Raw genomic sequence first — 1,153,433 nt, 5'->3', positions numbered from 1 at the left:
ACACCTGGACAAGCAATGGATATAAAACTTCTCAAAATGTCTGCTATCTAGCAATAATTTCTCAAATATACAACATCTACTGTAATATACCATATAAAGCATCTGTAATACAATACCTAAACACCGCTCCACAATGAAGAAATGCAATGATATAGCAAAATAGAACAAAATAACATAACGTGCGCATAAGAGCAATTCATCATCAACATTTTACAATGTATTCCTAAGGGACTTAATCAACCTAATAGACCCACCCTCTCCAACCTGCCCTATCATTAGAGGTCCATCATTACAAAGACCCCAACTGAGTGTTGAAGGAACTATAGGTACAGAGCACTTTTGTACCTCCAGGCTGGGGACATCTGATTTTAGTACATGGTACATGATGTTCTATGGACCCAAATAAAAGGGAGAGATAAGTGTCTCTAAATAGTAGAGTTCAATGACATGAATATAGTCATATTTAAGGGAAATATATCTGACAAGATAGGATGAAAATATCAAAGAAGATAACAGAAAAGGTAAAAGCAGAAGAAAGAGAACGAGGAAAATTAGCGAGGACAGAAACAGAGTAAAAGACAATGATGATGATAATAGTAATAGTAATAAAAGTAAGAATAACCATAGTAATAGTGACCAAGGGGGGAGGGGGGGAAGGGGGGAGGGGGGAAAAACAACAAACACGCCTATGGAAGACCAACGTACATAAGGGAGGGAAGAAAAGGTATGGAGGAATACATGAAGAGAATGCATGTGCGCACTCAGTGGAGTCCAATGTGTAATAAAGAAGAGTAGAATAAAAAGGACCGGTTCGAACTGGGGCATTTGTGATGTATTCCGCACAGGGGATGATCAGGTCACCAGTCCAGAGAGAAAGGGCGCCCATGTCTGTAGAAACATTTCTGTACTATCCTGCAGATCATAAATAAGACGCTCATGTGAGGCAGTCTGATACATTGCAGAGATCCACTCCCCGTGGGAGGGTACACGTGTCGCTCGCCAATATCTGAGGATACATATTGTTGCCGTGGCTAGCGCAGTGTGCAACAAGCGACATTGTGGTCTGGAGAGATTAGGGAGCTCCCTGGTGTCGTGAAGTAAAAGAAGATGAGGGGTAAGGGAAAGTGGCAGGGGTAGTGTTTCCTGTAGAGCAGCCCCCACTGCTCGCCAGAAAGGCTGTATGGCTGGGCAATCATGTAAAATGTGAGGTAAATCGCAGCGCTCATGAGGACACCTCCAGCAGGAAGCATGATGTAGTAACCCCGCAGTACGGAGCTTCAAGGGGGTCCAATACCAATTGTGTAATGTTTTAAAAAGACTGAATTTTGAGCGGGCCTCCCGAGCTCCATGGTCTCTAGCTTCGATTATATCCACCCAATCTTCCAAGTCGTAATCAACCTGTAGACGTGCCTCCTACTTATTCTTGAGAGAAACCAGGAGGGAGAGCGAAAAGAGGTGACGATTGAGCAAGGCTTGCAGGCCTGATACGGTACTCTTCAGTTGTCCCTGCGTTTCCAAGTAATGAAGTATTGGAGGTTGAATAAGTCGCTGAGGAGGATTCCCAAGACGACTCATCAGACAATGCTTGAGCTGCATAAAACGCCATGAATGGTGTATGGAAAGTCCGAATTCCTCCTTAAGTTCCGAGAACGTCTTCCACCTATCCCCCTTAAGAAACTGATCTATCCTCACAAGACCTTTCAGGCTCCAATCCTTCCAAAAAATGGTCTTTCCTCCAATAAGAAAACCTTTATTGCCCCAAATGATTGCCCTGTCATGTATGTAGGGATTTACACTCAGTAAACGGTGTGCCTGCCGCCATGTAGTATGCATGGCCTCAATTATAGGGTTGTGAATACAGTGGGGAGTCTAACCTGTGTTGTATATAACTTGGAGTCATGATTCGGTATCTGAAAGCAGTCGTTCGATTTCCACCCAATGTAGCGGATCTGGAATTCCCAGGAGTAAGTAGACCATTTGCGATCAGTGTAGAGCCAAGGTTTAAAGTTCTACTGAGGGAAGACTTAAACCTCCGTATTCACGTCTGGCAAGTAGGGTGGTTCGGGGCAACCGCGGACGCAAGAATCCCCAAACAAAAGACGGAATATGACGATCAATCTCTCGGAGGAGCGAGAGGGTCATTCGTAGGGGCAGCATACCTAAAACATACAAGAAACGTGGCAAGGTCACCCTTTGCACCGCCTGAACTCTACCCCACATAGAAAGGCCCAAATGGGTCCACTTTGCAAAATCCCGTTTCCTACTGCAAATTAAAGGATCCAAGTTATTCGCCACCATGTTGTCCAAACCTCTGTTGACATCAATGCCCAAATAACGGAGACATGCCTGTTTCCATTTAACTGGAAGTCCCTGGACTGAAGCATAAACCGTTACTGGAGATAATGGTAACGCCTCCCTTTTGTCCCAATTAATTCGGTAGCCGGAAATATGTTCAAACTCCTCCAGAACAGCTCAAAGAGCTGGAAGAGAAGTAGATACGTCAGTGAGAGTGAGGAGAATATCATCAGCATACAAATAAATGGGGGATCGACCACCTGGAACCGGAATGCTTGAAATAAGATTCGAATTGCGTATTAGTGCTGCTAAGGGTTCCATGGCAAACAGAAATAATAACGGGGCCAGAGGACAAACTTGAAGTGTCCCCCTACTGATCGAAAAAACATCAGAAAGGAACCCACAACAGTTTACCTGAGCTGTTGGGGAGTTATAGAGCAAACATACTCGATTGATTAAATTCGGCCCTAGCCCAAAACAGCGCAATACTTCAAAGAGATACCACCACTCTATTCGATCAAATGCTTTTTCAGCATCTATTCGATCAAACGCTTTTTCAGCATCAAGTGAAAGAGCAAGGGCCTCCTCCTGGGAGTCCTGGGCAGTCCAAATAGCGTGAAGTAATGTGCGAAGATGATTTCGAGACGAACGACCCAGAACAAAACCTACTTGGGTATGATGAATTAAAGAAGGGACAACTTTCCTGAGGCGAGACGCCAAAATCCCTGCCAACATCTTAATATCTCCATTAAGAAGAGGTATAGGACGATAGCTGCCGCATAGAAGAGGGTCTTTGCCCGGTTTGGGGAGAACTACTATGGAGGCTTTGTTGGAAATAGAATGTAATGTACCTGTTTGATCAGCCCCTCGAAATGCCTCATATAATGCATCAACTGCATCTGCTCCTGTCCATTTATAAAACTCTGACGTGAATCCGTCTTCACCAGGTGCTTTATGGAAAGAAAGATTGGCCACAGCTTGCTGTATCTCCTCTTTGCTAATGTCACCCTCTAAGAGTGCTCTACACTCATCTGAAAGGCACGGAATGTTTGCTCTATCAAGGAAGGCTTCCAATCGTCTAATATCTTCAGTAGTTTCCGGTGTATATAGGGTTCGATAAAAACAACCAAACTCCTCCGCAATTGCCTGTGGGTGTGTGATAAACGAACCGTCGGGATTGCGTAAAGCTGGGATGGCCAGCACCGCTTCCCTCTGACGGAGTTGAGCAGCCAGTTGACGACCTGCCTTCTCGCCGTGTTTGTAATGACGGCCTTTCAGTCTCTGTAAGGCAAATTCCACTCACTACATATAGAGCGAGTTGAGTTCCATTTTAGCTAGCTCCAACCGTCGTCGAACGGCTGGGGTGGGTGTTCGAGTATATTCTCGGGTGGTCTGAGCGATGTAGGTTTCCAGATCATTCTGTCGAACTCTCTTTTGGGCAATGGAGATGGCCGCATCCCTCATAAGCTGCCCTCTGATGGTCGCCTTTGCTGCCACCCATAATAATTGTGGTGAGGAGACAGGACCCCTATTATTCTGGAGATATGTGGCAAGATGGAACCTAAGTTGTTCTTTTCCCTTCGGGGATCTATGTCTGGAGTTTGAAAGACGCCAAGGCTTATGACCCGGCGAGGCTATCCCCAGTTCCAAAGTTAGCAAAATCGGGGAGTGATCAGACAGTGTGGCCGGAAGGATTTCAGATACATGAACAGAATGCAATAACCTGTGGTTAATTAAAAAGTAGTCTAATCAAGATTGAGTCCCATGTACGGCAGAGACAAAAGTATATTTGCGATCTGTAGGGTGGCAAAAGCGCCAATGATCCAATAGACCATGGTCTAATAGAACATCACAGAAAAGGGCCCAGTCCGCATTATTACCCACATCGAGACCACTAGAGCGATCCAAGATGACATCTTGTACTAAATTCCAGTCCCCACCCAACAAGTATTGGGAGGCCCCAATTTCTGTTAGAGGTCTGTTAAGAGAGAGGAAAAAGAGCGTTTGTAACCGATAGGAGCGTAAATGGAACCAATCCAAATCGTAGAAGATCCCAGAGTAATCTTAGCCAACACATAACGCCCATCCGGATCGCTCCACATTTTAAGAAGTCTAAACTGGAGGGATCGGCGAATAAGTATTGCAACCCCGCATCTCCTCCCCAAACCCTGCGACTCACCATGCACATCTGGTGCTCCACTTTAAAGCACCTTGCCTACCCAATCTCTGCCGAGTTTCTCTGACTCAGATGGAGTAAGGTGAGTTTCCTGTAAAAGAGCGATGTCAGTATTTTTTGATCGAAGATAAGAGAGGACTTTCTGACGCTTGATATGAGTCATACCATGCACGTTCCAGGAGAGAACTGTAAGTGGTTTCACCAATCCCATTATGTAACAGAGTAGGAGCGCAGACTTACAAATAATTGAGGAATTTGCGATCAGTAAGACAATAGATATATACAAGAGCTAAATATAGCAGTACTCTGCAAACTTGTGTTTTGAAATGGGATAATTAAGGTAGGCAAAGCAGGAGATGAAGAGGAAACCCCTTGGTCACGGAAAAAAAGACCCCCTCCCACCTCCACCAAGAAAGAAGGCAATGACAGCAATAGCTTATTTTGGCACTCAATGTTCCTCAGGAATTAGTTTTAAGGGGCAAACAAAACTTGTCCCTGCTCTGATCCTGACTATGGTCAATCACCGCTTGGAGAACGTGATCACGATCCTCCTGAGTTTTAGATGAACAATTGTAGATCCTGTCTCTCTTCTGTGAGACAAGACGCTGTGGTTGACACAATGAAGAGGAGACTGTTGATGGATCCTCTTGGGTGATACTGTCCATGTCAGGATGTGTGGAGGTGGTGTCCATAGGATGAGACGCCAGGCCGCTCAAGAAGACACTGAGGTCTGGTGGTTCTGTGAAATACCTGGATTTACCATTGTAGGTGATCCACATACATGCTGGTTCGAAAAGGCCATATTTAATCTCTAAGTTCCTGAGTTGAGAACGAAGGGCCAAAAAAGGTTTCCGCCTTTCATTTGTTGGTCTAGAGAAATCAGCCGCCACCCTGATTTCATGACCCGCAAGAGAGTATGATCCTTGGGATTTAGCTGCCAGGATGGTCTGACGAGCTTGAGAGGACCAATCCTGTCCGCTCATTGTAACTCTAATGGTGGTGAATACTCCAAACGTGTGAGCTCAGGTAATAGAGTTTTGAGGAAGGATTTAATATCAGAACCCTCCTTATGTTCTGGAATACCAAAAAGGCATATATTATCTCTACGGCTCCTATCCTCCAGGTCAGTGACCTTTGTTCGCAGGGACCTCAGCTCAGCTTCCTGACCAGCTGGAGCCGCCACATGTTCTTCCATGGATGTGAGGCGCTGATCCAAGTTATGCACAGTCTTGCGAAAACCAGCTATATCTGCCCAAATGGAGGAGAAGGCTATAGTCAAATCAGAGATTCTGGCGTCCATTGTCTCCAGACGATGCCCCACCGCAGCAATCTCTTGCAGAATGCGGTCTTTCGCCTCCAGCGGGGGAGAAGTAGCAGGTGAGGATGCAGAACCAGAAGAGGTTCCCTGTGTTGCCATGACTTTAGGTTGCGCCAGGGCCTCAGAAAACAGAAAGTTGCGGGCGTGTTCACCAGAAGACTTCCCGCCTGGCATTGCCACAGAGTATCAAGCATCTAAAAATAAAGTGCCGAACAAGGATGTGCGCACAGCACTTTGTTAGCAACGCAACCGTCAGGAAAACTGGTGAATGCAGTCGACATTGAATAGCAAACAAATAGAGCACCGAGCTGTGTCCTCTTATCCTTATATTCTTCTTTCAATGCTCAATTTAAATAAACTCTAGTAATGTTGGGCCAATATTGATCACCAATCTAAAACCGCATCAGAAAAGCAGGGAGCAGAGGAGGGGCGACTACGTTAAGGAGGCCCGGCGAATCCAATTGATAGTGGCCCAGTCACTGTGACATTATAAGCAGATCAAAGGTTCTTGTCCTATAAGACGCTCTTCGAGGGGGTCTAGCTATTCTCTGAGAAGAGTGGTTCCTCACCCAAGCTCCCAATGCTGGTACTGTCAGTCGTTGAGGGTGCTCCACACATCAGAAGAGACCCTCACTACATATCTGTGAGAGCCAAGTGACCCCAGTATGTATTCGTTGGTGCAAGGTAGGTTTTCACAGTCAAAAAATAACGCTAACTCATAAAGTATAAATATGGAATTAGGTTTGTGCCAGATTTGCGGAAACAAAAATGACGCAAATCCGGTACAAACAGAGTATAAATCTGGGCCTGAGTATCTGAGTGCTTGGATTCACATTCATGCCTGAACTTACAAAAAGTCCTGCTTTGAAATCCTTGATTAAAGGAGCTGCAGCTCTCCTTATCATGACTGCCCTCAGTCATACCTCTTACCATAAAGAGGGTGGGTGCCCCAGAAAGAGACTGATGCACAAGTAAGACAGTGACCATACATGTAGTTGGTGCCAGGCCTGTTGGTGCTATCCACTGCACCCACAGATCCCTATCTAGCCCCCCATTACATTTCTGAATCCTTAACCATTCAGACTCTAAACTCTTCTACATACCTCCCACAGACTATGCCCCAAAATTAATTTTCTCCTAAAATATCACATCCATGTACTTGAAATGTATATTCTCTGAGTGATGTTCATGGTACAAACATACCTAAATCAAGAAGATTGAGGTCCATTTCTATATTTTCACTGGTACTCTTGGGTTCTTGCTAATCTCTGCTCCTCTGTCTTTGATCCTTCCCTTGCCCTTACGTCCTTATGCAACATATTAAATACACCCACAAATGCCCAGTTTGCATATCGTCCCTGTTGGACCTAGCCTTTTTTGCAGGGTCATCCCCAGACTTTTTGCCTCCTTCCTCCTATTTGTCTTGACCTGTTTTTGTTGGCTTTTGTACTCTGAGCACTTTACCACTGCTAACCAGTGCTAAAGTGCATATGCTTTCTGTGTAAATTGTACTGTTAATTGGTTTATCCATGATTGGCATATTTGATTTACTAGTAAGTCCCTAGTAAAGTGAACTACAGGTGCCCAGGGCCTGTTAATCAAATGCTACTAGTGGTTCTGCAGCACTGATTGTGCCAACCACATAAGTAGCACTGTAATCATGTCTCAGACCTGCCACTGCAGTGTCTGTGTGTGCAGTTTTAAACTGTAAATTCGACTTGGCAAGTGTCTCCACTTGCCAGGCCTAACCCCTTCCCTTTTCCTACATATGAGACACCCCTAAGGTAGGCCCTAGGTAGCCCCATGGGCAGAGTGCAGTGTATGGTTAAGGTAGGACATATACTATTGTGTTTTATATGTCCTAACAGTGAAATACTGCCAATTTCGGTTCTCACTGTTGCAAGGCCTATCGCTCTCATAGGTTAATCTGGGGGCTGCCTTTAAACATGATTAAAGTGTAGATTCCCTTTGGGAGCAGATAGACATGTGGAGTTTGGGACTTCTGAACTCACAATTTAAAAATACATCTTTTAGTAAAGTTGGTTTTGAGATTGTGTGTTTGAAAATGCGACTTTTAGAAAGTGGGCATTTTCTTGCTTGAACCATTTTTGTGACTCTGCCTTTTTGTGGATTTCCTGTTTGGGTTAGTTTGACAGTTGGGCTGTTGGCACCTCTCTCCAGACAATGACACAAAGGGGGTTGGGGTGTAGCCTGGATATTCTGATGAGCCATCTGTGCTAGGAGGGAGGGGAGAAGTGGTCACTCGCACCTGAAAGGGCTGTGCCTGCCCTCACACAATGCAGACTCCAACTTTGCACTTTTAATAATCTGTTGTAATGATTTAGGTAGTGAGCAAACAGGAAAAATTAGGGCCCGATGTATGATGCAATTTTGCAGTCATAAATGTGAAAATCGCTGTTTGCAACCACAAAATGGCCTTTTACAATGTACCATCCCTATTTTGGGAGTCGGTATCCAGTTACCAACCTACAAAATAGGGATTGTGACTCACAATTAGGAAGGGGCACCTCAAGGGCGTCCCTTCCTTATTGAGACACGCACGGGATGTATGATTGTTCTGTGACCGTGAATGTGGTCGCAAGACAATCACAGTTAACACCAATTTCAAATTGGTGTTAACTCATTGGCAAACGTGAAGGGGTTCCCACGGGATCCCTTCTCATTTGTGAAATGTAGCGAATTTTTTTTTTAGAGCAGGCAGTAGTCCCAGGACCACTGCCTGCTCAGAAAAAAATGAAACAAAAACTTTTCATTTTTATTTTTGAAATACATCTCATTTTCTTTGAAGGAAAACCGGCTGCATTAAAAAAAAAACAACGAAAAAAAAAAAACTGCTTTATTGAAGAGCAGTCACAGACATGGTGGTCTGTTGGTTTCTGCAGGCCACCATCCCTGTGAGTGTGGCCATTCCCAAATGGGTCGTAAATTGTGACCTGCCTCATGAGTATTCATGAGGCAGGTCCCTTGAGACTCATTTGGGAATCGCAAACAGTTAACACTGTTGTACATTTTGTTTTGTGAATCACAATTTGCGATTCGCAAACAGATCGCAAAATGCGAGTCGCAAAACAAAAGGTCGTACATCAGGCCCTAGATGTTTCTGGAAACAAGGTGTTAAGCATAACTAAAATAGTATGTTATTGAGAGTGGGTTTGCAGAGTAAGGCCCTCATTACAACATTGGGGGTAAATCCCGCTTACCGCCGTGCAGAAGACCGCCAACACACCGCTACAGCTATTATGACCCACAGCTCGGAATCCGCCAAAATCCAGACACCCACACAAGTCCGCCACACCAAAGGTCAGTGATAAACTGATGAAAACAAAACATCCACCGTCACGCCAACAGGAATATGCCCACACTATCACGACCCACGAATCCACACGGCGGTCTTTCAACCGCGGTATTCCATTGGCAGTACACACCTCCGCGCTCAAAATACACATACATTTACAAAACACAACCACATTGGACAATTCGAAATACACAGACCTGATACACATCCACACACCACTCCCACACACCCAATCCAATATAAAACACACACCCACATCACCCACAAACCCTTACGACCAGAATTGCGAAAGAAGGCCAGAGAGAGACACCACCAGAAACAACACTAGCATCCACAGACACACATCATCACTCAGACAACATCCACGTACCTCAGACAACACACACAAGTACATCCCCTCACACATCACAACATACACCACCCCACACATCACCCACATCACATCATGGCACCACAACGACACCCCAGGTTCTCAGAGGAGGAGCTCAGGGTCATGGTGGAGGAAATCATCCAGGTAGAGCCACAGCTATTCGGGTCACAGGTGCAGCACACCTCCATTGCTAGGAAGATGGAGCTATGGCACAGAATCATCGACAGGGTCAACGCAGTCGGACAGCATCCAAGAACACGGGATGACATCAGGAAGAGGTGGAACGACCTACGGGGGGAAGGTGCGTTCCGTGGTCTCAAGACACAAGATTGCAGTACAGAGGACTGGCGGTGGACCCGCACCTCCTCCCCCACTACTAACAACATGGGAGTTGCAAGTCTTGGCAATACTGCATCCTGAGGGCCTCGCAGGAGTAGCAGGAGGACTGGACTCTGGTAAGTCAACTCTTAACTATTATATCTCCCACCCTACCTGCATGCCATCACATACCCCACCCTCACCCCCATCACTCCAACACCTCACATATGTCCCACTATCAGAAAGCACCCATCCCAACACCAAGCCCTGCATGCAACACCGAGCATGGACACCCATCACCAAAGCATGTCCACTACAGATACCCACACAGACCCCAAACCATATATCACACAAGGACCTAGAAATTAATGCAAGCACTGGAGTACAGGGTCACTCACCAAGTGCACACTATGGCACACACAGATGCAATAATCATGCCTTTACACCCCTGCAGGACCCCTACCCAACGTCACCGGACAGGAGGTTCCAGACATGTCCACAGCAGCTCTGTACAACTGGATGAAGATGACCAGCCCGGCCCATCTGGGACCTCGGGACAGTCGGTTCCCCTGACACTGGCACAAGCCATCACAGAGCCTCCCCCCTCAGGAAACACCAGCACAGCACCCACCCAGCAGGCCCATCCCTCTGTCCCCAGGACCCGTCAAGCAGCTATGTGTCCACCACTACAGGGAACCCAGGCAAACCCACCACCCCAAGAAAATCAGGGACCTGGGGGCAGTGGCACACGGTTCAGAGAGGCACAGGAAAACAGGGGAACTGGGAGGACTGATGTGCGACGGGGTGAGGACAGGCCCAGGGAACCCACTCTCCACGAGGCCCTCTCCAACATCATGGGAGCGTACCATCATTCCCAGGAGATGATGGCAACGGTACTGGCCAACTTTCAGGAGACCCAGCGGCTGCAGGAGGAACACTATCTGGGGATCAGGGAGGAACTCAAGTCCATCAACACCACCCTGGTCACCATTGTAGGGGTGCTGCAGCACTTTGTCAACACCAGGAGGGACACTGTGGCCCAACAAGGGGCCCCTGACACTAGCCTGGATGATGAACAGCCCACCACCTCCGCGGGCGCTAGTGGACAGGAGGCACCACCACAGGACCACAACACCAGCACCCCACCCCCTGCAGATGGAGAGCCACCCCGCAAACGGTCCCTGAGATCCAGGAACAAGACAGAGAACATTGCCAAGACCCCCGCCAGGAAATGAGACTCCCCTGAATGTCATCCTTCTGTCCCACTTTGTCACCCTGTCCATCCCTAAACTGCCCTAGCTCCACTTCCTGTGCCCCTTTGGACAATGCACCTGTGAAACAAATAGACCGGACTCTGCCATGGACATTCCTCCACCATCACCCCTGACCATTTTACAACCCCCTCCACTTATTTGCACAAAAATTAACACACATCAATCACAAAACAATCTGGAGTCAGTCTGTGCTTTCACAAATGTATATTTACAATAACTATGGAATAGCAATGTCAATTTTATTGTCAACATACCGATGTAACACAGCTCTAGTCCATGAGGAAATATAGCAGAGGTCACACAGTGGGACCCATATCTGTGAAATGGAAAGGCAAAGTGACAAGTCAGGGTCCATACACTGGGTGAAAGTGACAGACTTATGATAGTTCAAACAATAGTATGAGATGTGTGAGGCAGTGATATCTTCTTACCTGTGTCTCACTGGAAGTATTGCTGGATAACGTTGTTTCTGTTGTTGATATCCTCTTCTTCTGCCTCCTCTTCTTCACTGTCCAGAGGCTCCACATCTGCCACAAGACCTCCAGCTGGACCATCCTCCTGCAGAAAAGGCACCTGGCGTCGCAAAGCCAGGTTGTGCAGCATACAGCAGGCCACGATGATCTGGCACACCTTCTTTGGTGAGTAGTAGAGAGAACCACCTGTCATATGGAGGCACCGGAACCTGGCCTTCAGGATGCCGAAGGTTCCCTCTATAATCCTCCTAGTTCGCTCATGTGCCTCATTGTAGCGTCACTCTGCCCTTGTCCTGGGATTTCTCACAGGGGTCAGTAGCCATGACAGGTTGGGGTACCCAGAGTCACCTGCAAATGTCGAGGGACAAATGTTTGACACACACTATCCCGTTGGGACAACCCCAGACCCAGACAACTATTCACAAGGTATAGGCTCCTTGTCCTCACCTATTATCCACACACGGTGCCTCTGGAGTTGCCCCATCACATAAGGGATGCTGCTACTCCTCAGAATGTAAGCGTCATGTACTGAGCCTGGAAAATTGGCATTCACATGGGAGATGTACTGGTCAGCCAAACACACCATCTGCACATTCATTGAATTGTAGCTCTTCCTGGTTCTGTACACCTGTTTACTCCTGCGGGGGGGGTACCAAGGCCTCATGTGTCCCATCAATGGCACCTATAATGTTGGGGATATGTCTCAGGGCATAGAAGTCACCTTTCACTGTAGGCAAATCCTCCAACTGAGGGAAAACGATGTAGCTGCGCTTGTGTTTCAGCAGGGCAGACAACACTCTGGACAGCACATTGGAGAACATTGGTTGGGACATCCCTGATGCAATGGCCACTCTTGTTTGAAAAGACCCACTTGCCAGGAAATGGAGTACTGACAGGATCTGCACTATATGGGGGATCCCTGTGGGATAGCGTATAGCTGACATCAGGTCTGGCTCCAACTGGGCACACATTTCATGGACTGTTGTACAATCAAGTCTGTAGGTGACTATTGTGTGTCTCTCTTCTATTGTCGACAGGTCCACCAGCAGTCTGTACACCGGAGGATGCCGCAATCTCATCACCTGCCCCAGCAGACGTGCCCTACGGACGAGAACAGCGAGCAGAGAGTCAGCCAACACTGAGGTATCACAAATTGTCATTAGCACACATTTATTAATCAGCAATGTGCCTGTTACTGTGTGTATGCAAGGCCTACATAGGTGTGACACAGTTATTATTCTTGCCATGTGGCCCCCTGAAATGGCGGCTGCCTGACCTGTAAGGTGGGACAAGGGGATATGAGGTAACTGCGCTGGCGTTCTACACTGTCGCGGTAGGCGGTCGTAGACCGTGGCGCAATCCTGCATTGGTTAACATGGGACCCTATGGGTCCCAGGAGCCAATGACGATGTACGCCGGCGGTGACGGTACACACTGCTGCGGACGTGACCGCCATTTTCTCTCTGTTCACTCACTTGATACCTGACCTTCAACAGGAGAGGACCTACACTGCAAGTGCTGCTGTGACCTCAGTCTGGAATCGACGATGGCTCATGTGTCTGGGGAAAGGGCCCCTGCCTTCACTTCGGAGGAGTTGGAGAAGTTAGTGGATGGGGTCCTCCCCCAGTACACGCTACTCTACGGTCCTCCAGACAAACAGGTGAGTACACTGTGAGCATGCTGCATGGGCAATGGCTGTTTGGAGTGGTGTGAATGGAAGATACATGGGGAGGAGCTGAGGCCTGCATGTGCAAACGGTCAGTGTATGTGCGTCAGGGCAAGGATGGAAACGTGGGCCAATGACTATGACAGTCTGGACGGTGAAAGATTTACCTTTTCCCCTGTACTATTCCTCTAGGTCAGCGCCCACCAGAAGAAGGATATTTGGCGTGCCATCGCCAAGGAAGTCCGGACCCTGGGGGTCCACCACAGATGGAGCACACACTGCCGGAAAAGATGGGAGGACATTTGCTGCTGGAGCAAGAAGACGGCGGAGGCCCAGCTGGGGATGGCCTCCCAACGTGGGAGGGGTGCCGGTCGCACCATGACCCCCCTGATGTTCCGGATCCTGGTGGTGGCATATCCGGAGTTGGATGGGCGCTTGAGGGCATCACGGCAGCCACAAGGGGGTGAGTACAGACACATTCATCTGACTCTGCGCGCATTATGAGGTGTCTGAGTGGGGGAGATGGGCAGTTGGTTTCCCTAGGCCAGGGTGAAGTTTGTAGGCAAGGTCCCTTGTGAGGTAGGCTATGTGGCACCCCAACCCCACCAGTGGTAAGAGCCATCCACACCTAGTCAGGCTCCTGTGACTTCCATGTGTGCAGCAATCGGGCATAGGCCTTGTACCCCATGGCCTTGTGAATAATCTAGGAATTGTTATGCATGGCGTAGTGCTGAGTTCTGCAGTGTCTGTAGTGTCCGCCAACGGTAGTGCATTGAACATGTCTTTCTTCTGTCTTCCCTCCCCTTTTTGTGGTCTCCATGTTCTTGTGTGCAATAGCATAATCTGGCGGAGGAGCAGTGGCACCGGAGCAGGAGGTGGGTGCATCCCACTTGGCCCTGGAGGGTGAGACAATGGAGTCTGAAGCCACCAGTGGGACGGAGGGCGAGGGGAGCTCCACGGCGGGGACAGGTGGTGACAGCAGTGACAGCGACTCCTCCTCTGATGGGAGCTCCCTTGCGGTGGCGGGCCCCTCTGTGACCCCCGCATCCACAGGTACAGCTGCCACCCCCCTACCAGCACCGCCCTCCCAGCAGCCCCTCAGCGTATGTCCTGTGCCCACTCACCCAGGAGGGTGGGCATCTCCTTTGCCCCAGGCACATCAGGCCCTGCCCCAGTCAGCCCTGCTGCCCTCAGTGAGGAGGCTATTGACCTCCTGAGATCCCTCACTATTGGGCAGTCTACCATTCTGAATGCCATCCAGGGTGTTAAGAGGCATTTGCAACAAACAAATGCATACCTGGAGGGCATTCATTCTGGCCAGGCAGCCCAACAGAGAGCATTTCAGGCTCTGGCTTCAGCACTGATGGCACCCATTGTACCTGTCTCCAGCCTCCTACCTCCTCCACCCAGAACCAATCCCCTGTACCTCAGCCTATCCCAAGCACACCATCGGACCAGCATGCACACACATCAACACACAAAAGTGGCTCAGGCAAACATAAGCACCACACATCCCACAGGCACTCACACAAGCATCATACTCATGCAGACATACCAACATCCACTGCCTCCACTGTGTGTCCCCTCCTCCACGTCTCCCTCCTCCCTCCCAGTCTCGTCTCCACTCACACCTGCATGCACTACATCTTCAGCCACTACCTCCATTACCAGCACGCCCATCACAACACACCGTTCACGTGCACTCACCACCCCCACTACCATTCACACATCCCCTGTGTCCTCTCCCAGTGTGTCTGTGAGCCCTCCTCCCAAAGTACAACAACAGGCACACACCCACCTAACAGCCATCCACCTCACAACAGCCTCTAGCCCATGCACCTTCACCCAAATTTAGCAGACGTACATCTCCTACAACCACTACCTCTTCCTCCACTTCCAAACCCCCTCCATCTACCCATCCCAGTGTGTCTAAAAAACTTTTCCTGGCTTATATTGACCTCTTCCCTACACCTCCCTCCCCCACCCGTCCCCTAGGGCCAGGCTTTCTAGGTCCCAACCAAGCACCTCAGCCACCACATCACCAGGCACAGTGGTGCCAGCAGCTGCGGGCTATTAGAGTGCGCCAACCATCAGGGCTGCCAGTGTGCCTCAGAGTGAGGGCAAGGACATTCCACCACCTGCAAAACTTAAAAAGTTGCCCACATCCCGGAGGGAGAAGCCGAAAGCACCCGCCACCAAGGGCTCAGGGAAACCGAAAGGGGATAGTGGCAAGACAGCAGCGCCACCATCGAAGGTGGGGAAGGGCCAGAAAGTGAAGGGCAGGTCAGGAGAGGGCATGGTGGCACCGACTGAGGGACCAGTGTCACACCTTCTGTCCACGTCAATGCCAACCTGTACGGTGGAGAAGACCACCACCTGCACCACAATCAGCACCGCCACAGAGCCCGCCACCAGCACCTCTGTCATTGAGCCCGCCACCAGCACTGCAGTCACTGAGCCCGCAACCAGCACCGCCGCAACAGAGCCCGTCGCCAGCACTGCCGCAACAGAGCCCGCCACCAGCACCCTTGTCACTGAGCCCGCCACCAGCACCGCTGTCACTGAGCCCGCCACCAGCATCGCAGTCACTGAGCCCGCCACCAGCACCGCAGTCACTGAGACCGCCGCCAGCACCGCTGCCACAGAGCCCGCCACCAGCACCGCTGCTACAGATCCCGCCGCAAGCACCGCTGCCACAGAGCCCGCTGCAAGCACCGCCGCGACTGACACCCTTGCAAGCACCGCCAGAGACCCCGCGACATCCTGAGACAGTGGCACCACCGCAGACATGGCTGCCATCCTTAGCGGTCAGTCGTCCGAGGCTGGTGGTGAATTCCAGGAGCCTGGGCAGCTTCAATGATGCATCCCTTTCAGTGGAGAGATACAGCCACTACCTCTGTCCTTGGCAGGATGAAGCACTCTGGGCACAAAGCCCCCTCCAGAACCAGTGGAGAAGGACATCCACTACCTCTGTCCTTGGCAGAATGAAGCACTCTGGGCACAAAGCCCCCTCCAGAACCAGTGGAGAAAGACATCCACTACCTCTGTCCTTGGCAGGATGAAGCTCTCTGGGCACCATGCCCCCTCCAGAACCAGTGGTGTAAGACATCCACTACCTCTGTCCTTGGCAGGATGAAGCACTCCGGGCACCATGCCCCCTCCAGAACCAGTGGAGAAAGACATCCACTACCTCTGTCCTTGGCAGGATGAAGCACTCTGGGCACAAAGCCCCCTCCAGAACCAGTGGAGAAAGACATCCACTAGAAAGACTGTGGCTTTGCACTCCCCAGGATAAAGCAATGGGCAACCCACCCACTGGAAAGACTTGAGAGACTATGGCTTTGCACTCCTCAGGATAAAGCAGTGGGCAAACCACCCACTTGAAAGACTTGAGAGACTGTGGCATTGCACTCCCCAGGATAAAGCAGTGGGCAAACGACCCACTGGAAAGACTTGAGAGACTGTGGATTTGCACTCCCCATGATAAAGCAGTGGGCAAACCACCCACTGGAAAGACTTGAGAGACTGTGGCATTGCACTCCCCAGGATAAAGCAGTGGGCAAACGACCCACTGGAAAGACTTGAGAGACTGTGGATTTGCACTCCCCATGATAAAGCAGTGGGCAACCCACCCACTGGAAAGACTTGAGAGACTGTGGCTTTACACTCCCCAGGATACAGCAGTGGGCATGGAGCCCCCTCGTGGAGCAGTGGCGTTGTGCGTTCATCAGGCTGAGGTGCCCCCCTTCCCCCTGAGCTGCCTGTTTATTTTCCATCTGATGCCCCTCCAGTGTTCTCTCCGTTTGGAGTCAGGTAGCGAGTGTGGGCCTCCCCCATGCATTTTGGGCCTAGTGATCCACGGACAATGATTGGTGCACTATCCGGACTTGTGTAGTTGGTGTACATAATTGTATATACTGTATTTAGAGTTTTTACTACTGGATTTTTCTTGATTACAATAGTTCAAATCAATTCCTTTTGTCCTTGCGTTATTGAAGGAGGTTGGGGGTGTATATGTAATGTTGCAGCATGTATTTGTGTGTATGGTGTTGTGGGTGAGGGTTGGGGGGTGTTGCGTGTTGCGTGTGTGTGTCACTCTCTTTTCCCTCCCCCCTCCCCTGTGTTGTAGGTGGAGTACTCACCGCGGTCGTCGCCGCCGTCTCTGGAGCTCCTGATAGAGGAGCAGGAAGACCATCGCTGGCAGGATGTGAAGTTCTGGCTCCATGGCCTCCTGGTTCCTCGTGGGCTGTGGAGAGGTGAGTAATTTCCCCTTTTGTGTACTGTTTCCGCCTTGTTTTTGATCACGTTGGTTCCGCCCTGGAAAAGGTGGCGGATTGGCATCTTGTGATAGGGTGGGCGGTACATTGTCTTCCGCCTGTCTGTTGGCGGTTACCGGTGCGCTGTTTGTTTGTACCGCCGTGGCGGTTGGAGTGTTAAAGTGGCTGTCTATGTTGGCGGTTTCCGCTGTGGTTGTAATCCAATTTTTTTTCCGTCGGCCTGTTGCCGGTATTACCGCTGCTTTAACACTGACCGCCAGGGTTGTAATGAGGCCCTAAGTTTTGAAGGACAGAGTCATGGAGTATACATACTCATAGTGAGGCATGCTTTAAACTGAAGTAACACAGAACACAAGTGATCGCTCATCAAGATAGGAGGAGTGCCAAGTTGGAGATCCAGGAGATGTGCCTGTAATGCCCAAATCACACAACTTTTTATGGTTATGAAATGGTTATCTTTATCAAGTGCAGTCAAAAAAGTAAAAAAGTTTGATGATAAAAGATTGTAGTCTGTAGATTTATGATGTTAGACACGCATGAAAGTGCCTCAGTAGAATGCATTCTGTGAAAGTCGACCTGTAGAGCACACCAAGGGTTATTGATGGGGTGCTAGAGTACCAGAAGATTTACTACAAATCTTTCCAGGGTTTTGAAAACCGAGCAGATGGGTGTGAAACGCCATCACTAGGATAAAGCAGGAGGGGTGGATGCAGCTCCTTTGCAAATATTTACAGTGCCCCACTGAAAACGCATTTTACCATTTGAGTTCTCTTCTTTGTCTAGCAACAAAGCCACATCCTTCTTTTTCAACAAGCCTTAGGGGGTCATTACAACCCTGGCGGACGGTGTTAAAGGTGCGGTAATACCGCAAACACGGCTGCGGACAAAAAAGGGGAATTATGACCGTGGCGGAAACCGCCAACAAAGACAGCCACTTTAACACTATGCCCACCACAGCGGTACAGACAAGCAGCGCGGCGGTCACCGCCAACAGACAGGCGGAAGACAATGTACCGCCCACAGTATCACAACCCGCCAATCCGCCCCCTTTTCCGGGGCGGTTTCACCGTGGATAAAAACACGGTGGAAACAGCTTTTGCAATGGGAAAACGCTCCCCTTAACACACTCCATGAGGAAGGAGGCCACCATGGAGCCGGAATTACAAATCCTACCTGCCCTTGTCTTCCTACTCATCTACGAACACCAGCGCCGGCAGCAGCGAAGACAACGGTGAGTACTGCACCTACGTCATAGGGGGGGGGGAGGTAAAAGTCAGGGGGACACACACGCAATATCCCCACCCCCACCCCCACCCTCGCACATTACAACACACACACCAATGCATTTCCAAACATCACTGTAACAACCTACAACCCCCCGGAAGAATGCAAAGACAAAACAAAATCAGTTCAAACATTGTAATGTATCAAATTACATGTTTCAAATATATACAGATATATTTACACTCATTCAAAAGTATATACATTACGAGAAGTAGCGCAGATATGCACATCTCAATGTCCGTGCACCACTGGGCCAAAAATGCATGGGCGAGGCCCATTCAAGATACCTGTCCACAAACGGAGAGAACACTGCTGGGGCATCAGAGAGAAATACAACAGGCACCTCAGGGAGAAGGGAAGTGGGGGGCACCTCAGCCGGATTACAGCATCACGCCAGATCCACCTCGGGGCTCCATGCCCATTGACGTATCCTGGGGAGTGCAAAGCCACAGTCTCTCAAGTCTCTACAGTGGGTGGTTTGCCCACTGCCATATCCTGGGGAGTGGAAAGCCACAGTCTCTCAAGTCTCTACAGCGGGTGGGTTGCCCACTGCCATATCCTGGGGAGTGCAAAGCCACAGTCTCTCAAGTCTCTACAGTGGGTGGGTTGCCCACTCCCATATCCTGGGTAGTGCAAAGCCACAGTCTCTTAAGTCTCTACAGTGGGTGGGTTGCCCACTGCCATATCCTGGGGAGTGCAAAGCCACAGTTTCTCATGTCGATAACAGCCTCCACTGGTTCTGGAGGTGGACTGGTGCCCAGAGTGCTTCATCCTGTGAAGGACAGAGGTAGTGGATGGATCTCTCCACTGGTTCTGGAGGGGGAACGGTGCCTACACTGGATTAGGCTCCCCGTGACAGTTCCTGTCCCATCACTGTCCCAGCTGTACATGGGATAACAATGCTTGATGTGGCGGTCTTTTCCTTCTGCAGCGGTGCTTGCCCTGTTCAGTGGTGCTTTGCCATGGCGGCCTCTGGGCTGTTCAGCGGTGCTTGCCCTGTTCAGCGGTGCTTTCCCTGTTCAGCGGTGCTTTGCCATGGCGGTCTCTGGGCTGTTCAGCGGTGCTTGCCCTGTTCAGCGGTGCTTTGCCATGGCGGTCTCTGGGCTGTTCAGCGGTGCTTGCCCTGTTCAGCGGTGCTTTGTCATGGCGGTCTCTGGGCTGTTCAGCGGTGCTTGCCCTGTTCTGCGGTGCTTTGCCATGGCGGTCTCTGGGCTGTTCAGCGGTGCTTGCCCTGTTCAGCGGTGCTTGCCCTGTTCAGCGGTGCTTTGTCATGGCGGTCTCTGGGCTGTTCAGCGGTGCTTGCCCTGTTCAGCGGTGCTTTGCCATGGCGGTCTCTGGGCTGTTCAGCAGTGCTTTGCCATGGCGGTCTCTGACCTGTGCATTGGTGTGTGGCAAGATGGTCCCTCATTGCCCAGCGGGGCTGCGGCAGCCGGGGCCCTCCTGATCACTGACTCCGGCGGTGGTCTCCTGACCAGTGACGATACTTGGGCCCTCCTGGGCACTGACTCTGGCGGTGGTCTCTTGACCAGTGACGATACTTGGGCCCTCCAGGGCACTGACTCTGGCCTCCTGACCAGTGACGATACTTGGGCCCACCTGGGCACTGACTCTGGCGGTGGTCTCCTGACCAGTGACGACCGTGCTGGCGGTGGCATCCCGGCCGCCGGGGAGGATGCTGCCCTTCTCCGCCGTGCTGCTCTCACGAGGCTGTGCAGACTTCTTCTGCCACTTCACCGCCTTTGGAGGAGTCACAGCTGACTCTGCAACCCCCCTGGGACCCTTGTGAGTAGTTTTGCCTCCAGGAGTCTTCCCCCGGTCCCGTCGGCCACTTGCCAACTTGAGATGCTTTACAGGGGGTGGACTGGCAGTGCCTTGGCTCCGTGTCACACTGCCTGCCATGGTGGCCGGTGCACTCCACACACCTGTAACACGCACCACTGGTACTGGAGTCTTTTTGGCTGAGGCGCTACTACGGGACTGATGAATTGGAGGGGTGGGGGCAAAGAGGTCAACGTTGCTGAGGGACAGTTTCTGACGAACACTGGGATGTGTAGCTGGAGGGGGTCTGGGAGTGGAGGAAGAGGAGGTGGTTGTAGGAGGTGTCACTTTAGGTGTTTTGGGTGTAGGTACAGGTAGTGGAGGCTGTCGTGAGGTGGATGGATGTTGGGTGTGTGGGTGCCCGCGTTTGTGTACTTTGGGAGGGGGCGTCACAGACACACTGGGAGAGGACACAGGGGACGTGTAATTGGGAGTGGGGGTGGTGAGTGCAGGTGAGCGGGGTGTGGTGCTGGGTGTTCTGGTGTGAGTCCTAGTGCCTGTAGATGTAGTACATGCAGGTGAGAGTGTAGACGACACTGGGAGGGAGGAGGGAGAAGATGAGGAGGGGGACACAGTGGAGGCAGTGGATGTTGCTGTGTCTGTATGTGTCTGATGCTTGTGTGGGTGCCTGTGGGATGTGTGGTGCCTATTTTTGCCTGAGCTACTTTTGTGTGTTGAGGTGTGTGCATGCTTGTCTGTTGGTGTTCTTGGGATAGGCTGGGGTACAGGGGCTTGGGTCTGGGTGGAGGAAGTTGGAGGGGGGAGGCTAGACACAGGGACAATGGCTGCCATCAGTGCTGAGGCCAAAGATTGCAGGGTTTGATGAAGGGCAGCCTGACCAGAATGAATGCCCTCCAGGAATGTATTACTGTGTTGCAACTCCCTTTCTAAACACTGGATGGCATTCAAAATGGTAGACTGCCCAACAGTGAGTGACCTGAGGAGGTCAATGGCCTCCTCACTGAGGGCAGCAGGGGTGACAGGGGCAGGGGCTGAGGTGCCTGGGGTGAAGGTGATGCCCACCCTCCTAGGTGGCGGCTGTACCTGTAGAAGTGTGGGGCACAGATGGTGCCGCCACCACAAGGTAGCTCCCATCGACAGACGAGTCCGTGTCGCTGGTTGGTGATCCGGTGCCCGACGTGAAGCTCCCCTCGCCCACCTTCCCACTAGTGCATTCTGAGTCCGTGGTGTGTCCCTCCATGGCCATGTCGGATGCAGTTCCCTCGTGCTCCGGGGCCACTGTACCTCTGCCTGATGATGCTGATGCACAAAAGAACATGGAGAGCAGAAAAAGGGGGGGGGGGCGACAGAAGAAAGACAGGTTGAGTGCATGGCATACCGCTACCGTTGGTGGACAATACAGACACAGCAGCCGCCTGCACTACGCCGTGCTCCTGGCCTCTACAGATGCCGTTCCTGGGATGTGGCCTACATGGCTATGGTCGACATCTGCACACATGGATGCCACAGGGGCATGTATACATGTACTTGGCACTCTACTGCGGTGGGGTGGAGTGCCACATGGCCTGCATTTCGGAGGGGACTAGCCTATGGAAGTCGCCCTGGCCTAGGGAAACCCACAGCCCTCCTCCCACACCTAGACCCCTCAACAGCGCGCAAAGTCCCCAGAATGATTGTGTACTCACCCCCTTGTGTCTGCTGTGATGCCCTCAAGCTCCCATCCAACTCAGGGTAGGCCACCGCCAGGATCCGGAAAATGAGGGGGTCATGGGGTGACGGGCACCCCTCCCACGTTGGGAGGCCATCCCCAGCTGAGCCTCCGCCGTCTTCTTGCTCCAGCGGCGAATGTCCTCCCATCTCTTACGGCAGTGGGTGCCCCGTCTCTGGTGGACCCCCAGGGTCCGGACGTCCTTGGCGATGGCACGCCAAATGTCCTTCTTCTGGTGGGCGCTGACCTACATGACATGCACAGGGGAAGAAGAGAAGTCATTAGCAAGAGAACCGTCGAAGTGAGTGGCCCCCATCCCTGCCCTTGCCATGTGGCACATGCATTCACAGTCCTTCATGTTCACTGCACTCTGCCCCCTTCCCTCTTACAACCCGCCCTCTCCACCCAGGCATAGCCCATACAACGTGCTCCCTGTGTACTTACCTGTTGGTCTGGAGGACCGTAGAGTAGCGTGTACTGAAGGAGGACCTCGTCCACGAGCTTCCCCAACTCCTGAGCAGTGAAGGCAGGGGCCCTTTCCCCAGACGCAGCAGCCATTGTCTCTTCCAGACCGAGGTCACAGCAGCACTTGCAGTGTAGGTCCTCTCCTGTCGAAGATCAGGTATCAAGTGATTGAACAGATAGAAAATGGCGGTGACGTCCGCGGCGGTGACGTCCGCGGCGGTGCGTATCATCCCAGCCGGCGCACTTCATCATTGGCTCCTGGGACCCATATGGTCCAATGTTAACCAATGCAGCATTGCGCCGTGGTCTACGACGGCCTACCGCGATGGTGTACAACACCAGCGCAGTTACCTCACATCCCACTGTCCCAGTTTAGAGGTCAGGCAGCCGCCATTTCAGGGGCCCACATGGCTTAATTTGCAACTGCGTCACACATACCTGGGGCTACACTCGACACACATACAAGAAGATTTTTATCTTTGGTCTCGTGTTCTGTGTATCTGTGGGTACATACCTGGGATTTTGTTGACTCCGTGGTCGTTGTTGTCCTTCCTAGGCACCGTCAGCTTGGACATTTGAGAAGATGGCGGAATCCTCCGGTGTACCGACCTCTGGTGGACCTGTTGACAATGGAGGAGCAATATTTACTCATCACCTACAGGTTTGACCGTGCCACTATCCAGGAACTATGTACCCAGTTGGAGCCAGACCTGATGTCACCAATCCGCCATCCCACAGGAATCCCCCCTGAAGTGCAGGTGCTGTCAGTGCTCCATTTCCTTGCAAGTGGATCATTTCAGACAACAGTGGCCATGGCATCAGGGATGTCCCAGCCTATGTTTTCCAACGTGTTGTCCAGAGTGTTGTCTGCCCTGCTGAAACACGTAAGGAGCTACATCGTTTTCCCTCAGGTGGAGGATTTGCCTACAGTGAAAGGTGACTTCTATGCCCTTGGACATATCCTTAACATCATAGGTGCTATTGATGGGACCCATGTAGCTCTGGTGCCCCCCCCACAGGAGTGAACAGGTGTACAGGAACCGGAAGAGTTATCATTCTATGACTGTACAGATGGTATGTTTGGCAGACCAGTACATCTCCCAGGTAAATGCTATGTTCCCTGGATCAGTGCATGACGCCTACATCCTGCGCAATAGCAGCATCCCTTATATGATGGGTCAATTCCAGAGGCACGGGGTGTGGCTATTGGGGGACTCTGGTTACCCCAAGCTGTCCTGGCTATTGACTCCAGTGAGGAATCCCAGGATCAGGGCAGAGGAATGCTACAATGAGGCCCATGGACGGACTAGGAGGGTGATCGAACGCACCTTTGGCCTCCTGAAGGCCAGGTTCAGGTGCCTGCATATGACAGGTGGTTCCCTATTCTTCTCACCAAGGAAGGTGTGCCAGATCATCATCGCCGGCTCGATGCTTCACAAACTTGCTGTGCGACGCCAGGTGCCTTTTCTGCAGGAGGATGGTCCTGATGGCGGTGTTGTGGCAGCTGTGGAGCCTGTGGACAGTGATGAGGAGGACGCTGAGGAAGAAGACATAGACAACAGGGAGTCAGTCATATGGCAATATTTCGAGTGACACACAGGTGAGAACAGTTTTCTTTTTGCCATTACATTCACTTTCACACTTCTACCTCTATCCTGTCTGTCAGGTAATAGCAGTATTTGGTCACTGAGTTGTACCTTTCCATTACGGTTTCACAGGTGTGGTTAGCAACGTGTGTCATCTGCTTGCATCCTTCAAGGACTTGTGATGTGTGATATAGGTATGTTGGCTATAAAATTGCAAAGCATTTTGACACTGTCATTGATAATACATATTTACCAATTCACACACTGACTCCAGCTTGTTTTGTGGTTCAAGAGTGTTTATTTCAGTGCTCATAAATGGAGGGGGGTAGTGATAGGGTGATGGGGGACGGTGGAGGAATGTCCATGGCAGAGTCCAGCCCGTTAGTCACACAGGTGCACTGCCCATATGGGCATAGGGAGTGGAGCTGGGGCAGTTCCAATCTGGACAGGGTAACAAAGTGGGACAGTGGGAGGACTATCAGGGTGGTCTCATTTCCTGGCGGGGGTCTTGCCATCTTGCTCTGTCCTGTTCCTGGATCTCAGGGACCGCTTGCGGGGTGGTTGTCCGTCTGCAGGGGGTGGGGTGCTGGTGTGGTGGTCCTGTAGCGGGGCGTCCTGTCCACTAGCGTCGGCGGAGGTGGTGGGCAGTTCATCATCCATGCTAGTGTCTGGTGCCCCTTGGAGTGCCACGGTGTCCCTCATGGTCTTTTGTATGTCCTTCAGCACCCCTACGATGGTGCCCAGGGCGGAGCTGATGGTTCTGAGCTCCTCCCTGAACCCAAAATACAGTTCGTCCTGCAGGCGCTGGGTCTCCTGAAACTTGGCCAGTACCATCGCTATCGTCTCTTGGGAGTGGTGGTATGCTCCCATGATGGAGGAGAGGGCCTCGTGGAGAGTGGGTTCCCTTGGCCTGTCCGCCCCCTGTCGCACAGCAGCCCTCCCAGTTCCCCTGTGTTCCTGTGCCTCCGTCCCCTGGACCGTGTGCCCACTACCACTGCCCCCAGGTCCCTGTTGTTGGGGTGGTGGGTTAACCTGGGTTCCCTGTAGTGGTGGACACACCGCTGATTGACGTGTCCTGGGTACGGAGGTATGGGCCCGCTGGGTGGGTGCTGTGCTGGTGTTACCAGAGGGGGGAAGGTCAGTGTTGGGCTGTGCCTGTGCAAGAGGAACCAACTGTCCCGAAGCCCACGATGGTCCGGGCTGGTCATCAGGATCCAGTAGGGCAGAGCTGCTGTCGTCACTGTGGGCCTCTTCTGTGGGTGGAGTGGAGTTGTCTGGACCCTCCGGTGTGGTGATGTTACGTAGTGGTCCTGCAGGGATATAAGAGCATGATTAGTGCATGTGTGTGAGTAATGATGTGCAATGGGTGGGTGTTTGTGTACCCCAGTGCAAGCATTCCTGTGTGTGGGTTTGTGTGATGATGGTTAGGGGGTTGTTATGGGTATGTGCAGTGAGCATGCTTTGGTGACGGCTGACCATGCTTTGTTTTTCCATGCGGGGCTTGGTGTTGGGATGTGTGGTTTGTGTTATGAGTACATTAGTGAGGAGTTGGAGTGATAGGGGAGGGGGTGAGGGTGGGGGTGTGTGATGGGGGATATAATAGTTGAGATTTGACTTACCAGTGTCCATTCCTCCACCGACTCCTCCGAGGACCTCTGGATGCATGATGGTCAAGACTTGCTCCTCCCATGTTGTTAGTTGTGGGGGAGGAGGTGGGGGTCCGCCGCCAGTCCGCTTTACCGCGATGTTGTGCCTGGATACCACAGAACGCACCTTCCCCCGTAGGTCGTTCCACCTCTTCCTGATGTCGTCCCAATTTCTTGGATGCTGTCCCACTGCGTTGACCCTGTTCACGATTCTTTGCCATAGCTCCATCTTCCTGGCTATGGATGTGTGCTGTACCTGTGAGCCAAATAGCTGTGGCTCTACCCGTAGGATTTCCTCCACCATGACCCTGAGCTCCTCCTCGGAAAACCGTGGGTGTCTTTGGCGTGACATGAGGTGGTGTGGGTGATGTGTGGGGTGGTGTAAGTGTTGATGTGTGTATTGATGTGTAGTGGTGTGTGGTGTTTTGTGCGTGTAATGTTGTATGGGTGATGCTGTTGTGTGCCTCTGTGTGGTGGGGTTCTCAGTTGCTGTGCTCTCTGTCTATCTGGCCTTCGTCTCAGATTTTTGGTCGTAGGGGTTTGTAGGTGATGTGGGTGTGTGTTTTATATTGTGTTGGGTGGTTGGGAGTGGTGTTTGTATGTGTATCAGGTGTGTGTATTTGTAATTGTCCAATGTGGCGGTGTTTTGTAGATGTGTGTGTATTTTGAGTGCGGCGGTGTGTACCGCCAATGGAATACTACGGTTGAAAGACCGCCGCGTGGATTCGTGGGTCGTGATAGCATGGGCGTGTTTCTGTTGGCGTGACGGTGGAGGTTTTGTTTTCGCCAGTTTATCACTGACCTTTGGTGTGACGGTCTTGTGTGGGTGTCTGAATTTCGGAGGATTCCGAGATGTGGGTCATAATAGCTGTGGCAGAATTCCACGGATGCGGCGGTGTTTTGGGGTCTTCTGCATGGCGGTAAGCGGCTTTTACCGCCAATGTTGTAATGACCGCCTTAGTGTTTTTTTTCAAAAACACCACCGTTGGCGGCGATACAATTTGAAACAGGCGAATTTACAAGAGGTACAATTGAGTAGGAATGATGCATATTTGTATTGCGGCTAGTATAAGGTAAGGTCGGACTCCGCTGTTCCCTCTATGACATTCTAAAGGCATATATCTTTTACCCATTCAGCTAGACACGACCATTTCAAAACAATTCAAACAGTTTAAGTAACTACAACTAACACAACCTTGTGTAGCCTGAGTTAGACCTGGGGCCCTCAATCTCACTGCCCTTGTGTAGGAAGGATGCTGTGTACTCGTGCAAAAAGGAGATGAGTCTCGCTCTCTATTCGTGAACCTCGTGGTTGCAAGCACCCACCTCACCTAAAGCCTATGGTTACTCCCAGCTGGTCAAGACTCTCTTATGGGAAGGCCATTCACCTCCACAAAGTATTAGTGATTTCTGTTAGGGCACACTCCTGCACATCCAGGCATGCTCTGGGGGATAGCACGATCCACTCTTGGAGGATGGTCACCTTCCTTCTCCCATTGTTTGAGGTCTTGGACTGACGCAACCCATTAATCCGCGATAGGATGGCATTGCACACCCCTATTTTCCTCCCTGTAGAACTCTCTCCTGTCCCTTTCCATAACTTGGCCCAGAATATGGCATGTTAGCCAAGATGCCCTAGTTGGGGAAAGGGCCGAGCGGACTTCCACACATTGTAATGCATCATTTGGCTAGTAGGAAATCTGCAATCCTTGTAGTGACTTTATGCCAGGAGAGATCTTAAGAATATGCCTATCAGCCGTTATTGCCTTTTGGGCTGACTCCCAGTAGCGTTTCAGTGACAGGTCATCCCAAAGGACATTTTTGAAGCCTTCAGTGCAGTGGTGGCAATAGATGCATCTGGCGTGTGCCCCCAAGAACAGATGGCCAATTTTACGTGACGTCAAATAAGCCCTATGCAGGACATTTAACAGAATGAAGAGGAGTCTTGCCCTTCTGGGGACCTTGCAGGGGTATTTCAATACCCTCTGCCATTCCTTGTTGTGCAATGTGTGTTTGCCTTTTTCGGAGCGGATGCGGACGCATGTATGGATAGCAAGAGCCCAGTGACATGTATCAATGGTTTGTAACTACAATTGCAAACCATTGAAAACACTTCCTGTCATCTCTAAGGGGATGGTAACTGGCTCACAAAGGGAAGCTTTCCCCAGACAATAGCTCTCCCTTTGAGAATTATGTTGGGCAGCCTCGAGTGGATCAGGCAGTGGTGCACAGTAACACTTGCATGTTCCTCCTGACGTATTTGCAAACAGGAAAACGTTATATGTAATGTAGCTACTGTCCCTTTTTCTGTTTTGGGAAAGACAATGCAAGGATAGTCGTCGCTGTCCTTTGCAGCAACCATCGCTGCTTCTGCAGCTATTCGCATTGGGTCACAATTTGCAACCTGGTTAACATTCATTAGGCAATTCATGTTGAACCCCACTACAAATGTGCACTTTACAAAGTGGCATAGTTCTTTGAATATTGTATCGCAAATTGCCTACCGATTCGCATACCATTAGTGAATTGCTCTTAGTACACCAATACAGTAGTTCCTTTGAAGAAGTATGTGGTCTTAAGGAAAAGCAAAGCAAACAGATGAAGATGAAAGAGGGAGTTTCAAGGATGAAACGATAGGTTGGTCTTACTGAGATTTGAACTCGTGGCTTACAGGGTACACCAGTTGCCAGTAGCAAGTGCTAAACTCATTCATGTTTGCACACTTCAATCATTCCACATTACACAGTGTGTTCAACCGATATAGGTATTTCATGATTGAAAACAATTTTCAATTAGCTATCATACCAATGGCCAACTTGTAAAAAAAAAAAAAAAAAAAAAAGTGCTGCTAAATGTTTTTTAGATGGCCACCTAAAACCATACTGTAACTACAAAGGGACACCTTCAGTCAATCTTGACACTTAAGCCAGCAGGACTTTGCATGCTTCGACTTGAAGGACCATACTTACTGTACAGTGACCAAAAAACCTATAAATAGAATACAACCCCCTGTTGCCTAAAACGTCTAGCTGTAGACATCACACACGACACAGTGCCGTTTGCCAGCAATGTGCCCTGTACCTAGGTTGTGTACTTCAGGTGGGTGGCATTTTCACACAGCCAGCATAACCCACATTCCAGGTGGCAAGTTATGCTATTGTATGTAGCATTTGTATAGTACACAGTAGCCACTATTGAAGTGATTACATTCTGACATGTATGTTTGTTTATCAAGGTGTGTGATGCAGGGTATGGGATACGTTTGGTGAGGTACATCAGGTCCTGACGTGGTCTGCTCATGTGGCAGCTCTTTCGATGCTATAGGTATGCATGCAAATGCACACGGAGGATGGTGAGATGAATAGATCATGTTTCATGGGGCATTTACTCTATGTACCTGATCAAATGGTAATAGTGTGGTGGGTGTGCAATTCGCTCATTGTTAGGGTAGTGGTGGCACCAAAGAGAGTTGGTTAGACACTACTCTACAGGGTATTCCTGAAGTGGTGAAAAGCATGTGAAAGAATTCCACAGATACCTCAGTAGAGGGTTTATGGGGTCTCCCCGAAAGCAGCAATGGTTCAGCCCAGTGACTTCTAAAGATACCTAAGAAGAAGGTCTGCGAAATACCACCCAGAAGCAGTGAAGGCACAAGCAAAGGAAATTCACCTTGTGGGTAAAGTCAGTGCAAAAGTGGTGAAAGGAGCAGTACAAAGAAAACCACAGATACCACAGATGAGGGTGTATGAGGTCCACAACTATGTTGAAGTGGCAGCCAATGGAAAAACACAGATTCCTCAGAAGTGGATCTGTGTGGTCAACCCGGGAGTCGTAGAACGTCAAAGACAAATCAGGAAAGATTGTGTGGAGTTAGCCCAGAATCAGTGAAAGTTGCAACCTACAGGTCTACGTGAGATTTCACGGACATTGAATGGGTGTGTGACATCAGTATATGTATCGAGGAAATGTGTCAGGGGCTTGTTTTCTGTCATTCAGCTACAAATTATAGACCCACATTTGAAGATGGTACAACTATTTACCAGTTTTTTGTCTTTTATTTGTTTATTTAAAAATAGCACATTGGGACTTATTATGGTTTCCATTAGACATTATCAACTGGTTGCACAGGTAAAGTACACGTCCAGTGCATTATCTTTTTATAACCCCTTCCTGTGAATAATAACTGACTTCATAACTCTATTTTGATAGAAAACGATGTCTTAGCTGCATCCCATGTTCATTATCCACAAGGCAATAATCACACTCTAAGCATTCATTATAAGTACAAAGTTCTTGCTACAGTCTGTAAATAAGCCTCTGTGTTTTCCAGAAGACGTCCACATGTTGCGCTATTATTCAATCAGATTCTGTCAACCGTTGCATGCTTTCTGCATGACAGTTGCTTCATAAGAATGGCAGCCGAGAGTTGTTGTTAGCGCTAGTACATGTTTTGGTAAATTATGAATTTGACAGCAGTTCCATGCTTCTATGAGGCCCAGAAACCCATTAATATGCAATGAACAGGCTTTCACACATAAAGGGCACCTGCTTAAGTCCCTCCTCTTCCACCCACGTTGCAATCAATTACTGTGCGTCTGAAGTCGCCCCTCGGTTCAACAATGCATTAGGAGGCCTTCCCTGTCAGGAAGGCTAAAGCAAGGTGACCTTAATGTGCTGCACAAACACAAAAATCTGTGTCTCTGAAGAGCACTCTAGTCACAGATAGTGTATGTCAGAAGCTCAAACTGTTTTAAATTAGATAGCATGAATATGTAATGTAACTCATTCCGTGATGTTTGATAATAGAATCTCACGGCTTAGGTAAACTACATTCGTAGGGGCTACAGCGCTATATCCAGCTTCCACAATAAGAGGAATTACATTCATCATACATATGGACACATTTTGACAACTGCGGCAGAAATCATGTCATATAGATAGGTTTGAATCCAGTATACACCTACTGGCATGTTTTATTTTATATAATTTCAAACGTTCACTCCAAAAATATGTCTTTATTGCAGGAGAAAAAAACGAAGGCCCAGGTTTTGAGATAGGATTAAAGATTTACAGAGATTCCAAGTAGTCAGAATTACCATTTCTAACTGATATCTCACATATATTTACTCATTCTATGAGTTAAACCCCATTAAATGGGTAATAACTGTGAGAACATATATTTACCAGACAGGATTCCAAAAATAAGTCTCAGTTTCACAGGGTTTAAAGCACACATTTAATGCCTACTCTGGATAGGTGGTAAATGGGTGTGTGGGAGGCTAGGCAGAGTGGGTGGGTGGGAAGGGTGATGAAGGGAAAGATGCAGAAGGAGGCTTGCATGCTAATTCTGTGAGTTGGCTGGAGGTTGGGCTGGGGCTAAGAAATGGGTCTGGGTTCCAATGCAGCCCTTTCCTAAAGCAATTTTAGTGGCAGGTTTTCGCTGCCAGTAAAATCATTTTTGGTGTTCCGGGTGCAGGAGCACTGTGAGGAGCAGAACTCCAGAGAACTTTTGTTCATGGTAGAGGCGATCCAGGTCTAAGGATGATTCCCTGGAACCAACACCTTTGTTTTATCAGCATTCAGATTCAAAAAAGTTATTGGCCATCAAACATAAGACTAAAGCAATGCATTCATGAAGTTTAAAGGCAATGAGTTACCACCACTTTGGTGCAACAGGAGCTGAATATGAACAGCATATGTTAAAAGCATTAAAGCCAAAAGACACATTTAAATTCACTAAATGGATTGAATAACATTTTGAGACTTCCACACAAAATACAATAATTTTTAATTAATCAATACTCAGGGCCTGATTGCGACCTTGGCGGTGGAGATTACTCTGTTCCAAAAGTGACGGATATACCGTCTGCCGTTTTACAAGTTCCATAGAATATAATGGAACTTGTAATACGGCGGACGACATATCCGTCACATTTGGGACGGAGAAATCCCCTTCGCCAAGGTGGTAATCAGGCCCTCGGTGTTTTTACTTTAAAAAAAAGAAAAGGTACTTTTCTGACACACAACTAAATGCTAAACAAAAAATCACAAATCTATTGCAGTTGTAGAAGAGTTCTAAATGTAAAATCTTTTCCTCTTGCATATCTCAGAGAATTCAGTCTGTAAACTGCATTCCTAGCATGCTTGTCAAAGAGTTCACAATGTAAAACCTGACTCTCAGGCTATTGGCACAGAGGAGTTCAAGACTATCTCAGGGAGGTGTTGTGGGCTAGAAACTCAGAACTGGGCAACACACAAAAAAACAACATAAATCACTTTTCAACTAATGTCTTTTCTTTAAAAAGGAAAAGTACTATAATGTACACAAACCTAAGCACTATACACAATATTACTTATATGTATGAGATTCCAGATGGAAGTATGTATTAGAATCCCCCCTTCAGGGGATTTGCAGATTAAATAGGGTGCAAATATCATATTGTAAAGAAATATCACTGTGGGCAACTAAACCTGTAAATGTAGTCTGCTCCCATTATCTCTGAGGTACCATATGGTAATTTGCGGATCAGCAGAATTTAATCCTAAAATACAGCAATACTTCTATATGGGCCTATTGTAAAACACAAGGCTTTTTCACAATCAAAAGGGTAAGTCTATTGACTTTATCAAATCATACATAATATAAAATGAGTGGGCTACTGCCTTTATTACATTCAACATTCAACAAATCGAGCCAGTTGGCTTCAACGTGAAAATAAATAAACATAAATATGTAGTATTTGCTTAGAGAGTTCCTTCAGAGATTCTGGGAAGAGTCAAAGTATACATTGGCATGAGCCTTAAATCTCCCTCTGGACATATCAAGCATTTTCTAATGCTCAAACCAAAAAGGGATATATGTATTAAACCCCTTCTTACTCATTTGTCAGTGAATTCACATGCAATCCTGTTTCTATAGTGCTTGTCAGATAGTTACTTATGGAAAATCCCTTCCTATATTGTTTATCCTCGAGTTCACAGTGTAGAGCCTATTGTTTTTCATAGACAGTTCACAGTGTAAAACTACTTTCTGTTGCATTTGTCAGAGTTTATAATGTAATATTTGTTTTCTATTGTATTTATCAGAGAACTTGAAATTTAAAACCCCTGCCTATGGTATTTATCATAGAATAAAAATATAAAAACACTTCCTGTTGAATATGTCAGAGTTCACATTGTGAAATGCGTTTCCACTGAAATCGCCAGGCACTTCACAATGCAAAATATCTTGCTTTTGTATTTGTCATATTTGACAAACCTCCTCTTTATTGCATTTGTCAGAGTGCATAATGTAAAACGCCTTTCTACTGTATTTGTCACATTGTTTATAATATAAAACTCCTTTTATGGTGCTTGGCATGGAGTTCATAATGTACAGTCCCTTCCTATGTATTTATTAGAGAGTTTACAATATGAACCCTCTTCCTATTATATTTGAGAGATCTGGTTTGAGACGTCCCATTGCAGACAATATTTTCAGGGGTCTATTGTGTCGATGGTGGGGGTCGGGAGGGGAGTCTTTCTGCTTTGGTGTCTTATAACCTCTGTACCTTGGTCCCTCAGACTGGGGACCATGTATCCCTATTAGCACTAGAATTTCAGTTTGAGCAGTCAGAGGCTGACGCCGGGTGCTGATATGGGCTGGAAAATCAAAACTCTGCAATGCACAAAAATGAATCAATGTCTAGTCAATGCTTAAATAAAGTGAAAAAGTATATTAATGAAAACACTAGATACTCTGCATGAAATTACAAATTACAAATATTTGCCAGACTTCAAGTGGGATTGCAACTTGAAATCCCTTTTATGGGGGCCTCATAGAATAGCACAGTGCAAATCATGTACCCCAAAGAAATATCACAGGTGGCAACTAACTCATTACATCTACTCTGGTCCTTTTCCCTCTGTGGAACCAGGTGATAATTTCCACAAACAGCACTAAACCTTAAAGCCAGCAATTCTCCTAAACGGACCAATTGCAACAAATAAAGATTTCCACAAACAGGAACATTACATGTACAGGTTTTGTGAAGACATTCACAATTAAAATGAGAGGCCTACTGCTTTTGTCCCCACATTAAAAAAACAGAACATTAACATGAACATGACCATGCGCCCATAGAGACCAATCAAATATTTTGGGCAGAACCAAAGAACATTGAAATGAACATAAAGGCTTTTCTGGAGATAACAAGCTTTACTGTTTGCAGACCAAAAACTTAACCTCTGCACTCAACTCCTTCCTTTTGCACGTGTCAACTATTTCACTATGGGATACTCCCTCCTAATATACCTGTAACATAGGAAAGCCCTTTCCTATGGTGTTTGGCAGGGTGTTTAAAATATAACACATTCTAACATATGCATCAGGGAGTTCACGAGGTAAGAAATCTTCCTGTTGATTCTGAAAAATCTGGATTAGGAGGTCCCAGGGCAGTCAGAAGTTACTAGTAAATTGGCATCTCTCGTTTCTGATGTCCTAGGGGCCTACGGGTAACTATGTAGAGCAGTTCACAGCTGACTCAGGAACGTGCTGTGGACTAGAAATGCTGAACACAGAAGCACAACATTAACACTCAATAAATACATGTCCAGACAATGCTTTTAATTTAAAATGGAAATGTTATTTAAATCACAATAATTAAATGCCATAACCAAAGCGACAAATGTTTACAAGGTTTCAGATGGAATTGCAAATTGCAATTCCTCCTTTAGCGGCCTTGCAGAATAACCAGGGTGCAAATCATGTACGCTGAGGAAATAACACATGCTTCAACTAATCCGGTAAATGCAACCTGTTCCCATTATCTGTGAGATTTGGTGTGACAATTTGCCCACTAGCAGGCGCTAATCCTAAAACCTGTCAATGGCTTTATAAGCGCCTATTGGAAAACATTAGGATTTTCACAATCAACATGGTTACGTCTAAAGATCTTATCAGGTAATTCACAATGTGAAATGAGAGGTTTGCTGCCTTTGCAATCACATTTAAAAAGCAATAAAGTAAACATATTGACTTCAGTGTGATCATAAACATGTGGTCCCTGCCTAGACATTCCAGACACGCCCATAGCATATTTTGAAATGAACACTGTTTTTTTACTCTCAATACCAAGCATTTACTGGGTCCAGGCCTTAAAAGGGACCTCTGCACTAAATCCCGTTGTATTAGGATTTGTCAGACAGTTCACAATATAAAACCCATTCCTATGTATATGTCAAATAGTTTAGAACTTGAAGCCTCTTCCTGTGGTGTTTGTGATGGAGATCTCAATGTAAAATCTTTTTCAATTGCATTTGTTAGAGAGTTCACAACATAAAACCTCTTATTATTGCTTTTGTCAGACTTCACAATAGGAAACCTCTTCTCTTTGCATTTGTCATAGGGCTCACAATGTAAAGCATTTGCCTATGATATTTGGCAAAGAGCCTACAATGTAAAACCTCTTTCTATTGTATTTGTCAGAGAGTTCATAATGTTTTGGTTTTGGCAAGCAGTTTAATGGAAAACCTCTTACCATAAGAGGTTTTAAAGTACATGAAACTGCTTTCTACTGTATTGGTTATGGAGTTACTCTATGCCAGGACCCTGTTCAGGGCTAGATGCTTACTTCGGGTCTTCTATTCGCCAAGGTAATGCCAACTGTTTTTGGGAGCCACAATGCCACCACAAGCTGGAATATGGAACAAGTGCCCTTGGGGAACTGCTACCTTCTCAGGATGAAAAAAGGAAAAAGTGTTCAAATCCTTCTTGCTCGTGAAGTCTTCACAAAGTTGGAGAAAACCTGGAGTCAGGAATTCAAGCGAGGAAGTCACAAGAATGAAGAGTCAGGAGCAGCAAGTGGAGGGAGTGAGGAAACAAGCAAAGGAACGCAGCTTTGTTGTGACACAACCTAAAACCTTTAAACCTCCAGAAACCATTAAATAGTGCAATAAACGAAAAATGAAATTACATCAAATACCATATGGCAGGAAACATGATGGATTGGGAAAATAAGGAAGAAACCAAGGAAGGAACAGCCATGATGGAAAGGGAAAATAAAATATAATGAAAACCTTAAGTGGACTAGCTGTGGAGTTGTCTTAAAAGGTAGCTGTAAACCCTCAGGGAGCTTATTGCTGTTTTGGAGACGAAGAGAGAGGAGTAGCAGCCAGGAACCCAGGAGCACAAGAGGAATCAGGCCTAGGTGAGAGACTCTCCTAGCCCATTGCTGCAGGCTTTGAACAGCATCTTCTGAGCCCTGGGAACTGCAGGAACCAGCAAAGTATTATGGTTATCAGGTGCCTAGGTAGAGGAAGCGCTGCTGACATAAGAGCCTCTTCTTAATGTATTTGAGCAGGTAGTTTACATTAGCAAAACACCTGTCTACAGGGCTTAACGTAGTGCAGTAACAATCCAAAGGCCTACTGTGTTTAACATATGTTTCTGACAATTAATAATTCAGGACTATTGTCTTTGTCATAACTTTTCATAATAAACATACCAGACCTATGGTATCTGATATAACATTTCTCATTGAACTGGTCAGACCTACTGCCTTGATCACTGGCCTGTTAGCATAACCAAATCATTCCTAATATATTGTGCATAATGTGTGCAATACGAGCACTCTTTTTCAGAAGCACCAGTGGTGCTGGAACAGTTTTCTGAGTAGAGGTGCTTCCATCAGTGTTGCATCATTCAATTCATGGGTACTGTGAAAAATCCAGGTGCCACACAAAGAACAATTGTAGCAAATGAGCCAAGCCCATTCAAGCATTTGGTATATAGCCAGTGGCTTATTTTGGAGCACACTGTCACAATTATTTTACTAAAGCATAGTGTGTTAGTGCACTGTCATTTACATACAGCATGTTGTAACTGTAATGGGCACTAAGGGCCTGATTTAGATGTTGGCAGTAACGGTCCGGCTGTTGACTTTTCGACTGAAAACCCATCTGATCACCATATTAAGTTGCAGGCAGTCCCATAGATAAAAGCCTGCACTGGAACTGCCATTTCCTCCAAGAAACACCGCCTGTGTCGATGGCGCCAAAGGGGAAAGTGACTGACAGCGGAACCCCAGACACCTTTCCAGCCATGCAGATTTGGATGTGCCTTCCAACCAAGAAAAAAGTGGCAGTGTGAACTCCACTTCTGAGTTTACGAATTGGGGGAAAGGGAGTGAAAACTCCACCCCCGTCTTTGACTGGACATGACTGGACAACATCTGCCATTACTGCTGCCACTGACCCACACAGAAAATACAACCCCTTCTTGCTGGACGCAAAGCTAGGGATGCTGCATTGCCAGGATACATTGGGTGTGCACTGCACAGGAGGTCAGGACCACTGCAGGCATAAACATGCTACAGTGATTTTTTTAAATCACAGTGACATGCAAATGTCGGGGTGACAATTGTGTCACACATGGCTGGGGACACATAGGCACAACACATATATCACACACATGCCCAACTGTCATTGTGGTGCCATCATTCATTGCAAAGTGAATGCTGCCACCACAATGACGGTGCACTCACACTGGACAATGGTGTCCAGGTGTGCCCACTGCAAGGGACCTGTATGGGTAGGTTTGTGCTATCTGTTGTGTATGTGTGTCTGTCTGTGTATTTGTGCATGTGTGGATTGGCTGGTTGATGTGGAGGAAGCTGGAGTGGGAGGTGTGGTTGTGTCTTTATGTGTGTCACTTGCATGTGAGATCAATGTTGTTGTGTATGTTGTGTTGTCGTGTGACACATTCCGGTGAGCGCTGTTGTTGTGTGGCAGACGTTGTCGCAATGTGTGTAGCTGTGCTTGTGTGTGAGTGTGTTTGTAGAGCTGAGTATGTAGTTCGGTCGGTTGTTGTGGTGTGTATTGTGTGGGTGCAGTGTCACTGGTGTGTGTATGTTGTGTCATGAATGTATGTCAATGTGTTTTTTTGGCATGTTTGGGTTGTGTTGGAATGGCAAAGTGTTATTGTGTGTAGGTGGTGTGTTGTGTTGTACAGGGGGACACATACGGCTAAGGTGCAATGTGTGTGTGTCGCTTACTCTCTTCCATAGTCCCTGCCATTGTATGAAGTCCATTGATTCCCGCAGCCATGTCTCTCTGTCAGCAATGCGTCGTCAGTCAATACGCTGGCAGAGCTGTAAGATGTAAATATGAAGGGTGGAACACAGTTGGCTTGAAGGTCTTTTTGGGTCCACAGTCAACGCAGTATGGCAGTGCAATCATCAAGATCCAAATCAGGCCCTAAATTTGGACAGACATGCATTTGTACTGGTAAAACTATACAGCGCACAAACAACAATGTGTGAAAATCAGGTTTCAGTGGATAATTCTCATTTGAACATTATTAACTAAAGCATCTTTAATTATTTTTGATCCTATTAAACTGTTTATTTCCATCTCACTTCATAGTTACAAAAAACCCTTAATTTGTGCTTTCTTAACTGGTGATATATTTTGAAACATCTGTACAGTCCATTTATAGTTATTTATTTGTGGTTGCATAAGAAAAAAGTGATATCCTACAGCCTTTTCTTTAACATTACCTGTACTCGAGCATGATTGTCACAATGTCTTTTAAAAACTTGATAGAAATTGGGTTTCTGGTTGGCACAGGTATGCACCCTGTCCAAGCAGGAACCAAAATCCTAGTTAGGGTAAGTCATAAACACACCCTAAATTAACCTGTGCTCACCCCCGGTAGCTTGGCACAGAGTAGTCAGGCTTAACTTAAGAGGCAATGTGTTAAGTATTTGTGCAACATTTCCAACAGTAAAACAGTGGAAACACCACAAAAAATAATACTACACCTGGTTAGAAAAGCAGAGCTTAATTTAATGAACAAAACAAGACCAAAATGACAAAACGTCAATTAGTACAACTCAAGATATCAATTTTTAAAGAATAAAATTAATTGTAGTGCTTAAACGCATAAAGTGCCAACCAGGGCTGTCTGGTCATGCTAAACCGGGTCAAATCTGAAAAGTCAGGCCAATCGAGATGGAACACTGGTTAGAAACAGAGACCAGCCTTGGCATGCTGAAAACTGTACCTTGGTTCGGAGTTGGGTTGAAATTGAGAACAAGATGTGAGAAGCAAAAGAGGCAATGTTTTGGTGTAGATGTAAGCGATGTGTAGTCTAAGAGCCACGCAAAGTTCGAGATGCATTGCGAATGGAGGCAGTGCGTCGTACAGTCAGCAATACTGTGTTTCCGATCCTTGTAGCAGCAGCGATGTGTTGGAGTTGATGGAGATGCGTGGGTTCTGAGTGGCGCAACAACATCAATGAGTTGATTTTGGACTGGAACAGCACTTTATACCCACTTCCAAGAGTTCAGGACTGAACAGGGCAGGGCAAGACTCACAGATGGGAGAGTCCAGGTGCTGTATGTGATGAGTGGGAAGTCTTTTGATCCCTGAGAGTTTAAAAGAATAGGAGTCAAGCCAGCAAGCCCTTTGAGTCACTCTGGTTCTGCGTTCAAGTGCTGTGGGTCCAGTCCTCCATACCCAGGTAAGGAGGGCAGTAGGCAGCAGGCCAGCACAGCAAGAATGCAGTTCTTCCAGAGCAGCACTCCAGCAGAGTAGCAGTCCTTGTAACAGCACAGCAGTCCTTCTTTCTGGCAGAGTATCCACAGGTCCATAAGTGTACTGAGTTGGTAGGGTCAGAAGTTCAGTCCTTACACCCAGTGGTGCCTTGCCTTTGAAGTGGGAGAGACTTCAAACAAGAGTTTTGAAGTGCACAGAGGCCCTCTGTTTGTGCCCTGGCTCCAGACTCACTACGGGGGACTCACTACGGGGGAAGGGGAGTATGCATCCCTTTGTGTGGGGACAGCACACTGCCTATCCAGGTGTAATCGTGAGCATCAAGATGTTACTGGCCCCCATCAGTCACACCTAAGCTCCCTTTGTGTGTGGCTGTCTAGAGGGAATGCACAAGCCCAGCTGTCATTCCACCCCAGACTTGTATTGGAGACGGGCTATGGGAGGTGTAGACCTCACAGGAGTGAAAAACAAATTTGAGAGTTTTTCACAACCAGGCTGCAATGACAGGCTTGGGGCATGTTTTAAACGGCGACAATTGAGTGGTACAAACAGTGCTGCAGGCTCACTAGTAGCATTTAACTTACAGGCCTTGAGCACATGTAATTCACTTTACTAGGGACCTATAAGTAAATTAAATATGCCAATTAGATATATACCAATCAAACCTTGCTTTAGGGAGAGAACGCTTGTACTTTAGCACAGGTCAGCAATAGTAAAGTGCCCAGAGTACTAAGGCCAGCAAAAAGGAATTTGCAAAAATGTGAGGCATAACTGCAAAACAGTTGGTGGAAGATCATCCTAAGGCTGTCAGGTCCAACAAAACTTCTCTCACTTTGTAGTCAGGGAATGAAAAGTAAAAAACAATCTTCATGTTAATGGAATAAGTCTGCAATTTGGCAAAAGATGTAGGCTGACATTTGACCTTTTATCTTTGAAGGCACAGGAAATCTAATAAGGACAACATTTAAAGGCTTCTTTATGTCCAAGTCTCCTTCTGAACTCCAGCATGGGTTTTTCTGGAGGTGATGCAGCACCCTTGCACCCCTACTTCCAGCGCCTATGAGAAACATACAACCTCTGCCCAATCTGATCCACTAGGGCGGAAGATGAGCATGTGGTCAGAGTGGAGCAGAAGTCCCTTTCTCAGTCGTGCTTTTTAACCATTGTTTTCTGTTGATCACAAGGTGTGGAGACAGATAAGCTGTCACGTCAGACATGAAAGGGGACAAATTGGGATAATAATAGGCACAGCATTGCACTGTAATGATCCCACTGCCAGGGATGCCTCACCTACTGGGAAATAGAAGGAATAGCTGACTGAATGTTATGAGTGCAATGCAGCAGGATAAAACCAGTTGCCTTAATGCAGTTTATTTGCAGGTACATCTTGCATCAGGACTCATAACTTACATGCACAAAAAATTCAATATCCCAGACGATTATACCACAACCTTGCATGCTGCAGACAGCCAAATACAAATCAATGGTCATTCCACTAAAGGAGGGCAGTAACCCACAGAGGGTCTGCATGCCTTGCATGACCCCCTACTACGGCAACACGCTCTGGGTGACAAGAAGGAGAAAAGGGGGTAGTAATGGGTTCATGTATGTATGTATGTATAGGTATATAGGTATTTGTAGAGCGCGTTCCGGCCTTGGCATCGAAGCGCTAAAAGAGGCATCACAGGAAGAACCCACTAAGACGGCATACCAGGATTACTGTGGAAACAATCACGTCTTCACCCGCTTGCTAAATGTCAAAAAATTCTGTTCTTTCCTAGCATCCAAAGGTAGAGAGTTCCAAGACCTGGCTGCAGCTACCGTAAAGGCTCTATCTCCCCATCTGACTCTGCGAGTACGGCAAACCTGAATCCGGTAGGAAGCATTGGATCTGAGAATCCAGCCAGGACAGTACCACCTCAGTCTCTCAGCCAAATATTCTGCTCCGCCCCCATGTAGCGCTTTATAAGTTAGGCAGAGGGTTTTAAAAATAATCCTCTTACCCACCGGGAGCCAGTGTAGCCGTTTAAGACTAAGAGAGGCTGAGGACCAAGGCGGAAGGTTCAAAATCAGCCTAGCAGCGTTGTTCTGGATTAGCTGAAGTTTCCCCAAGGATTACATATTAATATCCAGCAGCAATGAGTTGCAATAGTCCAGTCTGGACATAATCAAGGCTAAAATCACAGTGATTCTTTCCTTCTCTTTCAGGAAAGGTAAAATTGTCCTCAGGATTTTTAATGTCCAATAGCAAAATTTGACTATTGCATTAACTTGTGGCTTAAAGCTCAAAGTGTCATCAAAGATCACTCCCAAATTTTTGGTAGCCACAGTGGGGACTGGTAACTTCCCACATTCATCAGGCCACCAATGCTGGTTCCACATCTCCTTGCTACACCCCTACAGGACAATCTCTGTCTTGTTGGTATTCAACTTGAGCCAGTTCCTGCCCATCCAGATGTTAATGTTGTGCATACAATTACTAAATTGATCGGCCACTTCATCATGATGATGATGACATAAACTTTGAAGATGGGTGCTTGTCCCCTCATCAAGTGAGAGAAGAGATCCCATAGGACTACATCGCTGGTTGCTGAGGCTTCAGACCCTTTTGAATCAGAGGTACTATTGCAGTTTTTGATTCCTGATTCAATTACGATTCTCCTTACTTTGAGCATTAAAGAAAGAGATCCCGCAAGAATGAAGGGAACTAAATAGAACGTCTATGCCATGCTTTATGCCCTGATGTAACCACACAGGTTGCTGGCAAGTCTATGACTGATTCAGTGTAATATGATTTATTGTTATCCAGCCAGACATATCAGTGGCACAGAGAAAGCAACCCTTTATTTGTCCTCTGAACCCCCTGCATACCTTAATTTTCCTTTCTTCTGGCCACTTGATCCCTTAATGTAGCAGGATTCCAAGTGAAGGGCAATATGCATTAACAACATTTTCATATTCTTGGCTAATTTTATATATCGCTATAGCGGGATTTCATACATGGGCAGATGTTTGTTAATGAAGTATTCCTCTCACTCCCAGTTTTTATCACTCGCTATTGCGGGACATCAAACAGATGTAAATATGCTACATAATCCTTGCTCAGCACAATTGTTTCTTCAAACAAACCACTACCCACTTGTTTTCTTTATTCTTTAGCTGGATGCTAAGGTACATGGAGGCTTATTTCAGTGTCGTTGCTTGTGCAGGACTTTATTAACTGTTGCAGTAGTCTTCTAATGGCTTCCTTCCAAGTGAATGACAGGAATTTGCTTTTAGTCATTCCTTAAGCAGAGCCTTAACATCTTCTCTCAGTGGGAGAGGTATTTGTGGCTTTTATCCTGTAGAATAAAGGTTCTACCGCACTGTTGTTTTTCTAAACAATAAAAGGAGTGCTTAAGTAGGTTATTGCTACATTTACCTGTTATAGCCAGACACATGGTTTTCATTTCCGCTTATATCGTTAGGGAAATGTGGTTATTTTTGCTTCCTTTTCCATAACTGTTCTTTTCCTGAAATCTCATATGATTTGTGTCTTTGCTTTTGGATATCCCTCTTTTTAAAGAGGGCCATATACTCATCCTTTGTTCTCGGTTCATCAAGATGGAGGGCAGGAACTCCAGTAAGTTCCTAATTTGGATTCAGGAGATCCGGTTTTAGAAGATGCCTCCTGCATATCTTAGTCTGAACTCCAATATTTAATCTCAGGAACAGTATCATCAGCTTTGGGATCTATGAATGCTCCTCTTGTGAAATGTTCAACTCAGGTCCTTCTCTGGATAAAGGAGACACTGATGATAAAGGTCAAGACCGTATGCTTAAAGGGAAATATGTTCAGGGTCCTCAATTGCAAGAAATAGTTTGGCATTTTACAAGACCTGTTTTAAGAAACAGAGTTTGAAGTAGTAGGTGATTTCTATGCTTAATATGAAACTGCTCAGCATATTCTTTCCCTTTGTATAGCATTTTTAAGAACTTCATACCTAAACATCAGAAAGCCTTGGACAAGTCTGGGTTTCCATGGTTCCTGTACAGGCAATATAAGCTGATTGACGTTAAGAACGAATTTCCACAGGTGCCAAAAGAGAATTCCGTCCTAGCGAGCATATCATCTTTGTCTTCTTAGCCTCAGAGAAGGATCTCTATGTGACACTGAATAAAAAAAGATGAAGTGGCTGATAAGAGTTTCTTTGCTGTATTACGTTCTTCAATAAGGGCAGGGACCTATGCTGCCTATGTTGTGCAAACAGCTTTGAAGAACATTCAGGCCCATATTTATACTTTTTGACGCTAAACTGCGCTAACGCAGTTTAGCGTCAAAAAATTTTGCGCCGTCTAACGCCATTCTGAAGCACCATGCGGGCGCCGTATTTATGGAATGGCGTTAGACGGCGCAATTAGACCGGCGCTGCCTGGTGTGCGTGGAAAAAAAACACATAGACCAGGCAGCGCCGGCGTTGGGAAAAAATGACGTTAGGGCGTCTTAAAATGGCGCAAGTCAGGTTGACGCTAAAAAATCGTCTTAACTCGATTAGCGCCATTTTTTCGACGCCCAGACGCCATTTCATGACTCCTGTCTTAGTAAAGACAGGAGTCATGCCCCCTTGCCCAATGGCCATGCCCAGGGGACTTGTGTCCCCTGGGCATGGTCATTGGGCATAGTGGCATGTAGGGGGGCACAAATAAGGCCCCCCTATGCCACAAAAAAAATCAAAAAATTAAAAAAAATTATACTTACCTGAACTTACCTGTACTTCACTGGGATGGGTCCCTCCATCCTTGGGTGTCCTCCTGGGGTGGGCAGGGGTGGCAGGGGGGGTTCCTGGGGGCAGGGGAGGGCACCTGTGGGCTCATTCTGAGCCCACAGGTCCCTTAACGCCTACCCTGACCCAGGCGTTAAATTCAGGCGCAAATGCGGTTTTTTTTGACCCGCCACCTCCCGGGCGTGATTTTTGCCCGGGAGTATAAATACGACGCATTTGCGTCGCCGTCATTTTTTTAGACGGGAACGCCTTCCTTGCATCTCATTAACGCAAGGAAGGCGTTCACGCTAAAAAATGACGCTATTTGCCAATACTTTGGCGCTAGACGCGTCTAACGCCAAAGTATAAATATGGCGTTAGTTTTGCGCCGAATTTGCGTCGAAAAAAACGACGCTAATTCGGAGCAAACGGAGTATAAATATGCCCCTACGTGTTTATCTGACAACATTCAGAAATGGGAGAATCCTAGATATCACGTTGAGTTGTTGTGGTCAGCTTCTATGGCAGCTGGTGTATCACAACAAGCAAGATGCTATCCCTGGCTAAAATTGTGGAATGTAGAATGTAGCCAGAGATTCTTGAATAACTACTTTTATTTCCTGTGTTTAAAATTGTTTAGTCTGGATATGAATGATTTGATTTGGAAATTAGTAGAACAATACTTTAGCTTTTCCGAGCCTAGTATTTCTCAGCCTCCGTCTTTATCAAAAGAAGGAATGCTGTAGGGGTAAAATGTATTTTTATCCTTCTCATAGCCCAGCCCAAGGCCAGTTGGCTGTGATTTTGGGAAAAACTCAGCAACACAATCACAAAAGCAAAATCAATAACCTTCGAAATAGAAGCTGTCACTTTGTCTTCAGTAGCAGCCCACACTACAAAACCACATCAAAATTTGGACTTGACCCATCCAGGAAGTATGGGTTGTGGAAGTAATAGAAAAATAAGTATTTTATAGAAATCTATGTTATGTAATGTTATGCCGATTTGTAGAACACACCATTACCCGGGAGACTATGTTATGTTATGTTAAGGAAACTTTATAGAGCGCATAGCTACCATAAGGCCTCCCAGCGCTATATAGAAATCTCCAACAACTAGGCAAAAGTGACAGATGTTAATACAGCAAAGTTTTTAGTAGCCGGCGAAATGATAGTTTGTGGCTTGTTTGCGGGAGAGAAAGAGGCAGTGAGTTCCAGAGTTTAGAGCCAAGATAGGATATAGATCTTCCGCCCCATTTAGCTTTTTTTATTGGCAGAACAGCTGCTAATGCTGCTGATGATAATCTCAGATTTCTGATTGACTTATGAAAAGTAGCTAAGGTGTGCAAATGCGGGGGACCCCTAGCATGAAGGGCTCTGTGTATGCAACACAGTGCCTTGAATTTTAGTCATTGCTAGATTGGGAGCTAGTGTAAGGCTAAAAGGGCAGGTTTGGCCGATTGGTGTCTGGGTACATTAAAGAGAAGGCGGGCAGCCGTGTTTAGAACCACCTGTAGTTTCTTCTTAACATAGTCTGGAGAGCCCAAAAAAAGGACGTTTCCATAATCCAGACGAGAGATTAATTAACGTACTATCCTGGCTCAGCTTTACCATATCACTCCTCTGCTACAAGATTTAGTACATCAATCAGCATTCCTAAAAGAGAGATAATATTTGTTGGAGAAGCAAACCAGAAGGAGGGTTTTGCCCAGCTCTAGGAATGAATGCTGGAAACAAATTCATAAAATAAATTGCAATCAGTAATTCCTTTGATTTCTCCAGGTGACTATCTGGTAACTTTAGATCTATCTCAAGAATGCCTATTTCCGTATTCCTATTCATACAGTAAGACAATGTTTTCTAAGATCTGCAGTAGGATTATCATCATTATCAGTTAAGAGTCCTTCCTTTTGGCCTTTTTTTGCTCCAAGTTAGTTCACCAAGCTGTTTTCTCCAGTTGTGACATTTATTTTACAGATAGAAGGAATACATTTTTTTCCTTATCTAGATTACTTGTTAACCCCCTAATAACTCATCTACTAAAACACTAGTCTACAGAATCCAAATATTACAAGGTTCCAATCCTGTCAACTCCAGAAATTTTCTGAGTCTTAGGCGGCCTGTTCTAGAACATTTTCTGAAGGGAGCATCTTTGGGTCTTCTTTCACTTAAAATTATTCATATGGATGCAAGTTGCAGGGAAAGAGGTACTACATTAGGTCAGAAATTCAGGGTCGATGAACTCATACTTAACAGATGCATTCCTCAAACTGGAAATAACTTTCAGCAATCTTTGTAGCGCTTTAGGTTTTTACAAACATTTGAGGAAAAGCAGTTCTGAAAAAATGGCCACCCAATTTGCAAGAGAATACTTCAGTCGGGAATGGGGTAACAAAGTTCCAGCCTTAGCCAAACTAGCTCAAAAGATTTACTCATTGTCAGAAATGTATCAAAGTTCTCTTTGTGTATACTGTATTGCATGGAGTGAGAATCATACAATGCGGAGCAGGGTTTCCATCTTACGTGTAACACTTACCAACTGTCAGAATAGGCTTTTAAGATGACTGTGGATTAGCCCAAACTCACCTGGCTTGACATAGTTTCCTCAAAAGATACAGTCTTTCTTCCCCAGTTCTTCAGGGAGACTTTGTGTCAAGAAACCTCAGGGGTAGATGCCCTTGCTCCTAGGGGTCTTCTACACCTCTTTCCTCTGACTCTCCTGCTTCGAAGGGTGCTGAGGAACATTCAGAATGAAGCAAGTTCAGAAATATTAGTTGCACCACTTTCGTCTCGTCACCCATGGTTTTCTTACCTTGGCAACCTGTCAGCAGCTCCTCCACTTCATCTCTCTTGCACTCTCTATTCCTTGTCCAGTTTCAAACTTTGACCCACAAGCTCTTGCTCTACTTCACCTCACAGATTAAAGGTTGGGAGGCTAGGGCCTCAGTTACAGTATAGTTCCATATAGATGATCCTAGATATTCAGGAATCCAGATGTCCTTCGACATTATCATGCTATGTTGAATATTTTAAATCACTTCAAGGCTCAAGAAATCCCAGATCCTGTGATCTATATCTAATCTTAGATTTTCTTTGTGGTGGATTCCCCAAAGGTCAAGCCTCTTCTACACTAGATGTTCATTAGGAAGTGATTTGAGGATTTAGAAAAGTCTTGCTTTAGTTCACCGACTTCTAAGGAATTTTTGAAATAACAGACGATTTTTCATTCTGTTGGGATCGTCCGTCAGTATATAGACGGTTGCAAAATCAACCTTTTAAGCCTTTATTTACTTTGGATTATATATATTTATGTGAGTGTGTGAATGTGTGTGTGTGTGTGTATATATATATATATATATATATATTATATATTTATGCGTGTGTGTGTGAATGTGTGTGTGTGTGTGTGTGTATATATATATATATATACATATATATATAATATATGAATATACATATATATAAATAATTCACTTAAAAAAACAAATGTTACAGGGAATTTATAGTTAGGCTCATCGAGTTATCTCAGGTAACAATAGGTTACTTAACTATAACTCGCATCCTCGACATGCACACTTTTTTCCTCAACATTTTTACTGCAAATATTACAAAGATATTATCAATAATGTTTTCAAAGATGTCCTGAGTGCCATAATTTGTTGGCCAATTAGCAGTACATGGCGAGGACACAATAGTTACCTTAGGAGACAAGTTATAGTTACTTGAGATAACTCTAAGTATAACAGGTGAATTTCTATGGTTTGGTACATTTAAAATGTGAGCTATAACGTTCCTGTAACCTTTGTTTTTTAAGTGAATTTCTATATTTTTTTAATTCTATTTCCTAGCTATAACGTCCTTGTAACCTTTGTTTTTTTCAGTGAATCTCTATGGTTTTTTCATTGTATAGTAGTTTTCATTGCAATACATTAATCCAACCACTGCCACTCATGGCCTTCGTGAGTGGGAGCGTAAGGTCTGAGTGGGAGAAAGAGATTGAAAAAGAGAAACTGAGAGAGAGAAGAGAGGAACAGAGGGAGAGGGAGAGAGATAGAGAGTTTTTTAGGCTTTGGTGAACAATGTACCTAGAATTAGATATTTCCAGACAAATTGAATAGAAAAATGTATTTGTCAATTCAAAAGATCACTATTCAAGTATGACCCTTAAATGTTTGAAGTTTAGAAGAAACTAAAGAAAAAAAAGTACCACGGGCACACCTGGAGTAGAATCCTAAACTTTCAATGAGAGTCTGTGACCTTAACCTTTAGGCCATAGGTGACTGCTTACTGTCATGCCTATAACAGTCAAACCACGCATCTGATTGGAAAGAAACGTGAATGCTCCATCACTAGGAATGTTTAACGGGCGAAACACTAGTAAATAAACAAACACAATGCCACATGATACTAAGATTTGAACCATCAGCCTACCCGGTGACAGCACAAGGTCTTGACCATTAGGCCAGAAGTGGCTATGTTCTGCTCTGTATCCAAACGTAACTATAACATTTGCACCAAACATATTGCTAGACTTACTCTTTGAAGTCACTGAATGGAGAGACCATTGCAATGACAATCTCTCTCTCTCTCTTCCATCCCACTATGCAATGGGAAAGAGAGAGTGACAGGCCTGTGGGGGAAACCTTAGGGCCCCCCACAGTCCTAGCTGGTTCCCCACATCCTGTGGGAGTCAGCATTGCTCCCACAAGCAGGGAGCTGCCTTCAAGTAGCAGCTCCCTACTTGCTGGAGCAATGTTTTCATCTGTTTCCCAGCACGCACATTTGTGTGCAGGGAAACTGATGAAAATTCCACTTTCTGACAGTGGGGGTTGTTTGAGAGCTCCTGGTGTCAGAAAGCGGACTTTGTTTGCTTTTGCTTGGTGGGAGCTATCAGCTCTCACCAAGCAAAAGCAAACAGGTGTGTCCCGGGTGTGGGCACCCCTGGACATAGCAGAAGCCAACCCTCGGGGTGGGGGTTCCCAGGGCTATCATTGGCTCCTTGAGGGGGACCGTGTGGCACCCCTCAAATGACTATTTCCCCAGGGAGGTGGTCCCTGTGGCTGCGAGGGAGCGCGCCCCCACATCATATTAGGTTAAAGCCCCAGGGAGGAGTTGGTCCCGGGGACTGTGGGGGCACAGGCCCCCACATCCGTTTTGATCAGTGCCCAGGGACGTGGTTGGGGCTGTGGGGACCCAAGTGGCCTCCCCATGCAAAATATAATTGGCTCCAGCAACTGGCCCACCTGCAAGCTGTTTACAAAACAAGCATGGGAGCCCTCGCTTTTGTTTTTTAAAATGTTCGGTAGATCCACGCCAATATTTTTTTTTAAAGTGCTTTCTAAGCCCCAGCACCAGAGCTTAGTGGTCAGGATGTCCCTACCCTGGCCCCTTTCCATATTTTTTTACTTTTTATTCAGGGACTCATCTGAAGCTGAGTCCCAACATGGCTGCCAGGACTTCCTTGTTGAAGTGTTTCCAGCCAATCGGCTCTCCGCACGAGATCGGGAGGGTTTGCAGAGCCTTCTCATCTCTATAAATACAAATATGTTTTTCTTTAATTACTAAAAAAAACTACTGAACGGATTTACAACACATAACAAAAAGGTCTCTTTCTGGACCATGAGCTACCTTCCTGACAAATTTGGTGTAATTCCGTCCAGTGGTTCTGGCGCTATCACTGTTCCAAATCCCTATGGAAAAATGAATGGGGAAAAAGTGTTTTGGGAGCTTCCTTTTTTGTCGGCCCACACTTGACAGATCACCCCAAAACTTTCCAGACAGAGCTCACATGAGCGTCGAATTTCTTTGGAAACTTTTGTGAAGATTTGTCAACCGGTGCCAAAGATATAGGCAAATAAAAAAATGCTTTTTTCTATAAAAACTAGGTTCTAACTATAACAATCTAGTGGGGAATGCCACTAGGATATGTATGTATGTATTGATGAATCTTCACAACATTTTCCCAAAAAAAGTGCCTTCTATGGTTTTGTTCTGCATGGAAAATGTTGGGGTGATTTGTCAAGCGGGCAGGCACAGAGAAAAAGGGGGGGGGAGGGTCAATAAAATAGTGTGTTTCCCATGGTAATTCCCATAGACTCTTTAGCCATGCCTGCTGCAGCCCGAACGGCTGGACAGAATTACATCAAATTTGGCAGAACTGTAGCTTTTGGTCCGCAAATCACGCTTTTAGTTATTTGCTGTGAATCAGTTCAGGAAATCCAAATTTGTATGTCAAGAAGCATGAATACTTTGCGAATAGTCTCATGCTGAGATTTGATTTGTTTTCAAGACTTCAACCAGGAAGTGTTGGCAGACATTTTGGGACTCAGCTTCAGCCAAGTTCCAAAAAAAAAGAAAAAAAGAAAAGTGGGCAGGGTATGGTTACTCTATCTCCCTAGCCTTGGTCCAGGGGTCGTCCTGGGACCCTGCCAAGGCAAACAGCATTGTTTTAAAAAATTCCCAGCAAAATTCACAAATATTCACACATTTTGCTTTCCATGTGTCCCGCCCTTGATTTTACTATTGCTCCCAGGTGGGCCAAGTCCCGGAGGCATTCCAAAAATATAAAGGAGGGGGGCGCATGGATCCCCCTTCTATGGCTGATTAAAGCCCTGGGGTCGACCACCTCCCTGGGGCTGAAGAATCTAATATCTGGGTGCCGTGCTGAACCCCCCAGGACCACCACCTAGCTGGGGCATAAATTGTTTAGTGCTGCAGAGGGCCGCAGGTACACCCTGGGCCCAGGGAACCACCACCTCCCAGGGCTAAAACCAAGCACTCCCGGGACAGCAAAATTACAGTTATGTGGGGGGGTACGTGGACCCCCCCGGAGCCCCAGGGACCACCACCCCCCCCCCTTTGGTCACAATAATCTTAAAAGAGGGGTTCTGCGCAGAACCCCTGGCCCTGGGGAACACCAGCTCCCCGGGGCCATATACATTTTTAAAATGATGGGGGGGGCCTGCGCACCCCCCCTCCGGAGCCATACATGACCCTGGAGACCGCCATCCCCAGGGCCAACTCCTGCTACTTCCCGAGGTGCCATTCCTCGGAAGGTAGCTGTTTGCTTTTGCTTGGCGGGTGCTGACAGTTCCCATTCTGCCAAAACAAATATAAAGTGGGCTCCCAGCAAGCGGAATCATTAAAACTGCTCCCACTTGCTGGGAGTGGAGTTTTCATCTTTTTCCCTGTCCGCTGTCATACTGTCAGGGAAAGAGATGAAAAGATTGCTCCCACATGCAGAGAGCTGCATTTCCAACAGCTCTCTGCCTGCAGGAGCAATGCCTGCTCCAGCAGGAGGCAGGGAGCTGGCTAAGTCCACGGTCCATGAGGTGTCAAAGATTGACTCTTGCTCTAGGCAAAACTGCTGGCTTGAGGATGACAGTATTTATGTTTGTAGGCGACTATGCCAGTCCTACAACAAGTCGCACCTGTCGTCCCAAACCTCCTAGCTCACAAGCAGCACCTCACCAAAAAACCAGACAGTGAAAGGTGATTTGTGGCAGCCTTTACGCATGGACTCAAGAGTGGGACATTTCAGGGAATGTCATGGTTAAACGGAGATTACCCCTTTCTCACATGAACAACATGTCTCATTCAAACGCAGGCAATGAAGGGGATGCAGTAAAGTTTTCAATAGGTTTTATTAACAAAACTGCAATCTACGATAAGTTGCATGGGCTGCAATGATGAGGATAATGAATAATGCAAGAAACAGAATTGTGAACACAAGAGTCATTAACACAAAGACCCCCACCATCTTGCAATAACATGAAATGACATGAGATATGAAATATGTCCTACTACTCCAGCATGATGAACCTAATCTCTAACCTAAAAGAGAGATAGGTGTGTTGAACCTAATCTGCCAATGCCATATCCATGAGAAAAGCACCCAAACCCTCTTTACCTTGGAATGAGGTCGCTAGCTCAGAGTCCATAGGGACACGAAATCTGGGTCTGCGTCAAAGCAACATGCAGCATCAATAGCAGCTATGGCATCTGGTCGGAATCCCTCTAACTATTTGTTTAAGTGAGGTGCATTTTTACAGATCTGCTCGGACCCCTGACGTAGGTCTGTTGCCAAACAATAGATAACAAGACATACTTGGGACAGCAATTTATGTAAACAATTCTCCTGAAGGAGTGAAGAGGAAAAGTACCTAATGTGAATACCTGCAGTTTGTTTATCTTTGTCACTTGATAGTGACGCCTTAGCTTCAGTGGCATTGATAACGTGAAAGTAAAACATTGGCCTAACTAGAAACAATGCAACCATCTTGGAAACATATAATTAAATAATTGCGCTAAAACAGAGCAAGCTAAGTAGGGTAAAAGTCACTAGGTGACAGGTGCACAGGTCTGCAAGCCAAAGGCTGAGCTAACTCCTGTTTCTCATGAAAACAAGATATGATTTACTACAGAGGCTCCCCTCACGGTCCAGCCACTTTCTCTCTCTCTCGCTCTCTCTCTCTCTCTCTCTCTCTCTCTCTCTTCCACCCTATAATGGGATGGAAGAGAGAGAGAGAGAGAGAGAGAGAGAGAGAGACAGCGGGAGAGAGAGAGAGACAGAGAGACAGAGAGAAATTTTTATTACAGTGGTCTCTCCATAAAATGACTTGAAAGCGTCACACTAGCATGATGTTTGGTACAAATGTTATAGTTACATTTAGATGCTCACCAGAAAAAAGCCTCTTCTGGCCTACTGGTAAAGTTCTTGGACTGTCATTCAGAAGGATGTAGGTTCAAAAACTGGTATCTCCTGGCAGTGTCTGTTTATTTACTCGTGTTTCGAATGTTAAACATTGCTAGTGATGGAACATTTATGTCTTTTTCCCATAAATAATCTTTGGTTTAAATGTCACAGAAATGCCGGGATAATGCACAGTAAGGCGTCACCTGTGGCCTAGTGGTTAAGGTCTCAACCAAATTTGGCAGAATGGTAGATCTTTGTCCAGAAAGATCTCTTTTTGTTATTTGGTGGAAATCTTAAGATATTTAAAAGTTTAAAAAATATAGATCTCTAAAGACACGGACCTTCTGTGGATGTGACAGTCCCCGTAATTATATTTGATTGACTTCCAACACTTCAACCAAGAAGCGTTGGGAGCCATTTTGGGGCTCGGACTGTGCCAAGTTCCAAAAATAAGGCTAAAAATTTAAAAATGGGAGGGCAGGTTAGGGAAACCCTGACCCCCTAGGCCTGGCGCTGGGGAGCTCTAGGGGCCATGCCTGGACCAAAAAGCAAAAATTCATAGAGGATCTGTGAATCCATGTGAACTTTTTAAAAAAACACAATCGCTGTCTCCTGCACTTGTTCGTATTTTAGCCCCTGAGTGGGCCAGGTCCCGGGCGGTTTAATTAAACATATAATATGGGTGGAGGTGCATAAGGCCCCCCTACCCAGGGTCAATATGGCCCTGGAGCCCGCCACCTTTCTGGAGCCTTGCCAATATGCAAATAAGAAGTGGGGACCATGCGACCCCCCTCTGAAGGCATTTTAAGGACCCAGGGATCACCACCTCCCTGGGGCTGGGCCCTCTAATAAGAGGGGTCTGTGTGGACCTCCTGCATTATTCCAAAATTGCCCCAGGGACCACCACCTCTCAGGGGCCACAGAACATGGAAAAGGAGGGGGGCCCAGGGATTACCACCGCCCACTGGCCACAGTACATGTAAAAGGAGGAGGAGAGGGCTGCACGGCCCCTTCCCAGTTTTATTCAGCTTGGGACACCCACTCACCAGGGCATGGCCAAATTCTAGTGGGAGGAGGCCACACAGCCTCCCTCCAGGGACCATCACCTCTCCAGGGTTGGCCATACCTAAACAAAGAATGGGTGCTGTGTGACCCCCCCTCTTGGAGCCATTAATGGCTCTGGGGACCACCACCTCCCCCCAGGGCCGGCTCCCTGTGTCCCAAGGTGCCCAGCTCCTCTTGCCGGGAGCTATGACATCTCTCACCAAGCGAAAGCAAACTGTACGTCCGTTCCCAGCTGGCAGGAGCAGGACAACTGATGAACAGATTAAACGATTGCTCTTGCATGCACAGAGCAGTATTTCTTACTGCTTCTTGAATGCAGGAGCTATGGGACCACAGGTGAATTGTGGCCCCCTCTGTGGTCAAGATCTAATCTGCTTATGCATCAGTGCTGGATTGGAGCACAATCTCTTCTGTGGTGACTGTGACCAGCGAGATCTTTCTAGTGCTCTTCTGGTGAGAGCAGAGACCATCCTTCATCCTTTGAATTATTACAAGTATTCAAAGGTGAAAAAATGACGTTGAAGCTCTGGACATTTGGCCAAGTCCCCCATAGGTTAGTGGTATGCATCAGTCTTCCTGCCTTTTTCCAACTTGATGGATAGCTTACCAAAATGCCACCCGAGTGTTCCTGATGCAGAAGAATATGAGCATATCTCCAACAAACAAAGAAGCTATTCTTTCTTAAAATGAAGAGGAGGTAGCCTTGTTTGGTGGAGATTCATCTCCTGTAGTCTTGCCTTCTTCTGTATATGAGGAGTCATGTTTGCACATATTTTAGTAGGAGGACACATGAGGAAAAGCCACATTGCCAAAATTACACCAGACATGGTTACTGGAGGCATTACCTTATGGTTCTTTACACAGTGCTAAAGGAGAATGTGCACTATACATTTATCCAATGAGGTAGCACTTACTAATTAGCCAGTAGAAAGTACTCCAATTGGGTAGACATTTTGCACAAAACTGTGGGCTCTCCTTGGATAAATATGCAAATAAGGATCCATTCTGACACTGGAGCTCATTTGACAGAAATTAAAGCTCAATGGGAATCACTTACAAATGTAAAAATAGCAGTCACCCCAGATGAAGCTCCACTTCTGTAAAGGACACATTTTCCCAACCTATTGAAGTTATTCAAGGTAAAGCAAGGGTGTTTTCTTTGGAATTCCATGTTGATAAATGCCTGATGCCAGCCCCCACTACGTATGGAAAAAGGCCATGAGTGGTGCGTGTCGCACCGCGGCCGCGAGCACGGGCCGCCGTGGCGCAGCACTCTGGAAACGCGGTGGCCCGCGGGCAGGCCGCAGGGGAAGCCGCGGCTCGAATCAGGGGTCGACGCACTCGCCGCGCCCCCTTTCTCAGACCTCCGGTTCCAGGGCAGGCGCGGCAAGGGAAGAGACACTGAGTCGGGTCTCAAACCTTGCCGCGCGTAGCGCGTTCAGCGCGCACAACACATCTCTAACCCACACATGTCTGGGATTCCCCGGGGAACCCTCATTGACATCACTCACCTGTTACACGGCAAAAAGCCGGATGCCTGCACATGCTTAGCTTTTATGCATGCTTTTTCCTTTCCCAGCATGCTGTTCACTTCCTCTCTTCCCTGCATGCTTTGTTTCTCTTTTCCAGACGCATGTTCTCTATTATTAGTCATGACCTTTTCCCCAATCCAAGATGGTGGTATTACTACTTCCTGTTTTTCACTTCCTGTCTAGGGGTATATAAGAGGAATCTAGCTTCTTTCCCATTGCGTTGCAACACTCCTGTGGTGGTAGTCACGCTCCGGCTGGTTTCCTCTTGTGGAGCCAGTTATTCTTGACCTGTTTTCCATCTCCAGTATTCCTAAACTCCAGAATCTTCAGTCCTAACGTCCTTGTGTCCTCCTTCTGTATCAGGGAGTTCCTGTTGGAGGTTTTTTACGCTTTTGGGGTTTTTCCTCTGGGACTCCTTCTGGAGGGCAGGGACTGTAGTGGCTTGCTATTGTCAAACAGCACCATGGCTACCGGAAGGGGTTGCCCCTACCTCGGCCAAAGCAGGACCTGCAGGAACCGTGGTCGTTCCCCACCTCTCATCAACCTCGACGGTAAGCCCAGGGTGAACCGTGACAGTGCAGGGTTTTGTCAAGGCCTGGCCAAAGGCCAGGACCTGCAGCCAACCCCCGCATTGCGACAAGGGTTGGATTAAAATAAGAAAATGTAATATTAATTAAGGTTAAAAAAAAACCTTATACATTCCCTCAAAAAAACAAAGGTAACAGGGATGTTGGAGTCTGGAAATAGAATTTAAAAACTTAGACATTCACTGAAAAAACAAAGGTTAGAGGGATCTTATAGTTAGGTTCAGATTTTACAAGCACAAAACCATGGAAATTCAACAGTTATAGTTACACTTATCTCGAAACACTGTAACTTGTGCTCTAAGGTAACTCTACCTTGTGCCCTCTCCATGCACTGCTACTTCCCCACCTATTACATCAGTAATAACCTCTTCCATGAAACCATTGATAATATCACTACAACATTTGCAATAAAATTATTGATGAGAAAACTGTGCTTGGCAGGGGTGCTTTGGTTTTTAGTGAATTTCTAAGATTTGTTTTATCTACTTTCTAGCTATAACATCCCTGTAACCTTTGCTTTCTTAGTGAATGAATATATATGTATATATACACACACACACATACATATATGTGTATATATATATATATATATATATATATATATATATATATATATATATATATATATATATATATATATATATATATTAGCTCCATACCTATAGGTTTTTTCAGATAGAGTTGTGCTTAAATATGTTCCTGTTTTTGTTTCCTAAAATCTCAGTCTATTTACTTCAGGAAGTATTTCTCTCCCTGTTTTCCATCCTGAGAATGAGACTGAGCCAGGTCAAGATGATAAGGAATGAATTACTTGCCTGTAATCTTCATTCCTCCGATTCCAGGTTTTCCACATCCCACTGCTCTCCCTAAAATCCCTCGAGAATATCTCCTCCGGATACCTGGTTTCAGTCTTTTAACTGTGGATAGGTGTTCTCTGTTAGGGGAAAGGAGGAACTATTAGGAGAAGTGGAAAGATCCAGGAGAGGTAATTGATAGGGAGGGGGAAGCTGTTCAAGTTGAAGAGAGAGTTAGGGGGATGAGGAAATTCTTTCCTCAGAGGTTAAATGCCTCACCTAAGTAAGGGACGAGACAAGGAAAACTTAGGATCAGAATAATTAGGTTTACCTGTAACTAATAAATTACATCACTGTGGTCTGAGTTCTCTCCGAGAAATACAGAAGGTTCAGAGAGTTCATTCCTTTTGGAAGGTAAGGTAATGAGAAAGCGCCCTTTGGAGTGCTCAAGATCCTTTTGTCTGAAGCAGGTGATTCCCAAATGTCATAGAGCTCTTCAGACAATGACAACTGTTCACTCTGGGTTAGCTCTTGCATATTGTGGTGTACTGGCTTTTTGAGCAGAATGAAATTCTTGGCAATCTGATTTGACCAATTAATTGTATCAGCCAAGCGTTTTGCCATGTAGTTAAACTCACGTATCCTTTGTAGGTGTTGAAGCAGATATGCTAATTAGAACTTATTAATGTATGATTATGTCTTTGATTAACAAAAAGGTTCATAGAGAAATTAATTGTAGAGAAAATAATGTGCACGTTTGAAAATGTGCCCAGCGAGAATGTCAGCCACTTCTACGAACTTGTACTAAAATGATTTAAAATATGTGAAATAATGAAAAAATATAATAACAATGTAGTAATGTGCCATATTGAAATGAATAGCCTATGTTTTGCATTATAATTGTAGAGTTAACTTAGCCGAAGTTGTGGCCTAGGTTTGCTAGGCCTCATGCAGAAGCTGAGTTATCAGAGTATGCTGAAGTGAAGTTGAGATGCTAAACTGACCTTGAACCACCCGATGTTAAAGTTTGCTTAGCTATAATTTTCTGTAATATACCAACGGACAGGAGATGGTGGAATCAAACCGAAACAATTATGTGAAGAGTAGACGAGATGTACTTTCCCAGGACTCAAACAGTAGAGACACTGACTGAAGAAGAACATTCAACATTTTCTATACCTGATGAGCCGGATGATGAGGACATCGTACAGTGGACCAATCAGTGAACTTGGAAGGCGAAATACTAGAATTCATAGATTTGCAGAATTGAATGCATTGGGTAGCGTAACATATGGCGATTAATTGACCAATTAGGAATTAGGGGGATGGACTGAAAATCTCTAATAAAAGTCATGATCAATTGATGACCTGAAGATGAAGACTGACTTTGTTGCTGATCCAGTCTGTGGATAGGTAGCTATGACAATGTGGCTGATTAACTTTTGTGCTTTTTCTTCTAGGTACCAACTGTGCTGTTTTTATAGTTTTTCTTCTAGCTAGATGTTTTCCAAATTCACGTTTTCTAAATTGTTTTCACATGAAGTCCCACATGCTGATGCTAATCTGGGTTAGGTAGGGTTTTCTTTGGGTGACGCTGACAGTGACAAATGATTGACGAACTGATTGCTGAACTCTGCTATTAATGATGATATATTCATCTTTGTTGGCTTATGCTGAAGCATTAGAGCGTATGTTTTCTCAAGTTCTGATTATATTAATTTTATTGGTGGTTGCTAATAAACTAATTCTGAGCTGATTGAATAAAGTTTGGAGTAACCTATGGATTAGTATTGTAACTAATAGGGAAATAAAATTGTTAAAACGTTTATTGAGTTGTGGTTATTTATGAAATGTTGATATATTGTCTAAATGATTTATGATTCTCTTAGTGGTTATTGATTGATTACATTGATTATTGATGACACTGGTGGCCACATGGCTGCGATACTCCATGCGATCCAAAAGGTTCATTGGCCTATACGCGCCCCCTTGTAAATGTACTTACTACGGACCAGGTGCGCTAGCAGCTTTTGGTAACAGCTTGATGGTTAGTTTCCTTGGAGAACTAGTTATGTGGTGTTTGGTGGTTGTGGTGGTAGTTTAAGGTAGGATTAGTTGTTTATTTTTATGAGGTTTGAATTTTGTTTTTCTGAAATGGCAATTGTAGCAAAGATGATGTCCTCTTAAACCCAGAAATGACTTTCCCAGATCCTGAATCACGCTAGTAAAGTTGGGTATGTTCTTGGCGTATTTGTGATATTGTGAAAGTGGTAGATTGCACTTGCAAAAGCTTAAGCAAACTGCAGATGAATTGTGATGTATGTGAGAAAATAGGGAGTTTGCATACTCCAGTTGAGGTTTAGTAGGAGTGTGCGTACTCCGCAGTATGAGAGTAGGGAAGTCATCAAACTTCATATGTGTGTGGCGCTTTGTGCTCAAAAGTTGTCCACGTGGTTGTTGGTGATGTACGGACCCTGCGTGGTCTAAGACTCCGGAGAATATTGACAAGTGTAGGAGGCACTTGGTTATATGTTGTAATCTGTCTGGTTTAGTAAGTTGATCAGGCATGGTCAGCAAGTCGGTGTGTGAGTTAAGTGAGTAAGAGAAATTTTTGACTGAGATTTGGCGAGTCCTATGTGCACCAGGATAGACCCATTCATCAGTTGAGAATGAAATTTGCAGGTCGAATTTTGCTTGTGAATGTGGGACACTTAGAAAGAGGAATAGCTGCATGAGCGAAAGGGCCATCAGTGAAAATCTGTAAGGTCTCTGAAGCGATTGTGTACCTTCCTGTAGTAAACCAGCTGATTTGTTTTTAGTTATTGGTTTTTGGTTGGTGCTCGCAATAATTTTGCCTCAGTTCCGTGTGAATCAAAGATTAGGAGGACAAGCTGCAAGACTTTGTCAGCTGCAGTGTGTGAGTGTGAAGTCAGGGTGAGCTGCGCTGGGATAGGTTGGTTAGTGAGAAGAGTTGCGAGTGGATTGGCAGGCGTCTGTAAGAGACAAATGGTTGAGAAAGCAGGTGAAGGGAATCTTGGGAGTAAAAGTCATTTCCTTACTGAATTGAATAAATACTAAAGAGAAAGATGAGGTTTTTCAAAGCGTTTAGGAGTGCCATGAAGGGCGATAGTTACATTAAGGCAACAGTGGGGGAGCTGACCCCACAGGAAAATTCTCCGGCATTTATTGTGATGGAGGAGCAAGGTTTCGCGCCTTGTCTTTGGTTAAAACAGTGGTGCAAATTGACAGAGAAACAGGGAGCTTTAGCGTTTCCAGAGCATGGAACGTTCAATTTGAGAATTTTGGATCAGTTGCGAATGTGATTATATGAGACACAACCACTTCCGAGACCAGCACAGTTTGAGGCTTTAGCAGTTTGGGAACTCGTAGCCATACAGCAGCAAGAGATGAAGTTCCATAGAAGAATAAGGAAGGTAGAGAAGTCTCTAGCAGAAGCAAGATGGGATTGGGAACAGAAGAAGTGGAGAATGACAATGTTACAAGGTGTTAGGTTGTTTCCTGCTATCGCAGAGGAAAATGAGTCAGAAGAGAAAGAGGATACTGACAAGAGTGATAAGACTTCAGGGGGTAAAAAGATGAAAAAGACTTACGTAGAAGAAGAAGATTCAGATGTCGAGGATCTTATTACTCAAATACTGAGGGACTGACCTCCGCCATACGCGGCGCATGAAGAGGGTCCAAGTACTAGTTCTGTTCCGACTGCCCCAGCTCAAGTGACGGGAACAGTGGAATCAGTGCAGACAGATAATGGAGAGATACTAGGGGTAGTGCGGAGTACTTCTAATGCAGTGACTACTTTGGTGGTCCAAGCGCAGATGCACCCACCATTAATACAGAGAATGTATCCAGATGTACCAATTCTTGAGACAACTTCAAACTTAGTGGTGCCTTCGGAGTGTGGTATTGTGTTAAAAATAAGAAAGAAAAAAAGCTTTAATGTATTTAAAATGTATCAGATAATTTGTGTAATTGTATTTTTGTTTTCCTTGCACTTTGTTTACTTTTGTCGTGTAACATGGTATCTTCCAGCTGCCCCTGCTCCAACAAAGGTACTGCCTGGAATGTGGAGAGTTGGCAGTTGGCGAAGGAGCAGAGCAGGGGTGGCTGGAGTTTCTTTTCTTCCTTCAGATCTTGACTAATAAATCCGGAGTGCAGCTTTCCTTCTGTGTTTTTTATATATCATCTACTTCATTTTTGGCGACGAAGGTGAGGACTATCCATTGTGCTAAGCGCTCGTTAGATGAGAGAGAGACTCACAGGGAAACCCCAGCACTCATTAAGTCTGGACATTGTTCAGTTCCATGTGCGTGAAGGAGAATGTGCTACTAACTCGGAGGGCTTAATTCTTCTTGTTTCTCCTGGCCGCTTGCCAAAGCAGCCGGCTTTGAAGGAGGAGTTTTGCTAGAGACCTGTTATTTGTTTTGGCTGCTTGCCAACGCTTGGCTCACAGCGTCAAAGCTGGTGTTGCTAGGCAACCCTTCCTGTTTCTCCTGGCTGCTTGCCAAAGCTTCTCCTGGCTGCTTGCCAAAGCTTCTACGGACTGAACAAGACTTTTATCTACACTAGAGAGGATTTCCCTTCCTAATTAACTTGGCTGCTTGCCAACGCTTAGCTCTCAGGGCCTGCTGCTGTTGCTTTGAAGAACTTATTTATCCTTAGCAGTTCAGTTTCTCATTCCTGCTTATTTCTTCATGTATATTAAAATCGTTTTTGGAGAAAAATAATTTTTCTCTTTGCTCTGCCCTGTTACAGAGGATTTTTGAACATATTTCTAGTAAAATTAAATGTGAAGGTCAAACTTAAGGATCATCTTGGTATTGGAAAAGGTGGAGTTTGAGAAAAAAAAATTGATCCAAATATTGTTATTTGATATGTATTCTTTAAAAGTACATGCAGAACATTACACCGCCTCCATTTTTTTTTTGTCTTTACCAGGTGAACCACCTATACCGTGGAGCAAATGGAAGAAAGTTTTCCTGATGTACATTCGTGTTTGTGGGAGTAATTTGTCTGCAGACCGGAAGACTTCTGTTCTTCAACACTGTCTAGGGGCAGAAGGTCAGGAAATTTTGAAGAATTTACCTGTCAGTTCCTCGGATGGTGGAGAAGGGGACACAAACTTGAATGAGTTTGAGTTAACCATACTCAGATTGGATAGACATTTCCTACCAAAAGTGTCAATTATTTTACAGAGATATTACTTTGGAAAATGTAAACAAGGTGAAACCGAGACAGTAGAAGATTTTGTAACAAATCTGCGTAAATTAGCCGCCCAGTGTAAGTTTGGCGACTCTGTGGAGGAACGTATTAGAGACCAATTTATGTTGGAATGTAGAAGCAACAAGATAAGAAAAGCTTTGTGGTCCATTGGCGATCCAAATTTGGATGAGGTTATAATGGTTGCAAAACAAATTGAGCATTCAGAACTCTGCATGGAAGACTAAAAAAAATCTAAGAGTACTTTAAAGACTGTTCAATTAGTTGAAGCAAAGATAGCAACCAAAAAAACACACTGGAACATCTAAGTCTAAACTGTTATGCTATAGATGTAATTCATCATCACATTTAGCCAATAGCAAAGATTGCCCAGCTTTTAATGTGTTATGCAAAAAATGTGGTAAAAAGGGGCACCTTGCCAGGTGTTGTAAGTCTGGTGAGAAAAAGGTTGTGAAAGTGAGTGAAATTGGGGATGGTTGCAGTGATGATGATGAAGAGAGATCGTTTATCTTACAAGTTGTCAATGATGTAAACTGTATTACCAATGTACGCTGTGAATATCCTATTGATGTTGTTGATGTTAATGGGGTCAAGGTTTCCATGATGATGGATTCAGGTGCAAAATTGACTCTGATTTCGGAGTCTGATTATTTAAAATTCTTTGACAACAAAGTAACTCTTCAACCTCCAGATGTTATGCCTTTTAGTTATGGAGGAAAACCAATCGAGTTGAAAGGATATTTTGAGGCTAAGATCACGTTCAAAGGGAATACCATTGAAGGGAAGATTTATATTCCTGTTGTAGGTGATACCATTTTGGGTTGGCCCCATCAGAAATTACTTAATATTGTATATGAACCCTAATGCAGTTCCACAAGTTCAAGTTCAGAAGGTCTGTACTGGGGGTGAAGATCTTAAGAATGAATTTCCTGATGTTTTTTCCAATAAGATTGGGTGTGTAAAAGGGTACAAGCACCGCATTGTGTTGAATAAAGGAGCTATACCTATAGCATGGAAGGTTAGAAACATTCCTTTTAGTTTAAGAGACAAAGTTAGAGGGGAACTTCAGAGGTTAGAATTGGAACATATTATTGAGAAACTGGAGGCGGCGGAATGAGTGACCCCAATTGTTGTTGCTTCTAAAGCCAACGGAGATATAAGGCTATGCATAGACTTGCAAAATTTGAATAAAGAAGTTGTTGAGGATAGATTTCCCTTACCTAACATAACAGAAATGATAAGTTCTTTGGGCAATGCCCGTTTCTTCACCACATTAGATCTCAGCTCGGCCTATCACCAGGTTCTCCTGTGTGAAGAATCTAAATTGTTAACTTCCTTTATCACTCCTTTTGGTGTTTTCAAATTCAACAAGATGCCGTTTGGATTATTTTTGGCGGCATCTGTCTTTCAAAGACTGATGAATGAGTTAATTGGTGATTTGCCTTTTGTGAAATTCTTTCAGGACGACGTTCTTATTTTTTCAGATACTCTTGAACAACACAAGACATCTGTCAGGAGTGTGCTTAACATTTTCCGAAACAAGGGGATAGCTTTAAAAAAGGAAAAATTTAGATTTTTTAGAACTGAAATCTCCTATCTTGGTCACTTGATATCTGCGGAAGGTGTAAAGCCGAAAGAGGAGCTAGTTCAAACCATAATAAAACTAGCAGCGCCTGAATGCAAGACTGATGTGCAGACTTTCATGGGCATGGTGTAATCTTATGCTAGGTTCATTCCTGATTTGGCTAAGAGAACTTGTGCTATTAGGAATTTACTTAAGAACTGGTCTGATTTTATTTGGGACTCCGAGTGTCAGAGGGAATTTGAAGATTTAAAGATGGGTTTATCTTCGGCGCAATCTCTTAATAGCTTTCAACCAGGTCTACCTTGCTCAATTACTACGGATGCATCTGAGAAGGGGTTAGGCTGTGTCTTGAAACAATTTAATGAAGACAAAGTCAATACTATCGCTTTTGCGTCACGCAGTCTACGTGGGGCGGAGTGTAAATATTCGACTATCGAAAAGGAGGCTTTGGCGATTTTCTGGGCTATAAGGAAATTTAAACAGTTTCTGTGGGGAATCAAGTTTGAGGTATGCACTGTTCACAAACCCTTACGCGAGATCTTTGAGAAGAAGGGGTTGGATAATGTTTCAGGTCGTATTTGTAAGTGGATTGTTGGATTACAGGATTACCATTTTGATGTGAAGTATGTTCCGGGTTGTGAGAATAAAGCTGCGGACTGTTTATCAAGAATGAGGAATGTAGATTGGGATGGAGATGACACTGATGATTCCTGGTGGGTAGATGAGGTGGTTAAGGTATGTGCTGTCACTGACGGGTGTGTTACAGAGGAGGAATGGATACAAGGAATGGATGATGATGTGGACCTTTCCTGTGTCAGAGATTTACTTTCGGCTGGAAGGGCTTTGAGTAAAAAGGAGAATATAAGTGAGAATTATAGTAAAATTTGTCATGAATTGTCCATTCAGAATGGAATAGTATTAAGAGGGGAAAGGTTGATTCCCCCTGTAATTTGCGTGAGCACATCATAGACCTTGCCCATAGTGGTCATAATGGGATTTCTAAAACTAAAGAAAGATTGAGAGGAGTGTATTGGTGGCCAGGTATGGATTTAACTATTGAAAGAAAAGTGTGAGATTGCGTGGAGTGTAATGCTGCAGATAAATCGTTAAAAATTAGAACTCAACCTATGATACTCAAACAAATCCCTAATGAAGTGTGGGACTTAGTATCCATTGATATCTTGGGACCGTTGAACTATAAATCTCATTCAAAATTTGTTGTAGTTCTCATGGATGAATTTTCTGGGTGGCCAGAAATCATGATCTCCTCAGACGTGTCCTCTTTGACTGTTGTAGAATTTCTCACGGACGTATTTAGCACAGAGGCTAATCCTAGGTCCATCTTGACTGATAATGTGGTTCAATTCACATCTAAACTTATGTGTGAGTTTCTGAGGAAAAGAGGGATTCTGCATAAAAAGAGTGCCTTGTATCATCCTGAAACCAATGGGATGGTGGAACGCTTCAACAGGACGTTAAAGGAGACCATCCAGTTGGCAAATCATTTAGGGTGTGATTGGGAATTCATGATTAAGAAGAAGGTTGAGGAATATAGATTCACGCCACACACTAGCACTGGCCAATCCCCTTTTGTCATGTTCAAGAAACGTATACCACATACGATGGTATATCCTCCGTGGGTTAAGGTTTACACTAAGGAACAACTCAATTATGAAGGTCGGAGAGATTCAGCAGTGAGCAAATTTTTGTCTTGTCAGGAGAAAAGAAAACAAGTGTATGACATGAGGAAATCTGTAAAAGAGTTGCATTTTGGAGTGGGTGATTCGGTTAAGGTCAGGTTGCCTGGAAGAAGTAGTGGAGGGCAATCTCACTTTAGTAGAGTTTTTAAGATTATTGAAGTTTACAGAGGTGCTGTTAAGTTGGATGATGGTCGTGTGTGGAATCTCAATAGGATTGTCAAAGTTAAATAATGTATATTTGTATATATATATGTTTATTTTTCTGGAAGAGGAGGGTGGTGTGGTATTGTGTTAAAAATAAGAAAGAAAAAAAGCTTTAATGTATTTAAAATGTATCAGATAATTTGTGTAATTGTACTTTTGTTTTCCTTGCACTTTGTTTACTTTTGTCGTGTAACATGGTGTCTTCCAGCTGCCCCTGCTCCAACAACGGTACTGCCTGGAATGTGGAGAGTTGGCAGTTGGCGAAGGAGCAGAGCAGGAGTGGCTGGAGTTTCTTTTCTTCCTTCAGATCATGACTAATAAATACGGAGTGCAGCTTTCCATCTGTGTTTTTTATATATCATCTACTTCACGGAGCAAGTGGTTCCGAGGCCAATGCAAATTCAGACTGAGCCGACTCCAATGTTGTTGCCTCAGGCACAGCCACAGGGTTTGCCGAAGTTCACACCAATGACAGGGACACAGTCAGATGTGACAACAGTAATGAACCAGAATATGGGAGTGGTACTTCCACAAAATGCGAGTGTCAGAGCGGCACCAGATGCAATATCGCTACTGATTACTGTTGGTCCAGCATACCATTATTTGCACAAAAGAAGCCGATTGCAGGAGAACAGGGTGAAATGTCTGAGCCTCATGAGGAGGGGGGTGAGTGATCATGTGCAGGTGATATCGTCTCTGGGTCAGGCCTTTGATGGATCTAGACTGTTAATGGATCTTAGTCCACTTGTTGCGCTTCCAGATGCGATAAATGGTCCGAGTACAAGTCAGAGCTTCAAGCTTTTAACGCTGCAAACTCCAGTTGCAGTGGTACAGCAGGTGCCATTGTCAAATACGAATAACATCTCTTTACAGGGATTGACAGCACTGCAGTTAAATGAGTGGTTGGATAGTTTGAATACTCCTTGAAATACATCCAAGGGTGAAGAGCAGATAAATCGTGTAAGGCTGGCTACCGAAATAACTGAGCTAGTTGAGGGAACGATGGGTGTGAATAGATTAGAATCCTATACAGAAGTAGAGCTGAGGTACTTATGTCCGAGGGTTACAAGAGAAGTGGGCAAGATACACCAGAAATTGGCAGATCTGGCAGATAAACATAATATAGAAATTGAGAAAATAAGAAACGAAGAAGTTACAGCTTAGATTACGAGGCAAAAGATTTTCAACACATGAGGTCATCAGGGATGAAAGCGCACTTCAGAGAGTTATTGCAGAGTGCTCATATTTGGGGACCATTAGAAAAGTGGGAAGGCAGATGGGCAAAGAAGAAGGATAAACGGAAACGAGATTCACAAGAAGGGTCTGAAAGTGTTTAGAGAGAAAAGGATCCAGTAAAAATGTTACCAATTAGAGAAATTCCAGGGGGCAATTCGTTCATGTACCTTGGCACAGGAGTGATATTCTGTCATTCACAAATGATTATCCAAAACTGAGAGAGAAATCGGTTGTGTGGTACCAGCAGATAGATAGATTTGTGAAGCTTTCTAAATGTCTGTGGGAAGACCTGAATTGTTTGTTGGAGATAGTAGTGCCAGCTGATTTGTGGGTTGAGTGCAGGAAAGCAGTGGATTGGCCGACAAGTGAACCGGAAAGGGATAGAGTTACAGGTGCATCATCACCTGAAGTGATGAAGCATTATTATAAGGTGATTGAGTTCCTGAAGACGAGAATTTCGCCTAAAAATATTGACTTGCAGAGGATTGACAGGACAGTGCAGGAAGTAAAGGAGTTGATGCATACCTACTATGAAAGATTGCTGAAAGCGTTCAAAGAGTACAGTGGTAAAGAATTAATTGAGCCGAAAGACATGTTGCACTTTGTGTTTAGGTTCGTGGAAGGATTGAGACCTGAAATAGGTCAGATGATTAAGAGTCGTTTGATTTGTTGCAAGCAAAACCGATTGATGAGGTGTTGCAGTATGCAAAATACTGTAGTGATGAGTTTGAGTTGAAGCAGAAAAAGTTGAAGGAGAAAGCAATGGTGATGCAAATTAAGGCAGCTCAGACAGGGGTGCAGGGATCTTTATTGCAACAGATGCCGCAGCAGCAGGGAACTGTCACGTTCCAACCTCAGGTGAGAGGTAGGGGTCGTGGAGTCAATATGACTCGTGGTCCAGATTTGAGTACTGTAGTGATTCATAATGATGTGCAAGGGATGAAAAAGATGTTACTGTGTCATCTGTGCGGAAACGTGGGACACTGGAAGCGGGAGTGTCCATTGATGGTGCAGGATGGTGTTGTTCAGCAAGGTGGTGATGTCAATACATTTCAAACTATGAACGTCCCTAGAATGAGAGGACTCAATCCGAATTTTTAGAATAACATGAATAAAGTGCAGAGTTTTCAAACCATGCAGCAGGTGCAAGTGCCGCCTGCACAAGTGACACAGTTGCAACCAATGCAGCAACAGTTTTCTATGGTACCTAGACAGCAAATGCAGATACCTCAAGCCCCGATGGAACAACAACAGATGATACTTACTCTGCAGTTCACAGGTCAGACGCAAGACAGAAGTAATGACAGTGCACCAATTCCCATTACATAATGAGAATTAAATAAACGATGAATGGCTCAGTGTTAGTTCAGATGAAGAGCCATGTATGCTTGCAGCGTCCTTAGAGGTAGATCAGAGAGGACCATTTGTGAAAAGAAAGGTAATGGGTCACAGGGTTTCATGTTTAGTGGACACAGGAGCTACACGCTCTACAGTGAGAAGTGCAGAAGTACCGAACTTACCTCTTTCAGGCAGAACAGTTCAGGTTGTGGGGGTAGCAAACAGGCAGTTGACAAATCCAATCACAGATCCAGTACAAGTTGAGATTGGCAACTTCCAGGGACTGCATAAGTTTGTAGTTTGCGACTCAAGTCCAGTATCTCTACTGGGAAGGGACTTACTATGCAAGACCAAATGTTCCATTAGTTGTTTAACTGCTGGAATAGAGGTCCAGACTAATAGTGCTGATGAGGAAGAACCAGCACCTGAAACTGAGCCTGAAAATGTTAACGAAGAGTACCCATTGATTGAGTTTTTCCCGATGTTTACTGTGAAAGAATTGCATGCAGACTTGCAGGGAACAGTACAAGAGAACGTTTGGGACCTGACAGGTAAGGAAGTGGGCTTGATCAGGGGAGTAGAACCGATTAAGATTACTTTGAAGCCGAATGTAGTGTTTCCGCAGCGTCCACAGTATAACATGACACAAGATGTCCTGATGAAAGTGGTGCAGATAATTGGAGATTTTCTAAAACAGGGAGTTTTGAGAGAAGTGTTGAGCAGTCCATGTAATTCACCGATAATGGGCTTGAAGAAGCCATGTGGGAAAGTGCGCATTGTGCAGGACTTGTGAAAAGTGAATGACGTGGTGGTCAAGTGTTGTCCCATAGTGCCGAACCCAGCAGTGATACTGTTTTAGTTTCCTTGCGATGCTGAGTGGTTCACAGTGGTTGATTAGTCACAAGCTTTCTTTTCTGTGCCTCTCCATGAGGATAGTCAGTTTCTTTTTAGTTTCAAATTCCTAGACAGAGTCTACAGCTGGTGCAGGCTTCCCCAAGGGTATACGGAGTCACCGTCTCTGTTCAATCAGATCTTGAACAAGAACTTGGAGTCATTGGAACTACCGTACCAATCAACTCTATTGCAGTACATTGATGATTTGATGATTGCGTCCAAAACAAGGGACGAGTGTAAGTACGACTCGATTGTCCTGTTGAATCACTTGGGAAAATTTTGACATAAAGTGTCACCCTTGAAATTGCAGTACTGTCAGAAATCAGTGAAATACTTGGGACACCAAATTGAGAAAGGGTCGAGGAGAATTTCCAGAGAGAGGATTGCAATGATATTGCAGAGAAGTCCTCCGACTTCACAAAGAGATGTCAGAATGTTTCTGGGAATGGTAGGTTATTGTCGTCAGTGGATTCCAAATTTTGCTGAGATTGCCAAAACATTGCAGCAGCTGACACATAAGGAGGTTACAGATCCAATTACACTAGATGAGGATCAGATGAAAGCATTTACTGAATTGAGAGAGAGTTTGTGCAGAGCTCCAGCATTGGGAATGCCTGATTACACAAAGTCATTCATATTGTTTTGTCATGGACGTGATGCTTGTTCTTTGTCTATTTTCACACAGGTCCATGGAGGTGCTTCTCGCCCAGTAGCCTATTTTTCAGCTACCTTGGACCCAGTCGCAGCAGCCTTACCAGGTTGTTTACATGTTGTTGCTGTAGTTGGTCAAAGCCTTTCTCAATGTGAAGGAGTAGTGATGAGATACCCTTTGACGGTAATGGTTCCTCATACTGTTGAGATTTTAGTGACAAGGACGAAAATACAGTATTTGACTGGTGCAAGACTGACAAGGTATGAGACGAGCAATCTAGGTGCTCCAAATGTAACATTGAAAAGATATACAGTGCTGAACCCGGCAATATTACTTCCAAGTGATACTGTTGAAATTGAAAAAGAGGAAGACATCGAGCTTGATTGTCTTGAGGTAGCAGAGTTGTGCACAAAACCGAGACCTGACATCAGAGATACACGATTGGAAGAAAATAACCAAATTGTCTTTGTTGATGGCTCATGTCTCAGAGACTGTACAGGGACATTGAGAGTAAGATATGCTATATGCACAATCACAGGTACATTAGAAGCTGCTTGGCTTCAAGGTGAATATTCTGCACAAGTAGCAGAGTTGGTAGCTCTTACTAGAGCTTGTCATGTTTCTGTGAGACAGAGAGTCACAATCTATACTGATAGCCAATATGGATTTAGAATTGTTCATGATTTTGGTCAATTGTTGTCGCAAAGAGGTTTCCTAACCTCTACTGGTACACCAGTAAGAAATGGCGACAATATAAAATAATTGCTGTATGCAATACAGCTACCTGAAGAAATTGCCGTGGTAAAATGCAGTGCACACCAAAAGACATAGCACTACATCTCACTGGGAAGTGGATATGCAGATCAAGTTGCAAGGTTTTGCGCATTGAACTGTATATTGTTCAAAGATAAGTGGGAATTGATGTCACAGGAAGATAATACATGTACGGGTTTTGCATTGAAAGTAATCAATACTCTGGAAGAGCTGAAAACATTGCAAGATAATCTTGACAAGGAATATAAAAGACTCTGGTCCAAATTAAATGTGTTCAGCTTCCTGATGAGATTTGGGTCTCTGAGGAGGGTCAGATGTTCCTGCCCTATGGTTTATTGTCGCAAATGGCCAGGTATTATCATGGCCAAGCACACATTGGAAGGGATGCCATGGTTAGATTGTTAAAAATTGACTGGTTTAATCCTAAATTCAGGCAGGCAGCAGAGGCAGTATGTCATCGCTGTATAATTTGTCAGCAAATAACCGTGGAAAAAGGGACAGTGGTGAACTTGAGCCACATTGGAAGAGCAGGATGTCCATTCAGCAGAATGCAGTTGGATTTCATTGAAATGCCTGCATGTGGAGGTTTGAAGTACTTGTTAGTGATAGTGTGCATGTTTAGTCACTGGATTGAAGCGTACCCTACAAGGAGGAATGACAGTCTCACAGTAGCAAAGCTGTTGCTTAGGGAGTTGATACCACATTTCGGGTTTACGATCTCTTTAGAATCAGATAGGGGAACTCACTTCAATAACGAGGTGATTAAACTCTTATGTGCAGCACTAAACATCAAGCAAAAGTTGCATTGTAGTTACCACCCTGAAGCATCAGGACTAGTGGAACAGATAAATGGTACCTTGGAATCAAGAATTGCAAAGATGTGTGCAGCTACGAATCTGAAATGGCCAGATGCAGCGCCTTTGGTGTTGATGTCGATGAGAAACACACCTGACAAGAAGACAGGGCTGTCGTCCCATGAGATCCTCACAGGCAGAGCAATAAGATTACCAGCAGTTCCAGCCAATGCACTTGTAAACATTACAGATGATATGGTGTTGGACTACTGCAAGGGGCTGGCTGACGTGGTTTGATCTTTCTCTCAGCAGGTGCAGGCCACCACCCTGCCACCCATCCACGATCCAGGGCACAACCTGAGAGCCGGTGACTGGATCGTTGTCAGAAAGTGTGTTCGCAAGATCTGTTTGGAACCACGTTGGAGGGTTCCTTATCAGGTGGTGCTAACAACTACGACAGCTGTGAAGTGTGCAGGACTTCCAAACTGGATACACGCGAGCCATACCAAGAGAGTGGTATGCCCACAAGATCATGAAGATGTGTTGTTGAAAGCACCAACAACAGCAAAACAAGTCACCGCACCTGAACCAGAAAAGGAGCCAATAGAGCCTGAAGTTGAACCAGAGCTCGTGGAAGATGGTTCTATTACCCCTGTAAGAGATGAGAGTGAATAATTACAGGAGGGTACGGAAGAATCAATCTCATCGGACACAGCAGGAGAGCCTAGTTCAGCAGAAGTTCTCCCAGAAGCAGACGGTGCTAAAAAGCAGACAGAGCAAGTGCCAGACCAAGAGGGGGAAAGAATTGAGACAGATCAAAGTCAAGGTGATCTGACTCCTCCTGAGCCCGTTGCAGGTCCATCAAGAGAAAACACCATAGAGAAAGAGAAAGAGAAGAGTCCAATCTTGAGAAGAATATTGACAGAAGGAACAAGAAAAGTGTATAATTGGCATGAATACCGGATAGGGAAGCAAAAGGAACTGGTCATAAACGAGACAATAGGGGAAGAAGTAGATTCCACAAGAAAAGAAGAATTGAGTGAGGGATAACTAAGTGGTGTTCGAAAGTTGAAAAGAAAGAGAATAGCAAGTCGACGCTACGCAGGTCCTGAATGGGCATATGCAACTATCAATGAATGGCAACACAAGTTTATGTCCTTTTGTATTGATAGAGAAGTTCTGAGTCATTATTTTGATGTAACCTGAAGGTGATCAGGAAGCTGAATTGTTAAGCTAATCTAGGGAAACCTTTAAAGAGAGTGTTGAAAATAAACCAAAAGAGACATTGATAACCTGATTTGACATAAAACCGGATGTGACAAGCTACTAATCGATTTTGACAAAGGAAAAAGGGTTCCTGAGTGTGAAACAGAACTGTGAGAGAATATTTTTTTCCTCATTTTTGATTTTACTGCACTTTATCTAAGAGTTACTTCTGCTTTCTGATTCTTTCCAGATCATGGCTGAGCTAAATAATCAAGGTAGAAATGCTAGGCTCTATAAATACATAAGTGTTGGATTGGCACTTATGTGTGGAATTTTGTTTATAGTAATGATTGTGGGAATGTCTGTTCATAATATGAAAAGAGCTGATCATATTTCTGCTCCTGAACCTACTACACTAACTGAAGTGTAAGTTAGATGAGAAATATTTGCATGACTATACTAATGCTCAATGAGAACTTTCTTCTAAAGTCTTCTATCGCTTATTGAGTGAGTATGTTGAGACGATGGATGCAAGGGCTTGTTTGTGTGTACACAAATTCCTTCATCAGTAGAGGAAGGAGTTACATATCATAGTCTTCCACTAACGTATGGAATAAGCTGTAGTTTGCTATTAACAAGGTTCTAAAACCAAGAGTATATACAGTATTTTTACTCTAACTATGACATGGTGTTTTCATTTGTTCCTATTATTAGATATCTGAGTAAAATAGCTAGAGAGAATGATATAGTGCTAGTTAGATGATTCCTTGAGCCTACACTAACATTTGGAACAGCCTTTGCACATCGAATCAACCTCACATGTTTGCTTACACCTTTAGAGAAGAGCTTCATAGGGCATACTGATGGTAGGAGAAAAGCATTAAAAGAAAAATTAGAAAAAGGTTTAGGGAAAAGGACTTACAAGAATGATAATGCTTACACTGCTATTAAAATGCAAGGGAAATTAGCATTAGATGCACTACATGTAGTATATATAGGCCAAAATTACACACTGACACTTTATTTGTGGGAACAAGCGAATGTAGGCATGTGTTTTTGTTTCAGAGTAAGTGGACTTTTATGCTGAATGGTCAGGACCCTGCGATTCTGGGGTTTATTATATTTGCGGATTAAATGCTTATTACTGTCTTCCAAGAGGATGGTATGGGACATGTTATTTGGGGATAGTTTTCCCTAAAATTTATCAGATAGACGATTTGAAGAAATTTCCGAAATTTACTGAATAACATCATTAGCGACAGAGGAGGGAAACCTCTTCTGCAATTGTGGGAGATATCTTTGGTGCAGTGATTCCTTCAGTGGGAGTCATTCTGAATTTGATCAAGATACGAAAGTTGTCTACTATTGTGGATAACATGCGGACAAATTTTACAGGGGCAATACTTCTGATACATACTGAATTAGCCGCAGATACAGCTATGATGCTTCAAAATAGGCTTGCTTTAGACATTATTTTAGCGAAAGACGGCGGAGACTGTAAGATGATTAGTGCTAGGCATTGTTGTTCCTATATTCCAGATAATGATAGGGAGATAAGAGACTTACTCACTAATCTGACTAACTCAAGTCAGGATTTGAAAGAATTGAAGGTACCAGGTGTTTGGAAAAAAAGTTTGAAAAGGATTTGCTTCAGTGGGAAATAGGCTTAGCAAATTTGGAATGGTGTATTATCATTAAAAATCATACAGGGAATATTAATTGTGATTGCTTGCATATTAGGAATATGGGGTTCATGTAAATTATGTCAAAAGATAAAAGGAAAAAGATCTATAAATAATCAGAGGACAGTTGAACAAAATAGAGAAAGAATAAATAGAGAAGTTTTGAGAAGGAGACAAATTACAACAGAAACTGAATTATGAAGTTGATGGTGAAGAATGGTGTGATGACATATTTAGTCATCAGAGGAGGGACTGTTGAAGCAGATGTGCTAGTTAGAAATTATTAATGTATGATTATGTGTTTGATTAACAAAAAAGTTCATAGAGAAATTAATTGTAGAGAAAATAATGTGCACGTTTGAAAATGTGCCCAGCGAGAATGTCAGCCACTTCTACGAACTTGTACTAAAATGATTTAAAATATGTGAAATAATGAAAAAATATAATAACAATGTAGTAATGTGCCATATTGAAATGAATAGCCTATGTTTTGCATTATAATTGTAGAGTTAACTTAGCCGAAGTTGTGGCCTAGGTTTGCTAGGCCTCATGCAGAAGCTGAGTTATCAGAGTATGCTGAAGTGAAGTTGAGATGCTAAACTGACCTTGAACCACCCGATGTTCAAGTTTGCTTAGCTAGAATTTTCTGCAATGTACCGACGGACAGGAGATGATGACGTAGACGAGATGTACTTTCCTAGGACTCAAACAATAGAGACACTGACTGAAGAAGAACATGCAACATTTTTGATACCCGATGAGCCGGATGATGAGGACATTGTATAGTGAACCAATCAGTGAACTGGGAACGGAGAAATACTAGAATTAATAGATTTGTAGAATTTAATGTATTGGGTAGCGTTACATATGGTGATTAATTGACCAATTAGGAATTAGGGGAATGGATTGAAAAACTCTAAAAAAAAGTCAGGAAAAGGGGCTAAAACTTCAGATTCGAGGGGGGAAATGCTGATGTCAAGAGACGCGGTTCAAGATTCTGTCATTGGGCTCATGCTGATGCGTTGCTGATCAATTGATGACCTGAAGACGAAGACTGACTTTGGTGCTGATCCTTTCTGTGGATAAGTAGCTATGACAATGTGACGGATTCAATTTTGTGCCTTTTCTTCTAGGAACCAACTGCACTGTTTTTATAGTTTTTCTTCTAGCTAGATGTTTTCCAAATTCACGTTTTCTAAATTGTTTTCACATGAAGTCCCACATGTCGATGCTAATCTGGGTTAGGTAGGGTTTTCTCTGGGTGACGTTGACAGTGACAAATGATTGACGAACTGATTGCTGAACTCTGCTAATAATGATGATATATTCATCTTTGATGGCTTATGCTGTAGCATTAGAGGATATGTTTTCTCAAGTTCTGATTAGATTATGTTTTTGGTGGCTGCTAATAAACTAATTCTGAGCTGATTGAATAAAGTTTGAAATAACCGATGTATTAGTATTGTAACTAATAGGGAAATAAAATTGTTAAAACGTTTATTGAGTTGTGGTCATTCATGAAATGTTGATATATTGTCTACGTGATTAATGATTCTCGAAGTGGTTATTGATTGATTACATTGATTATTGATGACACTGGTGGCCACATGGCTAGGATACTCCATGCGATCCAAAAGGTTAATCGGCCTATACGCGTCCCCTTGTAAGTTTACTTACTAAGGACCAGGCGCTGTAGCATAGTTTAAACCTGTTCAGTAATCTTGGTCTTTAAAATGGCTGGGTGAATTGAATATCATCATTTTATTCTTGCTGACACTTATTTCCAAACCCTTATCTACACCAAAATCTGGTAACTATTAAGTATGCTTTGAAGTCCCACTGCTGTTTTGAAAGCAGTAAATAATAAGATGAAAAGTGTCTAGTTAGTGTTGGGGCATCATGTGCACAGAGGGATAAATGATCAACTAAACTATTCAAAAAAGGATAAAAAGCGGATTAAAAGTGTAGGTGTCATCACATAGCCCTGAGGTCACACTTGTTATTGAGAATTCATTGATTGCATGAACTTCCATTCTAAATCCCACGGTTGCAAAATTATTAGCACGCAAGCGCATAATCAGAGTGAGAAGCTCATATGAAAGGTATAGAGCATGCAAGTCTTTCCAGAAGGTTGGGCTTGGAATGGTGTCAAAACGGATTTTTAAAATGTCAAAAGTGACAAACAATGAACCTCTGCTCAAAGCAACAATCTTCCAGGTAATCTGAAGGATGCTAAAACCCCGTTCTATTGTTCCAGCTTTCTCCCTAAAGCCTGTCTGAAGGTCTGATACAGTGGGATATTATTCAATCTAACCTTCTTTGCTATATAATATACAACTCACAAAAAACCTTTGTAAGATATCAATTACACTGATATGCTGATATGTGTTGGTGCAGCCAAATTCGCTTTTTATGAATGGCTACAATTTCAGCCCCTTTCCATGTGTATGGAATATATGTACCTTTGGCTATTGTGTTAAAAACTGTAAAAAAAAGTGCTGAGACCGCATTTTGGGTTCATTTCAGAACAAATCTCCTGGGGCCCTGTCTATCCCAGCAGATTTTTCCAGGTTCCAAGAGGGTAATTGCATTTTGAATTTCATCTATTGTAAACTTGACAAGTGTGGGCAGCTCAAATTTATCAACATTTATACCTACCTGATCTATGGAAGTTTGTTCTTGTACTTCCATTGCAGAGTTAGAGGCGTCACTAAAATACTCAACGCACTCGCAAGGAAGAATATGGGTCCCTGGGACCTATCTAGCTATATAAAATGAACTACCTGAACGGATGATTTTCCAAAAGGGATTCAAATATTTATTCGTCAGTGCCTCTAGCAGAACAGACTGCTGGTCCTCTTGCCAAGTTTCCTTTTTATGAATTAAAGATTTGTAATTTCTCCTAGCTTCGATTATTTCTGATCTTCTACCGTATCTTGATTCAGAGAGCAAACTTGTTACAATCTTAGTCGTGCAAGAGATGATACAATGGTATATTTCCCATGACAATTTTCGTCTCCTACTTCAAGAAATCTTTTAATAGTGCATATGTAAAATTTAAACATTACTTCTGGGGGCCATTTTAAATGTATATAGCTCACGTCAGCCACCTTAGTCTGCATGATTTATAATTTGCCCCTCGTAATCATTCTCCTGTTGTTGGTAAGAATTACATGTGACCTGCATAGTTCTGTTGTTTATACCTGTCAATGATTCTGTTATGAGGTTTATAAAAAACTCTCTTAAGAGGGAGGACCTGGGGATCGTGGTCGTTTTTCCCAATGAGTATAAACTCAAATACCGCAATACATGACCACCTGTTGTAGTGGTTTAAGACATAACCTATATGATTCAATCATCTCCCATTAATAAATATAGGTTTCGCTGGATTATTTGGGGTGACCCACTCATTACATGCCCATAGACCAAATTTGATGAAGATTGTTTCTATATGTACTATAGAAGAATAAGTGTTTTTGCTATTTTTGCTATTATCTTGTTCATTTCCCCAATGCTATTATCTTGTTCTCTTCTTCAATCATGTACTAAACAAAGAGGAAGGGGTCACATTTTAGGTTTATATCACAAGCTATAAAGACGGTATCAATGTCAAAATATGGCTAGATAGTAAGCAATTTAACTTTGGAGAGTCTTATATTACTTTCCTCATTTGGTCCCCCTGTAATAGACATTAACAATGTTCACCTCTAATCAATAAATACTGTACATTAGTACTACCATTACCACATACTGTTACAGAGCACTCTATATCATCCCTAATCTATATTGTAAGGCTGTGGGAAGGGCGTCCCTTTCTTTTGGGGGGTGGGGAGTGGTGTGCTATTTTCAGTGCTAGAATTTTCATTGTCCTCTTTGTATAGGGAGTTCAGAGACTATGTTTCCAGAAATATGCAGATATCCTAGGGCTTAATGAATTAGATACAACTTGGGCCATTGGTTTTATTTTGCTACATTCCAGGCCATTAACTTTAAGAATTAACTTTAGTGCAATGACAGAGCCCTTCTTTTATTGCATTAAATTTCTGGACTTTTCCCCTCCTGGCCTGATATTTAAGTGAACTTCTATTACATTCGGCGACCGCTTCAGAGGCTGGTAATATATGGGAGTATGTTTGCAGCAGAATAGAGCTTAAGCGGGAGGTAACTCCTTGGCTCATAATATTCATGGAATATGGTTGACATCTACGTTTAAATTGAATATTTCCCAGGAGGAAAGGTGTGTTGATCTAACGTTAAAAGACATCTCCTCAATCAAGGTCAAGGATGGTTATTTCGAGCACATCATTTTCACCGCACAGGACTGAGAACCTTTTTCGTTGCCTATATCTGCCTTAACTAATGAATGACAGTGTCTTACTGATCGTATTCGATATATGACTTCGGTTGTAACGGAGGAATGGTTCTCATGTACCCCAGGATTTAGTTAGCCAAACCAAACCATGAAAACTGTGGGAATACCGTCATCCGGGGTGTTCACTTTTCTTCTGGAATCACGCATTTATTACTTAGTATCGCTCAGTGTCAAATGCCTTTCTTTCCCCATTGATTGCAATCTTCAGAGCCTCATGATGGGGGTACCCTCTTATGTGAGAAAGTGTTGTCATGCCTCATAGTTGTTTTTGGAGTAAGGCTCTCAGGGGCACATTTATACTCTGTTTGCACCGAATCAACGTCTTTTTTTTTACTCCAATTCAGTGCAAAACTAGCTCCATATTTATACTTTGCTGCTAGAGCCATCTAGCGCCAGATTTATGAAGTTAAAGTCATTTTTTGGAAGTGGAAACCTATCTTGCCGTAATGAGATGCAAGGTAGGCGTTCCCGTGCAAAAAATGACTCTATGGCCTTAACGCCATAATTATACTCCTGTGCAAAAATGGTGCATGGGAGGGGTCAAAAAATGGTGCAAAGCTTGCATTTGCCCCATTTTTTAACACCTGGGTCTGGGCAGACGTTAGGGGACCTGTGGGCCTATTTCCATGGTGGAAGACCATGCAATAAGCCCACAGGTGCCATCCCCAGGCCCCAGGGACACCCCCACCCACACCAGAGGTACAGCGGAGGATGGGGGACCCCATCCCAGGTAAGTACAGGCAAGTACAGGTAAGTACAGGCAAGTACAGGTAAGTACAGGTAAGTATTTCATTTTATTTTTTAAAGTGCCATTGGGGGCCCTGAAATGGGCCCCCCTACATGGCACTGGGTGCATTGGCCATGCCCAGGTGACCCTGGTCCCTTGTGCTGACCATTGAGGTGGTGGGCATGACTACTGTGTTTTCAAAGACAGGAGTCATTTGGTATGGATGGTTTTGCGTCAGAAAATGACTCTAGGAAGGTTAGAGTCATTTTTATTTACTCTAACCTGCCTAGCATCATTTTTGGGTGAAAAAACCCTTCTTCCATACTGCCAGCCCAACCCGACTAAAGTCATTTTTTTGCAGCTAGCCTACCCTTTGAACCGGCTTGCATCATTCCATATATATGGTGCTCGGCTGGTGCACAGAAATGGTGCAAGTCAGTGCTAAACGTTTTGGTGCAAAACAGAGTTGGTGCAGTTCAAGTGAAATTGCAAAGGTGTTCACTGAAGAGAACCAATCACTCTAGACTGGACCCGCAGCTGTCAATCCCTCCATATCAAAATAAACACATCTGAGGGACCACATTCTCTGTACAAGAAGAACATCTTTAAAATTCACTCCCAGATAAACCACGAATAATCCAAGATCTGTCATTTAGGAAGACTCAAGACAAGGGTTTTGTGAAGATGGTCTAACAAGTCAACATATTATGCAGGTTCATGCCCACCCAAAACTGTAGGCACTAGCACATGCCTTGCTATCTCTCACTCTCTGTTGCTCCACTCTATTCATCAGTACAACTAAACATATGCAGAGACACATTTGCAGCAAGACAGCCATTGCCATGCATGTGCAACAACAAAACACTTTCCAAAAAGGCTATATTGGAAACACACTCCTTCTTCCTATCCATACAAGGGTGCCTACTGTCAAAGCCCAGCTCACCTGAGTCCTTGTTCAATTCTGATGGAGGTTGAAGACAATCCGACCCCACCCTGAAACTGCTTGTTCCAGCACACTAGTTTTTTAAAACAGTGCACTAAGAACAGAAGCTCAAGGGAAGGGGGGAAGTGGATAAAATAAAATAAAGAGACAACAGCGTTCTTGCGTTTCCACTGTTGAAGTGCTGCACAAATCTGCGGCCCTCTCTGACTTCGGTAGAAACTGGTGCCTAATGAAACATAAACAAAGAACAGATAAGTACATCCTATTCCTAACTGGGTTCCTGACTATCCCTTTATTTATTAGAAATTTTCTTCTAAAAGTACCTCTTGGATCCTGGTCTCTAGTTTCCAGGTTTGGAATGTGTTACTGCTCTGGGATGTGCTTTCTATTACTCTAAAGCTTCTAAAACATTAAACAAATACCGTTATCAGAATTATCAATATCAAACATTCATCTTAATATAACTAAAGCCTAAATTGCCAATAGCAGACTCACTTTTCCCATATTTCCAGAATCTTTTATAAAACAAATACTGTACTTTTACGTCAAAATACAGCATGTAATTTGTGCAAGTCCTTGATTTACTGTTTGCCTTGCTGTTAATGGTTTCCACGGTTTGATTCTTAAAGTTCCATAAAAAAATGTTTGCTTCACATAGTTCTGCAAAGTATTGTTGTAACAAAGAGTTTGAATCACAATGTTCGTGGAAGGTATCTTGTTTCAAATTGTCTATACACGAATCCAGAAATTGTTGTCAAAGTTCTTTCAGGTAATAAAAGTTTTGCACTTACTTGTTGCTGGCAAGAGATACTGATCAGTCTAACCTTGTCTTCTTTCTCTTTCGCAGGTTGCTTGTAGGAGAGAGGCTGAGGCAAGGAGAAACCGGAAACCGGAAGAAGGAAGAGCCAGCAGCTGCGCCCATTGAAGCCAATGAAAGTATGTAGAGAGCAGGAGTGCCAGCGCCGAGGGATCTGTCCTCAGGTAAACGGGAGGTAGACGAGCACAAGCACTGGGCGAGGCTCAAGGGCTGCCTTTTATAGACAGGGCTGGGTGTGGTCCTCACATGCTGCACATGTTCTTGAAAGGTGTGCAGAGCTGGGTGTGGTTTGAAGAGCTAGGTGTGGTCCTCACATGCTGCACATGTTCTTGAAAGGTGTGCAGAGTTTCAGTTATTATGCAAATGAGTTAAATTAACACATGGCCTAGAGAGGAGTGTTTTAAAGAAGCCTTGGTAAAAGCAAGGCCCAATGTGTAAACAAAACAGCACATTAAACAACATACACAGAAGCCTAGGGGGGGGGGGGGGGAAGGTGAGATAACAAGAAAGGCTTTCAATAGTAAGTTTAAAAGGGAGCTATTACAGAACCCACTAGTGCAGTGAGAGGGGACATGCTCTTTGCTGTGCACAAACCCTAACACCTACAACCCAAAGCACTGATCTTTCACTCATTTTGTTTGACTACACGGAAAGGCTCTACACTACAAACACTATTAGAGTACATCTCTGGTCCTCAAGCACAACATCAAAACCTCTACTCGCATAAATTACACAACTGGAAACCACTGTTCCATCCAAGCACTGCCACAGATTTTCATACTACCTATCTGAAAACGTTCTTCAGCATCTCAGCACAGATATAAATGCAACTACAATACTATACTGTTCTATAGCATTAAAGGTTTACGATTTGCATTAGCCTTATCTTGCACACAATTACATTGTACTACAGATGTGGTGCTTGCTCTGTTTGTTCGTTCACTTATAACCCCCAACGTAATCACTATTAATGGGCTCATACACCAACACATTTTTTTCGAATGTCAGAGTAAAAATGTCATATATGCCATCCATCCTTGTCTCAGGACCTATATAGGCACAGCAACCCAACATATTAGCAAATGGATACAGTATTACAAGCCCTGCATAAACTGTAGTGTCATGGCAACCCCCTTGATCTCAGATGTGCTATCTGAGCCAAAGCTGAAAAATATAATTGAGGTGGCAACATGGAAAAACAATTACAGTCCCTTAAATTCAGATGTATAGAATGATTCAACTGAGGCTTGAAAATTTTAGACCAACTAATCTTTCCGCACACCAGAGGGTGCGTGACCCACTACACTGGGGAAAGCCTGACCATGGAAACTCATCATCGGCAGTCACAGATTGTTGAAGGACTGTATTGATTATTCATCCTGCACACCAGCAAGTACATGAGTTACCTTCTTGGCATACCAAGGAGTTCTCCTGGTAATCTCATATCCTAAACTTTGGACCTGGTGGAAGCATCCCTAACATGTGATTGGACTGCCCTGACTGAACTCCAGTTCCGGTCCCACGTAAAGATCTACTTTGTATGTACCAATGGGCCAGCTACACATCCTGTAATCTTCCCACCTTTTTTCTGAAACAGTGGATGCTTAATTCTGCACTCTACAGATTCACAGACTGTGATGATCTTTTGATAGGCTTTGTGTGTCTGGTTTAATTAAGGTATGGGCCTTATGCACGTTTTATTCTGGTTTCAGAAGGCCATCCATTTACTTAGTCCATTAAACCAGTCCAAGGACAATGTTTTTTATTAGCATCCTGCTTAATAATTCCTGCCCCCTACAATGTGTCACTTTTCAGGTTTTGAAACCTTCATTCTCTGAAAGTCACGTATGGGCACTCTGCTATTATTTTCTATTACATTCTACTTGAAGTATAGCTGTGGTCTAAGCTGGTAGATATGGTGGTACTTCCCCACCAGGACAGTGATCATAACGCCCTTGCCTTGGAGCTGAGAAGAAAAAGAATTGGTAACCAAATTGGGATCTCCTACTTTGGTCAGTGGCCCACTGGAAGATAAGAGCTTCAATTGTGAAGAAATCAAGCAAGCCAATAAATAATCGTGAAGAATAAAGCCCCAGGGCTAGATAAGGTACCCTGCGACCTCTTTATGGATGAGGTGGATATTTGGGCTCCATATTTCATCATATTATTTAATACCACATTGAAAGGGGCCCGATTCCTACCACTTGGGCATGTGCATAGATTGTGCCCATTTTAAAAAAAAGAATAGAGTTTTATCCTCAAACTACAGGCCTATAAGCCTGATTGATAGTGCCCAAAAACCCTTTGCAAGGGTCATCTTTGGCCCGTTGCAAGATTGAATGTCTGCATCAAATATTTTGACTCCCCTGTAGGCAGGATTTAGGGAGCACACTAGTACACTATACCAGGTCTTCCAGCTACAGCCATTGTACTGGAAGTTCGTTAAGTTAGGTTGTGGGTGATTGTATGTGGTATTTGACAATCTAAGGGCAGCCATCAATCTTGTTCCTCAATCTAAGTTATGGCAAGCTTTAGCTGGCATGGGAGTTCCACTTTACTTGTTAAATTTGATAATAAGGCTTTATGACCACAAGTATGCCCAAGTACGTTGTGGCCAGTTGGGGAAACTGACAGATCAGTTCCCGGTCAGCAGAGGAGTTAGGCAGGGGTGTGTCTCGGCCCCCACACTGTTTTTGCTTTTCTTAAACAATTTGGTAGTGTATGTGGACCATGCTGAGTCGGACACACCCTGCTTGGCAAACCTCAGGGTTCCTGCTCCTATCTAAGACTTCTTGGATAGGTTTGACAGCTTTTGTGAGGTGAGGGGCCTAGATATTAATCTAGTAAAAACCAAGTATATGGTGTTCAACCCCTGTCACTCCTCTAGACCTAATCCCATGCTGAGAGGGATCCCCCTCCCCCAGAGCAAGTCCAGACTTTCTGGGCATGGTTCTGAATGAACACTTCCACTGGCAGACCCATATCACCAGGTGTAAACTTGGACTAGAGCAGACTACCGGGGGACTAGTGAAGATATCTAAAGCTGCCCAATTTCACCCCATCTCCCCAGCACATCAGGTCTATAACTGTCAATTACTTGGGTCTGCACTGTACAGGGCAGAACTTTGGGGCCATAAGGAAGCTACGGCCTTAGATGTTTTTGAAAATCATTTCATGAGGCAACTGCCTGGTCTCACGACCAGTACACCATTGCTTCCCCTGCAATTAGATGTGGGATTAAAAAGTATTACGCAGGTAGCTAGGCTACAACCCCTTTTGTTTTGAGGGAGTCTGAGGCAACTTCCTAACTGAGCCTCTACCAGCAGGGGATGGTTGCAATTGTGTCCCTTCTAGGTGCAAGTGACCTTCCATGGATCAAGCATGTGAGAACAACATTAGTAGACATTGGGCTTGATCATTTGTGGCCAGCCCCGTAAGAGGCTAGTGTGACATCTAAAGTGTAGATAAAGAAGGCCTTTTGGTAGCACTAAATAGTATTACTGAAGTGCCAATCTAACAAGGGTCTTTTAACATCAGCCTTCCTAGAGTTAAAATATATTTTTCAGAAAGAGCAGTTCCTGGATGGAACAGAGGCCCCTATTGCCAGGAAGCTCTAGCTGCAACTTAGGTATGGGACCTTACTGCTTGTCTCGTTTACAGCTAGTTGTGGGCAATGGCAAACCCAAGAGATGCTTACTGCCCTTCCTGTGTATCTCGGGCTGAAACAATTGAACATGGTTTGTTCTTCTGTCCTGGTTACTGTGGTATAAGAAATAAGTGGATTGCACCACTCTTCTGGAATTGTGGTATCAGAGACTTCAAGTACATTCGTAGGATTATTAGGTCCAACACTAGAAAATTTGTGGCCTTCCCAGTCTCAAGGTCCTAAAGCTGATGTGGAAGTTCAGGCTAAGAGTGCTCTAAAAGGTGTGCACATACTGCTCACTAGTTAATTTGTTTAAATTTTTTATGTGTTTGTAATAATCCCTGCTATTTTATTGCTTTTATAATCTTATTTTCATTTTATATGAGTGTATATTTTTGATCTTTGATGACGAAAATTCGCCGAATGTAGAGAATATGAATATACTATTTTGAGTCAAGGCATGGGCCTTTCAGGTACCTTAATTTGACATTCAGGAACTCCCCAAGTAAGCCCAAACTGTTCGTTCCTCCATCAATGCCTGTACAGTTCCTTTCAGCATGTCTTTGTTTCTGGCTGATCAGTTCCCCAGCCTTCCCTGTGCTCACATACCCCCAGAGACACTGTTCATCATTTTAAATTAAAGTTTGGGTCTCATCATTGATTTCTTTTTTTGTAAAGCATTTGATTGATTTTCCAAACCATATAATATTCAATGAATAACACTTCCTTTTCCTCCACCCCCTATCTCACCCACGAGGTCGCTGGGAGCCTGAGGATTTATTCATTGCATTTCCATCCTTTCCAAACCTTTTAAAATGTATTTGTGTACCCTCTCCCTTCATAAATAGGTTTTTCCAGTATATACCTCATATCCATTTCACCTTCCCTGTCCCTTATCCCTGGGGTCACTGGGGATCCCCATCCGCATGCTATTTATCTTTTTGCAAGGAGAAACCACAGATTAATCAGTGTTCATTGGTAATTTGTAGCATCTAAATCACTCTAGCTCCCCAGTAAGACTAGTGGGGCATTCATCACTAGCCTCACTCCGGGGACAGCCTCTAATCTACAAGTAATACTCTTCAAGAACACACTCAAGGCTGGGCAGACCCAAATGATATGTAGGAAGGTCCCTGGTTGTCCACACTCTCTTAAACAGGAATCGTCTGACACCCTTCCTATATTTTGTAAGTGAGTTCTAATGTCATAGACTGTATGTAGATTTTTCAGCTGTTTTAACGTGTAACAGGCCTTTATCTCCACCTGTCTGGGAAACTGTAATGCATCTACCCAGTCTTCTTCCTCCATTTCACCAATGTCAGTCTGCCATCTATTTGTCAGTGATACAAGACGTTACTGAGTTCCTCATGAGGCTCTGATATGTAAGAGAAATACATTTTTTGTTTGTAGGGGCCTGTCCAATAACCTATATTTCAGCCGGGGGGCCTCCAAAATGTCCCCCCCGTTGCCTTAATCTGTGCCTTCAGAGCATGACGCACTGTAAATATCTAAATATTTGGAAGGACGACATCTCAAATTCTGTTTGTTAATTTGATAAGGTTGTCATTCCGTTGGCATCCCCTACATCAATCAAAGTTCTAATTCCTATCAGATCCCACGGTCGGACACCCTCAAGTTTAAAGACTTTCTTCAATTGTGTACTCACCCATAATGGGGTCCTCGTGTGAGTCTTCCTTTCCATCCAATTGCCATGTGGAGCTTGTGCCATATCTCTACCGTCACCTTTGTGGTGGAGGATTTCTTTATTCAGTGTTCCCCACAAAGAACATGTAAGTACCCTTTCTCCCCCATAAACTCCCTATCCATTGGAAAAGCTGTCATCAGCGTGTAGGCCCAATCATTAGTTATAGATAGAGGTGCCACTTTGTAATATTGTTGTACATTGAGAAGCGCTATCCCCCCTCATAAGTAGGTCATTGTAGCATGGCACATGCTTTTCTCAGGGTACCCCCCGCCATGGCAGTTTCCATAAAATTGTATCAATTTCTTCAAAAAATGTTTAAGTGTCTGGTAAGGGCTATTTTTAAATATGTAGTAAAAGTGTGGCAGGGTCACTATTTTGAATAATGCCACTTTCCACATTAAGGAGAGGGGTAATCCTCCCCAATGTTTCACATCTATTTCTAGGTTCTGCAAAAAAGGTGTAAGGTTGTCCTCATAGTGTAGGGTGGCAGTTGTAGATGCCTATAGCCCTAGATATTTAAAGTGTGTTTTTTCAATCTGCAGTGGAATTGGGAGGGGAGTACTCGCCACCCTTGAGCCCCTTGGTCCATTGAAAAATCGGAGATTTAACCCAATCAATGTGGAGTCCAGAGTGCTCCCTATATAGCACAAATATTTATCTTACTCTTTCTAAGGTTTTATCAGGGCTGGCCAAGTATAATAGCACATCATCTGCATACAGCGAAATACAATCTTTCCAGGGTGGATCCCATCTCCAAACCCTCGATTTGCACATTCTTTCTCACCCATTCCACATGTGGTTCTATTTTTAGTGCAAATCATAATGGTGATAGGGGGCATCCCTGCCTCGTACCCCTTTCTATTGTGAACATCGTTGAAAGGACCCTGTTCTCTTTCAGTCTCGCTTCAGGTGAAGTGTACAGTAATTGGACCCATTTCAAGAGTTTCAGCCCAAAACCCATTTTTTTCAACACTGCGAACATATAGGGCCAGTCCTCCGAGTCGAATGCCTTATGGGCATTTAAGGAGGCCAATACCAGTGGTATCTGTAACTCAGCTGTAGCTGAATATTATTATGTAGTCTTCTAAGGTTGAAGTGTGTGGATCTGTGTGGCATAAAGCCATTCTGATCTCGGTGTATCATTTCTAATAACCATCTCCTCAGCCTTTTCGCTAGGGCCTTTGTTAGTATTTTGGTACGTACATTCAGCAGTGGGATGGGTCGGTATGAGTTTCATCTATTCAATGGTTTTCCTGGCTTCAGGATGGGAAGCACCATTGTTGTCTGTAAATCCGTAGGTAATTCACCCTTTTATAGGCCTTAACCCCTTCGCTGCCAGGCCTTTTCCCCCTCCTGTGCCAGGCCTTTTTTTGCCTATTTGGGGCAGTTCGCGCTTAGGCCCTCATAACTTTTTGTCCACATAAGCTAACCAAGCCAAATTTGCGTCCTTTTTTTCCAACATCCTAGGGATTCTAGAGGTACCCAGACTTTGTGGGTTCCCTTGAAGGAGGCCAAGAAATTGGCCAAAATACAGTGAAAATTTCGTTTTTTTTAAAAAAAATGGAAAAAGTGGCTGCAAAAGAAGGCTTGTGGATTTCCCCCTGAAAATGGCATCAACAAAGGGTTTGTAGTGCTAAACTCATCAGCTTCCTAGCTTTCAGGAACAGGCAGACTTGAATCAGAAAACCCAATTTTTCAACACAATTTTGGCATTTTACTGGGGCATACCCCATTTTTGCAATTTTTTGTGCTTTCAGCCTCCTTCCAGTCAGTGACAGGAATGGGCATGAAACCAATGCTGGATCCCAGAAACCTAACCATTTCTGAAAAGTAGAGAAAATTCTGAATTCAGCAAGGGGTCATTTGTGTAGATCCTACAAGGGTTTCCTACAGAAAATAACAGCTGAAAGAGAAAAATATTGAAATTGAGGTGAAAAAAACATCAATTTTTCTCTACGTTTTACTCTGTAACTTTTCCCTGCAATGTCAGATTATGGAAAGCAATATACTGTTACGTCTGGTGGACTCCTCTGGTTGCGGGGATATATAGGCCTTGTAGGTTCATCAAGAACCCGAGGAACCCAGAGCCAATAAATGAGCTGCACCCTGCAGTGCGTTTTCTTCTATACCGGGTTTACAGCAATTAATTTGCTGAAATATAAAGAGTAAAAAATTGCTATCAAGAAAACCTTTGCATTTCCAAAAAGGGCACAAGATAAGGTGCTGAGGAGCAGTGGTTATTTGCACATCTCTGAATTCCGGGGTGACAATACAAGCATGTGAATTATAGGGAATTTCTCAAATAGATGTCTTTTTTACACACTCTCCTATATTTGGAAGGAAAAAATGTAGAGAAAGACAAGGGGCAATAGCACTTGTTTTGCTAATCTATGTTCCCCCAAGTCTCCTGATAAAAATGATACCTCACTTGTGTGGGTAGGCCTAGCGCCGGTGACAGGAAAAACCCCAAAGCGCAACGTGGACACATCCTAAATTTTGGAAAAAAACAGAGGTGTTTTTTGCGAAGTGCCTACCTGTAGATTTTGGCCTCTAGCTCAGCCGGCACCTAGGGAAACCTACCAAACCTGTGCATTTCTGAAAACTAGAGACCTAGGGGAATCCAAGGAGGGGTGACTTGCGGGGCTCGGACCAGGTTCTGTTACCCAGAATCCTTTGCAAACCTCAAAATTTGGCTAAAAAAACACATGTTCCTCACATTTCTGTGGCAGAAAGTTCTGGAATCTGAGAGGAGCTACAAATTTCCTTCCACCCAGCGTTCCCCCAAGTCTCCCGATAAAAATGATACCTCACTTGCGTGGGTAGGCCTAGCGCCGGCGACAGGAAACACCCCAAAGCGCAACGTGGACACATCCTAAATTTTGGAAAAAAACAGAGGTGTTTTTTGCGAAGTGCCTACCTGTAGATTTTGGCCTCTAGCTCAGCCGGCACCTAGGGAAACCTACCAAACCTGTGCATTTCTGAAAACTAGAGACCTAGGGGAATCCAAGGAGGGGTGACTTGCGGGGCTCGGACCAGGTTCTGTTACCCAGAATCCTTTGCAAACCTCAAAATTTGGCTAAAAAAACACATGTTCCTCACATTTCTGTGGCAGAAAGTTCTGTAATCTGAGAGGAGCTACAAATTTCCTTCCACCCAGCGTTCCCCCAAGTCTCCCGATAAAAATGATACCTCACTTGCGTGGGTAGGCCTAGCGCCGGCGACAGGAAACTCCCCAAAGCGCAACGTGGACACATCCTACATTTTGGAAAAAAACAGAGGTGTTTTTTGCGAAGTGCCTACCTGTAGATTTTGGCCTCTAGCTCAGCCGGCACCTAGGGAAACCTACCAAACCTGTGCATTTCTGAAAACTAGAGACCTAGGGGAATCCAAGGAGGGGTGACTTGCGGGGCTCGGACCAGGTTCTGTTACCCAGAATCCTTTGCAAACCTCAAAATTTGGCTAAAAAAACACATGTTCCTCACATTTCTGTGGCAGAAAGTTCTGGAATCTGAGAGGAGCTACAAATGTCCTTCCACCCAGCGTTCCCCCAAGTCTCCCGATAAAAATGATACCTCACTTGCGTGGGTAGGCCTAGCGCCGGTGACAGGAAACACCCCAAAGCGCAACGTGGACACATCCTAAATTTTGGAAAAAAACAGAGGTGTTTTTTGCGAAGTGCCTACCTGTAGATTTTGGCCTCTAGCTCAGCCGGCACCTAGGGAAACCTACCAAACCTGTGCATTTCTGAAAACTAGAGACCTAGGGGAATCCAAGGAGGGGTGACTTGCGGGGCTCGGACCAGGTTCTGTTACCCAGAATCCTTTGCAAACCTCAAAATTTGGCTAAAAAAACACATGTTCCTCACATTTCTGTGGCAGAAAGTTCTGTAATCTGAGAGGAGCTACAAATTTCCTTCCACCCAGCGTTCCCCCAAGTCTCCCGATAAAAATGATACCTCACTTGCGTGGGTAGGCCTAGCGCCGGCGACAGGAAACACCCCAAAGCGCAACGTGGACACATCCTACATTTTGGAAAAAAACAGAGGTGTTTTTTGCGAAGTGCCTACCTGTAGATTTTGGCCTCTAGCTCAGCCGGCACCTAGGGAAACCTACCAAACCTGTGCATTTCTGAAAACTAGAGACCTAGGGGAATCCAAGGAGGGGTGACTTGCGGGGCTCGGACCAGGTTCTGTTACCCAGAATCCTTTGCAAACCTCAAAATTTGGCTAAAAAAACACATGTTCCTCACATTTCTGTGGCAGAAAGTTCTGGAATCTGAGAGGAGCTACAAATGTCCTTCCACCCAGCGTTCCCCCAAGTCTCCCGATAAAAATGATACCTCACTTGCGTGGGTAGGCCTAGCGCCGGCGACAGGAAACACCCCAAAGCGCAACGTGGACACATCCTAAATTTTGGAAAAAAACAGAGGTGTTTTTTGCGAAGTGCCTACCTGTAGATTTTGGCCTCTAGCTCAGCCGGCACCTAGGGAAACCTACCAAACCTGTGCATTTCTGAAAACTAGAGACCTAGGGGAATCCAAGGAGGGGTGACTTGCGGGGCTCGGACCAGGTTCTGTTACCCAGAATCCTTTGCAAACCTCAAAATTTGGCTAAAAAAACACATGTTCCTCACATTTCTGTGGCAGAAAGTTCTGGAATCTGAGAGGAGCTACAAATTGCCTTCCACCCAGCGTTCCCCCAAGTCTCCCGATAAAAATGATACCTCACTTGCGTGGGTAGGCCTAGCGCCGGCGACAGGAAACACCCCAAAGCGCAACGTGGACACATCCTAAATTTTGGAAAAAAACAGAGGTGTTTTTTGCGAAGTGCCTACCTGTAGATTTTGGCCTCTAGCTCAGCCGGCACCTAGGGAAACCTACCAAACCTGTGCATTTCTGAAAACTAGACACCTAGGGGAATCCAAGGAGGGGTGACTTGCGGGGCTCGGACCAGGTTCTGTTACCCAGAATCCTTTGCAAACCTCAAAATTTGGCTAAAAAAACACATGTTCCTCACATTTCTGTGGCAGAAAGTTCTGTAATCTGAGAGGAGCTACAAATTTCCTTCCACCCAGCGTTCCCCCAAGTCTCCCGATAAAAATGATACCTCACTTGCGTGGGTAGGCCTAGCGCCGGCGACAGGAAACACCCCAAAGCGCAACGTGGACACATCCTACATTTTGGAAAAAAACAGAGGTGTTTTTTGCGAAGTGCCTACCTGTAGATTTTGGCCTCTAGCTCAGCCGGCACCTAGGGAAACCTACCAAACCTGTGCATTTCTGAAAACTAGAGACCTAGGGGAATCCAAGGAGGGGTGACTTGCGGGGCTCGGACCAGGTTCTGTTACCCAGAATCCTTTGCAAACCTCAAAATTTGGCTAAAAAAACACATGTTCCTCACATTTCTGTGGCAGAAAGTTCTGGAATCTGAGAGGAGCTACAAATGTCCTTCCACCCAGCGTTCCCCCAAGTCTCCCGATAAAAATGATACCTCACTTGCGTGGGTAGGCCTAGCGCCGGCGACAGGAAACACCCCAAAGCGCAACGTGGACACATCCTAAATTTTGGAAAAAAACAGAGGTGTTTTTTGCGAAGTGCCTACCTGTAGATTTTGGCCTCTAGCTCAGCCGGCACCTAGGGAAACCTACCAAACCTGTGCATTTCTGAAAACTAGAGACCTAGGGGAATCCAAGGAGGGGTGACTTGCGGGGCTCGGACCAGGTTCTGTTACCCAGAATCCTTTGCAAACCTCAAAATTTGGCTAAAAAAACACATGTTCCTCACATTTCTGTGGCAGAAAGTTCTGGAATCTGAGAGGAGCTACAAATGTCCTTCCACCCAGCGTTCCCCCAAGTCTCCCGATAAAAATGATACCTCACTTGCGTGGGTAGGCCTAGCGCCGGCGACAGGAAACACCCCAAAGCGCAACGTGGACACATCCTAAATTTTGGAAAAAAACAGAGGTGTTTTTTGCGAAGTGCCTACCTGTAGATTTTGGCCTCTAGCTCAGCCGGCACCTAGGGAAACCTACCAAACCTGTGCATTTCTGAAAACTAGAGACCTAGGGGAATCCAAGGAGGGGTGACTTGCGGGGCTCGGACCAGGTTCTGTTACCCAGAATCCTTTGCAAACCTCAAAATTTGGCTAAAAAAACACATGTTCCTCACATTTCTGTGGCAGAAAGTTCTGGAATCTGAGAGGAGCTACAAATTGCCTTCCACCCAGCGTTCCCCCAAGTCTCCCGATAAAAATGATACCTCACTTGCGTGGGTAGGCCTAGCGCCGGCGACAGGAAACACCCCAAAGAGCAACATGGACACATCCTACATTTTGGAAAAAAACAGAGGTGTTTTTTGCGAAGTGCCTACCTGTAGATTTTGGCCTCTAGCTCAGCCGGCACCTAGGGAAACCTACCAAACCTGTGCATTTCTGAAAACTAGAGACCTAGGGGAATCCAAGGAGGGGTGACTTGCGGGGCTCGGACCAGGTTCTGTTACCCAGAATCCTTTGCAAACCTCAAAATTTGGCTAAAAAAACACATGTTCCTCACATTTCTGTGGCAGAAAGTTCTGGAATCTGAGAGGAGCTACAAATGTCCTTCCACCCAGCGTTCCCCCAAGTCTCCCGATAAAAATGATACCTCACTTGCGTGGGTAGGCCTAGCGCCGGCGACAGGAAACACCCCAAAGCGCAACGTGGACACATCCCAAATTTTGGAAAAAAACAGAGGTGTTTTTTGCGAAGTGCCTACCTGTAGATTTTGGCCTCTAGCTCAGCCGGCACCTAGGGAAACCTACCAAACCTGTGCATTTCTGAAAACTAGAGACCTAGGGGAATCCAAGGAGGGGTGACTTGTGGGGCTCGGACCAGGTTCTGTTACCCAGAATCCTTTGCAAACCTCAAAATTTGGCTAAAAAAACACATGTTCCTCACATTTCTGTGGCAGAAAGTTCTGGAATCTGAGAGGAGCTACAAATTGCCTTCCACCCAGCGTTCCCCCAAGTCTCCCGATAAAAATGATACCTCACTTGCGTGGGTAGGCCTAGCGCCGGCGACAGGAAACACCCCAAAGCGCAACGTGGACACATCCTAAATTTTGGAAAAAAACAGAGGTGTTTTTTGCGAAGTGCCTACCTGTAGATTTTGGCCTCTAGCTCAGCCGGCACCTAGGGAAACCTACCAAACCTGTGCATTTCTGAAAACTAGACACCTAGGGGAATCCAAGGAGGGGTGACTTGCGGGGCTCGGACCAGGTTCTGTTACCCAGAATCCTTTGCAAACCTCAAAATTTGGCTAAAAAAACACATGTTCCTCACATTTCTGTGGCAGAAAGTTCTGGAATCTGAGAGGAGCTACAAATTTCCTTCCACCCAGCGTTCCCCCAAGTCTCCCGATAAAAATGATACCTCACTTGCGTGGGTAGGCCTAGCGCCGGCGACAGGAAACACCCCAAAGCGCAACGTGGACACATCCTAAATTTTGGAAAAAAACAGAGGTGTTTTTTGCGAAGTGCCTACCTGTAGATTTTGGCCTCTAGCTCAGCCGGCACCTAGGGAAACCTACCAAACCTGTGCATTTCTGAAAACTAGAGACCTAGGGGAATCCAAGGAGGGGTGACTTGCGGGGCTCGGACCAGGTTCTGTTACCCAGAATCCTTTGCAAACCTCAAAATTTGGCTAAAAAAACACATGTTCCTCACATTTCTGTGGCAGAAATTTCTGGAATCTGAGAGGAGCTACAAATTGCCTTCCACCCAGCGTTCCCCCAAGTCTCCCGATAAAAATGATACCTCACTTGCGTGGGTAGGCCTAGCGCCGGCGACAGGAAACACCCCAAAGCGCAACGTGGACACATCCTAAATTTTTGAAAAAAACAGAGGTGTTTTTTGCGAAGTGCCTACCTGTAGATTTTGGCCTCTAGCTCAGCCGGCACCTAGGGAAACCTACCAAACCTGTGCATTTCTGAAAACTAGAGACCTAGGGGAATCCAAGGAGGGGTGACTTGCGGGGCTCGGACCAGGTTCTGTTACCCAGAATCCTTTGCAAACCTCAAAATTTGGCTAAAAAAACACATGTTCCTCACATTTCTGTGGCAGAAAGTTCTGTAATCTGAGAGGAGCTACAAATTTCCTTCCACCCAGCGTTCCCCCAAGTCTCCCGATAAAAATGATACCTCACTTGCGTGGGTAGGCCTAGCGCCGGCGACAGGAAACACCCCAAAGCGCAACGTGGACACATCCTACATTTTGGAAAAAAACAGAGGTGTTTTTTGCGAAGTGCCTACCTGTAGATTTTGGCCTCTAGCTCAGCCGGCACCTAGGGAAACCTACCAAACCTGTGCATTTCTGAAAACTAGAGACCTAGGGGAATCCAAGGAGGGGTGACTTGCGGGGCTCGGACCAGGTTCTGTTACCCAGAATCCTTTGCAAACCTCAAAATTTGGCTAAAAAAACACATGTTCCTCACATTTCTGTGGCAGAAAGTTCTGGAATCTGAGAGGAGCTACAAATGTCCTTCCACCCAGCGTTCCCCCAAGTCTCCCGATAAAAATGATACCTCACTTGCGTGGGTAGGCCTAGCGCCGGCGACAGGAAACACCCCAAAGCGCAACGTGGACACATCCTAAATTTTGGAAAAAAACAGAGGTGTTTTTTGCGAAGTGCCTACCTGTAGATTTTGGCCTCTAGCTCAGCCGGCACCTAGGGAAACCTACCAAACCTGTGCATTTCTGAAAACTAGAGACCTAGGGGAATCCAAGGAGGGGTGACTTGCGGGGCTCGGACCAGGTTCTGTTACCCAGAATCCTTTGCAAACCTCAAAATTTGGCTAAAAAAACACATGTTCCTCACATTTCTGTGGCAGAAAGTTCTGGAATCTGAGAGGAGCTACAAATTGCCTTCCACCCAGCGTTCCCCCAAGTCTCCCGATAAAAATGATACCTCACTTGCGTGGGTAGGCCTAGCGCCGGCGACAGGAAACACCCCAAAGCGCAACGTGGACACATCCTAAATTTTGGAAAAAAACAGAGGTGTTTTTTGCGAAGTGCCTACCTGTAGATTTTGGCCTCTAGCTCAGCCGGCACCTAGGGAAACCTACCAAACCTGTGCATTTCTGAAAACTAGAGACCTAGGGGAATCCAAGGAGGGGTGACTTGCGGGGCTCGGACCAGGTTCTGTTACCCAGAATCCTTTGCAAACCTCAAAATTTGGCTAAAAAAACACATGTTCCTCACATTTCTGTGGCAGAAAGTTCTGTAATCTGAGAGGAGCTACAAATTTCCTTCCACCCAGCGTTCCCCCAAGTCTCCCGATAAAAATGATACCTCACTTGCGTGGGTAGGCCTAGCGCCGGCGACAGGAAACACCCCAAAGCGCAACGTGGACACATCCTAAATTTTGGAAAAAAACAGAGGTGTTTTTTGCGAAGTGCCTACCTGTAGATTTTGGCCTCTAGCTCAGCCGGCACCTAGGGAAACCTACCAAACCTGTGCATTTCTGAAAACTAGAGACCTAGGGGAATCCAAGGAGGGGTGACTTGCGGGGCTCGGACCAGGTTCTGTTACCCAGAATCCTTTGCAAACCTCAAAATTTGGCTAAAAAAACACATGTTCCTCACATTTCTGTGGCAGAAAGTTCTGTAATCTGAGAGGAGCTACAAATTTCCTTCCACCCAGCGTTCCCCCAAGTCTCCCGATAAAAATGATACCTCACTTGCGTGGGTAGGCCTAGCGCCGGCGACAGGAAACACCCCAAAGCGCAACGTGGACACATCCTACATTTTGGAAAAAAACAGAGGTGTTTTTTGCGAAGTGCCTACCTGTAGATTTTGGCCTCTAGCTCAGCCGGCACCTAGGGAAACCTACCAAACCTGTGCATTTCTGAAAACTAGAGACCTAGGGGAATCCAAGGAGGGGTGACTTGCGGGGCTCGGACCAGGTTCTGTTACCCAGAATCCTTTGCAAACCTCAAAATTTGGCTAAAAAAACACATGTTCCTCACATTTCTGTGGCAGAAAGTTCTGGAATCTGAGAGGAGCTACAAATGTCCTTCCACCCAGCGTTCCCCCAAGTCTCCCGATAAAAATGATACCTCACTTGCGTGGGTAGGCCTAGCGCCGGCGACAGGAAACACCCCAAAGCGCAACGTGGACACATCCTAAATTTTGGAAAAAAACAGAGGTGTTTTTTGCGAAGTGCCTACCTGTAGATTTTGGCCTCTAGCTCAGCCGGCACCTAGGGAAACCTACCAAACCTGTGCATTTCTGAAAACTAGAGACCTAGGGGAATCCAAGGAGGGGTGACTTGCGGGGCTCGGACCAGGTTCTGTTACCCAGAATCCTTTGCAAACCTCAAAATTTGGCTAAAAAAACACATGTTCCTCACATTTCTGTGGCAGAAAGTTCTGGAATCTGAGAGGAGCTACAAATTGCCTTCCACCCAGCGTTCCCCCAAGTCTCCCGATAAAAATGATACCTCACTTGCGTGGGTAGGCCTAGCGCCGGCGACAGGAAACACCCCAAAGCGCAACGTGGACACATCCTAAATTTTGGAAAAAAACAGAGGTGTTTTTTGCGAAGTGCCTACCTGTAGATTTTGGCCTCTAGCTCAGCCGGCACCTAGGGAAACCTACCAAACCTGTGCATTTCTGAAAACTAGACACCTAGGGGAATCCAAGGAGGGGTGACTTGCGGGGCTCGGACCAGGTTCTGTTACCCAGAATCCTTTGCAAACCTCAAAATTTGGCTAAAAAAACACATGTTCCTCACATTTCTGTGGCAGAAAGTTCTGTAATCTGAGAGGAGCTACAAATTTCCTTCCACCCAGCGTTCCCCCAAGTCTCCCGATAAAAATGATACCTCACTTGCGTGGGTAGGCCTAGCGCCGGCGACAGGAAACACCCCAAAGCGCAACGTGGACACATCCTACATTTTGGAAAAAAACAGAGGTGTTTTTTGCGAAGTGCCTACCTGTAGATTTTGGCCTCTAGCTCAGCCGGCACCTAGGGAAACCTACCAAACCTGTGCATTTCTGAAAACTAGAGACCTAGGGGAATCCAAGGAGGGGTGACTTGCGGGGCTCGGACCAGGTTCTGTTACCCAGAATCCTTTGCAAACCTCAAAATTTGGCTAAAAAAACACATGTTCCTCACATTTCTGTGGCAGAAAGTTCTGGAATCTGAGAGGAGCTACAAATGTCCTTCCACCCAGCGTTCCCCCAAGTCTCCCGATAAAAATGATACCTCACTTGCGTGGGTAGGCCTAGCGCCGGCGACAGGAAACACCCCAAAGCGCAACGTGGACACATCCTAAATTTTGGAAAAAAACAGAGGTGTTTTTTGCGAAGTGCCTACCTGTAGATTTTGGCCTCTAGCTCAGCCGGCACCTAGGGAAACCTACCAAACCTGTGCATTTCTGAAAACTAGAGACCTAGGGGAATCCAAGGAGGGGTGACTTGCGGGGCTCGGACCAGGTTCTGTTACCCAGAATCCTTTGCAAACCTCAAAATTTGGCTAAAAAAACACATGTTCCTCACATTTCTGTGGCAGAAAGTTCTGTAATCTGAGAGGAGCTACAAATTTCCTTCCACCCAGCGTTCCCCCAAGTCTCCCGATAAAAATGATACCTCACTTGCGTGGGTAGGCCTAGCGCCGGCGACAGGAAACACCCCAAAGAGCAACATGGACACATCCTACATTTTGGAAAAAAACAGAGGTGTTTTTTGCGAAGTGCCTACCTGTAGATTTTGGCCTCTAGCTCAGCCGGCACCTAGGGAAACCTACCAAACCTGTGCATTTCTGAAAACTAGAGACCTAGGGGAATCCAAGGAGGGGTGACTTGCGGGGCTCGGACCAGGTTCTGTTACCCAGAATCCTTTGCAAACCTCAAAATTTGGCTAAAAAAACACATGTTCCTCACATTTCTGTGGCAGAAAGTTCTGGAATCTGAGAGGAGCTACAAATGTCCTTCCACCCAGCGTTCCCCCAAGTCTCCCGATAAAAATGATACCTCACTTGCGTGGGTAGGCCTAGCGCCGGCGACAGGAAACACCCCAAAGCGCAACGTGGACACATCCCAAATTTTGGAAAAAAACAGAGGTGTTTTTTGCGAAGTGCCTACCTGTAGATTTTGGCCTCTAGCTCAGCCGGCACCTAGGGAAACCTACCAAACCTGTGCATTTCTGAAAACTAGAGACCTAGGGGAATCCAAGGAGGGGTGACTTGCGGGGCTCGGACCAGGTTCTGTTACCCAGAATCCTTTGCAAACCTCAAAATTTGGCTAAAAAAACACATGTTCCTCACATTTCTGTGGCAGAAAGTTCTGGAATCTGAGAGGAGCTACAAATTGCCTTCCACCCAGCGTTCCCCCAAGTCTCCCGATAAAAATGATACCTCACTTGCGTGGGTAGGCCTAGCGCCGGCGACAGGAAACACCCCAAAGCGCAACGTGGACACATCCTAAATTTTGGAAAAAAACAGAGGTGTTTTTTGCGAAGTGCCTACCTGTAGATTTTGGCCTCTAGCTCAGCCGGCACCTAGGGAAACCTACCAAACCTGTGCATTTCTGAAAACTAGACACCTAGGGGAATCCAAGGAGGGGTGACTTGCGGGGCTCGGACCAGGTTCTGTTACCCAGAATCCTTTGCAAACCTCAAAATTTGGCTAAAAAAACACATGTTCCTCACATTTCTGTGGCAGAAAGTTCTGGAATCTGAGAGGAGCTACAAATTTCCTTCCACCCAGCGTTCCCCCAAGTCTCCCGATAAAAATGATACCTCACTTGCGTGGGTAGGCCTAGCGCCGGCGACAGGAAACACCCCAAAGCGCAACGTGGACACATCCTAAATTTTGGAAAAAAACAGAGGTGTTTTTTGCGAAGTGCCTACCTGTAGATTTTGGCCTCTAGCTCAGCCGGCACCTAGGGAAACCTACCAAACCTGTGCATTTCTGAAAACTAGAGACCTAGGGGAATCCAAGGAGGGGTGACTTGCGGGGCTCGGACCAGGTTCTGTTACCCAGAATCCTTTGCAAACCTCAAAATTTGGCTAAAAAAACACATGTTCCTCACATTTCTGTGGCAGAAAGTTCTGGAATCTGAGAGGAGCTACAAATTGCCTTCCACCCAGCGTTCCCCCAAGTCTCCCGATAAAAATGATACCTCACTTGCGTGGGTAGGCCTAGCGCCGGCGACAGGAAACACCCCAAAGCGCAACGTGGACACATCCTAAATTTTGGAAAAAAACAGAGGTGTTTTTTGCGAAGTGCCTACCTGTAGATTTTGGCCTCTAGCTCAGCCGGCACCTAGGGAAACCTACCAAACCTGTGCATTTCTGAAAACTAGAGACCTAGGGGAATCCAAGGAGGGGTGACTTGCGGGGCTCGGACCAGGTTCTGTTACCCAGAATCCTTTGCAAACCTCAAAATTTGGCTAAAAAAACACATGTTCCTCACATTTCTGTGGCAGAAAGTTCTGGAATCTGAGAGGAGCTACAAATGTCCTTCCACCCAGCGTTCCCCCAAGTCTCCCGATAAAAATGATACCTCACTTGCGTGGGTAGGCCTAGCGCCGGCGACAGGAAACACCCCAAAGCGCAACGTGGACACATCCTAAATTTTGGAAAAAAACAGAGGTGTTTTTTGCGAAGTGCCTACCTGTAGATTTTGGCCTCTAGCTCAGCCGGCACCTAGGGAAACCTACCAAACCTGTGCATTTCTGAAAACTAGACACCTAGGGGAATCCAAGGAGGGGTGACTTGCGGGGCTCGGACCAGGTTCTGTTACCCAGAATCCTTTGCAAACCTCAAAATTTGGCTAAAAAAACACATGTTCCTCACATTTCTGTGGCAGAAAGTTCTGGAATCTGAGAGGAGCTACAAATGTCCTTCCACCCAGCGTTCCCCCAAGTCTCCCGATAAAAATGATACCTCACTTGCGTGGGTAGGCCTAGCGCCGGCGACAGGAAACACCCCAAAGCGCAACGTGGACACATCCTAAATTTTGGAAAAAAACAGAGGTGTTTTTTGCGAAGTGCCTACCTGTAGATTTTGGCCTCTAGCTCAGCCGGCACCTAGGGAAACCTACCAAACCTGTGCATTTCTGAAAACTAGAGACCTAGGGGAATCCAAGGAGGGGTGACTTGCGGGGCTCGGACCAGGTTCTGTTACCCAGAATCCTTTGCAAACCTCAAAATTTGGCTAAAAAAACACATGTTCCTCACATTTCTGTGGCAGAAAGTTCTGGAATCTGAGAGGAGCTACAAATGTCCTTCCACCCAGCGTTCCCCCAAGTCTCCCGATAAAAATGATACCTCACTTGCGTGGGTAGGCCTAGCGCCGGCGACAGGAAACACCCCAAAGCGCAACGTGGACACATCCTAAATTTTGGAAAAAAACAGAGGTGTTTTTTGCGAAGTGCCTACCTGTAGATTTTGGCCTCTAGCTCAGCCGGCACCTAGGGAAACCTACCAAACCTGTGCATTTCTGAAAACTAGAGACCTAGGGGAATCCAAGGAGGGGTGACTTGCGGGGCTCGGACCAGGTTCTGTTACCCAGAATCCTTTGCAAACCTCAAAATTTGGCTAAAAAAACACATGTTCCTCACATTTCTGTGGCAGAAAGTTCTGTAATCTGAGAGGAGCTACAAATTTCCTTCCACCCAGCGTTCCCCCAAGTCTCCCGATAAAAATGATACCTCACTTGCGTGGGTAGGCCTAGCGCCGGCGACAGGAAACACCCCAAAGCGCAACATGGACACATCCTACATTTTGGAAAAAAACAGAGGTGTTTTTTGCGAAGTGCCTACCTGTAGATTTTGGCCTCTAGCTCAGCCGGCACCTAGGGAAACCTACCAAACCTGTGCATTTCTGAAAACTAGAGACCTAGGGGAATCCAAGGAGGGGTGACTTGCGGGGCTCGGACCAGGTTCTGTTACCCAGAATCCTTTGCAAACCTCAAAATTTGGCTAAAAAAACACATGTTCCTCACATTTCTGTGGCAGAAAGTTCTGGAATCTGAGAGGAGCTACAAATGTCCTTCCACCCAGCGTTCCCCCAAGTCTCCCGATAAAAATGATACCTCACTTGCGTGGGTAGGCCTAGCGCCGGCGACAGGAAACACCCCAAAGCGCAACGTGGACACATCCCAAATTTTGGAAAAAAACAGAGGTGTTTTTTGCGAAGTGCCTACCTGTAGATTTTGGCCTCTAGCTCAGCCGGCACCTAGGGAAACCTACCAAACCTGTGCATTTCTGAAAACTAGAGACCTAGGGGAATCCAAGGAGGGGTGACTTGCGGGGCTCGGACCAGGTTCTGTTACCCAGAATCCTTTGCAAACCTCAAAATTTGGCTAAAAAAACACATGTTCCTCACATTTCTGTGGCAGAAAGTTCTGGAATCTGAGAGGAGCTACAAATTGCCTTCCACCCAGCGTTCCCCCAAGTCTCCCGATAAAAATGATACCTCACTTGCGTGGGTAGGCCTAGCGCCGGCGACAGGAAACACCCCAAAGCGCAACGTGGACACATCCTAAATTTTGGAAAAAAACAGAGGTGTTTTTTGCGAAGTGCCTACCTGTAGATTTTGGCCTCTAGCTCAGCCGGCACCTAGGGAAACCTACCAAACCTGTGCATTTCTGAAAACTAGACACCTAGGGGAATCCAAGGAGGGGTGACTTGCGGGGCTCGGACCAGGTTCTGTTACCCAGAATCCTTTGCAAACCTCAAAATTTGGCTAAAAAAACACATGTTCCTCACATTTCTGTGGCAGAAAGTTCTGGAATCTGAGAGGAGCTACAAATTTCCTTCCACCCAGCGTTCCCCCAAGTCTCCCGATAAAAATGATACCTCACTTGCGTGGGTAGGCCTAGCGCCGGCGACAGGAAACACCCCAAAGCGCAACGTGGACACATCCTAAATTTTGGAAAAAAACAGAGGTGTTTTTTGCGAAGTGCCTACCTGTAGATTTTGGCCTCTAGCTCAGCCGGCACCTAGGGAAACCTACCAAACCTGTGCATTTCTGAAAACTAGAGACCTAGGGGAATCCAAGGAGGGGTGACTTGCGGGGCTCGGACCAGGTTCTGTTACCCAGAATCCTTTGCAAACCTCAAAATTTGGCTAAAAAAACACATGTTCCTCACATTTCTGTGGCAGAAAGTTCTGGAATCTGAGAGGAGCTACAAATTGCCTTCCACCCAGCGTTCCCCCAAGTCTCCCGATAAAAATGATACCTCACTTGCGTGGGTAGGCCTAGCGCCGGCGACAGGAAACACCCCAAAGCGCAACGTGGACACATCCTACATTTTGGAAAAAAACAGAGGTGTTTTTTGCGAAGTGCCTACCTGTAGATTTTGGCCTCTAGCTCAGCCGGCACCTAGGGAAACCTACCAAACCTGTGCATTTCTGAAAACTAGAGACCTAGGGGAATCCAAGGAGGGGTGACTTGCGGGGCTCGGACCAGGTTCTGTTACCCAGAATCCTTTGCAAACCTCAAAATTTGGCTAAAAAAACACATGTTCCTCACATTTCTGTGGCAGAAAGTTCTGGAATCTGAGAGGAGCTACAAATGTCCTTCCACCCAGCGTTCCCCCAAGTCTCCCGATAAAAATGATACCTCACTTGCGTGGGTAGGCCTAGCGCCGGCGACAGGAAACACCCCAAAGCGCAACGTGGACACATCCTAAATTTTGGAAAAAAACAGAGGTGTTTTTTGCGAAGTGCCTACCTGTAGATTTTGGCCTCTAGCTCAGCCGGCACCTAGGGAAACCTACCAAACCTGTGCATTTCTGAAAACTAGAGACCTAGGGGAATCCAAGGAGGGGTGACTTGCGGGGCTCGGACCAGGTTCTGTTACCCAGAATCCTTTGCAAACCTCAAAATTTGGCTAAAAAAACACATGTTCCTCACATTTCTGTGGCAGAAAGTTCTGGAATCTGAGAGGAGCTACAAATTGCCTTCCACCCAGCGTTCCCCCAAGTCTCCCGATAAAAATGATACCTCACTTGCGTGGGTAGGCCTAGCGCCGGCGACAGGAAACACCCCAAAGCGCAACGTGGACACATCCTAAATTTTGGAAAAAAACAGAGGTGTTTTTTGCGAAGTGCCTACCTGTAGATTTTGGCCTCTAGCTCAGCCGGCACCTAGGGAAACCTACCAAACCTGTGCATTTCTGAAAACTAGAGACCTAGGGGAATCCAAGGAGGGGTGACTTGCGGGGCTCGGACCAGGTTCTGTTACCCAGAATCCTTTGCAAACCTCAAAATTTGGCTAAAAAAACACATGTTCCTCACATTTCTGTGGCAGAAAGTTCTGTAATCTGAGAGGAGCTACAAATTTCCTTCCACCCAGCGTTCCCCCAAGTCTCCCGATAAAAATGATACCTCACTTGCGTGGGTAGGCCTAGCGCCGGCGACAGGAAACACCCCAAAGCGCAACGTGGACACATCCTAAATTTTGGAAAAAAACAGAGGTGTTTTTTGCGAAGTGCCTACCTGTAGATTTTGGCCTCTAGCTCAGCCGGCACCTAGGGAAACCTACCAAACCTGTGCATTTCTGAAAACTAGAGACCTAGGGGAATCCAAGGAGGGGTGACTTGCGGGGCTCGGACCAGGTTCTGTTACCCAGAATCCTTTGCAAACCTCAAAATTTGGCTAAAAAAACACATGTTCCTCACATTTCTGTGGCAGAAAGTTCTGTAATCTGAGAGGAGCTACAAATTTCCTTCCACCCAGCGTTCCCCCAAGTCTCCCGATAAAAATGATACCTCACTTGCGTGGGTAGGCCTAGCGCCGGCGACAGGAAACACCCCAAAGCGCAACGTGGACACATCCTACATTTTGGAAAAAAACAGAGGTGTTTTTTGCGAAGTGCCTACCTGTAGATTTTGGCCTCTAGCTCAGCCGGCACCTAGGGAAACCTACCAAACCTGTGCATTTCTGAAAACTAGAGACCTAGGGGAATCCAAGGAGGGGTGACTTGCGGGGCTCGGACCAGGTTCTGTTACCCAGAATCCTTTGCAAACCTCAAAATTTGGCTAAAAAAACACATGTTCCTCACATTTCTGTGGCAGAAAGTTCTGGAATCTGAGAGGAGCTACAAATGTCCTTCCACCCAGCGTTCCCCCAAGTCTCCCGATAAAAATGATACCTCACTTGCGTGGGTAGGCCTAGCGCCGGCGACAGGAAACACCCCAAAGCGCAACGTGGACACATCCTAAATTTTGGAAAAAAACAGAGGTGTTTTTTGCGAAGTGCCTACCTGTAGATTTTGGCCTCTAGCTCAGCCGGCACCTAGGGAAACCTACCAAACCTGTGCATTTCTGAAAACTAGAGACCTAGGGGAATCCAAGGAGGGGTGACTTGCGGGGCTCGGACCAGGTTCTGTTACCCAGAATCCTTTGCAAACCTCAAAATTTGGCTAAAAAAACACATGTTCCTCACATTTCTGTGGCAGAAAGTTCTGGAATCTGAGAGGAGCTACAAATTGCCTTCCACCCAGCGTTCCCCCAAGTCTCCCGATAAAAATGATACCTCACTTGCGTGGGTAGGCCTAGCGCCGGCGACAGGAAACACCCCAAAGCGCAACGTGGACACATCCTAAATTTTGGAAAAAAACAGAGGTGTTTTTTGCGAAGTGCCTACCTGTAGATTTTGGCCTCTAGCTCAGCCGGCACCTAGGGAAACCTACCAAACCTGTGCATTTCTGAAAACTAGAGACCTAGGGGAATCCAAGGAGGGGTGACTTGCGGGGCTCGGACCAGGTTCTGTTACCCAGAATCCTTTGCAAACCTCAAAATTTGGCTAAAAAAACACATGTTCCTCACATTTCTGTGGCAGAAAGTTCTGTAATCTGAGAGGAGCTACAAATTTCCTTCCACCCAGCGTTCCCCCAAGTCTCCCGATAAAAATGATACCTCACTTGCGTGGGTAGGCCTAGCGCCGGCGACAGGAAACACCCCAAAGCGCAACGTGGACACATCCTAAATTTTGGAAAAAAACAGAGGTGTTTTTTGCGAAGTGCCTACCTGTAGATTTTGGCCTCTAGCTCAGCCGGCACCTAGGGAAACCTACCAAACCTGTGCATTTCTGAAAACTAGAGACCTAGGGGAATCCAAGGAGGGGTGACTTGCGGGGCTCGGACCAGGTTCTGTTACCCAGAATCCTTTGCAAACCTCAAAATTTGGCTAAAAAAACACATGTTCCTCACATTTCTGTGGCAGAAAGTTCTGTAATCTGAGAGGAGCTACAAATTTCCTTCCACCCAGCGTTCCCCCAAGTCTCCCGATAAAAATGATACCTCACTTGCGTGGGTAGGCCTAGCGCTGGCGACAGGAAACACCCCAAAGCGCAACGTGGACACATCCTAAATTTTGGAAAAAAACAGAGGTGTTTTTTGCGAAGTGCCTACCTGTAGATTTTGGCCTCTAGCTCAGCCGGCACCTAGGGAAACCTACCAAACCTGTGCATTTCTGAAAACTAGAGACCTAGGGGAATCCAAGGAGGGGTGACTTGCGGGGCTCGGACCAGGTTCTGTTACCCAGAATCCTTTGCAAACCTCAAAATTTGGCTAAAAAAACACATGTTCCTCACATTTCTGTGGCAGAAAGTTCTGTAATCTGAGAGGAGCTACAAATTTCCTTCCACCCAGCGTTCCCCCAAGTCTCCCGATAAAAATGATACCTCACTTGCGTGGGTAGGCCTAGCGCCGGCGACAGGAAACACCCCAAAGCGCAACGTGGACACATCCTACATTTTGGAAAAAAACAGAGGTGTTTTTTGCGAAGTGCCTACCTGTAGATTTTGGCCTCTAGCTCAGCCGGCACCTAGGGAAACCTACCAAACCTGTGCATTTCTGAAAACTAGAGACCTAGGGGAATCCAAGGAGGGGTGACTTGCGGGGCTCGGACCAGGTTCTGTTACCCAGAATCCTTTGCAAACCTCAAAATTTGGCTAAAAAAACACATGTTCCTCACATTTCTGTGGCAGAAAGTTCTGGAATCTGAGAGGAGCTACAAATTGCCTTCCACCCAGCGTTCCCCCAAGTCTCCCGATAAAAATGATACCTCACTTGCGTGGGTAGGCCTAGCGCCGGCGACAGGAAACACCCCAAAGCGCAACGTGGACACATCCTAAATTTTGGAAAAAAACAGAGGTGTTTTTTGCGAAGTGCCTACCTGTAGATTTTGGCCTCTAGCTCAGCCGGCACCTAGGGAAACCTACCAAACCTGTGCATTTCTGAAAACTAGAGACCTAGGGGAATCCAAGGAGGGGTGACTTGCGGGGCTCGGACCAGGTTCTGTTACCCAGAATCCTTTGCAAACCTCAAAATTTGGCTAAAAAAACACATGTTCCTCACATTTCTGTGGCAGAAAGTTCTGGAATCTGAGAGGAGCTACAAATGTCCTTCCACCCAGCGTTCCCCCAAGTCTCCTGATAAAAATGATACCTCACTTGCGTGGGTAGGCCTAGCGCCGGCGACAGGAAACACCCCAAAGCGCAACGTGGACACATCCCAAATTTTGGAAAAAAACAGAGGTGTTTTTTGCGAAGTGCCTACCTGTAGATTTTGGCCTCTAGCTCAGCCGGCACCTAGGGAAACCTACCAAACCTGTGCATTTCTGAAAACTAGAGACCTAGGGGAATCCAAGGAGGGGTGACTTGCGGGGCTCGGACCAGGTTCTGTTACCCAGAATCCTTTGCAAACCTCAAAATTTGGCTAAAAAAACACATGTTCCTCACATTTCTGTGGCAGAAAGTTCTGGAATCTGAGAGGAGCTACAAATTGCCTTCCACCCAGCGTTCCCCCAAGTCTCCCGATAAAAATGATACCTCACTTGCGTGGGTAGGCCTAGCGCCGGCGACAGGAAACACCCCAAAGCGCAACGTGGACACATCCTAAATTTTGGAAAAAAACAGAGGTGTTTTTTGCGAAGTGCCTACCTGTAGATTTTGGCCTCTAGCTCAGCCGGCACCTAGGGAAACCTACCAAACCTGTGCATTTCTGAAAACTAGACACCTAGGGGAATCCAAGGAGGGGTGACTTGCGGGGCTCGGACCAGGTTCTGTTACCCAGAATCCTTTGCAAACCTCAAAATTTGGCTAAAAAAACACATGTTCCTCACATTTCTGTGGCAGAAAGTTCTGGAATCTGAGAGGAGCTACAAATTTCCTTCCACCCAGCGTTCCCCCAAGTCTCCCGATAAAAATGATACCTCACTTGCGTGGGTAGGCCTAGCGCCGGCGACAGGAAACACCCCAAAGCGCAACGTGGACACATCCTAAATTTTGGAAAAAAACAGAGGTGTTTTTTGCGAAGTGCCTACCTGTAGATTTTGGCCTCTAGCTCAGCCGGCACCTAGGGAAACCTACCAAACCTGTGCATTTCTGAAAACTAGAGACCTAGGGGAATCCAAGGAGGGGTGACTTGCGGGGCTCGGACCAGGTTCTGTTACCCAGAATCCTTTGCAAACCTCAAAATTTGGCTAAAAAAACACATGTTCCTCACATTTCTGTGGCAGAAAGTTCTGTAATCTGAGAGGAGCTACAAATTTCCTTCCACCCAGCGTTCCCCCAAGTCTCCCGATAAAAATGATACCTCACTTGCGTGGGTAGGCCTAGCGCCGGCGACAGGAAACACCCCAAAGCGCAACATGGACACATCCTACATTTTGGAAAAAAAACAGAGGTGTTTTTTGCGAAGTGCCTACCTGTAGATTTTGGCCTCTAGCTCAGCCGGCACCTAGGGAAACCTACCAAACCTGTGCATTTCTGAAAACTAGAGACCTAGGGGAATCCAAGGAGGGGTGACTTGCGGGGCTCGGACCAGGTTCTGTTACCCAGAATCCTTTGCAAACCTCAAAATTTGGCTAAAAAAACACATGTTCCTCACATTTCTGTGGCAGAAAGTTCTGGAATCTGAGAGGAGCTACAAATTTCCTTCCACCCAGCGTTCCCCCAAGTCTCCCGATAAAAATGATACCTCACTTGCGTGGGTAGGCCTAGCGCCGGCGACAGGAAACACCCCAAAGCGCAACGTGGACACATCCTAAATTTTGGAAAAAAACAGAGGTGTTTTTTGCGAAGTGCCTACCTGTAGATTTTGGCCTCTAGCTCAGCCGGCACCTAGGGAAACCTACCAAACCTGTGCATTTCTGAAAACTAGAGACCTAGGGGAATCCAAGGAGGGGTGACTTGCGGGGCTCGGACCAGGTTCTGTTACCCAGAATCCTTTGCAAACCTCAAAATTTGGCTAAAAAAACACATGTTCCTCACATTTCTGTGGCAGAAAGTTCTGTAATCTGAGAGGAGCTACAAATTTCCTTCCACCCAGCGTTCCCCCAAGTCTCCCGATAAAAATGATACCTCACTTGCGTGGGTAGGCCTAGCGCCGGCGACAGGAAACACCCCAAAGCGCAACGTGGACACATCCTAAATTTTGGAAAAAAACAGAGGTGTTTTTTGCGAAGTGCCTACCTGTAGATTTTGGCCTCTAGCTCAGCCGGCACCTAGGGAAACCTACCAAACCTGTGCATTTCTGAAAACTAGAGACCTAGGGGAATCCAAGGAGGGGTGACTTGCGGGGCTCGGACCAGGTTCTGTTACCCAGAATCCTTTGCAAACCTCAAAATTTGGCTAAAAAAACACATGTTCCTCACATTTCTGTGGCAGAAAGTTCTGGAATCTGAGAGGAGCTACAAATTGCCTTCCACCCAGCGTTCCCCCAAGTCTCCCGATAAAAATGATACCTCACTTGCGTGGGTAGGCCTAGCGCCGGCGACAGGAAACACCCCAAAGCGCAACGTGGACACATCCTAAATTTTGGAAAAAAACAGAGGTGTTTTTTGCGAAGTGCCTACCTGTAGATTTTGGCCTCTAGCTCAGCCGGCACCTAGGGAAACCTACCAAACCTGTGCATTTCTGAAAACTAGAGACCTAGGGGAATCCAAGGAGGGGTGACTTGCGGGGCTCGGACCAGGTTCTGTTACCCAGAATCCTTTGCAAACCTCAAAATTTGGCTAAAAAAACACATGTTCCTCACATTTCTGTGGCAGAAAGTTCTGGAATCTGAGAGGAGCTACAAATTGCCTTCCACCCAGCGTTCCCCCAAGTCTCCCGATAAAAATGATACCTCACTTGCGTGGGTAGGCCTAGCGCCGGCGACAGGAAACACCCCAAAGCGCAACGTGGACACATCCTAAATTTTGGAAAAAAACAGAGGTGTTTTTTGCGAAGTGCCTACCTGTAGATTTTGGCCTCTAGCTCAGCCGGCACCTAGGGAAACCTACCAAACCTGTGCATTTCTGAAAACTAGAGACCTAGGGGAATCCAAGGAGGGGTGACTTGCGGGGCTCGGACCAGGTTCTGTTACCCAGAATCCTTTGCAAACCTCAAAATTTGGCTAAAAAAACACATGTTCCTCACATTTCTGTGGCAGAAAGTTCTGGAATCTGAGAGGAGCTACAAATTGCCTTCCACCCAGCGTTCCCCCAAGTCTCCCGATAAAAATGATACCTCACTTGCGTGGGTAGGCCTAGCGCCGGCGACAGGAAACACCCCAAAGCGCAACGTGAACACATCCTAAATTTTGGAAAAAAACAGAGGTGTTTTTTGCGAAGTGCCTACCTGTAGATTTTGGCCTCTAGCTCAGCCGGCACCTAGGGAAACCTACCAAACCTGTGCATTTCTGAAAACTAGACACCTAGGGGAATCCAAGGAGGGGTGACTTGCGGGGCTCGGACCAGGTTCTGTTACCCAGAATCCTTTGCAAACCTCAAAATTTGGCTAAAAAAACACATGTTCCTCACATTTCTGTGGCAGAAAGTTCTGGAATCTGAGAGGAGCTACAAATTTCCTTCCACCCAGCGTTCCCCCAAGTCTCCCGATAAAAATGATACCTCACTTGCGTGGGTAGGCCTAGCGCCGGCGACAGGAAACACCCCAAAGCGCAACGTGGACACATCCTAAATTTTGGAAAAAAACAGAGGTGTTTTTTGCGAAGTGCCTACCTGTAGATTTTGGCCTCTAGCTCAGCCGGCACCTAGGGAAACCTACCAAACCTGTGCATTTCTGAAAACTAGAGACCTAGGGGAATCCAAGGAGGGGTGACTTGCGGGGCTCGGACCAGGTTCTGTTACCCAGAATCCTTTGCAAACCTCAAAATTTGGCTAAAAAAACACATGTTCCTCACATTTCTGTGGCAGAAAGTTCTGGAATCTGAGAGGAGCTACAAATGTCCTTCCACCCAGCGTTCCCCCAAGTCTCCCGATAAAAATGATACCTCACTTGCGTGGGTAGGCCTAGCGCCGGCGACAGGAAACACCCCAAAGCGCAACGTGGACACATCCTAAATTTTGGAAAAAAACAGAGGTGTTTTTTGCGAAGTGCCTACCTGTAGATTTTGGCCTCTAGCTCAGCCGGCACCTAGGGAAACCTACCAAACCTGTGCATTTCTGAAAACTAGAGACCTAGGGGAATCCAAGGAGGGGTGACTTGCGGGGCTCGGACCAGGTTCTGTTACCCAGAATCCTTTGCAAACCTCAAAATTTGGCTAAAAAAACACATGTTCCTCACATTTCTGTGGCAGAAAGTTCTGTAATCTGAGAGGAGCTACAAATTTCCTTCCACCCAGCGTTCCCCCAAGTCTCCCGATAAAAATGATACCTCACTTGCGTGGGTAGGCCTAGCGCCGGCGACAGGAAACACCCCAAAGCGCAACATGGACACATCCTACATTTTGGAAAAAAACAGAGGTGTTTTTTGCGAAGTGCCTACCTGTAGATTTTGGCCTCTAGCTCAGCCGGCACCTAGGGAAACCTACCAAACCTGTGCATTTCTGAAAACTAGAGACCTAGGGGAATCCAAGGAGGGGTGACTTGCGGGGCTCGGACCAGGTTCTGTTACCCAGAATCCTTTGCAAACCTCAAAATTTGGCTAAAAAAACACATGTTCCTCACATTTCTGTGGCAGAAAGTTCTGGAATCTGAGAGGAGCTACAAATGTCCTTCCACCCAGCGTTCCCCCAAGTCTCCCGATAAAAATGATACCTCACTTGCGTGGGTAGGCCTAGCGCCGGCGACAGGAAACACCCCAAAGCGCAACGTGGACACATCCCAAATTTTGGAAAAAAACAGAGGTGTTTTTTGCGAAGTGCCTACCTGTAGATTTTGGCCTCTAGCTCAGCCGGCACCTAGGGAAACCTACCAAACCTGTGCATTTCTGAAAACTAGAGACCTAGGGGAATCCAAGGAGGGGTGACTTGCGGGGCTCGGACCAGGTTCTGTTACCCAGAATCCTTTGCAAACCTCAAAATTTGGCTAAAAAAACACATGTTCCTCACATTTCTGTGGCAGAAAGTTCTGGAATCTGAGAGGAGCTACAAATGTCCTTCCACCCAGCGTTCCCCCAAGTCTCCCGATAAAAATGATACCTCACTTGCGTGGGTAGGCCTAGCGCCGGCGACAGGAAACACCCCAAAGCGCAACGTGGACACATCCTAAATTTTGGAAAAAAACAGAGGTGTTTTTTGCGAAGTGCCTACCTGTAGATTTTGGCCTCTAGCTCAGCCGGCACCTAGGGAAACCTACCAAACCTGTGCATTTCTGAAAACTAGACACCTAGGGGAATCCAAGGAGGGGTGACTTGCGGGGCTCGGACCAGGTTCTGTTACCCAGAATCCTTTGCAAACCTCAAAATTTGGCTAAAAAAACACATGTTCCTCACATTTCTGTGGCAGAAAGTTCTGGAATCTGAGAGGAGCTACAAATGTCCTTCCACCCAGCGTTCCCCCAAGTCTCCCGATAAAAATGATACCTCACTTGCGTGGGTAGGCCTAGCGCCGGCGACAGGAAACACCCCAAAGCGCAACGTGGACACATCCTAAATTTTTGAAAAAAACAGAGGTGTTTTTTGCGAAGTGCCTACCTGTAGATTTTGGCCTCTAGCTCAGCCGGCACCTAGGGAAACCTACCAAACCTGTGCATTTCTGAAAACTAGAGACCTAGGGGAATCCAAGGAGGGGTGACTTGCGGGGCTCGGACCAGGTTCTGTTACCCAGAATCCTTTGCAAACCTCAAAATTTGGCTAAAAAAACACATGTTCCTCACATTTCTGTGGCAGAAAGTTCTGGAATCTGAGAGGAGCTACAAATTGCCTTCCACCCAGCGTTCCCCCAAGTCTCCCGATAAAAATGATACCTCACTTGCGTGGGTAGGCCTAGCGCCGGCGACAGGAAACACCCCAAAGCGCAACGTGGACACATCCTAAATTTTGGAAAAAAACAGAGGTGTTTTTTGCGAAGTGCCTACCTGTAGATTTTGGCCTCTAGCTCAGCCGGCACCTAGGGAAACCTACCAAACCTGTGCATTTCTGAAAACTAGAGACCTAGGGGAATCCAAGGAGGGGTGACTTGCGGGGCTCGGACCAGGTTCTGTTACCCAGAATCCTTTGCAAACCTCAAAATTTGGCTAAAAAAACACATGTTCCTCACATTTCTGTGGCAGAAAGTTCTGTAATCTGAGAGGAGCTACAAATTTCCTTCCACCCAGCGTTCCCCCAAGTCTCCCGATAAAAATGATACCTCACTTGCGTGGGTAGGCCTAGCGCCGGCGACAGGAAACACCCCAAAGCGCAACGTGGACACATCCTACATTTTGGAAAAAAACAGAGGTGTTTTTTGCGAAGTGCCTACCTGTAGATTTTGGCCTCTAGCTCAGCCGGCACCTAGGGAAACCTACCAAACCTGTGCATTTCTGAAAACTAGAGACCTAGGGGAATCCAAGGAGGGGTGACTTGCGGGGCTCGGACCAGGTTCTGTTACCCAGAATCCTTTGCAAACCTCAAAATTTGGCTAAAAAAACACATGTTCCTCACATTTCTGTGGCAGAAAGTTCTGGAATCTGAGAGGAGCTACAAATGTCCTTCCACCCAGCGTTCCCCCAAGTCTCCCGATAAAAATGATACCTCACTTGCGTGGGTAGGCCTAGCGCCGGCGACAGGAAACACCCCAAAGCGCAACGTGGACACATCCTAAATTTTGGAAAAAAACAGAGGTGTTTTTTGCGAAGTGCCTACCTGTAGATTTTGGCCTCTAGCTCAGCCGGCACCTAGGGAAACCTACCAAACCTGTGCATTTCTGAAAACTAGAGACCTAGGGGAATCCAAGGAGGGGTGACTTGCGGGGCTCGGACCAGGTTCTGTTACCCAGAATCCTTTGCAAACCTCAAAATTTGGCTAAAAAAACACATGTTCCTCACATTTCTGTGGCAGAAAGTTCTGGAATCTGAGAGGAGCTACAAATTGCCTTCCACCCAGCGTTCCCCCAAGTCTCCCGATAAAAATGATACCTCACTTGCGTGGGTAGGCCTAGCGCCGGCGACAGGAAACACCCCAAAGCGCAACGTGGACACATCCTAAATTTTGGAAAAAAACAGAGGTGTTTTTTGCGAAGTGCCTACCTGTAGATTTTGGCCTCCAGCTCAGCCGGCACCTAGGGAAACCTACCAAACCTGTGCATTTCTGAAAACTAGAGACCTAGGGGAATCCAAGGAGGGGTGACTTGCGGGGCTCGGACCAGGTTCTGTTACCCAGAATCCTTTGCAAACCTCAAAATTTGGCTAAAAAAACACATGTTCCTCACATTTCTGTGGCAGAAAGTTCTGTAATCTGAGAGGAGCTACAAATTTCCTTCCACCCAGCGTTCCCCCAAGTCTCCCGATAAAAATGATACCTCACTTGCGTGGGTAGGCCTAGCGCCGGCGACAGGAAACACCCCAAAGCGCAACGTGGACACATCCTAAATTTTGGAAAAAAACAGAGGTGTTTTTTGCGAAGTGCCTACCTGTAGATTTTGGCCTCTAGCTCAGCCGGCACCTAGGGAAACCTACCAAACCTGTGCATTTCTGAAAACTAGAGACCTAGGGGAATCCAAGGAGGGGTGACTTGCGGGGCTCGGACCAGGTTCTGTTACCCAGAATCCTTTGCAAACCTCAAAATTTGGCTAAAAAAACACATGTTCCTCACATTTCTGTGCCAGAAAGTTCTGTAATCTGAGAGGAGCTACAAATTTCCTTCCACCCAGCGTTCCCCCAAGTCTCCCGATAAAAATGATACCTCACTTGCGTGGGTAGGCCTAGCGCCGGCGACAGGAAACACCCCAAAGCGCAACGTGGACACATCCTACATTTTGGAAAAAAACAGAGGTGTTTTTTGCGAAGTGCCTACCTGTAGATTTTGGCCTCTAGCTCAGCCGGCACCTAGGGAAACCTACCAAACCTGTGCATTTCTGAAAACTAGAGACCTAGGGGAATCCAAGGAGGGGTGACTTGCGGGGCTCGGACCAGGTTCTGTTACCCAGAATCCTTTGCAAACCTCAAAATTTGGCTAAAAAAACACATGTTCCTCACATTTCTGTGGCAGAAAGTTCTGGAATCTGAGAGGAGCTACAAATGTCCTTCCACCCAGCGTTCCCCCAAGTCTCCCGATAAAAATGATACCTCACTTGCGTGGGTAGGCCTAGCGCCGGCGACAGGAAACACCCCAAAGCGCAACGTGGACACATCCTAAATTTTGGAAAAAAACAGAGGTGTTTTTTGCGAAGTGCCTACCTGTAGATTTTGGCCTCTAGCTCAGCCGGCACCTAGGGAAACCTACCAAACCTGTGCATTTCTGAAAACTAGAGACCTAGGGGAATCCAAGGAGGGGTGACTTGCGGGGCTCGGACCAGGTTCTGTTACCCAGAATCCTTTGCAAACCTCAAAATTTGGCTAAAAAAACACATGTTCCTCACATTTCTGTGGCAGAAAGTTCTGGAATCTGAGAGGAGCTACAAATTGCCTTCCACCCAGCGTTCCCCCAAGTCTCCCGATAAAAATGATACCTCACTTGCGTGGGTAGGCCTAGCGCCGGCGACAGGAAACACCCCAAAGCGCAACGTGGACACATCCTAAATTTTGGAAAAAAACAGAGGTGTTTTTTGCGAAGTGCCTACCTGTAGATTTTGGCCTCTAGCTCAGCCGGCACCTAGGGAAACCTACCAAACCTGTGCATTTCTGAAAACTAGAGACCTAGGGGAATCCAAGGAGGGGTGACTTGCGGGGCTCGGACCAGGTTCTGTTACCCAGAATCCTTTGCAAACCTCAAAATTTGGCTAAAAAAACACATGTTCCTCACATTTCTGTGGCAGAAAGTTCTGTAATCTGAGAGGAGCTACAAATTTCCTTCCACCCAGCGTTCCCCCAAGTCTCCCGATAAAAATGATACCTCACTTGCGTAGGTAGGCCTAGCGCCGGCGACAGGAAACACCCCAAAGCGCAACTTGGACACATCCTACATTTTGGAAAAAAACAGAGGTGTTTTTTGCGAAGTGCCTACCTGTAGATTTCGGCCTCTAGCTCAGCCGGCACCTAGGGAAACCTACCAAACCTGTGCATTTCTGAAAACTAGAGACCTAGGGGAATCCAAGGAGGGGTGACTTGCGGGGCTCGGACCAGGTTCTGTTACCCAGAATCCTTTGCAAACCTCAAAATTTGGCTAAAAAAACACATGTTCCTCACATTTCTGTGGCAGAAAGTTCTGGAATCTGAGAGGAGCCTCAAATGTCCTTCCACCCAGCGTTCCCCCAAGTCTCCCGATAAAAATGATACCTCACTTGCGTGGGTAGGCCTAGCGCCGGCGACAGGAAACACCCCAAAGCGCAACGTGGACACATCCTAAATTTTGGAAAAAAACAGAGGTGTTTTTTGCGAAGTGCCTACCTGTAGATTTTGGCCTCTAGCTCAGCCGGCACCTAGGGAAACCTACCAAACCTGTGCATTTCTGAAAACTAGAGACCTAGGGGAATCCAAGGAGGGGTGACTTGCGGGGCTCGGACCAGGTTCTGTTACCCAGAATCCTTTGCAAACCTCAAAATTTGGCTAAAAAAACACATGTTCCTCACATTTCTGTGGCAGAAAGTTCTGGAATCTGAGAGGAGCTACAAATTTCCTTCCACCCAGCGTTCCCCCAAGTCTCCCGATAAAAATGATACCTCACTTGCGTGGGTAGGCCTAGCGACGGCGACAGGAAACACCCCAAAGCGCAACGTGGACACATCCTAAATTTTTGAAAAAAACAGAGGTGTTTTTTGCGAAGTGCCTACCTGTAGATTTTGGCCTCTAGCTCAGCCGGCACCTAGGGAAACCTACCAAACCTGTGCATTTCTGAAAACTAGAGACCTAGGGGAATCCAAGGAGGGGTGACTTGCGGGGCTCGGACCAGGTTCTGTTACCCAGAATCCTTTGCAAACCTCAAAATTTGGCTAAAAAAACACATGTTCCTCACATTTCTGTGGCAGAAAGTTCTGGAATCTGAGAGGAGCTACAAATTGCCTTCCACCCAGCGTTCCCCCAAGTCTCCCGATAAAAATGATACCTCACTTGCGTGGGTAGGCCTAGCGCCGGCGACAGGAAACACCCCAAAGCGCAACGTGGACACATCCTAAATTTTGGAAAAAAACAGAGGTGTTTTTTGCGAAGTGCCTACCTGTAGATTTTGGCCTCTAGCTCAGCCGGCACCTAGGGAAACCTACCAAACCTGTGCATTTCTGAAAACTAGAGACCTAGGGGAATCTAAGGAGGGGTGACTTGCGGGGCTCGGACCAGGTTCTGTTACCCAGAATCCTTTGCAAACCTCAAAATTTGGCTAAAAAAACACATGTTCCTCACATTTCTGTGGCAGAAAGTTCTGTAATCTGAGAGGAGCTACAAATTTCCTTCCACCCAGCGTTCCCCCAAGTCTCCCGATAAAAATGATACCTCACTTGCGTGGGTAGGCCTAGCGCCGGCGACAGGAAACACCCCAAAGCGCAACATGGACACATCCTACATTTTGGAAAAAAACAGAGGTGTTTTTTGCGAAGTGCCTACCTGTAGATTTTGGCCTCTAGCTCAGCCGGCACCTAGGGAAACCTACCAAACCTGTGCATTTCTGAAAACTAGAGACCTAGGGGAATCCAAGGAGGGGTGACTTGCGGGGCTCGGACCAGGTTCTGTTACCCAGAATCCTTTGCAAACCTCAAAATTTGGCTAAAAAAACACATGTTCCTCACATTTCTGTGGCAGAAAGTTCTGGAATCTGAGAGGAGCTACAAATGTCCTTCCACCCAGCGTTCCCCCAAGTCTCCCGATAAAAATGATACCTCACTTGCGTGGGTAGGCCTAGCGCCGGCGACAGGAAACACCCCAAAGCGCAACGTGGACACATCCTAAATTTTGGAAAAAAACAGAGGTGTTTTTTGCGAAGTGCCTACCTGTAGATTTTGGCCTCTAGCTCAGCCGGCACCTAGGGAAACCTACCAAACCTGTGCATTTCTGAAAACTAGAGACCTAGGGGAATCCAAGGAGGGGTGACTTGCGGGGCTCGGACCAGGTTCTGTTACCCAGAATCCTTTGCAAACCTCAAAATTTGGCTAAAAAAACACATGTTCCTCACATTTCTGTGGCAGAAAGTTCTGGAATCTGAGAGGAGCTACAAATTGCCTTCCACCCAGCGTTCCCCCAAGTCTCCCGATAAGAATGATACCTCACTTGCGTGGGTAGGCCTAGCGCCGGCGACAGGAAACACCCCAAAGCGCAACGTGGACACATCCTAAATTTTGGAAAAAAACAGAGGTGTTTTTTGCGAAGTGCCTACCTGTAGATTTTGGCCTCTAGCTCAGCCGGCACCTAGGGAAACCTACCAAACCTGTGCATTTCTGAAAACTAGACACCTAGGGGAATCCAAGGAGGGGTGACTTGCGGGGCTCGGACCAGGTTCTGTTACCCAGAATCCTTTGCAAACCTCAAAATTTGGCTAAAAAAACACATGTTCCTCACATTTCTGTGGCAGAAAGTTCTGGAATCTGAGAGGAGCTACAAATTTCCTTCCACCCAGCGTTCCCCCAAGTCTCCCGATAAAAATGATACCTCACTTGCGTGGGTAGGCCTAGCGCCGGCGACAGGAAACACCCCAAAGCGCAACGTGGACACATCCTAAATTTTTGAAAAAAACAGAGGTGTTTTTTGCGAAGTGCCTACCTGTAGATTTTGGCCTCTAGCTCAGCCTGCACCTAGGGAAACCTACCAAACCTGTGCATTTCTGAAAACTAGAGACCTAGGGGAATACAAGGAGGGGTGACTTGCGGGGCTCGGACCAGGTTCTGTTACCCAGAATCCTTTGCAAACCTCAAAATTTGGCTAAAAAAACACATGTTCCTCACATTTCTGTGGCAGAAAGTTCTGGAATCTGAGAGGAGCTACAAATTGCCTTCCACCCAGCGTTCCCCCAAGTCTCCCGATAAAAATGATACCTCACTTGCGTGGGTAGGCCTAGCGCCGGCGACAGGAAACACCCCAAAGCGCAACGTGGACACATCCTAAATTTTGGAAAAAAACAGAGGTGTTTTTTGCGAAGTGCCTACCTGTAGATTTTGGCCTCTAGCTCAGCCGGCACCTAGGGAAACCTACCAAACCTGTGCATTTCTGAAAACTAGAGACCTAGGGGAATCCAAGGAGGGGTGACTTGCGGGGCTCGGACCAGGTTCTGTTACCCAGAATCCTTTGCAAACCTCAAAATTTGGCTAAAAAAACACATGTTCCTCACATTTCTGTGGCAGAAAGTTCTGTAATCTGAGAGGAGCTACAAATTTCCTTCCACCCAGCGTTCCCCCAAGTCTCCCGATAAAAATGATACCTCACTTGCGTGGGTAGGCCTAGCGCCGGCGACAGGAAACACCCCAAAGCGCAACGTGGACACATCCTACATTTTGGAAAAAAACAGAGGTGTTTTTTGCGAAGTGCCTACCTGTAGATTTTGGCCTCTAGCTCAGCCGGCACCTAGGGAAACCTACCAAACCTGTGCATTTCTGAAAACTAGAGACCTAGGGGAATCCAAGGAGGGGTGACTTGCGGGGCTCGGACCAGGTTCTGTTACCCAGAATCCTTTGCAAACCTCAAAATTTGGCTAAAAAAACACATGTTCCTCAAATTTCTGTGGCAGAAAGTTCTGGAATCTGAGAGGAGCTACAAATGTCCTTCCACCCAGCGTTCCCCCAAGTCTCCCGATAAAAATGATACCTCACTTGCGTGGGTAGGCCTAGCGCCGGCGACAGGAAACACCCCAAAGCGCAACGTGGACACATCCTAAATTTTGGAAAAAAACAGAGGTGTTTTTTGCGAAGTGCCTACCTGTAGATTTTGGCCTCTAGCTCAGCCGGCACCTAGGGAAACCTACCAAACCTGTGCATTTCTGAAAACTAGAGACCTAGGGGAATCCAAGGAGGGGTGACTTGCGGGGCTCGGACCAGGTTCTGTTACCCAGAATCCTTTGCAAACCTCAAAATTTGGCTAAAAAAACACATGTTCCTCACATTTCTGTGGCAGAAAGTTCTGGAATCTGAGAGGAGCTACAAATTGCCTTCCACCCAGCGTTCCCCCAAGTCTCCCGATAAAAATGATACCTCACTTGCGTGGGTAGGCCTAGCGCCGGCGACAGGAAACACCCCAAAGCGCAACGTGGACACATCCTAAATTTTGGAAAAAAACAGAGGTGTTTTTTGCGAAGTGCCTACCTGTAGATTTTGGCCTCTAGCTCAGCCGGCACCTAGGGAAACCTACCAAACCTGTGCATTTCTGAAAACTAGAGACCTAGGGGAATCAAAGGAGGGGTGACTTGCGGGGCTCGGACCAGGTTCTGTTACCCAGAATCCTTTGCAAACCTCAAAATTTGGCTAAAAAAACACATGTTCCTCACATTTCTGTGGCAGAAAGTTCTGGAATCTGAGAGGAGCTACAAATGTCCTTCCACCCAGCGTTCCCCCAAGTCTCCCGATAAAAATGATACCTCACTTGCGTGGGTAGGCCTAGCGCCCGCGACAGGAAACACCCCAAAGCGCAACGTGGACACATCCTAAATTTTGGAAAAAAACAGAGGTGTTTTTTGCGAAGTGCCTACCTGTAGATTTTGGCCTCTAGCTCAGCCGGCACCTAGGGAAACCTACCAAACCTGTGCATTTCTGAAAACTAGAGACCTAGGGGAATCCAAGGAGGGGTGACTTGCGGGGCTCGGACCAGGTTCTGTTACCCAGAATCCTTTGCAAACCTCAAAATTTGGCTAAAAAATCACATGTTCCTCACATTTCTGTGGCAGAAAGTTCTGGAATCTGAGAGGAGCTACAAATTGCCTTCCACCCAGCGTTCCCCCAAGTCTCCCGATAAAAATGATACCTCACTTGCGTGGGTAGGCCTAGCGCCGGCGACAGGAAACACCCCAAAGCGCAACGTGGACACATCCTAAATTTTGGAAAAAAACAGAGGTGTTTTTTGCGAAGTGCCTACCTGTAGATTTTGGCCTCTAGCTCAGCCGGCACCTAGGGAAACCTACCAAACCTGTGCATTTCTGAAAACTAGAGACCTAGGGGAATCCAAGGAGGGGTGACTTGCGGGGCTCGGACCAGGTTCTGTTACCCAGAATCCTTTGCAAACCTCAAAATTTGGCTAAAAAAACACATGTTCCTCACATTTCTGTGGCAGAAAGTTCTGGAATCTGAGAGGAGCTACAAATGTCCTTCCACCCAGCGTTCCCCCAAGTCTCCCGATAAAAATGATACCTCACTTGCGTGGGTAGGCCTAGCGCCGGCGACAGGAAACACCCCAAAGCGCAACGTGGACACATCCTAAATTTTGGAAAAAAACAGAGGTGTTTTTTGCGAAGTGCCTACCTGTAGATTTTGGCCTCTAGCTCAGCCGGCACCTAGGGAAACCTACCAAACCTGTGCATTTCTGAAAACTAGAGACCTAGGGGAATCCAAGGAGGGGTGACTTGCGGGGCTCGGACCAGGTTCTGTTACCCAGAATCCTTTGCAAACCTCAAAATTTGGCTAAAAAAACACATGTTCCTCACATTTCTGTGGCAGAAAGTTCTGGAATCTGAGAGGAGCTACAAATTGCCTTCCACCCAGCGTTCCCCCAAGTCTCCCGATAAAAATGATACCTCACTTGCGTGGGTAGGCCTAGCGCCGGCGACAGGAAACACCCCAAAGCGCAACGTGGACACATCCTAAATTTTGGAAAAAAACAGAGGTGTTTTTTGCGAAGTGCCTACCTGTAGATTTTGGCCTCTAGCTCAGCCGGCACCTAGGGAAACCTACCAAACCTGTGCATTTCTGAAAACTAGACACCTAGGGGAATCCAAGGAGGGGTGACTTGCGGGGCTCGGACCAGGTTCTGTTACCCAGAATCCTTTGCAAACCTCAAAATTTGGCTAAAAAAACACATGTTCCTCACATTTCTGTGGCAGAAAGTTCTGGAATCTGAGAGGAGCTACAAATTTCCTTCCACCCAGCGTTCCCCCAAGTCTCCCGATAAAAATGATACCTCACTTGCGTGGGTAGGCCTAGCGACGGCGACAGGAAACACCCCAAAGCGCAACGTGGACACATCCTAAATTTTTGAAAAAAACAGAGGTGTTTTTTGCGAAGTGCCTACCTGTAGATTTTGGCCTCTAGCTCAGCCGGCACCTAGGGAAACCTACCAAACCTGTGCATTTCTGAAAACTAGAGACCTAGGGGAACCCAAGGAGGGGTGACTTGCGGGGCTCGGACCAGGTTCTGTTACCCAGAATCCTTTGCAAACCTCAAAATTTGGCTAAAAAAACACATGTTCCTCACATTTCTGTGGCAGAAAGTTCTGGAATCTGAGAGGAGCTACAAATTGCCTTCCACCCAGCGTTCCCCCAAGTCTCCCGATAAAAATTATACCTCACTTGCGTGGGTAGGCCTAGCGCCGGCGACAGGAAACACCCCAAAGCGCAACGTGGACACATCCTAAATTTTGGAAAAAAACAGAGGTGTTTTTTGCGAAGTGCCTACCTGTAGATTTTGGCCTCTAGCTCAGCCGGCACCTAGGGAAACCTACCAAACCTGTGCATTTCTGAAAACTAGAGACCTAGGGGAATCCAAGGAGGGGTGACTTGCGGGGCTCGGACCAGGTTCTGTTACCCAGAATCCTTTGCAAACCTCAAAATTTGGCTAAAAAAACACATGTTCCTCACATTTCTGTGGCAGAAAGTTCTGTAATCTGAGAGGAGCTACAAATTTCCTTCCACCCAGCGTTCCCCCAAGTCTCCCGATAAAAATGATACCTCACTTGCGTGGGTAGGCCTAGCGCCGGCGACAGGAAACACCCCAAAGCGCAACATGGACACATCCTACATTTTGGAAAAAAACAGAGGTGTTTTTTGCGAAGTGCCTACCTGTAGATTTTGGCCTCTAGCTCAGCCGGCACCTAGGGAAACCTACCAAACCTGTGCATTTCTGAAAACTAGAGACCTAGGGGAATCCAAGGAGGGGTGACTTGCGGGGCTCGGACCAGGTTCTGTTACCCAGAATCCTTTGCAAACCTCAAAATTTGGCTAAAAAAACACATGTTCCTCACATTTCTGTGGCAGAAAGTTCTGGAATCTGAGAGGAGCTACAAATGTCCTTCCACCCAGCGTTCCCCCAAGTCTCCCGATAAAAATGATACCTCACTTGCGTGGGTAGGCCTAGCGCCGGCGACAGGAAACACCCCAAAGCGCAACGTGGACACATCCTAAATTTTGGAAAAAAACAGAGGTGTTTTTTGCGAAGTGCCTACCTGTAGATTTTGGCCTCTAGCTCAGCCGGCACCTAGGGAAACCTACCAAACCTGTGCATTTCTGAAAACTAGAGACCTAGGGGAATCCAAGGAGGGGTGACTTGCGGGGCTCGGACCAGGTTCTGTTACCCAGAATCCTTTGCAAACCTCAAAATTTGGCTAAAAAAACACATGTTCCTCACATTTCTGTGGCAGAAAGTTCTGGAATCTGAGAGGAGCTACAAATTGCCTTCCACCCAGCGTTCCCCCAAGTCTCCCGATAAGAATGATACCTCACTTGCGTGGGTAGGCCTAGCGCCGGCGACAGGAAACACCCCAAAGCGCAACGTGGACACATCCTAAATTTTGGAAAAAAACAGAGGTGTTTTTTGCGAAGTGCCTACCTGTAGATTTTGGCCTCTAGCTCAGCCGGCACCTAGGGAAACCTACCAAACCTGTGCATTTCTGAAAACTAGAGACCTAGGGGAATCCAAGGAAGGGTGACTTGCAGGGCTCGGACCAGGTTCTGTTACCCAGAATCCTTTGCAAACCTCAAAATTTGGCTAAAAAAACACATGTTCCTCACATTTCTGTGGCAGAAAGTTCTGGAATCTGAGAGGAGCTACAAATTGCCTTCCACCCAGCGTTCCCCCAAGTCTCCCGATAAAAATGATACCTCACTTGCGTGGGTAGGCCTAGCGCCGGCGACAGGAAACACCCCAAAGCGCAACGTGGACACATCCTAAATTTTGGAAAAAAACAGAGGTGTTTTTTGCGAAGTGCCTACCTGTAGATTTTGGCCTCTAGCTCAGCCGGCACCTAGGGAAACCTACCAAACCTGTGCATTTCTGAAAACTAGAGACCTAGGGGAATCCAAGGAGGGGTGACTTGCGGGGCTCGGACCAGGTTCTGTTACCCAGAATCCTTTGCAAACCTCAAAATTTGGCTAAAAAAACACATGTTCCTCACATTTCTGTGGCAGAAAGTTCTGGAATCTGAGAGGAGCTACAAATTGCCTTCCACCCAGCGTTCCCCCAAGTCTCCCGATAAAAATGATACCTCACTTGCGTGGGTAGGCCTAGCGCCGGCGACAGGAAACACCCCAAAGCGCAACGTGGACACATCCTAAATTTTGGAAAAAAACAGAGGTGTTTTTTGCGAAGTGCCTACCTGTAGATTTTGGCCTCTAGCTCAGCCGGCACCTAGGGAAACCTACCAAACCTGTGCATTTCTGAAAACTAGAGACCTAGGGGAATCCAAGGAGGGGTGACTTGCGGGGCTCGGACCAGGTTCTGTTACCCAGAATCCTTTGCAAACCTCAAAATTTGGCTAAAAAAACACATGTTCCTCACATTTCTGTGGCAGAAAGTTCTGGAATCTGAGAGGAGCTACAAATTGCCTTCCACCCAGCGTTCCCCCAAGTCTCCCGATAAAAATGATACCTCACTTGCGTGGGTAGGCCTAGCGCCGGCGACAGGAAACACCCCAAAGCGCAACGTGGACACATCCTAAATTTTGGAAAAAAACAGAGGTGTTTTTTGCGAAGTGCCTACCTGTAGATTTTGGCCTCTAGCTCAGCCGGCACCTAGGGAAACCTACCAAACCTGTGCATTTCTGAAAACTAGAGACCTAGGGGAATCCAAGGAGGGGTGACTTGCGGGGCTCGGACCAGGTTCTGTTACCCAGAATCCTTTGCAAACCTCAAAATTTGGCTAAAAAAACACATGTTCCTCACATTTCTGTGGCAGAAAGTTCTGGAATCTGAGAGGAGCTACAAATTGCCTTCCACCCAGCGTTCCCCCAAGTCTCCCGATAAAAATGATACCTCACTTGCGTGGGTAGGCCTAGCGCCGGCGACAGGAAACACCCCAAAGCGCAACGTGGACACATCCTAAATTTTGGAAAAAAACAGAGGTGTTTTTTGCGAAGTGCCTACCTGTAGATTTTGGCCTCTAGCTCAGCCGGCACCTAGGGAAACCTACCAAACCTGTGCATTTCTGAAAACTAGAGACCTAGGGGAATCCAAGGAGGGGTGACTTGTGGGGCTCGGACCAGGTTCTGTTACCCAGAATCCTTTGCAAACCTCAAAATTTGGCTAAAAAAACACATGTTCCTCACATTTCTGTGGCAGAAAGTTCTGTAATCTGAGAGGAGCTACAAATTTCCTTCCACCCAGCGTTCCCCCAAGTCTCCCGATAAAAATGATACCTCACTTGCGTGGGTAGGCCTAGCGCCGGCGACAGGAAACACCCCAAAGCGCAACGTGGACACATCCTACATTTTGGAAAAAAAACAGAGGTGTTTTTTGCGAAGTGCCTACCTGTAGATTTTGGCCTCTAGCTCAGCCGGCACCTAGGGAAACCTACCAAACCTGTGCATTTCTGAAAACTAGAGACCTAGGGGAATCCAAGGAGGGGTGACTTGCGGGGCTCGGACCAGGTTCTGTTACCCAGAATCCTTTGCAAACCTCAAAATTTGGCTAAAAAAACACATGTTCCTCACATTTCTGTGGCAGAAAGTTCTGGAATCTGAGAGGAGCTACAAATGTCCTTCCACCCAGCGTTCCCCCAAGTCTCCCGATAAAAATGATACCTCACTTGCGTGGGTAGGCCTAGCGCCGGCGACAGGAAACACCCCAAAGCGCAACGTGGACACATCCTAAATTTTGGAAAAAAACAGAGGTGTTTTTTGCGAAGTGCCTACCTGTAGATTTTGGCCTCTAGCTCAGCCGGCACCTAGGGAAACCTACCAAACCTGTGCATTTCTGAAAACTAGAGACCTAGGGGAATCTAAGGAGGGGTGACTTGCGGGGCTCGGACCAGGTTCTGTTACCCAGAATCCTTTGCAAACCTCAAAATTTGGCTAAAAAAACACATGTTCCTCACATTTCTGTGGCAGAAAGTTCTGTAATCTGAGAGGAGCTACAAATTTCCTTCCACCCAGCGTTCCCCCAAGTCTCCCGATAAAAATGATACCTCACTTGCGTGGGTAGGCCTAGCGCCGGCGACAGGAAACACCCCAAAGCGCAACATGGACACATCCTACATTTTGGAAAAAAACAGAGGTGTTTTTTGCGAAGTGCCTACCTGTAGATTTTGGCCTCTAGCTCAGCCGGCACCTAGGGAAACCTACCAAACCTGTGCATTTCTGAAAACTAGAGACCTAGGGGAATCCAAGGAGGGGTGACTTGCGGGGCTCGGACCAGGTTCTGTTACCCAGAATCCTTTGCAAACCTCAAAATTTGGCTAAAAAAACACATGTTCCTCACATTTCTGTGGCAGAAAGTTCTGGAATCTGAGAGGAGCTACAAATGTCCTTCCACCCAGCGTTCCCCCAAGTCTCCCGATAAAAATGATACCTCACTTGCGTGGGTAGGCCTAGCGCCGGCGACAGGAAACACCCCAAAGCGCAACGTGGACACATCCTAAATTTTGGAAAAAAACAGAGGTGTTTTTTGCGAAGTGCCTACCTGTAGATTTTGGCCTCTAGCTCAGCCGGCACCTAGGGAAACCTACCAAACCTGTGCATTTCTGAAAACTAGAGACCTAGGGGAATCCAAGGAGGGGTGACTTGCGGGGCTCGGACCAGGTTCTGTTACCCAGAATCCTTTGCAAACCTCAAAATTTGGCTAAAAAAACACATGTTCCTCACATTTCTGTGGCAGAAAGTTCTGGAATCTGAGAGGAGCTACAAATTGCCTTCCACCCAGCGTTCCCCCAAGTCTCCCGATAAGAATGATACCTCACTTGCGTGGGTAGGCCTAGCGCCGGCGACAGGAAACACCCCAAAGCGCAACGTGGACACATCCTAAATTTTGGAAAAAAACAGAGGTGTTTTTTGCGAAGTGCCTACCTGTAGATTTTGGCCTCTAGCTCAGCCGGCACCTAGGGAAACCTACCAAACCTGTGCATTTCTGAAAACTAGACACCTAGGGGAATCCAAGGAGGGGTGACTTGCGGGGCTCGGACCAGGTTCTGTTACCCAGAATCCTTTGCAAACCTCAAAATTTGGCTAAAAAAACACATGTTCCTCACATTTCTGTGGCAGAAAGTTCTGGAATCTGAGAGGAGCTACAAATTTCCTTCCACCCAGCGTTCCCCCAAGTCTCCCGATAAAAATGATACCTCACTTGCGTGGGTAGGCCTAGCGCCGGCGACAGGAAACACCCCAAAGCGCAACGTGGACACATCCTAAATTTTTGAAAAAAACAGAGGTGTTTTTTGCGAAGTGCCTACCTGTAGATTTTGGCCTCTAGCTCAGCCGGCACCTAGGGAAACCTACCAAACCTGTGCATTTCTGAAAACTAGAGACCTAGGGGAATCCAAGGAGGGGTGACTTGCGGGGCTCGGACCAGGTTCTGTTACCCAGAATCCTTTGCAAACCTCAAAATTTGGCTAAAAAAACACATGTTCCTCACATTTCTGTGGCAGAAAGTTCTGGAATCTGAGAGGAGCTACAAATTGCCTTCCACCCAGCGTTCCCCCAAGTCTCCCGATAAAAATGATACCTCACTTGCGTGGGTAGGCCTAGCGCCGGCGACAGGAAACACCCCAAAGCGCAACGTGGACACATCCTAAATTTTGGAAAAAAACAGAGGTGTTTTTTGCGAAGTGCCTACCTGTAGATTTTGGCCTCTAGCTCAGCCGGCACCTAGGGAAACCTACCAAACCTGTGCATTTCTGAAAACTAGAGACCTAGGGGAATCCAAGGAGGGGTGACTTGCGGGGCTCGGACCAGGTTCTGTTACCCAGAATCCTTTGCAAACCTCAAAATTTGGCTAAAAAAACACATGTTCCTCACATTTCTGTGGCAGAAAGTTCTGTAATCTGAGAGGAGCTACAAATTTCCTTCCACCCAGCGTTCCCCCAAGTCTCCCGATAAAAATGATACCTCACTTGCGTGGGTAGGCCTAGCGCCGGCGACAGGAAACACCCCAAAGCGCAACGTGGACACATCCTACATTTTGGAAAAAAACAGAGGTGTTTTTTGCGAAGTGCCTACCTGTAGATTTTGGCCTCTAGCTCAGCCGGCACCTAGGGAAACCTACCAAACCTGTGCATTTCTGAAAACTAGAGACCTAGGGGAATCCAAGGAGGGGTGACTTGCGGGGCTCGGACCAGGTTCTGTTACCCAGAATCCTTTGCAAACCTCAAAATTTGGCTAAAAAAACACATGTTCCTCAAATTTCTGTGGCAGAAAGTTCTGGAATCTGAGAGGAGCTACAAATGTCCTTCCACCCAGCGTTCCCCCAAGTCTCCCGATAAAAATGATACCTCACTTGCGTGGGTAGGCCTAGCGCCGGCGACAGGAAACACCCCAAAGCGCAACGTGGACACATCCTAAATTTTGGAAAAAAACAGAGGTGTTTTTTGCGAAGTGCCTACCTGTAGATTTTGGCCTCTAGCTCAGCCGGCACCTAGGGAAACCTACCAAACCTGTGCATTTCTGAAAACTAGAGACCTAGGGGAATCCAAGGAGGGGTGACTTGCGGGGCTCGGACCAGGTTCTGTTACCCAGAATCCTTTGCAAACCTCAAAATTTGGCTAAAAAAACACATGTTCCTCACATTTCTGTGGCAGAAAGTTCTGGAATCTGAGAGGAGCTACAAATTGCCTTCCACCCAGCGTTCCCCCAAGTCTCCCGATAAAAATGATACCTCACTTGCGTGGGTAGGCCTAGCGCCGGCGACAGGAAACACCCCAAAGCGCAACGTGGACACATCCTAAATTTTGGAAAAAAACAGAGGTGTTTTTTGCGAAGTGCCTACCTGTAGATTTTGGCCTCTAGCTCAGCCGGCACCTAGGGAAACCTACCAAACCTGTGCATTTCTGAAAACTAGAGACCTAGGGGAATCCAAGGAGGGGTGACTTGCGGGGCTCGGACCAGGTTCTGTTACCCAGAATCCTTTGCAAACCTCAAAATTTGGCTAAAAGAACACATGTTCCTCACATTTCTGTGGCAGAAAGTTCTGGAATCTGAGAGGAGCTACAAATGTCCTTCCACCCAGCGTTCCCCCAAGTCTCCCGATAAAAATGATACCTCACTTGCGTGGGTAGGCCTAGCGCCCGCGACAGGAAACACCCCAAAGCGCAACGTGGACACATCCTAAATTTTGGAAAAAAACAGAGGTGTTTTTTGCGAAGTGCCTACCTGTAGATTTTGGCCTCTAGCTCAGCCGGCACCTAGGGAAACCTACCAAACCTGTGCATTTCTGAAAACTAGAGACCTAGGGGAATCCAAGGAGGGGTGACTTGCGGGGCTCGGACCAGGTTCTGTTACCCAGAATCCTTTGCAAACCTCAAAATTTGGCTAAAAAATCACATGTTCCTCACATTTCTGTGGCAGAAAGTTCTGGAATCTGAGAGGAGCTACAAATTGCCTTCCACCCAGCGTTCCCCCAAGTCTCCCGATAAAAATGATACCTCACTTGCGTGGGTAGGCCTAGCGCCGGCGACAGGAAACACCCCAAAGCGCAACGTGGACACATCCTAAATTTTGGAAAAAAACAGAGGTGTTTTTTGCGAAGTGCCTACCTGTAGATTTTGGCCTCTAGCTCAGCCGGCACCTAGGGAAACCTACCAAACCTGTGCATTTCTGAAAACTAGACACCTAGGGGAATCCAAGGAGGGGTGACTTGCGGGGCTCGGACCAGGTTCTGTTACCCAGAATCCTTTGCAAACCTCAAAATTTGGCTAAAAAAACACATGTTCCTCACATTTCTGTGGCAGAAAGTTCTGGAATCTGAGAGGAGCTACAAATTTCCTTCCACCCAGCGTTCCCCCAAGTCTCCCGATAAAAATGATACCTCACTTGCGTGGGTAGGCCTAGCGCCGGCGACAGGAAACACCCCAAAGCGCAACGTGGACACATCCTAAATTTTGGAAAAAAACAGAGGTGTTTTTTGCGAAGTGCCTACCTGTAGATTTTGGCCTCTAGCTCAGCCGGCACCTAGGGAAACCTACCAAACCTGTGCATTTCTGAAAACTAGAGACCTAGGGGAATCCAAGGAGGGGTGACTTGCGGGGCTCGGACCAGGTTCTGTTACCCAGAATCCTTTGCAAACCTCAAAATTTGGCTAAAAAAACACATGTTCCTCACATTTCTGTGGCAGAAAGTTCTGGAATCTGAGAGGAGCTACAAATTGCCTTCCACCCAGCGTTCCCCCAAGTCTCCCGATAAAAATGATACCTCACTTGCGTGGGTAGGCCTAGCGCCGGCGACAGGAAACACCCCAAAGCGCAACGTGGACACATCCTAAATTTTGGAAAAAAACAGAGGTGTTTTTTGCGAAGTGCCTACCTGTAGATTTTGGCCTCTAGCTCAGCCGGCACCTAGGGAAACCTACCAAACCTGTGCATTTCTGAAAACTAGAGACCTAGGGGAATCCAAGGAGGGGTGACTTGCGGGGCTCGGACCAGGTTCTGTTACCCAGAATCCTTTGCAAACCTCAAAATTTGGCTAAAAAAACACATGTTCCTCACATTTCTGTGGCAGAAAGTTCTGTAATCTGAGAGGAGCTACAAATTTCCTTCCACCCAGCGTTCCCCCAAGTCTCCCGATAAAAATGATACCTCACTTGCGTGGGTAGGCCTAGCGCCGGCGACAGGAAACACCCCAAAGCGCAACGTGGACACATCCTACATTTTGGAAAAAAACAGAGGTGTTTTTTGCGAAGTGCCTACCTGTAGATTTTGGCCTCTAGCTCAGCCGGCACCTAGGGAAACCTACCAAACCTGTGCATTTCTGAAAACTAGAGACCTAGGGGAATCCAAGGAGGGGTGACTTGCGGGGCTCGGACCAGGTTCTGTTACCCAGAATCCTTTGCAAACCTCAAAATTTGGCTAAAAAAACACATGTTCCTCAAATTTCTGTGGCAGAAAGTTCTGGAATCTGAGAGGAGCTACAAATGTCCTTCCACCCAGCGTTCCCCCAAGTCTCCCGATAAAAATGATACCTCACTTGCGTGGGTAGGCCTAGCGCCGGCGACAGGAAACACCCCAAAGCGCAACGTGGACACATCCTAAATTTTGGAAAAAAACAGAGGTGTTTTTTGCGAAGTGCCTACCTGTAGATTTTGGCCTCTAGCTCAGCCGGCACCTAGGGAAACCTACCAAACCTGTGCATTTCTGAAAACTAGAGACCTAGGGGAATCCAAGGAGGGGTGACTTGCGGGGCTCGGACCAGGTTCTGTTACCCAGAATCCTTTGCAAACCTCAAAATTTGGCTAAAAAAACACATGTTCCTCACATTTCTGTGGCAGAAAGTTCTGGAATCTGAGAGGAGCTACAAATTGCCTTCCACCCAGCGTTCCCCCAAGTCTCCCGATAAAAATGATACCTCACTTGCGTGGGTAGGCCTAGCGCCGGCGACAGGAAACACCCCAAAGCGCAACGTGGACACATCCTAAATTTTGGAAAAAAACAGAGGTGTTTTTTGCGAAGTGCCTACCTGTAGATTTTGGCCTCTAGCTCAGCCGGCACCTAGGGAAACCTACCAAACCTGTGCATTTCTGAAAACTAGAGACCTAGGGGAATCCAAGGAGGGGTGACTTGCGGGGCTCGGACCAGGTTCTGTTACCCAGAATCCTTTGCAAACCTCAAAATTTGGCTAAAAAAACACATGTTCCTCACATTTCTGTGGCAGAAAGTTCTGGAATCTGAGAGGAGCTACAAATGTCCTTCCACCCAGCGTTCCCCCAAGTCTCCCGATAAAAATGATACCTCACTTGCGTGGGTAGGCCTAGCGCCCGCGACAGGAAACACCCCAAAGCGCAACGTGGACACATCCTAAATTTTGGAAAAAAACAGAGGTGTTTTTTGCGAAGTGCCTACCTGTAGATTTTGGCCTCTAGCTCAGCCGGCACCTAGGGAAACCTACCAAACCTGTGCATTTCTGAAAACTAGAGACCTAGGGGAATCCAAGGAGGGGTGACTTGCGGGGCTCGGACCAGGTTCTGTTACCCAGAATCCTTTGCAAACCTCAAAATTTGGCTAAAAAATCACATGTTCCTCACATTTCTGTGGCAGAAAGTTCTGGAATCTGAGAGGAGCTACAAATTGCCTTCCACCCAGCGTTCCCCCAAGTCTCCCGATAAAAATGATACCTCACTTGCGTGGGTAGGCCTAGCGCCGGCGACAGGAAACACCCCAAAGCGCAACGTGGACACATCCTAAATTTTGGAAAAAAACAGAGGTGTTTTTTGCGAAGTGCCTACCTGTAGATTTTGGCCTCTAGCTCAGCCGGCACCTAGGGAAACCTACCAAACCTGTGCATTTCTGAAAACTAGACACCTAGGGGAATCCAAGGAGGGGTGACTTGCGGGGCTCGGACCAGGTTCTGTTACCCAGAATCCTTTGCAAACCTCAAAATTTGGCTAAAAAAACACATGTTCCTCACATTTCTGTGGCAGAAAGTTCTGGAATCTGAGAGGAGCTACAAATTTCCTTCCACCCAGCGTTCCCCCAAGTCTCCCGATAAAAATGATACCTCACTTGCGTGGGTAGGCCTAGCGCCGGCGACAGGAAACACCCCAAAGCGCAACGTGGACACATCCTAAATTTTGGAAAAAAACAGAGGTGTTTTTTGCGAAGTGCCTACCTGTAGATTTTGGCCTCTAGCTCAGCCGGCACCTAGGGAAACCTACCAAACCTGTGCATTTCTGAAAACTAGAGACCTAGGGGAATCCAAGGAGGGGTGACTTGCGGGGCTCGGACCAGGTTCTGTTACCCAGAATCCTTTGCAAACCTCAAAATTTGGCTAAAAAAACACATGTTCCTCACATTTCTGTGGCAGAAAGTTCTGGAATCTGAGAGGAGCTACAAATGTCCTTCCACCCAGCGTTCCCCCAAGTCTCCCGATAAAAATGATACCTCACTTGCGTGGGTAGGCCTAGCGCCGGCGACAGGAAACACCCCAAAGCGCAACGTGGACACATCCTAAATTTTGGAAAAAAACAGAGGTGTTTTTTGCGAAGTGCCTACCTGTAGATTTTGGCCTCTAGCTCAGCCGGCACCTAGGGAAACCTACCAAACCTGTGCATTTCTGAAAACTAGAGACCTAGGGGAATCCAAGGAGGGGTGACTTGCGGGGCTCGGACCAGGTTCTGTTACCCAGAATCCTTTGCAAACCTCAAAATTTGGCTAAAAAAACACATGTTCCTCACATTTCTGTGGCAGAAAGTTCTGGAATCTGAGAGGAGCTACAAATTGCCTTCCACCCAGCGTTCCCCCAAGTCTCCCGATAAAAATGATACCTCACTTGCGTGGGTAGGCCTAGCGCCGGCGACAGGAAACACCCCAAAGCGCAACGTGGACACATCCTAAATTTTGGAAAAAAACAGAGGTGTTTTTTGCGAAGTGCCTACCTGTAGATTTTGGCCTCTAGCTCAGCCGGCACCTAGGGAAACCTACCAAACCTGTGCATTTCTGAAAACTAGACACCTAGGGGAATCCAAGGAGGGGTGACTTGCGGGGCTCGGACCAGGTTCTGTTACCCAGAATCCTTTGCAAACCTCAAAATTTGGCTAAAAAAACACATGTTCCTCACATTTCTGTGGCAGAAAGTTCTGGAATCTGAGAGGAGCTACAAATTTCCTTCCACCCAGCGTTCCCCCAAGTCTCCCGATAAAAATGATACCTCACTTGCGTGGGTAGGCCTAGCGACGGCGACAGGAAACACCCCAAAGCGCAACGTGGACACATCCTAAATTTTTGAAAAAAACAGAGGTGTTTTTTGCGAAGTGCCTACCTGTAGATTTTGGCCTCTAGCTCAGCCGGCACCTAGGGAAACCTACCAAACCTGTGCATTTCTGAAAACTAGAGACCTAGGGGAATCCAAGGAGGGGTGACTTGCGGGGCTCGGACCAGGTTCTGTTACCCAGAATCCTTTGCAAACCTCAAAATTTGGCTAAAAAAACACATGTTCCTCACATTTCTGTGGCAGAAAGTTCTGGAATCTGAGAGGAGCTACAAATTGCCTTCCACCCAGCGTTCCCCCAAGTCTCCCGATAAAAATGATACCTCACTTGCGTGGGTAGGCCTAGCGCCGGCGACAGGAAACACCCCAAAGCGCAACGTGGACACATCCTAAATTTTGGAAAAAAACAGAGGTGTTTTTTGCGAAGTGCCTACCTGTAGATTTTGGCCTCTAGCTCAGCCGGCACCTAGGGAAACCTACCAAACCTGTGCATTTCTGAAAACTAGAGACCTAGGGGAATCCAAGGAGGGGTGACTTGCGGGGCTCGGACCAGGTTCTGTTACCCAGAATCCTTTGCAAACCTCAAAATTTGGCTAAAAAAACACATGTTCCTCACATTTCTGTGGCAGAAAGTTCTGTAATCTGAGAGGAGCTACAAATTTCCTTCCACCCAGCGTTCCCCCAAGTCTCCCGATAAAAATGATACCTCACTTGCGTGGGTAGGCCTAGCGCCGGCGACAGGAAACACCCCAAAGCGCAACATGGACACATCCTACATTTTGGAAAAAAACAGAGGTGTTTTTTGCGAAGTGCCTACCTGTAGATTTTGGCCTCTAGCTCAGCCGGCACCTAGGGAAACCTACCAAACCTGTGCATTTCTGAAAACTAGAGACCTAGGGGAATCCAAGGAGGGGTGACTTGCGGGGCTCGGACCAGGTTCTGTTACCCAGAATCCTTTGCAAACCTCAAAATTTGGCTAAAAAAACACATGTTCCTCACATTTCTGTGGCAGAAAGTTCTGGAATCTGAGAGGAGCTACAAATGTCCTTCCACCCAGCGTTCCCCCAAGTCTCCCGATAAAAATGATACCTCACTTGCGTGGGTAGGCCTAGCGCCGGCGACAGGAAACACCCCAAAGCGCAACGTGGACACATCCTAAATTTTGGAAAAAAACAGAGGTGTTTTTTGCGAAGTGCCTACCTGTAGATTTTGGCCTCTAGCTCAGCCGGCACCTAGGGAAACCTACCAAACCTGTGCATTTCTGAAAACTAGAGACCTAGGGGAATCCAAGGAGGGGTGACTTGCGGGGCTCGGACCAGGTTCTGTTACCCAGAATCCTTTGCAAACCTCAAAATTTGGCTAAAAAAACACATGTTCCTCACATTTCTGTGGCAGAAAGTTCTGGAATCTGAGAGGAGCTACAAATTGCCTTCCACCCAGCGTTCCCCCAAGTCTCCCGATAAGAATGATACCTCACTTGCGTGGGTAGGCCTAGCGCCGGCGACAGGAAACACCCCAAAGCGCAACGTGGACACATCCTAAATTTTGGAAAAAAACAGAGGTGTTTTTTGCGAAGTGCCTACCTGTAGATTTTGGCCTCTAGCTCAGCCGGCACCTAGGGAAACCTACCAAACCTGTGCATTTCTGAAAACTAGACACCTAGGGGAATCCAAGGAAGGGTGACTTGCTGGGCTCGGACCAGGTTCTGTTACCCAGAATCCTTTGCAAACCTCAAAATTTGGCTAAAAAAACACATGTTCCTCACATTTCTGTGGCAGAAAGTTCTGGAATCTGAGAGGAGCTACAAATTTCCTTCCACCCAGCGTTCCCCCAAGTCTCCCGATAAAAATGATACCTCACTTGCGTGGGTAGGCCTAGCGCCGGCGACAGGAAACACCCCAAAGCGCAACGTGGACACATCCTAACTTTTTGAAAAAAACAGAGGTGTTTTTTGCGAAGTGCCTACCTGTAGATATTGGCCTCTAGCTCAGCCGGCACCTAGGGAAACCTACCAAACCTGTGCATTTCTGAAAACTAGAGACCTAGGGGAATCCAAGGAGGGGTGACTTGCGGGGCTCGGACCAGGTTCTGTTACCCAGAATCCTTTGCAAACCTCAAAATTTGGCTAAAAAAACACATGTTCCTCACATTTCTGTGGCAGAAAGTTCTGGAATCTGAGAGGAGCTACAAATTGCCTTCCACCCAGCGTTCCCCCAAGTCTCCCGATAAAAATGATACCTCACTTGCGTGGGTAGGCCTAGCGCCGGCGACAGGAAACACCCCAAAGCGCAACGTGGACACATCCTAAATTTTGGAAAAAAACAGAGGTGTTTTTTGCGAAGTGCCTACCTGTAGATTTTGGCCTCTAGCTCAGCCGGCACCTAGGGAAACCTACCAAACCTGTGCATTTCTGAAAACTAGAGACCTAGGGGAATCCAAGGAGGGGTGACTTGCGGGGCTCGGACCAGGTTCTGTTACCCAGAATCCTTTGCAAACCTCAAAATTTGGCTAAAAAAACAAATGTTCCTCACATTTCTGTGGCAGAAAGTTCTGGAATCTGAGAGGAGCTACAAATTGCCTTCCACCCAGCGTTCCCCCAAGTCTCCCGATAAAAATGATACCTCACTTGCGTGGGTAGGCCTAGCGCCGGCGACAGGAAACACCCCAAAGCGCAACGTGGACACATCCTAAATTTTGGAAAAAAACAGAGGTGTTTTTTGCGAAGTGCCTACCTGTAGATTTTGGCCTCTAGCTCAGCCGGCACCTAGGGAAACCTACCAAACCTGTGCATTTCTGAAAACTAGAGACCTAGGGGAATCCAAGGAGGGGTGACTTGCGGGGCTCGGACCAGGTTCTGTTACCCAGAATCCTTTGCAAACCTCAAAATTTGGCTAAAAAAACACATGTTCCTCACATTTCTGTGGCAGAAAGTTCTGTAATCTGAGAGGAGCTACAAATTTCCTTCCACCCAGCGTTCCCCCAAGTCTCCCGATAAAAATGATACCTCACTTGCGTGGGTAGGCCTAGCGCCGGCGACAGGAAACACCCCAAAGCGCAACATGGACACATCCTACATTTTGGAAAAAAACAGAGGTGTTTTTTGCGAAGTGCCTACCTGTAGATTTTGGCCTCTAGCTCAGCCGGCACCTAGGGAAACCTACCAAACCTGTGCATTTCTGAAAACTAGAGACCTAGGGGAATCCAAGGAGGGGTGACTTGCGGGGCTCGGACCAGGTTCTGTTACCCAGAATCCTTTGCAAACCTCAAAATTTGGCTAAAAAAACACATGTTCCTCACATTTCTGTGGCAGAAAGTTCTGGAATCTGAGAGGAGCTACAAATGTCCTTCCACCCAGCGTTCCCCCAAGTCTCCCGATAAAAATGATACCTCACTTGCGTGGGTAGGCCTAGCGCCGGCGACAGGAAACACCCCAAAGCGCAACGTGGACACATCCTAAATTTTGGAAAAAAACAGAGGTGTTTTTTGCGAAGTGCCTACCTGTAGATTTTGGCCTCTAGCTCAGCCGGCACCTAGGGAAACCTACCAAAGCTGTGCATTTCTGAAAACTAGAGACCTAGGGGAATCCAAGGAGGGGTGACTTGCGGGGCTCGGACCAGGTTCTGTTACCCAGAATCCTTTGCAAACCTCAAAATTTGGCTAAAAAAACACATGTTCCTCACATTTCTGTGGCAGAAAGTTCTGGAATCTGAGAGGAGCTACAAATTGCCTTCCACCCAGCGTTCCCCCAAGTCTCCCGATAAGAATGATACCTCACTTGCGTGGGTAGGCCTAGCGCCGGCGACAGGAAACACCCCAAAGCGCAACGTGGACACATCCTAAATTTTGGAAAAAAACAGAGGTGTTTTTTGCGAAGTGCCTACCTGTAGATTTTGGCCTCTAGCTCAGCCGGCACCTAGGGAAACCTACCAAACCTGTGCATTTCTGAAAACTAGACACCTAGGGGAATCCAAGGAAGGGTGACTTGCAGGGCTCGGACCAGGTTCTGTTACCCAGAATCCTTTGCAAACCTCAAAATTTGGCTAAAAAAACACATGTTCCTCACATTTCTGTGGCAGAAAGTTCTGGAATCTGAGAGGAGCTACAAATTTCCTTCCACCCAGCGTTCCCCCAAGTCTCCCGATAAAAATGATACCTCACTTGCGTGGGTAGGCCTAGCGCCGGCGACAGGAAACACCCCAAAGCGCAACGTGGACACATCCTAACTTTTTGAAAAAAACAGAGGTGTTTTTTGCGAAGTGCCTACCTGTAGATTTTGGCCTCTAGCTCAGCCGGCACCTAGGGAAACCTACCAAACCTGTGCATTTCTGAAAACTAGAGACCTAGGGGAATCCAAGGAGGGGTGACTTGCGGGGCTCGGACCAGGTTCTGTTACCCAGAATCCTTTGCAAACCTCAAAATTTGGCTAAAAAAACACATGTTCCTCACATTTCTGTGGCAGAAAGTTCTGGAATCTGAGAGGAGCTACAAATTGCCTTCCACCCAGCGTTCCCCCAAGTCTCCCGATAAAAATGATACCTCACTTGCGTGGGTAGGCCTAGCGCCGGCGACAGGAAACACCCCAAAGCGCAACGTGGACACATCCTAAATTTTGGAAAAAAACAGAGGTGTTTTTTGCGAAGTGCCTACCTGTAGATTTTGGCCTCTAGCTCAGCCGGCACCTAGGGAAACCTACCAAACCTGTGCATTTCTGAAAACTAGAGACCTAAGGGAATCCAAGGAGGGGTGACTTGCGGGGCTCGGACCAGGTTCTGTTACCCAGAATCCTTTGCAAACCTCAAAATTTGGCTAAAAAAACACATGTTCCTCACATTTCTGTGGCAGAAAGTTCTGGAATCTGAGAGGAGCTACAAATTGCCTTCCACCCAGCGTTCCCCCAAGTCTCCCGATAAAAATTATACCTCACTTGCGTGGGTAGGCCTAGCGCCGGCGACAGGAAACACCCCAAAGCGCAACGTGGACACATCCTAAATTTTGGAAAAAAACAGAGGTGTTTTTTGCGAAGTGCCTACCTGTAGATTTTGGCCTCTAGCTCAGCCGGCACCTAGGGAAACCTACCAAACCTGTGCATTTCTGAAAACTAGAGACCTAGGGGAATCCAAGGAGGGGTGACTTGCGGGGCTCGGACCAGGTTCTGTTACCCAGAATCCTTTGCAAACCTCAAAATTTGGCTAAAAAAACACATGTTCCTCACATTTCTGTGGCAGAAAGTTCTGGAATCTGAGAGGAGCTACAAATTGCCTTCCACCCAGCGTTCCCCCAAGTCTCCCGATAAAAATGATACCTCACTTGCGTGGGTAGGCCTAGCGCCGGCGACAGGAAACACCCCAAAGCGCAACGTGGACACATCCTAAATTTTGGAAAAAAACAGAGGTGTTTTTTGCGAAGTGCCTACCTGTAGATTTTGGCCTCTAGCTCAGCCGGCACCTAGGGAAACCTACCAAACCTGTGCATTTCTGAAAACTAGAGACCTAGGGGAATCCAAGGAGGGGTGACTTGTGGGGCTCGGACCAGGTTCTGTTACCCAGAATCCTTTGCAAACCTCAAAATTTGGCTAAAAAAACACATGTTCCTCACATTTCTGTGGCAGAAAGTTCTGGAATCTGAGAGGAGCTACAAATTGCCTTCCACCCAGCGTTCCCCCAAGTCTCCCGATAAAAATGATACCTCACTTGCGTGGGTAGGCCTAGCGCCGGCGACAGGAAACACCCCAAAGCGCAACGTGGACACATCCTAAATTTTGGAAAAAAACAGAGGTGTTTTTTGCGAAGTGCCTACCTGTAGATTTTGGCCTCTAGCTCAGCCGGCACCTAGGGAAACCTACCAAACCTGTGCATTTCTGAAAACTAGAGACCTAGGGGAATCCAAGGAGGGGTGACTTGTGGGGCTCGGACCAGGTTCTGTTACCCAGAATCCTTTGCAAACCTCAAAATTTGGCTAAAAAAACACATGTTCCTCACATTTCTGTGGCAGAAAGTTCTGTAATCTGAGAGGAGCTACAAATTTCCTTCCACCCAGCGTTCCCCCAAGTCTCCCGATAAAAATGATACCTCACTTGCGTGGGTAGGCCTAGCGCCGGCGACAGGAAACACCCCAAAGCGCAACGTGGACACATCCTACATTTTGGAAAAAAACAGAGGTGTTTTTTGCGAAGTGCCTACCTGTAGATTTTGGCCTCTAGCTCAGCCGGCACCTAGGGAAACCTACCAAACCTGTGCATTTCTGAAAACTAGAGACCTAGGGGAATCCAAGGAGGGGTGACTTGCGGGGCTCGGACCAGGTTCTGTTACCCAGAATCCTTTGCAAACCTCAAAATTTGGCTAAAAAAACACATGTTCCTCACATTTCTGTGGCAGAAAGTTCTGGAATCTGAGAGGAGCTACAAATGTCCTTCCACCCAGCGTTCCCCCAAGTCTCCCGATAAAAATGATACCTCACTTGCGTGGGTAGGCCTAGCGCCGGCGACAGGAAACACCCCAAAGCGCAACGTGGACACATCCTAAATTTTGGAAAAAAACAGAGGTGTTTTTTGCGAAGTGCCTACCTGTAGATTTTGGCCTCTAGCTCAGCCGGCACCTAGGGAAACCTACCAAACCTGTGCATTTCTGAAAACTAGAGACCTAGGGGAATCCAAGGAGGGGTGACTTGCGGGGCTCGGACCAGGTTCTGTTACCCAGAATCCTTTGCAAACCTCAAAATTTGGCTAAAAAAACACATGTTCCTCACATTTCTGTGGCAGAAAGTTCTGGAATCTGAGAGGAGCTACAAATTGCCTTCCACCCAGCGTTCCCCCAAGTCTCCCGATAAAAATGATACCTCACTTGCGTGGGTAGGCCTAGCGCCGGCGACAGGAAACACCCCAAAGCGCAACGTGGACACATCCTAAATTTTGGAAAAAAACAGAGGTGTTTTTTGCGAAGTGCCTACCTGTAGATTTTGGCCTCTAGCTCAGCCGGCACCTAGGGAAACCTACCAAACCTGTGCATTTCTGAAAACTAGAGACCTAGGGGAATCCAAGGAGGGGTGACTTGCGGGGCTCGGACCAGGTTCTGTTACCCAGAATCCTTTGCAAACCTCAAAATTTGGCTAAAAAAACACATGTTCCTCACATTTCTGTGGCAGAAAGTTCTGGAATCTGAGAGGAGCTACAAATTGCCTTCCACCCAGCGTTCCCCCAAGTCTCCCGATAAAAATGATACCTCACTTGCGTGGGTAGGCCTAGCGCCGGCGACAGGAAACACCCCAAAGCGCAACGTGGACACATCCTAAATTTTGGAAAAAAACAGAGGTGTTTTTTGCGAAGTGCCTACCTGTAGATTTTGGCCTCTAGCTCAGCCGGCACCTAGGGAAACCTACCAAACCTGTGCATTTCTGAAAACTAGAGACCTAGGGGAATCCAAGGAGGGGTGACTTGTGGGGCTCGGACCAGGTTCTGTTACCCAGAATCCTTTGCAAACCTCAAAATTTGGCTAAAAAAACACATGTTCCTCACATTTCTGTGGCAGAAAGTTCTGTAATCTGAGAGGAGCTACAAATTTCCTTCCACCCAGCGTTCCCCCAAGTCTCCCGATAAAAATGATACCTCACTTGCGTGGGTAGGCCTAGCGCCGGCGACAGGAAACACCCCAAAGCGCAACGTGGACACATCCTACATTTTGGAAAAAAACAGAGGTGTTTTTTGCGAAGTGCCTACCTGTAGATTTTGGCCTCTAGCTCAGCCGGCACCTAGGGAAACCTACCAAACCTGTGCATTTCTGAAAACTAGAGACCTAGGGGAATCCAAGGAGGGGTGACTTGCGGGGCTCGGACCAGGTTCTGTTACCCAGAATCCTTTGCAAACCTCAAAATTTGGCTAAAAAAACACATGTTCCTCACATTTCTGTGGCAGAAAGTTCTGGAATCTGAGAGGAGCTACAAATGTCCTTCCACCCAGCGTTCCCCCAAGTCTCCCGATAAAAATGATACCTCACTTGCGTGGGTAGGCCTAGCGCCGGCGACAGGAAACACCCCAAAGCGCAACGTGGACACATCCTAAATTTTGGAAAAAAACAGAGGTGTTTTTTGCGAAGTGCCTACCTGTAGATTTTGGCCTCTAGCTCAGCCGGCACCTAGGGAAACCTACCAAACCTGTGCATTTCTGAAAACTAGAGACCTAGGGGAATCCAAGGAGGGGTGACTTGCGGGGCTCGGACCAGGTTCTGTTACCCAGAATCCTTTGCAAACCTCAAAATTTGGCTAAAAAAACACATGTTCCTCACATTTCTGTGGCAGAAAGTTCTGGAATCTGAGAGGAGCTACAAATTGCCTTCCACCCAGCGTTCCCCCAAGTCTCCCGATAAAAATGATACCTCACTTGCGTGGGTAGGCCTAGCGCCGGCGACAGGAAACACCCCAAAGCGCAACGTGGACACATCCTAAATTTTGGAAAAAAACAGAGGTGTTTTTTGCGAAGTGCCTACCTGTAGATTTTGGCCTCTAGCTCAGCCGGCACCTAGGGAAACCTACCAAACCTGTGCATTTCTGAAAACTAGAGACCTAGGGGAATCCAAGGAGGGGTGACTTGCGGGGCTCGGACCAGGTTCTGTTACCCAGAATCCTTTGCAAACCTCAAAATTTGGCTAAAAAAACACATGTTCCTCACATTTCTGTGGCAGAAAGTTCTGGAATCTGAGAGGAGCTACAAATTTCCTTCCACCCAGCGTTCCCCCAAGTCTCCCGATAAAAATGATACCTCACTTGCGTGGGTAGGCCTAGCGCCGGCGACAGGAAACACCCCAAAGCGCAACGTGGACACATCCTAAATTTTGGAAAAAAACAGAGGTGTTTTTTGCGAAGTGCCTACCTGTAGATTTTGGCCTCTAGCTCAGCCGGCACCTAGGGAAACCTACCAAACCTGTGCATTTCTGAAAACTAGAGACCTAGGGGAATCCAAGGAGGGGTGACTTGCGGGGCTCGGACCAGGTTCTGTTACCCAGAATCCTTTGCAAACCTCAAAATTTGGCTAAAAAAACACATGTTCCTCACATTTCTGTGGCAGAAAGTTCTGTAATCTGAGAGGAGCTACAAATTTCCTTCCACCCAGCGTTCCCCCAAGTCTCCCGATAAAAATGATACCTCACTTGCGTGGGTAGGCCTAGCGCCGGCGACAGGAAACACCCCAAAGCGCAACATGGACACATCCTACATTTTGGAAAAAAACAGAGGTGTTTTTTGCGAAGTGCCTACCTGTAGATTTTGGCCTCTAGCTCAGCCGGCACCTAGGGAAACCTACCAAACCTGTGCATTTCTGAAAACTAGAGACCTAGGGGAATCCAAGGAGGGGTGACTTGCGGGGCTCGGACCAGGTTCTGTTACCCAGAATCCTTTGCAAACCTCAAAATTTGGCTAAAAAAACACATGTTCCTCACATTTCTGTGGCAGAAAGTTCTGGAATCTGAGAGGAGCTACAAATGTCCTTCCACCCAGCGTTCCCCCAAGTCTCCCGATAAAAATGATACCTCACTTGCGTGGGTAGGCCTAGCGCCGGCGACAGGAAACACCCCAAAGCGCAACGTGGACACATCCTAAATTTTGGAAAAAAACAGAGGTGTTTTTTGCGAAGTGCCTACCTGTAGATTTTGGCCTCTAGCTCAGCCGGCACCTAGGGAAACCTACCAAACCTGTGCATTTCTGAAAACTAGAGACCTAGGGGAATCCAAGGAGGGGTGACTTGCGGGGCTCGGACCAGGTTCTGTTACCCAGAATCCTTTGCAAACCTCAAAATTTGGCTAAAAAAACACATGTTCCTCACATTTCTGTGGCAGAAAGTTCTGGAATCTGAGAGGAGCTACAAATTGCCTTCCACCCAGCGTTCCCCCAAGTCTCCCGATAAGAATGATACCTCACTTGCGTGGGTAGGCCTAGCGCCGGCGACAGGAAACACCCCAAAGCGCAACGTGGACACATCCTAAATTTTGGAAAAAAACAGAGGTGTTTTTTGCGAAGTGCCTACCTGTAGATTTTGGCCTCTAGCTCAGCCGGCACCTAGGGAAACCTACCAAACCTGTGCATTTCTGAAAACTAGAGACCTAGGGGAATCCAAGGAGGGGTGACTTGCGGGGCTCGGACCAGGTTCTGTTACCCAGAATCCTTTGCAAACCTCAAAATTTGGCTAAAAAAACACATGTTCCTCACATTTCTGTGGCAGAAAGTTCTGGAATCTGAGAGGAGCTACAAATTGCCTTCCACCCAGCGTTCCCCCAAGTCTCCCGATAAAAATGATACCTCACTTGCGTGGGTAGGCCTAGCGCCGGCGACAGGAAACACCCCAAAGCGCAACGTGGACACATCCTAAATTTTGGAAAAAAACAGAGGTGTTTTTTGCGAAGTGCCTACCTGTAGATTTTGGCCTCTAGCTCAGCCGGCACCTAGGGAAACCTACCAAACCTGTGCATTTCTGAAAACTAGAGACCTAGGGGAATCCAAGGAGGGGTGACTTGCGGGGCTCGGACCAGGTTCTGTTACCCAGAATCCTTTGCAAACCTCAAAATTTGGCTAAAAAATCACATGTTCCTCACATTTCTGTGGCAGAAAGTTCTGGAATCTGAGAGGAGCTACAAATTGCCTTCCACCCAGCGTTCCCCCAAGTCTCCCGATAAAAATGATACCTCACTTGCGTGGGTAGGCCTAGCGCCGGCGACAGGAAACACCCCAAAGCGCAACGTGGACACATCCTAAATTTTGGAAAAAAACAGAGGTGTTTTTTGCGAAGTGCCTACCTGTAGATTTTGGCCTCTAGCTCAGCCGGCACCTAGGGAAACCTACCAAACCTGTGCATTTCTGAAAACTAGACACCTAGGGGAATCCAAGGAGGGGTGACTTGCGGGGCTCGGACCAGGTTCTGTTACCCAGAATCCTTTGCAAACCTCAAAATTTGGCTAAAAAAACACATGTTCCTCACATTTCTGTGGCAGAAAGTTCTGGAATCTGAGAGGAGCTACAAATTTCCTTCCACCCAGCGTTCCCCCAAGTCTCCCGATAAAAATGATACCTCACTTGCGTGGGTAGGCCTAGCGCCGGCGACAGGAAACACCCCAAAGCGCAACGTGGACACATCCTAAATTTTGGAAAAAAACAGAGGTGTTTTTTGCGAAGTGCCTACCTGTAGATTTTGGCCTCTAGCTCAGCCGGCACCTAGGGAAACCTACCAAACCTGTGCATTTCTGAAAACTAGAGACCTAGGGGAATCCAAGGAGGGGTGACTTGCGGGGCTCGGACCAGGTTCTGTTACCCAGAATCCTTTGCAAACCTCAAAATTTGGCTAAAAAAACACATGTTCCTCACATTTCTGTGGCAGAAAGTTCTGGAATCTGAGAGGAGCTACAAATGTCCTTCCACCCAGCGTTCCCCCAAGTCTCCCGATAAAAATGATACCTCACTTGCGTGGGTAGGCCTAGCGCCGGCGACAGGAAACACCCCAAAGCGCAACGTGGACACATCCTAAATTTTGGAAAAAAACAGAGGTGTTTTTTGCGAAGTGCCTACCTGTAGATTTTGGCCTCTAGCTCAGCCGGCACCTAGGGAAACCTACCAAACCTGTGCATTTCTGAAAACTAGAGACCTAGGGGAATCCAAGGAGGGGTGACTTGCGGGGCTCGGACCAGGTTCTGTTACCCAGAATCCTTTGCAAACCTCAAAATTTGGCTAAAAAAACACATGTTCCTCACATTTCTGTGGCAGAAAGTTCTGGAATCTGAGAGGAGCTACAAATTGCCTTCCACCCAGCGTTCCCCCAAGTCTCCCGATAAAAATGATACCTCACTTGCGTGGGTAGGCCTAGCGCCGGCGACAGGAAACACCCCAAAGCGCAACGTGGACACATCCTAAATTTTGGAAAAAAACAGAGGTGTTTTTTGCGAAGTGCCTACCTGTAGATTTTGGCCTCTAGCTCAGCCGGCACCTAGGGAAACCTACCAAACCTGTGCATTTCTGAAAACTAGACACCTAGGGGAATCCAAGGAGGGGTGACTTGCGGGGCTCGGACCAGGTTCTGTTACCCAGAATCCTTTGCAAACCTCAAAATTTGGCTAAAAAAACACATGTTCCTCACATTTCTGTGGCAGAAAGTTCTGGAATCTGAGAGGAGCTACAAATTTCCTTCCACCCAGCGTTCCCCCAAGTCTCCCGATAAAAATGATACCTCACTTGCGTGGGTAGGCCTAGCGACGGCGACAGGAAACACCCCAAAGCGCAACGTGGACACATCCTAAATTTTTGAAAAAAACAGAGGTGTTTTTTGCGAAGTGCCTACCTGTAGATTTTGGCCTCTAGCTCAGCCGGCACCTAGGGAAACCTACCAAACCTGTGCATTTCTGAAAACTAGAGACCTAGGGGAATCCAAGGAGGGGTGACTTGCGGGGCTCGGACCAGGTTCTGTTACCCAGAATCCTTTGCAAACCTCAAAATTTGGCTAAAAAAACACATGTTCCTCACATTTCTGTGGCAGAAAGTTCTGGAATCTGAGAGGAGCTACAAATTGCCTTCCACCCAGCGTTCCCCCAAGTCTCCCGATAAAAATGATACCTCACTTGCGTGGGTAGGCCTAGCGCCGGCGACAGGAAACACCCCAAAGCGCAACGTGGACACATCCTAAATTTTGGAAAAAAACAGAGGTGTTTTTTGCGAAGTGCCTACCTGTAGATTTTGGCCTCTAGCTCAGCCGGCACCTAGGGAAACCTACCAAACCTGTGCATTTCTGAAAACTAGAGACCTAGGGGAATCCAAGGAGGGGTGACTTGCGGGGCTCGGACCAGGTTCTGTTACCCAGAATCCTTTGCAAACCTCAAAATTTGGCTAAAAAAACACATGTTCCTCACATTTCTGTGGCAGAAAGTTCTGTAATCTGAGAGGAGCTACAAATTTCCTTCCACCCAGCGTTCCCCCAAGTCTCCCGATAAAAATGATACCTCACTTGCGTGGGTAGGCCTAGCGCCGGCGACAGGAAACACCCCAAAGCGCAACATGGACACATCCTACATTTTGGAAAAAAACAGAGGTGTTTTTTGCGAAGTGCCTACCTGTAGATTTTGGCCTCTAGCTCAGCCGGCACCTAGGGAAACCTACCAAACCTGTGCATTTCTGAAAACTAGAGACCTAGGGGAATCCAAGGAGGGGTGACTTGCGGGGCTCGGACCAGGTTCTGTTACCCAGAATCCTTTGCAAACCTCAAAATTTGGCTAAAAAAACACATGTTCCTCACATTTCTGTGGCAGAAAGTTCTGGAATCTGAGAGGAGCTACAAATGTCCTTCCACCCAGCGTTCCCCCAAGTCTCCCGATAAAAATGATACCTCACTTGCGTGGGTAGGCCTAGCGCCGGCGACAGGAAACACCCCAAAGCGCAACGTGGACACATCCTAAATTTTGGAAAAAAACAGAGGTGTTTTTTGCGAAGTGCCTACCTGTAGATTTTGGCCTCTAGCTCAGCCGGCACCTAGGGAAACCTACCAAACCTGTGCATTTCTGAAAACTAGAGACCTAGGGGAATCCAAGGAGGGGTGACTTGCGGGGCTCGGACCAGGTTCTGTTACCCAGAATCCTTTGCAAACCTCAAAATTTGGCTAAAAAAACACATGTTCCTCACATTTCTGTGGCAGAAAGTTCTGGAATCTGAGAGGAGCTACAAATTGCCTTCCACCCAGCGTTCCCCCAAGTCTCCCGATAAGAATGATACCTCACTTGCGTGGGTAGGCCTAGCGCCGGCGACAGGAAACACCCCAAAGCGCAACGTGGACACATCCTAAATTTTGGAAAAAAACAGAGGTGTTTTTTGCGAAGTGCCTACCTGTAGATTTTGGCCTCTAGCTCAGCCGGCACCTAGGGAAACCTACCAAACCTGTGCATTTCTGAAAACTAGACACCTAGGGGAATCCAAGGAAGGGTGACTTGCTGGGCTCGGACCAGGTTCTGTTACCCAGAATCCTTTGCAAACCTCAAAATTTGGCTAAAAAAACACATGTTCCTCACATTTCTGTGGCAGAAAGTTCTGGAATCTGAGAGGAGCTACAAATTTCCTTCCACCCAGCGTTCCCCCAAGTCTCCCGATAAAAATGATACCTCACTTGCGTGGGTAGGCCTAGCGCCGGCGACAGGAAACACCCCAAAGCGCAACGTGGACACATCCTAACTTTTTGAAAAAAACAGAGGTGTTTTTTGCGAAGTGCCTACCTGTAGATATTGGCCTCTAGCTCAGCCGGCACCTAGGGAAACCTACCAAACCTGTGCATTTCTGAAAACTAGAGACCTAGGGGAATCCAAGGAGGGGTGACTTGCGGGGCTCGGACCAGGTTCTGTTACCCAGAATCCTTTGCAAACCTCAAAATTTGGCTAAAAAAACACATGTTCCTCACATTTCTGTGGCAGAAAGTTCTGGAATCTGAGAGGAGCTACAAATTGCCTTCCACCCAGCGTTCCCCCAAGTCTCCCGATAAAAATGATACCTCACTTGCGTGGGTAGGCCTAGCGCCGGCGACAGGAAACACCCCAAAGCGCAACGTGGACACATCCTAAATTTTGGAAAAAAACAGAGGTGTTTTTTGCGAAGTGCCTACCTGTAGATTTTGGCCTCTAGCTCAGCCGGCACCTAGGGAAACCTACCAAACCTGTGCATTTCTGAAAACTAGAGACCTAGGGGAATCCAAGGAGGGGTGACTTGCGGGGCTCGGACCAGGTTCTGTTACCCAGAATCCTTTGCAAACCTCAAAATTTGGCTAAAAAAACAAATGTTCCTCACATTTCTGTGGCAGAAAGTTCTGGAATCTGAGAGGAGCTACAAATTGCCTTCCACCCAGCGTTCCCCCAAGTCTCCCGATAAAAATGATACCTCACTTGCGTGGGTAGGCCTAGCGCCGGCGACAGGAAACACCCCAAAGCGCAACGTGGACACATCCTAAATTTTGGAAAAAAACAGAGGTGTTTTTTGCGAAGTGCCTACCTGTAGATTTTGGCCTCTAGCTCAGCCGGCACCTAGGGAAACCTACCAAACCTGTGCATTTCTGAAAACTAGAGACCTAGGGGAATCCAAGGAGGGGTGACTTGCGGGGCTCGGACCAGGTTCTGTTACCCAGAATCCTTTGCAAACCTCAAAATTTGGCTAAAAAAACACATGTTCCTCACATTTCTGTGGCAGAAAGTTCTGTAATCTGAGAGGAGCTACAAATTTCCTTCCACCCAGCGTTCCCCCAAGTCTCCCGATAAAAATGATACCTCACTTGCGTGGGTAGGCCTAGCGCCGGCGACAGGAAACACCCCAAAGCGCAACATGGACACATCCTACATTTTGGAAAAAAACAGAGGTGTTTTTTGCGAAGTGCCTACCTGTAGATTTTGGCCTCTAGCTCAGCCGGCACCTAGGGAAACCTACCAAACCTGTGCATTTCTGAAAACTAGAGACCTAGGGGAATCCAAGGAGGGGTGACTTGCGGGGCTCGGACCAGGTTCTGTTACCCAGAATCCTTTGCAAACCTCAAAATTTGGCTAAAAAAACACATGTTCCTCACATTTCTGTGGCAGAAAGTTCTGGAATCTGAGAGGAGCTACAAATGTCCTTCCACCCAGCGTTCCCCCAAGTCTCCCGATAAAAATGATACCTCACTTGCGTGGGTAGGCCTAGCGCCGGCGACAGGAAACACCCCAAAGCGCAACGTGGACACATCCTAAATTTTGGAAAAAAACAGAGGTGTTTTTTGCGAAGTGCCTACCTGTAGATTTTGGCCTCTAGCTCAGCCGGCACCTAGGGAAACCTACCAAAGCTGTGCATTTCTGAAAACTAGAGACCTAGGGGAATCCAAGGAGGGGTGACTTGCGGGGCTCGGACCAGGTTCTGTTACCCAGAATCCTTTGCAAACCTCAAAATTTGGCTAAAAAAACACATGTTCCTCACATTTCTGTGGCAGAAAGTTCTGGAATCTGAGAGGAGCTACAAATTGCCTTCCACCCAGCGTTCCCCCAAGTCTCCCGATAAGAATGATACCTCACTTGCGTGGGTAGGCCTAGCGCCGGCGACAGGAAACACCCCAAAGCGCAACGTGGACACATCCTAAATTTTGGAAAAAAACAGAGGTGTTTTTTGCGAAGTGCCTACCTGTAGATTTTGGCCTCTAGCTCAGCCGGCACCTAGGGAAACCTACCAAACCTGTGCATTTCTGAAAACTAGACACCTAGGGGAATCCAAGGAAGGGTGACTTGCAGGGCTCGGACCAGGTTCTGTTACCCAGAATCCTTTGCAAACCTCAAAATTTGGCTAAAAAAACACATGTTCCTCACATTTCTGTGGCAGAAAGTTCTGGAATCTGAGAGGAGCTACAAATTTCCTTCCACCCAGCGTTCCCCCAAGTCTCCCGATAAAAATGATACCTCACTTGCGTGGGTAGGCCTAGCGCCGGCGACAGGAAACACCCCAAAGCGCAACGTGGACACATCCTAACTTTTTGAAAAAAACAGAGGTGTTTTTTGCGAAGTGCCTACCTGTAGATTTTGGCCTCTAGCTCAGCCGGCACCTAGGGAAACCTACCAAACCTGTGCATTTCTGAAAACTAGAGACCTAGGGGAATCCAAGGAGGGGTGACTTGCGGGGCTCGGACCAGGTTCTGTTACCCAGAATCCTTTGCAAACCTCAAAATTTGGCTAAAAAAACACATGTTCCTCACATTTCTGTGGCAGAAAGTTCTGGAATCTGAGAGGAGCTACAAATTGCCTTCCACCCAGCGTTCCCCCAAGTCTCCCGATAAAAATGATACCTCACTTGCGTGGGTAGGCCTAGCGCCGGCGACAGGAAACACCCCAAAGCGCAACGTGGACACATCCTAAATTTTGGAAAAAAACAGAGGTGTTTTTTGCGAAGTGCCTACCTGTAGATTTTGGCCTCTAGCTCAGCCGGCACCTAGGGAAACCTACCAAACCTGTGCATTTCTGAAAACTAGAGACCTAAGGGAATCCAAGGAGGGGTGACTTGCGGGGCTCGGACCAGGTTCTGTTACCCAGAATCCTTTGCAAACCTCAAAATTTGGCTAAAAAAACACATGTTCCTCACATTTCTGTGGCAGAAAGTTCTGGAATCTGAGAGGAGCTACAAATTGCCTTCCACCCAGCGTTCCCCCAAGTCTCCCGATAAAAATTATACCTCACTTGCGTGGGTAGGCCTAGCGCCGGCGACAGGAAACACCCCAAAGCGCAACGTGGACACATCCTAAATTTTGGAAAAAAACAGAGGTGTTTTTTGCGAAGTGCCTACCTGTAGATTTTGGCCTCTAGCTCAGCCGGCACCTAGGGAAACCTACCAAACCTGTGCATTTCTGAAAACTAGAGACCTAGGGGAATCCAAGGAGGGGTGACTTGCGGGGCTCGGACCAGGTTCTGTTACCCAGAATCCTTTGCAAACCTCAAAATTTGGCTAAAAAAACACATGTTCCTCACATTTCTGTGGCAGAAAGTTCTGGAATCTGAGAGGAGCTACAAATTGCCTTCCACCCAGCGTTCCCCCAAGTCTCCCGATAAAAATGATACCTCACTTGCGTGGGTAGGCCTAGCGCCGGCGACAGGAAACACCCCAAAGCGCAACGTGGACACATCCTAAATTTTGGAAAAAAACAGAGGTGTTTTTTGCGAAGTGCCTACCTGTAGATTTTGGCCTCTAGCTCAGCCGGCACCTAGGGAAACCTACCAAACCTGTGCATTTCTGAAAACTAGAGACCTAGGGGAATCCAAGGAGGGGTGACTTGCGGGGCTCGGACCAGGTTCTGTTACCCAGAATCCTTTGCAAACCTCAAAATTTGGCTAAAAAAACACATGTTCCTCACATTTCTGTGGCAGAAAGTTCTGGAATCTGAGAGGAGCTACAAATTGCCTTCCACCCAGCGTTCCCCCAAGTCTCCCGATAAAAATGATACCTCACTTGCGTGGGTAGGCCTAGCGCCGGCGACAGGAAACACCCCAAAGCGCAACGTGGACACATCCTAAATTTTGGAAAAAAACAGAGGTGTTTTTTGCGAAGTGCCTACCTGTAGATTTTGGCCTCTAGCTCAGCCGGCACCTAGGGAAACCTACCAAACCTGTGCATTTCTGAAAACTAGAGACCTAGGGGAATCCAAGGAGGGGTGACTTGTGGGGCTCGGACCAGGTTCTGTTACCCAGAATCCTTTGCAAACCTCAAAATTTGGCTAAAAAAACACATGTTCCTCACATTTCTGTGGCAGAAAGTTCTGTAATCTGAGAGGAGCTACAAATTTCCTTCCACCCAGCGTTCCCCCAAGTCTCCCGATAAAAATGATACCTCACTTGCGTGGGTAGGCCTAGCGCCGGCGACAGGAAACACCCCAAAGCGCAACGTGGACACATCCTACATTTTGGAAAAAAACAGAGGTGTTTTTTGCGAAGTGCCTACCTGTAGATTTTGGCCTCTAGCTCAGCCGGCACCTAGGGAAACCTACCAAACCTGTGCATTTCTGAAAACTAGAGACCTAGGGGAATCCAAGGAGGGGTGACTTGCGGGGCTCGGACCAGGTTCTGTTACCCAGAATCCTTTGCAAACCTCAAAATTTGGCTAAAAAAACACATGTTCCTCACATTTCTGTGGCAGAAAGTTCTGGAATCTGAGAGGAGCTACAAATGTCCTTCCACCCAGCGTTCCCCCAAGTCTCCCGATAAAAATGATACCTCACTTGCGTGGGTAGGCCTAGCGCCGGCGACAGGAAACACCCCAAAGCGCAACGTGGACACATCCTAAATTTTGGAAAAAAACAGAGGTGTTTTTTGCGAAGTGCCTACCTGTAGATTTTGGCCTCTAGCTCAGCCGGCACCTAGGGAAACCTACCAAACCTGTGCATTTCTGAAAACTAGAGACCTAGGGGAATCCAAGGAGGGGTGACTTGCGGGGCTCGGACCAGGTTCTGTTACCCAGAATCCTTTGCAAACCTCAAAATTTGGCTAAAAAAACACATGTTCCTCACATTTCTGTGGCAGAAAGTTCTGGAATCTGAGAGGAGCTACAAATTGCCTTCCACCCAGCGTTCCCCCAAGTCTCCCGATAAAAATGATACCTCACTTGCGTGGGTAGGCCTAGCGCCGGCGACAGGAAACACCCCAAAGCGCAACGTGGACACATCCTAAATTTTGGAAAAAAACAGAGGTGTTTTTTGCGAAGTGCCTACCTGTAGATTTTGGCCTCTAGCTCAGCCGGCACCTAGGGAAACCTACCAAACCTGTGCATTTCTGAAAACTAGAGACCTAGGGGAATCCAAGGAGGGGTGACTTGCGGGGCTCGGACCAGGTTCTGTTACCCAGAATCCTTTGCAAACCTCAAAATTTGGCTAAAAAAACACATGTTCCTCACATTTCTGTGGCAGAAAGTTCTGGAATCTGAGAGGAGCTACAAATTGCCTTCCACCCAGCGTTCCCCCAAGTCTCCCGATAAAAATGATACCTCACTTGCGTGGGTAGGCCTAGCGCCGGCGACAGGAAACACCCCAAAGCGCAACGTGGACACATCCTAAATTTTGGAAAAAAACAGAGGTGTTTTTTGCGAAGTGCCTACCTGTAGATTTTGGCCTCTAGCTCAGCCGGCACCTAGGGAAACCTACCAAACCTGTGCATTTCTGAAAACTAGAGACCTAGGGGAATCCAAGGAGGGGTGACTTGTGGGGCTCGGACCAGGTTCTGTTACCCAGAATCCTTTGCAAACCTCAAAATTTGGCTAAAAAAACACATGTTCCTCACATTTCTGTGGCAGAAAGTTCTGTAATCTGAGAGGAGCTACAAATTTCCTTCCACCCAGCGTTCCCCCAAGTCTCCCGATAAAAATGATACCTCACTTGCGTGGGTAGGCCTAGCGCCGGCGACAGGAAACACCCCAAAGCGCAACGTGGACACATCCTACATTTTGGAAAAAAACAGAGGTGTTTTTTGCGAAGTGCCTACCTGTAGATTTTGGCCTCTAGCTCAGCCGGCACCTAGGGAAACCTACCAAACCTGTGCATTTCTGAAAACTAGAGACCTAGGGGAATCCAAGGAGGGGTGACTTGCGGGGCTCGGACCAGGTTCTGTTACCCAGAATCCTTTGCAAACCTCAAAATTTGGCTAAAAAAACACATGTTCCTCACATTTCTGTGGCAGAAAGTTCTGGAATCTGAGAGGAGCTACAAATGTCCTTCCACCCAGCGTTCCCCCAAGTCTCCCGATAAAAATGATACCTCACTTGCGTGGGTAGGCCTAGCGCCGGCGACAGGAAACACCCCAAAGCGCAACGTGGACACATCCTAAATTTTGGAAAAAAACAGAGGTGTTTTTTGCGAAGTGCCTACCTGTAGATTTTGGCCTCTAGCTCAGCCGGCACCTAGGGAAACCTACCAAACCTGTGCATTTCTGAAAACTAGAGACCTAGGGGAATCCAAGGAGGGGTGACTTGCGGGGCTCGGACCAGGTTCTGTTACCCAGAATCCTTTGCAAACCTCAAAATTTGGCTAAAAAAACACATGTTCCTCACATTTCTGTGGCAGAAAGTTCTGGAATCTGAGAGGAGCTACAAATTGCCTTCCACCCAGCGTTCCCCCAAGTCTCCCGATAAAAATGATACCTCACTTGCGTGGGTAGGCCTAGCGCCGGCGACAGGAAACACCCCAAAGCGCAACGTGGACACATCCTAAATTTTGGAAAAAAACAGAGGTGTTTTTTGCGAAGTGCCTACCTGTAGATTTTGGCCTCTAGCTCAGCCGGCACCTAGGGAAACCTACCAAACCTGTGCATTTCTGAAAACTAGAGACCTAGGGGAATCCAAGGAGGGGTGACTTGCGGGGCTCGGACCAGGTTCTGTTACCCAGAATCCTTTGCAAACCTCAAAATTTGGCTAAAAAAACACATGTTCCTCACATTTCTGTGGCAGAAAGTTCTGGAATCTGAGAGGAGCTACAAATTTCCTTCCACCCAGCGTTCCCCCAAGTCTCCCGATAAAAATGATACCTCACTTGCGTGGGTAGGCCTAGCGCCGGCGACAGGAAACACCCCAAAGCGCAACGTGGACACATCCTAAATTTTGGAAAAAAACAGAGGTGTTTTTTGCGAAGTGCCTACCTGTAGATTTTGGCCTCTAGCTCAGCCGGCACCTAGGGAAACCTACCAAACCTGTGCATTTCTGAAAACTAGAGACCTAGGGGAATCCAAGGAGGGGTGACTTGCGGGGCTCGGACCAGGTTCTGTTACCCAGAATCCTTTGCAAACCTCAAAATTTGGCTAAAAAAACACATGTTCCTCACATTTCTGTGGCAGAAAGTTCTGTAATCTGAGAGGAGCTACAAATTTCCTTCCACCCAGCGTTCCCCCAAGTCTCCCGATAAAAATGATACCTCACTTGCGTGGGTAGGCCTAGCGCCGGCGACAGGAAACACCCCAAAGCGCAACATGGACACATCCTACATTTTGGAAAAAAACAGAGGTGTTTTTTGCGAAGTGCCTACCTGTAGATTTTGGCCTCTAGCTCAGCCGGCACCTAGGGAAACCTACCAAACCTGTGCATTTCTGAAAACTAGAGACCTAGGGGAATCCAAGGAGGGGTGACTTGCGGGGCTCGGACCAGGTTCTGTTACCCAGAATCCTTTGCAAACCTCAAAATTTGGCTAAAAAAACACATGTTCCTCACATTTCTGTGGCAGAAAGTTCTGGAATCTGAGAGGAGCTACAAATGTCCTTCCACCCAGCGTTCCCCCAAGTCTCCCGATAAAAATGATACCTCACTTGCGTGGGTAGGCCTAGCGCCGGCGACAGGAAACACCCCAAAGCGCAACGTGGACACATCCTAAATTTTGGAAAAAAACAGAGGTGTTTTTTGCGAAGTGCCTACCTGTAGATTTTGGCCTCTAGCTCAGCCGGCACCTAGGGAAACCTACCAAACCTGTGCATTTCTGAAAACTAGAGACCTAGGGGAATCCAAGGAGGGGTGACTTGCGGGGCTCGGACCAGGTTCTGTTACCCAGAATCCTTTGCAAACCTCAAAATTTGGCTAAAAAAACACATGTTCCTCACATTTCTGTGGCAGAAAGTTCTGGAATCTGAGAGGAGCTACAAATTGCCTTCCACCCAGCGTTCCCCCAAGTCTCCCGATAAGAATGATACCTCACTTGCGTGGGTAGGCCTAGCGCCGGCGACAGGAAACACCCCAAAGCGCAACGTGGACACATCCTAAATTTTGGAAAAAAACAGAGGTGTTTTTTGCGAAGTGCCTACCTGTAGATTTTGGCCTCTAGCTCAGCCGGCACCTAGGGAAACCTACCAAACCTGTGCATTTCTGAAAACTAGAGACCTAGGGGAATCCAAGGAGGGGTGACTTGCGGGGCTCGGACCAGGTTCTGTTACCCAGAATCCTTTGCAAACCTCAAAATTTGGCTAAAAAAACACATGTTCCTCACATTTCTGTGGCAGAAAGTTCTGGAATCTGAGAGGAGCTACAAATTGCCTTCCACCCAGCGTTCCCCCAAGTCTCCCGATAAAAATGATACCTCACTTGCGTGGGTAGGCCTAGCGCCGGCGACAGGAAACACCCCAAAGCGCAACGTGGACACATCCTAAATTTTGGAAAAAAACAGAGGTGTTTTTTGCGAAGTGCCTACCTGTAGATTTTGGCCTCTAGCTCAGCCGGCACCTAGGGAAACCTACCAAACCTGTGCATTTCTGAAAACTAGAGACCTAGGGGAATCCAAGGAGGGGTGACTTGCGGGGCTCGGACCAGGTTCTGTTACCCAGAATCCTTTGCAAACCTCAAAATTTGGCTAAAAAAACACATGTTCCTCACATTTCTGTGGCAGAAAGTTCTGGAATCTGAGAGGAGCTACAAATTGCCTTCCACCCAGCGTTCCCCCAAGTCTCCCGATAAAAATGATACCTCACTTGCGTGGGTAGGCCTAGCGCCGGCGACAGGAAACACCCCAAAGCGCAACGTGGACACATCCTAAATTTTGGAAAAAAACAGAGGTGTTTTTTGCGAAGTGCCTACCTGTAGATTTTGGCCTCTAGCTCAGCCGGCACCTAGGGAAACCTACCAAACCTGTGCATTTCTGAAAACTAGAGACCTAGGGGAATCCAAGGAGGGGTGACTTGCGGGGCTCGGACCAGGTTCTGTTACCCAGAATCCTTTGCAAACCTCAAAATTTGGCTAAAAAAACACATGTTCCTCACATTTCTGTGGCAGAAAGTTCTGGAATCTGAGAGGAGCTACAAATTGCCTTCCACCCAGCGTTCCCCCAAGTCTCCCGATAAAAATGATACCTCACTTGCGTGGGTAGGCCTAGCGCCGGCGACAGGAAACACCCCAAAGCGCAACGTGGACACATCCTAAATTTTGGAAAAAAACAGAGGTGTTTTTTGCGAAGTGCCTACCTGTAGATTTTGGCCTCTAGCTCAGCCGGCACCTAAGGAAACCTACCAAACCTGTGCATTTCTGAAAACTAGAGACCTAGGGGAATCCAAGGAGGGGTGACTTGTGGGGCTCGGACCAGGTTCTGTTACCCAGAATCCTTTGCAAACCTCAAAATTTGGCTAAAAAAACACATGTTCCTCACATTTCTGTGGCAGAAAGTTCTGTAATCTGAGAGGAGCTACAAATTTCCTTCCACCCAGCGTTCCCCCAAGTCTCCCGATAAAAATGATACCTCACTTGCGTGGGTAGGCCTAGCGCCGGCGACAGGAAACACCCCAAAGCGCAACGTGGACACATCCTACATTTTGGAAAAAAACAGAGGTGTTTTTTGCGAAGTGCCTACCTGTAGATTTTGGCCTCTAGCTCAGCCGGCACCTAGGGAAACCTACCAAACCTGTGCATTTCTGAAAACTAGAGACCTAGGGGAATCCAAGGAGGGGTGACTTGCGGGGCTCGGACCAGGTTCTGTTACCCAGAATCCTTTGCAAACCTCAAAATTTGGCTAAAAAAACACATGTTCCTCACATTTCTGTGGCAGAAAGTTCTGGAATCTGAGAGGAGCTACAAATGTCCTTCCACCCAGCGTTCCCCCAAGTCTCCCGATAAAAATGATACCTCACTTGCGTGGGTAGGCCTAGCGCCGGCGACAGGAAACACCCCAAAGCGCAACGTGGACACATCCTAAATTTTGGAAAAAAACAGAGGTGTTTTTTGCGAAGTGCCTACCTGTAGATTTTGGCCTCTAGCTCAGCCGGCACCTAGGGAAACCTACCAAACCTGTGCATTTCTGAAAACTAGAGACCTAGGGGAATCCAAGGAGGGGTGACTTGCGGGGCTCGGACCAGGTTCTGTTACCCAGAATCCTTTGCAAACCTCAAAATTTGGCTAAAAAAACACATGTTCCTCACATTTCTGTGGCAGAAAGTTCTGGAATCTGAGAGGAGCTACAAATTGCCTTCCACCCAGCGTTCCCCCAAGTCTCCCGATAAAAATGATACCTCACTTGCGTGGGTAGGCCTAGCGCCGGCGACAGGAAACACCCCAAAGCGCAACGTGGACACATCCTAAATTTTGGAAAAAAACAGAGGTGTTTTTTGCGAAGTGCCTACCTGTAGATTTTGGCCTCTAGCTCAGCCGGCACCTAGGGAAACCTACCAAACCTGTGCATTTCTGAAAACTAGAGACCTAGGGGAATCCAAGGAGGGGTGACTTGCGGGGCTCGGACCAGGTTCTGTTACCCAGAATCCTTTGCAAACCTCAAAATTTGGCTAAAAAAACACATGTTCCTCACATTTCTGTGGCAGAAAGTTCTGGAATCTGAGAGGAGCTACAAATTGCCTTCCACCCAGCGTTCCCCCAAGTCTCCCGATAAAAATGATACCTCACTTGCGTGGGTAGGCCTAGCGCCGGCGACAGGAAACACCCCAAAGCGCAACGTGGACACATCCTAAATTTTGGAAAAAAACAGAGGTGTTTTTTGCGAAGTGCCTACCTGTAGATTTTGGCCTCTAGCTCAGCCGGCACCTAGGGAAACCTACCAAACCTGTGCATTTCTGAAAACTAGACACCTAGGGGAATCCAAGGAGGGGTGACTTGCGGGGCTCGGACCAGGTTCTGTTACCCAGAATCCTTTGCAAACCTCAAAATTTGGCTAAAAAAACACATGTTCCTCACATTTCTGTGGCAGAAAGTTCTGGAATCTGAGAGGAGCTACAAATTTCCTTCCACCCAGCGTTCCCCCAAGTCTCCCGATAAAAATGATACCTCACTTGCGTGGGTAGGCCTAGCGCCGGCGACAGGAAACACCCCAAAGCGCAACGTGGACACATCCTACATTTTGGAAAAAAACAGAGGTGTTTTTTGCGAAGTGCCTACCTGTAGATTTTGGCCTCTAGCTCAGCCGGCACCTAGGGAAACCTACCAAACCTGTGCATTTCTGAAAACTAGAGACCTAGGGGAATCCAAGGAGGGGTGACTTGCGGGGCTCGGACCAGGTTCTGTTACCCAGAATCCTTTGCAAACCTCAAAATTTGGCTAAAAAAACACATGTTCCTCACATTTCTGTGGCAGAAAGTTCTGGAATCTGAGAGGAGCTACAAATGTCCTTCCACCCAGCGTTCCCCCAAGTCTCCCGATAAAAATGATACCTCACTTGCGTGGGTAGGCCTAGCGCCGGCGACAGGAAACACCCCAAAGCGCAACGTGGACACATCCTAAAGTTTGGAAAAAAACAGAGGTGTTTTTTGCGAAGTGCCTACCTGTAGATTTTGGCCTCTAGCTCAGCCGGCACCTAGGGAAACCTACCAAACCTGTGCATTTCTGAAAACTAGAGACCTAGGGGAATCCAAGGAGGGGTGACTTGCGGGGCTCGGACCAGGTTCTGTTACCCAGAATCCTTTGCAAACCTCAAAATTTGGCTAAAAAAACACATGTTCCTCACATTTCTGTGGCAGAAAGTTCTGGAATCTGAGAGGAGCTACAAATTGCCTTCCACCCAGCGTTCCCCCAAGTCTCCCGATAAAAATGATACCTCACTTGCGTGGGTAGGCCTAGCGCCGGCGACAGGAAACACCCCAAAGCGCAACGTGGACACATCCTAAATTTTGGAAAAAAACAGAGGTGTTTTTTGCGAAGTGCCTACCTGTAGATTTTGGCCTCTAGCTCAGCCGGCACCTAGGGAAACCTACCAAACCTGTGCATTTCTGAAAACTAGACACCTAGGGGAATCCAAGGAGGGGTGACTTGCGGGGCTCGGACCAGGTTCTGTTACCCAGAATCCTTTGCAAACCTCAAAATTTGGCTAAAAAAACACATGTTCCTCACATTTCTGTGGCAGAAAGTTCTGGAATCTGAGAGGAGCTACAAATTTCCTTCCACCCAGCGTTCCCCCAAGTCTCCCGATAAAAATGATACCTCACTTGCGTGGGTAGGCCTAGCGCCGGCGACAGGAAACACCCCAAAGCGCAACGTGGACACATCCTAAATTTTGGAAAAAAACAGAGGTGTTTTTTGCGAAGTGCCTACCTGTAGATTTTGGCCTCTAGCTCAGCCGGCACCTAGGGAAACCTACCAAACCTGTGCATTTCTGAAAACTAGACACCTAGGGGAATCCAAGGAGGGGTGACTTGCGGGGCTCGGACCAGGTTCTGTTACCCAGAATCCTTTGCAAACCTCAAAATTTGGCTAAAAAAACACATGTTCCTCACATTTCTGTGGCAGAAAGTTCTGGAATCTGAGAGGAGCTACAAATTTCCTTCCACCCAGCGTTCCCCCAAGTCTCCCGATAAAAATGATACCTCACTTGCGTGGGTAGGCCTAGCGCCGGCGACAGGAAACACCCCAAAGCGCAACGTGGACACATCCTACATTTTGGAAAAAAACAGAGGTGTTTTTTGCGAAGTGCCTACCTGTAGATTTTGGCCTCTAGCTCAGCCGGCACCTAGGGAAACCTACCAAACCTGTGCATTTCTGAAAACTAGAGACCTAGGGGAATCCAAGGAGGGGTGACTTGCGGGGCTCGGACCAGGTTCTGTTACCCAGAATCCTTTGCAAACCTCAAAATTTGGCTAAAAAAACACATGTTCCTCACATTTCTGTGGCAGAAAGTTCTGGAATCTGAGAGGAGCTACAAATGTCCTTCCACCCAGCGTTCCCCCAAGTCTCCCGATAAAAATGATACCTCACTTGCGTGGGTAGGCCTAGCGCCGGCGACAGGAAACACCCCAAAGCGCAACGTGGACACATCCTAAATTTTGGAAAAAAACAGAGGTGTTTTTTGCGAAGTGCCTACCTGTAGATTTTGGCCTCTAGCTCAGCCGGCACCTAGGGAAACCTACCAAACCTGTGCATTTCTGAAAACTAGAGACCTAGGGGAATCCAAGGAGGGGTGACTTGCGGGGCTCGGACCAGGTTCTGTTACCCAGAATCCTTTGCAAACCTCAAAATTTGGCTAAAAAAACACATGTTCCTCACATTTCTGTGGCAGAAAGTTCTGGAATCTGAGAGGAGCTACAAATTGCCTTCCACCCAGCGTTCCCCCAAGTCTCCCGATAAAAATGATACCTCACTTGCGTGGGTAGGCCTAGCGCCGGCGACAGGAAACACCCCAAAGCGCAACGTGGACACATCCTAAATTTTGGAAAAAAACAGAGGTGTTTTTTGCGAAGTGCATACCTGTAGATTTTGGCCTCTAGCTCAGCCGGCACCTAGGGAAACCTACCAAACCTGTGCATTTCTGAAAACTAGACACCTAGGGGAATCCAAGGAGGGGTGACTTGCAGGGCTCGGACCAGGTTCTGTTACCCAGAATCCTTTGCAAACCTCAAAATTTGGCTAAAAAAAACACATGTTCCTCACATTTCTGTGGCAGAAAGTTCTGGAATCTGAGAGGAGCTACAAATTTCCTTCCACCCAGCGTTCCCCCAAGTCTCCCGATAAAAATGATACCTCACTTGCGTGGGTAGGCCTAGCGCCGGCGACAGGAAACACCCCAAAGCGCAACGTGGACACATCCTAAATTTTGGAAAAAAACAGAGGTGTTTTTTGCGAAGTGCCTACCTGTAGATTTTGGCCTCTAGCTCAGCCGGCACCTAGGGAAACCTACCAAACCTGTGCATTTCTGAAAACTAGAGACCTAGGGGAATCCAAGGAGGGGTGACTTGCGGGGCTCGGACCAGGTTCTGTTACCCAGAATCCTTTGCAAACCTCAAAATTTGGCTAAAAAAACACATGTTCCTCACATTTCTGTGGCAGAAAGTTCTGGAATCTGAGAGGAGCTACGAATTTCCTTCCACCCAGCGTTCCCCCAAGTCTCCCGATAAAAATGATACCTCACTTGCGTGGGTAGGCCTAGCGCCGGCGACAGGAAACACCCCAAAACGCAACGTGGACACATCCTAAATTTTGGAAAAAAACAGAGGTGTTTTTTGCGAAGTGCCTACCTGTAGATTTTGGCCTCTAGCTCAGCCGGCACCTGGGAAACCTACCAAACCTGTGCATTTCTGAAAACTAGAGACCTAGGGGAATCCAAGGAGGGGTGACTTGCGGGGCTCGGACCAGGTTCTGTTACCCAGAATCCTTTGCAAACCTCAAAATTTGGCTAAAAAAACACATGTTCCTCACATTTCTGTGGCAGAAAGTTCTGGAATCTGAGAGGAGCTACAAATTTCCTTCCACCCAGCGTTCCCCCAAGTCTCCCGATAAAAATGATACCTCACTTGCGTGGGTAGGCCTAGCGCCGGCGACAGGAAACACCCCAAAGCGCAACGTGGACACATCCTAAATTTTGGAAAAAAACAGAGGTGTTTTTTGCGAAGTGCCTACCTGTAGATTTTGGCCTCTAGCTCAGCCGGCCCCTAGGGAAACCTACCAAACCTGTGCATTTCTGAAAACTAGAGACCTAGGGGAATCCAAGGAGGGGTGACTTGCGGGGCTCGGACCAGGTTCTGTTACCCAGAATCCTTTGCAAACCTCAAAATGTGGTTAAAAAAACACATGTTCCTCACATTTCTGTGGCAGAAAGTTCTGGAATCTGAGAGGAGCTACAAATTTCCTTCCACCCAGCGTTCCCCCAAGTCTCCCGATAAAAATGATACCTCACTTGCGTGGGTAGGCCTAGCGCCGGCGACAGGAAACACCCCAAAGCGCAACGTGGACACATCCTAAATTTTGGAAAAAAACAGAGGTGTTTTTTGCGAAGTGCCTACCTGTAGATTTTGGCCTCTAGCTCAGCCAGCACCTAGGGAAACCTACCAAACCTGTGCATTTCTGAAAACTAGAGACCTAGGGGAATCCAAGGAGGGGTGACTTGCGGGGCTCGGACCAGGTTCTGTTACCCAGAATCCTTTGCAAACCTCAAAATTTGGCTAAAAAAACACATGTTCCTCACATTTCTGTGGCAGAAAGTTCTGGAATCTGAGAGGAGCTACAAATTTCCTTCCACCCAGCGTTCCCCCAATTCTCCCGATAAAAATGATACCTCACTTGCGTGGGTAGGCCTAGCGCCGGCGACAGGAAACACCCCAAAGCGCAACGTGGACACATCCTAAATTTTGGGAGAAAACAGTGCCTACCTGTGGATTTTGGCCTGTAGCTCACCCGGCGCCTAGGGAAACCTACCAAACCTGTGCATTTCTGAAAACTAGAGACCTAGGGGAATCCAAGGAGGGGTGACTTGCGGGGCTCGGACCAGGTTCTGTTACCCAGAATCCTTTGCAAACCTCAAAATTTGGCTAAAAAAACACATGTTCCTCACATTTCTGTGGCAGAAAGTTCTGGAATCTGATAGGAGCCACAAATTTCCTTCCACCCAGCGTTCCCCCAAGTCTCCCGATAAAAATGATACCTCACTTGTGTGGGTGGGCCAGGTGCCTGCAACAGAATAAGGCCCAAAACCTGAAGGGATAGAAGGGATAGCACAGCAAGTTTATAAGGGCATATTCTTTTATACATCTTTAGACGGACTCTGCTTTGGGGACCCACATAAGTGAGGTGTCATTTTACTTGGGAGACTGAGGGGAAAACTGGGGAGTAGGAATTTTGTGCTGGAGCGGTGATCCTACTAAGAAAAATCAGGAAAATATGCTTTTTTATGCAAACTTTGAGGTTTACAGAGGAGTCTGGGTAAGAAAATGTTGTTGGAGCCACACAAGCCACACCTCCCTAGACTCCTTGGGGTGCCTAGTTTTAAAAAGTTTCTGGGTTTTGTAGGTTTCCCTACATGACGGCCGCACCCAGGACCAAAAACATAGGTGGGCCCTCCCCCCCAAACACAGGTATTTTTGGAATATATCACTTTGATGTGTGCACATACGTCCGTGATGTGCCAAACACTAAAATTGTGAAAAGAAACACACTTAGGTTATGTGAAGAAGACCCCTCACCCACCAACCAAGTTGGTGGCATGCTTCATCATCGGGGTCCCACCCGAGGCACCTAGCGTGTCTCAAGTGTGCTGCGACGCCTGATTACAGCGGAGCAGGTTTTGTCATTTGTACCACACATATTGGTTGGATTTGGCACGAGGGTGAGTGATGGTTCAGTAGATCAAATTTTATTAACAAGAGATTTCACAAAAGTGAAATGCACTGGTAATAACTGAAAGGCCAAAAAACTGAACCAATGACTCACAGCTCGTGAGCTGTAAAGCCACGACAAGGCACCAACCGCTTTACAGTCCATTCACACACCTTTCATACATGACATGCACTAGACCATTCACGCCGCCAGCCACGGGCCCAGCACATTACAAGACTCACATCCACAGACAGCGCCAGTCAAGGGCCCATCACTTTCATATGCCCACATGCCTGATACAGCAATCACACCAGCTGATGAGTGTGTGGACTGGCGTTTGGCCGGCACTGCCAGCCAAGCGCCACACCACCAGCCAAGCGCCACCCCACCCACACCACCAGCCAAGCGCCACCCCACACACACCGCCAGCCCAGCACCACCCCACACACACCGCCAGCCAAGCGCCACCCCACACACACCGCCAGCCAAGCGCCACCCCACACACACCGCCAGCCAAGCGCCACCACACCCACGCCGCCAGCCAAGCGCCACTCTACACATGCCATCCCCTTTTTTTTGTTTTTAAACAACAAAGAAACTACTAATCATAAATTAGTACAAAACTACAAACACAAAAGCTCTAACTGAATACATGACTAATGCCAACCGTGAAACCGAACATATAAAAATATAAAACACCAGTTTACGCTCACGGAATTTCCCAATAATTCTTCTGTGTGTGGTAGCTCCTGAAACAGCCACCCACACACAGCCCAGGCTTTGAAGGACAATCAGGGCAGTACATCCTAGTCTCCTTCCTGATACCTCTTCGAGCACAGACTCTACATCTCTTAGCAGGAAAGTTTTTTTTGGCCGTGGGAGGAATGTGCTCAGCAAAGTGACGATCTTTCAATTTAGCCACATCCTCCACCACTGCTTCTCTAGGAACTCTTGCCTGTTCCAGCACAACAAGGCTAGCTATGATAGACTCCTGAAATTTCACAAATGTCATCCTTGACTCTGGAGAACTATCCTTAAACACAACAAAAGCATTAAAAGTTGCCAAGTGGAACAAGTGAAGCGCTAATTTCTTATACCACACATAAGACTTACGAGCAGCAGTGTAAGGTTCTAACCTCTGATCTACTCTATCAACACCACCCATGTGCTTATTATAGTCTAAGATGCACACAGGTTTGCGCACTTCGGCAACCTGACCCCAAACAGCCACAGGTGAAGTACTCTCATCATGGATGGTGCTTAGCATGTATACATCCCTCTTGTCTACAAATTTCAGAGCTAGCAGCTCATCATTCCGCAAGGCACTGCACTGTCCCTTCTCAAGTTTTTTACAGACAAGCTCTTTTGGATAGCCTTTCCGATTAGAGCGGATTGTGCCACAAGCAACAGTGTCCACTCTGAACAACTCCTTGAACAACCGATCTCCAGTGTAGAAGTTATCTACATATAAATGGTGACCTTTGTTAAACAGTCGTCTACCAAGTTCCCACACAATTTTCTCACTAACTCCAAAAGTGGGAGGACAACCAGGGGGGTCAATATTGGAATCCCTACCAGTGTAGACCCGGAAATTATAAACATATCCTGTACTACTTTCTGACAGCATATACAATTTAATTCCATACCGTGCCCTCTTGCTAGGAATGTACTGCCTAAAAACCAAACGACCCTTGAACAGGACCAAAGACTCATCTACAGATATTTCTTTCCCTGGAACATAGATCTCTGAAAACCGATCTACCAAATGATCAAGGACAGGTCTAATCTTAAAAAGACGGTCAGAATCAGGATGATCTCGTGGCAAGGCTAAAGCATTATCTACAAAATGCAACATCCGAAGAAGAAGCTCATACCGGTTACGACTCATGATGGCAGGAAATATAGCAGTTGCCATCAAGGGACTAGTAGACCAATATGAAGACAGCGACGGCTTCCTTATCAGCCCCATCAAAAAAGTTAAACCCAAGAACTTTTTCAACTCTTCCAGATTTGTGGGAATCCACCGGCTAGCTCTAGAGTGTGGCCTAAGTCTGGCAGCGTTGTCCCTCAAAAACTGCTCTGCATACAAATTAGTCTGCTCAACAATCTCTTCCAAAAATATATCGTCCATAAACAACTCAAAAAAGTTGACGGGCAAAAAGTTTTCCGTATTAACTCGACACCCTGGAAAACCAGTAAACGCAGGCAACTGTGGCTGCTCCATGTTTGGTGCAACCCATGCGTCAGGTCTTCCAATGGGAAGCCTTTCAGCCGCTGGCTCCTGCACCATTGGCACATCACTGTCCTCCTCTAAAACAGGCCCTTCATCAGCACTGAGAGTGGCTTCATCATCAGATGATTCATCTCTGACAGAAAATTCACTTCCAGAATCCTGCACTTCCTCCTCTGCCTCAGATGCAGAGTCAGTCTCATATTCATGGTCAGAAGATGACTCAAAAAGCACACTAACAACCTGCTGAGCGGTCATCCTACGGCTGGCCATGATCCTTCCTACAAAAATTAACTGGACAAATACACCACCAACAACCAGCACTGTGTAAGATAAGTAACAAAGTATAGGTTTATCACTAAGAATTATAAACTCAAAAACTATACTGCTCACTTGCCTGAAAAAGCTTGACTCACCAGCAACTACTCTGCACAGCCACAGCAATCACCAACGATATCCCACTAAAAAGAGAGAAAAAAAAAGCAAATTAGACATAAGACAACACAATAATCATTGTGCATAACTCTAAGGACAATTTCACACACAATCCTGCATTCAGTACACCACCTACAAACATGTCATTCATGCATTGCAACAATACTCACTTGGAGTAAATTTATTTACTTACCTAAAACATGCAACTACGCAAACCGCAGGACAACTACTGCCAAAACTGCAACAAGCCACAGCAAAGTCAGCAAAAGCTTTGAACTAAAACAAAAAGGAGAAAAACTGTTATTATCATAAAAGCAAATACTTCGCCAGTTGACAAACACTCCACCACTAACCATTTTTTCATTTTCCCTTGTGTCTAGTCTTCTCTGCTTGGGGGAAGATGGGCCTAAAAAAAAATAGGCCAATCTACCCCCAAGGGGAGGGGGCAGAAATCGCCCAGATTACATTGCACCCTTTGGGGGGGGGCGACCCTTGCCCAAGGGGCCACACCCCCACACAAAGCACACACACACACACATATAGTATCCCTGGCGCTATGGGGATTCTGCCCCCCTTGGGGACAGAAAGGCCTAAAAAATAGGCATATCTGCCCCCAAGGGGGGCAGAACTGCCCAAAAATACATGTGGGCCCCTGGGGGCGACCCTTGCCCAAGGGGCCGCCCCCCAACACAAAAAATAAAAACCAACAATAAAATCCCTGGTGTCTAGTGGCTTTCTGCCCCCCTTGGGGGCAGATCGGCGTAAAAATAGGGCCAATCTGCCCCCAAGGGGGGCAGAAACGACGATAAATACATTGCGCCCCCGGGGGAGCGACCCTTGCCCAAGGGGCCACCCCCCAACACAAAGCACACATACAAACATATCTTTCTGGCGCTATTGGGATTCTGCCCCCCTTGGGGCCAGAAAGGCCTAAAAAAAATAGGCCTCTCTGCCCCCAAGGGGGGCAGAACTGCCCAAAAATACATGTGGGCCCCTGGGGGCGACCCTTGCCCAAGGGGCCACCCCCCAACACAAAAAATAAAAATCAACAATAAAATCCCTGGTGTCTAGTGGCTTTCTGCCCCCCTTGGGGGCAGATCGGCCTAAAAATAGGGCCAATCTGCCCCCAAGGGGGGCAGAAACAACAATAAATACATTGCGCCCCTGGGGGGAGCGACCCTTGCCCAAGGGGCCACCCCCCAACACAAAGCACACATACATACATACTATTTCTGGCGCTATTGGGATTCTGCCCCCCTTGGGGGCAGAAAGGCCTAAAAAAATAGGCCTCTCTGCCCCCAAGGGGGGGCAGAACTGCCCAAAAATACATGAGGGCCCCTGGGGGCGACCCTTGCCCAAGGGGCCGCCCCCCAACACAAAAAATACAAATCAACAATAAAATCCCTGGTCTCTAGTGGCTTTGTGCCCCCCTTGGGGGCAGATCGGCCTAAAAATAGGGCCAATCTGCCCCCAGGGGGGGCAGAAACGACGTAAAATACATTTGCCCCCAAAGGGGAGCGACCCTTGCCCAAGGGGCCGCCCCCCAACACAAAAAATACAAATCAACAATAAAATCCCTGGTGTCTAGTGGCTTTCTGCCCCCCTTGGGGGCAGATCGGCCTAAAAATAGGGCCAATCTGCCCCCAGGGGGGGCAGAAACGACGTAAAATACATGTGCCCCCAAAGGGGAGCGACCCTTGCCCAAGGGGCCGTCCCCCAACACAAAAAATACAAATCAACAATAAAATCCCTGGTGTCTAGTGGCTTTGTGCCCCCCTTGGGGGCAGATCGGCCTAAAAATAGGGCCAATCTGCCCCCAGGGGGGGCAGAAACGACGTAAAATACATTTGCCCCCAAAGGGGAGCGACCCTTGCCCAAGGGGCCGCCCCCCAACACAAAAAATACAAATCAACAATAAAATCCCTGGTGTCTAGTGGCTTTCTGCCCCCCTTGGGGGCAGATCGGCCTAAAAATAGGGCCAATCTGCCCCCAGGGGGGGCAGAAACGACGTAAAATACATGTGCCCCCAAAGGGGAGCGACCCTTGCCCAAGGGGTCGCTCCCCTACACTAGTATGCATTCAAAAGAGAAATCCCTGGTGTCTAGTGGGCATTCCTGCTGCCGGATCGCATCGCGATCGGGCAGCAGGAATGCTCAAAGAGACATCGAGGGAAAGGAAAACCCTTTCCTTTCCCTCGATGCCTCTCTCAGAGCACCCCCACCCCGCACGAAGGTGAAAAACTCACCTTCTCCCTTAGACGCGCTGGAAGCAAATGGCTTTCAGCGCGTCTTTCCCCCTTTCCATGAAATCAGCGCGCGATCGCGCGCTGACGTCATGGGGGGGGGTAGGGGGGGGCGGGCGTGAAAGGGGAAGGGATTCCCCTTTCAGCCCTGGCCTGGGGGTGTTGGGGGTGTTGGGGGGCGGCCCTCGGGGGAAGCGCTAGCGCTTCCCCCTACTGCCAGTCCCAGGACGTAATGGTTGCGTCCATGGCGCCACACGGGCGCTGCCATGGACGTAACCATTACGTCCCTGGCGGGGAAGGGGTTAATATACATCTTATGTAAAGGAGGTACCACTTTCGCCGACAGGTGACATAGGAATTCAACTGGTAAACCATTTGGGCCAGGAGTCCTTCCCATTTGTAGCTGGGAGAGTGATATTTTAATCTCATTTTCTTTTAAGTCTGCTTCCAATTCCAGCGCCCTCTATTAACCCAATGTTTTACAGGGACAATCTTTCAAAAAAGCCTTTACCTCTATGTCTTCATTCCTGTGGTTTCCCCTATACAACTCCTGTAGGTATGACCTCTGCTATAGGCCTGCTTCCCCTGACTCTATTTCCCTGAGAGTCTACCAGCTCAATTATATGTGATCTTGCCACGTCCCTGGTAGCTTGCCATGCCAGGAGTTTCCCTGCCTTGTCTCCTTCTTCATATATCCTCTGTTGTCTCGCTTGATAAACTATTTTAACCTCATTCATTGCAACAACTTTATATTACGCTCTCAGTTGTTCTAGCTGATTGGCTATCTCATCTGTTTGTGTGTGAGTCAGTCTGTCTTCAAACTGTCTTATCTCCCATTCTAGATGTTTGCATGCTTTTTCTCTCTTTCTTTTGTCTGTTACTTCACCTGCGATTATCTCCCTCTGTATAGTTGCTATAAAAGCCTCTCAGAGGACAATCTCATCTGCAGCATTCGCCCTGTTTTCCTTAAAATATTGTACTGTTTATTTAGTTAGTCTCTTTACCTCTTCTGGTGAGGTTAAGCGCCATGCTGCCATCTGCCGTTCACTCAACCCTCTTGTGTTATGAGTTTCTGTTGTAACTTCCTGTTGTAACTTCCATGGGGGAGTGATCTGAGATTGCACGTGCTCTTAATTGTGTGTCTGTGTGCCTGTGGAGTGTCAGTGTGGATGTAAATATATAGGCCCGCATTTTGACCCTGGCGGTCTTTTGACCGCCAGGTTAAATGTGGCGGTCCCACCGCCAGGAGACAGACACTTTATGAGTGTGGCGGGTTGGCTGCTGTCTACTCATACCGCCATGGCGGTCGGAACTGCTGGGCCGGAGATGATCATCTCTGACCCGGCGGTCAACAGAAGACCGCCAGCGGTATTAGGAGCCGGCTTCACGCCATGGTTTCCGCTGCAGTAGCACTGCCATGAAAACCATGGCGGAAAGGCTAACAGTGACAGAGAATTCCTTCCTTGTCACATGTAGATGACTCCCCCATCCCCCCAGCAAGCACTAGACCCCCTCTCCAGCCACAGCGCCGCCTACCCCCTCCAGACACAGCACCCCACCCCACTCCTGACATACATGAACACAGACATCCACATGAACCACACATACACCCAGTCACCTACACTTACATACACGCATTCACTCGCACACATCCATACATGCCTTCACTTCAACATTCTTACATGCATTCACTCACATGCATCCATACACTAATTCACTTTAACATTCGCACATGCATTCAAGCATGCATACTCACACCCATCGTAACATGCATACTCACACGCAGACAAAAAGGGATTCACAACACTCACACTTGCATACACACACATACACATTTACATGCATACACGCACTCACTTCAACATTCAGACACGCATACAACCACGCATACATACATTCATGCACACATGCAGACACCACACACTCATGCACAGACACACAACACCCCCCACCTTCCCACCCCCTTCCCCTGTCAGACGATCACTGTACCTGGTCCGGGGAGAAGGTCGTCCAGCAGGGAACAGGAAGGGAAGCTTCCACCGCCAGCAGCGCCCCTGGCAGCAGGAGACCGCCAGGCCGTATTATTGCCCATAGTATGGCTGGTGGAGTCCTACTGGTGGGGCGGGCCAGTGGTGGAACCGCCCAAGCACCTCCGCCCGGCAGCACGACTACTGCTGGATTTCCACCCAAAGTGTGGCAGAAATCCGGCAGTACCCGTAAAATGGTGGGCAGAAAACTGCCAGCACTGATGGTCTTCGGGCACCCGCGGCTTTCGCGGTCTTCTGTGAAGACCGCCAAAGACGTAATGAGGGCAATAGTCTCAGCGGAAGTGTATGTTGCGAGCCCCAGAGTTATGAGAATCGGCTTTATCTTGGTCACGCAGGGAGCGCAACATATCCATCATCCCCAAAGTCCATATAAACCCACTATGTCTCTCCTCTTGGGCTCGTTGTACATTTTTCTGTATGTCCTATCCAGGGTGGTATCCATAAGCATGTTAAAATTGCCTCCCATTATCATCAGGGCCTGTGGGATCTCCATTAACATCCAATTTAATACCTGTAGCATTTCAATCTGGAGTCCTGGAGGTATGTGTACATTAACCAAAGGTACCTGTTCTCCCTCACATTGTCCCAGTATCACTATATATTGACCAAGGGGATCCTTCCACATCCTAATTGTTTCAAAATGGAGAGATTTCTTTAACCAAAATATGTACCCCCAGATCCTGTTGTGTATCCAGCTTCCCCCCACACTTTATATTTCCCCCTGCCCAGCGGTGGGGTGTTTGTGCCTCTCATATGAATTTCCTGTAGAAACATTAGGTCCTCCAAATAAAATGAGAGGGCTTTACTTACCAAACCCCACTTGCTTTTGTGACCCAACTCATTCACAATCCATGGTAATACGGATATGCTATTAGGGGTCATATAAAGGTGCCTTAAATCATCTGTCCTAGCTCACCTCTACTCAAATGCTCAGCGCCCTCCCCTGAACTCTGTTTCCCCAAATCATAAGATAACCTTGAAATCATGCCCCAACTCCCCGCTCACCCTACCTTACTGTACCATGGCCTTACACTGGGCGTCCCCCCAACCAATTCAAGGTAAATCATTCACCCACTCTTGTTGAACAATAACAGTAAATCAAATAATTTGCTGATGGCCCAATTTCTGATGCAGCATTGCAGAGTTTATGAGGAATAAAAGTTTCTCCCTCGTGCTAGGGAAATCCCCTTCTAATCCCCAGGTATTACATTGATTATTTCTCCTGAGGTCATTAGTCTTACCACCGCCCCTTGGAGATGATTATGATCCTTCATCCTCCAAATTCCCCCCCCCCCGGAGAACATCTTACCTCGTACCTCCTGAGGTTGCCTGCTGTCTGTGCAAGCCCTCCACCACTTTTACTTTTTTGGTACCTAATTGATCTTGGAATGGTTTCTGAGTCCGTCTCTTGCGGGGCTTATGTCGTCTCTTTGCCTCACACCAGTCATTTGGAGTTGTTCTATTTGTCTTCTCTGTGGGGGTGGGTATCTCCGTTGGTCGAGATATTCCCATACCTCTGTCGGACTTTAGAAGAAGTACATATCTCTTTCTGCGATGATACATAGTCTTGATGGAAAGAACAGGGCATATTGAATGCTTAAGGTCCATAAATGTATTTTCACCAGTAGGAAGGTTGCTCTCTTTCTTTGTACTATCATTGTGTAATCTGGATTTAAACCTACTTTGGCTCACTCTACTTACCAGGGCCCATGTGTTTGGGCTCTTTCTAGTATTGTATCTCTATCCCTGTAGTTGAGGAGTTGAACCACTGTCACTCTGGGCGAGGCACCTGGTTTCGGTTCTTTACCTGGTAATCTATGTGCCCTCTCAACTGTAAACCATTTAGACATTTTCCCTTACTGCACCACATTAGCCAACCAATCCTCCATATATAGGTCCATCAATGGTCCTTCCACTCTCTCAGGGAGACCCACCACTCTAATGTTGTTCTTCCACGGTCATCCTTCCCCATCATACATCTTCTCTCGTAATATTGTTATTTCCTTTTTCAGTTGGGCTAGGTGATCTCCATGAGATAGGATTGTTGGCCTTATGTGTGCTAGTGTTGATTCAGTCTGTGTTACTCTTTCCACCAGTCTCTTTATGGCTTTCCCGTAAGAGTTTCACATCTTGTGCTACTGTTTCATTATTCTGTTTCAGAGTCTTTGATAGCCTCCAATAGTTTTGCTTTGTGTGACTCTGGGCCCTTGTCTGCTGTTATTTGGGGTGGTGAGGCTGTCTCCTCCCGGTACCCGTTTTCGGCTTCTCAGGTTTGGTGGGATGTTTTTGTGTGCACCATAGTGCTATCGTTTACCCCCCCACACTGTTGTTGAATCTCAGTTGGATATAAGTTACGTTATTACCACTGGTATCCCCTTGGCCAGGGGGAAGGGAGCCACAAGCCTTATTGCATGTGCTTTGCATTTGGAGGCCTTAATTACTCCTAAAAGTATTGTGCAAACATGTTCCCAGCAGAGTAATGAAACAGGAGGTGTATTGGCAGTGCTCCAGTAAGCCAATTCAAGTAGGAAGGGTAAAATATGCTTGGAACTATTCTCTCTCCTCTCCCTCTGTGTTGTCTAGAGAAAGGTGGGACATCTTTGCGAGGATTTTCCTGTATAGTGGTACTCTCACTGGGGATTTTATGCATCCACCTTGAAGGGGCAATTACGATTGGGCCAGCATTGGGAGATCTTGGGGAGATAACTAGCCAGGTTATTCAGTATGGAGCCAAAACTCCTAGTGTTGAAGTTCCTTTATTGTGGCATGGTGCATAAGCTCCCAGCCCAGTTGGCATTTAGGAACCCTCCTGCCTTCCCCTGTATCATGCTGGGCAAATTTTCAATTACAGGAGCTTTAGGCTGTTTTTTTTTAATTGACTCCCCGATGTACTATATGATGGCCCACCTCATCTGCTTCCTGTCAGAGTGTGGGGGGTAAAAAGGGAGAAATTGCTCTCAGGAGTGAGGAGCGTAGTTTATAGGGCTTGCATGCCCTTACATCAGGTATCTTGTGTGGTTTTAAAGATGTGTCAGGTGTTTTTCAATGCAGTTCCCTTCGGCCCCACTTTGGCCATTGCTTCCCTCGTGTTTTGATATTTATGCCCAAGTAAATATTAGTCTCCTGAGGCTGCCCAACTGTTTCATTCATCACAGAAGGTCACTTCTGGGCAGTGGGAGAAGGAGGCACGACTCTGTCTGCCTCAGGCACTCTTATCGTAAAGCCGTGAGCCCTCCAATCCTCACAGGCTTGCGTGCCCTTACCTTGCTTTTGTGTGGGCTGCGCTCCCTGGCTTCTTCACAGCAGCTTTCTATGTCGCTGTAGCCTCAGAGAGAGTGCAGGGTCACATGAATCCTCCTGGGGCTAGGACTTGGCATGGAGTTTCTCACCAAGCTACACTCGTTGTGGCACCATTTTAGTTGCTAGGGTCACTGTTGTGATGCGGCTACCGGTCCTTTATCCTCGGCTTGCCCAGGGTCTATGTCCTTCATTGTGGATGGGGGTCTCTCTCTCCCATATGTGGAACTCTTTGAAACTGGCTCGGGGTGTCTAGTGAGGCAGGATTTTCATCCTCAAACAACTCAGCATGCCGAAGTTCGGCTTCTACACTGCCATGCTCCTGAGCAGCTCATTTTCCACCATTGATTTCTTTTGGTTCACTGCACAACTGGCCTTGGTGTTCTGCTGTATCCTTTCCTTTATCAGGCCTCTTCATTTGATCTCATAGCACATGCATAGGTGTGTTCCATCACATTCAACAGTTTGGTGTGGCATTACATTCACAATAATCCCAACACATCTGGCTGCTAAATGTGGAAGACTTATTTATCTCATATGAAACCTGATGTGTTTGGATGAATATCAGGGATATGTGTGGATTTTTCTAATAGTTACCCTGTCACAGTTTTGTGATCTGTTCTATGTCAATTCATTAGCTAGATGGCAATATTGTGTATGTATATATTTTATAATTTATTGGTCATTTGGATCATTCTGACAAGGCTTAGAAAGCACTCCTGAAGCTGAAGTATATTGACACCCTTACAAGACCAAGCTACCCATATGAAAACAGATAAATTATAAATATCTTTGGTGTGGGTATCTACCAGTCGCAAGTGCATCTGTCGCCATTGGCCAATTCTGGGCAGTCCTTTAAAGGACCACCTGGTGCTCGCACCTGAGGGTTTCCTTTTTTTCATTTTTCCACAGAAGCCTCAGTCTTATTATTTTTTCCTGTGAAATGACGATCAGCATGCATGGTGTGTTGATGTCATTGCAGTCAAAGTTAAATGAGGCAATCAGCTCATTCTACTTTCACTGAATTGGTGCTTGGGGGCATACCTCAGCATCCCTAATACCAATTTGCCTGGGAGTACTGTTGGAAAAGGGATAATCTCTCCTTTCCAATGGTATCTGTCACTGGTGAATCCCTACTTGGGGATCACCACAGGATGGCGATCCCCAAGCAAAGATCCACCCACTAGACATCAGTGAGTAGGTTTTGAGGAGGAAGCGCCTCCATGGTAATGGGCTAATGCTCACACCCGCATAAGTCTTTCTCCCCACCCTTAGTGGAAGAAAGGATGTTATTACCTCCTATCTGTCGCTTTAGTGGCAGAATGCCACTAGACACCAGGGAGCTTATTTTTAAAATGGGGTGTAGGTAGCCCTCCTAGGCATTGGGCTTAGCCTGTCCCTAAAATAACCCCAAGAGTCTTTCAGCCCTTCTGTGGGGAAGATAGGAGGTTTTTACCTCAATTCTGCCCCGAGGGGTGGTAAAAAGCTACTACTTCCCAGGAAGTTGTTTTTGAGGTGGTAATGCAGCCTCCCCTGGCAAATGTGTTTGTACTATTCCCTCTCCACGACCAAAAATACTTTCTGCAACCCCCAAGGACAGATATAAGAAAAATACACCCATTCTGCCACAGGGGGTGTCAGAAAGCCCACTAGCCCCCAAGAAGCTATTGTGGAGTGTGGAGGGTCCCAATGGCAATGGGCTAGTCCTCCACAGCCAGAAGTCTTTCAACGCCCCCCCCCACCCTTGGAAGCACATAAAAGGTTATGAGGTTACTACCTCCAATATGCCCCATGAGGGGTGGCAGAAAGGCCACTACACCCCAGGGAGTTGGATTTTTTAATAATGAACCAGGATGGGGGGGGCCTCAGTAGATCTCTAATTTGTTATTGCTGCAGGAAGGTGATCCCCAAGAAGGGATCCACCCACTAGACCCCAATATTACACTTTGGGAGGGACTCCCCCCTGGCAATGGGTTAATCAGTGGGCCACCCAAGGGAGGGCAGAAAGCCCACTAGACCCCACAGAGTTGTTTTTGACGGGGTGCTGACAAGGAGCTAGAGCTCACGTCACCAAAAAATCTTTCTTCCGCACTTCAGGGGGCTTGCAGGAGGTCCTTAGAGGTCTTTACGTCCAATCTGCCCTTTGGGGAGGATAAACTTCATTAGAAAGATGTTTTGGCATAACAAAAAGGGGTGAGGGCAGTCTGCACAGGCATTGAACTGAGTCCTCAACCCCACCCCCTAATTAACAAATCAGACTTTCAGCCCCCTGGAGGGCAAATATGAGGTCTTTATCTCCATTCTGCCTCCTTCAGGGGCAGAAGGCCCACTGGACCCCAGTAAGTTACTTTGAATCACAAAAAGAGGGTGGAGAAGGTACGTCCAAGCATTAGACTGATTTCAGACACCCCATATTAGCAAATCTGTCTTTCTGTCCCTGAGTTCCAGTGTGAAGGATTTACCCCCAATCTGCACATACAGTACAAAAAGCCCACTAGACACCAGGGAAACATAGGCCAAAAAGAATGGGGCATAGGGACCAATCTCCCAGGAATTGTGCTGTGTTCCACACAAGAACCGGTGCATCAGTCTTTCTGTCCCCTGGGGTTAGATTGTGCTTGTTTATCTAAAATCCACCCCTGGGTAGTTGTGGGGCAAAAGCCACTTGGCATTTCAACAAGTGACCAATACAAATAAAAGTATGGGGTGGCCTACCCAGGCATTGAGCCATATCCCCGCTCCTGAAAGGGTAATACTGTCTTTGCATCCCAATGGGGGCATATAAGAGGTTTACCCCTATTTGGAATATATCCCATAATCCACACCTCTGGGGGGTACAAAGCCTGTTAGAGAGCATTGATTTTACAAATGGCCAAAGCAAAGGGGTGCAAGCGTCCCACCCTGGTATTGGGCCATATACCCACTCTAAGTGGTTTAAACCAGACTTTCTGCCTTCACATAGGTGCTGAGAGGAGGTTTTCCCCATGTTGCCACCTGGTGGTGGGGGGGCAGAAAACTTGTTGGATACCAGGAATACTTTTTATAAAATGATGGGATAGCGTTTGGCCCATCCTGACAAAAGTTCCTAACAGTCTTTCTGCTCCCCTGGGGAATTAAGCATTCCCATTCCTATGGCAAGTAACAAGAGAGAGGTAATTTTGATACTGTTACATGTTGTTCTTCCATATGGGCCACCAAAGAGGAGCTACATCCCAATATTATCCTTCTTGCTATGATGAAGGACTGCACTTTTCGGAACTAAATTGGCCGTCCCCTAGGAAAACGTACAAACCCAGACATTTCTCAAAACTAGATACCTGGGGGAGTCCAGGGTGGTGTGCCAGTTGTGGATGCCACAAAATTATCCTACCGACAATGCTCAGCAAACCTGGCTAAATCATGCATTTTCTTTGCATTTTTGTGATGTAAACCTCCGAAATTTACATAGATCCACAAAATTCCTACTACTCAGTATTTCCTCTCTTGGTTCAATGAAAAAGGTACCCCACTGGTGTGGCTTGGCCAGCGCCCATAAAAGGCCCAGAAATTCAGAGTGGAGAAATCGGCAATGGGGCTAGCTATGGTATTTGGGCCTGGGCTTGGTGGCCAGCCAGGGAAACGTTCCTTACACTTTTGTGATGTAAACTTCCAGAATCATCAAGGATCTACAAAATTCCTATGACTAAGCGTTCCTCCACCTGTCCAGATAAAAATGCTACCCCACTTATATGGGTATGCCTAATTCCCAAAACAGGAATGATCAAAATGGGGAAAAGTGGGTGTCCTGCAGCAGAAATGCAAGTAAAATGTGTGATTTTAGGCAAAGTTTGCAGTTTGCAGGGCATTGTGGGTATGAAAGTTTTGTGGGATGCAACCAAGACAAACAACCATGGACTCCTGGCTTTCTAGTTTTCAGAAATGTCTGGGTTTGGTAGGTTTTCCTGGGTGGTCATCAGGCTTAAGCCCAATTATGGTAGCTACCACGGATTCCAAATCAAGTCATTTTTTGATGGGAAATATTGATGTCTCCACAGCGTGTTTGAACCTCTTTCCTGTCGCAGGTGCAGGCTCACCTACACAAGCCAGGTACCTATTTTAACAGGAGACTTGAGGAAGCAGTGGGGGTAATAAATGTGTGGTCCCCCACGGATTCCAGAACTTTCTCTCACAGAAATGTGAAGAAAATGTGTGGTTTGGCCAAAGGGTTTTTGGGTAAGAAAACCTGGTGAGAGCTACAGACGTCACAACACCCTGGAACTCCCCAGGTGTCTAATTCTCAGACATTTGCAGATTTGGTAGGTTTCCCTAGGTTTTGACTGAGCCAGAGGCCAAAATCCACAGCTACTCAAATTGAAAAAAGGGTTATTTTTCAGTGGCAAAAAATTAATTTGTCCATGTTATGTTATGGGCCCTTTTCTGTCTCGTGTGCTAGACCCACCCACACAAGTGAAGTACCATTTTTATTGTATGTGTGTTTTTAGCCAAATTTTTAAATTTACAAGGGCTTCTGGGTAAGACAACCTTGTGAGAACCACACAAGTCACACACAACCTTGGACACCCTCGGGCGTTTAATTTTTAGAAATGTCTAGGACTTGATGAAGCACTTTGCAACAAGCAAATCTCTGGTGGAAACTTAAGTACATGCTGCAATTACGTGGATGGAGCTTTTGTTCTCAGTTGAGACAGCACAACAAACAGTACAGTTCAAGAACATAAAGCACATTTGGTCCCATAAAAAATGCCAGTTTTACATTTGAGAACCATGAAGATTTATTAAAAGATTAGCAAAGTTACACATTCAAATCAACAAATTAGTGATTGTTCAGGAGTAAATACAGGGATGCTTTAGTCAATATAATTCAAAGCAAATCAAAATTATAAATACATAGACAATCTATTATTTTACCATTTATTTAATTGTTGTCAGCCTATCCGGCCTTAACAATAGTACACAATAAGTATCAATCCATCACACGCAATAAAATTACATTAAATAAAACATTGTAATAAAAGAAAGACTGTACTTGAGTTTTTGATTTTACATGGCCCTAGGTGAATCCAATATACCCTGCAATATCATAAAACTTGATAATTAGCCATGATTGGCATAAGACTCTTTAATTATTCTAAAAGCATTATAGATCTAAAATTTAAATATCCTATTCTTGCACTAATCATTTGGGTTCTTGCGATACCTGCCAGCAATATAATAATAACCCAGGACCTAGCCCGGTTTGATCAGCAACCTTCAACGGTTTCCCATATAAATGATAGCTAGGATAGCACAGGTAATTATACTTAGGCCAACTGTGAGTACATTAATGAACGTAGCTTCCATGCTTCCAATATGTAAGTTGAAACCTTCGCCACAATATGTTTCTCATCTGATCGCATACAAAGCACTTCCGCCTCATTACATTTCCTGATTCCGTATGATCTAAAAAGCGGACGTAAGTACAATTTGCGGAGTTTAAGCGTGAAATTACATAATAAAAGGAAGTGGGATAATGTTTCTTGACCACCATGAAGGCAAGGACAGCAGTCTGAACCGCGCTGTGAGACGGCTTGCCATCTGTTAGTCACCGCCGTCACTGGTAATGTACCCATACGAAATTTAAAATAGAGAGCCCTTTTTTCTTCCGGATAAATGCAGTCAATGAAAAATGCTGGTTTAAGCTCTTGATTGAACAAAATGTACCGCTTGAGTAGAGGGCTAAGTATCTCACACATACTCTGGGTCTTTTGGTCCCAGTATGCCTTTTTAATGACAGATAAACTTGGCCTTCTGATTTTCCCTGGATGAAGCCAGAGGTCTTCTTGGCCAATAGCAGCCAGGGTAGTTGAGATGTGTTTAAACCAAGGCAATTTTCGATGATTTTGTAGCTTCATGATGTCCATGAGTGTATCTCTGTATGGTTGAGTTCCTCTTTTGCCCAGATACGGATCCAATATCTTATTGGGGCCAATGCAATGTAATCCTCGACCTTTCTCATTTGTAGATCAGTTCTCAACGCAATCATTGGTACGGCAGTGCCTAAGCAAAGTAATCGGCGTAGAAAATTATTCTCGGTTACTTGTATTAATGGGGTCTTTCTAAATCCCCAGATCTCTGCGCTGTAAAGTGCTGCAGTCCTTGCTTTGGTTTTATAAGCAAGCAGTGCAGAGCTCACAGAATGATTGCCTGTGGCTTTAGCAAATGTAAGTACCGCTCCAGCGTGCTGGGCCAAGGAGATGTTACTTTTGTAGATTTGTGATTTCCATGTCTGTTTTTCATCCAGTCTGCAACCCAGGTAGTCATAGGTAGTCACTCGGGCCAAGGGCTTGTTGTTTACCCTAAAAGTCGAATGCATCGTTTGTTTTGGGTTAAGAATCATAAACTTTGTTTTCCCCTCATTAATTACCATGCTCCTTGAAGTGCAAAATGATTCGAAACCCCTAAGTAGACGATGCATTGCTATCTCTGTTCTTGCCAGTAGTACAGCGTCGTCAGCAAAAAGCAGGATAGGTATACTTTCGTTGGCTAGTTTTGGCACATCCAGATTTAATTTCCTCAGATCTTGGCTTACCATATTTATATAACAGTTAAACAAGGTTGGGGCCAAAACACATCCTTGTTTTACACCACGCTGGATTGGAATTTCTGCTGTATAATCATTTCTCATAGAATATCTAACCCTAGCAGTATTCCCTGTATGCAGTAGAATTAACAGCCTTAGAATTTTTCCCTGTATGCCCATTTCCGACAATAACTGCCATAATGTTTGGCGGTTGACGCTATCAAAAGCTGTTTGGAGATCCACAAAGACCAGATATAATGCACTATCTTTTAGGGTGGCGTATTTCGCGCAGATCATATTTAGCTTAAAAATTTGGTCTATTGTACTTTGGCCTCTCCTAAAACCAGCTTGGTGTGTCGATATTAAATCTCCATCCTCCAGCCATTGATCTAAACGCAGCTGGATCAATTTGGCGAAGATTTTTCCAACGCTGTCAAGCAGTGAGATAGGCCTATAATTGCACACCATGTCCCGAGGTCCTTTTTTGTGAATTGGGACAATTATTGATTTCTTCCAGGAGGTAGGAATTACCTCGTGGTGCCAAATACTGTTGAATATGCGTGTTAGAGCAGGCAGCCATAGCGTTAACTGATTACGATAGACGTCTGAAGGGATACCATCTGGGCCTGCAGCCTTGTACGGCTTTTGAAGGAGAATAACTTGTTTAATCTCTTTCTCGCTGAATTCCGGTATCAGCTCCATTGCGCAAGGGATGGCATGGGTTACTTGCATGGCATTTGTACCGGGGAGTTCGTTTGGGACTAGTTCATTCTGGGTTCCATTTGTCGATCTAACAAACCTTTTTGATAATGCTACATAGGTCGTTTGAAGTGGAACTGCCTTGTTTGATCTTTGATTACTACCTTCCAGTCCTTGGATGAGGCTGGTTGAGTTATTTGTACTCCGGGATGCCGTCTTGACCTCATCCTGATACAAGGCGGTAAAATGCTCTACCCAGAGTTGTGGGTTGATATTCAGTTCTAGGTTTTTTGAGGGGCCTTCGCATCCCCATCTGACTATCTCCCAGAACTTTTTGCAGTTTCCTGCCGATATTGCCTGCAGGAGGGATTTCCAGAGCTTATGTGGAAATGTCTTCCTTTTATATCTTAGTAATTTTTTGTACTGTTGCCTGCATTCATAAAAGTATTGCTCATTATGGTTATTCAAATGCCGATTCTTTAGTGCTAGCGATAAGGTATTTTTTAGTTTCAAACACTCTTCATCGAACCAGCCTTCCATCGTATTAGGGTTAGTTTGGGGATGCTTAATTCTTTCCTTTGTTGTTTGTAATAGCAAGTTGTTAAAATTATCCAGGAGGGGTAAAGCTTCATTAACTGGTAGGTTTAAAAACGTACTAAGTGATAGAAACCAGGTTTGACTAGGTACGCTCAAATAGGGTTCATCTACGTTTGACCTTAGTATGTTTTTCCTATTTGGTCTCATGGTTATAGCTAAGCAATTTCCGTTAAATGGAAACTCAACCTTCCCCAGGCTTGCGTCCGGATGGATTATCTCCATTAGCAATGGGTCGTGGTCACTCTCGATCCTGTCCCTTATTTCCATATCGATAACATAATGCCAGGCTTCGATGTTTATTGCCATATAGTCAATTATACTATGTCTTTTTCCAGTTCGAAAGGTAGATTTAAAAGTTCTATCTGAGTTGGTTCTTCCGTTTACTGTGCGAATTCCGCCTTCTATTAGTACTTCAAAGATTAGTTCCCCTTTTTTAGAATCTTGACAACGTTGGATGAGGGGCGTTGGTATATTCCAAGCGTGATCTTCCTCTACTACTTGTTCATCCCAAAGGATAGAATGGGGTTTAGTGTTAAAATCACCACATATTAGTAGAAGGGTTTTACAAAACTGTGGGGGACGGTTGTTCGCGTAACCTAGTATTGGGTTCCTCCAACCCTTAGATCTTTTATTTAAAATATGTTCTTCGAGGAGCCGCACACCAGGCGTGACTTGGGCCCGGCTGATGGGAGGGAAGTACACGTTTACTATTTCAAGTGACCACTCCTCATGTTTTACTGCAAGCGTCTGGATTTCCTTGCTTAGTATGGCATGGGTTACAGCAGAATTTCCCAATAGCGAAGTTCTGATCCAAATGATCAGACCTCCCGATGGTCTTCCTTTTTTTTGTTTGATAGCAGGTATGTAAAAAGTGGAAAACCCGTCTAGGTCAATGGCGTTGGTAGACCAAGTTTCTTGGAAGCAGCTGATATCTTGCTGTTTAATAAATTCAACCCAATCCTTATCTTCCATTTTGCTTTTTAGGCCTGCAATATTCCAGCTTAAGATTTTTAATGTAGGACTAGTACTATTTTTTATGTTTGAGCTGCCCATTTGTTGCTACAAATTTCTAGATGGTTGGTCTTCATCATTCTGCAACTGTGTGGGATGGCCCCTGCTGTTTCTAGGGGAGTCAATCTATTATAAAGTTACCATAAGATACGTTTGAAACAGACTCAATTTCTCTTGAAGGCAAAATCCCTACTTATCTGGGCTAGGAAAAGACTGGAAAGTTGGGGAGGGGTCAGCAGAAGGTGGCAGCATGGATAGCCTCTAAAAGGCAATGTCTATGAATCAAACAAAGATTTGTCAATCAAATGGCAAAGGTAACCTCCCAAGAGTCTAACCCCATTGGGTGTTAAAAGAAGACATCTAAGTTCAAGTCTACTTTGCATTAGTTAAGAACGCAATTCCATAAAACCTGTTTCACCTACACTTGATTCATATGATGGGAACCAATCAGGTTAAGGTACATATTGATAAGGATGCATCATTATTTCACAAACTAAAATACAATGAAGTCTCTTGCAAAGCATCCATGAAGCATCATAACTGCAACATAAGATGATACTCCTCTCGCAGGACCGTTTCTCTAGCAGCACTCTTTAGCAAATACTTTGAGGACTGTTTAAACTAAACATTCACATGACAAACAATTAAAAGATACATTAGTCAAAGCTGCTGGTTCAGCTCTTCTCTTGTAATGAGAAAAAGGAAAAATAAACACCAAGAAAAAATATGGCAAGTACAAACCAACAAAGTGAGCTCTACAGTACATTAGCTCTGGTTAACATTAACATGCGTCTCACACAGTAAATACATTTGCGTGTTGCAAATTCATGTTTTAAATGTGCAAAGCAATTCAATTATGAAAAATATCCTTCAATCTGGTAGGTTTCCTTGGGTGGCAGCTGAGATAGGGACAAAAATCGGCAGCTATCCGAAATGTAAAGAAAAGTGTGGATTTGTGCCCGGAAAAATATGATGTGTCCAGATTGTATTTTAGGGTGTTTTGTGTCACAGGTACTAGGCTCAGCCACACAAGTGATGTACTGTTTTTATCTGGCCATGTGTGGAAATACAGAATAGTACAACATTTTTTCACAAGTTTCCTTCTTGACCATTTTTTACTCATTATATTTTACCATATGAATTGTTCTATACTCAGTACTCAATAAAAATCATTGGAAGGTACTGCACAGTTGTTGGCTCTGGTTATCTCTGGATCTTAGAGACCCAACAAATCTGAGATATCTCTCATGACCACAAGGTTCATGTTGACGTAACATTATATTGATTTTGTAAAGTGACCATCGTGACAAGAAGTTACAGATGAAAAAGTAGTCACAAATAAGTGTTTTTCCTACTCATTTTCAATTTCTTTTTTATTTCAACAGTTAGTGTATTTGGGAAAATCTTCAGGGATCTACACAAAATCCCTTTTAATGTAAACATATTTTATTGAAGGTTTTGCGAAGTGACCACTACAGGCATAGCAATAATTACATTATCTAATAGGCCTATAATTTGCTGCACATTTACTGTCAATCACAAGAACAATTGCAATAAATTCAACTCACCCCCTGGCTCTCCCTCCCCTCCCCCATTCCCCGTGAGTCCCCCCCCCTATATGTTCCTTCCTATTAGTCTTGCTTCAATCTGGGCTCTGACAGGTATAGCAGAAAAATTGCAAAAGAATGCCTAGCATGGAGGGGGGTGGGAAGGGGCAAATCAGTTCATCTACACAAGTAGGAACTGATCATTCTTGACACTCATCCCATCTCATGATCCCCTCTCCTCAGAGTTCCTAGGGAGTAGGGGTTGGTGACTGGGCCAGTAAGGACCCCTGGGATCACAACCCTTGTTCCTTTGAGCAGTTCACTAGAGTTTCCCAGGCTCTTGCCACTTCCAAGCGGTGCAAGCCCCTCCAGGCATATCTAAGTAACACTTTTACCTCATATCCAGTCCAACTTTTCAGTTCCCTGTGCCAAATCCTTAAACGGAGTCCCCTCTACACCTTCCAGTTTCAGGTGAATTCACTTTTGGCCAGGACCTACGCCAAGTCCTGGAATCAGCTAGTTACCTTTGCCTTGGATGTGTGAGGAAACCATCCCAGTAAGCAATGCCCTGGTGTGCATATAGGGCAATGTGAGGCTGTGGGGTGCCTATTTGTATCCCCCGATATTTGCTTCCCTCTCTTGCCAGGGTTGGTAGGGGTTCCTGGCCAATGCAAATTAGCAAGGGTAACAGAGGGTAACCCTGTTGTGTCCCTCTCCACAGTATAGCTTCCTGAGACTGACTGACCTGTACGTACCCTAGCTGTAGGGGTAGTGTTTTACAGCTGGACCCATGCTATGTAAGTCTCCTCTAGTCCCATATGGGCCATAGCTTCATATAAAAATTCCCATTCTAGAATATCAAAAGCCTTCGCTATGTCCACCTCTAGTACTGTTGCTTCGGCTTTTTATATGATGTGCCATCTAGTACTGCTAGTAGTCGCTGGATATTGAGAGCGGTATTCTGGTCTGCTATAAACTCCGCTTGATAGGGGTGGGGCATGAACAGGAGAAGCCTTGTGGTCAAGATCTTGCTGAGGGTCTTGTAGTCCAAATTTAGCATTGATAGGGGTCTATAAGCCCTGCAGTTATTCGCCGGTTTCTCAGGTTTTAATAATGGCACCACCAACACCGCCCAAGTCTCTTGCAGCCTTATAAAGGTTCAGCAGTTTCGGAGCCATGTCACCCATGTACGCTGCAGAATATTCAACTGGGAGCCCATCAGTACCATGTGCTAATCCATTGATTTGCTCCACGTATTTCCTGTATGGTGATTTCACCCGCCAAAGTCTCCGCCTCCTCTTTTGTAAGATTAATGAGAGGCAACAGTGCCAGGGATGCGCAAACTGCTCCTGCATCATGGTGGATAGTGCTCTTATAGAGCCTAACGTAGTGACTCATGAAATGGCCATTTATTTCTTCCTGTCTGTAAAGTCGGTGCCCCTCATCTGTTTGCATTTCTACTATTAAGGAGCTCCTCATGGCTGGGTTTGCCAGCCAGGCTAACAAGGATCCAGCCTTGTGCCATTCCACATGGGCCCAGGCCATATAACGTTATTAATCAAAACAGTCAAGTCTTTCTACTTCACTCGCTACACTCCCTTTGGCTTTAATAGTCTGTGTTGTAAGTCCGAGTGTCCTGGTCTCCGCTTTTTCTCTGCCCTCAACATCTCCTCAGCTGCTATGACTTCCTTCAGGAGGGTGTGTCGCACCCCCACTGACTCTGTGATACATTGCCCCCTCAATCACTGCCCTGAAGCCGTCCAATTCTACTAGAGAGGTACGAGCCGTACTATCATTCTCTATAAAATAGTGCCTAACATTGTGAGCCTTCTAGCAATTCAGGCTTCAGCTTCCATGTAGGAATAAAATCTTTTGGGCACTCCCATTGCAAGTAAAGTAGTTCTGGGTTATGATCAGTGATTATGCGGGTCAGATATTCCACCCTGTGTCATGTGCATCAGTCCACAAATTGCAGCACTGTCCATATTACTTGTGAATCGCGTAGTGGGGGATGAGAACGGTCGAACTGGGGGTCGGCAACACAATTAAACGCTCCCCACAGGATTGCAATCTGTGCCAGATAAGGGGCTGGGTGATCCATAAGCTCACCATGAAGGCATCCTACTCTGTTAGGCACACAAATGCTAATCAGGGCTATGTCGTGACCCTCCAGTTGGCCCATCACCACCTATCTAGCCTCAGGGTTGATGAGGTCCCCCGTGTGCTGAAAAGGGACCCTAGCTCTGATCCAAATCAGGGTACCTCTTGCATAGGCGGAATTCTGTGTTGTTACGCTTCCTCACTAGATGTGAGGTGCGTTTCCTGCAGCATTGTCACCTGGATGCCCCTCCTAGTCAAATATGAGAAAGCTTTGTACCGCTTTGCCATTGTGTGCATCCCCCTTATATTTCATGTGAGGAACTTGTATTTCCCAGGTATAGTCATCCCGTAATTGTCCACTCCCCAACTCACTCTCCCACTCACTCTGTGCTATTATATTTCTCCTATCTGTATTTTTCTGTGCCCCTTCGCTTCCCATTGTGCTTCCCACCCTCGCCGCTGCCTTCCCTGTGGCCCCATCCCCTCCCAGCGCTGCTTCCCACCTCCTACCTCCCAGCTGTCCAGCAACTCACACCTCCCCACTGCTACTTAATGGCAGCTCCTGTGCGGCTGCGCCACTGGTGCGCCAAAGGTACACCAAAAGCAAGCCTGTCTGTGCCCGTCCGTGCCTGGACTGCACCAGAGACCCTGATCCCGCACCCCTCGCCGCTACGACACCAGCTTCTTCCATGCCCTCAATGCCGGATGAAACACTGCCTGCCACCAAACATCACCTAGTGACACCCAAGTATTCTTCACCTTCCGCAACTGCGCCATTTCCTGCCGCTGCACACCACCTACCACCCTCAAGAAGCACGCCGTGGAGATTTGGGACCTGCTCAACTCTACCATCCCTAATGTTGCATTCCTCACAGAGACCTGGCTAAACCCCACCTGAGCACCAGAACTCACCACCACCATCCCCGACGGCTACAAAATCATCCACAAGGACCATGTCAACTGACCAGAAGTAGGCATCACCATCCTACACAAGAACACCCTCTGCCTCACAACCAGCAACGACAACCACACACCGACATGGAGCACCTCCACTTCAAGATCCGGACCAACCCGAACACAACTCTATGTGACACCCTTGTCTACAGAGCCCCTGGACCTTGCCCCCACTTCAGCTAATCCATAGCCGACCCCATCACACATCACACCCTCACCTCCATAGACTACATCCTCCTTGGCGACTTCAATTTCCACCTGGACAACCTGAGCAGCCCCAACACCTCATCCCTAGAGGAGAACCTTGCCAGCATCGGACTCAAACAATTGGTCACCTCCCCAATGCACTCAGCAGGACACACGCTCAACCCTATCTTCTCTGCCAGCAGCAACATCTCCATCTGCCACACCTCTGAACTCCTCTGGACCAAACAACACTGCGTCCACTTCTCTTTCACTACCACACCTTCAGCCACCTGCACAGAAGCTGGAACAAGGTCACCGAAGATCAACTCGCCACCACCCTCTGCAACACACCACCGACCTACATGGACGCTACCACATCTGCATGCTTCCTCCACCGATAGATCTCCGACTGTGCCAACACTCTAGTACCCCTCAAGAAAACCCCTGGCAAACAGACCACTGAGAAAACCAGCTACTTCTCTCCCGCCCTCCAAGAGTCCAGACGCACTAGCAGAAAATTCGAGAGAAGATGGGGGTGCATCACGACCCCAGCATACCATGCAGCCCTCAAAACTGCCATCACATCACACCACCGCCTCATCAGAGCCACAAAGAAAGCCACCATACAAGAACAAATCAACTCCAATGCACACAACAGCAAAGAACTCTTCACCGTGATCAAAGAAGTCACCAAACCCAGCACTGACACCACAGACATCCCCCATCCCAAGCCCTCTGCAACAGCCTTGCCACCTTCTTCCACCACAAGATCTCTGACATCTATGACAGCTTCACAACACAGGAACCACAAACCCTACCCACAACCAGTGCCCCAAAGGCTCTGGACCACAGCCGACCCTGACCAACTGGACCACCCTCGCCACCACCACCCTATGGATCATGAAGACTGTCCACTCCAGAGCCCCCTCGGATGCCTGTCCCGACCACATCTTCAACCGAGCCAGCAACACCATTGCCCGTGAGCTCTGCCACACCATCAACTTCTCCATCAAGACCGCCACCTCCCTATAAGACTGGAAACACGCAGAGATCATCCCCCAGCTGAAGAAACCCTCAGCAGACCTGACAGACCTCAAGAAATAAAGACCCATCTCTCTGCTCCCCTTCCCAGCTAAAGTCATTGAGAAAGCCATCAATGTCCAACTCTCTGAATTCATCAAGACCAACTACATCCTGGACCCCTCCCAATCCAGCTTCATAAGCAACCACAGACCGCTCTCCTCGCCGCAACAGATGACATCCACAATCTCCTGGGCCAAGGTAAACCGCAGGTCAGGTCTTCCTGGACCTCTCGGCCACCTGCGACACCGTCTCCCATCCCACACTCTGCACAAGACTGCACAAGGCTGGCATCTGCAGCAAAGCCCCGAAATGGATCCTCTCCTTCCTCACCGGCCAAACCCAGAGAGTCAGGCTCCCACCATTCACATCCGAACCTACGGAGATCAGCTGCGGTGTCCCCAAGTCTCCTCCCTGAGCCTCACCCTCTTCAACATCTACATGGCCCCACTAGCAGACATTGTCCGAAACCACAGGCTCAACATCGTCTCCTGCACTGTAGACACTCAACTGATCCTGTCCCTTACCGACAAACCTACAGTCGCAAAGACCAACATCCACAATGAAATGAAGGTAGTCGCTGCCTGGACAAAAGACAGCTGCCTGAAGCTCAACTCCGACAAGACAGAAGTCCTCATTATGGGCACCATACTGTCCACCTGGGATGACTCCTGGTGGCCCTCAGCGCTCGGAATCCCCCCCACACCGACCGACCACGCACGCAACTCCTGCATCATCCTCAACTCCTCGCTCTCTATGTACCACCAAGTCAACGTCGTCTCATCATCCTGCTTCCACATGCTACACGTGCTCCAAAGGATGTTCAAGTGGATCCCCATTGATTCTAGAAGAACAGTCACCCAGGCGCTCGTCAGCAGCAAGCTCGACTATGCAACACACTCTACTCAGGCACCACCCAGAAGCTCCAAAAGAAGATGCAAAGAATCCAGAATGCTGCTGCTAGACTTATCCTGGACATCCCTCACCGCAGCCACATCGTGGGCACCTGAGAGACCTACACTGGCTCCCGATCAACAAAAGAATCACCTTCAACCTCCTCATGCATGCCTACAAGGCCCTCCACAACATCGGACCTTCAGACCTCAACCACCGCCTCAGCTTCCACACACCCGCCAGACAATTCTGGATTTGTAAGACCACAGACGGAGGAAGATCCTTCTCCTACCTCACCAGTAACACCTGGAACTCTCTTCTTCTTCATCTCAGGCAATCTCCCTCTCTGCCTCAATTCAGGAAGACCCTCAAGACCTGGCTCTTCAACTGAACTGGCCATCCAGCGCTTCGACTGAACTGCAGAGCCCCCCACCCAAGAGCACTGAGTCCTCAACAGGTGATCAGCCGCGCTCTATTAGAATCATGATTAATTGATTGATTGACTCTCCCTCCCCTTTCACAACATCTCCACTCTCAATAACAGCAACCCAGCTTGCATTAATGTCTACATCGCAAGTGGCTCAGGACTCAGATTCCCCTTTGCTAACAAACCAACAACATTCATCCCAACTCCCTCTCCCTAGGACAAGCAGGTTAAAATCCCCCATCAAAACATTCATCCTTTTAACTATGCTTGCAGGAGTACCAGCATGCAACATTCTAAAAAGGGTCAAGGCAACCTTACAACTCTCACCTGGTGCCCTCCCACCCAGCTTCCATTTCAGCCTGTGCTCAAACGGCTGCCAGTTACACCCTTCTTAAGTCCCCTACTTTTCTTTTTGTTTAAAGTAAGCATTCCCCGCTGCTCTCCCCCTGAATGATATTCACATTGTCAATGGCTCATACCATTAAATTGTCTCAGTCAAATGAAATCACCTGAGGTCTCTGGGGTCGCCATCTGCATAGCAGTGTCTGAGTATTGGAAAATATTGGAATCGGGGTCAGACTCCGAATGTCACCCCCTATCTTCGTCTAGAAACGCTGAGGGACTCTATTCATGACAGCTCAGCAATGTCACTACTTCCATCACTTTTCAGCGGACCTGCTGGGCCTCTTATTTTGAGTGGCCTGCGGTCTGTGTGTGCATGGCTTAGGCCTTGGTCTGGATCAGTGCTGATTGTGGAGCTTTGACTTGAGCAAGCTGGTTGGTTTAGGTCAATCCAATTCCAGACATTATCCGGGGACTGGAAAAACTGTGTCCCCTCCACTGTCACCAAGCAAAGTTGGGCTGGAAACATCATGCCATATGGTATGCCCAGCTGTCTAACTTTCACCATGGCCTCCTGGAATGCGGCCCACTGCTTTGGAACTTCATGTGAAAAATCTGGGAAGAGCCTGATCATGCTGTTCTCAAGAGTAATGTCACCTTTCTTCCTTGTCTGGCTGAGTATATATTCTTGATCCCTTTAATGAAGCACCACCGGCAGCGGAGGAGCTCCGGAGAGTGGAGGAGACAACAGCACCCTGTGTGCTTGTTCCAAGGCAAAAAATGGGGAGAGTTCATCACCTGCCACCTCCAATCAGATGCACTGCTCAAAGTAGTCTACCACGTTCCTCCCCCTCCACGTGCTCCGGTAGTTTAACTGTGCAGATATTATTTCACCTTGATATGTTTTCTGCAACTTCTGCTCTTCGCTACCGGCCATGTACCTTAATTTCCATGTCGGGTTGTCTGTCTGTTACTTTTGCCAGCGCCGATAGTACATACTTTAAGTCCTTGTCTGTCACAGATACATGTTTCGCCAGGGGGTAATGATCATTGCCCAGTATCCCCATGTCTGTTGATAAGGAGTTGATTTTACTCTCTAGGACCTCCCAGGAGTGATAGGTTGGAGTATGTCCTGTAGGGTGGGGTTTCAAGGAAACTCCACATGTTCTGGTCGACTGTCTTCATCCTTCAGGATTGTGGAGAATCCTTTCATTGTGGCCCTCTCTCATTCCCTGATCTCTCTTATGACCGATTTTCCCCATGGTCTCAGAGGTGGGTATATCATCTCCAATATTTGTGAAGCAGACTGCAGGCCTTGAGCATCTATTTGTGGGATATTGCAGACCTTCCCAGGTGAGGTGGGAAGGGAAAGAGTGGCAGATCCAGAATAAGCCAGCCTAGGCTGCCGCCCTCCAGTAAATCCACTTTGTGCTCGGTCCTGTCAGGTCACAGAGCTCCAGGCATTGAGCACAATTCCGTGGTTGCCACAGTCAGTCACCCATGTAGACCCACTGCTGCATGCAACGAGGGCTTCCCCCCACGTCTCAGTCAATGCAGTGAGTCTCCCATGAGATGTTCTCTTTTAGTCCTTTGAGTCATGTCTTCTTCAATCCACTAGGGCTAACGGTCCACTGGAACAGGGACCACCACCTGTGCCGCACTGCGTTGCACCCTCAAGATACCCTCTGTCCACTGTCCAGGGCATGTGTTCTAATTGGTTCTTAGGGCCAATACCTCCAGACCTCCACTGGAACCAGTTAGGCAGGCAAGTGTCTTGTTAACCCAGGAGATGCCAGGTTCCTTAACATCCCGTTGCATCCCAGGGCAGCACTTCACTCAAACATCCCAGAGGGGACTATAGCAGAGTGCAGCTGGGCTAGGGATTATGCCTTTGGGCTGCCCTCCAACCTCCTGGGAAAGATCCCTCTGCTGTGCTAGCACTCACCGCCACGGCCCCACAGTGTTATTCCAGCCGCCACATGCGGGTGCTCTATCCCTGTATCACTGTGCCTTTCACCACCGCTGAGCGTGGCCCAACTATGCCTCTGAGCACACTTACACTGGCAGCATGGCTGGAGGGGTAGGGCACCAGCCCCCTTCGAGCCCATTGGCCATCAACATCTCATAGGGTCTCCACCTTTTTCTGTCGCTGGCTGGGCCCCAGGAATAATCACTGTTGTCGGCTCTCACAGGTGCGCTCCCTCCCTGCTACAGTCTCAAGGCCAGCTGGGTCCTTCCTGCAGCCGCTCTGAACGTCCTTGTGTACACGGAGCATCTGTGCAATTGTTTCTGAGTGGCTCTGGTTAGTGGTGTTCTTTGGGGCTGTCCTATCTCTATCCAGTCTGAGCAAGCCTAGCAGTTGCAGAGCTGAGCCAGTTCTCCATCTCACGGCCCCCATTTTGAAGCTGACTTGCAGCAGCAGTTCGGTGATGTGTTTACCATGCTGTGGTTTTTGTACACAGTGTTTAGGCTTGCTGTCAGGGTCTGGAGCAGCAGCAGTTAGCACTTAGGCCCTCATTACAACCCTGGTGGACGGTGTTAAAGTGGCGGTAAAACCGCAAACAGGCTGGCGAAAAAAAAAAGGGAATTATGACCGTGGCGGAAACCGCCAACATAGACAGCCACTTTAACACTCCGACCGCCACGGCGGTACAGACAAGCAGCGCGGCGGTCACCGTCAACAGACACAGTATTTCAACACACCAATCCGCCACCTTTTCCGGGGCGGATTCACCGTGGATAAAAACATGGTGGAAACAGCTTTTGCAATGGGAAAACGCTCACCTGAACACACTCCACGAGGAAGGAGGCCACCATGGAGCCCGAACTCCAAATACTCCCTGCGATTGTGTTCCTGCTCCTCTACGAACCCCAGCAACGGGGGCGCCGAAGACAACGGTGAGTACTGCACCTATGACATAGGGGAGAGGGGAGGCAAAAGTCAGGGGGACACACACGCAACACCCCCACCCCCACCCCCACCCCGACCCTCACCCACTACAACACACACACCAATGCATATCCAAACATCACAGTAACAACCCCCAACCCCCCCGGAGGAATGCAAAGACAAAAGGAAATGAGTGCAACCATTGTAATATATCAAAATACAGTAAGCTCATATATACAGAAATATATACACATTAACAATATATACATCACGATTAGTAGTGCAGGTATGCACATTTCAATGTCCATGGGCCACTGGGCCCACAATGCATGAGCGAGGCCCACACTAGATACCTGTCCACAAACGGAGAGAACACTGCAGGGGCATCAGATAGAAATAAAACAGGCACCTCAGGGGGAAGTGAAGGGGGGCACGTCAGCCGGATGACTGCACCACGCCAGATCCACGAGGGGGCTCCATGCCCATAGATGTATCCTGGGGAGTGTAAGCCACAGTCTCTCAAGTCTCTACAGTGGGTGGCTTGCCCACTGTACCATCCTGGGAAGTGCAAAGCCACAGTCTCTCAAGTCTCTACAGTGGGTGGCTTGCCCACTGTACCATCCTGGGGAGTGCAAAGCCACAGTCTCTCAAGTCTCTACAGTGGGTGGCTTGCCCACTGTGTAACGCCGCGCTCTGACGTGGCGTCTCTTTCTGTCCTCGCGGGTGGAACGCGCTACCGATCTTCGGAGCGCCGTTCCCCGCGTTTTTTGACTATGCTTTCTGGGAAGCATATATTTAGCTTCCGGACGCGCTACACTTTCTTGTAGCCTTTTTTCTTCTTTTGTTGTTGGTGGTGGGTTTTTTGTTCGTCCTTTTGCCTGTCTCTATCCATGTTGTGTCCATCTTGTCTTCTTCGTGTTATTGCCCCAGCATGCTCTGTTTTTCTTTTATACTACTTGATTTTTCCTATACTGGTCTATGGGCTTTTCCCAATCCAAGATGGTGTTACTTCCCTTTCCTGTGATGTCACTTCCCTTTTCTCAGTATATAAGTCAGTCATTCTTGTTCCTCCTTGCGTTGCAAACACTTCCTTCTGGTTGTGCTGTTCGCTCCTGTTCTTTGTTCCTGCTTTTTTGCCTTGGGAGATTTTTGCCTGTTCCTTGTTCCTGCTTTTGCCTTGGGATATTTTTGCCTGTTCCTTTTTCCTGCTTTTGCCTTGGGAGATTTTTACCTGTTCCTTTTTTTTCCCTGCCTTTTACCCTGGATGTTTTTTCTTGTTTTCCTTCAGGAGTTCCTGTTAGAGGTTTTTTCCCCAGTGTTGGGGTTTTTTCCCTCTGGGACTCCTTCTGGAGGGTACGGTCTGCTTTGGCGTAGCCTGTCAAGCGGCACCGTGGCTACTAGAAGGGGTCGCCCTTATCTGGGAGTATCCAGGACCGGTAGAAGACTTGGTGTATTCGCCAATCCGAAATACAGAGGTGAGAAGTCCAGCGCAGTACGTGACACACTGAACCATGCTGGGGAGTGCAAAGCCACAGTCTCTCAAATCTCTACAGTGGTTGGTTTGCCCACTGTACCATCCTGGGGAGTGCAAAGCCACTGTCTCTCAAGTCGATGCATGTCTCCACTGGTTCTGGAGGGGGACTGGTGCCCAGAGTGCTTCAGGCTGTGAAGGACTCAGGTAGTGGATGCAGTTCTCCACTGGTTCTGGAGGGGGACTGGTGCCCAGAGTGCTTTATCCTGTGAAGGATTTAGGTAGTGGATGCAGTTCTCCACTGGTTCTGGAGGGGGACTGGTGCCCAGAGTGCATCACGCTCCCCGTGACGGTCCCAGTTCCGTCACTGACCCAGCTGCACATGGGCTAACGATGCTTGAGTTGGCGGTCTTTGCCCTGTTCAGCGGTGCTTGACTTTGCTGTCTCTGACCTGTTCAGCGGTGCTTGCCATGGCGGTCTGTGCCCTGTTCAGCAGTGCTTTGCCATGGCAGTCTGAGCCCTGTTCAGCGGTGCTTTGCCATGGCGGTCTGTGCCCTGTTCAGCTGTGCTTTGCCATGGCGGTCTGTGCCCTGTTCAGCGGTGCTTTGCCATGGCGGTCTTTGCCCTGTTCAGCGGTGCTTGATTTTGCTGTCTCTGACCTGTTTAGCGGTGCTTGCCATGGCGGTCTGTGCCCTGTTCAGCGGTGCTTTGCCATGGCGGTCTTTGCCCTGTTCAGCGGTGCTTGACTTTGCGGTCTCTGACCTGTGCAGCGGTGTGTGGCATGATGGTCCCTCAGTGCCCTGCGGGGCTGTGGCTGCCGGTGCCCTCCTGGGCACTGACTCTGGCGATGGTCTCCGGACCAGTGACGATAGTGCTGCCCTCCTGGGCACTGACTCTGGCGGTGGTCTCCTGACCACTGACGATAGTGCTGCCCTCCTGGGCACTGACTCTGGTAGTGGTCTCCTGACCAGCAGGGAGGATGGCGGCCTTCTCCGCCGTGCTGCTCTTCCCAGACTTTGGAGACTTCTTCTGCCCCTTCACCACCTTGTGAGGAGTCACAGCTGACTCGGCACTCCCCCCAGGACCCTTGTGAGCGGCTTTGCCGGCAGGAGTCTTCACCCTCTCCCGTCGGGCACTGCCCAACTTCTGGTGCTTTACAGGGGGTGGACTGGCAGTGCTTTGGCTCCGTGTCACATTGGCTGCCCTGGTGCCCGGTGCACTCCATATACCTCTAACACGCACCACTGGAACAGGAGTTTTTTTGGCTGAGGTGCTAGTACGAGACCTATGAATTGGAGAGGTGGGGGTGGTGGGAAAGAGGTCAACGTTGCTCAGGAAAAGTTTCTGACGAGCACTGGGATGGGTAGCTGGAGGGGGTCTGGGAGTGGAGGAAGAGGAGGTGGTTGTAGGAGGTGTAAGTTTAGATGATTTGGGTGCATGTGCATGTTCTGGAGGCTGTTATGAGGTGGATGGATGTGGAGTGTGTGGGTGCCCGCGTTTGTGTACTTTGGGAGGGGGCGTCACAGACACACTGGGAGGGGACACAGGGGACGTGTAAATGGTAGTGGGGGTGGTGAGTGCAGGTGAGCGGGGTGTGGTGCTGGGTGTTCTGGTGCGGGTCCTAGTGGCTGTAGATGTAGTGTATGCAGGTGAGAGTGTAGACGACACTGGGAGGGAGGAGGGAGACGATGAGGAGTCAGTGGATGTTGCTGTGTCTGTATGTGGGTGATGCTTGTGTGAATGCCTGTGGGATGTGTGGTGCCTATGTTTGCCTGAGCTGCTCTTGTGTGTTGAGGTGTGTGCATGCTGGTCTGATGGTGTGCTTGGGATAGGCTGGGGTACAGGGGACTGGGTCTGGGTGGAGGAAGTTGGAGGGGGGAGGCTAGACACAGGGACAATGGCTGCCATCAGTGCTGAGGCCAGAGATTGCAAGGTTCGATGAAGGGAAGCCTGACCAGAATGAATGCCCTCCAGGAATGCATTACACCATGGATGGCATTCACAATGGTAGACTGCCCAACAGTGAGTGACCTAAGGAGGTCAATGGCCTCCTCACTGAGGGCAGCAGGGGTGACTGAGGCTGAGGTGCCTGGGGCGAAGGTGATGCCCACCCTCCTGGGTGAGCGGGCATGTAGCGAAGGCTGAGGGGCTGCTGGGAGGGCGGTGCTGGTAGGGGGGGTGGCGGCTGTACCTGTAGAAGTGGGGGGCACAGATGGTGCTGCACCACAAGGGAGCTCCCATCGGAGGACAAGTCCGTGTCGCTGTCTGCTGATCCGGTGACCGACGTGAAGCTCCCCTCGCCCTCCGTCCCACTGGTGTATTCAGAGTCTGTGGTGTGGCCCTCCATGGCCATGTGGGATGCAGCTCCCTCGTGCTCCGGTGCCACTGTACCTCCACCTGATGATGCTGATGCACAAAAGAACAAGGAGAGCACAAAAAGGGGGGGAAACAGAAGAAAGACAGGTTGAGTGCATGGCTGACCGCTACTGTTGGTGGTCAATACAGACACAGCAGCCCCCTGCACTATGCCGCGCTGTTGGGCTCTACAGATGCAGTTCCTGGGATATGGCCTACATGGCTATGAGTGTCCTCTGTCCACATAGATGACACAGGGACATGTATACCTGTACTTGACACTCAACAGAGGTGGGGTGGAGTGGCACATGGCCTGCATTCCGGAGGGGCCTAGCCTACGGAACTCGCCCTGGCCTAGGAAAAGCCACAGCCCTCCTCCCCCACCCAGACCCCTCCACTGCGCGCAAAGTCATCTGAATGTGAGTGTACTCACCCCCTTGTGTCTGCTGTGATGCCCTCAAGTGCCCATTCAACTCAGGGTAGGCCACCGCCAGGATCCTGAACATCAGGGGGGTCATGGTGCGACGGACACCCCTCCCAAGTTGGGAGGCCATCCCCAGCTGAGCCTCCGCCGTCTTCTTGCTCCAGCAGCGAATGTCCTCCCATATTTTACGGCAGTGGGTGCTCCATCTCTGGTGGACCCCCAGGGTCCGGACTTCCTTGGCGATTGCACGCCAAATATTCTTCTTCTGGTGGGCGCTGACCTACATGACATGTACAGGGGAAGAAGAGAAGTCATTACCAACAGCCCCGTCGAAGTGAGTGGCCCACATCCCTGCCCTTGCCATGTGGCGCATGCATTCACACTCCTTCATGCTCGCATAACTCTGCCCCCTTCCTTCTTACATCCAGGCCTCTCCACCCAGGCATAGCCCATACAACTTGCACCCTATGTACTCACCTGTTGGTCTGGAGGACCATAGAGTAGCGTGTACTGGGGGAGGACCCCGTCCACAAACTTCTCCAACTCCTGTGCAGTGAAGGCAGGGGCCCTTTCCCCAGACGCACAAGCCATTGTCTCTTCCAGACCGAGGTCACAGCAGCACTTGCAGTGTAGGTCCTCTCCTGTCGAAGATCACGTATCGAGTGATTGAACAGATAGAAAATGGCGGTCACGTCCGCGGTGGTGACGTCCGCGGCGGTGCGTATCATCACCACCGGCGCACTTCGTCATTGGCTCCTGGTACCCATAGGGTCCAATGTTAACCAATGCAGCATTGCGCCGCGGTCTTCGGCCACCTACTGCGACGGTGTACAACGCCAGCGCAGTTACCTCACATCCAATTGTCCCAGTTTAGAGGTCAGGCAGTCGCCATTTCAGGGGCCCACATGGCTTCATTTACAACTGCGTCACACATACCTAGGCCTGGACTCAACACACTTACAGACAACTTTTTGGTTATGTTTCGTGTACTGTGTAGCTGTGGGTACATACCTCTGAGTTGCTTGACTCTGTGGTCACTGTTGTCCTTCCTAGGCACCGTCAGCTGGGACATGTGAAGAGATGGCAGAATCCTCCGGTGTACCGACCGCTGGTGGACCTGTTGACAATGGAGGAGTGACATTTAATCATCACCTATAGGTTTGACCGTGCCACAATCCAGGAACTTTTTACCCAGTTTGAGCCAGATCTGATATCACCAATCCGCCATCCCACAGGAATCCCCCTTGAACTTCAGGTGCTGTCAGTACTCCATTTCCTAGCAAGTGGGTCATTTCAAACAACAGTGGCCATAGCATCAGGGAGGTCCCAGCCTATGTTTTCCAACGTGTTGTCCAGAGTGTTGTCTGCCCTGCTGAAACATGTGAGGAGCTACATCGTTTTCCCTCAGGTGGAGGATTTGGCTACAGTTAAAGGTGACTTCTATGCCCTTGGACATATCCCCAACATCATAGGTGCCATTGATGGGACACATGTGGCTTTGGTCCCCCCCCCCACAGGAGTGAACAGGTGTATAGAAACCGGAAGAGTTATCATTCCATGAATGTGCAGATGGTATGTTTGGCAGACCAGTACATCTCCCAGGTAAATGCTATGTTCCCTGGCTCAGTGCTTGACGCCTACATCCTGCGTAATAGCAGCATCCCGTATGTGATGGGTCAACTCCAGAGGCACCATGTGTGGCTATTAGGGGACTCTGGTTACCCCAACCTGTCATGGCTATTGACCCCAGTGAGGAATCCCAGGACCAGGGAAAAGGAACGCTACAATGAGGCCCATGGGCGGACTAGGAGGGTGATTGAACGCACCCTCGGCCTCCTGAAGGCCAGGTTCAGGTGCCTGCATATGGCAGGTGGTTCCCTATTATACTCACCAAGAAAGGTGTGCCAGATCATCATCGCCTGCTGTATGCTTCACAATCTTGCTTTGCGACGCCAGGTGCCTTTTCTGCAGGAGGATGGTCCAGATGACGGTGTTGTGAAAGCTGTGGAGCCTGTGGACAGTGATGAGGAGGAAGCAGAGGAAGAAGACATTAATAACAGGGACTCATCCAGCAATATTTCCAGTGACACACAGGTGAGAACACATTTTTTTACTATTACATTTACTTTCACACTTCTACCTCTATCCTGTCTGTCAATTTGAAGCAGTATATGCTAACTGAGTGGTACATTTCAATTACGGTTTCACAGGTGTGGTTACCAACGTGTGTCATCTGCTTGCATCCTTCATGGGCTTGTGATGTGTGACATAGGTATGTTGACATTACATTTTCGAACGGATTTTGTCATTGTCATAGCTAATACACATTTTCTAAATCACAGACTGACTCCAGATTGTTTTGTGTTTCAAGGGTGTTTATTGAAGTGCTAAATATTGGAGGGGGTGCTAAAATGGTGAGGGGTGATGGTGGAGGAATGTCCATGGCAGAGTCCAGTCTATTAGTCTCACAGGTGCATTGCCCATATGGGCATAGGAAGTGGAGCTGGAACAGTTCCAATCTGGACAGGGTGACAAAGTGGGACAGTGGGATGACAATCAGGGTGGTCTCATTTCCTGGCGGGGGTCTTGCCATCTTGCTCTCTCCTGTTCCTGGATCTCAGGGACCGCTTGCGGGTTGGTTCTCCGTCTGCAGGGGGTGGGGTGCTGGTGTGGTGGTCCTGTGGCGGGGCGTCCTGTCCACTAGCGCCGGCGGAGGTGGTGGGCAGTTCATCGTCTAGGCTAGTGTCAGGGGCCCCTTGGAGTGCCACGGTGTCCCTCATGGTCTTCTGTATATCCTTCAGCACCCCTACTATGGTGCCCAGGGCGGAGCTGATGGTACTGAGCTCCTCCCTGAACCCCAAATACAGTTCGTCCTGCATGCGCTGGGTCACCTGAAACTTTGCCAGGACCGTCGCCATCGTCTCCTGGGAGTGGTGGTATGCTCCCATGATGGAGGAGAGGGCCTCGTGAAGAGTGGGTTCCCTTGGCCTGTCCGCCCCCTGTCAAACGACAGCCCTCTCAGTTCCCCTGTGTTCCTGGGCCTCCGTCCCCTGGACCGTGTGCCCACTAACACTGCCCCCAGGTCCCTGTTGTTGTTGGGGTGGGGGGTTATCCTGGGTTCCCTTTAGTGATGGACACACAGCTGATTGACGTGTCCTGGGAACGGAGGTATGGGCCCGCTGGGTGGGTGCTGTGCTGGTGTTACCAGAGGGTGGAAGGTCAGTGTTGGGCTGTGCCTGTGCGAGGGGAACCGACTGTCCCGAGGCCCACGATAGTCCGGGCTGGTCATCTTGATCCAGTTGGCCAGAGCTGCTGTCATCACTGTGGGCCTCTTCTGGGGGTGGGGTAGAGATATCTGGACCCTCCTGTCTGGTGACGTTGGGTAGTGGTCCTGCAGGGGTATAAAAGCATGATTATTGCATGTGTGTGTGTCATGGTGTGCAATGGGTGGGTGAGCGTGTACCCCAGTGCTAGCATTCCTGTGTGGGGGCTTGTGTGATGATGGTTAGGGGGTTTTATGGGTATGTGCAGTGGGCATGCTTTAGTGTTGGGTGTCCATGCTTTGTTGTGTCATGCAGGGCTTGGTTTTGGGATGTGTGGTTTGTGTTATTAGTACATTAGTGAGGAGTTGGAGTGATAGGGGAGGGGGTGAGGGCGGGGGGGTGTGATAGCATGCAGGTAGGGTGGGGGATATGATAGTTAAGATTAGACTCCTTCGAGGCCCTCTGGATGCATGATGGTCAAGACCTGCTCCTCCCATGTTGTTAGTTGTGGGGGAGGAGGTGGGGGTCCGCCGCCAGTCCGCTGAATCGCGATGTTGTGCCTGGAGACCACGGAACGCACCTTCCCCCATAGGTCATTCCACCTCTTCCTGATGTCCTCCCGATTTCTTGGGTGCTGTACCACTGCGTTGACCCTGTCGACGATTCTTCGCCATAGCTCCATCTTCCTAGCTATGGAGGTGTGCTGCACCTGTGATCCAAATAGTTGTGGCTCTACCCGTACGATTTCCTCCAACATAACCTGAGCTCCTCCTCGGAAAACCTGGGGTGTCTTTGGCGTGCCATGGGGTGGTGTAGGTGATGTGTGGGGTGGTGTATGTGGTGATGAGTGTGGCGATGTGTAGTGGTGTGTGGTGTTTTGTGCTTGGATGTTGTGTGGGTGATGGTGTTGTGTGCCTCTGTGTGGTGGGGTTGTCTATTCTGTGCTCTCTCTCTGTCGCCTTCTTTCTGAATCTTTTGTTATAGGGGTTTGTGGGTGATGTGGGTGTGTGTTTTATATTGTGTTGGGTGTGTGGGAGTGGTGTGTGTATGTGTATCAGGTGTGTGTATTTCGAATTGTCCAATGTGGCGGTGTTTTGGAGATGTGTGTGTATTTTGAGCGCGGCGGTGTGTACCGCCAATGGAATACCGCGGTTGAAAGACCACCGCAGGGATTTGTGTGTTGTAATAGCATGGGCGTGTTTCTGTTGGCGTGACGGTGGAGGATTTATTTTCGCCAGTTTAGCACTGACCTTTGGTGTGGCGGACTTGTGTGGGTGTCTGAATTTCGGCGAATTCTGAGAAGTGGGTCATAATAGCTGTGGCGGATTTCCACAGCCGCAGCAGTGGATTGGCGGTCTTCTGCACGGCGGTAAGCAGCTTTTACCGCCAATGTTGTAATGACCCCCTTAGTGTTTTGGGGGCCCAGATAACCGGCCTTCTTATGCAGGATGGCATTGGGTGAGTGTCGCCAGCAGGAGCCTTGCAGAAAGCCACCTACTACATCTGGATTAGGCCACGCCCCCACACAAATGTCCTTTTGCTGAATTCAGAATTTTGTCAACTTTTCAGAAATTTATAGCTCTCCTGGCTCCCCCATGGACTTCACACCTGTTTCCACCACACACTGGAAGTAAGTTGAATGCACAACAATTAGGAAACCTGTAGCAAAATACATTGTTTTTGATTTAGCTCTACGTGTTACTGAAAGCCAGCCCCGAAACTGACATAGGTATAGGTGGATCATGTGGGTTGTGACATCATGTGATCAAGTGTTAGGCACATGCTAGGGTCCAAGCCCCAGTGCAGTGGGCTCCGGGCTGTGTAAAATGGGGGCCCTGCTGGTGTGCACCATGTTTCTGCACCTAAGAGGACAAGTCTGGACATGTCAGACAGTCAGGACCATGTGGCTGCTGGGTGTCTCCTCACAGGTAGGAGTAGTGGAAATATAAGGCCAAACCTCCACACTGGTGACGAATCCAAAAAGGAGGCCGGTCAAATGTTTCAATGGTCATGACACATGGTTAGCGTTATGTGTAATCCCCTCAACGTATCAGAGCAATCAAGGAGAGCAGGTGACTACTATGTGTTGTAGAGGAGTACGCCCTTGTGAAACGTAGAAACACAGGAGACTGCTAGAGCCGTGTGCCAAACCGTGAGCCACAGCTGAAATAGATTGTCGGGGCATTATGAAGAGATACAATCCTCTCACCAAAAAATCTGCCTCCTCAGGTACCCGAACACTACCAATAGATATTATCATACCCTAACACCTTTGCACAGCCGGCTGCCCCTGAAGATGGGGGTTCCGACGTTACCGGATGTCAAGAGGAACTCTGCAATAGGCTTATAAGGCTCAGCCTCAAGGACTTGCTGCAACTGATATCACCTATTAAGGCTGGCAGCAGTGATAGTGAAGCCTTGAGAGGCGAATTAAATGCTGAAATCAACTTAATCGACACTGAAGACGAGGATGAAGCAATGGCACCACCGAATTTGCCGCTCTATGAAGATATGGGTTTTCAGGAGGACCCTGATTCTGAGGCAGTCGTCGTACAGCTGTCGAGTGTAAACTCCAATGCCACTTATGCACCAATGGACCTATGCAACTGCCAAGATTTCAGAGCAGCCGCTGAGTATAGCAAAAATGATGAGGTTAGTAAAAAAACTCTCTAGACACTTAACGTGTATACACTGATATCATACTTTTAACTAATAGTTTGTCTTTCTTTCTGTTTGAGCCATAGAAAGCATCCGCAAAAAGAGATGCTCTAGAGGTGCTGCCACCAATGGTTATCAACGTAAATTTTTATTGCTTATGCCGTTCCAAACAGCCTGAAAGAATTACAAGCCACAACAAAGAGCCACGTAAGAAATGTGTTTGCACCTGTTATAGCACAGAATTTGAAAAGGAAAGCCCGGGCGACCCTTTTGACGTCATATGGCCTGTTAAACGTTTTGCAGCGACTGCTGTGAATACCTGTGCTAAACGGGACTATTATAACCTTTCTTCTGGGCATAAAATTAACGATCCACAACAGGAGGCTCACGAGTGTCTATACGAGTCGTACACAGCAAGAACAATTCGCCTCATATGTAGCAGGTTAGACCCGCACAAGGTATATAAGTTGTTATGGGTAGTGTATGGGTTGTCGAGGAAAAGAAATATGTCCACACTAATATGATTAAGGTCTTGGCAGCAGCGCTCAATGATATCCGATACGCGAGCGAGCCCTGTTCAAAACCCAAACGTATGCAAGGGATGTGTACCTATTTTGACAGAAGATTGATAGAAAGGGTCATAGAAAGACGAATGTGTGATATTTATTAGAAAAATAGAAGAACAGGGTCTTTAGCCCCATGAAGATGGTTTTAAAAAATACAGAGGTCGAGGGAAGCGGACCATAACTGTGTTATTTAACGTAACATACTTACTCACTTTTAGGTCGAGAATCAGAATGTTGCAGTGCAAGATGTCTATGAGTTACACCCAGGATACATATGCATTACCAGAATGGTATATGTGCTGATTAAAGAAAGAATAGCTGAAATACACCCTGTAACTCTACAGTATCTGAACATTTCTGAGCCGGCAGCTATGGTGCTATGTGACATTCCTGAATGTATAACCAGTTGGTGTATCACCAGTGGATGCCTACAACGAATAAATCCTGGAGCGTGTACAAAGGACGTATGCAGGACTTAAGACTTTTGCCAACAACAGCGTTACGCACAGCTTTGGAACTTCTGACCGATGATTATTTCACATATAAGGGTTTCGTATTATCAGGCCTAGAACTGTACGAGCTAATAAATGCTGTCAGTATCCTGATTGTACAAAGTTATAGGAGGGGTAAGAGGGAAGTCATGTCTAGAGCTATCGAGTGTATATCTGTAAAAATTGCATAACTAGTGACGCTGAGGCAGAGTAGCGGCATGGTCCCTAGTAATGTATGTAGCATGTGTCATACTATGTACGCACAGTGAAAAGTCGACATACTGTCCAGCAGTGCCGACCATAAGACCAGTAGCTAGAAACCATAAAGTATGTTGCGTTTATGCTGTGCTAATATCCTTTATTTTGAGTAAAATGGCCTCACACAAAACATTTGTCTTTAATTTCATGGTTTATAACAGCTGATAACATGTCCGGTGGCGGTGGGTTAAGGAAGCTTTATTACGATACAAGTGGTGTCGGTAGCTTTGGGGGTACAGAAGCACTGTTTAGAAGGGCTCTAGTTGAAAATGAGCCAGTAAACAGAGCACAGGTGAAGACGTGGGGAAGAGGCGTGTTCTCACCATAAGCCCACCCGGAATCAGTTTAAGAGAAGACCTACAATTGTTAATGCTCAAGTAGGTTATCAATGGCAGCTGGACATATTCAGTCTTCAAGATTTAGCAAAACATAATAACGGTGCTCGATTGTATATTAGTAGTCATAGATGTCTTGCTCAAGTATGCATATGCAAAAGCCTTATTCACTAAAAGTGAGAACAGTGTGACCACCGCCTTTAAAGCCATCTTCAGGAGAGGACTAACACCTCAAAAACTACAAACAGATGCTGGAAAAGAATCAGTACAATGTTTAACATTTTGTAACGCACACAGGTAAAAGCGGCCGTTATAGAGCGTTTTAACAGAACCTCAAATTCTAAGATGTGGAGATATTTTACGCCTATAACAGTTACCGATACGTGGATGTTCTACAGGCTTTTATAGACGTTTATAACTCCACTTACCACAGAACCATCAAAATGGCATCCGTAAATGTAACAACAGATAATTCATTAAAGGTGTGGAGAACTGTGTACGGGAACCAGATCACTGCAGGTTCAAAGAAGCCTCTGTTAAAAGAATACGACCACCTTTACGAAGTGTTACCAACAGACTTTTAGTGACAAGATATTTATAGTGGAAAGTCTGGAGCTTAAAGAGGATGTATATATTTACAGGCTAAAGGACTATGATGGGGAAAATATTTCAGGTGTCTTTTACAAGGAGGAGCTACAGAAGGTACCTAATGATCCGCACAGGGTGTATGGGGTTGAAAAGATTCTGAAAAGGAAAGGTAGTGGTGCTAACTAACAGGTTTTTGTCAAATGGCGAGGGTGGCCAGGAATTTTTTTACAGTTGGGTGCTGGCCAGCTCTGTGCAGGGTGTGTGAGTATGACAGGGTGTTGTTGTAGACACCAAGATGGAGAGAGCACCATTTTATATTACGCTGTCGTCCAACACCTCAAAGGACATGTTCCCTGACAATCAAATTTCAAATTTTACAGTGAAATTGGCTAAACCTGTAGACCTGAAAGGGGATTGGGAGGTAGCCCTAGCAGAAATCCAATACCCCAGAACATGGAATACTTTTTCAATGCTCGGACAAATTTAATATAAAGTGAGAGCAGGACCCTTTGAGCATACATGCAGGATTTCCTCAAGGCTATTACCCGACCATCGCCTCGGTGGTCGACGCCATCAACAAGTCTATAGCCAACATGGAAACCTATACAAATGTTCATCTAGTGTTAGATAACGTTAGACAGAAGGTGGTTCTTAAAGCTCCAAATCGCGATATCGTGTTTAACTCTTCGGGTAAGGTAAGAAGGGTTTTAGGGACAGTACAGCATATCAGAAGTCAAATAGAACCGGACCATTCATGCCCCGATATTAACGTTAGTTTCAGTACACTCTACGTGTATAGCGACATCGTAGAGTTGCAGAGGATAGGGGGCAGTTATTCGCCATTGCTAAGATGGGTCCAGGTGAAGGTGAAAATAACACAATGGTTAATATACAATACAATAAACCTGATTACATGTCTACTTCTAAAAAACATTTTGACACCATTACGATCATGATCTATGATGATCAGGCTGAGCTGGTGTCCTTTAAATACAGGAAAGGTATTGTTAAGCTTCATTTAAGACCACCACGCGAAAGCAGCTATTAACAATTCATCATGGTGATTATGAAAACATACGGCGACCCCTCTTTGTGTAGGGATTATTACAGAAACCATGCTGGATATGGAGCCTCGCCGCTGTACTTTCAAGGGATACTGGTTATGTATGTGGCCGGTTTGGGGGGTTTCTTCCGTAGTTTGTTTAGAAGAGCTATGCCATTCTTGAGAAGAGGCTCAGAAATTGCAAAACTGCACTTCAAAGCAGCTGCTTCGAACATTGCACAGGATGTGGTGGGTTCTGTGACATCTGCAGTTGTCGAGCGTATGAATGAACAGCCTCAAGAAGGAGTGGGCTGGTGTACAAGTCTTGCACACGCGTTAAAAGGAAGTGTGTTGCTTCCACCTGCCCCCGATAAAAAAAGACACTGATCTTCAAAAAGCACTCACAAACAAAGATCCGTAAGTCGGGAGAGAGCTACACAGAAGAAGAAGAGAAGGGGCACTAACGTAAATATATTTTAAAAGCTGAACACTCTGCAAACGTGGCCTTCGTACATTGCACATAAGGTGAATGCGCTAAATCATAGTTAGACCTGTTTTCTCTAAAACCCATGCAAATTAGCATCGAAAACAGTTTTTTTCATGGAGTTCTCGCCGCTATCCGCTTTAACGCCTTTATACGCTGCTGCATCTCATCTGTAAAATTGTAAAAGCGGACGGTTCCAACATAGCGAACGACACTAAAGTGGCGACGATCGCTTACCCCCTAGCAACCATGTTTAATCAGATGGACATCACCCTTTGGATCGGCTTATCACGCAGAGTGAGAACATCTATGCATATAGGGCATATATTGAAAGTATTCTGAGTTACATCAGTGATGCCCTGGATACCCAGCTTTCAGTGGGACAAAAATACTTATGGCCATTTTGAAGCTACGCCGCTGGATGGTCACAATCATGGTTCTGTAAAAAGAGCAAACTTCGGCTCCAGCAGTAGACAGTTTGACCTCTTAGGATGCATACATTTGGATCTTTTCTACCAAGATAAACTACTCGTCAATGGTATCAATCTTAAGATCAAACTAACTCACAACAAGTTCTGTCTCATAAGTGGATGCGGACCAGTATAAACTTGTTATACTGTCCGCCAGTTTGTTTGTAAAGAGAGTGAAAGTGTCACCAAGCATAAGACTGGCTCATGCAGAGGCCCTACAGCTACCAAATACCAAGTATGCAGTGGAAAGAGTAGCTCTGAAGATATTCAGCATACCAACTGGTACCTGATTAACCCAACAGCAAAATTTATTTCTGGGCCAACTACCAAAACTTACTCTCACTGGGTTTGTGGACAATACCACTCTCAGCACCCTGTATACCTCAAACTCTTTCAATTTCAAACACTACAACATCAACTACGCTGCGCTGGTACAAGAGGGTCTGTGATTCCTGCCAAGCCATACACGTAAAGTTTTAGAACCTCTAATTTTATCAATGAATATCTTGAACTGGTGTTGATAACAGGAAAACATCTGAGGGACTCAGGAATCGTTGTATCAAGAGCTATGGGGCTGTCTACACCCTTTTCACTTTCGATCTGCCGCCTGACATTGAAGATGGGGATGACTATAATCTGATAAAAAATTGAAATCTAAACGCTGAAATAGGTTTTAGTCAGCCCCTGGCTACCAATGTGAACATGGTTGTATTTGCTGTGTTGGACAGTGTCATTCAGGTCAACCATGCTCTACAGATTATGTTTGACAATCTTTAAAATATTGTACAATGGACACTGTACAGATACGTGAGTTCTTAAGTTGACATAAATACGCAAATAAATACTTTTTATATGTTTTCCCAAGCGACGGGCTACCCAAGGAAATGGGTGTAGAAAGACCACGATCGCTAGTCTTTAACACAGATCGGCATTACAAGGGTGGAACACACTGGGTGGGAATATTTTTGGCTTACAAGGCTACACTGTGTGACAGTTCAGCGGCGTTCCCAGAGCATAGTATCTGTAGAAAACCTGTATACAGGTATCTAAAGAAAGTGGCTGTTAGGGACGAGTATAAAAAGATGCGGGTGTAGGATCCTCTAGCCATCACATGTTGGGAGCACTGTATATATTTTATCAGTAAAATGTCTGAGGGTATGACGTTTGGAAATTTTCTAAATCTGTATTCGAACGATCTAGGAAACAATGATAGTATTGTTGTGAAATATGTAAACGAAAACACAAGGTCTACGTTAAGCTCTGTTCAAACAGAATACGCCGTTTGTCAAAAGTGTAAGGCCTTGTAATGCATATGTATGCGTAATGTTAAATGTCTACAATAAAAGAATTTAAGCTCAAAATCAGACAATACATTTTCATTCTGCCGCCAATACACACACTAAAAATAAAAAAAATGTAAAAATGTGACATAAGAGTGATGAAGTGGTTAAAAAGTGTTTATTACACATAATTTTAGTACAAGCAGTAAGCAGCCAAACATACTAAAGAAAATAAATGATGAAAGAAATCAATCAATATATTAACCACTGTAAAACTATGCACACAGACGTAAAACAAATACATAGGATCACAAGTATCACACATTTAACCGCGTTTTTCTGTTTGACTACGTCTTTTTAGGCTCAGAAGGTAGAGCTGTGTGTTCCAAGAGGGTGATAGACGGAGGCATTGACACCCTCGGGTGGGTTTCAAAATAACCGCTGATGGTATGCTTGGCGAACGTAAGCAGGATCTTTCAAACTTTCAGACAGCCGCTAGTGTTCGGCATTACCAACAATCGTAGAAGGAACGTTGAGTTCTGCAGCAGCCTGTAGAAACTGGTCCCAATCTCTAGGCACTTTCTGGAGTGGTAGGGCTTTGGGGTGTGTGAAACCTTTGATGAGGTCATACATATGAGACCCAACAACTGGCTGCCCTTTGTAGTGGAATTCACCCAATTCATTCCACAAGTTTAGATCTTTAGAAGCTGCCATTGTACTTAGTAACATTTGCGCTGCACCTCTGTACCTCTGACTTATATTTTTTTTAAGTTCTTTAACAAAGACGTCTGAGGGTGGTGATGTTGGGACCATCGGCTGTGGGGGCTGTAGATCCTGAGACGTGGGCCCAACTGTTCCAGCTATTGGAGCGGTACCAAGTGCAACTTTTGGGCATAATCCATCAGTTCCCAGTTAGGAGGTTTGTAATTAAAGGTAGCGCTATGCCCAGGACTGCTCCTATATAGCCGCCCAACTGTTTTACAAGTTTCTTTTTAGAAATGAGGGATGTCCTTTTATTACTAAGGACCCGCCTCTTCTTCAGCATGCGGAACTGGCTCTCTGATCAGGGACGTTACCTTTTAGGGTGTTTAGGACGATTTATGAAAGGGCTGCCACTAAATCGTCCGAAGCTGCACACAGAAGGGCTTTTCTTTGTTGGGGGCTAGTGATTACTAGCATTTTAGAAGCGCTAAATTATGGCATACACGTGCAGACATGGTCAACACATTATATTATAAGGTTTAGAAAGTAAATGTTACAAAAGTCTTTTTAACGATTCTTTTTAGAGGCCCGGGGTCTGGTTTTAGGTGTGTAAGCTACGTGGAGATCTGGTGGTAAAATATCAGCACGTAGTCTGTAGTCTTCTAGAGTCTTGGGTTTTAAGTCTACCAGCAGGTACCCGTGAGGTTTAGCGGTAGGATAATTGAACGCTTTAAAGAAAAACTGAGACATTGGCAATAAATCCTGCTTACCGCCGCGGTGACGGGCGCCAACATGCCGCCGCAGTGGCGAATATCTGTTCACCATTTTATGACACACACACACACCAATCTGACAGAATACTGCCACATACACAAATTCGTCAGCCCAAAGGTCAGTGCTAAAGTGGCGGTCCCAACACCCATACCGTTACACCAACAAAACAACACCTACCACATTATGACCCACCACGGCAGACATTCAATGGCGGTAAGCTTTTGGCGATGTACAGCGCCGCACTCAGAATGGACACCCACATACAAAACAACAATACATTGGCCAATACTAAAAACAAACACCTGACATTCATACACACACCACACCCACCCACAGCACTATAAAACACCCACCCACAGTACCAACAACCCTTTACAAACAACAATTACTGCCAGGAGATTGATATGAACAGCACAGAGACAACTAGACACACACACCACAAACATCCCTCACGCACCCCACATCACACACCCCACCACATTACTCAACACACTCTCACCAACACACACCACACAACACCCATGTCCCCACAAAGGCACCCCGTTTCACTGATAAGGAGTTAAGGGTCATGGTGGAGGAAATTGGCTGGGTAGAGCCACAGCTGTCTGGAGCACAGGTACAGCAGATATCCATTGCAAGGAAGATGGAGCTATGGCAGAGAATTGTGGACAGGGTGAGTGCCGAGGGACAGCACCCAAGAACAAGGGATGACATCAGGAAGAGGTGGAACAACCTATGGGGGAAGAGACATTCCCTGGCAGCAAGGTAACAGCTCGCCATACAGAGGACTGACGGTGGACCCCCATCGTCTCCCCCACAGCTCACAGCATGGGAGGAGCAAGTCTTGGAACTACTGCATCCTGAGGGACTCGCTGGAGTAGCCGGAGGACTGGACACTGGTGAGTCAACATTTACCACTTATCACCCCCATACCTGCATGCCATCTAACCTCCTCACTCTCACTCACATCACTCCACTCCATCCCACACAGTGCACCTACACATGTGACTAACCCAATGTCAAGCCCTGCATGCCATACAAATGCATGGACACACCTCCCAGCCATGCATGGACACCCATCACCAAAGCATGCACAGCATTGGGAAACTAAGAATCCCACAATACATCACCATACACTAGCATGAGGTGGCAAGGCAACACCAACGATAGAGGGGAAGCCATGGTGTACAATATGTCACAGACATGAAGCATAATACATCACTTACATCCATACAGGTGCCCCAGCCAATCCCAGCGGAGAGGAGGTTCCACGACAAATCAATCCCACAACAGAAGATGACCCCAGTTCAGACAGTAACTCTGGACTTCTGGATCTGGACCAACAACCTGGCCCATCAGGGAACACTGGACAGTCAGTCACCCAAGCCCACAGTGCACCACAGAGCCTCCCCCATCAGTATCCAACACCATAGCACCCACGCAGCGTACCCACACCTCTGTGCCAAGGACACATCAATCAGCAGTTTGCCCACCTGTACAGGGACCCCAGGCCACACCTCCTACCCAAGACAATCAGGGACCTGGAGTCAGTGGCAGTGGGCACACCGTTCAGGGGGCAGAGGCACAGGCCATCAGGGAAACTGGGAGGACCGCTGTGTGCCAGGGCGGGGACAGGCTCAGGGAACCGACTCTCCATTAGGCAGTCACCAAGATCCTGGGAGCCTACCAACATTTCCATGACATGATGGGCCAGATCCTTGACAACGTGCAGGAGAACAGGTGGCTGCAGGAGGAACAGTATCAGGAGATCAGGGAGGAATTTGAGGCCATTAACACCACCTTGATCTCCATAGCAGGGGTGCTGGCAGACATGGCCAGCATCATGAGGGAGGCAACATCACAGCAGTGGGCCCCTACCACTAGTCAGTCCATTGACCAGCCCTCCAATGCAAAGGAAGTTAATGCCATCATGCTACAGCCACATAGAATACATCAATAGTCAGAGGAATGGTCAGTTGCACTGTCTCACCTGTGTGTCATTGGAAGTATTGACGGATAACTGACGTTCTGTTGTCCTCATCCTCAGCTTCTTCATCCTCACTGTCCTCAGGGTCTACTGCTGCCACAGAGGCATCCCCAGTCTCTTCCTCCTGCAGAAAGGGTACATGCCGTCTGAGGGCCAGGTTGTGCAATATGCAGCATGCCACTACTATCTGGTATACCTTCCTGGGTGAGTAGCACATGGATCCACCTGTCAGATGGAGGTACCTGAACCTGACCTTCAGTAGGCCGAAGGTCCTCTCGACGATCCTTCTGGTTCATCCATGTGCCTCATTAAAACGTTCCTCTGCATTCCTCACAGGGGTCAGCCGCCACGATAGGTTTGGGTAGCCAGAGTCACCTGCAAGTATTGAGGGACAGCATTTAGCCTCACACAATGCTATAGGGATGACACCTGAAGGCATACACTAACATACAGTGGGTGCGGACTGTGGCTCACCTATTAGCCACACCCTGTACCTCTGTAGTTGGGCCATCACATTTGGGATGCTGCTATTCCTCAGAACGAAGGCGTCATGCACCGACCCAGGATACTTAGCATTGACGTGGGAGCCTGCACCTCCTGCCATGAAGGGGAAGAAGCCCTACACCCCTGCCAGGAAGGGTAAGGATCCCATGCCTCATGCCATGAAGGGGAGGAAGCCCTCGACTCCAGCGGAGGCTGTCAGGGTGACACCTCCACTACCGCCAGTGGTCACGGAGCCCCCACCACCAGCTGAGGAAGTGCATCCCTCACCACCAGCAGAGGCGGCCCAGGAGGCACCTCCACCTGCCACCACAGTTCAGCCTTAACCACCAGCAGAGGCTGCCCAGGAGGCACCTTCACCTGCCACCACAGCTCAGCCCTCACTACCAGAAGAGGCTGCCCAGGAGGCACCTCCACCAGCCACCACAGTTCAGCCCTCACCACCAGCAGAGGCTGCACAGGAGTCACCTCCATCTGCCACCACAGTTCAGCCCTCACCACCAGCAGAGGCTGCCCAGGAGGCACCTTCACCTGCCCTCACCTCCAGATGACACAGTGCAGCCATCACCACCAGTGGAGGGCATGTAGGTCACCCTCCAGGGGCTGCTGTGCGAGGGCCCCCTCGAGCAGCAGTGGCCATGTTCCCCACCTGAGAGACTGTGATCTTGGACTCTCCAGCACAGAGTAATGGGCATGGAGCCCCCTCCAGAACCAGTGGAAATGTCACCCAGCTGAGAGACTTTGGCCTAGCACTTCACAGCACAGAGGAATTGGCATGGAGACCCCTCCAGAACCAGTGGGAAAGACACCCACTCCAGAGATTGTGGCCTTGCACTCCCCAGCACAGAGTAATGGGAACTAGTGGGCTTGTTACAGACTTCAGCTGAGGTGCCCCTATCCCCCCATCCCTCTGAGGTGCCTGCCCACTTGCAAACTGATGCCCTTGCAGAGTTCTATCTGGATGAAGACAGGATTCGAGTTGGGCCTTGGACTGTGCCCTGTGGCCACGTGGGCCCTTAGTACATTTGACTGGGCATTGGCCCTTTGTGTACATTTGTACATATCTGTTTCTCATACAATTGGTTTATTTGGTAGCTGTTTATATCAATACATTCTCATTAATGCATTCTTGTTGTCCTTGCATTATTCTGCTGTGTATCGTGTGACATTGTTTTTCGTCTGCAGCTGGTTGTGTGTATGGTGTGTGTGTGTCCGGTGTGGGTCGTGCATGTGTGTGTCACTCTCGTTTTCCTCTCTCCCACCCTTGTGTGATAGGCGACTGTACAGTCGTTGTCTTCGTCGGAGTTGGTGTTCCAGGTGGAGCATGACGTAGATGAGCATCGGGAAGACTTGCAGTTCCGGTTCCTTGGCGGCGCTGTTCTTCCCTGTGTCTCCGATGGTGATTCTTTGCTCTTCTGTGATGCGTTTCCACCAGGCTTTTTATGGCATTGTTACCGCCCTAGAAAACGTGGCAGATTAATGGGTCAAAATATGGGGGGTGGTATTTTATCTTCCTCCTGGCTGTTGACGGCTACCACCGTGGTGAGTGTTGTTTCCACCCTGGCGGTTGGTGTGGTACATTGGCTGTCTATGGGAGTTATCACTGTCATGGTCATAATTTGGTGGTAATTACCGGCAGCCTGTTGGCTGTATGACCGCAACTTTATCACTCACCGCCAGGGTCATAATGAGGGCCTGAGTGTTTTCGGGTACATCTGCTTAGCAATAATAGATATTTGTTATTTTTCCCTGGGGATTTTAAACAAAACAAGGTATGAGGCGTTCAGAGTTATAGACCGACTGCTTTTATCCTTGTAAAATAAGTTCTGCACAATGTAGCATATGCTTAGGTTATGATGGTGTGAATATTGGGTAAAAGCTTTTTCTATCTCTGGATGATCCCCACCCCTGCACATAAGATCGTCTACAATCACCATGTTTATGAGGTGTGTAGGTAACAGTGCATCGTCGTTGAGATTACTAAGTATGCCTTCTATAAATGTGTGGGAACCTTAGGAATAGTTCTGTATAAAGATCTTGCCAGCATGAATAAAGCCATACAATATTGATGGGTTTTGGGATAAAACACTGGGAGCATTTTCTAACAACTTCTTTATAAAATAACTTTTACTGCAATTTGAGGGACCTGCTAGAATGCAGGAGAACGAATGTTGCAAGTGGGTGTCCATAGTCGTGGAGATTCAAGAGTCTAATGTCCTTTTAAAAACCATACAGTAGGGTTTTGTAGTCCTCTGTCAGGACCCTTTTATCCAACACTACACGTAAGGTTTTATGTAAAGGTTGGGTTGTGATTTCCCACCGCTTTGTGGACCGCACTGTGCTAGGCTGATGTACAATTGTTTTATTATTTTCACGATGTCAGACATAGCGTATTTGTTCACCAGATCCTTAAGACTGTCAAAAATATTTTTCACTGTATTGTTGACATTTAAAGTGATACCATTGACTCTCATGCACACTGTATTGTTTGAGGTTTTATACGAATAAGTTTTAGGACCTGATGAGGTGAACTCCACTATGTGATCACCCTTTTGTAGTTTGCTGGTCAAAACACCTAGAAAATCACCTGATGGAGGGTCTTCATCACCTACTCACAATGTCATGATACAGACACCTGTCCTGCAGTTCATCTAGCACTCTTTAAAGCTCTAAACGGGCGTGAGCGGTTGTGAAATATGCTATGAAGATGTTTATATTGTTACACGTCGTGGGGTACTCTTTAGCGTACTTCCAACACAGAGCTGCGCTCTCATCATCGATAAACTCACAGCTGGACACCTCATAAGAAGTGTCAAAAAGGAACTTAAACAGCTCGTCAGGATCTGTTATTATGGTCGTGTTTGACAAGTTTGTACGCTGTGCGTATTTACCCCATAAGGAGTTTAGGCAGAGTTTGGCTAGCTGCCGACGGGCAGGGTTGGCTTCGATGAATTCGGGTCTCAAGGGTATACCCTCATGAGTGTAGTAGTCATCTATGTACTTTTGCTTAGAGGCCTCATTAATACACCACTCTGGAAACCCCAAAGCCTCCTGTTTGTCTCTTAGAAACAGGTTTATATAGTTAGAAAAGAGTTGTGTTGTTGTCCTTTCAAAGTGCCATATTTCCCCTATTTTACCAAGCCGGTATCTTTTCTCTAGGGCCTTTTGTACCTCAATGCTACACCACATACCGGTCAACATCCTTTGCTCTTCACTGTGGCTACACACGTTAGTCTCTTTACTTTCAGTGCATGTACGACATAGTGGGACCATTAGCTTATTGTCAACTCTCTACGGTAGTACAGGGAAATAAAGACGGGGTGGGTAGATTTGGCACTTAATGGGCCCAAAGTATTTGCCAATCAGATTAAATGTCATATGATGGTGGGGTGACCTACAGGGTATAACTTTTGCTTGTTCACAAACGGATACAGACTTGTGAAATCATAATAGTGTATTTTCTCACCATCGCCCACAGCCCTTTACAGCTGTATAGCGTTTGCAGGCCCCCAAATAATGCATTGTTGGACTCCATAGGCTCTGGTAACTGGCGACTCTTAATGAAAGACACAAGCTCACTATTTGATGTTAGCATATCTAACCATTCATGCTCCCAAAGGGTTCTCATGACAAAGCCGCAATGTTTAGTATATTGTGCCCTCATCAGAGTACGACGGTGTAAGTGCTCAAACTTGGTGACCAGCAGCCTGTTAAACTCATGGGGTTTGTAACAACGAAGATAACTGTGGTAAAAACACCAGTTGTACTCAAAGGCCGTTGGCACACCATTAATTATGGCATAACTGTCAAGATAATCCTGCCCCAAGCAGTATTCACCACCATGTAAAGCGTGTTGAATGGCTATGTTTTCCTTGTCCGAGATTTACATGAGCTATTAGATCGAGGGGGTTGATTAACGCTTCTGTTTACCATTATACAGGTCTGGCGGTACTAGGGCGATTCTGTACAGTTTCAAAAACTTATGTTTGTAGATACACATACACATGGAAGCCATTGTGATATTCTGGAAGGGGTCTATGTATTCTACAGTTTTTGTCATCTGGGGCATGTTGAGCTTCAAAACCTTCACCTGTTTGGTCATCTCCACCACTACATCTCTGAAAAGGTTGCAGGCTTTTTGTAAGATCATTACATTGGCCTGACAGTATGCTTTCAACTCGGTTTGAAAATGAAAGTTATTTTCGCAGTTTTCACCGTACCATTGTAGAAAGCTCTCTTTCTCAGCAGGCATCATATACTCGACACCATAGCTGGAGGGCGGAGGCATAGGACCTTCATAATTCTGGTTGGCCCAGATGTTGAAAAAGTGGGGGAAATAACCTTTACAGCCTGGAAAACCAATTACTTTGGGAAATTTACTCAATTTCAAAGGTAGAACATTTAGGGTATTGATAACCTTATTTGAAAAGGGACCACCGTTAACATCATCAGTTTGGAGCCCTGGGTTATGAGTTCTACAGCCATCTTTTCACCAATCATGGTCTGCAACATAAAGAAGGAGTTGTACGCTTTTGAGTTATGAGCCATGATAGTATCCCCGTTGAGTTTTGGCTGCATGAAAGTGATGAGGAAGTCATCCTTTCATGTGTGCCCTTCAAACTCCTAGTTGTCATCAGAAGTTAGATGATGAGCATTAACATAATTAGGCTGGTGTACACCTGTCTCCTGTGTACACTCTATATCAAACACTATGTAGTCTTCAATTTTGGTCTGAGGCCGCCCTTTAACCATGTAATACTTGTGCCCTGTCCCAGCCTGAAAATACACCTTACACTTGGGATATTTCATGCCTTTACATTTATGCTGATAGAGGACGTAACGCCTGCAAGCCCTACAGTGTATTTTGGGGAAGTAGCGAACAAGTCTGTTGTGTCTGCTCAAGCAGTTTTGCAAGCTTCTGCTCAGCGGCCTCAATACATCCATCCCTCTGACACATTTTACAGTGCATTTCACACTGATGAGTTGTCTGTGTGCTGTAGATATGGTCACAGTGGGTGCATACATACTTGGCTCCTAGAAAACCCTTCAGGTTAAAAATACTATAAAAGTGGTTTTCATGATGGAAAACATAAATGGTCTTGTTTTTCCGCGGTTGTGAAGTACTTCCAGGAACCATTCTGGTAAATAACTTTTACCATAATGGCAAAATAGTTCTCAAAAAGCCCTATGTCCCCAAAACCGCCCATTCTGTTGTGTGGTATTTCAAGAGCCCTGTGGGCTTCAGCCACTCTTGATATAATATGATCGGGGTAGTGCGATCCACCAGTAACCCAACTATGCGGGCAGGCAGACATATGCTGGTTGCTCCTGTGTTAAAATTGAGCAACCATTGTTATTTCTTACCAATGATTTTACTATACAAGATACTCTTTCATGGTCTGGAAACACCACCCTCACGGCCCCAGATAATGAGGGCTATAACTTTAAAGGTCCCATCTGCTACTATTTTGACTTACTCTGCAACAGGTTACAGAGATTCTCCAGAAATTCCACAGCGTCAAACACATCCCATGGTGTTCTACGTGTGAACAACGGACTGTCAACACCCTGCCTCTGGAAACACAAATGGAAGTAATCATTAGGACCCACATTGTGTAACAGCCTTTCTATAAGTGTTCGTACAGCTTAGTGGATGGCTAAAACACCATGATCAGAGGAATTTATATGGTCAAGGTTAACAAATCTGAATTCCTCGTAGTGTTCTGTAGCTCTTAAGTGTCCTATAGTACGACTGTACCTTCTATCACTTTCTGAATCCTCAACTTGAGGATTGCTGCTGTCTGGTGGGCTCCCTTGAGTATCATTCTGGGGTAGCGGACTAAGGCACGTTGTTGGTGTGCTTTTAAGCCTCCTTGTAACAGATAGTTTGGCTTTCTTTAATTTCCTTATTAAACACCTACGACGTCTAGTGCTACTAGCCCACTTCTGTTTGTTACAAGCCCACCTGTTTTTAGGTAACCGCCCACATCCTATTTGAACAGCCAGTGATGTATTTACAGGCTGTGTGCTTGTAACTTTGCCTACTACAGCCACGGCTAATCACCCTTCTGGGTGTTGGGGTGCTGCGAGTCTCTGAACTCCACCCATTGAGGTCCTGAAAACCCCAATGTTTGTGATGTTCCCTCCTGACTTAATGTTTTGAGGACTAGCAGTGGTCGTTTTATATGTCAAGGTATCGGATTTTGGGGGTTTTAAGGAGTTGTTGGGGGGTTCCAATGGCTTTTTGCTTTTGAGTGTGCGTAAGAACCGTAGAGCCTTAGTGAGTATGTCTTGGGTTTTGTTTTTATATTTAGACCTTTGGACACCATTATTTAAAAAAGCGGACACTCCTTAGGAGGACCCGTCAGCCTAGTCATACTGGTATATAGTCTATATCTACAGCGGCTGTTTCACAAGATTGGACCACCTCCCTTCTACACCTTGCCAGCCTCAGGATTAATGCTAACCCACCTTCCCCAGTTTTAAGGTCTTGAGGTTCAGTCAGGATTTTAGTTTTCTAACGGCCTGCTGTATTTCTTTGAGAAATGTTTCCAATACCCTATATGGTCCATTGCACCATATTTTGGACCATTACCTCAGTCATTAGATATGTGGTGCATATTACCCCGGCTATCCCTGCGGTAGGATCACTGCTAACCTGAATCAGCCCTTTCTGAATGGGAGGGTCAGGATGGGTAAAAAAAACAGGGCCCCAATCCGAACACCATGGTGCTTCAGAGGCATGATCCTCACTAGATGGGGTTCCAAAACTCTGATTTTGTGAACCGCTACCAGCTGTACTGCTGTCAGGGTATGTTCAGGAGGAGGGGGAAGACCAATGCACGCACGCACTTGATGTAGGGCTGGTGGGGTCGCACGACCCCAGGGGTGTAATTTCCGACATCAGATGTGGGGAAGTTAAATGGTGGTCAAAATAACTCAAGGCCTCTGAGGCGTAGGAAGCACTGGGGTTCGGATGGGGTGATTGAGGTATGGATGATTGCAAACCTTCGGGGGCCACGCCAGAAGGTTGACTGTGTGTTGCTGTGGCTGTTGCTTCAGAACTCTCCACCACATCCGCTAGTGCCCTGAGAAGACCAATACACCCAGAATAAGGGTCCTCTATGGGGTGGTCATTTTCCGAAGGTATGTCCTGAAGACTAGGGAGGGCTAGTTGTACAGGATGTTGGTGCTAGGTGCCACCCGGCACCTTTATATCAGCTTCCTCAAACGTTAAGCATTTAGAACACTGTGGATTATGTGGAATAGCCTAAGGCATAACTGTATTTTTAAAAGACAAGTCCAAAGGCAATGATTGTAGCTCACGGGACTCTTGCTCTTGTAGCTCTTGAGGTTCTTTGGGGACAGCCGATTTATTTTAGGCTTGTTGCACTGGTTAGTGTCCCAACCATTGGTTCTACACGGTACCGTGTGTTGTGTGTCTAAGGATGTAAGCGCTACAATGTCAGTGTGTCCAAACACTTGCACATATGGTGTTCCTGTGGAAGTGTTCACGGTCCTGGGCATAGCCTTCATTAGTGCTGGTGTGGTGTAGTTAAGGGCTGTACCTGGTCTATGACAGATATCTGCAGATCTGCTGCATGGTTTGTCCTAGTGCCCAGCGTTGATCAAGGCTGCTGCTGGAGCCTTTGGGTTTTGAAGGGTCACTGTGCTGTCCTTTAAAGGTGTTACCATCCGCTTAGCCTTATGACTGACTCCTCCAGAGCTCTTTTGTGATGACTCTATGACGTAAAGATAACAAATTGCATATTAGATGTTGCTATAACTGCTATATCCTAGAGGAGAAAGAGGCCTGAGAAACAATAAGGTTAGGATTCATTTGGCTCTACAATTTCTAAAATGCACCTGATGTGTTCTGTTTTGAAGGCCCTTTCTTTATAGGTGGTCCTTCCTTAGGCGATGGGGACTTCCTTTTGCGGACCGTCTTTTTAACATCCCCTACCACATTCTGTATGGCCGGCATGCGACCCATTTGTGCCACCTGGGGGTCTGGAGAAAAGCAGAATAAAATTTCATATTTACAATATAATACACTGACTATGCATGCTCTCTGAGGGTCCCATCTACAGCAGTGGTTCCCAACCTTTTGACTTCTGTGGACCCCCACTTTATCACTACTGGAACCCAGGGACCCCCATTGAATCATTATTAGAATCCAGGGACCCCCTACACTGACTGCTGGGACCTAATCTGTTAATATTATTTAATTTTCTAAGCAGTCACGGACCCCCTGAGGAGGCTTCGCGGACCCTCAGGGGTCCTCGGACCACAGGTTGGGAACCACTGACCTAGAGGGTTTTTATGGGGATTTTCAAGGTTTTCGCAGTGTTTACACAAGGACTCTCTTTATTTACCTGCAAAATCTGTATCCTGAGCAGTATGCTTGGGCCGTCTTGAGCCTCGAGGATTTGTTGTATAGCTCCCACCGCCAACTGTAGTTCTGCATCATAGCCTGTAAAAGCACACAAACATAGGAAAACATTAATGGGGAAAAAAAAAAAACAATCAAGACAACGTTGTTTAAGATGGAGGTTGACAAGGCTCTCTGAACTATAAATCTCTAGATACATATACCTTGTTGCAAGGCGGCCATTTCCTCTGGGGACATTGTTAGCTCTTGGGGATCCTGCATACAGAAGGACTTTTAGCCCCTAATGCTTTTTACCCTACATTCATAATTACCTGACAGCCACTCGTTTTAAATTATATACTAGTCCTGCAAAATATACTTCTGAGACAATAACTCAATATCCTATAAAATCAACCAATCCTAGAGACACAGCGGGTGAGTAAAACACATTGAAAAAATGTAAAGTTCTAATTAGAGATGTCTTTTTACACTATTTGTTCGGAACTACAAGCCTACAGTTTGAATACATGTTCCACATACTTTCAGAGGTATATACTAATACATGCTGTATTTCAAAATAATTGTTTTTTTTACATATACAATTAACAATAAAATTAATTTTAAGCAAGCTCTCTCATGATGCTACCTGTTAAGTATCCTATCAATCCATACATAGGTTGTGAAAGTACAATACAGAACAAAACTATTGTTCACATTTCTCAAACACCCTTGCTGTTCATCAAAAAAGGCATTTGGTGGCACTGATACATAACATAAGATCTGGAAACTCTCAATATGACCTTATTTAAATGGTTCAGAGCATTATTCAGAGCATTATGGACACCCATTACTATATAATTTACTGTCCCTGTAATACCACACAATTACAATAATTATAAACCATATAACGCACAGCACATAACAATTGAAGCGTTAAGCTAACTTTATATGTGTATTTATATATATATATATATATATATATATATATATATATATACACACACACACACACACACACACAGGCTTGGTTACCAGATCCTAGGATCCATTCTAGGTGTTTGCCCTCACTCCCCATGCTCTCAGCGATGTGGGAGCAGTGCTATGGGTCTGTCTTGCTAGGAAGGAAGGTGGGGGGGTTCAGCTGTGGTCCATCCTCGTGCTCCTCCTCACACAAGGAGTTAGTTCATGCTGGTTTCCTCAGGCTCACACGCCTGAGGGACCACCATTTACCAACAAATTCACCGCCGTAGCCCAGATATGTAAAGAGGCCCCATTGTGGGCCCCCCACATTGTATAGTATTTAAGGCCACACTCCAGTGGTACAATTAAAAAAAATCAGTGCGACCGGCGCTACGCCCCTCATGATAGTTAAACACCTCTCCCCCTCTTTATGTATACCTTGTACTATGGGGTAAGAGGGACTCTGGTAGTATAATGGGCGGCACGGACCCTACCGATCGTTGTTAGGGTCATTCGGGGTCTCCATGTTTTAGGTTTGCAATGCATGTACACTGTTTGTTTCAAGCCTTTTTTAATTGTGTGTCCTGCTTATACTTTGACATCTGGTAACCAGCTTTTAACACATTCCTGGGAAGTCCTAGGGGTTTGCATATGTGCTTTAGGTTTTCTCATTTCACAGGCTCTATTTCAGCCCTTATGAGTGGGGACCCTTTATACTTTGGCCTCTGCTAAGCACCATTCCTGGGAAATTTGGAGTAAACATTTGTTTTACGTTTCCATTTCTAAATTGATTGGGTGACTAACATAAGCAACATTTGACCAGACCCCTTTTTGGATTAGCCAGCAGCGTGGAGGTTTGCACTTACATTTCACTGCTCCTCCCTGTGAGGAGGCACCCAGCAGCCACATGGTCCTGACTGTCTGACATGTCCAGACCTGTGCTCTTAGGTGCAGAAACATGGTGCAAACTAGCAGGGCCCCCATTTTACACAGCCCATAGCCCTAGACACTGGGGCTAGGACCCTGGCACGTGCCTAACACATGATCATATGATGTCACAAACCACGTGACCCACCTACATCCATGTCAGTTCCGGGGTGGGCTCTCAGGGACACCAGAAGTCCCGGTAACGGAAGTGACACCATTTCCAAGTGGTGGGGCAACTGTCACTTTCCAGTTTGATGAGGAAAGGTATCCCTTTATTCTACTACAATGTAATTTAAAGAACGTTAGCTGCTGAGTCCAAGTCATGTCAAACATTGTTTACTGTACTGTGCTTAAATGCTTGATGGACTCTGGGATTTTGTTTGGAGCTATTGAAGCAAAATTTATTACATCACATTTGAATATCTGTTTCCATTTGCTAAAGTTCACTACTAAAGCCAGCATTTGCAACATGGTGTTATCACAACAGTGCCTTGATAAAAGCACATCACAGAATGGCTAAACCATTTCCAACACCACCAGCTAAACTCTGGTGGTAATTGCACAGGAAAACGTGTGTAAGTGTGGAAAATAATGTTATCACGTCAGCAATGCAAAATTAGAAAGTAAGGGCCAGATGTAGCAAAAAATTGTGAGTCGCAAATGGGCCAATTCGCTATTTGCGACAGTGCAAAATCGGAAATGGGATGCAAAAACCCCATTTCCGACTTGCAAAAAGCGATGGGAGCCGTTTGCGAGTCGCATCAGTTGCGACCCCATTTTGCGACCCGCAAATAGCAAGTCGCAATTTGCGAGTCGCAAAGCTTATGCAATTGCAACTCGCAAATTGCGACTAGTCGCAAAAAGCCCAGTTTGCATGTCCCATTTACCACTAACTCAGAGCAGGTGGTAACCATAACCAAAGCATAAAAGGAGACCCAGAAAGCATCTGGGTCACTCAAGATGGCGGAGATATACCTGATAGCAGTGAGGAGGAGAGTCCACGCCGCACAGCAGAGGAGGAGGAGGGGCCACAGACAGGAGAAGATACATAGAACAAGGCAGACTCTTTTTCAGCAAACTGAGGATGAGATATACGATAAATACCGCCTTAGCAGCGCAGCCATACTAGAATTAATTGATTTACTGAAACCACCGCTAGAACACCAGACTCTGCGTGGCTGCGCCATCCCTACGCATGTGCAAGTGCTATGTTCACTGCACCTCTTGGCCTCAGGGAGCTATCAGGGGGTAATTGCTGTGGCAGGTGGGGTATCCCAAAGTGCAGTGTCAAGGTTCCTCAGGGCCTTCCTAGATGCCTTAGTCACGCACATGTCTCACTTCATATACCTACCAAGGAATGAGGCAGAAATTAACAGCACCAAGCTGGACTTTTACCGCATTGCCAACTTTCCTCATGTCATAGGGTGTGTAGATGGGACACACATTCAAATATGCCCACCTGCAAATCTGGAACATATTTTCCGCAACAGAAAGTGTACCCACTCACTGAATATTCAGGTTGTTTGTGACGCCCATTACGTCATCACGGACATTGTAGCTAAGTTTCCAGGCAGTACCCATGACTCATACATGTTTAGGCATAGTGGGATACATCAACGCCTGGAACATGGGGAATTTGGAGACGGATACCTCCTAGGTAGAGCTACAGACACCTTGCAGACATACACACAGGTCACTTTGCACAACAATCAGGACTTCCTAACAGTGTACTTTTTGTGCCCAACAGGTGACAGTGCATATGCTCTAAGGCCATGGATTATGACTCCGTTTTTAACACCCAGCAATGAATGTGAGAGGCGATACAACAATGCACATAAGAGGACCAGGAACATCATAGAGCGCACCTTCGGACTCCTGAAAGCAAGATTCAGATGCCTCCACCGCAGTGGAGGTGCCCTCCAGTATACCCCCATTACAGCATTCAAAATTGTGGTCGCATGCGCCATCCTTCACAACATAGCCACCCGACGTGGGCTACCTCTCACCCCTGCAGACCCAGATCCTCAGGATGAAGAGCAAGAACAACCACATCGCCATCATGGGGCTAGGAGTATAGCTAATCAAGGCAGACTGAGATGGGAACACATCGCAAACCAATACTTTGGAAGGTACGTGTCAACTCCAACCATACTCACCTATTGACCAAAAACTCCATTTGTTAAGTGGAAAAAACATAACTATTTTATTAGTGCAGAAATGAAACTATTTACAAGTACTGAATGTCCATGGGCATGAAAATGCAAACCAGGCATGTGGCACATTGACGTCATGTGCCACTTCTAATGGTCCAGGGTGATCTCTAAGACCTTCTGCCCCTCCTGCCAGCCTGGCTGGTCCCTGGTGCTTCCGTGGTGCTCTGCCTCCTACTCCTGAGCACCCTGCTGTCAGTGGCAGAGACACTGCTCACTGTCAAGCCCTCCTCACTGTCCTGGGGTGTTTCCCCTGTGCCCCTAGACATATTCCGTGCCTCCATCAAGTCAATGATGTGGGTGAGACGTCCCAGGCCCCTACCCACATCCCCAGCGAAATGGCCCATTTCCACCTGCAGCCCAACTGTCCTCCTCGACAGGCCTGTGGTGTTCATGGCGAGCCTGCCGATGGATGTGGACATCCTGTCCAGTCTGTGCAGGAGCTGACGGTCCCTGCGCCGCCCACCCTCGGCCTGGGCCAGTAGTCCTCCCGCCAGTTCCCTCATGGCAAGGGCAAGGTCCCCAGTGTTCGTGCAGATCATGTCCATCCTGGAGTTCAGTTGCTGCATGCTGGCCTGGTTATTGCGCACGAAGCGGTGCAGCACACCACTAATCCTCCCTAAAATTCGATTTTGTAGGCACTGACCATGCAGCAGCTGTGCCTCACTGGTGCTGGGAGGTAGTTGGCCAGATGCAGACTGCAGCCCTGATGTCCTGGACCTGCGACGCCTGCGCAGCAGTGGCTGCCCTGTGATTTCCCCTGTCTCATCCCTGCCTGTTGCTGGTGCAGCCTCTTGGGATACTGTTGCAGCAGGTGTGGCTACTGCAGGGATGCTGTTGGCCGTGCAGGTGGGAGTGCTGGCGGGTCCTGAGGTGTCCTCATGGGGCTGGCTGATTGGAGTAGTGGTGGTGTCTTGTTGGAGACCTATGGGACATGGGGAACAGACTGTCAGTGTCTACTATCTGTTGCACACTTCCTAACAAACATTTGCCTATGAACTGCCTACTTGACTACATTTCCCATAATGCATCATTCTGGTGTTTGCTACCCTGAAATGGAGCTATTTTGGTTGTGCATGCCCCTGTGTATATGGTGGGTGGGGGTATGGCATTGATAGGGGTACAGGCATGTCACATGCTACTCACCGGTTGATGTGCTGGGCTCTGAGGTGTCCAGGTCCCCAAATCCAGAAACTGCCTCCTGCTCCAAGGTTTCCTCCACCCTTTCTTCCAGGGGTGTGGGTGGTGGCACAGACGATGGTCCCCCTCCTGTGCCTCTCATCTCCCAGAGCCTTTCAGCCACCCTCTCCTTGGTCCGGGAGCGGAGGTCATACCACCTTTTCTTTATGTCATCTATGCTCCTGTGGCTCACCCCCAGGGAATTTATTTTGTCCTGGATGTCCTGCCACAGCTGTTTCTTGGTGGCTTCAGGAACATTGACGGGCTGATTTTCCAAACAATTTGTCATAGTGCTGACAGCATTCGTCTGTCAGCACCTCCAGCTCCCTCTCAGAGAACTTCAGCTTCCTCTTCCTTGGAGTTCCTTCCATGGCAGCTGCTGTTTGTCCTGTGTGTAGTTCAGCAGTTATAAAAGGGTGTGGTCCTCCCTCCTCCCAGGTGTATTTGTTAACTTCCTGGCTGTGATGTCATCATCATGTGCCAGGAAGTGTTTCCAGAGTGTTCTGGAGTGGTTTCTGGAGTGTTCTGCTGCACCTGTAATCAATTAACAAGCTAATTGCAATTTGCGACATCCACTCGCTAATTGCGAGTTCGTTTTTTGCACACTCGCAAAAAGCGACCTCGCAATCGGCGGACTCAAACACTGCGTTGCGAGTCCGGGTGCGAGTCGCAATTTCGGCACTGTTTTTTTGCCCGCATTCCAATTTACGACTCGCATTTTACTAGTCGCACCAACTCGCAAATTCCGAGTCGCAAATTTTTGGTTTGCTACATCTGGCCCCTAATCCCAGATTAACCGTTTGTTCAACTTTAGGGTGTTTACCTTTTGGTTTAGCTTTGTGCTCTGTCAGGGTCCAACTTGGACAGAAAATCGGACAAAACAAAAGTGGTCCCCATTAAGTCAGGAGTAATTGTCACTTACAGAAAAAAGTATTTGCGAATCAGGCCAATAGAAAATATGTATACTAATGCATACCTTCAGAGAATATGAATAGAATTTGGATTTGTATGTTTTATTTTTCCCACTGACGGATTCATACGTCTAGCGCCTACTGGCAGAATGGCCACCCTCTGCAGCTCTCATAAATCGCTAAATTCTCTCCTGGCAAAGACAGAATTCCCTGAGACCACATGACCATAGTATCACCACCTGAACACGGGGACAGCTGTATTGTATTCAAATGCACGTACACATATTCAATCAAAATGTAATTCCTAGTGAATTACAAAAAACATGCCAGGATACACGGAACGGAGAATATTATAGGTAAATCGGAGAAATAATTCTTAACACTTTGATGTGACACCTCCATAACAACCGTTAACTGAACTGACATTATTGTTTCAACATGTAATGGAAACAATCCAAAAATATGTAAATAAACTGACAAAATAATGGATGTAATTTTATTTGTGTGAACAAGTAAGCAGAAAGCTACCCTTATTAAGTATGCTGCTCCCAGGGGGTTTGACGTGCTCTCAGAAGTCAAATACAATAAAAAAAAAAAAACATTTTACAGATGAAAATAAAGGATCGGGAAAAAGTGAATAAAACCATGAACTATTTTTTGAAGGAAATCATACTTGAAGGGTGTTGTTTTGTTGCAATTAGTTCAGCACAAAACACCTTATACTTTACAGTTTTACTTCTTTGAAGTTCACATCTGAAGAGCAGTGAATATTTAAAAGCGCCTCCTTTATTAATTGATTTATTAAAACGGCATGCGAATATTTTATATTCTTGTTAGTTATACTTCCTTTTTGCCTAATTCCCCTTGACTTGACTTCCATACGCCCCAACTTTCACCCCTGAAACTAAGGAGAAGAAAAGACCCCTTTAGTAATGAATGAATGAATGAATAACCTTTATTGTTTTCAGTTCATTAAAACCATAACAATATCACTAAGTGCAAACAATAAAACATCACTTAAAATTAGGTTAAAACATATCATAAATTACTGAGGTAGATTGTTCAAAAGTTCTTCAACTACAAACTTTGCAAATTCCCAGATGGTGCTAGAGTATTACCATTATTACTTAATAATTAGCGCCGAAAGCAATTAAACTCCTAGAGCAAGGGCCACTGGGGGCGGCAGTGGTGGCTATTTCATCTGTGTATGTAAATGGGTCACGCTAGCCTTAAGGTCGCAAGCCATGAGTATTATCACTTCCTGGTGGCAGAAACTTTGTTTAGGAGATGTTCACACAATATCAAAAATGTAATTAGTTTGCAATTGATCTGGGGGTCGGTTAGGTAAAGCGCTTTCTTTATTGCCATACTACAGCTTCTGAGCCCATGATCATTAGAGGCCTTTTTTAGCAACGCAACTGAAGCATTCTTTAAGATGGGGCATATGCAGACAAGATGAACAATATCTTCTTTGAAGGTGCCACAAAGCCGGCAAAAATTTGAACCTGTATGCTTCCATGTCGGAAGGTCAGCTATTGAAAATAACATATCTAGACAACTGGCTAGCAACTTCATTTTTAAATGTGCTCAGAAAGCCATATAGATTTATGCTGCCGGTTTCAGACTGGTATAAGATTGCAGTACCATTCATGCATGCGAGCAACCAGTTAGAGCTTGCTTATCAATGAAAAGTGAATGCATTTTAGCGACTTTATTTAATGCTTAAAAAAAGGTTGGATGGTTTAATTTCAGGATCCATAAGACCGAGGTATTTGTTGTATTGAATGATGCCAACAAGTATTCCCTGTATGATGATTTGGATCATCTTCTAATGACTGTCAAAGGATGTTAATTAACCTGTGTTCACGATTTGAGCTCATATTGTGCCATGCTTTGATAATAAAGTATCTTCTCTCTAAAGTCTGGTTTGTGAGGCCAAATTCCATTTGAACTTATGGGAGGGGAAGCGTACCTTGGGAGCCCAAATGCCCACATGTGGGCCTTGATTTGTGACCTGTCCAAGAGCTAGGCATCCTTTCCTCGCATTACCACGCTTACATATGCAGTCACTGGAAGAAGTTTGGCTGCGATAACAGCTGTTAATGGCTTAAACAAGGTGCCAACCAGCCTCTTAGCCAAGGCACAAAACACAAATATCAATGCATTTCCTTTCTTAGTGACATACTGTTTGTGCTAGTTGAAAGTTAGTTTCTTATCAACAATCAGCCCAATATACTTATAACTATTGACTTCCTTCAGGGTAGTGCCTCCTAGCTTGATCCTGAAGGTTTGACCTAATTGGTTCTGGATAGACATAGTTTTAGATTTAGTCATGTTAATCTCTAGCTTGTTTAGCTTGAAGTATTCCGCAAGTCCTGAAGATAGCCGCTGCAGGCCCACTCTTGTATGGCAAAGTACAACTATATCATCAGCATCAGCCAGATGCGTCAAAGTCAGAGGACCTAACTGTGGTGGTTGAGAGTCCATCCAATCGAGCTGAAGGGTCTGGTCTGCTACAAACAAGTTGAAAAGATGAGGGGCTAGAAGACACCCCTGCTTTAGGCCAACTGTAGTAGGTATTCTACTTGATAATTTGGTGTCATTGGCCAGTCTGAATTGTATGTAAGTGTGATAGTAAAGTATCTTGTTTGCATGCAATATTTGTGATGGAATGCCCCAATCTCCTAGCTTTTGCCACAATAAATGTAGATCCACTTGGTCAAAGGCTGCTTTGAAGTAGAAAAAGCATAACAGTAACTTGTTTTTGGGCCTCTTGCATCTGTCTGCAATCACTGCTGGTATTCGGTATTTATGGAGGTCCCAAATCCATGCCGGAAACCTGTTGGGTTAACAGGAACTTTATTATTGGTGGCTGACCACTCAACTAGATCTTCCAAAATTAGCGAGACGTAATCCTTCACCTCTATGTTGATGAGAGCTATTAATCTATAATTTGTCAGGTGTGCTCGATTTTCCCCTTTGAAGATAGGACTTATTATTGACCCTTGCCAGCTGATGGGGAGCGAGGTATTTAGTGGAACCTCATTGTGTAAGTGAAAAGACCAAAAACATGGGTCCAGTTTGAATATAGCCTGAGGAATGCCATTTGCCCAAGGCGCACCATCCGTATGACCATTCATTATCACTCTGGCCATCTCCTCCATCATATAGGTTCTTAGCACCGGAACAGCCGAATCCGAGGTGGCACTGGTGCAAATGGAAGTGCTCAATTTTTAATAGGGGTGACATCGTTAGACCAAAACCCCAGTCACTGTTATTATCAGCCGATCATGGATCATAAAAAAAGTTTTTTGTCAGATTTTTTTCTAGTATACTTGAGCCATTTACTCTTGTTAGTTCCTTGCTGATGTCATTTACTGTTATCCAAAATGTCCTAGAGTTCGTTGTTTGGCGTCAAAAAGAAGTTTTGTCCAGAAAGCACTGTATTTTGTTTTGTGATCTTCCCAAATTTGTTTCTTATACTGCTGCCTCAGCGTTTTCACTTTTTTCCAAGCATAAGTTGCAGATGGAAATTTGCTGACGTGGTGGACAGCTTTTCTGAGCTCCTTTCTCAGCATGCAGCATCTAGTTGTAAGAGCAACTGGTATAATGGACAGTTGCTTCATACAGAAGTTTGTTAGATATGGTAGGGATAGAAGGTTTGCTGAGAACGAGGACCAGACAGCAATACTGGCATCCTTGGAAGCTAATGTTGTTTCCAATGAAACTTTAGCAATACCATCCACTCTCAATAATGAATGGTGGGCCCATCGTAGCTGCTTCAAATTGGTTGTGCCCAGGAGTCTGATTCTGAAGGAGCAGGCAAATGCCTCGGAAGATGTAAGCATAACAGTAGATGTTGGTACGAGTGGTCACTGCGAGTGGTATATTTAACCGTATGCTTCATTACGTATTTTAGAAGGAAAAGTGATAGAATAGTGTAATCTATTGATGATCTTGAATTTGCACTGAAGTGAGTGTATCTGGGTGGAATGTCACCTTCGGTTCTACCATTGATCACTCTCTGGTCCAGGTATTCAAGGCAATGACTAATTCTTCACCCTTATGGTCCCTTTGTTTCTTAACATGGTCTGCCTGTGGCACTACTGCCCATATGTCGTTTTCAATTAACAAGAAGTCATTGTCTGCTGGGGTAAAAATTACATTGAAATTAAAATCACTGGTTGTAATTATTTCCCCAGTGGGATTTACAAGTTCTATTTCTATTAGCTTAGAAATTTATTTTTTAAATGCCACAGATTTTTTTAATACATATCGGTGGGTATATTAATCAAAAATACTAATTTTGTAAAATGCTTGTGACACCTGGTAAACTTGATGGTTTGTAAATCAGGATGCAAAGGTAATTGTTCTGAGGCAACATCTAGAGCTGTTGATACACATACCACTAGGCAACCTTAGACAGTGAGGTTTTCTGGCCTCAACATTGTGAAAGGCGTAGCCTGCCATTTGCAAAAGTTCAGCTTGCCGGGTTTCTTGAAGTGCAATTATCTTCCATTTGCGACATCTTGGGAGATTGGTGCCATTTTGAAGTTTCTGTTTTTTATCTGTGCAATGTTCCAGGAGAGGATGTTCTCTTCCTGAGATGGAATTACCTGCAGTGGATGTTGTCAGTCAGTTCCTGGCGGGCTTTAAGTTGATGCCAGCCAGTACAATTGTTCCTTTTACCTGCTAGTTGGGTGTCTCTTGATTTGTTGAGTGTTTCATCCTGTAGGGCTGCATGCACTGCATAACACTGAGTATATTTCTACCGGTTCTGAATTATTTGCTGAGACACTAAGAGGCAGATTTATTGAAAGTGGCACTGCACTTTCCCTGCGCCCCTTAGCACACCCCTACCACCACCATGTGTGCACTCTATTTAAAATACGGTGCACCATGGCACAGGGTAGCGGGCAATCGTTTCATTTTTCATGATGCTATTGATGCACTCTGCAGGAGTAGCGCCAAAATATTGGCGCTACTCCTGCAGAGTACATAGGGGCCCATTCTAAAGAATGGAAGCCCCCTTTTAACGCCTGCTCTTGAGCAGGCATTAAAAGTGCCGTAAGAAATGGGGCAAGGAAACCCCATAGATTTCCTTGCACCATTTTACCGGCTCCCCTAACGGGGGAATGCCCCCTTTGCATACATTATGCTTCGCGCAGGCTTAATGTAGCGCCAAGGGTTACAGTGTGGCGCAATGCATGCATTGTTCAACTCTCTGAATATGGCGCTGGGATTTTGGCCTCGTTTGGCCACATTAACGTCAAAATGAATGATGTTTAAGCGGCGCAAGGTGGCGCTAGGGTCTTATAAATATGCCCCTAAGTGCATTAAGCAAAGGGGAAGGATATCGCAGCTTTATGGGCTTGGAGTACACAATGCTCCAAGCTTCAAACTGGTGGCTTACAGCGAGTAATCAGGCTACAATCTTCTCAGTTCTCCAGGTCGAGATAGTTTGTTGTGATCGGAAATTGTCAGATCGTGGAAGAAATTAAATTGATATTAAATCAGATGACTTTACCTGATTCAATGTGGGTAGTGCTGTCAGCAGCTTCAAAATATTTCCTCTGTTTAGGGTGTCCTTCTTACCTTGTGAGTCGTACTGCAGGGTTAGAATGACTTCTCTGCTTATTTTATCTGTTGGGTATATGGACAGAGCTATGGTAGTCAAAAAGGGTGGGGTGTCAGAGGCAGTATTTTGTGGGTATGTTTCATTGGTCACACCTTCAGTGATGCTCATGGCAATTTTGTTCAGTGCAGTAGCGGCCACTAGGGGGGGAAGTCCAAGAAAACTGTAACTGCCAATTCATCCTCCTTAAGGATTGTAGGAGCTAAGGCAGCCTGTCCTGCAGTTGCTTCACCACACGAGCGACTTGACCTGGTTCCGCTACCAAACCTGATTCTTAGTCGAGGGTCCTCTTTTAGAGTACTAGACTCATGTTGTCCAAGGATGGGGAATTTCTTACCATGTTCTGATGCTTGTTGCATTGCCAATGAATGCGTTTGCGGGTGACTTCAGGAGTCTGCGGCATGCCAAAAAGTTGGGTTCTCCATGGTGGATTTTTTTTTCATTTAGGATGCTGGTGAGAATAGTTGGGATGGAACTTAGCTTATCAACAATTGGGCCACAGCTACAAGCCACCATGTGCCTGTGTTGTGATAAAGTTACTGGTTAGCGGCGTGTGACTTATTATTGCAGGAGATGGATTCACTGACGCTTTTGCGTTGGGACTGGTACCCGGCATTGGCCTACCACAGGCAAAGCCACTCTTTGAGGATTAAGAGGGCTTCAGTATTTGAAGCTGTAAAGTAGATGGGGTCCATTAAAAATGTAAATTTACTTTCTGAATTTAGTTGCCAAATAATAAATGAATCAGAGAAGTCAAAGGGTCAGCCTGGACTGCTGATGCTTTTATAATGTTTGTTGTCATGTTTGTTGGCACACCTTCAGAGTTATTATTCCTTGTGTTTTTTTTTTATGATTCTGTAAACTTTGCGTGGGCTGCTGCCTGATTTTGCCAGATGGCATTTTCCTGGGTGGAGGGTATAGTCAATGTTTAATACGCTAGGCTATTTTGAAATGAGTGTCCTGAAGAAGGTATCCAACCAGGAACCAAAGGTCCCTGGGCCAGGTTATGTCTGCCCACCAGCCTGAGTAACACTAATTTACAGGACGTAGCCAAAATCGTTGGTTAAGCAGAGGAGCTGGGATGACATACCGAAGAAGACGTAATGATTCAATACAGGCGTCCCGATGCAATCAGGTCAGATCACAAATGCGCCGCCTCAACCCTCCTGTGCCCTTACAAAGAAGTAGGTGCACAAGTATAACTTGGTGAGATTAGCACCGTAGAGGGAGGCACAAGCACGCACAGTTGCACACTCACAGTGACTGGTAGGGTTAAGTAACTGCTGATTAAATACTGAAGTAGTTATTGATTGAGTGTGCCCCAGAGACTGTACTGATACCGTCTGGGACAAGCAGGAACAGGCTGGTGTTGAATTGGTCACTTGTGCACCACTTCACCCCTCCTTAGATCTGGCGAGACTTAGGGGCCCAGATCTATCTATCTTGAATGGGAGCTGGCCCATGGAGGAGGGCATGAGCGTGCACAGTCTCACCGTCTCTCTCATGCTGCTGAAGCCATTGATGCCACAGATACCAGATTGCAGGAATATTTATAAAATATATATATGTATATCCGTGCCATGCATAAGAGCTCAAGAGTGGCACAAAGATGCACCAAGGACCTAGCCTGGCTGTCTTCGCACCCCTCTGGCTTGACCTGATGGTGTGAGCCTAATTCGACACCCATGCAACAGCCTCACAACCTCGCTTACCTTGATATCTGTTTGTCCATTGTACAACCCTTTATCTGGTTGCTTGAATTGCGGTTTTGCATAGGGTTATGCGGGGGTGCCACAGATTCATCTGGGGGCCTCTGATACAATGCCTCCAGGTGTTGGAGGGACTGGAGGTGGAGTCTGCCACAACTGGCTGCACTCCTCCCGACTTCCCGGGATCCGGGTTTCACAAGCTTCATGCCCCCCCACCCCGCTTGGGGAGGCACACAGGGAAAGAGGGCAATGGAACTGCAGCAGGTAGGCAGCAGGTAGCAGGCAGGCGGGAGGTAAGAGGTGGGAGAGAGTGCCTGCTGCAGGCAGTTGGCGGGCAGTGGCCGGGCAGGCAGGAAAGAGTGCCTGCGGGTCCAAGGTGTTCCCACTCCTTGCCGGGGCCCTCGCCACAGCCCTCACCGCAGCTCATTGTATCTGTTTCTCGACTGCTGAACAGCACCCCAGTGGCGTACGAGCAGCTCTTGGGAGTGCGTTTGGATGTGCGCATGTCTCATGTCTCGTTCGTAGCATCCTACGGCCTTCACTCAATTAAACTTTGCAGGGTATACATTTAAAAAACATTCTAAAATATTGTCTATAACATTTTGATGGCATATGAAAAACCTAAATGAGCTATCAGAATAATAAAACATGCGAAGAATAGAAAGAATTTACCTAAATGAGTAGAGTTGGCATCTAATGTTACAAAGGCAAGAGAAGGGGAGATGATCCTCAAAGGCCATATAGCTGGGAGGAGAAATAGATGGATTGCTAATTTATATGTAGTTAGGATCCTACCATGAGTGATTTACACAGGAGAAGACTTTGATACGGGATGTCTATTGTAGCATTTGCACTTAGATTGTAACGTATGTCATTCTACCACCAGGCAGGTCTAGATCTAAGGTCTGGTTGGAGAACGGTATTACAGCAATAGGTTCTGTTGTTCTTACAAGGAAACTAAGTTTAATCAGAAGCCTCAGAGTAAATTATATTATCGCCTCCCCTAAAATCTATTTTTTTTTGCTTTACATCACTCTTTGAGAGATTTCTAGTTATTTCATAGATTAGATAGACTTGATAGTGGGATTATTTTTAGATCAATTATTGTCGAGTAAAAGTGGTAATTTGAAGGCTTCATTCGTTTATGAGTTAGTCTGTGGTGACAACTTACATCTGCTTAAGAAACATAGGACAGACTTGGAAGGTAAAATGAAGGCAGAAATTTCTTGGCAAGATGTTTTGAAGGATACTTCACAAATAAATACCAATTTTCAGCATCACCGTACACTGCACAAATATGTGTTTAAACTTATTTGGACCAGTCTTTATGCAAATGCTGAAAATGCCAACCAGGCAAAGGTATTCTCAGTTATCCGCCTATGGAAAGCTCTGAAATACTTGAGTTGTGGGATGAGGTTTTGTTGAGAATTCAGATGATTAAAGTCAAGTTAGTGATCATCTTTAGCTGGTTAACTAATGGCACCTACATCCTACCAGGATTTAAAAAGATAAATGTTAATTCCACGTCAATGGAACTCTATGATGACAGCTAACCTCCTTGACTGGATTTCAGGAATACACAATTTGCCACTTTGGAAACAGTCACCTACAAGTCAATAAATAGAAAACAGATCTTTAATAGTATATGAGTACATTTCCTAGACTTATATGCAGATTGCCGACATACTGAGTAAAATTCTTATTGATTGTTCAAGTTATGCCTCTTTACAATTTGCCTTCTGGAGCTAGGTTTTGTTGGAAATTCAGCAGTAACTGAACTTTTTTTTAACACAGTTAAGTTGATATATTATGCTTATGACTGATGTTGTACCTGCTATTTTTTAACTTGAAAATAGATATAACCGTGGTGTACAAATGCCAGTGGATGTAATGTTAAAATCAATGTGCCTTAATGTGTCAGAAAGCTCTTTGAGTTTGATACATTCTAACTAATTTCTTTTACTACAGTAGGATTTATAATTGCTTATGTAATGTTATGTTGACACTTGCAATGATTATATACAGCTCTTTGATTTATCTAAATAGCAAACAACAATGGACTAGATTGGACTTTAAGCACCAATATGGGACTGTTATCCTCAATATCTCAACATTCTAACCTAAACTGGTGATTGACAAAAACATTGAAACAAAAATCTTTTGTGGCAAAAATATTGTGGTAAGTATATTGATGAAAAGGATATCATGAAAGTAATGGTCCTTATGTAAGCAACATGTTACTTTACTTAATTCACATGTATGTACATTGTACTCTCTCCCAAAGTCATCCCTTTCATCTACCTAAACTCCCTTGCAACCTCATATCTCTTGAACTTCCTCTGCCTGCCCTTCATCTCACTCTACCCACTAATCCCACTTAATACCTCAATACTCCTTACTTCACCTCCCTTGAAACAACTTTCTTATGACCTCTTTTTCTCTACCTATTTTTGTCTGTAGCATTACCTCCTCTATCCCATCTTATTAAACATTTCCTGTATTTCAGCTCAACCTCTCTACAACACCTCTCTAACTTAATTGATTTCTTTACACTTCTTTAAACCTAATTTCTGCTGCTTACCCATCTCTCTACCTCCAAACTCTGTCCACCTCACCCTCTCTCTCTCTCCATTACCATATTGACCTTATCTCATCTTCTCCACTTCACCTCTTTTATTTCTGCACCGCTTTTTTGTACTTTCCACTAAATATTTTCCTCAGCTTTTCTCTCTGCCTCCCTTACTCCTTTAACTGATGTCTTTCTATACTACTTCTCAGTCATCCCCTCTCTCTGTCTCACCACTTTCTCTCTTATCAATCACTACCTCAACCTCTCTCTGTCGCTACATCTTTCTGACTCACCTCTCCTTTTGGGTTACCTCTCTTTTACTTCGCCCATCTGTGATTTTAAATCCTCCACCTCATGAATCATTTTTTTATCTGTAGTTCTTTCTACCTCTCTAGTTTACTTTAAAACCTTATCTATCTTTTAATCTCTCTTTCTCCATCTACTCTTCTTCATTCTAGTACTGTTTTTATGTCCTGGCGAGCTCACTTTTGTCTCCCAACCTCATTTTCTTTGAACCTCAACTGCATCGCCATGTATCCACTCTATACTTCATCTCTCTTTCTATACCATTCTCTATGCCTCTCTGACCTTCTCTTGCCTGCGGCCCATAAGCATTCCTTTTGATCTTCAATGTCAGAGACCATTCTCTAGTCAGAGATCTGTATGCACAGAAAAAGAAGAGAAAGAACAAGGCAAGGAAGAGATTTTAAGGAGAACATTCTCAGAGGAGTTCTTTAATTTTCCACTGTTGCATTAAAATGCCAGTTGTGAAGCGGGATACCAGAAATGAAAGCTACAATTTCAAGTGCTTATGTACATCTGTGTTATTTTAGTATAATGCATTAGTCTATTAAACATCCACCAAGTTACTGTGTCATTCCTATAATTGTAGAACAGATTGATTTGACACTGAATTCCACATAAGAATATTGTTGGTTTAACACTGAATTCCACATAATATATTGTTGTTAGAACAGAAAAAATAATCTATATCTTTTGCAAACAAATGGCTTTATCAATGCTTGTCAAAGCTTTCATTTAGTCTCTTTTGGCTGGTGGACCACAGTCGAGTTTCGCATTCAGATGTTTTTGCATGGCCCTGTTTGTAAAAAAATAACTTATTATTTAATACTGTTCGCAATCTTAAGGTCTAGAATTAGCTGAAGATCAGTTCTAAATTCAGCTGTTCAGGAGAGTGAGACTCAAAATATTTATTTCTCGTGGCCAAAAAAAGCCTTGAGATAGCACTGGCAGGAGAGGAATAGGCTCAAGAGGATTTACCTTTCCAGGTTCCCCAACTTCTGCTGTCAAACAATGGCAGTTGCTGTGGGGTTGCACACAGTGGTGGCATGACATGGCCCCTGCAACAACAGCTTTTGATTGACAGTAAGAGCTACTAAAGGAGGAAAGGAGTAAGGCAGGTAACATTGAGAGGTGGCAGTGTTTTACATCAATTGTGACTCAAGTCACATACGTTCAATAGGGTTTTCTGACCTCTGGGGCTGGAATAGATGTGTATTTTTGTAGCCTGCTCCAAGGTGCTGTTCTGCTTATAAAGTTGAACTATTTTGTATATTTCTTGCAACAACTGTGGAGTGGGTCCTTAATATAGCCTTATAGCTTGACACATTAAAGGCCCACTCCAGAGCCGAAGGTGAGGACCTTTAACAAGGAAGCAGGACCTTAATGCCGATAGACCCCAGTTACGGAGGGCTATTAAGCTTTTACAAGATTCTGCCACTAGAGGGCAGAATGTTCTAATAAATAAATCAAAGGTCTAATGGAGCCCGAGGGGATTTCAATCCCCTCGGCTCCGTGAGGCCTTTGGTCACAGCAACAGCTGTAAATGACAACATTATAAAGTTGGAGCTCTGGGTCTCTACTGGCCATTTGAAGCCTGGAGCACTCCATTGTTTTCAATGGAGCTGCCAGCATTCCAATGTTCTAATCACCTATGTAGCCTGCTATGGCAGTCTCTAAGGCTAGATCAGAACATTGGACTGTTCAAAGTTCTTTTGAAAACAACAAGGTGGCAGCAGGATAAACACTATTATGAGTTACACTGCATCAACATTTTACTGCCCCACATCCTCTGCCTCGCCCTCTAAGGTAGTGTGAAAGTGAGAGACTGTTATTGTAAGATGAAACAAGAGACTGCCCCCTGAATCCTGCTAAGACTCCCACTGTCACAAAGTGACAGCAGGATCAGGGTGAGGGCAGTGTGAAAGTCCCAGGACCTCTTCCTCTTTTCTGGCCTTTAAAATTCCAATAGCAAAGCTGTTTGGCAGAGGAGGGAGTGTGACAGAAGCTGCAGAATCTTTGTCCTCCCTTTTTCTATGGCTTCTGCTGTCAACAAATGTCATTTGTTACTTGGACTGCGGATGCCACCACAGACAATCATAACAGTACTTGGTATTCACTTGCAAATGGTACTGTAGGTGGAGAAAGAAGAAGTCGACTAGCAACGCAGGGCTGTTTTACACCCAATTTGTCTTCAGGAAGGTTATTTTCATTAGGAGATTCCCTACTCATTGGTCAGAATGTTAATCAAAACACATTGGTCTATGCCAGCAAAGAAGGTCACAGAGCCTTGTTGTTGACTCTGCCTACAGTGTGAGTCAATAACACCGGTGAAGGCCTTAATTTGACCATGTAGCCCCTGATGTTCTTTCATAATAATGTTTTTAACATCAGCCTGCACTTATGCCAACTCCACAACATCAACACCTAACATGTCATCAAGGTAAGTAGATTTGATGTTACCAGTATATACCCAGTGTTGAAGCAGATATGCTAATTAAGAAAATTACTAATGGTCTATATGTTATTACTAAAGATAAAATGTGCAGAGAAAATAATCGTAGAAAAATAATGTGCATGTTGGAAAATGTGCCCTCGGGGTATGATCACCATGTGTTCTAAAACGACTGAAATTGTACTCAATAATGAAAATATATGAGAAAAATGTAATAATATGTCATAATGAGATGTATAACCTATGGTTTACATTAATTTATAGTACTACGTTAGCTGGACTCAAGGCCTAGCTCTACTGGGCCGTGCACACTCGAAACATGGAAAAAACGTATGCCTTGCAAAGGACTGGAAACTGCTATATGCAACCTTGACCCGTTCGAAGTTCAAGTTACTTAGCTAGAATTTTCTGCAATGTCCCGGCGAACAGGAGATGATGAAGACAATTTGATACAATTATGTGTAGAGCAAGCTAAAGGTACTTTCCCATGACTTGAACAATGGAGGCACTGACTGAAGAGCCATATGCAACAATTTTGATACCTGATGAGCCGGATGATGAGGGCATCGTATGAAGAACCAATCCGCTTCTTGTGACTTGGGACATAGGAAAATTAGTAGATTTGGTAAAAAAAAGTATAGGTTAAAGTCATATCTGCCGACTGACTGACCAATTAGCAATTAGTGGGATGGGCTGGGAGACTCTAATAAAAAGTCATGATAAAGGGTGAGAAAGAGAGAATTGCGGGAAGAAAATTTATGACGTCAGGAGACGCTGTCCGAGGTGCGGATTTTGGGTTTACAATCTGTGAGCCTGATCCATAACTGACTAATTGATGACCTGAAGAAGAAGACTGTCTTGTTGCTGATCCATTCTGGATAGGTAGCTATGAAAATGTGACTGACTATTTTTATGCCTTTTCTTCTAGGTATCAACTGAGCTGTTTAATAGAGATTCACACTTAGGTAGAATTTTCCAAATTGATGTTTTCTCTAAATTGTTTTTCGCATGAAGACCCCCATGCTAATGCTAATCTGGGTTAGGCAGGCTGTTAGGGGTGACGTTGACAGTGACAAATGACTGACAAACTTAATTGCTGAGTTACATTATTAATGCTTGTATTCATAGCTTATGGTATTGCATTGTCGCATATGTTTGAGAAATAATGTCTTCTATTAATGAATTAATATAAGTTGATTTGACTAAAGTTTGAACTAACAGATGATTTAGAATTGTAAGCAACAGGGAAATAAAAACTGTTAACTTCTTTCCTGCGTAGTGGTTATTCTTGAGTAAGATGGTTTAAAGTTGTTTTTCATAGAATGTTCCTTGATTGTTGGTGTTAGCTATCGATTCAGTAGTCACTGCAGGACTAGGATACTCCATGCGATTCAAAAGGTTTGTTACCGCGTCCCTTTATGTTAATTTATTACACACTAGGACACGTTTTAGGCCAATGAATCTTTTGACCCAGTTGAGAGACACCGTAGGATGAGATAGCTAATCAATATGTCTATCAATGTATCAATAATGTCATCAATATTCACCACAACAATATATTTCACTTTAGTCAAAGTCATTAATCAAGTTGATGACGCAACCATGACCTTTCAGCCATGAATAACCACACCAGTTAATGGAATTTTGTGAGTTTATTCCCTATTAGTTACAATCTAAGATTAAGTGCGTCAATCTCAAAGCCAAGAAACACAACAGCATAGTTACGATGTGGCAACCTTGATACGATTTCAATAAAGCAAAAATCATAAACATTAGAATATAGCACAGCGTGAACATAGGTCAGAATATAGCAGAATATTGATATCACGTGTTCAACAAAGCATTATCTTAGTCGTTTGTCTGGTTACGTCAATTTGATGATCACCTGTCCTAACCACTAATTAGCATTGGCATGTTGGGCTTCATGCAAAACAATTTAGAACACAAATTTGGAAAACATCTAGCTATGGTCCCTTTCAAAAGCAAGCAGTTGGTACCTAGAAAGGAAAAGCGAATAGACAAATTATAATTGCATTGTCATAGTTACCCTCCAAAGATTAGGTCAGCGCACAGGTTCAGTCTTCGTCCTCAGAACATCAGTCAAATCTTCATTAGTCAGGCCTCTAACTATGGGCGGAAAGGAACACTTCCCTCATAAGGAGGAAGGTGGAAAAGGGCAGTCTATGGATGAGGATGGTTTCTAATAAGTCTCAAGTCACCGAACAGAGTGACAGAGTTTCTGGATAAAATCAATAGCATTCCCTACCTAATTCTAATGACCCCTCTGTGACATGGGTTTTTATCCCTTTTTCGTAATACATTCCCCCAAAATTCTATTGGACATCCGGTATACCCCACTATCTTTATCCTATCAAATTTAACATTTGGTAATCCCAATTGTCACCCCACATTAATTCATAAGTTTTTGATTGGTCTTCGTAATTGACGTCTTTGGAGGTGGCACATCTGGCGTTACTTCATTCCTTGGCACGTCCTTTGGGTCAGCAGATTCATTGTCCATCGGTCTAAGTGACCTTGTACATTTCTTTAATCTACATTTGTTTCAATTTATTCATAACTTTTAAACCAAGGCACCGAATATGCGCTTGGGAACGGGTTTTGTATGGTTACATTCATCTTCCAAGTTCTGAAGAAAAAAAGAACATTTGCAGGGTCATGGCTCTTTGCAAGTCAGCACACTGAAAAAGCAGGAAATGCATTTAATATGAGAGCTGGGCAGCTAATACCGCAGCATACGCCAACTTAAGGCCTATAAAGAGTTTCAATACAGATTCAACAATATAGATGTTAATATAGGTTTAACTGATCATAACATAAACATTTTTATTTGTCATTATTAATTTGCGTATACATTCGTGGCCACTCTCCGTGGTCACAATTCGAGTGCTCGTCTAAGCAAATCACTATTATTATTATTATAGTTTTCTATGCAGCATCATCACACATTAATATAAACATTACATTTTATTATAGGTTATTTAGACTACGCTCTCTCAGGTTCATCGACCTATACGCGTTCCCTTGTAAGTTTACTTACTAAGGACCAGGCGCGCTAGCAGTTTTTGGTAGCAGCTTGATGGTTAGTTTCCTTGGAGAACTAGTTATGTGGTGATTATCGCTTATGGTAGTAGTATAAGTTAGGGTTAGTTGTGTATATTTTATGAATTTTGAATTTTGTTTTTCTGAAATGGAAATTGTAGCAAAGATGATGTCCCTTTAAGCCCAGAAATGACATTTCCAGATTCTGGATCCTGCTAGTAAAGTTGGGTATGTTCTTGGCTTATTTTGTGATAGTGTGAAAGTGGTAGGTTGCGCTTGCACAGGCTTAAGCAAATCGCAGATGAATTGTGATGTATGTGAGGTAAAGTAGGGGGTCTGCGTACTCCAGTTGAGGTTAGTAGGAGTGTGCGTACTCCGTAGTATGAGAGTAGGGAAGTTGTTGAACTTCACATGTATGTGGCGCTTTATGCTAAACAATTATCCACATGGTTGTTGGTGATGTACGGACCCTGCATGGTCTAAGACTCCGGAGTATATTGACAAGTGTAGGAGACACTTGGTTATATGTTGTAATCTGTCTGGATTAGTAGATTGATCGGGTGTGGTCAACAAGTCGGTGTGTGAGATAAATTAGCAAAAGAAATTTCGACTGAGATTTGGCGAGTTCTATGTGCACCAGGACAGACCCATTGATCTGTTGAGAGTAAAATTTGCAGGTCGAATTTTGCTTGCGAATGTGGGAGACTGAGAAAGAGGAATAGCTACATGAGCAAAAGAGCAATTAGTGAAAATCTGTAAGATCTCTGAAGCGATTGTGTCCCTTCCTGTAGTAATCCATCAGGTTTGTTTTAGTGATTGGTATTTGGTTAAGGTGCTTGCAGTAATTTGCGTTAGCCGCTGTGTGTGAGTGTGACATCAGAGTGTGCCACACTGGGATAGGTTGGTTAGTGAGAAGAGTTGTGAGCAGATTGGCAGCCGTCCACAAGAGGCAATTGGTTGAGTAAGCGGGTGAAGGGAATCCTGGGAGTAAAAGTCATTTTATTATTGAATCAAAGTAAACAGAACAGACAAAATGACGTTTTTCAAGGCATTCAGAAGTGCAATGTAGGATGATACATATATTAAGGTGCCTGTGGGGGAGCCGACCCCACCGGGAAATTCTCCGGCTTACATTAGGATGGAGGAACGAGGGGCAGCACTGTGTCTGTGGTTGAAGCAGTGGTGTAAGCTAACAAAGAAGTGAGGGTCCTTAGCATTTCCGGAGCATGGAACGTTTAATTTGAGAATTCTGGACCAATTGCAAATGGCATTATATGAGATGAAGCCGTTACCAAGTCCAGCACAGTTTGAGGCTTTAGCAGTTTGGGAACTGGTAGCCAGACAACAACAAGAAATGAAGTTAAAAAGAGAATGAAACGAGTAGAGAAATCTTTAGCTGAAGGTAGATGGGATTGGGAACAGAAAAGATGGAGAGCGGAGACATTACAGTGTGCCAAGTTGTTTCCTGCCATTATGGAGGAAGATGAGGCAGCGAAGGAAGATAGTGCCAAAGAGTTTGGGAGTACAGAGAAAAGGAAAAAGAGAAAGTCTTATGTTGATGATGAGGATTCTGACGTTGAGGACCTCATTACGCAATTGTTAAGGAATCAACCTCAACCCTTTGCAACCTATTCAGGGGGTCCAGGTACTAGTGCCACTACAACTGCTCCAACACAAGTACAGGGAGCTGAGGGAGCATCTCTGGCAAATAGTGGACAGATACCAGGGGTAGTACAGAGTACATCTAATGCGGAAACTACCACTGTGGTCCAAGCGCAGATGCATCCACCTCCGGTGCAGAGAATTTATCCAGATGTACCAGTTCTTGAGACAGTCTCGAACATAATGGTGCCAAGGGAGCAAGTGCTTCTGAAACCAATCCTAGTTCAGACAGAACCAACACCAATGTTATTGCCTTCAGCACAGGCGCAGGGTTTGCCGGAATTTATACCAATGACAGGAACACAGTCAGATATTACACCAGTCATGAAACAGGCAATGGGGGTAACATTCCCACACGGTGCGAGTGTTATGGCAGTTCCCGATTCAATATCGCTACCAATTACTGTTGGTTCAGCGGTACCCTTATTTGCACAAAATAAATCAAACACAGGGGAGCAAAGCGAGATGTCACAAAGTCTTGTAAGAAGGGGAGTAAGTGATTCGGTGCAAGTGATGTCATCAGTAGATGAGACTTTCAATGGATCAAGACCATTGATAGATCTTAGTCCACTTGTAGCGCTTCCAGATGCAGTAAATGGACCGAATGCGATTCAGGGTTTGAAACTTTTGACACCGCAGACTCCAGGTGCAGTGGTGCAACAACTACCAGTGCCAAATGCGAGTAACATTTAATTACAGGGGTTGTCAGCCCAGCAGTTGAGTGAATGGCTAGATAGTCTAAACACTCCACAGAATGCATCCAAGGGTGAAGAGCAGATAAATCATGCAAGGCTGAATATAGAGGCAACCAAATTAGTTGAGGGAACAATGGGTGTGAACAGATTGGAATCCTACACTGAAGAAGAGCTGAGATATTTGTGCCAAAGATTACAAGAGAAGTGAGTAAAATACATCAGAAATTGGCAGAGCTCGCATAGAAACATGAAATCGAGATTGAGAAAAACGAAGCATTTGAAACGCAGTTACAGAGTAGATTTCAAGGCAAAGGATTTTGAACACATGAGATCAGCAGGAATGAAGGCTCATTTGAGAGAATTGCTGCAGAGTGCTCAGATTTGGGGTGCATTAGAGAAGTGGGAAGGTAGATGGCAAAGAAAAAAGACAAACGAAAGCGGGATTCAGAGGAGGGGTCGGAGGAGGTTCAAAAAGAAAGGGAATCAGTAAATATGCTTCTGATGAGAGAGATTCCAGGAGGGCAGTTCGTTAATGTCCCATGGCACAGGAGTGATATATTGTCATTTACAAATGTTTACCCAAAATTGAGAGAGAAGCCGGTCGAATGGTATCAGCAGACAGGTAGATTTGTAAAACTTTCTAAATGTCTGTGGGAGGACTTGAACACGCGATTAGAGATAGTGGTGCCAGCCGATTTGTGGATTGAATGCAAGAGAGCAGTGGACTGGCCAACAAGTGAACCAGAAAGGGATAAAGTAACGGGTGCACCTTCACCTGAAGTAATTAAAAATTATTATAAGGTGATTGAGTTCCTGAAGACAATAATTTCTCCCAAAAATATTGATTGGAAGCGAAGTGATAGAACAGTTCAGGAATTTAAAGAGTCAATACATACCTACTATGAAAGATTGTTAAAAGCGTTCAAGGAGTACAGTGGTAAGGAAGCAATTGAGCTGCAAGACATTTTGCATTTTGAATTCAGGTTCATCGACGGATTGAGACCAGAAGTAGGGCAGATGATTAGGAGTCATTTGATTTGCTGGCAGGCAAAGCCGATTGATGAAGTATTGCAATATGAAAAATACTGTAGTGATGAGGCTGAATTAAAACAGAAAAAGTTGAAGGAGACAGCGATGGTGATGCAAATAAAGGCAGCTCAAACAGGAGTGCAGGGAGCTATAGTGCCACCTATGTCACCGCAACAGAGAGCCGTTATGTTTCAGCCTCAAATGAGTGGTAGAGAAGGTGGAGTTGACATGATGCGTACTCTGGAGTTAGGGACTGTAGTGGTTCAGAATGACATACAGGGGATGAAAAAGATGTTGTCATGTCATTTGTGCAGAAACGTGGGACACTGGAAGCGGGAGTGTCCATTGATGGCGCAGGATGGTGTTGTTCAGCAAGGTGATGTCAGTATATTTCAAACTGTGAAAGTCCCAAGAATGAAAGGATGTATTCCTAACGTTCAGAATTGAGCACAGAATTTCTTACTGGTGCAGCAAATGCAGGTGCGATGCGCACAATTTACACCGATGCAACCAGTACAGCAGCAGGTTCCCATGGTACCTAGACAGCAAATGCAGATACCTCAGGCCAGATGGAGCAGCAACAGGTGATGCTTACTCAGCAGGTCACAGGTCAGAGACAAGACAATAGTAATAACACAGTGTACCAGTTTCCATTTTACAGTGAGGATTAAATAAATGAAGAATGGATGAGTGACAGTTCAGATGAAGGAGCTTGTATGCTTGCCGCTTCCCTAGAAGTAGATCAGAGAGGACCTTTTGTGAAGGGAAAAGTGATGGGTTACATGGTCCCATTCTTAGTGGATACAGCACCTAAGTTCTCTACAGTGAGAAGTACAGAGGTCCCGAATTTGCCTCTTTCAAGCAGCACAGTTCAAGTTTTGGGAGTGGAAAATAGACAGTTGACAAACCCAATCACTGAACCAGTGCAGGTTGAAATTGGAAATTACCAGGGACTACATAGATTTGTGGTGTGTGATTCGAGTCCTGTATCTCTATTGGGGAGAGATTTGCTGTGTAAGACGAAATGCTCCACTAATTGTTCGGACACTGGAATAAAAGTTAAAACAAGTAGAGATGATGAGGAAGAACAGGTGACTGAAATGATGGTTAACAATGCCAATGAAGAATACCAGTTGATTTAATTTTTCCCAATGTTTACTGAGAAAGAATTGCATGCAGACTTGCAAGGAACAGTGAAGGAAGAAGTCTGGGACCTGACAGGTAAAGAAGTAGGTCTGATTAAGGGAGTAGAGCAGATTAAGATCACTTTGAAGCCCAATGCAGTATTTCCGCAGCTTCCACAGTATAACATGCCACAAGATGTTTTGATGAAGATGGCACAAATAATTGAAGACTTTCTAAAACAAGGACTTTTGAAAGAAGTATTAAGCAGCCCGTGTAATTCACCAATAATGGGCTTAAAGAAGCCATGCGGAAAAGAGCATGTTGTGCAGGACTTGTGAAAAGTGAATGATTTGGTGGTTAAATGTTGTCCAGTGGTGCCAAATCCAGCAGTTGTACTGTTTCAGATTCCTTGCGATGCAGAGTGGTTCACAGTGGCAGATCTGTCACAAGCTTTCTTTTCTGTGACTCTTCATGAGGATAGTCAGTTTCTTTTTAGTTTCAAATTCTTGGACAGAGTCTACAGCTGGTGCAGGCTTCCACAAGGGTATACGGAGTCATCATCACTGTTTAATCAGATCTTGAAAAAGAACCTGGAGTCATTAGAATTGCCATATCAATCGACTCTAGTACAGTACATTGATGATTTGTTGATCACATCCAGAACTGGGGACGAGTGTAAGTATGATTCAATTGCCCTGTTGAATCATTTGGGAGAATTTGGACATAAAGTTTGACCTGTGAAATTGCAGTATTGCCAAAAATCAGAAACATACCTGGGACACCAGATTGAGATGGCATTGTGGTGCTATTAATTGTGTTTGACCAATGACTTTGTGTTTCACCACTGCGCATATTAGTTTCTCAATGTTCACCAGTAGCACATTACATGTTGTGTTCAGTTTAGCTGCCTATTGGCTTTGACCTGGCATTAGACATTCAGTTTAGCTGCCTATTGGCTTTGACATGGCATTAGCCATTACATTCTGTATTCAGTTTAGTTGCCTATTGGCTTTGACATGACATTAGACATTCAGTTTAGCTGCCTATTGGCTTTGACATGGCATTAGCCATTACATTCTGTATTCACTTTAGTTGCCTATTGGCTTTGACATGACATTAGACATTACATTTGATATTTAGGTTAGCTGCCAATTGGCTTTAACGTGGGGTTAGACATTGCAGTTGAGACATTGCAGATGAGCTGTGTTTTTTCCAAGCTGTGTTTTTCCACATGGTAGACCAAGCAGTGTTGTTCACACCAGACCTTAGCTGATAAGAGCACGTAGATTTTGTGTTTACCTCGCAATCCAGCCTGAGAGCGAGGTAGCTCTGGAGAATTGGCCACTCTCCAAGTTTCTTTGGTTCTCACACTGAGTTTGCTTTTAAGGATGACTCTGGGCTACAGCAGGGGTAGATTGAATCTGCTTGACTTCAGACAGGAACAGAGACGTCAGTTACTTGTCTCCCGTTTGGGTAGAAAATCTCTTTCTCGCAGTTGACCGGAGTCATCAACTTGCAGACCCCAGAAAGATGAAGCTGAGCTATAGGCCCTACGGTGATGAATTTTGACTTTTATGCTTTGCTTTGAAGTTATGCTATAATATAATCTGTGTACATTGCAACTGAGAAGTACTTTGATATATTTAGCTTTCATTGCTGCAACTACTTTTGAACGTGTGCTTCCAATCTACTAATTTTGTCTCTCAAGAACCTTTCGGTGAAGTAATAACAATAAGGGGGTCATTCTGACCCTGGCGGCCGGTGGCCGCCAGGGCCACCGACCACGGAAGCACCGCCAACAGGCTGGCGGTGCTCCCACGAGCATTCTGACCGCGGCGGTTCAGCCGCGGTCAGAAGCGGCAAGTCGGCGGGCTCCCGCCGACTTACCGCTGCTCGGGGGAATCCTTCATGGCGGCGGAGCGCGCTCCGTCGCCATGAGGATTCTGACCCCCCCTACCGCCATCCTGTTCATGGCGGGAAAGCCGCCATGAACAGGATGGCGGTAGGGGGGGTCGCGGGGCCCCTGGGGGCCCCTGCCGTGCCCATGCCAATGGCATGGGCACGGCAGGGGCCCCCGTAAGAGGGCCCCGCAAAGTATTTCAGTGTCTGCCTTGCAGACACTGAAATACGCGACGGGTGCCACTGCACCCGTCGCACCTTCCCACTCCGCCGGCTCGATTACGAGCCGGCATCCTCGTGGGAAGGGAGTTTTTCCCTGGGCTGGCGGGCGGTCTTTTGGAGACCGCCCGCCAGCCCAGGGAAAAACTCATGTTACCCTCCGCGGTCTTCTGACCGCGGAGCGGTATAATGGGGGCGGAATTCTGGCGGGCGGCCTCCGCCGCCCGCCAGAATCAGAATCACCCCCTAAGTGTCTTCTTTAAACTCAGAAGTGCATTCCAGAGAGGTTCTGTAAGCTCGGTTATGAGATAAAGGCAGGGAAGCAGAACAGGGATTAAGGAGAATCTCCAGGGAGAGAATTACCATGATTTTGCAGAGAAGTTCCCGACTTCACAGAGAGAAGTCAGGATGTTTCTGGGATTGGTGGGGTACTGTAGACAGTGGATTCCAAATTTTGCTGAAATTGCTAAGCATTTACAGCAGTTGACACATAAGGAAGTTACAGATCCCATTACCCTAGATGAAGATCAGATGAAAGCATTCACTGAATTGAGAGAGAGTTTGAGTAGAGCTCCAGCGTTGGAAATGCCTGATTACACAAAGTCTTTCACTTTGTTTTATCATGAACGTGATGCTTGTTCTTTGTCTGTTTTGACACAGGTCCATGGAGGTCCCCCAGTAGCTTATTTTTCAGCTACGTTGGACCCGGTCGCAGCAGCTTTACCTGGTTGCCTGCGCGCAGTAGCCGCAGTTGGTCAAAGTCTTTCCCAATGTGAGGGGGTAGTCATGGGATACCCTTTGACGGTAATGGTACCACATTCTATTGAAATTTTACTGACAAGGACGAAAACGCAATATTTGACGGGTGCAAGACTGACAAGATATGAGATGAGCATATTGGGTGCTCCAAATGTAACATTGAAAAGATGTATAGTGCTGAATCCAGCGACACTACTTCCAAGTGATACTGTTGAAATTGAAAAAGAAGAAGACATCGAGCATGATTGTCTTGAGGTAACTGAACTGTGTACAAAACCGAGACCTGATATTAGAGACACATGTTTAGAAGAAAATGACCAAATTGTCTTTGTTGATGGTTCGTGTCTCAGAGATGGAACAGGCACACTGAGAGCAGGATATGCAGTGTGCACAATTACAGGTACATTAGAAGCTTCATGGCTTCCAGGTGTATACTCTGCACAAGTGGCAGAATTAGTAACTCTTACTAGAGCCTGCTATGTTTCTGCAAGATTAAGAGTCACAATCTATACTGACAGTCACTATGGATTTGGAATTGTTCATGATTTTGGCCAATTATGGTCGCAGCAGGGTTTTATGACCTCTACTGGAACACCAGTGAGAAATGGCGACCGAATAAAAGAGTTGTTGTACGCAATAGAGTTACCTGAAGAAATTACTTTGGTAAAATGCAGTGCACATCAAAAGACACAGGATTACATTTCATTGGGAAACGGATATGCAGATCAAGTCGCAAGGTATTGCACATTGAACTGTATATCGTTTAAAGACTAGTGGGAACTAATGCCTTAAGAAGAAAATAGTTGCACCATTTTTGCTTTAAAAGTAATTGATACACTGGAAGAATAAAAAAAAATTGCAAGACAATGCAGATAAGGAAGAGAAACGACTTTGGGTCATATTAAAGTACATTCAAAGAACTGATGAAATATGGGTTTCTGAGGTGGGTCAGATGGTGTTGCCAAACAGTTTGTTGACTCAGATGGCCAGGTATTATCATGGCCAAGCACATATTGGAAGAGATGCCATCGTTAGACTGTTTAAGGTTGATTGGTTTAATCCAAAATTCAGACAAGTAGCAGAGTCAGTATGTCATCAATGTGTAATCTGTCAGCAACTAACTGTGGGGAAAGGGACAGTGGTGAATTTGAGCCACATTGGAAGAGCAGGAGGACGATTCAGCAGAATGGAGTTGGATTTCATTGAGATGCCTGCACACGGTGGATTGAAGTATGTGTTGGTGATTTTGTGTGTGTGTTTAGTCATTGGATTGAAGTATATCCTACACGAAGTGTAGTGTAGCCATTTTACGTATAGCTCCATGCACATTAGTTTAACATACTAGGCCGCTGTGCACTTTGTCCTAGATATATTTTATTCAGCTTCGCACTGTTATTTTACAATAACCAGTTTTTACGGTCTTGTTTTAATTTCTTCTATCACACTGTTTAGCTTAGTTCAGCACTGTGTTCTCAAATAATGCATTCTTGATCGCCCTGTGCTTCAGTCAAGGCTACAGTCTGGTACATTGCCGGTAAATGTGGTAGAAGTTTAGTCTCCAGCATTCGTAGAAAATACACATCCTTACGTAGGGACATTTTCTTAGAACATCTGCGTGTTAGTTATAAAAACACTTTCTGATCCTAGTACACGTCAAGAGGGAGATTCCAGCCAGGGAACCACAACTGTATGCTGAATGCCCCGTTGCAGATGCTGATGCAGATTACAGGCCTTTGCTCAGGTATGAGGGTTGATGTCCTCCCGGGGGAACCTGAAAGGCAGGCTTAGAGCTTAACATGCTGTGCTCGAAATATAACTTAGAGAGAGAATAATCTAGCGGCACTATGATAGCCTTATTCTTGTGCTTCACTCTCATTGTTACTATTTTAATATTATTGTGTTGTGTAGTTCTGGTTATAACGGCTCACGCTTTGTTATCCAAAATGCAGTTGTTTTATTAAACCAATGCTTAAAACTTATCCTGCCTCTATTGTCATTTATATATGAGACCGCACTGTATATGAGAGAACCGGTTGTGACCTGAGTGACCACGACTTCCCTGAGAAGTACTGAGATGTCATGCGCTCAGCTACCCAATTTTCTCTATCATTTGGGAGAGATGAGGCACTGCTAGTTAGCCAGAGCAAAACCCGGATATGGAGTGACAAGTGTCATCTACCGTGGGCTAGATTCAGTCCCCCATATCGTGGACGATCTTGTTGCTCAAAATCCAGTTGTCTCATTAAGATAATGAGAGCCTACGCGACAGAAGGAATGACAGTCTCACAGTAGCAAAGCTGTTGCTTAGAGAGTTAATACCACAGTTCAGATTCCCGATCTCTGTAGAATCAGATAGGGGAACTCACTTCAATAACAAAGTGATCAAACTCTAATATGCAGCATTAAACATTAAGCAGAAGTTGCATTGCAGTTATCGCCCTGAAGCATCAGGACTAGTGGAGCAAATGAATGGTACATTGAAATCAAGAATTGCCAAGATGTGTGCCGCAACCAATCTAAAATGGCCAGATGCCTTACCTTTGGTATTGATGTCAATGCAAAATATTCCTGACAGGAAGACAGGACTTTCGCCCCATGAGATCCTCATGGGCAGAGCAATGAGGTTGCCAGCAATTTCTACCAATGCACTTGTCAATATTACAGATGATATGGTGTTGGACAACTGCAAAGGTCTGGCTGATGTGGTTCGTATCTTTCTCTCAGCAGGTGCAGGCTGTTACCCTGCCACCCATCCATGACCCAGGTCACAATCTGAGAGCTGGAGATTGGGTCGTCGTCAAAAAGCACGCTCAAAATACCTGTTTAGAACCGCATTGGAAAGATCCATACCAGGTGATGCCAACAACTACGACAGCTGTAAAGTGTGCTGGACTTCCAAACTGGATACATGCAAGCCATACAAAGAGAGTGGTGAGCCCGCAAGAGCATGAAGAGGTGTTGTTGATAGTACCAACAACAGCTAATCAAGTGACTGTAAATGAGTCAGAACAAGAACAAGCTGATCCTGAGGTTGATCCTGAGCTTGTGGATGATGGATCAATCACCCATGTAAGAGACAAGAGTGAAGAGTTACAGGAGGGGAGCAAGAGTCCAACTCAACAGATACAGCAGGAGAACTGAGCACAGCAGGGGTTTTCCCAGAAGCAGACAGTGCTGAAAGGCAAGCAGAGCAAGTGCCAGATCAAGAAAGGGTTGAGACGGATCAAAGTCAAAGTGGTCGGATTCCACCCGAACCCATTGCAGGTCCATCAAGAGAAAACACCATAGAGAAAGAAAAAGAAAAGAGTCTAATTCTGAGGAGAATATTGACTGAAGAAACGAGAAAAGGAAACAATTGGCATGAGTTGCAAATTGGGAAGATAAAGAATTGGTTATAAATGAACCAATAGAAGAAGAAGTGGATACTAGAAGAAAGGAAGAATTATGATACGGGACATGCTATTTGGGGATAGTTTTCCCTAAACTATCCCTTGACCAATAGGGACTTGGGAAATAGTTTTAGGAAATCTAACTTAGCCGGACTGCACTGAGAAGAGGACACCGTTTGCACATTTTTCTGATTTAAAGAAATTTCCGAAAGTCACTGAATTACATCATGAGCGACAGAGGAGGGGAACTTCTGCAATTGTGGGAGATATGTTTGGGGCAGTAATTCTTTCTGTAGGAGTTATTTTGAATGCAGTCAAGATAAGAAAGTTGTCTACTATTGTGGATAACATGCTGACAAATTTCACAGGGGCAATACTCCTGTTAGATATTGAAATGGCTGAGGATAGAGCTATGACGATTCAAAATATGCTTGCTTTAGACATACTTTTAGCGAAAGACGGCGGAGTCTGTAAGATGATTAGTGCTAGGCATTGTTGCTCGAACATACCCGATACTGATAAGGAGATAAGAGACTTACTTACTAATTTAACTAATTCAAGCAAGGATTTGAAAGAATTGAAGGAACCAGGGGTTCGGACAAAGGTTGGAAATGGGTTTGCTTCTGTGGGTAATTGGTTTAGTTAAATTTGGAAAGGGGTATTAAGGAAAATCGTACAGGGAATATTAATTGTCATTGTTTCTATACTAAGATTATGGGGTACATGTAAATTTTGGCAGAAAGTAAAATTAAGGAGATCTAAGAATAATCAGAGGAAGGAAGAACAGCCTAGAAGAAGAATCTATAGAGAAACTTTAAGTCAAACTACATTGGAAACTGAACTGTAAAATAATAATGAGGGAAGGTGTGATGACATATTTAGTCATCAGAGGAGGACTGTTGAAGCAGATATGCTAATTAAGAAAATTATTGATGATCTGTATGTTATTACTAATGAGAAAATGTGCAGAGAAAATAATCGTAGAAAAATAATGTGCATGTTGGAAAATGTGCCCTCGGGGTATGATCACCATGTGTACTAAAACGACTGAAATTGTACGCAATAATGAAAATATATGAGAAAAATGTAATAATATGTCATAATGAGATGTGTAACCTATATTTTACATTACTTTATAGTACTAAGTTAGCTGGACTAGAGGCCTAGTACTACTGGGCCTCGGACACTCGAAACATGGAAAAACCAGACACCTTGCAAAGAACTGGAAACCGCTGTATGCAACCTTGACCCGTTCGAAGTTCAAGTTACTGAGCTAGAATTTTCTGCAATGTACCGGCGAACAGGAGCTGATGAAGACAATTTGATACAATTATATGTAGAGCAGGCTAAATGTACTTTCCCAGGACTTGAACAATAGAGGCACTGACTGAAGAGCCATATGCAACAATTTTGATACCTGATGAGCCGGATGATGAGGGCATCGCATGAAGAACCAATCCGCTTCTTGTGATTTGGGACATATGAAAATTAGTAGATTTGGTAAACAAAAACTATAGGTTAAAATCATATCTGCCGACTGACTGACCAATTAGCAATTAGTGGGATGACTGGGAGACTCTAATAAAAATTCATGAGAAAGAGTGAGAAAGAGAGAATTGGGGGAAGAAAATTGATGACGTCAGGAGACGCTGTCCGAGGTCCTGATATTAGGTTTACACTTTGTGAGCCTGATCCATAGCTGACTAATTGATGACCTGAAGACGAAGACTGTTCTGTTGCTGATACATCCTGGATAGGTAGCTATGAAAATGTGACTGACTATTGTTACGCCTTTTCTTCTAGGTACCAACTGCGCTGTTTCATAGAGATTCACACTTAGGTAGAATTTTCCGAATTTATATTTTCTCGAAATTGTTTTCGCATGAAGACCCCCATGCTAATGCTAATCTTGGTTAGGTAGGCTGTTAGGGGTGACGTTGACAGTGACAAATGACTGACAAAACTTAATTGCTAAAGTACATTATTAATGCTTGTATTCATAGCTTATGGTATTGCATTGTCACATATGTTTTCTTTGAGAAATAATGTCTTCTATTAATGAATTAATAAAAGTTGATTTGAATAAAGTTTGAAGTAACAGATGATTTAGAATTGTAAGCAATAGGGAAATCAAAATTGTCAACTTCTGTCCTGTGTAGTGGTTATTCTTGAGTAAGATGGTTTAAAGTTGTTTTTCATAGAATGTTCCTTGATTATTGGTGTTAACTATCGATTCAGTAGTCCCTGCATGACTAGGATACTCCATGTGATTCAAAAGGTTCATCGACCTATACGCCTCCCCTTGTAAGTTTACTTACTAAGGACCTGGCGCGCTAGCACCAGTATATACTTACTTTGATGATATGTTAGTGATTGGTATTCTTGAGCTGATGTATGTGTTAATGCTGATCTCAGTAATTAAATTACTAATGAATATTCATGTATTCTGAGTGTTGAATTTGCATAGAAAAATAAAGTAATATGGAGAAAAATAATGCACACATCTGAAAGAGTGACCACATGAATGGCTGCCAATGTTCACAAAATGTACTTATTAATGGCTTATTAATATGAAATGTTGAGCTTTTGTTTGATTAATGTAGTACTATGTCATATTTAGGGTTATGCATTATGTACTGGCTTTATTATTTGTAGGCCTTAACTTAGCGGAGGTCTTGGCCTAGTTGCATGGCCTCATGTCAAGCTGCATTTCTTAGGTGTTTAATAAAATGTCTGCTTAGAGAATTAAATTGTGATTCTCCACTGTGTTGACCTAATGTGCTTGTAGCTAAAGGTCTTTCTCATGAGAACTGCTTGCAAGAAGATGATGTACTAGCTAATGCAACATTGTTTTATATAATGTGTGTGAGACTGACTTTCTCAGGAGAATACAATGGAGACACCGACTGGAGTATAAGCTGCAACAATATTGTTACCTGACGAGCTGGATGATGAGAACAGTACGAAAGGAGTCAATCATCGACATTTGAACCGTGTACTAGTAGAAATGTAGATTTGAAGTTTTAGTTTAATTGGACAAAGTGTGAACATGCGATCCCTTGACCAATAGGGACTTGGGAAATAGTTTTAGGAAATCTAACTTAGCCGGACTGCACTGAGAAGAGGACACCGTTTGCCCATTTTTCTGTTGCAATACCACCCTTACTTTCTTGACCATCTTGAGAAGAGATGTGATTAACTTTATTGCTTAAAAGACTTTGCCTTTTCTGAACTTTGATGCTGAATCCTGATGCCTTGCTGACCAGACTGAAGTCTTGATGACTAAGACTGTCACAGATTGCTGATCCAAACTGAGGATAGGTATATTGACTATGATGTTATTTGCTATGTCTATTTTCTTTTGTTTTTAGGTACCAACCGAGCTATTTTGATAGAGCCATAGTTAGATGATTTTCCAAATTTGTGTTGACTAAATTGTTTTCCATGAAGCTCAAACATGCTATTCTAATCTGGTGTTAGAATCTTCACGAATGAAGCTCAATACATGGAGTAACATTTGATGTCTTTTCTTTGCTGAATCTAAATGTATATAATATCATTTTCGCAGTTATTCTTGCTATTAATTTGCACTGTAATTTTAGAATGCGTAGTAGCTCAAGCTTTGATTAGATTGCGGTTCTTTAGTTGTTTCAGTCAGCCAATGTTGTTTCTGTATGTTTACCAAGTGATTTTGAGATTAACCTATGTAACATTAGCATTGTTAATATAGGGAAATACAATTCTAACTTTTACATAAAGGTGTGGTTTTTCATGACTGCAAGATCATGGTGTGTGGCAATTACTGACTTCTATTGATTTCTAATACTATTGATTGTTTTTAATTATTGGTGTTATTGATTAATTATTTGTTATTGATTGGTGTTGGTACGGGGTCTATCTGGTGGGAACATCTTAAGTGTAGTCAAAAGGTTCATCGGCCTATTTGCGTCCCCTTGTAAGTTTACTTATTAAGGTCAGACGTGCTCACCTATGTGCAAGGTGATGTTAGTGACTGCAACATTTTGAAAAGCAGACAAAGCCAACAACTTTAAACTATATGGCTATAGTATGGCATGTTTAAAGTGGACAATTAATGGCTATTCACCTTAGATAAATTTCATGAATGATTCTCCAAGCGCAATAAAGTATGGTAAATATGTGATACAGGAGGTGGAGTATTACAGGGCAATATTTAATGTTTGTTTAACCATATTTTTTGACAATGTTTCTAGTCCATTACTTTAAACATGATGCAATGCCCATCGAGGTGAAGTTGAACTTCAATGCTGGCTGACTCAACACTAAGTACATGAGATTCAAACATTTTAGACATCTGATGGAAAGGTGTCCAGCCCTTCTGAAGTCAGTAAGGTGAAATTGGGCAAAGCACCTTTCTGATTATGTGGCTTGATACATGTTCAACTGCTGGTGTTTGATATCAGCACTCAGTTTGAAGTAGACTGTACTGCAAGGTTTAATATTCAAAATGAGTGATGGTAGTTTTACCCAACCCCAATTGAATTGTAGTTTCTCAGAGCTGGTTCTATCTAACCTAGTCCTCTAATTAGACGTTTTTTCTTTAGCTCCCTAGAAGGCAGGCTTCCTTGCCCTGTTCAAAAAATCCTTAAAAACAAGGTGAGAAGATTGTCTACCTCTATCCGAAGTAGGGATTCAAGTTAGAGGAACCACCCTTCAAGTAGTCTGCTGACAGGCGGCGGAAATTATGTTTTCAGCAGGTAGGGAGTATTAGTCTTCTACTAGTTCTGAGGTGGTTCTTGAGTGTAAGTAGTCAAAGGATAGTTTTGTAAAAGAGGAACACAGATATCATTAGTAGGTGCTCCTAATGAAATCCCTGTACAATATCTAAATCCCCAACTCCAACCTTTACTCCAATGTGACACAGTTACAGCTCTGAAAAGATTTCAGTGTGACATTAAAATCCTCACATGGCTTTGTATAGGCCTGTGACTGAGGACCTGTTTTATATGCATGATGCCTGTAAGGAGCCAGACCTGCCTACCTCTGTTAATTCAGAAATGTTGAACAAAGCCAAAGGTTGCAGAAAACCTCCGGAGTAATGATTTGAGATTGTTTTCAAAAGTTCCTATTACGTTTTATATATTTACAACTAATGAAACTTTCTATGAAAACATTAAGGGAATGTTTGCCTGTTAGTTACTTGTGGAAAGCGAATTTGTTTTTCAAAATATGTGGTGAGAGGATGTGAAGAATCAGGTCATTTCTGCCCATTTTCATTGGTTTTGCATCCTTCTGCCCTAGAGTAAAAAAAAATACTGAATGCAAACACAATGCTTTGTAGCACAAGGAATCATTGTTCCCTGCATTGAGGAATGCATGGAGTGAGGCATGAGTCAGAGGACCAGAAAATGAAACTACCTTAATGGTAATTTCATTGTTAGTAAGAATACCCATCGTACAGCAATGTAGGGCAATGTAGGACAATAGGATTCTAAAAAGGTGAGCTTCTGTTTGGTGCTTGCCTGCCAAAGCATCTGGAGAACCTAACAGACATGCTCTCTACAAGGGTGTGGAATTCCTATAGCCCAGCACCCAGAACATATTGTTTGGGTGTAAGTTTTTATGTTTCTCTTGTCCTTGGGACAAGTGGGCATACCCCCCTGCACCTCCTGCTGCACAAACCCTTTGGCTGCCAATGTACAGGGAAAGGAGCTGTCTGCAACTGAGGTAATATTTGTGCCCATATGTTAATGCTGTTCAAATTTGTATTTGTATTTGTGGTTCATTAATGCAAAGCCTTAACAAGGGTGTTGACAAGAAGGAGACAGCTGGGAAGGCCATGCTAACACAGGTCCACAGGCTTCATAACCATTTGCTGCCTCGGACTGCCCTCTGCAACAGGTCACCCGCAGGCACTGTATTCAAACTTGAAAGCAGTCTTCCTGTCCGGGTGTTAACAAGAAGGAGACACCTGGGGGCGCATGCTAACACAGGACCACAGGCTTCAGAATCCTTTGCTGCCTGGGACTGTCTCTGCAACAACATGCCCGTAGGAACTGTATTTAAACTAAGCAGTAGCTCTCCATGCGCGGGACATGCGTGGGATGTGCCTGCCCATCTGGCCCCATCTGAGGCCGGAGGAGGCTGGGCCCTGCCTCTTTTGCCTGTAGTTGCATTGGCTAAAGATTGAGTGACCCAAGCCTCAGAGGGTTGAGGAGTGAGTGACTGCTGACTTCGACTTATCCTATTTCCTTATTGCAGCCCTGTTATTGCGGATTTGTTGTATGTACTAGGAAAGCCCCTGAAGCCCCTGAAGTAACCAGTGCCCAAATAAATTAAACTTAGAGGCATCTCTTTTGCCCCTAGGCCACTGCCTGTTGAAGGAAGGGCCGAGTTTAATTAATGGGGAAGTGTAAGTGCCCAGGCAGGGCCCAGTCACCATTCCCACCCCCCCAAACCTAAATCGACTGACATGATGTTATAGATGGCTATTTGGATGGTGGCTTCTGAAATTGAATTGACAGAAAGACGACTCTTCTTAAATCGTGAAGCACATAGCTCTACAATGGGTACTCAGACTCTTGTCCTTAGCAGCCCAGCGCTATCTGTGAATTGACTACCTTGACACCCACTCTGTTTGGAGCCGATGGATCGAGGGTGACCCTGGTTAGTGATTATTCTACAACTAAGGATTTAAGCGTACAGCTTAATTTGGAAGTAAAGAGGAAGTGAAAGATTCCACACATTTACAAGTCTGCTAGAGGGGTTGGAGTTGGTCCTGCATCACTCTGTTGTGTAGATCATTTGACAAAAGTTTAAGGCATGTGTAGGGTTGCTTTATTTCCTGCCTCCTCAAGGCCAATTTGACTCCTCTTCTTATCCTCATAGGGCTAGCACTATTAACATAAATAAGATTGGGAAGCCACAGAGTACCTATGCCAGTCACATAGAATTGGTTGGCCAGAGTCAGGGGACCTTAGCTGCCACTCTTGGAGGGGGGCAATCAGTGCATAGGCAAGTGGGAGTTTCTACAGAGCCAGCTATTGATAGCAACCTAATACCACCTATCATCAATCACCCACCTGCCTCCTGCCACTATGTTGTGATTCTGTCAGGGGTTCCGGAATTGAAACGGGGTCATAGGAAGATCTAATTAACAAATGTCTGCACTGGTTTACAAGAAATAAGAAGTTACCCCCTGCCATGGCCAGTTGCTTCCTCTTGACCCAAGGGTGAGCTGGAGAGGACAGGGACCTATTGATCGGTTGGGTGACTGTGTTATTATTAATTTCAGAAACCCAGGGCTGGCTCAAAATCTCTTGATGGGTGATTCACGTAACGTAGAGCCACGATTCTTCCATAATTATTCTACACTTGGGGTATTTTTATAGACCTCCATTCTTTGGCAAACCCAACAATGCTTCCACTGTTTTGAATGTAGCTCCCACGCACAGTCACCCCAATGTTCAGGATTTGAATGTTATGAAATACAAGGTAACTGTAGTCGACAGATATGATGTTTAGGAGGGGGTGGACTGACTTAATGGTACTAGGACCACTTATGTTAATAGCTTGATTGAGCGTAATTTAGATTATTCTGTGGATGGATGGAATTGGCATCTAGTGAATTTCAATAACTGTCGAGGGCAGAGCACTTCTTCTTTGGGTAGGGCCCACAATCAAGATACTCACAAAAATGTTGGAGCTCATATGACAATTCTTTTTGATACAGCAACTGGACAGTTTTTGAGTAATGGTCCTACTGTAGAGTCTTTCAATGTAAGACAAGAGTATAATTTAGAAAATAGCCATGATCGAGGGAGTGAAACTGAAGCAGGGATTGAGTTCTGCCATCTCCAACATGACAACTGTGCTAGAAAATGTAGGGCAAGAGGAGTAAGTCATGTCGCTATCCCACTGAGATTCCCTATTGACTCTGTTGATGTGGCAGAATCATTGGGCATGTGAAAAACTTTAAAAGTGGTGTCATGGAATGTTGCTGGCTTGAAGGATAAACTGGATTGTATTGACTGGGGTTTATTTATAGACCAACATGACATTTGTTTTTTTTAAAGAAACCTGGTTGATTAAGAGACCCCAATGTGGAGGGTGTGCAGTCTTTTGCAAGGCAGCAGTTGGTGAGAGGAGGGGTAGGCCATGGGGGGGGTGGCTAGCCACCTGGATAGCCACCCACTTGGGATGCATAGTTAGAATAATAGAGAGAAACACTGAAGATATGTCATACGGTCTACTTACCTTTCCCCGCAGTATAAGTCTTTAATTGCTTAATGTTTATTCTAGGACATGAGTCTTGCGTGGTTTTTATCCACTCTGTTATTTACACTATCAGAAAGCGCCTTTAAGGTGATGGATGGCAATTTGAATTACCAATTCGAGCCCTTAAAGGTCAACTATAATAATATGCTACGTAATGAAGACAGCATGTGGGCTATACCAGTGCTGGCCTTTTGGCCAAACAAAAATGGTCCCCTTTGCACTCTAAATTAATGTGTGTTAGACCTGGTAGCCCCTGTCTTTTTTGTCTTTTTTGCCTCTGTTCCCATGGTTTAACTGTGTGCTGGACTCTGTTTTTGCTGTTTTTGGTACTTTGGGCACTTTACCACTGCTGACCAGTGCTAAAGTGCAAATGCTCTTGTGTAAATTATATGTGTAATTGGTTTTTCCATGATTGGCATATTTGATTTACTACTAAGCCCCTAGTAAAGTGCACTAGAGGTGCTCAGGGCCTGTTGATCAAATGCTACTATTGGGCCTGCAGCACTGGTTGTGCCACCCACATTAGTAGCCCTGCAAACATGACTCAGACCTGCCACTGCAGTGTCTGTGTGTGCAGTTTTAAACTACCAATTCGACCTAACCTTCCATTTTTATACATGTAAGGCACCCCTAAGGTAGACCCTAGGTAGCCCCAAGGACAGGATGCAGTGTATGTTAAAGGTGGGACATGCACTGATGTGCTATACATGTCCTAACAGTGAAATACTGCCACATTCGGTTTTCACTGGTGCAAGGCCTATCTCTCTCATAATATCCTTAAAGTGCAGTTTCCCTTTGAGAGCAGATACAAACTTGGAGTTTGGGGGTCTCTGAACTCACAATTTTAAAATACATCTTTTATTGAAGTTGGTTTTTAGATTGTTAGTTTGAAAATACCACTTTTAGAAAATAGGCATTTTCTTGCTTCAACCAATCTGTGACTCTGCCTGTTTGTGGATTCCCTGTCTGGGTCAGACTTACAGCTGGGCTGTTTGTGAATGTCATCTAGACAGTGACAGAAAGGGAGCTGCAGTGTAGCCTGCATATCCTGATGAGCCATCTAAGCTGGAGTAGAGGAATGAGTGGTCACTTAATACTGAATGGGCTGTGCATGCCCTCAAACAATGCAGTCTACAACCCCCTGGTATGTGTCTAGTGCCTGGCCAAGGTAGGATCTTTTGAACAAAAGAGACTTGCCTTCGAAGTTTACCTGCTTCAAAGGCAGAAAGGGGTATAAGTAGTGGACCCAAAACCTCAGACTTTAGATCACTTCTGGAGCCAAAAAGAACCTCTGCCAAGGAGAAGAGCTGAAGAGTTGAGGAGAAGTGCTGCCCCTCCCTGTGACTGTGCTTTGTTGGGCTATCCTGCAGTTGCTGCTCCTGCCTGTGAAAGGGGACAAAGACTGGACTTTGTTGTGCATTCCTGCTTGAAGAAGAATCTCCAAGGGCTTGAATTGAGCTTGCCTCCTGTTCTGAAGTCTCAGGGCCATCAAAGACTTCCTCTGCCAGCACCTGCACTCTCTGTTGAGACTCCTGTCCTGCCAAGTGGTGCCCTATCCAGTCCCTGAGCCCTGAAAGTTGAAGTTGGCAGAACAAGAGCTGAAATCCACGCACAGAACATGGCGGGAAATTTTTGCTGCACTATCTGCAATGCGACTTTGTGGCTAAAATCACCACTCCACCTGCATTGCATATGGGAGATCAACACATCGCAGCTGGAGAAACAACACAACACCCGCTTGCGCCGCTCATAATGATTCAAACCCCACACAGCATGGTTTTCTAACACCGTGCAAGCGGATTTCTCATGCATCGTCCTTGGGCGTCAAAGTCATTGTGAACCTGCGTGGATCTGAGGTGCCCTGTCTGGAAATCGATGCCGCGCTCTCTTGCGAGGGAGAAAAACAACACATCACCTACCCGATGGGAGAAGAAATGACACAAGGCCTCACTTGCGAGTAAGGAATCAACACATTGCTGACTTTTCCAACGCATGAACACCCGTGCGCCTTCATTTTTTACGCAAATAAGGTACTTTGTGTAAAATCAATGTTTAAATTCTTTCCTTTGGAGTAAGACTCTTATTCTTTAAAAAATTGTGTATGTTAGATTCTTGTTGTTTTGGTCTTTTTTAATTTAGGTAAATATTACCTATTTTTTGAAACTGGTGTGGTGTCCATTTTGTAGTGTTTTCACTGTATTACTGTTTCTGTTGGTACAAATACATTACACATTGCTTCTGAGATAAGCCTGACTGCTTTTGTTGTGTGTTGTGTACCAAAGGGGTAAGTAGGGGTTATCTAAGTGTGCTTCTCCATTGCCCTTACTAGAGTGAGGGTCCCTGATTGGACAGAGTGCAAAATGACTGCCAACCAGAGACCATGTTTCAATCTGACAATGTGCTTACCTTAAACCATTCTGTACACACTAGTGGCTAGAGGTACAAGTTATTTGGCAGTCTCCAAGCCTGCTATTTCCAAAATTACACGGTTAGTGATTGCTATATGGGATTTTTAGATGTACTAAACCTATTTTGCATTTTGATAAGATTGCCTAATCGTGAAAGGGACATTGAAATGCATTCTGCATGACAATATGGATTGGACGTGTTTGAAGCAACCCTTCCAAACTGCAATTAGCAGTGCTTTGTATCAATGGTTTGTCACCAAAGTTTTGGAGGCAAACCATTGATAGGTTACCGACTTCTTAAAGGAGGTGGTAACTCAATTGCAAAGCAGAAGTGAGTAGGCAAAAAAAGGTTTGTTGTGAGAAGTCAGTGATCAATATTCTAGAATTGATATGTGTAGGCTCTAGAAAATTATGTGTTTTTTCTTGAATGTAGTTCTGTTTCCTATTGGGAAAATGGATTGCATTAAAAAAATACTTTATGTGAATACAACTACAGTTATGGTGGTCTGTGAAAATGCAAATACAGACATGGTGGTCTGTGACACCAGCAGGCCACCATCACTGCGATTACTTCCAATCACAGTGAGTTGCAATTTTCAACCTACCTCATGAATATTGGTGAGGGGGTTGAATTGAGACCCACTTTGAATGTTTTTAGTACCAGTTTTTGAGAATCAATTATTTGTACTTCTGGCCACAAATATTTTGTTTCACAACAATATTTTATCTCAAATTCAGTGTTTAACTAGTTTGTTCCTCCCTTTGTATGAAAGACACAGAAAGAGTGGCTTGTTGGATATATAGTAGACAAGTACACAATAGTAAAAAAGACACATGCAAATATTTCTTGAATTCTGGCATTTTTGCTGCAATAGGGAAAATCAAAAGCACATTCCGATGATTTTCACAATTCAATTGCAAAAATCTGATAATTTATGCTAATTCTCTTGATCTTTTTTGTCACTGTAGACTTGTACACTTCTCTTGCTAGATTACAACCTCTCCTCCTGAGTGAGGGAAACTGGATGGGAGAGGAAACAGGAAATGGACAGAGAGGTGAACAGGATGGAATACTGAAAGAGATGAGTAGAAAAAAGAATGAGGTAAAGACAAAGATAAGATAGAAAGATTCAGAGAAGTAAAACACCCAAGAGTTTGGTAGTAAAAGAAAGAGTGTGAAATAAATAAGATTCGAAGAGTGCGTTAGGGGAATAAAGCTAAAGATTTAGAAATGGGAATTTAGAGAGAGCAACAGGCGCGTACATTGAGTGATGAGGTATGGAGGTAACATAAAAAGAAAAATGGATCAGAGAGGTAGAGGCAAAAAAAGGTTAGGTGGTGGGAGAACTAGAAAGAGATGCAAAGCAGCAGGTTTGTGGTGATGTGAAGGGTGCAGAATGGGAAACTGGGTATAAAAAGACAAGCCAGGCAAACAGAGTAGTGAGGCACAGAGAAAGGTAGAAAACAGGTGAAGTAGAAAGACCAGTGAGGTAGGGAAAGTGGAGTGAGACAGACACAGAGGTAGAGATAGGGTGAGGTGTAGAGATTCATACAGAGAGGTAGAAAAAGATGAGGTATAGAGAGTAGCTCAAATAGAATATGAGGCACAGGGACAGAGAAGAGAAAGAGATGAGGTAGAGACTGAATAGAAAGGTAAGTTGTGAGGCTAGATGGTGCCTGTGAGAGACAGAGGTGGGCTACAGAGGGATGAAGTAGTGAGAAATATGGGAGTTAGAGAGAAAGTGAGGGAGAGAGACATGAGGTAAAGAAAGGTGTACAAGAAAGAGTGTGAGAAGGATGTACTTGTGAGGTAGAGAGAGATGGAGAGAGAGTTAGCAAGATGAGGTAAAGAGAGCTGCAGCTGACAGGTGAACAAAATGGAGGCAAGAGTTGAGATGAAAACAGCATTGACGTGCACAAAAAGGGACGAGATAGAAAGAATTGAGAAAGAGATAGGGGATAGAGATGTAGAGATAGACAGAGAAGGTGATAGAGAAGTGAGCACTTGAGAGACAGCGTGAGATGCAATAGGCTGAGAGCAATCCAAAGAGATGAGGTAACCAAAGGTGAGGTAGAATAAGCACACGTGGTGAGATGGGGTGGGTACATGGAGATGTAGATAGGGATAGGTAAAGTGGTAGGGGTGAGTTAGAGTAGGTGAGATGAAGTAAGAAGATATGAACAGAAAGTGCAGTAGAGGTGTTAACATGTTTTTCTCGTCCTTCACAGGGTTCAGAAACGCTTCACTGAGGTCGAGGGATCTTTTGACTCTATGAGTAGTGTGGTTAACAGTACACAATCATTTCAAACCTAACAACAAATTTATACACCATGACCAATGTGGCCACGGAAGAAAAACTCTAATCAATAAAAAGTTTCAAAGCTTTATTTTATGACCACAAAGTCAAAGTCAATTGGCCGCAAAATCAAATTGTAAAGATAAATGAAAACCATGAGTAGGCCAAATCGATGAAACAAGTTTAATCTACTGAACAACAACTCCATTAGACATTCAAGAAGAAGAATAACACATATTAATAATGAAATAACTTGTGAAACAGAAATATACTTTAAATCAGACTGCAAAGAAATTAGTCAAATCAAATTACAAAGATTTTGAAATAAGGATTTGGACATTGATTGTCCCTACTACTACTCAAATTAAGACATACATGTGTGGGAAGGGGCTAACACATATAGGCAAAAGTAAAAAAGAAAGACAAAAATAGGTTGAACAATCATCTATCTCGGATTAAGATAAACTAACTAGAAAAATAAAATAGGCAGGTGTCAGCACGCAAACGTCTGCTAAATAAACAGGTAGGGGAAAATGACATTTGCAATAGACTATACCTTTTCCTAGGGTCGGCATTCAATTCAGTTTCATCAGCAAAGTATGTAGATCATTAGCAAAGCCAGTTAGAACCATACGGAAAAGTGCATATAGTAAACTTCACAAATGTCTCTGATTCGACAGTTCAGTGTTTTCAAATCACACAAAAGGGGCAATATCCAATCAGTTTTCAGGTACAAATTGAATTTGCAACATAGCTAATTTTTCTCAGGTTTGGTCTGACGTCATCTCCTCTTTCCATGTGAATGCAATAGTCTATAACACATTTGTACATCACTTGATATAAAACACAGTATTCCCAGGGTAGACATTTTCAACATGTCCCATGTGAATGTTCAGGTTAACTGTATCAACTGCTTTACATTCAGTCCACAGGCCTAAATGTTCCAGCATCAAGGTCACTGGGAAACAAGTCTTGTACATTGAACATTGGTACCTTTCACTGCTCATGAGAAACAACCTAATGGAAAAGTTCATGTTAAAAAAAGAAGAATGATTCATCACTTTTACATGACTGCAAATATGAGGTCTTCATGCCTAGTTATGCTAACATAGGAAATATGATGCATTAATATTGCTATTAATAAAACAAACATAATATGCAAACCTGTGAATTCAGCATTAATAATATATTATCAGACTATGTAAAAACATTTCATAAATAATTGCAATCTTTGTTAAAACTTCAGACTAGGTTCGACAGAGAAGTGTATTTATTTTTATACTCACGTCACTTTTTACTAATAAATCACACAATGAACATTATAAATAAGTTTGGTTCACTACTAACAGTTACGATAATGTATAAAATATACTACAACATTATTTTAATCTTATTAGCACATTGTCAATTCTGGTAGGCACAATAGTGTCCATCAAAAAACAAAATGTGAGCACTTTTAATATGTGCCAGTGCAGCTTTCCTCTATGTTACGGTATTAAAGCGTCTGTATAAATGTCACCAAATGCTGACGTCTGGGTCACTTAAAGCATTACTAAAATTTTACGCTCCAACAGTCCCTCCTCTGGCAGCAATCTATGCAGTCACAAAAAGGAAACTCTCATTTCAATGAGACAACTCAAAGTCTTGTGGTCTGGTAACAGATTGGCCTTGGTCTACTGAAACTCTCAATTCTCTTCAGGTTCTTGTAATGAGCACTCCTCATCTTCTCCATTTCAATCTCTTCCCTTCTCGGTTTACTCTTAGTACCTTCCAAAATGTCTATTGTTTGAACAATCCAAGTGTGACTAAAGCACACAAAGCCACAATCAACAGAAGTCTTAAGATCATCCTTACTATTCAGTTTCCCAAGTCTTCAAACCATGATCAATGCTTGAAAATACTTTACCTATTGCCTTCAGGACATTTGTCTCCTTTAAGTCTTTCAGGTCATTTTTTAGATTTGTCATGTTAGAGATAAACTTCCTTATCTCCTTACTATTGTCCGGTATAAAAGTGCAGCAATGTTGCACCTGTAAAACTTTACAGAATCCGCCTTCCTTCACCAATAATGTATCTAATTTAAGACAATTTTGCAAAACCATTGATCTCACAGCAACCATCTCCATATCCATTAGCAGGATTGCTCGAGCATAATCAGTAGACATCTTTTCCACTATAGTCGACAACTTTCTAATCTTGATATCATGCAAGATCAAACTAACTGATGAAATGGTGGCACCAAATATTTAACCTATAATTTCTGCTACACCAGATCCTCTCTTTGCTCTGGATGTCAGTTTCTCCTTCCAGACTGGATCATCAAAACTGTCCATATGGTAGACTTTTGGAAAAATACCCCTAAGAAGCATGTACCATACCAGCCTTTCAGCAGAGTATAAAAGGCATTTTTCCCATAAGGGAAATAAACACCTGGTATGGCAGGGTCCTGTCCCTTTAACATAAAATCCCAAACACCCCTAAACAAAAACACATGCCTTCATTCACTAGTCCCGACAGATTTTGTGTCAGTCTTTGACTGAGTTCTATATATACACAGCTTTATTACATATTGTCAATCTAAAGCTAAGCATCCTTGTGTATCACTACCTGCAAGATGGGTAGTATCCTTTTGACAACTCTGTAAAACAACTCCTTTTTCTACTTTGGTTTTCAATGCTTTTCTCCCGTCATCCCCTGGATTAATGAACTCTCCTTAACTGGTGTGAGAATGCATGTGAAATTGTTTTGGTGTGCATATGCTGTTCCAACGGTCACAGTCGATTCAAAGAAATCTCTCACAATCTCAGTGTTTTTGGTTTTAGCAATACTACTCAGATGCTGATTAATAGGCACAATAGAAAATCCTAAGTCAGAATTTGAAACAAAATATTATATGTTCTCTTGGTTATACAATTGGGTTAGTAACAGACTACATGATATTCCGTAAGTTAGTGGTAAGCTGTGATATGTGATTCCTTCCTGCATTTATGAAGGACAATGAAGAACATAACAATCACACACATCCATAGTTTCAATGTATTCATACATTAACCTGTAGTATACATTTAAAGGCAAATCTCCTTTTTAGACGTCAAGATGAAGCAATCTCTCATCCGCATATAGGGGATCTTGTTTTTGTATGTAACTCTTCCAGCACTGGAGTAATTGTGCTCTCAACTTCGTCTTTCACAGACACACTCAAACCAAGAATCAATAAAATGCTCACAATCACACACACTATTGCGAATCCTATACACACATATTTACATTTACTCCATTTTCATTGATTCAAACGTATGGCTTGTCTAGAGTCAGACCAAGATATAAAATTCAAAAATCAAAAGGCAAAATCAAAAAAGTAAAGCTACTTTCAGTTGTATACGGCGTCTCTTTTTTTTTTTCTTCTTCTTAATGTGGGCGAAGCGAAAACAAAATCAAAATCTTTTCACAGGCTTTTTGCACTTATTTCTTCTTGATCTTCTAGAAAGTTCATCAAGTTTTTCTCTACTTGCAAATGTTCAAAATTGCTACTAAGAGTTACATGTCTCTAGTAACCGACCATCTGGTAATAACTTATTAGCACTTCCAGCAAATAATATCTCTGCTCATCAAGCAGCAATGAGATTTCAAAGTTCAGTTGCAAAGCAATTTCCCATTCAACAATATTCAGTTGAATCCAAATTGTCCACACAAAAGGCAATAAACTCCTTTTCCCGTTCATTTTCAGCACAGTAAGTCCATTCAGGCGCTGAGTGCCTGCGACTTAACACTCTTTTTCTTTTTGACCTCCTTGTTGCATGATCTTTACTGTCCCTTTGATCAGATTCTTCAGTTACTTCGGCAATAGTTGGAAACACATCCACTTTTGGGTCTGAACTTTTTGCAGCCCACTGGTCTACAGTCAGGTACAACTGGGTTTTCAACGTTAATTGAGCTAGCAGGGTCGTCTGACACTGACTTGACCATCCTGCACCTCAGATTGCTTTTGAAGCACTCAGATTTTTACCAGTCTGTGAATGTTCTGCGACAGCCACTTTTCCAGTACTCACAATTTGGCTAACCTGGACCCCTTCACTCACTGATTCCAACCCTAGAGGAACAAGCAGTGTATCTTCAAAAGGACTTGGTAATTTGTGTGTTGGCTCGCATGAACCCAATTTAGAAGACTAGCACACTTCATAGCATTTGTGGTCACCAAGATAACCTGGAAAGGCCCTTTCTAGCACAGCTCTAAGCATGACTTTCTAATATGCCTCTTCACCAGAACCTGATTTCCTGCACTCAAGTCGTGACAGTGTTCCTTTGGCAGTTGAGCAGTTGCTTCTTCAACCTGATGAGACAAAGAGTGAACTGTATCAGCTAATCCTTTGCAATAATCCAGCACCAAGTCATCTGTAATGTTCACAAGTGCATTTGCAGGCACAGCGTGTAACCTCATAGCACGCCCCATAATGATTTCATGGGAGGACAGTCCTGTCTTTTTGCCAGATGTGCTATGCATGCTCATCAGAGCAAGTGGCAGTGCATCCGGCTATTTCAACATTGTAGATGCACACACTTTAATCAGTCGAGACTTTAGAGTTCCATTTATCTGCTCAACCAATCCTGAGGCTTCAGGTCTGTAACTGCAGTGCAATCTTTGCTCAATTTGTAATGCCACACACAATAATTTTATGATCTCATTATTAAAATTAGATCCTCGGTCTGATTCCAACGAAGACGGGAATCCAAATTGAGGGATCGATTCCCTTAAAAGCAACTTTGCAACAGTGAGGTTATCAATCCTGCAGGTTAGGTAAGCCTCAACCCAATGTGAGAACACACATACCACCACCAACATGTGCCTCAATCCACTGCAAACAGACATCTCTGTTAAATCAAATTGCATTTGGTTGAAAAACCTCCTGATCTGCCTATATGGCTCAGATTAACCACAGTGCATTTCCTTACATTCATCTGTCGACATGTTACACATCTGTGACACAAAGCTTCTGCAACCAATCTGAACCTGGGGTTTACCATGTTTGTTTGAAAGTTCTGATCATGGCATCTCTGCCAATATGTGCCTGACCATGGTAGTACCTTGCCATTGAAGGCAACAAACTATTTGGCAACACTGCCTTTCCTTCAATGGAGACCCAAACATCGTCTTCATCTCGTTGAACACAGCCTGCTCTATTCCAACCTCTGCGTTCCACTTCAGTCACTTCTTCCTGTAGTCTCTTAATCTCTTCCAAGGTATCAATTGCTTTAATCAAGAAATGTTGGTTTGTCTCCCTGGTGCTACTTCCATTGCTCCACTCCTAAGGGTGTACTATTGAGTGCACAGTATCTGGCCACTTTGTCAGCATAGATATTGCCTTACAAGATGTAATCATTTGACCTTCGATGTGCTGCACATTTAACAGCTGTGATTTTCACAGGTAACTGTACTGTTTTCAACAATTGGTAAACTCTGTCACCATTTCAGATCTGTGATCCAGAAGAGGTCATAAAACCTCTATTAGGGCCACAACTGTCCAAATTTATGAATAACACCAAAACCATATTGGCTATCAGTGAAAACGTTCACTTTGAACTGTTTAGAAGCACAGCATGCTCTAGTAAGAGCAACCAACTCACCTACTTGGGCAGAAAAGACTCATTGAAGCCATGAAGCTTCTTTCACATCTGAGACTGTGCGAACTGCGCAACCAGCCCTCAGAGTTTCATCACTGTCTCCTAAATGGGAGCTATCAACAAACATGGCATAGGCCTTCATTATGACATTGATATCCCACTTACGCTGACTGCCGCCAACATACCTCCGCCGCACCGGACATCTGTTCACCATATTATGACACACACACACACCAATCCGTCACTATTCAGCCACATACACAATTCCGCCACAAACTGGCGGTATCCAAACCCACACCGTTCGCCAACAGAACAACGCCCATCACATCCTGACCCACGAATCACCACAGCAGACATTCAGTGGCTGTAAACCATTGTTGGTACATACCGCTGCGCTCAAAATAAACACACACACACACACATAAAAAACCACCACCACATTGGTCAATTTAAATAACACCCACCTGACACCCATACACACACCACACCCACACCATTATAAAATACACACCCACATTACCCACAACCCTTTACGACTACAAACCATTGCCACCAGACAGACACCACGACCACAGACAAAACCAGAACCACACATCACCATCACGTACACCACTCACGCACCCCACATCACACACCCCAACACATCACCCTAAACACCCTCACAACTCACACAACACCCATGGCACCACAAAGACACCCCTGATTCTCAGAGGAGGAGCTAAGGGTTATGGTGGAGGAAATCTTCTGGGTAGAGCCACAGCTATTTGGAGCACAGGTGCAGCAGATATCCATGCTAGGAAGATGGAGTTTTGGTGGAGGAACGTGGACAGGGTCAACGCTGTAGGACAGCAACCAAGAACCAGGGATGACATCAGGAAGAGGTGGAACGACCTACAGGGGAAGGTACGTTCCATTGCAGTAAGACACCAACTCGCTGTACAGAGGACTGGCGTGGACCCCCACCTCCTCCTCCACAACTAACAACATGGGAGGAGCAAGTCTTGGCAATCATGCATCCTGAGGGCCTGGCTGGAGTAGCAGGAGGACTGGACTCTGGTAAGTTAACTCTCTACTACTACTACTCCCCTACCTGCATTCCATCACATAATCTCACCTCCATCCTCACTTCCATCACTCCACCACCTCCCACACACCCCACCATCACATCCCACTCATTCCAATGCCAAGCCCTGCATGCCATACCAATGCCTGGAGACCACTCACAGACCTGCATGGACACCTATCACCAAAGCAGGCACACTAGAGAGAATCAGCTAGCCTACCACATACCAACTTATACAAGTGAACGCTGCCAGGGCAAATACAAACAAAGAGGGCAAGCCACTAATGCACAATATGTCACACACAGAAACAATAACACTGCATTTATAATCCCACAAGTACCCCAGCCAATGTCAGCGGCAAAGATGCCAGCACTATCCAGTCCCCTAACAGAAGAGGCCCGCAGTGATGACAGCAACTCTGGTCGCCTGGATCTGGATGACCAACCTGGCCCATCAGGGACCTCTGGACAGTTGGTTACCCAGCCACAGTCATATACTACCACAGAGCCTCCCCTCTCAGGAAACACCACCACAGCACCCACCCAGCGTACCCACACCTCTGTGCCCAGGACATGTCAATCAGCAGTGTGTCCACCACTAAAGGGACCCCAGTGCACACCTCGCCCCCAAGACAATCAGGGACCTGGGGTCAGTGGCAGTGGGCACACGGTTCAGGGGACAGAGGCACAGGACAACAGGGACACTGGGAGGACTGCTGTGTGCCAGGGGGAGGACAGGCCCAGGGAACCAACTCTCCAGGCGGCACTCACTGAGATCCTGGGAGCATTGAAACGTTCTCAGGATACGCTGGGCCAGATCCTGGCCAACGTGCAGGAGAACAGGCGGTTGCAGGAGGGACAGTACCAGGGGATCAGGGAGGACTTGCAGTCCATTAACACCACTCTGGTCTCCATAGCAGGGGTGCTGGTAGATATGGCCAACATTATGAGGGAGGCAGCCTCACAACAGCGGGCCCCTGCCACTAGTCAGACATCTGAACAGCCCTCCACCTCTGCTGCAGCTAGTGGACAGGAGGCTCCTCCATAGGACTCACAGGCCACCCGCACCCCTCCCCCTGCAGAAGGAGAACCACCCCGCAAATGTTCCCTGTGATCCAGGCAGAAGCCAGAGACACTTGCCAAGACCCCCGCCAGGAAATGAGACTCTCCTGATTGTCACCCTTGTGTCCCACTCAGTCAACCTGTCCACCTTGAACTGCCATTGCTCCCCTTCCTATGTCCCCTTGGACAATGCATCTGTACACCAAATAGACTGGAACAATACCCTGGACTTTCCTCCATCATCACCACATCCCAATGCACTTGCCCCTCTACTTCTTAGCACTTAAATAATAAATAAACACCTTTTGACAAAATACAAGTATGGAGTATGTCAAACATATTTAAGTATGTATTCGTATAACCATGTTCAAACATTGCAATTCAAATGTACAATAATGTTCAAATCGGTAAGACCTGTAGTTGGCTGCAGTGATCACACCAGGAGCGATAGTGGGGCACCAACATCTGCAAAATGAGTTGCCAAAGGGTACAGTAAGTGGGCATAGAAGTGGGAAATAACAGCATGCCAGTGCTAAAGAGATACACATAATTGTCAATGAAATGTGAAGTAACACTGTCTTAACTCGGTGTCATTGGAAGTATTGTAGAATCACTGCAGTTCTGTTGTCCTCATCCTCATCCTCTGCCTCCTCATCCTCACTGTCCACAGGGTCCACTGCTGCCACATGGGCATCTCCAGCCTTCTCCTCCTGCAGAAAAGGCTCTTGGCATCTCAGGGCCAGGCTGTGCAACGTGCAGCATGCCACGATTATCTGGCAGACCTTCTTAGGTGAGTAGCACAGGGATCCACCTGTTAGATGGAGGCACCGAAACCTGGCCTTCAGGAGGCCAAAGGTACATTCGATAATCCTTCTTGTTCTCCCATTTGCCTCATTGTAACGTTCTTCTGCCCTTGTCCTGGGATCCCTCACAGGTGTCAGTAGCCATGATAGGTTGGGGTAACCTGAGTTACCTGCATATATCGAGGGACAACATTTAGCCACAGACTATCCCACATGGACCACACCATGCCAATACACCAACATATACTGGGTGGGAACCAGGGCTCACCTATTAGCTACACCCGGTGCCTCTGTAGTTGGACCATCACATTTGGGATGCTGCTATTTCTCAGGATAAAGGAATCATGCACTAACCCAGGATACTTAGCATTGACATGGGAGATGTACTGGTCCACCAAGCACACCATCTGGACATTCTTTAAGTAAAAACTCTTTTGATTTCTGAACACCTGTTCATTTTGACAGGGGCAAATGCAATATGTGTACCATCAATTGCCCCAATGATGTTGGGGATATGTCCCATTGCACAGAAGTCAGCTTTCACTGTGGCCAAATCCTCCACGTGGGGGGAAATAATGTAGCTGCACATGTGTTTAATCAGGCAGACAACACTCTGGTCAGCACTATTGAAAACATTGGCTGTGACATTCCTGCTGCCAAGCCCACTGTCACTTGGAAGGAACCAGTTGCCAGGAACTGGAGCACAGGTAGGATTTGGACAAAAGGAGGGGGATCCCAGTGGGGTGACGGATTGCACATATTAGGTCAGGCTCCAATTGGGAACACAGCTCCATGATTGTGGCCCTGTCAAGTCTATAGCTGAGGATAACGTGCCTGTCCTCCAGTGTTGCCAAGTCCACCATGGGTCTGTACACGGGGGTATGACCCCTTCTCTTATTCATCCGCATCGGTAGCAATCTATGGGGCAAAAGAGTGAGGAGCCGGTCATAAACTGTACATTGTAGCCACAACAGTACAATGAATTATGTTAATTTTTAATGTATAAGTGGCATTTGTCCTGTATGTCCAGTTTTAAAATGTGATGCAGTTATTATCCAGGGCCTGCCGCCCCCGAAATGGCATCCACCTGTCCTTTGTGGAGAAACAAGTGGAAGTGAGGTACTTCTACTGACGTTATGTGCCGTTGCAGTAGACGGTCGGGATCCTCTGTGCAACTCCTCATTGGTTATTATTGGGTCCTATGGGGTACAGTGGCCAATGGTGCTGTATGCCGGCGGTGACGGTATGCACCGCCGTGGACATAACTGCTAGTTTTTATCTGATCACTCACTTGCTACCTGACCTTCAACAGGGGAAGACCTACACTGCATGTGCTGCTGTGACCTGTGTCAGGAACCAACCATGGCTCCTGTGACTGGGGAAAGGGCCCCTGCCTTTGCCTCAGCGGATTTGGAGCGACTGGTGGATGGGGTCCTACCCCAGAACAGACTGCTGTATGGGCCTCCAGACCAACAGGTGAGTACACTGTGAGCACGGTGCATGGGGCATGAGTGCATGGAGTGGTGTGTGTGAAGGTCTCATGTAGGGGAGGTGGGTGGATGCCCCCTGGGCGGTGTGCAGCTTGTGTGCTGGGCCCTGTGTGTGCAAATGACGATGTGAAGGGGTATGGTGGGCCATAAGTGTAACACGCAGGACGGTCTGACTGATACCATTTCCTGTGTATTCAGCACCCATCAAAAGAAGGGTATATGGCGTGTCATCGCCAAAGACGTGCGGACCCTGGGGGTCTACAGCAGGCGGAGCTCCTACTGTTGGAAACGGTGGGAGGACCTGAGACGCTGGGCATGGAAGACAGCAGAGGCCCAGCTGGGGATGGCCTCCCAACGAGGAAGGGGTGACCATCGATCCCTGACCACCCTGATGGCCTGAATACTGCTAGTGGCCTATCCAGAGCTGGATGGGCACTCGAGGGCATCACAACAGCCACAAGGGGGTGAGTACAGTGACCATCATTACAACTTACGCATGGTAGAGGGTACCCGGGTGGGGGATGTGTGCCAGTGGGTGCCCCTAGGAAAGGCCTGACATTGCAGAGTAGGTCCCTTGTTGGGCAGGGTTCTGATGTGATAATCCTGCTACCTAGCTTGTAGGCATCCACTACTGGTCAGGGCTGTGTGGGTCTAAGGTGTGCTGCAGTTGGCGGTATGTGCCCCTCCCTATGTCCTGGTGGCTAGCATCATTACTGGTGGTGCATTGCATAGTGCGTAGGGCTGTTCTCTGTGATTGACGGTGGTGTGTACGCCAACGGTGGTGTTGGGGCAGCCATTGACCCAGTGTATCCTTTGTCTCTTCCCCCCCTTTTGGTTTTGTCACCCTGTCCTTATGTGCATTAGCATAATCTGGTGGAGGAGCAGAGGCACTGGCGACGGAGGGAGCTGCATCCCACAGGACCCAGGAGGCAGAGTCCACCGACGCTGGCTGAGGGCACCAGTGGGACGGAGGGCGAAGGGAGCACCACGGCGGATACAGGAGTGGACAGTTCAGACTCTGATACCTCCTCCGATGGAAGCTCCCTGGTGGTGGTGGACACCTATGTGACCACCCCAGCTATAGGTACAGCCGCCACCCCCATACCAGCACCACCCTCCCAGCAGCCCCTCATCGAGGAGGGTGGGCATCTCCTTTGCCCCAGGCACCTCATGCCCTGCCCCAGTGAGCCCTGCTGTCCTGTGTGAGGAGGCTATTGACCTCCTGAGATCCATCTCTGTTGGGCAGTCAACCATTGTGAATGCCATCCAGTGGCTGGTAGCCCAAATGCAACAGACTAATGCATTTCTGGAGGGCATTCACACTGGCTTGGCAGCCCAACAGAGATCAATCCAGGCTCTGGCCTCCTCTCTGATGGCAGCCATTGTTCCTGTTTCCACCGTCCCTCTCCAACTTCCTCTTCCCAATCCCATTCCCCTCAACCCCAAACTATCCCAAGCACACAGGCAAACGAGCATGCACACAGGACAACACACTAGAGTGTCACAGGCAAACACAAGCACCACACATCATCCCACAGGCACTCACACAAACATCCACTGTCTCCCCTGTGTCCCCCTCCTCCTCCTCCACCTCCCTCCCAGTTGCATCTACACTCACACCTGCATGCACTACATCCTCATCCACTACCGCCATCACCACCACACCTAGCAGAACACACCCTTCACTGGCAGACACCACCACAACAGCCATGCACACATCCCCTATGTCCTCTCCCACTGTGTCTGTCCCCCCCTCCCAAGGTACACAAATGCAAGCACTCAGACACCCAACAGCCATCCACCTCACAACAGCATCCAGCCCATGCACCTGCACCCAAACACAGCAGACAGGCACCTCCTACAATCACTCCCTCTTCCTCCACTCCCAAATGTTCTCCCTCTTCCCACCCCAATGTCCCTAATAAGCTGTTCCTCTCCACCACTGACCTCTTCCCTACCCCTCGCCCCCATCCTTCATGTCTGGCCAGGGTGGCAAGAACCCAGGCAAGCACCTCAGCCACCCAGTCCACGGGACCAGTAGTCTCCACACCCACTTGTGGTAGGAAAGGATCCAGGGCACCAGGCAGCCTCAAGGAAAGGGTGCCTGCCCCTAGTGTTGCCAGGAAGGGCAAGGAGCCATCAACAGTTGTTGCCAGGAAGGGCAAGGAGCCATCAACAGCTGCTGCCAAGAAGGGCATGGAACCTGCCCAAGTGTTGCCAGGAAGGGCAAGGAGACATCCACAGCTGCTGCCCGGAAGGGCAAGTAGCCATCCCCAGCTGCTGCCAAGAAGGGCAAGGGGCCTAGTGCAGGGACTCAGTCGGAGCCCCCAACAACAACCATGGTTGTGCAGACGTCCGAGGCTGTAGGGGATGGGCTGGAGCTTCCCCCCACAACCACCGGCAGCAGCAGCACCACCACCACCAGCAGTGGGTAGCCATCAGAGGAGGCTGCAGGGGATGGGCTGGAGCTTCCCCCACCACCACCAGCATCAGCAGCACCACCACCACCACCAGCAGTGGGCAGCCATCCGAGGCTACAGGGGATGGGCTGGAGCTTCCCCCCAAAACCACCAGCAGCAGCACCACCACCACCAGCAGTGGGCAGCTGTCCGAGGCTGCAGGGGATGGGCTGGAGCCTCCACCCACAACCACCAGCAGCAGCACCAACACCACCACTGAGCAGCCGTCACTGCAGGCAGACGGTGTGTAGTCCTGCCTCCATGGGCTGCTGTGCAGCCTGCCCTCTGCAAATCCTGTGGGAATGACACCGACCTGAGTGACTGTGGCCTTACACTCCCCAGGATCAAGAGCACAGGGCACGATGCCGCCTCCAGAACCAGTGGGCAAGTCACCCACTCACCCCATCCTCCCCAGGATCAGAAGCACAGGGCACGATGCCCCCTCCAGAACCAGTGAGTATGACACCCACTCACTCCATCCTCCCCAGGATCAAGAGCACAGGGCACGATGCCCCCTCCAGAACCAGTGGGTATGACACCCACTCAAGAGACTGTGGCCTTGCACTCCCCAGGACCAAGCACAGGGCATGTTGCCCCCTCCAGAGCCAGTGGGCAAATCACCCACTTGAGAGACTGTGGCCTTGCACTCCCCAGGACCAAGCACAGGGCATGTTGCCCCCTCCAGAGCATGTGTGCAAGTCACCCACCTGAGTGACTGTGGCCTTGTACTTGCCAGGATCAAGAGCACAGGACACGATGGCCCCTCCAGAACCAGTGGGCAAGTCACCCACTCACCCCATCCTCCCCAGGATCAGAACCACAGGGCACAATGCCCCCTCCAGAACCAGTGGGTATGACACCCACTCACTCCATCCTCCCCAGGATCAAGAGTACAGGGCACAATGCCCCCTCCAGAACCAGTGGGCATGACACCCACTCAAGAGACTGTGGCCTTGCACTCCCCAGGACCAAGCACAGGGCATGTTGCCCCCTCCAGAGCATGTGTGCAAGTCACCCACTTGAGAGACTGTGGCCTTGCACTCCCCAGGACCAAGCAAAGGGCGTGTTGCCCCCTCCAGGACCAGTGGTGTTGTTCCATCTGCCGGCTGAGGTGCCCCTGTTCCCTGTCCCCCTGAAGTGCCTGCCTATTTTCCAAATAATGCCTCAGCAGTGTTCTCTCCATGTTGCTGCAGGTGAAAAGTGGAGCCTTGGACTTTGGCCTGTGGCCCACGCACATTGAACTGTACATATGTATATGCCATTAGACTGAATTTTCGTTTTCTACTGTATTTAAATAATTACACTCACTTTCATCAATTCCTTCTGTCCTTGCATTATTCCTGAGGGGTACAGGGTAAAAATGCTTTATTACTGCATCTGATTGTGTGTATGGTGTTGGGGCCGGGGGTGTGTGTTGTGCGTGTTGTGCGTGTCTGTGTGTCGCTCTCTTTTTCCTCCTGCCCTCCCTTGTGTGCTAGGCGTCTGTACTCACTGTGGTTGTCTTCGCCGTTGTTGATGTTCATGGTAGAGCAGGACGTAGAAAATCATTGGGAAGATCTGAAGTTCAGGCTCCATGGTGGAGTGGTTGTTTCCTGTATCTCCAAAAGTGAGTCCTTTCCCTTCTATGCAGTGTTTCCGCCAGGCTTTTGATGTTGTTGGTACCGCCCCGAAAAAGGTGGTGGTTTCATGTGTCTTAATACAGTGGCCAGAACATTGGCTTCCATCTGGCTGTAGGCATCTACCGCCGTGGTGTCACTTGTTTCTGCCCTGGCGGTCGGTGTGGTAAAGTGGCTGTCTACATGAGTTCTCACCGCCATGGTCATAATTTGGTGGTAGTTACCGCCAGCCTGTTGGCGGTGTTACCGCCACTTTATCACCAACCGTAATAAGGGCCATAATCATTTTCGATGAAGGGAGTATATTGAATATCAGTTCAGTAACATTGAGACAGTCATGCTCCACTTCTTCTTCATGATCATTAACATTTTCAACAGTACTGGGTAAAAGAGTTGCAGGATTCAACACAGTACAAAGCTTGATATTAGTGTTACGGGAACCAAGTAAGGTATGCTCATTACAGGTCAATCATGCATTGGTCAGATACTGGGTTTTAGTTCGAGTTAAAAGAACTTCAACAGAATGGGGCACAAAAACATTCAGGGAGTGGCCCATGACAACGCTTTCACACTGTCCTATGCTGACGCCAATAGAGTTTAAAGAGCTGGGCAAAGCAGCAGCTACAGAGTCCAGTGTGGTGGAAACATAAGGCACTGGTCTGTTGACTCATCCGTGTAACTGCTTCAAAACAGAAAATGCATGTCCATCTCTTTCATAACAAAACAAAGAAAAACATTTGTTATAATCAGGCATTCCCAAAGTTGGGGCTCGGCACAGGCTTTCTCTCAGCTTGGAGAAGACTTTCATGCATGTGTCATCAAATGGTACTGGATCAGACACCTCCTTGTGTGTCAATTTCAACAAAGGTTTGGACAACAGTGAAAAATGTGGGATCCATTGGCAGCAGTAGCTGATGATTCCCAGGAACACTCTGACATCTCTTTGTGTTACGAATGATTAATTTGCATAATTACTGATATTCTCTCTTGAGGCACCTTCCTTGCACCTTTCAGTATGTGGTGACCTAAATATTTCAGCTCTACATGATATACTGTAGTTTTGCAGAGTAAACATTGTGGCCATCGTCACCCAGGTGGTTTAACATGGCAATGGTATCCCTTCTACAGGCTTCGCATGAGTTTGATGCAACCTTCAAGTGATCAATATACTGAAATAGGACTGAATGAAATGGCATTTTAAGGGACTCTAAAAAAAAACTAACTTTGATTGAAAATGGATGGCGACTCAGTATACCCTTCAGGCTTAAGACACCATGAATAAACATGGCTTCCAAATTTAAATGCAAATAGGAACAGTCTTTCTTCCTAAAGTGGAATGGAAAGGAATGTCTGACACAGGTCAATGACAGTAAACCATTCAGTTTCACAAGGAATCTGGAACAAAATCACTGCAGGATTCTGTACCACCACACAACATGGTAAAACAATCTCATTCACCTTTCCCCAATCCCGGACTATGCGGTCTTTTCCATTGAGCCTCCGCAGTCCCAAAATAGGGGAAGTACAGGGACTTCCCAGGATTTCTTTCAGGACACCTAGTTCAACAAAACTTTCAATTATGGGGGTGATTCCAGCAATTACTTCTGGAGCCATATTATAAGGTGGCATACTTGTAAACTTTGCATTTGACTTCACTGTGATTTTAACTGGCTCAAGTCCTCTCATGAGTCCAATATCTTTCCCCGAAAAATCCCAAACGTTTACCAAAACTGTCTCTCGTAATCTTTGGGCAAATTCTTACCTATCATAATGGGGAACAATGAAATGAGAGTGTACATTTCTTCAATTGCGCTGGGTGTTTCATTATCTCTATTTGTCTTAATGACTATTCCCTTGTGAGTGCAGCTAATGGAGCAATTTTACCTTACACAATAAATCACGTCCTAACAATGTGACAGGTCTTGCATCACAAACCACAAATTGGTGCTGATCCTCAAATGACCCTATTTTGAGTGGGATATTTTCTGTAATCAGGTTTATTAACTGCTGAGGTGCTACTCCTACCACCTGAACCCTTCTTCCTGACAGGTGCACATTTGATACTTCTGTGGTTCTGACAGTGGAACGCATGGCTCCAGTGTCAACCAGGAATGAAACATTGTGCCCCATAATGTTGGCATTTACATAGGGTCCACGTTGCTCCACCTCTAAAGATGCAGCCAACATGCAATCCTCCTCATCAGAACTGTCACTGTTATATGTTTCTGGAACTTCCTCATCACTAAAATCAATTAAGAGGGATTGTGTTACAAACTGATTACATTTGTGTTTGCTCTCTGATTCATGTTTTGCTGAGGAACTATCACTTGCTGCTGTTGCATTGGGGCTTGAGGAACCTGCATTTGCTGAGGGACTTGATTCAGTTGGAGGATCTGCATCTGTGGTATTCCTGTAGGAACACTCACATTTTGAATTTGGTTTTTTTGGAATCTCTGAAATTGAACTGTCCACAGTCTGAGCAACACCACCGTTCTGCACCAAATTATTCACATTACTGTATGGAAACTCTCACTTCCAATGCCCGAAACCGCCACACACATGACAGGGATCCAGTTTCTTCACTGACTGAACATCAACCACATTACCACTATGAACTATACGAACTCCATGTCCTCTACCTCTAAACTGTGGCACATTGATGACCTGCTGTTGTACACCTTCCAGCCCTCTAGTGTTCACCTTTATTTGTGGACTCTGTGTTCCTGCCTGAGCAGATTTAATTTTCATCACCATCAATTTCTCCTTCAATGTTTTCTGTTTCAATTCAATTTCATCACTACAGTATCTAGCATACTGCTTTACCTCATCAATCTGTTTATTCTGACAACAAATCAAATGCTGCTGAATCATGGTGCTAATCTCCGGTTTCAAACCGTGCACAAATCTAAACACAAAATTTCTCAGATCTTTTGCCTCAATAATTTCAGACCCACTATGCGGTTTGAGAGCCTGCAACAATCTTTCATAATAGGCATGAATCGACTCCTTTGTTTCCGGTTTTGTCCTGTCAATCTTTTGCTAACCAACATCCTTTGGGGAAACTTTGTTTTTCAGAAACTCAATCACTTTGTAATACCATGTAATCACTTCTTCAGACAGCTCACCTGTTACTGGAACTCGTGGTGGCTCACAAGTTGGCCAATCAACACTCCACTTGCACTCCACAATATCAAATAATGCCTTCAAAACTTCCCACAGGCATTTTGAAAGTTTCACAAAGCTATCTGTTTGCTTATACCACTCTACTGGTTTCTCCCTCAATCTTGAGTAGTCATTTGTGAATGACAATATGTCACTTCTGCTCCATTGGACATATACATAACCTCCACCTGGAATCTCCCTCACTGTCAGCATTTGTACACTCTCATCAGCTTGATTTGCTCCAGTCAAAGGCAAATTCTGCTTTGCTTTTTTTTGCTCTCTTTTCTTTGCCCTTCGTTCTCCCATTTATGCAATGCTCCTATGTTTGAATGTTTGTAATGAATTCTTTAATGTGCATTCTCATGCCAGGTAGTCTCATGTTTGCAATGTCTTCGGACCTAAACCCTAATCTGTAACTCCATTTTAAAGGTTTTGATGTTTTTAAGTCTAGTGCATCTTTTTCAGCAATTTCGACTAATTTGTCATAAGTCGGTCCTGCACATTCTGTAACATCTTTGCACATGAAGCACAATTCATCTTCATTGTATGTATCCAATCATTCCAACTCACGTGTTCCTTCAATTAATTGAGTTAATTCTAATTTTATTCTGGGGACATTCACTATCTTCCTGGGGTCTCTCCAGACACTGCTATTTGCTGTACCCATTGCTCCTCTCTGACTCAGGTTGTCTAACCAGTCAGTTAAGTGTTATTCTGAAAAACCTTGCATACTTATATTACGCCTCTGTGACATATTTCGTGGGGTATTGCAATGCATTCTGGCAATCTGGTCCAGTTTGGGCATGTGTGGAATTGGATTTCCCTGTGGACATCTCACACCTACTATCAGTCCTGCTTGATTTAACATCTGGTTAGAAGTTACAATTCAAAAAGGGGTTAAAGTTGGAACAAGCAAAGCTAATCTCTCAATTTCCGAATTAGTTGAGTATACTGATCTCTGTATATCACATGGTGACACCCCTGTAGTCATGGAACTGGGAGTCTGAAGGTTACTTCCAGAATTACCAGAATTACCTGAAGCATACAATGGAACAACTGGACCTATGGTTACAGGGACTGTCGGTGCATCAGGTCCTGTCAAATGTGTCTGACTTTGAGGAATTGCCATCCCAGCACTTTGACCTATTATACTGTACTGAAAGTCTGTCCTGATTGATTTGGGGTAATATTTGATGTTGTCTGTACTGGAGTATACATGAACATAGTCTGCTTTTGCTGGGCTTGTAACGTGTTCTGCTGTACTAATAACAGGAACTGGTGGCTAAATTGCAGGCACCTGTGTCACTGAACTGACAGGTGTACTTGGGGCTACCTGAATATGGCTTTGTGTAACTGGAGCTGTCGGCACACTTGGGGCTACATTCTATGATGCTCTCTCAACCGAATGATATAGCGGGGACAATTCATTAAGAGCTGATTTATAAACTTGTCTTCTTAGTCACTTTCATGTGAAGCTGTCTTCTTACCCTTACCCGCTATCTGCTCGGACTTTTCTGTCTGCTTCTTTTTTGTTTTAGGTTTTGTACTCCCATCATGTTCCCCCTATGATAGCTAGAAACATTCCCACCTCATCTAATATTTCTGCTCTCCATCTTTTCTGTTGTGCATTCCACCTAGCTTCCGCTAGTATCTTGTCTGCTCTTCTCATTCTATTCTCAAATGTTGCCATTTCTTTTTCCCTAGCAACAAGTTCCCAAATAGCAAGAGATTCAAATTGTGCGGGTCTTGGAGGAGGCTTTAATTTGCACAATGCTCTCCTTAAATTTTCTAAAATCCTCACACTAAAGGTTCCGTAACATGGGAAAGCCAATGAACCTTCTTTCATGGTGCTCTTACACCACTGTTTAGCCCAAATGCATGCTGAAACTCCTCTGGCCTCTGCCACTTCATATGCTGGTGTTCCCTTGGGTGCTGCCTTTTCACCCTCCCTAGCTGGAATGAACACATCTCGTCTCAGGGCACTTCTTAAAGCCTTGAAAAAAATAATTTTTACTCAGAATCAATTACTGACACAGGTTACAATGAAACAAGGAAATAAATTTACCAGAATTCTTTTTGCAAGCTGTTCTCAACCAATGGCAATGCAGTATTGTCCACAAATATGAGCGCAACTTTCTCACTAACCGACCTATCCCTGAGTGGTACAACTGTCGTCACACTCACTTCACTCAGCAGCTCTAATAGCTTTGTAATTGTCTCCTACATGATTACTCACACATATGCTAAATGCGAAATCGTGAGCGCTTAAAAAAAAAAACATCTGTCTGCACACTACGGGTAGGGCTCAAACGCTTTGCAAAGCTGTACAGCTTACACATCTGCTTTTCACTGTTACACACAAGTAAAGCTAGGCCAGCAAATCTCACCCCGGTTGATACGGATCCTCCATGTGCACTCGGGTTTCACCTTATACCAACCAACAACTCAAACTCACTCAAGGAAAACTACCAGTACTGAATGGCACCTCATGACCAATACCACACTGCAGACAATAAATTAACCAAGTGTCTTCTATACTTGTGCGTTACTCTGGAGTCTTAGGCCTTGAAGGCTCTGTAAACAACAACAACAACCGTGGACATGTTTGAACACAAAGTGCCACAATCACTTTGTGCACGATGACTCCACAAACTTCTCACAACATCACACTTCACTGCAACCTATAAGCAAAAAGCACCACAAGCATAATTCCCTACTTATACGTACACCATATCACTTGCAACACAATGCTGGAATTTCATCAACCTCTCAAACTAGCCATAGAACAACTTACAGTTTGATCACACCATTGGAATATAACTACCACTCTACTATCAAGCTTTGTCAACCCTAATACGGAACAAAAATACGGTTACTTCTCCCAAGGGCCATAACTGGCACTCTGCTACCAGATTTGTTTGTGCGTTTTTCTCATCCTTCACAGGATTCGGAAACACTTCACTGAGGTCGATGAATCTTTTGACCTGATGAGGAGGATGGTTAATCATCCACAATGATTTCAACCCCAACAACAAATGTTAACACCATGACCAATATGGCCATGGAAGAAAAACTCCAATTGATAAAAAGTTTCAAAGCTTTATTTTACAAACAAAAAGCGGAAGTCACATAAATTGTGTGCAAATTCAAATTGTGAAGCTAAATTAAAACCATGGATTGGCCAAATCAATGAAACAAGCTTGATCTAGTCAACATCAACGGCATTAGACATTCAAGAAGAATAACATATTAATAATGAAAGAACTTGTGAAACAGAAATATACTGTAAATCAGAATGTAAGGAAATTAGTCAAATCAAATTAAAAAGATTTTGAAAACAGGATTTGGACATAGATTGTCCCTACTGCTAACCAAATTAGGACAAGCATGTGTGGGAATGGGCTAACACATGCGGGTAAAAGTCAAAAAGAAAGACAAAAAATAATTTGCAAAATGATCTATCTTGGACTAAGTTAAACTAACTAGAAAAATAAAAAGGCAGGTGTCTGCATGTAAATTTCTACTAAAGAAATACAGGTCAGGAGAAAAAAAAACATTTGCAATAGAATATACCTGTCATATGGTCAGCATTCAATTCAGTTTCGTCAAAAAGCATTTAGATCATCAGCGAAGTACATAAGGCAGCACAGGGAAACAACTGGAAAAGAAACTGGTGAACGACCTAGAGCAAATAACTGAAACTTACAAAGTCCATCCCTATAGTAAAGTTCACAAATGTCTCTGATTTAACAGTTCTGTTCTTCCACATCACACAAAAGGAGTAATAGCCAATCAGTGTTCGAGCACAAATCAAATTTGCAACATAGCTAAGTTTTCTCAGGTTTGGTTAGAAGTCATCTCCTCTTTCCATCTGAATCCAATAGTCTGTAACAATGTTGTACATCACTTGATACAATACACATTCTTCCCAGGGTTTAAGATGATTTCAACAGTTCCATGTGAATGTTCATGTTAACCGTATCAACTGCTTTAATGTTCAGTCCACAGGCCTAAATGAAAGTAATATAATGCATTAATATTATTATTAACAAAAACACATACATAATATGGAAACTTCTGAATTCAGCATTAACAATATACCATCAAATATGTCAAAACATTCAATTAATAATTGCAATCTTTGTTAAAGCATCACATTAGGTACGACAGAGAAGTGCATTTATTTTTATGCACATGTCACTTGATACTAATAGATCACTCAATAATACAATCAAGTTTGTTTCAATACTAACAGTTACTCTAATGTATAAAATATAGTACAATATTATTTTTATCTTGTTAGCACATTGTCAATTCTGGTAGCTCAATGGTGTCTATCACAAAATAAAACATGAGCACTTTTCAAATATGTGTCAGTGCAGTTTTTATATACGTTGAGCTTTAAAGCGTGAATATAAATGTCACCTAATGCAGACACTTGGGTCACTAAAATCATTACTAAAATTTTAAGCTCCAACAGAGGTGCCAGAGGTAGTCACATAGGGGGTCATTCTGACCTTGGCGGTCCATGACCGCCATGGCGGAGTGCGGCGGAAGCACCGCCAACAGGCTGGCGGTGCTTCCTGGGCGATTCTGACCGCGGCGGTAAAGTCGCGGTCGGAAAAGGGGAGCCAGTGGTTTCCCGCCGGTTTCCCGCTGGCCCAGGGAACCCGCCATGGCGACGCTGCTTGCAGTACCGCCATGGGGATTCCGACCCCCTTCCCGCCAGCCTGTTTCTGGCGGTGTCCACCGCCAGAACCAGAATGGTGGGAACGGGTGCCATGGGGCCCCTGGGGGCCCCTGCACTGCCCACACCACTGGCATGGGCAGTGCAGGGGCCCCCGAACAGGGCCCCACAAAGATTTTCACTGTCTGCTGTGCAGACAGTGAAAATTGCGACGGGTGCCACTGCACCCGTCGCACCCCTTCAACTCCGCTGGCTCCATTCCGAGCTGGCTTCATTGTTGAAGGGGCTGTCCCGCTGGGCCGGCCGGCAGTCTTCTGGCGGTCACCCGCCGGCCCAGCGGGAATGCCGGAATGGCTGCTGCGGTCTTTTGACCGCGGAGCGGTCTTTCGGCGGGAACCGCTTGGCGGGCGGCGACTGCCGACCGCCGCGGTCAGAATGACCGCCATAGTGCTTAATTTGTAAATAAAAATGTGCTGTGCCCAAAGCTCTCCTCTGAAACATGCAGCTGCTGCAATCAAATGTGCGAACATGGAACACTGAGATAGTTTAAACCTGAAGTCATTTCAGGCTTCTTTAATCCATGTACAGCCACTCCCTGCCCCTTCAGCTCACTCTTGCAGCTTTTTACCCTCCCCTTTTTGCAATGCTTTTTCATTTTTCTCTTCCTCTGTCTTTCACATGTGTATCTTTTGCTCGCAGTAAATGCTTGAGGCAGAAAAATAAGTGCCTGCCCTCAAAAATAAGTGCTGGTGCCCTGCACCAGAAACTACCGGCTCAAAGTAAGCACTGTAGCCACAGCAGGTTAGATAGACAATTAGGTAGAGTGAATGGTGGGGATTTAATGATTGATGAGATGAGCTACATAAAGAGAGAAAGATAGAGAGAAAGAGATCAAAGAGAGAAAGGTGAGGTAGAAAGCGGTATCAAAAGGCAAGATAAACAGAGGGGGTAGGCATACGATAGAAGGAGGTAGACAGCAGTGGTAGCTCATCAGTAGGGGTGTTGGGGCTCCACTCTGGTCTTTACCAAAGCATGATGAGTGTCTGTCAGCCTAAGCAAAGATCAGCAATCATGTCAGTGTCAGGCAGCCCGATACCTTACATGCACTATTGCACAGGAACCTGGCCGCCTGAGCTAAAGTTTGCTAGGTTGAAGATTTCCAACATTGAGAGCAATAACATCACCAGCCATGCAGAGCCCTCTGAGAATCCTCATCTGATAAGGGGTAGCATCACTGATAGGGTCAGCAGCCCTTGGCACTTTGTTTTTAAACCCTGAATTTCCGAGGGCTGACTGTCAGTGAAGCCTCACAACACCCTTTCCCAATTTGTCACAGAGTGAAGAGGGATCAGCAAGTCTTACTCATTCCTGTTCACTCTGTGATGAGTAGGGAAGATCTTCCTCTCACTGGCTGATAGTTGGCAAAGTTAGCAAATTAGAAGAGGTGGTGGGATCTTCAGTTTCTTCCTTCTTTTCAGGAGCATAAAGCTCCTTCCTGGGCACTTGTGCTTCTTCCACTCACCACCTGCTGGTCCTGCCTTCTCCCACTGTAGCCCGGCAAGTGCCTTATTGATCATTTGGGTGCATGTGTATATGTATGAATGTATGTATGTATATTTACACATGTGACACGTATGCTTGTTTATGCTTTTGAATGTGTAGATGTAAGTACGGGCTGGTGTGTGTGCTTGTGAATGGATGGGTGTGAAGATGAGCAGAAGTGAGAGTACGAATGAGTGTCTACACCATAGTAGAGGTAGGTACAGAAAGACAAAGGCAGAGGTATAGGTAGGCAGCGGGAAAGATAAGTTGACAAACATAAAGAGAGAGTCCTTTGATAATCCTGATCACTTTTCCAGGTGGACCCTTGAAGCCTTGGAAAGAGGCAGGGGGGTCTGGCCAAATACCCGCTTTGCCAATGCCTTCAAGCATCTATAGCAGTCTGCACAGAAAGTACTCACAGAGCCACTAGACAAACAAGCATACCATAAATGACAAAATCCAAACACCTCTCTTTCCAGTACCTGCATCATGTGAATTGTCGAAAATGGGTTTGTTAGTATACAAAGAGCTAAAGTGCAGTTGCCTTGACCAATCAAAGAATTACATTATTTTGATGCCAACATTGGTGCCAGGGACAGGAGTTTTACAGTCTGATGGAAAATCAACCCTGCAAACTGTTTATTAGCTATTGTTTATATTTGGCCTTTGCATGGTGGGTATTCTGCCATTAGTGTAGCACTGCAGAATTGAAAAGTGCTTTGTTCTCTTTTTTTACTGCATACCACCATGGATTTCGTGGGGTTTTCAACCGCCACGAAATCCCTGGCGGTATGCAACATTAGTGCCAGGGAATTCATTCCCTGGCACTGATTGGGGTCTCCCCTTCCCCCCACTCCCTCCCCTGAGTCCTCCCCCGACCACCCCCCACAGGTAGTAGGACCCCCTCCCCACCCCCATAGACCCCCCCACACATACCCCCACACTACCCTACATGCACGCTCACACCACTCACACACATACATGCGCATATACATGCACACATGCACACATACATACAAGTTACATTTCCACCACACACATTACACCCCGCATGCATACACGCACTCACACAACCCCTCTACACACTCACACGCACACCCTCATGCACGTACACAACACCCAATCACCCCCCTTCCCTAAAGGACGATCACCTTACCTGTTCCGGTGATCCTCCGGGAGGGAACGGGATAAATGGGGGCTGCTCCGCCGCCAGCACACTGTCACCAGAACACTGCCATGCTGAATACTGAGTCGTATTACGGTGGGCGGTGTTATGATGACGTAGCGGTGACGGTGGAGCAGCCTCCACTTCACCGCCGACCGCCAGTATGGCTGCTGGTGGTTCTCTGTCCAAAAAAGGGCAGAGAGCTGCCAGCAGTCATAATATGGTTGTCATAAGACCGTCAACACTGGCGGTCTTCGCCCCGGCGGAACCTCAGCGGTCTTTCGAAAAGACCGCTGAGGTTGAAATGAGGGCCTAAATGTTTGCTCCACACATAATACAAATCTAGCTGCATATAAGATAAACGTCACCCATGAGGTGCCTCTTAGTCAGGGCCACTGGAATTATGCGATTGTGTGGTGATTTTTGCATAGTTATTGGTTTTCCGCATTTGTCACTAAATCTATCATCTGCCGCATAGTCTTCAGATTTTTACAAACAAATGTTGTTTGTAGTTCAAGTGGCTCAAAGGTTACTAAATATGGGACGACAGATGTTGCCACACAGTGAAAGGCCTGTTGCAAAGCTGGACTGGTCACTTTTCTGTTGCTCTATGCTTTATTTTGATATTAGATTATTACTAATGAGGTGCACCCAATGCCCAGAGAGAGTTACCAAGTTGAAAAATGACAAAATAATGAAGTAATATTATTGGAAAATGTGCTGCATTATGCCGCACAATTTGCCTTTTCTTGCTGCATAATTTACTCAACCTTGCTGCATAATTTGGACGTCTCTTGCTGCATAATTCCAGTGGCCCTGCTCTTAGCTCATTAACAGCTTTGTCATCAGGGCGGGCAAGAAGGTTTCTCTAATCATGGTTCAAAACTAGCACTTTTAATGTCTATGTTACTAATGCACAAAGTGGTAGCGCACTGTCATTTACAATCAGCACATTTTACATTGATATAGACACAAACTTTCCAAGTAACATGCGGTTTTACTGAGCAAACTATTTAGTGTACAAACAGTAAAGTTTGGAAATCGAGTTTCTGCAAATATTTGCCATTTGAACATCACAGAGTAAAGTGTTCTGATTTGTTTTGCGCCTATTCAAATCTTTGCATCACACTTCTGAATTACAAAAAAGTGCAGTTGTAATTCCTGATATATTTTGAAATATTTATACTATTTTTTAGAAGTTATTTAAATGTTGTGGGTTAGGAACAAATGATATCCTACAGCCTTTTGTTTCACAATAATTGTCAGACAGCTCACTTTCCAAATCATCTAAGTGTAGTAAGAGAAACAAAGTAAACATCATTTTTTAGGCTAAGTTATGTAGCAGTTAAGCTGCACATGTGCAGTTCCAACTTGAAAATTGTCTAATGCAGATGCTCAAGGAACACATTGGCAAAGTTACAGACTCACAAGGTCACTGAAAACATTTCCTTAACGTTGTTTACGCAACTGTAGTGTGGGAGATGCACTATTCATTTACCCAAGGAGGTAGCACTCGCTAAATAGCCAGTAGAAAGTATTCCAGTGAGGAACACATTTTGGAGAAAATGGTGGTTTCTTCTTGGATATATATGCACAGCAGGATTCATTCTGGCACAATGCTCATTTTACAGAAATTAAACCTCATCAGCAAGCACTTGCACATACAAACAAAGCAGGTGCCCACATTGACGCTCTATTTCTATAAAGTACTAATCAGACGAACTTCATGTGCACGGCCAAGGCAAAGCAAGTGTGTTTTCTGTGCATTTCCACCTTGAAAAGTTATCTGTAATCCTTGATGGAGGTGTTTACACCCTTGCCTTTTTCCTGCACAACATCTCATGTAGTGACTGTGAAAAGTGGTTTCTTTCTTGTCAACTGCTGCTGAGACCCAAGCCGTGCACAATGCAGGTTTGGGTGGTTAGAGGGGGTTGGCTGCAGGACCTGGCACTGCGGCCAACCCTTGCCACGCATGGCCTTTGGTGCCGGGTTGGGTGATTATTACCTCGAGGGCTAACCCCCGAAATACAGTCCCAGCTGGGCTAGTGGTTTTTCTGGCTGTGGATCAGGAAAACATGCTAGGAAGGCATAGTTGGCAAGGGGAGACTCTCCCCATTTCCAACGATGCCTCCCTGCAACCTGGGGAGGCATTGTGGTCTCCCCAGTACCCCGCTGGGTGGCGGAACAAGCTCCTACCTGGAGACTTCGCCGCCAGCACTGGGAAACTGTGACATAAGCGCACCTCATCATGCCCTGACGTTACAGATGGGTTGGAGGGGCAGGGGCTGATGGTGAACCAATTCTGCATCTTCCGCACCCTTTTTTTTAAAAAAATTGAATCCTCCAGTGCTGGCACTGCAGGATCCATTGAATCCCTTACCAGTGTCGACCAATGGCTGACAGATGCACTGGGGAGTGTGTGTGCACATATAGGGTTGATGTATGTTAACAGTTAATAGTAGCCCTGAATATAGAGCAGTATTTTAGCCACACAATATTGCATTGACTTAGACACAAATGCAACAAGGAAACTGTGCTGTTTCTGGACAAGAAGTCCCCAATAAACCTTAACTCACGACTGTGCAACGTAAACCAAGCCTGGCCGGATCCTTGTCACATTTTCATGATATCCACTGACCACATAAATGAATTCCATTTGATCAGTTGTATTCATTGTGTGGATATCCTGAAAACTTGGCCTAGAGTTAGTCCTCCAAGTCATACGCAGGAACCTGCTTAACCAGGCCCAAGGATAGTCATAGCCAGGGCCTATGTGTGAATGACATTTTTTGCTAAACTTTTTCACAGGAAGCCCCGTTTATGGCCATTCAAAAAAAAGGGTACCCTGAAATAAAATAAGGAGCACAACAGGGACAAAACTATAATAGAAGCAATGACACCCATCTCCTATATAGTTTCCAAAACTGGAATCCTTAAATTGATATTGTCAACGTTGAGCAATGAAATGTGTACATATATAAACACTAATAAACATATACATACTAATTTATTATCACAATGTTATTATTGATCACTAATCACATTATTTAAATTAGTACAATAAATGGACATAAATTGTTGATAAACAGTTGGCCTAGTTCATATGACAACAATATCTACTAGGCCAACTGTTTATCTGTTTTTTATTGGTGAGTGTGAGTGGTGTATGAGGGTATGAAAGATGGTTGAGAGAGATTTTACATATTATGTCCGTTTATTGTATTAATTTAAATACAGTGATTGGTGATCAATAATAAAATTGTGATAATAAATTAGTATGTACACGCTTATTATTTTTATATATGTACACATTTCACTGCTCAACGTTGTCAATATCAATTTAAGGATTCCAGTTTTGGAACCTATATAGGAGGTGGGTGTTGTTACTTATATTATAGCTCCGTTTATGGCTTCATGTTAGCTGCACAAACTGTAAAAAGAAGAAGATGCAACATAAATTTCAGAATCAGGGTTTAACTTTGTAGATGAAAATGCATTGTAAATTTTTATTTAGTCATCTGTTAAACTAAGTCATAAATAATGCACCGTGCGACCAATTAATATTTATTTGGTGTACAATATACTGTCTTTTCTAATTATGTTTTCTCTCTATTGGACATTTGTTTGATTAGTGCGGAGGGATTTCTGCAAAGAGGCTTTAGGTTTACTCTGTAGGCCAGTGAAGAGGGCAGTCAACCCTCTAGTCTATACCTCTTACAACCTGGCACAGGATTCATGATTTTCTATTCGCAGCCTAGTAAATGAACACGATGAGGAGCCATATGTCCTACTAGGAACTGTGACAGCAACAGCGTGTTTGATGTGCAGTTAAAGCAGCATGCAAATGTAAACTTGGAAATGCGTTTAATCAAGCTCATGGGAGCTGAACTTGTAAAAAGGTGTGATTTCAAATATGAGTGGAATGTGAAATAAAACTGATTGCAAAGACACTGTAAGGAAGTAACAGACAGAACTGTCAGAAAAGACATCAGGAGAGGCTGTTGAGAAAAACTGTCTTGTAAAGCAATGACACTTTAATTTCAATATGGGGAGAAAAAAAGCTTAAAATAGAAAACTATTTCTTCTCCTCTTTAAATGATTTTCTTTAGATAAATGAGCATAAAATTAATTAACATGTAGCTGTGTTTGTGCAGGCATGGCTGTGCATCTATTTAACTCGTTTTTAAAGTGCATACAAATGCATGCATACCAGTTCATACTTAATAGTTTATTACAAATAAAGTAATTTAGGAAAAATAAGCTATGTAATCCCATCATAAAGGTCCATTGTCAATCATTTATCCAATAACGTTTGCCGAATCTTTTCAAAGCTTCCAGAATCTTCTCTTGCTCTTCCTGCCAGCTTGTGTTTATTTTCGCGGGCGTTAAGGCCTACTACTTCCTCACGGCTCGAGGGACATGTGCATAACATTAACTTGATCGTTAAAACCATAGTATGTCCAATGCCGGGTTCTTTCAAGAATGTTTGCGACCACGACTAAAAAAAATGATTTGTGTTATGACAGTATCAAGACAAAGGCCATATATTGATATCTACCAAAAAAGCATCTAAAGTGTTCAAAATATTTCACTCAGGTGTCGCATGTGACAAAATCCTAATTCCAAAAAACGAAACAGTTTAGGAACATAAAGTACACATTACATATAGGGCCATATGTACTAAAGCTTTTTCCCATAGACACAGAATGGGTAAAATCCTTTGGTACATCTGGCCCATAATGTTTAGCTAAGACCAGTAGTGGTATCAATCACTCAACCATGTAAACATCTTGTCAAAACTGAAATCCAAAGTGACAGCCCAAACTGTGTTCTTAATAGGTGCCTACCAAAAGTAAATACAATGTTACCTAAAGTCATAATGTAGATAGGAGCGTTCCTGTAATATTTTATATGCCATGCTACCTGAAAGGATGCAATATGCAAAACACCAACAAAGACTCAGCATGGACACAGATCACAATCAAGAAAACAGCACAAAAAGGCCATGCACGCAAACTATCCCAACGGATGACAAACACTGCTAGAGGTAGTGCAAGTTCACAGATACAGGCAAAGGTGTGTGCTCTCAAAGACACACGCACAGCATAGCAAAGGATAATCCATAGTGGAAGGCAATAAAAGAAAACATGGTATATCGACTTCATCTCAGTAGCCCCAACTCAAGCACCACAGAGGGAATATTACTGGAATAGACATTCGTAAGGAAAAGTTACTTATCTCGGTGAAGCGGGAACAGCACCATGTATCAATTGGAAATATGCAGATAGCTCATGAATGGTCTATCCTCGATTCATGACACCAAGGCTAAGACAGTTCCTAGAAATGCAAGAAAGATCTCACGTCTGGAGATGGCTTAGGTTGAGGTGGCAGGGGAAACGGCAAGCTTCCCCTAAGCAGGCTCACTTGATTTAATTATACTTAGCAAAATGCACCGTAAGCAGAAGAAAAGCTCAGAATCAAGATAAAGCTATTGTCTCCAAGTCCCACACCTACCAACATCTTTGCCAGCAGAACATTTTGAGTTCAGACACGAGATCTTTCACCCCAACACTAGCAATAACACAACAACAGAATCAACAGCAAATTTATTTTTTTATATAAATATCTTTATTAATTTCACATCAAGTTATATCACCCAATGTGCATGTCACAGCTTGCCGGCGTTTCAATGCAGAGAATAAAATGTTACTATGCTCATATTTTCATTTTAGTGACAACGGTGTGCTCTCCCCCCCATCCCAAAATACTGTGGGTCCCTTGCCTTTCCAGCGTGGTTTTCAGGGTTCAGTTTCACAATCTTTCTAGTCACAGCACCATTTCAGTATCTACTTTCTTCCACGTAAGCCTCATACTGTTTCTTCTCTCTCATCTCGCCACTTAACACAAATGTTATCAAATTTGCAAAGGCATCCCCTCGCTTCAGAAAGTATGACTTCAGGCTGCATGTTTCAATCCCCACTTTTTAGTTCATTTTGTCACACTCGGTGAGATCGGTGCCCCCCAACATTGCACTGTATCACGACTGGCAAGCATCAGGGACACTCGATCAGCTCATATTTGAATATTAATATTTCACCCCAGACCCTAATTGTTGCCATAGATTGGAAAGGGTGTTCCTCTCGCCAGTGGCTGAGGATATGTGTTGCTACACTTGACTCCGAAAACTCTGAAGACGAGCATCACAAAAGTGTGTGTAGAATGTCGCAAATCCCCGGTAGCCAGAACGCAAATATTACTACTTATTTCAACATTTCATACAATCTAATTCTCGTGAAATAGGAGTGATGTAAGATTTTGAGTTGGATCAGATGGAATCCAGCCCTCATCTCTCTGGGGTGTCTTTTTTTATTGGAGCTGTGGATCCTTAAACTTCATACAGTACCGATATCAAATTGAGAGGCACAGCAAGGTACAACATGTTTTACATAGAAGTAAAGTGCAATACTCAATTATTTCTGTGATTACGATGTTCTCATAAATCACGCCGTTCAATCCATTTACAACGAAAGCAGTTAAGAAAAGAGGAAAAGGTACATACCCCCTAAGAGGAGGTAAGAAAGCTATACATTCAGTCCACCTGTACCCCAGATTACCTCCATCCCCTTTACTCTGTATCCTTTCAACTATTGAGGCCCATATAAAGGCTCCACGTTTCCCCTTCTGCTGACTTTTGCATTCATCTAGGCTTTTCTCCAAATTATACCTTGATAGCCTACCGCTCCATTCATGAAAGGCTGGGGGATCAGCACTCAGTCATGATGTTTCTATGCACTTACGGGCAACCATCATAGCTAAAAAGATAAAAATATATTTGCCTTTTTGTACACTTAACACCATCCTCTATCCCAAACGGCATCAGCTGGAGTGTAATCTCAGTCTGAATCCTCATGGGAACAGTCCACCTCAAACAGCCAGGTCCTCCCAGGACCAGAAACAAGCATCCTGGGACCGGTTTTCGGGCTATCACCCCTCATCAGCCAGGCTAGCTTGAATCCAGTGGCACAGGGAGTAAGGCGCCCATGTCTGGACTTGCCCTCCACACTTAGGGCGACTTTAGCAACACAAAAGGATGATGGACGGAGTGCTGAAACTTTTCAAACATGCATCCCCAGTCACAGATCTAGGTTAAATCCTTTTGGGCTGGACTTTGCAACTTTGCAGCTATTGATTGAATATAAGTATTAATACCTGGGGCTATTAGTAAGGCACCGAATGTCTCATAATTACATGCTGAGTGAGGAGTCAAGCAACATGCTGACTGACAGTAATGCAAACATGCTGGAGGCTTTTTATCCTTTGCAGGAATCAATGTTCATTGAGGTTGATGGACCTTTGGACCCTGCAACAGGGTGTGGTAGAACTATACAACTCAATTTCAATAGAGACCAATTAAATTAGACAGTATTACCCATGTGGTAATACAAGGAAAACTCCAGTCAGGAATTTAGTTACAGGATTTATTACAAACTTAAGCTCAAAGTCTTGTAAATAACTCTCAAGGCACACTATCATCAAGGGTTGCCCAAGGGGACGAAATAGATTCAGGCGAACTAACATTAATAAAAATAAGCATTCAATAAGGAAAACACAAAACATTAACAAAATAATTTGTGAGATAGAAAGTAGAGATTGCTCAGGCTTAGCAACCATCAGTCAGTTTTAAATCATTAAGTTATAATTTTCAGATGAGCAAGGGTAAAATCCTACCATTGCCAAATTAGGAATTAACAAGTGTGAGCCGGAAAACATGTGGGCAAAAGATAAAAACGACAAAAAGGGCAAAAATAATCTGTAAACAAGAAATCTCGCGCAACAAGGTACCAACTAAGGTGGGGAACGCGTCAGTATGTCAGAAGCTTGATCAAGAGTCTTCTCGAGGGGTTAGGGGAAAATAATCCCTAAGTCTCAGTGAGGCATCTGAAGGGGGAAAACAGAGAGAAGGATACCTCTCCAAGGGACTCAGCATTCAGGGATTCTTTTTCAGCAAGAGTTCTCGAACTCAGGAGATCTGGAAGTCTGACCAAGATCCAACTGGTTAACTGTATATTAAAGTTCATAAAGTGATTTGGTTTGCTCCGAAAAGCTGTCCATATTACGTTGAAGAGGCATCATCCAATAATAATCAATCGAGGTTGAAACATTGACTTCCATTCCCAGGTCAGTCATGTGAACCTCATGGATTGAAACATTTGTTTAATTTGTTAGGCCATCTACTCAGGATGTTCTGAGCTAGTCTTCTCATGGGAATGAAGTCTGAAATAAAGCTCACGTTATGAAAAAAATGAACCAGCACTTCCTACACAGTCACGAAATACAAGACAAACTGACCTCATTTAGGCTAAAGTAAGTGAAATATAGCAATACATTTGTTCAATACTTATTATTAATAAATTAAATTAGCCTGAATCTGGGGTTAAAACCAATGTTCTAATCATTGCATCCCTACATTTATGTGCTTGTCCACGATAATGCTTAGCTACGGGGACAACAAGCTGTTTGGCAGCACTGCTCCTCCATCACTTGAGACCCAAGCATCATCCTCATTTCTTTTGACACATCCTACTCTGACCCAACTCTGCTGTTCTTCCTCTGTCACTTTTTTTTGCAATCTCTTTACTTTTCTCAAGTATCAACAACTGGTAACAGGAAATTTTGTCTTGTCTCCTCACTGGTTTCATTACTTCACTCCCCATTAAAGGAGGTGCATTTGAGTTTGAGGGCACAATATCTCACCACCTCATCAGCATATGTATTTCCTAAGGTTACATAGTCAGTAGATTTTCTATGTGCAGCACATTTCACACCATTTTTTGCAGGCAACTATAATAGATTCAGCAGATTGTAAATCTTGTTACCATTTGGGATAGGGTATCCAGAGGAGGTCATAAAACCTCTCTGGGACCACAACTGACTGAAATCATTAACAACATTAAAACCATACTATCAGTGAAGATGGTTACTTTAAGATGTTCAAAAACACAGCAGGCTCTGGTAAGATTGACCAATTCAGCTACTTGGGCAGAAAAGACTTCTTGAAGCCAGGAGACTTCTATCATACCTGACACCGTGCACACTGCATAACCAGCTCTCAGGGTACTATCTTTATCTCTTAAACAAGAGCCATCTACAAACATGACATAGTCATTTTCAGCTAAGGGGACATCTTGAATGTCTGGTCTTGGTTTGGTGTACAATTCAGTCCCATTGAGACAGTCATGCTCAACGTCATCCTCGTGGTCATCAACATTTTGAACAGGTTTGGGTAAAAGAGTTACATGATTCAAAACAGTACAGCGTTTGCGATTTACATTTTGAGAGGCAAGTATAACTTGCTCATAGCGGGTAAAACGTACACTGGTTACGTTTTGGGTCTTGGTACGGGTCAACAAAATTTCCACTGAATGGGAAATAAAAATGTTCAGGTTATGGCCCATAACAATGCCTTCACACTGTTCAATGCTGACGCTGAGTGCAGCAATAGCCTTTGAAAAACCAGGAACCACTGATACTACAGGATCAAGTGAAGCAGACAAGCCACAGGCTTGTTTGTATTTCCATGCAGCTGTGTCAAAACTGAGAGAGTACACCCATCCCTCTCACAGCAAAACAAATAAATACATTTGTTATAATCAGACATTGGCAAGGCTGGGGCTTGGCATAGACTTTCTCTCAGCTCTGTGAAGGCATGCATGCAGTTGTCATCCACTTGTCAGCCTCTGTAAAGGCTTGGCCAAAAGGGAAACTTTTGGAATCCACTGGCGACAGTGGCCAACCATTCCAGAAACATTTGGACTTGGATTTGGATTTGGACTGTGACATGGGAATTCATTTGCATGACGACTGAGATTCTTTCTTGTGATACTTTCCTCACACCTTTTTCAGTGCGGTGACATAAGTACAGGACTTCTTTTTTGCAATACTGTTATTTTGCTGGGGACTGCTTATGTTCATTTTCTCCTAAATCATTCAAGAGAGCAATCAAGTCTATCCTGCATGATTCAGGGTGTTTGAGGCAACTACAAAGACTTAGTAGAGGGCATGTTAAGGGATTTCAGATTGTTTTTCAAGATCTGGTTGAAAGTGGATGGCGACTCAGTATACCTTTGAGGAGTCTGGCATCTGCTAAAACATGACTGCTGAACTTGAACATGAAGAGAAATTGGCTTTCTTCATGAAGGGATATAGAGAATAAGGCCTGCCAAAGGTCAATTATAGTAAACCGTTCTGTTTCACAGGGAACTTGGAATAAAATCACTGCAAGATTCGGTACCACCATCTCGTTCACTTTCCTCAGGTCTTGAACTATGCAGTACTTTCCATTGGGTTTCGACAATCCTAGAATAGGAGAGTTACATGGTATTCCTAAAATCTCTTTTAGGATACATTGTTCAATTAAACTCTTAATTTGGGGCATAATTCTAGCAATTGTCTCTAGTGTCATATTACAAGGGGGTGTCTTTGGATACACTGCATTTAGCTTCACTGTTATTTTAATGAGTACTGTATATTTTCCTGAAAAATCCCAAACCTCAGGGATCACGGTCTCTTTTAATTCTTGGGGCAAATTATAACATGTCAGCAATGGGTAAAATGTGACACTCGGGTACTCTTTCACTATTTCACATGGCACATCTTCTTCATTTGTATGAATTTCAATTCCTCAGGGTGTGCAACTTATAGAGCAGTTTAGTTTACACAATAGGTCGCGTCCAAGTAAACTTACAGTACTTGAATCGCAAATCACAAACTGGTGCTCATCTTCTATTGAACCTATTTCTACAGGGACATGTTCTGTTACAGGGTTAGACAGTTTCTTATTTGCAACTCCTACAACCTGAATTCCTTTTTCTGAAAGGGGCAAATTTGGCATTGGTGCTGTCCAGACAGTGGAACGTGGAGCTCCAGTGTCATCCAAGAATGACACATCATGTCCCATAACGTTGGCATTTACATAGGGATGGCATAGATCTACTTCTAAGGATGCAGCCAACATGCAATTCTCACCATCTGAGCTATCAGCTTGAAAGATTTCTGAAAGTTTCTCCTCACTCAGATCTATCAGGGGAAACTGTGATGCTATCTGATACACATTTGCATTTGCAATCTGGTTCATAGTCTGAGGGGGAACAACCATTTGCTGTTAAGCCATCGGGCTTGTGGTACCAGTAGCTGCTGTTCTGGGGACAAATTCACATTTCGTACTCGGGGTCTTTGAACTCTCTGGATTTGAACCTCATTATTGTCTTGTGCATGAGCGACTCCAACATTCTACACGTGGATATTCACATTAATATAGGGACCCCCCCAATGTCCAACATTTCTGCAAGTATGGCAAGGATTAGTTATCTTCAAAGTTTGAACATCAACAACATTCCCATTCTAATCTACATGAACACTGCATCCTCTATCCCTCGGCTGAACAACATGGGCCACTTGTTGTGGCACACCTTGCATTCCACTAGTATTCACCATCATCTGGGGGCTCTTGTTAACTTTCTGTGCAGCCTTTAATTATATCACCATTACCTTTTCTTTTAATTTCTTCTACTTCAGGTCCAACTCATCACTGCAGTATTTTTCATACTGCAGGATCACATCAATTTTTTTGTTCTGCCAGCAAATCAAGTGCTTCTGAATCATTTTACTAGTGTCTGACATCAATCCTTGCACACACCTGAACACAAAATAATGGATATCTTTAGGTTCTATTGTTCCTATACCACTATGGTGTTTGAAAAATTGCAGCAGTCTTGCATAATATGCATGAATCAACTCCTTTGACTCCTGGACAGTCTTGTCAATTTTCTGCCAATCAATATCTTTCAGGGTCACTTTGTTCTTCAAAAAATAAATGACTTTGTAATACTTTTTCATCAAATCTTCAGATGGTACACCCCTAACTGGATCTTTCTGAGGTTCACAATCATGCTAATCAACATTCACTTTGCATTCAGTCTATAAATCAGTTGAAACAACAATGCCAAACAATGCACTCAAATCCTCCCACAGACATTTTGAAAGTTTCACAAATCTCTCAGTCTGTTTGTAGCATTCCACTGGCTTCTCTCTCAATCTTGGGTAATCATTTATGAATGACAAAATATCACTCCTACTCTAGGGTACATGAACATAACCTCCACCTGGTATTTCTCTCATGAGCATCATTTTTACACTGTCCTCGGCTTGATTTGCTCCTGCCGGAGGCACATTTGGCTTTGCTTTCTTCTGATCTTGTTTCTTCGCCCATCTGCCTTCCCATTTATCTAGAGCTTGCCGTTTGTATGTATGTGATCAATACTTCATTTCAGCAGATCTCATGTTAACTATGTCTTTTGTGCTAAACTCCAATAGGTAACTTCTCTTTAGAGGTTTTGATTTCTCTAAATCCTCATCATATTTCTCTGCTATTTCTTCTAATATCTAATGTGCCTGTCCTGCACATTGTAATGTCTTTGCACATGAATCGCAAATTGTCTTCTGTCTAAATTTCAAATTGACCTGGGTCTAATGTACCTAAAATCAGTTCATTCAATTCTAATTTTAATCTGGATACATTCACTGATTTATCACTCTCAGGGGTCTCCTCTGTCCTCATGTTGCAATTTGTTACACCTGCTGCACCTTGTGGACTAAAATTAGTTAACCAATCTGTTAACTGTTGTGCAGTAAAACCCAGCAAACTGATATTATTTCTCTGTGGTACTTCTTCTCTTGGCTGTCCCACATTCTGCTGAATCAAGGCATTAAAGTATGAGATGCTCCATGGCAAAATAAAAGGTACGCCTCCTTGCAGAGTGCTGCAATGTACATTTTGAATATGATCAAGTCTGAGCATAAAAGGAAGTGGGTTTCTCTGAGGAAACCTTGCATCAAGAATAAATCCTGTCTAGCTTGTCATAAGTTTGGATCTACAAATCATGTAGATGTTAGGGGGTCTAAAAAGAAAGGCACTTCTCTCCATTTCAGAATTATTATAATACTGATCTCTGAGAACCAATTGGTGATATCCAAGTTGAATTAGCTGGTGTCTCAGGAACGTTTGGAAAAATGTTTGCATGGGTATTGTCTTCAAACGTACCTGAAGCATACAAAGGGACAACAGGACTTATGGTCGTGGGAACTGTTAATTCATCTGTCAGGACAGTGCTGTAGCTTTTTACTGTTTGACTCGGGATAGCATTTGGAATTGTCTGAACTTGACTAAACATTGGCATACGTTGATCCAGGATTCAATTTTGCACAGGCAAATTCACACCGGGTGTCTGAACTGTCTGATCTAGATTAGGAATTAGCATAACCTGGTTCACAACTGGGGTTGGTACAGGTTGAACTGTATTAACACTTTGAACTAATTGACTCACACCAGGAACCTGTGTCACAGCATTTACGGGTGTAGATGGCACTACCCGAATCGGGGTCTGTGCAACTGAAGCAGTTGGCACATTGAAGCTTACATTTTGTACTGCTCCAGTTTTGGTTCCTTTCTCAACTGAATGATAAGAAGGCGGATGAATTATCAAAAGCTGATTAATAAATTTGTCATCTGAATTACTCTCATATGTTACTGTCTTTCTATTCTCAGCTTTTGCTGTCTGATCTGCCTTTTCTGTCTTTTTCTTAGTTTTAAGTTTTGTGCTTTAACCTTCTTCATTTGAAATAGCTGGAAACATTCTGAATCCCTCAAGCATGTCGACCTCCACATTTTCTGCTCTGCATCCCATCGAGCCTCTGCAAGTGCCTTAATTGCTTTCTACATTCTTTTCTCATCTTTATTTTCCATTTTCTCTCACTATTTTCTATCACTTCCCAAATGCTAAGGACTTCAAACTGTGTGGGTCTTGGAGGCGGTTTCAATTCATATACTATTCACCTCAAACTAACTAACATTCTCAAATTAAATGTTCTATAATGGGGAAAGTGATTTTGCTCCACTGTTCAAGCAATAAACATGCAGAAAACCCTTTGACAGGTGACACATATTAGCCTGGAGTTCCTTCAGGTGGGACGTCTGTACCCTCTCTTACTGGAATAAGCGCATCTCCTCTCAATGCACTCTTCAAAGCTTTGAAGGACTTCACTTTTAATAAAATTCAATTAATCACAAACCTTTTGATAAAATCAGGAAACAATTTCAATTCCACAATCCTTTTCTCACAATGTTCTCAACCGACACAATCCGGCACAAAATTACATCACACTTCTTTCAGCAGCTGCAGTCTCTTCGTAATTGTCTCTTACGCAATGTCACAGTGGCCAGGCCTCGGGATCTACACGTTTCTCTTAATAGGCCCACCTACAGGCAGTTCCAACTCAGTAGGCTATAATAGCACTGAGTATTGGAATGGCCAGGCAAGGAGAAGGGTGTGGGAAGGGAACAGCGGGGAAGGAAGTCTGTAAAGAAAAGGTTAATGCACAAAGAAATCCAAACAACTATTCTTTGCTTAACTCTTAGTGAGACATGAGATACTGGTAGATGGCACAACAAACATAAACCACAGTCTTGGCTTTACTGCTTAGTGAGAAGTGAGTTACTACTAATGATAGCGGGTACAATGTTTTATCCTCTCCTTGAAAGAAGCTCAGGGGCTGGACTGACTGCACACTCACACCTTCCTTCAGTCACCTGTTCATTCACACATTCATTCTGTAGTCACACAAATTTGTGCCCCCAAAAATACTTGCATTCATTCTTGCGAGTAACCTTTGACATTGGTATGGTAATTGTCGGAAGAACAAAAAGTCTTGATCCCGAGACATCAATTATAGCCAGTAGTGGTAACGGAAACTCAGCCTCTACACCTGTCACGGCCAAAGAAACTGGTTCGCGCAAGTGGTCAATATTTAGAATCAAAGAGATTGAATATACGGAACGCAGGAGGGTGCTCTCCACCTTACCACACAGAGCGAGCTGCTCTGTAAATTCTGCTGTGAATTTCGGGCTAAAGATTGATGCCAGGAGCTGACATAAGTACTGCTAGCCTCTGGAAAAAGATACACACCAGTGTGCCGCTTGGGTGACAGCCAAGCTGCCAGAAGGATCACCAACACCTACCTGGCATCCACTTCAAGGGAGGCGCTGGAATAGTGAGAGGCTTCCACCAGGTGGGGCACCTCTAAATAGAGTTGGCCACAGCCAAGATGGCCACCCCTTGTAGGGCAGCTGGGACAGATCTGCTGGAGCATTTTCATCCTTCACAGGAATCAATGCTCATTGATGCCAAAGGATGTTTGGACCCTGCGACAGGGTGTGGTAGAACCATCAAAAACAACTTCAATACGGACCAATTAAATTAGGCAGTATGACCCATTTTTCCATACAGGGAAAACTCCAGTCAGGAATAAAGTTAAGGGATTTATTACAAACTTAAGCTCAACGTCATGTGAATAACTCTCCCAAAAAAGTTGTAAAGATACAATATCACCAAGGGTTGCCCAAGGCAATGAAATAAATTAAGGCAAACTAACATTGATAAAACTAAACATTCAATAAGGAAAACACAAAATATTAACAAAATCAATTGTGATATAGAAAGTAAAAGTTGCTCAGGCTTAGCAAGCATCAGTCAGTTTCAAATCATTAAGTTATCATTTTCAGCTGAGCAAGGGTAAAACCCTACTATGGCCGAATTAAGGATTAACATGTGTGGGGCAGAAAGCATGCGGGAAAAAGACAAATAGTACAAAAAGGGCAAAAATAAATTGGAAAAAAGAAATCTCGGGCAACAGGGCACTAACTAAGGCGGGCAAAATATAGGTAAAAAGGGAAAGCATCAGCATGTCAGAAGCTCGATCAAGAGTCTTCTCAAGGGGTTGGGGAAAATAATCTCTAAATCTCAGCAGGGTATCTCAAGGGGACAAGCAGATAGGAAGATACCTTTGCAAGGGACTCAACATTCAGGGATTCTTCATCAGCAAGGGTTCTGGAACTCAGGAGATCTGTACATCTGACCAAACTGTATATTAAAGTTAATTTCATTCACTCCAAAAAGCAGTCCTTATTACGTTGAAGGGGCATCATCCAATAATAATCAATCACACGACTCCAGGTTGAAACATTAACTTCCATTCCGAGGTCTGTCATGGGAATCTCATCCATCCATGTAGCTCCAAACAGGATTGAAACATTTTTTATAATTTGTTAGTCCATCTACTCAGGATGTTCTGAACTCAAGGACACAGTTACACTTTCTCTCTGTGTCTAAACAATAAGCCCATTCCTAAAGTTAGTCTTCTCATAGGAGCGAAGTCTGAAAGAAAGCTCATGTTATGAAAAAAATGAATTAGCATTTCCTGCACAGTCATGAAACACAAGACTAACAGGCCTCACTTAGGCTAACGCAAGTGAAATATAACAATACATGTATTTAATACATATTAGCAAACACACTTTTAATGTGCAAATATGAATTCAACATTAATAATACTTCAATAAAATGAATGTTACATTTATTTTAAACAAAAAAGACTCTAATAATGCATTTCAATGGACATAATGCAGGACTACATATCTCTGTTTTTGCACACACATTTGAATCATTAATTATTAGAAATTCAATATTGTTTCAACACATTCTGTTAGTCTAAGGTCTAAATTATAACATCATATCAATTAAATTGTGCAAACATTCGATTTATAAGCGATAACACTAACTTAACAGAATGCACAGTTAAAATGATTTCTCATGGCATTTTTCTAAATTCAAACTATTAGTACTTTGATTACCATAATGCATATTGTGTCACGTATTGTTGACATGAGGGACACCACTAGAATTTTGACTTTATCAAACACATACTTCTTTTAATGAACAACTATATCTCTGGTAAGCTTTTCACACAGCTCCCAACACTGACAGAGTTCTTGGCACTGAAGTAATAGCCCTCGTCACAAACACAGTTCTTGACACAAATGTAACATCAGGCCCCTTTAGGATCAGTTGTGCGATTTGTGTGATTTTGGCACATTAGAAGATGCATTTTGTACAACTTTGATATATCTACTCCTATTTCTTTGTTTGTCTTTATTTTCAACATTTCATGTCTTAATTGTGAAAAGAATGGACCTTACAATTAAGGGAGTTTTTAGAGGTAATGTACCTTACAATATACACATGTCTTTGGTGTGCTTTACTCTCATATTCTTTGGTCCACCCAAGCAAATTAGGCAAAATGTGATGGTCCTGATGAATTGATACAGACCCTTGTGTGGACACTTTCGGCAATAAACATGTTGACCAGTTAATGAACTTTGGGGCTCATGATAACATCTGAGTGCCTCTTCGTTTATAACCTTTAGCATAAACAGCCATGAGGAATACATTTAGCTTTGGATGATCATAGTTCATTTTCAATTGAACTCCTCATGATCCAATTTACTTTCATTAGTTGCCCCACAATATGAAGGGCAACTGTCACAGAGCAACTGCTGGTGGCAAAGTAATTCCCTACACACTGGCAGAAAAAGAATCTCCGCTAAAAAGCCCACCCTGGGGGGCCATTAGGCATTGCAGTGCCTGCTTAGCTCGCCACTTCGATAGGTGAGTGTCTTAATAGCCTATGAAGGATAACTTCAGCGACCTTGGATTCATTTCTAATGGAATAAAAATTGATCTATCAAACCTTTCTAACTGAACTGCTAACTTACCTGAGGGTATGACACATCCAATTCTGTGAGACCTCTGAGCCTCTGACATTTAGATCCTAGCAGATGGAATAATCCATCACAAATGTGATGGATAACCTGTCCACCATCCGCCATATTACGATCCCATAGGATCAAGGGGATCGTAATACGATTGACAGGATATCCATCATGCCTGTGACAGAATATTTCCCTCCGACAGGATGTAAATCAGGTCCTAAGTGTCAAGAACTTCCAGTGCCGGATGACTGTCAAAGTAAAAGGTTAGTGACAGTGAGGAGTCTACGAAAACTTTCATTGGTAGAGTAGAACACCTCTTGTAAGAGAGGATTAGGTGTTAAAGAATTAAATTTAATCCATATTTGGGTGATCCCAGGTCATGTATGTTATTGATAGACCGAAATGTAACATCCCTTTCTGCTTTTCTCTGTCTAATTCCTGACACCGTTAAACCTACTGTCAGCAGCACAATATCAATTTGAATTGGGAACCACTGCATATCATGGTAAATGTGCGTAATCCCTTCATTAAATGACATTGATATATTTTCCCAAATTGTCCAGAGATAAAAAAAAAAGCTAGCTACTGCTAACTAGAATCCCTCTAAATCAATAAATGCGTGGCAAAGGACATTGACAAGATGGGTTTAGTTACAGTGTCCTATTCCAGTGCCTTTAACCTGACCTCCTTTCACCCCTCACGAAGGCCAAAAGTGGCAGCAGCTTCTAATGCTGGCAATGAGTTTCCATTATGCTCAGTGGACAACATGGGAAAAAAATATTTATTGTAAGGTACAGTTTGTGAAGTGATTTACTGCCAGGAGCTTTAAATAAATGTGTGACAATTTAAATCAGTATGCTCATTCGTTAACATTATTTATCTGTATTAGTCTAACTGAAAGCTGATGAGTGACAATTAGCAGGGCTGACACCTTCAGTGATGACCTAGATGTGAAAATTCAGATAGCAGTAAAAAAAATAATTAACACCTCCAAAGGAAAGTACAAAACATCCACGTCCAGATGTAAGCACTGACACTCTGCAAAAGTAATCTGATTTTGCAAACCAAACAATGTACTATAAGGTCAGTTTGCAAATTCACCATTCTCAGAGGCGTCGCAGAACGTCCTCTTGCCTTATTAATATTCTTTATGCAGGTTGGGGAGCATTATCCTGATAATTGTCAACTCTTATCTGTGGAGAAGCTTATTTAGGTACATATACATATATATATGCCCACATAAATCTATTTTTACATTGCGGGAACCTTTCCTTGTGGTAGCTTAGCAGCGCTGGTTGTCAACTAATCTCCCTGGCCACACTCCTAAGATGTCAGAACCCCTCACTGTTAATAAAGAAGATGGTTCACCCCTCAACACTTAATTACTCTCACACATGACTGTCTAGTCCTAGTCCATTTCCCACTCAGTGGCAGACAGAGAGCTGAAACTGCAGTCTCTTTCCACTTAAACTTGAGCCTGAGACTACTTTCACTGAATGATGCCGTAACCTGCCCGATTGTCAGGCATTAGTCCCAGCAGACTCGATGTGGTGCTACCATGTTGGAAATGAATTGCTGCACCATCACGAGGCAGGGTGAGAATACATGTGGCATACTCAGCTTTGTTTACAGGGTATAACAATTAAATAGACTTGTTCCTCCTCTAACAACATTTTTGTTATTTTATTCATCCTGAACCTATTGTGTCATTTTGAAATTACTGAAATAATTGTTATTTTGATGATGTTACTTCCTGTGATGTTATGAGGGTCAAGGGTCATGTGATATCACTTCATATTATCCAACTGGGGTGTGTGGATGTGTGATGTTACTTCCTCTGATGTAATCACAGGTCAAATTTGATTATTTGATGTCCATGGTGCTGTGTGAGCGATGTCTGTGGTGCAGCGGAGAAAACGACTGATACCTTTGACGTCACAATGTTGATCTACATGTAACCATAATGAAATTATAATGTGTGATTTAATGATTTACTAATGTGAAAGTGGTGCACTTGAAGTAAATAATAAGGTGCATTCACTGTAGAATTAGAGAACATATGTCTGTGGTATAACCACATTAAGTGAAATGTTACCATTGATTATGTCTTTACAACCATTCTTATGTAGCTAGAGAATGTTTACCTTTAAAACGATAATGATTTTCATAACATGTGTGCATAAATGTTGTTGGCTAATGCTGAGAAATATAATTCTCCACCATATTCATTTACATGGATTAACAGTTTTATTGTGTTTGTATTAATTGTAACACAGAGTTTAAATGAGAATGTAAGTGACTTTTTTTTATGCAAAAGATGGCATGCTTAAAGTAAAATGAACTAAATGTACACTTTTAATTTTGTGTTAACTTAGCTGTGTTGGGCCTACTAGAATTTCAATAAATGTGAGCAACTGTTTTCAATTTCTGTTAACATGTCATTTCATTGCAGATTGATTTCAACATAGAAATGTTAGTTTAGCAACAGATGTCTATTGTCTTACGCATAGAGACCGAGCAACCTTGGATAAGGTGCATGGTGAGATAGATAATGTGAAGACTGCCACTATTCTTAATGTTGCAAAAGTCGTGCAGGAGACCAAGGACAGTCACCTTTCCAGGACGGTCTCGGGAATGCAGGAGAATGTTCCAAGTTTGTTGTGTAATGTGAGGAGACTACATCTTGTGATCGCCTGATTCTTGGGGGTTACCAATGGACTAATCATTATTTCAACTAGGACTTACACTGATCGATTTTAGGCAGAAGACTAATTCCCTTGGAGAGGAGAGGTACAGACCTCTATTCCCCTGCCACACATTTGCCCAATGCTTGCTGAGAGCTACTCAGACTTTTACTAGACCCAATGAGAAGAGTCTTGACCGAGCTTTTGACATGCTGACACCTTCCCTTTTTAGTTGCTTTTTGCCTTTTTTAGTTAGTCTCTTTTTGCCCCAAATGTCCTTTTTCCAGGCTCTTTTTGCCCTGTCTTTCCTTTTTAAATTTGTCCTCATGTCCTATAAATAGGGAGAATTCCCATGGGTCCTAGCTAGCTTAGTTAGATGATCTTCACTTGCAGTAATGTGTAAGAGGAATATTCAGCGTTTATTCTCCGAAAACCAAATTTTGCTGTTGATATTCTACATTGCAGTGATTGAGTGTTTAGTTTGCCCTATGCTAATCCGTCTTAACTTCTTTTGTCATTTCGGTCGCCCTATGAGGTTTCTGTTGCTTTACAACTTGTTTTTGAGAATTGTTTACATTTAGCTGAGCATAAACTTGTAATAAAACCCATTAACTTTATTTCCGATTTGGGTTTCCATTGTGTGGCCAAATTGGTCATACTATAAATGAATTCCTGATTGTTTGCATTGTTAAAATTATTCCTTAACTCTTGCTAGGATGCCAACATACAGAAAATGCTCCACCACCTGCAATGCTGTGGCCTATGCTGTACCTGTTTTTGTGTGGGTAGGAATGTGTATATTTCTATCCACTTCTCCTACAAATACAGATACAAAAAAGCTTGTTGTGCTTGCATTCAGTTGCAACCAACCTAGCCATTTCCGTGAGAAATTGTCATTGGACATTGTACTTTTATGACACATGCAAAGATGTGCTCTGGAGATTCCAAAGATATTCTTTTAATCACAGGGCCGGTTGGAAAGTGTTGAAGTCAGAGGGCAGGGTCTTCATACAAGAGTCTGTTGCCACTCCGGTATAAGGTAAGTTCTTTATTATATGCTAGGATCTTAGTCAATAGCAACGTCAGATGAGTCCTGCCAGGGCTGCATCCTCCCTCCCGCTGCCCCTATCTCCTAGATTCCAAACCACACCACACACCAACATTCCAGTACATCATTCACTCTCAGTATTCCATACACCAGCCCAGGCACAGAGGAAACAGGGGCACACAGGATACTACCCACCTCCCTTTCTTATGAACTATAAGACAGAGAACAGCCGTTTCCTTGCATATAAAGTACAATCATTCACAATAATTCAATTTCCAACATGCCTAGCATACCCAAAAAAACAGCAAACTGTGAAACTCTCCAGTGTGCAAGCCAATGCACAAAGACAACAGTGTTTGTGAGTGACATGTCAATGGCTTAAGTGTGAAATTTTGAGTGACATTGTTTCGTGAGCAAAAAAAGGCACTTGTGGTCATGTAAAGATATTGGGGGTGATTCCAAGATTGGCGGGCGGCGGGAGCCGCCCGCCAAGCGGGAACCGCCAGAAGACCGTACCGCGGTCAAAAGACAGCGGTGGTCATTCTGGGTTTCCCACTGGGCTGGCGGGCGACCGACAAAAGGCCGCCCGCCAGACCAGCGGGAAACACCCTTCCACGAGGAAGCCGGCTCCGAATGGAGCCGGCGGAGTGGAAGGGGTGCGACGGGTGAAGTAGCACCCGTCGCAAATTTCAGTGTCTGCTAAGCAGACACTGAAATTCTAAGTGGGGCCCTCTTACGGGGGCCCCTGCAGTGCCCATGCCATTGGCATGGGCACTGCAGGGGCCCCCAGGGGCCCCACGACACCCCATACCGTAATCCTGTTCCTGGCGGCCGAAACCGCCAGGAACAGGATGGCGGTATGGGGGTCGGAATCCCCATGGCGGCGCAGCAAGCTGCGCCGCCATGGAGGATTCCCCTGGGCAGCGGAAAGCCGGCGGTACACCACCAACTTTCCGCTTCTGGCTGCGGCTGTACCGCCGCGGTCAGAATGCCCAAAAGAGCACCGCCAGTCTGTTGCCGGTGCTCCCGCGGACCACGGCCCTGGCGGTTTTTACCGCCAGGGTCAGAATGACCGCCATTATGTTCAGAACATATTCACTTTTGTGATGGTCTAAAATGGGATTTAAAATTCATGAACCAGCTAGCAACACTTAGAAGTGATGAATACATTGGTACAGCAGACCTTATCATATCGGCCAAATCGGTTCATCCCTTGTTATAGACCAAGAAACTCCTAGCACTCTCTATTTCTCTTGCTCTTTCCATCTTTCAGCGACTCGCTAATTCTCAGTTGCTTTTCTCACCTCTTCCTCTCCATCCCTATACATCATTCTTTCATCTTTTCCCTTTGTCTCTTGAACCTCCTCTGCCCTTTCTCTTCTTCAGTTGTCCAACGCTCATCTTAGTCTGGATTTCCCTTTAACACTCAATCTTTTCTATCTCTCTGTACCATGCTCCCAACCCTTCATTGTCCATCTGGTTCTCTTACCCTCTACATTCTTAGCCCTCCCTCACCACCCATTTCATCTCTCCCCGCATTTGTCACTCCCTTTCTCCTCTTACATTATCTTTCCACTTCTTCTCTGTCTCTTCCCTTTAAACCACTTTTCCTGCTCTTGGCAAATCATGTTCACATTTAGTGGTCCTGTTATTTGCAGTATGAGAACCTAATTCTTATAAAATGTTTATTTGCTAAGCGACACTGTAACAGGAAAAAGCTAGGAGTCCTTTGCAAGCAGCCCCTCACTTTTTAACCTACATCGTGTTGCATTCTGGGGCTCGTAGTTTAATTTTTTCAGTTCCAGTTTAAATGCCCTATGAGCAAAGTGACATTGGCTAAAATGCCATGCTGAGGTGTCACAGATGACATAGCCAGTAGAGAGCTTTTTAAACTGAGGAAGCCCAATTCACATGCATTACTGTGACCTCTAACGGCATGAAAAATGGTTAAATGGAAGACATGTGGCTTGAATACTAGGTTTGGCTGATGTTTTCTCCTATGACAGGTTAGATATGTGTACTTGCAGTCACTGGTTGAGGTAAACGGGCTTTGGGTTGTGCAGACAGATCAATGTGATTAAAGGCATATGTGGGAGAGCATGGTTCCCCATGTTTCTTTCTTGTATGAACCCTGGCCTCTTTCTTCATTATAGGTTTAAAGCGACTCCGATTTGGTTGTTCACTGGTACAACAGGATTTAGAACAGCATCACCTGCTGTTATGATGTATGCTGAAAGCTTGAGGTAAAGAAAGACTGTGACTGCTTCCTGCAAACTATGGACTTCAGAGGATCATATTTTACAATTTATTATAAAAGCTTTTCTGGTACCAAATAACAACATATTTATAGCCCATATACATCTGGTACAGCTTCATGGAAATGCTCAGTGCTGAGTAGCATATAACAAATGAAGTGACTGTTGAAAGCGTGGCTAGGCAACCTGCAGCTGAGAGGCCTCAAATGAGTCCTGCCCAACCCAGTCGATGTGTCTCCAGAGGGACTATGTTGTCTGTAACCGTCTCATGATCAGTCAGGACAAGAGCAGGAACCCCTCTTTCAGGGCAGTGGAAAACGTGCATGTGAGTGCCTGTTCAACTGCACTGGATCCTCTTCCCAGTTGGAGCAGTAGGAGGGCCAGTCAGACCCAAGGCAATATCTTATGAGGCCTGGCTAAGAGAGGCCTAGACGGTGAGCAGATAGGCAATTATACCAAAACCTCTATCTGGCCTCGCTGATAAGCCACTTACCACTGAATAACCACAAGAGCCAGGCCATGTTGAGACACTGCAACATACAGCTCAACACTTTAATTGACCTTCTGTGACAGGCCTGACAGGTGCCATTCACTTTGTGGCAATCTCAGACATTGCTGTAGATTTTACTGAAATGTGAAAACATTACCGCAAGTGCATTAGTTGAACAATGTGGTATTTGGCAGGGCTGCCACATCTGCACACTCACAATAACACTATACAACATGTATGCATGCAAGACATACAGTACCTGTCATACAGTCACATGATATGTCATGGAAACCACAGGCTTTCTTTGACAAAGAGTTCCCCCTTCATCGTTAAGGCTACAGATTTAAGGCACATAACAAAAAAAACTGAAACTTCCTTGTCCAGACACCAACACAAAATCTGTTGTCAACACACTTTCTTCATCTTCCACACTGCACCACACACTCACACACAAAATGGAGCCCAGCATTTCAACACTGCCCACACCCAGTCACCAGTGCTTTAAATGGAAATATTAAAGTGCAGGTACTCACGATTTAGAGTACCTGTTTGATCCTCAAAAGTGCTGGTACTATCCCATTAAATGTTTTGCAACAGGGCTGAGAAGTGCAGGTACTCTCTGTATCAAATTACAGAGCTGCAGGTACTCAGTACCAGACAGTACCTCCCATTTGAAGCACTGCCAGCCACAATTGCCGACCAAGTGTGAGGTCAAAACAGTGCTTAATCTGCATCGATTACCATGCTCTCTGGAACCTGCTCCAGAAAAAATAAGGGTGTTTTCCAAATACAATGATGACGCATACTCAATGATTATTAACACAACACGATAATCAAACAGTAAAGCAGTTCAGTGATACAAACACTAAAACCAGATCATGTTAGCAGGTAAATAAGTACTCACCTACAACACATTAGAGCTACATCAAACACTACCATTCAAAGACAACACTGACAGACTCATTTATACACAAACGGGATGAAAAGCACCAAAAGACAATCACAAACACACTCAGCCTCCTGTAGCACACCCCTGACAAATCTTCCTATATCTACAGAAAGATAACAGGTACCAGAGCACACTCAGGCAAAACTTGGGGCTATACCCATGTTAACGTGTCCTTCTATGTCAATTTATACACATTAGGACTCGTTTTAGGCCGATGAATCTTTGGACCCAGTGGTGAGACACCGTAAGACGAGGTAACTGATCAATATGTCAAGCAACATATCAATAATATCATCAACATATATCACCACAATATATTTCAATTTAGACATTGATTAAAACTGTCGGCGCGACCATGACCTTCCAGCCATGAATAACCACACCTTTATTGAAGTTTTGTGAATTTTATTCCCTATTGATTACAATCTAATAGCAAATGTATTAATCTCAAAACCAAAAAGCAAAAGAGCATAGTCCCGATATGGCAATTGTGATAAGATTTTGGCAATGCGAAGATGACAAACATTAAACCACTAATATATAATATAAACACAAATCAAGTACGTAGAACAGCATATACATCTCAGTTCAGCATAGCACAATGTCAGTCACGTTCGTTGCGTCAGTCAGGGTGAACCCTAGTCTATCCACTAATTAGCATCAGCATGTTGGACTTCATGCAAAACAATTTAGAACATCGATTTGGAAAACATCTAACTAAGGTCTTCTAATCAAAAATACAGCAGTTGGTACCTAGAAAGGAAAAGCAAATGGACAAATTACAAGAGCAACTGTCATAATTACCTTCCTCGGAATGAGTCAGCATACAGGTTCAGACTTCGTCTTCAGGACATCAGTTGGATCATCGTCAGTCTATCTAGTCTAAGGGCAGGGGACACTTCCCTCATAAGGAAGAAAGTGTAATGGGGCTGTCCATGGATGAGGATGGTTTATTAAGTCTCAAGTCACCAGACAGAGTGACAGAGTTTCTGGATGCAATCAATATAATTCCCTACCTAGATCTCTCGAGTCTCCTGTGTCATGGGTTTTTATCCCCTTTTGGCAATACCTTCCCCCAAAATTCTATTGGACAGTCGCTTCAACCCACTATCTTTAACCTATGAAATTATACATTAAGTAATGTACTTGTCATTTCATGATAATTCATAACATTTTGATTGGTCTTCGCAATTGACGTTTTTCGTAGGTGGCACATCCGGGGTTACTTCATTCTTTGGCACGTTCTTCAGGTCAAAAGTTCCCTTTTCCATGGTCGAATGTCCTTGAAAGTTTCCATATTTGTTGCAAAACGTATAAAACTTATACTAAAGCAGCTAGCATGCGGATGGGAAGAAACCTAAGTTTGATACATAAAACAAAGGAGAGAACACATGCTGGGTCATGGTCTTTTGCGAGTCAGCACACTGGAGAAACAGAAAAATATGCTTTAATATGAGAGCTACACAGCTAATTCTTCGACTCACGCTAACTTAAGGCTTATGGGTTCTAATAAATGCAATCTTCGTAAATGTTAATGTATTCAATTAATCTTAATATAAGCAATCATTTCTTATAATTGACATTAGTATATGCATACAATAATTCTCTTCTATTATAAGTACGTTAGAATACATTTCAAATGAATAATATTTTTATAACTATCAATGCAGTATTCGTTAAATATAAGCAATTCACATCTAATGTATGTAATATTTAAACTACGCTCTCTCACCCATAATACCAGAAAGGACTACATTTACCCACATTTGAACTTTACTGGATACTTACCCATGGAACCTCTTCAAACATGGTATCTCTTCTTCTCTACATTGCACCCATGGGGAACTCCCCAAAGTAACATCTCACAACAGTCTACTACTCTTCCTCAATTTAGAAGTGTACTGCAATAATATCTCTCACGGTGGGTACTGCTCTATGACACTTCGACACGCACAGTCAGCACATATCAACACAAGAACACACAGATGGGTTCTACACTCTCTTTCACAAACTGCTAACTACACTCCATATGGAGGCAAACGTAAACGCTTGCACTGTTTTAGCAAAACAATTTACAAGTGGGTAAATTAAATTCCGCAAACTGTCTTGCAATATAATCATTAAGCACACCACAATCATTAACATAAACTGTAATTTCCAAACAATAGAAGAGAACTTACAAGAAAACCTACTAACCTGACCCTTGCATTACCAATAAAGTGTATATGGCAGATGTCAGTATACAAGAATCACTAAACAAAGTGGTCCCCAACCATCCAAATCTCCCACTAGTAGGAAATAATGCATATTGCTTAACACAACCACAAATAATAATTCAACGTCCATGAACCCTAAATAATCATATTGATTAATTGACGGAAGGTCATGTTTTATCTTCTCATTTGGACAAATGCCAGGCAGGCGATTTTTTCACATGAATTCAGGACACAGTATATCCTCGAACAACACAGTCTAATTTCTATCTCCTGATAGTCCTACCTCTCTTTCTAAACTAGAGTCCAAGGCACACGCCTGAAATAATACACAGTCTGTGTACATTTTTTAAGAGTTTCTTGTTCTTGAACGTATTCTTGGAAAATTCTCTTATGATGTCTCACAATCCCAGCAAACAGGTGTTTCGTCAAGCAGCAGTATCCCTAAAACTTCATCAAAGGTAATAATAACATAAAGATACTACCATTTTAATGCGATAAATACAAATGACTGTCTTCAGAATATACTTTCACCACCGTAACCAAAACACGGTTCTGTGTAATTCACAATTCATCCTACAAGTGGAAACCCATGCTCAATTAAATTTCACAACATGGTCCTGTGACACACAACATATAATCATGATGATAACATTCCTGAAGAAATAAAAATATACTACCAACAGTGAGCAAGGCTGTGAAATGGAGAATCTTAATTAAAACCGAAAAATTAAACAAGTGTAAAGAGACCAAAGAGACCGAAAATTTTGGTGCCCCTACTGGACAAATGGCATGCACCAAGTGAAAACATCCAAAAGCATGTAAGTGTAACCCATTGTATGAACACCTTAGGAAAACTACTTACCTAAATCGTGTGTATCTCTGACATTCTTAATGTCCTTGTTGATTAAAAACATCAACCATGCTGTGTCACAGAGCACATACGTCAAAAACAATATATATAACCAACATAGCTCAATGAATATTATAATGACCATATTCAAAACGCAATACTTTCAAAAGAGGACTAAGTGGAGCGGTCACCAATTAAATCTATATAGCACAATGCATTGCAATTTGCAGTATAAAGCAATAAACAGCAACTCCAGTCTTGTTCCTGAACGATGTCAGCAATAAATTCACATTGTGGAAAAAAACAAAATATTAATCATTGTAAGGTACAATTCTATCATCCTTTTAAGCCCGATAAGGTGCTCAACCACAATGAAAGTTCAATGCACATACATGTGCAATCGATTCTACAACACACCAGTGCTTAAACTCACCTGTCTTGTGGTACAGTATTATAACACCAATGTGTTTAATTGTTGAAAAAGAGTTCAACCTTGTGTGACAAGACTCCTATAGTAAAAAATTAAATCAGTGAGACTTTACCTTTTTCTTTTGTGAACATGATTCTCTTTTATTTTTAAGTTACCACAATTTTCATCTAGTTATGATTTAATTTGTAGAAAAGTACTTCCATTGTGCCACTGTGGATTTTGTAGGCTTTATATTTCCTACAAAATGCTTTAAATGAACAACATGAAAGTTAAGGTTATTTTGGATTGGCCATATCCTCAAAATGTGAGAGATATTCAGTGCTTTTTCGGATTTGTTAATATTTACTGTTGATGTATTCCTATCACTCTTTTCACCAGACTGCTAAACTCAATTCAGTTCCAGTGGCCTGAAGAAGCAAATGAAACCTTTCAAATCCTTATGAAGCATTTCCACACAGGGCCAATACTGTAACATCCAGATCCCCAACAACTATACTTTGTAAAAGTGAATGCTTCACGTATCACCCTTGAAGCAATTATGTCCCAATGGCATCCAAAGACAGATCAGTTACACCCTCCAGCCTATTATTCCAGAAAACTAACACCACAGAACTGAATTTTACAATTTCATATAAAGAGCATCAGCTATTAAAACAACCTATAAAAAATGGGGGTACTATCAGTTAGGGGCAACAACTCCAGTCACCGATCATCAAAATGTTATTTTCTGCAAATCTGCTAAAGTGTTAATAGCATAACAACTGAGATAGTCTTTATTCTTTATGAAGTATGATTTGTCATCACTTTTAAACCAGGATGTCAAAATGGAAAAACAGATGCATTATCAAGAAATCAAACTCCTGCTTTATCTGTAAAGGTTGAGTATTCCATGGGAATAATTCCAAGTGCAAGAATAATTGAAACAAATTCTAAATATCAAGATCCAAGCATTATAGAATTAATAAAAGAGAAAATAATTTCTGACATCATTGCTCAATAGGTGGCAAAAATGAAAATGGAAAATTCAAATATGGTTTACTGTGGTTTATAAGGAGTATTTATGTCCCTACTGTTGAATTGCTGTAAAATACATCATCAGGTTCTCCATGAAACCCATAGTTCCCTTTCCATTGGCCATTTGGGAATAACTAAGACTAATTAAAAGACTTTTCTGGTGGGAAGGGTTAAGAATAGATATACAATAATATGTGCCTACTTGATACACCAGCATCCGAACAAATAATGAAGTCTATTGGTAATTTAGATCCCCTTCCTAATCTACCACATCCGCAGCATACTTTTTAAGTAGTTTTCATAGTTGAACTGCACACTGATGATTTATTCATACTGTTTTCGGTGGTGGTGGGCCTATTTACAAAGATACCAAATGTTATACCAGTCATGGGCAATTCTGCAGCAGCTATACCTGGTGAATTGTTTCTACAAAATATTGTGTGCCTTCTCGGAATACCCTTAGTAATAATTTCAAATCAAGGATTTCAGCTTATCTCTCCATTTTGCAAAATTATAGGGTCACAAATCTGACTTTCTTCGCCATACCACCCACAATTTGATGGCCTACTGAACAAGTACATTAGGATCTAGCACATATCTATTATATTATTTTCAAGAATAGACAACTTAGATACAACAACTATGGTTGGCAGAATTATATCATAAAAAGTCAGTTCCTGCTTTACTGAATCATTGTCCAGTTTTTTTGTTCTCGAGGGCATCATCCCCAATCTCTTTCAGATCAAGTATTTACATCTATGCCGTTGGTGGAGGAAAAGTGTCATTTAATTTCTGGTCTATATGAGGAGACTAAGACAGCCTAATTGAAGGCCAAAGAACAGTGTCAGAAATATGCAGAGAAATATTGTCTTAATACCCAACTTACTAGCCTGGTTATTTACTTTGGCACTCTATGAACCCTTGGCATGAAAAATGAACATTTCAAATCCCTCTTATTGGTCCACTATTTATCACAAAACTAATAAGTGATGCAGTTGTAAACTTTGCTTTATCACCATCAATGATGATTCACCCAGTCTTTTGTGTGGCTCTAGTAAAACGGATGAAGAGGCAACTTGCCTGGTGCAGCCTCCTTCATCTTTTGTAGTTATGTTCCTATCAAGAATGTGAAATCAAGATTTTGGGGTACATTGAGGAACACTGCAATATTTATCAGACTGAAAGGAAAATGGTGCAGAAGAAAAATCTTGGGAACCAGCTACACATATTCATGGATCTAGGCTGGTAAAGAAATGTCATGATTCTCAACCAAACAAATGTAGCGGAGGGACTGTGCCTAGAGTGGGGAGGCAGTTGGGTAGTATTGTCAGGAACATCAGTACAGTGTACATCACTTCTGGTAAGAGTAGAATAAGTTTGCCACAGGGGTTAATCAGGCTAGGTGGCCACAAGCTTGATGTATGTTGACAATTTCTTACATTTAGTTATCAGAGCATGCAAATCCTGAATACTGTTTTCATGTAATTAATATCAAATACAGATTTTAGAAAACATTCTATAATTAAAAGATGGAAGCCACAATGGATCGTGTTTGGTGCATCTTTTCCAAACCAAGATGTCACTCAACAATGAGATTCACATTCTAACCTAGAAGAAAAGTGAATTAGAATTGGACCATCACTGAATTCTAGTATACCAAACCACTGGAAAATCTTGCTTCTAAATGTCTGTTTTAAGCCTGCTCGTGTCTCGCTCAGTGTGAAATCTTGATAGTGTTATGATCCTTCCTGGAGTATCTTCTTCATAGTAGAAGTTGAATTTGTTCAATGGAACTGATTGTTGTTGGAGTGCTACGATCTGAGTCTGTATGGATGTGAACATCTCTTCAAAGGTGTATTAGTTTCATAGTGGATTGGATTCACCTAAAGTTACATTTTCATCTGTGGAGTTACAATACCTATGGTTTTCAGAACGTACTGTAAATTCAATATTAATCACAGTAGTTAAAGGATTAGGTTCTGCATGCTTATATCATCACATTGCGGAAGGGTTAGACATAGACTAACATTTCATATTATATGTTGTTGGCAAACCATTTATTTCCACAAGCATACCCATCTACAGGATGATGCACAACACAATTTAGACAATATGAGATAGCTCATTTCAGAAGTCTATATTGTAAATATTGTTTGTTTATTCTCTTCAGGATATGAATACATGAGGCTAATCCATACTAGTTCCAAGAGAGGATGCTATGCAGGGATGTGTGTCTTTCCCAATTCCCCTTTCCTCCTGTGTTCTTGGGTGTGAGTTTTTATAAGGTGGGTGAGGCACAGCCCGCAAAAGGACTGATGCCAGGATAATACACATACCCATCATATGATGGCAGAAACTCAAGTTGGTAAATATTTCTGCTACATACACTGGATCCCTATTACCTCAAGGTTATTATAATGAGGTTTAAAACGCTTTTGAGGTCCACAAGATCAATAAACAAAAATCACAGGAGAAAGGCAATTTTACAACAATAAATAAAATGATAAGCAAAATCTTTAAAAATGTTGCAGTTTAAAAACATTCGTAGCTCAAACATCATATTCATTTAGAGCAATAGAGAAGCAGTACAGGGCAAATAAATAGGATATGTTTTTTAAAGACTTCATTTATAATTTTCTAGAACAAAACAGGCACATGCTTCAAAACCCACGGGGGGATATTGCATAGCAGTTATCATTACATCAGAGATTAAATGAGGGGGCACGAACAGATTCATACATTGACATGGTACATGGATCAAGACCAATCAAGCAGGGAGATGATGGCTGTAAAATAAAGTACAATGGGACCACTGCATGGGCTGGGAGCATTATAACACAGATTGCATTAAGCCTTCAAAGAGACAAGTACAGGAACTCAGCTTTGATTGTCTAACTCGAGGGATAGATAGAAAATAGTTTCAGAGAGGTTGCCAAATATCCTTAGGCGTTGCAGAGGGGGGCTGAAGTGTTGCATTGGTACCCTTTCTCATGTCGCAGTGGATAATGCTAGTTAGCCAGGCATCCACAGTAGGATGGGTGCCACTGCCCCATTGTAATGCTATCCCTCTTTTAGCTAACAGCAGCACCATGGCAGTAAATCTACTGACGCTCTTTGGAATGTCGGCTACGTAGCCCACAAGTGCCAAAAGGGGGATCAGGAGGAGTCTCAGTCTCTGTCATAAAGGAAAGATTTTCAAACAGCCCATTTCAAAATGTAAATATACGTGGCCATGCCCGTGTCAAGAGGGAAAAGTCTGACTCCATGGTGCTACATTTAGGGCATTGCAAGGATTTTGCAGGGTCAAGTTTGGTCTCATACTAGGAGTGGTATACACGCTGTGTAAAAATGTGAAATGGAGGAGTTTGCACTGGTGATTAGAAAGACCAACTTTGTTTGCGTGCCACAGTTGGAATATTCTTTGTCTAAGAGAAGGTGGCCCCGGTCACTTTCCCACTTTGTCTTAATTTTCCCATCATGTGTCTATTTCAGGCTCAAGCACGTGTGATAGAGTTTTGAGACCAGTCTTCCACCTTCTGCATCTGATATAAGTAATATCAGAGTAGTGAAGTCCTCTGGGGCCATGGGGTAGGAGGGGATGAGTGCCCGCCGGGTGTTGCACATGCACAATAAAGAGGTCCACGTGTGAAGCATTTGCAAATTGGGTGTCATAATAGGATATGTTTTAAATCTTGAGCACCATAGTTACAAAAATGACATATCATATGCTTCTTGTACAAGCGTGATCAACTAGCAGTTAGAACATTTAGCGGTAAAATAGCAAAGCGTAAGAGGGACCAAAAACGTCTAACACCATGTTCAATATCCCATGTTAAATGCGACTGTAGCATTCAATATCACCTTAAATTGACATTGTTTCCCACAATAATCAGAATTTCTGCAAAAGCTTAGGTTAAGAGAGGTATGTTTAATAAAAGAGTTTAAATGCTGCTGACACCAGGAATATACACACTCCTAGTGTAAATCAAACATGCTTAAAGTATAAATAAACTTTCTGTAAAATAGACACGTTTCTCTTGGTATTTCAAAGATGTCTGTGCTCATGAGGTGCCTTAAGAATATCTCTTAAATTCTCAGCAGCCTAAAACCCCAAAGAATAACTGCTGCAAGCCCTTGCACATACACACTCTTTAACCCCAGCTCTAATCTGTTTACAGAAATTGCTGCATGAGCGTTAAACCACATAATTTTCTCTGAAGTAGCCCTTCTGTCTTGTGTACAAAATCTTATGATCTCACTTCGATGAATGTAATTGCAGTAGGGTTGAAGGGATTTTTGCCCTATATATCGAAAGTAGGTGCGCAAAATGCAATTCCCCCACAGCATTGTAAAAAGCCTTTAGTATGTTGGCCTGTGTTTTTGGCCTTACTTATGCTGTGGAAAATGTGATCAGAATCACTCAAGCTACTCGACATCATTTTCTCCAAAAAACGATATGACTTCGCAACCTCTAATTACCTTCACCAAAGTGCCAACTATAGTTTGGTTATTTCCGAAGCTTTGTGTCCTTAAATATCAAATCTTACATTTAGAAATATTAATTAGCAGAAAGTGTGTACTCACAAATGTTTGCAGAGCCAGTGGTCGGCTACTCAAGCCCTTAGACGTGAAGTTCAGGACCACAATATCACTTGCATATAGCAAGCAAAACACTGATCGAAAGCTGCATAAAGTTGAGCACCTCTGATTTTCACATAGTTATCAGTTAAAAGTTAAAGAGTGTAAATATTATCTAATGTGGAGTGATTTTTCCTAAAGCCAAACTGCTCTAAAGGGTTAACCCTTTGGGTCCCACGCAGGAGTGTAAGTTTCCTGAATACTTTTCACAAAGATTTTACCTACGACATCTAGGAGGGCAATTTGTCTATAGTTAATTGTTAAGTTACAACTCCCCATCTTATGTAATGGAACAATAAGTGCTTTAGTGGGTAGGGAGGAGGGTGGAGAGGGCGAGCAGAGGGAAGTGGGGAAGGGATACCTAGAAAAAGAAACGCTTGAGAAAGGGGGAGCACTAAGCACATAACACAAAGTGGAAGTAGCTATATCACTGGGAAAAGAAGAGTTTTGGTTTCCACTGAGGTGAAATTTAATGGGACCCTGCTATACTATAGCTCTTCCATTTTTCTCCTCGGGGCTGGAGCCCTACACCAGGCCATCACCATTCACGATCTCTCTCTATTTCTCTCTCTACACCCTCTCCCTTCACTAACATAAACCCAAATCCACCCAGACTTGCGACTTCCCTACCTTTTTTTCCTTTTCCGGTCAACCTGACAACACCACCACCAGGAGAACCATCAACCGCTGGGATTCTTGGGAAAGAAGAGAGAGAGGAGGTCATCAACATATAAAGACCACAGACAGAGACTGTTACGAAAGCACCTGCACTTTAAAAAAAATAAAACCCACTTATTTTCAATCACCAACCTGAGTTGTCTCATTGATCCCTATCACTACACCCACGGCCACAGCTACCTCCCTAAGTTCTATCCATTTCCAGTCAAACGCATCTCTTTTCACCCTCTCCTTTAAATGTCTTCTTTTAAGGAGAGTTAATAATTTCACTCCTTTCTCTGAGAAAGAGGAGAGTTGCGTTCTCACTAGTCTATGTATTTCTTTACTTAAGACAGAGACTGCCTGGTGTGTGGCTTTAAAATGGACGTACTTCTTTATCTTTAAACATCCCGACTTACAAGCTGTCTCATGGTGTGAGTGTATAAAAGAAGTACATTGGCATTCCAAGATTCCCTGCAATTCATAACCTCTTCCAACAGACCTTTCAATCTAATTATTCAGAACCTGTCTCCAAAAAATTCTGGCTGATGATTTCCCAAAATTTGTTGTATCCCTGCTGAGCTTCCATGGACCCACCAAAAAAGGGCAAAAATCTATTAAAAGGGAGATTATTTTATGATCACTGAGTGAGTCATTAATAAAAGTAATTTCTAATATAAATACTGAGTATGGTGGTGTAAAATAGCCAATTATAGACCCCCCAACCCTCCCATGATGCCGTCTTATGAGTAAAATGAGCCGGGGAATTACAGTCAATTCTACCATTTATTATTTAACACTCACTTTTTCTAAGTAGGTCTAATAGTAAGAAACCTCTGTTAGAAGTTTTTATACATGCAGGAAAGCATGCCAGGGCAATTCTTAAAGCTTTTTCTTTTTCTAAATCCATGAATAGACTAACAGCATAGCTAAACACTTTACAGTTCAACTCCCTGACTAATAGATTCTGTTTCCCATCTACCTGGTCTGCCACCTTATTTATGAACGAGAACAAGGCAGGAAGAAGGGAATTATACACAGTGCCAGGAGGAATAAATGCATTTACCGATAAAATTAACTCTTCCGCGAGCTTGTCCTACCCTGGGCAAACAATTACTGCCTTGAACAGATTCAAGGGTTCCGTTAAACCACAATATCTCCAACTAAGATTATTACTCAGAAGACTAGCTACCCCACCCCTTGCATTGCTGTTCCTAGAGGGGACTTCCTTGCAACTGAGCACAAAATATCCATCTAGCACAAAATCATTTGCACACCAAGCATCCTAGATGCAATTTGCATCAGCTTTTAGGTTGTTTAAGAAATTCATTTTATCAAGATAATTCAAAAAACCATCACCATTCCAGGAAACCACATTTAAGCTGTTATTACCTGTGCCTATTACTCGTGCATCCCAGAGCATGATTATGATTAAAGATGCCAGGGAACCAACTCCATCTTCTCAACTCATCTTCTGTTTTTTAGGAGACTCCTCAACCTCTGTCTCTACTGACTCCAGCAAGGAAACCTGTCTCCCACCTTACCCCAAGAATACTGATGGGTGGTCAATTTTTCCAAATACAACTCTTTCCTATCTGCACGGGAACCCCCTACTAGGCAAGAATTTCCTTTTTCGTGGGGGCCCATACAGCTAGTACTCTTAAGAAATACTTTAATTACATCAATCCCCCCACAGTGAATTTAGTCGCTGTTATGCAAAATCAGATTTGGCACCACCCTAGACTTAAATGTAACTCTTGATTTGCTAGCCAAGTGAGAATGCATAATATTCACTAAAACTATATAACTGATTTGTACCATATTCAATTCTTTTTTATCCATTAAACAAGATAATAGAAATTATGTAATCAAAATTATATCTTGATCAAATACAGCAATGAAATCTAACCTGGGCGTTACATTTGGCACAAAGTGTTCTGAAGCTTTTCCCTATTAGCAACTTTCCCTTAACTGTATTAGGCTCAGAGTAGGCAAGCAAATTAGTCAAAGGATTAAGGGCACTGTAGGGGATATTAAAATAATTATGGCCATTATGAGAGGACTGGTTCATATGGTACCAACACCTGGGAAGAGATATTTGGCGTTCCAACATAGTTCCTCAAAATGATAGTGTTCTCTTTATTAGTTACTATAATCCGTGTCGCTGTGTTCTTAAAAACAAATTTTCTGAGGACATTTGTTTTAGATTCTTCTTCGTTTTCTCATTTTCTTTTTTGCAACTGTCAATTTTTCTGTTTATTTTTCCTTCTAAACCGCAGACCAGAAATAGGACTGGATGCACATCCAAAATGAGTCTCTTTAACTGTAAATATGTCATTTTTTATGCATGAGGCCACTCCTGTTGTGGTTGAATCTGAGGTATTCACAGAAGAAGATTCAAAAAGATTTTTCAACGAATATAACCGATCACTTTCTTTTTAGCAGGCTTACTGATGTTACAACCCTTCTCAAATGTCTTAAATTTGGGGTTTGACCACTTGCAAGACAAGGGGGGTCATTCTGACCTTGGCGGACGGCGGAGGCCGTCCGCCAAGGTACCGCCGTCAGAACACCGCACCGCGGTCGAAAGACCGCGGCGGTGATTCTGACATTTGCCCTGGGCTGGCGGGCGGCCGCCAAAAGACCGCCCGCCAGCCCAGGGCAAATCAACCTTCCCACTAGGATGCCGGCTCAGAATTGAGCCGGCGTTTGGGAAGGTGCGACGGGTGCAGTTGCACCCGTCACGTATTTCAGTGTCTGCTGGGCAGACACTGAAATACTTTTTGGGGCCCTCTTACGGGGGCCCCTGCCGTGCCCATGCCATTGGCCGCCATGAGAGCCGCCATGAACAGGATGGCGGTAGGGGGTGTCAGAATCCCCATGGCGGCGGAGCACGCTCCGCCGCCATGGAGGATTCAGACGGGCAGCGGAAAGTCGGCGGTACACCGCCGACTTTCCGTTTCTGGCCGCGGCTGAACCGCCGCGGTCAGAATGCCCAGCGGTGCACCGCCAGCCTGTTGGCGGTGCTACCGCCGACCTCCGCCATGGCGGTAATTACCGCCATGGTCAGAATGACCCCCAAGGTCTCTTAGCATGGGCTTAGCCTGAATGTTTTGAATTGAGAAACACGATCCACTATCACATGAGCTATCTAAACGGCTGTTTCCAGTATTAGGGTGCACAGCTGTGTTTTCATGATTTTATCTCCTTTTTTATCAACTAGTGCCTGGAGAATTTTCAAGAGTAAATTTTTACACAATCAGAATTGATTACTACGTTTTACAACAACGTGAGAATAGACAACAGGATCATCTCCAAACATTTAAGGAACTCAGAGTATCAGACATAGGTTCCAGGCAGATTACATGAATTATTTAAAGGGAACTCTAAGCCTGGTGTCCATTGATAACTTCTCACTAGGCGTGCTACTAAAAGGTTTCAGCATAGGTTTTTTAGTGTTACAGGTAGGAGTTGCAAATATTTCTGAAGCATGCTGCTGTTCTCATATTATTAAACACATTCTCATCCATATCTGGTAATGTAAAATCCCCATTAGGAAGAATTTCTGCTGCCTTTCCCTCAATGGGTGATACTTCATGGCATATCTAACACATCTTTCACAGGGGACTGGTCTGTGGGATTGGAGAAATTAGAGGTAGACGCTTTCTACATAACCACTTGCTGGGATGTGTTGCCAGCCCCCGTATCCTCTCTCTGAAAAAAATGAAAAAAATTGAGTTACAGTCTTTGACTGTATCTAACTGTACAGAGCTATTTCTCAACGGCTTTAGTCTTTTTGCAAGCTCCTACTGGAATCATTTTCCCAGAACAAAGTTTCCTTGTAGTCATATTCAACCTAAATAGACGGCTTAATAGATGAAGTTACTGAAAGAAACACCCACTGTATCAGGCTGAGCATGATAAATATCGATGTATAGGCCCTTCTGCTTGCTGCGATCCGCACCAGCACAGATCCAGGGTGTCCCCCAGCTGACAAAGCAAGAATACACCCAAATATCATAACCTCCCAACATGGAGGGAAGGTTACAGCCCACCCCTAGTTCCATTTTACCTGTAATCCTCTGGCTTTACTGAAATGAATAGGAGACATTGAGTGCAGGGGCGAGAGACACACTGGAGGCACAGCTAGATGGTGTGAGGGAGAGGGAGCTACACCGCTGTGGTACAAGCACCAGCAACATCCATTATCACAGCCATCGTCAATTGGCGCAATGCTCTTGCTAACCAGAGGTGGGGGAACCCTTGGGGTGGAGTTGGGCTGGAAACCTTATACAACCATTATCGGTAACCACCTCATACACCGGAATGCTACCACCTCCACAGTGACCTCCGACAGGTAAGCGGTAATATCGAAGGAGAAATGAGTAGAAAGATAGCAGGGTGGGCTTCGGGTTCGAATGTCTCAGCATACGTGTCCATGCTGGAGTGAGGCCGAAGCCTAAACGATCTGCAGTGAAGGAAAGGAGAGGAGGAGCGGAGGGACGGGGGTACCGAGTAGCACAAGCTGCCCCGGGACCTGGCCACCTCCGTGCATCCGGTGCCCCTCCCGACCTGCAGCAACTGACGCCATTACCACGAGCATATACACAAAATACTGTCCACGCTTCTGGCAATTACTATAATCCAGAAATTATTCTTGTGCTAAAACATTGTGAGCACCCAGAATAAACCTATTACAGACGACTTCTAAGCGACCTTCTTGGCTCTACAGATCAAACCACAGTATTTCTTTGTTTGCTCACTCTTACTGTACATGCAGGGACCAATAGTTCAATGCTTTCAGCTGACCCACTCTAGCTCTAGAAGAGGAAGTAATATGCTTTCTAGCATGATGAAACAATACACGAACCTTGCTCCTAATTTTACTTCTTCCTTATTAGAAAGAGCAATATTCGTAATAAGTGCCAACCAAAACGGCATTCAAGAGCTTTTATATCTCTTCTGTTTATCAAACTGTCTGATTATTCCATATTATTACTGAAAGTATTTTGATTAATATATGTACTGCGCCAGAGCTTAGGTAATTATTTAACTCAATCAATATTTCATAGCGTTAACACACCAGGTTGAAATCACTTTTCTATTTTTAGAATATAATGAACTAATTTGAAAATCAATTTAAAACTAATTGAATAGCGTTGGTTTAAAACAGTGTTTGCGCACACCAAATGATCTTCACGGCATTATGCTGTCCGGAAGTGTTGTTTCGCATTGTCAGAACTGACTGTTAAATTATAGCTTTTACCTAATGAAATACATACAGAAAAGCTAATAAACTGCAAGTAAATGCAGAGTTGAATTAAGTAACCCTCTAAACTCAACATAGAGGGGTGATTGTTGGTCTTTCCTATATTCACAAATGGTGAAGATTGCAAAAAAGCACTGACAACGCTTAGACATTTCGTTTCACACAAGTCACAACTTGTAATATAAACTGGCAACAGTATGAGGGATGCTTGTGCCCTGTACCACTTAGCGGATAGTATAACCAGTAATCACTGGTGTTATCAGGTGCCATCACTGCCCTGGGTCACCTTCAGTGACAATGCCCTAAACGCAGATAACAGTCAACGTCTATGCCAGTGCACCTAGTGCCATTAATGCAAGTGTCACCAGTGACTCTGTGTGCCATCAGTGCTAGTGCCTGAAAATAATACAACCTTCACTCACCATTACTCTCACTGGGCCTCTTGTCAGCTTTGCTTTCAATTCTCAATTCGCTCTCACACCACAGTCACGGTCAATGTTGGAGCCCTAGTGCTAATGCACATCTTCATGATTAGTTGGTTCCCCACACTCATCAGTGTGCCAACTCACTGTTACTGCAAGAGGCTCTATTCTCCACCAGCACCTAAGGTCCTACTTACCATCCATGCCTGTGCCCCCAGCTCATCACTATTGTCCTGCTCGGTATCATACCCGATTCCAGATTTGCTACTAGTTTCAGCGCCCCAAATAACCCAACTCACATTGCCCACATGTAGCTGTACTAAAGTCTATCAGTAATCAAATGACCCTCCCCCCCAGTGCTGAGCCCTTTTTTGGTCATTTGGGATAGTTTGCGCTTAGGCCTTCATAACTTTTTGTCTGCATAAGCTATCCACGCCAAATTTGTGTCCTTTTTTCCAACATCCAAAGGATTCTAAAGGTATCCGAAATTTGTGGATTCTCCTGGAGGAGACCAAGAAATTAGCCAAAATACAGCTAAAATTTAGTTTTTTTCAGAAAAATAGGAAAAAAGGTCTGCAGAAGAAAGCATGTTTTGTTTCTCCTGAAAACTGCATTGTTGGAATTTGCCCTTTTGCAGGGTCATCCCCTATCTTTTTTCCTCCTGCCTCCTATTTTTTCTGACCTGTTTCTGTTGGCTTTTGAAATCTGAGCACTTTACCACTGCTAACCAGTGCTAAAGTGCATATGCTCTCTCTGTAAATTGTATGTAATTGGTTTATCCATGATTGGCATATTTGATTTACTAGTAAGTCCCTAGTAAAGTGCACTAGAGGTGCCCAGGGCCTGTAAACCAAATGCTACTAGTAGGCCTGCAGCACTGGTTGTGCCACCCACATAAGTAGCTCTGTAATCATGTCTCAGACCTGCCACTCCAGTGTCTGTGTGTGCAGTTTTAAACTGTAAATTCGACTCAGCAAGTGCACCCACTTGCCAGGCGTAAACCTTCTCTTTTCTTACATGTAAGACACCCCTAAGGTAGGCCCTAGGTAGCACCAAGGGCAGGGTGCAGTGTATGGTTAAGGTAGGACAAATAGGTCCTCATTACAACCCTTTTGGTAAATGCCACCTACCGCCGTGCTGACGGCTGCCAAGATACCATGACCGCGGTGGTATTCCGCTACGGGTAGTATGATCCACACTGAGAAATCTGCCACTATACAGACACCCACACAAGTTTGCCAGACTAAAGGTCAGTGATAAATTGGCGTACCAAAACCCACACCGTTACACCAACAGGAATACGCCCACAGTATCAGGACCCACGAATCACTGCGGCGGTCCTTCAACCGCGGTAAACCATTGGCGATACACACCACTGCGCTCAAAATACACACACACTTACAAAACTACACCACATTGGACAATTCAAACTACACACACCTGATACACATACACACACCACACCAACACCCACACACCCAATCCAATATAAAACACACACCCACTTTACCCACAACCCTTTACATGAAAAAAAGATTGCCAACAGAGAGAGACACAAGCCAGGAGCACCCACTCAATCTGAGCCACAGAACACCATCACCCATACACCATCCACGCACCTCACACCACACACCACAACACATCACCCCACACATCCTCACACATATCACTCACACCACATCCATGGCACCCCAAAGACACCCCAGGTTTTCAGAGGAGGAGCTAAGGGTCATGGTGGAGGAAATCATCTGGGTAGAGCCACAGCTATTCGGATCACATGTGCAGCAGACATCCATTGCTAGGAAGATGGAGCTATAGCGGAGGATCGTGGACAGGGTCAACGCCGTGGGACAGGCCCCAAGAACAAGGGATGACATCAGGAAGAGGTGGAATGACTTACAGGGGAAGGTGCGTTCCGTGGTTGCAAGACACCAGGTAGCTGTACAGAGGACTGGCTGTGGACCTCCACCTCCTCCCCCACAACTAACAACATGGGAGGAGCAAGTCTTGGCAATAATGCATCCTGAGGGCCTTGCAGGAGTAGCAGGAGGACTGTACTCTGGTAAGTCAAATCATCGCTACTATATCCCACACCCTACCTCCATGCCATCACAAACTCCTACCCCTACCCTCACCCCATCACTCCACCACCTCACATATACCCCACCATCACAATCCACCCATCCCAAAACCAAGCCCTGCATGTAACACCAATCCATGGACCCCCATCACAGACCTGCATGGACACCCATCACCACAGCATGCCCATTAGAGAGAATCACCTCGCCCACAAAACACCACGCACGCATGCCTAAGCTGCCAGGGCTATCCCAACCATACAGGGAAACAAACCCATGCACAAGATGGCACACGCAGATACAATAACACTGCATTTTCATCCCCACAGGACCCCTACTCAACATCACCGGAGAGGAGTTGCCACCAACATCCAGTCCCCCCCAGAGGAGGCCCACAGTGATGACAGCAGCTCTGCACGCCTGGATCATGATGACCAACCTGGCCCATCAGGGACCTCTGGACAGTTGTTTACCTAGGCACAGTCCCAACGCACCACAGAGCCTCCCCTCTCAGGAAACACCAGCACAGCACCCACCCAGCGGGCCCATGCCACTGTCCCCGGGACACGTCAATCAGCAGTGTGTCCATCAGTACAGGGACCCCGGGCAACCCCACAAACACAGGACGATCAGGGACCTGGGGTCAGTGGGCACACGGTTCAGGGAACAGAGGCACAGGACAACAAGGCAACTGGGAGGACTGCTGTGCGACAGGGGGAGGACAGGCTCAGGGAACCCATTCTCCAAGAGGCACTCTCCAACATCCTGGGAGCATACCACCATTCCCAGGAGACCATGGGCCAGATACTATACAAGTTGCAGGAGACCCAGCAGTTGCAGGAGGGACAGTACCAGGGGATCAGGGAGGACCTCAAAAACATCTACACCATCCTGGTCACCATTGCAGGTGTGCTGGCAGACATGGGCAAGACCATGAGGGAGGCAGTGGCACACCAACAGGCCCCTGACACTAGCCACACTGAAGAACAGCCCTCCACTTCCCCCGGCGCTAGTGGACAGGAGGCCCCGCCACAGGAACAACAGGCCACCAGGACCCCACCCCCTGCAGAAGGAGAACCACCCCGCAAACGGTCCCTGTGGTCCAGGCAGAAGCCAGAGAACATTGCTAAGACCCCGCTAGGAAATAAGACTCTCTTGATTATCACCCTTCTGTCCCACTCTGTCACCCTGTCCCCCTTGAACTGCCATTACTCCTCTTCCTATGCCCCATTGGACAATGCACCTGTGATACAAAGAGACTGGACTCTAACTGGACATTCCTCAACCATCACCCCAGCCCATTGCACATCCCCCTCTATGTATGAGCACTTAAATAAACACTCTTGGAACAAAAACTAATCTTGAGTCTGTCAAATGATTGAATCATGTATTAGTACAACATTCTGAAAGCATTGCAAGTAATATATACAGTCATTTATACATTGGTAGCAGTAAACATACCAGGAGCCAGAGTGGGCCACAGAGATCTGAAAATAGAGATGCCAAAGGGTACAGTAAGTGCCCATAGACACAGGGAAATCAGGCTGCCATGTACAATGTCCAACAGAAAACTGAAATGTAAAGTGAAGTTACAGTGTCTTAACTGTGTGTCACTGGAAGTACTGCTCTATTATATTACTTCTGTTATCCACATCTTCTTCGTCTGCCTCCTCTTCCTCACTGTCCACAGGCTCCATCGCTGCCACAAGACCATCTACAGGCTCATCCTCCTGCAGAAAAGGCACCTGGCGTCTCAAGGCCAGGTTGTGCAACATGCAACATGCAACGATGATCTGGCACACCTTCTTGGGTGAGTAGTACAGGGATCACCCTGTCAGATGGAGGCACCGGAACCTGGCCTCCAGGAGACCAAAGGTCCTTTCAATGATCCTCCTTGTTCGCCCATGTGCCTTATTGTAACATTCATCTGCCCTTCTGCAAATATCGAGGGATACCTGTTAGACACACACCAACCCTTAGGGACAACCACATACCCAGACACAAACTTATACTGGGTGGTGACCTTGGACTCACCTATTAGCCACATCCGGTGCCTCTGGAGTTGGCCCTCCACATATGGGATGCTGCAATTCATCAAGATGAAGGCATCATGCACAGAGCCAGGAAACCTGGCATTCACATGGGAGATGTACTGGTCTGCCAAACACACCATCTGCACATTCATAGAGTGATAGCGTTTTCTATTCCTGAACACTTGTTTATTTCTCCGGGGTGGGACAAATGCTACATGTTTACCATCTATGGCACCAATGATGTTGGGGATATGTCACAGGGCATAAAAGTCAGCTTTCACTGTGGCCAAATCCTCCACCTGGGGGAATACAATGTAGCTGCGCATATGTTTAAGCAGGGCTGACAGCACTCTGGTCAACACATTTGAGAACATTGGCTGAAACATTCCTGATGCCATGGCCACTGTTGTTTGGAAGGAACCACTTGCCAGGTAATGGAGCACTGGGAGGAGCTGCATTAGAGGGGGGATACCTGTGGGCTGGCGAATAGCTGACAGCAGGTCTGGCTCCAATTGGGCACACAGTTCTTGGATTGTGACCCGATCAAGTCTGTATGTTAGGATAATGTGTCTGTCCTCCATTGTCGCAAGATCCACCAGGGGTCTGTACACCGGAGGATGTCGCCATCTCATACTCATCCTCAGCGGCAAAAGCCTATGGAGGAAAATGGTGAACAGAGGGTCTTATTCACACATCAGTTGAAATAATGATGCATCGTTTACTTTACAGAACCTGTATGTGAATCTGAGAGTCAGTTGCTGTGTCAATGTCCACTGTGACGCAGTTAGGTGCCATGGCCTCTGCCCCTCTGAAATGGCGGCTGCCTGACCTGTGAGGAGGGACAAGTGGAAATGAGGTAATTCTGCTGGCGTTGTGCACCGTTGCAGTAGGCGGTCTACGACCGCCACGCAACTTCGCATTGGGTATCATTGGGCACTATGGGTTCCAGGAGTCAATGGCGATGTACGCCGGCAGTGACGGTACTCACTGCTGCAGACGTGACCGCCATTTTCTATCTCTTCACTAACTTGCTACCTTACCTTCAACAGGAGAGGACCTACACTGCAAGTGCTGCTGTGACCTGGGTCTGGAAGTGACAATGGCTCATGTGTCTGGGAAAAGGGCTCCTGCCTTCACTGCAGAGGAGTTGGAGAAACTGGTGAGTGGGGTCCTACCCCAGTACACCCCAGTACACGTTACTGTACGGTCCTCCAGACAAACAGGTGAGTACACTGTGAGCATGATGCGTCGGCCATGAATGTATGGATTGCTGTGTATTTAAGCCACATGTAGGGGGGCTGAGGTGTCCTGGCCAGGGTGATGCATGCATGGTGGTCAATGTATGTGCATCAGGGGATGGGAGGGATCTGGTGGGCCATGAGTGTGACGGTCTGGATGGTTAACTAATGCCCTTTACTGCTGTCTTTTCCATGCAGGTCAGCGACCATCAGAAAAAGGGTACCTGATGTTCCGCATCCTGGCGGTGGCCTATCCGGAGTTGGATGGGCGCCTGAAGGCATCACAGCAGCCACAAGGGGGTGAGTACAGATTCAGATTAATTACTTTACACGTGTTAAGATTTACCTGGCTGGGGGATGTGGGCACCCCTAGGCCAGGGCGAACATGGCAGGATAGGTCCCTTGTTGGGCAGGCTCTGAAGCACTCCACCCCCAATAGTGTTAGTGTTCATCTACTACTGGGCAGGGTCCTGTGGGTTTCAGGTGTGCAGCTAATGGTGTTAGGCATTTTAGCCCATGGGCTGGTGACTATCTTAGTAACTGGTAGTGCATGGCATAGTGTATAGGGCTGCTCCCTGTGAGTTGTGTACGCCAACGGTAGTGTTGTTGCTGGCATTGACCAAGTGTATCCTCTGTCTCTCCCTCCCTTTTTTGTTTTGTCACCCTGTCCTTGTGTGCATTAGCATCAACTGGCGGAGGAGAAGAGGCACTGGCGACGGAGGGAGCTGCATCCCACATGGGCCTGGAGGCCGAATCCACCGATGGTGAGGGCACCAGTGGGACGGAGGGCGAGGTGAGCACCACAACGGGGACAGGAGGGGACACCACAGAGAGCAACTCCTCCTCCGATGGAAGCTCCCTGGCGGTGGCGGACACCTCTGTGCCCACCCCAACAACAGGAACTGCCACCACCCCCCCTACCAGCACCGCCCTCCCAGCAGCCCCTCAGCGTGTTTCCCGTGCCCGCTCACCCAGGAGGGTGGGCATCTCCTTTGCCCCAGGCACCTCAGGCCCTGCCCCAGTCAGCCCTGCTGCCCTCAGTCAGGAGGCTATTGACCTCCTGAGATCCCTCACTGTTGGGCAGTCAACCATATTGACTGCCATCCAGGGGGTCGAGAGGTATTTGAAACAAACAAATGCATACCTGGAGGGCATTTACTCTGGCATGGTGCGCCAACAGAGAGCATTTCAGGCTCTGGCATCAGCACTGATGGCAGCCATTGTCCCTCTCTCTAGCCTTCCTCCTCCAACTTCATCTACCCATTCCCAGTCCCCTCAACCTCAACCTATCCCAAGCACACCTTCAGACCAGCATTCACCCAAATCAGCACACAAAAGTGGCTCAGGCAAACACAAACACCACACTTCATCTCACAGGCACTCACACAAGCACCATCCCCATGCAGACACACCAACATCCACTGCCTCCACTGTGTCCCCCTGCTCCTCCTCGTCCACCTCCCTCCCAGTAGCGTCTCCACTCACACCTGCATGCACTACATCCTCATCCACTACCTCCATCACCAGCACGCCCATCACTACACATCCCTCACTGGCAGTCACCACCCCCACATCCATGCACTTGTCCCCTGTGTCCTCTCCCAGTGTGTCTGTGACCCCTCCTCCCAAAGTACACAAACACAAGCACCCACCCACCTACCCAACAGCCATCCACCTCACAATAGCATCCAGCCCATGCACCTGCACCCAAACTCAGCAGACAGACACCTCCGACAACCACTCCCTCTTCCTCCACTCCAGACCTTCTCCCTCCCCAGTGTCACTAAGAAGCTATTCCTGGCAAACATTAACCTCTTCCCTACCCCTCCTCCCCCCGTCCTACCCCTCGGGCCAGAGTGGCCAGAACCCAGCCCAGCACCTCAGCCACCAAATCGTCATCCACTGAGGTTCCTGTAGCTATCAAAGGCTCAAAGGCACCCATCAGCCCAGCCAGTGTGCCACCAACCCCTGCCAAGGACAAAGCCATTCCGCCACCTGGTAAGGTGAAGAGGGGGACAGGATCCAGCAAGGGGAAGGAGCCACAACCCCCCAGCAAAGCCACCTCAAAGACTCCAGCTGCCAGACCCACGGTGACACCACCATCTGCCAAGGTGAGGAAAGGGCAGAAAAAACAGCCAAAGCACTTCAGCCGTCCGAGGCTGCAGGTGAAGGCCTGGTGTGTACCAGCACAACCGCCAGCACCGCCACCTGTACTGCGGCCAGGACCGCCTGCAGGCCCGCCGCTAGCACCGCTGCAAGCCCCGCCACCTGCTCTGCCACCTGCACCACCGCAAGCACCATTACTGTCAGCAGCAGCAGCCCCAGTGGGCAGCCGTCCAAGGCTGCAGGAGAAGGGCTGTAGCCTCCCTCTACCACTGGCAGCACAGGCACCTGCACCATGGCCAGCACCGCCACCTGCACGCCGCAGGCCCCACTGCAAGCGGCGCCACCTGCACCGCGGACAGTAGCACCACTGGCAGCAGCAGCGGCCTCAGTGGGCAGCCGTCCGAGGCTGCAGGAGAAGGGCTGGAGCCTCCCTCTACCACTGGCAGCACCCCCACCGGCCCCAGCACTACCACCAGTTTGCAGCCGTTACCATCGCTAGCCCTGCCTCCATGGACTATCATGCAACCTGGTCCCTGCAAATCTCATGCCTCAGACACCCAGGTGAGGGACTGTGAACTTCCACACCCCAAGTGTTGCATCACTGGGCACAGAGCCCCCTCCAGAACCTGTGGAAGAAGCCATCCACTCAGCCCCTCCTTGCCAGAATGAAGCACACTGGGCACAAAGCCCCCTCCAGAACCAGTGAAGAGAAAGCATCCACTCACCCTATCCTTAGCAGGATGAAGCAGACTGGGCACAAAGCTCCCTCTAGAACCAGTGGAGAAATGCATCCTCTCACCCTATCCTTGGCAGGATGAAGCAGACTGGGCACAAAGCCCCTTCCAAAACCAGTGTAGAAATGCATTCACTCACCCTATCATTGGCAGGATGAAGCACACTGGGCTCAGAGCCCCCTCCAGAACCAGTGGAAGAAGCCATCCACTTGAGAGACTGTGGCTTTGCACTTCCCAGGACCAACCTGTGGGCAAACTACCCACTTGAGAGACTGTGGCTTTGCACTCCCCAGGACCAATCAGTGGGCAAACCACCCACTTGAGAGACTGTGGCCTTGCACTCCCCAGGACCAAGCAGTGGGCAAACCACCCACTTGAGAGACTGTGGCTTTGCACTCCCCAGGACATCCCTGTGGGCATGGAGCCCAATTCCAGGAGCAGTGGCGTTGTCCCATCTTCTGGCTGAGGTGCACCCCCCTTCATCCTCCCCCTGAGGTGCCTGTGTGTTTTTGACCTGATGCCCCTGCAGTGTTCTCTCTGTATTGAGGCAGGAGTCAAGTGTGAGCTTGGCCTTTGAGTTTTGGCCCAGTAGCCCACGGACATTTTCAGTGGACAATGTACAGCGTTATGTACATATTGTATATATTTATAAATACTGTTTTAGCAATTCTTACATATATCTGACTATTTCTAAAATATCACTGATTTGACTCTATTCCTTTTGTCCTTGTGTTCTTCCGTTCTTCCAGGGGGTTACGGGTTGAAAATGTAATGTTGCTCCATGTGTTTGTGTGTATGGTGTTGTGGGTGAGGGTGGGGTTGGGGGTGTGGCGTGTTGCGTGTGTGTGTGTCACTCTCTTTTCCTCCCCCCTCCCCTGTCTCCTAGGTGCAGTACTCACTGTTGTCGTTGCCGCCGCCATTGGTACTGAGGAGGTAAATCAGCATAGGGAGGACCTGCAGCTCAGGCTCCATGGCATCCTGGTTCTTGGTTGAGTGTTGAGAGGTGAGTGGTTTCCCTTCCACATACTGTTTCCGCCATGCTTTTGATGGCTTTGTTACCGTACCGGGAAAGCTGGAGGTTGGGCGGGTTGTGATGTGGTGGGTGGTACATTGTCTTCCGCCTGGCTGTTGGTGGTTACCGCCGTGGTGTTTGTTGCTACTGCCGTGGTGGTCGGTGTGTTAAATTGGCTGTATGTTTTGGCGGTTTCCGTCGTGGTCGTGATCCCATTTTCTTTACCACCGGCCAGTTGGCGGTATTACCGCCGTTTTAACACTGACCGCCAGGGTTGTAATGAGGGCCATAGTAATGTGTTTTATATGTCCTGACAGTGAAATATTGCTAAATTCTTTTTTCACTGTTGCAAGGCCTGTCCCTCTCATAGGTTAACATGGGGGATACCTTTAAATATGATTTAAATGTATGTTGTCTTTGGGAGTGGGTAGACGTGGAGTTTGGGGTCTCTGAGCTCAAAATTTCAAAATACATCTTTTAGTAAAGTTGAGTTTAAGATTGTGTGTTTGAAAATGCCTGCAAATCAGTTTACTTCAAGGAATCAAGAGGAACCTCTGCTTAGTGAGGAGCTGAAGAGCTGAGAAGTGCTGCCCTGGCCTGTGACGTTGTTGTGTTGGGCTATCCTGCAGTTGCTTCTTCTGCCTGTGCAAGGGACAGAGACTGGACTTTGTGTTGCATTCCTGCTTGAGAGTTAACTCCCAGGGCTTGAAGTAGAGCTTGACTCCTGTTTTGAAGCCTCAGAGATGGCAAAGGCTTCACCATTCAGTTCTGGGTCTACCTGGCGTGGACTCTAGCTTGCCAGAGGGTGCCATTCCAGTTCCTGGACCCCTGGAGGTGAATTTCTGAAGAAAAGCCTGTCTCATGACACTGGACGACTCTGTGCAACTTCGCAAAGGACGCCACTGCCTGAAACCGCAACACTGCCTGCCCAGAGGCCGTGGAACTTGCAGAAATGCAACAACCCCTATGACCTTGTAGGCTTCACGTCGCTGCAGCCGCTGATCCGTGCCCGACTTCGCTGACCTCGGAGTGTCGTAAGTCCAATGTCTGTGACATCCAATACCATTGCAGCACCTGCAGCCCTGTGACATCATCGCGACCCTGAGAGTTCGCCCCGTAGCATCGTCACTTTGCCGGACTTCGTGCCTGCCGGAACTGAGGGATAGACTTCACAACCGACGCCACTTCACCTCCACCGCTCAGCAGTAAGAACCCGACGTCGCTGTGTGACGCCTCTGTCCTTCTGCCCCATAGCACTGGAACTGAGGTTGCATTGAAATCCAGCGACGCCTCACTCCCCGACTCCGTGCAACGGCCTATTTTCTACTTGTTTGCTAAGGTACTGTACCTGGAGGTCGAATGACTCCGTGAACGGCGCCAGTATCATCGCTTTGTTGGAAACAACTCCGTCACAGCTCAGCTTAATACCAACTTGCAGCATTTGTGCCTCTAGGCACTACTTTGGTTATTTTAAGTGCTAAATGCATATTTTTAACTGTGTATTGTGGCTTTTTCTGGTATTTGGTCTTGTTTATTTAGATAAAATAACTATTTTTCTAAACCTGTGTTGTGTCATTTTGTAGTGGTTCACTGTATTACTGGGTGTGTTTGTACAAATACTTTACACATTGCTTCTGAGTTAAGCCTGCCTACTCGTGCCAAGATAACAAGGGGGTGAGCAGGGTTAACTGAGTGGGATTCTCCTTTACCCTGACTAGAGTGAGGGTCCTTACTTGGACAGGGGGTAACCTGCATGCCAACCAAAGGCCCCATTTCCAACAGCTCGTGAATAGGCATTTGTTATGTATTAGACAATGATAGTGATGTTCACACTGAGAGGAGAGGATATGGCAGGAAACACGACTCATGGGAAGAACTTTCTGAACCACAAGATGTGAGCGATATATTGTTTCAAGGACGTGATTCTGTTGTCTGTTGTGAAGACATGAGAATCTGGGGAGTATACCAGCTAACGGAGTTTGCTATACACTGACTGATATGGGCAGTGGGAAAATTAAAGTTTTGTTTCAAATAATGTTTCATAGAATTACATTAGCATGTATTCCTTAGGAGAGTTAGGCAGGGTCCTTGAGGTAGAACCCTTGACAGCCCAGGAGAGCCCATTACAGAGAACTCTTTTCAGAGAGTTTCCCTTCTCATATCTAGAGATTAGGTAGGGAGAGCTCGAAGCAGTATTAATGAGCAGCCTTTAGAGAAGCCAGATGATTTATATCTGAGAATACTTTCCAGGGTTTGCCAATTTCCATGGCCTAACTGCTAAGGCTTCATGCTTATGCATTTCTATTTCTCTAATTAGAACCCTTCATTTGAGTTTCTGAAATTGACACCTCACCTTGCTCTTTGAAGGAACTGATTTTCAATGCTTAAACTTCTATAAATTTAGATTAGGGAACTCCTTCGTGGAACACACTTGCTGTATTTACTCCATATTATTTGTAATTCTTACTAATGTGGTATTTTATCTAGTTTTAAAATACAGACTAACGGATTATTTGAATTTGTAACGATGATGACTAAATATTAATACTTACTGCATAAATCCCTTTAACTCACACCAATTCTCTATCTCTCTATTGATTTTGTGAAGCCCCAAATAGATTTCATTGTTGATGGTGTTTGATGTAAATGATTGCTCCTTCTCATTTCTCCTTGTCCACGAACAAAGGTCAATATGACAATTGGTGGTTTTTTTTAATGATTATACTTGAAGACTGAGATACGAGAATCCCCGCTCTGGAAGGAAAGCCCTTGGTCCACCAATGGAAGGCCTGCACTATGCAAGGGCATGCAAGGCAGTGCTAAGCGCTATATTGGTTTTTTTTCTTTCAAAAAGGCATTCACAGCGGTACAAATCACCTCTTCTATGGCTTTGTAAATAGCAGGTAAAGCTTTGCGTTGGCAACTCAAGGTCAAAGAACTACTATATATGAGCAAAAATTGGATGTCAGAACAATTTCTCTACACACATAACACATAGATTTATAGCAACCAAGATCTAACAGTTTTAGTTTATTTTGTGTTACAAATCATCCTATCTGAGGTTAAAACATTTAATAGAGTTTTTTTAAAATTTTAGGAAACCATAATCCCATTTCTTACTCACTATATACATTTACAACATCTCTCTTCCACGTGCGGTGCTTCACCTTGTGTATGGAGACTTCGCTCCGCAGACAGAGCAGAAACTCTGCAGTCGGGGCAGAGAATCACAGGAAATATCAAACAGAAAATTAGAAAGCAGGAATAGGAAATCGGTTATTTTGAATTAATTTTGTGCCATCATCTACTCAAAGAAGCATCCTCCTACACCCTTCAGCTCTTTGCATCAATCTTGCCCACAACATGGCTGAGGGCCTTGATGAAAGGCACCCCATTAATCAAGAGTGAAATGAATATAATTAGAGAGGGAGTGCTTGCAAAGTACCTTCAGCTTTATAGGGGACCAGAAAGCCAGATGCGTATTGCAGCGCATGTCCATCTATGTGTCAGGATACTTCAATTCGATTTCCTCAGAAGCAGAAGATAACTCCTCAGTCCCGACCCGAGCTACTCACAACGAATATTAATCCTTCGTGCTGAGTACCCCGGAGTGGGAAAGGGGAATGGGATGGTAGAGAGACTGCCACAGAGATGATGAACGCCAGTACTCAGTCTGCCTCTTCACATCTAAGATTGGATACAGCACCTGCAAGAGTCACAGTCGCAATTACTAGGGACATACAACATCAGTTTTTCCCTTTCTACTCTCAACACTTAATTCTCTTTAATTCTATTATTTCTTCACTCACCCTGAGTTCTCTGTAGCCTTGCTTCTCTCTATAAATGATAGCTCTTCTTAAAAAAATGCTTATTACTGATTCTGGAAGAACTTCTCAACCTTTGTTAGAGATTGGTTTTATGTTGCTATATATATACTGTATATATATAGTTGGTGATAATGCGTTCTTCAAATCAGCTGATGTTATTTAATTTCTCCTGTCTTATTGTGACTTCTGTCAATACTTGTATTTGTAAATTCTTGTTTATTAAAGTTCGTTTCTCCTTTCTTACTTTGACATTTGTTGATAACTTGTATTTGTAAATGCTTGTTTATTACAGTTAGTTTCTCCTTCCTTACTTCGACATCTGTCGATAACCTGTAGTTGTAAATGCGTGTTTATTTAAGTTTGTTTCTCTTTTAAACTCTATTTTGGTTTATTACCATTGAATTTGTAAATGCTTATTTGTTAACAGTTCGTTTCTCCTTTAAACTTGGCCTTCGTTTATAACGTTGACATTTGTAGATACTTGCTCTTTTAAAGTTCGTTTTTTCTTTGACTTTAATATCTTAAACAAGAACCTTGTAAACATAAGGTTAATTCATACATTAACTCTGTAGCCTTGCCGACTTCCACGGGAACGGTCTACTATCAAACTCTTCAAATAAACCTTGACAATATTTATCCGTTTTCTGTAATATAATCTTCAAATGTAATTTTACATCACAGGAGTTTCTGTTCTGAAGCGCGCTCTCTCTCCACACAGCTGATTCCTGTCAGACCTTAGTTGAAGTGCAAGGCTTCCAGCTGGAGAGCTCGTAACCTAGCAACCAACCGATTGCAAGACTAGAACTGTAACTAAACTTCAGGACTCACAGCGGCCATCTTGGATCTTCTCTTCTTGATTCTTCCTTTGAAATAAGCGCAAGATTACTCTGCAAACCTTCTTCCAGTTTGGGCTTTGCTGTCTCCACTGAGGATATCTCTTTGCTTTTCTCATGCACTTGTTTGATTTGACTTGGCAAGTTTGTGTGGTCATGACACTATGGAGGGACATTGCCACGTGATGCAGTGCAGGTGGGAGTGTACATCCGGCGGGGAAAAATGTGCAGAAAACACTGCGGGACCTTCGATGCTGGACCCGAAGGCCCAGGACATTATGGATATGTCCTCCTAGCTATATACATAGTGCCCCCGCATGCCCCACTGTATTGAAGGGTACTACAGGCTTTCTGGCTTACCATGTTCAGATGGTAGAGTCTGAACAAACAGAAAGACGGTAAGTACATGTACCTAAATATCTGTCATATATTGAGACAAGAGTGGTGAGAGAGATGTCCTGTCAGGTTGAATTTATGACCTTTAACATACCCTGAGACATTGCTGCAAAATTTCTAAGGTCCACGCATCAGTATTTCATTTTGCTCAACATCTTTTATGGATTTCTGTGACTAGTTCTCATGTCACAAATGGGTATGATTGCATTACACGTGCAGTTTTGTAAATAAAGAAACTGAGGGTGGCATTACTAGCGACACATGGACCCTTTGAAAATTCGATCCTATGCTAAGCTGTCTTAAAAAATGTTGTTAGTTTGACACTTCATGATGTTACTATGTTCTAGCAAGCATACCTTTAGTTTGCTTTGTTTGTTTTAACTACTATTTGTTGTTTGAAATATTGAAATATAGTCAAGGCTGACATTGTGTAACCTCACCTTACTTCATATAAGACATACAAATCCAAGGTGTAGTAAATGCACACATTTTCTAAAGAATGCCATTCAAGATATTGTTCAAATTATATATATATATATATATATATATATATATATATATATATATATATATATATGCCATAGACACATACTCTAAGTAAGTGCATATGTATTGCAGTGTGGTGCATAAACAAAGCTTTATCATCTTTATCATGAGGGAAACAGTGGCTTTACCCAGGTACATTTCTGAAGCTCTCTTCAGAAAAAAAAAATGTTATGCCACTTTTTAGGATTGCCTTCAACATACTTGAATTGTGTGAAAAATTATAATTTTTTTAATGAATTACATTTAATCTAATTCACAGTTATTATATTTTACCGCATGAGATATCCATTAGTTAGGTCAATATACTACCATGTCAGAAATTAGTATTTGTTGCTTTTCTTTATGGGTATTTTTTAACCACATATATATTTGTTTACTTAATTACACTTTTCAGCTGGCCTTGCTGGCCAAGCAGTATCACAGTAGGAAAGAAGATCCTCAGCTCACTGATGGGCACATCACCATGATACCAAAAGTGTGGAGGAAGAACTAACAACTAGCAGGGATGGTGCTCCCACCCAGAGAATTACTCGATCATCAGCTAAAAGACTTTAGGCAGAGGCTGGACAGGCTCAAGGGGGAAACATGGAAATGGACACCACCTGCCAGGGAGAGATGGAAGTCGGGTCTCCTCCTGGCCTACACAAAGAACCCATACAAGAGGAATACCTAGAGCACGCCCAAACACCTAATGTTATTCTGTCTCCTACTTCGTCTGTCCTCACAGTTTCCTCTATTACCCCTTGTGTTTCACTTCCGAGGGGGTATGTGGTCCTGCACCGGCCAGTCAATTTTTGTCTGTGTCGGAGAAGGATTTGAACATTATAAAAAAAAACTGAAAGCAAAGACCAGTGACCTCAAGTTGGACCCTCATAACCAAACTACATGTGGCTTTGGGGAGCTGACATTATTATTTTACTTGACTGTGGACTTATATTTGGACTATGTGTTGACTTTCGACTATTTTGTTTCACCATCTGCATACAGACAGGTTCCCCTGATGCTTCCTGACTTGTTTTTTTTGTTGCCCAACCACCTCCAAATTCCCTTTCTCATTCTGCCAGAAGACTTTATTTGTGTTTGTTTCTCCCATTCTGTATTCTGTATGACTTTGATGTAACTTATTTTGATATAGAAATGATTTCATGATCAAACCCAAATGTTTATGTAATATTATTTTTGGGAAAAAAAACACTCTCTGTTATATTTGTTGCATTTTATGTGGTTATGTGTAAATGTTTTGGTATTCAGCATGTGCTTTAAATATGATATCTTGTAACACAATTGTCTTTCTGTTCTAAATGTAGTAGATATGTGCTACAACCAAAGAAAAGATTACAAAAAACATCCAAGTCAACTCAGTTTAGAGGTTGTAAATACTGCAAATATTTTTATTTCCACGCAATGGTGAGTATCAAAACAGAGTTACTCTTTTTAAGAGGGCTATCTCCTATAAGTTCACAATTGTAGGGGTGATGATCTTTGCGAGTGTGTGCAAAATTTGGGTGGTTGGAGAGGTATGTGTGGATGTGTGCAGCTGCCTATTAAGGTGGCTGTGCTGGGGGGTAGGCCTTGTGCAGATCAAAGTGCTGGTGTCTGTACAGGTATGGTGCCATTGGGTGTACAGTTGCAGCATGTGTCTGTACAGATGGATCAGGTGCTTGTGTAGATTCTTCTCTATGTGCTGACCATGAAGGTAGATTTTGGCACATTTTCAGCATTCCCTCCATCATCTTCAAGGCCAAGGCATTGTGTCTTGCACACTCTTCCCAATAAGTATTGTGTTGATCTTGGTGTGTTCTCATAATGTCTTGGCAACATTTCACAATATTTTCCAAAGCATGAGTCTGCTTGTGAATCACCTGAGTGAGTCCTTAAAGTGAGTCTGAAATGTCAGGCAGAGTAGACATTAGTGCATGAATATCCTGCCACACATCACTGTGTTGTTGACAAAATCATGTTCCCACTGACCAACATGGGCCCATGCCACCCCACTGCCTGGGATGCCTTCTCACATGACCAGCATGTCAACCAGCAAAGAGAGGGGTGGCACATGGGAGGTTGGGGAAGGATATTCAGGCCTAGAGGATACTTTACCAGGGGTGTTCTCTCCTTCAGGCATGAGGGATACATTACCAGGAGTGTTCTCTCCTTCCGATGTTTGAGAGTAGACCCGAGGTGCACCTTCATAGAAGGAGTGTGTAGGAATCTATGGTGGTATAGGTCTAAGTAGCCTCTATGTCTGGTTGGCTAAATGCTAGGAACTTGCAAACCTTGAAGTGAAGTACGGCGAACAATTCTGGCCAGACATTAAGTAGCAAATATTCTTTTAGGGATTGGGCCCACAATGCCCTCAAATTCACCCATGCCCTCCTCCTTGACTAGCTTGAATAGCTCTTGCTCATCTTCATCCTCCTCATCCTCTTCTTGTTGAGAGTGTTGGCTGCAGATATTGTTGCTTAGAGGAGGATCAGAATCTGTCCTCAGATTGCATGCCACCCTAGGCTTGTAGATAGTTTGGCATAATTGGATGACATATTGTCCCCAGTACCAGAAGGAAGAACACTGCAACAGATGAACTACACCACATACTAGTTTAAATGATAACGCATAACAGATTAGGGGTATACATCTTCAGCTGTATTTTAAAATACATGTACTATGGGGTTTGTGAAATGCAAACTCAAACTCACCAACTCAAGCCACATATCTATGTGGTTTGGATATCCCTTGTGGGGTCAATTGCTCAATCTCTGTATTTGAGATTGGAATGGACAAAGAGTTCCTCGAATCAGCAGAGTGAAAACAAGTTCAAAGTATATTAATTTTCAGATTTATTCTTAAATTAACATAAAAACAAAATCAGAGACATTGCACGGGATATTAGTGGAATTTCCACACACCACCATAACATGATTTGAAACATTTGCATACACTGGAAAATGATTTTTACAAGAATAAGTTATTGTGTAAAATATGCAATTTGGTAGTAACATACAAACATTTGCAAACTTAGCTGACGGGCAGATGGAAGAGAGCCTAATTGCTGCTGCCAGTATGCCTCCTTAACCCTGAGATGTAGCTTTTTCAGTAGTCATGATCACAGACTTGGTCTGGACAGCAGTTGGAAAGAAGGTGAAACATAAATTAATGAAAACAGAGTACAATTCACAATAAGGTAAAGCACAAACATGGAGTGGCTTCCATAGTCACATGTGCTACAAAACTCTTTTTTATATTGCCTGGTACCACATTATGGTCATCTGTAACAGGCAGCACATGTATCAGGTGGTGGTGCTTAGTGGAGAGGACCTCTTTCTTGAGTGGGGTGAGACAGAGACAGGATATAGTTTGTCTGCCAGGAAGAGCTCTAGCCACCTCTATTCTAGTGACCCTCTCCTTCACTCATCTCCTTTCATACTGCCATTTTTTTTTATATCACACAAAGTCCCGACATCTTCCCTGTTAGAAACCTGGTTTCTAGTTGGCAGAGTTATGCAACCTGTTTAAGTAGGGACCACAATCCTAGTCAGGGTAAGTCAAATACACAACCTAAAATAACCTGTGCTCACCCTCTGGTAGCTTGGTGCAGAGCAGTCAGGCTTAACTTAGAAGGCAATGTGTAAAGTGTTTGTGCAACCCAAATAGCGCAAACACAGTGAAACCACCACAAAAAAGACTCCACACAGGTATATTAAAAAATAGAGATTATTTATTTAAACATATTTAAAACCAAAATGACAAAAATCCAATGAATGTATCATAAGATATGCAATTCTTTTGTAAAGATAGGAAACTAGTGCTTTTAGCAAAATATGTGGCTCAACACGATGTGAAGAATCCTGCAATATGAATGTGCTTCTTTTAGAGGGAAAGTGATAATCACTCTGGCCGAGCTCTTCTCTGAAGAGCGACAGTGGGTAAAGCTTCAAAGAATCGCAGCACGGAGGAGAAAGATACCACACGGATCACAGGGAACAACAGTAAGTTTAAATTGACTCCTTTCTTTAGAAAATAGTGCCCGTGCCCCCTGTACCTGCTAGGATTGCTGATGGAGTCCTGGGAGGGTGCCTGAGTTGCTCAGGACTGGGCTCGGCAGGAAGAGCAAGCAACGAAAGGAAAGTTGTCTCCAGCTCTGATAGCCGTAGGGACACAGGCACCTGATGTGTGGGGTGGATGACAGCGCAATGCGGCCCTACACGCTCCTTTAAGGGATGACGGCTCGGGAGTGTTCTCTGGTGGTCTGCCGAGTTACAGGCACCTACTGTGCAGGCTGGATGATAGGGCGAGGTGGTGAAATATGCTCTGGTCGAACAGTGCTTACTCTGCAGGCCGGCTCTCGGCGAGGTGAAACACGCTGAAGGGGACAAGGTCTTTGATGTTCTTGAGACCTCACAAAGAACAGGGAGGAAGCCAACAAGCCCTTGGAGTCACCCTGACCATGGTGGTGGTTTCTTGGTCTGCAAGAACAGGGCAGCACGGCAAAGCAGGGCAGCAGTTCCTAGAAATGGTCAGGCACAGCAAGGTGATGACCCTCCAGCACAGCAGCCTTTACTCCAGCATAGTTTCTTCCAGGTCCAAGGTGTACTGATGTAAGTGGGTCAGAGACCCAGTACTTATACAAAAATGTGCCTTTGATGTTGGGGATGACTTCAAAAGGTTTCTGTGAAGAGCACAGCCCCCCTTTCAGCTCAGCCCTGCTCCAGGCTATCAGCGGGGAGTAATTAGCCCCTTTGTGTGGGCTCTGGCCACTACCCTTTGAAAAGTATGTGGGAGCCCTTCCCAACCTCCTCCCCAGGAAGACCCATCAGTATGTAAATGCAGTTGAGTTTCCTGTGTGGTGGGTATCTCAAGGCCATGCACAAGAGCACCTATCTCAGGACAGACATGTACTGGAGACAGGCTGTACGCAAACAGGACAGTAAGGGCTGAGAAATGCCTACTTTCTAAAAGTGTCATTTCTAAAATAGTACAAATAAATCCATTACAGTGGTTGAGACGTATGTCAGTGGAGGCCCCAAGTAGATGGATGCCACTATAGCTCCTGTATCTTCATTGGTCTTCAGGGTCCACTCTGTGAGTGGGGTGACCTTAGTGATGGAGGTTAGAGGTGAGGTAGGGTGTGGTTGAGGGTTGAATTTCATGTAGACTTTAGTTATCTTGTTGTGGAAAAAGTCAGAGTTGGTTACAAAATCCTTATGACGGGGTGATGGAGTAGGAGGTGGCTTGAGGATAGGTGAATTCCTTACCAATGGTGAAAAGTCTTTGTATCTGCTGTTGCTGGCTTCAAGCCTCTGGGTCAACGCTTTCTTCTTTTGTTTTCTTTCATTTTGTGGTTGCAGCTCCTGAGTGAGATCTTGTAGATCTTATAGGCTTTCCTGGAGGTAGGGTTTTGTGAGGGTCTCCATTTTCTTTCTAAGTATTTGCATTACCTCTTGTACTCTCTGAGGGCATCAGTGTACCAGCTTGCATGTTTGTTTGTCCTCTTCTTTGAGAGGGGTGTGAGGACATTGCTGCTGGTGGCAATCCAGTTTCTGTACACGGAGAAGAAAGGCAGTGGAGCTAGAGGGTGCTGAGCCATGCGACTTCGATCAACTTCTTCCAGGTGCAGCTTGCAGTGCGTAAGCCTCTCAGTTAGTGTGGTGTTGCAGTAGAGATGTTGAAGTGTAAGATGAAGTGGCCTGTCCAAGCGAGTGGGAAGACGTGGCTGACCTTGATTTTGTTGCTGGAGGTAAAGTTGGGGTCCAGGTTGTATCATGGTACATGCGTGAGCCCTTTCACAAGCTGAGTGAGTCCGATGTTTTGTAGACTGTAGTAGGTCTGTGGTGTTGGAGTCTGTGGGGTCATCAAGATGGAAGTTGAGGTCGCCTAAGAATAAGAAATCTTTGGAGTTCATGCTAAAAATGGGGATGAGGTAGGTGTTCTAAGAAAGACGTTTCTGGGTTGTTGGTGGTGGTACATTTGATGGCATCTCCATGGATGATGGTGATGCCACCACCTGGTTTCGTGGTTTGGTCCTGGTGCAGCATCTTGTATACTGGTAGGATGGTGTTGTGGGATCCCCTTAGTATATAGATTGGACATCCTTATTTTACATTTAGGCCAGTAGCCTGTGCCTTTAAATACATTACACACATTATTTTGATTGTATTCCTTTTAATATTTTTTTTAACACAGCCTGCTTTTTAGCTTTCTGTTTTTATATTTTAATCAGTTGTCTTTTCTGAGAAGGCATAGTTGTTCGTATTGCACATTTTATCAGCTCTTTGCACGCATTTCACTCTGTGCCCTGCTCAAGGCTGTCATGTCAGGTACACAATATTCTTACTAGTATTGCCACTCCAGGAGTTGCAGAGTCAACCCTTAGCTCTAGACCTGTTCTTGGAACACTGCATAATTTGTTATATAACCACCACGTAGGCCTAAGGAGGGTAGAGGGCATTCTAGCCATGGCCGCCCGAGGATGTACACCATTTCATTGACAGCTTCGCTGATCCTGACACTGACACTGACACTTCAGCAACCTGAAGGATTGCCAGCAGAAAACAGGCAGACCCTTGAATGCCTTTCACGTATAGGGTCACAGGTCTTCCCATAGACCTTGATAGGCAGAAGGGCTAACACCACAATGCTATTAGGTTTCAGACACTAGGGTGTAGGTAGCGATCATTAGGTTTTATAATTATACTGGAATGGTGGGATTATTTCTTTTCTTCACTCTAATGGTAACAATAATTAATTTGTTAGGTTTCATCTCCCTAATTATTGCAGCTCATGTTTTTTTAATAATCGGATGCAAGCACTTCAATAAATCTATTGAAACTTACCATGCATCTCCTTGTTTGCCTTGGCATGTGTAAGGCTTTGTATAACTGAGAGAAATTGATTTGACCTGTTCACCATGACTTCTCTGAGGACTCAGAGTGTCATATTTTAGGCTGCCACAAATCACCTTTTCTTTCTAGGTTTGGGTAAGATGCTGCTAGCTAGCTGAAAAAGTCAGGTCGATAGCTTGAGGATAGTGTGGGACCGACTCAGTCACCTGCACTTAGTGATGCTGCCGCCCTAAACTACGCAGTCTTACCCCCAAGGTAAGAGTTCTACGACAGTCCCAGACTTCAGCTGAAGCATTGTATGAAGTGTGAGTGCGGGTGGTGGAATCAGGAAAGGTGATGTGTGGCTGGAGGGTGCAAGAGTGTGGCTGGAGGATGTGAGAGTGTGGCAGCAAGGGAAGCAGGCAGTGTAAGCATGTGAAAGGACAAACCGTGGAGTGGGATGCAGTGAGGCAGCGTCGACTTTGGTGGTGTCAATGGTTGAGACAAACGAGTTCCTTGGTAGGAGCATCTGTGGGCACCCGGAGGACCAGTGTTCCTGGTGCTGAGCACGGTCTAAGGGCGGATGGATGCAGATGGGCTTGCCTTTAGCTTGCCTTAGGCACGCCCACTGTGCACATCTGCGGTCGCGCTCTGGCCTGCATTAAGTAGGTCTAGGGCTCGGATTCGGCAGAAACAGGGAGGGTGGGAATTAAACAGTGGTGGTGCAGGCAGCAAGCAAACAAGCAGGTAACAGCTGGAAATGGACAGAAACTAGAAGAAGCCAGCCCAGGTACTAGTCCAGGCAGAGGAACAACCAATCTGTGGCTTACTGGATGCCTACTCTCTGCTGTCATCTGCCTGATTTGTGTTATGTAATGCTTTTCAGCTGCAATTAATTGATTTGAGGTGTATATCCTTACTAATTAGTTCTCCAGGTGTAGTTCTCAACTTTTCTACAATATGGAGTCCTCTGCCCAGAGAGCAGACTCTCTTCTCCAAGAGAAGTCTTCACACAGAGTGCAGAGAGTCCACCCTGGGTGCAGAAACTCTGCAGTTGTAAAGATCTACTTATATTAGTAGTTTGTGAATAGCAAAAAAGTAAACTTACACAAAAGTGTAGGTTTACCTTTGTGAATCAGTCCCGTAGGCTTTACATATATATAGCATGTCAAAACACAGCAAGGCCATTCTACTAGAAAATCTCAATTTGCACATAAAGTGAGAAGACCTTGTGGAACAGATCCTACATTCATACTGTGGCATGATGGGTAAATGTTTTATCCGAAATCTCCACCTAACATTGAAGGGCAAACCTTACTATGTTGTAAGGGTGCAGTAATAGATTTGCCGGTTCCAGTGCACAATTCTGGATCAATCAGAACCGCATCACTTTTGCTACTGCTTACACTTCTCTCTCTAACAAATTTCATCAATCATTCTATTTTTGCTGGGCTTCAATAACAATTTTTTCCTTAACATTCTGCATTGTTCTAATTATGACTTACCTATAAATATTTTAATTAACACACATTTATGCTCTTTTACTCTTGTTTCAGTGTTTAGATATGCCACTAGACATTCTTGCCAACTTTAAGTCTCCATAGGTGAAACACGTGTGATGTAGAATTCAATTCCACAAATTTTATGTTCCTTTATTTTAGTCTCTTTACCAGAATCTATATTAGTGCAGTCTCTCACATTTTGCGTCACTGTTCAAAGTTCAGGTCTGCAGCTGCTAGGGCTTTATATGTTCTTCTTCATCGGTGTGAATTACTAATTACATCCATGGACTGAAATAGCTTCTCTGGTTTTACTTGCTATATTTTTATCTTCTAAACCATTCAATTTTGATTTGTTTCTCTACCCAGTTCACCAAATGCACTTATTTTCTCTGCTGACATTAACCTAATTTATGTAATTTACTTCATGACTAGGACCCTTCTATAGTTCCTTCAACACATTTACTTCGGTCTTTCTATTACCAATATCACCCACTGTATTAACTGAGCACAGGATAGCACCATAACTTATTTGTTTCTCTGCCACTGCAGATCCCTTTACCAAATTCTCAGTAGTATTCCAGTGATTAGTTAGTGCCCTGTTGGTTAAGAGAAAAAAATATATTTTTTAAACTGTATTTTATTGTTTTTAATTGAACAACCAATAAAGCAGAAATATACAGTGCAAGAGATTCAATGTCACACACAATATCCCAATGGGTACATGGTAATGGCAGTCAGCGATGGAAAGCCTCCCTATGGCAGGCGTATCAGTGGCAAGGAAGTACACGCAGTAGAACTTTTACTCCTCTGCCTGAGAGTGTTCATCTGTGCTCACATCTGCATTTTAATCGAGCTTCTTAGGCAATTGGACCTATATCAATATGTCTTCAGCCGCTCTTTCACCCACGCGGGATATTAGCAGGTTTTGCCACCCCCATTTCATGAGGTCATGTAACCACTGAGCCACCTGCGGAACTCTAGTTCTCCATCCACCTATTAGCCATGAATCGTTTCGCTAGGAGAAGAGCCAGTTAGGCAAGTTTGTGTGGGATTTTCTGTCCCCTTGTCAAAGTAAGCCTCAGCAAGGCCTACTAGTGCAAGGGGTTCGCCCTTCTCTGCACAAAGTCCTCAGACCATATAGGAAGAAGTTGGCACAGAAACTGAAATAAAAGACAAAGTTTATTAAACCTCATGAGGTGGTACTACAGTTCAAACAGCACCCTTCAGTAATGTTTGAAGTAGCACACTGAACTAAGAGAGCATGGTCCTTTTATACCCACGCAGGGGCTAAAAGAAGGTGGTACAATTATAGAAGCAAGACTTACATACTTATAAGGTCATATGGAAATGCACAGTCGACAGGTAGGAGGGGCTAACAGTTTTCAAGGACTAACAGCTGCAGACCTTACTGGGCATGTGTGAAAGTGGGAGATGCTAAATATAACTTGTCACTACACAGATTTTCAAGAGTAGTTAACAGAAAGGTAGGACAGAGCACATGGCGAGCACATGGCAGAGAAAATGGCTGCCATGAATACAAAATGGATTCCGCGAAATGTCCACAATAGTTGCTAAATATAATATGTCTTCTGCTAATGCTTGAGTTTTACATCTTTCAACAAGTGCAACATTCTGTGATCCTGCTGTCACCATTCTTACTGGGTACTCCAGAACACCCCTCTGCTGACTCAAGTATACAGACATAAGGCCGGTCCAAGCAGTGTGAGTGCTTAGCCTTGTGCTGAGCACAGCATCTCACAACAATGGGTCAGCTGACAATGTGATTACTGCTTTTTCTTCTTTGGCCCTCACAGGGCCTCCAGTTAGTTCTCATCTCCATTCGCAGCACAGGAGTAGCAGTATGTTCTCCCTTGAGAAGCACTAGGCTTTCTGGAGTGTCATTTAGAGAAAGAGTGAATCAACAAAGGAGTGTAAACAGTAAAAGCATAGTCTAAAGAACAGTCACTAGAAGGATGAACTTCTCATTGGATCAAGAATTTAAGTCAATCTCAAAACATCTGAGAATCATAGATTTTGTGAACTTCATATTTGGTTGCTCTTGAGCCATAACTGGTGGAGGTTCAGACAGAAGCTGATGATATGGAGCATGCAAATATGGTTTTATTGTAAATGAATGAAACACAGGGTGAATCTTCCTAGTATGAAGCAACTTCAGTGGTAAAGCAACAGGATCAATCTTGAGTTATCACAAATGAACATGAAAATTGCAATGAAACATTACTGGACGTGCACAAGGCAAGAAGGCATCCAAACCTTTTTTATTTAAGAAATAAGAAGCTTAGTTTGATCTTGAATTATCAGCCTATTCCTCTAGCCTAACTTTTGAATGATGCAAACTTTCATAAACGAGCTGTGCTTTTGTAACAAATTCAGCTAATCAACATTTACTGGAACTAAAGGATCAACTTGAAGAAAGGATAGAAAATGTTTGGATAAGATCCTTGCATAGCTACAAAAGGTCAACTTGAATTTCGCTACGATTTGCATTGTAATAAGAGTATGTCGCTTTTGGCAAATAAGAGGCACAATTATCTTAGGTACCATTACAGTAGCATTACAGATATTGTGACTGACTTTGATTCATTTCCTCCATTTGCCCATTTCACTGAGGGTGATAAACGGTATAAAGAACTTGTTCAACACCTAATTCTTTTGCACAAGGTTCTACAATGGCATGAGAGATATTAAGTATCTCCTTCAGAAATGATTCTCTGAGGCAATGTAAAAAGTTGAAAAATATCAGTCAAAAACATTGAGCTATTTCTTCAGTTTTCTATAATTAGGGCAAAAGAGAAAAAATATATCTTTGAAAAATTATCTACAGAAACAATTATCGCAATATTCTTTTGAAGATGGATGATCTGCTGTAGAATCTGTAGAGATAATACCTCAAGGTTGAGAGGCCAATGTTAATAGGTGTATACATTCAAATAGTTTAGAATATAAAGAGTTATGCTGAGTGCTAACACTAATATATGAGGACAAGTTCATGAACATCAGAAATATCTATTGGGCACCAAGAAGATTGCATAACTGAATAAAGAGTTTTATTAACTTTTCTATTAACCACAAAATGCTAAGTCATGACACATCATCAAACTATAAATGTTATACTTTTAAACAAGGAGAGCTTGTTGACTAAAATGCAATTCACTTTTAAGGCGTAAAGGCAGATTTAGATAAAGCTCTCCCAGGCCTCTCGTATCAACCTGTTCTTAAGCTTTATCTGGTCTCAAAAGGATTGCACAATTCCACTCACATGCTGAGCAGACACCACAAGCTGATATTACTTGAGTGACAGTGATAGGACAGAGCATCAGCTAACACAGATTCCAACAACCAGAGGCATAAGTGACAGTAAAATCAAACTATGCAAAGGAAAATGCCCATCTATTTTTATAACTGCGCTTTCATTAGAGGTTTCTCACAAATTGTAAATTCTGATCTTCTGTACAAATTTCAAATGGTTCTTTACTGCTCATCAGCAGATGTCTCCATTCAGTACAAGCCATCTTCATGGCTAAATGTTCAATCCTTGATATCAAATAACTCCATTTAGCTTCTAACAAATCATGGGACAGATAGAAAATCCCCTTCTGTACTGTAGGGTACATCTTTTTCCACAATTAATTTATTTGAAGTATCAGAATGGCATAAGACTGGTGTTTAGGTAACCACAAGTTTGAGTACATTTAAATGTTTTCAGCTTGATGATCTGAACAAAATCCACTCTTCATATTTTCATTTTTAAAGACATTAGTACTATCACTGGCTGAACCTGCTAAATTCTTCATGGATTAGGAAACACCATTCAAAATGTGAAAAAAAAATAGAATCTATAAAAAGCTGAAAACAAGATAGCACACAGTAAAACTCCAATAGCATTATACAATATTCAAAGTGTCCTAATGGGATCTGGGAAACTGTTTTTCACTTGTTGCCTTCTTTGAGGCACGGTAAGTGCCTTACAAAAAGTTTTGTAAAGACGTGCTGTTGGAAAATGGGTTATTGGTAAGGGCAGGTAAGTACCTGCACTTAGCAACAGGCCACTAACCTCCACTTAGGTCCAGTTAGGTCTCAGTAAATTAAACCTATCTCAACCCTTGGTAGCTTGGCAACGAGCGACAAGGCTTAACTTAGGAGACAAAGCCTAAAGCATTCAAATATCACAAAACAGTAATTAAATAAAAAACAGGAAACAGTTTAAAAATCCAAAAACAATTTATAAAAATAGGTTATATTTTTATCTTTACAATGACACCAAAATGCATAAAGTCGGATAAGGGGAACCGGAGATATGAATTTTTAAAGAATTAATGCTTTCTAGCGCATTGAAGCAACTAGCGCTCAAAGGGTTAAAAAAGGTCACACTGGAATGGAACTAAGTCCAGAGTTCAGGCCACCCACGAGGTAACACTGTCACACTTACTTTCAGAAGTGTTTGATTCAGGAAAGTGGTCCACAGCACCAGCCAAGCGTTCAGAGGCTCTGGTGTGCCTCTTGAGGTCTGGGACTACAACTCCCACAATGCACCTCTTCAACTTATGGAGTTGCTACAAACTTATCCAAACTTCTGGATCTTCTTCCAGAGGTCCTTTTTGTGTCCATGAAGTGTCCACAACTTGATCCAAGGTTCCAGAAGCTCTGAGTTGCTCCTTGGGAGTTGGGACGGCAATTCCCAGAATGCACCTGGTCAGAATCCTCAAATGGCCACTGGACGCTGGTCAGCTGGGCTCTGCTTGGAGGACTTGATGCAGGGGACTCTGGGCAGCTCCTTTGTATCTGTAGCAAACAGGGAGTCCCTTCTTGAAGCAGTAGAAGGCAGGTAAAGTCCTTTTAGTGGTGAAACCCAAGTGTGCAGCTGGTGCAGTCCTCCAGAGTGCAGTGTCCAGGTGCAGGTCAGGGGTCCAGCAGGGCAGTCCTTCTTCTCCTGTAGTTCTTCCTTGTTGGAATCTGATAGGGATCTGAGGTGTGGGTGCAGGTCTGACAGTTTTAGCCCTGCTCCTGGGTGAAAAACAGGGGGGTCCTGGTTCTCCAATCAGGTGCAGGGTCCTTCCCCCTGTGATGACCACTTCCTGGGAAGTGTGGCAAAAATCAATCCCAGGGAGCAACATTCCTCAAAAATCCATAATGGCTGAAAGTGATTTTTGGAGGTTACATCTGGCTGAGCCCACCCACTGGTTTGGCTACAAATCCTAAACACACCCCTCTCCTGCCCACATCCCTCTCCACCTAATCAAGGGGGCACCTAATTGTCTGGGTTTGCAGGATGGGAGGGTGTTGCTGGGTTGCTCCAAATGTCCTTCCCTGCCTTTGAAGACCAGTTTGGCAGCCATCCCCCTTCCTGCTCCACCATCTGGTGAGAGGAGATCTCCTCCCCCAGGCACATCCCTTTGTGTGGAGCTAGGCCACTTCACACCTCATCAATGCAGCCTGGCCAGGCTGCCAGAGGCTGGCCAATCAGAGCACAGCAGCAAAAACACTGCAGGGCTGAAGTTGGCAACTTTTCAGGTAAAGTTTAAAACTCTTTACCTGAACAAGATATATTAAATCCCACAACTGGAAGTTGTGGGATTTATTATAACAATTAATTTGATACCAAACTTCTTGTAGATGTTACTTAAGGGGACTTTTACAATTAAAATAAAGTCTCCCCATTCTAGCCTATGGAGGCCATTCACTACAATGAGGAAAAAAATGTTTTTGCTGTTTTACCTCACCAGAGCTTATAAAACTATTTTATAAGGTACCTGCTTATAGTTACATGGCACCCAGCCTTAGGGGCACATAGGGCACACCTTAGGGGTGATTTATATGTAAAAATAAGGTAGTTTAAGACTTTGGAACTACTTTTAATTCCAAAGTCGAATTTGCATGTAACTTTAAATTAAAAAGCAGCCAGCAAGGCAGGCCTGCTTTTAAAATGACACTGGGCACCTCAGCAGTGCACCTATGGGTGCACTCCCTATGCTGGGGTCCCTAAACCTACATGCCCTACCATATACTAGGGACTTATAGGTAGGTCAACTTAGCCAATTATAATTAGCCTCATTTTCATACTGAGTTTACACAGAGCACAGGCCCTGGGACTGGTTAGCAGTCCCCAGGGAACCATCAGAGTCAGGAAAACAACAGCAGCAATTTAGGGGGCCTCTGCAATCAGCCCTGTTCTCTCACACATGGGCTTCTTGAACTGCCTACACTGTATCCGTTATAAAAAAGCAAAATGTATCCGTCCTTGACTATGATATGATTCAAGCTGCTATAATCAACACTATGGCCCTCATTACAACCCTGGTGGTCGGTGTTAAAGCAGCGATAATAACGCCAACAGGCAGGCGGTAAAACAAATGGAATCATGACCAAGGCAGAAACCGCCAACACAGACAGCCACTTTAACACTCCGCCCGTCATGGCGGTAGCAACAAACACCACGGCGGTAACCGCCAACAGCCAGGCGGAAGACAATGTACCACCCACCCCATTACAACCCGCCCATCCGCCAGCTTTTCTGGGGTGGTACCAACGCCATCAAAAGCACAGCAGAAACAGTACACAGAAGGGAAACCACTCACCTCTCAATATTCAACGAAGAACCAGAATGCCATGGAGCCCGAGCTACAGGTGTTACCCATGTTGGTGTATCTTCTCATCTACCAGGAGTACGAACTGCGGTGGCAACCACGGAGAGTACTGCACCTAGCACACAGGAGACGGGGGGAGGAAAAAGAGAGTCACACACACACGCAACACGCAACAACCCCACCCCCATCCTCACCACCAACACCATACACACAAATACATGCATCAACATTACATATACACACCGTAATCCTGCAGAAGAACGCAAGGACAAAAGGAATTGAGTCAAATGAGAGTCATATTAGAAATAGTCAGATATACGTTATAAATTCAAAAATAGTATTTACAATATATACAAATGTACATAAGGTGGTACATTGTCCATTCAAAATGTCCGTGGCCCACTGGGCCAACACTCATAGGCCAAGCCCACACTTGACTCCTGCCTCAATACGAAGAGAACACTGCGGGACATCAGGTCGAAAACACACAGGCACCTCAGGTGGATGGGGAAGGGGGGGCACCTCAGCCGGAAGATGGCACAACGCCACTGCTCCTGGAGGGGGCTCCTTTCCCACTGCGTGGCCCTGGGGAGTGCAAAACAACAGTCTCTCAAGTGGGTGGGATGCCCACTGCCTGGTCCTGGGGAGTGCAAAGCTACAGTCTCTCAAGTCTCTCAAGTGGGTTGTTTGCCCACTGCCTGGTCCTGGGGAGTGCAAAGCCACAGTCTCACAAGTCTCTCAAGTGGGTGGTTTGCCCACTGCCTGGTCCTGGGGATTGCAAAACCACAGTCTCTCAAGTGGATGCATTTCTCCACTGGTTCTGGAGGGGGCTTTGTGCCCAGTGTGCTTCATCCTGACAAGGATAGGATGAATGGATGCCTTCTTCCACTGGTTCTGGAGGGGGCTTTGTGCCCAGTGTGCTTCATTCTGCCAAGGATAGGGTAAGTGGATGCCTTCTTCCACTGGTTCTGGAGGGAGCTTTGTGCCCAGTGTGCTTCATCCTGCCAAGGATAGGGTGAGTGGATGCATTTTTCCAATGGTTCTGGAGGGGGCTTTGTGCCCAGTTTGCTTCATCCTGCCAATGATAGGATGAGTGGTGCATTTCTCCACTGGTTCTGGAGGGGGCTCTGTGCCCAGTGATGCAACACTTGGGGTGTGGCAGTTCACAGTACCTCACCTGGGTGTCTGAGCCACGAGATTTGCAGTGGCCAGGATGCATGATAGTCCATGGAGGCAGGGCTAGAGTCCATCCGGCGGTGGCTATGGCTGCAAAGTGGTGGTAGTTCCGGTGCTGGTGGGGGTGCTGCCAGTGGTGGAGGGAGGCTCCAGCCCTTCTCCTGCAGCCTCGGACGGCTGCCCACTGGGGCTGCTGCTGCTGGCAGTGGTGCTACTGTCAGCGGTGCAAGGTGGTGGTGCTTACAGCGGGGCTTGCGGAGGTGCTTGCGGCAGTGCAGGTGGCCGTGCTGACCGCAGAGCAGGTGCCAGTGCTGCCAGTGGTGGGGGAGGCTCCAGCCCTTCTCCTGCAGCCTCGGATGGCTGTCCACTGGGGCCACTGCTGCTGAAAGTAGTGGTGCTTGTGACGGTGCAGGTGGCAGTGCTTGCAGCGGTGCTAGCGGCAGGGCTGCTGGCGGTGCTGGCACGGTGCAGGTGGCGGTGCTTGTGGTTGTGCTTGTAGCCACCAGGCCTTCACCTGCAGCCTTGGATGGCTGAAGTGCCTTGTTGCTGTTTTGTGCCCCTTCCTCACATTGGCAGATGGTGGTGACACCTTGGGTCTGGCAGATGGAGTCTTTGAGGTGGTCTTGCTGGGTGGTTGTGGCTCCTTCCTCTTGCTGGATGCTGCCCCCTTCTTTAACTTGCCAGGTGGCAGAATGGTTTTTGCCTTGGCAGGAGTTGGTAGCACACTGGCTGGGCTGACAGGTGCCCCCTTTGAGCCTCTGACAGCTGCAGGAACCACAGCGAATGTGGACTTGGTGGCTGAGGAGCTGGGCTGGGTTTTAGCCACCCTGGCCCGAGGGGAAGGACGGGGGAGGGATAGGGAAGAGGTCAATGTTTGCCAGGAAAAGCTTCTTAGGGACACTGGGGCGGAAAGAGGGAGAAGGTCTGGGAGTGGAGGAAGAGGGAGTGGTTGTAGGAGGTGTCTGTCTGCTGAGTTTGGGTGCAAGTGCATGGGCTGGATGCTCTTGTGAGGTGGATGGCTGTTGGGTGGGTGGGTGCTTGTGTTTGTGCACTTTGGGAGGAGGGGTCACAGACACTGGGAGAGGACACAGGGGACAAGTGCATGGATGTGGGGGTGGTGACTGCCAGTGAGGGGTGTGTAGTGATAGGCGTGCTGGTGATGGAGGTAGGGGATGAGGACGTAGTGCATGCAGGTGTGAGTGGAGACGCTACTGTGAGGGAGGTGGATGAGGAGGAGGAGGGGGACACAGTGGAGGCAGTGGATGGTGGTGTGTCTGCACGGGGATGGTGCTTGTGTGAGTGCCTGTGAGATGAAGTGTGGTGCTTGTGTTTGCCTGAGCCACTTCTGTGTGTTGATTTAGGTGAATGCTGGGCTGAAGGTGTGCTTGGGATAGGCTGGGGTTGAGGGGATTGGGACTGGGTAGAGGAAGTTGGAAGGGGGGGGCTGGATACAGGGAAAATGACTGCCATCAGTGCGGAGGTCAGAGCCGGAAATGCTCTCTGTTGGGCCACTACACCAGAGTGAATGCCGTCCAGGTATGCATTTGTTTGTTGCAAATGCCTCTCGACACCCTGGGTGGCATTCAGAATGATTGACTGCCCAACAGTGAGGGATCTCAGGAGGTCAATAGCCTCCTGACTGAGGGCAGCAGGGCTGACTTAGGCAGGGCCTGAGGTGCCTGGGGAGAAGAAGATGCCCACCCTCCTGGGGGAGCGGGCACGGGAAACATGCTGAGGGGCTGCTGGGAGGGTAGTGCTGGTAGAGGGTGGCGGCTGTACCTGTTGTTGGGATGGGCACAAAGGTGCCCACCACCGCCAGGGAGCTTCCATCGGAGGAGGAGTCGCTGTCTGTGGTGTCCCCTCCTGTCCCCATCATGATGCTCACCTCGCCCTCCGTCCCACTGGTGCCCTCACCGTCAGTGGATTCGGCCTCCAGGCCCATGTGAGATGCAGATCCCTCTGTCGCGTGTGCCTCTGCTCCTCCGCCAGATGATGCTAATGCACACAAGGACAGGGTGACAAAACAAAAAGGGGGGGAGACAGAGGATACACTTGGTCAATGCCAACACTACAGTTGGCGTACACAACTCACAGGGCACAGCCCTATGCACTAGGCCATGCACTACCAGTTACAATGCTACTCACCAGCACATGGGGTACAATGCCTAACGCCATGAGCTGCACAACTGATACAAATAGGGCCCGACCAGTAGTAGATGCCCACTCTAACACTATTGGGGTTGGAGTGCTTCAGAGCCTGCCCAACAAGGGACCTACCCTGCCATGTTTGCCCTGGCCTGGGACACACACAGTCCACATCCCCACCCAGGTAAAACCTTAATGCGTGCAAAGTAATGAATCTGAATTTGTACTCACCCCCTTGTGGCTGCTGTGATGCCCTCAAGCGCTCATCCAACTCCGGATAGGCCACTGCCAGGATGTGGAACATCAGGGGGGTCAGGGTTCGAAGGGAACCCCTTCCTTGTTGGGAGGCCAGCCCAAGCTGGGCCTCCGCCGTCTTCCTTGCCCCGCGGCGCAGGTCATCCCACCATTTGTGGCAGTGGGTGCTGCGCCTGTCAAAGACCCCCAGGGTCCGCACCTCCTTGGCGATGGTACGCCAAATACCCTTTTTCTGATTGGCGCTGACCTGCACGAAAAAGACAGCAGAAAAGGGAATTAGCTAACCGTCCGGACCGTCACAGTCATGCCCCACCATATCCCTCCCATCCCCTGATGCACATACATTGACCACCATACATGCTGCACTCTGGGCAGGATGCCTCACCCCCCCCCTACATGTGGTTTCCACACACAGCACTCCATACATTCATGGCCCACACATCATGCTCACAGTGTACTCACCTGTTTGTCTGGAGGACCGTAGAGTAACGTGTACTGGGGTGGGACCGTATCCACCAGTCTCTCCAACTCCTCCACAGTGAAGGTAGGGGCCCTTTCCCCAGCCACATGAGCCATTGTCGCTTCCAGACACAGGTCACAGCAGCACTTGCAGTGTAGGTCCTCTCCTGTTGAAGGTCAGGTAGCAAGTGAGTGAATAGATAGAAAATGTCGGTCACAGCCGCGGCGGTGCGTACCATCACCGCCGGCGTACATCGCCATTGGCTCCTGGAACCCATAGGGCCCAATGATAACCAATGCGAAGTTGCGCAGCGGTTGTGGACCGCCTACCGCACAGGTGCACAACGCCACAAGGATTACCTCATTTCCACTTGTCCCTCCTCACAGGTCAGGCAGCCGTCATTTCAGGGGGGCACAGGCCAGGGCACCTAACTGCGTCACAGCAGACATTGGCACAGCAACTGACTCTCGGATTTAAATACTGGTTCTGTAAATGTAGAAATGTAGCATTATTGCAATAGATGTGTGATTATGACCCTCTGCTCACTGTTTTCCTCCCTAGGCTTCAACCGCTGAGGATAAATATGAGATGGAGACATCCTCATGTGTACAGACCCCTGGCGGACCTTGCCACAATGGAGGACAGACACATTATCCTAACACACAGACTTGATCGGGCCACAATCCAAGAACTGTGTGCCCAATTGGAGCCAGACCTGATGTCAGCTATCCGCCACCCCACAGGTATCCCCCCTCTAGTGCAGGTCCTGTTGGTGTTCCATTTCCTGCCAAATGTTTCCTTCCAAACAACAGTGGCCATGGCATCAGGGATGTCTCAGCCAATGTTCTCCAATGTGTTGACCAGAGTGTTGTCAGCCCTGCTTAAACACATACACAGCTACATTGTATTCTCCCAGGTGGAGGATTTGGCCACAGTGAAAGCTGACTTTTATGCCCTGGGACATATCCCCAACATCATTGGTGCCATTGATGGTACACATGTAGCATTTTTTCCCTCCCCCGGAGAAATGAACAAGTGTTCAGGAATAGAAAAAGCTATCACTCTATGAATGTGCAGATGGTGTGTTTGGCGGACCAGTACATCTCCTATGTGAATGCCAAGTATCCTGGCTCTGTGAATTATGCCTTTATTTTGAGGAATAGCAGCATCCCATATGTGATGGGCCAACTCCAGAGGCACTGGGTGTGGCTAATGGGTTAGCCCAAGGTCCACACCCAGTATATGTTGGTGTCTGGGTATGGGGTTGTCCCTAAGGGTTAGTGTGTGTATAACAGTTGTCCCTTGATGTTTTCAGGTGACTCTGGTTACCCCAACATCTCATGGCTACTGACCCCAATGAGGAATTCCAGGACAAGGGCAGAGAACGTTACAATGAGGCACATGGGTGAACAAGGCGGATAATTGAAAGAACCTTTGGCCTCCTGAAGGCCAGGTTCCGGTGCCTCCATCTGACAGGTGATCCCTGTACTACTCACCCAAGAAGGTGTGCCAGATCATCGTTGCGTGTTGCACAACCTGGCCTTGAGACGCCAGGTGCATTTTCTGCAGGAGGATGAGCCTGGAGATGGTCTTGTGGCAGCAGTGGAGCCTGTGAACAATGAGAAAGAGGAGGCAGAGGAAGAAGATGTGAAAACAGAAGTAATATTATACAGCAGTACTTCCAGTAACACACAGGTAAGACAATGTAACTTCACTTTACTTTTCAGTTTTCTGTTGGACATTGTACATGGCAGCATGATTTCCCTATGTCTATGGCCACTTACTGTAACCTTTGGCATCTCTATTTTCAGATCTCTGTGGCCCCCACTGGCTCCTGGTATATTTACTGCTACCCACAGGTCATACCAATGTATATATAACTGTACAGATGACTTGCAATGTTTTCAGAATGCTGTACTAATACATATTTCAATCATTTGCAGACTCCAGATTTGTATTTGTTCCAAGGGTGTTTATTTAAGTGATCATACGTAGAGGGGGATGTGCAATGGGCTGGGGTGATGGTGGAGGACTGTCCAGTTAGAGTCCAGTCTCTTGGTATCACAGGTACATTGTCCAATGGGGCAGTTCAAGCGTGACAGAGTGGGACAGAAGGGTGACAATCAAGAGAGTCTTATTTCCTGGTGGGGGTCTTGGCAATGTTCTCTGGCTTCTGCCTGGATCGCAGGGACCATTTGCGGGGTGGTTCTCCTTCTGCAGGGGTGGGATGCTGGTGGCCCGTTGTTCCTGTGGCAGGGCCTCCTGTCCACTAGCGCCGGCGGAGGTGGAGGGCTGTTCTTCGGTGTGGCTAGTGTCAGGGGCCCGTTGGTATGCCACTGCTTCCCTCATGGTGTTGGCCATGTCAGCCAGCACCCCTGCAATGGTGACCAGGATGGTATAGATGTGTTTGAGGTCCTCCCTGATCCCCAGGTACTGTCCCTCCTGCAGCCGCTGGGTCTCCTGCAACTTGGCCAGTATCAGGCCCATCGTCTCCTGAGAACGGTGGTATGTTGCCAGGATGTTGGTGAGTGCCTCCTGGAAAGAGGGTTCCCTGGGCCTGTCCTCCCCCCTGTCGCACAGCTTCCCTGTTGTCCTGTGCCTCTGTCCCCTGTACCATGCGCCCACTGCCACTGACCTCAGGTCCCTGATCGTCCTGTGTTTGTGGGGTTGCCTGGGGTTCCTGTAGTGGTGGACACACTGCTGATTGACTTGTCCTGGGGACAGTGGCATGGTCCTGCTGGGTGGGTGCTGTGGTGGTGTTTCCTGAGGGGGGGAGGCTCTGTGGTGGTATGGGACTGTGGCAGGGTAACCGACTGTCCAGAGGTCCCTGATGGGTCAGGTTGGTCATCGTCATCCAGGCGTGCAGAGCTGCTGTCATCACTATGGGCCTCCTCTGGGGGGGGACTAACCTCCTCTCCGGTAACGTTGAGTAGGGGTCCTGTGGTGGATGCAAATGTAGTGTTAGTGTATCTGCGTGTGCCACCTTGGGCATGGTTTTGTTTCCCTGTATGGTTGAGATTGCCCTGTCAGCTTTGCCTTGTGTGCATGGTGAATTTGTGGGCTAGGTGATTCTCTCTAATGGGCATGCTGTGGTGATGGGTGTCCATGCAGGTCTGTGACGGGGGTCCATGGATTGTTGTGGCATGCAGGGCTTGGTATTGGGATGGGTGGGTTGTGATAGTGGGGTATATGTGAGGTGGTAGAGTGATGGGGGTGAGGTCAGGGGTAGGAGTTTGTGATGGCATGCAGGTAGGGTGGGGGATATAGTAGTAAAGATTTGACTTACCAGAGTCCAGTCCTCCTGCTACTCCTGCGAGGCCCTCAGGATGCATGATCGCCAAGACTTGCTCCTCCCATGTTGTTAGTTGTGGGGGCGGAGGTGGGGGTCCACCGCCAGTCCTCTGTACAGCTACCTGGTGTCTTGCAACCACGGAATGCACCTTCCCCCGTAGGCCGTTCCACCTCTTCCTGATGTCATCCCTTGTTCTGGGGTGCTGTCCCACGGCGTTGACCCTATCCACAATTTTCCGCCATAGCTCCATCTTCCTAGCAATGGACTTCTGCTGCACCTGTGATCCAAATAGCTGTGGCTCTACCTGGATGATTCCCGTCACCATGACCCTTAGCTCCTCCTCTGAAAACCTGGGGTGTCTTGGGGGGGGGCAATGGATCTGGTGTGAGCGATATGTGTGAGGATGTGTGAGGTGATGTGTTGGGGTGTGTGCTGTGAGGTGCGTGGATGGTGTATGGGTGATGGTGTTCTGTGTCTCAGATTGAGTGGGTGCTCTGTTTGCTATCTTTTTTTTCATTGAAAGGGTTGTGGGTAGTGTGGGCGTGTGTTTTATAGTGTTGTGGGTGTGTGGGTGTGGTGGGTATATGTGTGTCAGGTGTGTGTAGTTTGAATTGTCCAATGTGGTGGAGTTTTGTTAGTGTGTATGTATTATGAGCGCGGCGGTGTGTACCGCCAATGGTTTACCGCGGTTGAAAGACCGCCACGGGGATTCGTGGGTCCTGATACTATGGGCCTATTCCTGTTGGCGTAACAGTGTGGGTTTTGGTACTGCCAATTCATCACTGACTTTTGGTCTGGGGGACATGTGTGGGTGTCTGTATAGTGGTGGATTTCTCTGTGTGGGTCATAATACTAGTAGCGGTATACCGCTGTATGTTGGTGGCCGTTACTACGGCGGTAGTCGGCATTTACCGCCAGGGTTGTAATGAGGGCCTATGTCTAACAACATGATCTTTCTTGGATCACAAAATGAAGGGCTTCAAGGCAGATGATAAAGATGAAACAATCTTTCCATTTTGTAAATATCCTTGTGAATAACCTTTGAGTATCTCCTTCTCTTTCTCAGACAAGGAATAATTGTGTCTAAAAGTAACAGGAGTGCCATGCTTAATTGATATAGAGCAGTCATATTTCCTATGAGTGGGAAGAGGACAAACCTTTGGCCTGTAAAACAACTGTTGAATGTCTTATGATGCTGCAATTGAACTAATGATGGATAAACCTCTATTAAATTAGGTACACTGTATTTATTGCACCACTCTGTAGAATCCCAGTAAGCAGATAATGGTTAAATGGTTTTTGATAGAAGACACATTTTAAGTCATTGACTGGAAACAATCAGCTGCTGGCCAAGCAGTCTACGGCAGTGCTCCCCAAAATTTTTAGAACCTACTCCCAATCTTTAGAATGACAATCTTTCACAATCCACTCAGCTTTAATGGACGTGAGGTGGATACATTTTGTAATGTAACTAAAGCATTGTGTGGTGTTCCACTGTGATTTACAGGTGTGAGAAAACAGGGCAGAGGCCCCCTAACATTTTGCCCCCATTTTTCACTGTTTGCTGATGTTTTCCTGACTCTTACGGTGCCCTGGGTACTGCTAACCTGTCACAGGGCCTGTGCCCCGTATAAAATGAGTATGCAAATTAGGTTAATTATAATTGGCAAAGTCAACCTACCTATAAGTCCCTAGCATATGGTAGGGCATGTAGGTTTAAGGACCCCAGCATAGGTTGTGCACCCATAGGTGCACTGCGGAGGTGCCCATTGTAATTTTAAAGACAGGCCTGCCTTGCTGGTTGCTTTTAAATTAAAGTTACATGCAAATTCAACTTTGGAATTAAAAGAGTTCCAAAGTCTTAAACTACCTTATTTTTACATATAAGTCACCCCTAAGGTGTGCCCTATGTGCCCCTAGAGCTGGGTGCCATGTAACTATAAGCAGGGCCCTTAACAAAATAGTTTTATAAGCCCTGGTGAGGTAAAACAGTCTTTAATTTGATTTTAATTTATAAAGTCCCCTTAGGTGTCAGATACCTTAAGTTTGGTATCAAATTCATTGTTATAATTAATCCCACAACTAACAATTGTTGGCTTTAATATAACGTGTGCAGGTAAAGAGTTTTAAACTCTACCTAAAAAGTTGCCAACTTCAGCTCTGTAGTGCTCTGCTCTGTTTGGCCAGCCTCTGGCAGCCTGGCCAGGCTGCCTTGATGAGGTGTGAAGCAGCCTGGGGTGACCACAAAGGAATGTGCCTGGGGGAGGAGAACTTCCCTCAGCAGATGGAAAGGCAGGAAGGGGGAGGGCTGCCAAACTGGTCTTCAAAGGCAGGGAAGGACATTCGGAGTAGCCCAGCACCTCCCTCATATCCTGCAACCCCAGATAATTAGGTGCCCTATTGATTCGATTATGAAAGGGCAGGAGAGGGCACCAGTGGGTGGGCTCAGCCGGATGTAACCTCCAAAAATCAGTTTAAGCCAAGATAGATTTTTGAGGAATGTTGCTCCCTGGGATTGTTTTTTGCTACACTTCCTAGGAAGTGGTTATCACAGGGGGAAGGTCCATGCACCTGATTGGAGAACCAGGAACCTCCTGTTTTTCACCCAGGAGCAAGGATAAAACTGACAGCCCTAACCCACACCTCAGATCCCTACCAGGAAGGACTATAGGAGAAGGACTGCCCTGCAGGACCCCTGACCTGCACCCGGACACTGCACTCTGGAGGACTGCACCAGCTGCACACTTGGGCTTCACCACAAGGACTTTGCCTGGCTTCAACTGGTTCAAGGAAGGACTCCCTGTTTGCTACAGGTGAAGAAATGCTAATCAGAGTCCCCTGCATCAAGTCCTGCAAGCAGAGCCCAGCTGACTAGCGTCCATGGCCATTTGAGGATTCTGACCAGGTGCATTCTGGGAATTGTAGTCCCAACGCCCAAGGAGCAACTCAGAGCTTCTGGAACCTTGGATGAAGTTGTGGACACTTCAAGGACCCAAAAAGGACCTCTGGAAGAAGATCCCAAAGGTTGGAGACGTTTGGAGCAACTCCATAAATTGAAGAGATGCATTGTGAGAGTTGTAGTCCCAGAACCCAAGTGGCAAAGCAGAGCCTCTGAACTCTTGGCTGGTGCTGTGGACCACTTTCCGGAATCAATAAACACTTCTTTAAGCAAGTGTGACACAGTGTTACCTCATGGGTGACCTGAACTCTGCACTTTGTCCTTTTCCAGAGTGACCTTTTTTTTAACCCTTTTGGTGTCTAGTTGCTACTATGCGCTAGAAAACATTAATTCCTTAAAAATTCATATCTCCGGTTCCCCTTATCCGATTTTATTTGTTTTGGTGTCATTTTAAAGATAAAAATATAATCTATTTGTATAAATTTGTGTTGGATTTGTTATTGTGTTGTGTTTTACTTATTTACGGTTTTGTGATTTTTAAATGCTTTACACACTAGTCTCCTAAGTTAAGCCTTGTCGCTCGTCGCCAAGCTACCAAAGGTTGAGCTGGGTTGAGTTTATTGAGAACTTACTGGACCTAAGTGGAGGTTAGTGGCCTATTGCTAAGTGTAGGTACTTACCTATCCTTACCAATAACTCATTTTCCAACAGCAGGAATCACCTTTTCTACTGAAATGACCACTAAATTTGCAGACATGCAGTTTTACTGACAAAACTATATTGCACACAAATGTAAATCTGTGGAAAATGGGTTTCAGTGAATAATCATTTGTGCATCACCAAAGTAAAGTGTCCCGATTTGTTTTGATCATATTATAATCTTTATTTCCATCACACTTCAGAATTACACAAAATGTGCTTTGTTATTGCTTTCCTACCTGCTGAATGTGTATAGTTCATTTAAAGATATTTAAATTTTGTTGTGAGTTACAACATAAATGACATCCTACAGCCTTTCCTTTAACACTACCGGTACCCCAACAAGTTTTTCACATAATTCACTTTTCTTTTCTTTCTCTGACTGCAAAGGGAGAGGAGTTTGTAAACACCAATCCTCAAGGTAAAAAAATAAACATAAGCATCAATTTGTCAGAAGAGGTAGCCTGACATTTGACCTTGGTCTTTGAAGTGCAGCAAACGTGACAAGATAAATACAGAATTTAAAGGCATCTATACTTATTGCTTGGATTTTTTGTTCTGTCAAAAATTGGCTTGTGACCCACCAGTGCGTCATGAACTACAGTGTGGGAAACGCTGGTATAGGGGACAGTCCACTTGAGGTGCTGCTAACTGGTTTGGAAAATGCTGCTGAATATCTGGTGTCAGTTTACATACCTGTGTGCCCCAAGGCAGATCTGTGCCTAAGCCACTTTCAACTAATCAGCAAGAATGTGGGAGATATGAATCTCCTTGAAATGTTGGTGTGACCAAATTACACCATTAAGTAGAACAGTGGATTAATGCAATACCAGACTGATGAAGGTAAGAGTCAGATTGAGGCACAAGGACTCAAACTTTCATTAGAAAAATGGCAATTTCAACACAGAAATGTATGTTGCACAAACTGGCTCTTCCGATGGTATTCTTGTGGATCTATCCCTTCTAGAAGAGAAACTTTAAGTCCAACAAGAAGACTGAGACAATGCACTACAAAGTATATGACACAGATGAGGTAAGTCTGACTGTTCAATGGCAACAATCCTTCAGCTATCTCATTCACAAAATTCAGGACAAGCCCAGTGCTGCTCTCTGCTCAGTAACCATACACACTACATGATCAGGACAGTCAGGCAGAACTAGGAGCAGTCTTCTACCACAGATATGACAGGGGTGTCTACTCATTTTACTAGTTAAGGATAGTCTGTCTGTGAAAAGAACTATCCAACTAACAAACATTACTTCCTAGCCCTCAAATTGGCGATAACAGAGAAATCCCACTACTATCTGTACAAATACAAGTTTAGTTTATGAACTGAAAACAACACATTGACTTACATGCTAAAGATAACAAAATTTGATGTCACTGAATATGAATCGCTCCATGCTTACTCTGTATACAACTTCCAAAAACTGTGTGGGCCCGAGTCAAAAAGGTAACTTAAACTTCTGAGTAACTTTACTACTATTCAATATTCAAAAACTGTACTTTAGCAATAAATTACACTTTTCTAGTAAACATACAATGTTGAAGTAAGTTCAGCAGTACACATGGCCAACCACAGTAAAGCAACACCTTCTCAAATAAAATACTGGTGGTAAGGCAAACGTGTAAGTTACTACAAAAGTGCACTTAATGTATACCGAAAGGTTGTAAATGTACTCAAATGCATAAGTTACTTCAAAAATACAGTTTCTGGATAGCACTTTGCAGTAAGTGTTGTAGTAGTACTACAAAACATACGACAAAATGCAGATTGTTAATCAGGCCCTGTCACCCTGGCAAGACATTGATGCTTGTGCTCTATCCAGACCACATCAAATCTACTGATAGTAACAGAGATTAAACCAAATTCCAGAAGCAGGAGTCACATCCATGTGTCATCTCATTTAGTATCTGTTTTACAAGTACTGAAACCAGCATCATATGCACGTGGATGACCAGAGCGGGCATTTGAGAATCAATAAGACCACTCAACTGGAGAAACCAGGATGTCATTGATTTGAGGTGGAGAACAACTGCAAAGAGTGCCCATGATGTGTTGCTTGCACAACCATTCCTAACCTAGCTGCCCAAAAGGGACACTTGGAACTTTCTGGCCCACGGAAACAGGTATGCACTGATTTATTTTACTTGGGGATGGTCCGGAATGAAATCCAGTCAACCTGGTCATTGTTGACAACCTCACTAGATAATCCTATACAACCAAATACCCAATGTCCCAGTGACCAAGGTTTTAATCATGAAGCCAAAGTGCTAAGAATATACTGGCTAAAGTGGACATGGCAAATTAATGCCGATCAAGGAGCAGATTTTGACTCCAAACACATTAAACAGACACTGAAGCTGGTGGGAATCAAGAAACTCTGCACTATGCCATACCATCCACAGGGAATGCCCAAGTGGAACAAATTAGCAAAACGACTCTTAGCACGTTGGGGATTCTGCAAACAGAATTTAAAACAACAATGGATGCTTTGTGAAGTTACACTGTTCCATGTGTGCAATTGCAACAAGAATAATCTAGCTGCTACTCCCTAAGTTACTTGAAGTTTAGAAGAACTGACAGTCCAAATGGGGATTGCCCAGACATCCAAGTAAATAGGTCCAGAAGCTAAATAAGCTGTTGGATTATGCCTATCAACTCATCCATTCCGCAACTGGATCGAGCCAAACCAGCTGCTGAAGTATGACCTTCTGAATGACTTTAAAGAATCCCAGTCCAGTGGGCTAGTTATGCACCTTGATCTCTTGTACAAAATCCCGACCCCAGAAAGGCCAGCCCTTGGGGTTCACCAAATATCAAGAATCAGAATTGATGGGAATCCACACTCCGACAGACTTCGACTTGTAATCCAACCTCATGTTAGGAGTAAAGGCTAATTCCTCTACGTCTGACAGTAATACTTCAAATAAAGCAGAACTGATCAAGCCCTGTGGTTTATGGTACTTACTATGTCCCCAGAATCAGTGTTTTAAATGGGAAAAAGTGAAAGTACTCACCAGACTGATTAGGATGGAATGAGTGAGCGGGCGAACGGCATGGCTGAGTGATGGGCACTTAATTGAATGCAGATTTTATTGATAAGCAACAACAGCAATGGCTAATGATCTTTGAAGGCAGTGGAGGAACTACTTATCTCAAATATCAGCAAGTGGCCCAGCTTCCTACTTCCCTGAAAATAGTTATATAAAGTGGTGTAAAAAAAGAGCAATTTTCACACGAATCTTCATAAAAATATATGGGTTACGAAAGCTCACTCAAGAAAGATTCCAGTTTTTGCAGTCATATTGTACTCTCTGACAACTTTAAGTTGGAGAAAATGGTGCTTATTTTAGCATAATTAACATAAGATGTGTAGAAAAGAGCCCAGGTAATACAGGCAGTTCAGACCGTTTCGGCGTGCTTGATCTCAAGTTACGTCCAACACATGCTAGTTTATCTGCATTTGGCGAGCTGGAAACTGAGCTGCAATTTGGTTGCGCGTCAAAGTGCACTATTGTTTTCCAAGGGCTGCTTTATAGTTTTGAGAACCATGTAATTAAGGAAGCCCTGCAACTGCTGGTAGATTTGAAAAAAAGTCAATGGTTAAATGATTCAAAGACGCACACTTAGAAAGTTATATAATATAAACTAATACTCGAAAACTGGTAAGTCATTTGGATGCTAATTCAACTCTCTTTACCTGGTACACGTGCTTTTCTTTGCTGCTCCATTAATGAAATTGCTTGTCTAATGATCCTTTCCCCATTCTAGCGCAAGAAGCAGGAAATTATACGTCACAATGTTTTAAGTCTATATCTCTGTGTCTACTGATTTTGATGTCTCAAGTCGAACCGCTCATTTTCTAAAATGTGTCACTGTTTTTGTATGGCATCTAATATTGATGAATGGTATGCATCAACACACACACTCACCTTTAGTAGAATAGAGAAATCTGGCGGGGGGGAGGGGTGCGGAGGTGATGTGCCAAGGATCACACCATTTGTTAAGAGGCTGAAATCGAAACTTAGGTCTCTTGTATCCACATATAACAACTTAAATATGATACTGCATATCTGTCTCTATACCTGAAAAGTTCGGTGCAAAATGTACTTAGAATGTTAAACACACATTCTGTGAAAAACTAAGGGGTTTCCAAGATTTCACCATGCAGGGTAGTCTGGTCATCTCCAAGATTGTGCTCCTGCCACGATGCCTGTACTTCCTTTAGAATTCTGTTCTCTGCTGGCTAGAGTGTTCAGGCAGTTGAATGTGCTTTTCATTTCTTTTGCTCAGGGCTGGTAGACACAGTAGGGTGGTCTTGTTCACGCTGACTAGAACATATGGACGACAGGGAATGGAGGCATCTCGACTAGATCTGTACTACTATGCCGCGCACATGCAACATGCTGGCTGGAACACTAGAGCTGTTACTACTGGCGGGGATGGCTGAACCTTGTCAGCTACCTGTGATCCTAATAGAGGTGGCAGGGGCACCATACGCTATGGCGTACGTGGTATGGCAGACAACATGCATGTGGCAACCACTCATCACCATGGTGTTGAGACCTGCCCCGTTCCATCGAAGTTGCCAGTGTGGATACTGGTGCCTGTCCGTCAATTAGCAACAAATATGTCATTCCAGGCCTGGAGAGCTGGGGGCTGCAAATTACCAGGAGATTTGTACACTAATGAGTCCTTCATCACTTTTGAGGATGTGCAATCAGAATATACGGTAGGGCCAGGACATATCTTGCAACATGCTGCTTTGGCGAAGGAGGCCAAGCAGACTTGACCCACCTATCCCCAGACTTGGGGGCTTCCAACATCTTGGGAACACTGTTGACTTGTGGATCAGGAGGGCACTTGAGCTCTCTTCTCTACAAAGCCTTAAGGGCGGATACAGCAGGCCCCAGGCCTGGGTACAAGCAGCCTGGGACATGGCCCTCGAGACAACTTTGGAGGGTGAGAACAACTCTCGCAGACAGACTTGTGTAACACCCTCTTTAAATTAGTACATTATAATTCCCTGCACCATGCATGCTTGACTACCAAGATTCTCATTCGTATTTTGCACACGCCCTTATAATTGCCCACGGTGTGGACAATCTGGAGCAGATTTCCTCCACTTGGCCTGGGACTGCTGCATGGTACAAGACTTCTTGAATCAGGTCGTGGGTGAGTTTGGGAGAATCACCTCCCTGCAGGTGGTGGCAATCCCACAATTCTGCTTACTAGCCAATAAAGAAAAGCCCTAAAGTTGGAAGATGACCTATAAATTCTTGCAACTAGCGCTGGTTATTGCTAGATGCAGGGTGGTCCTTACATGTCAGGTACAGTGTGCCTCTGACTTGGATCATTGGCGCAGAGATGTGGCGGAGTGGTCATTAGCTTAAGAAACACACATGAAGCTAACCAGAGGAGAGGAAAAGGTAGGGGAGGACTTATAGGTATGCCTAAGCCTGAGCAATAAACTCCTTGACCATGACTCTGACACGACAAACGAGGACGATGACCGTAATACTGGCCCTACTGGAGATGACCAGTAAGGCATGGACGCTTCACCACTAGAACAGGGCAGTTGTGAGTGTTTGTATCATAGAAAGGGAGATTGCTAAATATGTCCACCTGCTGTGGAGATGAGAGTGGACTCCTGCTTTGCTGACAATGCACTGTATTTGTAACCATTATCACTGACAAATTATGGTTAATAAAAACGAAAAATAAAGATGTTAAAAAAAAAAAAAGACTTCAGCATGCAGGAGAAAATGCATTAACTAGTTAACTATAGGACTTTTCAAAATTGTTCATAAATGCATACTTTTTAAAAGAAGCATTTTGAGACCTAAACCTTCCCCTTAATAATCCAAATAATATGAGTCTTCAGAAACTGAACAGAAATCAGCAGAATTTGTTGAGCATGAAATGCTTCTTTTAACAAAACATAGAAGAATAGATATAGCAATGTCAGTTATGCTATATGATGTACAAAAATGTGAAACTGCTTATTGGAGTGAATAATAGAAGAGCTATCATCAAATGGAAAGGTGTTGTTTCTGAACATATGGTACCATTAATTTAATTGTGACTTCCATGCTTGACCACTGTGTGATCTTAAACAACATTACTCATCTGCATTAGGGCCGGTTTTAGCGCTGGTGGTGCCCACGGCGACATTCATTTCTGCGCCCCCAATGACCTGCTAATCGGATTCCCTCACTGGCACCAGTCAAAAGTACCCATCATCTGTCCATGGACCTTCGATTACATACATTTCATTTGTTTTAAAGCACTGATAGAGGCTGGCTTTACTAATAAGAATGTATATTTACCCAATCAAATACTTTTTAGCAAAATTAGGAATGGATAATAAAAGACTGGGAAAAAAGCATAACGTCTACCCAGTGAAGGCTGCCGGCAATCAAAAGTGGTGGGGTGGGGGGGATGTCAAAGGGTGGTAAAAAAAAAAAAATAATAACAAATAAAAAAACCTGCTGCTGCTGCTCCCACTGCCAGCCACTCCCTCTCGGCCGTCACCACAAAAACACAGGCTCCCAATCCAGATGCTGCTCTCATGCTATACCAAGAATGAGAGCAGTGCCGGGAGATGGCCTGACGCTCACTGAGGCACAGGGAGCCTGTGCCATTTCTTCACCCAGCTGTGCAATACAGCTTGGTTGGATAAATGTAAGTGCGCATGTTGGTTTGGCCAGCCTAAGACGGCCAGCCAAACCGACATGCGTACTTCACAGTGCCCACCGCTCCTCCTTTCTGCCATGGCCCTGCCCTAGATTTCATGGCTGCCAGAGAGACAGCGACAAATAAAAACGATAATAAAATTGTTTTACTATCATCTTATTTGTCACTCCCTGACTCTGAGCAAGGGAGCGACGCTCCTCAGCTATTATGGAGGAGCCATCCTTGCACCTAACATATGTTATGCTGTTTGCTTGCAGCTCTTTGATGACTGTTCATAACAGTCACTGTTCTATATGAGAGTTGTGTCTTATGAAATGCTGTAACAAAAGAATCTCGATATTGAAAGTAGTAATCCACTCAGCTATGGACATAAAATTCAAATCTGTTATCTGCACTGTATGCGTTCTTTGCAGTAGGCATATTAATCTGCTGTGATATATTATGGAGAGTCAAAACTGCCAGTAGACAAAACTCCACCTCCCTCTCTAGCAGGATCATTATTCATGAGAGTTACCTTTACATTTTAATGCTGCATGAAAGCTGGATACACAAGGAACTCTGCAACAAGTGTTTTTAAATCATATGTTATTGCTAAACAGAGTGCCTCCCTCCCCAGGTTAGCACCAAGTGACGCCGAACCAGTTGCACTGCCCTAAAGCCGGCCCTGATCTGCGTACCCTACATCTCAGTTATTTGTCAAAATTGGTAGTGATTAAAATTGGCTCAATGCTGGTATTAAGTAATATTTAAATTGTAAATGAGTGGATATAAAGCAGTTAAGGTAAATTAAGCACTTTGGTATAAATTAAGCCTGACCAGGTCACGGCAAAAAGCACAATTGTTCTTCAGCTAAGGTAGGTATATAGTTTCCAGGGAAAACATCTGCTCATACTACATTTACACTGTGATTGTCCTTAACATTGTGAACACAACCTGGTAAAAACTGATCAGGTACATTTTTCTTTGCATAAAGGAAGTATGGTTTTACCCACCTGGACAATGTTTTGGTCATATACATTTAAGCTGCAGCAAGTACTGACTATGTACCAGTGTTACATCCAGGCTTCTAAAATGTTATAATTACATTACGTTTTCAGCAGTGGCACCCGCAGCCCCTGCGGCGGAGGGGGTTGGGGTTTTATGCTCCAGGGTGCCCCCTCAGCACACAGCAAAGTGATAGGTAATGGGCTGAGGGTTGGGGAGGCTCCATGTACTTAGCAGGGGAGGGTCCCCTCAAGTTTTGCTACGCCACTACATATTGCCTATACAAAAAAAATTGCATCTATTGTCCTGGACCCTGAAAAGTAGTTTCCAGACACTCCTCTATGTGCAAATTTACAAGCACACAATATAGAGACTTTAGGGCCTGCTTCACAAGTACAGAGTGATTAGCAGTATAGACCTGGCAGGACCCTATGCTGTCAATCACAGTGTGATGCAGCCTCAACACCCGAGAAGCCCTGGCAAAGCTGAAAAAGCCCTGCTGAGAAAAGCACCATGCTGTTGCTCTTTTATCAAGGAAGCGCACAGCTATTCTCCACTCTGACAGCCAGGATATCCATGGCACATCCACCTGCTGAAACGGTTGAACCTGCCTGTCTGCCCCTATCCGTACTGGTACTCTCCTTTGCAACGAAGAAGTTCTGGCACTCAAGAAGAAAAAATTAAATAAAAAATGTGCTGGTACTAAGAACCAGTTAATAACACCCCATTCAAAGCACCGCCCAGAATCCATATTGGGACACCCCTTAGAGTGGTATCTCAACAGTTGTGGTCAGTGGACTGGGGCCTGCAACAAGAAGATGCCAAACAAAGTTAAGGGATTCAAGCTTAAGGGATGGTTGTCCTGACATACACAGTACGGTGTACACTCTTTCTGAGGTATACGCTGGTAGGTTTTCTTTTAAGAGGAGGGAGGTATCAAGCAATTTGGAGATTGCCAGATGTAATATAGAAAAACGTCTTCTAAATTATGTGTTTGAGTGGGGCATTTAGTCACTTTAAGAATGCTGCACTGCATTGTTTTGTGGTTGCTGTTCTATACCAACATACATCCTTCAGTGGATGCTATATATTAAGGGAGAGCTTTATGTATTGTATTGTTTTTTCATTGGTGAGGTATGAGTGATAGCAGTGTTTCTTCTGTGAGTGATCTGCAAGGGTTGCACAGATCTGTGGTTTTATTGACTAAGTGCATCGCTAGACCCCTAGGCTGAGCAGCAGCAACATCTCTGCTCAAGATGTGCAATGTGAATATATGTCAGAACAATCATCCTACAAAAGTACTGTATCCAGAGTAGCTACAACCACTATTCCTAACTCCACATCCACATATCCTGTTTTATATATATATATATATATATATATACATATATATATATATATATATATATATATATATATATTCACTTAAAAAACAAAGGTTGCAGGAATGTTCTAGTTAGGTTCAGATTTTACACACATTTAGCCATAGAATTACAGCAGTTACAGTTATCTCAAGAAACTATAACTCATGCCCTAAGGTAACTATAACTTGCACATTTTTCTCATCAATAATTTTATTGCAAATGTTGCAGTGATATTACCAATGATATCACAGAAGATGTCATGACTGATGTAATATGTGGGGTACTTGGCAGTGCATGGCGAGGGCCCAAGTTCTAGTTACATTAAGGTATGAGGTATAGTTTTCTAAAATAACTATAACTGCTAAACATCTATGGTTTTATGTGTGTTACATCTAAACCTAAGTATAATGCCCCTGTAACCTTTGTTTTTTTTAGTGAATTTCTAAGGTTCTTTAAGTTCTACTTCCTAACTATAAAGTCCCTTTAACCTTTGTTTCTTTAGTTTAAATTTAAATTGTATTTGCATAGCGCTTACTACTCCTGAAAAGGCATTGAATCGCTTAAAAACGCTACCTGGGAGCCTAAAGTTAGTGATCAGTCCAGTCCATTAGTTAGTGGGGTTAGTTTTGCATGCTCACTGTCCCCTTCGAGGATCCACCTTGCCTCCTAGTGAACTTATACATTTTTTATGCTTTTTCCTAACTATAATGTTTCTCTAAGCTTTGGTTTTCTCAGTAAATTTCTAGTTTTTTTTTTAAAGTAAAGGAATATACCATACATTAGTCCAACCGCCCCCGTTCAAGGCCTTTGGCCATGTGCAGCAGGAGGTTGGCCACAGGCCCTAGTCTGCAGCTAGGTCCTGCAGCCAACCCTCGCATGCAGCCAAGCCCACATTGCACACAGCCTTTGGCCATGCGATGCAGGGGGTTGGCCGGCAGGGTTTGGCCTGCGGCCAACCCCCCCCACATGCAGCCAACGACATGTTGCACACTACGTTTGGCTGTGTGTAGTGGGGAGTTGGCTGCAGGGCCTGACTTGTGGCCAGACACCTGCAGCTAACCCTCTGCATGCAGCCCACCCCATGCTGTAAGTCTGTGAATGGGTATTTGAGTGGCTGTATGGGTGTGTGACTGGGTGTGTGTGGTTGTGTGACTGGGTGTGTGGTTGTGTAACTTGGAGTGTGTGTATGAGTGGCTGTGTGAGTGCATGTGTGAGTGGCTTTGTGGGTCTGTGAGAGGATTTTAGGTCTGTGAGTGGGGCGAGTGGGGCTGTATGGGTGTGTGAGTGGTTGTGTGGATGTACAGGTTAGCGTGTGAATATATGAGTGAGTGTGTGAGAGGGTCTGTTAGTGGGTGTGCGAGTGGTTTGGTGCATGGAGTGATTGGGTGTGTGAATGAGTGGTTGTGTGCGTCTGACTGGATATGGTAGTGGTTTTGTGGCTGTGTGTGGGTGTGCAAGTGGCTGTGTGGGTCTTTCGGTGGTTGTGCAAGTGGTTTTGTGTGTCAGTGAGTGGGTGGGTGAGTGGCTTATGGGTGTGTGAGTGGGTGTATGAGTGGCTGTGTGAGTCTGTGATTGGGCTTGGTAGTGAGGTGACTGGGATGACATGGGGAGCAAAAAAACGATGGATTTAACCCAGATCTGTGACCAGGAGTGAGTGTTTGAAAAGTTTCGACACTCCGTCCATCATTTTGTTTTGTGATGTTTCTATGTGTGCCTTATGTGGCTAGGGTATTTCCAGGCATGGCCCCTTTACTCGCTGCACCACTGGATTCCAGCTAGCCTGGCTGATGAGGGGTGATATCCCGAAATTGGTCCCAGGATGCTTGTTTCTGGTCCATGGAGGACCTGGCTTGGCAGTTCGGGCTGGGCCGTTCCAATGGGGAGTAGGGTCGAGATCAATTGGAATATGGCTGGGTCCAAACTGGGTTGACGTGGCAAGCAAAATAAAGATGGATTAATCCCAGATCTGTGAATTGAGGTGAGTGTTTGAAAAGTTTAGACACTCCGCCCATCATTTTATTTTGTGATGTTGCTGTGTTCAGCTTTAAACAAGTGACCTTTGGTCAGTGGACATTTTCAGTCATGCAGGCACTAAACTTGATCAGGGTACTGGGTGTTGTGTCCATGAGAGAGGGAACAAGTTACACGTCGTCGGCATAGGAGAGCAGACTAGAGAGCCAATTATGCTAGCTAGAAGAGTCATCTATATTTAGAAGAGGGTCAGGCTCAAGGAGGATCCCTGCGGTATGCCGCAGATGAGGTAACAGGCATCTGAGGTGTATGGTGTCAGGCTGACTGACTTGGTCATAAAATGCAAATGTTATTTGTAAATGATAAGTCTATTGATTTGCAACTCCTGACTGTTAGACCTGGCAGCTTTTTGGCATGTCTCCCCTGTCTTTTTGCCTTCTGACCTCCTGGTTTTGGACTCTGATTTTTGCTGGTTTACTGTCTCTGAGCACTTCACCACTGCTAATCAGTGCTAAAGTGCAAGTGTTCCCCATATAAATTGTACTGTGGACTGGTTTATCCATAATTGGCATATTTGATTTACTAGTAAGTCCCTAGTAAAGTGCACTAGAGGTGCCCAGGGCCTATAAATCAAATGCTACTAGTGGGCCTGCAGCACTGGTTGTGCCACCCACATCAGTAGCTCTATAATCATGCCTCAGACCTGCCACTGCAGTGTCTGTGTGTGCAGTTTTGACTGTAACTTCAACTTGGCAAGTGTACCCACTTGCCAGGCCTAAAAATTCCCTTTTCTTACATGTAAGACACCCCTAAGGTAGGCCCTATGTAGCCCCCAGGGCAGGGTGCAGTGTATGGTTAAGGTAGGACATATAGTAATGTGTTTTATATGTCCTGACAGTGAAATATTGCTAAATTCGTTTTTCACTGTTGCAAGGCCTGTCCCTCTCATAGGTTAACATGGGGGCTACCTTTAAAATATTATTAAAGTGTATATTCCCTTTTGGAGCGGATGGACATGTGGAGTTTGGGGTCTCTGAGCTCACAATTTAAAAATACATCTTTTAGTAAAGTTGATTTTAAGATTGTGCGTTTGAAAATGCCACTTTTAGAAAGTAGGCATTTTCTTGCTTAATCCATTCTGTGACTCTGCCTGTTTGTGGATTCCCTGTCTGGGTCAGTTTGACAGTTGGGCTGTTCACACCTCTCCTCTAGACAATGACACAAAGGGGGCTGGGGTGTAGCCTGCATATGTTGATTAGCCATCTGTGCTGGAGGGGAGGGGAGGAGTGGTCACTCCTACCTGAAAGGACTTTGCCTGCCCTCACACAATGCCGTCTCCGACCCCCTGGTGAGTGTCTGGGGCCTGGCCTGGACAAGGAAGGATCTTGCAAACACTTGAGACTTTGCTTTGAAGTTTGCAAACTTCAAAGGCAGAACTGGGTATAAGAAGCAGACCCAAAACCCCAGACTTTTAGAATCTTTCTGGAATCAAGAGGAACCTCTGCTCAGGAGAAGAGCTGAAGGAGGAGTACTGCCCATTTGCTGTGTTGCTTTGCTGGACTGGCCTGCAGTCGCTGCTTCTGCCTCGAAAGAGTGCAAAGGGTGAACTTTGCTGTGTGTCCTGCTTGAGAAAATTCTCCAAGGGCTTGGAGTAGAGCTTGCCTCCTGTTGGAAGTCTCAGGGACACCAAAGACTTCAGTTTCCTCGACCTGCAGCACTGGGAACTGTGTGTTTTGTGCTGTTTAAGAGGAGAAACCACTGCAACGCCACCAACGACGCCACTGGCCTGCACCGTGACCTGCCGACGCAGCACGGAGTCACATTGCCCCGCTTCCACTGCGACCCAGGTCTTACCGACGCAGTCATCGGATGACTTCACCGAGCCGCTAGTCACACCGCGACCTGAGGGCCCTGCACTCCGGCGTCACCTTCTCACACCGCAGCCTGGGCATCCCCGACGACGTCGCTCCTGCTGACACCGGCGCCGCTGCCTGCACCGTGGCCTGTGGACACCGCTCGTGAGGAGCACGAAGCACCGTCCCGTCCCACGTCGCAGCCCCGGTCCACCGACACCAGCACCATCGGCTCCAGTGTCGTCACCAGGCATCCTTGCCTGCACCGTGGCCTGTGGACATCGCTCGTGAGGGTCACAAAGCACCGTCCCGTCCCACGTCGCAGCCCCGGTCCACCGACGCCAGCACCATCTGCTCGAGTGTCATCACCAGGCATCTTTGCCTGCACCATGGCCTGTGGACACCGCTCGTGAGGGTCACGAAGCACCGTCCCATCCCGCACCGCTGGCTTGGGCCTACCGACGACAGTGCTTCAGCAATGACGACGCCGTTGCATGCACCGTGACCTGTGGACACCGCACATTGCACCGCCCCGTTCACACCGCAGCCCTGGTCTCACCGGCAGCATTCATATTTTTATTACTGTATGTTGGATTTTTATCGTATTTGGTCTTGTTTTATATAGATAAATATTGGCTATTTTTCTAAAACTGGTGTGGTATCCTTTTGTAGTGTTTTCACTTATTACTGTGTGTTATGTGCAAATGCTTTACACATTGCTTCTGAGATAAGCCTGAATGCTTGTGCCAAGCTACCAAGGGGGTGAGCAGGGGTTATCTGAGCGGGTATCTCCCTTATCCTGACTAGAGTGAGGGTCCCTACTTGGACAGGGTGCAAACCGACTACCAACTGGAGACCCCATTTCTAACACTGATTAATTAGTACTCGCCCCCAAGGTCCAACCTCTTTTGCCCCAGTGTATGTGGCTGCGGGAACTTCATGTTCATCAGTGGGGTTCCCAATAGTCTCACACGCTTGAAACTGCAATCAGATCTGACTGGAGCAGTACATTTTTCTGCCTGGTCCACCAATACCAATAAACAAAAATTATTCTGCAGCTCCTAAGTAGCTTCTTTCCACGGGAAGAGATCACCACCTAAAACAGTACTGGGTCAAATCCCATTGCAACACCCAAAAGAAAAATATCTAAATCTGGAAGTTTGTTAAGTTTTTTAGTTGGACCATTTTTAAAGAAAAGAGGATTATTTCACCCCAGAAACCCCACAAGGGAGGTCAATCATGGTGAGATCAAGCTCAGAGCAACAAACAATGCCACACCATCCCAGCCTCCTGTCTGCAATAAGTATGGGAGATTTTAAAACTGGATGGAACTAAGACTAAGAGTTTTGAAGTGCAATCAGGAGTCAGTCAGGTCTTTCTTAAACAGACCATTTCAAATTGTTTTTGAACTATACGAACGTAATTTTTTTATACAGTGCTTAATGGCCAAGTGAGCTTTGTTAAATATGCACTTACTGAGGGAGGAGACATAATAGGTGGCAAAGTATGAGAGTAAATGTAAGAAAGTGGAAGTGGAAGAGAGTGGTTTAAATTGTATCTAATCAAAATATGGATTTAGGCTTTGGAAAGCAAAGTGCGCTTTTCGCCAAAAATTAGAAGCTTCTCTGGTGAATAACAACTTAAAGTAAAATGTTCTTTTATTGTTGCATATACAGTAAGGAGCCTCTCTGTCTGACCTGTTAATTGATAAATTCAGAGATAATAAAATTTGAACACTTGCAAACTGCAATGCAACAAGAACAGTATGCTACAGAAACAGTGAGATTAAAGAGGAAGACCATGTTCTTTATGCCTCATAAACAAGAGTATTTTTTTAGTTGTACTTACGCTCAATTGTTACTATCCACAGGGTGCCCTATTTTTTCTCTGATTCAATCATACAGAAAACTGTTTTGGAGCATCGTCAAGAACAATGCTAAAAAAGTTAAAATGTTTATTTTAATATACAGCTGTATTTAATTTTAGCTCATTCAGTTTTTTCTACTTCTCTATTAAACACACACACACACACACACACACACATAGAATAAGCAATGGCTTATTGGAGTCACATCCACCAACATACCACCTAAGTCAGTGCAGCCTGAACTTCTTCTAAACATTGACCTAATTTTTAGAGCAACAACAATTTGCAACCCACCTAGCATTAACGGACATGAGATGCGTGATTTTGTTTTACTGTAACTAAAGCAACGAGTGGTACAACAGTGTCATTTACAGACAGCACAGTGTGAAATTAGATCGGATTTCAGTTAATATTTAGAATTTGTGCATCACCAAATAAAGTGTCTTTATTTGTTTTTGTACTATTAAAATCTTTGCTTCCATCACATTTCATAATTATAAAAAAAAAAGGTTTATTTTTCCTTCCCTAAGTGCTGAATGTGTATTATTAGTTTACAGGTATTTACATTGTGTTGTATGTTACTATAAAAAAAATATAACATTTTAAATCCTTTCCTTTGACACTTCTTGTACCTCAGCTAGACTGTTGCATAATTCATAGAAGTGGGAGAGCCAAAAAATTAACGCTGAGAGCTGAGCTAGGGATCTGGCTCGGATCTTTGAGCCCATGCACAAGCTGAGTTCTGAAAATACGACACTAAAAATGTAAAAAATGATAAAGTCTCTTCAAAATTCAAAAAAATGTATTTCTTTAACATGTGGAAGCTTCAACATTAATAGGGCACTTTATAGCACTGCAGTGCAAATAACTTATTAAAAGTGATATGTTTGTACAACTGGCATTCTGAACTCGCATATATGAATGGGCCTCCATATGTCATAATGAAAAAAATGTGTTTTAATCAGTTGCGTTTGGAGCCGAGGAAAGATAGTGGGGGGGGAGGGGGAGTGAACAATAACAACAACAAAAAACGTACCTGCCTCCTCATCGTTTGCCACACTTCTGATGTGTGCGCGCACAGGCGGAGATTCCCAGACTCACCTACTGCCAAGCCAGACGCTCCTCTCATGCAGATAATACCCATGGGAGCAGCATGGGAATTGGACGGACCGGGTTGGTTTTGCATTCCCATGGGGACTCACAGCCTGTGCCTGCTGTTGTTCTCCACCTAGCAATGCAGCTGGGTTGGAGAGATGTCAATGCGCCAGTTGGTTTGGCCGTCCTAACACGGCCGGCCAAAACTGACATGCGCACTGACAGCAGTGCCTGCCACTCCTCTTGGTCCTCTACCTTTTTTTTTTTTATGACCCAGCCCCTAAGACTCAACTCCTAACAAAAAATGAAATGATAATAAACATGATATTATCATTTTATTTTTCATTTACCTCTGCTGGCAGGGGGGGGCGACACTTCTCTGCCTTAACAGGGGAGCCACCCCTGGTTTTGATGAAATAAAATATTTGAAATAAAATGGAAAGCTGCAATTTATCCAGGTTTTCTGATTTAATTCTGTACAAACCAGACAGTAAGTGGATATTTATTTGCCTTTTCCCTTGTGTTAAGGCTTTTTTTTTAGCTGTTTAGTGCATTTTCTGAAATAAAGATGTAACACCAACCAAAGGTATTGGAGCCTTTACACAACTACCAGTTACATTACATAAGGTCACAGTCATTGTTTATAGGCATGGATAGATTTAATGATTCACCCAGAATCACAGAATCCGATGCCAAGATTTCAACTTGGTTCTCCAGTCTCATAGTCTGCAGTTCTGGTTATAATGCCACATCCTGGGCAGATGGAGGAAGGTAGGCAGCAGTCACATGAAAGCACATGATAGGCTTGCGATGCCAAAAAACCCAAGAGCTGAGCCAGGCGTCAGGCGCGAGCCTGGCTTCAGTGAATCCCACCATTAATAAGGCGCTTTACTTGTCTTTCTCTGGCTGCAAAAGTGAGAGGAGTTTATAAACACCGAGCCCCATCTTAAAAAAAAAAATCAGCAATAGCGATTCTCCAAATTATAATGACAAGTGAATCTGAATTTCATTAAAGACACAGGGCTAACATTATGCATTATTCCTTTAATGCCAATCCATGCAGCACTTTAAAGCACATAATTTCATAAAGAAACATTCCACAATAGAATATTCCTAACATATAATGAGTTCATGTAGACAACATTCTACCTCTGTTAAATGGAAAACCGAGCCAACTTCTTCCAATGCTGGATGAAGAACAGACGAACCTCCAAATTAATCATCCAAATTAAACATCTTCTTAATGAAATCCAACTTTTGATTATTTTCTAAAATAAAGAAGAAAAAGAACACTAAATATGAAGTAGAATACAGAGAACAACCTGAATACAGTATAAATAAGCAATTAACTCAGAGCATACTGTGAGACACATTTTTAATGAATGCAAAAGATTTCCATGAGACATGCATGTACTATTCAAAGATTTTTTTTTTTTTTTTACAGGCCTAACAAAAGTTCAGCTGCAGAGGGTGGGATAATATTAGCCTCCATGTCTTTAATGAAATTCAGATTCTCTTGTCATTATAATTTGGAGAATCACTATTTCATTACAAGACTGGAGGCTCCCATTATGCATGTTGATAGCCCCTCAGTACCACATCAGACATGTGCTTGATTGGTTTACAATAAAACTTGGTTTAAGAATTAGACCAATCATCAGCTCTTAGGATATCCTCAAGCCTGCCACCTTTATAAAAGGACATACTAGTCATTACTCCTCTCATTGAATGAACTTGGAATTTTGACAAATCAACACGAGCCTACTGCATGGACCATTTCACCAATCCTCCAATTGTGGCAGTGGTAACTGCTTTAAATGGTTTGACAAAGGAAATTAAAAGTTGGTCTGTACCATCAGGGCGAAATTCGCTCAGTCTTGAGTCATACTTTTACATGCAGTTCACCACACAAAGATTCTTGCAAGTATCACATTTTGGATGAAATATACTATTGGACATTGTTTTTGTTCTTCTAGTAATCCCAAAGGTAACCCTGAAACTGTCTTAGAGTCTGTTACTTACCTCCAAAGCCTTCACATCAGAAACACGGCGACAAGAAATTAGGTACAGTAAAGAGGCCAGCTTCATGGAAAGTCTCTTCAAATCCAGATATCTGTTAGCTGGCCAAGACTTAAACATAGATAGTACTAAATTAACATCCAATAAATAACCATATCTAGTCCTAGGGGGTCTCCGCAACCTGATTCTTTTAAGCACCCTACAAACTAAGACATTCTTTCCTATTGTTCTGCCATTCACCAAGCTATGTCCTGCCAAAATGGCAGATCTGTAGCAATGCAATGTTCTGTAACTGAGGCCCCGGTCCAATTTTTCTACAAGAACATTAACTACTTCTACTATAGGTGCCTCCACGGGATCCAGATCCCTTTCCAAGCACCAATGAACCCATGATCTCCAGATTCCTCCTTATCTATTACGAGTCCCTGGAGTCCAGGATTCTTGCAAGAGTTGTTCAGCCCTTCCCAAAAGGCCTAACATCTCTCTAGATCTCCTGACACTTTCCAGGCAAGAAGGTTCAAAGTCCCATTCGGTACCAGAGGGTGTTCCTCTCTGTCTGCGTTTATTAAAATATCTCGAGCAGCGTGTAGATAGAAGGGAACTTCTTAAACTAATTCTAGGGTCATTGGAAACCATGCCTGTGAGACCCAAAACAGGGTTATTAGGAAAATTGAACACCTCTCCGGTCTCACCTTCTGCAGAACTCTCAGAATCATAGCAAATGGAGGGAACGCATACACGTAGGTTCCTTTCCATGATTGAAGAAATGAGTTGACCGCTAGAGCACCCGGATCTGGCATCCAGCTGAAGTATCACTTCAGCTGGGACCTCAGTCTGCTCGCAGAGATCTAGCCTCAAGGGACCCCAAACCTGAGATAGCTTTCAGGAACAAAATTTGTTCAGTTTCCAGTCGCTGAAGTCTCCCAAAAACCTTGAATTCCAATCTGCAATAACATTGGCCTTCAAAGGCAGGGGTTCTGCTATCAGTTCGATCTTGTGTTGCTTCCTTGCTAACTCTGACAGGCCTTGGGATCTTGTACCACCTAAGCAATGTATATATGCTACTGCAGAAACATTGTCCATTTTTAACAAGACTGATCTGCCTTGTAAAGATTTCTTGAAACTAATTAGGGCATAAAGTCCAACAGTTAATTCTAAATAATTTATATGATACATTTTCTCCTCCTGAGACCATGAACCACCAGTCTCCTGAAGATCTAAGCGTGCACCACGCCAGCTAGACTTGCATCAGACTCCAAAACAAAGTTCGAAGAGCAACCGAAAATTGCCCTGCCATTCCATGCATCCAGATTCTCAAACCACCAGGACAATTCTAATTTTGCTTCCTGATCTAGAGACGCCTTGTCCACATACCATAGTCCTCTCCGAAGGGCTTTTGCTTTTATTCTCTATAAAGCCTGATAGTGTAATGGACCTGTAAAGATTGCCTGAATAAAAGATGATATGAGCCCAGAAGTCTGGCTAGTTCCCTCAGAGAAAACGATTCTCGCTCCACAGCATATCTTATTTCTTTTCGAATTTTGACAATCTTCCTTAATGGTAATAGAAGCATAACCTGCACAGTGTCTATGGTGAAGCCTAGAAACTCTAGAGACCTGGAAGGGGACAGAAGAGATTTCTCCTTGTTTATGATAAAGCTCAAGCTCTCCAAAAGAGCATTGACCATATCCAGATCTTTCAAAACCTGATACTTGCATTGGGACATGATATGAATGTCGTCCGAATATACTATCATTAGCAAACCTCTCTCCATGGGGTGGGAGGCTACGGCTCTCATGATTTTTGTGAAGCACCATGGTGCTGAGGATAGCCCAAATGGCAGTGACTGGAACTGGTAAAGTTGGCCTTGCCAAGTAAATTGAAGATAGGGTTGATGAATACTTGCCATTGGAATGGTAAAGTAGGCATCTTTGAGGTCTAATTTCATTAGCCAATCCTTCTCCAATAACATATCTCTTAATAGATGGATTCCTTCTGTCTTGAAGTGTCTGGAAACTACAAACGTGTTAAATTCTCTCAGGTTTATTATGGGTCTCCACCCCTTTTTTTTCTTTTTCAGTAGGAAAATTCTACTTATAAAAATGTTTGATCTAAAGAGACCTGAATGATAGCTCCCTTCTGTAATAGTGATTTTATCTCTTTGTCTACGATCTGCTGCTGAGCGGTAGACAAGTTAATTTACCTTGGTAAAACTTCTTGAACTAAATCTTGCCAAAAATCTATTTTGAATCCTCTTACAGTTTCTAGAACCCAAGGATCTTGTGTAATTATTTCCCAGTTTTGGGAAAAAAAATCTGATTCACCCTCCCACTTTTACCACAGAAGAAGTAAGATGATTTATGGTACTCACCCTGATATCCTGAAGAACTCTGTCCCCGTGTTCTTGGGCCTCTGCCATGAAACAAACGTCCTCTTTGTGGGTAGAAGTTTGTGTTTGATCCACCCTGGTAGCCTCTTAATTGACCGCTGGGAGATCGACAGATTGAAAATTGGGACCTTTGTGAGCTGCGGCCGTCAGAGAGTCCCCTTCTACTGGTCCGACCAAAAACACCTGTGTTGAAGACTTTGCGCATATTTATTTGCGCTTTACCTAAGGCTATAAAAGTCGCCACATACGTGCTAAGTGATATGATCATATCTTCACCGAATAAGAGCCCTCTGGGATTTTCTGAGGGTTCCACAACAGCCAGGTCCCCCAATTTTAGATTTATCCTCATGAGAAAGGCTCTTCATCTTTCTGAGTTAATGCTAGCATTTGCGTTGCCTAGTAAGATCACAGACCTCTGGCTCCAACCCCGAGTAGGTCAACATTATAATGGGAGGTCATTAGAATGTGCCTCTTCCGACATATCAATAATCCTTGCAAGAGGACCGAGCACATCCAGCAGGCTATCCTAACATAATTTGAGGGACCTCTCAAGGCCCTTTCTAGGGTTGCTGTCCAATTTTAAAAGAAAAGTAATTAGTTCCGGGTCCGGGTTGGGAGTTAGACAAACCTTGTCTTGAATGACAGGTCTTGAGCATTCTGCTCTTAAAAGGTTTCTCGCTCCCCTTTCGAGTGGGTGTCTAATCCATTTTTAGATAAATTTGCAACATGCTCCAAGGGGTACCACTCTGCACTTCTGGGATGTTTAATATTATGTGGGTTGAACATTTCTTCCCCTAGGGGATCTATGATGACATGTTTAGAAGCGGAAGAAGGTGTGCCATTATCCAGGAAAAGATCATCCCCATCCCTAGTACCCTGGTCAAGATCTAGGATATATTCATCAACAGGGGAATCGTCTTGAGGATCTGCTTCCCCTACATCCACTATTTCTAATCCCCCAAGATCATCCGGTGTGTCGCGTTGGACACCTTTCCTTTCTGTGCCGCTTGGGACACCCATAGTTTGTGAGGTGCTTAGACCTCCCTTTCTTTTTGAGATGCTAGGACATCCCAATAATCTCAGGTATAAGCCCTTTTTCAAGATGTTTTGACTTCCTCTTTCTTTTACCCCCTTTGTTATCACTTGTGGGGGTTTCTTCTTCTGAAGAACCAATTTCCCCCATCTGTTAGACCTGACATGCCTTAGGGTGGTCACCCCTAACTTTTTGCCTGCCTCCCTCCACTTTTTGGACTCTGTTTTTGCTGGCTTTTAGACTCTGCGCACTTTACCACTGCTAACCAGTGCTAAAGTGCATATGCTCTCTCCCTTTAAACATGGTAACTTTGGATCATACCCAATTGGACTATTTAATCTACTTATAAGTACCTAGTAATGTGCACTGTGTGTGCCTAGGGCCTGTAGATTAAATGCTACTAGAGGGCCTGCAGCACTGGTTGTGCCACCCACTCAAGTAGCCCCTTTACCTTATCCCAGGCCTGCCATTGCAAGGCCTATGTGTGCTGTTTCACTGCCAAATTTGACTTGGCATTTAAAAGTACTTGCCAAGCCTAAAACACCTCTTTTTCTACACATAAGTCACCTCTAATGTGTGCCCTAGGTAGCCCCTAGAGCAGGGTGCTGTGTGGGTAAAAGGCAGCACATGTACCCGTGTAGTTTACATGTTCTGGTAGTGTAAAACTCCTAAATTCGTTTTTAAATGACTGTGAGGCCTGCTCCCTTCATAGGCTAACATTGGGGCTGCCCTCATACATTATTGAAGTGGTAGCTGCTGATCTGAAAGGAGCAGGAAGGTCATATTTAGTATGGCCAGAATGGTCATACAAAATCCTGCTGACTAGTGAAGTTGGATTTAATATTACTATTCTAGAAATTCCACTTTTAGAAAGTGAGCATTTCTTTGCACTTAAATCTTTCTGTGCCTTACAATCCACGTCTGGCTGGGTTTAGTTGACAGCTCCTTGTGCATTCACTCAGACACACCCCAAACACAGGGTACTCAGCCTCACTTGCATACATCTGCATTTTGAATGGGTCTTTCTGGGCTGGGAGGGTGGAGGGCCTGCTCTCACACAAAGGACTGCCACACCCCCTACTGGGACCCTGGCAGACAGGATTGAACTGAAAGGGGGCCTGGTGCACGTCTAAGCCACTCTTTGAAGTCCCCCCCACTTCAAAGGCACAATTGGGTATAAAACAGGGCCTCTGCCCTACCACCTCAGACACTTGCTGGAGAAGAAAACTGAACCAGAACCTGCATCCTGCCAAGAAGAACTGCCTGGCTGCTCAAAGGACTCACCTGACTGCTTTCTACGAAGGACTGCTGCCTTGCTGCTGGCCTGCTGCCTTGCTGAACTCTTGTCTTGCTGCAGAAGTGCTCTCCAATGGCTTGGATAGAGTTTGCCTCCTGTTTTCTGAAGTCTCAGGACCAAAAAGACTTCTTTCTTTCAACTGGACGCCCTGTGCGCTGGAAAATTTGACGCACAGCTTGCTCCGCTGTGAAAAATTCACTGCACGCCGCTCCGGAAAGACGCCGCTCGACCCCGCAAGGAAAAGATCGACGCAATGCCTGCCGTGCGACCGGAACTTCGACGCACGGCCCGCCTGGACAACGCCGCCCGACTTCCAGAGAGGAAATCGACGCGACGCCTGCCGTGAGGGAGAAAATTCCACGCACAGCCCACCGGAACGACACGCAGCCGGATAACAAGCCCAGGATTCCACGCACAGACCCCGGGACATCTGGTAATCCCACGAATCACAGAAGGAGACTGTCCGCGCACCGAAAAATGACGCACGTCTTCCCCGCGTGAAAAATAACACAAGTCCGTGTGTGAAGGGGCGAAACCGACGCACACACCATTTTTCCACGCATCTCCTCCTCTGCAGCCCTTTGCAGAGATTTTCCACTCCAAACCAGGTACTTTGTGCTTGAAAGAGACTTTGTTTGCTTTTTAAAGACTTAAGACACTTCATATCACTTTTCAGTGATATCTTTACAATTTCTTACTGCATCTTTTATCGTTTTGACCTACAAATATCCAGATAAATATTATATATTTTTCTAAACACTGTGTGGTGTATTTTTGTGGTGCTATATTGTGTTATTGTATGATTTATTGCACAAATACTTTACACATTGCCTTCTAAGTTAAGCCTGACTGCTCAGTGCCAAGCTACCAGAGGGTGGGCACAGGATAATGTGGATTGTGTGTGACCTACCCTGACTAGAGTGAGGGTCCTTGCTTGGACAGGGGGTAACCTGACTGCAAACCAAAGACCCCATTTCTAACACCATCCATATGCGTATTTTTCCGAGTCAAACCCTCATAAGTAGTCTCTCGTACACACATGCGCATTTCATTTTGAAAGAGTCTTTTAATTATGTCATCTAAATTTTTAAGGGACATTCCCGAGACCTCACCTTCCTAAGACGACATGTTAGCGATATTAATTAATTATAAAATATATTGCAACAACTTCAAAACTTTCTCCATGTCTTAAATCTGCCTCTATGCACAGTTATCAAAGAAAATCTTGTCTGCAATCAGCAGTCAAAACTGACTAGAACATCTGACAGGAGCTGCAACTGTCAAATGATGTCACCGCGTCCACATGAGCCACTCCGCCTGCACTGTTCCTTCTTTAAAGACGGAGAAAATGAAGCAAAATGGCCGCACGTAGATCACGCGTATGCTGAAAGCGTTGCTGCCGAGTCAAATCCTTTAAATAAGATTGACTCATCATCTCCTTGAGAGACACGTCGATAGGAAATCCCTAGGCCCAAATGGTTAGGCTAGGGCAAAAGGTACGCTGGTTCCTACGATCAGCTGAATAGACCAAGATTCGCCTTGGTGAGTGATTGCGAGCTGCTGCGATCAAACCAGCCTCAGGCCTAACAACGGGGCGGAAGCAGTAAGTCTAATTTCGAGCTGTTGCAAACGACCTCAGGCCTCATATCAGTGAGTCTATGACCCCAGGCTCAGGCCTCATATCAGTGGGTCTAAGAAGTCCCACAAAGAAAAACTAAACATGTGTAATGTAATATGAAATAAATTTTTCAAAATCTTCCCTACAATGCGTTAAATGGCAGGTTACAATCTATATCAAGTAGGTTCCATGAATTGAAACCCGAAAAACGATAATCTATACAATTTAAATAACTCATGTTATGAATGTTCTATTCTGGAATGTTTTTTATGATGTTATGTGCTTTAAAGTGATGCGTGGAGTGGCATTAAAGGAATAATGCATAATGGGAGCCTCCAGTCTTGTAATGAAATTCACTTCAAGATGGAAACGTGTCCTTTATGATAATTTATTACACATCAGGACTCGTTTTAGGCCAATTAATCTTTTGACCCAGTTGAGAGACACCTTAGGACGAGATAGCTAATCAATATGTCAATCAATATGTCAATAATGTCATCAATATTTATCACGACAATACATTTCACTTTAGTCAAAGTCATTAATCAATTCAAGACGCTACCATGACCTTTCAGCCACGAATAACCACACCGATTTAGTAGAATTTTTATGAGTTTTATTCCCTATTGCATACAAATTCTAATAGCAGGTACGTCAATCTCAAAACCAAGAAACATAATAGCATAGTCACAATAGGGCAGCTTTGGTAAGATTTCATTAATGCGAGAATCACAAACATCAGAACATAACAAGGCGTGAACACAGATCAATTCTGCAGAGTGTCAATAACGCGTCAGTTCAACAAAGCATAGATTCGGTCGTTTGTCTATTTGCGTCAGTTTTGGTGAACACCTGTCCTAACCACTTATTGGCATTAGCATGTTGGGCTTCATGCAAAACAATTTAGAACACTAATTTGGAAAACATCTAACTAGGGTCTCTGTCAAAAGTAAGCAGTTGGTACCTAGAAAGGAAAAGCAAACAGACAAATCACAATTGCATTGTCATAATTACCCTCCAAAGTTTAGGTCAGCGCACAGGTTTTGTCTTCGTCTTCAGGACCTCAGTCAATTCGCCATCAGTCAGAATTCAGCTCTGGGGCAAAAGGGCACTTCCCTCATAAGGAGGTAAAGTGTAACATGGACAAATCTAAGGGCAAGGATGATTTTAAGTAAATCAACGAGTCACCAAACAGAGTGACAAAGTTTCTGGATAAAATCATTAGCATTCACTACCTACTTCTAATTGACTCCCCGTGACATGGGTTTTTATCCCTTTTTAGTTGTACATTCCCCCAAAATTTTATTGGACATTTGTTATACCCCACTATCTTCAACCTATCAGAAAATACATTAGGTCACCTAACTCTTCACCCCATATTATTTTACAAGTCTTTGATTGGTCTCCATAATTGATGTCTTCAGATGTGGCATGTCCGGTATGATTTCATCTTTCTGCAATTCTTTGCACATCTTTTGGTCATTAACTTCATTGTCTTCACCGGTTTGAATAACCTTGTACATTACGTTAATCTACACTGTTTCATTTTGTTTTTTTAACATTTATCCTGCAAGCAAGAAAAGGCTATGAGAACGGATCTGACATGGTTACATTCGTCTTCTAGTTTGAAGAAACAGAACATACGGGGTCTTGTCCTTTTATGAGTCCGCACACTGCAAAATAGAAAAATATATTTAATGTGAGAGCCAAGCAGCTAAGCTTCGGCTCATGCTACCTTAAGGCCTATAAGGATTTTAGCACAAATTCAATAACGCAATCATTAGTACAACTTATTTGAACATAATATAAACATTTTTCAGTCATCATTATTAGTCTACGTATACATTGATGGCCACTCCCCGTGGTCACAATTCAGGTGCACATTTTAAGCAAATTATTATTACAGTTTCTATGCAGCATTATCACACATTAATTCATAAGTATTTCATGTTAATATAGATTATATACGCTACTCTCTCTCAGTCCCTCCTCTGATGACGTTCGTCATCACACAAACCTTTCCCTTTGACCTTTCACTTTAATTTTTCACTTTACGCATAATGCGCATTTCAACATCTTGTCCCTTGTGTGAACGCTCCCAAATTTCATTAAACATTTTCTCCCTTTCATTTTCTTCATTCTTTTCATTCCTCTTTGTCCAATTTCTTTTAATTTTGTCATTGATTTTGCATGCTCCCCCTAAACCTAATAGACAGGCCAGAACAATTAATAGACCCCCTAATATTTTTGCAAGTACCCCATTCCAAATATTGCAAAACCAGCTCCCTACTCTGGCAATTCCTTTTCCTAATTTCTCCCACACTCCAGGTTCCTTCAAATCCTTCAAGACTGCACTATTTTTAGTTAGAATAGTAAGCATGCCTCTTATCTTTTTACTACTGTCTGGTATATATGAGCAACAATGACGCTCGTTGAGCATCTTGCAGACTCCGCCGCTCTTTGCTGAAAGAATGTCTAAAGCAAGCAGATTTTGAAGAGTCATAGCTCTTTCCGCAGCAAGTTCAGTATCCATCAGGAAATTTGTCAGCATGTTATCCACAATAGTAGACAACTTTTGAATCTTTATGTAGTTTAAGATAACCCCTACCAAAGGAATTATGGCTCCAAATATGTCACCAACGACAGCAGCCGCTGTCTCTCGTTTTTGTTTAGCATGTTGTAATTCAGACGTTTTAGGTATTTGCTTTAAATCGTCAATCTGGTAGACTTTGGGAAAACTATTCCCAAATAACATGTTCCATACCAACCCTTAGGGAGACGGTAATAAACATTAAGTCCACAGATATAATAGATCCCAGGGATCGCTTGGTCCTGTCCATTTAACATGAATGTCCATTTACTTTTAAACAAAAACACATGCCTGCATTCACTCGTTCCCACAAATAAAGTGTCATGTTCAGATTTCGGCCTATATATACAAAGCCTTCCTACACGTAATGCATCTATAGCTAGTTTGCCTTGCGTCTTTATTGCGGTGTAAGCATAATCATTTGCATATGTGCGTTTCTCTAGCCCCTTTTCTAATCTTTCCTTCAATGCTTTGCGTCTATCATCAGTGTGATCTAAGAAGCTCTTCTCTACAGTTGTCAATAAGCAAGTCAAATTGTTGCGGTGTGCATAAGCTGTCCCAAATGTAAGTGTCGGTTCAAAGAAACCTCTAACTAATTTTATACTATGCTCCTTAGCTAACTTGTTCAAAAACTCAATCACAGGCACAAAAGAAAATACCACATCCAAATTTGAATAGAAGTATTGCACATGCTCTTGATTATAGAATCTTGTTAGTAGCAAACTACAACTTATCCCGTAGGTTAGTGGCAAGCTATGATAGGTGACCCCCTCTTGTACTGATGAAGGAATCTTTGTGCACACATAACAATTTTTCGCATCCATTGTTTCAACATACTCATTCAGCAAGCAATAGAAGACATTAGTGGAAAGTTCCCCTTTTGAGTTAGTTCCCTCATGCAAGTGTCTTGCATCCTGCTCAAACTTTTCCCACGGTGTTAGTGTTGTAATCTCAGGTTTTATAGCGTTGTTAGTAGCTTTCTTATCCATCCACGGCATTCCCACAATCACACCTACAATTATTATGGCACACACAATACCTAATATAAGACTTAACCAACCACACACCTTACCTCTTTTGTTACTACCTCTATTATAAGCCATGTCTGTAAAGAATCAGATAGCAGAACAATAATTAACTTGAGGACGATATAAAACTCTTTTTTTTTTTTCTTGATGCAAAAGTCTCTTTCTCTCTGCGTGTATTTACAGCGTTTCACTCACTCCAGGACCCTTTTGTCAAATCAGGTTAGCAGCTTGTCATAATCGGGTTTTCAAAGTCAATTCAGGTTATCAGTGTCACATCCGGTAATTTATAAGTCTCTTTCTCAGTTTTCCGCTTTCTATTTTCTTTTCCAAATTTCAGTTTTAACACAGTCTCTTTCTTTTAATTGATTTTCAGGTACCGTAGTATTGGACTGGTACTTCTCGATCAAAACAGAACGCTAAGAATTCTTGTTGCCATTCAGATGTTGTTGCATATGCCCACTCAGGACCTGCGTACCTTCTATTTGCGGTTCTCTTTATTTTCAACCTACGTTCACTTTGTAATTCTCCTTCACTCAGATCTTCTGTTCTTGTGGTATCGGTTTCTTCTGTTATTGTTTCACCTGACACAACCTTTTCTTTCGCAGTCTGCTTCTCTGCCAGTTATCTCCCTTATGCGTCTTTTTCCTGCTTGTCCTTTCAGGACGCTGAACAGCACCCTCCTCTTGTGCTATGGTGTTTTCTCTTGATGGACCTGCAACTGGCTCAGGGGATGCCGGTGTACTTTGATCTCTCACTACTATTTCCCCTTCTTCTTCTTCTTCTGGATCTGTAATGGGTTCAAGCTCTAACCCGTATCCATCTGCTTCTGGGAGAACCCCTCATTGGTTTAGTTCTCCTGCTGCCTCTACTGAGATAGGCACATTGTCACCTCTCTCGAACTCGTTTACTGTTTGAGGGACTAGGCTGTTCTCAGTTGGCTCTCCTGCAGTCTCAGTTCCCTCCTGGTTATTTTCAGGCCCTGAGACTTCCCTCTCTGGAACTGTTGAGTCGGAAACTTCAAGTTCCTCATCAGTTGGACACGTTACCTTCTTTGTGTGACTGGCATGTATCCAGTTTGGAATGCCTGCATATTTCACAGCAGTGGTTGTTGTCAATATTACTTGATATGGCCCCTTCCAGCGCGGCTCCAAACACGACTTTCTCACGTGCTTCTTGACAACCACCAAGTCACCGGCTTGCAGGGTGTGACCTGGATCACTGATCGGTGGCAATGTGTTAGCTTCCACCTGGTGAGAAAAAGAGCGAACCACATCAGCCAAACCCTTGCAGTGATAGTCACAAGAACATTTGCAGGTACTGCGAGCAGCCTCATAGCTCTACCCATAAGGATCTCATGGGGTGATAGTCCTGTCTTCTTATCAGGAGTGTTCCTCATCGACATCAGCACTAAGGGTAATGCATCTGGCCATTTCATATTGGTAGCTGCGCATATCTTTGCCATTCTCGACTTCAAGGTACCATTCATTTGTTCTGCTAGTCCTGATGCTTCAGGGCAGTAGGTACAATGCAGCTTCTGTTCAATGTCTAATGCGGCACACAAGAGCTTAATCACCTCATTGTCAAAGTGTCTGCCCCTATCTGATTCTATAGAGACCAGAAACCCGAACCTGGGTATTAGTTCCCTAAGCAGCAGCTTTGCAACTGTGAGACTGTCGTTTCTACGTGTGAGGTAAGCTTCAATCCAATGACTGAAAACACACACAATCACCAACACGTACTTCAATCATCCACAAACAGGCATTTCAATGAAATCCATTTGCATCTTGCTAAATGGACTGCCAGCTCTCCATATGTGGCTCAGAGTTACCACAGTCCCTTTTCCGGCATTCATCTGTTGACAGATGATGCACCTATGACAAGTAACCTCTGCAGCATGTCTACATTTTGGGTTAAATCAATCAATCTTGAATGACCTGATCATTGCATCTCTCCCAAGATGTGCCTATCCATGGTAAAGCCTCGCAAATTGTGACAGAAGACTGTTTGGCAAAACCAGTTTCCCTTCCTCTGAGACCCAGAAATCATCAGCTCTTTGTACGCATTGCATTCTCTGCCAGGAGCGTTTTTCCTCTTTGCTAGCACGACCCTGTAATGTTTTTAGCTCATCTAGTGTATCAACCACCCTTAATGCAAGGTTCAAACATGTGTCATTTTCGGTTTGCGGTAACAATTCCCACTGATCCTTGAACGATATACAGTTCAATGCGCAAAATCTTGCAACTTGATCTGCATAGCCGTTTCCCATGGACACAAAGTCTTGTGATTTAACATGAGCATTGCATTTCACCACGGCAATTTCAAGAGGTAACTGAATCGCATGTAACAAATCCTTAATTTGTTCACCATTTTTCACAGGAGAACCAGAAGAGGTCATGAAACCTCTCTGTGACCACAATTGGCCAAAATCATGTACAATTCTAAATCGTATCTGCTGTCAGTATAGATAGTGACTCTCAGATTTTCAGCTGCGTGGCATGCCTTAGTAAGGGCATTTAATTCTGCCACTTGTGCGGAATACACTCTCTCGAGCCAGGAAGCTTCAATTATACCAGCTACGGTACACACAGCGTAACCAGCTCTCAGCATTCCGACTGAGTCTCTCAAACAGGATCCATCAACAAACGTATCACGCCGGGGCTTGGTACATAGTTCTGTTATCTCAAGACAGCCATGCTCCACTTCCTCTTCATTATTAATCTCGGTACTTTCAACAGGAAGTAGAGTTGCCGGGTTTAATACAGTACATCGCTTCAGTGAAACATTAGGCCACCCCAAAATAATTGTCTCATATCTGGTAAGTCGGGCATTTGTCATGTGCTGAGTTTTAGTTCGAGTCAACAAAATTTCAACTGAATGTGGAACCATTACTGTCAAGGGATGTCCCATCACTATGCCTTCACAATGTGTGAGGCTTTGACCAACTGCTGCAACTGCGAGCAAACAACCCAGTAAGGCTGCTGCGTCGGGGTCCAAGGTAGCTGAAAAATATGCTACAGGGCAGTTTGCACCTCCATGGACCTGTGTTAAGACAGACAAGGAACAAGCATCACGTTCATGACAAAACAGTAGAAAAGGTTTCATGTAATCAGGCATACCCAAAGCTGGTGCCCTGCACATGCACTCTCTCAATTCCATGAATGATTCAAGCTCCTCTTTGGATAGGGTTATAGTATACGGTTCATCCTTAACCTCTTTGCCTGTCAGCTTTATCAATGGTTTTGAGATAATTGAAAAGTTGGGTATCCACTGGTGACAGTAGCCCACCATTCCCAAAAACATCCTGACATCCCTCTTTGTTGTCAGGGGTTCATCTGCAAAATAGCTGTCACCCTTTCCTTTGATATTCTCCTGGACCCTCTCTCAATCAAGTGTCCTAAGTATTTCACCTCTTTCTGGCAGTACTGCAGCTTCTTTGGCGACACTTTATGACCGTTCTTTCCTAAGTGATTTAATAAGGCAATTGTGTCATACCTACAGTCATCATTTGTTCAGGATGCGATTAGCAAGTCGTCAATGTACTGCACTAGAGTTGAACTAAAAGATAATACTAATGACTCCACATCCTTCTTCAATATCTGATTGAAGATGGACGGTGACTCAGAAAACCCTTGAGGAATTCTGCACCAACTGTACACCTTGTCCAGGAATTTGAAACTGAAGAGAAATTGGCTGTCCTCATGAAGGGGCACCGAAAAGAAAGCCTGTGACAAGTCTACAACGGTGAACCATTCAGCATCACACGGGACCTGAAACATGATCACTGCTGGGTTTGGCACTATGGGGCAACACTACACCACAATCTCATTTATTTTCTCAAATCCTGCACAATTCAAACCTTTCCACAAGGCTTTTTCAGACCCATTATCAGTGAATTACATGGGCTGCTCAATACCTCCTTCAGGACTCCTTGTTTCACAAAATCTGCAATTATTTGCGACACCTGAATAAGGACATCTTGTGCCATGTGATATTGTGGCACCTGGGGAAACACCGCATTTGGCTTCACTTGAACTTTAACTGGTTCCACTCCTTTTATCAGTCCCACTGCCTTTCCTGTCAAATGCCACACTTTCTCTGTCACCGTTCATTGTAATTCGGCGGGCAAGTAAGTCACTGTAAGCATCAGGAATAATGTTATCAAAGGGTAATCTTCATTCGCAGTTTCTGTCTCTAACTCTGAGAACTGAACATCATCCCCTTCATTATCACTGTTTGTCTGCACCTCAATTCCATCATTGGAACAAGTAATCGAGCATTTTGTCTTACACAGTAAGGGGGTCATTCAGACCTTGGCGGACGGCGGAGGCCGTCCGCCAAGGTACCGCCGACAAATGACCGCACCGCGGTCAAAAGACCGCGGCGGCCATTCAAACATTTCCGCTGGGCCGGCGGGCGCTCTCCAAAAGAGCGCCCGCAGGCCCAGCGGAAATGCCCCTGCAACGTGGACGCCGGCTCAGAATTGAGCCGGCGTAGTTGCAGGGGTGCGACGGGTGCAGTTGCACCCGTCGCGTATTTCAGTGTCTGCAAAGCAGACACTGAAATACTTTGTGGGGCCCTCTTACGGGGGCCCCTGCAGTGCCCATGCCATTGGCATGGGCACTGCAGGGGCCCCCAGGGGCCCCGCGGCACCCCCTACCGCCATCCTGTTCCTGGCGGGTTTCCCGCCATGAACAGGATGGCGGTAGGGGGTGTCTGAATCCCCATGGCGGCGGAGCGCGCTCCGCCGCCATGGAGGATTCAATGGGGCAGCGGTAAACCGGCGGGAGACCGCCGGTTTACCCTTTCTGACCGCGGCTGAACCGCCGCGGTCAGAATGCCCTTGGGAGCACCGCCAGCCTGTTGGCGGTGCTCCCGTGGTCGGTGACCCTGGCGGTCACCGGCCGCCAGGGTCAGAATGACCCCCAAAGTCTTTTCCTAGTAGGGACACAGGACTCAAATCGCAGACTACAAACTTATGTAGTCCCTGGAAGTTGCCAATCTCAACTTGCACTGGATCTGTAATTGGATTTGTCAAGTACTGGTTTGCTACTACAACCACTCTTATGGTACGCCCTGAAAGTGGTAATTTTGGAACCTCTGCACTCCTGACCGTGGAGCGTGTAGCTCCAGTATCAACCAAGAAGGAAACCTTGTGACCCATTACCTTTCCCTCTACATAGGGTCCCCTCTGATCTACCTCTAGGGACGCTGCAAGCCTGCATTCTTCACTTTCTGAACTGTCATCCGACCATTCTTCATTCATTCCATCTTCACCACGCAATGGGAATTGCTGTACTGTATTATTTTGGCTCATTACTTGACCTGTGACTTGCTGAGGAAGCATCACCTGTTGCTGTCCCATTGGAGCCATTGGTAATTGCATTTGCTGTCTAGGTACCATGGGAACCTGCTGTTGTACTTGCTGCATTTGCGCTGGTTGAACACGCGGAATTTGCATTTGCTGCATGGGCTGTAACCCTTGCCTCTGGACCATGTTATTTTGAAAGTTTGGGTTTTGATTTCTCAATTTTGGACCTCTCATATTTTGCAATGTACCGACATTAGTGCTTTGTTGAACGACACCATCCTGCACCACATTTGGGCAATCCCGCTTCCAATGCCCCACGCCCCCGCATGCGTGACATGGTGACATCTTTTTCATCCCTTGTACATCATTTTGAACTACAACAGTATTCAAGTCTGGACCGTGATTCACAAAACCTCGACCTCTCGGTTGCGCGTGAATCACACCATTCCCTTGCGGTTGCTGCTGTATCATCTGCTGAATTCCATTTCCCTGCATTTCTGCCTGCGCAGCCCTTATCTGCATCACCATCACTTTCTCCTTCAACTTTCTCTGCTTCAGCTCAATCTCCTCACTACAGTATTTTGCATACTGCAATACTTCATCAATCGGCTTCGCTTGCCAACAGATTAAATTATTTTTAATCATCTGGCTAACCTCTGGTCTCAACCCTTCAACAAATCTGAACACGAGATGATTCAGGTCTTTCGGCTCAATAGTCTCAGTACCACTGTAATGTTTGAATGCCTTCAACAATCTCTCATAGTAAGCAGGTATTGATTCTTTAACCTCCTGTGAGGTCCGGTCGATTTTCTGCCAATCAGTCACTTTCGGCGACACTTTCTGCTTCAAAAACTCAATTACCTTGTGATAATACCTCATCACCTCCTCAGGGGGTGCTCCAGTCACCTTATCCCTTGCCGGCTCCTGCGTCGGCCAGTCTACCCCTCTCTTGCACTTGAGCCATAAGTCGGGCGGAACAATGATCTCAAACAAGGTATTCAAGTCTTCCCAGAGACACTTCGCAAGTTTCACGAACCTATCCGTCTGTTGATACCACTCTATCGGTTTCTCCCTCAACCTGGGATAATCATTTGTGAAAGATAGGATGTCTCCCCTGGACCACGGTACATGGATTAGAACCCCACCAGCTGTTTCTCACATTGGTAGCATCTTTACTGATTCCGTATCTGGTGAAGTTTTTGCTTTACTCGATCCCGGACTGTCACCTTTCTCCTTGTCTCTTTTCTTTGCCCATCTGCCTTCCCACTTTTCTAACGCTCCCCAGATTTGCGCACTTTGCAGTATTTCCTTTAAATGCGCTTTCATTCCGGCAGACCTCATATGCTCGAAGTCTTTTGAATCAAAGTCTAACCTGTAACTTCTTTTCAAATGTTCAGTATTCTCAATATCAATATTGTATTTGTCTGCCAGGTTCGCTAGTTTCTGATGTACCTTACCCACTTCTTTGGTGATTTTAGGACACAGATATCTCAATTCTGCTTCTGTGTATGACTCTAATCGGTTTATCCCCATTGTCCCTTCCACCAATTCAGCAGCTTCCACACCCAGTCTCACAAAGTTCAGGTACTCATCTCTCCCTAACCGTTCCGGTTCCACTGCAGTTACTGTAGTCTTTTGCATAGCATAGGTCTTCTCTAACCACTCATTTAACTGTTGTACCATAAAACCTTGCAATGAAATGTTCCCTGCATGCATCATTGGCAACTGTGAAGCATTCGTACTTGTTGTCTGTGGGGTTAGCACTCCTAGCCCTGCCTGTCTCATTGCCTCTAATGGTGTTTCAAATAGGCTAAGGTCTAACAAAGACCTCGGTTTTTCAACCGCTTGCTCTCCCGGGGCCATTAGCTGGGGAGTTCCTATAGACCCTCCTCTTATTACATCCTGGATCATTACTCCCTGATCACACATACCAGGCTTACCTTGTGCATATAATGGCACCGGCAGACCAACAGTAATTGGCAATCCTGCTGCTGGGTTATATCCCGGTATCAGTTGTGGCTGCGGCTGGGGCAGCAATTGCGGAGTTGGCTCAATCTGCACTAACCTCGATTTTGTATATATCGGGTCTGGTGGTACTATCAGATTTGTAGTAGTCTCTAGTACTGGGACGTCTGGATAGATTCTCTGTATCTGCGGTGGAGGTTGCAACTGTATCTGCATGTCTGGCGCAGTGGGTACACTGACACCATTCTGTATTGAAGCTGTATCACTAGTCTGTACTGTATCAGTAACTCCCTTCTCCTGCGTCTGGTTCCCAGGATCTGCACTAGCGCTCGGGACATTGTCGCTTACCGCATAAGGTGGCGGGCGATCATGTAATAACTGATTTAAAAATTATTCGTTATCTGAATCATCTTCTTCTTCCCAAGATCTTTTAGTTTCTTTAGGCTTACTAGAGTCTTTGTCTGTTTTGCATGTGGCTTTCTTCCCCTGTGCCTCATCTCCCTGTGTTATTGCTGGGAACAGTTTTAATCCATCAACTATTCCTCGTCTCCACATTTTGCTCTCATTATCCCACCTAGCTTCCGCTAGAGTCTTTTCTGCCCTTTTCAGTCTTCTTTGGAACTTCTCTTGTCTCTGTTTAAGAGCCATTAAATCCCAAATTGCTAAAGCCTCATACTGAGCTGGCCTCGGAGGTGGCTTCTGTACACATAACATCCACCTTAAATTCTCTAGAACTCTCATATTGAACGTCCCGTGTTCTGGGAACGCCAAACATCCCTCTTTTTCTGTCAATTTGCGCCACTGTTTCATCCATAAACAAGGCGCAACACCCTTTTCCTCCATGACAATGTAAGCTGGAGTTCCCTCAGGCGGTGTAGGCTCCCCTTCACTCGCCATAATGTATGTGTCTCCTTTCAGAGCACTCTTAAAAGCTTTAACAAAGTTCATCTTTACGTCTTTTCTTTTGTTGTATTTGATCAGAAAGTGACTTTAATTCCCAGGACACTCTTCACCCACCTTTCTCAACCTATTGCCTCTCACGGACGGCAGCCAATCCGTGCGCGACCCCTCTCGACAACTGACTTATCTCAGCGCGGCACCACTGACGTCACACTCACACACTGCCGCTGACAAAGTCTTGCGGCTCGTCCGCCCGTCACTGGATTCACACCAAACGGATGCGAGAATTCCTGCGAGCACCTTAACAACAACAACAAATTTGCCGGTTTACTACAGGAAGGGTAACACATTCGCTTCAGAACTTTACAGAGATTTCACTTGAAGCCTCGGCCGCTACTCTCTCCTTCTCAGTTCTGGCACCCGCAAGCAGAATTCGACCCCCAAATCCTACTCTCGACTTGTCAATGGTTTGCTCTAGTGCACTTTAGAACTTGCCAAATCTCCATCGAAGGTTTCACACATACAATTCGACTCAATCTCAACTTGTCAACCACGCCCGATTGACCTAATTAAACCGCACAAATTACAACATAAACCCAAGTGTCTCCTACACTTGTCAATATACTCCGGAGTCTTAGACCACAAGGGGTACGCACATGAACAACCAACCAACCAACGTGGAAAATGTTGAGCACAAAGCGCCACACTCATATGAAGTACGCCAACTTCCCTACTCTCATACTGCAGAGTACGCCCACTCCTACTAAAACAACATTTACCTGGCCTAGATACACACAAACTTCACAAATCACCTGCGAAATGCATAAGCTGAGCAAGAACAAATCCTACACCACACATGCTATGACGCCGAAACATTCCCCAACTCACTTAGGCAGGCTCCGAGATCCCAGGAAAGTCATGGTGAATTTAGAAACACATCATACCTCCAATTTGCATTATTTCAGAAAAACAGTCTAAACAATAATTCTCCGTCCTAGGGCCTCAAAGTGCCAAACCGTTGCTCTGCTACCAGAACTGGAAACGCGTCCCTTTATGATAATTTATTACACATCAGGACTCGGTTTAGGCCAATGAATCTTTTGACCCAGTTGAGAGACACCTTAGGACGAGATAGTTAATCAATATGTCAATCAATATGTCAATAATGTCATCAATATTTATCACGACAATACATTTCACTTTAGTCAAAGTCATTAATCAATTCAAGACACTACCATGACCTTTCCACCATGAATAACCACACCAATTTAGTAGATTTTTTTTAGTTTTATTCCTTATTGTTTACAAATCTAATAGCAGGTGCGTCAATCTCAAAACCAAGAAACATAATAGCATAGTCACAATATGGCAACTTTGGTAAGATTTCATTAATGCGAGAATCACAAACATCAGAACATAACAAGGCGTGAACATAGATCAATTTTGCAGAGTGTCAATAACGCGTCAGTTCAACAAAGCATAGATTTAGTTGTTTGTCTATTTGCGTCAGTTTGGGTGAATACCTGTCCTAACCACTGATTAGCATTAGCATGTTGGGCTTCATGCAAAACAATTTAGAACACTAATTTGGAAAACATCTAACTAGGGTTTCTGTCAAAAGTAAGCAGTTGTTACCTAAAAGGAAAAGCAAACAGACAAATCACAATTGCATTGTCATAATTACCCTCCAAAGTTTAGGTCAGTGCACAGGTTTAGTCTTCGTCTTCAGGACCTCAGTCAATTCGCCATCAGTCAGAATTCAGCTCCGGGGCAAAAGGGCACTTCCCTCATAAGGAGGTAAAGTGTAACATGGACAAATCTAAGGGCGAGGATGATTTTAATTAAAGCAACGAGTCACCAGAGTGACAACGTTTCTGGATAAAATCAATAGCATTCCCTACCTAATTCTAATTGACTCCCGGTGACATGGGTTTTTATCCCTTTTTAGTTGTACATTCCCCCAAAATTTTATTGGACATTTGTTATACCCCACTATCTTCAACCTATCAGAAAATACATTAGGTCACCTAACTCTTCACCCCATATTATTTTACAAGTCTTTGATTGGTCTCCATAATTGACGTCTTCAGAGGTGGCACGTCCGGTATGATTTCATCTTTCTGCAATTCTTTGCACATCTTTTGGTCAGTAACTTAATTGTCTTCACCAGTTTGAATGACCTTGTACATTACGTTAATCTACACTGTTTCATTTTGTTTTTTAACATTTATTCTGCAAGCAAGAAAAGGCTTTGAGAACGGATCTAACATGGTTACATTCATCTTCTAGTTTGAAGAAAAAGAACATACGGGGTCATGTCCTTTTATGAGTCAGCACACTGCAAAATAGAAAAATATATTTAATGTGAGAGCCAAGCAGCTAAGCTTCGGCTCATGCTACCTTAAGGCCTATAAGGATTTTAGCACAAATTCTATAACGCAATCATTAGTACAAACTTATTTGAACATAATATAAACATTTTTCAGTCATCATTATTAGTCTACGCATACATTGACGGACACTCCCCGTGGTCACAATTCAGGTGCAAGTTTTAAGCAAATTATTAATACAGTTTCTATGCAGCATTATCACACATTAATTCATAAGTATTTCATGTTAATATAGATTATATAAGCTACGCTCTCTCAAAGACATAGCATGACATCTGCCCTCTGTCTTTGAAGTGCAGCAGTGACTAGATAAATACAGAATGTAAAGGCGTTTTACTTACTGCTTGAACTTTTGCGACCCACCAAAAATCTGCTCTCTAACCACAGTTTGGGAAACACTGACCTAAGTCAATACCCTTCAGAACCAAGAAGATGGACACCCAAACGCATACACGACCCCAAAACGCTTCCTACAAGTCCCACAGGAAATGTAACACCCTTGGAAATAGCACTCTCCTGCGGTGTAGCAGGCTACCTGAGGAATAACGCGGCGCCTTGCATTGGGGTATAAAACACCATAATACTGCAATTAGAATTACAGTGAGTGACATGTAACGGCTGTTATCTGGTTGGTAACAATGCAAACATACCAGTCACAGTGTATCACAGTATCCACCTTACATGCTGCCACTTCACATTCCTCGTGCAACAAACGTTCATACCAGCGAAAGGAAAATACAATCACTTTCTTAAACCCACTCCATGTTTCCATTTCAGCATGTTCTAACCGAACCCGTGTCTTTATCCCGATGAAAAACGCAAAGCGTTTTCTGAAAAAATAGAACACCAATGAGATCAACAGCTGAAAATTATTTACAGACTGAAACCTGGCTAAACCTTTTCTTTCTCCTTTACTTCCACACTCCTTTACTTTACAGACCAGGTAGACCGATAAGAAAGTTGTTATGCGCAGCCAGCAGTATGGCGCTCTGGACAATTACATTCTGGAAATGGAAGTCAGCGCTCTAGCTTTTTATTGCGTGAGCTGATTAGCTCCGAGAAAGGCAAGCGATGTGGACACTTATGTGTCAATGATAGTCGTTGCCAAGCCGACGCGAATGAATAATTAAAAGTCACATCTGTCGAGCCCTTGTACTGAGACCACTACTGGGGCAGTAACGCTCCTACACTGACTCTAGGTTGCCAGTAACAGCTTAACTCAGGGGTGGAAGCCTGTCTTTTGCCAGTACCAATGATGGCGGTACCGGCTTCCGCTGACCCCAGATGACAGCTCTGTATGCGTCCGGCGCGCACTGACACGCACACCCGGCGGCCCAGGCTTTGTCTGCGGCCCCTGGCATAGTTTGCTGGGAGTTTGTGGAGTTGTTTCGGTGGGCGAAGGGGGGGCCGGGCGGCGTCTAGCTTCCCCTGCAGCCCGGCTCAGAGGAGCCATGGCAGAGCCCAGCAGCGCGCCCCTCTGCAAGGAGGGCTGGTAAGTGCTGAGACCTTAAAAGACATGTCCCACACTGCAGTATGTGCACAACGACTCCCGTGCTGAAACATATGTTACCCACGTACAGGGATGTAAAAACACAGAGCCAGACCCTAGGACTCTGAAGGGTAACAAATAGAGCAAAGATGTACCGCTCGGAGAATTGTGTCCGTTCTGAATGTACCAATATGCTTTGTCTGAGTGGTGACAAACTTTGAACCGACCTTTTCATGTACCAGTACTAACTAAAGTAAATAAATACGATAAATAAGGTATTTACCCCGTTCTTTACCAGTGCTGAGCTTGTAACCTTGTTTTTTTCAGCTACTTGTATTTTTGTATGAAACATCCTATGTGCCTGTGCTCAGTTGCGTGTTTTAGCAAGAATGCCTATGCGTGCTCAGGCATCCAATAAACTGTCTGTCAGTGTGGTCGCCGGATTTTGCCGTGTGAGCTGCTTGCACAAGCGTACCTGTTGAATTAGCGTGTTTGTGTGTTGCCTGAATAGTATTCACGTGTGCGATCCTACAGAAAGTAAACACGTTAACAAAGAAACACGGTGCATTCTCCAGCTTTAACCGAGAAGTGCCTACATTCAGTGATTTGTTTTAAAACGTGCTTTGTTTAAATCCTACGAACAGAGAGGAGTGATTATACCAATGTATCGAAGATCAGCTGCTAGTTCCTTTTCTCCAATAAGCACTGCGAATGTCATTATTTAAAAATTGTATTACACTGGTTAAAACAGGCTGCTTAAAAATGCTGTTCAAGATCAAACAAATGCTTTGAAAAAAAATATACTTTTTAGTGATGTGCATTCTCACTATATCTAGAGTAAATATTTTTATGTGTTCTTTTAAATGGTGCTGTCCTTAAAATGGACATATTACCTCTCAAAAAGAATGAATATTTGTCACACGAAGCAGAGTGACTTCATTCATTAAAACATACACTGGCTTCAAAGCAGCCTTTATGTTTAGTGATCAACCATTGCACACATATACATTTCCTTCAGGTAGCTGGCACCTTGGTGAGAAGGCATGTTTCTTCTTTAGTTCTCTACTGTCTGCTTGATAACATAGGAGCCCCTACTATGAAAAAGAACATAGGGTGCATTTTTCTTGCTAGGATTAGGACCCAGGTGACCATTGTTGCACACGGAACAGGGACCTAGCATCAGAGGAGGGGTGGGGGATAAATATGCTTTTCTTTTTTGTTATTTTATTAACACAAAGTGGCAGAAAGTCCACTTTGAGCATCTGGCCTAGAAGTATTGTCACTGTTTAGTGGGCTGAATTGACAGCCTGTTTTGCAGAGCTGTAGGTACTGCAGCTGCATTAGAGGGTTAGGGCATACTTGCTGTGCTAGTGTTTCTTTGAGGCTTTGAACAATGGCCCAAGAGAGGGGGGGAAATGAAGCAGAAGAGACACCTTGATTTGGGCATCAGAAAGATGATAGAGGGAGAGGCATGGTGTGAGATGGTAACCTATGCTGTTGAAGTTCAGAGGAGACAACAAGGCAGTAGCTATAATCAGAGTAATAAGTGCAATGACACTGTTGCCTAGGGACCCACTGCATCACAATTATGAATGTTATACAACAAGTGGGCATGGGTGCTTATGCTCCTTTCTAGGATTAGGGTAGATGTTGTACTTGACACAAAAAGGGGGCAACATGCAATAGCTAATTTCTTTCCAGAAAGAGACCGGGCTTGTCTTCGAGATTGAAGTGATGGTCTGACATGGTGGGGAAGAAGTTAAGGCAGAAGAGAGAGCCTGTTTTTCAGGGCTACAGCCACCATTAGTGCAGAAGGTGGAGTTGCATTGGGACCCACGGCACCCAAATTATGAGGAGTTGTGTTTTTGGTCAATTCTGTTCTTGTTTGATGTTTCTGCTTTTTTTATAATTCACATATTTAGTGTGAATTACCTGAAATGATCTCATGATCCCCGGCCCTGCGATAATCCCTCCCCTTCCCGCTCCCAAAATCCTTGCCATATAGTTATGGGGGGTGGCTCAACTTCAAAACATTTTGCTTTGGGGGCCTCAGAGCAAAAAAGTCTGAAGGCCTCTTTCTTAGTGTAACAGAAAAATAATGTTAATTTTACAGTTTTGGAATTATGTGGTCTCTAGAAGATATTTCAAGGAATTGACATTGCATATTGCTACAGAGTAACTATTATTGCGTAGAGACAATGCATTATAGTCACTCAACAAGATCCTTTTTGTTTCAGGAAAAGGTATTTCTTCATCTGGCCTCTCTTGGACGTAATCAAGAAATCTGTGTGGGAGATCTTGAAACATGGCCAGCTAAAGGCAACGGGCTAGGTTTATGGAATTTTCAGACATTTTAGGGCAGACCCGTTTTAGGTCCTTCTGTATACTGTGTGCTGCATGTAGTCTACAAGTTGATGTATAAGCCTTCTGAATACATAGGAAATGTCTGGTGTTTTCTGTATATACGTTGTCAAGGATAGCTCAAAAAATTGGATGCTGAACACAACTTTTAATTGAGGATTTATTCATAAAGCATGCGTATGTAAAGCTTCATTAGGCTAAAAACATAATAGTTAAACCATAGCAATACTGACTCATTCTTCCATCCTTTCAAAGGCCAATAAATTGAGACTAAAATGAGACCCTGATCTATGGTCCTAAAACATTCAGAGGTTATTGGGTTTGAAATAAAACCTTTGGGGTAGTTTACCACGGATGTCTCGGGGCCACAACACTAACATACTCCCACTGGATCACAGCTTACTAAAGAAGATAGCGTGTGGCTAGACACTTGGATAACTTTTTACTCTTTAGTGGCAGTTAATATGGTTACTGTGCAGTCAACTGCTTGCTCTAAAAAAGGAAAGGACTTTAAGGCACATAAGAGTAAAGTAATACACATAAAATGGGATATGTAGGAAAAACCAGACGTTGATAGTCTGCCTTGTATCTCCTCCGTGCTAAGTAGAATAAATACAGGTAACCTTGAGGCTTATGGACAAACCTAATGATCTTTGCAAAAGGATTATGCACTGAAATACAAAAGTACAAATCACAGCCTTACAAAGGTACGCTTGACAGGTGGGTGACCATAGCAAGACTAGTCAGATTACTCAGATCAGTCAAATTCAAAACAGACATTGTTCAGTAGACTACAGGCAAAAATGATCAATACTCACTGCTGTGCTTTCCAAGACACAAGTCCAGGGTTCACGTGGGTGCCGTCTACCCTGCTAAGAGGTTGGTCCTCACAGAAATATGCTGAACTGGTTCCGGTGTCATTTTCAAACACCAGGACACGTTCAGCAGTTCCTGTTTTTGTTTTGAGCAGCAATGTACAGGCAGGGAAGGGGCTTGTCAGATTCCAGCTGGGCCCATAACAAAGGCCGAAATTTGGGGAGGGGCCATCAGGCCTCCTTCTGTTGGTGTTTCCTGGCTGAGAGCTATTGCATGGGTGGGGCCTTCACACCTAAATGCAAAGGAGGGAAAACAAAGGCACACAGCTTATCACTTAACAGGTACTTGAGAGGCATGCTTTTGACTTTGTTAAACCCTGTATGTGAGAGATGCACGCACTGTAAGAATATCAGATGTGATTTTCTGTCACAGTTTTTGCACAAATAACCATTTAAATACAGCTATTTTATTTCTCTGACAGTGCTTTAGCGTTACTCATTCCAATGCAGGATGTCAGAGTGCTTTACATCACACGTACACATTATTCATTGACAGTAGATCATATGTGTGTAAATCAATGTACAGGATATGTTACATAAGACAGTGGGGGGTTACAAGGTGTAGAAGTCACATGTCCTTCAAAGCACACTGTGCTATGTTAAAGGATTGCAATTTATGAACTGCAAGTAACAAAAGGATCTTAGTTTTAAAAGCTTTAACCCACTTACATCAAATCAAAATCTGTCATCTACATGTTACATAATGTGCTTTGCAGGAGACATATTAACCCACTATGCTACTTTGATTCAAAACTTAGACTAGACATAACACACATCTCTCCAGCAAATACTCCAACCTCCAGAGATACCTTACCATTATTATTATTCACTGAGATGTAGTTGGTACACACAGTTCTCTGCAGCAGGTGCCGTAACCTCATGTCCTATTTTAAAATGCAGACATGGCAACCAATTAAGCAGAACATATTTAATGCCCTGTTTCTCCATGTTGCCAATTTCTTTGTGGTAGGGTTTAAAAAATAAATGTATAATTTGAGGCCTAGATTTTGCATCCGAGTTGTCACTTTTGTGGCACAACACGGACATGAGATCTCATTTGTTAAATATTGTAATGCGCTGAAATTTGCTAATGATAGACCTACTAAATATATGTATGAGGTCTTAACATCTGATGTCTCTTCTTGTGATGTAACTTCCTGTTAGGTCATTGGTTGTGATACCACTTTCTGTGATGCTACTTGCGATGTCACATGCTGTGATGTCTCACACCATGGTGTAACTTGGTTAGTTCCCCCCATTTTTTTTTTTTATAGGACTTGTGACCTGATACTTGCGTTAGAGATAGTAGCATTCTCAGGCCTTATTTGTTAAACATCATAAACACGACAAAACAGCCATTTAGCCTTTTTTTTCATCTTAATTACAATCTTTAAATAATTGAGGAACATCTGACGGACACAACTGTACATAAAAATCCTATCACCTTCTCAAAGGAGTCATCATTGGCTACTCCTCAGTCATCGACCAATTCAATTGTTTGGCCTGGGAAACCACCCAGTGGGTACTTCGACATATGTAGTTCTTTACAAGGCCACAGGCGATCTCGAGGAGTGACTCCAGGTGGTCCTGGGGGAGCAGCGTTGGTCTGTGAAAAAGGTGGCAAGAAGCAATCTGTACTGAATTACCGGGCAGGAGGAGAGTGTTGGCAGGCATCAATTGCAGCCAGGCAGTAGTCTGATTCTGTGATGTTTACACCTATTTATCCTGACATGGTGCTCCTGCCAACCACCTAAGTGCCCCTGCCTGGCCCCCAAGCAAACAATGATTGCAAACTGAGGGTTAACCCACAAAATTCAGAAAATGCAGCCACCACTGGCCGCCTCCCTTGACCAGTCAGCTCAAGGCCGCACCTGTCTCCAGCACCTGCAGTCTTGCATTGTGGCCCCTGGTCTGAATGCAGAAGCTGTTGGTGCTGCAAAGGCCACTATTGGTTTCTTTATTTAATTAGTAGAGATTTAGTTTGTCTCTTAGTAGAGATTTAGTTTGTCAGCAGAGATTAGGGTTAGTAGCTGGTGCTGGAATGTTAGAAGTTTTGTTTTCCCTTCGTTAGACCCTCAAATGAATAATATTGACTACTCATTGACTCTACTTTCAAAAATGGAAGTGTCTTCCCCAAGCTTGTAAGCAAAGCACTCTTCTTTGCGTGTCTTTTGTAGTGTCAGATATAGTGACAGGTGTCGGTTTTCTAGTGCCTGATTGAGCACAGTTTACTAGAGTCTAACTGTCCAGTAGGTACTGTACTAAATTTCAGTTGCTACTGTGTATGTATGTGGTAAAGCATTTTTAGGGTCGAGCGTGCAAGCGCTCTAGCCTGCTGTAATCTCTCTGTGGGCTTTTAAACACGCCCACTTCACGTCCATCAGTTTAATTGGTTTGTGAGCTTGCCTTATAAAATTCACTTTATTTAATTAGTGAAAGGCATGCATACGTCATGCCTTTTCCGGTGTTTAGCCCTCCTCGAGCACACCAACCAACTACTGAAAACATAAGAGGCTCCATGTTTTCCGCATGGCTTCTGGACTACTTTTTCTTTTTATTTCCTCTGCAGCCCGATCTTGCTGGGCAGTAGTTAAGCGCTTTGCATGACATCGACCCTGTTACGTGGATAATTGCATAACTGCAGATACGTTTGACTGTGAGTAAACTTCTGTTTCCTTTTCTGTGTCTCCTTCGCACTTCATGCTCATGCTATGGTGCTTCAAATCAGCTCACTTATGTGAAACTGTTTTACTTTTCATTTTCAATTTATGTGGCAAGAAAAGTCTGGTTAGGACTTTACAAAGCTAATAGCTCTACGTTGAGACCCATTGCATTGCACATGCCTGTTTAATTATGCTTTTAATGAGGTCAATGGGTCTTTTCACCCAGCATAAGGGATATGAAAAATAAGGCATCAGAACTGGGTCAACAATTCAAAATGACAGTGTGACCCATTTGGCCATACATGGAAATTCCAGTCTGAAATAGACATAAGGATTTTATTACAGATTCAAGTTAAAACATATGTGAATGCTTCTCAAAACTATAGAGATACCAAATCACCATGTGTTGACCAAGGTGTCGGAAAAGAGTTAGACGAACTAACACCAAGAGGACTAAGCACTCAACAATAACAATACAAAACATCAAAAGAATGATCTGATGAGTCAAAACATCACTGGGTCCCCACACAAGGTTATTGGGAACCCCAAAATAATAACCACACCATCATTCAGTTCCTTTTTAGGGGCAAGCGCAAATTGTTCCTTCCCGTGTTGTAATTTCTCTTTGGGCTTCTAACCACGGCCATTTCTCTTCAGTCACTTTTATTGGTTCGTGGGCTTACCTTTTAAAATCCGCATGCTCTCATTAGTGAAAGGCATGCTTACGTCATGCTTTTTCCGGTGTTTAGCCCCCCTCGAGCGCACCAACCAACTAATGAAAACATACGAGGCTCGGTGTTTTCTATCCAGTTTCTGGACTACTTTTTCTCTTTATTTAGCAGCGTGATCTCGCTGGGCAGTAGTTGAGCACTTTGCATAACATCAATCCTGTTACATAGGTAATTGCACTTTTGCCAGTTACATGGATAATTGCACTTTTGCCGATAGGTTTCACTGCGAGTGAACTTTTACTTCCCTTTGTGTGTCTGCTTTGCGATAATAGCGGCTGTCTGCTGGCTTTTGTGAAACTTGTACTTTTCAGTTTATTTGGCAAGAAAAGTCCGGTTAAGAGTTTACAATGCTAATAGCTCTAACTCTAGCAAACGCGAGACCCATTGCATTGCAAATGCTTGTTAAGCTCTCTTATGGCTGGAACTTTTGTTTTACAGCTCAAAGTAGTTCGTGTTCTATGGGCCTTTGTATTGCAGTAAGCTTTTTCGGACTGAAAATGTGTAAGGCACTACACCCTCTAGGGGCTATATATATGGTTGCACTACATTATTTTTTTGCCGTTCTATTTTTGTGTGGTTATGTTTTCTAGGGGCTAAATTATATGGTTACGTGACCATGTTTTTACAAATGATATTTTTATTGTTGTGTCCTTTAGGGGCTGTTCTGAGCATTACAGTCAGTGTGCTAGAATATTTGCTGCATTCGGTCATCCCATAATGGTTTGCAGGGCATTCTTTTACAAAACATGTTTGCTCATACCTCAGCCTGTAGTGGTCCTAGGAGAGTAGATCATATCTGGTTCCCCACGCTAGGTTAGTGGGGGACTCCAAAATTATACCCCCTCCCTCCATTCAGTGTCTTCTTAACCACTCTCATGGCTGGAACCTTTTTTTTTTTTTTTTTTTTACAGCTGAGAGTAGTTTGTGTTTTAAGGGTCTTGTTTGTAATATTATTGCAGTAGGCCTGCTAGCCCTGAAAATGTGTAATGCACTACGCCCGTTAGGGGCTAAATAAATTGTTACATGACCATGTTTCTTACAAATGCTATTTTCATTGAGGTGTCCTCTCGGGGCTGTTCTGAGCATTACAGTCTGTCAAACGTTTATTTCGGATTACGTTTTTTTTTTATTGGGTGTATATGATAATTGTATATGTTTTATTAATATCTCCTTATTGCAATTATGACCATGATTCATGCCAGCTTAACATCCGTACTACACTATGACTGTTTGAGCACTCTTGATATGTTTGGGTGACCCTTCTAGATTATTGCTCACTTTACTCCTCTGTGACTGTCTTGTTTTGGGAATTGTGTTAGCCAGCCAGCAACTCTGATGGTGGAATGGTGAAAGTGGTATTGTGTTGGAATTAGCATGGCATATTTAAATTAGGATGCTAAATGGCAAACTTTTCATTTTTGGCTGCTGATAGAGGAAGAAGGTAAATAGAAGTGCTTTAGTTAGATGCAGGGCCACTGAAATTATGTGGCAGGAAAAAAACAAATTATGAGGCAGGGTTGACCAATTTATTTGGTAAGTAAACTCCAGGTATCAGTTTACAACAACAATAGCTCTAACTTGAGCAAATGCAAGACATATTGCGTTGCTGATACTTGTTATGGTATGTAACCTTGCGGGTGTAGTTATGGTTGGTGGCACAGTTTGGCATGCTATTGTTTACATAAGCATGACAGCCATGTAACTGGGTCCTCCAAGGGTTGCTGGCAAGGAGTCGAATGGAGGATCCCAGGGCCACAGGGGGGTGTGAGCATTTGTTGGCATCTGGTCCTTCTGGCCAGCCAAACGGGCATGTGCAATTAGTGTGAAATAGCACTGGCCCTTGGTGGGGAGTAATGATGGGTGCAGGGGTGCCCGAGGTACATATCCTGCAGGCAGGTGGGCCCTCTGCCCAGGTATACCCCTGTAGGAGATTCAGGTAGGCAGGGTCCTCTCGTAAAGAGGGACCCACCACAGGCCTAAAAGATGGGAAAGGCTTGTTCTGGACCAGGAGACACCATTGGGTCCAGTCATGATCTTACTCGTAGGCATAAATTGTGATACGCAGTCACATGTTTAGATAGTGCTTGGAAATCGTCTGTATTACTTTCTCTGTTAAGGCTAGTCAACAACTTATGTTGATAAAGCTGTAAATATTCAGGGTTACTGCGTATGAATATTCAAGATCTTGACTGCATAGAGTTTTGTATGTTTTAATAAAAATGCGGCTGAGGGTTTTTGACCTCTAACCCAGAAATTGTGTGTGATTTTTGCTTGCCAAATGTTGGGAGTAATGGTATGTGTGGGGGAAGGCTGATTTTATGGTCTGGGAGTGAGACCTCAGTGATACCAGTCCATATTGCAGTCCTACATCCTAGGGTGTTGCTGTATCTGAAGAAAGCTTGCACTGCTACTAGATGTTCATTTCCTGCTCTATGGGTGTGAGGGACTCTTATAGTGTCACTCTTTGTACTGTAACTGTTTTGCATGAAGCGTACTTTAACAGCAGTTGATATCACTATACCTCATTCTGTGATGGAAGTATGCATTGCTTATACCTATGCTATACTTGCTGTATAGGGAAAAATAAGTGACAGTGGAGTGTTTAACTTAATCTCAGCCACTCTTAATTCCTTGGGACTGCATTCCAGTGGATTGTGTTTGTCCACTGTGTGCCCTTAGGAACAGATATATACAGTCTTGGTCTTGCTTCATTAGGAATATTCTCACCCAAACTGCCAGCCCAGGTCTCTTGCAAACGGGAATTGAAGCAATGTCATGTATGAGTACATGGCTAGGAAAAAAGTGTATTCTCTTGCTGTAATAGGCTTTCACAATGTGTGTTCTTCCTACGTTGTACATACATGGATTCTTGCACTGCCGCTGCCCATGCCATTGATGTTATGCTTGTGTGTACAGCAAGTTTCCACAGCCGCCCTCTATGCTCAGGGTACAGTCTGAGGGATGCTTGCACTGCTGCTTCCCATGTAGTATCTGTATTCTGAATCTAAGAAGTGGTAAGTTTCTTAAAATTAATTATGATTCAGGTAATTAACTTAGTATACAAACAACAATTTTAATATGGTGTGCATCTATTCTGATTTCAATATTGTATTTAAAAGTCTTATGATTCAATTTTTCTTTAATGCAACAGGAATTCCAGTGCACTAAAGTATTTTAAGCTCTGGCTTGACAGTGGATCTTCTGTCAATACTCTTAAAAATATGCATACATTTGGCTTCGAAGGAGTAAACATTTGTCAAACCATGCTATTTGGTGTATCATTCCACCTCCAAAGAAGTGCTGCCTTTACAATGCAAAGGGGGCTATTTGACATTTCTACATTGATATCTCTTCATACCACAATAACAGCCTTTCAAAACCGTTCTGCCACCTCAGCAGTACTGCATTGCCAGCCTACCAACGGCATACTCTCTCTCCATCCCCTCATAACATCATACAACCACCCCACCACTGTAATATAATCTCCCATTACAAAAAAATACCTCTCAGCAGCACACAATCAACCTTTATTGTGGCATTGTCCCACACCACTACCGCTCTACACTCCCTGTTGTTATAGTGCTGCTTGAAAATATTACACTTTCACTCATCACACCTTGCACTTCATCAAATACACAGCCACCTGAAATCATCAAACCTGTACCCAAGCACCACTGTAGCACCACAGGCCACGGAGTTGATGCACACAACTATACTACCAAACTCATGGTGTCAGTACCATAACTATAACATCCTGTCAAAACCACATTCCCAGTCACCACTCCTTCAGCAAGACAGAACCAACCTATAGTAGCACACTACCAACCCCCCAAAACACCACGTTATTAACTCTAATTTGTAACAAATTGTACCAACCACTTCACCACCAATTACTGCTGCATTACAAAATTATAGCACCAAAAGACTCCTACGTACCCTAAAACCACACTCAAACACCCAAATTGCAAACAGTCTACAGGTGAGGTACTGAAAGACAAAACACAGCACTACCAACATATTACAGTACCACAATAATTATATCAGAGTAACACAACTCAGTGCAGCAGCACAACACTAACCAATACAGTAGCCATAACAACACGACACACATCAAAATAAGTCACAATAACACAGACCATCCCTACACAATAGCACACCAGTAACAAAATGAAAAATGAGACACTATACACATTCAGAATAACAATGCAGTACATCAAAGCAGGACCACACAAGGAACACAACTTTAACTACACAACACACTAACAGGACTACACATGACACAGTACACAACCAGAATAACGGTACAACATGACATTAGACAATAACAATAAAAACTGTAACTATGAATTACTAATTAACATTAGCCAAACAATAATACAAAACATAGCCAATACCAAAAGGCACATCACCTTGAACAAAGCATCAATAACACTGTACAAATTCAGGGCTCCAAAAATCCACTGGCATTGGACAGTCTTATTTGGTCAGGTCCAGCTATTTTTAATTCTTACTGAGACACTGAACAGGTATTCTGTTCAGTTGAAAAGTGGAGGGGCAATAAAAGATGCCTTTAAACCTTGTTCCTATGTCACAGTTGCTCTGTGTTCACAGACAGAGGTCAAAAGTCTGTTTTTATTACAATTAATTTTCCTTCTGACTGCAGAGTTCCAGGACTTTGTAAGGTGAATTGTGTGACCTGCAGCTTAGAATGTAAAATAAAAGGATATTGGGTTTTTCCTAACACACAACATTTAAATGACTAAGTCAACTGTGCAAACATTTCAAAATATATTTCAGTAGTTGTGAGAGCCCTTTTTATATTTCTGTGTGATGAAACAATATTTTAATATGAGGAAAGCAAATCAGAATACTTTACATGTTGATGTGCAAAGAATATGTTTTCTGAAACCCAGTTTTCACAGATTGTTAAAACACTATATGGTTTTATCTGTAAAGCTGCAAGTTAGTGGAGAGGTTTTTGGACATTTCTTGGAAAGTTACTGTGTGTATTGTATTGTATTGTGATCGTATTTATATAGCGCTTACTACCCCTGATGAGGCGTCAGAGCGCTTTTCGGTGAGTAGCACGCTGCTCTGGAACCCAACAAGAATTAGTGATGGATTAGTATCGGGAAATAATGAGTACAGTTTTAGTATTATTATGAGTTAATTTGAGCCGCGGATATGAGAGTTTGTTAGTTAGATTGACTGGAGTAATGGAGGGGTGGAGGAGGAAGGAAATCCAGAAGTGTTAATTGGGAGTATATCCTTCATTTACTCAACCCAAAGTTTTGGGATGAGTAAAGGGGGATGGAGGAGGTAAGAGTATGTGGAAGGGTTAGGGAGAGCATAGTAGCAGGGTGAGATAAATGCGGAAGAATTTTGTAGGGTTGTGTGGGAGGTCACGGTAGTAGAGTGAGGTTTGGTGAGTTAGATGTGGAAGCGGAGGGAAGAGCTTAGGCAGAGTTATATAGGAGATGAAAGTAGTAGAAAGGTTTGTGATGAGTCAGAGTGAGAATGGAGGATAGTTTGATAGAGACAGGACATATGATGATGGGTAGATAAGTGTGATAAGATGAGAGCAGGAATTCATAGATATCATACCTAGTATAACAACCCACCCAGGAGCCATGCAATGTCCCACGAACATGCCAAGCACAGAAACAACATATATATATATATATATATATATATATATATATATATATATATATATATAATATACACATACAAACACACATGAATACACACACATATGCATATACAATACATAATTAGAACCATGGGTAAAATATACTTAGTCAAACAGGTTTAAAGAGTGTGTGTATTTTATTGTTATGACATAGTAGCGATACATATTTTCTAAAGAACTATACATAACTAGAAACATACACATAATCTGAAAAAAATATTTATCAACATAGGCATATGCAGTCCATAGTTGTTTGAATATGGTGGTTATGAAGGAAAGAGCCAACTCTTGAGTAGTTTTCTGAAGACCAGAAAGTTATCTGTGGCTCTTATAGTTGGGGGTAATGAATTCCATAGTTTGGCTGCTTGAATGGGGAAGGATGTACCACCTATCGTCTTTTTCTTGTATGGTGGTGTTCTAAGGCGGGGTGCCAATCTTGAGCGGAGGTTTCTTTGTTGGATGTATTTGGTTATTTTGTTTCTGATTTAAAAAGCGGTTCTGTTCCATGTATAGCTTTGTGGGTGATACAAAGCAGCTTGAAAGTGCATCTTCTGGCAACGGGTAACCAGTGTAGTGCTCATAAGGCAGGGGAGATGTGGGCTTGCGACTTTACATGTAATAGTAGCCTGGCTGCGGAATTCTGGATACGTTGTAGTTTTTTCATAATAGATGGAGATAAATGACAATATGTTACCACATCATGGTTTAGTCATATTTTTATTATATTTGAGTGTTTAAACAAACTGTGAAACACTCCTGCCCTGATGGCAATGTTGTTAGTAAACTAAAAGAATTTCTAGGTTTTGTGGGCTAGACCTCATGGGTATGTGGGCTAGATTATTGTGATGAATGCAGCAAACTTAAGTCCACTTAATCAAACAACAGAGGTTGTTGGTACTGCAGAAATGCTGAGCTCACATATTTGAAGGTGCAATCCTATGTGAGAATTAAGAAAAAGGCGACTCTGTAAACTATTTGCCTAGGATCACACAATTTGAGACCCGTTTACAGGTCAAGTATATTACAGTTAGGTCAAGTAGATTATTTGAGTTACTCGACCTGCAGGTCTAGTAAAATTTTTATGATTTTTCGAGTCCTGAAATTACAACAGAATATGGTCCAACACAGCAAGCACCAACACAGCGTTCACATAACCTACCAGCCAAACACATTGATACAAGAGTATTTTGCAAAAACACAAAAGTTAAACCGTGCACAACACAAGTTACACAAAATCCCAATAATACAACACAACAGACTATAAAAGCTAACAACAATGCTATGGCTTTGTACGTTTGTGGCTGTTTGATTTGAGTTTGTATGGTGTGGTGTTTTATTTGGTTATTGTGGTGTGTTTTTTTTTTTTTTGTATGTTAGTGGTATGATGTCACTAGTGTGCTGTGGTATTACCATATTGAGGTGGTATGATGGTGTATAGTTGCATTGTGTTGGGGCTTCAGCTTGGATTTTGTGCTCCGCTTTGAAAGGCATAATAACGTTAAATGGGTGTTTCAGAAAGGATAGTACTGGCAATCTATATGCATGTGTTTGCTAAATTAATATTATGGTGGTTTTGTTTGGTACGTATTTCTGATGTCTACACCTCATTCTTTTCATGCATGTGTAGTTGAATGTGCCATGCAAGCGGGAAAAGAGCTAAAATGATGCCCAAATTACATGCACAATGTGGGCATCCTTGGCCTTGATGGTCATTCATGGCATAATGCAGGCTCTGGCTGACTGATGACTACTGTGCATGTTGTGGACCCTCAAGACAGAATGTTACTGACTTCTGGTGTAATACTGGTGCTGGCATAACAGTGGTAATTTCTGACAGAATATGGCCATCCACGGCATGAGTGCTCACCGGGAGTATAAAGTTAGCCATAGTTTAATGAATAAACAGCTACGTCTTTAATTCACCTATCTAATCTAATTTGTATATTCTTCATGGAAATTAACAAAATAATACTGAGCTATTGAAACCTCGTTAGAGTATCAGTCGCTAACATAGATTTGAAAGGAAAAATATACACTAAAATATGGGTTGTTAGCACGTTATATACACTATCCAAGTCATTGACGTGTTGCACGGTAACAACTTGGCATAGAACTTTAATCGCCACTCAAGCATGATATTAAATATACATTTCCACTTAGCAATAGTACCCACTTCTGATACTCCCAGTTCACGAAAAACAGCTAGAAAGGTTTGTCAAACCACATTTTCTATTAACTTAATTTTTGGTGTGTATACCAAACTGTCTTGTACTGGTTTGTATCTGTTACATGCTAACATCAACAGCACACATAATGTTGAGTAACAAACGTGGGAATCAGCTGCTCAGATGATTGTCTGAAACGTTGACTAGATAACTGTTGTTCTCAATCATCCAGTTTATACAGAACGAGGATAGTGGACAATTGGTTCAGTAACTGAAGGAGACATTAGTTACAATATGACCAAATTACAGTTTTTATGTTTTTTGTTGTTGATGTTTTTAGATGCATTTTTCCACGCTGGCTGTTTATATTGGTTTAATTTTTTTCAAAAAACTAGAATTAGCTTTATAAGGACCATTTTCTGTTTATAATGATTTTCGACCTACCCCTTCATTGTATGTATATTTCTGATTTCAAATCTCTGTGAGGAATTGATATCCTGAGTATAATTAAGTAAGAATTTGTTCATTCGGTTGAAGAATGCAGTAGTTACTTCCTTCGATGAAATAGCAATTCTTTATTTAGTATAGCCCTCGTTACCACAGGGTTGGTTGAGCAGCTGTGTGGCAGAGATGGCCATGGCATGACCACAGTAATCCTTGACATACTATTTACACAAATGGCAAAACGGTGATCAGTCTAGCATAGTGCTTGTACTGAAACAATGGTTGTAATTTATTTATACCTTGTGGACAATGTTGGCATGATTGTCCCCATGCCTGATATAATAGCAATTGTTAGCATTTTAATGACGGTCTCACTTCTGTTGGGACCACAGTCTATAAGAATGGTGTAACCTATCTACATCCATCTGCGCACCCACTCGCTCTTTCATCTAGCAACCCATCTACACACTTATTCAACTTTCATCAGTCTACTCGTACATTCTAGTCATCCATCTATGCACTTATCCATTAATTTTTCACACATTTAAACACCTAGTCGTCCATGCATGCACACACTCAGCCGTGTTTAAACCTTCTCAAATTTGCCCAGTCATCCATTCAAACACACATATAAAGCAATTCAGTTTAGCCCACAACCAGAACTTTTGACTTTTCCAATGTTGTTTATGAAGGAAATTTACTGCCCTAACACACACAGTTTCAGCCCGTGGTGTCTTTATCTCTCCTAAATGTCTGGTTTGTTTTTTAGCTTCCCATTTTGAATTTCCTACTGAAACTTTTTCTCTTTTTTTGATACCTCCCTCTTCCATATGAGGTGTTCACATTGCCCTCCTTCCTCGCTTTCGGAGACCGGACATTTTCTTCCAATGCTGGCCATATATGTTCTCACCCTTGCATTGCAGCTCTATTGCAGGAGATGCAAGGGAAGCGGTAACTCCCACAATGGCACATGAGCGTGTGCTGTCTCTGCTTCTCGGATGTACTCTAGCATATTTTCTTTTAGTTGAATCGTCTCTAAACATCATTTTAAGCCTTCTTTGTTCATGATTTCTCATTTTAAGTGATTTATACCTACAGCGCTATTGCCATTGTTTCCCCTTCTGTGTGGGAGGGCTACTATTTATGCTGTGTATTAGAGAGGGAGGCATCTTTTTCACTACACAAAATCCAGAATTGTATTTTCGTCAATGCTTGTTGGAAGTCTCGAGTTTACAAGGATGTCTTTTAAGAGTAGACGGAATCGATATAAATTTTAGCAATGCACTATGGTTACAGTGGCTTCAAAGCTGACAGTTTCAGTAAATTAAAGCACTTGATATATTAATGTTAAGGATATCGGAATGTATGCGTCTAACGTGCCAGCTTGTAGTCAGGTGGTATTTGGAGTGTCAACTGTGGATGAAAATAAGAAGCAGTGGTTCAGAAGTCTCTTTTGTACACAGGTAATCATTGAGCCTTCCTGTCAATGTCTGGTGATTGTGTATAACTGTGAATAGCGGCTGGGCAAGAGAGAAAAAGTCATAGTCCTTCCCGATTGGCTTTCTGTGTTGAGTTTTGTCCAGATTCAGTGCGTGGAAGATCGGATGGAGAGCTACATATTATAACTCTCTCATGTTCTGAACGTTGGGATTAGGTTCTCTCGAAAGTAGATTCCTGCTGTTCTGTAATTGAAACAGCTAATTTTAGAGTAATTACAGATTCAATGCTGTTGTTGTTTGAGACCCACAAAACCTCTGGGATCTTATAGACAGGATCTAAGTGTATCTCCAAGAGGTAAACCTATATTCTTCACAGTTAATTTTGTTATAATGTGCATGCTAGAGTGATTGCAAACAATCCCTTCCGCAGATAAAACCGTTCAGGTTATTTCGTGGCGTGTAATCCCCTTTTGTGTCTTAGTTGTATAAAGAATAAGCAATAATTAACCCTTTAAATTGGGAAACATTGTTTGCCAGTGATGAAAGAGAAAACAATTACTGATGTTACTGGTGCTCCGCACAAATGTACTTTTTGTTTAATTTTGGAGGAAGAATTCCTGATTAGCTATACCAAACAGTTCTCAGCGGTATCAGCGCTAACATTCTGTGGATCTTTTTATGAAAACAGTAGCAGTCGGTTTTATTCCTCACACACTATCTAACAACTTTAACTTTCATTGAATTATTTGTTTTTGTAGCATTTAATGTACCCCGATGGGCACTACAACCTTTTACGAGATAATCTATTGAAGTTCTTACATGAGATTTTGTAGAATAGCTGTTAAAGTAGATCATAAAGTAGAGCAATACACATACAATTTATTCTGTATCTTCTTACAATCTAACAAACGTTTACATGTATTTATTTAGATGTTATCTTAAACATGTATTGCCTGGTGTCCCTTGCAGAGCACCAAGTCTGCCAGTAGTTTTTGTGGCAGCAGGAGTTTTGTGGCCAGCGTCAGTCGCTCCCTCTTGCGTGGCCACTGCTGCTGCTGCCGCTGTTGATGTCGGACAGAGCCTGCCGGCTGTGTGTTCGAGGCCACCTGCGCCTCATCACTGGTGGCCGAGTGGCCATCTGTGTCTGCCTGTTTTTCTGTCCTTCTTTTCTCTTTCTCCTGTTTTTTACTCCTTTCCTCTATCTTTTTTGCACTTTTCACCCGTTTTGCGCCCGTACTGCTCCTGCACCTCCCTCCCTGCCTCTGGTGCCCCACAACCCCGCCTCCACCCTTGAAACACTTTCCTGCCCTCCTGCCTCCCAGCTGACCAATCCTTCCCCCCTCCTTCTCCTTCTTAAGGGTGGCCACTGCTCAGTGACTGGCAACTCCACTGACCCTCTGGCCAGCATCCATCAATCCCTTCTGCATGTTCACTGCTGCTGCCACTGTTGGTGTCGAACAGAGTCTGCCAGCTCTTTGTTCGAGGCCTGCCTCCACCCACAGGCACCTGCCTGTGCATCATCCCTGGTGGCCTAGTGGACACCTTTGTCTGTCGGTTATTCTGTGTTCTTCTTTCTCCTGTTTTTTTAACCCCTTTTCTGTTCTCTCTCTCTTTTGCACTTTTCACCCGTTTTGCGCAATTACCGCTCCCACTCTTTCCTCCTCACTGCTGCTGCCCTCGCGGCCCCGTCCACCACCCTCGAAGCGCTTTATCCCGCCTCCCAGCAGGCCAAACCCTCCCCCTTCTTCTCCTTTTTAAAGATGGCCTCTGGTGCACCACCGGTGCACCAAACGCAGGCCCGTCTGAAACCATTCACGCCTGGACCGCGCCCAGCACCACAGACCCTGGCTCTCGCACCATCCACCGATACGTCGCCAAAACCCTCCACACACTGAACCCAGGATGTTTGACCACCTGCCACCTCGCTTCCCCCAGAGGCAACCACGGACCTTTTGCCTGCCGCAACTGCCACTGCACCTTCTGCACACTCCAAATGCAAGAGCCCTCAGCCGCATAACCATAAAAAAAACCTGTCAGGCTACCTCAAGTGCATCCTCCTCAACATCAGCTCCCTGTACGAGCATGCCGTAGAACTTTGGGACCTGATAGACTCCACCCACCTGGACATCGCCTTCCTCACCGAGACCTGGACAAACACAGCAACTGAACCAGACATCGCCATCCCCAGCGGCTACAAACTGTTCCGCAAGGACCAACCGTCCAGACCAGGAGACTGATTAGCCATTGTCTACAAGACCACCCTCCACCTATCAATCAACGCACAGGCATACTACCCCCCCACCCATGGAGCACCTCCACTTCCGAGTCCATGTCACTCCAAGGACCACCTTCTGCGATACCCTCATCTACAGGCCACCAGGCCCACAGCCAGCCTTCAGCAACTCCATTGTCAGTTTCATAGCACCCACACACTCGCCTCCACCAACAACATACTCCTCAGAGGCCTCAACTCCCACATCGACAACCACAATGATCCCAACACCTAACTGCTACTTGAGAACCTCAACACAATCGGTCTCAAGCAATTCGTCACCTCACCAATGCACATCACCGGACACACATTTGACCCCATCTTTTCTGCCAGCAGCAACGCCACCATCGACGACTCAGTACCGCCACACTGGACTGACCACTACTGCATCCATTTTTCCATCACCACACCTACAGCTCACATCTACACCGCCACCCCCCCACAGGAAATGGAACCAGACTACTGAGGAGGAACTCAGCAGCACCCCCAGCAACTTGCCACCCCTGACACAACACATGCCATCACCTCAGCACCCAACCTCTGCCAATGGATCGCTGATTGCACCAACACCCTAGCCCCAATGCCACCACTCAACACAAAATAACTTTTTGCCGTCATCAAGGAATTAGCCAAACCACAAGCCGAGGCCACTAACATCCCTCCATCCCAGGACCTCTGGCACAGACTAGAAGCCTTCTTCAATCTGAAAATCAAGGATATCTACGACAGCTTCGGACCTCAAGACTCTCCGAGCTCACAAACACCCCAACCCGGATCCACTGAATCCCACTGTTCCTGCATGTCTTTACCCCCTCATGAAAGATGAGACTCGCTCCATCATGAGCAGCATCCACTGCGGAGCCCCCGCCAACCCCTGCCCCCTCTACATCTTCAACAAGGCCAGTGCCTCAATCGCACCCAAGCTCCGCAAAACCATCAACTGCTCCCTAGAGTCTGCCACTTTCCTCAAGGACTGGAAGCACGCCAAGATCCACCCGCTTTTGAAGAAACTCACAGATCTCAAGAACTACGGTCATATCTCGCTGCTGCCTTTCCTAGCCAAGGTCGCAAAAAAGCAATCAACGCTTGGCTCCACCAGCACATCGAGGACAACAACCTCCTGGACATCTCCCAATCAGGATTCAGAACTAATTGCAGCACCAAGACCGCCCTGCTCGCCGCCACAGATGACATCCGCTATCTCCTCGACCATGGCCAAAAAGGCAGCCCTCATCCTACTAGACCTATTGGCTGCCTTCGATACAGTGTCCCATCGTACCCTATACGCCGGACTACACAGCAGGTATACGCGTCAAAGCCCTTCGGTGGATACACTCCTTCCTGACAGGCAGATTCCCGCCACACCTGTCAGAACCTACAGAGATCATACATGGAATACCGCAAGGATCATCGTTGAGTCCCACGCTGTTCAACATCTGCATGGGCCTGTTCGCCCCAATCCATTGACTCAGCGCGCACCATGACAAGACGGGTAAACTCCTTCGCCTCCGCCTGTTTCCACAACCTCCGACTCCTACAGAAGATCTTCAGATGCATCCCAAGGGGCTGCTGCAAAACCATGACACATGCCATGATCACAAGAAGACTTGACTATGGCACCGGCCTCTATGCCGAAACCACCAAGAAGAACCTGAGAAAGCTACAACAAATCCAGATCGCCGTTGCCAGACTCATCCTGAACATCCTCCACTGAGAACACATCACAGGACACCTGAGAGATCTCCACAGGCTCCCCGTTGAAAAGAGGATCAACTTCAAACTCCTTGTACACATTTACAAGGCCCTCCGCAACCTTGGACCCAGATATCTCAACCACAGCATCACCTTTTATTCCCCTGCCAGACCTCTCCGCTCCTCCCAGCAGTCGCTCGCCACCGTACCACACATAAGGAAGTTCTCGGCTAGAGGGAGATCGTTCTCCTACCTTGCGGCAAAATGTTGGAACACCTTACCTCTCCACCTTTAGACAGTTGCCATCGCTACCTCAATTCAGGAAAGACCTCAAGACCTGGCACTTCGACTGAACCCTGAGGACATACCTCACAGTGCCTTAAGACGCTACAGGTGAGTAGCGCGCTCTAAAAATATTGATTGATTGATTGATTTATTATCAGCCTAGGCAAAGGTATTTGGGCAGTGTGTAGTCTTTTTTCGAACCGATGCTCAAGAACTGTGATTATTCAAACTGCTGTTACTTAGTACTGCAAGTAATATGTTGGGAAATGAGTGGGTATAGAACTGAAATAACAAAAGGTTGAGTAAATGTTTTGTAGTTTGGCACTTTTCGTTTTTCCTTTCCTCCTTTGCTTAGTTAATACTACGAGTCCCAGCTTGCATTGCTTGAGTACAAATGTAATTGGCTATAAATAGAATGGGAATGGAATCATGAACTGTTTGAACTTGACAAAGACCGTAACGGTCGAAACGCGTTGTTCTTTTCTTTTTTCACAGTCAATAAATAATTGAATTACCATTCTTGGTGGAGTGCTTAACCGAATGTTGTTTTGGAATATTTCATTGAGGGATCGGCTTGCCCTTGGTTTGAGCACCGGCGTTTGGAGCGCGGCGCCATTAGCTGAGCCGCTTTGTTTGTTTTTGATATATATATATATATATATATATATATATATATATATATATATATATATATATATATATATATATATACATATACATAATTACATCTGTTCTTAATTGCATAGTTTTTGTAGCCCTTGTCCTACTTCGATCAGTAGGAGTTCGTTATCATTATTGCTATTGCCATTTAAACTGTTAACGCAACTAACTAAAACATCTAACAATGCGCTGTAGGGACATTTCTATGTTGTGGTGTGGTTAGGGTATTCAAGACTATCCAAGCTGTCTGATTAGGGAGGTCAGTATCTCTGCAGTGATCTCTCCTTATTTCCTGCTGAGGGGACGGGGGTCCCCCCGGCCGATTTCAGTCGCTGTCCTCTATTAATCAGTGTTGTTAGGCCATGTTGAGGTGTTGAATATTTTTTGCCAACTCTAACTCTACTTATGATTATGACGGTTGCCAGTTTACGCACACTTCAGACGGTCTGTGTTGGTAACGGAGTGAAGCCAATGATAACAGATGTAGGCCTGATTTGTTCATTTGGTAAACTTATTTCAAATGCTATAAGTCTGATCCGTTTATTATGAAAAGTTACGGCAAAGGCAGTCGGTCTGATTTTATTTACTAAGTGACACATATGTTATACGCTTGGATTGTATTTGCACCACGTTAAAGCCCGTGGTCAGGTATTTGTTTAAATTAATTCTCACAGATTTCCTTTGTAGGTATGAATTGTGGTGTGGCTAGCCCCCTTTTAACAAACCCTTGTGGGGTAGAAGAATTGCACTTTAGTAATTCTTGAAAGAATCTTTTGAGAAGACTGGACAGGCTTACATGTTTGCTAGCATCTTGTAATTAAAAACACCATTAACTAATCTATCTATCTGTCTGTCTGTCTATCTGTCTGTCTGTCTGTCTGTCTGTCTGTCTGTCTGTCTGTCTATCCAAATATACATACATTAAATATGAATGTATGTCCTTAGAGATACATAGAGGGTCATTGGGTCAGACCTTTCATGCCACTAGTCTGTCTGAGTGTTATTTATATTCTGCTTCAATTCATGAATGTGTACTGCATGGCGTTCTGGTTCAGCCCATATTGTTCATTAGTTCTGCTGCCCCAGGAAAGAGGCATTTTCTGAACACGTACACATCCTTCTGAAAAGGAGTACACTTCAGTGTTGGGTTGGTTAGGCAGTCATTTTACTTTCTAATATTCTTTTATTTTTTGCCTGTCAATTCTTTGCTTCTCCTATTTTTATTTTCCAGAGGCAGTGCTAATGGGACACTTGATTGCCACTCACTTCATCTGTAGTGTGCCACATCCCACATTGCCACTTTTTCTAAACCAGAAGACCATTATGGAATACTGTAGTCCATAATGTATAATTGTTTTACCATTCCAAGATGGCCAACATGTTGGTTATAAACCTGGCGGCCGTACTGAAACTTTAAAACATCGAGAGGCTATATACAATAACACTGTAAGGCTGACACCTGCTGCTATGTTCAGTTTTATTTCGAGCATACACTCACCATGTTTTTCTACTGGCATTCTTTTAATTTTATGTTGCCTATGTCATTGAGTTTTTGTGTTTTTTTTATTGTGATTGTGGCATAGGATAAATGCAAGAAAGAGTCAATGGATTAATTGATGTGCGAGTGCAAAGAGTGATGAAGTGATAATGTGCATGTTTGATTACTCAATGCCTAAAACCATCAATGGCACAAAAGGGATGTTCATTCATAAGCCAGCTCTGTTGGCATTGCCAATGTTTGTTTAGTTCTGTGTGTGCCTGCTTGCTCAGGACAGCTCATAGTGCTGTTTGAGGGAGAAAGTACAATAAAATACGTATTTTTATTTTTTCTTGGTCCACCTGTGTCTGCTTAACAGGATGTCTAAAGGGACTACAGGCCAAGTAGGTGTCACTGAATGGCACCAAACCACATTTTGACAATCAAGACTACAAATCATAAAAAACCTTATGTGGAGCACACAAATATACAATAATTCATTGTCTTAGTCGATGGATTCAAAAGACCTACAGTCAATTCAATATGGCAAATTTTCATTTGTACACAAAACAATAAATAAGTCATACAACTAGTATGTAGGGAGGTAATCTGTATTATAATTGTTATCTGTACATTAAAGTTTCCTTTTTCTTATTGAATATTTACCACATACTAGTTGTATGACTTATTTATTGTTTTGTGTACAAATGAATATTTGCTATATTGAATTGACTATAGGTCTTTTTAATCCATCGACTTAGACAATGAATTATTTGTATAAGTGTGTGCTCCACATAGTGTTTTTTATACATTTGTACTTTAAGGTATAGGCTTGGTCCCATTCCAGTGCACATATTTGGCAACAGATAAGTTTATTTGTGTATGAGCACCTTTAGCGTACTTATGATAAATTATAGGAAGATGCGGCCATTTTGATGGTCATTGTTGCCATATTTATACTATAATAATATAATAAGACTACAAATAACACAGGAAATATTCTCCCATTTGGTTGTCAAACAAGCAGGATTCATAGAGGGTGGCTAATCACCTGTGAGGGTATCTAGGGGCTGAGAACATAGCTGTAAAGGGGTTCAGGTCATGAGTTCTTTCCTGAATTTCAGAAGAGATGATGAGATCTGCTGGTGAAAGGGGAGGTCATTCCAGGCTTTCGCCACAAGGTAGGAGAAGGAGTGTCCTCCACTGTTGCCTCAGGGATGCGGTGAGAGAAGCGCAGCCAGGTGTCTGGATGGTTGGTGGAAGTTGAGGCGGTGGTTGATATATGCTGGTTCTTGATTGTGAAGGGCTTTGTGGGCGTGGATCAGCATCTTAAATTGACATCTCTTCTGAACGGGGAGCCGTTGGAGCTCTTTGAGGTGGTGGATGGTGTGGGTCCGGTTGAGAATGAGTCTGGCTGTGAATTTTATTATATTTAGAATAAAATTAGTCTGGTTCTGATGGAGTCATTTGAAGATCATACAGGGCATGCGAAGTGTGAGGAAGCAGGAGGTGGGAGACTGCATTGATGTGGTTTTTCATGGTGAGCTTGCTGTCCAGGAGGATGCCAAGGTTGCAAGCATGGTCTGTCGGAGTGGGTGCTGGTCTTAGTTCAGTAGGACACCAAGGAGACGTTCCACTGGGAGGTGTTGTTCCCAAAGATCAGCACCTCCATTTTGTCTGTGTTGAATTTTAGGTAGTTGTTATTCATTCATCCAATCGGCATTGCCCATCGTGCACCTGTGGAAGTTGACCTTCATGGTCGAGGGGTCTTCTGAAAGGGAGAGGATGAGCTGGGTGTCAGTTGGTAGGATGTGATGTTCATTCTGTGGGTTCTGACGATGCTGACCAAGGGGGCCCTGTAGATGTTGAACAATATAGGGCTGAGGGACAAGCCTTGAGGGACGTCGCAGATGATGTTCTTGGGTTCTGAGATGAAAGGTGGTAGGTACATTCTCTGGGTTCTTCCTTTGAAAAAGAATGCGATCCATTTGAGGTCGTCTCCTTGGATTCTGATGTGATGAAGCCTCTTGATAAGGGTTAGGTGGGATACAGTGACTAATGCTGCAGGGAGGTCAAGGAGATTCAGTGCCACCATTTCTCCCCAGTCATGGAGGGTTCTGATGTAATCAGTGGTTTTGGTGCTCTGGTCAATGAGGAATCCAGATTGTGAGGGGTTCAGAAGATAGTTGATCTCCAGGTTTTTTGTGAGTTGGAGATTGATGGCCTTTTTTTATTACATTGGCGGGAAAGGGGAGCAGGGAGATGGGACGGTAGTGCTTGAGTTCACTGGGATCGGTGGAAGTTTCTTGAGAAGGGGTTTGACTTTTGCATGTTTCCATACTTCGGGGAAGGTGGCCGTGGTTATGGATGAGTTGAAGATGGCATTGAGATTGCTGCTCATCATCTTGATCCCGTGGATGAAAATGTTGTGGGGACAGGAATCCATTGGTGCTCTTAAGTGGATGGATTCAATGAAGGCTATCCTGTTTTGTGTGGTGAGCTGGTCCCACGCAGTGAGCAGGAGGTCAGAGATAGCATTTGGGTTTGCATCTTTGGGATTGAGGAGGCTGAGGGTGCTAGAGGTTTGGGGATCGAAGTTTTTGTAGATGGTGGAGATCTTGTTGTGAAAGACGTCCGCCAGGGTGTCGCAGACTTCCTGAAAAGTGGTGATTATGTTTTCGGTGGCTGAGGGGTTGGTGATGAAGAGATCTTTGCTGTGGTTAGAGCTGGATTGTTAGTTTAGTTATGGCACGTCTTCCAAGTAATATACAGAGCTTTCAGATGTCATGCATGCTTCGAACTGCAAGTTTATCATATTATTAAGACATGTAACATTCTCCTGAATGGCCTATGAACAACAATTTGAATTCACACGTGGACACATTGGTATGAGTGCACTATGCCAACTTGATGTACTTTATTTTTATTTCATATCCCTAATATTATGTTTTTAAGAAATCAAATTTGCAGCATTCTTATTTTTCCACCTCATGTATTGCAAGTTGACTACTGCAGTCTGTCTCCCATTATAAGTCATGCCTCAAGACACACATTACAAAATTGTGACTAGAAGGGCAAACATTAAATAAAACGCAGGAATAATTTCACCCGTTCAGTGTCTCACCCGAGCCCTATTGTTTGGAGACACCAGAACTCACGAGGTGAGATAGTTGCCTTGGCACCCCTGAAAGGAAAATAGTTAGAGCTGCTGACTTTGATAAGGAAGCAGTGAGCGTTAGGTTGTCAGATCATATCTGAGCCGAATGTTGTTTTTTGTGTTTTAATACGTCGTAGTTAATTTTACATAATTTCCATTGACTTGATAGTAATTTCCCTAGCGTTATGCATGTTTTAGAAATATCTCAAGGCCGACATGCTTTTTAACTAAATTGGCAACCGATTTATATCTTAAGGGACATGAGAACAGAGATAAGGACTATTCGATTATAATTTATAGCAAAGCAACACATGAAAATACACCTTAGGTTAGGAGTCTTTCAGTTTTATTGTTCCTAGGTAGTACTTGGGTAACATATCAAGCTATTGCTTTTCTAAATCTAGTGAAATGTTAGCTATGCAAGCGGGAAACTGGGCTGGCTTAAGGCACCTAAAGGCTGAGCATTTCATCAAGAAGCCTAATATTTACATGGTTTGAGAAATTACACCTTCTGTGTCACTACCACTTGTGTTTCTGAGTGTACTGCATGAAGTCTCTCTGGACAGCTCTTCGCAGGCAGAACAGCCTCAGGCTGCAAAAGTTCCTCATGTAAGCAAAAGGGACAGACATACCGTGGAAGCAGTCACTTAAGACATCATCTTCTATTATCACTTTTTGGCAACGTAGTCCCCATTGGGTGCTGGCACGCTTCAAATCTTGATTTGTTAGTGAGACTCTTCTGCAGTTCACACTGGCTTTAAAGTTCTAAATGTGATCTCATTTATGTAATGTGGTGCTGCAAGTAAACGTGTATACGATAAACTACCACTGAAGCCTCCACGAATTAAAATATTGTAGATTACGATGCTCCTAATCTGTTTGGGATCTTTGGAAAAATACACATTTTTGGTCAATTTCCTGTCAGTTGATATTCCTAACTAAAAACAACAAAAAATACCTGTCATTTCTAGGCATAGAGTATACATGAGGGCGAGATAAGGCATACTGGAAATAATGCTTTATTTTACCATTTTGTCTGCTGCAGTTCTTTTGTGTCATTTTCTATAATCTTGTGTAAAAAGTATGTTCTGTTCCTTAATGTACTGCTATTTTCTTTCTTATTTTATTGGCATTAATGCACCAGGATTTCCAGGCAGCAGTTGTTTCTGAATCCAGCATTAAGTGTACAAGAATCAGGTCTGGTACTGTTTTCTTGTTCTGTGTAGGAAACTCTCATCTCTCAAGTTTTCGCTGATGACTGAAGTACCAAAGGGAGAGCTATTATCTATCCTGAAAGGTCAGCTTCTAACCAAGCCATTCATCTGATCAGTCTTTGGAGACACAAAGGTTGTTTTTTATTGTTTTCTCTAGATGGGAGCGAGCAGTATGTTCCTCTGCAGAAAGGAAAGAAAAGATCCGAGTTGCAATAAAGCGTTCAAAAGGAAGACGGTTTTATAAAATGGCCTATTCTTGTGAGGCAAAGGATAGTATACAATTGAATGCTTCTCCATTTTGGCAGTGTCTGCTGGTATTGCTCCTTAAAATAGTAGGTCCCTTGTATACTCGTTTTAAAAAAAAAAAAAAAAAACACGTTTTATTGATTTTCTTTTTTTCTTCTTTTTTATCAGTTCTTCCCAACAGATAGAAAATAACTGCTAGTGGAAAATAATTTTCTGTGTTTTCTCCTTAAAATATTAAATTTCAGCAACGTTGGCTGTTAGGGATGCTTTTTAATCATTATTATAGCTTTACTCAAGCATTTCCTATCTTCCTTAGTGCATTACATCTAATAGCGTTTCTCATGCCTGTTCAGCTCGGCTTGCTGCACTCCAGGTTGGCCTGGTATGTGGAGGATAGAATAACGCACCACCCACACACAAGTCTAGGGCTTACTTGTCATCCAATCTGACTCTGTAAGGATTAATTGCTTCCTACAATGGCCATCATTCATAGGTAGGTGCTTTTATAGCTGAGGAGAGCTTTCATTTAATCTCTCACCCTCTTGCTTGGAGGAATAAAATAAATGTGACACAAAATGGTATCCCATGACCAGGAACAGAAAAGGATCTAAACCCCGCTTTAGGAAACACTAAGGTTTGTTTGTTAGACCCTCGCCCACTCTATTAGTAGCATGCTTCATCATCTGGTCTCATCCTGGTCCCTAAACACCAGGAAGAACTCAACCATATTCCAAGGACAATTTGGATGTTCTGTCACCCGGGGTCTTAAAAGAGATAAAAATTCCTTTAATAACCCAGGTATCCCTTTAATATTGGTTCTTCAGGTAGAGATGAAAACAATTGTGGGGATTGGTTCAGGGATCCAATGGCCCTACACCCTCTTAATTAGTCAACATGTTTCAGGCTTATTCTACTAGGACCCTTGGGTCCAGTGCTTTCATCACAACTGTAAAATGGGCTACGGGATTGCTGTTGTATGTGTTGTGGTTTCTCATATTCTAAAATCAAGAAACGTACAACACAAAAACATGCAAAGTAGGGTCTGCTCCCCCATTAATTGTGACTTTTTATGGGCGAGCACGAAGTGCTCCGTCCATTCTGTTAACTCTCTTTGGGCTTGAAACCACGCCCATGCCACGTCAGTCACTTACATTGGTTCGTGGGCTTGCCTTTTAAAATCAGCTTGATGTCATTTGTGAAAGGCATGCATAGGTCATGCCTTTTCCGGTGTTTAGCCTACCTACACAGCACCGGTAAAGTACCAAAAACATACGAGGCTCGATGTTTTCAGCCTGGAGTCCGGACTACTTTATCTGTTTATTTTCCACGCAGCGCGATCGCGCTGTGTTTTTTTTGCTTTACAGCGCTAATAGCTCTAACTCGAACAAATACGAGACCCGTTGCATTGAAAATGCTTGTTGTCCTTATTCCTTTGAAAAAGAGGAAAGAGGCCAAAAGCGTGAAGGCTTCATTCTTGTATGAGAAGTCCCAAACATCAATGATAATTCATTGAAGGTGAACCATACAGATCATGCAGATTTATCAGAAAATGGGACATATGTGCTCTCGTTCAACAAAACATAATTCAAGTCAGAACACAAAACAAATGAGATGCTGTGTCAAGATAATGTCAGACAAGTGTTCGTGTGGTCGGGTATCCACAGCTCAGGTGAACTGAGGACATGCTGTGACAAAACATCATGAGACAAGGAGTGCTTTATGTGATTGAGTGCCCACAGCAAACATGAACTCTTATTCTATTTTGGGAACGTTTTATACAACACAGGACGGGTGAGGGTGCATGCCCTTACAGTCCCACACTGTCAAGGTACATAAAGGTAATTCATTCTAGGAGTATGACTGAGCCCTCGGAGGAGAAAGGATATGAGGTGGAGACAAAATGTTATTGGAAGGTTATAGCGCAGGTGCCCAGACCCAGCTCTCCACCTGCCTCTGGCCTTCTGTCAGCTCCCGGATCTGTGTTTTTCCAGGCCCTCTCACCTCTTCTGCATTCATTTTTCTCTTCCTGCTTCTGGGCCACTCTCTTCTCAAACCTCTTCCTGTTCTCTTTCGTGTCCTTTTTGCTGCTCCTGCTCTCTTTCCCGCCCTTTTCACTGCTCTTGCCCACCCTTTTTTTGCTGCTTCTGCTCTCTTGCCCACCCTTTTTGCTGCTCCTGCAGTGTTTCCTGCCCTTTTTGTTGCTGCTTCCGCCCTTTTTAGATCATGCCTGAGAAGCACTTGTGCTGCTCTGCGAGGCATGTTGTATCCATAATATGGGTTTAAGCACACCTATTGATTACCATTATTTCTTTTTGTTGTGCCATTCCAAAATCCTGCCTTTTGATTGGTGCATTGCTTGTCATTGGCCCTCCTTTAGGTGCTTGGCTCCCGCCCAGGGGACATCACTAATGGACCGTTCTTTTTGGTCATCTAAGGCATCTAAGGCATTCGTGCTTCCTCCTGGTTGTCCATCCCAAAATGATTCATACAGCCTACTGGTATATTGTCCCTCGCTTATTGTTGCTTCCCCTGGTCACTTCTTGTGGTGGCATGGAAGCTCTCCTGTTCATTCGCTCTGGAGCTCATGTTCCCAGGAAAATTGCCATCTGCATGTTTTGGATGGTAGTGCGATTCCGTGCTTAGCTGACATTAGGTTTGCTCCTTGGCTCACTTGATGAAAACGATGACTTCAACAAATGGCTCTTTCCCTCCCTTTCCACTACTTCATTTGTTCCCCTGTGAAATGGATCCAAAAAAGAAAGAAACACTTTCGCTGCAAATATCGTCTTTTTCTGGCATTTTTCTATTCCAAAGTGCAACCTCGGGACAGAGAGAAAAAAAAATGGTTCAAGATAAGAAAATTTAAAAAACCTCTAAATAAAGCAAGACAAAGTGGTCGCAAAGTTGCCAGATTGTTTTTATTCACAACCACACACATTAGCTCCACCTTACAGAGTTTGCCAGTGAGGCGTTGCTTTCGTTTGCTCATCTTTCTTTGAACAACATTATTTTCCCAGGTACCATTTCTGGAGGTACTGCAGTACCTGGTTGATGCTTAACAGTGGAAAACGGTTAATGTGATCCTTATCAGCTGTTTTCCCTATTTTGGTTTATAAAATGTATACTGCAGCTCTTTGTTCACGGGTGTGGTCTTCTTAAACCATACTACTTGCCTTTTGTAAGGATAAAAGCAGTGGACATTGAAACATGTCCCTTCCGGGTCTTGTAGTCATGTCCTTAACTTTTCAGGCAAAAACAGTCATTGATTTCTGAATAATAAGTGTAAAAGCGTTTACATAACCATGCTTATATTTCACATGCTTTACTTAATCTTGCATTCATTATGAATGTTTGCTTTTTCCCAGGATGTTGTTACTTTTTTCAGCCAGCATATTAGTCTTGTCTCCCCTCTCTCATAACCTATTTCCAATTTTCTTGTTCTCCAGTGCTGTAAGGTCAGACGAATTGTAATAGTGCTCTGCAGATGATATCACTCCACTTCATACAAAAAATAAAAAGTAAAAAACCTTGTAATTTTCAATGGCAAGAGCTCTAACTTTCACAAATGCAAGACTGATTACATTGCAAATGCTTGTTTTTCTTTCTCTCCATTTAAGGCTTTTCCCTATTGCTTTGTTGTAACCTTACTCCTTCATCCTTTTTTGCTCTCTTTTTGCTATTTTCTACCCTCTTTGGGCCCTTTTAGTCTGCTTTTGGTGCTTCCATTTTTTTGCCATTTCCCACTCCTTTCTCCCCCAGGCTCCCCCTAGACTTCCTGCCTTTTTGCCCACCCTGCCCACTGCCTCCTACTCCCCCTCCCATCTCCAAGACCTACTTAATGGCAGTCGCAGCGGATACACCGCTGCTTCGCCGAAGCTGTGTCAAAGGCAAGCCTACCTGCACCCGACTGCACCTGGACCATGCCCAGCGCCATGAATCCTGGTTCAAACTACACCCACAGCTACCCTTCTACCTCCGTTCCTGCCTTCGACACCACCACAAACACTGCCACCCCACCACACCACACTCCATGGTAGGACCTTTCAGCTGCACCCTCAGCCATTTCACCTGCCACAACACACATGCCCCACCCCTCTCAGCAGCGCCCAGCCCACGTGATGTGCAACACCAGCTACCCACCACCAGCTCGCATGCACCCTCCTCAACACTTGCTATCTCAGCAAACACTCTTCCAAGGTCTGGGACCTTGACAACACTCTTGCACCTAACTTAGTCTTCCTAACTGAGACCTGGCTCAAACCTGCGTCAGCCCCTGACATTGCCACTGCTATACCAGTAGGATGCAGAATCCACCACTGCGGCAGCATCATCAAGCCAGGTGGAGGAATCACCATCATCCACAGAGGCTCCATCAAATGCAATACTGCCATGGACGACACCATGCCAGCAATGGACATCTCGGATTCATTATGCAAATGGGTGAGAAATTCATCATTAGGGGAAAACCTTGCATACCGTTCACTGGGACCTGGGACCACCTTCTACAATATCATAACAGATTTAATTTAATCACCCCCTCGCCATCGTCTCGAAGGACTACATGTTTCTGGGTGACTTCAACTTCTACCTTGACGACATAACCAACCCTAACTCCACCAACCTCCTCAACAGCCTAAACAACATCAGCCCCTTCCAACTGGAGTACAACCCCACACTTTGCAGGGCACATGCGCAACCTCATATTCACTTCTAGCAACCGCATCAGATACAGCCACACCACAAACTTATATGGACCAATTACTTTATCATCACAACTCCCAGGTGACCCCACCCAACGCAACCCAATGCAGCCCATCACAGCTGTACCAAGTCCTCAGGACTGAATGGACCAACACCCTCAACCCTCCAAAACACCACAATAGCCTGAACCAGAATGTCATAAGCTCCAACACCTGGATCACTGAATGTGTTGACAAACAAAAACAAAGAGAGAGAAAGAGGTTGTAGGGTTGAGTCTGTCCTCCTTATAGCCTATATAACATTACAAAAGAGGCCAAGCTAAAAGAACTACCACAGGATGGACAGGAAAAAGGATTTTCCTGTTTGGAAAAACCCTCACCCACCAGGGTTACCCCTTGGTGGCGTGCTTCATTATTTAGCTTCTTCCCGTTCCGCTACGGAGCTGGGCGTACTACGACCTACTGGATATGTGGGAGCCCTGATGTAGTCTTGTCAATGTGACTCACAGGAGGGATAGGAGTGGTGGGGTCTTGGTTAAGTTAAAAATACCTGTCTCCTAGTAATTCCAGTGATTTAATAGATCTCTTGGAGGCGGTATGATTAAAAAGGTGCTTCGGCGGTGGAGGATGTAATGTATCTGACTTCCTAGTTGACATAGCCACACACATCAAGAACAAGAAACACAGAAGATTTACCAAGTGAGCCAGCTGGCACACAGAGGACCTCAGGACAGCCGAGCGCCACTGCAAGCACCTCGAGAGAAGGTGGTGCACCAACAAAGATCCAGCTGACAGAACCGCCTACAAATCAGCATTGAACCTATACCACTTCAACTATGTGAGATGAAAAAGAAAAGCACTGGCATTGTGCATCAAAGCTCATCCAAGTGTTGGTAAGGAGCTCTTCTGCATAGTCAAGGATTTCACCAACCCCACAATGGTGACGAGCAACATTTCTTCCTCACAGAACCTATGCGACAGCCTTGCAGATTTCTTCCACAACAAAATCACCAAAACCTACAGAAATGTCATCCCCCCCAACTCAAGCCTGAAGTCTTTTTCAATGACCAAACCTCCACACCCACGACCATCCCAAGACTAACCACCTGGAACCACCTCAACACTCAGGACACCATCACCATCAAGAAATCCATCCACTCATGGGCCCCATCCAACCCATGCCCCCACCACATGTTCAACCTAGGAGCATCTTGAATTAGCCTCAATCTTTCCACCCTACTCAACACATCACTGGATTCTCCCACCTTACCAGAATACTGGAACCCTCCTGAAGAAACCTTCAGCCGACCTCAACGAACTCTTCATCTACAGATCCTTCTCCCTTTCCCGGTCAAAGTCAACGAAAGACCCGTCAACCAACAACTCACCATCTATCTGGAACACAATCATCTCTTAGACGACTCTCAATCTGGATTCTGCAGCAACCACAGCACTGAAACAGCCCTGATCATGGCCACAGATGGCATCCGGGCCCTCCTCGATAAAGGAGAGACTTCCTAGATCTCACAGCAGCCCTAAACACTGCCTCTCACCACACACTCATTGCCAGCTTCACGGCATATACCTGCAAAGAGCCGCCCTCAGATGGATTTCATCCTTCCTCGCTAACAGAATACAGTGAGTCCACCTTCCACTGTTCACCTCAAGGTGCATCACTCAGCCCCGCCATCTTCAACATCTACATGCCCCCTCCCCCACTTGCCAACATAGTCAGATCCCACGGACTCAACATGCTATCCTTTGCTGATGACCTGCAACTCATCCTCTCCCTTCCTGAAAACTTCACTGTCACCAGATCCAACTTCCACCAATGCATGACCTGCAACGCCAATTGAATGAGGAATAACAGGCGGAAGTTCAACACAGATAGTACTGAAGTGTTGCTCTTCAGCAGTGACAACTCCCCCTGGGATGCATCGGGGTGGGCCACAGAACCAGGGCCCACTCCAACCCCAGTGGGCACGTCAGGAATCTCGGTATCATTCTGAACAGCAAACTCACTATGGATCAACGCAGTATCATCCTCCTGCTTCTTCATCCTATGTATGTTAGGTAAGATTTTCAAGTGGCTTCCCCAAAACTTGAGATGCACCATCAGCCATCCCAGCTAGGACACACCTTATTTTTGCAGGATGATATTCCCGCAACACTATGGAGTTTGTCCTGTCTGTAAGGGCTCCATTTCCCATGACTATGTGGCCCTCACAGAACTGATGACGTCAGTGAGACCGCACATGCATCAAACAATCTCTGCTCGCGCTGCCAGCCCATTTATATGGAACCCTGTTTCAGGGTCACTAGAAGAGTCAGAAGGCGAATGGGGCAGAAGTAGGATCCAGAGATTAAATGGTTGAGTTGATTACGCGTGTAGACACGTTCCTAAGACTGGCAATACATGCCTAAATGAGTATTATATGGAGTTAGCCGCCCAATAAAAGTTACTAAAAGTGGTGCTTGTTTTGCAGTGTTGAGTCATAGCATGCCCTCTGTTCTCGTGTGTTGTGGACACTCAGCCACACAATGAGTACCTTTTTGATATTATCTTACCACACCCAGCACACACTTGTTTTTTTGTTTTATGTGCTGACTTGAATTATGTTTTGCAGAATGAGAGCACGCATGTCCCTTTTTATGAAAATCAGCATGATCTGTATGGTTCACATTCAATTAATTATGATGTTTGATTGTGACTACTCTTACAAGAATGGAAGTCTTTTCAATGCCTTTGGCCTCTTACTTGTTTTTTTAATAGGGAAATGGTAAAAAAAAAAGTCACAAATAATGGGTGAGTAGGCCCTACATTTGTATGTTTTTGTGTTATGGTGTTTTGTCGATTTTTGGATAGGTTGACAAACCACCTCAGTAAACATACGACTGTGATCCTGAGATGCCTTTTGCAGCCCTGATGAAAGCTTTGGACCCAAGGGGCCTTATAGAATCAGGCTGAAACATGTTGATTAATTAAGATGGTGTGCGTGCATTATATCTCAAAACCTATCCCCCCACACATCCTTTTTCTATACATAAAAACCAATAATAAAGTGATACCTGGGCTGTTTAAGGTATTTTTATCTCTTTTAAAACCCCGATGGAAATAATGTCCAAATTGCTCCCTGGAATATGGTCAAGCCCATCCTGGCTTTCAGGGACCAGGATGAGACCCAGTGAGAAGCATACCACTAATAGAGAGGGTGAGTGGATGAAAGTCTAACAGTCAAACCTTGGGGTTCTTGAAGCAGGGTTTAGATCCTTTTCTACTACTGTGTATGGGATACCCTTTTGTGTCCCTGTATTAATTACAGAGATTGTATACCCTATCTGTTGAAACTTCTTTCTCTCTCCTTCGCGAGAAGTGGTTGCCACCGTCTCGGGTCATGGTGTTGTCAATTAGTTTAAAAAGTGTTCAATTGTACCTTTATAAGAAGGCCCATCCAATAACTATGCCTTTGTTATATTCATCGTTGTAATCTATAAAACAATTTATGGAGGATTAAAATATTGGTGCTGAACATTTCTTTGTTTGTTTTTTCCAAGTTGGTAATGGGTCAATGTTAAATCTTTTTTTGCGGCAACCAGTCAGATAAATTACCTCTTTATCTCTTGAATCACATTACTTCTAGATCAACTGTAGATTCTCTCTCAGTATTTATTTTGTATCGCCCATGAAACCCAAGCATAAGTACCCTTCTTTGGGACACCCTGGACTGTAACATCCTTTAAAGTAAGACAGAAAATAACAATGAAAATAGTTCATGCAGGGAAACTGCACGTTCATTGGTGTTAAAGCTGACTATGCCAGAGTAGGTAGGGTTCTAGGCAGGTGGATGTTTGAGAGTGGTTTAGACTGCCTATTTCCTACAATGAACAGTGTCCTTGGTATGGAAAACATGTGACAAATCCATCTACTTCAGTAGCCCTTTTGTTAAGAAAGTGTGTCCCGCACTCTATATGTACATGTGTAGAACCTGGATGTGGTTAGCATCATTTGTCCACAGAGATAGAGCGTTTTAGATGATGGAACTAACACATTTCTCCCAGTCAGTGGTCCTGTGCTCAAGCAAGACTCTGAAAGTCTGCATCTTCAAATGGTTTTCCTCCTTAGAGCCTGCAAAGACCAGGGATGATGTGAAGCTCAGTACTTGAAACAGGTTGCATTTTTTCAATAATTAGCAACAACTCCAATTTTAGTAAAGGCCCATGGACACCCACATCATTACCACAATTTGCATAGAGAGGATATCAATAAATACTTTTGCCTGATATTTGAGAAAAAACATTTGCACTCTGCTGGATTGTGAATGGGTACAGATGAACTGTTTGGCTAGGAATGAGATGCAGTTGAAATGGAATGTTCCATAGTGGCCATACATATATGTTCACCGGCCCTGGTGGCCACCACAGTGAGAGGTCTGGGGAGCTGTTGGCTCTCTGAAACCTTTTGCTTTTATTTTTCATTACTGACATATCCAGTTCAAAGATGAGCCACTAATCACAGCTGTGCTGTAGTACCTTGGAAATATGACCACCTGGTCTGCAGAACACATATCTCTGGCGAGGTGGCACAGTGGCATCATTACTCCAAGCCCTTAGGCCTTCAAGGAGATTGATTTTTTGCTGAAGCTGTGTGCTGTGCATAGGCCAGATACCTGAGTAGAGTGAGGCGAGTGTGAATTGGTTTTGCATGCAGTATCGACAGCCATGCCTCGGTTGCAAGAAATAATAGGACACATAATGGTTGAAAAACTGCTTTCCCAAGAAGATTTTGTAAAACGGAAAAGTAGCCTTAAAAATGACAGGTTAGGAAGAAGTATAGAGCGAGGCCATACGTGATGGACCATTGATCATGTGGCTTTTAAATCTTGGAGGCACAAAAAATACATTAATGCTGATTCTGTGCTCTTAAGTTCACAGATAGTGATTTGGTTGAGTAAAGGAAGATTGGCAGAAGAAATTTCTCAATTTACGTACAAAAAGGTCTGCTACATTTTATTTTTTGTATAGACTGCCTAAACCATGACAAATCCGTTTGGATGTGAGGCCACTATCTACTTGTATTGGAGCAGCTCCATGTCAAGATCCATTGGACAATAGTGGCAGTCCTTCAGTCTAGAATTGGAAATGTCTTGCCTTACGTTTTGGAAATTAATCATACTCTTTAAATGCATTTCACTTGCTAGTCTTGAGAATTCTTGATCTTGTGACTCAAATCATACAGTATGAATACCAAGTAATTACGCTTTACCAACTGACATTCCAGGTACAACATGACCTGATCATTCCTTGTAAGCAGTGCTCAATTCTCTGGCTTCGTAAGTCTCACAAGTTTTGCAAGTCCAGTGACTTAGGATAACTGGTCCACAAATATTAATTTAAGCACTGAATGTTGTGCACAGGCATTATATATTTCTATACTTACATAGATAGTTGACTAACCATCGCTCACTAGAGTTTTGTGGCACTTTCATGAAGATCAGTTTCATCAGATCAAATCGGGGTGCTTGGTGGTACTGACAAGGAACTATCTGGAACAATTCCTCCAAGTTGCCAATGCAACCGAGGTGAGGCTAAAGCTGGAATTCAATTTTAGTTCTTCCCTCTCTCCGTCCTACATTAAGTAGCGTACTTCTGTTTCCAATTAAGATGTCTTTCCTTCCTCCAAAATATATAAGACCATTTCCCATTGCTCCATAACAATATAGCCCCACTCTTTGTTACACTAAAGACATAGATTACGGTACTTTTAACCAGAAGTGAGCTGTACACCTCCGGGCAAACTCTGGACACTCCTGAACTCCCCCTACATACCACGTTATTACTGAAATGTGAGCTCCCTGAGCATAGACTGCTGGCAGACTCAGCTGCCTTGGTAGTTCCTAGACATCCCTCTGTCCTTCCTTTGTCCCCATCAGCCCTAACTGAATTAAGGGCTAAAGCTAAATAAAATCCACTTGAAAACTCATTGTTTAAGGGAATGTAGTAAATGGGCCTTACCTTTATGGAATTGGTAATGTGTAGGGTGTTTTCCTTTAGAACAGTAGGGTGTCAGTGGCTTTTGTGAATGCTGGAATCATTTAGCTCTGAATAATTACATTTGCTAGGGCTAGAGAAGATGTTGTGTGTTAAAGTTGTTTCATTCAGAACCAGGGTAGGACAGAGATAGAGGATCCATTAGTACAATTCACATTTTTATACACCACTTTTGTTATACAGTGCTTCTGTTTAAAGTCTCTGTTGTGACTAACTGGATCAAAATCTGGTCACTGCAGTGATATAAAAACAGTGGGTAGCCAAAATGGTTACCAACTATTGTGATGTCACAAGGGGAAGCGCTCTATTGCCCTTTGTTCTGCTGCCTTGCCTGAGTGTCAAGAGACTGGAGCGCATTGTGCAAGTAGCGGTAGACACACTCACCCGCTTTCTTCTGCCTCATCCGGGTCTCCACGGACCTGCACTGAGAGGACAAAATAACCTGCGCTGACAACTTTCAGGGAGCCTTTCTCAGCATTATGCCAGCTCTGTGCTCTCAAAGTGTGAGTGGGGAGGGTGTGGCTTTTGGTACTGAGGGTACGGGTTGTCACAAAGGGTGGAGGGGTGGCTGGCACAAGGCTAGATTTTTTTCATTTTAAGGCGGAGGAGCATATATATTCTGAGGGAGTGAAGGTAGCAGGAGGTCTTTTTTATGTTTTATGTTATTTGTTGTTCCCCTATTAATCCTCTGCCCTTGCTTATATATTGTAAGCTTGGGCAGATGATTTTGGAGGGGCATGTATTGCATAAACTTACAGATGGGTAAATTGTGAATAATGGTGACTTCTTTTAACTTGGGGTTTAGGTTACTTCATATACAACTCAAGATTTGCTTTCATTCTCTATTGATGTTATTCGGAACACCTTGCTGAAAACATCCCTATTATTCACAGTGTTATGTTTTCCTTCTACGTGGTTCCATAAGTTGGATGCTTGAGGGAGGAGAGGTGTTTGGAGACTTTGTCACTTCCTCATTAAGGCCCCTTCAATTGTCACGACAGAGTGATGTTCTGCAGTGTGCTGTTTTTGGTGTGGTTAATATGTATCTTAATTTTAAAAAAAATATTTTTATTACATTTATACAAAGATGAACACTAGGCTTCAGATTTACAGAATGTCTTAACATCATGTGGAGCCCACCTTTAAAAACCCACCAAGATCCTTGAAGAGGAAAATAAAAAAACTACCCCTCTCTACAAACCTTTCCCATTGCTTAGAGACTCCAATTATACCATTGTTCACACCAATATAGGAAGCAGACCACCTCGTAAAACTGTTGGCTGACATAGAAACAACCTTACGACTCCCCATAGCTTGGCAGTTTATGGAACAAAATCCTAGAGGTCTCCCTGTAGTAGAATATGTCAACCTAGAGTTACCCATGGAAAGGAGAGGAAGTCCATAAACGATCTTCATATATTATCATGATGAAAGTGGGCCTCACTGAGACTGCAAGACTGATGTCCCATGACAAAAATGTCAAACTCCTATGGAACCACTGGGTTGTGGTTGGTGGACCCGCTTTTTCCATTGAAATGCAAATGACAATTTTGCTAGCCCAAGAGATTGTAAACTCTGGTACCAGTAAGCTTTCAAAAGACACCTGTGCACCCTGGGTTTCAGAAACAGTAAGAATACACCAGGATCGAGGGCAGAAGGTAAGTTAATTTTTCTTGTAACATATTTGCCACCTTCTGTCAGAATAGGAGCAACTGGGGCAGCTTCACCATACATTCAGTGTATTGATTATCTTGCTGCATCTTCTCCAGCAGGAATGACTAGAATTGGGATATATGCAATGGAGTGCTACTTTTAAACAGTGATATAATTTATCTTGTGATTTCTGATGCAGTAAGCACTTTTGTATATATTCACCCTTGGTATTCATCACCCTGACCTTTGATAGAGTCGGCCGTGGACCTTTGAACAAAACTTTGGGGCCCTGAACTTATTCTTATGCAAGTCAAGCACTGCTGGGAAGGGGTGTGTAATTTATTTGTGTATGTACTTTTCCCAAATATTCGTATTTACCCACAAGTCTGTAGGAAGGACATTGATACAACTTGGATATCATCTGAATGGACCTTATCAGCTCAGTTACAGATTTCGTTTGGGGATGGACCACCCAGTACGTTGGCTCAATTTTTTTATTACATTGCATAAATAATTTTATTGATACACTTTGTCAGAGATCCCAAATCATCCTGCAACCTTCACTTTTCAAATGTATCTGGGTGTAGCGATTTTGTAAATCCATTGTTAAAGTTCAGTAAGTCTATATGGGAAGAAAATGTACTTGACCCTATTTTATCAGCTGTTGTGTCTCATAACCCTAACATTGGGTTAACCGACATGTTCAGGTATCCGTTTGGTGTGTTCCATGTTTATGTAACCAAACTATGTCACTTAATGGTCTGCCTACCACCTCAAGATCCATAAAAAGTTAAATCTAGTCCATCTCCATTTTGCACCATTCAGATTTGACCTATAGTTCGTCAGATTTGCAGTACCCAAGGCCTAAAGGACAATTTTATAATCGTGTAAGCCAAAGGGTATTCCCTATACACACCTGGAATGCCAACCATATGCAAAAAAGGCTTCTATACTGAGGGCAAAATGTAACTCGGATAAAGGGAATGGAATATTATTTTTAGTGCCTTCGTGTCAGTGGAACCCTTCCAATGGTCTATTTTAAGTACAGAAAAGTGGACTCTTTGGCCTCCTCCACTTAAATGGTTGGTAACGTTTTCTCCTTCTAGTGATTGTGACGGTTTGGAAGGGTGACCTCGTCCAGGCCTAGGACTAATTTTAGGTTGGTTGAACTCTTTGACCAAGGATCCCTTCTGCAGATAATTTTGACAGCCTATCCATGTTGGGTTAAATTCATTCACGCCATGCAATTACCTTTGAATGGTGATCAGTATCATTTGGGAACAGATGACTGGTTTCATTTCGGTCACGAGTTTACATTTTTCATCTACTATGACGATGACTGGGTGGAGAATAAAGTAAGGGAGCTCTCTAAATCTGTTTGTTGTGATCACTAGTATTTCCCATTCTAGGTGCAAATATTGTGGCCAAAAAAACCACGAGTTGGTGCTTATCTCTTTTCTCTCCCCATATAGTTTGCAATAGTAGTCTTATAGGGTTTTCCTCTATCACTGTTCCCCTCGAGTTAAAGTATCCTTGCATTAGCTATTGACACTGTCAGTCTCACTTTCAAGGGCTTGTTAGCCTTGTTGGCTTTCACAGAGAATATGTGCTTCAAACACAGAAGCTAGAGGCTCTAATCTTTCTCTAAATATGTAGTTTTGTTTATATTTTTTATTCGCCTTTTACTTTATCTCAACCATGCAGTTTCTACAAAGCATCTCTCTGCTGTTTATACAAATATTGTTGCTGCAATTAACAACCAACATTAAACTGAAAATCTTAACTGGGGTGACATCATCATCGTTATCCTAAATATCACATGTATTGTGTGTTCACATATGATTTAACATATATACCTAGATAGAGATCATCCAAGCACACTCTGGAGGTCTTCTGCCAGCAGGTCTAAATTATTCAATTAATCCAACCTTAAAAACGTACAAGCTTTGAGAGCTACAGCAGCACACCAATAAAGGCAACTCCATTCATGTGAAGGGAGATTTTATCCTCGTCTACCCACATACCTCCTGAGCAAAGAAACCTGTTCTAGACCATCGTCTTTGGTTATTTTCATTGACTTTGCTGAGCCATGTACCAACTGTCTCATGAAAATCTGTCATCCGATTTAGCTATTCAAGCAATGATCGCCTCAGCCATCCATCACATTTATCCTCCCTCTAGCCTGTCTCTGCAGCGCCATCAGAGTCTCACTTTCTGCCTATGCCCACTTTAATAGCGATCTCATCCAGATTCTGAGCGATGGAGAGTGGGTTGTCTTCCAAGGCATGGCTGTCTGCCTTTTGGCCAATACCAAGCTAGATATACCAGTCTGTTTTCAAGCTTGAAATATTTTGAACTTGTATGCAAGCCGAGCACAACTCCTGAAAGGGCTTTATCACAATACGTCCTTGTAATTTCTTTAACCAATTCCTGCACCCATTCCCAATAAATTTCGAGGTCTGGGCAGCTCCAAAACGTGCACCAAATCCACTTCGGGACAGCGACATCTGGGGCAACAATCCAGCTTTGATGGAAGCTCGTATGTGGCTTCGTGGGTGAAGATATGCTCTGTTAACTATTGTAAACTGAGTAAGCTTAAAACTGGTATTTCCAGAAATTTTAGATGAGCATTCAAGTATTTGGAAGTGATTTGGGAACATTTCACTGAGGTGCAAACACTGACACACTCTCAAAGCCTATGTTTAGCCGAAGTGATTGTAGTTTGTTTTGTTTGTTTTAACACGGCGTGCACGTGCTCCCACCCCACCCTGCCCATGGGAAGCTCTGATGACATTCTGTTTCCTCCTACCAGGTATCCCATGTATTAACCTCTTCTGACTGGGGGTTGCTCATCCATCTGGTCACTCACTGAAGCTCGGCTGCAATATAATAATTTTCATTTTCGGGAGCTACCACAGAGCCACTCTATTCCGGTCTTCTCCCCGAAACCAAATCAACAATATCCTGTTTATATTTTTTAAGTATCTAGAGCAATGGTTCTTAACTTTTTGACTTCTGAGGACCCCCACTTCATCATTATTAAATTTCTGGAGTTCAAAGATTTTAGAGGGAATAAACAGGATGGTCTGAATGTTTGGCTGCTGTCCAGAGCATAACCCAAGCCCCTCTAAATGCCCTGGGATCACCGGCAGATCTTCAGGTGGATGTCGCACATAAATTAACACATCATCTGCATATAGCAACAACAAATGTGTATGGCCGTATGGCGATACGCCTCGGTCTAATTAATACCTTCAGTCTGAGCATGGCTTCCTTAGGTCCCATGGCTATCGCAAAAAGTGGTGGCGATAGTTTGTTGTTTCTCCTTCCCCACCGGCCAGGCCTCCGATATAATCCTGACATTTTGATTCTCGCTGTCTGTCTAACATATAACAGTTAACCAGTTATCTAATTTTCCCCAAGCCCCATTACCTCAAGCACCAACCTCAGTAAGTTCCAATCCAAGGTGCCTAATGGCTTTTTGCATGTTAGCTGCTGCCACAGCCGAACCAACCCTCTCAGCAGGGAGTTATCTTCCAGATGATAAAGCCTCCTGATATTGAGGGATGTATTCCTCCCCATGATGAATCCCGATTTGAGAGTCTGTTTTCTAACAGTCTGTCTAGTATCCTACAATATGGAGTTTAACTCTAATTCTCAGGGAACTCCACCGGCTCCCCTTCACATGTTCCAGAAATTGGAGCATTGCAGCATTAAAATTTAGCTTAAAAAAAGCATGCCTGCTTTACTCAGTGCGATTCTACCTCAGAATATCGGTGCCCTTTCATTCTCAAAAAGTAAGTTGAAGTAACTGGGACCTACCTCTATTGTAACAAAATTCATATCTCGGTTTAATGGCATAGACACAGAAGCGTTTTTGATGGTGCATTATTTGATTCTCGCGCTGTTTGACATTGTTGTGTGAGTTCCTGAAGATTTAACTGTAGAGATTGCCGTGTTGCCTGGTTTGGCCTAGCATTCAGCATTTATCCCTGTGTTGTCTTATTTAAGGCACTGCAGGGAGCCTGAGCAGACTTGCTTCAAACTAAAGAGGCACTTTCAAAGAGAAGAACGAATGCACGGCACTGCTGAGAAAACAGGAAAGAAAGTTCATCATAGACGCTATAGGACTACATGAATTTTTAAATATGTCACAACCTTGCATTGTAGATTAGTGTGGTTTTCAATAAAAGTGGCATATTATGTACCTAATGCCCCCCTCTTATTGTAATTGTGGTAAAGGCATTTGAATTTCCAGCTAGCAATAACAAGTTTTTTTTTTTTTTCTTAATTGTTCTACGAAGAAACGAAATCATCAATTGTGTGGTTAACAATTTACTTACAATTGTGTGTGCCACACTGGATCTCTTGCTACACATTGCTGTGTGACATCACCATGTCTCCCAGGTAACATGGCTCACTCAGCTAACAGAAAATATTTTTTCGGTGATACTTGGTTTTGATACTGATTATCACTTTGTTATCATTATTTATTAGGTAACTGAATTTTAAAGAGCATTAATGAACATTTATTAACTGTATTCTGTTCTTCTAATAATTATAACAATACAAAATGCACCCGAATGTGTGGCATAGAGAAGTATAAAAGCTTTGCTGCACAGATTACAGTGTTTTTGGTTTGCTAATATCTTCAACACCATTTAATGAATCTACTTGAATCTGACATCCTTTGCTCTTTCTGCTGCAGTAGGTTACGTTTCATGCAGATCTGTCTGGAGTAAGGCAAGTGGAGGGTGTTTCATGCAGGTCTCTCTGGAGTGAGGCAGGTTGGGGGGGTTAGGGTGGAGGCAGGAGATCTTCAACAGGTGGATGTAGAAAAAAGGTGTTTAGCATTTTAGCTGCATTACGCTACAGTAAAACTTAGTGAATGGAATTACACCTTACTTTGCATGAATGTACAGCTGTGTTCAGATAACATTCTTTTTGTGGTGTGGTGTAAATCCTTTGAGTAGTTTTTGAGATGTTAGCTTTTCAAAAGGGGATCAGGTGGTTTTCGGAAGTGCTAATTCTTTTGCACATCATATCTGTTGACTTTGGAAGCATGAACGTTAAGTCAGTCTAATTTGAATGGATACAGAGCTATGATTGGTTAATGAACACGGCAGTCCCTGAGTCATCGTTGTTTTTTATTGCACCAGATTTGTGATTTTGCACAAATTGGAAAAGTGAGTTGCTAGTTTCAATATACAAATAATGGTCAACATGTATTTTCCATTGAAAATTTGTTTTTAATTTGCTTATAAGTTTGGTGTCTGACGAAAACTTATAAAACTTTGAAGATGTTTAGGATGGTTAGCTTACTCCTGTATCGGTTTTTGTACATATCCATTGAGTGATTGAGATGTTACAGCTACATACTTGCTAATACAATTTGTATTATTCGATAAATATTCTTGGCAGTTGGCAAAAAGCCAACATGTTCAAACCTAATGAAAGGTTCACAGGTTTCAGGTAGAGGTCCCAGAAAGGTGGGCAGTGTTAAATAGGGGAGTAAAGGGTAGCCAGAAAAAAACTGTGATTTGTTCATAACTTTAGCAAATTGCAAATGTTTGGACCTCTCTTCACCTTTGACCCCCTTCTCTGCTGAAGAATGTGCACAGTAGAGGTTTGGTGCACAGGGACAGACCTTTATGCCTCTCTCTGGTAGGCGGTATTGTAAGCCTATAGCCCCACCCTGCCAAGCTGAGCTGGTTAGCCCAAAGAAGATATTGGGGCCAGAGGGAGAAGGGTAAATTAAAGCCAGCACAGTGGGGACTGGATCCATGTAGTATTGGGAGGCCAGAACCTGTTATCCATGTCATGACTGTCCACATGTGTGCACGGCATGGCTGCAAACCAAGCACTGCATGCAACCCCTGTTGCACTTACTGCTTTATCTCATGATTCATGCCCCCTCCTCACACCAAACAGTGGTGTTAAATGATATACAAATGGTTAGCAATGCTAGAGGTTTGCCAGCATTCACCTACTTCCCTTTAGTCCTGAAAAATCTGAGGGAGGAGTGAAATGCAGAGAAAACAGATCCTCATCCGCTATTTATATGTTTGTACTTGAACTACATTGCTTGGTCTGATGATTGACATAATAGCATTAACTAACACGATTTCAGATCTGTATTCAGGCTAATGGATTTCACTGGAAGCCATACATAAAATGATAATCAACTAGCTTGAACTAAAGCAAGTTGATCCACTTAATTATCTCAGTGTTATTTAATCATCCTCTGAGAAATGGCTGGTTTAGACAAACATCTAGGAATGGGGTTTGAAAGTCACTACTGCCCTTTTGACCGCTTTTAGAATAGCATTTGGGGTTTGCAGGTTGCACCTTAGCACATTCAGGGTGTATGCTACAAAGTCATTTCTGTGTCCAGAAATCTGTGTCATTGAAATGTTGCAGCATTGTTTCCTTTTGAAAATCATTGTAGCTTTCTCAGATTAGCTCTATTTCTTCTGTGCATGACTAATTGGGCATTACAGTTATTAAACAACAAGTAGTTCTGTGCCCATTTATATAATAGATTCACCGCTGATTTAATCCCAGAGGTTCTTCCAGGGGTTATGAGATTTAGCCATAAACTGTTGAGACATGTGCAGACATTTTACCCCAGCTAGCCTATGTAAGGATCCTATCCTACATCTTATGGATCTGTGGTGGTCACTTGGTAATATTTCCAAGCAGGATGTTGCAACAGTTTGTACTGGATATTGGAAGTTGATAACTATATTCTGTTTTGAATTTGCCAGTCCAGTCTCCATGTATTTAAGATGTTAAGAAATATATACACACATTTGAACCTAGCCTTCAGTGTGTGTAATGCATACTCCACATGAATGCTCACTCTACTTCTGTTTCAACTTTAGAGTTCTACTTATGAACCAGATGAACAGAAAGTGGAATCCAATATTTCAATATCAATTTCTGCTCTGTGTTTGTGCAGATGATCTGCCACACTTTGCAAAGCACAACTCGCTGTGTCTTTCAGGTAGTGTTTAAAAGTTTCCGCTGTGCCATCAGTAATATAATAAATATGATTATTTTTTAAGGAACTCATGCATGTCATATGATTGCAGATATACCCCTTTCCCTATGAAGAGTTTACGGAAAACCTTCTTTGTTAAAACCACCCTTCAGAAATTCTAATACAGATCAAGTGTTGGGATTCTTTACTAACTTTTTCTCAGGCTTTTGGAATGATAGTTTCCTAGTACCAGCACATATCTCCTCTGTGGTGGCATAAGGTTGAAAGGACCAATGGCTAAAGTCAATTTTTATTAGGCCATGGTCTGAAATAATGAGATGAGACAGCCTGGGGAAGTACTTGTCTGAATGAGCACAAACTTCACACTGTCAAATTAAATTTTCAGACTCACAATTCATGCAAGGCCACCAAAGGTGCCTTCTCACGATTTTTTTCAAGGCTGAGAAGTGTTTTAAAGATGAATCACTCATGAATAAGCACATCTACTTGACACGTGTATATTGCAGATAGTACATGATCAGTAAAAAATCTGTGGAAACTTGCACTGTTGTATGAATGCTTAAAGATGGCTGCTACTTGGAAATGAGTATTGGCACGCATACACACCCTTTGGTATGTGGTGACTGATCTACTAACCGAGTTTAAAATTGAGAATGAGGATAAAGAATGTGTGCCCTCCAACAGACTAAGAAGTCAAGCCTTCCAACATGTAACCTGCCAATTTTTCTGCTGGTTGACGTTTCCTTTGGTTCTTTGCTGGCTAAAGCAGCGTGTTGTAAAATTGTAATGGCACCATAAAACAAATCAATGATACAAAAGAGAAACCAAGTCTCTCAGTATTGTAGGACTGTACGGTACCTCACATACGATGGATGAAAAGTCTCACTGCTTGTTTAATAGTGGCATGGTGAACCAGGCTGATCTCAGCTGACAAATGTCACTAATTGATGGCAAAGGTTCACAAAGGCACCTTTGTTGCCATTCATAAAGACAAGACTTAGACTCGACATAGGTAAGTCTTTAATGGCAAAGCACTATTAACAAGCCCCATACGCTAAAGACATCCAAGTTAAGACTGACTAACCATTCACTTTAGAACCTTAAGGGCCTAATATTCTAAAGTGGATGGAGAAAATTTAGGAACCTACCAACATGAGATGGAAGAGGATAAAAAGAAGAAAACTGATGCTAGGGAACGTATCCGTGACATAGTTGTATGCATTTCTAAGTGTGTGATTACATTAATGTCAAATGTTCACACTCGCTTATCTCTGTCTTCTGATCAGCTACTGCTGAGTTCTTAATTTGTGCTGAAGGCGGCAGGGAGTGACCACTTGCACTTGTTTCTGGGTACCGGTTCTTTAATTTCTGTCTTTGACCCAATGCAAGAAATCGAAAGGCAAACAACGCTGCCTACGGCCAACGCTTAAGCAAGATCTATTGGCTTTATCAGTGCTTTTTTTAGACATGTTGCACAGCAGTACAGCATAAAGGGAAAACGCACTATGATGTGGTCAGCACTGACCTCTTCCTAGTGCTTTTTTTCTCTGAGCCATGTTGCACAGCGGCCTGCGTTCTTTGCAATGTGTCTAAAAACATTAAACAAAGCCAAAATCGCACTTGAATTGGCAAGAGCTATGTGGCTTTGTTCAGTGTTTTTTGTGGGGGACTGCTGGGTTGGACAGGGTGAGGGGGAAACCGTTGGGAGGGCTGGGTTAGCAACACAAGGGAAATGAGGAGGAGGGCAGGCAACAGAAAGGAGGTATGGGAGAGGGGGGAAGGAGCAGCAACATCACAGCTGGTGAGGAGGTGGTGTAGGCTGGTTGGACAACATGAGGGAGTTGTAGGGGAGGAGGAAGGGAGCAGCAACATAACAGAGGGTGGGGTATGAGTGAGGGCAAGCAACATAAGGGAGGTGTGCAGAAGTAGGGAGGGAACAGCAACAGAATTGAGAAGCGTGTAGATAGACAGGGAGCAAGAACACAGACGGTGGGAGAGGGGAGGTCTGGAGCCACATGCACTTGTATATAGAGTGCTTGTAAATGTGTTCTTAAAAATTACCTGCATGAGCATGCGGCCAGTGGAAGAACACTGGCAGCAGGTAGGAAACTTCATTTGGTCCCTGCTCCATTGCACGGACAAACACTTGAAGACCCAGCAGGAGGCGGGGACCAGTAGGAAGCAAGGAAAAGATAGTGATGAAGACAACCGTGGCAAGTAATTGGCTGGCTCTCAGCCTGTTTTGAACCATTTTTGACAAAAGATTTTCCTGACAGCGCATGCTTGCTTTCTCTTGCAAAACCTAAGAAGGGAGATAGCAGGGATGAAAAAGAACCTGCAAGAGTGAGATGAAGAGAGAATATGTAGAATGATGGAAGAAAGGCATGAGGTGGAATCTAGACTAGGCATTCATGGTGTTGTCAACCAGCGCATGTAGAAGTGCCAATAGCAGGCTCCTTTTTAATTTTTTTTAAACAAACATATTACATACTGTAGCCTTTCAGTACATACCAATGTCTAATTCCTTGGATAATATACTTTTCATCCTGGTTAGCGTCATAACCTAAAGCCATAGCCAATTAACAAAAAAGTGCACATACGTCTCAGAGAGAGATGATGAATTATACAGTGTGGAATAAAGCCTGCTGACGCAAATGTTGTGCTGGTAATTATGTTCAAAATGATTATTCTGGAATAGGAATTGTTAGTTGAATTTTAAATTACATATATTCTGTTGATTTCCCAGTGTGTCTGGAATTCTCTCAAACTGGCAATTTACTGCTTTAATTGAGTGAACCTCTTGAATGTTCAAAAGGTGAAGGCCTAATAAGGTGGTAGAAACAGACATGGTATGTGTAGGTGCTGCGGCCTTACTGACTCATCTGTCGGTGCACGCCTGTTATGCATACATATTAAACTTACATTAAGATGGAGGGATCTCAACGACTGCAGATCTTTCCACAGTCCGCTCTAACTTAGCAGAGACAGTATGCTGGAACATACCTACAGGCCATTTCACAAACATTCATTCATACACATTTTGAATAAGGACAGCCAAAAAAGGCTCCGGAGTTTATAACAGTGATATAAATGTGCTGTACAAATGCACATAACATAATGTTCCTTTCATGGAACTTCTGTTTTCTTTACTTTAATTAAAGATTACTAGCCTTTATATCCCTTTAGGACGGTGAAGGAGGGAGGCGATTGCACCCATTAGCTGCACTAGCTTGCCAAATGAAGCTGGGCGGTTGCAGGGGTTTTACTACAACACCTAGCAGATCCTCCTAGCACCCTCTCATGCCAGCTAGCTTTTCCTACGCAAGAACAGGAATGGAGCCTTTTTAAAGCCAGGTCAATTGTATTCCCTGGCCCACAGCCCCCAATGTGCAGTCGTCAGGTTGATAATCTTTTTCGTGCACTTCCTATGCACTCACAACACCACCTCCAAAGTAGACCTAGTGCCACACAGGGTTGGTTCATAGTGATGCACAGTGTACCAAGACTACTGCAGGGTGCTTTTGAGGACCATGATTATTTAACAAAGTGCTCTCTTCCCGGAAGGACAGTGCACAGGCGCCTGCCCAAGAGGCTCCTTCTGATCACCTTGAGGGCCCTCAGCAAACAGCACCTCAAAGGGACTGACTTCCTCCACCACATCTTGTTCACTCAAACTCTGCCCCCCAACCAAGGGCACGTGGAGTGTTCTCTTGTGGAACATTGCCTGCCTGAAGTCAAAACCCTCTGACCCATTGTGGGGCCCTTTCATAGACATGTTTAATATTTGTTTGTTCCAGGGATCTTGGTGTACAGAGCCCTTTTTCGGCTCTGGCAATACAAACTCTTTTGCTGCCCAGCGACCGCACATGGGAGAGGCCTCCTTGTGTGTGTGTGTGTGTGTGTGTGTGTGTGTGTGTGTTGGGGCAACGGGGGGCTTGATTGTATGGGTGCAGAATGCTGTAAACTGTAGAATCAAGAGGCTTTTAACTATGAGATACCAAGTAAGTCAGGTAAGTTTACACAAAAATAACCAACGTTTTCACATATTTATTGTATATAATAGGTCTTTAGGTACAAACAAGGAATCAATTACTGTTCCTGTTCTTAAGCATTCCATGGATTCCCTGCTAGTTGATGAACCACTAATAATAGCTGGAGACTTAAACATAACATTCAGACCTCTTGATAACGCAGCAATAGACTTAAACGAGGAAGAAGTTGCTACTTGGCATATTTCAAGGTTAGACATTCCCCAAGTTAGACCACGCTCAGTCCTAGGAAACTCACTTCTGGGCTTGACTCTGAGGTTAGGCCTCATAGCCTTTAGGTTTGAATCTTCTTATTGATTTTATCGAAATTGTACAACAATACAAAACACTCACCTACAACCTGAGGCTGGTGAGGAACAATAAGAAATGAGGAACATTAGTAAGAGATATAAAAGACGGAGTAGGGGGTCTGTGCTGTAGAGCTGATGTCTATGGTCGTGTGGCTAATGTGCGCATTATAGCATGTGGGTATCAAGGGTCCTCGTCTGGTATATGTAGGGCTAAGCTGATAATGGATTTGTGGGAGTAAGACAGAGTATCCGTAGGTAAATGGGGCATGTAAGTTCTGCAAATTCTTGTGAGAGGTATGACAAGCAAGGTCCCCATGTTTTGTCAAATTGGGGTGTCTTTGTTCAGCTGTGGTTGTTAATTTCTCCATGGTTAAGAGATCCCATAGTCTGTGCAGCCAGTCTAAGTGTGTGGTGTCCGTGCCCCATCGTGCTAGTAACACCTGCTTAGCGGCACAGAGGGCTAGTGGGATGGCCCATCCCTGCAATGATTCCTATGGGTAGTGGAAGACATCTGGTTGACCCTGAAGGATATAACTCGGGAACCTAGGTATCTGTATATTATACATCTTGTCAAGGGCATTCAGGACCTCAGTCCAGTAGCGATGGAGCTTCGGGCATCTCCAAAGGCGGTGGATCAGTGTCCCTTCCTGTGTGCACCCCTGCCAACAGAATGCCTCCTCATCCCTCCCCCATTTGGACACTCTTGCTGGCGTGTAATACCAATAATGCACAATTTTAGTAAGGTTTCCTGCCCTGTAACACTTCTGGATGAGGAAGTACCCCATTTAAAGGTGGCTGACCACTCCCTAGTTGTAAAGGAGCGTTCGCACTCCTCCCATCAACATTGTGCCGATGATTTTGAAGAGGGTTGTGTGCTGTTGAGGAAGGTGTATATGTTGGAAAGAAAACGCCTGTCAGAACTTCTAGTCAGGAGCCGTTTCTCAAATGAGAGCAGGGGACGTCTCGCATGAGGCTTAATAGAAGGCTGTGTAACCCAATGAACAATAGCGAGGTACCGCCACCGGGCAGTTTCTGGCAGGCCATAGTGTTGTTGAAGTTGAGCAAAGGTCAGTATGCCTGATTCATAGAACAAATCCCCAATTCCTTTACAACTTGCCTGTTGCCATGATGAGTAGCTAGGACCCCGACACGCTGGGGAAAGTCTAGATTACTTTTAATTGGAGTGAGAAGGGATACGTGAGTGGGGAGCATTTTACTTGTCTGTAGTCTGTCCCATACCCCCACATTGGTCCTGAGAATAGGAGAGAGAAATACTCCTGGTGGCCTATGTGATTTAGGAAGCCATGGTATCGTCCATATATGGATGCCCGCAACTGCCTGATCTGTGAAGCACCAGTGTTTTTCTGTGTGGGATCTGTTCCATTCCACCAGGTATCGCAGTTGGGCTGCCTGGTAATAATGGATTAGGTGAGGAATCCTCAGACCTCCATCCACAACGGTGGGTAGGTCTGCTTCCTGGCCATTCGCGCTTTCTTCCCTTTCCCTATGAACTCTTCAGTGTGTCTTTGTAGCTTAATTAAAATTTCGGGAGGAGGGGTCCGGGGTAATTTCTGCATTACATAGAGTAATTTTGGGAAGAGGGTCGTTTTGACTGCTGCGATGCGGCCGAACCAAGAAAGTGCGTAACCTTCCCAATTGTGTAGATCAGTACATGTTTCCGCTAATAAGGCGCACTAATTGGAGATGGCAGTTTGAACTGTACTGGAGTGAATGCGTAGTTCCAAGTATCCCACTCCCCTGTGGCCCAGGTGAATGGAAATTGTTATTGCAGAGCTGTCTGCGTTGCCCCAATAATTGTTACATTTAGGATCTGTGATTTTTGTAGGTTTACCTTAAATCTAGAAGCCTTCCTAAAAACCTCTAGCTCTTCCATCAATAAAGGCAAGGACCGACGGAGAGGTGTCAGAGTTACCATCATGTCATCTGCACATAATGCTAATTTATGTTCCCGTCCCCCTATTGGGATACCCGCTATCAGAGGGTTTCGTCAAATTCGGTCTGCTATGGGTTCCATGTATAGCACAAAAGTAGTAGGGACAGTGGGCATCCCTGTCGAGTGCCTCTGGCCACCCGAAAGGGAGATGACATCAGCCCATTAACCCCAACCCTTGCCTTAGGTCCATTGTAGCTGCACTGCATCCTGGAAATGAATTGCCTGCCCAGGGCCATCTTTCACAGCACTGCAAACTGGTAGGGCCAATGTACCCGGTCGAATGCCTTCTCAGCGTCTATAGATAGCATTAGTGCTGGTATACGGGAATGCTGGGTTTTATCTAACAAGTGGCATATACGTCTTGTGTTGTCGCTGCAATTGCGTTCAGGAATAAACCTAGCTTGGTCCTTGTCTACAATACCTTGAATATAAGGGGCCCGTCGATTTGCTAAGATAGAGGTGAAAATCTTGCTGTCTATGTTGATTAACAAGATTGGCCTGTATGATGAGCAGTACAGTGGATCCTTACCTGTTTGGGTAGGACCGTAATCGTGGAAAGTTTCATGGAGTCTGAGAGGGAACCTGTGTCACTGAAGGAATTATATAAACGTGTAAAAATTGAAGCCAATCGGTTTGCAAATAGTTTTGGGCCTTGCCAGGTTGTCGGGGTGAGATCGCTTAGAGCACCTCATCCAATTTTATATCCTGATTCCAATTGCCGAGCATCTATAGTAGGCAGTATCTCTAGTGGTACCTGTTCCAGGTAGGACGTATAATCCTCTTCTACTAGGGGGTCAGCGGTGTAAAGTTGGTTATAGAATTGTTCAAAAGCTTGAACTATTTGATCATCGTGATCGATGCACCCTTCTCGCTGTCCCATCAATGCCTCCACCCTTTTTTCGTGTTGTCTGTGCCACTAAGCGATGTGCTGAAAGACAGCCCGCTTTGTTGCTTTCCGCACAGTACTTTTTTTTTTAGTGCGGATAAGAGCATATGTTGCTTTATCCATGTCCAGTGCCCATAGTTGTTTGCGTGCCATGTTCAATTGTCTGCGTGTTTTGTGGGATCCCAATAGTTTGTGTTCCACTTCTAGTCCTTTTATCTGTTGTTCGATTGCAGCCCTTTTGTCTCTCCGGTCCCTGTTGAGACGGATAGCTATTGCAGTTAGCTGGCTGCAAAGGACTGATGTTAACGTGTCCCAGGGCACTGCTCAGGGGTATTATTATGTTCTGAGTATTCGGTAATGGCACCAGTCAAATCGGGGATGTGTGTTTTTATTAGTGAGGAGTCGGAGGTTGAGACTCCAAGTGTGCTGTTGGGGGAAGATTGCAAAAATTGTGGTATGGCTAGTTCTAGATCAATGCGTGCATATGTCTGTCGAGCTGCAGAATAAAAAGTATAATTCCTCTCTGTGGGAGGGTAGTGCCGCCAGACATCCATTACCCCATAATTTGCTTATGTCTCCAAACTCTGCTTTGAAAATGCCCCAGTTTGTCTCACTCGCTGCACTGATCGATACAGATTAAAGTTAAAGTCCCCGCCAATGAGCACAGCCTTATCTGCAGTGACCTTGTCTACGTCCTCTGATTTAAAAGCCTCTTGATGGTCATAAGGCGTATATAGAGTAGCCACCATGAAGGTGTGTGAATGTAGTGTCATGTTAAGTGCCAGTAGTCTGCCAGGGATGTCAGCTTGAATCTTGGTGACTTTACCTGGAAAGTGCATAGTTATCATGGTAGCCACACTAGCTTTTTTTCCCTGTACTAGGTGAGAAGTATTGTCCATCAAACCAATTGGATCTTAAACGTTTCCAGTCAATTTGCACCAAGTGTATTTCCTGTATTAGGCATATTTCACACCCGGAGTCTCGGATCGAGGATAGAAATGCTAGGCTCTTCGTGGGTGCGTTAAGCCCCTGCATATTGTAACAAATAATGTGTATCGTTATGGAGATGGTGCGCAGATGCGTAACTAAGGTGTGTCCATGATCGCTGGAGAATAGCCACCTAGTTTGCCATGTGTAACTATGCTGTACGAATGAAAACTCATATTGCATAGTAGGTAGGAGGAAAGGTAGAGAGAAATATCATAGGGTATCAAACATGTCAACATATATAAGAAGTAATGCAGTCTTCCCCAGTACAGCTGCAAACTAGTAAAGTGGGGTCCATGGCAAGGAATCCCGGTCCAAGGGCAGCCTCCCTCCATGGGGTTTAAGGCCCCGCCGCCGGCTTATGTTGCCCTGCAAACAGGAGACGGACCTCCCCACTCACCCTAAGATAGCATCTGGAGGGAGGAAAGTGGTCCCATAGACGGGCCTTTTGCTAGTTCACTGCTGTTCCGGTATCTCTGTTATTGTCCATTTCGGGTGTTTGCTCCTGATGGTTCAGTTGTCTGAGTACAGCTTCCCGTTCACTACGGCTCTCCATTGTGGTTGGCCCAGCTGTCCTCCTGCTATTCTTTCTTGCTGGGCGCCTGGAGGGCGCCAATACACCTGATAAACTGCGTTGCGACGAGTGTGGTTCTTCCTCATTTTGAATCTTGGTTAGGGGCAATATTGCTTGTGCTTCTTCCAGTGTGCACACACTGTAAGTCTCAGCTTCCCAGACAAACGTGAGGTGAAAAGGGTGGCCCCAGTGATAGCACACTCCTCGCTTTTGTAGGAATTCTGTGGCTGGTCCTAGTTGGCGGCGTCAGTGTAGTGTTATGGGTGAAAGGTCTTGATAGATCCAGATCTTATTATCCTCAAAGTCTATGTGATTGCGGTTGCGTGCTGCTGCTATGATGATTTCTTTTTGCCTGTATTAGTGCAAGCATGTTAAAATGTCTTGTGGTTGCCCGGGGGATGTAGCCGGTCTCCCAGCCCTATGAACTATGTCTTTGGTGATATCTTGTGGTGTGAGTTCCGGCACAATATGGTGAAACAATCTACGAGTATAATCTTCAAGGTTCCCTCCGGCTGCTTGCAATGGGACTCTTTTAATTCGAATGTTGGCTCTTCGAGACCAGTTTTCAAGGTCTTACACCTCATTTCGAAGTTCTGCATTTTTGTCCTTTAGCTCCAATAGTTCAAGTCGGTGTCCATCTAGTTCTTCCCCTTGTGCATCACTGGTTCGCTTGAGGGTATCTACCTGGTCTCCCAATTCATTCATGTCTTTTGTAAGGCCCTTGATGTCTTTTGCGAGGTCTTTTTTAAGTGTAGTGATATCTGCGTGTATTGCTCCAAAGAGGATCTCTCAGGAAGTGCTTGTAACTGGTTCAGCTTCATTGGGTGATTATGGCGGTGTCGCCCAGTGCGTTAGATGGCTTTGGCTGAGCGTCTTCCTCTGACTGATCTGCTTTTTTCCCTGGTGTCTTTGTGAGAAAGTCTCTGATTGAGGCCTCCCTCTTATTGGAGTGTGGGCTCGCCATGCTCTCTACTGTAGCTGAGGCACTTCGTTGTGTTAGTGAGCAACAATCCACTACTGGTATCCTAGTACCTTTTCGCTTTTTACGCTGCCTCTCAAGCGTTGATGTGGGCCTCAGGTCGGTGCAGGCCACTGTATTCCCTGGACCCAGCCCTTCTCCACCCACCTGGGTTGCAGAGACTTCTCCTCTGTCTGGGGATATGAGTCCCTCCCTGGAACCAGTGGCGCTGCAGTTTTCGTGCATACTGTCTCGCTGTATACTCATAGCTGCTCCCAGTAGTTCTGAAAAAGGGTTGCCACCAGCCTCATTCCCGCTCTGGGGCTCTGCCCGGCCACTCAGTGTCCCCTCCGCCTTCTTTGGCATGGGCCCTGATACCACCACACAGTGTCTGCTGTCCCCCTGGGCCTGCAGCAAACAATCTCCAAAGCCTGCTCCTGGGGGGGACAGATCTACCTCACACATGGAGTCTTTAGCTGTCATAGGTAGGATTGCTGTGTGTATTCAGGGGCAGCTTTCTATACAAAGTGAGGCAGCAGGCCTCCGATCGTGCTTACTGCCAGGCGGCTGCCATTTTAGGGTCTGGTGTGACGTGGAGCACCTCTGTAGTTACTTTGTAGTAGAGGTCTGGTGCGCCTTCTCCGGCGCCTCTAGCGTGCTCTCCCTCCTTCAGCAGTGCCCTGGCGCCCCTCGATCAAGCAGGGGGCAGGGAAGGCCCGGCCTCCACTAGAAATCTCCATCTGGTGGCACCGACTTCACTCACACCCAGACACCATCTTGGCCTCGCCCCCGTCATAGCCTTTAATGGCTGATCCCAGTCAGGCCAAGGTGGTGCTCACACTTTTAAGAAACACCACCAATCCAGCAGAATGTTAGATTCTCCTATCCTTACAGCTAGGCTATATATAGGTGACATGGCAGATATAGAGAGAGGGGGAATAGCGACCATAATGCCCTTAAACTAGACCTGGAATGGTTTATGTTTCCTGCTGGCCCTGTGTCAATGAGACCTAGGCTGCTGGGTGACATTACCCTCCCCAATAACAAGAAAGCATTAAATTGAGAGTTTGTATTAGGGCTCCCCACCCGAATGAAATGGGTGTACTCTGAGGTAGCCAAAACATTAGAAACAATGAGCAGCTTAACTTTCCAAGGCCTATACACCAACGCCATACTAACTTGTCAGTAGCTTGTAACGAGGAACACCTTGTAGCCACAAGGAATTTGTTGTTAAGCTAGCCCAAAATCCTAAAAAATAAACCTGCTGTGCACCCATGGTTTAATGAACAGTGCAGATTGGCCAAAGCTTCTCTGATGAGGTCTATAAAAATTAAAGGCTAGAAAGGTATCCCTATGGTACGGAGAAAGTATAAGGAGGTGGTGGCCTGTGTCAACTCAAGCTGGGTGAATGGAGTCTGGAGTGACCTGGTGCATGCAGCAAAATCTGGTGATTCCAAGACCTTTTGGGGTATAATCAACCATGGCAGCCGTAGCGCAGCCTCACCAGTCGCCTTCCACATCTAATTTTATATTTGGGTAAGGGACTTGGAGAGGTTATATTCTGGAAATGTAGCCGTGCGATGTGAGATTGAAAATCCGGGGTTAAGAAATCAACCCAGGCACCCAGAATTACTTGTGATATCCATTAATGAATCATTCGAGGCCCGAAAGTCTGTTGTCCCAAAAAAAAAAGGCTCCTGGCCCAGACTGTATTCTGGTCGATCTATATGCAGTTAACCCAGATCTATGGGCTTCTTATCTCAATGTCCTCAACGGGTGATTCTGGATGGTGGCCACATACCAAAATCATGGCTGAGCGCTGAAATTGTCCCTATATAAAGAAGGGTCTGTGGCATGATCTGCGCAGTTATAGACCTTTCAGCTTAATTAATGGCCTACAGAAGTTATTCTGCCGCCAACTCCTAGGGAAACTCATTGACTGGGCCACAGAGAATCTCATTCTTTCAGACCATAAGCTAGCACATTAGATCATCTGTTTGCCTTCTATACCATGTATTGGAAAACTGTTGTACTAGGTAAGGGCCATTTGAATGTGGCCTTTGTTGACCTTAAGACAGCATTCGATCTAATTCTGTGCCGCAAACTTTGGTAGGTGCTGGACAGTATGGGGAGGTCCCGGAAAACATCCTAGATGTACTTATTAGACTTCATGCAGGCAACAACGCATGTATCAGGTTCGGGAATAATGGAGAGCTGACGCCTTCAAAATAGAGAAAGGGGTTTGACAGGTCTGTGTTTTGGCCCAGTTTGCTTCTCCCTGTAAATTAATGATCTAGTCCAGTTCCTCGACTTCCCAGGCAACGAAGCCCCGAAAATGGGTGAAACAAAAATTCCCACACTAATATTTGTGGGTGACACTCCCCTATTATCTAAAACCCCTGTAGGTCCTTGATAGTTTTCTAGTGATTTACGCTGATAGAGGGCTTGAGGTAAATATAGGTAAAACAAAGTTCATGGTGCTAAACCAGTGACTAGTGTGTGAGAACTAGTATTTTAGTGCAAAGTATCCCATTCGAGGTAATTCAAGAGTTTGTTTACCTGTGAGTGAATCAGACGCATATCTTAGTTGGAGGGTACACATAAACAAGAGGTCATCATAATTGTAGCAGGAATCGGGGGTGGTTCTCAAAATGGCAAAGAGAACGAAATCTGGAACTATCTCCCCAGCTGTTGAAATCTATATCGCTAAAGCAAAAAGTTCAACCTTGTATGGTGCAGAGCTCTGGGGCCACGTAAGTGGCAAAGAATTAGCTATGCTGGATAACACGTTTCTTATGTCTTTAGTTAATCTTCCGCAAAGCCCCCCTTGGCTTTCACTTGTCTTGGATGTGTGATTGTACCCAATCTCTTTTACTGCGAAACTGAGGCCTTTGGTGTTTTAGCATAGGCTTTGGTCCACTGAAGGATTAAAACCATATGGGTTACCTATCAGAAAATTATTAAGCATGCAGTACTATTTAAGAATCACGTGGCTGGTATAGATCAAGAACATGATTTACAGCATAGATCTTCATTCTTTCTGGGATTCTCAGCACAAAGCTTCTGCAATAGCCAAGCAAATGATTAAGAACAGGCATAGTGAACCCTTATGGTGGGCGGAGCTCAAGAGCTGAAAGATAGGCAGCTTTACCAGTAGATTTTTAGACCACAAAAATATTTCAGCATATGAATCCTCCTTTGACTATATTTCAGGCCTTCTTCCCAAGCAGCTGTATTTAAAATTCGGAAATGGTCTTTCCCTATCCTTAGTTTTACTGCTTTAAGGCGAAATAACTTTGGTTCCTGTACCGTATACCCAGCATGTAAGCACTGGTGTGTCGATTGTTAGACAGTGTGAGACTGCCCTAAGAATTCTGAGTTCTGACAGTAGAGAAGTGGTAGTCCTTAGCATTACCAAATTTTTATATGCTGCATGGCTCACACAGAAAAGAAATTTCGAGGGCACTTTTGGTCACTCCGTCAGTTACATCCAATAGAATGTTGAGCACTTTCGTACTTAATGCATTTGATTGGGAGCTCGCCTCACATGCACGTTACTCATAGGCAAATTACTAGAGAACAACTTTATCCCCACCTCCCAAAGGCACTGCTACGTCTCCCGATAACCTGCTAATTTCATTAAGTTATATCCTGATGTGTTTTATTTTAGAAATTCTTAATACTACATCGATTGGGATTTGATATAACATGTATCTTACTGTACCCTTTTAAGGAATTGTCTTCTATCATACCACAATGAATTACATTTGCCCATTTTGCACAGAATCACGAAGAGTCAACTGCTGCTCTTCTATCTGAATTTTATTGGTTTTTATATGTGAAATTTTACTTTAAGATATTATGCGGGTCATTCCGACCCTGGCGGTCGGTGGCCGCCAGGGCCACCGACCACGGGAGCACCGCCAACAGGCTGGCGGTGCTCCTACGAGCATTCTGACCGCGGCGGTTTAGCCGCGGTCAGACGCGGAAAGCCAGCGGTCTCCCGCTGACTTTCCGCCGCTCGTAGGAATCCTCCATGGCTGCGGAGCGCGCTCCGCAGCCATGGAGGATTCCGACTCCCCCTCCCGCCATCCAGTTCCTGGCGGTTCTCCCGCCGGGAACCGGATGGCGGGAGGGGGAGTCGCGGGGCCCCTGGGGGCCCCTGCCGTGCCCATGCCTATGGCATGGGCACGGCAGGGGCCCCCGTAAGAGGGCCCCTAAAAGTATTTCAGTGTCTGCAAAGCAGACACTGAAATACGCGACGGGTGCAACTGCACCCGTCGCACCTTCCCACTCTGCCGGCTCTATTACGAGCCAGCGTCATCGTGGGAAGGGAGTTTTCCCCTGGGCTGGCGGGCGGTCTTGCGAAGACCGCCCGCCAGCCCAGGGGAAAACTCGGAATACCCTCCGCGGTCTTTCGACCGCGGAGCGGTATTTCGGAGGGGGGAAGTCTGGCGGGCGGCCTCCGCCGCCCGTCAGACTCAGAATTAGGGCCTATGTGTTTTGCTGCTATAAGTGTTATGGATCAGGAATCCGAAATAGACAGATTTAACTACTTGAATAGAAAAATCAATGCATTTTTAAGATCTTTAATATTACTAGAACTGCAGGGTAATTCTGGACCAAGGGAAGAAAATGTTTATGACTTCATTTTAGGACCCTCTCTTTCCAATCCTGATTGGCTTCTATATCATATGCAGGGCTAGAACAGAATTGCACGCCTTAAAATGCTGTCATTTACTGCTTCGTTAATAGATGTTTAATCTCAATTTATGTCAGAAATTTAAGGCTTACCAAATTAACAGTTCCTTAAAGAGTTAATGAAGCATCATTTTGCGCTTTCGAAGGTTTATTCCGAAGTACCATGTTGTACCATGCTCACACTAATAGTTCTCCAGACCAACATTCAATTGATAAGTGTTTATCAGAAGGGCCAAGGTGGCACTTTCCTTTATAATCCTTTTCAGGCTTTGAGAGCTATAGCCAGCACTCGGATACCACAAGGCACTACCAAATCTATTTTTTACACTTATTCAACCACTAGAGGGAAATGGGCATCAGAAGCATGTGGCAATACTTAAGCAATAGAGCTTCTTAGTTTGCTTACTTCTGTTAAGATGCCTACAGATGAAAGGATGCTCCCACACTGTACCACTGATTATAGGTTTGTGGCCTGCTCAGATTGCCAATCTGAATGTGTTCATAGATTTCAACACCTTGCTTTCATTAACCAGTTAGGATGGTAAGATTGGAACCTCCTTGACCCCATCATGGGACATTAATGACACCAAGCCTTCTACAGTAACCAGTTAGGGTGGTAAGATTGGGACCTCTTTGCCCCCATCATGTGACATCAATGACACCAAGCCTTCCACAGTAACCTGTATCTTTGCTTGTGGCAGTAGCCAAAGACAACTTGAGTGCTCAAACCAGGGTCTCTTTCTTTCTTCTGACTTCTGTGATCAACTTGGGAATCGTCACAAGTGACTGGAATTTGTAACCGATTCTTGGACTCCCAAGTGCGAAAAAAGCATAGTTTACCCTGGCTTTGAAGCTCTAGCCTCCACTTGAAAATTTAGGGAGGTGTTGCTTGAGATATGTCTTCGAGAGGATGCCACTTGATCATTAGGTGTCACACTATTCAGAGATCTACACCGGGATGCTAGAGTGCTTTCGGCAAAATGGCGGCACATCGGTGCTGCTCTGCTGGCAGGAAGCAACAATCCGACATTTATTAGCTGAAATCACAAGCATCCAGCCTGAAAGTGGGCAACAGAAGCTTATTTGGTGATCGGGAATGCAGTGGTGGAGAACTGATCCCGGCGCTGCCCCCAATCAGGGATTGTGGATCAGGATGACTGGGAGGCCTGTTGCAACACATGGTGGTGGGGACGTCCGAGCTGGGCCTACAGGATTGGAGGCGAAAGAGTGATGAGTGCTGAGCTGGTGGCACTACCTGGTCGTTGGAGAGGCACTGGTGCTGCGGACAGTCTGGAGTGCTGGTGACGTGTGGAGACTGCAGTTGTGAGGCCGGGCAGTGGCTGGTGGTGCGCTGCTCCTGGCTGTGTCGGGCTGTGCAGAGCACGAGTGCGGAGTGTGGTGCTCCATCGGTCGGCCCAAACCGTTGTCACTATATAGCCTGTCTGGGGGCGCGGTGGAGGCTGGGCGACTGGTGATCGTCGGCGAGGTGCAGTCTCCCGTTGTGGCGTCATGGTGCTGAGCTGGTGGTAAGTGGTGACAGAGGGAAATCCTCCAGAGGTGGAAGCCCCTATGTAAAGACGCACTGGGAGTGCTACCTCTGCTGTGTGTATCGCAGCTTGAAACCTGGTGCTTCCACAGCCGCCATGACGGATGGTGCATGGGCGGAGGAACTGCCCGCTGGGCATGAGTTGGGCGTAACCACAATGCCCCATGAGACTACCCATACTACGGGCAGCTAATTAGGAACCAGAAATGAGCTTCTATACAAAACATATTCGGGCAAGAGAGATCATCAAGCACAGCATGAATGCGATGGCCTGTAGATGCCTGGAGGGATTATATGAAATTTGTGCAGGCCAAAACGGTAGTGTGCATGTCAGCAATCCACCTTGCTGCTGGGTGGGCCTGTTACTGACACCCTGATTTGTGTAATACATAGGCAGCACCAGAACTGACAGTCCAGAATTGTAATGTTAAACCAACTGTTGATGAAAGTATCCTCCGTTGTTCCTTGCGTTCATTCGCTGCAGTGGTGACTGCCCGAAATAAGGGGAAAACAGAAAATCATCAATCACTCCTCACTTTTGAGGTGTGGAAATCGGCCTGCCCATTCCAGCATGCTGCCTCTGACTCAGAACAGGACGGGCCTGCCCAGCCTTCTCCATCCTTGGAGACTATGCTGCTGGTGCTGCAACAAAGTTTGCAATCCATTGACCGTAAAGTTGACACTCTGAATATAAGAAAGGATACAATGGCAACAAAGCTTGACAAACATGCAGCACAGCTCACTGCTGCGGAACAACATATCACCACCACAGAGGATGATGTGCAGGCATTCAGAAATAAGTGCCTCAATATGGAGAAGGTGCTTGACACTCTTACCTGTCTCCCTCCTGTATAAAAAGTATGTTCCCTGCGTCGGACCCAGTGTGCCCCCGCTGCGCGGACCCTCTGGCAGACCCTCTTGCAGACTTCTATCATATGGTGTGGAGTTGCCCTCCGTTATCTGTGGCTTGGCAGTGCATTACTGATGCGGTTTCTGATATCACTGCTCACGCCCTGCAGGCGACACCTGAGTCCTGTCTGCTAGGTCTGCAACATTGTGCCAGTAAGGACAAGCAACTGCATAGGTTCATTGATTTAGCATTCATTGTATTCAAACGTCAAATAGCCACCAACTGGAAAGCACCCCACATCCCCAATCACGGCAGTTGGTTGCGAGTCTTGTTACAGCAGTCCCATTCGGAGGCCCAGCCACTGCGCAATTTACAGCAAAGAGGTTTGGTTCAGGGTGAGTCGGACATTTGCGACACCTTCATCGTTAGTATGGAGGCCAAGGACGACACACGTCCGTCTTAGAATTATCGCAGACATTGATGCATATGATAAAATTGTTCTCCTTTAGGATGGTATGCTCTTTGTGGTTGGTTGATGGGGTTGTTGTGGCCTTCATGTTTGATAAGGCACTAGTGGAGGGGTAGCGCGTGGGAGTCCTCGACACATTCAACGTCCCTGTCCATGGAGTCTTGGCCCATTCAACTCTTTAGTTCATAGTACTGTTGCTCAACGCCGCTCCACAAAAACACTGCGCCCTTTTAGCGCGTTTGGGCACCCTGCGCCCCTCCTCTCTCTGAAGCTCTCTGCCTAGCACCTCCTAGCATTCTTTAGAGTGGCAGTGTAATTCTCGACAAGTGGCATAGTTTACTGTTGTTGTTTTAAATTGTATCTCTGTTTTTATGATGTGTGGAATGTACCAGCTCCTGGGTACCTAAACAGTCGATGCAGGAGTGTTTCACCTTGTGCGTTACTGTCGAAATATTAAAGAGATTTAAAAAAAAAATGGAGAAGGTGCTTGACGTAATAAAAGCAAAAAATGAAGACTTCGAAGCACAGTCAAGATGGAACAATATACGTATTGTAGGAATCCCAGAATCAATGATTCAGGCAGGCTTGAGAACTACGTGGAATATTTGTTATGGACACTTTTTGTTATGGAGCAGTTGTCCCCGATTCTTATTGTGTGAGAGAGAGCACAGATATCTGTTGGCGAGGCCTCCCCTGGGTGCCCCACCACGGCCAATTATAGCTAAACTTCGAAACTATCGTGATTGGGATACCTTACTCCGACTTGCCAGAGAGAAGCAAACCCTGCAATACCAAGGAAATTAAGTTGCTTTTTACCCAGATTTCACTGTGGCAGTGCAGACGGCCCAGCGGGAGTCCTCCCAAGTGAAAAAAAAATACTTGTGTGTGGCTTATACTAACTATGTCATGCTCTATCCTACCCGCCTCCGCATTGACTATGACAGAAAGCAAAGAATGTTCATCTCGCCTAAAGCAGCAATGGACTTTGTGCACTATGTAGCCTGGGAAAAATGGGGCTCGCCGTCGGGGACAACTCAACTTAAGGACAATGAATAAGATAAGTAAAGGGGTGGTTTCTGCATTGGTAATAGAGAACAGTGTAAACAACCATTATAAAACTCTCCATTTAGACATAACTGCAATGTGCGTTCCCGGCTATACATGGTATCCGCATTGATGGCTGCTTGTCCGACACCTCAGGCATGTCTTATGAGGGGGACAGTGGAGAGGGACTCTGGATTCTGGATACACCCAGCTGCCCAAAACTGTGTTAGTGACCCTGTTGGGGGGCCCCCCTTAATGCAACTGCGGCTGGGAGCTGCTTCGGCAGTCTGTTGTACGCAATCCTTGACAGAATATATGTCATTGCAAGAATGCTAATCCCTGCCACCCTCTGTACACTGGGGGCTCACTGCTTATAGCGGCTCATCTGTTGCCCCACTAGATGCGGAAAATAGACAAACTATTGTTTAGTATGTTCCTTTTTTCTGAGTTCTAGGTTTGTGTTATGGGAAAAGGAACGGCTTTAGCATAATTGGGATGCTGAAGTGGGAGGGGGCAGGAGTTGAGATTGCTGTTGGGCAGGGACACGAACATCTACTACTACACATGCAACATCAGGATTGGCACAAATGCTGCAGTCGCAGAATACAGGGCAAGACGACCTCCACGGTCGGGAGTATTAGACTTCTAACTTGGAATGCGCAAGGCTTCAACGACCCCAGAAAAATCAGTCAGACCTTTAGTTGCCTTGCTAGGCATCACATCCGGGTAGCACTGTTGGCCCGGTAGCAAAGTCGGCAATAGGCAGGAAATGGGCTAGCACACGAATCGCCTCTTCCTATTACTCATACTCAAGAGGGGTGCGCTTGCTGGTCAAAAAAGGGACTCCATTTACACTAAATCATTATGAAATGGATGATCGGGGCAGATATTTTATTGCCCAGGATACTCTAGCTGGTTATCACAATGATTAATACCTACGGCCCTAATAGAGATGACCCCAAGTTTTATACCTGTATATACAGCAAATTGCACTCCTTCAAATCCTATGCGATGATATGGGGCGGGGATCTTAATGTTTATCTAAACATGTTACTGGACAGGGCTGCTACTGCACACTGGCCGGGGGGAAATTGCTGCTCAGGTGTTGCGGGATGGTATGGGCTCTTGGATGTCTTGCGACTTCGTCATCCAACAGACAGGGAGGGAACCTTTTATTCCTCAGTCCACAAGTCATAGTCCAGACTGGACTACTGATTGGCGAAGAACGAGGTATGCACATGGGTGACGGAAACTAAACACTTACCAGGAACCTTGTCAGACCACTCCCCAGTGCTACTGGAACTAGCAATCCAAAAATATACACTGCGGCAGTTTCAGTGGCACCTACAACCCACGGAATTGCTAGACCCTGCTTTTAAAGAATGATTACATAATGCAGTAGCACAATACTTTGATGAAAACACAAGGTCGGTAGACAGTGCGGGAACTTTATGAGAAGCACTCAAAGTAATCATACGTGGGGCATCTATGTATCTCCAAGCTGGGGACTTGAAATCCATAAAATCTTGATTAAGTACAATTAAGGGCAAACTGCAATGCCTAGAGTTACAATACAAATTGTAACCTAGTACTGCCACACTTGCAGCCATTAGAGAGCAGATTACTGAGTATAGTGACACAGCTACACAAGAGATTCAACACCTCTCAAGGCGATGGGTGGCAAGAATATATGGGGAGGGAGGACGGCTGAGTCGTACGGTAGCGCAGAAAATGTAAGAGCTGTGGGCCTCGCACCAAATAGTGAGTATCACAGCATAAGAAGGGGAAAAGGGCTATGACATCCCATCTATTCTTAGATGTTTTGTGGAATTCTATGCAAGCTTATATAGTGCTTGATAGTCCGTACCTCAAGCGGAGATAGCAGAACATTTTGGGGAAATAGCATGAGCTTGGCTCTCCCCAGGGCAGAGGGAATTTGTAACGCAACCTATCACTATGGAGGAGATAAAGGGGGTGATAACAAGGCTGCCTAATGGGAAAGCCACAGGCCTAGATGGCCTCCCGTGTGAATTTTATAAAGAGTATAAGAATATATTGGCCCCACCTCTGCTTGCAATGTACATAGAGGCCTATGAGAACCACACATTGCCCACCTCCCTATGTGAGGCTTTAATAATTGCACTTTTTAAGGTTTATAAACCAGCAGACAGATGTGAATGCGGCTACGGCGTCTGCTTGACAGACTAATCCTGCCAGACCAAGCGGACTTTATCCCGGCGAGGTCTACAGTGCACAATCTGTGAAAACTCTCTGCGGTCCTTCATCAATTAAATCCTTCTGTGCAAGTGCTAGCAGCCCTACTGGATGTTGCAAAAGCATTTGACTCCATACATTGGTTATATTTGTTCACAGTGTTTCACCGCATGGGCCTGCCACAGTCATTTCTAAACTGGATTAGGCTACTGTACACCAGTCCGGCAGCCCGGGTGTGCATAAATGGGGTCCTATCGAACCAATTTACCGTGCACGGGGGATCCGTCAGGGATGCCTTCTATCATCATTATTGTTTGCACTAGCACTGGGGCGCCTGACATGTTTAATAAGACAAAAGCACAAGGAGGCCGTGCTGTGCATTCGTCGGTGGCATCTGATCATATCTCTCTACACTGATGATATGGTGTTATATGTAAGGGACCATGAGAAGCAATTATCCCCTTTAATCAGGGAATATGTAAAATGTTAATGGTACACCGGCCTCCGTATTAATTGGTCCAAATCCACTATTATTCCACTTACCCCTGCCACGAGGCCTTGCATGCTTGAATATCCCCTAGAATGGAAGAGCTGGTTAAATATTTGGGTGTCTGGATACACCACGATCCAGATATCGTTATACACCAAAACTATGGCGTGGCCATCACTAACCTAGAAACCCAGGTCACTCGATGCTGCCTTTATCCCTTGCGGACAGGATCGCAATAATAACAATTAATAAACTACCGAAATTCTTGTATCTGTTCATTAACATTCCCATTGTATTAACTAAAGCCTTCTTTGTCATGCTTAAATCTTATCTAGTGCCACTGGTGTGGGCGGGCAAGCAGCCACGTGTCAGCTGGGATACACTCACACAATCATACATACAGGGAGCTTGTGGCACCCCTGACTTCTTTTTGTATTACTTATGTGCACAGGTGTAATTTGCACATTACTGGCATTTCCTGCCTAAATACTTGCCTCATATAGCGATAGAGGAAGAGGGTGCGCGCGCTCCACCAGTCACTGCTCTCTTGCCTCATGAACGTAGAGATGTACTGCGCCAAGAAACTAACACAATCCAGAGCACGGTGAAAGCATGTCACGCACTCCGCGCACAAGCAGACAAGACTCCAATGTATGCACCTGCGATGCTGCTATCACACCACCCACCTCTTACTGTCACTCAGGGGCCTAAGGCGCTTTGCATCTTAGCGGCTGCAAATCTTCACACTATAGGGGCTCAGTACCCGAGTGGCACTTTTGTCACCGCAGGGGATGCATTTCAGCACTTGTGTCCCATGCCGTTATCGCTATGGGCACCCTACAGACATTACTCACAAGTAGCGAGCACAGAAATCATATTACTAAGCTATAAAATGTATCCCAAGCAGAAAACCCACAACATTCTCACCGGCACTGGACAAGTGGAATGCATTACTGGGGAGCCCAATCACGTTTTATGTGAATACTGTGAACAGCTTATCCCCAACTGCAATTTAAGAATAATACATTTTAAATATTTGCACCAGGTATACTACACCCCACTTCAGTTACACAGATACGGGCTAAGGGAGGACTCCAAGTGCGCTAGGTGTAGAGTTGTTGAAGCTGGCTTGTTGTATTTAGCCCGGGCATGTGGGCAAGTGCAAGATTTTTGGTCACAAGCCTTAACGAAGATGATGATGGAGGAGGTGGCATGCACTCCCCAGATGTGTCTGCTGGGGCTGGTGCAGCCACTACAGCCTGCTAGTCACAGACTAACCGCAATCGCTCAGCTGTGGTGAAGAGGAGGGTGGCTGTCCATTTTGGGAAGGAAATAAGCTCCTGTTATTGAACACTGGCTAAAAAAACGTGATCTATTGTAAGGAGAAGCTAAAACTGTATGCGCAAGAACGTCCGGAATTATCTAGGCCTCAAAATATATGGGGTCCACTAGTGTCATACTTGCTTACCAAGGCTTAAATGGAGACACTGTCCTGTATGTAATGCATTGCTTGCATGATGTTTCGCTGTCTCTGTTTGTACCCTCTTTTTGATTATTGCACGTAATAAAAGGAAAAAAGATCTACGCAAATGACCCATGCTGAATTCAGAATTGTCTTTTTTCTAGAAATGCACAACTTTCAGGGATCACCCATGGATTTCACATCTGCTTTTCTCCAAAGTGGGATGAAAGCACTGAAATTAGGCGACATGGACTGACTCATAGAAAAATGCAAAGTGTGGTTAAAAAAAAAAAAAACTCTGCTTGTTCCTAAAAGCTGAGCAGATGGTGATCCTAACACAGCAAGCGTTTAGTTGATGCCATTTTGAGAATAAATATATCAAACATGTACATCACTTTTTCCTACTGTGCCCAAAAAACAAAAATATAGCTATATTTAGCTATTTTCTGAGTGCCCTCTAGGGAAATTCTCAAACACTGAGTACCTTTTGAATCCCCAGGATGTTGGAAAACAGATGCAAATTTGGGATGGGTACCTTATGTGGAAAAAAAAGTCATAAAGGTGTAAGCATGAAGTACCAAAACATCAAAAAAGGAATCTTCACTGGGCATAGAGAAGCCGCTGCAACTAAGGGGTTAACACATTCAGTTGAACTTACAATATATACCTCTGAATAAACCTAGGGTATATTTGCAGGCAAGGAGACTGCTCGCCGTCTGACCTTTCCTCTTAGCCACACTTTGCATTCTTAGACAAATCTCTTTACATCACTGCGTTTGTTCCCTCGTTTGTCAAAATTGTTAGCATTTATCAAGTGCTCTATCAAGAAGTTGTTTGTTGTCCTTGAAAAACTACATAATATGTTATCTCAAGGTTCCTTATTTTGGATGCACGTTATTTAGAAATCAAATAATTGTAAGCCTTTCATATCTTACTGTTGAGGTATTTCTTATAGGCAATGTAAGATCTTTACAAACAGGTTCTTTAGGGTATCAGGGAAGGCATTTGGACAATAAACAATAGTTATTTTTTTTGTATATATCTTTACAGCAGCGAGTGTTTAAGAACTAGGGAATGCTTGAAGGAAGAGGGAACATTAAGAGGTTAATCTCTACTGCCTTCTTGGTTATGAAGGTGTTTTAAAAGGGATTGGGAGGGAAGAGCTACAGAAAACAAGTCTTATGTACTAAACGAAAACACTTCTTACATTTTCAAAATCTTTGTCATGTTCTTACATTTTGTTTGTTGTGTAATTTTTACAAATATTTTGAAGATTATGCTTGTTGTTTGGCAGTTACGGATGTGCTAAATGACTGACTTGCCCCTGACTTGACTGGAGAGCCATGTTAAGACACGGGCATAATGGGCAATTACCCAGGGCACAACCTTTCAGGGATCAGGCCCCTGCTCACCCTCCACAAGCACCACCAACAGACCATTGCACCATAAGAGTTTGCCAGGATGGATAGGTGCTACTAGATCAGCCTCTTATCTTTCTGTTCTCTCTGCTGAGACCACCCTCCAGGTACACAATACTTTCTTATACTCATGTCAGACCTATCTTGTCTGATGTTGGACATTGCCCCAATTTTTTATTCTCGTCCTTTTTTGTCTAGTGCTTAGCAGCAACACTTTGAATACTTTGTGGTGGGGGGGTCTCCCATCAGACCCATTATTTGTGTCTGGTAGTCTGGGATCCCACTCTGAGGTAAATGTAGAGTCTCTGAGGCACACTCCAGTGCAGCAGACAAGTCTTCTTTGTGCTGTGAGAGTACAGACAAGTTGTGTGTACCTCACATCCTGACAAATAGGTGTGTGACTTTCTCTCCTAGCATCTGTTCTGCCTCATTATTTTTGTTTTAGGTTTATCGCCCTGTGGAGGTTGAGGTGAGCCAGATATTTTGTTCAACTTGGCGAAACTAGCAGAAGGTGGAAAAAAAAAAAAAAACAGTTACCTCTGTGTTTCCCAAACTGCCATAGGTTTTAAAATGTTTAGAAACATAACCGAAATGTTGCAGTTGCTTACTCTTCAAGGAAGATTGGTTAGATTTGAATAGGTGTATTGCCCTTGACACTGAGGGCATCACTTTATTGTTGAAGGACATAATGTACCACCTGAATGTAGCATGCCTAGACACTGTCACATACAGAGCATAGTGAATAAATAGCGCAGTGTAAAAAAATAAAAAACGTAAATGCATTGATAAAGTAGTTTGGTATGTCCTCTCCTTGGATGTTTCCTTAAAATTGACTATTTGTCCTGAATTTTGACCATGTGTCCTGAATTTTTACAGTCTTGTCCAGAATTTGCCTCCATGCCACGTGGACACACTGCTTCTGGTGTACTTGACGTTATTTTATGTAGCACGCGCTTTTATTAAAAATGATAAACTATCAAATTTCCAAATTTGCACTCTTAGCACCACGTCAATGTAACATATTCTCTGCGTCTCCTCTGACGTTTTTAGAATCTGACAATTTGCATCGTAAAGTGTACAGCCTATAAACCTCTGGACGCTCCCACAAATTGGAGACATGTAAGCCCAGTAGACGATGCTTGATTTCTATTTTAAGACAGATTGTAGTTATATTTTACAAACTCACAGCATTAATGATTTCAGAGTATTTGAGTATTCTACCGGTAATATTTCCTCATGTGCTCTGAAATGCACTGCTTACAATGTTTGCTAATCACAGCTTTAAAAAGAAACCTGCCTTCTCTCTATTGTGGTTAAGAGCATGATTATATTATTATTATTATTATTACTTATATGTTAACAAACTAAAGTCACACGTTAATCGTATGGCCATCAGATACCACATATATTAATTCTTTGGTGTGCATCTCCGTGTCTTGGCTTGTTTATTCTACTTGAAACTAAGGCTCAAGCTTATATATCTGTGGTGGTTCCGCAGCTGCTTAACATTTGTTTAAAAAAATTACTTATATGTCTACCCCTTCCAATTACCCTTTATCTTCTAAATCCCCTTCTTTGCAAAAACACTTAAATGCCTTGCGTTCCACTGCTTCACTTTCTACCGACCATTCACAGTCTGCTTAATCCCTTACATTTAGACCTCAATGTGTGCTAATGCGCCTGGTCCTTAATAAGTAAACTTACAAGGGGACGCATATAGGCCGATGAACCTTTTGGATCGCATGGAGTATCCTAGTTATGTAATGACCAGTGACATCAGTAATCAATATAACCAATCAATTGCTACTCAGAGAATCATTAGTTATTAGATAATTATAACAACAATTCATGAATAACCACAACTAAAGCGTTTAACAATTTTTATTTCCCTATTAATTACAATTCTAATGCATTCGGTTAACCCAAACTTTATTCAATCAGACCAGAATTAGTTTATTAGCGACCACCAATAACACAATCTAATCAGAACTTGAGAAAACATGTGCTCAAAAGCTTCGGCAAAAGCCATCAAAGATGAATATTTTGACATTAATAGCTGAGTTCAGCAATCAGTTCGTCAATCATTTAGCACTGTCAGTGTCACCCAAAAGAACCCTACCTAACCCAGATTAGCATCAGCATGTGGGACTTCATGCGGAAACAATTTAGAAAACAATAATTTGGAAAACATCTAGATAGAAGAAAAACGATAAAACAGCGCAGTTGGTACCTAGAAGGAAAGGCACAAAGTTAATCAGTCACATTGTCATAGCTACCTATCCACGTAATGGATCAGCAACAAAGTCAGTCTTCGTCTTCAGGTCATCAGTAGATCAGCAACGCATCAGGCTCTTAAGAGCATGAGCCCAATGACAGAATCTCGAACCGCGTCTCTTGACGTAATCAGCATTCACCCCTCGCATCTGAGGTTTTAGACCCTTGTCATGACTTTTTATTAGTTTTTTAGCCCATCCCCTTAATTCCTAATTGGTCAATCAATTCTCCATGTGTGACGTTACCCAATACGTTTTATTCTACATATCTATGAGTTCTAATATTTCGTCTTTCTTAGTTTGTGAATTGGTCCCCTGTACGATGTCTTCATCATCCTGCTCTTCGGGTATCGAAAATGTTGCATGTTCCTCTTCAGTCAGTGTCTCTATTGTTCGAGTCCTGGGAAAGTACATTCAGCCTTCTCTACACATAATTGTATCAAATTGACTTTATCATCTCCTGTCCATAGGTACATTGCAGAAAATTCTAGCTAAGCACACAGTTCACGGTCAGTTCATATGCACCAGCAACTTTTACATTGTGCGTTTATTAATTCTGCTCAGGCATGAGGCCTGGCAAGTAGTTCACGACTTTGGCAAAGTTAGCTTCTACAATACAATGCAAAACATAAGTTATACATTTCAATATGGCACATTACTACATTATTATTACACATATTCTTTATTTCACAGTTTTTTAGTCATTTTAGTATAAATTTGTATAAGTGGCTACCACTCCCTGTGGGCACATTTTCAAATGAGCACATTATTTTCTCTACAATTAATTTCTCTATGAACTTTTTGTTAATCAAAACACATAAACATTCATTAATCATTTCTAATTAGCATATCTGCTTAAACATGTGTTTGAGTGCACTGAAAGCGCGATCTCCCGTGAGTGCGCTCTCTTTATTGTATAGGATGTGTGTAATGCCTGGGGTTTCTGAGGCCGTCCAGTACCGTTCTGTGGTGCTATGCCTTTATTATACTGACGGCGTGAGCCATTCAGTACTGACTGGTGGTGCTGTACCCCAGTACGTTGGAGACCACCACCGCAGTTCATTCGGGAGTGGAGGAAGAGAAGCTATGTTTGCGGACACGTGCACGGCCTTAAGGTTACCCACACTCCGCCACGCATGCGCGCATCTCTGTTTACAGCCAGTACTTTCTGAAAATAAATGGCAATCCTTTTATGCAGTAAATCGTTCCAAGGTCTGTCAGACTCTGGGCGCTGTACGTATGTTGTGAATCCCGAACGTTGGTTTACTTTTGTCACTTGCATGGCTTTGAACTTTTCCTTTTTGCTAGCGCTAATAAAAGGATGAAGAAGAGGGGAAAGGATAGTGCGCATAAAGTTTATAGGCTTTTAGAAATTGAGCTGTTTGAACTCCACTTGACTCTGTCCAAGGCACTGGCTTCCCATACCGCGCAAGACATAATAAACGTCCTTTTCCCCAGGCAGTTCCACTTACTAACGAAATAGGCTGTTGCGCTTCTGAAAAGTAAATTACTTTTCAGCTTACCAACTTCTTCGGGTTCGTGGCCTTCTGTCTTTTTAATCCTATTACTAACTTTTCATAGTGCATAAAATCTGTGTACCTAGATTGCATCCTTTATGCATCGTAACAATTCAGTCTGCACGTTTTATGACTGCCTGGTCTACTTTGAGTCATAAACCCTGGAGGCATTGCGTTAAACTACTCCGAGACAGAGGTCAAAGTGATGCAATATTCCATTTTATAAAGTAAACCCGGGTATATGCGTGATACATTTAACATTTCCCATTGTGATGCAATACTACACCGATTGCAGAGGGCCTGTGCCTTCTCTGCCCAGGCAGTGGTTTTCTAACGCTGCCATCATATTCTTTAGGGGTATATGTTTTTCAGACTGTGTAGCTCGAGCCTTGGTTTGCCAATAAATAGTGCAATGCAGTTACGTTTTATGCTTATAAAGAGACCTAGGACCGCCTACTTCTTTACGCATTTCTGTCACCTTAAGCTTCATTTATAATAAAGATGTTTATTTCGATTTTGTCTCCACTACTACGCCGAGTCATGGAACAAGTCTTCCAGTTCACCGATCATTGCTGCAAGTCTGAGCAGCAGTGCCACGAGTGGAGGACAATTTTTCCCCCCCAACAGTAGTGATCTTCATTTGAATGACTTGTTTTACACATATTAGGTGTGGGTGTCTGAATGGATGTACATGCGGCGTTGCCTAGCATAGAAAAGAAGTGTGAGACACCAGCCTGAGAGACATTTTTTGCCCGATCGGTCTCCCACCAGCGGCAAATCTCCAATATGAGTGGTAAAGCAGAAAGTGACAAAGCATGGTTAACTCCAGGATCAGAGATTGGGTGTTAGTCGGGTATGTTATCCTACCGATAGAAGAGAGCAGGGCTATTCTTGTCTTACCTTAATTAATGAACTGATTGTGGTTGATTGTACCTTTCTGAACTGTCCCAACGATGTGTAAGATAAAGTGATTGTACTCTGTGTTAGCAAAAGAGTGAACACTCGTCTTCTTCAACCACCTACTGGAAGGTGGTAGTTTCTTTTTCCTCGAGCTTCTGCAGACTAGAGAGGAGGTGCTAGGAAAGCCAGCAAAATAGACCCTTTAGGAAGTGTGGACAGTCTGGTTGGCCTGCCCGCATAAACCCCAGGCAGACAGAAGGGCATGTACTGTGGGATGGGCTGATCTAGGAAAACAAGGTACTCTCTCCAGAGCTCTTTATTGGATTTTGTCAAAATTACAGTCTATAAACACAACTTAGTGCCATAAATTGCATGTATTAACATATAAACTATGGCTCAGGACCAATTAGCTTTCCAGTAAAATAAACCATAAAACCTATTTTAAAATTAACATGAACAAGAGACATGGTCTGATTTTTCTTACAGACAACATTTCAAAAATAATTCGGTGTATGTAAGTGCATGTGCAGAACAATCACGGCATATAGAGCCACGAGAGGCAATCAAAGAGTTGGGAGAGAAAGGACATGCCAGTTCCTAGTTCTGATGACCTAGTAATGCACATCCTTACTAACTGTACAGTCGCCATTCGCATGACTATCGGTAGAGTGGAAGTATCACCTTCATTGGTCCCAGGCCTCTGATATCATTAATTAATTACATACTACTTTCACGGGTTACAGTTGATAATGTATCCATTTAAGGTGGGCGTTCATCCGTATTTGCCGCCAGTGTAGTCAAAATCACGTCCAAGCTAAAGTGTGCTACGCCTCCCCCAACCCCATGTGCTTGTCTTGACCTTGGCTCACTTCTCATTTGTCAGCTGTATCCTGTATTTGTTACCTACTCTGCCTTCCATGCTATTGCTATCTGTTCTTTTGCGATTGCAAATATTAGGGCAAGATCCACAAACCTATAAACATATCTAGTTTGTTTCGACCTCTGAACTTGACCACGCAAACATTAGTGGGCTTAGCACTATCCTTTTAATTGTGGGGACAAATATTTGCCAACAGCTGGAGCATTAGCCTCATTGCCGAGCTCCACAGACGTTTACACCTGCCAAAACGGTCGAAGCGAGCACCAGAGGAGAGTTGGGCTTGGCTTGCCTTGTAGGGTACCCTTATTGACTGCCCAAACCAGCTTGGAGCTGAAACTCGAGCTGTAGCTAAACACTTATGCTTTCTTTTTTACTTTTGGGTTTGGCTGTTTCGTGGCGGGTGTGATCAACATCGCTCCAGTCTAAGAGACCTACAGGAAGGCGGGGATCCATATCCGCATTCAGGTGCTCCAGACTCTAGCACAGTGGCAACCCGTGCACTTGAGCGAATTCAAGTGGCAAGCTCTGCACACTTGAGAGAAGCGAATCAGTGGCCCAAATGGATGTGGGGTGTGGTTTGTAAGACACCAGTTATCTTTTTTTAAGATCTTTAAAAGGAAGAGAAATGGATGGAGTCCAGAGAGGTGTTAGATGGTGATAGAATACTAGGTATTATTTTATATATTTCATGGGAATTCATTGAGGCTCTTAAGGGCTGTAAAGGTGAGTGCCTGGAAGTTATGATTTTAAATAACTTTTGTGGAATGCTTCATACTGTGTAGGTTTTATGACTCCCCTTCAGATTTGTGGGGCCATCTTGGGTTGGATAACGAGATTCAGAATTCAGGCACAGGATTAAGTTGTTGATGGGTGGTTATCCCGTAGAGCAGCAGTTTCTTAACCTTTATTCTGGGGGCCTGCAACGCCTACTCGTAGGGTCCGCAATGGCATGCAGAATTAAATATTAAGAGAGTAATAAAGTGTACGTAAAAAAAGAAGCAAAATATAAAGTTGAAAATTGTAAAACGTTCTGTAAATGTGGAGGGATTTGAAATTATAGGCTCAAAAATAAGTTGTATTTTCAGATTGATTCATGGGAGCAGTGCAAGTGCATCATACAGAATATAATATGGGTGATGGATGGCCTCAATGGAATTTAGAAAAGCTGCTACCTTCCCATTACATTTAAAATTTTATTTTTTTACGTTTGCTTGCAAATTAAGTATTGACACATTTGTGTATTTGTTTAATGAATGCATGTTTCTGTATTTTTGTGTATCATTTTGTGACTCAAATCATCAAAATTGCTTTAAGCTGGTGTCTGTGGCTTCCAGCAGTGACTCAGCGGGGGTCCCTAAATTCCAATTTTGATTCAGTGGGGGTTTGTGGATTCCTTTAATTGTTAAGTGGGATCTACAGAACTGAAAAGATTAAGAACCTCTGTCCTAGAACATTCTTGTGGGTTCTGATTGACTGCATAGGCACTTCAAGTTTTGATCTTTTCTGTGACTTTACTGAAAACCCTTTGGCACAGTGTATTCCCATTGTTAAGACGGAACCATGTGGAATTCTACATAAACAGTGCACACATATCTTAAATGACTTATGTTATATATGAATGTATGTCGGAACAACGCATGCTGGAACAACACATGCCTGAACAACGAGATTAGAACAACGACTGTGTAGTTACCACTAATGCCTTTACCATGAATGCCTTAACAAAGATTTTTCGTTGTAAAGGCATTCCTGGTAAAGGCATTAGTGATAGGCATGCATGGTTCCAGCATGCGTCCCCCATGCTCCCCACCCCACCCCTAAAAATTACTGCGACCACCGACCCCCTCCCCTAAAACCACGCCAACACCCCACCCTTTCCCCTAAAACTACCCCAACCCCCACCTCGTCCCTAAAATTACTGCAACCCCCACCCTACCCCCAAAACCTAAAACCCAAACCCCACCCCATCCCTGAAACCTAAAGTACCCCAACCCCAACCCCTAAAACCACCCTGCCCCTAAAACCTAAACCCTCCGAACCCCCCACGCTGCCCCTAAAATTACCCGACCCCCAACCCACCCCTAAAACCTAAATCCACCCAAACCCCCACCCCTAAAACAACCCCAACCCCCACCCCATCCCTAAAACCTAAATTACCCCAACCCCAACACCCCGCCCCTAAAACTACCCGAGCCCCCACCCCACAAACCTAAAACGACCCCCCCCAACCCACCCCTAAAACCACCCCAACCCCACCCCTAAAATTAACGCAACCCCTGCCCCTAAACCCTAAAACCAACCCCCACCCATAAAACCTAAACCACCCCACACCTAAAAACCTAAACCACCTCGCCCCTAAAACTAAAAATACCCGTCCCCTCCCTTCCCCGCCCTAAATCTAAACCGCCAGACGCCCCCTCCCCTAAAGCTAAAACCCCCACCCCGCCGCTAAAACTAAATATACCCCGACCCCCCGCCCCTAAAACCCCAACCCCCACCCCTGCCCCTAAGACTAAAAATACCCCGACCCCCACGCCCCGCACCTAAAACTAAAAATACCCCTCACTCTCCTGCCCCTAAACCGCCCGACGCTCCTCCCCTAAAACTAAAACCCCAACCCCCACCCCCAAAACTAAAACCCCAACTCCCCACCCCTGCCCCTAAAACTAAAAATACCCCGCCCCCCCACCCCTAAAACTAAAACCCAACCCCCACCCACTTACCTGACTCATTGCGTCATCCTCCTCAGCCGACTCCCTTGTTCTGTGCCTTAACCACGCATGTGCGTTGTTCAGCACATGCGTGGTTAAGGCACAAAACAACAAAGTCGTGTTTAACTAAAGCGTTGTTCCGCTTTCGTTGTCCACGACTTTGTTGTTCCGGAGTCGGCGTTCAGGGCGTGTATGTATATGTATGTATGTGTGTGTGTGTGTGTGTGTGTGTGTGTGTGTGTGTGTGTATATATATATATATATATATATATATATATATATATATATATATATATATATATCCAGGAGTGAAGTAAGATATGTATCTTAATCTGACCATTTAGGATGAGCATGGCAGTTGCAGTGGTACTAGTATGGGAACACATTGATGTGAGGATAACTAGAGCTTAAGACTACAAAATAATTATGTTTTTAGAAGACATTCATTCTTAGGGCTGTTCTTGAGCAATACGGGATAAAAAGAGGTAGAGTCTAATCTGACTCGAGAAACAGTTAAGGGTGCTTTGCCAAACTGCTGTGAATCCCATTAGTAGGGAGTTTCCTTGTTGGCGAAAGCATATGAATGATGCCTGAACGGCTTGTTTAAGTTCTTCTTTCTGAATGGAAGGTCCGATGGGCCACCGTCATCTTAATTGATATAAGGTTTTGTCGATTTGATCTATTCATCCTTGTTGAGTCTACTGTTTAGTGAGATGCTCATTGATTTGATGTGATGATTTTAGGAGAGAAATGTGGTTTATGCATGGTTTCATGACACTTGGCAGAAAGCTTTCTTAAGAGTCTGGCTTGTTGAGTCAAAACTCAATTTTCTGTTGGTTAGATTTTCCTCTGTGTTATCCGGTTTTGGAATTGGGTTAGGCAGTGTTTGACTTAGGCATCCACTGCTTATACAGTATGGATAAGGTTTGGTATCCTTGGCATATGGCTGATGAGAGAAGCCCAGTTAGTCTGTGAAATTCCTTAATTGTTCATGGTATAGGTTAAAGAGGATTGAGGCTGGTGTATCACAGTGGAATATTAGAATGTTTGTCAATTGTTGTGTCATTAGTTTTGACCATTTGGAAATGGTCCAGAAGTTAGGATTTGAACTACTGCAGAACTGCCTCTGCGTCCCTGAACGAAATTAAAGTGTATCACAAAAAATAGTGTGGCCAGTCATTTCACAGTTTTTAGTAGAGTAAAAGAGAAAGGGGGCAGGTATTATCTTTGTCTATGCCCTGTAGCGCATTTTGTGCTGTTACACTGATTATCATCTTTAGTATATTGTTTGGTTACTCTGCAACACTCTTCTCTTGGAGTTCTGCAGTGAAGGCTAGTCCCAATATATGGTGAGAGTTCTAATTAAAACGTGGGTGTTTTGTGGGAATTTAATGAATTTGTGGGGAACTAGCAGAGTTGAGATATGTTACTAGGGAGTCATTTGGCAGAAAGGAGCTTGTTTTAGAACTGAGAATATCTGGGGGAATGTGTTTGTGTCTCTAGAGAAAATATTGTTTTGGCTGTGTCAGGTGTTTGTTGTTTGAAGAGTATAATGAGGAAAGGGGCATCTATGTGGTTGGACTTTTCAGGCATGATAGTTCACCTGTTTCAATTAGGTTGAAGCACCAGTAGTATAGTCAACGTTGGCATCTTCATTCAGTGTTTGTTTCTGGCAATATTGATGTATGTTGTTTACTTAATGTAAGGAGGTGAATGTTGTGACCGTTTGGTAGGAATGGTCATCCTGTTGTAGGTAAAAAAAAAATAAAAAAAAACTTTAATAGCTAGTTGGTAACGTATTTAGACAGGCCTTCTACACCAGCAAGATGGGGTAATAGTAAATTGGGTTTTTAGGGTGTCCCACGAGGAATTGTAGTTTGTAAACATTGGAAGGTGGGATTATATTGCATGTGAAACATCTTGCAATAGTTGTAGTGTCTGAATAATTGCAACACCCCTGTGTTCTTTGTTTTCCGTGTCACAACTGAAGATGTTCCAGCCAGTAGACCGGATGGTTTCATTGAAGTGCTGGGAATAGTTTGAAAACCAGCTGTCAGCCAGCAAGAGTTTGTTTATTTGTTTGTCCAATATGACTGCCGAGATGTTGTTAGCATTCACCATAGCCAGACCACTGGTATGTAGTATACACAAAAGTTCCACAATTTGTATGGTAGGCAGCTGGGTCAAATTCAGGACCAACTTGGATTGGATTGGAATGAGGTTTCCGAAGCATGCTGATAATTTTTTGTGCAGTGGTTTTATCTTCTAGTTTACAGTTATATTCTTTAACCTATTATGATTAACAAGATATCATTGGTGTGGAAGTCTCTTGTTCTGTGCCAAAGATCAGGATTAGATATCATTACAATCACATAGGGGAGCTTGTTTGTAGATTAGTCCCAAAATGTACTAATAGTTTGGGTGTGAACTTTGTTGGTTATGCACCCAGATTCAGGAGTTGAGACCTTAGGGTAAGATAATTGAGAGTCTGAAGGGTATGGCTAATGGTGTTGTTTGTTAGCTAGAGCTTAATTTGCCTTGGTTTGGGCTTGTATGAGGCTACACAGGTCTTCAATGAAGCTTGTGATTTGAAGAGTATGGGGAAAAGTTAATATAGAAGGCAGTGTGTCCGTTAGAGGTTGCTTTTAGTTTCAGGTTTCACACATTCATGTTAGAGTTGGATTGATATAGGCTGTGGGCGAATGATCTTGTCTTATATTTGTGTTTATGCCTCAGGTAGGATGAGACAACTGATGATGACCTTGATGTATAAGGGCAAAGGTTGACTTGGGCAAGAATTTATGGTCGTCACTGATTTTGTGGAACCTTGCTGGGCAGCGCTTTTATTAATCCTTATATTAGATTTGAATGTTGTGTTGTCTTTATGACATGTTTGTATCGTGGGACCTTTATTCCCATTGATAGAATTTGTGTTCATATGTTCTGTCTCACATGGTGAACTTCTTCACCATTCACTGTAAAAGTATGTGTGCCAGTTTGTTTTGTGCTGTGTGTTGGGGTACCTATAGAATTAATTGTGAATGCAGTTTGGTCTGCCTGCTTTGTATTGTATGTTGATGTTCCTTTAGTATTTGTGAGATAACGTTTGGGTTCTCTTATCACTAACCTAGCTTCTTAGCTTAGAAGAAGGATTTGAACATTTATGTGGGCACTTGTCAAGAGGATTCGAGCAAAGTGGATGTAGTGGTGAAACTGGAGATTTATAAAGAGGACCTCGTAGGTTTGCCATTGTCATAGTTCCTTAAAGGAGAGTGCCATTTTCTGAGTTTTGAATGCTGTGGCTTTTTTTTAACCAGAAGTAATCAATGTATGAGTTGCACTTGTTCAGGCTTCAGTGTTGGAGATGAAATAGAGCAGATGAGTCATTATTACTGTTTTATGATAACCTGTTCAGTGCTTCAGTCCGTCAAACATAGGACGGACTCATACGACAGAAATAAGAAACTATTGTGAACAGGCCGAAACACCTGGAAATTGAGACAAACCATGTTATTGCATGCACACTTTTGGTATCTGTGCAGTAAAAATGAAACAAACCTCAAAATAACTTGCCAGCGTGCAAAGTAGTTCAACACTTGTACCAACAATTCACAGATAAACAAGGGTGTCCTCTTGCTTTTCCCTAAAACAACCGAGATCCTTTCCGTGGACTTTGACCTGTTAACACGAACTGAACAAAACAAAACACTCTCCCTTAATTTGAAGAAAAGAACTCTTAGACCTGACCCATTAACTCGGGTGCTAAGACATTGGCGATCATTTAAAAATGTAGCTCATCACTTGAGTAAATTCCTTTACCATGTTAAGCAATTACATGTTATAGTATTGTCTAACGCGATAAGACACAGTGGTGCATACATGCGAAAAACATCTACTTTCTCTTGGTCTCTTTCATATAGTTTACATTTATTGAATATTTGCAGGGGGAGTGCCCATACGTGAAGGATGCTGCCCTTGATGGGTGGCAGGGGGAGGAGGGTGTAGCATTGCATCCGTTATTGTATATGGTTCAGTGTCCACACTAGAGCAGCAGAGAAACAACACAAAGGAATGGTCATACTTTCAGCCATCCATGTATATACCCTGAGGGTCCACCAAGGAGTGGCAGGGAGCAACCTGTAGGACTGGATCCAACCCATAATATATTCTCACAGGAGTCCACTGTGAAGCAACAGAGGAGCACTTATTATGCGCTCAGCCATAGCATATGCCTGAAAGGTTCAGCAAGGTTAGGTGGGGCAACCCATGGGAATGGATGCTAAAATGTAGCTGTTCTATTTTGTGACAGCTCCACTATCATCCAACCAGTATACAGCAAACAATAGCATCTTGTCTAAAGAGGCCACAGAGGAAGGGTAGAGGAGTAACACATAAGACTGGTCTTCCTAATCTTGCATGCCAGGAGCAACAGTCGAGCAACTCTTATAATGAACATAAATCAAACAGCCATGCTATACGTTCTGAGGGGTCCACTCAAAGGTGGCAAAGGAGAAACTGTTTGGAATAGGCAGTGTACAACCAGACTTGGTATATGCTGTGAGGTGTCCTCTGATGAGAGGCAACTGAACAGTTTAGAGGGCTGGGTGTTCTAGAACCTGATGTGCTGTACAGGCTGCAGAGACTGTCCTTATTCCCACCCTCCTCCCCTCACACACTTTGCTGGAGCAGCCCATAGGATTAAGCACTTCAATTAGAGCTACACATAGTGGTAATGGTTTAAAGAGTTTAAAGAGTTCATCCTGGAATGGCAAGGGAGAACCGGAGGAGAAAACAGAAATCATTTGGTCATGAGTCTATAGGAACTGCTTTGTCATTGGTCCCTGGAGTCTCTTGGATGTGTACTCCTCATAACCAGTTGATGTGAGTCAATCAGTCATGATTGGTATAGCGCAACTTGTCACCTGCGAGGGTATCCAGGCACTGTGATCCAAGCTGCTTGAAGACATCAGTTGGATAGCCATGTATTGAGTGCCCTTCTGAACTCCTGAAGAGAGGGTAAAGTCCGGAAAAGGAGGGGGAGGCTGTTTCAGGACTGCACGGTGAGGTAGGAGAAGGCGCATCCTCCACTTTTGCTTCTGTGGATGTGGGGGATGTGGGCACAGGAGGCAGAATGCACAAGTCTGGGGGCTTGGTGAAAGCTCAGATGGTGGTTCATGTAGGTTGGTCCTTGGTTGTGAAGGACTTTGTAAGCACAAGTCACAATCTTGAATTGGCATCTTTTGTGGATGGGCAGCCAGTGGAGTTTATTAAAGTGAGGGATGATATGGGGCCTTGAGTGACGTGAAAGGAATTCATTTAAACTCAATAGAAAGAGGGTAAGGGCTTGATTCCTGAGAGATTAAAGGTTGGGATGAATAGGGCAGGAACTCTGTCTCTAAGAGGCCAAAGCAGTCACCCCAGGATGCCACCATTAATCTCACTGCCTCTTATCTGGACTCTAATGCTAGATGCCCTGAAATCAAAGACATAAAGGTGGATATGGTGGCAAATGCAGGGACGTAGTTTCAGTTGCTGCTGCAGGTACAGAGACACCGGAGCCCGGATGGGGCCCACGCAACCCTGATTACTGTTGTATTTCAGAGTTCAAACAGCCACTTCAGGGTCCCATTTCCTTCCTTGCACTAGGGCGCATGACACACTGGCTACGCCACTTCCATCATAGAGTTATGATAGGAGGGTTAGAGAAGGAGGCCTGTGATAATTTGAACATTTCTCTACATAAACATTCTGTTGTTGCTATACGTGTTGATATTTATGTTTACTTCCCTTAAGCAACCAGGCATGTGGGATTGGTCACGAGCACTGCACCCCGTTCACCTCTTCACTTTTGGTGCACCCTACCAGAAACTTTTGAGGTGTATATTCTGCTAATATATGCTTAAATTCAGCTCAATTCCAATATAAGATTTACAACTTTCCTCGTGACACCTTGTTTGTTATCGTCGAGCAGAGGATTAATTCCTATGTTGCAAGGTATGCTATAGGCGAATCGTTCCCATATCAACAGCATGTCCTTCCTCAAAGGAACTTTTCACTGAGTCAATTTAATTTATTAATCTACATCACACTCATGCACAGCTCAACACCATTGGTTACAACAGCGCACTCCATTCCTCACATCTTACCTCCGAACAAGTGCTTTAAATGGGCAGGTACTTGGTACTGAGTACCTACTTCTTTAATTTGAAAAGGAGAGTACCTGCACTTCTCAGGACCAAACAGGTACACTAAAAAGTGAGTAGCTGCATTTTGTTATTTCCACTTAAAGCACTGTTTGGAACCATACCACACCCACATGTGCAGCATATCCCTTTTACCTACATAGGTAGCAAAAGGAACCGTTGCTCAGCACCGCCTGCAAATCAGTGAACGAAAACTCAACTCAATTGCTGTCTACACCCTCCCCTCACACACAGGAAATTAAACCAGACCACAGAGGAGCAGCTCATCAACGCCCTCAGCAATTCACGACCTCCCGACACAAAAGATGCCAACACCACAGCACCCAACCTCCGCCAGTGGATCGATGTTTGCGCCAACACCCTAGCTCCACTCTTAATGACCACAGGGAAACACACCATCAAGAAAGCCAGCTGGTTCACCCTGGCACTTCAGAAATCGAAGCGCACCTGCAGGAAACTGGAGAAAAAATGGAGGAACAGCAAATCTCCAGAGGACCTTGCAGCCTTCAAATCTGCCACAAGATCTCACCATGACCTCACCAGATCCACCAGAAAAACTGCCCTGCAGGACCGCATCAACACCACCACTCACAACACAAAATAACTTTTCACCGTCTTCAAAGAATTCGCCAAACCACAAGCTGAGGCCACTAACATCCCTCCATCCCAGGACCTCTGCAACAGACTAGCCTCCTTATTCCATCGGAAAACCACGGATATCTACGACAGCTTTGGACTCCAAACTCACCAACAATGCCCTAACCCGGATCCACTGAACCTCCACTGTTCCTGCATGCCAGGCCCCCTCCCTCACGATGGGCGAGACTCACTCCATAATGAGCAGCATCCACTCTGGAGCTCCCACCAACCCTTGCCTCCACTACATCCTCAACAAGGCCAGTGCCTTGTTCTCACTCAAGCTCCTCAAGATCATTAATTGCTCCTTGGAGTCAGCCACTTTCTCGAGGACTGGAAGCATGCAGAGATCCACCCGCTCTTTAAGAAACCCACAGCTGACCCCACGGATCTCAAGAACTACCGTGCCATCTCGCTGCTGCCTTTCCCAGCCAAGGTTGATGAAAAAGCAATCAACGCTCAGCTGTGCCAACACATAGAGGACAACAACATGCTGGACATCTCCCAATCAGGATTCAGAACTAATCATGGCACTGAGGCTGCCCTGCTTGCCTCCACACATGAAATCTGCTCTCTCCTCGACTGCGGCCAAACAGCAGCCCTCATCCTACGTGACCTATTGGCCTCCTTTGATACAATGTCCCACTGCTTCCTATGTGCCAGATTCCACTCAGCAGTCATACACGGCAAGGCCCTTCGATGGGTACATTCCTTTCTGACAGGCAGAACACAGAGAGTCAGACTCCCGCCACACCTGTCAGAACCTGCAGAGATCAGCTGTAGAGTACCCGACTGATCCTCGTTGACTCCCACGCTGTTCAACATCTACATGGCCCCCCTCGTCAGAAACTATGGACTGAACATCGTCTCCTATGTCAGTGACACCCAGCTGATCATCTCCCTGACTGAAAACCCAGCAACGGCCAAGAAGAACTTCCAGGACAGGATGGAAGCAGTTGCCACCTGGATGAGGGAGAGCTGCCTTAAGCTAAACTCCGACAAGATCGAAATCCTCATCCTGGGACTCCCCCTCCTCAACCTGGGATGTCTCCTGGTGGCCCTCAACACTTGGCAGGCCCTCCACCCCTACAGACCACGCACACAACCTCGGCCTCGTCCTTGACTCAGCGCTCACCATGACGAGACAGGTCAACTCTGTCGCCTCCACCTGTGTCCACACCGTCTGACTCCTACAGAAGATCTTCAGACGGATCCTAAGCGACTGCCGCAAAACCGTGACCCACGCCCTGATCACCAGCAGACTTGACTATGGCAACACCCTCTATGCCGGAACCACCAAGAAGAACCTGAGCAAGTTGCAACAAACCCAGAATGCATTCGCCAGACTCATCCTGAACATCCCCTGCCGAGACCACATCACAGGATACCTGAGAGATCTCCACTGGCTCCCCACCGAGAAGAGGATCAACTTCAAGCACTTCTTATTGGGCCCTCCACGACCTTGGACACAGCTATCCCAGCCACTGCATCACCTTTTACTGCCCTGCCAGACCTCTCCCCTCCTCCTAGCAATCGCTCGCCACTGTATCACGTAAGGAAGTCCCCGGCTGGAGGGAGATCATTCACCTACCTTGCAGCAAAATGTTGGAACACCTTACCTCTCCACCTCAGACAGCCGTGATTGCTACCTCAATTCAGGAAGGACTTCAAGACCTGGCTCTTTGACTGAACCCTGCAGACCTACCCCACAGCACCTTGAGACCCTATGGGTGAGTAGCGCACTTTAAAAAAGTTGAGTGATTGTGTTGTATGAATCTACAACTGACACGCAACCATGTGTGTAGCGCAAACAATAGAGGAAAACATCAAACATTCCGATCGATGGAAAACTGATAAAACACAGACACACCTGCCCACGTTTTTGGTGCATTCTGGTTAATAAGTAATCCCAGACGCAAGCTCTGTTTAAGTGCTTGTACCACAACTCGGTGAATTTACTCGAAATGCACAACACGCTACATTCGAAAGGAACGTAGCAATTCTATTTCTAAAAGCATTAATGTGTGTATAACTACGCAACCTTGCGATCATAGGAAATAAGAATTTACGAAGGACAACTCTTTTCAGGGTGAAAGAATGCTCCGAAATCTCGGCGAATATATAACTCCTGCATTTCAGACAGATTTATGTTCGGCACTGTGTGTTCTTTGTAAACCAGCCAATTTTGCCTTTCTGCTGCAGTACTTTCGTAAATCATTGCGCAATGCACATCCCAATACCACTGTAATAATTTTCATTGTTTAATTGATGGGTTTGCAGTGGCGTCAGCAGCAGGTCTTGTGCAAGCTGCTTGTGTTTTATTATCGGCTTGTGCTTCACCAGAAGAGCCAATCCTACAGGACATTTCCAGGCATACCACTTATTGTTCAGTGCACCTGAACCTGCATTTTATCTGGAACATATTGATGCGTGCAGCAAGTATGCTCATCACGGGCCTAACAACGCTGGAGTCTCTACTGGGCTCTTTGAAGAACATCTTTTTCCGCAACTACCTAACCAATTCTCTATTAACACATATTACATTCTTGCAAGTATTGGACGTATTATAAGTAATTATTCTAAGGCACTCTTTATCCATGACAGTTTTAGTTTGACAGACATAGTTTAGAAGAGCAAGTTGCGCGTTTACTCTTTTAACAGCGCAACAGCCCCCAATGGTAGAAATCCTCAAAGTTCATTAGTACTAGTACTTCGAAGCCTTTGCATCGCGAAACAGGTTTCAGGAAACGCATGTATCGCTGGAGCAAGGGCGACACCTAGCGGCCCGCTGCAATGAACACGGACTTCTTCCACACCATCGTGCATTTAGTTATTGTTTTCGCTTGAGAAATACATCGAAAATCTTTTCGTGCCTTCTTTCGGCCTTTATTGTTTATCCGATGAAATACCCTCCGATGTATAGAATCACCAGGATGTTGCGAGTAACAGAGGAACGAGACTTATTTCCTTTTCAAGGTAACTTTGAACATCCTTTTAACATTCCTAGATGGCATTTATTTTAGTGTTTATAATACAGCTCTACGCCGTCCCCCTTTACCAAAAACTCCTAAATACTTGGGGCCTCATTACAACCCTAGCGGTTGTAGTGACAGTTGGACTGCTAGATTATGACCGTGGCGGTAGCGCCATGATTGGACCGCAAGCACCGCCAGTTTTCCTCCATAAGGAGGGACTGTCTGTCCTAATCTGCCTGGGCTGCGCTGTAACTGCTGGTGGAGACGGGGTGAAGTAGGCCCCAGGGGGGAAAACTCTTAATGGGGCCCAGGGAAGGCAGCCACATTGGGTGCAACCTGACCATCTGAACTTCAGCAGACGGCCTTTTCGGTCCTCCGAAGTCATAGTCGATGTAGGAAAGTACCATCTTGCCTGGCATGTTACCCCCATATTTCACTGTATATATGTTGTTTTAGTCCTTGTGTCACTGGGACCCTGCCAGGCAGGGCCCCAGTGATCATAGTATGTGCCCTGTGTGTGTTCCCTGTGTGGTGCCTAACTGTATCACTGAGGCTCTGCTAACCAGAACCTCAGTGTTTATGCTCTCTCTGCTTTCCAAATTTGTCACTAACAGGCTAGTGACTACATTTACCAATTCGCATTGGCATACTGGTACACCCATATAATTCCCTTGTATATGGTACTGAGGTACCCAGGGTATTGGGGTTCCAGGAGATCCCTGTGGGCTGCAGAATTTCTTTTGCCACCCATAGGGAGCTCTGACAATTCTTACACAGGCCAGCCACTGCAGCCTGAGTGAAATAACGTCCACGTTATTTCACAGCCATTTACCACTGCACATAAGTAACTTATAAGTCACCTATATGTCTATACTTCACTTAGTGAAGGTTGGGTGCCAAGTTACTTAGTGTGTGGGCACCCTGGCACTAGCCAAGGTACCCCCACATCGTTCAGGGCAAATTCCCCGGACTTTGTGAGTGCGGGGACACCATTACACGTGTGCACCATATATAGGTCACTACCTATGTATAGCGTCACAATGGTAACTCCGAACATGGGCGAGTAACATGTCTAATATCATGGAATTGTCACCCCAATACCATTCTGGTATTGGGGGTGACAATTCCATGATCCCCCGGGTCTCTAGCACAGAACCCGGGTACTGCCAAACTGCCTTTCTGGGGTTTCCACTTCAGCTGCTGCTGCCAACCCCTCAGACAGGATTCTGCCCTCCTGGGGTCCAGGCAGCCCTGGCCCAGGAAGGCAGAACAAAGGATTTCCTCTGAGAGAGGGTGTTACACTCTCACCCTTTGGAAATAGGTGTGAAGGGCCAGGGAGGAGTAGCCTCCCCCCGCCTCTGGAAAATGCTTTGATGGGCACAGATGGTGCCCATCTCTGCATAAGCCAGTCTACTCCGGTTCAGGGATCCCCCAGCCCTGCTCTGGCGCGAAACTGGACAAGGGCAGTGACCACTCCCCTGACCTGTACCTCCCAGGGGAGGTGCCCAGAGCTCCTCTAGTGTGTCCCAGACCTCTGCCATCTTGGAAACAGAGGTGTTGGGGTCACACTGGACTGCTCTGAGTGGCCAGTGCCAGCAGGTGACGTCAGAGACCCACTCTGATAGGCTCTTACCTTTTTTGGTAGCCAATCCTCCTTTCTTGGTAGCCAAACCTCCTTTTCTGGCTATTTAGGGTCTCTGCTGTGGGGAATTCTTCAGATAACGAATGCAAGAGCTCACCAGAGTTCCTCTGCATCTCCCTCTTTGACTTCTACCAAGGATCGACCGCTGACTGCTCCAGGACACCTGCAAAACCGCAACAAAGTAGCAAGACGACTACCAGCAACATTGTAGCGCCTAATCCTGCCGTCTTTCTCGACTGTTTCCAGGTGGTGCATGCTCTGGGGGTAGCCTGCCTTCACCCTGCACCCGAAGCTCCGAAGAAGTCTCAAGTGGGTCGACGGAATCTTCCCCCTGCTAACGCAGGCACCAAAAGACTGCATCACTGGTCCTCTGGGTCCCCATCCTGACGAACGTGGTCCCTGGAACACAGCAACTCTGTCCAAGTGACACCCACAGTCCAGTGACTCTTCAGTCCAAGTTTGGTGGAGGTAAGTCCTTGCCTCCCCACGCTAGACTGCAGAGCTGTGTACTGCGTGATTTGCAGCTGCTCCGGCTCCTGTGCATTCTTTCAGGATTTCCTTTGTGCACAGCCTAGCCTGGGTCCCCAGCGCTCCGTCCTGTAGTGCACAACCCTCTGAGTTGGCCTCCGACGTCGTGGGACCCTCTTTTGTAACTGCGCGTGGACTCCGGTTCACAAATCTTCTAAGTGCCTGTTGGGGTACTTCTGCGGGTGCTGCCTGCTTCTGTGAGGGCTCTCTGAGTTGCTGAGCGCCCCCTCTGTCTCCTCCTCCAAAAGGCGACATCCTGGTCCTTCCTGGTCCTCCGCAGCACCCAAAAACCTCTACCGTGACCCTTGCATCTAGCAAGGCTTGTTTGCGGTATTTCTGCGTGGGAACACCTCTGCAAGCTTCATTGCGACGTGGGACATCTGTCTTCCAAAGGAGAAGTTCCTAGTCCTCTTCTTTCTTGCAGAACTCCAAGCTTCTTCCATCCGGAGGCAGCTTCCTTGCACCTTCATCCGGGGTTTCCTGGGCTCCTGCCCCCCCCCCCCCCCCCCCCAGACACTGTTGCGACTATTGGACTTGGTCTCCTTGCCTTGCAGGTCCTCAGGTCCGGAAATCCGTTGTCAGTGCACTGCTGGTGTTTGTTTTTCTTGCAGAATCCCCCTATTACGACTATTGTGCTCTTTTGGGGTAGTAGGTGTACTTTACTCCTACTTTTCAGGGTCTTGGGGTGGGGTATCTCGGAAACCCTGACTGTTTTCTTACAGTCCCAGGGACCCTCTACAAGCTCCCATAGGTCTGGGGTCCATTCGTGATTCACATTCCACTTTTGGGGTATATGGTTTGTGTTGCCCTAGACCTATGTTTGCCTATTGCAACCTATTGTAATTCTACACTGTTTGCATTACTTTTCTGACTCTTACTTACCTGATTTTGGTTTGTGTACATATAACTTGTGTATATTACTTACCTTCTTACTGAGGGTACTCACTGAGATACTTGTGGCATATTGTTATAAAAATAAAGTACCTTTATTTTTAGTAACTCTGTGTATTGTGTTTTCTTATGATATTGTGCATATGATATACGTGGTGTAGTAGGAGCTTTGCATGTCTCCTAGTTCAGCCTAAGCTGCTTTGCCATAGCTACCTTCTATCAGCCTAAGCTGCTAGAAACACCTCTATTCTATTAATAAGGGATAACTGGACCTGGCACAAGGTGTACCTTTGGTACCCGCTACAAGCCAGGCCAGCCTCCTACAGTCGACCCCTTGGTCTCTTGCAATTTCATATAGCAGAGATAAAGTAGTTGCTGATACGTTGAATAAATGGGGGAACCGTGGTCCGCTACACACCAATGAGCAGCTAGTAATGTTTTGCAAAAATATTTTACATGCACAGTAAGAAAAGTGACCCTAAAATAATGCTGCAGTTCAGAATGTGTGGTAGCATGCAGATATCCACTTTTGTCTAATTACCTCTTGCAGTGCCATAAACACATTTCCATTTAGATCTCCTGTCTACTACGAACTGTTCACTTCCACCGAAAAATAGTTCTGGAGAGCTGAAAAGCTAGTTCATCTTTTTAGAATTTAACAGCAGTGGAACTCTTTTTGGTGGGACCTGCCCTTCACACTGCTGGCACCGGGAATTATAATGTCATGAGATCGTAGCGCAGTGGGGAGGTAATGTTCTTATTCAAATGACTAGTGATGACTCAGTTCTGTTTCAGGAATATTATCGACAGATTTTAATCCATGTACTGTATGTTACTTGTTTGTGAGCACGATTTTAAACCAGGCATGGGGGAACATTAAATTGACTCCGGCTGAATTTCGCATGACAATTGTTATGCGTGTTGGCTGAAATTATACCATTGATTGTACTGCCGTTTTGGCAAAATTATATTGTTCACTGTAATTTATTTTCGTTTTTTTTTGTAAGCGTGAAGTGCATCAAATTTTCACAAGGATGCGTTTCATGTTAAAATATAGCGCTACAGTACAGATTTGCATTTTGTGTAATGTATAATTTCACGTAATTTTTCTGAAATGTCACCAAATTATGCGAAAGTAAATAACAGGAATTTTGCACACCCTTATTTTAAACCAGAGTATGATTGTTTCTTTTATGTAACAGCGCTGAATGAATTTATTTACAGACTATTAAAAGCGATTTTCCTATGCAAAGGATAAAACAATCCTCTTATTGAGAAGTGGCTTTGTTGACCCTGTTGAACTGCATTCTTAGGTCGATGTGAGAACCACCTCCTCCATTTGAACTCGACATGCTTCTGTATTTTTCGTGGAGGACATGCTTGCTTTTAAAAGGGTTTATACGGTATTGAAAGCCTTCTTTTTAGTCATTCGCACACGTGCAGCATTGAAAACCTGCAGTAAAATACATGTTTGGAATTGTTTCCATTAGGAATGTTTCATACTCAAAAAGAAAATGCATTTTCTAAGAAGAAATGGACGTGATTGTGGTACCTTGACTGCTGGGAGACTTGTGCGCCTTGCCTTTTTGCCAGAAAAGAGCTTGGAACACAGTAGAAGTGGACACATTGAAAGTATTTTGAAACATTAACACTTATTTTTCCGCTCATGGAGTGTAATACCATTAGCTAAAATGTACTTATCAATGTTGGGTCAGATCTGTATCGACTGCTTCTGAAAAATACATCGCTATGGGGCATAGGTACACTCTGAACGTGTTCTAACCAGAACAGTGCTACACGGCATCTTTTCTGGCCTTGCACTATGCACAGTCCACATTTTGGGGTTGTGTGGCCTGCGTGGTGGTCGGTGAGAGGCGCCCAGTGATTGGAGAACCCGCAGTTGTAAAGTTGGCAATTTAGCCTGAAAAAAACTGGAACTGCTTTAAAAATTATGTAACAAATTCTACCGATTGATGCTTTCGTGTGTAAAATGAGGTTGAATCCATTATGTTTGTATTCTCTTGAATCAAGGTAGATGTGAATACGTAAGAGCGCACACTATATCATACATAAAGCGAAATACAGCTGTTTTGACTGTTCTCTGATATACATTTAATTTTTTACTGGTCTTTCACTGATTGTTAGCTGCATTTTTGTGATTTCCCCCCCCCCCCCTTCAACTGCTTACATCTACGCAAGGTGTGAGTTTTTTGCAAGTCACTGGCTCCCCTCATTCTGCGTGTATTTTGTTTCATGCTGCCACTCTGCCTCCTGTACCGAAGAGAATCACGTGACCACTGCTACATCTACCCGCCTGCTCAGAGTAAGCCTTGGAAGCACATCGTTGAATGCTCTGCGTCGAGGGCAGCCTGTCTACCCTTCTCGGACTCCCCACATCCAGTCCCTTCATCAGGAGTCTTTCCACCACCTTCATGCCTTTTCAACATAAACCCAGGAGTTCCAAACGCCCAGTCGCAGAATTACCCACCTTGCCTCCCTGTGCTCATCAACTCACTCTTCTCAAACATTTACCTTATACTGTTCATCTTGTGTTAGTCAAAACCTCGGCATCAGGGGCCTTACCTCAACTTCATCTTCTCTCTTTAATTAGATCATTCCTTATGCCTAAAACATCTTCTATGTCCCCGCTCAATCAAAACAAGGATAGTGCATTTGCCCTAATCCACAAACTCGCCAGCCTGAAACCCACTTGCCTTCACATCCCTCAGTTTCAAATGCTTTTCTGCAGACCCTTCTGTCTTACATAACACACAACAATCCCCACATTGTTTATCGGCTGCCAGAATACAATATCTCTGATTTTTTTCTCACCCTCTGATTTTATTGGCTGAGCATCCATCTGCAACACATTTAACGTGTACCTAGGTGACTTTGTTTTCCTTGATTCACACAACACCCAATAGGTGAGACGCCCAATTTAATATAACATTTACACTTCCATCCTCCACCCGCATGCTGGGCATTAACCTTGAGCTCATATTATCAAACATCCTGTTGCTCACCACACATACAGCTTGACTGATCACTGTCGTAAATCATTTTTACTCCAATCTTCCCAACTGCCTCACAAAGGACAACCTAAGCATATCACAATTTATTCTGGTCCTTTAAAAACCCTCTGTATTTTTTATCCGTCCAGCATTCCCTGCCCTTCTCCACTTTCATGAATCTGGGGATGCCGGCATCCTCCTGGAAATACTAATCTTTTGTCTTCAGCCTCTTACTGAACTGCGTTCACCACAGTGCTCCAGAAAAGTTCAACTGAAATATGACGCTGCAGTTTGTTCCACTGGTCTAGACACTTTCAAATGTAGCATCAGAAAACTTAAGCAGCTAAAGTGCATGATGACCTCCTTATCCTCAAATTTTTGCACTATGCATGCAGGGTTGCCTCCTACGCGCCAAATGAGAAAGCTACAGTGAAACTAAACCATAAACAAAGCCTTCTTTAAAGAAGCAAAGCAGTGTACCAATTTTGCCCCTCCCTAATCTCCACCATAATTTCACAGTCAACGAGAAAGCAACCAGCATCTCTGACTTCTTCACTCTTAAAATTGAAGCAATATGTAGTCACGCCAGTGTTTCAATTTCTCAAAATTTGACAGCTTTCCACATCCCACATTGAAATCTCCTCACAACAGTCATTCTGCTCTCTTCCTTGAGACAGCCTACCTAATTTCTTCTATCCCTCAATTCCCACATTGAAGAAATTCTGCATCATCAAATCCTTAACCTGTGCCCTTCTTCCATGCCTGCTTTCCTGTCTTACGTTTCATCCCTTTCTCAATGTTTTCTGCCACCTTTCTGTCTGCTTGATTTTCTTAGTATTAATTTGGCCTTCCTGTTACATGTTTCTATGAGGTTCATTGTGTTTTGTAGACCTGTAGCAGTTCTGTCTATAATCAATATGCCCTCGTGGTACTGGAGCACTGAAGCTTGCAGGTCACCAAGTTTAGAATAAGATGGCTGACATCAGGCTCTCATGGCCACTATACATAGATTAAATAGTAGTGGAGTCTGCAAGCAAACCTGCTTCAGTAACTGATTGGCCACAATCTTTCTAGTCAATCTGGAACTATCTCGTATTTTATTTGGACCCATGTATTCCAGTACTACCTTTGTATTGCTGTCATAAGTTATCTCCTGATTTCTTTAATAATACTCATTTCTGCCTGAGGGGAGATCTGTTAACTTTATTTCACGGCATTTAGTCAAGGAAACAGGTATATAATCCTGTTTCCAGGCATCCAGCCGCTCTCTGGCTCAAGATGTCAAATCAAAGGAGTTTTTCTGGGTCTCGCACCTTCGCCAGAGATCATTTTGGTAACATGTTAGATAATTTGTCCTGTTTCAACAATCTTCCAACTCTTCTAGCAATGTTTTGTCATAACTTGGACTCACAATCCAACAGTGCATTGAACCTCTAATGTCTAGGATTTGCTGCATTATCTATGTTGAAAAGGGGGTAGGGCATCGTCTCAGCGATGGATGTAACCTCTAGACATTTTGTAAACAAGGCTAATTACTGTATTTAGAAACTCTGATCTTTTTCTTGATGTTGATTACGACTCCGTTTTGGTCCTTTGGTACCCGAATTTCTGTCTAAACTAATTAAACAGATGTGTTCTGAGAAATGACGGTTTTTAAAAGAGTGGCATCAGATAATGGGAATGTTTCTACCACGTGGCCAGCGTAAGGGCTATTAGGGTTTTATACTCAGTTTCAAGGTTGAACTTGATGATTTCAGTTCTGTCTAAATTATTCAGTGAATCCCACAATCTTTTTACTGCTTATTCCCTGCCATTTACAATACTTTAGCGCACTTTTTTTCATAAAATACCCATTTTGATACCCAGACATCTTTTTAATATGCCTCTTTCGTTGCCCTTACTTCACAGTACTCCTTTCCTTGATAATGTACTTTATTTGTTCCAGTTTATTAACAATTTGTAACTTCTTAATTTTCACCTCGTTAGTAAATTAACTAAGTCTAGAATTTACTTTGGCGTCTTTCTGTTTTTTTACATCCATTTATAGCCAATAGGTTGGATGTATATGCATCACAGTTTCTGTCTATCACAACTGAAATGATGTTGGACAATTCAGTGGAGTGAAACATTAAAGAGTGAACACATTCAGCTTTTCAATTGAAGCACGTCTGACCTTTTGTCCTTTGCCGCCTTGTGGGCTTACTGCTGCAAAACCTTCGAGTGCACGCATTTTATTAGACCCTATACGGTTACTGGTTTGAAAGCCACAGAGGCAGACGAGGGAAGGAGTCAGTGTACAGAGAAAACCCCATTTTACTTGAAAGCTGTGTGAGGAGGGAAATCTTGGGCTGAATGGCCATTTAGAGATTTAAGAGAGTGCACTTAATTCCCTCAACGATATATTTCTGTACAAAATTAGTACTCCTTTCCAGTACGTTTCAATCCAAACCTACCACATCCCGACCCCACGTTTAATGTGCTTAAATCAGTCTAATCGAATTTGTTCGAGTTATAGATGGCTTTGAAGACCTTTTTTGGATCACTTCTTTATTTGAATGCAACAGGAAATAGGCCTTTAATCATCGTAACAGGCCTGTAGTTTTGTTCTTTTCCTGTCCCATTTGATGGAAGGCAGACATTAAGCAGAACCATCCGGTTGGAGATGTTTTTCTTTCCCGTATGTGTAGTGAAATATAATCTGCTACTTCTTCAGTGGGCATTACCCACGTCTTGTATCTACAGCTAAAAAAGATTGCCAGTCATCCCTGAATCATGACACTTAGAATGTAACTTTCTGGTGGGAATCTCCCTTGAGATAAAGCCTAACAGAATTACTTTGTCAGTTGTCCATCCTTCTTGAACACAAATTATGTTTTGGGGATATTAAAAACTCAGTAACGTCTACAGGTTTTAAAGTACAATTAAGTCCTGCCATGTTTCCAAGACACCAGTGTGATTTTTTTTTTTTAATGACCTTCCGGTTTGAAGACTTTGAGGAGCATAAATATGTGACTATCTCACTACTGTTTTATTAGGGTTAACTCGGCGATTTGGAAGACAGTACCACAAACCGCACTATTGAATTATTTTTACTATCATAGCACCCATCTGGTCATAATATGTTTTTGCTGCACTTTTCAGGCTTCGGGGGCGTCTTCTGAGGTTCACAAGAAAGTCAATTCAGAGCTGGATGAGTCAGGCCAGTGAGATTTGCCAATTCCTAAGACACCTCTCAGTTGCTGGGCATACCCACACGTGTGGTTGGAAGCTAGTGGAAAGAGAGCGCTTGGGAACCTTGATAGAAAGGTAGTTGCAGTTGTGTACCTGAGGTGTTTGTGTTCAAAGTTCTGTCTCGAGGTATTCTGTTGCAACCTAATGTACAGTGTGTTGTGGTAGTCAGTGGCGTTGTAAGCTCAGTGATACCCAGCTGTATCGTGTAGGATTGAACATGTGTGCCATGTTGTGTGGGAAGTGTGCTGCTGCACTAAGAAGTGCCAACAATAAAATGTGCATTGTTGCGATAAAAGATATAATTGGTTAGATGTAAATGGGACTTAGGTTGTTCCAGAGAATCCTATCAGCGCTTTCAACTGCTAAGCATCATGATTCTACACCTGGATGCCGGGCGGTGAGGGTTGGTACCAGGCACTTAGCTCGGAAACAGTTTTGACGTAACCAACCCTCCATATTAACCACTGTGGTTTTAATACTGGCAGCTAGGAGTAAACACGACGGATGATGCAATGTCATTGTATGTGGTTTGATACTACTGTCGCTTTTCATGGGTCTGCAGAGCCGAAACATCAACCACTGGACACGCATCCCTCAAGTTCTACTCTACAGGACACATGTGCCGGCTGTTCTAAGTAATGCAGTGTGCTAATAAATATTGGACGTATGCAAACCAAAGTGATACTCCTCATTGAGGGTGCTGGTGTGCCAAATGCATGCTTTGCGATTTAATCGTAGGTTACAACCAATGGTGCTAAAAGCTTCCATGTGGTGTCTCTGATGGCTAATGCTTGTATGCATCGCAGAGGCCTGTGCTTGAGTTCTAATCAGGGTGGGTCAGCTCGCCTTTTACTCTAACGAGGTTGGTGTTCATAAATGATAAACTGGCCCCTCCTTTAATAATGCTCACTTAGTGACGGTGATCAGCTTTCCTTTGCCTGAGAAATCCTGAATATTAACTGTTTGCTTTAGATTTGTCCTGTCACCTGTATGCAGGACCGGCTTTAGGGCGGAGCGAGCAGTGCAGCCGCACCAGGTGCTGACCTGGATTGGGGGAGGGGGGGCGGGGTGCTGATCTCAGGTGGGGGGGGGGGTGCTCTGTTCAGTAATAACTTACGAAACTTGCGATTTAAATGCACCTGCTGAAAAGTTCCTTGTCCCTCCAGCCTTTCAGAAAACAATTACAATTTCAAGAACCCTCTTGTAATTAATGTTCCTACCAATTAGAAAGATGGGATTTTTGTCCAGTGTCAGCTTTGACTCGCCATTAAGTAGCGTAGATGGTTAATGTACATGCTACAAAGAACAGAACTATATTTTATGTGGTTAGTTGGGTGGATTAGTAAGGCCACCCTGTGCACGCGCTTTAAAACATGAATGTATGTGAAAGGGGGGCTATGGAGAGAAGAGGGGCAAATTTGCCGGGTGGTATTGAGGGAATCCAATGAGGTGGTCATGGGGGGGAGGGGATCTGCCAAAAGACTGTCGCACAGGGCGCCACCAGCGCTGCCTATATGAAAGCAGAATCTTCTGGTGTTGACACTCGCTGTTGGGTTTCCTCAGATTCAGGTTTTATGAATCCATGTGTTATGTAATAAGACGAGGCATACAGTCTAAAAACGACCGGGCGAAGTCTTCTCGGCTTACCCGCCCAAAAGAGACTCCCCCCACCCTCCCGCCCCCTTGTTTTCCTGATGTTAGGATGCCCACACATGCAGAGTGTGTGTGTAAATGGAGCAGATTAACGTAGGAGATCATTACAATGGATTTTCACAGACAGCGACGCGGAATAGTACAGATAGTTGTAATTTGTATGCCCGCGTGCTACCCGGAAGGAAGCAGATAGACCTAATGCATTTTTTAAATGGCTTATTGCGGAACGAAATAAATCTGGTTTGAATCGCCGTTTACGTGATTGATTCAGTTGAGCATTAAGTACTCTCACAACTTGGGACTTTTAAATGATGAATAATTTGTATTAGCCGGTTCTCTTTTCGAGTCTTTGAAGTTACGTGTTCTGCCCAAACGTCAATTCACCGAGCCCTTTGCGGGCGCCGCGCGGGCGGGCATGGAGGGCTGAGGAGATGTGAGCACATCGAGAAATAATATGATGAGATTCCAACCAGGAGGTGGACACGTGAACTGGAAAGCACGGTTGCACGTGAGGACTGCTCCTGTGATGGGTCTCTGGAGAAAACGTGTCTGGTTGAAGAAATCCAAACTGATTGGGGTGTAGATTAACCTCCGGGAGGGTGATTTGTAGCTTGTTTTCCGATATCGACCAATTAGTCAAGTGTCTGTATGATCTTTTGCTAGCTGCAGCTTGTTCGCAGGCTGACGGGAGCATTGCTGAAACGATTTGGGAAAGATTTGTGGCAGAGGGATTGATTTCGGTTTTTAGACTAAGTATGTCGATTGTGAAATTTGGAAAACATTGATTAGCGCGACTTGATGAAAAATGAGCATCATGTTGGATTGCTACGTCTCGCAGGTTAAGCTTCGAAAGCTGCAGTAACTGCGTGTTTTTTTGAATTATGTAACCACATAGTCCTTCACTAACATTTCCTGGAACAAAATTACTGGAAGATGGTCCAAAATTTATTGTGTGTTGAGCCACTTAATACTCGGAAATTGTGTTGCATTGGCCCATTGGTGCCCCGGGCGCCTTTTTACTGAAGTAAATGTTGTACTGGGAGATATATTTTTAGGCCAGAGCAGAAATAATTGGATTTGGAATGGAGCAGGCTTAAAACTTTCATTAGGGAATAATGAAAAACCTATGCTCCGGCTGCTTGTTTAAGTAAACAAGCGGCCTCCAGGGTGAATTTTCTTCATTCAGCCTTACTCCTGGGCTCTCTGTGAACTCGCACGACTTGTGGGGATTGATTGGAAAGCATTAGTTGTTTTTATTTTCTCCTCCCTGCTTTTGCTGCTTGTCAGTGGAGGTGTGCTGAGGGATCATGCACCTGGTTTCTCCAACGTTCCACGCTTTTTGCCTCCACTATAATGGTTGTGCCTCGTGCTGCTCTTGTACTCCAGGCAGACAATTGTTCTTTCAACTATAGTACGTCATACATATGTATCGAAAATCAAATTAACTGTGTTTCAATACACTAGAGTGTAAATCACACACCTGAAAGTGTATTTTTAGTCCTTTAGTGTCCAAATTGTTTTTATGTAACACCTTATTCATCATGGCGCATTTGTTGTCCTCTTATGCCCAATATGTCCTGTTTCAGCACCAACACGAATAATGCCATTTTATGAGTTGCTGCAGGAGAGTGTCAATTTTCACAGGAATCAATGCAATAGACTTGTGCAGACGTCACATGCAACCTTTAGTCATCATTATGTTATTTCAACTATGTGGACTGTAAATGTGATGCTGTCGTCGATTCAGTTGGTCTGCCTAAAAAAGCTGTAACAACTGCCCACAATCTCCAAGTATTCATTAACTCCATTTCAAAAGAAATGGTTTCTACTTTACTAGGTGTGGGTACAACCCCCCTCCCTATAATATTACACCCCAAAATCAACTCAACATCACCCCCTTAGGTGGGTGAATTAGTTATGGTGTTAAACCTCAATTTCATGAGGCAATGTGCCCCAAGATAAGATAGAACAGCGTATCAAATAACCAGTTTCAATTAAGGAAGGAGAATCTCAATAAGTGAGTTGTAGGGCAGAATTAGAAAATTTAGAATGATTTATTGCAAACATTCAAAGGTACAATACAGAAATCGGAAGTGTGCATGCATAAAGTAATTGCGGTAAAAACACTCAGCAGTAGGACAATACAGAATTATAAGCACAATCAAGAATATTCTAAGCCCCATTCAGCAGCAAAATCAGTAAAAAATTGGATAGTATCTGTATTACCACCAGGAAGTCACCTGGCCCAGCCACAGATTTGAAAGCTTAAATAAAAAATCGTAGGATACAATACAAACTGCAAATTCATCATAATGTGATCAAAAACAATACATTTTTGCCAAATCTGAGCACAGAATTATTAAACGTCATATTGCCTTACCAAGTAAGCACTATCCTACTACATGAATATTGATTCATCCAGAGGAGGATGTAAGAAAAACTAGTAAAAAAAACAACAGTAAACTATTTTGAATGACTGTAATAATGTGAAACAGGTGGAAGAAACCTCCAAGGAAAGTTACATTAATGAGCCCATGTTAGAAAGTCTTTTTGAGGACAATGTCAATTGGAAATAAACAAACATGACTTTTCTTGACTACATTTGGCAAAATTAATTAACTATGATTGTGTGGCATGAGACATCCATTTTTAACATATGCCGTCGAGCTCTAGCTGAAGCCTAATTAGCATAAGCCAAGAAAAGGCACTATAAAAGTTTATAGCAGAATTGCTTCAAAGGAATAGTATCGTATCAGTGTACTTATGTAAATTTAAAAGTAGCTTCATATTATGCATGTGGTTAGTAACGCACAATTAATGAATATCCAAAAACGTTTACATGGGATAATGCAAATTCTTTGTTTTTGTTATATTTTGAAGCAACTTCAACTTCCTACGTTGTCCCTATAGAAAGAAAATCTCTGTGTTCTAGCAACAATGACCCCCTTTTGCTATACTTTAAAAATAAACATGAGGTTCAAGTTGGAAAAGCTGTAAAGAATGCCATTTGATCAGTGCTCTCTGTGTTTATGGAACATGGAGAAGATATGCAGATGTTTGCCCTTTACAGTTACCAACTTGTTAATACTCAGAACCATCTCAAAACTTACTTTAATTTTGAACGTCGGTTCATTTGCCTTTTGTGTCCCTGGGCACAAACTCGTGAGATTTGTGTTTATATGAATTATTTTATTTTAATAAAATTGCCACATGTTAGATAAAGATAAATGCACAGCTTTGGTTCCTAGTTGGATTCCGTTTTCTGAATTACCACCTTCAGACCCTGTTGATTGGGTCACTGAAATTCTACATGTCTAGATGATTACATCATTACTGAGGTGGTGCCAGGACTTTTCTTCTCCCCATTCTCAGCTTTTCATTTTTGGCTGCTTTCACAGATCGTTTTCGTCCTTGCTCATTTTTTGAAAGTCTATTCCACCCCTTAGCTAGTAACAGCGTTCATACGTGCATGCTTTCTTTGTGCCGCAATACTTAAAATACTTAGAGTAGGCTGAGACTAAGACACATGTACCACAACTTAATGGCCGCATTTGATTCTTGCCTGCCTGATATTTGCTGTTGATTGTCCATTTGTTACTTGAAAACACAAGTAAAAGAATTGTTTGTCCATGGCTCTCAAACTTATCTAATGATGGCTGGCCCTGTGCCCATGGTGTCTAGCCCGCATAGAGCATTTTTGTAAAAAAATAAAAATTGGGAGGTTGTGTTGTATGTTTGAGTCAGCTCGTGTTACATATGATAGCATACAACGGTGGTCACCAAGGCCTGCTGTTTCCAATGGAAAAGGGTAAAGCATATTTTCCCATACTCAACTTTTCCCGAGAGTGTGACTGCTGTTATTAATTTTATCTCATGGTCTATGGCAGTACTCTGTTACTTGCTCATCACCTATTGCCACCTAACATGAAGTAATCAAGTACAGGAGGCCAACACAGTGGTGAATGATGAACCTGGTAACTGAATGATATTGGGGCGAAGCTATATTATATCGTGCATCATATTGAAGATGTATTAGAACATTGGAATGTTGCTAGCTCCATTGAAAACAATGGAGTGCTGCGGGCTTTTACTGGCCGGTAAAAGCCCGCAGCGCCAACATTCCAATGTTAGCTTTGTTCACAGCAGCAGCTGTGAACAAAGCCTCACGGAGCCTCGGGCTCCGTGAAATTTTTTATTTTTAATAGAACATTCTGCCCTGAGTGGCAGAATGTTCTAATAGCCTTAGAACCCGCCATAGCGGGCTCTACCGGCTATTAAAAGCCCTTTCCCTTGTTAAATGCCCTTGCCTTCGGCTCGGGCATTTAACGCGGGAGCGGGCCTTTTATAGCCGGTAGAGCCCGCTACAGCGGGTTCTAAGGCTATATTAAAACAGAAGCAGAGCAAACTGATCTGCAATCATGAAGATATAACATTCTGCTGTTGGATACAATATTTTAATTTGTAGGGGAGGTGACCTGAACTTTACCTGTGGTTGGTGAAGGAGTTGTATGTTCACTCTGAGCTGTGAAGGAGGCTTTGTGATCTGGTAAGCACTGGTGCAAGGGAAATGAATGCTATGATCATCTGCTAAGTCTCAGACAAAGTTCAGATCTTCTTTGACAAATGCTCAGGGCAACGTAATTGACCTTTGATTAGATGAACATATAACATTAATGCAGTACCTAACTAAGGCAGTGACTTCAACAGTGGTTAGCAGAAAAAACAGCTGCTCAAGCAAACTGTCCAGACAGAGGCTTTAAGGCTACAAGTACAGACCGCCGGGACAGAAGCATGTTTCTGAGTTGGTGGAATGGCTTGCCCCCTCGTAAATGTCAATGTAATTTTCTTGCAGCTCCTGTGAACAGTAGGTATTTAGAAACCTGCATCCTCACATTAATTTGTCATGCTTTAAAATTTTGCATTGTTATAGTTTCTCCTCTCATTGACCCACTTTCGAATAATTGGTGGACACCGAAGAACTTCTTGAAGTAGTGAATAACTTCTTGGACATTCTGCTATTGTTGTGGTCCTTATGGAATTTTGGGGCAGAGGCTTCTACTTTTTCAGACTCTGTGATTTGCACAGCATAACTACAGTTAACCCTTTTACACTACATCCATTCATGTTATTCTGACTGGTCCATCTAAAGTCTTTCAACAATATGTACATCAGCAGTCTTGTAGATGTTAAAGCAAGTATTCTACACCAACCCAAACATGGAATAGCATTGAAGCATTATCAGGGGAGAAGATGCCTCAAAACGTGTCACCAGAAGACAAGCAATGGAGAACTGTACAATCCATCAGAATGTAACTAATTGTGGCCTTTAGCATATGCATCAATTCATATAATGCTCTGCAAATATCCATAACGGGGACCAGCTGACCTCTCCTGATATATAATCTATCTATAAACAGTGTGTTAGTCTACTCCAACTTTAATCTACTAAACAACGGTAAATCAAATATGATATCAAATGATCACTGTAACTGCAATCAGCTAGGATTTCATAACCTTGAAAGGTGGCCAGGTTCCGAAAGGCATACCAATGACGGTAATGCATTTTACAAGTACGCTTAACATAACAATACTCGTGGTGCACAGCCCCTGAAAATATGATAAAAGGTTAAGCCTAGTTATTCACGTATACTACTTAAACAATCCCCCTTTTTTCATCATATGTATTTTTGGGATGAAAAAGTCCCCTGTATGGTAATAGCTGTACCCCTTCCCTGAGTTCCCAACTGTACTGTTGTCTGAATCCCTAATCTGGATTTTTGTTGTCATAGGGAAACATGGATCATGCTTGTGCGCCATGACCTACTTTCTTGTGATCTTGTTGGATGAGGAGGGGCATCCAAAGCACTACGCTCATAGTGGTGGAAGGCTACTGCCTTCATCAGTTGTTGGCAGCGTACTGGGTAGTGGTCAGTAGGAGTGAATTGGTCATTTTTAACTTGTGTCACTGGATTGAGGCCAACAGGTTCACTCGCCTTTTTAAAGTTCTGCCGCTGTGTGCTTTACTTACCTTTTGGCCTACATCAGTTAGATGTAGGGTGCTGCCCGCTGCAGGAGTGTTGACTCTGCACTGTTTGTATGTGTGCCTGGGAAGGGTACAGTACAGGGATAGAGCAATGCTGTGCATTGCATGCATCCTGACTGCACTCAGTGTATATGTACCTGTGAGAAGTACAGTACATTAAAGGTGTAGTGTTGTGCAGCTTGGACATGAGGAACAAGTGTGATGGCAGTGTGTGCCTGAAAGGAACACACAATTGCACAATACAGAAAGGCTACACTACTGAGCGGTGTATGCAGAGTAAATGTGTCTGCTGAATGTGTGTGTGCCTGGGATGGCACAATGCATGGAGATAACAGTACTGGGTAATGAGTGTGCTGTGTGAATACACTGTGTTCAAGTGACCCTGTATTGGTACATTCCACTCTATTCCATTTTCATTTTGGGAAGCCCATGTCTACCTGGTCAAGACATGAAGAGGTAGAGGAATTCCCCTCGGACAGATTTGTGAAATTCTGCATTCCTGTTTGCTGGGTGTGACACACTGGAGAAGGGAGAAAGAGACTCCCCCTGTACACTTCACAGAGTGCTTTTTGATTCATTAAGAGATGAGAGATCACAAGGAAGGGGCCTGGACACATCTCAGGAATGGGACCGATTAGAGAATCATAAAGAGTAGGGTTGGGAGCACAGGATTAAAACTTTGATATACATATCACTGTGGCTCACATCCAAGTATGAACTCTAGTCACTCCCATGGCCTGTGTTGTGCGACTACTAGCTCTGCTTTGAAAGATGGCTTTTCAAGCAGACGAGGGAAAGAAAAAGTATTTACTACAAAAGAAGCAGAATTACCTGCCCTAAATCACATTTGGTGCCTTGAAATGGACTATAAGGAGAGGTCGAGACCCCAAAAATGATCATCTGCAAACGAGCCAGACAGACTGTGTGAGATGGGTAAGCTCTGTAAGACTTCTGCCTGTGACCAGGAATGGGGACCAAGGCGTGCTATACCCCCTGCTAAGTGAGGGGACATCATCCAGGGACACCAAGACCACCTGCTTTGGAGCCTGGAGCACCAGTGCCTGCATGCCCTGGTTTCCAAGACCAGTGTGCCCAATGAGGAAGAGGACAGTTTTCGAGAGAGCATGGTCCAGTGGGGAGTCCTGTTGAGTGGACTCCTAGTGAGAGGAGATGGCTGCTGCACCGATTAGGCCGTTAGGTTATGTGCAGATTAAAGTCGGTGACTCCCGTAAGCCAAGACAAGAGAGGGCCGCTGTGGAGATAGCCAGGAGCGGACGTCTTTTTGGGGAGAAAAAAAGCCTGTACAGCCTTTTTGCGACAAACCCCATATACCAGAAGTGGCTGCCCTGGAAGATTCTGCCTGATAATGAGGGTCAAAGGCTGTGCGGAACCTAGCGGCAACCCTGTATGCCAGGAGGGGCTGCCATAGTATGGACTACCTTGCTGTAATGGCCAGCGCCTTGTTTGGTAGTGGTGCGGCAACTCTGTATGCCAGAAGGGGCTTTCGGTAACAAGATTGCTGTGGAGTATTGGGCCACTGCCAGAGAACTGTGAAGTCATGTGACCTGTAAGTCACAATGAGGCATCAATTATTGCACCTGAGCTTTCCCTGTGAACTGAGGAGGATGCCATGGGCATACCACCACTTCAGTGGGATCCTGACAGGGAGCATCAGAGTCCAAACTCCTTCTCCCCCATTGAGGAGTGAAGAACTTAATGTGCAGGAGGAGCCCCAGAGCACTTCAGATCGATGCTGGAGCCGACCGCGTAAGTTCAAGGGACAGCCTGACACGGCATCCGCTGAGATGCAGCACTGCTTCATTGCTGGTGTGGGTAGTAAGACTGGTTACAGGCCTTTTGACTATTTTCTGAGAGTAGAAGTGGACTCAAGTTAAGGCTTATTATTGAGCATTCCCAGGATGCGGCCACCAGTGATTCGGGAATAACCCCAATCACATTACGAAGAGCGGGTGGGACATTGATTTGCTATCAAAACATTAGAGCACGGAACAAAGGAGAAATGTGTTGGCGTTTATCCATGTCGTAACATTTCCTTAAATGCATAGAGTTAGAAATAAAATACTCCTTTTTCCATTAAAAAAGTATTTAACTAGACACTGATTTATTGACACTGCTATGCATTCTGAGTTTTGAGTTGTGTTCAATAATCTGTATTGACACTAACTCCCTCCCTGCCCTCTTCCCCCAAGGGTGCCTTTCACTTCTTGTCCAGTACTTGGTCCAGTTGCTCAGGATCCCTAGTAGGGGCCCCAGGACATCAGGAGTAAAAGGCCTCAACCACCACAGTTTGGCCTAGTAACCCCTGCATGCTCTGTGGCCCTTTGAAAGAGATTGTAGCACAGATCCAATGCTTTAGTAAGAAAGAGGTTTTCTGTGCTTATTGGATAGTCAGTTTGGGTACTTCAGCATTCTAATCTGGGAAAACAACTGGAAAAATCTCTAGTTTACAGTGGGTGGCATTATTCTCCGACACAATTTTTCACTTGTCCTACATACAACAACATTAATCTTTACCAAGTGTTTGGAATCAGTGGGAGATGATTCACTATGTCATTAGACTCAACCAGCACACAACAGCAGAGTCCCAAATAATCTGAAACCGGTTTTTAGTTGTATGTGTACCGCTTGAGAGAGAACTTGGCTTGGCAGTTAGGACTAGACTTTTGCTATTGGACCCCGACCAATGTTGATTTGACTATGGCTGGGTCTAATGGGAGGTGGCATGCTGAGCAGAAAAAAATGACGTGTTAGAATGCTACCCTCCGTGATTAGACAGTTTTCAGGCATTCCTCCCATTTTTTTTTTTTTGCCTTTGATGTAAAGTCCATTCATATTGCCATATAGTGTATTTACTGGGGATTGTACTGTCATGGTTAATTTGTTAGTTTCCAACCCGTTGCTCAGCTAATGCCTCACTAGTCAGACCGTTGGGTTCTGAGTCAACTTTCTAGGTCCGTTTTCAAACGAAATGCATTTGTTAGAGACATCCCAGCAACTGGTTGCTGTTTCCTTCCTTGGAACTGAAAAGATCCCTGAATAACTTTCTGGTTTCAAAAAGCCACGGGCCTAAGAATCTTGCAATAGGATCACTCAATGTGTGCAGATTAATATGCATTCAGACCTGGGTTTTCTTTTTAAGATTGACTTTTATAGCTCTTGTGCCATGCACGGTAAACATATTACAATGTATACTTTAAGTGGTGCAATGCCCCTGTCCTTCAGCTGATAGTCTCTTTTGCTCCAGATCCTCCAGTCCTTAACTGTTGAGGCATTGTTTGCATCACGTTTGATTAACTCACCAGAATGTCTTAGTTGATTTTTTTTTCTTTTGGCTGCTTAGGTGTTTCCTCCACCTCTCTTGAAATGAATGAGGGACTATTTTACATCAGAAAACAGTTGTCGAGTGGTCTTTTAGTAGGGCGTATCAAGTAAAGACAAACGCTTCTGAAAAATGGATGCTGCAGAAAAAAAGGGATGCTTTATTTTATGCAGCATCCATTTTACCTGATTTCGTCAATGCGCGTTCACCAGCACACACATACAAATAATGGCCAAGCCAGTAGAGTTTACCTTTGTATGCGGTGTCCCTTCAGCATACAAGTTACAAACCTATTGGTTTGCTAATGGCTGTTCTCACCAGTCAAGCTAGTCAAAGTGGTACAGTTTAAGCGAACATAAACGACTACTCGAACACTGCACGTATGTGTTAAAAATAGATTGGAACTGAAAACATGGTGTTTATTGATGAAAAATAAAAAAAATAAAAAACCCTCCAGCAATTATGACTGTCTCCTCTGGAGAGTCCCTTGTTTTCAAAGCAACTTTTTGCCCAGATCTCCCCTGCCTTATCCATTCAGCATATAGCTTCTACAGTAATGGAGACTTATGAACGATTGTGCTGACTGCTCATTGTATAAACCATTTCTCTGACATAAGGGGCATCGCGTGAAGGGAATACGTGCGCACGCTTGTGTGTGTGTGTAAGCTACATTTGTACACTTTTGATTTCAGTACCGGAGACGTCACTTCCTAAGTGAGTGCTATGTAGTGGGTCGTTTGTACAGGATAACACTAACAATTATTTACAATTATGAAAAGCTGAACGTTCAAATGTAGCTATTTCAGTAACCATTTAGTTAAGTGGTTTTTATGCTTCTTTCTAGAATGCTCCTTTTAAGTATAGTCAGGTAGTTAGATGTAAAAAGCTGGGAATCGTACAATATAAGGTTTTTTTGATGGAACGTGATAATCACCAGACAGTGGAGTGTTTTGCTCAGCTAATAGCAGTTAAAATAAAACTCAGAGGTAAAAGCCTTAACTGCACACGCTTTTGTGTTTTTAGCTACAAATATTCACATAAAAGACAAAACACTAAAACAAAAAAAAACTCCCACCAATTTTGAGCTAACAATTGCTGCCAAAACATGGAACCATATTTTGAGAACTAAGGAGAATTTGCCATTTGGGAATTACTCCTTGCTTTACAATTGCGAATAGAAAGCGAAGCGCATACAAATATTAGGATATCAGATTGAAGCTCCTGCTCTGTGTTTCCCCAGGAGGTACAATTGATGATGAATTTGGAGAGTTACTTACTAGGAGATGCATTGTTACAGTGTTGATTTTCTAGAGTATTTGTTTTGCGTCTTCTCAAGCTGTCTGGCCCGAGCTTCAGTGTTAGCTCTTTGTTTGTTTTTTCAAGTCGATGGGTGACATCCACCCTCCTGGCCATTATCGAGCAAATATTTCTTTACTGCCAGAAGATTGACTTATTTCAAGTGAACTACTGCAGATCCCAGGCACCAAGGCTTGTATCACGATTTACCCATTCTCCATACTCCCTGAACATGGGGAAATCAGTGTATGTTCCTCTTTATTTCTTCCCTTGTATGCCATACCTTGTAGGGCAACGAGACTGATAGTCTTGCAGTGTGCATTATACACGGATTTTCTAAAAATCAGTCTTTATCCACCAACTATATGAGTAGGTCTTAGCAAATGGTATAGACTACTGCAGCCATAGTCTTTCATGGAAAAGCACTAGATGTGTTTAGAAGTGTTACTTGACAGCCTTGTGCATGCCAGGTTTCACTTCATGTGGACTAGTCTCTTAGCAGCATACCTTAAGTCCTTCAACTTACTCCAGTCCTGGACAGTGGTGTAATGCATTGTGATGGTGCCTGTGCCAAACACATTTCATAGAGACTTCTAGTTGCAGATTCCTTACCTTAGAAATTCCCTCAGGCGTCAGTCTGTAGCCGGCGTCATCCCAGTGCTCTGAGATCAGTTCTTTTGTTTCTGCACCAGCCAGCACTGATCCGAAGAAGAGCTAACCCTCAGTCACTTTTTGACTGGTCTTTTTCGACTTTTTGTCAAATATTTTTGAGCGTCTACACTTACGATGCATTGAGGATGTCATCACATAAGACCGCATTCAAGCCCCGTGGATTCTGCCACTGGGCAATCTCTGTGACAGATCTGCACCTCGTGTGCTTTTGTGGTGTTTGGAGCGCGACCACAACCTGAAGTCGTACTCCAAGTGTTGGGCCATGAATCTGAAAGCTTTGAGGGAGTGGTCCCTAAAGTTGCTTGCGGCCCGGCTCTCAGCTCTGCGTCACTCCCGGTCTCAGTATAGACCCGCTCCAAATGACCCAGCATTCCTGACTCAACACCCCACCCCTGAGAGCTTGGTTACCAAATCCTCCACGTCCCAGGGTGCATTCCCTTCTGCACCCCTGGATAGGAAATCCAAGAGGCTGGACTATCTTGGGAAGAAAATATTCTCCTCCTCCAGCCTGGCATTGTGGTCTGTGAACACAGCATACCTTTTGGGCCGTTGTGCGCATACTCAGTGGGACAAGGTCACGCAAGTGCTGCCACAGGTTCCGGAGGAGGCCCACGGCATTCTCTCCCAAGCTGTTGCTGATGGGAGAGATGCAGCAAAGTTCAGATGTGGGCTGGACATTGACAACTCACTGGGCAGAGCGGTTGCATCAACAATGGCCTTGAGGCTCCATGCCTAGTTGAGGATGTCTGGCTTTTCGGCGGATGTCTAATCCACCCTTTTGGACGTGCTCTTTGATGGCACTCATCTCTTCGGAGACAAACTAGACTCAGCGCTTGTGTGCTTCAAAGTGTCTTGTGCTACGGCCAGGTCCTTGGGCCTCGCAGCTGCCCCTCGCCCCTCGCCGCCTTCAGCCTGCTTTTTGCTCCTTACGTTGCCATTGAAGGGGCGTCCCATCACATCCGTTCCTCTCCAGCCACCCTACTGCGCATGCTGCCCATCCCCTGTGTGGCCGGGGATGTGAGATCCACCATCCTTGGAGATCAGGGAGCCAGTGGTCCAGCCAGTCCACAGCCCCACCTCCACAGCAGCCTTCAAACCTTCCTAGTCTGACGATTCCCCACCATGGACCAGTCGGAATCAGGATCCGCCATTACATGCTCCACTGGCAGTCCATTAAGGTCAGTCAGGTGGGTTTTGCAAATAGTCTGAATGGGCTACTTCTTCTCCTTCTAAACTACCCCTCCTTCCATGCCACCATCCTACGACCAAATGACAGAGGACCATTTGGCACTTCTCTGTGAGAAGGTTATGTCTCTCTTGTCCAAGCGAGCCATGGAGAGGGTCTCTGTGCCAGAAGTAGGTCATGGTTGTTATTATCTGTGGGACCTGGCCCTTTTTGAGGGGTCATCTCCAAACTTTTTGCCTTTCTCCTCCTATTTTCCTGACCCCTTTTTGTTGGCTCTAGGACTCTGGGCTCATTAACACTGCTGATCAGTGCTAAAGTGCATGTGCTCTCCCTTCTAAATTTGGTATGACTACCTTACACCTGATTGGCACATTTAATTTATCTATCAGTCCCTTGTAAAGTGGTATATAATGTACCCAGGGCTTGTAAATTAAATGGTACTAGTGGGCCTTCAGCGCAGATTGCGCCACCCAAAGAAGTAGCCTTTCAAACATGTCTGAGGCCTGCCACTGCAGGGCCTGCGTGCGCAGTTTACTGCCACACTGACTTGGCAAATTAAACTACTTGTCAAGGCCTAAACTCCCTTTTTGCTACACCTAAGTACCCCTGAGGTAGGCCCTAGATAGCCCTATGGACAGGGTCCTATGTATGTAACAGATAGGACATATGTCTTTATATACTACATGTCCTATTAGTGACAAACAGCCTATTTAGTTTCTCCCTACTGTGAGTGCTGCTTCTCTCATAGGATGGCATTGGAAATGCCCTGACATATGTCTAAGTGGTATCTTCTGATCTATGTTGAATAACGTGGGCATGTTTGGTATGTTTTGAATGGTAGTGAGAAATCCTGCTTACTGGTGTAGGTGGATGTTTTATTACCATGATAGAAATTCCACTTTTAGAAAGTGGTCATTTTTTTGTGCTTATAAAACTCTAGTGGTTTGGCAGCCTGACTCCAATCCACGTCTGGGGCAGGGTGACAGCTCCACTTGGTGCATACTTTCCAGGCAGCTATCACACAGGAGGGGCTGGGTGTGCAGAAGAGGTATCTGCATACTGGTTGTTTTCCTGGGCTGGGGAGGGAGAAGGTTGTTCACGCCTTACATGTGAATAGGCTGTGTCCTGCCTTCACCCAGTCGACTGAGTATCCCCTACTGATGTTTGGAGCCAGGGCTGAGGCTGAAAAGGGGATGTTGTGCACTTCTGATAATCTTTTGAAGTGTCCCCTACATCAAATACTTTTTGAGTATAAGTACAGGGGGTTGTTCCCCATGTGAAAGAACACACAGGGATAAGAGACACTTATGGACTGGACACTAGATGCTGCTGGAGGGACTTGCCAGGAACCTCCTTGGGACTGATCTGCTGTTGGATTGACTTGTGACCTGTTAGGTTACTAGAAGTACTGCCACTGCATTTCTCTCAATCAATCAATCAATCAATCAAAAAATGTATAGAGCGCGCTACTCACCTGTGAGGGTCTCAAGGCGCTTGGGCAGAGGGGGTTGTGGGGGGGGGAGGGGAGGAGGGTCACTGTTCTAACAACCATGTCTTGAGGTTTTTTCTGAAGAGCAGGAGGTCTTTGGTTTTGCAGAGGTTGGTGGGGGGGGGGAGTTCCAGGTTATGGGGGCGAGGTAGGAGAAGGACCTGCCTCCTGTGGCGGTGCGTTGGATGCGGGGGACTGTGGCTAGTGCAAGGTCGGCAGATTGGAGGTTGCGGGTGGGAGTGTGGAAGTTCACTCTTTCGTTGAGGTAGGTTGGGCCGGTGTTGTGGAGGGACTTGTGTGCGTGGATGAGGATCTTGAAAATGATTCTCTTGTCTATGGGGAGCCAGTGAAGGGATTTGAGGTGTGGTGAGATTTGTTCGTGGCGGGGGAGGTCCAGGATGAGGCATGCGGCTGTGTTCTGGATTCTCTGGAGTTTGCGTTTGAGTGTGGTGCCGGCGTAGAGGGCGTTACCGTAGTCTAGCTTGCTGCTGAGTGCATGGGTGATTGTCTTCCTGGTCTCGGTGGGAATCCATTTGAAGGATTTTTTCAGTGTGCGGAGTGTGTGGAAACAGGAGGAGGTTACTGCATTGATTTGCTGGGTCATGGAGAGGGAGGGGTCCAGGATGATGCCGAGGTTGCGTGCGTGGTTTGCGGGGGTGGGTGCGGGGCCTAGGGCGGTGGGCCACCAGGAGTCATCCCATATGGTTTTGTTGGGGCCGAAGATGATAATTTCGGTTTTGTTGGAGTTAGGCTTGATGTGGTTTGTTGTCATCCAGGTGGTGGTGTCAAGGAGTGCAGCGTGTAGGTTGGTTTTGGCGGTGGTGGGGTTGCGGGTGAGGGAGAAGATGAGTTGGGTGTCGTCTGCGTAGGAAAGGATGGTGATTCCGTGTGGTCGGAGGATGTTGGCGAGGGGGGTCACGTAAATGTTGAAGAGGGTGGGGCTGAGGGAGGACCCTTGGGGGACTCTGCAGATGATTCTCTGGACTCTTGTGCTGGCCTGCTTGCCTGAGTCCTGCAGTTCTGTGCCCCTACAGTTGTCTCCATGGGCTGGGTGGTGTGCCCACGCATATCTGTTGTTGTCCTGCAGCTGGGCACGAGTGAAGTGTCCCCTGCCCTGGGTAAATGAGTGGAGAGCACCTCATTCTTTCATTGCGGCACAGGAAGAGCGTGTGTGCTGCCCCAGAAGTGTGAAGAGCATTTTACACCCTGGCCCCAGTGCATGAGAGAGCAGCTTATTTATTTTCTTGCTGCTGCGAGATGCAAGGAAGCGCCCCTGTCTCACCGTGTGTGTGGCCCCCTCCGGAGGCAGGAGAAGTTTCGAGGAGCCATGGACCTAATGCAGATGAGCACGCTCCCTGTGGTACCTCCGGGGCACAAGCGGGCATTTCTTTTTGCTGAGGAATCACTGCTGCGACCCGAGCCGCAAAGCAAAGGAAGCCGGCTCACCCAGAGATGCCAGGGGCGGAGAAGAAGAAGGATTCCTACCTCCCCTAGAGGAGGGAAAGGCTTAGTGTGGTGGTAGGTGGGGTCCCGAGCCAGGAGGCTCACTCCACCAGGCCGCATTGCTGTTAGAGGAGATGTGTGGTCTCCGAGAACATGGGAAGCAGTGTGAGCTTCTGCTCCTCGCCGCACTAAAGGGAGGGAAACCTCATTGGAGGCCCGGTTCGGCTGAGGATTGTTTTCTTGAAGGGGCCCCCTTGCAAGGAGTGGGTTTGCCTACTTTTAAGGTGAGCTGCCTTCCTTACTGTCTCCTCTCCCCTCCTCCCCACCATAGAAGCTCGGGAGGCTCCTAGGGTCTTGTTTGTGGAGGGTAAGCCCCTCTTGGCATATTTATTTTCTTGTGGTGAAAATAACCCCATTGTGTCAGGAGAACTTAAGAGGGGGTTGATTGAAACCAGCGTCCAACCAGTTCTGGTGGCTAGCAGTACCACTTCCCAGGGGATGGTGCAGAAGTCCAGAGGGATGGGCTTGAGGGGGAGGAAGGACTCTTCACTAACTCCTGTTCAGCCCAAAGGTACAGACCCGAAGTTAGAGAACCAGGTGAAGGATGTCCCCCCCCTAACCTGGTGGAAGGGGTGGGTGTTACCAGAATCCCTTCAGTTTTGTCTTCTAGGGGTACCACTCCTGTTGGGAGGGAACAGAACTCTAGAAGGAGGGGCAGTGGGGAGAAAGGACTCTGCCCTGGCCCCAGTTCAGACCCTGGGTTGGGAGAGCAGTTGCAGGGTAGCTTCCCTGAGCTCCTTGGAGAGCTGAGCCGGACGACTGGCAATATAATACTGCTGGCAGGACAGGGAGGAAACCCTCAACAGAGGTCCTGTGCCTGCCCAGCCTCCTAGGGAATTACTGTGCACCCCGCTGATTACCTCTCTGCTTTGTTCTCTATCACCAGGATATGTTTTTATTCACCCTCAGTGCTTTCCCTGCAGTTCAGGACCTGGCGTTCTGGGATATATCGTTCTTTCCTTGTTTGGCGGTGCACATATTTCCAGGGCCTAGATGATCTGTGCTAGGGAGGGTGGGGAATCTTTTGTATGATTTATGCCAGATCGGAATGTTTGATTCTATGCACATTTATTTGGTGATAATGATGACCTGACAACTGCTGGTGTTGCAAAATACTAGTAAACTATGTACTTACCTGACAACTGCTTACTTAGCAGAGTACTAGTAGCCTGTGTGATGATCTGACAACTGCTTGTGTATCAGGACACTACTGATAAATGTTGTTTATGGTCTAATGATATTTGGTGCAATACATTTTATTTTTTTATAACTCTCTTTATTTCTTTGTGATGTATTTATTGTGTCACTAGTGTGTATATTTTGTGTAAACGCTTTATACATTGCCTCTGGTATAAGCTTGACTGCTCATGCCAAGCTACCAAGGGGGGGGGGGGGGGGTGAGCAGCGGTTATCTTGGGTGTGTAGCCCTGACTAGTGTGGTGGTCCCTGCCTGGCTAAAGTGCCTACCCTAGCCAACCAGGAACCCCATTTCTAACATTGTTGATCAGCGATGATGATAGGACTTGCGCTTGCACAATACCATTGGGACTCATTGTTGCACCACAAACTGCACTTACACTATTACATGTTTTTGTTTTCTCCTGATTTCTCTCATTGGTCATTTTTCCTGTTTCAGCTCTTATGCCTAGGAATCTTGTTGTTGCACTTGTGGTTTTGTACCTTGTCAAAATGGGGTTAACCTTTGACTCAGATCACCTGTTCTATTATACTGTGGCAGAGTTAAGGGCCTTCTGTAGGGAGAATGAACTAGCTGTAAGGGAGGAAACCAATATAGCGGACCATCACTGAGCCCTGCACCATTTTGAAAGGGACTGTGAAAGAATGCCAATAGAGAACCAGATGGGTAATGGATCGGAGGGGTACCCTGAGGAGAAGCCTGGGTTTAGTGAAGGCTCTCAGTGGAAGGGTTCCCAGACCTTATCCTTAGTGGGTCAGGAAGGAGGGAATGACCAGGTGGGGACACCAGTTGACCGGGAGGATCCCACAGATAGGGAGTCCCTTGCTGGGTCCAGTTCAAGGAGAAGTGTCACCGCCCATTCCCTGTTGGTTTGAAAAAAAAAAAAGAAAAAAAAAAATTTGCACAGGGGAGCATGCGTCGGAAAAATCAGCGATGTGTCAATTCCGTACTCGTAAGTGAGGCCATGCGTCGTTTTCTTCTTCGATCGGGTCGGTGATGCATTGTTTTTCTTAGTCGCAAGGGAGTGATGCGTCGATTTCAGGACGGGGCACCTCAGATCCTCGCACGTTCACGATGACTGACATCCAGGGACCATGCATGAGAAACCCGGTTGCACAGTGTTAGGAAACTGCGCTGGGTGTGGTTTGCTTAATTAGCAGCCAGAAGCGGGTGTTGCGTTGTTTCTCCAGCTGCGATGAATCGATCTCCCAGTCCGCAATGCAGGAGGAACGTCAATTTTTGCAGCAAAGCAGGCAGTGCGTCATTTTTCAGCCGCGTTGCAAGTGGTGCATCGAAAATGTCCCGCATGGTATTCGTGCGTGGATTTCAGTCCTTGTTCTGCCAACTTCACCTCTCAAGGGCCCAGGGACTAGATACAGCATCACTTGGCAGGGCAGGAGTCTCAGCAGAGAGTCCAGGTGCTGGCAGAGGAAGTCTGTGATGGCCCTGAGGGAAGCTCAGTTCAATCCCTTGGAGATTCTTCTCAAGCAGGAATGCACAACAAAGTCCATACTTTGTCCCCTTTCACAGACAGAAGCAGCAGCTGCAGGATAGCCCAACAAAGCACAGTCACAGGCAAGGATATCACTTCTCCTCAGCTATTCAGCTCTTCTACTTGGCAGAGGTTCCTCTTGATCCCAGAAGTAATCTAAAAATCTGGAGTTTTGGGTCCACAACTTATATCCCTTTCTGCCTTTGAAGTTGGCAAACTTCAAAGGAAAGTCTCTGCTGTTCACAGGGTCCTGCATTGCCCAGGCCTGGCCCCAAACACACCAGGGGCTGGAGACTGCATTGTGTGAGGGCAGGCACAGCCCATTCAGGTTTAAGTGACCACTCCTCCATCCACTCTAGCTCAGATGGCCCATCAGGATATGCAGGCTACACCCCATCTCCCTTTGTCTCACTGTCCAGAGGGGATTCACAAACAGCCCAACTGTCAGTCTGACCCAGACAGGGAGTCCACAAACCGGCAGAGTCACAGAATGGTTTAGGCAAGAAAATGCCCACTTTCTAAAAGTGGCATTTTCAAACTAACAATCTAAACTTCACTAAAAGATGTATTTTTAAATTGTGTGTTCAGAGACACCAAACTCCTCATTTCTATTTGCTCCCAAGTGTAATCTACCCTATGAGAGAGATAGGCCTTGTAACAGTGAAAACCAAATGTGGCAGTATTTCACTGTTAGGACATGTAAAACACATCAGTACATGTCCCACCTTAAGCATACACTGCACCCTGCCCATGGGGCTACCTGGCCTACCTTAGGGGTGCCTTACATGTATAAAAAGGGAAGGTTTGGGCCTGGCAAGTGGATACACTTGCTAGGTTGAATTGGCAGTTTAAAACTGCATACACAGACACTGCAGTGGCAGGTCTGACCCATGTTTACAGGGCTACTCATGTGGGTGGCACAACCAGTGATGCAGGCCCACTCTTAGCATTTGATTTACAGGCCCTGGGCACCTTTAGTGCACTTTACTAGGGGCTTACTACAAAATCAAATATGCCAATCATTGATAAACCAATCACATATATATTTTACACAGGGAGTACTGGTCAGCAGTGGTAAAGTGCCCAGAGTACTAAAAACAGCAAAAGCAGACTTCAGCACACAGTCAAAACCTAGAAAGCGGAGGCAAAGAAAGACAGGGGAGAACACGCCAAGGATGCCAGGTCTAACACGCGCCCCCCCACCCAGTTGAAAGTGAGGAGAACTACCCAACCTCATGGAAGTTCTCATTGCTAAGGTGGAAGAATCTGGACAGACCATCAGCATTGGCTTGTTCTGTTCCAGTGTGGTGTTCTGCCTTAAAGTCCATTCCCTGTAGGGATATGGACCACCTCAACAGTTTTGGGTTCTCACCCCTCATCTGCATCAACCATCTGAGGGACCTGTGGTCTGTCTGAACATGGAAGTGAGTCCCAAACAACTAGGGTCTTAGCTTCTTCAGCGCCCCAACCACAGCAAAAGCTTCACGCTCAGTTGCACTCCACCTACGTTCCCGGGGAAGTAACCTCCTACTAATGAAGGCTACAGGCTAGTCTAGGCCTTCTTCGTTTATCTGTGACAATACTGCTCCCACACCATGCTCTGAAGCGTCAGTCTGCATGACAAATTCTTTAGAGAAGTCAGGTGCCATCAGGACGGGTGCCGTGCACATGGTTGCATTTAGGGCATCAAAAGGTGTCTGGCGAGCCTCAGACCAGATCACGTTTCTGGTCTGCTTTTTGGAGGTTAACTCAGTCAAGGGAGCAACAATAGTGCCATACCCCTTGACAAACCTCCTGTAATATTCTGTGAGACCTAGAAAGGCCCTCACCTCAGTCTGGATCTTGGGAGGCTCCCATGCCAGAATTGTATCAATACTTGCCTCTAGGGGTGCTACCTGGCCACTCCCCACCTGGTGTCCCAAGCACACCACAGACCCCTGCCCTATTTGACAATTACTTGCCTTAATAGTGAGGTCTGCCTTCATCAGAGCCTCCAACACTTTGCAGAGGTGCTGTAAGGGTTCCTCCCAGCTGGAGCTAAACACAGCAATGCCATCTAGGTAGGCAGTACTGAAGTCCTCCAGCCCCGCCAAAACCTGGTTAACTAACCTCTGAAAGGTGGCAGGGGCATTCTTCATCCCAAAGGGCATCACCCTAAAATGGTAGTGCCTATCTGGGGTGGAGAATGCAGACCTCTCCTTGGCCCCCTCATTCAGATCAATCTGCCGATACCCAGTTGTTAAGTCATACATGCTGAGGTATTTGACAGCCCATTACCGATCAATGAGCTCATCAGCTCAGGGGATGGGGTGCGCATCAGTATTCATGACTGCATTGAGTCCACGGTAGTCCACATAGATCCTGAGTTCTGGAGTGGCACCAGGAGCAGCAGCCTTTGGGACCATGACCACTGGGCTGGCCCAAGGGCTACTGGAAAACTCAATAACCCCTAATGCTTACATCTTGGACACCTCATCCTTGATGTTAGCCCTGACCTTGTGAGTCACCCTGTAAATCTTGTGTTTTACACTTGGACTTTCCCCAGTGTCCACATCATGTGTACACAAATGAGTGACCCTGGGACCAAGGAAAAACAGTGAGGCATACTGTCCCAACACCTGATGACAGTCCCTCTGTTGCTCTGGGGTCAGAGAGGGGGAGAGGTTCACACCCTTTACAGACCCCTTGTTCTCCTTAGCAGACAAGAGGTCAGGAAGAGGCTCCCTCTCCATCTACACCCTCATCTGTTGCTAGGAACATTGTCGACTCAGACCTCTCAAAGTGAGGTTTGAGGCTGTTCGCGTGCAGGACCCTCAAAGGGGTCCTGGGAGTCCGCAAGTTCACCAGATAAATTACATTGCTCTTGCGCTTTACCACCTCAAAAGGCCCAGTCCGCTTGTCTTGGAGCGCCCTAGGCTCCACTGGGGCCATCACCCACACTTTTTGGCCAGGCTGGTATTCAACCAGAGTGGCATTCTGGTCGTACCAGCGCTTCATATCATCCTGGCTTGCTTCCAGGTTCTCTTGGGCGAGCTTCCTGAGCTCGCCCAAGAAGGGCGAGGGGGGGGGTGTTTCTGGAGGCTTTCTCCAAGCCTTCCCTTACCAGGCTCAGAGGTCCTTTCACATGGTGTCCATAAAACAATTCAAAGGGACTAAAACCAAGTCCCTTTTGTGGCACCTCCCTCTAAGCAAACAGCAGACATGGCAAGAGGACATCCCACCTAAGCCTCAAGGGCTCTGATAGGCCCATAATCATGCCTTCCAAGGTGCGGTTGAATCTTTCAACCAGACTGTTTCCTTGCGAGTGGTAGGGAGTGGTGAATTTATATGTCACCCCACATCTTTCCACAGAAACTTAATAAAAGTAGATATGAAGTTGGTACCCCTATCAGATACTACCTCCTTGGGGAACCTCATGCGGGAAAAAAAAAACATTATTGCCTTTCCCACCACCGGGGCTGAGATTGATCTCAGAGGTAAAGCTTCTGGGTACCGGGTGGCATGGTCCACCAAGGCCACGATAAACCTATTACCCATGGCTGTCTTGGGGTCCAGAGTTCCCACAATATCAGTACCCACCCCTTCAAAGGGGGTGCTGACAACAGGAAAAGGTTGGAGGGGAGCATTACATTTCCCCTCACTCTTGCCACTTGCCTGACAAGTTTGGCAAGGCCTACAATATGCATCAGAGTGCCTGCACATTTGGGGCCAGTAGAAATGGGTGACAAGCCTCTCAAAGGTCTTGTCCTGCCCCAAATGTCCCACCAATGCACATCATGAGCCAGACCCAGTAGGAAGGCTCTGAAACACTGAGGTACCATCAGCACACAGGCTTCCCCAGGCTCAGCAACATTAGGCTCACTATAGAAGAGGCCATCCTCCCAAGAAATCAGATGTGACCCAGACTCCTTGCCAGACACCTGGTCTGCAACCTGCTGCCGGAAACCCTCTAGAGTAGATCATGTTTTCTGTGCCTCACAGAGCGCCTCCCTGGTGGGTCCCCCTTCTTGCTGCCACTGTCAGCTCGGGGATCTCCCCCAGCTTAGCCACCTGTTCCCCTGTAGGCTCTGTAGCATCCCCCTCAGGTTCAGCCTCCTCTCAGACCATGGGAAATTCTGGGGCTGGTTTCCCGCACCCCTTGCCCTTCCTCCTTCTGGCAGACACTTGGGCCACTCTTTCAGGTTTCAGGGTCTCCTGATTACCCTGACGGGCCACCATTGACCGGACGGTGTGTCTCTCTCTCTCTTCTCTCTCTCTTCTCTCTCTCTCTTCTCTCTCTCTCTCTCTTCTCTCTCTCTCTCTCTCTCTCTCTCTCTCTCTCTCTCTCTCTCTCTCCCTCCCTCCCTCCCTCCCTCCCTCCCTCCCTCCCTCCCTCCCTCCCTCCCTCCCTCTCTCTCTCTCTCTCTCTCTCTCTCTCTCTCTCTCTCTCTCTCCCCCTCCCTCTCTCTCTCTCTCTCCCCCTCCCTCTCTCTCTCTCTCTCTCCCCCTCTCTCTCTCTCTCCCCCTCTCTCTCTCTCTCCCCCTCTCTCTCCCTCCCCGAGTGAGACCTGTGTTCCACCTCCTTCCAAGGAGAATCCTCCAGGTCATTGCCAAGCAGACAATCTACAGGCATGGTTAGACTCACAGCTACTCTCAAGGAACTGAGACCCCTTATTCAAAGGGAACCTGTGCAACTCTGCACAGGCGCTCTGAGTTTTCTACTGCAACTACTTGGTGAAGTACATGGGGATCTATCTGCTCTTCAGACACCATGTGACTTCTCACCGTACTCACACTGGCTCCTATGTCTCTCAGAGCCTCCACCCTCTCTCCGTTCATGGTCACCCACTGCCTGTATTTCTTAGTGTTCTCAGGCACTAGGGTTCTCTAGACCATCCCACTCTTCCCTAGAGACACAAGGGTTATCTTAGCTGGCCCCCACCCACCTGAAACCAACTCCTCCCCAAGAGCTACACCGGCCGAACCCTGTGACTGACCACCAGTGGGTGCCTGTGTCCCCTTGGGACTTTTGGGATCCCCTCTAACTATTGCCTATTTTTCTAAAACTGGTGTGGTGTCCTTTTGTAGTGTTTTCACTGTATTACTGTGTGCTATGTGCAAATACTCTACACATTGCTTCTGAGGTAATTCTGACTGTTTGTGCCAAGCTACCAAGAGGGTGAGCAGGGTTTATCTGAGCTGGGTATCTCCCTTATCCTGACTGGAGTGAGGGTCCCAACGTAGACTGGGTGCAAACCCACTGCCAACTAGATACCCCATTTCTAACAATCAGCAAAAACAAAGTCCAGCATACCACATAAAACAGGAGGTCAGAAGGCAAAAAGACAGGGGAAACATGCCAAAGATGCCAGGTCTGACAGTGACAGTACTGTTCAGCTGGCAGGACAGGGAGGAAAACCCCCGACGGAGATCCCATGCCTGCCCAGCCTCCTAGGGAGCTACCGCACAACCCATGACAGAAGCGCAGAGGCATTGTAACCTCCATGTGCTAGGTGTATTGGACGGAGTGTGTCCCAATTACCATTTTCATGCAGAAGAAGCGCAGATGCGCTGTGGACCTCTTATAAGAGGGACCGTGGGGTGATTACCTCTCTGCTTTCACCAAGGCATGTTTTTATTCACCCTAAGTGCTTTCCCTGCAGTTTAGGACCTGACGTTCTTGGATATATCGTTCTTGCCTTGTTTGTCCATACACCTATTTCGAGGGCTTTGAGGATCTGTGCTAGGGAGGGTGGGTCATGGTTTGTATCATTTATGCCATATTGGAATGTTTCGTTCTATGCACATTTTGGTGTTAATGATGACCTGACAACTGTTGGTGTTGCATAATACTAGTAACCTATGTACTTACCTGACAACTGGTTACTTAGTGGTGTACTAATAACCTGTTGGATGAACTAACAACTGCTTTCATAGCAGGACACTACTTATATATGTTATTTTTGGTCTAATGATGTTTGGTGCAATACAGTTTCTTTTTATGTAACTTGTTGTGGGGTTTTCTTTGTGGTGTATTTATCGTGTCTCTAGTGGTGTGTGTGTTTTGTAAATGCTTTAAGCATTGTCTCTGTGATAAGCCTGACTGCTTGTGCCAAGCTACCAATGGGGTGAGCAGGGGTTATTTTGGATGTGTATCTCCCTCGCCCAGACTAGAGTGGTGGTCCCTGCCTGGCTGAGGTACCTGTCCTAGCCAACCAGGAACCCCATCTCTAACATTCCTGCTACATTCTGGTGCTCAAAAAGGACAAGAGCCTTTGCTCTCTCCTCAACCTTGTCTCCCTCAATCTCTTCCCCAGAAAGGAGAAGTTCAAAATGCTCACTCTTACTCGCGTATTATCTGCCCTTGACCTAGGAAACTGGATGGTAGAGTTGGACTTGCAGGGCGCTTATTTTCACATTCCCGACCTGCCTGCCCATTGACGTTACTTGCGGTTCACTGTGGGCCTCAAGCACCTTCAGTTCACTGTGCTCCCCTTCGGCCTTACCAATGCCCCTCGGGTGATCACTAAGGTGATGGTGGTTGTTGCAGCTTATCTGCTCAGGTTAGGGTTTCAGTCTTTCCCTAACTCAGCGACTGGCTGTTGAAGGTGGGCTCGTTCCAGTCTGTCATCTCCCACCTTCCGACTACAGCGAACCTCCTGCATTCTCTGGGGTTCACTATAAACGTGCCAAAGTCACACCTGACTCCTTCTCAGATGCTTCCTTTTATCGGAGATGTTCTGGACACAGTGCAGTTTCGGGTTTATCCTCCTGAGCGGTGAATCCAGGATATTTAGCTATGATACTGATGCTTCAACTTCTATCCTGGATTTTGGTGACAGTGACTCTGAGGCTGCAGGGCCTCATGGCTTCCTGCGTCCTGTTGGTGAAGCATATGCGGACTCTGCAGTGGGACCTGAAGTTCCAGTGGGTGCAGCATCAAGGGAAATTTCTCTGAGAGGGTCCAAATCTTGCAGGGAACTGCAAAAAATCTGCAGTGGTGGCTAACGAGCTGCGATTGGGTCAGAGGCTGATCCCTCTCCCTTCCCCAGCCAGATCTGACAGAAGTGACAGATGCGTCACTCCTGGGATGGGGTGGCCACCTCGGAAAGGTGGAGATCAGAGGCCTCTGGCGGAGTCCGGATTCCACATCTATCTTCAGACTGGCATTTCTTCCATCTCTTAAAGGGAAAGTAGTACAGGTACAGACAACAACACCGCCATGTGGTACTGCAATAAGCAGGGTGGGATGAGCTTGTGGACTCTTTGTCAGGAGGCTCTGTGCCTCTGGACATGGCTGGCTTTCTGAAAGCCAGAGTGGATGAACTCAGCTGACAAGATGGCACTCGCTCAGCGACGCTTTTCATCACATACGGGCCTCAGGCCTCCTGTATTTCTTTTCACCCATGCCACTCCTTTCCAGAGTTCTCAAGAAGATTAAGAACCACCTGGCCCAAGTAATCTTTTTGCTCCGGACTGGGCACGAAGAGTCTGGTATCCAGAGCTGTTGAGCATGACCATCGATCCTCTAATCAGACTGCCCCTTTGGAAGGATCTTCTGTTGCAGCAGCAGTGGAGGGTTCTCCACCTGAACCTGTACAGTCTCTGTCCTCTTGTGTGGAGATTGACCAGCAGCAGTTAACAGCTTCTTCCCCGAAGTCTGTAACATCAAGTTGGCAGCCAAGCACCCCTCCACCAAATACGCCTGTCGATGTAACACATTTGTGGCCTGGTGCACAGACAGATCTGCCCCTCTTTCCGAGGTTCTCTTGTTTATACTTTTTTGGCCTAGCAGAGCTCTGCTTTGGGTACCCTCAAAGGTTACTTGGCTGCTATCTTCGCATTCCTGAGATTACTTGACCAACTTTGTTTCCTATTATTAGTAGGTTTCTTAAGGGTTCTTCCCATATGTTTCCTCCATCCCCATTCATTTTGCCACAGTAGGATTTGAATCTGGTTCTGATATTCCTAATGCGTGCTGCTTTTGCGCCTCTACACAATTGTCCTCTCGGGCTTCTGGCATTAAAAACAGAAATTACCTCTGCCCGCAGGGTGAGTGAGCTGCAAGCATTATTATCTAAGCCGCCTAACTTTTAATCTATCCTAACAAAGTGGTACTTCGCAACAGGGCTTCCTTTTTGCCAAACGTGGTCACGCCCTTCTCTAATCCATTACCTTACCTACTTTTTAAGCATCCACACATCCTTCTAAGGAAGAGGAGAGACTCCAGCGCCTAGCCCCAAAAAGAGCTTTGGCGTTCTACCTTGATCGTACCAATGAGTTCAGGGTGGATATTCAACTCTTTATTGGTTATGTGGGTACGATAAAAGGTTCGGCAGTGCAGAAGAGAACCATCTCCAGGTGGGTCATTCTCTGCATTAAAATGTGCTACGCATTGACTAAAAAGCAACTTCTGCAGGTTTTGCATGCTCATTCTTCAAGAGCGACAGCTCCAACTACTGCGTAAGCAAGCAGAGTTGTAGTCCTGGGTATCGGTCAGGCAGCAACGTGGGCATCCTTGCACATGTTCACTGAACACTGCTGCCTGGACAGTCAGGTCCAAAGGGACAGGTACTTTGCCTGCTCCGTTCTGCAGGACTACCTAGTATGATCTTGGTTTGCAGACTCACCTCTGGGGTTGGTATTGCTTGGGTATCTATTCAAAGGTAAGGAATTTGCAACGAGAAGTCTCTATCAGATGAAAAAGTTACTTACCTTCGGTAATGCTGTATCTGGTAGAGACATATTCTAGTTGCAGATTCCTTACCGACCCACCCATCCTTCACCCTCTGCGGACTCATTTCTAGGGACAGAGACTTCCCTTTCAGGGCTCTAAGTTTGACACACCATTGCTCTGTGTTCTTCATGGCTCTGCGCTTCTGGCATGGAAAGTTGTAAAAAGAAACTGTCAGCATGGCGGGGTTATCTGATGACATAGCAGTTTCAGTGAAACTAATACAAGACACTGAATGGTGTATCCAACAATTAATTAGGAGGATGATAGAAAACATGGGGTCCCATTCACAAAGCCATTTATGAGTATGCATAGAACTACTGCAGGAGTATTAATTCACTTAATCGTGAATGCCTTTGTGAATTGACACCCAGGATTTTTAAAAGTACTTCTAGATAAAATAGAATTTTTTTATCACAATAAACAGCCTGCTTTAAATAGACGTTTAATAGCATGCATCAGTAGTACAAAGGAAGGGAATGAAAGATAGGTTGAAACAAACAAGTAGCATTAAAGCTTTGCACAAGCAGCGGTATAACAAAGGATAGCCATTATGAAAGAGCTGCAGGCAATATATCAGAAATTTAACAAGCATTTGCAGTGCAGTGGGTCTCGTGTTTGCTCGAGTTAAAGCTATTAGCGTTGCAAACTTTTAACTGGATTTTTCTTGCTACATAAACTGAGAAGTAAAACAGTTTCACATAAGTGAGCCGCCAGCCCCCATGAGCGCAGAACAGGCACACAAAAGGAAACCGAAGTTTGCTCGCAGTGAAATGTATCTGCAAAAGTGCAATTATCCATTTAACCGGAAAAAGTGCAAATATCCATGTAACAGGGTTGATGCCATGCAAAGTGCTCGATTATAGCCCAGCGAGATTAGTAGTTAAAAGCACACAGAGAGATTGCACCAGACAGAGCGCTTGGCGCTCGACCCTAAAAATACACTTGACCACTAGTTACCCAGTAGCATGAGGAAAATACTGAACTCAAAGTGGTAACCCTATGAATAGTGTGATTTAGTTATAAAAAGCAACAGAAGTGTAAACGCAGACTAAAAGTAGATTAAGTCTACGAATGTAGATTTTTTTTTGGTTTTGAACAAGACCGTGCGTTTCAAAAACGATGAAATAATGGTAAATTAGTAGCTCCAGTTACACACCAATCTAGTGACCGAACATTCTTCCTTCCACTACTTCGGTACTATTCAAAACATTTCTTCCTGGCTCAAAGGGGTACAGTATATATCATTTTTATTTTGCAACAATAAATTACAGTGCAACTGACTCGCTTCCAGGCCTCAACCCATCCTATCAGGCCGTACTATGTTATCCAGTTTGATGGGGATGGGGATGGAAAGGGAACACTGCAATCAGCAAGCAGATGCTGTAATGAAGATGCTCGAAAAGGGCACAAGCGGTATTGATCATTTCTTCAGTATATGGTTGGGAAGCACTCAGCACTCACTCAGATGTGCAGTACATGGTTGGCATCCATGGGGAACATGTCTCTCAGATTCGGATATAGGGGCCCCAACCTAATGCAATTTTGAGAATTAAGAGAACAGTTGCTGCTTTCCAAATTAAAATCACTCTATAGCCATTAGTTACAAGGCAACGATTAGATAAGTTGGTTTCAGATCGAGTAACAGAACAACATGCAGCATATGGTAGACCAGGAGAGTGGACTATTGCTGTTTGTTGTGGGATCTTTTGGGTAAGGTAAGCCTGTTTCTTTCCTGTCTGTTTTCGTCCCCTATTGCAGGTCACTTCACAGTTCAAGTGCCCCCTTTTGTATATTAACAGTGTAATTTGTTTTGCTCACATTGGCTTCTATACAAACACGCTGAATGAGTTAGCCCCATTATTTAGCTTAGGCATATAGCTGTAGAAGTGTCCTCCATTTAATTGTCCTTCTGTGGCTCGTTTCTTTTCCTCTGTTTTCTGTTTTAGAAGCCTTAGCAGAGAGGGCATGGCTTGCTGGTGTACTGTGTACTTGTGTGCTGTACTGTGTGCCATGAAAACGCTATACACTGTATTGTGTGCGCTGTGAAGGGTGTTGATTTTCTGGAGTATTTGTTTTGCGGGCTTCTCAACCGCCTGAACGTTCAGTGTTGGCTTTTAGATTGTATTGCTTACTCGAAAGTAGGCATCCACCCTCTTGGCTATTTTAGAGCAAATGTTGCTTCTTTGCTGTCAGAAGAGTGACTTCTTTCGAATCTCATGTGGAAGAAAGAAAAAAAAAACGTGCCTTGCGGCTTGACTGGCTTTGAAATGCTCAGATGCAAAGGTTAGTAGTCTGGGTGCGGCGACTCGAACTTGGAGCACAACCTCTTCAGGGGTGTGGAATTTATTAAAATATCTACTTGTCCAGGGGACAGGTTGCTTCTCAAATCTACTTGTCCTGTAAAATGATCTACTTGTCCCTTTAGTGCCATGTAGTGTGGCGCCAAATTATGGCAGCAATCTCATTATGTAAGAGCTCTGATAATAACCTCTTTGATATGCCAGGGCTACTACCATAGTAGGGCTTGAATACTTGAAGTTTCAATCCCTACTGTAGCAATTTCCTTATTTTGCCACCTTTCTGCAGATCTGCATACTGGGGCTGGAGGAAGCAGTAAGCAATAGTTCCAGGGCTGCAATGCCTTTGAGTCTGCAAACCTACTAACCTGCATGTTTTAAAGATTTTCACCAGCTTCTCTCTAATATTTTCCCATAATAAGAAAGGTTGGACATTTACTCCTGACAATGGCAGAATTAGAACTTCTTCCAGGGTTGGGAAAATTAACTTGCAAATGCTCAATAGATTTTCACATGAGCAAATCTACACATGCGTATTTAACCATGCTAAAATACAGTTCACAAATATTTTATAGGGGTACGACATATACCATGGGTGCACTTTTGTGACTTTCTTTAAGAATCTGGGGCCACATGTAGGTAGGTTCAGATTTGCGACCCGCAAATTGCGAGTCAGAGCGAGTCGCAAATCCGAATGTAGGATGGTGTCCCTGACACCATCTGTGATTCGCAAGGGCTTCGCAAATGCCCACCTCATGAATAATCATGAGGTGGGTCGCAATTTGCGACCCCCTTGCGAATGGCGGCCCTCACAGGGATGGTGGCCTGCTGGAGACAGCAGACCACCATGTCTGTGACTGCTTTTCAATAAAGCATTTTTTTTTTTTTTGTAATGCAGCCCGTTTTCCTTAAAGGAAAACGAGATGCATTACAAAAACGAAAAATGAAACGTTTTCGTTTCAATTTTTCAGAGCAGGCAGTGGTCCGTAAGACCACTGCCTGCTCTGAAAAAATGTTTACAGTGACATTCACAATTGGGAAGGGGTCCCATGGGGACCCCTTCCCTTTTGCGAAAGTGTTAGCACCCATTTGAAATGGGTGCAAACTGCGATTGGTTTGCGCCCGCGTTCGCAGAACAATCCTACATTGCACTGCGAGTCGCAATTAGGAAGGGAACACCCCTTCCTAATTGCGAGTCGCAAACCCGTTTTGCGATTCGGTAACCAGGTTACCGAATCGCAAAACTGGGTTTGTGCATCGCAATGTGCTTTTTGCACGTCGCACACAGCGAAAGTCGACGTTTGCGACATGCAAACATGTGGGTCTTGGCCCCTAATTAGGTCTGGTGTTAACAAAGACATTTTGTTTTTTTAAAACTTCTATTTCTCTCTCTTTCGGCTGGCTTTGCTGTGAGTAATTGCATTCTGCCCTTCCACAAGGAGTAGTTTTGTTCAGTGTCAGGAACTACAGTGGCAATCAGTGACGTAACGAAACTGGAGGGTGCCCCTTTGCAAAGAACATGGAGGAGCCCCCTATCCAGACTCACTCAGGGCAGGTGCTGTGCTGAAGGGGCCCCCTGGAGGGCGGCTGCGGGGCCTTTGTTATGCCACTGGTGGCAACGTGTGCTTTTAGAGTTCAAAAACGTTTTTTTTTTTTTTTGCCAGTGTTTGTTACAATGTTGAGGGCCTGGTAGCTCCCACAACAATAAAGTGTTACAAAAGCCATGTCAAAACAAGACACGCATTGATGAAAACTAAAAGACTTATAAAAATATGTCAGATCAGTTGGCTTTGTCAGTGTTTGTTTATTTTCATGCTTCCCATAATCGTGTTGAAAATGGTTACACTGATTTTCCATTAGAAATATTTTTGGGAAATATTAGCATGCATCAAAACATTTTACTAAATGACACTTCATTTGCATCTAATCAGAGAGCATTCTGGGAGCATTATACTTAGCCTCATAGCCTAAACTTTTCAAACATGTGTATACACGTTTTTTTTTTTTGTACTGGAACCAACGTCAGTAGTGAAGTGTGACCTTAAAACATTTATTTACAGCACTCACCCTAATAATGAAGGTTTTCAAATAATGAACCATAAATACAAGTTCGAACAGCATTGTCTTTCAGAAACACATTACCTCAACTGCAGAGAGTTCCACTCTCTGTAAACAGGCAGCCAGAGGGGTTTGTGCTGCAGAGGGTTGGGCCTACTTGTCCCAAGGACAAAGTAAACATAAAAACTTGTTGCCCTTGACCCCAAACAAGATGTCCCGGGCGTCGGGCGATAGGAATTCCACATCCCTGCTCTTTCACATGGGCCGATTTCAGGATTTCTTTCTTAAGCAGCTATGCAGAGAATACACTAAAGATGCTAGAGGGAACATCTGAAGTGCAGACGTATCTCAGGGGTCAGCAGTTCAGGCAGTGCCCCTTGTTCTGTCCTGGAATCCCCACAGATATTGTCTCGTTTGGAATCTAGATCATGAGAATTTTAACAGGTGGGTGGGGTGGTAGGTTAGTCACTTTGAAAGAAGCAACATGTTTTCCGCAGCACCAAGGAACGTCACAGTATTCAGCATTATTCATGGATGGCTAAGAGCACTCTGCAAACCTTCTCACACAACTTTCACAAACGTGGGGAATGGATGTGATGCACAGTCCCCCTTGGCAAGCAAACATTTGAAGCTTGACTCTTATTACTGCATTATTCCTGAGCATATGGCATTGCATGGTTGGCTTCAGAGATAACTTCAAGGGATTTCATGTATCTTTGCAAGCATGCATTGTATTTTATCTACACTTAGATCCTCTCCATGCCCCTTTTGAGGCACCAAATCACTTTGGCCGATAGGCAGCAGAATTCTCAATAAGTTGTACTTAGGGAAAGGTTGTGGGTTTCTGCTGTGGTCGTACAGTAAGTATTTTGGTGCTACGCATGATGATTAGAGTGTTCCTCTTATCTGTTGGATCTATAAGGAGTGAGTGATAGGAAGCTTAAGCTCTACGTTATTGGGTCTGATTCGAAGAGTGAATGTTATGGGTGTGGCATTCGTGGGAAGTGTGTTTCTGTTGTGTATTGAGCAGGGCTTGCTCTTTTCATGCCACTGCGATTGTGTCACTGCCAGGCACGGCTCCTCCGCTATGTCGGAGCAGTGTCATCCCCCTGCCAGCAGCAGCAACTGCAAACCTTTTACCTTAAAACGATAATAAACAGTGTTTATTATCGTTTTGTAGTAAAAAGGGTGGTGCCACAGGCTATGACGGGGGCAGAGAGGGAGTGCACTGTGCACTCCCCCTCCGTGCGCATGAATGTTTGGCCAGCCATCTCAGCCCAGCCAAATACACATGCGCACTGTGCTCTCTCCAGCCCGGCACTGTGTTGCCGGGCTGGAGAGAGCAGGCACAGTCTCCCAGTCTGCCTGGGAGTGACCTGGCTGGGCACTCCTGCTGATCTGAACGCTGCTGTCATGCTGCTAGCTGCATGACGGCAGCATTCGGATTGGCTGCAGGGCAGACTGGGAGCCTGTGCCTGCAGCTGCAGCAGAGAAGCGGTGACGGCAATGCAGATAAGTGTTTTATTTTAGTCATTAATCCCCACTCCCGCTCAGAGTGTCGCTTCTGGTCACTGCAGTCGTGTAGTTGTAGTTCTGCTTTGAGTGGTTTAGGGAAAACTGTTCATATGGTCATTCCTACCATCCTTGTGGGGAGATTTCAATGGGTAAGTCCCTGAAACATTTTCTCCATGCCCCATCTCTGTTGAATCCTTTGTTCTGGCTCTTGCTTGGTGCGATCCCTTGTGTGTTTGGGAGAAGCTATTACTTTACGGCCTTTCTGAATTTAAGTTTGGAATCTTAGATCAAACTGCCTATATGGAGAAGGAAGTTTCTTCTTGACTAATGGGACTTTTATCAGGGAAGCGATTTCATAGTGAGGATTGCATCTTTAAAGTGTTAAGTGAATGAAAGTTGGACCTATGCCACTGAAGACCTACCACATTCTGCCAGGTTTTGTACATACAGGTCAAGGATTATTCTTTCAATAACAGAAGTGTACCATTTGTCCAGCCATAAGACACAACGTGGAAACTGTTATTCACCATGTTTGCATAGAGATTTTTCAGGTTCTTATGAGAGTGCCAACTCTTATGCTTGAGGCTGAAATATAATGTGGAATATACTACCTTTGAACCTGGGTCAAATGGTCCTTGCAACAGTTGGCTCTGAGGAGGCCTGGAGAATATATGTTGACACCTACACCTTCTTTTAAATATTAGATAATGGAGCTGAAATGACTTTTTCAATATTGAATAGTTTGTCTTTTCGTTGTATTAGAACGCCTCCATCTGGCATTTAGAACACATCCAAAGCGATTATGTGAGCTGTTGATGAATAATTTTCTACGGGGATTCTGTAACATAGAGCATACCCTTTTGCTGCATTATTGCCTTTATAGCAATGGGGTTTTGCTGCTTATTTGTGATCATTTGAATTCACTGGCTGGTCTCATTCATTTGGTTTACGGTCTACGCATAAATGTTTTGAGTCAGCGCTTTCCTTGGACACCAGCATTCACCCAGAAAGCCTCTTTTTTCACTTGTCCGGTTATGATGATTTATTGCTTTTGATCCTTTGTGTTGGGAGCACAAAGCTCTTCAAAGAAGGGCACCAAATTAAAATGTTGTAAAATGTTACTTAGATAACACGTTTTTCTTAACACTGTCGGGTGCTGAAAAAGTCAGGATAATATTAAAAAGTATTGAAAGGAATATATGTCTGTTTTATGTATAGCTGCTCAGAGGCCACTGTCAAATGTGGAACTTTCAGATATTTGCTGCAAATATAGCTTTATGCCGTGGGACTATAGATATGTTTTTGTACACTTTTATGTACATGCTTAAAAATAACAGAATGGAAAATACTACTGAACAAAATACCCAGGACTGACTAAAGATGCATCTCCTAGTAGGGGACACATCAACCACATTCCCGTTCTATTTCGCTACGTTCACTCCGTATGTAGCAATGTGTGTCCCCTGCTGGGCAACACCATCTCTTTACATCTCCATAATGCACACACCACTGTCCCCCCGAGTCATACATCACCTATTACTGCCTGCATGCACAATACCCAGTGCTCACATCAGCAAAACAGCCCCTACTCCCGAGACATGTAAACCAGTGCTCCCCTGACGTGTATTACTAGTGGTCTCTGGTGTACATCCTGTTGTGTTCCAAATGTGGCCCTTGCTGCACATCATCCTTCTGCTCTGCTGACACATGACCCTTTAAATGTGTGGGCTCAAAGAGTGTAATTTACGTGGTCAATCATCACTTTGAGAATCTCAGGCAATGGGTCTGGATCACGAAGAGGAGTAAAGTTAAGCTAGAAGTATTGAAGATGGACTGGGAGGAGGGAGGTCTTGGTTTTCCCAATTTGGAGCTATATTATTTAGCCAAGCAGCTTCAGTTTAAAGCTGGGTGGTGTTCTGAAGGAGTCCATTTGGCAAAAAAAGGCTACTGAGTAGATCTGCAGGAAGGGGAATGCCTGGTGGTGCTACTCATGCGCAAGGAAAATATACCAAGCCACTCCCGTATGTCATATGACTCACTAGTTGCACGAGAGATAGCAGTGAAAAGGAGTCCGTCATTGACCTCTGTTGTCACAGGATTTGGAGTTGTGAACCCTGCAACTATTCAGTCACATAGGGCAGAATATATCAGTGGCAAGATGGAGAGAAGTGGCTTGCCGATGTTTGGGTCACCTCTATGCGAATAATACCTTTATCAACTTTAAAGGAGTACAAGAAGCATTTGGGGTAACACCTGACTAGTTCCTCCAGTACCCAAATTAGCAGTGACGATCAGAGAAATTTAGACAGAGTTCCCTAAATCACACATGACATCAGACACTTGATGAAATACTGGGTAGAGGATAGGTAAATTGATTTGTTTCCCCAATTTGAATGACCTTGATGTTGGACAAGAAAAAACACGTATAAAAGTTACAGAACACAGAGAGAGAACATAATCCAAGAACCACTTGTAGGGAGTGAATATAAGACATCATGTTCCCATGCCAAGACAATATCCATTAATAGGAATTTTAAGAGTTTAAGTAATTACATCTCAGTTTCATATATTGCACGTACCTAACAATGCGGAAACAAAAAATAATATACCCTGGAAGATACGCACCTGCCCAAAATGTGGAGAAAACGGGTATCATTTTTCGTGTAACACAGGCATAGCCCCATTCCCGAAAAGAAAAACCGCATTACAGATTTGCACTACCGGGAAAACTACAGAAAGCAACACACTTCACTCAACGTTGAGGCCCCCAGCAAGATGCATACTTCAAGAATACAGGGGCGGTGGTGGAAGTATTCACCTGCCACTTTTGCCTGACATTCACCACCAAGCACCATCATCCCCCCACACCGTTTGTATCACACTTTTTGGGCCTTGCATACTGGGTAGGGTGCCCCCAACAGGACATGTACTTCTAGTGAGCCTGATATAAATAAATTAAAGCAACTTGAACATTTTTTACATGCCAGCCCACCTTTGTTGGGGTTTCTTTCAATATAGTCATAAACTGTGGGACTTTTTAAACTCAGGAATGTGAATTGCTTACTTAACTGCCTGAAAAGTTAGTTTTGACGCCTACCTTACTGTGTTTGTTAGTTTTGGGTTGTTAGATAAAGTTCTAATTTGAAGCCCTGATAGCATTTTTTAAGGATCTTGAGGTTGTTTTCTATCGATTTGCTTGGTGAGATATTATTAAATATTGATGCTGCATATTTGTATTATAATCTGCACCATAACATTTGATTGATTGATTCAGTAGATATAATAGCTGACGGTATTCGGACAGTGAAGGTAGGGACAGACCCCAGACCATGCTGTGTCCCTTAACTATAGTTTCCCAGCGCCAGCGCTTGCACACTTCTAGTTTTGTCATGCTTCTGTTACTGAAATATCACTCTCTTCGAAAAGGAAACGTATTTGGGTGTTAGGGCGATGGGCTGGTGAATGCTTCCTTATCTAGATGAGACACCGAGATGATCTCTGGAATCAGAAAAATGATGTGGAACTAATCTTATTTTATGGTTAAGTGGGCTATTTCTGATTTTGGGGCTTAAATCTGACACAGGCAGGCGTTACGTCGTCTGCTAATTTATTGATCAGTTGTCCTTGGCTACAGATTGCCTACCTTGTGATGTATGAGAGTGAAGTCGGTTGTTGAAGCCCCTATTGCTGTTACTGTGTCCCTCTCCATTCACAATAGGAAAATATCTGGTCATGTAAATTGTATATAGGTGCTGTCAGTAGTTTTAATGTACTAATTGTTATTCTTCTCCTAAGTTGTATCTATACAATTGTGTATATCTACATATAACAAGTAGCTTTAATTTACAGAATTGTAGATATGTAACTGTGGATAACGGAGATATTTTTCACTGAGGGGTTCTGAGGGCCCTCAGATTGACAACCGAAGTAAAATTCGAGCCCTCTAGTTTAGCATCTATATTTTTATGTTGTTTATGCCCCCTCCTGCCGTGCCCCACCTCCGTCTCACAGCATTTTCCCCAACTTCCAAAATATACGTAGAAGCTGAATAGTCATTGGGGAGCCATATATAATATGGTCTGCCGCCAAATGTTGGGGAAAAACAAAAACCTGGCGTCTCGCTGCTCACCCTCACCACTCTAGACATAGGCCCTTAAACTCAAATATAAATACATGGCCTCTAACGCTGGCCTCTACAACCCCCTAAGTAATTGCCCCACGAGGTCCACATCTGATTATTAGGTTAAAATAATTGGCCTGTTGCCGCCCCACCCTAATACCTTGTGTGCCAGTCTGCGGTCCTGCTCACAATGAGATCTGAGAGCCAACACAGCGTTGTCAGCAGCGCTGCGAAGTTATCTTGACAACGCATTATGTTTTTTCTTGCCACCACATCTTTTGAGACTCGTGCTGACAGGAGGGAATAGGGCTGGTGCAGGCACAGTACTGCCTGCGTTCTTTCACTTCCTTCAGCTCTTACCACCCTGCATAACCTGGTGACCTCAAATTAGTGGGTAATCACTTTGACTACCCACTGTTGTCGTGTCACAGAAGTAAATAATCGAATTTTGATCCAGTTGCTCACAACGGAGGCTTCCTATGGCTGCCATAAGGAACAAGTAAATTAACTGATATAAAAAGAATCCCACCTCTAGGTATAGAAAATAAATATGCACTTGTGCTGCTCAGAAATTGATGCTTCAGTTTTTTCAGCATGCCTCTTACAAATCTTAAAATATGTAGTGATTAGCGAGAATAAGCTTTGCCTTTCAATGGAAGCTTATGAGTAAGAAATAGTGATGGCTAAAGTAGCCATAGAAATCGTTTTCTCACATGGTGTTTCTTTAGTGATACATATCCACCTGTCACTCTTTTCCGGCTTTATGCTCCCACCTATTATCGTTGTCCTTTCCAAAGGATGGTTCTTCGAAGCTTGGAACTTTTCTTTTTCAGAGGGGACAAAACCCCAGAGGATGTGTTTGTAGCTGGCTGTTCCAGCCTTTGTCAGGATGAGCTGTGTGAGCCTGGCAGTGGTCGTGAACTTCTCATTGTTACTTATTGGTAGGATTGTGGCTCAGTGGTCTAATTAGAGCTCAATCAAGTGGAGCCACTGCCAAAAGTGAAGGCAGCTTTAGATCAGTTCTCCCGCCGGGGATTTGCAAAGCAGCTTTTCGGAGCTCATTACATAGCTTAGTAAAACACCCTGACTCGCCAGTGTGTGGGATAAAGATTCAAAGATCAGGCGAGGCTGTTTTTATGGAAGCCGTTTCATACTTGAGCGCGCAGCCGCGCTCACCTTCCCTTTTTCAGCAGCTGTGCCGCGGGACAGCTTTGTGTTTGTTCCGTTAATATTACATGGGGTTAATTAACAAGGTACAGATTGCCATTGACCCCGACTTTCCTACAGTTTCCATTTGAAAATATAACATTTCACAAGATTATCTACATAGACTTTGTAGTCAAAGTTGTCCTTCTGTTTCAATATTGGGTCATTGGCATTCCTACTTCTGTACGTTTTCAGAGTTTAGCCCGCTTTTCACTCGGCCTTTTTTTAGCTTCTTCATTTGCCCTTAGGGTTTTGCGTTAGTCTTCTTTTTCCTTCTACTTGTTTTCATAGGTTTTATGTGACTCACCTATTGTAATCATTTTGTAGTCCATTCCTAATGTGTTTATGCATTCAAATTAGAATTCATATATATTTTATTCCCTCCTACTTTCGTATGTGCTCTGCTCCTAAAGCTGCACATTTATATTGGCTACTCCCACTTGATTTTTTTAACTTTTCCTTGAAGGCCTTGTTAATTTGGCGCATGAAATGCACCAGCGGCGTGGAAGTTAAATGTCTTGTGGGACTGCAGTGTGTATTTATACCACTTGCATATATGATCAGTGTGTGGCTCCAGAGAGCGCTATAAAGCTGCTGCTGGGCAGCAGGTTTTAAAATCACTGCAGTGAAACAAGTGTGTTGACATGTAAGAAAACACCTTTTTATAGGCCTCACAGACAGCTTTCTGTTGTCAAAAGACCTCACAACACTAATACAACACTTGAAGACAACACTAACACTTACGGTGGTGTTTCAGCTAGCTCATAGCTTACTATTGGTTGTTTTTTTGTCACTCTTGCTTTTTATTTGATGGCTTTCTTTTCTCTAGTGTTGCTTCTTTGCCGTTCTTTTGCAGTGATAGCTTGTTGCTTTCTACCGCTCGCATTCAGGGAAATATCGTTTTTCTTTTGCTTTTAGCACTGTTCTCCTGCTCTCTATCACCTGCCCTCTCCTTATTGCTTTTCCTCCCCAAGCTTGTCAGTTGGTTCCTCCATCCCTCCCCTCTTTATTTTTAAAATGTGTAATAATCTCCGCTTCTGTTACTCCCTTGCACCTCGTTGCTCTCACAGCCACTTATTGCTGATATTTACGTGCTCACCTTCGCCCCAGCTCCTTTGAGGCACCACCATACGTCCTGAATTGTGTTTACATTTATTTTTGTAACTTTTTAGGACACTACTGGTGGTAATTTACTACTAGGTGACCTCGTCCACCCCCTTTGTGGACGGTTTGTTTATTTATGTTTTAAACCTTTACTGCTCCAAGCGTGTCGATCATCTTCGAATGGTATTTTTTTTTTTTTTTAAAGACTGCTTCTGCATCATGATGTGTGTGTGCTTACAAGTTGGCATGTGTGTAAACACATTTTTATTAATATTTTCTGTCATTAAATGATCATACAATCTTAGTGAAATACAACATTTTTCAGCGCAATGGCTTAGCTCATTTAATTCTTGTTAAGCACACTACTGTGCTGGGTCCTTATGAGCTCGCTATCTCCCCCTCCACCCTTAATCACCCCAACTCCTCCTCCCTCCCCTCCCCCAGTTAGTCAAAATTTGTGGTGCGGGATGAACATTGTGCCTTGAGCTCACATGTGCGCTGCAACCACTTGTGTGAGGTAGCGTCAGGTTCCTACTCAGTAGGGATGTGTGCTGTCAGGTGCGATGTGGTTGGGTTTTATCAGTCCGTCGCTCATTCAGGGGTCAGGGCAGTTGGGGGTCACCTCATCCATGTCTTCTGTTACCATGTCCCGTCCCCTTGCTACTTCTAGGGATCTCATCCCTCTTTTAGCCTCCCTGAGAAGGCCACCCCCTCGCATCTAGCCCATTTTTCCAATTTCCCTTTCCAGTGAGATATCCTTGGGCCCATCGAGTTTTTCCAGGTCATGGTAGTTTCCCTCTTGGCCAAGACATAGGCCAGGTCCTGTAATCTGCTAGTGATCTTTGTTTTGGACCTATGTGGGAACCACACGAGTAAGCAATGGCCCATTGTACAGGGAATCACCTTGTCCACTGCTCTTGCCACTAACTGGGTCACATCTCCCTAGAATGTCCCTAGTGTTGGGCAATCCAAAAACATGTGCTTGAATTCTCCACCGAGCAGCCCACACCTAGGGCATTTAGCTCCGTCCGTGCTAAAGTGCCTATTAATCTGACCGGGGGTTAAATAAGCTTGATGCAACACATAAAAGTTAATGAGCTTGAATCTGGCATTTCTAGTCATCCTGGGAAAGCCCTCCAGTATTTTCTCCAACGCCTTGTCAGGAATATTGGCGCCCAGATCTCCTTCCCATTTAAGTCTAAGTTGGGCCAATGGGAGAGTCTTATCTGACCGCATTCTGCCATATAAATTTGTCACCACTTTTATCTTACCCGTTGAAGTTGTCAGATAGGTGCAAGTTGTCTGCATTGGGGGTTTCCCAATCCCGCCTACCAGTGACGCCGAATACCAGCAGTGACTGAGCCATAGATCAAACTCCGCTCCTCAAATGTTGTCATTGTCTCTTCCTTAAACAGAGTGCCCACTGTCTGTACCCCCGCTGCAACCCAGGCTTGGAGACCCTCCCAGTTACACCTATGTGGTAGTGCTAAAATGAACAGCAGGGCAAGGTCTGTGGAGTAGGGGGTCTTTATCTTAATTTTGCGTAAGCAGCTTGTCCAGCACTGAATCATGGTTTTCAATTCAGGAGAGTCCCCCGCCCTGTTGCTTCGACTCCCCAATGGCACCTCCATTAATCTCGTCAGCGGAGGGGTGAATGGTTTCACCAAAGTCTCAGGATCCTGTCCTGGTGTATCCATTGTGTGAACCACTGGAGCTGTGCTGACAAATAGTAGGCCTCAAAGTCTGGGACGGCCAGCCCTCCATCTGTGGACTGTCTTTGAAGTTTGGCTAATGCCACTCTCCTTCGCCCACTGCCCCACAGGAATGATATCACTAGTGCTTCCAATTCCCTAAAGGTTGCCCTGGGTATCCATATTGGTAATACTGTAAAACAATATAGTAGCCTAGGCAGGACTATCATTTTGAGAAGCACCACCCTACCTGCTAAAGACAATGCAGGGTCTGCCAAAAAACCATACTTGTCCTGAGGAACTTCAATGTCCTCCCTACATTTCCCTCAAGGATGTCCTATGGGTCGTGATACACCCTAGCCCCTAATAAGAAAGACAGTGCGGTTCCCGTATTACCGTATTCAGCTCGTGAGGGGGTGTCGCCTCAGGACCTAGTGGGAACAACCGGGTCTTATCCCAGTTTACTCCAAGTCCTAAAAGAGTCCCCAACCTGGAGAGCATCAGCTGAGCCCTGGCAGGTCTCTATACATATTCCCCAGAAAAATCAGCAGGACATCGGTTTATAAGGCTATGCGGTGTCTTCCCCCACCTGCTCTTATTCCCTTGCCTCCCTCTCCCCCTCAGGCTGCGGCTGCCAATGGCTCCATCGCTATTGCAAACAGCAATGGAGACTGGGCAACCCTTTCTAGTGCCCCGCTCCGCCACGTAGCTTTCTGATATTGTCCGTCCAGTGCAAGCTCTGGCCATGGGATTGGTATATAGTAACTGCACCCATGCAATATAGTCAGGCCCCAAGCCTATCCTGTCCATCACGGTGTAAAGGAAACCCCACTTTAAGCTATCAAATGCCTTTTCAATATCCACAGCAAGTACGTCATAGGAGGGGTCCCTCATGACCGCCAACAATCGTCATATGTTACTTGCTGTGTTTCATCCAGGGACAAAGCCTGACTGGTCTGGGTGTATCAGTTTCGGCATGTAAGGGAGGAGTCTCATCACCAAGCTCTTACTAAGAATCTTGTAGTCCAAATTCAACTTGAACAGTGGTCTGTAAGCGCTGCATTCTGTAGAATTTTTTACAAGTTGGTATATGTTATTATCATGGGGCCACCATAGCATCATGATGTATGCAGTTGTTTACATCACAAGGCTGGGCTTTTGTCTTTCCTTTTTTGGTTTAGGTGATGCTGTTTAGTATCTGCAAAACCCATCTTTTGTAGATGCTGAACAGCATTACCAAAAAGTATAGTTAAAGTCAGAAGGCAAGATGCATGACTTTGTCAGTGCTTGCTATATATAGAAAGTAAGTCATCCCTAACTTTGTTTTGTAAGCCCCCAGAGCTGGATTCTTAATGTCTTCAAGTGAGACATGGTAGATGCTAAAGAAAACTATGTCCCACAGTGAACAGTTCCAAATGTGGTTCATCATTCTTTAAATAAGGCTGCTTTTCCAGCCTAGTTAGAAATAGAATCCTTTTTTCCTGACTAGTAATGAGGAAAAACCTACAATGGTACTTGAGAGGTTTTTAGATCGAGTGTGCATGCGATCTGACGTTTTGTAATCTGTCTGAGGGCTTTTAACCACGCCCACCACTGTCACTCTTTCATGGGCTTGCCTTTCAGAAATCCTTTGTTATCTTGGTAAATCTTTTACGTTTGTCCCTCCTTGGGGCAGCTTTGTTACCACTTTGGCCATCGACCCTGTTACATGGATAATTGCACTTTTACCGATTGCACGTTTACCGACAGGTTGACTGTGAGTGAACTTCTTTTTTTTTTTTGCGTCTCTCCTTTGCGCTCTCGGCGGCCTTGGCGCTTTGAATCGTCTCGCTTATGTCAACTGTTTTACTTTTCATTTTCAATTTACGTGGCAAGAAAACTCCAGTTAGGAATTTACAATGCTAACAGCTCTAACTCGAGCAAACGCGAGACCCATTGTAATGCGAATGCTTGTTTTTACACTTGTGTTTAAAAATCTAATTTAATAAAGAGAGTAGGTTTTAAATAGGTCTGTGCTGCCTGCGACCAAGTTGTTTTGCTCAGTAGCCCTTCTCCAGAGACAGGAATACACATCACATTTCCTGCTGGTGAAAAAGGGAATTACTTCTGGTAGTAGGAAGTCTTAAGTGTGATGGGTCAGCTCGCGCTGCTGTTGCTTCCTGGGTCTGCCTCCTGATGTCAACAGGGTGCTAAGAGTCATACGTACAAATTCCTGGTTCCCCCATCCTGTTATTTATTCCCTTAGCCTACTCTTCTCTATGAGGTCAAATGATAGGATAGGATAAGATAAGTGGCAACAAATTGAAGGATCACATACATGATAACAAATAAAGCTGAGCTCTCTCAAAAACTGTGAATAATTTATATCTCATTTTAGCTGTGTATGTTTGTGGCGCTTCTTGAACGGCTGCTCACCTCCCTAACGCAATTCATTCTCTCTTAACAGGTACCTTTCAGACGAAGGAATTGAAGCTTGTACAAACTCGTCTGGAAAAGTCAATACGCATGACATTATCCTGATTGCTCTCAATGTAGGTGATAATTGTGATTTTTGTTTTGTAAAGCTGCATTTCCAAACCGATTACTTAGCCTGAAAATCCTATTTCTGCTGCAATCCAATATCACGGATATGATTGCCTGTTGACAGTAATGTACAGCCTAGCACGTTTCGTATTTATATCGAAAAGCGGTAATGCTTGTTTAATTTGCTGAATGCAGTTTGCATTTTAGAGCTGCCAGCTTTACTATACAGATTGATTTTTTTGAAGAGTACATTTAACAGTAGGAAAATGTATTTCATTCATTATTCATATGGGCTTTAGTTAGAGTTTGCGTGATTCATTAAAGACTAAACCTTGCAACGTAGGGCAAGACATGGTTCCATCTCCCTGTACTTTTTAGGCAGTTGAAGTCTCTTATGGTTTCACCTAGAGTGACACTGAAGTCTAAGAAACCCCCGGGAGTCTTGCACATTTCATAATAAAAGTAGGCTCAAACATTTTTGTTATTCTTCAAGCTGACTAACAATTATAGATATTATTTGGTAAAGCCAAATGTAAACAAAATTAGGCTAAGGAGTAGTGTATTTTAGTGAAAACTCTGGTTTGGGGCCAAAACACTAGAAACTGAATTTTTTGGGCAAACATCCCTTTTGCAATTTTGATTTGAACATATTTTGAATCATTTCCATCATTTAGTGTGTGTTTGCCAGTGGTGTGAGCTGCAGCATGAGTGGCAACACTATACCCACTGGTTCTGGGTTGTACTATGTATGTATGTGTAGATGCACATCTTTTCATAACTTCATGCCGTTGGTACTCATAGCTATCATAAGTGCAGTATCTGTCTACATCGTTTTGTTGCTCTTGCATGTGTGTGGCTGTCCCATTTTGAAGTGGCACAAGGTTATCTTGGAACTGGAAACGAATAATACCGTAACTTAACCCAGTGTCAGACTGACACTGCCCATCGGTGCTCCTCTGCTAACACATCCCTTCACTGCATCCTTGCTAGGAGTACATCCATTCCTCATTTTCGGCACATCACGAATATCTGAATCTTCTTCCTCACCTCTCTGTAGCTTAGCCCCTGGTCCTTTATATTTTTAGGTGTGGGTTTTTCAAGATGGCAGTATGATTTGTTGTTAACTATGTATAACCCAGGGATCTGGGTACACACCTTTCTTTGGTCACCCTCTTTCAGGCTTTGGCTGGAGACTTTGTCAGATATGGCCCAGTAGAATATTCATCTCTCACCTAACGCTGTTGGCTGTTTGAGTGTATTCTTCCGACTCCATGCCTGGCTTTCATTTAACTGCATGAGGGATTACTTTGCAACTACAGCCTCCTCTGTCTACTCTTGCTCGCTCCCTCTTATGTGCTAATTCTGTATGTATAAAGTAAGACCAGAGGGAGGAGGGAGATTATTGGTCCAGTGTACACTCTCCCTGACAAGACTAATAATAATAATACAGTACACTGTTCCACACAAAAATAAACAATAAAGAAACACAACTAGTCTACAGGGAAACAGAAAAAATCTGGAGCAAAGCAGCATTCACACATCCAGTAGGATGTCAAGCTTCATCACTGGGCAAAGCTCCACATCAGACCGGCACTGCAATGTCTGATGGGCCACCCTTCCAAAGAGGAAGGGGTGGCACTTAACCGGGGAACATATTTCCAATGATGCATGTGCCTACAAGGGATACACACTAAAGATGTGTACAAGAGAAAAGGAAAAATTCAATAAAGAAAGGTCCAGGCCAAGATTAAAAACAAATGCGGGAAGTGCTGGAAGAAATAATGCTCGACCGCACTCACGCTCAACTAGGAAGATGAAAACCTCTTCAAGTTCCTCTAGTATAAGGTCGTTATGTTACGCGTCTAGGTGGCTACAAAGGGTCCGATGACGCTTCCTCAGGACCAACAAAACATAATTTCTCCTGGAGAAAGTGCCTAGGTTCGAATACAGTCAATGTCACTTACTTCAACTACTCATTGCGGTCAATCTTAATCAACAAGTCTCCCATCCCTCATTACGGACTGGGCTCCTCAGGAAAACGCGTTGCCCAGAAACAGGTATGCTATATTGCAGTGTTGCCTGTTTCGAGCCCGAGACCTACCCGGGCGCCAGGTTCCTGGAAAGTAGAATATTCATCTTTCACCTAACACTGTTGGCTGTTTGAGTGTAATCTTCCGACTCCATGCCTGGCTTTCATTTAACTGCATGAGGGATTACTTTGCAACTACAGCCTCCTCTGTCTCCTCTTGCTCGCTCCCTCTTATGTGCTAATTCTGTATGTGTCAGCACAATGAACTCACAACTACTGCCTTTGCCAATGCCTGTTTGTTTATTTCTATTTACTGTGGGCCTCTGTGCATCTGTATGTGTCTCATATGACGGTTCTTTCATCGAAATATGCTTTTTTGACAGCTGTTAGAATTGGTACTTTCTACTGCAACTTAGCTTCAAACTACACAGATTTATGCAGCTTGCAGCTGTCTTTTATAGCATCGTTCTCACCAGTCTGTCTGTATTGGTCGATTCAGATAATTGCATTAATCAAACAGCAAATTATCCTGTGAAGAAATGTTATTGATAATAGGCTAACAGGGACCAACAACAGCCTACATGAAGGAGACAAATATTGATTGGCATAAATCAAAAGCATCTAAGTGATCATTTGGATGCAATTGAGCATACCCCACCAGGCACCGTATTGCATGACAGTGTTGTAATCGGTGATACCTTTTCAGATGTTGCAGTCATTTTATCAGTGATGTCATGAGTGATATATAATATGTGAGGTCAAAAGCAGTGCATGGCAAGGGCACGAGATAAAGTTACTTAAGATCGCGAGTCTGGCCACTTCTAGCTTTCTCCCAAATTTGGTTTAATTCAGTTCAACAGTTTTGTCTGTAGCTGTGTCTAATATTCCTATGGTAAAATAAATGGTGAAAACATGTTTTGGGAATCCCCCCCTTTTTCTCTCGGCTCCTGCTTGACGGATCACCCTGAAACTTTCCAGAAGGGGGAGTTGTGGTGGAAGAATATTCTTTTATGAAACATTTTGTGAAGATTCGTCAAGTGTTTCCAAAGTTCCAAGTATACCAAAAAATGTTTTTCCTATGGAAACATGGTTCTATCTATAACTGTCCAGTGGCAACTGCCACTGGGTAATTAATAAACATATATATAGTAAGGAAATGCCTCTTTGTGTATGGTCATCCCAAAGTTTTACGACTGATCCTTCCGATTTTTCGACTGTGAAACTGCACTGAGGCCTGCTAACCAGACCTCAGTGCCCTGACCCCAAAACTTATATATTACATTGGCTATACTCAATTGGCATAAACGTACTTACCTGTAAGTCCATAGTATATGGTATCCAGGTCCTGTAAGTTAAGAGAGTCATCCCAGGGACTGCAGCAACACTTGTGCCACCCTGGGTGTGAAAAAGATAAAACGAGTCTCCTAGTCCCCCATTGCAGACTGGAAGAGCAGTTTTGAACTGCTAACTCGACTTTCAATTTTAAGCCATGACAAAGTCAAATATGCTTCTAAAACATGTGTTAGTCACCCCTGTGGCAGGCCTACAGGGCTCTAATACAGAGTGCAGCATATGTCTTGGGCAGTACATGTATTTTACGTGTTCTGACAGTAAACATGTGAAACTGTCTTGTTTAGAAAGACTTGGTTGACCTGTGGGCGATTGCAGGATTACACACTGAACTCTCAGCTGTCCTAACATCTGAACAGTGCAAGCAAAGTTGATACTCCAGGGTATCAAACAGCTCATTACATTAAGCCTGCCTTGGCTCTCAAGTCTAAAATAATGCAACCAGTGACATTGTGCAATGTTTTACAAAGTTGCCACTTTGTTGCTTTCAGTCTCCTGTGCCCTTAACAGTTGCACGTGGAGCTTGAACCCAGACAGCTTTCTGCCCTCCTAGGGAGAATTGGTAACAACTCGGAGAAAATATGGGCTTACACTGGAGAGAGGGCTTACCTCCCTCCTGCAGGAATCAACATCGGTGTTGGGCCAAAAGGCGAGCTTCAAAGCTGAATCCGCCTTTGAAGAGCAAATAGGGTACACTTGGGAGAGGGATAAGTCCACTGTTTAGGCAGACTAGCTGACACCCAGGAAGAAAGGAGTCAACTTTTTTTTCAAGTGTGTGTAGCCCCCTTGGTAACCGCACCTCTGGGTTGGGCTAGGGCAGTGGTTCCCAACCTGTGCTCCGGGGACCCCTAGGAGGCCGCGAAGCCACCTCAGGGGGTCTGCGACTGCTTAGAAAGTGAAATAATGTTAACAGATTAATAAAGTGTATATAAATAAAGTGACAAAATGTGTAACTAAACATTTTGTAATGTTTTGTAAATGTAAAGCAATTTGAAATTGGAGGCTAAAAATTAAATTAGTATCCTCAGATTGATTTGTGGGAGCAGTGCAGGTGTATCAAACAGAATATAATATGGATGATGTGTGGCTTCAGTTGAATTTAGGAAAGCACCAACCTTCCTATAAAATTAAATTTTTCTTTTTTTATGTATATTTGTTAGCAAATTAAACAAAATGTTATCTGTTTATGTATTGTATTGATGCTTATTTCTGTGTTTTTGTGTATCGTTTTGTGTTTCAAATAATCAACAATGTTTAGGCCGGCGTCCCCGGCTTCCAGTAATGACTCAGTGGGGAGTCTGCAGATTTTAATAGTGATTCAGTTGGGGTCCTGGGGATTCAGTAATGATAAAGTGGGGGCCCATAGAAGTCAGAAGGTTGGGAACCATTGGGTTAGGGAACTCTGGACACCGAGAGAGGGGTTCTACCACGTTGGGAGTTGGCTGAATGGTATATCTTGGGATAGCTAGATATCACGCTTCTGAAGACGTGTTCATCAGGAGGGATGGAACTTGATAGCCTAGTGGCTTCCAACAGCAACCCTCCCCGAGGGCATTTTCTGCCCATTTATGGGGCACCCCTGTTACCTAGAAATCATATCTCCACTGGAGTGCCAGAAGGACCGAAGAAGGACTGCCCTGCTGCACCGTGGAACCAGCAAAGAGAGGCTTCCCTGGCATGGACTGCACTTGCTGAGCCTAATGTCCTGCTCGTGGAGAGGTCACCTCTAGAGTATCAGTTTGCTGACCTCCTGTTAACACAGTACAGCCACAACAGCTGAGAAGTGTGCTGTGGCAAGTTGGTAGCCCAGAATATTTAAATGGCTGCCAAAGGCTGCCGTGCAGCACCAGAGACCAGGACCTGACGCTCAAAGTTACACAGGAGTTTGCTGAGCCTGGGACAGTTGTCGAAGTGCTGCTTGGTCACCCAGTGAAGGATTTGGTTGTGACCGTGATACTAGGCCTCTGGTTGCCCATTTACTGGAATTCTGCCAGCATTGAGGGGACTTCGACTCTGACCAGGACAGCCTCACCCCTGTCGTGGACAGTGAAATAGCTGCAGGGAAATACCCATTGAGCGTATCGCATCTTCAGGATCGTTCATCCCTCGCATCAGGACCACTTCCATAGGAAACCACCTCAACAGATAAAAGTGCATGGAACTGACAAAAGACTGCGTCTACCCTTGAGGTAACTGCTTCTGAGGACCTTGCTGGTCCCTCTGACTTGCTCCCTTCTGGAGTTGGTCACCTAAAGGGACTCCAAGTGACTGCATTGCAAGTAGCCCAACATTTTAGTGAAAAAGTTTGTAAGCATCACATTCGTTGAATTTGCCAGTACTTGTATGTGGTTGAGTGAAATGCCTTGATTTACTATACCTTGAAAATCCTATATCTCCGGAATTCTCTAGTGGATCTTTTTCGTTGGGGTGTCTAAAATACATAAAAATACAGTCTGTTTTTTTATAAATTGGTACTGGATTTTGTTTGTCTTGTTTATTTCTTTGTATTGTTTCGGTGCTGTTTAAATACTTTAGACTTGATCTTTTGTGTAAGCCTTGCTGCTTAGAGCCATAGCCACCCAGGGTTGAGCTGAAGGCTTGACCAACGAAATCTACTGGTCCGAAAAAGACTTGAAAAGTCTTAGTAGTAAGTGTATTACATGGTGAGGTCTCTAAAAAAGCAAAGGTTGATGTAATGTCAAGATAGGTGTTCAAATAATGCAAAAACCAATGTTAAAAAAACAAAAAAAACTCCGAATTTCACAAGTTATTGTTTACAGAGCTAGGTATAACTTGCGCTCCTGCCATGCACTCCTATAACATCACATATTACAACACTCATGACATGTTAAAGTACATCATTGATGACATCAGTGATAACACCATAATTAAATACTGCATAGAGTTACCTAGTCTATATGTGTAGGTCGATAAACCCTGGGGACAAGTCTAATTGTGCATTTTAAAAGTTACTTGGTGTACCATTTACAAATCACTAAAGTTTTTGGCTGTAAGAACTATATGTTGAACAAGGAAAATGCTCAGTGCACCTAATGTTGTTTGGAGAGGTAGGTTTGAAAGTAGGTTATGCAAGGCAAAAGCCTGTTCTAAAAAGAGATTTTTATCTATGCTTGTGCCCACGTTGAATAGTTGTAATCCAATGGTATAGACACATTTTTTAAGCTGTACATGTCTATTTCTAGAACTTTGCTAAATAGTTAGATTCACTGCAGATTACTGAGTAATGTAGAATATAGGGGCATCCCATTCATATGTGGTTTATCTCATGCATACTGACGTTGTAAACATGGCTGTAAGGTTGTATGCCATTATGCCTACCTGAGGAATTTGTATTGTGTATTTTACTGAGCTAAGTAGTGTTGTCCATAGGATCGGACGGTAGGTGCCTTTACAGTGGCAAATGTATACCTGTCCACCTGTTGACTAAAAATAGTGGGATATGTGAAGTCTGTAAGGGGTACTCCTGTTGAGGTGATTAGAAAATTCTCCACAGTTAAAGTGTAATGAATGTTACAGAGATTGCATGATGTAATCAGTGATGCCATCAATAAAGTCTTTTAACATGTCATGAGTGATGTAATATTTGAGTTCATAAGCAGTGAATGACAAGGGAACACAGCCCAGTAAACTGTAATGTCACTTTAACCTTTGTTTCTTTCAGTGAATATATATGTGAACGTGTTTTCATATTCACACTGCCTGCTCTTAACCTTATGGACATTTGGTGAGTTGTATTGACTCGACCTATAGTTGATGCTTGTTGTGATGGAAAAGTTCCTTGCATGGTGACAGACGTGTACTCTTGCCCCGAATTCCTCAGCTGCAATTATGTGTGTATCCCTGGTGATGATTTTTGTTGTAATGGGCTAACACAGATCTTGTGTGAGCACCAAGACATAAGCTTATCTCACAGAATTGCAGTCTAGTTGGACCAGGAAAGGTGCCTTAAAATGCTACCCTTTACTGTCTTTACCAAGAGTTAAGTAACATGAGCATGGTGATGGCAGCATATTGTAGAGATCAACAGGAGCCCTATTTTACTTGTGTTACTGGAGTGAGGCCTATAGGTCTACCTGTGCTTAACTCACACTTGGCCTACATCACGTTAGCATGCAGTGCTGCACATCACTCATGTGGTTGCATGTGTGTTCTGTGTGTATGTGTACCTGTGAATGGTATAATACATGGAAGACCCAGGGTTCCATTTTGGGAGACCCAGGGGTAACTGGAGGATCATGAGTAGTTAGAGGAATCCTTCCCCTATACAGAATTGTGGATTGCTGCATTCCTGGAAGCACAGCGAGATACACTGGAGGAGAGAGATGATGCTCTTCAGTACACTTCAAAGGGTGTTCTTTGATTCAGAAAGAGGTCACCGGAAAGGGCCCTGGGTACATTTCAGGAAGAAGATGGGTCCGATAAGAGAATCATAAGGAGTAGGGCTGAGGCTGTGGGCTTACCTTTTGGTACACAGATCACGGTCAATGACATCCAGGTGTGACCCTTTAGTCTCTCCCATGACCTGTGTTGTGGGGCTATCAGATATAAAGTTGCTCCTGCTGTGACAGACTGTTTTGTGGAGTAAGGGCAGCACAGCAGAGTGGGCACATTGAAAGGAAGCAGACCCCAACACTAACTTCAAAGACTCAAACCCTAAATCATATTTGGAGTCTGGAAATGGAGTATAAGAAGATGGGCTGGAGGCCCTTAATACTGTCAACTGCCAAGCAGCCTGAAAGGCTGTGCAAGGAGGAGCAGCTCCTGCAAGACGTCTGCCTCTACTCAGGACTGCGGGCTAAGCCCTGCTATCTCCCAGCTGGGTGGGGACATCATGTCAAGGGTACGTAGCCCAGATGCCCAGGACCTGTAGTAAATTGGCCTGGGACATCAGGATTTAAAGGCCTCAACCTCCATGGTTGGTCCCAGTAGCTCCTGCTTGCACTGTGGCCCTCTGATAGAGGTTTTGACAATGCTCAAATCAAAAGCTTTCCTTATTCCAGAAATGTGTCCTAACTATGTCACTTGATGGTGGAATTTAGTGTATCTTGTAAATCAAGAATAGTTTAAAGCTCAGACCTATTGTTACAGGTAAGTAACAGGTTTCCTTTTGACTTGTTTGTGTTATCACAAGGCAGCAGGACAGGTGCCAGGTGTTCCACACAGGAGGTTCTGGGCAAGGAGCTACAAGGCAGGGGGGCAAGCCCTGAGCTCTCCCTCAGCGGAGGGAGATCAGTCAAGAATATAACTCCTAGAAAAAATAGAAATGCAAGTGGGCAGGAGATTGAAATAAGGAGTACAGTGGCACAGAAATAGTCAGATTCAGCCCAGTAGAGCTAGATAAGTAGCTCTGTCCCAGTACAATCTGCTGCACACTGTCCACAACAATCTTCCCCACTCCAATTCCAAACAGTCTGCCCCATGCCAACTCAATCGAACCCACTCCAGTCCAATCCACCCCATACCCATTTAACCCACCTCACATCAATCTAACCAACCCCTCCAAGCCAGCCCACCCACTCCAGTTGAGTAGTTGAGTCCAGTTCACCCCACACCAATCCAAACCACTCCAATACAGTCCAGTTCAATCCATTCCAATTCAATGCATTCCATCCCACTCCAAGCCACCACACACCAATCCATCCCGCTCCAAAAATCCACCCCACTCCAATCCATCCCACACCTGTCCAATTCACCCCACACCAATCCACCCTACTCCATTCCATTCCATTCCAGTCCACTCCACTCCACCACAACCCACTCGAATCTACTCCATTCATTTCCAGCCCACTTCACCCCAATCCACCCTACCCCAATCCAATCCACCTCAATCAATCCAATCCATCTCACCTCAATTCAATCCACCCCACCCCATTGCAGTCCAGCACACCCCACTCAAATTCAATCCACCACATTCTATGCTACCCCATCCCATCAAATCCACCCCAACTCAGTCCAGTGCACTCCAATCTACCCCATTCCAATACAGTACACCCCACTCTAATCCACCCCATTCCATTCCACCCCAATGAAACCCACACTAATCCACGCTACCCCAATTCACCTCACTCCAATCCACCTCCGCCGCCCTATTTGTCCACCCCACCCCAATACAATCCTCCCCATCCAGTCCACACCAGTCCAATACACCCCACCCCAATCAAATCTACTTTACTTTAAACCACCCCTTTCTATCCAAATCAATCCACTCCACCCCAATTTAGTCCACCCCACTCCAGTTCAATCCATTCAGCCCACTACACTCCAATCCACCCCACACCACTCTAATCCAGTGAATCCAATCCGCCCAACACAAGTCCACCTCACTATAGTCTAATCCACCCCAGTCCAATCCAGCGAATCCAATACACCCCACTCCAATCCAGTCCACACTACTCCAGACAAGGCCACCCATCTCCAGTCCAATCCAATCCACCCCACTCCAGTTCAATCCAATCCACCCCACTCCAGTTCAATCCAATCCACCCCACTCCAGTTCAATCTAATCTACCCCACTCCAGTCCAATCTACTCCACACCACTCCAATCCCATCCACCCCACTCAGTCCTATCATTCCAATTCAGTCCACCCCAAACCAATACACCTCACCCCATTTCATCCCACCCACTATGTCCAATCCAGTCCACCCATTCCAATCCACCACAGTCCTCCCAATCCACCCCACCCTACCTCAGTCCAATCCACCCCACTCTACTCCAATCCAATCCACCAGACTGCATCAGTCCACTCCACCCTATTCTACCCACTTTATACCACTCCACTATACGACACTGCCTTCTACAACAGTCTGTGAGCCACTGATCTCTACTCTGTTTTATTCAACTCTACGATACTCTACTCCCCCACTCCACTCTGACATTCTACTCCAACAAATCCACTCTACAACACTACTCCTCCACTCTGACACTCCACGCCACTACCTTTTAGTCATGCTGAACTTCAGCGTCACTGGTGTACAGCTTGGCTAACACACATTGCCAAGCCAATAACACTTGTGTAGGCGAGACCTATGGCCTTTGCCAGTGCTTGTTTCATTTTATGTCCCTGTGGCGCCCGTTTCCCCAGGGACCGGTGCAACCAAGTAACGAATGCTGGTGCGCTTCTGCATTGTGCAGTTCCTGGGGACCAAAGGAGAGATGTGCACCGACATGCTCTTTACACATTTGCTCCTGGGGAAGCCGAGCCTGGCTGGACTGCAGAGTGTTCCCACTGTGCCTCTGTGTCTAGGGTGAGTGAGGACTACATCATCCCTCCACCCCGCCAATGTGGGCAGAAGAAGTGGCGTCTTACCGGCTCCTGCACCACCATGGAAAGGATAGTGCTGGCCATGGTGCACGAGCTTGAGCTCGCTCCTGCACTACTCATATTTTATACACATCCGAACACCCATTGAGGGCGTGGGCACTAGGAGAATAGAGGATCGTGATGCAAGGCAACTTTGTTTAAAAAAGAAAAAATGCGTTGTGACTGCAATTTAAAAAACACAAAAGGAAATAAATAGCTGCAGGGGATTCCTCCATAAGCCTCTGTAACCTGATCAACTGTAGGAAAGGAGAGCCCCAAAAGCTTCTGTGGTACTCAGTAATTTCCTTGTTTGTCTTCCGTGGTACCCCTGGATGGGTAGTGGCATTACCAATGTCAAGTGAAGTGTTTTCAGGGCTGCCAGAAGCACAGCAGCTCCCACAGGATCCCCCTCTATGGTGTTTTCTAATTTGCTGCCCTAAGTCTTCCTGGGTGTTAGAGTGATGACGTCAGGAGAAGGTTGCTTTATTTGGGAGTACTATTGGAGCTTGGGGCTTTTGTCCATAGGCCATTGTGGCGATTACTTTTGTGGGTTCTCATGCTACACTGCAGCATCCTAAAAGTTAAAAAAGAAAAAATAGGATTCCTGAATACCCTGACACAGTATTCAATATCTGTTGCCATGAAATTGATTGAAATACTTTTTGTACACTGACAAAGTTAACATTCAATTAATTATTTTGTGTATTAATGAAGGTCCTTGTAATGGTTTGAAATGTTTTATTGGTGACCACAATGTTAACAGTGAGTCATTACATGTACAAATGAATGGACAATAATACCATCCTTGGTGATTGTGAGGGTTTGCGTTGGTCTAGTATGACGTTGTCCTACCTTTATTTAATGTGGTGACATTCTAACGAAGCCAGTAGAGCTGTGTTTTGATACGTATCCTCTCCATTATAATATGCCTAGTGTATTTTGGGGTATCATAGTGTTAGGGTTCAGTGTGTGCTAGTGGTGTGAACTGTTAGAATGGTGTCACCATAGTTATTTCCACCTGCCATTGTGTACATTTTTGTAAACTAATGCATATTATTGAGTTGTGAGTGTGTAATAACATTTTATAATCAAAAGTACTGACTGGACTATGATTTATTGGGTGTTCGTTGCCTACTTGCGGGTTGGGACACTAGCCTTCCCCACCTGCCCTAGCCTTGAACTACCCTGTCTCACTACCCTGAGTCAAGTGCTATAGCGGGGGTACTTGTTTCCCAGTAAATGGAAGGTTGTGGACCTATTACTGGTGAGGGGCCCATATCCTTCACCGTTAATAACCCTCTTTCTTACAGGGTTAACATATATTGTTTCAATTCTTAAAACCGTCTTGTTGACCTTTATGAAGGCTCTGGAGAAATGCTGTCTATTTTTTAGGTGTATGCTTAAATTACCTGGATGTACGTTCAGCAAAGTAAATACATATTTTTTAAATTCATACACTTGTATTCTCAATTAGAAATCGTACAGGCAATAACTGTGTAATGTTTTAATTTCAGACAGATCTAAGAACCATTGGCAGGAAGTTCCTACCGGTTGACATAAATGGCGGAAAGGTGGAAAAGGTAACCTTCTTTTGGTGTTCTTCATTTTAGAGTCCACATAATGTTCTGACAGCGGTACAACAGCCTCCTGCCGCCAACAGTCCGTCATGCGTATGTGCGCCTGTGGTGTCCCAATGCTCTTTGAAAATTGCCCGATGTGTGTTCCGTCCAGTGATGGTAATGAGTGGGTAGCGTGGGAAGTTAGCATACGGTAGAATTTGAGATGCTCTGCTCGTCACAAAGTAGCTTTCGGTTCCATTGATTATCTTCTGCTTCTAACCCTGGCCCGCCTGCTTGGCTGATGGGAATGCCACCACCAGCCTCTTATTAGGCATTGGTCAGGATTTAGTTGTTGAATTAAATTGGAGCCGACTTGCAAGAAAGCTTTCAGGACTTGCAGCTGTTCTGATGTTCTCGTCACCTGGCGGTGTCCTGTCTGACTGAAATCATGACAAATGTAATACCAGCTTGAATCGGGAGACAGCTAAGTAAAAATACAAGCAGAGCCACATGCAGAAATATAGCGTGTACGCGTTTTTATTTCTAGAGTGGTGCGTATATGGAACGGACGAAGTTTAACGTGAAGCTGCGTATAGGGTACTTTGCAAAAGGAAGATTTTCCGGGAATTGTAATAATGCCTGAAGAATTCAGCGCTATACCTCTGCGCTGTTAAGAGTGTACACTTTAAGCTTTAGGCCTCCCTGGTCAGTGGTTTTCAAAGAGACCTCGTTTATTCGGGGTGAGGTGGAGGCACCAAGCATTCATTTCTTATGCACTGCTCTCCTGGCTTTGTGCCCCGGAGGGTCGAGACACTCAAAAGTCTCCTCACTGGTACTGCTAACCTGGCACATCTTGGTACCATGCCTTAATTGCTTGTCCCTGGAACTTCAGAAAAGGCAAATTACAAATTAGAATGACTAACAACCACACTTCATAGCCTCCCGATGAAGTTTTCTGCAATCCCCACCAGTATCCATTCGGACACCATTCAACTGACTGTCCTACGTTGCATGCAGGGGCCATCTTAGTACATCTTAAATAAAACAGACAAACACTGTAAGGATGTATAGCTAGGACTGCTCATTCCAGACTGTGCTCTTATCATTGCTAATTAAGTGCATACCATCCAAAAGAGCAAACCCAGAAGAAGCTTCTCAAGGACCTCAAACTACACCTCCATGGTCAGAAATGGCTTGTACATAGAAAGGCACCACATGCTAAGGTGCCCCTCAAACCTGCATGTACCATATTCCAAAAAGCGATTTTCACAACCAGAAGAGTGCATCTATTTGGCGTAATAGCCGTCTTCACATTCTCCAGACAATATCTAAGCTTCATCCCCACAAACAAAAGGTTGCAGTCATTGTGTCTAAACTGTCCAAGCTGGGAGACTTATAGTTTGTGCAGACACAGAGTCCTGCAAAGCTTTACTCTCATCCTTTACCCCTCCTTACAGTTCTCCATCACACCCATAAAGGACCAACTCAATTATCACAACTTGCGCTGTTGCACTACACAAATATACCTACATTTCACATGCCGACAAGGCCAAATATCTACTTTTTACTTTGACATTGTGTAATCTAAGTCTGGATGGGGCAATTCATTTTCAAAGTAAACACACCCAAAAAGGAAGCCCTTGTCTAAAGCCAACTACACCGACACAGAACAATATGTTCTCACCCAGACTGTCTTTGTGAGATTTTAACCATCAAAACATTGGAGGTCTTGGGTGCCTTGCAAGGGATACTGGTGTGGACTGTCCCTAGAGACCCTACGTTGATCATGTTGCATATTAAAGAAGACATTGGAGGCAATAGATATCATAAGGTGCTTCTGTGGCTAGGTCTGATGATAGCAAAAAGGGATATAGCACAATGGAAATCGGAGATGGCACCATCCACCACAAAATGGGCTAAAGGCATGGATCATTGTATGGCCAGGAAGAGACTGATCTACTAAGTGTGGGGATGCCCCAAAAAGCATAAAAAAAATTGGCAAGGTTGGGCTGACCTTCGAGGAATCATATTGCAGCTGTGCCCGGCACCACCTTGATCCCTGTATTAGAATCCTCAATCACACAGGAAGGGTCCTGGCTAGGGTCCACTTGACTCCTACCCTCTGGAACTTATGGATGGGGTTAAGGGGTGTTCATTCCTTTTTATTGCATCAATGTTGGGAAATATGACGGTCTCTGTGATGCACTGCTTATTGCTGTTTGTACTCTATGTAATGCATCTCATGTGTGGAAGGTTGAGGTGTTACAGAGAACAATAAAAATGTTTTGCAAAAAAAAAAAAAAACAACATGAGAATCTAAAACGTCCTGTGAGACATTGACGTTATGCTGAACTCCCAAGTCATCCTACCAATGAAGACTACCGTGTCATTCAGCCCACTTTGTCACTCTACTGTAGTTAATGCCCTGCCATACTCTCACCTGGACTGTGCTACTGTTAAAAAGGTAGACATGACAGGGTTCCATATAAAAAGGTAGAAACGTCCAGAACACTGCTGGATGTCTAATCTGTGACCTCAAAAATACCAGACTGTCTCTTTTTATGTAACAGTCTTACTATCATAGTCCAACCCCCACTTTATCAACATCAAAACACTTTGCCCCACCTTTAACTGCTTTGGAGAGGGGGGGAAGGGTGGGAGGTTGACTGAGTCCACATGCTCCATGATGAGCTATTGCCACCTCCTGTCCTTCGGCATTCACTTCTCAGTCAACAAAGATCAATGTTGGGCACAGGATCAAAACCTAGAAGGCAGTTACAAGTGCAAACCCAAGTGAGATAACTCCCAGTTTGCACACAACCTGTCAATGGACATCTGCGACATAACTGCTTTAGGCAACCAACGGCTAATCTGAAAACTTATATCTTTTGCGTTGTTTCTCAAGTATCATATACTCAATGAAGGAAAAACTGGTCACTGCACAGTTCCTGTACTTTGTCTTGTGTAAATGTACAGTTGGCACTCTGGTATGATGCACGTAACATGCACGTAACATGCCAATTATTCAATCCAAACTAAATGTGAATAGCATTGTCGATGCACTAATTAAGAGGGTCGATGTGCAAGATCGGTACTGCCTGAAGGTTTTACGAAGACTTAGTCCAGTGCTTACAAACCAAAGCCCACAAGACAGGATTCCAGGTTCTTGAGTTTATTCGAAAATATGATCACTGCCGAAAGCAAAAAGTAATTAGTTAATTAAAAATCAGCTCAACCAAAATATCAAAGTAATATTCTGCAAGAGGACTAACATAAACTCGGCCTTTGAAGAAAACTCAAGGAAAGAACTGAGTATAAATCAAATAGACAGACTATTACAGAGCCTGCTCCCAGAGAAAAGTAAAACAAAAACTGGTTCATCTCCAAAATACAACAGTTTTTATTAGGTTTGAAGGTACAAAAGCCCCTCACTTTTTATGGTATGATATGACATGACGGGTTGAGCTAGGATTGTAACAACATAAACCAGTCAACATTCTGGGAAATAAATTACTTCCAGAGACTGATGCATTACATTGGTTAGGCTATGCATAAGCAATTGAAGAAATGAATTGTCATTGTTTATGTAATTCAGCTATACAGTGGCTAGATCAGCTAATGAATGACATACACAGAACATCAGCAGGAAAACTTTGAAAATGAGAGAATAAAGAAACATTCTGGACATTGCTTCCATGAGTGAGCTCAAATATTACATTACAGGTGGGGCTCCCGGTTTTATAATATATATATATATTTTTTAACATTTTCGTTTGTATTTATCCATATTTATTTTTTGTTCTCTGAATAAGTGAAGTTGTAAAATGGTATATTTCCACATTTATTTAACTAATAAACATGCTGTCATACTTTGACGCCAATTGTATTTTAACAAATACAGCCAGATATAACCTAATGCATCCAGAGGTAAATATAACCATTATACTAGAAATGGATGTTAACATGTGAGGTTATTTAGGGAGATGTCACCATGCTTTTTAACGTTTTTCCTTTTTTTTTTCTTTTTTTTTTTTTTTTTAAATAAATGCAGACAAGAAAAATATTGCCATCTATCAGTATTTATCTGTAAAAATCAGCAAAACGGATAACTGGATAACTTATTTACAGACACCAGTGTTTCTTTTTCTTTTTCAATGATTTTACTGAAATGGAAAAACACACGCATACAGAGAGGCTTGCTCAATAAAATAAACACTATTATTTTGCAAATGCAAATAGCTGTAATTGAAATGTACTTAAAGCCAGTCGTTCTAACAGAACCAGTCTCAATCAGGCATTAGTCATGATCAGTAAAAATGCCCCTACAACATATTAATCAATTCAAAATGCATCCAACTTGCCTTTCATAGTACCCCGAGCCAGTGCTCATACTTGCAGATCACTGTAAGCAAATATTGCAACGGAGAGCCATTGAAACCATCGGTAATACAGCAAATACAATCACTGATTTTACTGTTTGTCAGAGCTGTAAATAACAAGTTACTACCCAAGCCAATGGGGCTGCTTTAATTGACCTATGAGAGTTAAAGGGTTCGTGTTTTTTGCTGGATTTAACCTCTGCCTGCTGGTAGCCCAGTAGCTTATAATTAACCTTTTGAGCTGCCTTCCCATTATGACCTAATCTACCTTGGGCAACGTACTTTGTTTAGTACAGCTGCTCTGATCAGTGTCCAATCCATGTCAAAGAAATGCAGGTACTTCTAATGGAGGCTGAGACTTGTGTTTTTTTCTAAAGTGCATAGGGCCAGCTTCACGTTTTTTAAATTTTGTTATCGCTATTCAGGATATTAAATAGGGTCAAACATTTTGGTTTTCTGACCACCTTTCTTTTTTCAGGTCTCAAGAGAAAAAACAGAAACTACACTGACTCGTATTGGGGGTGCCCTATATTTACCTCTTTGTCTTAATTCAACTCTAGAGCGATTTAAACGTATTTGGTACGGGGGGTTGAAAACTCCTATGTCTGCCTGAGATTTTTGTAATATTAGTGATGATACATGTGTGGTCCCATTTCACTCTGATAAAACAATCTGTGATGGTTCCTGCTAACGTTGAAGAGCTATCCGTCGTCCTACGTCTCTCGTATTCAACCCAGGCTTGCTTCATTCAATCTCTTGCATGCCCCAGCTGTCTCTCCTTTAGTAATATCCCCAAGGTACATTGTCCTCTCATCATGTCTCTGGTCCAGTCTCATATTGGCAGCTTATTTCTCTCCCAGTGTTGGTCCATATCTTCCCTAAACCCTGGCATACACCTTGCTAAACTAAGTATCCCAAATGGACAGCAATTGGTTTAGTTTGGAAAGGCTATGCTGCTTAAAATATAGTTATGTACTTTTGTGTATATTGCGGGTATTGTTTACAGAAAGGACTTCTCTGAGTGTCCTGGTTTGGAAAACAGAGTGTGTATGTGTTTGTGCGATTGTTGAAAGATCACACTGAGGCCAGGGCATTTGATTTTTGTCAGTCCCCTTTCTGGGGCAATGGGGCAAAAGTGCTACTTGGTCATCATCTTTGGGGGCTGTGGAAATTTGCTTCTAACGTCCCGAATTCCATCCTTTTGTGGCTCTGCAAACTAAGCCAAGTAGAACCCCTTCTCCACCTTACTTCAATTGGTAGTGATGGTGAGCAGTCAAAGGCTTGTCAGGGAGGTGTAGTGTTGGTGTGTTTGAGCTTACAGCCCAACATTCAAACAGTGAATTCAGTAAACGAACATCCAGCCCAGTGTTTATAGTTACGAGAAAGAAAAGTACTTAATTACGCAGTAGAATGCAGCACTACACGCAACCATCAACGAAAAAATAAAATGTCACTGAGTGCTCTTCAGGTTGCTGCTTTCTCAACTCTCCAGATTGTCTCCCAAATCGAAGTGGTTCACTCTTCTGTGGAAAACACACTTGTAGCAAAAGTATAGCTCAGGTGCAGATTAGTCACTCCAAATACTTATGAGCACAGTCTCAGTTTTGCAGCATGGATATCTTCTACATTCCCATAGGTTGCATGTGGGATATGCAATGCATGTAAATCTAAAAGAGTCAAGCTGCAAAACTATTTTTAAAGATAAGTAACTAGTTTCTTCAAGTTCTTAACACAATGAAGTGGAATCCGTCCTTGCAAGTTGGCCTTACTATCTGGTCTTCAAACATGCCCACGGAATCTCTCATGGGAAAGTGACACTGGCTGGCAGCTCTTCTCTCCCGCCCCAGGTGCTGGGGCCACACATATTAGTGTGCCTATTAGATGTTGGAGACTGCAGTCTTGATTTCTTGGAGTTCTGGCGGCACTGACTATGAGTTCACTGCCTTCTAGGTTTTGATCCTGTGCCCACACCAGGGCCTCCAGGTTCTCATTGGTGCCACAATTTGGTCAAGTGACTTTTCACAGAAGTAAACTTCTCAGGCTGGACATGACTTGGTTAGCTACTGCCCTGCATGAGCCGAGTAGTATGGGCAGTTGTAGTCTCCACACAGGTTGGTCATATCAGGCAGTTGTGGCTGCACACAAGCTGACCTTCAGCTGGCAGTTGTGGCCTGGCGCAGTCTGATCCTGACACCCAGTCATAGTTCCCTCAAACCCCCATGCCCCCTCAAGGCTTTTTTTTAATTATGGTTGCAGTTCCTTGAACCGACAGGAGAGACTGCAGGCCCACGAATGCTCAGATCCATCAGATCACTCTCCAACTTTCCTCTCTTCTGGGTGCCCCACCAACACCGCGGAACATGCTGCTCCTGGCTCCTTCCCGGGCAGACAGTCCTTTTGCAGGCTGGGAAGATTCCTTCCCTTTCAAAGCAATCATGCTTCTCAGTGACTCAGGGCAGGTAAATAGCTCTTCCAGCAAACTATCAATACTTCAGATGAAGTCCCCTCTTCTTTGGGACACTCGTAGACACCACCCTTGGTTGCACAGCAGTCATCTGAATACACTGCAAAACATTTCCTTCCTAGCTCTTAGAGGACTTGGAACTGGACCAACACGTGGGACAGTGGGGGGTTATACCTTTTATCTTGAAATTCAAACAGGAGTTATGATCCACAGTCTGAAACTGTAAAACCGATTGAGGTTGATTCTCCTTTTAAGTTTTTCTTTACAAGTTATTCTGCAGAAACAGCCTTTGAGTAGAATAATGCTTCTTACAGCAGAGTAGTTCCCAACCTGGATCACTCACAACAGATGCACCAAGAGGTGAAAGGTTTCTGCACCTACCTTCCAGCAGCTTAACTGAAGTAATCAGGGAAAGACAAAAGACCAAGTCTCAGCTAAATGTTTACTCACCTTGCACAACAGAGTCGCCAGGCTCACCTCTCATCCCCACCATCCAATAAATGACATTGTTAAAAAAGACTAATCAGCAGCTTCTTTTTAAGCAAAAAGTCCTAATGGCCTAAATAAACCAGCTTTGTTTCGGCTCACCTCACATCACTGTTTAGGTACCCGCCCTTCAGCTTCAGGATTGTGAGCAGTACACTTTCACTGTTTGGGAACACACCTCACCTCCCACTTGTGCAAAGCCTGGCCGAGAGTATCCAAAATGGACCCCAGCAGCTTTCCTTATCATATCTTACCTACTCACAGCATATATATTCCATGCAGGCTGTTCACATCAACAATTATAACATGCACTCTGGATATTAGTGCAAGGAACCGGGTAAGCACCTAGAAGTGCTTGTGCTCCTCTTAACTAGAGCAAAAGTTGTTGTGAGAAAGTGGATTGTTAGTTAGGGTTGATGGTAGTCCACTACAATTAAATATGACACTAATCCTATTAGGTCAAGTAGAGATTTCAGCAATTAAAACCTGAGCTCTACCCCAGGTAGCTATTGCACAGAGCAGACAGGCTTAACTTAAGAAAATGTGTAAAGCATTTAGTAGTACCAAAACAGTTAAATCAAAATGACAACACAATAAATATATTAATGTTTATAAAAATACAAACTATTTGAATGAACTAGAGATTTGATCTTTTAAAGTTCTATATAAAAACAGCTCTGAAATGTGGAAAGCGTGAACCACAGGCAATTGTCGTGTGAGATAAGGATAAGGTTTGAGGCTGACTGAGATGGACTGAGAGCTTGATATGAGGACCATGTTGGTTCTGTTCAGAGTTACCTTTAGACTTACAAATATTCTAACAATGTAATCTTCAGTGGGACAGGGCAGAAAGCTTCGTTCAAAGGTAAAAGCTTTCCACTATTCGAAGTTTCAGTGAAGGCAGTAAAAGCTTGTGGTGGGAAAGTTATGAATTTCACACCTGTAAGTAGTCTTCAATTGGCGGCTGCTCGGCATGGGGTCCGGTGAAACTTTCTACTTTTGAGCTTTGATACTTTTCTTGGAGTCTGATTCCTCCCGTGGGACAAGGCGGCAGGCTATAGCCAAAGAGAGTTCAACTTTGTTGGACGGTCCTCAGCTTTAGGCCCGTTGAAACGGATTTGCTGCCACAGAGAAGAACGTAGCCGGAGCAGTGGCCAAGTCAGGCCCACCCGCGATGCACCCTTGGCGGGTCGGCTTGCCAGGTTGGTCCTAGTTTTCTGTCAGTTCTCCCCCAAAAAATGGTATTCTCAGTTCTCCAGGCAAAAAAGTCTTGAAAAAGTTTCCAAGTCCCTAATTTTAGACCTAGGCAGTGGGAGTACACTCCGATGTCATCCAAGTGTTCCAGGACCCCTGAAACAGAAATTGACCAGTCAGAACTCACTCTAACAGAAGTTTCCCACAGAGTTCTGGGTAGGTCCAACTTGGCTGTTCCAGTAAAGTGAGTTTCTTGAAGCTTTTGAGTCCCTGTAGCATAGCAGATCAACCAGTTGACCCTTGAAGTCCAGGTCTTTGTCCTGGGTACACGCGTCTCAACAGCAGGTGCAGTCCTTGTCTTCCACAGGTCCAGCAGTCTTCTGAAGATTGTACATCGGTGTTCCACATTTATGCCTGGCACTTGATTGTGCGTGGTAGGGGTGACTCCTGCCCCTCCCTAAACTCTAGGGGAAAAAAAGTTCTCAAGGGCAAACCTACCCACGTTTGCAGCAGTTTATGTTTACCTGGCAGCAGACAATCCCACACTGCACTTCTCTACCCAACACCAACATGGCAGAGCCTTTCTTTTCTTGTGCAGAGCTCCCTGTGCCAACCCAGAAGTGTGGCTGTTAATGGGTAAACCCTCCCTTAAATCACTCTAAAACAGTACTGGGGCATTTTCCACTGGATTTGTGGCCAGCCTGACTAGGACGACAAAATGGAGGTGGATCCAGGTGTGAGCTACATCTGCAAGTGTTAGGGTTGGCATTCTTTGAAAATATGCAACCGGCTGGGCCATTCTTTCAAGGCATGGTCAACACTCACCACACCTAAGAGCATTGCCCCTATCCTGGGAGCATTTTACACTTCCCTACAGGGGATCCATCAACATTCAAGTGACTGGTGAGTACTTAACAGAAAGGCTACTAGAGGCTTTAGGTAGGAGAAAAGGTGACAATATAATTGCGCCTTACCTGTAATAGACACATTTAAAATTTTCCATTAAGTTGGATTTTGTTCACTTTAAACACAAGTCTTTGAAGTATTTTCCTAGCTATTACCAAACCATAATTAGCATTATTACATGGAATAAAGTAACCCAGTTCTTTACTATGGGGCAGTCAGCTGGCTACATTGAAAATGGGGTTGAAGCATTTGTACTGTAAGGGCATGTGTAGCATTGTAAAAATCTACCTGTCCTCCTTTGACACACTATGCACCCTGCTTTAGGGCTAGCTAGGCCTTATTTAGGGGTTACATAAAATGTTACAGGAAAGGTTTAGGCCTGTGAAAAGGGTTATTTTTACAGGTCTAAATGCTGCTTTAAAAACTGCAAAGCCAGGTTGCAGGAGCAGCCCAGGAGCCATGTTTCACATTGTCACTGTAGTGATGGCATAGTAAGTACTGCAGCACTATTAAATGTGCCATTCAGGGATTATAGCCAATTCAACAGGTTGTTGGAGTTAGAGCTCCTGCACTGGGTCTGGTTAGCAGTTTCACAGTGCACAGAGTAAACAAACCAGCACCATCTGTCCAAGCAAATAAGGGTGATCATGCAAAAAAAGGCATTTTCTTACAGGTGTGCTCACACTATAAATTCTGTAAACACTGTCACCATGCTCTGTGTGTGAAACTCAGAACTGGGACAGTAGTCAATGTCAAGTAAATGATGGCACTCTTAGTGCTCCGCATGTGGGCACAGGACAAGTCCAGGACCTCTTCAGGTCTGGGTAAAGTCTAAACCTCTGGGAACACTCTAGATTAGTATGATGATATTTCCAGATATACTCAGTCAGGCATTAGGGAATAGCAGAACACACCTGTACACCGTGCAGGGGATGTTCACACCAACAACTTACTATAAAGAATTGTATGTGACAAAATTCACAAGCATTATAACATAAATGTGGTACCTTAAAACCAAAAAGTGAGTGAAGGAGAGACATCACAAATAGGAATGGATTATGAAAAGATACCCAGGTTGCAGGTGAAGAATGTGTACACTGTTGCTGCCTTAAGAGAATCTGGGAGGGGGATTAGGTAATCCAGGTTATATTTGGACATGCACAATCATAACCTTCTCCCAGGGGTTTTCAGAATTTGTTAATAGGGATATGTGCCTCCAGTTATTTAGATCTGATACACAAAGGGAGGTTTTTCTACTGCAAATTCCCACTCCACCGTGATGGGTGTCCCCAAGAGTTTTTTAGTTCTTCCCATTCCATGGGGATGCTCGCCCCCTCTTATCAGGCATAAAGTCTTTAACCAGTGGTGCATCTACCATCTTCCTGTTTCTATTCTATATGTTGACCAACATAAGTTTGAAGTTGGCTTGTTACACTGATGGTTAATAGAACCCAGAATTCCAACCGCAGACCCAAAACAGGTTTGTCTGCCCAGACCCAATTACCTGGTGCAAAACCTAGTGTCCAGTAGGTGCCCTGCTTCTGAACTGATTCTTGAGTTTTAAGTTGTAGACATCTAAAGCTTCTGCAAGCAGATTTCTGTCTGCAGCAGAAAGAGGCTACAGCCGTATCTTATACCCATGACCACTAGATGAATTTTCTAGAGGGCCAGTTGAGAAATATGTTGTGGTTTTTTAGGGGTCAAACATAAATAAACACTGTATGACTGTAAACCAATAGCATGTCTGTGGTCTTTGAATTCTGTTTTACAACTTCTGGTTTGGAAGTATGGTGCTAGTAAAGGTTGAATTTTGTCTAAAGATTGCTGAAAATTTTGTTGAGTTTAGCACTTTCACAACAGACTAAGGAAACCGCACCAGAAAAGATGATTTGGAGACGCTCTATGATGAAATCAATTGTTATGGAAAATCATCATGTTTCCAAGTGCTTGCAATTAAAGCTCTTAATTATTGACTCTGAATTGATTCTGTTATTTATGTGCTGTATTCCAGTTTTTCAATACTGATTATTAACCAAATACCACTTAGGTTCTGATGTAGAATTACATGATCTTAAGTAATGTTTGTCTATAACTCTGTTTCCATGGCACTTAGTGCCAGGCTTTTAGTGTTTAAAATCAAAAATCTTAGAAAGAAGAAGGCCGCAAAATTTTATGCAATAGTGTTCGGTCATAAATCAGGTGAGACCGAGTTTTCTCAATCAGCCAGCCTTCCAAGACTTGACTTTCGGTCCATAGACAAGACATCAGACACAAACTGTGAAGAATCAGTACAGGCAGCCAATTTTTGAATTCTGATGATGGTCCAGATCTGAGTCCCAGGATGTTGAGCCACAAAAATTAATTCTGAAACCTATTTTAAATTTCTAAAAGAAATCTAGGCCTGCAAAGCCTGAGCCTGAAAAGTCTTCAGAACACAGAACATCAAAAAGTCTTGAAAATAAGACTTTCAAAGTTGAAAAAAGGAAATTGTCCTCAAGTTCGCAGCATGTGAAAGATCACAGCATTTGGGTGCACAAATGCACCAGAACACATGGTACTGAAAGGGACAGCTTCCCTGGTTGGCTCGACTGCCAAGGACTGGTTGACTTTGAAACAAAATTGACATCAGGTCCTCAAAGTCCTTACCTACAAAGTTCAAGTCGCTTTGTCAAAAAATGATATAGCAGCAAGCCATATTGCAACCTGTCATTAACTGCAAAGACAAAAAGTTTTTGTATTACACCCATACCCTATATATCATTTCCAAAGGATCCAGCCATAAAGGTTCAAGGTAGGAAGCCTGAATTCTTGCATGGCCATTTAGAGATTCCTACTCAGGTTCCATAGCTCTCTGAGGAAGGAGAGACTGATCATCTAAAATGCATTTCTCTGACCTGATGTAACCCCCTGTAGATTTTATTTAGGACCACCCAGGTTTTGGATCTCCTCTGTTAGTGTCACTGAGTCTCACTCATTGTAAGTTTGGTTAAAATGGACTTGAGTGTTGAATGCTAGTCCCTGCCTTTTAGAATGAGGTCTACTGCTTCACCGTTGGGGCAAGAGGCCCTGTTCCAAATCTGCCAACTACTTCTTGCAGCCTAGTACTTAAACACTGTTAGCCTGACCCAGATGCAATCTTTGTTGAATTGATTGTGGCCTAACTTTAATTCAGCATCCCAAAACAAATATCTAATTTTCTTTTGGAAAATGTTAGTGTTTAACCCTCTACTGTAAATCTGTACTGCTTTACTGTTTAATACTGAACCAAGTTCCCGGAGTCTGGGCCTCTAATGCGGCCAATGTCATGGATACATCAGTATTACTTTAAAAAAAAGAAACATCCAACCAAAAATAAGGCTCTGACTACTATATAGTATGTCAGTTAGAGTCCCCAAGTAAATGGAATCCATCCAGAAAATATATAGCCTGTGCATCTTATACTCACCCTTGTGGGCTGGAGACATCTCATCCAATAAACCATTCCAAAAAATGAAATTAGATGTTCAAGATCATAAAGATTAAATACCTCTTGGTTTCAATGATAAATCCAATAGCCCCAAACATTGCACATGTGAGCTGATAAGAGGCTGAACTTGGAGGCAAAATAGCTCATTCATATTACTAAAATGAACACTAGTAAAGTAATAATCAGATTAAACCAAACTGGAATCTCCTGAGGGGCATACTCAACGGACACAGAACTTTCTCTGGTTGGAGTGCAACTGTGCTTTCTGGCGATACCGGAAATTAAGGTACCTAAGAAAAATTAAACAAAAGTGAAAGTGAAAAAAATTCAAATCTTCAACCTCTAAAAACATATTCATTTACAACTGAAACAAAGAGGAACATATACTCAGTGGTAAAGGGGTTAAGTGTGAATGTGTAGCATGGCATAGTGCATCACCAAAGTTGCCCCCAGGTACTGGTACTGTAACATAAAGTTTATCGGAAGGACAAATCAAACAATAGACACAATATTGTGTGTTACAAATGTACAACTTTCTGATATAATGGTAACCATTCTTCGAGGGAACCCATCATTTGTTACAGTTTTTAATTTGTGCACAAGCTTTGCAATTCATGCAACAAAAGAAACCAGCAATATTGGAGTTCCTATTGTCCTTTACTGTTGTGGTGACCATATTAGTGCTCTAATTGTCCCGCAATGAAGAGCTTTTATGGAATGTAATATTGGGTGTACTATGGACAAAGTTTCTAATGTTTTCATCCATTTCTAAAACATTACAGTATTTTTTAAAAACAAGATTAATCTGGGGTACCTGGTGGGAGAAAGTAGTAATAAATTTGATTGTTGAATCCTCGCCTGATACTTTGTCTCGTGGTGTTACAATTGTGCTCTTTCTACAGAGGCCCCACGATCAATGGCCTGTTCACATTTTCATGGTAACCCCGCTCTTTGAATCTAATTTGCATAATCTCTCTTTCTCTCTCCGTGAGAAGTTTGCCATAATGAATACTATAAGCAAGACTCTTAGGGTGGGCACTAGTGGCAAAAAAGCAGGCTGTTGCCTGTAGTGTGATTGCAGTGTAATCTTCTGTTTAGTTTAGCATTCACCACAAATACCTCAACATCTAAAAGTTCAAAGTTGTACTTGTCAGTATGTTCTGAGAACTGAATATATAAGGTTGTTAGCATTTAATTCCGGGACACGTGTCTCAGCTGAGACAACATCCCCCTTCCAGATAATGAAAATGTCAATGAAGCGTGTCCAAAGTATAGCATGTTCCTCGAATACTGGCATGCTATCGGACACCTGGTCCTTCCACCAGCCCACAAAAAGATTTGCGTAGCTGGTGGTGAAACAAGTGCCCATAGCTGTCTCTTGTACTTGCCTATACAGTGTTTTATCACAGAGAAAGTAGTTATTGCACAGACAAATTAATCATATTAATGAGCATTTCTGAATGCAGCAAGAGGGATAGGGATCTAGCCTTAAAGAAATGTCTGATCACTGTAATACCCAGCTCATGTTGAATACTGGTGTAAAGTCTTGCCACATCTAATGTGACTATGGGACAAAACTGCCCCCAGTATATCCCATCAATTATAGTAAGAAAATTGGTAGTGTCATTCAAATAAGGTGGCAGGGTTGGAACAAAAGGTGTTAGATAATGGTCAATGTATCTAGATGTATTTTCTGTTTAAGAACCAATGTCAGAAACAATGGGCCTACCAGGAGGGTTAGTAGGGCCCTTGTGTATTTTGGGCAGGAGATACATTAGAGGAGTTCTAGAATGATCACACTTTAAAGACAACAATTCCTCCCATTTCAGTAGACATTGGTCTCTCCACTCTGCTAGCATTTTCCATATATTCTGTTAGCATATATCATAGTGTGGAAAGTCAATGGTTCATAATATTCTGGGTCATTTAATTGTCTTCAACCCTCAGCCAAATATTTATCATTGGCCCACACCACTACATTCCCCCCGTTATCTGATTCTCTGATCACAATCGAGGTATCAGCCTTTAGGTTATCTAGAACTCTTTTGATCCATAGTTAAATTACAGTTACCTATGCAATGTTTTTTGTATCTATGTATTTTAGCTCGTTTAATACTCCTTTTTTCAAAAACCTCCAGTACCTCACAATGTATTTGAGGTAAGAACACAGATTTAGGTTTGAAATGACTGGGATAATTAACCCTCACGCCAGTGCCACAATCAATCATATTTAATAATGGGTCCTCATGACCTGTACTCACTTCATCTAACATACGCATAGTGTGCAATGTTTCAATATCACTAATACACATATTGCTTAAAGTCGGTGTCTTGTCAATTACTGCACCAGTTTTAATTAGTGCAGAAAACAATTTTTTTCAATTTACATTTTCTCGTGAACAAAAATAAATCAATTCTAGTTTGTGTAAAATTCATACTGGTTGTGGGACAGACGGACTAACCCACTTACACCAAGCCCATTTCCTCCTTAGAGAGCGAACGTCTTGAGTGATTTACCACATTCATTGTGTTGTTTGTCTGCCCCTTGTTCTTGTTCCCATGGTCGAGTTTGCAGTTTTTTTGCTCTTCTGTGAGTCTGTTTGTTCCTTTGGCTCCAATTCGTGTTTCTCTTCTTCTGCTTCTGCCTTGGTTCAGTTCTCCAAACTTCTCTGTCCTTCCCTGATTTATCAGTTGGTATTGTCTAAAGAAAATACATCCTTCGATTCTCCTGTGCCTTAGTATTTTGAGTCAACATGTCTGAGGTGATAAGACTACTATCCGAGGCTTCACTTTCATCCCCCTCAGGATATGACAGTGCTCTCCTAATGTTCAATAACTGGTTGCTAGTGCTTTTTGTCTGGCATGATTTACTGTATTCATACTAAAAGTTGCAACTGCGCCAAAATATCAACTTCAAATTAGCTAGAGAAGAGATTAACGTTTTGTTCTAGAAGTTAAAAAAGATACAGACAGCAAATATTAATTTGGACATATTTGCACTCCTTTATGTCCTTTGAGTGTTGCAGTGTTCCGTTAGCCTCTAATGAAATTCAAGGTTCTGTCTACCCTGCTGATTCAAGTTAATTACTTTGTGTGTCAACAGGTAGGTCAAAGCCACCCTCACACAATAGGCCAATTTGAAAAATATTAACCTGTCCTTGGATGAGAAAAAGGATAGATAGTGAAATCACATTGGGCTGAATTACCACATGTAATGACAGACCTGGGATGCTCTGTCTCAGAGAAAAGCAAGCAAACACAAATGATGGACGGAATGCAGAACTAATCAGACATTCACCCCAGTCACAGATCTGGGTTTAATCCATCAATCATTTTGCTCACCATGCCACCCCAGTTTGGACCCAGCCATATGCAAATCAGTCTTAACCCTGTGCCCCATGTCCAGCCCGAACTGCCAGGCCAGGTCCTCCGTGAACCTGAAACAAGCATCCTGGGACCGGTTTCAGGGTATCAGCCTTCATCAGCCAGGCTAGCTTAAATCTAGTGGCATAGTGAGCACGGGACCCACGTCTGGGGATACGCGGCCACTTATGGCGACGAAAGCAAACACAAATAATGGATGGAATGCAGAACTAATCAGACATTCACCCCAGTCACAGATCCGGGTTTAATCCATCAATTATTGTGTTCACCATGCCACCACAGTTTGGACCCAGCCATATGCAAATCAGTCTTGACCCTGTTACCCATGGGAACAGTCCAGCCCGAACTGCCAAGCCAGGACCTCCTTGGACCGGAAACAAGCATCCTAGGACCGGTTTCAGGGTGTCACCCTTCATCCGCCAGGACTAACCCAACAAATAGTGTACATCCCAGTATGACTTGTTAAATCTCCCATGGGGGATCAGTTCTCAAGAGAACTGAGTAAACTGAGCGAGCCTGCTGTAAATGGATCTGTGTGTGTAGTGTGGAGTGTGGTAAGTCTCAGTACGTCACCAGGCCCTTGGATAAATGGGGCCTCTTTGAATTTGCCTGAGAGGTGGAAGGCTATTGGAGCAATCTGTACAGTGCCTGGCAGCAGAAGAACTGTCAGTTTCCCCTACCTTCACTTGGACAGGGGGTCATTGGGGTGGACAGCGGTGGCTGACTTTCAAGCAGGCAGGAGGACCACGGGGCAGGATCGGAGTCAGCTTGAGCTTGACCATGCAGGACTGGCCAAGCAGGCCTGAACTTATGGGAGGCCCGTCTTGGAAAAAAAAATACCTGGGCGCTCGTGTTAGTTTTGAAGAAAAACAAAAAGGAAATATTTATCTACATAGACAGATTTTAATATATCTAGATTAGAGATTAGCCCGCAGTGCTAGAAGGGAGCACGCCTGCCACCAGAGGTTTGCTTGTTTGGCCACTATGGTGTTCCAGGAGGAGCAGGGGCGCCACCAACGATTTCCAGCGGCTCTGGGGCCTGCTAGGAGAGTTGCAAACTCGAAGAAGGGTCCTTCATTAAATCTTTATTGGACACAATACATCTCCCAATATAACAATTCTAGATTCCCAAAAACCTTTTTAGGCTATCAAGCAACCTCGGGGATGGTCATTTGTCTTATGGCTATGGAATATTGGGACCTTTCTAACAACGGCTCGGCTTGGTTTTCAGTCAGGTTAAAGGTAGAAGAAAAACTCGTACTCTGCATTATTGAACATCGACATGCACATTGTATACAGTGAATCACTGCATATGTTGTAGTATGTTGTTGAAAGATGGCACCATTCTGAGGTTTTACAATGCTGATTTGTTGTGTCCTTGGAATTTTTATATGTTGTCGTAAATTACCATGCTGACACACTGATAAAGCCAGTAGGTCTGACTACAGTAAAACTTACCCCTTATTTTGTGTTAGACTTGTAAGAAGCTTTTGTGTTTTTTAGGGTCCAGGGCAACTTCTGAGGTGCCTCTGGTGCAGGGGTTAAGAGTACATTGAGTGACTTGTGGTACCTGTCTTTAATGTGTGACCCCTGTTGGTTGTGAGGGCTTTTAGATGGTGTCAGAAAAGGAATTCCTACTTGCAGTTTAGAATATATTTTTAAATATGTGCTTAATATTTAATAATGTGTGTAATAAAGTATTTTTTCTTTTTAAGAGAAAAAGCACGTGCTGGCCAGTGAAGTGAGTGTTACTTGTTACGTTGCTGAATTCTGAATCGCTTGCTTGTAGCACCTTCCCTGAGTAAGCCTTGTACGGCTATGCCTCTCTTCCTTGAGAATAACGTTAAAAAAATGCCTACTTTCTACCCAGATGGTATCTGTGGTGGTGTTCTGAAGTAGAGGGCTCCAGGATGCCATTTGCAAAACACCCCAATTTTTAAAATGGACACTTGTCCCCCTTCCACCCTAGGGCACTCAGTCCCATATTCCCTACAAGGGTGCATCACAGCATTGTGGTAATAAAAAAGGATTCTGTGCGATTTCCTGTTGTGCTGCTGAGAACAGGAATAAGCATGTGTTTCTCTTGCTCATCCCCTCAGTCTAGTAATGCATCACCACTACTTCATATCCTGAAAACAAGAAGGTCCTTAAATGTTTACTGTTTATTAGTGTGGCCAGTGTCTACATCCTCCTAACTGGAATTTGTTTCTTCATTGCCAAGAAGTAACGGCTCGCCCTTTGCAAGAAAAAAATAAATAAAATTTAAATCACTAGATATTTACATTAGGCCTGGGCAGATTTGCGGAGATATGGTATGCAGAACTCTGCGAAGCGACCCAAAACTCTGCCATGCTACTTGGAGTGCCACAATCGGCAGAGTGCGTTAGGTTGTGACATTTGCGCTGATTTTTAGTACCTGGTGTTTGTCCTGCGCTGTAAAATCAGCACAAACGGCACCGTGATGCATCGCAAAAGGGCACTGCTTCTTTTCTGTCACTTAAGTAGATTTTCGACGTGAGCGGCAGCTTCCTCAAAGTGAATGGAAGGTTTATCAATGCAAGCAGTAGTGACCAACCTTGACCACCCGCGTTGCAAAATCTCACCAGAAGGTGGTCTGGGGTAAGATTTTCCTCTCTCGCTGCCGTCAGCTTAACGTTGGCGAATACGAGCGAGGAAAAACTTCTCTACGCTACACGGAGTTTTCACAACTGTACACTCTAAGCGGAGCACAGAGTGGGAAAAACTGTGCAATCGGAGTTCATCACCCACCCATATTTTACATATCAAACATATGGCTTGTAAATAATGGAAAACTCAAAGGAATCTTACTTCTTGTTAAACTTTGTCCTCTAAATTTCAAAAGTAAATATTTTGTTCTATACATACTAAAAGAGCTTTGATGCCTTCTCCTTAAATCACTCACTTCTTGTGTTCAGAAACCCTTAGCCATACGCTAGAGCCTTTGTCAGTAAGATCGCGTATCATCCCTTAGGCAGTATTTAAGTTTAACCATCTCTCTTTTACCTGCTTGGATGTAGTCTTTTGCCTCCATTGATGTATGAGGGATTACTTTCTATCTGAAAACTATACTCCTCGTTCTTTGCATAATTCCTTATCTCATCAATATTTTTATTGTTTTGCACTGCGTCAGCCATTGTGTTTTTCCTTTCTCAGTGCTCAAATCAGAGTTATAAATATCAGCTTTGAAAATGCTTTTTTTCTATGCTCCCTACATAGTTGAGATGGTTTAAAACCTCTGTTCTGTTAACCTCTTGGGTGCCCAGGATGTAACTGTTAAGCTGGGTAGAAGGAAGTTTGTTGCTCCCCTCGGATTCCAAAACTTTGCAGGACCAAAATGTGAGGAAAAAGTGTATTTTTTGCCGAATTTTGAGGTTTGCAAAGGATTCTGGATAACAGAACCTGATAAGAGTGCCACAAGTTACTCCCTCTTGGGTTCAACTAAGTGTCTAGTTTTCAGAAATGTCCAGGTTTGTTAGGTTTTCCTAGGTGCTAGATGAGCTAGAGGCTAAAAACCACAGCTAGGCACTTTGCAAAAAAACAGGTCAGTTTTCTTAGGGAAAATGTGATGTGTCCACGTTGTGTTTTGGGGCATTCCCTGTTGTGGGCACTAGGCCTACCCACACAAGTGAGGTACCATTTTTATCAGGAGACTTGGAGGAATGCTGGGTTGAAGGACATTTGTGGCCTCTCTCAGATTCCAAATCTTTCTACCACCTAAATGTGAGGGAAAAGTGTTTGGTTTGCCAAATGTTGAGGTTTGCAAAGGATTCTGGGTAACGGTACCTGCTGAGAGCCCCACATGTCACCCCATCCTGGATTCCCCAAGGTGTCTAGTTTTCAAAAAAGCACAGTTTGGTAGGTTTCTCTATGTGCCAGCTGAGCTAGAGGCCAAAATCCACAGCTAGGCACTTTACAAAAAACACATCAGATTTCAATGTAAAAATATGATGTGTCCATGTTGCATTTCCTGTTGTGGGCATTAGGCCTGCCCACGAAAGTGAGGGACCGTTTTTATCGGGAGATTTGGGAAAACACAGAATAGAAGAACAAGTGTTATTGTCCTTTGTGTGTCTCTACATTTTTTCTTTCCAAATGTAAGACAGTGTGTAAAAAAAGTCCATTTGAGAAATGCCCTGTAATTCACATTCCAGTATACACCCCAGAATCCAGAGATGTGCAAATAACCACTGCTTCTCAACACCTTATCTTGTGCCTATTTGGGAAATGCAAAGGTTTCCTTGATAACCTATTTTCATTCTTTATATTTCAGCAAATGAATACAATGAAAACCAATTGCAAGGTACAGCTCCTTTGTGGGCTCTGGGTACCTAGGGGTCTTGATGAACCTACAAGCCCTATAAATCCTTGTAGGATCTACCCAAATGACCCCTTGCTGAATTCAGCATTTAGTATACTTTTCAGAAATGTTTAGCTGTCCAGGATCCAGCATTAGTTTCACACCCATTTCTGTCAGTAACTGTAAGGAGGCTAAAAGCAGAAAAAATAGTAAAAAAGGGATATGTCCCAGTAAAATGCCAATATTGTGTTGAAAAATGTGGGTTTCTGATTCAAGTCTGCCTGTACCTGAAAGCTGGAAAGATGGTGATTTTAGCACCGCAAACCCTTGGTTGATGCCATTTTCAGGGGAAAAAACACAATCCATCTTCTGCAGCCCTTTTTTTCCCATAAAAAAATAATGTTGCTGTATTTTGGCTAATTTCTTGGTCTCCTCCAGGCTGTTTGAAAAAAGACGCAAATTTGCCATGGGTAGCTTTTGTGGACAAAAAGTTATGAGTGCCTAAGCTCAAACTGCCCCACATAGCCAAAAAAAGGCCTGGCACCTGAGGGGGAAAAGGCCTGGCAGTGAAGGGGTTAATGTATAACATCTGAGTGTAAAGAAAGTTCACACCATCACCTGAAGATGAACATAGTGTCTGATTCATTTACAGTTACAAACTGTCCCATAGAGGTCCTCCATCTGACAAAGCGAGTGCAGGAACAATGTCAATACCTGCTGCTGTGCAGTACTAAATTGGATATTCCAGAGTGCTATTTAGGAGATAGATATGTAGGATCAATGCTTTGTTGTCAATCATAGTTTTGCCTTTTAGGTGTTAAAGGATGCTGCAGGTTACATGGCACGGATTTTGCATTGAATCCCAAACAAATCAATCCCTAGGCAGAGCAGACAAGAACCAACAGGATTATGTGCTTCTGCTTTTGGAGCAGTAGGAGGTTTAAGAGGAGACAAGGAGTGTACTTGGTCTACTTTGGAATTATACGACTGATAATCGTTAAATAGAATCTAGAGTTCAAATTGGCAACCCTGCAAGATGACTTCTCCCTTCTGTAAATAGTACTTTGTTAATGGCCATTAACAAGGATGGGTACTTTTCCACACCAATGCACAAGAAACACTGCAGGTATCTGTTGATTGGCAGATGGCAAATTATAATTCATATATGCATTTCTTGTTCTTTACAGAAAAGTCAGCACATAAGAGTTTCACGAAAATGTCAGTGGTGGTAAAAGATATGCATCCATACATGTGTCCCCATAATGTTGGTCCAACAACATATTTATATTTTAGGACTCAAGAAAATATATTTTTCAGTGAATCCCTTCCAAATATATTGATTGTAAATGTATTGATGAACATCTGTGCTGGAATGTTTAATCTTATCAAACGGGGACAGTCAAAGTCGTGTCCACTGCCAAGCTTGTCGCTAGGGCATTTGGCAAAACTATATCATATGATGATAATAGTTTACAACCTGCTGGTAACTTCTCCAGCAAACAGATAAGAATCACCAGAACTGGATTTTACAGCTACCAATGTTGGATGAGCAATTTGCTCACTGGGGACAACCACTAAAAATGTGTTTCTGACAGATAAAAACAAAAACACTCAGACCGTGACACAACTACCCACAACCACAGGCAATGTATTCAATAATGATTTTAGTCACCAACCTTAGCATATATTTGTTTTTTTTACCACAAGTGGTCTACACCTTAAGGGAGTCTAGGAAACACTGATATTCATAGTATCCAGGATGGGTGCATCACTAATGTTTCTCGGATCTGATGAACATGTCAGCTGCCCAGAACAGGAAATGTATGCCTTTGCCTCCTTTGATAAAATTACAAGCTCAAGCTAGACTCACAAGGAACCCAAGTTAAGTGAATGTATCCGCCTGGCTCCTGAAATCCTAGTATTTGGTTACTGAAATCTGCAAAAAGGCACAGTCTTTTTAATGAAAGCTTGCAGGCTGTAGAATGGATACTGTGCCACTTAATGGGAACAGTCCACAACGTGGTGTCATCAACACCAGATGTAGAGTTTTCTCTCTTCTATTTCAACGTTTTGATAACACTTGCTCAGTTTTAATAGATGCTCACTTGTGAGATAAGTCCATTTGAGGTAATTATACTGTGGTTTCTGCATACATGAAGAGTTTGTACCATACATCACGTTCCTGTTTGTGTCATTCTTTTACCATAACTTTTATGAATCTGTCCGCACACTTCTGCCAGCATAGCATTTGAATAAAGTCATAAGTAGGTTAATGCACATCCTTTTAAACCCATGAATGAAAAATCCTTAGAACATTTAACAGTAAGGGTGCCATTTTTAGGTCGAGCCTAAGCACTACGCATGCTCTGTCTGGAAAACCTGTTGTATTGAATAAAGGACTTTGCTCCTGTCTGCTGCTTACCATTGGTTTAGTCCAGTGTCGCTCTTCTTTGCTGCCTCCTAGATGGTTCACCCAGTCACTTCTGTTTTTAGCAGAGGAGCACCGCTCAACTACAGTTTCCTTTCGCTTGCATTCTTCATCTTTTGTTGGGGCAAACTCTTTTTTTTTTTTTGTAATGGTTGCTGCGCTTTATCTTTAAGTATGGCGGACGTGCCTTTCTTTCAATCTGCACAGCTTGTTTATTCGAAGCCTGCGACAGCACATTTTTCACCTTGTTGCTTACTTCCACTCCCACCAAGACTTTATTTTTTGCAGCTACGTATACTGCGAACTGAAGTTGTGGTCGACGACAAGACTCAAACCCAGTTCCTCAGAGCCAAAGCCGGCAGCTCTGGCCTTTACGACAAATCCTCTTCTCCCAGTTGCTGCTTTTCAAACACCCTCCCACCCACCATTTTTCCGTATTGCAGACCCTGGTTGCAAAAATAAAACAGGACAGAGTTGTTGCTAAGAGGGTAGATTGGTTTTATTCACAACCACACGTTAGCACCACTTAACAGTATTTGCCAGTGAAACGCTACTTTAGTTTTCTTGTCACCAAGGGGCCCCCCTTCTAAATATGATGAACCCCACCCCCTCACCACACTCATCTCACCGCCCACCTCCTTACGGTATCCACTTCTCCTCTGCCAGCTTTCCCCCTTCCTTCCTCTTCCTCTTATTCACTCTTTCTGTCTCTATCTCGCTCTTCCTCACTTGCTGAAAACCATGACTTCAACAAATGGCTCTTACGCTCTCTTTCCTCGCTTTTCCTCTATTTGTTCCCCTGTGAAAAGGATCAAAAAAGGAAATAAACAATTTGGCTGCAAATGTCTTCTTTTTAGGGTCGAGCCTGCGTTGCATGCGCTCGTGCATGTGTATCGCAGCGAGACTCTTTAGTGTTTAGAAAAGGGCTCGGAGCCCTGTCAACATCATGTCCGTGTTTTTTATTGGTTCATGGGCTTGCCTAATAAAATCTGCATGCTTTCATTAGTCGAAGGCACGCATACGGCATGCCTTTTCCGGTGGCTAGCCCTCCTCGAGCGCAGCGACCAAGTACAGAAAACATGCGAGGCTCGCTGTTTTCCATCGGCCTCGTGGACTTCTTGTTCTCTAATTTACGAGCGCGATCTCGCATGGCAGAAGTCGAGCGCTTCACATAGTTAATTGCACTTTTTCGGTTACGTATATAAATGCACTTTTGCCTGATAGGTGAAAAGTCGGGTTAGGAGTTTCAACGCTATCAGCTCTAAAATGAGCAAACGCGAGAACCGTTGCATTGCAAATGATTGTTCTGACATGTTTCTATTCCAAAGTGCAGCCTCAGGATGGAGAAGAAAAAAAAGGTTCAGAAACATAAATACGGCAAGACGGAGTGGTCGCAAAGTGGGCAAATTGGTTTTATTCAGAAGCCCACACATTAGCGCCACTTTACAGAGTTTGCCAGTGAAGCACTACTTTTGTTTTCTCATCTTTCTTTGAACAATATTGGGGCTTATTTTCAAGCACCTTGCACTGCTGGTACGTCTCTTTTTCCCATATTAAAACGGATGCACCGGCAGTGTAAGGGGCTTGTAAATATCCCCCATTGTTTTCCCCGAGTGGAGAAGTGCACCATTGCTGGAGGGACTGCAATACCTGCTTGATGTGTGGAGTGGAAAATGATTAACATGGTCCTTATCAGCTGTTTTCCTTATTTTAGCTATAAAATGTGTACCGCGGCTCTGTGTTCTTCAAGCCTGTGGTCCTTTTAACCCATACTGCTTACGGTTTGGAAAGATAATAGCAATGGACATTGAACCAGGTCCCTTCCAAGCCCTGTAGTCATGTCCTTAACTTTTCAGGCAAAAACACTCATTGATTTCTGAATAATAAATGTGAAAGCGTTAAGGTAACCATGTTGTTCCTGCTTATATTTCACATGCTTTACTTAACCTTGCATTCCCTGTGAGTGTTTGCATTTTACAGGATGCTGTTACTTTTTTTTTTCGTTCAGCAAGCATATTACTCTTGTCTCCCCTCACTCATAACCTATTTCCAATTTTCTGGTTCTCCAACACTATGAGGTCATACGAGTGGCAATAGCACTAAACAAATATCATCCCTCCACTGCATACAAAAAAACAAAATTAAAAAACATTGTCATTTTCAATGCCAAGAGCTCTAACTTTCACAAATGCGAGACCGATTGCATTGCGAATACTTGTTATTAGCGATCACTTCTGTTCGCAGATTTTGGTAATAACACTACCACATATGGAGGCACATCTCAATAAGGTGGTGTTGTGCAGTCATCCAATATTCATTTGTACACAATCACCCTGGTATATTCAAAAGGTAATTTTCTCTTTCTGTGCCAATCAAGGATTTCAATGGACTGTTTTTTTCTCTGTTCAAAATCTGCAATTGGCCACACAGAAAAGTTCTATAAGTCTTTGGATGTCAGATGAGCTTTTCAGTTTTACTCAAAAAGACAGAACTAACAATGCAGGAACCTTGTATTTTTGCTTTCCAGCCTCCATGCATGTAAGGGAACAATTGCAAGATGGCTTGTTTAAACATTTTGGTATGCTGTTGCTTATCTTACAGAAGATGAACTTCTTGAATCAAAAGCACATTCCACTAGGCAAACATCTATTATTTTTATGGTAGCTATCTAGTTAACAGGTACATATGCGATACTTATGTGGTTTGCAGTCTATTTACTAAGTATTACAGCATGGCTCGCCAAGCACACTAAGAAATCAGGACGGGGTGTGAATATGATATATACATTTTTTTAAAGGGAGGTTATAGTTGGGTGAAATTTTCGGATAAACATGATTTTAAAGTTTTACATTAACAAAACCACTGAAATTCCTTAGTTATAGTTATATTAAGTAACTTTAACTCAGGCCCTACGGTAACTATAGCTCACGCCCCCGCCATACACATTTTTTTCTTTTTTAATCTAATTGCAAGTGTTGCAGTGTATTATCAATGATGTCATAGAACGTGTCATGTTATGAGTGATTTAATTTGTGGGGTAATTACCAATGCCTGGCGAGGGCGTGAACTATAGTTACCTTAGAGCACGAGTTATAGTTATTTGAGACAATTATATCTGGTGAATTTTAGTGGTTTTGTTTATTTACAAATTTTTGTGGTTTTATTAGTTTAAAACTGTATGTTTTAACTGACTTTTTCAGCTAACTGTCCCATTAACCTTAGTTTTTTTTCAGTGAATTTCTAATGCTTTTTTAAAACAAAGTCAGATATTACCATAGCTAACTATAACATCACTTTAGCCTTGCAAAACCAAAGGATGTGCACAGCAGGGGTGCCTGCCCATGGAAGATTGGGCACAGGGCTTGGACACCCCCACAGTGCGCACAGCTCAAGACTTTATGCAGTGGGTGTGGCTGCCCACGGAGGGGGATTGGCATAGTTACGTATGGTAATAAATGGGGCCACTACTGGAATTATGCATTGCTGGTTTTTTGGGGGGACCAAGCGGGTTTGTGTAATTATGGATTTGCCACATAATCTGTCATCTGTCATCTGTCATCTGTGGTATAATCTGCAGATTAACAAAAAAAAAATTCTACCTCATGCGGATCAAAAGTTACTAAAATACAGTGACGTGGGTTCACACACAGTGGAAGGCCCTTTTCAAAGGTTAATAGGTCATTTTTCAGTTGCATTTTCATGTATTTGGTTGTTAAACAGATACTAATGAGGTGAAATGTTTGCCCAGACAGTATTACCATGTGTGAAAAATACAAAGTAATGAAGTAACAGTATGAAAAATGGGCCACATTATACCACATATTGTGCCTTTTCTTGCCACATAATTTAATTAGCCCTCCTACATAGTTTGGTGGCCCCCCGCCACATAATTCTAGAGGTCCTGGTAATAAAACATTAGTTTATGTTAAAAAAAGAACCCTATAAATTATTTGAAAAATGCCAACGCTGGTAGGATATCGTAGTAATATGCTGCTTTGCATTAAAATGAACCTGAGAAAAACAAAAGTTAAACTGATGTTATAATCAGGTGAAAATATCAGTTTAAACAGAACAGTTCAAACTAAAAAAAAAAACACACACTTATATTTACCAGGTATGGTTATTTCAAGAAACTATAACTTGCACCCTTTCCATGCACTGCTTATGACCTCACATATCACATTGCTCATGACCTGTTCTATGACATCATTCATTAAATCATTGATGGCATCTGAAATAACACCATTGATAACACTGTGCACGACGAAGGCACAAGTTATAGTTACTAGAAATAACTATAACTGGTGAAATTCAGTTTTTTTCTTTTTTTTTTTGTTGAAAATGTTTCGTTTAAACTGACATGTTCACCTAACTATACCATCACTTGAACCTTTGCTTTTTTTATTGAACATAGAGTTCACATTTATAAGTACCGTTTTCCAAGCCCACCCACTAGATGGCGAAACAATATACAGAATATCAAGCTAGAATTGCTTCAATCTTTAAAATTATTGTTGAAGGTAATTATGCTCATTGTACATCTGACTGTTCGCTTTTTAGTTTCTGATGCAGTTCTTTGTAGGCAGTCTGAGGAGGGTCTTTTCAATAAAAAGAAATATTGTTCTAAGCCATTAACAACATTTATGTCCTTAAAGTAGATAGATGTTTTATTTTGTGACAAAAAAGTCACCCACTTTGATACAGAAGTCAGTGGAGTAATGTGAACCTAAACGTTTTTCAATATCTCTACCCTCGAGCACATTTAGTATTTCTCAAAATACTCTGGCATGCGTTTTGATAATCTAATCGGTCGATTCTTCGGGGTCTTGCTGGGTGCGAAGTTGTATTGTCGACGGCATTGTGCCTTTACACGCTCCTGTGCTCAATTATTTGCTGCTTTCTTTTTGGTAAATACCCAATGTTGTCTTCTCTGCCGAGTATAAACCTATAACAGCAAATAAAGTAAACGCCTATCGATCTTTCTTTCACTTGAAAATGTATGTCCACGCTTTTTCGTAGCCGAACAATACAAATATTCTTGGTAATCCTTTGATAGAAAGACTGACCTGTTTAAAGTTTAGCGGACTTGTATTAAGGACACACTTTAAACAATCAAACCGTGTATTGTCGCTCAGTAACGAGCAATTCGAAGGCAGTGCGAGAATTCACAACTGCATCTTTGAAATTTCACATGCTGTTTTGGATCAAATTGAAATGTTTTGCTGGAGTAAGGGCGACACTCAATGGCAGATTGGAAAAATGAAGGTCTAATTTTACATGCGATTTTGTCGGCTGTATTTCGTGTTCTTGCAATTAGCACTTGTACAATTTACACCGCAGATCCTCTGTCATATGTAACTACCCTGTCGATGTATGTTAACAGGGCCTACTGACATAGGGTGCCGGTTTATTAAGGGGCCGTAGTATTTACGGTGCTTGCAGTGTTTTTACTTGTGCGGTGGGTATCGAGTTTGGGTTTTGAATGTAGCGCCAAGGAACGCCAACAACGCTCTCATCGCAGATTAAGCGTACCCAACAGGGAATTAAAGTGTTTTACAACTTTCTGTTTTTTACTGTGTCGACATTTTTACAATTCTGTGAAGACTGCAGAAACGCCTGACTTTTCTTATATTCTATACTTACTGGTATTATACCATTTTCTCCTGCATTTGCGTCTTAGGCTCCTTATTTTCAAAGAACGGCTAGGAAAACACGGAAGGTACAGCTGCAGGTGGGATCCTCCAAAGCAAACGATTATTCAAGTAATGTGTAATGGAGGGGGAGGGGGTGGGGGTGGGGGGGTGCTCCGCCTACGCACAATGCAGCGCCGCGCTGAAATAAGGCGCACTTTCACCCTGGGTAATTGTGCGGAGGAGGGAAAGACCCGGTGCGACCTTCCCCTCATTTGTTTAAACACAACCCCCACGCCACGCCCCCTTCAGGAAGTAGTCCGGGTCTATCAGGGTCCGCAAAACATGATGTTATCTGCGTGCCACTAGACCTGCGGCATCATTACATCATGCAGGGAAACTTTGCTAGTTGCTTGTAGGCGGTCAAAGCTCCTGAAAACATCGCACTTATTACTGCCAACAACGTGTGGGTATCCGAAAATATGAAACTCAACAGTAAATGACATTACAGAATGGCAGTGTATTGGCGCCTTGTTTGGTGATGAGGAAATGCCCCCGTTCAGAATCAAAACTAAGATTTGCTGTGTAAATAACAGCCATGCTGCATTAATACCCGAACTCGGCGGCACGTTCGAGTTGAGTCCACGCCCGGGGCACAGAAGCAGCCTGCAGCAGCCTTATTACCACGTGGATCCAACATTTTTTTTTTTTAAACTCTGCTTCTGGAGACTGGTGATACCCATGTCACCATTGTTGGCTGCTTTTCTGATCACGGATGCTCCCCACCCTATTTTTTCAATACGAAGACGGTTAATGAAGCTAATAGGATAGGGCCCCAAGTTTGGTCTCGCCTAATGCACTCTCTGAGAAGTCCAACTCTTCCCAAGCTGCATGCTCACCGGTTGCAGTGGATGACCTGCGTATTTTTGCTACGGCAGTATGGGCCATATTCCAGTTTTCTGTCGAAATCAAGAAAATGCTCTCGTATTTGAGTTCACTATTTTGTCCTAAACCTAAGCTTTCTTTTAAAAAAATGATGAAGTGACTTTCACAATACAGTAAAGAGTGGAGTATCACCGCACCGCATAATAAAACAAGTATTTGCAATGCAATAGGTCTCTCATTTACTTGAGTTGGAGCTATTGGCATTGTAAATGCATAAGTGGACCTTTTTGCCACATTAATTGGTCTTTTCTGCCACATATTTTGGTCTTTTCTGCCACATATTTTGGTCTTTTCTGCCACATAATTCCAGTGGCCCTGCATACAACTAAAGGGCTAGTTAAGCCTACTGGAAGTTTTTTTTTTTTTTTTTTTTAAGCAACGCCCTTAAAAGACAAACTACTCCCAGGTGCAAAACATATTTTCTTGGCAGTTGATACAGGTGACATTGCTTGCGGGACAATGAATAAATAATTGCACTCCAAGAATGCGTGCTTACTAAATCACTGTCCATTTACTGAAGTCTGGGAAGTAGAACAAAACGCCTATGATTTTTCAGACAGTTGAGGAGAGCCATCTCACATGATATTAATGATCCTCAGTCAGTCTTGAACTGAAATATTAGTTAGAAAATATTGATCACTGTACAGCATAATCAACTGTACGCTCTCCTTCAGGTTAGTTTTATAAATACACAAACACACACACTAAATGACAGGTTTCTGCTTTGTATTTGCAGTTTGTATCACGTTATAAAAATAAAAGTACAAGCCCCAGAATACAAAGCAGAAACATAAAATATATATGTGTGAATCAGAAATTGAACTAGGGAGCTTGACAACTCTATGAATACCAGTCCAAGGGCTGCTTTCCAGCTTGTATCACGTTATAAAAATAAAGGTACAGAATGCAAAGCAAAAACAAAGTAAATGAGCGAACCACATTTTGAACTAGGGAGCTGGACAACTCTACAAATACTACTCCAAGAGCAGACTTGCAACTTTAAAATATTACAGTTGGAATGCCCTCTTGAATAGTAGTATATCACAGTAAAAAACATGGCAAAGCCTGAATTTCAGCATCTTACCTAACTGTTCTCATCACGGACTGCAGCTACTGCTCAAGAGCTGGGGCTGGATACCTGCACAGGGTTTGGATGGGGACGCTCTGCACACATTTCAAAAGTATTTATTAAGGAGCTCAGTAAAGTTGTAATATTGCACTCAAAAAATTACTCATCATTCCAGGAGGCCCAAAAAAACAAATATCTTCAAAGCAGAAAATAGCTTTAAATTGCTATTCAGTAGCACAGCTGCTTCATATAAACACTAAGGCAGTAAATACTGAGACAAAGTAATGTTAAAGCCATGTTGGGCCTATTTATTCCATGTCTAGCCACTCCCAGCCCCTTCAGCTCACTGTTACAGCATTTTTTCCCCCCATTCGTGATGTTTTTATTTAGAGTGCATCTAATATAAAAATGCCAAAATAACTCTGGCAATTATGTTCTTTCTAGAAAGAGAACGTGCTTTTGTCTAGTGAAAGCATGGACTTATTGTACAGTAGTGCAGAGGGTTAATGTATCTGCTGCAAAGAATTTGTAATAGACAAACCACAAAGTGCATATAATGTAGAAATTAAAAATAACTCTGGCAATTAATGTTCTTTCTGGAGAGAGAACATACTTTTGTCTAGTGTAAGGTTGGACTAATAATAAGGTAACGCAGAGGGTTAATGTACCTGCTGTGAAGAATGTGTACTAGTCAGATCACAGAGTGCATGTAATGTAAAAATGTAAAAATAGCTCTTTTTATTAATGTTGTTTCTGGAGAAAGAACATAGTTTTAACATCGTTTTTTCTAGTGGAAACTTGGACTCATTATAAGGTAGCACAGAGGGTTAATATGCCTGCTGCACAAAACATCACAGAGTGCATATAATGTAAAAAAAAAAATCAAAGTACCTCTGGTGGTTAATGTACTTTCTGGAGAGAGAACATACTTTTGTCTTGTGTAAGCTTGTACTCATATTAAGGTAGCGCAGAGGGTTAATATATCTGCTCATGTGCTGCTACACCTTACCTAAGAACCTTACTCTGAAACTGATGTGGCATCAGAACAAGAGGGGAACTTCAGTGGCCTGATCCAGTGTTTATTGTATGCCAGTCCTCTAGGAATTGCTTACATTGCCGAAAGAAGCTCTGCCCGAGGAGAATCTGTTTCTGTTCTCATTACACTGCTCCATATCAGTCTTAAATAAATTGCAGTAGAAGTTACCAATTTAGCCAGCAAGGGCACATTTGTCCAAAAGCCTTCAATGTTTTAATCTTTTCGCCACCATCCCCCCACCGCCCCTAATTGATATGTTTCACTATATGCTCTATTTCTTGTAATGTTTTTGTTTTAGAGTAACAGTGCCCTGAAAATGTTTTGTTTTTGTGCCCGTCCTGCTTGGTTAGGTCTGAGACCTGACAAGTACTTTCCCCAAAAGGAAATTACCCCGTGTCTTTATCTGGGAAACCCATCCCAAACTTGTTCCTTCTGAGCTGTTCACGCGAAGAATCAGCCTATCTGTCCCTGGCTGCTTGGTGGCGGTGCTAAAGACCCGTGGTGGATGGCAAGCTTCATTTAGGGGTCACCGGTGCCTGCAGCCGCAGTGCCTACGTCTTCCTTCGCGCACCCCATGCTCCTGAGCGGCCCAGCCTTTAGATGAGCTGGCATGAGGAGCTTGATGTAAGCCCTGGGAGAGGAGTACCCAGCTGCCAGGCAGAGCATGTGCACCGCCAGAGCTTTACAAAACCATATGTAAGCATTTAATTTCCAATGCAAGTTAGGTGTTTATTGTTATGTTAGTTCCACCCTGATTTAGTGGCGGTGAGGTCTCCTTGGGCAGCCCTCGGTTGGCACATTCAGAGCAGTTATATTTCTAACTGGAGGTGATGACAGTCAGTTTCTGTGACTACCGATTAAAAAGAAAAAAAAAAACTAAATCATAAGCCAGGAGAGAAGAAACCCTCATTAATCACGAATTTGAGCTTGCTGCCTTATTAGGAGTGCCATAAATCACCAGCGCAGTAGCTGTGTTCGTAGGTAATGTAAGTCCTGCATTATTAGAGCATATGGAAGGAGCCCTGATGCACTGCCCCATCTGGTAAGACTAGACTGAAAGCACATTTCACAGGGGGTGTTGTGGTTACAATTGCCTGCTCTAGTAAGGAGGGAGAGATAGACCGCAGCTTTCCCAGAATGCTCTCTTTTACCCACTCCAATATCCTGACACGCCTCTGCATGGCTTTTAATACAAATACCTCTTCTTTTTGGACGATGCTGCAGCCTCCCCTACTCTGGACTCTGTTGCTACCCTGGAGGCACTCGAGCATGCTCTGCGACCTGCAAACCGCAGCCACATAAACCCACCATGATGTGGAACAAGGGTGACCGTTCTAATGCCTGACTTCTGGTTTAGGACTCCCGACATCCGTGATGCATTCCGAGAAAGCCCACGTGAGACAATATGAAATTGCAAATAAATTAATGTATCGTTGTGTCACGTAACAGGTGCCTGTGCAAAGCGCTCCAATACCCTCTGGTGGAGCTTGCTCTACATACCCATCCGAGACATTAACCACAGACGACCAAAAGTCCTGCAGTGCCAGAGTGTTCACGATACCAAAGTTATTTCCATTAATGTAACAAGAAATGTGTACTCATTTAAAATGTGTTTGTTTTAACTGTTCCTTCAGGGGGTCAGCCCTTGTAGAGAGAGAGAGACTCCTGATGCGAGGCTCTACAATGCAACTTTTAACTGAACATAGGCGCTGAGGGAAACAAAAGGGAGGAAGGAGTTAAGGGTGGGTGCAAGGTGGGAGGGTAACTGGCGGAAATGTTGACAAATCCTCCTAAAAAATACCATTGATTTGGAGAGTGATGCGGCATAACATGCAGAGCTGCGGACCTTGGACCTGGGGATCGTGGTTCGAGTCTCAGCGTTGGCTCTCCATAATTGTAGAAAGACGGCCATACCTAAAAGGTAAATCATGCCATCGGCTGAGTTTCTCATAAAATAATAAAAACGAGTTAGAGGTATTAGAATTGTAAATTCCTAAATTGACTTTTCTTGCTACCCAAATTGAAAATGTAAAGTAAAACAGTTGACATAAATGAGCCCATTCAAAGCATTACGGCTGCCATAAGGAAAAGGAAAAAGAAGTTCACTCGTAGTCGAACAAGTTGGCAAGCATGCACTTCTCCATGTGACGCGATCGGCCCCCAAGGCATAACCAAAAGGCCCAAAGGAGGGACAAATGTAAAGCATTTACCAATGTTATCAAAGGAATTTTGAAAGGCAAGCCCACGAACGAGTGAAAGTGATGGAAGTGAGGTGGGCGTGGTTAAATGCCCAGATACATACCAACACGTCGGAAAAGCAGCGCTTGCGCGCTGTGATGCTCAGCCTAAAAAGGTGCCTCAGAGTCTGCACTGAGTTACAGTGCTTAAAGGCTCATATGAAGGCCTCAGCACTTTAGGTCTTCTCCAGTGGATAGTGGTAAATTTGTGTGGACCGACAGGATGACAACTCCTGAATTTCCCTGCATCTCTTTCTCTCTGGCGTAGTACAGACAGTCTCCGAAAGGAGCACAGAACAGAGAAGCATGGGTGGGCATGACGAGTTTGCTAGTGGGAAATAAGTTTTGGGAGATTTACCATTTTAGATGCTTTCATCTGTCTCCTTAATTCTGAATCATTAGTAATATTCCTCAATGCATCTTCTTGCATAATTTAGGATAATGAAGGAACTTGTACTGTCTTCTTTTTAAATAGCCTCTCAACTTGATGTAATTTTGAACTCAATAGATTTCTTGGCTTTTATGTATTTTTGCCTACCAGTTTACACCTTAAATTCTATTGCAAACTATGTTTACAATTAAAAAAAATCTATAATACCATATTTGTATTTGGCTGTAATTACCCAGTGTTCTAGTAGTGACCAAGTAATACACATCTCTCCAGTTCAAGAAGGACGACCTGAAATGCCTCGGTTGACATTCAAACAGTTCTCCTGCAGGTTACTCATATACCCCTATCGAAGTACACGCGCTTCAAGATCATTGAGTCAACTAGATTGATGCATATAAAAGATCTCTCTTCAATCCTTTGCTAGGATGCAACATTTCGTTTGTCACTTTTCCTTTCATTTGATTTTCCTGTAGTACTGAAAGTTAGAAGTACCCTCACATCAGGATAAAAATAATAGAGACCACAACTAAAACATAAATTATAATTGTATGCGTTTTCACTTATCTTTGGAAGGTAAGTGCCTTTTCGATTAACTAATGTGAGTTTGTGCTTCTTAAGTGCCTGTTGCTTGGTACTTTCCCTCTTTTCTTGTAGTTGGAGCGCCGCCGAAACTCGCTGTTCATTTGTACATGATCCCAGGATATTTAATTCCTTCTGACTTTACAGCTGTCTCGGGCACGTGACTTAGCGTAAGTCGTTCATGGAAGTTAAACCATTAGGGACAGCGACTTCGTCTACAGGCCCCAGAGACACATTAACACTACTCTTGCAGTTGTGGATGGCCCTTGGGTGCACTGCCAGGGGGCACAGTTGTGGGCTGGCCCACTTCGCCCTCCCTCTAGAACGAGGTCTCATTTAAATTTTGGAAGAGAACCAGTAGCAATAACTGTATAAACCGTTGAGTAAGCAGTAAGTAAATACTTTTATGAGGATTTTGATCACCAACCAATTTTGCCTCGTGCATGGTGCTTAATTTGAGCCGGTGGTTTCCAGTGCAGGGCCAAAAGGGCAAGGCCAGCACTTATTTTTCTGCCTCAAGCATTTACTGCGAGACGAGGAAGAGAAAGGCGGAAAAGGGTCATAAAGGGAGAAATCAGAAAGCTGCAAGAGTGAGCTGAAGGAGCAGGGAGTGGCTGTAAATAAATTAGAGAGCGCAAAATGGCTTCAGGATTACACTGCCTCAGTATTCCGTGCTCGCACATTTAATTGCAGCAGCTAGATGTTTCAGAGGAGAGCTTTTGGCACCGACACATTTTTGTTTACAACTTAAACACTGCTCGTTCATATAATAGTTGGTTTAAATATAAGCAGAAGCAGTTTAACCCAACATTTGTACATTACATTTAATAGAAACTACATATTAAGAAATATACAAAAAGTGCATCATCATCAGAGATAATTAAACCGCATTAATCAGCACAGTATGTCAATAGGAAATAATCCATCTAGCACCGGTGTGGACAGGAGTTAGCCAGTCAGTGGGTATTCCTTGCATTTCTAATCGAATTTCAGGACAACATTTTAATGAGTTCGGTGTTCTAGTCGTAAACGTGGTTTCCCCGGTAGACCTTGTTCGTTGCACCTCTTAAACACAAAGTATTTGTACAATATCTCATACGATCTTCCTTTAAAATGCTTCCAGAAATTGTTCTCCTGTCACATCAAGTGAATAGATGCAGCAAGGCTTTAGGATCTAAACAACATGGATGAGGATGTCCAAAATAGCAACTTGCTGGAAATCTAGTTACATAAAATAGGATCTAACATGAGACTGCAAGCCACGAGTGCAGTACCTGAGAGCTGCTGAGAGTCAAATGATTAGTTGAGTTTCTCCGATCTTCAACTTTTTGACAGCCGTAAAGTCTTCTTCAAAACCTGTTTTGAAGTGAAGCCTACAGTACGTCAGATTCGAATATATGCTGTTTTTTTACCTAGTGTATCCCAGACACTCGGACATTCATATTGTTTCATGCATTGATAATATTTTTGGTGCTCGCACCAAATTAGCTCTAGTCTTTTTTACATACAGTTATCATATTGTATGATAGCTAAGGAAGTTTTTTTTTTTAATGGCTGGAATGCTCAGTTTGAGATGAAGGTTTTATAGGGTTGACAAGGAGGATTTTCCACTGTACATTGCAATTAAGTGGATCCAACTCCAGGGCACATTTACAGTAATGGGGCTCAAACTAGCAGTGACACTCCATATCTTCGTCTCAAAGGCCTTCATTAGAGGGGACAAAGACCCCCTCCATAGTGTATTAAATCACTTGAGGCTAACACTGTCATCCTGTTATTGTATTTAGATTGTCAAAATAAAGATTCCAAGTTACATGAGGGCTGATCGCGACCCCTAAGCATTTGCACTGTTAACCGGTTGTAATTTTTGCTCATAGTCATAGTTTGAGTGTTGTAATCGACCTATACTGAAGGTTATTTTTTTCGCAGAATTAATTATCAATTTGATTGCAGTCAAACTAAGGAATAATCAGACTGCACACTCCAGTGTACGTCTTGTTTATCAGGATTAACTCATCAGTATTTGCCAAAAGGGAAATGGACCTACCTCCCATTTTAGGAGGGAAGCAATTATATTTCTGCTGTTAATCCATCACACAACCAACTTAACAGTTAAGTAGGGTAGAATGCGCCCTGGCGTTAAACCATAAGAGGTGATATTCCTGTTGGTCATAGACCTCTTGCAGCTACCCTAGACCTTCACCCAATTATCAGAGAATTATGTGCAGATTAGTTGTTCTGTGGTTTGGTCTAGAACTATAGCTTGAAGTTTTACAAATAGCCTCTTGCAATCCAACCTGTCACGGGCCCTACTATAATCCATAATGTAACAGTAAAGATTTTTTTTTTTTTGACAGGGTCGATTCCGCATACATATTTAAGATCATTACATAGTCCGTGGTTCTCCCCGTCTTTCCTGAAACCAGTTTGCATTGCCAGTAGTAGGTGCTTGTCATTTATCTAATTACTAAAGTCATATAACAAAGCAAATACAAAAATCTCGCCCTGTGCAAACAGTGAAGCAATAATCTTTTCCTTAGTGGTACATTTCTCATCCACTTTCTTCTGGCTCAGGATCATCGTTCTGCCTATCCGATCAATAGGGATTTTAGTGTTTAAGAGCCTGATTGAAACAACTGCACATTTTTCCACGCCCAAAACGTTGTATTAAATGAGAGAAAGTTGGTCAGAATTTCACCAGAGCCTGTTGCACGTGAGGATTTTCCTAGTGCAATCAAGTTCTCTACATATTCTGTTAACCATACCACAGACCATCCTGGATTTCCTGGATTGCACTTGGTGGTTCTGTGATGTGGTTGGAGGTATGTTCCGCTTATACTTCGCTACTTACATGATAGTCTAATCCCTTGGTTGATTCAGCTGTGGCGCTTACCAAAGACCAAACTTTACCCGTCGTTTTTACATTTTAATGGTCTTCCACACCACAGCCCATTTTGCCTCAAAATAAACTCTTGGCAACCTCAACTGCCCTTTTGTATTACAGGTAGGTTGTTAGTTGTATCGTGAGGAAATTCAGTAGCGTTTCTCAGTCAATTAGCTAGTAAAGATGCTTGCATACATTCAGCGTAAACCAAAGTTAAGATTTTTTTAAATAATTATCGAAAAGGCCAGCACTGGATGGCTGAGTGGAGTCCAAAGCTCCAAGGCAGAGAGACATATATTCTTGCATTTTTTTCCAAATCTCGTCCCCATTACAAAGAGTGCATCCCAGTGCTTTTTTATTCCCTCTCACCTTCTCTATATCTACCCGAAGCAAAAATTCCAACATATGTCACGGCTAGTACTCTCAATTCCGCATTTACTACCTCTCCGCTCCTCCAGAATCCACCATCAGGCGCAGGTCTCCCACTGTCTGCCAAGGTCACCTATTTTCATCCTCTATCAGCCAGGGTCACCCGTTGGTCATCCTCTATCAGCCAAGGTCACCAATTGGTCATCCGCTGTCAGCCAAGGTCACCCATCTTCTGCTTTAAAACTTGAATGCACATCCTTCTTTGGAAATGCAAGCCGTATACTAACGTGTGTAACTAAAATAGTTTCACATTATTCCAAGAAAAATTGCTGCAAAATGCTTATTTATTCAGTTGCTTAACTTAGTCCTAATGATTGAGTTTAATCCACGCAATCCTATTCTTTATTCACTGGTGAGACTCTTCAAAGCAAGAGGATTTCTCGTAATCATGTTTATGTTGAATGGTGAACTTTTGGAGGGCTTTCTTTTTATTAAGGCACTTGAGAGTAATCTGTGTGACTTTTATTGTGTGTCATATGTTCTGATATTTGCAAGTACACACTATGATTTGAGATAATCATATGATGAACAAACGCATAGTGTTTGAATGAGGACCAGTCAAGTTTCTGACTTGCATTGCGAGTAGAAAGAGTGGTGGTTGATTTGTAGTGAAAACATTATAAGTAAAGTTTTATTTATACCACATTGATGTACTCCTGTAGTGCGTTCAGTATTTTTGTTTGCACAACATATGTGATGCGTGGTTGTGACTGACACATTGTCAAAGTGTAAAGTATACCCTCCACAGACCGAGCGCGGCTTGTGCTACATTCGTCTTTCTGAGCATGCTTTTTGATTTTGCGATGCCTCCTTTTTACAGGAGTATTCTACAGATGTAAAGCGTACATGAGCATCCTTGTCTGAAAGATTGGAGCCCGCCACAAAAGAATCACTTATGGCAAACATGATCATTCTTTCCACTTGCAGTAGTAACCTTGGAATTAGTCAGGCAGATTCGCTATGTAATTCCAGATGCCTAGATTGTCGCTACACGAACGCCAGCGTGACTGAAGTCGGTGAAAAGATGGTAGAATTATAAGCGTTTTGGTTGTGTTTTGGTTAACTACTCTCATGCATATTTTCCTCTAGAACAGAGTCTAAACAGCAGTATTGAAGTGTTTCTAAATAAAGAGCTAATAACAAGGTTTCTTTTATTCCATTCAGAAAAGTAAGGCAAAAGGAAGCAAAATAGGTACAGATAGAAGTAAGAAATACATCTGCTTCATTGTCGCTTTTTCAAGTGGCACATTAGATAATGGATAATGTGGAGAGAATAGAAAGCAGCGAGCGACAGGAAATTGGAAAGAAAAAAGAGAAAAAGTAGCCTAGAGTGGGAGTAGGTTAAATGGGATGGTGAGGGCGTGCAACCCTTAATACCAAACACTATAGGTTTGAGTTCTAGTGGTGTGTGACAACAAATACATTGCTTAATCCATGTATAAAGTACATGGGTAGATTTAATAAATAATTGAAGAGAGCGATGGGGAGGGAAAAAGAGTAGATTGATTCGATAGGTTGATGCTGGAAAAGTGTGGTGAGTGACCAGGATATCATAATACTGTTGAGTATGTTTTTTTGGGGAGAGTGGGTGACTTTTGTCGGTAACAGTTCAAGGTTCCGAAAGTCGTTTTCTTTTGTTTGCTAGTGTTCCTCTACAATAGTCTGTAGCAGTGTCCTATACGGTAAAACCATGCCTGCCATGTGTGATGCAACTGCTTGTGGGTTTTTCAGTTATATTTTATTATTTTGGGGGTGATTGCTGGTAGAGAATTAAACATGAGTTTGTTGCCCCTTTATAGATGAAGTTCTCTTGAACTGGAAGGGGATGGAACGGGAATGAGTTACACATGGGGTATCCCTATCTTTCTGCTTGTGTCCACCCTGACCCAGTTCCCTTTTTTGCCTTATAGCAGTGATTCCCAACCCGTAGTCTGGTGACCCCTTGGGTCTGCGAAGCCTCCTCCAGGGGTCTGTGACTGCTTAGAACATTTAATAATATTAACAGATTAGGTCCCCAGCTTTCACTAATGACTCATTTGGGGTGAGGGGGGGGCTCCGGATTCCAATAATGATTCAGTGGGGGGCCCCCAGGTTCTAGTACTGACAAAACGGGGGTCCACAGAAGTCAAAATGTTGGGAACCACTGCCTTATAGCATTGCCAGACAGCTTCTTCTGTCACACTCAGCAAATTTCCTACTAATTGCCTCACATAATTATCTTGGCTCTTTTCAAATGCTGCAGCTAACCATGGGAAAAGAATGAAAGCCCCCTTCTGAAAGACAGTTTATGATCCTTTACCTCACAACTTGTTTCAGCCCAGGCCCTCTTGCCACTTTCCAGGTAAAGAGCATGAATTTGTAGAGGGTGAGCATGTTTCCTAAGAGTATGCAGGAGGAATGGGCATATTGTGCGAAACTCATTATTAGTGCCCTTTAGGACAAATGTGCCTATAAGCTATCCTCTTGGCTTTTAAGACTTTCCTACTATTGCTGAGATCCAGGTTGCCGATGGAATGGTCCACTCAAAAAAATATTGTGAAAATAGGCACACACTTCCCACAGCTGTGCCTAACTAGCTTTAACTGTGAACGCAGCAGCAGGGGGCAGTTTCCTGCAGGGGTTGACAACAGCATGGCAGGCAGCCTAAGCAAGAGCCCCTACCACTCATATGAGTAGGAGATGCTGCAGGAAGTCTTCAACCCCCCCCCCCTTTTTTTTAAATTTTTTTTTTACTGTTGATGCACGCCTTTGCAGCCTACCACAAATCCAGGTGTGATCTGTTTGCTTCAATAGTAGGATCTCAGTTGGCTACCACAAACAATATACCTCCTGTCCATGGATGGATGGAGGGAGAATGCTGTACCCCAGTTACCTTTCAGGAAGCTCAAGCTGTAATAGTTCCTCCTGTAGTACCAAGAATAAGAGTGAAAGGATGCAATTATGTTTCTGGACATAAACAAAGAATATCATCCTGCTAACTTGCTCAGTTGATGTAATGTCCTGTTAGTAGTTCCTGGCTGAGGCGATTGCAAGTGGATACCTCTGCATCCAAAAATGACTCAAGACATCTGGTGAGTTTAATATTATGGTTCCACCAATCTGACCGCTAGCAGGCTAATAAACTAACTTTTTAAGCAGTGGTCTCCTATGAATTAAAATGAGTATTGTTACCCTGCAGCGCAACAATGAAGCTAGCTACATTTAGTTTTACAAAATATCAGTGGTTCAGGGGGTATTTTTCACAATGGTACATGTTTATAAAATCACAGTAAAACACTTCCTTTGAGAATTGCAAGCCAATACTAAAAAATGTGCAGACTGGTTACTAGCTGTTTTGATAATGGATTAAAACACAAGATACGAGAGTAATGGTTGGTGGGACAAGTATCCATGATTTTCATTGATACTGATTGCCAGAACGCAGAACTCATTGCAAGTGAACAATTTTATAAAGTGTAGGAAGTTTCACGTAATATATCAAAGTAGTGAACCAAACTCGTAATGGGGGGGGTTTAATCTTCTATAGCGTTTCCACCCAAGTAGTCAGTTGATCCAGTCACAATCAGGATGTTTGCGCACTGACGAGCACCGGGAGAGCTAGGACATGGGCATTTGGGCATGATTAGTGGTTTGTACTTTTACCTGTATTGAACCATGAATTTTTGTTAATTAAACAAACGTTTTAGATGCTGGTCGAGTGGGTGCTACGTCCACCGTCGCCAGATGCATAATGTCAGGAACCAGCAGTTACTACAGTCTTTATGGAATTCAGCTTGTATCTAATGTCAGTGCATATGCCGCCCGGACTGTGACTTTTTACAGTCATGTGTTTGTCTTGGTTTATGCCAGTCTGCTTTGTGGGCCACCTTGCATGAATTCTGCTGGAATTATGCTTTAGAGACGCCCTCTCGGAGTGTTGTGTAGGACTAAGCTGCCAAGACCTGTATTTCTCCTCCTCCCCATCTGGTCCTTAGTTGCTGTGGAATTTGCTTAAATGCTGAGAATGAGAGAGGGTAAAAAATAGAAGAGCTTGATGAAGTTATTATGGTGGCTCCACCACTAATCGGTCAGTGATTTTAAGTGACACTGCCTTTAGTTTTAAAACATCGTTCATCTTTGTTGGCTATGCTGCATTCGAGTGAACAAAATAAAGGCACTTGATAACCCCTTATAGAGCCTGTACACATTTAAAACCACACCTCTTAACCTGAATATGGATTGATAAATTATCTAATTTGTCTTTCATATGGGATTGGATATTGATCTGTTGGGGTAGTTAATATGTTTCCTGTCAATGTATAAGGTAGCGTCAGTAGTGTAGGAAAACGGGTTCTGACCCTATTGACTCCCTTGATTTTTTTATTTTTTTTGCTTTGAACTGCCCAGTTTGTGGACTTTTGTTGTGAGTATCACTAACTGTCGCTCAATTTAAACTCTGGGAAATGGATCGAGGGTGATGCAGGCCAGTGTCCACCTTTTTAAAACAAGGTACACTACTGCACAGCTATGCAAAGTCGCTCTGGCTTAGCTGCACATGAACATGTGTGCACACGCTTGTGCACTTGTGTGTGACCTAAGTAATATGGTAATATATGTGATTACCGTGTAACTCAGCCCTTTATTAGTGCACATATAGCCTGCTCCAGAAGGGACCGTTTGGAATTGTGGCTGGCCTGGTGAAGGCCTCAAAGTGGGCATTCATAGTGTAAGTGTGGTGAGTGGACATTCGTTGTGTAAGTCTGTAGTGCTTCGCTGAAAGGGTTGTGCGCTGTAATTGTTTTATACATTATGGACGAAATCTGCACCAAAGTGCAGTTTCACCATAGTCCTAGAAACCTGGGTGGTGCACCAGTCGTATGGTAAACATGGATCCTGAGTGCAGATTCAATGTTGCTTTTGTTTATGTGTACCCTCCTGGCACTTGAAGAATTATCATATTTCTCTGACTCCTGACTTTTGTTCCACCTGCTGGGCCAAGTTAAGTACTCTGCTTGCCAGCCAGAGGATCAGAGGCCTCCCTTCCTAATTGGGCCATTTACCAGTAGTTGGGTCTGTAGTCTGTTCTGGGAGATGAGAGGGTAGGGGCAGACTCTGCATGTGCTAATTACTTTTTGCACTGCACCAGGCGTAGGCAGGCTCATCCCAAGGAGGACCAAGGGCGGAAGGCCAGACCTCTGGAGCTTTTCACAGGAGGGGACCCCCTTTTAAGTATTGAATGAAAATGGGCAGACTGCTCCGGCAGTTAGGGGTGTGGTCTCAGACTCTCAAGAGATCAGTTCAAGTTTTTTTCCGTAACTCACAGGGGTGTGCTGGCGCTGATGCACACTCGGTGGCACATCACTACCTAAAACTCTCAGCCACAGAGTTACATGCAGACTCTTTCTAACATGGGTATGGGACTTAGACCGATCATGCGGTTGTACTGATCCTTACTGACTTTTTATACCCCTCCATTAACCAAGATGAAACTTCACTGGAAGACTGTGTAGGAATGTACCCTCATTTTGGCATGGTTACTCCCACCTTTTGCCTGCTGTCAGTGTGTTTTGACTGTGTTCACTGGGGTCCTGCTAACCAGGACCCCAGTGACAGTGCTCTCTCCCTCTAAATTTGGCTGCTTAGGACTTAGCACGTCCCACAATTTGCATACTGGTGCACCCATATAAGTCCCTAGTATATGGGACTTAGGATCCCAGGGCACTGGGGCACCAGGGGTTCCCCATGGGCCACAGCATGTATTGTGCTACCCATGGGAGCCCATGCAAAATGTGTCTGCAAGCCTGCCATTAAAGCCTCAGTGAAAAGTTGCATGCACCTTTTCACTACAGGTCACTGCACCAGATCACTGTAAGTCACCCCTATGGTAGGCCCTCCTAGCACAGAGGGCAGGGTGCAGGTACCTGTGCGTGAGGGCACCCCTGCATGAGCAGGGGTGCCCCTACGAATTTCAGCTCCATTTCACTTAGTGTGGAGAAGCCATGTTACCCTTGTACTGGAAACAGGTAAGTGTCCAGCTACATAATGGTAACTCTGAACCTGGGCATGTTTGGTATCAAACATGTTGGAATCATACCCCAACACTGTTACTAGTATTGGTTGTATGATTCCATGCACTCTGGGGGCTCCTTAGAGGACCCCCAGCATTGCTCCTACTAGTCTACTGGGGTTTTCCGGGCAGCCTGTGCTGCTGCGGCCCCTCAGTCAGGTTTCTGCCCTCCTGCTGCTTGACTAGCTCAGGCAGGGGAAGGCAGAACAAAGGATTTCCTATCGGAGAGGGAGGTAACACCCTCTTCCTTTGGGAATAGGTGTTACATGGCTTGGGAGGGTTAGCCTCCCTACGCCATTGGTATGCTTTGGGGGCTGCCTCCTCTTCTTGTGAATCCCAGAGCTGCTGAGGGTTACCTTGGACTCCCCTCCTTGAGTCGAGTCCCCTGGACTTTGGTGGTCCTCTTCAGCTTTGTAAAACCTTCTTCTCCGACTCTTGCATTTGCCAAGGTTTGTTGGTGTTTTTCCAGCAAAACTGACTGACTGCATCACGACCGCCGATGTGGGACATCACTTGCATCACTTCTAGAACTCCTCTTCTGCTCCTGTGCTGCACTGCTTACTTTCTTCATCTACTCCTGACTTGGTCCTGCATCCACAGAATGGTGGGAGCAGTGCTTAATTTATGTTGGTGGTTTCCGGTGCTGGGCACTGGGACTCATTTTTCTGCCTCAAGCATTTACTGTGAGCAAAAAACACACATGGGAAAGAGGGAGGAAGAGAAAAACGAAAAAGCTTCACAAAAGGAGAAAGCAGAATCTGGAAGATTGAGTTTAAGAGTCAGGGAGTGGCTGTAAATGGTTCAGAGAGGCCAGAGATAGCTTCAGGACTGTGCTGCCTCAGTATTCTGTGCTCGCACATTCAATTGCAGCAGCCGCATGTTTCAGAGGAGAGCTTTGGGCACCAGCACGATTTTATTTACAAATTAAGCACTGGTGGGTAGTGGCTTTTGGCACTGCCAGATACTCCAACTAGAACTGGACTTGGTCCCCTTCTCTTGCAGGACCTCTTTAGTCAAGATGCACCTTTCGTTTCTTCCACTCTTTTCTGGGTCTTGCACAGTCTTTGTCCAAAGTCCTCCTGTTGGTTTTGGGGAAAACAAGGTATTTACCTCTTCTCTCCTGGTTGCTGGGGGGCACCCTGGTACTCACCTCTTGGGGTTCCTAGTTCCTCCAGCTCACCTCTACTGATTCTACTTCCCTGGGTGAGGGACTGCCTTTTACATTCCACCTTTTTAGTATATGGTTTGGCCCTTCCCCAGGACCCTCACTGTTTGCTATTGCTTTTACCAATGCCTATTGCCTTCTATGCTATTTCCCGATTGCTAATGTGTATATAATAGTATTTACTTACCTCCAGTTGGGGTATTGCCTATTCAGTATTTTAATATTTGTGTACCATAAAAAAGTACTTTTAGTTTTGTAACACCTTGTTGTTCTTTCATGTATGTAAGAGCTGTGTGACTACAGTGGTATTGCATAAGCTTTGCATGTCTCCTATAAAAGCCATGGGCTGCTCATCCACAGCTTCCTCTAGAGAGCCCCTGCTTCTGGACACTGCCTACACTTCACTACAAGGAGATCCTGCATGTGGTATAAGGTATAAGTACCTTAGGTACCCACCACACACCAGACCAGCTTCCTGCAATCATTAAAACCTCAAGAGAAATTTAAGACAGTGAGTTTCTGCATTCACCTTTGAGGGTATTCTGTTTTTGTGTATGCGCTGTCTGAAATTTCCCTTCACACCTTTGAAACAGAACAGAGGTTAATGGTCACCATGTGTGATTTTGAAGGTGCCCTCTGGTTACCGCGAGACTGGACCATACAGATAAGGATGGAAGTTTTACAGTACAGTTTTCTGTATGTCCTCTTGGCTCCCATAGAGAACCCTGAATTTCCGTCCAGATTACTGTGTGCAGTTGTTTGTATTAGAAAGTGAGACTGTGCCCTTGGCTCATGTGTCTGACAGTGTTGTGTAAAGATATGTTAATTTTGAATGGGTACTAAAGTTAAACTGATAGGACTGAAATGTGTTTAGAATTTGGAACGTTGCAGTATGTTGTTAATACGTTGCTATTGCCAGCTTTTACTGCATCCACTTCTAAAAAAATCAGCCAGTTTAGTAGTAAACTGCATTCTTTGTTGCCCGTGGATTTTTATTGCTCCCAGTGATCTAGTGGGTTCAGAAATGTACACATTTGCTGTTCAAGCTTTCAACCGTGTGTGCAATAGTAGAAGATAATTTGTAAAGCTATGTGGGACCCTTGAAACTTGTGGAAACTTTCTCTCCAGCCATCAGTCCTATCAGAGACGTTTTCATGGTTCCCCAAAATAAATGTTCAGAGAAGTTATTACAATCCTTAAAATGAAATAGCAGGAGAGGTTGATATTTTTTAAGTTGGTTTGGGTCTTCAAGGGAGTCCCAGTTGCTATATTTCGGTGGGCCATACTGATAGCTAGTGAAAAGCTATAAAGGAACAATCCAAAATACAAATTGTTCTATGAAAGAAATGTTCATTGGAGTGTACAGATCCAGTGGATGCCCATGAATTAAAGAGTAATCCATACCTAAAATAACTGTGTAGGGAAAAATAAATTGTGTACTCTAGAGCAGTTTGGTTATGCATTCTGCCCAAATCATTTAAGGTGAATAGATTGTCAAGATTGCTTACAGATTTCTACATCTTGTTACTCTCTAAATTTGTGACTCAGTTGTTTGGACAGCTGTTTTATGGTTTTGGTGTAAAGGCCTTCATTCCTTCACTCAAAGTTGTGAAGTGGTCTGCTACACCCCCACTACCAAAGACTTCTTTAAGATCTATGTTTGGGGTATTCTAGAGTACATGTGGGATTGGGGGTCTCCTGTGTTGAGGGTCCTGCTGTATACATAAGCACAAAGTAATGTGCATAGTCATGTTATTGAGTAGGCATTGATTTGGCTTACCCCCAGTTCCTGTGCATGTCTGTTCACTGATTCCTTTTGTGGCCTGCAATAAAGCAAGTCGTTCATGAAGAGTGTAACGAAGTGCATGGCCACTGCTATCACAGTAACATGAGCCATCACCAGCTGTGGTCAGCTCTGGCTAAGAGAGTTTGATTTCCATTACCAGCAGCTGGATGGCTGGAGGACTGTCATAGGGAAGTACACATTTCCTGGTGGTGGTTTGGAATGCATGCTCCCACCCTGGATGGGGAAAACTGATAACAATATCAGACATTTCTTGCCAGACAGTGTAGCTGATGAAAGATGCAGTGAATGGGCCCTCTCAAAATTCAAGTACTGCACTGGTTTCGAGTAGTAGGTTGAACTAACTCAAACGGTCAGTTTCCATTATTAACTGGCCACACGAACCTGATATGTTTTCTTTACTACATAAAGCAAAACTCTATGAGAATGCCAGCAGAAGGATTGCACTAGTGTCAGGAAACATGGCTGTCCTACAAGGGTGTCGGGACTTGTTCAGAGGAGTTAAGACAAAACCTTCTGTTGTTGTGCCCCGAAGGAGAAAGAATTAGACTATTGAACATGTGATTCCGAGAAGCTGTCTCAAATCCTTTCAAGAACTAAGATACCCAGCAACTGTGAATTCTTATGAAAACTTGCTTTCTGTGAGAGGCTTGTACCCAAGACTGAAATATTATAAAGTCTGCCCATCATCCTAAAGATCAACATAGATAATATGTAGGTTTTTGGAAGTCTCCCCATGTGCTATCCTTTGAAGACAGATCATTGTTAAATTGAAGCCACCAGGTACAAACAGACGAGTTCAAAGGCCTAAATGTGAATTACTTTGGAGAACAAGTTGCCTGGGCTCTTCTTGCTTTAACTGTTGCTGGGTTGCTTTGGTTCTGTGCTACATGAAAACTTCATATTTGGCCCTCAAACTTATAGTGGGGGGAAAAGCTGTATAACCCTCCTGTCAGCCTGGTCACAAACACCCCTCCAAGGCTGTACCACCAGTCCCATGCCCAGCAATCCTGTAGAGTCTTAGTGCCAACAACTGTTTCTCATGACTGGAAATACAAACAACTTGACAGGGCCTGTCTGTACAGCATTCACCAACGGTGAATGGTTTGTGTTGGTGCGTTGGACCTTATTTGTTTATTGCAGTTAGTTGATGAGGGGACGCGTGTATGAGGTTGATGGATCTTTGGACTCATTCAAGACGTTCACACCCTCAAGCCTGCACATGTCATGAATATCAACAAACAATCAAAGAAAATCTTTAGAGATATTAATTTTCACACACCACGACTCATTTGATCTCGAATAACCACACCTTTAGTATCAATTAGAAAGTTTATTTCCCTGTATGAATAATGCTGGCATCTTAGTCTAAAAATCACATGATATAGGTACAAAAACAACACTGGTTAACCGAATCTTATAAAGAATCTCAATTTAACTGAAGCATTTATGATCAGACCCTCTAAGACCAAAGTACAAAGCAACAATAAGAATAATTGCACAAAAGAAATTACATACATTTGAATAATCAGCAATTGAGCAAAATCAAACCAGTATCCTAGTCAGTTGGGGAAAAAGAGTCTCTGTCATCAGATCGGCATTAGAATGTTGGGCGTCATGCAAATGTTTTAGGCAAAATTAATTTTGGAAAACATCTAACTATGGCTCTATCAAAATCAGAAGTTGGTACCTAGAAACAAAAGACAAATCAGTAGTAAAGACATTTTCAGATTAGAATACCTGTCCTGTCAGCAAGCGGTGATTATTCTTTGTCGGGTGGGCAACAGTTTAGGGAACAACAGCAACAGGACATGACAGGGGTAAAGGTTCAGAATCGAGAGACTCTAAGTTTACCAAGGTATTAAGAGAAAATTCTAAGGCAGACAGCAAAAATGCACGAGCTCTAAGCATTGAGTGTAAGACCGAACACCAGCATTTAAGCATGGAGCACGTAAAATAGTAAAGTAAGATCTCATCAAACAGGTGTCGAAGAAATGAACCCAAAGTTCTTAGTGCAGTGTGGTTAAGTTAAAGTTGTCCCACGTTGTCATTGGTGAGAAAATTATATGAGAGCTCATTAATTGAATGAGAGTAATATTTCAGATTGGCGATATAACTAGACAGTCTTTCACACGCCAATGATTGGTTCTTCTCCCTTTATGCACGTTGTTGAGTAGTCAAGATGCAACATTTAGCGTTCTTCTGTTCCTTCTGTCAGTACTTCCATTGTTAGCTCCTGAGAGCATTAGTTTCTCATACGTCTCAACTATCAAATTGTAACAACTTTTGTACATTCACATTTCTACACACATTACCTAACACACATTACCTAACACACATTACCTAACACACATTACCTAACACACATTACCTAACACACATTACCTAACACACATTACCTAACACACATTACCTAACACACAGTAACTTATTAACTTATGAAGACAGGAAAAACATTTGCTTATTCGCAGGATTTGGTAAACCTTCAAGACTGATACAATTAGTTAACATTCTATTCAGCAAGCATGAGGTCATATTTTATTTTGGCAATGCAATTTCAAATAAATGAAGATGTAATACTAAAGCTTGGGCCTTGTTCGCTTGAGGCCTACAGTTAATTTAAGCTAATTGATAGAATTTAACCATAAGAATGACATATTACTGTTTTTATTATTAATATGGACTCTAAATACACATTATTTTATTCTTTAGTATGACATTTTATATTAGGTGGCGGCCCTTCGCTTAAGTAGCCCTTTAATCATGTTACAAGTTAATCTCTATATTATATTGTTTTCTATATGCATATTCAGAATACCAAATACATAAAGTATTTATTAGTAAAGTTTCAGCACTCACATTGGTCACAAGCAGCAAGTGACTGAAAATAACTCCTTTGTGCCTGAGAGAACTGAACGAGCTGATACATTAATCAGATAGTCAGGGCACTGAAGCATTTTTACTGCCTGCAAAACTTGTTTATGCAGACCAGAAACTCTGTCCAGGCTACATGACATATTGCATGAGGACCCTGCTGCCTCATTTCTTCAGTGTTCGTCCTTGTCCTGCTTCAAGCCCAGAGGAGATAGACTTTTCTACATTGAGAAATGTGTAGGACCTCAATGCAGATTGTCAGATACATGTGGACATTAAACTTCGAGCTCTCTCTTGAGGTGGAAGGCAAATCCTACATCGTAAGGACAGCGAAGGAGGGCAGGGCAGTTGTACACACGGAAACACCTGAAAGAGAACAAGATAATAAAGACAAGGGTGATTGAGAAATACAATGACAATGTGTTATGTATGAGGTAAAATAGGAGTCTCGGCATAAGTTAACTTGTAGATTGTTTATTCCAAACAAGAGCAAAGAGGTATAGTACAGTAGAACCTCCTCTGTAATCCTCCTACGCCTGTCACATCAGCTGCCCATTCTACCTCACACATTCCATTCCATGCTGGCATCATAGCATCCTACATCTTATACATTCTATTACATTACATCTCAAGCGAAGCGACTCGTGAGTGTATATATATATATATTCGATGGCATGTGTAGCTGCAGATACACATGCTATGCACAGGTTCTGCCATCTAGTGTTGGGCTCGGAGTGTTACAAGTTGTTTTTCTTCGAAGAAGTCTTTTCGAGTCACGGGACTGAGTGACTCCTCCTTTTCGGCTCCATTGCGCATGGGCATCGAGTCCATCTTAGTTTGTTTTATTTGCGTCATCGGGTTCGGACATGTTTCTTTTCACTCCGGTTGTTCGCGTCGGAAAAGTACTACAAACTCTCTAAATTTGTTGGTATTGTTTTCGATTGAGTACCATCTATCATTGACACCTCGGTACCGGCGGACACAGATCTCTACTTGCCCTTCGGGGCACCCGCGCCCAGCTCGAGCCTGGTCGGCCCGACCAAAAGTCTTGTCGAAGCCTCATGGACCGGACCCCGTTTAGATTTTGGCCTCGGTGCCACGCCAAGTACCCTTACATGGACCAACATCTAGTCTGTAACCTCTGTCTATCTCCAGACCACCAAGAGAATACTTGCGAGGCCTGCAGATCCTTCCGCTCGAAAAAGACTCTGAGAGACCAATGAGCGCGAAGGTTAGAGATGGCGTCGAGAAGCACTGAACGCCTCGACGCAGAAGAGGAGGAGATGATCCACATTGCAGTCTCCGTCCGGGGGTCCGACAATGACAGACCAAGAACAGCGGGCCAGCACGTGAGTACGCTTGCCCCGACCCAGCCCCAGCCCCAGCCCAAGCCCAAACACAAGGCCTCGGGGACGCCACTGCCAGAAGGCCATGGCTCCACCCGTAAGAAAACTACAGGTGACCAAGCAGCATCTTCGGTACCGAGAAAGGCCACACCACCAAAGCCTTCAGACTCGAGCCGAAGCACAGGCTCCGAAATCCTCAAGCAGCGACCCATTGAGTCGAAGCCCTGAAAATCCCTCTCGGAGCCTAGGCCAACAACTACTCCAGGCCTTTTGATCCCGAGGAAACCGGCTTCGGAGCCGAAAAACACACGTATACAGAGGCGCATGGACTTTCCAAGCAATTGAAAGAAAGCCATAGATTTGCGGAAGAACTTACGCAAATGGAGGAATTTGACGAAAAACAGGACAGAATCCAAATTCATAAAGATACTGGCAAAATCCTCACTGCGGAAGCTGGCCTTTCAACGACATTTGGACACAAACCAGCCACCAGCTAAAGTGCCAAAACCGAGACAAAAATCTCCACCTCCTCAGTTCTCACCTCACCAGTCTCCTCCTCGTTCTCCTCACCTAACTGTCTCCCCACCTATTACCCCCACTGCACAGTCTCCAGTACGCTCTACACAGTCATACCAAGATGAGACTGACCCATGGGACCTTTACGATTATCTCATTTCTGACAATAGCCTAGAGTGCTATCCGTCAAAGCCATCACCTCCAGAGGATAGCACCTCATATACGCAGGTTCTGGCTAGGGCAGCGTCATATCATAACGTAGCCATGCACACAGAACCTCTTGAGGATGATTTTTTATTTAATACGTTGTCCTCAACTCACGCCACCTACCAGAGTCTACCCATGCTTCCTGGCATGTTAAAACATGCGCATCAAATCTTTCAGGAAACAGTTAAAGCAAGAGCGATCACTCCTAGGGTAGGAAAAATATATAAGCCGCCTCCTTCAGGCCCAGCTTTTATTACCCAACAGCTACCCCCAGATTCCGTAGTGGTCATCGCAGCAAGGAAGAAGGCTAACTCCCAGTCGTCTGGGGACGCACCCCCACCAGATAAAGAAAGTAAACAATTTGTTGCTGCTGGTAAAAGGGTAGCATCACAAGCATCTAATCAATGGCGTTTAGCCAATTCCCAAACGCTAATGGCCAGATACGACAGGGCCCACTGGGACGAGATGAAAGACATTATCCAGCATCTCCCCAAAGAACAACAGAAAAGAGCCCAGCAAATAGTAGAGGAGGGATAGGCAATTACCAATAATCAGATCAGGTCGGCGTTAGACTCCGCAGACACAGCCGCAAGAACTATTAATATGGCTGTCCCCATTAGGCGACACGCATCGCTTAGGTCGTCAGGCTTTAAACCTGAAATCCAGCAGGCTGTTCTTAACATGCCTTTTAACGAACACCAACTATTTGGCACACAGGTTGATACATCCATTGAGAAAATGAAAAAAGACGCCGACACTGCCAAAGTTATGGGGGCGCTTTTCTCAACTCAATACAGAGGCTCATTTCAAAAGCCTCAGTATAGGGGAGGCTTTAGACCACAAACATCTGAGCCATCTACCTCACAGTCCAAACCCTCTTACCAAACACAGTACCAAAGAGGGGGGTTTCGGGGAACCTACAGAGGACAATTTCCCAGAACTAGAGGAAAATATCAGCCCTCAAAGCGACCCACACATACCAAACAGTGACTTCGCCCACATCTTCCCTCACCACACTTCCCCTGTGGGAGGAAGACTGGAAAAGTTCCACACACACTGGTTACCCATCACAACAGACAATTGGGTCTTATCCATTATCCAACATGGTTACTGCATACAGTTCCCACAAACCCCTCCAGATATACCTCCAAAACCACACAAACTCTCCTCTCAACACATTTCAGTGTTGCAGACAGAGGTACAGTCACTATTACTCAAACAAACCATAGAGCTTGTACCACATCATCAAAAAGGAACAGGGGTTTACTCCCTGTATTTCCTAATTCCCAAAAAAGTCGGAACATTGAGACCAATACTAGATCTCAGAACTCTCAATCTTTACATCCTATCAGAACACTTTCACATGGTAACACTACAAGATGTAGTCCCATTGTTACAGCAACAAGATTGTATGGCAACACTGGATCTAAAAGATGCTTATTTTCACATACCCATCCATCTAGCGCACAGAAAATATCTCAGATTTGTGATACAAGGAAAACATTATCAGTTCAAAGTGTTACCTTTCGGGATAACAACAGCTCCCAGGGTATTTACTAAATGCCTTGCCGTAGTCGCACCCTACATAAGAAGACAACATATCCATGTCTTTCCATATCTCGACGACTGGATAATAAAAGCCAACACTCAAACACAGTGCCAATACCATACACATTATGTAATAAACACCCTACACACACAAGGGTTCTCAGTAAACTACCAAAAATCACACCTACAACCAGCGCAGGTTCAACAGTATTTAGGAGCCACATTAGACATCCAAAGAGCACTTACAAGCCCAAGTCCACAAAGGGTACAATCATTCCACAACCTATTCTAATCTAGCCAAGCCAATAGTACACAGTCAAATTTGTCATGAAACTGTTGGGCATGATGGCATCACGCATCGCCATTGTCCCAAATGCAAGACTAAACATGCGGCCCTTACAACAGTGCCTTGCAAAACAATGGTCACAGGCACATGGTCATCTTCAAGATCTAGTGTTGACAGACCGCCAAACACACATCTCGCTTCAGTGGTGGAATTCCACAAATTTAAACAAAGGGCAGCCATTTCAGGACACTGTGCCTCATGCCATTCTTACAACAGATGCATCAATGATTGGATGGGGAGCACACCTCAACAATCACAACATTCAGGGACAATGTGACACCAAACACAAACAACTTCACATAAATCACTTAGATTTGCTAGCAGTATTCCTAGCACTAAAAGCTTTTCAAACTCTCTTTTTGTTCACAAACACATTCTCATCAAAACAGACAACATGACGACAATGTACTACCTGAACAAACAGGGAGGAACCCACTCATCACAACTTTGTCTTCTAGCACAAAAAAATTGGCATTGGGCAATTCACAACAACATTCACCCCTGTAGCACAGCACATTCCAGGGATTCACAATCAATTAGCAGACGGTCTCAGCAGTGATCATCAGCAAACACACGAGTGGGAAATTCACCCACAAGTACTTCACAAGTACTTTTGCCAATGGGGAACACCAGACATAGATCTATTCACCACCGGCCAGAACGCAAAATGCCAAAACTTTGCATCTAGGTACCCACACCCTCTATCCAAGGGCAATGCTTTATGGATCAACTGGTCAGGGATATTTGCTTACGCTTTTCCCCCTCTTCCGCTCATTCCATTTCTGCATCAAAACAAACTCATACTTATTGCGCCAACGTGGGCATGTCAACCATGGTACACAACATTGTTAGACCTGTCACTACTACCACACATCAAACTACCAAACAGGCCGGAGCTGTTGACACAAAACAAACAACTTATCAGGCACCCCAATCCAGCAACGCTCAATCTAGCAATCTGGCTCCTGAAGTCTTAGAGTTTGGATATCTGTATCTTCCACCAGAATGTATGAAGTAATCAAACAAGCAATAAAACCCACTACCAGGCAGTGCTATGTAAACAGATGGAAAAGGTTTGTCTTTTACTGCCAATCCAAACACATAACACCTCTTTCAGCATCTATGCAAGACATTGTAAGTTACTTACCTCATCTACAAAAAGCTAATTTAGCTTTTTCATCCATTAAAATACATCTCACAGCTATTTCAGCCTATTTACAAAATATACAAAACAAGTCTCTATTTAGAGTGCCTGTCATCAAAGCCTTCATGGAGGGGCTAAAACGTATCATACCTCCAAGAACACCACCAGTACCTTCATGGAACCTCAATATTGTACTCACACAGCTCATGGGTCCACCGTTTGAACCCATGCATTCATGCCAAATTCAATATCTAACGTGGAAAGTAGCATTCCTCATTGGAATCACTTCATTACGAAGAGTTCGTGAAATACAAGCATTCACTATTGAACAACCCTTTATACAAGTACACAAACATAAAGTTGTACTTCGCACAAACCCAAAATTCTTACCTAAAGTCATCTCATTTAAATCAAACAGTGGAACTTCCAGTCTTCTTCCCACAGCCAGACTCAGTAGCAGAAGGAGCGCTCCATACATTAGACATTAAAAGAGCTTTAATGTATTACATTGACAGAACAAAATCATTTAGAAAAACTAAACAGTTATTTGTTGCATTCCAAAAACACCATACTGGTAATCCTACCTCAAAACAAGACCTAGCCAGATGGATAGTAAAGTGCATCCAAACCTGTTACCTAAAAGCTAAAAGACAGCTATTAGTAACACCAAAAGCACACTCCACCAGAAAGAAAGGAGCAACAATGGCATTCCTAGGAAATATACCAATGACAGAAATATGTAAAGCAGCCACTTGGTCAACACCCCATACATTTACCAAGCACTACTGTGTAGATGTGTTAGCAACACAACAAGCCACAGTAGGACAGGCTGTACTAAGAACACTATTTCAAACAACTTCAACTCCTGCAGGCTGACCACCGCTTATGGGAGAAATTGCTTTGTAGTCTATGCATAGCATGTGTATCTGTGGCCGTTTAAGTTACATTTAAATTTGTACATATGTATATATATCTCTATTCCATTGCATGGACATCTCTTTCTTTACACTTTATCACTCCTACCTTACCCTCTGCGGGAAAACAATCTAAGATGGAGTCGATGCCCATGCGCAATGGAGCCGAAAAGGAGGAGTCACTCGGTCCTGTGACTCGAAAATACTTCTTCGAAGAAAAACATCTTGTAACACTCCGAGCCCAACACTAGATGGCAGGACCTGTGCACAGCATGTGAATCTGCAGCGGAACATGCCATGAACAGATGTACACTGGGTAAGTGACATTTTCCATACATATATATTATTTATATAGTTAACACCATGGCAGCAAGTTGATCTGAAGCATGCAAGACTTCAGCGACTTATTTTGATAGAAGGAGGCTCAGAGGTGGAAAGAAAAGGTGATAGAGCCACCAATTAAAACATTGAGTACACTCCTTACTGAAAGAAAGAGGTGAATTAGTTCTATAATGAATTAATGGTTGCTTGTTCAAAAGGAGTAATATCAGTAACTAAAATTATGTATTTCAACATACTTGTGATTTTATTAGTTTGTAAATGGGGGTGTCTGCTGCGGAAAACCCAGCAATCTGGTGGGGCAATGTTTTAAGATCCTTAAAGGAGTACAGGCATAATTTCTTAAATTCTTCCGAATATGATGATGATTACATGTTTAGTGGGAATGGGCTGATGAGGATGGGAGGAAGGACCTTGCATGAATCTGGAACTGTAGAAGGCCACCTAAAACAAAGAAGTGTGCGACAACAGGGACCAATTTCAGATGGGTACTACAACTTGCTGTGAATGGTGTTGCATAGTATAAAAGGCATTAAATGTCCAAAATGAAGGGTGAAGATTCTGCCATACACTTAATGCAGTAGACACTTCTACTCAGTAGAGATCAGAGTAGAACAGGATCTAGGAAACTACTTGTTGTAATTAAATGTAAACAACTCTAAAGTATAGTTGTAAACAATTCTGCTTTATTCCGCCATCGAAGTGCATCATGAACACATTGGGTACCCAAGTAGACCTCACAGGACTATCTTTCTGAGGGTATAAGATGGTCGCTCTGCATATACTGTCCATGCTATCCTTTGACCATTTTCAAGCACTTTTCATAAAAGTGATTGCACTTGTATTGATTTTAGTTAATATGTTGCATAATTGTATAAATGCTTTAAATGTTTTTTTAAACAAAATGAAAGCTATTGATTGGAACAAGTTCACCGATATAGTTAAAATGTGTCTTTTAATCCTTAAAGTAGAGGTGAAGGCAGACCCCTGTGTCTTTCTAGATATCTAATCTCTTGACATGCATCATGTCCCCAACTCTCCATTAACGTCCAATTACTCCATGGGTCTGGTCATAATAGTTTTTGTACTGTATTTGTACTTCCACACTGTAAAAGATTTTTTATCCACCTGGATATGACTGTCTTCCATCAGCCGAGAGGCACAGATCTGCTTTTCAGAAATACAAAAGGAGAGACTCCCCACCCCTCCCCTCCAGAACATTTTTCAGAACAAACCATCCACATGAGTCCTTTGTAAACACTTTGTTTTATTGACTTGATATTCCTTGTACCAAGCCATTTGCTTGTGGGCAATACAATGCCGTCTTGAGATGATGGATGTTTTGTTCACGTAAGAAATCTGTCATGTAAATTAAACTCCATTATCTGTTACCAAATCTTCATCTATTAAAGTGTATTTTAAGAACTCTATTAGAACTTTGTTGTGGATTAAATGTTCAATTCCCGTGACTACCCTCCTGAAGTGGTAGTCAGTGGTAATCAACTAAGACAAGTATATACTTACCTTCAAGACTAAAACGCTCAATGGGTACCACAATGTCCAGGCCTATTTTACTTTTGGTTTACTGGGAACATCCACAGGACTAAGTGAGGGATTGCTTGGGACCACAAATATATTAATGTTGGTGAAACTGATACAGTTGCCCACTTTAAATTAAACCATGGAATTTAAACCAGGCCACTCATATTGGGCACAGATCTGAGTTTTATTTGGGTTTTTGCCCAGGTTTACTTCATGGCATAAGTCCACAAATGTCTCCCAGTGGATTGAAGTAGAAACTCTTTTCTCCGATTTCATCAGCCTGCCATCAACCACACTCACATTCCCTCAGTTCCTTGGACAACCTCATGATACCCTCCAAATCAGCTTGTTTAGGTCAGCCCTATAAGGTATACACCCTAATTTTGAATTGAACCAAAACATTGTGTTCACCCTCACTACATTCCTTTTTATCCACTGTACAGTTAAATATATTTAGGAATATGAGTTTTATTTAGGGGTGTTTTGACTTGTACCTTTCTGCAGGGTCAACCCCAGAGTTTTTGCCTTCACGCTCCTGTTTTCTAAACCTGTTTTTTCGTCTTTTAGGAACCTGTGCACTTTACCAACGCTAACTAGTGCTAAAGTGCTTCTGCTCTCTCATGGTGGAATTGGCTTATATCCAATTGGCACATTTAATTTACTTGTAAACCTCTAGTAAAATGGTTCTACCTGTACCCAGGGCCTGTAAATTAAATGTTGCTAGTGAGCCTGCAGCACTGATTGTGTCACCCACTTAAGTAGCCCTTTAATCATGTCTGGGGCCTGCCATTGCAACTTGTATGGGCAGTTATTAAACTGCAGTTTCGACTGTCGAAGCAAACCTTTTGCCAGGCCTAAACCTTCCTTTTTTTTATTAGATATTTCACTTCTAGGGTAGGCCCTAAATAGCCCAGAGGGCAGTGTGCAGTGTATTTAAAAGGTTGAACATGTACTTTTAGGTTTTACATGGCCTGGTAGTGAACAACTCTTACATTTGTTTTTCACTACTATACGGCATACCTCTCCCATAGTATAACATTGGGTTTCCTTATTATGCTTAGAAAGTTATAACTTTAAATTTGGGGCAGGTAGGGATGCCAAGTTTGCTATCTAAGAAATTTTAATTAAAAGCCCTGTTCATTGGTAAAACCCAATTTTTTGGTCAGAATTCTGAAAATATTACTTTCAGAAAGTTGCAATTTTCTTCTCCTAACCATTTGGTGCCTTCAGCCTGCTCCTGTTACTCATGACAAGGTATAGCTGGCAGTTGTTTTTTGTGTATTGCTTCTTGACAGTGAGAAAAGGGAAGATAGCTGTTGGCAGGATGGGCTACTGTGAGGTAACAAGGGGAAAGAGCTGTCACCTAACCAATAGCGGCCTCTTCTACTTCAAAGTCAGCACCAGGTATAAATATTGACACAACCCTTCAGTACATTTCTGGGCCTATGGAAGACACTGCCAGGAAGAAGGACAGCTGTGCTGCTGGATGGACTTCCACTCTGATGGATCGCTGCCAAACGATGCTGACGTGCTGCCCTCTTGCCTGGGTGAGAAGGACTGGACCTATACCTCTAAACACAGGACCCAAAAATGACTCCAATGGCTATTTGGCTGGCCTCCATGATCCGACGACAAAGGGACAAAACAGGCTCCCAGCACCTGGACTCTGCCCTCTGTGAGTCCTGCACTCTCAAGTGGTGCCATTCTAGTCCTATTCCCTTGGAAGTGGGCCTGTAGTTGCTCTGCTAGCCCATCTGTGGTCCCAGCAGTACAGTTGCATTTGAGCCACAGCGCAATGCTTTAACCGCCCAGAAACTCTGCATCTAAGCTGCTGCCTGATGCATTGCGTCTCCAGACTCTGCATCGGGACTGCTGCATGGTTCGTCTCCAGTGGAGGACTTTGTATTGCCTCCCACTGCCTTCGAGTAATCGCCGCTACATGACACATCCTTGATAAGGTACTTTTATTCAGCAGGACTATTTGGGTCCCTGGAGCCAGCATACGCTCAAAGTTGGCCTGAACTTGTACCTTTTGTCTCAGTCCGGCACAACCAGATAGCTGCAGTTGGCACTTTGTCCTTTGTTCTTCTTGGCTCTGTTGTCACTTAAATATTTAAAACTGCATACCTCTGGTTGTACTAACTTGATTTTTGTTGTTTTGGTCATAAATTATTTATTAAACTTTGTTCTACTTTTCTAAATTGGTGTGGGATTTTACTTTTGTGGTGTTTTCATTTTATTACTGATTGAAGTGCAGCATACATAAATTACACATTGCCTCTAAGTTAAGCCTTAGTGCTCTATACCAAGCTACCTGAGGGATGAGCACAATTTAGGATTTGCTTGAGATTTCACCCTGACAAGGACTGAGTAAGGTTTCCCCTCACTCAACCAGTAACCCAATTTCTTACAAGGCGCAACCTCGAAATGGAATCTGCAGCAACATTTTTAGGTTGTTAGATACCCAAGGATAATAGTGTAACCCTAAAAACATAGCCACCATCTGAATATATGTTGTTAGGAATGCTTAACACTTCAATGCAAAAAGCTGAGACTAAGGCTTGTGGTCCGTGTATACTTTGAGAGTGTGCCCCGTAGTAAGAACCAGTGTCCCAGGAAGTGTCTAGTGTTCTAGAAACAGACAGAAGCCTCTTTTCAACATATGAATAGCTGCATACAGGATCTTTCAAGGAACTAAAAATGAACGCACTTTCATGTTCTTCTCCCTCTGCACCTTTAGACCGAGTAACTCCAAGCCATTATATGCTGGCATTGGCGGTGAGAAAGGTCTTCCTACCAGCCACCACCCAACCCAAAGTGGGAGCCATACAATCACCATGTTAGATTTTGTTGAAAGCTTTCCATCATTGATCGGGCCTAGAGAAAATAACAGTTTTTGTAGTAAGGCCTCAGAAAAAAAGTAGTGCTGGCGTGGTATTATTCAAGACCAAGCATGGATTTCTTCACAGCCTCTACAAGGTCATTTTTGGGTATCTAACCAGCCTTAAAGTTGGTATGTCCTAGGCATGTTACAAACCTACTGCAGTCTTACACTTCTCTCTTTTGATGTTAACCCAGCCACACCATCCTTTCTAGAACACACCTCAATATTTTGTCATGGTGAGTATCTTTCTCAAACTTAAAACAATATCTTAAAAGAATACAACACTTTAAATGTCTTTTAAAACTTGCAGTATCTTGCTGAAATACGAAAACAGCTAAGGCTAAGCCAAAAGGCATGCGTCTTAAAATATAAACACCTAAAGGAGTGATAAATGAGGAAAGAGATCTCCAGTATGGGTGATGCTCTGCTTGTTGATAACCTGACCGATTATTTTAAAACTTGAAATTATTGACTTAGCTGAGCAAATCAATTTGTTTCGCCGCAGTCCACTGCAGCCCGAGCAGAAAGATTGGCTTGGGACGGCTGGAGCCGCGGTTCATTTTCTCAGCTGCAGGGCATGCTTAGCCCCTTTTTTCCGACCTGATCTCGCACGAGGCCCTAGATTGGGCATTGGGCCTCTGCGAGTTGAGGGCGCACCGCGCCCTCGAAATTAGGAGTGGGCACCCTCAACCCCCTCACTTACCTGGTGTTACCTGCTCTTTTCTTTGTCTTCTTTTTTTTTCTTTCTCCTTTCCTTCATTTTTACAAATAGGAGCCACGTTATTTCTCCCAGCATGCCTTTGTTCTACCTCTTTCCCTGCATGCATTAGGATCCTTTCTAAAATGGCTTCTTCACCTATGTTCTCCTATTGTCCTTTCCCAATACAACGTGGCATCTTTTTTTCTTCCGGTCTGTCACATCCTGCTTTAGGGTATATAACGAGAGGGATTCTTGCTCTCCTTGCGCTGCAACACTTCCTTTGGTGGTGATCACGCTCCGGTTGTTTTTCCTCCAGCCCTTTTTCTTCACCTGTTCCAGTTTCTTCCAGTATTTGTTTTCTTTTTATTGGAAGACTTACCTTTTTTCTTGTGCTAATTCTCTGTTCCAGGGAGTTCCAGCCGTAGAGGTTTTTTCCCTTTGTTTTTTTTTCCTCTGGGTCTTCTTCTGTTGGGCACGGACTGCCTTTTGACGTCCCATTGTCAGCAGCACCGTGGCTAACAGAAAGGGCTGTCCTTACCTTGGTCAAGGCAACACCTACAAGAATCAAGACCATCCTGCAGTTCCTGTTGGCCCGAGCCATAAGCGACGAGTAAATCGTGACACAATTTTGGATAAGGGATATCTTTCTACACCTATCTTGGAATTGAGCTGCCTTTAATTGCTATCCAATCTAATTCATTTGCTCCTCCTTTTACTGCAATTATTATAGGTGGGAACCATTCTGTAGACTCATTTGGCTCAATGACACCCTAACTCACTATCCATAATAAGTCTCCATTTGAGTAAGTTGGACCCTCATTCCTTAGCATACGCCTTCCCCAATGTGGATGAGTCTATGAAGTTAATATACTTTACTGACATTCCAGTTTGGGGAATGGGGGTCCCTAATAAACACCTTCCTCCCGGTTTCATATCTCGAGTCTCAATAGTCTAGTCTTCATTGTTAAGGAACATATTGTATGCTCTCTTGTCAATGAAATTAAAGAACAAAAGTCAGCAGATACTTCTGTACCGTGATCACCCAGCTAATTATCACAATTAAGTGATTTCACACTTTCCGTAATGTCCATAACCTGGAAAACAAGCTTGTTACTCACTGACCTAAATTATCTACAACATTGACTTGTTTAGAAGTTTGATCTTTTCACACATGGGGAAAATTGCCCCTTTTTCCATATTTCCTACATGAAGCAGTTTTTCATAACATGATTTGCTATCTGCCAAATGTCCAGTATTGCCACATCAAACTATTTCATTTTGAGACAGTCATTAAATTATTTCTGTTCACTTTTACCAGAGTCACAAGCTCTGACAGAATGTTTGTGTTTTCCCATTGTTTCATAACAGAAATGGGCAGATCACTGGACCTCTTCATCTCTTTCACAGTGGAAGCAGTGTGCTCAATGTTTTAGCTTTATCAATATTGTATTTAACATGAGGATTCGTTGGTAACAATTTATCTTGAATTTTCGGATTATTATACGTTTTACAATTTGGTCGTAGGTGCAAGAGAAACCGAGTTCCACAGAATTACATGTGTCAGCTAAAACTCTAACCTTTTATATTTTCTTTTTTTTTCCCATAAGTGCAACATACACATTTTGTGGTGGTGTTGGAGTGTGTTGCTTTTTTCCACACAATTTTCTTCCAGTTTCTGTAAAGCAATTTATAAAACATCTCCTTTCTCCCTCCCCTCTCATTTAACCACAGGGTCAGGTAAGCTGTCAAAAACATTTCTTCCCTGGCTACCCAGATTGTGAAACAATGTATGCTGTTTGCGCAACAGAGATAATTTCTCACCCCCTAAGTCAATAAAATACGATTCAAGTAGTTTGAGCCATTGCTTCCATAGAGTTAATGGACACAGCAAAAAATCTGGATGACGTAGCTTCCACTGAGAATTCAAGGAGGAAAGGCAGCATACCACCCTTAAAGACTGGAAGGAAATGTAGGAAAAAATAAGTGCAATGATCATGATATCCACAAGATGGCAGTAATGACGCTTAAAATGCAATGACTAAAAGAATACGAACATGTCTTTCTGAAAGACGTATTATTCAATGGAAGAAAATACGTTCCAACACGAGCATGAGAGTTACTTGTAGGGATAAAAAGAGTCACAGAAGGACACAGAATTAAAGTGATTGGCGCAGTTTCACATTCTCTAGGTTTAAGGTAGAGGGTCTTTACAAGTGATGGGTTCATTGACGACTGCAGGGCTGTTCTCTCCTCACAAGGACGCAGTGCAATCGAGAGGACAAGTAAAGTCGGCGAACACAACATAAATGTCAGTAGAAGTCCTGGTAAGCAGCGTTCCCGCATAGACTGCGGGCTGAAGAAAGTGCTGTCCGTGGTACTCCTGCCCGGAGGTAGTTACTGCACACAGGAGAAGCCTGGCAAGTCGGGGCCATCGTTCGTTCCTCCAGAGGTGAAACGGAGGACAGCGGTCGCCGAGAGTTAGACCTGGCAATAAATTACTCTTATCCCTATGTGGATTCACGAAGACGTGTTGCACTGCAGGACGCTTTCAGTATAGCCACTCGCTTCCCCGGAGAATGGAAGCACCAGGGTTCGCAGCTGAGGGTGGGCGCTACACATTACGACGCTATAGTTCAAGCCTCACTTCGGTACCCGCACTTGGCAGATGAGGATTGTGGCGCGTACTGAACATCAGCACATGTGCAGCACATCACACTCACTTAAGAGGACGTTTCAAATTACAGTTACCTCACTTTCTTGCCTTAATCAGGCCTTACGTATGAGGACAAGAGGCCACGATCTACACTGCTATTGGAGAGTTGCAGAGTGTGTTGGACAGAACACTTCCCTCATCACTATGAGCACTCACAGGAGTTGATTTGCACACGTCAGTCAGTGAAAGGGAGTGCAGAGTACACAGCGCCTTGAGAGACTCCAGCATGTAAATACACATCGCAGGGTACCTTAGACAGGAAACGTCTATGATGCGGGTGGTAGTGAACAGTTGCCCCCTCAATACCCTGGTTGCTCATCAGTTTTGTAATTACATGTAAATAATTCCAAAGTATAGTTGCGAACAGTTCTTCTTTATTCAACTCTCAAAGTACCTCACAGGCACCTCTTAGTAGTGGCCCAGGCGAAAGCCACCGCACCACCAGTGGTCACATTCTATAACATTCTGCTCCAGTCAGGAGGGACCACCCAAAGGACAGAGAAAGGGAAGCAGGGACCAAGGAAAGGAGAAAAAGGCTGAAAAGGACATGAGTAAAAATGGGCAGGGTGACCACCTCTACTAAAGAGAAGAAAGGAGGTGTGGCAAGTTTGCCAAGGGCTTGTCTTCAGTTTCACTGGGAAAACACTTTGGAAGAAGAGTGTTACTTTCTCTAAAGGGAAAGCTGGAAAATTGACTTATTACCATGCACTCAAATTTGCACTCAGTCAAGACTAACCAAATTCTTTGTCAAATTCCTGAAAAGTTAGAACGAGAAACCAAAGGCGCTTTTCTCTTTGGGAAGATGTTAGCATGGTGGTGTTCAGAGATTTGCATATATTCATAAAAGGGGTACTGGTGGGAAGGGTGATTTCCTTGAAAGTCACTCAGATATGGGCCTTTCAGACATGTGAAGAACAGTACACCCAATGATGAATCATTGCTCTTTTCTTCCCATGTCCATAGGTCATACACCTGCACATATCACAACTTGTGTCAGCAGAAATTGTGTGATCTGAGGTGCTGAAATGGGCAATCTCTCAGTCTCTGCCCATGCTCCTATGATGGGAGAGGTTGACAGAAGAGGTCACTGGGATGTCGCAAATTCAGTGACTCCGTTGGTATAGACCGAGTGGTTTAGCTTCAGTAACAGGTACATCAAAGCCCCAAGGTCCAGAATGGTTGCTCGCGATCCTTGACCGCTGAAGTGGGGTTGTACAAGGGGAGCACAGATAAAAACTGCTAGCTTTCTGCACGACCCTGGACCAGGAAATATACATTCTCCGAGTAAAGGGTCATGACTTCACCACATTTCTGGTTTATTTTTCTGTGGATAAAATACCCAAGTGTGATTGAAGCATTCATTTTACTTTTTAATGACCACATTTTGCTGATGCCCAGTATCAAAGGGGAGGTCACTCGTCTTAAAGGAAGCTTGACTATTATGGCATCAGGTGAGAGCATTATTGGCTGTTAATAGACCACATCCCAGACATGAACTCGAGCACAAGTGGCATCATGCGAGCGAAGACTAATATGTGTAGAATAATGCAGTTAGCACCAGCCCCCCAGCATTCTAATTAGGATGCTCATTGCTTTTAATCGTTGTTACTCATCTCGTCCCTATTGGAAATACATGTTTTTTCAGTTAAAATGTTTTTCTAGTTTGTTTGGTACATTACAGTCACGAATGTTTGGATAAAATATATTTTTATGGATTTTTTTGTTTTAAGACTCACTTTTCCTATTTGTCAGGTGTTTTAGGTAAATGTTCTTGGCACCTTCAGTTTGGGTCTTCATGTGTTCACAGAACTCGTTGGTGGCTTGCAGTAGTATGTCACTGTTGCATGATCTTAATATGGACACCCTTTTGTGCTGCTCTGGGAGTACCGTCTTCCAAATGTGTATGTTGTTTCAGTGTTTCATTTTGTAAGGCTACTAGAGGGTTTGTTGAATATTAATTTCAGAAGTAGTTTGTGTGGGTTAATAGAAAAGTAAAATTAACTTCATCTTGGTGGAGATGGGCAGGCCAGCAAATTCATAGAGAGCTGAGCCAAGGGTCTGGCTTTGCATGACACGCAAAGCAGAAGTTGAGAGTGGACTTCACAAAATAAATGATATATATGAAGATACATTTAAAAAAAAAGTCACTTTAACGTTCGTTTAGATTAGTTTCGTGATTTGAATGACACCTAAGCATCCTTCAGTTTAAACTTGGAAGCATTGTAGAATACCCCTGTGCCCAGCCACAGCCCATCCTAATGGGCAGAGGGGCTATGCCACCTCATTTTGTGCTCAAAAGAAGAGTGTTAGTCAGGCTGGGCAAAGGTCAGTACGATAGACACTCATTATTTTCAGGTCAGGCAGCCAGAAGGTAGATATGCGCTAAATGTTCAAGCTCCTGGTTGCCCGAGCTGACTTTGCTGGGCTAAACATGTCACAGCTCCTGTGGGTGTGACATCTTGAAACTGACCAAGGATCTCAAGGCCCTCCCACTCTTGAAGAGTGGGAGCGTCGCTGAGTGCCTCAGACCTGAGTGCTTCACTTCTAAGCCCTAAAGTGCCTAGACCTGATTGTCTATCACTGATACCTCATCACAGAGCCCAACAACTCTCACTGACCCTATCCCACTCTGTGTTGAGTAAGGACTGCTGCCTTCCCTGGAAGGCAGCAGTCTCAACTCTCCTGGAGCCTCCAAAGCAGAGCTGCACAGGTTTATTTTTTTATGTTTGGTGCGTGCATGCATGAAAATATGGGAGTGAGTGTTGTGAATGGATATTCATTTGTGTGCACGTATATGAATGCATGAATGTGTGTCAGTTTTTATGTGTACATTTGTGTCCGCCCCTGTCCCTGCAGTAAGTACCGATTCCCACTGCCTGTGCATTGATGACATTGCCATGAGTCTATCTAGAAAGATTTTAGTGTGCAATATGAACTGCATGTTGCTACCGTGTGATATGTGAAGGAACATTGTTACCTAAAAAAAACATACTGGAATTACTTTTTGGTGTAGCACTGTAGAAACTGAATTACTTAATTGGACTCTCACATTGGTTGCATAAGCAGAACAAGTTATTGTTAAATAAAAAGATTTACCTAGGGTCTCACATGTTGATTAAGCGAAGAAGCCCTGGATTTCAGCCCAGGTTTCCTGGTGACACGTTGTGCAATTCATCATCTATGCAAATATCTCTTTCAGTCTGTCATTTAGTGACAAAATGTTATTTCATGAACTAAATTAGTGCTAAATATAATATATAGCTCATAAGTACAAATATCATGTTCATTCATATAGATGTAGAGATACAGAGAGTGAGCGCACACGTTCGGGGGAGGATGGAGGTTATTGAAAATAAACTGTTAAGCAAAAGAGAACAAGGACTTTTATTTTTATATTATCAATTGTTTCCCCTTAACAAAAGCAGGCTGATTTTATGAGTGACTCATTTGTTGATTGACTGAGCGAGCTAATTCCTCAGTGTGGGCAATTAAATATTGTATCTAGTGCTTTAAATGGGAAAAAATAAGTGCAGGTACTCACCAAATTAAGCAATAGACTGAAGGTGGAGTTTTGGGCGGAGTTTGGGGTGGAGCTAGGGGCGGGGCTAAGAGGAAAGGACTTAACAAAATTAAGACTTTCTCAGTGCACAATTGTGCATGAGGATACAGAAGCATTTCTACTATCTGTAATATTATTTTTGCATGTGCAAAAGGATACATTTAGCAAGTTTTTTCAAATTTAAACTGTGTACAGATTGTCTCTGCACTTATGGCATCTGAACAACTTTTGAATTTCCACTTATCCACTATAATTGATACAGTTAGCAGTATGAGAAAGAGACCTAGACAAGAACATACCATGATCCCCTTCTTGTTGACAGATTTTGCCTCTCCTTATCTAGATTGTTACTGTTTGTTTAACTTTAGTGCTTCAATTAAAGTACCTTTTGTAATTATCTTGAATTCAGTAATAATGTTTATTCACCTAACGTTGTATTTGCCGGTTTAAAAGTTACGAAATAATGATGCACATTGATGTAAAATATTTAAAGAACAAAAAAAAGGTTGTGTAACTCCATGTGGTGACTAAGAAAAAAAGTATTGATGATTTATGGTTTTTTTTTAATTTCTTTACTTATTTCTTTAATTATTTATCCTATTATGTTCTAAGCCAATTGACTTCCTGGCAAAGTTGAAATTGTAGTCACAGTTCCTCCTGTGTGCTTTTATTTGTATTTAAAGGGCCCAAGAGCCTCTTGTGAATATTGAACATGAATAGCATGTAACTTTATAAGAGGACAAATAGTATTTCAATGAATGTTGGTGCCGAGCTACTTCTTCAGAAAGTGGAACCCCTTTAAAGTGATGCATTTTAATTCATTTTTTTAAATAAAAAACTGCAGGTTTCCCATCTCCTTTTCCCTCATTCTTCCTTTTCCTTCATTCTTCCTTTTCCTTCATTCTTCCTTTTCCTTCCACTCTCTTATCCTTTTCATCAGTCCCTTCCATCCTCCTTTCTCGAATTATTTCTGTGACTCCCTGTCTGAATCCTTCTGTCTTCTACTTAATAATGCTTGCCTTCATCCCTCATTCTTTCTTCTAAAACCTTTTCTCATATCTCTCTCTATTTCTTTAGTTCTTTCCCTCCTCACCTTCTCCATCCCTTATCCGCATTCCTGTTCCTCCCTTTCACCCTATCTCCAGATTGTTTCTCTTCTCCTTTCTATCTCCATCTCCTTTCAAATGGTATAAATGGGCACATGCAAAACTCGACTGACATTCATTCATATCGTATACCAGAAAGAGCTATCTGCCAGAGAATCAGTCGCCAACCGCATTAACAGTATTAACCGTATCACAGTGGTCAAACACCCGGCACATGCATTTCAAGGCACTGGTTTGAAACCCTATTTTCAGGGACACTGGAATTCTGTAGCTCAGGCATTTTCCGCATAGTAATGGAATTGCTGCATTTGTCAAGCCATTATCTGCCGCATAATCTGCAGACTATACCAAAAATAATTGTTTCCAGCTTAAACGGTTCAAACGTTTCTAAAAAGGTTCAAATGCTCCTGGGCAGTGGAAGGCCCTTCGCAAAGGTTTTCTGATCATCTTTAGTTTCTTATTGCTGTGTCAGGGTAGTAAACCAGCACTAATAAGGTGAAATCCTCTCCCATACAGTGTTACTGTATGTAAAAATGAAAAAATAGTGTGGTAGTACTATCATAAAATGTGCCGCATTAGGCCTCCTAATTAGCATTTTCTTGCTGCGTAATTTAGTCATTTCCGCCGCATAATTTGGTCCTTCCCTGCAGCATAATTCCAGAGGCCCTGATTATAGTGCAAAAAATCCTTTTAGAAAACACTAGGGCTGGACGCAGAATAAAATGCATCATGCTGCAGCAGAACCAATTTAAAGCATGAACGTGGCTTACTTTGGGTGCAAGTTCATCACATGTATAATGTTTGAAATATCTGAAAATACAAGAATGGTGCTGGAAGGGAGCTTAATTGATATATCAGAGTTACTGTTTGATTAAATCATGCCTTATTAGGTGTCGACAAATTCCATCAATATGGAATTTGGTTATATCAATGTCTCTTGCTGTCCCTGTCTTTACTCTCCACACTTTTTATCTTTCTCCGCTCATTCTCTTCTCACATATTTCTCTCCCTCTCTTAGGGGCGATGAGGATAACTGAATGCAGCTTCATTATTTGTCCTTGTAAAACTGTGTCCACACAGAACTGTAATGTATTTTTCATCCTGTCTTTTGCCTTCCAAACTCGACTGTGGCACACACAACTTATATCTGCGAAAAATAGCACAACATTTCACACATTGGATTTAATGTCCTGTTTCACACGGGACAGGCATCTGGCCCTGCATCGCACGACAATGGCATTAACTGCACAGGATCAATGGACCCTGCACTGTGACTCACCTTGTGATGAAAGCTGTCTGAACTAAAGGGAGCCCGGACAGTGCAAATGAGCTGCTGGTGGTTCTTCAGCAGCTCAGCTTTGAGCAACACTGATAGGGGACTGTGGAAGGTCGCGCTCGTCTTCTCACTGTTCCTCTGAGTACCAGTGCTCTCTTTTGCAAAGGAGAAGTTCCCGTACTCAGAGGGTGAAAACTGAAAAGTGACGGTACTTAGTACCGGTGAGTACCTGCCCATTTAAAGCACCGATTTTAGCGCAACAAAGCGGGCGCCGAGATTGCTCCAGGTTATTGTGAATCACCTGCCCTGCATTTAACAGTTTATGTGTTTCATAAACTGTACCAGGGAGGGAACGGGAGACTGGCTGGCGTGCTTGTTCTTGGTGCCTTTCTGGAGCCAGTTCCCATGAACAAGGCTCGAAATAGATTCGAGCCGCCTTAGGCTTTCCTCATCTGCGTAAACATCCTTGTAGTGTAAGTGGGGCGTGTGCTGCGTAGTGTCGCTGTACCTTGTGTGTTAAATCACGTAAGTGACTGGATATGACTTGATTTAACATTTTGACAGGTTGTTTGTGGGTGGCTGGCATTTATAATAATAGAGATGGGGTAACTGCTGTTGGCCGCCTGATATACTCTCTCTTTATTAACACATCAGCATCCACGTTGCATCGGCATCTCATCCTGATTTACAATTTGTACAATACCTCCAAGTATAGATGGAATGCGCAGAGTTCATGGAGCCGATACCCCCATACCTTTGTTTACACTTGCACATAAAGTATCTTTGTGGGACCCAAATCAAGGTTTGCCTGAAACAATTTTTAAACGTGTTTCCTCGTTGAAACGCTGCATTAGTTTCTCGTCGATTTGACATCACCTTTATTATTGTGACTGTAGATGGAGATTTTCTTTGTTTTTATTCATTTATTTCCTCCTTCCCTTACCTGTTTTTCTTCAGGGTACTTCACGGTACACCTCGCAAGCACACATGCATTTTCTCATTCCTCTCATTCACATGTATTTTTACTGTATACCACACGGTGGCGACGTTACCCTACCATTTTAATCAGGGACGTGTGAGTTCAGCGGGTTTATAACTGCTTTAAGAAATGGCATTAACTGAATCCCATAAACAAATACTTTAAAAGGTAAACATTTTATAGCTGCCGTTTCCTACGTGCAATGCTTAAAAGTATAAGATAAATCAATGTTAAAAATATAGTGGTTGCCACTGCTTAGGTAACAGTTTTCATTGGAAGAGTGATTTTTTTGTTTTACTTATAACTTTGGCTCCATTTGATGAACCTGCAGGAAACTTTCCAAGAAAAATTCACCCCACCTCAGTTCCTTCTTGGAAAGTTTCAGGATGCACTGTCAAGTTGGGGTCACAAAACATAGATTCCCTGTGTTATTTGCTATAGAAAACACGTTACAGATACAGAAAAAATAGCTGAACCCAATTACACCAGGTTTGTCAAATTTGGAACTTTACTTAGACAGTGTGCTTTTTGTGATTTGGTATAAACCTGTTGAGCCGTTTTCAAGAAGGATGCATTTGAGTAGGTGCTCAGGGTGACCATGAAGGTGTTAAAAAAACTATATATCTGAAATGTATGTACTAATATATTCTCTGATTAGCAACTTTATAAAGCAGGAGTCCATCTTCATTGGCTGGCCACCACATTTAACAATACATTGTGGCAGCCATTACAGGACTCTGTGACATGGTCCTTGCATCCTGAAAATGAATGACAAAACTATTTAGGGGACAGGGCGAACACACCCTGACCTTTTAGAGGGCAGAGCATGTCGCAACAAGCTCCTCATCCCCCCCACCCCCTCCCATTCCCACCATTTGGCCATGGATAGCATGGTCTAGAGTTATGGCTGTCATTCCGGGACTCCTCATTGAAATGCATTGTAGTGAATGATAACATAAAGCAGGAGTCCATCTTCATTGGCTGGCCACAACATTAACAATACATTGTGGCAGCCATTAAAGGACTCGGTGTCATGGTCCTTGCATCCTGAAAATGAATGACAAAACTATTTAGGGGACAGGGCGAACACACCCTGACCTTTTAGAGGGCAGAGCATGTCGCAACAAGCTCCTCCTCCCCCCCCCCCCTCCCATTCCCACCATTTGGCCATGGATAGCATGGTCTAGAGTTACGGCTGTCATTACAGGACTCCTCATTGAAATGCATTGTAGTGAATGATAACAGATTTTAGTCACAATATAACCATTTGTTGGTGGTGGGATACCCCTTCTAGGATTCCTAGTGAGTTCTCTGTGGATTAGATTTTGCCTTATGAAAAATGCTAAACTCACTGCTGGAATTTGATGAACCATGTTCAGGGCCGCCGGAATTACGCGACTGTGTGGCGTAACATTTTTGGTCTAATAATACATTTTCTGCATTCACCACATAATCCATCCTCTGCCCAATAATCTGTAGATTTTAACAACAAAAAAGTTTCTACCTCCACCAGTTCAAAAGTTATTAAATATGCAGCAACATATGTTGCTGCACAGTGGACAGCACTTTAAGGGTGACTGATCACTTTTCTGTTGCTTATTGCTATATTTAGGTGTTAAACCAGTACTAATGTGGCACAACCAATGCCCAGACAATGTAAACAAGTTTAAAAATGGCAAAATAATGAAGCAATACTATCTCAAAATGTGCCACATTTCTCTGCATAATTTGCCTTTTCTTGCAGCATAATTTACTCGCAGTGACACATAATTTGCCCCCCGCACATAATTCCAGGGGCTTTGGCTATGCTTTAGACAAATCTGTTTTCTGTCATGATTTTCTCATGGAGGCTATGGAAGTAGCACAATTAGGTAAAATGAGAGCACATTTTCTATGTGTTCACAGTATCTTACTCAGCCATGTGAGAGTAAAGTCTGATAATTTGAGTAAAACATACTTCTAACAGCAGCAGCAGACTGTCACTGGATTCATCAGTGATCTACTGCATCTTCACCTTTGTGGTCTAAAACATAACTAGACTGCTAACGTTCTGTATTTATGATAAATGTGTGGCACTTCTGAAGCCATCTTGAGGGGATTATTTTTTTGTCATAGAAATTGTTTAGTGCTCTAGAAAGCTAAAATGTCACACATTATGTAATATGTGAGGTTGTAAGCAGTGCATGATTGGAGCACAAGTTATCGTTATTTTACTACATTATAAATGGCATATTTCAGTGTTTTTGTGGTTTAACATTAACTTGTGTCTCATTCCAATGATGTTACACAGTGGCAGTCACTACTGTGTGGTTCTAGGTAGGTCAGAGCTTCCTTAGGAAGAGTGTTTTTGTTTCGCGTATAACTTTGACGCCGTCTGACAAATCTGAATGAAACATTCCAATAAAGTTCATCCACCTTGGTTCTTTTATGGACATTTGTGCGCTGATCTGTCAAGCAGGGTATAAGAAAAAGGGAAAGGCCCCATAACATTGATTTGCCTTGTTAATTCTCATAGTAAACTTTGCTCTCTGATACAGGAAAAATGGCAGAATGGCACTGCACCAAATTTGGCAAAAAGTTAGCACTTTACTCAGAAACTGTCTAGCTGTTTTGAGAAATTAGTTTTTAAAGTGGTCCTCGGATTCCCATTGCTTTCAGTCAGCTAAAAGCTTTTGTGCAGCAGAGGGTTGGCTACCCATTGCCAAACAATGATTTCCATTTCTTTGCAGTTATAGTGTTTTCTCTATTTTTTACTTTGGCACAATGCAGTGCAACAGAAGGCAGATTTACTAACTTTTCATTGAACAAAGTGCACTAAGCAAGCTTGGTGAACTGCAGTCTGTGAGAAGGAGAGAACAGGACAGTGCCATATCTTCTAACATTTGTCACTGTTTTCCTTTGATATTTCTTGTATAATTTGGGCTCAACTAAAAAAAAAAGGGTTATCTAAACTTGGGTCCAAAAAATAAAAAGGAAAATAATTTCTCGTGGTTTCATTTGTCAGCAGCCCTTACCCGGTCTTTAGCTACTGCTCTCTGTTCTTCAACAAATATCAATGTTTCATATTTCACGCTGTACAATGCATCATCTGCATATAGAGGGTTGATTTCCTGCGTTTGGTTGCAAACAACTTCAGCAAGTCTCCCCATAAAAATGGTACCTCACTTGTGTGGGTAGGCCTACGCCTGCAACAGGAAATGCCCCAAAACACAACATGGACACATCACATTTTCCCAAAGAAAACAGAGGTGTTTGTTGCAAAGTGCTTACCTGTGGATTTTGGTCTCTAGCTCAGTCGGCACCTAGGGAAACGTACCAAACCTATGCATTTTTTAAAACAAGTGATCTAGGGGAATCCAAGATGGGGTGACTTGTGGGGCTCTCATCAGAGTCTGTTACCCAGAATCCTTTGCAAACCTCAAAATTTGGCTAAAATAAAAGTTTCCTAAAATTTTGGTGACAGAAAGTTCTGGAATCTGAGAGAAGCCACAAATTTCCTTCCAACCAGCGTTCCCCCAAGTCTCCCGATAAACATGGTGCCTCACTTGTGAGGGTAGGCCTTGTGCTCGCAACAGGAAATGCCCCAAAACTCTATCTGGACACATCAAAATTATCAAATACAAAACTACCTGTTTTTGCGGGGCAGCACCTGCGTTTTTGGTCCTTGGCTCAGCAGCCATCTAGGGAAACCTACCAAACCCACACATTTCTGAAAACTAGACACCCGAGGGAGTCCAGGGAGGTGTGACTTGTGTGGATCCCCCACTGTTTTCTTACCCAGAATCCTCAGTAAACCTCAAATTTAGCTAAAAAATCTAATTGTTCCCACATTTCAGAGTGGGATCACTGCACCGGGACGAATTTCCTACCACCCAACGTTCCCCTCAGTCTCCCGGTAAAAATTATACCTCACTTTTGTAGGTGGGCCAAGTGCTTGTAACAGGGAAGAGCCAAAAACATGTCGAAATTGAGGGGGAACCAAAGTAGGTCCAAAAGGGCAGTTTAAAAAAAAAAAAAAAAAGCATTTTTAGGCTGACACATGCAGCAGATGTTTTATCGGTATAGATGAGGCAATGCTGGGTGGTAGGAATTTTGTGGATTCCTGCAGATTCCGGAAGGTTCCATCACAAAAATGGGGAAAAAATGTGTGATTTCCAGCAAAGTTGGAGGTTTGCAGGGCATTGTGGGTAAGAAAATGGTGCGGGCTGCATGTGAAGCACACCACCTTGGACTTAACCAGATGTTTAGTTTTCAGATGTTTCTAGGTCTTATGAATTTTTCTACATGGCAGCGTCCCAAAGTCCAAAAAGTGCAGGCCTCACCATTCCAAGTGGAACGATTTTGAGAGTTAGCCAAGCACTCATGGCCCAAATGTAAAACCAAAACCCCAAATAATCAAATGCCCACTTGCTTGCCGTGGCATAAGATTTTTTAGTATGCGGGGGGGGAGCTGAAAGACTGGTTGGTAGCCGCCACCACACAATTTTTTTTTTTAATTCCCTGCCATTTAGTAGACTTTCTGTCCCGTCCCCCCTGGGGTGTGGATCGAGGGTAATTGACCCCTCTGCCCACTGGTGGGCAGAACAACTTTGGCCCCATTTATTTGGGGTGTGGGTTATGGCCATACACCCACCCTCTTATTTTTGAAAAAAAATCTTCCCTCGTGGGCCTTCCACGGGGGGCAGATATGGCCCACAGTAATGTGCCCCAATGGTGAGCGACTCTTGCCCAAGGGGCTGCCCCCCCCCAAACAAAACACACACACACCAATCCTGGTGCCTAAGTGGTTTCTGCTCCCGGGGGCAAATCGGCCTAATAGAAATAGGCCAATCTGCCCGCAAGGGGAGCACAAATGGCCTAAAATAAATTTGCCCCCCAAGTGGAGCAACCCTTGCCTAAGGAGTCGCTCAACTAGCGTGAATTTGACGCCAAAAAAAATCCCTGGTGCCTAGTGGTTTCTGCCCCCGTGGGGGCAGATCGGCCTAATAAAAATAGGCTGATCTGCCCCCAAGGGGAGCAAAAATGGCCTAAAATAACTTTGCCCCCCAAGGGGAGCGACCCTTGCCTAATGGGTTGCTCCCCACATATATAAATAAATTATTTTAAAAAAAACCTGGTGCCTAGAGGTTTTTGCCCCCGAGGGCAGATTGGCCTAATAAAAATAGGCAGATCTGCCGAAAGGGCCTAAAGATAATTTTGTCCCCAGGGGAGCGACCCTTGACTAAGGGGTGGCTCCGCACATATTTATATAAAAAAAAAAAAAATCTCTGGTGACTAGAGGTTTCTGGTCCCCCTCCTGGGGGCAGATCGGCCTAATTACAACAGGACGATCTGCCCCCAAGGGGGGCAGAAATGTCCTAAAACACATGTCCCCCCCCCCCCCAGGGGAGCGACCCTTGCCTAAGGGGTTGCTCCCCTCATGTGAAACTGACGGAAAAAAAGAAAAGAATCCCTGGTGTCTAGTGGTTTCTGCCCCCCTTGGGGGCAGATTGGCCTAATAAAAATAGGCTGAATTAATTTTGCCCCCAGGGGAAGCGACCCTTACCTAAGGGGTCTCTCGCCACATATTAAAAAATAATCCCTGGTGTCTAAGGGTTTCTGCCCTCCCTGGGGGCAGATCGGCCTAATTATAATAGGCCTATCTGCCCCCAGGGGGGGCAGAAATAGCCTAGAAATAAATTGCCCCCCTGGGGAGCGGCCTTGCCCAAGGGACCACTCCGTTATGTCTTAAAGAAAAAAAAATCCCTGGTGTCTAGTGGCATTTCTGCTGCCCGATCGCATCGCGATCGAGCAGCAGAAATGCTCAGAGTGACATCCCCCAAGGCCCATAGCAGGACGAGCTGGTCTCGTCCTCAGCACCCGACAACCGTGGGCGAGGGCGAGACCAGCTCGCCCTGGGCACCATAGGGGTTCAGAGAGGCAGTTTGTTGTACAGAGAATTCCCAGTCCATCATGGCCTCAGACAAAATCTCAACACCGACATCACGCACCCCATCCACCATCTCTATCATAGGTGCAGCATCAGATGATGACATTGGTGGTCATTACAACCCTGGCGGACGGTGTTAAAGCGGCAGTAAGACTGCCAACAGGCCGGCGGTAAAATATTTGCAATTACGACCGTGGCGGAAACCGCCAACAAAGTCAGCCACTTCAACACTCCGACCACCACGGCGGTACAAACAAACAGACAGGCGGGAGACAATGTACCGCCCACACTATTATGACAGGCCAATCCGCCACCTTTTCCGGGGCGGATTCACCGCGGATAAAAACATGGCGGAAACAGGAATTTCGAAGGGAAAATGCTCACCTCTACACACCCCACGAGGAAAGAGGACACCATGGACCCGGAACTCCAAATTCTACCTTCGATAGTCTTCCTGCTTCTCTACCAGGAGCACGAACGCCGGCGGCGAAGACCACCGTGAGTACTGCACCTACGACACAGGGGAGGGGGAAGGGAAAAAACAGGGACACACACACGCAACACCCCCACCCTCACCCACTACAACACACACACTAACACATATTGATACATCATAGTTACACCCCCCAACCCCCTCCCCCGGAAGAATGCAAAGACAATAGAAAATAAGTGTAACCATTGTAATATATTAAAATCAAGTAGGCAAAAATATATATATAAATATATGTACACCATTTACAAAATATATACCAAGCATAGTAGCCCAGGTAGTGCTCCAGTTAAGTCCGTGGAACACTGGGCCCACACGGTATGGGCGAGGCCCACACAAGATCCCCGACCATGACGGAGACAACACTGCAGGGGCATCAGACAGCAACTAAACAGGCACCTCAGGGGGAGGGAAAGAGGGGGCACCTCAGCCGCTTGAGTGCACAACGCCAAATCCACGAGGGGGGCCACATGCCCACTGTTACATCCTGGGGAGTGCAAAGCCACAGTCTCTCAAGTCTCTACAGTGGGTGGCTTGCCCACTGTTCAATCCTGGGGAGTGCAAAGCCACAGTCTCTCAAGTCTCTACAGTGGGCGGTCTGCCCACTGTTCAATCCTGGGGAGTGCAAAGCCACACTCTCTCAAGTCTCTACAGTGGGTGGCTTGCCCACTGCTTTATCCTGGGGAGTGCAAAGCCACAGTCTCTCAAGTGGATAACAGTCTCCACTGGTTCTGGAGGGGGCCTTGTGCCCAGAGTGCTTCATCCTGCTAAGGACAGAGGTAGTGGATGTATCTCTCCACTCGTTCTGGAGGGGGCATGGTGCCCAGAGTGCTTCATTCTGCCCGTGACGGACTCGGTAGCGTCAATGCCCTTGGCGCTCATGGACCAGCGGTGCTTGAGGCGGCGGTGCCCTGTTCAGCGGTGCTTGAGACGGCGGTCTCCATTGCAGGGACTCAGCTGCTGGCGGTCCTTCATGGCCCAGCGGGGCTTATGCTGGCGGTCCTTCATGGCTCAGCGGGGCTTATGCTGGCGGTCCTTCATGGCCCAGCGGGGCTTATGCTGGCGGTCCTTCATGGCCCAGCGGGGCTTATGCTGGCGGTCCTTCATGGCCCAGCGGGGCTTATGCTGGCGGTCCTTCATGGCCCAGCGGGGCTTATGCTGGCGGTCCTTCATGGCCCAGCGGGGCTTATGCTGGCGGTCCTTCATGGCCCAGCGGGGCTTATGCTGGCGGTCCTTCATGGCCCAGTGGGGCTTTTGCTGGTGGTCCTTCATGGCCCAGCTGGGCTTTTGCTGGCGGGGGCCTCCTGGGCAGCTGAGCTTGTGCTGGCGGTGGCCTCCTGGGCAGCTGGGCTTATTCTGGCGGTGGCCTCCTGGGCAGTGGGGATGATGCTGGCGGTGGCCTCCTGGGCAGCGGGGCAGCGGGAGCAGTGGCCTACTGGGCAGCGGGGATGATGGCAGTCTTCTCCGCTGTGCTGCTCTTCCCAGACTTGCCGGGTTTCTTGTGGCCCTTCCCCACCTTGGAAGGTGTCACAGCTGACTCCACACTCCCACCCGGACCCCTGGGAGCGGCTTTGGCGGCTGGAGTCTTCCCCCTCTCCCGCCGAGCACTGGCCAACTTCTGATGCTTCACAGGTGGGGGACTGTCTGTGCTGTGGCTCCGTGCCACACTGGCTGCCCTGGTGGCCGGTGCACTCCAGATTCCGGTGACTACAGGCACCACGGGTCCCGGAGATGATGTGGCTGAGGTGCTAGTTCGGGACCTATGAGACGGACTGGGTGGGGGAGGTGTGGGAAAGAGGTCAAGGTTGGACAGGAAAAGTTTTTTTGACACACTTGGACGGGTAGCTGAAGGGGGTTTGGGAGTGGAGGAAGAGGTTATGGTTGTAGGAGGTGTTCGTTTGCTGACTTTGGGTGAAGGTGCATGTGCTGGAGGCTGTCGTGAGGTGGATGGCTGTTGGGTGGGTGTGTGCCTGCGTTTGTGTATCTTCGGAGGGGGCGTCACAGACACACTGGGAGAGGACACAGGGGACGTGTGAATGGTAGTGGGGGTGGTGATTGCACGTGAGTGGGGTGTGGTGGTGGGTGTACTGGAGAGGGACCTAGTGGCTGTAGAGGTAGTACATGCAGGTGTGAGTGTAGATGAGACTGGGAGGGAGGAGGGAGACGAGGAGGAGGGGGACACAATGGAGGCAGTGGATGTTGGTGTGTCTGCATGTGTGTGATGCTTGCGTGAGTGCCTGTGGGATGTGTGGTGCTTATGTTTGCCTGAGCTTCCCTTGTGTGTTGACGTGTGTGCATGCTGGTCTGTAGGTGTACTTGTGATAGGCTGAGATACAGGGGATTGGGTCGGGGTGGAGGAAGTTGGAGAGGGGAGGGTAGACACAGGGACAATGGCTGCCATCAGTGCTGAGGCCAGAGTCTGAAAAGCTCGCTGAAGGGCCGCCTGACCAGAATGAATGCCCTCCAGGAATGCATTTGTTTGTTGCAACTGCCTTTCTGCACCCTGGATGGCATTCAAAATGGTAGACTGCCCAACAGTGAGGGACCTGAGGAGGTCAATGGCCTCCTCACTGAGGGCAGCAGGGGTGACTGGGGCAGGGCCTGAGGTGCCTGGGGCGAAGGTGATGCCCACCCTCCCGGGTGAGCGGGCACGGGGCGAAGGCAGAGGGGCTGCTGGGAGGGCGGTGCTGGAAGGGGGGGTTGCAGCTGTGGGGGGTGCACAGATGTTGTAGCGGATGAGTCCATGTTACTGGTGTCAGCTCCTGTCCCCGCCATGGAGCTCCCCTCGCCCTACATCCCACTGGTGAACTCCGAGTCCGTAGTGTGGCCCTCCATGGCCATGTGGGATGCAGCTCCCTCGTGCTCCGGTGCCACTGCTCCTCCGCCTGGTGATGCTAATGCACACAAGAACAGGGAGACCACAAAAAGGGGGGGGGTGACAGAAGAAAGACATGTTGAGTGCATGCATTACTGCTACCGTTGGCGGACACGACAGACGCAGAAGCCCCCTACACTACGCTGCGCTCTTGGGCTCCACTGTTCAACTCCTGGGAAATGGCCTACAAGGCTATGGACGACATCTGCACACATAGATGACACAAGGGCATGACTAGGTGTACTTGGCACTCTACAGAGGTGGGCTGGGGTGCCACATGGCCTGCCTTACGGAGGGACCTTGCCTACGGAACTCGCCCTGGCCTAGGGAAACCCACAGCCCGCCTCCCCCACCCAGAACCCTCCACTGCGCGCAAAGTCAGCAGAATGCGAGTGTACTCACCCCCTTGTGGCTGCTGTGATGCCCTCAAGCGCCCATTCAACTCCGGGTACGCCACCGCCAGGATCCTGAACATCAGGGGGGTCATGGTGTGACGGGCACCCCTCCCACGTTGGGAGGCCATCCCCAGCTGAGCCTCCGCCGTCTTCTTGCTCCAGCGGCGAATGTCCTCCCATCTTTTCCAGCAGTGGGTGCTCCGTCTGTGGTAGACCCCCAGGGTCCGGACGTCCTTGGCTATGGCACGCCAAATATCTTTTTTCTGGTGGGCGCTGACCTACATGATTTGTACAGGGGGAAGAGAAAGTTATTACCAACAGCACCATCAAAGTGATTGGCCCCCATCCCTACCCTTGCCATGTGGCACATGCACTCACCGTCGTTTCATGCACGCCTAAATCTACCCCCCCCATCTTTCATCCACCCCACTCCACACAGGCATAGCCCATACAGCATGCTCCCAGTCTACTTGCCTGTTTGTCTGGAGGACCGTAGAGTAGCGTGTACTCTGGGAGGACCCCATCCACCAGTTTCTCCAACTCTTCCGATGAGAAGGCAGGGGCCCTTTCTACAGACACTCGAGCCATTGTCTCTTCCAGACCGAGGTCACAGCAGCACTTGCAGTGTAGGTCCTCTCCTGTCGAAGATCAGGTATCGAGTGATTGAACAGATAGAAAATGGCGGTCACGCCTGCGGCGCCGCGTACCGTCACCGCCGGTATACATCGTCATTGGCTCCTGGAACCCATAGGGTCCAATGTTAACCAATGCAGCATTGCGCCGTGGTCTTCGACCGCCTACTGCGACGGTGTACAACGCCAGCACAGTTACCTCACATCCCATTGTCCCACTTTAGAGGTCAGGCAGCCGCCATTTCAGGGGTCCACATGGGTTCATTTTCAAATGCGTCACACATACCTAGGCCTAGACTCAACACACATACAGGCCACTTTTTAGATTATGAATGGTGTTCTATGTAAGCTGTGGGTACGTACCTCTCAGTTGGTTGACTCTGTGCTTGCTGTTTTCCTTCATAGGCACCGTCCGCTGGGACATGTGAGGAGATGGTGGCATCCTCCGGTGTACCGACCGTTGGTGGACCTGTTGACAATGGAGGAAAGACACGTGATAATCGCATACAGGCTTGACCGTGCCACAATCCAGGAACTGTGTACCCAGCTGGAGCCAGACCTGATGGCAGCTATCCGCCATCCCACAGGAATCACCCCTCAAGTGCAGGTGCTGTCAGTGCTCCATTTCCTTGCAAGTGGGTAATTTCAAACAACAGTGGCCATAGCATCAGGGATGTCCCAGCCTATGTTTTCCAATGTGTTGTCAAGAGTGTTGTCTGCCCTGCTGAAACACATGCGGAGCTACATCGTTTTCCCTCAGGTTGAGGATTTGCCTACAGTGAAAGGTGATTTCTATGCCCTGGGACATATCCCCAACATCATAGGTGCCATTGATGGGACCCATGTGGCTATGGTACCCCCCCCCCACAGGGGTGAACAGGTGTACAAAAACCGGAAGAGTTATCATTCGATGAATGTACAGATGGTTTGTTTGGCAGACCAGTACATCTCCCATGTGAATGCCATGTTCCCTGGCTGAGTGCATGACGCTTACATCATGCGGAATAGCGGCATCCCTTATGTGATGGGTCAACTCCAGAGGCACCGTGTGTGGCTATTAGGTCAGCACCTGGAAGCAAGTCAGTGGGAATGGTTGTCTGGGTCTGGGGATATCCCTGCAGGTTAGTGTGTGTCTAACAGTTGTCCCTCGCCATTTGCAGGTGACTCTGGTTACCCCAACCTGTCATGGCTACTGACCCCAGTGAGGAATCCCAGGACACGGGCAGAGGAACGCTACAATGAGGCACATTGGCGAACTAGGAGGGTGATCGAACGCACCTTCGGCCTCCTGAAGGAGAGGTTCAGGTGCCTCCATATGACAGGTGGATCCCTATTCTACTCACCAAAGAAGGTGTGCCAGATCATCGTGGCCTGCTCTATGCTTCACAACTTGGCTTTGCGACGACAGGTGCCCTTTCTGCAGGAGGATGGTCAAGATGGCGGTGTTGTTGCAGCTGTGGAGCCTGTGGACAGTGAAGACGAGGAAGCAGAGGAAGAAGACATGGACAACAGGGACTCATTGATCCAGCAATATTTCCAATGAGGCACAGGTAAGAGGACAAACCTGCCTACTACATGTACTTAACCACTGCTACCTCTCTACTGTCTGTCATTTTCACCCAGTGTATGGTCACTGAGTTGCCACTTTTCCCTTACGATTTCACAGATGTGGGTCCCACTATGTGACATCTGCTTTGTTTCCTCATGGACTAGAGTTGTGTGACATAGTATTGCTAATACAGTATTCCGAAATCACAGACAGACTCCAGATTGTTTTGTGCTTTAAGGGTGTTTATTTTAGTGCTCAAAATTGGAGGGGGTAGCAAAATGGTGAGGGTTGATGGTGGAGGAATGTCCATGGCAGAGTCCAGTCTATTAGTCTCACAGGTGCATTGCCCAAATGGGCATAGGAAGTGGAGCTGGGGCAGTTTAAGGATGGACAGGGTGACAAAGTGGGACAGTAGGATGACAATCAGTGTGGTCTCAATACTTGGCGGGGGTCTTGGCATCGTTCTCTGTCTTGTTCCTGGATCTCAGGGACCGTTTGTGAGGTGGTTCTCCCTCTGCAGGGGGTGGGGTGTGGTGGTCCTGTGGCGGTGCCTCCTGTCCACTAGCACCGGCGGAGGTGGTGGGCAGTTCGTCGTCCAGGCTAGTGTCAGGGGCCCCTTGTAGTGCCACAGAGTCCCTCCTGATGTTGAGTACTTCCTTCAGCACCCTTACGATGGTGGCCAGTGTGGTATTGATGGTTATGAGTTCCTCCCTGAAGCCCATATACTGTTCCTCCTGCAGGCGCTGGGTCTCCTGAAACTTGGCCAGTACCGTTGCCATCGTCTCCTGGGAGTGGTGGTAGGCTCCCATGATGGAGGAGAGGGCCTCGTGCAGAGTGGGTTCCCTGGGCCTGTCCGCCCTCTCAGTTCCCCTGTGTTCCTGGGCCTCCGTCCCCTGGACCGTGTGCCCACTACCACTGCCCCCAGGTCCCAGTTGTTGTTGGGGTGGTGGGTTAGCCTGGGTTCCCTGTAGTGGTGGACACACTGCTGATTGACGTGTCCTGGGGACGGAGGTATGGGCCCGCTGGGTGGGTGCTGTGCTGGTGTTTCCAGAGGGGGGAAGCTCTGTAGTGGCCTGTGACTGTGTGATGGGAACCGACTGTCCCGAGGTCCCCGATGGGCCGGGCTGGTCATCTAGATCCAGTTGGACAGAGGTGCTGTCATCACTGTGGGCCTCTTCTGTTGGTGGTATGGATATGTGTGGACCCTCCTGTCTGGTGACGTTGGGTAGGGGTATAAACGCATGATTATTGCATCTGTGTGTGTCAAGGTGTGCAATGGGTGGGTGACCGTGTACCCCAGTGCTTGCATTCCTGTGTGGGACCTTGTTTGATGGTGGTTTAGGGGGGTGTATGGGTATGTGCAGTGGCCATGCTTTAGTGATGGGTGTCCATGCTTTGTTTTTGCATGCAGGGCCTGGTGTTGGGATGTGTGGTTTGTGATAGTGGGACATTTGTTAGGAATAGGAGTGATGGGGGTGAGGGCGATGGTGGGGGTAGGTGATAGCATGCAGGTGGGTGGGGGATGAAGTAGTTAAAGGTTTGACTTACCAGAGTCCATTCCTCCACCTACTCCTGCGAGGCCCTCAGGATGCAGAATCACCAAGACCTGCTCCTCCCATGTTGTTAGTTGTGGGGGAGGAGGTGGGGGTCTGCCGCCAGTCCGCTGAACAGCCAGGTGGTGTCTGGAGACCACTGAACGCACCTTCCCCGTAGGTCGTTCCACCTCTTCCTGATGTCCTCCCGATTTCTTGGGTGTTGTCCCACTGCGTTGACCCTGTCCACTATTCTTCGCCATAGCTCCATCTTCCTTGCAATTGAGGTGTGCTGCACCTGTGATCCGAATAGCTGTGGCTCTACCCGGACGATTTCCTCCATCATGACCCTGAGCTCCTCCTCCTCCGAGAACCTGGGGTGTCTTTGCCGTGCCATGGGGTGGTGTAGGTGATGTGTGGGGTGGTGTGTGTGGTGATAAGTGTGCTGATATGTAGTGGGGTGTTGTGTGAGGTGCGTGGAAGTTATGTGGGTGATGGTGTTGTGTGCCTGTGGATGCTAGTGTTGTTGATGGTGGTGTCTCTCTCTGGCTTTCGTTCGTGATTTGTTGTCGTAAGGGTTTGTGGGTGATGTGGGTGTGGGTGTTTTATAGTGTATTGTGTGTGTGGGAGTGGTGGGTGTATGTGTATCAGGTGTGTGTATTTTGAATTGTCCAATATGGCTGTGTTTTGTAAAAGTGCGTGTATTTTGAGCGCGGCGGTGTGTACCGCCAATGGAATACCGCGGTTGAAAGACCGCCGCGTGGATTCGTGTGTCGTGATAGTGTGGGCATATTTCTGTTGGCGTGACGGTGGAGGTTTTCTTTTCGCCAGTTTATCACTGACCTTTGGTGTGGCGGACTTGTGTGGGTGTCTGAATTTTGGCGGATTCCGAACTGTGGGTCATAATAGCTGTGGTGGAATTCCGCGGCCACGGCGGTGTGTTGGCGGTCTTCTGCACAGCTTTTACTGCCAATGTTGTAATGAGGGCCATTGTCATTTGATCTACTTCTCCAGCACCACAATAACTAAGGCTTGAAAAAATATCAGTGATGTTGCAGTTGACCAAAACAAATAACCTGGTTGGGCACTTCGTGCAATCAGGTGCTGCATAGAAGAAAGGATAGGCAATATTCCATATGAACCAGTGACGTATAGAAGCATCAGAGGGCTTTGCATCCCGACAGCAAACCAGGAGATTTGTATTTGCAACTATTAAATTTATTTTTTATTTGATCATTTTATTTACCTGTGAATGATGTCAGGAACTGAATGCATAACCCGCAGTTCACGAACAGATCTTAGCAATGAGTGCTTAAGCCATTCGCTTTATCAAAATATTGAATGCAGAGTTTCATTAATAATAACTAAGATAAAAACAAATCTTTAAATGAGGTAGGTAATTACATTTCTAGTTATATGGATCAACACAATAGTCAACATGTGAGGACAGCGAAAATAGATCCATTTGGATTGAAGACAGCAGCACAATAGACTTGACCTCGCTTTCCGAGATATTTTAATACTTCACCTTTGCTAATTAGTGTCTTGCTTTCAGTGGATCCCAGAAAAACAACAGTATTAGCGTGAAGACCAAATCAAGTCTGAAGTCAATATAAAGGGAGCACTTCTAGGGAAACAGTTGCTTCCTAGAACTAATGGGTAAATGCTCCCCACGACCACAGAATGTTGGTTTAGTGATAGCGTTCAGTGCTTCTCACAGAAATGCAAGCAAGAAAACTTAACAAATGTGTACCAGATACGTGTTTTTGTTCATTTTAAGAATCCTGGGATAGCCATTCTATCTCAAAAAAGGGATAAATATCAAGTTCATCTAATTACTGAAAAGAATCATGTACATTCTGTTGCCAACAAGGCATTAAAAGGGTGCCACCGGGACAGTGGGTATATATTTATAAGTATCCTAGATTGTTGATTCTGGACATCAATACTAGATCTAATGCTGCCAAATGTGTTATCTGAAAGCAAAGATTTTCATGAATACATCACAATACAATCCTTTAGAAGATGGGGGTTTTGTGATGCATATAGACTTCAAGGTTCTTATTTCCATATCCCAAAAAGAAATATTTCATATTTATGATTACAGTGAATCATTCTCAATTCAAAATGTTTTTTTGGAATAAAAGCTGCTCTGGGAGTCTTTATAGGACGGATGCTGCACCCTTTATCATTCTTCCACTTCTAAAAGGAGCTGAACACTCAACTCTTCAAACATCAGCTCACTACACTTTAGCAACCTGGTTATCAGACTCTACTTGAAGAAACACACATGCTCTCCCCACCCCCTTGCTTTCGTTTACTCTCATTATCGTAACTCGGATCCCTACTCCTCTGCTACTTTTCCCTACATCCATTTTTCATAACCCTCTATCTGATAGAGACTTCTATTTGCAGCTTCCTTATCTTTGACTTTCCCCCACGCGTCAGGCTAGATCCAGAGAATTTTCTGAGCAGTACCCCTGCGTGCCGTTAAGTGGCATCGATCGGCTCCGCGTCCATCGTTAGCATCGTCAGCGCCAGAAGTGACGTTGCTCTTTCTATACAGGCGTCCTCATGGCTCACTATATTTCAGTTCTTTTCTTTTCACTCGAGCTAGTGCCAATCTGTAGAGAGCTGCCCCTCAGTCACTTTTAGACTGGCCTTTTTTTTTTTTAGTTTTCGTAGAAGATTTTTAAAGTTTTCAGCTCATGGTGCGTCAAGGATGTCAGGAAAGACTGGGTTTAAGCCCTGCAGTTTCTGTCATAGGGTAGTGTCTGTGACGGATCCGCACCTCATGTGTCTTTGGTGCCTGGAGCGCGACCACGACCCGAATTTGCGCTCCGAGTGTCGGGCCATGCATCTGAAGGCTATAAGGGACCAGTCCCTGAAGCTGATGGCGGCTCAAAGCTTGATTCCGCGCAAGTCGAGAGGGAGGTCCTGGGACGGGTCATGGCATCCTCCATCGTCGCCGTCCTACTCCAAGTCCTCAAGGTGATCTGGTAAGTCGAGGCACAAGAAGAAATGCAAGAAGTCAAAGTATTCTTTGACTTCTCCTAGTCTGTCGGCTAACAAGATGGGGGAGCGTCAACCCTCTAGTTCTTGTTCAGAGGAATGTGCGCGTAGTCCTACTCTGCGCCTCCCTGAGTTACCGGGAGCCAGACTGACCCCCTGCCCAACTCTGAGACTTTTACTTGGCCATGCGCCTTATTTTGGGCAGCTCAACTCCGCTGGCGAGCCTTGGGACCCTGTGGAGTCAGAAGGGGCCCCTTCTGATTCCACACCGGCAGCTTTGGTGCCAAGGGCGTCCATGGATCCAGTTCTGGATCTGGACCAGCATCTGTTGTATCACCTGACCTTCCCTGATGCCGATCCTGACACCGACGTCCCCAGCGACACTCGAGCCAATGGACGGAGCCATCCCCATTCTCATTGCTGACTCAGACACAGAGCCAGATAAGCATCATACAGCGCTGACTCTGATGCCGGCAAGAGCCTTGCCTCCTATGTCGGATCCTAAGCCCCTTTCTTATGGGCTCGGTTTCAGTGAGGAAGGGGATGGGTCGCTGGACCCTCCAGAATACCAACTCCAAGACACTGTGAACTGTTGTACAGACTTAGGTGAGGCCAGCAGACTGGATACTTCTCCAGATACTGGCATGGCATGCTTTCAGCTCCTACCGATGTTACGGAGGAGGGAGCTTCTTATTCAATGGTAGAGAGAAGAGCAGCTGAGGTATTGGACCTTGAGTTGCCTCTGGTGGCAGTCAGGACTAACCTCCTGACAGAGGTGCTTCACCCCAAGGCTTCCTTCTCAGAACCCATGCTCCCTTTTAATGAAGCCCTTATGGATGTCCAACTGGGTACCTGGTCCAAACCCACCACAGGGTCTCCTGTGAACAGGAGAATTGCCCGCTGCCATTGCCCTGCTCCGGGAAACCCAAGCTTTCTGATGCAATACCCCACCAATGAGAGCTTGGTTATCCAAGCCTCCACTTCACAGGGCACGTTCCCTTCCGCACCCCCGATAGGGAATCCAAAAGGTTGAAAACACTTGGTAAGAAGAAGATTTTTTTTCTTCCACCTGCTTAGCATTGTGGTCCGTGAACACTGCATGCCTATTGGGCCGGTGTTACCACACATTGTGCGATAAGGTTGCACAAGTGCTGCCACAGGTCACAAAAGAGGCCTGGGCTGTACTTTCTCAGGCGGTTGCCGATGGGAGCGGCGCAGCAAAGTTCACCATCCGTTGTGAACTGGTCACGACCGGCTCACTAGGTAGACCCGTTTCATTGTCAGTGGCCCTCAATCAATCAATCAGGGATTTGTGAAGCGCACTACTCACCCGGAAGGTCTCAAGGTGGTGGGTGGGGGGTGGAGGGAGGAGCTACTGGTCGAACAGCCAGGTCTTAAGGTGTTTCCTGAAAGATAGAAGGTCATCGGTCAGGCGGAGGTGGAGAGGTAGGGAGTTCCAGGTCTGTGGCGAGGTAGGAGAATGATCTTCCTCCGGTGGTCGTGCGGCAGATGCGAGGAACGTAGGCGAGGGCGTGGTTGGCGGAGCGAAGGTTGCGGGTCGGGGTGTGAAAGGTGAGTCTGTCGTTGAGGTATGTTGGACCCGTGTTGTGGAGGGCCTTGTGTGCGTGGATGAGGATCTTGAAAGTGATCCTCTTCGATACTGGTAGCCAATGTAGGTCTCTGAGATGGGGGGAGATGTGGTTGCAGTGTGGAATGTCCAGAATGAGACGTCCGGATGCGTTCTGGACTCTTTGTAGTTTTGTCTGGAATTTGTTTGTTATTCCTGCATTTAGGGCGTTTCCGTAATCCAATCGACTACTGACCAAGGCGTGGGTGACGGTCTTCCTGGTTTCGATGGGAATCCACTTGAAGATTCTGCGGAGCAGGTGGAGGGTGTAGTAGAGGGAGAGGAGATGGCATTGTCCTGCTGAGTCATGCTGAGTGTGGAATCCAAGATGACGCCCAGGTTGCGTGCGTGGGTGGTGGGTGAGGGTGCAGATCCTAGGGAGGTGGGCCACCAGGAGTTGTTCCAGGTTGAGGGGTCGGTGCCGAAGATGAGTTGTTCTGTTTTGTCTATGTTTAGCCTTAGGTGGCTAGCTTCCATCCAGCTGGCTATGGTGTGGAGTCCGTTGTGGAGGTTGTCCTTTGCAGTGGTGGTATCATTCGTGAGGGAAATGATGAGGTGAGTGTTGTCGGCGTAGGAGACTATTTTGATGTGTGTTCGTGCGATGTTGCCGAGGGGGCAATGTATACGTTGAAAAGTGTGGGGCTGAGTGAAGATCCTTGAGGGACGCCACAGGTGATATTGGAGGCTTCTGATAGGAACGGCGGTAGGCGAACTCTTTGGGTCCTGTCCTTGAGAAATGACGAGATCCAGTCCAGGGCTTTGTCGTGGATTCCAGCGTTGTGGAGGCGTGTGTGGAGAGTGTGATGGCATACTGTGTCGAAAGCTGCGGTGAGGTCCAGGAGATTGAATGCTGCTGTTTCTCCTTTGTCTAGCATGGTCCTGATGTCATCTGTTGCAGCAATGAGTGCGGTCTCGGTGCTGGGGTTTTTGCAGAATCCGGATTGGGAGGTGTCAAGTGCCTTGTTGTCTTCCAGGAACCGGGATAGTTGATTATTCATGATTTTTTTTATGACCTTGGCTGGGTAGGGGCGGAGGGAGATCGGTCTGTAGTTCTTGGGGTCGTCAGGGTCTGCCTTAGGTTTCTTGGGCAGGGCGTTGATTTCTGCGTGCTTCCATATCTCTGGGAAGGTGGCTGATTTGAAGTAGCTGTTGATGGTGTGGCAGAGATAAGGGGCAATGATGGTGTTGGCTTTGTTGAAGATGTGGTGTGGACAGGAGTCCGATGGAGATCCAGAGTGGATGGTGGCCATGGTGTTCATGGTGTCTTCTGTGTTGACCAGGGTCCAGGTGTGGAGGAGGTGGGTGTTGCTTGGCGCATGGGGTTCGAGGGTGCTTGTAGTTAGCTGGTAGGATTTGGAGCTGAAGCTGTTGTGGATTTCTTCTATCTTTCGACGGAAGTGGGATGCGAGTGAGTTGCAGAGCTCCTGTGATGGTGGGGGTTCGTTGGAGCATGCCTTCGGGGTGGTTAGATCTTGGATGATGCTGAAGAGTTCTTTGGTGTTGCAAGCGTTGGTGTCGATGCGGTTTTTGAAGTGGGTCCTTTTGGCGGTGCGTATCAATTGGTGATGTCTGCATAGGGCCTCCTTGAAGGTGCAGTGATTGGAGGCGGTGGGGTCACGGCGCCAGTTTTTTTCCGTTCTGCGGCAACGTTTGGATTCCTGTAAATCTGGGGTGAACCAGCTGGCCTTGATTCTGTGCGGGTGTTAGAGTTTTTTTTTGAGTGGTGCAAGGTTGTTGGCGCAGTCTTCTAACCAGTGGTGCAGGTTGGTGGCGGCAGTGTTGGGGTCTGAGGTCCCAGCGGGGGGGTCTGGGCGAGGGTGGAGATCAGTTGGTCCGAGGATTTTCTGCTCCAGTTGCGTCGGGCGGCTGTGTTCGGTGGTGGTGAGTGACTGGTTTTTGGTAGAAAAAGTGGATGCATTGGTGGTCTGTCCAGAAGAGTTCGGTGGTGTGGCTGAAGGCCACGTGTTTGCTGGTTGTAAAGATAGGATCGAGTGTGGCCTGCGGAGTGGGTCGGTGAGGAGACAAGTTGCTTGAGGCCGAGGTTGGCGATAAGGTTGGTGGTGTTAGTATCGTTGTTATTTTCACGGTGGAAGTTCAGGTCGCCTAGGAACATGTAGTCTGTTGAGGCGAGGGCTTGGGGGCTGATGGTGACAGTGATATCGTCACAGAACTGTGGTCTCGGGCCGGGGGGGTCTGTAGACCAGTGTTCCTCTGAGTGTGTTGTTGGCGTTTGCGTAGATTGTGAAGTGGAGGTGCTCGGCGGACTTGATGATGTCGTCGGAGTTGGTGGAGATTCTTATGGTGTTTTTGTGGACTATGGCGATTCCTCCTCCTGGTTTGTTGTTGCGGTCTCTTCTGGTGATTTTGTAGTTTTCCGGTATAGCTATTGCTATGTCTGGTTCCGAGGCAGGGTTCATCCATGTTTCGGTGAGGAATGTGATGTCTGGCGAGTGAGTGGTCAGTAGGTACCATAGTTCAATTGCGTGTTTGTGGACGTAGCGGGTGTTCAGCAGGATGCAATTTAGGTGGCAGTCTGTTTTGGTGTGGTGTTTGGGGGTTGGCTTGCAGGTGAAGTTGCAGGCACTGCAAGAGAAAGGTCCTCTGGTGCGCGTTGGCGTGACCTGGCAGCAGGTGGGGGAACCACCTGGGTTTAGGGCGTGAAGTTCGTCTGCGGTGTACTGTTTAGAGGTTGTGCGTGGGCGTGTTGGCCATGGGGACTGGCGGTAGGCGCAGTCTTGGCGTGGACGGGCGCAGGCGGGCTTGCCTTTGGCGTGCCTTCGCGCACCAGCGGCGCATCCTCTCTGCAGCTGGCATAAGAGGGGAGGAGGGAGGGTGTGTCAGCTGGAAGGATGGTGGCGGTGAACCAATGGTAGGGCGGGGGCGGGCCAGAAGAGGAGCAAGGGTGGGAAAGGCCAGAATACGTGGAGGGAGGGGGCGGGCCGCAGGGACGAAGCGGTTACGGGGAACCAACGGGGAAAGTACCGGCTTTTGGAGGGACCAAAGTAGGAGAATACTACCAGGAAAAGCAGGCGGCTGGCAGCAGCGAGGAGCGAGGGAAGCGACCTACCCGCTTAAAGCAGGGTCGAAGGTCGCTGAGGTGCCATGCCTGATTGAGGACATCTGGCTTTTTCAGGGGATGTCCAGGCTACTTTGATGGACATGCCCTTTGATGGCACCCGTCTCTTCAGAAGCAGGGCAGACTCTGTGCTCGAGCGCTTCAAGGATTCTTGTGCTACGGCCAGGTTCTTGGGCCTCTCGGCGGCCCCTCGTCCCCCTCAGTCTGCCTTTCGCCTCTTTCGTGGCTAAGGAAGGGGTGCTCCCCTTTGGACAGCGCCCCTCAGATGTTCACCAAGGTGACGGTCGTGGTGACAGCTCGTTTGCGCAGATCATGGGTTCCAGTCTTCTCCTGTCTCAACGACTGGCTATTGATGGCGGGCTCACCCCAGGCTGTCATCTCCCACCAGACTATGGCAGACCTCCTACATTCACTGGGGTTCACTATAAATGTGTAAAAATCACACCTGACTCACTTTCAGATGCTTCCTTTCTGGACACAGTGCAGATTTGGGCTTATCCTCCAGAGCAGCAAGCCCAGGATATTCAGGCTATGATGCCGATGGTTCAGCCTCTATCCTGGATTTCAGTGAGAATGATTCTAAGGCTGCTGGACCTCATCGTCTCCTGCATCCTACTAGTGACACCTGCCAGATGGCATATGTGGGTTCCACAGTGGGACCTGATGTCCTGGTGGGTGCAGCATCAGGGGAATTTCAACAACAGGGTCCAGATCTCAGCGGGAACTATATAAGATCTGCAGTGGTAGCTAACGAACCATAATTAGATCAGAGGCAGATCCCTCTCCCTTCCCCAACCAGATCAGACAGTAGTGAAAGACTTGCCTCTCCTGGGACGAGGTGGCCATCTGGGAGAGGTGGAGAGCAGAGGCATCTGGTCTCTGGCGCAGTCCAGGCTCCAGATCAAGCTGTTGGAGCTCTGTGTGGTCATGGAGCATTTAAGGCATTCCTTCCCTTTGTTAAGGGGAAGATGGTTCATGGAAATGTCACTGCAGTGTGGTACTGCAATAAACAGGGCAGGGTGGGGTCATGGACCCTTTGTCAGGAGGCTCTGCACCTCTGGACTTGGCTGGAGCTGCAGGGCATATCCCTGGTGGGCTGTTTGAACGCTAGAGCAGACAAATTGAGCTTAAAACGTCTGCCGGGTCACGAATGGCGTCGCCATCCTGAGATGGTGCAAGGTCTCTTTCAGCAGTGGGAAGAGCCTTGGTTAGATATATTCGCCTCCGCAGAGAACGTGCAGCGTCAGCAGTTTTGTGCATTGGAGTTTCCAAGGCGGCAATTACTCAGAGACGCTTTTCATCTCTAAGTGGAATTCAGGCCTTCTGTACACCTTTTCACCCATACCACTTCTGCCCAGAGTTCTCAAGAAGATCAAGTACGACTGGGCCCAAGTAATCCTTGTGGCTCTGGACTGTGCACAGAGAGTCTGGTATCCTGAACTGTTGAGCATGTCCATCGAGCCTTCGAACAGACTGCCCCTTCCGGAGGATCTTTTGTCACAGCAGAAGGGAAGGATTCTGCAGGCAGGAGGGGAGGGTTCTGCACCCGAACCTGTCCACTCTCTGCCTTCTTGCATTGAGGTTGAGCAGCAACAGTGGACAACTTTTGACCTTCTGCCCGAGGTCTGTAACATGATTTTGGCAGCCATACGTCCCTTGACCAAATCGATATACACCTGTTGTTGGAAGAGATTTGTGGCATGGCACACAGACAGGTCTATTGACAGCCCTTTCTGCCCATCTCTCTGAGGTTCTGTGGTTTATACTTTCTTTGGCCCAGTAGAGTTGTGATGTGGACACTCTGAAAATGTATTTGTCTGCAATGTCTACATATTTTAGGGTTGCTTGATCAATGTTCTTTCTTCAAGTCCCCTATTGTAAATAGGTTCCTTAAAGGCTTTACTCAAATATTTCCTCCATCTCCATTCATCAAGCCCCAATGGTTTTTTAATTTAGTTTTGACATTTCTGATGTGTGCTCCTTTCAGACCTCTCCGCAATTGTCCTCTCAGGCTTCTAACTTTGAAAACTGCCATCTTTGTGGCGATTACACCCGCCCGCAGGGTGAGTGAGCTGCAGGCATTGTCATCTAAGCCACCCTACCTTTCCACCTATGCTGACAAAGCGGAGCTTCGCATAAGGGTTTCTTTTCTACCTAAAGTGGTTATGCCCTTTCATGTTGGCCAATCCATCACCTTGCCTACCTTTGATGCACCCCCACGTCCCTACTCCACTGCCTGAATCTAAAACGTAAGATGGTGTTCTATATTGGGTGTACAAAAGAGTTCCGGGTGGATGATCAATTCTTTATTCATTATGTGGATACGAAGAAAGGTCAGGCAGTGCATAAGCGGACCCTCTCCAGATGTGTTGTGCTCTGCATGAAGATCTGCTCTGCACTGGCCAAAAATGCAACCACCTGAAGGTTTGCATGCTCATTTTAACCGAGCTACAGCTGTGACCACAATGTTAGCAAGTGGAGTTCCAGTTCTTGACATCTGCTAGGGGGCTTTGTGGGCTTCTATGCCCACATTTACCAAACACTACTGCCTGGATAGTCAGGTCCGTAGGGATGGGTACTTTGCCAGTTCAGTCCAGAAGGACTTGCTAGTATGATCTTGGTTCACAGGACCACCTCTGGGAATAGTATTGCTTGAGTGTACATTCAAAGGTAGGGAATCCGCAACTAGAAGTCTTTATCAGATGAACAAGTTACTTACCTTTGGTAGCACCTTACATGATAGAGACTTATTCTAATTGCAGATTCCTTACCGACCCACCCATCCTCCCTGCTCTTCGAACGGATTTCAGGGTACAGGGACTCCCCTTTCAGGGCTTTAGTTTTGACCCACCAGTAATCACTTTTCTTCATAGCTGTGCGTTTCTGGCGTGGAAAGTTGTGAAAAGAAACTGACGTCCATGCACTGGGGTGGCACCTATATTGTACCCGCAACATCATATCCGGCGCAGACAACGACGGGGGCAGATCTGATTGACAAAACTTAACAGTGCACAGGGAGACTGCTCAGAAAATTCTCCAGATCCTGTCTGAAGCCTGGGGGAAATTCAAAGGTAAAGAATCTACAACTAGATTATGTCTCTACCAGATAAGCAGTTACCACAGGTAAGTAACTTGTTCTTCCCTCCTCCGTTTGGACCACAATTAGCAATAGCATACTACAAACCTACCCCGCTTGTACAAAATGCCCTTCCTTTGTCATTAGGTTTGTTTTTCGTAAATGTACATGCATACATATTCAGTGTAACTGCCGAAACCTTCATCTAGCGGATTGGATGTTTAAAAGATCCCTATAGTAAGAAATCTACGTAGAACACAGTTATCCCAGATGGTTTTCTTGGTAAGTGTCAAGGCATCCATCTAGACATTTTAGATCAAAGTTTAACATGGCGATAGTATGGCCTTCAGAAGACCTTTAGACCTCAACATTTCGGACTGAGACTTGGACAGTATTTATTAGAGGGCAGCAGATTCAGTCACACGAAATTAGGTAGATTTAATGGTTAGGACAAAGTCTATGACATGAAAATCTTGCTTGCTGGAACTCCACAATATAATAAATAGAAGTATGATCAAAATTCCTTCTCAGAAAGCTAACCGAGGCGGAAATATTTCCCAGTGAGATAGGTAGTATTATAGTGACATTATAATCAATTTGTATTTTCATAAACCATACTTAAACCTCACTAAATCCGACAGAGTAAAAATGAAGGCATGTATTGCCTCGTTCGAAAATGCACTCTGCAGCATTGTAATTTCCGCTAAATACAAAAACATTTAGGTTGCCTGGGGTTCCTTAATGGATTAATGTCAGACTCCTATTTTTATATAATGAAAGCAAAGAGATCTGCATTATAATTGTCAATTTTAAAAGGCCAAAACATTTAGTACTGCTTATAAATGGAAAGGGGCGCAAATGTATTTCAATAGCTAATGGCCTGGTAGAAGAAACATTCCATATGTGCAAATATATTTTTATAGCAAAAATACAAACAGGCACAATCGGAACATATAGAAAAGACGAAGCTTAGCCACTGCAGCATAAAAGAAAAGTTTTCTAAAAAAGTACAGAGCACAAGTGACTTAGTGGAAGCACGTGTGCATTCGTTTCACACACATAGGTGCAAGCTTCACTCGGTGAGCTGGTGCATGCTGTGAATGCCTGTCCTGAGAAGAGGTATCCACAGTTCAAGAATCCTCTGACAACAGGCAGCATAGGCCCCAGGTCGAGCTGCCAGTTCTAAGATTGTATACTTTGGTAGCTTACCTCACACTTAAAGCAGGCATAGTATAAATGTTTTAATTGCAAGATTTCCTTGACTCACGCACACACAATACGCACAGCAGCAGCAGAAATAAACGTGTACAGTGCAAACACAGACTGTCTACAGCCCTGGCCAGGACCGTCTATAGCGCTTACGGCGCCCCATGACCACCGCCTCAGATGCTCCTCTTCTCTCCATAGCCCTATCTCGCATACATTTCATTTGTTTTAAAGCTTTGGTAAAGGCTCGTTTTACTAATCCATTCAGCTAACCACATAAAATACAATCTGTTCTTTGCAGCAAGCATATTAATCCTCTGTGGTACTTTATGGCGAGTCAAAGCTACCACAAGACAAAACTCTGATCTCTCCCTCTCTTACAGGAACATTAATCGCAAGAGCTACCTTGTCATATTTTTTTATTGCTGCCTGAAAGCTAGATGTACACGGAACTCTGCAGCAGGTGCTTTTAAATCGTAAGTTATTGCTAAATGCAAGGTCCCCCTGAAGTCAGTGCCACCCCTTCTGGTCCGCTCCCAGTGCGGCTGCACTAGTCGCACTGCCCCAAAGCCGGCCCTGGCAATGGAAGGATGGTCTTTAATCACACAAGGCAGGTAAAACAAAGTCTGTCTTGCAAGCTTCTCTCACCTGTAGCACAAGCAATACATTCATACACCGGGAAAGCGTCTCTAACACCGAGTACACTGGCAAATTTTCCAGCCCACCAGGTAAACTACAAGGTCTCACAGTGACACAGTTTAGTACCGGGCATTGACGCTTGTCCTGCGGAAAAGCATCCACATTGCAAGTTCCTTTCATGCTCTGCTTGTGCAGAAAATGTGCCTGTATTTCAAGCTTCACTCACAGACCGAGCAGGCACAGTGGTGGGAGCCACAGTGAGAGCTTTCTCCGTATACAGAGCAGGTACAGTCCAAGCACCTGCACTGCAGACTTGTATACTAAACTGTGGGGGTACAGAAGCAGCCTACACAGGATCTCTCTCTTCTTTCTCCTCCCCCGACCCTATTTGTAAATATTTGTCCGAAGGAGACAGTGGTGCTCGAACAATGTTCAGAGTGGGTGTGCTGCCACCAGTGTGAACTCACAGAAGTGACAGGGAATGTGAAAAAGCAAAGTATTTCACAAAGAACAAGTGTGGCAAATTTAGCCACACCCATTCAGCAGGAAAGTGGTGAAGTTGTGGTATATAGCCACTGACGCATTTTCGAGCGAATATTTAGTAAAACATGTTGTGGTAGCCACTGTCATTTAGTCAGCAAATGTTCAATTGAAATGACCACAGAAATGACAGTTTTAATGTGTGGACTTTGGGTTTCTGCAAATATTTCACATTTGCAAGTATGTGTCATGAGATTATGATCGCTTTAAAATCTTTCTTTCCCTCACACTTCAGAATTCCAAAAATCATGTGCTTCATTTTCTCTTTCTGAACTACTGATACATTTTGAAATATAAGTTCATTTGCAGGTATGTAAATGTTGTGTGTTAGAAAAATACCTGACATCCTACAGCTTTGCCTTTCACACGCCCTGTATCCCAGCAAGATTGTCAGTTGTTTTACTTTACAAAAGCGTCTAACGTTGTAGCCAGAAAAAGAAAAGTAAACCATCTCTGCATTAAAAGAATAGGCATCAGTTTGTCATAAGAATGCCTTTGAATGTAGAAAAACTGAGACAAAGATGAAAGCAACATTTTAAGACATCTTTGCTGCTCATTCGCCCTCAAAACTCCAGCATGGTTATTATGGGGGTACTGCAGCACTCCTACTTGAGCTACCTCGTAAATAAACATATTTGCAGTACGTTTCCGTTGTCAACCAAACTGGCAATGTAGGGCATGATTGTTTATTTCCTACTCAGATGGATAACAGTGCAGACATCTGCAGTTCAAGTTTCCCTGAGATACAGGTATCGGATATAGGCAGAGTACATGTACAAGCACAGTACCAGCAGCATTGGTAGTGCCAGCTTTACTAGTACAGGATACCTGTCCAGAGGGAAAGTATCCCGTAAGAAAGATTACCTCATACAGGCAACGTGTTTTGCAGCACAAGCCTCCACTTCTCAATCTGTAGAACACAATCAACTGCTGTTCAGGCTTCTCACTTTCAGCAGATAATGAGCCAGTATTGGCAGAGCGTGCTTTCATTGGGGCAGCAGGTGCAGTGGGACCGGGACCGTGTGCCAGATTATTGCTGTACTTCACAGGTCAAAGAGCGGCCAAGGGTACCCATTTGCTTCCTTGTACCAGCACCCTTGACACACTGGCTACACCGCTCACCTAAGCTCACGCACGCACAACGCGCACAGTGGCTAGAGCAGTGTAAAGTTCTAACAGGTTAGGTAGAGCAAGCTTCGCTCGCGCTTACACTCCATGAATCTGCAGAGCGGATCTGCGTAGAGGTAGTCTCAAAATACACATAGCGGAAGCCAGCAGTAGCAAGAATGTGGGATCTGAGTTATGGGAAATATTATTTCAATTCATGTCTTTTCGTCTTTGTTTTTGAAGAGCTATATATATATAGAATATTAACTTCCTTGCCCTCATTGAATGCAAAACCTGCAAATCTCTTACTATGTTCCTCGTTGCGTTGTTGATCTCTGTATTTATAGTTATTAAGGTGCTTTGTGGTCCTAACGCAGGTCAAAGTGGATGTACTCTGCGTTTGCTGTACGTCGCCCATTTAATGCTGTATCACTGGACTGTCAAATCCTTTCCATCCTGCTAAGAGCACGACCAAGATTTATACACCAGAAAACACATTCTTCATTCAGGGTCCCATTATTGGACAATTACTCTGTACTTCTAGATATTGACGTGTCCGTTGCATCTCCCGCACCTGTGCTCATTCCACCTTTCTATGCTCCACGAATTCTGTGCCCACAAATTTTTAGCCTGACGTGGCAGAAACAGATCTCTAGCGAAATAATTTCCTGTCCCAATGTAGCGCCCAGACACATTTAGACTTTCACCTGTCCGTCTCCATCTCATGCTGCACTTTTTGAAACTTTTTTTTTCTCCGCATTGAGCAGCGAAGGTTTTGGTGTTGGCCCCTATAATCTGGATGGCAGTAAAAAGCAAGCTTTATTCAGTCTAACGCTCAGCCATTACAGCAACGAGCACGTTGACCTTACAAATAGCCAAGGCCTGTTGGCTTTGTCACTGCTTCTCTCCTGTTTTTCCCTTTAGAACATAATGTTTTTATAGAGTGTGAGTGGTAAACAGGCGAAGCATGTCCTTCCTTCCATAAACTTGTCTTCTTTTCTCACATCCATTTGTGTCCTGCCCACTCCCAGCAGACCTTTAGTTTAGTTTTTTCCATTGCTCATTTTGACTGCTTTTGATTGGGGATTAGAGGAGCAGAGCGTTTCCATGCAAACGAAAGACAATAGTTCATGATAACGTATTGAATGAACACATTTGAGGATTAAAGAAAATAATTAAGGGCTACATAATTGCATACATACAATTAAGACATGTGTTAATGAAAGGTTTCACAGGAGGATAAGCAATACAACCGGCTCATCAAATATATGCTTTGATCTCCCTTCCTCCGCCCCCCAGGTATTTTATATCGAATTTCGATTTTCTTCCATCACAGATGAACCAATTTTATGAAATTGCAGTTACATCCCAACTCTCGCAAAGGTTGCTCTTGTATGCCTGTAGCTGCGGTGGGTGGCACGTGAAAAAAGAATTGATTTTCCTATACACCAAAGGGAACCTAAATGTATTTAAAATTGAAGAAATGTTTTTTTGCCTTTTTTTTTTTTTAAATCTCCAGGTAGTTTCTTTTGCCGTTTTTTGAAAACGTAGGGATTACAGAATAAACCTCTCTTGTTGCCATCCGATCTTCCTGTGCACCATCTCTAATTGATGTATAGGGGTATTCGAGCGGCAGACTTTCCCCCCTGAGCCTTATTTGCCATTTCCACTAGTAATTTGTATCCACTTTTCTCCGCAGCTCGAAGGTCCGTGCGTTCTGCAGATTCAAAAAATCCGCAATGTTTCTGCCCCAAAGGATAACGAGGAATCGCAGGCAGCCCCAAGAATGCTGCGGCTGCAGATGACTGACGGCCACACAACCTGTACCGCAGTGGAATTTAACTACTTGTCCAAATTAAGGTTAGCGTCTTTCTTTTTCTAGTTGTTTTCGTATTAACCTGTTTATTCATTAATTGCCTGATGGAGATTGTGATTACTATGTCAGACAAATAAATCTGTTGGTCGCTCATACATGACTCATCTCACGTATTATCCCGCGGGTAATATGTTGGGTTCCAATTATCTGCCCATTGCAAGGCGTTCCTAAAGATGGCATTGAGATGTGTACCCACGGGTTAAAAGTGCCTTTGCCTGTGAACATAATACAGAAAGCAAAATGATAACCCCCTGGGGGAGTAGAAATTAATAGCAATCCAAAAGGGAGGAATACACCCTTGCGAGATGTGGAAGCCCAGGAGTTAAAACAAGAAAGAATAGACATCAATATGTCAGAGTACTCAAAGTGCACACAGAATGGCATACTGCTTTCAATCTCTTTTGTGTGTTTTACCTGTATTTCTGAAATCTGTAGATTCTATCTGATACAAAGAGGAAAAATAATAACTGCTGGTTGAGGTGTCTTTGTTAAAAAAAAAAAAAAAAACTTGTAAGTGATACTAGATATGGCAACACACATATATTACAACTGCCTGGACTAACATAGGTGGCGATTGAGATGAAGCCCATTCTGACTCAAGTGAGGATTCATTCACAACAATATTTGTTAAAATAATCCAGTAATCCTGCAGGTGTCATGTTGCAATAGCAGCTTTCCAGGCCTGAAAAACACTACATCTTAAACCCTTCTCCGCTCCCACCTTTTCCTGTTTCCCCATCCTGCCTGCCCACAGATATTACCTGCATTTCACAGTACGCAACAAACATTTTCCCCTTTGGCCGTGTCTGCGACCGTAGGGTGTTCATCAAGGTTGTTTCAGGTCATCTGCAGAGATCAGGGGGGCCAGTCTTCCCTAGATTGACGACTGGCTGTTGAAGGTGAGCTCCCCCCAAGTAGTTGTCTTCCACCTCCAGACTATGATAGACCTCCTGCAGTCATTGGGGTTCACTGTCCGCTTGCTGGCAAAATCACACACCTGATCGGTTGTCAGAGACTCCCTTTCGTAGGAGCTGTTCTGGACAATGTGCAGTTTTGGACTTATCCTCCTGAAAGGCGAGCCCAGAATGTTCAGGCTATGATGCCAATGTTTCAGCCTCCATCCTGGATTGTGGCAAGACTAACACTGATGTTTCTGGGCCTCATTGCCTCCTAAATCCTGCTTGTGATGCATGCCCACTGGCATATGCTACCTCAGCAGTGAGACATGAAGCTCCAGTGAGCGTGGCATTGGGTAATCTCTCCAACATAGTCCATATTTCAGAGGGCACTACATAAGACCTGTAGTGGTAGCTAACAAACCATGATTGAGTCAGCGGCAGACCTCTCTCCCTTCCTCAGTCAGATTTGACAGTAGTGACAGATGCATCACTCCTGGGATGGGATGGCTGTCTGGGAGAGGTGGAAATAGAGGACTCTGGTCTCCAACAGAATCAGGACTTGTTGGGCCTTTGAGCGATCCAATTGAAAGCCTTTATACCCTCCATCAAAGGAAGGGTAGTGCAGGTGTTTACTGACAACACCATTGCCATGTGGTATTGTAGCAAACACGTGGGTGAGGTTGTGGACTGTCTGTCTACCCTATGACTCGGGACATGGCTGGAACGCTGGGGCATGTTCTTGGTGGCTCAGTACCTGGCGGACTCTCTGAATGCCAGAGGGGACAAACTCAGCCAATCACAAATGTGTCTCCAACCAGCTTGAAGAATCTGATATCCTGACCTGCTGAGCATGTCCACTGTTACTCTGATCAGACTGCCCCTTCTGGAGGATTGTCTTTTGCAGCAGCAGGGGAGGGTGCTTTACCTGAACCTGTCAATGCTTAGCTTCATGAGTGAAGATTAAGCGGGAACAGTTGACAGCTTTTGACAATCTGCCTGAAGTCTGTAATGCAATCATGGTAGCTCGGCATCCCTCCACCATGAAGGTACATGCCTGCTTTAGGAGCAAGTTAATAACATGGTGTACAGACAAGTAGGTTGACCCCTTAATTACTGCGCTTTCTCAAGTTCTAATGTATATCCTTACCCCAGACCAGCAGGGCTTTGCACTGTGCACATTTAAGGGTTATCTACTAGCTCTGCTTTTCTGTGGCTGCCAGATCAGCCTTCACTTTTCAAGTCCCCTGTTGTAAATAGGTTCCGTAAAGGTCTACAGCACACATTCCCTCCAGCTCCCTTTATTATTCCTCAATTGGATCTTAGTTTGGTTCTTACTTTGCTTAAGTGTTTCCCCTTTGAGCCGCTTCATAAGTGCCCTCTCAGGCACATTTACCATCAAGACGGCTTTTCTGGTGGCAATACCATCTGCCCAGAGGGTTAGTGAACTGCAGGTGATGTCATTTCGGCCTCCATACATCTGTTCTTACCCATACAAAAAGGGTCATTCAGACTCGAGCATCCCGAAGGTAGTCACCCCATTCCATGTAGGCCAGTCCATCACGTGCCTACCTTTTATACTTCATCTAATCCCTCTAATGAAGAGAAGAGACTCCACTGGCTGAGCCCAAAAAGAGTATTGCCATTGTACCTTGACAGCACACAACCGTTCTGGGTGGATGATCAACTTTTTGTGTGGTATATCGGAGCCAAGAAAAGAAAGGCCATGCAAAAACAACCCCTCTCCCGATCAATTTTACTTTGCATTAAGATCTGCTACACATTGGCCAAGATGCTACCCACTGAAGGTTTGCATGCTCATTCCACCAGTGCAAAGGCTGCGGACAATACGTTAGCATGCAGAGTCTGTCAGGCAGTAACATGGGCTTCACTGCACACGTTCACCAAGTGCTACTGCCTGGACAGTCAGTCCTGTTGGGATGGACACTTTTCCCCTTCGGTCCTGCAGGACTTGCTAGTATAAATCAATTTCTCAGACCCTCTTCTAGGGAGGTACTGCTTGGGTATCTATTGTGAGGTAAGGAATCTGCTTCTAGAAGTCTCTATCAAATGAACAGGTTACTTATCTTCTGTAGCGCCTTATCTGATAGAGACTCTATCTAGCCACAGATTACTTAATGACCCACCCATCCTCCCACTCTGCGAGCAGATGTTTAGGTACACGGATGCTCCCTTTTCAGGGCTCTGTTTTCATTTTCATACACCAGTGGTCAGTATTGGGTGTGGCCCCTGGAATGGAAAGTCAAGAAAAGAAACTGACATCAGCTTGCTAGGGTGGCACCTGTAGAGGTACCATGCACATCACTTATGGTGCGGATGACACCACACAGAGCCAAACAAGGCCACCTACCCACGTCCTGTGGTACTGCTCACAAAAACAATTCTGGATCCATTCTGATGCCTGGTGATTATTCTAAGGTAAGGAATCTGCAGCTGGATAGTTTCTACCAGTTAAGACGTTAGAAAAGGTAAGTAACTTGTTTGTTTGGCTAAGATAAGGCTGCCCAGAGCAATCCACTTTAAGATTGCAGCAAGACAGGTGGTTGTGTTCATTAGATTATAGGTGGGCTTGAAGGGGGGACTTTAGAAATAAAGAAATTCGAGTGATGTGTGAAAGGAGAACCCAACTGTGGGCATAATGATCCTAAATCAATGGTGTGCAAAGAGAATAAGAGAGGCCCTATGCACAAGCTTTGGTACACTTCCATTGACTGTATCACTGCCAAAATCGTGTGGAAGAGGACAACAAAAGATAAGTTCAGTACTCCTCTTAACATGAGTTCCAACCCATGGGCTGTGCTAATCTGAAATATTCTAGAAATACATCATACTCAATGCAAGTCTGCTATAGAGAACTAAAGGCTTTGTCTAGTATGATTCCAAACAAGAAGTCATAAATTGTGTCCAATTACAATTCGCAAATTGCAGTTTCTTATTTCCAATGTACTAAAATGGATTTGGCAACAGTGGGTGTAATTTGCACCCCAACTTCTACTGAATGCATAGGTATTTTGAGAGCAACCTATATAGTAATAGGTTGGTTTGCAAAAGCCAGAATTGTATTGAGTAGCAATGTGACCTACCTCATCACTATATTGCAACCTGTTACGATTGGCCACAATTACAGGGATGATGGCCTGCTGGGTTCAGCAGATCACCATGTTTGTGATTGCTTTTAAACAAAGCAATCAGTTTTGTGAATGGCTTACCTCCTCCTTTGAACTGGTGGTAAAATATTAATGTTTTGCCACTAGAATTCAGTCGCAAAACGTTAATACATAACGTATGGAATCAGTATTCGGACACAATGCCCTTTACAAATAGGGATTCCCAAAGCTATCCTAAACCATTTAATGATTCGGAAAACCTTTTCTGAATCATTAAATGGGTTCAGTTAATTTGAAAAATAGTTTTAGCAGTCGCATACCTTCCTATTTACTGAATCTGAGGTTTGTGAACCCTAGAACTCTTTGTACATCAGGCCCTAAGTTTTTATTAAAAGGATTTGAGCCCCTCATTCACACAAGGTGACATACTTCTTCATAATGATAGCTCCTATCCATCATTCAAGTTTCAGGAACTGATGCTCAGCTTTTTTGAGCAGCGTTTGATGGATTTTGAAGCCCTTCCTGGGAAGATAGCTTTTTTGTTTTAAAACTGTGTTCATAAAAACATGCAGCAATAAAAACATCAAATTAGATGAACTATAGATGAATTATAGAGAAAGGGGTAATGTGGTAGGAAATGGTTGAAAAAATACAAGAGGGGGAGAAAGTGAAGAAAAATAAATATGACATTAAGAGAAACGTTTGTTGTGCGTTGTTTAAAAATACAGTGTGATTGGGCTTTAAAGTTAAGAATGATCTGGTGTGCTACTGTAGTTCTTCTCACCCAGGCACTTCCTATGCTGATAGACATGCTTTAAGATCACACACCAAACTCTTACATATCGACTGAAGTGGAACCAAGATTCCTAAAGTCTGTCATCAAAGGTTACAATTATGTTCAAATACAATTGAGACATTTAACATGTCACATGACATCATTACATTTGAGTGCCCTAAAGTTGACTGCAGGCCTCGAAAAATCATAACATTTTTACTAGTCCTGCAGATCAAGTAACTTTAAAAAAATCTACTTGACGTAACTGTAATGTACTTCATCCGTAAATAGGTCTTAAATTGAGTGATCCTAGGCAAATAGTTTACAGACGCCTTTTTCTTCATTTTCACATATGATTACACATTCAGATATGTGTGCTCAGCATTTCTGCAGTACAAAAAACCTCTTTTGTTTGATTAAGTAGACTAAAGTTTGCTGCATGCATCACAAGAATCTAGCCCACATATAGGGGACACATGACCCATGACTTATTTTAGTTTACTAACAGCATTGCCATCAGGGCAGGGGTTTTTCCCAGTTATTTTAACCACTCAGGCCCATATTCATGAAAAGTGGCACTGAACCTAGTGCAGCGCTACTTATCTTGTGCCCCCCCAACGCCACCATGTGTGTGCCGCAGCATGGCAGTAGTCAGGTGGACTAGCATCATAATTTGTGACGCTAGTCCAGCGCTCTGCAGGACTAACGTAAATAATTGCGCTAATCCTGCAAAGCACCCAGAGGCCCATTGAACAAAATGGAAGCCTCTTTTTAATGCCTGCATATAGCAGGCATTTAAAAAATGCTGATAAAAATGGCGCAAAGTAATCTTATAGATTACTTTGCGCCATTTTTATGGACCCTCTGAGTGCCGGAACGCCCTCCTTGCATACATTATGCCTGGCACAGGCATAATATGGCACAAGGAGTTATAAAGTGGCGCAATGCAAGCATTGCGCTACTTTGTAAAAATGGCACAATGCAAGCATTTGCGCTACTTTGTAAATATGGTGCAATGCAAGCATTGCACCACTTTGTAAATATGGCACAGCCTTTTTGCCCTTCCAACACCACAATAGCGTTGAGCCATTGGAATGACGCTAGGTCACCATAAAATCTGGGCTTCAATTTTAATACATTTATTACTAAACACTTATATGGTAATATATTGTCATCTAAACACAGTAAATTTCCAAGAAATGTCCCAAAACCTCTTCACTAACCTGCAGCTTTACTGACAAAACTATATAGTGTATTAACAATCTATAAAATTGGGTTTCAGCAAACATTTACTTTGCACATCAACACACAAAGTATTCTGATTTGTTTTCATCCTAGTAAAATATTTTTTTTGTTACACAGAAATATAAAAATGGGCTTTCACGACTACTGAAATATATTTTGAAGTGTTTGTACAGTTGACCTAGTCATTTAAATGTTGTGTGTTAGGAAAAAACTGACACCCTATATCCTTCTATTATACATTCTAAACAGCAGGTCCCACAGTTCACCTTACAAAGTCCTGGAATTCTGCAGTCAGAAGGAAAATTAATAGTAACAAAAACTGACTTTTGACCTCTGTCTGTGAACACAGAGCAAATGTGACATAAGAACAAGATTTAAAGATATCTTTTATTGCTCCTCCACTTTTCATCTGAACAGTACACCTGTTCTTTGTCAACTCGCCTGAAGGGACAAGTAAGTCCTAAAAAATAGCTGGACCTGATCAAATAAGACTTGCCATAGTGAGTGGCCCAGTAGATTTTTTGAGCACTGGGCTGTTAAACCAAGTCATTGAAAAAAGGTGATGTAAGGATTCTAACTGGAAAAGTGCATGTCTTTCTTCTTCCGTTCATTTTTATAATCCTAGATGTCGGGGAGCTGGGCATGAATGTTGGAGGAAGAGTAAAGGGAACTGATAGGGCCCAGGGAATCATAGAGGACATGTTGCAGAATGTAACTAGCTGCTCAAATAAATGAAAAGAATTTGAGCATGGGATGCAGTGCTCTGTCGTATTATCAAAAGGGACAACATTCACGTGAAGCTCATTCAGAAAACATTTTTATAATCAGGCAATATAATTTTCTTAGCCCATGAATTAATCAATTAATGAAATATATCCTTTGGATAGTAATAGTTCAGTCAGTAATTATGTGCCATGCAACCAGTACTAGATATATCCAACATAATTTATTCTGTGTTCCCACATTATTAAAACAATTTGTGAAAAAAAACATTGAAAAATAGAACAAAATCAAAAAGGTGCTCCCCAAGTGCAAACAGACACCACAGAAGCATGTAGCCTGATTCACAGACTGAACTTTGTAGTGTGTTTTGTAGTACTACAAAATGCAATTCAGCAATTACGTGCAGGTGTACATCTCCCCATTCCTTATACTTATGTGAGTGGAGTTCTCAGCTGAGATTGCAGAATCTCCAGGTGCAGAGAACTCTGCACACATAAGTATGGGAAATGCAGAGACTTAAAACTCTGCATGTGGTTTCTCAGTACTTAAAAGGAGTAAACTTACATAAAAGTATGTTTACCTTTTGAATCAGGCGCTCAAGTGTAACAATAGATCACTTTGGAACCATGCTGGCAATTAAGTATAGATTTCCTCTCCTTAGCTCCACATCTACATATCCTCAAGCAACGTAGATTTGGTTTAAGAATAGTAATTCTTGAAGATTTAGCCATCTTCAGAGTACACAAGGCGTGCCACAAACTGCCGTACTACCACTGAAAACTGTCCTGCATGCTTCGGACAGACTTGTCATCAAACAATAAATTTGATCATTTTACACCAATCTTCACCAAGTTTAATTTTCTTATTATTGAGGTGAGGATAAAATTAAATCTTTACTCCCTGGCCTACAAAGCTGTTCACTCTGTTGCATCTCTCCTCCCTGCCTCTCCACCCTGCTCAAATTGTTGCAAGGCACCAGTATTCTGAGAAGCAAAAAGAACCACCTTATTGGGCCACATTGTATCAAAATCACTTTGGATCATCATCAGGCCTCCTCAGGAACTTTCTCCCTTTTGTGTCATTCTCCTCCTATAGACCTGAGAGCCAAAAAAGCTCTTCTACCATTCTTAGAAAATCTGAGTTGCATCTGTTTAAACTATACTGGACTCATTAAGCCTGATATTGCTCTTTCAATGTAAGCATGCTTTCTTCTCGTTATGGACTCCCCCCTTGACTTCCCTCCTCCTCACCCTTCTCTTTACTCCATCACTTCTTCTCAACATTTATTTCCTCCTCAACTTCCCCCCAGTTTTGCCTTCTATTCCCTCCTTTCCATTCTTTCTCTCTCTTCTCTATTTCTCTTTTTTTCTCCATTAATTCTTTTTCTACCTTCCTTTTAGTCATTTGACTCTCCCTCCTCTCTGCACCACCCTTCTCTGTAGTCAGTCTCAAACCGGGCTTTTACCTTTCTTTGCTCCCCTTGACTCCTCCCTGCCTTTATCCCTGTCCTTGCGACGTCCATTCTCTTTCCCCTTCCTTTTCACCTTTGAATACACCCCCCCCGCATGCATTGCTTCCCTTTCCTATTTCCCTATCTATTTCCATATCCACCTTTCCCTCCCCTCTTCTTTCACTCTGAGTCCTTTGCAATTGCCCTCCTCCTCACCATTTCTCCTTCAATTCCACTTTACTTCCCCCTTAACGTCTTCCTCCTTTTATTTCCCTCTCTGCACCTGGCATATTGTGCCTAAGGTCTATCTAGGCCCCAATTCCTTTTTAGCTCATTATTATAGCCATTTTCTCCGTACTGGACACTGGACATTACATGTTCCCTGTTTATGCAGAATCATTCTCAGCCAACGTCCGAAGCATATTTACATTGGTGTCTGTCATCTAGAAAGGACATTCCAATCTCTGATAGGATTTAGGCTAAAAGGACTATCATTTGCCCACTTGGTATTGAGGTATTTTGCCCATATCACCACCCGTGATTCTGACAGAGGCGATCTCATTTACTGCCAGCTCACTTCATACTTCGCAGATGACACATCTTATCTGAAACCTGCAGCTGATACAGCCCAGTCCTGGAGGAAGACTGATTGGCTGTTACTGCAGTGGGTGCTTGCCCTTCGCGGGAAACATTTTCTTTATGCCTCCGCCGACAAAGACAAACTTTACTGTTAACAAGGTATGCAGTGCGTCCCATCTCCCTAAGAAACTCTAGAATGCAAGTTTCTTTGCCTTTCATGTTCTCAGTTCATAATGCATAGAAATAAGCAATAAGGTGTTAGCTTCCAGATACGATTTTTAATGACAATTTAACAATGATGGAAATGTTCATTTTATTCTTGTTTCAAGAAATGTGTCTCCTTGATGTTTTTATAATATTGTGTGTAGTTGTTTTAGATGTACTAAGAGACAAATTTGTTCTATACTAATAAATATTTCAACATTAAAGCATTTCATTCTTCTTAGTATATTGTGTGTATGCTATGAATAATGACATGAGGTCGCTGCTGTTTTCATGGTGTCCCTGATCTCTTCATGGGATTGTTAGTAACCCAAAGCAATAATTATGTGTCAGTTATACAGTGCATAGTGTCTTGTGGAGCTACAATGAGTTCACACTCAGTGCTGGTATATTGAACTAAGTTCACTAGTAACACCCGTGAGTGGGAGGGGACCCTTTGTAAAGTTACGTCAAAGTCGTAGTATACACAACACCTCCTCCCTTCACCCCTTGATCTTATGTATTCAATATTAGTTCCATGGCTTGTTTCAATGTTGCTCCATGTTACCTTCACAACCATTGCCACTATAATTTTTCATAAAGAATTTTTATAGCTCTCAGAGCTATATTAATCTGTTAAATAAACACGTAATACATAGATGTTGAAATAAGAGTAGTAGATTCTGAAGATGTACATACCTCCAGTGAATAGATTGTAGGAAGGATATCCTAGTTTCGAAGATAATACTTTTTAAGAATCTTGCATGTAGTGTGCACCAACAGTTTTTGGGAGGAAGAATTGACCTAAAAAGATAAATTAACGTTTTTAAAGATTCTGGATCACTAAGGCAACTGCAAATAAAATCAATAAACTGAACAACGTCTATAGATATCAAAGAAGAAATGCCCAATTCCAAGGCGTGTGGGACAGCAGAGTTGGATGGAACAACAAATTGCTTATACATGTAGTCTCAGGAGTTTTTTTGTATAATATAGCAGAAACATACAATATGGAGCTAGTTTACAAATTCCAAACCTAATAGTCGGACCAACGGCACGTCATCTATATTTACTGGAGAAACACTTAATTGTATTTACTTAGCTCTTAGTTCTGGAGTCTAGCTCGGCAAAATGACAAGTCAGTCCTACTTATAACTACCCCAAACTATGGTGTTAGTAACATATTCGATAGAAAGCCCTTAACTTGCTGAAGTAAAAGCAGATTTAAACAGCCAAAGGACATCATTTTAGTTTTGGACATGTTTATCTTGAAGGTATTAAGTTTATTGTAATCTTTCGGCCGCTGAAGATAGCATTGCCACCTATCTGTGGCATTGATAAAATGATCAACTCATCAACCCATGCTAAATTACTGATCATTGAATTGCCCCTTTTAAGAGTGTCTGTCTCCGTACGACAAAAATGCTGGCAAATCAGCTATGTATAGTGAGAATAACAACAGTGCCAAAATGAACCCGCATTTGAGACCATTGAAGTTTTGTAGAAAGACCCTTGTCGTTTGACAGATTAACTCGTATTTTTTTATATTTATTTATTAGTTTTTGTAACAACTGTTGTACAAACACAAAACGGTAGGGCAGGAACAGCAATATCCTGTGAGTAGAGTCATCGGTATAAATATAACAAAGTTAGAGCTATACAACAATATAAAATATGCATCCACAGTAAAAAAAAAAAAGAAAAAGAGAATAGGAGGGGAGGGGGAAGAGAATGGAGGAGGGAAATCAGAAGGGAGGAAGAGGGAGGATCGGGAAATGGGTTGCACTCATCTTAAATGCTACAGTATCAGATGGACATAGTAACAGAGGCCGAGCACCACCAGAAAATATGTAACAGTATTGCATATCCATTGTCATAAGCACAGTTTTACTTAACAGTTCAGGAGGACGTACGTGTTGACGATTCTACTGCGATCCCAGTTAAATAGGACATTAATGGGAACCAGCTATCCTGAGGGCGGAAGCCAGCCGGCATAAGGTCCCAGTAATCCTGTAATTGTTCTTGGCAGTATGTTGCATCTCGCTGCCAGTCCGTCTTGAGCGACAGTCTGCGGCTCCCCCAGTACAAGACACATGTCATTTTGTCAGAAGGAGCAGCATCGCCACCAGCCTGCATCCATCATCTGGTGCAGCCTTAACATAGCCCATCAAAGCAATCACCTGGGAACATTCAATATAGTGTCCAACTGTAGCCTTAATAGTGTCAGAGACCCCTGCCCAGTATTTCTGTACTCTGGGACAGCTCCAAGCAAGAAGGAGAAAGTCTGCACAGGGCGATGCGCAGTGTATACGGCATGCATCTTTACACAGTCCTGTGGTAAGTAGCCATGCAGGGGGGTTAGTACAGTCTGTGTAGGAATTTAAGGTGAAGCAAACTCAGCCTATAATTGGGAGAGAGAGCTCGTGATTGTGTACAACAGTACCTCCATTGATTATCTGTAATCGGAGAGGCCAGATTATCAGCCCATTTCATCTGAGCCCAGGCTCAGTAATACGAGTGCCATCGCTTGTAATGTGAGATACAATTTTGTGAATAAGCAACTTAAAGAGGGCATTGTGAGCATCATCTCTAATGCCTGTAGTGTCTCTGGGGCTTGTGGAAAGGAACTATATTGCGCACGCATTGCAGCGCACAGCTGATGATAGGTGAGTTTCTGTAACAGGATGTCAGTTGGCCCTTCTAGGGCCTGCCGTGGTTCTATGAAGGTACTGTCTGGATATATCGCTCCCATAGTGGTCGTAGGTAAGGTTCAGAGTCTAATGCGGGTGCTGGTATCTTCAGTTATGGGCAGAGATGGGTTACTCAGCAGGGGCACTGATAGGGTGTACAGATGCTCAACTGAGGCTCTATGTCGGAGGTCATTCTAGGCTCACACAGTGCAAGTCACAGTATTAGTTTGGGCCCTCGGACGGCGAGGTGGGAGGTATGTGCCATACTCAACGGACATGGATGTACATGATCGTGTTCTGGAGCAGTGTGGGATTGGTACTGTATGGAATGTATCCAGAAATTTGGAAACTGGGCCTGCACACAGTTGTTATGAAGATCCATATTGGGGGCTCCAAGTCCCCCCTGCTCGAAAGGGTGCACAAGCAGTTCCCATGTAGCTCTAGAGGGCCTGGCCGCCCAAGCAAGTGAGACAAAAAAGCAGTCACTGGTGGAAGGAAAGTGAAAAAGGAATTGGAAGATTCACAAATAAATACATACATTTGAGAAGTACCACCATTTTAGAAATAGCTAATCGGCCTGTCAAGGAAAGCAGCAGTCGGTTTCACTTCTCCAGGTGGTCTTTCAGCAAAGTGAGTGCTCGTCCATAGGTCTCTACTCAACAAGATACCTTGATAGCAGACTGGTTCACCGGCTCAACACAGTGGGAACTCTAAGGTATACTCAGCATTCGACTCAGTAAAAGGATATATAATGGATTTATCCCAATTAATCATAGTGCCAAAAAGGCCTCCATAGCAGATGAATTCCCGAATTAGAGCATCCAGATTGTCTCACGGGTTACTAACATAGAGCATGCCATTGTCACCAAACATGGAGACAAGTACAGCTTTAAGTGTAAAAGCCAGAATCCTATGAGAATTATGCTGGCGTAGTGTTTCTGCAAGGGGCTCCATAACTATTGCAAATAAAATCCTCGAGATGGGTTATCCCTGGAGGGTGCCCCTCATCACTGAGAAAAGAGTCAGAGATCACACCATTAATGCACAAGCGGGTCATTGGTTGTTCATACAAGAGGCCAGTTAAGCAAAGAAATGTAGGGTTTAGGCCAAGAAGAGCCAATAGAGCAGTCAGGAGAGGCCATTCGAGCGAGTCAAACGCCTTTGTGGCATCCAGGAAAACAGCAGCAGCCCCACAGGTCGGGCTGGTCATCTGTGCGACTGCAAAGAAAGTTTGTAAATTGTGGTTCATGAATGTGCGTGGTACGACTTGTACAGGTTAGGATGAGAAATTAGTGGTTGGGGTGGCAGTAAGCGGGAGGCCGTCAACTTTGCAAGTACCTTGTTATCATGGTATTCACCAATCCAACCTGCGTGCAGATGTGGGTTAGTAGCATCAGTAAGATGTAATTCCAGGAGCATGCATGTATCTATATTGTGACACTGCAAATATGCAGAGACCTGTCTGGCTTTTCGTGCATTATTCAACCCTCTAACGTTCTAAGTTAAGCATTTAATTGTATGCATCTAGGAGTGCAATATTGCAGTAACAGCACTGGACACATTTCCATCTGAGCCAGGCCACAGTGACCTCAGAGTTGCAGTGAGTGCAGAAGGGAAAGGTAATTAACAACAATGCTAATAAAGGCATCTAACAGTGCACAAAAACCTACATATCTACCCATCTCCGACGTCTGCCCCCAATCAGGCCAAACAGGACTAACCCACCCCCCAAAACAGTATTATCAAAAGGCATAGCATGGGAATCATCCCATAAGGGCAAACTTGAGTCCCTAATGCGCCTTACCATGAGTGGAAAGTTTTGGGGCCGAAGAGGACTGTCACCAGTAGGTCATTAAGTATAGGAGCAGACTCGATAAGAAGAGGCTCCTTGACCAAAACATCTGCAAAGAAGTGGATGTCATTAGTCATTGTCACTTAGCTGACCATTCATGCATTTTGATTCTCAGGCTTGTTTATTTCTGCGGCAAGTGGTAAGGGCTTGACAAAATTGGTGGCAAACTTTGGATCAGTGAAGAAGTGGGTCTGACCCTGATGGAGGATCCTCAACTTGGCAACTGGATCAGTGAGTAAGAGGCAGCAGTTCTCTGCAAAGAACGCTTGATTGGTGCAAAATCACACCTGGCTGACTGAACGGCAAACACATAATCTGAGAAAATGGTTATTTCATTACCTTGGTATTGCAGGGGGTTCTTGTCTCTAGCCGGTCCCAGGGTGGTATCTCGATCCCTATAGTTAAGCAATCGAGCTATGATGGGTCAGGCAGGGGCACCTGGCGGGTGCCTCTGACCAAGTGCACTATGCACCCGTTCAGCCCCCAAGAGGGCAGACATGGCTTCCCCGAAAAGGGAGCGGAGAAAAGACTCGACATAGTCTTCCATTTGACCCATATCACTGGATTCCGGTATTCCAATAATGCACAAGTTATTTCACCCCACGACTGCCCGTAGTGCTGCAGCAATGAGAGGAAGGTGGCATCACGCATCCCCGCACCCACTGGGTATGGTTGCTCAGTACATTGTTGCTCCTGGAATAATCGTTCAGTCTCCAAGGCCCAGTACATGGTGAATGCGGGGAAGCCAAGTGAGGGGCCCGAATCCAGTCCCCAAGAGCGTGCTGCAGCACTCACTCCTGGCAGGCCTCACCCACGAGGCAGGCTTGCCCGGTTGCCCCTGAAAGCGCAAAATCTGAGCTGCGGGGAGGAAATTGTGGCCCCCACGTGGTGTGAATGCGGCTGCAGTCGGCGAGCGCCGATGACCTCTCGTGTTTGCAAGCCTCACGTCGAGGCAGTCATTTTACCGTCAGGCTCTCGAACACTGCCTGACAGATTAACTTGTACCCAAGTGTCTGGGTGTAATTACATCAGAAAGTTATTATTGGGTTTTCCCAAGGTATGCATAGCCAACAGATTTAAGGTCATGATGTTACCTAAAGTAGAGCAAACGATACGAAATCCCGTTTGAGAGACTTTTAGCAACCTCTTATCATGCACAAATTTGGCAAAGGGTGTGCCTTCTGAGTCCAGCAGTGCTGTAAGACACAAGTTTTTTATTTATTTTATATTGGTCTCAGGTCATAGGTTTATAAAGTGCCTGCAGAAGGAAACCGTGATTTTATTACACTGTTACTAAGGTGATGATGTAGCGCATAACTTAACGAGTTAAACACGTTCCCAGAGGGGCAGAACCACATTGTGCGTGAGATTTATGTCCAAATAACATTGATACTATATAACCTACAATATTGTGACAGAAACACCGAGAAAGCATTAGGCGTTAGCTTCTGTATTCTGACGGCCATTTCACTGGGGCGGTGAGTAATGGCTTTGCCTTGTAACTAATGAAGGCCTAAGGGGTCCCATTAGCACCTTGTTAGCGAGAAAACCCGTTTTTTATGTGCGCTCTTAAAAACTGCACGAGAGCGCACGGTCACATTTCCTACTCTGAAAAGGAGCTGGTTGTGGGTCGGAAGGCCTACGACCAGACGTCCGGCTTGGTGTACCTGATTGCTCATCGAACAGATGCCACATTGAGCACAAATGGAAACGAGAGTGGCTGACAGCTATGCCCTGTTGAAAAATGGCTGCAAAGTTTTACCTGTGTATTTTACGTTTCTGACTTTGTGGTTCATTAAAGTGGCGTTTACAGTGATCGGTTTTATTGTTTGAGTTGGAAATGAAACCAGCAATTGTTCTTGTACGGCTCTTCGCATCACTTAAGTACCATTTCTTTCAACGCTGTTTATCGAATCAGAAGTCCTACAGAGCCTAAGGCGGCAGAGAATAATGCCATGCTTTGTGATTGCCAGCTAGCCGCAGGTGAAATAATAGTTTTGCTCAATCAATTTTACGAAAGAAACTGCGCATGGGTGGACATCAGACTGCTTATAGAACAGCATAACGGATCTGGTGTTAAGTGTTCAGCACCGGTCACTTTGCCTTTTAATGCTGTGCTTCAGAAAATGAACCAATTTCTGAAAGTGCTGTCAAGTGCATGAGTTTGTCTTCAGGGCATGTTGCTACCCTTTATATTAGTAGGTTATCTGAGTTCAGATTGTGCAGATTTTCTGCTGGGTGGAAAACCAATTCTCCGTTTGCCTTTCTTGCTCTTCGCCGATTTGTGTTTTTGGGTGCTATGAATAAAACGTCACCATGGATTATTTCATGTTAGTGGATTACTCCTCATTCGTGAAGCTGAGCAATCAAACATGCTGTCAGTACATCTTAGATTTGTGTACTTTGCTGCTAAAGTTTTGGAGTGGCGCTGCCACATGCCAGTCGTCTGGAAGCATGCTTGTTCTGTTTTAGGGGAACCCCTTTGGTAACAATAAACAATACTGAAGCCTAGGACCTCCCTGAGGTAAACTTTACGTTTTGCCTCTGCTCGAGAACTGGCCAAATTAAGAATTATGCTCACTGTTTAATGCTGATACCACCAGGATGAGCGGATGGAGCAGGTGGGTGTGGTGCCTTTCCGGGTTACAGTTCACGCTATATTACAAGTGTACAGTGTGGCGAAACGCCATCTTATTGTTCATAAAAAATAGGAGGTCGATTAGCCCTTTTCCTAGAAGCACTTGGAGTCGTCATTAGGACTATAAAATAAATGACTTACGAGACAACTAATAAGCGGACTCTGCCTAGCCAAGCTTGTTAAGAGACATCTTCTTTGGACGTGACAATTAATGAACATTTGTAAACTGTACTATGGCCAACCATGGTTTCCTGGAAGTAGAAGGCAGTTGTACAAAACAGTGTTTCCTAGAGCTAGAGGGCAGATGTTCTGGACATGATTTCCTCGAGGCAGATGTTTAGGGGTATTGGCATAAGCTGCATTCTAACAGATGTTTTTTTCAGGAAGATCAAAAGATGAGAAATCATGCTCCATGAAAGACTATTTTACAAAGACTTAGCCAGTAGTGATGACATTCTGGTTCCCAAACTGAACTTCTAAATCTGGCAACTCTGAGCAAGCCAGAGCCTTCAGATGAAAGACCGCATTCAAATGCATGGAGAATCAATTTGTTCTTAAGGGAGGACACGTGCTATATAAGACATGATGCACAGTATAAAGACCCTTTATTTGACCTTAGTGGGTAGTTGGGTCCTCTGTTAACGTCTAAAAAGTCAGTGGCATTTTAAAAATGATGAATTACGCAAATCATGCAGGGAGCACAATTCTCTACAAATTAAAGATTGTACATCAGTTATTTATTAATGCCACAAAAGGACAAATCCAAGTTCCCAACGATTATGTAAGGAAATGCCTCTTTTTGCATGTTCACTCCCACATTTTTGGAATGATGCTGAATTTTTTTAGACTCTGAGAGTGAACTGAGGCCTGCTAACCAGACCTCAGTGCCAGTGTTTTAATCCCATACAAACCACATGTCGAATTGGATGCACCCAATTGGCAAAGCCTGACTTACTTTTAAGTCCCTAGTATATGGTACCCAGGGCACGTAAGATAGAGTGTACACTCAGTGCTACAGCACTGTGTGAGCCCCCTTTGTGTGATAGGGTACAAAATGGCTACCAGCTTGCCCCTGCAGACTGGAAGGACAGTGCTTTCTCTGCTAGTTTTACTTTGCTATTCAAACCAATGGTAAAGCCCCCATATCCCTTAAGATTATATATGTATCCCCTAACAAAGGCCTATGAAGTCCTGTAGCGTGGAGCTGTATTTTAAGTGAGGCATATGTTTTCTGATATGTCTTAACAGAAACACTTCCAAATTGTCATTTTGCTGTGGGTAAAGTTGGTAGCCCTGTTGGCTATCACAGGGTGGCATCCAATCCCACCAAAGTTTTGACTAGGACTACCAAACTAAGTCATGTAAGGTACCAAATTAATCATGGCATTAAATGCGACCTGATGGCCAAGTCAAAATTAATGTCACTATTAAAGATAGGCAACTATTAGAAAGTTGCCCTTTTGTGCTCTGCTTGTCCAGTAGCCTCACAAAGGCACACACATGCAGACAGCTTTTTGACAACCTGGGGAGATGTGTGAAACTCTAAACCAAATAAGTACACTGTTCCAAACAAAGTGAACACAGGGGACTAGAAAGGACTGCAGTGAAATTGTTGTAGGAGTGCCCTCAAGCATCACATTAGGATGTCAAGCATCATCATTGGGCTAACCCCTCGCCAGACTGGCACTGCAATGTCTGACGGGCCTCCAACAGAAGGATGGAGGCTCTTCAACCAAGAAGATGATTAATCAAAGACTGCAGCCCATATTGACAGGGGAAATGAAGGAGAGACAAGAATCTAAAATTAGCTCTAATCCTCTTAATAATTTTAATAATTTCAATAGGGATTAGGCCAAGGTTAAAAACACAACTCGGAGTATACAGGAAAACGATGTTACCAATACTCCTTCAGAGCTAGAGAGGAGGCAAGTAGTTTGCTCCTAACATATGGTCGACATGTTTCGCGCCCTCACGGTCACACACGGATCCACTGGCGCTTCATCAGGACCGCTATCATTTTACTTCTCCTTGTAAAAACAAGACAATAAATGCTGGGAGGTCACTTACAGTCTGCCGATCTATTGTGTATGTCAGTCAAATGATAGGTCGCCCTGTGTCAAAAACAAAGAGACAAAATCAGAAAAAAGACAAATCTATATATGTCTAAATGACGAGACATTCATTATTGTCACAGTCAAATGGGAGCCGCACGCATGTTAATACTTGTCGTGTACTCACAAAAACAAGGTACTCAGGTAAAGAAGAAAAAGAAAACAGAAGACATTGCTTACCATCCCATGAAGGTAACGGGCATCATAGGGACGCGTAAACCTCTTACCCAAGGAGAGTATTCTACATTTGGAACAAAGAATTAGCAATGAAAAGGTATTTGCATATATCCGAAGCCACAAACTTTTTCGCACATAGTTTATGTGAGTCGTCCATTCTAGATGTCTAGAAACATATGCTTGTCATAACTCAATGGACTTTGTACATGTATTGATAATCAAAGTCGGTCAAAAAGACTGCGAGACTTAGCTAAAAGTAAAAGTCAGTCGTAGCTGTTCAAATGTTTTATATTCGTCTGTCACAAGTAAATAGAATAGCTACACAGTCATAAGAAACAGCCTTTGCAAATTTGAGCCATTAATGGTTGTGAAGACTAATGTGTAAAAACAGACCGTGGTCATCATTCAGTAGGGCTCAATGAACCACATAGTGTTGTTAACTGAGCCGGTTGTTATTAGCTGGACAAGTCGGCAACCATTAGCTCCCCAGATATTTAATACAAAATAATTCTTGGCGTGTGGTACACGGTCCCTTATTAGTATTATTTTGCCTCCATATGGTGTGTACTCGATTACTGCCGCTATTGTTATTAGATTGTAGTCATGTCCTGCCCTCTTGTAAAATACACAAACACGTCTTAAGTACGAAAGCCCGTTACCCTGGTTGATAGAGCTATCGCACTGTGTAATCTCCGTGGATCAGATTACAACCCTAGCTATGAGCCGGCTCGTGCAGGATCGACTTGGACTCATTTTCGAATGGATGAGAAAAGAAGTTTCTATATAAGCGTCTCAGAACGCATGTACCTACTTGCACTTCTCCCCGAGGTCCGTCTTGAACCTGCCCGAGGTCGCGTTCCTGAAAAACAAACGCGGCGCACGTCCGAATCATTTATATGAAGATCAAAGGAGTCTTCCGAGGAAATTGACCTGTGACGTCAACTCTCCAGTCACAGGAGACTCGAAACTGAAAAAGGAATCGTCCAAGGCTAATCGTTGGTAAAAGCGGCGGCCATATTGGATGTGCAAACTACATATATGGAGATAAGCATAATCAGAAGCTTAAAGGCTCCGGTGGTCAACTCCGATGTGTAAACCCATTCGTGTTTGTGGAGGGGATCGCTTACTATCTTACCAAAGTGTCTACCCCAAATCTATGTACCCGGTGGTAGAGCCACCACAATATTGTATTCGTGTCGAACTCACATGGGGAAGATATCAAGGTCCTCTACCTTACAAGTCGTGGACTCGTAGTACTTGAATAGTTTAATGAGAGAGGGTCCACCAGGGGATTTCGTCATTTAGGCCCTCGATGGCTGTTTTTAATCTGAAGACCCAACGCTGTTCAATCCTAAACAGGGATTTAGGGTCATCTGCTTTGTATTTTGGTGCTTGTATGACTGTCCACGCGAGATCATTAGGACCGTGTTTGGCAGCTAGAAAATGTGCACTCAGTTTAGTTGTTATCCGTAGACATCTGATATTGCTGCGGTGTTCTACTTGCCTCCTCTCTAGCTCTGAAGGAGTATTGGTAACATCGTTTTCCTGTATACTCCGAGTTGTGTTTTTAACCTTGGCCTAATCCCTATTGAAATTATTAAAATTATTAAGAGGATTAGAGCTAATTTTAGATTCTTGTCTCTCCTTCATTTCCCCTGTCAATATGGGCTGCAGTCTTTGATTAATCATCTTCTTGGTTGAAGAGCCTCCATCCTTCTGTTGGAGGCCCGTCAGACATTGCAGTGCCAGTCTGGCGAGGGGTTAGCCCAATGATGATGCTTGACATCCTAATGTGATGCTTGAGGGCACTCCTACAACAATTTCACTGCAGTCCTTTCTAGTCCCCTGTGTTCACTTTGTTTGGAACAGTGTACTTATTTGGTTTAGAGTTTCATTAAGGGAGACAGTACACTGGACCATTAATCTCCCTGTCCCTCCTGTTTTTTGAAGTTATAGAACAGCAGTTTTGCTGTGGGACCTATTTAGTGATAGATAAGACCATGGATAATTTCCAGGGTCTCAGTTTCGACGATGATGTCGTTTCTGCAATTTTACAAACACCATCCATACTTTCTAACGATGGTGCAGCCCCTTCAGGTAGCCTTAAAGAAAACTGGGACAAGCTTTCCTCCCTGAAACGTGATTTAATTAAGACTATCATGCATGGGACAATCATGACCGAATACCTAAGAGCGAATATCGCGCCCAGCGGTCTTCTTGTCTCTAATGTACCAAGAATTTTCCTGCAGGACCTGGCTTTCAGGAAAGACTGGGCACAGATAGCATGGAAATGCACCCGTGACTGGCTAGTATTGATTATTAACACCTCAAAGAGACTAGCCGAGTCCATTGCTATCCAAATTAATTGCATGGAAAGCTCGATCAAAACGACAGTTACGATAGCAGCCTTCAAGAGTCGTCTCCTGGAGATTAACACGGAACTCAATGAAACCAAAGAGTTCCTGACACAACAAAAAATCTCCAAACTACAAAAAGATATTAATAAATTTGACAGGGAGAAAATCTACCCATATATCAAAGAGGATTATGAGACCGACACACAATCACGGTCATCAGACGACTCCTCCTATTCCAACAGAAAATCTCGTAACTATAGCAGTAGCTCCTCCTCAGAAGGATGGAGCACTGATGAGAGTACTCCTCAGCCTTACTACAACTTCCATCAGTATGCCCATAACCAACAACTTTACTGGCAACCTCCTTATCCTTTTTTTCAACCCCGCCCGATGCCACCTTATGGGCCTTTTTTAGGCCGAGGTCCGGGCAGAGGAAGAGGCAGAAGGAGAGGAAGAGGGAGAAGAGTTCACTGGGGTCGAGAAGAACCCCAGATGATCACGAGGAGCCAGAACAAGACCGCTCCACAGAAGACCTAGTTGTCAATTTGTCCCACAGACAACTATCCAGGGATGAATCGCGAGTTCTAAATAGAGGTCTAGGCTTTGTTCCCACCCCCTCTGAAGACCCCTTCCGCCTTCACTGTGAGTTGTCTCAATTTTTTCGAAAGGTTCGTTTACATTTTTTCTTTAAAAACCAACCCGAACCCTCTAGTAGCTGTGACACAGGCTTAAAGAAACCATCTACCTTTATGCCTCCCACACATTCACTTCCGTGTGAGGTTTTAGCCTTCGAAAAAGCAGTCCTGTCAGATCTTGAACAAACTGTACCTAGACGTCCGTTTGTCAATCTACCCTCCTCTGAGTGGAATGCACTTAAGAGTCTATCCAATGATTCCTCTATAGTTATCAAACCGGCGGATAAAGGAGGAGCAATAGTTATTATGGATGCATCAGATTACAGGCAGGAATGTCTCCGCCTTTTAAATGACAGAACTCATTACACGCTTCTGAACCAGGACCCCACTAACAAGTTACAACACAAGATTAAGAGTTTGGTTCATGAAGCCAAAAGCAATAGCTGGATTTCTCCCAACGAGGCCGAATTCTTGGAAAGTATCCATCCGAGAACACCATATTTTTACTGCCTCCCGAAAATCCATAAAGGCATTCTTCCTCCTCCTGGCCGCCCCATAGTCTCAGGAATTGGGTCAATTTTGGAACCATTATCGATTTTTTGTGACTCTTTCTTCCAACCACTAGTAAAGAGTTCCACTACTTATCTTAAGGACACCAAGGATGTCCTCAACCTTATAGAGACCATCAATTCCACTATCCGGGTAGAAGTCCTTATCACACTAGATGTAGAATCCCTATACACCAATATTCCACAGACAGCCACTTTGGAGGTCGTGGAATCCGCTCTTCTTCAGCAACATTGGACTTCACCAACGCCAGTTCACTTTGTTATGCATTGTGCATCGCTGGCAATGACACAAAGTTTTTTTCAATTTGAGGATGTCCTTTACCATCAGATCCAAGGGACATCCATGGGAAGTACTTTTGCCCCTAGCTTGGCTTGTCTATACATGTATCAATTTGAAAAGAAATTTATCTTGGCAGCAACATGTCCTTTCTTTAAGCATATCAAACTATGGCGACGGTACATAGATGATATTCTTATCATATGGCAAGGATCTCTTGCGACAGTAGATCTGTTCACTAGCTGGATTAACACATTAGATCCCTTTTTGAGATTCACAGCCCATGTTTCAACCACCCATATATCATTTTTGGATCTTCTGATCCACATCGTGGATGGGAAATTAGTGACAGACACGTATCACAAGACTACAGATCGGAATAGCTTATTGCGATATGACAGTTACCATCCAAAAGCTCTACGCGATAATCTACCTTTTGGTCAATTTTTAAGATTACGCAGAAACTGCTCTTCAAAATTGCTGTTTGACAATCAGGCACGAGAACTTCGAAGGAAACTCCAATCTCGGCTATATCCATTAAAGGTGATCAATCCTGCTTATAAGAGAGCCCGTAACAATCACAGAGAAGCCCTCCTAGCACCAGCAGTGAGGGAAGAGCAAGCACGAATCACGTGTGTAACTACGTACACTCCTATGTCCAATACGGTTAAAAGATTAATCAACAAGAGGTGGCAAATCCTACTTAGTGGGGGTACGCAGATTTCAGAACCCTTATTTGCATTCAAGAGATCCACTAATATCAGGGATCTAGTTATCCACACCCGACCACATAGACAGGAAGTCGGTGAAGTTCAATCCACACTTTGGAATCTTCCTCCAGTCACCGGTCACTATCCGTGTGGTTCTTGCAATGTTTGTTCCTTAACTAAACATGCAAACAGCCTAGTTCTTAAACATTTTGGGACTTGGCACTTAAGAAATCACACTAATTGTAACACGCGACATTGCATTTACCTGATAACTTGCCCGTGTGACTTACAGTATGTAGGCATGACAACCAGACCAGTGAAACTACGAATAAACGAACACCGCAGCAATATCAGATGTCTACGGATAACAACTAAACTGAGTGCACATTTTCTAGCTGCCAAACACGGTCCTGATGATCTCACGTGGACAGTCATACAAGCACCAAAATACAAAGCAGGTGACCCTAAATCCCTGTTTAGGATTGAACAGCGTTGGGTCTTCAGATTAAAAACAGCCATCGAGGGCCTAAATGACGAAATCCCCTGGTGGACCCTCTCTCATTAAACTATTCAAGTACTACGAGTCCACGACTTGTAAGGTAGAGGACCTTGATATCTTCCCCATGTGAGTTCGACATGAATACAATATTGTGGTGGCTCTACCACCGGGTACATAGATTTGGGGTAGACACTTTGGTAAGATAGTAAGCGATCCCCTCCACAAACACGAATGGGTTTACACATCGGAGTTGACCACCGGAGCCTTTAAGCTTCTGATTATGCTTATCTCCATATATGTAGTTTGCACATCCAATATGGCCGCCGCTTTTACCAACGATTAGCCTTGGACGATTCCTTTTTCAGTTTCGAGTCTCCTGTGACTGGAGAGTTGACGTCACAGGTCAATTTCCTCGGAAGACTCCTTTGATCTTCATATAAACGATTCGGACGTGCGCCGCGTTTGTTTTTCAGGAACGCGACCTCGGGCAGGTTCAAGACGGACCTCGGGGAGAAGTGCAAGTAGGTACATGCGTTCTGAGACGCTTATATAGAAACTTCTTTTCTCATCCATTCGAAAATGAGTCCAAGTCGATCCTGCACGAGCCGGCTCATAGCTAGGGTTGTAATCTGATCCACGGAGATTACACAGTGCGATAGCTCTATCAACCAGGGTAACTGGCTTTCGTACTTAAGACGTGTTTGTGTATTTTACAAGAGGGCAGGACATGACTACAATCTAATAACAATAGCGGCAGTAATCGAGTACACACCATATGGAGGCAAAATAATACTAATAAGGGACCGTGTACCACACGCCAAGAATTATTTTGTATTAAATATCTGGGGAGCTAATGGTTGCCGACTTGTCCAGCTAATAACAACCGGCTCAGTTAACAACACTATGTGGTTCATTGAGCCCTACTGAATGATGACCACGGTCTGTTTTTACACATTAGTCTTCACAACCATTAATGGCTCAAATTTGCAAAGGCTGTTTCTTATGACTGTGTAGCTATTCTATTTACTTGTGACAGACGAATATAAAACATTTGAACAGCTACGACTGACTTTTACTTTTAGCTAAGTCTCGCAGTCTTTTTGACTGACTTTGATTATCAATACATGTACAAAGTCCATTGAGTTATGACAAGCATATGTTTCTAGACATCTAGAATGGACGACTCACATAAACTATGTGCGAAAAAGTTTGTGGCTTCGGATATATGCAAATACCTTTTCATTGCTAATTCTTTGTTCCAAATGTAGAATACTCTCCTTGGGTAAGAGGTTTACGCGTCCCTATGATGCCCGTTACCTTCATGGGATGGTAAGCAATGTCTTCTGTTTTCTTTTTCTTCTTTACCTGAGTACCTTGTTTTTGTGAGTACACGACAAGTATTAACATGCGTGCGGCTCCCATTTGACTGTGACAATAATGAATGTCTCGTCATTTAGACATATATAGATTTGTCTTTTTTCTGATTTTGTCTCTTTGTTTTTGACACAGGGCGACCTATCATTTGACTGACATACACAATAGATCGGCAGACTGTAAGTGACCTCCCAGCATTTATTGTCTTGTTTTTACAAGGAGAAGTAAAATGATAGCGGTCCTGATGAAGCGCCAGTGGATCCGTGTGTGACCGTGAGGGCGCGAAACATGTCGACCATATGTTAGGAGCAAACTACTTGCCTCCTCTCTAGCTCTGAAGGAGTATTGGTAACATCGTTTTCCTGTATACTCCGAGTTGTGTTTTTAACCTTGGCCTAATCCCTATTGAAATTATTAAAATTATTAAGAGGATTAGAGCTAATTTTAGATTCTTGTCTCTCCTTCATTTCCCCTGTCAATATGGGCTGCAGTCTTTGATTAATCATCTTCTTGGTTGAAGAGCCTCCATCCTTCTGTTGGAGGCCCGTCAGACATTGCAGTGCCAGTCTGGCGAGGGGTTAGCCCAATGATGATGCTTGACATCCTAATGTGATGCTTGAGGGCACTCCTACAACAATTTCACTGCAGTCCTTTCTAGTCCCCTGTGTTCACTTTGTTTGGAACAGTGTACTTATTTGGTTTAGAGTTTCATTAAGGGAGACAGTACACTGGACCATTAATCTCCCTGTCCCTCCTGTTTTTTGGAGATGTGTGAAAGACATGTCACCTCGGGGTGGTTAGTCCAGAAGCGAGCTTCAAAGGGGAAGCCGTCTTTGATGAGCTTCCGGCCAAGACCCCTGATCAGGATGACTTTTGTTCCTGTAGAAAGCATGGAGGCAGAGCCAGAGAGGGGAAACTCACCCCCCAAATGGGTTTTATCTTGGGTATGTAGCCCTCAGGTAGCCATGCCTCTAGGGTGCGCTTCCAAGCTCCAGGAAACGGAGGAGGGGTTGTGCCATCTTGAAAGGGGCAAAAGGGTGACATTTTGGGGTAGCCATCTCAGGATCTTTGTCACTAAGTAGGAGGAGACCCAATAGACCATTGAGTTAGTGACTGCGTGGTCACCTCAGGCACTTTCCTGGGATAAATATGGCACCCCCTGGCACGCTGACACTCAGATCATGCTGGAATCGTAGAGAGGACCACAGAAGGACTACTGAGCTGCCCTTTCACCCACACAAAGAGAGGCTGCATGCTCTGAAAAACTGAACCTGCTACACTTTGGGCTAGCAAAAATTGATTCCCAACATCCAAAAACAGCGGAGACTCCAAGGATCAATCGGATGATCTCTTGGAACCAGCCCCATGGACACAACAACTGAAGTTGCAGAAGTTGCAAGGTTGGTAGCCACTGCAGAGGTTTTGCTGCTACCAGTTGCCGTGCACCCAAGAGGACAAATCTGAGATGGCCAAAACCTGCACCCGTATCTGCTGACCCCAGGAGTGCTGTCAAGGACCGGATTCGTCTTACCCAAGGGACACTAAACCCCACCAATGGATTTCGCTCCAGCTGTAGTGCAGACTGAGCAGTAGCCCAGCACTGGCTGGCTGGCTCCTGCAACTTAGAGGACTTTGACGGACCCTGACCTCTGTGGCCAAGTTCACCCCACTTCACCTATGGACTGAGGAACCACCACCCCCCATCGACCACATCACAGTCAGAGCATCCTTTAAGCATCTTTCTGCTTGCATCCCTCAGCATCAGAACCACTCCATTGATGCCCATGGCGGTCATCCTGTTGTGTTTGGACCTTGCTTTAAAAATGCTATGATGGTCAGGTAACTCTCCAAAGTATATTTCTGCTCCCCTAGACCTCAGTTCTGCCCGACTTAGTGACCCAACTCGGGTCAGGGTTGTCTAACTAACTTTTGCAAACTTTTCAAAAGTTTACAAATTCTTTGGTGTCCAAAGATTGTTTGCGATTGATAGAAAAGTTATTTGTTACTTCTAAATCTGTATCTACAGAACCCTCCAGTGGATTTTGATGCGTAAGGGCTCTAAATATTTTTAAAAATCTACTCTATTTTTATAAATTGGTGTCTTGTTTCTTTTGTGTCATGTGGCATTCTTATTCTGTTGTTTAGTGCTATTAAATGCTGCACACATTGTTCCTTTGCTTAAGCCGTTCTGCTCAGTCACAGCTGCCCAGGGTTGAGCTTAAGGTTAAGTAAACATACTTGACTAGACCCAAGACGGTCTTTACGAGTGTAGTGCACGGTATGGCCTCCCAGCCATACCATATAGTACACCCAAATCCTCACAGTTTATGAGCACAAGTGTTTTTTTTTTTCTTTTTTTTTTAAATAATTTCATTCTTTGGTTAAAAAAGACAAAACTCTGTCCCATGAGGCCAATGCCACAAGCCTATCTTTTCGCATTTGTAGAAACTGGGTGCCCAGGGGCCTGTTGGCAGTTTCTTTTAAGGGATACCATCAGCAGCCATGTGGTAAAAAGAGAAGGATTCACACCGAAGGTAGAGAAGGACCCCAGCCTCTGTTATTTTATCTTGCAGCTGCTCACTAGTAGTGTATTCCAACAGTTCTGTGTTTTTTGGGTGGCCTTCTACTTTTAAAAGTTCCTAGCCATTCATGCCATTTCAGGTGAACTTTCACTTCTGGGCCCTCCCCAGTCATTACCATTTGAAAATGCACTTCCAAAACGTGTTTCCATGGCATGTGCTTAGTTTCATTGGGTCATAATTCTCTGCTCTTCCCATGTGGTCTCACATTACTTTTTTTTTAGCTCCAGATTACTATAGTAGAGGTGCCATTGCGCTCTCCTCACAGCTGAGTTGTCGTAACTTTGCTTATGGACCTGTCGTTTAACTACAGAATCTTCCACCAGACCTTGTCAGTGATGTTTTAGCTGTAATTGGCCTCTTTAAAGTTATGCCATCTCTTGCTGCTGCATTCTGTGACAGCAAGGCTGGCACACTGCTACACGTTACCTTTCTAATACCTGAACGCACCCCATCTTTATTTGCGCGTCTCATATATTAATTATGAACAGGTCCATACCTGAGTTTCAGATATTAACTCTGCCCGAACCATAACTGAAGGGCCTACACAGATAAATTAGTGTGTGCCTGACGTAACTCACACATATGCTTTTCAAGAATTCCTGCATTAAAGTCGTTACCTTCTATCTTGAAAAGTCGACCATTTCTTGTGATCAAGCCCTATTACATTGTTGTTGGAGAATGATCCAGGACTAATTATTTTTCCATGGACCTCAGCTCTTTGCCTGTAGTTAGTAACAAGAGCTACGTTTTTTTTCTTTACAGTAGTGGCACCTGCTCACAGATGCAAGATCATTTCAACCAAGGTGTATCACCAGGTTATGTGTTTACTTGACTTAGTTGTCGCTTGAAACTCAGTTCCACTGTGCCGCACTACATTTTTCCCCTGCTCATCCATGCTATGTAGGTTGCACTTCAAATTGTACTCTAGCTGCAGCACTAAAGCATACTCACTGTGATGCCCTAGGCATGAAGGTGTTTACTGTCATTCAGACCTTTTTGACCACCCGATTTCCAGACAACACCTGGAGGTGTCTGACTGAAGCAGACTCCATCTTTATTGTACGAGCAATATATTTGTAATTGGTGTTTTTTTTTTTTTTTTGGTGGGGGGGGCTATTTGTGTTTGTTGGACCTTCATACATTGTTTAGGATATAATATTATAGGCTACTGCCGAGGGTATAGCAGTTATAGGCGCTGAGCCAGAGTTAGCAGAGAAGGCCTTTAATAACAAGGATAGCCAAGGATTAAGGGCTATGCGTCTATTAGAACGTTCTGCCAGCTGAGGTTAGAATGTTCTAAATTAGAAAGGGAAAAACAGAAAGACAACTATTGGAATGCTAGAGATGAAAGCTTATACCAGCGATTATTGGCCCAGAGCCCCTTCGTTGTTTTCAGTTTCAGTGAAACAAAATGTAACCACAGTTATCAACTTTACAGATTGTTCCAGAATAGGGGTTTCGAGTAAAAACAGTCAGCCATTAATTTTCCACCCTTATACTGCAGTTACTCTCGGCTGAGAAATTAGCTACCCTATTGTACTCTCAGGTCCTCAGTATCCATACCTCTCTGCCCTATGAATGTCCCTCTGTTCCCCCAATGAATATCCTAAACCCCTTTCTGTTAGTTCTACTGTAGTAACTACTTATTCCCTAAGCTCATTACTGTTTTTTCAAAGCTACCACTCTTGTGCTCCTTCACATGCATTCTACTTATAATGTTACAAAGCCCATCAAACAGTCTATCTGCTTTTTCTCCTGTCTCGCTGGACTATTCAGTATGCCTCTGGCAGCAGTCTCTTATCCTTAGTGCTTTGAGTCAGATGTGCAAATTCCATTGCTGAGGAAAACCAATAGGTGCCCCTCCATCATCTCTTCTTTCAACTACTGGGCTATACCCCAGGGGCCTTGTCTTAAAAAATAATACATTGTATTTAGAAGGCAATCCAACTGCAATGCTTTCTTTTTCAAAACTTTACTTAGGCAAACTTTCAGTGCACAGGAGAGATAATTGTTCAAAAATAACAAACCCTTTTGATGCACATATACAATCAAAACATCTAAAAAAAAAAAAAAAGACAGGAAGTTTGATACCTGAAGCCTTTTCCCCAGATAACAAAAAAACGCAAAGATTGAGGTTCTTATGAACATGGAGATGTTGTGTACTTCATATTACCAAGAACTCCATTTAGCATAGATGTCACTCTTATATTGCATCATCCATGTTCTTGAACATAGATGAATAGCTTAGGCGACACAAACCTTGTCTATGAAGTATTGGTACCATGTGTCCAAGTTCTTCTTTGTGGTGACATCTGTCTTTTCAAATTTGGTAATATTGTATTTCAGAATAGCTGTTATGTTCTCCTTCAGCAGCTGTATTGTCCATAAAGTATCCCACCACATGTTTGGAGGGGAGAATTGGGACATTTCCATAGCCGGACAAAGGCGAGGTGAGCTGCCAGAAGCATATGGGTGAGCAACTTGCCCAAAAGGACTGTTAGTGGATGTTCTGCATCTTCAGTGTTAGATGTTTCCAGAAAAGAGCCACAGCTGTTTTAAGGTTAACTAGTCCAGTCCCTTGTTTCCAGAATGTCTGGGCTAGTCCACAAGACCATCACACTTGGGTCATTGTTCATTTTACTGATTCAATTAGTCGTTCTCTGTCGCATGATGCTTTACCATTCCTGTCTCACCCCTTTCCCTGTGAATGATTTCCAAGAATCCGTTCTGAGTTTTGTCTAGTCCCTTTGGAGTTGGGTAAAATACCTTTATTTTCTTGCTCGTCTCCTCTTTCCCGTTATCTTCACAAATAGTGCATACCATAAAGTCTGTTTTTTGTTTTTTTTTGTGTTGCTTTAGAGCCTTAAATGTATTTTTGTTTGAGACAAATCTGTGATGTCTCCGATACTTTGAAGAGTCAGCTTAGTCCACTTTATTTACCTGGGTCTTCCTTGGATATCTGACATAACGGCTTCAGTGTCTGCCTAAATGAATCTCAGCCACCGGCCATAGGACTGCACTCTTTTGACGAGGCCCAAGTAGGCCGAAGCTGCGCTAGGGTGGCTCGTGTTTCCAGACAGTGGAGACCTCCCTTCGCAGTTTCGGTTGGACTGTTTCAATTGGAGTGGAGCAGGGCTAAGACTGATTTGAATATGTCTTTTGTCTGAGTTGGCATGGTGGACGATTGTAGGGCAGAGTAATTACTAGTGACTGATATGAATTCAAGCAGTCCACCCAGTGCTTAATTTGTGCTTGTTGTTTCCGGTGCTGAGCACCGGCACTTATATTTGAGGGCCGGGGCTTATTCTTCTGCCTCAAGCATTTGCTGCGAGCAAAAGACACATATGGGAAAGACGGGTGAAGGGAAAAACGAAAACGTGTCACAAAGGGAGAAAGTGAAAAGCTGCAAGAGTGAGCTGAAGGGGCAGTGAGTGGCTTTATATCGATTGAAGAGGCCCGAGATGGCTTCAGGATTACGCCGCCTCAGTATTCCATGTTCACACATTTAATTACAACAGCCGCATGTTTAAGAGCAGGGCTTTGGGCACCGGCACCTTTGTATTTGCAAATTAAGCACTTAAGAGCAGGGCTTTGGGCACCGGCACCTTTGTATTTGCAAATTAAGCACTGAGTCCACCCATCACGTTGTTGTTTTCCTCAACACAGCCGTAAGGGGCACACAAATCATGTAACTTAACCTGTAAGGAGTGAGCATGATCTAATACCATGAATGAATGCAGAAGGCGTTATTATTATTGAGTAAAGCACCTTCATCCAAGTCGTGCACATTCCTTGGGTTTGGAATGTATAACGTGACTGGTGGCAACTGTTTCTTAATAATGGTTGTAAAGCGCATTCAGTAATGACGCATCAATGTTTTTCAGTGTTTGGGTGCAAACAGAAGAGATGTTGCTGATTTTCATTGTTTTAATGGAATCGATACCAGCAAGCACTGATAGAAAAGTAGGTTTAAAAATACAAATGATAATCAATTTGAAGAAATGTATTTACTGTGTGTGCTCTACATTTACTGCTGAGCGTGTTGTCGCTACACTTAGAGGTATTTTGTTGGCTCTCCTAAAGTGTTTTAATATATTATTTTTTATTATTTTAGCTTGAACACGCCACCAGGCACAAAAATAAAGCTGATTGGAATTGTTGAGGTGAAAAACGGATGCCTGCTCGTGGACGACACAAACACTGTAGTACTTGGAGGTGAAGTGGAGCACCTTGTAGAAAAGTGGGAATTGCAAAGGGTGAGGTAACACGCCACGAGTTAGTCTCTCAGGTCATTTCTATATTGATCTTTGCAAGTCAATCAGTTGAAATAGGGCGTTTAATGCACGCGAAAACGCAATTTTTTTTATCAACGTAAGCTGGGCGTATCTCTTAAATGAAAAATACATTTTGGGTTGTAAAATGTCAAGGCGTATATAGCGGGTTTGCTAAAGGTTCTTTTCGCTTCATTAAAATAATGTTATATTACTAAAAACGGAAAGCAACAATAAAACATAACACTTTTAAAACACTGAACAAGCCCACTTTACATTGTCAGTCACTGGTGAAATATAGAAGATATTCCGTCCTTACAATATTGACGCACGACTCCAGTTTCTTACGTTCTTTACAAAATTAAACTGTATGCCACAATTATGTCAGTTATGGCTTTTTGTTTAACAATCCTGTAGTCTATTCAGGTCTGCAGGTTTCCGATATGCAATGGCTTCATTTTCCTAGCTGATTTGATCACTAAAAGAAACGGAATTACATATTTGTATTTAAACAGGCCTGTTCGCTTCCTAGGGAAAACATAAGTGGGGAAACTTGTTAAAATATTTTGCTTTTGACTACCTGTTTTTTGTTCTTTTAATATATATGTATATATTTTTTTACTTGTACTGTGAGCGGATCTCACTACCTCAGTCTCCCTCATGGTCAATTCACAGTAAATGGATTGAGCGTGTTAAATGTCGGTGTTCATCTTTTAAAAGTAAGGCCGCTGCTATGCAGCTAGGGTAGTAGGCACTGGGCTGGTCATAAGTGAACACGTGAGCAAACACCGTATGAATCGTGGTATCTCCGCACAGGTAGCCAGTTGCAGAGCAGATTCTGAATGGATTATGAATGTCATGGGGGGGTAGGCCTCATAATTTAAGTAAACAAACACAAATGATGGACGGAATGCAGAACCACTCAAACATTTACCACCCAGTCACAGATCTGGGTTTAATCCATCAATTATTTTGCGCACCATGCCACCCCAGTTTGGACCCAGCCATATGCAAATCAGTCTTGACCCTGTTCCTCATGGGAACAGTCCAGCCCGAACTGCCAGGCCAGGTTCTCACTGGACCGGAAACAAGCATCCTGGGACCGGTTTCAGGGTATCACCCTTCATCAGCCAAGCTAGCTTGAATCCAGTGGCATAGTGATCCCACGACCCACGTTGGGCATACACAGCGCACTTATGGCGACAAAAGCAAACAAAGACAAATGAGGGATGGAATGCAGACCCAATCGAACTTTCACCCCTAGTCACAAATCTGGTCCGGAAACAAGCATCCGGCACCGGTTTCATGGTATCACCCTTCAATAGCCAGGCTATCATCAGCCATAACCCTTGAGGCCCTGGGACCGGGCAAATGTGGATATAGATGTATTTTGTAGGATGGTTGTGGAGAGGCTGTAAAGGATGTCCCCACATGCAGGAGAACTGAGCTAAAACCCAGGCAGATTGAGCAAGTCAAGCAGAGAGAGCCTGAAAATCCAACTCAATGAAAAGGGCCCAGTTTAGAGTCTTGCAGGCATGATCAAAATACTCCTAGAGGCTATTGTTGGACATCAAGAGAAAAATAAGCCCACAGATGAGGAAAATTGGCCCAACGGGACCAGAGATATAGAGTTTCAAAGATTCGATCTCTGGCCAAGAAAAAAAAGTATGTAGGTCTTCACCGATTCTTTTCAAATTCTCCCTGGGGTGAGCCAGGGCGTGAGGTTCGTCACAGATCATTTTTATGTTTTATAGGGGAGGGAGCGTATGGGAACCTGAGGTTCTTTTGTCCCCAGGGGTCCTACCTCCAGTGTCTGACACAGTTGAAGAGATCCTGAGAAACTCCATCCCCCATGGAGAGCAGAGAAGCCAGAAAGGTGGGGTGCTCGAGAGTCAGGGAATCAGACCATTCATGCTTTCTTTACCCACAGAAGAATAGCGTGGGCGGAAGAACAAAGAAAAAGGTGCTGGCTTAGGCACACAGGAGTGCTACCTGGATGGGGAGGGTGTTTGGGGCCTTGGGGCTTCTTACATGCACCCCCAAAGAACGCAACCACTTGTGGGTGCCCCGGGAGACAGTGAGCAGCCCCATTCATCAGATATTCATTGAGATAGTGCACAAGAGCCCCTTAATGTCCCATGGGGATTGTTAACATACATTCTTTTTCGTGGTGCCCCACTGAGGGTCAGAGGCACCCTCATTTCTTAAGGAGTGTTTGGGGGGGGGGGGGGGGGGGGGGGTGCAGAAGTGCAGCTGCCGCCCAGGAAGATTAAAAAATTTAGCCCTACATCTACCAGGGAATTGGAAGATGTTTTCCTTTGTCTCAGGCACTCACAGAGCTGCAGCTTTTGCTCTTGGGTTGTGGTGTGCAGAGATGTGCAGAGACCACTTGTAGTTTGTCCCATTGCTGCAATCTGTGGCCTGTAGGTTGTGAAGAAAACTAAGACATGTACTTTAATTCAAATGCTTTATATTGGTATTGAACAACAAAAGTTTATCATTATAACAAACGCTGTTGAGGGTTATCACTGTGCTTATTGATTTTAGTGGAGATATAAGATGCAAAAATAGCATGAATGATTTTAATAATAGGGTGCCTTATATATACTGATACACCTTATAGTGTTTTACATTGACAAAAGATAAATGTGGTTATTTTTATTAATGCAGTAACTGCTGGCAAAGCCAGTTGGTGTTCTTTATTTTAAGTGACAGTCTCTTATATTGTGAGGTTGCATCTGGTATATGTGAGTTTGTGATTATGGGGTTCAGGAACCACTCAGGGCAATGCGATATGTGATAGTCACCAGAAGCATTTTCATCTACCTGGTGTGCATATTTGTCATTTATTGTGTAGTATTTAGTAGTGTGCTTGTAATAAAAAATATGTTTCCTTTTTAAGAGAATATGCACTGATTGGACAGTAATTTATTGAGTGTTTTTAGATTCCAGCAAATTGGGATTGCTAGCCCACACCACCTCCCCAGAGCAGGTATCGGACTGCTCTGCTTGCTACTCGAAGAGAGAGCATGGTGCTAGAATAGGGTACTTGGTTTCCAGTAATGCAGAAATTGTGGAGTTATTACTTGTGAAGTATTCACATCCATTGCAACCAGTGACCCAGTTTCTTACATGCATGTACCACCTTATAAGTAAGTACAACTTCCTTAAAGTATACCTAGTTATCTTTGGCAGTGATATGTGCTGTTTTAAAATCGTCAATTTTACATTTTACTTCTTTGTTTCGATATACTTTGTTAATCTGTTGCCAACATTTTTTTTTCTAAATAGTCAGGATCCCCTATAGTAGGTGTTATGGAGCTACTAGTGTCCTCAGACCACTTACTAAGAACATTGTTTTAGTGCATTTATTATTAACAATTGTAATGCAAAGACAGTTGGAAGTTTGGTGCCTTAAACATTTTGAAAACAACATTACGTCAGAACCTGCACAATAGGCACACTTTAACAGTAAGCCAAAAAAATTAATCAATTAACTGTGAAACTAGATTTATAGAGGTCCTTGCATGTGGAGATCTCAAGCAGTGCTTATTGGGGATCTTTACTGACATCTCCCCCATAAGTAACATCTAAAGTGAAAGCGGGGAACAGAGAGAGAAAAGGGGAAGAAGTAAGATGCGTTCAATGGAATAGTTATAACATTAGTTCTTTTAGTTTTTATAGATTTAAGAAGAAACAACTGTTGAGTTCCTACCCAACCTATTCCAGGCCATAGCTGCAAAACCTCCCTAAAAACGTAGGCCCTCATTATGTACTTGGCGGTCGAGACCCCCATGGCGGTGGAAATTTCCGCCACCCGCATGGCGGTTTCGACTGCCACATAATGTACACTGTGGGGACTGCCACAGGCGGCCTTCCATTACTTGCCAGGCTACCGACGACAGGCAGCCTGACAATGGTGGAATTCTTCATCTGACAGGGCAGCGCTGCTCTCCAGATAAAGAACCATTGTTCCGCCAGCCATTCCCTGGCGCGTTCACCCGCCAGGGACAGACTAGCGGAAGGGGTTCTCCGGAGCCCCCCTCGGGGCTCCTGCACTGCCCATGCACTTGGCAGTGCAGGGGCCCCGTGCAGAGCCCCCGATTTACGGAGCTGTGATCTGCACGACGGGTGCTTCTGCACCCGCTGCACAGCAGAATGGAGCCATCGGCAATGTCCTGGCCCAGCAGAATGTTAATTATTCGGCCGGCAGGGTCTCAAGGGGGCTAGTGGTCTGTGATAATAGAGCCATAGAGTAAGCTGAACTGCAGCATTCTGGCAGAGCTGACTTCTGCTCAAAAGGTTAGCAGGGAGAGCTGCTTAAAGGGCATTGAAAGAGACTATGATTGAGTTAATGACAACTATCAACACAAGGTGCTCTGCTGAGAAGAAAGGACAAATATAGTAGAGTCTCAATTTGAAAGAACCTGTTCTTCACAGTTGATCATACTCATTGCGCCAAGGACTTTTGCTGGACTAGGGCTATGCTCAGGGATAATAAATACCTTCTGCATAACTACAGCACAATAAAATTACATTTTGTTGTGACTGTAATAAGCGTGCAACTGTTTTTTGTTGTTGTTTGTTTTTAAACATTTGGCCGATATCCATTTGCCTTGTTACAGAATTCTAGAGTTCAGCTCCAGCCCCTCATGACGTAACCTCTGAAGAATCCAGTTGCCATAGGACACTACACTTGCCATTTCTAGACGGAGCCTGTGGAAAGGAAAAACATTTCATGCAAAAGATATTAAAATTGAACACCAAAAAACCTTAAAAGCGGAATTTGAGGGGTGTGGCCAAGCAAGATGGCTGGCGAAATGCGTCCACGCCGACCTGATTCTGCAGTTATCCTGAAGTGCTTGGGGATTTGCCTGGGCTGGTTAAGGGCCCTGCCCCCACCCCCTTTATCGTGGTTGTCGGACAGGACCAGCATCCTTTGTGCAGGGCATTATGGATGAGTTTGTCCTGCAGTGCGGAGAGGGGACCCGGGTCGGCAGTCGGGCTGGTTGGCGCTTCACCGCATCGAGCCTGCTGAGGTGTGGCTCTGCGGGGTGGACTGCGGCCCGGCGGGGTGACCGAGAGGAGGCTTAGGCTTGGAGTGGTGGCATGGACGTCCCTGAACTCCACGGCACTAATCCTGGACATGAGGTGCTGGTAATGTGACATCGTGTGAGTGTGAACTGGTGATGTAGTGCGGACCTTACACCATATTGGAGCAGAGTTTAAGTACTTCGTGGAGAGTGAGTGGAACCATGTGAAGTAGCGGATGATTAGCAGGCTTAATGGACCTAGATGTGGTTGATGCCTTCCTGCTCACTGTTGGTATTCTACTGAGCACTGACCCTGGATTTAGATTGACTGAGGAAAGACACATTCCAAGAGAACTTTCACCTTGGTACTACAGACCGGGTGCGGCGGCTACGCACCTCATCAGTGCATTTCCCCCGGTTGGTGGTGAGATGGGGCGGCTCAGGCAAACAGCCATGTCTCATTGGAACAGCATAGTGCAATACACCACTCCTACTTTGTTGCCACAGCACCATGCGCGACTGGGTGAGTCCAGGGAGGACCCAAGCACGCCATTTATTGGGGAAGAACCGTCACACGCTGAACTTCTTGTGGCAGTTCAGGGCTCAAGGGTAGCCCTTGAGGGTAAAATAGAGACAGTGGCTGTGGACGTGAACCTTCTCCGGGCGGACCTCCGGAAGGTATCTGATAAGGTCAAAGTAGCGGAGTGGTCCATTTTGGAGTTACAGATGGAGTTTGGCGCTCTACAGAAGCAGATGGCTCAGCTCACTTCAGAATCTGGGGCTCTTGAGGCAAGACCGGAGGACGCCGAGGGTAGGTCCCGACGCAATAATGTACACCTTCTTGGGTTCCCAGAGCAGGCAGATGATTCCATTGTGGAGCGATGGATCAGGTATGTGCCTCAGCCTGTCGGGTTGTCCGATGTGTTTGTAGGGGAGCCAGCTCACAAGGTGCTGTTCGCACCTCCTTGGCCTGGTGCCCCTCCGAGGGCTATCATTGCTTGTATTCTGAATTATAGGGATCAAGACTGTAGCCTACGGGCGGCACAAGGAACGGATAACACTGTTTTTGAAAACCACAGAATTTCCACATATCCAGACTAAACAAACAAGATACATACATTGAAGAAGGGATTTATGGAGGTAAAAGCCAAGCTTCATGCCATAAACATTCGATACATGTTTTTGTACCCGGCGCACTTAAAGGTGCTCTCTGGAGGCAAATCCCACTTTTTTGACCACCCGCAGGAGGTCTGGCGATGGCTGGAAATGTGGGATAAAGTTGCACTGTGTGTATCTGGTCGGGTGGGCTCTGCCGCCGGTCCTGTTTCTGGTTTGAATGGCTCAGATTGGAGGAAACACAGGGAGGGCCGGATGTATGGCTCCACAGGGCAAGGGGGCAAGCGACCAAGCGACAACGGCAGAATTGAAATTCAACAGGATGGTACAGTGGCAGTGGATTCCCCTGGCCTCTCTGCCAGAGTGACTCTGGCACATGCCTTGGGAGTGGAGTCGATTTCCGATGCCAGTTAATTTTATACTTCTTGAGTGATCAGTGTTCTAACACTTCTCTAAGTGGGGCATGTTATTATTTCAAATGCTTCTTGCTTGTGGAGTAACGGGTACTGGGCTTATAGTGGGTCTGAAAAAAGATAGGGTGCTCCTTGAGTCCACACTATATGGTGGACGGTATTGCGTTTATTGCAACATGATAGATGAGCAATACGGGCACGGTGTATTTTGCATGTGGGGACGTTTACCTCCACTGTTGTGGTAGGACTTAGTAACTGGGGAGTTGGGGTTTTAAGGTGTTGTTGTGGCAGCATTTACACATATGGATCAACAGTACGCTTTGATGTACTTGTTTTACTGTTTATCTGGGGTGGGAAGGGGGGTTGGTAATTGTTTATTAAGTGTATGTTTGCCTGTGTTCATTGGTTACATCAACAGTGCATACTTGTATGTGAGATGTGAGATAGGTAGTGTGTCTGCTTTTCCCCTGCTGGGGAGGAGGCGGGGGGAGGTTGACAGCGGATGGAGAATACAAAGTACTGATCTGGGTCGACCGATTAATATGCCGACATGAAATGTCAGGGGGCTGAAAGATTACACAGCGCGCTATAGAGTAAATTATTTTCTGCGGCCGCATGAGATTCAAGTAACCTGTTTACAGGAAACGCATATGATGGAGGAAGAATCTCAAAAGCTTGCTAAGAAATGCCAGGGCTAATTGTTCTCCTCGTCTTTTTCCTCTTATGCCAAGGGAGTAGCAATATGGATTGCACCAGGCGTTCCATTTACGCATGTTTACAACGAAGCTGATGTTGAGGGGCAATATATACTCCCACAGGGTACGTTGGATGGTGCGCTCCTTACTATACTCAATACTTATGCACCCAACACAGATGACCATTGCCTCTACGACAATGTAGCTGAGGTGCTGGGGTGGGTTCTCCTATTGTGTGGGCTGGAGACTACAATTGTATATTGGACGGTGAGAAAGTTTGTCACTCTTCTAAACAGGGTACTAAACCTTTTATGACGAGATCCCTCCCAGTGGTCATGCATAATTTAGGCTTATGGGACGAATGGAGGGGATTGCACGTGGAGAGTAGGGAATACGCACGTCACTCTAAGATGCACAACACGTGTAGTCGCTTGGACTGATTCCTACTGGGTGGCCTGAATTGCTCACAAGTATTGGATATAACACATTTGGGGAGGTTTTTATCTGATCATGTGCCCTGGTATTGATCCAGCTGGAATGGGTTTCAGGTGGACGGGTGACACGTAGCTGGCGCATGCCCCCAGATTTTCTGACAGATGCTGCATGTCGTGAAAAAATGGAAGTTGGCTTTAGGAACTAGTTGGACATGAATTGGGGTACCACGGCAACCAGAGGAACGGAGTGTGAGGCACTGAAAGCCATTCTGGGAGGAGTATGTACTTGTGGGGTGTGCAGACAGTTGGAACAGGATCTCAAAAAATGGGAGGGGAGATTCGCGGATATACAATGGCAGACCCTTCTAATGAGGGAGGTAGAAAGAGAGCAGCCCCGATTGTATAGGGAAGTCAGTAGGTGTTGGGAGACACTGGAGAAGCTAAACACTTAGGTCATATAGACAGTGGCTACACAGGGAGGGGAACAAATTCAGCAGGTTACTGGCATGGATCCTGAAGCATGAAGTGGAATCTTCTCCCATTTTGCATATTCGAAATGCTGCAGGTGTACAGGTTACCAAGCGCAGGGATATTATAAGAGTACTGGCAGAACATATGCAAACAGTGTCACGCACTGGCCCACAGGTGTCAGACGAGAATCTGGGAGAGTTTCTGCGGTAGTTGTGGCTTCCACAGCTGGACCTTGAGAGTATGAGAGACTTGGATGCTGAGATAACCTTAGAGGAGGTGGGTGCAGCGGTGGAGGCATTGTCTAAATCTAAGACACCGTGGAAGCGTAAGTGAGGAAGTGTTGCTCCCTGAAGGACTGCTGGGAACGGACGAAGCGGACGTCGGTGCCGGGTGGCTCACGTCTCCGGACCTGCTGCGGTGTGTGGAGCGCAAGACGGACGCGCTGTTGCCGCGGGACTTCGGGGGAGGCACGAGCCGCACGAGCCGGGGGGGCTGCTCTTGAGTCCCTTTTGTTGCCAGTGTGCCGGCGCGCATTCCGGCTGCTTTCCGGCTGAGGGGCGGAGGGGGCTGAGGGCTGAGGGTGCTCCCCTGCCTCCCTGCTCCTTTCCTTCACTTGCCTCACTTGCTGACTAGCTGACTCGCTGTCTTGCTGTCTTGCTGGTGGGCCTAGGTTGGGCCTAGGTTGAGGGGCCCGGAGGAGAGTCAGGAAGAGTCAGAAGGAGTCAGAGTCATCAGAGGGAGTCCTGCTGCCTCCTCCACGGACCCCGCGGACCCCGTGGACCCCCACAGACTAGGTGCCCAGGTGCCCAGACCAAGTGTCCAGGGGAGCAGACTAGGAGGAGACCAGGAGACCAGGAGAGACTGAGAGATCGGGAGACCGGAGAGAGACCGGAGAGAGACCGGAGAGAGACCGGAGAGATTGGGAGAGATCGGGTGAGACCGGGTGAGACCGGGTGAGCAGCTATTTTCGTTGTTTTTGGGAGGTTCCCTGGTCGGATCTTGGCGTGCGGGACACTCCTTGGCCACCTGATCCCTTCCTCCCCCCCCATTTTTATCCTCTGCTTCTTCTACCCTCTGCTTCAGCTGTGCCTCAGCTACGGTCCCGGCTTTGGTGCCGGTGTTAGTCGCGTCGCCACACCCAGCTCCCACTTTAGTCTCGGCTTTGGTCTGGTGTTGTTGGTGGTCCGGCTGGTTGGCTGGCTGGTGTTTTTTTAAAATTTTTTATAAAGACTAAGACTAAAGCAAGGTAGTAAGTAAGTAAGGAATCAAGGGGAAGGGACGGCTTTTGGTGAGCAGAGAGCGGAGAACGGCGAAGTCCTCGAAGATGGTTGGGACAAGAGGTAAAACAAAGAAGGCCAGGGATGCCAATGAGGCACTCGCTCACCCAGTGAAATTTCAAAGTTCGGAGCAGGAACTCAATAGTTTAGAAGATCTGAGGTTAGATCAGGACCAGGATCAGGACCAGGATCCTGGAATCGTCCAGATATCCCAGGGGGGGTTCACAAACCAAGGAGGGTTCACAACCGAAGGAGAGGTCACAGCAGAGGGTGTCCAAATCGGGATTCCCAGCGACGAAAACGAACCAGGAGGAGAGTTGGGTGGGACAGAAGCAGTGTCAGTGCCCCTGCTGCCAGCCCATACCGACTTCGATGACATCGATTGTGCAATACTGAACGCAGGAGTATCTACGGGGGGCCTTGCAAATCCTCTGTGCAGTAGACAACAGTATATACCGATTCACCTGGGCCTGGGTGCAAGGAAAACAAAACTAAAGATAAACACCATTACTAACTACTATAGCTTAGTGAACCAAGTGAATTTAAACTCTGAACAGGCGCAAACGCAAAGCTCCAAAGCTACCGACCTCCCGGTACAGCCATTGGGGGAAAAGGGTGGCAATAATATGGGGGGGGATGAACTAGAGCTCTCAGAGACCGGGTACCAGGATACTTGTCTACTCCAGCAGCGATTGGATGGTTTATCGCGACTATCCTGTCCAACGAATAACCCCCATGGGAACGGCGGAGCAGAGTCAAATAACTTCCCAGAGTGGGGCATTTTTCCGGGAGAGCAAAGAAAAAGCAATGATTCATCTTATCCCGAACCCCAAATGGGACTATTAAACTTCGGGAACTCCTCATTAACACTCCCTCCACGAAGTGCCCAAGCAGAACTTACAGTACTCCAAAACATAATGGGTCCTGAAATAGAACAACTACCACCTAAACAGACTGCGAAAGCCAAACTGTAAAAACTAACTTAAAGCTGTGCAGACTCAATAGTAGCTCCTTTAGTCTGGAACTGTCCTCGCCTGACAACTCCGCTATTGGTAATACAGACCCCCAACTAAACAGCATAACGTCAGAAGATCTAAACTTCCTGGAAGATAGCATAATAAAAGGCCACAGAGGAGAGGACGACAAGAACTTAGAAGGCCAGATAACTAATGAGCAAAGTGGGCAAAACAGGGGAAACAGAGATGACTTCTCATTAGATCAACCAATCCTTAGCATCATGAAAGTCATATGTACAACACTGGGCTCAATTGCAACAACGATCATGGCCCAGTCTCAAAAATTCGACGATCAACTTGAGCTGACTAAACAATTTACAACCTCAATACAGACTATAGATTATAGGATGGCCCTAGTAGAGGGCGTAATAAGGGAAAACCTGTTACACCAGGCAAAGGCTGATAAAATGGATAAGATGGATAGACAAGCCTGTGGACCACTGCTGGAAAAACTACTGGAAGTCCCGAAAGTAATCAAAGATATAATTGAAGATTGCAAACATAGCCTTAAAAGCACAGAGGTGTGCAATCACGAGTCAGGAAAAACAGAATCCAGATTAACTGAAAGGCCTAGAGACAGAGTAGATGGTGAAGGGCACTCTGGTACAGGACGAGAGATCTGCCCAGACGCAAAAAATCAGTCAGACAAGATGGAGAGAACCAATGGAAGTCCTGAACCTGGAATCAAAGCCTCAAATACAGTAGAAAAAAGGTCTCAAACCATAGGCAGATGCAAAAACACATGGAAAAAAGCCAGAAGAAATAAAAAAACTACCACCAAAAAAGACTTCAAACATGCCTCAACAGATAAGCCTAATAGCGGAAATCAGGAATATAGGTGTTGAGCCTGCCCAACAGCAGCATAGAGATGACAACATCAAGTTTGAGAGTCTCGAGAGCCTCGAGAAACCTACTGACAAAGTCATTAATTTCATAAATAAAAATCCTGGATTATTGTGCGACAAAAGTTGCACTCACCATTCCCATATAAATCGTATACCCATTGGCCCCAGGGGATACCAAGCAGTTGGGCACGAATTAGATAAAGGCAGGAGGCCTGAAAAAGATCCTGACACAAATTACGGGACAAAAGAGGCAAACGACTCCCTAGCTAATGGTCAACTCAAATGGATCCCAGAAACATCCAAATCATGTGCCAGCATCGATAAGCACCTCCCAGCCACAAAAATAGAACACTCAGCCCAGGTACATTATTCAAACACAGAAGGAGACCATTATGGAAAACGCCAGCAGCCTCTGAATTCCATCACTAAGGGGGCAGAACAAGACAACAGCAAAGGTGAAAGTAGAAGGGCTGAGACCCCTGAGTGTATAGGAAGCAAACAAAGTATAAAAACAACCAAGTGCGTGGACAACATAACTGCCCCGGTCCCCGCACCCCGGTCAAAGGTAAAATACTGCTCTCAGGTTAGCGCTGGAAATCTCATTTTCAGTAACCAGCCTGGGTGGATCACTGATTCACCTGTCCTACCGCGACCAGTGCTGGACCTGGATACTAAAGGAAAATGGGATAATTGGCCCTGAAAAAGGCAACCTTATGAAGATCCCAGGAACAAAGAGTTGCAACTTGGGAGGGAAAAAGGCCAGGTAGAACGAACACTGACCGGTTGGGCAGTTACCACTCGTAACAGAAAGAACGAAGACAATCACTTCCAAGGAAGACGGACGCAGGGAGGTAGCGGGCATACTGAGATCAGCACTGAAATGACTAAAGATCTTGAAGCCACGATTATGTTTATCCCCGAGTACTCCTCAAGAGGAAGTCATGACATCCTGAACAGGTCTAATATTCTACATCTGGTCAATTCCCTGCCAGCCGTACAGAATGTAACATCCAAAGACCTCCTCTCAGTAAGATTCATACCAAGTAAAGAACTAGAGAACAGGGAATCAACAGAAACAGTCTGGGCCTCACCTTGGATAGCAGATCAGATCCTAAAATGTTCTAACATGATGAAGACCTGGGGAATATCTATTGCTATTCCACAAAAAGAACCATACCCAACAATATTTCTTGAAAAAGCCTTAAATCAAAACATGTTGGGTAGGCAAGAGGTAAAAGGCAATTCTGGTTCGATACTCCAGGGAGCAATTAGCTCCAAACAACAACTCCCTGAACGAACAAATCTGAGTAACATGAGGTTCTGCCTGTCGGCTAATTCCCCTAGAAACAGCAGGGGTAATCTCTCACAGCCACAGATTTACGAAGATCAATCACCTAGAAGCTTGTAGCTAAAAATGGATGACTTGAACACAAAAGATAAAACTAGTCCCATATTAAAAATTCTAAGCTGGAACATTGCAGGCCTAAAAAGTTAAATGGAAGATAAGGACTGGGTTGAATTCATTAAAAAACAAGACATCAGCTGTTTCCAAGAAACTTGGGCCATTAATGCTATCGACCTAGATGGGTTCTCTACTTTCCATTCACCCGCTATTAAGCAAAAAAAAGGAAGACCAACGGGAGGCCTGATCATTTGGTTCAGAACCTCACTACTGGGAAACTCCGTAGTAACCTATGCTGTATTAAGCAAGGAAATTCAGACGCTTGCGGTAAAATATGAGGAGTGGTCACTCGAAATAGTAAATGTGTATTTCCCTCCTATTAGCTGGGTCCAAGTCATGCCAGGTGTGCGACTCCTCAAGGAACATATCCTAAATAAAAGAACTACGGGTTGGAGGAACCCAGTACTAGGTCATACGAACAACCGCTCTCCCCAGCCTTGTAAAACCTTTTTTCTGATATGTGGTGATTTCAACACTAAACCTCACTCTATCCTCTGTGATGAACAAGTAGTAGAGGAAGACCATGCTTGGAATATTCCAACGCCCCGCATCCAATGTAGTAAAGACTCCAAGAAAGGAGAACTAATCTTTGGAGCATTAATAGAAGGAGGAATCCGCACCTTAAACGGAAGAACAAATTCAGATAGAAACTTCAAATCTACCTTTCGTTCTGGAAAAAGGCAAAGTATAATCGACTACATGGCAATAAACATCGAAGCCTGGCATTATGTCATCGATATGGAAATACGGGACAGGATTGAGAGTGATCACGACCCACTGCTAATGGAGATAGTCCACCAGGACATGAGCCCAGGGAAGGCCGAGTCTCTATTTAACGGAAATAGTTTAACAATAACTACGAGACCAAATAGGAAAAACATATTAAGATCAAATGAGGATGAACCTTATACGAGCACACCTAGTCAAACCTGGTTGCTATTACATAGCACGTTTTTAAATCTACCAGCTAACGAAGCCTTACCAATCCTGCATAATTTTAATAATCTGCTACTTCAAACAATAAAGGAAAAGACCAAGCATCTTCAAATTAAGCCTAAAACGATGGAGTGCTGGTTCGATGAAGAGTGTTTGAAATTAAAAAAGACCTTATCACAAGCTCTAAAGAATCGGCATTTGAATGACTTTAACGAGCAATATTTTCATGAATGTAGGCAACAGTACAAAAAATTATTGAGATATAAAAGGAAGACATTCCCACATAAACTCTGGAAAGTCCTACTGCAGGCAATATCGGCAGGGAACTGTAAAAAGTTTTGGGAGATAGTCAGGTGGGGTTGCGAAGGTCCTTCGAAAAACCTTGAACTGAACATCAACCCTCAACTTTGGGTAAAGCATTTCACCGCCTTGTACCAGGAAGTTGCCAAGACGGTATCCGGGAGCACCAACAATCCAAACAGTCTTATACAAGGGCTGGCAGGCAGAAATCAAAGTTCAAGCAAGGGACTTCCACTTCAAAAGACCTATGCAGTATTTTCAAACCGGCTTGTTAGATCAGCAAATGAATCTCAGAAGGAATTAGTTCCTAATGAACTCCCCAGCACAAATTCCATGCAAGCAACCCATGCCACTCCACGCGCAATGGAGTTAATATCGGAATTCAGTGAGAAAGAAATTAAACAAGTTATTCTCCTCCAAAAGACGCACAAGGCTCCAGGCCCAGACGGTATTCCTTTAGACGCTTACCGTAACCAGTTAACGTTATGGCTACCTGTTCTAGCCCGTCTATTCAACAGTGTTTGGCACCACGAGGTAATACCTACCTCCTGGAAGAAATCAATAATTGTTCCAATTCATAAAAAAGGTCCTCGGGACATGGTGTGCAATTACAGGCCTATCTCACTGCTTGACAGTGTTGGAAAGATTTTTGCCAAATTGATTCAGTTGCGCCTAGACCACTGGCTAGAGGATGGAGACTTAATATCAATACACCACGCTGGTTTTAGGAGAGGCCAAAGTACAACAGATCAACTTTTTAAGTTAAACATGATCTGTGCGAAATACGCCACCCTAAAAGACTGTCCACTATATCTGGTCTTTGTGGATCTTCAAACAGCCTTCGACAGCGTAAACTGCCAAACATTATGGCAGCTATTGTCGGAAATGGGCATAGAGGGAAAAATGTTAAGGCTGTTAATTCTACTGCATACAGGAAATACCGCCAGGGTCAGATATACTATGAGAAATGATTATACGGCAGAAATTCCAATCGAGCGAGGTGTAAAACAAGGCTGTGTTCTGGCCCCAACCTTTTCAATTGTTATATAAATGAAGTAAGCCAGGACCTGAGGGAATTAAATCTGGACGTTCCAAAAGTAGCCAATGAAAGTACACCTATCCTGCTCTTTGCTGATGACGCTGTACTACTGGCAAGAACGGAGATAGCAATGCATCGACTACTCAGGGGTTTCGAATCATTCTGCACCTCAAGGAGTATGGTAATCAACGAGGGGAAAACAAAGTTTATGATTCTTAACCAAAAACAGACGATGCAATCAACCTTTAGGGTAAATAACAAGCCTTTGACCCGAGTGGCTACTTATGATTACCTGGGTTGCAGATTAGACGAAAAACAGACATGGAAACCACAAATTTATAAAAGTAGTATCTCCCTGGCCCAACAAGCTGGAGCAGTACTCAGATTTGCAAAAGCTACAGGCAACCATTCTGTGAGTTCTGCACTGCTCGCATACAAAACAAAAGCAAGAGCCGCAGCACTTTTCAGTGCAGAGATTTGGGGATTCAGAAAGACTCCATCAATACAAGTAACCGAGAATAAATTTCTACGCCGATTACTTTGTCTAGGCAACGCCACACCAATGAACGCAATAAGAACCGATCTACAAATGAGAAAGGTTGAGGACTACATTGCTCTGGCTCCAATAAGATACTGGATCCGTATTTGGTCAAAAGAGGAACTTAAACCATATAGAGATGTACTTAAGGACATCATGAAGCTACAAAGCCATCTGAAATTGCCCTGGTTCAAACACATCTCAACTACCCTGGCTGCTATCGGCCAGGAAGACCTCTGGTTCCATCCAGAGAAAATCAGAAGGCCTAGTTTAGCTGTCATAAAAAAGGCATACTGGGAGAAAAAGACTGAGAGTATGTGTGAGACACTTAGCCCCTTATTCAAGCGCTATATCCTGTTTAACCAAGAGCTTAAACCTGCAATATTTATAGACAGTATTTATCCGGAGGAAAAAAGGCTTCTCTATTTTAAATTCCGCATGGGCACACTACCTGTGATGGCGGTGACCAACAGATGGCAATCCGTCCCTCTGGATAGATTAAAATGTTGCCCATGTCTTCACGGTGGCTTAGAAACACTTTCCCACTTCCTTTTATTATGTCACTTCACGCTTAAACTCCGCAAATTGTATTTACGTCCACTTTTTAGATCTTACGGTGTCAGGAAGTGCAACGAGGCGGAAGTGTTATGTATGCGATCAGACGAGAAACACATTGTGACAAAAGTTTCAACTTACATACTGGAAGCTACGCTCAATAATGCACCCACAATTGACTCAAACATAACCATATGTGTTAGCCCATAGCCCATGGCCATCTAGTCTGGGAAATTGGTGCAGGGTGCTACAAAACTGGGTTAGGCATCGGGCTTTTATTAGACGGTTGGCAGCCACCGTAAGGTTAAGCTTTATGCAAATTACGGTTACGTATTTAGTTTTTCGATGATGTAGGGCAAATCGGATACACTTCGGCACATGTTAAATCAAAAATTCAAGCATAATTTTCTTTTATTGAGATGTTTTTATTTAATGTGATTTATTTATTATTATTATTATTTTTTTTTTTTTTCTCGAGTGTGATGGACTGATACTTATTGTGTGATATTGTTATGGCCGGATAGGCTAACAACAATTAAATAAAAGCGAATTTACTGTTAAAAAAAAAAAAAATCTAAGACTCTAGGGGGTGACGGGTTCCTGGTCGAGCTTTACCAAACTTACTCCCCCCTCAACCCCCTCCAAGGGAAATTAATGGCAGTGTTTGAAGAAGCCTGTGTACAGGGCATCCTGCCAGAGTCCTTGCTCCAGGGCATTGTTTGTCTAATGCTCAAGCCTGGGGGTGATTCGAGTTACCCCTTTTCCTATCGACCGCTCACAATGCTGAATTATGATGCTAAGATCCTTTGTTAGATATTGGCTACTAGGCTGCTTGGAATAGTTTCGGGATTAGTACATGAAGAACAATGCGGTTTTATACCTGGCCGTAGGATAACTTTTAACCTACGTTGTTTGGTGCATGTCTTGCATGAAACAATGGGTGTGAAGGACGAATTGGTGCTAGTGTTGTTATACCTAGAAAAGGCCTTTGATTCAGTTCAGTGGAGCTATCTCATGGCTCTACTGTGGAGAATGGGGTTTGGCCCCCAATTCTGTGCATGGGTTCACTTGCTTTATACTGCATCCACAGTACGAGTTCAAGTGGGAGGGGAACTCTCATAGTCCTGGGTGGTTGGCAGGGGAACCAGACAGGGGTGTCCACTATCACCGCTCCCTTTTGCTTTAGCGGTGGAGCCGCTGGCAGTATGGCTATGTTTAAGTGACGAGTGGGCCACCTGTGGCATTCAAGTGGGACTTATCACCCACATCATTTCATTATATGTAGATGATGCTTTGGTATACCTTCGATTGCCGAGTATTTCGGTGCCCCTGTACTTGCAGTAATTGGATGAGTTTGGACCCAAATCGGGATTTAAGTTGAATATGCATATGCCACTCCTGTTTTCTCTAGGGATCCTCCGTCGCAAGCAACTGGAGGACTTACCGGTAGTGGATCTCCGGTGGAAACTGGAGAGCTTCAGGTACTTGGGCATATGGGTTACCCACACTGCCAGCGGCACATGATACATGTAATGTGGAAAGAGTAGTAACAAGCTTTGAGTGCTCGGTCTCGTTCTGGAACAGGCTTCCTCTCTCTGTAATGGGAAGAGCGGCTATAGCAAAGGTGGTGTTTCTTCCGCGGTGTCTATCCCTGGTACAAAATTCTTTGTTTCCGTTAACCTCAGCTATTTAATCGTTTGGATAGTTTGCTGATCTCACTGGTGTGGGCCGGGCGCCGCAGTGGAGTGGCGTTGTCCACACTAGAGAGGGATTTAGAGTAGTCGCTCGCAGGCTGAGACGCAGACACTACGCCAATTACAACAGAAGGGCCTGATACAGGGTGGTGCCGAAATATGGGACATCTATGTGGTGAGCATTGAAGCCAGAGATGATACATACCCTCCCTGAGTTACTCAGCACCCTGGAATTACCTACTTGCTTAATAATTATATTTGGCATCCCCTCTGCTATCTCTTGATTACTCAAACCTGACACCTTAGTATCCTATCCCAGCACAGCAACGTAAGGCCTAAAGGTGCCTATCCCCTTGTCAGCGACCCCACGGAACCGGGATAGTGACTTGCTCACTATGCCTTGGTCACTGGACGACCCTTCATTCCCCCCAACCTCAGCGGCTCCACAGCTTATTTACACACATAGGTGATGTGCCCACCCCTTTCCACCCACCCCTCCGATTGACGTAGCCCATACCTACTTCTGAAATTGATACGCGCATGTTGGTATTCAGTCGTGACTCTAACCACCAGTTACACCGTTTTAAGTTATTTTTCAACACAACACAATGCAATATCACCGTACTAGAGTATATATAAGTACGTAGATGGATTGTAAAATCTTTAATGCTTTAATAGTGTATTGTGTTGATGTTTATGCACAATGTTTAATAAACAGATTTAAAAAAAACAAAAAAAATAGAGAGGGATTTAGAGGACGGGGAGGTTGGCTATCCCTAATATTAGGCTATATTACTACGCTGTGCACTTACAACATGCTGCGAAGTGGCTAGCTGAGTCAGATAGCTGGGAAAAGCGACTATTTGAAGGAATGATGGGCAGTAACATGCTAGCACACATACTGATGAAACGTGGTCAGTCGGAAACAGCTGTCCCATACCTGGTTAGAAATACTGCATGGATCTGGGAGCAGGCCGTTAAGGGGGTGCATCTCCGTGCTCCATTTGATAGGGAACTTAAGATATGGGACTTGGCTCCCTTCCGTGATATTGATAATTATATGAAAAGGAAAGCTGGAGGGCGGGGGATGTCTTGTAGCAGGGGATTTATTCCCCAGTGAGGAGTTTATATCCTTTCAGGAAGCACAGAACACGTTTGGTTTGGGACCAGACTAATTCCTGCAATATGCCAAGGTGGAAGTGTAGTGCAGGAGATCTGGTGTGATTTCCTGACTGCCCGCCGTCTTCGAAGGTGTTGAACAGGCTAATAAATTTGGGGAGATGGGAAACACTTAGTAACCTTTTCTTATAGAGCCTTTTGGGGGGATCAACCAGGTGCGGTCTGTGTGGCGTGGAGATCTTGGGAGCGGGAGCTGGGGGATCTGGTGGAAGACACGGATTGGGCTAAAGCCTTGTCGCTGGTGCGCACAGTCTCATGTAATAATAGATTTAAGCTCCTACATTTTAATTTTGTACACCGTACTTATATTATGTCTGATCAGCTCAACAAGATTGACCCAACTAGGGGAGCTGGGTGCCCCAGATGTGGTGAGTTGGGCGCCTCCTTTTTACATCTGGCTTGGTCCTGTAGGGAGGATCAGCAGTTCTGGCGGGAGGCGGCTGGGAAGGTTAAGGCGGCCACGGGTTTGGGTCTAGAAGGAACATCGTTGACATGTCTATTAGGGGTGGTAAAACGACCACAGGGAAGGAAAATCCCATACAGACTAGCACAAGTGGTTCTAGTGCTGGCTAAGCGCAGGGTGGCGTCCATAATATTATGATGGAAGTGCTAACCGGCTTAGACCGCATATAGGGACTATCGACCAGGCGCTCCATTTTTTCATGATCTCTTACAAACTCACAGTGGTGAGGAAGTCATCCCTGTAGTTAATATTTGTCGACCTGAAAGCAGTGCTCGATTTAGTCAACAGAGAGAAATTGTGGAGATCCTTGAGAGACCTCGGAGTTGATACCTCCCTAGTAATAACCATTAGGGCTTTCCACTCCGGTAATATGGCTAAAGTTTGGTATGGTCTGGGCGGGGAGTGTACAGATCCCTTCCCGGTTTAAAAAGGTGTTCAGCTACGGTGTGTGTTGGCGCCCTTGCTTTTAAGCCTTTTCCTAAATGATGTAGCGAATTTTCTGATGATTGATTCTTTAGATATTCCCATTATACCTGAGAAGAAGTTGCCAATATTACTGTATGCGAATGCCACTGTCTTGATGGCGCAAACAGAAAATTCCACCCATAGGTTATTAAAACGATTTGAGGAATATTGCTATAAAATGTCATTGACCATAAATGGAAGTTACACAAAGTATATGGTCTTGAGGACCTCTCCCAGCTTTGCGCGGAAGCCTTCATTTGAAGGTGCACCCCTAAAAATTGTGAAGCAGTTTGATCATCTGTGAATTCGATTTTCAGATATTCTGTGTTGGGGCCACCATATACAGAAGGCAACAGTTAGTATTGAAACAAATGTCAGGTGCTGTCTTAAGTTTCATCATAAGGCTGGTGCTAGAAGCATAAGTGTTGTCTTGCAAACACATAAGCAGATGGCAGTCGCAACCGCCCTGTATGGAGCGGAGCTATGGGGGCTACACGAAAGTTCGAACACTCCAAGTAGCCGAAAATATATTTTTTAAGAGCCTTGCTTAGACCTCGCTTCCCTCTAGAGGTACTCTATGCAGAGCTACAGTTTACACCAATGTCAGAAATTGTAGCCCTCAGGCCAATTCTTTATTGGGTTAGATTAGTTAGAAACCGTCAACTCGCGGTTTATCTGGATACCCTAAAAGACGTCACAGCCAGTGGTATCGGCGGGACCACACATGGTCGTCCCATGTAGAGAACATTTTTAACAAGCCACAGATGGGGTCCCCGTGGGAAGCGCTGGGCAATGTCAGGCAGGACACACCAGCTTTGTTCAAAGAGCTGTGTTATGAACATGTGCAATCAAAAAACACCTGGAGCTGAAGTCGGGTTCGATAACAAGCAATTAATTTAGTAACACCTCATGGTCTGAGTATGAATATGCTGTATCCGGAAGTGAAGCGAACATTTTACATACAGTTTCGCCTAGGTATTTTACTAACCAGGGATTATTTTATGCGAACTCACATGCTTGATGCTATATTTGACCAATGTGATTTCAGTTTTGGAGGGTTCGACAGCTTAGCCCATTTTATTTTTGTTTTGCAACAAATGTGATCTTGAACGGCGGCAATGTCTCCATTCCCTTTTTAAATACTTTGGGTTTAGATGTGTTAATCCAGCTATGGCATTGTGCTTTAAATCAGATGACGTGTACGTGGTCAATTATGTGGCGTCATTTCTATTGGTTACTTGGCCTCGCTGGAGAGAGCTGCCTACAGTGTTAGGCGTTATCTTACCTGCATAGCTTTTGCGGATTTCCACATATTCCAGGCTGTAACATGCTGCTAACATCTGCTTTAATCTAAATCCCCAATACCCTCATGCACTTGCACTTTCTGTAGTAGGTGTGTGGCAGACTGTCTATACCAGGAAGGAATGCAGGTCCTGAATGTTTATGTGCATGTTTTTTTGCTGTACGCCTATGATCGGATTGTATATTATTATCATCTTATTGCATCTGCATTTTTATATATTTAATGAATTTGTTGATTCTAGTTAGGTGGGAATGTAGTGTTTTAACATTATTCCAAAATGTGACAAATTGCTTTGCACATGATTTTAGTTGTAGGTTTTAGCATAATTAGTGTTTTTAAATTGTTGTATTAAATTATTGGATGGCTGACAGCTGAATAAATGAATTGAATTGAATGGGTAATTGATTCCAGACTTTTGGGGCCAAGCGGCTAAAAGGACAGCCCCTTATTTTGGCATTTTTAAATCTTGGGACCTCAACTTGAGATACTATGCACATCAGGCAAACCTGAAATGTATGCTTATATCTTTGTGACTGACAATTCTACTTAGTTAATTTATTATTTTATCATGTTCTTCGGCTTATTACATTTTTCACTATTGCTGTATTACTTTTTTAACTCTCCAACACTGGATCTTTCATAGATTCACAAGCCTTATCTGCAGGCACACGCTTAGTTGATGTTTCACCAGGCAGCATCTCGCTAAGAATTCAAAAGATCATCTGCTTTCTACCCTTGAGAATCTTGTGGCTGAACTTTTGGCAGATCTCAGTCTCTAGCCGCATGGCCAACTCGATGTAGGGACCACAGTCTTTTCCTGTGAGGGCCATCTTGATAAATCTTCCTGGCCCTACAGACTGGATATGGTTTAAATAGCAGTCTTTCCTTAGAAGGGGCATCAGCCATCTGAATCATCTCCAGGGCTCCACCAGCTAAAACAAAAAAGGACAGAAAAAAAAAATCGTACCTTTTTGTTGGTGGTGAAAGGGTTCCCAGGGATCCGCTGTACATCAGAACCCAAAAAAATACCTTGGTCAAAAACTAGAAGAGCAGAGCCCTGAGTGTTCCCTTGCTGTCCATGGAGATTTAGGGATCTGAGCACCATTCACGCGATTGGCCAGAACCCATATTATACAATGAAGTGAATGTGTTGCATATAGTCTATGGCTGTTTTCATTGTTTGAGTGACGTTATGTGAACATTGACTACCAAGGACCCAAGCCTTGATGGCTGGGAATATAAAAACATGTGAATCTGTGAAATAAGCCACTGTTGGAGAACTAGTGTTAGAGGTAAGTAATGATTTCTTCCTGACGACTAACAGTTAATCACTTGTATTTTTGGAATCTACCTGTACGAAGCATATATTTAACATTTTTTATGTATTTTGTATATATTACTTCTTACTTTATTATCTGCTTTACACGTTTGTTTAAATATTATTATTTTTTTTTTTTTTCTAAACTTTAAAAAAATCAATTCTCCTTTTTGCTGTGAACTACATATAGCCTCCATGGATTAGAGTTGATCCCAATATGTTTTTTGATCACAGTCGATAAAGTAACAGTGCTGCAAAGGCATTTAATGTCTAGGCTACCCAAGCGTATCTTAAAAACAGACAATGTATTAATTTTTCAGTGAACAAATGTCAAATGTGTGCAGTCTTCGCATTGCCAGTCGATTTCTATGGAATAGAATTGTAAGAAAAAGACTAGCACAATGTTGATAAAAAATTCCTGTGGCTATAAGCCAATGCGTAGAAATTGAGCAATTGAGAACACTATCTGTAAACCACAATTTTTTTGGGCCTCCTGTATTGTAATTCCACTCTGTGGCATGGAACCAAAATTGGAGGGCAGCATCCAAGAGAGAAACATGTGAACCATTAAGACTAAAAAACGAAATCACATTCCTTATAATGAAACTGTCTGGGAAGTGCTGTAATCCCCTTAATAGGATCTAAAATGCGCTGGAAGGCAAATCCACTGTGGCTGCCAGGTGCGAATAAATGCAGATGGCTGACGCCTTGCTCTTCTTGGCAGTGCCTGCTGCCTCATTTCCTTTATTCTTCAAACTGTGAATAGTTACCACTTATGTACTAAATGCTAAATGGCTACTACTGTAACTTAGTAAATAGTTTTTTTTAATTTTCTACTGCTACATTTAAGAAAAATAATCAACAGTAAATGTCATTTACAAATCATTTTAACTGGCTTAAGCTTTTTCCGTGTCACTATTTCTGCTCTACTAAATGGAGAAGAATCTGAGATTCTGCATTCTGCTAAAGGGACCGCCAGTTTTTCTGATATTGATAATATAAAATGTCAGGCTCCTTTTCACAGTTCACACTAACATTGAGGTACGGCCACACATGCAACCAGTCACCCTACTGCCTACCCCAATTTTTTCCATTAGGTCATGTTGCTCCATGCCTCGGGGAAGGGCATTAAATGCCTCGTGCCAACAACCTACTGTGTGTGGACAATACAAGCCATTTTTTGACAAAAGAATAAACAGCTAGAGGAAGAGAGGAAAGGTTGTAAAGGATAGGGAAAGAAGGTTAAATTGGAGAAATCAGATTACTGGTAAGTAACCAAATCATTCCCTTCCGATGGATACTTCTAATCACAGATTCCTCACTTTAGAATTTTCTCCAGCGAATCCCTATGTTCCTCAAGTCTGCAGGGCCATTGGCGATGCAGCAGCAAATTGAAGACTTCAAAGAGGCCAATATGCAGATCTTAGGTGCTTCTTTGTAGCTCTCTCTGGCTTTCCTTCGGACCCCAATAACTTACAGGGGCCCCTAGTCGGATTACCGCCGGTGAGGCCTTCTCTGGTAACGACTGACCCCTTGGAAGCTGTTCCAGGACAGGACTGACTCCAATACAGATGCCTGCTCTGGTGCCTGACCCGCCAGGCTGCCACTCGTAGACACCAGTGCCAAAGTTGCCAGCCGAGGAATAGGATCCGATTCTGATCCCAGTGTCTGACCTTGGTCCTACTTAAGCCCGATCTTGACTGATAGTCGCCCTATGAAATAATTAAAGAAGGAGATGATGGTGTGGTAGGGGATGGTGACCTTCCTCCTCATTATGATGATGACAGATTTATATATACAAGTAAGATGCCAGTGGGCTAGGTACCTTCCTTAATACAAGGTTTACTGGGATGGACTAACAACTCAGGCCACCAACTGAAGAGACAGTGTTATTTACAGTGGTGGTCCGACAGACTGCTGAGGTTCTATATTTGCAGCTGCCCTCTGTCAAGACCAATGTCCTTACAGCATTTCAACGGCCTGGCCCTGCAGCATTTCAGCCCTTGCACCTCTTCAATAAGGTCCTCTCTCAATTGCTGATGGGCACTTCGTCAAAGCCAGGTTCCTGTCTGCCAGTGAATAGGCAGGTGGCCAGTTGGCACAGATCGCCATATGGCAACCTTGATTTTCGCATCAAACATCCTACTCCTGAGAGCATTATGGTGCAGGCTTCAACCAGTAAGGTTAACCCCAAATGTCCCTGGAAAGGGAGTCCAACAGGATTGAGGCATTTGAAAAACAAATGTTTTTGTCGACCAGCCTGGCTCTAAGACAGGTCAAGGCAGTTTGTTTGCTAGGCCCTCTGAGCAATGGCCAGCAAGCTCTCGCCAGCGGTCCCTGAAGATCTTAGGTTATCTTTGGCCCATACAGTTTATGATGGACAGGACACGGCCAAGTATATGACTTGCCCTGGCCTAGACACTACTGGCTGCTTGGGAAGAGCAGTTGGCACCAGTCTTGCGCTCTGCCATCATGTGTGGCAAAATGTCATAGAGTTTTCTGGAGATATGCAAGCCTCACTAATGGATATTCCTATTGATTGCTTATGCCTATTTAGCAAAAACAGCTGATTCTACCTGGACCTTTTTAAGGACATTTGAGTCATAGCACGCTTTTTGCGACTATTGACTCCCATCAAGCAGTCCCCACTAGTCCATGGGTCCAGCATACAGACAGCATCAATTGCCCCAAGCATTGCAGCAGTTAGTTACCTCAGTCCTTTCGAGGCCAGGGATTGAGGTCTAGCAGGCTTTGCGCAGCCAGCAGTGGCACCTGTCCTCAATGTTCTCCTCCCTTGCGACTCAGCCTCAAAACCACTTTAGTTTGCTGTTAGCAGTCTCAGCCTATCTTACTGGGGGCAGGATCCACGATTTCCATCTAGGATAGCAATACATTACTTCAAACCAAAATCTCCCATTTCCTGACCGCTTCTTGCAGCCTGTGGTGAGAAACTGTTGTATTATCAATAGATCTGCGAGTGTCCATTATAGTTTGAGACTGTCCCAATGTAGGGAAACTCATTGTGTTAACTTTAGAAGTGACACTTTATCAGTGTTGAAGTAAACCCCTCTGTCTGCGATGTGGTTTTTAGGATACACGTAGATCATTTTTTAAAGAAATGAGTCAAGGTTTTAAGTTTTCACTGACCACATTTGAAACTTAGGTTTTAAGCTATGTATGCAGTGCATGTGTTCAAATGTTAGTCATTTACTTCATAGAAATATGTTTTTTCTATATTTTATTCCAGAGCCTTTCAAAACATAGCCGCTGCAATATCGGAACTGAAGGTGGGCCACCCCCATTTGTGCCTTTTGGACAGGTATGACTGTTGAACACTTACTTTAAATGATATTCAACATCTGAAGATGTTGAATTCAAGGAAATGTTTTTCAGGGGCAAGCTGCTTCATGTCCCTTATTAAATAGAATATTATGATTCTTCTGATTATAGATGGTGTTTTAACAATTACATGATACAAAGATATAATTATCTTTATTTTATTGTCATGTTCTATTCAGTTTGCTTCTTATATGCCACTGTGATTCTTTGTAATGTAAAACATCTCGATCCAAGTCCTGTGGGCAAGAACAGCCATTGGTATTGTTCTGTTTCTCTGCTTTTAGGGTGTGTATGTGCATTGCAAAAATTGGTTCTGTGGCTTTAGGGAAGAGTACGTTATTGGATGGGAACCTTAGAAGCTACAGCAGTATTTTTAACAAGATTTTAAACCTTCACGAGGGATCATCATGTTTAGTGGGAGGTGAATTTTTGTACTGCTTTATTTCTTTTTGCCATAAGATTGGGTACCGGGAAAATTTGCTTAGGCGAACAGGTGTTCACTTATACTAATGCCACCCGCTTATCTGGAAGATTTGGAAGGGTAAATGGGGTGTTCAAGAGATATTCTAGGAGCAAGAATCCATCTCCTCCAATTGTTGTCTCCCATTTATCAGTGCATAGGTTTTTGGCTGATCTATGAGAGGGTAGTGAGACAGACCAGCCTCTAATACCCGTAGTCTCAAGTCCCCTGCAGCTAGGAGGGTCCACCCCCTGCCATGTCTCCCGACTTTTCTGGCACCTCAAATGAACATCTGATATCAGAGATCCCTGCAAAACAAGGAAAAGGGCCAGGCAGCCCAGATCCAGCATATACATTCCTGCTCTAATTGCCTCCTTATTTTGAAACAGTTTGTATTTCTTCAAAACAACAACAATTGTAGAATATGGGCTGAAGACATCTAATCAAATATATATTGTCTGCGGTTTGTTTTGGAAGTTTGATATGGAACAATTGTACTGAGGAGGTCACCTCTTAAAAGCCATTTCGCAAACTTACCGTTTACCTTTTTGCACAGTACAGTTTCACCAGTGCTGTGCGTGTAAAGCACTACAAATTATTCATGGGTCCTTTTTCTGGAGTCAGTGGTATGCTATTTGTCCTTCTGCCAACAGCAAGCCTAGTGCTTTGAGTCTAAACACATATATTTGTAGCCTGTGTTAGCTGCAAATATACATGCTGTGCACACTCCTGCCTACTAGTGTTGGGCCTGGAATTTACAACTTGTTTTTCTAGAAGTCTTTGCTGCTGATGTGAATTTGAGACTCCTCCTCTTTGAATGAATGCGCATGCTCAATAGCTCCACTATTTGATTGATTTTCTGCCATCTGGTTCAGATGGTTAGTGCTGGAGGTCCGTCCAACTTTGGTGTCCAACTGCGGAAGGGAAAAGACAGATATGATGAAATCTTGCAGCGGTTCTCAGATTCGTACCCGGTGACCCTCTTCTCAACATCCACCTAGGCAGCTCCCTTGGCCTTGCTTCTCCCTCTGCACTGCTGAGAATGCTCGGTTCTGGGTAATAGAAGGTAAAAAAGACAGACGTTTTCTAACATGCTCACAGTGTGGGGCGAAGTACACATTCTCAGGTCTGCAACTTTTGCCTGTCGCAAGAACTTAACAAACAGGATTGCACAGCCTACAGTTTGTTCAAGAACAAGAAGATGCTTCACTCATGTCGCAATAGATGTCTAGCTCGCACCATGAAGATGGCGGCAGAGGCAGAATTCTCTGCAGAAGAAGAACACATCAGCGCTTGCCGAGAAGATGAAGATGGTGCCAAAGGGGGTGTCCTCTTGTGTAGTCCACATTATGTCGCATCCCAGGACTCTGAACAACGCAAGGAGGAAGGACAGGATGAGCTCTCACAGCCACCTCTGGAACTACTAGACAAACCACGAGTATGAGATCCGGGCCCAGTATGAAGACTACTCCAGGGTCACTAGAATCACACTTAGACCACGCAATTACCCCCAATGCCCAATCATCACTGCCTCGGTGTGCCACAACCTTCTGGTTCTGGCTGATACCGAGATCACCCATTGGAGCCGAGATAGGACGGCAGCATTGATTCTAATTGGGCTCAGGGCCCAAAGGGCTAAAGTGGAGGGTACATGTAGGCCTTTGAAGCCAAAGCTGCATTCAGTGCCGACAAAGCCATCAATGCTTGCACAGTCCCTGATGCCGACCAAACCATATCCGCTATGTACGGCTTCAGTGCTGGCAAAGTTGTCAGAGTCAACTAGATATATGGCGTAGACTCCACACGCATCATCATCCGCGTCAACGCCTAAAAAGCAATCACCACCAAAGGCACATGGAACAATGGCTTTGGCTCCAGAGGAATGCCAGACAAAAGGAGACTTACCACATCACAAAGCCTATAGCACAGCTCCCCCAGATGCAGGGGGCAATGTCTTTAAGAACTTCCAAGGACTAATGAACAGAATATGAATTTTAGAGGCAGAACATTTATCAGAAAGACCAAGTCATAAAGCAGAACATTGCTCAACCGCATCCTCAAGGCAACCAGCTCTATGCCATTGGACATTTCATCACAACCCACATTACCAGTTTCCACGCACTCAGGAGGCATGGACACAAGGAGCCCTTAAACTACCCTCATGTTGATGACTTTCAGGGCGTGCCCCCGACAGTCCAGATCTTTGGGACGCATATGATATGGTTCCACCAGAGCCTGACATTGATGTGACTCCCTTGGTCAACGCATCACCACCCGATGACATATCGACCTTCACATCCACCTTCTGGCATAATATCTCCCGGGGTGGACAATCCTGTAGCAGACCTGTTCAGCAGTACGCTGCAACAAGTCCACAAGTGGGAACTCCACACACAAGTCCTCCAATGCTAGTTCCACCATTGAGAGAACCTGGATGTGGACCTGTTTGCCACAGTAGGAAACGTAAAATGCCAAAGCTAAAGCCAGGCACTACCAACCACAATGCATAGGCAATGCATTATGGATGAATTGGTAAAGGATATTTGCCTAGGCTTTTCGGCCTCTACCCCTCATTTCTTTTCTTGTAAGACAACTCAGACATCTCTCAAGGTGACCCTGTTGGCTCCCACCTGGATGCTACAACTCTGGTACATGACACTTCTGGAATTGTCCCTAGTACCTCACAAGAGGCTTCACAACACTCCAGGCCTTCTCACAGCAGGGGTGTAGTCAGGCATCCCAACCCCAAATAACTCAACCTCTTAATTTGGCCCCTAAAGTCCTAGAATTTGGTTACTTACAGCTGCCTCTAGAGTGTATGGATATTGTTAGAGAGGCAAGGTATTCAGCAACTAGAGCCTGGTATTCAGCTAAATGGCAAAGCTTTGTCCACTATTGTATATCTCAACCCATAGACCCTTGTGCTCTTACAGTACAACACTTAGTATGTTATTTGCTGCACATACAAAAATTAAGGCTGGCATACACTTCCACATGACTGCACTGTGCTGCATTTGCAATGTACCTGTAAAACTGAAATATTGGTCCTTTTACCACATATCAGTCATTAAAGCTTTGATGGAGGGGCTTAAAAGAATAATTCCTCCTCAAGCATCACTGGTCCCATCTTGGAATTTAAATGTGTTACTTACAACACCAGTGTCCATGCTTTTTGAGACTTTGCATTCCTGCCCACTACAGTTCCCGTCATGGGAAGTTTCTTTTCTAATAGCTATCACATCATTAAGAAGGGTTAGTGAGTAGCAAGCTTTACAATAGAAGAACCATATTTTAAAGTTTTCCAAGACAGGGTACGACTACAGACAAATCCAAAGTTTCTTCCAAAAGTCATGTCCCTGTTTCACTTAAATCAAACACTTAAGCTCCCTATGTTTGTTTTCCAAAACCAGAGACAGGTGCAGAAAGGGCATTTTACACACTTGATGTTATAAGGGCACTAATGTATTAAATTGATAGGACTAAATCTTTTTAGGAAAACACAACAGTTATTTGTTGCTTTCTCCAACCCTAGATAAGGACACATTTTCAAAAGCAGGAAGTATGTAGAAGAATGCTTACAAATATGTTACCTAAAAGCCAAATATACAGTACCTGCAATTCTGCAAGCACACTCTACTAGAAAAAAATGTGCGTCTTTGGCCTTTTTAGCGAACGTATCTTTAGCTGACATTTGGACGGCAGCTACATGGACTAATCCACATACTTTTACTAAATATTGCTGTGCAACTGTCCAAGCAAGACAAGAAGCTCTTGAAGATCAAACAGTGTCAAGAACTTTATTCCACACATCTGCACCATCTGATACCTAAATCTACTCTGGGAGGAAAACTGCTTTGCATTCCGTGCATAGCATGTGTATCTACAGTCAACACAGGCTGCAAATGGAGTATGTTACTTACCTTGTATGCTGCAGATTCACATGCACTCTCCCGCCTCCCCCGTAGGCATTCTTGGTATCAAATTGCACGTATTAAACCAGCAATATCCAAATATGTCTATATACCTTAGCCTTGCACAAATATTTCTTAATCCTCTGTCTATCTTCTCAAGCTCCATCCTCACTCCCCATGATGGCAGGGAAGAAATGAACAATCTAACAATGGAGCTGTTGAGCATGTGCATTCACTAGAAAAGGAGTCTCAACCTCATGTGCGTAACAAAGACTTCTTCAAGAAAAACAAGTTGTAACCTTTAGGCCCAATACTAGATGTCAGAAGTGTGCATAGCATGTGAATCTGTAGCACTATACGCTATGAATTGATGTTTACAAGTTAAGTAACATACTCCTTTCATTGGCTTTAGTGGAAGACTGTGATGCATTGGTTTTGAGTTTGAGCTGTTACATTTCCTACCATTCTCCTTAGTTGAGCCACTATTTGCTCACAAAACTCTGCCACTACTGTGCTTGCCCATGTATCTCTCAGAATACACAGTGCATGCTCATATCCTATAAACGTTATCTGCCTCATCCATGCCATGTATCTGGCAGCTATGGGTATACCTTGTGATTTATGGTAGGCTTCTGGTATAATTTTCACTTTGTTGCTATATACCAGAGGCCTTTTACAATCAGCATCTGTAATCTGCATCACATATTCTCTCTCCACCTTTGATATATCCTGCAGGCCATGGCTGGAAGACCCTCCTTAGTCACTTATAAAGACGATAGTAGTTGACTTCCCTTTGTCAGTGAATCATGTTCCAAAAACAATCTGTTGTCTGGTGGTATACAGGAGAACCCTTCACATTGTATGTGCTTCAGCAGACACTATGGGCCATATTTATACTTTTTGACGCAAAACTGCGCTAACGCAGTTTTGCGTCAAAAAAATTAGCGCCGGCTAACGCCATTCTGAAGCGCCATGCGGGCGCCATATTTAATCAATGACGTTAGCCGGCGTTAGCCGCCGGCGCTGCCTGGTGTGCATGTAAAAAAACGACATACACCAGGCAGCGCCGGCGTAGGGGGATATGGGGCTTGGGTGTCAAGAAATGGGGCAAGTCAGGTTGAGGCAATTTTTTCGCCTCAACCCGATTTGCGCCATTTTTTCCGACTCCCAACCCCCATTGAAATGACTCCTGTCTTAGCAAAGACAGGAGTCATGCCCCCTTGCCCAATGACCATGCCCAGGGGACTTCTGTCCCCTGGGCATGGTCATTGGGCATAGTGGCATGTAGGGGGGCACAAATCAGGCCCCCCTATGCCACCAAAAAAAATTAAAAAAAACACTTACCTGAACTTACCTTAATGTCCCTGGGATGGGTCCCTCCAGCCTTGGGTGTCCTCCTGGGGTAGGCAAGGGTGACAGGGGGTGTCCCTGGGGGCATGGGAGGGCACCTCTGGGCTCCTTCAGAGCCCACAGGTCCCTTAACGCCTGCCTTTTGCAGGCGCTAAAAAACGGCGCAAAAGCGGCCGTACGTCATTTTTTTTGACCCGCCCACTCCCGGGCGTGAATTTTGCCCGGGAGTATAAATCCGACGCACATGCCTCAGAGTCGATTTTTTTGACGTGAACGCCTACCTTTTATCTCATTAACGCAAAGTAGGTGTCCACGCTAAAAAATGACGCAAACTCCATGGACTTTGGCGCTAGACGCGTCTAACGCCAAAGTATAAATATGGAGTTAGTTTTGCGTCGAAATTGCATTAAAAAAAACGACGCAATTCCGGCGCAAACGGAGTATAAATATGGCCCTATAATACATATCAAGAATTAAACAATCACACTGCCATTTGTGTTCTGGCCCTGCCAAAGGTCCATAAAATCTCACCATCATGAATATAGACCATTGATTTATATCCCTCATGTATCCGCCCAGTTGCCATACCCTTGAATATATTTTACAGAAGTCCTTTAATTAATCATAATTGTGCACTAGCAGCAAAAGTTGTTATTTTGAGTCCTTTCTTAGCAGTCCAATCACATATGGAACATTGAGGTAACCAAAATGTTATTGCTGGGCCTGGTTCCAAAAGAGTCATATACTGGTAATTGGTCTCCATATTGCTATGGCTGTCAATTAATATTTTACTTTCCCTCTTGATTGAGTCAGCAATCCATTCTTGTATGTATTGCAGTTGAGAAACTAGATATTAATATTCTGTATTGAGAACTTCCAAACCATAATTTCTGTAAGATCTTTAGTTTGACTCCAAGCCGGACACCAGCCAATATCATTGTGGCAAGTAAACTGCCCGGTTCTAATATACAATTTTTGGAAGCACACAGAAATTCCCTGAAAGGTGTACAATGGTTGTCCTTGATTTGTATTGGAAGAACCACTAAATTGGGGGGGGGGGGGGGGAGACAGAAGAGTGGTGCCTAGCTGTACAGTAAACCCCAAACAAACCAATATTGCTGGTGTGATCAACTTCTGCATAAAGTTCATTTAATTTTATGCTCCTCAATAGGGATAAAAAATAACATGTAAGTGCTCCATGTGGTGGCACAGTCTTGGTGCTCAGTAACGTAAGTGTAAGAGTTCACAGCTCAACAGTGGAACAACAGGGAAAAATTGGTTGTTAATACAGTTCTTTTTGAAACACCAACTGCAGTGTCAGTTCAGGTTTGTAGATTATACATTAAAGGGCAGGATTTCCATCAGGACAATAAGATGAAGACCCTGCCTTTAAATAATTGAGTTGGGTGTCGAAACATTAGCATGATTAATTTGTTGGCTGGACGTTTCATATAAAGGAACTCGAACCAACACATGTACTCTTCTCTCAACAACTTCTTGCAGTTTATGTAAGGAGAGTAAAAAAATCACCTCTTTTGATGTTGGAGATGAATGCTCAACTGGAGAAGTCTTTGTAAAAATGCTCAATTTTTAGGTCGAGAGCGCAAGCGCTTTGACCTGTTGTAAGGTTTGTGGGTTTTTAAGCATGCCAACCTCACGCCCATTACTTGCACTCGATTGTGGGCTTGCCTGTCAAAAATCCTTTATCATTGGTAAATGCTTTACATTTGTCCAGCTTTGGGGAGGTTTTGTTACCGCCCTGCAGATTTTCTCTGTCACATGGATAATTGCAGGAGTGCTGATATGTTTGACTGTGTGCAGACTTATTTTTCCTTTTGTGTCTCTCCTTCGCGATCATGCTCATGGCGGCCGTGGTACTTTGAATTGGCTCGCTTATGTCAACTAATATTTTACTTTTAATTTTCTGGTTGAGAAAGCTGTGCAGCCTTAGTTCCACCATATGCTTCACCAGTACGGTGCTTTTATTTATTAGTATTGTTTTGTTTTTTCTTTGGTACTTTGGAGCGCGTTGTGCTCGGTTACATAGCCCTAATGCCGCTGTCAGGCGTGAGTCGACTTTTCGCGCACTTTCCTTTTGTCAGCATGTTTGTCCTGCCTGCTGGACTTGCGTGACTGACACAATGCAGCCTCCTCGAAAGGCGGGTTAAAAAAACATACCACCAAAATACGCTGTGCTGCCCAATAAGTCTACAGAGGGGTCGAATTAGAGAATACTTTGCAGGCTCTCTACAGACTTTTCAGTGATAAAATAGTAATGTATGACTGCGTAAACTTCAAGGGACTAAATAGCTGGGAGGCTGTGTATTAGTCGGGGAACCAAGTTGTGTACACATTGTTTTCGTAACACGTGTGCGTTGTACAGCCACAGCAGCCTAATAGATAAGAACAATGTGGGTTTTTTCCGGGGACAATGGAAGGAGTGGTTAATTCTGTTAAAAATAAATGTCGTGCGCATCCACTAAGGTAATATTTTTTTTTAGAACTCGAAAGATTTGAGTTTATGCTTACAATAATTATCGGAGCAATTTACATTGCTTAGGTGAAGAGTCCAGTACCTGAGGCGTTTAGTAACGTATGAACGAGAGGCTGTGACATATAAGAAAATAATAATGGAAAAGGAAATTTAAACTTTTAAACTGTTGCATTTTCCTAGACCTGTGCATGTGTAATGATGCATGCATAGTGTGTATTGGGAAGAGCCATTATAACAGCATTACTAATATATTATTTGTGAGGCTCCCCTACTGAAAGGTGCAGGCTTTTACCCTCCTTCTCTGCTCTCCGGGGCCCTTCTTTGCTAAATAGGCCTCGGTGACACTAGACCTGGCCTTCTGCCTTCAGCTAATAGCTTTGTTGTTGTTTTTTTTTTTAAATAAAAAAACCTTCTTTGGCATTCAGTTTTATAAAGTCTCCCCTAGGATGCTCTGTAAATATATCCCTGTGTCTCCGCAGAGCAGGGGGCTCTGCAGCCTGCAAAGAGCTGCCCTTTTAGACTTCTGATGTGCTGCAGGAGAGCTGTTCTCCCCCCCTCGCCTTTCTTTGGTGCTGTGTTCCATGCCCCCACCCCGCCCTCCGAGTTCATTCAAAGTTTGCAGGGATATGGCGCTCAAATTTGCGCAGACCTCCCCCTGACTATCAGTCAGAGGAAGACAGGTGAGGGAAGGCGGTATGGTGAATGCGTGGGGGTTTGTGCCCCCTCCAAGAAGATTGTTCAGATTGTTCATTTACTTCTTAAAGTTGTAAAGTAAAATTGGAAGCAAAGTAAGAAGTAGACTTCCCCTTTGGATACCCCCACCCCCTTTGTTTTTTTTTTGTCTTTGTTTTTACTTGGCTCAACAATGTTTGGTACCTATCAGTCAACCACATTTTTTACTCCAATTAGCAAGTTCGTTTGGCCATAGTTTGTACCAAACATCTTCTGTGATGATGAGTAAATGGGTTAAATAATGTAGGTGGGAGGGGCTAAGGGGTGGTGTGGATCTTGTGTTGTGAAAAAGCGCAGTGCTGCAGGCCGTATAATGTTTCGGCATGCTTTTGAACTTTATGCACCTCAAGTAATATCTCCTGCATAGGTCTTAACCACATCCAACTCCCTTCTAACCATACAGCGCCGGAAAGGCTCCAAGGAATTGATAAAAAACAAGTGCTATACACCCTTGTCGGAGGTATGAAGTGCTGTACAAATGTTCTGATACAATACAGTGCAATGATAAGTTAAAAAAAAAAAAAACTCCTTAGCAAGCTGCACGTTTCACAGCCCTAGGTCCAACAATATATCCTCAGAATTCAGGAAGCGATTGCTTCATGGTGGGGACTGTTTAATGTGTGAGCTGTTATATCCCACCTGTTATTTTTTCATACCTGGTTTTATGTGCTGTATTTTACCAGTAATGGGGTGCCAAGAGACAATTTATTTTGTAGCAGTACCCTTCAAGTGTGATCAAATAAATACATCCAGTAAATTGATTACTGTGATTTGTTGCGTGTTCTCGCTGCATCCCAACCCTCCTTTTTATATTTTAATGAGTTAGATCATTTTTATGTATTTTCATTTTGTTGTGCTTTATCTGTCTCCTGCTTAGAGGTTTTGGGAAGGGAGTTCTATCTCCAGCATTGCACCCTCCTGTCACGTTCGACACCTGACGCTCCCAGAATGCACAGGGGTCAATTTAGGGTTAGAGTTTGAGGCTAGACGTGTTTTAGCAGAATGGGTGTGGCAGCCCTTCAGAGTTATTTGGGCCAAGAAAGGTTTTGATTTGAGATGTGAGATTTATACCCAGTGAGGTTTCAGTTAGGCTGCAACTTGCAGTATTGACCATGGCTTGAAGCGGATTTTGAATAACCGTTGACACCATCAAAAAATTCTGACTGTCCTGGTATGTGAATGGAACCAAAGCACAGATATGGCCTAAACGGATTAGGGATTTTTTAAACGAACATTACCATCAACATTTCCCCACTTACATATTTGAATTCAAGCAGCTTATTACGCCTCTATTGGAAATTCCTTTCCAACAAAGAAGCAATCACCAGTGTTCCATATCCCTGAATTCCCTCACCATTGTATTTTGCTATCCTCCTTAGTTTATTGGTCTTTCTGCAAATATCTTACAAAAGATTAGACATTACATTGGCTTCTTTGGCACCTTCCCTGTTCAAGATTCATTAGTAATTTGCATTTAATGAAATAAGTCAGTCATAAAGGTGCACTTTTTCCACTTTTTCCTTTTTAGCCACTTTTTCAAGTTTTTGATGATCTGAGAGGAGATAAATCCCTTTGGAGAAGCCATCAGAGAATCTAAGCTGTTAGACAATGTGGGCTATGGTGTGTGCATGTTCTGTTCCCACACCTCTCTTGCATACTTGTTTGTACATGCTAAGTGGTTGTAGAAAGTGGAAGTGCTGAACGTCTGTACTTGCAGTTCTCTCACTTTTCTGATGTTGGCTTCCATGTGACTGGATCCCCCTAAATTTACAGTTAACTGAAAACAGAAATAGACCAACAGTGGAAATAACGTTTCTGGAGTTCCCGAAGAAGGGCACAAGTGGTGTAAGTGACTTGCACAAAGGCGGCCAAGAAAACAAGGACTGATTATGATGTCCCTCAGAAGGTTGTTCAAGAAGAATGAAAGCAAATGCAGCCTGTATTCAGAAACTTATTGACAGGGCTCACCTGGTACGTTTTTTGTAGAGACACTAATGTTTCTCCACAGAATGGTCATGAGAGTAAAACTATTTTCAAGCATGTGAAAAATCATAGGTGTTACGCTCGACTCCCCAGGTTGCAGTAAAGGGACAGTGATCCAGTAAGCAGGCATCCTTGGAGTACAATTATTTATTCATTGTCCCATGGGCAAGGTCGCCTGTAACAAGTAAATATGTTTTGCACCTGGGAGTAGCATGTGTTTTAAGGGCCATGTTTAAAACAAAAATATTCCTGTAGGCCTGTTAGCCCTTTAGTTTTTTGCAGGGCCAGTGGAATTAAGTGGCTGAAAGGACCAAAATATGCGTCAGGGTTGACTAATTAATGTGGCAAAAAACAGTCCAGTTGTGCATTTACAATGCCAATAGCTCCAACTAAATGCGAGAGCAGTTGCATTTCAAATGCTTGTTTTAGGTTGTGCTTAACATTGTCACCTCCACTTTTGGTGGGTAAAAGAAGGAAAGTACAAATAGGTAAACATTTTTACCACAATCACCAGCTTAGTCTCTAGATTATATCAGCAGGCCAGTAGAGGCTTGCAGGACTAAGATAGTTCCCAAAAGGGCAGTACCTTTGAAATCTAGTAGTCTGACTCTTACATAGCTAGTCACACGATCTTGCTATCGTTTATGTATGATTCAGTCACCAAAGGCATGTGAATACACAGAGCATGTGTGAGAAGCTGTTACCTGGGTAATTGAAGAGGATTTTGAGATTCTATAAATCCCTGACATGCAACATCAGTATGTTTCACATGAATGTGTTCTGGGGGAAATGGGCTGGACGTATGACAGTGCAGTGGAGCTGAGCTAGAGATCTACCTTAAAATAATAAGAACTCATAACATAAAAACTAATAAAACACAAGAAAATCATTGAACAACAATACATACTACGTTTTTGAAAAAATATATAAAGTACTTTGGAAAACAAGGATTTTTTTTGCCTTCAATATTCTGTCACACAATATTCTTGACTTAACAGTATTTTTTACATGAGTTTTGTTGACAATCGATATTTTGGAAAAAACTCCCAACCGATCCTTCAGCCATGGCTGATGCGCACAACATTTCTGAGGCCATGGTCGATTCTGCAGCAGGGAGATACTTTCAGGGCAAATATGCTGCATTTTTCAAGATCATCCTGTTTCCCTCGAGTGCCTTCGACCCCAGTGGAACCACGGGAACCAGAGTCAGAAAACCGCTTGCCGACCGGCTTCAACAAACATTTAAATCGTTGGGCCTCTGTCCGTGTACCTACTTGTGCCAGGTTATAGTTTCACTTGTTTTTCAAAGGCCATGCTGGTTCCTGCCAAGTCAGTGTTGGCCTCTGCTGTAGAGATACTGTTCCTGAATCTGACCATGATGGCACTTTTAAAGCAGGAGCAGAGTTCAGGTAAATCTCGGCTGGTGTCTTTTTATGAGAAGTTCAGAGTCAGCATTTAGTAGAAGATGATAGGCCAGCATTGCCTTTATCTCAACAACATTATTTCTGGCAACTTTGGTCCATTATTAGGAATCAATTCAGATGTTGATACAAGGCATTGAGAACGTTTTGCATGAAGAAGATTAGGACAAAAAGACAGCGGACATTTTGCAACCACCTCAGTATGCTAATGCTAGTCTGTATTCATACCTTCACAATGCTTGTGGCCTTTGTTCTTCACCTGAGATAGAAGTGAACTCTCCATTGTGGCCCCCTATGAAGTAAAATGCTTCTTTTTTTGGTGGTGCTATGAAAAGCCACAGAACTTCAATTGGCTAAGTGAGTGTGGAAACCAATAGGAACTTGCTTACACAGGTCTTGCCAGGACACTCAAATTCAGAGCATCCACAGCCCTTGAATGAATCCATGACAGAGGCTTTGACTGAGGTGTGGTCAAAACTGTTTGGTACCCGGATGAGTTGTTCCTCTGCTAATCTCCATAAACCTGCTGCTGGAGATCCGGACTTTTTCATTCAGCATCCCACACTGGAGAGTCTTGTAGTTCAGTCCATGATGAACAGGATACAGCCATGTACATTTTGTGGACCCTACAGATTGTGTTGGCTGTGCAATGGACACAAGTGTGGAGATTCGCTGTCATGCTGAGATGAACACCAAAGGCCTTTCTGGGGTTGTGTACAGCATCACTTATCAACATGCTGTTTGACGGCTCCAGGCGGTTTGGGGAGAAGGCGGACCCTTCTTTGGAGTGGCTCAAAGATAGCCATGCCATTGCCTTCTCCTTGGACTTACTGTCTCCCGCCCACCAGTTTCACCAACAATAATGGAGATTTAAAAGGTAAGGGGCCCTTGCTTACCACGAGAGGCAGCCATCTCAGCCTATTCAGCAACCTGCTCAGCCCTTTTATGGCTCATGGAGAAGTGGCAATGATAGAGGCCGTGGCCACCAGCAAAGTCAATCCTCATCTTCACCTTCTAGAACTGCCACCAGACAGCTCTGATTCTTTCTCTGAAGATCATCTGCATCCAGTAGGGTGTAGCATATGTTATTGTCTGCTTGACTGGCAACCTATTAACTAAAACTGCTGTGTCCTGCAAGTTGTGTAACACCCTTCCTTTTCTGCCCGTCCCGCCCACTTCCTTCCTGTGTTTGCTTAGACTGCGGCAGATAATGCCCCCATCCTTGACAAAGAGATTCAATTGTTGCTGGTCAAAGGGACTGGAGGGAGATTATCTGACGCTAAGAGGGGCAAAAGATGCTACTCCCATTACTTCTTGGGGCCCAAGAATGACAGTAAACTCAGGCCTACTTCATTTCTTGAATACCATTATTTGGACAGACAATTTCAGGATGTTAATTCTGGCTCAGGTATTCCCTGGCCTAATTCCTGGGGATCGGATGATATTTTTGCAATTATGCGACATGTACTTTCATGTACCTGTCCTGCCATTCTACATATGCTTACATATATCCTATATGTGCTTCGCTGTTGTTGCAGAGCAAATCCAGTTCACTGTCTTGCCCTTCAACCTCACCTTGACTGCTTGGGGTATTTACAAAGGTGATGGCAGTGGTTACAATTATGTTTGCATTTTAGGTGTACCCATATTCTTATCAGTGGTGTAACAGAGGCTCCGCAGCCTCTGCGCTCTAGGGGGGCCCCCCTCAGGACACTACCCTGGCCTGAAAGCTCCTAGTGAGTCCAGAGGGCACCCTCCCTGTATTTTGCAGGGGGCCCCTCAAATTTCGTTACACCAGTGATTCTCATATCTCAGTAACTGTCTGGTAAATAACAGACTCGCCTCAGTCATTCGCGGACCACCAGTGGACAACTGTCTATTTGCTGTCCTCACTGGAGTTTTCCATCAGTGTGCCAAAAACCCACCGTTAGCAGGTGCAGAGTATTCCTATTATAAAGCTGTCCTGGATACAGTGGTGTACAAAGCCATTCTGTTTTCACAGTGTGTGCAGGACAGACAGGTTAGGATGACAGTTTTCTTGCTTGTCCCAGTGTGGACAGTTCTGAGGCTTGTTCCAGTGTGGATAGTTCTGCGGCTTATTGGTCTCTTTCCATCACTCACCTAGCTAGTGTCTCATGCCAGGAGACATGTGGGTTCTACAGTCTGTCTGCTTCCAGTGGGTCCTGTACTGTGAACATGCCTTGGACAATATCTGTGTTTCGAAAAAGGCAGCCTGGGTTCTTTGGTTGTGCCCTACTTGGAGCTGACTCATTGTGTATGCATTTTGGGGGGACAGTCACTTGGGTAGGGTGGAGATTAGTGGGCCTCTCATCAATCACCATAGTTATGTGACATTCTGGTGGCCTTGAAGGCCTTCCTGACATCATCGGATGCAAGCCCATTTACGTAGACAGCACGACTGCCACATGGCAGTGCAACAAGAAGGGTGATGTGGGGTCCCAGGTAGAGATTCTGGTGGTGGCAGGGCTGGATCTTCAAGAAACAGCATCAGCATTTGCTCTTGGCTAGGTCTTCCTCGTCAGAAGGACCTGCTGTCCCTGCAACAGGACTGCATTCTTCATCCCAAACACCATGGCCTACATCTTCATGTATGGGGACTGATCAGAAATAGCAGATTGATTTTGACCTACCTGCAACCGTGTTGGATGTCATTATGGCTGCTTGCCACCCGTCCACCAAGTGGATCTATTCTGGCTACTGGTTAAAGTTTGTGGTGTGGTTTAAGGAACTTCTGGTCCATCAGCTTCATGCAAAACTTTCTGATGTACTCTACTTCTGTCAGAAGATTGCAGAATCAAGCCATTCGCCTCTCGGAAGCCTCTGTGACCTTATAAGTATGGTGAAATTATTACTCGGAATCAGGTAATATGATAATTATCCTTTGGCAAATTCTTACAGTGTGTGGTGCAGGAGAGCGAAGAGTACATTCAAGGCCATGATGCATCCCCCTAGGCTTGCAGTTTGGTTACTGGCCCTCATGACACCCCCTCAGTCCACCCTTTGTCAAAAATATTAATGTCTGCTACTTGAGAGGTGAGTTACAGTTTGTCAGTTTCATGATGGAACCAATGTTCTGTTGCCCATAATTAGTTATTCCACTTCCCCCATTCTTCTAGAATCTCTGCTAGCTAATCTACAGACTAGAGTGATAGTCACAATGAAGTTGGCACTACCACTTTTCCTAAATAGCATGCTTCAGCTTGTCTGGTGGGTTTTGATAGTCTCCAACACCACATTCACTCAGGCGTGTTTCCAGCATAATAACTAGATGTTTTGTGCAATGTGATGTAAAAAGTTTGCATGTCATTGTACAGTATCAGTCTTACTGCTATCATGGTGGCAGATAAATATATCATTCTGAAGCTAAACATGGGTAATTTATCAAAGGAAGGGTGGGTCTGACTATTGCATTTTATGTAGCCCATAACCAAGGTTTCCTTTGGTTGCATACAGTATATGAATAATGCTGTGTTAGCCTCCTTCATGTCAACCTTGAGTCACTCTGAATGCAGAAAGGAAGTATCTGGGTATAAAGAAATAATTATATCTGATAGAGACATCTAGTTCCATATCCCTTAACGTAGAATTTCCCCCAGGCGTCAATCTGGATGTGGAGATTTTTCTTGAGCAGTCTCCTGTGTGGTGTTAGGCGGCGTCAGTCAGCTCTACATTTGTCATCTGCATCATCCAAGCTGGATATGACATCACGGGTTCTATACAGGCACAACCCCAGCGTGCTGACACAAGTTCTTTAATGCTAACTCCTGGTGCGTCAAGGATGTCATCAAGGAAGACCGGGTTCAAGCCCTGCAGATCCCGTCATCGGGCGATGTCAGTGACTGATCTGCACCTCGTGTGCCTTTGGTGGTTGAAGCACGACCCGAAGTCGTGCTTAGAGTGTTGGTCATGCATTCAAAGGCTTTGAGGAAGCTGTCCTTGAAGCCAGTCGCGGTCTGAAGCTCTCCTCTGTGCAAGTCCGAGGTCCCAGTCTAGAGGAAGGTCCTGGGAGCGGTCACGGAGTCTTCCATCATCATCATCCCACTCCAAGTCCTTGAGACGATCAGGTAAGTAGATGCACAAAAAGAAGTCGAAGAAATAGAAATGTACTTCAACTTCCTCTCGTCTGTTGGGTTGAGGGAGCGGATGCGTTGTCATTCTAGGCCTGCTTCTGCAGAGCCTGCGTCTGGGCTGACTTCATGCTCCCCCTACCAGAGTTTCCAGACCCTGCTCAACTTAGAGTTCTATGAGGCCATTTATCTTATTTTTGGGCAGTCTGGCACCACTGCCTCACCTTGGGCCCTTCGGAGTAAGAAAGGACCCCTTCAGGTTCTGCGCTGGCAGCTTAGGCTCCAAGGGTCGCCCATGAATCCATGCTTTGATCCGGGGCGGCGTTGGTGATACCAGCTCTACCTTCTCTCACGCCAACACTCCCGGTGCCACCAGGCATCTCAAGCCCTGTCCTCGCTACCGACTCAGACACAGAGCCGGGTGAGTATTGTACGATGCTGGCTCTGATGCCGGCAGGAGCCTTGCCTCCTAAATCAGATCCTGAGCCCCTTTCTTTTGGATTAGGGTATGATGATGGATGGGAGGGTTTGCCGGAACCTTTGGAATACCAGCTCCAAAATCCTGTGGACTGGCGTAGGGACTTGGGTGAAGCCCAAGTGACTGGACTGGATACCTCCCCAGATACTGGCCTGCTTTCTACCACTACCTTAGCTTCAGAAGAGGGTGCTTCCTATTCCATGGTGGTGTGAAGAGCAGCTGAGGTCCTGTACCTTGTGTAGCCTTCGGTGGCAGTCAGAACTAACCTCCTGACATAGGTGCTTCAACCTGGAGCTTCATCCTCTAAACCCCAGCTTCTCTTCCATGAAGTCCTTACAGATGTCCTAGTGGATACCTGGCCAAACCCAGCACAATGGCTTCTGTGAACCGGACAATTGGCCTCTGCCATCGACCTCCCCAGCGACTCAAGTTTCCTTATACAACACCCCACCCCTGAGGGCTTGGTTATCCAAGCATCCACCTCCCATGGCACGTTCCCTCCCAGCCCCGGATAGGGAATGGATGCACTCGGGAAGATCTTTTCTTCTGCCAACCTGGCATTATGGTCAGTGAACTCAGCATACATTTTGGGCTGTTATTCCCACATGCTGTGGGATACAGTAGCGCAAGTGCTGCCACAGGTCCTGGAAGAGGCCCGGGCCGTACTTTCACAAGCAGATGTTGATGGGACAAACAAAGCAAAGTTAATAATCCAATGTAGACTGGACACAACCGACTCACTGGGCAGGGCGGTTTAATTGACAATGGCCCTTATTTGCCACACTTGATTGAGGGCGTCTGGCTTTTCAGGGGATGTCCAAGCCAATCTTATGGACATGACCTTCGATGCGACCTGTCTCTTCTGAGAGAAAGCAGATTTGGCGCTGAAGCTGTTAAAGGCGAGCTTGTCCCAGGCTGTTGTCGCTGACCTCCAGACTACTTGTCCATTAAGTACAGTACTATTTACAACACATGCATATGGAACCCAATTCTTTTTCAGTTATGCTTTCCAGTAACAACATTCTTATATGTCTACCGATCGGTTCTGTAGCACAAGAGAATTTGGATTTTTAATTTACTCAAAAACACAAAGTACAATATTTTCAGCGTCCTTGGTGGTTACAGGGAGGACAGCAGTGCTGTCGCCGCTTTAATAATCTTTGTGAAGCGGCTGCTACTTGGGTTGATTCCCCCCTCAGGCAGGTCTCTAAGGCTCCTTGACAGGTCCAGATGTTTAAGGTGCGCCAGACGGGCTTGAGCCAAAACGTTCTTGAAGGAGTCAGTTCTTCACAAATGCATAGGATATATCACTCTTTGCGCAGAGGTGGCATCGCTTGTCCACTTCCTCCGCATTCCTCTTCCCAAACCAATATTCCTTTAAGAGGACAAGGCCAAATCACCAGCCCATTAGTTGCCGTTTTATCCTTGACTTGATCGGGAGAGATGGGTAGAGTGAATGGGACCCTGGTTCGTACAGCAACAAAGCCAGTCAGCCATTGCCTATTTTTTTTTTATTTTTTTTACTGCAAGCACATCTTGCTCTGCAGAGATTTGCCTGGCTTGCTTCATCAATATTTTAGAGGCCACTGAGGCCGGGAGCCCACTTGTCCAGTTTGTATGCGCCTCTGTCTTCTAAAGCCTGGATGAGAAACTTATGCCAGTGCGTTTCTGGTTTGTTTATTAGTTTCCAAATGAACCCTTTAAGGGTGCCCTTCTTTGCATGCCTGGCTTTCAAGCTGTAGGCTAAAAGCTTAGCTTTTAACAACCACTGTTGGGAAGTGAGACCAAACTCTAACCAAGTTTGTGCATGAAAGGTGCACTTTGGGAGCCTGAAGACTCTTCGATAGCATGTTGACTGTGCTCTATCTAACCATTTTGTTTCTAAAGGTCAGAGCCCCATAGGCCACTGTGGGGAGGAATTTGCATCCTTTTACCCTCAAAAGTGTGATAGGTCTGGTGTGTTTATTGATTTTCTTACTTTTCAAAAAGCCCTTTTTAAGGAGCTGGCAGTCGACTGTTGAGCAGTGATGTGAGCTGCAACGTGGCCCCTATGGTCCAGCCACGTCCCAAGTATTTATTAGAAGTAACCACCTCAATGGCCTTTCCTTCGGTAAACCATGCCCCATTTTTTATCAATTTCCGTGAGATTATCACCACCTTTGTTTTGAATATGTTCACTGTCAGACAGTAAGCCTTGCAGTAGGCTGCCAGGGCTGTAAAGAGTCTCTGGAGGTCAATTGGAGTCTTGTCTAGCAGAACCTTATCATCCACATATTGAAGTGATTGAATGTCAAGACCGGCTAATTTGGGTGGAAATGCTCTAGTTGATGCCACCTGGTCTGGGAGATCTGCCAGGTATAGATTGTATAGAAGTGGTGTCAGTATGCAGCCTTGCTTCAGGCCCCTGTTTGTCCTGATTTTTTGTGTTGTGGTCCAGCCGGTGCTAACACTTATCTTCATCCAGTTGTCTGAATACAGGGTAATAATTGCATTTAGCAGATTCTATGGGATGCCCCAGTTTCTGAGTTTCTCCCAGAGTTTATCCTATCGTACGCTCTCAAGTACTGTCTGAAAGTCAGTGAACCCTGTCCCTTGACTGACATTGCATCTTCGGTCAAGTAAGCGACTCAGATTAAGCTATCTTCCACATGACATCCCTTTTTAAATCCTGTTTGGGGTATTAACTTCATTGCTTCCGCCAAGGTTCGCAGTTCTTAGTTCATTATTCTGGCTTAGCACTTCCCTTCAGCATCTAATAGTGCAATCAGTCAGTAGTTGGCCAGACATGCCAAGAAGCCTTTTTTGATGGGTTGAGACCAGGAGTGCCCCTCCATGTCTCTGGAATGCTACATCCAAGTCGGCACTCTTGGAATAGCGGGGCCATCACTGTGGCCAGTTGGGAAGAAGCCCACTTGTATACCATGGCAGGGATGCCGCTTGGGCCCAGCGCGCCTCCTGCTCACAGAGATATAATTCTGAGGGCTACTTGGGATGGTGTGATCTCACAAGTCATAGGTATGGGGACTTCATGATCTGATTCCAGTTGCTTCTTAGTGTCATCCGGGTGGTTTGGAGGCGGCTCTGGAAAACTGTTGGGTGCTACTGGCTCCACATAGAAAAGCCTTGTATGTTCCTCCCATTCATCTAGCGCGATGTTGGTGTCGGTCACCCATTCCGCCTGCTTGGAGCACTTATTGACCCATAACCATAATTTCCTCTGGTCCTTTGATTTTATCACCTCATATGCGTGGACCCACTTCTTAGCTTCCCTTTCCCTCCTTTGGGCTTAGAGGGCTTTTCTATAATGTACTAGGCCAATGACACCTAGGTTCTCTGGCCTTTATTTTCCCCCTTGTCTTTGCTCAGCTTTTACAGTGCATTATTTAGATAGCATTTCAGGGTCATTATTTGATGTTTTCCGTTGGCTGCCTGGCTAGAGGGGAAGGTTGGCTTGCTCTGCTTGCTCCTCTTTGGGTGGCTTACGTTTTTCCTCAATCAATCTGCCAGTGAATCCCAGCTACTTGCCATAAGTGTTGCGCTGGTGGTTTACTGAACTGTATCCAGAAAAGGTTTACAGTTTCTCCTTGCCTCTCTTGTTTTACCATAGACCACTTTATTTTCTTGACAGACTCAGGCTGCCCAGATGGCTTAACATTTGCCTGGTTGGTTGTACACCCCTGGCTTCACAGCTTAGGATGGTGTGGTCACTGGCCTAGTTAGGGATCATACTGAACTTGTCAAACTCCCGGAAGTGTACCACCGACACCCAGATGTAATCCAGGGTGGCTGTTCTGAAACAGGAGATGTGCGTAGGCTACGGGTGAGTCTGTGCAGAGTCTCCCGGTTAATGTGCTCAAACTTAGATGGTTTAAAAAGAAGACCAGGGTGATTCTGTTGGTTGTTTGTGCTTGCCTAATAATCAGGGATATGGCCCATATTTCATCGTCCACTGTCATGAACAGGGAGTCTGCTATTGTGGCCATGAGGTTTGCATTAAAATCACCTATGTCTACCCACATGTTGTCCAGTAGGGTGGCCGAGAGGTCTTTCAAAATTGGTAGTGAAGAGGCTAGAGTTTTATCTTTTCTTGCTTTTGCTGGGTGGAGATATATGCATTCAACTGTAATAGCTAAACACTGGGTTTTTGTATTTTCTGCTGGTGCTGTAGAAAGCCTGACAGATATAGTCCCCATTTCCTTTGCATAGTATGACTACAGTTACTGTCAGATTGTTCTTTATGTAAATTGCCACTCCTTCAGAGGCGCGCCCCCTCAGCCTGTGAGGGTACTGCTGGTGATTCGTAGGCTGTGAAGTCTGTCCAGGGGGCAGAGTGGAGCGCCCACATCGCCTGCAGGGCTACCAGGTCACAGTTCTTGATTTTGGTTGTGGCTGCTATCTTTGAGTCACAGTCGTTTAGTCCTCAGATGTTCCAGGAGCAAAATTTCAGGTTAGGGCTTATTGCTCACGCAGCTTAAGCAGAGGCTGTTTGCTTGCACCTAGAGTAGAGGACTTTTGGAAGCCACGCCCAATCCACTGGTCTCTGTGCTTGCAGGGTGCAGTGGCAGGTGGCTCCATCTTTGTTTGCGGTCACTGATAAAGACCTTCTATGTTTGGCAGCAGTCTTAGGCCCTCTGTGGTGCCCCTTAACTCTGAGTTGATCTTATGCTTTACTTCATTATTTTTTACCTTCCCCTGGCGCCAAGCCTTGTCGTCCTGCTTCTCGATGAGTCAGGATGGATATTTAGGTGGAGTTGCATCTCTGACTTGTATTCCCCAATTTTCTAAGAGCTTTTTATTGCACTTATTGGTGCACGGTTGGTAAAAGTTATTTCTGTATGCTCATTTTTGTCCCCTGTGCCTAGGAGGAGAAATGCCACTCCGTCTATGCCAGTAGATGAGATATTTGCTAGGTCTGGTATGTGGGTACACAACTTCATTATGTTCCCTCTATTGAGAGTATCCCAGGATCCTTGTGATACATACTCCGAATATAGAATGATCTTATGGTTGTGGGTGTTCGTTGGCACCAGCTTGGAGCACTGCACCTTGCCCTGCGATTCAGCTGTGTTCGATAGCTGATTTCAATTATCCTTGTTGTGGGTCCTGCTCGAGAGTGCTCTGCATTTCTGGTTCTGTGAGAATGGAGCGGTGGAAGCAAATTGCGAGGTCCAAGCCATCAGGGTAGGCTTAGGTGGTGGCTTCTTACCAGACTGTTCCTGCCACCTCATGTGGCCCCTATGTTGATGGCTAGGTGATTTTACATCGCTTGGGCCGGCTGGAGTTTTGTCAGTTTGCGTCCATGCTGAAGAATTGCCTGACATGATTACCATATTTGAACTTAAAGAATACTCTCTTTGTGATGAGGTTATTAGTTTGAGATATACTTCTTATCTCTTGGGGACCTTCCAGTGTTCCGGTTTGTTTGGTGTTGACAGCCTCTGTAGCTAGAGTATCTACCTCCTCCTTGTATTGTGTGGGGTCAGGATTGGAGCAGCTAGTTGGGGTTGTTGTTGTGTTGCAGGATTAGTTTCCGGTTGGAGCCTTGCTATCGGGGTGGAGCCAGTGTAGAAGGTTTACTCATTTAACTTGCTTCTTTTATTCAACTTTTTAAATTTCTTCATGCTTCCTTGAAAGGGGCCTGCTTTCCCAGGTCCTAGGCCTTGATGGTGCTACTTAGAGCTCTAATGTCCTCAAGAGCCAGCACCTACTCCTGTCCTTGGTTCTGATCCTGACTTTGTTTGTACTCCTGCGGCTGCTCCAACTGTTCAACACTGTCGACTGCAGTGCTTGGCAGGCAACTTGCTTGCTCCTGTATTTCTGAATCATTGATTGGGCCAATAGACATCGGTCTTCAGGGCTCCCAGGTTGGGTTTGGTGGAGCGAACCTAATTTCAGTAGGTGGATAGTTTAAATGTTGATGTTGATGTGGGGTCAAGTCTTTCATGATTACTGCACCCTTTGCTTCCTATTTTAGATCCTTTATCAAAGAACTCATTACATCCGGGAGCGATTCAAGCTTCCTTATGATCGGGCTACAGTGGCATGAGTCTTGGACTTGGGTCAGCGGGACTGCTTCCTGCTCTCTAATTGTTAAACTGTTTAAACGATCCGGTTTGCTATCAGTTTTCGTGATTAGAGTTGCTATTGCTTGAAGTATATTTATTTGGACATCGTTTGTCGGCCATTGAGTTTAATGCCCTGTTAATGTCAATTAAAGTGTTAGACCATGGAGGTTGCAGGGGCATTCATCCCCCTCGTTTGTAGTGATTTTGGGGGTCTTCTCTATAACGGCAGAAGAAGCATGAGCTGGAGAAGCTGGAACACTAGGCGGACAGGGAGCATCTTCCGCCCTGTTTCCCACTTTGTGCTATGGTAGTGGCCATATTTTCCTCTGTCTAGTCTTTGGGAAAGGGCGGGACCAGTGAGGAGGCTTGGCCTGCCCTGCATCAGCTTGTGCTGCTCCTGGATTAGGGAGTCGTTGTGCAATTCCATTCAAGTCTCTTTCCTCTTTCTTGCCTTTGCTTGGCTCGTGGCTCCAGTGAACTCCTCTGGGTGCCAATTTCACCTGCTAGGCCCTTCCGTATAAATATTATCTTTGGGCTGAGTGGCACCTGGTGGGCCACTGCATGGCTATGTGTGTCTTCAGTGGGCTCTGTGCTGTGTTAATTCCAGCCGTCTTGAGGGGAGGGTTTATTTTGGCTTATGAGTTTCTGGGGCGTGGCCCCTTGATCCTTTTTAACTGCCGGTGTCTGGTAGCATCTGATGTCATTCTTCTTTAGTACTGGTGTGCTGACATGTGTTTGGAGGGAGATATCAGCCATTATGATCTCTTCCTCCTGGACCTCGATGGTTAATAGCGCATGGTGTTTGCCTCTCCCCACTAGTTTTGAATAGAACATTTTGTCCTTCTGCCTTTTGGCCATCTTGTGGGGGCGTTGGCACACTTGCACCTGGGCTAGAGCTGCATATCGTATTCTTATGGTTTTTCTGGGTTTTATGGTATTGATCCCTTTTGTGCTGGATGTCTCATATTGGCTTGGGGACACAACATGTTTGTCATCCTTGTAGGTTGCCTCCTCGCTTTTTGGCCCTTGGCCTGCCCTCAGCTTGCACTGCCACCCCCCTCCTTCTAAGTAAGGTTGCACTTGGCTGTGCTGGGAGGGGGGCACGAGCGAGCAGCAGGAACCTTAGGCAGCTGCAATAGTCTTGATAGCCTTACTGCAGAGGTATGAGAGCTTTGAGAGGAAATTGCAGTGAAAGCAATAAAAGTGGAGAATAATTATGTTCTCAGTCTTTCTCGGTCTTTCTTAGGTTGAGATTGCCAGAGGCTTTAGCTTGATTTCCTACTTGAGATGAGAGCTGCGATTGATATGCAGTTAGTAAACTCTTAAATTTTTGAGCTTTCAATGAATTCTAGGGGTATCCGCCAGTGTGCAGTCAAATGACTGGGATGTTTTTTAAGTTAATTATTATTAGGTTATTATCATGTTTTTAATGTTTGATTCACTTTCTCGGAGTGATCCCTAGTTTGCTTCCTCGCTCCTGGTTTTGGGTCCCTCTTGATTCCTTACTGGTTTCTTACTGGATGTTTTCAGGACGTGTTTTCACTTTTGTTTTGGCACCGCCACACCTCCTTTACCATATGATTCTTGCTTGCATCAGCAGGGGAGGGGCACAAGCACCCACTAATGCACCAGTGTTTTTCAGTGGACCTTCTGGCGGGCCTTCTAATAGGGGGTCTTAGTCTTGATCGTGGGACAAAGACGTCACCTGACGAATGGCAGCGGACTCACCTGCGACGCCCTCCACTCCAGCGCCGCCCTCCCCTCCAACAGGCTACCCCAGACGGTGGGGTCGTAGTTGGCAGAGGGCTGTCGACCCGATGTTCCAAGAGAGCAGAGCACCAGGGCAACAGGCGAATAGGCAGGTGAGGCGGGGTGGAGTGGCCTGAATGAACAAAGAAGAAGAGGCAGGGAAGCAGCCGCACTCACTTTGGAAGGAGCTCCCAGCAGTGGCCGACCTCGCCCAGAACTCCCCGCTCCTCACCCTATCTACTGACTGCTCCCGCAAAACTCCATGGTAGTTCCAGACGCAGTGCTGGACGTAGTGCTGGAGGAAGCAAATGAGGCGGCAGGTAGCCACTCGGTCGCGGGCAGGAATGGCGATCACAGTCATGCTGATTTCTCTGGCTTCTCCGCACCTGCTCCAGTTCCCGGCTCCAGTCGGCTCCGGCTGCAACACCGCAGCAACACAACCCTGAGAACACTTCCAGGGAAACAAGGGTTCACTTCTGACACCAGCCATGCCAAGATCTCCAGTTGGAGCTTAGCATTCATGGGGGCATGAGGAGATCGTTGTTGGCATGAGTAGCAGGTTGTCTCTGGAAATTTGCACTGGCAGGAGACATAGGCGTTGGTGTTTGGCACAAAGAGAAAGCCAAAGTTGGAAATTTGCATTGGCAGGAGACTTGCCGACCATTGCCGACATGAAGAGCCAGCTAAATACACAACACACAACAGGTGAGCTATTCACTGTTATGTGACCATGGACACTGTCAGAAAGGAACATTTTGTTTAGGCAAACAAATGCCAACTTCTGAAAATATTTCTCTGTATGCTCCTAAACTGAGGTTATCACTCATTAAGTGAAATAAGGTAACCCAATATTAGTGTAAGGGAGAGACAGTCTTGCCACAGTAAAACAAAATTCTTGCAGGTACTCGTGTCTTGCTTTTTAAACATCATGCACGCTGCCCTATGAGCCTATGGGGCCTACCTTAAGAGTGATTTGTAAGCATTTAAAAGGAAGGTTATGCCTAGCAAAAGGTTTATCTGCTTAAATCTTAAATATTCTGTTTTTGAGCACTTCATTCTGTCTCTTCACCACCCCTGCGCATTACAGGTGGTGAGGGCGATGAATGTTTTGCTAATCTTGGCGGGTTTAACAAACCTCACAATATCTGGTTCTAAAAATGGATTGTCTATCACTATTGATACTGACGATATGCTCAAATCACAGATTAAGGTATCTCGGCAGTATCATCTTCATTTTTGTCATCTGCCCTATCAAACACATAGGCCTCTATCCTCCCAGAATGCATACAAAGTATTACATGTATGTATTCATAATTACATTTGTCTGTCTAGATAAAATCCATGCATACATAGGCAAGGGATACCCACCGCAGAGGATGTGCTGCTTTTTTATTTTGGTTCCTTTGCTGATGTTAAGGACCTGGCAGATGTCAGAGGTAGCAATATATTGCTGTGCCAATGATAAAAAAGTTGAACCCAACCAGTCAATGTTAACAGCAGCGATCATCCCACTTTGTTCATGTGCTATTTCATGATGCATACGAGCAAGTTAAGGGTGCTGGGCTCTAGGGGCTACAAGATGGCTGTCCTGAGATCGGCATAGACTATCCTCGTGTAATTTACATCCTACCCTTCTCTGTTATGCTATTTCCCCTTCTGGCTCCAAATATTGCAATGTAGCAATTTCTTTTAAGGTCGCCATTGGGGATTTGTAGTGGGTATGGGAGAGAGTATGTGTGTGGCCTGAGGGGTTGAAAGGGCCGTCTCTAGGGCTGCAACATTAGACCAAGCATTTCATCATGGGCATTTTGGGTATTATTGTCATTTCTCATGGGCACTTAGGTGGGCTGTACATCTAATAGGAATTCCAGTGGATACTTGAAGAGCATCCAACAAGGCTGCCACATGGAGGCCATTCTTAATCTCCTCACGTCTTGAGGTTAAAAATCACTGTATTTTTTCACAGTTGTCTATAGTCCTGTAGTACCTCAATGCACCACAGGACTGAGTAAAAATATTATCAGTCGTGTTTGCTGCATGGGTACAAGCCCTTTGGGAAATGTGACGTACTCAGCCACCTGTGTGAGACAGGCACAGTTGTATGACTGATCCACGCATGTCATTACCACGCATGCCTTTACAACATGGGCTTAACAATGCAGAAGTCTTTATAAGGCATGTCTTTACCAAGCAAATACCTTTACTATGCAAATACCTTTACCACCCATGCCTTCACAAAGCAAATACAAGAATAGGTAAGTATGAAACCTTTATATACGTGTGTGTGTGTGGATATTTATATATATATATATATATATATATATATATATATATAAATATATTAAAAAAACAAAGGTTACAGGGACATTATAGATAGGCTCACGTTTTAAATGTACAAAACCATAGAAATTCACCTGTTAAACTTAGTTATCTCAAGTAACTATAAGTTGTGCCCTAAGGTAACTATAACTCGTGCCCCCACCTTGCAGTCAAACATTTTACTGCAAATATTACATTGATATTTTCAATGATGTTCTTAAAGATGTCATGAGCGCCTTAATTTGTGAGTTAATTAGCAGTTCCTGGCGAGCGCGTGAGTTATAGTTACTTGAGATACCTCTAAGAGATGAATTTCTATGGTTTTGTTTGTTTAAAATGTGAGCCTAACTATAACGTCTCTGTAACCTTTGTTTTTTTAAGTTAATTTCAATGTTTTTTTTTATATTCTATTTCTTAACTATATACTTTCCGGGGTGGTGGTCCTCAAGGCTGCAGGGGTCCAGGTACCTCTCCTCCCCCCGCATTTGTTGACAATTTGTGCTCTGGGGCTGGGGGGGACGGTGCTCCCCCCATGCATATGTTTAAAAAATTGTGGGGGCATTCAAAATGTCAATGCCCTCGGGACCTGGCCCACCCTGGGGCTTCATAAAAACAAGCGCAGCAGCCTGCACTCCTATTTTTTTATTTTTCCTGTGAGTTTAAGACATCATCGAGAAATCGCTGTAAAAATATTTTTTTTAAACATGTTTTTTAGCCCTGGTGTGGTCCCTGTGGGAACCCAGCACAAGAACTAAGGGGTCAGAGTTTACCTACCCTGGCCCCTTTTCTTTTTCTTTTTTCACTTTTTCTGAGATGGCTGCCATAACTTTCTGGTTTGAAGTGTCGGCAGCTAATGAAAGCTTTGCAGCTCAATTCACAAGCTCTTATTATTTGCAAGGTCCTCAGGAAGGATCCACAACCCTAGATGTACAAATGTATGTTTATTTAATATCTCAAAAACTACTGAACGGATGTGCACCAAATAACTGAAAGTGTAATCTTCGTACCGAAAGATACCTTTCTATGAAATTTGGTGTAATTCCATCCAGCGGTTTGGGCTGTAGTTGTATTCAAAACTCCTATGTGAATTAATATGGGAAATGCATGTTTATTGACTCCCCCTTTTTCGTGGACCTCACTTCACGAATCATCCTGAACACTTCCCGTGTGCAACAAGAATCACCAGCACACTTTTAAGGAAAATTTTGTGAAGATTCATTAAACGGTGTCAAAGATATAGCCAAGACAAGAAATGCATTTTCTATGGAAACATGGTCCTAACTATAAGTACCTACTGGGACCGCCACCTCCCCGGAGCTAATCATGTAAACTAAGAATGGACTGGGCTCCCTTACCTCCTTTTTGCCCCCCTTGCCCTGCATCCCCATGTACCACCACATCCTCGAGGCTGTTTAACGTTGGAAGGGGGCCATGTGGCCTCTCTTGAGGAGCCCTAGATGGCCCTGAGGACCACCACCCACCAGGGCCGGCTCCTGATATGCCCCGGGGTGCCCACCCCCGGAACAGAGCTGCTTGCTCTGACTTGGTGGGAGCTTTGACAGCTCCCGCCAAGTCAGAGCAAACACGGGGATGCTCCGCTTGCAGCAAGTGAGAGCTGTCAAACAGCTCTCACTTGCTGCAAGTGGTGGTTTCTTCTGTTTCCCTACCCCCAGACATGTGGACAGGGAAACAGAGGAAACTATTTTTCTCAAAGACAATTAGCTGCATCTTTAGGAGCTCCCCTGTCTGTGACTGCAGTGCTGGCTCCCACTTGAGGTGGGGCGCCATCTGGGATCGCAAGGTCCTTCAGGCTCATGCAGCAGTCCCACTATACCCAGGAGAATGCCCGGGCACTGGGGCCCCCAGGGACGAAATTGGCCAAGGGAAGAGGGGGCCGTGCACCACCATTCCCAAAGAATAAAAAACATATTAAGGCCGGGCCACTGGGGATGGGGCCCCGGGGGCTGAGATCGGCCCGGGGAGGTGGGCCATGTCGTATCCCCACTGTCCCCCCATTGAATGGTAGTGAGCCCCAGGGGGAGGGGTCCTCTGGCTAAAATCGACTAAGGGGGTGCACAGTCCCCCTCCCCCACAGTGGACATTCAGCCAACGATGTAGCACTTACTAACTAACCAGTAGAAAGTGCTCCAGTTGGATAGGCATTTTGTGCAAAACTGTGGACTCTTGTTGGATAAACGAGCAGGTGAGCTTCCATTCTAGCCATGATGCTCATTTCATAGAAATTAAACCTTAACACGAAGCACTTACAAATGTACACGTAGCAGGTGCCCCAGGTGAAGCTCTACTCTGGAAAGGACAAATGATCCTAACTTCTGGGCTTGGCAAAGACAAAGCAAGTGTGTTCACTCTGTGATTCCATATTGAAAACAGTCTGGAATCCTTTGTGGAGGTGAATGCATCTTTCAGCTATTGGAGCGCAATCACACACTCTCACACCCACATAGATCCTTTCACACCCACTCCTACACCAACACACAGACTTTCACAGCCACTCTTACACCCAGAGACACCCTCTCTCACCTATTCCCACACCCAGAGTGACCGGCCCTGTAGTCAGCTCCGCCGTGCACAGCCAAAGGCATACACAGTGCGGGGTTGGGGGGTTATAGGCGGCTGGCCACAGGCCAGGCCGTTCACTGCAGTGGTTGGATTAACATATAGTAATGAAAATTACTTTATGTTAGAAATTCACTGAAAAAAAACAAAGGTTACAGGAATGTTATAGTTAGGAAATGCAATTTTAAAAAACCTTAGAAATTCACTTAAGAAAACAAATTTTACAGGGACGTTAGTTAGATTCAGAATTTACTTGTACAAAACTTTAGAAATTCAGCAGTTATAGTTGGAGTTAATGTCAAGTAACTGTTAATCTTGGCCTAAAGTAACTATAACTTGCTCCCTCACCATGCGCTGCTAATTACCCCAGACATTACAGCACTAATGACAACTTACCAATTAAACATTCAAATAAAAACATTGAATAAAAATCTCTGCATGGTGGGGCGCAAGTTATAGTTACCTTAGGCTGCTTAGGTTCGGAATTCAGCACCTAACTATAACGTCCCTGTAACCTTTGGCTTTTTTGTGTGAATTTCTACGTTTTTTGTGTTTTTTAACGTAATTTTAATTACTAAACGTTAATCCAACCACTGCAGCGCACAGCCTTTGGCGGTGCGTGGTGGGGTTGGCCGCTGGGCCAGAACCTGCCACGAGCCCCCTATAACCACCCAACCCTTCCCAGAGCATGGCTTTTAACCATGCGCAGAAGGGGCTGGCCACAAGGCCTGCCTCTTGGTGTGAGAATTGGTGTGAGAGGGTGTCTCTGGGTTTGTGAGGGGGAGTCTGAGAGTCTCACAGGGTCTGTGAGTGGGTCTGTGAGGGAGTAAGTGCATGAATTTCGGAGTGGGACTCTGAGTGGGTGCATGAAAGTTTGAGAAGATCTGTGAGTGGGTGAATGAGTGTCTGAGTGAGTGTCTGACTGTGTCTGTGAGTGGGTGTGTGAGTGTCTGTGTGGGTGTGTCAGTAGCTGTGTGAGTGACTCGGCCACAGAGGGAACCTCACCTGCCTTTTTATCCAACATCCATCTTTGCACAGCATATCTACCCAAATGGAGTTCTTTCTGCATAGTTGGGTAAATGTCCAGTATGTATTCTACACTACAGCTGTGTAATGGAGTACAAGGAAATGTCACCAGTGACCTTGTGTGCGTTTTGACAATTTGATTGTTCCAGGTGCGTCTTTTTCTAGAATTGTGTGAAAACATGAATCATCCTATAGACAGGGCAACAAGTCTACAAAGACGTAAATCTCCACCAAACCAGGGTCCGTACTGTTATCTATTTATTTTGTGGAGATATCCTCATATTTCTTGGGATCAAGAATGTGCCACCAAATTCGGCTGCTAAACATGCAGCTCCCTATCTGTGAGAGCAATCATTTGGGAACCAGACGAAAACCCTGCTCCCAGCTAGCGTACTCTTTGACAGCTCTCCCTTGCTGGGAGTGGAGTTGTGTTTTCTCTGACTTGGCGAGAACTGTCAAAGCGCCCGCCAAATCAGAGCAAACAGCTATGTCCTGGAGGTGGGCACCCTAGGACATAGTAGGAAGGGGTGAGGGTCCCCAGGGCCATTATTGGCTTCAGGAGGGGGGCCGCTTGGCCCCCCCTCCTTTTATTTGCATGGGCCAGCCCTGAGGAGGTGGTGGTCCCCAGGGTGTATAGGACCCTGTTGCGGGTCACCCGACCCCTACCCCCACTTTAAAACATATTTTGGCCCCAGGGAGGTATAGGTCCCCAGGGCTCGGGGGCCCCTTTACTGCTCATATGGCCCCGGGAAAGTAGTGTCCCGGGCCAAGGGGGGGGGTCCCGCGAATGGACCCCCCTATAAGTCTGATTGAGCACCCAGAAGGTGGTGGTCCCTGGGGCTTGGGAGGGTCAGGGTGGCCCCCCTATTACAAACATTTAGCCCAGGGGAGGTGGTGGTCCTTAAGGAAGTGTTGGCAGCCAATTAAATCTCAGCATGAGATTGGGAGAGTTTGCAGAGCCTTTGTGTCCCTATATATACAAATTGGAATTTTCTTTACTATCGCAAAAACTACTAAACGGATTTGCACCAAATAACAAGAAAGCGCTTTCTGGACCAAGAGCTACCTTTCTGCCAAATTTGGTGTAATTTCATCCAGCGGATCGGGCTATAGTCCTGTTCAAAAATCTTACGGGAATTAACAGAAGGAAAACACATTTAAGGGCTCCCGCCTTTTTCTTGGCCCCCACTTGATGGATCACCCTGAAACTTTCCAGACAGCAGATGATGTGAGCATCAAATGTTTTCGGAAAGGTTTGTGAAGATTCATCCACTGGAGCCAAAGATATAAGCAAGTCAGAAAACACTTTTTCTGTAGAAACTAGGTCCTAACTATAGCTATCTAGTGGCGACTGCCACTAGGTTATATATATTTATATATATATATAACTTTATTGCGTGGTAACTGCCACATTGTAAAGGTTGTTTCCCGACATGCACACAGCATACCCGGCAATGAGTGAGCCATTCTGATTCCTTAAACATGAGCCATCAACATAACAACAAGACTGGGGCTGTGTAACTGATCGCCTTTAAGATCCATGCAGGCTTGAGAAGGTGCTAGGTAACAGTAAAAAAAAAAAAAAAATTGGCCATCTGGATGAATGGAGATGGAAATTAATGCAGGATACAAGTCTACAACTGTGAAATAAGTTGCTGTTGAGTGATGCATGAAGGAATGATGGCAGGAGTAGAGACAACCAGCATAGCAGGAAGAACAATTACATTAACTGCTCACAGATCTTGCAGAAAGCAGTACCGTTCCTTTTCTGTTTATTTTTGTTTGTTTGTTTGCTTTTAAATGGGTGAAAAAAGTAGGAGAATTGCACTGACTATTGGGTATTACAATCCCCTGGGTGTTGGGGAATTCAATGCAGATTGAATACCTTTCTCTGTCGTGCCACAGGCTGCGGCGCGAGCCGAGCATTCGGCTCGGGGCGCGGCCGCAATCTGCGGTGGCAGGGCATGCCGCACCCCTGTCATTCACCATTTTTACTCTAGGCCTCAAATTGGGAATGGGGGCCTTGATGAGTTACAGGCGCGGCACGCCCTCACTAGTTCCTGCCTCCCTCCACACACACCTTCACTTACCTTATGTTCTCTCCTTCATGTTTCCTTTCTTCTTTCTTCGTTTCTCCCTGTATTTATGCTCTTTTCTAGCTGCCATATTCCTTCTTCTTCCCAGCATGCCTTCTTTTTACCTGCATGCCTTTGGAACCTTTTTTAACATGGTGTCTTTTCTATAGGTTTCTTTGATATATTCCCAATCCAATATGGTGTCTTTTTACTTCCTGTTGGTCACTTCCTGTTTCTTGGATATATAAAGTGTGTGATTCCTGTTCTCCTTGCGCTGGAGCACTTCCTTTGGTGGTGATCTTCGCTCCTGCTTATTTTTTTGCCAGTTATATTTTTACTAGCCTGCTCCAGCTTTTTTTCAGTACTATTTTTTTGTCCTATTGTTCAGAATTACCTTTTTACTTTTGTTTTTATCTCAGGAAGTTCCTTTTAAGAGGTTTTTTCCCTCTGGGACTCCTTCTGGAGGGCACGGGTTGCTTTTGGCGTTCCCTCGTCGGCAGCACCGTGGCTACCAGAAAGGGTCGCCCCTACTTGGGTCAAGGCAGAACCTACAAGAATCAAGACCTCTCCGCAGTTCTAGCGGATCACAGACAGACAGCGAGTAGTCCGTGACATTCTCTGCTTCCTGGCAAATAAGGTATTCGGGTCTCCAGTGCAATGGCTGTGCACGATTCAACTGGATGCACACTGGTGGGACAGATTATTTCTGCTGCACTTAGTCTGCATTGGTGGATAAAAGGAAAGTAGCTACCATTTACAAAGCGTCCTCCTGTGAGTTTTGGGTTGCTGTAGGGGAAGCTTGATCAATGACTGACATAAAGAAGAAGATGGTAAATAAATTGTTCACAGGGACATTGACAAACATCATCAGCAGTACAATATATGGTGCACCTCAGTCTGCAGAGAGTGCCTCTTTTTAGACTGACTGGAGAAAACGGGCTGTGGAATCTGTGGGGAGCCACAAACGTTCTTCCACCCAGCATTTCCCCAAGTCTCCCAATAAAAAAGGTACCACATTTGTGTGGTAGACTTATTGCCTGGACAGGGAATGACCCAAAACACAACATGGATGAATCTCACCTTTCCACTGAAAACTGACCCCTTTTTTTAATGTGGGTAGCTTTGGATTTTGGACACCAGCTAAGATGGCACCAAGGTGAATTTAGACAACCTTTACATTTGTCAGGGGTAGCGGAAAGTGACATCATACGCCCTTTAACCTCCACTTTCACTCGCGCGCACATACGATTATGCGTAAGCCCACGTTCTCACACACACTCACATAAACACACATTCACCCGCAAGCAAACACATAATATACATTTGAAAGCATTTGTTTTACTTACCTCAGCTACCAGGGAAGGCCATATTCCAGCTAATTGTACTTCATTTTTATTACATAAATAGCGAATAATGTAATATTATTCACTATTAGTATAATAAAACAAAATGTCAGAAAACAAGGAGAGTGGAACCCCAACTGAGCTGCCCCTGTGTTCCTGGCACTGATTTTGCCACCTCTGAGGCCAGGGGTTGCAAAGAGAACGGTAGGCGACCCCCTAAATGACATCCATGGAAAACACCCTGAGGTTCAACAGGCCTTTTGCCTAGTCTGTGATGCGAGGGTTGGGGGGGGGGAGGGGGGGAGGGTCATGTTTGAGGTCCCTCAGCGTCTGTTAGGAGCGGACAGGGGAGCACCAGGGGAGCGACCTACCCGAGGGTCAGTGGTCGCAGGAGGTAGCGACCACTGACCCTCGGGTAGGTCGCTCCCCTGCTCACGCAGCGCCTCCAGTCCCTGACTGCCTTCCTCTCCTGTGAGTGTGCTCCCCCCTTCTTGCCCGTGTACCCCGAGTGCTTGAGCTTGTGCTGGTGCTGACTGAAATCCCTTTTCTCTCCTTGTATCCCGTGCGTGTGCCCCCGAGTGCCGTGCGCCGTCCTCCCCTCTCAGCCCCTCCTTTTTAGTAGATTTTAGTAGGCTCTTGTTCCCTTTTCGCCGTCTTGCCGCTTTTCCCGCCGCTCCTACCGCGCTTTTCCCGCCGTTTTTTGCTGCTCTTTTTTGCCGCTCTTTTTTGCCGCTTCCAGCTCCCCTGCCCGCCCGCCTCCCAGCTGACCCCGCCTCCCCACCTACCCCTTAAATGGCGGCCGCTGCGAGGCCGCGCAGCGGACGCGCGCAGCGGGCGCGCCGCTGGCGCGCCGAAGGCGCCCCTAAGGCAAGCCCGTCTGCGCCCGTCCGCGCCTGGACCGCGCCTAGTGCCCGAACCCCTGGCCCCCGCGCCCCCCGCTTGACCTATGACTCCGCCACCCTCGCCACCCTCGCCAACCTCAACCCCGGCCGCGCGCCGGGCTGCTACCGCGCCACCCCCAAACGTACCCACGGACCCTTCACCTGCAGCAACTGCCGCTTCACCTGCCTACGGACCCACACCGCCACCACCAAGAACGACGCCCCCGGAAGCAACCTCGAATGCATCCTGGTCAACACCCGCTCCGTCCACAGGCACGCCATCGAACTGTGGAACCTCATCAACTTAACGAACCCAGACATCGCCTTCCTCACCGAGACCTGGATGAACCCCTCCTCGGCACCCGACATCGCCATAGCCATCCCCGACGGCTACAAAATCATCCGGAGAGACCGCTTCAACCGCACCGGAGGAGGCATCGCCATCGCACACAAAAGCTCCATCAGCATCTCGACCCACACCGACAACTCACTTCCCGACGCCGAACACCTCCACTTCGCGATCCACATCGACCCCAAGACAACCCTAAGAGGCACCCTCATGTACAGACCACCAGGACCCCGCACCAAGTTCAGCGAAGACATCGCAGACTTCGTCAACCCCCACGCACTCTCATCCACCGACTACATCCTCCTAGGAGACCTCAACTTTCACCTGGAGAACCACACCGACAACAACACCACCGCCGTTCTAGACAACCTCGCCAACCTGGGACTGAAACAACTGGTCAACACCCCCACCCACTACGCCGGACACACGCTCGACCCCATCTTCTCCTCAAGCAAACACATCACCTTCAGCCACACCACCGAACTCACATGGTCGGACCACAGCTGCGTCCACTTCAGCTTCAAGAAAACCACCGTGCATCACCACACCCGGCAACCACCAAAAAGATACTGGAACCGAATCACCACAGAACAACTCGCAGCAACGCTCTCCCTGAACCAACCCACCAGCACCAGCAACCCCAACGAGGCCGCCAACAACCTCACCAACTGGATCTCCGACTGCGCCAACCTCCTGGCCCCTCTGAAGACCCAAACCAACACCAACAACCACAAGAAAAACTCCTGGTTCACCACCGAACTCAAAAACTCCAAGAAAGAATGCCGCCTCCGCGAGAAGACATGGCGCCTCAACCCAACAGAGGAAAACCTGACAGCTCTCAAGGACACCACCCGCCAACACCACCAACGCCTCCGCACCGCACGAAAAACAGCCTACCAGAACAGACTTGACAACAACGCCCACAACAGCAAGGAACTATTTGGCATCGTCAAAGAGCTCTCCAACCCGGACGCAGAAACCAACCCCATCCCTCCCTCACAGGACCTCTGCGACTCCCTCGCGACCTTCTTCCACCGTAAGATTGCCGACATCTACAACAGCTTCACGACCACCAACATGAACCCGCCCCCGGAAGCCGCAAACGACATCTCCACCATCCTCGCCTGGAACCCTACCACCACCGAGGAAACCACCCGCGTCATGAACTCGATCCACTCGGGATCACCCTCCGACCCCTGTCCTCACCACATTTACAACAAGGCCGACAACATCATCGCACCCCACCTCCGAGACGTCATCAACGCCTCCCTCACCACTGCTTCCTTCCCTGAAAGCTGGAAACACGCAGAACTCAACGCCCTCTTAAAGAAACCTACAGCAGATCCCACCGAACTCAAAAACTTCCGGCCTATCTCCCTCCTACCGTTCCCCGCCAAAGTGATTGAGAAAATCGTCAACGCTCAACTCACCGCCGCCCTGGAAACCTCCGACTCCCTCGACTCCACTCAGTTCGGATTCAGGGCCAACCACAGCACCGAAACCGCCCTCATCGCAGCCACGGACGACATCCGAGCCCTGACCGACAAGGGTGAAACCGTGGCCCTCATTCTCCTGGATCTCTCTGCAGCCTTCGACACGGTCTGCCACCGCACCCTGATAGACCGCCTCTGCAGCGCCGGCATCAGAGGCAAGGCCCTGGAATGGGTCATCTCCTTCCTCTCCGGAAGGACCCAGAGAGTCCGCCTCCCCCCCTTCAGATCCGCAGCCACGGAGATCATCTGCGGCGTACCCCAAGGATCCTCCCTCAGCCCCACCCTATTCAACGTCTACATGACCCCCCTGGCAAACATCGCACGCAAACACGGACTCGACATCATATCCTACGCCGACGACACCCAGCTCATCTTATCCCTCACCAACAACCCCACATCAGCAAGGACCAGACTGCACGACGGCATGAAGGAAGTAGCGACCTGGATGACAGACAGCCGACTGAAACTGAACACAGATAAAACGGAGGTCCTCATCCTCGGCCCTACCCCCTCCGCATGGGACGACTCCTGGTGGCCCCCCGCCCTAGGCAGCACTCCCCAACCGACCAACCACGCACGCAACCTCGGCTTCATCCTGGACTCCTCCCTCTCGATGACCAGACAGGTCAACTCGGTGACCTCAGCGTGCTTCAACACCCTCCGCATGCTCCGCAAGATCTTCCGCTGGATCCCCATCGACACCAGGAAGACCGTCACCCACGCCCTCGTCACCAGCCGCCTGGACTACGGGAACACTCTGTACGCCGGCATCACCACCAAGCTGCAGAGGAAACTTCAACGGATCCAGAACGCCGCAGCACGACTCATCCTGGACATACCTCGCCACCACCACATCTCCGGACACCTGAGAAAACTCCACTGGCTCCCGGTCAACAAGAGGATCACCTTCAGACTCCTCACCCACGCACACAAAGCCCTCTACAACCTCGGACCCAAACTCATCAACTCCCGCGTCTCCTTCTACACCCTTCCGCGCACTCTGCGCTCCACCGGTCAGGCCTTGGCAGCCGTTCCCCGCATCCGCAAAACCACCGCCTGAGGAAAATCCTTCTCTTTTCTGGCAGCGAAGACCTGGAACTCCCTGCCCAGTCACCTTCGCGCCATACCCGAACACCTCCCCTTCAGAAGGCAGCTCAAGACCTGGCTCTTCGAGCACTGACCCCCTCCCCCCCAGCGCCTTGAGACCCTTATGGGTGAGTAGCGCGCTTTATAAATGTGATTGATTGATTGATTATAGCCTTCCGAAGTCACAGCACCAGTTTGCTGAAGAAATCAATGCACTGCAGGCCTGTGAGGAGACTTGTTTTTTGAGCCGTTGCGCAGAGGTGTCTGTCTGCAGCAGGCAGACATAGGTTTTCCTGCCCATTTTTAGGGTCGAACCTGCGTTACATGTGCTCGCGCATGCGTGTCGCAGCAAGACGCTTTAGGGTTTAGAAAAGGGCTCGGAGCCCTGTCAACGTCACGTCAGTGTTTTTCATTGGTTCGTGGGCTTGCATATTTAAATCTGCATGCTTTCATTAGTCGAAGGCATGCATACGGTGGCTAGCCTTCCTCCAGCGCATCGACCAAGTACAGAAAACATGCGAGGCTCACTGTTTTCTGTCCGGCTCGTTGACTACTTTTTACTAGCGCGATTTCGCTTGGCGGAAGTCGAGCGCTTTACACAGTTTATTGCACTTTTTCGGGTTAGGTACATAAATGCACTTTTGCCGATAGCGTTGTAAACTCCTAACCCGTCTTTTCACCTATCAGCTCTAACATGAGCAAACGCGAGACCCGTTGCATTGCAAATGCTTGTTAAAGTAGTGTTTGATCAGTTAGTGAACTCTGAATGTACTCTCAAATTAGAGGTGAAAAGAACAAGGTTGAAGAAGGCTGTCTTATTACAGAGAAGAGCTGTGTCTGTTTCTCAAGGGTCTGACACTTGCTTACCGGTAAAATAAACACTTCCATTCTTGAAATGTGTGTGAAAGGTCAGAATTGGATTTTCTTCAGTGTGTTTTTCTCTTCTTGATATGGTTCAACCTTCACGTATACATGAATTGTGTAACAGAGTGCACAGCATGGTTCCTGGTCTGGCATATTTTCCTGTACTTCCACCTAATAAAATAACGAGAATAATGATGCTAATAACATTTGAAGGGTTAGGTCCTGCTATGCTTTAAGGAAATATGTGATACATTCAAAGATAGCTGCCAAGGATGCAGCCACATTCGCTGCAAACATGTTGGGGTTTGGGGGGATAAGCACTGATAAGGGCAGTATGATTGACGGATGAAACCTGTTGGCTTTGCAAATGCCTGTTCACACTACCATGATCTGTAATGTGTTCGTTCACCTTTTTTATACTTCCTTTGTTTGCCCAAAATATCCACCCAAACCTGTATCAGAATGACTCCCTCTTGCTAAGTGCCTGGCACTAAACAAGATACTGACTGCAAGGATCTCCCTTAAATATATATGACAACACTGTACCTAGCAAGTGAAGCCCAAATCGTGGTAGGTGTACTCCTCCAAGTGCAGAGGTCTATACGGAAGCCACAGAGATGTTCTCTCACTGGTGCAGTCACTGCATGGGTCATGGCAGAAGTAATAACGTGAACATTTGGTCAAGTCTTTGTATATAGCAATGGTCGTCTAACCACTGTACTAGACTTAATTCACGCTTTTGTGCCCTTTCATCCTTTCTCTTTGTTGTCTGGGTTTCAGCATGTTGTCCTTAATTCTTGTTTCTTTGCTAGGCGCAGTAAATGGTACTTTAAAGAGCAGCTCGTTGTTCCAGCTACAGGGCCTAATTCTGTGTGGTTTCCTTTGGAATGGAGACAGTCTCTCCTACCTAAACCAGGGCATTTTGCACTGTCGATGGTGCTCCTCGACCATGAGGTGGGTGAAGATGAGCAAGTTTATGGTAGCAGCTCAGCAACTAGCCAGTCCCCCAGGTTCATATGTCCTGTATTTGCATTCAGGAGTGGGAGCTGAGAAACCTCCTTGAAGAGGCCTTAAGTGAAGGGCTTCCCGGGTCATACACTGGTCTGAGGGTGATCGAGGCAGTCAGGCAACCGCCCCATGGGACTGCTGGCAAGCTGGACTCACATAGTGCAGTGCAGATACACAGTGTGCTCAAATAAATTTACAGTATAAATACTTACCTATTACTAAATTGTTAATTTAGTCAAAGACGTTCATTAGTTTTTGTTATCGTCTCTCAAGTCAGGAAAGTATGGGTAAGATGTACGAAGTCATTTAGCGGATGCAAAGCATAACTAGTTATGAATTTGCAAAACTGGTTTTGAAATGCATTACGCATTGCAGTTTGGAATGGGCATGTTTAGGGCACACCTTTCAAATTCTGGTTTGCAGTGGTATGTATGAATAGTTAGCGACTGCAATTTCGGTTGCAAACCATTTATACCCTGACTTCCCAAAGAAGCGGATGACCACTTCACATATGGAAATAGCCCCATGGAGAACTCGTTTCCCTTTGTGAATGGAACAAAGTTTGTATGGGAGTGGGCAGTAGTACGCAGCATGACTGCTAACTCTTAAACAGACTTTTTTTCTATTTTTTTTCTGTAAAAAAAAAAAAAAAGGGAAAAACTTTTTTTTTTTTTTTTTAGGTAAAAGACTACATATTGAAAAAAAAAAGGTGCTTCTTTTAAAATGCGATCAGTCACAGTGGTCTGCAATTCCTGAAGTGGGTCAAATTGCGATCCACTACGCATTCCGATGTTGAGAACTGACCTATTAAAACAAGTCAGTTTGAAACATCTGGTTTCAATGCAAATTGGTCTGCAATTCTGACCTCTTTTTGCGTTTCAAATGCTATCTGGGCCTGAATTCTTTTAAACTCCTTGTTATTATGGTGCCATATCGCTAGAAGGGGAATGTGTATTTCTGTTCACGGGCCTTCTCTTTAAACCAAAATCCACAACTAGAAAAGAAACGTTGATAATTTTTCATCAAACAAAAGTCGTTACTTTTTTCTTCTCTGGCCTTCCTGCCTGCTTCTGTTCTTTTGGAAACTGGCCAAATAATTTTGAGATTTTTCATTTTGATTGTAGCCCTGCAGACACGCATCGGGCTGAGTCATTGGTCAAGAAAATCTTTGGTTTACTTGCTTCTTTGGCTCTGTATCCCCCTCTCAAGTGCCTTTAAGCTCACAGAGTCCTCCATTTTCTGCAAGACTTGAACATTGCTTGGAGCTTTTTTAAATAAACTGGTTAACAGGCATATCATGGATTTTGTTTCTATTTTCAGTTTTTAAACTTCAATTCTATACAGCATGTTTGCGTTATAGTTTTGGGGTTTGCAGTTTTTCAGTCGATACACTTGTGTAGTTAGGATTAAATGTTTCTTTTTTATCTTAACGGCGATAATTTGTATTTGTTCTCACTTTAGTTTGTAATGTGTCATCTATAACCCTTTTTTTCAGTAGGGTTGGTTGCAAAACTTAGACTGTTGAGGATTAGCACAATGACAGGTGGCAGTTGTTATTGGCTTCCAGAACGTGTGGATTGTGTGAGCACAACTATTACAGGCAGTGTTTAGTCAACTCAAACAAAAAAAACCTGCTGTCTTCAAATCCACCCACAGAAAGTGGCTAAATGTGTTTTGCTTGTTTTTTGTTGCTGTCAAAACATCAAATCACAGGCGTTTTCGCATCTTCATTCTAAGTTCACATGACAGCCCAGAGTTCTGCTGATTTCTTCTCACCTGCTCTGGTGTCAGAAAAAAAAGCAGGTGGGAGCTTACTTGGAATCCTTCTGAACTGAGTGGAATCTTTAATGTCCCTTGGCCAACATCAGTTTATTTTGTGTTCACATTTCATTTTGTTTGACTTGTCATTCCTTTTGTTTCTGTTTTTGCAGCGCGTCTCACTTTGATGATATACGCTTGCTAAAGAAAGGTAGCCTCTATTCTTTGAATAAAGGGAAGAAAATAATTGCTGTAAAACGAATGAGAGAGATAAAATAATTGTACGTTCCTTTCTATAGTTTTAGTGATAACATAATTATTAAAACTTGATTTCAGTAAATTCGTAACTCTTAAATACACCCCCCCCCCCCCCCGCAAATTGAATATCACAGTTGAATAACTGATTGGGGTTTCAATGGGTATCTTTCATCATTAGTGGTATGTGGCCAAGGCCGGACTTTAAGTGCTGATTAATAGAACCAGTGAATCACCACTGGACATTATTTATCGGCCAAGGCCATAAAAACATGAGTAGAGACTGGCACACAGTTGTCTTCTGTAATGTCATTTTAAACAGTGAAAGAAGCAGCTGGAGGACAGTGGCCATAATTAAACAGGTAGCATCCTGGATGTGGGATGTAAAAAGGTATCAATACAATCCACAATGCACAACAAATCAGCATATGGTGTGCAGTCAGTTGTAACATGGATTTGAAACTATATTTCCGGGGTCTAACCTCATGGATCATTTCATGATAAATGTGTTTCAGCAGTGAGATCGACACACCTGGAGCCTTAATCAGCACATGAAGTACGATTTCCGGTGTTTACATTACTTCAGAACTGTCAGACATTACTGTTAGAACGTTTTATAGATTAAAATGGACGAACATAAGAGTGTTTGATAGACACAAGCGAAGAAGCCTTGGTATATGTTTTGTGGTTGGAAGGGGTGTAAAAGACCATATTTTGTGGCTTCTGGAAAATAAATTAAAATAGTACATGACCTACTTAAAACGTTAACCAGCACTTTCTTGGGCTGACATTAAGTGGGGAGAGTGGGGCTGTTTCAGATGGAGGGGGTGACGCACTATACATGGAAGTGGACATTATTTTCTGGAAGCAGATAAATTGACCTTAAAAGCAGCTAGCTGGCTGGCTGACTGCAGCGGACCCTGCTCCTTTCAGCAAATTTACTAAGAGAGGATGCTTCTCAAGAACTCAGTCTTGTGCCTATCAAGACAATTCATGCAGAAAGGGCCATGGTGCTTCCCATCATCAAATATGTCCCTTCTTGCTACAGATAAAAAAGGACTTATTTATATATATGTATCACCATTTCAACATACATCAAACTAGTGTTAGCACCATATAATTTGGCTGTAAAACGTCAATGGTGGACATTTATGCAGTACTGTGGATTTTCTCCATGAGTAATCCCTAAGCATGGGGCAAGGGATTCTAACTGGTTGTTGGCACGTATTCAGTTTGACAAGTACAATGTTCAGGCAAGATAACCCAGACAAGCAGGACCACCAGGATTCATATTCCCTCCTTCCTTTAACTTCCAGTCAGTAACAGTTTTTCTAAGGCTCCGAAACTACTACTACTGCAACAATAGGTTGCGCTGACAATCACACAACCTATCATCGCATACAAATGTAGTAACAATTTATGTCAGACATTGGCAATAAAATTCCTGCCACCTGAATGAACTTTGCATGTCTAACTTGTTATATATTCTACTGAATCCTAATAGAAAGTATTTAGTGTCACATATAACCACGATCAGATCATTTGTATTATCAATCTAATTACATCTTACATTATGTTTTGTATTATTAATTCAATTGTGCTCGAGGCAAATATTTTTATTAAATATCGGTGATGCCTTTGCCATAATTCCTTGTGCACTTTCTGGTAGCAAAGGTGTAATATTTGGAAGCACTAGGTAGACTTAGCTGTTGCTTAATTTGTGCATCATACAATCAGCCACCGAAACCTAGGGATGTGTGGTTCATTAGTACCTCTGCTATCATTGTAATAGTTTAAAGATGAGAATCCCCTCTCATGGAAAACTACAACTCCCATTTTACTGGCAGTACAGGACAGTAGACATTATTAAGATGCTCGGCAAATGTGAGATTTGAGCTATACAGGGACAGTCTGTCATAATGTGCATCTATGAGATTGGATTGAGTTTTATATCTGTATTCAGTAATGTAATCTGGTTAAAAAAAACATAATATTAATAATTTGTTCGGTTGGCAAAGCATTCAGGTGCCCCTTTATTCCAGCTCTCACCTTGACTTCTCAGTATCTCACTGGCTACATATTCCCAACTTCTGTTCAAAGATGAGTATTATCCACATTTAGTTGATGCAAAGCTCTCTCTGCTTTTTACCTCTCTGATGCCACATTGCCAAGTAATCATCAAAATAAACACATTTGTTGTTCACGCTTTCCATTGTAACGCTCTTCAGGACATAAAGTCTCCCACCCTCATTACTATTGTGAGATACTGCTTCAGAAACCCACATCTTGATTACACCAAACCAAAGAGGCATTCCGTCCATATCCCCACACAGTAAATGTAGTCCTGCTACTCCGCGACATGTTTAACATTGTTGTTGATCTTCATTACCTGACTAGTCCCATTTGCAATGCCAAGAAGGATTCATGCAACCTGCTTGGTTGCTGCAGCCTCATTATGTCTCACTGTGTTTTTCTTCCTCATGATGATGGCACTTTTCATGTTGCTCTTCATTATCTTCACCTTCACCAGACTGCCACTGTATTCTAGAGATATAGAACTCTGCCTCACCCTGTGTAGATGAAACTCACTGTCTAGATCTCTTAAATCCAATAAAAAAGGTGGTGTCCATCCTTATTTGGAGCTTCCATTGCTGCTTCACCCCACTGTTCTTTTGCCCAAAGCCCAGTCCCTCCTCATCCCCTCTACTTATGAGATTTAAAATATTAGTGAATTGAATGTCTTTAGGAGCGTATTCATATTGTGATGTTATTTGGTGGATTTTAGGCTCATTAGACATTCTAGGTACGCTTAGGTTGTCCGTATTGCCATGAATGGCAAGCAAGCCATGGCTTGGGACCCGATTTAGAAGTGAGTGGTAAATCTTCTGATAGTTCGAGAAAGTGCTACCTGCAGAGGAGAATATAATGGGTTAATTTCCTTTAGCATGTTGGTTGAAATTTAACTAGATGATTTTTGAAAATCTGCCACTTCTTCCACAAATATCAGGATTTTCTATTACCACCCAACTATGAATCATGCCACACTGATTAGGCTGAGCATTATAATTTGGAATGAATGGCTGATGTGTAATTTGTGTTTTCGTTTCCATATCTCCTTCACAAAAGTCTTGCTATTGAATTACCTTCATGGACCTATTTATGTTGCAGGGCCCCAAAAATCTGCTGACCACTTGCATGAGTTCCATTTTATGAGGTTGAGCTATTTTTTTTATTCCACTCACCATTCGGGCAGTGGACAAAAGAACAGGTGTCCTGTTCAGTGAAAAGCAGAATTAGCAATTAAGATGCCTTTAAATCTTATTCTTGTCACATTTGCTCTGTGTACAGAGACAGAGGTCAAAAGTCAGTTTGTCTTCTTGCAATGCAAATACTTTTCCTTGTGACTGCAGAGTTCTGGGATTTTGTAAGGTGAACTGTCTGACCTGTGTGAAATGAAAGGCTTTGGGTAGGTGTTTCCTCTCACAGAACATTTATATAACTAACTCAACTTTACAAACATTTGAAAATATATTTCAGTAGCTGTGAAATACCATTTCTGTGGGATGAAAAAAATATTTTAATAGAATGGAAAAAAAGTCAGAACACTTTACTTGGTGATGTGCAAATGATAAATGTTTTATGAAACCCAATTTTCGCAGATTATTGTTAATACACTATATCGTTATATAAAGCTGCAAGTTAGTAGGAAGGATTTGGACATTTCTTGAAAATTTACTGTCTGTAAATTACAGTGTGCTACCACATCATACTTTAATAATATATTTATTAAATGTCAGTGTTAAACATAAACTGGAAAACACTCCTGCCCTGATGGCAAAATTAGTAAAGTAGGAGGCAAGTCATGCATGGATTATGTGTACCCTATATGTGGGCTAGATTTGTTATACATGGAGCAAATGTTTAGTGTATATAATCAAACAAAAGAGGATATTTTTACAGCAGAAATTCTGAACTCACATATTTGAAGGTACACTCATATATGAGAATGAAGAAAAAGGTGGCTGTAAAATACATTATTTGCATGGGATCACACAATTTAAGACCTGTTTCCAGACCAAGTACATTACAGTCAGGTCGAATAGATTATTCAAGCTACTCGACTTGCAGGTCTAGTAAGACTTTTATGATTTTTCGAGGCCTGAATTGACTTGGCCAATTTCTATCCGGATTAGTTAATACATTCTGCAAAATAAATGCCCTTAATGAGTACAAGTTTTTCAATTTTGTTTCAATATACAAGAATATAGATGGTGATTCTGAGTGATTTTTAATTGCTTTCCTGAGGGAAATTATTCACCCTCATGGTTTCAGGCAAGTTCTTTTGGCTATCGAAATCTGTGGCATTTCTCCCTAACCACAACTCATAACAGGACAGCATCCTATCAGGTATCATGAGTGTGTCTAAGTGAAGTACTTCTAAAGCTGATGGCTGAAGTTTAAGCAAAGCATTAGGAAGAGTGGTGTGGATAGGATAAAAGTATTCTCCTCCTCTTTACTTTGACAGAAGTGTGCCACCAATGTGCAAGTGGACAGCAGAGAACTTGATCGCAGGAAGACCCTTCAAGTTACAAATGCATCCAAGCCTGTCGGAGAGAACGATGAATTTGAAAAGCAGAGGACTGCTGCCATCGCAGAAGTAGCCAAGAGCAAGGAGGTTGGAATAAACATTCACTGAAACCATTTCTTTTTTTTAGGCAGTTTTTTAAATGTGTAGTTTGTTGGCTCTGCTTAAGAAAGCTCAGGTGCTATTTGCTAATTTTCACTTTATCAAGGTCTGGTAGGAACTAATTTACGAGTCCGTGTGTTATAGTAGGGCATTTCTTCTAGTCCAGTTCTTCAATACGTGCACATGAAGGCAGTGCAATTTTTTTCTTTATATATGTAATATTGCCGCGTTGTTTGTTTTTGATCTGTCCTCTGGCAGCTCCAAGCACTGCTTGATATACGCTCCTCTCACAAACTCTGGCATGTTGGTCATTTGATATGCTTCAACTTCACACAGTCCATTTAGTAAGGGCGGCTTAGTCAGGCAAGCCAGCTGAGATTTATCGCCCCGCGGCACTGCCGTTTAGTCTCGCGGTGCCGTCTTTTAAAATATTAAGCTTAGCCTCGTGTATTCCCCTAAACTGAGTCTTGTGGTTCGAAGCCATTAAAGAGCTCAAATGAACACTGCTCGTGTGGTCTGCACCTTTGTAAATAGAGTATAGTTGTATTCTTCTTTTTTCTGACTCCTACTGTGGTACTGTGTTTTTTAAGTGCTACATTTCCTCACAGTTTATGGTCGCTGAAAACGTCCCTCTAGTTCCATTCTGGTGTAGGTGTCGCTTTGTTCATACACTTGACTTCATAAATGCTGTGGCCGTTAACATCATGAGACATCAAGTCCTCTTCCTGAGTGCCTGCTTCATTTGAAGGCAAACCCTGTAACTAGATGTCTGGGCCTGTTATGAGGACGCACCTTTTTGTGCGTCTCTGATGTGTAAGCCCAGATGCATAATGGCGCCACCAGAGATGTACTGCATTATGTATTGCAACGCTTTAGTCTCCGGCCGGTAACCGGCGTTTTTTGAGGTAAACATTTTACTTGTCATTTGCAGGCCAGGACCTTTGGAGGCGGCGGTCATGCTGGAAGCAACCTCAACGCCGTTGCTGGAGGCAGCCGAACGAGAGAAGTTTTTCACCGAGAGCGGGTAGTACGGACGGAAGGGAAACCGGAAGGCGTGTACCGAGAGCTGGTAAGCCAAGCCCCAAGAGGTGAAAATCTCACGCCCGTGTGGCGCGAGGAGAACGGACGCTCATTATCGCTCCTCGGTCCACGTTTTCTATTTGCTCTCTGTGAAGCAGATCAGCCTTCGCAGTATTTTTGTGGTTTATGACTGAAATACCGCAAGGTGACTGGCTGTGCACATTATGCACTCTCCTATCTGGCCCAAAGTACACTATTCTAGCGCAGCATTTACCGCACTTTCAGCAAATATTCTGTGTAGGATTGTTGACAAGGAAGAGCACTCGAATGGCATTTTTGCCTTGTAGAGGAACCGCGTGTTTTGCTTTTCAGATTACCTTGCTTTTCAAATCCGAATATTTACCAAATTGAAAAGCTGTCAAACCTCCTGCTCCGCAGCATTTTGCTGCTGTCACTTGCACGCTGGGAACTGCACGGGAGCGAGGTAAAAGCCTCCAGCATGGATTGAGGACAGCTAATTCTAACCTGTCTGGTTTTCTTGTGTATTTTTGAAATGTGATGAACATTTCAGTCCCAATTTTGGAGGCAAGCAGAAGCATAAAACCTCTCTTTAGATGCCAGTCTGCATGATGTGTTTTTGCTTGTGCTAATAGTACTACTAGGTTGGTGCACCAAGCAGCGGACATACTAACCAACATTGGCAAATCCAACAGGTCTCGCCTACGAGACGTATTATCTTTGTCAATGTCTTTTCGCCATGTTGTACAGCAGCGTGGCTGACGGAGGTGGTCAACGCAGCAACGAGGAGCTAGACAGGAGAGTGTTAGGGAGGGGCTCAAAGCAACAACGAGGAGGGGGGTCCAAGGCAGTAACACAGAGTGGGATTGGACAGTGAGATTGGGTCAAGTAACAACACAAGACAGAGCAAGTAAAAAAACAAAGAATGGGTAGCAAGCAAGAGAAAATGCAGGGCGGGAGCAAGCAAGAAACATTGAGGGACTAGGCAAGCAGCAAACAGTGTGAGACGGGAGGCTAAGCAACAAAACTGAGCAGGAGAGGGCCTTGCAACAACACATGGGGTTAGCAGAAATACAGAGGGCGGGAAAACATAAAGCAAGAAAGAACGAGGAAAGGGAAGTGAAAGTGCAGAGGAAAAAAAGAGAGAAGAGAAAGAAAAACGAACGAAAGAGATGTACTTGCATTGCCAGTGTCAAAACCTACGTGAAATCAGAACTTCTTGGTGGCAATGTCTTTCATGATGAAAGTTTTAAAACAGTGTACTCCTATCCAACTAATGTAATACTTTTCAAAGCTTCGTATTAGGCACAATATGTGTTTTTCTTTCATATGAGGTGATTGCTGCTGCTGAACTGTCAGATTACAGCGCTCAAAGCACGGGGTGCAGCTTTGACTCCAGCTGAAAGGCAGCAAACTGTTCCGCCTTCTACTGGTAGCTCACCATTGGTCTTTTGGAGATTCCTGGTTTACGAAGAGTTCGCAAGCATGTATTTTATAAAATCGCTAATTCATTGCAATCACTGTTCTGTAAAATGAAAGATTAAAATCCTTCCCACCAGAACGTGTTACTTTTTATCAGGTTCAGCAACTTTTACTGTTCACTCTCCTAGTGATCAAAAACACCAAATGGAGCTGAAACAAAGAAACCAGAGTCTAAAAAGGTAAAACAGTGATATATATACTCAATTGCTAAATAAACACACATTGTCTTACTGTTCCGGAAGAGAAATAAAGTGACCAGGACGATTAGTTTATTTTTCGGTTTAGGGTTAGTGATGCAGAGCTCCTTAACCCCCTCGCTCCAAATATGCCTCCTTTTTTTTCCCCAACATCCTGGAGATTCTAAAGGTACCCAGAGTTTGTGGATTCCCCTGACGGGGACCGATAAATTAGCCAAAGTACAGCTAAAATTAGGAGTTTTGGGGAAACATGAGAAAAAAGTGCTGCAGAAGAAAGCATCTGGTTATTTCCCTGCAAATGGCATCAATGAAGGGTTTGCCATGCTAAAACCACCATCTTCCCAGCTTTCAGGAACAGGCAGACTAGAATAAAAAAAACACATTTTGCAACACAGTTTTGGCATTTTACTGGGACATACCCAATTTGTCCTATTTTTTTGTGATTTCAACCTTCTTCCAGTTAGTGGTAGATATTGGTCTGAAAACAGTGGTGGATCCCGGAAAACTGTCTCGCTTGCGTGGGTGCCCAAAGCAGTGTCAGCCGAAAAACATTTGAAAAATTGCGCTTATCAACTCGCTGTGATATCCCCTCATTCTCTACATGTTTTTGGTCTTTCCCTGTTGTAGGCACTTGGCCGACCCACACAAGTGAGGTATCATTTTACTCGGGAGACCAAGGGGAATGCTGGGTGTTTGTGCTGGCGAGGTGATCCCAGCCAGAAATGTGTGATTTTTTTTTTTTGTAGCTAAATTTGAGGTTTGCTGTGTTCAGGGAGCCCTGATCGGATCCCTGGCCCCTGGTGGGCCCTGGGACAGGTACTCCCTTCCTCCAGCCTTCCGTACCCTGAGGGGCCCAGACATGGGAGTCCACTGGGCCCAGGGAGGGTTCCCCTGCAAGTTTGGGTTCAGGGGCCCCCAACGGACCATGGGGCGTGAGCTCCCTTCCTTCAGCCTGCCGTACCCTGAGGGGTCCAGACCTGGGAGTCCACTGGGCCCTCGAAGGCTTCCTCTGCCAGTTTGGGTTCAAGGGCCCCAGCGAGGCCCCCACCAGGCCCTGGGTCGGGCGCTCCCTTCCTCCAGTCTGCTGTACCCTGAGGGGCCCGGGCCTGGGAGTCTACCCGGCCAAGCAAGGCTTCCCCTGTCAGTTTGGGTTCAGGGGCCCCGGCGAGCCCCAGGTTGGGAGCCCCTGTCCTGGCCTTTGCCGTCCGGCCCACCAAGTGGCAAGGCCCCGGGACAGGGTCTGGGGAGGACTTGCATGCATGGCTGTGTTCAGAGAGCTCCGACTAGGCCCCTGGCCCCTGCCGGGCGCTGGGACGGGCACTCTCTTCCTCCAGTCTGCTGCACCCTGACGGTCCCAGACCTGGGAATCCACCAGGCCAGGTAGGCCTCCCCTGCCAGTGTGGGTTCAAGGCCCCCGGCTCGGCCCCCAATGGGCCCTGGGGAGGGCGCTCCCTTCCTCCAGCTTGCCGTACCCTGAGGGGCCCAGGCCTTGGAGTCCACCGGGCCCAGACAGGCTTCCCATGCCAGTTTGAGTTCAGGGCCCCTGGCTGGGCCCCCACCAGGCCCTGGGACGGGCGGCTCCCTTTCTCCAGCCTGCTGTACTCCTGGAGGGCCTTGGCGTACACTGGGCCAAGGGAGGCTTCCCCTATTGGTTTGGGTTCAGGGGCCACAGCTGGGCCCCCAATAGGCCCTGGGGAGGGCGCTCCCTTCCTCCAACCTGACGTACCCTGAGGGGCCCAACCATGGGAGTCTACCGGGCCCAGAGAGGTTTCCCCTGCCGGTTCGGGTTCAGAGGCCCAGACCGGGCCCCCACCTTTCCCTGGGGCAGGAGCTCCCTTTCTCCAGCCTGCCTATTCTGAGGGGCTGAGGCCTGGGAGTTCCCCTGGCCAAGCAAGTCTTCCCCTGTCAGCTTGGGTTCAGGGGCCCCAGCAGGCCCCAGGGTGGCATCTCCTGACCTAGGCGATGCTCTCCGGCCCACTAAGTGGCAAGGCACCTGGTACAGGGTCTGGGGAAGACTCCAGTGCATGGCTGTGTTCTGAGAGCTCCGACTGGGTCCCTGGCCCCTGCCGGGCCCTGGGGTGGGGCTCTTCCTTCTTCCAGCCTGCCGTACCCCGAGGGCCCCAGGCCTGGGAGTCCACTGGGCCAAATGAGGCTTCCCCTGTCAGTTTGGGTTCAGGACCCCCGACAGGACCCCCACCAGGCCCTGAGACGGACGGCTCCCTTTCTCCAGCCTGCTGTATTCCTGGAGGGCCTTGACGTACACTGGGCCAAGGGAGGCTTCCCCTATTGGTTTGAGTTCAGGGGCCCCGGGCAGGGCTGTGATAGGCCCCAGGGTGAGATCACCTTGCCTGGGCTTTGTCTTCCGGCCCTCCATGTGGCAAGGCACCTAGGACAGGGTCCCGGGAGGCTTCCCCTGCGTGGCAGTGTTCAGAGATCCCCAGGTGGGCACTCCCTTCCTCCAGCCTGCCTTACCCTGAGGGGCCCAGGCCTGGGAGTCCACCGGGCCCAGGGAGGCTTCCCCTGCCTGTTTGGGTTCAGGGGCCCTGGCCAGGCCACCACAGAGTCCTGGGGCAGGCAGGCGCTTCCTTCCTCCAGCCTGCCGTACCCTCAGGGGCCTGGGCCTGGGAGTCCGCTGGGCCCAGGGAGAGCTTCCCCTTCTGGTTTTAGTTCAGGGGCCTGGGCCAGGGGTCTGGCAGGCCCCGGGGTGGGAGCCCCCGTCCAGGTCTTTGTCCTCTGGCCCCCCCGAGGCCAGGCCTCATGTGGGGAGCCTTTACGCCCTTGTGGCCCGGCCATCTGGTCGCTCCGACAACTGGGGTCATCTGGTTGCGCCCCATGCGCTCCTAGGCAGGGTGGGAACCCCTTGCCTGGACTTTGTCCTCTGCCCTGCTGGTTGGCAAATAGCCTGCGACATGATCCCGCAGGCCCTGGGATGGGTTTCCTGGTGTGTAAAGAGGCCTCAGGGCCCCCGGTCGGAGGTTGGTTTTGGCCTCCCATGTCTGTGGCCCAGCTGGGGCTTAGAAAACCCAGGCTGCAGAGTCCCCTAAGTGCAGTCTCCTTATGTTAAGGCACAATGCAACCTGATGACTGTCCTCTGAGCCCAGCCATCTGGTTGCACTGAGACCCCAGGGTATCTGGTTGTGCTCTGTGCATTCCTATGACGCGTCCAGATCGCTGGGCTGACCTGGGGAGGCTTCCCCTGCCAGGTCATGCTCAGGGGCCCCATCTGGACCCTGGGCCAGGGGCCAGGTGGGAACCCCTATCCTGAGCTTCGTCCTCCTGCCCACCGTGTAGCCAGATGCCCGGGACAGGGTCTCAGAGGGCCCATGGAGGCCTCACCTGCATGGGTGGGTTTATGAGCCCTGACCAGGCCCTGGGGTGGGCACTCCCTTCCTCCAGCGTGCCGCACCATGAGGGGGCTGGGAGTCCATTGGGCTGGGGGGAGGCTTCCCCTGCCTGTTCAGGTTTAGGGGCCCCAATGTGGGAGACCTTGTCCTGGGCTTTGTCCTCCGGCCCGCCAGGTGGGAAAGTGCCCAGGATGAAGTCCCACAAGCCTCTGGAGGACTTTGCCAGCATGTAAAGAGGCCTCGGGCCCTGGGTTGGAGTTCTGTTGAGGCCCACCTCAGAGCCCCGTGCCTGAGGGCCAGCGGGGGCTCTGAGAACCCAGGCCACAGAGACTCCGTCCCCTGTAGGGGAGAGCACAGGCTCCTTATGTTAAGGCACAGTGCGACCAAATGGCCGTTCTCTGAGCCCGGCCATCTGGTCACGCTTCATGCATTCCTGTGGCACGTCCAGATGGCTAGGCTGCCCCGCGGTGGGATCCCCCATCCCGGTCTTTGTCTTCCGGCCCCCAGAACCAGGGCTTCTGGGGAGCCGTACGGCCTCATGGCCCGGCCATCAGTTCGCTCCGACAACTCGGATCATCTGGTCGCACTGCATTTCTGTGTCATGTCCAGATAGCCAGGCTGCCCCGGAAGTCCCGATGAGGGCTCATTCGCTTCCTTAAGCCCAGCCAGGGCTCCTGGAGGTCTGGTGAGTTCTTGCTGGTGGTCCCCTCCTTCCCTCGGTGCACACAGAGTACAAGAAAGGCGGGTAGCCTTCCTACGGATTACTAGGTACAAGGTATGCCAGACCCCCTTGTGGTCCAGTGGTTCTCAACAGGGCTCTGCCAGGTCACGGGCTGGCCTGCCCTGGGGCCCGGGTGTGCAGCCACCTTGCAGCCCTGTCTGAGTCTCTCCTCCGAACCTGGCTTCCCAGAGTGCAAACTGACATCCTCATGCAATGTGGCCCCCTCCCTACCCACTGGGGAAGAAGGTTCAGCCAGCATTGTACTCTGATCGATTGGGCTCATTTGGTCTGTTTGTGGACGAACTGCTTGGCCAGCCTCGGCTGTTTTTTCAAGCAAAGAGCTTCCACTCCACCAGGGATCATCCGACTCGAAGGTCTGCTGTTCCCTGAGACCCTTCCCTTACCCGGCAGAGCGAAGGCCAAGCAGCCAGGCAGCTTGTGCCCCTCCAGCGGTCTGACCAGAGTGGAAGGGTTGGGTGGTGCAAGGTCCTGCAAGCGGCCTGGCAGTCAAGGCACCTCTGTGTTATCATCATCCTCCTCCACCCAGCACATTTCCGAAGCAGTTCGGAATAACCATTCTGTGGGGTGTCTCTGCTGGCCCAGGCAGGCAGGCTCCCCTTTCTCTTGCTCAGACTGCATCTTGGCCTGGCTGTCTCTCTCCTGTGGAGATGGCTGGTGCCCGCCGGAGCCTGTGTGACCGCCCTGTTCTCCCTTGCAAGCGCCAGGAAGGGGCTTCTCCGCAGCAGGCTCCCCCCTGTGGGGTGTGAAGGTTGGTCCAAGACAGGCAATGCAGCTCCCCCCCCCCCAATCCAGCAGGTGTGGCTACCTGGTTGATCCTGCCAGTAGCATGTGCTCGTCCAAAAGTTAAGCCAGACACGTGTAAGTACACACAGCCGGTACAGTGAAACTGCGAATGGCTCATTAAATCAGTTATGGTTCCTTTGATCACACCACCTGTTACTTGGATAACTGTGGTAATCCTAGAGCTAATACATGCCGATGAACGCTGATCTCCCATGATGTGTGCATTTATCAGACCAAGACCAATCCGGGCTTGCCCGGCCACTTTGGTGACTCTAGATAACCGTGGGCCAAGCGCATGTCCCTGTGACAGCGATGATACATTTGGATGTCTGCCCTATTAACTTTTGATGGTACTTTCTGTGCCTACCATGGTGACCACGGGTAACGGGGAATCAGGGTTCGATTCCGGATAGGGAGCCTGAGAAACGGTTACCAAATCCAAGGAAGGCAGCAGGCGCGCAAATTGCCCATTACCGACTCGGGGAGGTAGTGATGAAAAATAACAATACAGGACTCTTTTGAGGCTCTGTAATTGGAATGAGTACACTCTAAATCCTTCAACGAGGATCCGTTGGAGGGCAGGTCTGATGCCAGCAGCCGCGGTAATTCCAGCTCCAATATCGTATGTAGGAAGTTGGCTCTGTATTTACTATCTCAAAGTAAGAGATAGTGTGCACAGAGTCCAAGGGTTCCCCTTAGAGGTAAGATAGTGGCAACATTAGATAATTCTAATGCTCTATTTTGTGGTAGTGTGGTCGAGCAGTAGGCTTATCAGAGGGTAGTGTTAAGCATTTGTTGTACACACACAGGCAATAAATGAGGAACACACACTCAAAGACTTAACACCAGGCCAATAGTTTTTATATAGAAAAATATATTTTCTTAATTTATTTTTAGAACCACAAGTTCAAGATTTGAAGTAAATACATAAAATGCAAGGTACTCCACACAGGTAAGTTAGGAACTTTGAATTAGAGCAATAACATATATAGTTTTTGTTAAAATGGCAATAAGCTATTTTAAAAGTAGACAGTGCAAAAAACAACATTTCCTGGGGAGGTAAGTATTGGTTAGGTTGTGAGGTAAGTAAGACACTTACAAGTCTTAGTTTCTGGGCATAGGCAGCCCACCGTTGGGGGTTCAAGGCAACCTCAAAGTTACCACACCAGCAGCTCAGGACCGGTCAGGTGCAGAGGTCAAGGAGGTGCCCAAAACACATAGGTGCCTATGGAGAACAGGGGTGCTCCGGTTCCAGTCTGCCAGCAGGTAAGTACCCACATCCTCAGGGTGCAGACCAGGGGGGTTTTGTAGAGCACTGGGGAAACACAAGTAGGCACACAAAACACACCCTCAGCGGCACAGGGGCGGCTGGGTGCAGTGTGCAAAGCAGGCATCGGGTTTTGTATTAGTTTCAATGGAGGGACCCGGGGGTCACTCTAGCGCTGCAGGCAGGGCACAGGGGGGCTTCTCGGGCCAGCCACCACCTGGGCTAGGCAGAGGGTCACCTGGGGGTCACTCCTGCACTAAAGTTCGGTTCCTTCTGGTCCAGGGGGGTCGTCTCGGGCTACTCACGGGGTCGCAGTCGCCGGGGAGTCCTCCATGTGGTGTTGGTTCTCTGGAGCTTGAGCTGGGGGCGTCGGGTGCAGTGTGTGAAGTCTCACGGTTCCGGCGGGAAGAGTGAGGTCTTTGAAGTTGTAGAAAAGTTGCAAGAATGTTGCTGGTTGTTGAGCAGAGCTGCTACTCATGGGAGTTTCTTGGTCCTGGGATTCAGGGCAGTCCTCTGAGGCTTCAGAGGACGCTGGTCCCTGTTGGATGCATCGCTGGTGGCAAGTTTTTGAGTCAGGAGACAGGCCGGTAGGGCTGGGGCCAAAGCAGTTGTCGTCTTCCGTCGTCTCTGCAGGGCTTGTAGGTCAGCAGTCCTTCTTCTTGTTTCAGGTTGCACGAATCTAATTTCTTGGGCTCTTGGGTGCCCCTAAATACTAAATGTAGGGGTGTGTTTAGGTCTGGGAGGGCAGTAGCCAATGGCTACTGTCCTGGAGGGTGGCTACACCCTCTTTGTGCCTCCTCCCTGAGGGGAGTGGGGCACATCCCTAATCCTATTGGGGGAATCCTCCAAAACTAAGATGGAGGGTTTCTAAAGGCAGGGGTCACCTCAGCTCAGGACACATTAGGGGCTGTCCTGACTGGTGGGCGACGACTCCTTGTTTTTCTAATTATCTCCTCCAGCCTTGCCGCCAAAAGTGGGGGCAGTGGCTGGAGGGGCGGGCATCTCCACTAGCTGGGATGCCCTGGGGCGTTGTAACAAAAGGGGTGGGCCTTTGAGGCTCACCGCCAGGTGTTACAGTTCCTGCAGGGGAAGGTGAGAAGCACCTCCACCCAGTACAGGCTTTGCTCCTGGCCACAGAGTGACAAAGGCACTCTCCCCTTATGGCCAGCAACTCGTCTGGTTGTGGCAGGCTAGCAGAAACTGGTCAGCCCCACTCTAGAAGTCGGATTGGTATTTAGAGGGCATCTCCAAGATGCCCTCTGGGTGCATGTTACAATAAATTCCACACTGGCATCAGTGTGCATTTATTGTGGTGAGAAGTTTGATACCAAACGTCCCTGATTTAAGTGTAACCATTATGGAACTGTGGAGTTCGTGTTTGACCAACTCCCAGACCATATACTCTTATGGCTACCCTGCATTTACAATGTCTAAGGTTTTGCTTAGACACTGTAGGGACATAGTGCTCATGCACTTATGTCCTCACCTGTGGTATAGTGCACCCTGCCTTAGGGCTGTAAGGCCTGCTAGAGGGGTGACTCACCTATGCCACAGGCAGTGTGAGGTTGGTATGGCACTCTGAGGGGAGTGCCATGTAGACTTAGTCATTTTCTCCCCACCAGCACACACAAGCTGTGTGTGCTGGTGGGGAGAAAGTGTACATGTGCTAAGTGAGGGGTCCCCAGGGTGGCATAAAACATGCTGCAGCCCTTAGAGACCTTCCCTGGCATCAGGGCCCTTGGTACCGGGGTACCAGTTACAAGGGACGTATCTGAGTGCCAGGGCTGTGCCAATTGTGGAAGCAAAGTTACAGTTTAGGGAAAGAACACTGGTGAAGGGCCTGGTTAGCAGGGTCCCAGCACACTTTCAATCATAACTTGGCATTAGCAAAGGCAAAAAATCTGGGGGTAACCATTCCAAGGAGGCATTTCCTTACAGCGTATATTAAAGTTGCTGCAGTTAAAAAGCTTGAAGTTGGATCTTGGGATCGAGCTGGCGGTCTGCTGTGAGGTGAGCTACTGCCTGTCCCAGCCCCTGCCTCTCAGTGCCCCCTTGATGCTCTTGACTGAGTGTCCTGGGGGTCCGAAGTGTTCATAGCAGGCCGATGGCCTGAATACTTCAGCTAGGAATAATGGAATAGGACTCCGGTTTTATTCTGTTGGTTTTCGGAACTGGAGCCATGATTAAGGACGGCTGGGGACATTCGTATGGTGCCGCTAGAGGTGAAATCCTTGGACCGGCGCAAGACGAACCAAAGCAAAAGCATTTGCCAAGAATGTTTTCATTAATCAAGAACGAAAGTCGGAGGTTCGAAGACAATCAGATACCGTCGTAGTTCCGACCATAAAGGATGCCGACTAGTGATCCGGTGGTGTTATTCCCATGACCCGCCGAGCAGCTTCTGGGAAACCAAAGTCTTTGAGTTCCAGGAGGAGTACGGTTGCAAAGCTGAAACTTAAAGGAATTGATGGTAGACCACCACCAGGAATGGAGATTGTGGCTTAATTTGACTCAACACAGGAAACCTCACCTGGCCCGGGCACGGAAAGGATTGACAGATTGATAGCTCTTTCTTGAATCTGTGGGTGGTGGTGCATGGCCGTTCTTAGTTGGTGGAGCAATTTGTCTGGATAATTCTGATAACGAGCGAGACTCCTCCATGCTAACTAGTTACACGACCCCCATTGGTCGGCGTCCATCTTCTTAGAGGAACAAGTGGCGTTCAGCCACACAATATTGAGCAATAACAGGTCTGTGATGCTCTTAAATGTCCAGGGCTGCACATGCGCTACACTGAATGGATCAGCATGTGTCCACCCTTTGCCGACAGGTGTGGGTAACCCACTGAACCCCGTTCGTGATAGGGATTGGGGATTGCAATTATTTGCCATGAATGAGGACTTCCCAGTAAGTGTGGGTCATAAGCTTGCGTTGATCAAGTCCCTGCCCTTTGTACACACCGCCTGTCGCTACTACCGATTGGATAGTTTAGTGAGGTCCTTGGATCGGCCCTGCCGGTGACGGCAACGGCCCTGGTGGAGCACCGAGAAGATGATCAAATTTGACTATCTAGAGGAAGTAAAAATCGTAACAAGGTTTCCATAGGTGAACCTGCGGAAGGAACATTAACGGCGGAGCGGCCCGAGAGACCGATGGTGCCAGCCGGAGCCCTTGGTTGCCTCCAAAAATGGAACACCCGTAGGCACAGGGCCTGGCCCTCCCCTTGTGCTTCCTGGCTAACGGAGCGATCCGCAGCCACTGGGGTGTTTGGGAGAGGACTGGGTGTGGAGACGGCTTCTCCGCCTGGGAGGACTTGACCCTCTTATGCTGGGAGTGGCAAGACGGAATGCCCCTCCTGAGATGGAACCCACGCTCATCCAGCATGACCCTGGGAGGGAGACCGAATTGAAGTGCCTCCCCAGGCTGGGGCCACCCCCCTGAAAGCCCTGCTGCCTGGGCTCTCCCGCGCCTGATTTTTGGCCTGCCTGGGGTTCGGGTGACTGAACAGTGGCCTTTCTCGATTGGCACGGCAGCCTGGACGAGGAGGAGCTGGGGCTGTGAGGGAACCCTGTCTCCCCTCAGTGGGGGTGTGCTGGAGGAGGGGCACCTCTTCCCTTCTGGCGCCTCTAACCAGGGCAGTGGGCTTGGGTTATCCCCCAGCCCGCTGACACTGCTCAGGGCTGCTGCCTTAAGCCAGTGACTCTCGACATGCAGGGTCCAGATCTGGTGACTGATAGCTGGTGTGCAGGTGGGGTGACCCTCCCTTGATGCCAGGTACCTGGCTTGACCTGGTCCCGAATGGCTGGGGTAAGGGCTTGAAGAGTCGTGTGGTCCCTCCTGGTCCTCTGGGAGGGACCTGTGGTTGTGGGGCTGCCTGGCCCCTGTGCTGTTCTGTGAGCCCCCCCTCCCGTGGGGAGGCTCCTGGGCCGAGTGCCTGGTGATGTTCTTAGAATCGTGGAGATTGACTCCCAGAGCGGAAGCCTGATGGGGTGCCTGGCCGTCTTGCTGTGTGGTTGGCGAATGGGTGTGGTGCTGCCTTCCTCCTGCCTCTGCTGCACATTTAGGACACTGATCATTGACCTTTTCAATGCACCCTGCGGCCCCGGGTTATGCCCGGGGCTGCGCCTGTCTGAGGGTTGCTTGATTGTCAATCATGCTGGAGCTTTCCCAGGGCGCGGCTAGGGCTGTCCTAGGGCAGCTCTGCTCCCTTTGTCCCCCCTCCAAGGTCAGACCGCCCTGATTGCCTGCAGCAGGATCCCACCCTTGGTCCTGTCATGGAGGTATGCCTAGCCTTGCCTCCCCGCCTTGGCGGAGTGTGGGCAGGGGACTGGTCTGCCCTGGGGCGCCTGGCTGCATGCTGCATGTGGTTGTCTGTGGTGTTCCATGGCTGCCTTTGCACACAGCCTTGGGTGTACACCTCTGTGGCTGGTCCCCATGTGGTGTGGATGGGGGGGGTTTGGGGCCAACTACTGGCCTTGGGCTTCAATCCAGGGAAAAGGGTGTGCTGCCATGTACCCCTGTCCCCTGCAGCCCAGGGGTTGGTGGTCCTGGCTTCCCCCAATGCTTTGGCATCTGACTGACCTCAGATCAGTTGTGGCAACCTGCTGAATATTAGCGGATGCGGACAGAAGGGGGCTGCCTCCATCGCCCTTACTGCATCGCATGTTCGTTGGGCACCGCTTGCTAAATCATTTGTAAGTGACCTGATTCCGGTTCAGGGTTTCTTAAGTAGCAGAGCAGCTACCTTGCTGCGATATATTGATAGTCATCCTGAGCCAAGCTTTTGTCTCCGTCTGTGGGTGCCTGTGTCCCCCCACCGCCACACCTAGGGGGGTGGTGGTCACTCTGCCGCCAGGCCGGTGGGGAGGGAAGGGGCGGCGGGCCCTTGGGAGGCTGCCTCCACCACGTGCCACCTGGAACGGGGGCCTCCCTTTCTTGCCAAGCGCGACAAGGTGCAGGGATGGGGGGCCACAATCCCTTGCAAGTCAGCAGGGCAAACATATGATGTGGGTGGGAATCCCTGGTCAACACAAGTCACCATAAGGCAAGCTGCCCTAGGAAGGAGCAGACCGCTCTTGTCTTTGCCGTGGTGACTGCCATGGTGCCTGGGTTACTCTGTCCAGTGGGTCATCCCAAGCCATCTGGTCACCAAGTCATCCTGGGTCATCTGGTTGCTGGGCTAGCCGACCAGATGGCCGGCGGGCGGGCTAACTCAGACTTTTGTCTCCACCTAGGGTTCTGTAAGCCCCCACTTTGTATGGACTTAATAGTTGAGGAAATTGGGCAGGCCAGTGGGGAGAGGGAGTGGGGCAGTCCAGGCTTAAGCATCCTGGTGTGCCCCTGCTCCAGGAAGGTGGAAGGCACCCACCCAAAGGCAGCATCCTGAGCCCACGGTATGGTGATGGCAGTCACTACACAGGGCAGGGTGGCTGCAGACCAGAGAGGACTCTAGTGCTCCCCCACCATGTTTGGGCCTAGAGCAGTGTCTAGCCCTGCAGGAAGGCCTCTGGCCCATTTCCGGCACCTTTTTAGTGATATTTTCATCATTTTTAGATGTCTGGTTCAAGGGGGCAAAGTCACTCCTTCTAACCAGGGCTATGGAGCTCCAAGTCGTGTACGATTTCAGGTTTTTCCCTTAGATGGAAGTGAACAAAAATAAAACACGCCACATAGTCCAAAAGGTATACAAACTCCTTCCTAATGTCAGTTCAGTGCCTCTAGCCCCTTTCTAGCCTCCCAGCACCAGTTTTAGTGATATTTTCGACATTTTGAGTTTTTCTGGTTTTAGGGGGCAAAGTCACTCCTTCTATCCAGGGCTATGGAGCGCCAAGTCGGGTCAGATTTCAGGTTTTTACCTTAGATGGAAGTAAACATAAAAAACAATGCCACATGGTCCAAAAGGTATACAAACTCCTTCCCAGTGTCAGTTCTGAGCTTTCAGTGCCTCTGGTCCTTTCCTAGCCTCCCAGCACCAGTTTTAGTGATATTTTCAACATTTTGAGTGTTTCAGGTTCAATGGGGCAAATTCACTCCTTCTACCCAGGGTTATGAAGCTCAGAGTATGGTAAGATTTCTGTTTTTTCCCTTGGATGGAGGTGAAAAAAAACACACACACTTCAAGTAGTCCAAAAAAAAACACAAACTCTTTCCCAGTGTCAGTTCTGAGTCTTCAGTGCCTCTGGCTGGGTCTGGAAGCTATAACTGGGCCTGGCTTGGTGGGGAAGCTATGAATAGGCACCGGTTGAGAGCTCCAGCTGGCCGTGGGTGGAAACCCCACTCCAGTCTGCCAATCCACAAATGTAAATAAACCATTTACAAGTGCTTCTAGGTAAGTAAACCGTATGGGATCCACACAAAACACACCATGTATTATTTCCTTAGTGACTAGTTTCCAAAACGATGTGACGGCAAGGTGTTCGCTACGGAGAGAGTAAAAAAGCAAAGATAAACACCAAATCATTATTGCACACCCACCCACTAGTACATAGCAGGCATACTGGTTGGATTTTGCATAAGGGTAAGTAAATGGTTAAACAAAAGAATTGTATTCACCAATGACTTTATGAAATAAAATCCCTAAATATCATTGATAATTCAACTATTTACATAATAATAATAATGCACATAATGTTCCCCAGCCTTCACGTTCGTTTTTAGGGAGAAAAAGAATTGCCCAGTCTGTCTGTTGTGGACCACTGCACCTAATTTAGAAAGTGAGGCCAGAAGGGTTCACTTCCCTTGCAAACACTGTAAAACTCTTTAATATTACTACCAGCCATAGACGGTACAAAATAGGTGTCTAGAGCACTAACCATTGAGAACACTGGATGGGAGACCACTTTAGGGGTTTCCTCACTCTCAGGAGATGCCAAAGGTGTCCATGAGAGAGTGGCCGGTGTTTGCAATTTGGAGGATCTAGCCATATCACAGGACCTAGAAATTGTGCCACAATAGAGAAAAATGCAGGGGATCCTTGGGTCACAAACATTAATAGTGAGGATAGAACACAGGCGATAAACGACATCAGTTGAAAGCTTTTAAAAACTGTTGACAAACAACACCCTCTTGTTGAAGCAGCTGACTTTTCTGTAAAATGTAAATAAAAGATACATTTTAAAACAACACATTGCGTCTCTTAGGTAAAGAAAAGGAAAGGGATAACATCTAGTTGTTCTTTAAACCTCTTTCTCAATTGCTCCTTGAAGAATGAATACCCTTGTTTTTCTGTTAAATTTAATAAGCAGAGTGACTCTGTCAGATCCCAAGGAGATACTTACAAGTGAGCAGAATTTAAACAGATTCCACCCATACCCAGAAGCAGCCTGCACAAATAAGATTTCAGTGGCAAGTTATGACTGGATGTGGGGGAAGGGGGTTAAGGAACGTGATGCTGTGGAGTAGCTCCTGTGGAGATGGGTCCCCATACTCTGGGTTCTTCTTTATGCAGTGATATACAGCAAATAGCTACTTAAATTATACATTCCCTTACTATGTATTTAGGTATCTATTTATTTATTACTTTAGTCCTACTGTACAAGAGGGGGAAAAATATATATATTTTTTTTAATGTCTCTCGTATCGTAAGTTTTACGCTGTCTCCCCATCACCTTTCTTCTCTTTCAATCTATCCTCTATCCCCACTCTCTGACTCATCACAAACCCATTCTACTACTAAGATCTCCAAAATAGCCCTGCCTAGGCTCTTCCCTCCTCTACCGCTCCTGGCTCATCCCAAACCTCAGTTTACTACATGATCTTCCAAACAACCCTACTATATTCTCCCTCACTTATCCAATCTTTGACTCATCAAAAACCCCTTCTACTACTATGATCTCCCTAACCCCTTTCTACAGACTCTTCCCTCCTCCATCTCTCCTTTACTCATCCCAAGCCTCATGCTATTACTATAAACTCCCAATTAACACTAGTTTCTTCCCTCCTCTATCCCTCCATTATTCTATTCTAACCTACTAACACACTCACTTATCCTTCAGCTCAAATCAACTCATACTAATACCAATACTGTACTCATATATCCCTATACTAATCCACCACTAATCCTTTTGGGTTCCGGAGTGCGTGCTACTTGCCGAAAAGCACTTTGACGTCTCGTCAGGAGTAGTATGCGCTACATAAATAAAATTACAATTAAAATTGACGTAACTTTGATCGCGTCTGCGTTATTGTACGACTGAATTTAAGTGCTATTGCTTCTCTCAGCGATAGGGAAACGGAGGGTGGGTCAAAATCTCCTAGTTAATAGAATAAAGACTTGACACCACATCAATATCTACTACTTTCTTTTACCTTATGCTTACTTTTCAGTAGGATGCTCCAAGTTCCAAGGCTGATCCAAATTCTCTTGCTTACTTTAGCAATACTCGCCATAGAATCAAAATTTAGAGGTTGTTCATCAGACCCCTTTAGCAATAGTTTTACATGGAATTTTCCTTTTCACAGAGAAATTAACCAAATGTCGGTCTCTTCTCCCAGTTCTCTTCACTGAGTACTCACACACTGTGAATAAAACACCCAGTCCAAAGATAGGTCGTACGTTTGGGCCTTGTTCAAACATTCTTTGGTAACAAGTTCCCAAATTTATTTCTAAAAAATATCCAGAAAATGAGCTCTGTGCCCTGTTTCACTCAACTGATTAAGTCAACAATCACCTGTCCCATCTTCCAGAATGATCTCACATCACTCCCAGATCTGATCTCACCTAAGACGAGAAGCTTTGAAAGTTTCATTTTTACCAGAAGTTTACTTGAGAAGTATCTACTGCAGTCTGCTGCATTGTTGAAAGTACTGCCTCTCCTCTACTGTAACTGCTGGGATCTGCATTGCCTAGTGGTTGAGGGAAGGGTGTGGTCTCCTTTTATAGTGGAGCACTGTTCCGGTGCTGGCGAGATATTATGGGAACTCCCAAGCCTCTTGACAGTGTCCTCTTAAGGATTTTGGGGATCCTGGGTAAAAAATATTTTGGGGCCCCTGTTCAGAATTTTTTTGTTTGTTTTATAACCTATTTTCTATGTATTCAAACCTATGATGCCAAACAGTCTTTACATAAAATTTAAAGGTTTCAATAGAGAAATAGAAGTTAGATAGAGACAAAGTTCACTTTCACAGGGGCCCATTGGAAGATGGGTGCCCTGGGCAGTTGTCCACTTTGCCCATGTCTTAAAACATCTCTGAACTGTGAGATCTAGTATGGCCGACAAGATGCGCAAGCTCTGTCCTGGGAAGTACACCTTGACCCGTGCCACAAAGGACACATCAGGGTATAAGAACCCTGGACCCTGAGCCACAGTGCCTCAACCCCGCAAATCCCACCACTTAACCACCATATCTCCTGCCAAAAAAGATGCACTGCTGTTCTTCTAACAGGCAGTGATCTACCTCAGTTTATGGATGATTCCTCAAGATAGTTTTACAAAGCTATGAAAGCTGTGCCCTATTATAGTTTATCAAATACGCCAACCCAAAATCAACTGTCAAGACTCCCTAAATGTTCAATGGGTTTGTAAACTAGGTTTATAGCCAACAAATTCAGGCAGCTTGGGTCCAAATATGTTTGTCCAGCCTTTGTCACTGGTTTCACAGCATCATTCATATTTTAGCCATATTCCTATTCTGGTCAGCATAATTTTCTTGTGTCCTGCAACTCCATTTTATGACATTCCATAAGCTTCCCCTTTAATGCATGTTCATGCTGTTAGCCCCTCTGCAGCACTCACTATGTTTAAATTAAAGTCCCACATCAACAATATTAGCTGTACCTTCATATGTACTAGTGATTCCTGTAGAAAAGTGCCCTGGTGCCTGATATCTGATGCTAACTTGACTGTGTGTGTGCTGGGATCCTACTAACCAGGCCCCAGCACCTGTGTTCTTTTCCTAAACAGTACCATTGCTTCCACATTTAGCACACCCCTGAAACACAATTAAGTCCCAGTAGTACTACATGCCCTGTGTCCAAGGAGGGTCCCTAAGGGCTGCAGCATGTATTATGCCACCCTAAGGGACCCTCTTCCAAACACATTCACACTACCATTGCAGATTGTGTGTGTTGGTGGGGAGAAAGAGGTAAAGTCGACTTGGCATCCCTCCCTGGGTGCCATGCCTACAAAACACTGCCTGTGACATAGGTAAGTCACCCTGTTGCAGGCCTTACAGCTCTATGGCAGGTGCACTACATCATATGTGAGGGCATAGCTGCATGAGCAGTATGCCCCTACATGGTCTAAGTCAATTTATATACATTGTAAGGGCAGTGTAGCCATATTGAGTACATGGGCTGGGAGTTTGTCATTACGAACTCCACAGCTCCATGATGGCTTCACTGAAGACTGGGAAGTTTGGTATTAAACTTCTCAGCTCAATAAACCCACACTGATGCCAGTGTTTTATTTATGCAAAATGCAGCCAGAGGGCATTTTAGAGATGCCCCCTGAAAATCACCAAACTCTCTAGTGTGTGGCTGACTGGTCTATGCCGGCCTGCCACCACCAGACAAGTTTCTGACCCCATGGGGTGAGAGCCTTTGTGCTCGCAGGAGTCAGGGGCAAAGTCTGCACTGGGTGGAGGTACTTCACACCTTCCCCCTGTAGGAACAGCAAGACTTAGTGGTCAGCCTCAAAGGCTCTTGCCTTTTGTTCTGCTGCCTCAGGGCACTCCAGCTAGTGGAGAGGCCTCCCCCGTACCGAGTCCACCTTTTGGCAGCAGGTCCAGAGGGAAAATTAGTAAACACCAAGAGGAGTGTCTGCCCTAGCTGGGACTACCCCTAGGGTGCCCAGGGCTGAGGTGAATCTTTCCTGGCAGAACCCTCCATCTTGTTTTTGAGGCAGATAGCCAATAGGCTTACGTATGTGCCCCGTCCCGAAAGGGAGTGGGCTCAGGAATGGTGTATCCCCCCTCAAGGTCTGTAGCCATTGGCTACTGCCCTCTGACTCCTGTAACGCCCCTAAATCTAGTAATAAGGGGCACCCCTGAACCTTGCTCTTCAGATTCCTGGCGACCTTAAAGATTTAAAGAGGGACTGAAAATTCGCACCAGCAGTGAATACTCCAGACGACAGCTGACCTGGCCCCAGCTCTACTGTCCGTTCTGCAGCTTCAAGACTCCTGGTACAAGAAGACAACTAATCCTGCAGGACCAGCGACCTCTACAAATCTCCAGAGGACTGCCTGCCTACCTAAGGACCAAGAACTCCTGAGGACAGGTGCCCTGTCCACAAAGAAACCTCCAACAAGGACTCCAGAGGCCTCCGGATCCTCAAGTCTTGCCCACTCTGCACCTGACACCCACAGCCCACCTGACCAGAGAGAGTCCCCAGGCGATTCCGACCTCAAGTCCACCCCGGGGTGACCCCTCCTGGCCACCATGACGACGCCTGCAGCCTGAATCCAGAGGACCCCCCTGACCATGACCGGATCCAGTGAAGATACCCAACATCTGAAGGTACCCCTGCAGCCCCCTTGCCGCAGGGAACCCAGCCGATGGTCCATCAACGTCCAGAGCAGCCTCAGCTTACCTGTTCAGCCGTTGGTATTCTTCAGCCGACCCCATGGACCAAGCCTGCAGCCTCTTTGTGAACCCGGAGTTCATCATAGGAAAGCATTGGGCGCCGGACACTCTGTTTGCACCCCGCTGCCCCTGTGCCGCTGAGGACGTGTTTGTGGCTGACCTGTGCCCCCCCGGTGCTAATCTAAACCCTACAGGGCCCATGCCCAGAGACCGCAGGTACTTGCCTGCAAACTGTTCACTTTTGAATGCCCCCAGTCTCCATAGGATTCCATTGCCTCATTTCTTGACTGTGTGTATACAACAAATTCTTTGCACTACCCTCTGATAAGTCTAACTGCCCGACCACACTACCCAGAAGAGAGCATTAGTATTATCTACTTAAGCTACTGTAAAGCCTCTGGGAAACCCTGGACTCTCTGCACACTATACCTCTTTGGTATAGTATACACAGAGCCAGCTTCCTACAATTCCTATTAAGACCCATGGTTATAGTAGTCTTTAAAGCTCTTTGCTCCAAATACAAAAAACTATTTAATTTATAAGTGGGCTAGTGCACCACTCACTCTATGATATAAGTATACTGCAATTAATCAAGAAATTCCCTGACCATAAAACAGCATAAGGCAATAGGCAGATAACATCATAACATCACCAAACTCTGAGCTCACTTGAAACATCCTTTTTAGGCACATTTGCAATATTTTAGACTCTTAATACTTATGATTCTGGCTTGTGCTCTATGGTGTGTTGTAAAGTTTGCTGTAGTTTTTTGTAATGCCTCAAATTATTGTGGTGAAGCCACAAACCCCTTTCCCGGCATTGTGAGCCACAGGTGTAGGAATCGGCCATGTGTTCTTTGGTTTGAAATGATGCTGTATCTGTATTGCAGATTTAGAGGCAAGTGGCTTTCAATAGAGAATACTTTAGCCCTTCACCCGGTATTTTGGGCATTGAGGTAAAGAGGTCATAAATGGCATCATAGAGACCCTGTGATTGCTCAACTTCTGGTTTCCATCTTTAATTAGCACAGCTGCTGACATTTTAATACACCACCTGTCTGCCTCCATTCAACAATAGTGCAGCTACCATTGCCTATATTCTGGACCTGGCCTCATCCCCGGCATAAGGGTACCTTCCACTTGCTTCCTTCCCGCAGCCTATGCGAGGCATCGGTGCTTCTATTGCTGAATGACAGCATGTCCAACGGGTGGATGGACGGAGCATGCTTTCCAGCACTTGGGAAGGATGAAACACTTCTGAAACACATCGCCTGTACACTCCAGTAAAGAGTCCTGGTGTTCCTCTTGCACCACCCAGTCTCCACACTTTTATCATGGAGTGCTGGATAATCACTAGTTTATTACGAGTAACAATTTTCCTAATTATATGCAAGGTGTGTGGCCAAATGTTCTTGTAATAAGAAACCAACCCCATTTTATACAGGTATTATTCCGCCACATATACCGCACGCACACACACCATATAGGATTGCCATACACAAAACATTGACCTAATATATGTCTGATTGAAATTCCCAGTGTGAAAGTTCAATATTGTAAATTAAGTAGCTGTCCTTTCTCTTTAAGAATTTACCTTTGTCTTTCCTTTGAACAAGAACTGTTCTTGCCACTATGATTATTACTGATTCATTGCAAGGAGTCAAGCCTTTGTTGCTTACTTAGATGTGCGTATCTCTCTCGTTACCTTCTGTAAGGAAATGCCTCCTTGGCATGGTTACCCTCTGACATTTTGCCTTTGCTGATGCTAAGTTTTGATTGAAAGTGTGCTTGGGACCCTGCTAACCAGGCCCCAGCACCAGTGTTCTTTCCCTAAACTGTACCTTTGCTTCCACAATTGGCACAGCCCTGGCACTCAGATAAGTCCCTTGTAACTGGTACCCCTGGTACCAAGGGCCCTGATGCCAGGGAAGGTCTCTAAGGGCTGCAGCATGTCTTTTGCCACCCTGGGGACCCCTCACTCAGCACATGCACACACTGCCTCACAGCTTGTGTGTGCTGGTGGGGAGAAAATGACTAAGTCGACATGGCACTCCCCTTGGAGTGCCATGCCAACCTCACGCTACCTGTGGCATAGGTAAGTCACCCCTCTAGCAGGCCTTACAGCCCTAAGGCAGGGTGCACTATACCACAGGTGAGGGCATATGTGCATGAGCACTATGCCCCTACAGTGTCTAAGCCAAACCTTAGACATTGTAAGTTCAGGGTAGCCATAAGAGTATATGGTCTGGGAGTTTGTCAAACACAAACTCCACAGTTCCATGATGGCTACACTGAAATCTGGGAAGTTTGGTATCAATCTTCTCAGCACAATATATGCACACTGTTGCCAGTGTGGGATCTATTGTAAAATGCACCCAGAGGGCATCTTAGAGATGCCCCCTGAATACCAATCCGACTTCTAGTGTTAGGCTGACCAGTTTCTGCCAGCCTGCCACAACCAGACAAGTTGCTGGCCACATGGGGAGAGTGCCTTTGTCACTCTGTGGCCAGGAACAAAGCCTGTACTGGGTGGAGGTGTTTCTCACCTCCCCCTGCAGGAACTGTAACACCTGTCGGTGAGCCTCAAAGGCTCACCCCCTTTGTTACAGTGCCACGGGGCATCCCAGCTAGTGGAGATGCCCGCCCCTCCGGCCACTGCCCCCACTTTTGGCGGCAAGTCCAGAGGAGATAATTAGGAGGAGTAAGAAGGAGGAGCCACCCACCAGTCAGGACAGCCCCTAAGGTGCCCTGAGCTGAGTTGACCCCTGCCTTTAGAAATCCTCCATCTTAGTTTTGGAGGATTCCCCCAATAGGACTAGGGATGTGCTCCCTCCCGCAAAGAGGGTGTAGCCACCCTTCAGGACAGTAGCCATTGGCGACTGCCTTCCCAGACGTAAACACACCCCTAAATTTAGTATTTAGGGGCACCCCAGAACCCAGGAAATCAGATTCGTGCAACCTGAACTAATGAAGGAGGACTGCTGACCTACAAGTCTGCAGAGACGACTGAAGACGACAACTGCTTTGGCCCCAGCCCTACCGGCCTGTCTCCTGACTCAAAAACCTGCAACCAGCGACGCATCCAACAGGGACCAGCGACCGCTGAAGCCTCAGAGGACTGCCCTAAATCCCAGGACCAAGAAACTCCTGTGAGCAGTGGCTCTGCTCAACAACCAGCAACAAACTTGCAACTTTTCAACAACTTCAAAGACCTCACTCGTCCCGCCGGAAGCGTGAGACTTCACACTGTGCACCCGACGCCCCGGCTCGAGATCCAGAAAACCAACACCACAGGGAAGACTCCCCGGCGACTGCGACCCCGTGAGTAGCCCGAGACAACCCCTCTGGACCCCCACAGCGACGCCTGCAGAGAGAATCCAGAGGCTTTCCCTGACCACGACTGCCTGTAACAAGGGACCCGACGCCTGAACCAAGCACTGCACCCACAGCCCCCAGGACCAGAAGGAACCGAACTTCAGTGCAGGAGTGACCCCCAGGCGACCCTCTGCCTAGCTGTTCTGCTTTCCCTCTTATCTCATATCCGAGCTTACAGAACCTCTCTGGAATGCACTTCTGAGTTTAAAGAAGACATTTATTGTTGTTAATTCCCCACCCACAAATTCCTGAGAGACGCAATTAGTAGATTGGAAGCACACGTTCCAAAGTAGTCGCAGCAATGAAAGCAAAATATATCAAAGTACTTCTCAGTTGCAATGTACACAGCAAATATAGGTGAAGACATTTATAGTATAACTTCAAAGCAAAGCATAAAAGTCCAAATTCATCACCGTATGGGCAAGGCGGTAGGGCCTATACTCAGCTTCATCTTTCTGGGGTCTGCAAGTTGATGACTCTGGTCAACTGCGAGAAAGAGATTCTCTACCCAAACGGGAGACGGGCAACTGACGTCTAGTTCCCGTCTGAAGTCAAGCAGATTCAAATCTAACTCCCTGTAGCCCAGAGTCATCCTTAAAAGCAAACTCAGTGTGAGAGCTGAATAACCTTGGAGAGGGGCCAATTCTCCTGAGCTCCTCGTTCTCAGACTGGATTGCGAGGTAAACACAAAATCTACGTGCTCTTATCAGCTAAGGTCTGGTGTGAAGAAAACAGCTTGGTCCATCTTGTGGAAAAACACAGCTTGGAAAAACGCAGACATCTCTGCAATGTCTCAACTGCAATGTCTAACTCCACGTTAAAGCCAATAGGCCGCTAACCTAAATATCAAATGTAATGTCTAATGTAATGTCAAAGCCAATAGGCAGCTAAACTGAATACAGAATGTAATGGCTAATGCCGTGTCAAAGCCAATAGGCAGCTAACCTAAATATCAAATGTAATGTCTAATTTCATGTCAAAGCCAATAGGCAGCTAAGCTGAATACAGAATGTAATGGCTAATACCATGTCAAAGCCAATAGGCAGATAAACTGAACAAAACATATACTGTGCTACTGGTGAACATTGAGCAACTAATATGCGCAGTGGTGAAACACAAAGTCAATGGTCAAACACAATTAATAGCATCACATTCCACCCTATGACCAATGAATTTTTGTTTCACATACCTCTTATTTCAAACAAAAAACATCAACACAAAAAAAAACATTATCAGCAAATCAGATTTGCAGCAATGATAAAAGCAATCACTGTAAAGCAATGGAAGTGGATTAACATATTGATCTCATAACCTGTCACATCAGATACATCTACACAGAAAAGTGTCTCTAAAATAGCAATTTGATGTAGCATGAGTTCTACTCCTGTAAAGGTTTGCAGGAATGTAAGTGAAAGTCAGAGTTCCATACGAAAAAACACAGACAGTTAACTGTTAAGTTTGCTTAGTTCCAGTGGAAGAATATAATCAAACAAGTTGAACTTGAACTGAAGGCGCCATTTGCGCAAAATGGATCCATGGTGTTTGTACTTTACTCAGTCAGGTTCAGGTTGGGGGTTCGGTCCCTTCCCCGACCTCACACGCACACACCCGAAGGGGGACCACACAGCACACTCATGGTCAGTGGCGAAACGTGGTAGGATCTGCAAAAGAAAAAAATATGACTTTTCTCGCAAATAACATTTGTCATCTGAAATGTGCCCTTCCTCTTCCTTTCCCTGTTTTATAATCAGCAGGACGTTTTTGGGGCCCTTTGTTATGATTTCTGCAGGTTCTGGAGGGTCATTTGGGGCTTCAACCCACACCTCAGCACTGAGGTTTTTATCTGCTGCACCACAGCTTCCCTTTTCTTGCACTGTCAGAAGGGCTGGGGCAGACTCCTCCTTTACCAAACCTCCATTCACTGCACTTTTGACAAGTTGGGCCATTCTGTCTCCAATTTGTATGAATGAATCAGATTATTTTCTAGGTATCAGCATAATTTTGATTTCTCCTGGGTAATCTGCAGCAATCATTCCCCCCAAAACCCGATCAATTTGCCATATCTGTCCTGGTAACTTTTCTCTCTCCAATTGATCTTTGACTGTTTGTGGGACAGATTGCTCTTGTGCGTGCTGCACAGTTTTTATAAAATCTAGGGGAATGTGCATCTCTCTCATCTCTGCCCACCTGTAAGTGGCTTTCTCTCCTAGCTGTCCACATTTCTGGTGCACCCTCTTAGCCATCCCCACTAAGTCAGAATTCTGGGTGTACACTTCAGACTCTGAATTTTTCTCTTTAACATCTGCAAGGGAATTGAACCAATTATGTACAAGCCATGTGGAAAACCAAACGGCTAAACGATTGGCCATGAACCAAGAATCAGTGTAAAAATGACACATCTCAACAGCTCTTGCTTTAAAGTCTGACACACATTGTACAACGCTGTTCTTTCTCCTGTGCTAGAAAACAACTTTTCAGTCAATGAATCATTAGGCAAACACACATGCTTTTTATCCTCAGGGGACACAAATTCAAATGGTGCACTCTATTTCACTGGTGACTTTTACCTGTGGTACTCCCTGCACCCTCTCCACATCCTGAAAAGGGGCTTGTGACACCTGTTCATGTAGGGCTGCAGTGACTCTAGCCCTGTCTTGAAGGGGCACTCTTTTCTTCCCCTGTTCCTGATTTACATGTAAATCAGTGTTTCCCTCTTGCACTGCGCAGAAACCTAAAGTCTGAATTATTTCATTTGCCAAATTAAAGGCACGCAGCTGCTTATATTTTTTCCTAGTGACTTTATACCAAAGTGTTAGGATTTCACTCAAATGAGGGCTATACTAAAAGTAGATAATTCTAATGCTCTATTTTGTGGTAGTGTGGTCGAGCAGTAGGCTTATAAGAGGGTAGTGTTAAGCATTTGTTGTACACACACAGGCAATAAATAACACACACACAAAGACTTACTCCAGGCCAATAGGTTTTTATATTGAAAAATATATTTTCTTAGTTTATTTTAAGAACCACAGGTTCAAGATTTACAGTTAATACTTAAAATGTAAGGTACTTCAGTTAGATACTTTAGGAACTTTGAATGAAAACAATATCATGTACAGTCTTTGTAAAAATGGCAATAAGCTATTTTCAAAGTGGACACAGTGCAAAAATCAACAGTTCCTGGGGGAGGTAAGTAAAGGTTAGATTAGGAGGTAAGTAAAACACTTACAAGCCTCAGTCCTGGGGGCATAGGCAGCCCACCGTTGGAGGTTCAAGGCAACCCCAAAGTTACCACACCAGCAGCTTAGGGCCGGTCAGGTGCAGAGGTCAAAGAGGTGCCCAAAACACTTAGGCGCCTATGGAGAACAGGGGTGCTCCGGTTCCAGTCTGCCAGCAGGTAAGTACCTGCGTCCTCGGGGGCAGACCAGGGGGGGTTTGTAGAGCACTGGGGGGGGGGGGACACAAGTAGGCACACACCCTCAGCGGCACAGGGGCGGCTGGGTGCAGTGAGTGTGCAAAGCAGGCTTTGGGATTTGTATAGATTTCAATGGAGGGACCCGGGGGTCACTCTAGCGGTGCAGGAAGGCACGGGGGGGCTTCTTGGGACAGCCACCACCTGGGCAAGGCAAAGGGTCGCCTGGGGGTCACTCCTGCGTCGAAGTTCGGTTCCTTCAGGTCCTGGGGCTGCGGTGCAGTGTTGGTTCCAGGCGTCGGGTCCCTTGTTACAGGCAGTCGCGGTCAGGGGTGCCTCTGGATTCTCTCTGCAGGCGGCGCTGTGAGGGTTCAGGGGGGGTCGTCTCTGGTTACTCACGGGCTCGCAGTCGCCGGGGAGTCCTCCCTGAGGTGTTGGTTTTCTGCAGGTCGAGCCGGGGGCGTCGGGTGCAGAGTGTAGAGTCTCACGCTTCCGGCGGGAAACGTGAAGTCCTTGGAAGTTGCTTCTTTGTTGCAAAGAAGTAGCTGGTTTTGAACAGGCCCGCTGTTCACAGGAGTTTCTTGGTCCTGTAGTCCAGGGCAGTCCTCTGAGGCTTCAGAGGTCGCTGGTCCCTGTCGGATGCGTCGCTGGAGTAGGTTTTCAAAGTTGGAGACAGGCCGGTAGGGCTGGGGCCAAATCAGTTGTCGTCTTCCTCCTTCTCTGGAGGCTTGTAGGTCAGCAGTCCTTCTTCTTTCTTCAGGTTGCAGGAATCTGATTTCCTGGGATCTGGGGAGCCCCTACATACTGAATGAATTTAGGGGTGTGTTTAGGCCTTGGAGGGCAGTAGCAAATGGCTACTGTCCTTGAGGGTGGCTACACCCTCTTTGTGCCTCCTCCCTGTGGGGAGGGAGGCACAGCCCTAATCCTATTGGGGGTATCCTCCAAACTCAAGATGGAGGATTTCTAAAGGCAGGGGTCACCTAAGCTCAGGACACCTTGGGGGCTCTCCTGTCTGGTGGGTGACTCCCACTTGTTTTTCTCATTATCTCCTCCAGCCTTGCCGCCAAAAGTGGGGCAGTGGCCGGAGTGGCGGGCATCTCCACTAGCTGGGATGCCCTAGGGCACTGTAACAAAAGGGGTGAGCCTTTGAGGCTCACCGCCAGGTGTTACAGTTCCTGCAGGGGGAGGTGAGAAGCACCTCGACCCAGTACAGGCTTTGTTCCTGGCCACAGAGTGACAAAGGCACTCGCTTCATGTGGCCAGCAACATGTCTGGTGTGTGGCAGGCTGGCAGGAACTGGTCAGCCTACACTAGAAGTCGGGTAAGTATTCAGGGGGCATCTCTAAGATGCCCTCTGGGTGTATTTTACAATAAATTGCAAGTGTGCATTTATTGTGCTGAGAAGTTTGATACCAAACTTCCCAGTTTTCAGTGTAGCCATTATGGAACTGTGGAGTTCGTGTTTGACAAACTCCCAGACCATATACTCTTATAGCTACCCTGCATTTACAATGTCTAAGGTTTTGCTTAGACACTGTAGGGGCATAGTGCTCATGCACATATGCCCTCACCTGTGGTACAGTGCACCCTGCCTTAGGGCTGTAAGGCCTGCTAGAGGGATGACTTACCTATGCCACAGGCAGTGTGAGTGTTGGCATGGCACTCTGAGGGGAGTGCCATGTCGACTTAGTCATTTTCTCCTCATCAGCACACACAAGCTGTGATGCAGTGTGCATGTGCTGAGTGAGGGGTCCCCAGTGTGGCATAAGACATGCTGCAGCCCTCAGAGACCTTCCCTGGCATCAGGGCCCTTGGTACCGGGGTACCAGTTACAAGGGACTTACCTGAGTGCCAGGGTTGTGCCAATTGTGGAGACAAAGGTACAGTTTAGGGAAAGAACACTGGTGCTGGGGCCTGGTTAGCAGGGTCCCAGCACACTTTCAAATCATAACTTAGCATCATCATAGGCAAAAAGTTAGGGGGTAACCATGCCAAGGAGGCATTTCCTCACATGTATGTTTTATAGTTTGTGCACATTATCATTGAATCCCTGACAGTGGTGTGGCCCCAGAAATATAGGCTAAGGAATCATCTGCTTATACTAAGCGGCTGCCTGTTACATGTCCTTAGCTGCGAGGTGCGTTTTCAGACTTCTTAACAGTTGAACTGAATAACTATCAGTGTGAAAAGGCGAAACACCAAGATGTCACATCCATGTGATACTGAGTTTGTACCTGGAAAACGCTTTACAGATGCTTGTGCTAGTTTCTTACACACTCCTTACTCCAGCTTAGGAGACAAGTAACCACCCTGGAGATGGCTGCACTAGGTGCCTGTTCCAAACATTTTTTCTTGAGTCACGACCTTAAGTGTTTGGCACATGGTCTAGTTCATCTGGACTTTATGCATCTCTTATCTGAACGTAATTTTGTGAAAAAAAGATGGACCACTGTCACCTGCAACACATTGACAACTGAGCTATCTAAAAATGTTAGAGTCCAAAACTCTGCAGATACAAGCCAACCTTCAAACTGGCTGCCCCCTCATGACAACCTCGAGACACCAATTTCATTGTCATCCAGTTGGTGCCCATATTACATAAAACATTCCTCAGCAGTCAGAAATGAAATGCTCTTTTCCATACAATTGCTGGAGAATTTTATTTTAAATGGTCAGTTGCAGAACTGTTCCTCGGTCACTGATTAAATAAGCACAGCAAGTGAAACAAACTTGTCACGGGGATGTTGACAGGACATATTTTGTAAATGAGGGCACACGGTGCATTTCACAGTCAATTTTCCAAATATTGTGAACACTAGCATTGACAAAGGCAGTTGATCTGGTGCTATTCCATGAAACCACACATATTCTCAACTAATCATTGAAGGCATTAGCAGGCCAAATTGTCTTTGTTTGTGCTTGGTTGTGTCTTGGCTTTGCTGGCAAGGTACATATCATCTATATTGCAAGCTATAAACGTCATTACATGCGATGTATGTAGTTGTGCACTTAGCATCATTCAGACATAAAACGATAGTCACTTTTACCCTTGCCCATTGTAACTGTTTTTCATATTCAGTGGCAGCCTTTGTTTCTTTAAATCTTCTATTTAGCAGTACTGCGAAGGTCAGAGATTCTCTCAAGATGCGCATTGATTGTGTTAATAAATAGTGACTGTGCCACCTTCAAACCAAGTTAATGTTTTAAATCTTAAGTCCAATACTCTGTACTTCATCTTTCACATTCGCTCACTGGTTCCCCATGCTTGAGTGTGCAATGCTTTCTGCCGCCTTACTTTCCAGGATTCCGCGGGCTGTTCACCATTCCTTTGGTCCATGAGATAGTGAAGCCATTTTCCTAACTTTTGTCATATGAAGATGATATTTTGTGACACAGCAATTGTAATACCTTCAGCATCTTTTCTTTACCTCACCCACTGCCCACATTTATTGTTCCTAGTTGGATCCGTGTCACAGGGACCAAAGTTATCCAAAGTGAACCCATACCGGGCCAGGTCGGGGTATGTATTGTCAGTGACAACATCGTCTGCCTTATCCACACCTGTGGTCCACCTCTCACCCCTCAAACTGAACTGGAAATGGTTGTCCTGCCACCTACGCTAATCATTTGACCTGTCAAGTGGACATTCTTGTTCGTGTCCTCCTGTGTACCCTCCCAGATCTGGGCCACACACATCTAAAAAAAAAAAAAAAAATAGCCTGGCCATTCACTATCAAGCCTAAAATATCCCATTCCTGGTATCTGCTACCACCACCGTCCTTCATTTCACCCAAAATAGCCCTTATCTAGCGTCCTGTAATCCCCTTCACTTACAAAACAGATCACCCGAACCTGAAAACCTGTCAGCCCTGTAACAAACGGCTATACCTACCAATTACCTTAGCCTCAAGACCACCATACCTGTTGTTTTACCATCTCCCAGAAAAGACCAAAAACATTGTCATGGCACCCCCAAAATATAACCCCAAACATAGTGCCCTGATATCCCACAACAGACCATCAGACCTGGTTTCCAGATGCCCATTCCTCGTTTCCTGCCTTTCGGTCACCCCTTGTCCTCTGGCAAAGCACCCACCTCCAAAACTGATTCCATGCCATCATCCTGCCGCTCACCAAACAGTAGACCTCATTCCTGGGCCCTGGGTTTCCCATCCCGAAGCAGACCCCTCTACCTAGCATTCTAATACCCCACCTATAAACACAACCTTCCCTATCTAGCAGCACTACACCCACCTGCAAAACCTTGCTTCTTGCACCTCCAAAAACAGACCACCGATCTGCAGTTTGTCTGGAGTAAGGGTGCCTTTGGACTATATATACATATTTATATTTGTTGTTGTTGCGAATCGAAAATGTGTGCTAAGCTGAAACGACTGTGTATTGAGACCATTTGAAACTGTGACCATTGCAGCATTTAGTACATTGCTATCATCTAGACCCTTAAGGCATTCGCATTTCACATTCACTGTTTTTTTCAGGGTTTACCACCCGTGGCCCTCTTAAACTCTGTTTCCCCATGGACTTTTTCTTAGTTTTCTCGCACTCGAATCTTCTCACGTTCCTGATGCTTAGGACTCACACCCTTGTGACTCTATAGCAAAAATACATCCGATGTTAGCTAAGCTACCGAAACCTGAGCCGTATTTCTGACCGCAGTCATAAAACTCAGTGGAAAGGGTATGGAGGAGGTTAGGTTTCCAATTATGAAGTAATCGAGGATAAGCGCATATCTTTATTCTCTTGCCAAAAGGTTTAACTTCTCTGAACAGGAGCGCGAGCCTTTCGATCTGTTGAATCCTTCGAGACTCCGGTGAAAGATGAGAACCCTTTTTAAATCCTGTGACATTTTGAGCAGGCCGGGGTCATTGAAAACACTACTTACCGTCTTGGCAATTGCATATTCCCGTTTAATTTTTGAGCACAGCTACAACGCCACACATAATAACGACAATCCGTTTGCTTTGCAAAGTTAAATTAAATGTGACCGTGTGAACATTAAATATAAATGTTTTAATTAAATTTTATTCATGAAAGGCTGTGAATGGCAGCTCAAGATAAAGCGGAGACTGTATGCTGTGCTGAGTGTTCAAACTGCTTTCCTGATTGTGAGTGCATTCAGCCTTTCCCTAATTGCAGGTTGATGAAAAGGCTCTGAAGCACATCACAGAAATGGGTTTCAGCAAGGACGAAGCAAGACAGGCACTTATGGATTATGGCAACAACATGGAAGCAGCCTTAAATTTCCTTCTCACGGGCAGCAAGCCCAAACCGAAGCCCGTGCCTGGTCCTCCTCCTCGAGGTATGTGTGCCACGTAGCTGTGGGCTTTGTGATTCCGACCTAAGCATCGGTAGATGTACACCACTGGTGCAAATTATGTTGATTGAAGGTGGCATAAAAATAAACCTCTCTTTGTATGTTTCTTTTAGAAAGATGTAAATAATTAGCAAAATAAAAACATCTATATTCACCTCCCGTCTTTTCTCACCTCTCCTTTCTTTATCTTGCTCACGTTCCCTCTCTCTCTCTACCCCCGTGTTCTCCATCGTCATTCCATGTCTGCTTTTGGATAGCATAGTATTGTCCACATTTTCCTGTCAATTTGCATTCGGGCAGTTCATTTTGTATGTCCATCAGAAAATCAGGCAGTGAGGTTTCTCACTTTCACCAATATATAGTCTACTTCAGCTGCAGAATTATGTCGTTCCAAAGCATGTGTTCATCCACATCGCGGGAGCATCGGTTTTTGATGGTGAAAACCTGTGTGTTGCATATCTCCACCTGCCTCACCATATATTGGACCTCTAAAAGGACTAATTAACCTCAGTGCGCTACATTGCACATACTTCTGTTGACACCTTGAGATTGAAGGCCTCAGTCGTTTTTATTCTTTATATAGTTTGTCTTATTGTCTAGAAATATGACGGCAATCAGTTGTTAATAATAGATCATTTAATACGTGGAGGAATGTGATCCCTAACACCTGTAAAATTGATTGTGAAAAAACAGGGTATTTCAACCCCTGGCACTCGAAACCTCTCCGCAGAATAGGGTGTTAGCCACATAATAATACTTTTTAAAACTACATTCTCTGATCATTGCACCAGTCCAGTTTTTCTTCTGCTGTATCACTTCTCCCTTCTGAGCCTGAGGCCTGTCTCTTAATTGTTGAGCACCTCGCCATTTACTGCCCTCCATATATTAGTTGGTGGCTCAAGGAAGTACTGCTAATACCAAGCAGTCACTCAGAGCCCTGACCAGCTAGGCAGCCACCACCACTACGCTAGACCCTCTTGGGCACTCCGTCTCAATGTTTACATGATGTGCAGTAAATTGATAGGTGTGATTGTATAATTTTAACAGAAGATTTTAACTTGAATTTAGCACATAACCTAGTGGAGGTTAAGGTGGGATTAGGAGAGAATTTGGGAGTTGATCATCCTAAATTAATTTCCCATATCCAAACACACAGACCCAGAATGGATTAAGTGATTAGAATTTCTGCACTCATTAAACCTCTCCAGGTTTAATAGCTAAATTGCACCAGACTACCTGACCTCCACTCAGTTTTTGCCAAGTGGTTCTGAATTACTCTTGTTTTTTTGCCATGATTTCATACAATTTCTAAATTTGAAAATTGTTCATCACATTGAAGGGGATCTGTTGGCTTAGGCATTCAGTCACAAAATGGATGAATAAGTGCAGAAACCTTGACAAGTGTGGGTGTACAAAGCGTGATGGAGGGTTCTAGGAGACTTTTAATGTGGGGAAAATACTGAAGTAATTGATAAATGTATACCTGTTTTGTAAAGCATCAATTCGCACATTAATTTTGAGTTTGAAATGGACCCTGTTTGCAGATTCCCTGCTGGACTACTTCCATCGACTAATGGTAGACAAGATTATTTCTGGAAACATGGGATCCATTTCAGATATAGCGTTCTTTTCTGTAGTTCAAACAGAATGAAGGGAGTTAAATAGCGAACTAAGGCAGCTAAGGAAAACACAGAGTATGTTGAAGTTTAGGGAAAGAGTTGGCAAGTGCTATGTTAAGAGTTGCCCACAAAAAGTTACTTGAAAAGGGATAAGAGTAGCCATGGAGCATAATTAGTTGGGGATAGGGGCCATTTGTAAGAACGGTGTTACTAAAGAGTTGTGGCTCTTTTAAACCAACTGGCAATTCATTTTAAAGAGGAAGGTAACTCAGTATCTTAAAACATGTGGGAACACGGCATAAACCATCTCTGTGGACAAGATGTTTAGTACTTAAGTTCCATGTGGATAGTCGGGTAGTTGAAACTGTCTTCTCAATTACAGGGCTGGAATAGTTGATATAATCTTTGAAGTCTGATCAAGTGGTTGATCACAGTTTTAATTACCCAGTGGCAGTCGCCACTGGCTAGTTATAGGTAGGATTGCTTTTCCATAGACAAGGCAGTTTTTGGTTTGCTAATAACTTTGGGTGCCGTTTGACGAATCTCAAATCTTTGCCAAAGAAGCAAATTTACCTTAGCGAAGAGCTTTGGGGTGATCCATCTAGCATGGGCCGAGCAAAAAGGGGGGTTCAAAAAGAAATTTTCCCCATGCATTTCCCATAAACTTCTTCTGATGGTAGTTTCTGAAACTAAATTCATATGCACGTAGGCATGCTTAGAAGGAGGAGCTGCGGTCGAACTGTCTTGCGATCCCTGCTCCAGCTCCGCACCACAGGATACCGCCGCAAGCATACTAGCTCGCACAGCCCAACATAGCCCAATCAGCCTGATTCCGTCAACTGATGTTGCCTTCCGGTTTGCTTTGTGTCGCAAGAGGAGGCCGTGGTAAGGCTGGGAGGCTGAGAGCGGCCCTCTGAGGCACTGTGGAGCGGGAAGCAGCCAGAGTAGCCCCCGATCTGAAAGCAGTGAGTAAGGGGGGAAGGAGCGAGGTGGTAGTGTGGCAGCGTGTGCAGAATAAGAGGAGTAGCACAGACCAGGCCAGCTGAACCATTACAATTGGCCCTGTCCTGGCATTGGAAAGATAAAACGTTGTTGGTGCTAATCTACAAGGGGCTAGGCAAAGATACCTCCCGCTTCCCGTTGTTCACCTAGCCCTTGCTTGGCACCCATTGCTCCCAGCCTATTACTGACTTCTTGCTGTCTGACCACGCTTCATTGTGGGTGGGTGAGTGGAAGCAGAGGTGTGTGCTGCATTGACCGAGCTTACAAAATTTCTCTGGAATGCACTACCTAGTTTAAAGAAGACATTTATTGTTATTATTACTTCACCACGAGGTTCCTGAAAGACGAAATTAGTAGGTTGGAAGCACACGTTCAAAAGTAGTCGCAGCAATGAAAGCAAAATATATCAAAGTACTTCTCAGTTGCAATGTACGCAGCAAATACATGTGATTATATTATAGCATAACTTCAAAGCAAAGCATAAAAGTCAAAATTGCATTACCGTAGGGCCTATCACTCCGCTTCATCTTTCTGGGGCCTGCAAGTTGATGACTGCGGTTCAACTGCGAGAAAGAGATTTTCTACCCAAACGGGAGACAGGCAACTGACGTCCGTTCCTGTCTGAAGTCAAGATATTTCTCCCCCTCGCTGTTGCCCAGGGCCATCGTTAAAAGCAAACTCAGTGTGAGAACCGAATAAACTTGGAGAGTGGCCAATTCTCCAGAATTCACTCGTTCCCAGACTGGATTGAGAGGTAAACACAAAATCTACGCTCTCTTATCAGCTAGGGTTTGGTGTGAAAAACACTGCTTGGTCTATCATGTGGAAAAACACAGCTTGGAAAAACACAGCTCATCTGCAATGTCTCAACTGCAATGTCTAACTCCACGTTAAAGCCAATAGGCAGCTAACCTAAATACCAAATGTAATGTCTAATGCCTTGTTAAAGCCAATAGGCAGCTAACCTAAATACCAAATGTAATGTCTAATGTCATGTCAAAGCCAATGGGCAGCTAAACTGAATACAACATGTAATGTGCTACTGTTGAACATTGCGCAACTAATATGCGCAGTGGTGAAACACAAAGTCATTGGTCAAACACAATTAATAGCATAACACTCCACCCTATGACCAATTAATTTTTGTTTACATACCTCTTATTTCAAACAAAAACATCAACACAAAAAAAATCATTATAAGCAAATCAGATTTGAATGATAAAAGCAATCACTGTAAAGCCATGGAATTGGATTAACATATTGATCTCATAACCTTTCACATCAGATACATCTACAATGAAAAGACTGAAGCTTATATACTCTGATTGGGATAATAGTGTCTCTAAAACAGCAAGTTGATGTAGCATGAGTTCTAATCATGTAAAGGTACACGGTCCACCTGAAAGGTTTGCAGGAATGTAAGCGAAAGTCAGAGTTCCACACGAAAAAACACAGACATTTAACTGGCAAGGTTGCTTAGTTCCCGTGGAAGAATGTAATCAAACAATTTGACAAACAATTTGACAAACTTTATATTGATCCCATGTAGAACTTGAACTGAAGTTGCCAGTTGCGCAAAATGGATCCATGGGGTTTGTACTTTAATCAATCAGGTTCAGGTTGGGGGTTCGGTCCCTCCCCCGACCCCACACACACACACCCGAAGGGAGACCACACAGCACACTCATGGTCAGTGGCAAGTCGTGGTAGGATCTGCAAAAGAAAAAAGTATGACTTTTCTTGCAAATAACATTTGTCATCTGAAATGTGCCCTCCCTCTTCCTTTCCTTGTTTTATAATCAGCAGGACATTATTGGGGCCCTTTGTTATAATTTCTGCAGGTTCTGGAGGGTCATTTGGGGATTCAATCCACACCATAGCACTGAGGTTTTTATCTGCTGCACCACAGCTTCCCTTTCCTTGCACTGTAAAAGGGCTGGGGCAGACTCCTTCTTTACCAAACCTCCATTCACTGCACTTTTGACAAGTTGGGCAATTCTGTCTGCAATCTGTATGAATGAATCAGATTCCCTTCTAGTTATCAGCATCATTTTGATTTCTCCTTGGTAATCTGCAGCAATCACTCCCCCTAAAACCTGATCAATTTACCATATCTGTCCTGGTAACTTTCCTCTCCCCAACTGATCTGTGACTGTTCGTGGGACAGATTGCTGTTGTGTGTGCTGATAAATAGGACATTGCAAAATCACAGTTTTTATCAAATCTAGGGGAATGTGCATCACTCTAATCTCTGCCCACCTGTAAGTGGCTTTTTCTCCCAGATGTCCACATTTCTGGTGCACCCACTTAGCCATCCCCACTAAGTCAGAATTCTGGGTGGACACTTCTGTCTCTGAATTTTTCTCTTTAACATCTGCAAGGGAATTGAACCAGTTATATACAAGCCATGTGGAAAACCAAACAGCTAAACCATTGGCCATGAACCAAGAATCAGTGTAAAAATGACACATCTCAAGCAGCTCTTGCTTTAAAGTCTGACACACATTGTACAACTCTGTTCCTTCTCCTGTGGTAGACAACAACTTTTCAGTCAAGGAATCATTAGTCAAACAAACATGCTTTTTATCCTCAGGGGACAAGAATTCAAATGATGCACTCAATTTCACTGGTGACTCTTTTACCTGTGGTACTCCCTGCACCCTCTCCTCATCCTGAAAAGGGGCTTGTGTCACTGGTTCATGTAGGGCTGCAGTGACTCTAGCCCTGTCTTGCATGTACCAGATCCAGTGTATGATACTAGCCTCCTGTGCCTGTCCTATACTGTGAGATTTAGGTGAACTCATCACCCACTGCATGCTTGATATTTCAGGTTTCAGAATTACATTATCATTTAATGTCAGTTGCTCAGTATTCACTAGAGCCCAATAACAAGTCAAAAGCTTAATCCAAAGTTCCAGGGGCACTCTTGTCTTCCCCTGATTCTGATTTACATGTAAACCAGTGTTTCCCTCTTGCACTGCGCAGAAACATAAAGTCTGAATTATTTCATTTGCCAAATCAAAAGAGTGCAGCTGCTCATATTTTTTCCTAGTTACTTTGTATCAAAGTGTTAAGATTTCACTCAGATGAGGGCTATACTGTTTCCAAAAATCAAACAAGCTTGTGAAACTCGGTGTCTCTTGCTTAGTGCAAATAGTAAGAAACTCTAAAATCTTTTGTTTTACTTCTGACAACATCTGTCTATTTTCTGGATTCCACTGAATTCCCAGTACGTGCACATTTTGCGACAGTACTTCTGCCTTGTCTGAATTAATTTTAAACATAGTACTTTTCAAAAGCGGTCTGAAAATAACATTCCTAACTCTGTTCTCAGTGTTATCTGTTAAGGAATGCACTTCAGCTGCCAAAAACTGTGGGCTGCTCTGCTCACACTGGCCCACACCTGTTTTAACCTCCTCATTACTGGAATGGGAAAAGCCAGATTCTTTTAAAACAGCAGTTTCATAGATTTCAGTATTATCTTGCAATAATGTGTTCTGGCTAATTTGCTCACGTAAATTCTTATTTTCATGTTCTAACTGCCTACATCTCTCCTGCATTTTTCTGTAAGCAGACAAAAGTATGCAAACCCTTCTGTCAAGAACAAAAGGGACACCCTTTCTTTCAAAAGGCACATTTTCTAAATATGCTTCCAAGCACTCATCCCAAGACTCACACAGTCCTGATAAACAAGAAAACATGTTTCTCACAGCACCATAAGGCAGTTTAACTTCACATGTATTTTGAAACATGGTCTGCCGTGCTTCTTTAATTCCCTAAACAACAAAAAAACAATTACACTCTTAAATAGTGCACTTCCAATCTCTAACTCCGACTCCCAGACTGCCGATCAACGCCAAAATGTTTTGCTTTCCTTCTCTTATCTTATGACCGGGCTTACAAAACTTCTCTGGAATGCACTTCTTAGTTTAAAGAAGACATTTATTGTTATTATTACTTCACCACGAGGTTCCTGAAAGACGAAATTAGTAGGTTGGAAGCACACGTTCAAAAGTAGTCGCAGCAATGAAAGCAAAATATATCAAAGTACTTCTCTATTGCAATGTACACAGCAAATACATGTGATTATATTATAGCATAACTTCAAAGCAAAGCATAAAAGTCAAAATTGCATCACCGTAGAGCCTATCACTCCATTTCATCTTTCTGGGGCCTGCAAGTTGATGACTGCGGTTCAATTGCGAGAAAGAGATTTTCTACCCAAACGGGAGACAGACAACTGACGTCCGTTCCTGTCTGAAGTCAAGATATTTCTCCCCCTCGCTGTTGCCCAGGGCCATCGTTAAAAGCAAACTCAGTGTGAGAACCGAATAAACTTGGAGAGAGGCCAATTCTCCAGAATTCACTCATTCCCAGACTGGATTGAGAGGTAAACACAAAATCTACGCTCTCTTATCAGCTAGGGTTTGGTGTGAAAAACTTGGAAAAACACAGCTCATCTGCAATGTCTCAACTGCAATGTTTAACTCCACGTTAAAGCCAATAGGCAGCTAACTTAAATACCAAATGTAATGTCTAACTCCACGTTAAAGCCAATAGGCAGCTGACCTACATACCAAATGTAATGTCTAATGCCATGTTAAAGCCAATAGGCAGCTAAACTGAATACAACATGTAATGTGCTACTGGTGAACATTGCGCAACTAATATGCGCAGTGGTGAAACACAGTCATTGGTCAAACACAATTAATAGCATAACACTACTGTAGCAGGTAGAGCCCAGCTGCCATGGAAGTGGCCTAGGTTAAAGAGCAGCCTGTGGCACTGGTGAGCTCCTTCCCTCTTGGACTGCCCTCCATGCCCCCCCGTAACCAGCTCGGCATTGGTGGTTAACGGGCCATCCAACTTTGCCTAAGCAGCCCCACACCCTGGCCTCATAAACAGACTTACAAACAGTGGCAATGAGGTCCAGCAAGACAAGGTGGGCGCTACCAACTAAAGCGTAGGAACACCAAGGCTGCATGTCGCATGGACCCAGTACTGTCTTTTAACCCCAACCTTAGCCCTGTGGCTTCAGACTTGGTATCCAACCCCGGCACAGCCAGCTCCGAGAACTGGGCTGGTCAAACAGACTTACGCAAGACCACCTGATTGATTTCTTTACCAGAAAACTACAAAAAGCCAATCTGAATCACTCATTGCGAGAGGGGAAGTCACAAACATGCAACTGCATGGTGCTGGCTGTGTTGGTAGAGTCAATGAAGGCTATTGTCCACGCAGCTCTGCTGACAGTGACGACAGCAGTAACGCTGACCCATGCCTGAAGGCCTACCCTAAAGGTCATCTACCTGAACCAAGTATCATTTGGCATCTGTAGTGTGCCCCCAACTGCTTATTTCCCCCAGTGGCCCTGCGATAAGCGCGCACCACAGGCTACCCTAGATGCTAACAGCCCATGTCCTGCTCCAAATACCTCAGGTCAATTTACCTTTGGTGGGTCAGCCTGGCCTCTCACAATGTGGCGTTTGTGTGACAGTCTCCTCACCAGCAAGACACGCAGGCCTTTCTGCACATATATTGGAGCAGCACAGATCAGAGCCAATCCTGGAACTAATCTAAACATTTCCGCTCAACCCTGCAGCTGCTCAGCGTGACTGGGCAACAGTGGCAAGCATATTTCTGCTTTCCCGCTGAAAAGTTCCCAATCTGACGACAATGGCTATACCCACCCCATAGCTGTTTGCACAAAACTGAATGATCAATCATTACTGTAGCTCTCTCTCTCCTATTCCGAGGAGCCCTGTAATCGTGGTCCAGCCACTGTTGCCAGCCCCAGATCTCCCTTGCCTGTACGAGGAATCATCTTTTCAGAGCTCTTGAAGACACTTCAGTCCAAGGTAGCCGCCCACAATTACCATTCAGACGAATTGGACCTTCAGGTTGACCTTTTGAACTCCCTTGCTGTTTTCACAGCCGGGATTGATAACAAGCTTGATTATTTAAGCAAAAATATAATTAAAGCTCACTCCAGCCTTCCTCAATACTGTCTTATCCGTGATAAAAAGCATTAGAGAAGGCATTGGGCATTAACCTCAGCTGTCATACCTCATCCTCAGGTACCCAATGCCCAACTGTAGGAAGCTCTTCTTCTAGCAAACGGCTTTGGAACAGAGTATCTCGCCGTCTGTAGGCCAGAGCAGATGATACAACTGACACACCTTTAGGATGAGCCCCCATGCACTCTAAGGAAGCAAACTCCAGAGAGGCCATTTTGGACATGCCAACAGACCACCATTCAGAAACTCCCCCTCGGGCCAACTTGACCATTTCTGTTCAGATGGCTGTAATGTCTTCCCAGGCTTTACCTACTTGAGATGGTGCGGTTTCAATATCGTCTACATCTCCCTTAAGGAAAAGAGAGAGGGAGTGCTGTTGGAAGTTAAAGAACAAACACAGCAGGAATTACTCTATAGTGCACCACCAACTGTTGTACCCGCTGTTCTCAAAAAGGAGTACAAGCAGCATAGCACCACCAGACAACAAAAGGGGTATCCACTTGTCTACAGAGGCCCCACATCCGGCTCACATGACTTCCCCTGTCACTGCCAATTCAATGGTTTATTTAAACCCCTGAGACAGGGAAACAAATTAACTGGAAAGCACTACACGCCCACTGGCTCAAATGCTCAAGATGCCCCTGAAGGCTATAATGCTTCAAATGCCACTCACGCTTTCCCCTAGATCAACTGCAAGTCAAGGTGTCGCCAGGCAAATCGCCCTGTTTCCACCCAATGCTAAATTGTTATTTATTCCGGAATACCATACACAGGGTCCTTATTGCATCCTGAACAGGGGTAATATCCTGAGAATAATGAAGGCTATTCCAGAGCTCAGCTTTCTGGAATCAAGGGACAGTGCATCAATTTAGTTCTTTTTCCCAAGGGGCGCACACATTTCTGAGCTTATATTGGTCATGTTTGTCACCCAGGCCCACATGCAAAAGATCCTGTTAAAAGAGAAAGTGTTCAACTCACGGAGCATTAAGCTTAGTATTTGCAAAGAAACCTTGCAGTCCTCTTAAAGCGGCAGACTGTGCCAGCTGCACATAAGCAAGAGACATACACCATCTTAAAAAATGCAATAGGTCACACCTTTTCAGTCTTCAGAGACCAACAGATGGAGACAGGTGACAGCAGATTGAGACTGGCGACCCTTCTAGGGCTGGGTGGAGCTGGCACCCAACAATTTTAGCCCAAAGGCACACTGACTGAATAAAGGAAACTACCCAGTCAGACCCTCATGAGCCCTTTATTCCACCGTCATGCACTTGAAATATTGACAGCCTTGCCCAGAAACATCGGTTTACAGATCTTTTTGATTTCTGGGGTAACTTTGAATTCATTGCCCTTCAAGAAACCTGGTCCACTACAGCCCACTCCATCACTGGCTTACTTCACTTCAATAAACCCACCGCCAAACAGCATAAGAATGGCAGGCTAAAAGGAGTCCTCTCTGTACATTACCACAAAACTTCAGTTCTCGACTGAGTCCATAGAGTTGGAAGAGAACTAGCTACAAGCAGTCAGACTACTAACCTGGATATTCAACCACTCACTCCTGCTAGTCAACATCTACTTCAACCCCTGCTCGAGTGAAAAAAGGTAAAAACTGATCCATCTTATGTCAGTTATGTAAGGATTGCATAGGTATCATCCCTTAACAGACTGTATCGTAATAAGGTACTTATGATTCTTTTCCCACCTAACTGTGAGGAAGCCCCAAAGTTGGCACTTGAAAGTGCGTGGAACATCACAGAACAAATAAGGCCTAAAGGAAGTCCACGAAACCTGTCTGCTCAGTATCTTGGGCTTTAAAGTCTTAAACAGAAGGTTTCCGCAGGATGTTCCATCCAGCTGGACAAGGGCAGGTGTAAAAACACAGTTGTACCTTGATTAAACCATATGTAATGTGGAAATGTTCCCTTTAGTGGAACATTATTGTATAGTACCACGCACTGAGAGCAATCATTGTCCTCAAGTTATAAGAGTAAACACTAATCTGGCACAACCCACCATGGCCAGTGTCACCAGTAAGAGAGTTTTTACTGATAACATTAGACGACTAAAGTGAAGGGTCAGCTTGCACAGTTAAATCATGGTTGAATGCTTACAAATAACAAGGGGGTCACAACTTAGAATATATCTCCAATCACAGAGTGGGCAAATTTAACTACCCTGCTACTTGTGAAATTTGAAAATACAAGGACAGTTAGCACACAGCCTCCTACATATTCAAAATTGTTCCCTCCCACTGCCTTGATCATAAGATCGAAGAAAGCTCTGAACGCAGCACTCAAAGCAGTTCATAAAAATCCGGGCAATAAAGAGCAGGTGATTGAGCTCAAGCTGGTGCGAATAAGCTGTGTGGGCTGAGAAGACCTGACGCACTGATAAGTTCTGGACAAGGCTCTTGTATGAATGTATAAAGAGCAACTCAAAGAACGTTTGGGTCTTGATAAATCAGAAGGTGAACGGTCTGGCCAGAGCTGGTAGTGCCAACATCGCTGAATCGGATTGGTCAATCTTTCTGGCCACACTCCTCATGTCCAATGACCCTGCAGAAAGTTTAGACTGCTGCACCACCCAGCAAGAGAATGAGCCCAGCCCAACAAGTTCCACGGAGGCTGTGAGTTCGCTAGTCACAGAGGCTCTGAAGACTACTCACCCCACTAAAGAGCTTCAATCCTAGATGTGGCAGCTGAGCTTGATCTTGGCGAAGGTCAGATCAGCTGGGGACCCTGGGCCAAATTATCAAACCTCCAAAAAAAAAAAAAAAAACCTTTAAACAGGACATCCCCTTCTGGGCTAGCAAACTCACACCACAATTTGATTACAGTCTAGGGAGCTCTCCAATACCTGACTCTAGGCATGGCACCAAAATGAATTGCACTCTTATTCCAGTGTCAACTGCCTTGAAGTTAATTTAACGGAACCCAAGATTCAGTCACTGGGCAGGAAAATCAACAAGGCAGGCTGCTGGTTCCTCAATGGCAAAAGATCTCGAAGGAACAGACATACAAATACCTGGGTGTCACATTCGACGCTAAGTGCTCCTTTGCCTGGCACATCTAGAATGTAGAAACCAATTTCTTGACCCTCCTGACATCTTTCTCAGCTGTGGTCTTGATATGCGAGTCAAAACTCCTTTTAGACTAGTATGAAAAGGCAAGTGCACTTCCTCTCACTTCAGGCTGACATGGATGTCCTAGCGAAGCGCAGTCACGCTTGGGCTGTCATCAACTCTTACAAGGTAGTACATCAATCTTACTTGCCTGCACGTAGTCAAAATACAAGAAACGAAAGTTCATGGCCCTCCGTCATGGGGAGTGGCAGTTTCTGAAACATCTGGCCAGGTGGCGACTACCTTCTGAATCCACATTGAGCCGGGGCCGTGGTATGAATTAGGAACCTCTTTAGCACATTGCTTGCAGCTGCTTTACCTTGCTAAAGGAGCGTCAAGCACTTCTAAAGCTGGAATAGAACAAATTAGAAATTCGTATGTGCTGGTAGGCTATTATTAACACCCTTAACCCTGACAGTACCATCCTGAATATCCGTTTGGTCAAGTTAGTGGCCCTAGCAGGCAAGAAGTTAAGCCTGCGGATGATATCATTTAACGTGGCCCCAGTCACCAGCTCAAGCACTTAATTGGACCTTCTGAAGGCACCACAGCATAATACCGCAATTGTTTCTAGTCAGTTGTCTCAAGGTCAAAGACTTGGTACTCGGTTTGCTCCCTGTTACAGTGTCACTCACCTGATTTTTGCTTACAGTTTGAGTTAGTCTACAAATTCTCCTGGCACTGGGATAGCGCTGTGAATGCAGTTTGCGCTTTGTCATTGCTGAAGATGTACAGAGCCAACTTACTTGCTAGCCCTCAAAGGGAGCGCTCAACCTCTGCCCTTTTTTTGTTTTTTTTCTTCTTTTATACTACACCTCACACTTTGTGATTAACATTATCTGGCATAGATTGCCTTTGCCTGACTAATTGCCCCATGCTGTCTTAAATGTAGGTTTTGTTGTCCTGGCTTCATATAGCTAGAGTAAGCAAGGATCCAGCTCCACTAGGGAGTATCAAGCTCCTGCCCTGTACTTCTGTCAATTAAACTGTGGCACCTTTCCATACATTGCTCCTTGCATTTTGCTTTGATTAGTCTTTAGAGCAATTGTCTGCATCAGCTCTATTGACCATAGCAAAATGTAAAACGTGCCTATCATGCTCTAGTGCCTTATTCCTGATAAGTCTGCTGCTATTTTTATACTGTACTTTGCACTTTGTTTTAATTAACCATCGGAGCAGCTGTCAGCCCCAGTGGTGCTGACAAAATGTAAAATGTTTCTAAGCCATTTGATTTGTACTTTAACCTCCCTCCTATGACTATTTATCGTGCCATGTAAATCATTCAATTTGGGATGTTTTTTTAACATTGATCATGCTACCACAGATTGTAATGGTTTCAAGTAACATAACAATAACATTATTATTGTTGGTGTTATTATTATCAACTTCTTAAAGGCAGCACTATAGTGAAAACTACTGAATGGAAATACACCAAATTTGGCAGAAAGCTACATCTTCGCTGCAGATTGTGCTTTTTGTGATATGATGTAAATCCGTTCAGTAGTTTTTGAGAAATGAAGGTTAAAAAGTAATTTTATTTCTGGACTGGTGTCCAGATATACGGATGGGTCCAAGGGACTCTTGTAGGAGTCCTTTGAACCCCCCAAAAAAAATAGTGTGATTGGCCCAGAAAACTTTTTTACCTTTGGCCCAATTCGCTCCTGTGTGAGTCAAACTCCTGTGCGCTGATTGACTGCCAGCAACAATAGAAAAATTTTGCTGGCAGCCATTTCAGGGCTCGGGCACTTAGTCCTCTGTCTTGACGTTTTGGGATACCCTGTTGAGAGGACACAGAGGCCCCCCTCCAAAAAAACTTCCAGGGCTAAATAATAAATAAAAAAAGGCCGCCATAAAAAAAAATATATATATGTGGGGAGTATGTAAAGATCTATATATACTACTCTACTGCATAAGTTAAATTACTATTCTTTCTGTACTACTAATGGGTGATGCCATTTCTAATGTATGTCATCGGATCTATAAACCCATTTTTAAAGTCAGTAAACTTACCTCTGCACTGACAAATGTCCCATGCTTATGTAGGTGTATGGAAGTGTTTGGCAACAGTCTAAGCTGTTTATTGAAACTTCACTCCACAGTGATGGCTCATTATAATTCTGTTTTATGACATACAGACCAGTTTTATTTGACCACTCTCCCTTGTGTTAAATGACTGTAGTGGTAGATTGCAATAAATTCATCTGTTCACTAAGGGTCTGATTTAGATCTTGATGCTCGCACTGCTAAGCCGTGGCGGCAGACCCAAGAAGACCGAGAAGTCAACGGTGTTCCTCCCGCTGCATTTAGATGTTATAGTCCTGCAGGCAATGTACTGGTGGGGGTTCACTGAAGGAGGGAGGACATCGCGGGACCCAATTAAAAGAGGACAATGGCAGTGACTATGGAATAGAGGTAAGTCTCACATACACATACATACATACATACATACATACACACACACACACACACACACACACACACACACACAGTGTACCTTTACCATATACGTCCCCCTGCATGACACACCACACTATTATCCATTGCTATTCCAACACAACACGTACGTGCTGCAAACGCACATTGCCAGACATCCATAACACAACATACACACACTAGTGACTCTGCACCCACACACAACACAACCAACACAACTTTACACTCATCTACACAAACACTCACACAGCATACCAACTAAACACATCACAGCAACGACTACCAAACAACAACACTCACCTGTATGTTACACCCAGCAAAACAACACACTACACAACACACACATCAATGCTATGTGCAAGTGGCACACATACTGAGACAACCACAGCACCCACTACACCTTCCTCCACTCCAGCCAATCGCATCGTACACACACATACTGACTTTCACACACAACTCGAAGCACAACACAACAGGTACAGGTCCCCTTGCAATGTGCGCACACAGACATATTTGAAAAGTGTGATTGTACCGTCATTGTGGTGCCAGCATTCATTTGCTTATGAATACTGATGCCATCATGGCAGTTGTGTATTTTTTCGATATGTCTTGTGAAGCAGTGTGTCCCCACCCGTGTCTGACCCACTTGTGTCCCTGACATATGCATGCCACAGAGGTTTAAAAAAGAAATGTGACATATATGTTTGCATTAGTTCCGTGCTCATGTACAGTGACCCTCCCCCATGTACACACCGCATGCAGGTTGCCTACCTTCGTGTCCAGCGACGGAGGGGTGCGCAGGGGAGGGGGGCTTGTGTTTTCTCCGCGGTCCCGTGGCAGAAGCAAAGGAGGGTCTTGTCCAGTCATGTCCAGCCGGAACTGAATCGGGAGAAAAGGTGAGTTTGCACCCCTTTTCCCCCTTTATCCGCCAACTCAGACTTAGAGGTCAGACCGCCACTTTTTGGTTGGCGGTAAGGCGCATTCAAATCTGCATGGCAGTAAGTGTGACTAGGGTCCCTCCTCCAGCCACTCTCTCCTTTGACGCTGTAGCTGCAGATGGGAATCCTTGGTGGAGTCCGTGGGAGTCTGCAGGTTTTCACCTATGAGATCGCCAACATCTTAATCTGGCAAGCTGACTGCCAAGGTGACAGACGGATTTTCAGTTGGAAAACTGACGGTGGGACCATTAACGCCAATATCTAAATCAGGGCCTAAGACCTTTCTCTAGGGTGATGGCTCAGTGTAGTAGACATTTACAACAGACTCTGCTCACACCTTTCTCCAGGGTGAAGAATACTTTTTCTAGTGGTTTGTGACACAGTGACCTGTCCGTTAATAGCGCTCTACTGATTGTATTTTGTAGTGATTTTTATAAATCTGACATTTCAACTAAAACCTCTTTCCAGGTTGACAAATGGTTTTGTTGTGGCTTGCAATAGACCAGCCTGTACAGTTAGGCATTTTACTTTGGTCATTAGTGTTTAGAGTAGTGGTTCAGAAGATACAAGACTATCCGCTGTGATGTCTCTTAGGTGATAATTGAGTGTAGTTCATAAGCTGACAGTCAGCTCTGTGCTGTACATCTCTCACCTGTGTTTTCGTCTTATTTTTTGAAAAATAAATAGGAGTTTACTTTGCTGAATTATGTCATCCGTGATGTAATTTAAGATGTCATCAGTAATGTCACTGACTATGTCATGAGTGATGTAATATATGAGGTCATAAGTAGCGCATTGCGAGGCGTAAGTTGTAGTTAGCTCATCTAAATATAACTGCTGAATTTCTATGATTTTGTGTGTGTAAAATCTGAGTAACTATAACGTCCCTGTAACTACTAGTTTTTCAGTGAATTTCTAAAGTTTTTACGGAAACTTTATGTTCGATGGCATCTGTCGCTGTAGATACGCATGTTTTGCAATAGCTCGCCATCTGGTGTTGGGCCGGAGTGTTACAAGTTGTTTTTCTTCGAAGAAGTCTTTCGAGTCACGGGACCGAGTGACTCCTCCTTTTGTCTCCATTGCGCATGGGCGTCGACTCCATCTTCGATTGTTTTTTTTCCGCCATCGGGTTCGGACGTGTTCCTGTCGCTCCGAGTTTCGGAACGGAAAATTAGCTAATTTCTGAAGATTTTCGTCGGTATTGTTGCGTTCGGGATCGGCGTACTTAGATTCAACACCGCATCGAAGATCGAAGAGCTCCGGTGCCCTTCGGGGTAGTTTTTCAATCCCCCGTCGGGGCCTGGTCGGCCCGACCGCGTGCTGAAGAACACCGATGGAACGGACCCCGTTCCGTTTCTGCCCCAAATGCCACAATAAATACCCCTATACAGACCAACACTTGGTCTGTAACCTGTGCCTGTCACCTGAGCACAGTGAAGACACCTGTGAGGCCTGTCGTGCGTTCCGGTCCCGAAAGACACTCAGAGACCGTCGAGCCAGAAGACTTCAGATGGCGTCCGCGCCGACAGCCCACCGAGAGTTCGAGGAGCAGGAAGAGGAAGGTACCTTCTCGATCCAAGAATCGGACTCCGAAGGATTCGACGACACACAAACCGTGAGTAAGACGTCGAAAACCACACAGAGGAAAATTTACAAGGCCCAGGGGACGCCACTGCCATCAGGCCATGGCTCCACCCATAAATTCGGTGACCGACCGTCGGCACCGAAAAAGGCCCAAACAGTGCCGAGATCGTCCGACTCCGGTCGAGACACTGGCACGCAGCCTTCTCGGGACCGAGAAAGTGCTGGAGACAAGCCTCGACACCGAGATGCCGGTGTGGACACGGCTCGACGCCGAGACAGCGGCACCGAAGAAGATCGACGCCGAGAGGTTTCGGCCCCGAAAAAGAAAAAAGTCACCTCGGAGCCGAAAAAACACGCAGACAAGGTTTCGGTGCCGAAACAAACTGCAAGCGACCCAGCTTCAGGCTCTTATACAGAAGAGCACTCGCTAACCTCCCAAATGCAAAAGCATAGGTTTGAGGAAGAGCTACAATCAACTGATGTGGACCATACGCAAAAGCGTATCTTCATACAGCAGGGGACAGGAAAAATAAGCACCCTTCCCCCCATTAGAAGAAAGAGAAGGTTGGAGTTCCAAACTGAACAGACACCACAACCAAAAGTGGTGAAAAGAGTTACCCCACCACCCTCTCCTCCGCCCGTGCTTAACGTCTCACCAGCACGAACTCCATCACACTCCCCAGCTCACACCACCATAAGCCAGGGTGACCAAGATCAAGACGCATGGGACCTATACGACGCCCCAGTGTCAGATAACAGTCCGGAGGCATACCCTACGAAGCCATCTCCACCAGAAGACAGCACTGCGTATTCTCAAGTGGTGGCTAGAGCAGCACAATTTCACAACGTAAGCCTCCACTCAGAACAGGTCGAGGATGATTTTTTATTCAACACACTCTCCTCCACCCACAGCTCATACCAAAGCCTGCCTATGCTCCCTGGTATGCTCCGGCACGCGAAAGAAATCTTTAAGGAGCCGGTCAAAAGTAGGGCAATCACACCAAGGGTGGAAAAAAAGTATAAGGCGCCTCCTACAGACCCGGTTTTCATCACTACACAGCTGCCACCAGACTCTGTCGTTGTAGGAGCAGCTAGGAAAAGGGCCAACTCTCACACATCTGGAGATGCACCACCCCCAGATAAAGAAAGCCGCAAGTTTGATGCAGCTGGTAAAAGAGTCGCAGCACAAGCTGCAAACCAGTGGCGCATCGCGAACTCCCAGGCACTACTTGCGCGCTATGACAGAGCCCACTGGGACGAGATGCAACATCTCATTGAACATCTGCCCAAGGACTTACAAAATAGGGCAAAACAAGTGGTTGAGGAGGGACAGACCATTTCCAACAACCAGATCCGCTCCTCCATGGACGCTGCAGATACAGCTGCACGGACAATTAATACATCTGTAACTATCAGAAGGCATGCATGGCTCCGAACGTCTGGATTTAAACCAGAGATTCAACAAGCAGTTCTCAATATGCCTTTTAATGAAAAAGAACTGTTCGGTCCACAAGTGGACACTGCGATTGAGAAACTCAAAAAAGATACGGACACTGCCAAAGCCATGGGCGCACTCTACTCCCCGCAGAGCAGAGGGAATTACAGCACATTCCGTAAAACACCCTTTCGAGGGGGGTTTCGGGGTCAGAGCACACAAGCCAGCACCTCACAAGCAACACCGTCCAGTTACCAGGGACAGTATAGAGGAGGTTTTCGGGGACAATATAGAGGAGGGCAATTCCCTAGAAATAGAGGAAGATTTCAGAGCCCCAAAACCCCTACTACTAAACAATGACTCACATGTCACTCACCCCCTCCACACAACACCAGTGGGGGGAAGAATAAGTCATTATTACAAAGCATGGGAGGAAATCACTACAGACACTTGGGTTCTAGCAATTATCCAACATGGTTATTGCATAGAATTCCTACAATTCCCTCCAAACATACCACCAAAAGCACAAAATTTGACAACACACCATTCCAATCTCCTGGAGATAGAAGTGCAGGCACTATTGCAAAAGAATGCAATCGAATTAGTGCCAAACACACAAATAAACACAGGAGTTTACTCACTGTACTTTCTGATACCAAAGAAGGACAAAACGCTGAGACCAATCCTAGACCTCAGAGTAGTGAACACTTTCATCAAATCAGACCACTTTCACATGGTCACACTACAAGAAGTATTGCCATTGCTAAAACTACACGACTACATGGCAACTTTAGACCTCAAGGATGCTTATTTCCATATACCAATACACCCATCGCACAGGAAATACCTAAGGTTTGTATTCAAGGGAATACATTACCAATTCAAGGTACTGCCTTTCGGATTAACTACTGCACCAAGAGTCTTTACCAAGTGTCTAGCGGTAGTCGCTGCACACATAAGAAGGCAGCAAATACATGTGTTCCCATATCTAGACGACTGGCTAATCAAGGCCCATTCGTTAATATAGTGCTCAAATCACACAAATCATATCATACAAACCCTCTTCAAACTAGGGTTCACCGTCAATTTCACAAAATCCAAAATTCTGCCGCGCAAGGTACAACAATACCTAGGAGCCATAATAGACACATCAAAAGGAGTAGCCACTCCAAGTCCACAAAGAATTCGAAATTTCAACACCATCATACAACGCATGTATCCAACACAAAGAATACACGCAAAGATGGTACTACAACTCCTAGGCATGATGTCTTCATGCATAGCCATTGTCCCAAACGCAAGACTGCACATGAGGCCCTTACAACAGTGCCTAGCATCACAATGGTCACAAGCACAGGGTCACCTTCTAGATCTGGTGTTAATAGACCGCCAAACTTACCTCTCGCTTCTGTGGTGGAACAACATAAATTTAAACAAAGGGCGGCCTTTCCAAGACCCAGTGCCACAATACGTAATAACAACAGATGCTTCCATGACAGGGTGGGGAGCACACCTCGATCAACACAGCATACAAGGACAATGGAACGTACATCAAACAAAACTGCATATAAATCACCTAGAACTTCTAGCAGTTTTTCAAGCACTAAAAGCTTTCCAACCAATCATAGTTCACAAATACATTCTCGTCAAAACAAACAACATGACAACAATGTATTATCTAAACAAGCAAGGGGGGACGCACTCCACGCAGTTAAGCCTGCTAGCACAAAAGATTTGGCGTTGGGCAATTCACAACCAAATTCGCCTAATAGCACAATTTATACCAGGGATCCAAAATCAACTCGCAGACAATCTCTCTCGAGATCACCAACAGGTCCACGAATGGGAAATTCACCCCCAAATCCTGAACACTTATTTCAAACTCTGGGGAACACCTCAGATAGACTTGTTTGCGACAAGGGAGAACGCAAAATGCCAACACTTCGCATCCAGATACCCACACAAACAGTCCCAAGGCAATGCCCTATGGATCAACTGGTCAGGGATATTTGCTTACGCTTTTCCTCCTCTCCCTCTCCTTCCTTAACTGGTAAACAAACTCAGTCAAAACAAACTCAAACTCATATTGATAGCACCAACTTGGGCAAGGCAACCCTGGTACACAACGCTGCTAGACCTATCAGTAGTACCCTGCATCAAATTGCCCAACAGGCCAGATCTGTTGACACAGCACAACCAAAAGATCAGACACCCAGATCCAGCATCGCTGAATCTAGCAATCTGGCTCGTGAAATCCTAGAATTCGGGCACTTACAACTTACCCAAGAATGTATGGAAGTCATAAAACAAGCCAGAAGGCCATCCACCAGGCACTGCTATGCAAGTAAATGGAAGAGGTTTGTTTGCTACTGCCATATTAATCAAATACAACCATTACACACAACTCCAGAACATGTAGTGGGTTACTTGCTTCACTTACAAAAATCTAACCTGGCTTTCTCTTCCATTAAAATACACCTTGCAGCAATATCTGCATACCTGCAGACTACCTATTCAACTTCCCTATATAAGATACCAGTCATTAAAGCATTCATGGAGGGCCTTAGGAGAATTATACCACCAAGAACACCTCCTGTTCCTTCATGGAACCTAAATGTTGTCCTAACTAGACTTATGGGTCCACCTTTTGAACCCATGCACTCCTTCGACATACAGTTCCTAACCTGGAAGGTGGCATTTCTCATCGCCATTACTTCCCTAAGAAGAGTAAGCGAGATTCAAGCGTTTACCTTACAGGAACCTTTTATACAACTACACAAGAATAAGGTCGTCCTAAGGACCAATCCTAAATTTTTGCCAAAGGTTATTTCACCGTTCCATCTAAATCAAACAGTGGAACTTCCAGTGTTCTTTCCACAGCCAGATACCGTAGCTGAAAGGGCACTACATACATTAGATGTCAAAAGAGCATTGATGTATTACATTGACAGAACAAAAAACATCAGAAAGACTAAACAACTATTTATTGCATTTCAAAAACCTCATGCAGGAAACCCAATATCAAAACAAGGTATAGCCAGATGGATAGTTAAATGCATCCAAATCTGCTACCTTAAAGCTAAACGACAGCTGCCCATTACACCAAGGGCACACTCAACCAGAAAGAAAGGTGCTACCATGGCCTTTCTAGGAAACATCCCAATGCAAGAAATATGTAAGGCAGCCACATGGTCTATGCCTCACACATTCACCAAGCACTACTGTGTAGACGTGTTATCCGCACAACAAGCCACAGTAGGTCAAGCCGTACTAAGAACATTATTTCAGACTACTTCCACTCCTACAGGCTGATCCACCGCTTTTGGGGAGATAACTGCTTACTAGTCTATGCAAAACATGCATATCTACAGCGACAGATGCCATCGAACTGAAAATGTCACTTACCCAGTGTACATCTGTTCGTGGCATCAGTCGCAGTAGATTCGCATGTGCCCACCCGCCTCCCCGGGAGCCTGTAGCAGTTTGGAAGTTACCTTCAATTATTTATATATGTATCATCTCAACCTTAAATAGGTGCATACTTAGTCACTCCATTGCATGGGCACTATTACTACAATTCAACTCCTACCTCACCCTCTGCGGGGAAAAACAATCGAAGATGGAGTCGACGCCCATGCGCAATGGAGACAAAAGGAGGAGTCACTCGGTCCAGTGACTCGAAAGACTTCTTAGAAGAAAAACAACTTGTAACACTCCGGCCCAACACCAGATGGCGAGCTATTGCAAAACATGCGAATCTACTGCGACTGATGCCACGAACAGATGTACACTGGGTAAGTGACATTTTCATTCCTGACCAAATCGTTCCTGTAACCTTTGGATTTTTCAGCGAATTTCACAATTTTTCAAGGAATTGTACTACATTTCACCCAATTATTCAATTATTATACATGTTCACAGGTTTATAAATGCATTTTTATCAACGTACTTATTCTTGTTTTACATTTAAATAGTAACACTTAACAAAACAGCATAATATAACTCATGTAAACTTTCTATAAATACAAAACAGCAAGTCTTTTTCCTTTACGGAGCCACTGATCTGCTGCGATGCCACCACAAACCTGCTGCAATTCTAAGAGCACACTCAAACATTAACTTCTCATTGGATACACTACGTCTCCACCCAACTACATTACAAATCGTACCCTAAATCAGTTATTTGGGTTTCACATCACCTGAGACAGACTCAAAAACCATAGCACCATCATTTTTCTTGTTTTCCGTTAAAACTAGAGTTTTCAGAGTTAAGATATCTTCTGCTGAAGATAGAAGAGGAGGGGAAGCACAGGTCAAAGAATAAGAGGACTTTTCACCTCCAAAGAATTCCTCTAACATTTGAAAATATTTCTCCATCCCTTCCAAGGAACAGAAATGTCTTCCTAAAATTTGTCCAATGCAATATATGCAGCAAAAAACTGTCAAGAGGTTTGGTGAAGAAGTATTCACTTGGCATATCCTCTATTCGGAAAACATCTGAAAACCATACATAGAAGGACGTATCACAACATAAGAGAGAGGGAAGGTGGTGTATCCTCAGCAGCAGCTTGACCATCTGTGGGACCCTTACCTCTTAACCAGACGATTACCATCCCTGCTGATTCACCAAAACTGGAAGACATGGTCACTCACTGTAGCAAATGCCATATGTCAATTGCACTAAAAATGTAATTGTTGCCCATTTGATGCATGCTGTCAACAAGCATAATCCTTAATTTCTTTTCACTTTAACATTCTATCTTCCATTCTTCTTTAAACACAAGTAGAGATCTGAAAAGCAAATTTAGAATACATTTACCTTTACATTACATACTATTACATTATATACGTAGTCAGTGAACTGCCCTGCCACTTCGTAGCTCCACTGGCAAGTGAAGCCCTTCTGTCTTCCGAACCCTGACCTCTGTCAGGAATTCGAGGCCCTCCTCCACCCGCAGGCGTCTGCCTGCGCCTCATCCCTGGTGTCTAGTGGGAGAGCTCTGCTCTTCTGCTAGGCTGCCCTCTGCCTTCTTTTCACTTTTTTCCTCTTTTGCCTTTTTTTTCTGTGTGCTGTTCCTTTTGTGTTCTGTTTCCTTTTTGTGCTCCTTTTGTGTCTCTTGCTTTCTGCTTTTACTCTCTTCCTCATTTTTCTCTCCTCACTCAGCTCTCTCTCTCCCCCGCCGCTTCTGCCCCCATGGCCCGCCCCCTTTTTTTGCACGGTTTTCCGCTCCTGCCTCCCAGCTGTCTTCCCTTCCCCCTTCCTACTTAATGGCGCCCGCTGCGCGGTAGGTCGAGCAACCTCACTGACCTAGTCAGTGAACTGCTCTGCCACCTCATAGCTCCACCGGCAAGTGAAGCCCTTCTGTCCTCTGAACCATGACCTCTCTCAGGAGTTCGAGGCCCTCCGCCACCCGCAGCCATCTGCCTGTGCCTTATCCCTGGTGCCTAGTGGGAGAGCTCTACTCTTCTGCTAGGCTGCCCTCTGCCTTCTTTTCACTTTTTTTTTTCCTCTTTTGCCCCTTTTTTCTGTGTGCTGTTTCTTTTGTGTTATTTGTCCTTTTTGTGCTCCTCTTGTGTCTCTCGCTTTCTGCTTTTACTCTCTTCCTCATTTTTCTCCCCTCACTCCGCTCTCTCTCTCTCTCTCTCTCTCTCTCTCCACTCTCGCTCTCCCCCACCGCTGCTGCCCCTGTGGCCCGCCCCCTTTTTTCATGCGTTTTCTGCTCCTGCCTCCCAGCTGTCCTCTCCTCCCTACTTAATGGTGGGCTCTCTGTGGCCACACCGCTGGCGTCCCGAAGGCGCGCCTTAGGCAAGCCCGTCTGTGCCCGAATGCGACCAGCGCCAGGGTCCCTGGTCCTGCCACCCGCTGCCTCTACACAGCAGATTAACTCATCACACTCAAGCCAGGACGCAACAACAACTGCAAGCAAGTAGCTCCAAGCAACACACACGGTCCCTTCAGCTGCTTCTGTTGCTGTCAAACCTGCACCACCACCACCACCACCACCAAGACCCGGGACCCAGCACAACCCACCGCCAATGTTCCCTGTAAGGCGCGCGCGCGCGCACCTTTCCTTCCCCCATCGCGCAGGCCCCTTCGGCAAGCGCGCACGTTAATAAATAAGCCTTTTAGAGCGATATACGTGCTCCCCTAAGGCAGATAATGCTCATATTTGAATCTGGATTGAAGTGAATGAAAACAGCGTTTAAATGCCGCAGGGAGTGTTTTAAACATCATTTGGCGTACTTTAGCATACAAGCGAGCAAGTGATATTTATGTTGAAAATTAATGGTTAATGAGCTGGAAATGCTTCGAACAGTAGGAAATGTGCTGTTATCAACTTTTCCATCATTGTCATACTTCATAGTTGTTTATATGCATTATCACTTTCTCAGCTCAAATAAGCCTTTTAGAGCGATAGTCATGCTCTCCTATTGCAGAAAATGCTCATATTTGAATCTGGATTGAAGTCAATGAAAACAGCGTTTAAAGGCCGCGGGCAATGTTCCTCTGTTTTCTCTAACTGGGGTGTAGGTGGCACTTAACAGGGCACTTGGGGTGTGCAACCAGGTCACAAAACTGCCTTGATGCCCTATTGCATGGAGCAGTGATATCCCTTTTTTGCTTTAGTGGTATGGAGAGGCTAATGCCAAAGATCTTGGCTAGTTATGCGCTGCGCGCGCATGAATGGTCAATTTCTTGGCGCACGTATCCTTGGCTGCAGCGCACAGAGACCGCACACTGCCGCACACAGTGGAAAAAAATTAGAGGGAACATGGCCCACCGCAACAACTCACCGAACCCGAAACCCTCGAAGTGCATCCTCCTCAACGTCTGCTCCCTCCATAAACACGCCACCGAAATCTGGGACCTCCTCGACAGCACCATCCCGGACGTTGCATTCCTCACCGAGACCTGGACCAACAACACCTCAGGACCAGACATCGCCATCCCCCAGGGGTACAAGATCACCCGGAAAGATCGCCCCAGCACCTCTTGGGGTGGAATCACCATCGTTCACAGGTCCAAACTCCGCCTGAACACACACTCCAAAGACTCCAAAGAAGCCACTAACCTTATGGAACACCTCCACTTCAAGCTAAACACCAGCCCATCATCGACCATCAGGAGAACCATCATCTACCGCCCTCCTGGACCCCACACACCTTTCTCCGACTCCATCACGGACTTCATCTCCGCATAAGCCATCGCAGCCACCAACTACACCCTGCTGGGAGACCTCAACTTCCATCTCGAGAAACCACAAGACCCCAACACCGCATCCCTCCTAAACAACCTCCACAACATAGGACTTCAACAGATCATGACAGAGCCAACACACTCTGCAGGACACACCCTTGATCCCATCTTCACTACAGGAACCTCTGCTACCTTCTGCCACACCACTCCCATAGACAGATAACCAATGCATCTACTTCACCTTCAACTCTCCCACCATCACCAGACCCCAACTCCAGCCATCGCATAATAGAAACTGGACAAGAATAACCGACAATCAGCTCACCACCGCCCTCGCTGCACCCACCATTGCATGCAATTATGACCCAAACACCGCAGCACGCACCTTCCACAAATGGATCACCGACTGCTCCAACACCATAGCCCCCCTCAAAAAGAACAACACTCACGCAAAAAGAGCCAGCTGGTTCACCCCCAAACTCTGGGAATCAAGACGCACCTGTCGGCACCTTGAGAAAATCTGGAAAAACACTAAGTCCCCAGAAGCCCACAGCAAATTCAAAGCTGCCACCACCGCACACCACCAACTCATCAGAAACACCAAAAAGATGGCTATCCAAGACAGGATCTCCTCACAAGCACACAACAGCAAGGAGCTCTTCAACATCTTCAAGGAGTTCACCCAACCCAACAGCGAGACAACAGACATCCCACCCACGCAGGACCTATGCAACAAACTCAACACCTACTTCCACCACAAAATCAAGACCATCTATGACAGTTTAAACAAGGACAACCCACACGCAGAACCCCCCCCCCCCCTTCCAACCACCAACACCAACAAACCCACAATCTCCACCTAGACAGCCCTCTCCACCGAAGATACATTGAAAACCATGAAGTCCATACACTCCGGGGTACCCACGGACCCTTACCCCCATCACGTCTTCAACAGAGCTGCAGACACCATCGCCCCCAACCTCCGCCACACCCTCAACTGCTCACTAGCTGCGGCCACCTTCCCCGACTGGAAACACACCTAGATCAACCCCCTCCTCAAGAAACCCTTGGCTGACCCCACTGACCTCAGAACCTTCAGGCCCATCTCCCTACTTCCATTTCCTGCGAAAGTAATAGAAAAAGCAGTCAACAGCCAACTCACCACTTTTTTAGAAAGCCACAACATCCTCAACATCTCCCAATCCGGATTCAGGTCAAACCACAGCACCGAAATGGCCCTCCTGTCCGGAACAGACAACATCCGCTCCCTACTGGACAAGGGAGAGACGGCGGCACTCATCCTACTTGACCGATTGGCAGCGTTCGACACAGTCTCCCGTCACACCCTGATAAGAAGCCTCCTTGAAGTCGGCATTAGAGACAAGGCCCTCAACTCGATCCAATCCTTCCTCTCCGGCAGAACGCAATGAGTGAGACTCGCCCCCTTCCTAGCAGAACCCGCACCCACCACCTGCAAAGTGCCCCAAGGATCCTCTCTCAGCCCCACCCTGTTCAATGTCTACATGGCCCCACTAGCTACCATCATGAGAAGCTACGGAATAAACATCATCTCCTATGTCGACGACACCCAGCTCATCCTCTCCTACGAACCAGACAAGGCCCGACACAACTTCTACGAGGGAATTAAAGCAGTCGCCAACTGGATGAGAGATAGCTGCCTTCAACTCAACGCAAACAAGACCGAGGTACTCATCCTGGGCCCTCAACCCAACGCATGGAGCGACTCCTCGTGGCCACCCACCCTCGGAAACCCACCCACCCCCGCCATTCAAGCCCCTAACCTCAGAATCATCCTGGACCCCAACCTCAGCATAAACCATCAGATCAACTCGGTCACCTGCTTACGCACCCTCTGCCTCCTACGCAAGACCTTCAAATGGGTCCCCCTCGAGCATAGAAAGACCATCACACATGCCCTCATCACCAGCAGATTGGACTACAGAAACACACTCTATGCCGGAATCAACGAAAAACTAACCCACAAATTGCAAAACATCCAGAACGCCACAGCCAGATTGATCCTCGACCTACCCCAACACTGCCACATCTCAACACCTACGCACACTGCACTGGCTCCCCATAGAGAAAAGAATCACTTTTAAAATCCTCACCTACGCACACAAAGCCCTCCACAACACCGGACCTGCCTACCTTAACCAGCGACTCAACTTCCACGTACCCCACAGGACCCTACGCTCAACCCAGCTCTGTCTCGCAGAAGTAACCCGCATCAGGAAAACCAGAAAAGGAGGCTCCTTCTCCTACCTCGCTGCCACCGCCTGGAACGCCCTATCCATCCACATCAGACTAACCACCTCCCTCCCCAGCTTCACAAAGGAACTGAAGACGTGGCTTTTTAATCCACCTCCGGTACACGCTGCCAACCCCACAGAGACTCTTAACGGGTGAGTAGCTGTGCTTTATAAACTCTGATTGAGTGACATACCATAAGCAAGTGAGTAGCTATATAAGACGTTATGTGTGCAACAGGCCGTGTACGTCTGAGTATGGGTGTATAAACGGGTATATGAGTGGCTGTACAGGTGGGTGACTGGGTGTGTCAGTGGTTGAGTGGATATGTGAGTGAGTGTATCAATGTCTCCATGGGTGTGTCACTAGATGGTGTAAGTACGTGTGTGGGTGTGTGACTGGGTGTGTTAGTGAATTTATCTAAATGGGTATGTAAGTGGCTGTATGGAGTGGTAACTGGCTATGTTAGTGAGGTTTTGGGATGTAACTGTGTGTGCAAATGGCTCTGTTAGTGGTGGACAATGCTGTGTGGTTGTTTGAATGACTATGTAAGTGGATGTATAGGTGAGTAATTGGGTGTATGAATAGTTTTATGGGTGTGTGACTAAGTGTGTCATTGACTGTCTAGGAGTAGTGGATACATAACCACTTTTGTAGAAGTGTAACTGGGTGTGTAAGTGCTTGTCTGACTATACTTTTAAATTATATAATATAAGCAAGCACCCAAATCTAATTATAAACAGATTTGTTCATACTGGCTTAATTAAACTAATATATTTTCGGTATTGCAGTTCCTCTTCCTCCTTTGCTACTCACTATTTTTTTAAACTTAATATTCCCCTCTAACCTCTCTTCTACTTTGCCTTTTTCTGTAATGTCTAGAAGGTACACATTTTCTTTCAGCTTATATACACTCATAGTATTTTTAATAAATGTACTTTTTATAGTACAACCTAAATCACTTGCCTGTAAAATCTCTTTGCTGTTGTCCAACTTTTATTTTAATATCTGTTAACAGCAGTTTTCCACTGCCAATCTCAGGTCAGAAATATGGCAATCCTCCTCCACACTCAGTAGAAAAGTACCAATATTGGCTACCCTTCCAACTGTGCAAATCACAGACTTCCTTTCATCTTTTTTGTTTGTTATACCACTTAGAATGATCACTATTTTAACCCTTTACATGTTTGCTGTAATGGAGCCCATTTCGGTAGGCTGTTTTGCGGATACGTGGATCCACCACGGGGCTCAGCGCGGCCACCTGTGTGGACTGCAGTGGATGCGCAGATCCACGGGGGGCCTAAAATCATTCAACAATCTTCTGTCATTGATTACCATGTATATGTTATTTTGTAAAATAGTATCAATTACAACACATACACTCCCTTCTGAGCAGTTTTTGCACACTAGTCTGTTTTTCAGGTTCACACTGCAGTCTCTTTTGTCCCCTTCCCCCCATTCTCCTTTAGATCCATTTTCATAGTAACCATGTTTCCAGTAGTCTCTGCCTACCAGTAGGTCAAACTTTCACATCTTTCTCTCGACAGCATACTAGCTTCACATTAACTTTAGCAAGTGTGGTTGACTGTTTGCAATTCCAAGCATATCCCAAACAACATGACTTTTTTATTTTTCCAAGCCAATCACAGAGTTAGTTACTTTTTTTTAAAAGTCATTACCTAATTTTTGTCCCCTGCACATCTCCACCACTCAATCACATTTTATTTTATATTTTGCTTGCTGTCTTTCATTTTAACTGCCTTTCATCTTCAAAACTGCCTGATTCTGCTGCAGCCTTTTCCTATGTGCTACTCCTGCTTGTCTCCAAAATGTCCAGAATCTGGATTTTGGCCAGTGGTTTTGTGTTTTGGGACAGAGAGAGTGCTATGAAGAGTGGCATTGACAGGGACCTAGGTTTACCTAATGTAGACCTTACTTGGGTTGGGCTGAGAGGCTTAAAGTGGCATCAATTGCTGCTATTCTTTGAAAGCATTGCAGATTGCCAACATCCAGACCTCATGATTGTGCACTGTGGTGACAATAACCTAGATGCAATTATTGTGGTAGTACTGGCAATACTAATGAAGGATACCTTTGGTAAACTAATGTCACTTTTTCCACATACTGCCTTGATGTTCGCCAACATTTGCCAAAGACAGAAGAGGCAGTGGTCAACCAAATTTTGTGCATAGATAGAGAAATCCAGGAAACATGTCAATAAAACTGTTTCTGTGTTTCTCTGAAACCACAGCATGGGCTCTATATACCATAACTACTTACTCTTCGATATAGGTGGAATATATTGAAAAGACAGTGCCCATTTCACAGACGAGGGTAACAGGGTGTTCCTTAAAAGACTGCATCTTGTTCTGTGTGTAATTATCATCTACACATCATAAACGTAAAAGCTCTTTTCAAAGCCAACCCTTTTCCCAAACACTCATTCTTGTGGTTTTAAGATCCTTTTTTGCATACCTCTCTTGGATCTGCAGATCGACTGCTGGTCCCCAGCCAAATAAGGGGTCAGCCTGTTATATTTTGGGAGGATCCGCGATGGCTCAGCAGATCCAAATTTGCTGTATGGGTGTGTAAGTGCCTCTCTGGGTCTGTCCATGGGTGTGTAAGTAGCTCTATGGGTGTTGGGTGTGTACATGGTGTTGAGTGTGACTGGGTTAGTGAGTGTGGGTATGAGAGTGGGTGTGGTAGTGGTTTTGTGGGTCTGTGAGTAATTGTGTGAATGAGTGTATTTTTTTTTATTTGTGATCTGGATCTGCGGATCCATGGTGGATTCACATGGGAGGCCGCGCCGACCACTGGAGTGGATCTGCGTGGGACCCAAAAAAAAACTTTGTTGTCAATTTGTTGCCCAGGAGAGGTCCCTAACAGACCCCCACCCCCATCAGTTCTGTGGGGTCAGGATACCTCTATCCTGACTGTAGGAAAGTACCATCTTGCCTGGCATGTTACCCCCATTTTTCACTGTATATATGTTGTTTTAGTTGTATGTGTCACTGGGACCCTGGTAACCCAGGGCCCCAGTGCTCATAAGTGTGCCTGAATGTGTTACCTGTGTAGTGACTAACTGTCTCACTGAGGCTCTGCTAATCAGAACCTCAGTGGTTATGCTCTCATTTCTTTCCAAATTGTCACTAACAGGCTAGTGACCATTTTTACCAATTTACATTGGCTTACTGGAACACCCTTATAATTCCCTAGTATATGGTACTGAGGTACCCAGGGTATTGGGGTTCCAGGAGATCCCTATGGGCTGCAGCATTTCTTTTGCCACCCATAGGGAGCTCTGACAATTCTTACACAGGCCTGCCACTGCAGCCTGAGTGAAATAACATCCACGTTATTTCACAGCCATTTTACACTGCACTTAAGTAACTTATAAGTCACCTATATGTCTAACCTTTACCTGGTAAAGGTTAGGTGCAAAGTTACTTAGTGTGAGGGCACCCTGGCACTAGCCAAGGTGCCCCCACATTGTTCAGAGCCAATTCCCTGAACTTTGTGAGTGCGGGGACACCATTACACGCGTGCACTACATATAGGTCACTACCTATATGTAGCTTCACAATGGTAACTCCGAATATGGCCATGTAACATGTCTATGATCATGGAATTGCCCCCTCTATGCCATCCTGGCATAGTTGGCACAATCCCATGATCCCAGTGGTCTGTAGCACAGACCCTGGTACTGCCAAACTGCCCTTCCTGGGGTTTCACTGCAGCTGCTGCTGCTGCCAACCCCTCAGACAGGCATCTGCCCTCCTGGGGTCCAGCCAGGCCTGGCCCAGGATGGCAGAACAAAGAACTTCCTCTGAGAGAGGGTGTGACACCCTCTCCCTTTGGAAAATGGTGTGAAGGCAGGGGAGGAGTAGCCTCCCCCAGCCTCTGGAAATGCTTTGTTGGGCACAGATGTGCCCAATTCTGCATAAGCCAGTCTACACCGGTTCAGGGGACCCCTTAGCCCTGCTCTGGCGCGAAACTGGACAAAGGAAAGGGGAGTGACCACTCCCCTGACCTGCACCTCCCCTGGGAGGTGTCCAGAGCTCCTCCAGTGTGCTCCAGACCTCTGCCATCTTGGAAACAGAGGTGCTGCTGGCACACTGGACTGCTCTGAGTGGCCAGTGCCACCAGGTGACGTCAGAGACTCCTTCTGATAGGCTCCTTCAGGTGTTAGTAGCCTATCCTCTCTCCTAGGTAGCCAAACCCTCTTTTCTGGCTATTTAGGGTCTCTGTCTCTGGGGAAACTTTAGATAACGAATGCAAGAGCTCATCCGAGTTCCTCTGCATCTCTCTCTTCACCTTCTGATAAGGAATCGACTGCTGACCGCGCTGGAAGCCTGCAAACCTGCAACATAGTAGCAAAGACGACTACTGCAACTCTGTAACGCTGATCCTGCCGCCTTCTCGACTGTTTTCCTGCTTGTGCATGCTGTGGGGGTAGTCTGCCTCCTCTCTGCACCAGAAGCTCCGAAGAAATCTCCCGTGGGTCGACGGAATCTTCCCCCTGCAACCGCAGGCACCAAAAAGCTGCATTACCGGTCCCTTGGGTCTCCTCTCAGCACGACGAGCGAGGTCCCTCGAATCCAGCGACTCTGTCCAAGTGACCCCCACAGTCCAGTGACTCTTCAGTCCAAATTTGGTGGAGGTAAGTCCTTGCCTCACCTCGCTGGCTGCATTGCTGGGAACCGCGACTTTTGCAGCTACTCCGGCCCCTGTGCACTTCCGGCGGAAATCCTGTGTGCACAGCCAAGCCTGGGTCCACGGCACTCTAACCTGCATTGCACGACTTTCTAAGTTGGTCTCCGGCGACGTGGGACTCCTTTGTGCAACCTCGGCGAGCACCGTTTCACACATCCTCGTAGTGCCTGTTTCTGGCACTTCTCCGGGTGCTACCTGCTTCAGAGAGGGCTCCTTGTCTTGCTCGACGTCCCCTCTCTCTGCTGGTCCAATTTGCGACCTCCTGGTCCCTCCTGGTCCTCAGCAGCGTCCAAAAACGCTAACCGCACGATTTGCAGCTAGCAAGGCTTGTTGGCGTTCTTTCGGCGGGAAAACACTTCTGCACGACTCTCCACGGCGAGAGGGATCCGTCCACCAAAGGGGAAGTCTCTAGCCCTTTTCGTTCCTGCAGAAACCTCAGCTTCTTCTGTACAGTAGAAGCTTCTTTGCACCCGCAGCTGGCATTTCCTGGGCATTTGCCCATCTCCGACTTGCTTGTGACTTTTGGACTTGGTCCCCTTGTTCCACAGGTACCCTAGATTGGAAATCCACAGTGTTGCATTGCTGGTTTGTGTCTTTCCTGCATTATTCCTCTAACACGACTTCTTTGTCCTTAGGGGAACTTTAGTGCACTTTGCACTCACTTTTCAGGGTCTTGGGGAGGGTTATTTTTCTAACTCTCACTATTTTCTAATAGTCCCAGCGACCCTCTACAAGGTCACATAGGTTTGGGGTCCATTCGTGGTTCACATTCCACTTTTGGAGTATATGGTTTGTGTTGCCCCTATCCCTATGTTTCCCCATTGCATCCTATTGTAACTATACATTGTTTGCACTGTTTTCTAAGACTATACTGCATATTTTTGCTATTGTGTATATATATCTTGTGTATATTTCCTATCCTCTCACTGAGGGTACACTCTAAGATACTTTGGCATATTGTCATAAAAATAAAGTACCTTTACTTTTAGTATAACTGTGTATTGTGTTTTCTTATGATATTGTGCATATGACACTAAGTGGTACTGTAGTAGCTTCACACGTCTCCTAGTTCAGCCTAAGCTGCTCTGCTAAGCTACCATTATCTATCAGCCTAAGCTGCTAGACACCCTATACACTAATAAGGGATAACTGGGCCTGGTGCAAGGTGCAAGTACCCCTTGGTACTCACTACAAGCCAGTCCAGCCTCCTACACTGACACATTATATTTTATTTTAATTCCACCCCCATTCCCCTGGGAATGGTGTCCCGATTCAGAGAATGGCAGCCGCAACTTTTCTCTCAGCTTGTGGTCAGCCAATCACGGCATTGCTGTTGGCGTGTGGATTCACGGATCCACTGCGGCACATCCACATTGCCAGATATACATTATCTTTTTTTATTTAATAGCTCCTACTGAACAGATTTACCCTAAATTACAAAAAGAGATCTTTCTGGACCAAGAGGTAGCTTTCTGCCAAATTTGGTGTAATTCTGTCCAGCAGGTCGGGCTGCAGTCATGTCTGAAATCCCTATGGGAAACTGCATGGGGAAGTGCGTTTTGGAACCCCCTTTTTCTCAGCACCCGCTTGACGAATCACCCTGAATCTTTCCAGGCAGCAGTGAGTGGCAAATTTGTTTTGAAACTTTTGTGAAGATTCGTCAAATGGCGCAAAAGATATTAGCAAAACAAAAACCGCTTTTCCTATGAAAACTAGGTCCTAACGATTACTACCACCAGTAAAAAAAAAAAAAAAAAAAAACATATATATATATATGTGTGTTTGTGTGTGTGTATATATATATATAGATATATATTGATATATATCTATATATATATATATGCAATGGCACGTGTACCTGCAGATGCACATGCTGTGTATATTCCGCCATCTAGTGTTTGGCTTGAAGTGTTACAAGTTGTTTTTTCTTTGAAGAAGCTTTTTAGATTCACGAGATCGGTTGACTCCTCCTGTTGGTGATAGTGCGCATGGGCATCGAGTCCTTTGTTGGATTATTTTCTTTCCGCCGTCGGGTTCGGACATGTTCCCTCTCGCTCTGGTAAATCTCGATTCTATCTGAACTTCTCTATGTAAACGTTTGTATCGTTTTTGAACGTGTTTCTGACTACACTCGGACCAATTGTAGCGTTGGGATCGATTAAACGCCCTTTCAGGCACCCGCGCCCTTCTCGGGCCTACTGCGTCACAGGCTTATGGATCGGACTCCATTTCGATTCTGCCCTCTGTGACACGCAAAGTTCCCTTACACCGACCAGAACTCGTTGTGTAACCTCTGCCTCTCTCCAGACCATAAAGAAGAGACCTGCGAGGCAAGCCGATCCTTCCGATCAAAAAAGACCTTACAGGATCGAAGAGCAAGAAGGCTAGAGATGGCATTGAAGTCAGCAGAACAAACACAGACATCTTCGGTGAGGAACGGGCTCAGACTGCGGTCTCCATCTCAGACTCTGACCGCGACTCAGATGGGGACAGCCAAATTACTCCTGCGGCGCAGTACATGAGTACACCAGACCCCTCCCATTAAAAACAGATTAAAAAGTCACAAAAGGCCTTGGTTCCACCCCTGCTTGCCGGCCACGGTCTGACCCAGAAACAACATATGTTCGACCGACTCTTGGGTTCAGCACCGAAAAAGGCCAAAACTCACTCCATCGAACAGACTACCACGCCTGCTTTGGCATCAAGTCAAAAGATGGAGGCTTCCACTTTCGGAACCGAGACGGCCACACACCACATTGGAGCCGAAACATACGCGCTCCTCTTCACAGCTGAAACATCGCAGCTCCTCCTCGGAGCCGAAAAAACTTTCATCTACTGCTCAAACCACTTTTTCAGCCCGTTTAAAGCATTCTATCACCAATCTTTCGGAGCATTCATTGGTGGGAAGCAAACAAGATGAAACAGACATTAGACCAATTCTTGATGTCATGGACCATAAACAAAGGAGAGTACAGATCCAAAAGAATGCAGGGAAGATTAGTGCCTCGCATCTTCCTATAACAAAGAGGAAACTAACACTTCAGCAAACTTTGGAAATGGGCCCTTCACCGGCGAAGATATTTAAACATAAGGAGAAGCCAAAGACTGTGCATCAGCCTTCTCCACCGCATTCGCCTTTCCTTCCCTCTTCTTCACCACCTCACACTCCACCACCTTCACCCACACAGTTTTCCACACAATCTCCTGTCTCCTCACATGGTGATTATATGGGTGACAGTAATTATAACATGGACCCATGGGATATGTATGATTCTGACCCAATCCCATCTAATGACCTTTATCTGTATTCCACAAGGCCGTCTCCACCTGAAGACACCACAGCCTATAATCAGGTCATTTCCAAAGCAGCCTTATATCATAATGTGCAAATGCACTCTGAGCCCATAGAAGAAGATTTCTTATTCAATACTCTTTCCTCTACACATAAGCAATACCGATGTTTGCCAATGTTACCAGGTATGTTGAAACATGCTGATGACATTTTTAAAGAACCAGCAAAGTCTACGGTATTAACACCTAGGGTGGGTAAAAAATATAAAGCTGCTCCATCTGACCAAGTTTTTAAATCACAACAACTGCCACCTGGTTTCGTCGTGGTCAGTGCAGCTAGGAAAAGGGAAAACAGACAGTCCATAGGTTACTCCTCCCCCTGATAAAGAACACCACAAATTTGATGCAGCAGGCAAAAGAATGGCATCTCATGCCGCATATCAGTGGAGAATAGCCAATGCACAAGCGCTTTTAGCCAGGTATGATAGGGCACATTGGGTCAAGATGCAGGAATTCCTTTAATACCTCCCTACGGAACACTAAAAAAAGAGCTCAGCAGGTAGTGGCAGAAGAACAAGCTACTGCCAACATTCTGATTAGATCTGCACTAGATGCAGCAGACACTGCAGCTAGGTGAATTAACACAAGTGTCATGATCAGAAGGCATTCTTTGTTGCGGTCCTCAGAATTTAAACCTGAAATACAACAAGCGGTCCTTAAGATGCCATTTAATAAACAGCAGTTATTTGGACCTAGGTGGATACCACCATTGAAAAGTTAAAAAGGACTGCAATACAGCAAAAGCCATGGGAGCCCTTTACACAACACCTTTTCGGGGCACTTTTCGTAAACCTCAATTCAGAGGAGGTTCTAAACCCCAAACATCAGAGGCCTCTACGTCCCAACAAAACAGGGACAACAATATTATCCCAGGGGATCTTTCAGGGGCTCCTATAGAGGACACACTTTCAGAACTAAAGGCAAATCTGCTGCCGCAAGAGGTGCCTCCACCTCGTCAAAGCAGTGACTTCCCCTGCATCCCCACACAGCACACATCTCCTGTGGGAGGAAGACTGCAATATTTCCACTGTCATTGGCAACAGATTACATCAGATCAATGGGTACTCTCAATTATCCACAATGGTTATTGCCTAGAACTCCCCTCCAATCCACAAAACATTCCCCCTCGTTCACTCAGGCTTTCTCACAAACACATTGTTCTGTTAAAACAAGAGGTAGAATCTCTCCTACTGAAAGGTGCAATAAAGGTAGTTCCCATCGACCAACAGGGGACAAGAGTATTCTTTCTAGTCTTCCTCATACCAAAAAAGGATGGCGCACTCAGACCAATCCTCGATCTCAGACCTCTCAATCAGTACATTCTCTCAGAGCATTTCCACATGTTCACTACATGATGTCATTCCCTATGTTACAAAAATAAGACTACATGACAGCATTAGATCTAAAAGATGCTTACTTCCACATTCCTATCCATCGAGCACACCGCAAGTACTTAAGGTTTGTGATAGCAGGCAAGCACTATCAATTCAAAGTACTAGCCTTTGGAGTAACAACAGCACCAAGGGTATTCACAAAATGCCTAGCAATGGTTGCAGCGTATCTCAGAAGACAGTAGATACATGCGTTTCTCTATCTGGACGACTGGCTCATAAAAGACAGCACCATTCAACCCTGTCAACAACACACAAGATACGCAATAGATACCCTTCACAGACTAGGGTTCACAATAAATTGCCAGAAATCTCACCTTCAGCCACCATGAATTCAACCATATCTAGGAGCAATTCTGAACACTCAGTCAGCATTAGCTTACCCAAATCCACAACGAATTCAAGCGTTCCACGCTCTCAAATCCCAATTACAATTCGATCAAGCTTACACATTAAGGTTTATCATGAAGCTATTAGGAATGATGACATCATGCATACCAATAGCGCCTCATGTAAATCTATACATTAGGCCCCTCCAACAATGTCTCTCGCAACAATTTTCTCAGGCACTGGGTCAACCTCACGATCTAGTGATGTTGGATCGCCAGACTTACAACTCTCTGCAATGGTGGAATCACACCAACTTATCAAAGGGGCGGCCATTTCAAGACCTTGTGCCACAGACCTTAATCAACACAGAAGCCTCAATGATAGGTTTGGGAGGCCATCTCAACAGTCATATGATTCAGGGAGAATGGGACTCAATCCAGCAGATCTACCCCATAAATCACTTGGAATTGCTGGCAGTATTCCTAGCAATCAAAGCATTCCAACCACAAATCACACACAAAACAGTGTTAATAAGGACAGAGAATTTGACAACAATGTGTTATCTGCAGGGGGGGGGAGGGGGACATTCATCTCAGTTGTCTCTTCTAGCACAAAAAAATTGGAAATGGGTGTTTGACAATCGCAACAAACTATTAGCAGAATGTATCCCAGGAATACACAACCAACTAGTGGACCTCTTAAGCAGGATGCAGCCAGAAATACACGAATGGTAGATTCACCCATAAGTAATTCAACAGTACTTTCACATGTGGGGGATCCCAAAGATAGACCTCTTCGCAACAAACGAAAATGCAAAATGCCCAAACTTCGCGCCCAGGTATCCACACCCTCGATCCAAGGGCAATGCTCTGTGAATCAATTGGTCAGGGATATTTGCTTACGCTTTTCCCCCTTTCCCACTAATTCCAGTTCTGGTCAACAAGATCTGTCAAACTTCACTCACTATGATACTCAGCTCCCACGTGGGCATGTCAACACTGGTACACAACACTGCTATATCTGTCTGTAGTACCACATTACAAGCTTCCAAACAGACCAGACCTGGTGACTCAAAACAAAGGTAAAATCAGGCATCCCAATCCCAATGTGCTCAAACTGGCGATTGGGCTCCTGAAGTCATACAATTTGAATATCTACAGCTTCCATTAGAATGTATGGACATTCTAAAACAGGCACGCAAACCTACAATCAGTTAGTGTTATGCAGCTAAATGGAAAAGTTTTGTATACTACTGTGACCGTAAAAACATTGATCCACTTAAAGCATCAGTTCAGGATATTGTTTGTTATTTGCTTAATTCATCTATTAAAATTCATTTTACAGCAATATCAGCTTACCTTCAAAACAGACAGCATACTCCTCTGTTTAGAATACCTGTCATAAAAGCTTTTATGGAAGGCCTTAAAAGAGTTATTCCGCTTAGGGCTCTACCAGCTCCTGCTTGGAATATTAACATTGTGCTCACAAGGCTTATGGGTCCACCATGTGAGCATGTGCCTTTTTGCGCTCTTCAGTTTCTCTCGTGGAAAGTTGCTTTCTTGGTAGTAATCACTTCCTTAAGGAGAGTAAGTCAAATTCAAGCATTCACTTTAGAAGAACCCTTCTTCCAAAGACACAAACACAAAATAGTACTTAGGACAAATCCAAAATTTCTACCAAAAGTGGTTTCACCATTCCATATCAATCAGTCAGTGGAATTGCCAGTCTTCTTTTCACATCTAGATTCAGTTGCTGAAAGAGTTCTCCACACTCTTGATCTCAAAAGAGCTATCATGTATTATATAGAAACAACAAAAGATTTTATAAAATCTAAACGACTTTTTGTGGCTTTTCAACAGCCTCATAAAGGGAATCCTATTTCCAAACAAGGATTGGCCAGGTGGATAGTAAAATGTATCCAAACTTGCTATCTTAAAGCTAAAAGGCAACTTTTAGTAACTCCTAAAGCACATTCTTCTAGAAAGAAAGGAGCTTCAATGTCATTTTTTGGGAAATATATCAATAGCATACATATGTAAAGCAGCCACATGGTCCAAACCACACACATTTACTAAACACTAGTGTGTGGATGTGTTGTCTCGCAAACAAGCAAATGTTGGTCAAGCAGTATTTAAAACACAATTTCAAACTACTCCAACTCCTACAGGCTAGCCACCGCTTACTTAGGAGGGCACTGCTCTTGAGTCTATGCACAACACGTGTATCTGCAGCTACACTTGTCATTGAACGGAAAATGTCACTTACCCAGTGTACATCTGTTCGTGGCATGTAGTGCTGCAGATTCACATGCACTCTCTCTCCTCCCCAGAAGCCTGTGACCATTGTAGTACTTTTTTAAATGTAAATATGTATATACATTGCATGGACATCTTTACTTACTGTATATCTGTACATACACAATTCTTCACTCCTTACTTTACCCTCCTGCGGGCAAACAGTCTAACAAAGGACTCAATGCCCATGTGCACTCACCAAGAGGAGTCACTCGATCTTGTGACTCTAAAAAGCTTCTTCGAAGAAAAACAACTTGTAACACTCCGAGCCCAACACTAGATGGCGGAATATGCACAGCATGTGAATCTGCAGCACTACATGCCACAAACAGATGTACACTGGGTAAGTGACATTTTCCATATAGTGCCACCCTAAGCCTGAAAGGGTATTGCTTTGAGATATATATGTAAATTTGTTTTTACCCTTTTTGAGTAATTTATGTTTGATATTTTAATGGTTATGAATGATAGACTTACTGGCATCTTGAATGTACCTCCTCTTAGAGGCACTGGCATGTGCCTTCTCCTAAGTCAAAGATATGTAAGCACTGCTCCATAAATGTAAAAACAAACCAGCATCTACCCATGAGTCATAGAAGCTCTCAACAAATTTGCTTGTTAAATTTAACAGAACTCTACTGTTCTTCTCCGCCGGCCTCCTTCTCGCAAACATCTCCTGTATACTCAGAGCCAAAGACAGAGGTCTAGCTTTCTTCCATCTCGCTCCTAAAGCCTAGTACGACACCCCCCTTCACTTCATGCCCACCTCGTCAGTCTTTGAGTTTAACAAGAAACCGAAGACATGATTCTTTTCCTAAGCCCCAGGCACAGGTAGACCAGGCTTTATCTTACTAGCACCAGAATACCCTTGTGTGTGAGTCGTGCACTGTATAAGTAAATATATTTTAACATAACATGTTAGAACAACACAACCATGTAACCAATATGAAGCACCCATCACAGGAATGATATGTTACCTGCGCTCAAATTCGGATCAGCCCACTTTGAGATCGTACCGAAGTAATTTAGTTTTACGGTGGGCAGTTTGCAAAAAATGTACATAAACATTGGCATGGAAAAAGGAGTAACTTTCTTAGTTTTTTTTCTACGCTTTAGTAATACTGTGTGTACAAATAAACTGCAGTGGATTACTTCAAAACCCCTCGACCAGAAAGAGCAATAGTTTCCCCATCACGTGCTACAAGGCATGCATACGCAAGAAGATGCATGAATTGATCCCAAAATGTTCTTCTATACAAAGCCTGTTTTCAGTAATTATATGTATTGATAATGGCCGACCCACCAGTGTTAGGGGACCTGAAAGGCGTGACTTGACACTTGTAAGAGCTGAAATGTTATCTCAGCTTCTAAATATTTATGCGTATTCAATAGCCAAGGTGAAATGGCCATTCTAACTGTGCATCAAGAAAGGTGATTCGTAATTTGGGGTAGTTTAAAGATTTATGAAGAGGGGCGAAATCATGAAGCCTAAAGCGCCCAGCCCCAGATTAATATCGTGTTTCTGAGCTGTTAATGCATTTTCTCAAAATCACTATTATTTAGTATGGGTGCTTTCCCAAACAAAAAAATAATCAGAAAACTGATAGGTGCCTTTACTAAAAATAAAACTTGGGTTTTCCAGTGTACCTGGAAAAGCGAATGCAATCTATGTTTACTGAAATGAGTTTAAAAAAATGACGGGAGTTTATATCTTCTATAAAGTGATCTGTGGGTCCAGTGCAATAATGTGCTGTGTGAGGGCTGTAAGGCGACTGACAAAGTTCCCCTCTATGTGGGCGTTGGTCTTAGGTGGGAGGAACAGCGATGCAGGGTTGGTTAGTGGTTATGATGCTCTATGGAAATCTCTTGTGGGTTAAAACTATTTGGTGTCATTGGTTGGACCAAGGCTGCGATGTCTGCTGCGGTTTCAGTGGCACTAAGGCCTTCTATAGGATGTTCTTTGGGTGGAAGAGGGCGAGGGAGCGCAGTTACCCAATGTGGAGCGGTTCAGGGGTATTTATCATTTATGTTTTGTCCAGATGCTTTGGCCAAATGCTTGCCTTTATTGCCCTTTTAGACCTTCGCACTTTTATCCATCCATGCATTCAGTGATCCAAGCATTCATTTATTTACTCATCTGTGCATGCTGTCACCCGCAGTGGCACCTTTACTGCCTCATCGGTCTGCAGAACTACACAAAATAATTTGCCAGTCAATATACTTTAATTTAAAAAAAAAATGATAGACTTGCTTTGGCACTGCTTGTTTTAGAGAAGCATCTACTCAAATTCAATTATGTGGAGGTGTGCATGTATATTCTGCGTCTGTGTACGTGAGATGCATCTTTCTGTCTATCTATAAATTCACAGACACACACGTGTGTGTGTATATATATATATATATATATATATACATATATATATATGTGTGTGTGTGCTTATATTCATGCTTTCCTTTGTGACATATTTGGAAGTGACATGCTTAGCTGATATATGAAAACCCGATGCATTGGTGTTTTTTCTTAAACCGCAGCCGTATCAATCTATTTTTCGTTACTGACACGAAGAAGCATTTTATGTACTTATGAAACAGCCTTGCTTTTATTGTTGGTTGTTCATGAACATATTCCAGTTATGCGCTTGTTTGTTTGAGCAGGAAGAGGAAAAGGTCGCGGCAGACCAAGGCCCGAAGACGAAGATGAACTATCAGGTGCCAGACCTTCTGCGCCAAGTACATTATTCGACTTCTTGGAGTCTAAGATGAGTACTTTCTCGATAGACGGTATGACGCTTAAGTAAATATACAGTGATAAATTAAATTCAGGCACTCCTTTGGGCACATTTTTTAAATGATATACTCATTATGCAGGCATTGTATCTAAATGGTGTGTGAATAATGTTGTGTGCTACAGCGCTAGTGGTCTGGCGCGCTTGTAATTGGTGGAGCAGATGCGCAATATTTTGTCACTTTCGGGTTTATCTAAGACACAGGCAGGCCCTCTGTAATTATGCCATTGTGCAGGTGCAGCGTTTTTCATATAATGGTGGATTTGACGTCTTTGCCACCTAATCAGTCATCTGCTGCATAATCTGCAGCTTTTTAGGAAAAAGGTGTTTCTAGCTCACATTGTTCAAGAGTCACTAAAAATGTAGCAACACGTGTTGCTGCGCAGTGAACGGCTCATCGCAAACGTTAAGTTGTCACCCAGACATTGCTAACCAGAGTAAAAATAGGAAAATTATGAAGTAAAACTATCAAGTATAAAATGTGGTACATTATGCCATATAATTTGTGTTTTTTGCTGCATAGTTTTGCTCTCTCCTACCACATAAGGCCAGTGTCCCTGGGTACAGGTAAGTCAATCCTGTTCATGTTGTTCTATCCGTTTTCCATAGTTACTTAGTAGAATAAATAAAAGTTAATCATTGGCCCACTTTACCCGCGAACAGCTTCTGCGAGCCTTTGACCATATCTGCTTAGAGCTTGTAAAACGGGGATTAATGTATGTAACCAATAGGTGGGAAGAATAGATGGAAAAGAGTATGCGCATCGCTGAAGTTGTTGAATTGTACATGGATATATTTTGCCACTTTAAAGTGAATCCTATTGTTGGATTATAATCCATTTAATGTATCTTGGAGAGACCGCAACATTTTAACCGCTCAAACACAGGCCAAGCGTATGGAGGCTCAGGTTATGCATCTTGCTACTATGTTAACAACACAGCAATAAAGATCCACAGCAAAAGAAAATCCACTACATGTGTAATGTGCATCCAAAGCAAATATCATCAGCTTCAACCAGCCAGACTACAGGCCCAGTTTGAAAGCCTGAGGAGATAAAGCACTCCTTCTTTCTTTGATTCTCAGCAGCTACTTAAGTGCTTGATTTCCTCACGTCTTGTTATGGAATGTATGGTTGCCTGATGATTGTTTTACTTGTATTTCATGTGTGGGTTTGCCTAGGTAGTGGTCTCTTCCTAGGTTTGTGTTGTGAAAACATCCCACGGCTGTATGTGGCACGTGTTTAGCTAACGGTCTTCTGTCAGTGCCTATCTAAATACATTGCTGATTCTTCCTTTCAAGTTTTCAGGGTTTGCGCAGCCATACACTTGCTCCAGTTCCACGCTGTAATGTGACCGAGCTGTCCGGCCCTGAGGCCCCTACTTTGTTGTCATATGCCCTTGATAGGATGGGACCTTCGTTCATGAATAGGGACACACTTTCATCAAAAGTAGCTTCATTGGCGGGACTGTCTAATTTCCATTTGTGGCCATCTCGTTAGACAGAGGGGCCCTGACACAATCTGTGTCTACTGGCCTTGCACTTAAGCCAATGAGGGGTCTGCATAATACCACCACCACACCCAGGGTCTGTATGTTAGGTGGATCATAGTCACATATGTGTCAGGAATAGACTTCTAGCTTTCCTTCACAATAGCTAGGAAATGTTTCATTGCTGTGGAAGTTGTAAACAGTTGCATCACTTGAATACAGTGGCTGAGAAGAATTATTCCTCTTTCTTTTTCTTTATTTCTTGTTCTTAAAGTGTGAATAGCCAAAATATACACGCTTGTTTATTTGCAGATGGTATGTAGGACCAGCTTAATTAGATGAACAATTTGATAGGACTGATTTATTGTAGCTTTTCTAAAGAGTTAGGTGCGGTCTCTCAGTTGAACGTACAGTGAGCTGACATCTCTCAATCACCTTTAAAAAGGAGGCATTGGAACTTTCGACTAAGTTATATTTAAAAAAAAAACCTGCAGCAGTGAAAATACAAATCAACAATTGCTATCAATAAACAATGAATGTGTTAGATGATGAATGTAGTGTCATGATTCAGTGTACTTTTCAGAAGTAAAAAACCCTCATATTTTGCACTGCATGCACTCTGTAGGAGGCAACATGATACACTGTATAGGCAAGTGCATGAGCTCTAGGTGGAGCCATAGCCCCCAGTATATGTATATTTTAAAGAATTAGTAACAACAGGTCTTGCAGACATCTGTGCTATCAAGCCAGATTTGCAAAATGTAGTGTAAGTGAAGCCACATCAATCTGTGAAACATTTCTGACTGATAACTTATACCTGCAGATTCCTCACCTTTAGAAGACTCCTGGGTGCTAGACATGATTCAGAGATGTTTCCAGCAGTACTCTCCCCGCACTGGTAGCTGGCTCCATGTGACTCTACTGTAACTGTACACTACCCTGAAAGTGACAGACTTAACCCACATATAAGACCAACCCCTGAGTACTGAGGTTAGTCCCTATCTTTCCACTCCCTCTTAATGTGGATCTGGAGCTCTGCTGCCAACTTTGTCAGTTTTCCGACAGCTCCGAAATTATCCAGACAGTGCGCCAGGAAGATTTCTCCCTCAAAAACAACGGGATTCAAGCTGTGCCGCAACTACAGGAAACAAATGTCAGGTAAGGACTCGTATGACATATGCCCACGGTGCTTAGGCTGTGGTCACAACTCCATCATACGCCAAAAGGGAGTGGAAGGCTAAGTTTTACATTGCCAAGGCTAAAAAGAGGTTGTGTTTAAGACAGCAGTCTAGTTCCTGCTCTGAGACACAGGGACATTCTCAGACAAGAGATTGGTCCTGGTCCTGCGTTAAGCCCCATTCCCACTCAAAGTCTTCCAGTAAGTTGAAAATGTACCATGAGCGTAAGAAAGCTAAGTGGGACTCATTCCCCATCCCATCACTCAGAGTCTGGCAAGAAGTAGCAAGGACACCACTGGAAGGAGTAATGTCTTCTGATTCTAAGCACTTATTTGGACCCAGAGTGCTACAATAATTTCCAGGCCGTCATTGACCCTACAGCAAATAGCGGCCATCAGTGAAGCTATGCTTCAAATTTTCATGATGCTACTGGCTCCCTCTGACATGACTTTGGGATGTACAGAGCCTTTGGGATGTACAGAGCCTTCATTTGTACTTCTCTGTAAACTAAAGTCAACCTGTTGACAGAATTTCGTCAGCCAGGTCTGGCTTTATCTGATCACGATCTGCCATTTATTAAGGCCCCTATGGATACTCTCATGTCCACTTGGTCTAACCAATGCTCAGCTGAGCTGTGGCCAGGTGCCTCAGGCTATCCCTTAGCAACCACGATTTTCTAAAGAGAAACCCAATGCCTGAAAGCCTTTTGTTGCAGGCATCTACAAGTAAGGTCAATCCTGGTACTTTTCTGGCAAACCTGTCAGATAGGAAGTCAAAAAGTATTGATGGTTTTGGTAAGAAAACATTTTCCTCAGCTAGCCTATCTCTGTATGAGGTGTGACCTGTGTGCAGCTACAGCTGTGCCTTGTGGTAGAAAGGTCAACGAGATCTTGCTCACTGGCCCGGACAACCTCACTGATCCAAGTGATGCAGGGCACAGCAAAGTTTGTGTTGTATGCAGGCCTGTACACCAGCAGCGGCTCTGCTGTTGACACCACAGTAAAGCTAAGAAGGAAGGCTTGGATGTGATCAATCTGGGTTTCAGGGAATGTCCAAGCTTCCCTTATTGACAAGCCCTTCACCAGATTTAGGATGTTTGAGAAAAGGGTGACTCTGTGCCCGAGAGCTTCAGACATAGCCATAATGATCCTATGAGTTATTCTCCCCCTTGCCCCCCAGACCATTCCAACAGCAGAATAGAAAGTTTAAGGATTGTTTTTGAGGCCTAGCTTATTGGCAGCATCAGTGATCCCAGGTTGGCAAGCAGTAAACTCAAACCTTTCAGGCAAAGGGCGTGGTGGCATACTAGGACGTTCACTTGAGTAGGTACAGCAGTCCTCTGACACTTCCTCCCCTGCTGCAGTGGTTTCCAAACAGTTTTGATTTGCCCTTTCAGGCCTATAATCCGCTGGTGGTGGGATTGGATACAGTATTTCTTCACTGGCTGGAAATCCATCATATCAGACTGATGGGTTTTACAAATTGTTCAGAGCGGCCATGACCTATCTTTCATTTCATTCCCACCTCTTATTCCCCCCACACACCAGAGCAATTTTGCTAGACTTTGCTTCTATCTTGATGCAAACAGTTAAACCTCTGCTGGCCAAAGCTTCTATCAAATGGGTGCCGGACTCAGAGAGGGTCAAGGTCTTCTGTTTTTGCTACTTCGCCACCAAGAAGGACTGAGGCCTCCGGCTACACTGGAATGCCAGTTATTGAATGCTTGTCTGTAGAAGGACACATTCAAAATCCCCACTCCGGCTTAAACCCTCTCTGTTCTAGATCCATAGTACTGGATGGTTTCCCTGAACCAGTAGAACATATATTTTCATAATCTGTCTTGCAGTCCCACAAATGTTACCTGCAATTAACAGCATTGTCGAAACACTTCCAGTTTGCTATGTTCTTCTTTGAATTTACCTCTGCCCCTCAAGTGTTCACGAAAGTGATGGTAGTTGTTGCAGCTCATATTTGGAAATCGGGGATTAATGTATTCTTGTACCTTGATGACTAGCTGCTCAGGGTAGGCTCACTGCAGTCAGTAACAGACCCCCCTTTATTGCTTCCAGGCTCTTGATTTCCTTGGGTTTTTCCACAAATGAGCTGAGGTGCCACCCGAGCACTACCCTTTCATAGGGGCTATCCTAGACTTTGGGGCATTTTGTGCCTTTTCACTGCTGCAGGAAGTCTGGTCCTGAGATTTCAGGTGCATGTCTGGGTCTCAGTAAGAATGGTTCTGAGGCGTCTTGCAATCCTGATCTTTTGCATCCTCTTCGTTTCTAATGCCAGATTGCACAGGTGGATCCTGATATGGAACCTAAGGTTTCAATGAGCCCAGCACAAGGGCTGCACCTCAGCTGCTGTTCTAATCTTGCAGGAGATTTTTTGGGATCTCATGTGGTGGCAGGCAAGCACCTACATCACCCGTGGCAGGCCATTCTCCCTTTCATACCCAGATATCGATGTTACTAAGTATTCATTACTGACTGGTTCAGGGTTGATTTGGGGAGGTAGGTATCAGAGGTTTTTAGTGGTTAGCCAGCTTCATATCAGTCTTTTAGAGCTTTGGGTAATCTATCCGCTCTGAAAGCCTTCATACTAACCATTACAGAAGCCTGGTGCAGGTCCCAGTGGACAACACAACTGCCATGTGGTACTGCAAGAAGCATAATGTGGTTGTTTACTATGCCAGTGAGGCCCTATGCTTTTGGTGGTGGCTGAGATCTTTTTCATAGCTGGCCTCCTGGTGGTGGACTGGTGTTCTGAAAGCTAGTCTGGATGAGATGAGCCCATGTCAGCAGGGAAACTACATGTGGCATCTCTGTTCTGAGGTGGTACAGGGCATCTTCAATCAGTGGGGCATGTGGTGGTTGGGTAAGGTTTCCAGCATCAAGAACACAGTGTCAGAGCTTGTGGATACTAAAGCTTCCTTCAAAACGTTCTTTGGGAGAGGTATTCAGTCTTTGAAAGGGCAACAGGTCTTCTGTACACATTTTCACTGCTGTCTCCCTTGCCATGAGTTCTGAGAAAAGTCAGGGCAAACCAAGCTCAAGTCATCTTCATAGCCTTGGACTGAGTCAGGAGATAATGGTATCCAAAGCTCTCTGAGCTTGAGCATTTATCCTCCTGTCTGACTACCCCAGCAGAAGGACCTCCTGTCTCTACGGCAGGGGAGAGACCTACACCCTAAGCTCTGCAGAGCACACCTCCATGTGTGGAGATTGAGCAGCAACGGTTAGATTCTTTTGACTTGATTTCTGAAGTGATAGATGCCATTTTTACAGCCAGATGCCTGTCCACGACATCTATTTATGTTGGGAACTGGGAAACGTTTGTGAACTATTGCAGGATATTTCATCTCCATCTTCTGCAAGTAAACTCTGTGTTGTTGTTTGTTTTGTCATTAGCAAGTGCAGCCTTGCAATGGGCTAGGTTAAGTGTTACTTCTTGGCCCATTAGGCCTCTTATGTTTGTATGACCAACCCTTGCTTTGTAAATAACTGGCTGTGATGTGTTCTCTGTAGAGCATAATGCAGTGTTTTCCAAACTGGTTTTGCAACCCAGTGGTGGGTTGTCAGTTGATGTTTGGTGGATTGCAAAGGTCCAAGCATTAAATAAATTAGAAGCCTTTAAACTTTGTTCTATCTTGTCACATTTGCTGTGCTTCAAATACAAAGATTAAATGCCAGACAATGTCTTCTGACAAATTGCTGCTGTTTGTTTAACATGGGGAGTGGTGTTTAAGACCTCCTCTCACAGTGCATTCAGATAAAGAAAAGTAAAGTGAATTATGGGCAGTCTTGCTGAGGTACAGAGAGAATGAAAGGAATGGCTGTAGGATGTTATTTTTTTGTAACACAACAAAATGTAGATACCTGTCAAATGTAATCTGTATTCATGCAGCAGTTAGGAAATCTAAGCTAAAATGAAGCACATTTTATGTAATTCTAAAGTGTAATGGAAACAAACATTTAATAGGATCAAACAAATCAAATACTATTAGGTGAATATTCACTGAAAGCCAGTTTTCATACATCATTTGTACACAGTATACTTTCATTAATGAAACTGTATGTCTGTGCAAATTTAGTGGACTTTTTACTGGAAAAATGGGCTGTGTGTACATTACAGTACATTACCATGTAATGCTTTAGTTGCCTCGTGTCCATTAAAACTAGGAAAGGCTAAAAAAATCTGTCATTCTAAAAATCAGGTTGTGGTTCTAAAAAGTTTGAGAAGCACTGGCCTAATAGATATATTTAATCCAAAGCCAATCGTAATGCCTCAGTGAGACCTAAATTTAGTTCTGATGTGCATGCCATTTGAGCCTTTGCACAATTTTAAGCTATGACTTCTAACAATAAAGAGAGTGTTTCTTGTTGCCATCAATTCTGCGCACCGCATGAGTGAAGTAAAAGCATTTACTCTGGAACCTTCCCACAGCACTTTATTCCCTGACAAGTTGGTGCTGAGGGCTTGGGCTGCCTTGCTGCTAAAGGTGGTATGACCCTTCCACATCTGTCAGTTATTTTACTGACATGTTCCGCTCTCCTGCACCGTTTGAAAGATAAGGTTTGGCTCTAGTGGCATAAATCAAAGAGTGCTTTGAACTTCTACATTGACTGGTCAGAGACAATTGTGTGAATGATCCGCAGTTTGTTGGGTTTAGTGTTTTTTCAGATGGATAGTCCTCTGCATTAAAATCTGTTACATACTGGCTAGGAAGCCACCTCCAGATGGCCTCCGGGCCGATTCAGCCAGGGGCGAAGGCTGCTACAATGTCATTGGGAGGGGGTTTGCCTGATATTCACATCTACCATGCTGTGATATTGGCTTTGGTGCTCAGGAAATACTGCTGCCTAGTCAGGCAGGCCCAATATGTGGGCCCTTTTTCCCCGTTCAGTCCTGAAAGAATTCCTAACCTGAGTCCACTCCCCAGACTCTTCACCTTAGGATGTACTGCTGTGGTGTATATTCTAGAAGTGAGGAGTCTGCGAGTAGAAGTATATACCAGAAGTGCAAGTTAACTTTTCTTTCGTAACATTGTTTTTGGTGAATATTCTGTCTAACTGCAGATTACTCTCTGCTCTCCAGTTTTCCCGTTTTGTAGAGTTGATTCCTAAACATAACCATCCAAGTAAGATTTTGGCTAATTGCCACCTGCAATTTGTTCAAAGTGCTCCATGCTTAAAGTCGCAGAAGAGGAAAATTTAAGAAGCTGATGTCTGGACTCAGGAGTGTGGCTTATATGTTGCTGCTGCTCTTCTTCACAATTTCTGGGTGGTTTGAAGCCACTGCTGGGTCATGCAGCTCTTCATACCATAGGGAGCATTGCTGGAAAAATCTTAGGCTCTAATCTGGTGCCTGGAAATACTCTAATGGTCAGATATGTGCAGTTAGAGTATCTACATGAAAGAGTGTTACTGAAGATTAGTTACTTGTGTCATTGGAAGATAAAAGGGTAATGAGAATGTGTGAATAACCTGTGTCATCAAAGCCTGCTCACCTTAGGGATGGGTCCTTCTGTAGTCTATAGTTGTGTTCTTCAGATAGAATTTGCAGCTTGCCAAGAAAAGGGTAGCTTAATTCCATTGTTTTGCTCAATCTCATAACATTTGCTTGACATCTTGATTCTGACCCTGAATCTAAAAGGGAATCATGCAACCTCAACATTGAAGAAATGGTGCCTTTCTTTCGGTGTCACGATTCCTGGCGCTAAATTCTACATATTATCCCGAGTGGATAGGTACCTGTGACAATGTGACAAAGTATCTTTAATAATTTATTGATGATACAAATGCTGATGGTTGAAAAAAAATCGGGATAACAATATAAAACAGAGGCTTGCCCCAGATCTTTTTAAATACATTGAGTGGATTCATTTAGCGCACTCCAGTAATTGTGGAAATGCGAAGTGAATAAATTACTGCACTTTTCTGAGAACGCAGATGTTGAGTGATAAAAACACCATACCATTACTGAAATTCCCTTATAAGATTTCTCCACGAAAACGTTGCTTTAAGTCTTAAATAGGTGGTAATGTTGTCACTGCATGTTGATTGATTCACACATAAATACTTGAAAGATAGTCCCATGCGGCAACTTTGAGTATGTCTGGGGATTACCTTTGGATTTAACAGTTTACCACACTAGAGCCTAACTGCAGCGTTGAAAACAGATATGCTGGGTTTTAGCATTTTCACGTTTGCAGCTGTCTCTTTTTATAGACTTAGCACCATATTCAGAACTGCAATCTGGTTCACATAGTGTACCATAGGATACAGTCTGTGACTTGGGCACAGAATATAAGCAAAAAGGTAAATTGAACTTTTTTCTTCTATTTAACATACTAACAATAGGTTATCATCCATATGTAATGTATGGGGTAGAAAAACAGTACCCACATTGCATCCCAATGCATTGACACCATTTCTTTTGGTCCCGCTTGCCTGAATTTTTAACATAGAACACCTTGAAGTGTGTATTTGAGATGCTTTTCAATTTGAGATCAGTAGAGGATGCCTTTTCATAAGTTCATTTTGTGGTTTTATTTCTGTACTTCTACTGAAATTACAGTTCGCAGGAACCTGAAAGAAAGCAGATTTACAGTTCCAAAGAGTTGATTGACAGCATAAACCCGGATTAGGAAAGGTTTTCAAAAGCTGAATTGAAATCCTTCTCAAAGCTGTGTAATATGGTATTAGGCATAACTTTCGCAGATGCAGGAGAAAGCTTTCACTGTGACATGCAGATGCACTTCCTAAAATAAATGCCTAAAAGACATTTTTGTTGCAAAATGACAGGAAAAATGCTCCTATTCGAGTGCACCTGATGTAGTGAATCTGGTGATTCCATGAAGAAACGGCAGTACTATATTACCTTTGCTTTCTTTATACAGTTGTAGCTTTCATCCTCCTCTTCTTTAGGGCAGTTATAAGGATACAACATTCAAAATATGTGTGAATAAAACCACAGTAATTACTAAACTGTAGCAACACACTAAATGGGTCTGAACAAGAGTAGGAAAATGTCTCTTTAAATTGGTCTGATAGCGCAACACTAAAGACTTTTAAAAACAAGCAGATAAAATATGAATGAGTTCTAAGCTGCTAAAATCCTGAACACAAACAGCAAGACCATGACTTCTATAGCATTTAGCTACTCTCAGGTCAAGTTGAAAAGACAAAACTCAGCAGAACCTTCTAAGTCTGATTTTAGCATACACTAGAATACAAGCGATCTGATGCCCCCCAACCTAGCACAGTAACAGTGACCAGTGGTCCAGGAGAAGTAAGGACAGACATTTTTTATGAAGCCCAAACACAACAATGCAGGTAATGCAACAGGCCATTTACAACTTACCTGAACCTAGTGAGTACTAAAGTTTAAGTAAGTATACATCCTAAACTGTGAACTCACTGTGCTATGCTTTCATGCTTAGAAAGAGAACAAGTATTTGCAATGCAATAGGTATTGCATTTGCTTGAGTTACAGCTATTGGCGTTGCAAATGCATAATTGGACTTTTTTGCCACATAAATTGGTGAACCCTGCTGCATAATTTGGTCCACTTTGCCACATAATACCAGTGGCCCTGCATATAACTAAACCACTTCCATTTACTGCAGTTTTGCCCCGATGACCTTGAACATTTCATAGATTGTTTTTAGCACAGTTTTCTTGTCATTTATTTTTAATGTGGGTAATATGTGAGGGACCGTTACTGACATTTTCAGAGAAATGTTGTGTTTGTTTCATACAGCATCCGTAAAAAAAGATTCTTTAAGACCAAAACAGGACATCACATATGAGAAATGGGAGGGTGTCACAGAAGTTATTTGCAATAGTATTAGTGAGCTGCTGTTGTGTTACAAGTATTGAAAACACACAACTGTCCAAAGAGGGCGAGAAAGAGCTGGAACTAGATCCTAAGTTCAAATCTGTTACAAACAAAGGGCCCCCAAAATACATTTAGCCCAGGGCCCCCAAAATACTTGAGATGCCCCATGGCAGAACTGGGGCAAAAGTATACTAAATGTGGTTGCACAAGTTGGTAAGTGGACTTGGCTGCAGTTGTCAGTAGCTGGGAGAGTATACCTTTATGAAGATGGTTCTTCGCCTGAAAAGCATTCACTAAAGAGTTTACAACAGATGTGGAGCTTTCCATGAGGCAAAATTGAGTCATGATGGCTGACATCTCCTCGCTCTGTTACTAAGAAGAAGTTGGAACTGAAGGGGTCACTTTTAATCTACGTGACAAGCGCTAATCTGTGTAAACACACTTTGTCATACCATGATTGCAGTGGCTGAAACATACTAATATATGGTGAGCAGGGAGCACAGGAGGGGCTTAAGAGGCAGTGAAGAGAGAGAGGAATGCAGATTTGTAGGTGTAGTAAGTGGGATAAAGCACATTACTTTGTGAAATGACCAATATTTTTTAAGTCTTTCCAAACAGAGAGAGGGTGAGTGTGTGGACGCGTTTTTCCTGTGTGTAAAAATTCCTGGTTAAATCCGACAGACACAGCACCATACCCAATGTAAAGCACCTTTCGATGCCACAAAGGATGACAGGGTATACATTTCAAAGCAATTTCAAGCTTGGCATCTATGTGAATTCTTGGTGCTGGATGACTTATGGCTTAAAATCTTCTGAAAAATCACAGCAGTTATTTTGCAGTTTTATATAGGGCTAACTCGACCAGCAGGCTTCAAATCTCTTTACAGGAGGACCAATTATATTACACAAGTGCAGATTCATTTTTTGGAGTGCACTGGGGGATTAAGTGAATTGCCCAGAATCACTGAATGGTGAACCAGTGCCGATACTCGAACCTTGTTCCCCAGTTACAAAGGGAGCAGCTTTGGTGCTACGCCATATATGAGACAACTGTTTACGGAGAGTGTTAATTACAGTGGGAACAGTTTGGATAGCATGGACCAAAAAAAAAAAAAAAAGATTAAGTAACGCATGTGAAATGTAATCAGGAAGAACATGGTTACTTTAACGTTTTTACACTTGTGCTGGCTATAAAATCCTGCAACATTTACCGTTCTAATGTGCATGAATAAGGGAAAGGGTTCAGTACCCCAGGCTGACCCTAGGTGTCTCTTGCAACCTCTTTTGGCTACATATGGTAGTACACCCTACAATTTTGAATTCCACACATCCTCAGTGACTTCCAGGCACCATGCTGAAAAATTAAATGCAGCACCCATGTTCTGAAAAGATATATGCTGTGCATTCAGGTTATGAGGTAGGGGAGACAAGAGTTATATGCTGGCTGAAAAAAAATAAGGAGCAACATCCTGGAAAAAGCAAACACTCAGAGAATGCTAGATTAAGTATACCATGTGGAATGTAAGGAGGAACAACATGGTTACGTTAGCTAAGAGTAAGAATACTCTGCAAATGGAAAGGGAAGCTTCACCGAACAACAGCAGGAAACCAAGAAACAAAATCCCCCAAAGAACAGATAAACACGACAAAGTGTAGTTATGCAGTAGTTAGTCTCTGCTCCCAAAGAGAAAAAGGAGGGACAAAGAGGCATGACTGACCACTAACACTGAAACAAACAAATGAAATGGCTTTAATCCCACAGAAGTACAGTATACTAAAAGTATACAAGAGGCCTTACACTCTCGACCTAAACATGAAAGGGAAAGACAAGAAAGGAAAGGTAACAGATGCAGGAAGGTCCCATACATATCCTCAACAGAAAACTGAAATGAAATGAAAGCATAAAAAATAATAACCCTCCCTAGTAATACTGGCACAACAAGAACATGCTACTCCCATTACAAAATCTTTAAATTGTGCAGGTAGCAACACTTTTCATGTGATATTCCGAGAATGATAAGGAATCGGAAAATAAGGTGGTCACACGTTGCTGCAGCAGATATAGATTTTGCAAACACATCTTGAACAAGATCGTCATTAACATAGTTTTTTTTTATTTTTATTTTTATTTTATTTTTATTTTTACATTTGCCAAAATATTCAAAATCACAGCTCCTAAAATCGGGATCAATCATTCCCGAATTTTCATCATGACGATTACATTAGTTTGGGCTTCTCCTTTAAGTTTTGCAGGGCGCTATACACTCCACCATGGCACATTGGGTAACGTTTTCTCCACGTTCCTAATTTTATACACCCTGGGATTCTCATTTCTCACAAAATTAGGATCGGGGGGCTTTCCCAAAATCCTCAAAATTCAACTTGTGCTCTTTTTAAGTTATTGAGGACCTAAGTGTGGTCTGTTTGAGCTGACCAGTCTTCCTCTTCACCCTGTACGTATCATGCAATGAAATGGTACGCAGTGGTCCGTAAAGTTAGTCAGGATTCAAGAAAGTGGGTGGTCCCTTATCCTTAAGTAGCTCAGAAGGTGTAAATTATGTGGTGAACCAGGATTAGAGCTCTTGATTACACTCTGAACTGAGCAGCAGACGTGTTCCTTATGTCCTCTAGGATTCTAAGCAAAAGGAGCATGATGCTAGGCCCTGCTGACTGACTGATGCTGCAATATCGGCCTCCGGTAACAAAAGCAGTAGTGCTTCACACTTGCAGCCTCCCATCCCCCGGGGAGCTGGTCCAACAAAATTGCCAGGTATGCTTTGAGTTCCCAGTCAGGCTCTGGTTATGCATGCAAGACACTCACAATTAACTAGTGCTGCTCATCACAATTCTCTTTGAATTAATCAAAATTCAAAGGCTTGTGGTTGTGTGTGACAGGTCCTGACCACAGCCAGTAAATTTCTCTTTGCTTTAGGGGAAGTACTGGTATGTCTACTTACCATTCAGAGCCGGGCAAACAGACTGTATTCCACGAAAATCCAGTGATCGTACTCACAAGTGCTCAATTTGTGCTGGTGTTTTCCAGTGCTCAGGACTAGCACTTATTTGTAACCATGCCCCGTATATATGAGAAACCACCACATGGTGGTGCTGTGTGTGTATTTTTAAGCAGTGTTCATAAGTGGAGCATTAAACTATTTAATATAGGTTTACAAAATGATAGAACCTGAGCTTGAGCCTGCAGTTAAAGTGTTGTGGGCTGTGCCAGCTGCAGTGGACTAGTGAGTAACACCTTGCGCCCTGGGGTTTAATTTTTTTTACAAATTAAGCGCTGGTAGTCACAGTGACTTTGTTTTAGAAATGTAACATAAATTGTCAAACACAGGAATTTAAGTGGGTGTTCTTCAACCTTTATCCCACAAGAGCTCGCACAAGAAACCTGATTTAGTATTTTATAAGGTTTTATTAGAAACATTTTTCTAGCTCATAGTTTGCTCAAAAATATTGCATCTGATATCAAAGGTTGTGTGGCTGTTATAAATAAAGAGTAATTCAAATCAGACAGCAGATTGCCATCACAAGAGAGGCATCACATTTGTCACATAACTGAAAGCCGCAGGCAGGAGGGCACCTGCAAGGACGACTTCTGTATGAGAATCCTCTATTCTCAGTCCTCACATTTACCCCAGCCACAAAGTTTCCTAGAAGTCAACAAACATTGGCAAAGCCAATAGGTCTCACCTAGGGTAGAGCTATTGGCTTTGCTAATGTGTTTTAGCAATGTTGTTGACCAGCGTGGCTGCTGTTCAGCATGGCTAAAAGTTATTGGTATAGAGGAGAGTCATGTGGAGTGTTGTTGAGTGGAATGACGAAGACTGTACTAGAGTGTTGTGGAGTGGCAGTGTGTGTTGTGTATTGGAGTGGCATACATTTGGAATCGCGTAAAATGGCATACACTGGAGTGAAATAGAGTAGAGTGTACTGGTGTGGAGTGTATTGGCATTTAGATTTGCAAAGTATAGTGGCATAGAGAGCAGTGCCATTGAATTCAGCAGCATACAATGCAGTGGTACAGAGTGGAGTGGCTTAGAGTTGAGTGATGCACAGGGCAGTGTTGCAAATTAGAGTAGAGCGGCAATAAGTGTAGTGGCATACAGTGGTGTAGGTTAGAGTTGCATTGAGTGGTGCAGAGTAGAGTATAGTGCCATGGAATGCAGTGGCATAGAGTGCAGCGGCATAGAGTAGAGTAGTGCAGAGTAGAGTGCCAGAATGCCGTGTTGTGGAGTGGCATATAGAGCAGTAGAGTATAGTGATGCAGAGTAGCATGCAGTGACAGAGTGCAGTTGTTTAGAGTGCAGTGGTTAAGAGTGTAGTGGCGTAGAGTGAATTGGTGAAGAGTGCAGTGGCATAGAGTAGATTGGTTCAGAGTAGAGTGAAGTGGCATAGAGTGGAGTGGGACAGGGTAGAGCGCAGTTACTTACAGTGGCATACAGTGGATTGGCATAGGGTGCAGGGGCATAGAGTTGAGTGATGAGTAAAGTGTATTGGCGTAGATTATATTGTCATTGCGTGCAGTGGCGTAGCGTGCAGTGTTGCAGAGTGGCGTAGAGCACAGTGGCTTATAATTGATTTGTATAGAGTAGGTTGGTGTGGCTAAGACTGGAGTGCAGTGGCAAAGAGTGCAGTGGTGCACAGTAGATTGGTGAAGAATGCATTGGCATAGAATAGAGTGGTACAGGGTAGTGTAGAGAGGCGTAGTGTTAAGTGGTGTGGAGTGGTGCAGGGTGCAGTGGCGTGGAGTGTTGCAGAGTAGAGTAGTGTAGAGTAGAGTCAAGTATTTTTGGTGTGGTAGCACAGTGCCATTACGGACAACACATTTTCAATTGAAATGACCATTACATTTTCACAGACATGCAATTTTACTAATAAAACTATACAGTTCACAGACAAAAATGTGTGGAAATTGCATCACCTATTTTAATGATTTGTTTGGATCATAATTAAATATTTATTTTCAACACACTTCAGAAATAACAACAGAAAATGTGCTTCATTTGTGGGTTCATTATTCTGATATATTCTGAAATACTCACACAGTTGATTTAAATGTTGTCGTGCGCTAGAAAAAAACCTCTTTTCACCCCCATTATTCAGCAAGATTGTCACAAAATGCCTCTCACTTTGAAGTCAGAGAAAGAAAAGTAAACAAGCGCCTTTGGAAGACAGCGCCTGACATTTGACCTCGGTCTTTAAATGCACAGCAGATGTGGCAAGATATGAACAAGATTTAAAGGCCTGTTAACAGAAGCAAGTTTGTGGAAGAATACAGAAAACATGGGTTAGGCAACCCGAGGGACGAACTGAACCTCGAGAGCCTAAAGTAAATAAAGCTAGCAAATAAAAAGCCAGCAAGAGTGAGTTACAAACCACAAAGCCAATGGTAATCAACAAGTGGAATGCATTTCTAGGTCAACTTTCTGAAAGTCCCCACGATGTCTTTAGCAAACCAGACAGCTGAGCTGTCTGGTAGGCTGTGACCTAAAAATGCTCCCCTCTCTCCTAAAGAGAGCCAAAAAGCTCTTTTTATAGTGATACTTATCGCCATTAAGATAAACTGTCTTCATGAATAGTGATGTAACATGGGATGAAACTAATGGAAATTCTTCCACCATTTACACACGCAGTTCAGCTAGTTCTACATTAAATCACTTACATGAATATAATAATATGTGAACATATAAACTAAAGGCATGCTTTCAGACTTAATTTAACATATTGTCAAGTAATAAACCTTAAAGCAGCAGTAAGTCCATGGTTGCAAATGATAAACAATATAAGTGGCCTGTAAGAAATAGATGGAAGGTTGACGGACAGGTGCACAATATGGCGGGAACCTGCCAAGCAGCTAGAACTCATACATGGAATCCTTTTTAGTATTCTACAAATGTCAGCTTGACTCTGCTGGTAAAGTCGCTGCAGTGGTGATCGCAGCACTGTCTAGATACCACTTCATAAAATAGCGAGAGCCTATGTAGAATCATGAACAATAGCCCATGTTGAAAATTTACTGTGACTGGGCTCCTCTCCTTGCATACCTTCCCCCATATCTCTTACCAGAGCATGGTAAAGCTCTCTGCCGAAAAATCAAGAATGCTAGGAAGGATGCACTCCGGGGGCGCATCAACTCCTCCGCACACAACTCTAAGGAACTCTGCTAGGTCGTCAATGGGTTCGCAGACTCCCACCTCCAAAGCCACCAGCATCCCCCGTCACAGGACCTCTGCGACAAACTCGCCACCTTTTTCCACCTCAAGATCCAGGACATCTACAACAGATTCCTCCTGGAAAATTCTGGCACCAGAACCTGTGACCGAGCCTTCCCTCACCCCCCACCCCACCCTCAAAACCCACCCAGACCATCCACAGCCGGTCCACGCTCTACACAGAGGAAACATTCAGCATAATGAACAGCACCCACTCCGGAGCCCCCACGGACACCTGCCCGCACCATATATACATCAGATTCAGCGCATCCATCTCCCCGAGCTCCGGAACACAATCAACTGCTCTATCAACACTGGCACCTTTCCCGAGGACTGGAAACATGCTGAAATACGCCCTTTCCTGAAGAAACCTTCGGCCGACCCATCAGAACTAAAGAATTTCCAACCCACCTCGCGCTGCTACCCGACCTTGCCAAAGTACTGGAGAAAGCAATCAAGGTACAACTAAGGAATTTCATCGAGGCCAACAACTCCCTGGACAGCTCCCAGTATGGCTTCCACAGCACGGAGACAGCCCTCCTGGCAGCCACCGGTGAAATCCGATTCCTCATAGACCGCAGCCACACCGCAGCGCTGATACGCCTCAACCTCTCAGCAGCTTTCGACACGGTCTCCCAAAGCACCCTGCGCACCATACTCCACGACATAGGAATCCGCGGAAGAGCCCTGGAATGGATCCACTCCTTCCTCTGCAGGAGGAGGCAGAAGGCCAGACTCCCACCCTACACATCCAGATCCACAGAAGTCAACTGCGGAGTCTCCCAAGGAGCCTCACTGAGCCCCACGCTGTTCTACGTATGCATAGCCCCTCTCACAGCCATCGTCAGAAGCCACTGTATGAACATCGTGTCATATGCCGATGACACCCAACTCATCATTTCCCTCACCGAAGACCCGGACACTGCCAAAAGGAACTCCCACTCAGGAATGGAAGTCGTTGCCACCTGAATGAGAGAAAGCTGCTCCGGATTATTCAGCCACCTTTAATACTGTAGATCATCAACCCCTGACAAAAAACTCTGAAAATTGCACCATGTTAGAACTGGTATATCCTATGGACATCGTAATACGGCTGACAGGATATCTGTCACGTTCGTGACTGAGTAACCCGTCCGCCAAACTCTAAATCAGGCCCAAAGTTTCCATCCTAAAGGACGTAATGTGCCTTCCCTCCTGCGTCATTGTCATCCTGAAAACCAACAGCAGGTATGTATATATGTAAACATGAATGCATGGATAGATGTATTATTTGTTTTAGGGAGCCGTCCTAGCCAAAAGGCAGCAGAATGGAATGCATGCCGAATTATTTAAAATGCTATAAGAGTGAAATTATGTCATTAGCTGACAAAAATAATATTTATTTTATAAGGTTGGTGTAAATCAAAAAACAAAGAGATCATCAAGCACGAAGCCCTGAAGTATAGGAAACGCCTGTTGATGATCCTTATCATGCTCTTTGAACAAGAGTTGAAGTAGCATTTTACCATCAGTTAGAATTCATCCAATATTTTCTTTTGAACTCTAAAAAAATAAAAATAAATATGAAAACCCACCTTTTTAGGGAGCCTCCACCAATTAATATTACTATTGAGGATTCAATCTCCTTCATCCTCACTACTGTATTCCATCAGTTTTTCTCTTCCATATTTTCCACAACTGCTATTCTCTAGAACAGTTATAATTGCTTATTTCCATGTCTCTAATGCTTTCCAGCTAAATTTGTACTTAAAATTACCTACATAGTTATACATAATTTAGCTTTTATTTCATTTTTTGCATTTCTTAGTTTCTGCTGTCTTACTATCAAGCAATTGAAGAGAATATTGTTTTTTCTTCTACCCAACTACTGCGCAAGCAAGCGGCTTTGCAACAAGATGATATTCCCCCCCCCCCGACACAAAGATGACTCTTCACCTGACTTTGGTTGTGGCCTCAGGCTAAAAGCGATCTTGAAATGTCTCCACCTTATAGTACGAGATTGTCAGTATTTTATGTGTCATACCCATGTTGCTCCTGGAATTGTAGGAGTCCATAAGATTAGAGAATGCTTAGCAACCAACAAATAAAATAGCAGAGCTTGAATCTGTATCCACTCAAATAAGCTAAAAGATAAATATATGCTCTTCGTGGCTAGTAAAGAACTTGATACTGTTTAGGTTTATGGAAATCTTCAAGCTTGGCAGCTTTTTGGGTTGTTTGATTCTTGCCACTTGTTTCGTTTTGTACCTGTATGCAAAGAAATGATGGGAGGGGGCAGAAATTGGGTTGTCTTACAAAGAATCGGTCCAAAAACAAATTCTGCAAGCCTCACGTTGGTGCTTCTTAGAGTTCCTTTGAGCAGATGAAGTGGCCATTTTGAGAATTTGGTATCAGGCTACATAAACATTTTACTGGTGCATCAATTGAGCTGTTCATTTTCGCACTGTTTGCCCGCTCATTTAATGAGGGATGGGTTAATTCCAGCCCATACTGCATTCGGACGTTTGCACTACTGTCACAAATAGGACAATTAAACATTTTTAGTTTTACTATGCTTACATAAAGAGAAATGGAACAAGTTCATTATTTCCACTGTAAAAAAAAATAAGATGACATAGTTTACAAAATCAGTTTGCTTTAGTTCTCACTATTAATGGTGCATAAAAAGGCAAAATAAATTGTTTTTCAACAAATATTAGCCACTTATCCGTTTAGTTTCTTATGAGTACATGTTTATCTGTGGCTGTTTCTAATTCTTATCTAATAAACCATTTGTTTCATATTTCCGTGAAAAAGGTTTTGAGCCATAGCTCTATATTGCAAAGCCCTGTATACGTGCTTGTTCAACAGTGTTCGCATCTCTGGCTATTTACCCCGTATTGACCTATCATGTCCTATAATTATTGCTCTGCCTTATGCCCTGCAACCAGTTGTCTTTTGCTAAGAAGAGTAAACAGGATGCCCTGTCTGTAAGAGGTGGTTAATGATTTCCTAGAATCGGAAAGAAGAAGCACGAATAACCATGAACTCTTGACACTCAACTTTAAGTAGATCTCTATAGTTAAGAGAAATATCAACGGCATTGGTAATTAGGCCTTTTTGTGCTGTGCCTGGTGGTAGTTAGTGAAAGCCTTCTGTCTAATCCCATAGACAGTACTGGACGTTCTTCACGGGTTTAATTATACATTTAAACCTGTGGTTAATGTAAATTGTGTATTCTGAGAGTAAAAATCCTGAAAGTAGGGGAGCGTCCCCGGAACAGCTTTCTGTACATTCCAGTAGCACAATTGGCATCCCTAGTCTACACATTGGATTGAAGAATACGGTACAATGCAATGACAGTCCTCCATCCATTAATGGAAATTAGTTTACACTTTAGATAAGAAAAAAATATATTCTTTTAACATACGCTCTATGCCTTTCGCACTCTATTGTAATTGGTATAAGAACAGCCCGATTAATAAAATGGTGAACAGTTAATAAGTGTTATTTTTGTGACTACTACATTGTAGGCAACACACCTGAGTAGGCATAACATCTGAGTGCGCATAAATTAGAAATAATCAGCAACCCATTCTTAGAGTGATGCGCCCTCATAGTGCATTGAAATAAACCCTAAATACCAACAATGTGAACTTGAAACATATGAAAATGTTTGTTGTCTTTAAACAACACTTGCATTTTTGTGTAGTGTTTATCATTCAAATATATTACCCAATTATGCTTTTTTCATGTGTTGAACATTTAACTACCTTGTTTAATTTCAGGCGCTCAGAGGTTAAGGTTCTTTTGTGTGACATGAGCTGTTTGTGGAAGCGTTAGGATTTGTCTCAGGCTGAGGCCTGTGCTTAGATATAAGGCTAGAGTTAGGTGGGTCAAATCACAGTGTTATGCTTAGTGGTTTAGGGTTAGACTTATTGTGAGGACAATGATTATGCTTAAAATTAGAGCGGGCATGATATTAAGGTTCACAGGTTCTTTTTTTAGGGCTGACTTCACAGTGGCGCTATGTATGACATATTGTTATCAGTTCTTTAAAATATGCATAGTAGGTATTTGTTCTGCTTAAAAGGAGTATTATTCACTCACCTCATGATATTGGCTGTCATGATTCTCGCCTTATGTGACTTGCTTGCTCTGAAATGTATGATGGACTGTTTTGCATTTTAAAAGTACACAGAATCGCCACACATTATGTACTTTGTCATGCATGCATCATATTCAGAAAGCATATCATTTTGCTATGTATTTGCACTGCAGCAGCTTGATTTTCTTTTCCCATTGTTTCATGAAAACTCATTTTTTTCTGCTTACACACTGTATATGCACTGATAAACAAGCTTTGGCAAAGCCTGTGAGCATAACTTTAATATACCAGCACAGGCATGTACACATGCTATTTGTATACTTTTACACATTCAAGCCCGAGCTATTGGCTTTGGCAATGCCTGTTATGTATTCCAGGTTATATTGTCAGGATTACAGTAATAGCATCTCTCATCATGTTTCAAATGAATAGTGTTATATTGCTGTCACTTGGATTATTTACACTTTAATGCCAAAATAATCTGTCCTACAATCGCTTGCAAACAACTGGAGAGCAAATGGAGAATAAGCCAGGATAATGCAGACAGGAGCATGTTCTAATCCACGCAATGACGCTATCACCAAAAGATCCAGACAACCAAACACGCTGCTCAGGCAGCTTGCATCAATGCCAGCAACAATAGAAAAAAGAAATATTTGCCATTGTGAATGATTTCACCTCACTAGCGGCTGGCTCCACCTCGATCACCCCCTTGCAGGACCTCCGCAATGATCTTTCTCAATTATTCAGCAACAAAATCACCATTGTTTACAGCAACCTCAACCAGACCAGACATACCTCACTATACACCTCTCGATCTTATTGAAAGAACCAATGTTTATCACATGGCCTGTCATCACCACAGAAGAAATGGCCGCCACCATGAAGTCCATCCATTCAGGCCCCATTGGACCTTTGGCCCCATCATGCCTACTCCAGAAGACTGCAACTCATCAGCGCCATACTCAGAACCATTCTGAATGCCTCAATGTCTTCCACGGCCTTCTCATATGCTTGGAAACATGCAACAGTACCCTTTTTGGTAAACAAAAACTCTCTACAGACCCTTCATCCCCCAGTCAAGGTCTTGGAATAAGTCATTAGCCGACACCTCACCGAAATCTCGACCACCAACTCCTTGACACCACGAAGTCTGGTTTCAGATGCAACCACAGCATGGAAACTGCACATATCGCCCTCACAGATGACATATGTATGACTGAAGAGAGCACACACATTTGACCCTCCTCCAGGAGGACCTCTCCACAGCATTGGACACCGTTTCCCACCCCACCCTCATCCAACACCTACACAGCATTGGAATCCAAGGACTACGTAGAAGTGAAGAATGTCTTTTTAGGATTTTGGTGTTAAGCAAGATGTTTTGATTTTACTAATATCTTATGTCTAATATACCGATAGGGGCTTTCAACCAGCCCTCTTAATTCACTGGTCTTTTATTTTTCTTCCGTCCACTGCTGCATATGTTACCAGGATTGGTTCGGCCCACTTCAGCCACTAGGTAATTTTACTTTGAGTGATGCCATTCTGCCCTTTCTAATGGAGCACATCTAAATGCTAGGGACTACTATGGCAGTGTGTGCTTTTTGAGACCAAACAATTATTGCTTTTAGCCAATTTTATTTTATATTGTTGCAGGCACAAAAGCTTTCCCAACAACAACATTTATTTTTATAAGTAATTACAAAATAAAACGAGCATTATCAAAGCCATGAGTCTTGTGGCCAGCACCAGATAATTTGGCTTTCCATTTCGTGTTGGAGAATAGTATTCAAGGTATAGACAGTAAAGTACTGTGCGCTCTTAAAGCAGTATAAAAACAAGATATTTGTGTAAACAGCCCTAATGAGATTCCTTTTCTTTAACACATTTCTCATTTTGCAGAATAATTATTGAAAAAGTTCTATTGCAGAATGTAATTTTTTTTGAAGACCTTATCTGTTTGGGATCAGCTGATGTTGTTTTCGTCTATTCATATTATATAAAGGGAGAATATTTAAGTTATTTGATCTGGCTTGTTTGTTTCATTGGTTAGAAATTGTGAAAATCTATGTTTTTGGGCTCTGTTCTTTGGACATTCCTTTGATCTTCAACTCTTACTTGTGTTCAATTCAGTCGTTGACCCTATGGAGGGTTTGTGCACTATATACTAAGCTATCCGAATTTGTTTACTCCATATGTTATGTAGGGCCTTCCACATTGTAATATTTAGAGTTTAACCACATATATTGTGACAAAGCTATTACAATTTAGTTCATTTATTGAAGAATTCATTGTTCATACACATACACCCCCACACATACACCCCAGCAACCCCCCCAAAAAAAACACTCATGAACTGAGGTGTTCTGGTCTGTAACCATTTTTGGAGGCCACAGGCTCCGCAGAAACACAATGGAGCCCATACTCCATGGATTTGGCACCAAGACCACTGACTGAGATACTGGTTGGGTTCCATTTCATAGTTCATGGTGCTGGTACAGAAGCCTCAGATTATGGGCTCCATTTTGTATCTTTCATCTCTGCAGCCTCAACAACTATTGAGACATTGAGGCCCATAGTTATACTTTTTTTGTGCCTCATTTGCGTCATTGTTTGACCCAAAAGCAGCACAAACTTACAAAATATAACTGTATAACATTGGCGACTTAGGTATGCACCAATTTTATTTTAAGGGGGCTCTTCAGACTGAACTCAACTTTTTTTGAGCACAGAGTCTGCGGTTTCTCTCACAAGACTTCGAACTTTGAAAGTCTAGCAGCAAGGTTTGGACTTCCTCTGTTGTCCGCAGACCTTCTGTCAAGTCTGTGGTGTATTTAACAGGTATTCTGAGCTCCTCATTGGCTAAAACTTCAGGTAATCTTGAGCAGCATGAAAAATATATTTTGCTTAGCAACAGGAGTCATAGCTATGATTTTGTGAAGAGCATGCACCTGAACAAGTCATACTGCTGCTCATGGCTCTCTTTCAAACAAACGTTGCTGAGAGAGGACCATCCTCTGCTCCTCCACAGGAGAATGAAGAATTATATGCCTTTCAGAGACCAAAGAGGTTTAGAAAAACACCAAAGATGTTAACATAGGGGATGTGTTCACACCTCCGCCAGAGAAAAATATGATGATATGCAAGCTTTGTGATTGGAAATTCGAAAGCGGCAGAAAGGACCCTACTTCTATGGGAAAAAGATACAGCAAGAGAAGGATACTACCCTGAATGTTCCCAAGCGAAGCAGAAAACTGAAGAACTCAGTCCCCACCTGAGCACCAGAAGTTGGTTTTGCACTCCATTTACTACATGGAGTGCCAGGCCAACATCTTGTGCATGCAGAAGGATTCCACGTTTGGGAATCAAGTGATGGAATTCATTACACTAAATTCCATTTGTTAAAACAAGTTATAAGTGGCAATTCTCATTAAAGTTAAAAAAAAAGTCCAAAACACAAAATCAATATCCCTGCACCAAATAATTGTTCTTTTGAAAACCACAAAAATGGCAAAAAAGAAATAAGAGCTTGACTTAATTAACAGGGCTGCTTGTGGCTAACACGCATACTTGATTTCATTCTTCCAACAACTGCTGCTATGTGCAGTACAGAATGGTTCATACTAGGAAATGCAGTACCTCATAAAAATGCCGATAAAATCACTTAAAAACAATGTTAAGCCATACAATTCATAGTTTTGGTATGCAGTATACAACACACAACATGCTCTTCCCACATATCTCCTTAAGTTGATATATTTTTTACACCGCAGTATAGAACGAGATTTCTTGTCATTCTCAAATGCAAGCTGTTTAAAGCATGTTAGGAAAATGTATTACCATAATATAGCAGCAGCAAAGCTCTGATGGCCATCTTAGTTCTGGACAAATTTGAAACCAGGCTGGTGATTTGCAGAGCTTCGTATCATGGTTAATGCAGGAACAAGTAATAGTTATTTTTAAGGGAGAACAAATACAGATGTAGGTAACGAGCTACCGTTTTAACGGCTGTTTATAACCGATACATCTTACCGGAAGCAGTGTACCTGTAACTGTTCCAAACGGATCAAATCAATGAAAGCAAATGTCCTGTTTCCAGAGATGCCACATGCTCTGTTTCAAAATCTGCTGCCGTAATATACCCCCAATTGCCGTTCTACAAGTCAATCAAAATACCTATGTCTGAATCCAGTTGGGGAGCAGGTTAGCTACCTACGAATAAACATCATCATAAGCTCGATAGGGTTAGATGCTTTTTTGGCTTTCTGTACGACTATTTTGATCTCTGTTTTTTTCTGCTTATCGTCTGTATCTTTTTCATTTCAATGAATGTGCTTGTTCCCATGTCTCCCAGCGTTATTTGTATCCCTTGTGCTTGTCTGTGATTCTGCCTACTGATCGCAGACTGTGTTTAGTCTTCTTACTCTGTCTTCGTGTCTCTTACCTGTGCTCTTTGGCTGTCTTTATCTTACTCTCTGCTTGTCTGTTGTCCCAAGTTTGTCTGCTATCTGTACGTGCTTTCACATTGCAGACCTTATGTCTTTTCCCTGCCCCTACACTTTATCTTTTCCTGCATTATCCTCTTATCCTTTCATTTCCTTGGTCTTCTCTGTGCCTCTTCCCTTGTTCTGCCTGTTTTCTCCCTGGTATCTTCTTTCCCTCTTCTGACTCTGCATGTGTGTCTCTCCTCGTTCTTTACCCCTTGCCTGTGGCTTCAGTCAGCCTCTCTTCCCCTTAGCTTTGTCTGTCTTTTCTTCCTGTTCCATACTTCAGCCGCCCCTCGCTCTGATTTTTCTATATTGGAGTTTTGGATACACATCATTTTAATCACTAAAGTGTCTTCTGACTTAAAATGAGAGACACATAGCACCCATTTACACCTCTTTATATGGGATTATGGAAGTAAGAGACAGTGCTGATTGAAAACACAAATGGAGACACTAGCTCTTCCACCAATGTTGAGGGTTGTAACCTGAGTTAAAGGCAGTGACTAAATATTGGTGTAACAGTATGACGCTAGAGTTATTGACTAAAATGAGAAAAAGAAGTGCTGATTCAATTCAGATCGTCCTTTTGGTTGTCGATATTCAGTTTTGTTATTATGGTATAGAATCAGTTTACATACTTACCTACTTCCAGTTTACAGGTAATTGTCTCAAAGCGAAATACTTTCCCCTTAAGGAATTAAACAATACAGTAAGGTATAGGCTGAAGTACTTAGTTTCATACCTTGCCTTTTATTAGAGTTAATTCTTAACCCTATTTGCCACACAGCCATTATGCAGTTGTCTGTGCAGTTAGTCTGTGCCCCTCACAAAGGTACCAGTGACGTATATATTTAAGTAACATTTCTCCCGAAGAATAGTCACTTGCGATACAGGTTTTCGACTGGATACGGCTGATCTGAGACTCTTTATAAGTGGATCAAGCTTGTAAATGTGACTCATTGTAGATCCCCGTGTGCCTGTGAGGATCTAGATGTTGTTCGGCTTGCAGTAAGAGGTGTACACGTTTCCGCTAACAAACCCTTTGGGACGGCAATATGCCTCATTAAGAATTCCTAATGATATAGCGAAAAATATATAGAGAAAAGGCTGACTGTGGCAGCACAATTCACTAACAGTGCGTTATCTGCAGTCTCATGATTAGTGGTTGTAGAGCTGATGGGCTTCGTTGTTCTCTACACGCTCGGCAGTGCACGTTGTGAACAGGAAGGATGGCTCATTATTGTAGAGGTTACAGACACGATAAGAGCAGGTTGTGTGTTATTAAAAAATAAGCTTTATTTCCACAACTCCCCTGAGAAGCTTGTCTCATTCCAGCCCAGCTCCAACTCTTCATTTTCAAATCACAATAACTCCAGTGACATGCATTCCATACTCCTGTTACAGAACACTGCCCAGCTCTCACTAATACATAAGCACACCCTTGTCAAGGCCTAAATCATAACATATCTCGTCACTTATAATAATCTTTACAAAAGAAAAAAATATCAATATATAAATAACCATCAAAATAAGTCCAACGCAACAGTACAAAATTCTATACCAACAAAGTGTATATGTGTTCGATGGCATGTGTAGCTGCAGATACACATGCTGTGCATTATCCTGCCATCTAGTGTTGGGCTCTGAGTGTTAAAAGTTGTTTTTCTTCGAAGAAGTGTTTTCGAGTCATGGGATCGAGTGGTGACTCCTGTTCGGTTCCATTGCGCATGGGCATCAACTCCATTATTAGATTTTTTTTCTTTTCTACCGTCGGGTTCGGACGTGTTTCCTCTCGCTCTGAGATTTCGATTTGGAAAACTCTGTAAAACTCTCTTTTCGTCGGTATTGTATTGATCGGGTTTATATCCTTCCATCGACACAGCAGTACCATCGGGAAAACAACTTTGTTCGCCCTTCGGGGCGCGCGTGCCCAACTCTGGCCTATTCGGGCAGATTGCGTGAAAGCCTCATGGATCGGACTCCATTCCGATTCTGTCCTCGGTGCCATGTGAAGTACCCGTACACAGACCAGCATCTGGTTTGCAACCTCTGCCTTTCCCCAGATCATCAGGATGAAAACTGTGAGGCCTGTTGATCTTTCCGACTGAAAAAGACTCTTCGAGACAGAAGGGCAAGAAGACTCGAAATGGCATCGAGAAGAGGTGAACATCTCGACGTAGAAGAAGAAGAACTGATGCAAACCACAGTCTCAGTTTGAGATTCTGAGTCCGAGCAAGAATCAGAGGAAGACAGACCGGTCACAGCAGGTCAACATGTGAGTACGTCTGCCCCTGTACCCTCACAAAAGAAAAAGCACAAGGCCTTGGGTACACCACTGCCGGAAGGCCATGGCTCGGCCCGAAAAAAGACTGGCGGTGACCAACTTACCAGTTCGGCTCCGAAAATGGCCACTCCTCCGAAAACATCGGAGACAACGAAAAGCTCCGTTTGCGACTCCACTAGACACCATTTTTCGGAATCAAAAATTAGTAAACCAGTTTCGGAGCCGAAACCTTCCTCCTCCTCATCATCTTTTTGATCCCGAAAAAGCATGCTTAGGAGCCAAAAAGGCCAACTTATACAGAGAAACATGGACTTTCAAAGAGACTTAAAGAAAGCCACAAAACCTCTGAAGAGGAGTTAGAGGTACAGCCAATACTAGAAGTTATGGATGGAAGGCAATCCAGGATCCACATCCATAAGGAAACAGGGAGAATTCTAACAGCACCTCCTTTAAAAACCAAAAGGAAGCTAACTTTTCAGGAGGAATTGGACACTATGCAGCCTCCAGCAAAAGTGCCAAAGAACAAGGAGAAACCACCACATCCTCAATCTTCTCCTCCTCATTCTCCCCACCTACCTACCTCTCCTCCTACTAGCCCTACGCCAGTGCAGTCTCCCACTCACTCTTATGATTCACAATAAGACAATGTGGATCCATGGGATCTTTATGACCCAGATCCCATTCCAAGTAACGATCCAGACAGCTATCCCTCTAAACCATCACCACCTGAGGATAGTACTGTCTACAACCAAGTTATAGCTAGGGCTGCAGCATATCATGGTGTCACCATGCATACAGAGCCCCTAGAAGACGATTTCTTATTTAACGCTCTATCCTCAACAGATTCCAGTTATCAATGCCTCCCGATGCTCCCAGGCATGGAAAAACATGCGATCAGATGTTTAATGAACCTGTTAAAGCACACATCATAACACCCAGGATAGAGAAAAAATATAAACCTGCACCCTCTGACCCTGATTATATCACCTATCAGGTACCTCCTGATTTTGTGGCAGTTAGCACTGCTAGGACAAGAACAAATAGTCAGTCATCAGGAGATGCACTCCCTCCTGATAAACAGAGCAGGAAATTCGATGCTGCAGGGAAAAGAGTTGCTTCCCAGGCAGCAAATCAGTGGAGAATAGCCGTCTCGCAAGCACTATTAGCTCGCTATGACAGAGCCCATTGGGACGAGATGCAAGACATAATCCAGCATCTCCCCAAAGAACACCAAAAAAGGGCACAACGAGTAGTGGAGGAAGGGCAAGCCATTACTAACAATCAAATACGATCTGCCCTAGATGCAGCAGATACCGCTGCTAGAAGTGTCAATACTGCGGTCACTATACACAGGCATGCATGTCTCAGATCTTCTGGATTCAAGCCAGAAATTCAGCAGGCTGTATTAAATATGCCATTCGATAAAAAAAACATATTTTTGGGCCAGAAGTAGATACAGCCATAGAAAAATTGAGAAAGGACTCTGACACAGCAAAAGCAATGGGTGCGCTCTGCTCTGCACCATACAGGGGGTCCTTTTGAAAACCTCAGTTTCGAGGTGGATTCAGAACACAGCCCATTGAGGCATCCATCTCACAGGCAAAGCCAACCTACCAACCGCAATACTAACGGGTTGGTTTTAGGGGCACATATAGAGGACAGTACCCCAGAAATAGAGGAAAATTTCAGGCCTCAAAGCAGCCTCTGCAGCACCCAAAACAGTGACTTCACTCATTCCCTTCCACTCCACACCTCTCCTGTGGGGGGAAGACTACAACAGTTCCACACAAATTGGCAAAATATTACCACAAGCAGTTGGGTGTTATCTATTATCCGCAATGGCTATTGCCTAGAATTAATACACACTCCTCCAAATATCCCACCAAGGTCACACAAACTATCCACAGAACACACCATTCTGTTGCAAGAAGAGGTCCAATCTCTACTACTCAAAACAAGCTATAGAATTGGTGCCACAGTCTCAAATAGGGACAGGAGTTTACTCACTATATTTTCTAATTCCCCAAAAAGATGGCCCTAAATCTTTACATCCTTTCAGAACATTTTCACATGGTAACTTTACAGGATGTCATCCCACTACTACAAAATCAAGATTACATGACAGCCTTAGACCTCAAAGATGCGTATTTTCATATACCCATCCATCCTGCACACAGAAAATATCTCAGGTTTGTCATTCAGGGAAAACACCACCAGTTCAAGGTGTTGCCCTTTGGAATAACAACAGCTCTAAGGGTTTTCACGAAGTGCTTAGCAGTAGTGGCAGCCTACCTAAGAAGACAACATATACATGTCTTTCCATATCTAGACGATTGGCTAATAAAATCAAACAGTCATACGCAATGCCAAAATCATACACATTATGTAATACAAACCTTGCACACACTAGGGTTCTCAATAAACTACCAAAAATCACACCTTCAACCAGCACATATACAACAATATTTAGGCGCAATATTAGACACTCAGCAAGCTCTAGCATATCTAAATACACAAAGGATACAAGCTTCCCAAAATATAATCACACAAACACAAACAAATCAACAATACACTATCAGATTTGTCATGAAAAGTTTAGGAATTATGGCATCATGAATTGCAATTCTGCCACACGCAAGATTAAACATGTGGCCCTTACAACAGTGCCTTGCACAACAATGGTCACAGGCACACGGTCAACTTCAAGATCTAGTGTTGATAAACCACCAAACTTACATGTCCCTTCAATGGTGGAATTCCACAAATCTAAAAAAAAGGGCGGCCATTTCAAGATCCTGTGCCTCAGACCATAATCACAACAGATGCATCAGTGATTGGTTGGGGAGCTCACCTAAACAATCACAAAATTCAAGGGCAATGAGATGTCAAACACAACCAGCTACACATAAACCACTTGGAGTTATTAGCTATTTTTCTAGCACTCAAAGCTTTTCAACCTCTTCTCACACGGAAGAATGTTTTTATCAGAACAGACAACATGACAACTATGTATTATCTCAACAAACAGGGAGGGACACATTCATTCCAACTCTCCCTTCTAGCCCAGAAAATTTGGAAATGGAATCCAAAACCAAATTGATTTATTAGCACAATGCATTCCAGGGATAGACAATCAGTTGTCAGATATCCTCAGCAGAAATCACCAACCAAATCACGAATGGGAGATTCTTCCTCAAGTACTTAAAAAATACTTTCAAAAGTGGGGAACACCAAGCATAGACTTGTTCGCAACAAGCGAAAACACAAAATACCAAAACTTCGCATCTAGACACCTACATCCCCTATCCAAGGGCAATGCTCTATGGATCAATTGGTCAGGGATATTTGCATATGCTTTTCTCCCTCTCCCACTCCTTCCGTTTCTAGTCAACAAGTAGCATCAAACTTCACCCAGCATGATACTTATAGCACCAACATGGGCTCGTCAACCGTGGTACACAACATTATTAGATCTGTCAGTAGTACCAAACTCCCAACCAGACCAGATCTGTTGACACAAAACAGAGGTCAAATCAGACAACCAAATCCCAAGACACTCAATCTAGCAATTTGGCTCCTGAGGTCATAGAGTTTGGATATTTACAACTCCCATCAGAATGTATGGAAGTTATTAAGCAAGCAAGAAAACCCACTAGTAGACAGTGCTATGCAAACAAATAGAAAAGATTTGTATATTACTGTCAATCCAAAAATATTGACCCTCTTACAGCATCAGCACAAGAGATTGTATGTTATTTACTTCATTTACAAAAAACAAATTTAGCATTCTCTTCAATAAAAATTAATCTTACTGCAATTTCAGCATATTATCAAAATAGACAACATAGCTCTTTATTTAGAGTTCCTGTCATTAAAGCTTTCATGGAAGGTTTAAAACACATCATTCCACCAAGAACACCACCAGTTCCTTCTTGGAATTTAAATATGGTGCTTGCATGACTTATGGGACCACCATTTGAGTCTATGCACTCATGCCAAATTCAATTTCTAACATGGAAGGTTGCCTGCCTAGTGGCAGTTACTTCTTTAAGAAGAGTAAGTGAAATCCAAGCCCTTACTCTTGAAGAACCATTCTTCCAAGTACACAAGCATAAAGTTGTACTAAGAACAAACCCAAAATTTCTACCAAAAGTGGTATCACCATTTCACATAAATCAAACAGTGGTACTGCCAGTATTCTTCCCACAGCCAGATTCTGTGGCAGAAAGAGCTCTACATACATTAGACATCAAAAGAGCTTTAATGTTCTATATAGATAGAACTAAACCGTTTAGAAAGACTAAACAACTATTTGTCGCTTTCCAAAAACCTCATACAGGCAATCCCATATCAAAACAAGATTTAGCACGATGGATTGTAAGATGCATCCAAACATGTTATATTAAAGCAAAAAGACAGCTTCTAGTTACTCCTAAAGCACATTCTACAAGGAAAAAAGATGTGACAATGGCTTTTTTAGGGAATATACCAATGGCTGAAGTACGTAAAGCTGCTACTTTGTCAACACCACATACTTTCAATAAACACTACTGTGTAGACGTTTTATCACGACAACAAGCCACGGTAGGCCAGGCTGTATTAAGAACATTATTTCAAACAACTTCAACTCCTACAGGCTAACCACTGCTTTTTTATGGGAGGACAAACTGCTTTGTAGTCTATGCACAGCATGTGTTTCTGTAGCTACACATTCCATTGAACGGAAAATGTCACTTACCCAGTTTACATCTGTTCGTGGCATGTTCTGCTGCAGATTCACATGCACCCTCGCTCCTCCCCGGAAGCCTGTAGTTGTTTAAGTTCCAAACATTTGTACATATGTATATACATTTACATTTGCGTGGACATCTCTTACTTTTTACCTATATACTCTATCACTCCTTCCTTTACCCTCTGAGGGAAAATAATCTAACAATCGAGTCGATGCCCATGCGCAATGGAACCGAAGAGGAGGAGTCACTTGATCCCATGACTTGAAAACACTTCTTCGAAGAAAAAGAACTTGTAACACTCCGAGCCCAACACTAGATGGTAGGATAATGCACAGCATGTGAATCTGGAGCAGAACATGCCACAAACAGATGTACACTGGGTAAGTGACATTTTCCATATATATATATATATATATATATATATATATATATATATATATATATATATATATATATATATATATTTTCACTGAAAAAACCCAAAGGTTACAGGGATGTTATAGTTAGGCTCACATTTTAAACGTACCAAACCATAGTAATTCAGCAGTTATAGTTAGTTATCTCAAGCAACTATAACTCGTGTCCTAAGGTAACTATAACTCTTGCCCCGCCATGCACAGTTAACTGAGCAATAATTTTACTGCAGATGTTTATGAATGATGTTATCAAAGATGACATGAGTGTCATAATATGTGGGGTAATTAGCAGTGCTCAGGGCCATCATTGGCTCCACTCCTTGTTGAAGTGTTTGCAGCCAATCAGATCTCAGCACGAGATCAGCGGGGTCGCAAATCCTTTGTGTCCCTATATATGCAAATTTGGATTTTCTGCAATTTCTCAAAAACTACCGAATGGATTTACACCAAATAACAAAAGGCCCTCATTCTTGACCAAGGGCTACCTTTGTGCCAAATGTGGTGTAATTCCGTCCAGTGGTCCGGCCGTTATCGCTGTTCAAAATTCTTATGGAAAAATACGTTTTGGGATCACCCCTTCCCTTTTTCTTGGCCCCTACTTGACAGATCACCCCAAAACTTTCCAGACAGCAGCTCACATGAGCAGTGATTATTTATTTTTTTTCTTTTGGAAAAGTTTGTGAAGATTCGTCAACCAGTGCCAAAGAAATAGGCAAGTAAAAAACATTTTTTCTATAGAAACTAGGTCTTAACTATAACTATCTAGTGGAGACCCACCACAAGGTAATATACACATATATATAACCTACTGGCGGTTGCCCGTAATTAGTTATAGTGGGACCTATTTTCCATTTAAAAAAAATATATATATATATATTTTAACTTGCTATATCTTGGGCACTGTTTGACGAATCGTCACGAAATGTATCAAACACAGTGTGCCTAAAGGTATTGTTGTGCATGGAAAGTTTCGGGGTGATCGGTCAAGCGGGGGCTGAGAAAACGGGAGGGGGGGGTGGGGTTGGTAGGGCTGTCAAAGAAAGTGTTTTTTTACCATGTTAATTCCCATAGGCTTTTTAGACATACCTGTAGCCCGAACTGCTGGACAGAATTACACCAAATTTGGAAGAAAGGTAACTTTTGCTCTGCAGATCACACTTTTTGTTGGTGTGAATCCATTCAGTAGTTTTCGAGATATTAAAGTATAACCAAATTTGTATATCTAGAGGCACGAACACTTCACAAATCCTTGTAATTTTGTGCAAAGATCTGATTTTTTGCCAACACTTCACGTGTTGGCAGCTATTTTGAGACTGCTTCATCTGAGTCTTAAAAACAAATGAGAAAAGAAAGGGGTGCAGGGTACATTTACACTAACCCCCCTAGCCTTGGTCCAGGGGTCCCCATGAACCCTGCCAGGACAAAAAAGCATTTTTTTAAATTCACAGTGAAATTTGTGAATATTTGCAAATTTCGTCATCAATTAAAAACAAATGCTTTTCATTTTGCCCCCGGGCGGGCCAGGTCCTAGGAGCATCCATATTTTTATGATTATGGAGGTTGACGCGTAGGGGCCCCCTCCGATGGTTTATTAAAGCCCCAGGGACCACCTCCTCCCCAGGACTCAACAACAGAATATCAGGGTTGCCGCATGGACCCCTCCTCCCAGGCCCTGGGGACCATCCCTTCCCCAGGGCTTTGCCAAAAGAAGAGTGCGGGGGCCCGCATGGATCCCCCGGGACCCTGAGGACCACTACCTCGCCATGCGCTGCTAATTACCCCAGATATTACAGCACTCATTACATGTTTTATAACATCATTGAAAATATCAGTGCAACATTTGCAGCACAATTGTTGGTGAGAAAACTGAGCATGGTGGGGGTAACGAGTTATAGTTACTTGAAATAACTCTAACAGGTGAATTTCTATGGTTTGCACGTTTTTCCTTCAGCCACTCTCTTGTTTATCCACATCAGCCGTTCTTTCATTTTCTTTCATATCACTCAAGTTTTTTATTCACGTCCGCTCCAGCATCTTTTCCTTCATTCCCATTGTCTTCAAACATGTAACTCATATTTACCAAGCTACTCTTATTCCATCCAGATCAATCATTCAATTCCACGTAATTTATTCCTGCTCTTTTGATAATTTTTGGTTAGAAAAATAATGATCTTGCTTTTGTTACTCACCCTGGCAATTTAATTCTGACTTTTGACCACATACAACATTAAGCTCCTTAGCTCTGCTCCACTCATAAATTTTTTTTTATACTAGATTTGTTTTTCACTAACCCTCTACTGCAATATATTCTCATGAACTTCAGTACTTGGCCTTGTAATTGAAAACAACAGTCCGTTTTAGTTTCCTCTTTCTCACTAGTTTAAAGGGAGATAAGCCCATGGTACAGTGTATACTGGTTCTGTATGCCCATAACATTTTGTTTAAATGATCAGTAACATTTCTTTCATTAGCTACTGCCAATTGAATGCACTCCCTCACAATCCTATTGACCCTCTCAACAAGACCATTGGGACTGGGATTATATTCTGCACTTTTACAAGGATGAATGTTTCTGTGGCTTAAATAGGTTTCCACACCCTGGGAACAGAATTGTCTTATATCATTTCTTCTGGATAACCTTTCTAATGATTGCTCCATGAATTGTATTACATTTTTGCTGGTCACTTCACTCATGAATTAAATCTCAGACCACTTCAAATAATAGTCGACCATGACTACCACAAACCTATTACAATTTCCCATGATGTGAAAAGGACCCATTATGTCTATGACAACTGTCAACCAGGGACCAGCAGGATAACTGATAGGTTGAAGCAATTGTGTGTTGGTGTTCACGATTCTGTCACTATTTCCACATTCAGCACATTCTTTAACCACTTCCTTCCCATCCTTGTCCATACCTAGCCACCAGAACAATTCTTTCAACCTACTCCTTGTCTTGTTTCTTCAAAGATTACTTTGATGGCCACAATCTATAATTATTTTCCTTAATGCCATAGGAGGAACGAGTTTGCCACCTCTTCTGACTCCCCACTCAATTCAGTCTTAACTTTTACAAACCCTTTCATGTCCATAACATCAGACCAGACTTCCTTAATACGCTTAGCCAATTTCACCAATTTAATATCCTCCTTACCAGCATCTAAACATTCTTGGATTCTTCATCAAAACATTCTAAGTCCGCCACCGAACCAAACTCCTGCAAGTTGTCCCCAGAAAAGTCGTGTGCCTCCACCACTACTTTGTTCATAGCTAGAGTATCAGCTGAAACATTTTTTGAGCCCGGAACAAATTGCATCACAAAAATAAATTCTTCCAAATAGGCCAACCATGTTGCAAATCTAGGTGACAGTATGTCCGAACCCTTTGTCAAAAATGTATTTATGAACGGCTTATGATCCTTTCTGATCACAAAAGGTATGCCCCATAAATAAGTTCTAAAGTATCTGGTGGCCCAAAAAATTGCTAATGCTTCTTTTTCAATGACTGAGTGGCTTTGTTCCGTTTCTGATAACGTGCAGGAAGCACAAGCCATTACAACTTCTTCTTACTGAATTTGTGTAAGAACTGCTCCTTGTCCACATGCACTGATATTAGTGGAAAGCAGAATCCAACAGGACATATCAAAATTACTTAAATGGGGTGCGCTTGCAGTTTTCAGTTTCATGTTGTCAAACTCCTTTTGACAACCCTCACACCACTCATATTTGGAAGATTTCTTGAGCAAACTCCTCACTGACTTGAACTTGTCCGCAAACATGATTTCAAATTTGGCCTGAAATTCAATTACACATAAAAATGATTTCACATCAACTTTGTTACTAGGTGCCATACTATTAACAATACTGTCTACCAGTTTCTCACAAGGTCTTACCCCATTGATGTAAATAGTGTCTTAAATTAGTCTCACACTATTGACTTCAAATGTGCATTCCTCTCTTTTCACAGTGAGACCACCTCTTTGTTACCTTTCCAAAACACTTTTTTTAAATTTACTTTCATGATCTTTCTCATCTTTTCCACATATCAGTATGTCATCCTGAAAGTAACAAACTCCATTCATGTTCCCAAACATTTTTTTGCATTAGCCTCTGAAAAACTGAAGCCACAAAGGCTAACCCAACAGGTGTGACAGAAGATGTTACATTTTTGGAGTCACTATGCAATTCAGTCTGGTGGTAGGCAGATGATGGATCAATTGTTGGAAACCATGTTTTCTTTCCAATGGTGGCAATCATCTCACTGATGTTTGGCAGTGGGTGTCTATCAATCCATTTGGCATTGTTCAAATCTCTCAAATGCACATTCTGACGGACTGATCAGGTTTGTGGATCACAACAGTGAGCACCAACCACTCAGATGATTGAGTTTCCTTAATGATATTTGCATCAATTTATTTCTTAATTTCAGATTTAACATCATCCATTACAGCTAATAGTAAACTTTGTGCTTTATGAACGTTTCGTTGACAATCTCGACGTAGTACTGTTTGATGTTTAAAACCTTTTAACTTCCCTAATTTTTCAGAAAATACTTCTGGAAACATCTGCACTATACCTTCTTCTTGTGTAGTAGCCCTTACTAGAACCACCTGTTCCTTCCTTGGCACCTGGATGTAAATGCACTCCCATAACAGGTTGGTGAATCAGACTAAACAAGGGTGTCCCTTTCTTTGCAACATACACCATTAAGATTGTCTTCCTACATGCAGTTCCAGCAATATAAAATCCCAGAATGTTCAAACATTCACTGTTATGTGATTTAAGTTTTATATCTGGTTTGCACAATTGCTTGTCCTTAAACATTTCACATTTCCTAAAATCATCCTCTGAAATTATAGTTTATGGAGCTCCAAAATCCATCAACATATTGAAAGGATTACCATCAAGTTCAATAAGACATTAAGGGCCCCTTACACCCAAGCATCTCTCTTTATCATAGTCGATGACTGACCATCCTACTTGTTCTTCACATTCTTCACCATCATTATCATCAATAATGCACACAATTTGATTGTCGTAACCATTTTCATTCTCAGAGTAATCATAACTCACGTCACCCTTAACTCCATATTTGGATGACATACCTTGGCAATCGCATGAATAATGGTTCTTTTTTGGTATTTCATGAATGTAACGCTATATGCAGGACATGACTTTTCATTTGCCCAATGACACATACTTCCACATCTCATATTTGAACTTTTCTACCCCTATTTATTTTTTCGTTCACTCTTCTCTGGAGCAACTACATTACCCTTCTGCGTTTGCGTTCCTTTGACTTTCCAACCTTGTTGCCCTTCATGGTATTTCTCATCTTTTATTTTTTCCTGCTTGACAGCCTTAACACATGTATTTGTTAATTCTTCTCCTCTAGCAATATCTAGTGCTTCCAATCAAGTAGGATTAAGTGCATGCCATAATTATTTTTCATATTGCAGGGTTGAAAGTATGCAACCTTCTTTGCCCAAAGAATGTAATGACACCATAGCCTGTTTCCTGTCATCCCTCATTCTTTGATTTCCAGCAGCCAACATAAAGATTTTAAACCTGTCAATCCACTCTTCCCATGGAGTCACAGGATCACTTGGGTTAGGTAAAAATGTTGATGGAACTGCTAAATTTTGTGACATTATGAACACTAAAATAACACATTAAAACAATGTTGTCATCATCGTCTTTCTGCACTCGAAATAATTAATTAAAATAAAGTTGTCACTGTCGTCTCGTGTAGAGCAAATACGTAGACTGTGCATTGTCATTGAAACCATCTAAATTCAATGTAGTTGCTGCCGTAATGTTGTATTAAATGTACACTCCAAGATGGTAGCCACTGTAGTACTAGAGGTTTCATTCAGCCAGAAGATATTTCCCCAAATACAATGTTGTATACAGCTTGAGCCAATCCCTTGTTGTAGACACACCCCTTAGTGGAAGCAACCTAGCCTGAAAGGTGCAGGCAGGTGTCTCCAATAATTTGATGGCAACACTCCATAAAGGAGCAAAACAGGATGCACTGGTAAGTAAGTTTAAAATAACTAAAAATAAATGCTGCTCTCAACAACTGGAGGCGAGTATTATTACGATCTGAAACTTCCAGCGATCACTTTCAGCCAGACTTTGGGGCCTTCCTCCGTGCAGCAGATGCGAGGAGATTCATAACAGAAATGACATGTGGCATGATGCCTTTAAAAAATAACACACTCGCATGTGAAAGAGCCATGAGCAAGATGCCTAATATCGCCTTCACTGCCGGGCCTTTTCCCCCTCCTGTGCCGAGCCTTTTTTTGGCTATTTGGGGCAGTTCGCGCTTAGGCCCTCATAACTTTTTGTTCACATAAGCTACCCACGCCAAATTTGCATCCTTTTTTCCAACATCCTATGAATTCTAGAGGTACCCAGACTTTGTGGGTTCCCCTGAAGGAGATGAAGAAATTAGCCAAAATACAGTGACTCTTTTTTTTTATTTTATTTTTTATTTTTTTTAAATGGGGAAAAAAGGGCTGCAGAAGGCAGCTTGTGGTTTTTTCCCTGAAAATGGCATCAACGAAGGGTTTGTGGTGGCAAGATCACCATCTTCCCAGCTTTCAGGAACAGGCAGACTTGAATTTGAAAACCCAATTTTTCAATACAATTTTTACATTTTACTGGGACATACCCCATTTTTACTATTTTTAGTGCTTTCAGGCTACTTCCAGTTGGTGACCAAAATGGGTGAGGAACCAATGCTGGATCCCAGAAAGCTAAACATTTCTGAAAAGTAGACAAAATTCTGAATTCAGCAAGGGGTCATTTGCGCACATCCTACAAGTGTTTCCTACAGAAATAACAGCTGAAATAAAAAGAGTATTGAAATTGAGGTGAAAAAACAGCCATTTTTCTCCATGTTTTACTCTAACTTTTTCCTGCAATGTCAGATTTTTTAAAGCAATATACCGTTCCGTCAGCTGGGCTCTTCTGGTTGTCGGGCATATATAGGGCTTGTAGGTTCATCAAGAACTCTAGGTACCCAGAGCCAATAAATGAGCTGCACCTTGCAATGGGTTTTTATTCTATACCGGGTATACAGCAGTTCATTTGCTGAAATATAAAAAGTAAAAAATAGGTATCAAGAAAACCTTTCTATTTCCAAAATGGCCACAAGATAAGGTGTTGAGAAGCAGTGGTTATTTGCACATCTCTGAATTCCGGGGTGCCCATACTAATATGTGAATTACAGGGCATTTCTCAAATAGACGTCTTTTTTACACACTGCCTTACATTTGGAAGGAAAAAATGTAGAGAAAGACAAGGGGCAATAACACTTGTTTTGCTATTCTGTGTTCCCCCAAGTCTCCCGAAAAAAATGGTACCTCACTTGTGTGGGTAGGCCAAGCGCCCACAAAAGGAAATGGCTCAAAACACAACAAGGACACATCACATTTTTTCACAGAAAACAGAGGTGTTTTTTGCAAAGTGCCTACCTGTGGATTTTGGCCTCTAGCTCACCCGGCACCTGGGGAAACATAGCAATCCAGCGCATTTTTGAAAACTAGACACCTAGGGGAATCCAAGATAGGGTGACTTGTGGGGCTCTGACCAGGTTCTGTTACCCAGAATCCTTTGCACCCCTCAAAATGTTGCTTAAAAAAACATATGTTCGATGGCATCTGTCGCTGTAGATACGCATGTTCTGCAATAGCTCGCCATCTGGTGTTGGGCCGGAGTGTTACAAGTTGTTTTTCTTCGAAGAAGTCTTTCGAGTCACGGGACCGAGTGACTCCTCCTTTTGTCTCCATTGCGCATGGGCGTCGACTCCATCTTCGATTGTTTTTTTTCCGCCATCGGGTTCGGACGTGTTCCTGTCGCTCCGAGTTTCGGAACGGAAAATTAGCTAATTTCAGAAGATTTTCGTCGGTATTGTTGCGTTCGGGATCGGCGTACTTAGATTCCACACCGCATCGAAGATCGAAGAGCTCCGGTGCCCTTCGGGGTAGTTTTTCGATCCTCCGTCGGGGCCTGGTCGGCCCGACCGCGTGCTGAAGAACGCCGATGGAACGGACCCCGTTCCGTTTCTGCCCCAAATGCCACAATAAATACCCCTACACAGACCAACACTTGGTCTGCAACCTGTGCCTGTCACCTGAGCACAGCGAAGACACCTGCGAGGCCTGTCGTGCGTTCCGGTCCCGAAAAACACTCCGAGACCGTCGAGCCAGAAGACTTCAGATGGCGTCCGCACCGACAGCCCAACGGGAGTTCGAGGAACAGGAAGAGGAAGGTACCTTCTCGATCCAAGACTCAGACTCCGAAGGATTCGACGATACACAAACCGTGAGTAAGACGTCGAAATCCACTCAGAGGAACATTTACAAGGCCCAGGGGACGCCACTGCCACCAGGCCATGGCTCGACCCATAAATTCGGTGACCGACCGTCGGCACCGAAAAAGGCCCAAACAGTGCCGAGATCGTCCGACTCCGGTCGAGACACCGGCACGCAGCCTTCTCGGGACCGAGAAAGTGCTGGAGACAAGCCTCGACACCGAGATGCCGGTGTGGACACGGCTCGACGCCGAGACAGCGGCACCAAAACAGATCGACGCCGAGAGGTTTCGGCCCCGAAAAGGAAAAAAGTCACCTCGGAGCCGAAAAAACACGCAGACAAAGTTTCGATGCCGAAACAAACTGCAAGCGACCCAGCTTCAGGCTCTTATACAGAAGAGCACTCGCTAACCTCCCAAATGCAGAAGCATAGGTTTGAGGAAGAGCTACAAGCAACTGATGTGGACCATACGCAAAAGCGTATCTTCATTCAGCAGGGGACAGGAAAAATAAGCACCCTTCCCCCCATTAGGAGAAAGAGAAGGTTGGAGTTCCAGACGGAACAAACACCACAACCAAAAGTGGTGAAAAGAGTTACCCCACCACCCTCTCCTCCGCCCGTGATTAACGTTTCACCAGCACAAACTCCATCACACTCCCCAGCTCACACCACCATGAGCCAGGGTGACCAGGATCAGGACGCATGGGACCTATACGACGCCCCAGTGTCAGATAACAGTCCGGAGGCATACCCTACAAAGCCATCTCCACCAGAAGACAGCACCGCGTACTCTCAAGTGGTGGCTAGAGCAGCACAATTTCACAACGTAAGCCTCCACTCAGAACAGGTCGAGGATGATTTCTTATTCAACACACTCTCCTCCACCCACAGCTCATACCAAAGCCTGCCTATGCTCCCTGGTATGCTCCGGCACGCAAAAGACATCTTTAAGGAGCCGGTCAAAAGTAGAGCAATCACACCAAGGGTGGAAAAAAAGTATAAGGCGCCTCCTACGGACCCGGTTTTCATCACTACACAGCTGCCACCAGACTCTGTCGTTGTAGGAGCAGCTAGGAAAAGGGCCAACTCTCACACATCTGGAGATGCACCACCCCCAGATAAAGAAAGCCGCAAGTTCGATGCAGCTGGTAAAAGAGTCGCAGCACAAGCTGCAAACCAGTGGCGCATCGCGAACTCCCAGGCACTACTTGCGCGCTATGACAGAGCCCACTGGGACGAGATGCAACATCTCATTGAACATCTGCCCAAGGACTTACAAAATAGGGCAAAACAAGTGGTTGAGGAGGGACAGACCATCTCCAACAACCAGATACGCTCCTCCATGGACGCTGCAGATACAGCTGCACGGACAATTAATACATCTGTAACTATCAGAAGGCATGCATGGCTCCGAACGTCTGGATTTAAACCAGAGATTCAACAAGCAGTTCTCAATATGCCTTTTAATGAAAAAGAATTGTTCGGTCCAGAAGTGGACACAGCGATTGAGAAACTCAAAAAAGATACGGACACTGCCAAAGCCATGGGCGCACTCTACTCCCCGCAGAGCAGAGGGAATTACAGCACATTCCGTAAAACGCCCTTTCGAGGGGGGTTTCGGGGTCAAAGCACACAAGCCAGCACCTCACAAGCCACACCGTCCAGTTACCAGGGACAGTATAGAGGAGGTTTTCGGGGACAATATAGAGGAGGGCAATTCCCTAGAAATAGAGGAAGATTTCAAAGCCCCAAAACCCCTACTACTAAACAGTGACTCACGTCACTCACCCCCTCCACACAACACCAGTGGGGGGAAGAATAGGTCATTATTACAAAGCATGGGAGAAAATCACTACAGACACTTGGGTTCTAGCATTTATCCAACATGGTTATTGCATAGAATTTCTACAATTCCCTCCAAACATACCACCAAAAGCACAAAATTTAACAACACACCATTCCAATCTCCTGGAGATAAAAGTGCAGGCACTATTGCAAAAGAATGCAATCGAATTAGTGCCAAACACACAAATAAACACAGGAGTTTACTCACTGTACTTTCTGATACCAAAGAAGGACAAAACACTGAGACCAATCCTAGACCTCAGAGTAGTGAACACTTTCATCAAATCAGACCACTTCCACATGGTCACACTACAAGAAGTATTGCCATTGCTAAAACTACACGACTACATGGCAACTTTAGACCTCAAGGATGCTTATTTCCATATACCAATACACCCATCGCACAGGAAATACCTAAGGTTTGTATTCAAAGGAATACATTACCAATTCAAGGTACTGCCTTTCGGATTAACAACCGCACCAAGAGTCTTTACCAAATGTCTAGCGGTAGTCGCTGCACACATAAGAAGGCAGCAAATACATGTGTTCCCATATTTGGACGACTGGCTAATCAAGGCCCATTCGTTCATACAGTGCTCAAATCACACAAATCAGATCATACAAACCCTCTTCAAACTCGGGTTCACCGTCAACTTTACAAAATCCAACATTCTGCCGCGCAAGGTACAACAATACCTAGGAGCCATAATAGACACATCAAAGGGAGTAGCCACTCCAAGTCCACAAAGAATTCTAAATTTCAACACCATCATACAACGCATGTATCCAACACAAAAGATACAGGCAAAGATGGTATTACAACTCCTAGGCATGATGTCTTCATGCATAGCCATTGTCCCAAACGCAAGACTGCACATGAGGCCCTTACAACAATGCCTAGCATCACAGTGGTCTCAAGCACAGGGTCACCTTCTAGATCTGGTGTTAATAGACCGCCAAACTTACCTCTCGCTTCTGTGGTGGAACAACATAAATTTAAACAAGGGGCGGCCTTTCCAAGACCCAGTGCCACAATACGTAATAACAACAGATGCTTCCATGACAGGGTGGGGAGCACACCTCGATCAACACAGCATACAAGGACAATGGAACGTACATCAAACAAAACTTCATATCAATCACCTAGAACTTCTAGCAGTTTTTCAAGCACTAAAAGCTTTCCAACCAATAATAGTTCACAAATACATTCTCGTCAAAACAGACAACATGACAACAATGTATTATCTAAACAAGCAGGGGGGGACGCACTCCACGCAGTTAAGCCTGCTAGCACAAAAAATTTGGCATTGGGCAATTCACAACCAAATTCGCCTAATAGCACAGTTTATACCAGGGATCCAAAATCAACTCGCAGACAATCTCTCTCGAGATCATCAACAGGTCCACGAATGGGAAATTCACCCCCAAATTCTGAACACTTATTTCAAACTCTGGGGAACACCTCAGATAGACTTGTTTGCGACAAGGGAGAACGCAAAATGCCAAAACTTCGCATCCAGATACCCACACAAACAATCCCAAGGCAATGCCCTATGGATGAACTGGTCAGGGATATTTGCTTACGCTTTTCCTCCTCTCCCTCTCCTTCCTTACCTGGTAAACAAACTCAGTCAAAGCAAACTCAAACTCATATTGATAGCACCAACTTGGGCAAGGCAACCCTGGTACACAACGCTGCTAGACCTATCAGTGGTACCCTGCATCAAATTGCCCAACAGGCCAGATCTGTTGACACAGCACAACCAAAAGATCAGACACCCAGATCCAGCATCGCTGAATCTAGCAATCTGGGTCCTGAAATCCTAGAATTCGGGCACTTACAACTTACCCAAGAATGTATGGAAGTCATAAAACAAGCCAGAAGGCCATCCACCAGGCACTGCTATGCAAGTAAATGGAAGAGGTTTGTTTGCTACTGCCATATTAATCAAATACAACCATTACACACAACTCCAGAACATGTAGTGGGTTACTTGCTTCACTTACAAAAATCTAACCTAGCTTTCTCTTCCATTAAAATACACCTTGCAGCAATATCTGCATACCTGCAGACTACCTATTCAACTTCCCTATATAAGATACCAGTCATTAAAGCATTCATGGAGGGCCTTAGGAGAATTATACCACCAAGAACACTACCTGTTCCTTCATGGAACCTAAATGTTGTCCTAACTAGACTTATGGGTCCACCTTTTGAACCCATGCACTCCTGCGACATACAGTTCCTAACCTGGAAGGTGGCATTTCTCATCGCCATTACTTCCCTAAGAAGAGTAAGCGAGATTCAGGCGTTTACAATACAGGAACCTTTTATACAACTACACAAAAATAAAGTCGTCCTAAGGACCAATCCTAAATTTTTGCCAAAGGTTATTTCACCGTTCCATCTAAATCAAACAGTGGAACTTCCAGTGTTCTTTCCACAGCCAGATACCGTAGCTGAAAGGGCACTACATACATTAGATGTCAAAAGAGCATTGATGTATTACATTGACAGAACAAAAAACATCAGAAAGACTAAACAACTCTTTATTGCATTTCAAAAACCTCATGCAGGAAACCCAATTTCAAAACAAGGTATAGCCAGATGGATAGTTAAATGCATCCAAATCTGCTACCTTAAAGCTAAACGACAGCTGCCCATTACACCAAGGGCACACTCAACCAGAAAGAAAGGTGCTACCATGGCCTTTCTAGGAAACATCCCAATGCAAGAAATATGTAAGGCAGCCACATGGTCTACGCCTCACACATTCACCAAGCACTACTGTGTAAACGTGTTATCCGCACAACAAGCCACAGTAGGTCAAGCTGTATTAAGAACATTATTTCAGACTACTTCCACTCCTACAGGCTGATCCACCGCTTTTGGGGAAATAACTGCTTACTAGTCTATGCAGAACATGCGTATCTACAGCGACAGATGCCATCGAACTGAAAATGTCACTTACCCAGTGTACATCTGTTCGTGGCATCAGTCGCAGTAGATTCGCATGTGCCCACCCGCCTCCCCGGGAGCCTGTAGCAGTTTGGAAGTTACCTTCAATTATTTATATATGTGTCATCTCAACCTTAAATAGGTGCATACTTAGTCACTCCATTGCATGGGCACTATTACTACAATTCAACTCCTACCTCACCCTCTGCGGGGAAAAACAATCGAAGATGGAGTCGACGCCCATGCGCAATGGAGACAAAAGGAGGAGTCACTCGGTCCCGTGACTCGAAAGACTTCTTCGAAGAAAAACAACTTGTAACACTCCGGCCCAACACCAGATGGCGAGCTATTGCAGAACATGCGAATCTACTGCGACTGATGCCACGAACAGATGTACACTGGGTAAGTGACATTTTCATTTCCTCACATTTCGGTGACAGAAAGTTCTGGAATCTGAGAGGAGCCACAAATATCCTTTCACCCAGCGTTCCCCCAAGTCTCCCGATAAAAATGGTACCACACTTGTGTGGGTAGGCCTAGCGCCCACGAAAGGAAATGCCCCAAAACACAACGTGGACACATCCCATTTTTTGACTGAAAACAGAGGTGCTTTTTGCAAAGTGCCTACCTGTGGCTTTTGGCCTCTAGCTCAGCCGGCCCCAGGGGGGGGCAGAAATGGCCTAAAATAGATTTGCCCCCCAGGGAGCGACCCTTGCCTACGGGGTCGCTCCCAATGCGTGACATTGGTGCAAAAAAAAAAAAGATCCCCGGTGCCTAGTTGTTTCTGCCCCCCTTGGGGGCAGATTGACCTAAAATCGGCCGATTTGTCCCCAAGGTTTGCCCTCCAGGGGAGTGATCCTTGCCTAATGGGTCGCTCCCCATCTAAAAAAAAAATAATAATAATTTGCCCTGGCTCCTAGAGGTTTCTGCCCGGGGGGGGGGGGCGCAGAAATGGCCTAAAATAAATTATTTATTTTAATAATAATGAGACATCCGGGAGCGACCCTTGCCTACGGGGTCGCTCCCCTTGCGTGACATTGGCGCAAAAAAAAAAATCCCCGGTGCCTAGTTGTTTGGGCAGATTGACCTAAAATCTGCCGATCTGCCCCCAAAGGGGGCAGAAATGGCCTAAATACAATTTGCTCCTCCAGGGGAGCGACCTTTGCTTAAGGGGTCGCTCCCCATCTGTAAAACAACAACAACAACAAAAATCCCTGGTGCCTAGTGGGGCAGATCGGCCTAATTAAAATAGGCTGATCTGCCCCCAAGGGGGGGCAGAAATGGCCTAAAATAAACTTGCCCCCCAGGGGAACGACCCTTGCCTAAGGGGTCGCTCCCCACCTCAAAAACAAAAAAGAAAAAAAAATGCTCCCTGGTGCCTAGATCAGCCTAATTATAGGCCAATCTGCCCCCAGGGGGTGCAAAAAAGGCCTTTACAAAAAAATGCCCCCCCGGGAGCGACCCTTGCCCAAGGAGTCGCTCCCTTATGCCAATTTAAAAAAAAAAAAAATCCTGGTGTCTAGTGGGCGTTTTAACAGCCGGATTGCTTTCAATCCGGCTGCTAAAACGCTGAGAGAGACTTCAAAGGGAAGGAAATACATTTCCTTCCCTTTGAAGCCTCTTCGGGCCTCCTCCACGTGATTGGAAGAGAAATGCAAAGCATTTCTTTTCCGATCGCGATGGGAGGAGGCCTTGTGACAATCGGCGCATGATCGCATTCTGATGTCACAGGGGGGGTGACGGGGTTGGGGTGGAAGGGGATGGGCTTCCCCTTCCATCCCTGCCTTGGGGGTTGGGGGGGAACCCCACAGAGGGAGCGGGGCTCTGTTTCCCAGGACGAAATGGTTACGTCCTGGGCACACAAGCACTGTGCCTCAGGACCGTAACCATTACATCCTGTCCTGGGCACAGAAGGGGATATTGCTGAAAGTGCATGCAGAAAGGCAAGCAGTACAGGTAAATTGGGACAAAAAAAAGTTAAAATTGCAATTTCAAATGTTAAATTCTTGAAACAGCCCCACTAGACATCTGTTTCCACACACTGCAGCTGCGGAGCGCAACTCACCAGCCATGTGTTGCAAGGGCAACCTACAATTTTTGCCAAGCCTCCCAAATGAATGTCACAATGCAAATAAAGGTACCAAGCTATCCAAGACCTTCGCAATCCACTGTATGTGTGGCCCAAGAGAGGGCAGAAGAATATAGATAGAAGTCTGCTCTACCTTCCGGAAGAATACTTGATCAGCATGGATCCGCATCTGGGGAGTCGTTCTCTTGTCAGCAGTTTGTAGAGGGTACACACACAATAAGAGCAGGATGTGTGTTATTAAAAAGAAACTTTATTTCCACGACTCCCCTGAGCAGCTTGTCTCATTTCTGCTCAGCTCCACTTATTTCTTTTCAAATCACAATATCACTAGTGTTGTGCATTCCATATTCCTTTTACAGAACACTGCTCATCTCTCATTAATACACAAGCACACCCTTGTCAAAGCCTAAACCATAAAAATTGTCTTTGGTTACTAAGTTTCATTCGTTGTCTTTGCGTACTATGTAAAGAAATAAACAAGGTTTTTTTTTCGCCTGTGTCTCCTCCAGGAATGCGAGCTACCTTTTCAAAGGGTAATGATAAAGCTACATCAAAAACAAAACAAAACAAAATAACAGGCTTTTGTGAGGTCACAACATGGAGAAGAGATTCGAAAACCATATATACTATCACTAAGAAGCCTGATCTTTTCAACTATTTAACATATTGTGTTTATTTTTCTCATTAATTGCATTTAGTGTTCATAGAGTGACTTTGTTGAATTCCTGCAAACCTACGCTTCATGTCCGTTTAAGACAGAATTGGGAGCAAGTCACGTAGATGACTGTACATTTTCAATATGGCTGTCAGTTGGCTAACTGTTAGTAGACACTGAATGAACAAATAGGCAACTATGATTTAGCACCTCATCTACACAATAGTGGTCACTGAGGCTAATCACTGAAATTGTAATTACCAGGTGCTAAGTCAAACCCCATTACCATTACAATGACATTTTCGTATAACTCTAGTTGTAATGGCCCTAGCTTTCACAACCCCTTCACTTTGGTCATTTAGAAACTGTGTTGAGGTGGCCTGGTGTGCTTGAGTGCAGTACCAGGGATGAGTGGCAATGTTAGTCTATTTCCATGGGGCTATAACATTTAGACTGTAGAGGAGGACTTTTTGCTTGATATGTAAATAAAAGCATTTTAGAAAGCATCAGAAATGTGATGCCCAAAGCAATACATTAAGTGTTTGAAACTCAGGAAAAAAAACTTGGGTGTTGCTCATGCGGAGTCGCTGGCAACAAGACTCCTTGAAGACTGCCTAGAATAGTAGGGATTCCTTTGGTCAACCATGTCTTCATATATTGCTAAAAGTGATCCCTGGACTAAAGGCAGACAAGCTGAGTTGATCCAAGTGAACCTGGATGACTAGACCTGAATGGTCCTTTTACTGAAGCAGAATGTGTGCATGAGATCTGAGCCATTCTGTCTGGGCGGTAGGCATGGGGGAAGTCCCTGCTTGGGGCACAATGGCTGCTGTCTCCCCTATGGTTGAAGATCACACAGAGAGGGAAATAGAAGACTCCTACTGTTAGACTACATAACTGGGCTGAGGGTCCCTCCCAGGTGCTGGCCTAGCAGCACTAGGGCTTGTTGCTCTACATGCTCATCCATTATTGGAAGTGTGTTACTCTGTCTGTGTTGCATTGACACAGGAGCTAGTGGCATTCAAGTCTACTCCAGGCCCCCCCCCCTGGGCTCTCCTTTTTAGGTAGAGCCAGAGAGTGCCTGCACTAGTGCATGCTTCTCACTTGTTAGGGTTGAGCCTGCTAGTGCATGCTTCTTGCTTCTTAGGATTGAGCCTGCTAGTGCATGCTTCTTGCTTGCGAGACTGTTATGTATGCTAAAATGCTTGGAAGCCCACCTGTTTGTTACTCACCATTTGTTGATTTGCGTTCTTAACAGCCTCGTAAATTTGTCAAGGCAGGTCCAACATCATTTCTAGTCCTCTGTGTGGAGCAGAGACCAAACACTGATTGATTGAACGTAATTAGTGCCCGTCCACTGCCCATGACGTGATCGAGGTACTAGTTTTGCTCCTGACAAGTGCCACAAATCAGGGATTAGGGTAACTCATTTTAGAACTGTTCCCAGCATTGTCGCACTAAAATGTAAAGTCATGCTTTTTGACGCGCCTGAGAAAACTGCTCAAGGCGCCTGAGAAAACTGCTCAAGGCGCCTGAGAAAACTGCTCAAGGCGCTTTAGCTGCTCTAGTTGTATTGCTAAAGAGGCTCCTCAGCATTGTTCCCCAGGGTGGGGGAGAGGTAATTAGTTGCCATGGATACCAGTCTTCTCTGCCTGGGTCCAGCTTGTTTACTTTGTATCTATTTTCCCTCTTGTGAGGTTCCATCCCGCCCAGGTGCTTCTCTGAGGTGAGGTAAAGGAGATTCTCATGTTCACACTTTCTCCAATATAATCCAAAACAATCTACCCCACTTCAATCCAAAACAATCTACCCACCTTCAATCCAAAACAATCTTCCCCAATCCTGTCCACCTCACTCCCATCTGCCCCATTTTCATCTAAAACAATATCCGCCACTCCAGACTGCCCCACTCCAATCTGCTCCACACTAGTCTGCCCACTCCAATCCAAAACAATACACCCCACTTCAGTCTAGTCCACCTCACCCAATCCACCCTCCTCCATGCCAATTCACTCCACTCCAATCCACCCCATCCAATCTGCCCCACTTCAACCCAATACAGCCCACTCCAACCAATCACACTCCAAACCACCCTAATACAATGTGCCCCACCTGAATCCCAAAAAATCTGCCCCACTTCATTCCAAAGCAATCTGCCCCACTCGATTCTGTGCCACTTCAATCCAGAAAAATCTGCCCCACTTCAATGCAAAACAACCTGCCCCACTCTGATGGGCCCCACTTCAATGTGCCCCACTTCACCTTGCCCCACTCCAGTCCCAACCAACCCACTCAATCCAGCACTCCATCCCAATTCACCCCACTCCAATCCACCCCACTCCAATCCACTTTACTGCAATCCAGTCCATCCCACACAAATCCAGTCCACCCCACACCAACCCAGTACCCCCCATCCAGCCTAGTATAATCTATCCACTCCAATCCACTTCACCCCACTCCAGTCCTGTCCATTCCATTCCAGTCCTGTCCATTCCAATCCATCCCAATCCAGTCCAATCCATCCCACTCCAATCCAACCCACAGTAGTCCAATCCAGCCCGCCCCACTCCAGTCCAATCCACTGCACTGCAGTCAAGTCCAGCGCTACCCAATCCACCCCACTACAGTCCATCTCACTCCAATACAATCCACTTTAATACTCCCCATTCCACTCCAATCCACATTAGTCTAAACTACTACAAACCACCTTAATCTACCCTACTTCAATCCAGTACACCACTCTTCAGTCAATCCACCCCACACCAATCTGATCGACTCCAGTCCAGTCCTCCCCACTCCAGTCCAATCCACCCCAATTTACTCCACTCCACCCACCCACTTCAGTCCACCCTAATCCAATCCATCGCACCCCAGTCTATTTCACCCCACCCCAGTCAATCCACCCCTATCCAATCCATCACACTTAATCTAATCCATCCCATCCAACCCTAATCCACCCCACTTACTCCTCTCCACTCCACTCCAGTCCACCCACTTCACTCAAGTCCAATTTACCCCACACCAATCCACTCCACCTCAATGCAGTCCACCCCAATCCACCCCCTCCAGTCCGCTCCACCCCAATCCACCCACATTTTTTTAACCCACTGTACCTCACTGCAGTCCACCACACCCCATCCCAGTTCAGTCCACCACATTCCAATCCAATCCACTCCAGTCCTCCCCACCCCAGTTCAGTCCACCCCACTCCAATCTAATCCATCCACCCCACTGCGACCGACCACACTCCAATCCTCTCTAATCCAATTCAACGCACCCCAATCCATCCCACTGCAGCCCACCACACCCCAGTTTAATCCACCTACCACGTTGTAATCCACCCCACTCCAATCTAATCCACCCCACCAAACCAACTCCAGACCATCCCATTCACTCCATTCCCCACACTATCTCAGTCCAGCCCACTCCAATCCATCTAGCCTGACCCTATCCAGTCTAATCCACCCCACTCCATTCCAGTCTAATCCTCCCCAGTCTAATCCATCCCACCGCAGTCCAATCCACCCCACCCCGGTCACTCCAGTACAATCCACCCCACTCAATTCCACCCCAGTCCCATCCACCTCACCCATTTCAGTCTACCCCTTTCCAATTTAATCCACCCCACACCAATCCGCCCACCTGACTCAATCCACCCGCTCTACCTCATTCCATTCCAATCCACCCCACTACCTCAATCCTCTCTAACTCTCTGCCACCAATTCACCTCTAATCAACTCCACAACACTCTACTCCTCCACGCCACTCTGACACTTCACACCGCTAACTTTTAGCCGTGCTGAACAGCAGCCACACTGGTGTACCACATGGTATAACACATTGCCAAAGCCAATAGCTCTTGTATAGGCGAGACCTATTGGCTTCGCCAATGCTTGCTTGAGCTTGTTGACCGACTACTTTGGTCCACAAGCTCTTGGGCCCTTTTATGATTCTGTTTTTTTTATGGATTTATGACTTGCGGACGTGCTGTATGCACTCATCGGGGCTCCAAAGCCTGTAGTCTGCAGACTTACGGTTTAAGTAGGCAGAATCAGGTTAGGAAGTTCTGCAGGATGCGAGTGCATAGATACACTGAGAAGACAGAAGAGCAGATGCAGGAGAGGTGATTTACTAAGGCTGTTATAACACATTTTCTGAAGCAGATGTATGTGCAAAATGATGTTCGTCTGACAATCTCTGCACTGCACTTAAAAAAAAACTGTCATTGGGAGGCAGAGAATGGAAGAACACAGTGAAAAATTCTAAACCTAATTTCTGCAATGCCGTGAGTTTAATGGCGAGTGCCTTTTTTTTATTTTTTATAGCATCATCCATATTAGTGTCGCAAGTGTTTGTGTCTATTTAGTCTAAGGCTATGCAGCCAACCTCGGTGGCACACCACCACAAGATGTCCACAGTAGAAGGGGGGAGGGAGTGGCTGGCAGTCCAGGGGCTTTCACCAAGGTTCTGGCCAAAGGTCTGGACCTACAGCCAACCTCTGCTGCACAGGGCCAAAAGTTGTGTGGTGTGGGGGCACCTCTAAGAAAACACACTTGGTGAATGCGTGACCAACTTTCAGTGTTTATGCTACTTGCATCATAGGTTCTCCGGGAGAGGCGTGTGCTTATAGTCACACGCTGTAAAATATACACAAATGAAAATGCGGTGAAGGTCAAGCTCAACGAGCGCGTTCTGATCACTGCTGGTGGTCTAGGGCATACAGAGTACTTACTTCCTCAAAGTGACACTCCCGCCAAAAACCTACTCCTCACCTCACTGTGGCTCGAATAACACCGCAATCGCCGTAGGGATCCGGTATTTGTAATCGAGAACTGCTCATGTGTCCAGACGTGTCGGCGTATGAGAAGACTAGACCGACGACCTTCCAAGATGGCGGTCGTCAGTGGCCCAATGAAGGACTACTAGGGCCCTGAATAGTGGATGCCCCTCGAGATGCCTGTATTGATATGGCATCACTGAAGTAGAAAAGTGACACACAAAGAGGTTTCACGGGAAAGGGGGGAGGGGAAAAAAGGGGAGAAGGGTATACGGGAGGGGGTATGAGGAAAAAGAAAAGGTGAAAGAAAAATGTGAAATTATAAAGAGAAAATAAAAGAACGAAAAAATAAAAATTTTAAAATAAAACGGGACAAAATGGGAGGAGGGGAAAACGAGATACAGAGAGAGGGAGGAAAAGGGAGGGGTGTAATGGAAGGGAAAAAGAAAATTGAAAGAAAAATCAAAATTATAGAAAGAAAAAGAGAGAAGAGGAGGGGGACCACTGTGCCTTCAAAGGTTGTATTATTTTTACCATAGAAGAAACCCTTGAGGCCATAAATAGTTTAAAACCTGGCAAAGCACCCGGGCCGGATAAGCTTCCTGGGGATCTTTATAGATCGGAACCAAACATTTGGTCCTGGTACATCAATGCTATCTCAAACAGTATTGCTGCAGGGGGACAAATCCCAGGCACGTGGAAGGGGGCAGAAATCATACCAATCTATAAAAAAGGCAATGTAAATCTTCCAGCCAACTATAGGCCAATTAGCCTTTTAGATAACTTACAAAAGATCCTTGCTAAACAAATTTTACAGAGGCTAACTAGCTGGGTTGAGGATCATCAAATTCTCTCTTCCCTTCAGGCAGGATTCCGTGCGAAAACTAGCACAGTAGACCAGGTCTTCAGGTTGGCTATATTGTATTGGAAATATGTACTTATCGCCAAGAAGCGCTTATATGTAGTATTTACAGATCTGCGATCTGCCTTTGATCTGGTCCCAAGAGCTAAATTATGGGAAGTGCTGGGTAGACTGGGAGTTCCAGGGTATATACTACTTTTGTTAAAACGACTACACGAAAACACCTATGCGCAAGTGAGGTGGGGCAAACAAGGTGAACTGACTGAACAGATCCCAATGAGAAGGGGAGTTCGCCAAGGTTGCGTGCTAGCCCCCTTACTATTGACTTTATTTATTAATGAAGTGGTGAAGGTTTTGACCATTTGTCAGAATGATGCCCCTTCCTTGAATGCACAAAAAATTCCCATTTTCCTCTTCGCAGATGATTAACTACTCATTTCAAAGACACCAATGGGGCTGCAAACCCTTGTCGACCGATTTAATTTATTCTGTAGTCAACATGGGTTGGAGGTCAACATTAACAAAACTAAATTGATGGTGCTTTCTAAAGGTCCTAGTAAAAGATGTTCCATCTATATTGATGGAGTCCCCCTGAAGAAAGTCAGCTCCATAGATTATCTGGGTGTCAGGCTAACTAGTAAACTAACATGGGAAGATCAGATCATAAAGAGTGCAGGGTTGCTACAACCTAGAGCTTCATCTATATTGCATTTTTATCAAAGTTCCATTACAAAAGTTGTATCCCCAGCAATTAAAATCTATATATCCAAGGCACAAGGAGCAGCTCTGTACGGAGCGGAAGTATGGGGATTTTCTAATTGCAACAAGATATCAGTGGGTGAAAATAATTTCGCAAGGGCTTTGATTGCGCGTCCATGCACTACACCCTTGTCCCCATTATTCTCTGACCTGGGTTTAAGTCGAGTAGCTGACCTAATCATTGTAAGATCTCTTCTTTATTGGATCAGGATATGGACCACTCCTGAATTAGATATATACAAGACCTCATTACTCGATGTACTAAAATGTTAACACACTCCCTTGGATCCGACATGTATCTCACTGGTTTCGTTTGTTGGGTCTCAGTGATTATTGGGAAAATCCCTATATCCTAGAGAGACGTCACAAAAATGTTTTAAAGTCAATCTATTGGTCTTATGTCAGGGATAATTATGAAACCTGCAAAACACATGGTCGTTTAACCAATTCTTTTATCAATTTTAAATGGTAACCACAGTTTTAACTTTATCTGGACATTATACCGGATTTGCAGGGTAAAAGTTTATACGCAAGGTTTCAGTTTGGATCTCTGCCCCTGATGTCATTGACCCATAGCTTGGGGCAGAATAGTCTCCTTGATACATGTCCTGCTTGTGGTGGTACTTCAGAAACTGTCGAACATTTCATGTTCTTCTGCCCAGCATATGGGATCCCGCGGTCAAAATGGATCCGCAATACCTGTAGGGTCATGGGATTAAAAAACTGTTCTTCGGCTATACGGGTTCTAAAAAGTCATAATTCAACTGATGTAACTCTTGCAGTAAGCAAGTTTTTAGTGGCAGCATGGCATATACGTCGCCGTTTCTCAACCCCTTCGCTGCCAGGCCTTTTCCCCCTCCTGTGCCAGGCCTTTTTTTGGCTATTTGGGGCAGTTTGCGCTTAGGCCCTCATAACTTTTTGTTCACATAAGCTAGCCAAGCCAAATTTGCGTCCTTTTCCCCCCAACATCCTAGGGATTCTAGAGGTACCCAGACTTTTTGGGTTCCCCTGAAGGAGGCCAAGAAATTTGCCAAAATACAGTGAAAATTTCGTTTTTTTTGTTTGTTTTTTAAATGGGGAAAAGGGGCTGCAGAAGAAGGCTTGTGTTTTTTTCCCTGAAAATGGCATCAACAGGAGCAAGATGGCCGTCGCGTAGAGAGGGGGTAGGCTCGTCTGCCTCGCCCGCCCCGGATATCGGACGCCAGCCAGTCGGCACCGCAAAGCGGACACGGAGAGATCGGAGGGAAGCTCTCTCCTTCACGGATCACTGGCGTTATGCCGCGGCTCAAGGCGGCAAGAAAGGAGGCGCTGGGAGTGACCCCACGGGCATAGTGCGGTATAGGAGAGCACCACGTTTTGGCTTCGTGAACGGAGCAGGCAGAACGGTCTAATCAACGACAGCCATGGGGGGGCGAGCACACGCTGCCCTCAAATTTTTGGAACAATGCAGGAGAAGCCAAGAAGAGGAGTATCTGAGAAACGACCCCCACGCCGACCTGCTCTTCTCTCTTGATTCTGAAAAAAAAAAAAAAAAAGCCCAAGTAAGAAAAGGGGGGAAAGTGATTTGAAATGACTGGTCTAGACTTTTGAGAAAATGCTAGCAGGATTCTTTTTTGTTTTTCTTCTTCTTTGTGCAAAGACCCTAACAGATCTAAATATAAATATAAGGATGTGTGGACACTGAGGGCACCTACCCTATTGATTTTTTTAACATGTGAACTATAACAGAAGAAAATTGAATATTAAAAGCTCTACGGGGTACAATTCTAACAAGTACTGGGTGACCCCAAATGCTATTGATTACCAAGGTTAGTACTGATCACTCTTGCACCCCCTATCAGCCTGCAAGGGGTGTTTTTAAAAGAGTGATACACGACGTGATACATGACGTGATAGTAGTAATAGTAGGGCTAGCTGGATTTGTGAGAGCACTCCCCCACTCCTTGAAAATAAGTATGGCACCAAAAATGGCTCGGAACTCTGGAGATAAGACAGACGGCGCCAACATTTTACGGTCAGTACAAGATAAAGGGGACCCGTCCGGGGCGAAGAGACGGCCTATATTGACAATGGGTAGACAAACTGGGAAAAACATAACTAGTCAAGGGAAAGACGCAAAGGTTGGCAATAACATTGCCCCCCTCTCGGAGACTAAGGGGAAAAGTAAAACCCAGGCTACTATCACGTCTTTTCTTGCCGGAGGGACACAAGAAAGTGGAACTACGCTTACAACCCCCACCTCTGGAGAAGGTCAGACTGCTACAGAAAGTGCACTTGTGGGGGCCCTCAGTGAAAAGACTCTTAAGGAGATGAAGGACCCCTCTACAACAGCGGCCCAACCCGGTGATGGTGGATTAGTGGGCTTAGACAGCTGCGCGATGGCAAGAAGGAGGGAAAAGGATCCTCCCTTCAGTCAGGAGTCGCCCCTTACGCAGCAGCATACGAAACCAACGCAAGTATAAGATTTAAGTAATATAAAACCCACGCTGGATATCGTAGCTGGGCAAAATATATCGCAAAACCCAGGAGGGCAAGACAAGGAAAATGAAAAAGAGATGAAAATCTTGGACTGGGCAAAAGAGAGTGGGGACACAGAGGAATCTGATCTCAGTAGTGGTGATGAGCATAGCCTTAGTGAATCTGGTAGCAGTATGTCCTCTGAGAGGGGAAATGTATCATCAAGTAACGAACTCACAGTATGGCAGAGGCGGCAGCAGGGTAAGTGCACAAAAACAAGGCCTGGGTCGCAGGAGGGCACCGAATTTTCCACATCAAGTGGTAGTAAGACTTTAAAATGGGACTACTCCAGCATTAGTCTAGCGGATACAACGCGTACAACAGATATATCTGCTATGGGTGGTCAACAGTTGGTGGATAATGACATGGAAGGAAGTAATGGGGGTACGAAGAGTGATACATGCGCGGCGAGCACTGATTCTGGGATGCTACAATCAATATTTAATTCAATTAAAGAATTTCAAACAGAAACTCGGATTGAAAGTCGCCGAGCCAGGGTAGCTACAAAGCGGCTGCAAGGAGCAGTTCGTAAAGTAGCAAAATCATGTACTGAGATAGAAGCCAAATTAGGCTACATGGATGAGAGGATAGTAGTAGTCGAAGAGGATGTCGATATGCTGAAGCAACAGAATGCTACGCAGGAGGGCTAATTGACTGACATAATGTGGAAGCAGGAAGACTTTGAGAACCGACAGAGAAGAAATAATCTGCGTTTTTTGGGCATAAAGGAAGGGCTGGAAGGGAATGACATCCGGGCTTACATGATTAAGCTACTACAGGGGGCATTTCCCGAATTGAATCATTGGGACTGGGATAACGAGATTCAGCGTGTCCATAGATTTCCCCCAACTCGGAAGGAGGGAGCACATTCAGCTGACTCAAAATATCTTAGAGCTATTCTGGTGTTTTTTGGTAACTATTTTTGAGGCAGGCTGTTTTTGATGAATCTCGCCCTAACGCCCCACGTAATATGGAAGGGGTCACTTTTTTCACTCAACCAGATTTTTGTCATACAACTGTGGAGCGTAGATGGCGGCTCCGACAGTTGATCAAAAATTTTTTGACAAGGGAGGAGAAGCTTATTTGATAGCCCCCGCTCACCTAAAAACGGTTATGAATGGGACAGTGAGATGGTTTACTTCAGAGATTCAAGCAAAGGAATATTTGATTGGGCTAAAATGATGTGGGTTAAGATGGCAATGAATTTGGTGGTGGGCGGGCACCCCATATCTACGTGACGCCAACATTCGGGCCAAAGGTGGTCCGATTGCTCTACAGGATGGGGGAGGGCTGGCTGGGAGGAAGGGACCCCAACCAGCCCTTGCGGGGATGGAGGGGGGCGGATGGGAGCTGTGTGGGGGAGGGGAAGGGCAGGGAGGGTGGAAGAGGGGGGAAGGGGCGGAAAATGGGAAAGGAAGGGATAAAGAGAATTGAGAAGAATATAAGGACAAGAGAGGGAGAGGAGAAGGGAAGTATATGTAAGACTGCATACAGCCAGAATGAAAATCAAACAAAAAAGACTGGGAGGGAGAAAAGGCTGGGAAGGGGGCGAGGGGGAAAAAGAAAAAGGGGATAAAAATGACTAGACTTCGAATAGCTTCTATTAATATTTGTGGTTTAAATGATCCCAGAAAAAGAAGGAAAGTTATGGAAGATCTGAAAACCCTTAGGGCGGATATTTATTGCTTACAAGAGACTCATGTGGAATATAAAAACCGTAGAATCTTAGGGCCACTTGGTATGAGAATGATAGTATGCTCAAAACAAGATGTGAAAACTAAAGGGTGGCGATACTGGACCACAGTAATAGAGTAAAATTTGCCATAGAGGAGGCTGACAGGAATGGGAGATGGGCAATTGTAGAATGCTTTTATGGTAGAGGTAGTTTTACGCTATGTTCTGTATATGGGGCGGTAACTGATGACCCAGTTGTAATGGACACCATGGCTGTAGAACTAACTGGATGGCCTCCCCCATATATCCTAGGCGGGGATTTTAATTTTAATGGCTCTTGGGATGGCTTGCAGGATCTCTTAGCGCCCTTAGCTAAGAAATATCAGGGATGGAAGCCTCGTGTATTTAAGGCAATGGTTGGTCTGCAGAAAGAATTAGGATTGGTGGATGCTTGGGTTAAGCTATGTGATTTAGATCCCGGGTACACTTATTTCTCTGCCCCTCATGTGAAACTGGCTTGATTAGACTTTTTCTTGACATCTCCTGAATTGTTAACACAAGCTAGTATGGAATTATATCCACGGATTATGTCAGATCATAATCCATTGGTATTGGACTTGGAGTTAAATGGTCTCGAGTACAAAACCAGGAGGTGGACCTTTGAAAGAGGGCTTCTTAAGGACTTCGAATACTGTGATTACATGAGGAACTGGATAGCGGAATTCTAGAGATTAAGTTAGGGTCTGCCCCTATAGAGATAGTCTGGGATGCCTTGAAAGCAGGAGTACGGGGGCGACTCTGAGCTTTATCCTGAAGAAACAAAAAAGTGCTCAAAGTAAAGTAAGGGACTCGCACTCGAAGCTTAGAGATTTAGAAATACAGCTGATTGCAGCCATAGAAAGGGGGGAAGATACAAAGAATATCCAGGAGCGGATTGCTATAGCAGGGGCAGCAATAAATGAAGTTACCGCAGAAAGAGCAGTGGGAAAATATCTTGCGCAACGCTCTGAAAGTTATGAGTTTGGAGAAAGAACTGGGCACCTGTTGGCGGTAAGGGCAAGCCATAAAGCAGCAGCCGGGGTCATTAGAGAGATTCAAGATCAACAGGGACAAATAGTGTTAGACGCGGATGGTATTAGGTCGGTGTTGCAGGGATATTATACTGACCTTTATAGCGATACAACTGGATTTTCAGTGACAGAGATCCAGGAATTTTTAAGCCCCATCAGGTTTAATAAAGTTTCAGAAGAGGATTATCTGCAATTGGAGGGACAGATTGGTAGCTTAGAGATAGACAAGACATTAAGCAAACTGGCCACCGGGGAAGCTTCTGACCCTGATGCGATTCCTTTAGAATTCTAAAAAAAAATTTTAAACACTGCTATTTCCACTGATGATGGAGTTGTTTATTTAGGTACAGAACGGTGGAGAAACCCCACCATCATGGGGAATGGCCAACATAGTAGTCTTTTTAAAGAAAGGGAAGGCCCCACAGAGCCCGTCCTCATATCGTCCGATAACATTAATTAATAGTGATGCTAAAGTCTATTAAAAAATATTCACTGCCCGATTGTCCCTGGTGATTAAGAAATTTGTAACACCTCGACAACATGGATTTGTCCCTGGTAGAGATACGGTAGAACATATTCAAAGAGTTATCACGCTTTTCGACGCGACAGAAGTTGCGGAGGAGCCCATGGCTTTCGCCCTGTTAGATGCAGAGAAAGCATTCGATCAAGTTAATTGGAAATATCTTTGGCAGGTTATGGAGAACTATGGCTTTCGGGAAAAGTTCATCCTGGCAATAAAAGCTATGTATAAGTCCCCGGGAGTGAGAATACAACTAATGGGAGGGCAGTCTGAATGTATCCAAGTAGGGCGAGGTACTAGGCAGGGATGCCCATGCTCTCCGCTGTTGTTCGCCTTATACATAGATCCCCTGCTCAGACAGCTCGAAGGGAATAGGAAGATTATGCCGGTGTGTAGGCGTGGATGGGACACAAAAGTCCTAGCGTATGCGGATGATATAGCATTTATAACAGCCAATCCGGATTCGGCACTGAAAGTAATCGAAGAGGTGACGACCAAGTTCGGGATGTTCTCCGGGTATTTGTTAAATAGAACCAAAACACAGTTGTTGGTTAACCAATATACAAATTCTCAGGACAATCGGAGGGTGGAGCATGCAGTTTATTTGGGTATCAATATTTCACCAAGAGTAGGAGAAATCATCAACCTGAATTTAGATCCAATACTTGTGAAGGCTAAAAATGATATGCAAAGATGGGATAATTTGCATATGACTATAATATGGAGGTATAATATGGTCAAAATGATTCTCCTCCCAAAATTATTGTATATATTCCGGGCCATACCCTTGAACTTTACAAATTCTCGGTTTGAAGATATGGACCGGGTAGTTATGAGATTTATTTGGGCATATGGTAAGTGTAGAAGATCGGGTAAGTTTATGTCTCTACCTCGGGAAAGGGGGGGGTGGGCCTTGCCTAATATGAAGCTATATCAAATGGCAGCTGCATTTCAATATATGCGCCCAATATGGGGGGAAAGAGCAGGGGAGAATGAGGTTGAAGATGCTCCCAATATCTATGAGCTGCTCGTGGGATCCACCACCAATGGGTGTTTGTTAACCTTCCATGAACCTGGGTATTATAAGAAAGCTCGATACAAGGTATTAGAGGCGGCCTATAAATGCTGGCGGCCATGGCGTATAAAGAACGGGCTTGGAAGATTTAACTATTATACCCTAATTAAGAATAATCCGTCGCTTCTGGAAATATTTAAGGATAACTATATGGCAAAATGGGCCTCCAAAGGCATAGTGAGGTTAGGAGACTTTTTCGACAATTCTGGAATGAAGGCGTTTGAGTCTTCAAGAACGGTACGGTTTAGAACGAAGGGGTATTTTTAAATTTCTACAGGTACAAGACGTTTTGGGCAAGAAAACGGGGGGGGGGCCACAGGGGTTTAAAAGTAACCTACTGTTAAAAGGTATTCTGGGGGAATCCAATATGACTATCAAATTAATATATTCCTTATTGATGGCAGAACAACCTGATGATTTGGGGAAGCATACTGAAAGGTGGAGCGGCAAATTGGTTGATGGAAGTGCTAATTTTCTCAAATCACTTGAATTAGGACACACTATGCTACTCTCTTCGTCTCTACTAGCACAACATTATAAGACCATGTTCGACTTGTATTATACACCGGCCCACCTTGTTAAGTGGGGGGGCTCACGAGGAATTAATTGTCCAAGGTGTGGGGTCCATGGAACAGATATAGTTCATATGTTCGCCACGTGCATGGAATTAACGACATTAGAGATGGCATGCAACTCGTGATAAAAGAAATATTGGGGTATGACGTGGTCCCTACCCCGGAGATCATGGTCTTAGTGGTCGCTGAGCAAATAAGGGGACGACAGAGAGCGTTTATTTTCCTTGCCATGGCGGTTTATCGATTATGTATTTCCTCTCCATGGCTGAACCCGCAACCACCGTTATGGCAGCAGTGGTTCGGCCGGTTATTATCTGTGTATCATCTGGAAATTGCCCTGTATGAACGGAAGGGGTAATTGGCTAGGAAGAAAGGGAAAGCTATTTGGGGACAATTTCGGAATTGGCTTTCGTCCAATGAATGAAGGCTCAATCTGAGGTTTTGTCTGGATGATAAATGAGGAAAGTGTCCCTTTCCAGCCAAATGAGAAGATGTAATCATATATATATTTTTTTTTTCACGTACTGTTTGTTTGTTTGCAATGATGTATGAATGTAATTATCTCTCTTCCTTTTCAAAAAAAAAAAAAAAGAAAATGGCATCAACAAAGGGTTTGCGGCGCTAAAATCACCAGCTTTCCAGCTTTCAGGAACAGGCAGACTTGAATCAGAAAACCCAATTTTTCAACACAATTTTGGCATTTTACTGGGACATACCCCATTTTTACGATTTTTTGTGCTTTTAGCCTCCTTCTAGTCAGTGACAGAAATGGGTGTGAAAACAATGCTGGATCCCAGACAGCTAAACATTTCTAAAAAGTAGACAAAATTCTGAATTCAGCAAGGGGTAATTTGTGTAGATCCTACAAGGGTTTCCTACAGAAAATAACAACTGAAAAAAATAAATATTGAAATTGAGGTAAAAAAACAGCAATTTTTCTCTACGTTTTACTCTAACTTTTTCCTGCAATGTCAGATTTTTTAAAGCAATATACCGTTACGTCTGCTGGACCCTTCTGGTTGCTGGGATAGATGGGGCTTGTAGGTTCGTCAAGAACCCTAGGTACCCAGAGCCAATAAATGAGCTGCACCCTGCAGTGGGTTTTCATTCTATACCGGGTATACAGCAATTGATTTGCCGAAATATAAAGAGTGAAAAATAGCTATCAAGAAAACCTTTGTATTTCCAAAATGGGCACAAGATAAGGTGTTGAGGAGCAGTGGTTATTTGCACATCTCTGAATCCCGGGGTGCCCATACTAGCATGTGAATTACAGGGCATTTTTCAAATAGACATCTTTTTTACACACTCTCTTATATTTGGAAGGAAAAAATGTAGAGAAAGACAAGGGGCAATAACACTTGTTTTGCTATTCTATGTTCCCCCAAGTCTCCCGATAAAAATGATACCTCACTTGTGTGGTTAGGCCTAGCGCCCGCAACAGGAAATGCCCCAAAACACAACATGGACACATCCCATTTTTTGACAGGAAACAGAGGTGTTTTTTGCAAAGTGCCTACCTGTAGATTTTGGCCTCTAGCTCAGCCGGCACCTAGGGAAACCTACCAAACCTGTGCATTTGTGAAAACTAGAGACCTAGGGGAATCCAAGATGGGGTGACTTGTGGGGCTCTGACCAGGTTCTGTTACCCAGAATCCTTTGCAAACCTCAAGATTTGGCTAAAAAAACACATTTTCCTCACATTTCGGTGACAGAAAGTTCTGGAATCTGAGAGGAGCCCAGCATTCCCCCAAGTCTCCCGATACAAATGATACCTCACTTCTGTGGGTAGGCCTAGCGCCCGCGACAGGAAATGCCCCAAAACACAACGTGGACACATCCCATTTTTTGACAGAAAACAGAGGTGTTTTTTGCAAAGTGCCTACCTGTAGGTTTTGGCCTCTAGCTCAGCCGGCACCTAGGGAAACCTACCAAACCTGTGCATTTGTGAAAACTAGAGACCTAGGGGAATCCAAGATGGGGTGACTTGTGGGGCTCTGACCAGGTTCTGTTACCCAGAATCCTTTGCAAGCCTCAAAATTTGGCTAAAAAAACACATTTTCCTCACATTTCGGTGACAGAAAGTTCTGGAATCTGAGAGGAGCCACAAATATCCTCCCACCCAGCGTTCCCCCAAATCTCCCGATAAAAATTATACCTCACTTGTGTGGTTAGGCCTAGCGCCCGCGACAGGAAATGCCCCAAAACACAACATGGACGCATCCCATTTTTTGACAGAAAACAGAGGTGTTTTTTGCAAAGTGCCTACCTGTAGATTTTGGCCTCTAGCTCAGCCGGCACCTAGGGAAACATACCAAACCTGTGCATTTGTGAAAACTAGATACCTAGGGGAATCCAAGATGGGGTGACTTCTGAGGCTCTGACCAGGTTCTGTTACCCAGAATCCATTGCAAACCTCAAAATTTGGCTAAAAAAACAAATTTTCCTCACATTTTGTGACAGAAAGTTCTGGACTCTGAGAGGAGCCACAAATGTCCTTCCACCCAGCGTTCCCCGAAGTCTCCCGATAAAAAATGATACTTCACTTGTGTGGGTGGGCCAGGTGCCTGCAACAGAATAAGGCCAAAAACTTGTAGAGATAGAGGGGATAGCACAGCGAGTTGATAAGGACATATTCTTCTTTTATACATCTTTAGGCTGACTCTGCTTTGGGGACCCACACAAGTGAGGTGTCATTTTACTTGGGAGACTGAGGGGAACGCTGGGGAGTAGGAATTTTGTGCTGGAGCAGTGATCGTACAAACGAAAGTCAGGAAAATATGCTTTTTTAAGCACATTTTGAGGTTTGCAGAGGAGTCTGGGTAAGAAAATGTTGGGGGATCCACGCAAGCCACACCTCCCTGGACTCCTTGGGGTGTCTAGTTTTATAAAATATCTGGGTTTGGTAGGTTTCCCTAGATGAGGACCACACCCAGGACCAAAAACATAGGTGCCCCCTACCCCCCCAAACACAGGTAGTTTTGTAATATATCATTTTGATGTGTCCACATACGTCTGATGTGCCCAACACTAAAATTGTGAAAAGAAACGCACTTAGGTTATGTGAAAAAGACCCCTCACCCACCAACCAAGTTGGTGGCATGCTTTATCATCGGGGTCCCACCTGAGACACCTAGCGTGTCTCAAGTGTGCTGCGATGCCTGATTACAGCGGAGCAGGTTTTGTCATTTGTACCACACATACTGGTTGGATTTGGCACGAGGGTGAGTGATGGTTCAGTAGATCAAATTTTATTAACAAGAGATTTCACAAAAGTGAAATGCACTGGTAATAACTGAAACGCCAAAAAACTGACCCAATGACTCACAGCTTGTGAGCTGTAAAGCCACGGCAAGGCACCAACCGCTTTACAGTCCATTCACACACCTTTCATACATGACATGCACAAGATCATTCACGCCGCCAGCCACGGGCCCAGCACATTACAACACTCGCATCGACAGACAGCGCCAGTCAAGGGCCCATCACTTTCATACGCCCACATGCCTGATACAGCAATCACACCAGCTGATGAGTGTGTGAACTGGCGTTTGGCTGGCACTGCTAGCCAAGCGCCACCCCAAGCACACCGCCAGCCAAGCGCCACCCCAAGCACACCGCCAGCCAAGCGCCACCCCACCCATACCGCCAGCCAAGCGCCACCCCATGCACACCGCCATCACTTTTTTGTTTGTTTATAAACAACAAAGAAACCACTAACTACTTATAAAATAAGTACAAAACTACAAACACAAAAGCTCTAACTAAATACATGACAGTAATGCCAACCGTGAAACCGAACATATGAAAATATAAAATAGGCAGTTTACGCTCACGGTATTTCCCAAATGTTTTTCCTTGTGTGGTAACTTCTAAAAATAGCCGGCTCACACAGCCCAGGCTTTGAAGGGCTTTCAGGGCAGTACATCCGGCTCTCCCTCCGGATTGATCTCCGGGCACATACACTATATTTCTGTGTGGGCAAGTCTTTTTTGGGAGTGGGAGGAATGTGATCTGGAAAGTGGCGATCTTTCAATCTAGCCACATCCTCCACCACTTCTACTCTAGGAACTGTTGCCCGTTCCACCACAATAAGGCTCTCTATCACTGACTCCTGAAATTTAACAAATGTCATCCTTGACTCAGGTAAACAATCCTTGAACACAATAAAAGCATTAAAAGTTGCCAAATAAAATAAATGTAGGGCCAACTTTTTATACCACACGTAAGACTTACGAAGAGCAGTGTAAGGTTCCAACCTCTGATCTACTCTATCAACACCACCCATGTGCCTATTGTAGTCCAAAATGCACGCAGGTTTGCGCACTTCCGCAACCTGACCCCAAACAGTCACAGGGGAAGTACTCTCATCAGGGATGGTAGATAGCATGTACTCATCCCTCCTGTCTGAAAATTTCAGAGCTAGCAGCTCATTATTCCGCAAGGCACTGTACTGTTTTTACAGACAAGCTCCCTTGGATAGCCTTTCCGGTTAGAACGGATTGTGCCACAATCAACAGTGTCCACTCTAAACAACTCCTTGAACAACTGCACTCCAATGTAGAAATTATCTACGTATAAATGGTGACCTTTGTTAAACAGTCGTCTACCATGTTCCCACCCAATTTTTTCGCTAACTCCAAAAGTGGCCGGACAACCAGGAGGGTCAATACTGGAATCCCTGCCAGTGTAGACCCGGAAATTATACACATATTCTGTACTGCTTTCTGACAGCATATACAAGTTAATCCCATACCGTGCCCTCTTACTAGGAATGTACTGCTTAAAAACTAAACGCCCCTTGAAAAGGACCAAAGACTCGTCCACACTTATCTCTTTGCCTGGAACATAGACCTCTGAAAACCGATCTACAAAATGATCAAGGACAGGCCTAATCTTAAAAAGACGGTCACAATCAGGGTGATCTTGTGGCAAGGCTAAAGCATTGTCTACAAAATGCAGCATATGAAGAAGAAGCAAATGCAAATACTGATTACGTGTCCTAGTTGCAGGAAATATAGCCGTTGCCATCAAGGGACTAGTAGACCAATAAGAAGCCAGTGACGGCTTCCTGATCAACCCCATCAAAAAAGTCAAACCTAAAAACATTTTCATCTCTTCCAGATATGTGGGAACCCACTGAGTAGCTCTAGACTGAGGCTTAAGTCTGGCAGTGTTGTCCCGCAAATATTGCTCTGCATACAAATTAGTCTGCTCCACAATCTCTTCCAAAAATACATCGTCCATAAACAAGTGAAAGAAATGGACAGGCAAAAAGTTTTCCGTATTGACTCTACACCCTGGGAGACCAGTAAATGCAGGTAACTGTGGCTGCTCCATGTTTGGGGCAATCCAGGTGTCAGGTCTTCTAATGGGAAACCCTTCAGCCCCAGGCTGCTGCACTCTTGGCACATCAATGTCCTCCTCTACAACAGGCCCTTCATCTGCATTGAGAGTAGCTTCCTCATCAGAAGAATACTCTCGGACAGAAAACTCACTGCCAGAATCTCTCACTTCCTCCTCTGCCTCAGATGCAGAGTCAGTCTCGTAATCATGGTCTGAAGACGACTCAAAGAGCATGCCAACAACCTGCTGAGCGGTCACTCTGTGGCTAGCCACGATCCTCACTAACAACAAATAGATTGCCAACAACAACTAGCACTAAAATAAGTAATAAACAAAGTGTAGCTTTATCACAAAGAGTTATGTACTAAAAAACTATACAACTCACTTGCCTGAAAAAGCTACTCACCAGCAACTACTCTGCACAGACACAGCAATCACCAATGATATCCCACTAAAAAGAAAAAAACAAATTAGACATATGACAACACAAATAACACTGTGCTCAAATCTAAGGACAATTTCACACACAATACTGCATTTAGTACACCACCTACAAACATGTCATTCATGCATGTCAACAATACTCCTTTGGAGTAAATTGCTTTCACTTACCTAAAATATGCAACTATGCAAACCGCAGGACAACTACTGCCAAAACCGCAAGGATCCACAGCAAAGGAAGCAAAAGCTTTGAACTAGAACAAAAAGAAGAAATAAACTGTTATAATTACAAATACAAATACTTTGCCAGTTGACAAACACCCCACCACCAAAAATGTAGAAACTGTCCCTGATGCCTAAGTGGCTTCTGCCCCACTAGGAGGCAGATGGGCCTAAAAGAAAATAGGCTGATCTGCCTCCATGGTGGGCAGAAATGGCCAACACTATTGTGCCCCCTATGGGGGGGCGACCCTTGCCAAAGGTGCCGCCGCCCCCCCACACAAAACACACACAGGATCCCTGGTGCCTAAGTGGATTCTGCCCCCCCTTGGGGGCAGATGGCCGTAAACAAATTGGCCGATCTGCCCCCAAGGAGGGCAGAAATGGCCAACAGCTCTGTGCCCACAAACGGGGGGCTCCCCCAGCACAAAAAAAAAAAGTGGAACCAAAAAAAAAATCTCTGCCGTATTGACGGTTTCTGCCCTCCTTGAGGGCATATGGGCCTACAGAAATAGGCACCTCTGCCCCCAAGGGTGGCAGAGATAGCCAATACGAAATTTCCCCCCTTTGGGGGTGGGGGGGGGGGGCGACCCTTGCCCAGATGGGTCCCCCAAACACACACACACCTCACAATCCCTGGTGCCTAGTGGGTTTCGACCCCTCCGGGGGCCAGATCGGCCAAAAACATGGCCTATCTAGCCCCAGGGGGGGCTGAAACATATTAAAAAAATTATTGCCCCCGGGGCAGCGACCCTTCCCTAAGGGGTCGCTGCCCTACAACAAAGAAAATAATTTCCCTGGTGTCTAGTGGTTTTCGCCCCCCAAAATGCCCCCCAATGAGATCCACCCTTGCCCAAGGGGTCGCTCCCAAACAATATGCAGGAAAAAAAACATCCTTGGTGTCTAGTGGTTTTTCGACACCCCCTCTGGGGGCCGAAAAAGGAAAAAAAATGCCCCAACTGGGAGTGACCCTTGCCCAGGGGTGCTCCCAAACAATATGCAGACAAAACAACATCCCTGGTGTCTAGTGTTTTTTGGATCCCCCCCAACCCCCCCCCCCCAGGGCAGATCAGCCGAAAAATCGGCCGATCTGCCCCAGGGGGGGGGGGGGCGAAAAAGGAAACAAATGCCCCCCAATGGGAGCGACCCTTGTCCAAGGGGTCACTCCCAAACACTATGCAGAAAATAAAACATCCCTGGTGTCTAGTGGTTTTTCGAACCCTCTGGGGGCAGATCGGACGAAAAATCGGCCGATCTGCCCCCAGGGGGGGTCCGAAAAAGGAAAAAAATGCCCCCAATGGGAACAAACATTGCCCAAGGGGTCGCCCCCCCAAAACTACCAACAAAAGGTAATCCCTGGTGCCTAGTGGGGATTCCTGCTCCAGGATCGCGGGCGGGGAGCAGGAAGCCACAGAAAACAGGCAACCGACCTAGATAAGATCTTTTAGATTTTTATCTGTAAATTTGATTTTATTATATGTTTCAATGTTTTCATACTAATTTATAGATGTTGTATTTAAAAATGATTTCTCATTTTATTTACTATTTATTGTTATTTGTTGCTTTCATGGTCAATTGATCGAATAAAGCTGATGATTATGATCAGAGAAGAGGAAGAAAGGGGAGGGGAAGGGAAGGGGGGAGAGAAAGAGGGAGGTTTACGCAATACAAGAAAAAAATTCCCATTAGTTAAGGCTGGAAAAAGGGCCTTGATGATAATCGAGGAATCCAAAAGAGTTAAGTCCACATATGGTGTTGGACATCTAGGTGTCTTGCTCACATGGGGGGGGGGAACAGTAGTTAATGTTCCATTAGTTATCCCCATGGCTTGGTGATGGTGACAATGACACCACACCCCTGAGAGATGCATTTACGTATTCTATCTTCTCTTTTCTTCCACAGATTTGCCCAGCAGAGCATTGACACTGATGGGTAGTATTTAATTTAGTTTAATTGGTATATATCACCTTACCAAGTAAATAGTAAGAGTACTTCCACTAGTGGTAGGCGCACAAGAAGTGATACTAAGGAGATCACTTTGGTCCTGAAGAGGAGTTTAGGGGTAAACTCTGAAACATGTAGACCACTATGGAGGACAGGTACATAATATACCCACCCTCCTGACACCCTTTTTTAATCATACCACCCCTGTGAGACATATTAAACTAATAATATCATCCAGAGGGGGGTATTTTTAACTTACCAAGACCCCACCACTCCTATCCTTTTCTAGCATCCACATCGCTGATACCAGCAGTGCTCCCACGTATTCCGTTGGTCGCAGCACACCTCGCTCTGCAGTAGAACGGGACGAAACCCAATCATGAAGCACGCCACAAAGGGGTAACCCTGGTGGGTGAGGGCTTTTCTAACAAAAAAACTTTTTTTCTGTGGATGTTTTCCCCTTCTGGGTTGGGTCTCTAAATACGTTTACTCAAGCTTCAAGGACGATAGACCCTCCCCTTTAACCCTCCTTCTCCCTCTTTGTTTAGCATACAAAAACATTTAGTCTGGAATTGCTGGAAACAGTCTGCTTTCGGTGGATCTCTTTTCAGCTATATAACTCGTGTCTGAATGATTCGTTAAAACAGCTGCAACAAAGCTTTTGTCCTCATAAGTACTGGGGAGAAGTGACAAACTGTTAGTTCATATATTTCAATATTCCAACTAGAGTAAAAATTTAAGAAGCGTAATCAGTACATATTAATGCAAACAAATCCATTTAAAAACTATTATTAAAACTTATTAAGGGTGATGTGCTCCCGATCGTACATTTATGTCCTTTTGTCCTGGTTAGTCCTCTGCTCGTAGGCCACAAAACAAGTGAATGGGCAAAATTGGAATTACGCTATTCACATGAAGTCGCCATATAAATATAAAAGCAATTTACATCTCTCTTTATGTAAATCACAGTTGTACCCAGGTGCCTCCAAACCTTTGATTAAAAGTGTGCCAGAACATTACAGATTTATGCAAGAGGTAGTGGGGCTTTCTTCCCATCCTATGCACCCACACTCTGGTCATGGGCCAACTGGTTTCAAATATTACATCAAATGCATGGATTGATTGTGATGACTCGTACTGCTCTCTTGCATGTAGCAGTGTTGGACAAAGATTCAGCTTAAATATATAGTATAATTAAATACAATTATAATAAAAGTTCACTTAAAAAAAAATCAATTCAGTTTTGTTTTGTTATGCAGTGGTGCACTTCATGATTCATCCAAATACTGTTACTATTTGTGGCTTTCTGTGGAAGGCTTTCTGTTGAAGAGAGTAGCTGTGCTGTGTGGTGTAGTTAGACCGGAAGCAGTGGTAACAGTATCTGTGAGCTTGGCTGAATATCCTGCCTTCTGCCCCGAAATCATGATTTCATGCCAGCAGTAAAGTTTTAGATCGATGGTAAGCAATTCCCTCCTTGAATCCCCCAGTCAGGCGACCTGCAATTCTTTAATGATCCTCAGTGAGAGAAAAGACGACGCAGCTAAAGTCCTTTGAGTCACAAAAGTCAAAATGGAGCCGTTGTTTTTCTTACAGAGTAAGCCTTATGAGAAAAGAAAAAATGACCTACCAGATCCCTCATTGTAGTTCAGGAGCTTAGCTTCACAGCTTACAACTTCTGAAGAGCAGAGGTGAAAGGTTGAGTTTAGAACCCAGGAGGTAAGCAGGACCCCCATAGCCTTTGGGCATGAATGAGGCACTGCAACAGTAAGGGAGGACTTGACGGTGGAGTGTAGGGTGTTTTGCAGGGACACCAGCAGTCAAGGGTCTTATCTCCATGAGGCAAGGTAGAGGGAATATTATAACCTCAGCCACTTCTGTAATCCTTGAAAGCTCATTGGTGTCTCATTGGTTCACGTGCATCAGTTTAGTGTTGGGGCACCTCAGTGATGGAATTGAAACTGAGCAATGTGTCACATAGTTCACAGAGAAAGCTCTACTAGACTCAGTCTTTATATTAGAAAAGCCACTTACGTAGAGGAAGTCCAGGGAGCTTCACAATAGGTTATCCTGTCCTCTTTAGTTTCAGCACATACAGAAAGTAGTTGATACCTTTTTATATTGAAGAAAATGCCAGGAAATTCTAATTACTTCCATTTATATTACCAGCAACAAGTCAAGTGGATAATAAGAAGATAATAAGTTAGAGTTGGATTTGCAAAGAAAGGAAACAAAGAGTTAGCTTGAAACATCCTTGACCACGGGCTGTCCTAAACATAGGCGATGACGACACAGAAATGAACCAGTGGGAAGAAAAAACATTAAGGGGGTTATTCTAACTTTGGAGGAGGTGTTAATCCGTCCCAAAAGTGACGGAAAAGTGACGGATTTACCACCAGCCGTATTACGAGTCCATTATATCCTATGGAACTCGTAATACGGCTGGTGGTATATCCGTCACTTTGCCGTCACTTTTGGGACGGATTAACACTCCTCCAAAGTTAGAATAACCCCCTAAGTCTTTTGCATATATTTACAACAGCCTGGCATCGTCAAAGGACCAAGTGTAGCACTTGACAACAAACTGTAATTTAATAGGTTTACTAATACGTCTGTAAACTATATGGCCCAATGCCAACAATTACACAGGAAACAGAAGCACTTCAAATCTAAATGTCTCAAAATTAAAGCTTTTCGCAATGCCAGCTTCTGGACCCAAGCTGCCAACATAAGAAGAGGAATAATGCCTAGATTTTTAGCATCTAAAAGCAACATGAAAACTCCTTATCTGCAGCCAATTACTTAATATGGAACACTACATCCCTCGTACCTTCTCCTTCCCTCACTACTGCAACCAGATAATACACGGAATAACACAGTGATGTAAACAACACCACTCACAAATCCCTTTTTTAATACTGTAGGGCTGGGTGAAGACCTGCTGAAGAAATTCCTGCAGGGAACTTCAAATCCAAGAACATGCCATGCTGCTTCAAACAAAATGGAAGGACTCAAACCTGTTAGGCTGTAAGCACAGAGGTTGAGCACTGTCTTCTGAACATGTTCCAAGCAACTCACTATTTACCATTCACCAACCAAGCCTGGTTTGCGCAGTCATTATCCATAGATTGTTGGACAGAGACAAGTCGTCGAGCAGGGGAAAAGGCAATGTGGGTAGCAAAATGCACCCCCAATGAACTCCTATCCACTGAACTATCAAATATATTATATACTTTATTTAATTATATTTTTGCCAGCTGGATAACTGGGTTCAGTTGTTCCTTTGTTGCATCAGTGATCTAACGCTCCATAGGCTAGTACATCTTTCAAGGCTCGAATTTGTTGACCCTGACATAGATATCATTGTAATTGATCATTTTTATTTAATGGATGGAAAACAGAGGTAATAAGGTTCAAGCAGTGGAAACATCAGCATCTTTCAATCATGCAGTTTATAGTCCTACAGACACAGCTGTCTAGACACCAGTTCTATGGTTAAATATATAATTAATATAGTTAGCTTAATTGCACAACTTCCAGTTGAAGACACCATCTGGTGTACAGAGAAAAGCTCTTCTTTACCCAGCCTGCATCTCTAGAAGTCACCAACAATTGGCATCCTAAAATGTCACGTTGATTGATGACTTCAGCTTAGGGTTGGACATGTACTGTGGTATCATTTAGCATAAGCACTCCTCTGATGTTTCTTTTTCCTCACAATGAAGCACCCTCAGCGGTATACGCAGGGAAACTCTTTAAGTGTTTAGACCGATCCCATATTCAAAACATTGATTACGACTGAATCCTAGAACTCCTAAACTACACTATGAAAGAAGACACAGACCAAAACCTTAGACATTCCCAGTCATAAACTGTCACTCCAAGCTTAACAAATTAGAACTGCTATAAATGTTTATAGCAAGATCTGAGAAAAATACCGTTCAGTAGATGGTACTCTGTTGAGCCAAATAATCTAAGGCGAGTTGGCAGGAAGCTAGACTAACGATAGCTTCTATCTACCCTTCAGAGTGAATGGTTTGAGAGTAACATCTCTTGGGGTAGATTTTTCTATAATATACCTTAAAAAACATTGCAGCAACATTGTGAAGAGTTTAATCTATTCTTGTCCAAAGAGACTTAAATATAAGATGAGGGAAGTCCTAAAGAGCAACCTAATTGCTTTACCTCATGCAGTGAACCCTCTCATTCTTAAACTTGGTCATTTAACATTAGCCCACAAAATTAAAGCATTCAGACTTACGCTGGACTGATACCAAGTAACATATGTGGTTCTTGACATCAAAAACCTAGTGAACATCTTGCTCACTTAGGGGTACAAGCCCATGACCAAAAAAGCATGCATATCACTCCCTATTCCTCAAACAACACCTTGCGATCCAAAGTATGAGATCAGTAAAGGCTAATATTGAATCTCGATACCTGAGTAAGATACTAGATTTTTTTAATGAACTGAATTTTATTGATTTAAAAACACTTAACATCCCACAACATTTCCACAAGCCACAAAATGGAATGAAACTACAGAGTGCACCTTATACAATACAGAGGCATGTATTTCAAAGCATCCCACAAACCAACCATTTTCCTCACACATTTGCATATTTTTGGGGGCATCCCGAGCCATGCACACTGCCCTCTCCTGTGTGGCGCACAAGTCCATCGCCTGCCTCCAAGGAGCTACCGGTGGAAGTGAGGCTGTCCACCACCATTTAGCGATGTCTCTCCGTCAATGCTACCTAATAACCGCCAGAGTTGAAGACACTGTAAAATGAAGTGACCAGAAGTCTGTTAATTGCCGCAGTTGTGTATAAGATCTGTGGTCATCATCTAACTGTAGTATAAGGAAGGACCTTTCTGTCTCCCTTGATAAAAAACAAGTGCACAACTCTGATTAGCTTTGACCTCTCAAATATGTAGGACATGGTCAATCTCAAATTTGAAAAGTCTAAAGGAGTTGCAGACAATGACATGAATCGTTCTATAGTCGATTGGATAGGTCCTTTTGGACCACAGCAAGCACCTTACATTTGGTTCATCAGAAGCAAAACAAGCAAAATCCCAATGTGAAGAACTGCAGAGCAGCACTATCTAACCGCCTCTTTTTAGTCCTTATGTGTGCACATGATTACAGATAATTAAGTTGGAATATTCAGTTCCAAAATTCAGACATTCTTGGCTTTATATTCACCTAGCAATGGGGTCAAGTAACAAGTAGATTATCACTGAGTGTCGATATCGTATCTGTCACAATACGCCTTCATAAAGGAAACCTACATTTAACAGAATGGTGCCAAAACAGAGATCTTGGATCACTCAAATGGCAGGTTTTTCCCATTTACTTGAATTCAGTGCTTTGGCCATTTCCAACCCCAACACAAAAAGTCAAATGTTTAGCTGTTAACTGTGACCCAAATCCCATGTTTGTGCCTGAACATGAAGTTCCATAAAATGGTCTAGTTTATCTAAACAAATGTTCAAGCACAGCTAAGAGGAGAAGTAGTGCAGTTGAATTACATTATCATAGTTTACTCTTACCTTCTCAGAAGCCGACAAACTTAAGTTCAGAGGGTACACAGGCAGGTAGCCAGACTGAGGCATAGCCTAAATAGAAGCTTTTCACTGGCTTCAGGTTGTTGTCCAGGTTTAAATTCAGGATCTTTGCATTAAACATAAGGCCTTTTGAAGTGGCCACCCAAACGACAGACTGGGCCTGGAACTTCACTACATACTACTGATGATGTGGACTTTCCATTGGGATCTTGCTTCAAAAATGTAAGAAGCAGCAATACTCTTGAAGGTTTCCTAAAGTGCGTGGCCCAAGGATATTGAATGTCTTGAATCCATTGGTTAGAAATCAAACTAAGAACCTTCACCACATAAAGCTGAAAATATAATTGTCTAGTGATAACTTCAATTAACATTGAATTACGCAGAAAAAGACAACCAATTGCAGTGTGAATCGTTTTGTGAGGACCTCTAGGACTCAGGTTGGTCACCACTGTTTTAGTTTAGTTTTACTGTTCATGTTTTTTCCACATTAGCGATTGCTCTTACATAATTGTATCAGTTTGCTTTTATTCTAGAAAAACGAGGAACATGCTGGTTGTTTAGTTAGCCTTTGTAATACATATATCTAGTACTCTCTGTCCTAGGCTAAGAAAGGTGTTACATGACATTCAGGAGACAGCTTCTATCACCTAGACACAGTATTGCATCAGAATTACACTTCCAACATGGTATGGTTTATAATATAAACAGTGCACTGACCTAGGGAGGGCAGAGGGCATCCCGGCCACGACTTTGCTAGGATGCATGCTGTGTGACATGCAGCTCTGCTGGTGCTGATCTACCAGCTTCCCTCGAGGATTGCCATCTGCACCACAGCCTGATGACTGATACTACTTCCAGATATGGGGCTAATCCAGGCAGAGGGTTGCAACCACTATGCTCTCAGAGTTAGACATAGGGTTAAGTAGGAACCTCTATCACGTCTAGAAACATATATATCATAGTTGGATTGTTCAACTTCTTTACCGTGGTCATAATGCTGATTACTTTGCTTTGTTTCATCTACTTAATTATCACAGCTCACTCTATGCCAGACTGTAATTGTTTTAGTAAATTCATTGAAAACGTCTTGCATCTTTATGTATTGCCATGGCATGCATGAGTAACAATACAAAATGTGTAAGATCTGTTTCCATGGCTTCCCTAGGGAGTCGGAGTGTTATGTTCAGGTTGTGATAGTCACCTGTTACCACAGTGGGTTTAGAGATTTGCGTGAGACACTGTGAGCTAGCCAGGAGGTAGGCCGGTGGTTACTAACTGTGTGGATAGACTCAGTATCCCACACTTTGCCGTTCTGGTGTCCTAAACTTGCAGTCCTATTGCCAAAGTCGTAACCTCATAACAGTACAAGCCTTCGAACATGCCAAAGGTATAAAATTGTGCCCATATCACGCCTGCAACTGATTGACACTTGACCAATCTGTGAGATTTAAGAAGGAAAAGGTTGATCAAGGACTAACATCCTTCGCCCGCCGATGTTCATAAAGAAGTTCATTCTAACATGCAGCCCACAGCAACTACTGGTGGTTAATCTAAGGTCCTGTCTCTAATTTGAGAGGGCCTGAACTGATTGGAAGCATAAGATTTGACCTTTCCCATCTGCTACTAACTGCTTTTCACTCACCCTTCCTCATTGCATTTGCCTATCATCCGAGTGTCTTGGTTATGACAGACTCTAATAGTCTAATAGGCACATAGGAGTGGTACCAGAATGTTGTTGTCAGAATATCATGTGAAATAAATATCATGTCCTATGTATGGTTAACAAAAATATCACCTAGTTGGCGTGGATAATAGAGAATGTACACCCAATGGGTCAAACGTTTTTGGAAAAAAAAAATAGGACACAGTACATTAAACATTATTTCGGCATATTGCATGCTTACATTCAAATCACACATACCCAGATATAAATGTGCTCCTATTCAATTACATAGAGGTTTTAACATCTATAATTAGCACCCTGATAGTCTGAATAATCATAAGACAACATAGCCATAGTCTAGGAAACTCCATTAATACAAAAATATTTGTCTCCAGAGAGATTATAAGGAGAAGCAGTAGTATCCAGATTAAACTCTAAATTCTTTAAGTTTCTGTATGGCTACTATGACTTTTCTTTTCCCGTAAATACCATGAGACTGTATATTGGTGTCCAGTTATCATAGGAAAAGAATACAGACTCAGTAGACATTTATTTTATGTAGTTTTGTGTGTTCATTACACTGACATCTTGAATTGTGTTACATATAGTCAACCGTTCTGAACTGTGCTCAGGACTATAGTCCTTACGGATTGAGGATTTACCAAGTTAACAAACTGCCCTGATTATAAATTCTGATATACACATTTTAATGTGAGAAATCAGCAGTTACTTAATTTCTGACTTAAAGACAGAAGAGCCAAAATTACCTTCCAGTGAACCAAGTCTATAATGCTTTACAAGAGAGGTTTGAAGTCTACATTGCTCTCAACATGTTTCCCTGAGAGAGACCCATCTAGTTCAGCCCAGGATGCTGACACTGCTCTAGGTGAACTGCCTTGAGTTTGAGAAGGAACCACCTTCCCTAGTGATTTTTAGGATTGAGAAATGACCTTTCTGACCACCTGCGTCTGGTTTGTGATGTGGCCTTCCTACACCTGTTGGCTGACCCAATAGAAAAGTGAGGTAGAACAATTACATTCTTTTGTATGCTCTAGATAAATGGTCAAAGCTTTCTTTACATCTGGGGAAGATGGGATACCTGAAAAGGAGTCAGAAAACACAGAAAGAAAATGTTCTTGTATCAAATGAAAACAGGATTATAAGTTAGGGACAAATTTCAAGTTTAAGATGACTTGATCCACAAAAAAGAACTATGGTAAGGAAGTTACCAGGGCTCCTAACTCACTTTTCATTTTAGCCGAGGTGATTGTAATGAAAAAGGCTTATTTAGCAGAAAGCTGTACACTTTCCGCTTGTTCTAAAAGCTCAAAAGGGTGTTGCTGTAGACCTCTTAGAATAACAGGAAGATCCCAAATTGGAATTGGTTTTGAACCAGCAACTTTCTTAAAGCAAAAGTCTTACCACCGATCAAGATATCTTGGAACAGTCACTCTTTACTTTAGGGACATTAATAGCCTCCCCTTGTGCTGTTATGGTAGGTAGAGCAAACTCTTTGCAAAAACTTCCCTTACCAATCATAGAGTTTTAAATGGATCCATTGCTGATGCATCCAGATTTTCAGAAACACACCACCTATGAAGTTATTCCCATTTTATTTTTAAATACCATCTTGAGGTTGAGGGTTTCCCAGAAGCCTTACTATCTAGGGCTACTAACTCTGAACAGTATATTTCCTCTAGGCCTACTCTTTCAAAAGCCAGGCCACAGATACCATTGTCAGAAAAGACTACCATACTACCACATTCTTCTGCTTCTGAATCTTTCACAGCACCCTCGAGAGGAGGGGAATCTGTGGGAAGGCACATACATTGCCCAAAGTCAAGGGTATCAAAGGGCATTAACTGCTTACGCATGAGGGCCCCATTCCTCTGAACAGAAGTTTTGAAGCCTTGTGTTGTGGTGTGACACAAACCAATCCTTCCAGGGTGTTCTGAAATGGGTACATGTTCAATTGAAGCCCTGAGCCAACAGATGGTAGAGCACTGAGGGCAGACAATGTGGCTAAGGCTGTAGGCGCAAAAGTTCAACCGTCCCTGGATGTAAGCTGCTCCCAATGCCAGAAGGTATATTTTCACCCACACAAACATCTGATCTGCTACCTGATTCGACTCTCTTTACTTTCTGCAGCCCTAGCGATTAAGGTAGCACCTTGTGACCCAGGTGTCTGATCTCTAAAGACATTCCTGTCCTTCAAGTGATTAGCGAGGTCTTGCACTGCCTGCCACACTGCAGACAGCTCCCTCCATTTGGATGCATAGGAGACTATTCTTCTGTGACCAGGAACCTTCATTGTCCAGTGTTGCTTCCCAACCCCATAAACTGGCATCTGTTATTTGGAGAGATGCAAGATATTGCAGTGGGACCCCCTTTAGACACATTTTCCTTGACCATCCACCACCCTAACCTTTAAGATATGTTGGGAGTAACAGGGACAAGGGCCTTGTATTTCTGCATGGCTAGGGACAACCAGCTCAGAATGTGGTTTACACAATCAATTTCAAATGATACTGTGCCCAAGCAACAACAGCTGTTGGTGCCGCTAATATCCCTGAATTTTCAGTCACCTCCACGCTGTTGCAGGAAACTGACACAAAAAAATGAGTAAAATTACCGCAAGCCTTAGAAGAAGCAGGAAGACACGACCAAGGAGGATGTTGATTTGGGCCCGAAAAAATATTTTGTTTTGAGTTGGCTCTAGTTTGGACTTTTGGTAGTTGATAATGAAACCCAGGTGGTGCAGAACTCTGGTCACCATTTCAACATTTTCTTGAGTCTTCAAAAAGAGGAAGCAGAAAGCAACCAATCATCAAGCTATCGGAATATTGTGATGCCATACAATTGAAGATAATCAACTAGAGGAGCTAGTACCTTGGTGAAGATCCTGGGAGATGCTGCCAGACCAAAAGAAAGGGCCTAAAATTGGAAATATTGTTTCCTTATAGTAAACCACAGAACTTGTTGACTGGGAGGATGAATCAGGACGCGAAAGTATGTGTTTTGAAGATCAGACCTCACCAGGAAATCGTTCTTCTTGCCAGTAAGGGTGTGTTCACTTTTAGAGAAATCATGTTGAATGTGCCCATTGAGATATAATTGTTCAGGGTCCTCAATTTCAGTTCCTGTCAGATTTGGCAACCAAAATCAGGACAGAATAGATTCCTTTTCCTCCCTGAAACAAAGGCAACTGTATGATTGCCTTCTTCGCTTGAATCCCTTACAGCTTTGCCTGAACTTTTGACTCTTCATCTGGCCACAGGACAGGTTTAATTAGATGTTGGGGAGGATCTTGAGCATGTGGAATTCGATAACCGGTCTTCACTAGCTGGAGCACTCAATGGTCCATGATATAGTTCTTCGAATCATGATAGAAATTTTCTTAACCTTTCCCCTACTTGAAATAGTCATTTTTTGGGACTGGTCTTGAACAGCTGTAATGTTAGGTTGGGGGGTTTGTTTCCAAACACGGCCCCCGACCACAGGCCTGGCCACAAAAGGGAAGCTTGTCCTGAAGATTTTGTAGAGTGTACTTGAACATGAATTATTTATTTCCAGAGCCCAGCTTAAAAGGTTTGAGAATTGCTTTTACTCTTCCGCTGCTTTATGCACCATGTCATCAAGTTCATTACCAACCAGTTTCAAAACTCTAAAAAGTAATTTTTTTTTATAAGATCTCTCTGAGTAGAGTATAGTTTCCACAACTTCATCCAGAGCAGTCTGCGATCAGCTATTGAAGCCCCAGCTGTTGCTGCAGCTGCCTGTAAGCTAGCAAACGTAAGATCTCAGAGAAATTTTGATTCCAGTTCCATGTTTGCTCGAATTTTAATGGGGGCGGGATAGGTCTTCATTTTCCAATGTTTTCATATAGGGATTGAAAATCTTTATATAACACTTGGGTGGCATATGCTGCGTGTGCATTTGCTCTCACTGAAAAATTAGAAGCTGCATAAGACCTCTTCCGCGTGGCCTCGCCGACATAAGGCAGGGTGGAATCTTCTGATACTAGGCTAGATGTTGATGCTATTGAAGCCAAAATAGTGTTAAACTTTGGCATTAAAATAAATTTTTTTCAACATTTCTGATCCAATATCTCTTGTTGAAGAATCTAGGAACTGCAGATTTATTTGAGTCTTTCCACTTCTTATATAAAAAGTCCTTTGACATCGTGGAGAGGCAGGTCACCCATACCACTCACATATTGTAAATAAAAAGCCTGTTGTTGTAGGGCTTTGCCTTCAAAAACACAGGGTTTCTCTGATGTGAACCAATAAATCTTGCAATTGAGAGTCAAACATATATTTTCCCTTTTGATCCTTTTCAAAATCATCATCTTGATCTTAGGGCGCTTTGCTCCTGGGCTTTGCCAGTGCACAATCAACAGCCTCTTTAATCATGTACTGGAGACCTGCTTGGGTTATCTGAAGCATTTCCACCTTCTCACCCTGTTGCAGCTCCACATGATGCTGATTGAACTGTGCCTTCTTGCCTTCCGTAACAGTAAAGCAGGAAAGAGATGTTCTAGGAGCAGCGTCCTTCCATCTTTTTTGTTGCCTATCAATGAGAGGGAGAGGATGTGGCTTAAGGGCCAGAGCTGCCGACTTTGGAGCTGAGGAACTCAGTTTGAGTCTTGCTGGAGACTTAACATCCTGTGATTCTGGGCAGATCACTTAATCTCCCAGTGCCTACAAACTTGAATGCGTCCTTGTGTAATGTAACTGGTGCTCACGTAAAGCGCTCCAATACCTTCGGGTCCTGTTCGCTCCATATAAACCCCCTCAAAACAAATTATATCTCGCCTGTGGCGAGACCTTGCTACTAGGACAACAAGTGCTTCATGTGCAATGGTATCTGGTCAATCACTTATGCATATCTTCTGAAAGACCTGAACCGGGCACAACATAGCCTCTGCCCAGCACATGAACGGGCAGCATGCTAAATGCTAGCGCACATGATAAACTGCTGCACCCAGCGACATAAAGGCAGAAACCATCTATCTAGCATAAAAACAAATGACATGGCTAACCTCATCCATTGAAGGACAAGAAAAATACAGGAATTGGTGGAGAAGGGGTACATATCTCAGGAGTAAACGAATTAATAAAAAAATATGTTTAATTGGACCATAGGCCCAGGGGATTGGCTAAACTTCGCCAGAGGCGGGATCGTCTCAGTCGGTAAGGACTGAGACAAGGAGGATGGAGATAAGGTGGTAATGAGAGAAATACTGCATTAATTTACCACCAATTGCATTATTCTAGAAATCACTTATGCTTGAATGACTGATTTGTTTTAATTATTCTAGTTTTCATAGTCATTGTTGGAGCGGGATATGGAAACTTCAGATTTTGATATACATATAATTAGTGTTGTTTTATGTTTTTGCAGAACAAAAATCTCAAGCTCAGTCTCATCAATATGGGCAGCCGCACAGGCCACTGAATACAGAGCAAAATGGCTTGAGAGAGCAGAGCTATCAGAGAAGCCTTCCCCGAAATGACACTCGCCAACCAAGAAATGAGAAACCACCTCGGTTCCAGAGAGACAGTCAGACTCCTCGACAGATGCTCGAAGGTAACGGGCCAGCCAGAAACCGAGGCCCAGAGAGGGTGCACTCTTCAGAGTCAGAACAGTGGACTCAAGATAGACACATGAGCGACAAGCCCTTTCCAAGAAATGAAAAAGCCAAGGAAAGCACGTACTCCAACCTCAGCCAGCAGAGTGACAGTCCATTTAAAAAGCGGGAGGTAACTCTGCACGGTAGGACAGGGAAGGGGCCCACCTTTATGGAAGTTAAAGTGAACACTAGCATGCCGGATGCTGCGGATAGCGTAAACGAAAGACGAAGTCGCAGAGAAAACCAAAGGAATAATCCTGACAATTTTTATGACAGGAAAACACGAACAACGAACAGCGAACATTTTGGTAGTTCCAAAAGTGAGAAACACTATAGCGTAAACCCTGACTACCAGAATCAGTTACGGACAGGTGGGAGCGATCTAACAAATGGAGAGATTGATCACAAAGGACGAAGGCAAGGGCCTATTAAACCACTGGGGCCTGAAACAGCTGCACCTGTTGATGATGGGTACAAGATGTTTTCCTATAATAGCGGCCCTAAGCGGAGATCAGGGCCTATAAAGCCGGATCGAATAGTAGAAACGGCTTACCCCATGGAGTCCGGGATCAACTGGCGGCCAGGAGATGAATGTTTAGCTCTGTACTGGGAAGATAATAAGGTAAGGAATTAGCTGGTGATAATAGTATTGGAGAAAGCACGTAATTTACACACTGGTAATGAAGGGTTAACATGTTGGTTTTTTTATGTTCTTTTCGTTCAGGTAAAAACTGTTTAGTGATTCTCTAAAGCCTTGAAAGAGATTTATTCTAAAGACATGTTTACATTAGAGTAGTACTTTAATATTGTTTTTGGCTACTTATTTGTAATCTTGTATTGTCCTTAAACCCTGGGCAGATTCTGTAGCAGGCCAACATGCTTTCATAGGTATTTCTAACATTGACTTAGCTTTACCATTTACCAGTAACGTATGGGCATTCATGGTTCGACGGCCACAATGCTGCCATGCTTTCAAGGTAACCACTTTCTTGACGATTGACTCAGATCCAGGTTCATTGTTTATGAATTAATCGTCTAAGAATAACCTGAAGCAGCCCTAGCTTGATTGTAGCCTTTGAGGTTGCAGACTTCTTCTCCATTCCTCCTCTGTTCCTCATAATTCGTCTTATTGATTTACAAACATTTTTTGCATTGCACTTACTAACTTCTCATGACCTTCACAAGCTTGCTTTTCCTTTCCTCATAGTTCATCGAAGACCCACTTTTAGACCATTAATAATAGTGAGATGAAATTCGTGCTGATTTTGCCTTACTGACAAATGCAAACCTGCCAGGGTAGACAGACACTATACATATATATATATATATATATTTATATATATATATATATATATATATATATATATATATATATATATATATATATATATATATATAAATAATAGAACAAAGAAAAAGAAGCCACAGCGTCTTTGCCTCACTGCGGCAGACGGAGACGGGGTCGCGACCCCCAATATTTCAAAAATCGAACATCCACAACGTTCTTTGCCAAATAAACGGTTGTATTTCAACTCTCTGGAGTGATGGAGACTTGTCTGTCTACGCTCAGGGCGCTGATATCATAGGCCCCGAACGTTGTGGATGTTCGGTTTTTGAAAAAAATAAATATATATATAGCTTCATTTTTAAATTATCGCAGCAATTGTCACATGTAGTTGTCCTGCCCCTCCTGTCTCTTAAAACACTTTGCCAATTCTCAGCATCAATACATTCTAGCACAGCAACTTGAATATTAAAAGGTGCCTCCTGCCCAATGTGGCCTATTCACTACTATGAGGCAAAACTTTTTTTTTTGGCTATCATCTAAACCACATACATTGAGGAGTCTTCCTGCATGGTCCACTGTGCAGTGTCTTGTGAGTTAGAGATGACGGGACCCTTTTGGTTTCGGACGGACCTTATAAGCAAGTGTAGCTCTTGTGCTAGGGCGGAGGAGCATCGAGCCCTGCCAGCAGCAGCTGCAAACCTTTTACCAAAAGACAATAGTAAACTGTTTATTATCATTTTTTGGTAAAAGGGATGGGGCCGCAGGCTGTGACATGCACTGAGGGGGACGGCACAACACTCCCCCTCACTGTGCATTTATGTTTGACTGGCCACCTTGAGCCAGCCAAACACACATGCACTAGGCTCTCTCCAGCTCGGCACTGTGTTGCCGGGCTGGAGAGAGCAGACACAGGCTCTCAGACTGCCTGGGAGTACCCTGGCTGGCTGCCCCCTGCCAATACTAATGCAGCTCTGAGCAGCGTCAGGATTGGCTGTAGGGCAGGCTGGGAGACTGTGCCTGTCTGCAGGAGAAGGAGCAGCGCAGTTGTGATGGGGATGTTACAGGTACTTTTTTGTTGTTGTTATGATTAATTCCTCCCCACTTGCGCGCGCCACCCCTATTCAGCCCCACAAGCCACCCATTCTTACAAGTCATTACGAAATCCGCTATATTTAATAACCCAAAGATATGATACTTGGGAAATGCTTCCACACAGGATCTGGTGCTGGAGAGTTGTACTTTTTGGATGTTTGTGATGAAGGTGTACTGCAATCCATATAGTCCTTTCACTATCCTATTTGTTATTCCTTGAAGCTTTGACCAACCTATTGTCAAGATCTAAGAATTCTTGAATTTCAGTTTTTCATAAAATGTGCAACTGTTCTTCATATGCATTTGGTAACTAACCTAAGAGCTCCAAGGAATCTGCTCAGCTGAGCAGTGACAGATTGAAATTGGGCAAGGCCCAGTGGGTAGCCTGGTCCAGAATTGTACCTTCCTACTTTTAAAGAAGTCAGAATCCACAAGCTGTAGCCCAGCAGCACTCCACAAAATCAGATCATATATTTTGTGATCTAACTAAAGCCTTGAGCCATGTATCAACATTTCAGAGCAGGGCGACCTTGGAAATAATATACCTGGAGGTGATATAATTACCGGGCACACTTGGGCACGTTTTCCAACTATCATGGTTACCGTCTGACTTAAGTTCTGACTTGCAACTTTTGTGGAGATCAGCATCTAACAGTAGAACGCAATGCTGGATGCCTATTCCAAGCTCTGCCCCTGAAGACCACCTCCCTTGTTTTTTGCATTCTCTTAAGACAAAAAGCACAGAATGCCATTTTGCCCCAGGCCTCCAATTCTGAAAAAGGTTTGAAGTGTCACTTTTGGCTCTTGCGCCCTGATGCTCCAAAAGTTCCCAAACTTCCAAGGAATGAGTCTTGGATGTCAGACTACGAGTTTGGGTTTTTTGTGATGCACATGCAAATGTCTCTTTTCCTTGGATCCTACATATTTTTCTTAAAATAAAGTTTTGACAGCACGTTGTCTTCTCCTGAAGAGATTCTTAACTTTGTTAGTCTTGTACATGGACAAGGGTCTGCTTCCCTGATCTTCGGGTACATTCCATATACAGAGATTCAAGGCAAATCAGGAGCCATGCTCCTCGGCCTTTTTCCAGCTAGACAGAATTCTTCCAGCAGGCAGTTGTCCAAGTTTTGCTCGGTTCCAAGCAACCCTCCACCTTGGAAGTGGTGTTAGCATTTTGTTGGTAAATCCAATAGTGAGTGGTAAATCACATCCAGACTTCTACACGTCCCCCCAATAGGCACATATCCATTCTCTTACCTATGGAGGGGGCCTTCTTCCAATCTTTGAGATCTCTGCTCTTCAAAGAATCTCACATTTAATTCCTCCCTTTCATTAACAGTTGTTAAAGCGTGAGCGCATTGACACGCAGACTATCCTTTATTCTTTGAGGGCCTTGTTCAGTGTCATAATTCCTTTGACAGGGTTTCTGGTAAGAGAGAAGTCAGTGACTGGCAGGCGGTCCTTAGTTTAAGCAGGGTGTTGATCATGGTCAAACGTCCTTAACAGATAGTTGTTAAGACAGTAGATAATAACAGGAAGGTTGCCTTATTCTCTGACAAAGCTGCAGATCAGTAAAGGGAAGCACCTCTCCCTGCAAGAGAATAGGTGTGAAATAAACTTTTTCTGGTGATTTGCCATGGGCCTCAACGTGAAAGAAATATTATGTTCGATGGCATCTGTCGCTGTAGATACGCATGTTCTGCAATAGCTCGCCATCTGGTGTTGGGCCGGAGTGTTACAAGTTGTTTTTCTTCGAAGAAGTCTTTCGAGTCACGGGACCGAGTGACTCCTCCTTTTGTCTCCATTGCGCATGGGCGTCGACTCCATCTTCGATTGTTTTTTTTCCGCCATCGGGTTCGGACGTGTTCCTGTCGCTCCGAGTTTCGGAACGGAAAATTAGCTAATTTCGGAAGATTTTCGTCGGTATTGTTGCGTTCGGGATCGGCGTACTTAGATTCCACACCGCATCGAAGATCGAAGAGCTCCGGTGCCCTTCGGGGTAGTTTTTCGATCCTCCGTCGGGGCCTGGTCGGCCCGACCGCGTGCTGAAGAACGCCGATGGAACGGACCCCGTTTCGTTTCTGCCCCAAATGCCACAATAAATACCCCTATACAGACCAACACTTGGTCTGCAACCTGTGCCTGTCACCTGAGCACAGCGAAGACACCTGCGAGGCCTGTCGTGCGTTCCGGTCCCGAAAAACACTCCGAGACCGTCGAGCCAGAAGACTTCAAATGGCGTCCGCACCGACAGCCCAACGGGAGTTCGAGGAACAGGAAGAAGAAGGTACCTTCTCGATCCAAGACTCAGACTCCGAAGGATTCGACGATACACAAACCGTGAGTAAGACGTCGAAAAACACACAGAGAAACATTTACAAGGCCCAGGGGACGCCACTGCCACCAGGCCATGGCTCGACCCATAAATTCGGTGACCGACCGTCGGCACCGAAAAAGGCCAAAACAGTGCCGAGATCGTCCGACTCCGGTCGAGACACCGGCACGCAGCCTTCTCGGGACCGAGAAAGTGCTGGAGACAAGCCTCGACACCGAGATACCGGTGTGGACACGGCTCGACGCCGAGACAGCGGCACCGAAACAGATCGACGCCGAGAGGTTTCGGCCCCGAAAAGGAAAAAAGTCACCTCGGAGCCGAAAAAACACGCAGACAAAGTTTCAACGCCGAAACAAACTGCAAGCGACCCAGCTTCAGGCTCTTATACAGAAGAGCACTCGCTAACCTCCCAAATGCAAAAGCATAGGTTTGAGGAAGAGCTACAAGCAACTGATGTGGACCATACGCAAAAGCGTATCTTCATTCAGCAGGGGACAGGAAAAATAAGCACCCTTCCCCCCATTAGGAGAAAGAGAAGGTTGGAGTTCCAGACGGAACAAGCACCACAACCAAAAGTGGTTAAAAGAATTACACCACCACCCTCTCCTCCGCCCGTGATTAACGTTTCACCAGCACAAACTCCATCTCACTCCCCAGCTCACACCACCATGAGCCAGGGTGACCAAGATCAGGACGCATGGGACCTATACGACGCCCCAGTGTCAGATAACAGCCCGGAGGCCTACCCTACAAAGCCATCTCCACCAGAAGACAGCACCGCGTACTCTCAGGTGGTGGCTAGAGCAGCACAATTTCATAACGTAAGCCTCCACTCAGAACAGGTCGAGGATGATTTCTTGTTCAACACACTCTCCTCCACCCACAGCTCCTACCAAAGCCTGCCTATGCTCCCTGGTATGCTCCGGCACGCAAAAGACATATTTAAGGAGCCGGTCAAAAGTAGGGCAATCACACCACGGGTGGAAAAGAAGTATAAGCCGCCTCCTACGGACCCGGTTTTCATCACTACACAGCTGCCACCAGACTCTGTTGTTGTAGGAGCAGCTAGGAAAAGGGCCAACTCTCACACATCTGGAGATGCACCACCCCCAGATAAAGAAAGCCGCAAGTTCGATGCAGCTGGTAAAAGAGTCGCAGCACAAGCTGCAAACCAGTGGCGCATCGCGAACTCCCAGGCACTACTTGCGCGCTATGACAGAGCCCACTGGGACGAGATGCAACATCTCATTGAACATCTGCCCAAGGACTTCCAAAATAGGGCGAAACAAGTGGTTGAGGAGGGACAGACCATCTCCAACAACCAGATACGTTCCTCCATGGACGCTGCAGATACAGCTGCACGGACAATTAATACATCTGTGACCATTAGAAGGCACGCATGGCTAAGAACGTCTGGGTTCAAACCAGAGATACAGCAGGCAGTGCTCAATATGCCATTCAACGAAAAACAACTGTTCGGACCAGAAGTGGACACGGCAATCGAAAAACTTAAAAAAGACACTGACACTGCTAAAGCCATGGGCGCACTCTACTCCCCGCAGAGCAGAGGAACCTACAGCACCTTCCGCAAGACACCCTTTAGAGGGGGTCAGGCCACACAAGCCAGCACCTCGCAGGCAACACCGTCCAGCTACCAGGGACAGTACAGGGGAGGCTTTCGGGGCCAATACAGAGGAGGGCAATTCCCTAGGAATAGAGGGAGATTTCAAAGCCCCAAAACCCCTACTACTAAACAATGACTCACATGTCACTCACCCCCTCCACACAACACCAGTGGGGGGAAGAATAGGTCATTATTACAAAGCATGGGAGGAAATCACTACAGACACTTGGGTTCTAGCAATTATCCAACATGGTTATTGCATAGAATTTCTACAATTCCCTCCAAACATACCACCAAAAGCACAAAATTTAACAACACACCATTCCAATCTCCTGGAGATAGAAGTGCAGGCACTATTGCAAAAGAATGCAATCGAATTAGTGCCAAACACACAAATAAACACAGGAGTTTACTCACTGTACTTTCTGATACCAAAGAAGGACAAAACGCTGAGACCAATCCTAGACCTCAGAGTAGTGAACACTTTCATCAAATCAGACCACTTCCACATGGTCACACTACAAGAAGTATTGCCATTGCTAAAACTACACGACTACATGGCAACTTTAGACCTCAAGGATGCTTATTTCCATATACCAATACACCCATCTCACAGGAAATACCTAAGGTTTGTATTCAAAGGAATACATTACCAATTCAAGGTACTGCCTTTCGGATTAACAACCGCACCAAGAGTCTTTACCAAATGTCTAGCGGTAGTCGCTGCACACATAAGAAGGCAGCAAATACATGTGTTCCCATATTTGGACGACTGGCTAATCAAGGCCCATTCGTTCATACAGTGCTCAAATCACACAAATCAGATCATACAAACCCTCTTCAAACTCGGGTTCACCGTCAATTTCACAAAATCCAAAATTCTGCCACGCAAGGTACAACAATACCTGGGAGCCATAATAGACACATCAAAGGGAGTAGCCACTCCAAGTCCACAAAGAATTCAAAATTTCAACACCATCATACAACGCATGTATCCAACACAAAAGATACAGGCAAAGATGGTATTACAACTCCTAGGCATGATGTCATCATGCATAGCCATTGTCCCAAACGCAAGACTGCACATGAGGCCCTTACAACAATGCCTAGCATCACAGTGGTCTCAAGCACAGGGTCACCTTCTAGATCTGGTGTTAATAGACCGCCAAACTTACCTCTCGCTTCTGTGGTGGAACAACATAAATTTAAACAAGGGGCGGCCTTTCCAAGACCCAGTGCCACAATACGTAATAACAACAGATGCTTCCATGACAGGGTGGGGAGCACACCTCGATCAACACAGCATACAAGGACAATGGAACGTACATCAAACAAAACTGCATATCAATCACCTAGAACTGCTAGCAGTTTTTCAAGCACTAAAAGCTTTCCAACCAATAATAGTTCACAAATACATTCTCGTCAAAACAGACAACATGACAACAATGTATTATCTAAACAAGCAGGGAGGGACGCACTCCACGCAGTTAAGCCTGCTAGCACAAAAAATTTGGCATTGGGCAATTCACAACCAAATTCGCCTAATTGCACAGTTTATACCAGGGATACAAAATCAACTCGCAGACAATCTCTCTCGAGATCACCAACAGGTCCACGAATGGGAAATTCACCCCCAAATTCTGAACACTTATTTCAAACTCTGGGGAACACCTCAGATAGACTTGTTTGCGACAAGGGAGAACGCAAAATGCCAAAACTTCGCATCCAGGTACCCACACAAACAATCCCAAGGCAATGCCCTATGGATGAACTGGTCAGGGATATTTGCTTACGCTTTTCCTCCTCTCCCTCTCCTTCCTTACCTGGTAAACAAACTCAGTCAAAGCAAACTCAAACTCATATTGATAGCACCAACTTGGGCAAGGCAACCCTGGTACACAACGCTGCTAGACCTATCAGTGGTACCCTGTATCAAATTGCCCAACAGGCCAGATCTGTTGACACAGCACAACCAAAAGATCAGACACCCAGATCCAGCATCGCTGAATCTAGCAATCTGGCTCCTGAAATCCTAGAATTCGGGCACTTACAACTTACCCAAGAATGTATGGAAGTCATAAAACAAGCAAGAAGGCCATCCACCAGGCACTGCTATGCAAGTAAATGGAAGAGGTTTGTTTGCTACTGCCATATTAATCAAATACAACCATTACACACAACTCCAGAACATGTAGTGGGTTACTTGCTTCACTTACAAAAATCTAACCTAGCTTTCTCTTCCATTAAGATTCACCTTGCAGCAATATCTGCATACCTGCAGACTACCTATTCAACTTCCCTATATAAAATACCAGTCATTAAAGCATTCATGGAGGGCCTTAGGAGAATTATACCACCAAGAACACCACCTGTTCCTTCATGGAACCTAAATGTTGTCCTAACTAGACTTATGGGTCCACCTTTTGAACCCATGCACTCCTGCGACATACAGTTCCTAACCTGGAAGGTGGCATTTCTCATCGCCATTACTTCCCTGAGAAGAGTAAGCGAGATTCAGGCGTTTACTATACAGGAACCTTTTATACAACTACACAAAAATAAAGTCGTCCTAAGGACCAATCCTAAATTTTTGCCAAAGGTTATTTCACCGTTCCATCTAAATCAAACAGTGGAACTTCCAGTGTTCTTTCCACAGCCAGATACCGTAGCTGAAAGGGCACTACATACATTAGATGTCAAAAGAGCATTAATGTATTACATTGACAGAACAAAAAACATCAGAAAGACTAAACAACTCTTTATTGCATTTCAAAAACCTCACGCAGGAAACCCAATTTCAAAACAAGGTATAGCCAGATGGATAGTTAAATGCTTCCAAATCTGCTACCTTAACTGCCCATTACACCAAGGGCACACTCAACCAGAAAAAAAGGTGCTACCATGGCCTTTCTAGGAAACATCCCAATGCAAGAAATATGTAAGGCAGCCACATGGTCTACGCCACACACGTTCACCAAGCACTACTGTGTAGACGTGTTATCCGCACAGCAAGCCACAGTAGGTCAAGCCGTGTTAAGAACATTATTTCAAACCACTTCCATTCCTACAGGCTGAGCCACCGCTTTTGGGGAGATAACTGCTTACTAGACTATGCAGAACATGTGTATCTACAGCGACAGATGCCATCGAACTGAAAATGTCACTTACCCAGTGTACATCTGTTCGTGGCATCAGTCGCTGGAGATTCACATGTGCCCACCCACCTCCCCGGGAGCCTGTAGCAGTTTGGAAGTTAGCTTCAACTTTGTACATTTGTATATATATTATTTTAACCTTAAATAGGTACATACTTAGTCACTCCATTGCATGGGCACTATTATTACAACACAACTCCTACCTCACCCTCTGCGGGGAAAACAATCGAAGATGGAGTCGACGCCCATGCGCAATGGAGACAGAAGGAGGAGTTACTCGGTCCCGTGACTCGAAAGACTTCTTCGAAGAAAAACAACTTGTAACACTCGGACCCAACACCAGATGGCGAGCTATGCAGAACATGTGAATCTCCAGCGACTGATGCCACGAACAGATGTACACTGGGTAAGTGACATTTTCATTTCTGGCCAGAGGCAGCTAGAAAGACAGTGGTTCAGTCTCTGATCATGTCCAGACTGGACGACTGCAACGTACTACACCTAGGGGCCTCAGTCACAACTAATGAGACTCCAACATGTGCAGAACATGGCAGCTCAGCTTCTGTTAAATTTGCCTAGATGCTTCCCTTCAGCTCCTGCTCTGGAAAAGTTGCATTGGCTTCCTTTGAAGGAAGGGGGTTTCTTTAAAGTCATGTGCTAGTGCCACAAAATTCTCAGCAGCAAAGGCCATAGATATTTGCATCCTTTGGTTGCTACCTACTTCCCAAAGAGAAACTTAAGATAAGCTGGCGCTTTGCTAGCCTGCATTCCCAGCATCAAAAGAGCTCGTACCGGAGGAAGCTCCTTCAGTATTTTGGCAGCCAAGCTATGGAGAACTCTGCCTCTCCTGCCTAGGCTGGAAAAATCTGAGTTATCATTTCGTAAGAAACTAAAAACTTGGCTCTTTAGATCTACATATTATTGGCCATTTTGGCACTTCATGCTCTCTACCATGGGAAGGAAACCCCAGCGATTGGACACGTCAGCTGACATATTAACGCGATCTGCAACTTATATTATTTTTATTATGGTGGTTATTTATGGTGAGTAGACCAAATGATCATACAGTAATAGTATAGCCTGCTTCAAACAGTTCGCAGTAGTGTAACAGTGCGCACAGGCATTATTATTATTGGAGGATATTACACAGGGATCCTACTCACTGGCAGCAGTCATACACAGGGGAATGAACAAGTAGCCTTAGGTTAATGACAGTAAGTCAGGTGTGATTATGTAGGTGCTGCTAGCAGGTAGGACTTTAAAGGTCCCCATGTATCGCTGGGCCTGGATGTGAACAGCATACGCTGCTCTTATTGCTATAATTGTGCATTACCTTAAATAAGAAATTCCAACCAGTTGTCTCAAACCCACCTTGATAAAAAAGGTAGTACCTGCGTTCTCCAGCTTATACTGGGTTATTTTCCAGGCTAGTCTAATCAGTTGTTTTTTAAGCCTCTAAAAAAACATTTATTGAGAGGGATGGGAATATACTCAAAAAGATAAAGCAGTTTAAGGAACATAGTCATCTTCATTGGAGCCATCAACCGAGTCATTGACAGCCGAAGGGCCGACCAGTGCATGATCCGTTCTGTTAGTTTATCCATGGTTAATACCATATTTTTCTCTAATTATTAGGTCAGTATCCTGGTTAAATCATACCCTTAGATATTAAAGTGATCCCTCACACCATATGAACGGAAAGTCTGATGTGAATTTAGCTCTGTTATTTGTAAAGGGGCAAAATCCGTGATTTATTCCAATCAATGATGACTCCTAATAAGGCAACAATTTATACAAATTCCCACATTGGGTTAAGGCACCCATCTCCGTTCCTCAGATATAGGGGCATATCGTCAGCATAAAGGAAGATCAAGAAGAGGTGGCTGGTTCATCTGTGGACGTGGTTTGAATAGCATTGTTGGAGCTACAGTGCAAGCAGCTCCAGGGTTGTTGCAAAAGGATTGGCATTGAGGGGCATGTCGGTCAGTTCCTTTGGATATGGGGGTGGTAGACAAGTTTAGGTTGTTAATCTGCACTTTGGGCCATGGGAGGGTTAGAATAATCTGATCTCTTCTATGAAGTTATAGGCCATACAGAGTCTATTTAAAAGGGTAAAAAAAAATTCCCATCCTAGGGAACCAAACCCATTTAAGGCAATCAAAGAGACAGCCACAGCATCGAGATTGCACTCCAGGCTTTGTAGAAGGGAAAAGAGTTTGCAAATGATGTGCAGCTGATGTACCAGGAATAAATCTGTTCTGGTCAGGGAGCCCCAGGTCGGGAAGGATGAGAGACAGGCAGTGTATTTTGGCATTACAGTTTACAACTGATTGTGGTCTATAGGACTATAGTGGTCTTTAGGACTCACATTTGTTAGTAGTCCTCCCTGCCTTTAGTAAGGTCGTCTAGAGAGCTACACACAATGTTGGAGGGAGGACATGCTGTATTCTGGCTTCTTTAATAGGGCCAATTAGTGAATTCGGCAGGAAGTCCATCAAGACTAGGAGCCTGGTCTGACTGAAGCCTAACTGTCACATCTTTCATTTTGTCAAGTGTGAATGCCTGTTTGAGACATTTCCAATGTGCATCACTCAAACAGGCTAACAATGTGTCTTCCAAATATTCAGCCATCTCAGGCAAAGGAACTCACACCTACAGTGAAATATAGGTGAGCAAATAATGATTAAAATATTGCTACGATCTGGGATATGTCTTAGTGGGAAGTACCTGATGGGTTATCAGTCACCATGGTGTTATCTTCCAGTGATCTGCCAGGGCGTCTTTCTTCCCATATGTGCGGGCCCGTGCTTATTTGCCACGGTATTTCCTCTCACTGTCTGCAACTTCTAAATATTCAGAAAGCTTATCTCTTATCTGAGTGATGGTGAAAGTGTTTTTGCCAAGTCTGAGCATTAGCTCATATCCCCTGATTTCATGTACCAGGCATGCCAGGTGCACTTTAAGTGATTTTGATAACCCGTTCTGCCTACTATACAGTAGTCACCCAGTCTTACCCACAGAGACACTGTCCAGTCAGGATGGCGTTTTTAGATGCTTTTATTGCACATGTTGCCAGTTATTATCTTGTAGGAAACGTTCCGTCCCAGTTATGGTCTCTCGTGTTCTCTAATTTTCCCCTTTCAGATTTTGCTCTGGTTCCCAGTATTCGTGGGTGCCCTCGGGTGTCTCCCCCAACTCTGCTCTTCTCAGCGGTGTCTTGGTGAGGGCAGTTCTGACCCTCAGAATCAAATCAGACAGGAAAAAATATGAATGTGCTAGTGAGTGGCTCCGCCACTGTTTTAGTGATTGTGCTCTCATGAATTAATGCCATTGTGCTGGTGCCTTCATATCTGTGCTACCACTCTCCTCAGGTGACCCTCTCACTATGGCTGTTTCCCAGCCCATCACCTCCGAATGAATAGAAAATTTAATACTGGCTCTTGCCTGTGCCCACGGCCCTCCTAGGTTGTGGCAAGCGGAGTTGCAGTGTACACTTCCTCACAAGGACTGCTGGAACTCAGTGCCTTGTTAGCCTGTTGCCTTCCTGGGTCATATCCTGGTTCCTCTGTCCTCCTGCTTCGGTGCATGCTGAATCCAGCGCCATCCACCTTGTCTCTTGTCACGCCTCCTGTTTCCTCACTCTTCTCTTGTTGACCTTTGGCTGGTCTGGGGTCATCTACGCGTACACATGGGTCTTCCTCCTCTGTGCCCTGGTATTTGATGGCATCTTGGGATCCCTCACTCACTTTCGTAGGAGCTCCAGTCAGCGTTCTCATGACGTAGGACAAAAACACTGGTGGGCTGCCGGTCCTCACTTCTGCATTCCCCGTGGCAGCCATCTTAGAGTTCTCCCCATCAGGGAGTGCGGGATTACGCATACATATTCCCCTGATCACCGCCATAAATGCCTGCCAGACTGTTCTCATACAATTTACTGACCCAAGGTTAAGCTGGAAATATTTCCTCAGCTTTCATTTTGTCACAGAGCAATTCGTTCATCAGGGCCTCTGACCTCAGCCACCACTGCCCATTTAATTTAAGTGGCACCAGGGAGTAGTCCAAGGTCTGTGCCAGGTGTTTCACCTTCCTAACCCAGAGACCGATATCATATGTGGCTGGCCAGCAAAAGAGATAAAAGTACCCTATTAGAACGCTAGGTGTTTGTGACTCCAGATGTCCACCAGTTTGTGTTCTGACAATATGGTCCTCAAGAAATTTGCAGCTGCTAGTTTGCCAGTGGTCGAATTGGAGGATCTGTTGAGTTGTTTGCGTAGGACACATATTTACCATGGTCATCAATTTGAATGCCAAGTAGCTTAAATTGTACTCCTCTTTTATTCAGGATTAACACCCCTCCAGTGCATATGACAAAGCAATGAAGTGGGCAACCAATCTTCTTGCAAAAGAGGTTTTTTGTGAGGTCCGTCACTTGTAGTGGAGCAGTACTGATTTCAAATCTTTTGAGGTATGCCAGCACCTAGTACATTTTACAAAAGTTGTTTAGCTGCCTGGCATTCCATGCCAAACAGGGCAATGATGTGCCACTCATTTCCATTCCATATAGAATGATATTCTAGACAAAATGTGAGTCTTGTTCAACAGGTGCAATATTTTGCTGGCCATTCCACTCCGAATAGTGGAAAAGGTGTGTCATATTGGGTGTTCAGAGAACAAGTCAGTAAGACCCGACTTCCTGTCTCCCAGCATTCAAAACACTCTGGCAGCCCAATCCCACAAGGATGTATGCCCCAGCACTCCACAATTTACCCCCAGATCCCCAACTTGCCAAACATTAAATGTGGGAAGTAATTAAGGACACTAAACCTGGATGAACTTCAGTCAGGCTGGGTACATCATGGTATTCTGAATATTTTCCATCAGAAGCTGCTCCTTGAACAGAATATATTTTATCCTTGCCTCCTACACTGTTATGGTGAAATCTGGCAACAGGGAGATTGAGTAGCTATCAATAGGGTACACTTTTTACAGGTCAGCCTTAGAGCGGTATTCCACTGTCTCGGGCATTACGCTTTGCAATGATGGGATGGGGAGTGAGGCCGGAGGAGAGGGTCTTGAGATTAATAATCAATGGTACTCTTTACTACCAAAGGCCTAAGAAGGCCTTTGATTCAAAGACAGTCAGCAGCAATTGTTCCACATGGTCCTGGAGTTCGTGATGCCCAAGATGCAGATTTTGTTTCCCCTGGACCTTGCCTCGAGATCCTTTTTTGGCCAGTGGTAACATCAATTACCTTTTTCATATTTTGTAGTATTTTGCCCTTTGTAGGAAGGATGTCTTCATTGTCTGAGACCGGTTGTTCTGTAGCGTCCAACCCACTGCCATGCTTTTGCCACTTGTCTAAAGTAGAGTCCTTTCTAAAGAGGACGCAAACAGTCAAAACTACAACTGTGGCTCGAGCATGGCCTGTGGTAACGCCTGCACTGGCAACCCATCTGTCTCCATCACAGAACAAGTTGTGCATGATGCCGACTTGAAGTCCTTTCTAAAGTTTAGGGTATCCTATCTGCATATCTCTTAGCAAGGACTTCAAGTCGGCATCATGCACATCTTGTTCTGTGATGGAGACAGATGGGTTGCCAGTGCAGGCATTACCGCAGGCCATGCTAGAGCCACAGTTGTAGTTCTGACTGTTTGGGGTCCTCTTTACCCATGTTGACTGTAATGTTTCTTTACCAAAGTCACTGACTAAGGGACAGAGTGCCTTATCTCAAAGCACCAACAGTGGCAGTATCAGAGTTTGAGATTTCTCCTTCCATCGGTGACTCATAGGCCAGCTGTCACCTGCAAATGCACAGCCGTACAGACTTGGACCCCCCAGTGAAATGATCAATAATTGAGGGCTGGTGCAGTGCTCCCTAGTAACCACACTCTGCCAGAGTCTATCTTATGAGTTTGCCATCCATGGTTGGAGGGGCCTACAAAATACAAACAGGAGGAGTGCTTACAGGCACAAAAGCTAGCACAATAAGTCCCCGCCTCCCCCTTATAGTTTTCAGATTGTCCTCCTCTATAGCTGACATTGCCATTTCAGTGACGTCAGTAGAAATGGAAATAAATCCAGTACCTGAGGATTCAAATTCATCTATATCGAATCTGTTCTACATCCTAATGACAATCACAAAATAGCTTGTTTTTTTCAACCCTTCCTGGACCTTTTGTAATCTCAGAGATTCTTTTACTTTCGCAACTGTTCTGCTTTACATTCATGCCTTGTTTTTGCTTAAATAGTGGTAGCTTAAATTGAATGTTCCTAGCCACAGGTATTGAATAACTCAAAGTTTTCACCTATCCTGTTTCTGTGAATACTCTACAAGTCTTTCATCCTTTTAGCTTTAACATCTTCTAGGTAAGCATTGAACATTCCTTGTTGTGCTCAATATAATAGTGATGCTGTTTTTCAACCCTCTTCCAAAGTCAGCATATAATACAGGACTTGAGTCAGGAGCACCATGCATGTTTAATTGGACAGAACCAGAAATCTGCCTCATCCAGATTTATTTTTCATGCTTTTTATATGCATTGATGGAATTCAAGGAGCTAGTAAGGTGTAACCTATGTTGGAAGAAAGATAATGTTGCTTATCACCCATTGTTATGCTTTTCATAGAAACTAACCTCCATCAGATGTACAATCACCTTCTTTGAAAGCTGAAGCAGTGTTGTTGTAATTGTCCATGCATGTACTTGCTATGTAGGCTTCCTGGCACATATTTTGCTGGCAAACACTCTATTACTCTAGGGAGTTTTATGCAACCTGAATCAAACTGCCAGATGTTGCCATCTATTTTTTCTTTTCTCATTCTCAACTGCTGTAAAACCTTCAGCAAGTAATTCAGAATGGGAACAACCCAAGAAATAAGAATAGGAATGTGACGTACGCTTTACGGTGAATCAGTTACTCATGGTCTGTAGGCAAGAATGAATGGCCTGGTTAACTGTTTAAGAACACAGCCTCCCCTCCCTTCAGGTAAATGGATGTGGCTGTTATACTGCATTTTAGAAATGGGGTTTCTGGTTGGCTAGGGTATGCACCTAAGCCAGGCAGAACCCACCCACTCTAGTCGGGGCAAGGGAGTTGCACGTCCAAGATAACCCCTGCTCACCCCCTTGGTAGCTTGGCATGAGCAGTCAGGCCTAACCCGGAGGCAGTGTGTTAAGCATTTGCACAACACACGTGAAGCAATATGTACACCACAAAGTAAACACAACACTAAGCTACGTAAAAATAAACTGTATTGCACAAAACATAATTAGACCAAACATTACATGTCAGAAATACCCTGTTACCTTAGCAGCTGTCAGAACGTTACACAGGTTACTAATACTCTGCAAGAATAAGCAGTAGTCACATTAGAACACGTTAAGTACTCAGGATTCTGCAACATAAGCATAGTCAGGAATCACATTATAGAACCAATACACTTATCCTGGTATTACCATAAATGCCCATAAGAGGAACAGTAGAAAGCATAGGTTATGTCATAAAACAAACAGGTGGTCATATCAGACCCGTAATGCCCATAGCAGAAACATTAGGCAACGGATGGGTAGTCTCTGAAAAGTACCTGTTTCCTTCTGGAAGGCACCTCCTATGCCAAGATGATCGATATAGGGACTGCTGGCGCTCCTATGTGCAAAACGGGGGCCATGTATATCCGGAAAAGACAATGGAGGAGGGGGGGACGGAAGCCAACCCCTTTGTTTATTCTATCGGGGCCCCTCCTGGGACCCACGATTGCTAGGGAGGCCCTCCTGGTCCTCTGCGGGCCTCTCGAAGGGGGGGGGGGGCGAGTCCAAACCCCGCAAAATGGGGGATAAGAAGAGATCTGGCGATGTGGGGCCTCCGATAAGGCGTCCACCCGCTCACTATCTCGGGAGCAAATAATAAGAGGGGGGGGAGCCTCCGTTGAAGACTCCCTCGTCTAACGCTCCTTCTTCAACTGTGGCCTGGTGGAACGGGGGGCCCCAGTGACGCCTCTCCTCTGCTTGGGAAGCGGGCGCATCCGACACAGTGCTCTTCTGCCCTTCCTGGGCCGCAGTGGTGCAAGCGTACCAAAAGAGGTGCTGGTTCGGGCCCCAGGGGAACTCCTCACCGAGTTTGTCGCCCTGGAGGCATGGGGGCGAGCCCAGATGCTCCACTATTCATCTCTCTGTGCCCAGGGGTCTGGGAAAACCGCAGCTCCGGCACGCTAGAAGACAACCAATCCGGGTCGTGGTGGTGAGTGTTTAAAGGCAAACAACAACTCGCTTACGAGTGCAGTGAATTCCTGAAGAGCCTGGGTCGTGGCTGTGATCCCAGGCAGTGGTGAAGCGCTTATGAAGCGCGGTAGCAGTAAGCAAGGCGCTTTCAAAGCGCTGGGTCAATAGTAGGCAGAACAACGAGCTTTCAGAGTTCCAACTACTTCATCAGAAGAGAAGCGCTTTCCAGGTGTTTTTGAGTAGATGATGTCAGGGGCCACAGCACCCAGCCCCTGGGGGACAACAGCAGGATGGAGAACAAGGCGGCAGGGCCCAGCTGCAGGCCAGCACAAGGTGGATGCAGGTAGTTTCCCTAAGTGACCAGACAGGTCACAGGTCAGCACAGCAGCAGCAGTCCAAGGCGGTTCCTGGGGAGTCCCTCCAGCATTAGGTGTCCAGTTACAAGTAAGTCCCAAAGTGTCTCCAAATTGTGGGGAAAATTCCCCTGTACTTATACTTAGTGTACAGTGTGTTTTACAATGAGGAGGAGAGGGTGTTTTAAACAGTTACAACTGGTTCTGTGAGTGCCCCCTTCTCTCCCCCAGCACAGGCTCCAATCATCAGTGGGGAGTAAACAACCCTATTGTGTGATGCCAGGGCACAGCCTTTACAGATGCAGGTGTACCTGCCTCTCCCTTCTCTAAGTCCAGGAAGACTATTCAGCATGTAGATGTACCTCTGTGACACCTCCACTCTCCTTGTGTACAGGCTGTCTGAAAAGTATTCACCAAGCCCCAACTGTCACTCTGCCAAGACGTCGATTGGAGTCAAGCTGCAAAACACCAGTCATAAGCACAGAGAGAGATGCTCATTTTTTGGAAGTGGCATTTCTGTGATAGTAATAAAAAATACACCTACACCAGTTAGCAGCATTTCTTACCACCATTACAACCATACCAAACATGCCTACGTTACCCCTCATAAATTAGACAATACCCCTTACACATAAGGCAGGGCATTTCCACTGCAATCCTATGAGAAGGCAGCACTCACAGCCGTGAGAAACCAAATAGGCTGTTGGTCACTACCAGGACAGGCATCACTAGGCACATATCCTGCCTTCTACGTACATGGCACCCTGCCCATAGAACTAGCTAGGGCGTACATTAAGGGTGACTTACACGTAGTAAAAGGGGAGTTCTGGGCCTGGCAAGTAAATTTAGATGACAGGTCCCTGTGGCAGGAAACTGCGCACACAGGCCCTGCGCTAGCAGGCCTGAGACAGGTTTGAAAGGCTACTTCAGCGGGTAGCACAAACAGCACTGCAGGCCCACTAGTAGCATTTAATTTACAGGCCCTGGGAATAGGGATACCACTTTACAAGGGACTTACAGGTACATTAAATATGCCAATTAGGTATAAGCCAATCATACCAAGTTTACTAGGGAGAGCACATGCACTTTAGCACTGAATAGCAGTGAAAAAGTGCTCAGAGTCATAACGTCAGCCAATAGGGGTCAGAAAAATAAGGAGGAAAAAGGCAAAAAGCTTGGGGAATGACCCTGTAAAAGGGCCAGGTTCAACATTGCAGATATCACTTAATATTTGAATATTTACTGTTTTAGTCATCTTTCACTTTCACCATCACCAACCTAACTTTAGCCACACCAGCCCAATCCTGGTCTGACTTTTACATTAGTCAGACTGTAGTGCAAAGCAAAGATATCTAAAACAATGCATAGAAAATTGGATCCTTCCACACTTCTCCTACCTATCGAAGTGAAAGAGACACCTGGAACTCTAAATGTCTAGAAGCCACCTGTAAAAATGTAGCTATCCAATTCTTTCTGATGCTATTCAGTAACCAAAACTCAGTACTAAGAAATAACCTACTTAGAGGATGTAGAGGTTAGAAAAATATGCATACCTAACTATGTTGTCTAGGACATGTGTACTACGTCTATTTTGTGTGGTTTGCCCCCGATTTTTGCCTTACCGGTTTCTGGCAGATTTAGAACTATGAACACTTTGTCATTGCGAGCCAAGAGTAGAGTGCTTGTACTCCTCATTTAAACATTTCAAAACTGGCTTAACTTTAACTGACATATTTAACTTTCCTGTAAGGCCATAGTGTATGGTGAGGAAATACACACATGGCATGGAAAGGTCATTGTCAAGTGTGGACTGCAACACTGATTGTACTAACCACCTCAGTGACTAAGAAAACACAGCTTTAGCCCATCCTGTGTAGCCTGACTGCAGAAGCCTAAGATCTGCTACACAGAGGTTTCTAAGTAACTCTTATTGACAGGTGGGGAACCCTTGCTTTAAAATATTAATCAGTTCCCCCAAGTACACTTTGCAACCTATAAGGTAGAGTTGTTGATCTTTAAAAATGTAACATAGGCAAATTGAAAATAAGCATGCTCCTCTAGACACTATTCAGGCAAAAGCTATTTCTGCTGGCAGGGTTGTAGATGGATTATACAAAATGCCAAAGTGCCAATTGTATGCTTTAACATGTAACTCATCACAGGAAATGGCTGCGTAAGTCATTCAAAGACATTTTCATGTTTCTTAAAAGTCCAGTTCATTTGCGAAGTTACATTTTTAAAAGATATTTAGGAAGAGTAACTGTTAGAAAGTTAGCCTTTTCCTGCCTGAACTCCTTGGAGACTAATTTGTATTAGCTCTCCAGCCACTGCTCAGCCAGTAATTGACATATTGAGGTGTGACAACTGCCCATGAAGCAGGAGCAATGGTATGGGTGTAGGGAAGTGTTTTTCTTCCTTGTTAACCTGTAAAGGGGCCTGCCCTTTCACAAACAGATTTAAGGTGCATCCTGGGGAAGGATTCTATTCCTCCCCCCCCAATTGCCCCCCCAGAGCTCCCTACAGCCTGATACCAGACTCAGTGGGAAGGAAGCTCCCTTAGAGTCAGTTTGAAGGGATCACAGTGTTTGAGAATTCCAATTTCCCTGGCCACAACTCTGGATGGACACATAGGCTCTACACAAGTGTCATCTTGAATATTAGGATTATGGTGCATTGTAGGATTGTTTACATTGGGCAAACAGGAACTGCTACAAAAGTGGATAGGGTTGCCACTAAGAACCTTAACCCTATTGGTTAATAGGGTTTGGTGCACCCACTAATTAGTCTTCACCATAAATGTGGTACACCAAGCCACCCCCTCAAAATACTTTCTGAACCTGCAGAAGATCAGAAGAGGATTGGACCAACTGTGACCTCAGGGAAGCCCAGAATGACTGCATCTGCGCTCTCTTGTACCCAGAACAAAGATATGGACTCCAACAGTTAGTTGGGTGACGTCTGTGTGACTACAGGCACAATACAAGCTGCCAGAGTCTTTTCTCCTGAAGGGACCAGTTAAATGGTACCAACAGAATCTGGATTGGAGCTTTTTAGTGGCCTCTGCTTGAGTGAGTCCTAGCCTCTGTGTGCTATCCCTGAGGTCTAGGGAGCCTTAGAAGTGACCCAAAAGTGCTGCTCTAAAAATCTTAACAGTTTGGGCCTTAAAAGACTAAGTCAGAATGTGAAATAATTGGCTGGGTCGAACCTAGTTGGTGTATCTGACCCGTACTCCATCATGCCTAGGTCCCAGTCTTCTGTGATTATAGACTCTCAAGTGCTTTTTGCCACTGTTCTCACTTAAAACTTTAGAAATGTATGTTTCCAGTTCCCCTTTCATCAGGAGCTGTTGGATACATGCTCTTAGTATTTCAGTGCTTTTATTACACCCATGGGGGCATACAAGTTTAAAAGTATGCCATTTGGACTTGTTGTTATCCTCTGTATTTCAGCGGGTTACGGTCAAGGCTTTGAAAAATGATAAAAGAAGTGTGGCCTTATCAAGGCGATGTTTTGATGTATGGAAATACCAAGGTGGAACATAACTGTGTCTGTTCAGTTTTGAGGTTACGTATAGCTGCAGTGCTGAACCTAAAGCAAGGAAACTGTGCGTTTGGTGTAAGAGAAGTAGATTATTTAGGCCACAAAATATCTGAGACCGGTGTGGTTCTCAAGAAAGATTTGTTACAGGAAATTGTTAGTTTGAAAAAAACATACTCTTAAGAAGTTAATTTATGTTTTCTGCATGGTAGAATATTATGGGAAAGTATCAATAATTATGCTGATAAATCAATTAGAGGGCACTTAGTATGAAGGTTACATTTTCATGGGTTTGAAATTGTCAGGTGTAGTTTGAAAAATTGAAATTTTAATTGAAACATACACCTTGTTTACAAGTCTTTGTGCCAGACAAGGAAACTATGATTAGCATAGATGCCAGCTCTAATGGTTTAGGACAAGTTCTGTTGCAGAAAAGACCGAGTAGAATGTTTAATTGTCTGTGCCTCTAGATGCGTGGTTAGCTTAGAGATCAATTACTCTGTCATTGAGAGGTTAGCCGTTTTTTAGAAAATGTAAAAAAAAAAAAAAACTTGGTTTGTGGCTTCATTAAATGTTTGTTCAGATCACAAGCCCTGAAAGAGGTTTTTGAGAAAAAAAAATCTTGACTGTTTTGTTGAGAACAAGGAGATGGGTCATTGTGTTGCAATAATTCCTTTTTGAGGTGGAGTATATTCCATGTGTCAGGAACGTGTCAGCACATTGTTTTTCTAAGTTGGTTAATATTTCAGAAAAAGATGATGTTCAGGATGAATTTGCAGAGAAAAATGTAAACGTGTTTGAAGTCAATTTGAGAGCTGTTACAGAAGAGTTGTGGAGAGAAGAGATAAGGGAAGATCCTGTGTCGTGGGAGGATGGTGAGAGCCTTTCAGCAGGGTTCGAATGATTCATTAGAAATGCCATGATATATACTTGAGGATGAACTATCAATTGTCAAGGGTATATTATTAGGATGTACCAGACTTTTATCTCAGTTGACTGAACTGGTAAGTTTGCAGCTCAGGTTCATCTTGGTCATTTACATATAGTCAAGACCAAAGAGAAATTAGAAGCCATTGTTTGGTTGCCTGGCATTCACACTGAAGTAGAGAGGTCCGCCAGGGGATGTTTAGAACACAGAAGTAGTGTGATAAGATGTTATCTCCATGACAATTACCCATTGTTTGTAGAGAACTTCCAAATCACCCATGGGAAGAGATTGCCATAGATACAGTTGGACCATTAAGAGGTGAACGTCAAATACCTTATCTAATCGTGTTGATTGATTTGTATTCAAGATGTGTGGAGGCTTCTTGTGTGCAAGAAATTTCTTCTTCCACAGTTATAAAATGTCTGGAGGAAATACTCAAGAGGGAAAGTTTCACCAGTTTGATGATGTTGGACAATGGTCCCTGGTTCTGTTCTGGTGAGATAGGTATGTACTTTTGGTGCCCTGTGGCATTCTTCACAAAAAAAGTTATATTTATCAACAGAAACCAACGGGCCTGTTAAGAGAACTAATAGAATATTAGCTAGCTAGTGTTAATACTCTAGATCAGTAGTTCCCAACCTTTCAGCTTCTGTGGACCCCCACTTTATCATTACTGGAACCTAGGGACCCCACTGAAAGATTAGTGGAATCTGGGGACCTTCCACTGAGTTGTTACTGGAAAGCAGGGACCCCAGCCTAAACAATGTTGATTATTTGAACAGCAAAACAATACACATAAAATACAGAAGTAAGCATTCATCAAAAACCTACACAAATTACATTTTATTTAATTTGCAACAAATATAAATGAAAACAACAAATTTTAATTGTAATAGGAAGGTTGGAGCTTTTCTAATTTCAATTGAATCCACACATCGTTCATACTATATTCTATTTGATGCATCTGCACTGCTCCCATGAATCAAAATGAGGATACTAATTCCTCCTATTTCAAATTCCTTGACATTTGTCGTACTTTTTCAAATTTTCAATTGTGCATTAGCCACTTTATATACACTTTATTAATCTGTTAATATTATTTAATTTTCTAAGCGGATGCGGACCGCCAAAGGAGGCTTCGCGGCCCCCTCTGGTGTCCCTGGACCACAGGTTGGGACCCACTGCTCTACACTGGTAAAAGAGATTACAACAAAGACTCACTGCCTACCATATGACTGTTCATGCCACTACAGGAAAAAACCCTTTCAAACATTTTAAAGTGGGAGCACACAATACTGTTGTGTCCACAGTGGATGAGTTTGGGAAAAGTTGTAAAGTTCAGTGGTTTGAGAGACTGGGGAGAACATGAGGTAAAAACACAAGAAAAATGTACTTTTGACTCGCTGAAAAAATTTAGTGATGTATACGTTTGAGTGGGAGATTTGATCAAGATTAGGGTTCCGGTTGGATGTGCTTGGTGGCCGAAAGTCACTAAAGAAAAAAGGTTGATAAAGATGTTTGAAAATACATTTAAAACGGATAATGCAGGATCTGGAAGAAGAGTTGTGTGGTAGTGCTTCGCTCTGGTTAGAGTAGGAAGCAGATGTGTGTTGATCCTACATTAAATCATGGGGCACCCATTAATTACTCAGACTCTCAAATTAAGGTTGTTATGTCAAATAGAAGAAGCACAAGACAGTGTAAAAGCCTAGTATATCTTGATGAATTTGTCAGTGAGTAACTTTATCACTCATTTGTTCTATTGCGTTGCTCATGTTTTAATTGTTGCTTTCTTATATGTTTAATTCTGTCTTCATTTCTGTTGTGTTCATGTTCTGTTAAAGGAGTTTGAAGTGTGGTGTCTCTCGATGGTGCTGCTCTTCATTGCATCATCAATTTGAAGGTTGTAAGAATTAGAACGTAAGCAGTATTGACAGTTGCTCTACTGAGATGGCTAAGGTGTTCGATAAATACTACTCACCAGCTGACTTGTCTTTAACTGATGTTTTCAGGTATTGCGTTGGGCCACCACTTCACACTGTGATTACATTTTACTCTATTTTTCAAATTCCGTGTTTTTTTTTTTGGGTGTATAACGTTATTACTGTTTTGGTACTGCATAACTACGTTGCACATTGTCCTATGTTAAGCCTCTCTGCTCTATTCTATAGCTACCAGGGGGTTCGTGTTTACATTAATTTAGTGACTTTGGGGTTCACCTTGACAGGTTATTCCTTGAAGTGGACGACTGCCCACCCACTCCAAATAATAATCTACTTTCTTATATGTAGTAACAGGTACAGATTTTAATTTGTACATTCATGTATTCTACATTTATATAGTGACATTACAATTTATATTTATACTGTGCGGATGTAATTATGATTTCTCCAGAGCCACTGCTAGCACGGTTGATTGCATTCCTTTTCAAAGAGTGATTTGATTATGTCATATAATGTACAATTTGCAAAGTTGTTAATATAATTCAGTTGAGTAGTTTTACAAGTAAGTGATTTTCTTGCTTTTTCTTCTAAGTTTTATAAGGCTGTAATTGAAGCTCTTCATTCTTCTGGGACAACTGCAGTTGTGAAGTTCAGTGACTATGGGAACTATGAAGAGGTGCTTCTTACAAACATCAAGCCCATTCAAGCAGAAGCATGGGTACGTGGTCCAAAATTGTCTTCAAAAATAAAATGACATGCTACATTCAATCAAATCAGTTGAGAAAGATTTCTTGATTGTAACACTGTACTAAGATGAGCGAAAGCTGGATCTCTTCAAGAACTAAAAATTAATATTGATCCTCTGAATGAACAAACGTAATGTACATTCTAAGGTTTTTTATTTTAAACATGTGATAAAATAAATTGTGCTTTTTCTAATACCTTGCTTCCTCAAATTATAAAATGATTACATTTTCTTTTGGTGTTGCGATTTTCTAACTTACTCATTTCTCAAAATTTATAATTATTTTAATAAAAACCATGGAAGTGTGAGCTTTCCAAGCCACACAAATGTGAAGCAAGTTCTTACTTATTTTAATTAGATGATACTGTGACTACATTGAAGCTTCTGTTGTGGTAGACGTTACGTGGTTTAGTTACTTTTTCAGTTGCTTTTACCTTTGCTGAACGTCACTAACCATTTCACATTATACTATCTCTGTTAAAGAAAAACATTTATTAACCACTAAGTTGCTAACCTAATTTCCAAATTTTCACCGTTTCTACTCTTACACAATAGTCAGTTATACAGTTCTCAAGCAAAAGTTCGAGAAAAGGAGCAAACAGCGGAGAAGAATGTTGATAGCTGTGCCTAATTTTCTGAACAACGTCCAAATTGCAAGAGCAATTTGCATAGGTAGAAATATAAATTCTTGGGTTACTAAAAACTTAAACCGAGTAGATAATTTTAATATTAAACTTATGTTGCTGCAGAGCACTGCAGCCTTGTGAAAAAAAATCACAGACTAGCTCTTTCTGGTGGTTACTTCTGCCTTTGGAATCTCATCAGAAGCCAGATTGGATGTGGAAACTTTTTCAGTAGTTCCTGTGCACTGGTAAATGGCGCCATATGCCTCCATCATGGTTCCGTCTTGGCTGAGACAGGACTGCATGGAGCTACATTTAGGCACAACCTACTGCAAGGTACCAGCATTTTCATTTTGCCTGCACCCTTCCACTCAGATCTTGAGCTCCACTGTTTCTGATTTTAACTTATTATTTGAAGAAATTGTTTTAAATTCCTTCTAAATTAGTTTGGCAGTGTAATAGTCCTATCACTACCAAAGACCACCTGATTCAAACTATGACACAATTGCTGTGAACAGCATTTGCTAACTGCCATTTTTCATTTAAGTCCTGTCAGCTGCGCACCACACCTGATGGTATTAAAAAAAAACAAAAGGAGGAAACTGACGTCAGAGCAGAGGTGAAAACTGTATCCGGCTCTGTGTCTCCATGTCTGATATAGAGCCGCACATAGGTGACAAAGGCAGATGGTGTCGCCTACTGGCACATAGGCGCTGTTGCAAGAGTTATCTGATCCAGTCTGGTGCTTGGAAAATGTAGTTGGTTAGGCAGCTGAAGGTAGATGTTTACCAGAGAGAGCTTCACAAAAGGTCTACTTATTGTTCACGTGCCTTCTCGGCCTTCAAAACAACCAAAATCCAAGGAGCCATCTTCAATTTTCAGCCAGTTTTTCAGACAAGAGTTAGCCAGATGTTCTTCAAAGCAGCACACACAACCCATCTATACCCCTTGCATTGCCCTAATTTTAACTCTACAACAGCTCCTCTTATTTCATGAGTAATCTGATTAGACCGAGATACAACTACGGAGTTTACTCTGATATACTTATTGTTCTTCCACACCTGCAGCTTTGCTTCAACCTGTTACTGAATTCTGCATTTGTTTCCCAGTTTTCTGCTTCTAATTTTGAATAACTATGTATGGTTCAATGCATTTAGTTTCTCTAGACTCAATAAACACTGTTTTAAGAAGAAATTCCATAATAGATAAAACGCATTCTTGTTGCAGTTGTTTTGCATGTTGTGCTCTAACACAGGATAACCCTGACAGTTTATGCATTGTGACTCTACGGCTAGCAGATAAAAACAGATTTTCCTTTATTTAAGAGAGGTAGCTTCTTTTCACTGATTTTTGTAAACATATTTAGGACTAGATGTACGAAGCATTTTTGCATTTGAAGACATCCCAGATCGCAGAATCAAACAGTTTGCGAATGCAAATTGTTTTTTTTTTAATGTACAACTTCAGATTGTGATTCAGTAACTTGTTACTGAATTGCAATTTAGCTTTTGCTACTCAGTATTTGGAAGTGGCGTGTTGAGGGAGTTCCTTCCTAATACTAAATGACAGTGTTATGTACAAATGTTTTGCTGCCTGTATGCTGTTGAAAAGCATTCACATTCCTCTACAGTCCCCCATCTCTGTGATGGTAGCAAATCCCAATGGGTCACAAATTGCTACCTACTTCATTAATATTCAGAAGGTAGGTGTATTTGCGAACAACTATGAATCATGAAACTCAGATGTCTTCCATACATTAGGAACAGAGGTTTCCTAACTGTGATTTGGAAAAAAAATCCTATTTTTGTACATCTGGCCCTTAATTCTTGCTCTTTTACAGTTTAATTCTGTGCGGTGTGATCCAGCTGCTTGAAGTTTGCCCAACATTATCCTTAAAGGCACATTAACAGATCAGGTTTCAGGACCCCAGACAGAATGTTTATGGGTAACATCTGCGTATACTACCTGCAAATAACAAAAACTACTTAATGAGTGCTAGTCAGTAGGTTTGCAGGCTTGGTAGCATGAGTTGGGCATCACTGACTGAAATTTAACTTACTCTAGACGTTGATATAAAAACATCGTTACCATCTTTTTCTGTAAATGTTTATTGTGATTTTAATATGTAAATGCTTGTGTACGTGATTTTGTGTATATGTGCCTGGAATTATCACGTTTTAATTTTTAGATTTGTTTTTATTATTTAATTAATTACAAATATAATGCTTTGTGAAATACAATATATACTTATGGATATTTCACACTCTTTTTTCCCCTCTGTTTGAAGGAGGTGGAAACATATCCTCTAATAAGCATTCATTTACTGCTTGGAATTAAGAAAGAATAGCTAATAACTAGGAGGTAAACAGCGAGAAGAGTAATCAATACTGCTGGCAAATATCCTACTACCACTTCATATCCAGCCGCCCCACATTAAATTGATCCATTCTGTTATCAAAACTGTAAAAGAGCTCCTGTATGGTTGCTAATTTGAACCTACCTTTCCGCATAAAAGCACCTCTGCTTTAAGTTATGACTTCCTATTAAAATGATTTTCTACATTCATATGCTTTAGAATCCACAATTCCTAATCACCAGTAATTTACCCCCCTTCCAAACACCGTTTTTTTTCCGTTAAAATCAACAAGTAATAGAATATTCTTAACGGGTTGCAGGTTTAGGCTTATGACAATGTCGAGCCTACAAAAAAGGCACGTATTAAAACAGACACCATTCATCACGTATAAAACCGCTGTGGAGGAGTTTAGTTGTGTAAGGAGTATCTCCTGCCTCAGTTCTCTTCCATTAATTACCCTGAAAATATTTATAAGACCTGTGTCTTTGTTAAATGTGTTTATACTTGTAATGTGGATCTTAATATTTTATATTGGAATATATTTCCATCCAGTTTACGCACATCTTGCATATATTTGATGTTCTGAATTAATCTGATGCCGTTAACAGAATCGGACTCAAGATTGAAGCAGGTGGTTATTGAGGAAATACCAGGAGCCATAAAAAGTAGTCTCATAGGTAGTCTGAAAAGGGATAGTTATTAATCTAAGAATGTAAATTTAGTCCAAGGGATCGGTTCTGCTTAAAGATATAAATACCCAAGCACGTAAAGAGGGATGTAAAACTTGAACAAAATGAAATCTGTTTGGCCTATGCTTAAGCATAATTCCCTTAATGTCTTTAACATAGTTGTTTAGAACTGCTTAAAATCTTTGCCAGCTGTCCGGGCTTAATTGATAATTTAATTTCAGTAGGTTTATTTGGAGAGGCACAGATTCCACCTCTGTCTATAATTTCATTTAAATTGAAATTAGTACTGAAAAATATTTTTTTTCTCCCATTTGTTTTTCAGTCTTAGTGAAGGTGTTTATTTTAATAAACTACCTATAAAACGTAATTCAGTAGTAAGATTTGTTGCACGCTTAGGATGCAACCTCTTATTTGAAAAAAAAAAATAGACAATACTTTCGCAAATTATGATTCTATTTATGGTGCATCCTACAATTCACTAGTTCCCATCTTTGTTTCAAATTATACATTTATTTAAGCAGGTGGCTGCAGATAAGAAGGAGTATCAGATTCTATATCGGATTTCATAATGCTGGATACTAAATGTAGTAACATATCAAACTTTGTGCAGTGTGCGAATGGGAAGTTAATTAGAGCAGGCAGGATGATGTTCAAAAGTGGTGTGGACTATAGCCTGTCATCGGCATTGCAGACTTTAGGAACACCTGGGGTTGTATCACTGAAAGTGACTCAGGGGCACAATGAGTCATGTGCGCCCACGTTATGCATCCCAGATGCTTTTTGCTATTACAGAGGGGGGCGCAGATGCTTGTGTATCCCCTTCTGTAATACTGAAAGTGCTGGCGCACATTTAGCGGCAGTGCTATGGTAAGAGAGTGTTCTCTCATTTGCATGAGGTCATTGCCCCATGTAAATGAGTAAATAATGTTGCCTCTGCGTCTATGCCGTATTAGAACATTGGAATGTTGGTAGCTCCATTGAAAACAATGGAGTGCTGCGGGCTTTTACTGGCTGGTAAAAGCCCGCAGCGCCAACATTCCAATGTTCGCTTTGTTCACAGCAACAGCTGTGAACAAAGCCTCACGGAGCCCGAGGGGATTTTAATCCCCTCGGGCTCGGTGAATATATATTTTGTTTAATAGAACATTCTGCCCTGAGTGGCAGAATGTTCTAATAGCCTTAGAACCCGCCGTAGCGGGCTCTACCGGCCATTAAAGTCCCTCTCCCTTGTTAAATGCCCGGGCCTTTAATAGCCGGTAGAGCCCTCTACGGCAGGTTCTAAGGCTATATTACATATGTAGGCGCAGAGGCAAATGTGCCCTTAGATGGCGCACTGAAAGTCTGCCACAAGAAGATGGTGCACTATCAGTGGGATCCAGGCTACAATATTCAGATACTACTTCACATACCTCAACTCTAATAATGCGCCCCCCTACCCTGCAGTCACAATGGCACATATGTGACACAGGAAAGCGACATTCTGTTCTAGTCTTGTACGTCACATACATCTTGTTAAGAGGCGTTGTGGTTGCACCTAGGGCCCCCCTCTCTCAAAATGGACACCTTCCGGCATATGTATCTCGTCATGCTAGGCGGCATGGTTACCCTGGTGATTCCGCGTGTTCAGTGTTGATGTGTCCCTCAAGATTCCATAAGCTTGTTCAGCATATTCCTCCCACTCAGCTGACCTGTTTATGGATGCACTGTGGTGCAAACAGTGAAAGTATTCCTTCTTTGTAATACAGGCCCTGGTGCTAAGACATTCTGAAACGTACTTTAATATGTCTTTCGTCCGAACAGCACCTTGCGTCTTGTTCTCATTTCCTGTCCAAGGTATGATGGGCCCTGTTGACACTTTTATTGCAGCATGCTGCTAGCTTAAGCAGAGATGGATGAGAAGGTATGGAAGATATCCTGCTTGTTTCCTGTGCCAGACAATCTTCTGTGATACCACTTAATTAGAGTCACAATACTACTCGGGCTGATTAGGGCTCTCTTTGCATGGTTCCTTCCCCACATGGGTCGCTGCAAGTCCACACAACATGCTAGAAAATTAACTGGAGGAGATGAGGCATACTTAAAATGATGAAGCCAAAGCTGCTTCCAGATCAGAGTCGACTGACAGCTTGGGTGTACACCCTCTACAGCCTGCAAAACATTTAGTGTCCTTATGGATCTTTAAGCCTTATGTACCTCAGTACCAATTGCGACTGAATGTAAGTGTGGGGGGGGGGACACGTTTAGGCAAACACATCAGAGGAAGCAAGGTGATCCGTAAAGTATGTTGGAATAGTGACTAGAGTAGTTCTATGTGTTTCAAGTAAAATAAAGCCTGTTTTTGCTTAAACGCGTGAGAACATGATGACATAGGAAGGCTTAGAGAAGATTTTAATACTGTAACTTGAGCTAGACAAGTACCCATGTGTATTTTATTTAGGTGCTAGATTTCTTAAGGAACTATTAAGGTGAAAGACACTTCAATGAGACATAGGACACTTCAGTGAGGCCTGCTGGGTTAAGCGTTAGAGCCCTTCGTAAATACTCCAGAATGGAGTACTAGGTGAGGCAATGGAACAGGAATCAGTGTAATGCAAGAGGAGATAGTTTTGCTTATTTACTTATGTTTTTATGTAACACAGCTTTACGAAGAGGCTGTCCGCATGCTGCGCAGATGACCACATCTCTTACACTGAAACAATATTAACAATTTGCAAACAAGCCAAAACAATGGCTTCACTGGTGGTCGAAGGATACCAGTCAGTTACGCTGAGTGGGCAGAATCCATACAAGTGGAGGATAGTAGCATTTGTAGGTGAAATAGAAACAGGGAGGGGACAGAAGGAGTAAGTAGTGGAAAAGCAGAGAGGTAGCTGGAAAAACTGAGATTTTTTGAAAAGCTAAAAGAGGGTGGCGGTAAGTAGTAAAAAAAAATTGTTGACAAGAGGAAGGAAGGATGATGTATGAGCAGGTTAACATTGAAAAGAATAAGACAGTAAGGTGCATGTCTGTAGATCCATATAAAACTAAGATTTGGGGTGGCAGTGATGAAGTTGGGAAAATGTTAGACATAAACATATATAGTCATGCATCATAACAGCCACTGAAAACCGGAAAATAGAAATAAGAGGTAAATATGCCGGGGAAAGGTCAGAGAGGAACACCAACTGTACTGTTTGCCTGATGGAAGTACTTGAAGTAAAGGATGCATAGCCTTTTATTTTAAAAAAAATTGGGTTTCAGATATTTGAGCAATATCTGAAAATACCTTAGAAATACCCTCTTCTTACAGTGGAGGTCATTGATAGATACCTATGCAAGAAGACCATACTGGGACTGCTCCAAGAACAAAGATAGCTAAGCTTCTACAACACTAAATGACAGAGATCCCATTTGTCATTCCATCACAATAGTGTGTTGGATTCTATGCACTCATCGACTTATTATCTTTTCTGAATTTACTTGCTACCCCAAATCTGAAATTACGTTGATTTGCATTTTCTTCTTGCATAGAAGACTCACACTGGTATATGGTTGCATCAAGAGGCAAATGTGAAACATAAAATAAGCAATGTGATAACTAGCCAACTTACAGATGAAGTATGAAAGGCAGGCAGAATTTTCACTGGCCTTAAGCTTACCACAAACTGAGTTGACTCCTTCATATGCAATGGACCTGAGCAGTGAATCTCTGTCAGTCACGATTCAAGGCCCAGACTGGTCAGCACAAGGCTACAGCAGTGATGACTTTTTGTTATGGAGAAGTGCAGCTGCAGCAAACAATTGATACGATTGAAGGGCGGTTTGTGGTATAGCCAAGAAATGTTTTAGTTTGATATTAGGAATATGTCCAGCTCATAAGCAGTTTATTACTGCAGATTCATCAGAAACTGGTTTTATATATTTAAGTATTTTCTCTATAAAGCAACAAACATGTTGAGCTTGATTTAAATTTCTGCGGACAGGTTACTCCTCCACATTCGTGACAGATATCCCGTCCATTGAAATATAAACCCCATAGGAAATAATGGGATCTCAGCAGATGGGGTATCCATCACGGTTGTGATGGCGCAACCAATCCACCGAAATCTAAAGCTGGCCCCTCACATTGGAACTCCAAGGGCAAAACAGGCTGTCACGCTGCACCAGAAAAGGAGCATGGAAAATGAAAAGCATAAGGGAGAATATAGAAGGGAGGGACCCTCATGGACAGATTGTACATCGCCAGAGACAAAAAAAAGTCAAACAGTCGGTAGAGAAGTCTGCGAGCAACAACGTAAAAGCTCAGTGTAGAGTCTTTCAAACATATGTAACTGTATTGTATTTGGTCTTTACTCCAGTATTGGAACTTTCATAGATTCACATGCTTAAATTATTCCCCGTCTTAGAGATGGAAGCCCCCGGTACAATTACACAAGTAGTGTTGAAATATATTAATACAAGGGCCCTAGGCCTCTTCAATTTACTAGTCTATCATAGTCATTTTAAGAAAAAGAGCCAAACTTGAGCATCCACCAATCAGACAACACCACCCTCTAGAATCCTCCTAAGAGAAGCTCCAGCACCTCAGATTTTCTACTGTACGTCTCCTCAGAGCTCTGCTCTTTCTTCACACCTTTGGATTGGCTTGAAGCTATTTTTTCTCTGCTAAACCTTGTTTTGACTGATTGGGGTTAACACCTACAACATGTCTGGCAAGGAGAAGAAAGGTTTATTCAGAAATTGCAAAACTTGTGGTAAGAAAAGACTACATTCTGAAGACCCTCATCAGGATTGCATATACTGCCTCTATCCAGACCACTCAGCCAAGGACTGTAAGGTTTGTCATACTTTTTCCTCTAAGACTCTTACGGATAAAGAAGGCAGATTATTGATTTGGCTGCAGAAACTTAAGTACAGAGATAATCCAGTCTCTGACTCTGATAGTGATGACTCTTCAACATCCAAAAAGTCATCAAAAAGGGCGAAATCAGAAACACGATTTCCATCCCAACAATCAAGGAAAGCTCACAAAAAGACATCCTCAGGGTCTTACAAGGGCCACAGCCCCTCTACTTCACATCATAAATCTTCCAGGAAAGGGGAGGGAGGTCATGCCAGCACTTCTGAAAGGCATAAGAAGTCATCCTCTGTACCACCATCTGTGCCTTTCAAAAGACACTCATCTACTTCTGCAGCTAAAAATGTACAGTCGAAGACGGACTCATCGTCGACGAGACCGTCGGTGAGTATTTTTCCACCGTCGACGACGACTTCCTCTGTTCAACCGTCGACGACAATTGTGACAACGACATCGTCGGCGACGAGTGCCCCACCGTCGACAAGAGCAGCGTCGACATCAACGAAGATTTACACCTCATCATCGTCGACGGCGGTAACAACGGTGTCTGCTTTACCATTGTTGACGGCCTCGTCGATGGTAGACTCTTCGGTGAGGCTGTCGATGATCAAGATCTCCATGCGTTCGTCGTCGTCAACTCCACCGTTGACGAAGACTATATCTGCGCCATCGACGACACCGTAGACGAGGGAAAAACAACATAAAAAACAAGAAAGACTTACCCCAAAGCACACCTCCCCTAGTAAGGTGACCCCTCTCATACCAGTTCACTTGTTAGAGGGGATGAAGAGTCAGACGACGAGGGTCCCTTTGGAACAGCCCATAGCCCCTCTCAATTGAACGTCAAATATCAGGACGAAAACTAATTTGATGAAACTTATGACCCTCAGTACTATGGAGGAGATCAACAATATAAGGAAGGGGCATACATTCCAACCTCGTTGCTATCTGACCTCCGAGCGATGCTGGCTGATTACAGTAGGCGTTTTCCTCCTCAAGGGGAGCGACCTCCGCCGTCGCCCGTCTCCCGGGTTACCACTCCACGTCAGAGACCGACCTCATTGCCAATAACAAATGTGGCCACGCCGGATATGACTTTACCTCAGGACACTGATATGTCGGAAGGTGATCAGTAAGAAGAAGAGAGCCTTGACAGTCATTCGGAGTGGGATGAATACATTATTCCTGCTCCAAGGTGGATTCCCCTCCAGACGACATCGGGGGATTTCATAATCTTCTGGAGAGAGCAGCTAAACTTTTCGCTTTGCCAATGCCGTCCAAGCAAACAGATTGCTTCCTATTTGATTTTAAAGAGCCGTTCCAGAACTCTGTGCGCTCTATTTCACTGGTCAGCTACTTATGGGAAGAAGGGGTAAAAGTGATGCACAACCCTGCTACTGTCACAGCAGTACTGCCCCGACTAGATAAAAAATACAAGGCACCAGAGGATGCCCCAGCATGTCTAATTGGTCATCCTCATCCGGACTCGTTGGTGGCCCAGGCGGCACAGAGGAAGTCCAAGAATCCATTTGCTCCGATTTCTGCACCTCCAGACAAAGAGGGTAGATGTCTAGACAATATTGGAAAGAGATTCTCGTCGATGGCTAGCCTAGTGATAAGAGCTGCTAAATCCCTAGTGGTGTTAGCCAGGTATGACAGACAGCTGTGGGCAGACATCGCCCCGCATATTGACCAGTTGCCGGAGGATGGAAGATCAGAGGCAAGAAAGACGCTGCAGGAAGGTCAGCGCACGTCAGCTGAGCTCATAGACTGTGCAATGGACATATCCACGACTGCATTTCGCCAGCTCGCAGGTGCGGCTTTACTTAGGTGATAAGGCTGGCTAAAGGCTACATCATTCCAGCCTGAGGTCCAGAATAAGATTTTAGACCTACCTTTTGATGTCTAAGCATTATTTGGTAAACATATTGATGAGGCCTTAAAGTCTATCAAGTCCGACACGGATACAGCAAGATCGTTAGGGACTCTACAGTTTCGGAAGCCTTCCTTTCGAGCTAGAGGACGTGGACTGCCTTCATATAGAGGAGGCTATCAGCAGTATAGATACTCAACATATCCTTCCTGCTCTCAGCAGTTCTGTCAATACTACCTACAAAGACAACCACCACGAGCAGCTTATGGTAGATCTGGAACTAGGGGACACTCAACTCGCCCTGCTAAGGACTAGGCTCGTAGAGCCTGATACATCCAAGGCTCCGGCTACATCCAACCCTCCTCCTCTGGTTTTAGGCGGAACAATATCCCTGTTTCTCAAGCAATGGCAAGTCATCACATCAGACAAGTGGGTGTGCCAATTAGTGAAACAGGGACATACTCTGGAGTTTATCCAACAACCTCCCTCCCGTCCTCCTCGCAGGACTCCATCAAGGTTTCCAGAACAGCTCAAGAGGGAGATCGACAAGATGCTCCTCAAAGGAGCTATAGAGAAAGTACCTCTATCATGGTGAGGAAGGGGGTTTTATTCCAGGCTCTTTCTCATTCGCAAGAAGTGGAAGGACTGGAGGCCGATCCTCGACCTAAGAGAATTAAACGTCTACTTTAAAAAGCAGTTGTTCCGCATGATGACCTCCTACGACTCAACCAGGGAGATTTCATGTCTACACTAGACCTAAAAGATGCATATTTCCACATTCCCATCCACCCAACCCACAGACAGTACCTGAGATTCATGGTAGCCGGAAGACATTTTCAACTTTGTGTCCACCCTTTTGGCCTAAAGTCAGCTCCCAGGATATTTACCAAATGCCTAGCGCCAATCGCAGCTTTCCTCAGGAGGGGAAAACACCAGATATTCCCATATCTCGACGATTGGCTGATAAAAGCAAACACCTACGCAGGAGCGTGCAGATCAACAAGAAGGTGCGTTTCCTTATTCAACAGTTCAGGCCTCACCATCAACTTGGAGAAATCCAAACCTCCACCATCACGCAGTATCACCTTTTTAGGGGCAAACCTGGACACTCAATCCACCATGGCGTGTCCCACAGTAGAGAGACAACAGAAGTTACTGACTCTAGCAGAGTCAATACAGGGAAGAAATTCAGTTTCAGTTCGCCTTTTCAAATCCTTGTTGGGCATGATGTCATCATGCATACCTCCGGTTCCTCTCTGCAGACTTAAAATGCGACCGCTACAGGAGCAACTCAACTTTCAATGGCTCCAGCTTTTGGGAAGCTTCGAAGATCGGATAAGCATAACCCCAGCATTAGTCAAAGCTCTGACATGGTGGTCTCAAAAGCATCATCTGTCTGTCGGCCTTTCCTTTCTGCATCATCCAGCTCTGTGGACTATCACTACAGGCGCCTCTCTGGAGGGCAGGGGAGCTGTTTTGCAAGATCTTTAAGTAAGTGGCAAGTGGCCACTAGAGTTGAGGGCGATGCACATCAATCTGCTAGAGCCCAGAGCAGTTTATCTTGCTTTGCAGGCTTTTCTTCCGAAGATAGCAGGATCAGACGTAGGAATAAGAAAAGACACCTCCACTACCGATGCATTACCTCAACAAACAAGGAGGCACAAGATCTCTCACCCTCTCCAGGGAAGCCCAAAAAATGTGGAATTGGGCCTCGCAGCAAGGCATCACACTCACAGCAGTGCATGTGCTGGGGGTAGAGAACAAGATAGCGGACTCGCTCAGCAGACAAAGATCGAGCTTCCACGAATGGGAGCTGGACTAGTCCACAGTGGATTACATTTTTTCCCAGTGGGGAACGCCCAAAATCGACCTATTCCCCAGCAAGTGGAACGCCAAATGCCAATACTACGCAAGCTGGCATCTCCAAAAGGGATCTTGGGGGAATGCGTTTTCCATAGCTTGCTCAGGCATCTTTGCTTACGGCTTTCCTCCACTTCCATTGATCCCAAGAGTCCTCACGAAGATGAAGGCAGAGCTGTGCACCCTGATATTGATAGCTCCGTACTGGCCTCGCCAACACTGGTTTGCAGAGCTTCTTTTCTATCAATGAAGCCTCACATTCCGCTGAAACCGTCTCTGCACTTACTAACAATGAACAAAGGGCAAATATTGCACCCGGATGCTCAGTCAATGCGATTGTCAGCATGGCTCCTGAGCACAGGGAGTTTGCACATCTGAATATCCCACAGGAATGCGGGGACATTTTGTCCAGAGCTAGAGCAGATAGCACTAATAAGGCTGTGGAAAAGATTTTGTTTCTGGTGTCACCAGTGGCAAATTGATCCACTGTCCTCACCACCGGAACAATTATTGCCTTATTTATTGCATTTAGCGCAATCAGGACTGGCACATTCCTCCATAAAGGTGCATCTGGCGACAATAGCATCATTCAGGCGTTCAGACTCTTCACCTTCGCTGTATTCCTCTAGATTAATCAAACGGTTTTTTAAAGGACTTTTCAGGGTCTTTCTTCCATTCAGACGTCCTCCTCCCTTGTGGAACCTGAATATTGTTCTAGCACAGTTAATGAAGCATCCGTTTGAACCGATCCATCGTGCTTCTCTGAAATTCCTTGCTTGGAAGGTTGCTTTATTGGTGGCTCTCACATCAGGCAGATGGGTCAATGAGATACAGGCACTCTCCATACAGGAGCCGTTCTTGCAGATCAAACAAGACAAATTACTGCTACGCACTAACCCGCATTTCATCCCGAAGGTCCCTTCAGATTTCCACATGAACGAGCCCGTAGTTTTTAAAACCTTTTTTCCACATCGATCTACTCCTGCGGAAAGAGCATTACACTCCTTAGACATTAAGAGATGTGTTAAATTCTACCAGTCCTTTCACCGCTCCAATCAATTGTTCGTAGCTTACAGTGCACCCAGACAAGGTCAACCGCTCTCCAAGCAGAGTATAGCCGGATGGATCTCCTCAGCCATTCGTTTCTGCCATCAAGCAGCAGGCAAACCACTGCATTCATCGGTCCGTGTCACTCTAAGCGGGCAGTTTCTTCCTCAGCAGCGCTGTTTGTAGGGGTTCCCCTGCAAGACGTTTGCAGAGCAGCGACACGGAAAAGCTGCCATTTATTTACAAGACATTACTGCTTGGAAGCACTATCTCAGGGAGAGGTAGCAGTATGTGGTTATATTTACGAATGAGACAATAATATTTTTTCGTTTCAAAATGGCTGACACATATACAATAGATGTCTAAATACTGACATTAGTCCCTTTTCTATGTTCTCTTTGAGTTTAAAATGTATGCATGAGGTAACATTCCCTTTGACCTGTGAACAAGGAGCTAGTGTTCCGAAACGCGTCAGGATTTTCTTGTTTAATAATAAACACGCTCTTGCATGAAGTCACGGCTGTTTGCCTTTCGTCGTGGGATTTTGTTCCTTTGATGTTTGGACAACTCTTGAAGGGTATATGTGTATATATATATATATATATATATATATATATAATATTATATACGCAGGCGTTTTGTAACATACATTGCTACAATGTTCCAATGTTCACTGCTACTCTGATGCAAGCATGTAAATCAATGAAAGTTCCAATATTGGAGTAAGAAAATTAGTTACTTACTTGTAACTGTAGTTCTGCAGTATTGGAATCTTTCATAGATTCACATGCGACCCACCCGCCTCCCCGGAGAAGCTCACTTTCACCTCTCTCTCTCTCTCTGTTCCTGTCCTTAATACACTTGTGCTTGAAAAATCTGAGGTGCTGGAGCTTCTCTCAGGAGGATTATAGAGGCTGATGTCGTCTGATTGGTGGATGCTGAAGTTTGGTCCTTTTTCTTAAAATGACTATGATAGACTATTAAATTGAAGAGGCCTAGGGCCCTTGTATTAATATATTTCAACACTACTTGTGTAATTGTACCGGGGGCTCCCATCTCGACGACGGGGAATGATTCAAGCATGTGAATCTATGAAAGATTCCAATACTGGAGAACTACAGTTACAGGTAAGTAATTAATTTTCTTATAGCAGGTGTTGTTTCAGAATAAACATCTAACAGTTTACTTAGTAAATCTGAATATCAAGAAAGCTTTTTATATTTGATATATTGTTCAAAATCAAGACTGTATGTGCTAAATAATGACGTTATATATCTTCTTGAACACAAAAACCTAAAGTGAAAACTGGACTGTCTGATATAAAATATGAAAGCTATAATCCTGCGCAAAGAGTGTAGTGTTCTTGAGATGATTACCTCAGCTATCATTTCAAAAGTTGTTAATACAGTAGTGGAATGGGCCATTTATTCTGTGTCTCTTGCACAGCCTTATGAATCTAATGCAGTCCTAGTTTTATAGTTGTATACCTTACTTAGTTTCTGATAAAATGGAATAGCTGTAATGATTTAGGTTGACCCGGTCCTTAATGAGACTGCTTCCCAGTTTGTTTTTCTCTGCTCTTGTTTTAATCAAACAATCACTTTAATATTCACACACAGCTCCGGTTACATTCACATGGGTACTGCTACAGTATTTGTTGTGTCTCCCTTGCTTAATGGGACTGGAATGGAGAATTTGCATTGCAAGAATATGATGAAAGTCGCAGATTGAACACCGGTTACTGAATATTAGTGACATATAACTTGTGAAGAGAAACAGAGGTCCCCTTAATTGTAATGCAGTTGTACAGTTAATGTACATTCAAGAGATGGCTTGTTTCATAGAAACACACTAAGCATCTTAAGACATTGAGATGCCACATATACAATGCAAGTTATCTTATATTAGTGGTTTTTCTTATATTAGTGGGTAGTTGCCAGAACTCCTTTCAGAGAGCCACAGGGCAGGCAGGGGTTACAGAGGCCCACGGTGTTGGTTGGGGCTTTTTACTCCTAGTTTCTGTGGCCCATTTCTACTATGAGCCCTGCTCACCTGGGCCAAGTCCCACCCCTTAAGGACGTGGCCCTCAGTGGTAGCAAAGGTCAAGCAGTCCAAGGCTTTTGACGGGGAGGTGAAGTGTCAGTGTAGGCGTAAAAATACAACTCAACTTTCCCAGAATGAACCCCAAAAAATCAGGTCCATTCCAGCACTGAGTTTTATAGACAAATAAGTGTTTATTACACACAAAAGTTCAAATATATCACTGTGAAATAATTAACGCAACCCCATGCAGATTTGGGCAAATTCACCTGAGTTCCTCCTGTCTAGGTCCACTCCCCTGTTCTCAAGTGTCTAGGACATATATGAGATGATTCCCACAGGTGCAAGCCACTCTGCTGTAGGCTTCTGTTCAAAATGTGCATAGCAACTGCCTGCAAGTCTTTTACACAGTTCTCACATGTAGCACACCACACCTTACCCTCCAGGTCTTAATGAGCCCCTGCTCTGTGTGTCTTACCTAGGCTGTAGCAACAATGTGACAGCCCCCTTCTGTGCTGCAGCACATCTTCCAGTGATTTCAGCACTGCGACAAAAGTGATGCGGCCTGGCGTCATGCAGTGTACCTTTAGCAACACAACAATATTTTCTGGTTATTGAGGACCCCTACGGCATTAGTCAACGGTCCATCATTAAGTGCAAGTCTCACGATCCTGCAGAATCCTTGATGTTCAGGTCCTGGCGGTCAACAGCAGTCCAGCATATTATGGGCCCCATGGGCTTGATGCTGCAAACTTGGGGTCGTAGACAGTGGCTCCTGAGTCAAGCAGGCCTCTTTTCCTGGCAGACAAGGGCTACGGGGGTCCCCGTGAGTTAACTTGGTCCCTTAGGTAACAATCCTGACAAAGCACATGGGCGGCATCCATTCATCCATTGGTGATGGGCCCCAATCGATGACTGGCAATTGCCTCAACAATGTCCCTGGGTGACGGCCCACAACACAAAAGCAAATGGCCCTCAGTACACTGTGGCATTCCCACCACATAGTCTGTCTCGAAGGCCCTTCAGTCTTGCACATTGCTCACTGGGATCCTTGTCTCTGGATCCGTGCTGGGCCTTGCTCCTTCCTAGTCTTGGCATAAGGCAGACTGCTACTCCAGGCTCAGGGCAAGAGTTCTTGGCATCCTGAGCAGTGTCCCCCTGCCCAGCTGGGAGACTAGCAGACCTCAGTCCCTGATCCTAGTTGTATTAGCTCAACAAGCAGGTTTTTTGCTTCCAGTTCTATACTGTGTCTTCAGACATAAATGTGATTTAGTACCATGCCCTTTGAAATAACTGTTGTGGGTGTTGGGCTCTTTGAAGTGTCTACTCCCCACTTATAAAGGTTTGTCCATGGTCCCATCTGCCCAGCAGGGCTGGTACTTCAGTTGAAGGACCCACAACCTAGGTCATAGATGCAGCAAAGGGTTACACCTGGGTGTCAATCTCCTGCGACATGTGCCTCTCAAAGCGTGAAAGAATTAAGCCTCCCATCTTTTATGATTCTGTGGTCCTGTAGGGTGTACCTTTTCAGACCCACCATCTGACATAAACACTGTGCTCTGACATCCCTACCCAGCACCCTTTAGTGGATGTTCTGCTCCTCTCCCAGTGTAGCTCTCTGCCAATCCCCAGGAATGTAAACAATCCAAAGCTCCTTTCTGGGCCTGCAATCCACATCTCTATCTTATAATTGTCTAGGCCTTGGGCTTCCCCAAAATGGAACAGACAGGCCTCCACGTCATGTACTCTCACAGCCACACATACATGCAGTCTTTAGCACACACAAACACATGTACTCTTCACAGCGCTACATTCCTCTTATGTAGGCCAAGTGAGTTGCAAATACAGTTGCAGAACTTCAACTGAGTGAGCCTGTATTCTCCACTCCTGTAACTCAGAATACAACCCAGCCATTCTGCTGTTTACCAAACGGGTATGCTGCAACCGCCATGCTCATATTCTGCAACTGTGGGTAAGGGAAGTACTCAAACCATTCAGAGGAAAGTGCTTTTGGCATCCCTCCCATCTATGGCTGACCTTAGTCTGTCAAGGTAGGCCTATGTCACAGCACACACACACACGCATGTCTCAAGACCAGTTTTGTAACCAGGGTCCCAGCTCTACATATAGCTGGGGCACTCTGAGCTAAGGTGCCCATAAATAACCATGCAGGGACTTTTCCGTCCTAATAGTAGAAAACTAGGCTCTGTTTGCAGTTTGCGAACACTAACAAAATGAGATGGAGACATGTGATTGTCAGGTATTCTGATCTATCTGGTCTACGTATGCACAAGCAGTATGGATAAATTGTGGTTCCGTCAGGAAAAAAAATATTATGCTCAGTGCAGCCAAAACTGAATAAGTGCAATTAGCAACAACCTAATTGCTGTCTGAGATGATGATGTTTTAATCACTTGAGTGAACGTTTATCCTATTATTACCCACTTAAAAGGAAATTATTTATGGCCAGTATCTGTTGAGCTGGATAAGATCATTACATACTGCCTTGGCTACCAGAATATAAAGAGCACCTGCAACCTTGTACGTATGGGAGGAACAGAGAGGATGCAAACGGAAATGACCTTACACCCCAGTTTTAATTGGTTTTACCATTGACTCCCATAGCTTTTATTCAGTGGACTGAAGCGACTCTTTGGGAAACAGTATTTTGTAATTTATTAACTAAACCAATGAGAGATCCTCAATAGTGCAAGAAGATAAAGATTTTTTTATCATCTGAAAATGTGTGTAGCCTTGATCTGTATTCCAGCATGTATATCAAATGCATTTATATGATATTTCTACAGCCGAACTTAGATAAAAAGGCATAAGAGCACGCATAAAGTCAACGCGTAAGAGGAGAGGAAGCTGGTTTGTAGATGTTAATGCATTGTGATGCAGCATTCTTTAAATAGGTGAGCCTTCATCTCAGCCAAATTGGAGAAGGGTTGTGGTGGTCCTGATGGATACAGGGATGTTGTTCCAGATCATGGGTGCATAGGAGGAAAAGGCCTGCTGTTTTGTCTTTACTTTTTTAAACTTCTTAGTCTGCAGCCTGATGTTGTCCTGGCGGCAGGTATGCTGATATTCACTAGAGATAGAGAACGTGCCTGCAGGATAAGGGGTGGTGCTGGTCGGCATAGGTTTGTAAATGATGCAGCTGGTTTTGAAGATGGTACAGGCAAACGGGGGGCAATGGAGTCCCAGCAGGATGGAGGTGTTGTGATATTTCTGCTGGCCCCGGATGAGACAAGCTGCAGCATGTAGGATGCCTTTAAAGGGTGCCCCTGTGGAGTCTGGGAGGCCATGGAATACGCATTACTACCATCCAGATTCAAGAGTACAAGGTCTTGAACAGCAATTCTGTAGTCACTTTCTGGAAGAAATGGTTTGACTTTGTTTAGTAAAGAGAGCTGCTATACAGAAAACTCTTTGACCTTCAAACCTGCTATTGAATTAGATATGTGGTTTGGTAGCCCTGAGAGAAATCATTAAGCTGCCTATGTTAAGAGTTTTTCAGACCATATATTTATAACAAACTGTGTTATTTGGAGACCTAGTTCAATAATTAGCAGACTTTTTTGGTACCAATCAAATGTTGGATTTGGTTCTCGACACCCAAACTATCATACAAGAGAGAAGGTTTCGGATTACTAGGCTATGCATTTTATTGCTTTTTTTGTATATGGAAGATATGTTTTTTTTTTTTTTTAAAGATTATAGCAGTGCTTCCCCTATTCCAGAAGATATTTTGTTTTCAGGGGGGCACTGTTCAGTCTTTCAGCTTCACTGTGGATGGTGAGTCATTTTGATAAAAACACTAAAGAGACAGATTAAGAGGTTTGGAAAGGGAGACGCTTGCACAGTGAAAGCACTGAAGTGAATGGTAAATATGGAACATTTGAAGCACCAAGAAATATGTGTCTGTTGAGTGGTGATGTCTTACGTTATGCAAGGGTGTACGGGGGTGGAATGTCGGAATAGGAAATACTCTTCGTAGGACACCAAAAAAGAGAATTTCTACTTTAGTCAGCATTAGACTCAAAATAAGACCGTGCTCTTTTTCCACTGTAGATAGAGTGATTTGTGAACCTAGACAAAAAGTGTAAAAGTCTGCATGGATTTACTCATAAACTAAATGAAGGATGGCTTGCACTATTGTTACAGAAACTTGTACTACATGTATTCGCGCAAAGTCATTTTGCATATAATGTGGGAGTGTCAAATGACGAAAGGAGCACTGAACGTTTCGGACACTATAGCAACAAGCATTTGAAATGCAATGGGTCTCGTGTTTGCTCGAGTTAGAACTATTAGCGTTGTAAATTCCTAACTGGACCTTTCTTGCCACATAAATTGAAAATAAAAAGTAAAACACTTGACAAATGTGAGCCAATTCAAAGCGCCCTGGCCGCCATGAGCGCGAAGGAGAGACACAAAAGGAAAAAGACGTTTGCTTGCAGTCAAACGTATCGGCAAACGTGCAGTTATCCATGTAACAGGGTCGATGGCCAAGGCGGTAACAAAACTGCCCCAAGGAGGGACAAATGTAATGCATTTACCAATGATAACAAAGGATTTTTGAAAGGCAAGCCTATGAACGAGTGATAGTGATGGACGTGCAGTGGGCGTGGTTAAAATCCTACAGATAGATTACACTGGCGCGCTCAACCTAAAAATAGAAATGTATTCTCCTGGGTCATTTATCTATGAAAAATGGGGAGCAATATGTTATCTGGCTTATTAACATAGCCCTGGTGTAAGTGAAGAAAACAAATCAACAAGACAGGAGTCCACAGTAAATATGGTGAAGGGTGCTGTTTCTTGTACTGAAGTACTGATGAGGCTTCAGGTGGGAGGTCTAACTACACACTGTCGTTTGAGGCAATTAGATGGCATAAATAAAAGTAAGGGTACAATCACTGCTTAGCACTACTACTGTTCTATTATAAAGTAGAATCACAGCCATCATCGACTTTTACTATCACTAATAATAAGGTTGTTAAGTCAGAATTGCCTGGTACCTTCAGCATCTGACTTTTAAGACTGAGATTTTAACTTCCGATTTCAAACATTCTTTAACTTGATTGATAATAATGTCTCTTTATCCAATGAGATCTAGATGGTGCAGACCATCCTACACTGAACATCTCTTTGCAGTTAATCTCTGGTCAATAAAGGGGAATGTATCCAAGACATTACGTACAAGTGGTATTAATTTAATATTGAAAGTAATATTAAGGAAAATGATAGAATGGAAAAAAGTATTATTGAAATTAGAAACGTATTTACTGTTGCAAGGCAGTTTCATACCCCTTAGGATGTGAGAGTGGTCAGAAGCACTGTCGTGACAATTGCATATTTTAAGTGTTTTGTTCTGACCACATTATTATAGTAACAACTGGGGCCATATTATGTATCGGGCGCACCGTTCATGTTTGCGCCACAATGCACTTTTAAAAGATGCGCCAGGCACAATCATGAATAGTGCGCCCAATTACAATGGATGTGCTTCCCTCAGGGCAACCGCATACTCGAGGCTGCCTTGGGGCAGCACATTCGACTGCTTTGATCATCAACTACATGTTCCATGTGCCCCAGCGCACTTTGTCTATAACGATCCCATGTTCATAATTTAATTTCATTATTTGAGTGGTGACGCACGATTAGAGGTGATAATGGACAGATTACAAAAACATTACTGCTATTAAGTAATTGTTTACATAGCCAGCCAGCTGGCCTCAAGCAGTAAACTGGCCTGTGTTACATCCTATAATGCGGCAAATACTCCTAACACAAAGAAATGGGGAGTGTCGGAAGTTCAGGAGTCTGCCCCAGCTATACTTACAGTGCTCTGGTGATGTATCCAGGTCAGTGACTTCAGCAACTACATGCCACTAAAAAGAGATGTACTGTTGTAGCTGTCTCATCAAGAGCGGCTTGGAACGTGAGGAATACATCATTTCATCTGTTTGAAATTTCTGGTTACAAAAAACCACAGAATATAGGGAAAATACTTCTGATCTAAAATAAAATACTTTTTAATTGTTTACCCGCATGCAGATGCTGACATGAAAAATATATATTTTTACCTTTAATTAGAAATGGAATTACCTCAATTTAACACCTTATGAGAAAACGATGGTGTAAATATAAGCCATCAGCAAAATACTTTTGCGATTTATTTTACGTTCACTTGTCCTATTAAAAATGTTTTAAGTAGACTGTGCTTGAAATAGCATCCATATTATCTAGCCATGTCTCTTTCTATTTCCAGGCATGTGATTAACCGAGGTGGACCATTTCTTTCTGGCGTGTCACTTTAATGTCCTATATTGATAAGCCCCTTATTCAGAATTGTATTTCTCTTTGACTTGCATTCCTAATGTATTCAACCTGGAGTGCAGTGCAAAGAGAAGGGAGGAAACGAAATGCCTTGGAGTATTTTAAAGCAGTGTTTTTGTTAATAGCCCGAAAAAAAGACACTAAGTGCACATTTTCTTGCCTTTCATTTATCACATTGATTTTACAGTAGCCTACCGTTAAATGGAGCAAAAGGGACCGTCGGCGGAGCACACACTGAAAAAAATAAATTGCTTCTTGTCGCTGTTCAGCCGGCTGGTCGCTGTGCACGATTCGTGGATAAAGATGTGTTTAGGAGAAATTGTTTTTCTAAAGATGTCTAAACTTGGCAATGACATGCTTTATGACTCCTGCTGAAAATAACTATCCCCGTAGTGAGGTAGTGTGTTGTAGAAGGACTAAAGAATTACCTCAGGACGATCAGCGAGATTGTGATGGATGGTGAGATTGTGATGGATGGTGACATTGTGATGGATGGCGTTTGCTGTTCTGCCACAGAGAAGAGGCCGATCTTTCTGTGTGGATGGTTCATGGGTTCTGTTGAAATATACAATTCTAATCTGGAAAAAAGTAGCCATTTCTAAACGCGGAAGAAAAGTATTCTTTTTTTAAACCCAAGGCTGATTTAATGATTATGTTTTGAATTATTTCAATATGTTATATGGATTTTTCGAGCGCACTTTGACCCGGAAGGATTTCCTGCACTGATCAAGTGTGGGTCAAGCCAAACAGCTAGGTCTTCAGCTTCTTGCGGAATTCAAGTGGTGAGGAGGAGGCTCATATGTGTAGTGTCATATTGTTCCATGCTTTAGGAGTGATGTAGGAGAAGGTTTGACTGCCGGATGAGGTTTTCTGTATTCTTGAGATTTGTGCAAGCAGGAGTCCAGAGAAGCCGAAGGTGTCTCTAACGCTTTTCTAAAAGCAGATGCAATTGTTGATGTATGCTGGGCCAGCGTCATATATATATAGAGTGTGGGTACAAAGTTTGAATTGTGTTCGTTTGTGTATGGAGAGCCAGTGGAGCTCCTTCATGTGTGGTGTGATGCAAGTGTTTCTTGGGAGGTTGAGAGTGATTCTTAGTACTGAGTTCTGAATGGCCTGCTGCATTCTGATGAGTTTTTGTTGATCCCTGCATAGAGGGTGGTCATGTAGTCCAGCTTGCTTGTGGTGAGGCTGTGCATGATGGATGCTGATTGGGAGCCATTTGAAATTGGTTCACCAAACCTTCATTGTATGAAGCATAAGGCTGTGAGGGCATTGATGTGGGTTGTTATGTTGAGTTTGCTGTTGCTGATGATCCCAAGGTTTTTGCCATAGGTGGTGTGGGAGTCAGCCTAGCTCTTTTGGCCACCAGTTGGAGTCATACAATGAAGTGCTGTTTCCGAAGAGCACAACTTTGGTCTTGTCGGTGTTCAGCTTCAAACAGTTGGTGTTTGTGTCGGCAACTTCAGTCATGCAGCCATTGAACTTCAACAGGGTACTGACCATCTTGCCTGAGAGGAAGAAAATGAGGTGCCTGTCGGCGCAGGATAGGACGTTGGCATCATAAGAGCAGATCCTAACTAACACCAGGGATCAGCTACAAGGTGTATGTTTAACAGATGCATACAATTGTGACTAAATATGATTTGTAATAAATATCATCTGAAACCTACATCAACGCCAAGATGATCTCAGTCCTGTCCAAGAAAAATTCCAGCGCAAGTGAAAAAACTTGCCCCTCTAACATGTGCACACAAGCATTTATAGGCACTCGCATTGCCTCGCAATGAACAATTCCAGTATCCATAACTTGCAGATATAGTACTATATCACCACCATGTGACATGGTCACAACCCCCGCAACTATCACCGTATCAACACTTCAGAAGAAGCCAACTTCAGGGGCGTAATGTAGGCCCCTGCGTCCACTGCTGCGCAGGGGAACCTACAACACTTAAGGCTGCCAAACTCTTAGGAGTGTCCCCAATTAGCCGAAAGCCAATGAATATCTGTGATATATGGGAGTCTCTGCGGCTTCTCTTCATATTCTGTATTGCGGTCCCATCATTTTTTGTTAAATCCGCTGGCTAACTTTGTTATACTACACCTGCTTCCACATTGCTTTGGCATTAATTCCACATAATAGGCAAAGATACCTCCAGCAGCCACTGGAAGCCGAGCAGAGGATAGTTACATAACAAAACAAACACTGAAGTTCTTTGACTGCGCAAATCGATTACTGGACCTAGATGACCACTATTCGATATATCAATAACTTAAAAATACATTACTCTGTTCTAACCTTCTGGCCTCTGTCTAGTGAGGTTAACCTCTAAATATTACACATTACAAATCACTAAATACAAACCATAACTGGCACGTTTGTGTAGCACACATTCACCCCAGTCTTGTGGCACCATCAACAGTCAATTGAACCCCACATACAGTGTCCACCAAACACTTGGCTCCTCTTAAGAATACCAAAACAGTTCAGGATGGTCAGATTTCGAAATAGCCACAAGACCATTCAACTGTATAAATACTCTGTTCCAGATCATATTAACATAGCCTAGCCGTCGTGTTTTTTTACTACAGCTAATACATCAGAATACAATGTCAATGCCACAATGAAATAACTTGATCACCACCACTGACTCATGAAATACAGGTTAAAGTTTTCGATAACTGCCATCCCTGTCTCTCCAGCTACAGATCACATACCAGATAAACTACTTGCTGACACGCAAGCTATCACCCAAAGATCAAGCAGTAGTGCCCATGCACTGGGCACTGTTAGGACTGGGCAACAAGTAAACATTCAAATAACACACTGTAACACTAATGCCCTCCAACTACTGAACCGCACCAGTATTTACACATTTTCTGCACAGTAAATACGCTACCCTCCTCACAGCAGATAAACTGTGTATGTATTGTTCCCTGCCTCACTGCACAGCCACAAACTTTCTCACACCTCCATATTCCCACCATCTACCTGCAAAACAAATAGCATTGTTTAAATGCTTGTGACTTCCTTTTCCTGCATCTGTCTTTCCACAAATCTCCAACCCTAAAAGGCACTACTTCTCCACTGCACAGTGAAACGAGGTGTAGCTCTGAAAAGTGCAACCATACGACTGGCATGAGTATACAATAGGCTAGTAGCTTAGCACGGGAAATTCATCTGAATTTAAAAAATAATGTACATATGCCTTATTACCCTTCAAGGGATCTTATGACTGCTCTAGATGGATCAAGGGGAAATTTTACATAAAGAAATGTGCAAATAGGACCTTCTTAATGAGTTTCATTAATTATCTACTATTTTGGAAAACAACCGTGTTGTTGTGTCTTAAATAGCCTGAACTGGATTATTTAGTGTTTATTTAATGTTTTTCTGAGACACTCTAGAATCGGAACGATTGAAAAACATCACACAGAAACACAGAATAAGTACACGGTACAACACACAGGATGAAAATTCACAACAACGTGAGCAACGATTGGTCAGAAATGCTGCTGGTGGTGTCCCGAAGGGAATCTTGTGGTTGGCCTAGACCTTCAACGATGGGTGATGGGAGGGGTTGCCCTGTGTTTCTCTACTATTAACATAAATAAATAAACTAATGGTATTTAACAGTGGACTAGGGAATTACCTATGAAGGACTCCTAAATGGTGACTAATGATGAAACAAATATAAATCAAGTAAATAAAATATATCAGCATTGAAAGTAGGCCCTTGAAAAAGCAAAGAAAGACTATTGGGCAAAAAAAAAAAAAGCCATCCAACCTCATACCATAAAACATGCAATAATATTAAAATACCTGAGCTGTGGAATTTCAAGAATGAAAAGTTTAGTGCCAAAGGTGCATGCAAAAACAAGCGTGTGAGATCAAACACCTCTTCCTCTGTTTGAAGTTGCTGGTCCTCCCAAAACTTTAATTACACCTTAACTGGGAGTTCCTACGGCGATTGGACGCATTAATAATCTCCATTTCCGTGTTAACCAGTTTAATCGCACCATTATCTCCGGCATCAATGCACAAGTCATAAACTGCCCTAGGTAGGAGAAATCTTGCACCACAGTGTTGAGTTGAAACTTTCATTTTTGTAACGCCACAATCTGCTCAGTTGTCAATGACAGTCTCTCTGCGCGTATATTTGAAATCAGTTGGGGTGAAGCTTACCCAGCTCACCTTCCAGAATAATCATGCAGCCTTACTGCTGTCCATAATCTTTTAGAAGAGCTTAACCCTAAGGGCTTTAAGTGGGCGGGGTTCCTCCGGTTCTGAGACGCAGCAGTATTTAAAACCGGAGTTTGAAACGGATCCCTATTGGGCCCTGTATTCCTGTCCTTAACTTTACTGATCGATTTCTGAACAATGAATTTAAGAAATGTTAAAGGGGTCATCATCAGGATTATAATCTTGCAATCTATAAAATTGTTAGCTGCTTCCAGGGTGTTGGGTTTTGTATTTTGTCGTGCAGCATACAACTCTCGCATAGCACATACTTTGATTCGTGTTGCTTTAAGGTGTTTATAATGAGCCACGATTGAGAAGACTGGATCAAGGCTGAAGGCAGTGTGTGGGTCTCAGGGTGCTGGTTAGATAGATGTTCAGAATACATGATCATCCAGTTGTTAGCCTCTCTGCAGAGCGCACAGAACAATGGTCTTGTATTCCGGTAGCAATTGTGATTCTCTGCAAATGTGTTTGAAGGAAGTACACTGTTGTCAAAATATTGACAAAAAGAAAAAAAAGAAAATGCAGTGCTTACAAGTTTGTCAAGTTGTGTTTAGAGGGGGTGAAGTAAAGGGGATGTGAACGAGTACATTCAGGAGAGTGTGAAAAGTGTGTTCATAAGTGAAAAGAATTGTGGTGTAAGATATTCAAATGGGGATGTGCAGAGAAAGAGCGTACATGTCTAACATTGAGTGAACATTACAGGCATGATTGAGACACTGAAGACCACTACCCCTTCCGCAGGCCTCTGTTATGTTTAATTCACTGACTAAAAATTTCAAAATGTAAACATTTTTAGTATTATTCACAACAAAATTATTGTTACTAACTTATCTTAAATAGCTATCACCCATTGACAAAGCCAATAGTCTGGCTGATTTTAGGTGCATGTCAGTTGTCTTAAATTTCTGATAGAGACTTCTAGCCTCAGTTCCTCACCTTTTGAATATTTCCCAGGCATCAGACTGAATCTGGAGACTTTTCAGCAGTACCTCTGCATGCCATTAGGTGGCACTGGGCAGCTTAGCACTGAAGCTGTTCTGCTCTGGAAGTAACATGTGGAACCTATATAGGTGCCACTCCCACGTGCTGACCTCAGTTTCTTTCTTTCCTCACCACCAGACGCAGTTCCAGAGCTGCTGCTCATCTCTTTAAGACCCTCAACTCAATCATCATTCTTCTTTTTAGTGTGCAAGGGACATGTCACCGCCCAAAACAATAGGTTTTAAACCCTGCAAGGATCACCACAAACAAATATCTGTGACAGATTCTCACTAAATTTGCCTGTGGTTGTGCTATGACTCTAATACCTGCAGTGATTGCAAGTCAATGAACCCGAAGGCCATATGAGACCTCAAGGTGAAACTTTACATTGCCAAGCTCTGGGGGACTACTTGACAAGGCTGTTCCAGTTGAAAGTTCGGTCCTTGTCCAGTTCGAGATCTAGAAGTCATTGAAGTTATTCTGGAGGCCAGTGTTAGTCTAGATCCAAATCCTCAGGTAAGTCGAGGAAAAAACACAAGAAATTCAAGAGGGACTTGACCCTTTTCAACATCCACATTCCTCTGAGAAGGCCCAGGGCCAGCACCATATGTTTTGATCTCACGTCTAAAGTTGTTCAACTTCGGAGCTGATCACCCAACTGGCTCATGCACAAATTGAGTATTTGGGGCTGTCAAACACTCTGAGACAGATCGAAGAGTTCCTCGAGACCATGTTCAGATTCTTAGGATTCATGCTGACTCCCTCTTGCGCACCTGTGGGCCCGAAAGAGCCAAGAGGTTTTCCACCTCGATTACTGCTGACAGGTCCGCCCTCTGCACCAGTTAGACCCTTTGAGCCCATAAGAGGGCTGCCTCTGGGTCCAGTCTTGGCTCTGCTTCCAGCCCCATGGTCCACACTGGTTCTCGGCGCTTCGATGCCAGTAGCAGAGGACCTTTCTGACACCAAATCATTGAGGCATTCAACCTCAAACACGACCAGGCCCGACCATCTTAAAAGGTCCGCTTCCTCCACTTGATCTCCCTTGACAATGACAAACGCACACTCTATATTCTCTGTTTAACATGGATTCTTACAATGACTGTAATGCGGGTAATGAGACAGGCCAACCATATCACGATGAGAATTAATCTGATGACCTGCAGGAGGCACAGTTTAAGGGTTCCTTTTGGCTCTTTCAGCTTTTTTGAGGTTGCTGAATCAGCCCTCATTGTTTAAGTCTCCAGATTGGTATGGGCTTTTTGAACGTTTTGTAGAATGTGTCCCCTTCCTCTCCTTTTGTTATGCCACAGTGTGACCTTAACATAGGCTTTAAGTTTTTTATGTCACCTCTCTCCAAGATGCTCACAGCTGCTGCTTGCAGCTTCTCACCCTCATTACAGAATTCCTTGTCACCATAACATCAGCATAGCATCTGAGTGAGCTTCAAGCTGTGTTAACCTGCTGTATACTAACGTCTTCCCAGACAAGTTACTTTTGTGGAAACAGGCATCTTTCTTGCCAAAAGTTGTGATGCCGTTACATGTTGGTCAGAAAATCACCCTGTTGGCGTTCTATTCTCCAGATCACCCCTCTAAGTAGGAGAAAGTCCATAGCTTGGATCCCAAGAGGAGTGCTAAGCTTTTACATATGTAATACCGAAGAACAGTGTGTGGGTGATCAACTCTTTGAGGAGATATTTGGAGTAAAAAAAAGGCAAGGCTGTGCAGAGGAGAACCATATCCCACTGGATCTTGCTATGCAATAAGATATGCTATGCATTGGCTAAAAAGCAGCCTCTAGAAGGACTGCTTGCCCATTGAACCAGGGCCAAAGCTTCTATCACTGCACTGAGATGCGGAGTCCCTGTCGTGGACATTTGGAGGTGGCTACATGGGTATCCCGCCATATTTTTTCACAGAGCACTATTGTCAGGACAGACAGATTTCCGAGAGGGCCATTTTTCCTTCTCCGTCCTGCAGGACTTTCTGGTTTGAGTCCTCCACAGACCTTCCTCCAAATAGGTACTGCTTTGGTATCTATCCAATAGGTGAGGAATCTGCAGCTTTAAGTCTCTATCAGAAGTCCAAGTTACTTACCTTCCATAGAGCTCTTTGTGGTAGAGACTCTAGCCGCAGAATCCTCACTGACCTTCTCATCCTCCCCCTTCTGTGGTTGGACTCTATCAACTAATAAGATTCCCAAGTCTAGGAATCTCCAAACTTGTCACACCAGTTTGCTTTTGGCGGTCTGTCCCCAGAGGTGTGGGCTTCTCGAAAGCAAATACGGTTAGGGCACGGGAGTGGCACCACTGTTGGCTCCACACATCATTTCGGTAACACAACTCCATAAGTGCAGAGCTGCATGGCACCACCTATCAGCTTGCAAAGGTACTGCTGAAAAGTTTCTAAATCAAGTCTTGTGACTGGGAATATTCAGAATGTGAAAAATCTCCACCTAAATAGTCTCTACCAAAAAGAACGTTACCCAAGATAAGTAACTTGTTCATCTGAATTCAGTAATATAGCTCAGACTCGGAGGAACCAAAATACGAGTAAGGCAACACACTATGGGCATCACAGAAATGTAGTTTGTGTTTAAGCCGCACCCTGAATTATATAGACCGCACCCCTTTTAGAGACCTTCCCACTTTTTCTTTTTTCATACTACCTAAAGCCCAGTCTCGCACAGAATCAGAGGGCTGGCATATGCATGCTCTAACCACTACTTTTTTCATTTCAAAGATTGGGATTGGAGACAGCCTAACCTTGCTACAGGCGTCATTCACCCCGTTCCCCTATGGTGTCCAGCCCCCATAAACAATCAAATTGCCTTGCTGCCCACTTTCACATCTTTGTTATAGAGCTACATATAGACTTCCTCCAGTTGCTTGAATGAGGCATTGTCTTATTTTATCTGAGAGAAAGTTTTATGCTCCTCGATCATATGCCCCTTGTCTTTGAAAGTGGAACTCTTCTTCGTGAGCTTTTATGCTTGCTGGAGCTAGTAATAAGGGCCTGGAAGTGAACTGTGCCGACTTTCTGTTTGACAGACGGATAAATAACTGATAATGTGCTGTTGTAGTAATAGCGTTATTAGTGACCAGATACTTAATACATATATGTAATGTGTGAATGTATGGCAAGAAGTACGATTGAAGCATCGGTGAAATACTACTAACTGCAGTCTATATGTCTGGCTATTGTAACAATGTATCCGTAAACTTTATTTTGTAGTAAAGTAAGTATTAGCACCGTGTATGATGGTTCAATGAACTAACTCATCCGCTGCAGGGATCTTTATTTAACTGCCTGGTTACAGTTTGAATTCAATTAACTCTTTAGCCCTTCAACCTCCCGAAGTCGATAAAATGAGCACCTGTAAATTGGATAACAGCAAGCGACTGTTATTTAACCCGTACATGCCTACGGGTGTAAGTGCGTTTTAGAAATGCTTGTTATTAGGAATGACAAACAAAACAAAGCAATAATTAGCCCCTTCTATTTAGTTGTCGTTTTGTAGGTTATGTTCGTTCATCGTTTTAATGCGGTTCCGCTAAAGTAGTTTTTCCAGTAACTAAACATATAAAACGGCATTCCAGTTACCCAGAAGGAGTAACGTTTCTAAGTACTCTGCTTTCTTATACAGTGTTTGGCTTTCAAAATCTCCGTGTAAATAGTAGCTAACAGAGTCGGTAACCTCACTTTACACGTTCGAAAGAAAATATAGAAAACTGGTTCGTTTAGTTTGACCAGCCCTTGCTGCTTGTTAGCACAACTAGAATCCATTTGTCTTAAACTAGTGTGTCTCAAGTGCTCTTTCTTGTTTGACAGTCCCGGTGAAGTTACTGGCGCCGTGGTTATCAGGACGTGCAATTGTATGAAGTGTTACATTTGTTGATGCCCTCCCAACAATCAGTATTGCTTATGTCCCGAACACTTATCCAGTTTTAAAAGACTTTGGTTACATTGATAAAATGCTTGCCTACCTGTTTTACATCATTGTATGGAAGCTACCCACCTGATCTCTGCAAACACTGTCTGTTAACACCAGGAAACATAAACTGGCTACTTACTATGACATGATGTTACCCGAAGTTATGTCAAAAGGAAATAAAAGAAAAATAGATAACACTCTTTTTCAGTGTGTTGTCTTCAGTATTTCTTTGACGAAAGGAGGATACTGTTCTGTTATTGTAGCGATTGGGGAGAGACATATTTTATGCTTTTTCTTTCGCTTGGTGTTCTGTCCATTCTAAACATTGACAACCTTTCAGACACATTATTGGGCTAACTATTTATGAATAACAATGGCATTCATCGTCGAAGTTCCTTCCACAGGCTGATATTCAATCATTATCGTTGGAAGTAGCTAGGATTTCGAAACTTTATGCATTGCACTAGTAGGTTATTTTATTTTGAGTTAGTCTAATAAAAAGCCTTTAAACAAATGATAGATGCTGTTTTTTAAAAGTATTTTTATTTTATTTTCAACTAAACATTTGAAGGACAAGCCAGCGCAACACGCTCTAAGATCAACAGGTTTCTAATACAGCTGCACAGATACCACAGTATAGACCAGTGGTTCCCAACCTGTGGTCCAGGGACCCCTGGGAGTCCGCGACTGCTTGAAAAACTAAATAATATTAATAGATTAAGTCCCCAGCTTTCAGTAATGACTCAGTCGAGGGGTCCCCGGATTCCGATAATGATTCAGTGGGGGTCCCTGGGTTCCAGTAATAATAAAGTGGGGCAGTTAAGTACACAAACACTGAAATAACAGATGTCTTTGAGATAGCACAACAACAGCAATTATTTTTCCCCTCCCCTTTAGGTACCCCCAGAGATATTTCCATAGTCAGCCACTGTGGACTCCAGCCCATAAAAGGCCCTACACCTCCCCCAAATCTTATAAACCATATGGGGACATCCCCTGCTCCAGTAGGTCACTTTTTCAGCTGCTTTGTAGAGGTCCATCCTGTTTATCCATTCATTTATGGAAGGAACTACATGCACACCTCAGTGTCTCACTATGTCCCTTTTGGCCACTACCAGTCCTAGTGTGCTAAACAGGAGTTTGTTTTGGGGAGGTCATTGTCATTTGGTATACCCAGCAGGACACATTTAGAATCAAGTGGAATTGGGGCCTCAAGGACCCTGGTGGGTGATTCAGGTCCAGTAATGTTGTAAATGGGGACCAACCCATAAGGTGTCCAAGAAGGAACCAATTACCATGGCGCATGAATAATCTGTTACGATCGAAGTAGACCCTGTGTAAAATTTTGAATTATATGAGGCAGGGCTTAATAGTAGCTTCCAGTGGGGGCATCAATGCGGCCTCCCAGTCTATATCCTCAAACTCACCCAGGTCTCCTTCCCACACTTCTCTATCGGTGTAGTTAAGGAGTCTGGCATGTAAATATTAATAGTGCAATACTTCTGGGAAATTGACTTTCTCCATAGGTCCTCCATTAGCAATTGGCCCTTTAGTGGGGCATATTCTGGGATTTCAGTCTTGTTTATTCCCTCCACTCGACAAGTGTGGCTGAGCTAAATATATTTAAGTAATTGGGTCTTATGTAGATGGTAAATCTTCTGGGCAGAGGAAAAGGACATAATATCTCCTGCTTCAAGAATATCTCCAATTTTGGAGATGCCTGTAGTGTCCCATGATTTAAAACCCTGTAGCTTTTCTGTTTCCTTCAACCAATTCACAGCCCATATGGGGTTTCCCTCGTGATTTTGTGAGCCCATCCTAGTGATTTGGTCGTCTGACCCCAGGCACCAGAGCCACTTGTGACTCCGGTGCCAGACTGTGTGGGAATCTTTTCCGCCATTTAGGTAATGCAGATATGAGCACTTTTCCAGTCCCACACTTTCCAGTCAGAATATGGGATGGTCTTGCAAGGCACAGATCCAATCATTGATATTAATTAGATGTGCCGCCTGTTAGTAGCCTTCGATGTCTGGGAGCACTAGTCCACCATTATACTGAGAACAGTGTAGTGTTCGGAGCAATATCCTCAGGTGGCTTCCATTCCAAAGTATAGATCGTACAGCCTTGTTGTTCTTTTGGGGGGGGGGGTTGGGGAAGGAATAGGATAATACGTGTTTTGAACGGCATAAAGTAACTTAGGGAGCAGGATCATTCTGCAAAGGGCAGCACGACCCATCAGTGTGAGGAGTAGCCCTTTTCATCTGTCAATGTCAGCCTGAAAATTTCCCAGCACTCGTTCGAGGTTATGGGCTGCACAAAGTTCCCTCTTGGCAGTCATGTAAATACCTGGGTATTTAAATCCATCTACTGCTACCAGGAAGCCGTGGGGCAGGTCAAGAGTGTCCAGCGGGCCCTGTGGAGTACATATAGTACTGATTTTCTCCGATCGATTTTGTATCCTGAATGAGCCCCGTAGATCCCCAGCACCTGAAGCAGAACCAGTACGGTAGTCTCTGGAGCCCTGATGTATAGGACCTTATTGTCTGCGTACAGAGAAACTTTCTCCTCTCACATGCTCATGGGTGACAGTCGGAAACTTCCAATACTAGGGTGGGGCTGTATCTCACATGCTGGGGACTCATTGGTAAGGGCAAATAAGCGAGGGAATAGGGGACAGCCTTGCCTAGTTTCGCTACCAATGGGGACGTCTGGAAACCCTCCCATTCACTCTAACTAATACCGCCACCCACTTTCGAAAGTTGGGTCAGAATCCAAATTTTAGTAATATGTGTTGCAGAAAAGGCTAGTGAACAGTGTCTAACGATAAAAAGACGTGTGGAGCCTGTTGGGACTGTACAACCAGTTGAGTGTACATCTTAAGTTGTGGCATGTGGATCTGCTGGCCATTAATCCCAATTGGTTGTGGTGTATCAGTGGTGAGATAACCTGCAGCAGGCATGTGGCCAGAATTGTGGTCATTAGTTTAGTTTCTACATTTAGAAGGGAGATCGGAGATAGGAGTCACACCGGTCTCTAGGCTTCCCATCTTTGAGGATCACAATGATAGAGGCACTCTCAAGGTCGAGGGGAAGATCCCCTCTTTCTTTTACCTTCCGGAAGAGGGCCCATAGGTGTGATCCCAGCAGGTTTGCATATTACTTAAATAATTCATCTGGGATGCAGTTGGGGCCTGGCGTCTTCCCTGGGTTCAATATGGCAATAGCAGCGAGAACCTCAGGTAGCATCATCTCTTCTTCTAGAGTTTCCCACTCTTCCACACCCAGAGTAGGGTTGTGATTCGAGGCCAGATATGTAGTGATCATGGATGAATCACACAGTGATCTAGCCGCATAAAGCTGCTTGTAATATCGAGCGAATATGTGGACAATCTGGGCATCTGTTTTGCATCGGTTCCCCACTGGGTCAACCAAGCTGTGTACCCATTGAGACTCCTGTTCCCTGCGCCCCAGCCAAGCCAGGACTTTGCCTGCTTTGTCACCAGTTTCATATAGAGGGTGCAGGGAGGCCATCATCTGTTGCTTCGCTTTCTCCTGCGCTAAATCCCTGTATTCTGCCATTCGTATCGCTATTTGTCACGAAAGCAGGGGATACGGATGGTAATGCACAGGTTCATTTCCTCCACTCTGCCTGGCCCAGGAGCCGGTAACAAGCCACTATGGCTGTCTCATGTCATTTCCCCACCAGGTCGCAGGGAATTCTGGCGCAGAGAATCACGTTCCAAGTTGGCAGTGTTGGCCAGCAATGGGTGCTCTCTGCCAGAATGAGATGACTGGTCTCTCTCCAACAGAGTTCTGGTGTAACATTATTTTGAGCCGTGGGATTCTTTGAAGCTTTTGGGTGCCGGGCCAGTTCATTCCCTGTCGGAGGACAGTTCAGGTCAATGTTCTGCCCAGCAACGACGTCCCGGCGGTGCCATCTTCCTGTGGCGTAGGTCTTAGGTTATGCCCCTTCTGCCATAGTCCTGCCTGGTTCTCCGGACCCCTTATCCCAGTTGGTTGCGAAGGCGACTCCACATTCCAGGTCCAGGCCTCCTCCCGGGACTGGAACAAGATAGATTTGCTGTTGTAGAGAACTTTAAGCGTTGCAGAGAACAGTAACTTATACTGTAATTGAAGAGCTCTCATATTCATTTTGACAGTCAAACGTGCGTTGCTGTCTCTGAACCTTCCGGGAGTAGTCAGGGAACACCATTATCTTTGAGTTGTCATGTCGGAGCTCTCCCATCCGGCACACCTCCCGCATTATCATGTCTCTGTCACGGTAGTTCAGAAATCAGGTGATCACCGCTCGTTGTACTGCCCCTGAGGGGTGGGGGCTGTGGGTGAGGTGGGGTTCTATAACAAAACATGGTGAGAAATGATCTGTCGGAAGTGTGTCCCTCAACCAGCCTTCCATACACAAACTCATGTTGACTCCTTCCAGAAAAGCCCACAAAATGGAGGTTGTGCCGACGTGTGCTTTTTTTCTGCATCGTCAACTCTCCAGACAATTTCCCTCATAGTGGTGCTGAGTACCTTTACTTCCTCAAGAAGGCTCCTGGATGCGTCTTCTACATCGGAAATCCTGATTTGAGCTGTGGTGACCCTCTCTGAAACATTTCAGAGGTCTTGTCTAAGCAAGGCGACCTCCGATCGGACCTCCTCGATTCGTCCCTCCAAGACCTCTCAGGAAGATTACATTGTTAGCTGGAGTGCAGCATTGTCTGGCATAGGAGGCACATGTGCTTCAGGTTCCCCCTGCGGTTCTAGTGTTTTGATGTATCGGTCCATTTTCTCCTGTTAGGGGGGTTTTGTCTTTAGCCATTTCTATATCAGTGAAGGGTTGGGTGTTCACAGGGGAGAGGTCACCTCCCTCCGGGCGAAGCTTTTGGGGTGATCTCTCACTACGTTGGGGATAGGGGCAGTGCATAGAGCAACAACTCGCTGTGACTGCAGAGATGATGTTCCCCAGGGGAACCTTCACTGTAGCCCCCTCGCAGAGAAGTGACTCTCAGACAACGTGCCAGGTGATCCTGACGTCTCCGGCAGCGCCACCACAAGAAAGAGCAACCAAACCGCTTCTGTGCTGTGTGCTAGTGCCAGGTCGTGGTTGTGTTAGTTTCTGCGCAATTTAGGGGTTTCCGTGTCCCTTTCTTTCTTTCTTTCTTCTATGTCTGGGTGGTCAGCGTTCAACCACCCCACAGACGTTGTTGATGACCTGAGGGGTTTGATTGAAAAAGTGCAGCAATATGTTTACTTCATCGGGGAGTAGGAGATGGGAGGCCAGTCATGCAATCTCTTGTGAGCCCGGGGTTAATTCACGCCCTTCAGTGACCTCCAGTACACAGGATGTTGGGCCCTGCATATGGGGGACAACCCAGGGGTAGAGAACAGGGAGGCTCCTGGATTTCTGGTAGCCCCGAAACCCCAATGTTTCTAGCTCTTTCAGAGGGGTGGGGCAAGTGCTCACCAGCCAACAAGGTCTCCAGGACGGCTCATGGGGCCTCCAAGTCAGATCTCTAGTGGGTGTACCCTGCGGCGTGGGCCCGTGTAGTCAGATTACTTGCAGCAGGCGCTGCTCTCCCCATCCGGGCGCCACGTCCTGGGGCCCATGTCGGTGCCGGTCCCAGATTCAGCATCAGGTAAGGGTGCCTGCTGAGCCACAGCACTCATGCGCTCTCCTCCAGTGATCTCTGATGCCACGGTTCACAGCCCCCTGAAGGCCCACCTCCAGGCAAGGGGCGCCAGCTTCACAGCAGTTCTCCTTCCCCGTTGCACACCCGGTGGGTGTCGGGGTCCGTAGTTGGCAGGGGGGAGGTCACACCTGCCATCTGGTTTGATATTGGAGGCGGTCAGAGGTGCATCAGACGCCATCTCCTGCCACCACCAGTGGAGGGCTTACGCCACGCTGCCTCAAATGCCCGTCCGCAGACTCCGTGGTTCCCCAGACAGCCGCCACAATGTCTCAGGGCGATTCTGCCAGGTCGTGGTGTTGATTCTATGCCTGGATGGCAGTGTGGCATCAGACTTTCTACAACATTATGTGTGAGCGGCGGAGCCCGGGGAAAGTGTGACTAGTTGCCCATCTTGTAGGCCACGCCCCTGATACCGGTTTATTTTAGCACCAATTGCTGCATTTTTATCATATTGACTCACGTTTTTCACCACAAGACTGGGCTTGGCACTTATACAATTGAACATGTGCCACATGTTTAATTGAATATTAGGTTTAGAGTAGCACAAGAATACGCTATAAAATATGTATCATACTTTTAAAGTGTTTAAATCACTGCATTTCATTTAGATTCGGTCTAAGTGGCTGCCATTTGCTAACATTCTGCTACCAATTTGATAGGTGTCTTTGATTTGACATAATCTTATTTAATTTTCTTTTTATTTGTGGCCATATTGCTGTGTCCATTGTGAGATCCATAACGATCTCCGAGATCAATAACACATTGGTCCCGGGTTAGTCTCTCCACTTAAGTGCAAACCAGAAAGCAGGCCCATCTCTTGCTACACTACCTAAACGTAATGCTGGGTTGAAAGTTTTTTCTCTGGTTTCTGGGGCAGCCAGTGGTTATATAGTAGTATCCATAGAGAGTGTTGTCGTGACCGGAGGTGCTGTTGCATCTCATTTACATAACCAAACCTATGTACAGTAACCTGTCAACAGATAGCTTGGTCGAGCAATCAAGTCTTACACAAGGAGGCGATAGAAGAGTGGAAACTCCAAATACAGTTTGCTGAATAAAGCACTTTTTCCACTCAACAAAATCAATGTCCACTCAGAGCTGTAACTTTTAAAAAGACTAGGTCTTTATATGCACAAAAGAGAAAACAGAATTTCCTAGCACCTCTTGATCAAGGAGAATGACCACAAACTATTTATAGAATTTTTGAATCAAGGATAGAGTCGGAATAATATGGGAGTGTAGTTAATATTATTTTATGGGAGAGATCACGAGTCATTAGTACTCTGACATTTACTATTGGCAGTTTTTCTCAATAATTGCAGGTACCTCACAGAGTACTATAATTGTAACCATTGTGCTGTCAGTGTCCGCCTTTAGTTCTAGTTTCTCATTGTGAAGTACGGCAGGTCAGTGGTTTTGAATCCAGAGGATTGAGATTGTACGAAAGAATCCTCAAAAATTAAGCAATCTGACACTTGTTTTTTCAATTAAATATGTATTTTTTCTTTTTATTGTAGCACAAACGTGTTCCAAGGTCATTAAACTACTTTTCATGAGAGCCAGATTACGTTGCATGTTTTTAGGTGGTGAGATTGTTATTTTGCCCACAATCACAGAATGTTAAGCCGAGACAAGGATTCAAACCCCACTCCGAACTGGGAGCTCTGGCCCGTAGGCCACATCTCTTCTTCGATTCTTAGTGTTGAAAGTGAATTCATCTAGTTTGTAGAACCAAACGTTAGGGGCCCCATTTTTTCATGGATTGCTGGTTGTGGGTGTTTTTTTTCTGGTGCTCTGGAGCCCTGTAGAGCATGGGGCACTCACCAGATTCTGTGACTTAAGGTGTGAGCGCTGCTGAACTATTAAAATGCTTTGCGAATGCAGCTGTAGGTTATAGATCAATGCTTCACATGATTAAACAAGCATTTAGAATGCAGTGGGTCTCGAGTTTGCTCGAGTTAGAGCTATTCGTGTTGTAAATTCCTAACTGGACTTTTCTTGCCACATAAATTGAAAATGAAAAGTAAAACTGTTGACATAAGCGAGCCGATTCAAAGCGCCACAGCTGCCATGAGCATGAGCGCAAAGGAGAGACAAAAGGAAAAAGAAGTTCGCTTGCAGTCAAACGTATTGGCAAAAGTGCAGTTATCCATTTAACAAGGTTGATGGCCAAGGCGCTAACAAAACCGTCCCAAGGAGGGACAAACGTAAACCATATACCAATTATAGCAAAAGATTTTGGAAAGGCAAGCCGACAAACTAGTGATAGTGATGGGTGTGCGGTGGGTGTGGTGAAACGCCCACAGATAGATTACAACAGGCCAGAGCATTTGCACGCTCAACATAAAAATCAGGACAGCCCCATTCAGCCAGTGGGGCACACCAGAAGGGCATAAGACAAACGGGAAAAACTTCTGTGCTCCTCTCAAGCTGGGGGCAGAGGAATCTGTGCTCCCACAATATTGGGGTAGTTCAGACTCGCCACTTCAAGCAGTGCTTTGATGGAAATATTTCACTTGCTGTTAAAGCAGATCTTTGTTTCAGTCATGGCTAGCTGACTACAGCTTGTCACTCCAGTGATGTCTGAGTTTCTTAGATCATTCGGCTTGAAGATCCAGACAGCTGGACCTTAATCTAGCTATTCAGTGTGAGGCTGTTCCCCTCTTCAAAAGGGGGAGCTTGGGTAAAGACCCAGATGCCACGCAGGATTCTCCAGAGGTTTAGGCTTGTTTATAGTACTGGGTTGAAAGCTGGTTTTTTCAAATTTTAAATCCTGGCCCGGTGGTTTTGCCAACGGATTCTGTAGAAAGCCAAATTAATATGAGGAACTGGTCCTATTGGGCTATGTTGTATCCACTTCGGAGCGGAATGATAGCAAGCAATGGACAATCAAATATTATTCCATGTTTAAGATCTGTAACTCTGCCCAGTCCATCCGGGGCTCATCTCCCTGGCCACACAACACAATTTGAGAACCCATAGGTGGCCTGAAGGATGTGTATTCTGAGAGTGAATAAGCAGCGAGCGGCATATTCATTTATACTGGTTCGTGTCATTCCCTTATCTGCTTTTATAGTTGTAGCCTGGCAGAATATTTGTTTGGGAGCAATTCCTAACCAGCAAAGCCTCGTTTTCTGCTGGTTAAGCTCCAAAAACATGGATCATTCTCATGTGGCTCACAGATTGTCCAGTGCATTAAGTTATAACTGCTTGTTATATCATAAAAACAGACCACTGGTAGGTAGTCACAGATTTCCTTGCCCAGCGGGATTTGAAAGAAAGCAACATCTATCCAGCCATTGGTTGGTTTCTGTTTTTGGTAAGGTATGTGCCCGATTCACAACTTTGTTTGCAAATAAATACAACACAGGAACCAATAAGGATTCTAAATTCAACATCTTGCTTCATAGATTGAGAACAAGTGGAACTGTAAAATCATTATTGACACTAACAGATGGAAATCTGGCAGTATGGAGTCTTTCCTGCTAGTTTTTAGGTCTTGGGGCAGAACATGTAGTCCGTGGGGTAGGTGGCCATTTCAAACTATATATCGGACAAACACTTTATGTGATTTTGAGCATCCTTGGAACAATCATGTAGTTACTCCCACAGAGTATTGAAGTAACTGTGTTCAATGTGCTAATGGAACAAGAGCAACACCCCATCTCCTTTCATGGGTGTAGTTGACCGGATTTTTCACAGGAATATTTTTCCCATTGTGTAGAAATGTAGGAAAAATGTTAAAATGTCAAGGAGCATTTCCACTAATCGTGGATTGTTTGTCCACCTAGTTGAAAAACCTACTAAATATAGGGTAGAGGAACACACCTTGAAATCTATAACTTTAATTTCCAGGTGTACTCTCATAAAATCTGAAACCCCACCTCAAACAAAAGAGAAACCATTACTTTTGCAAACAGTCCTACAATTCTCCATGTCTCCTGAGTACTGGGTTATTCTGGCCTGTTGTGTAGGTAGTGCTACAAAACTCATCTTGTTCTTTCAGCCAGCAGTTGAATGACACTCAGCTCGACAATTAACAGAAAAAGTTCATTAGTCCTTGTCCATATTTTAGTTGTATTTTCTTTGTTAATCACTCAGATCAATTAAAACAGATCCACTCCAGCATGCGTGTTTCAAATCATCAGGGTTTCACTGGAGGTCGCTGCAGGGTGGCATTGGCGAAATTATATGCGTCTCTGGACAGGGATGGCCTTGCTGTGCCTCATCTAGAACACTATTATTTGGCTGCATAATTACAATGGGCGACCTATTGGCTTTCAGGTCATAATTTGTCGGACACAGCCATGATAAGGCCTCAGTGGACACTGGCTAGCATATCTAATTTATTCCACCCCAACACACGTACCATGGTACCAAACTCTCTTCTTTTAGTGGTGGCGCACCACTGCTATCATAGGGGCTTAAAGATTACACCCCTGATAACTCCTTATGAGACAGTGCTGCCTTCATTAATCACTTCTAGGAATATCACTTTTACGTTGACAGCAGAGCTAGGGACATGGCATGCAGCTGGTATACACTCACTAGGAGATTTATATAGAGAGGGCACACTGATCCCCTTCGACACTCTGGTGGAAGAGACTGGGATACCGCGGGTCAGTTTTTGCTGTATAATTCCTTGAAAACATCCTTGGCCCTTCACTGGGCTGATGTTTCAAAGGAACTCCCAACCCACCTAATGGTCGATTACATGCAGGTTATGTGTTGTGGCACGCACCTGGTTCACTGGCTAACCAGCGCGCTACAAATTCATACCACATCTGCACATGCTGAGCTGCGCGCCTGCTGGGAAGATGACCTCACTAGACCCTTCATGGGCAAGGAGTGGGAGTTGGTGCAGGCGGGCCCCATGTGTGTCCCACGAAATGCACGCTTCCGCCTGATCCAGTTCTATATATTCCACAGGGCATACCTCACTCCTGAGAGGATAAATAGGTACTTTCACGGAACAGATGCATCCTGTCCTAGATATTGGTTGCGGCTAAATTCCTGCACATGATGTGGTCTTGCCCCTCACTAGGTGCCTACTGGCAGTATGTGGTTACTTCCCTTTAAACCTACACGACGCGCCCAGCTTTAAATGGATGGGAGGTCTGCCTGCTGGGTTCATACCCCAGATCTAAGAGACACAAAGCTACTACACGTTTCCTGGACCTGGGTTTTGCTAATAGCAAAACGCCTCGTCCCTAGGAGGTGGAAGGCGTCTGAACCTCCGCCTTCGAGTGCTTGGCTGTGCTCTTTTCTGGTATGGGCTTGAACTGAGGAAGTGGCACTTTGGAGGGAGGATGTGCCGAGGTGGCGTTAATATCCATTACCCACTAGCTGGGACACCATGCTTACTGAGCTTGAATCTTTACAGGATACACCTGCTGACAATTTAAGCTCCTAGGGGCGCGACTCCCAATGCACTTGTAGTGGGATGTGGAAAGCGGTTCCTAATGCTGTGAAAGGTACTCCTTTAGTGAAGGCAGTTTGAACTGTGGTATGCCTCTTTATATGGCAAGCGAGGGGGTTCCGGGAGGAAGCGCTAAGTGGGCGGCGGGGGGGTTGTATGAGGGTGAGATGCAGTTGGCAGGCTTTGGTTCTGGTTATTTAAATTATTATTGTTCTCACTTGTTAAATCAAGCTATGCTGACACATTCATTATGCAACAGAGGAGCTGTTCATGCGTGCCATGCTGGTCGGACAGTCCTGCTTACCAGATAGAAGCTTGTGGATGTGGGATGACCGATTTCATTGCAATCTGTCTTTGTACTCCATTATGTTGAGAGACACGTTAGCTAAAACGGACCCACATCATACACACATAAAACGTCTAACGTGGCAATCCTGAATCAGGGGATATGATGTATATCTGTACGCATTTTATGGCATACCTTCACCCGAATTGTTATAGCTGATTGATTCTGTCAATGTGTTAATGGTTAAAAATGGCAAGAAAACTCGAATAAAAAAAGATTTATTACAAAAAAAATCAGGGTTTCACTGGAATCTGTCAGTGAAACCATAATGAAAGGTCCTGGATGGGCTTAAAACCTGTATGTTGGTATGGATCGGTTTTAATACATAAGTGTTTAATAACATGCAACATAGAGACAAGTCATGGACAATTAGTGCTGTTAGTTATCGAGCTGTGCGACCCATTGAACTGTTGGTGGATGAGGTAAGAGAAAACATTTCTGACAGTTTATACTTTTATTTTTATTAAAGGCCACTGCGAATTACGTCGTATGTATTAAAGCAGTGTAGTTTAGCTGATGTACATTTTGACGGCCATCCTTCTTTGTATTTATTGGCCTTGTGTGTGTGTGTGTGTGTGTGTGTGTGTGTGTGTGTGTGTGTAGTAGAGATAGCATCAGGTGAGCGAGATCATTAATAAATGGACTAATAAAGTTATTAGCTTTTGACATGTTTTACAAATCGCCACCCAATAGTTAACCCGATCACACTTCATTCCTTGTTTCAGGAACAGGAAACAGACAAGGCAGCATCCAATCCCGAGAAGTGGTTAACACAAACCCCACTATTTATATGGTAAACTACCAGATGTTTTTGAGTTATTGAGGCAGGCAACAGGGTGTCTGGTGTTTAACATACTTAGTGGGCTTTGTGTCAACCCATTGCTCAGGGTAGGATGCTTTCTTATCTCTGTTTCCTGTTCCTTAAGTGATTAGTGTCATTCTTATTCTTGTGTTTGTTCCTGTGAGCATTTCTGCTTTGCCATTGTTTATGATTGTATGAGATGTATCATTCCACTACTGATGTGCAGGGGCATACCTTGGTGAGTAAGATTGAGGGGGGGTGAGCTTCAGATTTTTCCACAAATTTGACAAGCAGGGCACATGGGAGGGGCTAAAGATGCAGTGGGAAGGGCAAAAAAATGTAGATTGGCAGGGGTAGTAAGTGAGCGAAAGCATAATTTTCTGTAAAATAAGCAATATTTTTAAGACTTTCACAAGGAGAAAGCTAGAGTGTGTGTGTACAGGATTTTGTCTTTATATAAAAATTCCTGGTGAAATCCAAAAAACACCTCACCATACCCGACTGAAAGCACCTGTACCCAACATTTGCTAGAAAATACATTTATTAGTGGGGTGTAACACCCCAAGAACCCCCTTACAAACTACGCCCCTGCTGATGTGAGGAGGGAACTGTTATTTATTTTTCAGGTTCCCATTTCATTTCACTTTTATCACTCCATTGACACACACTGTTTTCTTCGCTGTCTCTTCCCATCGCTGTCTTTCCATCTCCAGAACAAGACAAAAACAAAATTCCAAGATGGTCACTAGTCTGTCATCATGCGTGTGTCTGGGTGGCCACCTTGGATTATTTTTATTTTAATAAAGAAAAGCAAAAAGCATTTAACAATGCCAGCAGGGATGTGGAATTCCTATAGTCCGACGTCCAGGACATATTGTTTGGGATCAAGAAAAGCAAGTTTTCATTTTTATTGTGTCCTTGGGACAAGTAGGCCCAACCCCTTTGGCTACCAGTGTACAGTGCATTATGGATCAGGGAAGGGCACTATCTGCAATTATGGTAATATTGGTGTTCATATGTTAACGCTGCTCAAACTTGTATTTAAGGTTCATTAATGCAGAGCCTTTATTATTAGTGTGAGCGCTCTAAAGAAATCTTGTGAATCTCTGACTCCACTTATAGTGGTTCCAGTATAGAAATGTATACACACTTTGAAAAATTTAACAGTATGAGGCTATATATAATGCTCCCATAATGCTCTTTGATTAGATGCAAATATTTGCACAATCTTGAAAGCAAAATTGATGATTATTTGCTTTCAAAATACATTGTTCACAAAAAATGTAACTAGGAAAAAAATGTTTTGCTAAGCTACTGTGAAATCTTAGTTACCATTTCTTTGAAGCTTTTAGTAAAATGTGTTCATGCATGCAGTATTTCCATAAAACATTCATAATGAAAAATCATGGTAACAAGTTTGAAAAGGATTATGGAAAACATAAAACTAAATAAGCATTGGCAAAGCCAAAAGGTCTGATATTGGTGGTCAGCCTTTTCAGTTTGACAATGCACGTCTTGTTTTGACAACTTTATAGCTGTGTAGCTGCCAGGCCTTCACTATTATAACAAACACTGGCAAAAATAAAATATGTTTTGTTTGAAAAAAATGCAGAAATTGCCATGGTTATGGCACTGAATAAAACTACTTTGTGTGCCAATGTGCCCCTTGCGAAAGAGAAGAGTGCCATCATGCGCATTAAAGCCTGTCAGTAGATAGAGAAAGAGATAGAATTTTAATAAAAACAAAAGGTCTTGGTTAATGCCAGACCTAATTAGTGGCCCATTTCTTAAAGCCACAAAAGTGCATCCATGATATATGTCCTTGCATCAGTGCAGATTTACAATGTTCATTAATTCGCAAGAATTTACAGAAATAGGCCAGGAAATCGTACTCCTTTAAAATATTTCTGAACTGCATTTTAGCATGAGCAAATATGAATGTGTAGACTTGCTCATGCGAAAATCTGTTGTGCGTTTACTGGTTCACTTTCCCTCTAACCGCTTTTTCTCAATCTTGCAGGAAATTTTAATTCTGCCTTTGTCAGGTGTAAATTTCCAACCTTTATCAGCATAGGAAAAAATTAAAGAAGAGCTGGTGAAAATCACTAAAACATGCACGTTAGTAGGTTTGCACAGACTCAAAATGGCATTCCACCCCTAGAATTATTGGTTACCTGTACCTCATACCCCAGTATGTAGCTCTGTGGAAAGGTGGCAATATGAGGAATTGCTAGTGTTCAAACCATACCATAGTATGAGCCCTGGCATAATCAGAGCTCTTATATAATGAAATAGCAGCCATAATTTATCACCGCACTATGTGGCACCAAAGTGACAAATGGAGTTTTTTTTACAGGGCAAGTAGATTTGTGAAGCAACCTCTCCCATGAACAAGTAGCTCTTATTAAATTCCACACCCCTGATGCCAACCCACACGTGTATATGTACACTGATGCACCAATAACCAGCCAATACCTATGTTCCTGAGTATTGTGAACGAGACCAATTGCCTTTGTTAGTGCTCATTTTATATGTGTATTCAACAACCCTTTGCTGTCTGACATAATTAGAAACCTCAGCAAATGTGTAGCAAATGCCTCATTAATATGGAGCTTCTTTAGAATAAATCTCTTTTTTTGTTTGTGTATGTTTGCTCAGTATTTTGAGTCATTACAAATAAAGTCGAGATTCAGCAAAAATAAATGCATTGTTGGACTTTTCAAGTCTGTCTCTGAACCCAGTTTTGAAAGTCAAAAGCAGATCAGATTGGTGAACTTACCATGAAGTTCACGTCTGATTGGCTGTGAGTTTTTTGTGTTGGCCAGTATCATGGAGGTTCATGAAGCACTAACTAGTGTTTGGGAACTCTATTCTGAAACCTGACCTGCATACACTTGATATGTGCTTTGCTTAAGCCACCTATGATGGGAGTTACCCCTCTCTAAATCTGCATGGCTTTATGTCCAAGACCAAAACAACGGTAGTAGCTTAATGCACAACCATCTCTTTGCCTAAGTAAAAGTACTGAACATAACATGTACTTTTTGAAGAAAAAAAAGAGATGCTAGCAAAAAAATTAGGGAAATAATGTGAAAAAAGAGGCAAATTAACGTTTCAATAAGGTTAATTAATTTCCCTCTTCCTTTGATGAATAAAGGGAATAATTGCTGTAATTCATGTCTTATCTTTACGTAAGTGTAATTATGTTTGGACTGTGTCAATGAAACTTCTGAATACCTAACCCCGAAAGAGTATTTAGGCAAATTAGCCCAATTAGACAAATTAGTACTGATGACTGGAAGCAAACCGACCAAAGGTACATTGAATATAGAGCACTAATAGTTTTTCATTGTTTTACCTTATAGCCTCATTATTTCTGTAAATAGCTCTTTCACCTGAAATCTTATGTGATATGGTCAGACTCAAGTTTGAGAAATAGAGCCACATCATCGGTGTAGAGAGTTAATTTTGGAAGTAGCTTTCACCAGTGGCTGAGCAATAGAATTTCGAATGTAAATTGGCACAGGTTATTTAAACAAATCAAGACCTACCGGAGACATTAGATGCAACTGGTGAATCCTGCAAGTGACCAAGATCTCCCTTGCTTCTTTATTGGTAAAAATAATATCATGTATTTTATAATTATTTTATTGATTTTAAAAGAGAACAACAATACAAGCTATAAAATGGCTATCCAAGGAGTATCCTGAGAGTCATGGTCCAATACTTGTGTCTCTCAGAAAGAAGCAGTCCCTATTGAGGCTTATGCTTTTTCACCAATTGCAAGACCAATCACCCTTGCGTCACGTTTAATGGCACTGTTGTGACTTCTCATGTGAATTTTCATTCTGGGGTTGTGCCAATAGACCATGCAGGTTACAGCCACCAGTTAGTGTTGTGATCTCTCACTTCCTTCCAACTTTGCCCATGTGAATAACAATTACAGACCATGTGCAAAATAAAGATATTAACTCTTGCCTACTGAAAGAAATAGCTAATCAACTTTGTCTTGAGTGACAGGACTTTGAATAGTTGAAGATCTGCTATGGAAAAGTCCCAACTCACGAGGTCCAGTGTCTTCCTAGCTTCCATTATGAATGTTATGTCAGTAGAAACCCTGTAGTAAATTTGTTTGAGTGCATGTTTGTGAACATTATTCTGACCTTCTCGCCACAAGTTTAAAATCAAGAGGGTATCAGTCATGTGCTCTAATGATTAAATCTCTAAACTTGTTTCTCCATACTCTACTGCTTATTAAGGGTCACTCGAGAAAGGGTATTGGTGATTGTTTTACAAGTTTATAGTAAAGAATAAACTATGCATTGCAGTATTCTAAGGTTATATACCACCTGTTGACTGTGCCATCCTGGCCAAACACTTACCAATGAGCCCACCTTCACCTCCTGACCAAAGAACCTTCAATTAACCACTGCGACAAAAATAAAAATCTTTTAGTGCCTTCTTAGCATGCTTTCTTTGTTGCGCGTGGGATGAGCATGTCGACACTCATCTTTATCCTCTTGATCAAGCTCTACCTGAAGTTGTCTAATCGCCTGCTTGGGAAATTATCAAGAGGAAGAAAATTATATTAACTAGTCTGATCCTTCCCGGCTGTGTGAGAATTGATGCTGCCATCATTATTTTGGAAGTGTACGTGAATGCTAGCCCTAAGGGAAATTACTATTTTTTCTGCTATACAAAAGATATCAATCCATCATCCAGGTGTAGGCTGTAAGGGAAAACTGGCGTTTACGACAGCTGCCATGGAGTTGGAAAACCTGGCTGGTATGTGATGTGCACAAAGACAGCCTACAGCCGAGTTTACACCAAAAATAGGTTATTATGACATTGGCACATGGCATCCAGAAACCTGTATATAACTCTTAGCTTAGTTTTATTGTGATTCCTTACGCCAGTCAGTGTTGTGCATGAGTTGATCTAGTTAGGCAGTGTGCATGAATTTTTAATTTAAAATGGGTTAGCGGCATCTAGGTAGACTGGTAACAGATGTTTGTTCCAGCTATAATATTTCCAGGCAGTATTACAAGATAACAGCCAGCACAGATCTGGTAGGGCGAGAGATCATTCTGTATTTGGGCCATAATAGCTTAGGAGCGGCTCCTCCATTAGGACAGAGGAGTGTTGCCCCTCTGCCTAAAATGCCCCCATGGATGAAAAATAAAATGGTAAGAAAGTTGACTTATTACAATTTTTCCATCCCCCCGCCCTGATCGGAGTGTCAGGATGGGGTGGGGCCACTGCTGCTGGTTGTGCATAGTTTAAAGTACGCATGTCTTTTTGGCCGGCTGTCTTGCGACAGCTAGCCAGACATGCACATTTTAAACTTCTCTAACCTAGCTGTCTTATGACAGCTGGGTTAGAGAAAGCATGGGCCTCCAGTACTCTGGAGAGCACTGAGAGAGGCTGCTCCATCTAATTGTGGCGCTGCTTTCATGCTGGTCAGCAGCACGAGAGCAGCTCCAGGATTGCTTAAGGGAATTTTCTGGAGCCTGAGGAGACCGGAGCGAGGATGTCGTGCAGCAAGCAAGGTAAGTGTTTTTTCTTTGTATTTACACACACCACTCACCTTGCATGCATGCACATAACCAACACCATATTTGCCTCCTCCCGCCACTCTGCCTCCATGCCAGCTGCCACAGTAGTAACTCATTATATTGTGGGGCTGTTGATCAAGTAACCATAACACAACTCCCCTGAAAATCAGGAATACCAGATGTTGAGGAGATTCTGTAGAAACTATATGGTTCCACATCGTTATGTTCCTGTAGATGAAACTGAGAGTTCCCCTATCCACTAGCAGCAAAATGTAGGTTCCTTGACCAGATGCCATTGTGTTTCCTGAAGTAGCATCCCTGCCTGAGGGCTGATGCTTGAGCTACTCTATTATAGCATTACTCTTACAGCGATTATTAAACCTGTTAAAGCTTAACCTTCTAATTTTTAACATTTTAAAACCTCCAAGCACTAGAAAACTAAGCTACCCTACCCTTTTCTGTGATTGGCTCCCTGTTGAGTTGTTGGGCTGATTAACTCTAGGATGCACCTGCACTTCAAGGTTTGTACAGAAACCTGAGAAGACTGTGAAAAGCATTGACAGCAACCCCAAATTGAAGTTATTACCCTCTACTGAAGAAAGACAAATATCCTGAAACAAGTGTTTCGAAATACGCAGCACTGGCTGCACCGATAATGGTGAAAAGTAAAGATTTTCAATTCAAGGGAGTGCTGTCATACAGTGAATTTACCACATTGCATCTGGGCAAATTGTATGCTAGTATTCTAGGTAGTGTGCTCCCTCTCCCTTCAGCAATTCATAAAAGCCTTGCAACTACCTTGTCATCCCACCATCCTGCTTCACTTCTGCCCACCTCACCTATCCACCCACCCCTTCATGGTTCAGGTGTTGTACCTGTATGTAATTCTTTTGCTGTCCACCTCAGCCAAATGACTCAGTGGTTGAATACCCAATCCCCACACCCAGGACACATTGCCATCAGTTCATCTCCCCTTCTGCAGTAGACATGGGGCATGCCTAAAAAGAAAGTAATCACGCAGAGTATTCATATCAGTAACAATCTGGAAATGGGTATTGTGTGCCACACACTTTTACTTAAAAGGCTAAGAATTGGGCCTGTTAACATTGCCTCTCGCCTCCTAATCCTGTGAATTAATTTAAATTATTCTATGTATTAACTAGATGTAGATTATTGATTTCACACCAACCTTTGGATACTCAACTTAATGTTTCGGTATGGCTTAACACACGCCTCCTTCAATTGGGGAATAAGCTGCTTCAGTTTCCAAGGACATTTAGCCATATCAAAGGTAATGCCCAAAAAGACAAAGTTCATATTTTTTGCTAACTTTTCGCAATTTCAGTTAGTTTCTGACAGCACTCTTTCTTTAATTCTGAAATCTAAAACAATCTACAGCGTCGAACGAGACCTACCCCTTCCTCTGGTGGGATAAGCGAAAAATAATGAACCTGGCAAAGTGTTAAATCGCCATAGAAATCGGGCCATTTAGTCTCAGCTAATGATTGACTGATTAAATAATTCCTCGTTCTCTCTCTTTTTGTTCCGGAATGAATCAAACTGCAGATTTAGACGCTATAAACACACGAAAGCGAATCTCAAACTGCAGATTTCTTAACTTTATTCTCTAATTCATCGATTTGCATGGTGAATATCTCCAGGTTGACATCAGTGCTTGCCACCTTTTGGTTCCAAATTGTGTCAATGGTATCTTAAGGAGGCCTCGACATTCTGTATCTCTAAATGTTTATGCGGTAATAGCCTGAGCATGGAGCCTTGGCCTTGGAATCTGAAGGATGATGATGCTGGGTGTTCCACAGCAAGGTAGTGTCTGAATCCAGCACTCCTGGTACCGCACTGATGGGTGAGTTCGAATCTGTGTATCACCCCATTCTTTCTCCATCATCTCCTGCCCCGGGGTCAGGAATCAACTTCCCCTGATGCCCCACGATGGTGGTATGCGAAAGAAGGGAGTAAAAGTAAACCCCCCTAGTATGGTTAATTCTGATTCTTTCTTAGCCTGAAGAGCCTCTAGCGCTGACAGCAGTATGAAAGCAAGCTGTTTGAAGACCCTGAAACATTCAGTCATCCAAAAATGCACACTGCCTCTCTTCCACCACCACTGTTGCAACACTGTACAGGGCATTAGGCACTCAGTTATCATGCCCACAAAGACTTAATGGAATCGGTTTACTGTGTGCCATAGAAGTGGGCAGATGTGCGTACACCCTGCACTGCAGGAGCTGTCTATATGCCTTGAGGGGGTTACCTATTATCTGCTACGCATCAAGCAGGGTGGCGCGCGCGAGGCTAGGTGCTTCACCTCTCCCTCAGCTGCCATTACCCACCTCTCCCCTGTCAGTGCCCCTCCCTTCCGCCTGTGCTGTCACAGCCCACCCGAGAGCTCCAGCCGTCCTGTCACTAGGCCTGCTGTCGCTGCCACCATTCCGTACAGTGGCTAGTTCTTCTTTCAAGTGGACCCCTTTGCTGGCAATTATGAGTAACTTAGAAAGTGAACATGTATTAAACCGTCCGTCTCTACAAAAAGATTATATCGAATAATGGCCCAGAATAATGCCAGTCCGTGCAAGAGAATATTCCCTGGAAGTGAGACAGATTATTGGTTTGTGCATAACTGCATAGATGGCTATCAGTGTCACAAATATTTCTACAGAAAACTGCTACGGAATGATTCCTTTCACTGCCAGACCCTGGTGTCCATCAATGTTACTTGGACTTAATCTCTCTCTGTTCCAAAATGTTTTGCGTACCGACTAAGGTTATACACAACTTGCCACCAGGATAATATGCGCAGCTGTCCACTTTCTTGTGCAGTAAACACAAGTAGGGGGGTGGGTTGGAAGGTGCGACTTACCAGCACAGATGTGATGTGGTCTCTGGGAGTCAGTTTGGAAAACCATGCGTGCACGAGTGCGCATTGGGCTGACCTACCTCTGTTACTGTGTATTGTGTTGCTGGACAATGAGTCCTATGGGAGGGAAGTACCCAAGAGTTCACTCCTTTCACGTCCATGAATGAAACCTGCTGCTGCTCACCACTTTTTTTGTAGAGAAAATATAAGGACTTAGTCGAATAAATCCTCATTTCACCTATCGAGCACTTTGTAAACAACAGTAGGCAGCCTGGATATTGGACCGGTACCGTGGACTGATATATTATTGATACGATGATGCCTTGATCAGCCCTCAATAATTGATAAAACTCGTACTTACTAGTAAACCAGACACGTTCACCAAGAACCCCAATGCACTGTGGGTTTTGAGTAGTACTACGAGATCATCCTAACCGCTGCTGCTTTTAGCAAATTAGTACCACAAATCCTAACCGAACTTGTAATGGAAGGGTGCAGCTCCTTACAATTTTATGTTATATTCAGTTCTGTAAACTCAGCTCTACATGCCTAACTTCTCTCTAGGGCATGTTGGCTTAATTTGATACAATATCTGTCTCAACATAATGGCGCATTGCCTCCCACACCCAGTGCCAATATTCACTCGCACCTAGCGCTTTGCAGAAGACTACATTCTTTACCGTCCTAAAGGATGTGAGCTTGGTTATTTTTAAGTTGGATGAGTAGACGCAGCTCATTAAATGGATGGGCACCAAAACGGTCAGTGTATATCCTTCAAATTTTGCCTGTGTGAAATAAGAGCGTTTTAGCATGAACTGTGGCTGTATGAAGACACTGAGAGAGAGTTTCAGTGAACAAGCACCTCTGTCCTCAAAAAGAAGCTTGAAACCAGCGTTCCGTCACAATGATTGTAATAAACATAGCACCAGATTGAGTAGGATTAGCTTCTTTTTGGATCGCTTTTAACAGGCATTTGTGCTTGCTCCCAGTCTATGCAGAAAAGTTTTAAAAAGCTGCAGAGTTGCGACTTTTTTTGCTGTGAACGTCACATGCATCCCAGGGAATAACATCCTCCTTGTTATAGGGGGCACCCCCACAGTTCGAAGACTCCCCCCTTACATGTGTACATTTGCTTGAAAAATTACCAGCACTATAGAAATTCACTTTAGCTCTTGGCAGTTTCTAAAGTGATGCTCTGGGTGTTTCTATCCTTTGGCATGAAGGGGTGAATGGCTTCAAGGGCTGATGTTCTCACTGTGCCCAGACTATGAACACTTTAGCCTGTCTGTACATTTGATGCACAAAGACTAAATAAAAAAACATTGCTGAGTGTAACATAACATGACTTGTAAGGTAGCACTCTAGCCCGCAGGCCTTAGCTTAATGCCTCCAAAAGCATTCTAATGAAATGGAAATATCGAACTTAACAGGTTTTGAGTGATATTGAATGGAGATGGATCAGCTCTGTCATGGGAAACTTTTTGAAGATCCAACCTGTAACACATGCAGCGTTATAATGTGGCTGCTGTATTACACAGGAAAAGAATCTCAAACTTTCAAATCGGGGCCCCTCAGAAAGCTTACCATGTGCGATTTCAAAGTTCTAAATGAGAATCATTGATTGTTCTTCCAAAAAAGGCAAAGTGTGAGACTTCTCTTTGGTTTCTCTATAGATGCAACCTTTTTTGGGATATGCCCAACTCCCCTTTCCTTGTAAATCTTTGCAGTGTGGCATGGTGTGTGCGGTCTTAGTAAGTTGTTTGAGTGGATGAGCTACCTGAGTCTAACAGGGCCTGTGCGCATTTGTTTTTTTTGGGTGTATGTTTTGTTTATGGTTGGGTAGCCTCAACAAGGTTGTCACTGTTGACAGTAATAGGTCTTTGTAGCTATCTCAGTCCCTGCACTGAACAACTCCCCCCCTCCCCCCGCGCCCCCCCAAAATCCATACACAAACCGAAATATTTAAGGTTGTGAGAGTGGTTGGAGTGGCAATGGTGGTAGGCAGGGGGGGGTTCTTTGTATTCACCTGACTAGTTGAAGCAAGATAAGATGGTGGCCTAAATGAATAGACACCTTTGTTTCCAAGACTCCTTTATTAGATATAAAGATAGAACCATCCGATATTATTAATAATATGAACACATCCAACAGTCTTGTGGAGAGAACCATCACTAAGTCTTGCATTTTGAAAATCATCAGGCCATCATGAATTATGATCACAATATTAATAGCCGTAAATGATTATAAATTGTCCTAATCCCCCCTATCAAACCTGAGATAGCATACATTATCTAATTTCAATTTCCAGTCATTATACACAGGTGTCTGAACATTAGGTGCTTGAAGAGAGGTTGAAGTAATTCCATTATAGATAAGTCATAGGTTCTATACATATTTAATAACGGTGTGAACAACAATGGGTGAGTTAGCTACTTGTTACTATGTACCGTGATCACGAGTTACTGGTCCCAGCAACTTTCGTTGACTAAAGTTTTGTCTTTCTCAATCTGACCTCAAAAAATAAGAAAATACCCAGGTTAGGGTAGATCCGTGCATATATTGCTCCCCAATTGAATCCTGTCATGGATAAGACATCTCTGTATAATAAAGCAAAACAGTTTGTAACTTAAACATCTCCTTAAGAACCTGTCATGGTCATTCAAAAGATCATGGACTTAAGCACCCTCTGACAACAGCTAACCCCCAAATGAAGTCTCCCACACCTTCGTTTTACAGTAGGTGTAATAGCCAACATGACCTCTCTCAAGGTTGAAATTCAGTTAATCACGATGGCAAGGGGTCAATAATGTCCCTCTAATCTGTTTGAAAATATCAGCTTGATCACTAAGTCTATAAAGTAGCTGCTCAGACTCAGCAATTTAGATAAATTCTGTCACCCACTTTTCTGGAGTGGATATTTCTGGTAGTTTCCAGTGTCCTGAAATGTACCTCTTAGCAGCTGCCAAAGATGTTTCCGGTCATCAGTGTGTATGAGTAGACATTCTTAGTGCAGCACATATGTCATGTAGTATAACCAACTGAGTTGAAAGAACAATGTGGAAACTAGGGCATGAATTCAGGAGAAGGGAATAAAATGTGCACCAAATCACACCTCGGTTGTTTACATCTCAAGCAGTACAAATTTGGGAGATGAGTTTTACTTTAGATAAGACCAGTAACAGTTATGTAAAATCTTAAAGGGATTGGAGCCTCTCCTCTTTGACCCAGAGAGAGGAGTAAAGTCGTGTAATCTTAATGCAAATATTGGCATTTGATCATATCTTGCCAGAGGGATCTTATTGAGTCTTCTACAGGGGCTAAAAAGGCACACTGTATACACCAAACACTACTCCTCCAAGTTTACACAGTATTCTAAAGTACTGTAGAATGTCAGATGTGGGCAAATCAGGAGCGTGGCCCAATCTCAGTCATATAGTTTGTACACATTTACAATACTGCAGAAACATTTGTAGCTCACCCCAAATTTTCTGAATTTTGAAATGTGATCCCTTTACTGATCCAGTCAACCAAGTGTATCACTAAGCCACAGTTAAGGATCCCAGAACAATGCTATCATAGGCTGTTACAGTGTAGTAGGGGGTATTTTGCCAATTTCCTAAGTGCAAATTTCCAGCCAGTTAGCTTGGTTGGAGTTACAGGGTTATACATTGGCATCCGGTAGTGATCTCTATTAGTAAAGTGTTGCTAACCCTATTAAATGCTGCAGTAATGGCTTTTTAATGTTTCTCCAAGGAGGACTTTTGGTGGTCTGATGTGTCATGTATGTCAATTGGGAAAGTGGTGGGCCATGTAGTACAATTCTATGTGTGGTATTGGCAGCCCCCCAATGTACTATGAAATTTGAGTTTGAGATTTCAATAAAGGTCAGGCAGATCCTCAGAGGAACTTTTCAATGTCTGTGTCGATTTGCATCACCAGCAGTTTTAGAACCAGCAAAAGTACTAAAGAAACATTTATATCAGTGTTTTACGCTCATTCAAATCATCTGGGACAGTAATGTGCCACCACAAGGGGAGCGACCCTTGGCCAAGTGGCTGCAGCCCAAACAAATCACACATACACAACAATCCCTGGTGCCTAGTGGTTTCTGCCCCCCTTGGGAGCAGATGGGCCTAATAAAATTAGGCTGATCTGCCCCCGAATGGTGGGCAGTAATGGCCTTAAATAATATGCCCCCATGGGGAGTGACCCTTGCCAAAGGGGCCGCCCCGAAACACAACACACATACCAATCCCTGATGCCTAAGTGGTTTCTGGCCCCCTTGGGGGCAGATGAGCCTCATAAAATAGGCCCATCTGCCCCCAAAGGGGGCAGAAATTGCCTAAGACAGTATGCCCTCTTAGGAGCGACCCTTGCCTAAGGGACCGCTCTAAGTAAAATAATACAAAAAAATCCTGGTGTCCAGTGGTTTCTGCCCCTCTGGGGCAGATGGGCCTAATTGAAATAGGCTGATCTGCCCACAAGGGGTGCAGAAAATGGCCTACGTTATAATGCCTCCCGGGCAGCGACCCTTTCCTAAGGGGCCGCTCCCCTTATGTGAAACTGTCAAAAAGCACAAACTCCTTGGGATCTAGTGGGCATTCCTGCAGCACCATTGCTTTGCGATCATGCTGTAGGAATGCTGAGAGAGCAGGAAAGGAAAAGCCTTTCCTTTCCTTTGGTGCCTCTCTGACCTCCCAGTTCCCAAGGAGAAACTAATCAGTTTCTCCTCAGGACATGCTGGAAGCTATGCTTCCATCGTGGTGGGGTGCTCTCTGATGACGTCAGATGTCCAAGGGTCACAGACAGGACATAACGTTTATGTCGTGGCACAGTAATGTTTATGCCACCGGACATAACCATTACGTCCGAGGCATGCAAGGGGTTAAGATGTAAGTTGTCTGGCTGTGGTTTCTTCTGGTAGTTGTTGCTCTCATCAAGTATTGTGCTTCTATTAGACCAGCCTTCTTTTACGTTCTAATTGCTCTATGGAGTACCACTGGAGTGGAATCTATGTCAAGGCACCCCAGGGGCCGTATTACAGAAAGTATTCTAAGGGAGCAACAGGCATGAAAGCCCGCTTTGTGCACTCTCTGGGCACTTTGGTATTATAAAAGGGAGCCGCAGACGCTTCTGCACCCCCTTCTGTAATACTGATAGTGCTATCTCAAGAGGGTGACCCCTCATTTGTGTGGGGCGTGGACACATGCAAATGTATGAATCACTTTGTCTCTGCACCCACGCTGAACTATAGACCCGGGCACAGAGTAAACATGCAGGGTGTGCACTTAAAGTGCACCACAAAAAGGTGATGCTAAAGCAGCCCTCTGGAGGGGAGAAAGGGGATCCCGTGAATCCACTAAACATCCCCTTGCAGGTATGTGTATTCCCTCACTGCACCTGCCTTCAAGGGGATCTCTAATCCCTCTTGAAAGTGCAGACGGGAAGTGGCTTTGAAGCAATCGCTCTGTATTTCACTTGAATGCACACTTTTCCTGTGTGCGCCTGGTGCACCTGTTTTAAGGTGAGTTGTGGTGCAAACAGGAGAGTGACCCTTAACGTAATACAGGCCCTAATTGCAAACCTATTAGCATTCTTTCCCACTTGTAGACTACTCTTTTTTGGCTTGTAATTGAGTGTCTGTTATTGCTATTTTTTGTACCAGAATAATTATTAGCATGTCTGTGCTTATGGACAGCGCATGGCATGTGGTTAGGGGTGCTCAAGAGGAGACTTTAACAATTTAATGGGAAGGTACCTTATTGTACGTGAATTCTATGTCAGGACCGGAGACAAGGATTAGGCTCTACTTTTCATGCTTTATTGCTACAGCTGTCCTTCATTGGTTAACATTTTTTAACTGTCAAAAAACTGTGTAAACAAAGAAAACTTCATTTCCCAGCAGTCGTCTGTGACTGCTCCACTGAACGTCCAATCCCCTGCTAGCTGCGCTCCTCTAAACTATCCGTCGACGCTCCTTCTCACTCTTTCTTCGCTGCTCGGCAGACTTTCTGATAACTCTCTCCCTCTCTTGTTGTTATCTTCCGACCGCAATAGGGCCGTGCACCTAGTCAGTTTTGTGCTCTGCGCGTTTCACTTCCCCGTTGCCGAGTGCCCCCCTGTCAGTTCCTGCTACTGGAGACGTGCTCGGCCACACTTGGAAGACAGAGACACTCGGAAATAAAGGTCTTATTCCAACTATTTACAACAAGCCCCCACCCTGCCTGGAGTTGAACACCTGCCAGCGGGAAAGAACGCTGGTGTTTTCATTTGGGACCTACCCAAGCGGTAATAATGCTCCTGCTAAAGCAAGGGAAGCGGTCTCTGCGCCTTTTTCTAATCCATCCACATGAATTTATTGGGCAAGGGCTCTCACTTTCTTGCTGTTGGTGACTTCAGCACCACCCTTAAAATCCTGGGATTAATACCCCAGCCCTTATAGCCCTCGGGTGCACAGCCCATTGCATAAAATAATAGTACATTTTTGGCGATCAGGCAGAATACCTTCAGGAGAAGGAAATCACATACCTCTTAATTGATAGTAATTGTTGCCATGTGATGGACGCCTCTATATGGAAGGTGGTTTCACAGGCCATTGCACCCCTGGAGATGAAATGCTTCCTTTAGAAGCCAAATACTCACAATCTCCCGCATTTGGGGGAACACAACACCGGGCATCTGCCCACCTTACCTCCAAGGCCAACAGATAAGATTCCTGACCCTAAATGTAAACGAACGGATGACCCGGGGGTCGACTTAGATGCCTTAGCCCAACTTAAGAAAGCCTTTATGGCCTCCCATCCATCTGAACCGGGTTCTCCTCGCCCAGGCACCTCCAGAAACCCACCATTTCCAGACACCTCTGACCAGGGCTCTCCTACCAACTCTGATGCAGAGGACTCTCACAATTACAGATGCTGGTGCCTGACTCATAAGCCTTTTACGCAGGCGCAGGACGGTCTCACAGGTCCCTCTAAGGTCCCGGAGATGGATCTGCTTGACCAGGATGTCCTCATCCACCCACGGTCCGTAGAATGGTCCCCAGCCCCGAAGGTGGCAGCATATGTAGCAAATCGGCTGCGCAAACCCCTGGACAAAGAGGTCTGGAATCACCTGCAGGCAGAATGCCCTGATCCTACTCTAGAGGGAAAGGTGGCTATCGCCCCCGAAATAGATGTTAGGATGGCCACCTTCATGGCCAAATTCATCCGAGATCCCAAGAAGGGGATTGACAGGTCTTGGCGATCTTGCCAAGATAAACTTCTGGATATTACTGGCCCCCTCTTGAAGATTTCAGACATGGCAGAGGATGCCAGAATGTCCGGTTCCCTGATTTCCCCGAAGCGCTATTATTTTGTTAGTCAACCCGAACTGCGCCATCTCTAAAAAGAAGCGCAGGTCACTGCTTATCAAAATCAGCAGTAAACTGGGAGAGCTGGTAAACTCTGAGGCACGCCCCGTAGCCAAGGAGGGCTCTTTGGCGACCCATTCGTTCAGGAACTGGGGAAATATATCAATACATTTACCTCCCTTTATAAAGCCCATACCTCCACTGAAAAGATTTTCACCCCCACATGTTTTTGCAACAGCCGGTCATAGAACCATGATGAGTCCTGCCATTGACCCCTATGGGTGACAGATTCCCTGAAGGAGGGCTGTTGGTTAGGTTGGCAGGCCGAGGACTCATCATGGTTCTCCAACTTCTACCCTGCCAAACGTTATCCTGCCAGTGTGGCTCAAGAGGGACTTCCCGAAGCAACTCCTCCTACGCAGCCTCGCAGGGTAAGTGTCTCATCCAAGGTAGGTACTTGACTTGGGGGAGATTAGCACTTTTCTATCACAACTGGGGACTCCTGACCGCAGATGCTTTGGTACTACAGACAGTAAAAGGTTTCAACAAGGAGTTTTACTGTTCCCCGTCCAAACTAATTCATTTTTCTCCACCACAAAAGGTTCTAGTGGACGAGGAGGTCACAGCTCTCCTGGACAAGGGACCAATTGTGCCCAAACATCCACACCCACAAGGTTTCATCAGCAATTTGTTCTTGGTGGAGAAGCGTGACGGAGGCCAACAGCCAGTCATCAACTTACAAGCATTCAACAAATGGTTAGTTTTTCACCACTTCAAGATGGAGGGTATCCACCGACTTCGCGATCTGCTACAGGCAACTGATTGGATGGTAAGACTGGACTTAAAAGATGCTTACCTGACAATCCCTATTTTTCCACCACATGGAAGTTTCCTCCAATTTCAGTGGCGCTCTCAGACCTTCCACTTTACTTCTCTCCCTTTTGGTCTCTCCTCTGCCCCCTGGTGCTTCACCAAGGTCATGAGAATGGTTGTGGAGCACCTTCGGTCAACAGAAGTCCGACTTTTGGTATAGCTGGACGATCGTTTGCTCATGGATCAGTGTCCTTCACGCCTCCTAACATATCTGCAGAGGGCTATCACTCTTATGGAATCCTAGGGGTTTGTGAGCAACACTGACAAATCCTTGCTTGTCCCCTCCGAGTCAATCTATTTTATGGTCTTTCTTCTGGACCCAGTGAAGGCCACCCTGAGTCTCCCATCCCGTAAGCTGTCTCGGTTCAGGCACAAGCTCTGGCCAAACCCCCCCTGTTCTCTACAACAGATAGCTTGCATAGTGGGCCTCCTGTCGTTCTCTGTCCAAGGCATATTTCCAGGCCCCCTACATTGTCGGGCCTGGCAAGGGCCTCACCTACTCACAGTCTGATCCCCTCTCAGAGGAAGACAAGGAGGAGCGCAGTTGGTGGATAGCGCATATGGAGACCTGGAATGGGCACGCAATTTTCAGCTCCCAACCACACCTGGCAATAGAAGCGGATGCCAGCCTTTCATGCTGGGGAGGGGGGGCTTATTGCAGAGCTTTCCAAGCAGGGGGAAAGTGGTCATCCACAGAATCGCTGCTCCACATCAACTGTTTGAAGTTGATGTTGGAGTTCATTGCCGTAAAATACTGGACCAAGGACCGAGCGCAGTGCTGCTTCCTTCTCAAAATGAACAGTGTGGTGGCGATTTGCTACATCAACCATCTAAGCGGGACGAGGTCCAAACTTCTGTCCGACCTGGCCAGGGACTTCTGGACCTATTGCCTCATCTGCCAGGTCTCAGTCACGGCGGAACACCTCCCGGGGACACAGCCGGGTGGCGGACTGGCACTCTCATCACTGGCGGGACTCCAGTTTATGGCAGTTACACCGTTAGGTGTTCCAACATACTCAGGAAGAATGGGGCCCATTCACAATAGACCAGTTTGCCTCTCACCTGGACCACTAGTTGGACAGGTACTACAGCTGGAGGCCGGACCCCGGAGCAGTAGCAACAGATGTTTTCCTTCAGGACTGGACTGGTCTATGCCTTACCCCCGTTAGCCATGATTGAGACTCTCGACCCGTGTTGGATGGTAAAGGGCGGATCTAGTGGTGATCACCCCGATTTGGAGACCTCAAGTTTGGTTTCCAGTTCTGATGGAACTTTCCGGGGATTTTTTAATCCGTCTACCCCTATTTCCCGATCTTATCCGAGATCCACAGAGAAACCAGCATCATTTAGTCCTACAAGGCTCTCTAAATCTTAATGGCTTGGAGGATTACAGGGAACGTTGGATGGTCTCGGGTATTTCACGAGAGGCTGCATCACTTCTTGCTAAGTCCCTGGCAGACAGTACCACCAGGCGTTACCAGTCATCGTGGGCTAGATGTCTGCGTTGGTGTCATTCACGGCAAGTGGGTCCCGTGGGGGCAGACATTGCCCATATTCTGAATTTCCTAGCCTCCTTAGCCTCGGAGGGGCTCACATACAGAACAACAATTTCCGTTCAGCTATCTCAGCGGGTCATTCCCCGGTTGATGGCCGTCCGATAGGGGAGCATCCCTTGGTTTGCAAGTTACTAAGGGATGTTAAACTGTCAACCCCGCCGGAACCCAGGTTTCTCCTCTCTATGGAATGCTAATAAGGTTCTTCGCCTGTTCAAGACTTGCCCATCAAATAAATACCCTACCGGAAGCAGCTGTCGACTAAATTGGCATCTTTACTCTGTCTGGTGTTGTGCCGCAGAGTTTCTGATGTGCGAGCTCTGGAAAATACAGGTAGGGTATTTACCCCAGAAGGGGTAACATTCTATATTTCTTAGAGAACAAAAACTAATTCCAGGGTGGTATTGTATCCCAGTTTTCCTGAATCTACAAAACTCTGCATGGTCAGAACATGGAAAGCTTATGAAGCTATGACTGAGGTGTTGCGTCCTCCTAGAGAAAGGAGTCTTCTTATCGCTCTTACTAAGACACATAAAGGGGTTTCATCTCCTACCATCGAGAGATGGGTTAGATGGGCCATGCAAGAGGCGGGCATTAATACATCTTGCATTGGCACTTACTTGTTAAGAGGAGCCATGGGCTCAAAAGCCTTATTGGCGGGAGCTCACCTCAAAGACATTCTTAAGGCTGCGGATTGGTCCTCTGACTAGAGGACCAGTCAGACTAGTATTTCAAACCAGTTCAATATCCAGCCTCCGTGGTGGTGAGGAAGCTTTGAACTAGCCATATCCTCGTCTCCGGTCCTGACATAAAATGGAAAATTTCCTAGCTAGCGTAACTGAAAGTTTCAATTCTAGTAAGGACACTGAGGCGAGGATTAGCCCACCCGGACAGGAGACTGATCCCTCTCATGATACAGGTATAGTAGCAAGGTTGCGGTTGGAACTCTGTTTGCCTATAAGTAAACAGTTTATGATTACGATAGAATTGTTCATGGTATGCGGATGTTACAAGTGCTTTGTTTATGGAAATAATGCTTTATTCTTTCATTTTTCCTACTGCTTGGGTCTTATCGATACCATGGTGTTCATAAGATCATCTGCTTCCATCTCAGGTACGGAGTCTTCCAAACAGGAGTGAGAGTTACAGGGATGGCTGTTCTCGCAGGAAGAAAGAGGGTGAAGGAGCGTCAGCGGAGGGTTTTGAGGAGCGACGCTAGCAGGGTGTTGGACGTTCAGTGGAGTATTCACAAAGGACTGCTAGGAAACGAAGTTTTCTTTGTTTAAAGTGTTTTTGATAGTTGAGAATGTTAACCTTTGAATGGTTGCTGTAGCAATAAAGCTTGGAATGTAAAACGTAATCCTCGCCTCTGTGTCCTTAATAAAATTGAAACTTTTCATTAGGATAGCTAGGAAATTTTACATTCACTTGCATTTGGGTCTCTGGCGTTTACGTTTTGCCTGTGATATCGCTGCTTTGTTTCTAGTCAATGTTCTTTGCGGTCTCCAGGTACTTTCTCTTGAGTTTTGACTTGTATGGTTCCATTCTTCTAGTGTTCTGCTTGTGTTTGCAGGACTACAAGAATTAAGGGCCATAAACTGTTAAAAATACGGAGTTTTTTTTCATAAACTGTTCACAAATACCCATGTTTTTTTTTTTTTTTTTTTAAAGTAGACTTAAAATAATGTCTCTCACAAAAACTATTAATCAGCGGTCTCCCTCGCCCGTATATGTGCTGGTCCCTTTATATATCAATAGTCAACCATACCGAGACAGTCAGTCTAATCCAACCACTGATGCACTTAATGCTGAGGGCAGAGGAGGTTAGGTCGGTAAAAATAATATATATTTCCGTTACCTCAGTCACAATCCCAGCCAAGGGAGCTCGTGATGTCCTTCCCTTGGCCCTTTAAGGGAAAAGGAAATAGGTCAATCGAAAACGTATTGAAAACATTGTTAACCTCTTTGAAAGCAAAACACACATGAACATCAGATGACGAATGTCACAGTATAGGTACATGTCCACTGCCATGCATAGAAATTAAATATTATTTGTGGATTTAAATGAAGTAAATGTGGTCCCTCTATTAAAATTGACATCCTCCACAGTTGATGGCTTCTAGACTGACACAGAACACCAACACCACTTAACTATTAATAGCGATTTTTTAGAGATGTGCTTTTAAAGGAATTTTTGGGAATAAATACTTATGGCTTCCTATTGGTGTTCGTCCACGGTACCAGCCAACTGAGAGACATTACTATCATTGAAGGTTTGAAGCCGAAGACCTGAAAATGCGGCGGCGGTGTTCCTGTCACGTTGACATATATTTTCAGATATGAGTATGGGATTAATAATGTCCTCTGTAGTTAATGCTGAGTTCAGAGTCATAATTAATGGCGAATCAATTAAAGCATCACCGTATTCCATCGGAAGCGCCCTTGGCCTTGATCCTTATTGTTCTATTACATGGTATACCATAAATCATAACGTGTTCTGCGTCAAGTGATTATCTGTGAAGGCTAAGTGAATGCCATTAAACGTTGCTATAATACTTGGGTATTTGGATGTCGCTTTGCATTAATTACTCTTCCGGAAATTTGCTGTAATATGAAAGTGGTAATGGTGTTTTCTGTAACGTGCGGAAAGACTGCTCACTCCAAATTCGAGTGTACAAGTTAACCTTGCTTTACATGATTTAAAAAAAAAAAAAAAAATCAGATCTGTCACAGCTAATATAACTTAAGAGTTTATGATGTGCTTCTAATTTTTAATTACATGCTGGTATTGTTTGTTGTCTTAACGGTTTATATAGGATTTGGCAGGCATCCTTGCTAATCAAATTGTAATTTTTTTCCTGTGTTATCTTTGCATTGAAGCAAATGGGAACATCCTAGTTTTATTCAACTGCAATTAAAAATAGCTGTTCACCTAGAACCTCTGATGTGTCTGCATTTTCACCAGCCCATTGCTTTTCTCCATGCACGAGCCTAATGTAAGGAAAGAATGTCACACCACTTTATTTCACACAGTTTACTTCTCTTATGTTGATTTTCAGTTATTTTTAGCGCTGAAGAAGCCCTATCTGCTGAGCGCTGTAAAGTATTAAGTGACAATCTCTGTAATACCATGACACCCATGAAAAATTGCTGAGAGAGAATGCACCAGTAGTGACCGACACAGACCGGCATCGCAGCGGGGATAGCCCAAACGCGCCGGAAATGAAAAGACCAATGGCGATAAATTAAAGCAAGCTTTGCCAAAGTCAATAGGTTTCGCCTATGTGACATCAATAGACTTTGTCAATGTTTATAGGATGGCGGCAGTAGGCACGGGCCACACCAACATACTTAATTGGCTTCAACTGTGCTGCCGCTCATCACCAGTTAAAAGACGACAAGGCGCAGCAAAGTTGGGGTAAGTTTAATCTATCCAGCAGCACTGAAGGTCAGGTAGCAACTGCCAACCATGGAATCTTCTCCCACCAAACCCTACAACCTTCTATCCCAATATTCTGCAGCTAATTCCATCCCAATACACAGCATCCTTCAAACCCCACAGCTTCATGATAAAGAGTCATAGTTAGCCTCTGCCCATTCCAAACATATGGCCTGATTTAGAGTTTGGCAAAGGGAGTTACTCGTCACAAACATGACGGATATCCCGTCTGCCGTATTACAATCCCTTAAAAGCTTATGGAGATCGTATTACAGCGAACAGGATATCTGTCCTATTTGTAACAAAAGTAATTCATCTGCCAAACTCTAAATCAAGACTGTAGCCTTTAAACATTTTAGTCAGCTTTGTGAGCTGGTGTCTTGGGCCGTCCACAGAGATCATGCCAAACAGGTAATTAAATCTTGGTGCTGTAACAATTTTGACAGTCTGGATACGCCCCCATAGACACAGGCAAAGATGAGACCATTTCTTGAAATCCAGTGTGGTGGTATTCAAAAATAGATTCACATTTTTCTGAGTAGTGGCGAGACAGTCCCTTTTCCCCAAGTAGGTGATCGTGCCATTCGTCCATTCACACTGAGAGTCTGTCAGCAAAGCCAGTGGTATTTGCCAATTGAGCAGGAACGCTTCCATTTCCACCAGTTAAACTTGTATCCTGAGAAGTGGCCAAAGTCGGTAATCAAAGTCACCATTGATCGAAGGGAGGTGTTCCCCTTCGACAGGAGGGTAAGAATTAATCAGTGTAGAGCAATAGCCTTGTTTCTCCTACCGCTGGCATGTATGAATGTATGAATGCCAGACGTTGTGGAGATGCTAGTATTTTGTTTACCAAAGGTTCAAGGGCCAAGAGAAAGAGCAGAAGCGAGAGGAAGTAACCCAATCACATTCACCTGGTAATGGTAAAACTGTCCTAAAGGAAACTATTGTTGTTGATCTGGACCGAAAAAGTAGTATAAAAGAGTTTGATAAGTTTGATGAAGTGCCCTCAAAAACAGTCTTTCATAAGCGTGCGAGAGTGATAGGGCCATTCGAAGCAATTGAATGCCTTTTCGGCATCAAGGGAGATCACCACTTCTCTTTCCCCATCTCTGTTGGCCTGCTAGATAACATAACTGCATGTGATTTGCGGAGGATCTACAGGGCACAAAGCCCATATGCAATTTGTAGATTAGCAGAAGGATAAACTTCTGGAGTCGAGTGGCAAGCACCTTCACATCTGCGTTAGTCACTGAGATGGAACGGAAACTGCTGAAGATTTTTGCCAGGCTTGGGAAGTAGAATGATGATTGCTGTGTTAAATTCCAGCCAGAGAGCGGAAGCTTCACTCATATGGGTAAACACCTTTGCCAGCAGAGGAGCCAGGACATTCATATTATAAAACTCGAAGGGAAAGTCATTATCACCTGGCGCTTTACAAGTGGGCATATGTTTTATGGCCTCCTCAATTCATTCAAGCGACACATTCAACTCCAGCGTTTCATCAGATTCCTCCTTTAGATGGGGCAGGGTTAGGCCATCAAAAAAAGGCATGTTCCAGTGGAGTGGTTTCTTTTCTAGTTTGAGCCATGTAAAGCACTTTTTCTTCCATAATGTGTTTGGGAACGGGGTGGGGGCACGCAACTGAATTAATTATTAGAATAACATGCTTGGGGTCTGCCTGCTTGAGCTGTTGTGACAGCAGCCTGCCATTATAATCCCCAAACTTGTAGTAGCGGTGCTTGATTCAGGCAAGCGTGTTCTCTGCTATGTTGGTATACATGTAGTTTAGCCTGCGCCAACCAATAACAATTTTTTATTGATGGGTTTCTACATTTGGATGTTAGTAGAGAGAGGATTCATTGTGCTAGTAGTTGTTTTGTGGCAGCTAATCTCCTGCGCTGCATGGAGGATTCCTTTATATTTTGCCCCCGCATATAGGCCTTGCAGGCTGCCCAGCGTGTCTGAGGGAGGTCTGTAGAGCATCACTGGAGTTCAGGGATTCATGAAGGTGGGTGTGCAGGATTTTTTTTGCCTTTGAGTCTTTAATCTTCCATGTCAGCATCTTCCAAAGACCACTAGGTGGGTGGGCGATGTACAGGGGCACCCCGGTGAGAGCACAGAAGTTTAGAGCAATTACATGTGTAGATGCCCTCCAAAAGAAGATGGGACAATTTTATAGCCAGCTGGTTATTACATACCTACCTTGCATGTCCGACCAAGTCGAAAAAACTAGGGCAGCCAATCATTTGTGTAGTAATATTGCAGTGCCACCTTTCTTAGAGAGTGTGCCACTGGTGTACAACAACTTCCCCACCCAGTCCATTCTAAGCTTTAGCGATTATACATCCTAAAAGTGGGTTTCTTGCAGCAGGGCTATATCCGAGTTATGAGTAGCCAAGAAAGACAATACCTTTTTGCATTTGATGTCATTGTTCAAGGCCTGGGCATTAAAAGAGACAACTGTCAAGCTGGAGACAGATATGTTTGGCTAAGAAATTTCTGGTGTAAAGGGAGTCCAAGAGGACTGGGAGATAATAGAGCCCACAATAGGTGTCTGCACCTTGCAAGAGGGTTTGGAAGCAGGGTGAGAAGTGAACTTAAGCAAACTTGAGTCTGAAGTGTCTGCTATGCCTGACTTTGAAATAAAAGGAAGAAGTGCTGTGGGCACAGTCAAGAAATCAAGTAGCGTTTTCGGAGACATCGCTGTTAAGTTTTAGCAGGGACCAAGACTTGTCTCTGGCTGATGAGGGGTGATATCCCGAAACCAGTGCCAGGATGCTTGTTTTCGATCCACGGAGGACCTGGCCTGGCAGATAGGGCGGGACTGTTTCCATGGAGAGCAGGGTCAAGACTGATTTGCATATGGCTGAGTCCAAGCGCTGGTGTAATGGTGAGCAAAGAAACCATGGATTTAACACGTCTGTGACTAGTGGTGAGTGTTTGACAGTGTTCAACATTCCGTCCATCATCTTTGTGTTGCTATTCCTTTACTTTTGAACCATTAGCTATTGGTTGAGACGTTGTTAATCACATTTTGGATCATCCCACAGAAGTATTTTAGTCTCACAATTATTCTATTGGATATCTGGGTGTCTAAAGCTGCATCAAACAACTTCCTGGACATAATCTGGCAACTGAAATTGTTGCTTGCAGAGCCAGGATTTTCTGCCCACACTGAAAAAAAATCAAGCGATGGTGTTTCAGTTAACATTGACCCTTCCAATAATGCGATTCAATGATGCTATTCAATGATGCATCTTTTCTGATTGTTTTGAATGATTGTTCTGAAGTGAACAGAACTACTACACAGCAGGTTACGGTACTTCATCACAAAGCTTCTTATCTTTGTGTACTCAAGCTTAAAGTTAATTTATTTTATCTGTTTCTGAAGAAAGAAATGCACCGAAAGGTAGCGGTTATCTAGAGTCATGATCGTAGCTTCCATCTCTAACAAAGCAAAGAAGCCTAGTGATAAAACACATCGGCAAGTGACGCTCACTGTTTCCTGAATCCGGACGCTTTGAGAAAGACAGCCTCCTTTGAGTATGTAGCGTGTGGTCCTCCTCCCTCTAATTGCATTATCTTGGATGGACAGCATTTTCTTCACTAGCATGGTATGGTAGTTGTACTAGCAGGTGAGGGTGTTAAATATGTATATTAGATGTCTTACATTATATAGCAATTTAATATTGGTGTTTGCTTCTTACGCTCCATCATTGTCTGAAAATACGTTTTCTGTTCAGGATGCATCTTTGATGCACTTTTATGCCAGGCCATATAATACGATCTGTCGTTACGCCACACGCTGTCACTTTTTTGATACCATGTGTACTGTTTTCTCTCTGATATTCTTAAGCATTCAAAAGATCTCACCCTGCGTGTGCAGGCTGATGAAAACTAATGGAAATCAGCTTTAACTGTGTGCAGCACTGCACAAATGGCAATACATGAGCGTTTGAGGTTTAGTATTAACCTATTTTGTTTCACTTTACTTGATTATTTTAGGGAGATTCAATTGTCTGTATGTTCCGAGGCACTGGAGGAACATAAAAAAAATGTCTACACATCTACGTGCAGCAAGCAGGTCGCGATGCCCTCGGGACTTGCGTGCAAGAAGAGAGCCTGCTGCTCCTTTGATACTGAAATGGCTGGTCAGATGCAAGCCAGATGGCTTAGTATGCATTTTCTCCCAAGAGTCCCATAGGAAGATGTTCCCTGTCACCTTGTTGTGCATAACTTCTGCACCCGGTCAGAACTCCCTTAGGGAAGGGTATATTAAGGAGTATGAGCGATAACTGTGCATCCCTTTGTGAAACAGGGGATCTGCACACTTTGTGCTTGACCTGTACGCATGTGCACAAGTCATGTTTATAAATCTTATTAATCTGCAACATATTATTGTGCAATCATACTTTTCCCTTTATGAATGAACACAATATTAATATGGGGGAGTTTCTGTAAAATGAGGTGCCGACCTTATCCACCGAATTGTAACTGTGCGTCTGTAATATTGCCTTTAATGTACTTTTTGAATACATTCCAGTGATATAAAACCCCATATGTCACAGGGAACCGTGAAATAAGGAAAATATCTTAAAGCTGCCTATGAAATACAGAAATCCTCATTTTACCGGCAGCCCCCAAGTGCCTCTGAGAGCTTTGACATTGTCTTAGGGGTATGTGACGGGAGGATTATATTATGCATTAAAGTTACCAAAATTATACTACTCATTCCCTGGCAGTATCATTTTCATCCATTTGAGCTAGAAACAATCTTTTTGGTGCAATCTGCAAATTTTACAAGTAAACACTGAAGCCACAGAATCGCATAAATCTACTAACCTCGCATTTGCCCATAGGAAGAGTGTTTTTTGGTTTGCAAATAACTTAGATGCTGTTTAACGAATCTTCATGAGTTTATAAAAAAAAAAAGTGAATCCGCTCTGTCCTTGACAGATTTCGGAGGGATCCGTCAAGCAAAGGGCAATTAAAAAGGGCAAATCCAAAACGCAATTTTCCCATGCAATTTCTATAGGGTTTTGTGAACAGCACTACAGCCTAAACAGCTGAATACACCATATTTGGCAAAAAGTTAGATTTGGTGTAAATCTGTTCAGTAGTTTGTGAGTAATTAAGGTTCAAAGGTTTTAAGATTATTTGCAAGCATTCCTTCCATCACTTTTGTGTGTTTGTGGTTGAGCGAAACCTAGATGTCATTTTGGACTGACCGCGATAGAGCAAAGTTCAGGTACATCAAGCAAGTTTTTCATCTTTGGACTTTCAGAAGCCAAAGGCTTCAGGCAGGACAAAGCCCAAGCTGAAGATGTGAAGGGTCCTTCAAAGGCGGATATGTTGTCATTGACCTGTTGTTGAAGTTGTTTATTTTGGCACCAAAGCTTCAACCGAGACAAAACTGATTTGTTTAGCTGCCTCAGTCACTTCACCATGGGATACGTTTTCCGCCTCACCCAGGTCAAAGGTTTTACCTTTAAACTTAGTTACTTTTTTATCTCAATTTCCACCCACAGGGCAAGCTCAAAGTTGTAGCTGAACAGGGCTCTGTGTGACTACTGCGAGGTTCAACTGAACAAAAGAAGTTCAGAGTGTGACAAATCTAGTTTTCTTGCCCACCTAGCGTGTGCCATACACCGTGAAGCCTTGGCACCTTGTTTTGTCCTCCTTCAGGTGAAAAATATGACAAGTTCCACTTAAATATTACTGCTGGGAAAAATTCTCCTGGTCACTCCTGCAGCCTCCCAGTCCTTTGGTAGGCTTCTAGGCACCAATTCTCTCTCCAGCCAGGGCTCCTGCCTGGCCCAGCCCATGTAGGTCCTCTCAGTCTTGTTTGAGTCAGCAGTTGTCCTGCTTTATGTGCACCTGGAACAGGCAAATAGAAGGTAGTTCTAGTCCCTGTCTTCTAGTAGGGGTATGGAGCCCAGGAGCCTTTCTCTTCAAGCAGGGTTTTTTTTCTTTATTTTTGTTCTCTTGAGTAAAAGGAGTGTTTCCAGTACGTGGTGCGGAACTGCTCATCTTACCCTCTCGACTAGTTAGTGATTGGAGAATTCCCACCATTCAGTCTTAGCTGATCTTTCGACAACTCTGCACCACTTTTTAGAGTCCTTATTCTTTGGTTTACTACAAACATTTGCAAAAACCCTAAATCCAATTTGGCTCACCCCTTTTAACATCTGGAGCAGTGGTTCCCAACCTGTGGGCCGGGGACCCCTGGGGGTCCGCGAAGCCTCCTCAGGGGGTCCGCGGCTGCTTAAAACATTTAATATATTAGGTCCCAGCTATCAGTAATGACTCCTCGGGGGTCCCCGTGTTCCAATAATGATTCAGTGGGGGTCCCCGGGCTCCAGTATTGATAAAATGGGGGTCCACAGAAGTCAAAAGGTTGGGAACCACTGATCTGGAGGGTCTCTGGCTCTCCCCAGTCCACTCCCCTATTTAGATGAGGGTCAAAACCTAAACTAGTTTCCCTCCCTGTGCTGTTGAAGCTAGTCCAAGCCATTATCATTTGAGAGCAAGGCTATTAATTGCCAGCTAGGAATGTGTATTAATCCTCTGGAGATGGGCTAGTAGGCAAATTGGCTCTGAACGAGTTTTCTTGCAGGCAACACATACACCTTTTAAAAGTTACTTTTCCACCAAAGTTATCAGAAATCTACATTCCCAAGTGAAGCTTTAAAACAAGCATTTTGTTTACACCTAGGCCTGTTCTTGGACATCTAGTCTTACATACACAAGGAAAATAGCCTTTAGTTAATCTGTATGAGGGCATGCTATTTTCCATATCTGGTATGCAACATTTTTAAAATGTAAGCACCCAGCCTTGTGGGCTAACAAGTCACACTTGAGGTGATTTATTTAAGATAAATAAATAGAAATTCCTCTGTGGGAAATGCACAATTCCCTTATGTGTGTCACTGCAGTACTTTAAATTGCAGGATAGCACAGTGGTTCTCCTTTCAGAAACACATTATTGATATTTATAAGCTGAGTGGTGTAACTGCACACTGCAGCCCACATACTATATTTAACATCTGTGCCATTGATGCATTTTCTGTACTAGCTATTATGGCCTTACAGGAAAGTTAAATGAGGCAATCGGACGACTCCCAATTTTAACAGTACTTTTTTATGAGCCGAACACATGCACTATATCACTGAATAGGAGTGCCATAGTGCATAGAGTGTGAATACCCGAAAAAGTAGGATCCAGAAAAATGTGAAAAGTCTAGGATGACCATGCAGAAAAGGCAGATTTCCTATATGTACCATAGCATATCCCCAAAGAATAATTGTGCAAATATAATTTCACATCAGGAAGTGGTGCAGCTTCCCTTTTGCAGCTGAAATGGACAAACGTTTATAATGGCCCTTTCTACATCCTAACCGGGGCTACCTCTCCTGATTAGCAACAGTTAAGCGATAGGGAAAGCCCTCTCCACCCCTCTGTTCATATCTGCACTTTTTATGTACCTACATTAAACTATTAATTAATATGATGTAGAAATGTGGTTTGCCTTAATAAAAAGTGGAGCACATTATTATGAATATGTTCTTTATGTAAACTTTACTACTCCAGTAGTCCCTTTTCACATTGCTGTAAATAGCAGGTATTGGCATTATTTTGCTCTCCCAACTTTACAAAAAAATGAAAAAATCCTTTAAACAAAAACTCGACATTAAGGAAGATTTCATTACGATCTTTATGATGACCTGAATGTTTTGAATGAAGTAGAGGTGAGCTGTCACTGGCCAGAATGAGATACCCTGTGGGTTCACTATTGTAAATTCTTAACACTTTACATACTTGTGGGGGCATTGTAAGGGAAAAGAAGGATAAATGTCTTGACGGTGGCAGAACACATCTGTTGTTTTATTTGCCTAAAATGATCAATAAAAAACCTTTTTTTAAAGAAAGGTTATTTTGATGGTGTTTAGTTTTAAGGACTGGAAAAACAAATTAAATATCTCATCTCGGAGGTGACATCTCAGCAATAATACTGAGAAAGTATCTTTCCTCAGAGCTGTAGTTTTCTCATAAAACTTAAATGTAAGTTGGCAGACCAACAGGGTTACACGTGGAGTTGACTATGGCGTACTGAAGAGATTGTTGACTGTTGTACTGTGTATTTAAAGATAATATGCAGGAGGAAAAGGATTGCTTGAAGTCAAAGTGGGAGGCAGGTACCTGGCACACCTCTCCCCGTGCTGCATTGCTCTTGCTCCAGTCTTCTCCTTGCTTTTCCCCTGTTTTTTGAGTGCCTTCTGCTTGCTTTTCCCTCGTTTTCACTGCTTTCTCCTTGCTTTCCCCCCATTTTTTGTGTGCCGTGTCCTTGCTTTTCCCTAGTTTTCAATGGAGATTGTGTGACCCACAACCAGGAGGTCATCCAGCAAATTTGTAGCTCAGACAATATTTTTGGCTAAAGAGTCACTGGCAAGTAGCTGGAGATCCCTCTAACGCCAAACGGTTCCAGCTGGTGGGTTGAACGGGTGACATTTGAAAATGAAATACACACATTAAGTTGTTAACAGAGGAGTGCAGGTACCGTGAACCAGTGCTGTGAAGCTATACTGCTAAACCTAGCATATAAATCAGATGATAAAATCCTTCTTGAGATCTAAAACCTGGTAAATCTTCCCATCCCCAATGCCACTGTGAAACCTACAAATGAGTCTAGGAAAAGGGAAATACACGAAGGCTGGCAACCAGACAATCTTCTTTGCCATTGTGTAATAAATATAATATAATGACGAGTGTGACCTTACATATGTAAATCACTTCTATTTTATTTAGTTTGGTTGTTGAAACAAAGTTTCGAATACCCACTTAAAACATCGTCTTAACACGACGAGTAGTGGTGAATTATGCTTGCTACCGGAAACGTTTATACTTTTTGAAATATTGTTAAAGACATAGTTGACATAGTTATGATAAACATAATTCAGTGCAAGGTTTCAGTATGTTTGTGTTTTTTTTTTCTGCCATTGTTAATCAGTCATGCAGAATTCCTGCCACAGAAATAACCATCAGCAGCAAGTCATTGGTAATAACTGCAACAAGTAAGGGGTAGGAGAAAGCCTCTGGATATTCAGGGAAACCATGAGGGACGGGAGTAATAAGCGTGGTTCATAATAGAATACGAACACGAGGGAATACATTTTGATCAAAGTTTAAAGGCAGTCGCCCAGTAAATGAGGCATTTAAAGCATAAACTGGAGGAGTAGTAAAAAACGATACTGACTAGACAACAAATGCATTCAGGAATAATTCTTTTAATATTTTCATGTTGTCCAAATTACTGAACGGTCAAATAGAACATAATTGGAGTTTGGCAATTTACTCTTCTCAAAATATAATATTGCACTCATAATGTCAAGCAAATACACATTGATCACAATTAGCTGTAGCTCAGTTTATTGACGACTGAAGGTAGAATGGTGAGTTGAGATTCAACCGTGTTATCTGCTGGTTGCTTTTAGATCTCAGCCATAAGTGTTTGACTTTTTACTGAACTGTCCGAAAGGCTAAATTGGCAATTCATATACTGAATAAGGTGCCTCCTCCTGTGCAATATATGGATTTGAAAATTCACCATGTTATCCCATGCCCACTAAGCGAAACAAGCATTTACAATGCAATGGGTCTCACATTTGTTCGAGTTAGAGCTATTAGTGTTGTAAATTCCTAACTGGACTTTTCTTGCCACATAAATTGAAAATTAAAAGTAAAACAGTTGACATAAGCAAGCTGATTCAAGCGCCACACCCCCCAGGAGGGTGAGCGGGAAGGAGAGACACAAAAGGAAAAAGAAGCTCGCTCACAGTCAAATGTAGCAAATGGGCAATTATCCATTAAAAGGGTCGATGGCCAAGGCGGTAACAAAACCGCCTCAAGGAGGGACAAACGTAAAGCATTTACCAATGATGATAAAGGATTTTTGAAAGGCAAGCCCATGAACGAGTGATAGAGGTGGGCGTGGTTAAAAGCCCACCGATACATTACAACAGGCCAGAGTGTGTGCACGCTCGACCTAACAAGGTAGAAGGCTGAATTCCTTTGAAGTGGTGCACAACTCTAGGGTGACTTGCAGTACCCTTGTGGGGATGTTTTATTCCTTACAATATGTTGTCAAACCATCATCTTTTTTGCGGCAATCTTTTAAATTGCTGATCTCGTGCTCCATCTGAAAGAGATTAAGTGGTTTTCAATATGTAAAATTAATGTGAAATCCGAACTGTGCAAAGAAAAATCTTTAACATGCAGCTGGTAGATCTAAATATATTTTAAGCTACTGTGAAAGTGTCTTTGGTTTGTAAGGAGTGGTAAATATTCAGATCGATTTCTGATTACTTGTAGTGGTCTCTAGGAGTGCAATTCTGTGATAGATGTCTCATTACCAGCTAATCGCTGCATTTTCAAGGAAAAATATTTAAGAATAGCTGAAAAGATAGTTTTCCCTTTCTTTGCATACTCAGTGTTCTTGCTGGCACACTGTTTGCTTGGTCTAGCAGGAGGTACTGTGACTTCATACCTACCTCATCTGTAATAACTGAGTAGAATAGCAGTGCAATTTTCTTATCGCAGTTGAATAGTGTCATGCCAACTAGACAATAATAAAAAAGTTAAAGACACGTTTTTATACAAATAATGGAGGCTTTTAACTGTTCTAAAGCTGTACTTATGTATTTCCATCTGGTCATAAATGTATTGGCATGTACTATTTGCCCACAGGAGGAAGAAGGGTTCTATGGAGACTGCTTAGACTTCCGCAGAGGTGGTGATGGCCAACCAAGAAGGTCCACAAGACCTACTCAACCATTTTATCAACCTCCAAGAGCGAGAAACTGATGCGAAAGTAAAAAAGGTAGATTTATTGCAGTTTTTATATGATGGATATCAGTTAAATTACTCCTTGTTGCGATGTACCTTTCACTTTGCTTTCATTGAAATATTAGTGTGTTTCATATAATTATATTGTGAATTCAGACAGAGATTCTTAAAACATCATCACATAACCATGTGTAACTCAATGTCCCAGTTTCAGAACTTATACTTCTGTACAGGTGGTACTCTCACCCGAGCACTAATATTTTCAGTTAAAGATGACCCATCATGATTTCCCCAAATCAACAAACTACAGGAAGCTCAACGATATAGCCTTTCATAAATATATTATCAATGTAAAGCCCACAGACCCAGTGAAGGGCTTCAGTATTGTAAGTATTTCACTGATTAAATCTAATTTTCAGCAAACCGCATAGTGCCACTGGACTGTGTTGATGTGCCAAACATCTTACTGCAGTGGAATATCATGATTATATTTAGTGTTCTGCAATGAGATGTGTAGGCATGATCAAGTGACTAGCCCTGGTTGCATTGAGGCCAAGGAATATCGGTACTCCCCAGTAAGTTGTCCAGAAAAAACATAATTGCCTTTTCCCTGACTTCTGCCAGCAAACCTCTCCCAGGTTGTCTTTCAAGAATTATCCATTTCAGCAATATCATTCTTATGTGCAGACATCATTAAACTAATGCAAAATTATCATCCTACAGGACTGCTTGTCAATTTCTCTTTTATCACCTAATTAACATTCATAGATATTTACTTTCTGTCATTACACCAAACTGTGGGTGGAAATGATTGCATCCTCCATGTTTTTGTCATCTGCCATTAGGTACACTGTCAAAGTAATCAGCCAATTTCATGGCAGGCAGTAAGTGTACTGGAGACGCTCTTCATAAATGTTTTAGATGCTGGTGAATCACAAGCTAATCGCTGTTTCAGGCTCTTCAATACAAGAGAATGAGTTATACTCTTGAAGGCCCTTTTACAGCGAACTCATGCACCAAATTAGCAGCTTTTGCTCTTCATACTTTATCATTAAGTATGAACTGATGGTATACCACTTTCAATAACCTATCTGGCTAACTAGATAAGTAAAAAGGGATGTAGTCCATGTTTTCTAAGTCTTGAAGACACTCTTCTGGCAATATCTATGAGAACCCACACAATCATAGTGTCTGTTCACAGACAAACATAACTGAAGCTAAGAACACCTTCAACTTTGCAGTATGTCCATCTTGGTCCACTGATATAGCAATGCATTAATTTCAAAACCTTTCCAATTGGTCATAAAAAAATATGTGTTAATCTTAGTACCAAGCAGACCAATCAGACGTCCTCTCCCCTGAGCTGGCGATGACTGAAAGCCTAGTGGTGGCACTACTGTAGTGATAATAACTCTTACAAAAATGTCATCTGTTTGGTTATGCACAGTATAACAACTCCCTCAGTCAAATGGTGCTGACAACAATGAATGTTTCAGGAGAGAATGTCAAACACTGTTTGTGTTTTAAGCATTTGCAAAGCTCCAAGGGTTTTCGTATACCAGACATTGAGCTTATATCCATATAGTAATAATTTTCATTCTGAGCGCACCCTCTATTTGGCATTTGCTTATTATCTAGTAGATCTAAATTAACATTTTATTTCTTATGTGGTTGTATTGCATTAATTGTTCCCCTATATCTGTTCCTCTGGTGCTGGGCCTCCAAAAAGAGATTGCACACCCGCTTGCGGGCTAAATTGCTTGAATGCGTAATCAAACTTTTCTTGACCTTCTTGAACAGAAGTATTGCACTTTCCTGAATTTGTAGATCTTCTCCCACTGTAGTTGTCTGATCTTTAGTACTTTTAAGGCTACACAAAGAGAGTAAAAATATTCCCTTTATAATTTCTCAGTCCTTGAAATTTGTAAAATCGAACCAGCCTTATACTTGCCAAAATAATAGAATCCAGCCCCCCTATCATTAAGATGGAGGTACGTATGGTTCCATTAATGATATACAAATAGTGATTCCTCTTATTTTGTCTACCACTAGAGTGAATTTTGCAAATATCCACTGCCAGCAAAGCTGGCTTACTAACAGCAATGCTTACAAGATTTTTAAACAAAATGTTATTTTGCCTGTACTGAAGATCTAATTTCTAATGGTCTATTCCATCTGTGAGAACCTGTACAACACTCTGCCTTTCTGTGAGCAAATTGGTTTATTCTTGTTTTTCAACAAGTGACCATAGTGAAAAGTGAAAGTGTTGGGACTGTACAACATAACACACACACACATTCTGGGGTGTATCCTACTGGCCAGCCTCCTGATGTCCAATATAAATCGTGTTCCTTATTGCAATGATTTCTTTATAGGATAGCCCTTAAATATTGTTAACATTTCGACCTAGTCATTGACTGATAGGGATCTTCCCAGGATGAAAGACGCACCCTGTCACAAAACCCCATCCATGTATTCAACAGAAGGGTCATGAGAGGCTTTCAGATCTGTAGTTCTAGATCACGTAGATCAGTGGTTCCCAACCTTTTGGCTTCTGTGGACCACAACTTTATCATTAATGGAACCCAAGGACCCCCACCAAATCATCATTGGAATCTGGGGACCCCCCACTAAGTCATTACTGGAAGCTTGGGACCTAATTTGTCAATATTGATTAATATTTTTTAATTTTCTAAGAAGTCACGGACCCCCTGAGAAGGCTTCATGGACCCCCAGGGGTCCCTGGACCACAGGTTGGGAACCACTGACGTAGATCGGCTCACAAAGCAAATAAAATAATCTAGAAAAATTGGCCCAGTACCAAACAACGAGATTCAGCACACCCGTGTTGGAACTGTCTCAGTAAATCTCTTTGTGATGCCCTGGATGCATCCTGTCAGGGGCACCAACACAGGCGTGCCGAAGCCACATAAGCAATATACACCATATGCCATCAGACTGTACATCTAGATGAAAATTGACTTAAGTAGGCACAGCAGTTCTTAACCTGTGGTTGAGTTACTCCTTGGGGACCACAACACCGACAGAGGGGGGGTCCACAACTGCTTAGAAAATTAAATAATGTAAACAGGTTTATTAAGTGCACATAAAGAAGCAAAATGTAAAAGTGAACATATTAAAACATCCTGTAAATGTCAAGCAATGTGAATTTGTAGGCCAAAAATTAAGTTGGTATCCTCAGATCAATGGGATCAGTCCAAGTGCATCAAACAGAATATAGTATGAATAATGGGTGGTCTCAATTGAATTTAGAAAATGTTCCAACCTTCCATTAAATTTAAAATGTAGTTTTTTATATTTATGAATTAAATACAATGTTTATTCATTTTGTATGTATTTGAATGCTTATTTCTTTTATTTTGTTTATTTTTCTGTATTGTTTTATGGTTCACATCCTCAAAATTTCTTAGGCAATAATGGCTGTAATTATTATGTGAGGATCCTCGGATTCCATTAATGATTAAGTGGAAGTCCCCAGGTTCTAATAATGATTAAGTGTTGGGCCCCGGAGTTCCAGTAATGATTCAGTGGGGTGCACAGAAGTCAAAAGGTTGAGAATAACCTACTCATCAACTTACTCATGCAAAGGCAGAATGTCGAGTACCTACTTGAACCTGAACTGCAACAAGATAAAGTTAATCCCCATCAAAGCAACTCCAAACAAGACCAGATCCAGAAATGGCTCTCCGAAGTGAATGTTTAACCACTGTACAAGCCTTGGTACTCTACCACTTGAACCGTGGTAGTGCCTTGTTTGTCTACATTGCAAACTCTCTTCCGGCTCCACTGAAATGTGTCACGGGCTGAACTTGTAGAGAAAATATTTAACTCCTCTGTGCCCAGCCCTCATGAGCATCACTTGTTCAATGATATCAGTGCCCCATTTCTTCCCTGCTAGGTGTGTATTATATACTTGTTATTACTTACATCTATATTGAGGTTTCTGGTAAACAGTTGTCAGCTCACAAAGCACATATGATCGCCAATGCTCCCAGTGTCCCTTTTACAGTCTATAGAGATTTAAAGTCATTCTGATTACATTTCAGGGTAGGAAAGTAATTAGTACTTGTACTGTGGAATAGTAGGAGTGGTACTGGGACCATATCGCCAGGTCCTGCACCTGGCTATATTGAGCAGCAGCTGGAATATGTTATATAGCTTCTTGAGATGGGAACACACAGATTATTCTGGCCATTTATGAGATTTCAGGAGGCCCGGCTCTCTTCCATTCATAGTTATAATATTTGGCAAGCCATTCTTTCATCCTGAATACTCACAGTTGCTAATAATTGTTTTCAGATGTCAGACAGATTTTACCTAGGGGTTTTCCTCAAATTGTGTCTTCTTCCAACTGTTCTCTTTTCCTCATACTTGGAAACCTCATTCTTTTTTCTCCAGTGGCTCCAGGATTTGTGTAAGTACTATTCATCAGCCACTGCTAAGTTATGGGGGTATTTTCAAATTACAAAACTTTCATAATTGTTTAAATTGTTTTTATTGAGGTTTTGCATCAAAAAGCCAACATACAAACAGCAATGACTGCATGCGAAGTAGAATGATTCCAACAGTATGCATCAAGTCATAATGTGCCACATGTGGCAAGAAATAATGGAGGGAGTGAAGGCAGGATTAAACAAACCAGCCACTCAGCAGGGGTTGTAAGCTATAGATGTGGTGTCAGCCCCTGCGCAACATCTCCTTACTCAGCTGTCTCATAAATAGTCTCAGATCACTGTAAGAGCTAGGCAATAGGGCTCTGCGCTGGAGAGGGCGCCCCCAGATCCTGTTTAGCCCGATCAGCAGGCCACGGATTAGTGGCAGCATCACAGGTGCCCTCTTGTGTACCCAGGAATGTCACAAGGGGGGGGACTATATATCTTCGGGCCAGGAATGGACAGACATCAGCTCCCAGTAAGCGTTAAGCTGCTCTTTGCAGAAAGCAACATCCTGAAGCCACCTGTCCCTCCGGTGCACTGGGTGCCTACCCCAGTGAATTGCCACCCTATGCTTGACCAACAGCAGCAGAATTGCAGTCAGCTTGCACACCTCTGGTGGGACCTACTTAACATATCCAAGTAGAGCAAATCTTGGTGAGCGCTCAGGTGCATGCCCCATGGTTTTTGTAATCTCATTAAAGACTGCCGACCATTAGGTCTGTACTCCAGGGCAGCGCCATGCTAAATGCAAGAAGTCAGCACCAGGAGTAGAACAGCACGTGTAGCTTGCATCAGCCACCAGGCCCATCCTGTGCATTCTCTCAGGTGTGCGATGTATTCTCTGTTGGTATTTAAAATGGACTAAACGCAGTCTGTAGTTCAGGGAGAGAGCCCTGGATTCAGTGTAGCAGTACTTCCATTGCTTATCACTAACAGGTACGTTTAGGTCAGCGGACCTTGTTTGGTGGGCTGTGTGTGTGTGTGCGCAGAGCGGTGCAGTCTCCTGCATTTCAGCTTAGAGGCGCATGACAAGCCTGGGCAGGGACGGGTTCATAAGGGTCACCTCTAGCACACTGAACACGGGAGAGGCTCCAGAAAAATATCATAAATGGCTCTCAGAGCCGCACACAGCTGGTAACAGGTGAAAGTGTCCAAAAGCGAGATTGCAGGCTCCTGGAACACCTGCTACGGGGTGACAAAGATGCCTTTTGTGTACACTGCCCCAAAGGACACCGGTTGTAACTGACTAGCTAGCCGTGAGTGCCAACGTCTGTAGTTAAAGTGTGGCCAATTAACGGCACCGACTGGGCAAATAGATGACCCACTCGCACCCTCCATCTCAACTCACCCCACGCCCACACTCTGCATGCCACTGTGTCTGAGTCTGTGGTCGCCTGGAAGGGGGGCATAGGGCGCTCTGCAGCAGGCAAGGGACAGCATGATCATGTTCAGGCACTTGTGGGGTTGAAACTGTGGGTAGGAACCAGTAATCAGCCAATTTCGCTTGCAGACTAAAGAAATATAGGTCCATATCTGGGGCGTCCAGCCCACCCTGCTCAAATGGGAGTGTCAGTATTTCCCATGCCAACCGGGGTTGTTTACCTGGCCACGCTAATGTCATGAAGTGAGACCTAAGCCGCTTACGGAAGTACCCCGGCAAGGGGATTGGCAAATTAATTAACATAACCTAGAATTTAGGAATGACCACCATCATAGTGATGGCCAGTCTCCCACTGAAGGACAAATGGAACCTCATCCACCCCAGCATGCGATCCTCACAACACTTTTATAGTAGTGGTGTAGATGAATGGGTTCACTAGAGCTAGTGTTATTTACCAACTCAGGTTGTAATTGAATATGTACGGCTTTATCTTCAAAACCTTTTTGTCTTTCTGTACCTCACTGTAGTGTCTGAAATGTTTTGTGGATTAACACTTTTTACTAAAAAGTTTCAAGTGCACAAGATATCCCGCCTCCATTCACTGAGCAGCAGGGTGTTTTGGTTGGGAATGACCAACACTGCCCTCGGTACTCACTACATGTGAAACTCCCTCCCTGACTTTTATTTTGTCCCTGGCATCATGGTAATCGGCTGTGTTCACCGAGACCTACGCCTGTCCCTGGTAATGTAAATTCTGTGAACAGGAGGGGTGCACAACACTTGCCTTCATGTTGGACATTTGGCGCCTATCCATGCCTGGGTGTATCACATAAAGAGGTACAGAAGCGAACTGTGTTTTGTACATCAGTAATGTGACTAGACCTTAACTCTGTCACGGAGAGGCAAGCCTCCAGGTCTGGGCAGTCCTCCTTAAGTGTCTGAGTATCCCCACTCCTCTGATGTACACTGCAGCCTCAGTATGTGTGGCACCAGGACAGTGTAGGCTTCGTCATGCTAGACCTTGCCACTGAGGTTTTGAGAGTGGAAGAGGCTCTCGTAAAAATGTCCTCACAATCCCTCTCTGTAAACAACCGTCCCAAATGTATTTCCCTTCTTTGTTGTCCTAGCGATCTACTAATTCTCGCCATGGGTGCGAGAATTTAGTATAATTCTGAAACGGCTCCTTTATCTCCTTCTTATACTAATATCGGCCTTTGATGTTGGGTAGTAGACCTCAGAATATGAGGTTTGATCGAGGCATGCAACACCGAGTGTCTTATTTGAATGTATTGGAACCTTGCTGAGTCTGAAAGTCCAAATTCCTTTTAGTCACGCCAAAGGGGATACGCCATGTCTCATCAATGAACTCCCCTGCCCTTTGTAACATTTGATAACCATTCAGAGAATGATTCCGTGTCCATCTCCGGCCAATAATTGGCAATAGCAGAGATGAGCTGGAGGTCAAGCCCACGTCCAGAGATAACTTCTCAGACCGCTAAGGCTGTGCTGGTGCCAGAATGGCATATTTTTGTATTCTTGTTACTGTTGTTATTGCCTTCCATAAAATAAATAAAAGAGCATTTAAAAAAAAAAGTCCTAGAGACCAGACCGGAATAAAGACCATAACTGCGGTGTACTCTGTTGACCCATTGGACCTTTCACATATATGCCCCTGCTATGATCTGGTTAATGAAATGATTTTGCCTCAGTTTAATATTATTAAATTGCTCACTGGTCTCGTGGTACAGCATGCTCTATGGAAGGTTCTGGATTACATACTTTTGCTTCCACATTACGGAAATAGAGTGCTCTCTTGACGTGGCGTCTGTGTCTCATATAGAGCGCCTGAGCTAACTGGTCTCGCAGCTCAGCCCCTATCTGGGTAGGCAACCATATTTTGCAGTTGTGTGCTCCTCATCTTGCTGCAGCAGGGTCGGTGGTCTATTCCACAAGAAATCAGTGCTCATGCCCCTGATATACTGCCCCACCCCTGATATACTGCTCCCACCTCGACTTCCATCGCTCTTCTCAACTGATTATCAATTTCTTCTTAGATGGCTTCACGGCACTGCCGAGATCCTCGTAGATTTCCAGTTTACAACAGGGGACAACAGTTTGCTATCTGCATTCAATTCATGAGCATAATCGGGACGGTCTCCTGTTGGCACGTATTCTTCACGTGCTGTCCACTTCCATCGGCCTGTTTGTTGCAAGCAAATCATTTACATGTGCTGGTTTTGAGGCCATACTGCCAGACCTCATTCACTTACCTGAAAATGGCATCAGCAAAGGGTTTGTGGTGCTACAATCACCATCTTCCCAGCTTTCAGGAGCAGGCAGACTTGAATCAGAAAAACACATTTTTCAACACAATTCTGGCATTTTACTGGGAGATACCCCATTTTTACTCTTTTTTGTGCTTTCATCCTCCTTAAAGTTAGGGACAGAAATGGGTGTGAAACCAATGCTGGATCCCGAAGCTAAACATTTCTGAAAAGTAGAAAACATTCCGAATTCAGCAAGGGGTTATTTGTGTAGATCCTCCAAGGTTTTCCTACAGAAACAGCTAAAATAAAAAAAAATTGAAATTGAGGTAAATAAAAAGAGCCATTTCTGTCCACGTTTTCTTATATAACTGTTTCCATATGTGGCAGAAGTTTGAAAACAATATATTGTTACCTCTGCTGGACTCTTCTGGTTGTGGGGATATATAGGGCTTGTAGGTTCATCAAGAACCCTAGGTACCCAAAGCCAATAAAGGAGCTGCACCTTGCAAAGGGTTTTTATTGTATACCGGCTATACAGCAATTAATTTGGCAAATATAAAGAGTGAAAAATAGGTATCAAGGACACCTTAGTATTTCCAAAATAGGCACAAGATAAGGTGCTGAGAAGCAGTGATTATTTGCACATCTCTGAATTCCGGGGTCCCCAAACTAGCATGTGAATTACAGGGTATTTCTTAAATAGTCGTCTTTTTTATACACTGTCTTACATTTGGAAGAACAAAAATTTAGAGAAAAACAAGGGGCAATAACACTTGCTCTTCTATTCTATGTTCCCAGAAGTCTCCCAATAAAAATGGTACCTCACATGTGTGGGTAGGCCTAGTGCCCGCGACAGGAAACACAACATGGATACATCACATTTTTACATTGAAATCTAACGTGGTTTTTGGAAGGTGCCTAGCTGTTGATTTAGACTCCTAGCTCAGCCGGCACCTAGGGAAACCTACCAAACCTGTTCATTTTTGAAAACTAGACGCAAGGTTCCCCAGAATCCTTAGCAAACCTCAAAAGGTGGCAGAAAAATACTTTTCCCTCACATTTCGATGCTGCAAAGTTCTGGAATCTGAGGGGAGCCATAAACTTCCTTCTACCCAGCATTCCCCAACGTCTCCCAATAAAAATGGTACGTCACTTGTGTGGGTAGGCCTTGTGTCTGCGACAGGAAATGCCCCAAAACATTACCTGGACATTTCAAAATGATCAATTACAAAACTGCCTGTTTTTGCGGGGGGAGCAGAAGGGGACCGGCATTTTTGGTCCTGGACTCAGCAGCCATCTAGGGAAAGCTACCAAACCCAGACATTTCTGAAAACAAGACACCCGAGGGAGTCTAGGGAGGTATGACTTGTGTGGATCCCCTAGTGTTTTCTTACCCAGAATCCTCAGCAAACCTCAAATTTAGCTAACAAATCGCATTTTCCATACATTTCTGTGTGGGATCACTGCACCAGCACAAATTTCCTACCTCCTAATGTTCCCCTCAGTCTTCCGATAAAAATGATGCCTCACTTGTGTAGGTGGGCCAAGTGCCTGTGACAGGGAAGAGCCAAAAACATGTTGAAATTGAGAGGGAACCAAAGCGGGTCCAAAAAAGCAGTTTGAAAAAAACGTATTTAGGCTGACAAGTGGGGCAGAATTTTTATCGTCATAGATGTCCTGCAGATTACAGAAGGTTCCATCACAAAAATTTGGGGAAAATGTGTGAATTCAAGCAAAGTTAGAGGTTTGCAGGGCATTTTGCGTATAAAAAAAAAATGGTACGGGGTGCATGTAAAGCACACCACCCTGGACTCACCCAGATGTTTAGTTTTCAGGTGTGTCTATGTCTCGTCGATTTTTGTACATGGCAGCATTGCAAAGTCCAAAAAGTGCAGCCCTCACCATTCCAAGTGGGACAATTTTGAGAGTTAGCCAGGCTTTCATGGCCCAAATGTAAAACCAAAACCCCCAAAAATCAAATGTCCTCTAGTTTGCTGCTGGGTTAAGATCTTTTAGTGTGTGTGTGGGGGTGGGGGGTGGGGGAGGGAGCTGAAAGACTGTTACCCCTCCATTTGGTGTGGGGGCATAACCATGCCCATACTAGTTGATAGCAACCACCCCCTTTTTTTTTTTTTAATTCTCTGGCATCTAGTAGGCTATTTAAAATAGGCCTAAAATAAAATAGCCACCCAGGGGAGCGGTCCTTGCCTAAGGGGTCGCTCCCCTGGCATGAAATTGGCACACAAAAAAAACCCTGGTGTCTAGTGGTTTCCAACCCCCCTCCCTCTCCCCATCCCCACCCCACCACCGGGGACAGATTGGCTTAATAAAAATAGGCCGATATGCCCCCAAGGAGGGCAGAAATGGCCTAAAATAATTTATCCCCCCCACCAAGGGTCGCTCGCCACCTGTAAAAAATAAAAATAAAATAATCCCTGGTGCCTAGTGGCATCTGCCCCCCTTGTGGGTTGATCAGCCTAATTGAAATAGGCTGATCTGCCCCCGGCCTTAAATCAAATGCCCCCCAGGGGAGCAACCCTTGCCCATGGGATCGCTTCCCTTCATAGTTTACATACAAAAACAACAAAATCCCTGATGTCTAGTGGGCATTTCTGCAGCACGATCGCTTTACAGTCGTGCTGCAGAAATGCTCAGAGAGGCATGAAATGAAAGGAAAAGCCTTTTCTTTCCTTTCATGCCTCTCTAACTTCCCCAACTCCCCGATTGGAAGAGAAATGCAAGCATTTCCCTTCCGATTGCGCTGGAAGCAGAGCTTCCAGCGTAATTTGAGCAACCTCTGATGAGGTCAGAGCGTGATTGCGCGCTGATGTCATCAGATGTCATTGGAAGGGGTCAGGGGGTAAGTGTGGAAGGGGAAGCGATTCCCCTTCCATCCCTGCCCAGGGGAGGGAGGTGGGAGGCCCTTGGGGGGAGTGCTAGTACTTCACCTGAGGGCCGGTCCCAGGATGTAATGGTTATGTCCTTCGCGCCCCAGCGCTGTACCACCGGACGTAACCATTACATCCTTGGCGTCGAAGGGGTTAAAGAACATTCCGTAGTGAGACACTCCTCAGCGCTCCCTGTCTGTTTCTCCATTGTTTTAAGGGGTTTCAGCAGCTGTAGCGGTTTAATGGTAAAAACTCTTTTCCATCAGGGCTTGGAAATGTCCCACAGAAAAAGGGCTTCTCTAGCCTCTCCGCAGATAAATATAATGCAAGCCAGAGTCAAGGAGGATATATCAGGAAGAAATACGTACAATAAGGGAGCAAATCCAGCCGAATAAGTAGGGAGTATTCTAGAGGGAAGATACATCAAAGAGGAATAAGAAAGGTACAATAAGAATGGCCTAGAGTTAGGGGAAGAAAGGCATCAAGATTTGGCCAGAGGGGTGATGTATGACAGGAAGGCACCAACTAGTGAATGGATATGACACAAAAAGGCAAAGGGAAAAAAATCAACATTTGAACCACAAAAAAAAACAGAATAAATGAATCTCAATTAGTGAAATAATCTGTCCAAACATTAAAAAGACAATGCTACTACAATCAAAGAAATGCAGCAAAATTGACAATACACATTTAATAATTAATTATATTGAACCATCTGGCATAAACTCTCTCATTGCAATGCCTAATGCTCAGGCATTGTTTTCTGTCTTGGTTCCATTTATTACTCGACTTTTGCATGGCATCAGCAGTCAGCATCACTAGCTTATTTGACTATTGGCTGTGCACCAATAACCTGAATTCTGTTGTTGGAAAAGGCAAACAACATCTTTAGCTGCATTCAGCAGTTGGTTTTGTGTAAACGTAGTGATTGCTAGCCAGAACACCTAAATATGTCTTACTTTGAATTATAAACTTCACATATCATCAGCCATTGGGCCTCTTTGGCAAAGGACTTGGGTTTCTCGCTTATAACGGGTTAATTCACCTACTGGTAATTTGATCTGGCATCTTGCAGAAGATTCTTTACCTTAGAACATTCCTAGGCATCAGACTGGATCCGTAAGATTTTCAAGCAGTACCCCTCCATGCCATTAGGTGGTGCTGTTCCACTCTGAGTTGGCGTTGTCAGCTCCTGATGTGACATGCACAGTACCTAAATACTGTACGGTATCTAAATAGGAGCCACCTTGGCCCCCTGGCCTCAGTTCTTTCCCTTGCATACGAAATAGCGGAGATAACATCTGAGCTACCTCTCAGTCACCTTTTGACTGGTCTTTTTTGACATTTTGTCTAACTTTTTTGAGAATTTTCCCCTGGTGTGAGGTTATGTCACCTAAGAAACTGGCTGATTTCAAGCCATGTGGGTCCTGTTACAGGCAATTGTTGGTTACAGACCCGCACTTGGTGTGTTTGTGGTGCTTGGAGCGGGACCCCTACTTGAAGACCTATGAGGGCTGCCACGTAAGGCATCCCAAGGCACTAAGGAAGAGTGCTCCTCGCAGCTCAACACTTATCGACTCCACGTTGCCTGTGAACGCACAGAAGGTTCCAGGACTGTTCATGAAGCCATTCCTGGCAGCAGTGCTTAATTTGTAAATAAAGAGATGCCGGTGCTTAAAGCCCTTCTCTTAAACACGAAACTGCTGTAATTAAATCTGCCAGCACTGAATACGGAGGCAGCGTAATCCTGAAGCCATCTCGGGCCTCTTCAATCCATTTACAGCCACCCCTGCCCCTTCAGCTCATCCTGCAACTTTCTACTTTCTCCCTTTATGATGCTTTTTAGTTTTGTCTTCTGTCTTTACCATATGTGTCATTTGCTCGCAGCAAATGCTTGAGGCATAAGAATAAGCCCCGGCCCTCACAAATAAGTGCCGGTGCTCAGCACCGGAAACAACAAGCACTGCCCGGCAGTCATCGACCAAATCATTGGGGAACTCCTACAGATACAAGAAGCTGAAGAACTCTTCAACTTTGCCGTGTCCATCATAGTCTTCAGGTCACACACTGGAGCGTCAGCACTCAAGGCCCTGCAAATCGGCAAAACATAAACTGTGTCCCCGATTTCTCCCCAGTGACTCCTGCCCACATGAAGGAGTTCTATGAGTCCATGTGCCTCATATTTGGTTGCATTTTGGCCCCATGGGAGTGGCCCCTACTGGATCCACACTGGCAGGTTCATACTTGGTGCTAGCTGGGCCCCATTGATCCTTTCACAGACCCAGAGCACAGCCACAGGTGAGACCAAGACCTTCCTCGCCACCCACTCCAGGGCTGGCATCGCCAACAACCCTATGCTGCAGTGCCCCATTGTATTCCCAACTCATACACAGAGCCAGATGGCCGATATCTACCACACCACCGGATAGGGAATCCAAGAGGCTGGATAACATGTCATACACTCCCAGCCACCATGGCCAACATATTTCCCAGCCTTTTCATGGCCAAGGATGTGGGTCCTACAAACCATGTGGGACAGCTAGCCAGTGGTTGGGCCAATCCACCCACCCCACACCCGGCTTCCACTGCCTCCAATCCTCTTTAGTTTGCCCTCCGACCATCATGAACACCTAGTGTGATGCAGGATAAACCATCACCTGCTGCACTGATGGTCAGTGATATCTGTCTTCTGGGCCCTACAGATCATCCAAAGTGGCTACTCCCACCCCTTTGTAATTACCTCTCCACTCACTTACGATCGGCTGACAGAGGACCATCTCTCCTTGCCATCTCAAGAAGTGCAGGCTCTCTAGACAAGGGAATTGTAGAAATGGTGCCTGCATCAGAAGTGGGTTGTGGTTGATATTCCTGCTGCTTTCTGGTGCCAAAGAAGGATGGAGGACTTTATCCTATCCTAGATCTGTGCCTTCTCAGCCCCTTCTTTAAAGAGGAGAAGTTCAAAATGGTCACTCTAACCCATGTTCTGTCTGCCTGTGAGACTGGTTGGTGGTTTTGGAGTTGCACAATGCCTATTTCCACATTCCTGTCCTGCCTGCCCACAGACATTACCTGCAGTTCACGGTGGGCCAGACGTTGTGCTCCATTTCAGCCTTACCACCGCCCCTCAGGTGTTCACGGAAGTGATGGCGCTGGTTGAGGGTCATTTGTGGAGTCTGGGGTTTCCACTCTTCTCCAATCTTGGTATTGAAGGTGGGCTTGCCCCAGGCAGTGGTCTCCCCCCTTCAGACTATGGTGGACCTCTTGCATTCGTTGAGATTCACTATCAACATGCCGAATTCACACTTGGCGGCCTCTCAGGCACTCCCTTTCATCAGAGCCACCCTGGACTCAGTACAGTTTTGGGCCTATCCTCCCTTAGTGGCAAGCCCAGGATATTCAAGCTAGGATTCCAGTGCTTCTGCCTGTATCCTGTATTTTGGTGTAACTGACTCTGAAGCTGTTCAGCCTCATGGTTTCTTAATCCAGCTGGTTACTCATGCCCTCTGGCATATGTGGGGTCTGCAGTAGGTCTTGAAGTCCCAGTGGGTACAGCATTAGGGGAATCTTCCCCCACATGGGCAAGATCTTAGAGGGAACTTCAAAACATCTGCAGTGGTGACTAATAAACTGCAGTTGGGCCAGTGGCAGACCCCTTTCTCGCCCCCAGCCAGAACTGACTGTAGTGACAGACTTGTTTCTCCTAGGTTGGGACGGCCATCTTGGAAGGGTGGAGATCAGAGGACTCTGGTCTTCCACAAAGTCTGCGCTCCACATCAACCTGTTGGATGTTCGTTTGATTCACTAGGCGTTGAAAGCCTTTCTTCCTTCTATCAAGGGAAGACTGGTACAGGTGTTCACAGACAACACTACCGCCATGTGGTACTGCAACAAACAGGGTGGGGTGGGCCCTAGATCCTTTGTCAAGAGGCCCTGCGTCTCTGGACGTGGCTGGAACGTCAGGGTGTTTCATTGGTGGTTCAGCACCTGACGGGCTTTCTGATTGCCATAACGGACAAGTTCAATTGGAGATGCCTAGCGGATCACTAATGGCATCTCCATCCAGAGGGTGGTGCAAGGTCTCATTAGGCAGTGGGGAGAGCCATAGTTAGACCTGTTCACCACCACTGAGAATGTGCAATGTCATCAGTTAGTGCACTGGAGTTTTCAAGGCGACTTGCACTGGAAGACTCTTCATCTTGAGTGGAGCTCTGGCCTCCAGTATGCCTTACCATCAGTACCACTCCTGCCCAAAGTTCTCAAGAATAATTGGATGGACTGAGCTCAAGTCATTCTAATGGCTCAGGATTGGTCACCAAGAGTCTGGAATTCCAAGCTGCTGAGCATGGCCATTGGGCTTCCAGTCAGGCTGCCTGTTTGAGAGGAACTTCAGTTGCAGACACAGGGGAGGGTCCTGCACCTAAAGTTGCGTACCCTCCAACCTCATGCATGGAGATTGGGCAGCAACAGTTGACCGCTTTCGACCTTCCTCCCAAAGTCTGCAATGTTATTCTGGCAGCAAGGCATCCCTTAACCATGGTGATATAAGCTTATCATTGGGACAGGTTTGTGTCATGGTGTGCTTCCTACAACATTGATCCCCTTTCTGTCCCTTTATCCAGGGGTCGACTTTGTGCTTTGTCTTTGGCCCAGCAGGGCTCTGTTCTGAAGACAGTTAAAGGTTATCACTCTGCCGTATCAGCTTTTTTTGTGGTTGCTGGACCAACCTTCTCTTGTTAAATCAAAAGTTGCGGCTAGATTTCTTAAAGGCCTGCAGCATATGTTTCCCCCACACCATTAATCATGCCATAGTGAAACCTCAACCTAGTCCTTACTTTTCTCATGTGTGCACCATTTGAGCTTCTACATAATTGCCCTCTTAGGTGCTTGACAATAAAAACTGCCTTTTTAGTGGCTACAACATCAGCCTGGAGGGGCACCAAATTGCAGGTACATTCTGCACCCCTTCTTATAACAACCTTCTACCCAGACAAGCTGGTTCTCTGGATACGTGCCTCCTTCCTTCCGAAGGTTGTGACTCCCTTCCATGTAGGCCAGAACATCACCTTGCCTACCTTCTTAGCTGTGCCTCATCCCACCTAAGAGGAAGAGAGACTCCAACGTCTGGACCCAAAAAGAGCTTTGTTGTTCCACCCTGCCTGTACAAAAGAAGAAGGGGTGCAGAAAAATACCATCTTGCGATGGATCGTTCTATACATTAAAATCTGCTACCATTGGCAAGAAGCATCCCCCTGAGGGCCTGCGATCTCTCTCTAGCAGAGCCAAGGGTGTGACCACTATGTTAGCACGCAGCGTCCCAGTCCTGGACATCTGTTAGGCAGCAATATGGGCATTCCTGCACATATTCACCGAGCTCTACTGCCTGGACATTTAGGTCTGTCGTGATGGACAAATCACCTGTTTGGTCCTGCAGAATATTCTAATGTAATTGGGTCTCAGTCCTAACTCCCGGGAGGCATTGCTTGGGTATAAATTCTAAGGAAGGAATCTGTGCCTAGAAGTCCCTATCAGATGAACAAATTACTTACCTTCATTAACACCATATCTGGTAGAAACTCTACCTAGCCACAGATTCCTTACCGACCCTCCCGTCCTTCCCGCTCTGCAAACCGATTACCCGTTAAGGGACATTTTTCTCAGGGCCTTAACTTGTTTCACCACTGTTCAATTCTCATAATAGCTCTACACTCCTGGTGTGGAAAGTCACAAAAGTAACTGATGTCAGCACCCCAAAGTGACACCTATTTACCACGCTCCTCACTTCCGGCTTGGATGACGTGGAGCTGAAAGAGGCCACCTATCAGTGCGAAGAGGTACTGCTCGGAAATCTTCTGGATCTATTCTGATGCCCGGTGATATTCTAAGGTATAGATTCTGCGGCTAGATAGCCTCTGCTAAATAAGGCATTACTGAAGGTAACTTGTTCCATGAGTCTGTCGAGTACACAGATGTACTCGGTTAGTAAGATTTCATGTATTTTTCTCTTGTACTTTCAGTTCACTACAGCACTAGCAGGTTTGTTTTTTCTGCAATACTTTTTGGTCTGGCCTAAAGACAGCTTTAAATGTTTCAGCAGCTCTTGTAACATAAAAATGAAAAAGAATGAATACATATATGCACACACTTTTTCCACTATTGGTTTGTTCAACTGGCCTGTATTCTACTCTGCCAATGGTCTTTTGTATTACAGATATATGTATATATATATATATATATATATATTTATATATATATATATGTTTGGTGGCATGTGTAGCTGCAGATACACATACTGTGCATTATCCTGCCATCTTGTGTTGGGCTCGGAGTGTTAAAAGTTGTTTTTCTTTGAAGAAGTCTTTTCGAGTCACGAGAACGAGTGACTCCTCCCTTTTGGCTCTATTGCGCATGGGCGTTGACGCCATCTTAGATTGTTTTCTTTCCGCCATTGGGTTCGGACGTGTTCCTCTTCGCTCCATATTTCGAACCGGGAAAGTTAGCTAAATTATCGAAAATTCGACTGTATTGTTATCGTTCGATACCGGGTTATTGTTATTGTATCGCACCGACATCAAGAGCGCTCCGGCGGCCCTTTGGGGCTTCCGTTCTTCACCGAGGCCTGGTCGGCCCGACCACACCTGTCATCGAAGACTAATGGACCGGACCCCTTTCCGCTTCTGTCCTAAGTGTCATTCGAAGTATCCCTATACAGACCAGCACCTCGTCTGTAATCTGTGTTTACCACCTGAACACGGGGAGGATACTTGCGAGGCTTGTCGAGCGTTTCGATCAAAAAAGACCCTAAGAGATCGACGAGCAAGAAGGCTGCAAATGGCGTCGACACCGAGAGAGCAACTGAACGTCGGAGAAGAGGAAAGCATTTCCATCCAGGGATAGGACTTGGACAAATCCGAAAGGGAGCGAACCTCGACGGTGAAGCGAACAGTAAGTAAACCTGCCCCTTCCAAAACTCACACAAAGATATTTAAGGCAAAGGGGACGCCACCGCCAACAGGCCATGGCTTAACCCATTGAAAAGAAGGTGACCAAACATCGGCACTGAAAAAGGCCAGGGATTTTCCGAAGACTTCCGACTCCGGTCGAGATTCCGGCACGGAATGCACTTGACACTGAGAGTTCGACTCACCCAAAGTGAGAAAAATATCTTCGGAACTGAAAAAGACTATATCTGAAACCTCTGTACCGAAAAAAGTGGCTTCTGAGCCGAAAAGAAGCTCTTACACAGAAGAGCAAGGACTTTCCAGCCAAATGAAGGAAAGACATAGATTTGAGCAGGAATTAAGTATGGAAGAACTGGACCATACACAAAGGAGGTTACATATCCAGAAAGAGACTGGAAAAATACAAACTCTACCTCCAATCAAATCTAAAAGGAAACTTGCATTTCAGGAGACAGAAATGTAGCCTAAGGCAAAGGTGGTTAGAGACAATCACCACCACCAAGGTTTTCACCACAACCATCCCCACCGCACTCACCACAACTGTCACCAGTGGGAACACCTCCAGTGCAGTCACCCACACATACAGGGATGACACAGGATGATGCTGATGCATGGGACTTATATGATGCACCAGTATCGGATAACAGTCCGGACTGTTATCCAACTAAGCCGTCACCTCCAGAAGACAGTACTGCATATACGCAGGTACTATCCAGGGCAGCTACGTTCCACAACGTAGCTATGCATTCCGAGCCAATAGAGGATGATTTCCTGTTTAACACCTTAGCATCCACCCACGCTTCCTATCAGAGTCTGCAAATGCTCCTGTGTATGCTCAAACACACAAAACAAGTATTCCAGGAGCCAGTTAAAGGAAGGGCTATCACGCCTAGGGTTGAGAAGAAGTACAAGCCTCCCCCAACAGATCCTGTGTTCATAACACAACAACTTACACCGGACTCAGTGGTTGTAGGAGCAGCAAGAAAGAGAGCAAACTCTCAATCGTCAGGAGACGCTCCACTGCCTGACAAAGAGAGCAGGAAGTTTGACGCAGCAGGCAAACGAGTGGCAGCACAAGCAGCCAATCAATTGCGATTGCTAATTCGCAAGCCCTACTTGCTCGCTACGACAGGGCACACTGGGACGAGATGCAACACATCATACAGCACTTGCCCAAAGAACACCAGAAACTTGCCCACCAGGTTGTGGAAGAAGGACAGGCCATATCCAACAACCAGATAAGGTCCGCACTAGACTCGGCAGACACGGCAGCACGAATGGTCATCACGGCGGTAACCATTCGCAGGCATGCATGGTTAAGAAGCTCTGGATTCAAGCCAGAGATCCAACAAGCTGTGTTGAACATGCCATTTAACCAGAAACAATTGTTTGGGCCGGAAGTTGACACAGCAATTGAAAAGTTAAAGAAAGACATAGGCAGGGCCAAAGCCATGGGCGCGCTCTACTCCCCACAAGTCAAAGGGACCTTTAGGAAACCACAATTCAGAGGAGGTTTTCGACAGCAAACATCAGAGCCTTCCACCTCTCAAACCAGACCCACCTATCGGGCACAATATCAAAGGGGAGGGTTTCGTGGTTCCTATAGAGGACAATTCCCAAGGGGAAAGTTCCAGGCAACCAAACCAAGCCAGACCAAACAGTGACTTCAATGTCACAAAACCCCAACACTTCTCACCAGTGAGGGGGAGGCTAACTGCATATTATCAAAACTGGACACATATTACCACAGACGCATGGGTCCTATCAATTATCCAACATGGTTATTGCATAGAATTCACAAAATTCCCACCAGATGTATCACCAAGAACACACAATCTGTCCAAACAACACTTAGACCTATTACAAATAGAAGTCCAAGCACTATTACAAAAACAAGCAATGGAGCTAGTACCCAAGCATCAGAAAGGAACAGGCGTCTACTCACTATATTTCCTAATTCTAAAAAAGGACAAAACGTTAAGACCTATCTTAGATCTCAGAACACTGAATCTCTTCATCAAATCAGACCACTTCCACATGGTAACACTTCAAGATGTAGTTCCCTTACTAGAAAAGGAGGACTACATGTCTACATTAGATCTCAAGGATGCGTATTTCCACATACCCATCCATCCTTCTCACAGAAAATACTTAAGATTTGTAATGCAAGGCGTACACTATAAATTCAAAGTGCTACAGTTCGGGATAACAACGGCCCCAAGAGTATTCACAAAATGCCTAGCAGTAGTAGCCACTCACATAAGGAAACAGTACATGCACGTATTCCCATATTTGGACGACTGGCTAATAAAAACCAACACTCAACAACAGCGTCTTCTTCACACGCAATACGTCATAGAAACTCTACACAAACTAGGTTTCTCTATAAATTACCATAGATCAAATCTGCAACCATCCCAAATACAACAATACTTGGGAGCAAGACTCAACACACAAAGAGCAATTGCCACTCCAAGTCCACAAAGGGTCCAAGCGTTCCAAACTGTAACATCAAGCATACAGTCAAACCAACACTACCCAGTAAGGTTTGTAATGAAACTTCTAGGCATTATGTCTTCATGCATATCCATTGTCCTGAATGCAAGGTTACACATGAGGCCCTTGCAACAGTGCCTAGCAAAACAATGAATACAAGCACAGGGTCAACTTCAAGATCTAGTGCTGATAGACCGCCAAACACACTTCTCGCTTCAATGGTGGAACCCTATCAATTTAAACAGAGGGCGGCCCTTCTAAGACCCAGTGCCTCAAGCTGTTATCACAACAGATGCTTCCATGATAGGGTGGGGAGCACACCTCAACAAGCACAGCATACAGGGCCAATGGGACAATCAGCAAAAACAACTTCACATAAATCATTTGGAACTGCTAGCGATGTTTCTAGCATTAAAAGCATTTCAACCACTAGTAGCCCACAAACACATCCTTGTCAAAACCGACAACATGACAACAATGTATTATCTCAACAAACAAGGGGGGACACACTCGTCACAGCTGTGTCTCTTAGCACAAAGGATTTGACATTGGGCAATTCGCAATCACATTCGCCTGATAGCACAATACATACCAGGCATTCAGAATCAGTTAGCCGACAATCTCAGTCGAGACCACCAGCAAACTCACGAATGGGAAATTCATCCCCAGATCCTACAGGATCACTTACGCCACTGTGGAACACCAAACATAGACCTATTTGCAACAAAAGAAAACGCAAAATGCCAAAACTTTGCGTCAAGGTACCCACACCCTCAATCCAAGGGCAATGCACTATGGATGAGTTGGTCAGGGATATTTGCTTACGCTTTTCCCCCTCTCCCACTTATTCCTTATCTGGTCAACAAACTAAGTAATAACAAACTCAAAATAATTCTCATAGCACCAACCTGGGCTCGCCAACCGTGGTACACAACACTGTTGGACTTATCTGTAGTACCCCACATCAAACTACCAAACATACCAGAACTGTTAACACAACACAAACAACAGATCAGACACCCGAATCCAGCATCGCCCAATCTAGCAATCTGGCTCCTGAAGTCTTAAAATTCAGACATTTAAATCTTATACAAGAGTGTATGGAGGTCATTAAACAAGCAAGAAAACCAACAACAAGGCATTGTTACGCAAACAAATGGAAAAGATTTGTTTGCTACTGCCAAACTAACCAGATCCAACCACTACATGCCTACACAAAGGACATTGTAAGCTACTTGTTACACTTACAAAAGTCTAATCTAGCATTCTCTTCCATTAAAATACATCTCACTGCAATATCTGCCTATCTGCAGATAACACATACAACATCGCTTTTTAGAATCCCAGTCATTAAAGCATTTATGGAGGGACTAAAAAGAATCATACCCCCAAGGAAACCACCAGTACCTTCGTGGAACCTTAATATTGTATTAACACGACTCATGGGCCCACCATTCGAACCCATGCATTCTTGTGAAATGCAATATCTGACTTGGAAAGTTACCTTTCTAATAGCTATCACATCACTTAGAAGAGTAAGTGAGATACAAGCATGTACTATTCAAGAACCCTTTATACAAATACATAAACATAAAGTGGTTCTCCGTACAAATTCGAAATTCTTACCAAAAGTCATATCACCATTCCACCTAAACCAAACTGTGGAACTCCCAGTCTTCTTTCTGCATCCAGACTCAGTAGCCGAAAGAGCATTACATACATTAGACATAAAAAGTGCACTAATGTATTACATTGACAGAACAAAACAATTTTGTAAAACAAAACAATTGTTTGTAGCCTTCCAAAAACCTCATGCAGGTAATCCTATGTCCAAACAAGGCATCGCCAGATGGATAGTTAAATGTATTCAAACTTGCTATATTAAAGCAAAAAGAGATTTACAAATTATACCAAGAGCACATTCCACTAGGAAACAAGGCGCCACAATGGCTTTTCCTGGGAATATACCTATGACTGAAATTTGTAAGGCAGCCACATGGTCTACGCCTCATACATTTACTAAGCATTACTGTGTAGATGTTTTATCAACGCAACAAGCCACAGTAGGACAGGCTATATTAAGAACATTATTTCAGACAACTTCAACTCCTACAGGCAAAACCACCGCTTTTTGGGGAGATTACTGCTTGTTAGTCCCTGCACAGCATGTGTATCTGCAGCTACACATGCCACCGAACGGAAAATGTCACTTACCCAGTGTACATCTGTTCATGGCATGAGACGCTGCAGATTCACATGCGCCCTCCCACCTCCCCAGTAGCCTGTAGCCGTTCTTAGTTGAATGAAAATTGTTAATATGTAAATAAATATTATTTTTGATACACATTAAGTACATACATAACTACTCCATTTCATAGGCACCTCTAGTATACTCACAACTCCTACCTCACCCTCTGCGGGGAAAACAATCTAAGATGGAGTCGACGCCCATGCGCAATGGAGCCGAAAGGGAGGAGTCACTCGGTCTCGTGACTCGAAAAGACTTCTTCGAAGAAAAACAACTTGTAACACTCAGAGCCCAACCCTAGATGGCAGGATAATGCACAGCATGGGAATCTCCAGCTTCTCATGCCACGAACAGATGTACACTTGGTAAGTGACATTTTCCATATCTCCTATTGGTGATTGCCACTAGGTGGTTATAGTTAGGACCTAGTGTCTATATAAAAAGCATTTTTTTTTTACTTGCCTACATCTTTGCCGTTGCTTGACAAATCTTCACAAAACTTTCCAAAACAATTTTCCATTCAAGTCAGCTGCTGTCTGGAAAGTCTTGGGGGGAGAGAAAAAAGGGGGGTCCCAAAACACTTTTTCCCCATTCATTTTTCCATTGGAAACATTGAACAGCAATAGTGGCGAAACTGCTGGATATATTTACACCAAATTTGGCAGAAAGGTAGGTCCAGAAAGTGAACTTTTGTTTTTTTTGGTGTAAATCCATTCAGTTGTTTTTTAGAAATTAAGGGGAAAACAAATGTATATATGTGTATGCAAAGGATTCACAACCCCTCCTGATCTTGTGCTGAGATTCAATTGGCCGTCAACACTTCAGCCAGGAAGTGTTGGCAGCCATCTTGGGACTCAGCAGCCGAGTCCCAGAAACAAATGTAAAAAAAAAAAAAAAAAAGGGGGTGAGGGTACAGACACCCTTACACCTTAGCTATGGTGGTGGAGTCCTAGAGGGAGTACCCCCAGGGATAAAAAGCATTTTTAATTTTTTTTGGCAGAAGTCAGGGTGGATCTGCTGAAAAAAAAAGAAAAATGAAGCACAGGCTCCTGCGCTACACCTTTTTAAGCCCCGGGGTGGGCCAAGACCCAGGGGCGTTTATATCATAATACAGGGAGGGCATCTGACCTCCTGCTGCTGCCCCTGGGGACCACCACCTCCCCGTTAATTTTATTATATATGGTGGGGGGGCTGCACGCCCCCTGCTGCCTCGGGGACCACCACCTGCCCGGGCGTGTGTACAAATATTATGCTGGCGGCCGCATGGCCACCCACCTCTCCAGGGACCACCACCTCCCTGGGGAAAATAGTTGAATAAAGAAAGGGAGTCCATTTTGGGCCCCCCAAACCTTGAGGACCACCACCTCCCCAAAGCTATGCCTTGAGGAACCACTGGTGGCTCTGGGGACCGCTACGGCCGGCTCCTGCTATGTCCCATGGTGCCTACTCCCAGGACATAGCTGTTTGCTCTGACTTGGTGGGAGCTTTGGCATCTCCTGCCAAGTCACAGCAAACACTCTGCTCCAATGAAGGAAGAGCTGTCAAACAGCTCTCCCTTCATCAGAGCATAGGTTTCGGCTGTCTCCGTGCCTGCAAAGATGACAGCTGCAGCAAAGTTACAGCAAACATTCTGCTTTTTGACAGTGGAACCTGTCAAACAGGTCCTGCTGTCAAAAAGCGGAGTTTTCATATGTTCCCTGCATGCAGATAAAGACGTAGAGTAGTGGATAAAGTCACAGACCTCCACACTTGCGAATTGAGGGTTCGACTCCAGGTGTATCTGGAGTCCTTAACCTCCTTTAACCCTTTGAGTGCCATGGATGAGCTGATTTCGCCCTTGGGTATGGTTGTTGTGTGCTTAGGACGAGACCAGTTCGTCCTTCACCCGGCCCACGGGCAGGAGCGCTTGCTCCCCCGTGGACCTCCCACCCCCTCCCCTGTGCAGGGTTGGAAGGGGAATTGCTTCCCCTTCCACCCCCGACCCACCTCTCCCAGTGACATTTGATGACGTCAGAGGTTCCCCCTTCACGCTGGAAGCTCATCTTACAGTGCGATCGGAAGAGAAATACTTGAATTTCTTGCATTTCTCTTCTGATCAGGGGTGGGGATGGGCAGAGAGACATGAAACAAAAGGAAAGGAAAGGCCTTTCCTTTTCTTTCATGTCTTTCTGAGCATTCTCCCCACTCGTCACCAGGGAGTTTTTTTTTTTTATGAACAATGAAGGGGAGCAACCCTTTGGGCAAGGATCGCTCCCCTGGGGGGATTTTTTTTATTAGGCCTTTTCTGCCCCCCCCCCCCGAGATCATTTTTTAAAAACTTTTTTCTACACGTGGGGAGCATACCCTTAGGGTCGCTCTCCTGGTGGGGATAGTTTTTAGGTCATTTCTGCCCCCCTTGGGGGCAGATTGGCCTATTTTCATTAGGCGGATCTGCCCCAAGGGGGGCAGAAATCAGTAGGCACTAGGGGTTGTTTTTATTTTTTATTTTTTTACAGATGAGGCGCAACTTTTGGCAAGGGTAACTCCCTTAGGAGTAAAATTCATTTTAAGCCATTTCTGCCCCCATTGGGGGGGAGATCGGCCTATTTCTATTAGACCGATCTGCCTCCAGGGGGGGCAGAAACCACTTAGACACTGTGGATTGGTGTGTGTGTGTTTTGTTTGATGGGGCAGCCCCTTGAGCAAGGGTTGCTCCACATGGGGGCACATTACTGTTGGCCATTTCTGCCCCCCCCCCCCAGGGGCAGATCAGCCTATTTTTGTATGGCCCATCTGCCCCAAGGGGGGGGGGGGCAGAAAGCCCACCTGATAGCAGGGAAGAACTTTAAAAAAAAAAAAGAGGGTGACAAATAAATGGGAACAAAGATGTTCTGCCCACTGGTGGGCAGATTGGGCAATTACCCACGGATCCACTTCCCCTGGTGAGCATAAAGCCTAGTAGATGCCAGGGAATAAAAAAACAAAATAGTGGGGTGGTGGCTTTCAACCAGTATGGGTATGGTTATGCCCCTACCCCAACTGAAGGGGGTAACTATTTCAGCTCTTCCCCCTCCTCCCCCCCCCCCTCCCCCCCGGACACTACAAGATCTTATCCCAATGGCAAGCAAGAGGACATTTGATTATTTTGGGGTTTGGTTTTACATTTGGGCCTGGAGAGCTTGTCTAACTCTCAAAATCACCCTACTTGCATTGGTGAGGACTGCACTTTTTGGACTTTGGAACGCTGCCATGTAGAAAAAACTACGAGACCTAGAGATAGCTGAAAACTAAACACCTGGGTGAGACCAGGGTGGTGTGCTTCACATGTATCCTGCACCATTTTCTTACCCACAATCCCCTGCAAACCTCCAGATTTGAAATCACACATTTTCCCCACAGTCTGCAGGAATGCACAAAATTCCTACCACCCAGCATTGTTGCATCTATACCGATAAAAGTTCTCCCCATTTATCAGCTTAAAAATGTTTTTTCCAAACTGCCCTTTTGGACCAGCTTTGGTTCCCCCTCCATTTCAACATGTTTTTGTCTCTTACCTGTCAATGGCACTTGGCCCACCTACACAAGTGAGGTATCATTTTTATCGGGAGACTGAGGGGAACATTGGGTAGTAGGAAATTTGTGCTGGTGCGGTGATCCCACACAGAAATGTGGGGAAAATGTGTTTTTTTTTAATAGCTAAATTTGACATTTGCTGGGGATTCTGGGTGAGAAAAAACTGGGGGATCCACACAAGTCACACCTCCTTAGACTCCCTCGGTTGTCTAGTTATCAGAAATGTCTGGGTTTGATAGGTTTCCCTAGATGGCTGCTGAGCCCAAGACTAAAACCGCTGGTGCACCCCCCACACAAACACAAAAACAAGTAGTTTGTATTTGATAATTTTGATGTGTGCACGTAGTGTTTTGGGGCATTTCCTGTCACGGGCACTAGGACTACCCACACAAGTGAGATACCATTTTTATCAGGAGATGTGGGGGAATGCTAGGTAGGAGGAATGTTGTGGCTCCCCTCAGATTCCAGAACTTTGCAGCACCAAAATGTGAGGAAAAAGTGTTTTTCAGACAAATTTTGAAGTTTGCTAAGGGTTCTGGGTAACAGAGCCTGGTGAGAGCGCTACAAGTTATCCCATCCTGGGTTCCCCCAAGCGTCTAGTTTTCAGTAATGTCCAGGTGTGCTAGGTTTTCCTAGGTGTCGGATGAGCTGGAGGCCAAAATACACAGCTAGACACTTTCTAAAATACACATCAGATTTCAATGTAAAAATGTGATGTGTCCATGTTGCGTTTCCTGTTGCGGGCATTAGGCCTACCCACACAAGTGAGGCACCATTTGTATCGGGAGACTTCGGGGAACACAGAATAGAAGAACAAGTGTTATTGCCCCTTGTCTTTCTCTACATCTTTTCCTTCCAAATGTAAGACAGTGTGTAAAAAAAAATGGTTCTATTTGAGAAATGCCCTGTAATTCACATGCTAGTATGGGGACCCCAGCTTTCAGAGATGTGCAAATAACCACTGCTTCTCAACACCTTATCTTGTGCCCACTTTGGAAATACAAAGGTTACCTTGATACCTATTATGCACTCTTTATGTTTCACCAAATGAATTGCTGTATACCCTGTATACAATGAAAACCCATTGTAAGGTGCAGTTTCTTTATTGGCTCTGGGTACTTTAGGTTCTTGATGAACCTACAAACCCTATATATCCCTGCAACCAGAAGAGTCCAGCAGACGTAACAGTATTTTGCTTTCAAACATCTGCCATAACTGCAAAAAGTTGTAGAAGAAAACGTGGACAGAAATGGCTCTTTTATTTCACCTCAATTTCAATATTTTTTTATTTTAGCTGTTACTTTCTGTAGGAAAACCTTGATGGATCTACACAAATAACCCCTTGTTGAATCCAGAATTTTGTCTACTTTTCAGAAATGTTTAGCTGTCCGGAATCCATCATTGGTTTCCTACCCATTTCTGTCACTAACTGGAAGGAGGCTGAAAGCACAAAAACGAGTAAAAATGGGGTATGTCCCAGTAAAAGTCCAAAATTGTGTAGAAAAATGTGTTTTTCTGATTCAAGTCTGCCTGTTCCTGACAGCTGGGAAGATGGTGATTTTAGCACCACAAACCCTTTGTTGGTGCCATTTTTAGGGAAAGAAAGCTTGGTGCCATTTTCAGGGGAAAAAACACAAGCTTTCTTCTGCAGCCCTTTTTCCCATTTGTTGTTTTTAATTTTTTTTATCTTTGCTGTATTTTGGCTAATTTCTTGGTCTCCTCCAGTGGAACCCACAAACTCTGGGTAACTCTAGAATTCCTAGGATGTTGGGGAAAAAAGGACGCAAATTTGGGGTGGATAGCTTATGTGGACAAACAGTTATGAGGGCCTAGGCGCGAAATGCCCCATATAGGCAAAAAAAGGCTCAGTACCTGAGGGGAAAAGGCGTGGCACCGAAGGGGTTAATTTTTTCCAATTGTAAATGTTTAAGGCTCATACTGAAAGGTGTTCTTATTATTTTTAAATGACGAATACAATTTTCTTTTCAAATTGTGCAGAAATATCTCATTCTAAGTATATCAGACCTCAAAGTCTAAAAACTCTCCCTCTCACTCTTTTGCGCTCTTTCAATCTTTCTCCCACTCAGACCCTCATGCACCCACTCACAGATCTACTCACACACTCATGCACCCACTCACAGATCCCCTGAAACCCTTGCGCACACACACAGTCCTAGTCAGTCACTCACACGCCCACTCGCAGCCCCACTCAGACCCTCATGCACCCTCTCACAAACCCACTCAGGCACTCACAGACTCACTCAGACTCTCACACACCCACTCACAGACCCACTAACACCCTCATGCACCCACTTACTGTGTCCAACGGCTGTTTCGGCCAAGTGCGGTGGTGGATGGATTAACATATAGTAATGAAAATTGCTATACGTTAAAAGAACCATTGAAATTCAATGAGAATAACAAAGGTTACAGGGACGTTATAGTCAGGAATTAGAATTTTTTTTAAAACATAGAAATTCACCTAAAAGTTAGGCTCACGTTTTAAACATACCAAACCAAAGAAATTCACCAGTTAGAGTTATCTCATATAACTGTAACTCGTGTCCTAAGGTAACTATATATTACTCATGCCCTGCCATGCACTGCTGATTACCCCACAAATTACGGCATTAATGACATCTTTGATAACATCAATGTGCTATATGCAGTAAAATGTTTGACAAAAATACTGTGCATGGCAGGGGCCCAAGTTATAGTTGCCTTAGGGCATGAGTTATAGTTACTTGAGATAACTCTATCTAGTGAATTTCTGTGTTTGGGTACGTTTAAAATGTGAGCCTAACTATAATGTTCCTGTAACCTTTGGTTTTTTAAATGAATATATATATATATATATATATATGTTTTATAGATTTTATGCCGCAACAAAACAATATGAGTCAGACGTAAACACACGCTTCAGCACAATATTAACGTCAACAGTTGTGTGCCAAATTCCTTTTAGCTGTCTGGAGGCCAATGGGGATAAGAATTCAGGGAAGTCTAGGACCACCCAAATGATCCATAATGCCAGGGTCATTAGTCTGTGGTCTAAGACCACCACCTCCCCCTGCATGTCACCCACTCTGTGGCATTGGTCTTCCACCCGGGATCACTGCCATTTCATGTAAAATTATGTACTAGGGAAGGAACTGCTTCTTGGCCAGTTAGGAGTTTTTGCTTTCCCCATTTCCCATATACATGAACAATTATAATACTAGTAAAGTGTTAGAAATTGGGTTTCTGGTTGACAGAGGTATGTACCCCGATCAAGCAGGAACCACAACCCTAGTCAGGGTGTCAGGCAAACCCTAAGCCCTCTGGTAGCTTAGCACATAGCAGTCAGGCGTAACTGACTGGCAGTGTGTAAAGTATTTGTGCAACACTTCAAACAGTAAAATCAGTGTAAACACCACACAAAAAGATACCACACCTGGTTAGAAAAATATAACTTAATTTGATAAATAAAGTAAGAGCAAAACAAAAATCCCAAAAGTAGGACTTCAGTTATGATTTTTTAAAGATTCATCTGTAAATAACGCTTAGAAGCAGTAAGCGCAATTGGGTATATCAGGTCACACCAGACCGGGACAAAGTCTGCGATGGAGCGTGGGATGGGCTACAGGGGCCCGGTTAGACTTGTTGAACAATAGTACCTTAATACTGATTCCGAAGTGCTGCATTGGTTCCGAACCCTGCAGTAGAGTATATGCGTCAAAATTCTCCACACAGGAGTGGGGATGCACCAGTTCCGAGATGCAGCAAAGTTCAGGTGGAGTGTTGTAGAGAGGATGTAGCGCAGCGGTCAGAGCAACTGCCTCAGGATTTGGGTTACTGAGTTCGAGCCTCAGCGCAGCACCCTATGATTCTGAGGAAATTACTTAATCTCCACGTGCCCATGGACAGCGTCTAGATACCATCATGGGTGATAAGCCACGCTATTTAAATCTACACATTACAGGTGCAAGTTGCTAGTGTGTTAACGTCAAAGATCCAGTCACCAGCTCTAGCAATGAAAAGACCAGGGTCGAGGATGTGTTGTGTAGTCGAGGCGATGCATTGGTTCCGATGAGCGCTGGGGCTGCAAAAGAGACTTTTGGCATCAAGGCTACCATTGACAGAAGGCAAGGACTTTCTGCCAGGAAAAGCTTTGCAGTAGCAGTTCTAAAGGCGATGTACTGGTTCTCTTCTACACATCAGCCCCGAGGCGGCGAGTCTGCTCCTGCAGCAGAGGACACATCAGTTCCACTGGAGCAAACCGCTTAGGCTCACTTCCAAGGGTCCAGGATTGAGGGGCACCACTTAGCAGAACAGACTCACAGTTGGCAGAATACAGGTGCAGGACCAGGGTGGTAGGGATTCTTTTATTTCCCTGAAACTTCGGATCAGGAGGCCAATCAGCTAGCCCTTGGAGTTATTCTGGGTTCAAGCGATGCAGGTCCAGTCCTTCTCACCCAGGCAAGGAAACAGCAGGCAGTAAGGCAGCAAGACAAAAGTCCTGCAAAGCATCATCCCAACAGAGTGACAGTCCGTCAGCAGCAGAGCAGTCCTTCTTCCTGGCTGAATGTTCACATGCCCAGAAGTGTACTGCTGAGATGGTGGTGTCACGAACTCCAGTACTTGTACACTGTTTGGCCTTTGAAATCGAGGAGACTTCAAAGACAGGTTTGGAAGAGCACAGTGGTCCTGCCTTTCCTGCCCTGGCTCCAGGCTCAATTCAGGGAGTTGTGCAGGCCTTTGTGTGAGGACAGGACAGAGCTGATTCAGGTGTGAGGCTGTGGACAGCTGCTCTCGCCTATCCTGCCAGGATGACCCACAAGTCACACCTCAGCTCCCATTGTGTGTGGATATTTAGGGGGAATACACAAAGCCCAGCTGTCACCCACCCCAAGTAAGTGATCAGAGACTGGCAGCAGGCACCAAATGGCTAAGGCAAGAAAATTACAACTTTCCATAAGTGGCATTTTTAGAATTGCAATTTTAAATCTGACTTCATCATTAAGTTGTGATTTTAAATTGTGATTCCAGAGACACCAAACTCAAAAGGTTTTTCTCTTCCAGATTGTGATTTACACCAATAAGATATAATAACGTAATCCCAGTATTATCCTATAGGCAAGGCCACTGGAATTGTGCGATGCTGCAGCAGCTGTGATTTTCGCATAGTTGTAGATTTGCCACATAATCCATCATCTGCCGCATAATCTGTTGATTTTAACAGGCCTAATAAGCCAATGCTTAAAAGCGCATCAGACCAAGAAGGTTCCAAACCTGCAGCAGCGTCCTCTACAAAATGCTGCGACAAACAAACGAAAATTGAAGATAGAACAAAAACACGGGGTGGATCTCCACAAACAAAGCCCACTGGAAGCGTTATAACTTGAATAACTGTGATACATTAAAACAGCCTGAAGGTGTCTGTATACTGGTACTTGTCCTTCTCGTTTTCTTCAGGATAGACCAGACAAACACTTTGATAGAGAAGGTTGGTCTGAGCACAGGCATGAAGAGTATGTGAAACCCAAAATGTACTCAGAACACTAATATCTATGATATACTGATATCATAAATGCCCACTTCAATAAGTAGAAAAGAAACTGTAAACTAGCACTGTAAACTAGCACTTAGAAGACATAAGCGCCAATCAGGGATATCTATTGTTATATCCCTATTGTTTTCAATGGAGCTCCCAAAATTCCAATGTTGTCACTACTGTTAATTGTTGAAGCTACTATTGCTTAATCTCTGTACTTGCTATAATATACACCAAAATGATTTTTTTACAGAAGCTCTTTTTTCTGAACACCTTCCACGGATTTACTTACTGAAATACGTCCCTGCTCCCCCTTCGCATTCCCTAACATGGGTGTCCATTGGTTTTGGCCTTTGATTGTGTGCCATCCGGATCCATTCAAGAGTGAAGTTTAACATCTGGCGTTTACTTATGGTGGTTTCAGTCTTTCTTATTGAGGAAACATATGAATGATATTACAAATGCTGTGAGAGAATGCTCAACGGAAAATTATAGATGAAAAGACTGTATTCACAAAGAAACGTCTGCTGGCTATTATGGATGCAATAAATGGACTTGCAAACCTATTGAAATGTAAATCCATGCACCATTTTCATGATTTTTTTATTGTACAATGTTTCCTATGGCCAATAAAACATCCCTGTGCCAGTAATTTTGTGTAAACATTAATTTCCTTGGACTGCCTTCTCGTTTTCATGAATTATTTACACTATTTCTTGACACGAACATAACTATTCTTAAATGTTTGGTTAGTTATGTGTAACTTTGTTTCTAGGGACCTGAGCATAATTAGCTAAGAATAGCAAGCACACATTTATTACATCAGGAGAGATAGTGTTTGGCCTAATGCTTTATTGATCGAGCATGGATATTGGAATAGATTTTGTTTAATTTATTTCATTATTCTCAGCTTGAGCTACAGAACGAATCAAACTCATTTTCTCATAATGCAGCTTTCAATACCCGAAGTGATACTTCAATGAAACACCATAAACACCTAATTTAATAGTAATAAAAAAAGCTACTTACATACGTTTTTTTAATCCCTAGCACATTCCCGTTTATTATATCTTTGGCTCCCCTCACCTTTTGGTGAAGATTCCTTAACATAGTAGAGCTGCTTTTTCAGTAAATGTGAGAATGCAGTCTGTAAATTACTGCACATTGACTTTACTCCGTCCTGGTGGTCTTGTGGTCAGCTTTATTGCAGAGCCACTGTGCCCAAGATTTGTCGATGAGAATGTTGCTGCTGCTTTTATAGCAGTAATAAGCAAGAATCGGAATGATAATGGATTTACATTGGCGTGCTTATTTTTTTATCCATCACATGCACAGCATTTTGCCAGCCAGAAAGCAAATGTGTCCAGATACTTTATAGCTGTTGTTCACTTCTATGCATGGGTTTAAATTTAAAAAAGTACAGTGGTATACTGCTCATCTGTACGGTTTTCTTATATAATCTGCTTTTTTTTGCTTAACAGATGGTGCCTGAAAAACTATCACTAACAGAACTTTGGCTCTTAAATGTTGCTAAGAGGAATTGTAGATTTTGCCAATGGATTGATTAGCACCCCCGTCGTGTGAAAATGGGTTGGAGCTGAAGCAGTGTAAAGTTGAACAATACCGAAAAGACTTTGTAGATGTTCCTAAAAACTGAAGCAAATTATTTTTTCATCTGAAAGGAACGATCATAATGTAGTCAATAAAACCACAGTGACCTATTATTTATTTGCTGCCTCCTTATTATTTTAAGTTTATTCTGCTGAAACCAACAGGCAATTTATTGCTCACGTTTAGCATGCAAAGCTTGTCGGATCATCTCTACAGATCATTATAAATTTCGGCCATAGGTTGTGTTGTCATACTGTGTGTGTGTGTGTGTGTGTGTGTGTTTTACCTGAATTTACGTAGCTATTGGACTGTGTTCTGTACCAGCTATGATATATTTTAGACGATTGATGATGTTATTAGTCACTATTTCATCAAATTTGCCATTTTTGAAAAGAATTCCCATATTGCTATAACATTTATTTATGTGTGAGAAAAAGAAGATGGCTACTCTTTTTGGACGTTCGGGTTTTGTCCTTTACGCTCTCGATTCAGAATACGTTGCATTTGATTGGTTTAGGTGACAGCTATCAATCACTGATACTATATTTGCTCTTTCTAACTGTGTCTTTCACAAAACTCACAGGGCTTCTCGCTAATACTGTTAATGTATTTGCTTTTCTTGTGTATCAAATGTGTTGATTCCTTTGTCGACCTATAAATACAAAATATTGATTGGACTGACATGGTGACAAAGAAGCACGCAACCTTGTTTCTACCTTGTATTATAGAAATTGCTTAAGAATCACGCAATTCAATTTTTACTAGCCAACTACTCCAAACAGATTCTAAAGTGCTCCCTTTCTGATTTTTAACTGTCTCAGTAATAATGTCTCTTCATGAGATGTGCCATTTACAACAAAAAAATATTTGTTGTAACATATGTTATTTTATTTCTGTGTGTACTCCCCAAACCAAAGTAGCATCCTAATATGGGAACAAACAAACACTTCAGAAAATCCCAACTATACTATATACCTGACATTTACTGGGTAGACGTAGTGAATATATGAACCGTCGAGGGCGAAGTAACAAAATAAAAAATAAAAACAAGAATAACGATTTGTAACATATGGGAAGCAAAACATCTAAACCATATTAGAGAAAGATAAAATCTGTTTCATGTTTTATTTTCAAATTTGACATTTTGGAGTGCACTTAAAAATTATGCTATAACAGATTTATAAGAACAGGAGACCTATCCCTTGGTGCTGGAGTGTTGCAAATTTGTTGGAGATGTGGGATTTAATCATTCACTTTGTATAGAAAATGTCATTTGCGCAGAGTAGTTGTGGCCTTAAGTGTTTTCCTAAACCAGATGGATGAAACGTTTGCAAATTATAAAACAGTTGCTGATCTTTTGCAAATTCCTAAACAATATTTCCAAATATTTGTAGTGCATTGCAAAAACTAAAGGTTTCAAGTTGCATTGCACACTTGAGTAAACGTAAATCAGGGGTTGCATAGCATCTGCGTAACAATTAGCATTTTGTGAAACAGCCAAACATCTTGAAAATTGGTGCTTATACGGAGAGTACCTGCAAGGCGGAACAAACCATGGAAGAAGCTTACAATAACAGCCCCATATGCGATGATGTCAAAGACGGGCTCATCAGCTGTTTAGTGTGGCAGTAAACAGCAATAATATCAGGAAGTTGGCCTCACTTTTCAACAGCATGAAATATGAGGTTGGGAGTTTAAGGTAGAGTATACATGTTCTCCATGACGTAGTACAATAATAAATACAAGTCAAAGAGTTTTTGCAAAAGTTTATAACATGGATTAATTCATGTGTGTCTGTCTGGTGTTGTCTTTTCAAAAAAGCCTAAGCCCTAAAATCACTCTTCTGGAGAGATGACATATTTTATATATTGCCTGTATTTACTTGCACAATACCTTTGTGAATTGTTGTTTGTTTGATGCTTTCTTGTGCTGGATGCTCGACTGCAATGTTTTCGAAGTCGGTCATGTTAATAACTTTTGCCTTTAACCTCCACCAGTGGGCTCTGTGTTACAGATTTGATATTCTGTGGCCACATGATCTAAATTCACGAGGTTCTGCTTGCGACGTTCATGCAGTGTGAAGACAAATCAGGACAACAGTCAATTTGCTGCTTTGAAATAAGTGGACATTGCAGATAACTGATCCCTGATTCTGCATTGTGTTTGTTGCTTGAAATATGTTAAAGTTTAATTTTGTGTACCTGTTTTACGATTCGGTTTGCGATTTGTCAACATTCATCATTTTGCACTATTAGATAACTAGTGTTTGCATGTTGCTTGTATTATGTTGCAATCCTCCTTCTTCTAGGAATGGAGACATGCCAGTGGAGACATTTGGGCTTGTAATATTATTTTTAAAGAGAGCGTCATACAACACTTTAACTGTTTCTAAGCTCCTTAAAGAACAGTATTACTCAGTTCATTTATTCTACAATTACCGATCTCAAAAGGAAGCAAGACCGGCTCAGTCCTACTGAGATTCACACGCATGATCTGTAGATCACTGTACACTGTGGAAACCTTATGTGCTATCACCCCACAAGCTTAAGCACCAGGCCTGATCGGGCATTTTGATGGATGGAAGAATGCTTTTTGAAAGTAAGGAACTATTCCATGGAAGAGCCATTGCCCATGTGTGTCATCTTGATTCGTCTTCCTGTCCCCCTCAGTATGTTATGACATTGCCACTAGGATTGTGTATTACAATTCCTCGTCCTCAGTATCATGCTAAACATTGCTTGTGACCTTAGATGGTTGCTTTTGATCAAGGGGCTGCTAACAGCTGTTTAGAGGAAGAGGTTGCTGTTGGTGGTAAAAGTTCAGCCAGATGTCTTGTGTCATCTGAAGACACATTGTAGCATCTCCTTCACCTAATGCTAATCTATTTCCGGTTCAGCCTTTGTCTTCCGGTCAGTGCTAGAAATGGTTCCTCGGAAAGAAGGAAAATAAAAATGAGCAGCACACAGAAGCCCTTTTCTCCCAGGTCCATATCTATCCTATATCCCATCAGGAGATCCAGGCAGCATGAAAGCAATATTACATCATGCACGCAAATGTACATTTTATAAAAGCAAGTAATGAAGAAGGAAATACAAGTCTCACAACAATTTAATCTAGGACCTTATGCTGGGTTTGCTTCATTTTTGCTGCTGCTTATGAGAAGAACTTCACAACTCCATCGACTCAAAACATGCATCTCTTTCATTCAAAATCGAATGCCTAGTGCCTACCTTAAACTCAGTCCAACCAAAACAAAATTCCTCTTGTTCAACAATGGTAACAATCACAACTTTAAGCTAGGCTGTAAGAAATGAAGTTAGATGGGGTCATCCTCCGACGAGCACTACAAGTTAAATCACTTAGTTTCGCTCTTCACACCCACCTCTGCTTCCAAGAACACTTTGGCACAGAAGCCAAGACCACCCTACCTCCAAAGAGCGAGGTCAGACCAATAAACCAAGCCTTAGCTCTCATTTAGATGGTTGTGTCTCCCTGCTCTGCAGTTTCCTTCACACTTCCTCTCAAATATATTCTGTTTACTGCATAATGTCTGATAAAAGGCCTACAGAGGTTTCAGAGTATCACTCCAAACCTGATGTTTCTAAACTGGTTCCTGTCAATGCCATATCATATTCAAAATAAGCTGCATCACATACAAGGCCACCAGAATCAGCTCCACCCCATACCTGGCTGATATATTAACTATTTCAGTTGGACAGTATCACACCAGAATCCAAGACTTCACCAAACTAGAAACAAAAAACTGTAGAAAAGAGATATCCAGTACAGACCTTCTCAATCTGTATTCCGAGCATGTGGAACAGCATTCCCATCAACATCAGAACTGCCCCACACCTGAAATTCAGAAGGAAGCCGACAAATAATTCATCACAGAACACTGCATTTCCACACAATCGCTTGCTCCTCATGTGTACATCCTGCTTCACTGTAGCCAATCCTGAGTCAAAATTTAGGGCTTGCATCTTTGTTTGCCCTCTGTTGCTCTCTGAATAGGTTATTGATATTCAAATATTACATAACACCATCAACACTACAGTTCTATTCAATGACTCTCTTTGGGAACTCCTTGTGGTATATTAATGATCAGTGTGAAATTTAAAACTCTCATTGACATGCACCGGAGTGCAGGACTTTTTCAGAGTGTAATCTAATGGCATCAGAAATCATGAGTCTCTTTCCTGTTTGACAGGGTGTCAATAGACTGCCTAGTGATTTATGCTACTTAACATATTACCATGTCACGTACAAATAAGACACTCAATTAAGGTTTATGATTAATTAGATTATGTTTCATTACAGAAGTGGAAGATGCCGAAATTCTGTGACCCTGTTAAACTAACAGAGTATTCTCCAACCCAAAGGAAAGTTGGAGATTGCCTCAGCAAATACATCCTAGCCAGCAGTGATATCTACAATTCAATCATAATATTAAAACAGTACAACAATACATTCAAGCCCAGTACTTTTGTCCCCTATTCAGAGATAGTGAATGTAGACATCAGCTGCAACCCAACGTAAGGGGAAAACATCCCTGACCTTCCTTTCTATGCTTCTGACGTCACAGCATGGGAAAAGACCTTAAACATTCCACATCTTTCCCATGTAGTATATTTGATTCTTTTAAACCAGACAACTCATAGTTTCCTCATCAAAAGCACACAATACATTGCTTATTTAAACATCAGTAATGGAAATATAATGATACAAGCAAACAAAGTTAGTCTATGGCGTTCATTTATAGGTTCAGCAGGCTAAAAGCAATCATTAGATTGCTCTTCTCTCTTGCTACCAAAAACTCCTAGCAGCTCTTTTTTCAGATGATAAACCTGCAACTAGCTCAAGTCCCTCACAGGCGATACCATTTTCTCTGGTTTTTCAACAGTGCCTCCCCACATTCTTATCCTACAATATGCCTGCAAATATTGTACGTCACTGAGACATGACCTAATGACTATTCAGTACTTTGCATTTAACTACAATATCCTTACTAAGAGACGGGGACTGGCTGAGGTTAGTGGGATTGCCTTGGCCTACTATAACTCACTCTCTCTTAAGAAGGTACACAGTCCACGATTCCTCATTCAGTCGTGATGATAATAACCATGGCTGTCATAAGTCTTGCCCCCTTATTTTTCTGTGTTGTACCTAACAAGCCATCTAACAAATGCATCATTACTATCCCACCTGATCTCAACCTGCCTCTACATACACTTGCTATCTCGAAACCGGCCTTTATGTCTAGCAGTATGAGTACCTTGGCCTACCACTCTCCCAGTCAGCATAGCCCAACATCCTTGAAGATAGAGGCACTCTTCACTTTCCCCAAATAAATGAATAAACACACTCTTGAGGCCATAGCCCTGATGGCATTCTTCCTCGTATCTAAATTGATTTCATAATTTCAAAAATCTCCTTTGGGCTGACCTTTTTATAGACTACACACACTAAAAAAGCGAAGTACTCACCCGACTTTCTTCTCCTCACTTCAAGAAGAAATGCGAACAGAATACAACCTAAAAGATTAACTCAGCTAATCTTAGACACACATGATCCCCTTCTGGAGGCAACGGCCAGCATTTTAGTATGTCTACAGTGGTAAGTACACACCACTGCTGAATACCTGGCTACACTGAGTAAGCTGAGCCCCTTGAAGAATGACCATCGGTGTCAACTGAAAACACTGAACCAGCACATGAACCAAGTTAAACCACCACCCTGTCATGGTCATTCCAAACATCACATTCCAGAGTAAGATATTAAAAAAATGAAAAACTGACCTATCTACTTAATTGGGGCTTAGAAATAGTCCAAAGATCTGTTCTGCCTGTTCAGTGAGATGAGTACAACAGCACAGCCTCACTCTACCCTCGCAAAATCGCTGCAACAAACGTTTTTTCAGCAACAAAACGGACACCTTAGTAGCCCTCCGGTTATTATAATAACATTGGCTTCCTTTAAATAAACCCCCTGACCATGGGGCCTGCACAATGCTAGAGTTATTACCCTGGGTCTCTCATCAATACATCCGTCTTGATGCAGAGTTATTTCACAAACCCTCAAACACACAATTTCCCATGTGTTGTCTAGGCACTAGAAATCTGCAAGCTGTCCTCCAACCTGGATTCAACTGGGTTATAAAGGGACTTTTGTTCCACTTTTATTCAACTTTGAGGCACTAGACTGTACTTTTAAACATCAAGGACTGCGTTAAACCCTGTGCCTTGATTCTATTCAATTAGTACCAGCAGGTACTCCTTAACAAATTGGTTTCATCGGCAGAAACAATAAAAACAGTTTTTTTTGCTTTACCTGATTCCAAAAAAATAAATCATCATGAAAATAAAATTACACCAATTAGTCTTTCACACTATCAACATTATATTTGTAATAGTAATTGTATTTATATAGTGCTTATTACCCCTGACGAGGCACTTTTTAGCGAGTAGCATGCTACTCTGGAACCCAAATAAGGATTAGTGGTGGATTAGTACCAGAAAATGAGTTAATTTAACCAATGAACATGCAAGTTTGTTAGTTGGATTGAATAGGATAATGGTGGGATAGAAGAGTGAAGAAGCTATTATTATTTGGGAGATCATAGTACTAAAATGAGTTTTTGGATGAGTAAAAGGAGAGATGGAGGAGGGAATAATTTAGAAAGGGTATTTGGGAGATCATAGTAGTAAAACGAGGTTTGGAGTGATCCAAGGAGGGATAGATGTGAGTAAAGTCTAGAAAGGGTTATTTTGGAGATTCTAGTAGTAGAACGAGGTTTGGGATAAGTGGAGGGAGAGGATTTATTGAGAGGTGTGGGGCGAGACATAGAGTACTGCATTGGAGAGAGTCAAAGTGTTTTTTCTTGTACAGTAGAAGTAAAGTGATAACTATATAAATACATAAGTACATAGAGAAGGAGGGTCACAGGTATAAGGAAGATAATATATTGACATTTGTTGTATTTTATATACTTAGACTTTCAAGTGTTGGTGTACTTTAAGCTAATTTATATAAATATATATTTTTAATTTATAAATTCCTCAATATTTCAATAGTGAAGCACATATAGATGACATTGTTCTAATATTTACAATTTGTAAAACACAAATAAACATACCCATAATTGTCTAATCAAATAACTTATATGAAAACTATTCAGTGACCTGTATACATGTTAATATAACCATAAGTAATTAATACATTTGTTAAGCAGACCTAAAGAGAATATATATATATATATATATATATATATATATATATATATATATATATATGTTAAAAAACCAAAATTATGATACAGATCTGTACAAAATCCCAGATGTAGATACATACATATAATCAAATTATAAATGTGTATATACAGAGGGATATACTGTACATTGGTGTTTGGTGGTTATAGAGGAAAGAGCCAACTCTTGAGTAGTCTTCTGAAGATAAGATAGTTATCCACAGATTTGATGTCTGCCAGTAATAAATTCCATAGTTTGGCTGCTTGAACAGAGAAAGGTTTACCACCTATACATTGGGCCTGTGGCTTTATATGTATCAGTACTCTGGCAGCAAAGTTCTGAATCTGTTGAAGTCTTTTCATAGTTGATATTTGGAGATCCTCAAGGCTCATCTCTGTTGCCAGTGTTACTGAATGCATATATGGCTTTCTCACGATACCATGCACACCTTCTTAAGTGCCTACCATATATATGCTTATGGCATTTAGTGCCAACAAAAGCATAAGGTAAAGCCTTTTAGAGGTTTATCTTTGGATTCAGAAAATCTGTCTATACCTGACTGAAAAGAAAACAGAAATCCTGCTCTTGGGTCCTGTTAATCTAGCTCAGACTCATGACTTCACAAGAGTCTCTAGCCTCTTCTTTTTTCCAACAATGTTTTGAACCTGGAATTGCTATTTGATAGAGATGCTCCTTTTATCATACATGCTATCTCTAAACAAGTATTTAACCACTTAGGTCTTGATTAGAAGCCTCTAACACTCCTTTAGCTCACTCAGAAAATCATCCTAAGCCTTGCTTTAGTAATTTGCTTATTACATTTCTGCAACAGCATCTAAACTGGTCTGCCTATCAAATTACTCTCAATATAACAGGGTTCAGAACTCTTTTTTTGAGAACTACAATCCCCAAGTGCACTGCACGGCGGCAGAGGTCAGTTTGTGCACCAGTCAGGCACTTCAAATTACTGGCTCTTCTCTCTCCTGGTGCTTTTCGAGGAGGTGGGGGCAGGACTAAAAGCCCCAAGTGCACCACAAGGAGGCAGGGTCTGTTTGCCCGCAGTCAGGTGCTTCAAATTTCTGCTGTGCAGGATACACCTGAGCGGAGACTGGGCCAATCTTCCCCTGTTATCTGTCATCAACCGTACCCTACCCACCCCCCCTTTGGTCTTCACCTTTGTCTTATAGGCTCTGCTTAAGTATGGTGAGCATAATTATGCTTAAGTGGTGTCTTCTCTAGTTGTTTTCTTCTGTCTGAGTGTGTTATCTTTTAATATCTGACCCGTTCCCCATTAAGGCATCCAAGGGCATATACAATTCAGCATGGCCAAGCGCAAACTCCACTGGGATAAAGACTCTGCCAATAAGCCATTTCAGGGCACTAGCTTAGACTCTCTTTTAGCCCATACTGTGGGTGTTATTACTAAAGAAATTGACCTTGCAATTATCTTTAGATGCTGGAGAGGGGCCTTACTCCCCACCATCAACTCTACAAGACCTGCACCCTCGTCCTGTGCTGACAGAGGTGGCCACTTTTCCCCAGTTTACTGTCTGTTGATCAGGAGTGCTTAAGAGAGAATGAAGTGCATGAAATTTCAAATACTATGGTCCACGTGCCCCAGCTAAAAGAAAGCGTAATTAGCTTTTTTAGTGTCTGTAGTCTGTGTGCCTTCCATACAGATGTTAATGCAGGTGTCAAATATGGCTTGGGAGGGGAACGTATGGACTCTTTTGACCTTCCTCGGGGGGGTTAGACAATGATGTGTTCTAGCACCTATCCTATTTTTATTATATATTAACAACCTAAATTATTTTGTGGTAGCTAATGGGAAGTGCATGCCCCAGGTGAAATCGATACTTGCGCCACCTCTATTATATGCTGAGGACGCAGTTCTTCTTTCTCGTATGCCAAATGAGCTTAAGTGTCTGGTAGACTTATTTGTTGAGTTCATGAACGACTTGGAGCTGGACACAAACATCTCTAAAACACTATATGGCCTTTGGGAGGCAGATCAGTAAATCTAGACCCATGACTATCAAGAGGAAGGCGATTTCCAGAGTGGCTGCCTTTCCATATTTAGTGGTCACCTTTGACCAACATAATACCTGGGTTTCCTGTCTTGCAAATAGTTGTCCATGTTTTAAGCAAGCCTGTGGATCCCTTTTTAGGTTTGCATCTATGGTTGTCAGTAAACCTATCCCGATTTGTTGCAAAATTATAGAATTAAATGCCTCCCTTTATTGTTATATGGTGCTGCTATTTGGGGGCATCATAACTGTCTGAGTATTCGGCGGGAGCAGAACCAGTTGTGCGGGAGACTTTTAGGTCTGGGACCTTACCAGCTTGAGTTTTGTATTTTTGCATTATGAGCTCGATCTGGATCATGTTGAAGGTTTTGCCAAAATTGCTCTGTTGCTTCTGTAGTTTGCAGTGTGGAGAATACTGCCACTAATAGGGATGTGATTGAGGATTGTCCTTGGTGTGAGTATGGCCACAAAACTCTGTTTCTTAGTCACATTAGGTGTGTAGCCAAGTCTTTGGGTCGCCCTGAATTGTTCTCTGCTCCTTGTTTGTTAAATAAGGGTGTTAGGAAGTTGATCAAGGAATGTGTAAGGGAGAGCAGAGAAAATGTGGCTCTGAAGAAACCTGCTTAAAGAACCCTTCTTTTGTTGAAAACTACTGCTGGAACTGAACCCTATCTCCTCTTAGAAATCCCTGGAAAATATCTTTCCTCACGAAGTTTCACCTGGGTACAATTCAATCACATCTTTGGTTTTCTCCAGGACAATATGATGTAAATTCTATTGAGCTTTGTCCTTGTGACAGTAGTTCTTCTCAGTCCTTGGAACACTTGGTTCTGTTGTGTAGGTTTTGTGACACACCACATCAAAGGTTTCTGCTGCCTATTCTCAAGTCCAGGGTCTTTTATCAATATAGACCAGACATTCTTCAACTGCAATTGTTAGGTGATCATGTAGTGTCCTATGCAGTTTGTTCCTTTTTGAGAAGCACTCTGTTTTGGAACAAAGTTGTGAATTCTTAAATCGTTAACAGTTTTTTCAGCTTGAGGTTTAATATTATGGATGATTTTCTTCTTATGATCGTATATGTCTTTGTATGACATCCTTTGTATTTTTATTGAACATTGAGTATGCTGTTGTATTATGATGTTTTGTATTCTTTTATGATGGTATATATTATATTCAAAATAAACATTCTCATCCATCAACCAGGGTAGAGATTAAGCAGCCTGATTGGCTTGAAATGACATGGTCATATTACACAAGAACTGAAGTTCCTCCATTGGCTCACACTAAAGGAAAGATCAAACTTACAGGCCTTTGCCTTGTGTACGAAAGCAGAATGGGCACTCATCACACTACTTTGCCAAATCCTTTTGTCCGGAACCTTCCACCAGAAATCGAAATGTACTGACTATTCACCCAACTAGGTGTAACAGATTTCTCTATTATCACTTCACACACAGAGTTTCTCCCTCTGTAACACCTTACCATAAGCTAGTTCACTAATTGTCCACTGTATCCTGATCATCCATCTGGTCAGATGCCTAGGACCTGTCATGGCTTCCCTATTCTAAGCTCTGCGGTACTTTGTTCTTTGAACTGCAATGCTTTTTCACTATTTTGTGAATGTATGTGGTTGAAAGTGATCACCAGCAGTTTCCATCCTTCCACTGGCTGATTGCCTGGTTCATCTATTTCCACTGTAAGATTTCTCGTACATGTAGTCTCACATCAGAGTATGCAAAGGCTACTGCTGATACAATTTACTGTACCCCCAAATAAATAAATGCAAGAAATCGTTGGTGCATGCCAATGTTGCATATAACTGAAGCGGGTCCTAGAGGCACATGCTGAATGTCCTCTACCAAGGATAAAACTCACATTCAGTGCCCCATACTCTGCGAACCCTTTGAGAGAACTCTCACGTATGTCCCACATCAGGAATAGCTGCGTTGATAGTTGCTTGATTTAGCAGTCAATACAAATCCATCGGTCAGTTGTCGATCAATAACAGGCCTGCTCTTTTGTAAAAAAAATAAAATTGTCTTTCCAAAGTTTGTGCAACATTCTGTTCAACTTTAATTTAGTTTCATATCCTCACAGATACAATCTAAGGCTTAGAGCCTAGTCCTTTCTTCTTTTACCCTCAAGCTTGACCTTAACAAGACAATTCTAGGAGCACAATAAAATGTATAGTAGTAAAAAAGTCTGTAGGTTACACAAACCCATCATGCAAAATATGTAGAATGAAGCACCACAGTTTGCAGTTATCACCCAGCAAATAGATCAATATCCCTCTTTTAAAAGATGTATTGTTGACATATACTTCCTTGCTATTGGGAGATTCTGAGATCTTCAACTTGACCAATTATTCAACATTGTTATTGTTAACTTGGTCTCTGCTAACAAAAAGTCTACCTATTCAGTAATTTGCTTTATTCTTCTTCAATGCATGGCGTTGCTTTTATTACTTTCAAATCCTAAGCAATTGTGTACAGATTCATTCATTCCTGCTGTTTGTCAGTCATCTGTGTAAATACTAATAAGTGTGTAGTCCAAACCAGACTTTAACATGTCAATTACGGCATTGCTGAAATTATTATTCATTTTATAATCTAGAAACGTTTTATAGATACACAAAATTAGGGGTGAATGACACTTATTCTGATCTTAATTGAAATTGGGCCCAGTTTGAGTCTCATGACACACTGATAAATGAGGAACATTTCCACAGATTTTCTATCATACAGAACCATATCGGGCTCATTTCCATTCCCGATTACCTCCTCCTTTGAAAAAGTGTTAATAGAGTGGGAGTGGGTGTGGTTTTGCTGCAGGTAAGGGGGTGTGAGTGTAGAGTGCAGCTGATGGCAAGTCAGACACTGGGTTGGTTGATGGGAGCATGTCATGCTTCCTTGGTAAGGTTGATGAGGGTCCATTAGGGACAAGGCTCTGCCTCCACCCACAACCCCGGTCCTGAACCCTCAATCTGTTTTACTGGGCTCAATGGCTACGGGAATCACAGGCCTTTTGTGATCAGATGGAGCAGAATCCCTCCCTGGGACTTGTAATTCTGCAGTAAGTTGTGAGAACAATAAACTGACCCCATAATCAAATCTAAAACCTGTTGTAGTCACATATGTTTCCCTCCTAAGGTCAGCTTGATTATCGTTACGACACTTTGGTATGAACCTTATCTACTGAATTAATCTGCTGGCTCAGTGGCATCCTCAAAAGAGACTACATCTGAAAAGTATGTCCTCAAGTAGCTTGGGCCTAAAGTTGCATCTGCTTCTGTACATTGTAATGGTTGTACCTCTTCCTTCCTCTGCCCAACGCCTTTTTGAATCCCTAGAACCAGGTCAGCTGTTTTGCCACCACCCGAAATTGTAAACATGTTGTTTTCCATTGAGCATTTGTATTATTTTTGTCTATCCAATACGGTGATGGCGCATCATTGATCTGCGTAGATTATTCAGTCCATCCTTCAGATAGCCTCAGTTCCCAGTAAGCGCTGTAGTAGTTTTTGCATCCACCTAATCTGTGGGACCTATGTCCTTAGTGCTGCAAGCACAGCTGGGAACACTTTTGCTCAGTTTGTTTTAACCCCTTCGCTGCCAGGCCTTTTCCCCCCTCCTGTGCCGGGCCTTTTTTTGCCTATTTGGGGCAGTTCGCGCTTAGGCCCTCATAACTTTTTGTCCACATAAGCTAACCAAGCCAAATTTGCGTCCTTTTTTTCCAACATCCTAGGGATTCTAGAGGTACCCAGACTTTGTGGGTTCCCTTGAAGGAGGCCAAGAAATTGGCCAAAATACAGTGAAAATTTCGTTTTTTTCAAAAAAATTGGAAAAAGTGGCTGCAGAAGAAGGCTTGTGGTTTTTCCCCTGAAAATGGCATCAACAAAGGGTTTGCGGTGCTAAACTCAGCAGCTTCCCAGCTTTCAGGAACAGGCAGACTTGAATCAGAAAACCCAATTTTTCAACACAATTTTGGCATTTTACTGGGGCATACCCCATTTGTGCAATTTTTTGTGCTTTCAGCCTCCTTCCAGTCAGTGACAGGAATGGTCATGAAACCAATGCTGGATCCCAGAAACCTAAACATTTCTGAAAAGTAGACAAAATTCTGAATTCAGCAAGGGGTCATTTGTGTAGATCCTACAAGGGTTTCCTACAGAAAATAACAGCTGAAAAAGAAAAATATTGAAATTGAGGTGAAAAAACCATCAATTTTTCTCTACGTTTTACTCTGTAACTTTTCCCTGCAATGTCAGATTATCGAAAGCAATATACCGTTACGTCTGCTGGACTCCTCTGGTTGCGGGGATATATAGGGCTTGTAGGTTCATCAAGAACCCGAGGAACCCAGAGCCAATAAATGAGCTGCACCCTGCAGTGCGTTTTCATTCTATACCAGGTATACAGCAATTCATTTGCTGAAATATAAGGAGTAAAAAATTGCTATCAAGAAAACCTTTGCATTTCCAAAAAGGGCACAAGATAAGGTGTTGAGGAGCAGTGGTTATTTGCACATCTCTGAATTCCGGGGTGACCATAGTAGCACGTGAATTACAGGGAATTTCTCAAATAGATGTCTTTTTTACACACACTCCTATATTTGGAAGGAAAAAATGTAGAGAAAGACAAGGGGCAATAGTACTTGTTTTGCTAATCTATGTTCCCCCAAGTCTCCCGATAAAAATGGTACCTCACTTGTGTGGGTAGGCCTAGCACCCGCGACAGGATATGCCCCAAAACACAACATGGACACATCACAGAAAACAGATCTGTTTTTAGCAAAGTGACTACCTGTAGATTTTGGCCTCTAGCTCAGCCGCCACCTAGGGAAACCTACCAAACCTGTGCATTTCTGAAAACTAGAGACCTAGGGGAATCCAAGGAGGGGTGACTTGTGTGGCTCGGACCAGGTTCTGTTACCAAGAATCCTTTGCAAACCTCAAAATTTGGCTAAAAAAACACATGTTCCTCACATTTCTGTGGCAGAAAGTTATGGAATCTGAGAGGAGCCACAAATTTCCTTCCACCCAGCGTTCCACCACGTCTCCCGATAAAAATGATACCTCACTTGTGTGGGTAGGCCTAGCACCCGCGACAGGATATGCCCCAAAACACAACGTGGACACATCACAGAAAACAGAGCTGTTTTTAGCAAAGTGACTACCTGTAGATTTTGGCCTCTAGCTCAGCCGCCACCTAGGGAAACCTACCAAACCTGTGCATTTCTGAAAACTAGAGACCTAGGGGAATCCAAGGAGGGGTGACTTGTGTGGCTCGGACCAGGTTCTGTTACCCAGAATCCTTTGCAAACCTCAAAATTTGGCTAAAAAATCACATGTTCCTCACATTTCTGTGGCAGAAAGTTCTGGAATCTGAGAGGAGCCACAAATTTCCTTCCACCCAGCGTTCCCCCACGTCTCCCGATAAAAATGATACCTCACTTGTGTGGGTAGGCCTAGCGCCCGCGACAGGATATACCCCAAAACACAACGTGGACATATCACAGAAAACAGAGCTGTTTTTAGCAAAGTGACTACCTGTAGATTTTGGCCTCTAGCTCAGCCGCGACCTAGGGAAACCTACCAAACCTGTGCATTTCTGAAAACTAGAGACCTAGGGGAATCCAAGGAGGGGTGACTTGCGGGGCTCGGACCAGGTTCTGTTACCCAGAATCCTTTGCAAACCTCAAAATTTCGCTAAAAAAACACATGTTCCTCACATTTCTGTGGCAGAAAGTTCTGGAATCTGAGAGGAGCCACAAATTTCCTTCCACCCAGCGTTCCCCCACGTCTCCCGATAAAAATGATACCTCACTTGTGTGGGTAGGCCTAGCGCCCGCGACAGGATATGCCCCAAAACACAACGTGGACATATCACAGAAAACAGAGCTGTTTTTAGCAAAGTGACTACCTGTAGATTTTGGCCTCTAGCTCAGCCGCCACCTAGGGAAACCTACCAAACCTGTGCATTTCTGAAAACTAGAGACCTAGGGGAATCCAAGGAGGGGTGACTTGCGGGGCTCGGACCAGGTTCTGTTACCCAGAATCCTTTGCAAACCTCAAAATTTGGCTAAAAAAACACATGTTCCTCACATTTCTGTGGCAGAAAGTTCTGGAATCTGAGAGGAGCCACAAATTTCCTTCCACCCAGCGTTCCCCCATGTCTCCCGATAAAAATGATACCTCACTTGTGTGGGTAGGCCTAGCGCCCGCGACAGGATATGCCCCAAAACACAACGTGGACATATCACAGAAAACAGAGCTGTTTTTAGCAAAGTGACTACCTGTAGATTTTGGCCTCTAGCTCAGCCGCCACCTAGGGAAACCTACTAAACCTGTGCATTTCTGAAAACTAGAGACCTAGGGGAATCCAAGGAGGGGTGACTTGCGGGGCTCGGACCAGGTTCTGTTACCCAGAATCCTTTGCAAATCTCAAAATTTGGCTAAAAAAACACATGTTCCTCACATTTCTGTGGCAGAAAGTTCTGGAATCTGAGAGGAGCCACAAATTTCCTTCCACCCAGCGTTCCCCCACGTCTCCCGATAAAAATGATACCTCACTTGTGTGGGTAGGCCTAGCGCCCGCGACAGGATATGCCCCAAAACACAACGTGGACATATCACAGAAAACAGAGCTGTTTTTAGCAAAGTGACTACCTGTAGATTTTGGCCTCTAGCTCAGCCGCCACCTAGGGAAACCTACCAAACCTGTGCATTTCTGAAAACTAGAGACCTAGGGGAATCCAAGGAGGGGTGACTTGCGGGGCTCGGACCAGGTTCTGTTACCCAGAATCCTTTGCAAACCTCAAAATTTGGCTAAAAAAACACATGTCCCTCACATTTCTGTGGCAGAAAGTTCTGGAATCTGAGAGGAGCTACAAATTTCCTTCCACCCAGCGTTCCCCCAAGTCTCCCGATAAAAATGATACCTCACTTGCGTGGGTAGGCCTAGCGCCGGCGACAGGAAACACCCCAAAGCGCAACGTGGACACATCCTAAATTTTGGAAAAAACAGAGGTGTTTTTTGCAAAGTGCCTACCTGTAGATTTTGGCCTCTAGCTCAGCCGGCACCTAGGGAAACCTACCAAACCTGTGCATTTCTGACAACTAGAGACCTAGGGGAATCCAAGGAGGGGTGACTTGCGGGGCTCGGACCAGGTTCTGTTACCCAGAATCCTTTGCAAACCTCAAAATTTGGCTAAAAATACACATGTTACTCACATTTCTGTGGCAGAAAGTTCTGGAATCTGAGAGGAGCCACAAATTTCCTTCTACCCAGCGTTCCCCCAAGTCTCCCGATAAAAATGATACCTCACTTGTGTGGGTAGGCCTAGCGCCCGCGACAGGATATGCCCCAAAACACAACGTGGACATATCACAGAAAACAGAGCTGTTTTTAGCAAAGTGACTACCTGTAGATTTTGGCCTCTAGCTCAGCCGGCACCTAGGGAAACCTACCAAACCTGTACATTTCTGAAAACTAGAGACCTAGGGGAATCCAAGGAGGGGTGACTTGTGTGGCTCGGACCAGGTTCTGTTACCCAGAATCCTTTGCAAACCTCAAAATTTGGCTAAAAAAACACATGTCCCTCACATTTCTGTGGCAGAAAGTTCTGGAATCTGAGAGGAGCTACAAATTTCCTTCCACCCAGCGTTCCCCCAAGTCTCCCGATAAAAATGATACCTCACTTGCGTGGGTAGGCCTAGCGCCGGCGACAGGAAACACCCCAAAGCGCAACGTGGACACATCCTAAATTTTGGAAAAAACAGAGGTGTTTTTTGCAAAGTGCCTACCTGTAGATTTTGGCCTCTAGCTCAGCCGGCACCTAGGGAAACCTACCAAACCTGTGCATTTCTGAAAACTAGAGACCTAGGGGAATCTAAGGAGGGGTGACTTGTGGGGCTCGGACCAGGTTCTGTTACCCAGAATCCTTTGCAAACCTCAAAATTTGGCTAAAAATACACATGTTACTCACATTTCTGTGGCAGAAAGTTCTGGAATCTGAGAGGAGCCACAAATTTCCTTCTACCCAGCGTTCCCCCAAGTCTCCCGATAAAAATGATACCTCACTTGTGTGGGTAGGCCTAGCGCCCGCGACAGGATATGCCCCAAAACACAACGTGGACACATCACAGAAAACAGAGCTGTTTTTAGCAAAGTGACTACCTGGAGATTTTGGCCTCTAGCTCAGCCGCCACCTAGGGAAACCTACCAAACCTGTACATTTCTGAAAACTAGAGACCTAGGGGAATCCAAGGAGGGGTGACTTGTGTGGCTCGGACCAGGTTCTGTTACCCAGAATCCTTTGCAAACCTCAAAATTTGGCTAAAAAAACACATGTCCCTCACATTTCTGTGGCAGAAAGTTCTGGAATCTGAGAGGAGCTACAAATTTCCTTCCACCCAGCGTTCCCCCAAGTCTCCCGATAAAAATGATACCTCACTTGCGTGGGTAGGCCTAGCGCCGGCGACAGGAAACACCCCAAAGCGCAACGTGGACACATCCTAAATTTTGGAAAAAAACAGAGGTGTTTTTTGCGAAGTGCCTACCTGTAGATTTTGGCCTCTAGCTCAGCCGGCACCTAGGGAAACCTACCAAACCTGTGCATTTCTGAAAACTAGAGACCTAGGGGAATCCAAGGAGGGGTGACTTGCGGGGCTCGGACCAGGTTCTGTTACCCAGAATCCTTTGCAAACCTCAAAATTTGGCTAAAAAAACACATGTCCCTCACATTTCTGTGGCAGAAAGTTCTGGAATCTGAGAGGAGCTACAAATTTCCTTCCACCCAGCGTTCCCCCAAGTCTCCCGATAAAAATGATACCTCACTTGCGTGGGTAGGCCTAGCGCCGGCGACAGGAAACACCCCAAAGCGCAACGTGGACACATCCTAAATTTTGGAAAAAAACAGAGGTGTTTTTTGCGAAGTGCCTACCTGTAGATTTTGGCCTCTAGCTCAGCCGGCACCTAGGGAAACCTACCAAACCTGTGCATTTCTGAAAACTAGAGACCTAGGGGAATCCAAGGAGGGGTGACTTGCGGGGCTCGCACCAGGTTCTGTTACCCAGAATCCTTTGCAAACCTCAAAATTTGGCTAAAAATACACATGTTACTCACATTTCTGTGGCAGAAAGTTCTGGAATCTGAGAGGAGCCACAAATTTCCTTCTACCCAGCGTTCCCCCAAGTCTCCCGATAAAAATGATACCTCACTTGTGTGGGTAGGACTAGCGCCCACGAAAGGAAAGGGCCCAAAACACAACGTGGACACATCACATTTTTTTATAAAAAGCAGTGCCTACCTGTGGATTTTGGCCTGTAGCTCAGCCGACACCTGAGGAAACCTAGCAAACCAGTGCATTTTTGAAAACTAGAAACCCAGGGGAATCCAAGATGGGGTGACTTGCGGGGCTCTGACCAGGTTATGTTACCCAGAATCCTTTGCAAACATCAAAATTTGGCCCAAAAAACACTTTTTCCTCTCATTTCGGTGACAGAAAGTTCTGGAATCTGAGAGGAGCCACAAATTTCCTTCCACCCAGCGTTCCCCTAAGTCTCTCGATAAAAATGGTACATCACTTCTGTGGGTAGGCCTAGCGCCCACAAAAGGAAATGGCCCAAAACACAACGTGGACACAACATATTTTTTCACAGAAAACAGAGGTGTTTTTTGCAAGGTGCCTACCTGTGGTGTTTGGCCTGTAGCTCAGCCGGCCCCAGGGGGGGGGGGGGGGGGGGCAAAAATGCCCTAAAATAAATTTGCCCCCCCAACCCCCACCCTCCCCCGCCGGGAGCGACCCTTGCCTACGGGGTCGCTCCCCCTGCGTGACATTGGCACCAAAAAACAAATCCCCGGTGCCTAGTGGTTTCTGCCCCCTTGGGGGCAGGTTGACCTAAACTCAGCCAATCTGCCCCCAAGGGGGGCAGAAATGGCCTAAATACAATTTGTCCCCCAGGGGAGCGACTTTTGCCTGATGGGTCGCTCCCCATCTCTAAAAAAAAAAAACAAAGAAAAAAAAGAAAAATTCCCCTGGCGCCTAGAGGTTTCTGCCCCCCCCCCCCCCGGGGGCAGTTCGGCCTAATAATAGGCCGATCTGTCCCCCGGGGGGGCAGAAATGGCCTAAAATAAATTTGCCCCCCCAACCCCCACCCCCCCCCCGGGAGCGACCCTTGCCTACGGGGTCGCTCCCCCTGCGTGACATTGGCGCCAAAAAACAAATCCCCGGTGCCTAGTGGTTTCTGCCCCCTAGGGGGCAGATTGACCTAAAATTGGCCAATCTGCCCCCAGGGGGGCAGAAATGGTCTAAATACAATTTGCCCCCCCAGGGGAGCGACCCTTGCCTGATGGGTCGCTCCCCATCTCTAAAAAAAGAAACAACAAAAAAAAAAACACAAAAAAAAAATTGCCCTGGCGCCTAGAGTGTTCTGCCCCCCCCCCGGGGGCAGTTCGGCCTAAAAATAGGCCGATCTGTCCCCCGGGGGGGCAGAAATGGCCTAAAATAAATTTGCCCCCCCAAACCCCACACCCCCCCCCCCCGGGAGCGACCCTTGCCTACGGGGTCGCTCCCCCTGCGTGACATTGGCGCCAAAAAACAAATCCCCGGTGCCTTGTGGTTTCTGCCCCCTTGGGGGCAGATTGACCCAAAATTGGCCAATCTGCCCCCAGGGGGGCAGAAATGGTCTAAATACAATTTGCCCCCCCCAGGGGAGCGACCCTTGCCTGATGGGTCGCTCCCCATCTCTAAAAAAAGAAACAACAAAAAAAAAAAACACAAAAAAAAAATTTCCCCGGGCGCCTAGAGTGTTCTGCCCCCCCCCGGGGGCAGTTCGGCCTAAAAATAGGCCGATCTGTCCCCCGGGGGGGCAGAAATGGCCTAAAATAAATTTGCCCCCCCAACCGGCACACCCCCCCCCCCCCGGGAGCGACCCTTGCCTACGGGGTCGCTCCCCCTGCGTGACATTGGCGCCAAAAAACAAATCCCCGGTGCCTTGTGGTTTCTGCCCCCTTGGGGGCAGATTGACCTAAAATTGGCCAATCTGCCCCCAGGGGGGCAGAAATGGTCTAAATACAATTTGCCCCCCCAGGGGAGCGACCCTTGCCTGATGGGTCGCTCCCCATCTCTAAAAAAAGAAACAACAAAAAAAAAAAACACAAAAAAAAAATTGCCCTGGCGCCTAGAGTGTTCTGCCCCCCCCCGGGGGCAGTTCGGCCTAATAATAGGCCGATCTGTCCCCCGGGGGGGGCAGAAATGGCCTAAAATAAATTTGCCCCCCCACACCCCCCCCCGGGAGCGACCCTTGCCTACGGGGTCGCTCCCCCTGCGTGACATTGGCGCCAAAAAACAAATCCCCTGTGCCTAGTGGTTTCTGCCCCCTTGGGGTCAGATTGACCTAAAATCGGCCAATCTGCCCCCAGGGGGGCAGAAATGGTCTAAATACAATTTGCCCCCCAGGGGAGCGACCCTTGCCTGATGGGTCGCTCCCCATCTCTAAAAAAAAAAAAAAAGAACAAAAAAAAAAACACACAAAAAAAATTTGCCCTGGCGCCTAGAGGTTTCTTCCCCCCCTGGGGGCAGATCGGCCTAATAATAGGCCGATCTGCCCCCAGGGGGGGCAGAAAAGGCCTTCCCAAAAAATTGCCCCCCCTGGGAGCGACCCTTGCCAAAGGGGTCGCGTTGTTGCGTGACATTCGCGCGCAAAAACAAACTCCCTGGTGTCTAATGGTTTCTGCCCCCCTTGGGGGCAGATTGGCCTTATCAAAATAGGCCAATCTGCCCCCAAGGGGGGCAGAAATGGCCTAAATATATATTGCCCCGTAGGGGAGCGACCCTTGCCTAAGGGATCGCTCCCCACCTAAAAAAAAAGAATTCATCACAAAAAAAAAAAAAAAAAAAAAATGGTCCCTGGTGCCTAGAGGTTTCTGCCCCCCCTGGGGGCAGATCGGCCTAATAATAGGCCAATCTGCCCCCAGGGGGGGCAGAAAAGGCCTTCCTAAAAAAATGCCCCCCTGGGAGCGACCCTTGCCCAAGGGGTCGCTCCCTTTTGCCAATTTCAAGAAAAAAAAAAAAATCCCTGGTGTCTAGTGGGGTTTCAAAAGCCGGATTGCAAGCAATCCAGCTTTTGAAACCTGTGAGAGACTTCAAAGGGAAGGAAATACATTTCCTTCCCTTTGAAGCCTCTCGGGGCCTCCCCCATGGGATTGAAAAAGAAATGCAAAAGCATTTCTTTTTCAATCGCGCTGGAAGCTCTGCTTCCAGCGCGATGGGGGAGACCCTGTGACTAATCAGCGCGCGCTCGCGCGCTGACGTCACAGGGGGGGTTGGGGGGGGTCGGGGGTGGGAGGGGAAGGGCTTCCCCTTCCATCCCTGACTTGGGGGGGTGGGGGGGAACCCCACAGAGGGAGCGAGAGCACTCCCTCTGGGCTGTGTGCCGAGGACGTAGTGGTTACGTCCTCGGCACAGCAGCACTGTGCCGCAGGACGTAACCACTACGTCCGCGGCACAGAAGGGGTTAAATGAGGTCATACGATCTTGACATTGTGGAAGGCGTCAGACAGTGCTTATTTTCTAACACAGTAGCAGACTACTACTAGTGTCGTAGTTAGTTGGAAACCAATAATAAATGGGAATTGGAGTTAAACCTATTACAACTGGAGAATACAGTCTCTTTGAGTAAGATAAAAAAAATACCCATAGTTAACAACTGTAATGGCAGAGAATATCTGTTATCTAGAGCATCTACATCACATGATCTTCTGTGGCTTGCATCTGCAGAATCTTTCCCGCACACATCAACATTTCCTCACAAATATTTTCGGGAAATAATATTAAGAGCTAGGATAGGTATAAAACCAGCACAGAAGACGAAGGTCCTGTTGAGGAAGATTTTGACATTGCAATTGCATTGGTACTTTATATAATGTTTGTTCAAAGAGGATAAGTTTCAAATTGATCTATTGTAAAACGAGAGTCTCCTTGCACATTTTGATACATAGGTCCATATATAAGGAAAGTTAGCATTGCCTTAGTGAAATTTATTTTGATGCTAAAGCAGCGATAACTTAACTCCATATTTATATTTTGACGCTAGACCTGTCTAGCATCAAAATACTGGAGCTAGCACCATTTTTAGGAATCGCCAACCCACCTCGCGTCTCATTGCGACAATGAGATGCAAGGTAGGCGTTCCCTTCCTAAAAATGACGCTAGTCCCCCAGCGCCATATTTAACTCCCGGTGCTGAAACAATGCCCACCTAGGAGGTGGACCTAAATAATGGCACTAAGCCCAATTAGCGTCATTATTTAACGCCTGGTCAGACAAGGCCTTAAAGTGCTGGTAGGCCCATTTCCCTGGGGAAACACCATGGAAGGGGCACATAGATGCCCCGCCCCCCCAACCTCCACTACCACCCCCACCACAACCACAGAGACATTACTGGAGGGGGGGGACCCCATCACAGGCATGTGTATGTGTGTGGTGTGCCACTGGGGGCCTCTTACATGGGCCTCCCTGGCTGGCACTGGGTATGTTGGACTTGTCCTGGGGACACTGGTCCCCTGTGATGGATATTGGGGTGGTGGTTATAACTCCTGTCTATACTAAGACAGGAGTCATTTTTTGGCTGCTTGTGCGTAAAAAATGATACTAGGCTGACTAGCGCCATATATTTTGCCGCTAATCAACCTACCATCATTTATGCCCCACTAGTGCCATTTCCCCTAACGCCATCCATTACCGGCTAGCGTCCTTTTTTGATACACTAGCGATTCTTTAGCGCCATCATGCATCTTTTCTTAAATATGATGTACTGATGGCATTAGGGAATGGCGCTAACTCATGTTAAGAAAAATTACGCACAACTGCGCTAGTGCAATTGTGTGTAATTTTTCATAAATATGGGCCCTAGGCTTTTGAATTTTCTTTTAGTTGGTAATCAAGTCCAAGACAAAGTTTTAAGTAGGTTTTAATGAGAAGCATTCTATTTTATTACTTCATCTTAACGTATTTGTTTACAAAGTAAGAGGGGCTTTCCCAATATCCATGTGCTTCTAGGTTTCCAGTTGTTTTAAAGGCAAATAGAGGTTTATTCATCAGAACAGTCTCTTCTCACGCTAGTCAATCAGTGTCCTTCTCTTAGCATTCACAGAAAATAAGCTCTTTTGGTTAAAAAATATGTTGTCTTAATTCTTTGCTTGGGTACCCTCTTTATTGGAAAAAGCCTATTCACTATGCAAGAAAAGAGCAAGAACTCTGGCAAATTGGTTGGTGAAGCCACATATTGTACTCTGAGCACTTTCATTAAAAAAACAATTGGCATTTGCTGCACAATGAAACAATCCAAGTGGAAAGGTCTGTTGCACATTTTCACTTCACAATAAAGACCCCCTAGCATTCTGATTTACAATTGCCATGGCCACTATAACACAATCTCAAGAATACAAATGGACAGGGGATTTCAGTTTGGTACTGGACACGCACCTCAATAGCGCTAGTACAAAAGTGGAAGAGGGGGATGATGAAAGGCAGACTGGAGGGCATTGTACAGACACTGGGCTTGCGCAATGTCTGGAGAGCCCTACACGGACAGGGAAGGGGCTCCTCCTTCTGCTTATGGTATTCACTCCTGGTCGGATTATGTTTTTCCACAACAGCCAACCTATTGGCTAGCTTTGGGGAGGCAGAGTATTTAGCTTGAGGTAATAGTGACTACTCCCTACGGAGAGTAAGATTGACGCTGGTGGTGCGTGGATCAAAGGGCGGCTGGAGACTGGACCCCTCACAAAGGAAGAGGCTGTTGGAAGCCTGGAGCAGGCCTCTCAGCATTACTTTATTGAAAATGGAGAGTCAATGCAAAGCCATGTAGTACTATGGGAGGCATATGAGGCCACTATCAGAGAATTCATCATCTCAGAGGAGGTCGGGGGTCAGAGAAAACAGCAGCAGAGACTGACCACACTGGAAGGTGAATTGACACTAAAGAGGGCCCATGAGGCTTTCCAAACCCCTGAGGGGAAGAGGGCCGAGGCTCAAAAAAAGGAGGATTACTGATTGGCAGCTACTGATGAGGTCAAGACAATGAACCTTGCAAAACAGAAATGCCTCTATGACGCGGGAAATAAGGCTGGCAAGCTGCTTGACTGGATTGGATTGGGACCAGGGAAAAGGATAGTAGGCTTTTTAGAGAACTGCGCATGTCTGCCAGGGAGGTGGTACTGGATAGTTTGGGAATAGGAGAAGAACTGGCAACGCAACTTGCTAGCTTCTGCGAAACACAGCTGATAGTTCCTGAGGGGGAAATTGTAAGCTTCATAGCAGACTGTCTTGTGAAAAGACTAGACCTATACCAAATGACTGAGTTAGACGTGGACATATTGGAGTGAGAAGTGTTTTTGGCTATGAGTCATTTGCAAGCAGAGAAGGCCCTGTGCTCTAACAGGTTTTCAGTGGAGTTCTTCTGTAAACTTAATAAATGGATGGCTCCCCTCTGATTGTGGCCTTTGAGGAGGAATTTAGGACAAGGGAACTCTCATCGGATATGAGTTCAGCAATTATCATTCTAGTTCCGAAGCCTGGTAAGTCTAGAGGAGATAGATGTGAATCTTACTGCCCAATATCACAGTTAAAAGTAAATCTCAAAATCCTGGCCAGATTTCTAGCTAACAAATTGAGAAAGGTCATGACGACACTGGTGCACTTAGATCAGAATGGGTTTATGCCCAGTCGCTCAACTGCTCTAAATTTCCGCAGGCTCCACAATAATCTTGCTTTGGGAGAGTCCACCTCTATTGGCCGTGCAGTTTTCTTGCTGGATGCCAACAAGGCCTTTGATTCTGTAGAATGGCTATTTCTTTTCGGAGTCCTGGAGAAGATGGGTTTTGGCCCCAAACACCGGAGATGGGTCAGATTGCTTTATGATAGACCAAGTGCAAGAGTGAAGGTTGATGGCAGCACCTCCCAGGCATTCCGGTGATACAGGGGCATGAGACAGGGATGCCCTTTGTCACCAATGCTGTTTGCACTGGTGACAGAGGGTCTGGCAGAATGGATAAGGGTGGATGCACAGATTTGGGGATGGCCAGGTGGCTCAGATAGGGAAGAAGGAGTCTTCATGTTGTGGACAACATTCTGTTATATTTGACCCACTTGCCTACAACAATATGGAGGCTGGAGGACAGATTTCAGGTCTTTGGGGAGGTTTCGGGATTTTCCATAAACTGGGACAAATCCTTACTGTTTCCAACAGATAGCTGGCATTGGGACCAACTACTGGTCCTACCACTTAGAGTAGAGATTAATGAATTTAAATATCGAGGGATCTGGATTACCAGGAGCCCGTATATGTACTAAAATGCTAGTCTGGCCACCTTGCTGGCTGGCTTTGATCAGGATGCAAGGCTTTAGCAGTCATTGCCAATCCCCCTACTGGGGAGGGCAGCATTGTTTAAGATGTTGACTCTCTCCCTTTTTCTCTATATTCTTCGGAACTCACCATGTAGACTTGCATACTCTTTTGTAGGAGTTAAAGCGTTGGTGCACGCCTTGCTATGGGCAGGTGGACAGCTGAGAATGGTCTTGTGTACCCTCCAGAGGTCTAAGTATGAAGGGGGATTGCATTGCTCAATATTTGCAATTATTATGAGGCAGCACAGGTCTGTGTGGTTAATCACTGGGCATATGCCCACTGGGGAGACCCAGCATTTTGAGTTGAGTCTCTGGATAATTGAAACTACTTACACTGGCTATATGGTGGTAAACTGGATTTAACATTATGTCTGGCTACAGAATTGGTGGTTCAGAGTTGGAGAAAGTTAAAGAAATGGGGTGGGGCACTCAATTGACCCTGAGAACACCATTGTGGGGGGATCCAGGCTCCCAAGAGTGGCGACTTAGAAGAGTTTTTGAGGATGGAACAATATTGGCATTTCGATTCTGGTTGACGTGTGGAACACTACAGCGTGGTCCTCTGCTCATTTGCAAATGGAATACCAAGGGCCATATTTATACTTTTTGATGCAAAACTGCACTAACTCAGTTTTGCGTTAAAACATGTAACATAGGCTAACGTCATTTCTTAGCGCCACCCGTGCGTCAAATTTATACTTTGACGCACTGTGGCGTTAAGAACCGGTTAGTCTTTTTTTTTTACGCTAACCATTGCGCCGTGTCGTAAAGCAAAATGACGTTAACGCAGGAAAAATGACTATAATCCGGTTTGCGACACAGAAAGCGCTGCAAACCGGATATGCGCCATTCAAAAAGTGACGCAATCGCAGAAAACCGTGCTAAGGAGCCCCAAAATGGATCCCAGAAGCCAGGAGAGACCCCAGGGAGTCCTTAACCTACCAGGAACCAGCCAGGAGGACACAGACAAGACCCAGAGGAGAGATAAGAAGAAAAGGAAGTGTTGTTTCAGCGCAGAGGAGCATGAAATACTGGTCAAAGAGGTGACAGAGCACCATCATCAACTCTTCATCAACTCTAAATTGTCAACTGGGAGGAGAGAGGCAGTTTGGCAACAAATTGTGGACAAGATAAACAGTGTGACAGAGGTCAGGAGAACTGTCACAGAGTGTAAGAAACTCTGTCATGACTGCAAGCGCAGGACAAAGGAGAAAATGGCAAGGAACAGGAAGGTAGCACTGCAGACTGGAGGTGGGATTCCAGTACCGTCGGAGGCCCTGGACGAGATTGAGGAGATTGTTGCAGCAGTCATCCCGGAGGAAATTGTCACAGGAATTGCAGGACAGGACAGCACAGACTTTCAGGAAACAACACAGATGCAGGTTAAGTTGTATGGGGAACAAAATGCCTAAATGTCAATTGCAAGAAGGGGGAGGTACATACCTAATACACAATGCATGTCAGCCATGGAAATCAGGCAGTGGAAAGGGCAAAGGGGCGCAGCACGGGTGCATGGGCTGTGCAGGGGTATCCAGGTGCACAGCACAACACAACATAACACCAAGAACCTTTGCATGGGGGTACACCGCCATGCCAAGGCTGCTGGAAAGGCAAAGCCAGTCCAGGAGGGTAGGGTAGAATGTAAAACTAGGCTGCTGTCACAGGATAGCTGGTATTGTCAGAATGTGAACTAGGGGACAATGCCCAGTCTCAGGCCATTGCCTCAAGCGACATTTACCTTTGACAACATTTGACACTACTACCTGTGCTGTGTGTGCTGGTCAATTAGGAAATGGAAGTTAGGTGCCCATGGTACAAACAAACTCAAAATGAGGGTTCTGGATGACTATGTGATCAATCTCCATCAATAAACATCAGGCACTGTCACTTACATTATGAAGTACACAGCAGTAATCTCATACCCATGATGCCCATTCTAGGGTCTACCCCGTGCCTGTGTTACAATAGCTGCAGTGCCACCTTGCAACATCTCAACTGTCATACTGCTAAGACGACAGCATTGAGGGGGAGGACGTGGGGAGGACGTGTGTAGCTAGTGAAACACACCTGCACAGTCATAAGAGGAAATGGAACTCTGCCAGGCTCATCTGTGCAATCCAATGTAGCACACATACGCAAACATCAACATGACAAACTACCAATGCTGACACCTGTATCGTGTCATGCCAATGCAATACATGGTATGTGCTAGGTCTCAGCAACGTATAGGTGTATGTGAAATATCATAGACTGGGTCAGGGCCATATTGTTATGTGTGGTGCATGTGGCATCAACACACCAACAAGCATTGCAAGACAACATTTGGACAGAACCTACACCTAGAGGATGTGAGACAGACAATTTCCAAAACTGTCCACACTACATGTGACATGCAGGTGGGGCATAGGCCTGTGAGAAAGCAAATATTAATGACAGGAACAATGAACAGGAACCCAGATTACAATGTTCCACTAATACGAAATCAGTGACGTCACATTACAACTGCCACAGCAAAGACACACTAATTGCATCTAATTGCAGAGGACGATGGCTCTCCTGTGGATCTGCCTGTCCTGGACTACTGTGATGACTTGGATGACGAGCTGACAACCATCAGCCAGGCAACCCTCCAAGATGTCCTGGGAACATTCCAGACCCCACCTCCAGTCACAAGGAGGAGCACAGATGTAGCAGCCATCGCAGATGAATCACCCACCACCCCAATAGAATGAACTACCAGCTCAAACACAGCTGAGGACTCCGATTACATTGGGACCACCTTTGAGAGGACAGTTGTGGGAGTACAGTGGGAGCTGACCAAGGAGGTGCGGGTGGGGATGCAAAATATGGAAGCCAGCCTTGAGGGGATGCGCATGTGCATGATGACATCCGCAGAACAGTCAGTAGCCATGCAAGTCCAACAATCACTACTGCAAGGACTACAACAGTGTGTGAGGGACTTAACCACTGCAGTGAGGGAGTTGCCACAACACCTGGCCTCCCAAACGTTTCACTGCATGCATGACAACAATCAGGACTCCCTCAGGGTAGACATGGCTGCCTACCACAGGGATGTTGCTACCATACTCAATAACCAGAAGCTCCTCCTTTCTGCAGTTATGCCCTTAATAGTTCCACAGTTGGCAGCTACCGGGAATTCAGAGTCCACTTCTCCAAACACTGAAGTGTGTGTTGCCCCCTCAAACCCACCACCGCCAAGGGCAGAGGAGAGGACACACACATCAGAAGATGGAGACGTGGAACAGATCACCTTCACCCGTAGGAGAACCCAGTAGCACCAGCCCATGCCACATGGGCACTGTTTTTCCTCTGTCCTGTGCTTGACAACATGCCAGTCTTGCTACAGTTGGTAACATGCACTGTTCTACGACACACTATTATCCTTACCAATATGGACTGCAATTGTCTCTCACTACCGAATTGGCAATTCATGTTCCTCTGCACTGATGACACTCCATCACAGCATATCCAATGACATGTCCCTCAACATTGCACTTGTGTTGCATCACAATAGAACGCGTCACACCAATGGACTTACAAACCTGGACTATGTAAATATTGTACTACAGCACTTTAAAATAAACAGCACCTACACAACCACTTTGTCTCTGTGTAATCTGACACATCTACTGTGCTGGAGATTTTTGATGCATGTAACATGTAAATGGCCACAGAATGTCAATACAAGTACAAGAGCGTAGAAATAATGTGGGCTGATATCTATGCACAAGGGTTTGGATTTTAAAATCATCTGTGCTGCTTGTGGCTCATTTCTGAAGTTAAAGCACCACAAACAGTCAAATGCTGTGTAAAATTTGTATATGTCAGGCACAAGATTAAACTCAGTGCTGGCCACATCCCCTACAAGACAATCATTGTGTATGTGACATGTGACTCTAAACATAAATCCCGCAACAACAACATACAGAAGGAATGGCTGTGTAAGAGTGTTTGGACAATAACGTCACCTGGGAGTACAATCTAAACTCATAAGCGTGAATTTTGTATACTTAACCTCATAAGATTTTGACACCACTCAGTTTAACAGGGTTCACATGAATATCAGGCTGCAGGCAGACGTCCCACATTGCCCAAGATTCCAACACGGGACCCAAACGATGAGAGCTTAAAAAGCACACCTACCTGTCCAATACATGGGAACCATAGTCACCTTGAGTGGTGGGTACAATGGATGGCAGATGCATAGAGAAGTAGCTTTGTTGAAGCTGCCAATGTGACAGCTCATTTGGATGTGGGAATACACATGTCAAGAATGGGATGTGTATGCAGGATGGAATACACAGGCAAACACAAATTTGCCACTGTACACTCATGCAAAGGCCCAGATCCCCAAGCATATGACACATACCGTAAAGGAGTACCTAAAGCTTTATTAAATATGTATTAAAGAAAACTATGTCACACACCTATACTAACCTAACCTTTCCTAACTATATATTACCCACAACTGGCCCTAACTACCCTATGCTAAACTTACTTACCACATGTTACTAAACACTCTAAACGTTAACTCCCCCACCCCTTATATGACGGGACACATGTAGGACAACATATACTAACCTAAACAGATACTAACTAATACTAAACAAATATATATTTTTTTGTATTTTTTTATATATATATATATATATATATATTTTTTTTTTTTTTAAGAATAAACCCCAACGTCAACCCCCACCCACCAACAAACTAACATGTAATAATATAACTCCTCCCGCCCCCCAACCTACTTATCCTATCCAAACTAATAGCCTACTCTAACCTATTACTAAATCCCCTAAACCCACTAAAAACAGTAAAAGGAAAGAGGAGGGAGTGGACGGAATTAGGGGTGAGGCAAAACTGGACTTATAGGTTTGACCTCCTCAGAGTTTTTTTAATCAATTACAGTATTCCGCTGTTGCGGGCTACCTCACGCTGGAGACTGTCCATTCTCCTTAGGACCTTACGCATGTCCTGCTGAAGCTGCATGAATGCGCCCATGTCAATACCAGCTGCTGTGGTGGTTTGTGTCTCTGAGGTCATAGCAAATGTGCGTGCAGGTGCCATGGTTGGGGGTGGTAGCATAGATGGTGCAGCAGGTTTTGTGCCTTGTGCTCCAGATGTTGAGGGTGCAGTAGGTGTGGCAGAGATACCGGTGCCCACTGTGCCACTACCTGCAGTCGGGGTGGTGGTGGCACCTGTTGTGGCCAATGCCGGGCCCCCTTGGCTAAAAGCCCACCATGCTCCAGTGGCTCTCTCACGACGATAGCATCTTGCCATCATTCTATACCCATCCTCCACATCGAGGATGAGCCTGTATCGCACTGCCCGCCTCTGAAACTCTAGGATTTGTGCAGCATTCATGTTGGCAGTTGTAAAAAAGAGACAGGCAAACATTAGTGGCATCATTGTGTGATGCATGTACAGATGATAATCAAACACTTCCTCACAAATTGCACATGCAGTCCAAATCACAGTAAAGATGATAGATTGTCCCTGAGGAACGACATGCCAACGCAGCCTACCCATCAACTATCTAACAGCACAGCAAAGCACAACAAGGTGTGTACCAAATTAACTGATATGTCTATTTATATAGTCAATGTGTCACAATGCAAATGCAGCAACTACTCAACATGCCAACTAATCCCTATCATCTGGATCAACTTCAATGCACACAAGACCAGTGATTTGTATATGGAAATGGCAGGATGGTATCCAGTTGCTAATCACAAGGGGTCAGTATAGTTTGGCACACATGCATGCTTGAATTAGATGTCTGTCATCTACACTGTGACCATCACACCTAGCTACATATATTTTCTCCCTCTATCCCTGTGCCTCAGGGGAGTTGGGCATGCAATACATATTTTCAACCATCAAGGGCAGCCACGAAGCTTTGTCCATCTGTACATGGATCTAGTGAGTGGAACACATGTATGGAGGCCTGCCAACAAGGAGTGAATTAACCATTGGTCAATCACATCTACATTCATGTTTCCATTTGTGGACAACCATCAATATGAGAGCTCACTGACACATTTCCTTAATCCCCCACATTCATGCAAACACACATCTGGCCTTGACCTGCTTGTAAGCCTATAACATGACACTTAAGTGCCACGTAAATGGAGTACAACATGTGGGGCTAGATGCTGGGGGATAGTCACCCTTACAGTCCCACATGTTCATTACATTACAGGGATGCGCAAGTTTGTGTGTAAAACTGATGCATCACAGTCTTGTGTAAATTAGGGTATGACTTGCTGACTACATTCTGACACTGGACCACATCCAAATCAAATGTGGGCATACATGTGGCTACAAATCACCTTGTTCACCTGCCCCTGCCTAAATAAGATATGACTCTCTGCCAGTGAATGTCTAACCCTTACATGGTACACTATTTCAACCTTGAATCAAGTCACATATCGGATCACGTGCCAGCTCATCATATCTTGCAATGAGTCCAACACACAAGAGTCAATCACACAACAGCTGCAATCACAACACCGGTCAGACATTTTCACACTTACTGGATACGTCTGGGTCCTCGAATCGAGCGACTTCCCCAATGGAATAGGGGGCCAGTCCACCTGTAAAACATTGAAGGGAGAAATATGCTCAATGTCTGATCACTGTACAAATGTGGGAACAACATATCACAGTGTGTGACATTTATATGATAGAGCTGCACACCAGGCATGTAGGCACTCCAACAGACATACCCCTGCAAACTTGCATTGACACTGTCACTCTAGTGTTGAAGCAGATATGCTAATTAAGAAAATTATTCATGATCTATATGTTATTACTAATGAGAAATAGCATAGAGAAATTAATTATAGAAAAGAATGTGCACGTTTGAAAATGTGCCCTCGGGGTATGATCACCATGTGTACTAAAATGACTGAAATCATATGAAATAATGAAAATATATGAGAAAAATGTAATATGTCATAATGAGATGTATAACGTATGTTTTGGATTAATCTGTAGTAAAGTTAGCTGGACTAAGGGCCTAGTTTCCCTGGGCCTTGCATACTCGAGGACCTGAAATACTGAATGCTTTGCAGAGGACTCGAAGTCGCAATAGCCTTGACCCGCTCAAAGTTCAAGTTACTTAGCTAAATAATTTTCTGCAATGTACCGACGGACAGGAGATGATGAAGACAATTTGATACAATTATGTGTAGAGCAGGCTAAATGTACATTTCCAGGACTTGAACAATAGAAGCACTGACTAAAGAATAATATGCAACAATTTCGATAACTGATGAGCCCGATGATGAGGGCGTCGCATGAAGAACCAATCCACATCTTGTGAATGAAGAAATATGAAAATTAGTAGATTTGGTAAACAAAAACTATAGGTTAAAGTTATATCTGCCGACTGACTGACCAATTAGCAATAGGGGGATGGACTCGGAGACCCTAATAAAAAGTCATGACAAGGGGCAAGAAATCAGAGTTGCAGGAGAAGAGTTGATGACGTCAGGAGACGCTGTCTGAGATGCTGTTATTGGGCTCATGGTCTGTGAACCGGATCCGTAGCTGACTAATAGATGACCTGAAGACAAAGACTGACTTGTTGCTGATCCATCCTGGATAGGTAGCTATGAAAATGTGACTGATTATTTTATACCTTTTCTTCTAGGTACCAACTGCGCTGTTTTTAGAGACTCTCACTGAGGTAGATTTTTCCAAATTGATGTTTTCTCTAAATTGTTTTTGCATGAAGACCCCCATGCTAATGCTAATCTAGGTTAGGTAGGCAGTTAGGGGTGACAATGAAGGAGACAAATGACTGATAAACTTAATTGCTGAATTTCACTATTAATGCTGGTATTCTTAGTTTGTGGTATTGCATTGTCATATATGTTTTCTTTAAGAATTGATGTCTTTTATAATAAATTAATAAAAAGATTGATTTGGATAAAGATTGAACTAACGGATGATCTAGAATTGTAATCAATAGGGAATAAAAATAGTTAACTCCTTCCTGAGTAGTGGTTATTCTTGAGTATGATGGTTTAAAGCTGTTTTCCATAGAATGTTTGTTGATTATTGAGGTTATCTATTGATTTAGTAGTCACTGCATAACTAGGATACTGTAGTGTGGTTAGTTTTACATATTCATTGCGCTTTAGCTTCAGGCTTTAGGCCTTTGTGCATTTTGCCCTGAATATATTTTGTTCATTTGCTGACAGCTTAGAGCCTCTGTGCACTTTGCTCTACATGCTTTTTATTAGGCTTCGTACTGTTATTTTTCAAATAGCCAGTTCTACGGTGTTGTTTTTTATTCATATCATACTGTTTTGCCTACTTCAGCACTGGAGTTCTCCATAACATATTTACTCTGTGCTTCAGTCAAGGATACAGTCTGGTACATTGCCGATAGACGTGGTAAGAGTTTAGACTTGGCATTCCTGCGTAGGGACATTTTGTGATCACGATGACATGTTAGTTATAAAATCACTTCCTTGTCCCAATACACGCAAGAGGGAGATTCCGACCAGGGAACCACAACTTGACGCTGACTGCCTAGTTGCAGATGCTGAACCAAGATCACAGGTCTTTGCTCAGGTATGAGGGCTGATGTATCCACAGTGATTCTAATAGGCAAGCTAGAAGCTTAACATGCCGTGCTCTAGATAAAACAAGCAGAGGGAGAGTAGAAACTGTTTGACAATATGATAGCTTTGTTTTTATGTTTTACTCTCCTGGTAACTATTACAATCCTACTGTGTTGTATCGTTCTGGTTATTGCGGCTCACGCCTTAATATCTAAAATACAGTCGTTTTATTAAAACATTATATAAAACTTATACTGTCTTTGTCATTTGTATATGAGATCATATTGGAAATAAGAGAGTTGGTTTGGATCTGAGTAACCACGACTTCCCTGAGAAGTTCCAAAGATGTCATGCGCTCGGCTGCCAAATCCTTCCTTCCACATGGGAGAAATGAGGCACTGCTAGTTAGCCGGAGCAAAAACCGGATTTAGGGTGACAGAGTTCTTTACACGTGGGTCAGACTCAGTCCCCCACACCGTTATCGATCCTGCTACCTAGAAATCCAGTAGTCTCATTTAGAATAATGAGAGTCCACGCGACAATACTTCATGCAATTCAAAAGGTTCATCGACCTATACGCGTCCCCTTGTAAGTTTACTTAATAAGGACAAGGCACTAGCACTAGTGAGGGATTGCCACACATATGCACACATGCAGCGGCCCTAACAATCATGTGGTGCTAAACCGGACTACACACTTTTGTGGCTAATCCATTTCAGATGGTACTCCTTTTCATCATTTGTTATTGGGTGACAATTGCAATGGCACTTTTCTGGTGCACTGCAATACAAGTGAGTCAGGTATTGTGGCTTGTGCATCAAGGGACAATGAGTGGCTGTGTGATGGACATGTGGGTCGATTTGCATTCAGGAATTATCGTACTTTCAGTGGTCCATAATAGGTGTGCCAGTGTTGTATGTAGGACACATATGCCCCATTGGCAGTGTCCCCTAAGCTGCATATGCCCCCCATGACATCATGATGGCAGGGATCCTGTATGTGTAATGATGACAATGTAGCGCTAAACATGGATTGCCCACTTTGCTGTTCCAAAACTGCGAAAGAATGTATGCTGACAGAGTCTTAGCTAATCATCGTTGACAGAATGCATGGGCACAGGCGTAGGAATTGCACCTGAAATGTGTTACTCATGGCCATTTGTAGCTATATCAGGTATTGTGATTCACACATTGCAAGACTCAGCAACTAGCAGTTAGCAAGTTGGATGATCAGAGGTAGAACACTCAAAATGACACTGTTTGCAAATAACAAATGGGGTAGCAAATGACCTGCCTCTTCAATCATGATGATTTAGGTCTAATTTTGCAAAGCCCTTGGGAATGGTGGTACTCACAGGAATGCTGGCCTGCTGAGCTCAGCAGACTACAATGTCTGTGACTGCTTTCATACTGAGATGTTGACATTTGTTGAAATGCAGCAATATTTCAGCAGGGGTGTACAGAAAGTATTTTAACAACCTATTTCATTACTAAAATAGATTTTTGGAAGCAGTTAGTGGTCCCTTGCACAACTTAATGCTCAGAAATAGTGGCCATGCATTCACAAAGAGGAGGGATCCCATGCTGACCCTTTCCCTTTAGAAAATGGGTTGGCACCAATTTGAAACAGGTAGTAATTGCAATAGCTCAGTCCCGGTAATTGTGCCCAAGAAAAAAATGTAATAGGCACCTGCAACTCAATGATAGGATTTGAATTCCTAATCCTAGATGCCACTAGAAGACCCTGTTTTGTGATTGTGCAATCTGATAGCAGAGTGGGCCATTTGGGGTTGTCCATGTGAATGAATATTTGCCCTGATGTAATCACAAAAATTCAGTAAACTTAGATATTAGTGAAAGTTATCAAGAGCTTGGTACATATGGCCCTGAATAATAGTTGGACATGGCTCACACAACACATCACATTACTGGTACACTAACAGGTTGTTCAACTTGCATTCCACATGGCCACAAACATTGCATGCAGCATGTCACGACATCTGCTACTGTCGCCTCAGGAGCATTCAACTATACACATTTGTCAATGTGATACTCACCAACAGGGCCACCAATAACCACACCCAGGTGGTCCAGCAGGTCCTGCTCTCGGGCCACCAGGTCAGCCCAGTGATGCTTGAGCTGGGGCTCGTTCCGGAAGGTGTTGAATATTCTATTTAGGTGGAACAGCACCTTTGACCAACGCAGCCGTCTTTCCTCAGTGTGATACCCCTGTATCACACGGCCCCCTACCTCCAACATCATGGGAAGGAAGTGGCACACCAGCCACACAAATGCCCCAAGCTCCTCCTCACCCATGCACCGAGCCTTGCACTTGCCCTTCCTGACATGGTACAAAACACAATGTTTAACAGTAAAATGAAGAAAAAAAAGGAAAAGGAAGTAGAAAAAAAGGAAGCTTAGAAACCCCAATGAATGACCCAAACTACGCCAACTAACCTTACCCACAAACAGAACCCCAACAGTACAAAGACAATTCTGACAACAATAAAAGACATGAAAACAATTACACAGGTACAAAATACAGTTAGGTAACAACAAAAGACAAAAGATAGACCACACAAGAGACAAAATCCACATTCCACAAGAGAGCAAGACCAACACACAGCCACACAGTCTAGAAAAATCACAGACTGCAAAGTGAAAGTGGAAGTACACCCACTGTACCATTTCTGTAAACAGGATATCCTATTACATCACTTCCTGTCCCATTTGCGCCCCGTTTTCCATCTTGCTTGTACATTTTTGACACTTATGTAGTTTGCGTCATTATGTTTGACGCATAAGCTACATAAGTGTCAAAATCCCACGCATTCATGGAAAAATACATTTTCTATGGATATCTGCATGCCTGGGGTGTGCTGGTAGAATTAACGCTACGGACCCATTGATGTATATTGTGTGTTTGCGTCATTTTTCATATTTTAACATGCATGCAACCTATATCTAGACAAAGGATGGTATGGCCTGCAGTGTGTGTTCTAGTGTTTGGCCACTTGTGGTAGACCATGCAACTGCAGAGCACATTACTAATATCTTTTTGCATGATTTGCTTTTTTAACTGATGCAACAGCAGTGCAAACTTTTGAAATTAAAATTGAATTTGTAAGTTTGCACAGATGTTACGTCAATAGAGGACAGCAAGGCTACGCCAAAAAAATATAACTTATGGCCTGTGTGTTTTGTGTTAGAATTGACTGTTACAACTATTTGTGTGCTTCTGTTGGAACGGCAAGCAAAATATTATGCGTGATGTTTATGTATGAATGTGTTACAAATGTGTATCAACATCAGATGGCAATCAATGAGGTACAACAGTCGTGATATGTGCTTGTAATATGTGTCTACGCTTTTGCTGTGTGTAGTTGTTTGACTTTGGGGACAATACATTTCCCACGACAAACAAAGCACAGGGAAGATCAAGGATGGCTGATGAGGGCTACGTCGGAAATGTTACCCCTCACATGTCATTAATTGTTGCCTACCACTTCATGGTCACTTGTGTGTATACTACCCATAAGTCAGGCATTTGAACATGTTTGGTAGATGCAGTGTTTGCAACACAATTCTAATCATAAAATTATGTACACGTCAGTTTGAATAATGTAAATTACCTATGTTCCTCCTGTGGCTGTGGTGGACCAGCAGCCCAGGCTGTAGGTGTTCACATATTTTCAGAAATGCATTGCACAAAAGTGTCTAGTTCAAGTGTGTGTCAGTATTGGCCTCCATGGTGTAACGGTTTCGTGCCGGTCTAGTCAGGAGACTGTGGAGGCAACCCTTGAGTTCACAGAGTATCTTTCAAAGCAGATTTGACCTAAAGCCGAAGTTCCGCTTAAGGTATACAAGGGGATAGGACAGCTATGGTACAGCAGAAAATACAGAAGAGTGAAGACAGAGCAACCTTGGTGTGGACACGTATGTTACGGATCAATAACGGACAAACACGCAGGTCTCATCACTACGTTTGTACACAGGGTAGAGCTCTGAACTTCCCACAGCAACAGGGAACATCATTGCCTCTGTACAGATTAATCTCACAGCTAGTCACCACGCAAGCCCCATCGAAAGGTGGCGGCAGAAGTGAATCAGTGTCTGAACCATCAGGGCACAAACATGGATTGTACTTACATACACATGACCAGCCCTTGTTTGTTGGGCTGGAGGCACAGTATCAAACCCAGGAATACAGCCATAGGACGCTGTCACTGTTTGGCATTAATGAAAACATGCAAAACCAGACAAAGGATGGGGGATTGATTAGCCCCCTGGAAAACATATGCCAGTACAAATACAAAATTAAACTATTCTGTACAGTTGAGGACTGATCGTACACTTACCAGAAACAATACCCCAAGAGGAAACGGAGGGCATGGAAACCAACTATGAGGCAAATGCAGGCACAGGGAACAGGCTCTGGTTGATGCAAAGACTGGAACTGGTCTGGCTAACAGGAAGCAGGCTCTGTCAGGAACAAACATGAACAAGGCAGAAAAACAGGGAGCAGAGTCTGATTGGAACAAGTAGGAACAACACTGTGGAAACGGAGAGCAGTTTCAGGGGTACTCAGAACTGTAACACAATCCAACAAGGGCTCTGGTAGACAAATGAATTGTACTCCAATGCACAACAAGGAGCTTCTGGGAATGGGAACTTCTAAGCAGTTCCAGGCAGCAGCAAGGCCAGGGCAGAGTCAGATGGCTGGGCTGCATGAGAGAGCTCGCAGGTGTGTGCAGCTTCAGTCTCTCACAGGTCCTGGAGGAGAGAATCCAGTATAAGGGTCCAACCGGACTTTTCCCATGGGAAGCAATGGACAGAAGATTACAGTTCTTACCAACTATCAGGCAGTGCATAATGGGACCTGAAGTCAATGCAGGCTAATGTACTTGTACTATGGCATGCCATACTGAAAATGGAAGCAATCAGGAGTCAGAATGGGAGTCTAGGGGAGCGAAGATGATGATTCCCAGGGTACAGATAGTCCATTTACAGCGCCCCCTAGAGAAGGGAGGTCAGAGACTTAAAGCTTGGCTGTGGCAGGACGTATTACCTGGGATGGACTTCGCAGGGCATGTCTTGTGAGCATTGCTTGTCATACCTGGGACACTTATGCCATCCATTTTCAGGATTGATGCACCTCTTGTCACACAAGCTCCTTGCAGAGATAGCTAATGTCACACTTACTGATGTGAAGGGTCTGGTCATACATTCCTGTTACCAATGCTATTTCACATCCACTGCTTCATGTATGATGCACCTACTTACCTTATGATTGATGATGTCATAGTTGTGTGTCATATGCTACAATACACCATGTTGGCAACATGGATGTCTGCCATAGCTGTGGTCCTATGCATTTGCTGTTCAAATGTGAAATAGAAAAGATGGTTTTCATACAAACTGTGTGTGATGTTTGCTATACAATCATACCCATCAAATGTGATGTGGCATCAGAACTAGTCAGATTTGTCTTTGTGACATGCTCCCTGAGGTAATACTCTGATTCCTAAAGAACATGTGATGCATAAATAATTACCCAGAGCAGGATTCAGTGATAAAGTGAGGTGCATAATTCCATATTGTAACAATGTGTTTATAGTGACTATTGTTGAAAGAAGCTTTGAACTATCTGTTCCTGCAGCTGTGTTTGGATGTTCCTCTTCATTTTCATGGGCACGATTCACCTCCTTCTCCTCCTCAGGCAGTTCTTGTTCAGTTTCATACAGGGGGATGTTCCTCCTAACACAAATGTTGTGCAGGATGGCACAAGTCAAAATGATCTTGCAGACCATTTCTGGGGAATATATGAGGCTGCCTCCTGTGATGTCCAGGCACCTGAATCTGGACTTCAGGATGCCAAAAGTCCGTTCAACAGTGGTGCATGTCCTCCGATGTGCCTTATTATAGGCACGCTCTGCTGCTGTGCCTGGGTTGACGAATGGGGTCATGATCCATGGCTGGATCCCGTAACCCTGATCAGCTGAAAGAGAAAATAGGAGTAAGTATTTTGTTGTTGCTTACACCAGGAATGTCATGTAGCATGGCAGTTGATATCTTGTGTTGTCTGTGACTCATATGTGTTTGTGGTATTGTGTGGGATCCTGTTCTTCTGTGAGATTATTTCTGCATTGGGTTGTTTGACTTGAAAACTTGTGTTTGGCTCATTGACCTGATATCTATGGTTTAGTTTCAAAATTGCAGTTCAGTGTGTATCTCCCATGCGTTATGTAGTGAGCAAGATGTTTTAGTGTGAGTTCACTGGAGGGGACATGATACTTCCACACACACAATAGATTCCACTGTGGTGGTAACATGGTTGCACTACATGGCCTGGACATCCCATCGATTTGGACATATGTCATTGCAGATGAAATGCAATAGTGAGGCCCTTTCTGGGTGACAATGCACAACACATCTCCATACGTTTGCAGCACTGAGGTTTTCAGTATTGACAATGCACAATTGTCCCATGTGTGACTAGGTTCTAGGCAAACCTTTGTAGTACCCTCTGCCAGTGGCTCATGTGCAACCGTGCACTTACACTACTGAACTTGCTACAGGTGTGCTGGCTAATTGGATTGTGGAGGTGGATGTGTGTGAACAGGAAGGGCCATCTCCCTGTACATCTGTTATGTAGCTGGAGAATTGTCTCTTTCAGTATGTGCAGCAGTGTGCACTTTGCATTTGTGTCACATCAACATGTGTTCATACCATAGTCCACTTCCTTATTGCTAGCTGGCAACGTCACCTCAGGAGTGATGTAAAATGTTGGTACTTCCTCAGTATTTCCATGTCACCTACATGTGAGTCAGCATCATCATGCTATGTGTGTCATGGTGTTTGACCTGCAGCAACACGCACTGGACACCCTTTACACAGTGCTTATCGCTTGGGAGGGTGTGGGATTGACTATGTGGCCTTATGTGATATTGAATGGTTAATCTTCCAAGTTGTACTGCCAGTGCAGGCCATGTCAATGTCACTGTGTGGTTTTAAATTGGTCCTTTGTGGCTCTAGAGTGGCATCTATTATTGTTTGCAGCCATCATTTTTCCATAGGTGTGTATCCCATTGGGTCAGGATATCAAACATAACTACCTGTGTCACACCCTCAGTGTCTTCCCGGCCACGTGTCAATGTAGTGGTGTATGTCTTGTGTGTCCTACAGGGTTGCTGTGCCGTGTGTATATTGCTAGGTTTATGAACTTACCAACAAGAAGGCCATTGCCAAATCGTCTATCCTGGAAGTGCTGATTGACGGTGCTGTGGTGAAAGATGAAAGAATCATGTACACTCCCAGGATACTTTGCCAAGATGTTGGTGAACAATCCCTGGTGGTCCACAACAGCCTGCACATTTATGGTGAGGGTGTGCTTTCTGTTGAGGTATAGGTGCTCCGTTGCTACAGGTGGTACAATCCGAACATGTGTGCAGTCAATAGCACCAAGCACATGCGGGAAGCCATGTATTTGGTAAAACCCCTGTTTGGTCTCCTGCTGCTTCTGCTGTGTGTTGGGGAAGCTGATGTGGTAGGGTGTGAAGGAGATGATGGCATCAAGAACCTTGGGAAGGGACTCAGAGAATGAGAGCTGTGCTACCCCAGCAACCAGGGCACAACTAGTTTGGAATGAGCCACTTGCCAACATGTGCAGGACAGCTAGCAGCTTGGTCTCCGGTGGAATAATGTGGGGTGTCTGCAGGCTGGCTGTTGACTGTGGATCAATTTGGCACAGAGGCTGCTGTATGGCTTGCCAGTTGAGATTGTACCTCTGGATGATATCCTGTTCCCTGAGGCCCAGGAGGGTTGTCCTGGTCCTGAATAGCCTCTCCTGCCTTCTGCGTTGCCTTTGGGGTCCACATTGGTGTGGTGGTAGCTGCTGCTGTTGGTCATGTGCTCTGCGTTGTCTGGCAAGCTGCATGAGTAGCACCTCCATGTCATCCTTCTTGAGCAATGATGTTGCTTGTGTGAGTTTTCCTTAAGTATTGGTGTGTTTGCCACATTTTAACGCCTGCCATGACCCAGGCGTTAAAATTTGACTCAAATCGGGCTTTGCCTCATTTTTCGGGTCCGCATCCAGTTGGATGAATATGGCGCACGGGTGTTTGAGTAATTTTTCAGAATGGTACGCCTACCTTTGATCTCATTGATGCAAGGCGGTTTCACGCATCCCGAAAATGATGTAAACTCTGATATTTTGACGCTAGACGGGTCTAGCGTCAAAATATAAATATGGTGTACTCTAAATTTGCGCCTGATTTGGGGAAAAAAAATAACGCTAATCCTGCGCAAAGGGTGTATAAATATGGGCCCAAATGCTTACCTCCCAGTGGTTGAAATATGCCCAGTTAAGGGCTGCTCTCCAGCTTAGCATCCCCACGGATGTGGAAACGCAGGAGGAATCTCCGTTAGAGGTGAAATTGCTGGATTTGCCAGTAATCAAAAAACGATCTCCCTAACATATGAGGCATTCATGAGAAACACACAGCCCCTATTGTCTGGTCTGTGGGATAGATGGATGCGAGAATGTGGGCACCTTGACGAGGACGACTGGTGAGGCACTTATGTTCCCGACAGAGGTGGCCATTCCAGCGTCTCTCCGCCTTATTCAACTAATAATCCTACTTTGAGTTTACTACACGCGTATGTTACAGACTGGGTAGGGTGGCCAATGATGATTGCCTTAGGGGCTGAGGCCAGGAGGGCACTTTTTGTCATACGCTCTGCAGCTGCCATAGAGTCTGGACTTCATGGGAGGCTGTAAGGAAAATATTGGAGGGTGCAATGGGGGTGGCCTTGGGGCTTTAGCCTGGGCTGGCACTGCTGGGTGTATGGGGGTAGATGGATCACATGCGATATCACAAACTACTGATCAACCTTTAATCTAGGCTGCATGGTGGTGAAATAGGATATGCCAGAAAATGGGGTTCAGGGATTGTCCCTCAGTATCAGGAATGGTTGGATGGTATGGACCCCTGTTGAATTCTGGAAAAGGAAGTCTATCTGAGTAGGGGCTGTGAAAGGAAATATGAGAACTTTTGGGGTGGCTGGGTTTGGTTGAAATGGGTATCTACAGCATTGTGATACCTGTTGCCCAAGGTGGAGTTCCTAATGCCCAAAATAAAGGACGTCTTGGACTGGACCTGTGGAGTGCCGGAAGTTTGTAAAAGGATGTAAGACTGTGACAAATAGAATTCAATTTATTTTGCAATAAATCTATATGTACTGTGGTGGGGGTGGGGTTGTATTTTGGTATGATGTTAGTTGTTATTGCATAAAACTAATAAAAATATTTAAACAAAAAAAAATGAATACAGAGGTTATAAGCCATAACACATTGATATAAAGTGCTACATGAGTTAGCTGTCCTAAATTGGACATCTGTGTATCCAATGCCTTTTGCTTAAATGAAATATTTTTCCATTAACTCTGCTGGAACACTGTTGTGTTTGGCTCTTTAGAGTGGGAAGCTTGAGAATGGAATGCAGTGGAAGCAGATGTTGAGAGTGGGAGGAATGAGACTGTGGGCATTGAGCAGACTGTGGGTGATGGCACTAGAAATCTCAATGAATGCTACAATAATTTCCCATGTTGAGACTTACCACATGGCAATGAGGACTCTATGCTGGGGGGCAGGCACACCATCACCACCTCAGGAAGAAGAAAAGGATGAGGAAGTCACAGTGTCGTACATCAATGCTCCAGCATGCCGTGTCAGGGACAAAAAACAGAGGGAGACGATGGAGCATCATCAGTTGAATCAGCGGGAAGATAAGGCTCAACATTTTGGCATGTAATTGGTATTCCATATATGACATGTACGAAACTGGGCTTCTTTGCAGAAGCGCCCCACTTTTTGCCTCCTTTTACAACCACTAGATGCTAATTTGTTACTCTGGCAGTGCACTGAGGCCTGCTAATCAGACCTCAGTGCCAGTGCTTTTTACTTAAAACAAAGTATGTCTGATTGTTTCCCAATTGGCACAGCACTTTAGCACCTCAGTAAGTTCCTAGTAAATGGTACCCTGGTACCTATAGCACCGGTACTAAAGAGATTCCTTAAGGGCTGCAAGATATCTTATGCCACCCTAAGGGACCCACACACAAATTGTACACAGCCTGCCATCGCAGGATGCATGTCAGGGTGAAAACCCAGACGAAAATCACAACATGGCCCACTCATTGTGTGCTTTGCCCAAGTCACTGGAGGTTAGAACTTCTGCTCTCTGAGGTCAGAAACAATGCCCGCTCTGGCAGGTGGTGTTATCACCTCTGCTTACAGGCTGGATAGCAAATCTGCATACCAAGACTACAGACTTCAAAGTCCTTGCTGCCTTTGGTCTGTGACCCCCCCTAGCTACCCCCAGACCTGGGATAGGAAATCCCCTGCCCTTAGGCCCATTTGGCTGCAGCACAAGTGGAAAAATTAGCTATGCAGGAAGCGTGTTGCACTGGCAAGCTGGACATACCTCTAGGGTGGCCAGCCTGAAGTGAACATGAACTTAGGAATTCCATCATCTTATGGGTGGCATAATTAAAAATTCTGGGACAGGTTGATCCCCACTCCCCAAAGGAAGTGGTCATCTAGGGGGTGTAGTGACCCCAGGCGTACGTAGCCCATTGGCTATTAACCTTCACTCCCCTTAAAGCCCCTAAATTGAGTATTTGGGGACCCTCTGATACCAGGAGTTCAGATTTCGTGGACAAAGAAGAGTGCTGACCCTAGACCAGAGGATCAATGACTGATTTGTCATCAGCCCTGCCAGCCTGTTTGCCGTCCCCAGCAATTGTGGAAGAAACACCCAACCTGCCACTGTGCAGGCTCCAAGAAACCCAGAGGGCTGACAGTGCTTCGCCAATCGCTAGGGAATCTCCCTTAGAGTAGAGGAGCTACTCCCCTGCAGTCGCAGACACCAACACCCGGCGTACCGGACCCCTTGCATCAGCCAAGGCTTGTTGTGTCCAATTCAGACACCAACACCAAGGAAAACCAACCTGCATGTCGAGGGACTTCAGGGGCAGTGAGATCCACTTGAAGAGTGGCCCATCTGACCTGCTTGCCCCCCTTTTGCAGAACCCCAAGACAAAGAATGAGTCCCCAAGCACTGCCATCTGACACCTCAAAGTGCCTCTGCACCTGCGCCCCACAGCCTGAGTACAAGAGAGGTGATGGTACCCACGGGGTCCTGAAACTGACAAGAGCTGAGCCATCCTTGGGTCTGGCTAGACTGGACTTCTAGTCACCGCCTGCTGCCTCTTTCTCTAGGCCCCCTCCAACCTTCCAACCTTAAGGGACTCCAACAGACAAACCCAATGCCAAAAGAAAGCACTGCACTCAAGCCCCCCAGTCTGAGGAGAAGTGGACCAATGGTGCCCCTACATGCCCGAGAATCTCAAGGGTTGAGCCCACCTGTGAGCTCCCCCTGACTGGCCCCCGTTCCCTGCTTGCAGCCTCTTTTTTAACTGGACTGATCTCCACTGAAGTCAAAACACACCTGACGATGTAACACACCTCTGCACCGGAACGCCCCAGTGTTCCCTGAGGTGACTTGTTGGTGTGACCTTGGCCCATACTCACTTCAAGTCCAGAAGAACAATCCTCTAGGTTGTTGCTAAGTGCCTGAGTGCAGTATCTGTTTTTTTAACACTAGAGCACTTGGTGCTGAAAAGCACCTCTGCGCCCGGGCGCCCCAGTGCCTCCCCAAGTGACTGTTGGTGCTGCTTTGGACCTTGCCCCATACTTATCTTAACTCCATAAGATTGGTCCTGCAAGTCGCTGCTAAGTACCTGAATGCAGTATATGTTTTTTCGCCTACAGAATAACATTACCGCTCCAGAAATTGCACTGTATGAACTTTTGAAACCTATTGAATTTGTATCTCAAGTACTTACTTGATTCTGATGATCTTGATATGTAAATTCAAATAAAAATGTGTGTCATTTTTATAAATTGGTGTTGGATTTCTTTATTCAGTGTGTGACGCGCTTGCTGACTGTGTGTGCAATAAATACTGAACACTATCCTCTGATAAGCCTAACTGCTTACCCACACAACCACAAAAGAGTTTTTAGGGTTATTTTTTTAACCCCTGTCGGCCAATAAGGGTCTATCTGCATAGTGCCCTCTATATTGGTACACAATAGCCAGCTTCCTACACGAAACAGCTTTGTCAATCAGAACGGGAGCAAGCTGTTTCTCAAGGAGTTCTGTGAAAAGGAGCGCATGGACCACAGAATGCCCTGCAAGTAGTGCATTGTGGGCATTTGGACTGTTGCTGTGCTGATGAACACTGCGTAAACATGTTGAGTGTCACCATTTTTGATTGGGCTAGATACAGCTATCCTGCCATGCAGCTCTGCCATAACATGAAGTTTATATACTTTAGGCACTGCCATTTTTTTATTGGAAAGGTACATGTACCAATTGTACCATTAGACTAAGAATAACTGCTCCCTGCACTTGTCATTTCTTTCAAGAAAACAAAAGGAAAATGCAACAGACAAAGAACTGCGCTGACCTGCTGATTTCATTACTGTTAGAAATTGGGTTTCTGGTGGGCGGAGGTAGGTACCCTGTTCAAGGAGGCACCACAATCCTAGTCAGGGTAAGTCAGATACACATTAAAAGTTAACCAGTGCTCACCCTCTGGTAGTTTGCCACAGAGCAGGTAGGCTTAACTTAAGAGGCAACGTGTAAACTATTTGTGCAACACTTCAAACAGTAACAAAGTGAAAACTTCACAAAAAGACTCCACACCAGTTGAGAATAATAGCTTATATTTTTATGAACAAAAGAAGACCAAAAGGACAAAAATCTAATAAGTAGAAATGGAGATATACATTTTCAAAGACTAAATTAAATTGCAGTGCTTAAAAGCTTAAAGTGCCAACTAGGGCTATCTAGTCGTGCTTGACTGGGGTAAAACTAAAAGTTAATGTTAGCGAAAATGGAGCACGGGTTGGATACAGGGATCAGCCTTGGCCCGCTGCAAAAGTTCCTTGGTTCCTGGATGCATCGTCATCAAAGCCGAGATGCTGGGAGCAGAGGAGGCAATGCACCGACTTTGATCCTCCAGATGTAGGCCATGCATCGGAAATGCATTGAAAACTGGAGATGATGTGCCAAGCAGTCAGAGATAAGGTATCCACAAGCCTCAAGACAGCAGTGATGCGTCAGCAGTTAGGGAGATGCGCTGGTTCCTAATGGTGCAATGGCATCAATGTGTAGGTTAAGGTAGCTGCAGCCCTTTATACCCACTTCCAAGGGCCCAGGACTAAATTGGTGCCACTTGGCAGGGCAAGACTTGCAGCAAGCAAAGTTCAGGTGCTGCTGCTGGATGATAAGTCTTTGATGTTCCTGAAACTTAGAACCGTGGGCAAGCCAACATGCTTTGGAGTCACTCTGGGTTCAAGTGAGGTGGGTCCAGTGCTTCGTCAGCAGGGCAGAGGGTAGCATGCATCATGGCAGCACAGCAGAAAAGCAGTTCTTCCAGAGCAGCAGTTCAGAGTGCAGTTCATGGAGCAGCACAACAGTCCTTCCTTCTGGCAGAGTTCTTCAAAGTTCCAGTAGTTTACTGAGTTCGTAGGGTCAGAAGTCCAGTTCTTATACCCAGGGCTGCCTTTGCAGTGGGGGAGACTTCAAAGAAGGTCTTTGAAGTACACAGAGTCATCTCTTCCTGTGCTGGCTCCAAACTCACCACAGGGGGTTAAGCAGTCTTTTGTGTGGGGACAGGCCACAGTCTATTCAGGTGTACGTGAAGCAGTGCTCAGCTCCGTCCCCCATCAAGCCAGTTAATAGCCCATTGAGGCCCAACAAGTCTCTCCTAAGCACCCATTGTGTGGGGCTGTCTAGAGGGAATACACTGCTGTCATCCAACCCAGACATGCAATCAGAGACAGACTGCAGGCACAAAGGGCTAAGAGCAGGAAAATGCCAACTTTCTAAATGTGACATTGTCAAAATTATAATGATAAATTCAACTTGGTCATTAAAGAAGATTTCTCATTACAATTCCGTTGGTGCCAAACATGACAAATCCATCCCTTCTCAATTAGGAATTCCAGCTGATTAAATGTAATAAGAAATCCCCAATGTTATCATGTTTTGAGGGGAAAGCACATGCACTTTAGCACTGGTTAGCAGTGGTGAAGTGCCCAGCGTTCTAAGGCAAAAGGAAAAAGTGGAGAGAAAAACGCAAAAAGTTGGGGTGACCCTGCAGAGCGTGCCATTTCTAACTGTTACAGTACAGCAACTACATCCTGAAGTATCCTGTTTGGTAAGTTTTTTTTATCATAATGTACCCTGTTAGTTAATTGTATTAGCCTGTTATTTCAACTATTTATTTTAAATTAACTTGTTAGGTATTTTCATGTATGATGATGGAATCAAGCATTATGCAACCTCCTTCTTTTTTGACAGAAGCAGGAGAACCGCTCCTAACTTGGAAAAGAATGGAAAAAACTCTTTGATTCCTATTTAGTTGCTATAGGAGTGGGAAAATTCACATACACGAGGAATTTTGTTACATCATCAACAAATTAAGGGAAATAACATAATTGAGAGTTTGGATAAAATTCTGGCTGGTCAAGGAGAGAGACAGCCTCTGGATGCTTATCAAATGTCAGTGAAAATGTTAGAAATGCATTTTGCCACACAAGTGAATGTGGTGATGGAGAGGCACATGTTTTACTCTAGTACCAAGCAAAGACAGAACAAATATTCAACTATGTAGCTTCCATGAAAAACTTAGCATGAACATGTGAATTTGGTGAACTCATTGATTCACTCATCAGGGATCATATGGTGGTACTAATATTCAGAGAGTTCAGGAGAAACTTTTAGCTAAAAATCCCAGACTAAAGATTGCCATCACTGTTATTGAATGTATTGAGCACACTTCTAGGTGGATCAAGGAAATAAGGAGTGATGAACCTGTTACTGAGAGGATAGCCAGGATTGATGACTGAACTCAAGAGGACATGATCAAGGAGAAGAATCAAGGTGGAGAAGTGCAGAAGCAGTCAAGTGTTACTGATGTAGTAATGCCAACCATTTTTCAAACAGCCCCAACTGTTATGCGAAATTCTCTACTCAATGGAGGTGCAGGAAAAAAGAGGCACTATGCGAAAGTCTGTAAAGGTCAAAAAGAAAAGGGGATCTCAAACACTGACACTGTTCAACAAGTACAGGAACTCCAAGAAGGTCTAAATAGAGTTATTTTCAATGTGACACCTGTTTCCACTTCCTAACAATGCCTGACTGGTAAATCACTATCGGAGGAAAAAATGTGGGGTACTTACTGACTCAGATTCACCCTATACATTGATAGGAGACAGGAACCAAGACACTATTTTTGGTACAGAAAAAATCAAATTGTTAAAGCCTGACATCAATCCTGTAGGTTATGGTGGAGTTGATGTTGAATTAATTGGCTATGTTCCCTTAACTAAAAAGTTCAAACATAGAGAAACTGTAAGGAAAATTTGCAGAGGGGAGATAATTTGCTACGGTGGAAACACCAGTGTGATTTGGGGATTACGTTGAATCCCAACTCATGATGGTTGCTCGGTTAAGTGATGGTACTGATGTTGTTTTTCTTTTTCCTGCAGTCTTTTCAGATAAATTAGGCCTGCAGAAAGGGTTTGAGCACATTATTATACCTATTTTAGAAGTTAGGGCAGTTGTCCATAAAGCAAGAAATGTTCCAAATTTAATGATGCAACCAATACAAGCTGAATTAGAAAGATTGAAGGGGGTTATGGAGGAGATCACATTTTTCTGAATGGTTAGTGCCTGAAGTCTTGGCATCCAAGGACAGAGGGAAGAACATCAGGAAGTGTGTTGATCTTCGTGATCAAAATAGAAACATCTAGGTGGACCAACAATCTGTGCCCCACATTGCAGAGAAGTTATTGTCATGTTGGCTCTCGTTATAACAATGAGATTGCTGGATTCAAGTCAAGAGATAGCACCACAAGAATGTGGGAGAACTGAGTCCAATTCCACACCATGTGACAACTGTTAGCCTAATCCTTCCGGCCAGCTAGCAGTACCTCACCAGTATCCAAGAGTAGAGGTGCTTTGTGGCAGTGGTGCACATGACTTTCTGATCTCTTAGGGAAATCGTGGTGGACCAGATCTTACCATTTTCTCTCAGTTACATTTGTCTCACATATGTAAAGACAAACAGAAGCAGGAATTGGTTCAATGAATTTTATTGAATCAACTGCATCCTAAATAAAAATGCATGTACTGCAATGATTAGGATAATGAAAAATGATAATAGCAGAGCGGTGACGAAAAAGGTGAAACATAAGAAAGGTCTTACCATAATGTCACAATGCTAGGTTTTAGTATTCCTACCTACACCACTAAGGTTCTATATTAGGGCACAGTAGTGTTAGCCTTAATCCTCCCTTCAGGACCCCTTGGGAAGACACCATCCATCCCCCATACCTGAATATGGTAGTGCCAAGAGGGCTGTTGGTCTACTGAGAGTCTTCCCCATGTAGGCAGAAAAGATGTCTAGTCTCAGCAGACAGCTGCAATGAAGAGAACAGCATGCAATGGCAACTTCTGCCTGGAATTTCCAACTAACATATAGGGGGCAGAGAGGTGTTTTTATAATAAAACATCTGATGTTCTGAGAATACTGCCCTAATGTAAGAATAAGTATGTTTTCATGAAACAACAGAGAATGTGATGTTCTGCTTTGTACCAACAACATTATCGTGTACAGCCTTGAGAAAGCACAGAGTGAAGATGTTGTGCTAAGAAATTAAAGTAATGTCTACGCGAATGGACAACAGATAAAGGAATAAAAACATCACCACAGAACAAGGCTTCTGCTAAAATAATAAAATTAATTATTTTCTAAAGGGCACATGCTGTAGGTCTATGGCTAAAATAATGTGCCCATAAAATTATTCTAAAATAACCGCATAACATTATCAATGCAAGGGAAGACTCAAGTGTTTAGTTTTCTCGACTTGTCATCTGCCTACCATAAGCTTTTGTTGAGTGAGGACTCTAGGCACGTAACTCCTAGGTGTGTTTCATTTTAGTAGAATGCCATTTGGGTTGACCTCAGTGACCACCTGTTTCCAATGCTTTATGAGGAAAGTGTTGGAGGGTGTTCAACTAATTTTGTTTTTTCAGGATGACATTCTAGTTTGTAGCAAAAACAGAGGCGATCACCATGTGGTCTTGAAGCACATAATGTTAAGGCTACAGAAGAGTGGGTTGAGTCTGAAAAGGGAGAGGTACCACTTCAGAGTGGATACAGTATCTTATTTGGGTCACACTACCTGTGGGGAAGGGATCCGTCCCAAATTGGATTTGGTCAAGTGTATTGTGGAGGCGCCAGTACATAGTGACAAGGAGAGACTCAGATTATTATAAGAATGTACGGAATACTATTCCAAATCCTTAAGAAGGGGGAAGAGTTTGAGTGGAATAATGAGTGTAAAAGTGTTTTTGAGTGCACTAAAGATGTACTTCATGGTAAAATAAGTAAGTTTGTAGTGAAAGGCTGGACAAATGCAGAGGTTCTTGGTGAAGTTGAAAAATTATATGGTGTTGTCAAAGAACAGTTGTACATAGAAGGAAGTGATGTATGCAGAAGTAGTAAGAAGTTTCTGCCTGAAGGTGTGAGAGTGAAGTTGATGTGATTGGCACACGAGGGTCATCTGGGCAGAAATCTGACTAATCCCCGGATCCAAGAGCTTTATTGGTGGCCAGGCATGGACAGAATTGTCGAGGATGTGGTCAAGGATTTCAAATTGTGTAGCCAAGCTGGCAAAGGGCCAAAAGTAAGAAAAGTGCCCCTTTCACCAGTAGAAGCTCCCAATGAGCCCTGGCAAAAGTTACACATTTTTTGAGGCTTTCAAAGAGATGTGTGGTACTGGTTGTTTATTATTCCACAACATGGGTAATAGCTAAATGTTTCAATAATATTACTAATAGGACCAGGGCCATCATTGAGTTTTTGAAAGAAGAGTTTTCTAAAGAGGGCATTCGAAAAACTGTGGTGACAGGTAATGCTGTACAGTTCATGTCACACGAAATTAGAGATTTCTTTTGTGCCCTAGGAATTGAGCATTGTCACACATCACTTACTCTTACTGAGTTAGTGAATACATTGGTGAAGAGCTGTGTAGAGTGGTGAGAGCAAAATACTTCAGTGTTTGATGATTTTGAGAGTGACTGTTTCAGAGCGAGCTCCAAGAAACCACAAGATGAGTAATGCAAAAAGGGGACAGTGGTGAGTGTCCTGGTAGGCAGCGAAGAAAACCTGGGTGGTTGTGTAAATTCGTCTTGGATCTTTAGTACCATACTTTTTCACATTTTTTTTTTAAAATCTCTATTAGGTTTAGTTCATCCAAGCATTATAATACAATAATAAACAATGATGAGATAAAGTATACAGAGATCACAACACTTAAATTTAAACTGTGCCACATGCCAATAATATTGCACCAAGAGGGGTTATCGGGAACAGTGAGCTGTTGTGAGTATGCATGACCAAACAATCAGGGAGAGGTTAAGGTGTACATTGACTGTATACCAGAAGCCATGGGGACGCCATGCAACGGGAGGGGGGGAGGCAGGGAAGAGTACTGCTTTTCTAGTGATTCCTAGGAGGTGATTCCGCCAACATCATGTTCATATGGGTCCTTTTCAGCGGTGCGCACTATTAGTAGTGGATAATGGGGAAACTCCAGTCGGAGGCACATGAGTGCCTGGCCGCCCAGATGACGTGACGTTACCAGAAGGTGATTTAAATGCGCTTAAGTGTTCATGGGGGTCGCGTGCCATTTTTTGCTTCTATATTTGCAATGAAAGTGTCCCACACTTTGCAGCCACGTCCCATTAAGCCCCTGGCCTGCAGTTGGCGTAGCATCCGTGCTTCCGCGTTAGACTACTGTAATAAGCCCTGTAGCCATTTGATGTGGCTTGGAGTGTTTGGTGCCTTCCAGTGTGTGGCTATAAGGCATTTGAATGTTATAAATGCATGATCAATACACCTGTGAAGCTGTTTGTCGCCTTTAGCTAGCTGGTGTAAACCTAGTAAACAGATCTGGGTTTAATACTAGAGCATGGTTAGTTATGTCAGCCGTAGACTCAATAATTTGTCGCCAGGCTGCTATCAACAGTGGAAAGTACAATGCAATGTGGTAAAAATTTGCTTCTGGTGCTGCACATTGAGGACATGCAGGTTCCAGTGTGAGAAACATGAGGATGATTGGAGACGGGGATAGATAGGAGTGATGTAAATAATTGAATTGGGTGTAGCAGAACCTAGGGTTGCACGAGACGTGCTTAACAGTAGAAAACGCTGCTGCCCAGGTCTTCTGTGACAAGGGGGTAGTGAGTACTTCATCCCAGTGCGCGGCCTCCAAGCTTGGGAAGGCCGCAACTAACAGGGTATTATACAGCCCAGATATCACTTTTTTGGTGTCAGTTATTGATAACATCAGTGTGAGTATCTGGGATGTCTGTGGTTCATCGTCTCCCATATCCCAGGTGTCCCGTAGCAGGTGTCTTATTGCACAACAGGTCAGGAAAGCGCCTGTGATTTTCAAGCATGACACTTAGGTGAGTGTGAGATTGGTATCAGCGGTGAGTATGGTATGTTGGGCTGTTTGCCGCGAATGTATCTCAGCCAGCATGATTTGGCCGCATCCAGCAGGATGTTGTCTCTGAGAGAGGGTCGCGCCCTATCAGACAACCATGTGTATATTGGTATCTGGATCAGAGAATTGGATATTACAATTTCTTCCGCCGTGCGATGTTTCCCCATCCAGCAGAGCGGCCATTGCAAATGGGCTGCAGCGTAATAGAGTTCAAAATTAGGCTTACCAAGGCCACCAGTGTCCTGTGAGCATTGCATTGTAGTCAATGCCACGAAGCGTCTGTCCTTCCCCCCCAGCAAATCAGTTAATAAGCTCTGCGGAGATTTAAAGAATGATCGAGGGAGAATAAATAGCAGTGCTGCAAAGTAATATAATAATCTAGGAAGAAGGAGCATTTTAGTTATGGCCACTCTGCTCATGGGTGATAATGGGAGTGAGCCCCACAATGGGAGTGATACCTGTATGGAACGGATAGCTTGATCAATGTTGCCTTCTCTCAGGTCTTTAATGGAGTGATACACTTGTATTCCTAAGTATTTTAAGGTGGTGTGGCACCGTGGTAGATAATAGCACAGGAGGGCTGGCTGCATATCCAAGGGAACAGGTAATAATGAGAATATACAGGACTTCGTCCAATTGACTTGCAGCCCCGAGATTTCAGCAAAGGAGTCCAATCTGGACGTAACCCCTGGTACGGAGATGGTGTGGTCTCGTAAATATAATAAGGCATCATCCGCGTATAGGGAAATGATGTGATGCATATGAAGTTCTGATATGCCCCACAGAAATGCATTCTGATGTAATCTGGTAGCCAGGGGCTCCATCGCTACTGCGAACAACAGAGGGGAGAGCGGACATTCCTGTCTGGTGCCCTGGAGTATGGAGGGTATGTCTGAAATTATTTGCCCTGTCTTAACTCAAGCCGTTGGGTTAGAGTAAAAGGTAGTGATCCAAGATATATACCCTGGTCCAAAACCCATTTTGCCTAATGTTGTGGTTAGAAAGTCCCAGTTTAGGGTATCAAATGCTTTTTCGATATCCAGGAATATGGCCACACTGCAGTGATTCGACTCTGTGGTGCTGTAAAGTAGTCTCCTGATATTCAGGAAGGTGCTCCGTCTGGGGATAAGTCCGGACTGGTCCTTGTGTATCAAGTGAGGAATGAAGAGGAGGAGTCTGTTAACCAGTATTTTCCCCAAGACTTTGCAGTCTGTCTTTAGTATGGATAGCGGGCGATAGGAGCACACGTCTAGAGGATTGCGGCCAGCCTTTCGAAGGACTACTATGCGGGCCTCACGTAGTGACTCCAGTGGTTGCCTGCTGTATGTGCCTCATTGAATATGGTAAGCATGGGCTGCAAAAGGTGGTTCACATGTGCTGCATAGTATTCGACTGGTAAACCATCCATGCCCGGAGCCTTATTGCAGGTCACTTGGGTTAAAGCAGTACAGATCTCCTCTAAACTAATGGGACTATCCAGTGCAGTGGTTTGATCCAGCTGTAGGCGCTGAAGAGGTAGCATATCCAGAAAGGCGGTCATTCGCCCAAGTGAGGGTGCAGGGGTGGCCGCGTATCGTGATTAATAGTAGGAGAAAAAGGCAGTATTTATAGCCCCCTGTGTGTTAACTACTGTGCCTGAGTCTAGTCGCATTGCCCCAATAGGAGAATGCTGTGGGGTGTCCTGGGCCAGCCAAGCCAATAAGCGGCCAAATCTATCACCCTCTGTGTACTGTCTTATCATGTAGTGCCTGTAGTCATATTTGCCTAGCCTGGCATCGGCTTCCTTATAGTTTGTACATATTACACGAAGTATCTCAGGGTCCGTCTCCCAGTTGGCCACAGCCACCTTTGCATCTCGCATTTTAGCCTCCACGGTGGCCACCTCATGGAGCAGCACCCTCCGAAAACCCAGAGAAGAAGCCATGCAATGGCCACGCACCACTGCTTTGTGTGCATCCCATTCAATAGCGTGGTGAGATGCTGTATTATTGTTCTGTGCAAAATATGTGGATATGCATATGGTTATCTCCTCACAAAAAGGGGTTCAGATAATGTTTCTACTCGCAGACGCCAAGTCGGTATTTTCGTGATCGGATGGCCCCACCACAAAACCACCCTTAAGGGGTAGTGATCAGACATGGTTCGAGCCAGGTATGCAGAGCTGTGCACCCTTTGGATCATGGCTGCTGGTGCCAACATCAAGTCTACTCTAGCTTGCAGGTCGTGGACCGGGGAATAAAAGGAGTATTCACGCTCCGCTGGGTGCCCCAGTCGCCATAAATTGTATAATCCGCTTTCTAATCTCAAGGCTGCAAACTTGAGGGAAGTGTGCCTACTTGGCGCGCTCAACAGTGGTGGAAGGGAATGATCTAGTACAATATCAGGTGCACAATTAAAGTTGCCACCCCACAAACTGTCCCCAGCTGGATCCCGAAACAAACCGGGTGTCAACATGTTCAAGAAGCCCCCCTGGTTAGTATTGGGTGCATATATTCCTACGAGTGTCAATGGTGTACCATCTAGATGGCCTTCAGTTACAACATACCGACCATTAAAGTCTATTTGTGTGTGGTTTGCCACAAAGGGCACATCCAGTGCGACCCAAATTACCAAACCTCGTGCAAAGGATGATGTTGTGGTATCAAATACTTGCCCCTTCCAGCTGGAGCACAGCTTCCCAAGGGTGGCCTCTGATAAGTGTGTTTCCTGTATCATAGCTATATGTACTTGATGGCGCTTCAAGTATGCATGAATACGGTGTCTCTTGAGTGGTGTTGCCATACCCCGCATGTTCCACGAATCACATTATAGCATGTTATAAAACATTGCGTTTGTATAGCCAGACTTATAAAGGAGTCCAAAACTGCCCTAGGTTCACACTTACCCTCCCCGTTTCTATACTGATAAGGTTTATTTGCACCCTGGATGAGATGTTGCTTCCACTCATGCATCCTGTGTTCCTCCTCGCTCCTAACTCACAAGCATCGAATGGTGGCAATAACAAATCCATTAAAATAACATACTGAAAAACTGACAAAATTTGGCCTAACAGGAGACCGAGGCAACACTTTACGAACAACACTAAGCTATAAACTCTTAACCTGAGAACAAGCATGAGGGTCATCTGGTCCATATGGAATAGTTCATGGGGGGTGAGTGCCTTGTGCGTTGGCTCGAGCGCTCGGCTCCTCATGATGGACTGGACCCTCCAACCACTCCATGCTCTGAGGGGACCGATGTTCCCTCAGAAGGTGTTTCAGTGCTGGCACCCTGGGGTTCCATTTGGTATAAACTTTTCTTCCCTGAGGCTGGACAGGTAGTCTCCAGGGATCGTTGGACTTTTTAATGAGGTATTTTGGTCTCAAATGTCATCAGCTGAGCGAGGAGTAAGTGACGGCCCATGGTTAGAATTCTCAGAATCACTGTGATCTCCCCATTCAGGATCAGAGTCCGGGGACTCCTGTAGTGTTGTGAATGGATTGAACGTGAACTGCGTAGCCTCAAGCAGTGCCCGGGATCGTTCCTTGACAACCTGTGCTTGTGTGGGTTTAACCCTCAGTCCTTTGCGACATTTGCATTTCTTTCTAAGGGTCGACTATTGCTCCTTGGTGTCCACCTTGTGTGGCGGTTGGGCCAAGCCCTTGGCATGGAGCCAGGTCCAAGTGTCCCCAGGTGACATGAATATATGAGTTTTTGCACCATCCTGCACTCGCACTTTTGCCAGACACAATATGGCATACTTGAAGTTATGTTCACAAAGATGTTGTTTCACCAGAAAGAAGGAGTTGCGCTTTTTTTTTTAACCTCCGGCGTGAAGTCTGGATAGGCAGTAATGTTTGCATCTTCGAATTTCCATGGCCCATGAGTACGGAAGAGCTGGACCACTAGGTCTCTGTCGTGATAATTGAGAAGGTGAGCAATCAAAGGTCCTGGGTGAGCCCCTGGTGGAGGCAGTCTGCCCGGTACTCTATGAGCCCGCCCCACTGAAAAGAATTTCGGCACCCTGTCCTGCAAGACCGTTTCAGTGAGCCACTGTTCCAAGAACAGTTCCAGGTTGGGACCTTCCACTCGTTCCGGATTTTTTGTGTGATAAATAATCTAGTATATTATGATTTTCCAAAGAATGGAGAGATGAAAGACTTCTCATTGGTAGTGTAGCTTATTTGAACTTTCATTAAAGATGCTCACCCATGATGATAGCAAATTTCTTTACCTTCTGAGTTAATATAGCAGACTTTCTGTATAAGTAAGGAGTCATATTCAAAGGCATAAAGCAGGCCCCTGCAGCCTCTGCAGAGCAGAGGGGTCACCAATGTTTTTAGGGGTGCCAGGAGACCCATTCACTTATAGGACAATTTTGCATGACTGAAAATGCAACGCCCCACTGTGATTGAAGAAGAGAAGTCATTGAACATGCGTGCTTCTGAGGTATTGCTTTGATGGCAAGCCCTGCAGGACCATAGCTTGGTGGAGGTAAAAGCAAAACAGCTGTTGACTGGTAAAACATGAAGGAGAGAGACAATGCAGGTGTGATACCCTCTACCCCAACTACTGAGTGGATGCACTGATGTACCTTATACGAAAAATACTGTTCTTGAACAGACTAGAATTAACTCAAAAGTCAGGTAAACATGTAAAGAGTCATAGATGTCACCATGTATAAATGGTAATCTTGTCTACTGAATAAAATAAGTCACTGCAAATAATTTGAGAACATACAGGGATCCTTTGTTTCTAAGACCAAAGCCCACCTATGGGCCCACAATATTAATAGGTGAAGGAAATTTGCCATTGCCATTTGCCTTGAAAGATCCACATATAAAAGGAATTCACAACTGGAAAAAAGTGTATTTATTAAAATGGAGTTACTTCTACAGTTGATTTTCAGGAGAATTATTAAACCAGTTAGCCATTTAAGTTTTATTTGTGCAATAGAATCTAGAACAGAGTATATTCTTTCAGACATTTTCAGCACAAGAGGGATCTTTCCCACAATCTTCAATGATAACCTGGCTTAACTATTCTTTATGTGTATGCCTTTGAATGTTTCAGCTAGTATTGTGGATTAGTTTGAGGTTGCTGCTCCATCAACATTTTGCCGACTCTTGAAATGTACTCAGAAGACATGTACATCTCTAACCGAACAGATTGAGATAATATACCAGTTTGCTAACTCCTGACTTTGAGCTCTGTGAAGATTTTTCTAACGTTTAACAATTCTAAAATTGAATATAAACTGCATTTTTATTACAGTGTAATGTAACATTTTGAGTCTACAGACAAATTACATTTACCTAAGTGTGCTGTGCAGTTCCGTAAATATTTCATGCTAAAAAGAAACGGCATTCACTGCACAAGTTCCTGATTTAGCAATTAATTCGTTCCATTGTTTTGGCAAGTAAACGAGCACTTACATTGCATTCATAATGATGAACTGGAAAAGCAGTAACAAAGAACAGTTTGTTGTTTTCATAGAATTTGTTCTAAGCCCGTCGAATGAAGTATACTTTACTGCCAATCGGAAGTATTTCAACTTCGATTCCTTTTTAAAAACCACAGTATATACACATTAATTACATCCAGAACTGTTGAATCAATAAAACGTGTTATTTGGTGCCATTCGCAGATGTGTATTCACACAGCCATGTCTCAATAATGCTGAATGCAAGGTGGCCAATATCCTTGGATAAGTATTTTCCAAAACACTGAAATATGCTAAGAAGCTCAGACTGACTACTGTTCTGAGAAACATTTATTTGCTGCTCATATACAGCTCTGCCAATATCAATCCCCTTTGTGGGCTCTCTCTCTGCCAACCTTGCTTCCCATGCTGAACGAGAGCCATTTCAGTGGCACGTGTTTAGTTTAAATTGGATACGAGGCAGCAAACCGCCTTATTTAATCTAAAGAACCACAACAACATCTGTGCAGGTCAACTGAAATGTAAAATAAGTTATTCACTATCTCTCCTATCAATGCCCGCTCGTCATTCTACCAGGCTGCTCAATTGCTGTATAAAAAAATGCCTCCCTAGTAACTAACGAATAGCCAGCATGTTCGACGAATCAGCCTGTCTGCACCCATAGCCCATGAAAGATTTTATTCATCCCAACTTTTCTTAATATATCGTATTTAGAATTGTATTAATTGTATTCTCTAATTGATAAGGTGAATCATACGCCTGTAAGCAATGATTATTGCTACATTCTGTTCGATTCTAAATTACAACTTATTAGGTAGAGAAAAGCAAGTGGTCAACTTGTGCTTTAACTGTAGGAACTATTTAGCACCTGCACTTCGGATAATATAGGCATATTTTTCCTGGTTTGTTTGAATTTCAGAAAGATTTAGGTCTGATTTACATCTTCAAAGGGAGGGAATTCTGTCACAATAGTGGCAGAGTTTCTTCCCCATCAAGAATATGGTTGGTGCCAGATTTAAGTGCGATCTGACCATAGTTTGACAATGGCGGTGACTACTCCATTGGAGAGTTTGTTATACATCTACCCACCTCATTAAGATGGGCAGACATATAGCCATTTTTCCATGCCCTTCACCTCTGGGAAAATCCTGATGGTAAGAAGCACAGAAGACAGAAACTCCCATGGCGAAGGGGGCGTTTTTTATCAGTTAAAAAAAAATAATCCCGCTTTCAGGTTTTCTTTTTGAAAAAAAAAAAAAAATGGTAACCTTGTCTATAGCTCTGTCATGTTTGAAGGTCCCAGTCAATACTTGAAATGTCTGGGCCGACTTTAATTTCAAAATTTGGCTGTCTGCACCCCTGCCAGGGCAACAGAGTAAATTACCCCAAAATCCTGACAGAGGAAGGGCTGACCTCCAAATTTTACATCAGGGCCTTAGTGCCACTCTCAGCATTCCAACATGTCTGTTTTTTCACTAACATTTTTTTTTGCTGTAATCATGTTTGCTACACATAAATGTTATTAACAAAGTCAAAAGGTATAGCTTCAACTGATTTTGTTGGGTGAGGGGTGTTTGAATTTATTGGTGCTCCTTATTTATTAGTTTATTGTCCCTCTGGGGTGTCCTTCAATCACCCGGGTGATAATAGTGTGATCCCCCCTCAATTCTTTTCCGCCACACAGAAATTGTTAATTGTTGATGAACTGCCTCACACTGCATATTGACAATCATAACAAAAACATTGAAGACGAAGCAACCAAAGAAATTACAATGGTTGGCATACCATTCATCACAGCAAGGCTGAAAAATATCTCTCACAGCCAATCAGAGTCGTTTTAAACTTGGAAATAGTATACACGTAGTTTATGAGGCAAAGGTTTGTGAACAGTTAGCAAACCTAGTGGCAAACGTATGTATACAGCTAACCCATTTAAGTTCACCAGGCACCTGTTTTTTTTTTTTTGTTTTGTTTTTTAAATGTATCTCGAAACCTGTGAACAAACAATATCAAACCACAAGACGCATTTAGAAATGTGCACACACTAATAGTGCTGAGTCTGTGCAAAATTTTAAACAAATGCTATTTGATTGTGTAGGCACTTTTTTGCAGAAATGTAGTAAATAACTCAAAAGCGTACATTTTAAAGACAGTAGAAAGGGCAGGAGAGGTGCAAAATTCCCATCAAAATAACCTGACAGTTGACTACTGCATGTGTGCGTACAGACATGACAGCCAACTTAACATGATGTGTCTAAAAGGAAAAGAAAAAAACCCTCAAGAGTGCCACCATGAATGCATGCACACATGCAGTGCACATCTTGGAATGATTTTTCTTGAAGGAAAAGGAAAACACATTGCAAGGTGGCATGGCTCATGTGCATGCATGAGAGGCAGCCATCTCCCCTTAAGGCACGAGAAAAAACAATCCAAGATGGCTTCCAAAAATGCAGAGGCAGCTATCTATGGATTGCTTCAAAATAATTTTAAGGTTGTCACCCACCGATACAACATCGCTCGGAGTGCGAGGTTGCTAGTGGACTTAATTTATTTTAAGAAAGCATGGGCAGGAAAGTAGAGGAGAGGGCAGGAAAGGAAAGTAGTCCCTCATGCTCTCTGATGCAAGGACTGAGCAGTGGGATGATACAAGCCATTGAATCAAAACACAACAACGCTGAAATGCTCCTTGGATGGGACAAATACAAGAACAGGAAGAAAATCCATTAAATCAGAAACAGAGAATTGGAGAAAGGCATTGAATTATGTGCATTGGGTGGGCACAAATCCCACTTTAAGCCTATATGGCATGTTTCCAACAGCTACCTAACAATCTAATAATACAATATATTACTGCAAGATACGTTTTCCCACCAATGCTGAAAAGTGCAATTACATCATATAACTTCCCCTACTAGCAATATTGGTAAGGGAAGTGGTACGCTTAATCCATTTGGTCATTTTAAAATGGCAGCAAACAAAACAAGCATTTGCAATGCAACGAGTCTCACATTTGCTTGAGTTAGAACTATTTGTGTTGTAAATTCCCAACAGGTCTTTTCTTGCCACATAAATTGGAATGAAAAGTAAAACAGTTGACATAAGTGAGCCGTTTCAAAGCGTCATGAACATGAAGGAGGGACACAAAAACAAAAAGACTTTCGCTCACAGTCAAACGTAACAGCAATCATGCAATTATCCATGCAACAGGGCAGTCTGCAAGGCGGTAACAAAACCGCCCCAAGAAGGGACAAACGTAAAGCATTTACCAATGATAACAAAGGATTTTTGAAAGGCAAGCCCACAAATGAGTAAAAGTGGTGGGTGTGGTTAAAAGCCCACACTACTTAATACAGCTCAAAGCGCTTGCGTGCTCGACCTCAAAATCACTTGTACATGAGTTTATATATGAAAAACAATGTTCAAAATAGCGGCAGTATCAAAACTTCATCAATGATATTGTTTATTTCATTGGTGTGGGAATGCCTCATTTTGAGAACTGTGATCATTGTGCTGCAAATAGTCCATATATAGAACATGAGATATGTGCACATGTTGACAGTGCGCTTTCTGTCCAGAGGACAACTTTGTTTTGCACATAATTTACGGCCTTTCCAGCCGTGAAAGTAGCACCACTGCAGATAGAAAGCAGGTCTGTGTGACTTTACCATATCGTCATATAAAGATGCATTGTGTAACTCACCACAGTATTTAATGAAGTAATCAGGTGCCTGCAATCATTTGCTCAATCCAAGCATTTGGCCTGTGACCAAGGACGAGATGTCTGAAATGCGTAAGGCCTGGATAGTGTGTAAATAATTCTTTGAATGTTACTGGTTTTGCTGCTTTCCAAAATAAACTGCAACCTGTTGAGAGTGCGCTTTCTGACAACTTTGTTTTGCACACACACACATATGTATGCATATATATATATATATATATATATATATATATATATATATAGATAGATAGATAGATAGATACACACACACATACATATACACACATTTGCATGTGACAGGCCAGATATAAAAGTGAGACTAAAGGCATTAGTCCTACTTTAATGTCTAACCTGTCCCGCTTTTTTCTTTCAAAATCTGGTCACCCTTTGCAGGACATAAAATGCCCAAATGGGTGAACACTTTGTCGTGAAAAATCTTACAAAGAAGGATATGGCTTAGCAGGTTGTAAAAGTGGTATTCCTCCCACTAAGGAGTGTAACCTATCAGCTATACCCACTTTGAGCAGGTTTAAATTGACAGAACGTTTTGAAATAGTACTCTTTGGACTCAGTGAAGTAATTGAGTGTCTGCCCCTCCTTTCCACACACGTATATTAGACATATGTCTCAAGTTTACATTTCTTTACAAATAGTCAGAATTTATTATTACTTGCCAGTTTATTGTTTTAGTATTTTGCTAGCATCAAAAATCATTAAATAGGTATAGCTCTTTTAATGACTGAACTAGTGTTTGCTCCACAAAATACCAATCCGAACATTCAACTAATTTTTTTCTGTCCCTAATTGAACTGCTATAACTGATTATTAGCAAATGACACTAAATAAATATTGGCCAATTGTGTTATTCAGTTCTCTCTAAATTTAATGTATTATATATCTACTATCATTTATGGTGTAACGAACTACCCCAAGTCTGGGTGTTCTTCCACATTACTCTTAATACAATGCAGTAAGAACACAATGAGGCAATTGGGGCTTGTATTAATTTGCATCAGTCCAAGAGACTTTTTCCATGGTGTTTCCTGTCTAAAACCTTTTATAATTTTTATTTGTCTAAATTTCCATATTATTTTTAAAATCTGAATGTGTTTGATGCTGTCCATGCCATAATTTGTGCAGTAAATTCCAAAGTTAGCAGTAAAGGCCAACTTATTTTTTATTTTGTGGCACATTTTCATTTTACGGCTCCATATTTTTAGTGTCGAGGGTGCAAGCACTCTAGCCTGCTGTAATCACGCTGTGGACTTTTAACCACGCCCACTACACGCCCATCACTTTGGTTGGTTCGTGGGCTTGCCTTTTAAAAATCTCTTGATTTTATTTGTGAAAATCATACATCTGTCATGCCTTTTCTGGTGATTAGCCCTCCTCGAGAGCACAGGCCAACTACTGAAAACATACGAGGCTCCATGTTTTCAGCATGGTTTCTGGACTACTTTTTCTTTTTATTTTCTACGCAGCGTGATCTTGCTGCACATTGCTGATACATTTGACTGCGAGCGAACTTCTGTTTCATTTTGTGTGCTTCTTCAGCCTCATGGCATGGCACTTTAAATTGGCTCGCTTATGTAAAACGGTATTACTTTTCATTTTCATTTTATGTGGCAATAAAAGTCCAGGTAGGACTTTACAACGCTAATAGCTCTAAGTCAAACAAATAAGAGACGCATTGCATTGCAAATGCTTGTTATTCTATGGCATGATGAGTGATTGCATTTTAGAGGATGCAGCCGGCAGTCACTGTCTTTTCATTGTGGTTGCTGCTAAAAATGCTTGGCTGATGGCTTTCCATTACCCAGCTGTGTAGCTTTTAATATGCCCACAACTATACACCTGTGATGTTTTCTTTAATTTTCAATTATTAGCCTATTTTTTAAATGTTTTTGTGGCACCGTAGGTGTGCTAATCCTTGCAGGAATACGTGATTTGTTGTTCTACTGACGGCGTGTGCTTTCTTTCAACTGGTCGGGTTTCTACCACTAAAAAGAGTAAGACATTTTTCATGTTCTTTTTGGATACATTTACCATTCTCCTATCTCTCACATGATACAAACTAGTTTATCCTCTTTGCAACTTTGTGAGTTTGTGAATATTGCTAGCTGATCAGAGACTTCAGTCAATTGACTTTATTCTATGATTTAATAATAACCATAAAAGAACAACAATAATGTCAAAATACATTCCACATAAAAACACAGATTTAAACAGTGATCAATAAAATAAAAACGAGTATCTGTTATAAAAATGAGTAAAATTGAAAATTAGTAAAACATAATAGGATTATGAAGGCAAATAGCTATTTTCAGGAACTAACACCTTAGTACAGAACTCTAAGGATGCAAGTTTCAGCAAACATATTATCTCAGGCAAGCATGCTCTTATACCAGTAGGCATTAAAGTTGGAATGAAGAACTGAGTAGAATAGGTATGATAATTGTTTGCAGAAAAGAAAGGTAAAGTACAAAACGTAAAGAGCAACAGTGTTCACCACAAGGAAACAGACAAATCAATTTAGAGTCAAATTGTTGGACGGGGAAGCTCATTACCCATTTTATACTGCCAAGTTAAATCAAGGAAGTAAAGAGCACTCCCAGGGTTTGAGTGCCAGGTCTAAATACATTTTGCAGGCCTGCAGAGGTTTTAATTTCCATGTAAGATGAGAGAGACGGTTTTTTATGTTCGCTCACCAGTCTCTTCATTACCCTCTTTCCTATAAAGGCCTATTTTAGCCACAGAATATCCTCACTCTGTATAATGGTCAGGTTGTTAAACCGGTGTAAACCACCCAGGCTCTTTGGGGCATTCCTGATGTAAAAAAGCAATAGGATCTCCTGACCACGGTCACACGCTTGGCAGTCAATAATGACATCTTTATTCAAATTGGCACTTTGGTTATCCCAGATGGAGCAACCTAATAACAAAGGGGCTAGGCTTATTTGATCTTCAACATAGCTAATGCCTAATTCTTCATGAATAGCAAAGTAGGGGCTACAAGTAGGCACGCCCAAGCTATGCTGGAGCATGCAATTGTCCTCAACCTAGATAATACTTAAGTCCTTCTACCACTCCAAAATTTGGCCCTGCAGGTCAAGACAGGAATGCGTTTTCTATTATATATTTCCAGCAAAGGGACTATGGGATTGTTACCTATATGTGTTGCAAATTTAAATATAAAACCAAGAGCCTGTGAGAAACATAGTTTTGTGGCCAAAATGCATTGGTCCCAGGTTCCTAAAGTGACAAAAGTCACACCTAGATAAGGAAAGTTAAAGGTTCTAAAAATGTGGTGCCCCTTAATAGAGAAGGCCAGAGTATTAATTTTTTTCCATCCACAGGCCATATAGGAAGTCTTGGTCAAGTTGGTTTTGATGCTCAAATGTTCATAAAGCTCAGAAAATATTTAATCACACCATTAAAGCCATTAGCTGTCTGTTCCACGAGGACCGTGTCATCAGCATACAGTACCATAGGGACCTGTTTGTTTTTAACCAATGGCTGATCATGTCTTTTATCAATTAAATGATCCTCTAGGTCATTAATATAAAGTAGAAACAAGATTGGGGCAAGACACATTTGTGGCAGACACCATGGTCTAAACTAAATGAACCAGTGAATTTGCCATTCTCTCCGAATCTGATCCTAGCTGAAAGATTACTATGTAGGGGCCTCAAAAATGTCCTCCAGAACTTTATACATACCTTTTTTTTTAGCAAGAATGACCACTATTTACAGCTACTAGCAATCAAATTCATTCGGTGACTCCATGAAAGACAGACAGGGGAAGACTTGCTGGTGGTGTATTTATCAATTAGACGGTGTTGGTTTAAGCATTGTTCAAGTGTCTCAATTCCTGGCCAGAACCCATATTGAACAGGTGAGAGAATATCACGGTCTGAGATTCAGGTCAAAATTCTGTCCATGATAACCCCCCATTATTACTTTTACAACTGAATTGAGCAAGGAGATGGGCCGGGAACATCAATGGTTATCGTGTTTGCCCTTTTTAACCTGTTCGCTGCCAGGCCTTTTCCCCTCAGGTGCCAAGCCTTTTTTTGGCTTTTTGGGGCTGTTTGCACTTAGGCCCTCATTACTTTTTGTCCCCATAAGCTACCCACGCCAATTTTGTGTCCTTTTTTCCCAACATCCTAGGGATTCCAGAGGTACCTAGAGTTTGTGGGTTCCCTTGAAGGAGACCAAGAAATTAGCCAAAATACAGCTAAAATATTGTTTAAAGAAAATGGAAAAAAGGGCTGCAGAAGAAAGCTTGTGGCTCCTGAAAATGGCATCAACAAAGGGTTTGTGATGCTAAAATCACCATCTTCCCAGCTTTCAGGAACAGGCAGGCTTGAATAAAAAAAAAAAACATTTTCAATTTTTTTTTGGCATTTTACTGGGATGCACTCCATCTTTACTATTTTCTGTGCTTTCAGCCCCCTTCCAGTTATTGACAGAAATGGGTGTGAAACCAATGATGGATTCCGGACAGCTAAACATTTCTGAAAAGTAGACAAAATTCTGAATTCAGCAAGGGATCATTTGTGTAGATCCTTGAAGGTTTTCCTACAGAAAATCACAGCTAAAATAAAAAGATATTGAAATTGAGGTAAAAAAGAGCCATTTCTGTCCATGTTTTCTTCTATAACTTTTTCCAGCTATGTCATATTTTTAAAGCAATATACCGTTACATCTACTTGACTCTTCTGGTTGTGGGGAAATATAGGGATTGTAGGTTCATCAAGAACCCTAGGTACCCAAAGCCAATAAAGGAGCTACACCTTACAATGGGTTTTCATTGTAGACCAGGTATACAGCAATTAATTTGATGAAATATGAGGAGTGAAAAATAGGTATCAAGGAAACCTTTGTATTTCCGAAATGGGCACAAGATAAGGTGTTGAGAAACAGTGATTGTTTGCACATTTCTGAATACCGGGGTCCTCATACTAGCATGTGAATTACAGGCCATTTCTCAAATAGATGTCTTTTTTACACTGTCTTACATTTGGAAGGAAAAAATGTAGGGAAAGACAAGGGGCAATAACACTTGTTCTTCTATTCTGTGTTCCCCCAAGTCTCCTGATAAAAATGGTACCTCACTTATGTGGGTAGGCTAACGCCTGCTACATGAGATGCAACATGGACATATCACATTTTTACACTGAAATCTGAATTTTTTTTAAAAGTACCAAGCTGTGGATTTTGGCCTCTAGCTCAGCCGGCACCTACCGAAACCTACCAAACCTGTGCATTTTTGAAAAACAGATGCCTAGAGTAATCCAGAATGGGGTGACGTGGGGCTCTCACTAGGTTCTGTTACCCAAAATCCTTTGCAGACCTCAAAATTTGACAAAATAAAACACTTTTCCCTCACATTTCGGTGATAGAAAGTTCTGGAATCTGAGAGGAGCAACAAATCTCCTTCCACACAGCATTCCCCATGTCTCCCGATAAAAATGGTACTTCACTTGTGTGGGTAGGCCTAATGCCTGCCACAGGAAATGCAACATGGACATATCACATTTTTACACTGAAATCTGACGTGTGTTTTGGAAAGTGCCTAGCTGTGGATATTGGCCTCTAGCTCAGCCAGCACCTACCGAAACCTACCAAACCTGTGCATTTTTTAAAACTAGATGCCTAGAGGAATCCAGAATGGGGTGACATGTGGGGCATTCACCAGGTTCTGTTTCCCAAAATCCTTATCATACCTCAATATTTGTCAAAAAAATGCTTTTCCCTCATATTTCGGTGATAGAAAGTTCTGGAATCTGAGAGGAGCCACAAATCTCCTTCGACCCAGCATTCCCCCTAGTCTCCCGATAAAAATGGTACCTCACTTGTGTGGGTAGGCCTATTGCCCGCGACAGGAAATGCCCCAAAACACAACATAGACACATTACATTTTCCCAAAGAAAACTGATGTGTTTTTTGCAAAGTGCCTAGTGGTGGATTTTTGCCTCTAGCTCATCGAGCACCTAGGAAAACCTAGCAAACCTGGACATTTCGGAAAACTAGACACCTAGGGTAACCCAGGATGGGGTAACTTGTGGCACTTTCACCAGGTTCTGTTACCCAGACTCCTTTGCAAATCTCAACATTTGGCAACCCACTTTTCCTCACATTTCGGTGCTGCAAACTTCTGGAATCTGAGGGGAGCCACAAACTTCCTTCTACCCAGCATTCCCTCATCAAATACAAAACTACCTGTTTTTGTGGAGGGGAGGCACCTGCGTTTTTGGTCCTGGGCTCAGCAGCCATCTAGGGAAACCTACCAAACCCATACATTTCTGAAAACTAGACACCCAAGGGAGTCCAGGGAGGTGTGACTTGTGTGGATCCCCCAGTGTTTTCTTACCCAGAATCCTCAGCAAACCTCAAATTTAGCTGAGAAATTAAATTTTCACCACATTTCTGTGTGGGATAACTGCACCGGCACAAATTTCCTACCACCCAACTTTTCCCTCAGTCTCCCAATAAAAAAGATACCTCACTTGTGTAGGTGGGCCAAGTGCCTGTGACAGGGAAGAGCCAAAAACATTTCAAAATTGAGGGGGACCCAAAGCGGGTCCAAAAGGGCAGTTTGAGAAAAAACATTTTTAGTCTGACAAGTGGGGCAGAATTTTTATCGGTATAGATGTGACAATGCTGGGTGGTAGGAATTTTGTGGATTCCTGCAGATTCCGGAAGTTTCCATCACAAAAATGTGGGAAAAATGTGTGGTTTCAAGCAAAGATGGAGGTTTGCATGGCATTGTGGGGACGAAAAGGGTGAGGGGTGCATTTGAAGCACACCACCCTGGACTCACCCAGATGTTTAGTTTTCAGATGTGTCTAGGTCTTGTATATTTTTCAACATGGCAGCGCCCCAAAGTACAAGAAGTGCTGCCTTCACCATCCCAAGAGGACGATTTTGAGTGTTAGATAAGCTCTCAGGCCCAAATGTAAAACCAAAACCAAAAATAATCAAATGTCCTCTTGCTTGCCATTGGGATAAGATCTTTTATTGTGTGGGGGAGAACTAAAAGACTGTTATGCCCCCTTGAGTTAGGGTGGGGGCATAACCATGCCCATACTGGTTGGTAGCCACCACCCTAATATATGTACTTTTTTTTTTTATTCCCTGCCATCTAGTAGGCATTCTGCCCCCCCAAGGAGTGGATCAGAGATAATTTCCCCTTTGTCCCCAGTTATTTGGGGTGGGAGTATGGCCATAACTCCATCCTCTTTTTTTTAAAAGAAATCTTCCCTGGTGTCTGGAGGGCTTTCTGCCCCCTTTGGGGGCAGATGGGCCTTACAAAAATAGGCTGATCTGCCCGCAAGGGGGGCATACATGGCCAACAGTAATGTGCCTCTAAGGGGAGTTACCCTTGCCCAAGGGGCTGCCCCCCAAACAAAACACACACACACACCAATCACTGGTGCCTAAGTTGTTTCTGCCCCCCCTGGAGGCAGATCAGCCTAATAGAAATAGGCCAATCTGCCCCCAAGGGGGGCAGAAATGGCCTAAAATTAATTTTACCCCCAAGGGAGCGACCCTTGCCAAAGGTCGCTTCCCATCTCTAAAAAATAAAAAAATAAAAACAATCCCTTGTGCCTACTGGTTTCTGCCCCCTTTGGGGGCAGAAATAGCCTAAAATAAATTTGATCCCCAGGGGAGTGACCCTTGCCTAAAGAGTCACTCCCCATCTGTAAAGAATACAAAACAAATCCCTGGTGCCTAGTGATTTCTGCCCCCCTTCGGGGCAGATCGGCCTAATTAAAATAGGCCAATCTGCCCCAAGGGGGGCAGCAATGGCCTAAAATAAATGTGCCCCCCAGGGAAGCGACCCTTGCCTAAGGGGTCACTCCCCTTGCGTGAAATTCACACACAAAAAAATCCCTGGTGTCTATTGGTTTCTGCCCCCCTTGGGGGCAGATCGGCCTATTTTTCTTAGGCCAGATATTGCCTAAAATAAAATTGCCCCCCAGGGGAGTGACCCTTGCCTAAGGGGTCGGGCCCCATCTGAAAAAAAAAAACAAAAAAAAAAATACCTGGTGGCTAGTGGTTTAGCGACCCTTGCCTAAGGGATCGCTCCCCTTGTGTGAAATTGACGTAAAAGTTAAAAATCCCTGGTGTCTAGTGGTTTCTGCCCCCCTTGGGGCAAGATTGGCCTAATAAAAATAGGCTGATCTTTCCCCAAGGGGGCAGAAATAGCCTAAAAACAACTTGCCTCCCAGGGGAGTGACCCTTTCCTAAATTAGAATAGACTGATCTGCCCTCGGTGGGGGGGCGGGGCAGAAAAGGCCTAATAAAAAACGTCACCCGGGGCAGTGACCCTTGCCCAAGGGTTCGCTCCCTTTCATTGTTTATTATTTTTTTAAAAACTCCCTGGTGTCTAGTGGGCATTTTTGCAGCACAATCGCTTTACGATCGGGCTGCAGAAATGCTCAGAAAGACGTGAAAGGAAAATCCTTTATTTTTCTTTCATCTCTCTCTGCCCGCCCCCACCCCCAATCGGAAGAGAAATACAAGCATGGGGGTGACCTCTGATAGGTCAGCGCGTGATCGTGTGCTGACATCATCATCCGTCACTTGGGGGGGAGAGATTCCCATTCCATCCCTGCCCAGGGGAAGGGGTAAGAGGCCAATGGGGGAAGCACTAGCGCTTCCCCCGAGGGCTGGGTGCAGGACAAGCCGGTCTTTTCCTCGGCACACAGGAACTTTAAGATAGGGGCAGCAGTAGCAGAACTAAAAAAAGACGGCAACCCAGATTTGCTGGCACAATTGATTATATTAGTAAGTTGAGGGCCCCATACCTCAACTGAGTTCTTATACAGAACCATTGGCACATAGGTCTGGGGCTTTATTTGATGGACTTCTCAGAATAGCTAATCCTATCTCTGCCATATCAAAAGCAATCAACAGGGGATGTATCAGAATATCCCCCTCATGGATGCATCGCCCATATCAAGGAGACTATAGATTTTGGTAAAAGGATTTACAACCAGACATTATAGGTGATTTTTGCCACATTTGGGAGAGTTAAAAAGCTCTAGAATCTTGTGATTTACAGGAAACCACCAAATCTTCCCAGGCCTCAGTCTGCGGCTCTTTCTTCCTTTTATTAAGAGATTGTTTATAGAACAAATGGTACTCAATTATCAGTTCCCTGTCTCAAGGCACTCTTTTTAGATTCTGTCGTAATCTTTTGCTAGAGGTGGAACATGCATTATCGAACTTGAAATTGGGGTCACTTTGTTTTTTTTAATGGGTTTTAAAAACAAGTCCTTTGTTTTAACCCTCAGCCATACAAAAGCCTCCATGTCCCTTACTGATGCAATAGTCGCTAGCAAACATTGATGAAAAAGGGCTTGATGAGCTTTGACCAATTTATACAACAGTGGTCCCATGTTTGTGGATTTCCAAACAAGCTGCGTACCTTTTTCTTTAGCTCCTAGTTGAACATATTCCCTAGAATTATCCATCTTTATCCCTGTTGATGTAGACAGAGTAATAGATAATGGATTGTGATCATTGTAAATACTAGGGATAATGTCTGCCTCTAAGATGAGGTTACACAAGTTTTTTTAACAGAGATATAATCATCAATGATGAAGCTTGTTTCATGGCATATAGAGGATAGAAACGGATGAGATGCCTGGATTTGCAAATTCTAAGTCACTACAAAGATGATGCCCCCTCAAATAGTTATATAAAATACCCCCTATAGCATCCTGGGTGCATGATGTCTCAAACTGTTCAGTGCTAATAAAAGGGTTCTCTTTTTGGAGCAATAATCTACCCTCCCAGCTTGGCCTCCCACTAGCAAATAACTGCCCCCACCTAGTTTATCAGTAAGATTTGACAAGATATCAATTAATCCAAAGAAAGCAGAAACATTACAGAGATTTCTGTTCAAAATTTCAAAATTGTAAAAACTAATCAACACTAGGCAAAAGTTTCCAGGCCACTTTATATGAAAAGCCTTTATAAAAGGGCACTCCACAAATATCGAAGTTGTAAGACAGAGTAGAGAGGTTCTAAACTAAGCAGGCAGCCCAGATTGTGCCCTTCCCAATGGGAGGGTATCATAGGTTTAGAATAACACATGTACCCACCACAATAAACGGCATTTGTGACCCATGTTTCCTGCAGCATTAAAATGTCAAACTTGAGTATAAAGCCCCACCAGGTCTTATCACACAATTTGGAGGAAACTCCTGCAATGTTCTAGCTGGTCTCCTTAATATGTGTATTACTAAGCTTGGTTGCCCTCTTTCTGCACACTGAATGTGACTAAAGTGGTATAAGGGGTAAGGATGCAATAGTCCTGTCAGTCATTAAGTCTACGTCTGTGACAGCAGTGAACCAATTATAGATGCCTGGCCTGCCTTTGACATAATGACAGTTGACTATGGAAAAGAACATCTTTTGCCAAGTAAAGATGTCTGAAATTTACAATCACACAGTCCCTCTCAAATGATTTAGGCAGGTGGCCAATTCACCGGAACTTAAGCACCATCAAATTGTCCTTGGCATGTATTATTTTTTAACTGGGGCCATAGATTATTCGGTGGACAGGGTAAATTGGGTGGGGCATTTCACAAGACAATTACATAGGGGCAGGGGATACAAAGTAAATCTATAAACTTCACAACTGGGTTCGTCAACCTCCCATCTGTGCTATTATTCAGTCTTTTAAACTCAGTGCACTTATGTAGGAGAATTCAGCCATATCATGCTCTGCCCTTTTTACAATTTAAACTGGTAGAGAGCCTTTCTCCCTTATATGACTCCACACAGCGGGTAGAGATTACATTCTAAGGCAGCGCCCACCCAACCATCATTGTGGCTAACTTTCACTTCTGTCGTCTCTAGGTGCTGTACCGGTGGGCCCAAGCTTTTGTTTAATTACATTTTTAACTTCCATATAGAGATGACTTTAAGAACAACTAAGTCTGAAAAATTAATTTATATCTCGAGCATAGTATATGCCAAAAGTGCCTGTGCAATGGATAGAGGTGAGTAACTGTGAAAACCGACAGTTTATCTCCTGGTTCCTGCACTGTGGAGATATAATCCTTGCTTCTTTCATTGTAAAGGAGTTGAACTCCCAGTTGTTTTTCATATTTCACATGATCCTATTGCCATGCTATATAAAGTATGACTGGAATGGAGTGTAAAATCTCTACCTTGTGTCCTATGTGTTGTGTATCACCCTGGTTAGGTACAATGTAAGCTGCATTCCTTACTGTGTGTATTATTGCATTGTTGGCACTTCTCTCAATGAAATTGTTTTAAAAAAACAGATAGTTGACACTTAAAGTACTTTATAATCCGGGTCACATATTGGTTATAACATCTCTAAAATTGGGCAGAACTTCTTTAACCAACTGGCCGCATCTACACTTCAAAGGACTTACATCAGCACACACAAAGGAACCTGACACTAGTGTTTTGTCACCCAGGCTTCTTGGAGCCTTGACAGGGGAAAGGGAAGACCTTTGAGACCCAGAGATGGGGTTAGTATAGAGAATGCCCCTGCTTCAAAGAATGGCGCCAGGTATAAATATTGGACCTCCAGAGTCTTCAGTACACCCTGGACCTGTACAGATCACCGAAGAAGACTCCCTTGCTCCTCAGAGGACTGCTCTGCTGCTTGAGGCCTTTCTCCCCTGAGGGCCAACCTGTGTTAGCGCATCAGACCTTAATAAGTAAACTTACAAGGGGACGCGAATAGGTCGATGAACCTTTTAACTCGCAATTTAAGAACTTCTTACCATAGCTCCAGTACATCATCAATTATCAATACACAATAATCAACAATCATTAGTAATCAATAATCAATGGAGTCAGTAAATGTCACGTACCATGAGTTTTCAGCCATGAATAGCCACACCTTTAATAAAAGTTTAGTAAGTTTATTTCCCTATATTAACAATGCTAAGGTCATGTAGATTAATCTCAAAATCAAATGAAGCACATACAAAAACAATACTGGTTGTCCGAAGTGGTGGAAGAAATGCAATCTAATCAAAGCTTGAACCACAACACATTCCAGAGCTACAGTGCAAATCAATAGCAGAGTCAGCTGCAACAAAGATATAACACACATGGATTTCAGCAAGGTAATTCCTCAATCATTAGTCCCTATAATTGTCAGTCATTTTGTGAGGGCCCTTAACTAACATCAGATTAGCATCAGCATGTTGGGCTTCATGCAAAACAATTTAGAAACATGAATTTGGAAAACATCTAGCTATGGACCTGCCAAAACAGCTCAGTTGGTACCTAGAAAGAAAAGGCAAGAATGCAAAATAATTTTGTTTCAATGCATACCTATCCTTAGTATGGGTCAGCAAAGCAGAATCAGTCTTCGTCCTCAGGTCATCAGTCGATCAGAAAAACATCAGGCTCTCAATCAGAGAATATGAGCCCAATGTCAGTATGAATCTCGAATCTCTCCTAAAGTCTCTTCTTCTCTCAAAGTCACAGAAATTCTAAAATATTTTCCCTCTGTCGCGTTGTTATATCAAAGTCACCTAAACTATCCCCTAATTCCCTATTGGTCAGTTAATCGTATGTTCATACTTTACCCAATAATATTTCCATACCAAATCTATGAATTCTAATATTTCACTCTTCACGTGCAGTTGATTGGTCCACTTTACGATGTTCTCATCATCCGGCTCGTCAGGTAACAATATTGTTGCATCTTCACCTCCTGTCAGTATGTTCATTGTTCTCGTCCTGGGAAAGTCAGTCTCACACACAATACACATAAAATGTTACACTAGCAGGAACATCATCTCCTTGCAGTCGGTTCCCATGAAAAGCTTCTGTTAAGCATTTTCAACAAGACAATTGACATTTAATAGTTTAATTCACTCGGTCAGCATTTTTATTAACGGTTAAGTTCCTGTCTGAGTTACAGGGACTCAAAAAGCTCCAGAGGCCTCCCTGTAACTTCCCAGGTCACCTGTTGCACTGGACCTGCCTGAGTTCTGCAGGCCTCTGCTGGAGGGCACTCCTTGCCTCCAAGAGGTGCCTTCCCAGGTCCTGGACCCTTGGCTGGAATTAGTTGTGCTCCTTCTGTGAAGAACGATGAAATTCTGTTTTTTTTTGGCTCCTCGTATCCATGAACGGGTTCGTTCGTGCTGTGACTTTAATGGCCCCAATTACCAACAAAGCAAAGCTCCAGTGAAATTTACTCTTTGCATTACAGTGACACCTAGCGACGACTGGCAATGGGAGATCTGTACTTTGCACAATAAGAATGACAGCCTGTGGTAACCACGAGTGCAAAGTTCCGACAAAGAGCATGCGCTCCAAATGCTCTCCCTACTCCTCGCAGCCTCCTCCACTGCAAACAGAATTCTTCACACTAGACTTTGAGAAGGTAATTTTTTTCAGCAGGACTAACTTCGTCCCTCTAATTGGCCCGCGCTACAACACAGTCAGCCTAAATTTGGGACTTTCTGTCAGTCTGGAATGACCAGATGACCACATGTGGAGCTTTGTGCTTTTAGACACTAGTTCAACCTAAAACTTTAAAACTGAATATGTCAGGGTCTACTTGTTGGATTTTTGGCGATGTGGTATCATTTTGTTTATTAAAATGTACTCTACGTTTCTAAATTGGTTTGGGATTTTTCTTTTGTTGTCACTTTGATACTGCTGGTGTGCTGCATAAATACTTTTCACTTTGTCTCCAAGTTAAGCCTGACTGCTTTTGTACCAAGCTACCAGAGAATTAAGCACAAGTTATGTTAGTGGCTTTTATGTTTCACCCTGACAAGGACACTGATTGTTGCCAGAGTGGGGCTTCCATCCCCTCACACAATAACCCAGTTTCTCACAAAACATAATAGCGGAACTGTCTGAATTCATCCAGTGATCTCCTCCCTCTAGCTGAAGTGATAAGGACGGAGACAAGGCTACCTTTACAAATTCCACGTGGCCTTGTGTTAGCAAGGAGCTGCTTTTTAGTTTTTCTGAGCGCTGCCATTTGGTGGATAGCAGGGGTGAGAAGTGGTACTGAAGACTCTGTTGTGAAAGGTGAAGAAGTTTCTAGGTGAGTACTACCCCTTTGTGCTGATTACCCCTTCAGTTGGGTAAATACAAGACAATTGCAGAAATCTCAAAACTATTTGTGCCTTTGATTTGGGTGGTCTGGATTGGATATATATACCAAAGCTTCCTGTTGTGAGAAGCACAAGTCTACACAAAGCTTGAAGAGGGCTGATCCTTGAAAGAAATCCATCCCAAATCGATTCTACAGTACAAGACAGTTGACCAACATCCTTAGTCTTGAAGAACAGCAACAATTTTTTTAATAATTCCCAATAAAATATGGCCCAGTGTTCGGTTCTCTAGAATCTGCTTTATTATGCCAATTACCATCATGAGGCGATAAACCTGGTAGACTGTAAACCACGAAACACATGCATATTACCTGGGAATGATGCATTCAGTGCAACCATAATTCCTGTGAGAAGTACAGGATTATAATTTGTTAGTATTTTCTAACACTTCTTTCATCATAAATAAACATGCAAGAATCCACATTCTATACTTTAAGACACTATTTAAATCAGTATCGTAATTTAGTGCAAATAATATCGACAGGTGTAATTATAAAAACAAAAAATATAGTAGCAAAGACAGCAATTATTGTGATCGTTATGTCGAACGTTAAATTCATGCAATAATGTAACCCATCTTTGTTCACTAATTGCTCCCTTTTAGCCCTACATCAAGCTGTTTTAGCACCAAAAGTGCCTGTCTGAGTTTCGTAAGTTGGCCTCTCTCCCACATACGTCAACAGATCTGTTGTTCTCTCTGTCTTTGCGTTTATGTATGGTGTTCCAGCAAGCTAATGATGTCAAGCCTGCCAGTGGCATTCACAACAAATATTTACAGCTTTACTTTCTCGGATCTGGTCTCACAGGAAGCTAAAGATTCTTCTCTCTGCCTATTATTTGTCTGTACCCAGCTAAAATGGACTTTTCTGATTATTATTGAGCACCTACCTCTGGTCCGATCAGGACTGTGACTCCTGTGACAACTCTTATCTTGTCCGGGGCCACATTTGTCCTCATCTCAGGTGTGGTTGAATCACTGCAATGTTCAAAGACTGCCACAGCCAGACATGCACCTGCACTTGCACCTGCACCTGCACTTGCACCTGCACCAATCTCAGCACTCTAGCTGCAGAGAGTGAGGCTGGATGGATGGGCTAATGGCGGCAGACTGTGCCTGGCCTCCAGTGCACTGCAGTGGACATTTCAGCTTGCTGCACCCCCCTCAGGATAAGCAGGAGTGCCACTGCTTTTAACAGGATGCAAAGAGGACTCTAAACATACATGAGTAATGGGTAAGAATAAAACAAATGAGTCACATTTGACTGTGGGCACAGTACTGCTCCTGAGTTTGAGTTACGCTAACTCCGGACTTTTGAAAGGAGTAGTGACTCAGAGCTAGGCGGGCCACTTAGGATGAGGCAGCAGATGGAGTGTGGCAGGTGTAGCACATGGTGAGAATTACACTCAGAGTCTCTGCCTGGCATGATTATTGAATCTGTGTAGTATTTAGCCAGCTGTGTAATTAAAGTACTTTCTTTCTTGAAATTTAAGACTATGGGCTGGACATTGTTGAAATTATTGTGTCTGTTGGTTGACTGCTAACTGCTCAGTACAAGCACTCCCACACTACCTCCATTGGAAGCCTGTGAATGTTTTATTTTGCAACCCGGATAGTCAAGTGCAGAAGGGGTTGTATGTGGTCCAGTTTGCAGAGCTTTAGTAGAATGGGCCTTGGGACATCAGTGCTAAGTGATGTCAAACCCCACGGTGAAGGCCCAGAAGTCCCCACTTGACTAGTGGCCCTCAAACAGGGTTTTCCATTACAAAAATCTATGAATCTTGAAAACACATTTATTCAACTGATTTAGACATTTTTTACATTGGTTACAACCATCACAATATTCATCTACATGTTTAAAATGCAATAATAAACAGTTAAACCAGATATTATACTTGTGACTTAAATACATTTAAAATATTGGGGGATGTTCACAAAGGCATTTTGGAGTATGTAAGGTAGTACTTCTGTAGTTCTCATTTGCCTACTCTTTGTGAATTAGCATCAATGCACCTAAAATGGGAATTTTTGCTAAATATTCCTAAACAATTAGAACAAATGGAAAGGATAGGTCATTCTTTGAACTTTTACTAATAATAAGTTGGACATTGTAGGCCAATTCACAAAGAGTGAGAGAGTTTATAGATTAGAACTACTTCCTGTACTCATAAACGTTTTTGTGAATGGACTCCATTATATTTTGCAACGTCCATGGAATACATCATTGTATGTTTGTACTCAACAAAGATGAAACTATCAGTATTTTATGCATTTTAAGTGTACATATCTTTTTTTCAAATATTTTTCTTTTTTGTATTCATTATCAAACAAACAACTCCATAGGAAATGAACTTGCCCTGATTCCATTTCCACAGTATAATTCACTTAGTCCACAAAGTGACTGCCTGCCTTCATGGCCAATATCTACGATTAAAAAAAGGAAAAGTGAAGACATAATCAACAGCATAGAGGTTCAATCTAACAACATTATCAAAGCCTAGAACTGTAATCAACCTAAAACAACCCCCAAATAACTCCTGCCTCCGTCCTACTTCTTCCTTCCTTATCCAGCTAAAGTTCCCCATTTATTACAAAATGTTGTTGCGACAATTGACACACATGTTCCACATTGTATCCGTATACACATTCACAAAAGTTTCTGTATGATACTTCATTGTTCCTTGCTGATTCTAAAGTTCCTATATGTAAGTACTTTTAAGTATGCACACTATAGGTATTACAGTCTTCTAACCTAAGAAAAAAAATAAAATCCAAACCCACTTCGATGACAACGCTGACTGTGTCCAATGCAAAAAGATATATAAAGTACTTTCCATAGTCCTGAAATGTGCTTAAATGAATAGTAGATTCAAATACGTTTTCTCATGTCTAATGCATAGGGACATGTTAATAGAAAGGGTGCTAAATTGTTATTTTCCCTTAAGCATACAAGCATGCCATTACAAGTTATTTTTATTGTCTTGCATTTTAAGTAAAAAGCCTTTCTATGTTCTAAATAAATAAAAATATCCTCTGTTCAGGGCAGAGTCACCTCATTGGAAATGTTTGTAATACTGAATGTATTAAGTTAAAAAGTACCTCTTGCTAGAGATGTACTGAAAATCTTCATTAAAACGTATCTCATCATCTTTACTCTTTAAATATTTTTGAGTAGCAAAGGTAAGTTCTCTGTTTCTTAATGGATTCATATATATTTCTAAACTACATTATTGGTATAGTTTAATAATGTTGGCTTGAAATCTATTGACAATGAAGTTTATCCCTAGGAAGGTGTCATTCAAGTAGATTGCAGCTACAGAAATGATTCTTATTCAGAAGTAATTTCCAAGAATGTCAGCTTCCACTTGGAGAGCCTGTAACTCTGTTTCATCCTCATGGATTCTCTTTCTACTCATTTAGGCAGATGAATACTTTTTCCTATGCAAAGCCATAAGCACCATTGGTGATCATTTATAGTTTATTCCTTGCAACATAGGTTGTTCTGAGAGATCTAATTAGTTAATGTAAAATTGGATTAGGTCTCCCTTGGCCCTTAGAATGTTGGCATTATACCACATCTTTCTATCCACAGTAACATAACTTCTCATCAGCCACCACGCCAAATACTTACATGTATTTACTTTTCTATGTTGATCTTATCAATAAAGCATGCATAGTTTAGTTTGTTTTCACCAAATTGCATAATTTTGGTTTTGGTGGAGGTTAGTTACCAAGTGGTTTTGCTTACAATATAGCCTAAGAACCCGCCGTAGCGGGCTCTCCCGGCTATTAAAGGCCTGCTCCTGCGTTAAATGCCCGAGCCGAAGGCGAGGGCATTTAACAAGGGAAAGGGCCTTTAATAGCCGGCAGAGCCCGCTACGGCGGGTTCTAAGGCTATTACAACATTCTGCCACTCAGGGCAGAATGTTCTATTAGATAAAACAAATTCCTCACGAAGCCCGAGGGGATTAAAATCCCCTCGGGCTCCGTGAGGCTTTGTTCACAGCTCTTGCTGTGAACAAAGAGAACGTTGGAATGTGTGGTGACCTCTGCGGGGTTTGAGCGGGAAAGTGAGTAGGTTGTAGAGACCCAGGATTGCGTAGGCTGGAAATTGGGGTTGTTGCATGTTTAGATGGGCATCAATGTCTATAAGAACCAATTCCAAAAATTGTGCTAGCTTGGGGAAATCCGGGGTATGTGGAGTAGAGTCCCAGGTGACTCATAGTTTCGCCAGCAGTCCGCGCTGCATGTTGGATTCCCTTTATGTATACAGGTGGGCGTGAGACACCAGTAAGTGATGATTTTGGTAGATGACTCAATGCTTGTGGTATTGTGAGCTGTGTGTTGAGCCCTGTAGTACACCTTACCCCACTTCCAGAGGGGAGAGTTGCCTGCCAAGCTCAAGTTCCCAGCATTTCTACCCTGGGGTTTTTGGTGGTGTGGAGACATGTAATAGAATACTACATAATTCTGAGACCATGTTTTAGTCTGCTGTTTTTATTAGCAGCCATTTCTCGAATGCTGTCATGGATTGTTATAACCCAGCTTGCATGGTAGGATGCAAGATCCAATGCCTGATTTACAAGTAGCACAGTCGTTCTATATCTAGGAGTATATAATCCTGTTTTAGGTGTTCAAATGAGAAGGGACCGCCCTTGTCAAACAAATATGGCCTATGGAGTGATAGCCAACCTTTTGCCACTAGTGTAATGCAGCTTGATCTAGGCCGGATGTAAAGTTTGTATTGCCTACTATTGGTGTCAGGGGAATGGGAACATGGAAAAGCCTTTTTGCATTGCCATGCCATCCCATACCTTTTACACCGTTCTAATGACCGGGGAGGAATAGAGGCCCCAGGCTTGTTGTGACCATTGCAGAATCAGGACATTCCACAAGTGAGTACCTGCAATAGCGTGGCCCATAAATAGCCATTGCTTCTCTGACTCATCCCGGGGCCATTCTACTATGTAGTGGAGCTGGGCCGCCTTATAATAGTATAGACGATTTGGGACTTCTGGCCCTCCTTCTGCTGGGGGTCGATAGCTCTGGTCCCGACTCATCCAAGGGTGTGTGTCTGCCCAAATGAAGTGGTGCAGTGCTCCTTGCAAAAACACTGAGCATCCCAGTGGGGGGCTTGATTAGGAGGGTCTGGAGAAGAAAAAGAACTTTCGCAAGGGCAGTCAAATATTGAAAATATGCAATAACAATGTAGTAATATGCCATATTAAGATGTATAACATATGATTTGCATTATATTGTAGAGTTAACTTAGCTGGAGTTGTGGCCTAGTTTTGCCAGGTCTTGAGCAGCAGCAGAATAATCTTGCAATGTAGAGAAGCTAATGTGATGAACTGACCATGTTCTACTTGCTGTTAATAAAGTCTGCTTAGCTAGACTTTTCTGCAATGTATCGACAGACAGGAGATGAGGGATTAAAATTTGCAACATACAGTGTGTAGAGCAGTCTAGATGTAATTTCCCAGGACTTGAACAATAGAGACACTGACTGGAGAAGAAGATGCAACATTTTCGATACCTGGTGAACCGGATGATGAGAACATCATACAGTGAACCAATCAACACCTTGAGAACTATGTAATATTAGAATTCATAGATTTGGGAAATAAATATTATTGGTAAATTCATAAATGCTGATTTATCTGACCAATTAGGAATTAGGGGGATAGACTGGCTAACCTTAATAAAATGTAATGACAAGGGACAAAAACTTCAGATGTGAGGGGAGAACTGATGCAGATGTTAGATGTCAGAAGACGCGATTTGAGATTCTGTCATTGGGCTCATGCTCTTGAGAGCCTGATGCATTGCTGATCAATTGATGACCTGAAGACGAAGACTGACTTTGTTGCTGATCCATTCCGTGGATAGGTAGCTATGACAATGTGACTGATTAACTTTGTGCCTTTTTTATAAAACCCTACAGAGTTCCAATACGGCCATAATGATAGAAACCTGCAGCCAATCCCCATACAATGCTACTATTGCCACAGAAAGGGCCACTAAGCCGACAGATGCCGACTAAAGGCACACCATGAGCAGAAACCAATGAGTCGAGGCCCGGCCTCACAAAATTCCCATCAACAGAATCAAGCCCAGGGAAACCTAACCATACCTGACAGGCAGCCACAGGGAAGTTATTCCTCTGCCACACTGCCACAACAGGAGTTGGGTGATTGGACCAAAGCATGGAATCAGCAACCACAGGCAGGGAACCCAGACAAACAAGGATTGAGGCCACAGCAACGGCAGGGAGGGCTAACTGTTGGGAAAGCAATACCTTCTCGCAGACGCAGAACCCAAATTCGCAGTAAGCATTAATACCCCCAGTGCAAAGCATACATGTCATACACACCTTAAAATTCACTACAGTAAAATTCAACAGAAAGGCAAATAAGGCAACATCACAGATTTAAAACCTTTACTTGCATTCGGGGAAACTCAGGGGTTGGTGTGTGGCTGCCAATCGGGTATCCTCACCAGAGTCTGCCATTTAGGGTTGCTGTTGATTGGGTATCCTTACTAGAGTTCACCATTTAGGGCTGCCCGCCGGAGCCTAGGCCCCATACTGCTGCTTGTCCCCCAGGGTAGGGCTACTCAGCCACACCCCAGGGGGAGGTCAGACTGACGAAGAGGGACATGATGGCTCCCCAACCAGTGCTTAAAAAGCAGGCACCCCAGATCCTTGCACCAATAAGCCAAAATGGGGTGGGTTCCAATCACCAAGTCAGCGGGTCCCCATTCTCGGACCCGCAGCTGGGACCAAAGTGTCTTTTAGTCTCAACAGCAATAGTGCCTACAGCGGTCCCCCAGCACCTCCTATGGTTCAAAAATGAAGCTGTCCACCAGTGTTGGGACCAGGCTTCAAGTGCGCTTGGGATGGCAAAGACCACTTTGCACTCACAGCACACGCATGAGTCCCAACGGAACACCACATGTCGTCCAGTCAGTAGAGGGGGTACACCAGGACATCCAGCCTTTCAGTCAGTTTCCATAATCCAGGCAAACTCCAATGAGTTCCTGGCCTTGCTCCAGACTCTCCATGTGGCGATGTCTTTGCCTCCTCCTCTCCCTCTGAGCTTCTCCGTAGGCCCAAAAACTGTATGGTCCGAGGGAGAGGGGGGTGCTGGGGAAGTGAGTCCAAAAGTACCCATTGCAGATCCGAGCAGAGTAGAATGCTGAAATATGCTTACTCCCGCAGGAGGCCTAGCATTCAGTCAACCCGCAAGGCCTCACACACCATTTGAAGGGAGCAAAAATCCCCAATTTCGAGTTACACGAAGGCCATGGAACAACTCTCCGACACCCACAGGTACACAACAATAAAGATCAGAGGTCGAGGGAAACGCCCCCCCCAAAAAAAAATCTAACAAAGAAGCACAAAGGAAGCCTTGAGAAAAGAGTATAGTTAGGACACCTGCTGCCACTTGAGAGGGTCATATTGCATGCCACGTACTGGGACCAGAAGGGTACACATGTGACCTCAGGGCACACTGTGATCGCTGACCAACTTTGGCTCCTCCGGTGGCTGACTGGATAGTGCACATCATTGTCGCCCCTTTTCATCATGCTAGTGTTTTTGTGTGACTTCCTGCATTTGGGGGTTTCCTGCTGTTAAAAACAGTCCCCAGACAGGTTAGAGTACAAGTACTGAGGGAGGTGGGACAACAAGGAACCAACAATGTGTCTGTCATGATGTGTGGGTTTGATGGTGTAGTACAAAATTAAATTAGATGGGGAAATGTTAATATTGGATTGATCAATGTCGAAGTGCACAGCAACACATTTTTATACACGAAAGAAGTCGCATGACCATTGTTAGACTCCCCTGTCTAGAACTCTTCCTCAACCTCAACACGTAGATAGGTACTCAGGCAGGCCCTGAGACCTGGGCCTGAGGTTAATGATTGACAAGTCACATGTGGGGTAACACTTAGCCGGTAACCAAAGGCAGAAACAGGAAAACTTAGATCAGGTCCCACAGATAGGCAGCAACACTACAGTGGTCCCCAGGGAATGGCTCCAATAAACACAATGGCCAGAGGGATGCATGCATTCCCAAAAACACCATATAGTTAAATGTCACATGTAGTTAGGTACACTTAGCCAATCAGGACACAGCACACCAGTGACCATGCATCCCTCAGGCCAGACATCTGGACACATACTTGCTGGCCCACATTGTATTGACGCCGGGCTGAGACCCACCTGAGTCCAAAATCTGGAAGTATATTTATGACTCCTTGACAACTGTTCGCATTTTTTACCAAGAAAAGAATGTCTTTTATGGTTTTATTGCACTCAAAGAAATGTGTAAAAACTTGCTAGAGAGACAGTCCTTACGCCCCAGTTCTGTAACTGCTCTCCCGGCTGTAATATTTAATTAAACAAACCATTCCTGTTTTGCCAGATGCCTCTTGGCTTTTGTTTCTTAAGGTAAATTCTCATTCGAGCAACAAATCTTTCCTGAAACACCCAACTCGCTGTTAGTAACAATGCAAAAATAGCACAGTCCTTTCTTTCTGTTTGTACTAAGTGTATATGTAGATACTCTGAGTATTCCCATTTAATATCTTTTGGGACCAGTTCACAAAGACCTGTAGGAATACATAAAAAGAGTACTACTCTACATACTTCAATTGCCTTTATAACTAAACACCTATATGTAAACACAGTACCTCTCCTGAAAGAAGTATTTGGCACGTGAGGGTGAACAGACGGTTACGCTAATGGAAATGCAAATCTCAAAAAATATTCAGCGACCTGGCTTTAAAAATAAAGCCCCCTTTCTAGTTGTCTCAGAGGGTGAAGCCTGAAAAACACAATTGCCTGCAGCCTCCAAGAGCGCCCTGGGCCCAGCAGAAGGCCACAAAGGTAGTTTGATGCCAATCACTTGCCGTAGCCTCAGGCACATAATCAGCAGTTGCATGCAAATGACTGGCAATTCAGTGACATGATGAATGATAGATGATCTCATTTTATTAACTGAGCTGTAAATGGACTTTAAAATATTCAGCATTTACCTCAAGAAGATGAAAATATCAGTGTCAGACAGGTGCAGAGCTTTCACCCCTCCATCCGGCGGGCTCTCCATCTTCTTCGCAGCGTTTGTGATAATCGACTCATAACGACCTCTTTATTTGCTTTTAGTTCACACTCCCTTTATTGTCACTAAAGGAAGGGTTCTTTTTTTTGTTGGAAGGTAGGTTTCAATTATGAGCTGCAACAGCAGGAAAAATGCAATGTTATTAAAAAATGGCTTTCTGTTCAGAATTGTATGTCATTTTCTCATTTGAATCGGTGGGGAGGACAACACTGCTTAATTATCTGTTGAAGCAAGGCACCTGCTGTTTAGCAGTGACAGGCACTCTGGCTAATGGAGTATTAACACCAATACACTTTGAAGGGACTGGAGCTTGCGGCGTTGAACGAAAGCCTCGACTAAAACAAAGGCTATTCGGCTTGTAGTGCATTTGTCATGTTCAGCTTCATGGGTCCAACAGCTTCATTTCTGGGGCTGAGAAGCACTTGGTCCTCTTGTCAAGCAAGCGGAGCGCGATGTGGCAGGGCTCGCTTCTCCCTCCATTCAAGGAAAAACACGCATTGCTTAGCTCTGCTCTAATAAAAATATTCTTGAACACAAATATGCAGATTTATTGAAGTACACCGCTCATACCAATCACCCAAAATGGCAAATATAAGTTATTTTGAAGTTCCTTATTGTGATGTTCTGTTTGTGATCAGCTCATGACTACCCATGTTACATATGTGCATAGTCTACCATGTAGTTGACTCTGCACTTGACCCGGGCTAAACCACATGCCTGAAAACAATCCTGTGAATACATAGTCTTGTGACAAGACATAGGTCCACCCAAGAGTTCTGCTCCTAACATACATCATATTTTGTTTCACGTGCAAATACAGCGCAGTAGAACTGTGGGGCCTTTACCTCCTTCAACATCTCAACTGGCAGATTTGGGCTGCTTTGCAACTGCACACGCTCTTTCCCTGGAGATTTTACATCATTGCTCAACCATCTTTCACCCGCCGACTTCTATCAACATTAGAGAGAAGAGATCAGAAATGTCCAGCAATCCGTACCCAAAGTGATGGGAGAGACCACATGCAAGTAACTGTATCCCATCCTAGTCAAACTACGAAAAATGGCTCCCCTCTGATATGTTACTGTGAGCTCTTTCAACATCAGTAGGTAATATAACACTGCTGCTCGCACTATGTAAGTGACCGATCCTATGTTAGTGACTGTGCTAGTGACCCTAGCTAATAACTTTAGAAGCACCTGCGGGGTTTTTCATCAG

The 1,153,433-nt window shown here is 44.5% G+C and overlaps 1 protein-coding gene across 3 annotated transcripts; it reads left to right on the top strand.

Annotated features, from left to right (window-relative positions):
* Positions 1 to 412,980: 412,980 nt before the first annotated feature.
* On the top strand, positions 412,981 to 1,065,990 carry TDRD3 (tudor domain containing 3). Of its 3 annotated transcripts, none has more exons than XM_069205299.1 (14): positions 412,981 to 413,153; positions 556,243 to 556,327; positions 568,536 to 568,601; positions 669,198 to 669,358; positions 700,957 to 701,098; positions 726,913 to 726,984; positions 773,295 to 773,444; positions 774,388 to 774,525; positions 805,773 to 805,935; positions 848,306 to 848,431; positions 931,456 to 932,306; positions 956,752 to 956,877; positions 1,032,387 to 1,032,519; positions 1,065,748 to 1,065,990. In XM_069205299.1, the coding sequence occupies exons 1-13, from the start codon at positions 413,113 to 413,115 to the stop codon at positions 1,032,501 to 1,032,503; spliced, it is 2,238 nt and encodes a 745-aa protein (XP_069061400.1). In that variant the 5' UTR covers positions 412,981 to 413,112; the 3' UTR covers positions 1,032,504 to 1,032,519; positions 1,065,748 to 1,065,990. The 3 variants fall into 3 exon arrangements, with proteins under 3 accessions (XP_069061400.1, XP_069061401.1, XP_069061402.1); XM_069205301.1 differs by having other exon boundaries at positions 413,124 to 413,153; positions 568,540 to 568,601; XM_069205300.1 differs by lacking the exons at positions 1,032,387 to 1,032,519; positions 1,065,748 to 1,065,990 and adding an exon at positions 1,019,318 to 1,019,563.
* Positions 1,065,991 to 1,153,433: the final 87,443 nt, after the last annotated feature.

This window comes from Pleurodeles waltl, chromosome 8 (assembly GCF_031143425.1).
Source record: "Pleurodeles waltl isolate 20211129_DDA chromosome 8, aPleWal1.hap1.20221129, whole genome shotgun sequence".
Lineage (NCBI taxonomy): Eukaryota > Metazoa > Chordata > Amphibia > Caudata > Salamandridae > Pleurodeles > Pleurodeles waltl.
This window is presented reverse-complemented; position numbering and strand designations above follow the sequence as displayed.

Coding starts and splice junctions, on each gene's coding strand:
- TDRD3 (XM_069205299.1), top strand. CDS start 413,113: ATGGCAGAGCCCAGCAGCGCGCCCCTCTGCAAGGAGGGCTG. Junction 568,602..669,197: donor ATGGCGGAAAGGTGGAAAAG/GTAACCTTCTTT, acceptor TTTTCTCCGCAG/CTCGAAGGTCCGTGCGTTCT. Junction 669,359..700,956: donor AACTACTTGTCCAAATTAAG/GTTAGCGTCTTT, acceptor TTATTATTTTAG/CTTGAACACGCCACCAGGCA.